This window comes from Heloderma suspectum, chromosome 1 (genome assembly GCF_057233095.1).
Source record: "Heloderma suspectum isolate Gila_16-S chromosome 1, 16-S_ref, whole genome shotgun sequence".
Classification (NCBI taxonomy): domain Eukaryota; kingdom Metazoa; phylum Chordata; class Lepidosauria; order Squamata; family Helodermatidae; genus Heloderma; species Heloderma suspectum.
In genome coordinates this window covers 109,504,689-110,562,337 of record NC_139458.1, presented here as the reverse complement: position 1 = coordinate 110,562,337, position 1,057,649 = coordinate 109,504,689, and the positions used below count along the sequence as shown (strand labels likewise).

Genomic DNA, 1,057,649 nt, shown 5'->3' with positions numbered 1-1,057,649 from the left:
AGCCTGGAGCAAAACAAGATGGAGCCAACTGAACCTTTCTAGGGAGTTCCACTATCAGGGTGCCACAAAAGCTCTCTCTAACCAATATTACAAATGTATTATCATTTCTAGTTTGGCCCTCAGCTTGACTAGTGTTTGCCCTACAGCAGGGACACACGCAGATTTCAGCATTGTCTGATCTACTTAGTTTTTTACTAGTACCCTAAGATCCACCAACCAGACCCAACTGCAAAAGACATCCACTTAGAATGAATGAACAGTGTGCCTCTGAGCACATTCTGAATGTGGGAATTCAATTTCAGTACCAAAACTGAACTGAGCTCCTAGTCTTTCCACCCAAATGTCTGCTCCTGATTACCCCCAAGTCTCCTCCTCCTTCTCTCCTCCTCCTCCTCCTCTTTCATTTCCATAGCTTTATCTAAGTTGAAAAAGTACTGCTGTTGTTGCTATTATTAAAATATTGAGAGTTGGAAACTCTTGTTGATCTACTGGAAATAGGGGTGGATGGACTCAGTTCCGTCTGGGTTCTCCAAGCACTTGCTGAGTCACCACCCCTGCTCGCCCCGCTCAGACCTGCTCATGAGCCCCCATGCTCACCCGGACCCACACGCTAAGCAGCTACATGCCCAGTAAGTGGGTCAGGCAGCCATCCGCTCCCTCAGTGAGTTGCCATTTTATGAAAGAGATAGCAACTCTTTCTTTCCCATAAATCTAATCTTATGCAAATGGCAGCCATAAGGGGGAAATCTATGCAACATACAGGCATAGATAGTCCATTTGCTTAGCTTCTCAGTTTCTTAGCTTTATTTTAAAAATTAATTTAGGTTACGTTGTCGTTCACCACCAGCACCGTCGGCCGCTAGCAAGAGACGTTTGCGTCCCTTCCCAGCATTCTCCAGTCACCATGGCTGGCTGGGGAATGCTGGGAGCTGTAGGACTTTTTTTCTGCCGAAACAAGCATAGGCTTGTATCCTTAGAAGCTGTAAAATGTCTATCTCTTGTTACAGTCCATGTAAAAGTTTAAAAAGACTAAAGGGAAATCTGGATCCAAAGAAGATCAGTTTCTCCAACTTTTACTAGGAATGTCGGAGAATTTCTCCACGAATCTCCGGGAGGCCGAATGCCAACGCATTCGGCCCCCCAAAATTGGTGGAGAAACGGTCTTCCACCCCCCGCCACCCCCCGGGATGGGACTTACCTTTGTTGAATGTCCCTGGCAGCGGCGGCTCCCAGCGGCAGTGCGGCGGCGGTGCGGCAGCGGCCGGTCTTCCGACTGGCTGCTGCCGCCGCCATTTCCAAGTAAAAGAACAACAACAACAAACGTGATAGGCTACGTAAAGATTTACGTAGCCTATCACGGCTAGATTTTCAAAAAACACCATGATAGGCTACGTAAATGTTTACGTAGCCTATCATGGCTGACTTTGGGAGAAAAAAAAAAGCGCGTACGCAAATGGCGGCGCCCATGGGCGCCGCCATTTGCGTTCCTTATTTGGGCACGTGTAGTCTACGTAAAGGTTTACGTAGACTACACTACGGCAAAAATAAGGGCAACGCTTATTCCCCAAAGTCAGCCGTGATAGGCTACGTAAACATTTACGTAGCCTATCACGGCTGACTGCAGGGACGCAAACGGCGGCAGCTACGGCCGCCGCCATTTGCATCCTGGCAGGAAATGAGATTTGCGGCCGGAGGGACGGGGCGCCTCCCCCCCGGCGAGAATTTCGGGGGGAGGGAAGGAGCGCCTCCCCCCCACCGCGAAGCAAGCTGCGGGACCAGGTAAGGGACTTTCGTCCATCCCTAATTTTTACCAAGTTCTTTTGAGATGATGGTTTCAGGAATAAATTCATTTGGAATAAGAAGTAGACTCCATTTAGTGGGTGGGGAATGGTTTTAGAGATTATAGCTATAGCACAGGGTATTAAGAATCAAAGTATGACTAGTTTAAACTGCTTACTTTACTCAATACTGCACCATTTACTTGGTCACATTAATATTTTATTTGGGTTAATTCACATAGACTTGATTTATTACTTTCTAAAGATATCCTGGATGCAAAATATAATTGTTGTGGAAGGGCTCCTTTCTTTTACATAAGAGGCTGAGCTCCAGTGGAAGTTTGCATCATGGAAAGGGAGGAGATAATTCTTCACAAATCCCACCACCATCTTCCTGCAGCTCCCAACACCACTTGCTAGCTGCTACACTGGTCCAGTGGCTACCCCAATCTTCTGGAGAAGATTGGGGGGGGGGGCAGAATGGAGTGGGCTGCAGGGAAAAGGCAGAATCAGCAAAAATCACACACTCCACTAATGGCAATGACCTGTAAGCAGAGTTCCATTTGTGTGAACTCTGGATAAAACTCAAAGTACTGGTGTGAGTAACATATTTGGTGCATTGAGGAATCCTGGATATTCTCCATTTCCATTCCAAAGAAAGTTGCTTAAGATGCCCTGGCCTTTGGCTTGCACATCAGTAAACCCTGATTGAATAACTGTTGAATGCAGTGCTTGAGGAATATTAGAGATGAATTGGCTTTCCAGTTTGGTTTATTTGCTTTTTCCCCATCTTTAAGTGCTTCATTGCATTGAGGCAGGTGTCATCCATTTACATCCGTTCAGGTTTCCCAATGTAATACAGCGCATCAGAACAATAATCAGTTCAGTACAGCTTTCATAGGTTTACTCCACAGGAGTCCTGTAATCTGCTCGTGTGCCAGAACTAGTTAAGCAGCATAGCAGGGTTTTGTTTGGTGAATGATAGCTAGGCAGCTCCATCACAGCATGTCCTTATAGGAAAATGTAGAATGTTTTGCCCTGTATTGGAAATGACATCCAAATCTCTGGATTTCAAAGGAAATCCAAATTTCAAAGGAAATGACATCCAAATCTCTTAAATACTGCAATGCTTCCCTAAAAGCCCTGCTGCATTTAGAAAAGATTCATATGATAGCAAATATTCCATTTCAGTGGACTAGGATACATTTCAGGAAATGATGCCAAAAGAGAAGCATAAGGAAAAGAGAAGCATAAGCGGCCCAGAATAAAGTTACAAAGGCTGATATTTGATCACACCTAAAATAACAAGTTCTCCAGCAAAGGAGATCGTTACCTTGTCATGGTGCTGGAGCCTGAGCACCTCAATGACACCATGAGCTAAACCGTGAAGGGACACCCAAGATGAGAAGGTCATGGCAGAGAGGTCAGACTAAATACAATCCCTGGGGAAGGTAATGGCAACCCACCCCGGTATTCTTGCCATGAAAACTAAATGGATCAGTACAACCAGAGATATGTCAGTATACCATCGGAAGATGGGACTCCCAGGTCGGAAGATGGTCAAAATGCTACTGGGGAGGAACAGAGGATAAGTTCAACTAGCCCCAGATGTGATGACGCAGCTAGCTCAAAGCTGAAAGGACGGCTAGCGGCCGACGGTGCTGGTGGTGAACGACAAATCCGATGTTCTAAAGATCAACACACCATAGGAACCTGGAATGTAAGATCCATGAGCCAGGGCAAATTGGATGTGGTTATTGGGGAGATGTTAAGATTAAATATAGACATTTTGGGTGTCAGTGAACTGAAATGGACTGGAATGGGCCACTTCACCTCAGATGACCACCAGATCTACTACTGTGGACAAGAGGACCACAGAAAAAATGGAGTAGCCTTTATAATTAATAATAAAGTGGCTAAAGCAGTGCTTGGATACAATCCAAAAAATGATAGAATGATCTCAATTCGAATTCAGGGTAAGCCATTTAACATCACAGTGATCCAAATATACGCCCCAACCACAGATGCTGAAGAAGCAGAAGTAGATCAGTTCTGTGAGGATCTGCAGCACCTACTGGATAATATGCCAAAAAAGAGATGTTATTTTCATTACAGGAAACTGGAATGCTAAGGTGGGTAATCAAACGACACCTGGAATTACAGGCAAGTATGGTCTGGGAGAACAAAATGAAGCGGGACATAGGCTGATAGAATTTTGCCAAGACAACTCACTGTGCATAACAAACATTCTCTTCCAACAACCTAAAAGATGACTTTATACATGGACTTCAGCAGATGGTCGACACCGAAATCAGATTGACTACATCCTTTGTAGCCAAAGGTGGCGGACATCTATACAGTCGGTAAAAACAAGATCTGGAGCTGACTGTAGTTCAGATCACAAACTTCTTATTGCACAATTTAGAATCAGACTAAAGAGAATAGGGAAGACCCACAGATCAGTTAGATATGAGCTCACTAATATTCCTAATGAATATACCGTGGAGGTGAAGAATAGATTTAAGGGACTAGATTTAGTAGATCCCGGAAGACCTATGGACAGAAGTTCGCAACATTGTTCAGGAGGTGGCAACAAAAAAGTTCCAAAGAAAAAGAAAACCAAGAAGGCAAGATGGCTGTCTGCTGAGACACTGGAAGTAGCCCAAGAAAGAAGGAAAGAAAAAGGCAACAGTGATAGGGGGAGATATGCCCAATTAAATGCAAAATTCCAGAGGTTAGCCAGAAGAGATAAGGAATTATTTTTAAATAAGCAATGCACGGAAGTGGAAGAAGATAATAGAATAGGACAGACAAGAGACCTCTTCCGGAAAATCAGAAACATCGAAGGGAAATTCCAGGCAAAAATGGGTGTTATCAAAAACAAAGATGGCAAGGACCTGACAGAAGCAGAAGAGATCAAGAAAAGGTGGCAAGAATATACGGAAGATCTGTATAGGAAATATAATAATATCAGGGATACATTTGACGGTGTGGTCAGTGAGCTAGAGCCAGACATCCTGAAGAGTGAGATTGAATGTAGGGATGTATGAAACACTTACATGGTTTTGTCCAGGGACATCTGCGTTGGGGGGGAGGCGCTCTGTCCCTCCCCCCGAAATCCTTGACGGGGGGGAGGCGATCCGTTCCTCCCCCCAGAATCCTGCCCGGCCGGCTCCGCAGAGCTGCCGACCAGGGCCGTCCGCAACCGGAGTTCTGGCCGCAGACAGACTGCTGCGGACGCAAATGGTGGCCACCATACTGGCTGCCATTTGCATCCAGCGAAGCCAAAAACAAACAAAAAACCCCCAAAGAGTGTACGCAAATGGCGGCGGCTATGGAGGCCGCCATTTGCGTTCCCTATTTGTAGCTGTTTTAGCCTATGTAAATATTTACGTAGGCTATTACAGCGAAAAAAAGGGGAACGCAAATAGCGTAGTGGGCGCTATTTGCATTCCTTTTTTTCCCCGCCGTAATAGCTTACATAAATATTTACATAGGCTAAAACAGCGGGGGGGGGGGGAAGGAACGCAAATGGCGCCCGCTATACTATTTGCGTTCCCCTTTTTTTGCCGTAATAGCCTACGTAAATATTTACGTAGGCTAAAACGGCTAAAAATAGGGAACGCAAATGGTGGCCACCGTAGCTGCTGCCATTTGTGTACGCTGTTTTGTTGGGTTTTTTGGCTTGCGTCCGCCATTCGCAAGTCAGCGCAGACAGCAGCAGGTAAGTGCTCTGTTTCGCGCGCCTTTCATGGGTTGGGGGGGGGGGCTTCTTTCCGCCATGGATTTTGGTGGGCCGAATGCACTGGCATTCGGCCTCACCTAGATCCGTGGTGGAATTCTCTGACATCCCTAGTTGAATGAGCCTTAAGAAGCATTGCTAATAACAAGGCAGCAGGAGACGACGGTATCCCAGGTGAACTGTTTAAAATCTTGCAAGATGATGCTGTCAACGTGATGCATGTGATATGCCAGCAAATTTGGAAAACGCAAGAATGGCCATCACATTGGAAAAAATCAACTTATATCCCCATACCAAAAAAGGGAAACACTAAAGAATGTTCAAACTATTGAACAGTGGCACTTATTTCACATGCCAGTAAGGTAATGCTCAAGATCTTGCAAGGTAGACTCCAGCAATTCATGGAATGAGAATTGCCAGATGTACAAGCTGGGTTTAGAAAAGGCAGAGGAACTAGAGACCAAATTGCCAATATCCACTGGATAATGGAGAAAGCCAGGGAGTTTTAGAAAAACATCTATTTCTGTTTTATTGACTATTCTAAAGCCTTTGACTGTGTGGATCATAACAAATTGTGGCAAGTTCTTGGTGGTATGGGATGGTATGGGGATACCAAGTCATCTTGTCTGCCTCCTGAGGAATCTGTATAATGACCAAGTGGCAACAGTAAGAACAGACCACAGAACAACGGACTGGGAAAGGAGTACGGCAGGGTTGTATACTCTCACCCTATCTATTCAACCTGTACACAGAACACATCATGCGACATGCTGGGCTTGATGAATCCAAGGCTGGAGTTAAAATCGCTGGAAGAAACATTAACAATCTCCGATATGCAGATGATACCACTTTGATGGCTGAAAGCGAGGAGGAGCTGAGGAACCTTATAACGAAGGTGAAAGAAGAAAGTGCAAAAGCTGGGTTGCAGTTACACCTCAAAAAAAACCAAGATTATGATAACCAGCTTGATTGATCACTGGCAAATAGAGGGAGAAAACGTGGAGGCAGTGACATACTTTGTCTTTCTAGGCGCAAAGATTACTGCAGACACTGACTGCAGCCAGGAAATCGGAAGACGTTTACTTCTTGGGAGGACAGCAATGACAAATCTTGATAAAATAGTTAAGAGCAGACACATCACACTGACAACAAAGGTCTGCATAGTTAAAGCAATGGTATTCCCCATAGTAACCTATGGCTGCGAGAGCTGGACCATAAGGAAGGCTAAGCGAATGAAGATAGATGCTTTTGAACTGTGGTGTTGGAGGAAAATTCTGAGAGTGCCTTGGACTGCAAGAAGATCAAACCAGTCCATGCTCCAGGAAATAAAGCCAGACTGCTCACTTGAGGGAATGATATGAAAGGCAAAACTGAAGTACTTTGGCCACATAATGAGAAGACAGGATACCCTGGAAAAGATGCTGATGGTAGGGAAAGTGGAAGGCAAAAGGAAGAGGGGCCGACCAAGGGCAAGATGGATGGACGATATTCTGGAGGTGACGGACTCGACCTTGGGGGAGCTGGGGGTGGCGACGGCCGAGAGGAAGCTCTGGCATGGGCTGATCCATGAAGTCAGGAAGAGTTGGAAGCGACTGAAAGAATAAACAACAAACAACAAATAACAATAATTCAGGCATGGACATCATATACAAAGGGTAGAAGGGGGAGGTCTGTTCCCCATGTACTCTGCGATATATTATTGCTACTCAAGGGTACGTACACTCTGGTAATTAGGTACCAACATGGTTTGAAAATACATTAGTGTGTATGTGTGTATGGGGTGTAGTTTACTCATACATATAGCTAAATTCAGGCCTTTGACCCTTCCATGCCCCCCCCTCCACACACACACTGAAATATTTTTGCCCCTCTCCCTTCCCTCATCCAACCAAAAGCCCAAATGGTGCCCTGGGATTCAGGAAAAACCCTTTGTAGTCCAAGTCAGGATTATAATAAATAAAGTGTTTCAAAGAAGATTTAAAATGGCACAGCATAAAAACATGTCATCTTTTTATACACAACAGAGCATTTCAGGTGCCAGGCTTATTTTCATAAATCTTTTACAGTTGAGCCATCCCCCCAACCCCTTTTAATTCATGTGTCCATCACTTATTACCAGAGGGGGTCCAGTGTCTCAAGGTGCTATAATTTACCCTCACAGGCTGTTTTTGCCATCTGATAACATCCTTAGGAAAATGCAATCAAAGCCAATGAAATCTGGGTCAGAATCTCTCTGTTACAAGTTCATTTTTACTTTTGCTTTCTCTCCTTCTTATCTGTTATGAATGTCACTGTTAAACTGTTTCAGGGGGGAAAAACATATACACTTGGGAAGATCCTTTTTCTGGAAGTGAGGTATTATTTGTTTCCCAGAGCCTGCTTGTAATTCTTCTCTGTCAATGACTGCTTCTGGTCCCTCCAGTCACACTCTGCTTTACATATGTTGAGTTCCCATATTGTGGGAATGGTAAGACTCTCTTAGGCATGGGTGAGAATTTCAGTTCAGTTCAGTTTTGATAAGAATTTAGCAAAATCTGCCAAGTTCTCCATATTCAAGACAAAAAGAACTCGAGATTTAAAACATTAGAATGTGGGAGAAACAGAAACAGACCAATTCAGCCATCCAGGCTTTGAGTGCTTTGCTGTTAAAAGTCTGGGCTTGAATCCCTGTGTATTCAACCATGTTAGTGGTGAATTAGGTTTGCCAGCTCTTTTTTTCTGACAGGCTCCCATCTTTAACAGCTATATGGCAGGCAGGTACTGTCAAATCCTGATTTCCCAATACTGAGGCTCAAGTCTCAGTAAAGCTTTTATTGCCATAATTCTAGTAATTGGCTTTCAGCCTTTAGAGTCTTAATAATGATCAGCAGAGAACAGATTACACTGTAGTTCTTTGACCAGGACCAGTTTCCCAAAAAAAGACACAAACAGACTTGGGTCCAGCGTACTCCCAGACCCAGTATTCCAGTAAAAACCCGTGATGACCCTGACAGGGCATTAACCTCTGAATGGGTAGGCGGAGTACAGCGGGAGAGACCTATACATCGTAGTATCTGAAGGCCCTTCTGGACAAGCCAGATATGGAAACCTAAAACAACCCTGAAATCCCAAGGGCCCCAAAGAGGGCCACTAAGGCTGCAGCATGGAACAAGGAAACGTCATACGGGGAGGGGCAAATGGAGGTCCATTATCTTGGAACCCAAGAAGGGAATCTGGAGAGAAGGGGTGCCTAGAATCTAGGGATGGATGAAAGTCCCTTACCTGATCCCACAGCTTGCTTCGTGGTGGGGGGGAGGCGCTCCGTCCCTCCCCCCGAAATTCTGGCCGGGGGGAGGCGCCCCGTCCCTCCGGCCGCGAAACCTCCTCTCCTGCCGGGATGCAAACGGTGGCGGCCGTAGCCGCCGCCGTTTGCGTCCCTGCAGTCAGCCGTGATAGGCTACGTAAACATTTACGTAGCCTATCATGGTGTTTTTTAAAAATCTAGCCGTGATAGGCTACGTAAATCTTTACGTAGCCTATAACGTTTGTTTGTTTTTTGTTTTTTTTTACTTGGAAATGGCAGCGGCGGCAGCCGGTCATAAGACCGGCCGCTGCAGCCGCCGCCGCCGAACCCGCCGCCGCCAGGGACATTCGCACAAGGTAAGTCCCATCCCAAGGGGGGCGGGGGGGCAGACCGTTTCTCCACCAATTTCGGGGGGCTGAATGCGCTGGCATTCGGCGTCCCCGAGATTCGTGGAGAAATTCTCTGACATCCCTAAGGAGGAGGCAGCCGTGCACCACCTCACGGTGCACGCCTGGCCCTGAAATCTGACTTGGAGTCAGTAACTCCCCTTGTTGTTGTGGCCAAGAAGATAAAAAAAATGGCCAGCTTGCCCCCCCATGAGATGCAGAATTGCAGCAAAGGCTCTGTAGGGAAGGACCATGAGTCTTGTGACTGACATTGGCTCCTAAGGCGCGGAGCCCCACCCGCCCTAGGCGGCACCAGTACTGGGGGCTATGTAATTTAGGGTGACATGCTCGGCTTCAGTACGCCAGTCCCATGTAGCACTTCAAGGATGGGACCTGGTAACCCGCAAGGGTAAGGCCCAGAACCTGTCGATCTGATTCCATGACAAAGCATCGGTTTGCCAAAATCCAGCACATGGTGGGCCTGGAACCAGATGTTAACACCCAGACAATGGAGCATGAATGCTCTGCCCAACGACATGATCCACAATTTCTGTGGGATAGTAATTAATCAATAACTCACACAGTGGCCATGTTGTCGTACAAAGAGGGCTACCGACTTGGCCATGAGGTCGGCCCCAATGTGTAAGGCTAGTTAAATAGGGAAGAACTCCATAAAGGCCAGTCCTGACAAATTCCGGTGGTGGCCCAACTCTCAGGCTGCTGCCCGGGGCACCACCAAACCAGCCATATGATTCCGAAACTCAGGGTACCAGCGGCACCCGAGTAGATCTGCAGGTTGGCGTTGAGGAGCAGCTCGCGCCACCAGGAGGAGATGCCATTAAAATCCCACAATATTGAAGCCATTCCCACATATCCAGACGCACAGTGGAAGTGACCTTGGTCCGATGGTGCGGCCACTGCAGTCCCTGCATTGTCAAACAGAGCCGGCACAGGAAGGCATGGCCAGGGGCCACTACTCTACCTGGGGAATTGAAAAATTGCCCTACAACTTCTTGCAAGGGCCCCCAAGGAAGACCTTAGGGAGATGTAAAACCACCTGGAGTTGGCCTGAAGGACCAGAGATTTGTCCAGAGCGGGGAGAGAACATTGCCTAAGGGCATCTAACTTGATTCCCCAGAATGTAATGCGGCATACAGGCCCACTGTCCTGTGAGCGAAAGTGACGCTGAGGTCAAAAGGGAAGGGAACAAATACTTTAATTAAGTGACAACACTGCCTACGCCGCTGGACTCTATGTAGCACATGCCCAGCAGGGACCGGGGGTCGGTCTCCCAGACCGAGACAACCATATCTTCGGAAGAGGTGTTTCGTACGGGGCACAGACGCCCAGGGGTCTCGTCATGAACGGGCTGGCCTTCGGGGAAGAGAGGCTATGGATTAGCCTGAACTCCCAAAGGGATGTCATGGGGGTAGCATTTTAAAAGCTGAAGGAGCGGCTCCCTCCCAAACAGGCTGGGGCCCGTTTGGGGGGGGGGCAGTAGCCTGCCACCAGGCTTCCTACTGCCTTGGCCTTCCCTAGGGGGGACCCTGCCACCCCTGGGCTATTGGACAAGAGGTGGATGGGTGCTATCCGCTACAAAGGGAGCACTTGTTACGGAAAGGCAATGGTTCTGGGAGCATGTGCCCTTGAGGCTGTACTCACAGCACAGCAAGCAGTGCTGAACCACTGGGCCCGCAATAGGTGGAGGCCACTGTCAGACCTGTTGCCGCAATCCGGCAGGGAAGGAGACATAATTTGTAGCTTAAAGGCCTTGGTCTCTCAGGTCCCAGTGCATAGAAGGTTATTAGCAGGCCTTCCACAGAAAGCCTTGACATAGGTCAGCCATGCCACTCCTAAGGTGAAATCCAATCGTAGAAGAAGCAGCCTGGATGGGCATTGCTCCTCTCACGGGATTAGCGAAAGGCTCTAACATTGCCACCTACGTGGGCATCTGGGTGTGTAGGGGCAGGGACAAGAGATCCGAAGTTAATCCTGCAGGACCCAGCCATACACTAGCGAAAGGGGAGTGAAGTGGCTGGGGCTACTGTGAAGATGTGACTGACGGAGCTGCATGTGGCCTGGGAGTCATATATAGGGGGTGTGGTTGTCTCACCCATATCCAGGGCAGCCAGGGTCCCTTGTGAGCAGGGGGGACGCTGCTGCTTGCAGTGCTGCTGACAGTATGCCCCAGGACAGTGGACTGCCTCAAATGGTGGTGTGCCGCCTGGGAGAGCCTGCGAAGACGGGGTGTAGACCTCAATGGTGCGCAGGCACAATGCATCGGGGGCATCGCCCTGGTCCCCTGCCGACAAGGTGAATGATGCTACTTGTGTTGCTGCTGGTGGAGCTGCCTCAGGTGGGTGGGCTGCCTCCAGCAGTGGTGTGCCACCAAGGTGAGCCTGCGAAGATGAGGTGGAGGCTGCAGTGGCGCCCAGATGTGCTGGAGACAAGGTGGCCGGGTGATGCTTCTATGGCGTCCAGACGCACTGAACCCAATGTAGCCATGTTCTGATCCCCAACCGGCAAAGTGGATGGCGTTGCTTGGGTCACAGGGGATGAGGAAGCCGCAGGAGGAAGGAGCTCCTCGGGGGGGGGGGGCTCTTGAGAATAGCCAGCGAAGAGGAGGTGGAAGCTTCAACAGCATCGAGACGTGCTGAAATAGAAAGTAGCAGTGAGCGTTGGGTCTGCTGTCACGTCCTTTTGGGTTGGACCACCGTGGTTTTCTTAGGTCTGGCCGGGGAAGGGGGAGGGATTCCTGAGGAATGCTCAGCAGCCTCCAGGCGAGCAAGGATTAAGGCCAGTACTGGGCCTGCTTCCTCCTCAGACTCAGAGTTGGGCCTAGGCTGCGGTCTCTTGGAGGGGGGGCGTGGGGCCCTACCCTTCCCCCTCTTTCCACCCTGGCCCTTCTTCAGGGGCATGATGTAAGAAAGGTGGAGTTTAGGGGTTGGTACTTGGTACAAGGCTGCCAGATGCCCAGCAGCAGGGAAGATAAACAAGGACCCAGGTCCAGTGCAACACTCCAACCACTACATGGCCAATCCCTGTAAACACAAACGCAGGCAGGGGCCTAAACCCACAGGAGATCCTAGAGAGGACTAACCAGCAGGACCCCAGGTCAACTGAGGCAGCACCTATAGCCCCCTACTGTAGGTCGGAGGCAGGCCGAGGGTATGAGTGGGCCAGATGACTGGTAAGCACAGGCTGGTCACTGCCCACCACCCTTAGGCAGGACAATGCCAAGGGTGAATGGCCGGGAGGACTCCCCAGTTATGAATGAGTGGGTAGAGAAGGCGCGCGCAGAGTGCGTCGCTTGCAGGGATCGCTGATGCCCCCGCAGCAGCCAGAACAGCCACCAAAAGGAGCAGGGCCACACACCATGGCTGCCAGCAGGCGGAGAGGCGAGGGGCGCACGCGCCGCCGAAGGACGGCCAGCGCACCTGGCAGCACAGCAAGAGGGCCGCTCCCCCGGCGAGCCGGAGGCAAGGGGCGCGCGCACCACAGCAACAAGCGCTGGTGCTCCCAGAGGCACAGCAAGACCCAGTGAGAGGGCCACCCCCCCAGCGAGCCGGAGGCTTCTGGATTCTGCATCCCCCTGACCTCTTCTTTCACCTCCCCACCCATAGTCCCCCCTTTCTTCCTCCTGACTCCCTTCTAAGGTCATTCTTGCAAGCTTGGAAGGAGAAGCCACTGCAGAACTTTCTGTGGTGGCTGAAAGGACGGGCTGGGGTGGAAAGAGGTGCTTGGATTTCCGTACTTGAGCTCATAGCTGTGTCTACGGCCTTGGAGATGGAAATCCACACCATCTTATGGTCCCTGGGACACCCTCCCAGGAACCATAAGATTGGTCTGTTAAATAGTAAAAGGCCTTTACTGAAATTCCCAATAGGTAGGAAATGCATGTAGAAGTGCAATTAGCCCTCCCCACTGAGAGCTGTTTCTCCAGAGAAGATAGATTAAGAAGCTCTCATTGTGGCTGTGCTTTGGTCTCTGAGCTCTAACAGACAGTGCAGAGATTTGGCACTCCATGAATATGCTGCTGAACTGGTATGATCAATGATTTAGCAGGCAGCTGCTCAGATGATGTGCTTTCTGTTTGACAGCTTTGGGCACCTCCTTTCTCTGCAGAGGCACTAACAAAAACTTATTTGTTTTGGTTAAAGCAGATTGCAGAACATTCAAGGAATAAACGAACTCCGCTGTTGTGCATCAGCATTTAGGAAGAAAAATTGACTTTCTGCTTTAGGTTTCCATTTTGTTGTTCCTAGAATCTCATCAGGGCAAACACAAACAACAGAAGAGCCCCACACCTAAAGCCACACATTGATATTAAACTCTATATTCAAGTTCTTAAAGGTAACACAATTATAAAGTGCTCAGTAAGTAGACTACAGAACTTGTTTACACTTCCAGAAATCGAGAAAGGAATATTTTCAGCTAGGAAAAAATGGCAGAAAACTTTATTAAGAAGAGAAGGAGCTGTTAAACAGCATCTGAAGGATAGCTATGTTCTACCATGATCATTACCACAAGATTCCAGAATCCTGATGTCACAACTTTGCATGGGGGTGGCGCTGGCAAGGATGATCAGGAGTAAGGTGTGAATGATGGTGGTGAAGATGTATCACAATTAGGGATATACGGATTATGTCAATCTGTTCTGTCTGTGTTTCGTGGATTGTCAGGTGCCTTTCATTCCATCGACCGCCCATCACGAATCAATTTTTTGTTTCCGAATTTGCGCAAATGAGCACTTGTGCAAATTCACACATGCAAAAATGCTCAAACCTCCCCAATGTGTGTTTTCATGCTTTAGCCTATGGGGAAAATGCACATTTTTGGCAGGGTTTAAAAAGAAATCCATATTTTTCTGCAACGAAAAGTTCGGGAAAGTTAGAAAACTGGCCCTCAAGTCCGCAGAATCCGCCTGATGGGAGAAGCCGGTCCACTGGAGCAGGTCGACTTCATGAAAATCCGAACTCATTGGGTTCTGTTGTGGATTTCTCCAACATCCCTGATCACAATTCTCATCCTCTTCTTTGGCATTAAGTCACCATGATAGATAACAGCATCACCGTGATAGATGACACTGCAATGATAGGTGACACTGTGTGGATGCAGGAGGGACACAGGAGCATAGGACACTGCTGTGGCGATTCCACATGTGCAATATGTACATAGTAAAGGTTTGTATATATGTAGGGTGGCTGGTATGTATCTGGAATGACTGACAGGTGAGTGTGAGGTGGGGTTTGGCAGAGTGTGGGCAAGAATGACAGCTTGGCAAGTGGAAGAAAGGGGGAGTGGCTGAGTGAGAATGGAATGCAGTGTGAATGGAGGACAGCTTGTGCTGGAAAAAAACGGTGGGGTGATTGCTTCTAGAGAGTCAGATCAGTCTGAGAGGAAGGTAGATTAGGTACAGCTAGAGAAGTCTGGGATGAGATTGGGAGATAAGAGTGGGAACATCTAGTAAGATAGTCTGTGGGATGGAGAGTGTCTCAGATAATGTGAGAAAAAGTGTGAGAGAGGTTTTTGAACATAGTGCTAAAAGCAAGAGTTATATTGTGTAGTTTATAGTGTTGACTTATTTTAATCATCATCCCCGATATCCTTTCCTCATCCCAACCCAGTTCCTATTCCCAATCCTGTTGTACCAAATAAACCTTTGTTTTCAATTTTAAAAGACACTTTCCTTTTTTAGTTATTAGGAAGGGTTTCGTGGAATAACCCCCATGTGCTGGCCGCTTCGTCTATGCTACTAAAAAAGAAAGCAGCTCAAAAAGGGTTATGGTGGCAGCAATTGAGGCAGTGGTGAAGCATTACAGTACACAAACAGAGGGTTGTGGCTGAGAGCCTAAACGTGGCAGTGTAAGGAGAGACACTGACCAAAGCACCTGCCCTGGTGACTAGAAGGAGGATCGTGAGGTGGTCAGAAAAGGCCTCAGGTCTTCGCAGCTGCCTTATGCTGAGTCAGACCCTGGGTCCACCTAGCTCAGTATTGCCAACACTGACCGGCAGCAATGGCTCTCCAGGGTTTTAGGCAGGATTCTTTTCATGCCTGGAGATACCAGGGATCGAAACTTCGACCTTCTGCATGCAAGTCATGTGCTCCATCACTGAGCCCCAGCCACTTGTACACACCTTTGAACATTTTCCTTCTCTCTGTAACTGCACACTCTGCACTTTTTGCACTGCACATATTTATCTGTTTCACTGCATGAGAAGTGGACCCATACAAAGGAACATATTTTTCCGCTGCACTTACTCGGCTGGCTGTGTACTTCGTCTGCAGGGGTGCTGCTACAACCTTCCTTCTGGTGAGTACACCGTTGATTGATTGCACTTTTAGACTGTCCAATAGTCCAAGTTTTCCTGACAGTGTACAATACATTAAAAACATAAAATACAGACAATGAAATAATGAATAAAAAAGCACATAATAAAACCAAAATAAAGCCAGCAGCAAAGACCAAAACACATAAAACCAAAGTAAAACCAGCAGCAAAATAAAAGAATGCTAAGATTTAACCACACTAAGGACAGTTCCTAAAATGTCAAGGAGAATAAAAAGGTCTTCACCTGGCACCGAAAAGACCATAACGTGGGCAAGAAGTGAACCTCTCTGGGGAGGGCATGCCACAGACAGGGTGCCAGCGCCACCACTGAAAAGGTCCTCTCACTTAGCCACACACCTCACCTTATTTAACGGGGACACCTAGAGGAGGGCCTCCAACTATAAGGGTATTTCTTCATGAGCCTTTTATCCTGCACCTTTACTGGGACTTCTGCTTCCAGATTCTTTGTGGGATTAAGATCAGCTCCTTTACACATGCCTTTTTCTGAGTATTTTCTTTCTCTGCCTTTCTATAAGTTTCATTATACAACCACTAGATGGTGATGTGGTATAGCAGAATTGCACAATTACACAAGACTCTCATTCCGCCATTTCTAAATAATACCAGACTCCTTGTTAGGAAAAAACACACAACTGTGATAATCGTTGCAAAGCATGGGAGAGGATCTGGAGGATGTCTATGTCATGTAAAGGACCCACAAACCACTGTGAATGAACAGCCATGAGTGCACAATAACAGCCTCATGCAGAAAGGCTCTAAGTGTGAGAAGAGCTAATGGTGGTGTTGGTAGTAGGTGGTGTTGCCACACTGCTCCATATGGGAGTCCTGAAGGAATTGTGATGGTGGTGGTTTCTTTGCTTTGTGGTGTGACTGCTGTCTCATACTGCAGATGTTTTCTGAAGCAGTGACATTTTTTCTACCAACAATTCTTCCCATGCTGGCTGTACACGGCTCCTCTTCATCACTGGAAGGAACAGTGGATCGGGGAGACTGCTGCAACAAGTCCTTATCCATGAACTTTGTACACTGGACACCTCCACTGATGTACTATTGGATGACACTGGGGAGGTTCAAATGCAGCAGGTAATGGTGATGGCCAGCTGGGTCTTCCTGGGGTAGAGGACCTGATAGGGAACTTGTAGAGGCTGTTATTCTGCCTCTGCATTATGATCCCATTCCACATGAATTTGGGGATGCACTGAGAAAACTGAAAGCACGTCAGTAAACGTAGGAACACCAAACCCGTAATCTATCTAGTGCACCACAGCAATGTATATTGCAACCCCCTTTACCATGCCTCCATGACATAAATTCAGTGAAACCTATATAGTTAAGCCCACAAAAAAACCACAACCCTTTTCTTTGCCATAACTAGCTCTTCTACTGATTCATGCCCACACCCCCACACCCCAAACCAACCAAGGAAAATCAGCAGACAGTGCTCCCGTACCCCTGCTCCAACTGAACCATGGCTATCCATCCAACCCATTCCCCATATCAAGTCATTAGACAAGGGGGATATGCATATAAGAAGAAAGCACAATTGATGGTACATTCACAGAGATAGATAAGAACATCAGCACATAGATGGAAAGCAAACAAAGGAAACCAGCACCCACCCCTACACACACACACACGCACACACGCACGCACGCACATGCAGAGCGACTCAGTCACGTTCCATATGCAGCTTCAGCAAACAAACAAAGCTGAGCACACCAAGAATGCATTGCTTTTCCAATCTTCTCCCTAGTTCCACCCAACCCATACTTCACTTACCAAAAAAGACTTTAAAATCTGATACTCAAGAAAAGTATCTGCCAGAAGTCGACCAGCAGGAGGAGAAAATAATATCCAGTCACAAGTAGGAAAGAAAATCTGTGTTCATTGTGTAAATTAAATAAATGTACACATGTTACTGATTTGGCATTACCTATTCTGGTTCTCAGTAGGGATGTACGAAAGTCACCTGATCCCGAAGCTTGATTCGCGGTGAGGGGGAGGCGCTCCGTCCCTCCCCCCGAAATTCTGGCCAGGGCGGAGGTGCCCCGTCCCTCCGGCCGCGAATCCTCCTGTCCTGCCGGGACGCAAATGCATCCCGTTTGCATCCCTGCAGTCAGCCGTGATAGGCTACGTAAATGTTTACGTAGCCTATCACGGCTGAGTGAAAAAACAAAACGCGCGTACGCAAATGGCGGCGCCCATGGGCGCCGCCATTTGCATTCCTTATTTTGGCAAATGTAGTCTACGTAAACATTTACGTAGACTATGGCGAAAATAAGGGGAACGCTATTTGCATTCCCCTTATTTTCGCCGTAGTCTACGTAAATGTTTACGTAGACTACACGTGCCAAAATAAGGAACACAAATGGCGGCACCCATGGGCGCCGCCATTTGCGTACGCATGGTTTCCCCCCCCCACACTCAGCCGTGATAGGCTACGTAAACATTTACGTAGCCTATCACGGTGTTTTTTTAAAAATCTAGCCGTGATAGGCTACGTAAATCTTTACGTAGCCTATCACGTTTGTTGTTGTTGTTTTTTTACTTGGAAATGGCGGCGGCAGCAGCCAGTTGGAAGACTGGCCACCGCAGCTGCCGCCGCCACCCCACTGCCGCCCCGCTGCCGCCCCACTGCCGCCCTGCTGCCGGAGCCGCCGTCACCAGGGACATTCGCACAAGGTAAGTCCCGTCCCGGGGTGGGGGGGGCAGGCCGTTTCCCCACCAATTTTGGGGGGCCGAATGCACTGGCATTCGGCCTCCCCATGATTCGTGGAGAAATTCTCTGACATCCCTAGTTCTGACATGGGAAAAGGAAGAAATGAAGGCAGGTCACCAAAGCGTTGCCCTCCAGCCACTGGCAATCTTATTTAGCCGCGTCACTAGCTCCTGAAACTTCACTAGATATTGCCCAAACACATTTGGGTATAACTTTGTTGCCCTAAAGGCTAGAATTTTATTTTTTTTTAAATGAAAGCTGAAATTCTCAGGAACCTGAATTCTGTGTCTGCTACCATACTTTTGAACATGCTTTCAGGGAACTGCAGTGTCGGGTTTTTTGTTGTTGGCCTCAGTCAAGATATTCTTCCTTCCAAACATACGGACTCCTTTAAATTATATCTGTAGCTGGCAAGCTCATTTCAGTAGTTCTTTGTGCCAGCCCCCCCCCCCCAAACATTTGTTACAGTATGTGGAGGAATTATTGAGACTTTGCAAGGTGGGTGTACATGGTTATTTCAAAGGCAATGGCTGCAGTCCAGCAGCTAAAGTTAGTAATGACTAAATTCCGTTGAAAACAATGGAACCCAAGTTACTCACAAATGTGTTCCATTGATTTCAGCAGGACATGCAGCACAATCCGATGCAAATTTACTCCAAAAAGCGTTAGTGGGGCTTATTCCCCGAAAAGCGTACATAGGATCTTTAGTCACGAATTAACATTAGCTAGATCAGGGCCAATTTGTCTTAATTTTCCTTCTGCTACATACTGGGAAATATTTCTTTAGCCAGTGCCTCTCTCTCTATATGCCTGCCCAAGGACTGAGATCTGTTGGAGGGACCCTCCTCTGTGTCCCACCAGTGCAAGACATACACTATGGTGGGATGTGGGAGAGGGCCTTCTCAGCTGTGGCACCCTGGGTGTGGAATGCCCTCCCCTTTGAGGCCCAATTGGCGCAGACACTAGTTTCATTCCAGCGCCAAGTAAAAATATGGCTTTTTACCAAAGGCTTTGAGGGCTAAATGCATTCCCTAAAGTAGCACACTGTTTTAACTGTTTTATATTTTCATTGGTATTGGCTTGATTAATGGTTTAATACATTTTAGATGTTTAAATTATTTATTGTTTTATACTGTTTAAATTGATTTTATCTGTACTCTGCCCTGAGATCTTTATGATATAGGGCGAGATACAAATATTTTAAATACATACATTCATACATACATACATCTTTTTCTCCTTAAACCTCTACTTCATTTCCCAGTTCATACTGTGAATATTGTATTCTGTTTTACAAACGCATCCTTATGTGGAAGCTTTGATGGAATTGTATCTTCCTCAGTATAATGGGCTACATCTGTGCCAGCTGCAACAATAAAGGAGAGCAAAAATTAAAGTATCTCCCAGTGGCTTGCTTTCTCCACTGTGCACCTTGCATCCAAGGTACAGTTCTAAAGTATTAGGGTTGGTTAATTTAATAAATGCTGCTTATGGTATTAGGGTGAAACAAAGCATGATTAGAACTAATTTCTCAGCATTGTTATCAATTATAACTAATTCCTGTTGCTTCCTTCCCTATTGTTTGACTAAAGTTAATATGCTTAATATTTGTGATACCAGAATATATCTCATTTAAATTGAATTACGCCTGGTATACTGATTGGTATAATTACACTCTGCAATAAATACTTGTGAGCAGATAATACAATAGATTGTGACTGCATGTGAGTGCAGTATAATAGTTCTTTCATTTAAAGAAGACCGTAGTACAAGAAATAATAATTCGGCCATAAATATACTGGAGGCATGAAATAATTAATTAAAACCGCACTGTCTCTATGGTGTGGGAACTAAAGAACATCATTGGATAACGGGGACTTCAGAAAATGTTTATCTGGGAAGCTGAGTGGGTCAGTTTTTCTCATTGTTCACACTATTCAGGGTCAGCCCTGCCATGTAGTAGGGTGAAGTGACCTGCTTCAAGTGACATTGGGGGGCGGGGTGGTGGTGGTGGTGGAATAGATGAAGGCAGGCATAGGAATCTGAATGGTGCAGCAAGACTTTTAATAGTATTAATCCGTATGGGGGTGGACATATCTGGGGCCATCACTGACTAGGCTTGGGGTCAGGAAAAAGTGTGCCTCTAGCGTAGATCAACTAATGACTGGAAATTACACATACAAACACATGGTATATGAGTGCTTCCAGACAAGACTTTTATAGAACCATCAGCTTCCCTCAGTCACAGATATTTATGAGGGCCCCAGAAGTCATTGTCTTCCACTTGTAACCCTCCCATGTTTTGTCACTGCTTCTTCCATCTTTTTTTTCTTACCACATAAAATCCATTAAAGAGAAAAAGACGGATTAGGTGCACAATACGTTCCAATTGTTAGCACTAGGAGCCCTCCATTTGGAAGTGCACTATATATTCTGACCATTTAGGCTGCAATTCTATACACGTTGACCTGGGACAATGTCCCATTGAACTCAATACAGCTTCCTTTTGAGTAGATGTGTACAGGATTGCAGGGGACCGTGGTGGCTTAGTGGTTAAGACGCTGAACTGCAGACTGGAAGGTCGGCAGGTCAGCAGTTCGAGACCCGACTGCTGCGTGATGGAGTGAGCTCCCGTCTTCAGTCCCAGCTTCTGCCAACCTAGCAGTTCGAAAGCAAGAAATTGCAAGTAGATAAATAGGTACCACCTCGGTGGGAAAGGTAACAGCGTTCCGTGCACCTCGGTGTTCAGTCATGCCGGCCACATGACCATGGAAGCGTCTTTGGACAGCGCTGGCTCTTCGGCTTAGAAACGGGGATGAGCACCGCACCCTAGAGTCGGACACGACTGGTTGGGGACACCTTTACCTTTACCATACAGGATTGTAATGCATATATTTGATTCAGCTCTGGGCTACAAGTTACATGTTCAAGAGAGATCACCTTCATGAAAATTGGAAGTTGTGGCTGCCCAATATGTATATCGAAGATAGGGCAAAAACCCCACTAGTGCTGTACTTAACAAATTACAATGTACACTCATTTTCCTAGTTTACACTGGAATGACTCCATTACATGTGAAAAATACCACATGAAGTTACTGGGTTCATATGTATTGTTCTGGAAAACTATTCTTTGCCTACACATCTGCCCTGAGGCACCTTATGTAGTTCTGTTTTCTGCACGGACCACCTAGTAATTCCAGAAGACTTATTTTTATCTATAAAGGGGGGGGGGGCTGATGTGACAATTATCCTGTTTTGCAGCGGGAGGCTGTGCTACGAGACCTCTGCATCCCCTGCAACTCTATAATTAGATGATTTTATTATTCTATTTTGTGCTTTTTAGAATAAAAGCCACTAAGTGCTTCTACTGAGCACCAGTCTCCATGGCAAACTGGCGTCTGACATTACCTATGCCTTCTAAATGGAAACAACTTGACCAGCTCTGAAAGCAGTCAAGATTGCCTCCAACCTGAGAATATGCAAAACCTGTCCCTTTATTTCCATGGAGTTTTCTGCTTTGCTGCCCCATGGTCTCAGATATCGAATGTCCCAGACTCTTTGCTTTTTAGGAATTGCAAGCATAAATCAGACATGCATCAGAATAGGTGGAAGCTGTTCTTTGTTTTCATTGGGATGCACTTTCAGTTTCACACCTCCACTCTTAAACCCCTAGCTTGCTTGCACAGCGGTTTGTGTGCCCAGCTACCAATAATATTTTTCCCTCAGTGTAAAATAAGTCAAGACAGACTTGGATTCAGAAGATCTGCACCAGCAGAGTTACAATATGAAGCAGGAAATAAATGTTGTAAATAAATAAATTATAATAAATACAATCTTTGCGCTGGAAATTAAACCTGACATACTACCCTAATTAGCACACATTCTCTCTCACTCACTGTTTTACTACCATGCTGATGCTTCATCTCCTCCTTGTATGGGGGTGGAAACAAATGCACCCACTCACCCCTCTCAATTTATTTTTTCTTCTTTCCAGAATACTAGCAATCCACTGTATTTGAGAAGCCTCACCCCCTCCTAGCTCTCTTGAAATTGGGCATAGGGTGGGCCTTGGGTTTGAAGATGAGAATATACAGTGGAATGGTGTCCTGAATCTGCTGCCAACTTTCATGTCTTCAAGGGCGATACTGCATTGCATTGTGTTTTAGTCCCACACCCCTGAAAATGGGTGTGGAGATTGAGCTGGTCTTCATCCGTGAAATACAGGATGCTGTCCCAAAAGTGCATGCTAACTTTCATTCCATGAAGTGCAATGTTTAATAGAGATTTGTATGCTTTTTATTTTATATCCTCCCACCCCCATTTGAAAACCTGAAGCGTAGAATTGTGTCCTGGAAGTGTGTAGTGAATTCTCTTCCAGTACCCCAGCATTCCACTAAGTTGTTCCCATGACAAACAAATTGATAAACTAGGGGCAATCTACATTACAACTTGAAACTGGTTTCAAACCTGTTTTTAGCTATTATGGCTACCAAATACAGGAATTCTGGGAATTGTAGCTCTAGGAAGAGGGGCCGCTTGTGCAGGCGACAGGGGTCTCTAGCAAAGAATTCTCAGTACCCTCATGAAACTGCAGGATCCCTTTAGATAAACCGGTTTGAAACCAGTTTCAAGTTGTAATGTAGATTGCCCCTAAGAAAGACAGTAACAAATGGAATGGTGAATGGTTGAGTTAAATCAGGGATGGGCATTGGGTTGTCTTCCCGATGTTGTTGGACTGCACCAGCCCTCACCACTGGCTATTCTGGCAAGGGCTGATGGGAAATGCAGTCCAACAGCATCTGGAGTGACACAAGTGCCCCATCCCTCAGTTAAATCAAAGGCTCACTCACTCAGCCAATACAGCCACTGCATTAGGGTGTGAAGGTGGTTAGTAAAATGTACAACTATAGATGAAAAGTTTCAAGACCTGGGAAATAAGAAAAGGTCATTGGTGATTATGTGAGACTTACAGGAAGGAGTTCACTATGTTGTTCGAGAAGTGGATGGGGCAAGAAATGGGCAGTGGCCAGTGTCAAAACATTGTGGGCGCCGTTGTTGTTCTTGTTGTTGATGGCGTTGCTCCACTTGTTCTCCAAGTAGTTCAAACTGGCTTACGTATGGTCCCTAGGTGATCACCCATTTAGAACTACTCACAGCCAAACCCCTTTAGCTTAATTGGTGGAACTCTACCATGTGCCATTAGATTGTTCTCTGAGCATTAGCATAATGCTTAAGAGGCATCAGAAAGTTAAGAATTCTGGATGCAGGGAAGAAAGCACATTAAAGGCATCGAACAGACTTAGGAATGAAATTCCCAATCTATGGATTGAATCCTGAAGTGAAACCTCTAGATTCTTACTTTGTGCTTTACTGTCAAACCCTTGATGAAATCCATGGGGCTTACACTGGACAGGCACTTACCAGAGTGTTTTGGTCACTTCCTGTATTATACTGCAGAAGTGATTACGCTGACAGAAGTGCGTGCGTGTTGTAAAACGTGTCAAGTGATGAGAATTATGTGACTAGTTTTGAGGAAAGAACTCTGCTAGATCCAGGAAGTCATAATAGCCTATTGGAGAGAACAGAATAGAAGGCTGAGCTCATGTGGAATGTATGGGATACAAGAATATTCTCTCTTAGCACTCTGAATCTATGAACATTTCCCTTCCCTCTCTTTTGAGAAAGGAACCCCCCCCCCCAATCTAAAGTGCCTTGATAATTCCTGTTAATACCCCTTACAGATGTTTGCATGCCAATATGAGACCTTGTGCTCTGGAATGGAAGAAGAAAAACCACTCCTAGCAAACTGAAATTCCTCTTTACTAGGGATAGGTGAGAAATCTGTTTGGTTTACATTTTTATGGGAACTTAGCACATTTGCACTTCCTTAATCTACACACGAACTGCAATGCAGTTATACTGTGATATTCACACTTTTCTGAATTTTGTGATGCAATTTGCAAATGAAGAAATGTGCACAAAAATGCATATATTAGGGGAAAGTGAAAACAAAAGCATGTCTATTACAGAAGAGTGTGCACAAAGGTACATATATTAGGGCTGAAACACATATTAGGAAAAATAATTTGCATATATATATATATATATATATGAGAAAAAGTGCATCCCTTTAAAAATCACAAACTGATGTGGAAACAGGATGGAATAAACTTATTGTTGGAAAGAAGAGAAACTGGGAATGAGTGGAATCAATCCTGACAGATCTGTCCATGTCTACTCTTAATGCTCTTTATCTAGGCTGAATGCAGTTCCATTCACTTCTTTGAAAGCAAGGGGGTTCCGCCATATATGAATCCAGAGCAAAAGGCATACCACAGCAAACACATAAACGTAATGTTTGAACTGAGTTTTAAACACCACATTTCTGCCAGCAAACATGGATATATCTCAAGTTGCCCTGGGCAGTGTATAATGTAAGAGCAAACCAGAAAAAAAGCTTTTACATAAAGTGATGCAACACACTGTCAATGACATATTATGGCAAGATATAATATGACTGTACAGATTTATAGCTGTGTTCAAATGGCCTCTTGAAACTGAACATCCTATTTGTGGGGGAGAAAGAGAAATTCTTCAACATTTTCATGGAGGTGGAGCTCACCATAAGCAGTGGTCGTAGCATAGCTTCTTTCATTTTCCCCAATGATTTTTGTTCTTTGTGGTGCCACTGCAAGTGACAACAGCAACAACTGTCCTGGCAGTCTGACCACCATTTTGCATCCTCCACAATGCCCTCCCTGCAATATGTCTGAGAAATTTTGGCTCCGCTCCAGTTGTCATTCTTTGTATTTAGTAGGGATGTACGAAAGTCACTTACCTTTTCGCAGCTTGGATTCGTGGTGGTGGGGAGGCGCTCCATCCCTCCCCCTGGAATCCTCCCTGGGCCGGCTCTGCTCCACGGCAGCTCCGCGGAGCTGCCAGCAAGGGCCGTCTACAGCCAGAGTTCCGGCCATGGCTGGCTGCTGCGGACACAAATACTACTAAAACGAAGCTACGCCGTTTGTGCCGCTGCTCTTTCTGTGATAGGCTACGTAAGTATTTACGTAGCCTAACATGGTAAAGGCAGCTACGCAAATGGTGTAGCGGCCGCCGTTTGCATCCCTGCCTTTTGCCGTGATAGGCTACGTAAATACTTACATAGCCTATCACGGCAGCTTGCCAGGACGCAAATGGCGGCCGCAGCAACTGGCCGAAAGTCCAGCCGCCGCCACTGCTGGAGCTGCCACCGGCAGCGGAGCCCCAGGTAAGTTTCATTCCGGAGGGATTCCGTGGGGTGGCGGGGGGTGGGAGGCCATTCCGCCATGGGTTTCGGGGGGCCGAATGCCAGTGCATTCGGCCTCACTGAAATCCATGGCAGAATTCTCCGCCATCCCTAGTATTTAGCACCTTTCCCATTTTCCAAATGATACATTTCTGAGTAGTGACTGTAGACATCTTATCTCTAAAGCAGATGCTTATAATACCCCTCCTTTCTTGCAAGCCCTGTAGTGGATGTAAGGAGGGGGCAGTGCCATGTTCTGCTTGAGGGAAGAAGTGGAGTTAGTGCTGTGCCAGAATCTTTCTTACCATCTCCCAGACATTTTCTGTCCCTATGAAGATGCTTCAGCTTTTCTGCCTCATCTCAGAGTGCTTTAGAATTTCTTAATTTCTTGTCATAGTATTGTGGAGCTTACTTGATCATTGTGAGCATCCAAGGGTGCTGTACTGTTGTTACACATATCTCTATCACTCTGCAGCCCCCCTGGCTGCTTGCACTTGCTGATCTGAGAAAGACCTGTGGGGGAAGAGTTCTCTCATGACATCTTCCCCTGGGCTTTAACTGAAGTGTGGGAAGCTGGGGAAGCTGCAGGCTATCAGACAGATGACTGTAGAAACAGACAGGACAGTCAGATACATTCCTCAGCCACCACGTAAGTTAGGTATGCACAAGAATCCCAAACCCCAGCCATAAGAATTTCTCTGAAATTTTCTTCTCCTTTGAATATTTTTGAAGGCAATTTCTTTTTCTATCAACCTGAGTGAGAATGATCGAATTAAAGGTGGAATACATTTTCAACACAGCACTATACTGATTATTTGTGCAATAAATGTGTACATAATCACAATTTTAAAATAAATAAAAAGATGGATCTCATTTCTATCTGAAGACCGATATGCAAATAAATTGAGAAGTTTGAATAATTATCATTAATGAAAACTGTACTGAAAGTTTAAAAATATTATTTCATTGAGTCTTCTATGATATATTCTGTTTTACTTGATTTTTCTGTCCTCCTCTCCACCACCGCCACCACCACCATGCAGTACTCCATTTGTAAGCACTAGAATGCATTTTTAGGGAAGAGCCAAGCTTTTGTTTTTCCTATTATCAACTTTATAAAAGCATGAGGGAACTAGCCATAACCATTAACCTGATTTAGTCAAATTAAAGCTAATTTGCTCTTGACTTGCTTCCTGTACAAATGAATTCATCAGTCATATTAATGTGTTCGCAGCATCCTGAGATTACAGGCAAATCTCTTACTGTGTGAAATTTGCTAATGTAATTGCCAACCATTTGGCGTGGACGTGTGGGTTATGTTATGCTCTTTGCTTTGTAGCTTGCTCTGGTGAAAATTATATCCAGACCTGATTATATACCAGTTGAAACCATTAGGGCCCCTAGTTTAGATAATGTTTAAAAAGGATTAGACAACTTCATAAAGGACTGGTCTGTCGATGATGACTATTCCCCAAGATTACTGAATTGAACCACCAAATACACAATGCTTTCTGAATACTTTTGAATATAGGAACATAAGAAGCTGGCTTATACTATGTCAGACCATTGGTCCATCTAGCCTTTACTGCTTATCTGCAAATAAACAGATTTTAACCTGGCCCCCCAAATTTTGTAGTGTCAGCACCAGTTGCACCTCTATGGGAACTGGGAAGGATATCCCATGGTCAGGATGCTACCACTCTTCCTCTCAACTGGCTTCCCAGACCTGCATTGCTTTGCCTCTCAATACCGCTACAAGAATGCCTGCCTCCTTTGCCAGGCAATAGTAGACAGCAGTTAAATATTTACAGAAAAACACACTTTTGCGGGGAGTGGGTGGATTGTTCCTCTAACACCTAATTTTATTCAAGAGGTGCACTGTCAAATGACCTTCCCAAGAAATGGCAGAGATTAAAGCAGTCTTATTAAAAATATGAAGTCACACTATGCCATTCCATCCAACTATTTTTAAACCTCAAAGACTAAGAAAACATTTTTTTTTAATGTTTGGATTTCTTTCTTTCTGTCTTAAAATAAAAATGTCTTACAAAAGTCCAAAGATGTTTTATTTGAAAGCTGATGCTTCATTCGAAAGCAGGTGTTGTTTGAAAGGCATCGTATACTGTCTTTTGGGGGTGGGGATGGAATCAGAGAGTAACAATGTCATCCTATGCACATCTAATCAGAAGTAAGCTACAATGAGTTGAAAGTACATGTGCTGGTGAATCAACAAAATACTTCAGTGAAACAAAGCAAACAAAGCTGGTGGGCATATCACAAAAGTTTCTTTCGTTTTTTCACATTTGGGTGTGTGTGTGTGTGTCCAATTACTGTTTCCTCTACAATCCTCAAGCAAACTGCATAAATGCAGCAGTCATGACTCTGCCATCAAGGATTCCAACTTCCAGGATGTAGCACATATGGCTTCCATCTGACAATCTGGGTATTCCTCCACTATCTGCCTGCAATTCTGGGAATTTTATCACCCACTCCATGTTGCAACAGAAAGAGCAGATACTTGCAACTGACATTGGATGTACTTCTATCTGTGTGCCGTGCTCCACAATGAAAAACAACCTAATCTTCCCATACTTCTCTGATAAAAGGTACCATTATAATACATACAATTAACATTTTAAACAGATATTTTAGCTTGCTTGTTGCAATTTCCTGTTGACAGATTCCTCCTTTCATCTCTGGCTCTCTTGAAGATAATGTTCTACTTGATCTGTGCTTGCTTACCCCCCCCCACCCCCTTTTTGGTCTTTTCTCTCTAATATCCTTTGAATGCATTCTTTCAAAATGCTTGTACTTTATGCTTTGTTCTTCTTGTCCCTTCTGTCAGATGCTCTAGCTATGCAGACAGAGAACATTTGGCTGCTCTCCTAGGGTTTGCTTTAAGATCCGCTGAAGGCAATGAAACTCTTCAAAGTACTATCTACCAGGCCTTTAATTATCTCCTTTTCCTGCCAGAAAAGAGCTCTGTATGAGCTTCCATGATCATACCTAGTTCCCTGTGGTTCTCACATCTCTATCCACCTGTCTTCACAACACAATACCCCCTCGAATTTCTATTCTGCACAGGTTCTTCTGCTCATTGCTTGATATATGACCAATCCTCTGTAAAGACATGGGATAAACAAGAGACGTAATTCTCATCCTGTCAGTGAAGATTGCTGTTGAAGTACTGGCTCAGCAGGGAAGGGTTGTTGTAATTTTTAAATAGTTTGGCATTTACTCCCTTCCTGAAGAAGGTAAAAGCATGGATTGACTTTGAGACATAACTTGCGAGCGGAGATGGGTTAAAGAAGACGCAGACAACAAGCTTGGGTTGAAAATTGGGCCACATTTATTGAAATAGCTGCAAAGGGGTAACTAGGATGGGCATCTAACTGTTTCAGCGGCTAGCTGGCACTTCTTGGGCGAAAACATACCCAGCCTGAGGGGTGGCGGTGATCTCGCCATCCCTCCGGACTGCCCCTTCTGGGGGAGGTAGACCTTCCGGTGTCACCCCCAACCCGGTGCTGTGAAACACCTGGGTGAGTGAGTAGGGTTGGTCTCCCAGGCAACCCTTATCCCCCCGCCGAGCCGCACAACCCGTTCAGGGGGCCCTCAGGCGTCACCTGTCACCATAAGGTGCCTCTACATGCACACCATCCCTACTTTCCTGTTTTGCCTGTCCTAGCCGCCACAGGAGTCACAAGCCTAGAGCTTGTGAAACTCCCCCCACCTGCGCAGAAGAACTTCCCACAGGCCCCTTTGCAGATCAGACAGACATATGTTATTCACTAAATGAGACAGGCGGACACCGTCCTACCTGTAACGCTCCCTCCATGTCCACAGAATTCCCTGGCGGGTGGTGCATCCATCACCTCATTCACCTGGCAATAAGCCATTTCTCTGTGCACTTTCCAACGTGCCCTGCCACTGGCAACGTCATTCCTTTCCTTCCCATTGATCCATGGGAGCAGTGAGGGCTGCAATAGGCTACTTCCGGCCAGGTATGCCAGACCACCTGCATCTCAACCAAGGCCTGTTCCATCAGGTCCTCGCCTGGCTTACAGCCAAAGTCATTCCCTCCAATGTGCAGCACCTGGACCTGCGGAGGAAGATTGACAAACTTGGTGGGACAGAGTGAGGAGGGGACTCCCACCATATGCCACGTCTATGGAGCCACTGGATCTTAATGTGACAGGGTGACAGAAGCTGAATTCTGAAGAAGACATACAAGCTCTTCATGCAGCTCCAGACATCAAAACGTGCCCATGTAAGAGCACCCGTACCGGCGTACAATGAGTCTGCTGGTCTCAGGAATAAGCACATTAAGGGAAACTACACAATTGCCCTTAAGTCAACAGCAAACCCTTGAAGTGATAAAAAAAGGAGGCCCCTCCTCAGACCCGTGGCATGCCATAAAACCCATAAGGTGCCGCCAGAGCATAATCCGTTGACTTGCGTTTGGCCGTGGGCCACTGCCGTGCCCTTGCCATGCCGATCAATTTGATCACCAAATATGTAAATGGATTACTTTGGGCCAGACCTGTACCTTGCAGCAAATCAAGGCCCTCCGGGACAAGTCGGCCTTGTGAGCCCAGACCAACCCTGCATTCCGTTAGGGCTGCTACGTGGAACAGGGAAACGTCTTATTGGAAAGCTCAAATGGAGGGCCATTACCCCCGGATCCCGAAAGGGGTATCCGGAGAGAGAGGGTGGTTAATTTACTAATGCAGGCAAACATCTGTGCCCAACACTATCTTGCACGCCGAAACCTAAATTCTGACATGGAGTCAGTGAAACCCACCTTTGTGGGCTGGAAGGCTAAATGGCCAGCTTGCGACTTATGGTCCCAAATAGTCTGTTGTTCCTTATGGAGGCGTGAAATTGTGGCCAATGATCTATAGATAAGGGCCATGAATCCTATCGCTGAGGTTTTGCCTAATGCGCGGCACACACACCCTGCTCTGTCGCAGGCGGCTCCTGTACAGAGAGCCATGGAATGCAGGCTGGCATGCCTGGCTTCAGTATCCCGATCTCCCATAGTACTGCAAGGATGGGATCTGGGAATGGAGCACCCACAGGGCTAAGGCCCGGAAGATGTTGACCTAATTTCATGACAAGGCATCGACAATTGGGTTTGCCTAACCCAGCACGTGGTGGACCCAGAACCAGATGTTGTAATACTGACTCTGGAGCGCGAACACACTGACACATGACATGACCCTCCAATTTCGGGAGGACGGAGAATGAATAACGTGGTCATGTTGTCATAGCGAAGGGGGGGGGGGTTACTGACTTGGCTATAAGGTTATCCCTCAATGTGCTTGGTGGGGGCGGCAGCCTCCACTCTACAGGCCTTTACCCACTGCACGATTGGACCTGCCCTAAGAATCTGAAACCTCTTGGGGTAGGGGCGGAACCATGTGAGTCCGCAGTCCGGCTTCGAGGAGAGGCTCACGCTTCCGAAAGGAGGTGCCATTAAAGCCCTACTATGTTGAAGCATAGATTGCAGCTTGAGATTGATAGGCCTATGGTCAAGGAACACCTAATGACTTTGAATGAGTTCAGATCTCCAGGGCCAGATGAACTGCATGCGCGAGTAATAAAGGAACTGGCAGAAGAACTCTCAGAACCGCTGTGTATTCTCTTTGAGAAATCATGGAGGACGGGGGAAGTGCCAGATGACTGGAGGAGGGCTAATGTTGTCCCTATCTTCAAAGAGGGTAAAAAGGAGGAACCTGGGAACTACAGACCAGTCAGTCTGACATCAATCGCAGGGAAAATTCTGGAGCAGATGATAAAGCAATCAATCTGGAAGCACCTTGAAAACAATGCCGTGATTACTCGAAGCCAACATGGATTTGTCAAATACAAGTTCTGCCAGACAAATCTGATCTCATTTTTTGATCAAGTAACCTCCCTTGTAGACCGTGGGAATGCCGTAGACATCATATACCTCGACTTCAGCAAAGCTTTCGACAAAGTGCCCCATGATATCCTGATGAGCAAACTAGCTCAAAGTGAGCTAGATGAAACAATGATCTGGTGGATCCACAGTTGGCTACAGAATCGGACTCAAAGAGTGCTTATCAATGGGACCTTCTCAAACTGGGGAGAGGTAACGAGTGGAGTACCGCAGGGCTCAGTCCTGGACCCAGTGCTCTTCAACATTTTTATGAATGACTTGGAGGAGGAGGTGCAGGGAATGCTGATCAAATTTGCAGATGACACAAAATTGGGTGGGATAGCTAATATTTCGGAAGACAGAAACAAAATTCAAAGTGATCTGGATAGACTGGAGCGCTGGGCAGAAAACAACAGAATGACATTTAATAGGGATACATGCCAAGTTCTGCACCTAGGAAAAAGAAACCAAATGCACAGTTACAAGATGGGGGATACGTGGCTCAACAACACTACAAGCGAGAAAGGTCTTGGAATTGTTGTCAATCACAAGCTGAATATGAGCCAACAATGTGATGTGGTTGCAAAAAAGGCAAATGCTATTTTGGGCTGCATTAATAGAAGCATAGCTTCCAAATCCCGGGAAGTACTAGTTCCCCTCTACTCAGCACTGGTTAGGCCTCATCTGGAGTACTGTGTCCAGTTCTGGGCACCACACTTTAAGAAGGATGCAGACAAACTGGAGAGGGTTCAGAGGAGGACAACAAAGAAGATCAGGGGACTGGAAACAAAGCCCTATGAAGAGAGACTGAAAGAACTGGGCATGTTTAGCCTTGTGAAGAGAAGACTGAGGGGATATATGATAGCACGCTTCAAGTACTTGAAAGGTTGTCACAGAGAAGAAGGCCAGGATCTCTTCTTGATCATCCCAGAGTGCAGGACACGGAATAATGGGCTCAAGTTACAGGAAGCCAGATCCCGGGTGAACATCAGGAAAAACTTCCTGACTGTTAGAGCAATACGACAATGGAACCAATGACCTAGGGAGGTGGTGGGCTCTCCCACAGTGGAGGTGTTCAAGACGAGGCTGGACAGCCATCTGTCAGGGATGCTCTGACTTGATTCCTGCATTGAGCAGGGGGTTGGACCCGATTGCCTTGTAGGCCCCTTCCAACCCTACTATTCTATGATTCTATGATAATACAGCTCCTTTGTGGGTCCATTCTGTGCATCCCTCTGTCATGAGAACTGTCCATTTATTCCTACTCTCTGCTTCCTATTTTTTAACCACTTACTAATCCATGAAAGACCTCTCCTCTTATCCCATGACTACTACAGTTGCTCATGAGTCTTTGGTGAGGGACTTTGTCAAAAAGCTATTTTAGAGTTCAAGTAAACAATAGGCTGGTTTGCACAATCAAATCAAGCCACCATGGCCCTACAACAGCCCATGGGTTATTTGCGGGTTGCTGCCTCCTCAAACAAGACATGATGCTCAGGTTCAGATGACATGGCAAGCCACACCAGTGAGGGTAATTAGGGAACTTTGGCTGGCATGCAGCTGGCACATGCAGCGGAGTTAACATGTCACTGTGGCTCATTAACCACCTCGTAATCATGCGAACCAGGTCATTCTGTACCAGGTTACTCCTATCCCTATGCTTGTTGACACTCTCAAAGAAATCCAAAAGGTTACCTTTTTAGAAGCCATGTTGATTCTTCTTCAGCAAGACTTGTCCTCTCTGGATATGATGAGACATGCATGCTTTGGTCAACTAACAGCAGAGTTTATCCCAGCTTTACTTCTATGAAACAAAATTTTGTTTCTTTATACTAGATACAGAAATATTTTAAATATTATTCAAATTAGTGAATCAGATATCCATGTAGGATGCAGGTGGAGATAAATTGCAGGAGGAAAGCTAACTTTTAATTTAAAATTTCAAGAACCTGTTTATGGGAACTATATTGATCTGAGGTCCTGGTTCTGTCAAATCCTAGTCAAATTACATTATTTTGGATTACCAAGATGAAAGAAAGCCACCTGTGCAAAAGGATGATAGTTTATTAATAGAAAATGGATGCAGAAAGAAATATGCAAAGAAAGCTCACACCTCTCATCAGCCAATGAAGCTGTCACAGTTGGGTGGCTATCTGAGTCCCCAAGATTGACAAGAAACTGTTTTAGGGCCAAAGTTTCTCCTGGCTGGTAGTATATTCCCCCTTGGAGCAAAACCAAAGAGCAATGCCAGGAGGCTGGATTTTATAAGTTTCTTTCAACTTAATTCACGGGCTGACAGGCTACCTCTGCATATTCATAGAATAGTAGGGTTGGAAGGGGCCTACAAGGCCATCGAGTCCAACTCCCTACTCAGTGCAGGAATCCAAGTCAGAGCATCTCTATTCAAGAGAAGTGAAACTTATCTAGCCTCAGGATGAACTAATACAGCTGGCCAAAACCACTTCAAGGTGAATGCTGTAATCACTGGCGTGTGTGAGAGGCCTTCTTAATTAACTATAAAGCTGCCAGCTAGGCCAAACTATATAGGTCTCTAGGTGGCTACCAAGAGCATATTGGAATGCTGTGAACGCCACCTTATTGCTCACAAACTCACTACAGGAACATATAAGGATGATTTTCAAATGGGTCCAACAGTTTTCTGCTTTTTTGTTTGTGTTGAGTCACATACTGAGGCCAGAAAAACTAGACAGTTCTCCTGCTCTGAGCATGGAATTTTAGATACTTTGAACTATTATTAGTATAATGCTGCTGAGGAAGACTTTGATCTAAATGTGTTCAACATATTTTAATTATCTGAAGCTACGTAAATGGGTTTATGAATATTATCTACAACATTTTCCCTTATTATCAGATTCTCTGTGAAAACTCCATTCATACATTGTGATTTATGCATAGACAGCAATCTCAACATTGTTGTTTTGTGCTGTTGGTTTGAAAGTTTGCAGCTAAAATAAATCTCTGCCTATTCTGTGCCTTCCATACTCTAAAGGCACATTAGATCATTGTTTCCAGATGCTGCCAGCTACCCTTGACCAAAATCTGATCATTATAATGAAATTTGGTATGTTACCTGCTAGATGGTTCTTCTTCCCCAACTATCTTATTTTTGTTAAGTACCCCTTATTACTCAGTAGCTGGAACTGATACATTTCAAACTGTCTAGTTGCTTTATTATAGTGGCACCCTTATTTGTACTAAAACCCATCAATTACGCTCACTGCTGCTATTATTTGAATCTTTTATCTTCAAAGCATTCTTGTTCCATTGCCCATTTCAGCAGATTGGTACAGTTCCATTTCTTAATGCACTGGGTACATGGAAAATTCTGCAGTTTTTGGATTGTATGGATTTTGCTTATTCCTCAGCTTGCTGAGTTCTTCTGGGATCGATATTTGCTGTTCAGAAAGTCAGTAGTGCAGCTAGCTAATTTTAGACCTTGGACTTCATGGTCTTGTGGTGGTGGGCTTTTAGATTGCCTTGTGATGGGAATCATAGAATAGTAGGGTTGAAAGCCCCTTCATGGATCACTGCCTTGTTGTGGTGAAGGGGCTTGCGTAACTCAGTGAAGCCATAAGCTATGCCGTGCAGGGCCACCCAAGACGGACAGGTCATGGCGGAGAGTTCTGACAAAATGTGGTCAGTAAGAACCAGACATGGAACAACCGAGTGGTTCAAAATTGGGAAAGGAGTACGACAAGGCTGCATATTGTCACCCTGCTTATTTAACTTATATGCAGAGTACATCATGGGAAATGCTGGGTTGGATGAATCAGAGGTCGGAATTAAGATTGCTGGGAGAATTATCAACAACCTCCGATATGCAGACGATACCAGCCTAATGGCAGAAAGCGAAGAGGATCTAAAGAGCCTCTTGTTGAGGGTGAAAGTGGAGAGTGCAAAAGCTGGTTTGAAACTCAACATTAAAAAAACTAAGATCATGGCATCTGGCCCCATCACTTCCTGGCATATAGAAGGGGAAGAAATGGAAGCAGTGACAGATTTTACTTTCTTGGGCTCCAAGATCACCACAGACGGGTGACTGTAGCCATGAAATTAAAAGATGCTTGCTCCTTGGGAGGAAAGCTATGGCAAACCTAGACAGCATAGTAAGAAGCAGAGACATCACCTTGCCGACAAAGGTCCGTCTAATCAAAGCTATGGTTTTCCCAGTAGTAATGTATAGCTGTGAGAGCTGGACTATAAGGAAGGCTGAGCGCCGAAGAATTGATGCTTTCGAACTGTGGTGCTGGAGAAGACTCTTACGAGTCCCCTGGACTGCAAGGAGGTCAAATCAGTCAATCCTAAAGGAAATCAACCCTGAGTGCTCATTGGAAGGACAGATCCTGAAGCTGAAGCTCCAATATTTTGGCCACCTAATGCGAAGAGAAAACTCTCTGGAAAAGACCCTGATGCTGGGAAAGACCGAAGGCAAAAGGAGAAGGGGACGGCAGAGGATGAGATGGCTAGATAGCATCACCGATGCAATGAATATGAACTTGAGCACGCTCCGGGAGAAAGCGCAGGACAGGAAGGCCTGGCGTGCTGTGGTCCAGGGGGTCACGAAGAGTCGGACACGACTGAACAACAACAACACAAGGGTTGGAAGGGGCGTGTAGGACCATCATCGAGTCCAACCTGCACATAGTTAATATTTTTCTTTGCCCTCCAACTTGCTATTCCATGCTTTACAACTGGTAGGGGAATGTTGGGAATTATAGGACTTTTTCTTGTCTAAACATTCATAGGATTGCTCCTTAAATGTCTACTTAAGTTCAGCTGCTCTGAAAAGCTCATCTGTTCAAAGTGACAGGTTCACCTCTTATAGTATACATGCAGGATGCTATACATAATGTACCAGGTTTCAACTGTTAGATGTAAAAATGTTCCATGTTAAGAATTCTTTGATAATCAGGTGACTACGTATGTATGCATTTTAGCTTTCTATTTGTTGCAGAAATAGCTGCACAGTTTTTACACCCCCCATAAATCTCTTTTATTTACTCTTCAGTGAGTAAGACGGAAGTGTTTCTATGAAATAAAGGATTATACATTTTAATGACTTTATCCAAATAAAAATAATGGCAGACTTAAAAAAAGAAAGAACTTTTTGTTCATTTTGAATCAGGAACATTGCTGAACCTAGCAAACAACCTCACCCACTTCACTTTGCCTCAGGAGTGTGAAGCGTTAGTGTTTTATAACTTCTGGATCTCTCACTGACAGTTCTTGCTTTCTCGTTAGTTTTGAGTAACTGTGACAGCCTAGAGTAAATATAGCAGCCTATCTCCCATGTCATCCTCCTGAACCACTACTTAAGAAATAAACAAATAAACAAAACTGGACATGGCTTGAAAATAAGCTCAATGATGACATCTTTGCCTCCAGACTTACAAACAAATTCAGTTTGCCCATTGACAAACCTTGGAGAGTAGGTCTTAGGACTGCCAACTTTTCAACCAGTCTGAGTAGCTGCACTTTTAACAGTGGCTTGATGTGCAGACATTAGCAGGGATAATACTAATGTTTTAACTAATTTTAATGTTGTGAAAAGATTTACCTGCTGATTCCTGAAGATCGAGCCAGAGATAAAGGCAGCTGAACAGGCCTATTGTGCTGCTTCTTCTTCTTATTTTTTATCCATTGATAACCCCAGTATGTCTTTGTCTGGTCGATTCACTTCTCAGCTCTTTCACATTTGCAAGGATTCTTTTAAAAAGTTTACATGAATAAATTGGTTTGCCATGAACCAAACACTCATTAGACAAATATCAGCATAGTGTGAAGCACTTAACGAGGAGAAAATATGTTCCTACATTTTGTTGGAATAGAATACTTACAGCGCTGTTATACAAGCTCTGACTGGAGGAGTTTAACATCAGATCAAAGCTTTTGATATTCATACTGAACTACCTGCATAATTAAATTATATTTCCAGCATATCTTGTTCAGCGATCCATTTTAAGACTAGCCCTGTGTGAATAGCAAACACACTTTCTGAAAGAGTGGGATTAGAGACATTCTTTTTCAATCCTTAATTTCATATTTTAATTACATAACAGCTCGGAGTGTGAAAGCTGCCTGCAATATAAGTAAAACAGGAGCACATGTTGTGTGCAGTTAAAGCAAAGCTGCCTGGATATATCCATCTGCTTGGGTTTCATTCATCCAAAATGTTCAGTAAAGCAAATATGCACATGATTAATATTTAGGGGTAATAGCCATAGAATCATAGAATAGTGGGGTTGGAAGAGGCCTACAAGACCATCAAATCCAACCCCTCAGATGTGTTATTAAACATCCTATTTTGGTTACTTATACTTCCTGTATTTTCTGGTATACTACGCCTACGGGAAAATAACAGAGAAAAATGCATTTGTGTTGAAATCACCTGTCATTTAATGGTCTGAAACAAGAGAATTTTGCTTGGTCCATATTTTAAAGCAAATCAAGCTAATTCATACCTCCCAGGCTAATATGTGGATCAGAGCACAATTATCCTTTGGATTACCACTTATCTGAACAGAAAAGCATATATTAGGGAGAATTGCATACAAAAATATGTTTATTAGGGAATGATATGTACGAAAATGAGAAAGTCAGGGAAAGTTGCATGCCAAAATAAATGCACATTTTCATGAGTTTTAAAAGACAAATTGCGGAATGATGTAGAAATTGGGCAGACCGGAGTGACACAGACCAGATATAAGACTGATTTGTACAAGCATACAAGCTCATTAATCACAAAACAATACACAAAAGCTTACGTGCTTTGATTTTAATTTTAATTTTGCTCCTTTAGGACTAGCTATATCGATCAAGGAAGCAGCAGCACAGTAGCAAGCAGCTACAGAATTGTTTTAGGCACACAAATCGTCATGCACCTTAGTCGTGCGTGATCAACACGTAAACAAGCATTGTAGAAGATGTTACGTTTTCTTCACAGATGGAAGAAGGACATTAACAGAAGTTCAAGTTGTTTTTGGGCCATTCAAATTCCCTCCATTTTTGGCTTCGTTGAAACTAAATCTAAATACTGTTTCCTATACAGAGTTCTTCCAGACGGAGGGCAGCTACTGCTACCAATCAAAAGATATTGTCCAGCTCCTTAAGAAAAAAAGGGTGGTAAGAAAAAAGGTGGAAGAAAAGTCATCCTGACACCCCCACCCCCACCCTAAAAACACAATGAATGAGACAGGGTGATTGCACAATAGACGCATCATCTGGAAACACCCATGCTTAGATATAATTGAGCTGCCAACTTTTATTTATGTATTTACTTACCTATTTAAAGAATTCCTAACCTACCAGCTGTTACTAGCAAGTCTGTGAGCAGGGCTTTGGATAATGATTGGTGCAGGTGGTCCTTCAGATAACCTGGTCCCAGGATGTAACAAAAGTGAGCCATCCTTGAAATTCCTGTCCCCTCCCAAATTGCCTACTGATGCTGCCCTTGCCTCTCACCTATCTCATTCTAAGTTCTACTTTTTCCTATTAATAATATATAAGGCTGCAATCCTATACATATTTACCTGGGGGTAAGTCTTAATGTGACTTACTTCTGAGCAGATGTGTATAGGATTGCACCCATCTCCCCATCTAAATCTCTTCATTCCTCTCCCTCCCCCCGCTCCACTTTTCTGCTTCTCCTTTCTCCTGCTTTCTGCTGTATGCACATAATTCCCCGGGAACCCATGAGGATCAGTGTGCATAACACTCACAAAGTCCCTGAGTTGTTGCAGTTTTCCCTCAAAACAAGCCCTGTATAGAACAGATAGCACTTCCTTAGTCCATACCAGTTGGAGGAGAAGCAAAAATAAAGGGGCAGAGCTTTAAGAAAGTGCTCCTTTCAGTCTGTATAGTACACGATGGAAGAAGGGTGGAGGAGGGGGACGCGGACAAGGCAGTTCTTGGGCAGAACACATCGAAAGACAAGTGAACAACGGCAATGAAGGACAGGAGGGGACAGAGTGGAGCCAAGGAAGGGGAGGGGCCTGCATGGAGAGGCGGCCACTCCCAAGAGCCCCACTGGTCACTCTCCTGCTGTCACAGCACGAAATGAGCTGGTGTTGCTCTCCGGAGCAGCCATTGCTGCCCAGCCTATGCCTTACTCTGAGCACCTCTCAGTGTAAGGCAAAGGGCAGGCTGGTGGCAAATGCTGCAGCAAGAGAGAGTGGTCTCATGGCTCTCTGGAGCAGCAGGCTGACACCTCGAGCTAGGCATCAGTCTGCCTGGTGGTCCAGAGAGCCACGCCAAATGCTATCTTGCTATGGAGGTAGGACAGCACTTGGCACTGCTCTCCGGAGCCAGCCTGCCCGATAACTAACGCTCTGAGGACTCCTCAGAAGGCTGTCTGGGAAGTAGTGCTGGCTGCTTCCCTGCTGCACCAAAGGTCACAGTGCAGAAAAGCAGCTTGCACAACTTTCCCGACAGCCAAAATGCCTCAGTGTGAGGGCTTGTTCCTCATAGCGAGGCATTGGTAGGGAGGTGGCCTTGGAGATCATCTGTGCTGCAGGACCCTTCACAGAGAGGCATTGAGGGGGGAGTCAGGAGGCAGTGGAAGAGAGGAGGAGGGTGGTGGCCATCGGGGGGCGGGGAGGGAGAGAGAGGAGAACAATGGTGGTCACTGGGAAAGATACTGAAGATAACAGCAGTGTGTCTTCCACCCTCAGGTGGCAGCAGGTCTTGTGCTGGCCCTGTTAGTGGCAGTAAGAGCTTTAAGCTAAAATATGTGGCAAATTTCACCCTGTCCCTTTTGCCTTTGGACCCATCCACCACTGAAATGTGGGCCTCAAGAGCTTCTCTGGAAATGAATTTGGCCCTTGAACTGAAAGAGATTCAGCACCTCCGCCAAATGCCCAGTTTGTCACACAGACCATATTGTATGCTTGACAGCAAATCACCATGAAGGATAACCTAAATGAAACATACTGGTAAAAATAAAGAATACAGCTGCACACAGAAAACACATCTGGTTGGTTTATTGTTTTGCCTTCAAACTTTGAATACACTTTTTTATATGAAAAAATCATTTTGTTTTTTTCAAACAAAAAAGTACTAGAGGTGCTAGCAATGTTATCTTGCTTGGACCAGCAGTGTGTGTTTGTCAGTAATGAATAAAGGAACAGTCTGCTTACATACATTTTATAATTATTGCTTTTGTAAAAGGAACATATAACAGTACAGGGGGAAGATTTTTCAAAGAGAAGTCTAACAAAATTCTAAAAACTAAACCAATCAGCTAAATGTGGGAGAATGCCATTGCTCATGTAACTAAAATGGCATCACCAACACAAAAGTGGGAGGTGTCAACAGACTCAAGGAAAGCCTGAGGTATGCAGAAGGGAAGAAGAAGAAGAAAAAGAAGAAGAAGAAGAAGAAGAAGAAGAAGAAGAAGAAGAAGAAGAAGAAGAAGAAGAAGAAGAAGATGATTTAGGGGAAAAACCTCACCCCCTCCCTCCAAGCCCAATGAGAAGTAAGCATACTCACTGGCCATTGAATGCTCACTGGCTGTTGAGGGGGATAAGAGAAACTGTTTTCTGTTGAGGGAAAATGAAACAGAGTATGCTGAGGGAGAGCACTGAACAGGAACACAACATACTGCAACATTTTGTTGCAGGTCCCATTTGTTAGCACCTTAAAAACATTTGACAACACCAAATATTTTTGGGACATTTTCTTCAAGCATTTTTCACTTCATTGTTTCTGAGTTTTATGATATAAAGCACAGCTGCAATGGTATTAATCTCCCAATCATAGGGTCTTGTCAGACCTTTCTAGGTATCAAGAAAGGCTTAGACAAGAACTAAGGGATGTGTTATGTTTCCTGGAATGCCCAAAATATGAGTTAAACTCTGTTGTGTTAAACAAACAAAACAATGCCAGTTTGATGTTTGTTCTCAACACAGAATAGAATTTTATGCTCTGAAAGAAGTTGTCTTCTGTTTGATGGTTGTGCAATAACTAATGGATATCAATGGAAGGATTGGACCTATTGTACATACAAGGAATGACTGAAAATTAATGCATTGCATTCAAGATGTTGATTAACAGAGTTGTGCAGAATTATCACAAGAAAACAATATGGATGTAAATGTAGATAACATTAATGAAAGCTCAAGTCAAAAATCTAATGATATGGTCATGATTCTGAAATATTTTTCATTTTCTGCTATGGTGCCTCATTCACCAAGAACCAAAGATATCAGCCCTCACCCTCATGAAATCAAACACCTCCCTAATTTGACACCCTGTGGAAAATGCTAGATAATGACTATTAGACATTAGAAACCCTAAATGATTGCCCCCAGCTATCTGTCTGATTGTTGGCAATTGCAAATCAGGTTTACTCTACATTTTTTAAGCCTATCTTCTGCATATATGCAGCCTCACAACACTCTCCCTTCCTCATTCCTTCCTAAAGGGGTACTACTGTTCCTCTACTCTTGTTATACTTGTTCTCACATATCACTGGATACATTGCTCATAGTTTTCTGTAGCCAAAATTGATTGATTGATTGATTGATTTATAGATTTAAGTGCATAGCCAACTCTGTCCTGGAAGCTCAGAAAGGGTAACAATAGATCAGGAATCAAATATAAAGTGTCCTATTGAAATATAAGCTAACCGAAGGAATGAGTTCATTAAATCAGATACCACTTTTCAGGGTTCATGACCTGGTTGATCTTGCCAGTAGCACCTGTTTTTCTAAAAAATTAAGCCATGCATATCAAATCCAAAATATTAAAACATTTTTAAAAGTTCAAATCCTTGACCCTCTCATGGCCAAACCCTGCATTTATCCCCAAAGTACCCCGAGTTCAGACGTAAAGGTCTTACACAACTTTGGAAGTGCTCATGCTTGGGCTATAGTGATTCTCCAGAGGGAAAGAGTTTAATTATTCCAGGGCAGCCATTCAGCTTTCCTGCATTGTCGAGGTATCTTGACCTAGCATTAGGGATGGGTGAACAAGTGATGTTTGAGATTGCTAGGATTCTCCGAATGTTGTTTTGCTGCTCGTCTCGTGCCTGATTCCTGTCTGTGATGCTAGTTTCTTTGCACAAATGGAAGATTGGCACAAATCATGCAGCGATCGAATGGAGGATTTGCACTAATCTGAAATTTGTGCAGATTTTCTCCATAGACTAAAGTGGGACTGATTCAGTTTACTGAGGAAATTTGTGCAAATCCAACTGGGAATTGTGAACCTGAGCACGTGTTCAACAATTTGCAAAAATTTGGCGGACATGTGGTCAAGCTCATGTTCAGAGCTTAGAATGGGGCACGCCTGCATGTTTTGCAAGCAAAAATTAAATTCTCATACATCCCTACTTAGCATACAGATGGTATTCTTATGAAGGTACTCTTCTGTCCATTTTAGATGATGACTCACCTTAACCATATCTGGTGTATGCACACAGCTTCCTCAGGCAGTTGCTGGGGTGGGCTCTATGTTTTGGTTTGTTTGTTTCTTTACCTGTGGCACTCTGATCAGCACTATGTAGCTGGGTCTGGGAGGTGCCATTCACATTTCCCACAATACATTGGAGCAATGCTGCAAGGGGGGCACTGTGCTATATGAAAATGGTGGCTCCCAGACTGAAGTGCCCAGCACTGATTGGAGCACTCCTGCCACTACCATGTAAGCCCACTCACATACAGTAGAAGGGGGTCTACTCTCATAGGAGGTGCCCCCCAAAGTGCACTTTGCTGAGGACTCCCTCAAGTCTTGGAGTTGGCCCTAGGAGTTACAGTTAGAAATGCAAACAGAATATGTTTGTGATATTATTTCGAATCCTTTCCTGAAAATTCTGATGGCCATAATGAAACCACCTTCTTTTCAATAAACCCAGTGCCTATAACTCCTGAACAAGAACATGTCATTATAATTGTGGTATCCTGAATGTATCTTAAGGGACCAGACTGGTTTCTGCTCTGATACCAGCCTGATGCAGATCAGTCCTACTGGGTGTCGCCCCTTTTTGTTTCCATCTCAGTGTGTGTATATTGAAGCATGTGGAAGTCTGCATAAGCTGCTTTGCTTTGCTACCAGAAGGTTATATTTCTCTGTGTAGCTTTTAGTAAAAAGGAAGCTGTTTGACATCCTACCATTGTCTGCTGATGCTGACCGGAGAATAGAACCTATTAAGGCATGGAATCCTGAGTAAGTTCTTAACCCCTGGGACCCACATAGGCAAAGAGAAAATATTATATTAAGCTTGCTGAAATCAACAAGCATTACATATTCTTGTGATATGTACGCTGTCATGATATTTGGACCCATTTCTGCAATCTCACAAAATCTCACAATATCAACTATGAAACACAGCAGCCTTCCTCAAGCTGGTGCCCTATAGATTTTTGCAGTGGAGGCTCGTGGCTCCAATGTCAGTGGGGCGGTGAATCTGCTCAGGGTTTCAGTCAGAACTCTAAAGGTGCTATCACACATTGGATAGCTCCTTTAGAGTTTTGACTGGTTCTGACTGAAATCTGGAGTGGATTCACTGCCCCACTGACATTGGAGTTACCAGCCTCCACTGGGTTTTTGGCTTCAGCTCCCATCCCATCAACTCTAGATAGCACAACCAGTGGGCAGGAATGCTGGCAATTGTTTTCCAAAACATCTGGATGGCATCTGGCTGGGGAAGGTGGATGTACAGTGAGCTAGCAAATATGAGGGAGTAAGAAAACAGAAAGTTTCTACAGATCTAAGATCACAAACCTGATATGCGGTGCAATGGAGATAAAAATAAGTAAATACAGATTCCTGAGATATTGTTATTCAGCCTTAAGACTACCTAACCCATGATGCATTGAACCTGCACGAGTAATTGTATCCTTGCATCTTGATCTGAAGGAAACAACTGACAATACTGGAAGACCGGCCCCATAAAGAGAACCTGTTGGAACTAAAATTTGAAAACTAACTTGTGGCTCAGAAAACAGAAGCAGTCTTCCTGCAGACTTTGCATATGACTAGTATTGAAGTACCTGTATTGGTAAATTGGATGAGTGACCTCTGTGTAACAAAGTGCTGGGCTACCTCACAGTTTATATAGCTTTAAGCAATGTGGTTTGACTTTGACATATTCTTAGGAGAGACATATGCAGGGAAATGGTATCCATGGAAACCAAAATGATAAAAGTGACTCTGGCCCTATCTGTTGCCTATATTTTGACATAAATAATTTTATATACCCCCACCAGTTTCAACCCAGAGATCAACTAAATCATTTGTAAAGATTTTCTGTCCCCTGCTGAAGTAAAGACACCTATTCTAGAAGGGCAATAACATTCAACCTAATTGAGCACCTCTGAAATTCTATCCTGCTTCAGACTAGCTGAATATAATTAGAAATCAAAACTCTGCAAAGAGCTTCTCTTCGTTCTAAAAGATAAAGAAGCAAAGCTCCTTAGGGTCTTTCCTAAGGAAGAAGCTATCTTCCTTATGTCCAAAGGCTCATTAATTCAGAACATGTTTTGTAACCATGTCTCTGGATTTCATCTTCCCTCAGTATTGTGCATTATAGTAGCCAATGCAACTAATAATGCCAGTGGAATTTCTGAAGCAGAGAGTATGAATATGAACTCCATAAGAACATAAGAGTCATGCTGGATCAGACCAAGGGTCTATCTAGGCCAGCATTCTGTTCACACAGCGCACAACCAGCTGTTGATGGGAAACCCACAAGCAGGACCTGAGTGCAACCGCCATGAGTGCAACTTCCCCAGTTCAGAAATCAAGACCATATTATGAGTTGTGCCCAACAACGACCCCTTCTAAATTCATGGCCAGCTTTATAAAAGAGGTTTATCATAATTGCTAACCAGCTCTCGCTGCCAGGTCCGTAACCATCTCAAGCAAACCTAACCTTGCAAAGATGTGGGGGAGCTTGCAGTGACAAGGCCTTACTAGAGAAAGAAGAGGCCTTGTAGGCCTCTCCTTTGATGGCCCTTCTGAGCATGTTCCATCAAGCATAATTTCTCATTGGTAGGCACGGGGCTTGTTGTTTTCTGTGTGCCCACCCTAAGTCATTGTATTGGGAAGCACAGGAATTTTATTCAGTGTGCACTTTGGGTTATATATCCGACATTATCTTGCCAAAAAATTACAGGAGTTGGCATTGTTCCACTAGTGGTTGCACAACTGCAGTTAGAATAGCACAACTAGCGCAAGCACCACCAAATCTAATGAAATTGTAATGAGTTGTGTAATGATTTGCAGAACAGCTTGTGAAATGCCTTTTGCAATGATTTGCAGAATGCCTTGTGCAACAGCTTGCACAAGCAGAATCAGTGCTGGCTTTGACATTTGTGGAAGAATAAAAACAGTTTCCACAAGCAGTAGAAGATCTGAGCTAGCAGAATGCTACCACTGGATACAGTCCAATGACAGGAAATTATGCCTCTGAGTATGCTCCTGTTTCCAGTGGGCACACACTATGTCACTAGCCCCATCCACCCCCCTCTTTGTAAGGGCACGTTAACTTGGTATTGGGGGAATGGCAGGAAGGGATATGGGTGATGTCCTCTGAGTCTGGGTTTCTTTTTCTTTTTTTTAGATTTATCGAAAAAAGTTCGTAAAACTCTAATGCATTCCAAGCCAAGCTGAAGGGTGGGTGGGAGCGTGTCCATTGTTAAACTTCACAATATCACATGGATAGTAGCTTCTGTGATGTGGCAGTGAATTGGCCAGTGCCTCACTTTGTCATGCTCTACCATACCAGGTATGAATTTTTTATTTTATGATTATTTCAAAGGCTAATGTGTGAGGGACAAAGGACAAGCCTCAAGAAGTCAGAATAAGATCTTCCAACGGAAAGCCTTCGTAGTACTCTTGACAACAGAACTCTACCCATGGTGGCAGCAATCGCTATCAGAGCAACAGTGGGTAGAATGACTGTGGCTGCAAAAGGGAGATTCTTACATATGATTCAAAGATGGGCCAATGGCAAAGTGTATGAATGAATGTCTAAGTGTGGCCCTGAGGGAACATAATCTCAAGAAAATTTAAGACAGGCCACACAGGAGAAGGGCCAGAGGAAGTTACTGGCAGGAAGCAAGAAGGATAGGAAAGTGACAATAGTTGAGGGATATCCCTGGACCCAACCTGGTACCTTCCAGAAGTTTTGAACCACAAATCCCTGTATTCCTGACCATTGAGATGGGAGTTAAAGTCCAAAACCTCTGGCAGGCACCAGGCTGGGGAAGTCTGTCCTGGACCATGTAAACATGTTGCCCATTCAGACTAACATCTCAGCTAGTGAGATTAATGAGCCAGATTAATGTTCCTCTACAAGAACATAACATAGCGAGTGTTAGTGGCCAGCAAGTTTTAATAATCCCTGTTTATTCCTGTAAGCACTAGAGAACTCTTGTTGTATAGTTGCCTATAAATGGGGTGTGTGTGTGTGTGTGTGTGTGTGTGCATGCATACATACATATATATAGCACTGCTAAAGCACAGTTTAGTTTAGGAGTCCACCAAAGTGAGAATACATCACACACACACCCAGTCCCCTGTGCTATTGCACGTTATCCTGGGCTGCAAGGAGCTACCTCCAGTCTGGCTGGGCTCTGCCGAAAATGAGAACACGCCTCAGAGCTTTCTGCAATTTCAGAGGATAGATGGGTATAGGCAACTGATATTAGATCACACAAATTGCAGGGCCCTCATGAGACCAAAAGAAGCAGCAAGACTTCACACTGTATTTAGAGGGAAAGCTAAGTGACATGATGCAGTATGTGCAGGCAGAATTAGCAAAGCAATCGCATGAGATGTCAAGAGACATTATCCAAAATTCTGAATCCCGTGAAGCCAATCACTGAGCTAGTTATTTTCTCTCCTAGACAACTACCCAAACAGCCCTGAAGACTCTGGTCTCTCTAGAATCACGCATCAATTCATTCCTAACCGCCCCCTTACGAAGAAGCTCTTCAGAATTCTGACTATAGATTTTTAGGGTAGAAAGATATATAGGTCATTCACATTGCTCTGCATTGAGGTAGTGTTGCTTGTGCTCATGTCATAGGGCCAAACAAGATGCGACACCATACACCCAATTAGCAATTGCGTGGGTAGCTTTTTGAAAGTAAATCACAGGTGTGGGTGTCCTGATCTGGATTGGGATCCTGGTATGGAGGGTAGGGGTATAACTCTTTGCTCCCATTGTGGAAATGATCCATATTAGGTGGGGTGCAGGTGGGGAGGTGTGCCTGCTATTTGGAGTGGAAAGAAAGCTCCCATTTGCAACAGGAACTCCCCCCCCCCGAAATACCAGGTGCATGAGCCCCAATTCAGACTTGGACCGCAGTGGGCTAAAGCCCCCCCTGACTGCCATGCCAGGGTTCCAATCTAGCTGATTGATGCCATGTCCTATTTGGTGCCATGGTTTGTGCTAGAACTCAAATGAATTTTCTGTCCAAAATTCTCCTTTGCAAATTTTGATGGTGATTATTTTCTGGATGTGTGAGCATCCCCCAGATATCCAGTGAATATTGTATATTCCGCATCAGTATTTGATACCCTAAGGTTTTGCAGGAGTAGTCCACATCTGAGAGCTGGAATACAGAAGCATCCAGTATTTGATAGTATCAGCCATATTGCATGGAGCTGTGAGCATTTGACCACTGACATATAGTTGCAGTTAGCATTTGATTTGACTGTATCTGACAGCTGACATGTAGCAGCAGATATGAAGCAGTCAGTGTTTAGCAATATTTGATAAGTGACATGCAATTGCAGTAAGCATTTGATGGTATTTTACATGTATAAACATAGAATCATAGAATAGTATGGTTGGAAGAGGCCTACAAGGCCATCGAGTCCAACCCCGTGCTCAATGCAGGAATCCAAGTCAGAGCATCCCTGACAGATGGCTGTCCAGCCTCATCTTGAATGCCTCCAGTGTGGGAGACACCCCCCCCCCCACCTCCCTAGGTAATTGGTTTCATTGTCATATTGCTCTAACAGTCAGGGACTTTTTCCTGATGTTCAGCCGGAATCTGGCTTCCTGTAACTTGAGCCCATTATTCCATGTCCTGTACTCTGGGATGATCAAGAAGAGATCCTGGCCTTCTTCTCTGTGACAACCTTTCAAGTACTTGAAGAGTGCTATCATATCTCCCCTCAGTCTTCTCTTCTCAAGGCTAAACATGCCCAGTTCTTTCAGTCTCTCTTCATAGGGCTTTGTTTCCAGTACTTTGTTTCTTTGTTATCAGATACTGCTGAATGTTTACATCATTCAGCATATCTGATAACAATGGCAGCAAGCTGGAAACCACAGGAGATACGGCTCCATTGGTTCTCATAGAGCTTTTGTACATGAGGCATTTATTGTGTGCTTGTCATTCCCTACTCATGGTTGTTTACGGGTTTTTTAGATTTATTTATTTATTTGAAACATTCTTATCCCGCCCTATATCATTTAGATCTCAGGGAGGCATACAGATAAAATGAATTTAAACAATATAAAACAATGCATAATTTAAACAGCTAAAAGCATATTAAACCATTAAACAAGCTAATACCAATTAGGAAATCTAAAAGAATAAAAAAAATTAAACTATGTACAACTTTAGGGAATTCAATTAGCCCTCAAAGGCTTTGGTGAAAAGCCATGTTTTAACTTGGTGTCAAAATGAAATCAACATCTGTGTCCAGCGGATCTCCAAGGGGAGGATATTCCACAACTGGGGTGCCACAGCAGAGAAGGCCCTCTCCCACATCCCACCTAGTGTATGTCTTGCACTGGTGGGACAAAGAGAAGGGCCGCTCCAACAGATCTCAATCCCTGGGCAGGCATATATAGGTAGAGGCGCTCTCTCAGATATCGAGTTCCCAAGCCACTTAGGCATCATGATCCCCCAGTTTTACTTCTGTTTTAAACAGCACTTTCAGCAAGTTTTTTTTAGAGCAGGATAAATGTGGTATTATGTGTGAAAGTGAAAGAAAATGCTTTTTCCACTTGTGAAATTGTGCTATTCTGCTATAACACAATGCCACCTAGAGATTATGTAACAGAAAAGTAAGGAAGGGAACGTTTTTCATCTGCAACGGAACCGAAAGTAGATACAGCAGATTAACAGGCTTGTGTAGAAAAGTCCATAGATTATTTCTTGCAACTAATTTAACACACAGCTCAATGGACTGAAGTCCTTACAGTTGTTTCAAAATGATCTTACTCATAAACATAAAATATATACCAGTAGATGTGGTGATCAGAAGATTGTGATGAACATCCTAGGTTGAGTACTACTAGTGTGCTGGCTACTGATGCACTGCTAACACACCTGGCTCACTATAAGGACATCACACAAGGTGGAGAGCAGGATCACCATGGTACAATATATCACTTAGCCCGGACTTCCCCAACTGGTGCCCAGAACTGGTGCTTTGGACTTCAACTTCCACCAGTCCAGCAGCATGGCCAATGGTCAGGAATGCTGCGAGTTTTAGTTCAACACATCTGGAATGTCACATGTTGCTAAGTCTCTGGCAACTGACTGCAGTATTGATTTCCTGGTGCCCTGGCAGTCACAGAAAAATCTGGCACTAGGGAAGGAGCAAGGGAAAGCAAACATATGAAATACAGGCTTACAGTTTGGGAAGAGTATGCAAGACAGAACTATTCCTGCCCCTCTCCTTGGGATTTACCTTCCTTATGCAACTATGATTTTTCTTAAAGTGGTACTGCTCTTGAGAAGATGTAAATCGGTACATGAACTCATACAGAAAACTAGGAATCATTCATTTAGGGAGCAATCCTGTGACCCCTAGAAAACGTCACTGGGACCACAAAAGCCTAATTCTTGAACCATCCCCCCAAAGTTTGTCGTGCATATTCTGGAGTGCATGAATACATAATTCCAAGGGAGGCTGGTGGCTCCAATGTCCATGGGGCTCTGAATCTGCTCTGGGCTCCAGTCAGAACTCAAAAAGTGCTGCCCAAGGTACTGAACCCTATCCCCCAATGGGTTCAGCACCTTGGATAGCTCCTTTAAAATTCTGACTGAAAGCCAGAGCAGATTTACAACCCCACTGACATTGGAGCCACCAGCCTCCACTGCATAACTTTTTGGCACCTATTGAGCTTTGCCTCACTGGTCTGAATGGTTGGATTTAAGGTGGCCAGATGCAAAAGCTACACCTGCAAGCCACCCCTACTGAAAGTCCCTCTTCTGCACAAGTATCTAAAGTGCAGGAATCGTCTGTTGTATCTGGCCACCCTAGTCGGAACTGATGCAACAGTAGCCTTCTTATTTTTTCTTCATGGACCATTTTAGATGTAAAATGTTCTCCCTGTGGAGCTACCTATATTCAACGGAATGGCTTCTGACTAACAGAGGTTATTGCTAAGCCTCCTGGAGGCAACTTCACACAGGTTTGGAAAGTGACACCAATGTAACATGGCTGCAATGGCTGAAACCTCCACTGTCATAACTAACACATCTCATCTCAAGCATTCTAAGGATCAGACTATGGGATCAGATAGCTCACCTAAAAAGCTGATATGAAATCCTGTGATTTCTGCATCTACTCTTAACACCAGGGATGCTGAACCTCAGGCCTGCGGGCCAAATCTAGCCAATCTGGCCCTCGGGAGTTCCTCAGATGACCATGCCGTCATCTCCTGGTCTTATCCCTTTTCCCCGACTGCCAATCATTTGGTGTTCCCTGGCTTTTGTGCAGTTCTTTCCCCCATTCTAAAAGGCTGAAATTCCTCTTGTAAGACTTAGTTCCTGGCAGTAAGAGATTTGCACTAAAATATGCCAGCATTTTTGGAATTTTGCCCCTGCCCCTTTTGCTTTCAGCCCTGCCAACCACTGGAATGTATCCCCTAAGAACTTCTCCAAAATTGAATTCAGCCCCCGAATTCAGTGATTGAATCTCAGGCTGAAAGAAGTTCAACCACACTGCTTAACACTGTTGAGCCAAAATAAAGCTCTGTGATTCAATATCTCAGTTATTAGGCATATGGATTTTAAATGTGTAACTACCTGTTCTGTCTGTGATTTGTATCCTTTAAGCATCACTTAATCAAAGAATAATGCCTAATTAAATAACAGAAGGGTAATAGAAGCAAGAACTTTTAATGAGCTGCTCTATTCGGCATCCTGACAGTAAAGTTTGGACTGAATCCATCACGTAGGGTGCAATCCTATGGGAATAGTGGGCCGTCTCCAAACTCAGAGGCAACTGACTATCCAATATAGGGTGGGCGGAGCGCAGAGGGGATCCACTCCTCCATGCTCCAGCTGCTCTGCATTTGTGGCTAGACAGCAATAGGGATGGCACGGGTGCCAGATTCAGTCTGGGAATCTGGCGGACCTGTTCCTGCCTGCCCGCCTGAGCCTCTACCCCTGCTCACCCCCCTGCCCACACTCAGCAAATGGCCTGCACTCACCCCAGCAGCCTCATCGAGCTTTGTGGTCGCCATTTTTTGAGAAAGAAAATGGCGATTGTAAAAATGTGCAAATTTCCGCACCCATGAAAATGCACATTTTGCAAATGCGCATATTCATGTATGCACGGAAATGTATATTTTATGAAAAATGCACATTTTTGTACACACTGTGTGCCTTCACAAAATGTGCATTTCACACATGAGAATATGTGCATTCACAAAATGCGCATTTTCATGCATACAAAAACATGTGCATTTTTGTGAACACCATTTTAATTTTTTTAGAAATGGTGACCATGGAACTTGACAAGGCCGCTGGGGTGAGTACAGGATGTTCACCAAGCATGGGATAGGCTTGAGCACGGTCTGGGGACTGGCAAGCGGGGGCAGGGGCTGGGCAGGAGTCCAGAGAACTCAGACGGGGGTGAGTTCGCACACCCCTAGACAGCCAATTTCGGCTGTCTAGCTGGGGCGCCTTGGAACAGGGTGGGTGGGAAGCTGGACAGTGCATAGGAAACATTGCACCGGTGCTTCTGCAGTCCCTTCCCCTCCCTGCCCCTGTGGACACCTCCTTTTGCGGCTGCTCAATGCTGCTCTTCTGATGGCAGAGCTGGGGACGAACCTCACCATATATGAGGCAGAGGGGAGGGGGCAGGGAGTCAGACTTGTGGGAACCAGTCTTAGAGTGCTGGTTCCAAGCTCGGTTCCCATAAACTGAAAAATCCTATGGCCATCTAGATGCTGTCTAGCGGCCATAGGATTGTGCCCTTAGAAGTATAAGTATAATATTTCCCCTAAATGATTGCCTGCTTGTTGTTTTACGGGTGATAGATTTACATGTTATTAACACGTTTATCAGAGGATAACAAATTAATTGGTTATTTCTATTCTTGTCTACTCAGAAATAAGCCCCATTGAGTTTAATGGGACTTTCTCACAGGTAAGTGTGTACACAATTGCAGCCTCCATCTCATTGTGTTGAACAGGACTTTCAGCACAATCTTCTGCATGTTTACTTGGAAGTAAGTTCCACTGTGTTCAATGAGGCCTACTCCCAGGTAAGTGTGCAGGGGTTTGCAGCCTTGCTTACTAGAAAATGCTCATAAGATTGCAGCCTTGGTGGTAACCCAAGAGTTTTTGAACTAGATAAAATATTAGGTCACAACCTTTCATAGACAACAGAACAAACTGTACCACTTTCTCCCCCGACCCCAGTTTGGAAAAGCTCCCAATTATTGCTCCTTGTACTGTAGTTTATCATCTGTAGATGTTGGGTTTCTGTACAACATGGCTTGATTTAAACCCACGATCGAGTCAAGCACTTTGGAACTACAAGGAAACTGAGTCAATTCTTCCTTAAGTGGTGAAAAACATTGCAGGCAAATTAGCTTTACAGCTGTAATCCATCATGCTGGCTTGTAAATGTAACAAAAGTCTCTGAAGAAGAAAAATCAAATATCTTATTGATCATTTCTTGCACTGGTTGTTCATGTGGTTGTCAAGTCATGTCTGTTCCTTGCTCTTCTATTTTGTGTTTTGAGTACCAAACTCATTCGTCTTTGGTGACTACTGGACCACTTATAGTTTAAAAAAATGTGCATGCATATACTTAAAAAATTAAACTTTATGTAATGGATTTAAATACCATAGCTCAATTTTTTCATCTTCCAGTTAGGTAATCTAGAGGTATCGTATGTAGTCAGTCTTCACATATTTATTCAGATGTTCTACTGAATTTGATGGATTTACTCCTAGGTAAGTGTACACAGGGTCTCAACCTTACAGTGCAATCTTATCCAAATGTACTCAGAAGTAAGCCCCATTGACTTCAATGGACTTACTTCCACATAAATGTGGATAGGACTGCAGCCTCAGATTTTAGAAAAGCTTGAATGTTTTCCTTCTATAATGTTCATTTTAAATTGTGTGTTCCATTAAGTAATTTTAAAAGCCTTCTCTTGTTTCACACAAATGTAACCTGACATAATTGCTATTTCCAACAATTTTAGTAGCCATTCTCATTTACTAGGGGGATGACCATGTTTAAAGGGGAATAGGGCTCCACTTCTATTTGTTGTGTAGAAGAAGGGATTTGGGCAGTGCGTAGGGTGGCTATGTGTTCTAAAGCAGAGCCATCTATTTGAAGGACAGTCAGAGGACACAGTCCTCTGTTTGAATAAATAAATACAGTTTATTGAATTAGTCTGAGAATCATATCAAAGGGAACAAGGTAAAATACCTTTAAATTCTACATAAAAGTAAACATTGGTCTACACCATATTAAAAGAGAAATACATTTTAAAATGCCACATAAAATTGTACATAGGACAGCATTTAATATTTGGGCTTTACTAAGCAAAACTCAGTGAACTCACTGGAAAAGACCCTGATGCTGGGAAAGATTGAAGGCAAAAGGAGAAGGGGATGGCAGAGGATGAGATGGCTAGATAGCATCACCGATGCAATGAATATGAACTTGAGCACGCTCCGGGAGAGAGCGGAGGACAGGAAGGCCTGGAGAGCTATGGTCCATGGGGTCACGAAGAGTTGGACACGACTGAATGACTGAACAACAGAGCAAAACTGAGGTTAAAAGTAGTCTAAAAGCAATAAAAATTTAAAATTGGAGTATATACCAATGAGGATTTTATATCAGAGTATTGCCAACCTCCCCAAATATAGTGAGGCAAGCCCTCCAATACTGCTGCCCCACAAATGTATAATCTGTCTTTAACTGGTATGTCCAGGAATCTCCCCAACTGAAACATTGATTCCATTCCATCTGTTCAAAATTGAGTCAGGTAAAAGCTTTTCGATATTCCATTTTCATGTCGAATGACAAGTATTTTTCATGTTCTGCTGCCATTTTGCACTTGCTACCCAGTGTGCCGTACTTGAAAAGGCAAGGGCACCTATGTTGATTTGAACTCCTACACCTATAACTCATTGTCCAAAGGTGTTTCCGGTTGTATTTCCAAATGGATTCAGTGCCTTCACTGAGAATCCATACTGCAATAGTAGGTATGAAAACTTTTGAAACCAGAAACTGCCCAGGGTTAGTGCTATCAATTCCTCAAGGCAAATCTTCTGGTTTAAATAGGGATGTACGAAACACCTACCTGGCTCCGTGCCGGGCAATCCGCGGTGGGGGGGGCACTCCGTCCCTCCCCCCAGAATCCTTGACGGTGGGGAGGCGATCCGGTCCTCCCCCCCGGAATCCTGGCTGGCTGGCTCTGCTCCACGGCCAAGCCGCGGAGCCGCCGGCCAACTCCAGCCGTCCGCAGCCGGACATCCGGCCGCTGGGCAGCCCTGCAGGGACGCAAATGGCCGCTGTCATAGCCGCTGCCATTTGCGTCCCTGTATTGAGCTGTGATAGGCTACGTAAATACTTACATAGCCTATCACGGCAGGGGCAAAAAACCCCAGCGTACGCAAATGGCGATAGCCGCCACCATTTGCGTACGCTGCGTTCCCCCCCCCCCACTGTGATAGGCTATGTAAGTATTTACATAGCCTATCATGGCTATGAAGAGGAGGAAGGCTATGCAAATGTGATAGGCTACGCAAATGGCGTCCCTGCGTTAGCCGTGATAGGCTACGTAAGTATTTATGTAGCCTATCACGGCTATGAAGAGGAGAAAGAGAATGGCGGCCGCAGGACGGCCACCATTCGCAAAGCAGCGCGGACGGGAGCAGGTAAGTGCTCCGTTTCATGTGTGTTTTGTGGGTTGGGGGCGGCGGGGACTTCATCCCGCACGCCTTTTGTGCGTTGGGGGGGCAGGGGCTTCGTTCCACAATGGATTTCGGGGGGCTGAATGCACTGGCATTCGGCCTCACCAAGATCCATCACGGAATTCTCTGACAACCCTAGGTTTAAAGATAAAGAACCAAATGTCTGGATGCACCTGATCTTGTCTGATCTCGGAAGCTAAGCAGGGTCAGCCTTGGTTAGTACTTGGATGGGAGACTGCCTAGGAATCAGGCTTCCTGCACTGAGCAGGGGGTTGGATTCGATGGTCTTGTAGGCCCCTTCCAACCCTATGATTCTATGATTCTATGAACCCTAAGAAGGGAGGGCAGGGTCCTTGAAGCCCTCACCAAAGATTCCCGAGCAAAATTAGCAGTCATGGAATAAGCGGAGAAGTCCTCCTATGGATCAGTAACTGGTTAAAGAACAGAAAGCAGGGAGTAAGAATACATGGTAAATTCTTCCGAAGGAGGGAAGTAACTAGTGGGGTCTCACCAGGATCTGTATTGGGACTAATGCTTTTCAATTTGTTCATAAATGATCTGGAATTAGGAGTGAGCAGCGAAGTGGCCAAGTTTGCCAATGATACCAAATTATTAAGGGTGGTTAAAACAAAAAGGGATTGTGAGGAGCTCCAAAAGGATCTCTCCAACCTGGGAGAATGGGCATCTAAATGGCAAATGCAGTTCAATGAAAGCAAGTGTAAAGTGATGCACGTTGGGGCAAAAAATCCCAAGTATAACCTGATGGCATCTGAGCTAATGGTGACTGACCAAGAAAGAGATCTTGAGGTTGTGGTAGACAGCTTAATGAAAATGTCAACCCAGAGTGCAGCCGCTGTAAAGCAGGCAAACTCCATGTTAGGCATAATTAGAAAAGGAACTGAGAATAAAACTGCCAATATCATACCACCCCTATACAAATTGCTGTAGGGTTGTGCACCGCTTCATTACGAAGCCTGAATAATGAGGCAAAGTGGGATGTTTTGGAGCAAAAGCCTCGTGATATGAGGCAGGTCAGAGCAGTATTGAGGTCCCTGGGGCAAAGCGCCCCTCCCCCACAAAGTGCCTCCTCCGCCTCGTACGTTCAGAGCTCTGCTGAATGCCTGAGCAGTCCAGACAGGCTGTCTCCAAAACATATCAACTTCTCAATGCTCACATGGAGGGGCATGAGGAGGAAGAGGAGGAGGAGTGAGGGAGGGGGAAGGCAAGCAGACACGGGAAGGCAGGTGAATGTGGGAAGGTGAGTGCAGGAGGAGAAGGGAGTGTGCTTTGGCGAATAGGAACCCTCAGCCAGAACCGACACTAGCGGTCTCCAATCAGAGAGAGCAGTGGAAGAAGGGGGTATATATACTTTGGCAAAAGGCAGCGTTCGGTTATTGCGCTAGCTGTGTCTTTGGGAGAGAGGGCTGGTGTGGGTAGATGATCATGTGTGTGTGTGCACGCGCATGTGCGTGTGCGTTCCTAGGAGTTGTTCCTTCAATTTATTCAACTTTGATCACTATTAGGCTTCCCTCAAATTTAAATTAAAAGGAAACAGCTTGGTTATACTGGAAGTGTTCCCTTCCCTCGCTCCTTGATCTTCTGTCCCCATTGGGACGGTGTCTTTTGCAGCACCTCTTCCAGCCGCTTTCTCCTATTTCTTTCTACCTCCGCCTCGTTTGTTATTTGTACGGATGTCAGAGAATTCCGCCACGGATCGCGGTGAGGCCGAATGCCAGTGCATTTGGCCCCCCGAAATCCATGGCGGAATGAAGCCCCCGCCCCCCAACCCCACGAAAGGCGCGCAAAATGGAGCACTTACCTGCTGCCATCCGCGCTGACTTGCAAATGGTGGCCGCGCTGCGGCCGCCATTCGCTTCCTCATAATAGCTGTGATAGGCTACGTAAATAATTACGTAGCCTATCACGGCTAACGTGGGGACGCCATTTGTGTCCCTGCGGAGGCCGTGATAGGCTACGTAAGTATTTACGTAGCCTATCACGGCAAGCTAAAAAAACAACAACAGTGTACGCAAATGGCAGCGGCTACAGTGGCCGCCATTTGTGTTCCCTTTTTTTCGCTGTTTTAGCCTACGTAAATATTTACGTAAGCTATTACGGTGAAAAAAAGGGAACGCAAATAGCGTAGTGGGCACTATTTGCATTATTTCCCCCCCCGCTGTAATAGCTTACGTAAATATTTACGTAGGCTAAAACAGCGAAAAAAAGGGAACGCAAATGGCGGCCGCCGTAGCCGCCACAATTTGCGTACACTGTTTGTTTGCTTTTTTTGCCTGCAGGCTGCCCAGAGGCCGGATGTCCGGCTGTGGGCAGCCCCAGCTGGCAGCTCCGCGGAATGTCCGCGGAGCGGAGCCGGCTGTGTTAGGATTTCGGGGGGAGGTGCAGATCGCCTCCCCCCCATCGCGAATCACCCCGTCGAAAAGGTAAGTGACTTTTGTACATCCCTAGTTATTTGTATTTGATTAGATTCATCTCTCCTTTCCATATTTTTTTCAAACTAACATAGCTTTTCCTTGCAAGTTGCTGCTACGCTCCCCCTCCCCCGCCATTCCTGTGTTTGTTTATCTCGATTTTGGACTCCGGAAAAGGCTGCGTTTGTTGAGTAACATTGACCCTTACTTCTGCTTTCTCCATTCTATTTCCTTGTCATTTTTGTCAGTCAACTGTGTCTCTGTTAGGTTTTTACAAACCCAGGCTTATTTTGATTTTTAAAAACAAACATTGACTTCTGGGCATGCCCCCCCTTTAAATCATATTCAAGTATTTTCTTTCTTTCTTTCTTTCTTTCTTTCTTTCTTTCTTTCTTTCTTTCTTAATTCTTAAAGAAAGGCATATTGTAGCAGCCTATGTGTGTAGTGTTCATCCCCCTGAACGGGCTGAAGTGAACTGTATGTGTCTTCCTGTGTTGAGCCTCCCAAAACAGAAATTAAAGAAGTGTTTTTTTTAAAAAAAATTAGGGTTTGCTTTGGTTGTTATCTAATTGCTGCACTGTCGCCCTGTATTTCTTGAAGTTATCCTGCCTTTCATAAAAGAACATGAAATATAAAACAATAAATTAAAGACACCCGTCATTTGCTTAGGTAGCTTTTCTTTTCTTTAGCGCGTGTGTGTCTGTGTATGTGTGCATGCTAGGTTGTAGTTCCATCAACACTATACGTTCCAGTTTCAAGGCAGTGTTGAAAAAGCATGAGACACATAGTATTTATTTAATTATTCCAGTAAGACTCCACTGTGTGGCAAAGCAATCCAGCACAATATGAGGCATCTTTGGGGTGGAAACAGAGAGAAATTACAGCTCTTTGCTTTGAGAGTTTCTATGGAAAACATCAGATTTTAACTCTGCCTAGCACAAACACCACTGGGCCAAATTGTCTGAAATTTTGCAGCTGGCCCCCTCTCCAGGGCAATGAAGAGGTCTCCAAATTTCATGCCTGTATTATAAAAACTCAAAATGTTATGATGGTTTGTGTTTTCCCATGCAAGTCAATGGGAAAACTCCAAAAATGGGCAATCTGGATATCCCAATCTTGCTTTGGATCGGAGTCAGAGCAAAGTGGGTCTGAATCAGTCTGAGGCAGATAGGGGTCATTTCTGAGGATCTAAAGTGGCATCTGAAGAGGATCGGGGGGTCCGTGCACAGCCCTAAATCTATGGTATGACCACACTTGGAATACTGTGTACAGTTCTGGTCATCACACCTAAAAAAATATATTGTAGAGCTGGAAAAAGTGCAGAAAAGGGTTGGATCAGGGGGCTGGAGCATCTCCCCTACTGCCGGGATTGTTTAGCTTGGAAAAAAGGAGGGTAAGGGGAGACACAAAAGAGGTGTACAAAATTATGCATGGTGTGGAGAATGCGGATAGGAAGACTTTTTTTTTTCTCCCTGTCACATAATACTAGAACCTAAGGTCATCCCATGAAGCTGATTGGTAAGAGATTCAGGACAGACAAAAGGAAGTACTTCACACATAGTTAAACTATGGAATTTGCTACCACAAGATGTAGTGATGGCCATCAGCTTGGATGGCTTTAAAAGTGGGTTACACAAATTCCTGGAGAAAAAGGCTACTATCAATGGCTACTAGTTCTGATGGCTATGTGCTACCTCCACTACCAGAGGCGGTGAGCCTATGTACACCAGTTGCTGGGGAACATGGGTGGACGGGTGCTGTTGCGCTCATTCCCTGCTTGTGGGTTCCCGGTCAACAGTTGGTTGGCCACTGTGTGAACAGAATGCTGGACTAGATGGACCTTTGGTCTGATCCAGCATGGCTCTTCTTATGTTCAAAGTTGCCCATTAACAGGTAGTACTTGGACAGCTAATGGAGCAGGGACACAGCTCATCGTCTTTCTTATTTCTGTGTTGTTCCTTTTTAAATTATAGTTCTTATCTCTACATTTTCATCTATGCATACCAATTACTACATCCAAATTGTATAATCTTTTGTCTTCTTTTTGGGGGACAACATTTTCCCCTTTTTATGGGCAATGTATAAGTCGCCACCGTAACAGTGCAGTTTTTCTCATTGCTATAATAGAATACTCGAAATATTTGTTTTTAGAAAGCAGCAAGTTTGTTGTTAACAACTGCAGAACTGTAGCCATGTTTGCAGCCAAAACCACAAAGAGTATTTAAGGTGTCCCAAGACTCTTTGTTGTTTTCCCATTTTTGTGTGTGTTTGTGTGTAGGTTTTTGGAAAATAGAAGGGGGCATGGAGTTTAAGAGTGATTTCAGCAACATGGAGAATGAAAGAATGTCAAAATGGTTAAAAAAAGAAATGAGACAGAGTGCAAAGCATGATTATGCCAACACAAAAAGCACAAGAGAAACTTCTTCTGCAATAGGGATGTGTGAGAATTTTGTTTCAGTTTGTAAATCATCTGAACTTGCCCGGTTCACAATCCCAAATGTGAATGGGAGCCCTGTATGTATGTATGTATGACATATTCCTGAACTTTCTGATAGGCGGGAGCGAGGGGGCATGTGTCCACCTGATGGAGGCAGTGGGGGGAGTGTTGGGGGCCAGAAGATACTGAGGCTGGGCGGCAGGCGCTGGCGGAGCGCTAGGGGCAGGCCATGCCAGGTAAGGGGAACGAGGGAGAGATGTGTAGTATCTGTCCCCTGCTCCGGGCCTGTCCAGAGCCAAAGGATGGCTGGGGGAGGCGTGACCCCATCTTCTGGTCTTCGTTTGCTGCTCTGCAATGCCAGGTCTGTTACCCAGAAAACCTTCCTCATCCATGACATGATCCTGGATGAGGGTGCAGACCTGGCATGTATTACGGAGACCTGGCTGGCCGAGGCTGCTGCTCCTACCCTTGTAGCCATGTGTCCAGCTGGATTTTCGTGTGCACAGCAGCCGAGGGCTGGGGATCGGGGAGGGGGAGTGGCTGTTATCTACCGAGAGTCCTTGGTCTTCACCAGACCCCCTCTCCGGGAGACCAAGGTTGCTGAGTGCATGTACTGGAGGTTGGGCCCCGAAGGGCAGTCTGGGGATTCTGCTCGTGTACCGTCCACCCCGCTGCATGACTGACTCCCTGGCCGAGGTGCTTGAGGTGGTCTCTGATGTGCGTGTACAGTCCCCTAACTTATTGGTGTTGGGGGACTTCAACGTACATTCAGAGGCCATCCTCACAGGAGCACCTCGGGACTTCATGGAGACCATGGACTCCTGGGAGCTGCACCATATTCTAACTGGGCCCACCCATGTAGCCGGTCATGCACTAGACCTTGTGTTTGTTTCTGGAGAAGCGGGGAGTGATCTGGAAGTCGGGGGTATATCCACCACCCCCTTGTCATGGTCAGATCACTATCTGGTGATGTTGGACTTCTCGGTTCCACAACCCCTCCGCAGGGGTGGAGGACGCATTAAAATGGTCCACCCCAGGCGTCTTATGGATCCAAATGGATTCCTGAACGCGCTTGGGGATTCTCTGGGGCACGCCAACGGCCACTCGGTCGAGACCCTGGTGAGTGGCTGGAATGCCGCAATCACTGGGGCATTAGATCAGGTGACTCCGAAACACCCTCTCCCCTTGAACAGGGCTCGGACTGCACCATGGTTCAATCCGCGGTTACAAGCTCTGAAACAGGAGGTGAGACGGCTAGAGCGCCGGTGGCGGAAGTCTCGCTCCAAAGACGATCAGACACGGGCTAGAGCTGTATCTTCAGCCTGTCACGTGGCGGTGAAGGCAGCAAAAAAGGAATATTATGCTGCCTCCATCGCGTCTGCAGAGTGCTGTCCCAGGAGGCTGTTCCAAGTGGTCCGGAGCCTGGTCGGTCCTGTGGCTCCGGAACCACTGGAGCATTCTAAGGCCTCCTATGAGGCCTTGGCAAGGCACTTTGCAGATAAAATTGATCAGATTAGGTGTGTTAGTCTGCACACTGTGGATACAGTTAGTGAGCAAGAGGCGGCCTGTGGCAAACCGGTTTTGTGGGATCGGTTCCAGCTTCTTCCTCCTGATGAAGTGGACAAGGTGCTTTCATCTGTACAGCTGACCACCTGCTTACTTGATCCTTGCCCATCTTGGCTCATTATGGGTGGCAGAGAGAGACTGGGTGAGGGGATCAAGGCGGTGGTGAATGCCTCCCTTGAGGAGGGAGTGATGCCATCAGCCCTCAAGGAGGCAGTGATAAGACCGCTCTTAAAGAAGCCCTCCTTGGATCCTCAAGTTCTGAACAACTTTCGCCCAGTCTCAAATCTGCCATTTTTGGGCAAGGTGATTGAGCAGGTGGTGGCGGTGCAGTTGAAGGCACACTTGGAAGAAACTGATTATCTAGACCCATTTCAGTCAGGCTTCAGGCCTGGGCATGGGACAGAAACAGCCTTGGTCGCCTTGGTAGATGATATGAGGAGGGCTCTGGATAGGGGTGAATGCTCCTTCCTGGTTCTCCTCGACCTCTCAGCGGCTTTTGATACCGTTGACCACAGTATCCTCCTGGACCGCCTGGAGGGGTTGGGCATTGGGGACACCGTATTGCGGTGGTTCCGGTCCTTCCTCTCTGGCAGGTACCAGAGGGTAGCACTGGGAGAGGAGGTTTCGGACCTGTGGCCACTTACTTGTGGGATGCCACAGGGTTCCATCCTCTCCCCGATGCTATTTAACATCTATGTGAAGCCGCTGGGGGCTATCATCAGGAGGTTTGGGGTGCAGTGTCATCAATATGCGGATGACAGGCAGCTCTACCTCTCGTTCAAATCTTCACCAAGGTTGGCCGTAGAATCCATGTCCAAATGTCTGGAGACGGTGAGTGGCTGGATGGGGAGGAATAAGCTGAAGCTGAACCCTGACAAGACCGAGGTACTTTTGTTGGGAGACAAGAGGAGGCTGGGGGATGTTGACCTGGTGTTGAATGGGGTACGGCTACCCATGAAAGACCAGGTCCGCAGCCTGGGGGTCATTTTGGACTCCCAGCTGTCCATGGAGGCTCAGGTGTCAGCTGTGAGCCGGACAGCGCTGTATCAACTACATCTGATACGGCGGCTGCGCCCCTTCCTTCCCGACCATCTGCTCTCATCGGTAGTACATGCCCTGGTCTCCTCTCGTTTAGACTACTGTGATGCGCTCTACGTGGGGTTACCCTTGAAGACGGTTCGGAAACTGCAGCTGGTACAGAATGCGGCGGCTCGCCTGATTAAAGGCAGCCGCCGGCGAGATCACATCACTCCAGTGCTGAAGGAGTTGCACTGGTTACCAGTTGTTTTCCGGGCCAAATTCAAGGTGTTGGTCTTGACCTTTAAAACCCTATATGGTTCCAGCCCAGCCTATCTTAAGGAGCGCCTCCAGCAGCACCAGACAGGCCGCTTAACAAGATCAGCCTCGGATGGCCTTCTGTCTGTCCCATCAGCCAGGACAGCTAGACTGGTGGGGACGAGGGAGAGGGCCTTTTCTGTGGTGGCCCCCACTCTGTGGAACTCCCTCCCTAGGGAACTCAGTCATGCCCCCTCTTTAATGAGCTTCCGTCGTGCATTAAAAACATGGTTGTTCAGGCAGGCATTTGGGGTGGGTTAGGGTATTTTAGGAAATGTTTTTATTGTAGAATTTTATTGTTTTAAACTGTTTTATTGTATGTTGTACATCGCCCAGAGTGGCTGGGTGACCAGCCAGATGGGCGATTAATAAATTTAATAATAAATAAATAAAAACTTGCACTCCTGATCAAAAATTGAATATTTGGGGGGAAAGTGTGCACTTTAAAATGCATTTAAAAAAAAAAAGAAATAAATGCGTTATTACAGTTTAGTCAATGGGGGAAAAGCGTGCAATTTTGAAAAATGTGCACAGAAATGCACACTTTTCCCACTGGAAATGCATGCTTTTCTGGCTTGAACAAAACAAAAAAGATGTCACAAATAAAAAGGGGAGTGAGCTGAACCGAGCTTTAAACTGAAGTTTGGAGAATTTTGGGGATCTTGAATATCCGTGGTTGTCCCATCCCTAATATGGAGGAGCGGAAATACTTTTATACAGAGATGGTGTTCTTGGGACCAGGGGTGGGCAGAAGGTGGATTGTGATCTACTGCTAGATCTTTGGGTGATTTCCAGAAGATTGGCAAGGACTTCTTACTACCAATTATTCAACACTAGCAACAACAGTGATGGTTTCCCCTGCTTCTAAATTAGGATGCTAAGATAAAGAAAGTCACGGGGGAGGGGGGGAAGCAGGAGTGGATTTGTGTGTGAAAAAGTACTATGAGTCCAGTTCTGGTACTGGAAAAGGTATATCCTGGGCCAAAGATGAGTTCAGAGTCACCTTGCTCCTTAAGTCTAAATGTGTGTCCACCTCTGATGGTTTTCTTGTGGTCTTTTGCTACTCGAGATCATGGAGCTGAACTAGAAGTTCCATAGCCTCCGTGGAAAATGGTGGTCTGAGCTTCAATTCTTGCATGCTGGGCTATTTCCAACTGTCTCAGAGCCCTCTAGTGCCTGCTATCATGCCCCCCTTCTCCCAGGTGAGGTCTTTTTTTCCTTGGGGCAGGGCTGGCCCAAAACATTTTGCTGCCTGAAGCGAAGGACAAGATGATGCCCCCTCCTATTCCATGTGCAGAAACTGACAAGAGTGACAGCTGAATCTTACTTCAAGGACAGTGCCTTCCACTGCAACTGAGGGCAGCAGGCTAGCTTAGGGGGTGCAGGGCAGGCTTTGTGACACACTGCTGTCCACCAACATCTTGCCACTGCTCCCAGTCCCCCAGCATCCGCTGCCTGAACCACTTACCTTACTCTGCCTAATGATACGGCTGGCCTTGCTTGGAGGAGGGGAAGGGATAGCTGGCAGCAGAGTCTAGGTTCGTAGGTGGCTGCTTGATGGCGGCTGTAATGGTGTCGTTCTGTGTTCTGTGATTTAAGCACCCCTGCTTTGGATTCTCTAACTGTCTTTAAGTCTGCCCAGCCCTGCTCTTGAGACCTTTTAATATGGAAGTCTTAGTTCATCATAGATTTATGCTACAGGGTGAAAGGTATTCTGTCATTCAGGGATGAATGTAAAATGATACATTGTTTAGAGGTGTTATTGCCAGGGATATTCATAAGAACATAAGACGAGCCATGCTGAATCAGACCAAGTATCCATCTAGTCCAGCATTCTGTCCACACAGTGGTCAGCCACAGTGGTCACCCACCCACAAGCAGGACATGAGTGCAACAGCACCCTCCTGCCCATGTTCCCCAGCAGCTGGTGTACATAGGCTTACTGCCTCTGTAAGGATGAGGAGATATCAATATAGCAAATCCATGCAACATGATCCTAAGCATGTTTACTCATTGGGAGATGCTCCCTTATAAGAATCCATTTGAGATTTGCCTTAGCTAATCAAAAAGAAAAATTATCATGAAAAGGACATTTATAACAGCCTTGCCAACACTGGAGCCCTCCAGATGTTTTGGTCTGCAACTCTCATCAGCCTCAGCCAGCATAGCCAATAGTCAGGGATTATGGGAGTTGTAGTCCAAAACATCTGGAGGGCACCAGGTTGGTGAAGGCATACATATATAATGGACTATAGATTGGGTCCAAACTTAGTCATACTTTGAGTAGATCCAATGAAATCAAAAGTTGGTCATAACTAACTCAAGTCCCTTTGATTTCAGTGGGTCAAATCTATGTATGATTACATCTGGATCCAGCCAGATGTATAAATAAGGTGAATGCTCTTCCAAATGGAATGAGAAAAAGCAAGGGGTGGAATATAAATCAGGAGCTTTAACAATATATTCTAAACAAAAGACAAGGCAAACAGGATAGCTATAGAATCTAAACTGGAAATCCTGTGGTATAAATTAATAAGCAGAAGTACACTAAGAGCAATATATTTTTACTTTTTAAATAGCAGACTCAAAAACCCAGTTTTGAAGTTTCAGTGTGGAAAATGTGCATTGGATACCCTGCTGGTGTGGAACTATGAAAGCCAGGAAAAAGTCTTAAGGAACCGTTCGCTCTCCTACTCTGACTCAGCAGTTGCAAATCCATGTCAAATTCCAAAATACCAAACATAATTTGAAAAAGTAATCATGTCTGGAAAGAAACATTGGGTCTGCACTTTCAGTTTCTTTGAATGGTAGCTAGGAGGTAAATTGTAAAATATATAGCTTGAAAAGTTAAAGCTGAATTTTTTAAATAGCCACCTCAGTCCCATAATGAGGGTATAGATTAAAAATGGCAAATGTTTCAGGATTGGTGATATAAGAGTTTATGCAGCTCTTGGAGGATAGATCATGCCTTAAGGCAGCATCCCCCAGTCTCCTGCCCTCCAGATGTGTTGAATTACCACTCCCATCATTCCAAGTATTTTCACATTTGTATCTTTAAAAAACAACACACACCCCACCCCCATACAGCTTTGGTCCAGATTGTTACTGCAGTGCAGGTGAAAGGGGATTTAACTGGTTCTCCCAGGGTCAATCATAGCTTCCCTCCCAGAGCAAATACCAATTCAGGAGGGGGGATTTTTGTCAGGACTGTGGTTTAAGGGGAAAGAGTTAAACCCTGCTCCCAACCATACAATACTGTCGATCTGGATCTCCCACCCGATATTAAAAAAAGGAGGAAGAGTTAACTCCCAACCCCCTTCCACCCACTCCATAGGATCAATCTGGATCCTCCCCCCTGCCCGACATGGTTGCTGTTAAAAACATCCAGGCTGATGTGAAAACCCATTTAACAACATGTAGTTTGACCCTCAAGGACCCCTTGATAAAGTAGTTTTTGAAGTGGAAGATATAAACTGTGCAGTCTGGTCCTATGTATGTCTACTCAGAAGTAGATCCCATTGAATTCAACATGATTTACACCCAACTAAATAATATACAATAGTAGCCATGATGTGTGAAATGGCAACAGTGCCTGGAAGAAGTAGAAAAGTGTACCCAGCTGATCAGAATGAGTCTACCAATTAACTAATCCAACCAATTTCACTATCACCTGCATGCACTGTCACCTGTCATGGGCTTGAGTGTGCAATGTGTCTGTGTTCCAGCAGGAAGGAAAGTGCGTGGAGGGTAAGTGTTGGGCATATTGCAACCTCATCTGCAAGTTACAGAAAGGGGGTAGTATTCCAGTGAGTTAATGCATGGGCATAACTAGCCTTAGCCTCTCTATAGCCTACAGTGGTTTTGTGTTCCTCCCTTTTCTTTCTTCCTTCCTTTCCCTCTCTGGGTGTGTTCACATGATCATGGGGGGAGGGTGGGTAGCGGAACCACAGTGTGGGGAGAGGTAAGGGAACCATGATGTCTGTGCTCCACACATTAACGGGGAACCACACCAGGAAGCATGGTTCCCTTACCCATTCCCATTCTGTAGTTCCATTGTCATCCTCCCACAGCTGCAGCCACATATCCCAGCAGCGAGTGGGGGGAACAAGGTTGCACCAGCTGCTCGAACCACTGCGACATGATTGCAACCATCAAGTATGTGGGCTAGAGTGTCACCGGAACTTCTGTCTCCACGGTCATGGGGATTTATCCACGGAACGCCTGGATTTTCCCACAGGACGCCCAAGACACAACATAGTAAGCCACCCCGGAGCCTCATACCCACTCTGCAGAAGATGGGTAACGAGGGCGGGTAACTTACTGATCATGGGTGGGAAAAATGCTCCCCACATAACATGCTAACCCACCGTGGGTCATGTTTGGAGCGACCCACAGTGGGTTCGCTTGTCATCTGAACCCAGCTTCTCTCTCCCCAATCTTCCTCCATTGCTGGGAGTGCATGGTGTGCTGTCTCATTCCTGCCTGTGTAATGGAACACAAAATGAACTGAACAAAACTCTCTTGAAACCCTATGCTGTGCCTGCATTTGTATGTGCAGGAATACTTGTGAGTAAAGCTGTTTTATTTCCTTCGCTAAAGCTTAGCCTGTTGTGTGCATGTGGGACTAGTAAACGCTCATTCTGTTGTGCCTTTTGTTTTTTCTCTGCTAACTGCCTTCTTAACAGGAGGCAGCAATACCAAATAAATCCCATCAATAAGTTGAAAGCAAGCATGCTTTTGGAGATTGTGCAACATCATTACCGATGGTGGGACATGTCAGTTAAAGGATCAGCTTTCGCTTCCAATTTTCTTGCTTTATGGAGCTTGAGCCAACATGAGATAGCCTTCACACTGGTTTTAAACTCACAGGGTTTTTTGATCACTAAATATTTATTTTATACAGATAACTGAACATCCCATCTTGCTTTGAATTTTAACTGCAATGGTTTTTTGGAGTTTCAGAAGTATCCCGTTTGAAATTATTCCCACAGTTAATGCAATTTGCCACATCTTGTTGTGGTATAGGATTTTTTTAAAAGCAGCTTCATGTTCTATTCAGCCCTGAAATTAAAAAAAAGAAGAAGAGAGCAGAGCAATGGTCTCATATTCTAAGAGACAGAACTATAAGGCTATGCACCAATTATGTATATCAGCTAGCTTTTTAGCCTGTTTTCCAGAGTAATTCCCAGAATATAAATACACTAATTACAGATGCCTTGAATGGAGAGGTGTCACCTGGGCTATCAGTCCTATTTAAAGACAGTCAATTTAGCAAGTGAGCATAGCACTTTTGGATCCAATTAATTTCCTACAATAAATGTCTTTTGACTAGTTTACAGTTCGTGTTTAATGGGCATTCATCTATTTCTTGGCACCTCAATTCAGTATTCAAAATTCTGTTCAGGCCTGAATAGACTTTTTACCTGATGCATCTCATTTTTCTATGCTTCTGACTTTCCCTTGATAAAAAATATGTCTAGTACATTCATTTATTTAATGTATTTCTATCCTGCTTCTCTGCTTAGAAAGATTCAAATCTTAACCTCAAATGATATAAAATCAATTTTGAAAAAGAACAGAGAAGGAACATCATAAAAAAGTCCAATCCATCAAATGTTTCAATGTATCATATAGATAATATTAAAATCAGCGCCACATGAGTGTCTCTGGGGAGGGTATTCCACAAATTAGCCACCATCACCAAAATGGCCCCAGTCGCCACCCACTTAGAGCTCAATCCTATGCGTGTTTAGACAGAAAAAAGTCCTACAACTCCAAGCATGGCTGGCTGGGGAATGCTGGGAGCTGTAGGACTTTTTCCTTTCTAAATATGCATAGGATTGCACCCATAATCTCAAACAGAACAGGTCATCCAAAGCAAATCTTTAAGGAACAGGCCAGTTTATGTGTGAAACTGTGGTTTAGGGTGGCCATATGTCATCTTTTACAGAGGGCAGTCCTCTATTTGAAGGACTGCCAGAGGATTGTCCTGTGTTTGAGGTGCTGTCCTGTCCAATTCTAGTTTAGAGATAAAGAATCTTAAGAAATGTTGCCCATCAACCGTTCATAAGAACATATGAAGAGCCACACTGGATCAGACCAAGGGTCCATCTAGTCCAGCATTCTGTTTATACAGTGGCCAACCAGCGGTCGACCAGGAAACCACAAGCAGGACATGAGTGCAACAGCACCCTCCCACCCTTGTCCCCCAGCAATTGGTGTACATAGGCTCATTGCCTCTGGTACTGAAGGTAGCACACTGTCATCAAGACTGGTAGCCACTGACAGCCTTCTCCTCCAGGAATTTGTCCAGCCCCCTTTTAAACATCCAAATTGGTGGCCAGTTCGCACCTGGACATACTGAACAGGCAAGCACACAGGTCACCTGGGTACAGTCTTTCCCAGTATGGTGAGACTGACTGTACTTCTATTCAAATTATAATAATTATTTATAATTTTGCATCTATACATATAAAGTAGCCTATGCAAATGTGTGCCCTCTTTTGTCCTCTGTTTTGGTGATGCATTTCCTCTTTTTTGGTGCTACTGCATGGATCCTTGCCCCAAGTTGTTCTTAACATGCTTTTAATATGTCTCAATGGAAAATTAAACACGGATGAGGTGTGCAGCAACTTATGGGCCACAAACCAACAGAAACGGGTATGCCTGTACTCATCTATTTCACTGGGCTTAAGCTGGCCTAAATCTCTATCAGACAGAGGCCAAGGCCTATAATATGCCAGTCCAGAGGCCTGAGGGCTTTAACTGGAATCCTAGAATCTAGCAAATTAAAATCAAAACAAAGGAAAGACACACACAGGGCTAAAATAACAACAGATCAGCCGGACAGGCCAAAGGCGAAAGTATTTGTCAACAGAAGGTCAGCAGAGAGAGGGCTAAATGGGTCTCTCTCAGGAGGGGGTTCCAAAGCCTAGGAGCAGCCAGCAAGTATAATATGCTTCTGCTATGAAGTGAAGGTGCTTCTTTCCCCAGCAGCACACACTTGAGATATACTGTAGTAGGTATGAAATAAAAAAGAGGGCCATTATATTCTTTCCTAGCAATTCTCAGTCAGTTCACAATGAGGCATATCCAGTGAGGCCTAATTCAAGCCCAGGAAATGGATCCCAGCTTTACATAAGAACATTTATTTTTATTGCATTGTATGTATTAAACCAGTTTTAAAACTGTTCTCCATCCTTGTACAAACATAATTAAAATAATACATAATACAACAAAAACACCTTAAACACATCATCATCATAAAAAGAAGAAAAACCAAAGAAGGCAGCAAATACAGACAAAATCAACCCATTAAAATGTCTGGGTAAACAAAAACGGGTTGAGATGGCGCCGAAATTATTACAGTGCTGGCCCATCACATTCAGCTTTGTGTTTCCCAAACGCCAACCAAATGCTTCTGGGGCCTGAAGTCTACTTACTTATGCCACTGTTGTCTCCCAGCAACTCCCAGATTCAAGATACTAGCCCTATTCAGGCATTCACCTAAACACATGAAGGATTAACTGGAGGTGGAGAATGATGGGGGAACAGATGTTGGGAGTGGGGCTTGCATGGGTGCTCCCATCCCACCCCCAGTTTAAACCCTGTTGTGGGCTTCTGTTGTTGTGTGTGTTTCTTTAAGTTACTAAGTAGAAGTGGTCAGAGTTTCTTTTGAAACCAGTCATTTTCAGGAAATTATGTAAGCATGTTTATGTGGCTGAACTGGTTTGATTTCTACCTCCTCCTGGTGACAGGGACAGATACATAAGAGTCAGCTGAATTCTGTGTTAGGTAAGTTTATATATAAAAAGGTGACAATAGGTCCCCTGTTGTAGTGGAAGAATGATGAAAAGTGAGCCTTGCAATGGCTTTTTGTGTTCAGTGAATGTATAAAATTGACTTGTAGAATTTGAATGTTTATTTCAATACATCCTTGCTGTGATGTATTCATGCACACTAAATTAACTGTGAACTATCCCTTTTAATGAGATGCAGTCTCCAGGCTTCGTGCTTCTCTGGATAAGTGTTAGCGGAGTAGGCCGAGGTATGAAGGCTGTTAAAAAGCCCCCACTTTTCTTAATAAATCTTTTCAGTTTATCTTGCCCTTGTGTAAAACCACAATTTTATTTATTTTATTTATTACATTTATGTGCCGCCTTTTTGCCTCCTTAAGGAACCCAAGGTGGCATACATGCTCCTCCTGCTCTTCATTTTATTCTCACAACAACAACCCTGTGAGGTAGGTTGGGCCCAAAGTCACCCAGTGAGCTTTTGTGGCCGAGTGGGGACTAGAACCCGGATCTCCCAACTCCCGGTCTGACTCTCTAGCCACTACACCACATTGGCTCGCCACACACTTATATTCAACATTCAGTTATATTAACTGCACATATTTTTAATGCTTGTTTTTAATTATTTGAAAAGACTCTCTCAGAAAAGCAAGTTTAAAAGCCAAAGAGATTCTTAAATAGTGACAGAAAATATAGCCAAGGCATAACTGCTTGAGATAGTTTTCACAATGAGAGAAGGATTAAAATGTTTTGGTTGCTAGGAAACTTCACAGGATAGCTTTTAAAGTGTTCATCTCCACTGAATAATGATGTTTATCCTGAATGTATATATTTTTGTTTATTGTTCTTTAAGAAAGTGCAGTGCTAGAATTGGTTTGTGAAGCTCAACAAGGCTAGCACATAAGAGTCCACAGCTGTTTAATTCTGCTGTGAAAGGTCCCTCAGGCCAGATGCCATTAATGGGCCTCCTCCCCAGTATCATCCACCCACTCACCCTCTGCCACTGGGCCCTATTCAACTACTGACTAGGGGGAAAGGGCAAGCAAGTGAGCAGGCAGCAGAAGCAGCTGTTCCTTCTCCTTGCTTCCACCACTCCCTCCCTCCCTCATGCTCTCTGTCTGGGCCAGAGCAGAGAACAGGCAAACAGGCAGCAATGTCAAGAGGAACCCCAAGCAAGGTTAGAAGGTTCTGGGGTGGGGGTCAGGGGTGGATCTCCTGCTGAGATGTGGGCTTCAGTAGGTGCCCCACTGCTGCCTCTGATACTGCAGAACAAAACCAAAACCATGTTATCATCAGTCACTGCTTTTATAAAGAGTTGTGGCTTTGGCCTATGAACCTAGTACATAGGCCAGGGGTCCCCAACATGCCGCCTGTTGGGGACCTCCAATGGTGTCCACAAAACTCTCCACTCCCTGCCCCCTTCCCCAAAATATTTTTAAATAAAAACCTTGAAAAATGTTAGGGCAACATATTCTCCTTCCTGTTCTTGAACCTGCTGCAGATCAGCTGTTGGCGGGCAGGCAGCAAAGGAAAGAGTTGCTTTCTGGCCTTGCCCAATCTTCTTTCAGCCACACAAACCTTTCCCCTTCTCCCTCTCTCTCTCCACTCCCAGTCTCTAGCCTTGCTCTTTCTCTGCCCTCTACCCCTTTGCTTTACTATTTCCCCCTTGCTCCTAACCTTTAGCCTCACTTTTTATCTCTCCCCACCTCACACTCTTTAGCTCCCTGTTGACTAGCCAGGTCCCCACAGCAGCTATTATGTGACTAGCCACATCATCCATAGGAGCCTTTTTGTGATGGTGCCCACAGCAATTATTCAAATTCCCAAACATCCCCTTAGGTCCAAAAAGGTTGGAGACCCCTGACATAGGCCAATTACATTATTTAAAACAATAATAATTCAGTGTAGAACTAATGAGTTTTTCAGGACACAGAGGTGCTGGTGAAGGATATTTGTTTGTTTTAAACATTTATATTAGTGTTGGGCTGACATATTTGGCCTAGTGATTTTCAGTATTTTCAAACTGGTGGGGCAAAAACACCCTCTGGAGATTGGATTAATCTTTGGGAACGGGGAAATCGAGGAACTGCCACGTGTGGGTGTGTGTCAAACTACACATTATGTTAATTGCATAGCATGGAGCTGAGCCTTATCTTTTTCTTTACTGTATGCAACCCAGATTCAGATCAGGACCAGCATGCACTGGAAGGGGACGATTAAACCTTCACTGCTCATCCATTTGCTTCCCAAATTCTGTCTCTTCATGTGCAGGGATTAAAGAAAGAAAGAATGCCTCCATTGACTCCAATGGAGATTTTCCTTTTCTTTTAAGATGCATTTTCAGCCTGTGCAGTACATTTATTTAAAATAACTATCTTCTTCATTATCATTTATGAGGAGACTTGCATTATTTAAGTACACTGCTGGTCTTCACAGTTAATGTTATATTTCTCAAAGTACAGGGCTGTTTTTAATACTTTGTGAAACTGTTTATTTTTAAAAGACTGGAGATATTGTTAACCAACAATACTGCTTAGAAATATTTCTCCAAGGACTGCTTTCACTCCAAGTCATTATACATCAGAAAGGGAAAACAAATGTAAAACAGAATAATTGGTTTTAAAAGAGTGTAAATGATTGTTTCCATCACATCCTGCTAGCTGTCATGTATCTTTTTATATTTCATGAATAATTGGATGCAAGTGGTACTCTCAACGAAATCACTCAACTGCATTGCCAATGCCATCTTAACAGCTAATTGTCAAACATTTGGCAAACACATATGGGAAGGAACCTGGCCTACAGAGTATATGGGTTGTGATAATTCCTGACAAAGGTCATGTCCATTAAAATAAATGTATATAAGAATTTATGTCCTGCCATAATAGCTGTGAGAGTGTGTTGGACACACTCTTTGGGCTCTAATTGATAATAAGTTGAGACTTCCACATCAGACCCTTCCCCACACCCAAATGACTCAGATGAGATAGCGGGGAGAGCTGGGCTGACTCCAGGTTGGAGGGGGCCCTTGCAAAATTGTCCCCTTTTGGGCCCTCTCCTCTAACTGTGAGCTTACCTGGCCATGGCAGCCACACTGAGTCTAGTCACCCTTCTGATTTCCTACAATGGCAGAGGATCACTAGGTTAGGTACATTGTGAGTAATTAAAAGTGTGGCTAGATCCATCTGCCTGAAGCTGCTTGGAGTTCTGGGCAAGAAAACACACACCCAGTTAACACATCACTCCCCAATTCACAAAAAGTGTGTTTGACGCAACTCCCAATGAATCTGGTTCTTTCTCAGAATCTGATAGTGTTTCTGCCCAAGAAGTAGGCATAGAATCATAGAATAGTCATAGAACAGGAGGGTTGGACAGCACCTACAAGGCATGTGGGACAGATTTAGACCTGTCAGAACGGAAGCAGGTTTAGACCTCCAAGTAGTCAGGTGTCAGGTCTAGGGGTGGCGGTGTGTGTGTGTATGTAGTGGAAATGTAGAAGACCACTGTCATCTTGAAAAGTTAGTGTTGAGCAATAATTGCTCCTTTTGTGGCTAGACTTCCTGTTGGGACTGGGCTCTTCAAGTAATCAGCTATGTTCTCTTTTTTAATTATTTTTAATTAAAAAAGAGATAAATAATCTCTTTTTTAATTATTTTTAATTAAAAAAGAGATAAATAATCTCTTTTTTAATTATTTTTTCTCAGTGTCAGCTACCTGAGATGGTACAACTTGAGGGGTTATTATTTACTCTTAAATAGTTCTTGGCTAGATCTCAAGGTCTGCCACCTGGTATGGGTGGGAGTGTATGGGATTGTGTTATAAGACTGGGAGGGGAGATAATTTTCCTCAGCCACCAGTCAGGATGAACCTCCTGACACACCATAGTCTGCTTGGGGAGTTTCTGAGCCCTATTGCCAAGGACCTCTCCCTTCAGCCCAGACCTAGGGAAAAAGAAAAAAGGTGTTTTGGATTTTCCTTCATTAAGTAAAGGCCCAAAGTCCACTGTATTAAGACTCATTAAGATTAATTAAAGCCACTGTATTCAGCTACAGAATCCACCTGGCTTCCCTTTCTAAAAGAATTCTCCAGAACTCTTCATTAGGCTAGGGGGTACAAAAAGCAGGTGATGCTTTTTGTGCCTCCGAAAGTTGCACATTTTTGTGGAATTTGGATTCGTCCTAATAAAGGTGTTGCCCAGCTGCGTATTTTGCTTATACGCAGCACGGCTGTCTTGGTTTTAGTTTTGTTTTAAACTCACATGGTTGTTGTGAGGATAACATTGGACATAGGAAGGAACCATATACAGTGCCTTGAGCTTTTTGGAGGACAGTTGTGGTGGGGATGTAATAAATAAGATTCAGATATGCAGCAAGGGTCAAGGCAGCAATTTCCTTCACCTCTGAGCTGCCCTGGTAGTGCAGAGAGAAAGGCACTTGGACACTGCTGCCAGATGTCCCAGTTAGAACCTCCTGGTGCCATGCAGTACCATCTGTACAAGGTGTGTGGGTGATGCCTCAGTTGAAAGTGTCCCCACATCAATATCTCCCTATTAGTGAGAAGCTTACTCAGACATTGGAGAACCAGCTGCCTGTTCCCTGACATAGAAGCTTTCCATTTTCAAATTTGATTATGGGTGCCCTTACAAACAAGACATGCTTTTAATTGCAGTCAAGTTGGTATGGGTTTGTAAAAGGACTGCCCTGTGAATGACCTATAGGCAGGGCCGTCGTTAAGCGTTGACATGGTTGGGCATCTGCCAGGGGCCCACACCCAGCGGGGGCCCACTGACAAGAGCACCCTGTACCTGCTCCTCCTCTTCACCATTGCAACCGCTTGTACACCAGTCTCTTGCTCTGGCCCACACAACAGTGGTGGTGCAAACAAGGAGGAGTGGATGCCACGGCCCACTTACTCACTGGCCCTCTACCTGTCAAGCAAGCGATAGCAATGACGGGAAAGAGGATGAGGAGCAATAGCAGCTGGTGACAATGGTGGTGAGAAGGTAGGAAGGCGCTCACTGATGGCCTCTTGTCCAAGGGCCCTCAAAAACCTGGAGCCGGCACTGCCCATAGGCATATTTGAATTACATGAACTGCTCAGGTGAGAGAGTCCATTTCAATGCTGCCATTCCTTCAGTACACAGGTAAGATGGTGGATGCTTCGGCCTGTGCTAGTCCACAGCCAGTTTTCATAACTGCCAAGCCGTTAAATGCAAGTTATGAAAATCACATGGCTGGTTGTAAGAACATAAGAATGGCTGTGCTGGGTCAAAGTCTGGATCAAAGGACTATCCAGCACAGAGTTCTGTTCCCACTGTGGCCAACCAGATGCTTTGGGGATGTCCAGAAGCAGAAGATGAGTGCAATAGGCAGGGTGTCTTGAGATGGGGGAAGATGGCTACCATTCCTTCTGGCACTTGCTTCCTATGCTCCAAGGAGCATGAGAAGCTGCAGTTTAGCTGTGTCCTAGAATTGTGAAAGCAGTTATGCAATGAAAAGGGAAGGCTTTGGGCCGAGAGGGGAGCAAGCTGATAGCTTTCTCTGAGAAGCTGGGAAGTGGCAAATGTCTTTTTCTGAAAGATAGGCCATCTCTTTCTGACTTGTTCAATATTAGTTGGATACTGAATTTCAGATACTTGGATACAATTCTAAATGTGACTAGAACATAATTGGCACACCAGTTTTATGAGGTGAGAGAAAAAGGGAAAAAATGAATGAAGACTTCTTTAAAACAAGGCTCTGTGATATTACTGGAAATTTTTATTTTTCCACTGGGAATTGTAGTGGGAGATGAACTAAAATACCACTGAAAGAGGTTTCTTGAAAGCAAAACCTTGTAAAACCAACTGAAGCAAGAATACAAACCTTTCTAATTCTTCAGTGAGAGCTGCCTCATCTTGTACCACTTAAACTGTGCCTCTGGCATACTATCTTTATTTATTTGTATGGAAGTAGCTCTGCCACATTACATCAAAGGCTAGCTCAAGTCTACCATAAAAGACTTAAATTATAGGGGCACACTCCAATCAGAATCCAGTGCCATAGATTTCAGTGGGTGAGTTAAGCACATACCTGCATATTATTAAAATGAATGGGGTTTAAATGTGCTAGCCTTGGGCAGGATTGTGCCCCTAGGGTTTTATATCTGAAACATCTGTGTTAAGAATTCTGAAGTATTCTTTACCAAACAAAACTGTGATACACATCTGACCACAACTGATAGGTGCATCAATCCTTGTCTCAAAAGAAAATGTCTTAACATTTACATCCTGGAACAGTTCATCTGATATCCCATATCTACCTATAGCCATCTTTGAAGGCTGCCACAACACAACACACACACACACACACACAGAGAGAGAGAGAGAGAGAGAGAGAGAGAGAAAGAGAGAGAGAGATTACTGAATAAAATTAAAGAAATGTAGCTAACATTGGTAATGTTTCATTCCCAAAGATAAAATTGCATATTTCCTTTGTGGTTCAGTGTCCGGATCAGGCAACAAGTGTGCAGATAATTCCAGATTAGTAGGGAGAGGGCGGGGACAGGACTTCATGGGCCAATGGTTTGACACAAAATGAAATAGTTAGCCCATCCCCTGAGTTTGAATGGGGAACTGAAGGACACCACCCTGGCACAAATCAAGTGGTCTCTGTTTTGAAAGGGAAATGATGAGGACCTGTTCATAGAAAGGGGCTGTGGTGGCTTAGTGGTTAAGACGCTGAACTGCAGACTGGAAGGTCGGCAGGACAGCAGTTCGAGACCCGACTGCTGCGTGATGGAGTGAGCTCCCGTCTTCAGTCCCAGCTTCTGCCAACCTAGCAGTTCGAAAGCAAGAAATTGCAAGTAGATAAATAGGTACCGCTTCGGCAGGAAAGGTAACAGCCTTCCATGCACCTCCGTGTTCAGTCATGCCGGCCACATGACCACAGAAGCGTCTTCGGACAACGCTGGCTCTTTGGCTTAGAAATGGAGATGAGCACCACACCCTAGAGTCGGACATGACTGGTTGGGGACATCTTTACCTTTTTTAGTTCATAGAATCATAGAGTTGGAAGGGGCCATTAGGGCCATTGAGTCCAACTCCTTGCTCAGTGCAGGAATCCAGTTTAAAACACCCCTGACAAATGGCTGTCCAATTTCTGCTTGAATGTCTCCAGTGATGGAGAGCCCCCCCCGCCCCAGGCAGTTGGTTCTACTATCTGACTGCTCTGATGGTTCAAAGTTTTTCCTGATGTTGATGCCTTCCTGTAACTTAAGCTTGGAATTTTGGGCTTCACTTATTTTGTTGGATGACAGAACACATAGCAGTCCTCTTCTGTGTGACAACCCTTTATGTACTTGAAGAGTGTTATCATATCCCGCCTCAGTCTTCTGTTCTCAAGGCTAAACAGCACTCTCCTTCAATCTTTCCTTGTAAGACTTAGTTTCTAGTCCCCTGATCATCTTTGTTGCCCTTCTCTGAACTCGTTCCAATTTATCTGAATGTTTCTTAAAGTGTGGTGTCTAGGGATGTACGAAAGTCACTTATCTTTTTGAATGGTGACATTCGCGGTGGAGGGGAGGCGCTCTGTCTCTCTCCCTGAAATACTCTCTGGCCAGTTCCACTCCGTGGAGATTCCGCAGAGCCACCAGCCGGGGCCGCCCGCAGCCAGACATCCGGCCGCTGGGCAGCCTGCAGGGACACAAAATATTTTATTTTTTATATTTTTAAAATTCTTTTAAATAATATTTTTATTTTATATAATATTTATAAATTATTTTATATAATAGTTTTTATATTATTTTAAATAATATAATATTTAAATACGTAAATATTTACGTATGTAAACACAAAAAACAGCTAACGCAAATGGCAGCGGCTACAGCGGCCACCATTTGCGTTCCCCTTTTTTTTTGCCGTGATAGGTTACGTAAATATTTATGGCAAAAAAAAGGGGAACGCAAATGGCGGCCACCGTAGCCGCCAATTGCGTTCCCTTAGTTTTACTGTGATAGGCTATGTAAATACAAATGGCATCCTCGCGTTAGCTATGATAGGCTACGTAAGTATTTACATAGCTTATCCTGGCTATATGGAAGAAGCGAATGCAATGCAGCGTGGACGGCAGCAGGTAGGTGCTCCGTTCCACGCCCATTTCACGGGGTGGGGGGGTGGAGGGGCTTTGTTCCGCCACAGATTTCGGGGGGCCAAATGCACTGGCATTTGGTCTCACTGAGATCGATGGTGGAATTCTCTGACATCCCTAGTGGTGTCCAGTTCAGATAGCATGAAGCACAGTAGCTGACCATTATCTGCTTTCAGTGAGGAATGCTGTTTATCTTGGATCCACACACACTTAGGGATGGACAGATCTGTTCTGATTCCAATAACATCCATATTTTTTCAATCTCAAGCTCCTTCCATCCCGTTTCCACATCAGTTTGTTGAATGTTGTTTTTCCAAAGTCCGGATGAGAATTCACATGCATTGTTATGCTCATGTTCATACTCACGAAAATCTGTATACATATTTGTGTGCATCTTCCCTTCTACACATTTCTGCGAGCAATTTTCTGTAACATATGGATTTTTGTACGGGATTTTACCTAATGTACACTCCCTAATGTATGCATTTCTGAACACATGTTTTGATTGGAGAACTGCATCACAAAATTTGGAGAAGGGTTAAAAACAAAGGATAATTGCATTCCAATTTCAGTATTAGTTTGGGAAGTGAAAATTAGGTTGGTTTGTATTAAAATGTGAACCAAATGAAATTCCTCCTGCATTCCTACACAAAATAGCTAGGTTCTCTGCCCTTAATAAAGAACAATGCATAGCTAATCTTACTGAACGTGCAATGTTCAATAATGGAAAACAAGATTTGCATTCCTGCTCCATATGTGGATTATTTTTAGAATGTCTGAATAGATCTCATCTGTTAGTAGGCAAGGGCCTTCCCATTAAAGTTTGCAGTGTCTCCTGTGGGGCACATGTTGAGAACACCTTTCTTTCATACTCTCTTTTAGCACACTCTATGAAGTGCTATATGAAGAAGCCCTTATTTTCCTGCACAGAACAGAACAACTAATGTGAGAAGTAGTCCTATCATTAGGGGAAACCCCCAAAGGGTTAGCAATAAAGCATCTTCCTGATCCTTTCTGGACATTCAATACTTTATGGGGGGAGGGAGGACTTCAGTCCACTGCATTATAGCCAATATTAGTTTTTACTCTCTTCACTGATTCTAATATGGGCTAGATTTCATTCCATGTAGAAAAGGGGTGGACAGGTTTCTAAACTGAGAGATGTACTTGGTTTTTGGCTCAAACCCTGAGATCCACCAGCCAGAGCTTGGTACAAGAGAAATACACCTGAAGAATTCTGAGCCTAGGAATTTGTTTTGAGTACAAACTGTACTCAAAACCAGAGTTTTGAACTTCCAGTCTTGTACTAGGCTATGACTTTTCTCTCCTGTCACATGAACTAGCATGACTACAGTCTGATGTATTCTGTAACAACACTCCCCCCAACACATCACACACACACATAGTTACATATCTTTGTGCATACTTTGAAGCAACATTCTTCTTACATTGTCATGTGTTCTCTTTGTCATGACTCATGAGAATGTGCGTATACTGGGTGTGGATAATCTTTCTTGAAACATAAATGAAAGATCCACTCAGCATTTTTACTCTTCAGGCAAACCCTGAGCCTGGAGATACACACAGAGTGAAAGTGCTGAGTGGATCCTTCACCCAAAATAAAGTTTGTCACATCTCTTAGATTTATTGGAAGATTGCTAAGAGAACACAATAAATTATATTCTGTCTCTGCATAGTTTTCTAAGCTGCTTATAATATTTGCAGTGGCAATTTGAACAATAATCCTGTTGCTGTGTGGATGAAGAGTGGAGTGATTGTGAGTAAGAACTATGCTAAGGGCAGTTGCTTTGAGCATGTGTTCCAATTCCAAACTACTTGAATTGTGAATTAGAACTTGAACAAGGAATCTTCTATGAAGGATGAAGATGCTGAAAATTCTTTCAAATGCCTTATTGATGGCTGCATACTCGTATAGTTGAAAACATGTTACTATGGAAACTGTTTTAGAAGCTAAGAGATTTTTTCGATTTAAATTAGTGTATGATAGGTAGCTTCTTTATTACTGTGATCTCTCCCAGTTCCTTACTCTGCCCTACCTACAGTAAATTGTGGAATTAACATTTCCACTCTGAGCCTCTTAATTTCTGTGGAAGCCCCTTATATGATTCAGCGCAATGTTCTAGAAAAGGTACATAGCAGGAGCCACTGAACACAGGTTTCTGCTAATTTTAGGATCTTCCTTTCCAGAAGCAAAAGAAAAAAAAAGTGTTCACAGCACAATCCTATGCATGTCTACTCAGAAGTAACTCTTATTGAGCTCAATAGGACTTATACCCAGGTAATTAAAAAAATGTATTATAAAAAAAACACACAGAACATAAACAATCAAGTACATCTAAGTACCATTAACCGGGTATGGTAAGTAACAGTTGCTAGGCTCCTGTGGAAGGAATTAAAAGGTGAGGACACGCCCTGCTTAACCAGGCAAGTCTCTTCACATGCCTTCAGGTGTTGCAGATGGTTGTGTGTCAGTTGAGTGCTGAAGTGCATAATCTATCAATGGATACCAAATGCTGTGAAAGTTATCTTGTTGCAGAAGTTTCCTTTGTGCTCGAACCTGTTTTCTATTTTTTCCCATAAAGTTTTGCATCCAAGTACAGAAGGAAGGTTCTTTATTTGATTTCCAGCTCCCAGGTAAATGTGTGTGGGTTGCAGCCTTAGTTTCTCTAAACATTTGAGCAGCCGTAAGGGCTCAATCCTTGAAGGCAAAAGGAGAAGGGGACGGCAGAGGATGAGATGGCTAGATATCATCACCGATGCAATGAATATGGACTTGAGCTTGCTCCGGGAGAGAGCGCAGGACAGGAAGGCCTGGCGTGCTACGGTCCATGGGGTCATGAAGAGTTGGACACGACTGAACGACTGAACAACAAAGGGCTCAATCCTATGGCCGCTAGACAGAGGCTAGACAACCATAGGATTTTTCATTTTCAGGCAACTGAGCTCAGAGCCAGTGCTCTGAGCTCAACCACCTCCCCGCCCCTGCCCCCGCTGCCTTGTACGTGGTGCAGTTTGTCCCTGGCTCCGTGCTCAGAAGAGTGGAGTGGGGGGAAAGGGGGCATTCCTGGGGGCGGGAAGAGGTAGGGACAGCGGAAGCGCCATTACAATGCTTCCTATGCACTGTCCAGTCTCCCCCACCCTCCGCTGCAAGGCGCCCAGCTAGACAGCTGAAATCGGCCATCTAGCCACAAATGCAGGGCGGCCGGAGCACAGAGGAGAAGATCCCCTCTGCACTCTGCCTGCTCTGCATTAGATAGTCAGTCGCCTCCAAGTTCGGAGTACCCAAGTATCCCCAAAGGATTGTTCCCTAAGTATCTGAATTAAAGGTAAGTGTGATATCATGTTTGCCTCACAGCAAATAACAGCTCTACCCCGTGGATAACAATAGATAACATTGTCAGGTTTACTTGTAGAAAATTGGTTAATTTCATTTAAAAATACTGACAGTCAAATATGAACAGTAGACTCTGAATTAAATAACAAGTTTGGATCTGTAAGTTAGCACAGAACATAGTTATTTTCTGAACCAGATATAGAATGCAACTGGCTGTTTTGGATACAAATCTGTGACTCGTATTAAATGCTGCTTAGAATTATTATTGTGTTTTCTTTCCTCTGAGTGGATGTCTTTAAAAACTATTGGAAACAGCTGGTGCACTCACCCAGTGCTTCCTTCTTGGTGGTGCTCTGGTTAGAGCTCCAGTTCTGGTTTTGTTCTGGGAAACTTCATTGAAGAGTTGCCAATTTTTCATAATATTCCTTGTAATTTTTTCTTTGTACAGACGTAATGAAGAACAGTCTCTGTGTTTGACTGCGGGGAAGCCTGTAGTTGGCTGGGGGGAAGCAAGGCTGCTGCTATTTTTTATTCCCCATAATGCAATCCCTGATTTTTTCACTGATCACAGCACCATCAGCCAGCCCAGAACACTGCTACCACCTAGGCTACACAACCAGAGGTGGGGGAAGGAGGCAAGGGGGTGGGGAGGGGGAGATGGTGGCATGGAGGAGGCCAGTTGGTGTTATGGGAGATATTGGCAGCAATATGTCTAGGGTCTGCCTTGTGTCATCCTGCAGAACCCGGTACCACAGTGCCATTGACTTAGTGACTAGCCATTGTCACCACACACGGGGATGTAAATGTTTTCCACTTAAAGTCTATGGCTACAATTCTATATCTACTTACCTGGAAAGAGTAAGTGCCTTCACTTAAGTGTAGACATATATAGGATTGCACTATACATTTTATTCTTTGGACGCACTCCAACTATCATTTCTATGACTGCAACAGGATCCCTTTTGTAAGCAACATGAAGCAGCTAAGTGCTTGTTATGCTCAGCTTTTGCGTAAGAATAGTGCATTCGTGCCCCACTTTTTCCAGCAAACGGGGGGAAATGCCACTTAGAACTCCCGTAGTCAAAGACTTTATTATTTTTGCCTAAACCTCACTGAGGCTTTGAACTCAGATTGTGAGAGAATTCTGGCTGTTCAGTTGGAATTGAGGGCACCACTCCTGAAAACATTTTCTAAAAAGTAGTCATACTTCAGTGCTCCTGCCTGAACAATGAAGACAATAAATGGATTACATAACATTTCTGAAATAATATCTTCTCCCCATTGTGGAATGACATGAGCGACTTGAAATGGAATCTTCTTAGATACTGTTTGGAACATCTGTCAGAGGTTTACTCTCTTTTATCCTCCACTTTTATCCTTCCTTCCTATGTAAGAAGGCTTCCATTAGAGCACTGCTGGTGGCATACAATATCATTTCCCCTGCTTTAGTGGGAGGGATCGTAGCTCCGTGGCAGAGCACCTGCTTTGCAGGTAGAAGGTCCTCCTAGGTTTAATTGGCTTCGACTATGGGGCAGTACAGAAATGTAATAAATCATCATCATCATCAACATTATCCCAGGCATTTCCAGCTAGCAGGGCTAGGAAAGGACTTTGAGGGCCAAAACAGACATAACTGTATCTAGCAGCTACATCTCCCCACCTATTTTTGCTCTAGAGCTGGCACAGCGCCCCAGATCTGGATTGGGACCCTAGCGTGGGTGGCGGGAGGGCTTTTAAGATCTGGATTGGGCCCCCTGCATCTACTCTAGAGTAAAATTGAAGAGAAAAAAGATGTAGCTGCTAGATACAGATTTCAAGTAATATCTGTTTAGTCCTTGTGTGAGACCCTGGAGACCTGCTGCCAGCCATAGTTAGGGATATTCCTTGCTGAATGATGGTCTTTTGTTGGTTTTCTTCCCCCTTTAATTCATTCAGAGGGATTACATTCTTTTTTCTTTCCCCCTTTAATCACTTGGTTTCCCCCTTGGTTTCTGCCTCCATCTGCAGCCAGCGGGGAGGGGGGCAGGAATTCGGCAATTTTTCAGGGGTGAAGGGAATTTTTTGGAAAGTGTTGGGCAGCCCTGTCACACGCTCTCCTGCTACATGAGGTGAGAGAGCAGAAGCTGTTTCCCGCCCCCCAGTTGCGCAGAGCAGAGCAGAGGAAGCTGCTCCAGCTGGTCTAGGGACTATAGAAGCAAGCAAGCTCCCAGAGAGAGAGAGCGATCAGAGCAAGGGAACAGGGAGAGAAAACAGGAGTTGGCCAGGGGAGTTCAGCAGGGGAGGTCAAGGGGGAGGCCCCTAACGTGTGTGGTTTTTTTTAAATTTCTTTTTTGTTTTTTTTTCATTTCCCCCCCATTTTTCTAAAAAAAAACATTTTTCTTGTAACACACACTTCCATACCAGTGGGCCGGTGTTTTTAACCTCCAGTGAGTAGAGGACTAGGCACAGGATAATCTAGAACAATCAGAAGGCTAGACACAAAAAGGGAAAAGAGGCTATGGAAGGAAAAGGCTCTCCAGGGGTGGTGACCAGCAATGTTTGTGCCATGTTCGTTTTCTTGCCTGAGAACAACATAGCCTACATATGCAACAAGTGCAAGTTGATCACACTATTGGAAGAAAAAGTAAGAGGACTGGAGCGATGAGTGTCAACCCGGACCCACCAAGGAATAAGAGAACACGAAGAGTTCTTGGACAGAACGTTGGAACTACAGCAGCAAAGTGAAGAACAGAAGCTAGAAGAGCAACAGCAAGCTGAGGCAGAAGAGGAAAATGCTGAGGTGAGGGAAAATGAAGTAGAGCATACTCCTTGGAAAAGGGTGACAGTTAGGAACAGAAGAACTAGACGTCACTCTGCACCAGTGGAGGCAGTGGAGCTATGGAACTGTTTCCAGGTACTTCAGGATGAGACTGGAGGACAGCCTGCAGAGGAAGAATTACAGGGGAACCTGCATGAGAGCGAACAAGAGGTTGAAGGTCAGTCAAGCAGAGGTGATGAAACCAAGGCCTACAACAACAAGAACAGAAGAGTAATAGTAGTGGGAGACTCCTTACTGCATGGGATCGAAACCCAAGTATGTCACAAAGACCTGTGGACTCGCCAGGTATGCTGTCTCCCGGGAAGATGGATTAGAGACGTGACTCAAGGGTTGCCTGCACTCATAAAGCCCACTGACAGGTATCCCTTTCTTCTCATCCATGTGAGAACAAATGATACCGGCAAGCGGAGCTACAAAGAAATCATGTCAGACTTTGAAGCTTTGGGAAGGAATCTTAAGAACTTTGGGGCCCAGATAGTTTTCTCATCCATCCTTCCAGTAGTTAGAAGAGGAATAGAAAGGGAAAGAAAAATACTCCGGTTGAATGACTGGTTATGAAGGTGGTGCCAATGAGAGATATTTGGATTCTGGGACCACAGGCTATAATTCCTGGAAGATGGACTATTGGCAAGGGATGGGTTGCACCTTACAAAGGCTGGGAAGAATGTGTTTGGCCACAGCATGAAGAACTTCATCAGGAGGGCTTTAAACTGAATCCTACAGGGGAGGGAGATGTAAAGTTGGGGGTAACAATGGATGAAGGCTCATGCACCACAGTGGAGAGAACAGCTCTAACAGCGCCCAATAATAGTCTTCGGAAACACGTAGGAAGAAAGCCAGACTATAAAGCACATGGTCTTCGATGTCTATACACTAATGCCCAGAGTATGGGAAACAAACAGAAGAAACTTGAACTCTTAATACAGGAGAGAAATTATAGGTGTAACTGAGACTTAGTGGGATGACTCCCGTGACTGGAATACAGCAATTGAATGATATAACTTGTTCAAAAAGAACAGGAGAAACAGAAAGGGAGGTGGAGTTGCACTATATGTGAAAAATACATATCTCTGCACAGAAATACAGGCGGATGAGCTTGGTAGCCCCATCGAGAGCATCTGGGTTAAAATAAATGGAGCAAAGAATAAAAGGAACATGGTGGGTGGAGTCTACTACCGGCCACCCAATCAAGGAGAAGACAAGGATGAAGCTTTTGAAAAGCAAATTGCCAATGTTTCAAGGAAGCATGATGTAGTAGTAATGGGGGCCTTCGATTTCCCCGACATTTGTTGGGTGACAAATTCTGCAAAACATGGCCCCTCCAAGAGATTTCTGACTTGTGTTGCTGAAAATTTCCTCCTACAGAAAGTAGAGGAAGGAACTAGATGATCGGCTATCCTTAACTTGATCCTAACCAACAGAGATGACTTAGTGGATAAAGTAGCAGTTACAGGAACTCTGGGGGAAAGTGACCATGTTATACTTGAGTTCTTGGTTCTAAAGGAAGCAAAAGCCGAGTATAGCCAAACGTGTACCCTGGATTTTATGAAAGCCAATTTTAATAAACTCAGAACAATGATCAGTAAGGTCCCATGACAAGCGCGACTCTAACGAGAAAAGGAGTCCAAGATGGGTGGGAGTTTTTTTAAAAAAGGAATTCTCAAGGCACAATTACAAACAATTCCAACAAGAAAAAAGGCGGAGGAGGACAACAGAAGAAGCCAATGTGGCTTCACAAAAAGCTTAGAGATGACCTGAAAACAAAAAAGCACACATATAGGAAGTGGAAGAAAGGCCAAGCTACAAGGGAAGAGTACAGGCAGGTAGCACAGAATTGCAGGGGTGGCGTCAGGAAGGCTAAAGCTGAGAATGAGCTGAGGTTAGCGAGGGATGCTAAAAGCAACAAAAAGGCTTTTTTCAGATACATGCATAGTAAAAGACAGAGGAAAGAAATGGTGGTTCAACTATTAAATAAGGATGGCAAAATGATAACAGATGACAAGGAAAAGGCAGAGGTGCTCAATTCCTACTTTGGCTCAGTCTTCTCCCCAAAGAGGGTCTATAACCCCCCTGGCAAAGGCGAAGTACAGGATGAAGGGGAAGGATTGCAGCTTGAGATCGATAGGCATATGGTCAAGGAACACGAACACCTAATTACTTTGAATGAGTTCAGATCTCCAGGGCCAGATGAACTGCACCCTAGAGTAATAGAGGAACTGGCAGAAGAACTCTCAGAACCACTGTTTATTATCTTTGAGAAATCATGGAGGATGGACAGGTGAAGTGCCAGATGACTGGAGGAGGGCTAATGTTGTCCATATCTTCAAAAGTACCTTCCGCCCGCATCCGGCTTGCCTGGCTGCAGGAGGGATTTTGCGGGGGGGGGGAGACATGCGCGAAGGCCATTGGCATTTGCCTTTGACGTTGGGGGGCGGACTAACCAGCTGATATTAGGTGGCGCCGCCCCCCCCCTCACCTTCAGCATTCCAGCCTCAATCAGGTGCTGAGTGGTCATGAGCCCAGCAGCTCGAGATTCGTCAGTAGAGACACTAGCAGCCTAGCATCAGCGGTGACTAGCGGCCTAGCAGCAGTGGTGGCAACATCCTGGGCGGCGGAGGAGGAGGCGACCCAGCGGCCTAGCGTCCACGGCGGCCTAGCGGCCTAGCGTTGGCATCAGCGGTGACCTGGCAGCCTAGCAGCAGCTGTAGCAGCAGCACCCCAGGCAGCTGGGCAGCGGGCCTGTCCGCAGGCGCTTCCCGTGCCTTGCGACCGCCTGATTTTTGGTGCGCTTGGTGGTGTGTGGCAGCGCCGCAGCCCGATCTGCCCGGGGGGAGGTGGGCCAGGCATGGGAGAGCCTGCTTCTTCAACTCTTCCCCAGGCAGACCCTGGCCGGCATAGTCAGATCCCAGCAGCAGCAATGGCTTTGGACACAGGTGAGGTTTTGGGAACTGGGCTAGTGGCAACCCTGCCTGGATGGAATTCATTTCCACCATGAGGTTTGTTTCCCTGGATGGTGGGTGCAGGTTGGCCATTCCACACACTGTGGGGGGAGATTCCTACTCCCCTGCCAGGTGGGGGCCAGCATTTCATATCTCAGGCGGCCTGCCATATGCTGCCAGCCTGGGAGTTGTGCACACGGCCTGTAGCTCAGGCCCATCAGCGGGTGCTGCTCCTGCAGTTTACACGCTCGTGGCGGTCCAACCCCCCCATGCCCCTGGCTCATCGGAAACTGGCTCCTTATGTGGGGGGGGGGACGCTTCCACAGTCCCAGTTGTTATGTCTCCTCCTGTGCTCAATAATGATGTGGCTTCTCAGCAGGCCTCTCCCACAGCAGCCACATGAGCCACCATTTGGCACGGCCCACGGGTGCTCATTCAGCCAAATTGGGGGGGGGGGAGTGATCCCTATGCCTGAGTCGAAAATGGGGCAATTCCAACTGGGGCAACATCTACCCCCTTAGGCTACCAACTACTACTGGCCACAAGGGAAAAAATATTAAGAGGGGAGTTTGCGGACATCTTCTCCCTGCTATTTCGGGAGTCGGAGGCAAAGGAGGGGGGAAAATCCAGCAACAGGGACCAAGAGAGGGCCAGGCGGAAGAAAGTATCCTGCACATGGGCCAATTTGGCTGCCGGATTTCCACATATATATGGGAGTAATCCAACAGAGATACCCAGAGAAGGGTTGGGTCCTGACTAAGTACTTGGACATTATATACAGGGCCTACACTGAGTACAAGGGCAGAGCTTGGCTGGCTTATGATGAATCATTCCATACACGAGCCTCCTTCAACTCTGCCTTGCATTGGGACGCACATTTTAGTGGGCACATTTTATCCAAGCAAATGCCCGCGTCAGTCCCTAAGGCTGGTGCACGGCAGGTGGTTCAACACCGAGCAGTCTGTTGGGAGTTCAGCTCCAGGGGTGTCTGCTCCAAATCCCCATGCAGGTTTCGCCATGGATGTTCCATTTGTGGGGGCCAGCGCACCTTCATTAGCTGCCACAGGACTAGGAGCTTTCGAGGCCCAAACTGGGAATGGCCAGGCAGCAAAAAGTCTGGTGGTGGCCCGCAACCACTGACTAAAGGGACCCAGTCCAATTAAGTTGGATCCGTTGAGGTGACTCTTGATGCAGTACCCACTCCGGGACGATGCCCTCTATCTGGAGGAGGGCTTTTCTCAGGGTTTTAAGATTCAGTTTCTGGGCCAGTGCCAGGCCCAGATTTCCCAGAATTAGAAACCTATTACTGGCTTTGAGCATGTGGTCAGGGAGAAGATTGATAAAGAGGTGTCGGCAGGGAGGGTCACTGGCCCGTTCGACTCCCCTCCCTTCCCCAACTTGAGAGTGTCCCCTTTGGGCTTAGTGTGTAGGGATGTACGAATCCCTTACCTTGTTCCGTTGTGGGGCTTCCGCGGTGGGGGGGAGGTGCTCCGTCCCTCCTCCCGGAATTCTCCCCGGCCAGCTCCACTCTGCGGCAACTCCATGGACCCGCCAGCTGGAGCTGGCCACAGCCGGACTTCTGGCCACTGCCGGGCTGCTGCGGCTGCAAATGGTGGCCGCTATGCCAGCCACCATTTGTGCCCCTGCTCTTTGCTGTGATAGGCTACGTAAGTATTTACATAGCTTATCACTAGGGGTGGACGAAAGTCCCTTACCTGTCCTCCAAGGTTGTTCGCGGTGGGGGGGAGGCGCTTCGCTGCTCCCCCCGCGAAGTTCAGGCCGGGGGGGGAGGCTTCCCGCCTCCCTCTGGCTGAAATTAAGGCCGGGGGGGAGGCTTCCCGCCTCGCCCCGGCCGAAATTCAGGCCGGGGGGGAGGCTTCCCGCCTCGCCCGGCTGCGAACTCGAAATTTTTTTTTTTAAAAAAAGCCCCCTGATAGGCTACGTGCCACCGCCGCCATTCCAATGAAAGAAAAAAAACAAGAACGCACCCTGATAGGCTACGTGACGATTAACGTAGCCTATCATGGCTAGATTTGCAAAGTCAGCCGTGATAGGCTACGTCAATCGTCACATAGCCTATCACGGGTGACTTAAAAAAAAAAAAAAGCGCGTACGCTAATGGCGGCCCCCATAGGGAGCCGCCATTCACGTTCCTTATTTGGTCGCTGTAGTCTACGTAAAGGTTTACGTAGACTACGGCGAAAATAAGGGCAACGCTATTTGCATTACCCTTATTTTCGCCATAGTCTACGTAAACCTTTACGTAGACTACAGCGACCAAATAAGGAATGGGAATGGCGGCTCCCTATGGGAGCCGCCATTATCCGTACGTGCTTTTTTTTTTTTTTAAAGTCACCCGTGATAGGCTACGTGACGATTTACGTAGCCTATCACGGCTGACTTTGCAAATCTAGCCATGATAGGCTACGTTAATCGTCACGTAGCCTATCAGGGTGCGTTCTTGTTTTTTTTCTTTCATTGGAATGGCGGCGGTGGCAGCCGGTCGAACAACCGGCTGCTGCTCCTGCCCTGCACGAACACCCGACGAACCGCCGGCCGGACCCGCCTCCGGGAGGGACATTCGGCGAAGGTAAGTCCCGTCCCGGGGAGGGGTGCGGGGTGCGGGGGTGTGTGCGGAGGATTTCTCCCCAAAACTTGTTCGGGGGGCCGAACACATTGGCGCTCGGCCCCCCGAAGTTTCGGGGAGAAATTCTCCGCCATCCCTACTTATCACGGCCTAATGCAGGCATGCAAATGGCGGCTGCTACGATGGCTGCCATTTGCGGCCGCAACAGCCTGGCAGCGGCTGGAAGATAAGCCGGAGCTGCCGCCGCTGCATCCGCTGCTGCATCCACTGCCACATTCGCCGCCACATTCGCCGCCGCATCCGCTGCCACCGCTGCGTCCACCGCCAGGTAGGTCCGTCCAAGTGGTGCTCCAAGGTGTATCGGGCCTACATGAGGCCTCTGCCAGGACCCTAGTGATATGAGACGCTGTTGTTCACATGTTGCTTTTCTGTTATCCTAGATGGCTGGTGAGTGTGGGAACTGGTGCGGGTGCTCATTTGTGGGCACAGCATGGTATTTTGGGCTGGTCGGAGGGCCTTCTCATCTAGCTGTGGATCCCAGCTCGGGCTCAGCTGGTATGCCACCATCCAGTGGTTGGGCAGTCGTGGCATGCAGTGGGAGTGCCTCCTGCCCACGTTATTCCAGCAGGGGCTGGTGAAGGTCCCCCTGCACGTTCTGGTTTTACACCTGGTAGGGGGGAACGACTTGGGCTTGCTAAAAGGCAAGGCCCTGATCCTGCAAGCCTTGGACGATCTACAGCTGATTTGGTTCGGCTGGCTGGGAATTTCCATCATGTGGTCTTGCCTGCTACCAAAGTTGGCCTGAAGGGATGGTCTCGATCCCTGTGCATTGGATAGGGCCTAGAAGAAGGTGAACAGGGAAATAGGGAACTTTCTAACCAGACAGGGTGATCGGACTATTTTACGCCCAAACATTTCTCATGCAAGGAGGGAGCTCTATAGGGAAGATGGTGTTCATCTAACCAACTTGGGCAACGATTTCTTTTTGGCCGATCTGTGAAAGGGCATACTGGAGTTCTTACAGCATGGGGGCGGGGGGAGAATGACTAAGCAGAGGCTTGTCATCCTCCTGTGGCGGACCCAAGTGGGCACTTCCTTGGGGAATAAGGCTGGCGAGCATTCGAAGGCACTGTTTCAGATGACTGGTAAGGCCCGAGTTCAGGAGATACGACTGGAGTTATGAGGCTCGGGGGGGGGGGTGACAGGGGCAGGCCTCCTGGCCCAAAACTGGGTACATCTGTGGGGTAGTGACTGAGGAGGCCATGCCCCAAACATTGTATGTCTCACCCAGCACAAGGCCAGAATAGCTGGAGTAGTGATGTGCCCACCTGTGCTTGCTTTCGCAGATTGTCCCATGTCAATAAATCTGGCCCAGATTTACACCAAATCTACTTGTGTCATCTTGTCATTTCTCCCCCCCCCCGCCGCCTTACACCCGCAAAGCCAAAAAGAAGGAATGTGGGAACTACAGACCAGTCAGTCTGACATCAATCCCTGGAAAAATTCTGAAGCGGATGATAAAGCAATCCATCTGTAAGCACCTTGAAAACAATGCAGTGATTACTCAAAGCCAACATGGATTTGTCAAGAACAAATCCTGCCAGACTAATCTGATCTAATGTTTTGATCAGGTCACCTCCCTTGTCGACTGAGGCAATGCTGTGGACGTAACATACCTCGACTTCAGCAAAGCTTTTGACAAAGTGCCCCGTGATATCCTGATGAGCAAGCTAGCTCAAAGTGGGCTAGATGAAACAATGATCCGGTGGATCCACAGTTGGCTACAGAATCGGACTCAAACAGTGCTTATCAATGGGACCTTCTCAAACTGGGGAGAGGTAACGAGTGGGGTACTGCAGGGCTCCGTCCTGGGCCCAGTGCTCTTCCACATTTTTATTAATGACTTGGAGGAGGAGGTGCAGGGAATGCTGATCAAATTTGCAGATGACACAAAATTCCCTGTACGGGCCACCAAACCGCCCAGTCAGTTTCGGCTATTGGGCAGTATAGAAATGAAATAAATAAAATAAATTGGGCAGGATAGCTAATACCTTGGAAGACAGAAACAAAATTCAAAGTGATCTTGATAGGCTGGAGTGCTGGGCAGAAAACAACAGAATGACATTTAATAGGGATAAGTGTCAAGTTCTGCACCTAGGAAAAAGAAACCAAATGCACAGTTATAAGATGGGGAATACGTGGCTCAACAACACTACAAGCGAGAAGGATCATGGAATTGTTGTAGATCACAAGCTGAATATGAGCCAACAATGTGATGTGGCTGCAAAAAAGGCCAATGCTCTTTTGGGCTGCATTAATAGAAGCATAGCTTCCAAATCCCGGGAAGTACTAGTTCCCCTCTACTCAGCACTGGTTAGGCCTCATCTGGAGTATTGTGTCAAGTTCTGGGCACCACACTTTAAGAAGGATGCAGACAAGCTGGAGAGGGTTCAGAGGAGGGCAACAAAGATGATCAGGGGACTGGAAACAAAGCCCTATTGAAGAGAGACTGAAAGAACTGGGCATGTTTAGCCTTGAGAAGGGAAGACTGAGTGGAGATATGATAGTGCTCTTCAAGTCCTTCAAAGGTGGTCACAGAGAGGAAGGCTAGGATCTCTTCTCCATCATCCCGGAGTGCAGGACACAGAATAATGGGCTCAAAGCCAGATTCCAGCTGAACATCAGGAAACACTTCCTGACTGTCAGATAGGGATGTACGAATCCCCTTACCTGGGCTCCGCAGGGGGGCCCACAGGGGGGGAGGCGACCATTCTTCCCCCCCCAGAATCCTCGCTGGCCGGCTCCACTCCGCGGTGAGTTCGAACATTCCCACTCACCTCCACCTCCTGCCGGATCATCGTGGAGCTGAATCCTCCTCGCTGGCGGCTCCATTCCACAAGCGATACGGCCACCATTGCCATCCATATCGCTGCTGATGAGAAACAGGAAGTGTTCCGGATGCAAATGGCATCCACTATGCCATTTGCGTCCCTGTTTCTTCTTGTGATAGGCTACGCGTCTGTATTTATGCAGTTATTTACGAAGCCTATTGTGTGAAAAAATGTTCCTGTTTTTTCACGCGATAGGCTACGTAAATAGCTATGTAAATACAGACGCGTAGCCTATCGTAAGAACAAACAGGGACAGAAATGGCGTAGTGGATGCCATTTGCATCTGGAACACTTCCTGTTTCTCATCAGCAACGATACGAATGGCAATGGTAGCCATATCGCTTGTGGAATGGAGCCGCCAGTGAGGAGGATTTGGCTCCGTGATGATCCGGCAGGAGGTGGAGGTGAGTGGGAACGTTCCGCCATGGACTCCAGAGGCCGAATTCCCTGGAATTTGGCCTCATTGGAGTCTGTGGCAGAATTCTCTGCCATCCCTACTGTCAGAGCAATACGCCAATGGAACCCATTCCCTAGGGAGGTGGTGGGCTCTCCCACACTGGAGGCCTTCAAGACGAGGCTGGACAGCCATCTGTCAGGGATGCTCTGACTTGGATTCCTGCTCTGAGCAGGGGGTTGGACTCGACGGTCTTGTAGGCCCCTTCCAACCCTACCATTCTATGATTCTATGAAGTGTTGCCATGATATGATCTCCCCACCCCTTCCCCCTTCCCTTTACTGCATCACACCCCTCCCACCTTTTCCCACATTATGTCCCCCTTCCCCTCCTGGCATCGCATCCCTCCACCCTTACTACATTGTGCCCCCTTTCCCCTTATCTTTTCTGCCAAGCTGTGCAGCAGAAGGAAGCAGCCAGCCTCGCTCTTCAGAGAGCTGAAGGTGGCCCTTCCTCAGAGCCAGTCATGGGAAAGGTGTTCCAGGAGATCGCCTGTACGGTCAAATGCGAGTCTAGATGGCTTACAGTGCAAACCTGTGTGCGTTTATGTGGAAGTAATTCCGTTTGAGTTCAATGGGCTGCACTCCCAGGTAAGTGTGTAGGAGTTGCGCACATAAGGCCTGTGGTCGTACCTTTACGTAAGTTGGAGCCATGGACTACTGGCATGGTCCTGCTCCCACACACGTGTGCACTGACTGACTGGAGGAAAGGACCTTCCTGAACCCACCCTTTGCTCTCTAGAATATGCAAGTAGCCCAAGGCTAGGAGATAACTTTCTCCTTGCCTGCTTGGGCCTTTCTTTCTCTTGGACCATTACTGCACCGACTCTTCATATAAACTCCACTTTCTTCCCAATTCCTTTTGACTTCCGTATTGCATCGATTAGATGATGAGGCTGCAGACAGGGACTGTCTTTTTAATGTCTGTACAGTGCGTAGAAAATTTTTAGGTGCCTGATAAGTGTTAGGTTGGCCATATCGCCTTCTTCACAAGTGACAGTTGTCCTTTTAAAGGCACCTCTGTTTTGTGTGAGGAACTAGGCTGGGGTGAAGGGCCAGATGAGCCCCTCTCCCCCCGCCGTGGGCTGAGTGGCGTCAGGATGCCTGGTCATGCCCCTCTGACATCATTCAGTCTCCGCCTGAAGTGTTGACTGGAGTTCTTCAGCTGGCGCTGTGTTCGAGGACCTGGCTTTGGTGCACTCAGGTTTTCCCTGGCCAAGAAATGCTCAAGTGCACTGAAGCCTCTCCAGCTTAGGTGCTGGGTAGAGGACTGCTTTACTCCTCCACCCTGTACCTTGGCTGGGGGCCCAGCTGCCTTGCGCTTGGGCTGAACGCAGTATACGGAACCTGACCCCTCAGCTGGCGTGCCTTCCCTCACCTTCCTCCAATGGGGAAGAGGTGGGATGGGAGAAGCACTTAGTCTACCACTCCCCTTCCCACTTGGTTTGCCCTGGCAGGCCAAATTACCCCCAAGGCCGAAGGTTCCCCATCCCTGCTCCATTTGAAGGGCTATCAGAGGCCAATAATCTATTTGAAGGTGTTCTTTAACTGAAGGGCTTAAAGATAAAGAATGTTGAGAAGGGAGAGCAGCAGGGGCCTTGAAGTCGCCCGTCAACAGTTAGCATCTGGATCACAGACTGAGCAGGCATACAAGTTACCTGGTCACAGTCTTCCCCACTATGGTGAGATGTGTTGTATTTCTATTTAAATTACGGTAATTATTTCTAATTTTCCATATCCAAATATAAATTATCACATGCAAATTTTAATGGAAATCTGTTGCCACTTTCCCCCTCATTTTGGCATGTGTAAGTGACCATAATAATGATAATGATAAATGATGATGTTGATGATGATGATACCTTAGCCTGGTCCTTTTGATACAATGTTTAACAGAACTTGCAGATATGGAGGAACTGGGTCCCAAATCCCACAGAACTGAGGAAAGGAAATGTTTCACAATACATGACATGCTTCTTAATGACCTTTTCTTGGAAACTGATAAGATACTTCTGCGCCATCGCTGTGATAACGATATTTATTTTCCCCTCTTTCAAATCCTGTTATATTTTCATCTCTTTCAAATCCTGCTATATAAAAGCAGCAGAAGAAAAAGAAGACACAGAACAGAACAATTCTGAAAGCATTTCCAAAATATAAAGGTCCGCTGGGTCCAGACTTTCTGGGCTTCCCACAGTGTCAAGAGCTTCTGAAGCTATTGCTCTGAGATTCCATTGAATAATTCACAAAAGGCTCAGCATTCACTTTCTTAAGTAACTGTCTGCTATACTTTAGTATATATATTGTTTATGGTGGGGGGAACTCAAGGGTACTGATATTAGAAACCTTGGTAATGGAAGCAGAATGTACTTTGGCTAAAAGGTATGGGCAGCCTGAATGTAGCTATGAAGTATGACACTTTTAAAGTGAATTTCATTTCTTTAAGACAGAAGAGTACTTTGAAGTCCATCCAAATTTGGCTTTTTTGTGTCTGAAACCCCTTTGGAATGAGACAAAGTCTTGACTTTAAAACTGCCATTGTCTTCAGGGAATATGAAGGCCCTGCTTTTTCAGTATGCAGCTATCCAGTATGAAAAAGCAATCCCTATCACTCAAAGGAATCATTAAAAGGTCAGGTGCAACCTAATCCTGGTTGCACCTCAAGATACTCCTGAGTGGGACCACTCCTGACCCCTGTGCTTGGGGACAATGATGAGATTTCTGCGTATGTGCAGCTGGATGCATGATGAGACCTTTCCATGCAATGGGGAACCCTGGGTCTGGATTGGAACCTCATCATGGGGGCAGAGGTTTAAGCCTTCCTCCCTGACATTTTCCTCATGAAAATCACACAAACACACACACATACCAAAGCTGCCTCATTAGGAAAAAAGATATAACTTGAATACTTGAATATACATGTTTTTCTTAACAGGGCAAAAACAGTGTGGAGGGGGAATTTTCAGTGGGAAGATGGTATTGCGGGGGGGGGGGCAGAGATTTATCCTCCATGCCCAAAGCCCACATCCTGATCCAGAAAGCACCCCTGCCATGGTCACTGCGATTTGAAAAAAAATCTTTTACCAAGAGTGAAGATGCGTGTCTCTGTGCCCAAGACAGAAATTGCTTTAAAATATATTTATTTGACATGTGTTCTGTGCCCTTAGAAATGGGGAAGGGGATCAAGCAAGTGTTCAAACCTGAAATGTAGAATGGTATTGAGAACCTGCCTACCAAAGTTCACTCTCATATCTCAATGTCCTGGGGTGATACTGTATGAGTAACTATCAAATAAATAATGCCAAACAGTTAATCCCCCACTAGTGGATTGACACCACTGACTGGATACAAGCCTTAGTCAATAATAACTAGTATTTATACAGAACACTAGATAATTTAAAAGTACTTCACATATTTTATGTCAGTAATCCTTGAAACAACACTGTCAGTATTATCATATCAAATCTGAAGATTGGGGTGGTAGGGTGGACTGAAGCAGAGATATAATAATAATGTGCTTTTCTACGTGATTCTTTTAACCCATCACTTTACTGAGGCTTCTGCTTCTGGAATCATTCTCAAGTTAAGACTGGATCCTCTGCACATGTTTTTTTTCCCAGGGTTTTTCCTTCTCTGCCTTTCTATATATTCCATTACATAACCTCTAGGTGGTGCTGTGGTATAGTGGAGCTGTGCAAATACGTCAGGGTTTCATGCTGCTATTCCTGGATATACGAGAATTTCCCCAATAGAAAAAACAAACAAATGCTAACATGGTTTCAAAGAATGGGAGGGGCCCTGGAGAATGACAACATTGTGTACAGCACCCACAAACTACCACAAGTGAGGAATCATGAGTTCACAATAAATGCCTCTTATAGAAAGGCTCAAAGTGTGGTGTACTAGTCAGAGTTAGGCTTTGATGTTGTTGTTCAGTCATTCAGTCGTGTCTGACTCTTTGTGACCCCATGGACCATAGCACGCCAGGCCTTCCTGTCCTGTGTTCTCTCCCGGAGTGTGCTCAAGTTCATATTCATTGCATCGGTGATACTATGTAGCCATCTCATCCTCTGCCGTCCCCTTCTCCTTTTGCCTTCAATCTTTCCCAGCATCAGGGTCTTTTCCAGAGAGTTTTCTCTTTGCATTGGGTGGCCAAAGTATTTGAGCTTCAGCTTCAGTATCTGTCCTTCCAATGAGCAGTCAGGGTTGATTTCCTTTAGGATTGACTGATTGGACCTCCTTGCAGTCCAGGGGACTCGTAACAGTCTTCTCCAGCACCATAGTTCGAAAGCATCAATTCTTCAGCGCTCAGCCTTCCTTATAGTCCAGCTCTCACAGCCATACATTACTACTGGGAAAACCATAGCTTTAGACGGACCTTTGTCGGCAAGGTGATATCTCTGCTTCTTACTATGCTGTCTAGGTTTGCCATAGCTTTCCTCCCAAGGAGCAAGCGTCTTTTAATTTCATGGCTACAGTCACTGTCTGCGGTGATCTTGGAGCCCAAGAAAGTAAAATCTGTCACTGCTTCCATTTCTTCCCCTTCTATATGCCAGGATGTGATGGGGCCAGATGCCATGATCTTCGTTTTGTTAATGTTGAGTTTCAAACCAGCTTTTGCACTCTCCTCTTTCACCCTCAACAAGAGGCTCTTGAGATCCTCTTCGCATTCTGCCATTAGGCTGGTATCGTCTGCATATCGGAGGTTGTTGATAATTCTCCCAGCAATCTTAATTCCGACCTGTGATTCATCCAACCCAGCGTTTCTCATGATGTACTCTGCATATAAGTTAAAAAAGCAGGGCGACAATATGCAGCCTTGTTGTACTCCTTTCCCAATTTTGAACCACTCGGTTGTTCCATGTCTGGTTCTTACTGTTGCTTCTTGACCCTCGTACAGGTTTCTCAGGAGACAGGTAAGGTGGTCTGGTACTCCCATTACTTTAAGAATTTGCCACAGTTTGTTGTGATCCACACAATCAAAGGCTTTAGCGTAGTCAATGAAACAGAAATAGACGTTTTTCTGGAATTCTCTTTCTTTCTCCATGATCCAGCGAAAGTTGGCGATTTGATCTCTAGTTCCTCTGCCTCTTCGAAACCCAGCTTGGACTTTCGGTAGTTCTCGGTTCGCATACTGCTGAAGCCTAGCTTGTAGGATTTTGAGCATCACCTTGCTGGCATGTGAAATGAGCACAATTGTGCGGTAGTTTGAACACTCTTTGGCATTGCCCTTCTTTGGAATTGGAATGTAAACTGACCTTTTCCAGTCTTGTGGCCACTGTTGAGTGTTCCAGATTTGTTGGCATATTGAATGCAGCACTTTAACAGCATCATCTTTTAGGATTTTAAATAGCTCAGCTGGAATACTGTCATCTCCACTAGCTTTGTTGTTACTAATGCTTCCTAAGGCCCACTTGACTTCACTCTCTAGGATGTCCGGTTCAAGTTCAGTGACCACACTATCATGGCTAACAGTGACATTCAGATCTTTCCTGTATAGTTCTTCTGTGTATTCTTTCCACCTCTTCTTAATCTCATCTGCTTCTGTTAGGTCCCTGCCTTCTTTGTCCTTTATCATGCCCGTCTTTGCACAAAACGTTCCCTTGAGATCTCCAATTTTTTTGAAGAGATCTCTAGTCTTTCCCATTCTGTTGTTTTCCTCAATTTCTTTGCATTGTTCATTTAAGAAGGCCTTCTTGTCTCTCCTTGCTATTCTCTGGAACTCTGCATTCAGTTGGATAGATCTTCCCCTCTCTCCTTTGCTTTTTGCTTCCCTTCTTTCATCAGCTACTTATAAAGCTTCATCAGACAGCCCCTTGGCTTTCTTGCACTTCTTTTTCTTTGGGATGGATTTCGTTGCTGCCTCCTGAACAATGTTACGGACCTCCGTCCATAGTTCCTCAGGCACTCTGTCTATCAGGTCTAATCCCTGAAATCTATTCCTCACCTCCACTGTATATTCATAAGGGATATGATTTAGGTCATACCTGAATGGTTTAGTGGTTTTCCCTACGTTCTTCAATTTAAGCCGAAATTTTGCAAGAAGCAGCTCATGATCTGAGCCACAGTCAGCTCCAGGTCTTGTTTTGACTGACTGTATAGTGCTTCTCCATCTTTGGCTGCAAAGGACATAATCAATCTGATTTCGATATTGACCATCTGGTGATGTCCATGTGTAGAGTCGTCTCTTGTGCTGTTGGAAAAGAGTGTTTGCTATGATCAGCGTGTTCTCTTGGCAAAACTCTATTAGCTTTTGTCCTGCTTCATTTTGTACACCAAGGCCATGCCTGCCTGTTATCCCGGTGATTTCTTGACTTCCTACTTTAGCATTCCAATCCCCTATGATGAAGAGGACATCTTTTTTTGGTGTTAGTTCTAGAAGGTGTAGGTCTTCATAGAACTGATCAACCTCAGCTTCTTCGGCATCAGTGGTTGGGGCATAGACTTGAATTACTGTGATGTTGAATGGTTTGCCTTGGATTCGTACCGAGATCATTCGATCGTTTTTAAGATTGTACCCCAGTACTGCTTTTCCACCCTTTTGTTGACTATGTGTGCTACTCCATTTCTTCTAAGGGATTCTTGCCCACAGTAGTAGATATGATGGTCACCTGAATTAAATTCGCCCATGCTTGTCCATTTTAGTTCGCTGATTCCCAAGATGTCGATGTTCAATTTTGCCATCTGATGTTTGACCACCTCCAGCTTACCTTGATTCATTGATCTTACATTCCAGGTTCCTAAACAATATTGTTCTTTACAGCATCGGTTTTTCTTTTCACCACCAGACACATCCACAGCTGAGTGTCCTTTCGGCTTTGGCCCAGCCGCTTCACTCTTTCTGGCACTACTTGGAAATACCCTCTGCTCTTCCCCAGTAGTATATTGGACACCTTCTGACCTGAGGGGCTCATCTTCCGGCGTCATCTCTTTTAGCCTTGTGATACGTTCCATGGGGTTTTCTTGGCAAGAATACTGGAGTGGGTTGCCATTTCCTTCTCCAGTGGACCACATTTTGTCAGAACTCTCTGCCATGACCTGTCCGTCTTGGGTGGCCCTGTACGGCATAGCTTATGGCTTCACTGAGTTATGCAAGCCCCTTCACCACAACAAGGCAGTGATCCATGAAGGGGAGAGTTAGGCTAGGGCTGGGGAAATATAGGTTCAAATTCCTCTTCAGCCATGAAGGTCACTGGTTGACCTCAGGCCAGTCACTCCTTCTCAGCCTAACCCACCTTACAGGTTGTGAGGATAAAATGGCTGGGGGAGGAACCTTGTATGCCAGCTTCAACTCCTGAGAGCAGCCTTCCCCAACCTGGTGCCCTCCAGATGTATTGAACTGCAACTCCCATAATTCCCAGCCAGTAAGGATAATGCTGGCTGGGAATTATGGGAGTTGCAGTCCAACACATCTGGAGGGAAGGCTACCTTAGAGGGAAGATGACACATAAATGTAACAAATAAATGTTAACTTGCTTGAACCAGGGACTTCCTTGAACCAGCTCAGACACTGCATGAGATCTTCATTTCAAATGATAAACCTTCTCTGCTTCTGCTTCTACTTCTTCTGCTGAAACCTGTCTACAGGCTTCACACTCTGTTGGCAGTGAGTCTTCAAGCTTTTCTTTGCAATAATGTGAGCTAGGAAATCTATGTAAACAAAAGCTTACTAACATACAGGTGCCAGGAGCACAAGTCTATCTATCTGTATACCTGTCCACTTGAGCACCTCCACAAATTGCCTTCAGAAATTTCATCCTAGAAAAGTGACCAGAATGAATTTCTCTGTAACTGTCTGACAGGAGGATTCCTCACTGGGATTGCTATGAGACCGGACCTGGAGAGACAATGTCACCACTTGACTCTCTTCCCCTTTTGAGTATGGTATATAATCCTGCACTGAGACACAAACAGGAGAGCCTGGGTATAAACAGCATTTACTTTTTTCCATTAAAAAACAAACAAAAAACTTACTTTGGTTGAGCTGGGAGGAACTGTGAGAAGCCATAATTGTCATCACTGGCTGCAAGATGTTTGTGACATAATGATTTGTGTCTCCTAAATTGAAGCATTCATTCGATATGCTCAAGATTATTATTTTATATATCTGTTAGAGCTTAGAAAAGAAGGTAGAAACATATTGTTGATAAAATAACAATCATAGTTTGTGCTGTGCTGAATCCTCTCCAGTTAAAAACTTTGGTGAAAAATTGGGGGAGACTGGAGGCAGAGTATTCTCCCATCTAGAATCATAGGATAGGAGGGGCCTATAAGACCATCGAGTCTAACTCCCTGCTCAATGCAGGAATCCAAGTCAGAGCATCCCTGACAGATGGCTATCCAGCTTCATCTTGAGTGCCTCCAGTGTGGGAGAGCCCCCACCTCCCTAGGTAATGGGTTCCATTGTCGTATTGCTCTAACAGTCAGGAAGTTTCTCCTGATGGTCAGCCAGAATCTGGCTTCCTGTCACTTGAGCCCATTATTCCGTGTCGTGCACTCCAGGATGATTGAGAAGAGATCCTGGCCTTCCTCTCTGTGACAACCTTTCAAGTATTTGAACAGTGCTATCGTATCTCCCTTCAGTCTTCTCTTCTCAAGGCTAAACATGCCCAATTCTTTCAGTCTCACCTCGTAGAGCTTTGTTATACCTCTATTGCATTTCCCTTTCCCCCCACACCTGTTGACTAGTATTCATTCACAGAACCATTCATTTTCCCCATAACTGCCTTTTTCCTTGTTCTTGGGACAGTTATTCCAGCCAATTGGGGATCACATGATGAGCGTGATAGTGATGTAATGGTGCCCTGCAACCAACCAGATGTGACTCTGTAACAATGTAATGAAGACAATTCAGAATAAGGCAGAAAGCGTTGATCTCATTCTGAATGAGTGTCAAGAAAGGAGCCATGTTGTGTACACTTTTGATCCTTTTTGCCACTGAAAAATCACCAAAAGGGGTGTGCTCATTTCACAGGACCAAAAATATGCATGAAAAATATGCAGCTCAGCACCAATCTCAATATATCCTAAGACAGTTAAGAAAAACTGTTCTTGCCTCCCTTGAATCTTGGGAAATGGGAAAATAACACCGGTGATATGGGTAGGTTTTTTTGTCATTATAAAACTACTTCTATAAATCTAACTAATATTAAAATAAACTACTTACAAAACCCAAATTCTTGAAACTGGCGGAGGGAACAATCCTATGGTCGCTACTCAGAGGACAGCCATAGGATATCTTGTTTCCTGGAGAACCGACCTTCCTCCCCTTGAGAAGCCCCGTGCTCTGCGCTTGCAAGAGGAGTGTGGAGTGGCCGCACCGTGGTGTTCCAGGGGGCATTCTGGGACAGGGAAGGTGGAAATGCCAGTATGACACATGCAATGTGTTGTCCGTCAGCCTCCTCCCCCATTTCGCTGTCGCACGACTAGACAGCCGAAAGTGGCTGTCTAGCCAAAAATGCAGGGCAGGAGGAGCACGGAGGGAATGATCCCCTCCATGCTTCTTCTTTTCTGCATTGGATAGGCTGTCGCCTCCAAGTTCAGAGGCAGCCACCTAACTGCATAGGATTGCGCCCTAAGCCACCTTTAAAAGATGGTGGCTATTTTTCTTAAACCATCAGGGCAACTATATCAAAAAGGTGTCTTCCTTATTTGGCTCCAAAGAAATTACAGGTGACACTTGTAATTTTATTCAATTTATTCAAACAACTTTATTGACAACTAACAACTTCCTCATGAGTAACACATATAACAAAACACATTGAACACACTCAAACGGTGTGAAACTGTTCCATTTGTTGTTGTTGTTCAGTCGTTCAGTCGTTTCCGACTCTTCGTGACCCCATGGACCTTGGCACGCCAGGCCTTCCTGTCCTGCGCTTTCTCCCGGAGCGTGCTCAAGTCCATAGAACCTGTTCCATACTGTGTCTTTATTCACCATGCACTTATTTACAACAGAGCTAAATAATCTACTTCTTCATTCAGCCCAAGAGGTGACAGAATTCTCCTGAGCTGGAATAGACAAAACATCTCTCCCTGAAGCAGAAAACTGTCATTGGGCATGTTCAACCTTTTCCATAATATAGTTTTATTATATAAAATGACTTGAATGTGGCTTTTAAGTGAGTTACCAGAGATATAGTGTGTCTTTACACAGAGGTCGTAATGTAGTACATAATTTTTAAATTTGCTATACATTTGACTTCTGAGCTCCAGAAGGAATCTGACAGATGGCTACACTCATGTCAGGGGAATAAGTTGGTATTAAATGTGACTAAAAATAGTCTCAAGTGCCTTGAGGTTCATCTCCAAGTTAAGAATTGGACTGTAATTTCACATCAAGTGAAGATTCTTCTTGGGACACATTTATTTTCAACTTCAGATTTGATAATGGATTATCTGCCCTAGAAATACATAAGAAATATTTTTGTCTTTATATGACTATTAATTAGATCAATGCCAGGTCACAATCTGGAGGAAAGCAAATTGGAAGAGTCAACAGGACATTCTTTTTTTTAACAATCCTAGACTCATAATTTGAAGCTTATGGTGTTTTCAATAGAAATAAACTATTGATTTAAAATTTAATGTGTGTTAAAAATGCACTCTGGGGGATGCGTAACCATTACCCCCGCCCATTTTCATATGCAAACAGGACTTTAAATTGCACACACTCAAGATTAGCAACAATCCAAGGAGACTTTACATATCTCGTGAAAACAATAGTGCAAACAAGCACATACAAAGGAGGATGGAACCCCTCCTGTCTCTTTAAGAGGTGTGCAGAGTTCCAGCAGGTATAGCTTTTTTCACTGCTATATGGCAAACTGCACTTACCAAAATCACACAAAGAGCCCAGCAGTACTGCAAGGGAAATGTTGTCTCTTTGCTCTGGCATGATACTTTAGCACTGTCCTTTCTTTGGGTGACATTGTAACAACCAAAAATAAAAAGGGAAGCATCCAAACAGGACAGAATCCAGAAAGAGGATGTGTTGTCAAAGGTGCCAATGGGGAAAAAAAAACATTGTTATTTATTTATTTATTTATTATTTCATTTCTATACCGCCCAATAGCCAAAGCTCTCTGGGCGGTTCACAAAAATTAAAACCAATTTTTAATACCCAATGCATTTCAGAATGAAAAGCTCTTTCATCAAGGTGGTCTTACAATCTCACATTTTAGAAACAGGCTAAGGGCACAATCCTATGATCACTAGACAGCAGCTAGATGGCCACAGGACTGGTCAGTTCCCAGAAAACTGTCTCCCTCTCCCCTCCCCTGCTGCCTCATAGACAGCGTGCATTGTCCCTGCACTCCGCACTTGGAAGATCAGCGGGGGAAAGAGGGCGTTCCTGGGGGCTGGGCAGGGCAGGGAGTTCGTAAGTGCCGGTATGACACTTCTTATGTGTCATCCGGCCCCCCTGCCCCATGCTCCGATGTCCCATAGCTAGACAGCCAAAATTGGCCATCTAGCCATGAATGCAGGGCAGCTGGAGCTTGGAGGAGACAATTGTCTCCGTGCTCCTCCCGCCATTCGCTGGATAGGCAGTCACCTCTGAGTTCAGAGGCAGCCAACTGTCCCCATTGGATTGCTCCCTTAGGCTGTGTCTCCATGAGAACAGAAGGAGAAGCAAATGAAGGAGTACCAGATTTTAAAAAAGGGATCAGCTTTGCTGCGCTTTGCTCCATGGAGGGCTCCACGAGCAGGTTTTCTGCACCAGTAAAAATCACTTCACAGAACATACTTCTGGGTGGGGTTGGGGGTTGGAGTGAACGTCATCTGACTGGCACGGGCTGCTCAACTGATAAGAGAGGCTTCCCCCCTCTCCCCCAGTTTCTCCTTTCCCCTGAAACACCAGATGCACCTGCATTTCAGAAGCAAGCCTCATCAAGCACAATGGGAATTACTTCCGAATAGACACACATACGTAGGCTTGTGCTGAGAAAGAGGGAGGGGATACAGGGATGGGAAACCAGCCACCTTTTTAAACCTAGGATCTCTATAAACAGGATATCTATAACTAGGATCTCTTACTTCCTAAGGCAATAAATCAAGCCATGGAGTTTCAGTAAAGCACTTTACAGGCTTCAGGGAATCTGTGTTTTAAATTCTGTATTCAATTCAGGGGATTTCTGTAAATTCTGATGTGGGCATTCAGGGGGCAAGCCTCATTCAGCACAATGGGAGTTACTGCTGAGGAGACACTAATGGGTTTGTTGTGGGAAAAAGGCAGTAAACACAATGATGGGAAACCAGCCCCCACTGTAACACAATGCTGTGCACGATCTCTATAAGGGAAGGTGAAAGTAGTTACTTCCTAGGGCAATAAACCAAACCATGGAGAATTGGAGCCTTGAGATTGTGTTTTACAGCACTTAGGTAATTGGGCTTTAAACTGTGCTATTTGCGTTTCCCTTATTTTTGCCATAGTCTACGTAAATGTTTACATAGACTAGACGTGCCAAAATAAGGAACGCAAATGGCGGCGCCCATGGGCGCCGCCATTTGCATACGCGCGGTTTTTGTTTTTTGTTTTTACTCAGCCGTGATAGACTACGTAAACATTTACGTAGCCTATCACGGTATTTTTAAAAAACCTAGCCATGATAGGCTACGTAAATCTTTACGTAGCCTATCATGTTTTTTTGTTTTGTTTTTTACTGGAAATGGTGGCGGTGGCAGCCGGTCGGAAGACCGGCCACCGCCGCCGAACCGCTGCCGAACTGCCGCCGGAGCCACCGCCGCCAGGGAGATTCGCCCAAGGTAAGTCCCGTCCCGGGGGGGCGGGGGGGCAGACCGTTTCACCACCAATTTTGGGGGGCCGAATGCGCTGGCATTCGGCCTCCCCGAGATTCATGGCAAAATTCTCTGACATCCCTAGCTCGGAATAAATCGCTCATGGAGACACCCCGTAAGTCAGCTTCCAAAAATGGTGGCTATTTCTCTTACACCACCCACCACTGTAACCACCAGCACATGGGAGACACCCTTCGGTGTCAAAAGCTTCACCAAACACCAATTGAGTTTAGAATAGGGACCGATGATTCAGTCTATTTCTGGTCTGTGTCAGTTAATATATTCCATCATAATGTTTTGTTCTGTTCAATTTCCTCATCAGTCTGCAATTTTTTTAAAAAGCATGAATATTGCCCTAACATATGCATTTTGTAAGCTATTTCCCTAATATATACAATTTTGTTTGCAACTTTCCTTAGTATACACAGTTTTGTACCCAATTTTTGAGCCAAGAATGACCTTGTAAAATTTGGAGAGGTGCACAGTCTGAAGAATCACTGTGTTCTGACCTGCATATGAGTCCAGGAAGTGCAAATTAGGTGGGTTTGCTTACAAATATTCTCCCGTATTTGTAGTTTGGACAAAGGCAGAGAAGAGACAGAGAGAGAGAGAGAGAAAGAGACTGCCCATAGTAATTTGTGTCACATTGATTTGAATTTTTTTTGCCCCATGAGCACAGGCACAAGGCTGTAGGAGGAAACCTTTGTAGTAAGAACTTTGAGAAAATTTATATAAGAAAGTAGGGCAGTGCTAGGTGCCAGCCATTGTCCTATTTTCCAGATGTAAAATGTTACAGCTACAATCCAACTGTTGGGAAAGCCATTAACTACCTGCTGAACAGATCATGGTACACTCAAACGGTGGATCCAATTAGGGATGGTGGAGAATTCCGCCATGGATCTCGGTGAGGCTGAATGCCAGTGCATTTGGCCCCCCAAAATTCATGGTGGAATGAAGCCCCCGCCCCCTCAACCCATGAAAGATGCATAGAACGGAGCCCACAACCCATGAAAGGCGCACGAAATGGAGCACTTACCTGCTGCTGTCTGCGCTGCCTTGCGAATGGTGGCCGCCCTGCGGCTGCCGTTCACTTCCTGATCATAGTCGTGATAGCCTTTTGTGTCCCTGTGGATGCCGTGATAGGCTATGTAAGTTTTTATGTAGCCTATCATGGCAAGCAAAAAAAAACATGCACGCAAATGGCGGTAGCCACGGCGGCCGCCATTTGCGTTCCCTATTTTTCGCCGTTTTATCCTATGTAAATATTTACGTAGGCTATTGCGACCAAAAAAAGGGGGAATGCAAATAGTGCCCACTACGCTATTTGTGCCCCCCCCGCCGTAATAGCTTACGTAAATATTTATGTAAGATAAAACGGCGAAAAATAGGGAACGCAATTGGCGGCCGCCGTAGCCGCCGCCATTTGCATACGCTGTTTTTTGGGGGTTTTGCCTGCCGTGATAGGCTACGTAAATACTTATGGAGCCTATTATGGCAGCCTGGCTGGACGCAAATGGCGGCCGCTACGGCAGCCGCCATTTGCGTCTGCAGCAGCCCATCTGTGGCTGGAACTCCGGCTGCAGACAGCCCTGGCCGGCTGCTCCACGGAGCCGCCGCGGAGTGGAGCCAGCTGAGCAGGATTCCGGGGGGGGGGAGGACCGGATTGCCTCCCCCCGTCGAGGATTCCAGGGGGAGGGACGGAGCACCTCCCTGCCCACTGCAAATCACATCCGCGAAAAGGTAAGTGACTTCCGTACATCCCTAGATCCAATAGGGCAGGGGTGTTGAAGCTCTTTTAGTCTGAGGGCTGAATTAAATTTCAGAGGAGCTTTTGGGGGCTGCATTCCAGTGGCAGGTGGGGCAAAAAGCAAGGAGAAGGGCCAAAGGGAAATGAAGCTGGGGTCAAAATATCAAACAATACAGCATGTTGTAGCTTAGAGGTCTTACTGCCGATAACTAAGCCTTAGGAGTAGGGATGGTGGGGGCACCCAATTCCATCCGGGAATCCAGTGGACCCCCCCCCGCACCCCTGAGGCCTGCTTTTTGAGCCTCTGGCCCCGCTTGCCCCTTCCCATGCTCAGTGAGTAGCCCATACTCACCCCAGCGGTGAGTCAGCACCCCAGTTGCCCCCAGCTCAGCTTTGTATTTCCACATCCAGCTCATTAGCAAACCTCCTGTTAGTTAACTCAGAAGACCCTTGGGTGAATGGGGGGGGGGTTTCCAGGGAACAGCTGGATTGAGGGAGATTCCCCCCCACATACACACACATAATGGAAGAATATAGTTCTTCATATTCCCTGGTATGTTTATTCCTCATTTTGTCCATTCCCTGAGCATGTGCAGAGTGTGCTTTTTATTCAAACAAAGAGAAGGTTGCTGATCTTTCTCTTCATGCTGCATTTGTACAAGTGAAGTGTGACTGCTTCAGAAAGAACTTTCCATTATACTATCTATTTTTCTTCATGAGTTTCATAGCAGAAGTGTGGTGCAGTGGTGAGAGTCCAGCCCAAAGTCACCCAGTGAGATAACTAACAGGAGGTTTGCTAATGAGCTGGATGTGGAAATACAAAGCTGAGCTGGGGACAAGTGGGGTGCTGACATGTGTAGCAGTAAGTTGCATTGAACTCAGTAAGAGTTACTTCTGAATAGACATGCACAAAGTTGGTTCTCCTCTCCATTTTAGCCTCACAACGTCACCAACAAGGCTGGATGTGGAAATAGAAAGCCTAGCAGGGGGAATAATACTCGTGCAGGGCTCCAGACCGGAATGGTCATTTTAAAAGGTTCTTTCTTTCTTTCTTTCTTTCTTTCTTTCTTTCTTTCTCTCAAGCAGTGTTGCTTTAAACAAAGAGTGCATCGCTCAGGCACACCTAGGGCAGCCTTGTTTTGGGAAGCACCGAGGTGGAGGAAGTGTTTTGGCTGAAAGTAATTACTGCACGTCTCATGGCAGGGGAAAACATACGTAAATATCTACGAAAAATAGCCTTTCTTTTGGAAGTTATGCAGAATTACGGCTGTGGGTACGGTTTTATCTTCGTAATAGGGTTGGCGGAGAATTTCTCCCAGAAACTTTGGGGGGCCGAGCGCCAACATGTTCGGCCCCCCGAACAAGTTTCGGGGAGAAATTCTCCGCACCCCCCCACACCCCGAACCCCCCCGGGACAGGACTTACCTTTCCCGAATGTCCCTCCCGGCGGCGGGTCCGGCCGGCGGTTCGGCGGGTCTTGGTCCGGGGCGGGAGCAGCAGCCGGTCTTTCGACCGGCTGCCGCCGCCGCCATTCCAAGAAAAGAAAAAAACGCCCCCGAGATAGGCTACGTGACGATTAACGTAGCCTATCACGGCTAGATTTGCAAAGTCAGCCATGATAGGCTACGTAAATCGTCACGTGGCCTATCACGGGTGACTTAAAAAAAAAAAAAGCACGTACGGATAATGGTGGCCCCCATAGGGAGCCGCCATTCGTGTTCCTTATTCGGTCGCTGTAGTCTACATAAATCTTTACGTAGACTACAGCGACCAAATAAGGAACGTGAATGGCGGCTCCCTATGGGGGCCGCCATTTGCGTACGCGCTTTTTTTTTTTTAAGTCACCCGTGATAGGCTATGTGATGATTTATGTAGCCTATCATGGCTGACTTTGCAGATCTAGCCATGATAGGCTACGTTAATCGTCACGTAGCCTATCACGGGGGCATTTTTTTTTTTAACTTTTGAATTCGCGGCCGAGCGAGGCGAGGTGCCTCCTCCCCGGCCTGAATTTCGGCCGGGGCGAGGCGGGAAGCCTCCCCCCTGGCCTGAATTTCGGCCGGGTGAGGCGGGAAGCCTTCCCCCCCAGCCTGAACTTCGCGGGGGGAGCAGCGAAGCGCCTCCCACCCACCGCGAAAACCTTCGAGGACAGGTAAGTGACTTTCGTGCACCCCTACTTCGTAATTCTTGGAGTGGAAAAAAAAGAGAAGAATTCCGGGGGCTTGCGAACGACGGTACGGAGCACTGGCTGCAAACTGCGGAAGTCAAGCGGCACGGAAGGCACACAATTCGTACAACCCTAGCCAAGTATTCCCCATCTTGTAACTGTGCATTTGATTTCTTTTTCCAAGGTGCAGAACTCGGCATTTATCCCCATTAAATGTCATTCTGTTGTTTTCTGCCCAGCACTCCAGCCTATCAAGATCACTTTGAATTTTGTTTCTGACTTCCAAGGTATTAGTAGGGATGGCAGAGAATTCCACCACGGATTTAAGTGAGGCCGAATGCACTGGCATTCGGCCCCCCCAAACCCGTGGTGGAACGGCCTCCCCACTCGCCCCCCCACGGAATCCCCCCCGGGACGAAACCTTACTGGGGCAGATGTTCCGGCGGCGGTGGCTCTGGCGGCGGCTCCGGCAGCGGCGGCAGCTGGTCTCTTGGCCAGCTGCTGCGAACTCAAATGGCGGCCATCACGCCATTTGCGTAGCTGCCTTTGCTATGATAGGCTACATAAATACTTACGTAACCTATCACGGCAAGCAAAAAAACCCAAACCGCATACGCAAATTGCAGCGCCTACGGTGGCCGCCATTGCGTTCCCTTTTTTTCACTGTTTTAGCCTACGTAAATATTTACGTAAGCTATTATGGCGAAAAAAGGGGAACACAAATAGCATAGTGGGCGCCATTTGTGTTCCTTTCCCCCCCGCCGTAATAGCTTACGTAAATATTTACATAGGCTAAAACAGCGAAAAAAAGGGAATGCAAATGGCGACCGCCATAGCCGCCGCCATTTGCATACGCGGTTTTTTTTCCCCTGGAAGGCTGCCCAACGGCCGGATGTCCGGCTGCGGGCAGCCCTGGCTGGCGGCTCTGTGGAATCTCCGTGGAGCAGAGCCGGCCGGATCAGGATTTTGGGGGGAGGTGCGGAGCGCCTCCCCCCCACCGCAAATCACCCCGTCGAAAAGGTAAGTGACTTTCGTACATCCCTAGTTATTAGCTATCCCACCCAATTTTGTGTCACCTGCAAATTTGATCAGCATTCCCTGCACCTCCTCCTCTAAGTCATTAAAAATGTTGAAGAGCACTGGGCCCAGGACTGAGCCCTGCAGTACCCCATTCGTTACCTCTCCCCAGTTTGAGAAGTTCCCATTGATAAGCACTCTTTGAGTCCATACCTGTAGCCAACTGTGGATCCACCTGTTCGTTGTTTCATCTAGCCCACTTTGAGCTAGTTTGCTCATCAGGATATCATGGGGCACTTTGTTGAAAGCTTTGCTGAAGTCGAGGTATATTATGTCTACCGCATTCCCACGGTCCACAAGGGAGGTTACTTGATCAAAAAATGAGATCAGATTAGTCTGGCAGGATTTGTTCTTGACAAATCCTTGTTGGCTTCGAGTAATCACTGCATTGTTTTCAAGGTGCTTCCAGATGGATTGCTTTATCATCTGCTTCAGAATTTTTCCAGGGATTGATGTCAGACTGACTGGTCTGTAGTGCCCAGGTTCCTCCTTTTTGCCCTTTCTGAAGATAGGGACAACATTAGCTCTCCTCCAGTCATCTGGCACTTCACCCGTCCTCCTCTTCAAAGAGAATAGACAGTAGTTCTGAGAGTTCTTCTGCTAGTTCCTTTATTACTCTAGGGTGCAGTTCATCCGGACCTGGAGATTTGAACTCATTCAAAGTAAGTAGGTGTACCTTGACCATAAGCCTATCAATCTCAAGCTGCAATCCTGCCCCTTCAGCCTGTACTTCACCTTTGCCAGGGGGGTCATAGACCCTCTTTTGGGAGAAGACTGAGCCAAAGTCGGAATTGAGCACTTCTGCCTTTTCCTTGTCATCTGTTATCATTTTGCCACCCTTATTTAATAGCTGAACCACCATTTCTTTCCTCTGTCTTTTACTGTGCATGTATCTCAAGAAAGCCTTTTTGTTGCTTTTAGAATCCCTAGCTAACTTCAGCTTGTTCTCAGCTTGAGCCCACCATCCCTGCAATTCTGTGCTACCTGCCTGTACTCTTCCTTTGTCTCTTGGCCTTCTTTCCACTTCCTGGATGTGTGTGTGCTTTTTTGTTTTCAGGTCATCTCTAAGCTTTTTGTGAAGCCACATTGGCTTCTTCTGTTGTCTTCTGCCTTTTTTCTTGTTGGAATTGTTTGTAATTGTGCCTTGAGAATTTCCTTTTTAAAAAACTCCCACCCATCTTGGACTCCTTTTCTCGTTAGAGTCGCGCTTGTCATGGGACCTTACTGTTCATTGTTCTGAGTTTATTAAAATTGGCTTTTCTAAAATCCAGGGTACACGTTTGGTTACACTCGGCTTTTGCTTCCTTTAGAACCAAGAGCTCAAGTATAACATGGTCACTTTCCCCCAGAGTTCTCCTAACTGCTACTTTATCCCCTAAGTAATCTCTGTTGGTTAGGATCAAGTCAAGGATAGCTGATCACCTATTTCCTTCCTCTACTTTCTGTAGGAGGAAATTATCAGCAACACAAAACAGGAATCTCTTGGAGGCTTGGAGGGGCCATGTTTTGCAGAATTTGTCTCCCAGCAAATATTGGGGAAATTGAAGTCCCCCATTACTACTACATCATGCTTCCTTGAAACATTGGTAATTTGCTTTTCAAAAGTTTCATCCTTGTCTTCTCCTTGATTGGGTGGCCAGTAGTAGACTCTGACCACCATGTTCCTTTTATTCTTTGCCTCATCTGGTGCAGAGTGGTAGGTGGCAGTATTGCAACTGAAATTCTCCCCATGATCATGAGCAGAAGCTGGGTCTCAGGTAGCCAGCTCAGGTCAACTCAGCCTTCCATCCTTCTGAGGTCAGTAAAATGAGTACCCAGTTTGCTGGGGGAAAGGTAGTCACGACTGGGGAAGGCAATGGCAAACCACCCTGCTATAGTCTGCCAAGAAAACGCCAGCGTAAGCAGTGTCCCTCTAGGGGTCAGTAATGACCTGGTGCTTGCACAGGAGGAACCTTTCCTTTCCTTTCCATTTATTTTAACCCAGATGCTCTTGATGGGGCTACCAAGCTCATCTGCCTGTATTTCTGTGCAGAGACATGTATTTTTCACATATAGTGCAACCCCACCTCCCTTTCTGTTCCTCCTGTTCTTTTTGAACAAGTTATATCCTTCAATTGCTGTATTCCAGTCATGGGAGTCATCCCACCAAGTCTCAGTTACACCCATCAAGTCATAATTTCCCTCCTGTATTAAGAGTTCAAGTTCGTTCTATTTGTTTCCCATACTCTGGGCATTAGTGTATAGACATTGAAGACCATGTGCTTCCTACATGTTTCTGAAGACTATTATTGGGCGCTATTGGAGCTGTACTCTCCATTGTGGTGCATCATGAGCCTTCATCCACTGTTACCCCCAACTTTACATGTCCCTCCCCTGTAGGATTCAGTTTACAGCCCTCCTGATGAAGTTCGTCATGCTGTGGCCAAACAAATTCTTCCCAGCCTTTGTGAGGTGCAACCCATCCCTTGCCAACAGTCCATCTTCCAGGAAGTATAGCCCATGGTCCCAGAATCCAAATCTCTCACGCTGGCACCACCTTTGTAGCCAGTCATTTACCTGGAGTATTCACCTGTGAATAACGTAGGTGTACTAACTTCAGTAACCCTTGGCAGTGAGTGGTTTCGCTTCTGCTCCTCCAGCTATTTACTCTTATTCAATTCTGATTCCGAAGGAATCGCCTGGAGCAGTTTCCTGAGGCTATGGTGACAAGAGTGACTATCTCCTTGTGACATGCATAGACAAGAGGGTCACAATCCAGTACTGAGCTTAACGAGTGTTATGCTGAACATAATAAAGGTTCCAGAATTCGGGTCCATATCTTTGCAAGCCTTCATTTGAAATTTATACTCCATCAGGGTGCAGCCCAGAAATTCTGTCTTGCTAGCTAGGTTGTGCCACTGCAGTGTTCCAGTGGTACATGTTATTATTTCATAAAGCTTTTGCCTACATTATTTCTTTTCTTTGCCAAAATTGTTTATATAAAGTGGGTGGATTTTTCTTTTTGGTTCCAATTAGTGTTGCACTCAACACTCAACATTTTGCAGTAAGTATTTCTGATGCAGAATTTTTGTCTATGTCTGTTCACTGGTATTCACATCATAGCTGGTTTGGGCTCCTGCTCTGCATCATTTCCCCCCTTAGACTGGCTCTTCTTCTTATCAGAGTGTGATTCCACATAAGCCCTATTCAGAAGTTTTACTCACACATTTTCTTGGCTGTGCCAAGTAGCCACATCCCGACATCACATCTGTCAACTAGCCCTGCCCGCTTGCATCCACACGTACCATGTGAGCATCTGTAGGAATGGACACTTTAGCTTTGCATGTAGCTATATGCACAATGGCTTCTAAGAGATCTGAAACTTCTGTCGGGTAGGATTTATGTATTGATTTGATTTGTACCCTGAAAATGGCACTCAAGGTGGCTGACAATCATAGGAACAAAACCATTTTTAAAATAAAAAAACTGGATTAAACCAACAATAAAACAAAGGCATTAAAAACACAGTTAAAACACAGCAACAACAGAATAAAAACAGCATCCAACCCGACAGGCAAGCTTGCATGCCAAAGCCCTGCGTGAATAAAAACACCTTTGCCTGCTGGCAGAAGGACAGGAGTTAGGGAGCCAACCTGGCATCCCTTGGCAGGGAGTTCAGAGCCTGGGAGTGGCCATCAAGAAGGCCCTTTCTCCAAATGCACTTCTGAGGGCAGTGGTACAAAAAGCCTAAGTGCTTTTGCACATATAGCAGTACCCATAAAGGCTCCATCACTGAAGATGTTCGTGCTGTATGCACAGATGGCAGGGGGTGGGCCTAGTAATTGCGCATGGCTAATTGGCATGGACACATAGCCATTCAAGTTTGGTTACATGACAGTGTCATGAAGCCAATTCAGAACATGGACATTGTCCTCATTCTAATGGATTGAAGAGGAAGAAGTCATGTTGCGAAAACATTTGCTCATGTTTACAGAGCTACCCTTTCAGCTTATCATAATTCTTGAGCATCTATATTTGATTGAACCCCCTGGACAATAGTGCCTATTCTAGAATCATAAACCAAGTGTTTCAGGTTTAGTGATGGCGAACCATTCATTCTACTGCTAAAAGGGAACTGCAGCATTCCTTAATGTTCTCTCCCCCCCGCCTTTGCAGCCCATCTATCATGGTATCTCACTTGATGCTGGGCTTGGTTCATTCTTCCCCAATTCTCAGAGACATACATCACAGAACAGTAATTTATCATTGATTTTGCTCCCTGTCTAAAGAGGGACATCTATGTTTAGTTGGATCACAGCAATGTCATGGCTTATTTCTCCGTTTTTCTACACTTAGAAAGCACTCTTGTTATTAGTGTCAATATAATATCTCTGTATAGTGCATGCAGTTGTACTGAGGTTGTGCATTTAGATTTGCTAAGAGCTGAATCAAAACCAAGTATTACAAGAGGGAGGAAAAGGAAAGGTTTGCAAGGCATGCAGGATCTTGTGGCCTTTGCATTGCTATATGAGAGGATGCTAGTTGTATCATTTTTGTAAATATATTGTTTTCACCTCCAGTTTCTCATGTTACAAATAAGACAATGTGATGTTATATAGTGCCCAATGCTTAAGCCTGAACAACAAAGCAAAGTTACATTCAAATAAATAATAATAATTTAAGAAGATACCTGGTTAACTTACTAGGAAAGACACAAGGCTCTTTTCTTCTTTAGTAGCTAATGTAACAAAAGCAATAAATTAGCCTTGTAGTTTATGGGTGCATCCAATAGTATCCATCCATGTGTGGAATGGCATCTGCTAGCACTCCACTCCACTGAAAAATCAGCTCCAGGGGGTTGAAGGACCCCCTGGGGTAGTTTTCATGCACAGGGGGCTTCATGGGAAGGAGGGGAAGGGAAAGTTCTATTGCGTGAGTGGAAGTTAATTTGTGTAACTTGGCTGTAGCCCTATATAGCCTTTTCTGTGCTGGCCCCTACTCTGGAATGCACTCCTCAAAGAAGTATGACTGGTACATTCTTTCTGGCACCTGGCTAAGACTTTTCTATTTGCTTTGGTATGTTAAGGGGTTATGTTGTCTCAGTTCGCATGTAGTTTTTATAGTCTTTTGCTTCCTTCTAATCTGTAATTGTTAGGAAGGATATCAGTGTATTGTATTTGTATTATGTTTAAACAATGTTTATGTTGATTGTACACTGTCCTGGAAGAAATTAGATGAAGGGCAGTTTAGAAGTATAAGAAAGAAAGAAAGAAAGAAAGAAAGAGAAAGAAAGAAAGGGGGATGCTTTAGAAATGGCTTCTGAGAGGGAATGATTAATTCATGCCCATGTTTGGAATACCAAATTGGACTGTAAAAAGTAGTTTGTGGTGCTGGGGAGCAGCTAAGATGAGGCGGGGTGGGGGGTGGGGGAAGAGCTAAGGTTGCTTCCTGAAATGATGCAAAGTGATTCACACTGCTCCGTCCTTCTCCTCATTTCAGGATTCACTGGAAGTGTCCTCTCCTCCATATTAGCTAGTCAAATCTCCAAATGGGGAGAAATAATACAAGTCTTGTGGTGGAATGACATTTGTGCTGAAAATTGTGCATGTGTGCGTGTGTGTGCATGTGCATCCGTGTGTGTGTGAGAGAGAGGACAAAAATACTGAACATAACAAAAACTGGAGAGCTGAATTAGAAACTAGGTTCTGCTTCTTACATGCAGATATATGTATGTAGGTAAATCAGTTGATTTCTGTTAGGACTGTGACAAATCTCCACCCATTTCCATCAGTAACCCAAAAATTAGGGATGTCAGAGTATTTCTCCACGAATCTCGGGGAGGCCGAATGCCAGCACATTCGGCCCCCCGAAATTGGTGGAGAAACGGTCTGCCCCCCCGCCCCCCCCCCCCGGGACGGGACTTACCTTGCTCGAATGTCCCTGGCTGCGGCGACTCCGGCGGCAGTTCGGCGGCGGCGGCTGCAGCGGCCGGTCTTCCGACTGGCTGCCGCCATTTCCAAGTAAAACAAACAAACAAACAAACGTGATAGACTACATAAAGATTTACGTAGCCTATCACGGCTGACTTTGAAAAAAAAAAAAAGCACGTACGCAAATGGCGGCGCCCATGGGTGTCGCCATTTGTGTTCCTTATTTTGGCACGTGTAGTCTACGTAAACATTTATGTAGACTATGGCGAAAATAAGGGGAACGCAAATAGCGTTGCCCTTATTTTCGCCGTAGTCTGCGTAAATGTTTACGTAGACTATACGTGCCAAAATAAGGAACGCAAATGGCGACACCCATGGGCACCGCCATTTGCGTACGCGCTTTTTTTTTCTTCAAAGTCAGCCGTGATAGGCTACATAAACATTTACGTAGCCTATCACGGCTGACTGCAGGGACGCAAACGGCGGCGGCTACGGCCGCTGCCATTTGCGTCCCAGCAGGAGAGAAGGTTTTGTGGCCAGAGGGATGGGGTGCCTCCCCCCCGGCCAGAATTTCAGTGGGGAGGGATGGGGCACCTCCCCCCCACCCAGAATTTTGGGGGGAGGGACGGAGCGCCTCTCCCCCACCGTGAAGCAAGCTGCGGGATCAGGTAAGGGACTTTCGTCCATCCCTACCAAAAATAGAACTTTCAGAAGGGCTAAAATGTTTCCCAGGCAGCCTCTTAACATTCACCTTTTCTCAAGCCTCCCTCCCTCCCACCCCTCCGCCACCACTTCAGTGACATTTTTTTCTTCTGATTAGGCCTTCTTTCTCTTTTGCAGAGTGACCCCATCCAATAAAGGGTCATCATTTTATAGCTAATCAGCTTTGGCTATGAGATCATGTCAAAGCCAACTGAGAGAAAGTGCAGTACTAAGTTAAAAAAAAAAAAAAAAAGCTTAAGGAAAAGCTTAAGACCAGTTCAGATATTTTGGTGGACACCATCCTTTTCTTTTTTTCTTTCTTTTTTTTTTACACTTTTGGGAATCTACTTAGCCTGTCAATTCACATAAACAATATAACTTTGAGATAATCATCAAAGGTTTTCTTTGGATTCCCCATCATCTGAGGTATACTGTATATTGTGACTGAAGGACAGACATACATTTTAATTATAATGTAAATAAACAGTAGCCCAAGATGTTTATAACTCATTTATGGCAACTTCTGTGATCTCTAAACCTCTGAAATGTTGTTGCCATTTAGATCTCTGATCTTGCATGTCAGGTGAATGAAGATGTCAGGTGATCACCTGAACGTGTAAAAAGCCCACTGCCTCATTTGAACTGTCCCTTAGTCCTCAGCTCAGCTCAGGAAAGAAGGTTACGGCATCTTCATAGAGAACCAGAACCACCGTTCTGATGAAGAACAGTCTGAAGGGGGAATGTTGCATTCTTATATATTTCTCAAAAAAGCATATATACATTCCTCACATGTACAGCGCATTAGAGATCACACCATTGTCATATTTACCCTCTATACTTCCTTGTTCCCATTTGCAAATGGTTAAATGAGGCTAATGTGTAACCTGAGTTGCCTCAGAAGGTGCTCTGTGCCCCACTGATGCTTGTAACTATGCACATGTTGAATGAATGTGTGGATAATGGCTCGTTGTTCACACCCTTTAAAAGTAAATGTATCAATCATATTAATTTTTCTTCTCGTTTTTAAGTAACTGTGTTTTCCTGGCCATTAATTATTTACCGCTCATATGTTTGCTTCCTGACCCTTTCTTTTTTATCAAAAGGCAGACTGAACATTCATTTTTAAATTGGACTTTCAGAAATGGTAGTCCTCGTGGTTTTAGGAATGGCTGTATTTATTTTCCTTGCTTTGAGACAACGCTCTGAGGGTGTCTTTCAGCCAAGCCCTCTGTGGATGATGTGGCTGCCATGGATACAAGGAAGTGCAGCTGAGAAGAAAATTGAACAGCAGAAATAATAGGTGCATGTCCTACTTAGCAGAAGCACCTATCTGAATGCGAGATATTCTGCATAGGTTTGCAGAAAGTTAATTTTCAAGATACTTTCAACTCAAGCCATGGGTTTATAAGTATCTTGTGGAATACACTGGCCCATGGTTTTGAGCAGCAGTCATGAAAGAAATTCTCTTTGACACTAAATGGTTTCAAAAAGTATGCAGCTATAAACTAACAGCCTATTACAAAAAGTACGGCTGGACACAGGTCAGAAGCTGGGTGAGAAGAAGGGAGGGAAAGGTAGGCGCTCACGGGGCATGGCTGATGTCTGAGGGTGGCTAAGTCAGTCAGCCACACGTAGGATCAGGCTTAAGTTGCAGGACCTTGGATAGCTCAAAGCCAAGGGCGGGCATCTTGTGGCCCTCCAAATGTTTCGGCCTACAGCTCTCATCATCCCTCAACATTGTCTATGCTGGCTAGGGATGGAGCTCAACTGAGGCCTTTCATTTCTCTTGTGCCAAACTACCACTCCCAGGGTCTACCATCTTTCTGAAGAGTGGAGGGCCTTAAAGGAGCAGTGCTTTGGCCTGGACCCTGGCATCATGTCACCTGTTAGCTCACACCTTGTGTAGAGGAATCCAGTCTCTTGGGAGAATTTGCCTCAGGGTGTTATGTCCAGTTTAGAGGTCTCTGGCTCAAGGGGACCCTGGCTGACAGATTTAGTGTTGGGGTTTGCACCACTAGTCCTCTGGATCCATCCAGCTCTTCCTCCTTGGCTTCTGCTTGGATTCCTGGTCATGGCACTGAGGGCGGGTCCAAACTAATCATTTATCCAGTACCAGATACACTGGATGAGCATGCTTAACATTAAGAAGCCACATGGCGACTCACTGGATCAATTCACATGCAGATTGCCGCTAGTCAAAAGGGACTAGAAGGGTCACCATGTGTGCACAGGCAAATTCTGTGACTGAAGGTTAAACCATCATGTATGTAGTACTTTACTGAATAATGTAAGCAAAAAAGACAGCTTATTGCCTCAAGGCATTTGTATTCTAAGCCAGGGGTGGGAAATGTGTGGCTCTCCAGGTGTTGTTGGATGACAACTCCCATAATCCCTCACCATTAGCCATGCTGGCTGGGACTGATGGGAGTTGCAATCCAACTGCTTCTAGAGGCCCACACATTACCCACCCCTATCCCTAAATTCTGACAGTGTGGGAAAACAATTAATGGAGAGTAAGAAACCTTTTTGGTAGTAGGAGAAGCTTATGAAACTGTTCTACATATGCAACGAATTAGAAGCCAGCACAGAGAGCCTATATAAGCAATATTGTGCCAACTTAGTTCACTCCTTATCTGCATCCAGATCCAGATCAAAGTGTTGGTATTGACTTTTAAACCCTTAAGTAGCCTTGGACAAGGATACCTTATGGCAGCCTTCCCCCGCCTGGTACCCTCCAGGTGTTTTGGACCACAACCCCCAGAATTCCCGACCATTGGCCAGGCTCGCTGAGGCTGATGGGAGTTGCACCATCTAGAGGGAACCTTTTGTAAACTGGTCTAAAAAGGCAGCATAGAAAAATTATAAATACTACATCATCATCATCATCATCACAATGCAAACTTAATAAATAATTTGAACTTACTTAATTTACACTTATCCAAACCAATATTTGAACTGAAACTGAAGTATACTTCGATAGTCACTCTTTTCCAAACTTTGCAATGCAGTTCTCCATTTAAAGAAAAAATGCATTTATTAGTGAAATGTTCACACACAAAAATGCACATATTGGTGAAAACAACATACAAAAATACATTATATTAGGGAGAATTGCTTGCAGAACTGCATATATTAGGCAAAAGTGTGTGTACATTAAGAGAAATGCACATGAAATTGCATTCAAATTTTTGTGATGACTTAAAAAAAAAAGATCACAAACTGATGCAGGTATGGGATGAAACAATTTTAGGTTGGAAAATGAGAAACTGAATAAAATCTAAATTGATAGATTCATCCATCCCTAGTTACAACAAGGTGTTCCTTTTTCCCATTGTAATGGACCCTCAAACCCTGGGATATAACAAAAGACACCTTTGACCAAACCAATTTCCCAAGGGGAATGAGCCCAACCATTTTGGTTCTAAAGGTGCTTTCTCAGTTAGTCAAGATAATTTGATCCGAGTACCAGTAAGCCATTTCTGCAGGAAAACAAGGCTCCTACTGTGAACAAGCATTGATTTACTACTGGCAAATTAATACTTGCCCCAGAGAAAATTTTCACTATTTTTGCAAATAAAATGTTGACAGCTTACCAGCATAACAGGTTCTTTTCTTTGTCAGGTTGCAGTTTTCCCTTGTCAACTCAAAACTGTCTTTCACTCTGTCAGGGAACCAAAGAAAATTCTAGGCAAGGCCATAAATATTCTGTGCTTTTGTCAGTGATGAAAAAGGCTACATTTTGTTTTGGGTTTGTTACGTAGCACTTGCTAGCCGCAATACTGTGCATAGTTGTTGTTCAGTCGTTACGTCGTGTCCGACTCTTCGTGACCCCATGGACCATAGCACTGTCCTCCGCTCTCTCCCGGAGCATGCTCAAGTCCATATTCATTGCATCGGTGATGCTATCTAGCCATCTCTTCCTCTGCCGTCCCCTTCTCCTTTTGCCTTCAATCTTTCCCAGCATCAGGGTCATTTCCAGTGATTTTTCTCTTCGCGTTAGGTGGCCAAAATATTGGAGCTTCAGCTTCAGTATCTGTCCTTCCAATGAGCACTCAGGGTTGATTTCCTTTAGGATGGACTGATTTGACCTCCTTGCAGTCCGGGAGACTCGTAAGAGTCTTCTCCAGCACCACAGTTCGAACGCATCAATTCTTCGGCGCTTGGCCTTCCTTACAGTCCAGCTCTCACAGCCGTACGTTGCTACTGGGAAAACCATAGCTTTGATTATACGGACCTTTGTCGGCAAGGTGACGTCTCTGCTTCTTACCATACTGTGCATAGTTACGCACCGTCAAATCCCATGAAGATCAATTGAGCTGTCAGCTGCAATCCTCTGCACACCATCATACAAGTAATCCCCGCTATGAACACAGGAAGCTGCCTTACACTGAGTCAGACCGTTGGGCCATCTAGTCCGGTGCTGTCATACTGATTGTCAGTGGCTCTCCAGGGTTTCAGGCAGGGTTCTTTCCCAGCCCTACCAGGAGATGCCAGGAATTGAACCTGGGACCTTCTGCTTGCAAAGCAGGTGCTCTTCCACTGAGACACAGTCCCTCCTCAAACTCTGAAGTCAGTGGGGCCTAAAACTGAGTGGACAAGCATTGGATTGTACTGTAAATAAACTTTGGGCTGGACTGTGGCTCTGGTGTTTGGCATTGCCCATTTAGAAACTGTCCACATTTGAAGGATCTTTATTTGCAGAGCATTTTCTTCACTGAGAATTGGCTATATTAAATCACCAAGGTCCTGACTTCCACCCAAAGAAACATGATTTCTGTTATGAAAATATAAAGAATTAGATAATTGCTTATGAAAGGTTGGGAAGAACCTATGTGAGAAAACCCAGCCAGCTATATTATGAAATGTAGGGTGCATTGATGCATCCTGACGCATTCTCTACATGCCATTCACTTTTATTTTTTTTGTTTTGTTTCAGCTAAAATCTAATATACACTGATCTAATTAAAAAAATACAATTGCAATAATTTGCTCGTTTATTTCCCATCTGCTTTCAATTGCCTGCCTTCAGCTGCATTTTCTCAGAAAGATGAAAACCCGCAAGAGGATTTTTTTAAACAACAACAACAATGAGAAGAACATAGATATGGTAAGCTTTCAAAGAGAGACAGTAAGTTTTCAGAGACTCTGCTGTTCAGCTTGGATCTCATCGATTTCCATTTTGTATTGCTTACCTGTGGTCATGCACAAAGGCAACAGCTGAGATCTGTACAAGGGGTGTGTGTGTTTTGGTAACTACTACGATACCTTGAAAAGATTGGGTAGGTAGAGGGAAAAGTAGATCTGCTAAGCCAGTGATGTGATGTCAGATCCTCAGCCAATGTAAACTTGAGAGACTTCGCTGACTTGAAAGAAATTATGCCGGTGGAGGACCAGAACTGTTATGTAAAACTCTTTGCTATTCATGGGAAATCAACTCATAAACATGTGCTCACTTTTATCCAGATGTGTCTCTCCACAAATAGCAGAATATTGTCTTGCTTTGCATATTTAACAGTTTAAGTTACACTGATATGGTTTTCCTTTAAACCTATCTTGACATATAGAGATTATCTTAACATAGTTCCTGAGATATCTTAAGATATTTTCAGCCACCCATGGAGGTTACTGTGTTAGTAGTATCACCATATGCATTTGACATATGGTAGTGTGAAATGTTGCCATGTGCGACACTGACATGCATGTAGCATGGTAAGATGGATGTACTACTTGATGTGGTCACTTACAAATATCTTAATAGATAAACTACAGGTGTGTTCTCTAAGGAAAAAAAAGGTCACCCTTCTTGTTCCCTAATGTGCTGATATAAGGCTACAGTCATAATTTTAGTTCTGTAATCCATCTCAAAACTACTTTGTGACTCATGCATTTGGCATCAGCTGCCATTATTCAGCAATTAAAAAGAGTAGTCTAAAGAAAATTTCCTAGAAAAGCTATTAAGGCCACAGTAGGTCCTGACAATAGTGAGGTGAATGAGACACACAAGGACAAGGAACAGGTCCAGATACAATTTTTTTCTCTAGGCAGCTCTGAGCAGCTACTTAGGAAAACATTGCTTAGGACAGACATGTTGCTCTAGCAATCCATGAAACAGGGTTTGCTATCATTGCTGCTTTGCTGACCAAGAACAATCAGATGTGAAGAAAGGGCTAATATTTCAGGAAAGTAGCAGAAGAGGGACAGGTACAGTGCTCAGAAGCAATCAGAACTGGTGAGAAACGGTGATTTGATCCAAAATCTGTGAAATTGACACAATAATTCAAGGAAAATCATTTTCATGAAATGGCTCCCCCCTCCAACCTCATTTCACTGATTCATGATTGTTCAGCATGTTTTCTTGGTAGTAAATCCCATTGAATTCAATGGGGTTTCCTTCTGATTAGACATGCAATTGCATTATTAATTTTTGACACTCCTTGCAACATGGGTATGCTTTCAAATAAAGTCTTTTTGGGTTTTTGTACGACACTATCATCTATCTATATCTATGTCTGTCTGTCTATCATCTAATCATTATTTCTAAGCTGCCTTTAATGGTTTGGTGGAGTTTGTGGGACCTGGGAGGGTGTAGCGTTGGATGCATGCTTGGAAAATATGGATGTTCTTCATTTCACCCCCAAAATGACAAAATCAAAATAACACATTTAGATATCAGTGGGGTGGCTTCAAAATGATCACTGTCATTTCAAGCCAGCCCAAGTAGCAACCCATCAGGATCTGAAGGCCGGGGCATTCCTGAGGGGAACATAGGGAAGGGAGCACACCAGGTATCACTAGGTAAGGATGACTGGCTGGTGCATGTGTGGTAATGTGAAGAGCATGGGGAACGGTCTCTGTCAAAATCAGGACTTGAAGACCTAGTAGGAGGATAATCTATCTATCTATCTATCTATCTATCTATCTATCTATCTATCATATTCTACCAATCATCTGTCAGGAATGCATCTGAGCATGTGGAGATAGCTAGCAGCTCAGATTCAGAATGGGAACAGCCAGAAATGGGGGAGGCTCCCTCCCTAGTGAGCTCAGATATGGCAAGGCCTTCTTCCCAAGACCTTGGCACACGGATGGCTCGACCTGAAGGGCCCCCCCTCCCCTCCTGCATGAGAACCCAGGTCTCGGGGGGGGAGAGTGAGGGGCGTGACTTGAGGAATGCTAGGATCCGTTGCAGAATGAAGTGGGAAAAGTTAGAGGCGGAGCTTAGACACTCCTCCAGGTTGGCTATGCGTGAAAGCCAACGTAGGAGGGAGCTACTGTAAGGGAGGGGCATTCCTCCTAAGCTAGTCTGGCAGAGAAGTTCCTGTTCAAACTGTTGGCAACTTCTCTAAGTTCCACTTCGGCTCCTCTATTGATATTCGTAATTGTGTGGAGTAGCTGTTTCCTTTGTAGCCTGAGAGTTTCCTAGAATTTGCATTTGTAAGGAAGCTGGTCATTAACTAATAAAGTAGTGAGCCTTAAGCCTGGTATCCTGGAGTGTGTTTGATTGCAAAGGGGGAGGATGAAGGAACACGACACTATCATCTATCTATATCTATGTCTGTCTGTCTGTCTGTCTGTCTGTCTGTCTGTCTGTCTGTCTGTTTGTCTGTCTGTCTGTCTGTCTGTCTCTCTATCATCTAATCATTATTTCTAAGCTGCCTTTAATGGTTTGGTGGAGTTTGTGGGACCTGGGAGGGTGTAGCGTTGGATGCATGCTTGGAAAATATGGATGTTCAAAATGGATGTTTAAGGCCTTCTGCCTCTGCCACTGTATGCTCCACATCCATCATCCACCCTTGTCCTATTCCATATCCTGGAATTGGCTTTGGTGTCAATTGAGCAGAAAACAAACAAGTCTTAAACTTAAACTTGGGGGGATGGAGCGAGCACACCCAGAGACATGGCATGTGTGGCCAACATGCTTGGCTTCATGCCAGTACATACGTTAAGCTTCCATGTGTTCAAGTGAATGCCTGAATGGGCTTAAGTGAAGGCTGAAGTTTGGAGGAAGGGCTCAGGGCTTTTTGTTTCCCCCCTTCCTGGAAAACAGACAGAAAGGGGTGGGTGGGGAGAAACTGTCTGACATGCAGCCTTAATGCAGTCTTAAAAGGCAAGCAAGTCTTTAAATTAAAAAGGAAGAACTGGGACTCATCTAGTTGCAATTCTTACTTGCCACAGATGTTCAGGCAAATAGCTATTTGCAAGCCTGGCTGAAGTATCTAAAGGCTTAGGCTGCTCAGGGCAAAGATTTCAAGGCTGAGTTTAGGCTCATCATTGTCCATGAATACCTGTCCAGGTAAAGGATTGTGGGACCAGCATGGGCCTTGTAGTCTGCCACAACCTGATCACATAAGAAGTTCCTGAACAGATGAATCCTGAAAACAAAGAAGTTAGCACAGTTTGAGCACCCTGGGGACAAATACATAAATGTTTGAAAAATCCACCTCCCTATCCTTACTTTATTCCCATAGGTCTTTTAATTCAATGTATGTCAGCTTTATTTTTATGTCTGCTTCATTTGGTACATTTTCTTTAACAATAAATCGATTGCAACCAATCGGTTGACCAATACGTCAAGGGTTTTTAAAATATGCCGTGCAATCTGATGGCAGATGCATTGCGGTGCAAATGGTTCATTCACATATCCCAGTAGGGTCAAGTGTAAGTACCAAGCTGGGAAATGACCCCAAAGCAACCATAAAATCTGAATTGTTGCTGACCTATGGCTGGCAAATGTCAGGACCAACAAAACCAAAAAGTGAAAAGTAGAACTATGGAAAAAAGTTGATGAGGTTGCCTCTCATCCATCCATCCATCCATCCATCCATCCATCCATCTCTATATCTGCACAGTTAATTTCTCATTCCCAGTGCATGTGCTTCCATCTGCTACATCAGTTTTCATTAATTGTGCACCTTATGATAACTATCTGTACATAGCCCTTTCTTTTACTACATTGGCAATAATTGTTCTGCTTGGAGGGAGATGAGGGGAAGTCTCTCTCTCTTTCTTGTTAATTTTCCATTAATTTTCTGTTTTGTCTGGAAGGGCACTGACAATAGAACCCAAAGGCAGCAGCACTAGAGCAATTTACCAAATCCCAGCACAGCTGCCAAAGAAACAATGAGTTTAAATGCTTTGAAAGATTTTACTGAATAAAAATATCAAAATATGTTGAAAGTGTTGACAGTATTATATTACATAAAGGCCAGGCCTCAAATTTTGGCTACACCAGCACAGCACTGAATGTTGTATACTCATGGGCTATATAAACACACACTCACACACTGCGCTTATATTATTGAACTTTGTGACTAGCCACACGTCCTATGGTAGCCATTTTCTGGTGGTGCCCACAACAATTCCTCAAATTTCAAAAAGTGCTCATGTGGACCCAAAAAGGTTGGGAACTCCTGATCTATTTAATGAACAACCAATGCATCTTAAATTGCTCTATGCTATTGACAAATGACAAAGAACATAAGAAGAACCATGCTGGTTCAGACCAAGGAGCCATCTACTCCAGCATTCTGTTCACACAGTGACCAACCAGCTGTCAACCAGGAACCCATAAGCAGGGCATGAGTGTAACAGCACCCTCCCACCTATGTTCCCCAGCAATTGGTGTACATAGGCTCACTGCCCCTGGTACTGGAGGTAGCACATAGCCATCAAGACTAGAAGCCACTGATAGCCTTTTCCTTCAGGAAGTTGTCCAACCCCCTTTTACAGCCATCCAAATTGGTGGACATCACTACATCCTGTGGTAGCGAGTTCCATAGTTTAACTATGCACTGCGTGAAGAAGTACTTCCTTTTATCTGTCCTGAATCTCCCACCAATCAGCTTCACAGGATGACCCCTGGTTCTAGTATTTTGAGAGAGGGAAAAAAATGTCTCCCTATCTACATTCTCTACACCATGCGTGCGCGCGTGCACACACACACACAAATTATTTTTTATTTTTACAATATTGACAAAAGTATATAAAAGTAAACAAACAAATAATAAGACCAACTATTATTAGCAATTTAAACAATAGAGAGTATAATCAAATTTACCAACAAAACCAGCAAATATCACAAGGTTCCCAGTGACACAAAAGGCTGCACATTCTCTTGATTCTTGTTATACCAATACATTACAAATAAGGACCACTTTTCTATAAATCTATTATATACACTGTGCATAATTTTGTAGACCTCTATCATGTCTCCCATTACCCTCTTTTTTTCTAAGCTAAACAATCCCAGCTGTTGTAACCTTTCCTCATAGGGGAGACGCTCCAGCCCCTTGATCATTTTAGTTGCCCTTTTATGCACTTTTTCCAACTCTAGTGTGGCGAAAAGAACTGGACACAGTATTCCAAGTGTGGCCGACCATAGATTTGTCAGTTTTATTCTTAATTCCTTTCCCAATTATGCCTAACATGGCATTTGCCTTTTTTTACAGCGGCTGCACACTGGGTTGACATCTTCATCGAGCAGTCCACCACAACCCCAAGATCTCTTTCTTAGTCAGTCAGCGCTAGCTCAGATCCCATCAGGCTATATTTGAAGTTGGAATTTTTTGCCCCAACATTTTTTTGCCCCTCACTTTAGATGTCTGTATATGATTCAAGAATATGTGTGAAGTGTCAAGTTACATACTGTAGGAGAAGGCAGTCATTATTCATCCAGTATTTAAAATGGGGACAGGCAATGTGTGGCCCTCTCATCAATGCTGGCTAGGGCTGATGGGAGTAACTGGCGAAAACACAGTTGTCCACTCTGATTTTAAAAGAACACAATAAAAAAATAAACAGACTTCCACTGTAGCAGGTGATTCCCCTAAGGAACAGGAAGGTACAACAGAGAAGTCAAAGAGAAGCGGGGGCAGGAGTGGAACTCCCACATGTTTCCCATCCCAGTTTTAAGGTCTGTTCCAGTTCTACTATTATGGCTCTATGGCTCTTGTTGTGGTTCAAAATAGGAGCCTTTTAAATTATGTTGAATTACTGCATTCTATTTTTATTCATTTGCTTTTAGCATTGCTTTCCTCAGTATTCACACATTGAGATGATTTTTGCACTGCCCCAACCTAGTGTATGCTCATTACTTGAGTTGTGCCCACTAAGTTAAATAAAGCAGAGTGCCAGTTTCTACTCTTAAACGCTGCACACTTGGAACTACACACAACAGGGCATTCCATGGGCAAAAGCAGACACAAAACTTGCTGTGGTTTCCCACTCAGTAAGACACAAGAGAGATCCGAGTCCTGTCCTTGCCTTTGCTGAGGGCCTTGTGTGACCTTGGGCAAACCATTTCACCTCTTTGCACATTAATTTTAAGTTCTAAAATGCAGATAATGGCACATTTTTTAAAATTTATTATTACATTGCCTTGCCACTGCTTTGTGAAGTGCTTGAAGTGGATGAAAAATCAATATATAGCAACAATTTATCCTCAGTTTTTGGCTTCAGGCTTTTCCCCAATGAATGTTGAAGGCTTTGTGTGTGTATTTAGAAATTCCTCTGAAGATTTTATGTGCTTTGACAACATGCTGTGAGTGTAAACCACTATGTTGAAAGCAGCAGCAAAAAATGTTCTTCTCAGATGTTCAAATGTTTGGCCCATGTCCACACCCAGTATCCTGGGAGTCTAGATATTTTAGCTAGGTACCTCAGAAATGGAATCTGGTATCTCCAGAACTACTTGTTATAGATGCTACAGCGAAGGGCACTCTTAACACCGTGACAAGAAAAGTCACGCCTGCTGGTCAATTCTCTGCCAATCAGCTATTCAAAGTACAGGCTTGAAATATTTATTTAAAAGATTTATATAAGCCACCTTTTAGGGAAAACCTAAGTCCCTGAACCCTGGGAAGTTAGATCAGTCTATTTTAAGAATGGGAGAATCTGTCAGTTTTGCCTTCTCCCACTTTCTAAATGTTAAAATCTCATAGAATCATAGAATAGTAGGGCTGGAAGGGGCCTACAAGGCCATCGAGTCCAACCCCATCTCAAGTTCTTTCTCTCCTAATCTGTTCTAATCAGCCACTGATATATTGCAAGCCAGGTGTGTGTGTGAACCGAGCTGTGTTCTGATACACATTTGTTCCTGTTGGTTTCCTATTGCCAGTTTGAGCAACTAAACTAACCAGGAATTGGAAGCTTATTGTGTCACCCAAAGTGGCATTCCTGACTTGTTGCACCCCTTACAAGCCAGAATTGCAAGCCAGATTTTGTTCTTGCTTTATGATTCTTGGCTTTGGGGGAGCAACAATTCCATTTTGGACAACATGTAAGTTTTCAATTCCCAGTCAGCTTAGCCTTTCCCACTGGCATGAGGAGACAAGCAGGAGCAAACAGGATGCATACGCTAGCACATGGGTCGCTCATGGTAAGCCAGGTTTCTTTGGAATGCTGGTGTACCATTATGTGAAAACACAGTCAATGAAAGCTAGACTAGCGCAACACTTTTCATCCTTGAAAACATTCCTGAGGCATTCCGAGCCAGTCAGGCATTATGAAGATCCAATGTGATGATATACGCCTTTTTCAGGTATTCCTTAACTGTTTATGGAAAACATGGGAGGAGGGTCAGTGTGCTAGCTCCGCCCCCTCCTTGCTCATTTCTGTCGTCCTCTACAGAAGTAATATTTTGAAAAGGAGAGTCCCCTCTATCTGTGGAGGTGCTCCATGCGATTTGGAATGCTGGAAAATGCCAGTCCCAATCTGTATCAGGGCCTGCCACGCTTACACTAAAGTTGAAAAAGGAGGATCAGCTACATACTACTCATTTAACATAGTGTGTAATTAGGCCTAACCCAGTAGCATCACCACATCTTGTGGTGAGCTGTTCTAGAACTTACGTATGCATTGGGTCAATCTTTTTCTCCTCTTATGGAAGGCTCATTCCCCCTGTGAGAGCCATCCCCAACCTGGTGGCCCCCAGGTGTTTTGGACTACAACTCCCATTCTCCCTGATCATGGTGGGTGGAGCTGCTGGCAGATCTAGTCCAAAACATCAGAAGGTACCAGACTGGGTAAGGTTGCCCTATAAGATCATTATGGGAATCTCTTGTCAATCAGTTCTGAGACCTCGTACTTTTGCCCAGACAGCCAGATAAAGTTTTAAAGTTATAATTTACATGGCATGAATAAGAGAATTTCTATCAAAGCTTTAACTGTCAAACTATCAACGCTTTAATTTATACACTTATAGGAATCCATTTGTATTTGTTTCATGAGGATGTTGGATTTTTAAAAGGGGGTACATTGGTTTCTTTGTGGAACCATACATTATGAGTGCACTGCTCATGCAGAATCACTGTAGGATGCCTTTCAGGCAATTAGCTTCCATCATACCGGGAACTTGAATCTTAATTTGCACTGAGGTTTTTTTTTACATATGTATGGGAATGTGTTAGTAGATATGCAGCAACCAGTCTTCTTAGCCTTTGATTCCCTTCTTCATTAAAGCTCCCACTGCTAAACAGTCTCTGCGCAGTGCAGTAGGCCAACATTCCTCTAAAAACAATGATAATCTGTCTTATATTTACACCTACCTGGTGCCTAAAGGACGCTGCCTGATGAACTCTGTTGAAATCCACATCAGACTTGGATTCCATGACACCCAAGCCAGAGCGTTGCAGTTTCACAATTTCAATGCCATAAATTTAGCTCCTGTGAAGAACAGCAACTCAAACCCAGAAGTGTTTGTCTTAAAAGCTCTGAGTACCAGGGGGGTTGGGAAGAGATTGGGTGATACAGGGACATGCTCCCATTTCAGATTGTCACTTGTGTAACTGTGAATTCTCTTCCACAGATAGGGTTTGTCAGATCATAAATATTTGAACAGATTAGGGTGGAGTATGTGTTTTGTTTTTAATTTGGGGGTATTTACAGTGACATTAAATAATGTATACTATGGGTTTTTACAATGCAGATGTCAATTAGGTTAATAAACTATTGGTTTACTTGACCATCTGTGATGGAGGAGATTTAAAAATGTATAGCATTGATCAGAAATGAGGAATATAGCTTCCAAATGCTATTCATATTCAGAGAAGTAAAGCAGGTTTCCTTGGACCATGTGGTAGAAGTGGGTAAAGAATTGTTAGATAATTTCCTGCAGCAGTGAGTGCAGACCAATAACATAAACGTCTGGGCCCCAATGATAAAATGTGAACTGAAAATGTGTAAATCAGTAGCAAAAAAAGTAAACATTGCTCTGAAAGGGGAAACAGTAGTTATAAAGACTGAAATGTCTCTGATTTCAAGATTATTAAATGAATCAAGGAGCAGACTGGACATAGATATTAAGTCTTAACTCAGTATGAATTTTCAGACTTCCATGATCTTTGTTTGCTGCTGATGGGAAGATGCATCATTGCCTGGCTAAATATAAGCTTATGGTAGTACTGGAATCTTTATCTAATACATCTAGTCAAGATGTAGATGAAAGTATTTCTACAACGGCTTGTTTCCTGTGGGGATGTTAATCTACCACAAGAAAAAGTAGCAATAGTAGATGGCATGGCTATTCTTCACATATACAACAAGCCTTCTTCTGTTAAAATATGTCAAGACCTCAGAGCACACTTTTGCAAATGGATGGTTGAAAAATTCCACATCTGTAGTGAATGTAGTGTCATGTGATTTTTGATTGGTACAAAACTAAGAAGTGAAAAGAGAGAGATTCGACAAAGAGGATCAGAGCCAATCCAGTACAAAATCTTACCTGAAACAAATATTTCAAACACTCCAATGAGTAAACAATTGACCCATGATAAAACAAAAGATGAATTGACTGTGTTCTTTGCTGAATACCTCATTCACTATGGTAAAACTAAGGGGAAAATGTATGTTGCCAGTTGGAGAGACATGCTTGGAGAGACATGCACCTGTATCATGTGGACCCCATCTACATGGAGCTTTTACTCTGGTTCTACTCCACCCCAAGTCAATAGTATCAGATGACGCACACTGCTCTCTGTAGCTAGCCTGGCGTTTCTTGCCCTAAATCCAGTTTTTCCCCCAAGATCATTTTGTGTCAGATTTTTCTGTCACAGTGGCTTCAATGCTGTTTGGGATTCCATGTGACCTCAGCTGGCTTCGGCATGGGCTGGTGGAAGTGGCACTGATTGGTGGAAGGGAAAGTAGCGTGGAGTAGGGATGGATGGACTGTGTAAAATCTGCTCCGTCTGTGTTTTGCAGATTGTCAGGCACCTTTCATTCCATTGTCCGCCCACAGACGGATGCGAATATTTTTTTTATCATGCAGAAAAATCCACAAATAATTACGTAAATATTTACTTAAGTATTTACATAATTTACCTCAGTATGCAAAGGTTAGTGTATTGTCCTCCATTCTATTCAACGTTTCCTCAGCAGAAACGTATGTATTTTTCTACAGATTTATTTGCATAAATTTTGGGAAAGTAAAAAAAATAATCTGGAAGTCCACGGACTCCACACGGCCTGAGGAAGGCACTCTGCAGTAGATTCCACAGGTCCGATACTTGGAAATCAGAGCTCATTTTATCCATCTCGAATTTCTCCAGCATCCCTAAGCATGGGGCATGGATGTGGGGAGAGCAGAGGGGTACACATGTCTACCTGGAAGTAACTAATTGCTTTCAGTTCCACTTTGCCAGCCCTGCTGTTTTAAAACTGTGCAGCTATGAAGGAGCACAGCTGAGAAATGGTGGATGCCTGTTGATTTGAAGCTGTGCAGCTAAGAAAAGGTAATTGCTAGGGTGGATGATTTTCATGAACATGTACTCAGAAGCACTTCATTGAGCCTGTGCTTGTATGGGTTGGGGGAAGGCCTGTAGATTGGGAAGTTAATAGACATAAAAAGACAACATACTAGTCACTTTCTATCCTTGCTGGCCCCGTGCTCTCTGCTCTCAGTGCCTCTTGCACTCCTGCTCATTCTGCTCAGTCTCTGGATAGTGATGGCTGCCTGCTTGCCTGCCTACCTCATAAATGTGTATGTGTGTATGTGGGGGGGTATGTGGGGTGTGTGGGGTTTGTCATGAAGTCTACTTGTAAAACTTGTAAGCAAGTTCTCCCTCGCACTCATTGAACATTTAATTCAGTGAACAGTGCGTTACTAAAAGCTTTGGCCACACTGGGCACCTGTCCCTCTCTTCCTGAAGATCTCCGGGATGCTTTAGAAGTCTTTGTTTGCCAACTGTTCATCCCCAAAACAACAATGACTGATATAGGAGCTGTAAGATGGTGGTTATTCACCAAAAAAACAATATCACAATGATTGCTTTCCTCAAACCAAAGGAGTACTACACCCAGCCCTGCTAAGAGCTCACCTTCAGGCTCTCCAGTGGAATCATGATATCATTCAGCATCCTAATATTCCTCCACCTACAAAACTAGGATGAAGAAAAGTTGGGAATACATACAAACCAGTTGTGCGTACAATGCCCTGTGCTCTGGAGCTTATACTCAAACTTTGCCACTGTTCCTGCACACAAAGGAAGTGTTCTCCTCCATGCACCTGTCTGGCTAATGGTCTCACATGTACAGAAATGTGCAATTGTGAAGGAGACACTGATCAAAGTGACAATTTGGGAGAGGTCAAAGATGTCGTAGATGACTTGAATGATGAGAGTGATGGTGATTGTGGTGATAAAGATGATGGTAAATAAATTTATTGTTTGACTCATGTAATACACAAAACTATTTTGGATCTTAACTTGACTTTTTTTCCAAACACAAAGGCCTTGGATCTGAGATGACTGTAAGTATGTTGTTGATGGCCTTTCTCAAACATCTGTGCAAACTATAGCCTGTTACTTTTTTCATTTTTACATTCTTAAGGTGTGGACTACATTATGCAATTTGGGTAATTTAGCCACCATTTCATTTTTATACTTCAATATCTACACTGTTTTGGCAATATATGCCTCAATAAACAATTTACAATGCAAATAATAACAAAAATAGGCTGCAATAACTATTTTCCAGTAACAGTTAATGAATTTTTAAAAAATTCTGACTGCCATTTTATTTTCTCCCTGTAACTTGTAACTGAAGAGGTTCTGAACCTATCACCATTCAAAACTTAATTTCTCATGCTCTAACAAGAAGTTTGGTACCACACTCATACCTGTACCATTAAGGAACCTACGGATAAATGGGAAAAACCATTTTAGGTGGTGGTCATTTTGTTTTCTCCCTGTAGCTCATAACTGAAGAGGTTATGAGCCTATCACCATTCAAAACTTGATTCCCCATGTTCTAACTAGAAGATTGGTACCTCACTCATACATGTATCATCAAGGAACCCATGGGCCCCAGTTTTTGTACATTTGACTGCATACTAGTGGACCTGCAAACAGCTGCTGTGGGTGGAGGAGGCTAGACAGAGAGAGATGGGGGCCTTTCTCTTTCTCCCTTTTTGGACTGCCTCCTCAAATTTTTCACCAAGTCCCGCTGCCTGCTGTTTGAAGGTAGCTCACAGAGGGAACCATCAAGTGCCATCACCACTCTGGCCAACCTGTTTGACCTGGGAAATCCTTTTCTCTCAGCCTAAGTGTCAGCCTAGCCCCAGCACTGCTGTAGGCCCTATGGTGTTAGAGCCAGAATTTAATTAAGACTTAGAGCAGGATGACTGGGAACCCAGATCAGCCATGGGAAGCTCAGTGCCTAGGAGACAAGCTCTGCCTAGCTTCCCATCTGATTACAGGCCAAAGAAGGATTATACTTCTTATCAGGCACAGCTGCAAGATGCAGCCTTGATTTTCAGTTTGGGAATGTGAGAACTGCGCAGGAGGAAGACTCAGCAGGAGAGGGGGGCTCAGGGCTGTTATCCATGATATGATGCTAATAGAAAAGGGCAGAACAGAGATACCCTCTCAGACATAGCAATTGTTTATGGGACAGATTCCCCTGTTGGGAGAGATTGTCAGAAAGGGAGCTTTAGCAGCCCATCACCTGTTTTTAAGCTGGTGTTCAGGCTGAAGAGCTTTTGCTGAGGACAACAACATCTTAATTGCTCAGAATATTTTCTTGCCTGGACGTATTGTGGATCTTGAACTCTTGTCTGCCTCAATTCGTGTATCATTCAGGCTCTGTATGAATTCTAACCATGGGACTGTCTCTTGAACAAAGCAATGTGCCAATAGCCTCTATTTGATTCAATGGGGATTATAAACGCTATAAGCTCTGCCATGATGAGCTCTGGAAAGCTGAGCCATGTAACTTGATCTACTGCAATAAAGAACTTCATTGTTATCTGTGATATGTGTCACAGATCTGTGCCAGAGAGGGTAAGAAAACTGAGCCTGACACTAAAGGTGGGCAGAGAATAGTTGTTCCTGTGGCCATCAACCCAATGAGCCTGGACTGGAACATCAGAAACTGCTCTATACTGAGTCAGACCATTGGTCTATCTAGCTCAGTACAGTCTGCACTGACTGGCAACAACTTGAGTAAGTCACACATTGTACAAGTCATGTTTGTTTAGGTATATTATCCTGCCAAAATTCTACTGTCCAGCTTTCCCCCGCTTCTCCTTCCTGCTATCAGCACAGAATTCAACCAAGTCTGTCTCATTTCTTTGTCTCTCCTTTCTCACTTTACGATCAGGTGTTCCTCCAGATCCTTTTCTATCCAGTCAACACTGGTATATTTAATTAACTGTCTTTTCTAGCACAAATAGGATATTATATAAAAAACAGTGTTTTCAGGCTTAACTCTGCTAGCATAGTTCTATAATCACAGCAAGGAGTCACACTGAGACTAAGGATGTGCGAACCCCCCGACTTCCGATCTGGGGAGGGAAGGGGAGTCCACAGCAGGGAAATCAGGACTGCTTGGAACTTACCGGATTTCCCCAGAACCCTGGTGTGTCCTCTGGATTTCATATGAGATGTCTTTCCAGCTTTAAAAACTGCTAGTGGCAACTGCCATTAGCCTATAGTGGAAGAATTACAGCTGTAATTTGGGTATGTTACACCACTTGTGGCTGTAAGGCACTTACTTCTATGTAAATTGCAGCCGTAAAGGACTTACACCTGCAATTTACATAGAAGTAAGCACTTCATGGCCACAATTTACATAGAAGTAAGTGTTTTATGGCCACAAATGGTGTAAAATATGCAAATTATGGCTGTAATTTTCCCACCCTGAGTGCTCATTGGAAGGACAGATACTGAAGATGAAGCTCAAATATTTTGGCCACCTAATGCGAAGAGAGAACTCTCTGGAAAAGATCCTGATGCTGGGAAAGACTGAAGGCAAAAGGAGAAGGGGACGGCAGAGGATGAGATGGCTAGATAGCATCACGGATGCAATGAATATGAACTTGAGCACGCTCCGGGAGAGAGCGGAGGACAGGAAGGCCTGGCGTGCTATGGTCCATGGGGTCACGAAGAGTCGTACATGACTGAACGACTGAACAACAACAACAATTTTCCCACAATAGGCTAATAGCAACTGCCATTAGCATATATTGCCATTTTCAAAGCTGGAAAGACACCCCAGGCGAAGTCTGGAGGATGCGCAGGTAAGGGGGCTGGTCTGCTACGGACTCTGCAGGTCGGATTCTAGGGAATCCAGCCTCAGCGGATTTCTCCAGCATCCCCAACTGAGACTCTTTGAGTTTCAAAGGCAACCTATGAAGATATGATGGGCCTACTGTGCTAAAAGATAAGAGAACTGTTCCCATGAGTGCATAAAATCTGGCATACATCCTTCTTACTGGTGAAGGCCATTCTTGGGTCAAGATGTTTTCCTTTCTTGCCCTGATCCTCATAAATTTACTTTTGAGAGCACAAGTCTTCAAGCTTGTTGGAAGCTTGTTTGCCTCAGCTGAAAGTGAAAGAAGTTTCCTACATCATTTAGATCAATATTTTAACAACTTCTTGCCTGACTCCTTGTTTAATTGCTCACAGAGCTCATCCTCATGACATATTTACAATACAGAATATTGTAAATATTTCAATCCCTGCAGAAGTTTCTCCATTTGTGATGCCAGCCCTTGCATCCAACCTTCTGGACTTGGGTGGGACCAGGAGGCAGAGCCCCATGGTTCCTGGTGGGTCCATTCACTTTAAGGAGTGCAGCTTTCAAAGGAAAGTGGTGGGGGCAGGCAGAGGGAGCAGCCTTGGCTCTTGCTTTCCTGGCAAGTGGCCAGAACTCAAAATACTAAGGGGAGGCTGGCCAATTGACAATGCCAGTCTTCATTGCTCTGCAAGAAAGGAGTGAAAGGGCCACTGTGTATATTCTTTATTCATTATCTTGGACATCTTTGCAAGCCCACAACCCCTCCAAGAATTCCCATCACTCTCTTATATCAGTGGACAGGACTGGGAACTAGGGCTGTACACATACCCCCCGACCTGCTTTGGCTGCAGTTCAGATCATCCGAAGTGACCCCGATCTGCCTCAGACCGATTTGGACCCCCTCTGATCCAACTCTGATCTGAATCCGAAGTGAGATTCGGATATCCGGATTGTGTGGCTTTGGCGTTTTCCCATTGACTTGCATGGGAAAACCCAAACCATCATAACTTTTTAAGTTGTTAGGATACAGGCATGAATTCTGGGGACCTCTTCACCCCCCTGGAGAGGAGGCCACTTTTCCAAAGAAACTCTCCAAGCAAAGAGCTGTAACTTCTCCCTGTTTCTGCACATGCACACGACATCTTGGCCTCTCCCAGCCCCCCTTGAGGGCATTTCACCCCCGAAAGCCCAGGCAGTTTGGCTCACTGGCTTGTGTGCAAGGTGCAGGTGAAATTTGATTTTTTCCAGGAAAACTCCCAAAGCCAAAAGCCATAACTTCTCCCTGTTTCCATGCACGCATGTGGCACCTCCCCTCCCAGCACCCCTCAAGGGCATCCCACACACCAGAGTTCAGGCACTTTGGCCCACTGACATTTGCGCAAAGCGCCGGTGAAATCTGAGGTTTTCCAAAGAAACTGAGAAAGCAAAGAGCTGTAACTTCTCCCTGTTTCCACTGATGTGTGTGAAACCGGAGCCCCTCCCAGCCTCCCTTGAGGGCATCCCACCTGCCAAATCCCAAGCACTTTGGCCCACTGGCTTGTGTGCAAGGTGCAGGTGAAATTTGTTTTTTCCAAGAAAAACCACAAAGCAAAGAGCTGTAACTTCTCCCCACCTCTGCCCCTGCTACCTACCACCCTGAAGATTCCTCGTATTGCGCTGAATTGCTTTGTCACACAGTGGGCTGTTCTTGGAATAAGAAGGTAATTAATATAAATACTATGTGTCTCCCCCTTCATGGATCACTGCCTTGTTGTGGCGAAGGGGCTTGCGTAACTCAGTGAAGCCATAAGCTATGCCATGCAGGGCCACCCAAGATGGACAGGTCATGGCAGAGAGTTCTGACAAAATGTGGTTCACTGGAGAAGGAAATGGCAGCCCACTCCAGTATTCTTGCCAAGAAAACCCCATGGAATGTATCACAAGGCTAAAAGATATGACACCAGAAGATGAGCCCCTCAGGTCGGAAGGTGTCCAATATACTACTGGGGAAGAGCAGAGGGTATTTCCAAGTAGCGCCAGAAAGAGTGAAGCGGCTGGACCAAAGCCGAAAGGACACTCAGCTGTGGATGTGTCTGGTGGTGAAAAGAAAGTCCGATGCTGTAAAGAACAATATTGGTTAGGAACCTGGAATGTCAGATCAATGAATCAAGGTAAGCTGGAGGTGGTCAAACAGGAGATGGCAAAATTGAACATCGACATCTTGGGAATCAGCAAACTAAAATGGACAAGCATGGGTCAATTTACTTCAGGTGACCATCATATCTACTACTGTGGGCAAGAATCCCTTAGAAGAAATGGAGTAGCACTCATAGTCAACAAAAGGGTGGGAAAAGCAGTACTGGGGTACAATCTCAAAAATGATAGGAAGTCAAGAAATCACTGGGATAACAGGCAAGCATGGCCTTGGTGTACAAAATGAAGCAGGACAAAAGCTAGGGATGTTAGAGAATTTTGCCTAGGAGTCAGAGAATTTTGCCACAAATCTCTGGGAGGCAGAATGCCAGTGCATTTGGCCCCCCAAAATTGGTGGCAAAATGGTCTGCCACCCCCCCACCCCGCCCGGGATGGGACTTACCTCGGGCGAATCCTCCTGGCGGCGGTGGCTCCGGCGGCGGTGCGGTGGTGGTTCGGCGGCGGCTGCGGCGGCCGGTCTTCCGACCGGCTGCCACCGCCGCCATTTCCAGTAAAACAAACAAACAAACAAAAAAAGTGATAGGCTACGTAAAGATTTACGTAGCCTATCACGGCTAGATTTTTAAAAAATACTGTGATAGGCTATGTAAATGTTTACATAGCCTATCATGGCTGATTATTTTTTTTTAAAAAAACTGCGCGTACGCAAATGGCGGCGCCCATGGACACCGCCATTTGCGTTCCTTATGTTGACACGTCTTAGTCTACATAAACATTTACGTAGACTAAGATAGCGAAAATAAGGGGAACGCAAATAGCGTAGCGTCTACGCTATTTGCGTTCCCCTTATTTTCGCCGTCTTAGTCTACGTAAATGTTTACGTAGACTAAGATGTGTCAAAAAAAGGAACACAAATGGCGGCGCCCATGGGCACCGCCATTTGCATACGTGCGTTTCTTTTCTTTTAAGTCAGCCGTGATAGGCTACGTAAACATTTACGTAGGCCATCACGGCTGACTGCAGGGATGCAAATGGCGGTGGCTACGGCTGCTGCCATTTGAGGACCTGGCCGGCCAGGATTCAGGGCGGGAGGGACGGAACACCTCCCCCCACCTCGAATCAATTTCATTAAAAAGTAAGTCACTTTCATACATCCCTAGTTTTGCCAAGAGAACACGCTGATCATAGCAAACACTCTTTTCCAACAGCACAAGAGGCAACTCTACACATGGACATCACCAGATGGTCAATATCGAAATCAGATTGATTATGTCCTTTGCAGCCAAAGATGGAGAAGCTCTATACAGTCAGTCAAAACAAGACCTGGAGCTGACTGTGGCTCAGATCATGAGCTGCTTGTTGCAAAATTTTGGCTTAAATTGAAGAAAGTAGGGAAAACCACTAAACCATTCAGGTATGACCTAAAGCATATCCCTTATGAATATACAGTGGAGGTGAGGAATAGATTTCAGGGATTAGACCTGATAGGCAGAGTGCCTGTGGAACTATGGACGGAGGTCCGTAACATTGTTCAGGAGGCAGCAACGAAATCCATCCCAAAGAAAAAGAAATGCAAGAAAGCAAAGTGGCTGTCTGATGAGGCTTTACAAGTAGGTAAGGAAAGAAGGGAAGTGAAAAGCAAGGGAGAAAGGCAAAGATCTATCCAACTGAATGCAGAGTTCCAGAGAATAGCAAGGAGAGATAAGATGAACAATTAAATATTCTTAAATGAACAATGCAAAGAAATCGAGGAAAACAACAGAATGGGAAAGTCTAGAGATCTCTTCAAGAAAATCGGAGATCTCAAGGGAACGTTTTGTGCAAAGAAGGGCATGATAAAGGAAAAAGAAAGCAGGGACCTAACAGAAGCAGATGAGATTAAGAAGAGGTGGAAAGAATACACAGAAGATCTATACAGGAAAGCTCTGAATGTCCCTGATAGCCATGATAGTGAGTCACTGAACTTGAGCCGGACATCCTCGAGAGTGAAGTCAAGCGGGCCTTAGGAAGCATTACTAACAACAAAGCTAGCGGAGATGACAGTATTCCAGCTGAGCTATTTAAGATCCTAAAAGATGATGCTGTTAAAGTGCTGCACTCAATATGCCAACAAATTTGGAACACTCAACAGTGGCCACAAGACTGGAAAAGGTCAGTTTATATTCCACTTCCAAAGAAGGGCAACGCCAAAGAGTGTTCAAACTACCGTACAATTGCGCTCATTTCACATGCCAGCAAGGTTATGCGCAAAATCATACAAGCTAGGCTTCAGCAGTATGCGAACCGAGAACTACCGGAAGTACAAGCTGGGTTTCAAAGTAGGGATGGCGGAGAAATTCTCCACGAATCTTCGGGAGGCCGAGCGCCGAGGCATTCGGCCCCCTGAAAGTGTTGGGGAAATTCTCCGCCAGCCCCCCGCCCCCTCCCGGTATGGGACTTACCGTGGCCGAATGTCCCTCCCGGCGGCGGGTCCCGGTGGCGTTTCGGTGGCGTTTCGTTGGGGGCGGGGGCGGCAGCCGGCCATTACAAAATTAAAAAGTAAAACAAAAAAAACCACACACATCTGTGATAGGCTACGTGACGATTTACGTAGCCTATCATGGCTAGATTTCCAAAGTCAGCCGTGATAGGCTACGTTAATCATCACGTAGCCTATCACGGGTGACTTTGGAAAAAAAAAAGCGCGTACACAAATGGCAACGGCCCATGGGTGCCGCCATTTGCGTTCCTTATTTTGGCACGTCTAGTCTACATAAAGATTTACATAGACTATGGCGAAAATAAGGGCAACGCAAATAGCGTTCCCTTATTTTCACCGTAGTCTACGTAAATCTCTACGTAGACTAGACATGCCAAAATAAGGGAAATCTAGCCGTGATAGGCTACGTTAATCATTACGTAGCCTATCACGTTTTTTTTCCTCCACTTTTTCTTTCGCGGCTGGGGAGACGGGGTGTTTGTCTCCGGCCTGAATTTCAGCCGGGCGAGGCGGGGCGCCTCCCCCCCAGCCTGAATTTCGGCCGGGCGAGGCGGGGTGCCTCCCCCCCGGCCTGAATTTTGGCCGGGTGAGGCAGGGCGCCTCCCTCCCTCGCCTGAACTTTGGGGGGAGAAGCGAAGCACCTCCCCCCCACCGCGAAGCAAGCTCCGGGACAAGGTAAGTCCCTTTCGTACATCCCTATTTCAAAGAGGCAGAGGAGCTAGAGATCAAATCACCAACATTCGCTGGATCGTGGAGAAAGCAAGAGAATTCCAGAAAAACGTCTATTTCTGCTTCATTGACTACTCTAAAGCCTTTGATTGTGTGGATCACAACAAACTGTGGAAAATTCTGAAAGAGACGGGGCTACCAGACCACCTTACCTGTCTTGAAGGTCAAGAAGCAACAGTAAGAACCAGACATGGAACAACCGAGTGGTTCAAAATTGGGAAAGGAGTACGACAAGGCTGCACATTGTCGCCCTGCTTATGCCGAGTACATCATGAGAAACGCTGGATTGGATGAATCACAGGTCGGAATTAAGATTGCCGGGAGAATTATCAACAACCTCAGATACGCAGATGATACCACCCTAATGGCAGAAAGTGAAGAGGATATAAAGAGCCTCTTGTTGAGGGTGAAAGTGGAGAGTGCAAAAGCTGGCTTGAAACTCAACATTAACAAAATGAAGATCATGGCATCTGGCCCCATCACATCCTGGCATATGGAAGGGGAAGAAATGGAAGCAGTGACAGATGTTATTTTCTTGGGCTGCAAGATCACCGCAGACGGTGACTGTAGCCATGAAATTAAAAGACACTTGCTCCTTGGGAGGAAAGCTATGGCAAACCTAGATAGCATAGTGAGAAGCAGAGACATCACCTTGCCGACAAAGGTCTGCAGAATCAAAGCTATGGTTTTCCCAGTAGTAACGTCTGGCTGTGAGAGCTGGACTATAAGGAAGTAGGGATGGCGGAGAATTTCTCCCCGAAACTTCGGGGGGCCGAGCACCAATGTGTTCGGCCCCCCGAACAAGTTTCGGGGAGAAATTCTCCGCCCCCCTGCCCCCCGCCCCCCCCTGGGACGGGACTTACCTTTCCCGAATGTCCCTCCCGGTGGCGGGTCTGGCCGGTGGTTCGTCGGGTCTTCGTCCGGGGCGGGAGCGGCAGCCGGTCTTTCAACCGGCTGCCGCCGCCGCCATTCCAATAAAAGAAAACAAAAAACCCCGTGATAGGCTACGTGACGATTAACATAGCCTGTCACGGCTAGATTTGCAAAGTCAGCAAATCTACGTTGCCCTACGTTGCCAACGCTATTTGCGTTGCCCTTATTTTCGCTGTAGTCTACGTAAACATTTACGTAGACTACAGCGACTAAATAAGGAACGCGAATGGCGGCTCCCTATGGGGGCCGCCATTCGCGTACGTGCTTTTTTTTTTTTTTTTAAGTCACCCGTGATAGGCTACGTGACGATTGACGTAGCCTATCACGGCTGACTTTGGAGATCTAGCCGTGATAGGCTACGTGAATCGTCACGTAGGCTATCAGGGGACGTTTTTTTTTTTTTTACTTTCGTGTTCGCGGCCGGGCGAGGCGGGAAGCCTCCTCCCCGGCCTGAATTTCGGCCGGGCGAGGCGGGAAGCCTCCTCCCCGGCCTGAATTTCGGCCGGGCGAGGCGGGAAGCCTCCCCCCCCGGCCTGAATTTCGGCCGGGCGAGGCGGGAAGCCTCCCCCCCCGGCCTGAACTTCGCGGGGGGAGCAGCGAAGCGCCTCCCCCCCACCGCGAACAAGCTTCGAGAAAAGGTAAGTGACTTTCGTCCACCCCTAGATAGGATTTCTCCCCGAAACTTGTTCGGGGGGCCGAACACATTGGCGCTCGGCCCCCTGAAGTTTCGGGGAGAAATTCTCCGCCATCCCTACCCCTAGATAGGCTATGCAAACATTTACGTAGCCTATTACGGCAAAGAGCAGGGACAAAAATGCGATAGTGGACGCTATTTGCATCCCTGCTCTTTGCCATGATAGACTACGTAAAGATTTACATAGCCTATTACTGCAAAGAACAGGGACGCAAATGGCATCTGCTATGCCATTTGCGTCCCTGCTCTTTGCCATGATAGGCTATGTAAATATTTATGTATCCTATCACAGCAAAGAGAAGGGGCATAAATGGCATCCGCTATGCCGGACGCCATTTTCTTCTGCAGACCAGCAGCAGACGGCAGTGGATGGACCAGACCTGGCTGGTGGCAAGTAGGATCCATTCCGGGGCAACTTGGCGGGGTGGCAGAGATGGGTGGTCCGTTCTGCCATGGACTCCGAGGGGCCGGATTCTTTAGAATCCGGCCTCATTGGAGTCCGTGGCGGAATTCTCTAACATGCCTACCCACACCAGCCCTCTCTCCCAAAGACACAGCTAGTACAATGACTGAACGCAGCCTTTTGCCGAAGTATATACCCCCTTCCTCCACCGCTCTGTCTGATTGGAGACTGCTAGCGTTGATTCTGGCTGAGGGTTCCTTTTTGCCAAAGCACATTCCCTCCTCCTCCTGCCCTCGCCTCCCTGCCTCCCCCCGCCTTCCTGCGTCCACTCGCCTTCCCCCTCCCTCCCTCCCGCCCTCCTTCCTCCTCCTCCTCCTCCTCTTCATGCCCTTCCATGTGACCATTGAGAAGCTGATACATTTGGAGACAGGCTGTCTGGACTGCTGAGGCATTCAGTAGAGCTCCAAATATGGGAGGCAGAGGAGGCGCTAAGTGGGGGGGGGCGCTTCACCCCGGGGCACCTCAGTACTGCTCTGACCCACCTAGCATCACAAGGCTTTTGCTCTGAAACAACCCACTTCACCTAGTTATTCGGACTTCGTAATGAGGCAGTGCACAGCCCTACTTGGAACCACTCCTGGACTCTGTTTTCAGACCTGGGAGCCTTAGCTCATCATAGGGGAGGGCTGAGGTTATCCCTCCCTCCAGCAGACCAGCTACTCAGTAGCAGAGTCCATGCTTTGCATGCAGAAAGTCCAAGTTTTGATCTCCGGCATCGTCAGGTAAGGCTGGAAATCCTCCTGCCTGCAGCCCTGGACAGCCCCTGCCGGTCAGGGTCGAAATACTGGGCTAGATGGACCAGCGGTCTGACTCCGTATATGGGAGCTTCCTATGTTCCTGGTGTCTTCCAGATATTTTGGACTTCAACTCCCATCAGCCCCAACCAATATGGCCAATGGGCAAGAATGCTGTGAGTTGTGGTCCAAAATATATGAAGGGTACCAGGTTGGGGAATGCTGAACCAACCATTCCTAGGTTCTTCCTTCTTCCCGTAGAGGCCGGTGGCTCCTATGTCAGTGGGGCAGTGTTCGGTTAGAACCAGCCACAACTCTACAGGAGCTCTCCGAGGTGCTGGACCCCATCCCCCAAATGGGTTCAGCACCTTGGATAGCCCCTTTAGAGTTGTGACCGGTTCTGACGGAAACCCAGAGTGGATTCGCCACCCCACTGACATAGGTGCCACCGGCCTCCGCTGCCTTCTCCGTCTTCATTTTTTTCACTGCTACATCTCCTCCCTCACAGTCAGTCTCTGTCTGGCAAGTCTTCCTTTCCTCTCTCCTGCTTAGTGTTGTCCACTGCTTATAAGCAGAAGCGGCCCCTCCTGGTCATCACATGCCTCTGCTTTCCAACCCCCCCTCCTCCAGCCCAGCTGACCAGGGAGCCACATTGCATTGCTGTCTCTCCCGGGGTGTGTGTGTGTCTCCGCGAGTGATTTACTCCAAGCTGGTTGCGTTTGGAGGTTGTTAGGGACACATGACGACGTAGCCATCCAGCAGCCACCCTGAAGCTTATCAGGGAAATACCAGATTTCCTGAGACTGCTTAAAGTCCCATTCTTTTCCTTAAGTTGGGTCCTTGGCTGTACGGTTGCTGTGTGCCCTGACCCCTGCATTGACCTCAGGTATGCTAGCCCTGCCCAGGGGGGTGCCTTTCACCCTGACCCCGGTCAAGGGGCATTTCCCATCTCCTTCCCCTGTGTTTCCCAGCACATATGAAGTAGTGTCTACTCAGAAGTAACACCTATTGTGCTCAATGAGGCTTGTCCCCTAATTGCGCACAAAGGAAGTAACTAATTTGCACCTCCATGACAGCTGCCTAGCGCATCATTGGGTTACAAAGGGGGCTGGTTACAAAGCTTGTCCCCTAAATGCGCACAAAGGAAGTAACTAATTTGCCTCTCCGTGACAGCTGCCCAGCGCACCATCAGCTTAGGAAGGGGCTGGTTATGAGGCTTGGCCCCAAAATGCCCACAAAGGAAGTATCTAATCCACCCCTCCATTACAGCTACCCAGCTCACCATCAGCAACACCACCTGACCCTAGATCTGCCCCCTTGTCAGCATTTGAAGGAAGGGGGTGGGGGTGGGGAAGGATGACCAAGATCTCGGCTAGTTCAATAATAAAAAAAAGGCTTTTCAACCTCATTTAGCACTGATGAGGGCTTGTTTTCTGTTTTGCTGGGATGGGGAAAGAGAGAGAGTCATGGACTGGGACAAAGCACAGCAAGATCCGCGGTCTGGTGGCAGCGGGGTCATGAGTGATATCTTGGGGTTTGCTGGGGAAGACAGGGCTGGCTGTCTCTATCCCAAGTTGTCAGCAGCAGCAGCAATGGAAGAGGGTAAATGCTGGGCTTTTCTGGAGTGCAGCGCTCAGTGGCCCCCAACTCCTCCCCTCTCTCAGCCTGCCTCTTGCTTTCTTGGTATGTAGTGCTCAGGCAGCTCTGCTGCAGGACATATGCAATTTATTTTTAAAAAGAAAAGACCCACCATCCGCTTCTTCTTTTTTCCTCCCATTCCGTAGGTATGGATACAATTCAGAATTGGTGGTGGTGGTAATTCATGTGGGAAGAAGATCCAGTTATATCTCTTCCCTTTCTCACCCACCCCATTCAGATTAGAAATGGGTCTGGTTATGAGGCTTGTCCCCTAAATGCACTCAAGGGAAGTAACTAATTCGCACCTTCTTTACAGAGAATGGGGGGGGGGACCATGTGGGGAAGCCTCTCTTATTGGTTGAGCAGTCCCTGCCAGTCAAATTACATTCACTGCCAGCCCCCGCCCTACCCGGAAGTATGTTGTGTGAAGTGACTGCAATGTACACACTTGTGGAGCCCTGCCTGGACCAAAGCCGTTTCCTAGAAAAATGTGGGTAAGCGACTCCAGCCTTCTCCTTCCATTATCATGGAGAGACAGCCTCGGACTCATGACAGTTATTTATCTTGGAATTGCTGGGCTGCCTTCTAGTGCTTGCACACCACTCAGGGCAGCTAACAGCAATTAAAACTGATGATAAAATACAATTCAATTTAATAAAGTAATACAAGCAAACATGGGCAGATTCTGCAGATAAAACGAGAGCCTTGGAAAGAAAACTGTCCATCTGAGAAAACAAAGACCTGCCCATCTGGCAAAACAGAGCAAGAGAAGGGACCGCCAGGCAAAGAATTCCATAATCTGGGTGCAGCCACAATGAAGGCCCTTTCTCTTGTCCCGTGAACTGAGCCTCCACCATAGTTGGAACATAGATAAAGGTGTCCCCAGCAGAATGTAGGCCTCATGCAGACTGATACAGCAGGAGGCTGTCCCTAGGGTACATATGTCTGTCATGTGGCATGTAAAAGCACCACAGAATGCTTATGCTCTAGTGATATCCCTGGAAGCTAATTGCATGTAATTTTCTCTAGGTTTTGTCAAAACCCCACGCGGTGTTACATTTTCCTAAGAAAGATCTACTTTGGGATTTGGGAGATTATATTCTGGTCTCTGAAGAACTTGGGCCATGGTACAGAACCTCATGTGTACACTGATGCCTACACTCAATTCATGGTGGGAGCAGTTCTATGCGCATCTGTTTGATTCTGCCCTCTCCACTGAAGAGCATGGAGAATTGTATGGAGGAGCTCCATGTGTGTATCAAAGCCTCTGCACCTGCAAGGAATTTCTGGACTGGGACTTGCTGTGTCAGCCTTGCTTCAACCTTCATTTGACCTTTGCAGCTTATTGGTTGTGCCTGTTACCTGCTGCTGTGGAAGCGATCCTTCTTCCTTAAAAGGGAAGGACTGGAAACCAAGCCTTGCCATATGTGGTGCTTCTTCTGAATTGCTGCATTCTAAGCATACAACACAGCACTTCACTGTCGCCAGCTGTTCTTAGGATAATCGTGCCCCACAGCCATTCAAAGATGGCCCTCCATTCTCAAAAAATAAACCTGACTGCTCTTAATCAAGCTATGTATCAAACCCATTCATTTTCTAATTATCTCATCAAGAAAATTGTTTCCAACATACCTTGATTACAATAATGAAATTCCATCGAACAAGGGAGATGCAGTTATAACGTCAGTCATGATTTTTAAAGAAGGCTTGTGATTCACCCCCTTGGCGATGAAACTAAGGGAGAAGCAAAATGACAAATAAATGGAAGACATTTATTTATGTTAAATGTTTAGCACATCTTACCCTATGGTTCTGGAAGGGTATTTTATTTATCTTCAAAACTGATGGGGTTTAGTAATGATGCCTCCTATTAGAAAGGCAATTTGCAGAGAAAAGCAAAAAGGCAAAACAGAACCAGCCTTTCCCAGTCCCACATGCACACAGGATATCTTAGTACAGTAAAGGAGACCACACCCTTATTTGGTGAAGAAAAGGTAAAATGGTGTCACTTGCAAATGTTCTTCCATATAAATAGCAGGTATAGCACAGAGTTTCAGAAAGAGTTTGTTCAGTCTATTTTGTGTTCCATTACACAGGCAGGAGCAGGAGAGCAAATATAAGCACTCCCAGCAATGCTGGAAGTCAGGGAGGGGAGGGAGAGAGTGAAAGGAGGGAGGAGCAAAACAAAGGAAGAAACCACAGGAAACCACACTGTAGGCTGTAGAGATTCTAAGGCTAGCTGTGGTCTAAATTTCCATGAACTAACTGCAACACTGCCCTCTTCCAGTAACTTGCAATATTCCCAACGAAAACAACCCCATAAAGTGCACCACTTTATAGCAGGGACCGCTGGTCCATGGGCCTGCTCTGGCCTGCAGAGGTTCCACATCTGGCCGACAGAGCCTCTTTGAGTTCCTCCAGGGGTGAGGCTTGGCTTCTAAGCCCCCCATCCCCCAGAGGAATCCCCCCTGGAGGAATTCCCCCACCCTAGAGCAGCAGTGGAGCTAGGCAGGCATGGGATCAGTGGCAGGGTCAGAAGTGTGGCCTCACTTCCCTTAAATCATGGGGTGCCCCTTCATGTGACTAACACATTAACGAGGCTAACATATTGTGAGGCTCCATGCACGTGCAATCAGCATTCACATCTGACGAGGTCGCAAAATCTACTGTTTTGTAGGTGCATCTACAAGAGTTCTTCAGTGTAAAACTCCTTACCTTAGCTTACCCTTGCTGTGAAACTAGCTGAACTACAATGCCAGCTGCTTTGTAGATCTACACATTTCTTTTAACACTTGCACTTTGCTGTTGACAGGGCTGGCCCAAGAGATTTCGCAGCCTGAGGCAAAGGACGAGTGCCTCCCCTCCCCCATTCCATGTACAGAAACCAACTAAACTTGCAGCTGCATCTTACTTCAATACTTGCAACAGAACAGCAACTTCCATCCTGCCTGAGGGGGTGCGGGGTGGTCTAGCTTAGGCTGGCTCAGGTGGAAGGGCAGGGAAGGGAGTACTGGCACAGTCTCATTGGCCTCCACCACAGGTGACCCCTCACTCGGCCTAATGGTAGGAACGGCACCAGCTGATGGAAGAGAACTTCATTCCTGTCCACAAATCATGTGAACATGTCCCATTTGCAGCCCTGAACACAAATGCGAACGGGGGAACACTGTTCTTGTCATCATGTCTTGAACTTGCATTCCTATTCAAAAGTGTGCATTTTCACAAATGCACACTTGCACATATGGACGTGTGTGCATCCCTCCCCATCTGCATTTTCACACTTTAGCCTATGGGGAAAATCACATTTTTTGATTGGGAAACATTGCACACTTTAAATGATGTGCATTTTTCCCAACTGCAAAACAAAAGGTGCTTGTATTCAGGAATGCAAACAAGGTGAATCGCGAATTTGAAGAATTCAGAAAACTTCAGTGAGCTCAGATATTGCATGTTTGCCCATCCCTAGCTGTCAATGAAACTCTCCTTGCTTTTGTGTACTACATAATTTGACTTCCTTTTTTTTATCTATTTTTATTTTATTTTTATAAATGAAATAAACTCTACCAACAATATAATCAGAATCTTGAGTTTCCAACAATACAGTATTCTAAAAAAAGAAAAGAAAAAAGGGAGGATAGCAAAAGAAGGAAGACAAAGAAAGAAGAAACAAAAAACAGAATTATACTACAATAAGAACAAACCAAATATCCAAATAGCCTTATAGCACAGAAATAGATCCCCTTCATGGATCACTGCCTTGTTGTGGCGAAGGGGCTTGCGTAACTCAGTGAAGCCATAAGCTATGCCGTACAGGGCCACCCAAGACGGACAGGTCATGGCAGAGAGTTCTGACAAAATGTGGTCCACTGGAGAAGGAAATGGCGACCCACGCCAGTATTCTTGCCAAGAAAACCCCATGGAACGTATCACAAGGCTAAAAGATATGATGCTGGAAGATGAGCCCCTCAGGTCGGAAGGTGTCCAATATACTACTGGGGAAGACAGGAAGGCCTGGCATGCTATGGTCCATGGGGTCACAAAGAGTCGGACACGACTGAACGACTGAACAACAACAGAAATAGAAGCAAACAATCCATTTCATTGGCCATAAATTACCATTCAATTAATGCGTATTAATAAACATTAAAGGTCTAGCCAACAAGGAATAGTAATAATAACAACAATCCCATAATGGTATTAATAATAATAATACAAATAAAAAGGGGGGGAGAAGTTTAAGAAAAGGATAAAAACAGGAACAAATCATTTGTATATTTTAAGTAATATCATATCTAAAGATATATTTATATGTGTATACAGACATACACACACAAATATGCACTTTATTACAATACAACATAAAACAAGAGGAGAAAGAAAAAGAGTCTAAGAGTTCAGGTTGTCCTTCCCTCACCTCCCCCCTGTTCGCTATCACTCACGGGGAAGTGTGAAGGGAGGGCCTCTCCATCCAGCTGTGCCTCTGAAGAAGCAAAGCCTGGGAAAGTTCCTCCCCTATGTGTTGCAGCTCTTCCTCAGAATCTGAACTGCTCTGGCACTCTATATGCTCAGAGGCAACGCTGACAATCAGCAATTTGAGATAGCTGCTATTTTCTGACCTCCACCTCAAAGCTCAGATTGCCTCTGTCCTGTTTTCAACTGCAATTTGTTTTTCTTTTCATTTAAACAGGGAAAAGTGTGCATTTAGTACACATTTTTTGAAAGTGTACACCCAAATGTGCACTTTCATGCTGAGACTAAAGCATGAATCCCCCCCCCCAAAAAATATGCATTTTTTAAAGTACACATTTTCCAAATGTGAACTTAAGTTTGGGAGCATGCAATCTCCTCCTTGCCCCGAAAATGTGTTTGCATTCGTGTTCATAAGTGTGAACAGGTCAAATTTGAATTAAAAATGATGCAACATGAAATTCTCACACACCCTTAATGTAATTCAGCACCTTCTTTCCCACAGTGGCCAATCAGATGCCTCTCGGGAAGCCCACAAGCAGGACTCTTCTAGGGATGGATGGCTGCCCCCCATCCAGGTCCTCCAGTCACCTGCTGAGCCACTGTCCCCACTTGTACAATTCCCACACTCGCTGAGTCACCTGCACCTACCCTGAGCTGTCCATGAGTGCCCATCATTCCCGCTGTTGCCATTTTGCAAAAAAAAGAAAAGGTGCCCCGGGAACTTCCGTAAATTTAATATTGCACACATGGTGGCCATAAAGACCCCATCTGTGCAATATTACAGGTGTAAATGGCCCATTTACGCCTGTAATATTGTGTAGATGAGGTCTTTATGGCCACTGTGTGTGCAATGATCTATTTATGGAAGTTCCCAAGTCACCAGTTTTCCCTGCAAAATGGCAACTGCGGGAACAATGAGATAACTGTGGGAACAATGAGATGGCTCCAGGTAAGTGAGGGCGGCTCTGCGAGTGTGTGTGTGGGGGGTGAGCGGGGGCAGCAGCTCAGCGGGCACAGCCTGGAGGTGTGAGTGAAGGGTAGTCCATCAGACTGACACAGGCGCCCACGCCATCCCGACCCTCTTCTGCTGTTCTCCAGCAGCTGGTATTCAGATACATGCAGCCGCTGACCCTGGAGATTTATTTATTTATTTATTAAATTTATTAATCGCCCATCTGACTGGTCACCCAGCCACTCTGGGCGATGTACAACCCACCATAAAACAATTTAAAACAATAAAATTTTACCATTTTTTTTTTTAAATACCCTAACCCACCCCAAATGCCTGCCTGAACAACCACGTTTTTAATGCACGACGGAAGCTCATTAAAGAGGGGGCATGATGGAGTTCCCTAGGGAGGGAGTTCCACAGAGTGGGGGCCACCACAGAGAAGGCCCTCTCCCTCGTCCCCACCAGTCTAGCTGTCCTGGCTGATGGGACAGAGAGAAGGCCATCCGAGGCTGATCTTGTTAAGCGGCCTGTCTGGTGTTGCTGGAGGCGCTCCTTAAGATAGGCTGGGCCGGAACCATATAGGGTTTTAAAGGTCAAAACCAACACCTTGAATTTGGCCCGGAAAACAACTGGTAACCAGTGCAACTCCTTCAGCACTGGAGTGATGTGATCTCGCCGGCGGCTGTCTTTAATCAGGTGAGCCGCCGCGTTCTGTACCAGCTGCAGTTTCCGAACCGTCTTCAAGGGTAACCCCACGTAGAGCGCATTACAGTAGTCTAAACGAGAGGAGACCAGGGCATGTACTACCGATGGGAGCAGATGGTCGGGAAGGAAGGGGCGCAGCCGCCGTATCAGATGGAGTTGATACAGCGCTGTCCGGCTCACAGCTGACACCTGAGCCTCCATGGACAGCTGGGAGTCCAAAATGACCCCCAGGCTGCGGACCTGGTCTTTCAAGGGTAGCCGTACCCCATTCAACACCAGGTCAACATCCCCCAGCCTCCTCTTGTCTCCCACCAAAAGTACCTTGGTCTTGTCAGGGTTCAGCTTCAGCTTATTCCTCCCCATCCAGCCACTCACCGTCTCCAGACATTTGGACAGGGATTCTACGGCCAACCTTGGTGAAGATTTGAATGAGAGGTAGAGCTGCATGTCATCCGCATATTGATGACACTGCACCCCAAACCTCCTGATGATAGCCCCCAGTGGCTTCACATAGATGTTAAATAGCATCGGGGAGAGGATGGAACCCTGTGGCACCCCACAAGTAAGTGGCCACGGGTCCGAAACCTCCTCTCCCAGTGCTACCCTCTGGTACCTGCCGGAGAGGAAGGACCGGAACCACCGCAATACAGTGTCTCCAATGCCCAACCCCTCCAGGCGGTCCAGGAGGATACCGTGGTCAACGGTATCAAAAGCCGCTGAGAGGTCGAGGAGAACAAGGAAGGAGCATTCACCCCTATCCAGAGCCCTCCTCATATCATCCACCAAGGCGACCAAGGCCGTTTCTGTCCCATGCCCAGGCCTGAAGCCCGACTGAAATGGGTCTAGATAATCAGTTTCTTATAACGTGCAGCCAATTAGCTTGACATCTATTCTGTGTAAATGGGTGGAATGTATGATTAAATACAAGATAATCAAGCACATAGAAGAACTCGTTTTGCTAAAGAGGAATCAACATGGCTTCTGCAAAATTCAGTTCTATTTCGCTAACCATTTAGAGCTCTTTGAGAGTGGCTACAAGCGTGTGAATACCAGTGATCCAGTAGGAATTAGATACTTAGATTTTCAAGAAGCTTCCAACGTCTCTCACCAACCCCCCTGAGCAAATCTAGCAGTCGTGAGGTATGAGGGCAGAGTCTCATATGGCTCAATCTCTGGTGAGTCACCTCTGCAGGGCTCCACACATACAAATCATGCCTCTGCTGCAATTCTGTGTGGGCTGCCGGATCATGAATTGGGCATTACTAGCATGCTCCAGCTGGCTCAGAGTTTGGGGATATAGTCCATGCTTTACTGCTGTTCTGTGTTGCTTCTCTTGCCCCAGAACTGGAACCCATTGTGTGGTGTCCTGCTTCTGTCACTGAGGCCTCTTCGTTGCTAAATCTACTGCCTTTCCAACCCTTCTTGGGAATGCTGAGATATCTCATTGTTGCTATACCGTATTGTGGCTAGATATGGAAATGGAGGTTGTGTGGAAGAATAGGTGATGGTGCCAAAATTCACACGCTGAGGCTTAGAAATGCTAATTTGGCTGACTTCTAGTGCTCCCTTAAAGTTCATGGCTAATATTATTGGTGTGGAAGTTCTTATCTGGTTCTGATTTTAATCCAAGCCTGAGAAAAACTTCAGCCTTCCCTCCCACACCACATCTCCAAACCTCTTTCCCCCTCCCACACCCCCACTAACTTTTTGTTGCTGCTCTGGCAGTAGGGGAAGGGAGGGAGGTCTCTCTGCCCACCTCTCCACTTTGATGCCTGGCATGTTTCTATGGTTGCATGTTATGCACCACCAGGACCACTGGCACGGGGAAGGATAAACGTATGGGAAAAATTTGGTTTTTTTCTGAGCCCAATTTCAAGCATGATTGGGGAAGTTCCCCCAATCACTGGGAGTGATCTGCTGTGGTGAGGGGATACCAACTTCACCGATGTACACAGATGTGCACATAAACACATAAATGCACGGCACATCCTCTTACCATTAGGCTGACTTTCAGCCTGACCCAGTGTCTGTTTACTCAGACAGAAGTGTGGAATTCCTGCCTCATACCGGTGAGACTATCTTTTCAAGAAGGCGTTTTTCCAGCAGCAGACAAACACCTTCCAGCACACACAATAATGCTGCTCCCAGGACATTTACCTCAGGTCCAACACTTTACTTTGTGAGATGAGGACACACTGGACTTTTATTTAAACTTGTATTGTTCACTTTAATACTTTGCCCTTTTGTAGCCACAAGCAGTAGGCGTAGGATTTTATAATATAATCTTTATTAAATACAGCATTAAGATGTTAAACAGTAAATAAGTAACTTTAGAAGCTTCTATACATGAATATCCTCTCACATTCATGCACACTCAGTTTCCACTTTAGTCCTATACACACAGGTCCTAGTCACTATCTCATCACAGTTTCTCTCTTCACAATCTCTTCACAGACCCTATACAAATTCTATCTGTTCCCTAACCGTTCCCTATCTTAATCTAAACTTTTCCCTATCTGAACTCCATAAGCACAGCACCCTGCTTATATAGCACACACCACTTCACACACCCTGCTCACTCAGCCAGTCATCTCACATATGCAGATACACCACACCTCCTGTCACTCATCTCCCTCTCCCTCTAGATATACTTACCATAAACATATAGAGTTAAAACACTAATACACATATACTGTGTAACCACAGGTTCATAATATACGCACATGTAACATCACAGTAAGACCCACTGAGTTTAATTGGACTTCCTCCCAAAAAAGCTGTGCTTAGCACTGTACATTAATACTTCTGCAAGGAGATATTTGTGTCTTAGTTTTAAACTTCTAGCAGAAAGCAATTGTGTGTCTTTAGGCTCCATCCTGTTATTGCCTAATACAATGTAATGGGGTGACACATTGAATTTAAATAATGATCTGCTGGCCAGGCTGCTAAACATTGTAATGCTGTACTTATTGCCAGCTGACAATGCTCCTTGCTGCCCATCTGGCTCCTTCTCTGGCTGAAATGATGTGGAGGATGCAGCACAAATGGACGGTCCCTAAAGAGAGAGAGCTCTCTTTTATGAATCGTACATGGTCTGCAACCGTAGATGCCTCGTGCTTGAAATCCTTATATATTTCTCTTCTTCACCTTAAAAACAAAAACAAAAGAACCCACCTAATTTTACCCTTAGTTGGCATAGTTTTAAAACATTCAATGTTGTGTCTTTGTGTACAGCTGTGCAAGTTTACAAAGGATTATTTATATCTCTGAAAATGTGTCCTGTCATTTGAAGTATAATCAGCTCTACCCAATCCATGTCCATCAAAGAGTTGCTAGTTTGTAGGGATGTACAAAAGTCACTTACCTTTTTGCAGCTTTGATCTGCGGTGGCGGGGGGAGTGCTCCATCCCTCCCCCCGGAATCCTCCCTGGCCGGCTCCGCTCCACGGCGGTTCCGCATAGCTACCGGTCAGGGCTGTCCGCAGCCAGAGTTCTGGCCATGGCCAGCTGCTGCGGCTGCCATTTGTGTCCTGTGAGGCTGCCGCGATAGGCTATGTAAGTATTTACGTAGCATATCACGGCAAAGAGCTGGGGCACAAACAGCGGCTGCTACGCCGTTTGCGCCGCTGCTCTTTCGGTGACAGGCTACATAACTATTTACGTAGCCTACCACGGTAAAGGCAGCCACTTAAATACTTATGTAGCCTATCACAGAAAGAGCAGTGGCGCAAACGGTGTAGCGGCCGCCGTTTGCGCCCCTGCTCTTTGCTGTGATAGGCTACGTAAATACTTAGGTAGCCTATCACGGCAGTCTGGCAGGACGCAAATGGCAGCCGCTACAGCGAGAATGGCCGAGAGACCAGCTGCCGCCGCCACCAGAGCCGCCGGAACATCCGCCCCAGGTAAGCTTCATCCTGGGGGGATTCTGTGAGGTGGCAGGGGGTGGGAGTAGGGTTGGCGGAGAATTTCTCCCCGAAACTTCGGGGGGCCGAGCGCCAATGTGTTCGGCCCCCCGAAAAAGTTTCGGGGAGAAATTCTCCGCACCCCCCCGCCCCCACCCCCGCCCCGGGACGGGACTTACCTTTCCCGAATGTCCCTCCCGGCGGCGGGTCCCAGCGGCGGTTCGTTGGGTCTTCGTCAGGGGCGGGGGCGGCAGCCGATCTTTCGACCGGCTGCCGCCGCCACCGTTCCGATAAAAGTAAAAAAAAAAAACGCCCCCGTGATAGGCTACGTGACGATTAACGTAGCCTGTCACAGCTAGATTTGCAAAGTCAGCCGTGATAGGCTACGTAAATCGTCACGTAGCCTATCACGGGTGACTTAAAAAAAAAAAGTGCGTACGGCTAATGGCGGCCCCCATAGGGAGCCGCCATTCATGTTCCTTATTTGGTCGCTGTAGTCTATGTAAAGATTTACGTAGACTACAGCGACCAAATAAGGAACGCGAATGGCAGCTCCCTATGGGGGTCGCCATTTGCGTATGAGCTTTTTTTTTTTAAAGTCACCCGTGATAGGCTACGTGATGATTTACGTAGCCTATCACGGCTGACTTTACAGATCTAGCCGTGATAGGCTACGTCAATCGTCACGTAGTCTATCACGGGGGCGTTTTTTTTTTTAACTTTTTATTTCGTGGCCGGGCGAGGCGAGGCGCCTCCCCCCCTGGCCTGAACTTCGGGGGGAGAGCAGCGAAGCGCCTCCCCCCCACCGCGAAAAGCTGCGAGACCAGGTAAGTGGCTTTCGTGCACTCCTAGGTGGGAGTCCGTGCCAGTGCATTCAGCCTCACTGAAATCCGTGGCAGAATTCTCTAACATCCCTACTAGTTTGGAAGAAGAAGAGGAGCTAAGGGAGAACACTTTCCCCTAGTTTCCAGGAATCATAGGGCAAACAGTGTGTTACATGTAAATGGGCATATCAAGGGCACAACGTGGGTTATTGTTTAAATGAAAAGCATGCTTGGGAGGCCATCTTAAATAGAAGAATAGTGTGTGTGTGTGGGAGAAATGTGACTCTTTACCTGCTCGCTGTTTTTCTACTCAGAATTGCCTCACAATTTGCCCCCCCCCCCCCCGAAGAGGTTCCAGATATGAGTATACATACAATGGCTGGGTTGCTATAAAATTGAAGCTACTGGGCAGCTGTGAAGTGATCTGGCCATATAGCAATTTTCCAACTTTTATTAAATGACTCCCTCTTTTAGATTTCCACACCTCCCAACTAGAAATGGCTTTGGATATCCCCAGTTGGCTATTCTGCTTCTTACAGCACAGCCTCTCCAGCCTCCAATGGACTTCTCTCCTGGCTCCATTTCATCTTCACCCCAAGGTAACTGCGACTGCAGCGGCAAAACTGATATGTAGAATTATTTCCCCTGTCTGGCAGTGTCACCCCCCACTGGCTTGAGAAACACTGTAGTAGTAAATAATTCTTTCAGTGAGGATGTTTGTATGAGAATTAGCTGCAGCAGCTGGTAGTTATTGGAAGACGGCATGAATATACAAATGAGCTGCCAATTCCGTCAGTTTATTGCTGTTTTCTCGATAGATCAAATGTAGAAAGACTTGAGACCTTGGCAGGTTTTGAAGGGTCACATCTGGTTCTTCTGGGAAAGTTCTTGCTCTTTTGTTTCCACAGTCTACAGTGGTTAATGCTTTCTGCTTCCTGATTGGTGTATTACTTGCTCCTAAAGTCCTGATCAAGATTCCCCTTGGCTGCTCCCTTTCCTCTGTGATCAGATCCAGGAAACCAAGCTATGCCCCAATCTGTCCCAACCTAAAAGGTCATCTGCTCTTTCTTTGATGGAACTATTCAAGAATTTGGTGCAACAGGAGCAGAGTTAGAGACAGAGCTGACACAGTGGCCTCATATATAGGCACTCCTTCTCCAACCATTCCACCTCTGACAGAGTGTGGGAGATGGAGAGCAGGTAGTGATGGGATTATTTAGTAATGCTGCTTCCTGTGAGAAAGGCAATCAGCAGAGAAAAAACAGAAAAGGCAAAACAGAACAAGTGTTTCCCAGTCCCACATACACATGAGGCTATCTTAGTACAGTAAAAGGAGACCACACCCTTCCATGATGAAGAAAAGGTAAAGTGGATTTACTTACCAATGTTCTTGCATATAAAATGGAGGTACAGTGTACAGTTTCAAAAAGAGTTTGTTCAGTCTATTTTGTCTTCCATTACACAAGCAAGAGTGAGGGAGCAAACACACGTGCTCCCAGCAATGTAGAAGGTCAGAGGGGAAGGAAGAAATCACTAGGGATGTCAGAGAATTCCGCCACGGATCTCGGTGAGGCCAAATGCCAGTGCATTCAGCTCCCTGAAATCCGTGGCGGAACGAAGCCCCCCCGCCCCCCCCCCGTGAAAGGCGTGTGAAACAGGACACTTACCTGGTGCCGTTCGCGCTGCTCTGTGAATGGCAGCCGCAACTGCGGCTGCCATTCCCTTCATCACTATAACTGTGATAGGCTATGTAAATACATACGCAGCCTATCACGGCTAATGCAGGGACGCCATTTGCGTCCCTGTGGAAGCCGTGATAGGCTGCGACTGCGTAAGTATTTACGTAGCCTATCACGGCAAAAAAAGAGAACGCAAATGGCGGCAGCTACGGTGGCCGCCATTTGTGTTCCCCCTTTTTTTGTCATGATAGCCTACGTAAATATTTACGTAGGCTATTACGGCAAAAAAAAAGGGGGGGGAACACAAATGGCGTAGTGGCTGCCATTTGTGTTCCTTTTTTTTTTTTTTTGCCGTGATAGGCTACGTAAATATTTACATAGCCTATCACGGCAAAATACAGGGACGCAAATGGCGCCATTTGTGTCCCTGCAGGCTGCCCAGTGGCCGGATGTCCAGCTGCGGGCGACTCCGGCTGGCGGCTCTGCGGAATCTCCGTGGAGCGGAGCTGGCCTGAGAGAATTTCAGGTGGAGGGACGGAGCGCCTCCCCCCAACTGCGAATGTCACCCTTCGAAAAGGTAAGTGATTTTTGTATATCCCTAGAAATCACAGGCAGCCACATCGTAGGCCATATGGATCCTGAGGCTAGTGTGGTTAACATTCCCATGAGCTAACTAACTACAACATTGTCCCCTTCCAGTAATTTGCAGATGAGGTTGCAATTATACAGGTAGAAGGCACATAGGCTGAATCTGGGCATCACTTTCACCCTCAGTGTCACAAGTAATAGGTGACCTGCGATATCTCTGGCTCATCCCAGAGAGCAGGACGTGGAATAACGGGCTCAAGTTACAAGAAGCCTGATTCCAGCTGAACATCAGGGAAAAACGTCCTGACTGTTAGAGCAATACGGCAATGGAATCAATTCCCTACGGAGGTGGTGGGCTCTCCCACACTGGAGGCATTCAAGAGGAGGCTGGACAGCCATCTGTCAGGGATGCTCTGACTTGGATTCCTGTATTGAGTGGGGGGTTGGACTCGATGGTCTTATAGGCCCCTTCCATTCTACTATTCTATGATTCTTTGATTCATCTATCCAAAATGAAAATCACATGATAAAACTTTTGATAGGCTCTTCCACTTTGGGCAGCAGGCAAGGAATTGCAGCACTGACTGCTCCTCCATACTTTTAAAAAAACCCTTCTACACACAAAATTAGGTGCCAGGGATTGGTGTCTTCTTCTCCTTGCCATGCTATTGTTCTATGTGTAGGGATTTTAGTGACATAGGTGTAGCACCTGCAGTCTGAAGTATTGCATTGCAGAACAGTTCTGTTTTATTTTATTCTTAAATCATGATGCAATCCAGTTTCTTGAAGGTGTCTCTTCATAGGCGCCTAACCCTCTCCCTTTCATCTGTTCTTGGCCAAAGAAACCTATTTCAAAACACATATTGGGAAGATCAACCATGGCTTGCTGTCAGCGTTGGCCCTAGGATAATAGCGCCCTGGGCAAGAAGCACCTTTGATGCCCACCCCCGGTCAACTTACACTTTCTTCTGTTATTATCTGTTGTTCTTTATAGTTTTACTTCTTATAGTTATGTTTTAAGTAAAGCCATGTTCTGCTGTTGTTGTTTTTTAATTATCTAGAACAAATGACATTAAACTAGAAATTGAAAAAGGAATATACTTTAAAGCTAATTGATGGGAATTCATTTTTATGGTTAGTACCCAAACAACCTGTAGAATGGGGGGGGGAGGGTGTTTAAAAACACTGCTTTCCTTTGCTGTATGTAGCTCACACTCTATACAGTACTCAACAAAGCTCAGCTCAGCACCCAACTCAGCTTGTTTCCCTGGGTGAGTACCCAGCTCACCCATCCCTAAGGTTGGTCCTGCTTGCTGTCCCTCACTTTGTTTTCAGTTTCTTCCCCTTTCCTCAGTACAGACTGCACTTGATTCATTTGGATAAAGATGTGAGTTTGGACAGAGGCTATGATTCTCAAACGTTAATTGTATTATTATTTTGCTTGTTTGTTGTATTTATATCCCACTTTTTAACCTGCAAGGAAACCAAGGTGGCTATACATCCTCCTCCTCCTCCTCTCCATTTCATCCTCACAACAACCCTGTGAGGTAGGTCAGGCTGAGAGTCAGTGACTGGCCCAAAGTCACCCAGTGAGCTTCTTGGCCAAGTGGGACTAGAACCTGGGTCTCCCGGCTCCCAGTCCAACACTCTAACCGCTATGCCACACCGGCTGTCAAGTTTCATTGTCCCTTTATTTCATTGCAGACCTAGCTTTAGAGCTTTGAAATGATGATGATTCCAGATTTCTTTAGAAAATAGAACGCTGTCAAGTTGTGTCAACCTTTTAAAGGATTTTTTTGTTGGATTCACTTTTTTAAAAACTAATAGATCCAGTACTCCTTACCCAACTAGCATGCATGCTCTTCTTTGATAAGGAACAGATCAAATGCTACTTACAGCACAATCCTATGCATGTTTACTTAGAAGCAAGCCCTCCTGAGTTCAACACGGCTTATTCCTAGATAAGTGTGTGACCTATTTCTCATTAAGTAATAAATTGTACAATCTCTGCCTCACACACAATCATTCTCGCTCTTACAAACAAAAAACAAAACCCACACAGTACAACTGCTTGCCTCTTTTTATAACAGCAATAGTTTGCTTCAAGGTTGGTTCCCAGAAATGAGCATATCCTATGGCCTCTAGACAGTGTCTAGTGGCCATAGGATTGCTGCCTTAATGCTCCATTTTTAAATAGGACAGAGCTAATGAGGTATCAAATTATCCCACTTGTGTTCTGCATGAGTTCCTTCCATGAAAAAGGAAAAGCGGCAAGAAGAGGAGCGAGATCAATGAAATGTATGGAAGATGGGGGGAGGGGGAAGGAGGGGGGAAAGGGGAGGGGGGAAAGGAAGCACATGTAAAGGGAGTCCCTTGTGATCCTGCATTTAAAATGGAGGTAGAAAGCCCCATTTTAAATGCAGGATTTTAGGCTGGTGTAGAGATGCTCTTTGTGTTCAAGGACTAGACAACCTGATTTCTCATTAGCAAATTCATTATGCTAAAGAATTACACAGAGACTTAATATATCTTAATCCTGTATCAGTCAGTGGCCTTATTCTGTCTGCCTTTCCTCTGATCAAACTGAGAAGCAGAGGTGAAGAAACTGTCAGCGGTACAGAGATCTAGACTCGTGATTCTAAAAATAGTGGATGAGTGGAACATGGGGGGAAATGGAAAAAAATAAGCTTGACAATGATTTCAGAACTAATGACATTTTTAAAAAACAGAAAAATACATGAAATTGTACTTTTTAAATTGAAGGTTAATCAAGTTTTATATTTTTATAAAAGGTGCCAGATATTTCAGAACAAAACAGTCATTTGATCAAAAATAATACTTTATGTGTGAAGGAAGGGACATCCATTAGTATCCACAGAAGCATGGAATATGCAAATAATGGACATGCATTTATCGAAGCTGAGATGGTCTGGAATAAGGGAGATTTCTGGACTCTCAAGCCACATAGGTAACTGAGAGGTTGATAAACCAAGATGGCATCCAGACCGGGATTAATTGGCAAATTAATTCATTAATTAATTCTTTTTTGAATAAGGTGCATATTGAAGAACACACCTTTCTGAGGATCCTGAAGAGCAGGAATTCAGCCATCCTTAGAAGCATTTTTTGCTTAGAAGTCTGGAGGATTTACCCTTAAAATTGTGGCCTCCCATATAGTTAAAGGTCTCTGTATTCAACACAAATGAATTTTTTAAAGTGGAAGATACGCTCAGAGCCTGCTCATTAACCCAGCCAACAAACAGATTTGCTGGTTTTAAAAATGTAATTTACTAGCATTGCTTCCTGTAAATTATTGAAGAAACTTCCAATCAGTAACATAATTATTAGATGCATCCCCCATGGCAATCTGCATATTGACTCTGGCAAGTGCCTTCTGTGGGTTTGGAAAACATGCAATTTAGTTGTAGACTCAGAGGTAAATATTAGTATTTGAATAGTGCTCAGAAGACATAATTAAGCCCAACATTTTAATGCCTCTGTGCTTCGTTTAGGAAAGTTCCACAAATGCAGTTTAATCTTGATGGTGAAAATGAACACAGTCCTTTCCCCCTTGATGGTGCTTATAGTGTGAATGTGCTTCAAACACCAGAATCGTATTTCATTATTCTAGATAAGGTCTGATTTCTCACGGATGGTCCAAATAGTCTGAATCTATTATTTAAAACATTTGCAGCCCAATTAAAATTGGATGAGGGTCATTTCAGCATGGACCTAATCCAGTTTTTAAAGAAGTTTGACTCCCTATGCTGAGCCATATATAAGAGTTAACATGATCTAGTGGGGAGGGCATTGGACATGGATCTTAGTTCAAATCCCACCACTGCTACTGGCGATCTTGCAAAGGTCACCTGCTCTAAGCCCCATTTCCTCATATAAAATGGGATTTGGAGTGACTGGAGGAAGAACAATCAGCAAGTAATTCTGCGTATTTAATGTTATGTCTATGTAAGCCAGGGGGAGGCAGCCTGGTACCCTCCAGATGTTTTGGACTACAGCTCCCATAATCCCTATCCATTGGCCATACTAGCTGGGGCTTATGAGAGTTGTAGTCCAAAACACCTGGAGGGCATCAGGTTGCTTATTCCGATAGCTATTAGTAATAACGATATTTGGGGATCCCAACATCTCTAAGGGCTTAACTTGTGGTTAGAAGAGATGTAGGTCTGCCACTGTTCTGAGTATTTTTGATCCCCCTTCTTGCTAGCATTTCGATAAAGAGAATGCATGGCATGACACCATCACATCATACATTGTCCCCATCTCAGTGACCAATAGGCAATGCACAGAATGACTACATCACATCTGCTTTGTGTTTACCTAAATGTTAGCATGGAGAGGGGGAAAGAGACATGGAATCTGGTGACAGCTCCATGTCTCTCATAATGTCCACTGTCAAAACAGTGATGCTACATCATAGGTTCTCATTTGCTAGCCTTCATCATCTATTGGATCAGGTTGTTGTGAAGCTTTGGCTATTGGACAGTATAAAAATGTAATAAATAAATAAATCTCCATGAGTAGCCAACAAGATGGCTATGGGAAACTCAAAAACAAAGTTAGCTGCCCCTGTTGGCAGTAGCCATCCCTTGTTGTTTGTTTCCATCAGAAGTATATTCCTCTGACATGGAAGCTTCATTTTTATCTGTTAAATTCCTTAATAGCGATTAGTCATGTGTCTAAATTACAGAGAAGCATAAAGCAACCATACATTAACTATTTCTCATGGATGTATAAAGCTCTTTAGAATTGTAGTTTTGTCTGTCATAACAATAATTACATGAAGGTTCCGCCACCTCCAATTATGTGTGACTCTTATTTAATAATAGAGAAGATAATAAGCAGACATTATCCTGCTCATGTAAATAAAACTAGTCATGCAATCAGAAAAGTATGGATGTTTATGGAGGACAAGCTCTAAGGCTGAGAACAGATTAGGATGCTCAAAAGAGCTGAAAGAGGATGCCTAAGTGACCTGTGTAGTTCTTTTCACACTTGCTTTACAATATGCAGACTAGTAGGACCGTGTGCAGACCCCCCTGCGGTAAGATGCCTATGGTACCATTCCACATACTTTTGAAACACACACTTCTCGTTCTGAGGGAGATGTGTGAGTTCCCTCTTGGCAGCTATTGGCAGGTTGACCTCCATGTTGGAAGTGCCCTTGTACTCTCTGTCAACATATGGCCAGGTGAGAGATGTTGCTCTTTGCAACCACCTGGTAACTCACCTCCAGCCTTATAGGTGATACCTTTCATAGACATGTTTTTATGTATTTTATTGTTGTAAGCTGCCTTGGGAGGGCTTCAGCCCTGAAAGGCGGCCAAGAAATATTTTAAATAAACAAACAAACAAACAAATAAATTTCATAGGCTTCTCTTCCAGGGCTTCTTTTGCTTGAAGGTGGAACAAATTGAAAAAAAGCCTGGTTTTACCATTGCCTTCTGGTCAGGCAAAAACAACACCACAACCTGGCTTAGTCTTCTGTCATTAACACTTGTTTGTTACACAGAAGAAAGCAGGTGAAGCTTTCCATGGCATGAAGAGTAATAATAGCTCTTTTCAAAAGAGTAATAATAGCCCCTTTCAAAACAAAAACCCACTCATGTATTCAGTGAACTCATGATTCAGGAGGGTGCTATTGCAACCATATCCTACTGGTGGGTTTCCTACAGGCAGCTGGCTGATCACTGTGTGAACAGAATGCTGGACTAGATGGACACTTGGGCCCCATCCACACCAGGCTTTTACTCCGGGGCAGGTGCAAGTCAAGGTCCTTTGTGATAGACGATATAGTCACTACTTCACAGCCATCCGTGGTTTTTGCCCGGAAAATGCGGAGTTGTTAGGACTCATTTTATTGCAATTTGGGGGTTTGCTGCAGGTTCCCCCGCAGTTGCAGGCCATCTGTTCCTTCCCAGAACTGCCTGCGCATTTTACAGTGGGCATGTTGTAGGCATGCGTGGTGCCTGCGTCACTCTGTGATGCCCCTTTACTCCCCCCATCCCTTCACAGCTGTGCAGTTACAGAGGCACAGAGGGGCGTTTTCATTTATTTAATCACTCTTTTGCACAGTTTTGCAAATGGTTGTGGATTCACTACCCAAGGGCGGTGGGGGGAGGTCTTGGGGAAGGACCAACATCGCTCCAGCCACCATTTCGGAGCGATGGCTAGGCATGTAGCGCTCATGCTTGTGAGTGCGAAGCATCGCAAGAGTCTTGGGCTCGGGAACTGACAAACTGATGCTGTGGAAATGAAGGAGCACAAAACACTCACTTTTTACCTAATAAGGGATGGAAAGGCACAGCGGAGCCCCTCAAATACAAAACAGCCACTGAAGTGTCGCACCCCCACACTCACGAGACTGCACAGCTGCGCATTTCAGTAAAATGGCTAAAAAAGATGGCACGGCGAGTCTGTAAGGGAAGCGCGCAGTACATTGCGAGTATATCGCAGCGCATGCTGACTCGAAGCCGCATTCCTGCGCAGTTGTGACAGAGTGAGGGGTCAAAGTGGTGCTATATAGATGCGGCCTTGGTCTGATCCATGCTGGCTTGCCTCTCCCCTGACATTGGTGCACCTCATGGGCCACTTCCATCGATGTCTGTGCAGTCAGTTGGATGTGTAAAAAGTGGTCCCTAAGTGTACATAGCTGTACACCTGCATGGGCTTCCTCGCAATAAGGAATCCCGTGCTATCAGGGTCCTGATTGTGTTGAAGCCCTAATGCACCCAGGCCTGAAAATGCAGATCTGGATTTGAGCTCAGGAAACACCTTTAGTCTTCGCTGCTGTTCTATCACCACTGCACCCCACAATCTAGTAAGTTTGGGCAAAGAGTTTGATAGCAGTTGGAAAATGGCAGGTAAGAGGGCTGGCAATGGTGGAGAAGTTCCTCCAGTCAGGGCCTTTTAAAGCTTTGGAAAATTCTTATCAAAAGCTTGAACTTTCTGAGAGATCTCCAAAAATGTTTGGAAAGACCCAGACCATTCTGAAGAGAGGTGGGTGAGTTTTGCCCATCTCTAGTTGAATAACACAAGCTTAACACAAATCCACAAGATTCTCAACACATCAGGGTGTGCAAAATCAATAGTGGAGTATATTGGAACTAGGGATGGGAAAACTGTCAAGCTTGATATAGCCTCGTTTATGTTCTCAATTTCCACCACTAAACTTGTTCCATCCCAGTTCTGTAAAAGTTTTCTTTTCCCCTGCACAGAAACTTGTACATATGTATTTTTCAAAATGTGTAAATTTCTGGTGCTTTTTTCAAATGTATGCATTTTTGTACACATGCACCCATTGGCTGAAGTGTGTTTGTGCACATTTTAGAAAAGTACTCATGTTTCTTTGCACATTTTCCAAATGTGTACATCTTGTCAAACACACTCCTTTGTTTTGCAAAATGCATCACAAACTTGGAAATGTGCAGCACTCCAATTGCAAATTGCATTTGGTTCTGGGAGGTATGAATTGAGTAATCTCACAATAAAATGTAAATCCAACCAATTTCTCACCCATCCCTAATTGGAACACTGAACATATCCTGCCCCCACCCCCTGCCCAGCATACAGAATATAGTATGGAGACAACTAGTCTGCTTATAATTCTGAAGGGTTCTCTGTTTTAAATCTGTATTTTAAACTCCTGTACTGCTGCTAGGTTTTATTGTGGTTGTATTATTATATTGTGGTTTTAATGTTCTATATATTTTAAATTGTTTTATTGTGTGTTGTTTGGTTTTAATTTTTGTGAACCGCCCAGAGAGCTTCGGCTATTGGGCGGTATAGAAATAAATAAATAAATAAATAAATACATATAGTAGGGATGGACAAAAGTCCCTTATCTGGTCCCGCAGCTTTTTTCGGGGTGGGGTGGGGAGGCGCTCCGGTTCTCCCCCCGAAGTTCTTGGCGGGTGGGGAGGTGCCCCGCCCCTCCCCGCCAAAATTCTGGCTGGGGGGGAGGCGCCCCATCCCTCCCCGCCGAAATTCTGGCTGGGGGGGAGTGCCCCATCTCCCTGGCCGCGAAAGAAAAAAGTAAAGTGTAAAAAAAAAAAAAAGTGATAGGCTACGTAAAGATTTACGTAGCCTATCACGGCTAGATTTTCAAAGTCAGACGTGATAGGCTATGTAAATCTTTACGTAGCCTATCACGGCTGACTGAAAAAAAAAAAAAGCACGTATGCAAATGGCGGCGCCCATGGGCGCCGCCATTTGCATTCCTTATTTGGGCACGGGTAGTCTACGTAAAGATTTACGTAGACTACGGCGAAAATAAGGGCAACGCTATAAGAAAATAAGGGCAATGAAAATAAGGGCAACGCTATTTGTGTTGCCCTTATTTTCGCCATAGGCTACGTAAATCTTTACGTAGACTACCCGTGCCCAAATAAGGAAAGCAAATGGCGGTGCCCATGGGCGCCGCCATTTGCGTATGCGCTTTTTTTTTTCAAAGTCAGTCGTGATAGGCTACGTAAAGATTTACGTGGCCTATCACGGCTGACTTTGAAAATCTAGCCGTGATAGGCTACGTAAATGTTTACGTAGCCTATCACGTGTTTTTTTTTTTTTTTACACTTTACTTGGAAATGGTGGCGGTGGCAGCCGGTCGGAAGACCAGCCGCCGCCGCTGCCCCGCTGCCAAACCGTTGCCAGGACCTGCCGCCGCGAGGGGCATTCGCGCGAGGTAAGTCCCATCCCGGGGGGGGCGGGGGGTGTCGGAGAATTTCCCCACCAATTTCGGGGGGCCGAATGCATTGGCATTCGGCATCCCAGAGATTCGTGGAGAAATTCTCCGACATCCCTAGCTCTTATGTCCTGAAGCAGCCCAATAGATCTGACAGCGTTTGCAAGCACAACCCTTCTCAAGATGCATACTGCCCAGTCTGCCTCAGTCAAAGGTCGGCACTGCATACTATAGTTCTTTTGGCATCAAGGACAGCGTCATGCAATAGCCAGCCTAGCTTGGAAGGAATTGTGGGCCAGATGAGCTCCTGTACTTTGGCAGCAGAACAACAAGGGCCATAACTAGGCTGGGAGGTAAAAAGCCCATTTAGCTTGGTCATAATGACACACTGTCTCATATTGAAACTCTGGGATTTCAGTCAAGAGCTCCAGTGTTTTTGTTTCCTTCACTAGTAAATGATCTTTTTGTCTATCCGAGCAATAATTATGTTGTGTTCTTAATTCATTTTTGTGCTCTCATTTGAAATTGTATGTGTCTTGAAGGGAAATGGTATGGTTGTAGTCTAATATAGACACCAGAAGGATGTAGATTTTCATAAATTTAATTGAGGAAAGGGCTCTCCTTTTAGCCTGAAGTAGTACTACTAATTTCAAAGGCATTTGCAATAAAGGACTACTTTGAAGAATGGGGTAAGTGATAATACATAACTCTGTTGGTCCTACCACAATGACCATTTGTCTTTTGGGTTACATAAGGGCAGAGCACGTTCTTAAGAGTGGACATGTTTGCACGAAACGTGAAACCACCATGAGTAAATTCCCCTGTGGGGCTTCTCATTGTGGTGGCAAAAGCCATTTTGAACATTCAGGGCACAGAAGAGGCACACCGTAGTTTCCCATTACATGCAAACCTGATGAGGCTGGGTTGTTAAGGGGGTTAACAAGCCACACACAATCCCTTCTTCCCCTTCTGTGGGCATGGCATGAAGCCTGTCAAATTTCAGACAGTAGTTGCAGGGGAGTTGTGCTTGAAATCTTTATTTTGGGGGTGGAGTAAGAACATATCTTGCCACCCTCTCCTCCCAGAAACTGTGTTTGGGTCACCACAAGGTCTGACAAATTCCTTCTTCATCCTTGATGGAGTAGATGACACTATTGAAAATTGAAAGTGAACACTAATGTAGTGCACACTATAACACAGTGTGTATGTAAAACACTGTCACATATGACACACACACACAACAAAGAATAAAAAAGTCTGTCAGATACTCTACTATTACTCAGAGACACGCAGACCTACGAACTTCAATCCAGTGCAACTACGGCCAGAATGGGGGCTGGTGGGGTGAAGGGAAATGAATCACCTAATCACTAGCTAACATTCAAGAAACACAAACAAACAATAGCAAGAATAAATAAGAATGAGGATTGTTGTTGTTGTTCAGTCGTTCAGTCGTGTCCGACTCTTCGTGACCCCATGGACCATAGCACGCCAGGCCTTCCTGTCCTGCGCTCTCTCCCGGAGTGTGCTCAAGTTCATATTCATTGCATCCGTGATGCTATCTAGCCATCTCATCCTCTGCCGTCCCCTTCTCCTTTTGCCTTCAGTCTTTCCCAGCATCAGGGTCTTTTCCAGAGAGTTTTCTCTTCGCATTAGGTGGCCAAAATATTGGAGCTTCAGCTTCATTATCTGTCCTTCCAATGAGCACTCAGGGTTGATTTTTAGGATGGACTGATTTGACCTCCTTGCAGTCCAGGGGACTCGTAGGAGTCTTCTCCAGCACCACAGTTCGAAAGCATCAATTCTTCGGTGCTCAGCCTTCCTTATAGTCCAGCTCTCACAGCCATACATTACTACTGGGAAAACCATAGCTTTGATTAGACGGACCTTTGTCGGCAAGGTGATGTCTCTGCTTCTTACTATGCTGTCTAGGTTGGCCATAGCTTTCCTCCCCAGGAGCAAGCGTCTTTTAATTTCATGGCTACAGTCACCATCTGCGGTGATCTTGGAGCCCAAGAAAGTAAAATCTGTCACTGCTTCCATTTCTTCCCCTTCTATATGCCAGGAAGTGATGGGGCCAGATGCCATGATCTTAGTTTTTTTAATGTTGAGTTTCAAACCAGCTTTTGCACTCTCCTCTTTCACCCTCAACAAGAGGCTCTTGAGATCCTCTTCGCTTTCTGCCATTAGGGTGGTATTGTCTGCATATCGGAGGTTGTTGATAATTCTCCCAGCAATCTTAATTCCGACCTGTGATTCATCCAACCTGGCATTTCTCATGATGTACTCTGCATATAAGTTAAATAAGCAGGGTGACAATATGCAGCCTTGTCGTACTCCTTTCCCAATTTTGAGCCACTCGGTTGTTCCATGTCCGGTTCTTACTGTTGCTTCTTGACCCTCGTACAGGTTTCTCAGGAGACAGGTACTCCCATCATTTTAAGAATTTGCCACAGTTTGTTGTGATCCACACAATCAAAGGCTTTAGCGTAGTCAATGAAGCAGAAATAGACGTTTTTCTGGAATTCTCTTGCTTTCTCCATGATCCAGCGAAAGTTGGCGATTTGATCTCTAGTTCCTCTGCCTCTTCGAAACCCCGCTTGTACTTCCGGTAGTTCTCGGTTCACATGCTGCTGAAGCCTAGCTTGTAGGATTTTGAGCATCACCTTGCTGGCATGTGAAATGAGCGCAATTGTACGGTACTTTGAACACTCTTTGGCATTGCCCTTCTTTGGAATTGGAATGTAAACTGACCTTTTCCAGTCTTGCGGCCATTGTTGAGTGTTCCAAATTTGTTGGCATATTGAGCGCAGCACTTTAACAGCATCATCTTTTAGGATTTTAAATAGCTCAGCTGGAATACTGTTATCTCCGCTAGCTTTGTTGTTACTAATGCTTCCTAAGGCCCGCTTGACTTCACTCTCTAGGATGTCCGGCTCAAGTTCAGTGACCACACTATCATGACTATCAGGGACATTCAGATCTTTCCTGTATAGTTCTTCTGTGTATTCTTTCCACCTCTTCTTAATCTCATCTGCTTCTGTTAGGTCCCTGCTTTCTTTGTCCTTTATCATGCCGGTCTTTGCACAAAACGTTCCCTTGAGATCTCCGATTTTCTTGAAGAGATCTCTAGTCTTTCCCATTCTGTTGTTTTCCTCGATTTCTTTGCATTGTTCATTTAAGAAGGCCTTATTTAAGAATGAGGATGGAAGGACTGAATTCTGGAAAAGGATTCGTTTGGAATGGAATACAGAAAACACACACAAGAAAAGCATAAACAACAACTTTTTCAACATTGCTGCTCCTGGGGCGGGGGGGGGGGGGAGAGCGGGTGTCAACATTTAAACAGCCCTTGAAACAGTGGAGCGACTTCTGATATGTTATTTCAATTCTCCACTGACAAGCACTGTGACTTGATAGCTCTGGTAAAGTCATTCTCTGACTGGAATGCTTCACATCTTGTATAGCTCTTTCAGAATTCTGACTGGTTCTGACTGAAACCCGGAGCGGATTCTTCACCCCACTGACATCGGAGCCACCAGCCTCCACTGAGAATAGTACAACTACACACACACACACACACACACACGGCAAGGACAGGTTATGATGGACTCCACCACCTTCTCTCTATCAGGCTAACCAAACTCTCCAGGAGGTGTCTACATTCTTCACAAGTTGGCTCCAGGTTAAAATGGGTCATTCATTCATTCATTTAAATTCACTGCTCTGGTAGCTGTTGCTTTTTACCTGCTGTATAATTGGCCACTGCCATTGCTTACTTTTGTAACTGATTAATGTTTTATTTTTTATTATTTTAATTGCTTATTTTTTATTATTTTAATTGTTTATTTTTTATTGGTGTGCAGTTTCTTTTTATGATTGTATGTCTCTTTGAATGTGTTTGTAGGAAAGTGACTCAGGAATTCCCTAAATAAATCCTTATATGCTCTCCCTGACAAAAACAATGTATTTAAGTTTCTGTAACTGGGTGAAGGATTGTAACAAACCTTAGACTTTCATGTCATTGACTCTTCTCCACTCTTTTTTCATCTAACACGAATGGCTTTAACGACTACCACAGCTCAAAAGATTAAAAGCATCTCAGGCATAAAGCAAGCGTGTATTAATTCCATTGCTTTCTTGTATTAAAGGCTTTGTGATTTTGTACATGTTCATGCTGAAAAGGAAATGTTTCCAGTAACAGATGATTATGCCAGCCAACTCTTATCACTTAGATCTTAGGCAAATAAGCATTATTTATGACCATGCCCATAATGGCTGATGTACTCTGCAAAGCCAGAACTATTAGTACATGAAATGTGTTCATTTATTTAAAAATAAATCTCCAGTAGAGACAGCTGAAAAAAAGAGAGAAAGAACTTAACTGCTGTATGAATACATTTCTAAAAACTAATCTGCTTATCGGAGTGCTATTCTAGGGCATTACAGAGTTATTGCCATTGCATTTCTCAGCTGAGAGAGAAAGTAGCAATCTCCTCCTGAAAACTGCGTGAGGCATTATTCCACATTTATGACGATAGCTTTACACTTTTGCAAACTGGTTCATTCCAGCAAGCGGATTCTAAGACAATAAATGGACCCTTTGGAATGGTACAATCGTGCGATACATAACTGACCCAGAATCAGCCCGCTATAGAGCAAATTGAACCACTTGCTCATTGCTTGAGGACTTCTTTGCCCTGTGCTTACTGCTTTTTTAAAAACAACAACAACGAATCAATTGCTTTACTGTAGGGGGGGAGCAGAACTGTTTTGGGGTTGGGAGCCAAATTGCTCCACCTTCACCAGGCTCAGTGCGGTCTGGATAACATGATGGGGCATGGCTCACCCCTGACATCGCCCCCTTTCCCCCTTAGTGCTAGAAGGAGGCATAGAACTCCATGCCTCCTCCCAGGTGGTTCAAAGGAATTCGGCCAGTGCCAGGAGGAACAGCTGCTCCTCCCAGCACCAGCTTAATTCAGTTAATTCTGGAGCCCCCCTGGACACTGAGCACCACATGATGCTACCCAGCCTGTCCCAGGGAGAGCGGCCACTCTTCCCAGCATGGCCAAGTCAGGACATCTCACATTCCTGGTCGTATCTCTGATCTGAGACTGGAGATAGCAGTGAGGAAGGGGGTGGCCTGACTCCCCTGTGCCTGGATCGGAGGTTGCCGATTACCAGCAGTGGGCACGGGGAGGCTCTGGGCCTGGCTGCCAGCCGCAGAATCCCAGCTGTTATCTCCAATATCAGATAATAGCGGCACCTGTGGGGCAAGACTCACCGGTGCTGGGAACAGCAGCAGCTACTCTTCTCAGAACAATCGTGTCCCACCATCCTGAATCCCCCACTGCTATCTCGGATCTGAGAAAGCAGTGGGGGTTCCACTGCTGGTGTGTGCCAGCGAGGGACTCCCCATGGTTATCTCCGATCTTTCTCACCATTGTCCCATGCTGGGTGGAGGAGGGCCCTGGGGGCTCTGAAGCCTGGATTAGGGTGCCCCGTGAGCTGGATTAGAGCTTGGCAGAACCTTAATTCATATCATACTCTCAGGGCCACGGTGATACCTCACTGCAGCAAGCATTCATTCTGTGCACACATACCAACAGTGGGGGCAGTGGGGACTTTGCATGGGAGGTAGAAAAGGCAGGAGTGGAGACAGCATGTAACCTTGCAGCTCATTCATGGTTCCTCAACCATTGGTTACGGAACGATTAACTGCACTGACCCATGGTAGATTTCTTATGCGATTCGCTCAAGTAATCTGTAAAGACACGTACTGTCCCACTGCGCCTTTCAGTTGTTTACCATGCTCATATTGGCCAGGTGAACTGGGCCTGAAGCCATGCATTTTCCATTTATCTTTTCTTATTAAAGCCACCAGAAAAAAAGACTTTCAGTTCATACTAGTTAATTCTCCAGAAAATATAAAAACGTCCAAATATTTAGAGCGGCTAGATTTTGTAGTTCCTCTCAGTGAGAAACTGTACCAAAAATAATTAAGTCGAAATCAATCCTCTTTTTGCAATCTATTTTTATATTTCCACATGGAGCAATTGGGCTCAGAGCAATGTGTGTGTGGAAAAATACATTATTGTCTTACAAGTCCTGTTTAGAACACAATGGGGTAGATTCACCCCTGGTGCGTATTTGCTGAAACCAGAGAGGTTATGCTAGGCACGAATTTAACTCAGTAACTTAACTTCAGCTCCCTGTGATGTTGACTAGAGAACAACAACATACAATTTTAAATAGGCAAATCGCACCCCAAATAAGGGCACATTGTCAAAAAGGTGGAATAAAAGAGATTTTCTAAAAGTGAAAAGTGAAATGACAATGGGAAGTTCCTGCTGTTTGCAATACTTAAAATAAAAGATGATGAATCATACACAAGAATTCTAGGAATCTGCATTAAACACCTGAAACAAGAAACCTCATATTCTGTTATCATAAAACCCACATGTTACAGGTACAAAAAGTCTCTCTTTTTGTAGACAACACATGGCACATGAGCTGCATGCAGCCCCCACTACCCCCCACCAGACCATATCTATATCTATATCTATATCTATATCTATATCTATATCTATATCTATATCTATCTATGAAAAAATGTATTTGCAGCAGCTATGGAGTGCCCAAAGGGCCAAATTTAGCTTGTTTGCAAGCTAAATTTGAGCCTTTTGGTGCTCTGTAGTCACTACAGAGCAACAAAGGGGATCAATGAAGGTTGCGAACAAGCTAAATGTATCCCTTGTGGTGCTCTGTACCACTACAGAGTGGCTCCTCCCCCTTTTAACTTTGTGTGTGCAGTGGGCGGGGTGGGGGTGGGGTTGGCTGTTGTATCCTAATAGCAACAGGCACTTTCTTGTTGTCAGTTGTGAATACGTTTGTCCATAAAGGGAAACTGTGGAAAGTCACAGAGGAGACAGCCAGGGAGAGAAGGAGAAAGGAGGAAGAAGTGAGTGGAAGGAAAAACAACAACTTCATTTCTTTTTAGAAATAAAGAGAAGTTCTATTTATATTGTTTCTGGGTCTTCCTTACTAAGAAGAAAATATAAAAGTGGCCCACAGGTTGTGTGGTGCCCCAAAGAGTGTATGTAGCTCATGGGGAGATGTCTGGGGGGAAAAATGGCCCCTGGACCTCCCACAGTTGCCCACCCCTGCTCTAGATCTCTACTCTAAATGTTAAATATCTCTCCCATTCTTCCTATATTCAAGTATTGTAACTGTTGCATTCATAGCAGATAGTGGGAAACTACTTTCCCCTTGAAATGCTATGCATTGTACCTAATGCTATCCTTCCATTCATGGAAGCCTGTTCGATCTAGCGGAGGTTTCCATGAACGTGAGTAGGGAGGTGATTTTTACTGATCTCCCTTCCCTCTCCACTGCCCCAAATCTGTTCCAGATGGTTTGGGAACCCTCCTGACCAACAGAGGAGGTGGTTTTGCTACAGGCTAAAAAGGGAATTTGTGAGAATTGCCCTTGTGTTCATGGAAGCCTCCATTGGATCCAAGAGCTTTCTGTGAATGGAAGGACAACACTGGATGCAACCCGATGTGTTTAAAAGACAGTCAGACTCGGGTTAGAGCTGTAGCTTCAGCCTCCCATGTAGCGAGAAGAGCAGCAAAGAAGAATTTTTATGCTGCCTCTATCACATCCACAGAGTGCTGTCCCAGGAGGCTGTTCCAAGTGGTCCAGAGCCTGGTCAGTCCAGTTGTTCTGGAACCAATGGTACATACAGACCTCCTGTGATGAGTTTGCAAAGCACTTTGTGGATAAAATCGACCGGATCAGGAGTACTATTCCGTGCACTGTGGATACAGTTAGTGAGCAAGGGGCGGCCAGTGGCAGACCGGTTGTGTGGAATCGGTTCAAGCTTCTTCGTACTGAGGAAGTGGACAAGGTTCTTTCATCTTTAAGGCCGACCACCTGCTTACTCAATCCTTGCCCATCTTGGCTCATTATGAGCTGCAAGGAGAGACTTAGGGAGGGGATCAAGGCGGTGGTGAATGCCTCCCTCGAGGAGGGAGTGATGCCATCAACCCTCAAGGAGGCGGTGATAAGACCACAGTTAAAGAAGCCCTTCTTGGATCCCCAAGACTGGAACAACTTTCACCCGGTCTCAAATCTGCCGTTTTGGGCAGGGTGATTGAGCAGGTGGTGGCATTGCAGTTGCAGGCACACTTGGAAGAAGCTGATTATGTGGATCCACTTCAATCGGGCTTCAGGCCTGGGCATGGGACAGAAACGGCCTTGGTGGATGATATGGGCAGAGCTCTGGATAGGGGCAAATGCTCTTTCCTTGTTCTCCTCAACCTCTCAGTGGCTTTTGATACCATTGACCATGGTATCCTCCTGGACTGCCTGGAGGGGTTGGGCATAGGGGACAACATATTACAGTGATTCCATTCCTTTCTTTCTTGCAGGTACCAGAGGGTAGCTCTGGAGGAGACTTCAGACCCTTGGCTGCTCACTTGCGGGGTGCCCCAGGGTTCTATTCTCTCCCCGATGTTATTTAACATCTATATGAAGCTGCTGGGGGCTGTCATCAGGAGGTTTGGGGTGCAGTGTCACCAATATGCAGATGGCACGCAACTCTACCTCTCATTTAAATCCTCACTAAGGTTGGCTGTATAAACCCTGTCCAAGTGTCTGGAGTTGGTAAGCAGCTGGATGGAAAGGACTAAGCTGAAACTGAACCCCGACAAAACCAAAGTACTTTTGGTGAGAGACAAGGGGAGTTGGGGGATGTTGACCTGGTGTTCAGTGGTGTGTGGCTGCCCCTGAAGGACCAGGTCCTCAACCTGGGGGTCATTTTAGACTCCCAGCTGTCCATGGAGGCTCAGGTGTCGGCTGTGAGCTGGGGAGCGTTGTATCAACTCTGTCTGATACAGCTGCTGCGCCCCCACTTCCCTAACCATCTGCTCCCCTCAGTAGTTCATGGCCTGGTCTCCTCTCACCTAGACTACCGTAATGTGCTATATGTGGGGTTAACCTTGAAGACAGTTCAGAAGTTGCAGCTGGTGCAGAACGCAGTGGCTTGCCTGATTAAAGGCAGCCTTTGGCAAGACCACATCACTCCAGTGCTGAAGGAGTTGCACTGGTTACCAGTTGTTTTCCGGGCCCAATACAAGGTGTTGGCATTGACCTGTAAAACCCTACATGGTTCCAGTCCAGCCAAGGAGTGCCTCCAGCAACACCAGGGATGCCGCTCAATGAGATTAGCCTCAGAAAGCCTTATGTCTGTCCCATCAGCCAGGACAGCTAGGCTGATGAGGACTAGGGAGAGGGCCTTTTCTGTGGTGGCCCCCACTGTGTGGAATTCCCTCCCTAGTGACTTCTGCCATGACCCCTCTTTGATGAGTTTCCTCCAGGCATTGAAAAACCTGGTTGTTCAGGTGGGCATTTGGGGTGGGTTAGGGTTTTTTTTTTAGAGCAATGTTGTTTTGTTCAGTTGATTATGTAAACTTGTTGCGTTTTGTGTTGTTATTTGCATTGTATGCTGCCTAGAGTGGCTGGGTGGGTAGCTGTCCAGATGGGTGGCTAATAAATCTAATAAATCAATAAAATAAATCAATAAAATGTGATCCACTCACTGAGCAATTCAAGTTAAGTGGCCATTTCATTGAAGAAAGAACTGTTATGCCCATCAGCGTGTCTGGCTACTTAACTGCTTGGAATAGGAAGTATTTTTGTCCATATCACACACAGAGTCTGCAGGTTCTGTATTTGTCGTGGCATGAGGGAAAGATGATATGGACTTGGTTGCTGTGGATACTAGAAGTGCCCAGACGTACTCTTTGATTGTTGGACTCTGAGGCCTGCGTTGATTCTGCTTTGAGAGTAACGCTGTCTGTGCTGTATATTCTCAGTCTGTCCCTTTATAAATGGATCCATTTTTAAGAGTGATGCTATAAGTCAGTTTTCCTTCAAGCTCAAAGGAAACTGATCCTGCAAAAACGGCTTTCTTGGAACTAAATTCAGGCAGTTTAGAACTCTAGTTTAATTACTCCCATCCCACTCCATGATTAGAAACCCCAAATTGTACAAATTGTTCTGACTCTATAGTTTTGCATGTATGGTCTGTTTTTTTTTTTTTAAGTTTGTACAGAGGTTTTCTGGGAGGGGGGGGGTTGTACTAGAAACCCCATCCCAAATCTCCTCTCTTTTCATCATCACACATGGCCTATCACCTATTGTGTGGAAAAAGGTGTAGTAGACTCCATATATATACCTCCTTTTGTGATGACCCCATGCGTCTATTCTGTTGCTTGCTCTTGCCCTCTGGTCTAGCACACTGTCTCCATTCCAGTCATGGTGGGTCACATGCCTCTGGGATGCTCACAAATAGGGACTGAAGGCCATGTTTGTCTTTGGTGTCTAGTATTCAGAGGTATACTACCTGTGAACATGGATGTTTCAGTTAGTTAACCACCATGGCTAACAGCTCCTGATAGACCCATTCTACAATAATTTATTTGCCTTTTAAAGCTACCTAGGTTAGTAGCTATAGCCACAGCTGGTGGCAATTAGGGATGTCAGAGAAACCTGCAATGTAAACAAATCAGTTTGGACTTCTATGAATCTGACCTGTAGATTCCCCAGCGGATGGCTTTTCCCTAGCCATATTTCCACGGACTTGCAGGCCGTTTTTGTTGTTGTTGTTTTTACTTTCTGGAATTTAACACAAATTTAGTCACAGAAAAATGCATAAAATAAAAAAGATTGGCTGAAAACACAGATTTCTCCAAAAGGCTAAAGCATGAAAATGCACATCTGGGGAGGAGTTTCACATTTTTGGAAATGTGAATTTGTGCTCATTTGGGAAATTGGAGAAAATCCAGTTGAATCAATGAGTGGATGATGGAAAGAAAGGTGCCTGACAATCTGCAAATTATAGACAGAAAGGATTTTACAACATCTGTACATCCCTAGTGACAATGTATTCTAAACTGGTTTCTGGTGAGATGACAGATTCTAGAGTTTGTTCTAGGCAGCTGCATCTCTTGAGCTTCATGTTTCACCAAATTTTATCCTTTCTATGAACATTTAGATCAGAGATGGGCAAGTCTGAGGGTCCGGAGGCCAATTTTCCCCTAAACTCACCATGGGCTGTACGCTTCCCTGTCAGTACTGAAATGGCCTCTGCGCTGCTGAACTGGCTGCTGAAATTCAGTGGCACAACAGCAAAAAACAGTTGTGATTTCTCTTTAAACCAAGGTACCTGGGGAGTGTGCATCTTGCTTTAAAGCATAATTGTGCTTCTGGGAGCCTTGACAGAAAAACTGGCAGTATGAAAACAACAGGGCATGAAGATGGGGGGCTACAAAAATGGCTGGGGGGGAGGCTGTGTGTCATCCATCCCTGATTTAGATGAAGGACTTACGATATTCTGTTAAAGTTGCAGATATTCACACATCTAGGCATATGCTATTTCTCACCCCCCTCCCCTTTCAAAGGAGGATGGAGAACCTGTTTTGTCACGAGCAAACTGTCTTTGATACTAAATATGAGAAGATCATGCAACAGACACCCCTTCATGACACGCTCACACCATCATCAGTGTTAAATAATGATCATCGTTTGCAGTATCATGAAGATTTGGAAAAACATGAGTCTGCTTCTAATAATAACAAAACAGGAAATACCACAGTGAAATTTTCTTTCAAAAAGTGCTGAGTGAAATGGGACCCAGTATAGACATGTGTCACAGAATTGCAGATCCACTGCAGTGTGTCAAGATCCCAGTCTCTCTGCACTGAGCAGAGAAATGGTAAGTGCTCATCAGCTGTTGAGTAGAGAAGTGAATGGCATTTCTTTTTATTTAGCCATTCAGACAATGCAAAAAGTCAGAAATGTGTTAGGTCTGTGTGATATGTTTCTTTTATATCACTTTACCCGTCATGGCTTTTCCCAAAGAATCCTGGCCACTGTAGTTTGATGAAGTGCTCTGCTGATGTGGTGAGTATTCTTCGTAAGAGACACTGCCTCGTCCTTTACATCCACACAATCCACTTACACAATTTACAGCAGGGGTGGGCAACTTGGGGCCCTCTAGATGTTTGGGCCTCCAACTCCCATCAGCCCTAGCCAGCATAGCCAATGGTGAGTGATCATGGCAATTATAGGAGTGCTACAGGTTGCCTACCCCTGATCCTTGGAAGAGGTCCTTATTTGGACCTCTATTTTATTTGGACCTTATTTTAATTTGGAAGAGGTCCTTATAAGGTCCTTATTTGGACCTTATTTTAATTTGGAAGAGGTCCTTATAAAGTAGCACTGTTCATTTTTTAAAAAATGAGACACAGCTTGCTTACATTATAATTAGACAGGACACATTAAGGAAAGGAAAGGAGGGACAGTCTGGAAATGACTGTTAAATCCATAATGTAGATGATATGCTCTAAAATACTGAATAAATGTAAGCAAAGTCCAGAAGAAAGTGTTTGTAGACAAGTTTGCTGCTGGTACCAGTATAAAAATGGATAGGAAGATGGGAGTTGGCAGGTGAGCACCTCATTGCTTAGAGGTGTCGGCAAAAATCACATGGCCATCTCTGCAAGGGACCAGGCGCCGTCTTTAAGGCCAGACAGGACTGCGCTTGTGGGGAACTGGTCTCCCTGATCCTCATTCGTTGCTAGTCCAGATTGCAATCAGTATTCAACTCATTTTAGAAAGGGTGCGTAAAACTGCTCTCTGGGCTTAGTTCAGCTCATCTCTCTGTGTACCAAAAAGTGATGACCAGCTGTGGGAAAGGTAACTTCATGAACTGGTCCGTAGAAAAGCTATTTTGTGGGTGGGTGGGTGGGGTGGGGTTTAAAAACAAATGCTGCATATCACTCTATTCTGTAAACCTTTAGAAAAATAAGTGTACACACATCTCTCCTTTCCCATCTTTCCGCTGAGTGGGACAGTGCCATCAGGTAACTGTTGTTATGGGTTCCAGTGATCAACAAGTAGCCAGGTGTTGTGAAAAGGAGAAAGCACACAGAGCAGCACATTGACGAGACTTAGGAGGAAGGCAAGTGCATCACCGTTCCATATTGGCTCCAGGCTGGACTGCAGGGCTTGTAGACGGTAGGTATTCCACATCCATGCCTGAGTCTTAAAGCAGTTCCCAGATGTTCATGGTACTGAACGGTTTTAAGCTCTTGTTGCTACTTTTGCTGTTGAACATTCTGGCCAAATGTGCCTTTGGTCTTCTTGCGATGGTGGCAGAGGTGGTAAGGTTGCTTGTGGGCACAAGAGGTGTGAATTGGGGACTAGATCAGAACTATGGGCAGGATGCAGAGGGAGACCTTCAGCCCTGTGTCATAGTTCTGTACCATGAGTGACACTGTTGGTTTATTGCCAGGCACTAGAAGCCCCTGCCTTGAGCGGGCCCATTTTGCTCCTCTCATACTCTCTCTTAATTAAAACAAGGCAAAGCAAAACAAAACACTAAGATAGCCTTCTGCTGCTGCAGTGTGTACAGACCTTTCTTTTTATAAAGGCATTTGGGTTGTAGGGAGTTGGTTTTCGTCCCTGCCTGGTATATTCTGGATGATTCTCCTGAAATCACTTTGATGAGGTAGCTGCTCTGTAGGAAGATTTTAGTGTTTGTTTTATTTGTAAGATTAGGCTGTATGTAATGGCGTCCCTCCACTGAAAGGAAACTCTTTGATATAGCATAGGCTGCTATAAGTGGAAGAAGGTGTGGGGGGGGGGGAGTTTTTGCCAAGTTTCCCTATCCCTAGCGCCCCCCCCCCCACATTTGTTTCAGAGGATTGGGAGACCCTTCAGAACAGCATGGGAGATGGCTAAGGAGCCTGAAGAGGAGAGGGGGAATAGATGAAAATGGCCTCCCTCCTCATTCCACTGAGAGAAGCACTGGCTAGATCAAAGAGCATTTCCATCAGTGAAGAGATCCCACTGAATACAACCCATTATTTTTTCTGTACTACTCACTAGTGAATATTATCTGTTCTATTTATACCTATTGTTTACATTGTTTTTAACTGTTATTAGCCTCCTTGGGCATTTATGGCAGGGTATAAATGTTTTAAATAAAAGTAATACTATAGGTTGGATCCAGGGATTTCATTCCTCTTGCAGGAGTGTCCCCAAGCAGAGTTCTGCTCAGAACACTCCCGGCAGAAAGGAGTTGTGGTGCAATATATGCTGATTCCCCCACCCGCTGCAGCTTCCCATGCTAGCTTCTCCACTGTTCTGGAATGTCTTCCAATGTTCCAAAGCAGATTTGGGGAGGGGGGAACGTAGGAAACTGCAGGGGAAGGGGGGAATCAGTGAAGATCACCCCCCCGCTTCAGCCAGTGGAAAAGCTCCAATGGATCAATAGTCTCCCACTGACAGAAGGAGTCCTTCTGTCCATGGGAAGCTTTTGCTGGATCTAACCCTGTGGGCTTGAAGGAAAATAGCATGTCTCACACCATTCCTGTTGTCTGGTTCTCACATTCAGCTCCCATACTGCTGCTATATAGTCAGAAATACTGATAAATATCTTACTGCTATTAGCTTTCACAGCATAGAGGCCTGGATGGTAGATGTGCATGCCTTATATTACAGTGATGTACACCCTTGTTGTATAACATCAGCTTTTAGCTACTGCTGTAGTGCAAATTCCAGTAGCTAGAGCAATGCAATGCACCAGACCAAGTCTGCCTTTATATTAAAGAAAAAACCCACAGTCCTGCCTTTGTGGAGCCTTTGTGCATTTGCAGCGGGCTCCCAGAGGGTGATCACATGATTGCTGAGAGGGGAAGCTTTTAATTTTCAAGGTTCCATAGAACTCAATGCCATCTCAGTGCCATCTAGTGGCTGTTTTAATTGTATAACATTCCGACTTTAAAAAGAGAGCTCATTAGTTCCAGATCTTTTTGAGATGAAGGATTCCTTCACACTGAGCTTTCATCCTGCTATTGAGATTGCTCACTCATGGAAGTTTGCAGGTCCTTTTCATGATGTCGTTAACCTCCAGGGCACATTCAGAGGTATTTCTTGGTTTTCTTTCTCAAAAAGATCTGGAACTAATGAACTATCTTTTTAAAGTCAGCAAGTTACGCAATTAAAACAGCCACTAGATGGCGCTGCTTCATTGAGTTCTATGAAACCTTGAAATTAAAAGCTTCCCCTCTCAGCAATCAAGTGGTCACCATCCAGGAGCCTGCTGTAAATGCAGAAAGGCTCCACAACGGGAGGACTGCAGGGGTCTTCTTTAATGTAAAGGCAGCGAAAATAACAAGGAAATACCTCTGGATGTGCCCTGGAGGTTAATGATGTCACAAAAAGGACCCACAAACTTCTGTGAGTGAGCAATCTCAATAGCAGGATAAAAGCTCTCTGTGAAGGAGCCCCAAGAATATAATGGATACACTCTTGCTCTTTTGAAAAGTGCCTTGGAGAGTGGATTGGACCCTAATTCTAGGAACATTTATGTTTAAGAAGGAGGCTAGCCTTTAAATATGAAATAGAACAAAATAAAAGAGCAATGTGAAGTAGACTGTTCCCAGGAGGGAATGTTAAATGCTGACACATCTCTCCACATTAATGCTTCCCTGCAGAAATATGGATATGGATTATGAGGGGGAAAGTACGCATTACACAGAGATTAACTGCTAACACTTATTGGGACTCTTATGGGAGGAAAAACAGCTAGGGTGGTTTTGAGCAAAATCTGACTGATGCAAAAAGGGTTGAGCACCCACCCCTAGTCCTCAGTGTAATGCTTCCCAGGCTATGTTTCATTTTAAACATGATCAGCAGGGCTTCAGTATATAAGCATCTGTGTGTAATATATAAAATGAGGCAGTTCAAATGCTTAGGCCCTTAACCATCTCTGCTAGAAGTCATTGGCAAGGTCCATTCATATGTAGGATTTTAAAAACAACAGCAACAGTGGAATAACAACAAATCAAACTATAGAATTAAATTCTATGATAGATGTAACTAGACTGAGAGGATCATAATATAAAACCCCACTAAGAGACAAAGAGAAAACTTGAATCCTAGAAATCCTGAAAAGATTAATGTTAAAATCTGTGCTATGCTAGCCTGGTTTGAGGGTCTTGTGGCAAAATGTCAGTGAATTACATGAACTACAATCAGGAAATGCTTTTGTTCCTTTTCCTTCTCTATGCAAGGCAACCCACATTGGTGGATTCGTCCTCCTCATCACTCTTTGTTCAAGCACAACAGCAAAGCCAGTGTTTGTAGAATGAATGTGTAGTAGTAGTAGCTGGCAAAAGCATGCAGGGGTGAAAGAAAAACCCTTCAAATTTTCCAGTAGTAAAACACCTGTGTGTGTGTTCTAAATAAAACATATGTAAGCGTCTTTGCACAGAAAAAGAAGCTCCTATGGGAACAGAGACACTCCTATTTATACTGGCTTTCTTCTTCTTCTGTAAATATCTCCAAGTAGGCCTAGGAAAGAGTCCTGCCTTTGAAACCCTGGACAGCCATTGCTGCTAGTCAGCATTGACAATACTGGGCTAGATGGACCCGCGATCCGATTCAGTATAAGGTAGCTTCCTATGTTCCTATTTTTTTGCATCTATTCCTTTATTTGATTTTATTTTAACACTGGAACCTAAGGGCATCAAACGTTATCTTCAAGTTTCCTGTAAGGAAAAGTGAAAAATAGGCTTTGAATTTAAGAATTTAACATTGGAATCTGCCAGGGAGGGTTTCCAATATATTGAATGTAGTGATGGGTGTTTACATCAAAATGTGAGTACCAGTTTCTGGGTTAGGGTTACTTCCAATAAAAGGTGCTACCTGCGTGATCAGAGCATGACTACCATTGGCTTCATTGCGGTCAGGTGTTCAGCAACGTGTCTTGACACTTGATATATTTTGGTTCAGGGGATATAATGACAAGGAGAGAGCGCCTGGTCCTCAAAGTTTTCCTCATTCAGTTCAATGGATGGGAGCACTGCTGTGCCAGACCTTTTGGTCCAGCTTTGGGTTGGGATTTGTGTGTGTGTGGACAGGAGGAAGGGGAGAAAACACCCCCAATGGTAGATGAATAGCTTACATTTTTTTCCAGGGGAGTTGGCTTGCCTTACTTTAGATGAGGTGTCTGGTTTTTCTGTCCCCTTCATCTAAGGTAAGGTAAGCCAATTCCCTTGAAATTTTCTGTGAGATTTGCCTACACCCCCACAGCAGCTAAAAAAACCCAACCCTTTCCACTTTTGCGATGACTGAATGGTCCTGTGCACGTTGTGGAGGGCGTTCGGATACAGCTTTAGATGGGACGGACAGCTCCACTCACATAAAGGGAAGCATCTTTCTATTGACGGGAATGCGAAGCCCCTTCATGCACCTATCAGAGCACCACACATGAGGCCCTGGCTTGGAGTAATGTGGAGGATTTGCATGGTTCATGGGAATGTATGAACTAAAGGCAACAAAATGGTCCCTCTGTAGATTCTGTTATTTATTGAATTAAAATTTTAACAAATATGGTTCATTATAAGCCAGTAGGAGTTTCCTTTGCTTGTCAATTTTCTGGGTTTTTTTTGGTATGGTTTGGAAACTTCTGTGTGTGTCAAAGTAATTGAAGCGAGAGTGTGAAAATAAAGTAGTGCTCAAATTACATGGGACCAGAGTGGGCCCCCTTGGCCACAGTTTTTAGATGGTTATAGGGGAAATGTTTTGGCTAAAATCGGGAGGAGTCAGGAGGTGATCCTTATGGATCATTAAGGGCCCTCTACTTTCTCCCTCATAATTTGAGTACTGAAATAAAGGTATTTAAGACCACATTCCAGAACTCTGTTGACTCATATTGTTTAGTTGTGTGCATCAATCTCAGATGAAAATGATTTCAGGCAATGGCAGTCTCCATTTTTGCACACAAAGTGAAAAATATAAAGGAGGGACACTTCTTGATCTTGGCTTGAACTCTCTTTCCCTTTTCTAAATGGTATATACAGAGGACAGGAAAACCATTCCTTCTCTGATCTCTCCCCCAAGACAGCCATATCATATCACTTCATCATAAATCCAGCTCTGATAATTAGTTTGATAAAGCATATTCCTGTTTTATGAACTATTCACTGAAAACAACAGCAATAAAGATTTTTAAGGTGCAATGCTATGGTTCCTGGGACGGAATCTTAAGGGCCATAGGATAGAACAGAAATCCCCCTCCATAATCAGAAGCAGAGTTCTGATCTCAGAGAAGGAGATACAATCTCGGATCCTCCGCTCTGCCCCCAGGAAAAATCTGCGCCCCTCACCTCTCAAACATTGGAACTCTGATGATGGAGAGGAGTATTGGTGTGGGTGGAGGAGGGGAAAATCTAGATCTGAAGGATCCAAAGCCCTCCTAGCCTCCAACTATGCCCCCAACATGGGAAAATATTTAGATCAGCCCTGGAGCTGGTTAAATTATTTACCTCCCATTGTGAGCAATGGGAGGAAAATAGTAAAACAAAACAAAACGAAAACCTGCAGGAAGGGCAGCAAATGCTGCCCCTCCCTCACTTCCACCCTGCCAGCAGGAGCTTGGGAGAGCTTTAGAAATGTCTGAGCGCGCCAACTCATTCATAGGATTGCCCTAATATTGTAACTTAAAGACTGAGGGTTGTATCTAATGTTAGTCCTTCTTGGAGTAGACCCAGTGAAATGAATGGGACCTCAGTTATTCATGGCTAAATTACATTCCATTCATTTTAATGGGCCTACTCTAAGTGGGACTAACGTTGGATACAATCATAATGTTTATTATGGCTAAAGCTTCATCAGGCTAAAGTTCACTTCATAAGATCACTATTGTTGCACTCAAAGCTCACTTCATGGCCTTTTAGCTGCACTGTTTAGATTTTTTTCTTTGTACCCATGTTGTGTGTGTGTGTGTGTGTGTGTGTGTGTGTGTTCCAACTGAGGATAACACTACCTGCCTCTGATGAAGCGGGTTCTAATCCACCAGCTTTTATGCCACAATACATCTGCTAGTCCTCAATGTCTTTTGTGTGTGTGACTACAGATTAGCACAGCCACCCTTCTGGCATTTGTCTATTGAATGTATTGGATACTTTTCTTTCTGGTTCTCCTGGGTAGAAATATTACTTCTGAGAATACTGTGGTGCCAATGGGAGCTTATTTAGCTTTGCTCCCCTTGCTAATCTAACAATTTTAAGTGCATGGCACCTTTCTGTTATGGGCAAGCGTGTGGGGGGGATGGATCCATATTCATGAAAGCAATTAACAGCTATCATTCTCAGGTGAGGCACTGTGAATTTACTCTGCATAATCATAGTGGTTAAGGTTCTAAAAACCATCCCAAATCACAAATTTCCCATGGAGACTAAACCAGAAGTTACATGTACCTGTTACTGAATATGAAATAAATGTTTATATATTCCTGTGTTTATGTCAGGTAAAGACACTTTCAGGTTGCCAGTACACATAGCTGAACACCGTAAATATTATTTGGTCATGTCTATCCTGATTACCGGTAATAATTATGATGATCAGTTAAAGGAGATTTCCTATATTTCTGGAAGACAGGAAGCTCCCTCGTTGTACTATTGTCAGTGCAGAGGTACAATATTTCCCATCCCATTTTCTCCAGATTTGGAGGGGGCGTGTCTCTACACCTTAAGAACATAAGAGCCATGCTGGATCAGACCAAGGGTCCATCTAGTCTAGCATTCTGTTCACAAAGCAAGCAACCAGCTGTCGACCAGGAAACCACAAGCAGGACACAAGTGCAACAGCACGCTCCCACCCATGTTTTCCAGAAACTGGTGTACAAAGGCATACTGCCTCTGGTACTGGAGGCAGCACACAGCCATCAATACTAGTAGCCCTTGACCTTCCTCTCTTTTGACCTCATATCAGGGCAGAAGGGGAGCACCCTTATTATATTTGCTAAAGTTCTGCTCTGATTTTCTCACACCAGGAAAAACAGGAAGCACATAGATACCGTCCAGTCTTCCTGAGATTTTTCTCAAAGATAAAGGTACCACCTTCTCTTTCTCTTTCTCTCTTTTTCTCCTCATCTTGCAGAACCAAAGGGGGCATGGAGAGTTGGCCTTATGAATGTGTCTGCAACCAAAGACAGAGCCACTGATAAACTCTACCAGGGATTTTTAAACACCACTGGAATCCTACTACTTTTATAAATCCCAATGGCATAAGTAATTTATAACTAATGGGTGGAATTTGCTGATATGATTTGGGGCTGATCTACATTGCGCCCACCATCGCAATGAATTCGGTGTCCTGTCAGGTTAAACGCTCTCGCATTAAAACGTGATTATTCTAGGGATGTACGAAAATCACTTACCTTTCAGGGATTATGCTAATGGTTGGGGGGGAGGCGTTCCGTCCCTCCCCCTGGATTCCTCGCCGGGGGGGAGGTGCTCCGTTCCTCCCCCCCCCGGAATACTGGCCGTCCGACTCCGCTCCGCAGAGATTCTGTGGAGCCGCCGGCCGGCTCCGCCAGCGGCCGGACATCCAGTCGCTGGCTAGCAGGGACGCAAATGGCAGCGGCTGTAGCTGCCGCCATTTCAGTCCCTGCAGTCAGCCGTGATAGGCTACGTAAATGTTTACATAGCCTATCACAGCTGATTTAAAAGAAAAACAAACAAATGCGCATACGCAAATGGCGGTGCCCATGGGCGCCGCCATTTGCGTTCCTTATTTTGGCACGTCTTAGTGTACGTAAACATTTATGTAGAATAAGACGGCGAAAATAAAGGGAACGCAAATAGCGTAGCATCTACGTAAATGTTTACGTAGACTGAGACGTGTCAAAATAAGGAACGCAAATGGCGGTGCCCATGGGCGTCGCCATTTGCATACGCGGTTTTTTTTTTCTTTTAAATCAGCCATGATAGGCTACGTAAACATTTACATTGCCTATCACGGTGTTTTTTAAAAATCTAGCCGTGATAGGCTACGTAAATCTTTACGTAGCCTATCACATTGTTTTTTTTTAACTGGAAATGGCGGCAGCAGCAGCCGGTCAGAAGACCGGCTGCCGCCACCGCCGCCACATCCGCCGCACCGTTGCCGGAGCCGCCGCTGGAGCCGCCGCCACCAGGAAGATCTGCCCAAGGTAAGTCCCATCCCAGGGGTGGCGGGGGGGGGGTGGCAGACCGTTCCGCCACCGATTTCGGGGGGCCGAATGGGCTGGCATTTGGCCTCCCCGAGATCCATGGTGGAATTAGGGATGGCGGAGAATTTCTCCCCGAAACATCGGGGGGCCGAGCGCCAACGTGTTCGGCCCCCCGAACAAGTTTCGGGGAGAAATCCTCCGAACCCCCCCCACCCCCTGCACCTCCCCCGGGACGGGACTTACCTTCACCGAATGTCCCTCCCGGTGGCGGGTCTGGCCGGCGGTTCGGCGGGTGTTCGAGCGGGGCGGGAGCGGCAGCCGGTCTTTTGACCGGCTGCCACAGCCGCCATTGCAATCAAAGAAAAAAAAAAACACGCCCCCTGATAGGCTACGTGATGATTCACGATGCCTATCACGGCTAGATTTGCAAAGTCAGCCGTGATAGGCTACGTCAATCGTCACGTAGCCTATCATGGGTGACTTTAAAAAAAAAAAAAAGCGCGTACGGATAATGGCGGCCCCCATAGGGAGCCGCCATTCCCGTTCCTTATTTGGTCGCCGTGATACGCTACATGACGATTGACGTAGCCTATCACGGCTGACTTTGCAGATCTAGCCGTGATAGGCTACGTGAATCGTCACGTAGCCTATCGGGGCGTTTTTTTTTTTTAAAAAAAAACTTTCGCGTTCGCGGCCGGGCGAGGCGGGAAGCCTCCCCCCCGGCCTGAATTTCGGCCAGGGTGAGGTGGGAAGCCTCCCCCCCCGGCCTGAACTTCGCGGGGGAGCAGCGAAGCGCCTCCCCCCCACCGCGAACGTCCTTCGATGACAGGTAAGGGACTTTCGTCCACCCCTAGGTGGAATTCTCTCACATCACTAGATTATTCACACTCACTCACCCTTTTCCCCTTTGCAGTCTGCTACGCTATTTACGTTCCCCTTATTTTCACCGTCTTAGTCTACGTAAATCTTGACATAGACTAAGACGTGCCAAAATAAGGAACGCAAATGGCGGCGGCCGTGGCCGCTGCCATTTGCGTACGCGCGTTGTTTTTTTTTTTTTAAGTCAGCCGTGATAGGCTACGTAAACATTTACATAGCCTATCACAGCTGACTGCAGGGACGCAAATGGCGGCGGCTACGGCCGCTGCCATTTGCATCCCTGCTAGCCAGCAGCCGGATGTCCGGCTGATGGCAGAGCCGGCCGACGGCTCCGCAGAATCCCTGTGGAGCACAGTCAGCCGGCCAGGATTCCAGGGGGGGAGGAACGGAGCGCCTCCCCCTGATCCAGGATTCCAGGGGGAGGGACGGAGCGCCTCCCCCCCACCATCAACATAATCCATGAAAGGTAAGAACCTTTCGTACATCCCTATTGGCAGAAGCTGGGACTGAAGACGGGAGCTCACTCCGTCACGCAGCACTCGGGTCTTGAACTGCTGTCCTGCTGACCGGAGGGGGTAAAACTTGGTCTTATTTGAAGGGATAGAACAACCCCCTGCTTAGTGCAGGAAGGCTGAGTCCCAGGTGGTTGCCCATCTAACTACTGACCGGGGCTGACCCCGCTTAGCTTCCGAGATCAGACAAATGTGCGCACATCCAGCTCTTTGCTTGTTGCTCAGGAAACGGGGGCTGCTGTGGAAGCTACGCAATTGGTAGCCGGAAGAAGGCATGGGGCCGTTGAGAGCTGTGATTGGATGGGGGGAAATACAAACACCACCATATATGGACAGGCGGGGGAGGGGACTACGACCGGATATGGTAGCAAAGGCGGAAAATCAGAGCACATTAAGGGGAAATACCGGGATATTAGGGTATTGAAAGCGGGAGCACAGAAGTGGGAAATTCCGGTTCTAATTCGAGGCAGGTACTGCGTAGTGTGAAAGGAGGGTGGTGAAACCTCATTGGAAGCAAAAAAACGCAGTAAGTGTAGATCCAGCCTTACATAAAGATGGCTTTAGAAGGGGATTAGACAAATTCATGGTGGATGGGTGTATCAGTGGTGGTGATACGGTCATATGGAACTTTCAGGATCAGAGGCAGCATAGCTCTCAATAAGCTGCTAGGAAGCAACACTAGGGAAGAACTATTGCTCTCATGACCAGGCACATTTGTTGGGCCATTGTTAGCAACAAGATGTTGCCCTATATAGGCCTTTGGCTTGATCTGTCTGGTCTCTTTTTATGAGACACAACAAGCCAAGGCCTGCAAATTTTTGGAACAAGTTTAAAAATCAAAACTGAAAACTCTGCATTTGTATTTCCTTTTATTTCCTTGTGCCTCTTCTCAGAGAGGAAAATTTCCATAGGTTCTTGATTATGGAATAAAAAAAAAATGCTGGTTAAGTGTAGTTTCTTGTCAAGGGACAAAAGGTGAACCATGCAACCATTAATCACAAAGCACATGACCTTTGTTTGGAAGCAGAGAGAGTACAATCTGCCAATTGGTTTATTCCAGATTGCTTCATAGAGATAATGGAAGTGATCAGACAATCTTGATCTTTGCGTTGACCTGACCTGATTTTTTTTATGAAGGTTAATTGGTAATTTAACTATACTGTACAGGGTGGATGATTTAAAGCATATGCCGTTAACACTGGGATTCAACACACTCTGGTAATTATACCAAGGAAGTCTGGCTTAGGTCAAGGAAATGCACACTGAAAGCTATTGAACCAACTCTGCCTTTAAAAAATAAATGACTATACAAAGCACAGTTTTTAAAAACTCATCTCATTCCCCCCCCCCCGTTTTTTAAAGAATTGTAATCACAGAATAGGTCTGCACAATTTGTAACCTATATCCACAATCTGGCTTGGGCTCCGATGGAAACTGCCTCCAGTTTTTGCTGCCTGCATTGGAGTTTCTCAAGTACTTTCCAGGCTACAAGACATGGATGGCGGGGGCATTAAGAGTGTGATATAAATGTCTAAAATAAATTTTAAAAAATAAAGTTTGTTGAGCTGCAAGTTGTGTAGGTTTGTCCTAAAATCACATCTTTGCAAACTGTTAGTATTGGTGAGGCTGGTTTTGAGTAAGAGATCCCAGCTCTTGCATCTTAGGGCAGAACTGCAAATTCCATGTAGCTCCGTGATTCTTTCTCATGTTTTTCTTTTTAGCACAATGCAGCTGCTGAAGCTACCATCTGAAACAAAAGACTGTCAGGGGAGCAGACCAGCTCCTCCCCCCCCCCCAACAATTTTACTGCATCTCTCCAAGATGCTTCGTATCTGTTCAAAAACTTCAGCTGGTACAGAATGAGGTCACCCGGATGCTTGCTGTTACCAGGCGATTGGAACAGTCTCTCCTATTCTGTATCAGTTCATTTATTTAGGGCTCAATCCTATGCATGTTTAGACAGAGAAAAGTCCTAAACTCCCAGCATGCCCCAGCCAGTCATGCTCACTAGGGCATGCTGGGAGTTGTAGGACTTTTCTCTGTCTAAACAGTCATAGGTTTGCACCTTTAGTTAGTTAGTAACATCTATATCTCGCCTTTCCTCCAAGGAGCCCAAGGCAGCATATATGATCTTCTTCCTCTCCATTTTATCTTCACAACAACCCTGTGAGGTATCTTAGGCTGGGAGTCAGTGACTGGCCCAAAGTCACCCAATGATCTTCATGGCTGAGTGAGGACTAGAATCCAGATCTCCCAAATCTCAGTCCAACACTCTAACCATTACATCACAGGCACTGGTTGCCTGTTTGTTTCCAGGCCCTGGGTCCAATGCTGGTATTAAACTTTAAATCATAAACAGTTTGGGACCAGGTTATCTGAAAGATCACCTGCAATTGTACGAACTTGCCTGAGCCTTAAGATCAGCCTCTGCATGTAGGACCACCATCAAGAGCAATTAAATTGGTTAGGCACTTGAAACAAGGACTCCCCTGTAGGGATGTACGAAAGTCACTTACCTTTTAACAAAATTGATTCACGGTGGGGGGGAGGCGCTCCGTCCCTCCCCCCGAAATTCTGGCCGGGGGGGAGGCACTCCATCCCTCCCCCCCCGAACCCTGGCCGGCCGGGTCCACAAATGGCGGCGGCTGTAGCCGCCGCCGTTTGCTTCCCTGCAGTCAGCCATGATAAGCTACGTAAATGTTTACGTAGCCTATCACGGCTGATTTAAAAGAAAAAAAAACACGCGCGTATGGAAATGGCGGCGCCCATGGGCGCCGCCATTTGCATTCCTTATTTTGATACGTCTTAGTCTACATAAACATTTATGTAGACTAAGACGGTGAAAATAAGGGGAGCACAAATAGCGTAGCATCTACGCTATTTGCGTTCCGCTTATTTTCGCCGTCTTAGTCTACATAAATGTTTACGTAGACTAAGACGTGTCAAAATAAGGAATGCAAATGGTAGTGCTCATGGGCGCCGCCATTTGTGTACGCACGTTTTTTTTCTTTTAAATCAGCCATGATAGGCTACGTAAACATTTACGTAGCCTATCATGGCTGACTGCAGGGACGCAAACGGCGGCGGCTATGGCCGCTGCCATTTGCGGACCCGGCTGGCCAGGATTCGGGGGGGGGGGAGGGATGCTATTTGCAAATCTACGCTATTTGCGTTCCCCTTATTTTCACCGTCTTAGTCTACATAAATGTTTACGTAGACTAAGACGTGTCAAAATAAGGAACGCAAATGGCGGCGCCCATGGGCGCCGCCATTTGCGTACGTGTGTATTTTTTCTTTCTTTTAAATCAGCCGTGATAGGCTATGTAAACATTTACGTAGCCTATCACGGTATTTTTTAAAAATCTAGCCATGATAGGCTACGTAAATCTTTACGTAGCCTATCACTTTTTTTGTTTGTTTGTTTTTTTTACTGGAAATGGCGGCGGCAGCCGGTCAGAAGACCGGCCGCCGCAGCCGCCGCCACCACCGAACTGCTGCCGGAGCCGCCGCCGTCAGGAGAATTCGCCCAAGGTAAGTCCCGTCCCGGGGGGGGGCAGGGGGACAGACCGTTTCACCACCGATTTCGGGGGGCCGAATGCACTGGCATTCGGCCTCCCCGAGATTCGTGGCAAAATTCTCTGACATCCCTACTGCCTCTGGAACTCTCTCCTCAAGGATATACATCTTTCCTTATCAGCCTTTAAATATGCCTTGAAACCCCTATTTTATGTTTTAACTTTGTGTGTAAGCTGCTTTGGGATGATTTGGACCCCCAAAGGTGGCATAGAAGTGTTGAGAGTAAGTAAATAATAAAATGTATTTCCCCTTCTCAGAGTAGAAACTGCTGAGAGGGAGGCAATTTTCAGGGTTAAAATAGCACATGAAAAAAGAGACTCTCTTTTCACTTCAAACTGTCTTTCACTTCAAACTGTAGCTTTAGCGACTTCACTAGATGAAGAAAGAACCACAGAACTACATGCAGTGTGTACTACCCCACTTAGGTGTTCCGGTTTGACTCTGTTAATAAGGATGGTATAGAACTTGCAAACACCATGGCTGAATCTACACATAGAAGTTATATCGTTATCATACCGTTATCATAACTATTGGTGCCCATTGGTGTCATGTGTACCAATAGCTATGATAACGGTATGATAAAGGTATAACTGCTATGTGTAGATTCAGCCCATCACTCTATAATATATGCCATAGCAGGCTTGAATCCAGATTGTTTGGTTCTCAAGCCCCATTTTATTACACAACACATTATATAGGCTAGTTAGGGACACTGTGAAAAAGGTGAGTGGAAGTGGCAGGTGGTATGAGGAGAGATGAGCATAGGGATGTACGAAAGTTCCTTTTCGCGGATCTGCTTCGTGGTGGGGGGGAGGCGCTCTGTCCTTCCCCCCGGAGTCCTGCCCGGCCGGCTCCCCTCCACAGGGATTTCGTGGAGCCACTGGCCGGCTCCGCCAGCAGCTGGACATCCGGCCGCTGGGTAGCAGGGACGCAAATCCCTACTTCCTCCACTGAGCAGGAGGTTGGACACGATGGACTTGAAGGTCCCTTCCAACCCTATGATTCTATGGTTTTATGATTCTATGGTTCTATGACTCTAGGGCTCAAGGAGCGGCATTCCATCATGAACAATGCATGTGCCTGCACGCCCACAGGGTTAGCTCAGTGCTGCCTTTAACGCATTTCTCTGAGTGCTCAGAATAGGTCCCTGCCCTGTACAGTTGTAAGAGGGGTGGTGGAGGCAGGTCAGCGCATCTTTCCACTGGCCATTGTACTCCCACTGGCAGAACCAGGACAACAGAATGAGTTGCACTTCTAGCCCTCTGCATGCATAACTTGCATGGAGAGTACTAGGGTTGTCAGAGAATTTCTCCACGAATCTCCGGGAGGCCAAATGCCAACGCATTCGGCCCCCCGAAATTGGTGGAGAAACGGTCCGCCCGCCTGCCCCCCCCCGGAATGGGACCTACCTTGTGCGAATGTCCCTGGCAGCGGCGGCTCCCGGCGGTGGTTTGGCGGCGGCAGCTGTGGCAGCCGGTCTTCCGACCGGCTGCCACCGCCGCCATTTCAAAGTAAAAAAAAGAAAAACGTGGTAGGCTACGTAAAGATTTACGTAGCCTATCACGGCTACATTTTCAAAAAACACCGTGATAGGCTACGTAAATGTTTACGTAGCCTATCACGGCTGACTTTGAAAAAAAAAAAAGCTCGTACACAAATGGCGGTGCCCATGGGCGCTGCCATTTGCATTCCTTATTTGGGCACGTGTAGTCAACGTAAACGTTGACGTAGACTACGGCGAAAATAAGGGCAACACTATTTGCGTTGCCCTTATTTTTGCTGTAGTCTACGTAAACGTTTACGTAGATTACACATACCCAAATAAGGAACGAAAATGGCGGCGCCCATGGGCGCCACCATTTGCGTATGTGCTTTTTTTTTTTTTCAAAGTCAGCCGTGATAGGCTATGTAAATATTTATGTAGCCTATCATGGCTGACTGCAAGGACGCAAATGGCGGCTATGGCCGCCGCCATTTGTGTCCTGGCAGACGACGAGGTTTCGCGGCCGGAGGGACGGGGCGCCTCTCCCCTGGCCAGAATTTCAGCCGGAGGGACGGGGCGCCTCCCGCCTGCCCAGAATTTTGGGGGAGGTAAGGAGCGCCTCCCCCCCACTGCGAAGCAAGCTGTGGGATCAGGTAAAGGACTTTCGTCCATCCCTAGAGAGCACTCATGAACAAAGAGTGGGGCTGCCCACTGCCCCTGGTAGGGATGTCAGAGAATTTCACCACAGATCTCGGGGAGGCCGAATGCCAGTGCTTTGGCCCCCCGAAATCGGTGGTGGAAAGGTCTGCCCCCCGCCCCCCCGGGACGAGACTTACCTGGGGCGGATCTTCCTGGCGGCTGCGTTCCCCTTATTTTCGCCATCTTAGTCTATGTAAATCTTGACGTAGACTAAGACATGCCAAAATAAGGAACGCAAATGGCGGCAGCCGTGGCCGCCGCCATTTGCGTACGCGCGTTGTTGTTGTTTTTAAGTCAGCCGTGATAGGCTATGTAAACATTTATATAGCCTATCACGGCTGACTGCTACGGCCGCCGCCATTTGCGTCCCTGCTAGCCAGTGACCGGATGTCCTTGCGGAGCACAGCCGGCCGGCCAGGATTCTGGGGGGGGGGATGGAGCGCCTCCCCCACCCACTATCATCATAATCAGTGAAAGGTAAGTGCCTTTCGTACATCCCTAGTCCCAGGATCACACAGCTGGGCTAGCACTGCCCCCGATAGCTCTACATTGGGTACAGATGTCTGAAGAGGAGCCCTTATGTGTGAGCAGGTATTGGGCAAGTCCAACCTTCTGTTTCCAAAAGGCAAAACCATTTTTAATAGATTAACGTGGAAATGGGATGAAATGGGCATATGAATGAACACGAGAAATTGACACTGGCCAGAAATAGATTGATCCGTCTGTTCCTAGAAATGGGTCAACTTTCGATGCTGTTAAATGTGAGACAGAAAGCAGAAGGCGGCCCTCCTAACACTGAGTGCAAGTTCTATATATAAATTTCAGATATGTGGGATGCAAAAGCGAATTTGAACATCACCTGTGAAAAACGGCTTAGTTGAACCTTCACAGTGGAAAGGAAGGACTCATTAGTTGAAATCTAGGGATGTACGAATCACTTACCTGTTCCAGTCGGGGCATCCGCTGGGGGGGGAGGTGCTCTGTCCCTCCCCCCAGGAATCCTCAATGGCCGGCTCCGCTCCACGGGGATTCCGCAGAGCCTCCAGCCGGGTCCACTAGTTGCCGGACATCCGGCCGCTGGCTAGCAGGGATGCAAATGGCGGCTGCCATAGCCGCTGCCGTTTGCGTCCCTGCATTCAGCCATGATAGGCTACGTAAAGACTTACGTAGCCTATCACGTCTGGGTTTAAAAAAAAGAAACGCGTACGCAAATGGCGGCGGCTATGGCGGCCACCATTTGCGTTCCTTATTTTTGGCCGTCTTAGTAAATATTTACGTAGACTAAGATGGTGAAAATAAGGGGGAACGCAAATAGCGTAGCAGGTGCTATTTGCGTTCCCATTTATTTTCACCGTCTTAGTCTACGTAAATATTTAGACCATGTATTTGTACGTAAATATTTAGACTAAATATGTAGACTAAGACTGCCGCCATTTGCATATGCATTTTTTAAAAAAAAAAACCAGATGTGATAGGCTACGTAAGTCTTTACGTAGCCTATCACATCTATGTAAAAAAACAAAAAAACCAGAAGCGACCAGACTGCAAATGGCGACGGTGGCAGCCGGTTGGAAGACCAGCCGCCGCTGCCGCAGCCACCGCTGGAGCTGCCGCCGTCCGGAACATCCGCCCCAGGTAAGTCTCGTCCCGTGGGGATTCCGTGGGGGGTGGGGGGGGGTGGCAGGCCATTGTCCTGGCAGTTCCGCCATGGATTTTGGGGGGCCGAATGCACTGGCATTCGGCCTCACTGAGATCCGTGGTGGAATTCTCTGACATCCCTATTGAAATCCTGATCATAAAATAGTGATCTGCTTCCCTCCACAGGCACAAACAGAGAAGGGCATGACAAAATGTTGCTTTCGGAACACTGCTGCTTCGTTATGGAAGATGAGTGCCTTCATGAACTTAATACTCCATTAACCCCTCCCCGCTTCCTTTGTTGCTCCTTTATACAAAATGGGGCATGGAGACAAGTCCAATCTTTTCCAAGTTCATCAGCGTTAGGGGAAAATAAATACTTGGGACGATGTAAAAGCTGGAACAGAACGGGCTGGAACAGCCCCTTTGCTTAAAAACAAACCAACCAACCATGCCAAACACTATGGCAAGACACCTGAGAACAATATTTTAGGACAGAAGTCCTTGAAAAATTATATTATTATTAACCCCTGAATGCCCAGGACACATCCGGAACAGAACGGCCCAGAACAGCCACTTCAAAATGAACCAAATCAACCAAATTCACCAATCACTCACTACATGGGACTGATGCAGTAAGCCACAGAACTTCTACAGAAACCATGTCCAGGTACCCTTTCCGGGCAATAGTCTGCATTCTTGAAAAATGTCCCAGAACGGCCACTTCCAAGTGTGTCAAATCAACCAAATTCATTAGTCACACGTGACTGTACAGCAGGGATACAATAAGTAAAAAAAAAAAATGGTCAGAAACCACGTTTGGATATGGTTCTGGCCAACAGTCGGCATTCTCAAAAAACAGCCCTAGATGGCCACTTCCACGTGAGCCAACTCAACCAAATTCTCTAGTCACACATAACTACATAGGAGGCCTGCAATAAGCCACAAAATGTCTACAGAAACCATGTTCAGATACCCATTCTGGGCAATAGTCTGTATTCCAGAAAACAGCCCAGGTTAGCAACTTTTAAGTGAGCCAAATCAACCAAATTTATCAGCCATACATGGGAGTTATGGGAGATATAATAAGCTACAAAACTGCCATAAAATCATGTTCCCATACCTGTTTCAGGCAACAGTCTGCATTTTGTGAAATGGTCTGGACTGGAACGCCAAAACTTCCAAGTGAGACAAATCAACCAAACTCACCAGTCACACAGGACTAGATGGGAGTGATACAATAAGCCATAAACAAACACTGCCATTCAATATTAGAATTAAAAGCCACCTTTAATGTATATTACAATAATATAACAGAATCAAACCTACCTCAAAAATTACTGGTATGTGTCTTTAACTTTTAGCCCTACCAAGTAACATCTCACGTCATCAAATTACATTTGTCTGTTGTTAAACCAGCATAATTTATATTCAATGATTTTTTTAAAAAAAGCCTACTGGTTTAAGACCAGAGTTAAAGCTATCTCATGTTTGCTCAAATCTCACATTTGTCCATAAATCCAGGAAATTGGAAGCTATGTCTGGTCTGGTGCCTTAACTGATGTGCCCCATGATCAGTGATGATGTTGTACGATGTCATTAATTACACTTGCTTACAACTTACCCTCCATGTATCTACATTTCTCCTAAGTCTTTCAGACCCAAATCTATATGAGGAGGGTGGAGTGTCTGGGGCCAGCAAAAGTGCCCCATGTTGTCCTTGTCTTGTATTGCTCTATGATGCAACTGAGCCTTACTCTCCCACTAGAGGATTCCTCCTGTGAGCTGAGCCAGACTTGTCTGTTTGTTACATCAGTAGCTGGCAGGATGGGTTAAACAACGATGGGGAGACCTCTTCTAGCAGTAACACTGTTCTTCATAAAGAAATACAGGACCAGGACAACATGGGGCATCTTTGCTGACCAAGGAAAAGTGTGGATGCATGAAATGAAATGGGCGTACCTAAGACTGTGAATTCATGTTCAGTCTAACATGTGAATATAGTGTGAGATATGATCCTTGCATGTCCTTTCCCAACCACAAAGGAAGTAAGTGCAAGGACTGGGGTTCTTGCATTTCTGGTTTCAGAAAGGTGGTGTGAGGACATTTCAGAAAGGGGAGACATGACAGAGGTGTACAACATTATGCATGGTGTGGAGAATGTGGATAGGGAGACATTTTTCTCCCTCTCCCAAAATACTAGAAACCGGGGTCATCCTATGAAGCTGATTGGTGGGAGATTCAGGGCAGATAAAAGGAAGTACTTCTTCACACAGCGCATAGTTAAACTACGGAATTTGCTACCACAAGACGGAGTGATGGCCACCAATTTGGATGGTTTTAAATGGGGGTTAGATAAATTCATGGAAAAGAAGACTATCAATGGCTACTAGTCCTGCTGACTATGTGCTACCTCCAGTACCAGAGACAGTAAGCTTATGCACACCAGTTGCTGGGAAACATGGGCAGGAGGGTGCTCTTGTACTTGTGTCCTGCTTGTGGGTTCAGGGTTGACAGCGGGTTGGCCACTGTGTGAACAGAATGCTGGACTGGATAGACCCTTGTTCTGATCCAGCATGGTTCTTAGGGATGGTCGGACTCACTTGTGCCCACTGAGTGTAGGTGCTTGTGAGTCGCTGCTGCTGCCCACCCCCATGAGCTGGGCTGTGGTGGAAGCCCTGGAGGCCTTGGCGAGCAGCCCAGGACACTTCTCCTCTCATCCCTGCTATAGCGGCGGCGGTGGCAACAGGGACAGGCTGGTCATTTTATGTAAGTCTCTTACCCTCATGAAAAATGACCGGCCTGTCTCTGCAAACAGCAAAGCTAAAAGTTTAGAAAGCTAAAATGCTAAAATGCCTGGGAAAAGAAAAAGGTCTTCACCTGGCGCCAAAAGGAATGCAATGTAGGTGCCAGGCGAACCTCACTAGGGAGCTCATTCCAGAGCTGGGGTGCCACAGCAGAAAAAGCCCTCCTCCTAGTATCCACCCGCCTCACTTCCTTTGGCAGGGGCTCACGGAGAAGGGCCGCTGATGATGATCTTACGGTCCGGGCAGGCACATATGGGAGGAGGCGATCCTTCAGATAACCTGGCCCCAAGCTGTTAAGGGCTTTAAATGTTAATACCAGCACTTTGAATCAGGCCCGGAAATGGACTGTAGCCAGTGCAGATGGAAAAGTACTGGCGTAATATGAGCTCGCAGGCCAGTCCTTGTTAACAATCTTGCTGCCCTATTTTGGACCAGCTGAAGTTTCCGGACCGTTTTCAAAGGCAGCCCCACGTATAACACATTGCAGTAATCCAGATGAGAAGTTATCAGAGCATGGATCACTGTAGCTAGGCTATCTCTGTCCAGATAAGGGCGTAGTTGGTATACCAGCCTAAGCTGATAAAAAGTGCTCCGTGCCACTGAGTTCACCTGTGACTCAAGTGACAGTTCTGGATCCAAGAGCACCCCCAAACTACGAACCTGATCCTTTAGGGGGAGTGCAACCCCCTCCAGAACAGGTTGAATATCACCTAGCCGGGCAGACGAACCACCCACTAACAGTACCTCCATCTTGTCTGGATTGAGTTTCAGTTTATTGGCCCTCATCCAGTCCATTATGGTGCCCAGGCCCTGATTCAGAACAGCCACTGCCTCACTTGGATTTGATGAGAAAGAGAGGTAAAGCTGGGTGTCATCCGCATATTGATGGCACCTCAGCCCACACCTCCGGATAACCTCCCCCAGCGGTTTCATGTAGATGTTAAACAGCATAAGGGATAAAATAGAGCCCTGTGGAACCCCTTGGCATAATTGCCATGGCACAGAGCAATAATCCCCCAGCACCACCTTCTGGAATTGGCCATCCAAGTAGGAACGGAACCACTGTAGTGCAGTGCCTCCATCTCCCAACCCAGACAACCTATCCAGAAGGATACCATGGTCAATGGTATCAAAAGCCGCTGAGAGGTCCAGGAGAATCAACAAGGTCGCACTCCCCCTGACCTTCTCCCGGCAGAGGTCATCCCACAGGGCGACCAAGGCAGTTTCTGTTCCAAAACCAGGCCTGAAGCCCGATTGAAATGGATCTAGATAATCCGTTTCATTCAACAGTGCCTGGAGCTGTCCTACAACCACCCGTTCAAGCACCTTGCCCAGGAAGGGGATGTTGGCCACTGGCCTATAATTATTAACATCCTCTGGGTCCAGTTTAGGCTTTTTCAGGAGTGGTCTAATTACCGCCTCTTTTAAAGCGGCAGCACCACTCCCTCTCTCAAGGAGGAATTTACAACCTCCTGGACCCAGCCAGACTAGAAGGTGGACCTGTAAGTTGAACCACACTCCCTCCCTCCCTCCGTCATCCAGCTCTTAGCAAAATTAAAGCAAAATACATTATTTTGCGACATAGGGCTTCCTCACACAGCGCTTTTATCCTGCTATTGAGATTGGTTACTCATGGAAGTTTATGGGTCCTTTAGGGGACATCATCAATCTCCAGGGCGTCTCCTGCACTAAATGACCCTTATTCCATTTTTAAAAGATGGGAGATAATGAGCTGTCAAATTACAGTGCTTGAGTTCCACTTAAGTTCCCTCCCTGAAAAAGGAAAAGCTACAAGAGGTGATAGACCACAGCGCCATCTAGCGGCTGTGTAACAAAACATCTGGGAGACTCAGATAAGGGGGGAAAGGCAGGAGAAATGGGGAGGGACGTGTGTAAAGGGAGTTTGTCATGATCCTGCATTTACAATGGAAGCAGAAAGCCCTGTTTTTAATGCATTTTAGGCTGGAGTAGAGATTCTCATAAAAACTGCCCAGTTCGCTTGAGCTTCAGACTTGGCAAATTCAATGCACATCATATATATATATATATATATATATATGCATTCAGATTTAGAATGACTAGAATTTATTTTCATTACACCAATGTTAGCAGCAGGGTAATGTGGGTGGAGAGTGCTTTTGCAGTCATGTCCTGCTTGTGGGTTTCCCATGAGCATCTGGTTGGCCACTGTGTGAAAGAATGCTTGACTAGCTGGACTTTGGTCTGATGCAACACAGCTCTTCCTATGTTCTTAAATATAGAGTGCCTCTGAGCATATGCAGAATGCTTTCCTTTCACCACTGAGCACTTATATTCTCCTCCTACCAATTCTGTTCCCCTCCATGCAACTATCCTTCCTCATCCTACCATCTACTCTTCATAAAAACAGATGTCTTGTTTCATGCAACTCTCCTCTACCTCCTCCTTGTTATGCACAAGCTCTCATCGCATCTTCCTCCCCATAACTTCATTTGTGCCAAGACTTCAGGATTCAGCCAATGAGTCTGTTTTCAAAACTAGGACTTAGTTATGGAGAAACTCTGAGCATGTACTAAGTGCCTTTCCCTCACCACTGAAGCTAGAGTTCGTGCAAAATTAAAAAACACAATTGACAAAACATGCATGGGACTGAGCTGAAACAGTGGACAATTCATTAGACTGGAATCAGGCGGGCAGTGTATTAAGCCTGCAGTACGATGCTCACAACTCAGGACTTATTTCTGAGTAAACGTGCAGAGGCTCAGGGCGCAAACCTCCCTGCAAAAGTAACTTGAGCTGGAATCCTGTGCACACTTTCCTGAGGGTAAGCCTCATTAAACAGATTGGGGCTTCTGAGTAGGCATACATAGGATTGTGTAAGTGAGCAGTATCTATCTCCTCTCCACGTCAAAACAACAACAGCAACACGCGGCTATTTTTTATTAAGGCTTTCTGTTCATAGAAACATAGCAAGCTGCCTTATTATACTGAGTCAGACCCTGGGTCCATCTAGCCCAGGATTGTCAACACTGACTGGCAGCAGTGGCTCTCCAGGGTTTCAGGCAGGATCCTTTCCCAGCCCTACCTGGAGATGCTGGGGATTGAACCTGGGACCTTCTACATGCCAAGCATGTACTCCACCACTGACCTACAGCCCTTCCTATTGCTGGTTAATGGCAACGGACAAACAAAACAGCCCCAGATTTGTTTCTCTGCACCCACGTGAACCACTTGTTTCGAAGACTTGGGGGCGGGGGGGAGGAGGAGAAAAACAAACCCTCGTCTGTATAAAGTCAAATACAGTTCAGAAATTCTCTTGTCTACTAAAGAGAATTCTCTTTGAGGATTCCCCAAAGTATGCTCTGAGTGGAATAAAGAAGAGACAGAAAGAACAGGATAGGGGAAGGAAGAAGAAAAGAATAATGGTGATTGGAAATGGAGTGGGGAGAGAATTCCCCAAGCCAAGTGGCTCCTTTCAGAGAGGTAGCACTTCCCAGGAATTTAGGAGGCTGTGGGGGGATTGTGTTTGTAAGGATTGCACGTAGTTAAATGAACTTTATGAGGTGAGGTGACTGAGGTTTTTTTCTGGCTTTTCTTAAAACTGTAGAATCTATTTAAAAGCCCCAGCAGTTTCTCGATCATGATGCCCCCTAGTCTTAGCCCTCCTCTTGGAATAATCTGAGTCTTGCAGCTATTTAGGAGAAATTATAAAGCGGAGGGGGGGAAAGAAGGTTGTGGAGACTGTTTGGATCCTTTGCTGTGCTGAAGCTACTAAATTTCTGCAGAAGCCAAAGGTTCCAGTTTGGTGCAGTAAAATCAGATGCTGTGTGAAATACCAGTATTTCACATGGAGCTCTTCCTGCTTTTCCCTCTCCCACTTCAAAATCTTTTTTTTTTTTAAATTTAATACTCTTCCGTTGTATAAGCCTTAAGCCATAAACGATTGTGCTCTCTCGCTCTCTCTCTCAAACATCATCGTCATTCAACATCATGTAAGTAATAGGTGTGCTTTTACTGCCATCTAGTGGGTTTTTATTTATTTTTTCAGGCTTGGTCAGTATTATACTTGGTAGTGGTTCAGGTGAGACTTCCACTGTACCATGTAGCACTAGCAGGCTGTCCCAGTCTTTCTCAGTCTCTGGATCAATCTCCCTATGTTCCCCACACCACTAAAACACTGAAGTTCAAATAGCCTAATCAGCTAAATCAGGTGATGTGAATGTGATCATGACTTAAAGCTTTAAAGAACTCTAATCGAGTTGAATGAGGCTAAATTTCAAACTGCAGATCAAATGAAACACAAATGTCGGATTTCAGTATTCTTTGACTGTGTGGGAGCTCCACTGCACACATGAGCATATCTTGGGGTTATTTTAAGCAATTTTAAGAAAGATCTTTCAGGGTATTTTACCTTCCACATTCCGTAATAATTTTTGCTGCCTCTTAAAGATGTATTTGTTTCCTCAGGCATTTATACATCTGAGTAGTCTGTTTGTTTGTTTGTTTGTTTTAAGTTCTGCTGACTTCTGTTATCTGCACTTATTTTATTTTAATTGTATTTTAATTATGTGATTTTGAGAATTTTTATATGATTTTTTAAAATCTTTTCAGCCATCTTGAGAACCTTTGGATGGAAAAGTGGGATACAAATGAACTTCCAAAAGCAAACAAAATGCACTGGGGCCTAGTTTTATAAGGCAGCACTCCATCACGTTGCTTCTAGGATCTGATGCCCATTAGTCCCTTGCCTGGTGTCTTTTGTGCATCACTACAGGAGCTTCAGATATGGCAGGAAGACCAGGTGTGTGATGGGGCAGGACCCCCATTACCTCAGTAATATGGCGCCCTCAATAGCCTTATTCCGGTGTGTGATTTCTGTGATCTCAGTTGCATGGAGATAGTAGGGATGTCAGAGAATTTCGCCACGATTCTTGGGGAGGCCAAATGCCAGCGCATTCAGCCTCCCCGAAATCAGTGGTGAAACGGTCTGCCCCCCCGGGACGGGACTTACCTTAGGCGAATCTTCCTGGCGGCAGCTCCGGCGGCGGTTCGGTGGCAGCAGCTGCGGCGGCCGGTCTTCCGACCGGCTGCCGCCACCGCCATTTCCAGTAAAAAACAAAACAAAAAAACGTGATAGGCTATGTAAAGATTTACGTAGCCTATCATGGCTAGATTTTTAAAAAATACCGCGATAGGCTACGTAAATGTTTACGTAGCCTATCACGGCTGATTTAAAAGAAAAAAACACACGCACGTACGCAAATGGCGGCGCCCATGGGCACCGCCATTTGCATTCCTTATTTTGACACGTCTTAGTCTACGTAAACATTTACGTAGACTAAGACGGTGAAAATAAGGGGAACGCAAATAGCGTAGCGTCTATGCTATTTGCGTTCCCCTTATTTTCGCTGTAGTAGTCTACGTAAATGTTTACGTAGACTGAGATGTGTCAAAATAAGGAACGCAAATGGTGGTGCCCATGGGTGCCGCCATTTGCGTATGCGCGTTTTTTTTCTTTTAAATCAGCCATGATAGGCTACGTAAACATTTACGTAGCCTATCATGGCTGACTGCAGGGATGCAAACGGCGGCGGCTATGGCCGCCGCCATTTGCGGACCCGGCTGGCCAGGATTCGGGGGGGGAGGGACGGAGTGCCTCCCCCCCTGGCCAGAATTTCGGGGGGGGAGGGACGGAGCGCCTCCCCCCACCGCGAATCAATTTTGTTAAAAGGTAAGTGACTTTCGTACATCCCTAGGAGATAGACAGCAGGGCTGCATATGCTCACCCACCTCCATCTTGTGCTGCGCATTGGCCCCTCCACAATCCTGTCCATGTACTGGGGAAGAGTCTAAAGTGCTGGGGGGGGGGAAGCCTACAGAATTGATGGAACTATTTAGTAATGCCTCTTGTTAAATAAGGCAATTAGCAGAGAAAAAAAGGCAAAACAGAATGAGTGGTTACCAGTCCCACATGCACACAAGGCTAGGGATGGGTGAGAAATCCTCCACAGACCCCAGTGAGACTGGATTCAAAAGAATCTGCCCCCCCCCCCCCCGGAGCCGGTGGAGGATCAGAACACTTACCTCCATCTCTGGGAGGAATCCTCGCTGGCTGGATCCTCTCTTCCGGCTGGCTCCAGAGTATGAAAAAGCACGGATGCAAATGGCGTCCACTATGCCATTTGCGGCCGTAAAGGTCTTAGTTTAAGCTAAATGCAGCCATTTACGGCAATCAAATTGTCTGCAGTCAATCCACCCAGCCAGTGATATGGCAATCAATGGCGGCCGTATTGCTGGCGCTCCAGAGCCAGCCAGCGGCTCCTCGGAATCGCTGCAGAGCAGAGCCAGCCAGCTAGGATTCCGGGGGGGAGGGACGGATTGCCATAAGTCTGCAACTCCTGGCACACTTATGTGGGAGTAAACCACATTGAATTCAACGGGACTTACTTCTGAGTAGACATAAGATCCCCCTGTGAGTCTGTAGCTCTCAGCACACTTACTTGGGAGTAAGCCCCATTGAACTTAATGGGGTGCTCTGAATCAACAGAGGACGTTGCTTCTGAGCTTGGTGGGGTGGAGGATCAGATGTGTCTCTCTTTGTTGCAGGGAGGCATTTTACCCTCTTCTCCCTCCAACTGAGAAATGTGCTGAAGCATTTACATGGCAGACACCCGGGAATCAAGGAAAGTCTTTCCTCAGCAAGACTTGAGCGGAGGCAGGAGTTGCAGTTGGCAGGCGATTCTTTCCCTCGCGCATGTCAAATCTGCTCCTGCACGCCCCGTTCCTATCCTCAATGCCTTCGTCATCCTGACCGTGTGTGCTCCCAGCAACTGAAAACAAATGCCCACAGCAGGCAGACAGAGTGGGTTCTTCTGCTATCGAAGAATTTCACGGGGCAGTCATGCCACTCCCGTTCTGTGGGCTGGAAAAAATACCACTTGTGTGAGTGCGTGTGTTTGTGGAAAACACAGGATACGCTGGGGGAAATGGCAGGAGACATCCTGGGGGGTAACGGCATCATCTAAAGAACCTGCAAAATTCTGCGACAGAGCCATCTCAATAGCAGGATAAAAGCTCTGTGTGATGAACCCCCTTAGAATAAAAGGATACCACACCTTTCTTCAGTGAAGAAAAAGTAAAATGGTTTTACTCACAAATATTCTTGCATATAAAATGTAGATACAGTATATTGTTTCAAAAATAATTTGTTCAGTCCATTTTGTGTCCCATTACACAGGCAGGAGTGAGAGAACAAACACACGTGCTCCCAGCAATGGAGGGGATTGGGGGGGGGGAGGGGAGGAGCAAAAGGAAGAAATCACAGGAAACCATATTGTAGGCTATACAGATCCTAAGGCTAGCTGTGGTCAAAACTCCCATGAATCAACTAACTGCAACACTGCCCCCTCCCAGTAAGTTGCTAGCGAGGTTGCAATACTCCCAACAAGAATATGCATAGGTTTCCTCTTGAGCTGGAGCCCTGTGTGTTCAGGGTTCAGCTCACAGGGACATCTTCTGCAGGCTTCCCCCTTCAAAGTCCTCTCCAGTGCTGTCCTCAACACATGGGCAGCACTGTAGAGGGTCTGTTGCAGGGTGTGATGGTGGGGAGAAGGGCAAGTCTGGGCAGCCCCCCTGACTCTTTCCACATGACTGAGATCACATGGAGAGAAACGCCTGAGTAGGATTATTGCCTTCTGCCCATCTTGAGAACTCTTCAGATGTCACTCATTCTTTCAGGATTATATCTAGGTTGAGACTTGCAGCAGCTTCAGGGTCCAACACTACAACTCACTCCACTCCCTGTTTGTAGAAAGTGAATGGCAAACCAGGATGCACTGCAGGTACTGATTGTTTCTGATCTTGGCTTACTGCTTTCCTTCCACCTGCAGAGGAGGGCGCAGAGAAAGAGTGGAGGAAAGAGGGCACAAACACAGTCTTACTCTGAGCAGAATATCTGAGCAAGTCCTTACGGTGCAAAGTAGGATACCCCAATGCCCTATAGCCCAGGAGAAAGATCCATTGTGGGGCTCTTCCTCTGTGCATGATTGGCCAGGCTTAGCACACTGCTTTAGCTTGCAGCTATACCAGCCCCCCTCTTTGCACTGCTGGGGCTAAAGCAAATAGATAGGATAGGTTTTGGTCAGCTTGTGAGTTCCAGCTAAAAGGACGTTAATATTCTGAGCCGCTGTGTATATAATATGTTGTTGTTCAGTCGTTCAGTCGTGTCCGACTCTTCGTGACCCCATGGACCATAGCACGCCAGGCCTTCCTGTCCTGCGCTCTCTCCCGGAGCGTGCTCAAGTTCATATTCATTGCATCCGTGATGCTATCTAGCCATCTCATCCTCTGCCGTCCCCTTCTCCTTTTGCCTTCAGTCTTTCCCAGCATCAGGGTCTTTTCCAGGGAGTTTTCTCTTCGCATTAGGTGGCCAAAATATTGGAGCTTCAGCTTCATTATCTGTCCTTCCAATGAGCAGTCAGGCTGATAATGCCACCTAGTCATCTTCAGCCTTCAAATATTTGCATGACGGCACACACAAAGATGATTCATTTCCATCTTTTGAGATTATCCTAAACAATTCTGATCTACAGGAGGTGGTTAAAAGATAAAGATGGTGGGCATGGGTGTACAAGGGATGCGGTGTCATTGCTGGGAAATGGACAGCCTTATCTGATGTATAGCAAGAACCCACTTCAGCTGCCTTTCACGAACTGTCCATATAGCAGGGATAGGCAACCGTTTTGGGCCCATGGGCATATTTGGCAATTCAAGAAATTGGTCTGGGCACCACCACAAAATGGCTGCCATGGGAGGTGTGGCTAGTCACAAGGGAAAAGTAACTTTCTCAGAAGAGTACAAGGCAGAAGTGGGGGCTGAGTCCTTTGAACATACTGACATACAGAAATCTGTTTTACAGAAAGCCAACACTTTTTTTTCTTTCCCCCCTCTGTCAGCCAAGTGATTTCCTGTCTCTCTCTCTCTCTCTCTCTCTCTCTCTCTCTCTCTCTCTCTCACACACACACACACACACCACACCTCCATCCACCCTCTCTCCACCTCGCTCCATTCTCAATCACTTACACTTACATCATGCCTGCACCGAGAAAGGTGTCTGGGGGTGCACTGGTGCCTACAGGCACCGTATTGCCTACCCAGCCATATAGCATTCCACGTTAAACACCAGGCCACAAATGACTGCTCCTTGGGTTGTGTCTATGCTCTAGTCCAGCTCATACATTCCACCAGAGGCAGTGCGGCAAGAGCATGGAGGAGGGGCAGTTTGAGCTCCCTCCCTTCACCTTGCAAGGCCCTCCTGCTGCGTGCCTGAAGGGACAAGCTCTTCCTCCCTCAAAAGCAATCCTGTGAACTAGGCCTCTTGGCGCCTGGGCACTCGCTCAGAGAGCCTGGCTCACACTGGAGGCTAGCTGCATGGCGGGGGCGAGGGGCTTGTGAAATTCTTCCGCTGTGCTACCGCAGTGCCCTCTCTAGGTGAATGGATAAGCTCGGGATATGATTCCTGCTGGTGCAGATGCTGTAGACATTGTGCTAAATTTCCTTTCCCCCGTCACGTTTACTTTTTGGATGCTCCCATATGGGAGTCACAGGGATTGTCCTTGACCTCTCGGTCGAAGTTAACAGTATGAGATTTTTGTGACGTCAGCCTGCGAATGTCAAGAATACTCTTGCCTAGTGCCTCCTGTGAAGTTAATGCTATGCATCAGTTAAGGTACAAGCCGTTCTGTCTCTTGCAAATTGGAGTAGAGGATGCGAAATATCATTCAGGTGGGCTGTAATTGCTTTGTTTCACAGAGTGGTGCAAAACACTGCAGGAAGCGAAGTTTGGATATTGAAAGCCTAGCGATAATGGCCTTAAATAAGTTTGCATGCAGAGTGAGGAATGACAGGTGGCTGGAATGTCTCCTTATAAGGATCTTAAACTCTTTCCATTTTGCTCGTGAATTCTTTATCTGCTGCTTCTTCCTAAGTGGGAAAATGAAAATGTACGATTTTCCTTCGCAGTTATTGAAGTGGAAATGTGATGGCATTATCTGAATGCTCGTCAAAGGTCAAGGACATTAAATCAGCATAGGTTAACTATTTCTGACTGTTTCACTGTTGCATGTGCCATAGACAGGGTTTATCGTTCCTTCTTAAGCTACCCCTGAAATGCTCTTCCTGGGACCAGTGGTTCATTTGTAGAAAAGATGCTGGGACTCATGTCTATCTAGAAATACCACTCCCTGACCTGAAAGCCCTTCCTTCTTCTTATCATACATCAAGGGTGGCAGTAGAGAGTAGTGGTGGTAGACAGGGCCAGCATCAAGGGTAGGCATGATTGAGCACCCGCTGAGGGCTCATGCCCCAGAAGAAGCCCACTGACAAGAGCCCCTTCACCGTTGCAATCTGTTTGCTTACCTGCCTCTCCCTCTGGCCCAGACAATGGTGGTGGAGAGAAGAAGGAGCAGCAGATGCCATGACCCACTTGCTCCCTGGCTCTCTGCCTGTCAAGCAAGCAAATAGTAGCAACGATGAAAAAGAGGAGGAGGTAGAAGCTGGTGACAATGGGGGTGAGAAGGTAGACTCACTGAGGGAAGGGGGCCCATTGAAGGTATTTTGTCCATGGGTCCGAGCTGGCACTGGTGGTAGGGAATGCAGTATCGATTCAGAGAGCAAAGTATGAGTGTATGACTGGGGGAAGGAATAAAACAAAGTGTTCACAAATGTGAAATACTTTATGGAAGATTCTTCAGTGTCCATACAGAGAGAATGGGAAACAACTTGCGGATGAAAGATGGGGGAAGTAGCCCTCATAACTTTGCCAAGCCATACAGGACAGATCTTGCCCTACAGCTTTCCCTCCAGGTAGATTTTGATCATAGAACCACTTTGGGAACTATTAACTCTGCCATCCCATATATGTCTAGTCAGAAGGAAGCCCCCATTGAGTTCAGGGGGACTTACTACCAGCAAAGTGTATATAGGATTGCTGCCCAAACCCGGACAGGAGCATGCATTTCTTGAATGTCTTTTGGTCTTCTCCCTCATGCTTTTAAACATCTACCTGAAATTACTGGGGGAAGGTCAACTGGAGGCTTGGACTGACCTTTCTACTGCAGTGAGAGCCTGGGAAGCTTCTGCAAGCCAGAGCAGACAGCTTTGGGCTGCCTGGCCAGATAGTCCAACCTGGAAGAAGACCGTGTCTTATTATGGATGGGTGAGAATTTCAGCTCAGCTCAGTACCGAAATTCACAAGGTTCTCCATATTCAGGACAAAAATAACTTGAGATTAAAAAACAAAACAAAAACAGAATGTGGGAGAAAGCAAAAAAAAAAAAAAAAAGCAGGCCCCGGGCTTTGCATGCTTTGCTCTTCAAAGTCTAGGGTTGAAGCGCTGTGCATTCAACCATGTTAGCGTTTAATTAAGGTTGCCCCTCTTTATTTCTGACAGGCCCCTCCTCATCTTTAGGAGCAGACAGGTACATCTTGGTTCTCTCCATGCTGGCAACAGCTGTACCTATTGAATTTGGCAGGTGCAGATGGGTGAGATTTTAGTTTCAGCTTGTTTCTGAGAAGAATTTATGAAACTACAGAAGGTTCTTCATATCTGGGTGAGAAAGAACTTGAGATTTTAAAAAATTTGGATGTGGGAGAAAGTGAATCTGACAGGTCTGCCCATCCCAGTAGCCTATGTACATCACTTCAATACTGGTTTAACTGTCCTAGCCCAGGCTTAGCCCTCTCAAACTGAAATCAATGGTTTGGATCCAGACTTTGCATCCTGTGAACAGAAGGGCCGTTTCTATCTGTAAAAGACTCCTGATCCAGCAGAGGAATCCTGCTGGGGGCTTGAGGGAGGAGGTTCAGAGAGCCTCCGGAACCACATGGAAAGTTGCACTGGGTACTGCAGAGGGAAGGGAGAATTGGTGAAAATTGCCTCCCTTTCCGCTGGCAGGAGTACTAGGAGAACTCCATTTCGGATGTTACCACTGGCTACCACCACCACTGGCGAAATCAAACTCTGGATCTGGTCCTATGGTACTAAGTGCATAACCTTAACTGCCTCTGATTCTGACATTTAAAAATCACACACATACACATTTCCATTCCCAAGTGGCTGTGGTGATCAGTGGTGGTGGCATTAGGAACCAGGATGGCAGCGGCAGGTGGAAGTGGGCAACCAGGAGAAGTGGGGAGTTTCAGGAGGAGCTGGGACAGATATATACATTCCAGGATTTTCTAGATGAGGCTTTTAGACTGCCACTTTACAATGGCTATTGCTTCCGGATTCTTTGTGGGTTTAAGATCGGATTCTCTACACACACTTTTTTTCCTGTGTTTTTCCTTCTCTGCCTTTCTATATGTTCCACTACATAACCTGTATGTGGCGCTGAGGTATAGCAGAATTGTGCAACTACACTAGCATTTCATTCTGCCATTCCCCAAAGTATTGGATTTCCCCAATTAAAACAAAAAAAACCCAGTGAAAATGCTTGGAAAGCATGGGAAAGGCCCTGGAGGATGACATCATCATCTAAAGCACCTGCAAACTACTGTGAGTGAGGAATCATGACTGCACAATACATGCTTCATGTAGAAAAGCTCATACAGAACTTTGATACAGACTATTCTATGATCTGACTATTAAACTGAAACACATAAGTGATGTTGTTTTCATAGTAAAGATGTCTTTATTCCAAAATAATAATGTGTTAGCCAGACAACTACATACAAAACATCTACACAAGACTTTGGTAAGAAATATATCCATGACAGCTTTTTCAGAAATTCCATAGTGAACCAGAAACCAACAAAGAAAACCTAAAAACAAAGAAGGGTGTTTTTTGTCTGTTTTAAAAAAAATCTATTTGCTTTTATTAAAACCTATTGTACATATAAGCCCCCTAACATTTCTGTTTCATTGCTTGTAAAGTTTCTACAGATTATGTAAGAAAAAGAAGAGAAAATACACGGAATGTTAATAAGTGGTAAGTGAGGCGTATAAAATTCCTAAAGCTATACCTGTGCTTTTGGTTCCAGAGTGTGCAACAGGCATTAATTATTGTATAAGATAACAAGTGTGGTTTCTATTGGCTGATGTGCAGCAAATGTTACATTACTAAGGTTTACGATAACGCCAAAATGATTATATGCATTCCATTTCACTTTGGGGTTTGTTTGCTTAGCAGAAAAATCAACCTTCAGGGCCTCAGTCTAGCTAATATTAGATGTGATTAAGATAAAACCAATGGGACAGGGTGGTGAAAACTGAAGTCCCACTGAAAGTGATTAACTTTAGCTGGATTGGAGCCCTTCTGTTTTTCTTTCATTTTTGTTTGATTTCTGTTGTTGTTTGTATAAAATTGAAATAAATTTGTCAATGTAATTTGGGACAAGTAGGTTATCAGTTAATATAAGTAGGACGGAACAACCAAACTGTTTTCAACTGCAAGCTTTTTCATGTTTTCTGATAGCAATCCTTTGAGAAGTCAGCGAATCATTCATAATACCATTAGATATTAAAGAAATGAATGGCAACTATACTGAGCAACTGTTTTGTCAATCAGCTATCAAAAACAGTGAAAAATGAATTATTAACTCCACTGAAATCAGGCTCAACCTTCACATTTAGTTCAGTAGAGCCAGCCCTCTTCTTGGACAATTACAAACATTTAATACAAGCATAGGATAAAAGAACCAACAAAATTTTAATGCAAGTTTGTTTGGTGTTTTGCATTTAAATGCAACTGAGCATATTCCAGTGCTTACACATTTCATGCATATTTTGACTGATTTAATGCATAATTTATTGAAGGAAAACATAATTGATTCTTAAATATCTGAAACTCAGGGATGCAAAAATGCATATCAACCTGATTGCACACATTAACTTGTGTGTTTGTTCTTTCAAGACATTTCTGCTCTGTCCCTCCCAGCACCCTAGGGCTCCTGAGTTTTCTCTGGCCATTGGTTCTCCATTGCTTTTATATGTATTTTATTTATGTATTACATTTATATCCCACCTTTCTTCCATCATGGAACTCCAGGTGGCTACATGTGGTTCCTAGGTGGTCTCCCCTCCAAGCACTGACCCAAACCTGCTTAGCTTCAGCAAGGTGGCTGCCTCATGTGCCTTCAGACCATGCCCTGGGACTTTTTGGCTGATTTACACAGGACATTACCGGCCACTCAGCTCAATTTCCCCCAGAGTAACAGCATATGGAAAGACACTCCTCCACAGCTATGAACTAATTGTGATGAGGACATGTCCTTCAACAAGCCAATCTGAGTTATGGGTATGAAGATTTGAAGAATGGGGAAGCCTAATGGGAAGGAAGATTGTGAGAATTTGGAGTGTGAAAGTGGAACATGAGGCTGTGTGCACACACATGGCTCTTAGGGGAAAGAGCATTGCCAAGTTTTTGGGACTACAAACAACTTTTATGTGGAAGATTCTCTTGAGTTCAACACAACAAAAACCTAAGATAACTGAATGATATTTAAAGAAAACCTCATACATACAATAAAGAACCTTTTCTTCTGAGTAAATCTTTCTCATAGTTGCTACCTATGGTGAATGTGGTAAAAAAAGAGAGAGAGAGAGAGCAAAACAACAAAAACAAGAAAAAGAAAAGAGACTAGATTTTAACTTGGTGAACATAGCCCCAACAATGTAAAGCAATTCAAAAGGAGAACTGATTCTGAAGAAACATTTAGCACTTATCAAATCATACCTAGAAAAGTGATGATGACGTTACTTGAACACATACATTTTCTGTGAGCAAGAACCTAGCTTCCAGTCTGGTTGGATTAATTTCCAGAAAAAGGTACATGAATAAGCAACTAAGAGTGCAATCCTATGCATGTTTAGGCAGAAAAACGTCCTCTCTCCTGGCTGGGAATGCTGGGAGATGTGGGACTTTTTCTGTCTAAATAAGCACAGGATTGCGCCTTAAGACATCAGTTGTCTATATGTATGCACTTATGGTATCCTTTCAAAAGGGCCTCCTGAGTGCATTAAACATGACATTAGCAGAAGCACTTGCAGAACAACAGCGGAGTTTGTATGGATGTGTCTGTGATCCCGTAGGAAGTTCTGTGAGCTCATCAGTTAGTATAAAACTCTTTGTGTAAAAAGAAGGGTGTTTTCCCAGAGGATATGACACCCAGGGCATAGTGCTGCTGTTGATATATGCTGCAGCATTGAAAAGGGGACGACATTGTCAGCACCCACATGACAAATGCAAAAGGAAAACCTTTTTGGATTTTGGAACTGAGTACAGAACTCAGTCCTTTCATCGCTATAGTTTGAGGTCTCTTTCCTATAGGCTGATGTAGCCCTGCATGTTGTTTCGTTCTGAGACCAAGGCATGCAACAATATTGTCATGGTTTTGGGAAATCTCCAGTCCTACTCAGTACTTTTTGGAAAGGAACTTTGCAATGGAGATGATGTTTGGCCTAAGAGAGTTGAAGAGAATGAGGAAGTGAGCCTTACCACTGATATCGTGGTGTTTAACCTGGCTATGTTTTACATGGCACTGCACTATCTGATCTGAATTTTTCTCTACATGTCTTGAGAGTCCACTGAAACTTGCCCTGGTGTGTTCTCAGAAAATGAGCCGCTCTGGCATGATTATGTCGCATGAGCACCACTTCTCTCTCCCCCCCGTCCGCCATCAATCATGCATTCACCTGACAGGACCATTGCAGAAGATGCATGCATAGATTATAGTTACTTGGGTCATCCACTGCAAAACACCAAAACATTGCTAGCATTCTAGGCCCCTATACATTCATTGAGACTTATATGGTAGATTGCGCCTTAAAATCCTTCTGTGACCTCTTCCTATACGACCTTCGTTTTGTTCCGAAGCCTTTACAGGTGAAAGTAGAAACAAGTTATTCAAGTAAATATACTCAGTGCTATTAACATACAGAATGGCTAATGTTTTCAGCATTTTTCTAGTTTCTGTTTTTGCATAATGAATACAATGAACACACGTGGTTGATCTCCACAATTATACTGGATATATTAGGAGATGGGTTAACTTTCATGACCTTCAGTTAAAAACTGGGCTCACCTTGTAGCTACCCCATGCATGGCTTGTCTTCCATCAGCCAACTAGTGGTTTTCTAAAAGGGATGGTAAAGGATGACTCGTCTGTAACAGCATACCACAAGATGTAATGCAGGGACACATTTCAACATAGGAATGCAGGAGCTTTCTTCTCTGACTGTGACTATCCCTAAGGATCTGCACATTAAAACCACAGTCTCTTTTCAGTGGCACTGGCACTTATCCCACCCTTTGCATTCCTATCAGTTTTCAATCGCCATGCTGCTGCTGCTGCTGGTGTTTCTGTTGTACAATATATAGCACCACCATGTTTGTTCCCATAAGACAGCTATTTCTGCATGTGTTATAACTATAATTGCTGAGAGAACCATGGCAGGCCGGACCTGAAAGCTGGCAGAAAAATAAGAACAAAAAAAACCATGATAGATGCTGTGGTAATTAAATCAGGGGATCAAGTTAACGTCTCCGCCAGGAGATAGAGAATCAAAATGGAAGCATTGTGTCTAAAAGAAGCAAAAGCAGCCTCTGAAGTGGAGAAATCTGCTGTTCTCATTCCTTTTTGGAATTGCTTGGCAGAAAAGGGGTTGATAGAGATGGGGAAGTTCATTCCTGCTGTAGTGGGTATTTATATTAGTTGAGTGAGGTTTAGTGAAACCTAGAGCAGACCCATTGAAATCAATGGGATTTGAGTTAGTCATGACTAACTTGTCACATTGATTTCAGTGGATCTGCTCTAAGTAGGGCTAAAACTAGATCCAATCCATTGTATATTTATGTTGGGCCAGCTCTTTGAAGTCAATAGTTTCCGCTGAAGCTCCTGATCGTTTTGGCCCCGCTCGGCACTAACCCTCTACAGAGAGTACTTGTTTACCTGTACCACATCCCCTTGCATATGACTTTGTGAGAGTGTGTGAAAAGTGTTCTACTCAGATGCAGTCCACCAGCCAATTTGCATGTGTGGCCTGCAGACAGAAAATGTTCTCATCCCTGCTATTCATACATGGAATTTGCTTTCCTGTTTAAAAGTGGAAAGAACTAAAAAGGGATTTATTTTGTAGGGGTTCCTAGCATTTTGATAAAGGAAAAAACGAAATCTGTCAAAGGATTGCTATAAATACAATTTTTACACCCGTGATGGTAAAAGATAAATATGCACCTGGTAATATTATTGAAGTAATTCCTTGGCACAGTTGTGTAATCACAGAGGCACTGCTTTGAGTATTTTGAAACTGGATCCTAATCAGTATTTAAGTTTGTAATGTCATTTATGCATGCATCCCATGTATTTACAGGGAATAGTTCTATGATTATGGTTTGTCCACACAGAGATGTCTATAATTTCAAAGTTATAAGATTTCACAATGACGTCACTAGTTTTATGCATTAAGGGCTAGCTGGAGCATCAAGGAGCCACTCTCAGCATACATTTGTGAGGAAATATTTATAAAATATATCTCTTGCACCAGCAAGACTAATAAGCAAACCACACTGCAAAAATGAAGACTAATATACACAATTTATATCTTAAAAAAAAAAAAATCAAATCAAGGTTGATTTTACATTTAGCTCAGAGTGCATTATTTGAGACTTGGGTTTTGCTAACAAGGATGAACATTGCAGGCTCTTAATTCTTTCTTGTCTTTGCAGCTAGTGAACTGAGTGCTTTTGAATCTCTTCTTGACTGTCATGAACCTCTCTTGGATTCCACCTCCGCACAGTTTGGTACATTCTGACCAAGCAGTCCATGGTTTCATCTTACAACCTAAAAAAGATTCAGAAAAGAAAAGCATGAGAGTCAGTTCCATGCGTTTATTGTTTGAAATGTGTCATGTATTTATTTATTTATTTATTTATTTATTTATTCATTCATTCCATTTATATCCCACCTTTTTTCCTCCCTTAAGGAATCCAAGGCAGTGTACATAATCCTCCTCCTCCTCTCCATTTTATCCTCACAACAACAACCCTGTGAGGTGGGTTGGGCTGAGAGTCTGTGACTGGCCCAAAGTCACCCAGTGAGCTTCCATGGCCGAGTGGGGACTAGAACCCAGATCTCCCAGCTCCCAGTCCAACACTCTCGCCACTACACCACACTGGCTCTCTTTCTTTATACTTATTACTTGTGTTTCCATTTTAGTTGCTAACTTCACACTTTTAAAATCTCATGGTTAGATATATAAATATTGAAGTCCCAACAGGTCACTCTGCTTCACATACATTTTGTACTTGTAGAAATTCCTCATTTCTATGAATAACTGAATGCTATGGCTCATGAATCTAATCTCACCTACAGCATCTAACACAACAGACACTTTGAGTCAAAACGGTTTATTATTATTATTACATTTATATCCCGGCTTTCCACCAAAAAATGGCACTCAAGGCGGCCAACAAAAATGAAATACAGAGCAAAAACAAAATCTTACTTAAAACATAACATAAAAACACAATGATAAAAAGAAATAAGTATTACCTAGACAATTAAAAAAAAAACCTTCAGCAAAAGACCAGTGTACATGCAACAGGCCTGCCTGAATAAAAACTTTGCCTGCTGGTGGAAGGACAATAAAAAGGCAGCCAACCTGGCCTCCCTCAACAGGGAATTTCAGAATCTAGGAGCTCCCTGTTGCAACGGCCCTCTCTTGCATCCCCACCAAACATGTCTCCAATGGTGGTGGGACCAAGAGAATGGCCACCCCCAAAGAAATCAAAACCTGGACAGGCTTGAATAGGAAAAGGCGGTCTTTCAGGTAGCCTGGTCCCAAGTTGTATAGGACATTATAGATTGTAACTAGCACGTTGAATTGTAGCCAGTGAAGCTGTTATAACAAGAGTTTCATGAGCTCTCTGTGACCAGACCCCAGTCAATAGTCTGGCTGCAGCATTTTGGACCAGTTGAAGTTTCTGAACACTTGTCAAAGCCAGCCCCATATAGAGTGTGTTACGGCAATCCAAATGGGAAGTAAATGAAGCATGCAGAACCATTGCCAGATTGAACATCTCTATGAACAGACCCAGTTGGTGCACTAGCCTCAGCCGTGCAACCCCACTCCTGGCTACTGCTGAAATCTGGGCATCCATGTTCAGGGCTGAATCCACCTAAACTGTGAATCCCTGTTCCCTGATCTTCCTTTAACTAACCAGGAGCACCTCTTTCTTGTCTGGAATAAGCTTCAGTTTGTTTGCCCTCATCTACTCCATTACTGACATCAGTAATCAATTTGATTAAGAACTAGAACAGCTTCCTTAGATTTAGATGGTAAGGAGAGAAAGAATTGGATATCGCTGGCATATTGGTGGCCCTGAAGCCCAAAACTTTGGACAACCTCTCCCAGCAGTTTCATGTATATGTTAAATAATATGGAGGACAAGATAGAACCCTATGGTCATAACATTGAGCAGGAATCCCCCAGCACCACCTCCTGAATTGCTCCTCCAAGAAGGCCAGGAGCCACCACAGAACAGTAGTCTCCAAGTCATGGTTGATGGTACTGAAAGCCCCATAGAGGTCCAGCAGAACCAACAGGGACACACTCACCTTGTCCAGTTCCTGGGGTAGTTCATCCTTAAAGGTCACCAAAGCAGTTTCTGTCCCATAACCAGGCCTGAAGCCAGATTGAAATGGATGTAGATAATCCACCTCATTCAAACCCCCTGGAGCTGAGAAGCCACTGTATACACTCCAGCACCTTGCTCAAGAATGAAATACTGGAGACTGGCCAGAAATTATCCAATTTGGTGGGGTTCAGAGAGGGCTTTTTTTAAAAAGAAGTGCTCTTACCACTGCCTCTTTTAGCACTAAAGAGGCATTTACCCTTATCCACTCTGCAAGTCTCTCCTGGCCACTTTTATAAGCTAGGAAGGGCAAAGGCCCAGCACATATTTGATAGGCCTCACCTTTTCAATGATCTTGTATTTGAAAAGTATCAATTATAGTCCAATGTTACATCAAATGGACCTGTATCAGCTGTGACATCCTAGCTGGCACAGATATGAATGATTTTATCTGCAAAGTGTCACACAAATTGATCACAATGGGCTATTGACTGGTCCAAATTATCTTCTCTTGTGGCAGAGTGTAGGCCTTTTCATAGGCTTTTGATCACATGAAAAAGCTTGTTAGGTGACCCTGAGCAGGTGCAATGGTGAAGGAGAAGAACAAGTTATTTCCCACCCTCACTTCATGAAGTAGGCATTCAAATGATCTTTAACCCATGTTCAGTTGGACTTGTTCCAAGTTTCCTGCAAACAGTTGTTCTAGTTGTTGTCCTACTGGTTTCTTTTCTCCCCCACCCCCCACAGCTCCCTGAAAAATCAGAGAGCTCATTTGGCTCTACTCAGCAGGAGAAGAGGCTCAGAAACAATTATGTCAAACACCTGGGCCGTTTCCCCATTCCAGAATTCAGCGAGGTCTTCAACTGAATTGCCAGCTAAGGTGGCAAGAAAATCCCCAAGAGCCATCAGCAAACCATTTGGATCCATCAACCTCTTGGGGCAACCATCTTGATTGGTCTCCCACCCCTGCAGAGGCTCCAAGTCCCAGTAAGGCTAAGTGCCAGAATTGTAGGAAGTTCCTCCACCCCCAGATTACCATCATTCCACCCTACACAGAAAACCAGGTCCTGCTTTTGCTAGATGCACAAGGAACTGCACTGGCCCTATTTAGTATGTAATCATCTGGATCCCTTCTATTAGGTGAGATTAATCACAAGTGGAAGCAGTGGCTTGAGGCTTGGGAATGTGCACCATTTAATTTTTAGGAAAAGGTGCAAAGCTAATGTTAAAAATGCACTTCTGGGGCTTAGTGTTGGCTTTATTCTGTCTTTTTGTATTACAGTTGTCTTAGTTATTTGTACTTTCTTTGTAAATCTTGCTCTTTTGTTGTTTCAATCATTAGTCCCCTTAAAAATCATTAGTCATCTTAAAAAGGAAAAAAAAAGTATTAAAAATTTATAGTGAAAATGCTCCTTAGACCTGGACATCTACAGTTGTTCAATAATCTAAACTGAAGCCCAATTTATACAAAGCATTTTACATTCCAGTGATCTGATCCCCAAGGAACAGTTCAGGATCTATCAGTGACTTGATAAACTAGTAGTGTGGCCTTGTGTTGTGGAGGGATGCTGGATAAATTTGAGACAGACTAAAATCAGTTTGGATTTCTAAGAGTCTGACCTGCGGAATCCACTGTGGACTGGCCTCCTCAGGCCACAAAGAGTCTGTGGACTTTTGGACTTTTTTTTACTTTCCCAAAATTTACGCAAATATATTTGTAGGAAAATACGCAAGTTTCTGCTGAGACTGGTAAATATACATGAGGAAAAATTGAATGGAATGGGGGATAATACACAAAGGGAGCAATCTATGGCCACTAGACACTGTCTAGAGGGCATAGGATATGCCCTTTTCCCGGAACTGACCTCGGAGCCCACGATCCAAGATCAGTTCCTGGAAAACCAACTGCCCCTCTCGTCTGCGCTGCCTCCGAGGCAGCGTGGAGAAGCCCCATCCTTCGCATGCACAAGAGGAACACCGAGCAACTGAAAAGAGGCAGGGCGGCATTCTGGGGTGGGGAGAGTGGAGCTGTGCACACGACACATCCAATGCGTCGTATGACAGCTTCCTCTCCTGGTTCCCCCCCCCCCGCCACTGCTAGACAGCTGAAAACGGCTGTCTAGCGAAAAACAGCAAGGCAGGAGAGGCGCAGAGGGAACAATCCCCCCGTGCCTCTCCTGCCTTGCTTTGGATAGGCAGTCGCCTCCAAGTTTGGAGGAGGCCACCTATCTAGTTAGGATTGAACCCTAAGTGTTACGTACTAACATAGATTACATACATTGTTGTGAACCCTCTTACAGAATTATTTGCATATTTTTCAACATAATGAAAAAAAAATGAACCCATCTGTGAATGGACGCTGGAACAAATGACACCACACAATCCATGAAACACCTACAGGGTGGATTTCACAAAATCTGGACATGCCTAGTGTTGTGCACCCAAGAGGGAAGGGGCCATAGCTCAGTGGCGGAGCACACGCTTGGCATGCAGAAGGTCCCAGGTTCAATCCCCGGCTTCTCCAGGTAGGGCCAGGAAAGAATCCTGCCTGAAAACCCTCGAGAGCTGCTGCCGGTCAGTGTCGACAGTAGTGGGCTAGATGGACTCAAGGTCTGACTCAGTAGTGGGCTAGATGGACTCAAGGTCTGACTCAGTATCCTATGTTCCTCTTTGTGGTTGTACATCTGTTTTAAGCAATGTGTACTACTACATACTTCTACATATTTCTGCTTCATTGACTATGCTAAAGCCTTTGATTGTGTGGATCACAACAAACTGTGGCAAATTCTTAAAGTGATGGGAGTACCAGACCACCTTACCTGTCTCCTGAGAAACCTGTACGAGGGTCAAGAAGCAACAGTAAGAACCAGACATGGAACAACCGATTGGTTCAAAATTGGGAAAGGAGTACGACAAGGCTGCATATTGTCACCCTGCTTATTTAACTTATATGCAGAGTACATCATGAGAAATGCCGGGTTGGATGAATCAGAGGTCGGAATTAAGATTGCTGGGAGAATTATCAACAACCTCCGATATGCAGATGATACCACCCTAATGGCAGAAAGCGAAGAGGATCTAAAGAGCCTCTTGTTGAGGGTGAAAGAGGAGAGTGCAAAAGCTGGTTTGAAACTCAACATTAAAAAAACTAAGATCATGGCATCTGGCCCCATCACTTCCTGGCATATAGAAGGGGAAGAAATGGAAGCAGTGACAGATTTTACTTTCTTGGGCTCCAAGATCACCGCAGACGGTGACTGTAGCCATGAAATTAAAAGACGCTTGCTCCTTGGGAAGAAAGCTATGGCAAACCTAGACAGCATAGTAAGAAGCAGAGACATCACCTTGCCGACAAAGGTCCGTCTAATCAAAGCTATGGTTTTCCCAGTAGTAATGTATGGCTGTGAGAGCTGGACTATAAGGAAGGCTGAGCGCCGAAGAATTGATGCTTTCGAACTGTGGTGCTGGAGAAGACGCTTACGAGTCCCCTGGACTGCAAGGAGGTCAAATCAGTCCATCCTAAAGGAAATCAACCCTGAGTGCTCATTGGAAGGACAGATACTGAAGCTGAAGCTGAAATATTTTGGCCACCTAATGCGAAGAGAAAACTCTCTGGAAAAGACCCTGATGCTGGGAAAGACTGAAGGCAAAAGGAGAAGGGGACGGCAGAGGATGAGATGGCTAGATAGCATCACGGATGCAATGAATATGAACTTGAGCACGCTCCGGGAGAGAACGCAGGACAGGAAGGCCTGGCGTGCTATGGTCCATGGGGTCACGAAGAGTCGGACACGACTGAACGACTGAACAACAACAACTACTACATACATACCTGGGAATTGCTCACCATCAGCATCTTCTTTTGGTTGTTCACTTCTCCTTTTCTCACGAGGCTCTTTCCAGCGCCTCTTCTCAATATTGGGGTTTCTCAAGCATTTCCTTATTCGGCATTTTTTGCGCTGTACAGTTTCTGGGCATGGAGCTCCTCCAAACTGGGGTTCCATTTTGATCATTCTTGTCCTGATCATATGACCTTTCCCACAAGACTTATTGCATTCTGACCACTGGGACCACTCCGTTAGCTCACAGTCAATTGCTACACACAGAGAAATATTATTTGACACACATTACCTAGCCAGACTGAGTCAAAGAATAACAATCTGCTTGTTTTTAATGTAACAGTTAAAATACAAAATTCCTTGATGGTCTCATAACAAATCTTACCACAACACACATATAAAAGCTGTAAGCTACATCAGCTTCTTAATTATGTTTTGAGAGTAAATTCGCATTACTCTTTTCATCAGTAGTGACCTCTAATTAGAAAGCCAGGATATGATATGCAAGCAGTGAAAAGCACATTTTAAAACTCACAAGCCCAGATGATGCTTTTGCACCACCACATAGACATGATCTGTCCCTCAAGCACAGATGCAGAGACACCTGTGATTCCCAGAGATCCCCGTTACAGGCCCTTCATGCCTCTCATGCTGCAGAGACAGCCCTGTATGGCTGCCATTGTGCGCAGCATTAAATATATGACAATTACAGAGCCTCCATTTTGAGTAAAAATAGCAGCTTACGCCTGGCGAGTGGGGGTGGGCAGCAGCAACTCGATGAGTGCCCGCGCTTGGCAGGTACAGGGGAGTCCATCCATCCCTAGCTGTGATGCAAGGGGAGAGGGCCTCAAATTGGGCAGAGGCACATTCTGTGTGTGGAGCCCTTCTGTCCATGGAAGGCAGATCCTGGATCCAACCCTTTAGAAGGGAAGCCTGAACACTTGGAAGAGATAATCTTTTCAAGGCATGGAAGGAATGAAGCCAAAGAAAAGAGTGTGCTGAGTTCTGTTTCTCAGAGCTGTAGCATTGCAGCTCCTCTGTGGACAGCTTGGCCTCCCTTCCCTCATTTTAGCTAGAGAGGTGGAGGTGGGGTGGGCGGAAAGAAGCCACTGTTCTACCCTTCTATCTTGAAAATGGGAGAACAGAGATTGCAAGTATGTGAACTTCTATATTGGAGTCAAATTGGGTAATATCAGGAATTACATGAGGTGCTGTGAATTCATGGAAGAAGATGCATCAGGAAATCAACCCCCCCCCCCATACACACCCCCTATATAGCAGGCTTGGGCAACTTGTGGCCCGCAAGAAGTTTTGGCCTGCAACTCCTATCAACCCTCACCATCGGCTATGCTGGCTAGGGCTGATGGGAAAGTGCCTCTGTTTCTGCCATTTCAGCTCCAGGCAATGATCTCCCTCTGCAGGAGTAGATGTTTATCAGGGAATTAGAACTAACACATTTCTACCGAAACGGTATGCTGAAACTGACGGGAAGCAACTAAGTTAGCCTCCACGTTCCAGACATCTATACTTACGGCATTCTGGTAGCATGCATTTCTCCACTTGTTCCAGCTCCTCATTGCAGTCCCCAAGCTCCGCTGCAGATTTCAGGATCCTCTGTCGGGTCCTCATCCCCTTCCCACAGGTAACGCTGCAGTCGCTCCATTCGGACCAAGGAGACAGCATACAGGGAATCGTATCTAGTGCAAGGCGGAGGAGCAGGGCAGAAGGTTGAGATTTTAGCAACTCAATTTTAAATCCTTTACCAAGGGTCTGTCAGGCAAGGACCGATCCTTGGTAAAGACAGGACTGGTACTGTGGAGGAGAATGCTTATTGGGGTGGGGCTGGGGGCTGGAACAATACTGGCTCCTAGTATTCCCCCAGTCCTTTTTTACAGCTAATCGCAGTTTCAGGGGGCAGATTTATATTGGTGGAACATGGAAGGGGAATCATAGAATAGTAGGGCTGGAAGGGGCCTACAAGACCATTGAGTCCAACCCCCTGCTCAATGCAGGAATCCAAGTCAGAGCACCCCTGACAGATGGCTGTCTAGACTTGTCTTGAATACGTCCAGTTTGGGAGAGCCCACCACCTCCCCAGGTAATTGGTTCCATTGTCGTATTGCTCTAACAGTCAGGAAGTTTTTCCTGATGTTCAGCCGGAATCTGGCTTCCTGTAACTTGAGCCCATGATTCCGTGTCCTGCATTCCGTGTCTGGATGATCAAGAAGGGATCCTGGCCTTCCTCTCTGTGACAGCCTTTCAAGTACTTGAAGAGTGCTATCATATCTCCCCTCAGTCTTCCCTTCTCAAGGCTAAACATGCCCAGTTCTTTCAATCTCTCTTCATAGGGCTTTGTTTCCAGTCCCCTGATCATCTTTGTTGCCCTCCTCTGAACCCTCTCCAGTTTGTCTGCATCCTTCTTAAAGTGTGGTGCCCAGAACTGGACACAGTACTCCAGATGAGGCCTAACCAGTGCTGAGTAGAGGGGAACTAGTACTTCCCGGGATTTGGAAGCTATGCTTCTATTAATGCAGCCCAAAAGAGCATTGCCTTTTTTGCAGCCACATCACATTGTTGGCTCATATTCAGCTTGTGATCGACAACAATTCCAAGATCTTTCTCGCTTGTAGTGTTGTTGAGCCACATATCCCCCATCTTGTAATTGTGCATTTGGTTTCTTTTTCCTAGGTGCAGAACTTGGCATTTATCCCTATTAAATGTCATTCTGTTGTTTTCTGCCCAGCGCTCCAGTCTATCCAGATCACTTTGAATTTTGTTTCTGTCTTCCAAAGTATTAGCTTATAGGGGTGCACGAAAGCCACTTACCTAGTCTCGCAGCTTTTCGCGGTGGGGGGAGGCGCTTCGCTGCTCTCCCCCCGAAATTCAGGCCGGGGGGGAGGCTTCCCGCCTCGCCTGGATGAAATTCAGGCCGGGGAGGAGGCGCCTCGCCTGGCCGCGAAATTAAAAGTTTAAAAAAAAATGCCCCCGTTATAGGCTACGTGACAATTAACGTAGCCTATCACAGCTAGATCTGCAAAGTCAGCCGTGATAGGCTACGTAAATCGTCATGTAGCCTATCACGGGTGACTTTAAAAAAAAAAAAAAAGCGCGTACGCAAATGGCGGCCTCCATAGGGAGCCGCCATTCGCGTTCCTTATTTGGTCGCTGTAGTCTACGTAAAGATTTACGTAGACTACGGCGAAAATAAGGGCAACGCAAATAGCTTTACTTTATAAAGTTTACTTTATAAGAGTAATTTGCAAAAGCTCATATCTAGCAGTCCTGCACTGGAATAAGAGAGGAGATCCAGCTGCCATTTTGTGGTGTGTGTGTGTGTGTGTGTGTGTGTGTAGGTCAGGGCCAGCCCAAACCATTCTGCTGCCTGAGGTGAAGGACAAGATGGTGTCCTTGCTTCAATGTACAGAAGCCTACTGCACTGGCTGTTGAATTTTACATCAACAGTGGTGATGAGCCAGCACCCTACACTTAGGGGTCACAGAACAGGCCATGTGGCACACACAGCCCAGTCCTCTAGCACCTTGGCACTGCTCTCTGGCCTACAGCATCTGTTTCCTGTGGCAGGTGCCTCATTCTGCCTAATGGTAGGGCCTCCTTTGCAGCCAAGGCAAAGAGAAAGGTGAAAGTGAGTTTGCAAACGTAAGAGCATATATTTTCATTACTCTGGCAAGTGAACCTGCCTGACCTGGATATTCTTATCTTGGAAGCCTGAAAGCGATAGGGCAAGGATGGGAAATTCTTTCAGTCTTGAGCACTAGATTCATTCTCGGAGAGGCATTCTAGTGCTGGGTGGGGCTCAATGCAAATAAGGATGGGACACCCCCCCCACACAAAACGGAAACAAAAAATACCAGCATGTTGTAGCTTAATACCAGTAACTAAGCCTTAAGGCATTTCAACCTTTTAGAATGTGGAAAACATTGCACAAAAGCCAGGAAATGATGAAATGATTGGTGGTTGAGGAAAGCGGTGAGCCGGAGAAGGTGGTGTGGCCATCTGAGGAACTCTGGAAAGCCAGAGTTGGCCCCTGACCCTGAGGTTCCCCACTGTTGCGATAGAGGATGGGGTCATATTAAGAAGGCTCTTCCATGGAGTATAGCAGAACTGTGGGCCGTACGTAATGACACAGCTTGCATAAAAAACTGGCTCTGCAGTGAAGTCAGACCATCGAATACAGTTGCCCATGACAGATGACCCGGTGCTACAAAATGACAGCTATAGCCCTTCCAGGAGCAAATTGGAACATATGCCAATTAGACACTAGGAAGGAGAAATTTTTAGAAAATACTGAGAAAAAGAGGGGAAAGATTCAAGAGCAAATGAGCGGAGAGGGTGAGTTGAAGGGAAAACAAAGTCGGAAACTGACAATGGCCTGATAAGCAAGGAAGCATGAGACAAAACGGATTTTCACACATCCGAAAGCCAGTCCTGAACCATGAGGGTCTTCTGGGGTGAGTTTCATGGTGTATAAAAGCAAGTGCCCCCCCTCCGCGTCTAGCTTGCCAGGCTGTGGGAGGGATTTGGGGGGGGGGAAGGAGGAGACGTGCGCGAAGGCCATTGGCGTTCACCTTCGATGTCAGGAGGGGGGATTCCGGGGGGAGGGACGGAATGCCTCCCCCCCCAGCGGACCCCGGCGAAGCCAGGTAAGTGGGGTTTTGTACACTCCTAGTCGGGGGTAACATAGGTGTTGTGGTCTCAATGAATTGCTTAGGTTTAAATGGTCACATGGCTAGACTGGCGGACCCGGGTGGGCACTTCGTTGGGGAATAGGCCTGGCGAGCATTCGAAGGCACTGTTTCAGGTGACTGGTAAGGCCCGAGGCTTTCAGCTCAAGGTTTTGTGGCCCGGGTTTGGGAGATACAACTTACCTTTGAGGTAGGGATGGCGGAGAATTCCGCCATGGATTTCAGTGAGGCCGAATGCACTGGCATTTGGACCCCGAAATCCGTGGTGGAACGGCCGCCCCCCCTGCCCCCCCGCAGATTCCCCTTGGGACGAGGCTTACCTGGGACAGGGGTTCCGGATGGCGATGGCTCCGGCGGCAGGTCCAGTGGCGGCAGCTGGTCTTTTGACCAGCTACCGTGGCTGCCATTTGCATCCGGGTCTTTGCCATAATAGGCTACATAAGTATTTACGTAGCCTATCATGGCAAGCCAAGCAAAAAACCAACAACAACGGCATACGCAAATGGCAGCGGGTCCGGCGGCCGCCATTTGCGGCCGTTTTATTTTTCTCCGTTTTAGTCTACGTAAATATTTACATAGGCTATTACGGCGAAAAAAGGGGAACACAAATAGCGTAGTGGGCGCTATTTGCGTTCCTTTTCCCTCCGCCGTTTTAGCCTACGTAAATATTTACGTAATCTATTACGGCGAAAAAAAGGAACGCAATTTGCGTTCCCCTTTTTTTCCGCCGTAATAGCCTATGTAAATATTTACGTAGACTAAAATGGCGAAAAATAGGGAACGCAAATGGCGGCCTCCAGACCCGCCGCCATTTGCATACACCGTTTGTTTGGTTTTTTGCCCAGCCGTGATAGGCTATATAAATACTTATGTAGCCTATCACATAAATACTTATGTAGCCTATCATGGCTGCCTGGCGTAGCAGCCCGTCTGCGGCCGGAACTCCAGCTGCGGACGGGCCTGGCCAGCTGTGGAGTGGAGCCGGCCGGGCAGGATTCCGGGGGGGAGGACCGGATCGCCTCCCCCCCCCGTCGAGGATTCCGGGGGGAGGGACGGAGTGCCTCCCCCCCCCACAAACACAATCCGCGAGAAGGTAAGTGACTTTCGTACCTCCCTACTTTGAGGCCGACTCTCCTCACCCACTCGATTTCTGTGGCTTGAGGGAGGGTGACAGGGGAAGCCCTCCTGGCCAAGAATTGGGCAGATCTGTGGGGTGGCGACTGATGAGGCCACGCTTCAGACATTGTATGTCTCGCCCTGCACAAGGCCAGAATAGCTGGTGTAGTGATGTGCCCGCCTTTGCTTGCCTTCGCACATTGTTCCATGTCAATAAATGTGGCCTGAATTTACACCAAATCTAGTTGTGTCGTCTCGTCATTTCTCCCCCTCCCTTACACCCGCAATTAACATGGGAGAGTGGCATGACTGGGTGGCATACAGCTACTTGCACTCACTGCTGATTGTTATGGCACAAATATGGTCACTTCTCCAGCCACCCAGTGGTGTAATATATTGCTTTCATCGTCTACTCTTGGGGATTTCATGTTAGACTGATTTATGACTGATTTCATAACATGCAAGGGGTGACTGGAGTGAATACATATACTGCAGAATAAAAAGAGTAATGACAGGTTTGAGATGTACTAATAATTAAACCTAGCCTCAGGACTATTTTATACCTTACATTTTTAGCATGTGTCTGTACATGTTTTTAATGTTAGGCATTTAAAGTAATATTTTGCAATGCATGTTTAATACAGGTATATGCTGCATGGAGTCTTTGGCTCGAGTCTTTGGGCCAGGTTGTATGAAGTAGTCCTTATGGGCAAAACTGAGATGCTGTTTGTTGTGTAGTCCAGTGAGTGACTCATGGTCTTGTGGATATGTGGATACAAGCCAGCCAACAGATATAAAACAGGCAGTAACAGTTCTATGTATATCGACAGATGAACATGACTGAGATGAATATTTGCTACTGAAGGTTTATTTTGGCAAAATATACAGTCCTAGTGAAGAAGGAAGGTTAGGAACAACTAGATTTCTGTAGTCAAGATTTGGATAGTTTTTTTTCAAATCACTTCCTCTTCACCCTGGCAGTTTCTGGCCATGTTTACTTCCCTATACCTTCTAGTCTGTCCATTCTTTCTTCCTTTCAGGGCTCTCCTTAAGAACTAGGGATGTCAGAGAATTTCTCCACGAATCTCGGGGAGGCCAAATGCCAGTGCATTCGGCCCCCCGAAATTGGTGGAGAAACGGTCTGCCCCCCCACCCCCCCCGGGACGGGACTTACCTTGCTCGAATGTTCCTGGCGGCAGCGGCTCCGGTGGCGGTTCGGCAGTGGTTCAGCAGCAGCCGGTCTTCCGACCGGCTGCCGCCGCCACCATTTCCAAGTAAAGCAAACAAACAAACGTGATAGGCTACGTAAAGATTTATGTAGCCTATCACAGCTAGATTTTTAAAAAACACCATGATAGGCTACGTAAATCTTTACATAGCCTATCATGGCTGACTTTGAAAAAAAAAAAAAAAGCACGTACGCAAATGGCGGTGCCCATGGGCGCCGCCAGTTGCGTTCCTTATTTTGACACATGTAGTCTACGTAAACATTTACGTAGACTACGGCGAAAATGTTTACATAGACTACACGTGCCAAAATAAAGAATGCAAATGGCGGCGCCCATGGGCGCCGCCATTTGCGTACGAGCTTTTTTTTTTCAAAGTCAGCCGTGATAGGCTACGTAAACATTTACGTAGCCTGTCATGGCTGACTGCAGGGATGCAAACGGCGGCGGCTACGGCCGCTGCCATTTGCGTCCCGGCAGGAGACGAGGTTTCGCGGCCGGAGGGACGGGGCGCCTCCCCCCCGGCCAGAATTTCAGCGGGGAGGGCGGGGCACCTCTCCCCCGGCCAGAATTTCGGCGGGGAGGGATGGGGCGCCTCCCTCCCGGCCAGAATTTCGGCGGGGAGGGACAGGGCGCCTCCCCCTGGCCAGAATTTTGAGGGGAGGGACGGAACGCCTCCCCCCCACCACGAAGCAAGCTTCGGGATCAGGTAAGTGACTTTCGTCCATCCCTATATAAGAACACAAGAAGAGCCCTGCTGGATCAGAACAAGGGTCCATCTAGTCCAGCATTCTGCTCACATAGTGGCCAACCAGCTGCCCACAGAAACCCACAAACAGGACATGAGTGCAATACCCTCCCGCCATGTTCCCCAGCAACTGGTGTACTTCTTGCCTATTCTTCTTGCCCTCATTTCTTTGGACTGCTCTATATTTCGGCTCTGATTCCCTGGGCCTACCTCTTTCATTCCTTACCTTCTTGACCTCTCTGTCCTTTGTCCCTTTTGCCTGCTCTGTCCCAATCTAGGATTAGAGGTCATGTCTACACATGTAGTAGAATGAGGTGGTAGAGTGGACTGAGCCACTTCTGGCATGTCAAGTACCACTGTGGATCAGGCCCCACTGGTGCTGCTGCTCAGGGGGGGAAATTACAAACCATTCCACTTTAGGCATGCACACCATAGCCAATAATCCTCCAGTCCAGGGAAGTCATTTAAAGAAGACAGTGATACAGAAGTATACTGAGTTTATGATTAAGTATACTGAGGTTAAGTTATCTGTAGCATTTGACTAAACATTAGGATAAACCTCCTAACAGTGAGAGTTGTTCAATAGTGGAAGAGATGGCTCCAGGACATGGTGGGCTCACCTGTGCTGGAATTATTTAAGCAGAGGTTGGATGGCTGTCCATCAGGGATGCTGTAGTTGCATCCTGCATTGCAGCTCCTGCAGTGAGCAGGGGTTGAATAAGGAACCTCCAAGATTCCTTCCGACTCTATGATTTATGATTCTCCTGCAGGGCTGAATGGGCAACATGTGGCCCCTGCTGCCCCCTGCTGTGGCCTCCACAGACCCCACCTGCTGACGTATCACCAAAATGTGCAGTGGTGGCAAAAATTGAAAATTTGCCTCTGAAAATTGGTGGCAAACCAATACAGAAGGCTACAAAGACCAAGTGGAGCTTGTTTTCAAGCCACATTGGCTGATCTTTTGAATCTCTTTGTAAAAGGCTTGAAAACAATTTACATGGTGGAGGGTATCTGGGAGAACAGGGAACACACCCTCATGGGCAAAGCAGTTAGAGATGCTTGAGGAATTCGAATTCTGAAATTCCTATACAAAATGACTTTATCCATATCTCTTGGACTAATGTGCAAATCAGAATTTACCCATCCACCTATTTGCACTTCTCCAAATGTTGCGATGCAGTTCTCAGCAGTTGAAACATACCAAAACAAGTTATTTAAATATGTATTGTGAGAGAAAATACACATTTCAATTCTTACTAAAATACATATTTTAAAGTAATTTGAGACTACATTTTTTGGAGATTTTTGCAGAAAATATTTTGCAATTTTTTGCAGACTTTTTCAGAAAACATTTTGCAATTGTTGTTGTTGTTGTTGAAAATGGAATTATGGGATAAAAACATGTGAAAGTGACATGGAGAGGAAACAGACAGATTCTCCCATCACTAAAGTTAACTGGACTGATATCCTTGAAGCAACATGGCAAAACAGGAAGCATTGGGTCAGTTGCATGTACAATGCGGATGCAGTCTTCTTTCCCCCATCTAAGGGAGAGCAATGAGAGGGCTACGTTTGCCTTAAGTGTTGCCATTGCATACTTGATCTCTGATCTTTGACTGGTCAGGATAATGAAGTAAATAAACATTACCAAGGAAAAAGATAAAAATACAAACATGGCCCTCACCCATGGAACTCTGACAAATATTCAGCAAAATGCTAGTACTGGGCCATGCCTAGGCTTTTCAGCTGGTAGTCAGTTGGCAAACCCTTAAAGACCTTCCAGCCAGCTCCCATGCCCCAAATAAGATTTACAATATGTAGGATGGCAAAGGCAGTGTCTTGATGTCTGATGCCCTTTAGATTGAGAAACGTTAGGGTTTTATGCTTGTAGTTTTGAATTGGCTATGAACAGTTTGAAGTTGTGTGTGAGGGAAACCTTTTGGTAGTCTGCATGCACACATAATATATCTGGAAAGAACCTGGAAAGCAAATAAAATTCCAAATATATACAACTGAATTCAAGACCTGTTCATTCATTCATTCATTCATTCATTTATTAAATTTCTATACTGCCCAGTAGCCAGAGCTCTCTGGGTGGTGATCTTATCTACCCATGAAAAAGTATGTTACATGAAATTCCTAAAACAAAATACATTCCAATTAATGTGGGGAAATTTTCTTGAATTAAATGCAGAGTAATATAATCCATTGCAAAACCAGTGCAGGTCAGCAAAGAGGTGTGCAGCAAGGTTTTTAATTTTGTATTATTTCCCCTCTCCTATTTATTTATCCAGTTTTTGCTTAATGATTTTACTTATATATATGAAACCTTTACTCTTTAAATACAAGAAGATATGAAGAAGGGAGGGGAAAGGTTTACTGCACTGGAAAGTTAAAAAAAAATCTTATAAACTGTTAATAACAAAACAAAAATATACCTGAGAACCAGCAAACAATGGATTATGTTACACATTTGCACATATAATTTAAACGGACCATTGTACATTTCACACCGGTACTGATACGCTATACTTGCACAATGTATCGGTGAAGGGGGGGAATATGTCCTCTCTCACACAGCCACCAGGCACATCACAGATACTTACGGCACTCAGGCATCATGCACTTCTCTGCTTCTGTGGTCTCTGCCTTGCACATGGATCCATCTGCTGGGGTCATCTTGATCATCCGATGCCGTTTCTTCATGCCCATCCCACAGCTGGCACTGCACTCATCCCACTCCCCCCATTCCGTCACCAGGCAGCTGCTGGGAACTATTCATGATATATAGGGAGGAGATCAGTCTAATGGCACTCATTTGACAGAGGGTTCACATAATACTTTTATGCTGATTAAATGTTGCAAGGCTAATCCAGACACTTACAGCACTCCTCATTGACAATACATTTCTCTGTTTCTTCGGTAGGCACTTTGCACATGGAGCCATCATCAGGGAACTGCTTTACGTATCTCTCTCTCGATCGCATTCCCATGCCACAGGACACGCTACAGGGGGACCATGTTATCCACTCGGACATCATGCACGTGGAGCCATCTAAAATACCAAAAAAACCCACAACAATTTCCATGTGTTCCTAAATCTCACCTAGGTTTTTCTTCAGAAAGAGGTGGGTGTACGCCTTAATTGCCATTCTTCTCGTCCTCTTTCCTACCTTCGTCACTACAGCCAGGGCCCATACAGGGCTGAAAGTCCTGAGTTTCTGGGCAAGGCACACTGAGGTCCAGCTGAGCTTTGAGCATTCTTTGCCTCATCCGCTTGCCCTTTTCACATGTGGAAGAACTGCAGGCTGACCATGGGGACCAGTTTGAATAGATGCAGGTTTCCGGGGTGTCATCTAAAAACCCAGAAGGAAATACTTCTTCACTTGGTGCATAATTAACAGATGGAATTCACTACCACAGGATATTATTGATGGCCACTGGCTTTGGAAGGGACAAAGAGAAATGTACAAAAGGACACCAGTGGACACCCAATGCCTTATCTGTATCCATTCTGCCTCCTGCCCTTTTCTTCATTTTCTTGCATCTCTTTCTTTTCTTAACACCCACTCCGCACCACAGACCAAGGGATATTCTTAGTTATGCACAAACGTGCTCTCACGTAACTCACATTTGCCACTCACATAGTTTTGTACATGCACACACATGTGCAAAGTTTCAACTCATTTTTAACAGCCATGTTTTTCAGATGCCATCAGGATAGCCCACCCCCACCCCTCACTCAGCTGTGTACCAATACATGCTGATGCAACGCTTTTTAACAATTTCTTCTGTACACCACCTGCTCAATATCATTTAACAGTAAATCTTGGGGATTGAACCTGGGACTTTCTACGTACAGAGTCTGCACTCTGCTTTTGAGCTATGGCCTATCCCTATATTAAACCAAAATTGTGATTGGCTAAAAACCAAACTGGAAGCTTTTACATTATTTTTTAAAGACGATCAAGCTTGAATACCAATATATTCCATAGATTGAAATCTATTACTGTGGAATAACACTTACAGAGTGCCTCTGTTTGTAGGTTTCTGTGTGTCCTTAAAGCTGTAATCCGATATACAATACAATACTCTTGATCTATTTAAAACATGTTTGTGCATCACACAGTCAAATGGAGAACTGAAGAGAAACGTGTTTTCTTGCCAACATTTCTGGATAAGGCAGCATCACACATTAAAGCAGGGGTAAGCAACTTGTGGCCCTCCAGTGGTTTTGGCCTACAACTCCCATCATCCCTCACCATTGGCTATGCTGGTTAGGGCTGATGAGGATTGTAAGCCAAAACATCTGGAGGGCCACAAGTTGTCCATCCCTGAATTAAAGACTGAGATATGGGGTAAAAAAGAGGGGAGGGCAAGCCATACTCAGAGTATGGAGGAACCCTTTAAACAACCTCAGGCAACTACGAAATTCTTCCCAATCATCAGACGGAATAAATTGCAGCCTGCTGCACAAGCTGTTGTTCTGAAATGTAGGTCTTCAAGCACAATCTTCAGCTTTAATGAGATCACATAACAACATTCTCTTAGAAAACATTGCCAAAGTACAAGCAGAAATTGCTTGCATCCTGGGCAAAAGTCGACAAAGGTATAAATGACATGGAGACTATTAGCTTTCATTTGGCCCTTAATTCACAGCTGGGCAACAAAGTGCCCCTTTTTTACTTTTAAAGAACAACTCCATCATCTCTAAAAGGCTGGTTGGAGATACTAATGCATATGCGCTGGCTGCACCATTCCTTTTCTCATTTGAATTCTACACGTAAGCTTACAAGGGCAGCCTGTCCTTATAGACCAAACACAATCATTAATAAAGAAGAGCAGTTAGATGAGGAAAATAGCAGAGCCTGATGAAGACCAACCCAGCACAGGATAATCAAGTCAGTGGGATTAGGCTTCTTCTACATTAGAATAGTGCTGCTTTCGATTCCAGAAATTCTGCCTGCTGACACCATCACTGTGGGTGTTTATTAAGTAACGATGCTGGTTCCAACCACAAATGGATAAGCAAATTGTTTTTCCCCCTCCTGCTTGTAATACTGTCCTAATACCAATGCAGTCAGCATGAAATACAGAGTAGCAGCACTGAAGGGTGAAGCAAAACACAAACTCATGCAAGTAGAACCTAATTAAAAAGTACCTTCATCTTCTGGAGCTTCAGCAGCAAGATCTGCAACTATGTCGTCCACGTTATCAGGAACAATATTGCACTGTTCCCCCTGCAAAGAAACATTTGCGAAGGTTTAAATTAGCAGAAGAAATAATACAGTTGTGGGCACTGGAATGGAAAATCAAGTTGCCGGAAGATGTACAGACAAGATCTGCATTCATAGATGTAACCATGGAGATTGGGGCCCTTACATTTCCATTAACTCAGCATACATAGAAGGTTAAATTCAGACATTCTCTTTCTTGTTTCTTGTGTTTCTGTTGAAAAATCCAGTAATGCCCAACACAGTACGTGCCCTAGCTTTATTATGAGATTTTTTTTGCCCAATATTCCTTTTCCAATTGTAATTTCATACTGGTACCTTCCGTGCAATTCTTTCGATGACAACTCTCGCTACTGACTTAATTGAACCTCCTTCTGGGTCATAGAAAGGACTCTGGGGGTGATCTAAGCTGGTGAGAGGTCTTATCTTCTCTTGAGGTACTGTTGGTTTGTTGGGTGACTGCAGTAAAAGAAGAGAGAGGCACGTATAAACATAGAAGAAACACAACAACGAAAAATGTTGCATGGAATAATGGAAAATCATCAGAAAATATAACAGCTATTAAATCAAGAAGTACTATGAAAAGTTTGCAGTTGCACTTCCATTGTCACTTCCCACAAATTCAGAACTCAGTGGATTGGATCCAGACTTAGCCATCCTTAGAGTAGATCTATTGAAATCAATGGGACTTGTTAGTCATGACTAACTTAAGCCCCATTGATTTCAATAGGTCTATTCTAAGGATGATCACATCTGGATTCAACTCAATGTATCTACTGCTAATGTGACAACTGGAACTAAAGAGATTAATACATTGGTAATATTTTATCACTACTGTTTCCCAGGAGGAAGCTAACAAGAGAGCATACAGGCCCCTCTCCTATCTTTCTCTAAGTTATTAAATGACTGATGGCCCAGTCCTATCAACTGGGATTCTGTCATCCGAGTATTGGATTCTGGAGAGTTTCTAAGCTCAGCAGAAGACTACAAATGGGCAACCTTGAATGGTGTTAAGATGCAACTCCAGCCCCAGAGCAGCAAAGGTGACAGGAACTTCTATACCTCCTGTCATGGCATCATAAAAGTATCAGCGGAAGGCACCTCGATGGCGTTGCCAGTAGTAGGATGGGAGAATGTGAGCTGATGCTGACTAATATCACCACAACAAAAGAAGAGTATAGCAAGGTACAGTACTCTTTGTGCTGCTGTCCTTAAAGTGGATTTACAAACATGGATGGATTTTTCCTTTCCTATGTCAGAGAGACAAGCAGGCCTCAGGATTAAAGTGTTGCTATCAAGGGACAAGACAACTAAGCAGCCGTGTGGCATGCTTATAACATTATAGGATGGTGGACTTAATAAGCTAAAACAGAGGGTTTATAATAAATTTTAACAATTATAATAAAATATGAATTAAAAAAAAGAATGGGTGAATTCTGATGTCCAGTTTACATCTCATCTGCATGGTGAAATGTCCACTGGACATTTGATGACTATTCCTTTAAGATGATGAAAAGCCTATCATCCAGAAAGTCAACATGCAATTTATTTATTTACTTAGGGTGCAATCCTATCCAGATAGGCGGCTGCCTCTGAACTCGGAGGCGACTGCCTATCCAAAGCAGGGCAGGAGACACATGGAGGGGATCGTTCCCTCTGCGCTTCTCCTACCATGCTTTTTCTGCTAGACAGCTGATTGCAGCTATCTAGCCGCGGGAGGACAGAGCACGGAAGGAGGCTGTTGTACGACACATTGGATGTCACATTGGACACATTGGGTATGCCATGCAGGCTACGATCTCCCCACCCTGGAATGCCCCCAGCCACACCCCTTTCCGGCCCCTCTGCACTCCTCTCACGAGTGCAGAGGATGGGGCTGTTCCGAGGCAGAGTGGAAGTGGGGGCAGGTCAGTTTTCCAGGAACTGACCTTAGATCACGGGTTCCGAGGTCAGTTCCCAGAAAACAGCATATCCTATGGCCGTCTACCCACTGTCTAGCAGCCATAGGATTGCTCCCTACATCATTATATTTATTTCTATTCTGAATCATCAGCCCTAAAAAGGGGCCCTCCCAGCAGCTAGCAAAGCATATATAAAACACATCAAATATTGCAAAACACACAATAAAACAATAAAACTGATTTGATAGAAACTATACCAGAACAACCTCCCCATAAATTATAAAAAAGCACCATAAATTTACTGAACATTGTCTTATAATAAGGACAAATTCAATGAGAAAACATGATGGAATTGTATAAACCGATTCCTTTTCTTCTTCTTGACACTTCTGCACAAAATCAGAATACACTATTAGCTTTGAACTTAAATACATTTTGGATGAACATCTTAAAGAATCCCTCCTTCTTTTCTAACAAATGTTGCTGCATTCCACTATTTCAAGACACTGGGTGCACGAGAGTTTCTGTGATCCTAGCTATGACCTTCCTAAAAAATATAAAAATCAATGTAGCCAGAAAACAAACCAGCTGCTCTATTCAAATCTTCGCTTCCTCTACACTTGCACATTTCTCATTAACTGCTCTCATGCATATTCAGGAAAGTAAACATTTAATATAAAAACTGAATATAGCAGAAGACTTTGTGTTGACTCCTAGCTAGTGTCCATGAACTCTGTCTGCCAGTACTCATAAATCATTTCCAGTTTACACAATAACTTCAGGCTGACTGATCTAAAGACTGAAGCAAGTTCTTGCACAATGTTTTTTGTTTTTGTTTTGGTATCTTTCAGACTTGTTCTATCTTCCACTTTGATACATAAAAGGCAAAGTTCAAATGGAATGGCAAGAGCTTTCATTTGCCACCCCAAATTCAATCCTCCCCTCCCCTCCCCTCCCCTCCCCTCCCCTCCAGACTTGCCTTTCCTTTGTGGCTAATGAAAAAGTCAGGAAGAAAAACTTAGTATGGATGTCTTGAAGCTTAAATGCATCACCACAAATAAACACAACAGGTTCGTACAAATTCAGAAGGGCTTTCAAATGCATTTTAATGGCTAAATCTACAATCAATGTCAGCCAGAAACCTAATCTCTCCTTTATGTTTCCAGGCACCATCTACTGAACAGGGCATCCACACAAACTCCTAGGAAATGGATGGAAGTTTGATGATTAGCTGGACTAAATTAGATTTTATTTTAGTCTAACCCAGCACAAATAGCTGAGACTTTTTGTCCAGGAGGCATCCAGATACGTTGGGGAGTTTTTCATACCTAGGTTTAACTTGTTCATTTGAGCACCTTCTACATTCTTACCTACAGCAAGAAGGCTGTTACTAGTCATTTAAATATTTCTCTATATCAGGCCAGCACAACTGGTAACGCATCAAGCTGAAAACGGCCCACCAGCTTCCATATTGTAGCACAAGACGTAGTGACTGATGGCCACCAATTTGGATGGCTTTAAAAGGGGGTTAGACAAATTCCTGGAGGAGAAGTCTTTCAATGTCTACTATATGGCAACACGGTACCTCCAGTATCAGAGGCAGTATGCCTGTGTACACCAGTTGCTGGGGAACATGGGCAGGAGGATGCTGTTGCACTCATGTCCTGCTTGTGGGTTTCCCGTGGGCATTTGGTTGGCCACTGTGTGAACAGAATGCTGGACTAGATGGACCCTTGGTCTGATCCAGCATGGCTCTTCTTATGCTCCGATGTTCTTATGTTTCAGGCAGCCAAAAAAAGTAGAACATTTGTCATGAGACTTTTTGCAAGAGACTAAGATTGCCTCCACACTAGACCTTTTCTTTGGACTTGCCATCCTTATTTGTTTACTCACCTGTTAAAACAGGGTGTACAACCTACAGCCTTTGGATACTTTTCTTTGGAATTGCCATGCACTTCCTGACCTGAACTGAAAAAGCCCCATGTAAAGAATTGCCTCATGATGTCTTCCTCAGGATGGCTTTAACTGAAGTGTAGGAAGCCGAGGAGGTGACAGGCTGCCACAGAGGTTATTGTATGATGACAAACAGGACACTTGTGCACACTACTCAGCCACCTCATAGGTGAGGTAAGCACAAGAACCCCCAACCCAACCCATGAGAACTTCTCTGAAATTTCTTCTCCGTTGAATTTCTTTTCGAAAGCAATTTCTTATCTATCAAATTGAATGAGAATGGTAGAAAAAAATGTGAGATAATTTTTCGGCACAGCACTGTACAGAAGCACATGTATGCACCTCTGTCCCCCAGCAATCACTGGATGAGGCCCTTGGGGTCGAAAAGGTTGTGCACTGCCATCTTACAAAGAATCCAGATGGTGTTGCTGTCTGTGTGTTGAAGTCCATTGTTCCTTGGGTTTGGAGTAGGGGTGTATGGATTCCCCACTGTCTGTTCCGGTGGGAAATCCGGGGGGGGGGAGGCAATCCGTTCCTCCCCCCTGGAATCCTCCAGAGTGATTCTGCTCTGCTCGGATTCCGGGGGGGGGGGAACTAGCTTGGTGGCACTTACCTTCCCTCCTGCCAGCCAGAGCTGTTCGCCTTCTCTCTGTCCCTGCCGATTGCCATGTCTTTTAAAAAAAGAGAGGGGTAGGGATGTCAGACAATTTCGCCATGAATCTCGGGGAGGCCGAATGCCAGCGCATTTGGCCCCCTGAAATTGGTGGTGAAACGGTCTGCCCCCCGCCCCCCCTGGGATGGGACTTACCTTGGGCGAATCTTCCTGGCGGCGGCGGTTTGGCGGCGGTTTGGCGGCAGTTTGGCGGCGGTTTGGCGGCGGCGGCCGGTCTTCTGACCGGCTGCCGCCGCCGCCGCCATTTCCAGTAAAAAAAAAAAAAAAAAGTGATAGGCTACGTAAAGATTTACATAGCCTATCACGGCTAGATTTTTAAAAAATACCGTGATAGGCTACGTAAATATTTACGTTAGGGATGGGGGAGAATTTCTCCCCGAAACTTCAGGGGGCCGTGTGCCAACGCATTCGGTCCTCCGAAGGTTGTTCGGGGAGAAATTCTCCACCCCCCGCCCCCCCCCCCGGGATGGGACTTACCTTTCATGAATGTCCCTCCCGGCGGCGGGTCCCGGCGGCGGTTCGGCAGGTCTTCGTCAGGGGCGGGGGCGGCAGCCGGTCAAAAGACCGCCATTACAAGAAAAGTAAAAAAAAAACCCACGCCCCTGTGATAGGCTACGTAACGATTAACGTAGCCTATCACGGCCAGATTTGCAAAGTCAGCTGTGATAGGCTATGTTAATCATAACGTAGCCTATCACGGGTGACTTAAAAAAAAAAAACAACCGTGTACGGCTAATGGCGGCCCCCATAGGGAGCCGCCATTCGCGTTCCTTATTTGGTCCCTGTAGTCTACGTAAAGATTTACGTAGACTACGGTGAAAATAAGGGCAACGCTATTTGCGTTGCCCTTATTTTCGCCGTAGTCTACGTAAATCTTTACGTAGACTACAGGGACCAAATAAGGAATGCGAATGGTGGCTCCCTATGGTGGCCGCCATTTGCGTACGTGCTTTTTTTTTTTTTTCAAAGTCACCCGTGATAGGCTACGTGACGATTAACTTAGCCTATCATGGCTGACTTTGCAGATCTGGCCGTGATAGGCTACGTTAATTGTTACGTAGCCTATCACAGGGGCGTTTTTTTTTTCTTTTGAAGTTCGCGGCCGGGGAGACGGGGCGCTTCTCCCCGGCCTGAATTTTGGCCGGGCGAGGTGGGAAGCCTCCCCCCCGGCCTGAATTTCGGCTGGGCAAGGCAGGAAGCCTCCCGCCCCGGCCTGAACTTCAGGGGGAGCAGTGAAGCGCCTCCCCCCGACCGCGAAGCAAGCTGCGAGACCAGGTAAGTGTCTTTCGTACATCCCTAATTTACGTAGCCTATCACGGCTGATTTAAAAGAAAAAAACACACACGCACGTACACAAATGGTGGTGCCCATTTGCGTTCGTTATTTTGACACGTCTTAGTCTACGTAAACATTTACGTAGACTAAGACGGCGAAAATAAGGGGAACGCAAATAGCGTAGCGTCTACGCTATTTGCGTTCCCCTTATTTTTGCCGTCTTAGTCTACGTAAATGTTTATGTAGACTAAGACGTGTCAAAATAAGGAACGCAAATGGCGGCGCCCATGGGCGCCGCCATTTGTGTACACGCATTTTTTTTCTTTTAAATCAGCCGTGATAGGCTACATAAACATTTACGTAGCCTATCACGGCTGACTGCAGGGATGCAAACGGCGCCGGCTACGGCCTCCGCCATTTGCGGACCCGGCTGGCCAGGATTCGTGGGGGGAGGGACGCAGCAACTCCCCCCCGGCCAGAATTTTGGGGGGGAGGGACGGAGTGCCTCCCCCCACAGCCAGAATTTTGGGGGGAGGGACGGAGCGCCTCCCCCCTCACCTCAAATCAAATTTCGTTAAAAGGTAAGTGACTTTCGTACATCCCTAGAGAGAGGGCAATCAGGAGGATGTGCCCATAGACTAATACGCAAATAGAGTCATGAATCTTGCATACAAGTCTATGTGTCCATAGGCTCATACGCAAGATTCACTGTTCTATTTTGTATATAAGTCTATGGGCACATCCTGCTGATAGCATGTGCCCATAGACTTATATGCAAAATAGAGTGGTGAATCTTGTGTATAAGCCCATGGACACATAGACTTATATGCAAGATTCATGACTCTATTTGCATATAAGTCTATGGGCACATCCTCCTGATTGCCCTTTTTATTTTTAAAGACATGGCAATCGGCAGGGACAGGAAGGACACGAATGGCTCTGTCTGGCAAGAAGCAGCCAAGTGCCGGTCCACCTCCAGTCCTCCTGGAGCAGAGGTAAGTGGTCTCGATCCACTGAGGATTCCTGAGGCCAGATTCCAAAGAATCCGGCCTCACTTGAATCCGCAGCGGATTTCTCTGACATCCCTAGTTTGGAGAACATGGAATGCCACCTTATACCAAGTTAAACCATTGATTCATCTAGCTTAGTATTGTCTTCACTGACTGGTAGCAGCTGTCCAGGATTTCAGATTCTTATCTTTTTGAGCCTTACCTGGAGATCCTGGGGATTGAACCTGGGACCTTTGGCATGTAAGGCATGGCTCTGTGTACTTTTTCACACCTGATATGTGGCCAGTTTTCTATGTGCAACGGGACAGTGGCCTTTTCATTGTGAAAAGGCAAAGCGTAATTGAGGTTTTTCAGAGCCACTGTGCCTTTAAGTAAAAGTTTCCTGTTCGTGTATCCTGCCAATTTTTATTGCTTCCTGTTTATTGTGGCTGAGGGATTGGTGATGAATAGCCTCTTAACTGTCCATTAAATAGGCTTTTTTAATTATTCAGTTGTCAATTTCTGTTCCCTGGTGGTGGTGGTCACATTTAATTACCAGTTTCCTTTCATTTACTTTGTTTCTATTTCTATGAGCAAAGTAACTACTCTAGGGGCAATTATGAGGATATTAATCAGTAATCCCCCAGCTATAATCAACAGAAAGCTGGGGGATTAGTGGAAAGGGCATTTGTTGAATGGGACTTAATTGTGAGTAAATATAAAAGAATCGTGGGCATGGGGAAGGGCATTGCTGGATCACAGAGTGCTATATTATGTGTGGTATGGAGCCTCCTGTTTAATTCCACTTGTAGCTAGTTATAGGACAGGAGTAGGCAACCCGCAGCCCACCAGAAGTTTTAGGCTGCTGCAACTCCTATCTTGAATTACTGTTGGCTCTGTTGACTATAGCTGAGGGGAGTTGTGGGCCAAAACATCTGGACGGCCACAAGCTGCCCACCCCTGTTAATAGAAGAGCAATGCCTCAGCAGTGCTAGAAGTTCTGGCATGGAGGTAACTTAATATGGGCAACTGTTCTGGCAGTTGGAATGTCCACAGCAACATGAATCTGGCGCCTACATTGTGGCACCTACGTTGTGCTCTTTTCAGCGCCAGACGAATTCAGATAAGAGTCTGAAAAGAGTTTTTTTCAGACTCTTATTCTCCCAGTCTTAGGAGCACAATCCTATCAGGATGCCCGTCAGCTTCTGAACTCAGAGGCTGACAGGCATCCTATGCAGAGTGGGGGGAGCATGGAGGTGGTCTTCAGCTCTGCACTCCTCCTGTCTGCATTTTTGCTGGATGGGCGTCTTCGCCCATCTAGCTAGAGCTCTGCTCAGTAGGAGACAAGGAGGCTGGGGAGGCTGGAGGATTCTTCCTAAACCAGCCTCCCCAGTCCTATCCCCTTCCCGCCCACAGAACTGTCCCCATTCTGTACTCTCCGAGCTTGCGTTTGCGAGCTTGCGGGGCAGCTGGTGTGATTCTCTCCGTGCTGGCTGCGTGGGGAAGGGGGCAGGGAACTCGGACTCCTGTATTTGAGCTTGGAGCACTGTCCCAACCTCGGATCCAGGAACCTGAACTATCCTATGGCCCCTAAGATGCTGTCAGGGGGCCATAGGAATGGTCTCTTAGGCCATATCTACATCTCAATACGATCCCATCACGGTAATGCTATATTTCTCTTGAACATTTATATGTCATAGTGCACACAATTATATCTCTTGAAGTATTTTGGATCATATGGAATAAAATTCAGGAGATAATGCTAGAAAAGTGGTATATGGAATGTGTAAAGTGCCCCAGCGGTTATCACTGTACTTTGGTAGCAATAAAAACACTAGTATAGATCTAGCCCTGGTTTCTGTTGTTTTTCAATCTGTTACTGTATTTTAAATCTTTGCATTGCTGCTGTCTTTTATTTTGGTTTTATACTGTAATTTTAAACTTTTATCTTATGCTTTATCATGCTGTATTTTATTATTTTAATTGTTGTGAACCACCCAGAGACCTTTGGCTATTGGGCGATACAGAAATGTAATAAATGAATGAATGAATCATACTTCTGTCTATAACATGCAAACAAGCCTCTAAGGAAATGATACAGTATTTATATAAAATTCCAGCTCACATCATCACAGCGCAGGTAGCAAACCTTAGCTTTAAAGCAAACTTTAAAGGGATAACAATATATTATTTCAAAACCACTTTAAAGTGTGAGGAAAAGAGATCTCTATTCTCTTCTGCTGAATTTACATAACAAGCAGGCTTTTATCAGCTAGCTTCTGTTCATTTTTAGCATCAGAAGTTTGGCAGAAGTAAGACTCTTTTGGAGAATGACTATAACAAGCAGCCAGGTGGCAGGAGAAGCACATAAAGTCAGAAACACGTGCTTTGTTTTGTAAAAGAAACTAAGGGAACGCTTTGCCTTCTTGATCAGATAAGAATCACCCCCTAGAAAGCTGCACTGGGGTGGAAGAAATTGATCTTCACTTCCAGGTCAGCTGATTTTTACTGTATTATCAATTCTTCTCTACAGGGGACAGAATTAAAAACTCTCACACACTCAGAATTGTTAGAAGCAGGGTAGTATATAGTTGACTCCTATTTCAAGAAACAAGTGGAAAGATAAGCATATACTTTGAGGAGTCAACAAAAACAAATCAGTATTGTACCTCAGCACTACATAGGCAGAAGCAGCCTAGACCATTCTAGTGTAGGCTTTTGGGAACTCAAAGATCTCCATTCTCCCCCTGCTCAAGATTCTGTGGGCTAGTTCATATATGTGGGAGGGTGCTGTTGCACTCATGTCCTGCTTGTGAGTCTCCTGTTGACAGCTGGTTGGCCACTGTGTGAACAGAATGCTGGGCTAGATGGACCCAGCAGGGCTCTTCATATGTTCTTATACCAGCCTTCACCAACCTGGTACCCTCCTAATGTTTTGGACTACAATTCCCAGCATTCCTGATGATTAGCTATGCTGGCTGAGGCTGATGGGAGTTGAAGTCCAAAATATCAGGAGGATACCAGGTTGGGGAAGGTTGATATATTCGTCATTTTTGTCATTCATTGGCAGCAGCATCATATGGTGACTTGCCTGTGTGAATAAGACAATAATAGTTAATCATATGTCATTCTGAGATGGTTCTCTAAAACCTTAACCATTAAGTGGACCACACCTTGTGCAGCAGGTGCAGAGAAGCTCCCATCTCATAGATAGATAGATAGATAGATAGATAGATTGCAAGGAGAAGTCTTAAGGTGCAATCCTATGCAAGGTGAGACAGAAAAAAAGGCCTGCAACTCCCAGCATGCCCCAGCTACTCATGCTGGCTGGGGCAAGCTGGGAATTGTAGGCCTTTTTTTCTGTCTCGCCTTGCATAACATTGTGCCCTTTGTGAACGAAGTGCTCCACAATGATGCTTCAGTGCCCTATTCCATTTTAGTGGATCTGTTCCAGTGCCGAAACAAGGGACTCTTCTTGTGCCAGTGCTAATCCTAATCCTGAATGTTGCTGCTGTTGTACAGCAGGCCTCCACACTGGGTTCTGTATTATCTACTTGTCCTTAAAATGTATATATATCCTGCTCGTAGCTCATCTACATTATTGGTAGCATTCCACTTTATATTTTTTTTTAAAAAAAGCCTTGTTATTGCAATGGAACACTTACACATCTGCCCCATTAAGGCAGGTCTAATCTGAGAATGTACAGGGGACTACCAAACGCTAATCAATCATAACTAAGAGAGAGCACTTAAGATATATTAGAACTAACGAGCGTGCAGCTGTATGGGTGCCCTGCTGCAAAGGGAGTTAATCCATAGGACTGGGCCAATAAACGCAGTGAAGGATTTGCCTAATGGTATCTTTGTTTCAGAAGTCAAAGCAAGCAAACTGCTGTATTAGTGGGCAGTGGGCTTCCAATGTGAATGTAATTGTTTAGTCTATGATATGATATGGAAAGTTAAGATAAGAAAGTGCATCCATTTGTTCCTTTTTAAATGAGTTTCCAAACAGATTCATCCTCATTATTTTTGACCGAAAGCCTGTTCCAAAGGATAACGACAAACCGTTATACTAGTTAGAAAGTGGTGTTTGTCCTGGCGTCTGAGGACATTGTTATTAATGAATGGGGAAGAAAGTAAACAATATATTACGCATATCAGGGAATATTAAATTGGGAGCTGCTGACCTGCAGTAAGAAGTAGACTTGGAAAGGATGCTGGATAACCATGAAATGAGAAAAAACATGTGTTGGGGGTGGGGAGGAGGAAATTGATCAAGTAACAACATCCAGTGGGAAGGCAATAAAGTTCTTGGAAAACAATAATTCTGCTAAACAGCACAAAATGATAGTAGGCAGGAAATTTGATAAGACCACACAGAGCAATACAATGGCTGAACAGTAAGACATCAGCTTTCCTGTTGAGAATCTTGGAAATCATCTATACACTGTTATGAAGAAGGCTTGGGTAGAAAACAGTACATAACACTGGTTATCTCAGCATGGATGTTCGTAAATTGGAACAAATGATTTTCAGTCCATGCTCATTAGACTGCCTTTCAACATGCCTTGTTTTTGTCAACGGAATATTAGAATCCCTTACTGTTGTTTGCACACATTATTTTATTCATTAGCATATGTTTTTAAAAAGACAACTTAGCTTCTAGTTTATTTAGTAAAGGAAAATCAACAAAGAAGTCTTACAGAATCATTGAATAGTAGGGTTGGAAGGGGCCTATAAGACCACTGAGTCCAACCCCCTGCTCCATGCCGGAATCCAAGTCTTGTCTTTATCTTGAGTGGAAGGCAGTGCAGACATGGTAAATTTAACCTTTTCTGTGTTTAAAGCTTTGATCGCCTGTCAATCCATTACTAAATCTCATTGCTCTGAACCAGCAGCTGCAGTAGGTGTTACGTGGAATCTCTGATGTGAGACACAACTGTGGGAGCCAGGGATGGGCAGATCGGTCTGAGTCAATTTCACATGTGTTCTGTTGGCAGTCTTTTTTTTCCCCATTTCCACATTAAAATGTGGATTTTTTTCTAATCAACTTGGAATTCTGAAAATAAAGGTACTTATAATTTTACAAGACGGTGTGAGGGCTGCCTTTAAAATAATAACTTATTTTCTGACAAGTGATAGCTGCTGTAAGTGGCTAGAAATCACAGTTAGCCATGCACACTGAAAATGGGGCTGGAAATGCCGCTGGGAATAGTGGGACATGATGATGTGCTGTCCCTTGAGGCACATTATACAGGAAAAAAAGATGGTTGTATCCATAGAAGCAGCCAATGTTTCTTCCCACATACTGTCACTGGAAGGAATGGGATGTCATCATGTGCCATTACTCTCAGGGGCTTTTGTGCCCCCATTTTTAAGCACATGGCAGGAGCCTGGCTTTCCAGCCACTTGGAGTGGCTATTATATGTTAAAAGAAAGCATTTTTTGACAGCCCTCAGACCATCTTGTAGAATTTGTTGCAGTCCAGATATGCATACTAGGGTCTATCAGTGCCACAACACCCACTTTACATATTGATACTCACAGAGACATTTTGATGCTTCTAATATTGTCCTTTTGTGGGGGGCGGGTAGTGAGCAAATGGTTCCAAAGAAGCAAATGAGGCATCTCTCGCTGCCTTTACCACTAGTGCTAAGGACATAGGGTGATGAATAGTCTCTCAAAAACTATTCAAAAGAATAGAGCTCAAGAAACTCCTCACATAAATGTACAGAAAACAGTTTTGATTTGAGATCCAGCTTTCTCCCTTTCCCCTCAAGGGCCAGCCCAATGTCTAATTACAATTTATTGATCCTTTGCTTACACTGAAGTTATTATATTCAGGGTGCTCAGGGGTACTCCTTCCTTTATGTGATGTTAACATATTGCTTCTGTTAAAGGGCTGCATTTCCTTTCCCCCAAATGCCGAGTTTGACTCTGTGAACGTCTGTGCTGAGGCAGTAGCTCAGAGAATCCAGCACTGAATCCTACATTCATAGCCAATGCTGGGGGTACAGCAACAGCAGCTGCTTACTACCCTTGCTGTTACACAGTGACAGTGGCTATTTCCAAGGGGTACATATATGTTCATCTAGGAAAGGCATGAAGTCTTCGGAGAGAGGGCGCCTTCTGGTCCCTGACACAGAATTATCAATTACACACAGAAATACCAGCATATTGGAGCTGAAAGCTGTTCCTGCCAGGAACTAAGCGTTAGGAGAGGCATTTCAACCTTCAGAATGGGAGGAAACTCGGGAAACTCAGGAAACTGATTACAAGCATAGGGGACCCATGGAAGCTGATGCAAGCTATGTCAGGGAAAGGAATTGTGTCTGGAAAACCATGGTTGCTGAAGTCAATCCACAGGATTGAGTAGGGTTGGCGGAGAATTTCCCCCCGAAACTTCGGGGGGCCGAGCGCCAACGTGTTCGGCCCCCCGAACAAGTTTCGGGGAGAAATTCTCCACACAACCCTGCCCCCCGCACCCCCCCCGGGACGGGACTTACCTTTGGCGAATGTCCCTCCCGGTGGCGGGTCCGGCCGGCGGTTCGGTGGGTGTTCGCCCGGGGTGGGAGCGGCAGCTGGTCTTTTGACCGGCTGCCACCGCCGCCATTCCAATGAAAGAAAAAAAAAACCACGCCCCCGTGATAGGCTATGTGACGATTAACGTAGCCTATCACGGCTAGATTTGCAAAGTCAGCCGTGACAGGTTACGTAAATCGTCACGTAGCCTATCACGGGTGACTTTAAAAAAAAAAAAAAGCGCGTACGGATAATGGCGGCCCCCATAGGGAGCCGCCATTCCCGTTCCTTATTTGGTCGCTGTAGTCTACGTAAAGATTACGTAGACTACAGCGAAAATAAGGGCAACGCTACTTGCGTTGCCCTTATTTTCGCCGTAGTCTACGTAAAGAGATTTGTAAAGATTTACGTAGACTACAGCGACCAAATAAGGAACGCGAATGGCGGCTCCCTATGGGGGCCACCATTAGCGTACGCGCTTTTTTTTTTTAAAGTCACCCATGATAGGCTACGTGACGATTTACGTAGCCTATCACGGCTGACTTTGCAAATCTAGCCGTGATAGGCTACGTTAATCGTCACGTAGCCTATCACGGGGGCGTTTGTTTGTTTTTTTAAAACTTCTTAGTTCGCGGCTGGCCGAGGCGAGGCGCCTCCTCCCCGGCCTGAATTTCGGCTGGGTGAGGCGGGAAGCCTCCCCCCCGGCCTGAATTTCGGCTGGGCGAGGCGGGAAGCCTCCCCCCCCGGCCTGAACTTCGCGGGGGGAGCAGCGAAGCGCCTCACCCCCACCGCGAACAAGCTTCGAGGACAGGTAAGTGACTTTCGTCCATCCCTAGGATTGAGCCAGGAGAAATCAAAAAGACAAATACAATGATCAAATTATGCTAGTGTTAGTCTGATTTCCTGCAATGAAAGAAGCAGAACAATGGAATCCCCTCCAAGGCAGGGGTGCAGAACCTCTTTTTGCCCATGGATTGAATTTTATTTTGGAGAAGCTGGGGGGGGGGGTGTATTACAGTGGTGGGCATGGCCAAGGGCCAAAGGGGCAGGGGCAGAAATACCAGCATATTGGAGCTGAAAGCTGTTCCTGCCAGGAACTAAGCATTAGGAGAGGCATTTCAACCTTCAGAATGGGAGGAAACTCAGGAAACTCAGGAAACCACCAAATGACTGGTGGTCAAGGTAAAGGGATGTGGCCCTCTGGGGAACCCTGGAGGGCCAGGTTGGGACCCCAGAGGGCTAGATTTGGCTCCTGGCCTGAGATTCCCAACCCTTGCTCCAATGGTCCACTCACCCAATCTGCTTTTCCTGTTCTAATAGTTTATACAGATTATCAGCGCTGTGACTCATCATTTCTATCAGGTATGTTAAGATTAATATATGGGATAGATCAGTTAGTGTTTTATTGTTTTGCTTGGGGTATTGTATCAAAAGTTCTCTGTAACTTTCTGTGTAATTTTACTTCCTTCCTTTTCCTCATCTTAATAAACTACTCATCTACCTCTAGAGCTGTTTGTGCTGCCTTCCAGCCTCAGGTAAATCTCAGTGCTAATTTCAGTGCCTCTTGACTGGGAGCTCACATGAAGCTTTTATCCTGCTATTGAGATTGCTTACTCATGGAAGTTTGCGGGCCCTTTAGATGATGTTGTGAACCTCCAGGGTGTCTCCTGCACTAAATTACCTTTATTCCATTTTTAAATAGATTGGAGAGAATGAGGTATCAAATTACCCCACTTGTGTTCCGCATGAGTTCATAAAAAAGGAAAAGCCACAGGAAGAGGAGCGAGATCAGTGAAACATATGGAAGACTCAGATAAGGGGGGGAAAGGAGAAGAAAAGGGTGAGAAAAAAGGAAGCACATGTAAAGGGAGTCCATTGTGATCCTGCATTTAAAATGGAAGCAGAAAGCCCTGTTCTAAATGTGGGATTTTAGGCTGGTGTAGAGATGCTCTGGGTGACTGGCTGCCATGTAATGTTTGGCCTTGAGGATTAAAATAGAGGGTGTCAATTGGAGCCCTTATTTTAGTTGCCCCCAAGTGTATCCAAAGGTCCAAGAATCCCCTGACTTGGGCCAGACTGGAGAAATCAGGGGTGGTGGCAGCCTACTGGCTTTTGGTGATCCCTCTCTGCCTCTCTTTCAGGGAGTTTGGGATAACACTCACTCTCCCTTCACAATTACTAATAAGGATCTCAAGTTGTGTTGCCTTTCGCTGCCTTCCAGGGCTCAGGCATCACATACATTAAAAGCAACAACACCACCACGACTTACCTTAAAGGAGATATATAATATATGTTACAATCTCAGAAGGGTAAGGTGGGCTTTTTCACGTAATGCTTCTAAACTTTATTCTTAATAGCCATTCCAAATCTGGCTGCAAAACAGATCCACATTAGAGTTTGGACCAACTGTTTGTCAACTATAGTGATAGTTGCCAGTAGAGTGGTCAACTATGTTTCTATTTAAGGGATGACCTTTATTCTGGTGTGGTTAGACTGCTGGACATAGACCTGAGTTCATATAAAACTTACTGGGTGACTTTGGGACAGTCCTATCAATTAGTCTAACCTACCTCATAAGGTTGCTGTGAGGATAATAGGTGGCGGAGGTGGGGTGGGGACCATGTATCCTACCCTGAGCTCTCTGGGGGAAGGACAGGATAAAAATGTAATATATAAATATTTCAGAACAGAACATCATCACAGGATTCCACAGGAGCAACACCAAGAGCTCTACAGCTGTCTGAAGTTTTGCTCTGGCAAACACTTCCTTTCCGTGCATATGTTAGGAAATCAGAAATAGTATCATTAACCATTCTTAAGCACAGATGTAGAAAAGGGGTGCAGACATTGAAATTGTAATTAGAATGTGCAGATCAACAACAACAAGAACAAAACGCTGAGGAATGTTGCAAGTCATAGAGACACAATCTTTACTTCCCTTGCAATTTATTGGATGTATTTCCAAGCAAATTTGCTTTGAGATTTTGCTTTAGGTGAATTTGAGAGGCAACTCTAATCCCAGGTCTTCTCAGCTTTGACCAGTACAAGACACCTTCTGCATTATCCCCACCCCCCTACCCCAAAAGGATATCTGGTGCTGGTGAGAGGCTGGTGACAACCCAGCATATCTTGACTTACAACCTATATTAATGCTTTCGTACGTAACCCCAGGCAGAGCTGGGTGGACCATCTTGAAAAATTTCTCCAGTGTTTAAAGTTTTGTTTTGGCTTTTCTTGGAGTTCCTCTGGGTTTGCCCTAGGGAAACCCCCTCTCAAACCTGATTCACATTTTGCTTTGGATGAAATTTGAGTGGCAACTGCACATATTCAGAAGCACCAATTTCACAGACTGGATTTATAGATAGATAGATAGATAGATAGATAGATAGACAGACAGACAGACAGACAGATCAACATCTCTCTTTTTTATAGATGTGGTGTGCTTGATCCCATGTTTGTCTCTACTGGCCAACATGACCAACAAGGATCAGCACCACATTACAATGGGCTACTCAGTCTGTACAATGGCATCCTGTCCAAAGGTATTCTAGGGGGGGAAAAGAACCTGCCATTCCACTTTCTGCTCTTCTGACTGGGTGCTGTAACACCCAATCAGAACCAGCAGGCATGGGCATTTTATTTATGGTCTTATGTTCTCATTTATTTATTTAGGGGTTTATACCCCTTCAACCCCTTCATGGATCACTGCCTTGTTGTGGCGAAGGGGCTTGCGTAACTCAGTGAAGCCATAAGCTATGCCATGCAGGGCCACCCAAGATGGACAGGTCATGGCAGAGAGTTCTGACAAAATGTGGTCCACTGGAGAAGGAAATGGCAACCCACTCCAGTATTCTTGCCAAGAAAACCCCATGGAACGTATCACAAGGCTAAAAGATATGACACCGGAAGATGAGCCCCTCAGGTCGGAAGGTGTCCAATATACTACTGGGGAAGAGCAGAGGGAATTTCCAAGTAGTGCCAGAAAGAGTGAAGTGGCTGGGCCAAAGCCGAAAGGACACTCAGCTGTGGATGTGTCTGGTGGTGAAAAGAAAGTCCAATGCTGTAAAGAACAATATTGTTTAGGAACCTGGAATGTAAGGGCAATGAATCAAGGTAAGCTGGAGGTGGTCAAACAGGAGATGGCAAGATTGAACATTGACATCTTGGGAATCAGTGAACTAAAATGGACAGGCATGGGCGAATTTAATTCAGGTGACCATCATAACTACTACTGTGGGCAAGAATCCCTTAGAAGAAATGGAGTAGCACTCATAGTCAACAAAAGGGTGGGAAAAGCAGTACTGGGGTACAATCTTAAAAATGATAGAATGATCTCAGTACGAATCCAAGGCAAACCATTCAACATCACAGTAATTCAAGTCTATGCCCCAACCACTGATGCTGAAGAAGCTGAGGTTGATCGGTTCTATGAAGACCTACAACACCTTCTAGAACTAACACCAAAAAAAGATGTCCTCTTCATCATAGGGGATTGGAATGCTAAAGTCGGAAGTCAAGAAATCACCGGGATAACAGGCAAGCATGGCCTTGGAGTACAAAATGAAGCAGGACAAAGGCTAATAGAGTTTTGCCAAGAGAACACACTGATCATAGCAAACACTCTTTTCCAACAGCAAAAGAGGTGACTCTACACATGGACATCACCAGAGGGTCAATATCGAAATCAGATTGATTATGTCCTTTGCAGCCAAAGATGGAGAAGCTCTATACAGTCAGTAAAAACAAGACCTGGAGCTGACTGTGGCTCAGATCATGAGCTGCTTCTTGCAAAATTTTGGCTTAAATTGAAGAACATAGGGAAAACCACTTAACCATTCAGGTATGACCTAAAGCATATCCCTTATGAATATACAGTGGAGGTGATGAATAGATTTAAGGGATTAGACCTGATAGACAGAGTGCCTGAAGAACTATGGATAGAGGTCTGTAACATTGTTCAGGAGGCAGCAACTAAATCCATCCCAAAGAAAAAAGAAATGCAAGAAAGCCAAGTGGCTGTCTGATGAGGCTTTACAAGTAGCTGACGAAAGAAGGGAAGCGAAAAGCAAGGGAGAAAGGGGAAGATATATCCAACTGAATGCAGAGTTCCAGAGAATAGCAAGGAGAGACAAGAAGGCCTTCTTAAATGAACAATGCAAAGAAATCGAGGAAAACAACAGAATGGGAAAGACTAGAGATCGCTTCAAGAAAATCAGAGATCTCAAGGGAACGTTTTGTGCAAGGATGGGCATGATAAAGGACAAAGAAGGCAGGGACCTAACAGAAGCAGATGAGATTAAGAGGTGGAAAGAATACACAGGAGAACTATACAGGAAATATCTTAATGTCCCTGATAGTCATGATAGTGCAGTCACTGAACTTGAGCCGGACATCCTTGAGAGTGAAGTCAAGTGGGCCTTAGGAAGCATTACTAACAACAAAGCTAGCGGAGATGACAGTATTCCAGTTGAGCTATTTAAAATCCTAAAAGATGATGCTGTTAAAGTGCTGCACTCAATATGCCAACAAATTTGGAACACTCAGCAATGGCCACAAGACTGGAAAAGGTCAGTTTACATTCCAATTCCAAAGAAGGGCAATGCCAAAGAGTGTTCAAACTACTGTACAATTGTGCTAATTTCACATGCCAGCAAGGTTATGCTCAAAATCCTACAAGCTAGGCTCAGCAGTATGTGAACCAAGAACTACTGGAAGTACAAGCTGGGTTTTGAAGAGGCAGAGGAACTAGAGATCAAATCTCCAACATTTGCTGGATCATGGAGAAAGCAAGAGAATTCCAGAAAAACGTCTATTTCTGCTTCATTAACTACGCTAAAGCCTTTGTTTGTGTGGATCACAACAAACTGGCAAATTCTTAAGGAGATGGGGGTACCAGACCACCTTACCTGTCTCCTGAGAAACCTGTACAAAGGTCAAGAAGCAACAGTAAGAACCGGACATGGAACAACCGAGTGGTTCAAAATTGGGAAAGGAGTACGACAAGGCTGTATATTGTCGCCCTGCTTATTTAATTTATATGCAGCAGAGTACATCATGAGAAACGCTGGGTTGGATGAATCACAGGTTGGAATTAAGATTTCCAGGAGAATTATCAACAACCTCAGATACGCAGACGATACCACCCTAATGGCAGAAAGCAAAGAGGATCTAAAGAGCCTCTTGTTGAGGGTGAAAGTGGAGAGTGCAAAAGCTGGCTTGAAACTCAACATTAACAAAACTAAAATCATGGCATCTGGCCCCATCACTTCCTGGCATATAGAAGGGGAAGAAATGGAAGCAGTGACAGATTTTATTTTCTTGGGCTCCAAGATCACTGCAGACGGTGACTGTAGCCATGAAATTAAAAGATGCTTGCTCCTTGGGAGGAAAGCTATGGCAAACCTAGACTGCATAGTAAGAAGCAGAGACATCACCTTGCCGACAAAGGTCCATCTAATCAAAGCTATGGTTTTCCCAGTAGTAATGTATGGCTGTGAGAGCTGGACTATAAGGAAGGCTGAGTGCTGAAGAATCAATGCTTTCGAACTGTGGTGCTGGAGAAGACTCTTACGAGTCCCCTGGACTGCAAGGAGGTCAAATCAGTCCGTCCTAAAGGAAATCAACCCTGAGTGCTCATTGGAAGGACAGATACTGAAGCTGAAGCTCAAATATTTTGGCCACCTAATGCGAAGAGAAAACTTTCCCTGATGCTGGGAAAGATTGAAGGCAAAAGGAGAAGGGGACGGCAGAGGATGAGATGGCTAGATAGCATCACCGATGCAATGAATATGGACTTGAGCACAGTCCAGGAGAGCGCGCAGGACAGGAAGGCCTGGCGTGCTATGGTCCATGGGGTCACGAAGAGTCGGACACGACTGAATGACTGAACAACAACAACCCCTTCAACAAGTTCCCATGGTGAACATCTCCTACAAGCCTTTGTATGATTCAGCCATATAAGACAGCACATATTCTAAGCATAAGTATTTCTGATACCTCATAAGTATTTCTGTTACCTCATAAGTAACCCCACTGTCAGTGCCAGCATCCCATGGGATTAGATCCTGAATGACCTTCTGGACCCATCCACAGTCTTTGGTACATAGATCTTCAGCTGAAAGCCCTACATTCCAGTCAGGACTGGGGCCTAGCATGGTAAGGAAAGACATCAGATGGCGTGTTCTGTCCACAGAAAATTCAGCAGAGGGAGCAGCTCTCCTGCAAATAAAAAAGAGGGAGATGGCTAAAGTAAAGACTGCAACTTGAGAAGCCATCTGCATGCCAAATGGCATAAGAATCACAAGAGGGAATTATGTTGTAACCCATAAAGCATTTTTGTGAGCAGAGTCCAACCAAAGTTGACATAGCACTTCCTGGAAAGTGCTTTTAGGATCACAGTGACAGGCAGCACAATTTCTTCGTGTACCTACACTCTACAGTACAGCAATAAAAGATTGATAGGGTAAAGTGTTTGATATTGTTGTAGTACACTGTATCCTTTTCAACAGTGAGACAACCATGTGTATTTAATGAAACGACTTTTTACTTCATTCCTGGATTGCTTTTAGATTTTTATTGGGACTTCAAGTTACTTGCAAAAGAAACACAAGAATCCCTTATCTCACACATGTGGCAAAATCTTTGTTTAAACTGCAGATAACGCCATAGAAGCATTCTGAAGACGTATTCTCTGGATGATATTAGCTGGACTTCAGCTAAAATGTTGAGATTGGCAACATTTTCAAAACTACCATTAGCTCGATTTTAATGCTCAGGCATGTGTGAGATTTACAGCAATGGCCAGAAGATGTTGTAGCCAAGTATTGTGCAAGTTTCTGCCAAAGAAAATCCATGGTGATAAGCAGCACACCCTAATTCTTGAGATCTTGCCAAGGATTCTCTTAAGTAGAGGATATGTTGCATATGGAATCAATCCTGTTTCAGCAACAACATTCAAAGGTCTTTAGTGACTGACAGCTCATCTATCTCGTGGATGAACCACCCCTGCTACGCATGAAGCTATTGCACCAGAAAACTGTTTCTCCACTGTAAGCAATGCACAAGCAGTGCCTGATCCCATGGGGCTTGTGCCGTGAAAGCATCCTATCCCTGGCAAATGAAGCAGTGACATCTGGCATCTGTCCTTCTTGCCAGGCAACATAGGCTGTCATCTGAAGCCAAGAAGGGCTTGTGCCAGGCTCACAAGAACCATTGAGACCAACAGGGAATGGAGCATAACTCAAGAATGGAGCACAACTTCAGGCCTTTCCTGCTCCTTTGCCGTCCTCTGTTGGCATGTTGCAAGCAGTCATATGCAGCTGGAGGCCAGAAGATCAGGCATTGAGGTTGGGCACAAGCTGAAGCCCATAGGTGGCAAAGGACCCAACACTGACTTAAGATGCTGAGCCAATTTCCATGTCTTGACAGAAGTGCCTGGCAGCAGTGGAAGAAATTGAGCACCAGAGAATCGTCCTCTGCTCTCTCCTCCAGGTTCCCCTCCCATCAAGAAATTGGAAATCACCCCTGAAGGCACTACATTGCCACAGGGGCCTCTGGGGTGATCCTCCATTTCCCAGTTTCAAAGATACCTGGAGGGAGCAAAGCAGCAATGTTTGTCATTCACTAAGAAGCCCAAGAGGGCCACTGCTCAGCAGTCACCAAGCATCTCTCCCAGTGGGAACATGATAAGATGAGCCTTGCTGGATCCGACTAAAGACTGGTCTAGTCCTCTTTGAGTTGGTGTTCCCTTTCCTGATCTGCAGTATAGATTCTAGCTGAGCTTCTATTGATGACATTTTGAATAACCCCCAGACTTAAAGGGCTTCATTGTATGTTTAACTATGTCGTTCTTACTCTCATGTAAGTGAGTGCAGCCACAATTCAGATCCAATGGAGACTTTTTTCTCTCCCTGCCCCCCGGGTCTGCCCCACAGTGTTGTGTGTGGAATTCTGGGGGGAAACCAGGTAGTGGAGGGAAGGTTTAACTCTCCCCTTCCAGGGTGCTGTGGTCCTGATCTGAACTGGGGCCATGTGTGCTTACACGAGTGTAATAAGTAAGACAAACTTCGGCTACACACTACGTGATTAGCATAATACACAGTTCGGCCCTCAGTAATGGCATTTTGCAATACTGGAACTCCCTTTCTCCAGAGACTCTCTTAAACCTGAAATGAAGGTCTTCTTAAAGAGGTGTGTGACCTTCCAAATTAGTTTGACTTTCTATGGGCAAAGGCAGTGGAGGCTGGTGGCTCCAATTTCGGTGGGGCTGTAAATCCATTCTGGGTTTCAGTCAGAACCATCCAGAACTCTAAAGGAGCTATCCAAGGTGCCAAACCTATATTGGGGATAGGGTTCAGCACCTTGGATAGCTCCTTTGGAGTTCTGGCTGGTTCTGACTGAAACCCAGAATGGATCCCGAGCCCCACTGAAATCGGAGCCACCAGCCTCCACTGGGTGAAGGTAAAAGTAGGACTGTGCCTGGGGTAATTTAATACTTCATAGAATAACTCGCCTTGAGTAATACAGACCCAATTCTTTTCCTGAAGTCTTGAAAGAAGGCAAGAGGAAATCTCATATGTTAGTGTGAGGTATGTGTTAGTTTGTTATTTATTGCAAAATTCTCCCATGAATCAGAATACGTTTCATTGGACATACACATTTAACAGCTGGTGTGTAAATGTTTGCAAGTGGAATCTAAAATCTAAAATATATGACTTAAAAGTATTTGTTCAGCTGACTGCTGCTTTGAAGAAGCTTGCAATATACCACCTAATGTTCTAAGGCTTTTAAGAAATTAGAGAATGCCATTCAAATTTAGATGATAATTCAGTTCAACAAATAAGAAAGCATTCATACAACATTTTTCAGTAGGTAGGTCTGAGATTAATGGTGGAATGTTAGACCATTGCCAGTAATGCTCACTACCATTGAGAAGAAGCAGACATTAAGTGCTAAAACAGAGTACACATATTTAGAAATTACGAACAGGGTTAGACAATTTCAAGAGCAGTGGGGAATTTTAAAAAATGTTTGGAACCTCAGGTAGGGACAAAGCATATATTACTGTGGTACTGAGTCAATAGGGCAGATGTTGCGGTTGTCAAAATTCTCCTAGCTTTTATAAATGGGAAAGATTCTGAATGTTCATGCTCAATACAGTAAGAAAGGCAAAGGGGTGCCCTGATTGGTTGTCCCCCTTCCCAAAGGCAGCATCTGATTGGTTCAGATTGATGCCACTCAAAAACTCGGTAAAAAATGTTCTGCTTTGAAATAGGCAGGGGCCCTGCGGCTGCAGGCTTGTCCATCTGGCAACTGCCCACAATGTTTCCTTCTGCCAGTGGGGCTGGCTGCACAAGGGGATGGTGCAAGGAGGAGCAGCTGCCTGCTGCTGCCTCCACCACAGCAGCAGTAGTCCAGCCCTTTGAGTTGCTGGGCCCTCGGCAGCTGCCCGCCCATGCCGACCCCTGATGCTGGGCCTGACTAGTAGCCATCGAGAGCCTTCTACTCCATGAATGTTTAATCGCTGTTTAAAGCTGTCTGAGTTGGAGGCATTAATGAAGAAGTTAACCCAGTTCTGACCACTTGGCTCCCTATATGTAATAAGTATAATTGGCTCTTTGTTGGTGAGAAATAGGTCTTCTTCTTGAAGAACTATCCCTAGAACTTAGGCTATGATGCTGTTGAGCATGCCAGTACAGCCTTAGCTCAAATGTTGTCTTTGTTTTCATTAGAGGCCTCCAAGGAGAGAATCTGGCCAATACTGTGTGCCAGCACTTGTAAGATGGATAGGACACCATAAATGCTAAAGATGAAAAGGCTTCTGCTGTCATCTCATCTATCACCTGGCAGCTATGATCAGATTGCCCTTTGCTTTGTAGTCTTTCAACCAGTCTGATTCCAGTGTCTCAAGCCACTAGTGTTCAGTTGTTGCTTCCCTTGAACAAACATGCCTCTCCACTAAGAATATACTTGATGGACTGAAGAGCATCGAGTGAACTAAATACCAAGGTGTTCCACTGAGTCAGCAGGTTCAGGATTTCAGAACTGCTATGATGGAGCTAGCCCCTGCGGAAATCACTGGGATCTTCACAGCACTTCACAGCACAGCAGTTTTCATATCATGCCTTCTGGAATGGGCATCTGAAGTTAATGGACAATTCCCAGGTACATTATTGGTGGGAATACAGCACTAAAAATGGTCAACTGGATGAACATTGGGCCATGCTTTCCTCCAACTCCTTTGCCACCTTTACCAAGGCTTTTTCAATCCCCTCTCTAATTTATCTTCCTGTTCTGTATAATTCACTCTCATTTGGATTCCTGCAATGTGTTTTACATGGGGCTGCCTTTGAAAATGGTCTGGGAACTTTACCTAGTCCAAAATAAGGCAGTGATATTGTTAACAGGGCCTGGGCAATATGATCATATTATGCCAGTGCTCTGTGGGATGCACTGGTTTCTAGTCCATTTCTGGGCCAAACTCAAAGTGCTGGTATTAACTTTGAAAGCTCTAAATGGTTTCGGGCCAGGTTACCTGAAGCATTGATTCCTCCCATATATACCTGCTCAGACCCTAAGGTCATCTTCAAAGGCCCTCTTCCATTTGCCCCTTCCAAATAAAGTGAGGCAATTCCCAGGCTACTAAGGAGGGGCTTTTCAGTGCTGGCAGTTTTAGGATGCCCTTCTCAGAGATGCTCACCTGGCGCTTACGTTGTGGTCCTTTCGGTGCCAGGTGAAGACCTTTGTATTGTCCTGGCCTTTTAGTTCTTCATTTTATATTGAAATATGTGTTTTTAGATCCTTCCCTGTTGCTGGTTTTTACTCTCTGATTTTATTCATTTATAGACGGTTAAAGGTTTTGTATTATGTTTTATCATGTTGTATTTTAGGGTTTTACTTTCTGTGAACTGTCCAGACAGCTTTGGCCATTGGATGGTATAGAAATGTAACAAACAAACAAACAAACAAACAAACAAGCACTTTTTGGTTTTTTCCTTTTTCTAATTTTCTGCATCTATCTGTATTGTCCAAGACTTCCTGCTGGCACCAGCCTTACCATGAAGGCAGCAGTTTCTGGAGGATGGCACCAGTTTTCTCCCATGATCTTCCATATTTTTGTGTCATTGGTAAGTTCATGGGGAGGGGGTTGTCTCATTTTTAACTTTTTGCTTCAGGTGCCAAAATATCTAAAACTGGCACTGTTTACCTCCCAGTCTCCTGGGTTCTTTCATGTTTTGCAATCCAATCATGTTTGTCCCATATAAAAGGAGTATGCATCTGGCTATGCTCAAAGCCTATAAGTTCTGTAAGGAAACAATGTCCAAAGCTTGAGAAATGGCTTGCATGGACACAAAAAAAGAGCAACCTATTAAGAAACAAAATGTAAGAACTCCAGTGGTGATGTATTGATATAGACACAGCCAGTGGGAATGGAGCAGGATAATAAAATGATGGGCATTTGCCACAGGGAACTGGAAAATGTAGGAATGGAGTTTGTGCCAACTAATCATCATCAGTTATTCTACAAGATGGGCCCTAGACTCCTCCAGATAATGCTGGTGCCAGTAACAAAATCATAACAATATGAGGAAATATACCCAGTCTCTTTAAATGATGACATTCATTTAATTTATTAATACAGCTGGACATGCATCTCCATCTCCAGAAATATAAACAGTCAGGCAGTAACTCACTTCATATCAGCTAACTCCACATCATTGCATTTCATGAGCATGGCACTGTTATTTTTAGATGGAAGATAAAATCACCAAGACAAGGTCTTATCACATCCTGTAATATAATTTAAATGTACAATAATCAAGCTGCCATGGTTTTAACACTGAAAAAACTCTCTATTAATTATGTATTCTGAAAGTGGCAGATGGAAGCAAAATGAGAACAGAATTACACTTTTCAGGTTGATGCGTGTCTTGCTCAATAAAAAGAAAATATCACCCATTGTAAGTAGTTGCAAGGAACGAAAGTTTCACCTCGTAAAATGTGGATCCCCAGGTAGTTAACTAAATAGCAGCATGTTTCTAACATTACTTATGTTTATTACACCCTCCATTTTTACAGATTTTGGAATGTTTTGCTCTTAAGCTGTTGGTGTTGTTCAATTCAAGAGCAAATGGAGACTTGCACGGAACAGTTTGAAATGGCATCTTATGGTCCTTTGGGACTGAAGAGGAAGGCTTTGGCCAGTTGGCCAACCTTTGTGGAGTAACCTGTAAGAAAGGGATGGGTCCAGCTTGCACCTACCTATCTGGCCAGTGAGCTTCTTCTGCAAGTCCCACCCCTTCTCCCTTCAGCCCTGTGCAGGAAAGCCGTGCTCTTACTGTCTGATTGCTGTTTGGAGAGAAGCACTGGGATTTCCCTGCTGAGTGCTGAGGAGAGACAGCCTTTCTCTAGCACAGTTCAGCAAAACCTTTTCCAGCTCGGGGCCAAGTTTATTTATTTATTAAATTTCTTAATCGTCCATCTGGCCAGTCACCTGGACACTCTGGGCCATGTACAATACAATTTAAAACAGTAAAATTACACATTAAAACATCATCTACCCCCCTCAAATGACTGCCTGAACAACCAGGTTTTCAATACGAGGAGGAAGCTCATTAAAGAGGGGGCATGGCAGAGTTCCCTAGGGAGGGAGTTCCACAGAGTGGGGGCCACCGCAGAGAAGGCGCTCTCCCTCATCCTCACCAGTCTAGCTGTCCTGGCTGATGGGACAGAGAGAAGGCCATCTGAGGCTGATCTTGTTGAGCAGCCTGTCTAGTGTTGCTGGAGGCGCTCCTTGAGATAGGCTGGGCTGGAACTGTATAGTTCCAATTTGGGAACAGTTTTGGGGGCGGGCACATTCCTGCAGTGGGCAGAGGTAACAGCACAAAGGACAGGCTGAGGACAAAGCTCTTAGGCACACCAAGCACAGCTCAGTTCTTCAGTTTTCTACACAGGGGGGTAAGCCCCAGTGCAACAGCTTTCAGGAACACAAAGCACAGTTCAGTTCTATGCATGTCTATTCAAGGGTAAGCCACAGTGATGGAGCATAGAAGTAAGCCACATAAATGGACTTCTAAAAAATAACCCTTCAGTTTCCATGCCTTAAGGCAGGGATGGGTAAACTCATTCAGCCCAATCCCTGCCGTTAGATTTATAGAATACTGACGATATTGCCACTGAAAGGGTCTGATAAATAGTTTGTCTCTGAAGCACAACAGAGAGCATGTTAAACTTCTTCTAGGATGCTAAACATGGGGCATCTTACATTCAGCAAATGACGCTGAGGCTCAGAGCTCAACCTTACTTGCTATTCAAAACAACAACAACTCTAAGACTGTAAACCTATACATCAGGGGTGCACAACCTTTGCGGCTTGTAGGCCACATAGAGTATCTGCTGCACACACATCCGTACACACATGCACATTCACATAACTCACATACATCTCTCTCTCTCTCTCTCTCTCTCACACACACACACACACACACACACTCCACTCACTCACGCACTCCCTCACTCAAATCCAACTCCTGCCCAAGAGGGTTTCAGAGGCCTGACACATTTGGTCACATTAAACCAACACTCGTCCAGAAAGCTCTGTTCTTAAACCACCCAGCCAACCAGGAACCTTGGTTCCTGGCCCTTCTCCCTCCTCTAATATACTCTTTTACTGAAGGATCCTGACATCCAACTCTCTGTTACCGGGACCCTTTCCCCACGACAATGGAAGGAGAAGTGAATGGAGGAGTACTGGATTTTTTAAAAAAGAATCAGTGTTGCTGCGCTTTGGTCCATGCAGGGCTCCACGAGCGAGTACTCTGCATCAGTAAATATCGCTTAACAGAACATACTTCTGGGTGGGGCTGGGGGTTGGCATGAACGTCATCTGACTAGCAGGGGCTGCTCAACCAATGAGAGAGGCGTCCCACCTCCAGACCTGCTCCCACCCCACTTTTCTCCTTTCCCCTGAAGCTCTAGATGCACCTGCATTTCAAGAGCAAGCCTCATTGTGCACAATGGGAGTTACTTCCGAGTAGACACATATATGCTCGTGCTGGGAAAGACGGGGGTGGGGGCACACAGGGATGGGAAACTAGCCCCCATCGATGCTGTGCAGGATCTCTGTAACAAAAGTGTGGTTACTTCTTAAGGCAATAAACCAAACAGGGGAGAATCAGAGCCTCACAATTGCGCTTTAGAGCATTTAGGGAATGTGCTATAAACTGTGCCATTTCAACTGAGGGTGATCTCTGTACATTCTGATGTGGGCATTACTTCTGAGTAGACACTAACTGGTTTGTTCAGGGATGGGAAACACACAGGAAACACCCCTTGACCAGGGTCATGGCAAAAGGCACACCCCCAGGCAAGGCTAGCATACCCGAGGTCAATGTGAGGGCTGGGGCACACAGCAACTATACTGGGGAGAACCTGACTTGGGGGAAAGAAGTTTAAGCAAGGAAATCCATTTTTCCCTAATAAGCTCTGGGATGGCTGCTGGATGGCCACAATGTCATCTATCCCTAATGACCTCAACACGCAGCCAGCTTGGAGTAAACCACACCCCTGGATAGCTTTTAAAAAGAAAAAAAAAACAGAAAAAAGGGGGGATGCTATAACAGGCTCTATGGTTCCTGCCATAGAAGACCCATCCCTAGAGCATCCTTGGAAGCAGGCAGGAGCCTTTGAGCACTCCTCTTGGGACACCTTAGGAATGAGGATTCTATAATCCCCTTCCTAAAGCATTTTTCCTTCCCCTGACCCTCAACTGTTTTTTTCTGGAGGTACGAGGGGCCACCAGACAGGTCTTAGGGGGCCATCCGCAGCCTTGGGGATGCACTTTTTGCACCCATGCTCTATACACATACCTGGGAGTAAGTTACATTAAACCCAATGGGGATTGATTCTAAGTTGACATGGATGTCATTGCACGGTAAACGTTCTTACTAAACAATTTCACCTGCCCAATGGGGTGACCAGAACTGTCCTAAATGACAATTGTAGCTTTGCTTCCTTCTCCATACCCTTATTGTCTCCCAGAAACCCCTTACACAGGTGTTTCCCTAAAGCAGTTGTGCAGCAGAAAGAGACATGTTTGATCACAGAGCCAAAGTGAGGGAAGGAGGCATCCATTCAATTCCTTATCTGGTCTATTGTTACAAAAAACAGTGTGAAAGATTATCATCCTGCTTTTGGATGTAAGGGAGTGAGACTGCATCCAAGCATGAGCTAAGCCTGTTAACAGAAAGACTGCCAAATATTAATCAGTGTAACACTGGGGTCTCCATGTGGGGCCATCCAGAGCCTTCATTCAGGTCGTGCATTCAGGTCGTCCCATTTTCTTCTATGAAAATGTGTGCAGGCATTTTAATTTTTTTTTTACTATGCACTCTCAATGCTTCCATGTCATACAAGATAAAAAGAATCCCTTCACATGAATGACTTTGGATTACCACATCCTGGAGACAGGGAAATGGAAGACACTGAGATCAAATCAAAAGTTCTCAGGTCAGCAGTGCTCACAATGCCACTGGTGGGAATAGCACAAGGACTGTGGTTTTATGTGCAAAGGAAAATCTGTTGAAAGAAATCTTACTTTGCACAGGGGTAAATCTGGGAGCAAAAGGTGTCTTTGTTAACTGCATGCGCACGCGCGCACACACACACACAATGAGTTATTGCAAAGTTTGTATTTGACAGAGAATGTGAAGGAAACTGAGAGCTTAGGATGTGGACTATTCAATATGAAGGCCATAAAATGCAAGAAAGAGTTTATATTTTTCACTCAACATAATATTACAGAATGCCAGTATTATATACAGAGGCCTTCCAACCTCAGATTCAGTCAACAAAAATATAGTGCCTTTTAGCTAAGGCTGTCTATTTTATGGAGGCACAGACAGGTCAGGCAATTTCCCCTGAGTTAATCCTAGGGATATGTGAAAAGTCTATTAGCATGGGACTCTCTCCTGACCTGTCGTGCCTCTTCAGCAATAGAAATGTAGAGCCTGGGAACTGCAGCCATAAATAATTTTTTTTCTTCCATCTTTCCTTTCTTCCTGTAAAATAGAGGTCAAGGAAAGAGTTAAAGTGGTGGAATTCTTCTGCCCACATGAACAGAACTTCTCATTTCCCACATAATTTATAATGCACAAAGGAAAACACAGTGACTGCCAGATGCTGGGGGTGCCATTTCAGATGTCAATCAAGCTATGCGGTGATTTTCAGCAAGGTCTACAGGCCCACTCTAGAATATATACAATGCTAAATGGTGAAAAAGAAGAACATTTTAAGGACATTTGTTACGTTTATTGGTTACGTTTATGTTTACCTATAATACTTTATAACAGCAGGCCAGTGAGAGCCAATGCCCATATTCTCAGGGACCATTCTATTGTCTGGATATAGTAAATTCAGAGGACAGGAGTGATGTGAGCCGCACAGGTTGACCCTCCTGCTGTCACAATTGGTTTGGTTTCATTAAAAGAAATGGTGCCATTTCGTAGCCAGGGCTTCACTGTTACGAAGGACATGTACTCAGGCAGAAGTGGGGCATTCCATACAAAATATAATGTTAATGTGTTTTTTTCTCTTCACAGCTGAACTTGTGGCAAACATTTTACTTTATCTTGATTAAAATTTGGTAGCGCCTCCCTCAGTCGCGTACATTGGTTTAGGGGCATATGTGGCATATATATATATATATATATATATATATATATATATATATCTGTTATATAGGCATCCTATCTGCAAGATCTAGTAATTCCCAAAGACAGAATGCTTTCTCAACAGTGCACTGTTGAATAGACTGCCCTCCGTGTTACTTGAGGGTTGGTTTAAGAGAATTCAACAGGAAAATTGCACATGTCCATGTGGCAATGGCATTGAAACACTTACTCATGTACTGTGGTTTTGCTCCTGCTATAGAGATTTGTGGGAAAGAGTTAATTATCCCAGTATTACTGTCTCTCCCAGATTACTTGCCTGATCTGTATGTATCCTTCCTTCCTCCTTGCAGACCAGGACAAATGCGTGGCAGCAAAGTCCACAAAATTTGTGGCAGCTGCCATTGAAATAAGGCTTACTATGGTGCCCCTGAGACCTTTTAAAAATGTAGTCTGTCAATTCTATCTTCTTATTAGTGTTTTATTTCTGAAGTATTTTGTGCTTGGTGTAAATATTTTTTTTATAATTTTTAGTCTGACAGTTCTGTCTGTTCTGTTGTGTGTTATGTGTGATGTCACAATAGTTTCTGGATGATGCAAATACAAATGTCTACTCTGTTCTTCATTACTTTGGTGTGTGCCTGTGGGATAGCCAAAGATATAAGGGTATCTGAGGTGTAAACATATGCAGTCTGAAACAGACGAGTGGGGCAATACGTTCCCTAAATGCCAGACACTGCTATCTAGAAAACGCAGCAGTAGTAGAGTAAGAATAGAATGGAGAAAGGCTTTGTGTTGTGGCATCAAAACTGGAATATCTTTCCTAGAAAAGCCTGCCTGAACTTTTTCGTGGGGTATTTTGAATGGGCTGTGAAAATTCTCCCTTTGAGACAGGCATCCTAGAAGTCTTGTAACTACTATTGCTCCCTGTCCTATTATGTTTGAAGGTTATGAAATAATTGCATTCTATGTGGTATTATGCTTTTCAGTAATCTGAATTGGATTTATTTTAATGGGTGTCATTTTAATGGGTGTCCCAAGTAGCCTTTGAGACAACTCTCTCTCCCACGGTTCCTTATGCTTTGTGCCCCAGTGCACTGCTACTGAGTGACGTATGGCTATGGAGAACGGGAAAAAAAACCCTATTTCCTCTCCCCTTGTGCCACTTTGGTTGCTCCAGCCACTGCTGCTTGACAGGTAAGTAAAGTGAATGGAAAAAGGTGTGTTGTGGGCAAGAGGCCTTCTGGGGAAAGTGAAGGCCAGAAGAAGGAAGCTGCTGATTTTGATTCAAGCTGGAGAAGAACTTTATTTTATTTTATTTCATTTATTTATTTCATTTCTATACCGCCCAATAACCAAAGCTCTCTGGGGAGTTTCAGTTGAGGCAGGCTTTTAAAAGTCTCCGAAGTTATTATTTGGCTTGGCTTGGGAGGACATTGCAGGCATGCCTAGTGTGATGTCTGCCTCCTTGACTCTATTGCATGTATTGTAAGGAAGCTAATAACACACACTAAAGCTAGATCTACACTATTGCTTTATTGCGGTACTGAAGTGCGCTGATAACTGTTGGGGCACGTAACACATTCAATATACCATTTTGTAGTGTTATTTCCTGCTTTTTATTCCACGTTATCCAAAATACTCCAACAAATTTCACTGTGTGTCCTATGAGGTATAAATACGCAAGAGAGAAATAGTGCTACCATGATGGGATTGTAATGATATGACACAAGGTATAGATCTGGCCTTACAACGGATCCCCTATTTCCATTCACCATCTGTACCTCCCTATATTTTCTGTTCATATAGGGGCCAGAGAAAGTGTATTCCAGTGCTATCACAAATGCTTTTCCTGAATGTAAAGGAAAATGTGCCTTCAGGTGCTACTGTCTAAGCTTGCCAGACGTTTTAAAGGCCAGCACAGTACTCTTTTCAGCTTGGGTTCCTTATTTCCATACACCATACAAACTTTCACTAATGCTCCAAGGTTGCAGTGGTTGTCAGGAAGTGCTGTCACTCACCTGGGTCGAATGCTTCTCAGCCAGATGCGTCACTAATTGTATCTATGCTAATGAAGCACAAGAGCCATTCTGCATTATTAACAGAATAGTATCCTGATCTTGTTTTTTTGGACTGTTACAAGTGCTATAATGGGAAAAAGAGGTAGATCTTGTACAGTAATACTGCCCTGTCAAGGTTCACAGCAGAATCGGCACAAAAATATATACTTTTACTTTCTTATTGACTAAATCTCAGGAGCATAGAACAATGGCCTTTCATGAGAAGAAGAAAAAAAGGAAAGCAAACAAATGGAGTATGTAATTGAATTCAAAGTCACAGTCTTCTAAAATCTAGGAGCTGACAGAACAAATCATAAAGTGTATTAGACAAGAGAGTTCAGGAAGCCCATTTAGAATAATGACAGTATGAAAGGGGCTCCACATATTTTTAGATCAGATGTTGACACTTGATCATTGATAACACAAACGATAAAAACAGAAAGAGAGAGGTAGGCAGTTTTGGCACAGCCACATCTAGGTCATAGAGCACACACTATATGCACTTAGAGACCTCCAAGTTGCTGTTCAGGTAATGCTCAAATATGTATAAGGGAACATGCGAACCCGAGAAACTCAGAAATATAGGTATCGCTTGCAGAGCAGACTGGTCACTTCTACTAAATGATACGAGCCAGGAGGGGAGAGTTGATCAGAAACAGAATGCACTCTTTGAATAAGCTTGTCCATATCCTCATGCCAGTTAGGAACATGGGCCTTATCAACTGGAATTCATCCAATAAAACCAGACAAGACTTTTCTCCAGATACATTAACTGACAGAACTGCAGAACTAGTAGAATCCAACTTAAGGCAGATGTGAGCATTTTTTTCCTCCTCAAAGTATTTAGCACATAAAATCACAGCAAGCCTTCAAGGAGAGGGATGGGTGGATGAATGATGTTTGAGTGCACCAAGATTCTCTAAGTGTCAGCTCATCATTCTTTGATTTGTGGTTGCTGTTTGTTTTGTGCGAATGGGGAAATTGTGCAAAATGAACAGCTATTGAATATGAAAGGTCTTCACAATATCCCCAAATTTGCACACATTCCTCCACAGACTAAAGTGTGGCTGATATTAGAATTTGTGCAAAATCAAATGGGGAAATTTGTGCAAATTGAACACAAGCACATGCTTGAGAATTTGTGAACATTTTTGGTGGCCATGTTCAGCGTGGTCAGGGTTGTGAACAGTAAGTGCACCTGTTTTGCAAACAGAAATGATTTTTTTATACATCCCTATCCAAGAATTTTATGAAGTCAGCCTGTGTCCAGATTGAAGAAGATGCCAAACCATTTGGAAAAGCTCCATGGAATGGCATTGTGTGGATGCAACCATGGCAGAAAAGTGTTCTGTCTGTTACTGAGAAGCTCAGCCATGATGGCTTTTGTACACATGTAGTTTGGATTTTGGATTTGTGTTGGCATCACCATAGCACCATGTCAAATATGTCTTTTGTTCTGGGATAGACTGCATGGGCAAGAATCTCATAGTACCTTGGCACAAGACGTAACATTTTTGGCTATTCTTTGATTGGAGAACTGCATCACAAAATTCAGACAAGTATTAAAACCAAAAGATAATTGTGCTTCAGTTCGTGTGTTAGTTTGGGAAGTGCAAATTAGGTCAGTTTGGATTAAAATGCAAACCCAATTAATTTCACCCCATCCCTACTTTTGATCAGGGTGAATTAAAGTGTGATGCTTTTATCAGTTTATAATTTTATTCTTCAATCTTGGGAGTTCTACAACAGAACTAAAGGGCCATATATCAAATTGTATCAATTAAATTATTAAATTAAATTAGAAACCCGTGTCCCTGGCTTCATGGGTCATGCCATATCTCACAGATGCCATACCTTTCTTCTGGTTTTGTGGACGTGTCTCCTCCACCTCACAATCTAATCTGTGAACCTGCATGGCTTCCTACCATAGCTTTAGGAAACTAACACTGACCACCTCTTTATAAAGCCTTGCTAGTTTGTTCCTTAAGGGAGCAATCCTATGGAGATAGACATCAGCCTCCGTGCTCCCGCTGCCTTGCATTTTTGGCTAGAAGTACGATTTCGCATGTCTAGCCAGGGATGACAGGGCGGGGGGTGGGGAGGCCATGTGGCACATGGGAAGCCTTGTAAAGTGGCTCCCACAGTCTCCTCTCCTCCCTGCCCCCAGGACCAACCCCCTTTCGCCCTCTCTGTGCTCTATTTGCGAGCACAGAGGAACAGCCAGTGCAGAGAGAAGTATGCTGGCTATGAGGAGGCGGGGAGCACAGTTTCTGGGAACTCAGCTTGGAGCTGGCAGCCATACCTCCCAACAGCATTCTTTAATAACATGAATACAAATGTTATAACAATATAGAACTAACAAATATATCAATATTTTTAAAATCTGAATGTGTATAACCTAAAAGCTATAATGTAATAGGCCAAACACATTTTGACAGCGGTCTTCATCAGTGGCAGAGGAAATGTTCTGGAGGAAGATCTTTTCTTCCACCCTTCCACAATCACTGTTACAAATCAGCAGTGTGGACTACGCAGTCTGTGGGAGCATTAGAACTGATGAAGGGTGCCTTTTTGGTAGTGGCCCACACCTCTCGAATGAGCTTCCACCGAAGGTTCATCAGGACCCTTCTTTGCAGGTCTTAAGGAAAGCTCTGAAGTGAAGATCCATCTGGTTTCATTGGCTTTTAATAAATTTTGGGGTTGCTGGTTGTATTTGTGACTACTGTTTTTATATTATTTTATTGTTCTGTTCTTTTGTGTTTGTTATTTTTTTATCTTGTACACTGCCTTGGAAGGGTTCCATCCTTAAAGGCGGTCTAAAAATAATTGCAAATGAAAATAATTTTAAATGAAAAGTCAATAAAAACCAGCCCACACATCTGGATTCAACAGATAAGCTGCTCTGAAATGGTGTGTCTGGTCAGGAAGTGTCTTAATTTTATTTTTATCAGCACTGTACTGCTTGCAATAATATCTGAAAAGTGAGAGATAGTAGAAGTCAGCCCTGAAGCTTTCCTTAGAGCTTACAGCATTCTTCCATCTGAAGGACAAACTAGTTTATAAGCACTGACAAGCCTACAATTGTATTTTCACTCCTTCTGTAATCTCTAAAGATGTCAGACATCTCATTCTCAGTGCCTTTATTAAGACTTAAACACCTCACCTCCTTTAGTACTTTTTAAAAAGACTATCAACTTCTAACATGCAAAAAAAAAAAAATATTGTTACCTGACTGAGAGCTAGATGTAGAATAGAAAATCAATTTAAATCTTATCACGTTCCATTACATTTTGCACTTCTTGCTTTACAAGAATTTACATAAATATTGACAGAATCCGAAACAGAATTTTAAAAAAATCAGATGGAGGAAGTGCATATATGCTAGCATTCACCAGACTAAAAGATGTTTTGGGCCAAGGGCTGGCAACAGATGGTCTGAAAACTACTTCTAAACAGTAGCTATAGATATGAAGCAGGAGAAAAGAAAATGGAGATAGATGGGTACAATTAAAACTTCATTTTACAAATTGGCTGGTCATTGCTTTCAATGGGCAACTGAATCAACTTCATGTGGTGCAGGTTTGGAGTTATATATTTAAGTAGAAAATGTAATACTGTCTTTAGTATTTAATTATGATCATTTTTCTTTCTTATTGACAGTTGCATTTTAAACGTAAATTTAATCACAGCAAATGGATTGCCATATGTGTTTTCTGTGAAAACTTGTAACTGATATGGTTTCTTTGTTTCCCTCAACCAAGAAACACTACCTTTCTTAAGCCTTTCTGATGGGATTTCTTTCTTTATTTCAGTGTTGACTGATGGACCATCAAATAAAATATTTGTTTACCAATAAATAAAATTTAAAAAAGATTCATATAGCTTTCCTATGAATTGCATACATATGTATTATTGCATGACTGAATGAGAAGGTCTCCTCTCAAAACCTTGGATAGCTCCTTTAGGGTTCTGGCTGGTTCTGACTGAAGCCTGGAATGGATTCACAGCCCCACCAAAATGAAAGCTGACCAGCCTCCACTGGTCCCAGGTGTAAGATGAAACTAGGGCTGTGCACCACTTCAGTCCAAAGCCCAAATAACGAGGTAAAACGGGCTGAATTGGAGGTGCCTCGTCTTGCCCCGAAGCTGATCAGTACAGCACCAAGGTGCCCCTAACTGAAGCAGGTCACCTGTGAGGCACCTTGGTCCACCTCGTATATTTGGAGCTCTTCTTATGCCTTCTGAGCAGCCCAGACAGGCTGTCTCCAAAATGAATCAACTTCTGAAAGATCAGGAGGAGGGGCAGGAGGAGGAGGGAGGGGGAAGGTGAGAGGACACAGCGGTGCCAAATGTATCAATTTGAGAGAGATTGGGGGAAGGGGAGAGGAGAGGGAGGAGGAGGAGGAGGAGGAGGAGGGAGGGAGGGAGCTTTGCTGTGAGTCAGTCTCCGTTTGCTCATTGTGAGAGAGGTGGTGTTACTGGAGAGGAGAGGACTGTCTAAACATTATCTGGCTAGAGCAGTGGTCTCCAAAGTGAGGTGCACGCACCCGGGGGGAGGCAAGACAATCCATTGAGGTGTGCGCCTGATAACTGAGCAGCCTCCCTCTGCCCTGACAAGCTGCCACTGTGTGCAGTGATGGTGGTGGTGGCAGTGGCAGCAGGATGGGACAGGTGCCGAGAGGGAAGCCGCATGGCTCCAGTCCTATCTTGCCTCTGCTGCGGCCACTGGGAGCAACTGCCCCAGTCTCTGTCAGAGATGGCAGAGGAAGCCTTAACCCTTCCCACTCTTCTTTGGAAGAATGAAGTTGAGAAGAAAGTGCATGCTATGACAGCTATGTTAGTGTCTCTCCAAACATAAAGCACAAAAGGTTTATTTATTTATTGCATTTATATCCTGCCTTTTTTCCTACTGCAAGGAACTTGAAGCAGCTTACATTATCCTCCTCCTCTCCATTTTATCCTCTCAACAACAACCCTGTGAGGTAGGTTGGGCTGAGAGTCTGTGACTGGCCCAAAGTCACCGAGTGAGCTTCCATGGCTGAGTGGAGACTAGGACCAGAATCTCCCAGCTCACAGTCCCAACACTCTCACCACTAAACCACACTGGATCTCAAAGTTGCCTTTTTGTAGTCACAAGTTGCAGTACATAGTTTCTTCTCCCTCTCCTTTTATGCTTGGAATGCATCTTTCATTATGTATCACTGTTTCACACTCTTCTATTTTTGACAACATTAAGGAAATGTTTACATGCTAGACATATACTGGTTATCTTTAAAATGATTTTTAAAAGGAGGAAAACAGCTGAGCTAGGCATACCTCACTGTTGCCATAGAGACAAGTAACTGTCTTGTCTTGTCTTCCCTTTTCTTTTCTATAATTCCCAAACTGTGAAAATATTTCGTTGTCACTGTGCTGTACAATTTTGTGAAAGGTTAGTGCATTCAAACTGGGTTGACAGCACTGGGTTCTTAACAAATATGAGACTACTGTATTCAATGTAAAAGTGGGTGGGTGGGGAGCAGAGAGAAATTCGGCTGTTGGACAATATAGAAATGAAATGAAAATAATAATAATAGTAAAGGTGTGTGTTTTTTTGTAAAAAATGGCACCTAAGGTGCAATCCTACGCAAAGTCCTACAACTTCCAGCATTCCCCAGCCAGTATGGCTGCCTGAGGAACACTGGGAGTTGAAGGACCTTTTTCAGTGTAAATTTGCATAGGACTGTAAAATCAGCTACATGGGGTGGTAATAAGAATCAGGAAAGTCAGTGGCATGAAGGAAAAGGACCTTTGCTCTCATCACGGTCCTGATCCAGACAGAGCTCCCTTCTGCTGCTATTTGCGTTGGGAGGGAAGCTCCCATTGGCACCAGTGGGAAGCACTGCAAGCAAACAGCAGCCACAGGGACTCCCAATCCAAATTGCAGTGGTGTGTGTGTGGGGGAAGGAGCTTCCCTCCCCATGCAAAAGCAGCAACCAGCCGGGTTGCAAATGGTGGCGGCCCTAGCCACCGCCGTTTGCGTCCCTGCAGTCAGCCGTGATAGGCTATGTAAATGTTTACGTAGCCTATCACAGGCACGGCTGACTTTGGGGGTAAAAAAAAAAAAAGCACATACGCAAATGGTGGCGCCCATGGGCGCCACCATTTGTGTTCCTTATTTGGGCACGTGTAGTCTACGTAGACGTTTACGTAGACTACGGCGAAAATAAGGGCAACGCAAATAGCGTTGCCCTTATTTTCGCCGTAGTCTACGTAAATGTTTATGTAGACTACCCGTGCCCAAATAAGGAACACAAATGGCGGCGCCCATGGGCGCCGCCATTTGCGTATGTGCTTTTTTTTTTACCCCCAAAGTCAGCCGTGATAGACTACGTAAACATTTACGTAGCCTATCATGGTGTTTTTTGAAAATCTAGCCATGATAGGCTACGTAAATCTTTACGTAGCCTATCACGTTTGTCGTTGTTGTTTTTTTACACTTGGAAATGGTGGCGGCGGCAGCTGGTTGGAAGACCGGCCGCCGCCGCCCCGCCACCGCCGGGAGCTGCCGCCGCCAGGGACATTCGACCAAGGTAACTCCCATCCCGGGGGTGGCGGGGGGGGGGTGGCAGACCGTTGCTTCACCAATTTCGGGGGGCTGAATGCGTTGGCATTCAGCCTCCCGGAGATTCGTGGAGAAATTCTCCGACATCCCTAGGACTCCCGATCCAGACAGTGGAGGCTGGTGGCTCCGCTTTCAGTAGGGCTGTGGATCTGCTCTGGGTTTCAAGTCAGTACCAGTCAGAACTCCAAGGTTCTGAACCCAGTCCCCCAAATGTCCAGCACTTTGGATAGCTCCTTTAGAGTTCTGACTGGTTCTGACTGAAGCCCAGGATAAATATGTTAAAAAATCATGATAGAATTTCGCTTTCACTTGTATCACTACCAACTATTTGGCAAATAGCGTTGCCCTTATTTTCGCCGTAGTCTACGTAAATGTTTATGTAGACTACCCGTGCCCAAATAAGGAACACAAATGGCGGCGCCCATGGGCGCCGCCATTTGCGTATGTGCTTTTTTTTTTACCCCCAAAGTCAGCCGTGATAGACTACGTAAACATTTACGTAGCCTATCATGGTGTTTTTTGAAAATCTAGCCATGATAGGCTACGTAAATCTTTACGTAGCCTATCACGTTTGTCGTTGTTGTTTTTTTACACTTGGAAATGGTGGCGGCGGCAGCCGGTCGGAAGACCGGCCGCCGCCGCCCCGCCACCGCCGGGAGCTGCCGCCGCCAGGGACATTCGACCAAGGTAACTCCCATCCCGGGGGTGGCGGGGGGGGGGTGGTGGCAGACCGTTGCTTCACCAATTTCGGGGGGCTGAATGCGTTGGCATTCAGCCTCCCGGAGATTCGTGGAGAAATTCTCCGACATCCCTAGGACTCCCGATCCAGACAGTGGAGGCTGGTGGCTCCGCTTTCAGTAGGGCTGTGGATCTGCTCTGGGTTTCAAGTCAGTACCAGTCAGAACTCCAAGGTTCTGAACCCAGTCCCCCAAATGTCCAGCACTTTGGATAGCTCCTTTAGAGTTCTGACTGGTTCTGACTGAAGCCCAGGATAAATATGTTAAAAAATCATGATAGAATTTCGCTTTCACTTGTATCACTACCAACTATTTGGCCCTTTTGGCAATGGCATCAAAATGCTGCTCCCAGTAGCCTCTGCAAACTGTTGCTTGTCGATAATTTTTTTCAAAACAGAGTGAGATTTATTTTTGCTCAGGCTGAAGTGTTGTTCACAGCCAGGCCACCTTCTTTTACAGCACAGCCCAATGCCTGTTTACTCAGAACCAAGTCCCACAGTACTCAATGGAGCTTACTCCCAGATTAAGTGCCTGCACAGGATTGCAGCCTGAATGGCATTTCTCTCTACTTATTTCCTGCATGACAAAATATGCAGTATTGGCTAACAATTACATACTACTTGCTGCAGCCTTATATTTTTTAGAATGAATTCATTCCCAGAGCAGACCAGTTTGTATCCCATGGAGCCGCCTCATTAGTACATGGCGGTGCTGAAACTCTTCTACTCTTCCATTACTCTAATGGCCTTTGGCTTCTGCAAAGATATGCACCCCCGGTATGAGAAATCGGAAGTGCCATTTCTGGGCTACAGTGAATGTTCACCTGTGTTCAGCAGAGGCTGGTGGCTCCAATTTCAGTGGGGTTGTTTATTTATATTTATTTATTATTAAATTTATTAATCGCCCATCTGGCTGGTCACCCAGCCACTCTGGGCGATGTACAACACACCATAAAATAATTTAAAACAAATTCTACCATAATTTTTTTTTTAAATACTCTAACCCACCCCAAATGCCTGCCTGAACAACCACGTTTTTAATGCACGACGGAAGCTCATTAAAGAGGGGGCATGACGGAGTTCCCTAGGGAGGGAGTTCCACAGAGTGGGGGCCACCACAGAAAAGGCCCTCTCCCTCGTCCCCACCAGTCTAGCTGTCCTGGCTGATGGGACAGAGAGAAGGCCATCCGAGGCTGATCTTGTTAAGCGGCCTGTCTGGTGTTGCTGGAGGCGCTCCTTAAGATAGGCTGGGCCGGAACCATATAGGGTTTTAAAGGTCAAAACCAACACCTTGAATTTGGCCCGGAAAACAACTGGTAACCAGTGCAACTCCTTCAGCACTGGAGTGATGTGATCTCGCCGGTGGCTGCCTTTAATCAGGCGAGCCGCCGCGTTCTGTACCAGCTGCAGCTTCCAAACCGTCTTCAAGGGTAACCCCACGTAGAGCGCATTACAGTAGTCTAAACGAGAGGAGACCAGGGCATGTACTACCGATGGGAGCAGATGGTTGGGAAGGAAGGGGCGCAGCCGCCGTATCAGATGGAGTTGATACAGCGCTGTCTGGCTCACAGCTGACACCTGAGCCTCCATGGACAGCTGGGAGTCCAAAATGACCCCCAGGCTGCGGACCTGGTCTTTCAAGGGTAGCCGTACCCCATTCAACACCAGGTCAACATCCCCCAGCCTCCTCTTGTCTCCCACCAAAAGTACCTCGGTCTTGTCAGGGTTCAGCTTCAGCTTATTCCTCCCCATCCAGCCACTCACCGTCTCCAGACATTTGGACAGGGATTCTACGGCCAACCTTGGTGAAGATTTGAATGAGAGGTAGAGCTGTGTGTCATCCGCATATTGATGACACTGCACCCCAAACCTCCTGATGATAGCCCCCAGCGGCTTCACATAGATGTTAAATAGCATCGGGGAGAGGATGGAACCCTGTGGCACCCCACAAGTAAGTGGCCACGGGTCCGAAACCTCCTCTCCCAGTGCTACCCTCTGGTACCTTCCAGAGAGGAAGGACCGGAACCACTGCAATACAGTGTCTCCAATGCCCAACCCCTCCAGGCGGTCCAGGAGGATACCGTGGTCAACGGTATCAAAAGCCGCTGAGAGGTTGAGGAGAACAAGGAAGGAGCATTCACCCCTATCCAGAGCCCTCCTCATATCATCCACCAAGGCGACCAAGGCCATTTCTTTCCCATGCCCAGGCCTGAAGCCCAACTGAAATGGGTCGAGATAATCAGTTTCTTCCAAGTGTGCCTTCAACTGCACCGCCACCACCCGCTCAATCACCTTGCCCAAAAATGGCAGATTTGAGACTGGGCGAAAGTTGTTCAGAACTTGAGGATCCAAGGAGGGCTTCTTTAAGAGCGGTCTTATCACTGCCTCCTTGAGGGCTGATGGCATCACTCCCTCCTCAAGGGAGGCGTTCACCACTGCCTTGATCCCCTCACCCAGTCTCTCTCTGCAGCTCATAATGAGCGAAGATGGGCAAGGATCAAGTAAGCAGGTGGTCAGCCTTACAGATGAAAGCACCTTGTCCACTTCATCAGGAGGAAGAAGCTGGAACTGATCCCACAAAACCGGTTTGCCACAGGCCGCCTCTTGCTCACTAACTGTATCCACAGTGTGCAGAGTAACACACCTAATCTGATCAATTTTATCTGCAAAGTGCCTTGCCAAAGCCTCACAGGAGGCCTTAGAATGCTCCAGTGGTTCCGGAGCCACAGGACCAACCAGGCTCCGGACCACTTGGAACAGCCTCCTGGGACAGCACTCTGCAGACGCGATGGAGGCAGCATAATATTCCTTTTTTGCTGCCCTCACCGCCATGTGATAGGCTGAAGATACAGCTCTAGCCCGTGTCTGATCGTCTTTGGAGCGAGACTTCCGCCACCGGCGCTCTAGCCGTCTCACCTCCTGTTTCAGAGCTCGTAACCGCGGATTGAACCATGGTGCAGTCCGAGCCCTGTTCAGGGGGAGAGGGCATTTCGGAGCCACCCGATCTAATGCCCCAGTGATTGCGGCATTCCAGCCACCCACCAGGGTCTCAACTGAGTGGCCGTTGGCATGCCCCAGAGAATCCCCAAGCGCGTTCAGGAATCCATTTGGATCCATAAGACGCCTGGGGCGGACCATTTTAATGGGCCCTCCACCCCTGCGGAGGGGTTGTGGAACCGAGAAGTCCAACATCACCAGATAGTGATCTGACCATGACAAGGGGGTGGTGGATATACCCCCGACTTCCAGATCACTCCCCGCTTCTCCAGAAACAAGCACAAGGTCTAGTGCATGACCGGCTACATGGGTGGGCCCAGTTAGAATATGGTGCAGCTCCCAGGAGGCCATGGTCTCCATGAAGTCCTGAGGTGCTCCTGTGAGGATGGCCTCCGAATGTACGTTGAAGTCCCCCAACACCAGTAAGTTAGGGGACTGTACACACACATCAGAGACCACCTCAAGCACCTCGGCCAGGGGGTCAGTCATGCAGCAGGGTGGACGGTACAGGAGCAGAATCCCCAGACTGCCCTTCGGGCCCAACCTCCAGTACATGCACTCAGCAACCTTGGTTTACCGGAGAGGGGGTCTGGTGAAGACCAAGGACTCTCGGTAGATAAGAGCCACTCCCCCTCCCCGATCCCCAGCCCTCGGCTGCTGTGCATACGAAAATCTGGCTGGACACATGGCTGCAAGGGTTGGAGCAGCAGCTTCGGCCAGCCAGGTCTCCGTAATACATGCCAGGTCTGCACCCTCATCCAGGATCATGTCATGGATGAGGGACGTTTTCTGGGTAACAGACCTGGCATTGCAGAGCAGCCAACGAAGGCCAGAAGATGGGGTCACGCCTCCCCCAGCCATCCTTTGGCTCTGGACAGGCCCGGAGCAGGGGACAGATACTACACATCTCTCCCTTGTTCCCCTTACTTGGCATGGCCTGCCCCTAGCGCTCCGCCAGCGCCTGCCGCCCAGCCTCGGTATGTTCTGGCCCCCAACACTCCCCCCACTGCCTCCATCAGGTGGACACATGCCCCCTCGCTCCCGCCTATCAGGCAGGCTACCCACCCCTAAAAACACAACAAAATCCCCCCCCCAACAAAATAAAACAAACAAACAAAACAATTAAAATCCCCTTAAAAATGCCAGGCAGGAGTCCACAGGGAAGGCCTGGTGGTGGTGGCGGCGGCGGCAGCAGCAGGCCCAGCAGCAGCAAGCACGCCTCTTCCCCGGTGGTGGTGGTGGTGGCTTCTCCTGCAGGCCCTGGCTCTCCCAGGCCACCTCAGCCAGCCAGCTTATGTAGCCTCTCCAGGGAGGGGCAGGTGGAGCAGCACAGCTGGCTCGGTACCTGGGGGCCTGGTCCTGCAGGGACTGGTGGTCCGCCAGGCAGAAGTCCACAGGGAAGGCCTGGTGGTGGTGGCAGCGGCGGCAGCAGCAGGCCCAGCGGCGGCAGCAGCAGTTGTGTTTCCATTCCGGGTTTCAGTCAGAACCAGCCAAAGCTCTAAAGAAACTATCCAAGGTGCTGAACCTATTTCAGGGATAGGGTTAGCCTGAGTTAGTTTTTTGAGTGGGAAATTTAGCTGGGGGAGAAGATTTTCCCATACACCCACTGGATTATCACCTTTAAAGCCAGTTTACTGCTGTTTGTTTCCCCTATTCTTTCTCTGCTTTGCAGCCATCTTTTTTTTGCTGATTACAGCTTCTTTCTTGTTCTTAGAGTGATCCCTTGATCAGTGATCAAATAAAGAACATGATGATGCCATATGATGTCATGGCACTGCATAACGTTATATGTTCTTATGAGGCCTAACCCCAGCAAGCGTAAGAAAATAGGTTTCCCCCTTGCCCCCACTTTCCACTCAGAGTAGAGAGCCTAACAGATACTCCTGGTAAGGGCAGCTGTTTGTAGGCAGGATTTGTCAGAGAGGTCATCAGTCATGAATCACACAGCTACCAGTCAACATGAAATAATTCATTGGCATTTCTATATAACTCCCAGGTGACACCTATCGATCACAGGTGAAATTATGCATGCATGGCATCACTTTCAAATTATAAAAGGGAATAATTTTTAATAAGAAATTAGTATAATGAGTTGCTAATGATATACAATGGATGGTTCATTAAAGGACTCCAATACCAGCTTTCCTTTCTACTTTAAAGAAAATAAATAAAAAATTAAAATATGTGAACATACCTATTAGTTAAATGCAGTTCAGAATAAGTGTGCATTCTACACTTCAAAATTCTAGTTGTTTCATTTGAAGCAAACACTTTGATGTTTTCATTTTTGTGTGTTCAAAATACATCTTCCCCCTAATTGTACTTCTCAGCCGGATAGATGAAGGACATGATTAATTGAGCAAAACAACAATTTCAATACCGATTTGTTCAGTCATGATTTACAGTTTCAGAACCTGTTTCTGTGAAGTGCAACATATTGAAGATGGAACATCAAGTCATCACTAATGGACACTGCATTGTGTTGTAGTACAAAGGGTGAGATGAGTGGTCCAGTTAAACAGAATAGCCAAGTCTAATCAGAACGACATCCTTTTTATGGGGTTATAGGTTAGGAAAAAGAAATGTGACTGTTTTATGTTTTAACTGGAAGACACAGACAAATATTTTCCTATTCCTGATATTTTAATAAGGAGAGAGAAGAAATTACAATGCCAGCAGGCAAAGAAATTGGAGATATAGTTCTCTTATAAAATTAAAGAGATGTTTGGATACTCTTGTGTGAATTTAATTTTGTATGCATTGGGAATCTTGATATGTTGCTAGAAAATGTCTTTATACATTGTTAATAAGGGTATTCTTGGAAGACTAATTGACAATAGTTGGACTTGTTGCTAGATCTCTAGGGCCAGTGCTTCCGGGATTTCATTAATATTTATTTAAATCCTTTCATTTATCAAAACAGAGAAGATTCATTGATTTCAACCTTCCTCCCTCAGTGCGGATTAATGCAAGTTTAGTGTAGATTTAGTAGAGAATGTCATTCAGCAAAGACAGTAGAATCTAACGTTGCCAGTGAATTATCAGGTTAGTTATGTGTTCCAAAGTGTTTCATTTACTGCTCTTTCCCTGGTGGGGACTTAGAGCAACTTGAAAACTTAACTACATGGCCTAATGGTAACCTAATTTAATGCCTACTTCAACTCATCTTCTGTTTTACACACATGGGAGAAACAGATAAACACTGTGACCTTTCTGTTTTTCCTGTGAGTATGAAGGAGAGAACTGTGTGCATCAAAAGCTTGCATCCTGCATTTTACACTCTAGCTGATGACATAAAGATACTAGTTCACATGTAATGACAACCCATGGGTTGAATGTGGGTTGAGTTTAGGTTATTGTTCAAGTGTGGGTTGCTGTTGAATTATGGTTTGTTGTTATGTGAAAACTTTGCACTATGGTTTAACTATGGATTGTTAACAACAAACAACCCAGGAAGAGAACCCATGGTTTGTTGTTGGGTTGTGAAGCCTGGTTAACAACCCATAGTTAAACCATGTTTAACTTCGTGGTTAACAACCCATAGTTAAACTACAGTGCAGGATTCACACATAACAACAACCCATGATTCAACAACAACCCATACTCAACCTGTATTCAACCCGTACTCTGGGTTGTCATTACGTGCAAACCAGGTCTGTATAGAGTCAAACTACCTGAGATCACCTGACGTTTTCATTTTCCTTTAAATGTAGCCATGTGGAGGGTGGGGGAAGGGAGTTGAATCAAAGCAGAAGCACTGTGGGAGGAGGTGTTTTACTCTTTTTCTTATTCCATATTCCTGATCTAAGTTGGCATCCTCCCACCAAGCTGTTATTTGCTCCATTGGGGAAAAGATATTGGTCAGATAACTGTATAATAACTGGATGAATCTCATAGAGTAGTGATATCTCACCTACCTCCACCTTCCACAGGCTTGACTTTGTTCCCAAGGTAACATCAGGCCTACTTCTCATGCTAAGGTGGCAAGGTACAAATCTAAGTCAGGGGATTGCTATTCTACGAGTGCAATTCAGTGATCCCATGATTGCTTTTCAGTTTCAAATTTCTGTGGGTTGACTGATGGTGGGGTAAAGTGAAGCTGCATTCATCTAGGTTTGGTTGCACAGGGAAGCACTCATGTTATACTTCACTGCCCAACCACAGAAGAAAAACCCAAACTTCATTCACTCAGTCCATATCTCACAGCAGCAAATTCATTGTTGACTTCCCCTCCAGCTCAGAAAACAAGCCAAGCTACTTCCAAAAGAATCAGAGATACGTAGGTCACTTATTTTCTAAAGCCAAACCAACTTTAGATCACACACTGCTCCCCCAACCCCTCTGGGAATTCTTCTCTGCCTTGGATTATAATCCAAGCCACATAAAAAATTGGGGATCCAAGGCTCACCTCTTCTTTGAGGTGAGCATTTCATACCCCTGAAGCTCATATCCCAGTGTGCTTTATTGGCATCTCTAATAGTTGTTCTCATTGGACATAATTAAATTATAGCTTAGCATTATGAGAATGAGCTGCACTGAGCTTTGGGCTCATGTGCTCTTGCTCCAGTGTGGCCCCAAGCAGGAGCTTCAAAGGTGAATCTGAAAAGCAATCATGGGATCCCTGAATTGCACTCCCCTCTACCCCAGAGGGATCCATGCTGAAGGCCAATCTAGATCCCGTTAAGCCAGACCTCCCCAGAGAAGAGGCTGCTTCAGGAGACCCTGGAGCTGAACAAGAAGATCCTCGACCCTCAGGGGAGATGGCATTGGGTCTGCCCCTTCAAGAGGTGGAGGAGTCCACTTCTGATTCAGAGGTAGATGCTGATCTCCCATCTAGCTCCTTGGAATGCCAGAGCCTAGAGGTACAGGCAAAGATGGTGGCAAGGCAAAGAAGTCCCTGCTTACAAAAGACAGCACCTCATGCATAAAGGGCAACTCATGAGCAAGGCTCTTCTCATGAGTAGGACCTCTTCCGGAGTACTTCTGATTATCTGCAGCTTAGCCCAGGGTAAGGCTCTGGCTTAAAAACTTGAGCCTCAGGCAAAGAATTGCTGGAACAATGTCTATGCAACAGACTGTAGCTGTTTATCCCCTGACTTCCTCTCTTTACTGAAACCCCATGTGCATGATTATCTTCAGATCTACCTTTGATTTGACCCTGCCTGGCTATCTTGACCTCTGTTTGGGCCTGTACTGCCTTCTGACCTCTGCTGTGGAACTTAACTTCTGCTAACTTTTGTTTCCCTTCCTTGGCTCCACCTGAAACAAGGCATTTGCTTCTATTTTAGAATAAATGCAGTCTTGTCATGATACTGAAACCCAGAAAACTGTGCTGAAACTTACTTACGTTTTGTTGAAAGGAGCCAAATTCAAGCCAATGTTTATGAAGCTGGCTTGTATCAACAAACCACTGTTAAGTTGAATCACAATTTAGGGTTCGGATGGATGACATATTAAACTGGAGTTAATCTAAATTGGAAGCTTCCATTCTAGAGGAGAAGGGGAGCACATGAGCCCAAGGATCATGGTGGCTTGCTCCTGGTACAATAATCGATGGTTTTGCATTATGTGTGATTCAGTTCAAATGTTACTTCAGTATTGGCCCAGAGCGACATTTCTGAAGTCTGGGCTTCATAACTGCCAACCTAGCATACATTTGATAGCACGAGGGTTGTTACTCTCGATTTCTGGTTTGCTAATGTAAGTAAAGCTAAATTCTGCATGAAGCTCATGTTACAGAGAATCACTGCCTTAGAATTTTCATTATTTTCATTACTACACAGCATCAACATAACATGGCTCAAGTACCTTTTCTTTCACCATGATTAAGAATGGCTTTGCTATCATGTGACATATAAAAGCAATGCAACTCTTATGATCTGCCTTTATATTACCTCAGTTCTCAGAGCTAGCTGGGGTTCCATTTGCCATCTTTCTTCTACAGCTGGGCAAGTAAGAAATATATACCCTTTTAAATATTGAACAAAACCAGTGGACCTCAGAAATTATTATAAGCTCCAGCGACTGGGAGTTAAAATCACAACATCAACTATTACAAAAGCGTGTGTTAAAATTACAAGAGATGGCAGCGTTATTTCTAGACCAATAGCATTCAGACTCGCCAGCAGCAGGGCACAGGGGAGTCATTGAGAGGCAGTCCCTTTACTCAGAAATGGCTCATTTACTTTCCTGTTAGTTCTATTTTCCCCACAGGCCCTGCTAGAAAAAAATGCACGTGTTCTTCATATAATGCAGTAGGCTTCATTCAGACAGAAAGCAAGAGGAAACGTGAGAGATGCAGGCCATGGTGTGTGTCTTTTTTATTTGAGATGTTAGCCTGCTTTCAAATTGCATGTCTTCCTTCCTTCCTTCCTTCCTTCCTTCCTTCCTTCCTTCCTCCTCCCTCCCCCTCTTCTTCTTCTTCTTCTTCTTCTTCTTCTTCTTCTTCTTCTTCTTCTTCACAACAAACAGCCTGTTCAAGTGACTGCAGAGCTCTACCTAATGTGTTCAGATTCACTGAGCAAATGCATGCCTGGCTTGGCTTCCTCCGGCATTAAGGGCGCAATGGTGCTTTCTTGGCATTAATTTTGTTTACTGGAAACTGGGAACACTAAAATCCAGTTGATGCCACCGTAAGCACGGTCACTGGGGGATGGTTCTGTTCAAGAGACCTCTCCTTCCCCTTTAAATGTTTGGCCTGTGGGAAGAAGTAACAGTCTGGATCACACCAGGGGAAAAGAGGACCGACAGTTTAGAGAAAGTTGCTAATTCTCCAACTGCACTACAGGGAATTCTTTGCACTGCAGGAGAGCTGATGAAAAGCAGCTGGCAGTTCGTCTTTGAAGCCTCCCGGCCCATCCATCCGCATGCTGCCTACCACATGCTCTCTGTAGCCTCTGGGGTTGCCTACCGTGGAAGAGAAGTGAGTGGGAAAGCAGCCAAGAGCAACCTTCTCCGTCAACAATTGTGCTTCAAGTAGTATGAGATGCTGAAATACCCCATGTAAGCAAGACAACAAAGATATTCATGAGTGGGTAGGGGACAGAAGTCGTAAGAAAGACAGGCCAGCATGTCCCCTGCATCCCAGTGAGATTGAGCTGAGACTATCAGCCAAAAGCAACCACTTGGCAATGGCCTTTTTGTAGTACATGTCCATGAGGGCATGGAAAGAGGCATTCTTGATGGCCATTCGCCACGGTCTGGAGCGCCTTTCTTGTAGAGATCCAACTAAGCCATAGCCTGAGTATACTCCTGAAGCAATGTAATACCGTCTTACTGGGACTGGAACCCTCAGTCATTTGCTGTAATAAATTTGCTAGGCTCTTCTCTTTGAGGAGAAAGTTGCTCATATTTGCTCAGAACTTGACACCACAGTTATTGCAGAGTCCGGGGAGGTGTCCAGTGCTCCGTCTGGTTGTGTTTCCTGGGATCAGTTTCAGTTGTTGCAGCCTGATGATGTGGACAAGACGCTTGAACTGGTCTGGCCCACCACATGTAAACTTGACCCTTGCCCATCTTGGCTTATACGATCTAGCAGGGGTGGATTGGCTGGTTGGGTCCAGGGAGTGGTAAATGCTTCACTCTGTCAGGGGGTGGTGAAAGAGAATATAGTGCACCCTCTCCTGAAGAGGCCCTCCCTGGGCCCAGAGGTATGTGAGAACTATTGCCCCATCACTAATATCCCCTTTTGGGGCAAGGTGCTTGAGCGTGTGGTGGCTGGACAGCTTAAGACGTTCTTGGAGGAAATTGATTATCTGGACCCATTTCAGTCTGGTTTCAGGCCAGGGTACGGCACTGAAATGGCCTTGGTTGCTCTGGCTGATGACCTACTCTGGGTGAAAGACAGGGGGAATGCTACCCTGTTGATCTTCCTGGATCTCTCTCAGCGGCTTTTGATACCATTGATCATGGTATCTTACTGGATCGGCTCTGTGGGATGGTAGTTGGGGCACTATGCTACAGTGGTTCTGCTCCCACCTGCAGGACTGATTCCAGAAAGTGGTATTGGGGGATTCCTGTTCTATCCCATGGCTATTAAGCTGTGGGGTGCCACAGGGTTCTGTTTTGTCCCCCATGCTGTTCAATATCTATATGAAGCCATTGGGTGAGGTCATTAGGAATTTTGTGGTGTGGTGTCACTAGTATGCTGAAGATGGTCAGCTCTACTTCTCCTTGTCCTCAGAGGCAGCTGAAGCAGTGAAGGTGCTGGACCAGTGCCTGGAGGCTGTAATGGGCTGGATGAGGGCCAACAAACTGAAGTTGAATCCTAACAAGATGGAAGCTCTGTGGAGTGGTGGTTCCCAAGTCTGGGAATGGAGTAAGCGACCTGTCCTGAACGGGATTGCACTCCCTTTGAAGGAGCAGGTGCCTAGCTTGGGAGCAGGGGCATTGCTAGGTTCTTAAAACTCATGTCCTACTTGTGGGTTTCCAGTGGGCATCTGCTTGGCCACTGTGTGAACAGAATGCTGGACTAGATGGCCCTTGGTCTGATGCCGCATGGCTCTTCTTACATTCTTAAATATAGAGTGTATCTGAGCATATGCAGAATGCTTTTCTTTCACCACTGAGCACTTACATTCTCCCCCTACCAATTTTATTCCCCTCTATGCAACCATCCCTCCTCATCCTACCATCCTCCAGCAACTCTTCATAAAAACAGATCTCTTGTTTTGTGCAACTCTCCTCTACCTCCTCCTTGTTATGCACAAGCTCTCATCGCATCTTCCTCCCCATAACTTCATTTGTGCCAAGACTTCACCAGGATTCAGCCAATGAGTCTGTTTTCAAAACTAGGGCTAAGTTATGGAGAAACTCTGAGCATGTACTAAGTGCCTTTCCCTCACTACTGAAGCTCGCGTTCATGCAAAATGAAAACAAAAAACAAAAACAAATGACAAAACATGTATAGGACTGAGCTGAAAGTGTAGCCAATTCATTAGATGGAATTGGGTAGGCACTGTGTTAAGCTCGCAGTACCATGCTCACAACTCAGGACTTATTTCTGAGTAAACATGCAAAACATGAAGGTGCACACATCCCTGCAAAAGTAACTCGTGCTGGAATCCTATGCACACTTTCGGTGACTTTCCTGAAGGTAAGCCTCATTAAACATAATGGGGCTTCGGAGTAGGCATACATAAGATTGTATAAATGAGCAATATTTATCTCCCCTCCACTTAAAAAAACAAAACCTAAACTCCTATTTTTATTAAAGCTTTCTGTTCATAGGAATGTAGGAAGCTGCCTTATACTGAGTCAGACCCTGGGTCCATCTAGCCCAGGATTGTTGACACTGACTGGCAGCAGTGGCTTTCCAGGGTTTCAGGCCGGATCCTTTCGTAGCCCTACCTGGAGATGCTGGGGATCGAACCTGGGACCTTCTGCATGCCAAGCGTGTGCTCCACCACTGAGCTACAGCCCTTCCTATTGCTGGATAATGGCAATGGACAGACAAAACAGCCCCAGATCTGTCTCTCTGCAACCATGTGAACCCGCTCTTCTCAAAGGCTTGAGTGAGGAGAAGAACCAACCGTCTCGTCTGTTTGTATAAAGTCAAATACAGTTCAGAACTTCTCTTGCCCACCAAAGATAATTCTCTTTGAATTTCCCAGGATATGCTCTTAGCGGAATAAAGAAGAGAAAGAAAGAACAGGATGGGGGAGGGAAGAAGAAAAGAAGAATGGTGATTGGAAATGCGGCGGCAGGGGGGCGGAGGTAAAGAGAATTCCCTAACCCAAGTGGCTCCTTTCAGAGAGGTGGTACTTCAGAGGAATTTAGGAGGCTGTGGAGGGTTTGCAAGGATTGCACATACTTACATTAACTTTATGAGAGGTGGCCGAGGGCTTTTTCTAGCTTTTTTTAAACTGTAGAACCTGTTTAAAAGCCTTAGCAGTTCCTCGATCATGACGCCACATAGTCCTAACCCTCCTTTTGAAATAATTTGAGTCCTACAGCTATTTCAGAGAAATTAAAGTGGGGTGGGGGGAGAAAGAAGTTTGTGGAGGCTGATTGGATCCTTTGCTGTACTGAAGCTACTAAACTTCTGCAGAAGTCAAAGGTTTACTTTGGGGCAGTAAAATCAGGTGCTGTGTGAAATACCAATATTTCACATGAAGCTCTTTCTCCCCTTCCTTCTCCCTCTTCAAAATTTCGTTGCAAGCAACAAGCTCCCAACAGTGGGCATGTAAGAGCAGAAAAGTAGGGGGAGAGGGTTTTTTTTTTTTCCTTTCGGCGCCAAGTGAAGACCTTTTTATTTTCCCAGGCATTTTAGCATTTTTAGCTTTCTAGACTTTTAGCTTTGCTGTTTTAAATCTGTATTTTAAATTCCTGCACTGCTGCTAGGTTTTATTGTGGTTGTATTGTTATATTGTGGTTTTAATGTTCTATATATTTTATATTGTTTTATTGTTTGCCGTTTGGTTTTAACTTTTGTGAACCGGCCAGAGAGCTTCAGCTTTTGGGTGGTATAGAAATGAAATAAATTCTTTGCACCTCAAAAAAACCCCTACACCAGAGATTAGGGATAGTGACCTCTTAATGGTCACCTTAAATACCTTCTGATTAGGACCTGTAATCCCCTGTGTGGCTTGGCAGTTTTTACTTATTGTCTTAGTCTTTGAGAAAAGGAAACTTTATGCATGGCTAGCACAAAAGCCACTGGACCTGACTGTCTGAAATTTGGCAGGTTCAGTCAGCTCCATAGGGGCTGCCAGGATACCAAATTCCATGCACATATGTGGAAGCACAACAAAATATATAGCTCTTTGATTTGACACATTTTCTTGAAAAAAGCAATTTTTACCTGTGGCTAGCACAAAAGCCACTAGGCCTAACTTTGGCAGATTCCATCATCTATATAGGGGCTGCCAGGTCCCCAAACTCTATGCACTTATGTGGAAGCACACAAAAAATATAGCTCTTTGCTTTGACACATTTTCTTGCAAATAGCAAATTGTACCTGTGGCTAGCACAAAAGCCACTGGCCCTAACTTCCTGAAATTGGGTAGGTTCAATCACATCCATGGGGGCTACAAGGTCTCCAAATTTCATGTATTTATCTTACAAAATAAAAAGTTATGTCTGTTTCTGTTTTCCAATGCAAGTCAATGGGAAAATGTAAAAAAAAGTGGCAATTAGGACAGCTCAAAAGGTCCAGGGCACAGCTCAAAAGATCCGTGCCCAGGTGGGCCCTTCTATAATGATGCCCCTGCTTGGGAGTACTCCTAGATCTATTCCTGTCACTGGAGCCCCAGGTGGACTCTGTGGCCTGGAGTACTTGGGGCCAGCTTCAGCTGATCCACCAGCTACAGCCTTTCTTGGACAGGGATAACCTAGCCACAGTAGTGCACACGCTGGTAACTTCCTGATTAGACTACTGCAATGCACTTTACATGGGGCTGTCCTTGAAGATGACTCGGAAGTTGCAGCTCGTGCAAAATGCAGCAGCTAGACTGCTGACCGGAACACCTCATGAAAACCATTTAACATAGGTTTTAAAGGAATTGCACTGGCTGCCAATATGTTTCTGGTTGGAATTCAAGGTACTAGTGATGACATTTAAAGCCCTAAGCAGCTTGGGAGCTCAATATTTGAGGGAGCACCTCCCCCTATGCCTGCCTGAGGACTGAGATCTGTTAGAGGAGCCCTCCTCTGCATCCCACCAGTGTGAGACATACACTACAGTGGGAGGAGGGATAGGGCTTTTTCTGCTGTGGCACCCTCATTGTGGAATGCCCTCCCCTTGGAGGCCTGATTGGCACAGACACAGGTTTCATTTCAGTGTCAAGCTAAAACATGGCTTTTTACCAAAGCCTTTGAGTGCTAATTGGATTCCCTGAGTTTGCATACTGTTTTAATTGTTTTTTTGTTTTAGATTTTAAATTGGTATTAGCTAAATGATTTAATATATTTTTCACTATTTAAATTATTTATTGTTTTACACTGTTTAAATTGATTTTATCTGTATGCTGCCTTGAGATCTTAATGATATAGGGTGGGATACAAACGTTTTAGGGCGCATTCCTATGGGGATAGGCGGCTGCCTCCGAAATCAGAGGTGGCCACCTATCCAATGCAGGGCAGGAGAAGCACAGAGGGGATCATTCCCTCTGTGCTTCTCCTGCCCTGCATTTGCAGCTAGACAGCCAATTTTGGCTGTCTAGCAGTGGGAAGGTGGAGCAGGGGAGGAGGATGCTGGACGACACATAGGATGTGTCATACCGTCATTTCTGCCTTCCCCGCCCAGGAACGCCCGCCCCCCCCAGAACACCCCATTTTGGCCATTCTGCACTCCTCTTCTGAGGCAGTGCAGAAGTGAAGGAGGCTGGTTCCCAGAAAACCAGATATCCTCTGGCCTTCTAGCCACTGACTAGCGGCCATAGGATTGCTTCTGCCAATAATAAATAAATAAATAATCAGGAACTTTAAAAAAAATTCTTAAACTCAAGACACTCCTTTCCTATGAAGCCCTTTCCTAACCTCTGAATCCTCATTTCAAAATGTGATGGCCTGAGTATCTGCAACTTCATTTGTCCACATTTTGTCCCTTTTTATATTTGCATTTCTTATCCCGCTTCCCTTTGTTCTCTCAGACAATCAAACTTTAGATTGTAAGCTTCTTGCCATTTAAAACTGTCTTTTTTCCCTTATGCTACAACATTAGTGCTGTAAGTACATTGCATCACTGCCCTGGTGGTATTGTTATTGTTATTGTTGTTGAAGTGAGATCTTCAAGGGCCTTTAAAGCTTTTATAAAATTAATTCCTGGTCGATAATACATTATTTATATACCTTGAGAGTTTGGAACAGAAGATCCAAACAAACAAGGATACTCTGAAAGCAGCAAATGCTTCACGTAGATGTAGGAAAAGACGGCGCTTGCTCTTCTTATGTTTTTAAGAGCTCTCTGTGTTTTCTTCAACTTTGTTGGACTATTCAATAGAGACCACCCTTTGTAGAAGGGTTCTACAGATGGCTGCAACACTTGCAAATTCTTTCACAGAGTTCCCACAGTGTGTCAAAGTGATTGGGAACAGCTAATGGAGAACTCTTCCAGGCTACTCAGAAGTTGCCATAGTTGTAGTTTTCCATTCTAAAGTGTGGTAATCTTGGAAACTACATAAGAATCTGCTTACACTGTCAGAAAGTTGAGATTCATGGGCCCTCTTTAGGTTGTCTCAAGAAGCATTTCTTCAAATAGGCTTTGATTCCATCTACATTCTACCATTTGTGATAGACTTCACAACAGTCACTTTGCAAAATAATAAGTGGCTTAGCTAATGTAATGAAAGTTTCGCTTTTGGCTTTACCAAAAAGTTTGTGAAAGTTAAATGGAACTGGAAGTAGAAAAAAATGTACCCCCCTACCCTGATTGCTGCCAACACTGATATGGGAAGAAAACAAATTAATAACCTGACCCATGGAATATCCTGTTGATAGATGTTTCTGGTGTGATGTATGTGAAAGCAGCTCATAAGGACATAAGAGGAGCCATGCTGTATCCATGTAGCCCATCATTGTGTTCACACAGTGGTCAGCTAGCTGCCTCGCCTGTGGGATATCTACAAATAGGACATTAGTGCAATAACACCCTCCTGCTCATGTTCCCCAGCAACTGGCGTACATCAGCGTGCTGGAGGCTTCATATAACCATCAGGGCTAGAAGCCATTGATAGCCTCATCTTCTATGAATTTGTCTAATCCCCTTTGAAAACCATTGGTGGCCATCACTACATCTTGTGGTAGCAAATTCCATAGCTTAACTATGTGGTGTGTGAAGAAGTACTTCTTTTTATTGGGGATGGATGACGGACTCACCTCTGTCCAGGGCTGTTGGTCACTCGCTGAGCTGCTGCCTATGCTCACTTGCCATGCCACGTGAGCCCCCTGACAGCTCCGTGAGTGACTGACAAGCAGTGTGGGCTGCCTGATCCTTCCCCAAGCCGCCACTTTGCACAACAGTGGGCCATTCATGCCTGTAATGTTGCAAAGATCGCCCTTTATGGCTGCAATCTATGCAACGTTCCCTTCCCGGAAATGCCCAACCCGGTGGCTTGGGGGGGAGGAGCGGGCAGGCTGACGGACCCTTGCAAACTGCACGGTGCTTGTGGATGGGTCCTCTGAGTGCCATGCAGTCTGTGAACACGGGTCCAGGGGGCCGAGCGGGGTGCGGGGGAGTCCATCAGACTCCATCCCTGTACTGGGCACCTGCAACATCCTTACTTTTTTTCTGTCCCACCAATCAGCTTCATGGGATGATGCCATCTTCTAGTGTAATGGGAGAGGGAGAAACATGTATCCTTATCCCCTTTCTCCACCTGCACCACATAACTTAAGAATTAGCCTTTGTCCTTCCTGGTCAAGTGGTTTTGGTATCATAAGTGGCTCTAGATGGATTTGCATCTTCATTTGGAAAACATGTAAGCCCCGGGATTCTGGATAGTTACAATCTCAACAAAAATTAAAGTTGGCAAAGAAAGCTTCTTGCTGAGCCAAAGTATGAGATGTAACAGGAACAACATGGAGGGTACTGTTAATTGCCTCAGCTGGACATGTGTTGATTAATTAAGGACACTTTTGAAAGTGCTCTTCATTTTTGTGCTATGGCTGTCAAGCTGTTTGGTTATTAAGCCTGGCTGCTTCCCTGTTGGAGTCCCTTAGGAATGGCCAAAGGTGGCTTGTATAGTTCGGAATATGAAAACAGCTGCCTCAGGTTGGGGCCACCGCTGTTGTTAATAACAGTGAACAGGGCAGGGAATTGAGGTGTCAGTTTATTTTACTCAGGATTTTTGCAAATGTTGCCGAGTGGCAAGTGAAGGACAGCAGCAGAGCTGAATACCGCTGCCTGTCATATTGGCTCAGATGTTCCCAGCATGTTGCTTCAGAAACAGATGTGGACAATTTTCAGCCACTGGTCTGTTTGGCCATTACAAGTATTCATGTATGTTCATACTTCTCCCTCTGAAATAATAGTTTAAAAAAAAATTCTGTGAGACATGTAACTACTCCAAACTCTATCTCTGGAAAGCAATCCTGTACTTATTTGGTTATTTTCACTTATTCAGTTATTTTACTTAATCAGCTATTTTACTTAATCAGTTATTTTCATGGTTCGCGCTGAAAAATAATTGTATAGACAGCTTAAAAGTAAAACATGTTTTTTTTAGTTTTGTTTTTAGCCTTTAAAACTGTTTTTGCCACTGTTCAAAGTCTTGTTAAAGAGAATAAAGATGTTTGCCAATGCAATGAGTATTGGTTTTCTTTATCCCCCCCCCCCAGGAAATAGATCACATTATATAATACCATACAAACCCTGGCTTGATTTGTCAGTTACCTTTCATTCCACAAACAGCACCTCTATGCCTGGGTCTCATGCCTCATGCCATTAATGTGGGAATGCATTTCTCATGTAGATAGTCCAGATCACAGGGGCACATCATATCCTAGAGTCTCTCCTCCATTGAGGCTACTGGCTCTAACACAGGAAATACACATGTGATCTTGTTTAACCATATGAAAAAAAAAATAATGTGTTCTTGGAAGTATTCCATGAGGGTAGAGCAAAACAACAACAACGAAAGAGTGGGGGAAAGGTTCAAAATGAACCAGGACATCTCTTCTGCATATAAGTCTTTATTCTATACTTATCTCTATGGCCAAATGTTGATCATACCTGAGACTTCACTCATTGGGTAAACACACTGAAAGATGGTAGCAGAGTCATTTCTTATGAAACGATTGGATAAAATAATTGTCCATTTTCTCACAAAATGATTGGAATGTACCTGAATTTGTTGACCATATCTTCAGTTTTACAAGGGCTAGAGACTTACTCTTTTTTATTTGAAAGCTGGGAATCTGGCTATCTAGTGGGCCCCCTGGTAGGGATGGATGAAAGTCCCTTACCTGGTCCCGCAGCTGTTTTTTTTGGGGGGGAGGTGCTCCGTTTCTCCCCCTGAAATTCTTGGCAGGTGGGGAGGCGCCCCATCCCTCCCCACCAAAATTCTGGCCGGGGGGGAGGCGCCCAACCCTCCCTGCCGAAATTCTGGCCAGGGGGGAGCGCCCTGCCTCTCCGGCCGCGAAAGAAAAAAGTAAAGTAAAGTAAAAAAAAAAGTGATAGGCTACATAAAGATTTATGTAGCCTATCATGTTTTTTTTTTTTTTACTTGACTTGGAAATGGCGGCGGCAGCAGCCAGTCAGAAGACCGGCCGCCGCCGTGCTGCCGCCGCGCCACCGCCGCACCACCGCTGAACCACTGCCGGGACCCGCTGCCGCGAGGGAATTCACACGAGGTAAGCCCCATCCCGGGGGGGAGCAGGGAGGTGTCAGAGAATTTTCCCACCAATTTCGGGGGCCCGAATGCGTTGGCATTTGGCCTCCCGGAGATTCGTGGAGAAATTCTCCGACAACCCTACTGAGATGTTGGGCTGAGGTTACAGACCCCTTAGCCCTGAGGTTAATCCAGCTATGTGGTTAATCCAGGATTTAGAGTACCACTCAGAACAGGTTCCACCAAATAAAGAACAAGAAGATCCCCCTGTGTTTGACACATATTAGTAACATCATATTAAAATATTTTCAGGGCTTATGCCTTTTGAGACAGCAGAGGACTATGGGCAAAATCCAATGTCATGGGAGAGGAGATTCACTCTTGTGACAGGACTTTCTCTTCCCCACTGCAGCCCCCTGTGCCCCCCGAAATCTGCTCCAAAGGTTCCCCCCCCCAATCCTTTGGAGTGGATTTTGAGGGCATGCCGGTGATTGCGGTGGGGAGGAAAAATTGCCCCTTTCCCTTCTGCTGTTGGATGCAGTTCCATCAGCAGAAGGGCTTCATTGGATTCCAACCCACCTTTAAGGAGGATGATCCCGTCTTACCTTTGCTCACACTTTTTCAGGAGGACATCAAAATGACTCTATTTTATAAAGAAAAACTGTTGCTGACAACTTGGTGTTACATCGGAGATGAAACCTACTAACTTAAAATCTTCTTTTCATATTAGGGTGCCAAAGGGGGAAGATATGCAGCTGTGCAAATAAGAAATGCACTGACCACATTGCTTTGCCCTCTGGATTCCACACTCACATCCTTCAGGATAAACCAGCTCTTGACAGTTTTCTGTAACTGGTGCAAGCTCCTCTAAGCCTTTGGGCTGGCTTTTTCCACATTGTCCTACGGCAGACTGATTTTGTTTTCCTGCTGTAAACTGCTACATCAGTTACAGAATAAGAAGGGACTTGCCCCAATTGCTTGTTTCCATATTATTATGAACACCAGCCTGCTCAAGTAAAGTATGTAGTGAAGCAACTGGAAATTCAGTATAGGACCCACATTACCTCTTGACATAGTAAACATGACATAATTGTGCTACGTCTACGTGAATCTTAAGTGAGTGAATATATGAGCGGCGATTTTGCCACTTAAATATATTAGAGCATTCCCATATTGTGGGAAATCTACTGGCAGTAGACTTTGCCCCATCATCATCTCCCACAATTTAAGAGTACATTCAAATAAAATATTCATCATACAAATATATAGCAAAATCACTTCATGGTGACTTTACCACAACAAAATGTGGCATGCCAACCATGCCTAGCATGTGTAGCTCATCTTTGGGTGTTATGGTTTGACTATTATTTTACAATAAAAGCTTATGGCTGTGGCCTAAAGAACTTATTTGCATGGTGAAGCAGGCTTATACATTTCAACCTTATAAGGCATTGATATATAAACACTCAGATAAATGGTTCTTCTCATCCAATGCTGTCTTTTCTGGCTGGCAGGCAGCCCTGAAGAGCTCATTCAGATTACAAAGGGTTTGTTCCACCTGCAGCTCTTTCACAGTTAATTGTTCTCCTATGCACTTCATTGAAATTTCAACCTAAAATGAAATTGGAAGTCGATTTATCCCCCCCCCCCCCGGCAAAGCATCCAAGGAGTTCTAAGGGAAAGCCAAATAGTTTCAATAAAACCTGCTAAATGTCTCTGTACAACTAGGCCATCACTAGTTTTAGCCTAAAGCAAACTTGGAAGTTTCTCCTCAGGTGAAATGACTGAAGAGTGTTGAGGGAAGCCAAATGAGTTTCAGTAAGTCTAGGTTTTGCAGAACTTTTATGTGATACTGGACAACTGCTTGTGCAAGGCTTGCACATCTATGTCAAGTACAAGTGTGTTTTATTATGCTGAAATATGGCCCTCATGATTGTGTGCGTGTGTGTGTGATACATGCACACACACACACACAGTACTATTAGTGTGTATGTGTTATATTAGTGCGTACACTATCACACTATTATTAATAATACACTATTATTAGATGAGAGATGTAATCATCAGGATTTGATGTTCTCTGTTTTTCATCTGAGATTGGGTTGTGCAAAAATATTTGCTCCCTTCTACCCGATTAGCTAACAATAGGAACACAGTACTGCTGCAATTAAAGCAAACAAACTTAACAACATTAGGAGTGACAAGAATAATATCCTTTTTAGATTGGCGACTTAAACGGCAGCCAATGCTTAATCTTTAAACAACATATAGAAATCTAACTTTCCAGACACCCACAACATGTTTTAACTTGAGAGAAATACTGACATTTCCATGATAACTACTGGAACAATGATCAGTCATATTTCATCACATGAGAAAATGTTTCCTTATTCCTAACAGTGATACCTTTAAAACTGAAATATTGAGGTAGTAATTTCTTATGATAACCGTGGTCTAACTTGATGATCCCTGGAGACTACAATAGTGGGTGGAAATAGTTTACATATCATAATCTCAGCATAATTACCATGCAGTAATATTTTGCTGAACATATAGTGATCCATTTTTGACATAGTTACATATTGTGCAATATCATGCTTTAGCAAATCAGTTTCTTGGTGAATGTTTGGTGATTACTCTTAAGAAATTTACATACTCATTACTCAGTAGAATTAGCAACACATACTTGCCACAACGAGTTTGTTACGTTATGCATAATAATGGGCTAATTTTATTTTATCCTGCGGCAACATTTTAATCATTGCTAAATCATAGTTTAATCAACTAAGACAAAATGGAAAACTTGAGTGGAGAAATTGTCCTAGCCATTGAAGTTTTTCACTTCTTAGACAGCTGAAGCACAACTGCATACACTGAAATACAACTTGACCTAGCAAAGTCTGCAGAAACAAGACTTCTATAGGTACATGGTATTGGGGGGGTGAAGGAACAGCACTTTCTCTAGAAATGTGGTAACGAAGGTGTAATCTCATGCTTTCTCCTAGGAAATATCAAGTGTGCACATTATGGGTAGTATCCAATGTTAGTCATACTTAAAGTAGACCCATTGAAATAACTAACTTAAGTCCTAATATTTTAATGGATCTACTCTAAGTAGGACTAACACTGGATACTGCCCTATGCTCTGTTTATCCATGGCTGCAGCATATATACAACCTCTTCTTATTCCTGTGGGTGTCTGGATCAGAGCCAATGGATGTAGAAGAAAAGAGCACCCAAAAGGTTTGTAGCTTGTCTTGACAAGGACAACACATGAGGCACAAACTCACCTTTATTGTATTATCTCCTTTTTCTACAGACATAGCCAGTCCCCTCCCTCATCCTTTCTCTTTCCTGTTCTTAGCAAGTATCCTTGGAAATGTAATCCTGCACAGAAATTTTAGCAGAACAAACATATAGAGTTGGATCAGGATTTATGGTGGATCAACTGCACTGCCAGACGTGGACTTCGTCACTCCTCCTTTCCACAGCAACCTGTCCAACTCCCTGAAAATGCTACACAGAGGGTCAGGAGACCCTGCTCAATGGGGCAGGTGGGCTGTGGTATGTGGGGCCAGGGGTGGAACCCAAAATCAGGCAGAGGAATCTTCCATGAGCACAGCCCTTCCTTTTGTGGAAGGTCCTTTCCCTTTGCGGGAGGCAGATCCTGACCTGAATCCAACCACTGGACACAAAAAATGGGATGAGCAGCCACAAGCAGGATACAGGACACTTCCCACACCTTGTATGTAAGTCTGTATACTATAGTGTTCCTCAACCTGGTGCCTTCTAGATGCTTTTGACTACAACTCTCAGCATTCCTGACCATGAGCCATGCTTGCAAGTGCTGATGGGAGCTGAAGTCCCAAACATTTGGAGGGCGCCAGTTTGGGGAAGGCTTGTTTAGTCACTTAGGCATGATAGTGTACCACTGCTATGATAAAATGCTTATTTCAAAGGCAGGTACCTACATTTTGCCAAGACAACCTGGTGCCACAAAGAGAAAGTTGGTTGTATTCACAGCAGGTTGAGCACATTCTGGATTTGCAATTGTGGTTCTGAAGCCCCCTGCATGACAGGATGGCAGGCTTCACATATGCTTTGTGAGCAATTCCAGTTCCCCAAATAAGCAATATGCAGATGTGTCCTAACAGTAGTCTGTAAACCTCGGCATGAAAATTTAAATTACTAATATTTCAATAATTTCTTTTGGATATTGTTTGCAATGAGACAGAATGTAATTGCATGACTACTGAAATAAGTAATTCTATAAGCATCAAAAGTATCTTAAAACCATAAGAACGACCTAACATTTTAAAGAAACATTTAAATAGCTATGCTAGTAAAAGGTTAGATATGCATTGTTTTAAAAGTATTCACTGCTAAAAAACATCCTGGTAAATAAGACCCTGAACTTGAACACACCCCGGGAGATTGCAGAGGACAGGAAGGCCTGGCGTGCTATGGTCCATGGGGTCACGAAGAGTCGGATACGACTTAACGACTGAACAACAACAACAAATAAGACCCGAGGAGTTGTGATTTAATTTAAAAATAAAAATCCTGTTTTACAGAGATGCATGGATGACAGCCTTGGAAAAGGCAATTTTCCACAGATCCATAGCACGAACAGAACAATTTAGTTTAGGCAAAAGCCTTGAGAGCATGAATGCCAAAGTACACACACCACAGAGTTGGCCAAATCAAGCATAAGCCTTGAAACATTGAGGGTGTTGATGAGAAAGCATGATAAATGCTAGTTTTTTGGGGGGGAAACTCTGAACAAAAGATTCAGCCATACAAATCTCAAGAGACTAAAGGAAGACTGTGCAATAAAGTGTAAAGCAGCACATACTGTGAGGAAAGGGTGGTGGGAGCAGATGAAAAAGTGCTGGAAGATAGTACATTCGGTTCAACAAAGAAGTAGGTCTGGGTTGAAGGCAAGCATGGAGAAAATATCCGTTAAGTGTCCTACACAGAGTCATATTCTAGAAAGGGTGCCTGTTATTTTTTTTAGAAAAGGAAGCTTTCACGGGAAATGAAGACTAGAGAAGAAGGAACAGAGAATTGCAAAGCAAGGCATATGTCTCTGAGGTTTGTTAATTAAAGCTATGATCACGTTTGAATTAAATGTTGCTTAAGTTCTTCACAATCTTGAATAATAGGTGTCATGTTTCACCTGCAGTTAGGCCCCAGTTTCTGATGGTTTGGGAGCAGACATAGAGCCAAGGCGAGCCAGGGAGGAAATCTTCAGTAGGCAGAGCTGTTGGGTGGAGTTTGGTGTACTACCATTTTTAGGGGGTGGGGGACCACATGCTGATACTGCTATATTTACCAGAAATGATCATATCCTAAGAACATGATTACATTGTCGACATGGAAGTTGTCATGCCACAAAATGACTGTCATCATTCCCCCCAAAGAAAAGTGGGAATTGGAGTTTTGGAAGGATGCTGAGAATTTCCTGTTGAAGATTTCCTGCTGCTTTCACAGAACTGGAGTCCCCAATGTTCCCTTTGTTAAGCTAGCTTGTTGAATTAGTGGGCTTACTTCTGAACAACCATGCATAGGATTGGGCTGTTAGTCTGTAGGACGGATATATCTTCACTGCAAGGAGATATATAGAGAGAAAGCATGGTAAATAAAACAAGCTCCTGGTGTAGTAGGACCCCTCATTCACTCCTCCCCACCCCCAAAACATTTATTGTTAGAAAGAGAAATGGAAAGAGACACGTTGGCATAAGCAAAAAAAGAAACTCATTTATCAGCACATTTTTTTCCTGTTGCTCCTTGAAAGAAATACACTTTGTTGGAAGGCAAGATATGTAGAGAAGTGCTGTGCTAAACCCTGCCCCCTGTTTTTGTGAATTTTTTCTCTCCCTGCAAAAGAGGCATTTTGTGTGTGTGCCTCCTTTGCAGTGAGTGGGAGAATTTCAAATAACTTTCTCCTTAGGGAGTGGGGTGGGGGCAGGGTTTCTGTTTACCTTTTTTATTGTAGGAGGTGGCTGAGGGATTGTCTTACTGTTTCTTTTTATGTTAAAAATGGCCTGTGCACTTACAGCAGCACAAGACTCTACAGAGAAGCTTCTCCGGCCTGGCAGTTCTTCCTAAACTCCCATGAGACCATCTGACCTCACACTCTGTCATGGGCATTCAGGAATTGCTGCTAGGGTGCAGAAGCCTCTTTTCAAAGAACCTGGTGCTACTGCAAGCAAAAACAACAGGGCTATTAGAGCTTTAGAAGAATTATGTTCTTGCTCACAGCAGCACAGGGTTCTTTGCAGAGAGATTTGCATCCCAGCAGGAGGCTTCCATTCCAGCAAGAGTTCGTGAATACTTCTCTACTGAAAGCTTCTTTGCAAAGACCTCAAGAAAGAAAGAGTTCAGGAAGAGCTGCTGACCTAGAGATGCCTCTTTGTAAAGTGTCTCTTGCTGCTGCAAGTGCATGGGGCATTTTTAATTTTTTTATTTTTTAAAAAAGAAGATATAGAAAGATGATCCCTTGGCCACTTCCTATAATTAAAAAGGTAAGTGGAAATCCTGTCCCCCTCTTATTCAAAATTTTCACCTCCCCAGCCTCTTTTGCCAGTGTTTTTGTTTCGCCCCCACCTGTCATGAACTGCCCAAAATGGAAGGATCAAAATATTCAGCACAGCACTAGTTCAGAGCATTCTATCAGAGGTCAGTGAGAAAAACAGTCTTTGGGGAAGTTTAATTCCCTGCCTACTTACACGTTTAGCGGTTGCCAGGCAGGCCATTGTGCTTTTGCTTTGATGACAGTCAAAACCTCATCACTCTGCAAAAGAGAAGCAATAAACATCAATAAATAAAATGATGTTTGGACAGCATTATGGTGAATAACACTCTGCAGTGATTTGTAACCAGTGGAAAAGGCACTTGAATTCAAATTGCTCCTCATAATTTCCATGAAGGCAGATTTAGCTCATTCCATTTCCTATTCAGGAAGTGTATTTCCTCCTTTGCGTGGCATTGAGGAATGATGCTAACATAATGTTTATTACTTACAGGATGACATCCCCATGTATACCTGCTCATCACAGGATCAATTCAAAATGTCATCCTTTCTGAATTACAATTGGTTTTCCATGTAAACGTTTCCAAGGATAATCTTACCATGAGCACAATCCAAACTTCCTGCTTGGTTCTGATCAGGGGTGCAATTCACCAACAGTGAAGGCGATATCAAATTGCATTTTCAACACATAAATATTATTAGGGATGTGTGAAACAGCAAAACCTGAGCCTGTCAGGTTTCCAGCTTGAAGCTCATTCTGGCTTATCTCCATATGAGTGTTTTTTTTTTCCTTTTTGCATGAAAATTTGTTCACATGTTCATGCACATTTCCTGAAATTATTTATCAACTGTGCACAGTTTTAAAATGTACAGTCTTTTCTACCATTGATTAAAGCATGTTTGTGCGCATTTTTCAAAAGTATGCACTTTTTCATGTCCATTTTCAAATATACACATTTTTCAAACACATTTTTTTTTGTTCTGTGGATCTCATCACAAGCTGAGAAATATATGGAGTTCTACTACAGATTGTGTTAGAGTCTCTGCTTGGTTCCAGAAGGTGAGAACTTGGTAAATTCTGGTCAAAAATGAACAGAAATGAATTTCTCATACACCCCTAAATGGGATCTGTTTAAATGGTTAATCCATGAGCTCCAAAGTGTAGCCCAGAAGAGACACAGATTACAATCTACATTGCATATGAAGGCTACAGAAATGCAATGATGAGGAAATTTCCCCGTTATTACACTGCTGCCTGTTCCCCATGCCTATAAAAAATGAAGTAATCAGGGTGCTAAGGATTAGAGATGCACAGATTTGTCAGTTTCATTTTCTTCTGTATGGGGCAAAGAATCTGCTCTGGGTTGCATTCAGAGTCAGAGCTATCCAAGGTGCTGTCCCCATTTGGCGGATGGGGTTCAGCACCTTGAATAGCTCCTTTAGAGTTCTGGCTGGTTCTGACTGAAACCCAGAGTGGATTGACTGCCCCACTGAAATAGGAGTCCCCAGCCCCTGCTGCTTGTGCATGCTCAGACTACAACGGCTGCAGCAGGGGCTGGGTGCTGGGGCAGCACGGTGGAGGTAGCAAGGTACTCCTATAATCTCTATGCCGGGGATGCAGAACCTCAGGCCCAGGGGCCAAATCTGGCCTGCCTAGGGTCCCAATCCAGCCCTCTAGAGTTCCCCAGATGGTCACACCCCATAAGAACATAAGAAGAGCCTTGCTTAATCAGACCAAGGGTCCATCTAGTCCAGCTTTCTGTTCACACTGTGGCCAACCAGCTGTCAACCAGGAGGACCCAACAGCACTCCCCCCCCCATTCCAGCAACTGGTGTACATAGGACCATTGCCTCTGGTACTGGAAGTAGCACATAGCCATCAGGACTAGTAGCCACTGATAACATTTAATAGCCTCCTCCTCCAGGAATTTGTCTAACCCCCTTTTAAAGCCATCCAAATTGGTGGCTGTCGCTACATCCTGTGGTAGCGAATTCCATAGTTTAACTATGCACTGTGTGAAGAAGGACTTTTATCTGTCCTGAATCTCCCTCCAATCAGCTTCATGGGATATCCAGGGTTCTAGTATTTGGAGAGAGGGAGAACAATGTCTCCCTATCCACATTCTCCACACCATGCATTATTCTGTACACCTCTATCATGTCTCCCCTTACCCTCCTTTTCGCAAAGCTACCCCCCTTCCCTGCCCCACCCCTTTCCCCTGATCCCCCATCATGTGTTGGCTTTCTAGCTTTTGCACGGTCCCCCGCCCCAATCTAAGAGGTTGTGATGTGTCTCCTAATCCTTAGTTACTGACAGTAAGAGTGTTAAGGTAAAGCATGCTCTTATTTTGGCCCCACCCCTTTTGTCTTTGGCTCCTCCCCCACTGGAATGCTGTCCCTGAGAGCTTCTCTGAAATGGAATTCAAGCCTTGGGCTCAAAGAGGTTCAACACCCCTGCTCTACACTTTGGGTTGGCATGACTGCAGGACATCAGACCATAAAGCTGCTGGGCTGTGTTTTCAAAGTAAGTGTGTGTGTGTGTGTGTGTGTGTGTGTGTGTGAGAGAGAGAGAGAGAGAGGGAGGGAAAGAGGGAAAGAGACACACAGAGAGAGGGACAGGGAGGGGGAGAAATTATCCAGAGAGTTTCAGAGATTTGTGGTAGCAATCAGACATGGGCCAATATTATTACTTTTGCCAGCAGAACTGCAAACAGCATGAAGGATGCTTTCTGTTTGCCAGGGTGCATTGTTATGAAAACATAATAAATAATAGACACATCGCTGCTTCTCTTAAATACAAGAACAGAGAGTGATTTCACTGTTCCTTGCCATCTGACTCAATCTCATAAAAGAAATGAGAATATATCACACCTGTGTGAGGCTGAGGAGAGAATAAAGGCAGTGTGTGGGGTTTGTTTTTTTCTTTTCCTGGAGATTATAAGAATTCCTGTATCAGCAATTCTGAAATTATATGTAGTGTAATAAACCTCAAACAAAACCAGGAGATGGGTTTTAACAAGACCCTGGTGAGCAGAAACATCCATCAAGTGTTTCTATTTTCTAAGACTTTCCCTCCTTGCACCCACCACAGGATCCTTTCCCAGTAAATTGTGTAAAGGAATATGAAGTTCACAAGTCACTCCCATGATTTCTGCAGCCTTAAAAGAGAAGACTATTCCCCAATTAAACTAAAAACCTACACCATACATTACACATAATTGGCAGCTCCAACGGAGCTGTCCTTTCAGGTTAGTGATAATTTTGCCACCCCCCCCCCCTTGACGGAAATGACTGTAATACCTCAGGCCTGCTCTAATCCACATATGCCCCATCTTAGGGAAATCAATTTTCACAGGCTGCTTTTGCAATTCTCATGACTTTCCTCACCCTCTTTTCACCAAGGGGGTGGGGGAGGAACTGTGCCACACTGGCAGCTCACGAAACATCCTCAGCTTCTCTGGGTATTCAGGAGTTGCTCTCCTCAACCTAAGACACCAGCTTGAAATAATTAATTTTTAATGAAGAGTTAATATGCTGTTTTGATTAAGACAGGCAAGGGGCCAGACAACTTCCCAGCTGGGGCAAATTAGAATGAGAAAAAAAGAAAGGAAAAGGAAAGGAAAAGCCAGCGTAGCAAAATTAATGATGGTTTGACATTTTATCCCAGTCTGGTGAGAATCTGGCTCTGCACAACTTAGAATACCATCTGAATTACAGCGACTTCTGCAATCAGGAATGCTAATAGAGAATATCCGAATAATCAGCTTGCTTCAAAGAGTCCTGTCCCTGGATAAGTGATAAAGCCACATGTAAAGCAAGGTCCTAATGTCCAAGTAGTGGGAATGCCAGTGAAGGTCTCCTGAGCCAGGTGTGGGGATGAACTGCATGGGCTCCTAAAAGGCCCAACTCAAACAAGAACCATGCTTTTCAAGCCCTAATATATTCTTCATACAGTGCAGTTAAATATAGAATTGCTACGACAAGATGTAGTGATGGCCACCAGTTTGGATGGCTTTAAAACTCAAATGGAGTTTTGGACAAATGTTGGACAAATTCCTGGAGGAAAAGGCTATTAAATGCTATCAATGGCTACTAGTCCTGATGGCTCTGTGCTCTGTCCAGTGCCAGAGGCGGTGAGCCTATGTACACTGGTTGCTGAGGAATATAGGTGGGAGGGTGCTCTTGCACTCATGTCCTCCTTGTGGGTTTCCTGTGGGCAGCTGCTTGGCCACTGTATGAACAGAATGCGGGACTGGGTGGACCTTTGGTCTGATCCAGCAGGGCTCTTCTTATGTTCTTCTCTGGTTCAGATTAATTACCATCTGAGCTGGAGAAGAATGCGCTGCTCTTGGCTGTGCCCACATGCCAGTGTGCCAGGATGTCAGGTGGATATGCACAGGGGAAAACATCCCTCCTTCACTGTCCCCACTTGTGCTGCACAAGTCTAATTGGGCCTTTAATTAATTAATTAATTAATTATTTTTTTTGCACGATCTGTGTCTGGCCCAGTGTTGGAAAGTTATGTTTCTATGAAACAGGATGGCTTTATTGCTTAATTTTATAACAGGCAACCTGCATAATGATGGACTAGTGGCGAGAGTGTTGGACTAGGAGTCGGGAGATCCGGGTTCTAGTCCCCACTCAGACATGGAAGCTCACTGGGTGACTTTGGGCCAGTCACAGACTCTCAGCCCAACCCACCTTACAGGGTGGTTGTTGTGAGGATAAAATGGAGGAGGAGGATTGTGTAAGCCGCCTTGGGTTCTTTAAAGATGGGATATAAATGTAATAAATAAACAAATAAATAAGACTGTGTTTACGTAGGGTTTGGAGCAGCTTCTAATGAAAATCATTATTAGACTCTGTTCACCTGAACTAATGGCAAAACGCAGTGCAATCAGCCAGTCTGTTCCATCACTCATGAGGAAAAGAATGGTGTGTTCAGCTCTTGCCTCTTTCACTGCTCTCATATGGTATTTGGACTGCACCTAATGACTGAGTTTTTCTGATCACCCTAATGAATTCATTAACTCACCATTCCTAAGAAGGATGCTATGTTCCCTATATTACAAGTATCATAAACATAGTTAGTGGTGCAGCTAGGTAATTTTAGACCCTGGACTTTAATGAGTGGGACCCTCACCCCCACTCTATGTGGCCATGTTGTGAAGCACACACCTTTTCTCTTCCCCCTCCCCTCCCCACCACCACTGCATGATTTACAATTGCTTCTACATTCCTGATATGTTAGAACAACAACAAAACTATTTGCCAACCCTGATTTCATCTCACTAGTTAAAATAGAGCACCATCATGGCTGTAGGAATAACATGAAGTATGTTTCTACTGCCCTAATGCCCATATCATCTGCCATTCTCTGGGCTGTGGGACTCTGGACTTTGGCCCAAGGTCCCACCCTAACAGAACCACTGAACATAGAATCATAGAACAGTAGGGTTGGAAGGGGCCTATAAGACCACTGAGTCCAACCCCCTGCTTGATGTAGGAATCTAGTTAAGCTCACTGAGTCGTTCAAAGTCACAGAGGCAACTACTGCAGAAAAAATGGTTCTGAGACCTCTGCATCTGATTTTACAGCCTAGAACATAACTAATGGATTGGGCATAAAGCTCCTAGTCTGCACATAGATGAACATCTCATGTTTTCATAACTGCATAAGGATATCAAGACACAATCCTATGCGTGTTTAGACAGAAAAAGTCCTACAGCTCCTAGCATTCCTCAGCTAGCCCTGCTGGGAAATGCTGGGAATTGTATGCATTTTTCTTTCTAAACATGCATAGGATTGCTACCTTAGTCTACCTTCGAGACGCTTTTGCTAAAGCTCTTCCTAGCCTGCAATGGTGATACCTGTACCAGGCGCCTCCTGCCAAATGAGTAGAGATGCACAAATCTTTCAATTTTGGTTTCTCTCCATTTCTCATTTTGAGAATCTGAAGTTTGGTTCATCTTGAACTTTGACATTTCTCCAGTCTTAAGTTCAGTTCATCCCAAACTTCGAATATACATGAAAATTCCTAAGGATCTTTGTACACATTTCTTCTAATCCATGCATTTTTTTCTATGCATTTTTGCCTAATATACTCATTTTTTTGCAACCCATATTCCTAATGTAATGCATTTTTTAATGTTTTCCCAATAATATACATATTTTTGCACAGATGTTTTTACTGGAGAACTCTATCACAAAATTTAGGGGTGCAAATTTTGAAGGATAGTTGAGTTTCATTTCACAACGTGGTTGAAACAGAGAAATTAGGTAAATTCATATTAAAATGTGAACTGAACACATTTGTCCCCCATCTCTACAAATGCGATTAGGTGTGTGGTTATTAGAAAGTGAGCCTTTTTGGTGGTGGTCCCCAGTTTAGGAAATGATGTCCCTAGAGAGGTTTGCCTGGCACCTGTGTTGTGGTCTTTTTAGAGCCAGGTGAAGCCCTTCTTCTTTTCCCAGGATTTTTAGCTCCATGTCTAGTAAAGGGTTGCATACTTAAAGGCAGTCTAAAATTTTAAGGGCACAATCCTATCAGGTTCACACTTGCTAAATGGAAGAACTCCCACTTTTGAATACTCCAAAATAAATTAATTTTGAGCCCCTTCCCCTGAGTAAACAAGAGGGCTGTTACCACTATGCCAGCTAGCAACAGCTTCCTTGAGTTATCATCATGTCTCCTTTTGAACATGGGCAATGTACCTCAGCATCTGAACATTACCAGTAGTGCTATTGCAGATACAACAAAAATGTCTTGTTTTCCTTTTGACTGAAATGGGATATAACTGTGGGCAAAGAAACTGAGTCATATAGTGCAAGTTTCCAATAGCTGGAGACATGCATAAGTCAACAAAATTGCCACAATTTTATTTACTTACTTACTTACTTGTTTGTTTGTTTGTTTATTGTATTAATCGCCCATCTGGCTGGTCACCCAGCCACTCTGGGCGATGTAATAGAAACCATTTAAAACAATAAAATTCTACACTAAAAACATCATATTTCTAAAAATACCCTAACCCACCCCAAATGTCGGCCTGAACAACCACGTTTTTAATGCGTGGCAGAAGCTCATTAAAGAGGGGGCATGGTGAAGTTGCCTAGGGAGGGAGTTCCACAGAGTGGGGGCCACCACAGAGAAGGCCCTCTCCCTCATCCCCACCAGTCTAGCTGTCCTGGCTGATGGGACAGAGAGAAGGCCATCCAAGGCTGATCTTGTTAAATGGCCTGTCTGGTGTTGCTGGAGGTGCTCCTTAAGATAGGCTGGGCCAGAACCATATAGGGTTTTAAAGGTGAAAACCAACACCTTGAATTTGGCCTAGAAAACAACTGGTAACCAGTGCAACTGCTTCAGCACTGGAGTGATGTGATCTCACCAGCAGCTGCCTTTAATCAGGCAAGCTGCCATGTTCTGAACCAGCTGCAGCTTCTGAACCGTTTTCAAGGGTAACCCCACATGCAGCGCATTACAGTAGTCTAAACCAAATGGCCAACCTTGGTGAAGATTTGAACGAGAGGTAGAGCTGCGTGTCATCCGTATATTGATTAGGGATGGGGGAGAATTTTTCCCCGAAACTTCGGGGGGCCGAGTGTGTTGGCATTTGGTCCTCCAAAGGTTGTTCGGGGAGAAATTCTCTGCCCCCCGCCCCCCCCGGATGGGACTTACCTTTCATGAATGTCCCTCCTGGCGGCGGTTCGGCAGGTCTTCGTCAGGGGCGGGGGCGGCAGCTGGTCTTTCGACCGGCTGCCGCCGCCGCCATTACAAGAAAAGTTAAAAAAAACACGCCCCTGTGATAGGCTACATAATGATTTACGTAGCCTATCATGGCTGATTTTGCAGATCTAGCCGTGATAGGCTACGTAAATCATTACGTAGCCTATCACAGGGCTTTTTTTTTTTACTTTTCTTTTGAAGTTCGCGGCCGGGGAGACGGGGCGCTTCTCCCCGGCCTGAATTTCGGCCGGGCGAGGCGGGAAGCCTCCCCCTCCCGGCCTGAACTTCGGGGGGAGAAGTGAAGCGCCTCCCCCCCACCGCGAAGCAAGCTGCGAGACCAGGTAAGTGACTTTCGTACATCCCTAATATTGATGACACTGCACTTCAAACCTCCTGATGATAGCCCCCAGCGGCTTCACATAGATGTTAAATAGCATCGAGGAGAGCATCCTGTGGCACCCCACAAGTGAGCAGCCATGGGTCTAAAACCTCCTCTCCCAGTGCTACCCTCTGGTACCTGCTGGAGAGGAAGGACCGGAACCACCGTAATATGGTGTCTCCAATGCCCAACCCCTCCAGGCGGTCCAGGAGGATAACGTGGTCAATGGTATCAAAAGCCACTGAGAGGTTGAGGAGAACAAGTAAGGATCATTCGCCCCTATCCAGAGCCCTCCTCATATCATCCACCAAGGCCGTTTCTGTCCCATGCCCAGGCCCAAAGCCCAACTGAAATGGATCTAGATAATCGCCTTCTTCCAAGTGTGCCTTCAACTGCATCGCCACCACCCGCTCAATCACCTTGCTCAAAAAAGGCAGATTTGAGACTGGGCAAAAGTTCAGAGCTTGGGGATCCAAGGAGGGATTCTTTAAGAGTGGTCTTATCACTGTTTCCTTGAGGGCTGATGGCATCACTCCCTCCTCAAGGGGGGCATTCACTACCGCCCTGATCCCCTCACCCAATCTCTCTCTGCAGCCCATAATAGCCAAAATGGGCAGGGATCAAGTAAGCAGGTGGTCAGCCTTACAGATGAAAGCACCTTGTCCACTTCATCAGAAGGAAGAAGCTGGAACCTATCTCACAAAACCGGTTTGCCATAGACCGCCTCTTGCTCACTAACTGTATCCACAGTGCACGGAATAACACTCCTAATCTGATCAATTTTATCTGCAAAGTGCCTTGCCAAGGCCTCATAGGAGGTCTGAGAATGCTCCAGCAGTTCCGGAGCCACTGGACCGACCAGGCTCCAGACCACTTGGAACAGCCTCCTGGGACACCACTCTGCGGACACGATAGAGGCAGCATAATATTCCTTTTTTGCTGCCTTCACTGCCACGTGATAGGCTGAAGATACAACTCTAGCCCATGTCTGATCATCTTCGGATCGAGACTTCCGCCACCGGCGCTCTAGCCATCTCACCTCCTGTTTCAAAGCTTGTAACTGAGGATTGAACCATGGTGCAGTTCAAGCCCTGTTCAGGGGGAGAGGGCATTTTGGAGCCACCCGATCTAATGCCCCAGTGATTGCGGCATTCCAGCCACCCACCAGGGTCTCGACCGAGTGGCCGTTGGCATGCTCCAGAGAATCCCCAAGCACATTCAGGAATCCATCCAGATCCATAAGACACCTGGGGCGGACCATTTTAACGGGTCCTCCACCCCTGCGGAGGGGTTGTGGAACCGAGAAGTCCAGTGTCACCAGGGAGTGATTTGATCTGACCATGACAAGGGGGTGGTAGATATACCTCCGACATTCAGATCACTCCCCACTTCTCCAGAAACAAACACAAGGTCTAGCGCATGACCGGCTACATGGGTGGGCCCAGTTGGAATAGGGTGCAGCTCCCAGGAAGCCATGGTCTCCATGAAGTCCCGAGATGCCCCTCAGAGGATGGCCTCTGAATGTACATTGAAGTCCCCCAACACCAATAAGTTAGGGGACTGCACATGCACATCAGAGACCACCTCAAGCACCTCAGCCAGGGAGTCAGTCATGCAGTGGGGTGGATGGTACATGAGCAGAATCTCCAGACTGCCCTTCGGGCCCAACCTCCAGTTACGGATGTACGAAAGTCCCATACCTGATCCCGAAGCTTGATTCGCGGTGGGGGGGAGGTGCTCCGTCCCTCCCCCCTGAAATTCTGGCCGGGGGGGAGGTGCCCCGTCCCTCTAGCCGCGAATCCTCCTGTCCTGCCGGGATGCAAATGGCGGCGGCCGTAGCTGCCGCCGTTTGCGTCCCTGCAGTCAGCCGTGATAGGCTACGTAAATGTTTACGTAGCCTATCACAGCTGAGTGAAAAAACCCCACAAAACCGCGAGTATGCAAATGGCGGCGCCCATGGGCGCCGCCATTTGCATTCCTTATTTTGGCATGTCTAGTCTACTTAAACATTTACGTAGACTACGGCGAAAATAAGGGGAACGCAAATAGCATTCCCCTTATTTTCACTGTAGTCTACGTAAATGTTTATGTAGACTACACGTGCCAAAATAAGGAACGCAAATGGCGGTGCCCATGGGCGCTGCCATTTGCGTACGCGCGGTTTCCCCCCCCCACTCAGTCGTGATAGGCTACGTACACATTTACATAGCCTATCACGGTGTTTTTTTAAAAATCTAGTCGTGATAGGCTACGTAAATCTTTACGTAGCCTATCACTTTTTTTTTTTTTTAACTGGCGGCGGCGGCAGCCGGTTGGAAGACCAGCCGCCGCAGCCGCCGAACTGCCGCCGGAGCCGCCGCCAGGGACATTTGCACAAGGTAAGTCCCGTCCCGGGGGGGGCCGGGGGTGTGGTAGACCGTTTCTCCACCAATTTTGGGGGGCCGAATGCGCTGGCATTCGGCCTCCCCGAGATTCGTGGAGAAATTCTCTGACATCCCTACCTCCAGTACATGGCATGCACTCAGCAACCTTGGTCTCCCAGAAAGGGGGCCTGGTGAAGACCAAGGACTCTCGGTAGATAACAGCCACTCCCCCTCCCCAATCCCCAGCCCTCGGCTGCTGTGCATACGAAAATCCGGTTGGACACTTGGCCGCAAGAGTTGGAGCAGCAGCCTCGGCCAGCCAGGTCTCCGTAATAAATGCCAGGTCTGCACCCTCATCCAGGATCATGTCATGGATGAGGGATGTTTTCTGGGTAGCAGACCTGGCATTGCAGAGCAGCAAATGAAGGCCAGAAGGTGGAGTCATGCCTCTCCCAGCCATCCTTTGGCTCTGGACAGGCCCAGAACAGGGGACAGATATTATACATCCCTCCCTTTTTCCCCTTACCTGGCATGGCCTGCCCCTAGTGCTCCAGCCAGCACCTGCTGCCCAGCCTCAGTATGTTCTGACCCCCAACATTCCCCCCACTGCCTCTGTCAGGTGGACACATGCCCCCTCGTTCCCACCTATCAGGCAGGCTCCCCACCCCTAAAAACACAACAGAATCTCCCCAAAACCCACCCCCACCAACAATTAAAATAATAATAAAAAAATACAATATCCTTCCTTCCTCAAATTTGTACTAATTTTTAACACCCTCCCCAGCAAATGGAGCCGTGGTCCTGTTAAGGACCCGCTGTGACCTTTGTGCATCGCACTTTGAGTACAAAATCGCTCAACAGTTCCAGTTGAGGTGTCTGATGCCACCATCCGCCCAATTTTGTGGGATCAGTTCCCGTTCCTGTGGCCTGATGATGTGGACAAGGTGCTTGCAGCAATGTGACCAACCACGTGCCCTCTTGATCCCTGCCCCTCTTGGCTAGCTGAGGAGGTATGAATGGGTGGGTCTAGGGAGTGATAAATGCTTCCCTGCTGGAAGGGGTGGTCCCTGCTGTCCTTAAGGAGGCAGTAGTGCAGCCACTCCTGAAGAAGCCCATTCTGAACTCAGTGGTATTAGACAACTACAACCCAGTCACAAATACCCCTTTCTTAGGTAAAGTACTTGAGAGGGTTGTGGTGGAAAAACTGCAGGCACTCTTGCAGGATACTGATAATCCAGACCCATTCCAGTCTGGGTTTCAATCTGGATATGGGACTGAATCAGCCTTGGTCACCCTGATGGATTACCTTTATCGAGAGAGGGATGGGGGAGTGCAACCCTGTTAATTCTGCTCTGTCTCTCATTTGCTTCTGATACCATCGACCGTGGTATCCTCCTGGATCGACTCAGTGGGGTGGGTATTGGAGTACTGTGTTACAGTGGTTCCAGTCCTACCTACAGGGCTGAGTTCAGAAAGTAACATTAGGTGACTATTCCTCGGCCCCTTGGCAATTTTGCTGTGGGGTTCCACAGGGTACCATCTTGTCTCCAATGTTATTTAACATCTATATGAAGCTGCCGGGAGTGGTCATTAGGGGATTTGGAGCCGAGTGCCATCAGTATACTGATGACAAACAGCTCTACCTCCCTCTGACATCTGAATCAGGAGAGGCTGTGCAAGTCCTGGACCAGTGCCTGAAGTCAGTAATGGGCTGGATGAGGGCCAAGAAACTGAAACTGAATCCTGGCAAGATGGAAGCCCTGTGGGTTAGTGGTTCCCAAGTCGGGGAGATATACTCATTGCCTGTTCTGGATGTAGTTGCACTCCCTCTGAAAGATCAGGTCCGTAGTGTGGGGGTACTCCTAGATCCATCACTGTTGCTGGAAACTCAAGTGGCCACTGCGGCTCAGAGTGCCTTTTACCAGCTTCGGCTGGTTCACCACCTATGGCCTCTCCTGGACAGGGATAGCTTGGCCACAGTGGTACAGGCATTAGTAACCTCAAGACTGGATTACTGCAATGCACTCTCTGTGGGGCTGCCCTTGATGCTGGTCCAGAAGCTGGAGCTAGTGCAGCAGCTCAGCTGTTGTCAGGACCTGCCCTTTTCAGCATGTAACTCCTTTGCTGAGGGAACTGTACTGGCTGCCTATTTGCTACCAGGCCAGGTTAGATATTAGTATTAGTGTACAAAGCCCTAAACAACTTTGGACCAGGATACCTGAGAGAGCACCTCCTTCTTTACCAACCTGCCCGGTCACTGAGGTCATCGGAAGGCTTGCTCCTGGTGGTTCTACATGGACCTATATGGCCCGGCTGGAGTCCACCAGGAAAACAACCTTCAGCACGGTGGCTCCGTTCCTGTGGAATTTCCTGTGTCTGGAGGTTAGGCAGGTGGCAACCTTGTGTTGCTTTCAGCACCCCCTGAAGCCATTGTTATTTCGAAAGGCCTTGCCTGAGTGACCAGCTGTGGTTTATTAAGTTCAGAAACTGTTATTTAAAATGTCTTAATTGTTTTAATTATGGTGTTTTATTATTTTATCTTGTTGCTTACCACTCCAAAATCTTTGATGTGGAGTGGTATATAAATATTTTAAATTAATTAAACAAAAAAATAAAACTTTAAACACAAATTGAAAAATGGTTTTATTGTGTCTTGTGGCTTATGGTGTTTGAAAGTTCCTTAAAGAACATACTTAATTTCAGGTTTGGGGCATTGGTTGGATGAAACAGATTATCTACACTAGGATCTGGGAATCTTTGGCCTTCCGGATGTTCTTGGACTCAAACTCTCATCAGCTCCAGCCTGCATGACCAATGATGAGGGTTTATGGGAGTTGTAGCCAAATAAAATCTGGAGGGCTACAGGTAACCCAACCCTGACCCTTTTCAATCTGGTTTCAGGCCTGGGTTTGGCACCAAAACAACCTTGGTCACCTTGGTGGATTATCTCAGTCGGAGCTCGTGAGATCTTGTTGGTTCTCTGTAGGCTGATTTGCCAGCTGTTTCCGGACAAAGATAGTCTACCTATAGCTTATCCATGCTCTTGTAACCTCCTGGTTGGATTTCTGCAATACATTATCGAGCTGCTCTTGAAGATGGCCTGTAAGCTCCAATTGGTGCAGAACATGGCTGCCAGAATTCTGTCTGATACAGCCAGGTTTATATACATCACTGCAATGTTAAAAGAACTGCATTGGCTACCTGTTTGCTTCCAGGCCCAATTCAAGGGGTGGGTGCTTACCTTTTAAAGCCCTAAACAGCTCAGGAATCAAATTCCTGAAGGAGTTCCTGTTCCCCTAACAATCTGCCAGTGTGCTCTCCAGGTGCCTCTGTTATCAGAGGCATGCTACTTAGCAATAAAGGACAGGGCTTTCTCAGCAGTGCCCTTCCAGGTAACAGGCAAAGATGCCTTTTATTTAACCAGGCATTTTAAAATTGTTGTGAATTTTAGCTTGACTTAATTAGGGATATCAGAGAATTCCGCCACGGATCTCGGTGGGGCCGAATGCCAGTGCATTCAGCCCCCCGAAATCCATGGCGGAACGAAGCCCCACCCCACGAAAGGCGCATGAAACAGGACACCTACCTGCTGCCGTTCACGCTGCTTTGTGAATGGTGGTCACGTCTGCGGCTGCCATTCACTTCTTCACTACAGCTGTGATAGCTACTAGGGATGTCAGAGAATTTCACCATGAATCTCGGGGAGGCCGAATGCCAGCGCATTCGGCCCCCCGAAATCGGTGGCGGAATGATCTGCCCCTCCGCCCCCCCCCCCAGGATGGGACTTACCTTGGGAGAATCTTCCTGGCGGCGGCGGCTCCAGTGGTGGTTCAGTGGCGGCAGCTGCCGGTCTTCAGACCGGCTGCCGCCGCCACCATTTCCAGTAAAAAAAAACACACACAAAGAAACATGATAGGCTACATAAAGATTTAAGTAGCCTATCACGGCTAGATTTTTAAAAAATACCGTGATAGGCTATGTAAATGTTTACGTAGCCTATCACGGCTGAGTAAAAAAAAAAACGCGCGTACGCAAATGGCGGCGCCCATGGACGCCACCATTTGCGTTCCTTATTTTGGCACGTCTAGTCTACGTAAACATTTACGTAGACTATGGCGAAAATAAGGGGAACGCAAATAGCATAACGTCTACGCTATTTGTGTTCCCCTTATTTTCGCCGTAGTCTATGTAAATGTTTACGTAGATTAGATGTGCCAAAATAAGGAACGCAAATGGCGGCGCCCATGGGCGCCGCCATTTGCGTACGCGTGGGGTTTTTTTTGGTTTTTTTTACTCAGCCGTGATAGGCTACGTAAACATTTATGTAGCCTATCACAGCTGACTTCAGGGAAGCAAACGGCAGTGGCTACAGCCGCCGCCATTTGCAGACCCGGCCGGCCAGGATTCGGGGGGGGAGGGACGGAGCGCCTCCCCCCCAGCCAGAATTTCGGGGGAGAGGGACGGAGCACCTCCCCGCCAGCCAGAATTTCAGGGGGGAGGGATGGGGCACCTCCCCCCCAGCCAGAATTTTGGGGGGAGGGATGGAGCGCCTCCCCCCCACCTCGAATCATATTTCATTAAAAGGTAAGTGACTTTCGTACATCCCTAAAAGGCTACATGAATACTTACGTAGCCTATCATGGCTAACGCAGGGACACTATTTGCGTCCCTGTGGAAGCCGTGATAGTCTGCATAAGTATTTATCTAGCCTATCATGGCAAAAAAAAGGGAACGCAAATGGCGGCTACAGTGGCCGCCTTTTGCGTTCCCTTTTTTTTGGCTGTGATAGCCTACGTAAATATTTATGTAGGCTATGACAGCAAAAGAGAGGGGCACAAATGGTGTAGTGGCCGCCATTTGCACCCATCTCTTTTGCCATAATAGGCTACATAAATATTTACGTAGCCTATCACGGCCAAAAAAAAAAGGAGCGCAAATGGCGGCCGCCGTAGCCGCCGCCATTTGCGTTTGCTGTTTTTTTGTTTTTGTTTTTTTGCCGTGATAGGCTATGTAAATATTTACTTAGGTTATCACAGCAAAATACAGGGACGCAAATGGGGGTGGCTATGGCAGCCATTTGCGTCCCTGCAGGCTGCCCAGCGGCCGGATGTCCAGCTGCGGGCGGCCCCAGGTGGCGGCTCCGCAGAATCGCCGTGGAGTGCATCCGGCCGGAGAGAATTTCAGGGGGAGGGACGGAGCGCCTCCCCCGCCCCGCAAATGTCACCCTTCGAAAAGGTAAGTGACTTTCATACATCCCTAGTCTTAATTATTTTAATGATTTTATCTGTTTGTTGTTGTTATTATTGTATTCTTACATAATTGGTTGTACACCACCCTGAAATCCTGATATATGTTTTGAATAAATAAAATAAAATATGTAATAAATAATATGATGTTTTTGGCTACTGCTCAATGAATGATGCCGTGCTCCAATATGCCCCTAGCCTGAACTAGATGATGTCCATCTTCCTTGGCTTCATTCCAATCTATTATTATTATTATTATTATTATTATTTTAACATTTCTATATTATTTACAATAGCTAAAGCTCTCTGGGTGGTTTACAAAAATTAAAATTTTAAAAACATTAAAAATACAAAGTTGAAATCGGCTGAAATCCCATGTGCTACTAGGTTGCAACTTGCACCATTCCAGATGGTAGGGATGTGCACAAATGTTGGAATGCTCCCCAATCTAAAACACTCCCTACGTGTATAAAATTAGTAAATCAAGGAAGCCCTTTTCCTGGGATGCTCTAGTTTGCGTGTGTAGGGAGTATTTTAAGTCGGGGGAGCATTACGTTGTTTTATTCCCCTCTCTGGAATCTGAAATAATAAAATAGAGCCACACCATGCAGACTTCCTTCTGCTTGTCTTGTTTTAGCTCTGATTGGCTGAGGATTGCAGCCTTTTCATGTTATCTTTATGACACTCGCCCAATTCTGAGTGTCTGTAAAGTAAATAGCTGCCTGCAAATCCATTTCTATTGGAGAGTTTACATAGGCTGGATTTTGCCAGTTTTACTCTCCACACAACTTCATTTATATGACAATGATTTTCTCAGACAGAATGTAGATGCTCTTAGAACCTGACATTTGGAAAACAGTGGTGCTTGAGAAAACTACCCTTCTTCATAAATGAAGATTATAGATATGCTTGGGCAGAAATCAATATTTATACAGTGATGTATACAGTTGGAGACTGAATTACTCCCTCAGCAACTCAATCATTTTGAATATTAAAGATTTTGCATTTCTTTTTCTCTATAAATAAGGAATCAGTCCCCCCCCCGTCAGACACTACACAAACTACTTTTTTCATCTCATCAAAGACACTAAAGCCTCTTAAGTCTGTTTCTGACTTTTATGAAAGGTGTGTGGACTTTGTAAACAGAGTGCTAATAGGCTGCTTGAGAAGTAGAAGAAATGGCTGGATTCAGGAATGCCAAGAAAATGTGGTGATGGTGGAGCTAAAAGCCTACCAGGGATTTTAGGGGATTCAGATGGCATTGCCCAGCAGCAACAGTTTCACTAACCAGAAAATGTATGTGTATTGGGGAAATTTCTTCTAGAAGACATACCAACTCTAGCACAAAGTTTAGAACCCCAGTTATGGAATACCCATCCCAGAGAAGTTTGTACGGCACATTCCTTATGGTATTTTTGCCACCAGCCAAATACCATTTTATTCACTCAGGACTTTAAAATAACTTACAGTGCAATCCTATGCAAGTGTAGATGTAAACAAGTCCTACAACTCCCAGCATGGCAGGAGCATACTGGGAATTGTAGGACTTTTTAATTTTTAAACGTGCATAGGATTGCACCCTGATAGTCTCAGCCTCTCTGTTTAAAATCTGTGTTTTGATTATGTTCCACTTTTTAATCATTTTTAATTTTTTTATGTTGGATTTTAAATGTAGCATTTGTTTTGTGACACACCCAGAGAACTTTGTTATGGGGAAGCTAGGCAAATATAGTTAATAATAAATGAGCCTACACTGTACAATTGTCAGCTGGGCACCAGGACCATTGAAGCCCCTTGCATCTTGTCATCCTAAAAACAGAGGGGTGGAATCAGCCAAAGCCTCCCATGGGAGGAAGGGCTCCTTGTCTCAGTGGGAGGCTTTTGATCCGGCTAGGCTTTTCCGCTGGGTGAATGGGGGAGGATGTGATCCTTGCCGATCACTCCCTAGCACTGCAGTTTCCTATGTCCCCCCAGAATTGGCTCCAGGGGGTTGTGGGACATTCTGGAACAGTAGGACAGGCGATGGAATTTACCTCCCCCCTCCTTTCCACCAGTGGGAGCTTTCTGACTGGAGTTCCACTTGGGGATGCTCCCATAGACAGAATTAAAAACTCTAGATCCAATCCAATCCAGAGTGATTTACAGTACAATTCTATACATGTTAATTCAGAAGTAGGGATGTTGGCAAAATCTGCAAAGGAACCGAATGAGTTCAGATTTTTACGAATCTGACCTGTGGATGCCACAGAAGGCCAGCTTTGTCCTGTTGGGTGGATTCTGTGGACTTGCAGACTAGTGTTTTTTTTTTTTTTTAACTTTCTGGAATTTTATGCAATTTTTGTCAAAGAAAAAGACACATGTTTTTTTAAAATGGCCAAAAATTCACATTTCCCTTTTAGGCTAAAGTGGGGAAATACGCATTTTAGGGGAATTTGTGCATTTTTGCACATGTGAATTTGTGCAAATTGACAAACTAAAAAAAATCCAATTCCGTTGATGGGTGGATGATGGAACAAAAGGTGACTGAAAATCCTTGAAACACAGACAGAACAGATTTTACACAACCTGTACATCCCTACACAGAAGTAAGCCCCACTGAGTTGAATGAGACTTACTCCCAGGTATGTGATTATAGCCTTAATGCTGTATGAATATAGATCAGTAGTAAGAACTCATCATGTGTGGCATGATGGAGTAGAAGAATGCAGGTGATATCTTTTGGCCTGGTCCTATACATATTGACTCAGACATCAGTTCCACTGAGTTAAATGGGTCAGATTTTCAAATAAGCATGCATAGGATTGCTGCCCAAGTACTGTATGTATGTATGTATATAGCTACAGTTTTGCATACACATAATTGTGGACCTCAACTAGAGATGGCTGGTTGGAGAGAGCAAATTCTTCCATTTAAAGCCAGCAACTTTAATTAAGACCACTTTACAGCTCTGCATTTTGTGAGCAGGTGGCCATTCTCCAAGCTTTCAAAGCTTTTCTGACAAATCATCTTAACAGTGTTATTTTCAAGCCAGAGTTTACAGCATAAATATTCTAAATGGGCATCAGCTGCTGTGCACAGGTAATTGCAACTATTTCAATTCTCTGAACCATAAAAACCATGCTTAAAAATTTCAGCGAGAGAAAACTCCATGGAACAACCATTTACCAAAGAACTAAATAAGAACAATCTGAACTATTAAATATATTTCCATAAGGAACGTGAAGAACCCACCAGCCCCTCCCAATATCCAGTTATTATAATGCAATTCATTTTGAGCTTGTTAGTATTCTAGGCCTAGCAAAGGCAACATTTCTTCCTCAATGGGAAGGAGCTTCCAGTGCAAACCCTTCTATTTTCTACTGCATGTCTAAATCACATGATGCATGATTTCATTCACATATAAAACTGGTGGAATGTAAATTCTTCTAAGTAAATTCTTCTGTGCCAGCCTTCCCTGATCCGGTGCCCTCCAGAGCTTCTGGACTTCACTTTCCATCAGCCCCAGCCAGCATGGCCAATGATCTGGAATGCTGGTAGTGGTAGTCCATAACATCTGAGAGACCATGCTGGGGAAGGCTGGTACAGGCTGTTGTTGGGACAATTCATCTCTCAGTTCCCTTACTAAACTCTTCCTCGTTGCTCCAGTTTTCATGTAAAATGGGATGAGCAATCTCGGTGAACCTTTACAAATCTAGTCAAAGAAGTGGAAAAAAACATTATGCAAAAATCTATTCAATAAAACTGATAGATGACCACAAAATTGTAAAGGCTTCCTCTTATTCCAAAGTATGTCTTATCCACAGAACTTTAAAAATGCATCTCAATTGTGCCTTTGCTCAATAGCATGTTTTTGTCCAAACAGAAAGCAAGCAAGCAAGCAAGCAAGCAAGCAAGCAAGCAAGCAACTGCTGCCATGCAAGTAGCTGAAAGCCATATTAGAAGTGTTACTCATTCATGGGAGCTGTTGTGGTGGCACACAATGTAATGGAAAATATAATGTAATTATGTAATTTGATTTTTAAAAATCAAGGTAAGCCAGCATGGGCTGGTGAGAGTTAATATGCTCCAGTAGCTAGACAACAGGAGGTGGCGGTTGGATTCAGGTCCAGTTTCTGGCATGAACTCATGGTGCATCCTTAGCCTCCTTTTTCAGTCTGCAAAATGGGAATCATAGTAATAATACCCACACATGTTTGTTGTGTGGGTAAAGATTGTGAATATTCTGAACATTTAAAAGAGCACGTCGATGATTAGCAGTTCCATAAATGTGGCTGCCAGGATGACTTGGCAACTATAAATCTCTTTGGGGTTATTGCATTTGTGGATGAATGCCTTCCTCCAAATTATCTCCACATCATGGAGAACTCAGTGGAGGAGGGGTCTTTTGTTTCCTGCAGGGTGGGAAGCAACCTCTTCTATTCCCCTGACTCCTCTGGCATGTATGACGTTTGCGGGAGAGAGGTGAACTTCTCCATGCTACTCTGGGAAACACATAGTGTCTGAGATGGCAGGAATCTCTCCCCTCCAGAACTTTGGGAAAAGGCAGAGTTGATATTTCACTTTGCACCTGGTTATGGAGAGGGCAAGGGCAATTCCCTGTTTTATATGAATACGACTTTCATTTTCTAAAAATAAAATACAGCTCAAATAATACAAAGCTTCTCCCACATCTCAACCGACTTAACATGTGGTAGTAACTGCCTCCAACTCAAGAATATCAATTTTAGCTAGCAGAAACACCTATTGCTGTGCTTCAAAAACAACCCCATAAAGAGCAGCCATTCTTCTATAGTCCTAATTTTGAACAGTTTGGCAAGAGGGATTTTCACAGCTTCTAACGGTTTCCCAGCCTGGTGCAAAATGAGAGAGAGACTGATCTCCCCCTGCCCCACTTCAGACTTTAAACTTTACATCTGTGTTTGCCAGAAGACTCAGAATAGGGTCAGTGGAGGGGCAACCATAAATCATGGCCTGGCTACCAAAGACAGTCAAAAATTTGTGGATCCCTGAGGATTAGCACCAGTGATACTAATGCTATTATTTTGTAATAAAGAACAATGTATCTGATGTGGCTGTAACTTCGATACTTGTAATTATCTTCCTTTTGTCCTTCATCTCTTTCTTTTCAGCTGGTCTCTGCTTCCTGATTTAGCACCCTCAGTGCTAAGTATAGATTTTGCATTAAGAATGAATTGCATGGAGAATGCATATTTAAAAGCATCCGGGCGATAACTGCAATTATAAACATGCCAAAGCAATGCTTTCCATGCCATCCCACAATAGAAACAGCCTTGTGAGGAGGAGGAGGAGGAGGAGGGGGGGGAGGGGGAAGAGGGGGAGGAGGAGATGCTTGTTAAAAGTGATGAGATGTAGGGAAATAGCAAAAATAATCAGGGACCCCAAACCTTTAGCCTTCATTAGAAACTTAAAAAAAAAAATCAACATGTACATCCCAAAACTATGCAGGTGTTTTGGGCAAGCATCTGAATTTTATCCTAGTTTCCATAATTTACCAGTAAAGGATGGCATTTGCCCTGGATGGAACACTGGTTGAAGTAAGCATCTCATAGAATGAATGAATGAATGAATGAACAAATGAATGACCAAAAGAAGCTATATGGCACAGCCATTTCTGCCTTTTAGCAGTACACCTGAAGAATCTCAAATGCCCTTCACTAAATGATCCAATCCCCCCCCCCACACTCCCTTTATAATCTCTTCGTAAGTGTTGGTATTTACAGGAATAGGAAATGTTAATCAGTACGTTTAACAGTGCAGCCATTTCTACATAGGGAGAATTCCCAGGGCCCCTTCACCATGCCAAAGCAATTAGGAGAAGATGCTTTGTGGCAGCTGAAAAATGGTCATTATACTCTACAAACGGCTATTAGTGGATGAAAAGGCCTTTTGTTGCATTGACCATTCTGTGGCAGTATGTAGTAATTCAAACATTCATTTTAAAGCCCCTGCTTTTCAGTGGTGCCTCTCAACCATACCCTAAGCACCTTCCTGGAAGTGTGTGTGGCGGAGGGAGGGGGTGACACTTGTTGAGCACAGCATCAATATAAGCGTTGAGCACAGCATCAATTATCTTATGAGGGCACTGAATTAAGGAGATGCATATAGTAGTTTACATTGTAAGAGAAAGCATTAATCCTACTACACTGACATGAGCTCACTACCATTATTCATTCGGAGAACAGGAAATACTCTGAAAAAATTGCAATAAGTTTGGAACAAGATACGGCATGTACTTTATTTTTGAGTTGTGAAATGATATAGTACTGGCTACTTACAGGAACAAATGAAACATGATTTTGTGGCTTATGCCGTGTGAAAACAAGTCTGCTGATTATGCATCTATTTTGTTGTCTCTGAGCAGTAAATTTTGCCAGTGCATGCACAGCCTTTTAGTCTGCTTCTATAACGCTATGATTTTATCAATACTTTTAATGACAGTATATAGCAACAACAAAAAAAGACCTGGCTGTCAAGTAAACAAATTGTGAAGGTTAGTACACCTTGTCAAACACACTGCAGCCAAAGGAAGAGACTTGAAAAGATGTCGCTCCAGCCTAGGAAAATTGATTTGCGCATCTTGGGCACAACTGGCTTCATCAAGCCAAGCACATCCCAGCATTCTTGTTATTATACACTGCTAGAATTTGATAACGCAGCCTCCAATTTTTGCACTCCCAGGGCTAAACTACATGCTACGTAAAATATTTTATTTATTTATTTATTTATTTATTTATTTATTTCTATACCGCCCAATAGCCGAAGCTCTCTGTATGTATGTATGTAGCTTGTAGCTGATCCGTTTTCTTTTTTCTTTTAGTTTAGTGTACTAAACAGCCTGGATCATGACCACTGCACACGGGTGGGTGGGTGGTTAACTTTTCCCACCCAGCCACTTCCTCTCCCTACATTTGCCCCCTCATGCAGGGACTAAAGAAAAAAGAGAAAAATCTCCACTAGTGCCAATGGATGTTTTTTTTTCCGTTAGCCCCTGCATAGGGGATGGGGGAATTTAAAGGGGTAAAGCATCTGGATGAGATGGTTTAACCACCCCACATGACGGTCACAATATAGATCAGGGCCCTGAACACTTATGCAAAAGTTTTTTGAAGAAAAGCTAGGGCCATTTAACATAGTGTGTAGTTTAGCCCCTAGAAATGCACCAAAACCCAGGACATCATTCAGTTTGGTGGCCCAAGTTATGGAAAAAAGCTTCCACACTGGCTGAACTACACTGCACATGCATGCAGAAGATGTCTCAAAAGAGCCAGGCTGGATCAGACCAAAGGTCTAGTCCAGCAACCTGTTTCCCACAGAGGCCAACCAACTGCCTCTTATGAAGCACACGAACAGGACATAAAGACAATCGCCCTCTACTGTTGTTCCCCAGTAACTGGTATCCAGAGGCATGCTGCCTCTGCTTCTGGAGGTAGTATATAGCTGTTACGGCAAGTAGCAAAGGGAGGAGATGCATCCCACATTGAGTACCTAGGGTACTCACAACACCCTCACATTCCGAAGCATCTGGTGACACCAGTGCTTGCGGAAGCATCAGGAGCATCATCCATGTCCCTTGCATCACGCCACAGACAATTTGTGCTGTTCCCTGACTGAAGGGAAGGAAGTCATACATTGGCCAGGGGCTGGTTCTGAAATAGCATAGTGGAAGAGCAGCCCAGGTCCCTCCCCTTCATCAGCAGAAGCTCACGCTCCCCCCATCTAAGCTGGGTCTCCATACAAAGGACTGATTGCCCAGAGGCCTTCTTCATTAAATTCCTTCCCCTGTTTTCATGGGGGATTGGATAAATCATGTGAAGTGGGTCTCTGTGAAATTGCCGCTACTCACACAGGGGGTAAACTGCATAATAGAGGGAAGGGATTTGCATTTTTCCTGCACTATGCAGGGCTAGCCCTCTTATGAGGCAGGGTGCAGCCCCCACCTCAAGTCGTGGAGTGGGAGGAGTGGAGCGGAGCTGTGCAGCACAATTGTGCTGTGGCTGCTCCCCCCGACCCGCCAGGAGGACCTGCTGCCACTGCTGCCTTCAGCAGATACTCTGGAGAGCCCCACCAGCCACTCTCCTGCAGTGGCATTTGCCATAGTGGGAGAGCGGGGCTGGCAGGGCTCCCCAAGCAGCTGCCCACTCAGCAAATGCCACAATGAGAGACTGGCCAATGGAGTCACTGGAGCATCTGCCCATCCGTTGTTTCGCTATGATGGGAATCTCTCAGCACAAGCCAAAGAGTGGGAGGCTGGGCTCTCTGGAGGTCCGTGTTGGCGAGTCTGTCTCTCTTCAGAGAGCCGGCCAGCCAAAATGCCTGGCTCTGAGGGGCCCTTCCTCAGAGCCAGGCATTATGGGAGGGGTGTCTTAGGAGATCACCTAAGCAGGCCTCAGGCAGCTGGCGAGCCTGTGATGGTCCTGCTGTATGCTATTCTGTTCCATTATGTATGTATAATCCTGGACTCTTTTTCTATAGCCCTTCCTTCTCCCACCCACCTAACTGATGATTGGTGCTACCAAAAATCTTGCAGAGTCTAGGTGCTTGTTTCCCTAATTTCCTAGCATGCAAGCAGCTTCCTGCTTTGCTTACAGTTCCCTAGATCAGGATACATGGCCACTAACTTAAGGCTGCTTCTTTTTCACGTCTTTATGCTTTCTCAATGTGGGGGCAGGGGCAGGGGCAGGGGGGGAGCAAGTCTATTTTTCTGTTGTGATGTGCTTAATAATACAGCACTATAAGGGCAGCAGAGCTTTGTGTTTAGATGTCTGACTAGAGAGACTGCATGCGTGATTGTCTCCATGGCTGCAAAATTATTTCAAATGTTTTTTACTTAAGGTTGGAATTCGGTTTGTGACACTCCCACTTCAGGGCAGCAAGGGAGCTGCAAAATAAAATTGCATGCGCCACGGAAGATGACATTCTCTTAAGGATTAAATTTTTATTTGTGCTTGTACACTTTAGTAAATACCCTCATATACCTGAGTTCCACTCAGACTCAACATTACAATGCTCATTCATCTTTCAGTATTGTTGTTTTGCTTCCCTTTATAACGGGGACAAGCTCTAGGAAACCAGGAGGAGGTGTGGAGTGGCCAGAGCTTTTAGGATTGGAGGCAGGGAATTCCCTATAACAACACCCCACCCCCCAAGAATTCTCTGAACACCCTCTACCCGAGATCAGCATGTCAGATGTAGCATTGCCATTTTTTAGTTGGGGCGGGGGGAATCCTTTCAACCCAATCTTGGTGTTTCCTGGAATGAACAAGGTAGGGAATTCGTCTCTGACTGCTTCCAAACACAAGAGTTCCATGTACTATCTCATTACTGAAGAGCAGTAGCAGAAACTTTATGGCTTGGAGCCATAGGCCACCACAACATACATAAAAAGAAAAGGACAGTACAACCACGTGTGTGTGTGTGTGTGTGCACACGCACACACACACCCCTAACTATAACATCCCTCCCTAAGCCTTTTAAGATTTGGCACATATTTTCCTTGCTGCCAAGGCAAATTCTGTTACCTGGGCACTAGTAAATACATCACTTCCAGAAAGAAGGGCACATATCTGGTCTAAAAGGGGTCTCTTTGACAGGGAACAGTGGAGAACAGCAAAAAAAGTATGCCTGGGTTGGTCATAGAGGGAACATCTTCATGAATAATGGAAAACATCCTTGACCTCCCCAGACCCACAAATACAAAGTCTTTGGTAGACTGAGGTATTGTCAAATCTTCCCTACAAAAGGCAGAAGGGATACATTGGAAGGGTAGCCCTGTGAATGATTTTCTTAAGGGGGCCACGGTAAGACTCATAAAGTAGTTCTCCAGACCAAATGGCATCTTATACAATGGGTACCAACAAGAATTAGACATCTGTGAGATTTGTAACCAGATCACTGAATAGAATTTTGTGTTCTAAGGAAGTTGTACTTGTTTTGTTCATTTACATGATCAGGAGGAAGAGTGCGAATGCTAGATGCACAAGAAGCAACTGAAAATCAACACACAGCTGTTCTAGGGCTGAGCTGAAACACCTCCTTCTCACCACTGGGTGGCAGGGGGATTGGGGAGAGGCATTCTGACTATTTTCAGGAGGGGGCACCAATGGGGTTTTGAATGAATGTCCTTTCTTTTGTCCCCCACTCGCACCAAAAGCTCCTCCACCAGAGCCAGAGCCAGAGCCAGAGTTCTGGTAGCAGCCATGCTTCCCTATCCTCCTGCTAGCATCCTTCCAAGGGCATGGAAGAGACTGAACAAACTGGGCACATTTATCCTTGAGAAGAGAAGACTGAGGGGAGATAGGATAGCGCTCTTCAAGTACTTGAAAGGTTGTCACAGAGAGGAAGGCCAGGATCTCTTCTCGATCATCCCAGAGTGCAGGACACGGAATCATGGGCTCAAGTTACAGGAAGCCAGATTCCGGCTGAACATCAGGAAAAACTTCCTGACTGTTAGAGCAATACGACAATGGAACCAATGACCTAGGGAGGTGGTGGGCTCTCCCACACTGGAGGCATTCAAGACGAGGCTGGACAGCCATCTGACAGGGATGCTCTGACTTGGATTCCTGCACTGATCAGGGGGTTGGACTCAGTGGTCTTGTAGGCCCCGTCCAACCCTACTGTTCTATGATTCTATGATGGGAGCGGGTGGGAAAGCACTGCTGTGGCTGGAGCTCTTGCCCTGAGGGAGTGGAAAGAAAGCAGCCAACCCAGCCTGCCTGCGGTTGTCTTAAAAAGCATGTGTCTGTATGTTGCGGGGGAGGTGGACATGAAAAATTAAGCTTCCGCTATGCACCTGTGGTACCATGAAACAGTTTGAATCCTTCCAGTCCCCCAATGCAGCCCAACTCTGCTTTTCTATAACATTATTCTCCCCCCAATTTACAAAAAATATGGAAGCGAGCAACAATAGACCAGACCTGTGCCCTACAGCCTGAGAGGGCAACTTCAGTCTGCCGCTTTTTTTTTTTTTAAGTTCCTTTTTAGCAGCACAAGTAACAGCAGCCAGCACTTTTGCCATGGCCTACCTTGGCAATGTAGCAAGAGGTATCAGTGGCAGTATTTGCATATTTGTATTCACACTGGCATCAGCTTAGTTTACAAAGTATAAGAGGACAAATCCTTGTCCCAAGGAGCTTAAAATCTATTATTTGCTCCTGAGGCTGCCTTGGGGCTGTGGGCACATGGAAAAGAACAAAATGGTGGGCCACCACCACATGTTAAATCTTGGCGCAGTGGGGTTACTTGTGGTTGTGCACTTAAAAAGGAGGGGGAGCCTCTAAACTGCAGAGTAGCACCAGAAAAAGGGGCTCATGGTGGGCATCGGTGATGGGTCTCCTGCAAGTTAACTGTCACCCATATAGGAAGGGGATCACCACTTTGGCTAGGGGCCACCTGCACCCAGGAACTGATCTTTTCACCCTCTTGGCCCCACTGAAAATTCAACCTTCATTTCAATTCTTGGTGGGAAAACACTAAGTGGAAAGGACCAACCTTCAGGGATCTGGTCTGAGTAACTTCATAACCCACAAGGGCACAAGGGAGGGAAATTGATCACAAAGGATGGAATATTTTGGGAGAAGTAATGGTTCAAGTGTTGGACTGGGACTTGGGAGACCTGGGTTGTAGTCTCCACTCACTCGGCCATGGAAGCTTACTGGGTGACTTTGGGCCAGTCACAGACTCAGCCCAACTTACCTCACAGGGTTGTTGTTGTGAGGATAAATGGAGAGGAGGAGGATTATGTATGCTGCCTTGAGTTCCTTGCAAGAGGAAAAAAGGCAAAATATCAATGCAATAAATGAATGAATGAATAAAATAAGCAAAACAATCTATATTAAATCAAGCCCTATTGAACCAATGAAATTAAAACAGAAGTGGGGAACCTCTTTCACCACAAGGTCCGAACTTCATTTCAAAGAAGCTCTCAGGGGTCACATTCTGGTGGTGGGTGAGGCTGAAGGCAAAGGGGATGGAGGTAAAAGGGGTGGGGCCAGAAATGCCAGCATATTTTCGCTTGAAGATCTTCCTGCCAGTAACTAAGCCTTGGGAGAGGCGTTCCAACCTTTTAGAATGGGAGAAAAAACTGCACAAAGCTGTGAAATTACCAAATGATTAAGAACATAATAACACAGGAAGATGTGTTCCAGCCATGCTGGATCAGACCAAGGGTCCATCTAGTCCAGCATTCTGTTCACACAGCGGCCAACCAGCTGTCGACTGGGAACCCACAAGCAGGGCACGAGCGCAACAGCACCCTCCCACCCATGTCTGGTGGATGGGCCAAAGGGGGAGGGCCAAGGGAAGGGGTTGTGGCCACCTGGAGAACACCAGAAGGCTGCATTGGGTCCCCAGGCAGGTCAGGTTTAGCTCGTGGGCCTGAGGTTCCCCACCTATTAAAGCAATAGGTGAATTACATGTTTACTAAAGCACACAAAACTTGGAACACCCGAGAAAATGTGGAGAAAAAATTGAATATACCTCTTTATGTTTATTCATGGTTGAAGGAAACTGAGGAGGAGATAAATTTGTTTTAGCCTAGTGAAAATATTAAAAGGGTTGCTCAGGTTGAAAAACCATACAGATCATTATTAGTAACAGCAGATAGATGCCTACCGTTGTAGTTTGTTCTTATAGTTATTTATTAAAATGATATATTAGCGAGCTTGCTAAAGTCATACTTCCCTTGAAACTATGCACTGGGAATTGGTCAAGAAAATGTAAACTGAAGGACACTCGGGAAGGATCGTGGCCCACAGTAGGCAGCTTGACCTCTTGTCACAGCTACCACCACTTCTGTCCCAGCAGCAGGCAGGAAGAGTAAGACAGTGGCAAGAGAAAAGTCAGAGTCATCTGTCTTTTGCCCGCCTTACTTCATTCCTGTACATACACCTGGATCTCAAGGAAGCAGTGTGACATTACATGTCTGTATATAATAAGTCTATGGTTATGGTTAGGGTTATGTATTCCTGTTATATCTCTGTGTTTTATGGTGAGTATTTCTGTGGAGAGGGGGAGAGAGAGAGAGAGAGAGAGAAGAGAGAAGTGGCAGGAAGAATAGTAGATTTGCGTGTTGTGATGATTGGCTGAGTGAGTGAAGTGGGGGTGAAATGTGTGTGGCTGTGTGTTACATAAGCTGTGTGCTGTGCTGTGTGAGTCAGAAAGGATAGAACAGGGTTGATTTGACAGAGATAGGGTTAGGATTTTAGGACTGAGAACAGGGGAAGGTCTGTGGGGATTTGTGAAGTGTCATCTAGAGAACGGCTTTTTATGAGAGAACATATATTGACAAAGCCATTAAGAGTTACCTGTTTATTATTCAACAACTTATTACTGTATGAAGCTTTCTTTGTTTATAAATCCTACACCTTCTGCTCTTGGCTACATAAGGGGAAGGTATAAAGGGAACAGTACAAAGTTATGAGTAAAGTTTTGTGTCCTCGCAGATAGAGGACTGAGTAAAGGGTTGGACCTCAGCCTTAAAGGTCCTGGTGTCAGTGAAACCTGGTGCGTGTGAGAGACGTTGGTTCCTGATGGGGGTGAGAAAGACCTTAGAGATGGGGAAATCTCACGAGGAGAAGGCAGGAACACCACGAACAGCCTCTCCTAGCCCAGACCTATCAAGTACCAGGACTATTATGTGAGAGAACCCACCAGACATACTTTGTTCCTTGTAGCTCTAAGTGATCAACATCCAAAGCAAGATGGAAGGACATGACTGCATTGTGTGACCCACGTCTCTTTATTTTCTGTTCTCTCGCTTGGTCTTTTTCTCTGAAATTTTCCACACCACAAACTGTGACATGTATGAAGTGTGTATGTTTCTCCCAAATATCTCTTAGTGTGACAACTCTTTCCCTCTCTCACATTATGCCTAACGTGCATGGTGCAGCTACAGTTTCACTTTTGGTTTTGTTTAATTAATTAAGAACATATGAAGGACCCTGTTGGGTCAGCAGAACAAAGAGCTGTCTAGCATTCTGTTCCTAAACTGAAAAACCTGGTGTCTATGGGAAATCTACAAGCCCGACATGAGCAGATGTTCTCCAGCAACTGTTTTTTCAGGCATACTGCCTCTGAAATCAGAGGTTATATATAACTAGGGATGGTGCGGGTGCCTGATTGGGTCTGGGAGTCCATTGGACTCCCCCCTCCCTGTGCCCCTGAGCCATGCCCGCTGAGCCCCCATCCCCGCTCAACACCCCCTTCCCGCATTCACGGAACCACCGGCACTCACCCTGAACCCATCCGTAAGTGCCATTTTATGAAAAAATGGCGATCACGAATGTGCTCACATCTAGTTGTATGCAAAATGGCACCATGAATGGCCCGTTGCACAAAATCACAGGTGTAAATCAGCCATTTATGCCTGTAATCTTGTGCATATGGGCCATTCACAGCACCATTTTGCAAACAATTAGATGTGTGCATATTCGCAATCGCCATTTTTTTCGTAAAATTTCGCTCTTGGCGCTTGAGGACAGCTCCCAGGTAAGTGCCAGTGGCTTGGCAAGCAGAGGGGAGTTTGAGCGTGGGTCCAAGGGTATGTGAGTGGGGGCAGGGGCTGGGTGGGCACCTGGAGAACCCAGACAGGGGGGTGCCCATCCATCCCTATATATAGCCATCATGACTAGTAGCCATGAATAGCCTTATCCTCCATGAATTTGTCTAAGCTCCTTTTAAAGCTGCCCAAGCTGATGGCCATTACTAGTTCTCATGGTAGCAAATTTTGTTTGCCCACTATATCTATGTTCCCCTTTAAAGCCAAACACTTCAAAACTCCCCTCTTGGCTCAGAGACTTCTAGCATCAGCATAGAAACACCTGTGCATGGCCTCCCTCTCCAAACGTCTCTGGTATGTGCTTTTTCTTCTATGGCCCTTTGGCCCCTTTCAGTGGCTACCATACTCTACTGTATCCTTCTGGCCTATATCCATCCAGTCCCCTTTGGGGCAATGAAAACGTTTCCACCATCACCCCCCAGAGAACCAATGCTATTGGCACCCAATGGGAACAATGGGAGGGTGGCATGCTGAAAAATGAAGCATCAGCCACTGGTGCCATCTCTATTTCGATGAATTCTTCTGGACCCCACATGAGCTCCAGAGGTGGGGAGAGTGGTGGGTGGCTGCAGCCCAGCTGCCCAGGAAAAAAGAAAACGGTAAACTGCTGGGGGGTAGGGAGTGTGTTCGGGGGCTAGAGGGGGTGAGGAGCAAGGAGGGGTGCTTTGCCTGTGCCTGCTGTGTGTTGAGTGTATGTGTTTTCTGTGTGTGTGTGTGTATGTGTGTGTGTGTGTGTGTGTGTGAGAGAGAGAGAGAGAGAGAGAGAGAGAGAATGGGTGTTTTGCCTGCTATAAGTGTGTGTGTGCACATGCACATGCGTGTGAGGTGTGTGCCTACCGTGTGCGTGTGCATGCCTGCTGTGTGCATGTGGGCAGGTGTGAGTTTGAGTGTGTGTGTGCCTGCTGTGTGTGTGGGAGGATGTGTATGTGTGTGTGTGTGTGCCTATTGTGTGTGTGGGGGGGGAGCAAGGAAGGGTGCTTTGCCTGTGGTTGGTGTGTGTGTGTTCGGGGGTGAGTGTGTGTTTATCTGAGCATCACCGTTTTGCCTTCTGTGAAATTGATATTTTGTTGTGCTTTGTGGGGGGCACATGCTATTTGGCATTTAAGATTCAGTGTCCACCTCTTTTATTTACTCATTTTCTTGATGCGGTCACTTGTCTCTGAATTTTATTGGTTTGCTTTCTGTGGAATGGGTGTCGGAGCAGAAAACTGGGTTCAAAAGAGTGGTTTTGTGTTTGGGAACTCAGAACCTATTGCTGTCTTGTACTTAGGTTTTCGTGAAGTTACTTTTCTTTTTGCTTGCCCTCTGGAAAATTCAAAATTGATGTTTTGTTACTGGCTACACTTACCATGGCAGCCACTTTGTGAATGGGCAAGCTCCCCACTAGGGATATCATGGGTGCCTGACTGGGTCAGGCAGTCCGTCGCCCCTCTGTCTGCAAACCTCAGACTGCACCCATCAAGACACTGTCCTCGCTTGCCCCCTGCTCATGCCCCGCTCGTGTCTTCCAGGACTCACCGCGATCCCATCTGGTGAGCACTTGCCATTTTCCCGCCTTTGTTGTGTGTGCAAAAAGGAAGTTAAAATGTGCATATTTAAATATGTGCAGTTTGGGGCCAGGAAGGCTTAATGTTCACAATATTAGAGGCATAATGCTTTCCTGGCCCCCAAACTTCGCATCTTTAAATATGCACATTTTTTTTACTTCCTTTTTGCGGATGGGATCGCGGTGAGTCCAAGCAACTCTCCGAGCTTGTGGGCGACCTGAGCGCAGGTCTGGTTGGGGGGGGGGAGCAGGGGCTGTGCTCCTGTGGGTGCCTGGAGAACCCGAGCTGGGATGGGTTCTCACATCCCTACCCCCCATGGTGGCCATTTTGTGACAGCATCCATGACACTCTCTCAAAATTCCAAATGTGTCCATCAGGTCCCCTCTAGGCTTTGTTGTAATTGGAATAAAGGCTCTTGTCTGCTAAAATCTTAGTGTACTTCCATCCTATTTATAGAAAACAGACTCTCTGGGAGTGGTCCACAGAAGTATCCTGAACCCATATGAAAAGAAAAAATATTAAACAGACAACATTCTGCACCTCTGGCCAAGTTATTAAAGATGACACTGATTTCTGGTCTTGTAATGAAAGGGCAGCCACTATAATTTGAGCCCTGCACAAAACTCAATGTGGTCATCCTCTCCACAGAAATGCAGGGTGGAGAGGGCTGGCCTGGGCACTGCTCTGTGGTTTACTTTGTTCTACTATTAATCCAGAACTGTATACACAGAGAAGCAGGGTGAGGCAATGGAGCCACCTTGTGCTAGTCAGGGGCTGGTTTCATCTGTGTGGAAGTCCTCCACATCCCAAAGTGCATGAAAAAGCCTGACTGACAAAAGTGTCCAAGCCCAAGTCATTGTTCCTCAGTGCAACTCCTCATCATGAGTCTCACAAAAATAGTCTTCCCTTCAGACTGTGGTTCCTCCTATATGGCTTAATTAGCTAAATCTTCTGCTGACTGCAATGAACTATGGATCTAGTCTTTGTACCTCATCTAAATGCCAGGGTTCCTGTATCTCGGTTTGGTACCTATCAAACAGAACCAGCATTTCTAAGGGAAAATTTCCTTTCAGTCCCTGGTTCTTACGGCTCAGCTGGAGCTTTAGGAGCCTTCAAAACCTTCTGTAATGTTTTACTCCCCGTCAGGTCTCCCATGACACAATCTCTTTTAGTTTTGCTGATTTGCTCCTCACAAAGGCTGGGAAGAATGTGTTTGGCCACAGCATGAAGAAATTTATCAGGAGGGCTTTGGACTGAATCCTATGGGGAAGGGAGACATAAAGTTGGGGTAACAATGGACGAAGGCTCATGCACCACAATGGAAAGAACAGCTCTAATAGCACCCAATAATAGTCTTCAGAAACATGTAGGAAGAAAGCCGGACCATGAAGCACATGGTCTTCCATGTCTATACACTAATGCCCAGAGTATTGGAAACAAACAGAATGAACTTGAACTTTTAATATGGGAGGGAAATTATGACTTGATAGGTGTAACTGAGACTTGGTGGGATGAGGAACTGGAATACAGCAATTGAAGGATATAACTTGTTCAAAAAGAACAGGAGGAACAGAAAGGGAGGTGGGGTTGCACTATATGTGAAAAATACATATCTCTGCAGAGAAATACAGGAGGATGAGCTTGGTAGCCCCATCGAGAGCATCTGGGTTAAAAGAAATGGAGCAAAGAATAAAAGGAACATGGTGGTCGGAGTCTACTACTGGCCACCCAATCAAGAAGAAGATGAGGATGAAACTTTTGAAAAGCAAATTGCCAATGTTTTAAGGAAGCATGATGTAGTAGTAATGGGGGACTTCAATCTCCCCGATATTTGTTGGGAGACAAATTTTGCAAAACATGGCCCTTCCAAGAAATTCCTGACTTATTTGGCAGATAAATTCCTCCTACAGAAAGTAGAGGAAGGAACTAGAGGATCAGCTATCCTTGACTTGATCCTAACCAACAGAGATGACTTAGTGGATAAAGTAGCAGTTACAGGAACTCTGAGGGAAAGCGACCATGTTATACTGGAGTTCTTGGTTCTAAAGGAAGCAAAAGCCGAGTGCAGCCAAATGCGTACCTTGGATTTTAGGAAAGCCAATTTTAATAAATTCAGAACAATGATAAGTGAGGTCCCATGGCAAGTGACTCTAGTGAGAAAAGGAGTCCAAGATGGGTGGGAGTTTTTTAAAAAGGAAATTCTCAAGGCACAATTACAAACAATTCCAACAAGAAGAAAAGGTGGAAGACAACAGAAGAAGCCATTGTGGTTTCACAAAAAGCTTAGAGATGACATGAAAACAAAAAAGTACACATATAGGAAGGGGAAGGAAGGACAAGTAACAAAGGAAGAGTACAGGCAGGTAGCACAGAATTGCAGGGATGGCCTCAGGAAGGCTCAAGCTGAGAATGAGCTGAGGTTAGTGAGGGATGCTAAAAACAACAAAAAGGCTTTCTTCAAATACATGCATAGTAAAAGAGAGGAAAGAAATGGTGGTTCAACTATTAAATAAGGACGGCAAAATGATAACAGATGACAAGGAAAAGGCAGAAATGCTCAATTCCTACTTTGCCTCAGTCTTCTCCCAAAAGAGGGTCTATGAGCCCCCTGGCAAAAGCGAGGTACAGGCTGAAGGGGCAGGACTGCAGCTTGAGATCGATAGGCATATGGTCAAGGAACACCTAATTACTTTGAATGAGTTCAAATCTTCAGGGCCAGATGAACTGCACCCTAGAGTAATAAAGGAACTGGCAGAAGAACTCTCAGAAACACTGTCTATTATCTTTGAGAAATCATGGAGGCCAGGTGAAGTGCCAGATGACCGGAGGAGGGCTAATGTTGTCCCTATCTTCAAAAAGGGTAAAAAGGAGGAAACTGGGAACTACAGACCAGTCAGTCTGACATCAATCCCTGGGAAAATCTTGGAGTAGATGATAAAGCAATCCATCTGTAAGCATCTTGAAAACAACGCAGTGATTACTCAAAGCCAACATCGATTTGTCAAGAACAAATCCTGCCAGACTAATCTGATCTCATTTTTTGATCAGATAACCTCCCTTGTGGACTGTGGGAATGCTGTGGACATAATATACCTCGACTTCAGCAAAGCTTTTGACAAAGTGCCCCAGGATATCCTGATGAGCAAACGAGCTCAAAGTGGGCTAGATGAAACAATGATCAGGTGGATCCACAGTTGGCTACAGGATCGGACTCGAAGAGTGCTTATCAATGCAAACTTCTCAAACTGGGGAGAGGGAAGGAGCGGGGTACCGCAGGGCTCAGTCCTGGGCCCAGTGCTTTTCAACATTTTTATTAATTACTTGGAGGAGGTGGTCCAAGGAATGCTGATCAAATTTGCAGATGACACAAAATTGGGCAGGATAGTTAATACTTTGGAAGACAGAAACAAAATTCAAAGCGACCTTGATAGATTGGAGCACTGGGCAGAAAACAGCAGAATGACATTTAATAGGGATACATGCCAAGTTCTGCACCTAGGAAAAAGAAACCAAATGCACAGTTACAAGATGGGGAATACGTGGCTCAACAACACTACAAGCAAGAAGGATCATGGAATTGTTGTAGATCACAAGCTGAATATGAGCCAACAATATGATGTGGCTGCAAAAAAAGGCCAATGCTCTTTTGGGCTGCATTAATAGAAGCATAGCTTCCAAATCCCAGGAAGTACTAGTTCCCCTCTACTCAGTACTGGTGAGGCCTCATCTGGAGTACTGTGTCCAGTTCTGGGCACCACACTTTAAGAAGGATGCAGACAAGCTGGAGCGGGTTCAGAGGAGGGCAACAAAGATGATCAGGGGACTGGAAACAAAGCCCTATGAGGACAGACTGAAAGAACTGGGCATGTTTAGTCTTGAGAAGAGAAGACTGAGGGGAGATAGGATAGCGCTCTTCAAGTACTTGAAAGGCTGTCACAGAGAGGAAGGCCAGGATCGCTTCTCGACCATCCCAGAGTGCAGGACACGGAATCATGGGCTCAAGTTACAGGAAGCCAGATTCCGGCTGAACATCAGGAAAAACCTCCTGACTGTTACAGCACCACGACAATGGAACCAATGACCTAGGGAGGTAGTGGGCTTTCCCACACTGGAGGCATTCAATATGAGGCTGGACAGCCATCTGTCAGGGATACTCTGCCTTGGATTCCTGCATTGATCAGGGGGTTGGACTCGATGGTCTTGTAGGCCCCTTATGATTCTATGATTCCCCTTTCCTCCTATAAATCTCCCGACTTTATTGGTCCCATGTGGCAGCATGCCTTTCATTTTGTGAAATGAAACCCAACCACCTTATTGACTGCAGCTGATTTTAAATACTCTTCAATGTCAGCAGTTTTAAATATTTTATTTTAGATGAGTTGTCCTATTGTTTTGTTAATGAGCAATTTAACGGCAGTTTTCAAAGAAATGAAATCTCAGCATTTGAGCAAAAGGACTCATCATTTCCAGTTAACTGACAATTCCTAGAAGTCTCCTATGCAATTCATCTTTATGACTGCAGATTTTTACTTCCAAAAGCTTTCACATTCTTGAATGAAGATTCAGACAACATTTGATATAGTTTGTACTGATGTGTACTCCCTTTAGGAATCCAATAAAGTCGAGCCCCAAATAGAAGGTTCAATACTGAGATTGCATATAGAAATCCTGACTTTCCTTTCAAAAAGCAATTTTAGGTGTCGCTCAACTTATCAGATGTCCCACTGCTAAATAACATTCACCAACAACATGACATTCTGCACTTTAGATGTGGGTAGACAATTTTGACTTCTGGAGAAGGAACCTGGCTGGGGGCTAAGGGAGGCCTCACAGTCATAACTTAACATACTGGACAGAAATACCTAGGTTCAAATTATACCAACATTACTTGAGAAGGAGTAATGTCACAGGGTGTAAGACAAAACATGAGAACTGTATCCTAAAAGTAGGGATGGGCACGCACCCCCCCATCCAAATTTTCTGAGTTCCCACCAAACCTCTGCCCTGGCACGTGTGCCCCCGGACCCATGCCTGACTCCCCCCAATTCACTGAGCTGCCCGCACTACGCCTGTAACCTTGCATATATTGGCCATTCACAGCACCATTTTGCATAAGAGCAAATGCGCACATATCTGCACCCACCATTTTTTTCACAAAATGCTGGCCACGGAGATCGCTGAATGGGCCTGGGTGAGTGCGGGCAGCTCGGCAAGTGGGAGGCGGTCAGGCAGGGCAGGGGGCTTGGTGGGCACGGCTTGCGGTAGCAGGTGGGGGGTCCGCTGGACTCCTGGACCCAGTCAGGCACCCACACCATCCCTGCCTAAGAGAAGTTGGCTATGAAATGGGAAGATGTTACAGCTTTAATAACACATCACCTGTCTTAGAAGCCTCTAGGTCCAGTGAACTTTGGACCACCTTGCTGTCCGCTTAAAAGTTCTCTGCCACTAAACAGTTTCATCAGTGTGATATCAAGAATATTAACACAATCTAGGGCACAACTGTGTCACAACCACAAAGCAAGAAGGGAAAAAAAGGGGGGGGGAAGGAGGGTGGGCACACAAACCAAATAATGCAAATGAATGAGCCCCATCTCAGACTACGCATCAAGCCACATGCATAAGAGGGAGAGATGCATCGTATTGTTAAGGAACTGAACAACAGAGATGAACACAGAGACGTTTTTACAGTTAAGAAATGCCAGCACCACCGGAGGCTGCTCTACTGTCCGGTTGCTGCCAGGATCTCACAGCTTGCTGCATGAGCTCTGCTGCCTGCTCCTCCTGCCACCGCTGCCAGTCCGATTGCAGGGAGGGTAGCAGGCCAAGACAGTCCAGTCAAGACAAGATGCTGGAAAGAAGCATCCCATCCCTTAGTCCCGCTTTTGGTACTCCAAGTGGGCTCACTCGGCCTTTTCCTGTCCCAGCTGCAAATCTAAGCAGATGACTGGACTCTGCTGGAAGAGGCATTCTGCCATGGCAGCCACTGAGCTGGCTGAAGATTGCACTCTCATGGGCTGGCTGGTGGCAGCAGAGAGAGAGAGAGCGTGCGCGAGAGAGCGCATTTTGGCTGTGTGGCTGCAGTCCTGCCTCCAGCAGCAAAAGGAGAGCACAAATCCTGGCAGACCCCTATCCCCTATGGCTCCCTGCCACATGGCTTCCCATTGATCAACTGTGGCCCATACACCATACTTCCAGAAGTGGTTTGTCTGTCTGTTAATGTAATCAATTTATAAACTGCGTGGCTGTATCTCAAAAGTCATCTCGAAGCAGTTGGCAATATCAAAATGTAAAATACAAAACCACTGCTAAGAAAACATTTACAAATGGAAAATACAAAGTGGCCCAGTTGAAAATGTTTAGAATCCAAAGAATAAAACATTCTCAGATTCAATGCATCACACAGTGCAGCACCATCAGCCAGGGAAGACTTGGGTGAAAAGGTAGGCCTTTAACTGGTGCCTAAAGCATGCCACAGCGTGCACATCCCGCATACCAAGTGAAAGGGCATTCCACAAAGTGGGTGCTGCCACAGAGAAAGGCTGCTTCCAGGTTGCCACGAGAGAGAGAGAGCGGGTATGGGAGGGTAGCTGAGTGGCCAAGCATGGGCCATTTGAATATCCGCACACTCTCAGTTACCTGCTCCACCCCTCCCTGCTGGGATGGTATCTTTTAAAAAAATGAACACAGGCACAGACGCAGACACACACAAACACACACACACACACACACACTAACTAGAAAAACAGGCCAGCCTTAGGAAACAGTTAGCCCAAATCCCTCAAACTAGCCAAGTTGGTCAAAACCCATCCATTCCTCAGATCCCTGTTCATTTGCAAGGCAAACTAACCAGAATAGGGATGTACGAAAGTCCCTTACCTGAACCCGAAGCTTGATTCACGGTGGGGAGGAGGCGCTCCGTCCCTCCCCCTGAAATTCTGGCTGGGGGGGAAGTGCCCCGTCCCTTCCCCCTGAAATTCTGGCCGGGGGGGAGACGCCCCGTCCCTCCCCCCCGAATTTCTGGCCGGGATGCCAGAATCCTGGCAGGACTCCTGTCCTGCCGGGATGCAAATGGCGGCAGCCGTAGCCGCCACCGTTTGCGTCCCTGCAGTCAGCTGTGATAGGCTACGTAAATGTTTACGTAGCCTATCATGGCTGAGTGGAAAAAAAAAACCCGCGTGTAAGCAAATGACACATGTAGTCTATGTAAACATTTACATAGACTATGGCGAAAATAAGGGGAACACTATTTTGCCGTAGTCTACGTAAATGTTTACGTAGACTACATGTGCCAAAATAAGGAACGCAAATGGCAGTGCCCATGGGCGCCACCATTTGCATACGCGCTTTTTTTCTTTTCTTCAAAGTCAGCCATGATAGGCTACGTAAACATTTACATAGCCTATCACGGTGTTTTTTAAAAATCTAGCTGTGCTAGGCTACGTAAATCTTTACATAGCCTATCACGTTTGTTTGCTCGTTTTTTTTTTTTAACTTGGAAATGGTGGCGGCGGCAGCCGGTCAGAAGACCGGCCGCCGCTGCTGAACCGCCACCGAATCGCTGCTGAACCGCCGCCGGAGCCGCCGCCACCAGGGACATTTGCACAAGGTAAGTCCCATCCTGGGGGGGGGGTAGACCGTTTCTCCACCAATTTCGGGGGGCCGAATGCACTGGCATTCGGCCTCCCCGAGATTTGTGGAGAAATTCTCTGACATCCCTAAACCAGAATGCCCAAATTCACGCTGCAATGCTCTAGAAAAACCTAGTAATGCCTCTTTGGAGTACTATGTTCTATACTTCAAGTTACTTAAATAGAATACAAGCAGCCCGGGGAAGCTTCTGCATGGCCATGCCCAAGAGGAGGCACGATCCAGCCAAAGAGAAGCTCTGCAAGCCCTCTTGATTGGAATGGGAGCTTTACTTGCTGAGTATCCAACCCAAATGAAAGAGAATAAAAAAGTGATATTAACTTTGGCTGGATTGTGCCAAAGGACATGGATATTGACTGTGTGCATTTTTGAAGCAAGAGCTTTGCAAAGCAGTTGGATCCTCCCAAACATCAGCCGTGTCTGTAGCCCACAGGCTTCCTGTGTGCTCTCTCTAGATTTTAATTTAAAAACAGACCTAAGATGTCATGTGGCCAGTTCTCTCATTCCACTTATTGAATCCCACTTAGGCAGCATCAGTATCTCTGGAATGCAGATGAGTTTGCGGTTGTAACCTCTTCTGCTGATTGTTATTTATTGGGACATGACCAAACACAGGTCTGCATGAAGCCCAACTAATACCAGATGATCCCATCCCAACCTTATCTATCCCAATTCACAAACCAAGTACATTTTCAATGGCAAATTGAATAAAGCAATAAGTACAGGCTGACTTCAATAAAAGAAGCAAGAGATTACAAATCAGAAGCATTCTTGCTCTCGATGGCCAGCACAGTTGTCTTAGTTTTCACCACAGGATGCAGCATTCTAGGTTCCTTAAGCCAATACCATCAGTCAACCTCTTGGTTATAAATGGCCTGCCTTGGTCTTGAACACCACAAGAATGCAAACCAAAGCCAACCACCACAGTTCTAGTTCATGTCTTAGCTGTAAGATCAGGCTAAAAAACAGCAGATACATTCTTTTCCCCATAATGGTTCAATGTGAGTGATCCATCTGGCCTGGATTATTTTTCAACTGCTGCTGATAGATATACTAGAAGTACGACTCTGCATTGCAATTTCTTTATTATTTTTACTGTCATGTATAGTTTCAAAAGACATATCTCTGAAATGAGCTGAGAACTTGGTGATCTCAAGCACACACAGTGCAATCCAGTACATCGCTACTCAGAAACAAGGCCCACAGAGTTCAGTGTGGCTTACGCTCAGAAAAATGTGGATATAAGACTGCAGCCATGACAGCAGCTTTTGATCACCTTGAAACGGACTACAGTGGATTCAATCTGAACTTTATATTGGAGATTTAAGAAAACTGACACTCCATATCTGCCTCTCTATTTAGGCAAACATAGAGATGCAGTATTTGATATACACATTTCTTGCATTCAGTGACAAAAAGTGCACAGCAGATGAAGTCTGTATGCACATCTGTTAATGGCTGGCTGTTCATCCTCCTTGGTTGTCGCAATTTATGCTCAGGGTGCATAGGCCATCAGAATAGTACAAAAGGGAAGGTTTGTAAGGTATGTAGGACTTGTGTGCCTTGCAGGTGATCATGATCAGCATCTTGAATTGTGCAGGAAGACTATAGGAAGATAGTGCACCTTGAAGATGAATATAGATCTTAGATCTTGAATCTTAGATCTTGCAACATTGTCATAATGTGCTCTCTGTAGGGATGGGGGAGAATTTTTTTTGGTTTGCGTTTTAATGCGAACTTATCTAATTATTTCGCACATCCAAGCCAATATGTGATCTGAAACTCACTCACCCTTCAAAATTCGTACTTCTCAGAATTTTGCAATGGAGTTTGCCAATCAAAAATGCATACACAAATGTATATATTTGGGAAAAGTGCATACCAAAAAGAGTACGTTAGTGAGAGTAATGTTCACAAATGCATTGTATGCATCCACACATTTGGCAGCAGACAGTTTCGACTTTGGTCCTAGGATTTTTTTAAAGTATTGATAGTTTGTAATTGTTTGTACATAAATGCCTTTTATGTTCTGTTTTACATTATATTTTAAAGTTTTAATCTTTTGTAAACTGCCCAGAGAACATTTGGATATTGGGTGATATAAACATGTAATCAATCAATCAATTGTATTAGCAGAATGGCTCTCTCTCTCTATGGCAAAATTGCATACAAAGATGCATTTATTAGGAGAAATGTGCCCAAAAGCACATGCAGATTTTCATGCAAACTTTAAAAAAACTCTCAAAGTTTGGGATGAATTGAACCTAAAATTGGAAAACTGATAAACCCAGAGAAACCAAAAAGGCCAGATATATCCATTCCTAGGTCCAAGGAGTAAACCTCATCAGGACTGAGATTTAATGCACACTGAGGGTGCAATCCTAAGTAGATAGGCAGCCGCCTCTGACCTTCGAGGCAACTGCCTATCCAAAACAAGGCAGGAGAGGCACGAGGGGATTATTCCCTCCTAGCCTCTCCTGCCTTGCTCTTTTTCTGTAGACAGCCGTTTTCGGCTGCCTAGCGGTGGGGGGGCTGGCCAGGAAAGGAAGCTGCCATATGATACGTAGGATGTGTCGTACGCACAGCTCCGCTCTCCCCGCCCCAGAATGCCCCCAGCCCTGCCCCTTTTCAGTCGCTCAGGGCTTCTCTGTGACTGCCCAGGACAGGGCTTTTCCATGCTGCCTTCGAGGCAGTGTGGACAAGGGGGGAGGTCGGATTTCTGGGAACCGACCTTGGAGCGCGGGCTCCGAGATCGGTTCCCAGAATAGAGCATATCCTATGGCCTGCTAGACAGTGTCTAGCGGTGATAGGATTGCTCTCTTAAGGCACAACCCTATGTATGTTTAGACAGAAAGAAGTCCCACAACTCCCAATGATGCCCCAAGATGGCTAACTGGGGCACGCTGGAAGTTGTAGGACCTTTTTCTGTCTAAACATGCATAGGATTGCATCCTTACATGCCTCGCTCTTCTCCCCTTTCCCAGCCGTGTGGGTATATATGCTTGCGAATTTAGGATTATACTTCATGCAGCCATGAAGCTTATGCTATAATAACTATATTAATCTTTAAGGTGCCACAACTTACTCCATGTTGTTTTTACTTGGAATAAAACTGTGGTGAATCAATCAGAATTTCTTTTATGGAAAAACATATTTTTCAATGTTTTCCCCTGACCCCTGTCTTCCCAACCTCTGGCTGTCAAACAAATTTAAATCTCTCAAAACCAGAAGCAAAGCAGGATGAAACAATCCAAAGTGGAATACTATATTACCCACACAGCAGATACAAAATCACCAGACATCTTATTAGAATGGTTATCAACATCACCACAACAAACAAAAATAAAATTCTTGGTGCCCACACATGCTACTTGTAGAATATTGTGTGTATAAGAGAAAACATCACATGTCTCAAGAGCAGATGTGGACTTGAAATCAAACACTTCTTAAAATCCTCAGTCAAGCCTTACAAAGATATATGGTTATGAACCCAAGCCCCTGCTCCCTTTATCATATCATATGTGGATAAGTAAGTCTTCAATTGAAACCACTTCATCTTGATCTCTGATCCATTTCTCTCCATCGCCTTTCTTAAAAGGGTGTTTATGTAATAATTTCAGAAGATGCATCTGGGAACTAAAATCGATTAAAACTCTAGATCCCACAGTCCTTGGATCAAATGGAGACATTGATTTCCTGTCCTGAATCAATACTGGTGTGTTGGTTAACCCTGTTGGTTAAATCATTGTCAGAGACTTTACGACGCACTAAGGGTTCGTTATTAAGGGTGTAATCCTATTGAGATAGTCGGCAGCCTCCGAAGTTGGAGGCTACTGAGTATCCAATGCAGGGCAGCTGTAGCATGGAGGCAACCCTCATCTCTGTGCTCTGGCCACCCTGCATTTTTGACTAGATGGACAATTTTGCCTGTCTACCTGTGGCTTCAGGGAAGGGGAGGGAAGGAGGCTGCACGGTGCCTAGGAACCTGCATAACACTGCGCGGTTCAAATTATATTACAAGCTTGGAAATGTATGGATTTCAGGAAGCAGATTGCATTCTGGTCCATATTTGGTTCTGGAAGGTGCTAATTGGATAAATTCTGGTAAAAAAAGAATTCAAATGAATTCCTCACCCACCCCTAGGCTACACTACCCATTCCATAAACATTCTCCTTGCCTGAAATTATGGATGAATTGTAAATTCCATACTCTGCTCTGTTCTATACTAACACACTTCATCCCTCTCTCAAGACTCATTGACATCTGTGTAGCTAATTTAAGGAGAATTGTGGGAGAGCCTGATGCTGAGATAATGTGGTAGCATCAATGGCTAAATCACTAGTCCCTTTGGGCTATTAAGGAGCATTCTTCCTAGCCCTGGAGATAGTTCAGCAATCTGTGTGGAGTCTAGCAGGGGTGCTGCAGGCTCCCTTGACAGCCCTGCTCTAAATGGTATAAACTAATTTTAGTTATCTGAAACAAACTTCTGATGGGTTCCATCACTATTTTTCATCAAAGTATCTTTTGGATTGTTTAAATCCAAACTGACAGAATTTCTCCTCCTGCTCCTTTAAAAGAAAACTTCAGTCCAATAGTGACATATGTAATATTCTGAATGTGCAACTAAAGTCTAGAAGATAATAGATGATAACAAGGAAGAGATCTATAAATGACCATTAATTTAAGTAGCTGTCTGCTTCATTTAAATAATAATATTTAATACATAAAGGCTGTTTTAATCTCAAGTCTTAATTAACTTGCTGTCCACCCCTAAAGGCAAAATGTTATTTCAATGATATGGATATATGTAATAGTTCGTTCCAAATGTGCTCATAATTTTACTATTAAATAATGTTGTGGAGGATTTCTCTTCTGCTTCTTCTTCTTCTTCTTCTTCTTCTTCTTCTTCTTCTTCTTCTTCTTCTTCTTCTTCTTCTTCCAGAATTGTCTGCTGCAATTATGATACCCATTGGATAATTTCTTTTAAGGCATTTTTATAACCCACAGTAAATGCCATTTAGAATCCTTGCATGTTCTGATTAGTATTAAGCAATTTAAAATAATTTCCAAATATTTTTGTATTTCCTTTTACAGTTCACAATCATATGATCCTATGAAATGAAAGCAATTATTTAAGGTTCACAGCATTTTGTTTTTCAAGAACTTCTTTTTATCTTCAAAAAGTGGAGTTAGAGAACAATCCTATGCTTTTAAGGGAACACTCAGTTCCTTCCTATGCACTGTTGGCTCTAATGACTGGGGCAAAAGATAAGAGGGAGGAAGGGTTTACAGTATTTTTCTTCTGTCCATGAATGGAAGAAAAATCATGCCCTCTCATTGCCAGCAATGGAAGGGAAACATTTAGACACACACTTGAGCACATCTAAATGTTTCCCAGGGGTGTGGATATAGGAGCTGGGAGGGGTTAGGATCCCTCATATCCACAGCCAGTCCCTCCTTGTCCACTAACATGTTGGGAATATTGCAACTTCATCTGCAAGTTACAGGAAGGGGGCAATTTTGCAGTTAGCTAGTTAATGTATGGCAATTTAGGGCATAGATAGCCTTAGGATCTCTATGGCCTATGTGTGGCTACCTGTGTTCCTCCCGTTCCTTCCCCCCTCTCTCTCTGCCTTCCTCCATTGCTGGGAGCACATGGCTTGCTGTCTCTCATTCCTGCCTGTGTGAAGGAACACAAAATAGACCGAACAGACTTTGTCTTGAAACTATACGTTGTACTTGCATTTAATGAAAGAAATTGTGAGTAAACCATTTTACATTTTTCTTCACCAAAAGGAAGGTGTGGTCTCTCTTTTTTTGGCCTTGTGTGTGCACATGGGGCTGGTAAATGCTCATTCTGTTGTGCCTTTTGTTTTTTCTCTGCTAGCTGCAGCTTTAACAGGAGGTAGCAAAACCACATAATCCCATCACAACATGCCCCCACAAAGCCCATTTCTGCCATGACGTCAGAGTTCCCATCTCGTAGAGGGAGCCACTATGGAAACCTTGGAAATCATTCCATGGAAACTACCACAGAAACAATTTTTGGGAGCCAAAATGACAGCTGCATTGTCAGGAAAACCCTTCTGAGGTCACATCTCTGTCTTTGGAAGGCTTTTCCTGCACAACTGTATGGCCCTTGGGAGTTGGGATGCTGCCTAGGGACACCCCTGAAAGACTTTGGGAAATAAGCTCTGAGGACTCAACCTGAGACCTGCAGTGCAATCAGAGCTTCCCTGTGGGGAATTGGAAACACTTCACACATTTTCCTCAGCAACAGCTTGTAGGAAGGATGTAGCGCTTTTCACATAAACATACTTCCCTCATTTAAGTTTTCTTTTTAAACTACTGCACATGGACATATTTATATTTTACATATGTTTGATATAGCTTGTTTCCAAAAGTTGGCCTACATGCAGTAGGATATATATTTGACCCTGTGGGAACATTTGATGTGATGCTGCTCCATGTCAGGGGTGGCAGTCCAGAGTAGGGGGGTATCAACCAGGCAGGTAGTTGAGCCAGGGCTGCTTCTACAGTGCGCAATTAGTCTGGAAGTGCCATGATGTATCATTAAATCACATTTTACCAGGGTGGGGGCGTGTGTGGGTGGGGTTGTCCACACAACATTGCCATCCATTTGTAACCCTCCCATGTGTTCCCAGTTCTTCTTCAGTCTTTTTTCTTACCACAGAAAATCCCACTTTTTTGAGAAGGACAAAAGAGTCATGCAATCTCCACAGGAGGAGATGCTCTCAGCCCCACTTTTTTTTTTTTTTTTAAAGGGGAGCAGTTTTGATATGGGCAGTGACAGACTGGGCAGCTGAACCTATCATAGCTCAGCATGTATAACCTCTGTGGTGAGCACTATTTTATCACCCTATTAATTTTTAAATCAATCTTTTACTTAGCAATAAAATGCTATTCTGGAGAGAGAGAGAGAGAGAGAGAGAGAGAGAGAACCCTACCTCATTGGTCATTGCCATTTTAGCAACATTTAGACCCCAATTAAACCCTTCTAATCTATATTTCCAGCCCAAAACCAACATAATGCTTCAGTTTTTTGACATTTCGTAATGGCAATGGGCAATTACTCTTACATAAATAAGTGATTAGTGGTACACACACACACACGAACACACCATTCCATTTTTTTTTTTTGCTTCAAATGGCCATTCAGGTGAATTGGACCTTCCCCTTCTCCACTCCTAGCAGCTATGGCATGCTCACTGCTGTACATGGAACTTAGTGGGATGAATAAACAGAAAAAGTGTAATATCCTTGATAGTGTGGAAAGTCAATTCCAATTCCAATTGTAGCTTACAGCAGAAAAGCAATGGTTTGTTAATGCTTGGAGCCAGGAAGCAGCCCAGGAAGCAGAGAGGCCTTCAAACTGGAAATATGGGTAAGAGTGTCACAGCAGCTCACTTTGTGCTTGAGTGATGAGGGATCAAACTGAGAAGGTGGGGAAGAGTCAGAATCCAGGTGAAGCCAGGTGCAATTTAAGTGGCCCCTTGTGTCACTTGACCTCTGTTGAGGTTGTAGTTGCAATACCACCTTCTGCAGCGGTGGTACTGAAACACAGCAGAGAGCAGGTCAGCAACTGCTTCACCTGGCAAATACAATGTCAGGACCCTGGGTCCCACTGCCAGATCCTTGATCCCTTACAAACTCCCATAAGGACTTCCGGCCCACCCCTCATTTCCCATTGGAAAGAGGACACATCCTTACTCTGAGCCATCTGTCATTTGCATAGCATGCCAACCTGAGGCGAAGACTGAAGATCCCCTCCTGGTAACCTCCATGCTTCTTGTTAACTATCACACTGGCAAGTTGTAATCTGTTACTTGATCCCTGCTGATGCTCCAAGAAAAGGGCAGAAAAGGACAACTTAAATGATCAAGGGGATAGAGCAGCTCCACTCCCCTAACTCCACTACAAGGAAAGGTTACAATGTCGGGGACGGTTTAGCTTAGAAAGAAGATGAGTAAGGGGAGACATGATAGAGGTGTACCAAATAATGCATGGTGGGGAGAAAGTGGATACAGAGACGTTTTTCTCCTCTCATAATACTAGAACCAGTGGTCATTTCATGAAGCTGATTGGTGGGAAATTCAGGACAGATAAAGGGAAGTATTTCTTCACACAGAGCATAGTTAACCTATGGAATTTGTTACCACAAGATGTAGTCATGATCACCACCAATTTGCATAGTTTCAAAAGGGGATTAGACAAATTGATGGAGGATAAGGCTATCAGTGGCTACTAGTCCAGGTGGCTATATGCTACTTCTAGTGTCTGAGGCATACTAGTTGTTGGATACTACCTTGAGGTAGTATCCAATGTGGGCCTGCTGTGGGCCTTCCAGGGTGGCCAGCAGCAGCGCACGTGTGGGCAGCCCCTACATGCTGGCAGCTGCGATGTAGTGCTGCCAGGGGGAAGCACTGAAATGAGTGGTAATGCTCATTTCCGGAAGGGGTGCATCTGCTAACTAACATTTCCGCTTGTTTTTGTGCTTCTCCCTGGAATCACTACATCGTGGTTGCCAGTGGTAGAGGTTGCCCATGCACCGCCAGCAGCTACTCTGGGCCATCCGCAGAAGGCCCACATTGGTTACTACCCTTGATCCTGCATGGCTCTTCTTATAATGTGGGGAGTCACTTCATAAGCCCCAGCATTAAGGGGGAACAGAAGTGTAGCATCATAGGATGCCTTCACAAGAAAGTGTAATAATGGGAAAAGGACACTGAAGTCAATAGACCCTGACATTTATAATGAAAAATGTTGGTGCAATTGCCTATATACTGAATATGTGTGTGTGTGTGTGTGTGCGTGCATGTGTGTGTGTGTAAAATTGCTCAGGAAGTCCAACACAGTCACATTTGACTTCAAAAGAGGAAACTTCTCTAAAATGAGGGAACTGGTGAAACGGAAGCTAAAAGGGGGAGTCAAAATGCTTAATGCCTTCAAAATGCTTGGAGATTACTCAAAACCACAATAATAGAAGCCCAGCTAAAATGTATACCACAGGTTAGGAAAGGTAGCACCAAGTCCAAGAGGTCACTGGCATGGTTAACCAGCAGAGTTAAGGGAGCTTTTAGAGAAAAAAGAGCTTCCTTCAGAAAATGGAAGTCTTGCCCAAGAGGAAAACAAAAGGGAGCACAAGCTTGCACAAAGGCGATGCAAGCAGACAATAAGAGATGCAAAAAAAGCACTTTGAAGAGCATATCGTTAACAATATCAAGGCCAACAATAAAGAATTCTTTAAATATATCAGAAGCAGAAAACCAGCTAGGGAGGCAGTTGAACCACTGGATGACAATTGAGTCAAAGGAGTACTGAAGGAGGACAAGGAGATTGCAGAGAAGCTGAATGGATTCTTTTCATCCGTCTTCACTGCAGAAGATCTAGGACAGGTACCTGTGCCTGAACTGATGTTTTCAATAGGGTTGGCGGAGAATTTCTCCCCGAAACTTCGGGGGGCCGAGTGCCAACGTGTTCGGCCCCCCAAACAAGTTTTGGGGAGAAATTCTCCGCCCCCCCGCCCCCGCCCCCCCCCGGGACTTACCTTTCCCGAATGTCCCTCCCAGTGGCGGGTCCCGGCGGCAATTCATCGGGTCTTCATCAGGGGCGGGGGCGGCAGCCGATCTTTCGACCAGCTGCCGCCGCCGCCATTCCAATAAAACTAAAAAAAAACACCACCCCCTTGATAGGCTACGTGACGATTAACGTAGCCTATCACGGCTAGATTTGCAAAGTCAGCCGTGATAGGCTACGTAAATCATCACGTAGCTTATCATGGGTGACTTTAAAAAAAAAAAAAGCGCGTACGGATAATGGCGGCCCCCATAGGGAGCCGCCATTCCCATTCCTTATTTGGTCACTGTAGTCTACATAAAGATTACGTAGACTACGGCGACCAAATAAGGAACGCGAATGGCGGCTCCCTATGGGGGCCGCCATTTGCGTACGCGCTTTTTTTTTTTTTCTTAAGTCACCCGTGATAGGCTACGTGACGATTTACGTAGCCTATCACGGCTGACTTTGCAGATCTAGCCATGATAGGCTATGTTAATCATCACATAGCCTATCACGGGGGCATTTTTTTTTTAACTTTTTATTTCGCGGCTGGGCGAGGCGAGGCGCCTCCTCCCCAGCCTGAATTTCGGCCGGGCGAGGCGGGAAGCCTCCCCCCCTGGCCTGAATTTCGGCCGGGCGAGGCGGGAAGCCTCCCCCCCCGGCCTGAACTTCGGGGGGAGAGCAGCGAAGCGCCTCCCCCCCACCGCGAAAAGCTGCGAGACCAGGTAAGTGGGTTTCGTGCACCCCTAGTTTTCAAGAAGAGAGTCTGAGGAACTGAGGCAAATAGTGGTGACAAAAGATGAAGGTCTCAACCTTATTGATAAATTGAAAGCAAATAAATCACCGGACCCAGATGGTATCCATCCTAGAGTTCTCTAAGAACTCAAATATGAAATTGCAGATCTTCTAACCAAAATATGCAACATGTCCCTAAGATCAGCCTCTATACCAGAGGACTGGAAGATAGCCAATGTAAAACCCATTTCCAAAAAGGGATCCAGGGGGGATTCAGGAAATTACAGGCTGGTTAGCTTAATGTCTGTTCCAGGTAAATTGGCTGTAGGGATTATTAAGGATAAAATTAGTAAGCATATAGAAGGACAAGCCCTGCTGAAAAAGAATCAACAAGGCTTCCGCCAAGGTAAGTCCCCACCTCCCCCCGAAATCCTAATCTGGCTGGCTCCACTCTGCGGAGATTCCGTGGAGCCGCCAGCCGGGGCCACCCACAGCCGGACATCTGGCCACTGGGCAGCCTGCAGGGAGCCCCCCCCATGTATGCAAATGGCAGCAGCTACAGTGGCTGCCATTTGCATTCCCTTTTTTTCGCTGTTTTAGCCTACATAAATATTTACGTAAGCTATTATGGTGAAAAAAAGGGGAACACAAATAGCGTAGTGGGCTCTATTTGCGTTCCTTCCCCCTCCCCACCGTTTTAGCTTACGTAAATATTTATGTAAGCTATTATGGAGGGGAAAAAAAGGAGCGCAAATAGCGCCCACTACGCTATTTGTGTTCCCCATTTTTTCGCCGTAATAGCTTACGTAAATATTTATGTAGGCTAAAACAGCGAAAAAAAGGGAACTCAAACGATAGCCGCTGCCATTTGCGTACACATTTTTTTTTTTTTTTTAGCTTGCCGTGATAGGCTATGTAAATACTTACGTAGCCTATCACGGCTATGATGAGGAAGCGAATGGCGGCCGCAGCGCGGCTGCCATTCACAAGTCAGCGCGGACGGCAGCAGGTAAGTGCTCCGTTTCGCATGCCTTTCATGGGGGTGGGGGCTTTGTTCTGCCATGGATTTTGGGGCGCCGAATGCACTGGCATTCGGCCTCACCGAGATCCGTGGCGGAATTCTCTGACAACCCTAAGCCGGGTAGGATTCCGGGGGGGGGAGGAACGGATCGCCTCCCCCACTGTTGAGGATTCCAGGGGAAGGAACGGATCATCTCCCCCCCCCACAGACCCCCTGCAGACGTAGGTAAGTAGGGTTTTGTACATCTCTACAATGGAGGGAAATAAATAGTGGGATCCCACAGGGATCTGTATTAGGACCAATGCTTTTCAACCTGTTCATAAATGATCTGGAATTAGGAGTGAGCAATGGAGGGGCCAAGTTTGTGGATGACACCCAGTCACTTTGGGTGGTTAAAACAAAAAGGGATTGTGAAGAGCTCCAAAAGGATCTCTCCAAACTGGGAGAATGGGTATCTAAATGGCAAATGCGGTTCAATGTAAGCAAGTGTAAAGTGATGCACTTTGGGGCAAAAAATCCCAACTTCAAGTATAGCCTGATGGGATCTGAGCTAGCAGTGACTGACCAGAAAGAGATCTTGGGGTTGTGGTGGACAGCTTGATGAAAATGTCAACCCACTGTGCAGCTGAGCTGAGGCAAACTCTATGTTAGGCATAATTAGGAAAGGAATTGAGAATAAAACTGCCAACATCATACATGCATGGTGTGGAGAATGTGGATAGGGAGACATTTTTCTCCCCCTCTCAAAATACTAGAACCAGGGATCATCCTATGAAGCTGATTGGTGGGAGATTCAGGACAGTCCGGATGCAATGAATATGAACTTGAGCATGCTCCGGGAGAGAGCGCAGGACAGGAAGGCCTGGCGTGCTATGGTCCATGGGGTCACGAAGAGTCGGACACGACTGAACGACTGAACAACTTCTTCACACAGCACATAGTTAAACTATGGAATTTGCTACCACAGGAAGTAGTGATGGCCACAAGTTTGGATGGCTTTAAAAGGGGGTTAGACAAATTCCTGGAGGAAAAGGCTATCAATGGCTACTAGTCATGATAGCTATGTGTTACCTCCAGTACCAGAGGCAGTTAGCCTATGTGCACCAATTGCTGGGGAACATGGGTGGAATGGTGCTGTTGCGCTCATGCCCTGCTTGTGGGTTCCTGGTCAACAGTTGTTTGGCCACTGTGTGAACAGAATGCTGGACTAGATGGACCCTTGGTCTGATCCAGCAAGGCTCTTCCTATGTTCTTATGCCTCCTTATTGCCAAGTAAATCTGTCTAGAACTGCAGGTACAGAATATTACACAAATTTATGTCAGCACACACTTTTTATATAAAAAGGGGCTTGTCAAATAAACTAACTACTAGTTTGAGAAAGACAATTGTGATAAAGCAACATGGTTTGGTTTTACTAAGATGTTTGAGTCTCTATTCTCTACTAAATTGCATTGTTTCCAAAATTTTAAATAAAACAAAATTAGCAGGGCTCACGTTTTCAGTGGATTATCAGTTGACTTAATTAAACAGCTCAAAGTTTAATTGCTCATGTTGAGATATCAATGCAAACAACTCTTTCTAGCAGGGTTCTGAAGAGCCTAATGATTACCTCAGCTCTTATTCAGCATTTTTATAATCAGCTCCTGGTGATAATATTAAATCTTGTTAATAAGATTTAAGGGTAATTGAAATACTGAAATTGTGTGTAAATAATGAGGAAGAGGTTTGTAGTTACACTGGGAATTACTGCATGCTGAAAAGTTCCAACAACAACAAGAAAAACTTTCAATTTCATCAAATGCATGATGTATGTCTAAACCAGGGCAACCCCCAGGTGTCATTGGACTACAACTCCCATCATCCCTGACCATTTGCCATTCTGGCCAGGGCTGATGGAATTTGGAGTCCAACAACACTGGAGGGCTACAAGTTGCCTACCCTTGGTCTAAAGGTAGGAAGAGTGTCAACATTTCATTTTTTAGGAGCTGTAGACAGCGTGTATAATTTGGTCATATTTTACTTCAAACGTGTCATTCTGGCCACTGACACTACTGATCAAAACACACTGTGCAACTCTTCCATCTTTCCATCTTTATCAGATTTTCTGTGGTAAGAAAAAAGATGGAAGAAGTGGTGTAAAAGCACAGGAGGGTTACAAATGGGAGATGTCTTTGTCTGGACTCCCCCAATACATTTCTGTGAATGAGGCAGGGTGACTGCAGAATAAAAGCCTCATCTGGAAACACCCCTACTTGAGCATTTGTTCAGGATTTTGAACTCCTGCATCATGTTTGTCAGAGCATCAGCAAATGGAGGCATTATAAAGTTTCTGAGGGAGATACCTTCTTACCCTTTCTCCACTCCTTTTAGCCTTACATTTCTCAGCACTACCACTTGGGCACTGAGAATTAAACAGCATATCTGATGTGTTCATCTTTTAAAAATAACTTCTGTATTTATAAAGGAGCAAATCTGTGTCACCACACAGAGTCTCAGCTTCCCTCAGACCAAAGGCCAGTTTCCTGTGCTACAGTTCTCTAGCCACCACTTGGGACATAACTTAGAGACTTTCAGATGTCATTCAACTGACCCCGTCTAACAGCCTTTACACAAGACACAGAGACGTATGATGGAAGCACTTCTGTTTGACGAACATAGCATATCATTTAGGCAATCACACTATTCTTCTGTATTGACTGTCCAGTGTAGACTGAGGTAACACAGCAGTACAAGCCAATGCTATTTTAGGCTGTATTAACAGAAACATTACCACCCAAGCTTAACAATGCTTTTCTCTACTTGGTACTAGTAATACCTCCTTTGAAATAGTGTTTTCGTTCTGGGCACCACACTTAACTAAGGATGTTGACAAGCTGCAAAGTCTTCCACAAAAACCTATGAAGATGATAAATGGTCTTGAAGCCAATTTTGACAGAATGAATGAAAATGGTTTGTTTAGCTAAGAGAAAACAAAATGAGAGTGTGAGGGTGGGAACGTGATGACAACTTTCAAATATTTAAAGTAGGGATGGCGGAGAATTTCTCCATGAATCTCTGGGAGGCCGAATGCCAACGCATTCGGCCCCCTGAAATTGGTGGGGAAATTCTCCGCCGGCCCCCCTCCCCCCCCGGGATGGGACTTACTGTGGCCGAATGTCCCTCTCGGTGGTGGGTCCCGGCGGCGTTTCGTCGGAGGTGGGGGCGGCGGCTGGTCTCCCGACCGGCTGCCACCACCGCCATTGCAAAAAAAAAAAAAAAAGTAAATTGAAAAAAAAAAAACCTGTGATAGGCTACGTAACGATCTACGTAGCCTATCACGGCTAGATTTCCAAAGTCAGCCATGATAGGCTACGTAAATCATCATGTAGCCTATCACGGGTGACTTTGAAAAAAAAAAGGCGCATACACAAATGGCAGCGGCCCATGGGCGCCGCCATTTGCGTTCCTTATTTTGGCACGTCTAGTCTACGTAAACATTTACGTAGACTAGACGTGTCAAAATAAGGAACGCAAATGGCGGTCCCCATGGGAGCCGCAATTTGCGTACGCGCTCTTTTTTTTTTTTTTTCAAAATCAAAGGCTAATAGAGTTTTGCCAAGAGAACATGCTGATCATAGCAAACACTCTTTTCCAACAGCACAAGAGGCGACTCTACACATGAACATCACCAGATGGTCAATATCGAAATCAGATTGATTATGTCCTTTGCAGCCAAAGATGGAGAAGCTCTATACAGTCAGTAAAAAGAAGACCTGGAGCTGACTGTGGCTCAGATCATGAGGTTCTTATTGCAAAATTTCAGCTTAAATTCAAGAACGTAGGGAAAACCACTAAACCATTCAGGTATGACCTCAATCATATCCCTTATGAATATACAGTGGAGGTGAGGAATAAGATTTAAGGGATTAGACCTGATAGACAGAGTGCCTGAGAAACTATGGAAAGAGGTCTGCAACATTGTTCAGGAGGCAGCAACTCAATCCATCCCAAAGAAAAAGAAATGCAAGAAAGCCAAGTGGCTGTCTGATGAGGCTTTACAAGTAGCTGAGGAAAGAAGGGAAGCGAAAAGCAAGGGAGAAAGGGGAAGATATACCCAACTGAATGCAGAGTTCCAGAGAATAGCAAGGAGAGACAAGAAGGCCTTCTTAAATGAACAATGCAAAGAAATTGAGGAAAACAACAGAATGGGAAAGACTAGAGATCTCTTCAAGAAAATCGGAGATCTCAAGGGAACGTTTTGTGCAAAGACAGGCATGATAAAGGACAAAAAAGGCAGGGACCTAACAGAAGCAGATGAGATTAAGAAGAAGTGGAAAGAATACACAGAAGAACTATACAGGAAAGATCTGAATGTCCCTGATAGCCATGATAGTGAGTCACTGAACTTGAGCCGGACATCCTCGAGAGTGAAGTCAAGTGGGCCTTAGGAAGCATTACTAACAACAAAGCTAGCGGAGATGACAGTATTCCAGCTGAGCTATTTAAAATCCTAAAAGATGATGCTGTTAAAGTGCTGCACTCAATATTCCAACAAATTTGGAACACTCAACAGTGGCCACAAGACTGGAAAAGGTCAGTTTACATTCCAATTCCAAAGAAGGGCAATGCCAAAGAGTGTTCAAAGTACCGTACAATTGCGCTCATTTCACATGCCAGCAAGGTTATGCTCAAAATCCTACAAGCTAGGGTTCAGCAGCATGTGAACTGAGAACTACCGGAAGTACAAGCTGGGTTTCGAAGAGGCAGAGGAACTAGAGATCAAATCGCCAACATTCGCTGGATCATGGAGAAAGCAAGAGAATTCCAGAAAAACGTCTATTTCTGCTTCACTGACTATGCTAAAGCCTTTGATGGTGTGGATCACAACAAACTGTGGCAAATTCTTAAAGAGATGGGAGTACCAGACCACCTTACCTGTCTCCTGATAAACCTGTACGAGGGCCAAGAAGCAACAGTAAGAACCAGACATGGAACAACCGATTGGTTCAAAATTGGGAAAGGATTACGACAAGGCTTCATATTGTCACCCTGCTTATTTAACTTATATGCAGAGTACACCATGAGAAATGCTGGGTTGGATGAATCACAGGTCGGAATTAAGATTGCCGGGATCATCAACAACCTCAGATACGCAGACGATACCACCCTAATGGCAGAAAGCAAAGAAGATCTAAAGAGCCTCTTGTTGAGGGTGAAAGTGGAGAGTGCAAAAGCTGGTTTGAAACTCAACATTAACAAAACGAAGATCATGGCATCTGGCCCCGTCACTTCCTGGCATATAGAAGGGGAAGAAATGGAAGCAGTGACAGATTTTATTTTCTTGGGCTCAATGATCACCGCAGATGATGACTGCAGCCATGATGCTTGCATCATGCTTGCTCCTTGGAAGGAAAAGATGCTTGCTCCTTGGAAGGAAAGCTATGGCACACCTAGACAGCATAGTAAGAAGCAGAGACATCACCTTGCCGACAAAGATTCGTATAATCAAAGCTATGGTTTTCCCAGTAGCAACGTATGGCTGCGAGAGCTGGACTAAAGGAAGGCTGAGCGCCGAAGAATCGATGCTTTCAAACTGTGGTGCTGGAGAAGACTCTTACGAGTCCCCTGGACTGCAAGGAGGTCAAATCAGTCAATCCTAAAGGTAATCAGCCCTGACTGCTCATTGGAAGGACAGATACTGAAGCTGAAGCTCAAATATTTTGGCCACCTAATGTGAAGAGAAAACTCCCTGGAAAAGACCCTGATGCTGGGAAAGATTGAAGGCAAAAGGAGAAGGGGAAGTCAGAGGATGAGATGGCTAGATAGCATCACTGATGCAATGAATATGGACTTGAGCACGCTCCGGGAGAGAGCGAAGGACAGGAAGGCCTGACGTGCTATGGTCCTTGGGGTCACGAAGAGTCCGACATGACTTAATGACTGAACAACAACAAAATAAAAGGGACAAGGACAATTCAGCATGTCCACTGATGACGGGATAAAAAAGCAACACTTGCAATTCATGGAAATGTACATTTAGCATGGACAGGAAAAAAGAATAAACATCCCTAAAGGCCCTGGAAGCAGCTAACTTGAAATGTTCATTTTAGTCACACCTAATCCAGGCTGCGGAGGTTCTGCCTCCAGTCAGGAGAGCCTCCTTGGAGGAATCCTTGCTGTAATCTCCAATCTCAGATTGGAGATAACAGTGGGAAGTCAGTTCTGGGGCTCTGGGCCAATGCTTGGAGTAGTAGCCACTCTTCCCAGAACCGGCCAAGTCCCTTTCCCTTTACACAAAGAAAGATAAAATGGGCAGGGTGGGGGAGTGTGATGAGTTAAGTGGATGAGGTCATGGCCGCTGGCATTATCAAGCTCATATTGTGGGCAATTTGGTCCATCACCACAAAACTGTTCTGCACTCCTAGAATAGACAATAGTAGGCTATACCAGGGGAGTGCAACCTGTTCTGTTCTGACGGCCACATCCAGTGTTGGCTGGGGGTCCAGGGGCTGCACATGTGCACGAACACACACATACACTAGGCTGGAGGGGGAAGCTTTAACCAAGCTCACTGGCATCTGGAAAGTCTGCTTTGGGGTTGCTGAGGGAAGGGGGGCTAAGTGCCCCAGTAACACCCATCAGAACTGCTTCTCCCCACCACCATTAACAGTGCAGCCATCCTAATCAGTGGCTGGGGAAGGGGTGGGGATTGGCAGCAGTGGTGAGCCTTGTGGTCTGCACAAGCTTTGGGGATTGCATGGGCTAGATCGGTGGTATCTTGTGATCTCCAGATATTTTGGCCTTCAACTCCTATCAGCCCTAGCCAGCATGACCAACGCGAGGGTGCTGTTTGTGGGTGTCCCATTGACTAGATGGAACCTTTGTAGGATCCAGCATGGCTCTTACGTTCTTATGAGGGATGATGGGAGTTGCAGGCCAAAACATCTAGAGGGCCACAAATTGCCCACTTCTGGGCTAGATGGACTGACCTGGTATAAGGTAGCTTCCTATGTACCTAGTAATATTGCTGGTGTTTGTAATTACCTCATTCAAATTTGCCCAGCTCATAATGCTCAGACATGATATTATGATCTGAGCCCATGTCTGCCAAAGTGTTTTCTACAGCTCAGAATGGAATTTAGTGGTTTCTTATTAACATTTATATAATGCCTTATTTGCCAAAAGGCCATCAAGGCAGTGCACAGCAATTAAAACGACGAAGCTTTAAGACAATAAAAAGAATTTTAAAAACAGATGCTAGATTCTATGCATGTGTCATCAGCAGACTAAAAACAACAGTTTTGTAGGCATATGCACAAAAGTCCTTTAACGTTGTACCCCTTGCTGTCACTGAGACTCACTGATTGTGATGAAACTATGTGGATAGCAAAGCCAGTTGCTTTGTAGCTGAATGCCCAGAAGTTCTTTCATATTAACCCCTTACTCTTAGTGAAACTCTTTATTGATTTCTGTGAACTATGTGACCAGACCACCCGACCGAGCAGCCTTTTGTTTTGTGAGAATCTTCTCTGTTCGGATCAATTGTTTCATGAAAACGTTTTACGTCATTATCATCCCCCATCCAGACCTCTTGTTCCCAGATGTGTTTGTGTTAGGAAGGGTGTGGAGGCTGAATTTCTCCACCATGGCTCATGCTGGGAATTACATTGGTCAGAGGGCAATATTTATTCATTTATATTTATTGATTACATTTATAATCCACCCAATAACTAATGTTCCAACATAGCTTATGTACATGGCACCATCAGCACTTATGTCCCAACATTATAAACAAAGAGAGAATTCTTGGGAAAAGATACTTTCCCCCCCCCAAACACTTACCTAAAAAGCTAGCAGTTATCAAGCCAATTTTGAAATGAGTTGGATGAGTTCAACCATCATTATTTCTTTAACAAAACAAAGATCGTATTGAGTCTATAAAATCAACACACAAGCAATACAGTCACATCAAAACTGATGTCAATACTGCAGTTTCTGTTTCTGTACCACAGCCTTCTCCAACCTGGTGCCATCCAGATGTTTGGACCTCAGCTCCCATCAGCCCCTGCCAGCTTGGCCAATGGTCAGGAATTCTGGGAGTTGTAATCCAAAACATCTGAGGGCACTAGGCTGGGAAAGGTCACTGTACTGAGCTCTCCAAATGCGAGGAGCCCCAGTGATGAAGTGTTTCAGCCCCAGTGAGTAGAAGCGAGTAGATGTTACGGAATTATGCATTTGTGGTGCAGGACAAACTTTGAGGGAAAGGGAAATGAGCTCCTCTTCCTCCTGTATGTGTGTGTGTGTGTGTGCGCGCACACACACACACACACACACATGGTTAAAGTAAGCTTTGCAACCTGTACCTAGAGATGTATGAGAAATTAGTTTGGGTTTATTGTGACCAGAATTTACCCAGTTCACACCTCCTGGAACTGAATGCTGATCCAAACACAACCTGCAGTTGAGGTTTTCAAGCTTGTGATGTGATCCACGGAACAAAACAATTCCCTCCAAAAAAGTTTGAAAAATGGGAACACTTAAAATATGCACATGAAAAAATGTGTACTTCTGAAAAATGCACATCAACATACTTAATCAATGGGGCAAATGTGTACATTTCAAAAATGTGCACAATTATGTAGGGATGGCGGAGAATTTCTCCCCGAACAAGTTTCGGGGAGAAATCCTCTGAACCCCCCCCGCACCCCGCACCCCCCCCGGGACGGGACTTACCTTTGGCAAATGTCCCTCCCGGCGGCGGGTCCGGCCGGCGGTTCGGCGGGTGTTCGAGCGGGGCGGGAGCGGCAGCCGGTCTTTCGACCAGCTGCCGCCGCCGCCATTGCAATAAAACTTCCAAGTATGTGTCTACTTGGAAGTAATTCCAATTGTGCTCAATGAGGCTTGCTCTTGAAATGCAGGTGCATCTGGAATTTCAGGGGAAAGGGGAGGAGAGGGAGGAAGCTTCTCTTCACAGCAAAGCTAATTCCTTTTAAAAAATCCTGTACTCCCCCATTAGTAGGGGTGGACGAAAGGCACTTACCTTTCGTCGAAGCTTGTTCGCGGTGGGGGGGAGGTGCTTCGCGGCTCCCCCTGTGAAGTTAAGGCCGGGGGGAGGTTTCCCGCCTCGCCCCGGCCGAAATTCAGGCCTGGGGGGAGGCTTCCCGCCTCGCCCGGCCGAAATTCAAGCCAGGGAGGAGGCTTCCCGCCTCGCCCGGCCACGAAATCCATTGTCTTTTTTTAAAAACAAACACCCCCGTGATAGGCTACGTGACGATTAACGTAGCCTATCACGGCTAGATCTGCAAAGTCAGCCGTGATAGGCTACGTTAATCGTCACGTAGCCTATCACGGGTGACTTTAAAAAAAAAAAGCGCGTACGCTAATGGCGGCCCCGATAGGGAGCCGCCATTCGTGTTCCTTATTTGGTCACTGTAGTCTACGTAAATGTTTACGTAGACTACAGCGACCAAATAAGGAACGGGAATGGCGGCTCCCTATGGGGGCCGCCATTATCCGTACGTGCTTTTTTTTTTTTTTAAGTCACCCGTGATAGGCTACGTGACGATTGACATAGCCTATCATGGCTGACTTTGCAAATCTAGCCGTGATAGGCTACGTTAATCGTCACGTAGCCTATCACGGGGGCATTTTTTTTTCTTTTATTGGAATGGTGGCGGCGGCAGCCGGTCAAAAGACCAGCTGCCGCTCCCGCCCCGCTCGAACACCTGCCGAACCGCCGGCCGGACCCGCCGCCGGGAGGGACATTCGGCGAAGGTAAGTCCCATCCCGGGGTGTGTGTGTGGGGGGCGGGGGGGCAGAGGATTTCTCCCCGAAACATGTTCGGGGGGCTGAACATGTTGGCGCTCGGCCCCCCGAAGTTTCGGGGAGAAATTCTCCGCCATCCCTACCCATTAGCTTCTCCTTCCATTGTCCTGGAAACACGGCTGAGGAGATGGGAACAAGGATGAGGTAATCAGACCCAACCCAGGCTCCACTCAGACTCCACTCAGCCATGAAGAAAATAATTCGATTAGAGCTCAGTGGAAACAGCAGAGAGCCCATGCTACAGCGATGATAAGCTGGGACTTTAACCACTGTGGAAACTGGAAAAGGAGAAGCGATTGGGGAAACATCACAACAAAGTTGCAAACAAAGTGAAGGTGATAGCATGGAAACACACCCATGAACATGAGTTGGAACAAGCTTTGAGGTGGATTTTGGAGAACCTCAACAAGTAGGGATGTCAGAGAATTCCGCCACGGATCTTGGTGAGGCCGAATGCCAGTGCATTTGGCCCCCGAACTCCGTGGTGGAACAGCCTGCCCCCCCGCCCCCATCGCGGATCCCCCCGGGATGAGATGTACCTGGGGCAGAGGTTCTGGATGGCAGTGGCTCCAGCGGCGGCTTTGGTGGCGTGGCTGGGCTTCCGACTGGATGCCGCCGCTGCCGCCATTTGCAGTCTGTTCCCCCCCCATTCGTGATAGGCTACATAAAGACTTACATAGCCTATCATGTCTGGGTTTAAAAAAAAACAAAAAACGCATACACAAATGGTGGTGGCTACGGCCGCCGCCATTTGCGTTCCTTATTTTTGGCCATCTTAGTCTACATAAATATTTACGTAGAGTAAGACGGTGAAAATAAAAGGGAATGCAAATAGCGTTCCCCTTTCTTGTCTTCGTCTTAGTCTACATAACTATTTACGTAGAATAAGACGGCCAAAAATAAGGAACGCAAGTGGCGGCGGCGCATATGCGTTTTTTTTTAAAACCCAGACGTGATAGGCTACATAAGTCTTTACGTAGCCTATCACGGCTGAATTCAGGGATGCAAACGGCGGCGTCTACGGCCACCGCCATTTGCATCCCTGCTAGCCAGTGGCCAGATGTCTGGCTGCTGGCGGAGCTGGCCGGTGGCTCCGGGGAATCCCTGCAGAGCGGATCCGGCTGGCCAGGATCCCGGGGGGAGGTGCAGAGCATCTCCCCCCTGGCCAGGATTCCGGGGGGAGGGACGGAGTGTCTCTCCCCCCAGCGGAACCCAGCGGAGCCAGGTAAGCGGGGTTTCATACATCCCTATCAACAAGCTCGGGTTTTGCTGATCCACGCATCCTTACCTGCATCAGCCCTAGGGATGGCGGAGAATTTCTCCCCAAATCTTCGGGGGGCCGAGCATTTGGCCCCCTGAAATCAGCGGTGAAATTCTCCACCCCCCCGCCCCCCAGGACGGGGCTTACCTTTGGCGAATGTCCCTCCCGGCAGCGGGTCCTGGCTGCGGTTCGGCGGTGGTTCGGTGCGGGTGGGGGCGGCGGCCGGTCTTCCGACCGGCTGCCACCTCCACCATTGCAAAAAAAAAAACCTAAAGTAAAAAAACACACACACACCCATGCATAGGCTACGTAACGATTTACGTAGCCTATCACAGCTAGATTTCCAAAGTCAGCTGTGATAGGCTACGTAAATCGTCACATAGCCTATCACGGGTGACTTTGGAAAAAAAAAAAGCGCGTACGCAAATGGCGGCTCCCATGGGGACCGCCATTTGCGTTCCTTATTTTGGCACGTCTAGTCTATGTAAAGATTTACGTAGACTACGGTGAAAATAAGGGCAACGCAAATAGCGTTCCCTTATTTTCGCCGTAGTCTACGTAAATCTTTACGTAGACTAGGCGTGCCAAAATAAGGAACGCAAATGGTGGCGCCAATGGGCCGCTGCCATTTGCGTACGTGCTTTTTTTTTCTCCCAAAGTCACCCGTGTTAGGCTATGTGACGATTTACGTAGCCTATCACGGCTGACTTTGGAAATCTAGCCGTGATAGGCTACGTAAATCGTCACGTAGCCTATCACGGGGTCTTTTTTGTTTTTTACTTTTTGTTTCGCGGCCGGGGAGACGGGGCGCTTCTCCCCAGCCTGAATTTCGGCCGTGCGAGGCGGGAAGCCTCCCCCCCCTCGCCTGAACTTTGGGGGGAGAAGCGAAGTGCCTCCCCCCCACCGCGAAGCCAAGCTGCGAAAAGGTAAGTGACTTTCGTACATCCCTAATCAGCCCCCTCCATGTGTATGTATGTGGGCCTACCACAAACCTTTGCCCTGGGAGCCATGAAAACCTGGAGCGTTCCATAATAGTGCCACTTCAAATTGCTGCTTATTCCAGACTAAGTGTGTTGGAGAAATCCATTTAGGGGGTAGAGTTCAACAAGTTTTCTTAGGCTTAGCCCTCCGGACTTCGTTTCAGAGTTCCCGCTGCAGCACCCAACTCGATTTGCAGTGAGTTGGGCCAGTTCACAGATTTTCCAGGAATTTTGTGCATTTGGGAGGGGGGAAGGTTTGGCAGTTTGCACAAATTTTGGAGCAATTTGCTCAAGTTATGGCTGAATCTGCACAAATTACAGCCGAATTTGTGCAATTTGCACAGATTTGGCTGTAATTTGCCCAAATTGCTTAGAAATGTGCACAAATTGCAGAACCTTCCAAATGAACATTCCCAGAGTTTAGGGAACAGCCTGCAGCTCCACTTGCAGACACAAAGGGAGTTGTACATGACACAGTACTTGGTCAAGCCAAAACAGAACCAGATTTCCCAGCAACAACATCCCTATTCCAGACAAACTTTCTCTCTTGTTATTATGGCCTTACCTTTAAAAAACGTAATTGTACCCCCAAAGTAAGAAAAGTAAAACCTCATGGAAATATATCAGAGTAAGTGGTACCACAACATTATGGTAATCTTCAAGGAACTCTGACTGCTTTCTCATAACATACATTGGGCTTAGACTTCCTTTCCTGTAAGGATCATCTGATAGTTGATGGTGTTTTCAAAGTTTTGTTCTCCCTGCACTACCATGCCATTTTGCCAGGGGAGAGAGTAAAATACTTTCAGCTACTCTTTTCTGTACTCTTATATATTCCAGCAGGGTTATGTTCATTTTAATTCCTTGAGGGATATTTTAAGTACTTTCAAAAAGTGAGAGGGATCAGCAGTTTGTTTTTTTTTTGCCATGAAATTATTCAATATTCTGCATTTAGGTTTGTAAATGAATCTGAGAGAGAGAAAAATCAAATAGATGACACAATTGTGTTTATACAGCCACTAAAGTAACTGCCAATAGGGAATTTTAGCAGAGACAAGGTCAGCACAATATTGAAAGAGTTGCCGACTACCCCAATAGCTTGAATGGCACTCTCAGTATCACCATTAAAGCCTGAGACATTTTGCTTCGTTTTCTGAGACTCTTCAGTCTTTAACCATTTAACCAAACAATTGTTGTTAACAGGAGGAACAGAAAGGGAGATGGGGTTGCACTGTATGTGAAAAATACATATCTCTGCACAGAAATACAGGAGGATGAGCTTGGTAGCCCCATCGAGAGCATCTGGATCAAAATAAATGGAGCAAAGAATAAAAGGAACATGGTGGTCGGAGTCTACTACTGGCCACCCAACCAAGGAGAGGATGAGGATGAAACTTTTGAAAAGCAAATAGCCAATGTTTTAAGGAAGCATGATGTAGTAGTAATGGGGGACTTCGATTTCCCCGATATTTGTTGGGAGACAAATTCTGCAGAACACGGCCCCTCCAGGAAATTCCTGACTTGTGTGGCAGATAACTTCCTCCTACAGAAAGTAGAGGAAGGAACTAGAGGATCGGCCATCCTTGACTTGATCCTAACCAACAGAGATGACTTAGTGGATAAAGTAGCAGTTACAGGAACTCTGGGGGAAAGCGACCATGTTGTACTTCAGTTCTGGGTTCTAAGGGAAGCAAAAAGCTGAGTGTAGTCAAACGCGTACCCTGGATTTTAGGAAAGCCGATTTTAATAAACTCAGAACAATGATCAGTAAGGTCCCATGGAAAGCAATGCTAATGAGAAAAGGAGACCAAGATGGGTGGGAGCTTTTAAAAAAGGAAATTCTCAAGGCACAATTACAAACAATTCCAACAAGAAGAAAAGATGGAAGACAACAGAAGAAGCCAATGTGGCTTCACAAAAAGCTTAGGGATGACCTGAAAACAAAAAAGGACACATATAGGAAGTGGAAAGAAGGCCAAGTAACAAAGGAAGAGTACAGAGGCAGGTAGCACAGAATTTCAGGGATGGTGTCAGGAAGGCTAAAGCTGAGAATGAGCTGAGGTTAGCGAGGGATGCTAAAACAACAAAAAGGCTTTCTTCAGCTACGTGCATAGTAAAAGGCAGAGGAAAGAAATCGTGGTTCAGCTATTAAATAAGGATGGCAAAACGATAACAGATGACAAAGAAAAGGCAGAGGTGCTCAATTCCTACTTTGGCTCAGTCTTCTCCCAAAAGAAGGTCTATGACCCCCCTGGCAAAGGCGAAGTACAGGCTGAAGGGGCAGGATTGGAGCTTGAGATCGATAGGCATATGGTCAAGGAACACCTAATTACTTTGAATGAGTTCAAATCTCCAGGGCCAGATGAACTGTACCCTAGAGTAATAAAAGAACTGGCAGAAGTACTCTCAGAACCTCTGTCTATTCTCTTTGAGAAATCATGGAGGACGGGGGAAGTGCCAGATGACTGGAGGAGGGCTAATGTTGTCCCTATCTTCAAAAAGGGCAAAAAGGAGGAACCTGGGCACTACAGACCAGTCAGTCTGACATCAATCCCTGGGGAAATTCTGGAGCACATGATAAAGCAATCCATCTGGAAGCACCTTGAAAACAATGCAGTGACTCAAAGCAAACATGGATTTGTCAAAAACAAGTCCTGCCAGATGAATCTGATCTCATTTTTTGATCAGGTAACCTCCCTTGTGGACTGTGGGAATGCTGTGGACATAATATACCTCGACTTCAGCAAAGCTTTCGACAAAGTGCCCCATGATATCCTGATGAGCAAACTAGCTCAAAGTGGGCTAGATGAAACAACGATCCGGTGGATCCATAGTTGGCTACAAAATCGGACTCAAAGAGTGCTTATCAATGGGACCAAACCAAACTGGGGAGAGGTAATGAGTGGGGTACTGCAGGGTTCAGTCCTGGGCCCAGTGCTCTTCAACATTTTGATTAATGACTTGGAGGAGGAGGTGCAGGGAATCCTGATCAAATTTGCAAATGACACAAAATTGGGTGGGATAGCTAATACTTTGGAAGACAGAAACAAAATTCAAAGTGATCTGGATAGACTGGAGCACTGGGCAGAAAACAACAGAATGACATTTAATAGGGATACATGCCAAGTTCTGCACCTAGGAAAAAGAAACCAAATGCACAGTTACAAGATGGGGGATACATGGCTCAACAACACTAGAAGCGAGAAGGATCTTGGAATTGTTGTCGATCACAAGCTGAATATGAGCCAACAATGTCATGTGGCTGCAAAAAAGGCAAATGCTATTTTGGGATGCATTCATAGAAGCATAGCTTCCAAATCCTGGGAAGTACTAGTTCCCCTCTACTCAGCACTGGTTAGGCCTCATCTGGAGTACTGTGTCCAGTTCTGGGCACCACACTTTAAGAAGGATGCAGACAAGCTGGAGAGGGTTCAGAGGAGGGCAACAAAGATGATCAGAGGATTGGAAACAAAGCCCTATGAAGAGAGACTGAAAGAACTGGGTATGTTTAGCCTTGAGAAGAGAAGACTGAGGGGAGATAGGATAGCGCTCTTCAAGTCCTTGAAAGGTTGTCACAGAGAGGAAGGCCAGGATCGCTTCTTGATCATCCTAGAGTGCAGGTCACGGAATAATGGCCTCAAGTTACAGGAAGCCGGATTCCAGCTGAACATCAGGAAAAACTTCCTGACTGTAAGAGCAATACGACAATGGAACCAATTCCCTTGGGAGATAGTGAGCTCTCCCACACTGGAGGCGTTCAAGACGAGGCTGGACAGCCATCTGTCAGGGATGCTCTGACTTGGATTCCTGCATTGAGCAGGGGGTTGGATTCGATGGCCTTCCAACCCTACTATTCTATGATTCTATGTTCTGTACACAAACCTTTGCGTGGGGGAAGACTGAAATAGACCTATGAAATGTTTGTGTGCATGGCTGACATCAGAGATGATACTACCCCATTGCCTAACTGTTCCTATGTCCCTCCAGTAGGGATGTATAGACTGTGTAAAATCAGCTCCGTCTGTGTTTCGTGGAGTGTCAGGAGCCTTTCGTTCCATCATCCACCCACAGATGGATGTGAACATTTTTTTTCCGTCATGCGGAAAAATAAGGAAATAATTACATTAAAAATTACATAAGTATTTACATAATTTACCTCAGTACATAACATTTACTGTATCATCCCCTATTCCATTCAACATTTCCTCAGCAGAAACTTGCGTATTTTTCTACAGATTTATATGCATATATTTTGGGAAAGTAAAAAAATCATCCAAAAGTCCACGGACTCCACATGGCAGATCAGATTCTTAGATATCTGAGCTCATTTTAATCCATCTCGAATTTCTGCAGCGTCCCTACCCTCCAGCAAGATAAACTTTTATGTCCATGTAAGTGGGTGAGTGGGAGAGGAACATAGGAACCTTCCTTACGCTGAGTCAGACCATGGGTAGGGATGGTGGAGAATTTCGCGATGGACTCCAATGAAAGGGACCACTCACCTCCGCCACCCTGCGAAGTTTGCACCGGCCGGATCCTACTTGCCGCCGGCTGGGTCCGGGTCTGTCCTCTGCCGTCCGCTGCTGGTCTGCGGACGCAAATGGCATCCGGCGTAGCAGACGCCATTTGCATCCCTGCTCTTTGCCGTGACGTAAATCTTTCCGTAGCCTATCACAGCAAAGAGCAGGGACGCAAATGGCATCCGCAACACTGGACACCATTTGCGTCTGCAGACCGGCAGCAGACAGAAGTCCAGTGGCAAATGGAGCCAGGCGGCGGCTCCGCGGATTTTAACGCGGAATTACAATAAGCAGTTGATTTCCCATGCTGCCTCAGTCATTGTCTCTTGCTGGAATAATCAAAAAATGGTTGATAGTTTGGACTTCCACATACCGTCAGGCATTTCCCATGTTAGAACAGACAGAGGCATGCTTGGAATACTCAAAGATCTCTTCATGAGCCTCTCCCTCTCAACTAGGTAATTCTTCATGTCCTGGCTGTGTGCAATATATATTTATTCTGCAACTACAGCTGGGCAAAAATGGCTTCCTGAAAGTCCTCTCCCCTATTCATGGGCAACTAAATGGTGGTGGTGGTGATTATTCTGCCTAATATTCTCCAGGGGGAGGAGAAATTCTCCACCCGTTTCTTGGGAGTGGAAGTCACCACTAGTAGAGGCACAGATCATGTCTCTTTTCCCAAAGGTGTTTGTTTTGCTGCCACTCCAAATGGCAGCAGTGGCAAAGGTGCTGGCAGCTTGGCCACCATTTTGCATCCTCCACAATGCCCCAGACCTAGGATCATTCCAAGGCATTGTGGGGAGAAATGGCAGTTTCCACTTTATTAGTGTGTGTGTGTGTGTGTGTGTGTGTGAGAGAGAGAGAGAGAGAGAGAAGAAAAACTGTGCTCTAATTAAAACTCAAGAGGATCATTATTCTTTTAGTAAAGATATACTTGAAAAACTGTCCTACAATATGCCAACAATTCAAAACATACCAGCAGCTGCAGTGTATGTGAAATGGCAGTCTATTCACTGCATGGTGCCTTACTGTTCATGGGAATGCCTTTACATGCATAGAGACAAGCATAAAGACAAAATGAAGCCATTCCCTGTTCAGATGTTTAACTTTGAGAGAACGTGGGAAAGGAACCAAACTGTTAAAAAATGACAGTGCTAACAACTCACATTAACGCTATCTTAGCAAGTTATCCCCCAAAAGGCCATTATAGGGACAGTGATTTTCCAGGGACATACAGCTTAATTCTGAAAGGAATACTGAGTCCCCTGAATGTTTTAATAAAGTCCAAGAGAATATCCTTTAAAAACAAAACATGCAATTAAAGAGTTGTGTTGTTGTGTTTAAATGAGCAGTTCTCTCATGAGCAGTTTTTCCAAGATTTCCCCACTCCCCATGATGTTGATTCAGCACACACATACACACACACACACACACACACAAATAACCCTCCCACACATGCACACAAGAAAAAACCTGCACCAAGGCCAAAGGAGTGAATGAGGACAAAAAGCAACACAGAGCAGAACCTTCGAGTTATCCAAGGATTCTAAGAGAAAGAAAAGAGTTGCAATTTGGAAAACAGCAGAGATAACAAGAAAGGCCCACTACTGTCTCCAGACAGCCAATGGGGCAAAAGGGATATAGGCCTTATGCCAACCATGTTGGCAGAAAGTCAAGAGGTGTCAAAGCAATAACTACACTAAAACTGAAACTGTCAAGCATTGTTAGTCACTCTGCATGCAGTAGCACCAGTGGAAGAACTGAAAGGAAATCCCAAGTATTGTGATGTCAGTTTATCAGTTCTGGATATCTATTTATATTGTTAAAATTCCAACAAAAGCAAAACCAAACCAACACCAAAACCAGAAGAAGGACCCCAAAGGAAAAACTATTTGCACTTTTGGCATGTAAATGTCAATCAGGGCAAGGAAGAAAACATGGGTGGTACTTCAGAGTGGTTGGAGGAAGTGATGCTGATAGAGACAAAGGGTGAGTTCTCATCTTTGGTCAGTTCTCAGCCTCTGGTTACAGTTTTCCTGGACTTGGCCCAGGAAACTTGCAACACACATTTGTGATTTCATGTGCCAAAATAAATCTTCAAAAGGTGGCTTGAACAACAGCATGCCCAAAGCAGAATCTCTGGGGAGAACGTCTCACTGAACACTGGACAGAAATCAAGTGAAACTGTAATGCAGGCCAGAAAAAAGGAACAAGCAGCTCAATACAGCCCATGAGAAATGGACCTTGTGTTTTTTTTTAACCATTTCCTTTGGGGATGGGGTCTAAAGACACCACAGCCAGAGACTGGATCTTGGGTACAGTGGAATCACACCCAAGAAAATGATTTAATAGATAGCCTTGGGTGATAGCCTACTTTGGGACAGCAAAGAACATTCCCTCAAGTTGGATTGCTATTGACCCCACAGGTTTTATTAAGCCCTGCACCATTTTTTTAATCTATTTATTTTAGACCATTTGTTCGGGAGAGGGGTGAAAAGAAATTATGCCTGAAAATTGTGACAATGAGTGAGAAATTCAGAGAAATTTCTGTGTGCAGCACTTCAGTGCTTACCTTACCGTAGGGAGGTGGCTGTGGGATGGTAGTGGCAGTGTGCACACTCTTTATTTTACCCTCTTTATTTTACCATTTTTTTCCCTGTTCCCCTTCTCTAGCTGCTTGAGCTTTCTGAAAAGCCCCCCCCCCCTCCCGACACCTTAACCAGGACTCCCTCTGTTGGGGCTTTCCAGTGCTGCTGCTTGCTGAGTGCCTAAAAGCCAAGTGAGGACTTGTTGTTGTTGTTGTTGTCAAAAGGACTTTTAATGACAGTAGAACCAAACCAAACTTTCTCAGCTTTCAGGAACTCAGCAGGCAGCAGCAGATCCCGTAATCTCAGACTCTTTCCTGAACTTGTGCCTTGTGTCCCGGCTCAAATGGGATCCTTTGCACCATCCTCACAGAGACCTCTAGTAAGGAATTCATAGTGTATTAGCAGGAGGGTCCTGGGAGAACCACATGCTGCAGTGAGGCCTGTTACCAGTTCAGGTATGTCATCAGGATTGCAGCTGGGCCTCAATTAGGGATGGATGATTCTGCCAATTTCAGTTTCTTTCAATTCCTCATTCTTTTCTATCTTAAATTCAGCTCATCTTGAGTTCTGAGCATTTCCCCAGTCTCCTGTTGGGTTCATCCCAAACTCTGAGAGTTTTTTAAAGTTCACATGAAAATTCATAACCATTTTTTTGTGCACATTTTCCCTAATACATGTATTTTTTGTATGAATTAGGCTATTTTGCCTACCCTGAACATGTCCGCATGCGATTTGCCTAATATAATGCATTTTTCAACAATATTTTCCCTAATACACACATTTTTTGATTGGATAACTCCATTGCAAAATTCAGAGAAGAGCAAATTTCAAAGGATAAATGAGTTTCGGTTCAAGGCAAGGTTTGAAAGAGCAAAATTTGTAAGTCTGTATTAAAGAGTGAACTGAATTAATTTATCCCCCATTCCTAGCCTGGATATTTTCAAGTTTTCCTGCAGATTGGGCCATCCCTGCTGTCCCTTCCATACCTCCACAGAGTCACTGTGCTCCAAGAAATGTCAATAGGAGCACAACAGAAGCCTTTCCAACCCTTTCGTAGCCATTTCCAGAATCTGTGATCAAAACAATTCCAAAGGGCCCCCAAAAGTGGACTCTTTAAGTCCAGTGGAAGGATCCACATTGATTAGAGCTGTGCACAAAAGGCCTCTCAAAATTCTCCAGCTTATTTGTGGGCAGAGAAATTAGGGGGACAATTTCACTGAATTTCTCCTAGGGGAGGAGAAATTCTCCAACAGTTTCTCACGTTAGGGCTCACTATTGGCACGGGTTGTAGCACAGGTTCTTCCTTTTTTCCTAAGGGTTTTTGGTTTATTGCACTGCTTCTGTAGGTGGCGACAGCATCAACTGTGCTGAGGCTTCCATTTTTCTGAGGCAGAAGTTTGAATTTCTTTTGGTGGTATTTTTGAGCTTGCCCAATCACTTTGAGGTGGCCAAGGTGCTGTGTGTATTTTCTCTCTCTATTACATATCTTTCCATTTCTCTGCAGCCTCCCAGGCTACCTGCACTTTCTGAACTGAAAAAGCCCCATGGGAGGAATTGCCTCATGGTGTCTTCCTACTGGTGGTTTTCATTGAAGTGTGGGAAGCTGAGGAGGCAGCAGGCTGCCACAGAGGTTATTGTACAATGACAGACAGGACACTCATATACACTCCTCAACCTCCTCATAAGTAAGGTAAGCAAACCCAGCGCATGAGAATTTCTCCAAAATTTCTTCTCCTTTGAATTTCTTTTTAAAAGCAATTTCTTCTCTACCAAATTGAATGGGAATGGTCAAAAAAATGTGGGAGAAATTTTCAGCACAGCACTAGTTCAGATTGACTCCCTCACTCGGTTGAACCAGCTAGCTTTTCCTCAGGGCAGTTTCAGTGCCCAGGATCAAAGCTGTAACTAGGAGCCCTTAGCAGCATGGTATATACTGTGGCTTTGTACTGGGCAGGAAAGGCATAATGCCTGATCCTGTGTACTTCTTTGAATGTACAAGAGGCCATATAACTAGTCTGAAACCTCAGGGTCAACCCTATCTTCTTGTGTTTTTTTTAAAAACACAGATCTTTTCTTTTCTTTATAACAAATCAGATTCTTGCATGCAAACATCCGATGGGGTAATTCCATTGTCTTGCATATTTTAAAAGGAGCATGCATTTTGAATTGAGCATCTGCCATGAAGTCTCTGTGGCCATTTCTGATGGATAATTTACCAGACTGAATGTCTTGTACAATGCATTCTCTAGACAAGAACAGCTTGCCAAATGCTGATTATCTTTTTTGTGGGGCCTGTGCTCTACCGTGCCTTCCTACCCCCTGCTCCCTAAGGAAGCACATAACTTGGAAATGTATCCTTTCCAATGGAACAAGTGTCTTCTCAGAGAATCCTTAAGGACAATGGCTGCATGAATTCCATGTGACTGGAAAGATGTAGCTAAGTGAAAGCCACTGGCAATATTGTGTATTCTGTGGTTCTTGGCCAAATGTAGACTGTAACTTAATTATCCTGTCACTGTGCTAATTAGGTAATATTAGTATGTAAATACCTCAATTAATTCTCCTAAATGAACACACAGACAACTGCCTTCACATTTCTATAGTATATGTGAGTTGACTGGATTCTGCCTCTGTTAGTTCCCTCCATCTGTTTTAATCTCAATATTTTAAATAAAAATAGGCACTAAATGAATTTCAGAGTCCTGAAACAAACAAACAAAAAAAATCCATTTATTTTCAGTTAGAAAGAGAGAGATGCTTCAGTCCCCTAAACTGTTTGACCATGTGGAAAAGGGGCCATGGCTCAATGGTAGAGCACCTACTTTGCATGCAGAAGGTCTCAGGTTCAATCCCCAGCATCCCCAGGCAGGACTGGAAAAAATCCTGCCTGATACCTTGCAGGGCTCCTGCCAGTCAGTGTCGACAATACTGGGCTAGATGAACCGATAGGTTGCCTATAGCAGCTTCCCATGTACTTTAATGTACACTGGATGCTACAATTGCTACCCATGGGAGAAAGAAGCACATGCAAAGACCGCCCTACTTTTTGTATTAGGGATGGCGCAGGCACCTGTTTCAGTCCGCAAATCTTTTGGACAAGCTGCGCCCCCACAAGCTGTGCCACCAAGCTCTCCCCGCTCGCTGGCACTCTGGGGTGCAGTTGAGCCCCCCCCCCTGCACTCGGTAAGCAGCCCACAACTTACATAGGCCTATTCATCTCTGTCCCAATTGCCATGTTTTTTTAAAAACATGGCAATTGTCAGCACTTGCCCATAGACTTGTACGCAAAATAGTGCTGTGAAACTAGTCTATGGGCAATTCACAGCACTTTTTGTGTATCAGTCTATGTGGGCACACATAGCATGGAGGGTAGCTCGACTGCAGCCCAGAGGGCCAGCGAGTGGGGAGAGAGCTCAGAGGGCGCAGGAGAACCTGAGCTGGGATGTCTTCTCACATGCCTATTTTGTATAGCAGGGCTCCCCAGCCTCTCTGAGTCAATGGGATCATTTGACACTTTGAGAGAGTGTTGTAGGTTCTCTCACAAAATGGCTGCCATGGGAGGTCGGCTATTCCAAAAATGGCTACCATGATGGGCATGCCCGAACACAAAACACTCATTTCCCAGAAGGCAATCTGGTGAGATTAAAAGAAAGGTAACTTGCTCGAGAACCTAAGCATAAAGCACAGCTGGAGTATGAGCTCCAAAACAGAAAAACACTCTTCTGAATCCAAATAAAGGTGGTGCTGGAGGTCAGCACTTCGCTTTGTGGAATGCCAGCCTCCCACTTTTTTTTTTTTTTAAGAAATAAAATAACAGTTAGGAGGGGAAAGGAGCCTGGCAGACACCAAGAGAGGTGCTTGTGGGCACATTGGTGCCCACAGGCTCCATGTTGGAGATCTCAGTTGTATAGGTTGACATTGGAGGTCACTGCGGATGGGTAAGCTCATCTGATATGATAAGGTCTCTTGAAGTTAAGGCTTTTATATTTTCATGTGTCGTAAGTAATCTTGTGGGGCCTGCTATAGACATGGCTGGGAGGATACCATTAATAAACAAACAAACACGTACATGGATACAAAATCACTGGGTCTCATGTGCGTATCTGTCCAATGTGGTGTGATCCTCAGCTTAATTGCACAAAACAGACACAGAAGTGCCTTCTTGTATCTCACTCAGCCATGCGTAGGAATACACATCCACATATCATGACTGGTGCCACTGCAAGCCACTGCAAGCCATTTCCCCATGCATGTTATTATGCCTCTGATGCTATGCATGAGGTATTACGTTAATGGTAGGGATGGCAGAGAATTCCGCCACAGATTCCAGTGAGGCCGAATGCACTGGCATTCGGCCCCCCGGAATCTGTGGCGGAACAGCCTCCTGCCCCCCGCCCACCTCACGGAACCTCCCGAGATGGCACTTACCTGGGGCGGATGCGGCGGCTTCGGTGGCGGCTTTGGTGGCGGCGGTGCAGTAGCAGCAGCGGAAGGTGCAGCAGGGGTGGCGGAAGGTGCGGCGGAGGAAGGTGCGGCGGAGGCAGCAGGGGCGGCAGCAGCAGGGGCGGCAGCGGAAGGTGCGGTGGCGGGGGTGGCAGGTGCAGTGGCGGCGGTGGCAGCAGGTGCAGGAGTGGCAGCGGAGTGGGCAGCGGAAGGTGCGGCAGTGGCAGGGGTGGCAGTTGCGGGGGTGGGGGCGGCGGGGGCAGGGGCGGGAGCGGCTGGTCTCCTGCCCGGCTGCGGCTGGGCACAGCATACACAAATGGTGGAGGCTACGGTGGCCACCATTTGCGTTCGCTATTTTTAGCCGTTCTAGCCTACGTAAATCTTTTTAAATATTTATGTAGGCTAGAACAGCGAAAAATAGCGAGAGCAAATGGCGGCTGCCATAGCCGCCTCCATTTGCGTACACATTTTTTTTTTTTACTTTGCCGTGATAGGCTACGTAAATATTTACGTAGCCTATCACAGTTAAGTACAGGGATGCAAATGGCGGCCATTTGCGTCCCTGCTGCCCAGCGGCCGGATGTCCGGCTGCTGGCGGAGCCAGCCGGCGGCTCTGCGGAATCCCCGCAGAGCGGAGCCAGCTGAGCAGGACTCTGGGGGGAGGGACGGAGCACCTCCCCCCTATCGAGGATTCTGGGGGGAGGGACGGAGCGCCTCCCCCCCCACCGCGAAGCAGATCCACAAAACGGTAAGTGACTTTCGTACATCCCTAGTTAATGGCCAACAGTGCGTTGCACCTAGGGATGTCAAGAGCACCTGGTTTAGTCTGGGAGGCCAGCAAAATCCCGTGTGCCTGGTCCCCAGCCTGCCGCTCGACAAGCTCCAGGGCACTGATGGATGCGCCTGACAAGCCTCTGGAGCTTGGCGAGCAGCTGGGAAGACCCTGGATTTGTCACTGTGCACACCCAATGGCAAGAGCTGGGGCGCCTCCTCCTCCTCCTGCCTGGTTGGCTATCAACGAAGCCCTTTACAACTGGTGTGGGCAGGAGGGTTCTCGGTGGCACCACCGAGGTGACCAGGTTGAGAGTGCTGGGCGTGGATGCACCAGGACCTGTCCTGTTTCCACCAGTTGTCAAAGAAGCCCTTTGACAACCGGTGTGGGCGGGGGGGGGGCAGTGGTGCCCCGGTGCTTTCACCCTGGCCTCTTCCTGAGGAGGCCAGGGCAAGAGCACTGGGGGTGACCACACTGAGGACTCTGCCAGCCAGCCCTTGTGCACATAAAGCACAAGGGTTGACTGCCAGAGTTCTTGGTGCGGAAAGGAGGGGCAGTGCAGCGGTCTGGCAGGGTGAGCAGGGAGGTTCGGCAAGCAGGTCTGGGCCATGCGAGCGGGAGGAGCAGCTTGTCGAGCTCCCCCGTGCCCTGGACAGAGATGGGTCCACCATCCCTAGTTACACCCAATTATTTCTGGATTTAGGGTTTTGTTCCCAAAGTTGAAAACTCATTTGTCTTTACCCACTGAATGTGCAAAAGATTTCACAAGAAGATTGGCTGTATTACATGCATACAAATTAAGGAGACAGCATCGAGTAAAAACAGTTTCATGTATCATATCACTCCACTGTCATCCCCAACATGGCGGTCTGTGCAGCAGCTAAAAAGCTGTTCTAAAAGCTAAAAACATTTTTTTGTTTACCTTGATTTTATTTGGGTCAGACTTAACATATTCATAGGACATTTAAATGAACCCAAGTCCTAAACATTGAATGAAAATGTGTCTCATATCTATCAGTATATGCCACCATCTCCTTTTAGGCAGCTCATGTCACTGACAGGCCATGAAGGCAAATCTGGAACGCTAGCTGTATGCTCTGTGGGTTCTTTTCATTGTATTTCTCTTAGAGCTCAAAAAATGACAAACCTGCTCTATAGGTATGAAGTCACAATGTTTAATATCACCATAATTTATAAAAGCAGAATTGGAAAGCTTTAGATTATTGTTATTAAAACAAAATCTCTGGAACCACTATTTATGGGCTACTTTAACTAAGAGCTTATAAAATGGCTAAAAGCTGATAACAAAAGTTTAATGAAGGCTCATAAAATGGCTATTTAGACCCTGGCTTTTCTCCATATCCATGGGGGTGGGGAACCAAAAATGCATTCTGACATTCTGACAGTCATATATTCTCAGACCAGGCCATAGACATTTCTCATATCAACAACAACAACAACAGTAATAATAATAACAACAACGGTAATAAAATAAATAATAATAATAATAATATAGAAAAATATCAGTTTAATTTGTTTTTGATTAAGGTGTTGAGGAGGTGGGCAAACAGGTCAATTGAACATCACACAGTATGCACGGTACATCTGTGCACCAAATGCCATTTATAAAACTCACATAAGAAAGCCACAGGATGAATAACAATGATCCATAGATGGAGTGGGTCGTGGCTAGGGATGTCAGAGAAATCCACAGCAGAACCAAATGAGTTCAGATTTTTGTGACTCTGACCTGCAGATTCTGCAGCAGACCAGCTTTTCCCCTGTCGGGTGGATTCCACAGACTTGTGGACCAGTTTTCCACCTTTCCTGAATTTTGTCATAGAAATTCAGGAAAAATATGCAAAATAAAAGAAAACCTGGCCCCAAATGTGCATTTCCTCCATAGGCTAAAGCCTGAAAATGTGCATTATGGGGGAATTTGTGCATTTTTGCATGTGCAAAATTGCGCAAATACACATTTGCACAAATTCTGGGACAAAAAAAACTGATTCCAGCGATGGAAATCCGTGAAACACAGACATAATGGATTTTATACTAGGGCCAAATTGAAGCAGCTTGTTTCGGGTTACTTTGAGCCTCTTCTGAGGTGAACTGGAGGGGGCACAAAGCAACCCAGAGTGGGTCGGGGGCTCTCCGAAGTGCTCGGTGCACTTTGGAGCTTTGGCACCCCTGGCTTAGCCATGCCGGTGCCTCCAGGTTGTTACCTGAGCTGCCCACCTCCTCCACCACGTCCGGCACCACTGCCTCCGCCGCTGTCATTGCCGCCGCTGCCTTCTCCACTGCCGCCGCCTTCTCCGCTGCCGCCGCCTCCACTACCATCATTGCTGCCACCTTCTCCTCATCCTCTGCCTCCACTGCCATCATCGCCGCCTTCTCCTTGTCCTCCACATCCACTGTCATCGCTGCCGCCAGGTCCTGAGGCCTGGATACGTGCCAACTTGTATTGCAGGGAGTCGCCATTTTTAAAATGGCAACTTCCAGGAACTTCCTGGAGTTTGCCATTTTAAAAATGGCGACTTCCTGCAATAAGAGCCAGCGTGCATCCAGGCCTCAGGACCTGGTGGCGGTGATGATGTAGCGGCAGCGAAGGCAGAGAAAGTGGCAGCAAGGAGAAGGTGGCAGTGAAGGCGGGGGTGGCAAAGGCAGCGGAGAAGGCAGTGGCGAGGAGAAGGCAGCAGCAAAGGCGGAGAAGGTGGCGGCAAAGGCAGTGGTGAGGAGAAGGCAGAAGCAGAGGAGGCATCTTCGTTGGAAGCGGCAGTGACAGAGGAGGTGGCAGCGGCAAGGTAAGGGTCTGAGGGGTTGTGCGGGGTCGTCGGGGGGGGGCTGAAGTGGGGTTCGGCATCCAAATCCCGCTTCTGGTTTGGGGCCAAGCCGGGTCACCCCCCCCCAAGTCAGCCCAAGCCAAATCGGGCTCGCCTCCGAAGACACGAAGTGGCTTCTGCGTCGGATCAAGGGGTCCCTGCACAGCCCTTTTTTATACAAGCAATACATCCCTAGTCGTCAGTGAGAACAATACACATTCCAGAATATATGCCAAATATTTGTGATACTGCATACCATAGCTTTGCACATCTCAAGGCCTGTGGGTCAGTGTGGCCCCTCCCTGTTAATCTGCAGCTCCAGGGTAATTCCACAGACCAGTTCATTGCATCTCTTTCCCACGTGTTCATAGCGATAATACCCAAGTCCCTCTAAAGTGCATGGGAATGAGATAATTCCTGCATCACTCCTCCTCTCCCTGCATTCAAAGGTGCATGGTTGTGCTGGGGCCAGCTTTTCCAGCTTGTTTCAGGTATGGATGTCAGAGAAAACTGCAACTGCATCAAACGGGTTTGGCTTTCTATGACTCTGACTCCCGGATTCTGCAGCAGACTGGCCTTTTCCAAGTCGCACAGATTTTGTGGATTTGCGGACCGATTTTTTTTTTTAATGTTCCAGATTTTATGCATATTTAGCTGCACAGAAATACCTAAAATAGAAAAACACTGGCTGAAAATGTGCATTTCCCCCATAGGCTAAAGCCTGCAAATGGACATTTTGAGGAGATTTACACATGTAGGGGGATTTGCACATTTTTACCCACTGAAAATTTGTGAAAAATGAATTTGCACAAATTCAGGAAATTGGGAAAAAATCCAATTCCACCAATGAGCTGATGATGGAACGAAAGGCACCTGACAGTCCACAAAACATGGATGGAACAGATTTTACAATATATGCACATCCCTAGTTGCAGCCAGTCTACCATGCTGCACGGCCAACTTGGTTCTGAAACTTCTTCCCTGGTGTGAATTGCTGCGAGTGTGAAAGCTTTGTGTGTTATTGCCAATGAAGTCAGCAGGGAGGAAAATAAACATTTCATGGGGGCATGCACATGGTTACAGATGGTCATTTTATAATTCTTTCATTTTTAAAAGAATATGTTATCCTTTTCTAGAACAAAATGGTGCATATTCCCAAATAAATGTGCTTAGCATCAGGGCAGCAAAGTCAACCTCCATTCTATTCCTGTAATCATGATAGTGCTACCATTTAGTGCTACAATCATAATAGTGCTATGATTTAAAATGCAAAACTGCAGGTGCTCATTAATCATGGTTTGCAAACTGGTTTTGCTCTAACGTATTAGGAATGTAGAAGCAGTTGTAAAGTATGGAATAGTGGTTGGTTGAGGTGGGAGAAGAGAAATGTTGGTTGTGTGCTTCACAGCAGAAGTAGTACATATGACCATCTAAAGGGAGCAGGGATGGAGTGGAGACAGAAGACTATTAAGTCCAGAGCCTAAGATTACCTAGCTGTACCAGAGGGAGGAGGAATAATTGAAAAAGAAAAACAACAAAGAGATTGAAAGCAGGAGCAGGGGGATGAGAGAGAGGGTGCAGAGGAAGTGTAAGGCAGGAAAGCACAGAAAGAAGAGAAACACAACCACTTAATCTGGAGCTGTAAAATCTGCAGAGGAATTCAGATAGAAATAATTTTGGAATCCTTCCTGCTGTTTGGGCCCTAATTCTCTAATAATACATCAGTAAAAGTCCAGCTTATTAGCAACCAAACAGTACCAGGAAAGCCCAGTAGTGGATAATTTCCCTCACCATAACTGCACCTTAAAAATGGAAACATGTATCAGCTAGTTCAATACTGCATGCAGTTGCTCTTTCTTCTTTGAGACCGTTTATAGATATTTTAAAATACTGCTTTCCCCCTGAAGCTACTCCCTCCTTGGATTCTGTCTCCCTTGTCTGTGCCTGTATTCTGATGCCTCCTTTTTTTCTTGACTGCTTGTTCACAGATATCAGACCACATGCCAGCTCTTGACTACAACCATGCTTGTACATTCCCTCCCCCAAATTTCTCTGAATCCTCCTAAGACCTTACTTTGACCTCTGAGCTCTGTTTCATCCATCAACAGAAATCTGATCATATTGAGCCCATCTTGGATTACTACTACGAGGGATGCTGCTTCCAAGAATGCATCCTGCAAAGGTTCTTACCAGCAAAGAGCATGACATTGACACCTGATTGGTTCCTGTCCACCATATATCTTCCTCTTTGCATTCCAAAAATTGCCTCTGTCTCTTACTATAGAAGTGTGCCTGAAAGTGAAGGCATGGCTCATGTTGGCAGTGCAGCAATGTAAGACAATGATGTGATGGGAAGGAGAAGAGAGCAGAACACATTGACCTCTTTGTTTGGGCTCTTTTGCATGGCAGAGAAGAGATTAAAGTGTGCTCTGTTCAGCAGAAGCAGGAGTGCGCAAGATTTGGCATTCCATTCCCCATGCATTTGCAATTCTAGCCATTGGCAGTACAGAGTGCAAGCAGTCCAAACATGTTCCCCAACATCTCAGACTGGCTGCACAAATTGGCCTTTTGGAGTCAGGGGCAAAGAGTGGGTTGGATACAGAGAGGAAAATGGAGCCAGGTAACAGCATGACATCCAAGGGAAGGGCCATAGCAAACTGGTAGAGCACGTGCTTTGCATGCAAAAGGTCCAAGGTTCAATCAATAGCATCTCCTGGTGGGATTGGAAAAGGTGCTTGTCTCAAACCCTGAAGAGTCATTGCCACTCAGCGCAGAGTACACTGAGCTAGATGGACAAATGGTGTCAGTTGGTAATATAAGGCAGGTGCCTCTATTCCAATGCATTTTATCTCTTCCATGGGCTCAGCGGTACACCTAGAACCTTCTGTGTCAAGGGTGACACAAAATGCAGGCAGAAAAACGTCGCTGGCTCAGTTGTGTGTTGAAACAGCGTACGTCTTTCATTGTACTGCAGAAACTGGAGCAGCAACCCAGGAATAGGATGTGATAAGAGTCAGGCCACCCACCTCATGTTTGTTTCTTCTCAAGTTGTCTTCCACTTTCCAAGACTTTTGAGACTAAAAAGTGATGATGTTGGTAATTCAAAAAACGAATCCCATACGACTTTAAATTACAAAATCAAAACGATAGAACAAATCTCAAGACGCAGGAAATTTCTGCTGCCTGTCCTTTAATTTGCTTGCAGCATAACGCTAAATTTATTTATTTATTTATTTATTTTATTGCATTTATACCCCGCCTTTTTTCCTCTTGCAAGGAACCCAAGGCGGCTTACATTATCATCCTCCTCTCCATTTTATCCTCACAACAACAATCCTGTGAGGTGGGTTGGGCTGAGAGTCTGTGACTGGCCCAAAGTCACCCAGTGAGCTTCCATGGCCGAGTGGGGACTAGAACCCAGATCTCCCAGCTCCTATTCCAACACTCTTGCCACTACACCACACTGGCTCTCTGATCAAATGTAGGGGAACATTAATATCTCCCACTGCTCCGCAATAAGTGCATTTTGAATCCCAGAAGTCTCGTCTGACATGAAAATCCCCTTGTTAAAATTCCACACAGAGGTGTCCACTTTGCAGTCCAGAGACGTTTTAGAACTTAATTTCTTTTCTCTTTCCACCAATCAAAAAAAAGTGAAAAATTACTCCAATTATTATTAATAGAATATATTAACAATTATTGTTTCTAAAATATATTTCACTGACTTAGAAGTTCCATATTTTGTATGCTTCTGCTGTTTTCTTTTTTGGAGCACAAACTTTTTTCCCCTAATGAAAAATGTTGCTGTTTCAAGGGATAAGAGCTTCTTTAAGCCGAGTTGCTTTACAATGTCAAATAAAGTAGTGCACAATTCCCTATCCAGAGCTGAGATTTGTTGTTTTGACAAATCCCCTAGGGTGGAAGGCCAAACTGATTCAGACCTTCCCAAGGACTGGAGATACCGGGTCTGTTATTTGCCTCTCTATGTAGGGCAAACCATGTTCTCTGAGGCAGAAGATTGTGACTAAGGAGAAAATAATTCTATAATATACGAGATCAGGGGATTCAGGAGTCAGTCCAGGTTTCAAAAAACCATCCAAATATAGATAGCATGGTTGGATTTCTGGTTAAACCACTGCTGCTTCTGCAGCAGCAGCAACAGAAATTACATCTTCCTTCCTTCCTTCCTTCCTTCCTTCCTTCCTTCCTTCCTCCCTTCCCTTCCCTTCCCTTCCCTTCCCTTCCCTTCCCTTCCCTTCCCTTCCCTTCCCTTCCATTTCTACACCGCCCAATAGCCGAAGCTCTAGATCCTCTTAGCTGCTAAGTTGAGGTAGTGACTCACAGGATCTAGCTACATAACCTAGTTTTAGCACAAAAGGGCAACATGTCCCTCATACTGAGGGCTGGCCCAAGACACTTTGCCTGAGGTAAAAGACAAGATGGCATTTTGTCTTTCCCATTTCAAGCAGCTGACGCACTTTCTTCCTTCTCCTTATATATGTCACTGTCATAAATAAAAACATATAATGTTTTGGAACTGTAACAGCTAGAATTGTATGCCATTTTTGGTGGCTTTGGATGGCATATGCTCCCTTATTTGGGCATCTTCCACTAAATGGCCCTAATTGTCCATCAACTGTAACATTATCATATGGCAAGAGCACTGTGGGACAGTATCACAACTGGGGTCAACATGACCCCAAAAGGCGAATTAGCACAAATGGCTCAACAGGCATTCTGCAAATAGCCAAGATGAATTAAAAGGTTTTTAAAATTCAGGTTGGTGAAGGGTTTTTGTAAAACTGTGGGGTACTATTGACTCATCTGTAGTGATATTAAGAAAATGTATAGCTTGTCTTTTAAGAAAACAGGAAAAAATGTTTTTTTTAAAAAACCCTCTATGCTCCTTTCTTGCAAGAAATGAAAAGAAGAGGCTCTGCACATGAAGAGTAACAGGCTGAACAATCCTAACGTGTCCCAGGAGAGCTCCGATGTCACAGTACTTCAAATATCCTGTGCTCTGCCGGCAGGCACCCAGCAGAGCAGCAGAACTGATGGAGGTGATCTTTTCCTCTCCATCCTCCTATCAGATGATGTTTCACCAGATGTGCGTTTGAGTGCATCTAGTGGAGTTGCAGGGATAGGAACTGGGAGGCTTTAGGATCCTGTGGATCCTCAGCATCTCCTCTCCCCGCTCCCTTCCCCCCTCATTTGCATCTTCACCCGGGGTCGGAGCTGTGACTGTGTGAGGAAGCTGCCAGAGTGCTTTCTCCAGTGGCTGTGAGGGGTGGCAGGAGACGGGTGGGGGAGGAATGATCCCATTTTCAAGCCCAGCTGCCTCACAACATCAGCAACCAAACATGGGTTAAAGAAAGAGTGAACTCCATTATTGCAGCAGGATACAAAATAAGTGGGGGGCTTCGTTCTGCCACGGATTTTGGGGAGGCGAATACACGGGCATTCAGCCTGACCGAGATCCGTGGCAGAATTCTCTGACATCCCTAAAATCCACCACAGACTCCAATGAGGCTGGATTCTTTAGAATCCAGCCCCCCAGAGTCCGTGGCAGAACGGACTACTCCCCCCCCACCACAATTCTCCCTGAATGGACCCTACCTGCTGCCGGCTGGTCCGGGTCTGTCTGCTGCCATCCGTCCACTGCCCCGGACTGCGGACGCAAATGGCGTCCAGCGTAGCCGACGCCATTTGTGTCCCTGCTGTTTTCGGTGATAGGCTACATAAATATTTATGTAGCAGTCAGGGTGGAAACTGAGCCCATAGAGCCCCAGAGTAGTTCTGATTCTGAGGAAGAACAGCAATCCGCAGGAGAGGAGCTCGCTCATCTCCCACAAGCACAGCAGCTGGCAGAGATTCCTCCTGCCAGCATTCCTGGGAGAGATAGTGACCCTGGCAGTGGGAGAGCGCTGGAGGGGGGCTTGCTGGACACTCGGCGCAGACGCAGGGAGCGACGACAGCTGGAGGGCACAGAAAGGAGGCGCTCTGCTCGTTTGGCGCTCAAACAACGGTCGCGTCCCGAGAACCCAAGGGAAAGAGGGAGGATCTCTCCCTAGCCCATAAGTTCAGGGTCTTTCCGTGGTTCCCCTTCAAACGGGGACCAACTGCCTTACCTGGAGCTTAGGCTACTCTGCCATCTTTCCCCAGTGCTATTCCTTGCTTAGTCGCTAGTGATTCGTATCTGAAAGAGTAATAAAGGAATAAAGCCTTGGAAAGAATCCTTGTTGTCTGTGTCCTGAGTTGGCTATTGGAAAGGACTGCAAGAGGCAGCTAGGGTGCTCCTGACAGTAGCCTATCACAGCTAAGGATGTACAAATCCCTTACCTGGTTCCGGTCAGGGCATCCGCTGGGGGGGAGACGATATGTTCCTCCCCCGGGAATCCTTGATGGGGGGGAAGCGATCTGGTCCTCCCTCCTGGAATCCTGCCTGGCCGGCTCCGCTTCATGGCCATGCCGCAGAGCCACCGGCTGGGCTGATCCTGATGGAGGCAGGACCTCCAGCCGCTGCCGGACTGGTGCGGATGCAAATGGCGTCTTGCATAGGGGATGCCATTTGCGTCCCTATGGTAGCCCGTGATAGGCTATGTAAATATTTACATAGCGTATCACGGCAAAGAGCAGGGATGCAAATGGCGGCCGCTATGCCATTTGTGCCCCTGCTCTTTGCTGTGATAGGCTACATAAGTAAAGGCAGCCTAACTCTATTTGCATGGCCACCTTATACTTACTTACTTACGTAGCCTATCACGGTAAAGAGCAGGGGTGCAAATGGTGTAGCGGCCGCCATTTGCATCCCTGCTCTTTGCCGTAATAGGCTACATAAATACTTATGTAGCCTATCACGGCTGCCTGCAAGCATGCAAATGGCAGCCGCTACGATGGCCACCGTTTGCGGTCGCAGCAGCCTGGCAGCGGCCAGCTGGGAGACTAGCCGGAGCTGTGGCAGCTGCCGCCAGAGTAGGGATGGCAGAGAATTTCTCCCCAAATCTTCGGAGGGCCGAGCGCCAATGCATTTGGCCCCCCGAAATCGGCGGTCAAATTCTCCGCCCCCCCGCCCCCCCCAGGATGGGACTTACCGTAGCCGAATGTCCCTCCTGGCGGCGGGTCCCGGCGGCGGTTCGGTGGGCTTTCGGGGGGCCGCAGCTGGTCTTTCGACCGGCTGCCGCCGCCACCATCACAGCTGAAGTAAAAAAACCCAACAACCCCGTGATAGCCTACGTAACGATTAATGTAGCCTATCACGGCTAGATCTCCAAAGTCAGCCGTGATAGGCTACGTTAATCGTTACGTAGCCTATCACGGGTGACTTTGAAAAAAAAAAAGTGCGTACGTAAATGGCGGCCCCCATGGGGCGCCGCCATTTGCGTTCCTTATTTGGTTCCTGTAGTCTATGTAAATATTTACTTAGACTACGGTGAAAATAAGGGCAACGCAAATAGCATTGCCCTTATTTTTGCCGTAGTCTACGTAAATCTTTACATAGACTACCGGGACCAAATAAGGAACGCAAATGGCGGCGTCCCATGGGGGCCGCCATTTGCGTACGTGCTTTTTTTTTTTTCAAAGTCACCCGTGATAGGCTACGTAACGATTAACGTAGCCTATCACGTCTGACTTTGCAAATCTAGCCGTGATAGGCTGCGTAAATCGTTACGTAGCCTATCACGGGGACTTTTTTTTTTTTTTACTTTCGTAGTTCGCGGCCGGGGAGACAGGGCGCTAGGGATGTCAGAGAATTTCTCCACGAATCTCGGGGAGGCCGAATGCCAGCGCATTCGGTCTGCCCCCCCCCGGGATGGGACTTACCTTGTGCGAATGTCCCTGGTGGCGGCGGCAGTGGCGGCGGCAGTTCGGTGGCGGCAGCGGCGGCCAGTCTTCCGACCGGCTGCCGCTGCCGCCATTTCCAAGTTAAAAAAAAAAACCTGATAGGCTACGTAAAGATTTATTTATCTTTAAAAACCTGATAGGCTATGTAAAGATTTATTTATCACGGCTAGATTTTTTTAAAAAACCGTGATAGGCTACTTAAATGTTTACGTAGCCTATCATGGCTGAGTGGGGGAAAAAAAAACCCATGGGCACCGCCATTTGCGTATGCCCGGTTTCCCCCCCCCACTCAGCTGTGATAGGCTACGTAAACATTTATATATCACATATTACGTAGCCGCCGCCATTTGCATCCCGGCAGGACAGGAGGATTCGCAGCCGGAGGGATGGGGCGCCTCCCCCCCAGCCAGAATTTCGGCGGGGAGGGACGGGGCGCCTCCCCCCCAGCCAGAATTTCGGTGGGGAGGGACAGGGCGCCTCCCCCCTGGCCAGAATTTTGGGGGGAGGAACGGAGCGCCTCTCCCCCACCGCGAATCAAGCTTCGGGATCAGGTAAGGAACTTTCGTACATCCCTACGGGGCGCTTCTCCCCAGCCTGCATTTTGGCCGGGCGAGGCGGGAAGCCTCCCCCCCAGCCTGAATTTCGGCCAGGCGAGGCGGGATGACTCCCCCCCTCGCCTGAACTTTGGGGGGAGAAGCGAAGTGCCTGCCCCCCACCGCGAAGCAAGCTGCGAGACCAGGTAAGTGACTTTCATACATCCCTACGCCACAGCCACCACCAGAGCCGCCGCCGCATCTGCTCCAGGTGAGCTCCATCCCGGGGGATTCCACGGGGTGGCGGGGGGCAGGAGGCCATGGTGGAATCCAGCCTCACTGGAGTCCGTGGTGGAATTCTCTGACATCCCTAATCACAGCAAAGAGCAGGGATGCAAATGGCATAGCGGATTTGCTGCAGAGCGGAGCTAGCCGTGGAGGATTCTGTGGGGAGGGACGGATTGCCTCCCCCCACCCCGTGGATGCCTGAACTGGAACGGGGTGAGTATTTCATACAACCCTAACCACTGGCTGTAGGGCAGGAAGAGTAACACTGCCTCCTCCTGATCGCAGTCTACTGTGAAACCAGGCAGAGACGAATTCTCAGCACCCTCACAATTCAAAACTCGACTAGGCTCTAAATCAGATTTTTCTACCTCTGAATCAGATCCTTCCTCTGAGACTGTGTTTTTGGGGGAAGGCATGACACCCATTCACTTTTCCCCTCCCGACATCATGGGAGTGCCTATGGCCTCAGGAAGGGAGACTTTGCAATATCCTATGGTCCCTGAGACACTCTCCCAGGGACCATAGGATTGTTCTCTAAATAATTAAACAGCATTTTGTGGGTTCTCTTTGACCCCTTACACCTTATGTGTATTATGTTTCAGTTTTCTCAGTCATGCCAATAGGAATGATCTGCCACAAAGCTACCGAGTCCCTATTTCTCAGCCCAACCTCCCTCATAGGGTAGCTGTGAGGGTCAAAGGAGGACTTTACAGTTCACCTGGAAGGATTTATAGAAAATAATTTTCTGCCAGGAGTAGGGATGTACGAAACTCACTTACCTTTTCACGGAATCTTTCACGGTGCTCTGTCCCTCCCCCCGGAATCCTCAACGGGGGGGAGGCGATCCGGTCCTCCCCCCCAGAATCCTCGATCACAGCAGGTCGTCCGCAGCTGGATTTCCAGCCGTGGAAGGGCTACTGTGGACGCAAATGGCGGCTGCTGTAGCGGCTGCCATTTGCATCCAGCCAGGCAGCCATGATAGGCTACATAAGAATTTACATAGCCTATCATGGCTAACCCCCCCAAAAAAACCAGCGTACGCAAATGGCAGTGGCTACAGCAGCCGCCATTTGCGTTCCCTATTTTTCACCAATTTATCTTACGTAAATATTTACGTAAGATAAAACGGCGAAAAAAAGGGGAACGCAAATAGCGCAGTGGGCGCTATTTGTGTTCCTTTATTTTTCACCATTCTAGCCTACGTAAATATTTACGTAGGCTAGAATGGCAAAAAATAAAGGAACGCAAATAGCGCCCGCTACACTAGGCTGGTAATGGCAGCGGCAGCAGCCTGGCAGCGGCTGGCTAGGAGACCAGCTGCCAGAGCCGCCACCGCTGGAACCGCTGCCACTGCCGCATCCGCCCCAGGTAAGTGCTGTCCAGTAGGCCAGGAGGCCGTTCTGCCACAGATTCTGGGAGGCCGGATTCTAAATAATCCGTCCTCACTGGAATCTGTGGCGGAATTCTCTGCCATCCCTAGCCACAAATTTCTCCACGAATCTTCGGGAGACCGAGTGCCGACGCATTCAGCCCCCCGAAATTGGTGGGGAAATTCTCCGCCGGCCCCCCGCCCCTCCCGGGATGGGACTTACCTTCGGCGAATGTCCCTCTAGGTGGCGGGTCCCGGCGGCGGTTCAGCGGCGTTTTGGCGGGGGCGGGAGCAGCGGCCGGTCTCCCGACCGGCTGCCGCTGCCGCCATTACAAAAAAAAAAAGTACAGTAAAAAAAAACAACCCACACCCGTGATAGGCTACGTGACAATTTACGTAGCCTATCACGGCTAGATTTCCAAAGTCAGCTGTGATAGGCTATGTAAATCGTCACGTAGCCTATCACGGGTGACTTTGGGGGAAAAAAAAAGCGCATACGCAAATGGCGGCGCCCCATGGGCGCTGCCATTTACGTTCCTTATTTGGTCAGGGGTGGTCTACGTAAAGATTTATGCAGACTACGGCGAAAATAAGGGAACGCTATTTGCGTTGCCCTTGTTTTCGCCATAGTCTACGTAAATCTTTACGTAGACTACCCCTGTCCAAATAAGGAACGCAAATGGCGGCGCCCATGGGGTGCCGCCATTTGCGTTCACGCTTTTTTTTTTCAAAGTCACCCGTGATAGGCTACATGACGATTTACGTAGCCTATCACGGCTGACTTTGGAAATCCAGCCATGATAGGCTACGTAAATCGTCACGTAGCCTATCACGGGTGTGTGTTGTTTTTTTACTGTACTTTTTTTTTTCGCGGACGGGGAGACGGGGCGCTCCTCCCTTGCCTGAATTTCGCCGGTGAGGGATGGGGCGCCTCCCTCCCTGGCCTGAATTTCGGCTGGGCATGGCGGGGCGCCTCCCCCCCTCGCCTGAACTTCGGGGGGAGAACCGAAGCACCTCCCCCCACCGCGAAGCAAGCTGTGGGATAAGGTAAGTCCCTTTCGTCCATCCCTAGAATTGACTCCCAAAGCTGTGAGAATAAACACATCCATTTTTCACTAGATTTTAAGAGGGGTGGCAGGTAGGGGCTGGAACACCACCTGGCAATTCAAACCTCATCCTGGTTGACAACATGGAGTTGTGGAAGGCTAACATAGAAGTGTTAAGATATTTTTCAGCACTACCGGGTTACATTTGGCCCCAGCTATTGATGGCAGGGGTGGCGTGAGAGTCCAAAGAGGGGGTGGAGTCCAGTGGACTGCCCGACCACCTGGTCCCCACTTGCTGGGCCACGGGGGGCTCGCTTGCCCACTTGGTGACTGGTGGGAAGTACTGCGAGGCTCCCTGTCATCTTATTGAGCTCCCATTGTGCACAGAAATCTTGACTCGGTTACTTCCACATTTCTAAAGTTGCACTTATGGCCGCCTTAAAGGGGCAATGGCTCAAACTGCAGGGGTAAAGGGCCCTTCAAGCCTGTAATGATGAGCCATTAAGGCAGACACAGCATTAGATATGCAGAAGTAACTGAGCTGCGATTTCTGCACACAATGGGAGCACGACAAGGGGACAGACAGCCTTGCAGCACTTCTTGGGCAGTGGCTGAGCCATGCTTAGCTCCTGCAGCACGGCTTGCACAAGTGGCAGCAACAATGGCTTGTCAATCACCCGAAGGAACCAGATGGAGATGACGGAGGGTTAACTGATGTAGGGTTAAGCACTACCACTAGGGATGGACAAACTCACCTGTGCTCGGTTTCCCTGGGTGCTCGCCAAGCTGCTGCCCCAGCTCGTGCTCCCTGGATGCACTTGACGAGGATCTGCACTCACCAGGACCTGCTTGCTGAGCAGCCCTATGCCCGGCGAGCAGTCCTGCACTGCTCTTGAGAGCTGTCAAAAGAATGATAACTCTCAAAAGCAAAGGAGAGAAGGGATCCTTACAGGGAGCTGTGAAAGTGCCCCATTTCTTCTGAGGAAACAAGGGTACCAGGCACAGGGAGGGGTGGGAGGGGGCACACGCTCCCCCCTCCCCATGCGTGGCACTTTCGCTTCCTCAGAAGAAACAGGGTGCAGCAGGGTTTTTAAAAAATGTCTTCCTTCAATTCTTGTGCAAGAACAGAGCCAAGACATTAAAAAAGAAAAGACAAGCAGGGGGCAGAGTGGAGTGGGATTAGGGGGCACTCAAAGGGGTCCCTACCACTCAGGCATCCTCTCTTCCCCCTGCCACACACCATTGCTCTCCCAAAAGGCATTTTCCCCTGAGCCAGGTGGAGGATCCTTCTTGCTGGTTGCCTTTTAAAAGGGAAATAGAGAGAGGGATCTTTCAGCCTGATGGGGGAAAAATAACTTTTTTGAGCTGACCCCCCCACCAAGGACTGGCTCATCCCCACAGTCCTTGGGGGGTGGACCCCCCATTTTCCTGAAAAGCACCTTGCAAATCTAATGTAAGTGAATCGCTCCATATACTAACATTAGATTTTCAAAGCACTGCTTTGAAAACCTGCCCTGGATCCTGTTGCCACAAGGACCCATGGGAGGGGGTGGAATTCCCCCCACCCCACCCAATTTTTGCAAGAAGCACCTTGAAAATCTAATGTAAGTGAATGGACCAATTCACTTACATTAGATTTTACAAGTGTTCCTCTGAAATCGGGGGTGAGGGTGAGGCACCCCACCCAACCCTGGGTCCTGTTGCCCAAGGAGGGTCCTGTTGCCCCAAGGGCCCATGGAAGGAGGTGGGATTCCCCCCACCCCACCCAATTTTTGCAAGGAGCACTTCAATAAATGTAAATATTGCCCACATAAGGCAGTAAAAGCCCCAATCTGTGCAAAATTGCAGGCAGCGGAGGGGCTCCATTCACTTACTCTAGTTTTCAAAGTGCTCCTCATGAAAATTGGGGATGGGGGTGGGGAATACCACCCCTTCTCCATGGGTACTGTTGCACCAGGAAGCCATGGTGGTGGTGGAAATTGTGATTTCCATAAATAGTTATAGAAAACCAAGAGGGAAGGCGCTGTACGCATAAAACATCAAAAGGAGGGGGGCGGGGGAATCCAAAAGCACCTCTGAGTCTGGACTGTAATAATAATTTATCTATTAAGCAGATCTCTAAAATACTCATGGGCTATAACAAATATTTATTATGAAAATGCTCTAAAATGCTCAACACATTTTGAGACAAGTTCTCTTCTTCAGGAGCAATTCACCTCTTAGACAAGTCTGCTTCTGTTTCTGTTAGAGTTCATCTGTTCTACCATCCAGGGTTCCGACCTCAAGTCCCAGAAATTGAAAAATCCTCTGGCCCTCTAGACAGTGCCTAGTGGCTCTGGGATTGCTCCCTTAGTTATTTGAAGGTATGTGCTCTGTAGCCACCTTTAGTGTGCTGGATCCTATTTGTTTCTGCTCGTGTCGCATGGTGGACTAGATTAAAGAGATTCATCTATAGGAATAGGATACGCTACTGATATTGCCATGATTTAATCATTTCCCCTGTAGACTAGCTCTACGAATCTATGTTTTTAGATGGTGGGATCATTTTGAACATTGAAAGTAGAGGCCAGAGAACCACATGCTCCCTTCCTTTGTTAGCTATGGAGGGCAAATAACCACAACTGGAAGCCATCCCATAACAGATGATGGGAAAGCCCTGACTCAGCTACTGAATTGTGGCTATAATTTTGTTTGAACAGGCATAGTTCTGGTCTTTTAATCCTATATTTTACGGAGTTTAAGATTTCAGTTAAATGTGTCACTATTTAAATCATACCTGGAGAGTTCAGCCCACCCAATGGTTCTGCAAGAGCACATCTGAGCCCCTGAACAAAGTCAGATCGACACACACACATGCCCTGTGTGCCCAGCCACGAAGACAGATGAGCACTCCTTCTCATCTGTCTTAGCCTTTCTGGGACAGAATAAATGTCCCTACTATTTGCCAATAACCAATATAACAGTGACCAATTTAAAAACCAAAGAAAAGGAGTGAGAAATGTATGCTAGCTGTGTGTATTTGAGACGTGCAAATACTTGCTACATGTGTAAATAATTTCCTAGGACATTCTTGTCAACAGGAAATACTTGAATAGAAAGTGAGGTTTGCCTTTCTTTCCTTGTTTGATGACAAAGAGGTTTTCCCTGATTATTGCTAAATCAACTATAGATATCTCCAAAGGCTGTGATCCAGTGCATTGTACACACTGGCAGTTCATATTGTTGCAGCATGGGACACTTATCCCTCCTGTTTTCAACAGCGAGAAAGCCCCATCTGAATGCGCAGAGGTTTGTGACTGGATCAGGGTCTCAGGGTTAGGGCACACAGTTTTCCCTCTCCCACTTCTGAGTACACTAAATTTACTTATATCAGTCCGGTCCAGCCGCAACGTTTAGATTAACATCCCGTGCCTGGCTGACCCATTTTTGTATTGCACAACTTTGCCTTCGCCCCTCATGCCCCATCAAGATGGATATGATCTTCATCATCCACCTACTGTAATTGCTGTCCATATCCAGAATTTGTTAGCACAGATCATGTATTCAATACCAAGGTTGTGCATGGACCCCCTGAACTGACTCAAAAGCCGCTTTGGGGCTTCTGAGGTGGGCCCAATTTGCTTCGGGCTGATTCGGGGGCCCCCCGATCTGCCTCAGCCCTGAATCTGAAATGGAATTTCGATGGCCAAATCCGTGTCCAGCCGCCACGTTTAGATTAATCCTGGCTGACCCATTTTTGTATTGCACAACTTTGCCTTCGCCCCTCCCCATCAAGATGGATATGATCTTCATCATCCACCTACTGTAATTGCAGTCCATATCCAGAATTTGTACTGGATTACAAATCCACCCGACGTTCCCGTGGTCACCATTTTGTGGGGAAAATGGTGCTTTGCGAAATTCCGTAAATGAAATATTGTGCACATAGGGCAGTAAAGGCCCCAATATGTGCAAAACTGCAGTCAGCGGACGGGCTCCATTCACTTACTTTAGTTTTCAAAGTGCTCCTCATGGAAATTGGGGATGGGGGTGGGGAATACCACCCCTTCTCCGTGGGTCCTGTTGCAACAGGAAGCCTTGGTGGTGGTGGAGAGATCCCCCCCATTTTTGCAAGGAGCACTTTGAAAATCTAAATTAAGTAAATGGAGCCCCTCCGCTGCCTGCAGTTTTGCACAGATCGGGGCCTTTACTGCCCTATGTGCACAATATTACATTTATGGAATTTCCCAAAGCACCATTTTCCCCACAAAATGGTGACCACGGGAACGTCGGGTGCTCGGCGATGGCTCATGGAGACAGCTCAGCGAGCATGGGGGAGTGCGAGAGGAGTAGTGACTTGGCGGGCACAGCCCAGAGATGCGAGCATGGGGGCGGGGGGATCCACTAACTACCTTGGTTCATATTCTGGTTTGATGCTCAGGAACACCAGTGTGTGCAGGAAAAGTTGTAGGACTTGTGTTTTGGGAAGGCAAGGAAGAGTCAGACAATGGAGGGCACTCAGCAGCAATGGGAAAGGTCAGCTGTGTGAAACAGATGAGCAAGTAGCAACCTGTCAGGGTTGGATTGGAGCCCATAGAGCCCCAAAGCAGTTCTGATTCTGAGGAAGACATAGAAATTGTGGGAGAGGAACCCGCACACTGTTCAGAGGTGCTGCTGGAGGGAGAGCCACTCCCTGCTCACATTCATGACAGTGTATTTATGTAGCCTATCACGGCTAATGCAGGGATGCCATTTGCGTCCCTGCGGTAGCCATGATAGGCAATGTAAATATATACATAGCCTATCACGGCTACCGCAGGGACGCAAATGGTGGCTGCTACAGTGGCCGCCATTTGCGGCCGCAGCCCAGGAGCGGACGGACGTCCAGCTGTGGGTGGCCCTGGCTGGCGGCTCCCCACAGAGCAGAGCTGGCTGGGGAGGATTCTGGGGGGGAGGGACGGATCGCCTCCCCCCCCCCAGAAGACGGCCCTAGCGGAACGAGGTAAGTAATCCGTACACTCCTATCCATAAGGTCTAAGAGATCACAGTATCCTGTAAAGCAGTGAGGGAATGGAGCAAGCAGGGACCCCATCAGGAGTGAGTCGTGGGTAGGATGAGAGTTATTGTGCTATATGCCAGCCTTCCTCAACTATGCTGGTTGGGAATGATGGGAGCTGGAGTCCTGGGGGGCACCAGGTTGGAAAAGGCTGGTGTAGGTGGGTAGAGTGCTAAATTTAGACTGGGGATACCTGGCTCCAAATTCCTGGTCTGCCACAAAGCTTCTGGCTGATTTTGGGCCAGTGTTTGTCCCTCACTCTAACATACCTCACAGGGTAGCTGGGACTGTGACGTTAAACGGAACGGGTTTGCACTGCACCTGAGAGTTTTTTACAGATGAAGATTGCCTGCAAGGCCCAGGATCTAGAGGGAAAGTGTGTGTTTCAGCATTCCACTTCTGTCACAAATCTGCCTGAAGTTGGCCCTGTGAGAATTTGCACTGCTGAAGGAGAAACAATCAGAACCTCTCATGAATTTATTTAGCTATCTATGGTTAAGCATTGTAGAAATATATCACACTGTGTCCCATCTGTTTCTCTTAATGGAATGGGTCATTCTGTACAAAGACCCTTTTCTCTGTGAAATACTTGACCAGTTGGGAAAGACGCGACAAGGCCTAGTCTACTTCTTCATACAGTTTGAAAGAGGGACAGTTTCTGCTTGGGCACTGTCTTCGTAGCTTTGGGTTTGTTTTGATGTTTTGTTTTGTTTTTAGTGCCAGGAGATTAAATGGCCCCATGTGCAGTGGCATCAAACTTAATAGCATGTCACTACTGACTCTTCACTTTCACTGTGATTATTCTCAAATGGGTAGAGACAGGGAGCCAAAACCAGGAATCTGTTTCCACCGAGTAGCATTCAGAACATCTGCCCCCACCAGCAGGTATTCATGCAAAACTTTCTGCTGTTCCAAGGTTACTTGAGCATAACAACACTTGAATTTTAGTTAGACGTTCTGGCAGAAACTGAGGAAAGGAAAGGAAAGGAAAGGAAAGGAAAGGAAAGGAAAGGAAAGGAAAGGAAAGGAAAGGAAAGGAAAGGTTCCTCCTGTGCAAGCACCGACTCATTGCCCTCAATCACTTTTATGTTTACTTTGAGAAGCATTCGTTTCTAGTTTGGATATAATCATCATCAGTTTATTTGTCTGCCACTTTCCCGCAGTAAAAACTAGGGATGTGTGGATTGCATAAAATCCCTTCCATCTGTGTTTTGCAGATTGTCAGGCGCCTTTCCTTCCATCATCCACCCATTGATAGGATTCTTTTTTTGCTTCCAAATTTGCGTAAATTTGCATGTGCAAAAATGGGCACATTCCTCCAAAATGTGCAAATTCCCCAAAATGTGCATTTTTATGCTTTAGCTTATGGGAGAAATGCACCTTTTGGGTTTTTTTTTAATGTGTGGGGGTTTTTTACAACAAAATTTGCATAAAACTCTGAAAAGTAAAAAAGAATGCTTAGAAAGTCCCACGAAATCCACCTGACATGGAAAAGCCAGTCCACTGTGGAATCTGTGGGATGAATTCATAAAAATCTAGACTCATTTGGTTCAATTGCAGATTTCTCCAGCATCCCTAGTAAAAACCATACTCAAAGCATCTTAAACCAACATCAGAAAAAATACATTAAATACAGTAACATTTCCAGATAATTGATTGACTGCATTTATACCCCACCTTTTTTCCTCTTGCAAGGAACCCAAGGCGGCTTACATTATCCTCCTCCTCTCCATTTTATCCTCACAACAACAACCCTGTGAGGTGGGTTGGGCTGAGAGTCTGTGACTGGCCCAAAGTCACCCAGTGAGCTTCCATGGCCGAGTGGGGACTAGGACCCGGATCTCCCAGGTCCTAGTCCAACACTCTTGCCACTACACCACACTGGCTCTCTCAAAAAACTGATAATTAACTATTACAAGTTAGAACAAAATTGAAATAGTTTTAGAAGTAAGTTCTCATAATAAATATACACCCAGCTTAAACAATCCACTAATAATTCCTACTAAGGTCTAACAAAAGAAAAATACATAGCACAAAGCTAAATAGGTAAAAAAAAAAAAAAGCATTCTTGTAAACCTAAATGTTACCCTAGCTACGAAACCTAAACAAGGCCCCACCCTGATGGTCTCTAGGTACCTTCAAGCAACAGAAGCAGCCTTTGTAGCTGGAGTCAGCACTCTACCCTGCCAGTCAAGGGGAAAGTGAGCCAGGCAGAGGAACTGAGACTAGGGCTAGATCTAAACCTTGTGTCATACTGATACGATCCCATCATGGTGACACTATATCCCTCTTGCACTTTTATAGCTTGTGGCACACATAGGGGTGGATGAAAGTCACTTACCTGTCGTCGAAGGCCGTTCGCGGTGGGGGGGAGGCGCTTCGCTGCTCCCCCCACGAAGTTCAGGCCGGGGGGGAGGCTTCCCGCCTCGCCCGGCCAAAATTCAGGCCAGGGAGGAGACTTCCCGCCTCGCCCGGCCGAAATTCAGGCCGGGGAGGAGGCGCCTCACCTCGCCCGGCCGCGAACGCGAAAGTAAAAAACAAAAACAAAACCTTCCCCTAATAGGCTACGTGACGATTCACGTAGCCTATCATGGCTAGATCTGCAAAGTCAGCCGTGATAGGCTACGTGAATCATCACGTAGCCTATCACGGGTGACTTAAAAAAAAAAAAAGCGCGTACGCGAATGGCGGCCCCCATAGGGAGCCGCCATTCGCGTTCCTTATTTAGTCGCTGTAGTCTACGTAAATGTTTACGTAGACTACAGCGACCAAATAAGGAACGGGAATGGCGGCTCCCTATGGGGGCCGCCATTATCCGTACACACTTTTTTTTTTTTAAGTCACCCGTGATAGGCTACGTGATGATTCACGTAGCCTATCACGGCTGACTTTGCAGATCTAGCCGTGATAGGCTACGTGAATCGTCACGTAGCCTATCAGGGGAAGTTTTTTTTTTTTCTTTCATGGCAATGGCGGCGGCGGCAGCCGGTCGAAAGACCGGCTGCTGCTCCCGCCTCGCTCTAACACCCGCCGAACCACCGGCCGGACCAGCCACCGGGAGGGACATTCGGTGAAACTAAGTCCCGTCCCGGGGGGGGGGTGCGGGGGGCGGGCGGAGAATTTCTCCCCGAAACTTGTTCGGGGGGCTGAACACGTTGGCGCTTGGCCCCCCGAAGTTTCGGGGAGAAATTCTCCGCCATCCCTAGGTACACACAATGTCATCTGTTGCAGTATTTCAGATAACATGGAATAAAAAGCAAGAAATAAGGCAATAAAAGCAGTATATGGAATAGGTAACGTGCCCCCAAAGTCTTACAACTCCCAGCATGTGTCAGCCAGGAGCTGTAGGACTTTTCTCTCTCTAAGCATGCACAGATTGTGCCCTAAAATGTTCTAGAAAAATGAGGTGTGTGATCCAAATGACAGCAGTAGGCAAGTAAAGGTTGAAAGCAGTTATAAATAGTCATATTGACTTGGATCCTTCAGTTAAACGTCCTGCTACGTAAGATAAAATCGATACATGAAATTCACTTCAGCCCATCCCCCTTCCTTCTGGAGCAGTAAAGCATGTCCAAATGTTTGGAGATGGTGAGTGGCTGGATGGGGAGGAATAAGGTGAAGCTGAACCCTGACAAGACCGAGGTACTTCTGGAGGGAGACAAGAGGAGGTTGGGTGATGTTGACCTGGTGTTGAATGGGGTACGGCTACCCTTGAAAGACCAGGTCCGCAGCCTGGGGGTCAATATAGACTCCCAGCTATCCATGGAGGCTCAGGTGTCAGCCATGAGCCAGGCAATGTTGTCCCAACGCCATCTGATATGGCAGCTGCGCCCCTACCTTCCCGACCATCTGGTCCCATCGGTAGTATATGCCCTCGTCTCCTCTCGTCTAGACTACTGTAATGCGCTCTATGTGGTGTTACCCTTGAAGATAGTTTGGAAGCGCAGCTGGTGCAGAACGTGGCAGCTCGCCTGATTAAAGGCAGCTGCCGACATGATCACATCACTCTGGTGCTGAAGGAGTTGCACTAGTTATCAGTTATTTTCCGGGCCAAATTCAAGGTGTTGGTTTTGATCTTTAAAACCCTATATGGTTCCGGCCCAGCCTATCTTAAGGAGAGCCTCCAGCAACACCAGACAGGCCACTTAACAAGATCAGCCTTGGATGGCCTTCTCTCTGTCCCATCAGCCAGGATAGCTAGACTGGTGAGGACAAGGAAGAGGGCCTTCTCTGTGGTGGCCCCCACTCTGTAGACTTCCAACCCTAGGGAACTCTGCCATGCCACCTCTTTAATGAGCTTCTGCCACGCACTGAAAACTTGGTTATTCAGGCAGGCATTTGGGGTGGGTTAGGGTATTTTTAAATAATGTTTTACTGTATAATTTTACTGTTTTAAATTGCACTGTTGTACATTGCCCAGAGTGGCTGGGTGACTGGCCAGATGGGCAATTAAGAAATTTAATAAAATAAATAAATAAATAACGTAGTACCTCCTCAGTGTCCCAGGTTCTTGATTTTCAGTCCAAAAACCTCCCTGCCTCCAAAGCTCCTTTGCTTATTCACACATTTCCTATGAACGTCTAGGGATGGACGAAAGGGACTTACCTCGTCCCGCAGCTTGCTTCGCGGTGGGGGGGAGGTGCTTCGGTTGTCCCCCCGAAGTTCAGGCGAGGGGGGGAGGCGCCCCGCCTCGCCCGGCCGAAATTCAGGCCAGGGGGGAGGAGCCCCATCCCTCGCCGGAGAAATTCAGGCTGGGGAGGAGCGCCCCGTCTACCTGGCCGCAAAAAAAAGTAAAAAAAACAAACAAACACACCCATGATAGGCTACGTAACGATTTACGTAGCCTATCACGGCTAGATTTCCAAAGTCAGCCGTGATAGGCTATGTAAATCGTCACGTAGCCTATCATGGGTGACTTTGAAAAAAAAAAAAAAGCATGTACGCAAATGGCGGCTCCCATGGGGACCGCCATTTGCGTTCCTTATTTTGGCACGTCTAGTCTACGTAAAGATTTACGTAGACTACGGCGAAAATAAGGGCAATGCAAATAGCGTCCCCTTATTTTCGCCGTAGTCTACGTAAATCTTTATGTAGACTAGACGTGCCAAAATAAGGAACTCAAATGGCGGCGCCCCATGGGCGCCGCCATTTGCGTACACGCTTTTTTTTTTTCAAAGTCACCCGTGACATGCTATGTGACGATTTACGTAGCCTATCACGGCTGACTTTGGAAATCTAGCCATGATAGGCTACGTAAATCATTACGTAGCCTATCACGGGTGTGGTGTTTTTTTTTTTACTTTACTTTTTTTTTTGCAATGGCGGCGGCAGCAGCCGGTCGGGAGACCGGCCACTGCCCCCACCCCCGACAAAATGCCGCCGAAACGCCGCCGGGACCCGCCGCCGAGAGGGACATTCGCCGAAGTTAAGTCCCATCCCGGGGGGGGGGCGGGGGGCTGGTGGAGAATTTCCCCAACACTTTCGGGGGGCTGAATGCGTCGGCACTCGGCCTCCCGAAGATTCATGGAGAAATTCTCCGCCAACCCTATGAACATCCTTTCTCATCCTTTGATCCTGTGTGACATTTGTTTTCCCAGCTATTTCTCCTTGACATTTACTTTTCTCAGTTCTTTCCTCTCCTCTTCCTTTTTCGTCTGCCTTCTGCCTCTTCCATCTACTCTTCCCTCACGTCTCTACTTCTTAGCTTACTGTGTGTCGTGTCTGTCTTTCAATGCATATGAAAGCTGGAAAAGAGATTAAATAGTGGTTGGGCATTGCCTATTCCTTAATAATAATTGTCGCAGGGTTTGTTTGTTTTTTAAGGGAATTGATATTGAGAGCCACTACACAGAAAGGATGCTTACAGGAAAGGGGGATATGGATGTTACTGCATCTGTTTTTGAGAGGCAACTTAAATCTGTTAATGAATAATAGTATTTTCAGTTTTCAATTAGCATGAACGGGCCTAACATTATATGGTTTTGCCTAACAAACTCAATGGGTAATATTAACAAAATGGCTCTCCATAATCCCCTGGAATCTCTCTCCAGTCCTGGGAATGTGACACCAATGAGACAGCTTGAGCATAGGGTGGCCAGGTGCCCTACTTTACCTAGGACAGCCCTCTATTTTGGAGAGCTAGCACAGGACAGCCCTGTGTTTGAAAGTATCCTCTGTTTGATGGGCTGTCCAGTCCATGATCGGTTTAAAGATAAAGACCCATAAGGACCCATAACACTTAGCCCCTGGAGAGCACACCAGGCAGACATACAGGTCACCTGGCCAATCTTCTCAACTGAAGTGAGATGCATTGTGTTTCTGCTTAAATTATCGTCCTTATTTCTAAATTAGCATATGCAGATGTTATGAAAAATTTGTGTATTCTTTTCTGGTCATATCTAAGTGGCCTCTGTAGGCAATGGCAGTCTGAACATGGCCAGAAAAAGAAGCACAGAGATCTACAAGGGTTGAGCTGAAGTTACATTGGACTGAAAGTAGTTTGGAGGTCTGCACTGTTGCTTTGGGGAATTTGACGTAGCAGGGATCAGCATCTGAAGCACATTTGCTTGGAACTCAAGAGAGGGCCTCCTGGGTGGTTGACCTGAGGCTCTGTCACTCTGGAACCCCAGGCTCCGGAACTTATTCTGAATTGAGTGTCTAGCCCTGTCTCTGATGACCGTCCTCCAGAAGGCAAAGGTCTTTTTATTCAGCCGTTGGCTTCTAAAGCGGGCTTATTTTGGCCATTGTAAATATGCTGCAATTGATTGATCTCGTTGTGCCTGTTTTGGTTTTATTGATTTTATCAGTGTGTTTTACCTGACTTGTTTTTATGCTTTTGATATTTTGTGCTTTGCATTTTATTGCTTTTAGATGCCTTGAGCACCTTTTGGTAGAAGGGCAGCAGATAAATTTAAACAATAAACAAACAAGTAGTTTGGATGCCTGCTGTAGGAGTCTGTTTGTTTCCTCTGGGTTCTGCTTGCATATCTGCAAACAAAGCAAAATCTTCCATGATCCTTGAGTGGTCTCTCTCATTCAAAGGATGCTAAACCCCGTGATAGTGCCCCATGATTTCACACACTCATGCAAACACTAGCCTGGGGAGAGGCCAATAACAGAATCATATTCCAATATTTTGTCTGGTAAGAGTCTCAATGTTTCAGGTTCAGGTTCTGCTTCATTAACATCTCTCACATCAGGGGCACCCCCTTAAATCAGACTGGCTAACAATCCCAGGAGGGGAGAGTATCCAACAGAACAGACGAATTCCAAGAGAAATAGAAGCAGGCTTATCCAAGAGATCAATTGCTCCTGAGGAAGAGACCTAGTCTCAAAACCTGTTGCGCATTTAAGAGCATTTTAGAGATCTGCATAATTAATATGTTTATAGTCCATTAGTATTTTAGAGATCTGCATAATAAATAAATTATTGTTACATTCCATACTCAGAGGCACTTCTGGATTTTTTCCCCTCTTCATGTTTTGTGCTTAAATAGGTATACCTGCAATTTTGTGCAAATTGGGACTTCCACATTTAAAAAGTGGCAAGAGTTCCTGAGTTTTGGGAACTGACCTGCTGCTCAGCTAGCAAACGCATGGCGAGTCAGGGGCACCACAGGGATCCATCGAGTCAACAGTGAACAGGATTTCCCCGTAATGGCCATCCCTATTTTCTATACATTATCATGATATGGTATTGAATAGGGCTGTGCACCGCTTCAGCCCAAGCCCTGAAGGCTGAGTCAAAGCAGGCCACTTCAGGCCCCTTCTGAGGCAAAGCGGAGGAGGCATGAAGTGACCCGAAGATTGTCGGGGGCTTTCTGAAGAGCTTCGGTGTGCTTCGGGGATTTGGCACCCCGGTCCAGCTGTGCCAGCACCTCCAGCTCCTTACCTCAGCTTACTTCACAGGAGTCACTGTCATTGTCGCCGCTGCCACCATCGCCGCCACCGCTTCCGCTGTCGCCACTGCTTCTGCCTACACTGCTGCCGCCTCCACCTCCACTCTTGCCGCTGCTGCTATCACCGCCACCGTCATCGCCGCCCACCACTGCCAGTTCCAGAGCCCTGGACACGTGCCAGCTCTTGTCGCAGATAGTTGCCATGTTTAAAATGGTGATTCCCTGCAACAGGAGCCGGCGCACATCCAGGGCTCAGGCACTCGTGGCGGCAGGAGCGGCTGTGATGACAGCAATGGTGGCGATAGCTGCGGTGGCGACAGTGGAGCAGCAGAGGGGGAGGCAGCAGTGGGGGGGGAGGTGGCAGCTGCTGAGGTGGCAGTGATGACAACAGTGACTCCTCCTCATAATGGCTGCCAGTGCACATCCTGAGGACCCAGGTAAGGAGCTGGGAGTTTGTGCAGCATGGTAGGGGCATCGGGAGGGGGGCGAAGTGGGATTTGGCCATCGAAATTCCATTTCAGATTCAGGGCTGAGGCAGATCGGGGGGCCCCCGAATCAGCCCGAAGCAAATTGGGCCCACCTCAGAAGCCCCAAAGCGGCTTTTGAGTCAGTTCAGGGGGTCCATGCACAGCCTTGGTATTGAATACATGATCTGTGCTAACAAATTCTGGATATGGACAGCAATTACAGTAGGTGGATGATGAAGATCATATCCATCTTGATGGGGCATGAGGGGCGAAGGCAAAGTTGTGCAATACAAAAATGGGTCAGCCAGGCACGGGATGTTAATCTAAACGTTGCGGCTGGACCGGACTGATATAAGTAAATTTAGTGTACTCAGAAGTGGGAGAGGGAAAACTGTGTGCCCTAACCCTGAGATCATGATCCAGTCACAAACCTCTGCGCATTCAGATGGGGCTTTCTCGCTGTTGAAAACAGGAGGGGTAAGTGTCCCATGCTGCAACAATATGAACTGCCAGTGTGTACAATGCACTGGATCACAGCCTTTGGAGATATCTATAGTTGATTTAGCAATAATCAGGGAAAACCTCTTTGTCATCAAACAAGGAAAGAAAGGCAAACCTCACTTTCTATTCAAGTATTTCCTGTTGACAAGAATGTCCTAGGAAATTATTTACACATGTAGCAAGTATTTGCACGTCTCAAATATACATAGCTAGCATACATTTCTCACTCCTTTTCTTTGGTTTTTAAATTGGTCACTGTTATATTGGTTATTGGCAAATAGTAGGGACATTTATTCTGTCCCAGAAAGGCTAAGACAGATGAGAAGGAGTGCTCATCTGTCTTCGTGGCTGGGCACACAGGGCATGTGTGTGTGTCGATCTGACTTTGTTCAGGGGCTCAGATGTGCTCTTGCAGAACCATTGGGTGGGCTGAACTCTCCAGGTATGATTTAAATAGTGACACATTTAACTGAAATCTTAAACTCCGTAAAATATAGGATTAAAAGACCAGAACTATGCCTGTTCAAACAAAATTATAGCCACAATTCAGTAGCTGAGTCAGGGCTTTCCCATCATCTGTTATGGGATGGCTTCCAGTTGTGGTTATTTGCCCTCCATAGCTAACAAAGAAAGGGAGCATGTGGTTCTCTGGCCTCTACTTTCAATGTTCAAAATGATCCCACCATCTAAAAACATAGATTCGTAGAGCTAGTCTACAGGGGAAATGATTAAATCATGGCAATATCAGTAGCGTATCCTATTCCTATAGATGAATCTCTTTAATCTAGTCCACCATGCGACACGAGCAGAAACAAATAGGATCCAGCACACTAAAGGTGGCTACAGAGCACATACCTTCAAATAACTAAGGGAGCAATCCCAGAGCCACTAGGCACTGTCTAGAGGGCCAGAGGATTTTTCAATTTCTGGGACCTGAGGTCAGAACCCTGGATGGTAGAACAGATGAACTCTAACAGAAACAGAAGCAGGCTTGGTTAACAGGTGAATTGCTCCTGAAGAAGAGACCTTGTCTCAAAATGTGTTGAGCATTTTAGAGCATTTTCATAATAAATATTTGTTATAGTCCATGAGTATTTTAGAGATCTGCATAATAGATAAATTATTATTACAGTCCAGACTCAGAGGTGCTTTTGGATCCCCCCCCCTTTTGATGTTTTGTGCATACAGTGCCTTCCCTCTTGGTTTTCTATAACTATTTATGGAAATCACAATTTGTACAAAATCACAGCCATAAATAGCGGAATTTGTGCAAAATTGCAGGTATAAACAGTCTAATTAGACCATTTACACCTGCAATTTTGCACAAATTCCACTATTCACGGCCACAATTTTGTGTAAGCCATGATTTCCATAGTTATGTCCACAATTTTGCACAAATCACAATTTGCACATATAAAGAAACCTGGAAAACCATGAGCTGGCCAGACTCATCATGCAACGAGTCAGGCAAGCTCAGGGATGCGCGAGCCGGAGTCCAGGGGGCCAAACTGGCAAAAACCTGACGAGTTCTACCTCCCAAACAGATTCCTTTGACATCCCTAATAGAAACCTCATGGTTGACCAGATTTGGAATTTCCTGCCATGCACTTTTCCCTTTGTCCTCTGACCACTCTTGCAAACTCCTCTTTGACTATCAATGTGCCTGCTTCTGCTCTCTTGGTCCCATTGGTGGTATATTCTGATATCATAGTGGAACAAACCTAGCAGGCAGAGATGACATAACCACTGTGGCTACCACTGTATTAGGTAGGGCTAGACAACCTTGTGCCCTCCAGGTGTGTTGGACCATGAGTGCCATAGTCCCTTACCATCACCCATGCTTGCTTAATTAACTCCTGTTCAGGCCTTGACAGTTCAACATCGCAAGGTCTGAAGTGAGGGGGGGGGTCATCACATCCAGAGATATAGGGGGCAGGGCTAGCATGCACAGCCCCATCACAGAACACACCTTGAGCTAGGGATGCTTGAGAAATTCAAGATGGATTAAAATGAGCTCAGATTTCTAAGAATCCAACCTGTGGAATCTACTACGGAGCACCCCCCTCAGGCCGTGCAGAGTCCGTGGACTTTCCGATGATTTTTTTACTTTCCAGAAATTTAAGCATATACATCCATAGAAAAATCCATAAGTTTCTGCTGAGGAAATGTTGAATGGAATGGAATGAATGAATGAATGGAACAATAAACTAAATGTTATATACTGAGGTAAATTATGTAAATACTTACGTAAATACTTACGTAAATATTTATATAATTATTTCCAAATTTTTCCGCATGATGAAAAAAAATATTCGCATCCATCTGTGGGTGGATGACGGAACAAAAGGCGCCTGACAATCCGTGAAACACAGATGGAACAGATTTTACACAGTCCATACATCCTTACTTTGAGCCCTCACATGTTCTCTTGATCAACTGAACAGGGCTAAAGCGTTACTTGAAAGTCTATAGCAACACTTGCATAACATGTAGTATAGTCCTATGTGAGTTGACTTTAGAAGCAAGCCCTCTTATGTTCAGTTGGACTTATGCCCAAGTAAGTGTGTACAGAATTAAATTCATTTAACAGCATTGCAAATAGGCCTTAGAATTTTAGGGATGTACGAAAGTCACTTACCTGTTCGCAGAGTATGCTGATGCTGGGGGGGAGGCACTCCGTCCCTCCCCCCCCGAATCCTGGCCGGCTGGCTCCGCTCCGCAGGGATTCTGCGGAGCCACCGGCCGGCTCTGCCAGTGGCCGGACATCCGGCCTCTTGCTAGCAGGGATGCAAATGGCGGCGGCCGTAGCCTCCGCCATTTGCATCCCTGCAGTCAGCCATGATAGGCTACATAAATGTTTATGTAGCCTATCATGGCTGATTAAACAAAAAACAAAAAAAAGTGCATACGCAAATGGCGTCGCCATTGGGCGTCGCCATTTGTGTTCTTTATTTTGGCACGTCTTAGTCTACGTAAACATTTACGAAGACTACGGCGAAAATAAGGGGAACGCAAATAGCGTAGATGCCATGGACGCCGCCATTTGCGTACGCGCGGTTTTTTGTGCTTTTTTTAATCAGCCGTGATAGGCTACGTAAACATTTATGTAGCCTATCATGGTGTTTTTTTAAAATTTAGCCGTGATAGGCTACGTAAATCTTTACGTAGCCTATCACTTTTTTTTTTTTTAAACTTGGAAATGGTGGCGGTGGCAGCTGGTCGGAAGACCGGCTGCTGCCGCCGCTGCTGAACTGCCGCCGAACCGCCGCCGAACCGCTGACGAACCACCACCGAACCGCCACCAGAGCCGCCGCTGCCAGGAAGATCCGCCCCAGATAAGTCCTGTCCTGGGGGGGGCAGGGGGCGGGCCGTTCTGCCACCGATTTCGGGGGGCCGAATGCGTTGGCATTCGGCCTACCTGAGATCCGTGGTGGAACTTTCATACATCCCTAGTCCCAAGTATAGCAATGGGTTTCGAAAGAATGAGCACAAAGCTATGAAGGTGAGGAGTTATTTGTGCTGCAAGATGTTGTGGATTTGGCTAAGGTTTCGTTAATTCCTGTCATGTGCAAAAAGCTGTTGCATTTTGTTAGCATGCTTGTCTCTCCCTGTTTCTGGCTAGAACGTCACATCGGAAAGCAGTACATTAGCAAAATTAGGGATGTTTCCAAAATTCTGCTCACCAAAATTTCTTCTCGGATTTTGGAGTCCTAAATTACCTGGCCCTATTTTCAAAGTGGAGCCAATGCATTAGGAATTCTCAGTTGTTCCTTTTAAAAGTAAGTCAGTAAGTAAATAAATCTGATTTTTTATAGGGATGGCAGAGAATTCCGCCACGGATTTCAGTGAGGCCGAATGCACTGGCATTTGGCCCCCCGAAATCCATGGCGGAATGGCCTGCCCCCCTGCCGCCTCATGGATTCCCCCCCGGGACGAAGCTTACCTAGGGCGGATGTTCCGGATGGCGGTGGCTCCGGCGGCGGCTGGTCTTTCGACCGGCTGCTGCGGCCACCATTTGCATCCTGGTCTTTGCCGTGATAGGCTATGTAAGTATTTACGTAGCCTATCATGGCAAGACAAGCAAAAACAAAAAACAGTGTACGCAAATGGCGGCGGCTATGGCGGCCGCCATTTGCGTTCCCTATTTTTCGCCGTTTTAGCCTACGTAAACATTTACATAGGCTATTAGGGCGAAAAAATAGGGGAACACAAATAGCGTAATGGGCGCTATTTGCGTTCCTTCCCCCCCCCCCGCCGTTTTAGCCTACGTTAATATGTACGGAAGCTATTAGGGCGAAAAAGAAAGGAATGCAAATAGCACCCACTACGCTATTTGCGTTCCCCTTTTTTTCACCATAATAGCCTACATAAATATTTATGCAGGCTAAAAGAGCGAAAAATAGGGAACACAAATGGCGGCCGCCATAGCCGCCGCCATTTGCGTACAGTTTTTTTCCCCCCCAGTCATGATAGGCTATGTAAATACTTATGTAGCCTATCACGGCAGCCTGGATGGACACAAATGGCGGCTGCTATGGTGGCCGCCATTTGCGTCTGCAGCAGCCCGTCTGCGGCCGAAACTCCAGCTGTGGATGGCCCTGGCCGGCTGCTCTGCAGAACCACCGGGGAGCGGAGCCGGCTGGGCAGGATTCCGGGGGGAAGGACCGGATTGCCTCCCCCCCCCATTGAGGATTCCAGGGGGAGGGACGGAGCACCTCCCCCACCGCGAATCAATTCCGCGAAAAGGTAAGTGACTTTCGTACATCCCTATTTTTATAGTAAGCACTGTTCATGTGCAGTTTGCTGCAGATTTCCATTCATGTGTGTCTTATTTATTTATTTACAACATTTATATACTGCTCCATATCTAAACAGATTCTGGAGCAGTGAATGATAAAAGGTAAAAAGAATAAAACACTTTTTTCTTTCTTTTTTACAGAATACCAATAAAAACCAAGGCTGGTCAATCAAAGAAGGCTTCTTGAAATAAAAATGGTTTATTTTGGGCAGGCACAGAAAACAACACAATGTTGGTGCCTGCCTGACCTCCAGAAGCAGGGAGTTCCACAGAAAAGAGTCACCACACTGAAGGCTCTTCTCCAGGTGGACTCCGATCAGGCCATAGGACCATGTGGACACTTTAAAAAATAAGGGTATTTTCTTATGTTTAGAGTGCACCAAACATGTTTTTTTAAGGATACACCTGAAAATGTAAAGCATGAATGTGAAAGGAGGCACTTGACAAAATGTATATTACCAAACAGAATAATTGTACTGTGGGAAACCTGGGTTGATTGTTTTGTAATGTGAGAAATAGGGACGTACGGATTTTGCTTAATCCGTTCTCCGAGTGTCCGGCATGTTTTGTGCTGTTGTCTGCTCATTGGAATTGAATAAGTACACACAAATGTCCATTGCAGTTTATGTAACTTTAGCTGATATGCAATATTTTGTGTAATTTCTCAGTGCTACAAGCAGAGCCTGAAGCAAGATTGGAGATGTATAAATTACTTTTTTTAAAAAAAGATATACATATATATATTAGCATATTTTCCAGTAACTTTCATACTTTTGTACAACTACATTTGCATACAATTCTGGAAAGGAAAAAAAAGGTCCAAAAGTCCACAGAATCCACACAAGATGCTGGTTTGCTGTGGAATCCACAAGTCCAGTTCACAGAAATCCAAAGTCATTTGAATCTGTTTTGGATTTCTCTGACATCTCCAGTGTGAAACAAGTCTAAATATGTACTGCAGAATTCTGTAGATGTTGTGAGAATCATATAATTCTGACTTGCAATGCAGATTTCTTGCATTTATTGAAAAGTACTATAAAACTGTATTTCCTCCACTTCCAAGACATCCTTCATGCTAAATGGCAGCTGGTTTCTTTCCCGGTCACAGAAACTCACAAAATACTGCCTTTTCCTCTTTATTAATGCATATGTAATGCTGTGATGGCACTTGCTGTCTCCAAGAAGGCACACAGTGTTCTTTGCTACACAGACCATTATGCAATAGCTGCTAAAATGTTCACTTCTGCTCTGAACTGTTCCTTTTAGTTGCAGTTTGTCTCCAAATACTAATTAATTATGAATTGTAAAATCGTCCTAAAGCAATCTGTTAAAAATGGTGGCCAAAACAATTATTTTTAAAACACCATTTGAAATTCTTCATAAAAGTGGAGAGCTGACAGAGCTTAGGCTACAAGGAGAATGAACTTATTATCTCTTAAGAACATTTCCCCCCTAAATTTGATTCAGAAGTGGAACTGATACATTATGTATCAGTTCCATTGATTTTTTTTTTTAACTTCCTAATTGTGTACAGAGTTTGGTGCATGCTTAGCTTGCTGCAACTTTCCATTTAATCTTTCTGTGTCTTATTCCCTTCTATATTATCAACCTGCATAGCCACCCCCCCTCCCCCTATCATTTTGTGGTTTTAGGTAGATGTGACTGCATCAAGCTTCTTCTTGTGCAGTGTTTTACTGCAGGAGCAAAACATGTGCTTCAGGAAAATACTGATCATCTCTATGATCACACTGAGATTACTTGTTTACAGTGTTTTATCAATGCACACATACACACCAAGAGCATAGAGCGGGTGGAGGAAAGATGCAAATTATTTGCTATGGCAAACCCTGAAATTAATTTAGATACTCTCTTGGTTAAACTGGAATTCAGTAGGAGTGGAACATAGGACATAGGACAATAAAGGGGGGGTCTATTTATTCCTAGTCCAGGTAGCCTGCGCTAGGTGCCACAGGACTCCATTGTTTTATTTATGTATTTATGTATTTATTGCATTTCTATAGCACCCAATAGCCAAAGATTGGGCAGTTCACAACAATTGAAACCATAAAATACAAGCCGATAAAATACAATATAAAAGTATAAAACTACAGTACAAAAAATAAAAATAACCAAACAGAACCTAGCAGCAGTGCAAAGATTTAACATACAGTACCAGATTTAAAAGAGAAACCGAAAAACTAAAATGTTTTAGCAACAGTAAATGGGGAGATCAATCCTATCACCCCTAGGCAGCGGGGGGGGGGGGGTAGGATAGTTCAGGTTCCTGGATCTGAGGTTGGGAGACAGCGTTCCGACCTTGGACCCAAGGGTCCATACTCCCTGACCCCGCTCTCTCACAGCTGGCATGGAGAGAACCATGCTGGCTGCCTCTCCGAGGTCTCAACTGCAACCTTGGAGGGAAGGGAAAGGGGGTGCGCCTGTGGGTGGGAAGGGGAAGGGACTAGGGAAGCAGAGATATGAGCTATCTCTAGCCTTCCCTGGCCTCCTTCCCTCCCCCTCCCCGATGCCTCAGCTAGATGGGCAAAAACTCCTGTTCAGCTGAAAAAATTCAGAATGGGAGGAGTGCAGAGGAGGAGATCACCTTCGCACTCCTCCCGCTCTGCATAGGATGCTCATCACCTCCGACTTCAGAGGCTGGTGGGCTTCCAGACAGGACTACACCCTAAGAGAACTTGTGAAACCAGTCTGGGATGCAGGTTCAAATTCAAGCCACTAAAAATCCACATTTCTTTCATTACGCCACATCATCACAGTCAACATCTGCACAAATATGTCCTGGAGACAAGGGCTGGTTCGAATATCAGACTCCAAGTAGTTTGTTTATCCACCCACAGTTTTCTGCATATTCTGCCCATTCTGTTATCGGAGACACTTCAAAATAACTTCTGCTATTGGCTAATGTTCTCACATGGATCAAGGATTTCATATAGAATAGGAGCATTTGCTACCTGGTGAGCAGTTATTCTTATCTGTACCTATGTTTCCATGGACACAGCCCAGTGTGTCTGAATGACTTAGCCATGTTGACGGCAGAAAAGAGAACTTGCAATCAAAATGCCATGTGTTAGATATGTGTGAAGGAGATCCTTCTTAATATTGAGTTTAGAATGATGTGGGCATTTGTAAATAATTATTATCTAGATGAGCCAAATGTTCCACCTCTCATTTGACAGCAGTAGCACGAAGAAGAAATGCTCTGTTTCGTTAATTCCTGTCATGTGCAAAAAGCTGTTGCATTTTGTTAGCGTGCTTGTCTCTCCCTGTTTCTGGCTAGAACGTCACATCGGAAAGCAGTACATTAGCAAAATTAGGGATGCTTCCAAAATTCTGCTCACCAAAATTTCTTCTTGGATTTTGGAGCCCTAAATTACCTGGTCTTATTTTCAAAGTGGAGCCAATGCATTAGGAATTCTCAGTTGTTCCTTTTAAAAGTCAAGTAAGTCAGTAAGTAAATAAATCTGATTTTTATAGTAAGCACTGTTCATGTGCAGTTTGCTGCAGATTTCCATTCATGTGTGTCTTATTTATTTATTTATTTATTTACAACATTTATATACTGCTCCATATCTAAACAGATTCTGGAGCAGTGAACGATAAAAGGTAAAAAGAATAAAAAAATTTTGCTTTTTTTTTTTTTAACAGAATACCAATAAAAACCATGGCTGGTCAATCAAAGAACCATCTTGAAATAAAGATGGTTTATTTTCAGCAGGCACAGAAAACAATACAATGTTGGTGCCTGCCTGACCTCCAGAAGCAGGGAGTTCCACAGAAAAGAGCCACCACACTGAAGGCTCTTCTCTGGGTGGGCTCCGATCAGGCCATAGGACCATGTGGAACCATCAGGAGCATGCCATCTGTTAACCTCAGTGACTGGGCAGGTTGATAAGGGAGAAAGTCCTGTCTCAACTAGTTTAGGGTGTTATACAGTAGTAGCAAAACCTTTAACTTCGTCCAGTAGCAAATAGGCAGCCAGTACAGTTCCCTCAGCAAAGGAGTGGCACGTGGAAAAGGGGCAGCTCCTGACAACAGCCGAGCTGCTGCAGTCTGCACTAGCTCAAGCTTCCACACCAGCCTTAGGGGAAGTCCAACATAAAGTGCATTGCAGTAATCCAGTCTTGAGATTACCAGCACCTGTATCACTGTGGCCAAGCTATCCCTGTCCAGGAGAGACTGTAGCTGGGAAATGTGTCAAAGCTGGTAAAAGGCACTCTGAACTGCCATGGCCACTTGGGACTCCAGTGACAATGATGGATCTAGAATTACCCCCAGGATACAATCCTGATCTTTCAATGGGTGTGCAACCTCATCCAGAACGGGCAATGAGCCTATCTCCTGGACTCAGGAGCCACTCACCCACAGGGCTTCTGTCTTGCCAGGATTCAGCTTCAGTTTATTCACCCTCATCCAGCCCATCACTGAGCCTATGCACTGATCCAGGACTTGCAGAGTTTCACCTGATTCAGATGTCATAGGGAGATAGAGCTTTGTGTCATCAGCATACTGATGGCAATTGGCTCCAAATCCCCTAATGACCACTCCCAGTGGCTTCATACATATGTTGAACAACACTGGAGACAAATTGGAACCCTGCAGAACCCCACAGTTCAATTGTCAAGGGGCTGAGGAATGGTCACCCAATGTAATACTCTGAAATCAACCCTGCAGGTAAGACCAGAACCATCGTAACAATGCCAAGTCCATGGAGTCGATCCAGGAGGATACCATGGTCAATGGTAGCAAAAGCCGATGAGGAATGAAGCAGAATTAACAAAGCCACACTCCCCCTGTCCCTCTCCCAATAAAGGTGATCCATCAGGGCAACCAAGGCTGATTTAGTCCCATAACCAGGTCAAAATCAAGACTGGAATGGATCTAGATAACTGGTCTCCTCCAAGAATGCCTGCAGTTGTTCTGCCATGTCTCTCTCAAGTACCTTCCCTAAGAAATGGGTATTTGCAACTGGGCAGTAGTTGCACTCCTAGGGCACTCCTGGTCAAGAGTGGTCCCATTACTGCTTCCTGAAGGACAGTAGTCTTAGCCCTTACCCCACTCTACATTACCAGTGAGCACATGTGTACCGATTAAAACACTGCAAAGAAAATGATCTTCATGAGATAATATGCATGACTGGATCAAGTTTAGGGATGGGGGAAATTCATTCAGTTCACATTTTAATGCAAACTTACCTAACTTCACACTTTCAAACTGCTACTCAAATTGAAACTCAATTATGCTTCGAAATTCGTACTTCTCCATATTTTGTAATTAAGTTCTCCAGTCCAAAAATACATACAAAAATGCATATATTAGAGAAAATACTGTTCAAATATGCACTGTATTAGGAAACCTGCTTGCAAATATGTATATATTAAACAAAAATGCATGTATTAGAAGAAATGTGCACAAAAATGCTTAAGAATTTTCATACTAATTACTTTGAAAAAGAAACTCTTAAAGTTCGGGATGAACCAAACTGAAGATGGGAAACAGAAACTGAGAGAAACCAAAAGTGACACACCCATCCATCTCTAATGCAAGATTATATTTGTGTGGTATTTTTCTGCTGCAAATGTGCACTATAAATAACACCCCACAATAAGCAATCTTCCTTGTGATTGCACAATTGATTGCATCAAGATTCTTTTCTGTGGTGTTTTAGCAATGCCATTGTTCTCATTGGTAAAACACCGTACACAAAGATTCTTGATGCAATTGTAAATACAAACACATCTGTTTTTTGCAGTATTCCACCAGCGTGCATTGGCAATGTGGGGAGGGGAGGGAGAGATGCAAATGAAATAAACAAACTGAAGGCCATGGAAATTGTGTAATTCCAAGATTACCCTTCGAAATTCTCTGAGCAGAGCAGCAATGAACAGAATGGGTGAAATCCTCTCATCACTAAAAAAAAGAAATTAATGCAGGTTGAGAATTTCTCATTGTGCTACAGCTTTCTCATCTGACTTCATCATGTCTTTTCTATCAGTCTTTTCATACCTCCTTCTTTTAACAAGGTGGTCCTCCTTCTAATATCATTTCCCCTTCCTCTCAAGGTCCTTGAAACCTTTTCTTCTTCTTCCTTGTATTTAATGCCCATCTGTTTCTAGTTGACCTCAATTCTCTGCCTTATATAAGGTCTCATTTTTCTATGTGTCACTACTGCTTAATTTTCCCTCAGCTACCAAATCTATTCCTTTCTTTTCGCTGTCCATTTAATCACCTTCCTTTTCAGTGCAAATTAAGAACTTTTTCTCCATTCATTGTTGACCAAGAAGTTGCAATCCAGGGTTAATAATGCGCACATGTGTGTTCACTGTTCATCATTTCATCACTCTATGAATTACAGAAAAACTAGCGCCATTGACAAATATCCTGCTTGAGGTGATCACATGATGTGAAAGCTCTCCCAGGTTTTGATCTGTTATGTTGTTTTAAACACAGAAGTCACCACTTGCTTTTCTGGCTGAGTGATGAACATGCTATGTATGCACTCTCTGCCAAAGGTCCCTCAGAACGCTACTTTTCTTACTGAACCATATAGAATATCTCCAGTGCTACTGCACCTTGTACATCATTTTGATGTACAGCTTCTTACTGCAGAACTATAGTGCTCCATGGTATGACCACTGACATAGGGCTGACATGAGTCTTAAATGATTTTTTTTTTAATCAGCCACACTGGAACTCCCCCAGCCTCTGCTGAAAAAGGAATTTTAAGAATTGTCATAGACTCTTTCTTTAGCATTGTCTCCGTCTACCATATCCCATTACAGGGATCACTTCACTTTTCTCTGTTGCTGTGCATTCAATCAAGCACCCAGAACCGCCATGGTTCAATAATCAATGACCCTTTGACACAAAAATATTATTTCCTGCAAGAATAGATTGGTGTCTATTATAGCCTGAGGTCTACACTGTACCATTAGTGTACTAGTATCAGTGATATGGTGATTTCTTGGCTTGGTTCCATTTAAAAGGTTGCTTGTGTGTGTTTGAATATGCTGTATTGTCTACCCTTTGAGAAGTCAGGAAAGATTCAGATCAGTGCTGCGTTTCACAGTTATTATTAGCTTAGAAAAAACATCACTATCACAGAAAAATATTTTTCCGCATAGAAAAGTAGGAGATTTTGTACCTAAAATCAATTACAGCAACCTCTCCCCCATATCTTAAGACTATTCATCCACCTCATTCTTGTGGTTGCTGAGCCAACAGTGTCCATTCTCTTTAAGTCCAACAACCTGTCAACTAGGGGTGTCCCTGCTGAGTACAGCTTCAAAATCCACACCACAGTTGTCTGTGGCCTTGATTTCTGTGTAGAAACAGCAAGCATTATAGTTCCCTGAAGCCATGTTCCAGAGTGAGTACAATTGTTGAGTTGCCAGCTATGAATCCACATTAGTTGCAGAATGCATTTTTCTCTATATAGTTGGAAAAGACCTGGAGGTTATGACAGATTTATTCTTTCCAACCCTGAATCATATGGCCAGTTAGAGACAACTAGTTGCATCTTGCCTATCAATGCCAGTGACAGAGCATTTTCAGTTCTACCACAAACACAAACGCGCATAAACACTGTGATTCCAGGGAAAACAAGCTGAGTTGTTAAATAATATAACATTTGATGAAAAGCAGAGACTCAGTCTCAACATATAAAAAGTAGAGTTTTATTCTTCAAACTACCCCAGTGCATTTCTGCCTTGCACTTTATATTTCTGGTCCTTCTTCAGTGGCAATATACATTTATTTATTTATTAAAATATTTCTTGGCCGCCTTTCAAGGCAGAAGCCCTCCCAAGGAAGCTCACAATGATAAAGTACATTAAAAAATTAAAATATTGAAAGTAACATAAATATAAAAACTATAAAACCAACAATAAAAGCCAGCAATAAAACGAACAATATTAAAAGCAGCAACAGTGATGTTAATAGCGATGATAGCAGCAACAGCAACTATCACAGTCATATCAAGAGAAGGGCAAGGTAAAATAATGTTTCCAAGGCCTTCTTAAAGTCTGCAATGACGGAGCATGGCAGACTTCCGATGGTAGCTTGTTCAAAAGGTGTGGGGCCACTGCATAGAAGGCCCTCTCACGTGTGGTCATCCACCTGACTGCTCATGGGTAGGCAAATGAGAAGGGCCTCTCTTTCTGTTCTTAAAGTGCAGGCAGGCTGATAAGGGTGTAGGCGGTCCTTCAAGTAACTTGGTCCCAAACCATTTAAGACTTTAAAGGTCAAAACCAGCACTTTGAATTGGGCTCGGAAACGTACCGGTAACCAGTGCTGCTGGCACAGTATAGGCGTTATATGATCGAATCACTCCCCCCCCCCCAATACCCGGGTGGCCGCATTCTGCACAAGCTGCAGTTTTTGAACTGTCTTCAAAGGCAGCCCCACGTATAGCGCCTTACAGAAGTCCAGCCTGGACGTGACTAGTGTGTGGATAACTGAGGCAAGGTCTGTCCTCTCTAGGGGTGCACGAAAGTCCCTTACCTGTCCTCGAAGCTTTCCGCGGTGGGGGGGAGGCGCTTCGCTGCTCCCCCCACGAAGTTCAGGCCGGGGGGGGAGGCTTCCCGCCTCGCCCGGCCGAAATTCAGGCCGAGGGGGGAGGCTTCCCACCTCGCCCGGCCGAAATTCAGGCCGGGGAGGAGGCACCTCGCCTCGCCCGGCCGCGAACTAAAAAGTAAAAAAAAAAACCGCCCCCGTGATAGGCTACGTGACGATTAACGTAGCTTATCACGGCTAGATCTGCAAAGTCAGCCGTGATAGGCTACGTAAATCGTCACGTAGCCTATCACGGGTGACTTAAAAAAAAAAAAAAGCACGTACGCAAATGGCGGCCCCCCATAGGGAGCCGCCATTCATGTTCCTTATTTGGTCGCTGTAGTCTACGTAAATCTTTACGTAGACTACGGCGAAAATAAGGGCAACGCAAATAGCCAAATAAACCAAATAAGGAACGGGAATGGCGGCTCCCTATGGGGGCCGCCATTAGCCGTACGCGCTTTTTTTTTTTTTAAGTCACCCGTGATAGGCTACGTGACGATTTACGTAGCCTATCACGGCTGACTTTGCAAATCTAGCCGTGATAGGCTACGTTAATCGTCACGTAGCCTATCACGGGGGCGTTTTTTTTTCTTTTATTGGAATGGCGGTGGCTCCCGCCCCGGACGAAGACCCGCCAAACCGCCGGCCGGACCCGCCGCCAGGAGGGACATTCGCCAAAGGTAAGTCCCGTCCCGGAGGGGGTGCGGGGTGTGGGGGTGTGTGGAGAATTTCTCCCCGAAACTTGTTCGGGGGGCCGAACACGTTGGCGCTCAGCCCCCCGAAGTTTCGGGGAGAAATTCTCCGCCAACCCTAGTCCTCTCCAGATAGGGGTGCAGTTGGCATACCAGTCTAAGCTGGTAAAAAGCACTCCTGCACACCTGGGCTTCGCCAGTTAGCTCAGAGTCCAGGAAGACTCCCAAACTGTGCAGTTGGTCTTTCTTTTCATTTAGTATATATTCATGAACACAGAATTTTTAGAGATAGACTTAGACTGCATGTACATATTGCAACTGTGTGTTGGGCTAGTTTGAAGAATAAAACTCTTGTTTTTGTGTCTTGACTGAGTCTCTGCTTTTCAGTGGGTTAAATATAACCTTTGGCCAAAAGGAAATGAAGATAACAGAGCAAACCTATATATATATATATGTGTGTGTGTGTGTACTCAAGATGTAAGCCTCATTAAGTTCAATGGAACTTACTTCCAAGTATGTATAGGATTGCATCTCAAATATACCTGCACGGATGCAGCTCTTGTCATAGGCAAGAACTAGTGCCTCAGATGGAGATGGGCAGGCCAAATTCCATTGAAAAGGATATTCAATCAGTTCAGCGGGGCACAGATGATGAACACAGCAAGGCAGGCACGCATTCTACTGCGAACGACACCTACACTGATGGCATGTGCAGGAGGCTGAACTTAAGGGCCACTGTATATGCATCGCTTCTTCCTTGCTGAGCTGGAGCAACTAAGGGTGCAACCCTATGCAAGTTTAGACAGGCCTAGAGCCGGGGAATGATCTGGACTGCCTATGAGGTGGTGGGGAAGGGTGCAGGGAGGCGGTTTTCCAGGAACCAACATCGGATCATGGGCTCCAAGGTTGGTTCCCGGACACTGAGCAATCCTATGGCTGCCTATCCACTGTCTAGAGGCCATAGGATTGTGCCCCAAGACTACAAAATAATAAAAATCAGGAATTTGTTTTTAGAAATTTAAAGCACATTAAATTTGACTTTTGGCTGGTTAGTACCAATTATTTCCACATTTAGCCACAGTTAATACTTCAGTGTTGCAAATATCTGTACTATGGTATAGAGGCGGTGACTATAACACAAGCCCGGCAGTACTAAGTGTTAAAAATATCCTTTTGCTTTTTCTTCTTTTTAGTCTGCAAAGAACACAAAGAGAATCTAATTAACATGCCTAGTGTCTCTCCAAAATTGAATTCAAACGCAAAGTACGCTATCAAAGGCTTGAACATGAGACAGGAAAGTAATTTGGAATGACTGAGCTATCTTATACAAATACCTTAATTTTACTGTAATGGCCCCATAAGAAAAATGACACCAAATGCTGGTAAAAGCAGTTTAACTTTAATTGCTTCTAAGTGAGAATAATAAAGTTATTAAGAATTGTCTTTACCTTAAAGCTGTTTCACAACTGGCAAAAATGTGGTTCTATAATGCTTGGAATGCTATGCTAAGCACTAGATCTTGATTCTAGATTTATTTCTGACATTTTTTCTCTTTGACATTGTTAGATCTTTTATGAATTATATATATATATATATATATACACACACACACACACACACACACACACCATGTTAACATTCCTAGGACCCTCATAAAAAGGTTCTGTTCCTTGGGGGTAAATAAAAGGTAAGAAAAAATCTTCCAACAGGAATCCAAGCTAGTAGCATATCTACTAAAGATATCTTTTATTTAACCATAAAGAGGGCCACAATTTTTTGTAGTTAGAAATTGTTAGTGTAATCCCTGCCCGCCCCCATACACATGCGTTAAAAAAGAAGAGAGGTTTCATCAGTGTTCATCATATGCTGAAAGTGGTATGACATTTCAGTAAATATTGGACAATAAAGTGCAATACCACAAAGGGAAAGAAATGAGCAGCAAACTGCTTTTACTTTTAGAATCCTCCTTCTCTGTTCAGGAAACAGAAAAGCAACAGACAATCAGCACAGTAAATGAAAAGCTTGTTATCACCCATCAGGTTTCCCAGCATTATAAAGATTCACTTTTCTGAGCACATTAAAGCAACACTGATAAGAGGGAAACGGTTTATTTATTTATTTTCATCTAGATTTCAAAGAACTGTTCTACACAAAAAGAGTAAGGTAAGTCTTAGGCATGGTGGCTTATCACAGAGCTCTTCTCTTAGCATTTCTTCAAAGGTGCCTTCTATTTCGGCCACAAAAGACAAGAATCTGCATTTGGATGCCAATATGGGGAAAAAGAAGTTTTGAAATGTTCAGAACCCATACCTTCCACCTTTTTACAGATAAAAATAGGGACACTCCTGCTTGTAACACCATTCCTCTCCCATCAAGGATAATCTTCGCTTCATAGACATTGCTGAAGTCTCTGCCTCCTACACTTCGTAATCATTTACTTTACAATAGCCCTTCATTCACTGGCTTCTGAAGCAGTGTGTATTACTAAGCACTGCTTTTTTTCTTTTTTTTAAAAAAAGTATCATTAATCTTTTTGTAAATGGGAAATAGAAGCACACACCAGACGTCTTCAAACTCAACCATTATTTCTTATAACCTACAGGAACATAGAAGAACAAATTTTGACTTGCAAGAGGAGCATGAACAATTTAACTGAACAATGGTCCCTGTAAACGGGGACAATCATACAGGTCCAACTGCTTCTCCCAAAAATGAAAGTATTGTCCTAGCCTTCCAGAAGGTTATTCAGGCCCAACGGGTTCTACTGACTTCTGCCTCAAAATGAAAGCATTCCCTTCTTTTCCTCTCACCTGGCCTGCTAACACTGAGGCCTTCTGGACTTGCTTCTTAAAGAGGCAGAACACAAGTCTGGAGTACTTTGTTTTAATGTTTCTTTTTCCCCACAGTTTAAGTAACATGCTGGATGCATTCCTGAGATTTCTAGTTGTGCTATTTATGGCTGATAGGGAGCCAATCCTTCCCACACCACATTTCAAATCACATGTAACGTTCCTATCTTTCCAGCCAATTCATTGTTGTTGTTTTTCAGAATGAATTACTATTGTTATAAACAATTAAAGGTGCAATCCTATGCATGTTTAGATGGGAAACAGTCCTACAACACCCAGCATTCTCCATCCAGCTATGCTGGCTTGGGAATGGTGGTAATTATAGGACTTTTCTCTGTCTAAACATGCATAGGATTGTATCCTAAATGTGCTTATGTACTAGTGACGTGTCTCAAAGTCACAAAACCCAACAATTGCTCTTAAAACAAAACTACCTTTCTGAATTTAATTTTGCATGGATACAAAACCAGGCTTTAGAATCTTACTGTAAATCTTGTTCCAAATAACTGAACTCATCCAAACAACTGAAATTTCTTTGTACCCACCACTATCTGAAATATGAGATAACATCCCCAGAAGTGTATAGTTTGATTTTCTGACTTCCCTAATATAGGCAATATTCTGTATTATGCCAGTTAGTTCACTAGCTTTTTAAAAATCCAAAGCATAATAAGGCTTTGTATCATTTCACAATTGCAATATGTATTACTCCCCTCCACTTCCTCTGTAATTCCTAGCCATTTGCCTGAACATATGAGGGCATAAAGTGGGGTTCAGAAATGGGACTGTGCATGCTAGCCTGACCCCACATCTCCAGTTGCACTGGCCCTTCCTATCTCAGTTCAGACTTTGCCATGTTGAACTCTCCGCACAACCAGGAAGCCTGGTGAATAGCAACCTGTGATTTCCCAGTCAATGGAAGATGAGATGTGATCTCATGTGACTTTGTTGATCCACCATCACAGTACTACACTGCTTATTTGAGCAGTCCTGATCTGAGGACCCAAACAGACATTACTTTAAATCTGAGTCTGCCATCTACATCTTTCCCCCACCCTGTTTTTACTCGAGAGTATGCACAGGGGGACCCTAGCATCAGGGGTAGGGCATTTTAAGATCAGGATTGGGACCCTTGCACCTACTGTAGAGCAACAATGAACAAAGACATAGCTCTTAGATTTAAGGGCACAATCATGTGCACAATTAGACAGAAAAAAGTCCTATAATTCCCAGCCAGCATGGCTGGCTGGGGGGAATGCTGGGATGTGTAGGACTTTTTTCTTTCTAACCATGCATAGGATTGCATCCTAGAGCACTGTCTATTTTGGAGGTTACTCACACATGCAGAAAGAAGTGCTGGTTGGACAGTCACTAATACAGGTAGCATCAGATCTCCTACTGTATGTAAAAAGGTTTTATATACAAGACTTTGAGTGCCTGGTTATATGCACGTTCCATTTAGCCATTCAAATACATATCTGTAGACTGGTGACACAGGAGGAAAAAAAGCTGATCCCACCTGTTGACTTTCAGCCATATTCTACCACATCTTTCCTAATGTCATTAATTTCTCAGCAGGGCCAAGCAACAAATATAGCTGCCAAACTCTGTACTGTCTTGTTCCAAATTACTTTTATACAGATGCTTACTCCAAGAGCTTGAGAGTATCTAAATTCAGGAAGCATGGAGAGATGCATCTCTTTCCTGGGCACGTAAAATTAAACAAAGGAAGGAAAATAAACAAACTTAGGAACTATTCAAAAGGAAGTGATTTGAATTATTACAGCCCTTGGGTAACATTAACTCGGCACTAAGCAGCATGATTTTTATGTAGCTATTTATTCTGTTGTTCAACGAAAACATATTTGCGATGGTAATTTTCTCATCAAATTACTAGACATGTCATTGTGAAGACAAAAGAACATCATATTAAAGAATTATATTCACATCTTCACAAGACTATATCTCTTGTAAACATATATATGTATGTGTGTGTGTGTATATATATATATAGCATTGGTGAGAAGAAGAAATATATATCCTTTTTTTCCTTTCAAGCTCTTGCAAACAATTTGTTTGCATACTTTATACCTCCTTTGATTCTTACAAAACTGAGAGAGGGAGAGAAAGAAACAATTATATACCCAGAGAATAGAAGCATCAGTGGCTTTCAATGCAGTTTGATGCTTCAATGGGAGATTTGGGTAAGAGGATGAGGAGTACAATACAATATGGAGAGAGTATTGTAATATCTTAAAAAATGAAGAACTCATTGAACTCATTAAATGCTGCCTTTCCTTTTATTAGAAACTAGCATGTTTCCAGACCGTGGGCTGTGAATATCATCCATAAGAATAAAGAGGAGTGCAAAGGCCTATTTTTTAAGCCCTTTGTGAAAGGCATAAACAAAAACAATTACACATATGTATGTTTACTTAGAAGTAAGTCCACTGTATCCAACGGAACTTATTCCCTAGTAAGTGTGTTTAGGATTGCAGCCTTCACCGTCATGCCCTTGCTGGAGGGATCCTCCTCCTGTTCTGAGGAGCTAGAACTTCCTGAAACAGATGAAGCTATGGAGCCACCTCTGTCTGGAGACATGGGGCAGACTGGACCATGGCTCTGCCCCTGCCAGAAGAGGGGAGTTCTGCTTCAGAGGCACAGGCTGAACATCCACCCAGTCCCAGAAAGTATCATTGCCTTAACAGGCAGATTGGTATTACTCTTTTAAGACAAAGTACCCAATTCCAAGGAAAAACTCCTCAGGCGTAAGGATTGTAATATATGGCAGCTGAGCTGTGAGTGGGGCTCAGGAGGCCCTGGGAATATAAGCCTTCATTTTCTAGGTGGACTTTGCTAAAAACAACATTGGTTTTCAGCTCTGTGTATCCTGACTCATGTTTGGACCTCTGTATTATGGACCTTGGACATCTGTCTGATGCTGCCTCTGGGTTCTGATTATACTTTCCTGTGTACTTGACCTTAGCTACACCCCTGACCTATCTCTGGAAAATCCTTGTTTGTTGATTGAAACTCTGCTTTGATCTTGGCCTACTTAATTGACTTTTCCATTGCAATTAACTGTGTGTGTTTGTATAGCAAGAAGCTGAACATGACATTAAGATTCTGTCAATGGGCCTCATATATAGATATATACATGTGCCCCAAATAATATTGGTGGTAGGAAAGGTATTTTTTCTTCTTCTTTAGTAGGATATGCTCAAATAGCAGAGTAAATAAGAAGTGAAGCAGAGTCCACTTGACACACACATAATGCCGAGGTGATTTTCTGCAGTATATCATCAGTGACAAAAGCACTTAATATAGACAGTCTATATACAATGAACACTGCATGACCAGGGCAGGGGAGGCAGGTGGATCTGATTTCAGTGGAGTTGAGATGCCATCCTGAGTTTTACTTGGAACCAGTCAGGAGTCTAAAGATGCTCTTCAAGGTGCTGGACCCCATTGAAATCGGATCCACCAGCCTCCCCTGGAGCAGGGTTTTAAGAGCCAAATTACACGTTAGGCTCCTTGTGTAGTGGGGGATTAGCTTTATCTTTACTGTAATGTAAGTGTGTGCAGCGCCAATACATTTGGGACCACCATGCACCTGGAAGAGAGGATTAAACTCACCCCTACTACTATTTGCTTCCTGAAATCTCCACTTCCTCTCACCCATGCAGGGGGATTAACACTAGAACAAAAAAGGCCTCCCATGATGCCACCTGGCTGTGCTGGCTTGGGCTGCCTGGAGTTGTAGTCCGAAACCTTTGGAGGGCCTCAGCGGGAGAAAGGCGATGTATAGTTTAACCCTGTGGAAGGGAAAACAGATCTAACCTAGGGATGTACGAAACTCACTTACCTTTTCACAGAATCTTTCGCAGTGGGGGGGAGGCGCTCCATCCCTCCCCCCAGAATCCTCGACAGGGGGGAGGCGATCCGGTCCTCCCCCCTGGAATCCTTGATGGCTGGCTGTGCTCCGCGGCCAGGCCGCGGAGCAGCTGGCAAGGGCCGTCCGCAGCCAGATTTCCAGCCGCGGACAGGCTGCTGCAGCCGCCATTTGCATCCAGCCAGGCAGCCATGAGAATTTATGTAGCCTATCACGGCTAACCCCCCCAAAAAACCCCAGCGTACGCAAATTGCGGCTACGGTGACCGCCATTTGCGTTCCCTATTTTTCGCCATTTCATCTTACGTAAATATTTACGTAAGATAAATCCGCAAAAAATTGGGAACGCAAATGGCAGCTGCCGTAGCCACCGCCATTTGCGTATGCTGGGTTTTGGGGGGGGTAGCTGTGATAGGCTACGTAAATTCTTACGTAGCCTATCACGGCTGCAAGGGTGGCAATGGCAGCCGCAGCAGCCCAGCCGTGGCTGGCCAGGAGACCAGCCACTGGAGCCGCCGCCACTGCCGCCGGAACCGCCGCCGCCGAATCTGCCGCATCCACCCCAGGTAAGTGCCGTCCCAGGGGGATTCTGCGGGGGGGCGGGGGGCAGGAGGTCGTTCCGCCCCGGATTCCGGGAGGCTGGATTCTTTAGGATTCTGTAGGCCTCACTGGAATCCGTTGCGGAATTCTCTGCCATCTGGAATTATTCTAGCCTCTCATTCAGCGATGGGTAACGTCCAGGGGTCTGGGGGCTGCATTGCTCCTCTTGGACCCCACACACCTTAATTAAATAGGTCTCAACATTGTTAATTATTGGGGCAGTGCAACAAGTTATGACATCACAAAATGGGGTAAATGATGATATGGCATGGAATGCCATCTTCAGAGGGAGGCCTTAGAGTGTACTTCTGCCCTTTATGATGTTAAAACTTTTTTTTAATTTATCCAGATATTTTAATCTGAACATTTTTTCTTCTTTGGATAACACTGTTGGTTTATATCTCTGCTTCTGTTTCTGCTGTCTGTTTTCCTATGACTGTTCTATTTTTTGCACTACTATTTTATATGTTATTTTAATGTACATCGCCTTCAGTCTCCTTGGACTGAAGGTTGATAAATATGTGCTATTTCACACATCACACAGGGACAAACATGGGTTTGCCACTGACTGTACACTCAACAGGGGTTTGTAATGTCTACACTTTACATTTCTAAGAATACACCCACCCCACCATATCTTAGGGAACAATCCTATGGCCCCTAGACACTGTATGCTCTTTTCTGGGAACCGACCTCGGAGCCCACACTCAGAGGTTAGTTCCTGGAAAACCGACCTCCCCCAATGTCTGTGCTGCCTCCGAGGCAGCACAGAGAAGCCCCATCCTCCGCGCTCAGAAGAGGAGTGCAAAGCGACTGAAAGGGGTGGGGAGAGCAGAGCTGTGCATATGACACATCCTCTCCTCGTCAGCCCCTCCACCGCAAGACAGCTGAAAATAGCTGTCTAGCAGAAAATAGCAGGGCAGGAGAGGCGTGGAGGGAACAATCCCCTGTCCCCCGTGCCTCTCCTGCCTTGCTTTGGATAGGTGGCTGCCTCTGAGTTTGGAGGCAGCTGCCTATCTTAATAGGATTGCGCCCTTAATCATCTAAAAAAATGCATGAAGAGACCCTACATTTCAAAAACAAGCACATTCCTGAATGCAGAAAATACAGATAAGACCACCACTATGGCTAAATGCTTGTAAGACTAGAGATAGAAAAGAATACCCATAACTGACACATCACCATGTTAAGGGTTGCTTTGCCAGCCTAAGAAATGTCCTAATATAAAGTCTTCATAAGGAACACCCCACCCCACCCCAGGTCAGGTCAACCTCCTTCAGTTTCCACACTAATATACATGGGGAAATGTGCAAGGGCTATGTACTGCAGGTGATGTCCAGTTTTTTGTTTTTGTTTGTAGCCTTGAACATCTAAAAGAGCAACATAACAGTAAAGCCTCTATAATGTCTGCTGTTATTAATCTCAACAATAGAAAAAGGATCACTATTATGATAGTTTTGAGACTCAAAGCAATCTGCCTGGTGCACGCTCCACATGTCCTTCAATCTAACTCCTCTTGGCACAGAATCCCAAGGATCATCCCAGCCTTTATTGAAATCCTTGAGAAGTTTATGAAATGTGTCCAAACATTACTCCCTCTGTAAACTCAGATAAAGTTATAAATGCAAAGCTACCAAAGGTGAATGAGTTAAAACAGATCCACATGTACAGTGCAATTCTAAATTCAGCCTCGGACAGGAGATTTAGCAGTTGAAGGAATTGGAGATCCCTTGGGAAAGTCATGGATCCAGTTACCTAAGGGTGAAGATAAAACATCATAAACCCTTGACTGTCAATTCCTTTCCTTCCTGTCACTGGGGAGTGAGTTTATTAGCAAAAAAATTTTTTTTGAGGTGCATAAGGTTTTGAATGAGACATTGTTGATGATGGAGGCTACCTCTGAAACAGAATTGTTCTCTGGGTAGTTACAGCCTCCTTTCCCGTACCATTCAGTATCTTACTAAAAAAAATAACTGACCAGAGAAATGGCCATTTATGATCAAAAGTGAATGTGAGTGAAAAGAATTGTAATACTAAGAGGAAACAGTCCCTACATTATAGAAATGCATAGTTTCAAGCTTCCTTGGGTTTGAGCACAGCTCTTGTGCTGTAAATGTAAAAGCAACTATAGAATGAAAAGGCAAAAAATAGTGCAGAACTCAAGCACGTAAGGGAAAAACAATTAGATAATGATCTTTGCATTCCCATAATGTTTTGAGCAGTTGGTTTTCCATCATAGATAAGATGATGACAAACACCTACCAGAAGAGTTCATAACCAGGTATGGCTGCTGTCACACATAGGCACTACAATTTCCCCACCCTTAAAATTCATGTACAAGAGGGCAGAAAATGAACTACCCAGCTACTGTCTAATTACCTACGACATATATTTTTATTATTTTTTAAAAGACTTAAGTCTTTTAAAAAAGAGTTAAGGCTGCAATCCTTTGGTCCACGAGAAGACATATCAGAGACATAGGGTGTTCAATTTATTTGTTATTATGTTTTTGTTTGTATTATATTCTTTAAGCTGCCTTGGGAAAGTTTTCTTTTTTTGTTAAGGGGAGGGGAAACAAATGCTTAAAATAATTAAATGAAGATCAAGGAACATCTCATCCAGCTGGTTGCCCCTCCCATCCTGTTGCTCCAGTCACATGATGCAAATGGACTGAAAACTGCAGTCTGACCCTGGAACCATCTCTATACCTGGTCACTTTAGACTCAGAAGGGTGGTCGCCTGTAAGGAAAGGTGCATTGACCCAGGGTACCTGCAATAGCTGTGATCCCATTTTCTCACAACTGTGGCCACAGGGTGCTAAAGGTGTGTATGGGGGAATGTCACATCTGCACCTTTTCCTGGGTTCTGATTGCACCGTCCTCTACAAGTTCAGACATGGGGCTCCAAAGAGCCCTATAAAAGTAAGAGAGAATTTTACTGTAGGTAAAAAAGGTCATCACACTCCCACCTGAGCTAAACATATTGAACACAAACTAACTGGTTGTCTGTGTGCATTCCGGGGAGAATTTTTCCTTAAACGTTGTTTCTGTTTCTGTTTTTGTTTTTTATCTGTAGCTCAAAGTTTGTCTGCTAAATGGCCGAAACTATAAATCTCACTGCTTTCCCTCCTGTACTCCCTGGAGGTCTTATTTACTGAAAACAACTCCCCAGTCAACATAGTGTCAAACTTTCCTAACAGAAAAGTTTGCTGGTAGCTAGCAGAAAATCTGTGCTGAGAAACTAGATGGAAGCTGTGTAGCCAACTGACTAATTTTTACACAGCTTGAGCAAATGTTCCTTCCCAATACTCACTTCTGGAAAGAACTGCTCCACATTCAGCACCCACCCCTTGCAGAAGAAAGACAAAGTTTAGGTAGACTTCAAAACATCTTGCATTTTTCATAAGCATGTCTCCTTGCTGTAAGCTTATTCACCTAGGAATAAAACTAGAAGAATATATATAGCCTAACAGTTTTTCTCTTTTCCTTGTGAACTTCATGAAGTTGTTTGTTTTGGTTCATCTAAGCATCAAAATATCTGCAGAAAACCCAAGGGAATACTTTCCTCTGAAAGTACAAACTTGAGAGTTTCTGAGGTGTGTTTTTTTTTTAACCCACTTGGCATGATCTAGCCAAAATTAAGCACTTCTAAGCATGTTAACTTTTCCACAGAAATCAATGGGGTGTTATTGAGTTTGACTTTGGCTGGACCATGCACAAAACTTTTAAAATTCCCCTTAGTTAAGAATCCCAAATGCATTTAATGGGAGGTAAGTCCTATATGTTAGTGGAGCTTACTTCCCAGGGTTCTCTGAAGGCCCTTCCACGAGTTCACTCAAATATCACCCAACTGCATGGTGTTTTTTCTGTCCTCCTCCAGCACACAACTGCAGCACTGAATTAGTGCTTCATAAAGGAACCAAAAGCACTCATTTCTGGAATGGGATAGGACCTCTCCTCATCTGGAAATGAACATTTTTGCTTATTTCTGGGGTTCCTGTATGATGCACTCCCCCTCCCCACGACCATTGTGCTAGCAGTGGGTACTGCTGGTTAGGGATGCTGGAGAAATTCGAGATGGACTAAAATGAGCTCAGATTTCTAAGAATCCTACTTGTGGAATCAGCTGTGGACAACCTCCTCAGGCTGTGTAGAGTCCATGGACTTTCGGAGTATTATTTTTTTTACTTTCCTAAAATTTACACAAACCTATTCACAGGAAAATACACAAGTTTCTGCTGAGACTGGTAAATATATTTGGGGAAAAGCTGAATGGAATGGGGGACATTATGCTGACTGTAACGTACTAACATAAATTATGTAAGTTGTTGCAAACCCTGTTATGGAATTATTTGCGTATTTTTCCGCACAACAGAAGGGAGCACAGCTTCAGTATAGGATACTCCCCTGTATCTAGGGATGCTGGAGAAATATGAGATGGATTAAAATGAGCTCGGATTTCTAAGAATCCAACCTGCAGAATCTACTGTGGAGCGCCCCCCTCAGGCCATGCGGAGCCTGTGGACTTTCAGATATTTTTTTACTTTCCCAAAATTTACGCATATAAGTCCGTAGAAAAATACGTAAGTTTCTGCTGAGGAAACGTTGAATGGAATGGGGGACGATACACTAAATGGTACATACTGAGGTAAATGACATAATTATTTACGTATTTTCTGCATGACAAAAAAAAAATCACAGCTGTCTGTGGGCAGATGATGGAATGAAAGGCTCCTGACAATCCATGAAACACAGACAGAGCAGATTTTACACAGTCCGTACATCCCTACCAGTACCTTTTTAATGTTCCCCCATAAAAGGGAATGAGAGGGAGCACAGCAGCAGTATAGGCTACTGTCCTGTACCTTTTTAATGTTCCCCCATAAAAGGGTCCCTGCATCAAGAAAAATAGCATCTAATAGTCCACTAGTCCATTATTTCTTCACAGCTGACATTTACATCTCTTCTCCACCCACCCAGCTATTTCCACGTGGTTCTCAATAATGCCCCAAAGGAGTCTTTTCATGGGTTGGTCAAGGCCAGGGATGGACAGAGCAGCCTAGTTCCAGGCCTTTTCAGTTTTGGATGTGTTGATTCATAAGTCCATTCTGTCCCATTTTCATCAACCTGAGGTGTTTTTTAAAATGCACAAAATTCAGATGCATGGATTTCCCCACAAAATATGCCTTTTTGTATGCTTCTATGCCAAAATGCACATTTTTTGGTATGCATTTTACCTTAACATGTGCATTTTTTGAGCTGAGAAGTGGATTGCAAAATTTGGAGAAGTGTGAAAAGCAAAGGAGAACTGCATTCCCAACTGTGTATTAGTCTGGAAAATCAGGGGTGGTTTGCTTTAAAAAGTGAACTGAATGAGTTTCTCGAGCATGGATGGAAGAGAAATCCATCTGGTTCACGTTAGACTCATTTACCCAATTTAGCATTTTTGAACCAATATGTGAACAGAAAACCAGTTCTTAGCAATTCTCCAACTTTTGCAATGGATATCACCAATAATAATAAAAAATACAAAAATTAGAAAACCTCAGAAAAAATAATGTTCAAATATGCATTATGTTAGGAAAACTGCTTGCAAAAATGTGCATATTAAGCAAAAATGCATGCACACATGCATGTATTAAGAGAAGTTACAAATTTTCATGCTTTTTTTTTTTTTAAATCTCAACAGTTGGGATGAACCAAACTTAAAACTGGAAAAATTCTTGAAGTTCAGGATGAATTAAACTTAAGGATGGAAAAAGCAGAATCTGAAATGGGCACATTTGTTCATCCCTAAGCAGCACTTTCAGTTGTTCCTGGAAACAGACTGGAAGCCAGTGAAGCTGTTGTAACAAGGGATTCACGTGCTCCCTGTAACTGGCTCCAGTCAACAGTCTGGCTGAAGCATTCTGGATCCAAACAGTTTTCAAAGGCAGCCCCAGATCATGTTACAGCGGTCCAAATGGGATACAACTAAGGCATATGTGACCATGGCCAAATCTGACATCTCTACATCTAGTTTTTACAGCATGCTTCACCTAATTAGAAGAACCTGATTGAGGGTTATCAGGATTGAGAATAGGGATGTACTGATTTTGTTAACTCTGTTCTGTCTGTGTTTCGCAGATACCTGTACAAAGACACAGCATTTGTGGATATTATTGCAAAAGTGCCCCTGAAGAAGGATTTATAGTCTGAAAAATGTTGGGCCAGGAATTAAAGATAATTTACCAGTAGCATCTGGAGTTTTCTCCCTCTTTTTTTGCCATCTGTGGTGCTATCCCTTTTTTCTTGTTTGCTGTATTTCGTGGATTGTCAAGTGTCTTTCATTCCATCATCCACTCATTGATGGAACTGGATTTTTTTTAAAAAATTATTCCTCTTTGAACTTGAGCAGATGCACACTTGCACTAATGCACATTAGTGCTGTGTGCATTAGCACAAGTGTGCATTAGCACAAGTGTGCATTTGCTCAAATCACCCAAAAGTTCAAAAAAAAAAATGGTCCACAAGTCCGCAGAATCCACCTGACTTGGAAGAACTGGTCCACTGTGGAATCCACAGGTTGGATTCATAGAAATCCAAACTCATTTGAATCCATTATGGATTTCTATGACATCCGTAGTTGAAAATCATGTTAAGAAAGAATGCTTGGTTTGGTTGATCACTCAGTGCCTTTCTCTCTAACTCTGCTATGCAGCCTTGAGGCCTTCGTAATCTACAATTGCTGTGCTGGTTTTGGCAGCATTGATATCCTGCCATTCTGCAAAGAGTTAAAAGAAACTCAAATGCAGAAGAGAAAAAGGAATGGAAAAGTTGTTCCTCTGCTCTGATAGTGCTTAAGAGTTTCATGAATATTCTTGCCTCCCAAGGTATCATTGTATAAACACAAGCTTCTGCCCAGCTCAGGCAGCTGCCCGTCACACTGTGCTCAAGTTTCAAATATTTATAATGGATGCATGCTCTCTTTCTTGATAATGGCATGAGAAAATAGGACAAATCCTGCTGGGTTGGCACAAAAAGCTGCATTCATCTTTGTCGTGAGAAAACGCCCCGCTGGTGCAGTTACAGGTAAAACCCACAGAGTGGTACATGAAGCCGGAGATGAGTACAAAAGCATGTGCTCATTTCAAAGGGTTAGAACTCCAGGCAAGCAGGGGTTCGAACTCTGTAATTATACCTAATGCATCATGAAGTCATTGTGCCAAATCAATGGGGGTACTCATTTCCACCTTGTGGAGCCTTGCTACTGGTTCTGCTTTTATTGTCTTGTAGCTTTATTTCTGCTTTGAAATTAAGATAAGATAGAGCACAGCTATTTTTACATACATTTAGCACACTTCAATTAGTTTTGTCAAGTTCCCGTTTGTTTATACGATTTAAGACACTAACACCGCTCTTATGTTCGCAGCAGCAGTGTTTAAATTACATGGGAGGCGGAAAGAGGGCAGGTTTCCAAAGAACATAAGTTTGCATGCTTCCCATTTCATTTCTCTTCATTTCCCCCCCCCCCACACACACACCAAAACAAATCACCTCCCATCACAAAACCTTTATTTTGCATTGTATAATGTGCAAGTCAAGCAAGCCTATGCATGTTTACTCCGAAGCAAATCCCACTGCATTCTGTGGGGCTTACTTCCAGACATAAGTCTGCACAGAATTGCAGCTGAAGTGTTAAGTTTGGATTCAGAAGACCTGGGGCTGTGTAAATGGTCACCTCATTTGGGGAAGTGGTAGTCTATAGCCTACAGCAATCTGATTAATACCACAGCTCCCCTCTGCTTCCCCTACATTCTGAGAAGCTACAGAGGGCCAGTGATGCTGAACTTAACTGTGGACTAAAATAGGTGATTCCCACCCACCCACCACCCACCCTCACTCCACCCTCCTGGTTGTTATTTTTCAAGGGGAAAAACCCAGACACATTAAATGCAATCACACATTTGACGTTCCATCTGTCTTGGCCCTGTGCGGACAAAAGCTGTAACCACCTCTCTCTACTGCTATTGGTGTAATGTGGTAGGCAAGGGCCGTTCCATGGGTGCCATCCAATGCTGCATGAGCAGACTTCCACTCACTGGCAGTGGAACTTCTCCTTTCCCCTCTCCTGCAGCCACTTGCTCTCTTTCTCTCTCTCTCTCTCTCTCTCTCTCTCTCACACACACACACACACACACACCCCTGCTCCAAAGGGTCCCAGTCCCCCTAACCCCCCAGAGCATATTTGAGAGGCACATGGGAGGGTGCAAGGGGAGGGGGAATTGGTTCCACCAGAGGTGTCCATTCTGCTGGTGGATGGACATCATTGGATACAAACCCATAATTCTTCCTCCTGGTCTTTTGTTTCCTTTCTAAAGAAAAGCAGCCACAAGAGGCAGCAAGTGGGAGCAGAGGGCTAGCAGAGGGGTGCTTAACCCATTCCCTTCCTCCCCTTTGTCTGCTCAAAATCATCCTCTAACCTGCTTTGTTCCCTGCAGGGTGGGGGGAGATATACAGGGTCCCCTTATGTCACTGTGAGCAGTTTCCTACTCTCGTACTAATATAGAGATGCAATCATAAATATTCAGTGGCTAATGGGTATTGGATTGTGTGGGGAAAAAAGAGAAATTCAATGCATTTCTTGGACTTTCAGAAATAAAAGATTCTTATATTGTTTGGATGAATCCATGACTTCAAAACGTTGTAGCAGCTAAAGAAATTTACCACTAATATAATCTCTTTTTGCTTTGCAAAATCTAATAACCATAAGAAGGTGAAGTGGACCAGAACATCAGACCCCTATGTGTGTATCCTGTTTGCATTTTCCACACATCAAACTTCCATTATCCCTTTTCATTAAATTCTTCATTAGGTATACAGGTATTAACGTCAATACTGAAATAAATGAAACTGGTTCCTTAGTAATTTCTGCTGGAGGCCTAAAATATATTAATGTAATGTCACTGGTATTAACATGATAAAATATCTACTTCATAACCTATTCCAGGTGCAGAGCAGCATCCCTACTGAAATGCCTGTGGTTCATTACAGCAAAGGCAAGATCCATTTTCCATAGGCAAAGTTTTATCAATATTTGTTTGTTTATAATACATAAAAATCAATGCCTACACTCTCCAACACGTCTTCTGCCACATTCAATAAACATGCATTGATTCCTTGCTTACTGCTTAGCAACAATATCAAAGGTAGGGCACATTGTGGCCAGGAATATATTTAATTGAATTGTATGTAGCAATTCTTCTTAAATTCCTGACTGCTCCCAGCTTAACATAATAAGACAGTAACTGATTGGGTTGTCTTCCACTGTAAATGAGACAAAAACTTGTGCTGTTCCAAATATTTAGTTATTTTATTGATTTAATATAAATTTGAATTGTCCCTTCACTTAATGAAGTGAAGTGCAGTGATTTACAATAAAAACAAAAAAATGCAACTATAAAAAAAAGGGAACCTTCTGAAAAAAGAGTTGCATTGATCACTAAAAATACAGTGGGACAATGTAAATTATACCATCTGTCTAAAGGCCAGTCACGAAAGAGACAACCTAATCTCCATGGAAAGAGAGTCCCACAACCGGGACACTGGTACCCCAAAGTCCTGTCTTGAATCCCCACTGTCCTCATCTCTCTAGATGGTGGGACACATAACAGGGCTTTGGATGATTTATTTATGTATTTATTAAATTTATTTAATGGCAGAAAGTGAAGAGGATCTAAAGAGCCTCTTGTTGAGGGTGAAAGAGGAGAGTGCAAAAGCTGGTTTGAAACTCAACATTAAAAAAACTAAGATCATGGCATCTGGCCCCATCACTTCCTGGCATATGGAAGGGGAAGAAATGGAAGCAGTGACAGATTTTATTTTCTTGAGCTCCAAGATCACCGCAGACGGTGACTATAGCCATGAAATTAAAAGACGCTTGTTCCTTGGGAGGAAAGTTATGGCAAACCTAGACAGCATAGTAAGAAGCAGAGACATCACCTTGCCGACAAAGGTCCATCTAATCAAAGCTATGGTTTTCCCAGTAGTAACGTATGGCTGTGAGAGCTGGACTATAAGGAAGGCTGAGCGCCGAAGAATCGATGCTTTCGAACTGTGGTGCTGGAGAAGACTCTTACGAGTCCCCTGGACTGCAAGGAGGTCAAATCAGTCAATCCTAAAGGAAATCAACCCTGACTGTTCATTGGAAGAACAAATACTGAAGCTGAAGCTCAAATATTTTGGCCACCTAATGCGAAGAGAAAACTCTCTGGAAAAGACCCTGATGCTGGGAAAGACTGAAGGCAAAAGGAGAAGGGGACGGCAGAGGATGAGATGGCTAGATAGCATCACCGATGCAATGAATATGGACTTGAGCATGCTCCGGGAGAGAGCACAGGACAGGAAGGCCTGGAGTGATATGGTCTATGGGGTCACGAAGAGTCGGACATGACTGAACGATTGAACAACAAAATTAAATTTATTAATCGCCCATCTGGCTGGTCACCCAGCCACTCTGGGCGATGTACAACAAAACAGTTAAAACAATAAAATGATGACTCTAGGCAGGTTCATGCAGGAAGGGGCAGCCATTCATATATCCTGGCTCCAAGTTATAGATAAGAACCAGCACCTTGAACTGGACCTGAAACAAATGGGAAGCTAGTGAAGATGTTACAAGACAAATGTTACGTGGCCTATAGAACACGCGCCAGACAACAGTTTGGCTGTCATGTTTTGCAGTAGTGGTAGTGCACTAGCACTAGTTTCTGAACACATTTCAAGGGCAGCCCCTGCATAGAGCACATTACAGTAATCTAGACGCAAGTGTATTAATGAATGGGCCACCAGGAAGGGGTGCCAGCGGCACATCAGCCAACCCTGAGTGAAATCGTCTCTGGCATAAGCACCACGAGGAGTCAAAATGGATCCAAGAGCACTCCAAAATATCTAACCTCCAAACTCTGGAAAATCTCTTCCAGCAGTTTCATGTAAAAGCATGGGAGACAAAATAGAGCCCTGAGGAATCCCATAAGCTGAAGGCCAAGGGACTGAGGAATGATCCCTAGGAATGTCAAAGGAATCTGTCCAGGGGTGGGGTGGGGGTCAATTCTGCTGAGCTTTTGGCTATTCAGTCCCCTGGACTCCAGCTTGCTTGTCAGTGAGATGGCCCAACTTGATCTGTGCTGAGTCAGGCCACCTCACAGACTTCTGCCATCACCACCATTGCCAGCCACACTGCACAACGAGAGAGAGAGTTGTGCAGAGTGGCCAGCGGGCGACAGCGGTGGCAGGGAATTAAGGAGCCACGGTGCTGCAATGGCCCAGCACTGCTGGTTGTTGTGCACAACTGTATCCTTCTCCTTGACAGGGCCCTATCAGGGAGAAGGAGACAGTTGCACACAATGACTAACAGTGGACAATTCCTGGATTTGGGGAGTGCAAGCCGAGCTGGGGGCTTTGAGGAAATCCTGCGAGTCCAAACAGGGCTGGATTTCCTCTGACAGCCATCTCTAATGGTCCCCCAATGCTGCCTTCTGGGAACGTTCAGCCAAATAAGACTGGAACCACTGCAACTCAGTGCCTCCAAGATTGAACTGGCCAAGCATCCCAGAAGGATACCATTATAGATGGTATCAAATGCCACTGAGTGGTCCAGCAAAACCAACAGAGACGCAGTCCTCCTGTCTAGCTTCCATCCAGGTCATGCAGCAAGGCAACTAAAGCTGTTTCTATCTGCAAACCAGGCCTGAACCCAGATCGAAAATGATTTAGTTAATTTGTTTCATCCAAGAAAACCTAGAGTTCTGATGCCACCGCTTGTTTCAAAATCTTACCCCCCCCCCCCAAAGGGAGATACGAAGAGACTGGATGATAATTATCAAAACTGGTGGAAATCAATGAAGTCTTTTTCAATAAAGACCTCACCTCTGCTTCCTTTGGAAAAGCCAGAACATCGACTTCTTTCAAGGAGGCATTTATAATCTCCATTACCCAATCAGCTAGCTCTCCTCTGGGAGCTCTTTTAAGCCTGGATAAGCAGGGATGTAAGGAGCAGGTGGTTGGCCTCACCCCTCCAAGCACATCCTCAGGCAAAAGACACTGAAACTCATCCATCAGCACTGGACAGATGGTTGCCTCAAGCATCTCCCTAGAACCAGTTTTAATGTCGAACCCAAGCTGGAGTGTTTACAAGTGAGGTGAGTTGCTAATTTGTCACAGCAGGCTTCAGATGATTCCTCCTCACCTCCCTGGGGGAGCAAGATGTAATAGTCCCTTGACCACCCAAAAAACACTGCTGGAAAACACTGAGCTGATGCAATGGAAGCAGAGGAAAAAGACTTCTTTACTGCCCTCACGACCATCAAATAGCTCATAACATGGGCTGTAATCCATGTTCAGTCAGATTCAGCTAGCGTGTAAAAAGCATGTATGGCCACTGCTGCTATTTGAGCATCCATAAGCAGTTATCAGTCCAGGACCACTTCCAAACTGCAAGCCTGCTACTAGGGATGTGTGAGAAATTTGTTCCAGTTCATTTTCTACAGAAGATTTTACCTGGTTTGCACCTTCCAAACTGAACACAGACTCAAATGCAATCTGTGGTCGAAGTCTGTACATTTCTGAGCTTGCAAGGTGATTCATGGACAAAAAAATGTGTTCAACAGCATGTGTACATTTGAAAAATATGAAAAACAAAATGGGTTCTTTGGGGGGAAAAGTGCCAAACACTTTAATCGGTGCGAGAAGAATGCATACATTTCAAAGATGTTCACAACTGATGTGTACATTTGGAAAAATATACACAAAAATGTGCAGAAATGTTCATGGAAAAGAAAAACACACACCAAAGATTGCTATCTGATATGGACAGGGAATGGAACAAGCTTTGAGGTGGAATTTGGAGAACTTTGATGAACTTGAATTTCATTTGTTTGCACATCCCTACTTGCTACTTCAGGGGAAATGCAACACCCTCCCCCCCCAAAAAGGTGGTAATTTTTGTTGCCCTGAAAGGTGGCCAGGAAATATTTTAATATTAAAATATGAAATATTTTAATATAAATATTTTAAATACGATATATTTAAAATATTTATATTAAAATATTTTAATACATACATACATATACACATATATACATACATGCATGCGCGCCTGGTCAACTGACTGGTTTCCAGCCCAGTTCCCATCCAGTTGCTGAGGTCCTAATCATATGTTCATCACATGATAACCATGTATTCAGAACTATCCGTGGACTAGCTTTCTGCCTGCTACTGTTTGTGTGGCTTGATGTGCAAAAAGCCAATTTGTGCAGAGTTCTACACATGTGTTCACCAGTCACACAAGTCCCTTTATGCTGTCTACTAGCCTGCGTGCTCATGCTGCATGTGGACGTGGTGATGTTACTTGGTGTCAAAAGGGAGGCCTTCACAAGAAAACTTGCCATGCAAATTTCATCTAGTTAAAATCTAAACAGGTGTAATAAATGTTACAATAACAGTAAATAAATACAAATACAAGAGAATGGAGGCGGATACATTGATATTATTTTGGTGAAAAAATCTGAAAATGAAGGGCTATGAAAAACTCACTCAAGAAAAATGGTGTAAGGTATTTTATTGAACAGTCTGATGACAGAGACTATTATAGACTTCCTGGGGATTACTAACCTATGAAATGACTGCCCCAAATGGTTATCGCTTGTAAAACAGTGGCAATGGTAGTAATGGATTATTTAATCTCTTCCTGGACAGAAGCCATTAAAGCAGAAAAAATAAGGCTGGTGAGATTGAGATCTAATGTTTTGCCATCATTATTTCGTTTGTCAATTAGATAAAGAAGAGATAATACTATAAAGGAACTATATCAAGTAAAATGGACTGAAAATGAATGCAGAGAAAGACATGAAAAGAACCTGTTAAAAATAAAATAAAAGCTTGTGTAAAAAATAAGTATTTAGCTTGAATTACTTATGTTAATGAGGTCAACAGCAAAATATTCATTGACTACACTGATTCAGAGACATATTCTTAGGATGTCATCCTGCCATGTGTTGCCCTGTTGACTTCAGTGTAACTTACACATACGTAGCTAAGCACAGGACTGAAGCCATAATAAACATTAAGTATGAGATCTCACAAATGTTATTAGATCTAGTGGAGTCAATAAAGCAGCTACAATGAAGTCAGTAGGGTTAATTCATGCTAATTAAGCTTAAAGCTATAAAACTTAGTCAGTAATCAAATTAGAAGAGGTACTGAAGGACCAGTTGCGAGTGGACAGGGGAGAAATGACGAGACGACACCAATCAATTTGGGATAAACAGGGCCACATTTATTGATAGATTACAATCTGTGAAGAAAGCACCGGCGGGCACACCACAACAAGACCAACATGACAGGTGTAGAGTGAGGCATTCGTTGTCTGTGGCGAGGCGTCCGCCCTCATACCCAGTTCTGGGATGGGAGACCTTCCCCTGTCACCCCCCCTCGAGCCACAGAACCCGAGTGGGTGAGGAGGGTTGGCCTCAAAGGTAAGCCATATCTCCCAACTGGGGCCACAAAACCCTGAGCCAGAAGCCTCGGGCCTTACCAGTCACCTGAAATGGTGCCTACGAATGCTCACCTGTCCACTCCCCCAGTGGAGAGCATGTCCGGAGCCGCCAGTGCAGCTATGTGACCAGAAGTTCATATTGTTGAGTGCTAGCTTAATGTATGCAGCTCAATGTCGGAACTGCAGTACGAAGAAGGCAAAAAACCTAGGGATGGCAGAGAATTTCTCCATGAGTCTCCAGGAGGCCGAATGCCAACGCATTCGGCCCCCCAAAATTGGTGGGGAAATTCTCCGCCGTCCCCCCCCGCCCCCCCCGGGATGGGACTTACCGTGGCCAAATGTCCCTCTCGGTGGTGGGTCCCGGCTGCGTTTCGGCTGCGTTTCGTCGGGGGCGGGGGCGGCGGCCGGTCTCCCGACTGGCTGCCTCTGCCGCCGTTGCAAATAAAAAAAGTAAAGTAAAAAAAAAAACACACACACCCGTGATAGGCTACGTAACGATTTACGTAGCCTATCACGGCTAGATTTCCAAAGTCAGCCGTGATAGGCTATGTAAATTGTCACATAGCCTATCATGGGTGACTTTGGAAAAAAAAAAGCGCATACGCAAATGGCGGCGGCCCATGGGCGCCGCCATTTGCATTCCTTATTTTGGCACATCTAGTCTACGTAAACATTTACGTAGACTATGGTGAAAATAAGGTAACGCTATTTGCGTTGCCCTTATTTTCACCGTAGCCTACGTAAAGATTTACGTAGACTAGACGTGTCAAAATAAGGAACGCAAATGGCGGTCCCCATGGGAGCCGCCATTTGCGTACGCGCTTTTTTTTTTTCAAAGTCACCCGTGATAGGCTACGTGACAATTTACATAGCCTATCAGGGCTGACTTTGGAAATCTAGCCGTGATAGGCTACGTAAATCGTTACGTAGCCTATCACGGGTGTGCGTGTTTTACTTTTTTTTTCGCGGCCGGGTAGACGGGGCGCTCCTACCCGGCCTGAATTTCACCGGTGAGGGATGGGGCACCTCCCCCCCAGCCTGAATTTTGGCCGGGTGAGGCGGGGCGCCTTCCCCTCCTCGCCTGAACTTCGGGGGGAGAACTGAAGCGCCTCCCCCCCACCGCGAAGCAAGCTTCAAGAACAGGTACGGGGCTTTTGTCCATCCCTAAAAAAACTCCAAAGCCTGACCAATGCGGCTAGGAGCCAAAATTCCTACTCGGCCCCCAAAATAGGATGACCAGTAAACAACCCGCACTGCAGTAAGGGCGGGAGGGAGGGAGCTGGAATAGCCGGAATGAGGAGGCTGTGGGGCAGCGTGGCCTAAATAGTGGCCGGCTTGACCCGCCCCTTGGGGACCCCAGGGGCAAAGGCCAATGGCTGTCGCCCTTGTCCCGTCCTCCCCTCGCCACCTGCAACAGCCCCCCCCCCCGCGGCCAGGCAAGCCGGGCGCGGGGTGAGGGCACTTTTTGTGTGTTTGTTTTCTGTTGCCTCTTCTCCTAATGGTAAGCACCCCATCACCTGAAAATGTAGATTTTACCCCTCCAAAAAGATGCAGTCCCTCAACTGCCTTTTCACTTGCCCCTTTGAAGTCCCTCTTGCCCCTCCCTCACCCCCAAGAGGAAGTAAGTAAGATCCAGTTTGATGCAAAATAGGTTAAACCGTAGCTTTGTTTTGACAAGCTGGACCTGGTTCCGGGTTTTACAAAAATCTATAGTTGCCCTTAGCAGTAATAGGGCTAAATGTGGTATTTGTCCTTCTAGAATGTGTACTTCTTAAAATTTTATTTAAAGAAATAGATGGGATATTAGAGTTCCCTCTGAGCTTGACAGACCAGTATAGAATTCAAACCACAATGTGAAAAAGAGCTTTCGAGATTTTTTAAAAAAGAATATCCCTTTCACAGAGATTACATACTGTTAGCACAATTCTGCCCTCTCCATCCTTACTAAATGCGCAGAAGACGGGCCCTACCCATGTACAAGCAGACTGGAGGCAGAGCTGTACTTAAATTGTGGGGTGGTGGTGGTTTAGGAAACCCCTTTAATGGGATCCCAAAGCCCCAACCTGACTGTGAGCATATTTAGCCATATCATGCTCACTCCACTCCACTTTGTTGCCCTCCAATAAAGACCTTCCAAGAACTATACTGTTTGGATACTACCGTAATTTGAGCATGGAGGCTGTGTACACAGAGGTGCTGCGAGGTTTGAGCAGGCTCCAGGCAAGTTTTCCCACTCCCCTGCCATTGCCACCAGTACCCTGGCAGCCCTCCTTTTATTTCACCTGGTGGCAGATGGCTCCTCTTCCCCGCCCACTGGTAAAACGAAGCACTGTGACAGCTGGCTGTTGAGGCTGCAGCCCCATATAAAGGTGTTTTTCTTCCTCAGTGTTGAGTAGCAGCAAGCTAGACCAATCAGGCACTGCTTTGGACAGATACAGCCAATGCGGGCACAGGAGCGGCATGAAGACTGCCCCTTGATCATTCCTGTGCCTTCCTTGGCCATATCCTCACAAAGGCAGTGTTTGATTGGTTCAACGTACTGCTACTCAAAGTGTGTGGGGGGACCCATTACATTTAAAATGGTGTGCTGCATGGCTGCCACCATGAATGGCCGGCTGCTGCGGTGCTTCCTTTTACCGGTGTGAGCTAGGAGGAGGAGCCACAGGCAGGGGTCATTTGGAATTTTGGGTGCCCTCAGGGATCATGGGGCCTCAGATGTGCACCTTGTGGTCCAGCCCTGGTGGGCAGGGCTTACACACAATTGTTGGTTCCCAGCCCATAGCCAATCCTTGAAGGGCACTATGTTTATTTAGTATCCCACAGCCATGGCACAAAGGCAAGCTAGAACCTCCCTCACAAATAATTTAGGGAGCATCAAATCTGAAACCTGAGGGTGCTAAATTAAAGATTATTTTGGTTCAGTAGTATAGTGGCAAATGCAGAATGCAGGGTCCCTTCACAGACACAGCCCTCACAGCCATACCCCCTTCTAAGGTTTTACAACATTGTACAACTATACAATAAAAATGAGCTACCACTCACTTACTTCATCTCTAAGCCATTATTTCTCCCAATTATCTTTGCTTGATGCAAATCAGTGCTATGCCTGTTTACTCAAAAGTCCCATTGAGTTCAATGGGTTTACTCCCATGTAACTGTGGGTAGGATTGCAGTCTTCATCTTACTTCTCATCCCTGGTATGTGTAAAGTAATAATGCAGAACCATGTGTCCAGCAGTGCCAACCACATGCCTCTGGGAAGCTCACAAACAGGGCAAGGTGGAGAAAGCCATCCCCTCCAGCTGAACCCCAGGATCTGGTGGCAATCAGAGGTACCTTGCCTCTGATGATCAGAGTTACTATCCTGCTTCCCAATAGCACTGTTCGCACCAAGGACAGTTAACAGGAAAAACAAAATCTCACCCTCTCCTTCATATGACATATCTTATCATACAATGAGTGCAAGTGATTTGCAAAAGAAAATAACCAGCAGTGCACAACTTGCACACAGAATTCCCTGAAACAAAGATGTGGTGATGGCCACTCTCATTGGCAGCTTTTATTCATGTATGATGGTTCCATCAGCAGCTATTGGCCATGATGGCGATGCTGAACCTCCATGTGCAGAGGGAGTATACCTCTGAGGACCAAACACTGTGGTCAAATCACAGCAAAAGTTGGACTTTTTTCTATCTAGGCATACATCGGATTGTACCTTAATGAGAAGGACTGGAGGCTGGGTCAGAGATTCAGACAGAAAAATCCCTTTTCTATTGACCCCTTTCAATTGACTTGTTCACAGATTGCTAAAGCGGAAAACTCTTGGATATTTCCCTCCCCATTGTTTATTTATTGTTTATTTGTTATTTAATTTATATTCTACCTTTCTGCCCTAAAAACTGTGCTCAGTACAGCTGATAATAAAATACAGATTAAAAACAAAATATAAATTAAAACAGAACAACATTAAAAACTATTAAAAAAACTGCAAAAAATAACCAGCATTTTAAAGAATAGCCAGCATAAAATTCTGCATTTTAAGGGAGCTAGCAAACAGTGCTATTGAAGCTGCAATCATATACGCACTTACCTGGGAGTAAGTCCCATTGACTCTTTTTGGCTTACTTCTGAATAGATATGTAAAGCACAGCTTAGAAGCCAAGCAGAAAAATTCTAGCACTTCCTCTCAGTCTACCACTTCATTCTGCCCAATAGCTCTACATGGTAGGGAGTTTTTTTAATTATTATTTGAGGCGGTGCTGCGCTGCCCGTACATAAAGGACTATACCACGTGCTCCACACAAAGACACACACCGTCCTTCTCTCAAAAGTGATTTCGCCCACCAATCTGAAAAATTCAGCCCCCTTCCCTCTTCCTAGCTTGCTTTTACCTTACTTTCTCCTCCTCCTCCTCCTCCTCTCACTGCCAAGTGGGTTCTCCCCAAATGGGCTGTATCCACTATCCCCCAAACTCTCCTGCCTCCCTCAGAAGCTGCCTCTGGAGGCCACAATCATCCCTGGGGCAGGGAAGCCATGCTCAGTGCAGTCGCAGCTACCTCTGCCCCGTGTGTCACAGGCAGCCCAGCTGAATGCAGACAGGCGGCAGCAGCACTGCCTTCACCTCTCCTCCTGATGCCCCTGCCTCCCTCTCTCTCTCGGGAGGCTCCAGCCAAGGGGGAAGAACCAAAGCAGGGCCAATGGCCCGCACGTGCAGTCGCTCCCTCCATCGCTGGCTCACCACTGGGAAAGTGGAGGGGACCCGTCTGCAAAATTAGTACCGGGTTGAAGACCCGGTGGGGACCCCCCACGCCTGTTTGGGTTTCATCTGAAGCTGCATGTGCATAGCTACACTGATGTTACAAGTCAGGTTTGCTCATTCCTAGGTCTAAAGAAGAGCTTGGAGTGGAGTGGAATAGGGTAGGATGCCTTTTCAGGCAGCCATAATGGAGCCTTGGGTAACCATCCCACTTTTCTTCTACTTTGTGCACTGTTCCATAGGAATATTTAATACAGGCAATTCAGGAGTGTCTGACAGCAGGTAATGGCCTGATCTTGCTTTTTAAAAATATCAAACACACAGAATCTCTTGGCCATTGGTAGGTTGCATTATAGGGTGATTTATATATCATTAAAGAAGAAATCAACAACAGATGACTTAACCTGGAGAGGGGTAAGTAGTGATGTGTGCTGCTGCTGCTGCTTAGTAGAACAGGACTGAGGCTGCAATCCTATGCTAGGAAAAGGAACAGGACTGAGGCTACACTCCTATGCATGCCAATCTGGAAGTAATTCCCACTGAACATAATGGCGCTTACTTCTGAGTAAACATGCACAAGATTAGGAAGCATGCATGTCTTCCTCACTTTCCAGTCCCTGTCCTTTCTGGCTGCGATGGGTTGGCAACATCCTCTGCAGCTCTGAAGGGCCTAATGCATTGGATGCTTCACAATTGTCCCCTGACTGGTTAGTGGCTTGTGGGAAAGCTCCACTTCCAAAGTGGAAATGTTTTCTGTAAAATCAGCAGCTTGTGAGATAAACATTAGAATATACATAGTTTTGGAACAAGAAAAAATAATAATCTCCCAACAATAATTAAACATTTTGTAGAGATGTTTTTCTTGGCTACACATTGATGGAAAAAAAGAGAGAGATTAGGTTGGGACTGAACAGCAGATGGGACAGATGATTGGTAAAGATTTTGGCAAAGTGTTTTATTTGTTTGTTTTGAATTACGACAGCTAAAACCTAAAACGATAATGGCACAAAGCAGACAAAACTGACTAAAACAGCTGCAAGAAATGTCAACCGAGTTATTTAAACTGAGTTTAATTTGAATCATAAAGAAGATAATCTGATGGCTGGTTTAAGTATTATGGGGAGGTTTGTGGCTGGGAATAAGCTGCTGGTAGCTCAGAGGCCTGACTGAGTAATTAAGCAAACTTATGGTAAACATCTGGGCAATGTTGAGATATGACTACAGGGAGAGATTAAAGGTGATTGCTGATGTGACTACTATGATTTGGAAAATGAGGCTTTTGTGACTGATACCTTAAAACTGAGTTTAAAGTCAGTGATCCAGTGAATATCCAACTACTATTTAACACTTACTTAATGGCAGTGGAGCAGCTGAATGGGAGAATGAGACAAAGACAAGTGAACCTGTACTCATGAGCTTGTGAGTGAACAGAAAGAGGGAGCTGATGAGAAGGGGGAGGGAGAGGAAATTATTTTAGTCATCCGCTCATTCAAAGTATTTTTAGGGCATAGCCTAAAAGGCAGAAGATAAAAAAAGATTCACTAAGATACACTAAAAAATCATAATACACTATTATAAGGCAACAGAGTTAAAAAACACAGACTTAAACCTTACATGAAAATTTCCATAAGCCACATTTAGAACACCTCAGAATCTAAAAAACAACAACAATACGAAAACGATGTTAGGGAAAGCCTCTAGAACAGATAGGTTTTTAAGGCCTACATACAGTCCTGCACAGTAGAGGCTATGTGTGGTTTGGTAGGAAGGGACTTCTATAAACATGGGACTTATGCCACAGAGTAGGCCTGATCTCTCATGCTCACCAGCCTAATTGATCTTAGTGGTGGACATACGAGCAGAGCCTCTGAATATGATCTTAACATACAGTCAGGATCATATGGGTGAAGGTGGCCCTTTAAGTAACCTGGCCCCAAACCAGACAGACATGTATCAAAAACATGTATCAAAAGACTGGATATATGGCCAATTCACACAATCATTTGCAATGACGGTTATGAAGTTGTTAGCATAATGCCCATGATAGAATATTTCTGATGGCTGTTTCATACAACTCAGTAATCATGTGCAGCTGGTATAATCATGAACCTGGCCATTTGAATCAGCCTTTAATCCAGACAAAACGGAGGAACTGTGGGCTGGGGCTGATCTAGGGTTCAGTGTTCAGCTTGTTATAGACAGGGTTGCACTTCCCTTGAACGGCCACGTTCCAAGCTTGGGAGTGCTCCTGAATCTGGTTCTTCTCTTGGAAGCACAGGTTGTAGAGTCATCCAGAAGCAACTTTTACCAGCTTAGGCTGGTGCACCAGCTGCGTCCTTTCCTGGGGAGAGCTTATCTCGCCATATTCATGCATATTTTGTTGGTAACATCCAGGTTTGACTACTCTCCTCTACATTGTGCTGCCTCTGAAGAGTGTTCAAAAGCTCCTGTTGGCGCAAAAGATGGTGGTGAGGATTAAGGAACTGCCTTACACCAAATTGATCCATCTAGCTTAGTTTGCTCTGCATTGATTGGCAACAACTCTCCAGGACTTCAGACAACTGTATCTAGAGATACCAGGGACTGAATCTGGGACATTCTGGATAGAAAGCCTGTGCTCTACCACTGAGCTATACACAGCGCTTCTAACTGGAGCCCAGGAAGGCACCACCCTAAGCAGGTAAGATTGAAGGCAACAGTTTGATTCTAATTTCCTTTTCTTTGAAAGGATGGCACTAGTGTTTGTATTTTAAAAAGTGGATATTTGTGGAGTATTAAAGCACACAGGAGGAAGGGACTTCATGGATCACTGCCTTGTTGTGGCGAAGGGGCTTGCGTAACTCAGTGAAGCCATAAGCTATGCCGTGCAGGGCCACCCAAGACGGACAGGTCATGGCAGAGAGTTCTGACAAAATGTGGTCCACTGGAGAAGGAAATGGCAACCCACTCCAGTATTCTTGCCAAGAAAACCCCATGGAACGTATCACAAGGCTAAAAGATATGACGCCGGAAGATGAGCCCCTCAGGTCGGAAGGTGTCCAGTATGCTACTGGGGAAGAGCAGAGGGTATTTCCAAGTAGCGCCAGAAAGAGTGAAGCAGCTGGGCAAAAGCTGAAAGGACAAATAGCTGTGGATGTGTCTGGTGGTGAAAAGAAAATCCGATGCTGTAAAGAACAATATTGTTTAGGAACCTGGAATGTCAGATCAATGAATCAAGGTAAGCTGGAGGTGGTCAAACATGAGATGGCAAGATTGAACATCGACATCTTGGGAATCAGCGAACTAAAATGGACAGGCATGGGCGAATTTAATTCAGGTGACCATCATATCTACTATTGTGGGCAAGAATCCCTTAGAAGAAATGGAGTAGCACTCATAGTCAACAAAAGGGTGGGAAAAGCAGTACTGGGGTACAATCTTAAAAATGACAGAATGATCTCAGTACGAATCCAAGGCAAAGCATTCAACATCACAGTAATTCAAGTCTATGCCCCAACCACTGAGGCCGAAGAAGCTGAGGTTGATCAGTTCTATGAAGACCTACAACACCTTCTAGAACTAACACCAAAAAAAGATGTCCTCTTCATCATAGGGGATTGGAGTGCTAAAGTAGGAAGTCAAGAAATCACCGGGATAACAGGCAGGCATGGCCTTGGTGTACAAAATGAAGCAGGACAAAAGCTAATAGAGTTTTGCCAAGAGAACATGCTGATCATAGCAAACACTCTTTTCCAACAGCACAACAGGCGACTCTACACATGGACGTCACCAGATGGTCAATATCGAAATCAGATTGATTATGTCCTTTGCAGCCAAAGATGGAGAAGCTCCATACAGTCAGTAAAAACAAGACCTGGAGCTGACTGTGGCTCAGATCATGAGCTGCTTCTTGCAAAATTTCAGCTTAAATTGAAGAACGTCGGGAAAACCACTAAACCGTTCAGGTATGACCTAAATCTTATCCCTGATGAATATACAGTGGAGGTGAGGAATAGATTTCAGGGATTAGACCTGATAGACAGAGTGCCTGAGGAACTATGGACGGAGGTCCGTAACATTGTTCAGGAGGCAGCAAAGAAATCCATCCCAAAGAAAAAGAAATGCAAGAAAGAAAAGTGGCTGTCTGATGAGGCTTTACAAGTAGCTCACGAAAGAAGGGAAGCGAAAAGCAAGGGAGAAAGGGGAAGATATACCCAACTGAACGCAGAGTTCCAGAGAATAGCAAGGAGAGACAAGAAGGCCTTCTTAAATGAACAATGCAAAGAAATCGAGGAAAACAACAGAATGGGAAAGACTAGAGATCTCTTCAAGAAAATTGGAGATCTCAAAGGAACATTTTGTGCAAAGACGGGCATGATAAAGGACAAAGAAGGCAGGGACCTAACAGAAGCAGATGAGATTCAGAAGAGGTGGAAAGAATACACAGAAGAACTATACAGGAAAGATCTGAATGTCCCTGATAGCCATGATAGTGCGGTCACTGAACTTGAGCCGGACATCCTCGAGAGTGAAGTCAAGTGGGCCTTAGGAAGCATTAGTAACAACAAAGCTAGTGGAGATGACAGTATTCCAGCCAAGCTATTTAAAATCCTAAAAGATGATGCTGTTAAAGTGCTGCATTCAATATGCCAACAAATCTGGAACACTCAACAGTGGCCACAAGACTGGAAAAGGTCAGTTTACATTCCAATTCCAAAGAAGGGCAACGCCAAAGAGTGTTCAAACTACCGCACCATTGCGCTCATTTCACATGCCAGCAAGGTGATGCTCAAAATCCTACAAGCTAGGCTTCAGCAGTATGCAAACCGAGAACTACCGGAAGTACAAGCTGGGTTTCGAAGAGGCAGAGGAACTAGAGATCAAATCGCCAACATTCGCTGCATCATGGAGAAAGCAAGAGAATTCCAGAAAAACGTCTATTTCTGCTTCATTGACTACGCTAAAGCCTTTGATTGTGTGGATCACAACAAACTGTGGCAAATTCTTAAAGTGATGGGAGTACCAGACCACCTTACCTGTCTCCTGAGAAACCTGTACGAGGGTCAAGAAGCAACAGTAAGAACCAGACATGGAACAACCGATTGGTTTAAAATTGGGAAAGGAGTACGACAAGGCTGCATATTGTCACCCTGCTTATTTAACTTATATGCAGAGTACATCATGAGAAATGCCGGGTTGGATGAATCAGAGGTTGGAATTAAGATTGCTGGGAGAATTATCAATAACCTCCGATATGCAGACGATACCACCCTAATGGCAGAAAGCGAAGAGGATCTCAAGAGCCTCTTGTTGAGGGTGAAAGAGGAGAGTTTAAAAGCTGGTTTGAAACTCAACATTAAAAAAACTAAGATCATGGCATCTGTCCCCATCACTTCCTGGCATATAGAAGGGGAAGAAATGGAAGCAGTGACAGATTTTACTTTCTTGGGCTCCAAGATCACCGCAGACGGTGACTGTAGCCATGAAATTAAAAGACGCTTGCTCCTTGGGAGGAAAGCTATGGCCAACCTAGACAGCATAGTAAGAAGCAGAGACATCACCTTGCCGACAAAGGTCCGTCTAATCAAAGCTATGGTTTTCCTAGTAGTAATGTATGGCTGTGAGAGCTGGACTATAAGGAAGGCTGAGCGCTGAAGAATTGATGCTTTCGAACTGTGGTGCTGGAGAAGACTCTTACGAGTCCCCTGGACTGCAAGGAGGTCAAATCAGTCCATCCTAAAGGAAATCAACCCTGAGTGCTCATTGGAAGGACAGATACTGAAGCTGAAGCTCCAATATTTTGACCACCTAATGCGAAGAGAAAACTCCCTGGAAAAGACCCTGATGCTGGGAAAGACTGAAGGCAAAAGGAGAAGGGGACGGCAGAGGATGAGATGGCTAGATAGCATCACGGATGCAATGAATATGAACTTGAGCATGCTCCGGGAGAGAGCGCAGGACAGGAAGGCCTGGCGTGCTATGGTCCATGGGGTCACGAAGAGTCGGACACGACTGAACGACTGAACAACAACAACAAAGCACACAGGGAGAAAAACACACACATTGTCCATCTGTTGAAACATTAATTTCCATATAAACAGAAATATCCTATCCCCATGAGATGAACTTTACCACAGGGAAGATGATGTACTGGGAAGAAAATGTAGAGTTGCAATGGGAATCTAGAACAAAATTATAATAAACCAACATTACTCAAACATGATCTCTACAACTGATCTCTATCAAAGATATTTATTATGACCCTTTGAACCCTTCTTGATGTACCATAGGAAGGATCCACTTGAATCATGTTGCTCTTTAGGTTGTTTGAAAGGGTTGCTTTCAAGCAGTGCCACGGTGCACTGCTCTCATTTCCAAATTCATTGATGCAAATTCATTTTGTCTAAGATAAGGAGCAGTGGATGATACAGCTGGTAGTCATTAGTAATTAGCAAGCAGAACTACACATTTTTTGCCTCAGCCTGTCATCTGCAACTGCACATAGAAAGCCTATATGTTATTCTTGGAATTCACAGTTCTGTCATGACTGCTTCTATACCATCACCTATTTATGTTTATTTGAGCTTGCATTATAGCCTATGCTAGGGAAAGTGGAAGGCAAAAGGAAGAGGGGCCGACCAAGGGCAAGGTGGATGGATGATATTCTGGAGGTGACGGACTTGACCGTGGGGAGCTGGTGGTGGCGATGGCTGACAGGAAGCTCTGGTGTGGGCTGGTCCATGAAGTTATGAAGAGTCGGAAGCGACTGACCGAATAAACAACAACAAATTATAGCCTATCCCAGAAGATCAAGATATGCAACTGATATTAGTCTAAGTATTAGCAACTAATTATTGCATAATGAAGATGAAGTTACATCTTTAATCTTAAAACCAAATGCCACACTAGGAAGAACTCTAGCCATAATCCAGGAGAATAACTACAGCAAATGCATCCCGTCATATTTGTCAGGAGGCCCTAGCCGGCCTCTTTCAGTCTACTCCAGTAGCCAACTCCAGACACAGACAAAGGATTCTTTTCAAGGCTTTATTCCTTTTACAACTTAATAACTCTATCACCAGTGACTAAGCTATGAACAGCAGAGTAATCTATGCCCCGGGTTGGAAACAGTTGGTCCCCATTTGAACGAGAATCACTTGCAGACCCTGAACTTATGGGCTAGGGAGAGTCCCTCCCCTTTTCCCTTGGGTCCTCTGGACGCAACCATTGCTTGCACACCAAACGGGCGCTACACCTCCTTTCCGTGCCCTCCATAGCTCGTCGCTCTCTGCGTCTGTGTCGAGCACCCAGCCAGTCCTCCTCCCGTGCTCTTTCACTCCCAGGACTGCTATCTATGTCTGGAATGCTGGTAGGAGGAATCTCTGCCAACTGCAGGGCCTGGGAGGGAAGAGCACGCTCCTCTCCCACGGACGGCTGTTCCTCCTCAGAATCAGAACTGCTCTGAGGTTCTTTGAGCTCAGTGTCCACTCTGACAATATTTCTGATACTGAACGTGATGTAAGGAAAGCATTATTAAAGAGGAAAATTGTGGGTCTTGGGTATTGCAACAGGAAGGGGCATTCTGTATGTTGGGACCATGCCATTTAGGGTTTTACATCTGGAGATCTGAACATCAAATCATTCCCAGAAGGAAGGGAGAATATTTTCCAAAGTGACAGTATGATTTTCTTCTGGCTAAGCATCACCCCTTGAGAGGTAAGCACCAGATCGTGCATGTGCAGCTTCTGTAAGGTCAGCCCTACACAGTGAAGGGCCACAGCAAGAAGGGAGGACTAATCATTCATGGACCCAAATCATAAAGCCACATCTGTCTGTGACCTTCCATTCAGATGGGAGCTGGCAAAGCCAATCATCATGTCTAAGCATCATGGTTACCAGATGTACTATCTAATCATAATTAGTGTGCCACTGAAGTTTGAAATTAATTTGCTTCAGAATACCAATTTGACTATTTCATAAAGTCCAGATGTATTGCACGTCAAACATTTCCCTGAGAAGTTCTGATCCAGCTTGAAATGTAACAAGAGCTTCCTCAGATGTCACTGCTTTACAGGAGCATGCACAAAAATACTTCATTAGTCTCATACCTTTGATACAACTCTCATGGAAACACATGTTCATCGCTGCGAAACTACATAAACTACGAAGCCAGCCATTAGGGGATTGCATGTGCCATTGATTAATGCTAGCCCATTACTCTTGATGTAACCCTTGTTCATTGCTGTGAACTATGTGACCAGAGACCAGCCAACTAAGAAGCCTTTCGTTTAGTGATAATCTTCTTTATTTGAGTCAATTTTCTGGATTCTCTCTTGCAAACATTTTATGCAGTTGCTATCCAAACACACCCAGATCTCTGTTGTTCTTGGCATTTTTGTTGCAGGAGAGGGCAGCTAAATTTCAGGTAGCTCTTTGTCCATGGATGATACTGGGAACCTCAATTCCCAGGGGGCAACATGATACAGCATATGCGTCTGGCACCATCAGCGCACATGCACCAATATTAAGAGCAGAGATAGAACTCTTGCACGACTGGCAAGCTTTCCCAGAGAATTCTCTGAGAAAGCTCATGCATCAAGCCAGCTAGCTCGGGATTGAGTTGAGGAGAGTTCGCCCATCACTAATCATAGTGAGTTCAAGAAGAGTATTAGCTTTTATCACCTGCTTTAACAATATTTTAATGCCTTTTTATGCCATCTCCTTGGTTTTATGTCTGTTTCCTCTCTACTAAGTTTTTAAGCACACAGATACTTGAGCAGCGACACAATACAGTGTTAACCGTTCTGCAAAAATTGTATATGAATATGTATTTTAATGATTTCTTAAAATGCAGAATATATGAATATGAATGTGGGGACTTTCAAAAGGGTAAATTCTCAGCAGAAAGACATCAATCCTGATGAGGAGTTTGTTCTGGAATAGCCATGTTTGTTCACTCACTACAGGGCATCGATGTCAACAAACAGTCTGAGCACGGGATCCAGACTTAGTCAAGCTTAGAGCAGACCCACTGAAATCAATGGGGTTCAGTCCTATTGATTCCAGTGAATCTACTCTACACATGTCTACATCTGGATCCAACCCTGTGCTTCGTTGCCAACCAGGGGGTGCTGACTGGTGAATCGGCATGAGAGTGAGTGATGAATCAAGGTTGGGGACAGGCTGAAGGCTCAGTAGGCACAACCTGCCTGACTAGAGAGGGTGGCTGGTTATGCTGGCAGCACATTCAGTCTTCTGATTAGAAGAGCAGAACTAGAGGAAGCCAAGCAGATAGGGAGCTGTACTGAGCTTCATATAGTGAAGAGTAGGGATGTCTTCACTGGGAAATCTGGTTCTTTTTTGGCTCAACGGAGCTCTGCAGTGTGTATGACTTGCTTTGCATCTGTGAGCTAAGCTGCAGGCTCTGGACCTTTTTTCCACATTTCTGGGAAGGTTCTACAATTTTCACAAATTTCTGAGTAATTCATGCAAATTACAAATTAAGTTGTGCACATTCATGCATAATTTGTGCAAATTTGGCTGTAATTTGCACAAATCACAGAACCTCCCCAAGATGTGCAAAACTCCCACAAAATCCATGAAATTGCTGCAGATTGAGTCAGGTGCCACAGTGCAAACCAAAACAAAGTCTGGGGGTGGGGGAGGTCTAGGAAAACTTCTCAAATGCCACCCCCCAAATAGATTTCTCCAACATCCTTAGTGATGGGGTGGGGTGTGGGAGCTTCCTCTTCCAGCTGCTTTCCTCTCATGCTGGCTTCAGAATAACCAGAAGGGAAGAAGGAGTCCTTGCTGGGAACTGGTAGCCTGGTGGGAGGAGAGAGAGGTTTGGAGCACATAGCTGTGCGTGTGTTTAATTCTTGAAAGGCTGATGCAATAGCACTTAATTTGTAACTATTTCCACCTTTTTCATTACAACAAAGAAAATGAATTTTAAAATAATAATTAAAAAAAAGATAAAGTAAAAGTGGGAAGTGCCTTTCTGAAAACCACCTCTAAATTTTTGTGAACCACCCAGAGAGCTTCGGCTATTGGGCGGTATAGAAATGAAATGAATGAGTGAATGAATGAATTAATGAATGAATAAAACCACAGGTAAAAAGGCAGAGATGAGCCACTCTTTCTAATGGGGAGCTCAGCCTCAGTTTATCCAAACTCTGGCTCTGTAGGATCAAGAAGGAGGGAGAGGGAGGGAGGGGGGATGATGGCTGGAAGAGGGGAGCTCCAGCTAACTCAGGGTCTGGCTGGCCACCACCAACTGCAGCATGAACGTCAGTTTTAAATGACGAGATGGTCAAATTGCGATGATCGGTGCCATTCCAAGAATAAGCCAACAGCTGACCACACTTCTCCTGGCTCTGCGGTGGTGGTGGTAAAGCAGAAATCTCCCTCAGTCATGGAAGCCTTTTGTCATACAAAGCTCCCTTGGTCAGACAAGCCATACAAGGCAATAATCTCCCCAGTTCTTTTAGCTGCTGTTTCTCTATTCCTGCCCTCAAGTGCATTGGGAAAGGAAGAGCTGGTATCCTCCTGAACAGGAAGGAGGAGAGGGGAGGAGACAAGGCCAAATGAAAACTTTTTTCTAAAAAATGAAAAAAACAGAACGAGGAAATGGTGTTAAGGAAATAGCCAAGGAAACATGCCAGGAGAGGGGGCAGGCAGGTAGAAGGAAACCATGTCAAGAAATGACTGATAAAATTGCCCACCCACTTTGGCCTTTTCTATGCAGATGGAATCTGGTGATATTGCAGCGATGATAAATCACTTTATGTGATATGATGTGGAACCACAGTGGTGATTCTGCTTCCAGGTCACTGTGCAAGAACAACACAGCTCAGTGACACTAAAGGTAGGGGTGGACGAAAGTCACTTACCTGTCCTCAAAGATTTCCCGCGGTGGGGGGGAGGCGCTTTGTTGCTCCCTCCACGAAGTTCAGGCTGGGGGGGAGGCTTCCCGCCTCGCCCGGCCGAAATTCAGGCCGGGGGGGAGGCTTCCCGCCTCGCCCAGCCGAAATTCAGGCCGGGGAGGAGGCGCCTCGCCTTGCCCGGCCGCGAACTAAACAGTTAAAAAAAAACAAAAAACGCCCCCGTGATAGGCTACGTGACGATTAACGTAGCCTATCACGGCTAGATCTGCAAAGTCAGCCGTGATAGGCTACGTAAATCGCCACGTAGCCTATCACGGGTGACTTAAAAAAAAAAAGCGCGTACGCAAATGGCGGCCCCCATAGGGAGCCGCCATTCGCGTTCCGTATTTGGTCGCCGTAGTCTACGTAAACATTTACGTAAACTACAGCGACCAAATAAGGAACGGGAATGGCGGCTCCCTATGGGGGCCGCCATTATCCGTACGCGCTGTTTTTTTTTTGTTTTTAAAGACACCCGTGATAGGCTAAGTGACGATTTACGTAGCCTATCACGGCTGACTTTGCAAATCTAGCCGTGATAGGCTATATTAATCGTCACGTAGCCTATCACGGGGGTGTTTTTTTTTTCTTTTATTGCAATGGCGGCAGCCGGTCGAAAGATCGGCTGCCGCCCCCGCCCCTGACGAAGACCCGACGAACCGCCGGCCGGACCCGCTGCCGGGAGGGACATTCGGCAAAGGTAAGTCCCGTCCCGGGGGGGGTGGGGGGGCGATGGGGTGCGGATAGTTTCTCCCCGAAACTTGTTCAGGGGGCTGAACACATTGGCGCTCGGCCCCCCGAAGTTTCGGGGAGAAATTCTCTGCCATCCCTAACTAAAGGGCTCTCGCCTGGAAGCACCCAATGGCTCTTTTCAGTCCTTAAGGCTCAGTGTACAAAATATTTAGAGAATTAGGGATGTCAGAGAATTCTGCCACGGATCTCGGTGAGGCCGAATGCCAGTGCATTCGGCCCCCCAAACTCTGTGGCGGAACAGCCTGCCACCCCCCCGCCCCCCCACGGATCCCACCCGGGACAACACTTACCTGGGGCGAATCTTCTGGGCAGCAGCTCCGGCGAAGGCGGCGGCTGGTCTTCCGACCGGCTGCCGCCACCGCCATTTCCAGGCTTGTGGGGGGGGGGGAAAAAGACGTGATAGGCTACGTAGAGATTTTAGGGATGGCGGAGAATTTCTCCCCGAAACTTCGGGGGGCCGAGCGCCAACGTGTTCGACCCCCGAACAAATTTCGGGGAGAAATCCTCTGGACCCCCCCCGCACCCCGCACCCCCCCCGGGACGGGACTTACCTTCGCCGAATGTCCCTCCCGGCGGTGGGTCCGGCCGGCGGTTCGGCGGGTGTTTGAGCGGGGCGGGAGCAGCAGCCGGTCTTTTGACCGGCTGCCGCCGCCGCCATTCCAATAGAAGAAAAAAAAAACACGCCCCCGTAATAGGCTACGTGACGATTAACGTAGCCTGTCACGGCTAGATTTGCAAAGTCAGCCGTGATAGGCTACGTTAATCGTCACGTAGCCTATCACGGGTGACTTAAAAAAAAAAAAAAAAAGCACGTATGGATAATGGCGGCCCCCATAGAGAGCCGCCATTCCCGTTCCTTATTTGGTCGCTGTAGTCTACGTAAATGTTTACATTTACTACAGCGACTAAATAAGGAACGCGAATGGCGGCTCCCTATGGGGGCCACCATTAGCGTACGCGCTTTTTTTTTTTAAGTCACCCGTGATAGGCTACGTGACGATTAATGTAGCCTATCATGGCTGACTTTGCAGATCTAGCCGTGATAGGCTACGTTAATCGTCACGTAGCCTATCACGGGGGTGTTTTTTTTTTTTTTAAATGAACAATGGCGTTCGCGGCCGGGCGAGGCGGGAAGCCTCCTCCCCGGCCTGAATTGCGGCTGGGCAAGGCGGGAAGCCTCCCCCCCAGCCTGAATTTCGGCCAGGGCGAGGCGGGAAGCCTCCCCCCCGGCCTGAACTTCACGGGGGAGCCGCGAAGCGCCTCCCCCCCACCGCGAACAAGCTTCGACGAAAGGTAAGTGCCTTTCGTCCACCCCTAAAAGATTTACGTAGCCTATCATGGCTAGGTTTAAAAAAAGAAAGAAAAAAAAGATGTGATAGGCTATGTAAATCTTTACGAAGCCTATCATGGTTGGGGAGTGGGTTAAAAACAAACAAACGCGTATGCAAATGGCGGCGGCTACGGCTGCCGCCATTTGCATTCCTTCTTTTTGGCCGTCTTAATCTACGTAAATATTTACGTAGACTATGATGGTGAAAATCAAGGGGAACGTAAATAGCGTAGCCGGCGCTATTTGTGTCTCTTTTTCATTCACCGTTTTAGCCTACGTAAATATTTATGTAGGCTAAAATGGGGAATCAAAAGGGGACGCAAATGGCGCCCGCTACAATATTTGCATTCCCCTTGATTTTTGCCGTCATAGTCTACGTAAATATTTACGTAGATTAAGACGGTAAAAAGAAGGAATGCATTTGCGTACGCGTTGTTTTTGTTTTTTGTTTTACCGAGAGCCCTCTGCGGCCGGAAATCTGGCTGCGGATGGCTCTGGCCTGGTCGGGCCTGGCCGGCTGCTCCGCGGAGCTGCTGCGGAGCACAGCTGGCCATTCGAGGATTCCGGGGGGGGAGGAATTGAGCACCTCCCCCCTGGCCAGGATTCTGGTGGGAGGGTTGGAACGCATCCCCCCCATTAACATAATCCGCGAAAGGTAAGTCACTTTCGTACATCCCTAGAGAGAATAATGTATTTCTTACATCTCGCTATGTAATGAAGTAATTATGGAGTTGCAGTTATTATACTATGAGCACTAACCATGTTTGGGGATTTCCTCCCCAATTTTAGCCCCACACTCAAGCAGTGTTGAAGTAGGCAGAAAGGAAGAAATGTGACAGACATTAAACCCCAAAGTTCTGAGTTATATAATGTAAAAGCAAACTCAGTATTTTTTATTGTACAAAGCATGAGCTCCTGGCTTGAAACAATATACACCAAGTTGACTCCCAGTAAACCTTAATGACCATGGTTTATAACCTCTTGAAAGGAGAGATTAATGGTGGAAAAAGCTGCCAAAACCTAATTCTAGCCACACCAGGAAGGCCGGCTGTAACGAGGCAAGCAGTTGGGAAAGTGCTTGTGAAATCAGGCAAAACAGTTTCTCTAATGCATTTGCTGGGCTTAACTGTTTAGTCCATAAGCATTTCTTAGAACACTGTTTGGATAACGATTGAACTTGAGCTACTGGCCGAGCAGCTTAAATAGCATTAACAGCTGGCTTAAGGGGCACATTTGTTTTCTGAGTGACATTGTTCATTCTTCTCCCTTGTGAATGGATTCAAAAGGGTTCAGCAAAACCAACTGCTGAATCTTGTCTGTTTCATTTGGATGTTCATCACAATGTATCCATCTTTTAAGCTTGTAACTTGATCTATTTTAAGCTTGAAGCTTGACATTAAAAAAAGAAGAAGCTCTTTAGCACCATGAATGCAAACATTGTGGTAAGATCCAGGATAAGTTAGTTGAACTCAGTGAAATCATGAAAAACTTGTTTCACGGATTTGAATGGGATCTAAGTTCTACTAACTTAGTCTGGATCCAACCCTTGGTGTACTGAGAAACACCCTCTTAAGTAGGGGTGTGCACAGACCCCCAGCTCTGCTTGGATGCCACTTCCGATCTTCCAAAGCAGCCCTGCTCCACTTCAGACTGATTCGGACCCCCCTGCTTTGACTCAGATCCCAATCTGAAGTGAGATCTGGACATCTGAATCACTTGTTTTTGGCGTTTTCCCATTGACTTGCATGGGAAAACACAAATAGCCATAACGTTTTCAGTTTTTATAATATATACATGAGATTTGGGGACTCCACCTGCCAAATTTCAGACAGTTGGCCCAGTAGTTTTTGTGCTGGCGTAGGTAAAATTTTATTTTTTCCACAGAAACTCTCAAAGCAAAGAGGTATAACTTTTCACTGCTTAAACAGAAGTGCATAAAAGTTGGGGAATGGACAGCCCCCCTGGAGGGCATCCCACCTGCCAAATCTTAGACAGTTTGGCCAAACTAGTTTTTGTGCAAGGTGCAGGTAAAATGTGCTGTTCTCAGAAACTCAAACCAAAGTTCATAAAGGGATAATCAACTGAGGTGTTGAAGCGAGGTGAGGAGGTCAGTATCCTTAAACTCTGCTGCAGGTTTCTTTGATGTGCAAATAGTACTACTTTCCTATTCACAGTCAATAACTAAGGATCTCTTTGGTTGAATTGCCTGGGAAAACACTGGCTGGTAGGCAGGAAGCAAACGCCGGGTTCCACTGGGGGGGGGAGGTGCTCCATCCCTCCCCCTGGAATCCTCGCTGGGGGGGAGGCGCTCCGCGCCTCCTCCTGGAATCTTGCCCAGTCGGCTCCGCCGGGATTCCATGGAGCTGCCGGTTGGCTCCGCCAGCAGCTGTACATCCAGCCGCTGGCTAGCAGGGATGCAAATGGCGGCAGCCGTAGCCGCCGCCGTTTGCATCCCTGAATTCAGCCATGATAAGCTACATAAAGACTTACGTAGCCTATCACGCCTGGGTTAAAAAAATAAAAAAAACGCGTACGCAAATGGCGGCGGCTATGGCGGCCGCCATTTGCGTTCCTTATTTTTGGCCGTCTTAGTCTACGTAAATATTTATGTAGACGAAGACAAGAAAGGGGAACGCAAATAGCGTAGCGGATGCTATTTGCGTTCCCCTTTATTTTCACCGTCTTACTCTATGTAAATATTTACGTAGACTAAGATGGCCAAAAATAACGAACGCAAATAGTGGCAGCCGTAGCTGCCACCATTTGCGTACGCGTTTTTTTTTTTAACCCAGACGTGATAGGCTATGTAAGTCTTTACGCAGCCTATCACGAATGGGGGGGGGAACAGACTGCAAATGGTGGCGGTGGCGGCAGCCAGTCGGAAGACCGGCTGCCGCTGCCGCCGCTGGAGCCACCGCCATCCAGAACATCCACCCAAGGTAAGCCTCGTCCCGGGGGGATCCGTGGGGGGGGTGGGGAGGTGGCAGGCCGTTCCGTCACGGAGTTCGGGGGGGCGAATGCACTGGCATTCGGCCTCACCGAGATCCGTGGCGGAATTCTCTGACATCCCTACCCACTACCTCCCTAGGTCATTGGTTCCATTGTCGCATTGCTCTAACAGTCAGGAAATTTTTCCTGATGTTCAGCTGGAATCTGGCTTCCTGTAACTTGAGCCCATTATTCCGTGTCCTGCATTCTGGGATGATCAAGAAGAGATCCTGGACTTCCTCTCTGTGACAGCCTTTCAAGTACTTGAAGAGAGCTATCATATCTCCCCCCTCAGTCTTCTCTTCTCAAGGCTAAATATGCCCAGTTCTTTCAGTCTCTCTTCATAGGGCTTTGTTTCCAGTCCCCTGATCATCTTTGTTGCAGAGGTTCTGAGAGCTCTTCTGCCAATTCCTTTATTACTCTAGGGTGCAGTTCGTCTGGCCCTGGAGATTTGAACTCATTCAAAGTAATTAGGTGTTCCTGGACCATATGCCTATTGATCTCAAGCTGCAATCCTGCCCCTTCAGCCTCTACTTCGCCTTTGCCAGGGGGGTCATAGACCCTCTTTTGGGAGAAGAGTGAGCCAAAGTAGAAATTGAGCACCTCTGCCTTTTCTTTATCATCTGTTATCGTTTTGCCATCCTTATTTAATAGCTGAACCACTATTTCTTTCCTCTGTCTTTTACGATGCATGTAGCTGAAGAAAGCCTTTTTGTTGCTTTTAGCATCCCTCGCTTAGCTCAGCTCATTCTCAGGTTGAGCCTTCCTGATGCCGTCCCTGCAATTCTGTGCTACCTGCCTGTACTCTTCCTTTGTTGCTTGGCCTTCCTTCCACTTCCTATATGTGTGCTTTTTTGTGTTCAGGTCCTCTCTAAGCTTTAAGGAACTTATTGAAGCTGACCAGATATATCGACTCACGATTCATGTTTACAAATACTTATTATCAATGAATAAATATAATATAACATGTGGTCTACAGCAGGAATGGAAGAGGGAACTGGAGTGTCTTATTTTTTCTAATCAATGGACCGCTGTTTTGGTGTCTGGGATATCTCTATTTATCTTTGGTTACTCCTTATTCAGCAGAAACATTTGTTTCGCGTCTATTGGATGCCACAACGTCTCTTTAATAAAGGTTTGCCAGACATGGCTAATTGTTGGAGGTGTAATGCAGTTAACACTTCTCTTATTCATATATTTTGAAAATGCCCAATAGTTGCCTCCTTTTGGGAAAAGTTATACAGATAAATTTTGTATTGGAAAGCTCTTTAATATTTACTGATGTAAATGTTCTCTTAAATTACTTACCTGCTTTTTGGAATGTAACACATGGTCAGCATAAATGGATTCTTCATGCCCTTTTGGTTGCTAAAAGACTGATAGTACAATACTGAAAGGATAAAAGCTCACTGCCTAGAATGCAATGGATCGAAGACTTAACAATGCTAGCAACATTTGAAGGAGTGGTATATAGGTGTAACTTGCAAATGGACATATGTGGATATCTTAGGGATGTCAGAGAATTCCGTGACGGATCTCGGTGAGGCCGAATGCCAGTGCATTCGGCCCCCCAAAATCCATTATGGAATGAAGCCCCTGCCCCCCCAACCCACGAAAGGCGCGCGGGACAAAGTCCCCGCCGCCCCCACCCCACGAAAGGCGCGTGAAACGGTGCACTTACCTGCTCCTGTCTGTGCTGCTGCGAATGGCGGCTGTCCTGCGGCCGCTATTTGCTTCCTCCTTTTCAAGCCGTGATAGGCTACGTAAATACTTACGTAGCCTATCACGGCTAATGCAGGGATGCCATTTGCGTCCCTGCGGAGGCCGTGATAGGCTACGTAAGTATTTACGTAGCCTATCATGGTGGGGGGGGAAACCCCAGCGTACGCAAATGGCGGCGGCTACTGCCATTTGCGTACACTGGGTTTTTTTCCCCCTGCCGTGATCAGCTACGTAAATACTTATGTAGACTATCACAGCAGGGGGAAAAAAAACCTAGCGTACGCAAATGGCGGTAGCCGCCACCATTTGCGTACACTGGGGTTTTTCCCCCTGCCATGATAGGCTACGTAAATATTTACGTAGCCTACCATGGCTCAATACAGGGACACAAATGGCGATGGCTATGACAGCCGCCATTTGTGTCCCTGCAGGGCTGCCTAGCGGCCAGATGTCCGTCTGCGGGTGGCCGGAGCCGGCCGGCGGCTCTGCGGCTCGGCCACAGAGTGGAGCTGGCCGGGCAGGATTCCAGGGGGAGGGACAGAGCGCCTCCCCCCCACCGCGGATGCCCCTCAGCGGAGCAAGGTAAGGGATTCGTACATCCCTAGGATATCTGGTCTGCTTTTACTGAAGTTTACGTGTAACCTATTCTTTCTCTCTTTTTTTTCTCCCTAGAATATTTGTAATATTTGAAACTGAGGATTTTAGAATATGCTGTTATAATTTGGAGGGGGGGTTGCTATGTTTTTTGTTTGTTTATTTTGTTTTGTTAAAACTCACAATAAAGAAATTATTTAAATCATCCTAACAGAAGAGCAAGGGGTATTGTTTGTTGTTATTTCTAGGGAAAAGCAATAAAAAATGGGAAGGGAAGAAATACAGGAATTGGGAAGGGGAGGTGAGGGAGCCAAGAACATACACACACACACACAGACAGAATCAAAGTAAGGGCAAACTAATGGTGGAGAGAGAATTGCAAAGGTGTGTGTGCGTGCATGTGCGTGCGTGTGCATAGGGGAGATAAGCAAGTACAGTGAAATTTTCTGGATTTTTAAATGAACAACAGGAATGATTGGTAAGCCTGTTACAGAAGGGTGGGGAGGGGAGGCACTAACATAGCTGTCATGGCATGGGAAGAAAGTAAAACAAGGACCCATGAAATAAAAAAGGGGATCCTCATGATTTCATATGATTTTTACAGAGCAAATCCCCCCAAACTACCATCCAATCACATAGCACAACTTTCTCCATGGACTGAACCAGAAAAATCATGGATGTACCACTCATGGGCACAGCCACGATGCAAAAGCAGGGATCTGAGGCAGGGATCCTCTTGATTTCATATGATTTTTCACACCATTTGAGGTGAAGAAGAAGATCTGGGATCTGCTGGGAAGCAGCAGATCTGGGATTCTTAGTGTGCATACATGGACAAAGATGAGTTCTGTGCGTTGATTGGGGGGGGGGATTGGGCAGGAAGGACCCAATGTAAAAATTCAGAGGATCCATATTGAATTGGGCACCTTATTCATAATAACATGACGGTGCTATGAAGCCCCAAATCTTTGTTTTTTGTTATTCAATCCATGGCCATAGATGTGGTCTGTGATATGATGGTGTTTTGGAGTATCTTTCTTTTAAAAATCATGAGGATCCCTAAGGATCCCTGCCTCGAATCCAGGTTTTTCCACTGTGGCTGTACCTGCGAGTGGCATATCCATGATTTTTCTGATTCAGTCCATGGGGGCAGATGTGCTCTGCGATATGATGGTGGTTTGGGGGATTTGCTCTCCAAAACCAATATGAAATCAAGAGGATCCCTGCCAAGGATCCAGGTTTTTGCACCATGGCTGTGCCCAGGGGTGGTGGATCCATGATTTTTCTGGATCAGTCCATGGAGGCAAATGTGCTGTGTGATTGGATGGTGGGTTTGTGGGTCTCCCCTTTAAAAATTATATGAAATCATGAGGATCCCTTTTTGATTTTATGGATCCTCATTTTACCCAGTCCCCATAGCATGTACTTTCTTCTCAGACTCAGCTTCATTCTGCCAAAGGAGAGTGGGAAGGGTTAAGGCTTCCTCTACCATGCCTGGCAGAGACTGGGGCAGTTGCTCCCAGTGGCCGCAGCAGAGGCAGGATAGGTCTGGAGCCATGGAACTTCCCTCTCGGCTCCTGTCCCATCCTGCTTCTGCCACCACTGCAACCACCATCATTGCACACAGCAGCAGCTTGTCAGGGCAGCGGGAGGCTGCTTAGTTATCACTAACTAACTAATTTGGTTAGCTCACGCACCCAAATGGATTGTTTTGCACCCCCGCTCCGGGGTGCGTGCACCTCAGTTTGGAGACCACTGCTCTAGCCAAATAACGTTCAGAGAGTCCTCTCCAGTAACACCACCTCTTGCACAATGAGCAAACGGAGGCTTACTCACAGCAAAGCTCCCTCCCTCCCTCCCTCCTCCTCCTCCTCTTCCGTCTCCTCTCCCCTTCCCCCTCTCCTCCCCGGTGGCCGGATCCCTCTCAAATTGATACATTTGGTGCCTCCATGTCCCTTGCCTTCCCCCCTCCCTCCTCCTCCTCTGCGTGATCTTTCAGATGTTGATACATTTTGGAGACAGCCTGTCTGGGCTTCTCTGGAAGGCATAAGAAGAGCTCCAAATATGCAAGGCGGACCGAGGTGCCTCATCGGCAGCTTGCTTCATTTCAGGGCACCTCAGTGCTGCTCCAATTGGCTTTGTAGCAAGACGAGGCACCTCTGAATCTCAGCCCACTTCACTTCATTATTCACCGAAGCAGTGCACAGCCCTACTCTTAAGCAACTTTTAGAACAATATGCTGACCCGGTTCACACATCATGCTGCAATTCCTGAGTTGTTTAACCCAAGAATTGTCAGAGAGATGAGAGAAGCAATGAGTGGACTGCCTCCCGCACATTCACCATTTCTGCTTACAATTAACAATGCACGGTTTGTTGTTGGGTTAACTCTGGGTTATTTAACACATGTTACAAAACAACCTAGGAATAGGGTGTTCCTGGGTTGTTAATTTAAAGTGGAATTTTACGGGAGGCAAGCACTCTTGTTTTGCTGGTCCTCAGCAATTCCTGAGTTAAACAACTTAGGAACTGCAGTGTGATGTGTGGACCAAGTCACTCAGTAAAATAAACACCAACTAGAGTCACACAGCAAATGGCTGGAGCAATATTTTGAAATTCAACAACTATGTAATTATTCAACACTATACGGTTTCAATTTTTTTTTTAGAAGCCAGACTTTTTGGTGAGCTAAACAGGAGAGTTATATGGAAGTGCTCACTGTGCAGCTTCATAGGCATTTTCAAATACACTTCATCATGTAGCCTTTATGGTGGAACCATCGCCACAAGTGGTTCTGCACTGAAATCTCTATAGCAGGTGAAGTTTCTCCTGCTAACTCAGGATGAAAGGGTGCGCAAGAGATGTGGTCTGCCCATTTGCCTGGAGCTTCTACGCAAAGCACCAAGATATGAAAATGACTGGCCACAGAATAATTATGAGTATTTTTTATTAATTTAAAATATTTCTTGGCTGCCTTTCAGGGCAGAAGCCCTCCCAAGGAGGCTTACAACAACAAAATACATACAAACAGTTAAAGTGATAAATATATAAAAACAATAAAAACAACAATAAACGCCAATAATAAGACCAGCAACAATGATAACAGCAGTAACAGCAACTATCGCAGTCATATCAAGAGAAGGCTACAGTAAATTCATATGTTTCCAAGGCCTTCTTAAAAGTCTGCAGAGATGGAACATGGCAGACCTCTGATGGCAGCTTGTTCCAAAGGTGTGGGGCCACTGCAGAGAAGGCCCCCTCATGTGTGGTCACCCACCTGACTACTCTCACAGGTGGGCAAGTGAGAAGGGCCTCTCTTTCTGATCTTAAAGAGCAGGCAGGCTGATATGGGTGTAGGCGGTCCTTCAAGTAACTTGGCCCCAAATCATTTCAGATTTTAAAGGTCAAAACAGCACTTTGAATTGGGCTTGGAAATGCGCTAGTAACCAATGCAGCTGGTGCAGTATAGGCGTTATGTGATCGAATTGCCTCGTTCCCACCAATACTCACGTGGCCACATCCTGCACAAGCTGGAGTTTCTGAACCGTCTTCAAAGGCAGCCCCACGTATAGCGCATTATAGTAGTCCAGCTTGGATGTGACTAGTGTGTGGATAACTGAGACAAGATCCAATATAATCGCTTTGTACAGATATAACCCCTTTGAAAACCCAGAACTATTTACAAATATATGTATTTAGTTTTAGCTCAGTACCTACTGATTAGATGTCCATAAACTCTGTACCATCCACTGTACTATCCACACCTCATAATGCAAGAAAGGTAGATGAAAGCTAATAAAATATCTTTATCTTCTTTTAACTAAAACTAGGCTGCAGATCTGGACAAACACTACCACAGTGAACATCTGCACAAAACCACAAAAAACATCTGTGCAAAATCTCATGATGAATTGCTCCAACATCTGGTTTTCCCAGAAGTGCACCATTTTGAATCTGGTTTAAAAACATGTGTTAATGAAGAACCAGACTTGTCACAAGCACAGTGGTCTTATAAACTGGCTCTAAATTCGAACAAGTATCTACTTCAGGGGTGGAAAACCTCCAGAGGTGCAGGGGCCATTTTCACTTCCCCAACTCCCATTGCATGCTGTGGGCTGCTGCACAGTCCATGGAGTGCCCCCCCAAATGGCCGAAATCACCAGTTTGCCACCAAAATTTGGCAGCAAACTGCTTCATAGCACTAGATAGAACTACAGTGGCTCCATAGCATCTACAGAGAACCAAAAGGGCTAATTTAGCTTGCAAAAAAGCTAAATTTCATCCTTTGGACATCCCATAGCCATTTAAAAACAAAAAAAAATAATTAGGGGGCACCAGGGGTGGTGGGGGTTGCATGCAGTCCACAGAACACATGTTGCCCAGCCCCGATCTACTTGAGGGGTGTCTCCACAGGTGATTTGCTGTGAGCTGACTGCATTTGGAGGTCGTTCAGGCAACATGAGATCGTGGCCATCCCACAGCCACCCAGGAGCAAGTCGAGTTCTTCTCAGTATAGTTGCTGTGTGCTCCAACCCCTGCATTTACCTTGGGTATCCTAGCCCTGCCTAGAGGTATGCCTTTCACCATGACCCCGGTCAAGGGGTGTTTCCTTTCCCTGTGTTCCCCATGCCTGTCTTTTCTAGCACAAACATATGTGTGTCTACTCAGAAGTAACTCCCATTGTAGTCAACGAGGCTTGTTCCCGAAATGCGCACTCCCAAAGTTACTGAGATTCCCATGCATCGAAATAGCTTTAAGGCTCCTAAATGTGCTATGTCAAAGCTGTGTGTCTTTGATGTTTGCTTCTTGCTTTCAGAAGTAAGTAATTCGCAGCTTCAATCCTTTGCAGCTTCTGGAGCTTCAGGGGAGGGAGAAGGCTGCAGGTGTGTTTCTTTAATGTTTGCTTTGTCAGCTGTAAGGAAGGATGGGGGAGCCTCTCACATTGGTTGATCAGCCCCTCCCAGTCTAATGATGTTCACTCCAAACCCCTCACCTCACTGAGAAGTATGTTCCTGTGAGGCTACTTAGAATAGTATGGTGCACTCGTTTGTGGAGCCCTGCGCGGACCAAAGCCAATTCCCCGAAAAATCTGGGTAATCCTCCATTTGCTTCTCCTCCTGTTGTTGTGGAGATCCTCCCTTGATTGCAACCCTTTCTGTCCTCTTCAAGATTCAAAACACATGTGCAGATGTTCTTCAACAATCCTTTCTTTCAATTCATACTATCGACAGTCTGTCAAGCAGTCCACACAATATTTCTGCAAGCTACTGTTAATTCTTGACCTCCATCATGAAGGAATAACAGATGTTTACAATGTTGACACTTTAGTAGTATGCAACCTTTTGGGTATCCCTGTATGCATTGGTACCTTTCATCAGAAGTGGGAACTGACATTTGTATTCTCATCATTACACCATTTTCACAGGCATTGTTCATCTTTATCACCTATCTGATTAAAGCTGGAATCCTACAAACACTTACCTGGGAGTAAGTCCCAGTGAGGTTTCCTTCCGATTAGGCATGCATAAGACCATGCTCCTAGTTATTCTAAAACAGTATTTGATATTCACAGTGCCATAACAGGTCTACCAGCAACAATGGAAGTCACATGGTTTCATCACCAAACATGGTTTGTTGTTGTTGTTGTTGTTCAGTCGTTCAGTCGTGTCCGACTCTTCGTGACCCCATGGACCATAGCACGCCAGGCCTTCCTGTCCTACGCTCTCTCCCGGAGCGTGCTCAAGTTCATATTCATTGCATCCGTGATGCTATCTAGCCATCTCATCCTCTACCGTCCCCTTCTCCTTTTGCCTTCAGTCTTTCCCAGCATCAGGGTCTTTTCCAGAGAGTTTTCTCTTCGCATTAGGTGGCCAAAATATTTGAGCTTCAGCTTCAGGATCTGTCCTTCCAATGAGCACGCAGGGTTGATTTCCTTTAGGATGGACTGATTTGACCTCCTTGCAGTCCAGGGGACTCGTAAGAGTCTTCTCCAGCACCACAGTTCGAAAGCATCAATTCTTCGGCGCTCAGCCTTCCTTATAGTCCAGCTCTCACAGCCATACATTACTACTGGGAAAACCATAGCTTTGATTAGACGGACCTTTGTCGGCAAGGTGATGTCTCTGCTTCTTACTATGCTGTCTAGGTTGGCCATAGCTTTCCTCCCAAGGAGCAAGCGTCTTTTAATTTCATGGCTACAGTCACCATCTGCGGTGATCTTGGAGCCCAAGAAAATAAAATCTGTCACTGCTTCCATTCCTTACCCTTCTATATGCCAGGAAGTGATGGGGCCAGATGCCATGATCTTCGTTTTTTTAATGTTGAGTTTCAGACCAGCTTTTGCACTCTCCACTTTCACCCTCAACAAGAGGCTCTTGAGATCCTCTTCGCTTTCTGCCATTAGGGTGGTATCATCTGCATATCAGAGGTTGTTGATAATTCTCCCAGCAATCTTAATTCCGACCTCTGATTCATCCAACCCGGCATGTCTCATGATGTACTCTGCATATAAGTTAAATAAGCAGGGTGACAATATGCAGCCTTGTCGTACTCCTTTCCCAATTTTGAACCAATCAGTTGTTCCATGTCTGGTTCTTACTGTTGCTTCTTGACCCTCGTACAGGTTTCTCAGGAGACAGGTAAGGTGGTCTGGTACTCCCATCTCTTTAAGAATTTGCCACAGTTTGTTGTGATCCACACAATCAAAGGCTTTAGCGTAGTCAATGAAGCAGAAATAGACGTTTTTCTAGAATTCTCTTGCTTTCTCTATGAAGCAGCGAATGTTGGCGATTTGATCTCTAGTTTGTCTGCCTCTTCGAAACCCAGCTTGTACTTCTGGTAGTTCTCGGTTCGCATACTGCTGAAGCCTAGCTTGTAGGATTTTGAGCATCACCTTGCTGGCATGTGAAATGAGCGCAATTGTGCGGTAGTTCAAACCAAACATGGTAAACAATGTCAAATAAGCATAGGTTGCAGCAAAATTTCATTGGCAGTTAACTTCATGCAATTAACATAAGTAACTGAGAATGAAATACAACAGAAACATGGTATGAAAGGATCAGGCCAGCTGTCAATCAAGTCCAGAAGAAAGATACAAAGAAGTCAGTAAGGAAACCACCATAGAGCTTCTTTATCTTATAGCATTCTGATGTTTTAAGGCAGAGAATATATGGATTCATGCTTTGCCCATGTTCACTAATATTGACTGCTTTTCCTGTTTTCCAGGAATTCATCAAATCCTTTGTCTACCAAAAAGAAAAGATAAAAAGCAGTGAAGAAATGCCCTAACCTGGCGCCAGCTTGATTGGCTGAAGGGGGGGGGGGCATTGCGGGCGGGTGGGGTGACAAGACATAGGGGCCTCTGATTGGTGCACCCCAGTCATACCACCAGTCAGGGAGGGGCAGGCTGAGTTGCCTTAAACTCGCCCCCCCTCCCTATCTCAGCTCTCTGGCTCGACGCAGCTCCCTCCCACCCTCCCCTAAGCAGTGTGGGTTTCTTGCCGGTTGCCCTTTCGGGAGCCATGTAGGAATTTTTTGGTTCACAGTTCGATTGGCCTAGGACTGTGGGTCTTTTTTGCCTACATCACACTGTTATGCGGGTTGGGTGTGTCCTGTAGGGGAATTGGGTCTATATCATCGGTCACATTCCACTTGGAGGCTAGGACAGGCAAAACATGAAAGGGAGTAGGGATGGTGTGCATGCAGAGGCACCTTATGGTGACAGGTGACGCCTGAGACCCCCTGAACGGGTCGTGTGGCTCGTAGGGGTGGACGAAAGTCACTTACCTTTTCTCGCAGCTTGTTCGCGGTGGGGGGGAGCGCTTTGCTGCTCCCCCCGCGAAGTTCAGGCCGGGGGGGGAGGCTTCCCGCCTCGCCCGGCCGAAATTCAGGCCGGGGAGGAGGCTTCCCGCCTCGTCCGGCTGAAATTCAGGCCGGGGAGGAGGCTTCCCGCCTCGCCCGGCCGCGAACACAAAAGTTTTTTTTAAAAAAATACGTCCCCTGATAGGCTACGTGACGATTCACGTAGCCTATCATGGCTAGATCTGGAAAGTCAGCCGTGATAGGCTACATGAATCGTCACGTAGCCTATCACGGGTGACTTAAAAAAAAAAAAAAAGCGCGTACGCGAATGGCGGCCCCCATAGGGAGCCGCCATTCGCGTTCCTTATTTAGTTGCTGTAGTCTACGTAAATGTTTACTTAGACTACGGCGAAAATAAGGGCAACGCAAATAGCGTTGCCCTTATTTTCGCCATAGTCTACGTAAACATTTACGTAGACTACAGCGACCAAATAAGGAATGGGAATGGCGGCTCCCTATGGGGGCCGCCATTATCCGTACACACTTTTTTTTTTTTTTTTTAAGTCACCCGTGATAGGCTACGTGACGATTCACGTAGCCTATCACGGCTGACTTTGCAAATCTAGCCGTGATAGCCTACGTGAATCGTCACGTAGCCTATCAGGGGACTTTTTTTTTTTTTCTTTGATTGCAATGGCGGGGGCGGCAGCCGGTTGAAAGACCGGCTGCCGCTCCCGCCCCGCTCGAACACCGGACGAACCGCCAGCCGGACCCGCCGCCGGGAGGGACATTCAGGGAAGGTAAGTCCCGTCCCGGGGGGGGTGCAGGGGGCAGGGGGGTGCGGAGGATTTCTCCCCGAAACTTGTTCGGGGGGCCGAACACGTTGGCGCTCGGCCCCCCGAAGTTTCGGGGAGAAATTCTCCACCATCCCTAGTGGCTCGGCGGGGGGATAAGGGTTGCCTGGGAGACCAACCCTACTCACTCACCCAGGTGTTGTGCAGCACCGGGTCGGGGGTGACACCGGAAGGTCTACCTCCCCCAGAAGGGGCAGTCCGGAGGGATGGCGAGATCACCGCCACCCCTCAGGCTGGGTGTGTTTTCGCCCAAGAAGTGCCAGCTAGCCGCTGACACAGTTAGATGCCCGTCCTAGTTACCCCTTTGCAGGTATTTCAATAAATGTGGCCCAATTTTCAACCCAAGCTTATTGTCTGCGTCTTCTTTGACCCATCTCCGCTCACAACTTCAATATACCAGAAAAGTATCACAAAAGTAGAGAATAAAAAGCACCAAGTACTTTGACTTTTCATTTTAATTATGTGTTCCTAGGTAAGATATGGAAACTAGTTGCCAATTCCCACTAATGCATTGTTTCATAGTAACATGAAATACACAGAGATGTCTTTGTCAGATGATGTTTTTACAACTTCTTTTTTATACTTCATGGCAGTGATATTAGTGTGGTAGAAACAAAGCAAGCAAGTGGGGGAAGCATAGAAATAAGTCAATGCCCATAAAAATGATGTATTCTGATATATCCCTGGCTCAACCCTACTAAATTTGTACTTCCATCGATATGCATTCAAAACAAACACCTCAATGCCTAAGCAGGTTTCAACAAACTAATTTAACTCGGAGGAGCTATTAAGCCTATTAAATGTTTCCACTCTGTTGACAAGATATTGGATTTCAAATCAACATCTTTTCATAGTACCAGTTCCAAAGAAATTAAACCATTTAAAGTACATTAAAATACCATCAAAGGTCTAATTTTCTACAAAGAGCAAAGAAATGGAGGGATAAACATGGACTTTGAATGAGTAAGTCCTCTTTCTTCCTTCACTCTGAAAAGTTAAAAAGCTTGCCCTTGCACTCAGGGCTATTGTGCTAGATTTTGAAATGCAGGTGTTCATCTGCACAGTCCCCACAGCCACACCCCAAAGGAGAGTCCAAAAATGCAGGCAACTGTATTGATCCATACCAACAAACCAGTTCTAGCCATTTTATCACCACTTAGAGCATGCCTTCTATAAAACTATTGGTCTTAATTGCCCATTCAAGACCAAGCCACTGCAAGATACTCGGTATTACAACAGGGAGCAATGTTTTGTTGTTGGGAAAAGTAATTTCTCTCCCATGTTACTATGAGGATTGCAGATAGGGATGGATGAAAGTCCCTTACCTGGTCCCGCAGCTTGCTTCGCGGTGGGGGGAGGCGCTCCGTTTCTCCCCCCGAAATTCTGGCCGGGGGGGAGGCGCCCCGTCCCTCCCCGCTGAAATTCTGGCTGGGGGAGAGCGCCCCGTCTCCCTGGCCGCGAATCTCGTCTCCTGCCGGGACGCAAATGGCGGCAGCCGTAGCTGCCGCTGTTTGCGTCCCTGCAGTCAGCCATGATAGGCTACATCAATGCTTACGTAGCCCATCACGGCTGACTTTGAGGGGGAAAAAAAAGCATGTATGCAAATGGCGGCACCCATGGGCGTTGCCATTTGCGTACACGCTTTTTTTTTCCCCCCAAAGTCAGCCGTGATAGGCTACGTAAGCATTTACGTAGCTTATCATGGTGTTTTTTGAAAATCTAGCCGTGATAGGCTACGTAAATCTTTACGTAGCCTATCACGTTTGTTGGTTGTTATTTTTTTTTCACTTGGAAATGGCGGTGGCGGCAGCCGGTCAGAAGACCGGCCGCCGCCGCCGAACCGCCGCCGGGAGCCGCCGCCATGAGGGACATTCACTGAAGGTAAGTCCCATTCCGGGGGGGGGGGGCAGACCGTTTCTCCACCAATTTCGGGGGGCCGAATGCGTTGGCATTCGGCCCCCCAGAGATTCGTGGAGAAATTCTCTGACATCCCTAACTGAGCTCAGAAAGAACAGGGATTCAGGGAATTCTGAGGAGTGTGGCAGATGTAGGGATGTACGAAAGTCACTTACCTTTTCGACGGGGTGATTCACGGTGGAGGCGAGGCGCTCCGCGCCTCCCCGTGAAATCCTGATCTGGCCGGCTCCGCTCCGCAGAGATTCCACAGAGCCGCAGGCCGGGGCCTGCTGGGCAGCCTTCTGGGAAAAAAAAACCCATGTACACAAATGGCGGCGGTTACAGCGGCTGCCATTTGAGTTCCCTTTTTTTCACTGTTTTAGCCTACGTAAATATTTATGTAAGCTATTACGGTGAAAAAAAAGGGGAATGCAAATAGCGCCCACTATGCTATTTGCGTTCCCCTTTTTTCACTGTAATAGCTGTAGCCGCCGCCATTTGCGTACACTATTTGTTTGTTTTTTGCTTGCCGTGATAGGCTACGTAAGTATTTACATAGCCTATCACGGCAAAGGCAGCTACGCAAATGGTGTGGTGGCCACCATTTGAGTCCGCAGCAGCCGGCCGAGAGACTAGCTGCTGCCGCTGCCAGAGCTGCCGCCGGAGCCGCTGCCGCCGGAACATCCACCCCAGGTAAGCTTTCATCCCTGGGGGGATTCCGTGGGGGGGGCGAGGGGGAGTCCATTCTGCCATGGGTTTTGGGTGCCAGTGCATTCGGCCTCACTGAAATCTGTGGCGGACTTCTCCGCCATCCCTAGGCAGATGATGTCAGCATTCCAGCTATTAAAAAAGTGCAGGTGCTGCATCCCTCCAAGCCCTGGCTTCACTACGTCACCGCTTGCACTGACACAATGATGGCCAAACCATGAGGTAAACACAGAAGAGTTAGTCCCTGGATGGATTTTTGATGCAGCCCCCTCTCCCATTCCAGACTGGTTCCACTGCTGCCTCACTCATGAAACTATTGCCATTTTACTGGGCACTCCCGAGCCCATTGAAAGGACGTTTTTTCACCCGTTAGGGATGCCGGCACAATTCTCCCAAGCAAGACTCAGAAAGGACTGTCAAAGCCCTGGGAATAATGACATGTCCCATAGTCTTCCACACCCCAGCCTTTCCTAGTGTGATGGGCAAATGGAAAGAAGGAAGGGAGAAAAAACAACCCTCCTTCCTCTGTTATCCCCCATGCACCTTCTCTGCCACTGGAAGTTGTTTAAAAACAAAATAAAACTGGAAGTCACTGCCTCAGCTCTTAATAAAGTTCTCAACTGGACATCACCACTAGGGGATTCTGTCTCAGCTATAAAACCTTTAACTGCCGCCTCTAGAATAAAACCTATTTAAAAGAAACTGGTTCCTATAGCACTGGCATGGGACTGACACCACCACTAGAGACAACTTTGGAAAAGGAATACAAATTAAGGGTGCAAACCTATCCAGATAGTTAGCAGCCTACAAACTCGGAGGCTGCCAAGTATCCAATGCAGGGCGGGGGGAGAGTGGAGGTGATCATCGCCTCTGAGCTCCAGCTACCCTGCAATTCTTCTAGATGGGCAATTTCGCCTGTCTAGCAGAGGTGCCTCGGAGGGTGAGGGTAGGAGGCTGGGGCTGCCATAGGATATGTTGTATGGCTGCCACACCAGTCACCTCCCCTCCCCCGAGAACACCCCCTTTTCCCTGTCTCCGCGCTCCATTTTCTGAGTGCAGAGAGGTAGCTGGCACTGTTCTCTCCACGCTTGCTGTGAGGGGGCAGGGGTGAGGAGGATGGTTTCCTGGCTATGAGGTCAGAGCCCTGTCTCTGACCTTGGAGCCAGGAAACCAAACCAGTCTATGCCCCCGCCGCCAGACACTGTCTGGAGCCATAAGATCCCTTTCTAAGATGCTTATTAATGGAAATTATTTACAAAAAAGAATAAAATGTCACTCTTCAAATAATGTTGAGATTGCTTAAAGGTTCTTAAATTAAATATGGACACTTACCATTCCCAATATGTGAGAAAGTCTTTCCCAGCTAAATAAAATCTTAATAGCTTTTCCTTCAAACCAGATTTTTCTAAACTCTACCCCACAAACAGGAACAAGTTTAGGAATTTCTCAGAACTTCCTTACAAACAGGAACAGATGCTATACACCAGTCTTCCTCTGCCTCCAGTTCTTCCTTCTTCTTCTGTCTTCTAGGATGATTCAGATATTCCAAGGACTACTTGCTGAAGTTCCCTTTGGTCAGATATAAAATAGGACCCTAAGTATATATGTACTATGTCTAATTCACTTTGCTCATAAAATTCTCGTGTTTGGTATAATAAATTTAAAAATATAGTATATTCAGACAGTAATTACAAATTCACTGAATTTACTTTAAAAAGTTTTAGTTTTAATGATTATTTTTATGAGCGAACCAAGTTACACACAATATATTTTATGTTCCTAAAGCAGCCCTCCCCAACCTGGTGCCCTCCAAATATTTTGGGCTACAATGTCCAACGTTCCTGACCATTGGCCATGTTGCCTGAGGCTGATGGGAGCTGAAGCCCAAAGTATCTGGAGGGCACCAGGTTGGGGAAGGGTGTCCTAAAGCAACAACATGACTTTAGATCTGTAAAGGGCACTACAAAAAATAAAAGAGGCAGTACATATTCTTCAGTTTCCCCCAAAATTTCTATTTTTTTCTGGAACCCCCCCATTACCCCCCCCCCATGGCTTCAATATTTCTGGAAATTTTATATTTTTAGTCACAAGCTCGTATGACCAGTCCCAGGTAGTAGCCTAGTGGCTCCGTTTTGAACTAACTGAAATTTCTGAGCCGTCTTCAAAGGTAGCCCCAGATACGATATGTTGCAGCCATCCAACAAGGATTACTCCAAAGCTTGCAGTTATTGCTAATGCACATGCAATCCTATATCCCTAATATAGAGACCAAAACTCCCACTTTACTCATCACTGCTTTACACAGTCAGTCTAAGGTTCTCTCCCTCCCCATATTTTTAGGCTGCTTTTCAAATTAGTTTTTTTCTTCTCTTCAAAGAGAATAGGCATTCGTCAGACCTTCCCATCAAGTAAATGACATGAGACAAGTCCTCCCCCCGCCCCGGCCCACACTCCATCTTGAGATATCTTCATTAAGGGCTGCTTCACACCTGACAGTAGAAATGGGTCCATGTCAGATGCCAGCTTAGGAGTCACTGTCATCTTCGTTGCTGTAAACAGCATGCCAAGGCCTGGGGAAAAAAATGCTGTAAGGTTTCTATCTGGATGCTGAAGGAAATCCCGACATGTGATGAAAAATGAACAGAAGATCTTGCATGGCTCAGAAGCTCAGTGCAGCAATGTAATAGCAAGATGGGAAATCAAAACGCTTCTATATTGCACAAGCCTAGCTGCTGGCTCAAAATTGGCAAGGGCGATTGGGCTGAAAATCCCTGCCATTTGTGGCTCAAAGAAAAGCCACGATGGTTTCGGCAGCCTTAATTTAAAGTAGAGAATGACACTGGGAAAGTGATTCAGCGTGCTCTGAACTAGACAAGGTTCATTAAGAGTAACTTGGGTTCTGCAGTTCTTATGAAATTCATTTTGAGCTGTTTTCTCCTGAGTATGAAACTTGTGATTTGGAATGGACACATGGCCATGAGAAGAAAAGAAAAAAACACACAGAATACTGTTCATGGAGAAAGAAAAATTGTCTTCCATTAGCTTTGATTGGGGAAAGCTAATACCCTGAAAGTGTATGATCCACTGTAATTCAAAAGACTTGCTTGGGAGACTCCCAGCTATCAAGCCTGAAAATGAGTTCTCTGTGAAGAGGAGAAATAAATTGTTGGGTACACCAACATACTTCTTCCAAGTAAATCTTTAGTGTATACAGCTGCAAAGGCCAGAGTGCAGCATCTATTTTAAAACAGAGCGTACTACTTGTTTTCTCTCTTCCTCCACTGCTGCCCCCCCCCCCTAAACAGGATGCTGCCTCTGTGGGAAGGTTATGGTTAATGTCATTTTAGCTCAAATTATTTATTTAGATTATTTCTTCTCCATTTTTGAAACAAAATTTCCCCAACAGCGAACAAATTATATGCATCAGCAAGGGGAAAAAACTGTTTTGTGCCTGAAAAAAATACAGAATAACCACTGAGTAAAAAGAACCAGCCGAAACAGCACAAAAATAAAGCACCAGCTAAAATCAATTAAATGACTGGGCAAATAAAAAAGACTTAACTTGGCACTGAAAGCTTATAAAGCTAGACGTCAGGAGGAAACTCTAGGGAGAGTGTTCCACATATGTGGGGTGCTACCACTGAAAAGGTCCTTTACCCATTCGTCACCCACTATCTATTTATTGTATTTTTAATCTGCCCAATAACAAAAGTTCTTTGACAGTGGAGGAACCCAGAGAAGAGCATCTCTGGTACGGATCTTAAGGCATCCACAGGTTCATGTGCAAGGTAGAGCTGGAAAGAAACAGTGATTCAACCAAAATGTGTAAAATTGACCCAGTAATTTGAGGAGAAACAGTTGCATGAACTGCTGCCCCCCCCATTTTGCTGATTATTCAGCATGTTTACTTGGGAGTAAGTTCTATTAAACTTATTTTTCCTGCTAAAAATGCACAGAACTGCACGATTAATCCCATGATTCCATCCCGCCCCACCCCCCAATATGAATAAAGCATTTTTTTTGCAAGACTTATTTATTTCACCCTTGGACAAATTAGCAAACTGAAACCACTCATTTTTTATCATTCCCATTTCAAGCCAGCCCGAGTGGAAGGCAGTGCTTCGTCAGCTTTACACACTTTGATACTTCAGCTACTTCTTATCTTAAGCTGAAACTTCTTCACTATAACTTCTTCATAAAAGTTTCTTCAGAGCCCTCCATCTATCCTATGGCCTGCTGGCAATAGCCAGGGATGGAGGGAGGAGGGAGGGAGGTAATTTTGCCTCTCCTTCTTCCTAAAAAAAGGAAGAAAAAAAGCTAGACAAACATATATGGGCAATGGAGAAGCCATAGAACACTGTGGATCCAGGCTTCTCCTGTCCCCTCCCTTCCTTGTCCACCCAAATGTCCCCTTTTTGGCCTCCACAAGGTCATCTGGTGTCGCTTTTCCAACCTCAGAAAGTAGTTGTTCTGGTGCTAGGGGTGCACGAAACCTACTTACCCGTCTGCTGAAGGGGTCCGTGGGGCGGGAGGTGATCCATCCCTCCCCCGGAATCCTCCCCGGCTGGCTCTGCTCTGCAGCGAGACCACGGAGCCGCCGGCTGGGCCCATCCGCAGCTGGACTTCTGGCCACTGCCACGTAAATGGCATCTGACGTAGCAGATGCCATTTGCATCCCTGCCCTTAACCGTGATAGGTTATGTAAATATTTACATAGCCTATCACAGCAAAGAGCAGGGACACAAATGGCGTAGCGGACGCCATTTGCATCTCTGCCCTTGGCCGTGCTAGGCTACATAAATATTTACATAGCCTATCATGGCCAAGGGCAGGGATGCAAATGGCGTCCACTACATTGGGTGCCATTTTGTTCTGCAGCCCAGCAGTGGAATGATGATGACGGACTCGGACCAGCCGCCGCCAGGTAGGGTCCGTCCCAACTGGCCTTCACGGGGTGGCGGGGAGGGGAGCAGTCCATTCCGCCCCAGACTCCTTCTTTAGAATCCGGCCTCATTGGAGTCCTTGGTGGATTTCTCTGCCATCCCTATCTGGTGCTTTCCACAGCAGCTGTGAGGGGAGAGGGCAGGGGAGCAGGGAAGGATCCAATCTCAGTCCCCTCTTGAAGTTGTAGGGGTCTCTATGGCCTTTGGAGGAAGAATCTTAAACATCCCATGGACCCTGGGACACTCTCCCAGGGACCATAAGATTGTTTTGTTCTATGTGTAGAACATGAACAAGAGGAAGATATATAGATATATATATATATATATATACACACACACACACACACACACATACATATACACACACACACACACAAATACACACTAACATATATTCAGTTGCATTCTACACAGTGTTAGAACAATTTTACAGATATCTGTTTATATATATATATATATATATATATATGTTATAGATATCTGTTATAGGTACCAATGAATTTGTGAAGAACTTGACTGCTTCATCATTATATATATATATATTTCGTTGCACCAACAGCCAATTTATTATGCCAGTAGAAGATCCAACACATCTCAGAAATAACAGTGTACAGCAGTGAATACAAGCAATGGATTCAGGCAAACAATTAATAAAGACTTCATTTGTGTCATATCTGAAGTATCTAACCAATACAGTGGATTCCAATTTGCCATTTTTCCCTAGGCATATGACAGAAATTTAATTAAATCAATACATCTCCCCTCAAAGCTAGCTTTTACTTTTTTGTCACCTCGGCACTGCCTTCTTGATCATTATTACACTCAGTATTTCATTTCAAATAAATGTCAAAATTCACAGGAGACCCCTACAATTAACAAGGTTATTATGCCAAGGAGAGAAATGTATGTCCTTTATCTTTTAAAAGAGAAATTTCTTTAAAAATTAGACATTTCATGGATACAATGCAAACTAAAGATTGCCTTCTCAGCAGTTACTGAAAGTATAAACCCAGCAGTCACTTTTTTTTTTTTTAAGGAAAGGGTGAATTTAATAATTACCATAGGCAGATAACACTGCCCCCAACAGGAGGCCTAGTCTGGAACTGGAGGACATCCTGGGCTGCCCAAGAATATGAAATCAAAATGGTTGCAAGACTTGACATGACTGGCAACGAAAACTACAGAAAAGAAACTTGATAATGTTCAAGTTTGGGCCTCACTCCTGAAGTCCCAAGGGAAAAAAGACCCCCCCCCATGTATCTTATTTGATACACATTCACAACTACTTGGAAGCTGAAGTCTGTTATAACTATTCCGTCCAAAGACAGTGTAAACGCCGTATCATACAGTGGCCAAGAGGGGGCAAAAGCTAGATGCCTGTCAGAGGTCCTTTGTGAAAGTTTCCTCTAAACCCTGCCCCCCAACATGCTGGTACTCAAGAGTTCTTCCATTTGGTCATATTTACCACTTGGAATTATTAGGTTCATGAACAATTTGTCTTAACATTTTCCTTTTGGTATTGTCTTGATTTGTTTAATCAAACTAACTTCCTTTGCTCCATTAATATTGGATGTATATATATTTTACTACAGTCTGATCTATCTCAGGATGTGATTTTGCATGGTTGGGAGATGGGTATAGCACAGGTGAAAGTTACTGCTGGTGCATATTTATAATAATTATCAAAAAACCTGCCAGTTTAAAAGACCAGAATTAAAGCAATCTCATGTTGGCTCAAATTCCAAAAAGCCAGGAAGCTAAGGTGGATGTTTTAACAGACATGTCCCATGAACAGTGATGACATTGTGCAATGTCAGAAACTGTGCTTGCATGCAACTTACCCTCCATGCACCCACACTTTTCCTGGGACTTTCAGTCCCAAATCCAGGTTGGGAGGATGGAATGCCTGGGACCAGCAAAAATGCTCCATGTTGTTCTGGTCCTGTATTGCCTTAGGAAGCATCTGACCCTTATTGTATTGCTAGAAGAATCATCCTATGAGTTGCCTCACAACTTTATTCTGTGGGTTCACCCATGCTTCTACTGGGTGAGAAGAAAAGTCAGTAAAATGGGGCACTATATTTTAAACCATTCAGATTCTGGTAGGTTCCCGGTAAAAAGGAAGTTGGAAGGGGGAGTCAAGAGGACTAAATCCTTTCAAAATGCTTGAAGGTTACTCAAAACCACAATAATAGAAGCTCAGCTAGAATGCATATCACAGGTTAGGAAAGGTAGCGTGAAGTCCAAGTGGTCACCAGCATGACTAACAAGCAGTGTCAAGGAAGCCGTTAGAGAAAAGAAAGCTTCCTTAAGAAAATGGAAGGCTTGCCCAATAAGGAGAACAGAAGGGAGCACAAGCTTGCATGAAGGAGATGCAAGCTGACAATAAGAGATGCAAAAAAGGATTTTGTGGAACATATCACTTATCAACATCGAGGCCAACAATAAGGAATTTTTAAATACATCAGAAGCAGGAAACCAGTGAGGGAGGGAGATGGGCCATTAGATAACAGGAGAGTTAAAGGAGTACTAAGGGAGGATATGGAGATTGCAGCGAAGCTGAATGAATTCTTTTAATTATTTAATTATTTATTTAATAATTTATTTTAATCTGCCTTCACTGAAGAAGATATAGGACAGATATCTGAACTGATGTTTTCAGGAAGGAAGTCTGAGGAACTGAGGAAAATAGTGGTGACAAAAGATGAAGTTCTCAACCATATTGATAATTGAAAGTTAATAAATCACTGGGCCCAGATGGTATTCATCCTGTAGTTCTTAAAGAACTCAAATGTGAAATTTGAGGGTTATTATTATTATTATTATTATTATTTACATTTCTATGCCGCCCAATAGCTGGAGCTGTCTGGGTGGTATAGAAAGATTAAAAACATAAAAATACAATATACAGAGATCAAAACCATTTCCATAAAAAAACACATGAACAGACAATATTCACAAAAGAAACATATATCTAAAACAACTTCAAACAACAATCTCAAAAACAAACAACCATAACCATAAGGCATTCCAGGATCGATTAAACACTTATCATATACTGCCGAATGCTTGGGAGAAGAGAAAGGTCTTAACTTGGCGCCGAAAAAATAACCATGTTGGCGCCAGGTGGGGCTCATCAGGGAGATCATTCCATAATTTAGGGGCCACCACCGAAAAGGCCCTCTCCCTTGTCGCCATCTTCCGAGCTTCCCTCAGTGTAGGCAGCTGAAGGAGGGCCTTAGATGATGAGCGTAGTATACAGGTAGGTTCGTGTTGGGTTTAAGAGTTCTTTAAGAAGATTAGGTTCTTTAATCTTCTAACAAAAATATGTTACATATTCCTAGATCAGCTTCTGTACCAGAGGACTGGAAGATGGCCAATGTAACACCAATTTTTAAAAAAAGGATCCAGGGGGATCCAGGAAATCACAAGCCAGTTAGCTTAATGTCTGTTCCAGGTAAATTGGCTGAAAGCATTCTTTACTTTCTTTACTTATAAATGAATAAGCATACAGAAGGACAAGCCCAGCTGAAAAAGAATCAACATGGCTTCCACAAAGGTAAGTTATGTCTCACTAACTTTTTAGAGTTTTTTTTTTAGAGTGTCAATAAACATGAGGACGGGGTGATCTGGTAGGCATTGTTTTCTTGGACTTCCAAAAGGCTTTTTGACAAAGTCCCTCATCAAAGACCTCTGAGTAAACCTAAGAATCATAGAATAAGAGGAGAGGTCCTCTTATGGATCAGTAACTGGTTAAAGCAGAGAGTAGGAATAAATGATAAATTCTCCCAATGGAGAGGTGTAAACAGTGGGGTCCCATAGGGATCTGTATTGGGACAAATGCTTTTCAACCTGTTCATAAATGATGTGGAATTAGGAATGAGCAGTGAAGTGGCCAAGGTTGCTGGTGACACCAAATTATATCAGGTAAATTATATAGGTGTATAAAACAAAAAGGGACTGTGAAGTGCTCCAAAAAGATCTCTCCAAACTGGGAGAATGGGCATCAAAATGGAAAATCCAGTTCAAATTAAGCAAGTGTAAAGTGATGCATGTTGGGGCAAAAAATCCCAGCTTCACGAGTATGCTGATGAGATCTGAGTTACCAAGGGTGCTGAGCAATAAAGGGATCTTGGGGTTGTGGTGGCCAGCTTCATGAAAATGTCAACCCAGTGTGCAGCCGCTGTAAAAAAGGCAAACGCCATGTTAGGCATAATTAGAAAAGGAATTGAGAATAAAACTGCCAGTATCATACTGCTTTTATATCATACTGCTCCTATGCAACTCTATGATGCAACTACACTTAGCATACTGTGTACAGTTCTGGTCACCATACCGAAAAAAGATATTGTAGAGCTGGAAAAAGTGCAGAACAGGGCAACTAAAATGATCTAGGGGCTGGAGCATCTCTCCTATGAAGGAAGGTTACAGCAGCTGGGAATATTTAGCTTGGGAAAAAAGAAAGGTAAGGGGAGACATGATAGAGATGTACAACGTTATCCATGGTGTGGAGAATTTGGAGAGGAGGATTTTTCTCCCTCTCATATCACTAGAACCTGGGGGTCATCCCATGAAGCTGATTGGTGGGAGATTCAGGACAACAGCAAGCTTTAAACAGGACCTTTATTTAATATAATGGGCATCTTCTTGTTACAACTAAAGCAGGTAAAATAGGTAGACAAAAGTGAAACCAAAACCAGCACCCCAACTTCCTACATGCATTAACCATTTAGGGTAAAATCCTATGGGGATAGGCAGCCGCCTCCGAACTCAGAGGTGACTGCCTTTCCAATGAAGGGCAGGAGAAGCGTGGAGGAGATCGTCTTCTCCATGCTTCAGCCTCCCTGCATTTGTGGCTAGACTAGGGATGTACGAAATTGGCCTTACCTGGCTCCTTCGGGTTCCGCTGGGGGGGAGGAGGCGATCCCCCCGGAATCCTGGCCGGCCGGCTCCGCAGAGATTCCGTGGAGCCGCCAGCCGGCTCCGCCAGCAGCCGGACATCCGGCCGCTGGCTAGCAGGGACGCAAATGGCGGCGGCTGTAGCCGCTGCCATTTGTGTCCTTGTAGTCAGCCGTGATAGGCTACATAAATCTTTATGTAGCCTATCACGTCTGACTTTAAAAACAACAACAACACGCATATGCAAATGGCAGCGGCTATGGCCACCCCCATTTGCATTCCTTATTTTGGCCTGTTTTAGCCTACGTAAATATTTATATAGGATAAAACGGCAAAAAATAGGAAACGCAAATGGCAGCCGCCGCCATTTGCGTACGCTGTTGTGTTTTTTTTTCCCAGCCGTGATAGGCTACATAAATACTTACGTAGCCTATCATGGCAGCCTGGCTGGACGCAAATGGAGGCTGCTATGGAGGCCGCCATTTGCATCCGCAGCAGCCTGTCCACGGCCAGAAGTCCGGCTGTGGACGGCCCTGGCTGGCTGCTCTGCAGAGCCACCGCGGAGCGGAGCCAGCTGAGCAGGATTCCGGGGGGGAGGACCGGATTGCCTCCCCCTCCGTCGAGGATTCCGGGGGGAGGGATGAAGTGCCTCCCCCCCACCGCGAATCAATTCCGCAAAAAGGTAAGTGACTTTCGTACATCCCTAATATACCACATAGAATGGTTAAATGTGAATTGAGTAATAGAATGGACTGAAGGCTACTCCTGACAGAGTTTCATCTCTGAAGCTAAGTGTGTCTGGGCTTGGATAGCACCTAGATGGGAGACAGCCTGGGATCTATGAGATCCCTAGAGGAAGGGCAGGATATGAGTGAGATCTATTTGTGCATCTTTCCAATATATCAAACCCACATCTATATTTGGAGAGGATCAACATGCTTGTGCATCTATGTGGAATCTCTAATTTGAGGCTAATGGAGAACACACACACATACACACACTGTTCTGAAGAGACACACAGCTGGACAGAATAAAATGAAAACTATGGAAGTTGTAATGGTTTAGGAATCAGGATCTCCATCAGATCAACCTTCCCCCTCCTTCTTTGTAGCGAGTGGCTTGACTCACCTGCTGAAGCCCAACTACATGATTTAACTCAATGATGCCGCAGTCGCTTCTAATAGGAGGCATTTTTGTTTGCTTTTGTTTGTAAGTGTTACTACAAATAGTTAAGAAAAGAACGATACATTTTATTTAAAATATGTCAATAGATCTACTATCTCATTGTGATATTAGAATTAAGGAAACACCTACACCAAATTATGCCTTTAATTTTAAACAGGGACATTCTGTTTACCTTCAGAGCACACTCAGATAAATTACAGCTATTGAAGTGCTGATCTCATCAATACATGGCAGTCTTATCTTCCCATGTACTGTGAGGAAAATAGAATTATCCTATTGCTTAGAACCCATCTTATTTTTTCACGCCTCACAAACTCAGAGAAATAAAAGACATTATCACTATCATCAGCTGTTTCTGAGCTCTCACAAAAATTGGGCTGACATTTCTCCTGCCAGAGTCCTTGAAGAATAAACTAGGTGAAAACCATTCTGCTTAACTTCTTGGAATTTGTCTGGTTGCCATGTCAGAATATGGATAAATAGGGATTCTATTACAGTTCCTTCTGACATTACTTAGAGACACTGCTGAATTTAGGGGAAAGGGTAGTTCAGGCTACAAATTCAATCAAACTCAGTGTAATGGAATAAGGGGGAAGAGAATCCTGCTGTTGTACCATTGCCAATTCTGCAGCCACTGCCATCAAACTAAGGAAGTGAAGAGAAGGGGGCAGGAGGAGGAGGTGAGCATTTGGAGATTTGTGAGGGAATACTGAGGGCTCCCAGGGGCATTCAGACTTCATCAGCAGTGGAACGGGGTTTCTGGCTAATCCGCCAGCTACGGCCTTTCCTGGACAGGGATAACCTAGCCACAGTAGTACACGTGCTGGTAACTTCCCGGTTAGACTGCTGCAATGCACTTTATGTGGAGCTGCTCTTGAAGACGACTCAGAAGTTGCAAGTAGTGCAAAATGCAGCAGCTAGACTGCTGACCAGAACACCTCATCAAAATCATATAACACCAGTTTTAAAGGAATTGCACTGGCTGCCAATACGCTTCCGGTCAGAATTCAAGGTTTTGGTGATGACATTTAAAGCCCTAAGCAGCTTGGGACCTCAATATTTGAGGGAGCGCCTCTCCCTATATATGCCTGCCCCAGGACTGAGATCTGTTGGAGGGGCCTTTCTCTGCATCCCACCAGTATGAGACATACACTATGGTGAGATGTGGGAGAGGGCCTTCTTTGCTGTGGCACCTCGGTTGTGGAATGCCCTCCACACCGCTTGGAGGCCCAATTGGCATAGACATTGATCTCGTTTCGGTGCCAAGTAAAAAATGGCTTTTTACCAAAGCCTTTGAGGGCTAAATGCATTTCCTAGCACATTATTTTAACTGTTTTATTGTTTTAGATTTTAACTGGTATTAGCTTGTTTAATAGTTTAATGTTTTTAGGTATTTAAATTATTGTTTTATACTATTTAAATTAATTTTATCTGTACACCGCCCTGAGATCTTAATAATATAGGGCGGGATACAAATGTTTGAAATAAATCCCCCCTCCCCCCAGTAACAATCTGAAGAATCTGTGTGACTCTGCATGTTAGATTCGTAGAAATCGAAACTTAGGGATGTGGAGTCGGGTTGGGGCTTGAGTTCCCCAGATTACCACCAACTCAGCCCCCCCAACTGGAATCCGCAGACTGCCATGCTTGCCCAACTCAGTTTGCACCAAGTTGTGCAAATACGGTGTGTCCCGCTGCTCTGCCGAGCCACCATCCTGTGCAAAATGGCAGCCCGGCCTTTTCCGTAAGTGCTGATTTTACATAAATGGCATCCATAAAGAGGTCCATTTATGCAACATTACAGGCATAAATGGTCTCTTTCAACCATTTACACCTGTAATATTGCATAAATTAGTATCTTTACAGCTGCTATTTACATAAAATCAGCCTTTACGGAAAATGCCAAGCCACCATTTTGTGCGGAATGGTGGCTTGGCTGAGGAGTGGTATGCAGATGAGGTTGACTTTGCCCATCCCTATCTGAACTCATTTGAATCCATTCCAGATTTCTCCAACTTCCTTAGCCATCACTACATCGTGTGGCAGCCAATTCCATAGATTAACTATGCTCTGTCCATAGCTCTCTTCAGTTGCAGATTCTCTTTCTGATGGAGCTATACAGCACTCCAGGGAAAAAATTAAGCATGAAGCATGGAGAAAGAGGGTAAGTTCCCCAAAAGAGTGGCAGGTTGTCAAGGAAAGCAGCAGGGTGTCAGGTATAAAACATAACTAATTTATACATCAAAATGTTGTGCTTTACGTATTTTTCTTGCCAACAACAAAGAAAGTGTTGGTCCAAAAATAACCAAATAAGACAATCCCCTCTCTTTGAACCCACCCTGTGGCAGAGAGCTCTTTCTTCTAGATGGAGCTGAATGCTGTCTTTCTTTAGAAATAAAAATAGCCCAGCCAGCATTAGGCCTATACGCTCCACCATCTCTTCTCCTGTATTGGAATGAAGGTTTTACAGTGTCCACAAGGTGCTGAATGTTTCTACAAAAAACAAAACACATACACAAATACAAGGCTTTTAAAATTCAAGGAACAAGTGAGGGCCTGGAAGCATATAAAAAAAGAGAAACAATTAAGCTGGTGGGTGTTCACATACATCTTTCAAAATCTTTAAGACTTTGGGGGAGGAGGAAGGAGATGTAATTTAGTCAGTGTCATCATAGACAAGACAAATTAAGAAAAATTTTCATAAATAGGTTTGTTTAGCAACTGTAAAATGTCATTTCTCTTCCAAGAGATCTTGGCATGCCAGGTCAAAAATGATTGGAACTGGCACGAAGGTCTTCTCTCCCCCTCAAAAAACAAAGATTATATAGACAAAAATATAAAGGCAAGGCAGTGAATTTAAATATATATATATATATTAATTACAGTGATCAGATAAGTATCCATTATTATGGGCACAATGGATCACTATTCAGGCACTGCAAATAGCACATGGAGGGATTAGCACAGATCCCAATACACATAGATGTCCTTGGTACATAGATTCAGGCGCACATATGCCACAGCCAGAACGGGAAGCTCATACTGGCCTCCTTTATCTCCACCCTGCCCTCCATTTTGCCTGGTGCAAATTACACAAGCCTAGACCTTTCACCTGGTAGAGAGGGTGGGTTGGATGGTGATATAGGAGATACACGTGGGCCTCCCATTTCTGGTAATGCCCACAGTGCTCTAATTCGTACATACACAGAGGAAGGGAGAAGGAAACAAGGTTCTGTTGAGCTTTATGCCAGTCCTTCCACATGCATATGGCTGCACCCATGTGGTGATGCACTGGACACCTGGGGTACAACCCTATCCAGATAGTCAGCATCCTCCAAACTCGGAAGCTGTCAAGTATCCAGTGCAGGGTAGGAGGAGAGCGGTGGCTCTGCACTTCAGCCACCATGCATTTTTGCTAGATGGGTGATTTCGCCCATCTAGCAGTGGCACCTCAGAGGGGGAGGGAAAGAGGCTGAGATGGCCATAGGAAATGTGAAGCAGCTGCCCCATCTCCTCCCCTCCATGCCCCCTCTTCCCCATCTCTGAGCTCCATTTTCCAAGCATGGAGATTGGAGAGCTAGCCAGCATGGTTCTCTCCATACCAGCTATGAAGGGGATGGGGCAGGGAGCATGGTTTTCTGGCTCCAAGGTCGAAGCCAGGAAACTGAACCATCCTATGCCCCCCAGATGCATCTGCCAGGCATAGGATTGCTCTCCCCATTATTTATAAAGCATTTTTGTCACCCTTTCCAGTTTTTGCTCAAGTTGATTTAAAGGGCTAACAATTAGGGATGGAAACTCCGCTCTGTGTTTCACAGATTATCAGATTTCCTTTGTTTCATTGTCCACTCACAGGCAGATGCATTTTTTTTTCGTTGTGCAGAAAAATACATAAATAATTATGTAAGTATTTACGTAAGTATTTATATAATTTACTTTAGTACATAACATTTAGCATTTTGTCCCCCATTCCATTCAATGTTTCCTCAGCAGAAACTTATGTATTTCCTTCCGAATTTATATGAGTAAATTTCGGGAAAGTAAAAAAATCATCCGAAAGTCCACGGACTCTGCGCAGCCTGCGGGAGTCGCTCCACAGCAGATTCTGCAGGTCAGATTCTTAGAAATCTGAGCTCATTTTAGTCCACCTCAAATTTCTCCAGCATCCCTACTAACATCACATTTTAAAATTATCAGAATATAGTTTTCATAAAACACTAAGAACATACCAAAAAAACAACTATCACAGTAGAAATAAAATTACAAACAGCAACACAAATGGCTTTGAAAATTGAACAAGTTCTTTATTCATTTTTACCCCTCAGCAAAATGCAGATAAAGTTGGTAGAAGGATAATTTTCCCTGATGAGTTTGTTCCACAAAATGGGCACCACCACTGCGAAAGCCAGTGCTTGATCAGAGACTTGACTAACACTAGGGATGAAAGAACTAACCCTACTTTGGGTTCTCCAGGCACTCGCTGAAGCAGCACCCCTGCTCGCATCCCCCCGAACCTGCGCTTGAGCCACCTACGATTTCGGTGAATTCCCCAGTGCTCACCGCAAATCTGTTCGGTGAGCGCTGCCATTTTTGTGCCTTTGATTTCTACGTAAAGCAGGAAGTTAAAAAAATGTGCATATTCAAATATGTGCAGTTTGGAGCTGGGAAAGCTAAATATGCTCAATATTAGAGGGATTATACCTATAATATTGCACATATTTAGCTTTCCTAGCTCCAAACTGCACATATTTGAATATGCACATTTTATTAACTTCCTGTTTTACGCAGAATTCAAAGGCACGGAAGTGGCAGTGCTCACTGAACGGGTTCATGGTGAGTACTGGGGAGTGCGAGAGGGCACAAGCGGGGGGCGAGCCAGGACAGCATCTTGGTGGGCACAGTTCAGGGGTCGCAGGCGGGGGTTGCTCGACAAATTCCCGAACCCTGAACTGCACTTGTGACATCCCTAATTAACACTTCTCCATCCTAAATTCAACAATTGAGTAATCCAAGAAATCCATGAACACAAATGTGCTGGTCCTACCATATTCCCTCACATGAACATTTTCAGAGCTTGTCTAGATATCAGACCACATGTTGCCTTATTATGCGGTACAATCTGAGCTATCCTAATCCACGTGGATGGCAGTTGCTGGTATGGGAGGGAAACTTGATTTCTTTGGGAAATTTTAAAATCAGAGCAACTTAGGGACGTCGGAGAAATCCTGGTTGGGATTTGAGCTCAGCGAGCTGTCCCTAGCTCAGCCCGCCAGATGCCAGCTTGTCTGCAAGCCGCCATTTTACACAAAATCACGGGTAAGGCTTTTACAGAAATTGCCATTTTGAACAAAATGGTGGCCATAAATAGCATGATTTATGTAATATTGCAGACATAAATGGTCTAATTTGAAAGATGGCTAAGAAATATATGAAATATAAAGAAATAACCAAATACTTAATTAGTGCTTAAAAATAATTTTAAAAGGTAGGTTGACCACCTACATGAGCAGAGGGCTGAAGATGAAAAGGAAATCAGCTTTGGATTCAGAAATAAGTTCATGTATCATTTAAGGAGTGAAGGCAGGGAGAAGTTGAGATCAACCATAAACGGGGTGGGGGATGCACTGTCTCCTGTTTGTACATAAACCTGAGAACAAGATCATGAGAAATAATTATTTACAGTCTATAAGGAGTAAAAACAAGAAAACAAGAATTTTTTTTAAAAAATGTGGTATCGCGTATGTCAGTAAAATTTGGAAACTCAGGTAATGTAATCGACCTGTTGTAGATGTGAAACTCTTAAGAGGAAAGCTACAGAATGACTCCATATCAGTCTACTGCATATTTCTCTATTATTTCAATTCTCTGACTGCTCCATTTAGAAAGTCAGTGATATTAACAAATTAAGTTTGCCTAAAGCTAAAGCCACATTCTGTCAGTCATAATTATTGACAGGCATTCTGTTTTATTTCATTCTTTTCTCAGCAGACATATGAAAGTAGGTCCTTTATCTTCATTGGAAGGAATTCTGGGTTGATAGGGCATAGTGCCTTTGTGGTGGTTGTCACGTAGTAAGCAGCCACTGCAACCTTTATGACCCTTGGATTTTGTACTTTATATCCATCTACATCTGTGGCCCCAAAGGGCGCAGATCTAGGGATGGGCAGGTATCCTTCTTCCCCATCCAGGCTCTCCAAGTGCCCGCCCAGCCCCTCCCCACTCATGTGCACCCGGACCCGCACTCAAGCTCCCCGCTGCTTGCCAAGATGCCCGCACTCACCTGGGCAGCCTTGTCAAGCTCCACGATCGCCATTTTTTAGAGAATAGAATGGCGATGACAAAAAGTGCATATTTGTTTATACACAAAATGGGACCATGAATCACCCATATATGCAAGATTACAGGCATTTGCTTGCCTGTAATCTTGCACATATGGGCCATTCACAGCCCCATTTTGCATATATGTGGATGTGCACGCTTTTGCAAATGCGCAGATTTGCATTTATGCAAAAATGTGCAGATTCACATATATGCAAAATGCGGCCGTGAATGGCCCATATACGCATGATTACAGGCATGCAAACACCTATAATTTTGCCTACGTAGGCTATTCACAGCCCCATTTTGCATATATGCAAGTACATACTTTTCATCATTGCCATTTCCCCCCGAAAAATAGTGAATGCAGAGCTTGTCACCATCACCCGGGTGAGCAGGGGCAGGGGCTGGGTGAGCGTGGCTTGGGGCACAGGCGGGGGGGTCCTGTTAGATCCACAGATGGAATCAGGCGCCTGTGCCATCCCTACATACATATGCCATAGATATCTGGCATATATGTGAAATCTTTCGTTCTTTCCTCATAACCTCTTCAGTCTGCTACTGACGGCTTCCTAGCAGTGCTCCCCAGGCATCAGAGGCCTCAGGTAAAAAAACTGAGCAGGTCTAGGGATGTTGTACATTTTCTGTGGCTACTCTTCAGCCTTAGAATACTGCTACACCAGGATTTCAAACAAAGCCTGACTCTCTTTGGAAGTGACGCAATCCCTTTCTGTTAGGGTAAGCATTTAGTTATCAAGAAACAGCAAGGGGCTTCTTATTAGACTAGTTTCATTTTATTCCAAAGTAATTTTCTTTATTTCTAATGTTGTGCCTGCTTTGAACACGAGGAACAAGTAGATTTGAAATTATACACAGGCACCCACACGCTCAACTCTATTCCACTTCAGTACTACTTCATTCTACAATATAAATAGCCCTCTCTCTCCCCCGCCCCAACTTGAAGACATGGGGCAGTATCCAAAACTGCCCCCACACTAGCAGGACCTACTGCTGGTGCAATCAAAACCTAGAGGCTCCCAAAGCAATTGGAAATGAGTGGAAACACTCATTTCCAGAAGGATGCAGATCAGCAGAGCTTGCAGAAGAAAGCACCACTGACAGTCCCATTCTGGAAACAAGTGTTTCTGCTCATTTCCCAGGTTACTTTTAAAATTGCTAATTCCCTGTTGCTCAAGCGGTGGGTCCCATCAATGTGACAGATCCAGCACAGGTGGAGCAGTTGTATTGGATACTGCCCCTGGCTTTCAAAAATAGACATAATACTAGAACAGTGCAATCCCATGCATGGTTATTCAGAAGTAAGTAAGTCCCACCGAGTTCAGTGGGGCTTGCTCTTAGCTAAGCGTGTATAGGGCTGGTCCTTAGGCAGTGTTTTCCCTTGGTACTGCTGGCAAACCTAAATACACACTGCAATCTCCACAGTGTCCTACTATGGCTGAATCAAACTCAGTATTAGAGCAAATTATGGGGCAATCAAGAAGGCAAGGCAACAAAGCAGGGAAATGGTCATGCACAAATGTTCCAGTCCAGTATGGGATCAGGCAAATGCAGGACTGGTCCAGATACAAGCAAGGGTCAAAGCACAGTTATGCAGTAAGGTACCATACACAGTCCAAAAGCAGAGGCAAGCAGGAGCCCAATGGTCAGTAGCATAGAAGGCCAATCACATGGCAAGGTCCAGAAAGCACAGAGCACATCACCAAAGCCAATGAACAATGTTGTTCCAGCACTGGCTAGGCTAAAACTGAAGCCTTATGTAGCCACTGCTTTCTGAGCCCCACCCAGAGCTCAGCTGCAGTGTGTTACAGGCCCTCTGGCAAAAGTCCTACTTGGGAGGAGGGCCTTGCTCCCAAGGAGTCCTCCTTAGTAATCGCATAGTCCTGCCTCTTGGCCTGCCTCTACAGTTGTCTGCATGTGTGCATGACAGAAGAGATAGCAGACAATGTGAAACTGGTCAAAATCAGATTATAAAGGCAGTGAACACCACTTCTTAAACTTTTGATTTCCATCCCCATTTATCTCCCCCCCACACACACACACAGAGCTTAATATCAACCGGACTGATTTTAGAGTTTAGTTTTTCTAACTCTTCTGATATTCTATGCCAAAGTCAACGCACACATTCGGGTTCCTAATTTAAAATTATTTGCATAGCTGCTGCTGTAATATTAAAGAATACAAGAAAATATATATATGGCAAAACTCAAATCTGAAAACAGAAACTAGGGTCACACTACAAAATAGTGATGTGTATATGGGAGAGAATCTACAAGTGCAGGTTAAATTTTACTTTCTATTTTTGTAGCAGCAGCTTCCACCGGTAAGGAGATAAGCCACTGTTCCATTTAAATAGTGGCTTGCTTCTTCAGCAGTGGTTCCTTAGCTTGTTTCTACAGCAGAAACTGAAAGTGACGTTCTGGCTGTGTACTCTATTCTACCCCACACGTATTTATTTGGATCACTGTGTAGGCAAACTCACCTGCAGTTGCATAAAAATTAATTCCTACTATAAATCAAACTAGCTAATGTTACTTTTGGTATCTACAAAGTTTTTCATGGTTAGTTCATCTGAGTATAGTTGCAAAATGTAATCTTATTTGCTGTTTACTAAACTCTATTAGCAACTCTGTACACAAATTTTTATTATTGTACAGAGGAAAGATTATGTCTCTACTTTTATACTTCATTGAAGGATATCATAAATTCAGAGAACCACCAATATATAAATATTTCTTTGCTATAAGTGAAAGAATTCATATATAATTAAGATATCATTTTTCCCCAATGAAGAAAATTCATCCTCTGCTATTGCATGTTGCAGTGATTCTACACTATATTTAAAAGGCCATTAATATTCTACCTGAAGGCAAAATTAATCTGTATATCTGACAGATAATAGCTGCATTTTTGCAGTAAGTAGAGAAGTGAAAATTTTATTTCTTTATGATATAATGACCATTCTGTTTAATCTTAATGGAGAAAAGATGAATGTGTTTTACAAGAAAATATGCTGTGGGGAAATGGTACTACATCAGTTACTGAGAGCAAGAAAAGTATTTAAAAATATCAGTAATCTACTCTATGTGACAAGCTCAATAAGCATCCTTTAGCCAAAGGGAAAGTTTAAAAAGAGATTTTCCCCCATCTCCTTTTTAAAAAGGTCACTGTATTTACAGCCTCCCCATTATACATATTCTCACTCCATCTGTAAAGTAATGTGGCAATCACATCATTAACTTTTCAAAGGGAAGCATTAAAAACTGATGCACAGCTAAGGAACATAATAGGGTTTTCATGAGTTTTTGTTCAGTGAGATCCATTTTTCTCAGATACCGTTTCTTTGATATCTAATTGCAACAGCATCAGAGACTGAAAATTATTGTTTTCAAAAGTATTACAGAATAGAAATGCTATAATAATGACACCATTGTTGGTTTTCCAGGGTTGGAAATAAAAGAGGTTGTTGGGAGATTAAACAGTTCATATAAAAACATAGGCGAGCAAGCAGAAGCTGGACAGCTTCACCCTGCTTGCCTTAGATGCTTTGAGAACAGTAACATGTGGGCAGAGCAATCCTATGAGGAAGGGAGAGGGAGAAACTGAGGCAGAGGAACCACTATTTTCTTATGTCCTGCTAGGGATATATGAATTTTGTAAAATCTTTTCTGTCTGGATTTCATGGACTGTAAGGTGTCTTTCATTCTTTTGTCCACTGATGGGTTTAGATTTTTTCCAGTTCCCCAAATTTGTGCATATTTGCATTTGCGCAAATTCACACTTGTGAAAATGCGCACATCCCCCCATATACTAAATGTGCTAATTTTCATGCTTTAGCCTATTGGGAAAATGTGCATTTTCAGCTAGTGTTTTTATTTTATGTATTTTTCTGCAACTAAATTTGTGTAAAATTCCAGAAAGTGAAAAAAAACAAAACCAAACCCAAAACTTCTGCCTGGAAGTCCGCAGAATCTGTGCAACTCAGGAAAAGCCAGTCCGCTACGGAATCTGAAGGTTGGATTCATAGAAATCTGAAATCATTTGATTCTGTTGTGGATTTCTCTGCCATTCCTATGCTCTGCTGGCATGCACCAGCATGACAGAAGGTGGGAGGAGACTTCTTTCCTTTTTTATTTGGCCATTTCCAGTCATTTTGTGTTTTTTTAAAACTTTAAGGGCGCAATCCTATGGCCGCTAGTCAGCAGCTAGATGGCCATAGGATAGGTTGGTTCCTGGGAACCACCCTTGGAGCCCACGCCTGCACCTCGGAGGCAGCACAGAACGGCCCCGTGCTCCACACTTGGAAGAGGAGCACAGAGCAGCAAAAATGGGGCATTCCTGGGGGTGTGCCAGGGCATGGAGGGCAGAAGTACCCCTCAACAGATAGGTGATTGCCTCCAAGATTGGAGGCGGCTGCATATCCCAATAGGATTGTGCCCTAAATAAACTTTCAGCTCCAGTACTGGTGTAATTTCCCTTTTTCCTCACCATTCCAAGAGCATGTTGGGAAAAAAAGAAGGGTTTGCACCCTGTGGATTCACAGCCTCTCCTGGCATGCCCATTTTTTGTCCTCTTTGACATCAGAGTTCCAGCATCAGAGAATGTAAGGCCCCAGGCCTGAACCAAGCTATTAGTAGTTGTAGAGTGGCTTAGATCCATAATGCTCTCTGCCTTTGGTTAGAGGGCTGCTGTTTTCCCTTAACTGGCCTCCTGATATAGCCAATGAGTAAAAAGGGTGACAAGCAGCTCCAAGAACATTCCTCCCTAATGAGGAGAAGGTCTTATCACCGATGAGCCTGAGAAGCGGAGTTTGTTTACCTTAAAGCTGCAGGTGGCTATGCTTGAGAACCAAGCACTGTTGGTTGATGCTGAGAATGAACACTAGGGGTGTGTGCTGCTGAAACGCTGCTTATTGCTAACCTGTAGAGTATAAACCCATTGGACCCAATGGGTCAGGGTTCAGAGAAGCTGCCTGATTCAACCATTGGGTATGTGCCTGTGTGCTGTAAGTTACTCAGTAAAGTCTCCTTGTAAGCAAACCTTTGAGTCTGATTTATCACTGTCTTGGCACTTCTAACCTAAGAGTTCAACATCCACTGCAATGACGATACAGAGAAGTATTGGCTGTGGACCTTTGCACAAGTGCAGCTAGGAGGCTTGCCAAGTTGGATCTCCCTCTAAACAGGTGGACCTCTCTCTCTCTCTCTCTTTCGCTTTCTCTCTGAGCTTCCTGCACCCCTGAATATCTGGGCTGGTGGGTTAGAGGACCTACTGGAACAGCATGGGAGATGATTCAGGAGGAAGGGGGAAAGTGGCCCGAAACTACCTCCTCCCCACTTCCATCCGTTAGGTCTTTCTGCTAGATCAAGGCCCTCTCCGCAAACCTAAGGAGCTCTTCCTGTTCATGGAAGGGCTACTCTGGATCTAAGTCACTGGTGGTTGTGTTTTAATCACCTTATTTACAGAACCTGATGGAGAGTCATTGCATTCAGTGCTAAAATAAATTTGACTAACAATATTTAACTCAAAGTGATTGCAAAAACAAGATAAGAACAGCTGACTTGGAGAAGCATAGGAAATGTAGATTCAAAAAGTGTAAGGGCAGGCAGGATAAATGTAGAGAGTCAAGAGTTCTCTGTGAAGCAGTCAAATTGCTCAAAGGTGGAACTGTTCAACTGAGTGGCAGCAGCCTCTTCCCTTGCTGGTGTGATGCTAAAGCAGAAACATTCCTTCCAGCCCACCTCAATAAACCAACCAGCCATGTAGTCTTTCACATAGATCCACAAAGCACAACAATGCCTTATATAAGGGATCTTATGTAAAGAGGGGCTTTTCTGTTCCATTCAGTGTTGTACTGTTGAGGTATGCTCTGGACACACATGCTTATTTCACATGCACTCAGTAGGCAACATCCATGTTGTGCAAGCAGACTTCTCCTTGGGCAATAGGATTTCTCCTTCCCCTTTTCCCACTTGCAGATCTGCTTTGGAGGACCCCTAAACCCTCAGGAGCATATTTTGGGGGGTGAATGGGGGGCTGAAGGGGGGATCTCTTCCATCAGCAATGTCTATTCCACTGGCAGATGGACACAATTGGATACAACCACATATCTGCATCAGAGTCCCTACATGTACATTAGAGAGCTGCACTCTGAGTTAATAAGTTTGTTTTAAATGTTCCTGTAGCTGTTAGGCTATAAGTACTACTGCAGAGACCAACGTATTCTGATTTTTACTTAAAGGTCTTATGTACCTTCCATGACTTTATTCATTTCTGCTGCATTACCTGTCATCATACTCAGCCTTAATCATCTTCTTAAATCTGATCCGAAGTATTTGTACAACAGTATTAATATTGGCTGCAACTGTAGAAGTATTTCATTGTAACTAGCATGCCTAAAGACCCAGTTAGCAAACATGACTAAGATATTGCAATGCTATTATATGGTAGTAGATGGAAAATGCTAATATGATTTTGATGCATTGTGCTACATAATTGCCTAGGTTAAACTTTTGGATTGAAGGATACTAATGACATATTGTTGGAGATTATTTTTTTTTTATTGCTTCTTCAGGAAGACGTTTCATGTAAGGCCTTTGCTCTATCATGAATAAACAGTTGATCCTTTTGTCCAAGAAGCAGCCAGACAGGCAGTCAGCAAACAGCCTGCCAGCAATTTTTCTGTCCTATGAATTGCTGGCTGCCGTTGCGGGTTTTTTTCCCCTAAAAATCTCAAAGAAAATATTTCTTTTTACCTTGAAAATGATAAAAGAACAAGATCATCATCATTTTCAGATCATCACAATCATTTAATTGTGCACAGAAAATGGAAAATCTGGTGTGTGATCAGAACACTATACACCTAAGAAGACCTTGTTGCCTCCTGTAAGGGAGGGTGTGGACCAGAGGAAATCCTTGTGTATGTACAGAGCACACTGTCCTTCATAAAAAAAAGGATGGAAAGATCTTGTCTGTATGCAGCTTTATGTTATGGCCTATGTTTTTCTGAGGGATTGAAACAGGAATTATTGTTTTTCCTTTCTCCTCAGAAGGATAAAGGCCAAAACTCTCTGGAGAGGTTCAATTAAAAACTGTATTGTTTTTAAACTCTGTTCAGTGAAATAACGTTTGTGCCAGAGCCTGCGCCAAATACCAGCATGGTTGGGCACCTGCCAAGGGCCCACACCTCAACAGGGGCCCAGTGACAAGAGCCCCCTGCAGTTCTTCTTCCTCGAGATCATTGCAACCTGTTTGCTCACCTGCCTCTCGCTCTGGCCCAGACATTGTTTGTGAGAAGGAAGGAGGGGCACTGCCTACTTGCTCATTGGCTCTTTGCCTATCAACCAAGAAAGTGGTAGCAATGATAAGAACAAGGATGAGGAACAACAGCAGCTGGCTACCATGATGGTGAGAAGGTAGATTCACTAAAGGAGAGGGCCCATTGGAGAGGACTTGCCAAGGGCCATCAAAAACCCAAAACCAGCACTGGTTTGTGCCAGCAGCATGGTGTGTGGGCGGGATTTGGGAGCAAAAACAATGCAGAGTGAATTTCAAATGGCCACAACTTACATTTGTTACAATTCACAAGATGTGATGTAGCCTAGGGAAAGGATCCAGTCATCAGGCAGCCTGACTGCTGGACAATGCCATCATCCCCGCCATATGCTTGATGTTATCCCAGGCAGGAATCTAGGACTCACCATGGTACAAACCAATAATATGGGGCCATCCTGTGACCTGGGTATGTGGCAAGTGTGCCAGTCCCCATGCTGGACTGGGGCCTCACAGCCACACCCTAAAATCCCTTACAGTGACTTCCCCACACCTGCAATGGATCCAGACCAATGCCTCCAGTGCCGTAAGAGCCAGGCAGCTGATCTCACCTGACTCACTACCAAACCTGGAGCAGCTGCGACTAGCATGAATATAACTTAGCCAAATGCCATTGCAGGTCCCCAACAAATGAACACCATGCAGCCAGAATAAATCTGTCCGTCAAACAGGCTGATGGCATTTTATCACCTTTCTTCTTCCCTTCCTCCTCCTCCTATTATTTCTCCCTATGAAAAATGATCATCTGAGACCCACACAAGCGGAAGAATGCTAAATGAAGTAATAAGCATGTTTGAGATAGCACAGTATACTTGTGATTTATCTATGTTATGGAATGCTTAGAACATGGAACTAATTTTGAACAAAGGCTTTCTTCACTCCTCCCCTCCCTTTCAGTCCCAGTGGAATGTAGGATTGATATATACAGTGCGTAGCACTATACCAGGAGGAAGGAAAGAGGGTGGTGATTTAGAATGAATCTGAAAGCTTTTGCATCATAATTATGCTTTTATTTTGCCCCCCCCTCCCCTATTCTTTGCAAACTTTTTAAAAAAGATACAACAGTGATACAAATTCATCCGAAAGCATGGAATGATGTCTGACAAAATGTGTATCCTGTTATTTACAAATGTGTTTTCTAACGGTGGAAAACCCCATTTAATACATTACATAGGAGAAATTTAACCCCACATAATCAACAATAGATGAAAGAAAGAAAGAAAGATGATAGATAGATAGATAGATAGATAGATAGATGAACATTTCCTGTCTTTCCACCTTTTCAGATCCCTAAAAGCACCTTAGACGCACATTGGGCCTGAAGCAAACTGGGAACCAGCGCAGTTGTTAAGGCACCAGTGTTAACCTGATCATAACACCCAGTTCTGGTGTTATAATGGCCAGGGGAATAAATGTGCTCCCTTCTAATGCTATCACTTCAAGGAGTGGGGAGGATATCTTTGCAGGAACTAGATTTTGGCCTGTAAGGAAGGGCCTTGGTGTTTCACTACAGGAGGCCTGAGATGTCTCCAGAGTGGACCAGCCAGTACAAATCACATGGCTGGGCAAACCTTTTCACCTAACCCTAGCACTTCAATAGTGCAGACAAGACACCCTCAAGGGGTCCACAGTGAGTCTTCCTTCTCACTGTCATTGTCACCAGCTGCTTTTGCTCCTCATCCTCTTTCTCTTTATTGCTACCACTTGCTTGCTTGAGAGGCAGGGAGCCAGGGACTGAGTGGCAGTGGCATCTACTGCTCTTCCTTCTACCACCACTGTTGTGGTGCAACAAAAAACAACAACACATGCAACAAAACCCAGTAAAAGAACAAACAATAGAAAATCACAGAAGCAACAGCCATTCAGTCAGTAAAGTCAGTAAAATCCAGCAGTAGCCCTAGAAACCACAAGACTAGTTATAAAACATGCTGGAATGCCTGGGCAATTCTTTTTAAACATTATCGTTGCCTGGATCTGAAAAGACATCAAGATTGGTGCCAGGTGAGCTTCTCAGGGGATATAACGTTCCATTTTGCTCAAGTATAGTCATTCAAATGAACACAGATACATTACTGGCAAACAATCAGTAGTGGTCGTCATTGTAGTGGTAGTATTGATCAAACATTGATCTAACAAAGAATATGATTAGATCTTTGATGCCCACCGTTAAACTCAAGAATAGTTCTTGTATGTTATCCTTGCTGTAGAGAATGGCTATTATTTGGAATGGAATACTCAGGCTAGCTAGATTTGGAAATTAGTTGCCTGGGGATTTATCAGCCCTGCATTAGTGCTAGCTAATATTTACTAGTCAGCTCTGAATAATTTGTTCAAATAAATAAGATGGAATTGCCCTCCACACCTGTTTACCTTCATAGTGGAAGAATTGTCAGCAAATTCAAAACAAACAACTTTTCAAAAAGGGAGTAATTTGTCCTGCAATAACTTTTCATGAGGTTCCATTTTCACTATAAAAGTTGCCATTGGGAAGGGCACAAAAATGTTTGCAATAAACACACACACATACCTAACTACACTGCTATTTTTTATTTGAGGTGCTCATGGAATGGGCACCTCAAATCTACCCATGTCGCTTTTGCATGTTTTTATTCATAATTGTTCTATTTCTGCAGTAATCTGATTTTTTAAAAAACTCATCAAAAATATGTAATTATAAATGTTATTTTTCTCAATATATATATATATATATATATATATTCATATGCATATTTTAATATGTTTAAACTGCCCCCACACACACCTTGTATCACCATATATACATACACACACACACACACACACATACATACATACATATATATATATATATATATATATATATATATGTAGTGAGAAATCCGTGGATAGCTAAATTTGGATCAGCCCATCCGTCCAAGAGATGATAATCAGGCCATTTTGTATAGGAATTTGCATAATATTCCTCAAGCCACCCTATGTAAAGAGGGTCAGAGTGAATATTGTTCAGGATTTGTACAGCTTTTTGACCACTCTTCCAGTGTCACACATCAGAACAAAGACTGCTCACTGCTTATTTCAGCTTATTTTAAGGAATGCTGTTCATGAGAATCAAATATATGGAGATTAAAAGTGATTCTTGCTTTGATTGGTTTGTGATGTGAAGGTAAAAACTGAAGCGTTTCCATATCTTTGCAGCTGCATTCTCTTGCTGTGAGAGTGGGGAAGCACTTCTGGCTGGTTTTGGAGCTGCGCTGACAAAAATCAATTCAATTCAATTTGGGAGGTCGTGTGAGGTTATGTTTTGAATTCAGAATAGCAGAAGCATTTTTCCACCTGTTCTCCCCCCACACACACACCTTTCTTAAAGCCTCTCCTAGAGTGCTCCAGGGACACTACTGGGGGAAAAAAAATGTCTGCCCCCGTTGCCTCTGCTATTGTACCTCCACTATTTTGAATTAGAAACATAATTAAATACCTGTTTTATTCAACCCACAGAACACACAAAATGCTGGAAAACTATCCCGCACATACTTCAGCCCAGTGCTACTGAGTGATCATTTTTATTATAAATCTCTTCTCCATGAAACAGCGACCAAATGTTTGTATATATAGTACAACTAAGGACAGGTGTATTCCTTACTTCCATAGCTAGCCTTTCTATTTCTCCACTACAATCCATCAATCCTGGGCAACAAAAATGGCCCTAATTCTCAAATCTAAAGTTAAGCTAATAATGAGGTGTACAAGTGTAAGTTCCATCATGCCTCCCCCGCCCCCAGCCTTCTTTGTTTTTTGCAACATTACATGTTTCAAAAGCTAATAGATCTCTGTCAGTTACAGATTATGGAACTTTGATAGCATAAACCCTATAGTGAAAACCTTCACCATTGGTGCAATCCATACATTGCTTAATTCCAAAGATTTGCAATTTTTGTGAACCGCCCAGAGAGCTTCGGCTATTGGGCGGTATAGAAATGAAATAAATAAATAAATAAATAAATAAAATTCAGACAATTTAAGTGGTTTGTGAGTTGCAGCCTCAGTGATCTTAGGAACTGAAACTAAACTGAAACTTCTGGAATAAAACCAACCAGGTGTGAATAAGATAGCCTACAGATAAAACTGCCTTTAATGCATTTGAAAGGGGATCCAATGAGATTATATTCAGAAGTTAATGAAAATGCTTCATCCATTGACATTACAATATCCTGCATCCATGCTTATATCTGTTTTAATCCTTCAGGCAAATAATTTCTCACAGATTCATTCACACCTTATTTTATTTCTGTGGATGAGTGGTGAATTATTAAAATAAAAGAGAGAAAGCATGAAACCTGCAAGGGCAACACTCTTTTCAGAAATGAACTTTATTCAACAAGAGTAAAAATAACCCCCCATACATTTCAAATGAAATAAACCTGACTGCGTTCCACCAATGCCACATTACAACCTTTCCCATTAAAGACTGGAAAAGCACTCCTGGAAAATTAAATTAAAAATGAAATTAAACAATGATGAATACTCTCCCCAAATAGCATTAGGATATGTGCCAATGGATTCATTATGCACAATATACAAGATACTAGATGGCAGGGGATTTAGAAGATGTCGCCTAAGAATGTTAGAAATAGGCTTAGGCAGAATATTGCACATTTGACAGTCTCCTATAGTCAGACTATAAAACTGGTATTTATATTTACAGGTATTTGATGATAAATTATTTTATTGAACTCTGTGCATTGTATTCCAGGAGTCTGGCAGTGCAAAGGTCCACAGCCAATTTCTACCCTGAAACCTCATGTAGGTTCCTGAAACCTTGCTCCGTCATTCATCATCCTTGTCCCTAGAAACTAGAGCTGTGCACAAATGGCTTCTTGAAATTCTCTCCCCTCCCCCCTATTTGGGTAGAGAAATTGAGGGAAATTTCACTGAATTTCTCCAGAGGAAGGAGAAATTCTCAACAATTTCTCACAGGCAGGGCTCACTATTGGCAGGGGTTGTAGCACAGCTGCTTTCTTTTTCCCTAAGGGTGTTGTTGTTGTTGTTGTTGTTTGTGCCGCTACTGCAATTGGCAACAGCATCAACTGTTTTGGCAGGCTGGCCCCCATTTTGCATAAATGGCAATACAGTTCCAATCAGATTCTGACCCTTGAAAATTAAAGTGGTGTTGAAAACAATAGATGCCCTCTAAATCAGGGGTGGGCAAACTTGTGGCCCTCCATATGTTTTGGCCTACAACTCCCATTATCCCTAGCCAGCATGCAGAATGGTGAGGGCTGATGGGAGCTGTAGGCCAAAACATGTGGAGTTGCCTATCCCAGTTCTAAAATGTCCCACCAAATGATAAGAACTAAAGAACTATCATCAGTCATAGAATTCATGCTTTGATCTTACCTGTTCAAAATGACCCACACTCCATTTTAAAAGTTCAGATGTGAAGTATTATCAGTATTATCACTAGCACTTTAACAATTACTGTGGTCAAATCTTTCCCAATGCAAAATTGCAAAATGACTATTTGCAAAATGGCAGAGTTTTGTGATAAACTCTGAAATGATGGCACAAGATAATAATAGTAGTAGTAGTAGTAGTAGTAATAATAATAATAATAATAATAATAATAATAATAATAATAATGGAAATCATCCAGAATCTCTGGTATTCTACTCATGATGTAGTGATCAAAAATTATTTTTGTGTTCATGGCTTGGAGTACTGTTATGGCATGCTGCTGTCCAAATGAGCTGGTTTGCAAAATGAAGACACATTACTATGGTCTAATTAACATGTCTCTGGTGTATTTACAAGATGGTCATTCTATATGGGAACTTCAAAACAGGAAAGTTGATACCTTTTGTAGAACTAGGAATATATGAAAAATTCATTTCAGCTCATTTTAGACCAGAATTTACCCAGTTCACACCTCCCAAACTTGAATGCAGACTCAAATGCAATCTGCAGTTGAAGTCCACATATTTCCGAGCTTGCAATGTAATTAGGGATGTCAGAGAATTCCGCCACGGATCTCGGTGAGGCTGAATGCCAGTGCATTCGGCCCCCCAAACTCCGTGGCGGAATGGCCTGCCCCCCCGCTCCCCCCTGCCGATCACCCCTGGGATGAGACTTACCTGGGGCGGATCTTCCGGGTGGCGGAGGTGGCTGTGGCGGCTGGTCTTCCGCTGCCATTTGCAGTCTTGTTTTAAAAAACAAACAAACATGATAGTCTGCGTAAAGATTTACGTAGCCTATCATGGCTGCGTTTAAAAAAAAAAAATGCGTATGCAAATGGTGGCAGCTACGGCCACCGCCATTTGCGTTCCTTATTTTTGGCCGTCTTAGCCTACGTAAATATTTACGTAGACTATGACGGCGAAAATAAAGGGGAATGCAAATAGCGTAGCACGCGCTATTTGCATCCCTTTTTGATTCGTTGTTTTAGCCTACGTAAATATTTACATAGGCTAAAACGGTGAATCAAAAAGGAACGCAAATAGCACCCGCTATGCTACTTGCGTTCCCCTTTATTTTCGCCGTCATAGTCTATGTAAATATTTAAATATGTAAATATTTAAAAATGTATGCTTCCCCCCCCCCCAGAGCCCTCCGCGGCCGGAAATCCGGCTGCGGACAGCTCTGGCCTGGCTGGGCCTGGCCGGCTGCTCCGTGGAGCTGCTGCAGAGCACAGCCAGCCGTTGAGGATTCCGGGGGGGAGGAACGAATCGCCTACGTAGTTTGCGTTGCCCTTATTTTCGCCGTAGTCTACGTAAAGATTTACGTAGACTACAGCGACCAAATAAGGGACGTGAATGGCGGCTCCCTATGGGGGCCGCCATTATCCGTACGTGCTTTTTTTTTTTTTTTCTAAGTCACCCGTGATAGGCTACGTGACGATTTACGTAGCCTATCACGGCTGACTTTGCAGATCTAGCCATGATAGGCTACGTTAATCGTCACGTAGCCTATCACGGGGTCGTTTTTGTTTTGTTTTTTAACTTTTAATTTCGCAGCCAGGCGAGGCGCCTCCTCCCTGGCCTGAATTTCAGCCAGGCGAGGCGGGAAGCCTCCCCCCCGGCCTGAATTTCGGCCGGGCGAGGCAGGAAGCCTCCCCCCCGGCCTGAACTTTGGGGGGAGAGCAGCGAAGCGCCTCCCCCCCACCGCGAAAAGCTGCGAGACCAGGTAAGTGACTTTCGTGCACCCCTACCTTTGGGAAAGTTCTTTGCTTTTGGGCTTTTCTTTTTTTGGGAAATGTTTCGAGATATGGTGAGCTGCAACTTCAACCTCTGTTAGGACATTCATAAAAAGTCATGTCAACTGGACATGTACCAATTCCATGAGGTAAATGGGATTCACACTTTACAGCAATTTGCATCACTTGTAGGATAAAATACTGTCCTGCTTTAGATTGCATGTGGTGTGTCAAATGATTGAATGTCCCTCATATTAAAAAATATTCCTTACACACAGAAAACTATATTCAGGGAGAAGGCTAGCATAGAACCCTTCTACCCAACAAGGTACTTCCCTCTGTGCAAGATGTTTTGTACACAGAAGATCAAACATTTGGTCCCCCATTTGTAATAAAAAGTGACACACATGAAGCTGATGCTAATCTGTTTAAACTCTAAAATGGGCAGCCTAGCTTGTTTCAGGCGTAGTTTTACTTTGCTTTTTAATAAAATAGGAAAGAACCTTACTCCTCTTCCCAGAACTATGCAGAGCCTCAGGTTCACCAGCAATGCTTCCATTCCTCAAGGATGAAGCAAGTGGTTTATTTCTCCTTGCAGTCTCAAAAGTTTCACACTGATTTCTGCCCTCATGAAATGCAACCCCTGTTCAAAGTGAAATGCACCCCTGAAGCCAAATTGTCTATCGTTCACTTGCAGTGGTACAGCTAAGGCATTTTAGACATTGGATATAACAGTCTTATGCCCCGCCCCCTACCTTTAGATAGCCATATTATTATTTCAGTTGTGAAGCACACAGCTGTCATGCCCCAACTGGAGGAGTCCTCCTTAGAGGAGGAGCTAGAGGCCCCAGAAGCCCAGGATACCCCAGACCAGGGACTGCCACCAGACCCACAGGAGCCTGAACCCTCGGGGGAAGTGGCTGCCCAGCCATCCATGTCAGGAGAGAGGGACTCTGCCTCTGAGACAGAGGCTGAGCCATCCCCTGATCTCCAGGAGCATCATCGCCTCAAGCAACAGGCCAGCAGGACTCCTGCACAAAGGAGTCCTTGCCTCCAGAAAAGGTCTCTTCAGGAGAAAGGGACTCCTTTCAGAGTAGGCTCTGGAAAGTAGGGATGTATGAATCCCTTACCTGGTTCCGGTCGGGGCATCCGCTGCGGGGGGGAGGCGCTCCGTCCCTCCCCCCAGAATCCTCAACGGGGGGGAGGCGATCCAGTCCTCCCCCCCAGAATCTTGCCCGGCCAACTCTGCTCCGTGGTGGCTCCGCAGAGCAGCCGGCCAGGGCCATCCGCAGCCGGACTTCCGGCCGCGGATGGGCTGCTGTGGACGCAAATGGCAGCTGCCATAGCGGCCACCATTTGCATCCTTCCAGGCTGCCGTGATAGGCTACGTAAGAATTTACGTAGCCTATCACGGCATGCCCCCCCCAAAAAATGGCGTACGCAAATGGTGGCGGCTATGGCAGCCGCTATTTGCATTCCCTATTTTTTGCCGTTCTAGCCTACATAAATATTTACGTAGGCAATTATGACGGGGGAAAAAAGGGAACGGCAAATAGTGTAGTGGGCGCATTTGCGGTTCCTTTTTTTTTCGCCGTAATTGCCTACGTAAATATTTACGTTGGCTAGAACGGCGAAAATAGGGAACACAGGTGGCGGCCGCCATAGCCGCCGCCATTTGTGTACGCTGGTTTTTTTTGGGGGGGGGTTACCCATGATAGGCTACGTAAATTCTTATGTAGCCTTTCACAGCTGCAAGGGCGGCAATGGCGGCCGCAGCAGCCCGTCCGCAGCCAGCCAGGAGACCAGCCGCCGCCACCGCATCCACCGCTGGAACCGCTGCCGCCGCCAAATCCACCGCATCCGCCTCAAGTAAGTTCCATCCCGGGGGATTCCGTGGGGGGGGGGCGGGGGGGCAGGAGGCCGTTCTGCAGTCCAGAAGCTGCAGAACAGAATCCGTGGTGGAATCCGTGGTGGAATTCTCTGCCATCCCTACTGGAAAGAAAGCTCTGATTGCTGCAGCTCAGCTCTGGATGGGGTCTGGCTGGCTTTGGGCTTAAAAGCCTTCCCAGTTGGTGTTGGAACAACTTGGTCCATCCAGCCTCTGCCATGTACCTTGCCTCTTGAATTGTGCCCTCTGATGCTCTATTTCCTGACCTTTTGGACTGCTCAACGACCCTGCTTCTGGACTGCATAATGGACCTGACTGGTTTACTGTGTTTGACCTCTGGCTCGTGATCTTGACTACTCCTGCTGCTGCCTGGTCCTTGTTGCCTGTCTGACTGCCGGTGTTCTGACCTCTGCTTGGATTTTGACCACTCCCGCCTTAGCTGAAACTCCTTGGACTGAAACCTGTGTGATTGACCATTTGCTTGCCAACTTGACTTCTCTATTGCTTTGCTCCCTGTACGTGCTTGAAAACAGCCAAAACTTGCTCTAGAGCAGGACACAGCTAACATTTCTCCCCCCGCCCCACACACACACACTGCCATTCTGTGATTTATCACTGATTCTCCATTACATTACTGATAGGTTTGAGCAACAACAACAAACTGTTAGAACAGTTACACCTGATTAAGAAAAAAAATAATTCAAGCATGTGCAGTTTTGCATTTTAAACTCACCTAAATCCTAGCACCATCAAGACTACAGGAAGAAACTTGAGTTTGCCCCCATGTTCTCATTAGCTATTACTCTCTGGGCAGTCATTTGTGTGTGTGTGTGTGTGGGGGGGAGCGGTTAGGCTGCGAGGCCTGGGACTTTGGCCCGAAAGTCCGGCCCTAACTACGCCACTGTTTACTGGTTGGATCAGAATGTGAATGAGAATGTTCATTCAGATATTATTGGAAGAAGTGCTGTATGGATGGGCAGCATCTGTATCCAGATGTGCACCAGAGGGCTATGTGATGAATACACTAGGCAGAAGAAGGGCAAATCTGGGGCCAAAGATGCAGCCAATTGGAGCAGCAAATAGTAACAAACTGGTGTGAAAAAACACATTTTCAGGGGTCCTTGGGGAAACATTTCCCCCGCTGGAAGCCTCTTGATCATACCAACTGCCTGAACATTCAGTGCAGCCTGCCCCCCCTTGCCAGTGAAAGAATACTCAGCAGAGTTCTACATACCTTGATACATCCGTTATTTGGCAAACATTCATTATGTCTCAATCAAAGAGGTTCCTAACACGCTAAGAAGCATGACAAATGCCTGCTTAGCACACTTTCAGACAGAGTAACAAATGACAGCAATGTACTTAGTGAAGGGAAGAAATTGATTTTATATTTGCTGTACATCCAGAAGACCTGAGTGGGCCAAGCGCTGATTAAGGTTTACAAATATTTTGACAAGGTCAGGCAGTGCTTCCAGGGAGTCTAGACTTCTTTATGTTTTCTGGAACTAATCACAGTAGCCTTGCCAAATGTGACCCAGATTGAAATAATGCAACTGCAAGGATACATTTTTGCTAGAATGTCCCAATATATCTGTCAGAATGGTGACACAGAGGCAAAGTGTCTCCAGTGGAAACACAGGTGTATGCCACCTCTCATATCCTCACACCACATGTGTTTGCAGAGTCACGTGAATGCACACATAGGGTTGGATCCAGGATCTCATAGAAGGGACTTTCCATGAGAGGAAGGGCTCTGCTCATAGATGGCCCCTCTGCCTGATTTTGAGGGATCCCCCTTGCCCCACACACCACAGCTCCCACCCCCCACCCTTCAGCAGGGGCTCCTGACTCTGTGTAGCATTTTCAGGGAGCTGGATGGGAAAGAGGGGAGGCAAAGACATCAATTTCCATCAGTGATGTTGATCCAGCATAAATCTGGCTCCACCCCAGTGTCTTGTGGCTCTGCCTGCACTTGGAAGATTCCATGCTTCAGTCATCTTTTGAGTAGGAGGCTGACAATACAGCCAACAGGACTGAGGTTCAGACCTTTCCCTCAGAGGTCCAGTCTATATAATAGCATATGGAAAGTATAAGTTCTTGGTTTCCTTAATCTAACAGCAATCTGACATGTTTTTTTGCAGTGGAGATTATATAGAATTGTATTTATATGCTTTCCATATATCATTAGAAGGTAAACTAAAGCAATACTCCTACACCCACTTATCTGGGAGTAAGCTTCATTGAATTCAGTGGGACTTATTTCTGGGTAAACATGTATAGAAGTGCACCACATAATACTTAAAATGCAGGTAACCTTCATTTGTACTAGATTTTTTTTAATTAGGCTCTTCATTTTGTAAATACAAGCCCCCTAATCAATTCTTGTTTAATCCACCCATTGCTGGCCCTCCATCCTGACAGTTTTCTCCTTCTTAGTTGATTAAAGTAACATCTTTAATCAACTAAAATTAAAGCGGTTTGACACGATTGACACGATCGCGCCCAAGCGCCCTCTCCCTCTGAGCAGAGCCAGCTCCTTGGTATACACCTGAGCTGATGGCAATGAAGCAAGAGGGGAGACAGCTAGAACGCAGGTGGAGGAAAACTCGTGCTGAGTCTGACCAAACACAGGTAAGAGCCCACTATCGAGCCTACTCTGTGGCAGTGAGGGTGGCAAAGAGGCAGTTCTTTTCCACCAGCATTGCATCTTCTCAGTGTCGTCCAGCGGAGCTTTTCCGAGTGGTTCACGGCCTGTTACATTCTGGGCCAGGGAGAGAGACGGTGGAACCCTCGGTAGCATGCTGTGACAAGTTTGCACGGCACTTTGAGGATAAAGTTGCTCAGATTCGTCATGAATTGGACACCACCATTAATGCAGTTCCATTGGTAGAGGCGTTCAGAGCACCGTCTGGTCCAGTTTTATTGGATGAGTTTCAGTTACTGAGGCCTGAGGATGCGGACAAGGTGCTTGGCCAAGTCCGATTGACCACTTGTGTGCTTGACCCTTGCCCTTCGTGGCTTATTAAATCAAACAAGGAGGGGTTGTCCGGCTGGGTCCAGGAGGTTGTAAATTCCTCCTTGAGAGAGGGAGTGGTGCCTGCCGCTTTAAAAGAGGCGGTAATTAGACCACTCCTGAAAAAGCCTAACCTGGACCCAGAGGATGTTAACAATTATAGGCCAGTGGCCAACATCCCCTTCCTGGGCAAGGTGCTTGAGCGGGTGGTTGTAGGACAGCTCCAGGCACTCTTGAATGAAACGGATTATCTAGATCCATTTCAATCGGGCTTCAGGCCTGGTTTTGGAATGGAAACTGCCTTGGTCGCCCTGTGGGATGACCTCTGCCGAGAGAGGGACAGGGGGAGTGCGACCCTGTTGATTCTCCTGGACCTCTCAGAGGCTTTCGATACCATCGACCATGGTATCCTTCTGGATAGGTTGTCTGGGTTAGGAGTTGGAGGCACTGCACTACAGTGGTTCCGCTCCTACTAGGATGGCCGATTCCAGAAGGTAGTGCTGGGGGATTATTGCTCTGTGCCATGGCAATTGTGCCATGGGGTTCCACAGGGCTCTATTTTATCCCCCATGCTGTTTAACATCTACATGAAACCACTGGGGGAGGTTATCCGGAGGTGTGGGCTGAGGTGCCATCAATATGCAGATGACACCCAGCTCTACCTCTCTTTCTCATCAAAACCAGGTGAGGCAGTAGCTGTTCTGAATCAGTGCCTGGGCACGGTAATGGACTGGATGAGGGCTAATAAACTGAAACTCAATCCAGACAAGACGGAGGTACTGTTAGTGGGTGGTTCGTCTGCCCGGCTAGGTGATATTCAACCTGTTCTGGAGGGGGTTGCACTCCCCCTAAAGGATCACGTTCGTAGTTTGGGGGTGCTCTTGGATCCAGAACTGTCACTTGAGGCACAGGTGAACTCAGTGGCACGGAGCACTTTTTATCAGCTTAGGCTGGTATACCAACTACGCCCTTATCTGGACAGAGATAGCCTAGCTACAGTTATCCATGCTCTGATAATTTCTCGTCTGGATTACTGCAATGCATTATACGTGGGGCTGCCTTTGAAAACGGTCCGGAAACTTCAGCTGGTCCAAAATAGGGCAGCAAGATTGTTAACAGGGATTGGCCTGCGAGCTCATATTACGCCAGTACTTTTCCAGCTGCACTGGCTGCCAGTTCATTTCTGGGCCCGATTCAAAGTGCTGGTGTTAACATTCAAAGCCCTTAACGGCTTGGGGCCAGGTTACCTGAAGGATCGCCTCCTCCCATATGTGCCTGCCCAGACCTTAAGATCATCATCAGCGGCCCTTCTCCGTGAGCCCCTGCCAAAGGAAATGAGGCGGGTGGCTACTAGGAGGAGGGCTTTTTCTGTTGTGGCACCCCAGCTCTGGAATGAGCTCCCTAGTGAGGTTCGCCTGGCACCTATATTGTACTCCTTTCGGCGCCAGGTGAAGACCTTTTTGTTTTCCCAGGCATTTTAGCATTTTAGCTTTCTAAATTTTTATCTTTGCTGTTTTAAATCTGTATTTTAAACTCCTGCACTGCTGCTAGGTTTTATTGTGGTTGTATTGTTATATTGTGGTTTTAATGTTCTATATATTTTAAATTGTTTTATTGTGTGTTGTTTGGTTTTAATTTTTGTGAACCGCCCAGAGAGCTTCAGCTATTGGGCGGTATAGAAATGAAATAAATAAATAAATAAATAAATCTTGCTAAAACAATATTTTTCTCTCATTGGTATGATTATGTGACCTCCCTCTGCAATTGTCCCCAACATGGTACCCTCCAGATGTTTTAGACTTCAATTCCTATCAGCCCTTGCCACCATGTCAAATGGCCAGGAATACTGGGAGGTGTAATCCAAAACATCTGGCAGGTGCCAGGTTGGGGAAGGGTGCTCTTTAACTGCTCTCTTCATTGGTTCCAAGTTATGATTCCTATCAGCTTCACATTCCTCTCCATCTTCCTCTTGGTGACCATGTAGAGCATTTGGGGACTCTGGATGTTGCAACTGCCCTAAACTGAACATGGACTCATGCCCTGTCTGTGAGCATTGCAGAGGGATCCTATAGCAGAGCTGACCCAAACACTTCTTCCTGCCCAACCCAAGCTGGAAAGCGAGAACAGTGTTCTGGTTATTAGATTAATAATTATACCTCTTCAGAGACCATCGTCTGAACTTCTTTGACACTTTAGTGTCAGGGTGGGAGACATTTTAATTGACATGCAGACAGAACCTATGTGTCTCCTCTGTATAGGTTTTCTGCTCAATGGGCTGCACCATATATGGTAAAATTGCACTTGTTATCAAGGTTTCAAGGTAGCTAAATACAAAATGTCCTCAACTGCCATTGACTTTGATGGGACCTGCTGTTTTTTAGCTGCCTGGAAGCAAAATCATTTAATAGTTTGGTGTGATTTATGCATATCATGAAGGTACATATTTTAGCAGAGCCACTTCCCCTAACAACCTTATCTATGGGTAAAGATGGAAACAGAACATTTGCTATGTCAAAAGCCAGTTTTAGCCTTTATCAACTGTCCTTTCATTTGAAATAGCAATGCAAAAAGATCCAGACTTTGACAAGAGAGGATTCCAAATGTTTCCAGTCAGAACATGGACTTTCCCTGGTTGCACAAGCAATGAAAATTTATTCAGACCCCCCCAATTAGAGAGATAAAAGTAACCACTGAACCAGTGTTGCAGTGTTTAGTTTATTGATTGGAAGATGCAATTGCTCTAGCTGACACAGCTAAAACCTAGGACACAAAGGTTACACTCTTCTGTTGTTGCTCTTATTCATATAAAAGCACAGAAGTTTGCCAGAAATATTATTTGACTCTTTCTATTACTGGCATCAGATAATAAATAAAGGTGAAAGTATTAGATTCTTACCCTTTGGGGAAAATACTTAGCAGCTAAACTGGTACACAACAGGAAATGCCAGCTGTTATTGCAATGAAGGATATGTTTTGTTTTAGAGCAATAGCTCTTTTCAAAATGGATGCTATGGCTTGATCTTGCTTAGCGCACTATAACCAAAGAAACAGAAAGAATGCCTGGTGCTCGGAACAGCAGAATATTTGAAAATTTCTTCTTTGTATTAATATTTAAGAATATGCTGGCCAAACCCCAACCTCCCAGACAAAACACAGAAATAAAGAAATATAATGTAGGATAGAATAGGAGGAAGCGGAAGGAAACATAGACAGATTTGGAGAAGAGGGTGTACAAAAAACATACAGGGAGAAAAATCGGGAATCGGTGAAAACAGCCATGATACACATTCCTAATGAAGCAGCAACAAGAGAAGCATTCCTCAACCTGGTGCTCTCTGTATGTGTTGAACTACAACCCCATCCTCCCCAGCCAGCATAGCAGTGGTTTCTGGGAATTATGGGAGTTGCAATTCAACACAACTGGAGGGCACCAGGCTGGGGAAGTCTGCACTAAGGCTATTTTCACACACGACACTAAAAAGCGCCATTGAGCCTCTCTCACACACTCTTTCACAATCGGTGTGAGTGTTCTTTATATAAGATAGACCATAGAAATCACACAGTAGAGCAATATAATACACAAGCCAAGTCCCATGGTGTGAAAATACTCTCCAATCTAGTGTTGTCACTCTGTTGGCACTTGAGATTTTTAACAACATCAAGTGATGTAGAGACCTGGTACATTTAAAATGGCTTCCATGCAGATGCCCTGACAGTTGTCTTCCACCCACAAAAGGCCACTCACACATAGTAACATTGAGAAAATTCCTTCATGCATGTTGTGAGCCATAACACATCCATGGCTTGCCATGTCTAGACAGCCACTGTGCAAAGCAGGTCAAGGCAGATTCAGCATGAAGTGCCCCTCCGTAGACACACACTATCTCTCAGTTAAAAGATGCAAAATGTAAAAGGAGATAAAATAATGACTGTCTGTACTAGTGTTGTCTAGGGATGAATGAATCAGCCTATATCTGATCCAGGCTGATTTCACATGTATCCAATCATAAGTCCATTCTATTCAGTTTCCACATCAGTCTATGATTTGTTTGTTTGTTTGTTTTTAAACTACAGGAAAATTGACCTTTTTTTTCCATAAGCAAACGTACACATTTAAACGTACACATGTCCTTAAACGTACACATTTTGTATGCAACTTTCACTAACAGATGCGTTTTTGTATGTAACTTTCGCAAATGTACACATTCCTATATGCAAGGTTCCCTAATATACACATTTCTGTAGGCAATTTTGCAGCTGAGACCGTCATCACAGAATTCGGAAAAGTGTGCAATCTGAAGGATAACTATCCCGAAAATGGGTTCAGTGCGTTGGATAGCGCCTTTCAGCACAGTGGATAGCACTGTTAGAGTTTTGGTTGGTGGTAACTAAAACCCAGAATAGAATCCCAGCCACTCTGGAACTGGAGTCATCAGCCAACCCTGGAGGTATTACTCTTCCATTGCTAGCAACGTAATTCATTCCTACCCATCCCCTCCCCTCCTGGCTTTGGTCAGTGAGGGTTGCAAAAATGTTTAATGGCAGCCTTCCATCTACTGTTATATACACTCTGAATTTACAGACCTGTGCTCTGGAGTGGTATAATATGAAGTTAAACCCGAGTTCAAATCCTGCTCCTGGCATATAGTAACTTCTCAATTTCCTAACATTTTCCTACTGTAACTTTGTTCTATTCCGGTAATTTAAAAAGTTGTTGCTATTCTTTAATTACTTCTTGCAAATGGGAAAGTGTGAAGGAAGTAGAAGAAATCAATCAATTCAGACAGTCTCATTAGAATATGGAGCTCCTACTCAGCAGAGTGAGTTTGAAATCACTGACCTGTAGCAACAGATTGCCAGCAGACTCATAACAACATCCTTTGCTTTTTCTAGTAGCTTGGTATGTGATACACTATTTTCCTTGGGCTCTACCTCTATGTGCCTATGCATGGGATTTCTGGATTAGTGTCCAGTTTGTGAGTAGCTGTAGCTAAGAGTGATAGCATAGAACAGGGATAGGCAAAATGGTATCCACCAGATGTTGGAGACTACAACTTCCACATCCCCAGCCATCATAGCCAATGGTCAAGTATTATGGGACCTGTGATCTAAAACATCTGGAGGACACCAGTCTTGGGGAAGGCTGGCCTTCACATGCCCATGTTCCCTCCTGCAAACTCTTCTTCCTGATCTAGAGGCCCCAAATTAAGGAATGTACCTCACTAATCTTTCAGATAATCTTTCCCCTTACCTGACAGGTGAATGGTGTAAGGCTTTGGAAAACTCACCATGACTGTACTTGATCACTGTACACTTCAACTCCTTAAAGCCATTCTTCAGTGGCAACAGCAGGTCTGGGCCATCTCTCTCCTGTCTCAAGCTGTCCAGGGATTGAGACCACCTGGATTAACTAGGGATGTACGAAAGTCACTTACCTTTTTGAAGGGTGACATTCGTGGTGGTGGGGAGGCGCTCCGTCCCTCCCCCCGAAATTCTCTCCGGCCAGCTCCACTCCGCAGCGATTCCGCGGAGCCAACAGCTGGGGCCGCCCGCAGCCGGACATCCGGCCGCTGGGCAGCCTGCAGGGACGCAAATGGCACACCGCCATTTGCGTCCCTGTATTTTGCCGTGATAGGCTATGTAAATATTTACATAGCCTATCACGGCAAAACCCCACAAAAAACAGCGAATGCAAATGGCAGCGGCTACGGCGGCCACCATTTGCGTTCCCTTTTCTTTTTTGGCCGTTATAGGCTACGTAAATATTTACATAGCCTATTACAGCAAAAAAAAAAAAAAAGGAACGCAAATGGCAGCTGCTGTAGCCGCCGCCATTTGCGTTCACTTTTTTTTGCTGTGATAGGCTACATAAATACTTACGCAGCCTATCACGGCTTCCGCGGGGACGCAAATGGTGTCCCTGCATTAGCCATGATAGGCTACGTAAGTATTTACATAGCCTATCACAGCTATAATGAAGAAGCCACCATTCGCCAAGAGGCTGTGGCCACCATTCGCAAAGCAGCACGAACGGCAGCAGGTAAATGTCCCGTTTTGCGTGACTTTCACGGGGGGGGGGCAGGGGGGCTTCATTCCACCACGGATTTCGGGGGGCCGAATGTACTGGCCTTCAGCCTCACCAAGATCCATGGCAGAATTCTCTGACATCCCTAGGATTAACAGGACCAAACCCTGAGAGGGCACATGTCCCATTAAGGATTGCATAGAGGGGAAAACTCCACCAGGTACATCATGTCCTATTGCCTGGTGTAGAATTTGTATATCTAAGAGTGCAGCTGAATTTCAATGTAAGAGGTCCTAGGGCTGGGAAAGATCCTTGCTCAGAAAAGCTCCTGCCTGTTGGAATAACTGGCACTGACTCTGGACAAGCAGCTCCCTTTGACCTCACGCCTTTGCCTGTCCACTTCATGCCCTCCACCACGTCCAACATTTCATCCTTCCAAATAACTGGGTAATTGCCAGTACATGGCTGCTTGTTTCCTAGTGCCCTTTCTCTATTGTGGGTAAAAAAAAAGAAAACATGAAAGCTGTTAGCAATCAGCAAGTCTTCTCCCTGGATTAGATGGTACTGCAAGCCAGGTTATTAAAGGACTCAGGTGTGAAAACTAGACCATTTCAGTAACAAGTTAGATTTTAAAATGTTGATGTTTAGGGATTCTTAATCTATGTTTCCTCCCTTTCTGATGGTGCAATTATAAATTACATACAGGATATTTCATCTCAAATTCCACAGCTGCTTTCTGCCAAATCGATTTTGCTTCCAACTAATTTTAAATCATCCAGACTTGCCTGAAAATAATAGGTAAAATTGAACAGAGTGGTTTGAGGGGTGAAGAGCGTCAAGATCTTCTTGCCTGCAAGTTTTTTTCTCTCTCTCCAGACTTCAATTGTTTATCAGTTACCTCACAGTTACGAGGTTCATTAATTAACCTAATGTATGTATCAGAAATCTATCAGTTTGTTTAACTAAACTTTCTCAGTGCTGTAGCCTCCCTCCCTAACTGCCAAGAAACATTTTATCAGAAGTGTGACTTGACAGTTCAACTCCACCCATACAAGAGCGCACAGCATGGAGCCAAGTTCACAGTGCACAAGCTTGTCCATCACATATAAAAACATCACAGTGTAAAAGAACACAGAATCTAAGTTCACCAAGTTTATCAATGAGAAAAGGTGATAACCAGCATTTCAGTTTTGTAGCATTTCACATCCCACCATTCCCACGTGTCTTCAACCAAAACATAACCTGAACCCCTCACCTCAGTCTCTTACACTAATAAAAGCTAATTCAAATCAAGAATAATAGCTTTAACACTTTTAAAAGTCAAGTGTTTTATGAGTTCTAATCCAAAGTTTGGGCCAAATTACATGAAACTTCATTCACAGAACCATTGTTACATTGTGGTTGTAACATATGGAATGGATTTGACCATATACCCTGGAATGAGGATACAACTCCGTTATATGGAATTAATTATGGACCACAAATTTACTGATCACTTAAGAGAATCTGCAATAGAGTAGCAAACATGCATGTCTTCAGGTGAGATCTAGGAGGGTATGTCTTCTGATATGTACCTCACATGGGCAAACACAGCCTGGCAAGCTGTGGATGGGGCAACAATAGTCCTGTAAGGATCTAGTTTCATGTGGTTAGAGTGTTGGACTGGGGCTCAGGCAACCTGTGTTCTAGTCCCCACTCAGCTGTAAAGCACACTGGGTGACTTTGGGTCAGTCACTGACTCAGCCTAATCTACTCCATAGGGTTGACGGGAGGGTAAAATGGAGAGGAGTAGAATCATGTGTGCCACCTTGGGCTCCTTGGAGGAAATCCAGGCTATAAATGTAACAAATAAAATAAATAAAAATAAATAGGATCTAACGCTATCATACTTTCAACAATCTGACATCAAAATCCATCAGAAGCATAGTAAGACTTATATGCAAAATAGCACTGTGAATCTTGCATATATGGGACATTCACAGCACTTGTTGCATATAAGTCTATGGGAATAGATTGCCGATCACCGTGTTTTTTTTTTTTAAATGGCGATCGGCGCAGAGGTCAACAGGTCCAGATAAGTTGCAGGCTGGTCGCTGAGCACGGGAGGGTGGTCCAGGGACTGGCAAGTGGGGAGGAGGGACTGGTGGGTGCAGCTCAGGGGGCACCAGCGCTGGCAGTCCAGCAGATTTGCAGACCGAAACAGGCGCCCGTGCCATCCCTACACTCTAGGTACTCTAGGATACCATTAGTATTCATGTAAGGAGAAATCATGCATGATTGCCTCTCATTTCTCCTCATTTTGGCTATCATTTGGTGGTCAGGGTAGGGGTGGTTACTTGTCAGAGTACCCCAAAATGATATCCCAAATGGGCAGAAATGAGAAGCAACCATGCATGATTTCTCTTTACATGAATACTAATAGTATCCATTTCTGGAGCACACCCGAATACACTTTAGTACAAAACATATGCCCATGTGTGCATGGACATACAGTCATGCACACTTACCCACACATAAAGCCTGGGGAGCCACAGCCTGCATCCTACTGCCTGTCTCTGTAAAGGAATGCTCATTCCGTTAAAAACTGATTTAAAGGGAATAAAAATTTACTGCAGTGCCCAACAATGATGTACAATAGTGGCCCTGCCATGGAAACCCAGAAGGGTGGGGGTGCAGTTTCGGCTCCCATTCTGCTATGATCTGAGCTCCTATTCTTCCCTCCCTTCCATTTACATGCACCTGACTCCATGTACCTCATTCCATTCACACAGGCAGCCACACCACATGTGCAGTATCTGCACGGTACAAACACAAGCCCATATACCTTTCTGCAGCAAATCATGGAAACAGCCATACTGATGAAACTTTATTGAAACTACGTATAGGTTATAGTACCTATTCTGAGTTAAGCATTTACCTCCATGGACCAGAAATAGCTAAGAATGGACTTTGGCAAATACACATGTATACATACAAAGAGTTTCTAATTTTAAAACGTTTGGCCACCATTCAATTATGGCTGGATTTAAATTCCAACAAGTTCTCCGCAACAAAGTTGTGCTCAGTTTCATAAATATAGTTCATGATGTAATCAACGACAGTTCCAAAAGGCAAACCAATGAGAGTTTTCCAAATGTCAGTGTTGCACCTGGTACTCTGAGAATACTGGCCAAAAATAGAGTGAGCACTTCCGGAGAATACTAATTTTCACTGTGGAAGAGAATTTTGAATCGCACCATCTCTTCCCACTGTTCTGACATTTGGGCTTTTTTAGAATTGAATGTGTCTAACATTAGACTCCTAAAACTTGCAGTAATTCCATGCTAAGGACCAATTCAAACATCATGAGTTTCTTCCACATAATTTTCACGTAGGAAAAAAGCACACCAAAACACTGATTATGTGCGTGATGACCTCTAAAGCATTCAGCCTACCACTACATTGCCACCACCAGCACTCAAATCTGTTCTTGAGGTACTCTCACAGTACTCTCTGGTACTGTGTGGCATGGAGGAGTGCAGGCAGGCAGGTGGATTAGTGAAAATCTGGTGGCTCACCTTGCATGACAGGAAGTGCTTTCCACTAGAGCAAAGCCACCATTGGATACAACCCTACTATTGATGTCACTGTTTGTATGCACACTATGAAGCCACAACTGGTTGTAGGTTCCCTGGCCCTGTAAGAGCAGCAAAACAGGAGTGTGCAGCAATCATAACATGTGACAGTCTATGTGAAGTGACCAACTTTCCATGTGGGAATTGCACCATGTGTAAAGTAGTCCTACAATTTCTATCATAGTCTAAATATACATATGCAAACTCAACTGGACTTAACTGTTTATACTGGTGTCCAATATCTACTTCTCACATAACAGTCATTCATAGGATCATGTTTTTAAGTGAATTCAAGAGTGTATACATGAGGAAATGCTATAGAAGACTTTGTCACTTATTAGGGATGGATGAAACTGTCATTTTCAGTTTCTCTCAGTTTCTAATTTCTCCAGTCTTAAGTTTGGTTGATCCTCACATTTGAGCATCATGTTTTAATAGTTTACATGAAAATTCATAAGCATTTTTGTGCACATTTCTCCCAATACATACATCTATGCATTTGTGCCTAATAGACGCATTTTCCAAGGAGTTCTCCTAATATAATGCATTTTACCATTATTTTCCCTAATATAAACATTTTTGTACACATTTTTTATTAGAGAATTCCATTGCAAGATCAGGGAAGTATGAATTTCAAAGGATGACTGAGTTTCAGTTTACACAGCAGTTCAAAAGTGCAGCATTAGGTAAGCACTCATTAAAATGCAAACTGAACAAATTTCTCCCCCATCCCTATTATTTATACAACTTTTCTGTAACCAAATTTGTTAGCGGAAGATACCAGAAATCTAGTGGGATTTGCTCTCCCACTGTGTGCTCCCTGTATATAGGACAAATGCACTACTATGCTGGATCAAGCAGGTGAAGCATCTATGCCTTTGCACCCATACTGAAGCCCTGAAGTGCATTTCTCCCTGAGTTTTATGAATCTGTCTGCAGGTAATCACTTTAAATAACAGTCTATTTTTAAAGAATTTATCAGTACAATTTCTCTGTAAGAGAATCTCACAACTAATAATTATCTGTGTATACACCCTACATGACTATGTGTGTGTGTGTGTGTGTGTGTGTGTGTGAGGTAACATGTTTGTTATCCTTAACCTCAACAGTCAGATGTTTTTCACTATTTTTAATTATTTTGCCTAAAAAGCAGTCTTTTATTAAAAGTTTTTAATAGTGGTCATGGATTCAGTTTAAAGAGACCAGAAGTGTAGACTTTAACATCTTTATTTATATTGGGCAGTATCCAGCGTTGTCACGTCACGAGCTCTAATGATGTTGTGCTAATGTAAACCAAAGCTAGCGCAAATGTCATTAGCACTTGCAAGGCAAAGGGAAAAAGTGGTGATGTGTCACCAAATTTTGATGGTGCCAAAATTTGGTGGCAAGTCATTGCCTTTTCCCTTTGCCTCGCAAGCACGAAGGATGTTTCACTAGCATCAGTCTGCACTAGCACTGTGACAGCACTGGGTACTTCACCTTAAATCTAGGTTTCTTTTTGAAATCACTTCATTTTTTACAAGAAATGCTTACCACTGTAAAGCACACACACACATACATTTTAAAACAAAAAAATGATATAAATTGTTTAAACCATGATTTTTAAATGATCAATATATATTCATCCTGAGGAGAAAGTTCTGTAGAAATCATTAATTATATTAAATGTAAAGATTGGGCCTAGAGAAAGTAAACAATTTCTAGTTTCTACTCATGTCATCATCCTGATACCAACTTTCTCATTCCAAATGTAATATCTAGGGATGGACGGACTCACCGGGGTCTGTGCTCAGCAGGCGCTTTAGCAGCCATCGCTGCCACCTGCCCGCGCCAGGTTGGGCGAACCCGTGGAGGGCTTAGTGAGCTGTCCAGGAGTGCGCCTCAGCTGCTCGCCCCTCCATGCATGCTGCCATCTTTTATGTGAGATTGGGGCTCTATATTAGAGAGGCCTCTAGAGTTATGGAAATGGCCCTTTCCAGCCACCATTGTGCGCAGCAGTAAATATATGAAAATATAGAGCCCCATCTTGTGTAAATGGGGCTCTATATTTTCATATATTTACTATTGCACACAACAGTGGCCATAAAGGATCAATGTTTTGTTCTCTTCTCATCCCAGCTACAGTGAAGGCAGCACCTTGATGGAAGGAGGATGGGAGAGCTGCCTTCATGGTAGCTGGGATGCGGGGGAGAGACAGCATTGATCCTTTCTCTCCCTCCCTGTTGGAGGGACTAGGGGCCATGAGTCACTTAACCTGCACTTGAAGGGTTAATATGTACCTGAGTCAGGTGGGAGGGGATTTCTGGGAGACCATATTGCCCTTTCCTTGTCTCCTCCCCCTACTCTCCTATTCTTCCTACTTCCTCCTGCAAGGGATGCTGACTATGAGGCTGACCTCAGCCAACTTACCTCGAGATATAAGTAGGGATGTACGAAACCCCCTTACCTGGGCTCCGCGGGGCTCTGCGTGTGGGGGGGGGAAGGTGATCTGTCTCTCCGCCCTGGAATCCTTGCCGGCTGGCTCCGCTCCACGGCAAGTCTGAGGAGCCGCCGGCCGGCTCCAAAGTGCCAACGATACGGCCACCATGCCATATCACTGGTTGAAGGGAGGGAAGTGACTGTGGACGCAAATGGCATCCAGGATGCCATTTGTGGCCATAAAGGCCTTAGTTTATGGTAAATGCAGCTGTAAATGGCTGCATTTACCTTAAACTAAGGCCTTTACGGCAGCAAATGGCAACCTGGACATCATTTGTGGCCGCAGTTAATCCACACAGCCAGCAATACAGCAATGGCAGCCGTATTGCTGGCGCTCTGGAGCCGGCCAGCAGGGAGGATCCGGCCAGTGAGGATTTCTTCAGGAGGCGGAGGTAAGTCTTCCGATCCTCCATGGACTCCGGGGGGCTGGATTCTTTTGAATCCGGCCTCACTGGGGTCCGTGGAGGATTTCTCCCCCATCCCTAGATATAAGCTCATTATATCTCAAGTAAAGTCTGTTCTTAACCCACCACTCAAGTGTGTTTTGTCTACATCTGTGGCTACTGATGGGGGACTGATTCAGACTTCATTCCCATCCCAGGCCAGCTATGGTGGGGGAAGCATCTTGACAGGAGGAGGATGACAAGAGGGGCTTCCCTCTCGTCCTCCTCCTGTCAAGGCACTGCCTTCATGGTAGCTGGGGTGGGAGGGGGAGAAAGGATCATCACCCTTCCATCCATCAAGCCATGCGCCCACAGTCCCCTGTCTGTGTGAGCAGCCATTATACGTAGAAATGGGGATTCACTCTTCTTTGCAAATTAAATCTTGTGCACAATGTTGGCCATTGTGCACAAGATTTAATGTACGGAAAGTAGCAAGTCACCATTTTTACACATAATGGCAACTTGCAGAGAGGACGGATGGTTGCAGGCGCTTGAGGGCAGGACTGGTAAGTCCCGGCAGCTCGTACAGCTCGGCAGGCGGGGGTGGGGGCTCAGCAAGTTGTATCCAGGGGGGCCGAGCGGGAGGGAGTCCATCGAACTCCACCCCCTACATGGACACTCATGACATCCCTAGTAATATCTTCTACTGATCTTCCTACTGTCATTTCACCTGGTATTTCCCTATCTTTCATTCCCCCTTCCTCCTGAAACAGTCCAAAATGTAAACAGTGGACCAAGCTGTCACCTGTGATTTCCCCCAAGAGATGTTTTCTTCTTTTCTTTAATAAATGGATTAAGGTTATATATGTCCACATTTACTCTTCTGAATTGTGAGTTTCAATGTGCTTGGTGTGACCTTTTACATTCCCAGACATTTTCTTCAGCCACAGATGTTCAAAGTAAAAAATTAACATATCCAACTAGGAGATAATGGTAAATCAATGGAACTGGTATTGACCCAGTGAAGTTGACCATTATCTAAAGCATAGGAACAGTGTGTCTTAAACAGACACTGTGTTAATTTAATTCTAAATATTCTAAGTTAAAGAATCCTCCAAATGTTGTCAGTTCTTTTTGTTCTTTGTGTGTGTGTGCGCGCACGTGCGCACACACACAAACCCAGTCAGAAATATAATGAAGCTGCATTGCCGTGGTGAACGTTTTTATGTATCCTCTGATACATTACAGCCACCTGGGGAAATCCTAATTTACTGCCTCCTGTTCAGTTCACATTTCAACTGGATTTCAAGAAGTGAGAAGCTGTGGCCTCACTACTAGAATGTAACACGTCAAAGTATTCACAAAGTCACTATGTAAAATAAAAATTACATCTTCACTTCCTCAGCAGTATCTAAATCTACCCTAAATCAGAGAGAAGGCAGACAACCTTTGTGAGATGCAGATGGTATTATGGCTGTGATGAGTCCCTATTGGGTAGTCCCTATCACATTCAATCGCCATACTAACTGATTGGCTGGGTTTTACCCAGATTCTAGCCATGCCACCCAGTGCCCGTCTGCACGATTACCTAGGGATGTCAGAGAATTCTGTGATGGATCTTGGTAAGGCTGAATGCCAGTGCATTTGGCCCCCCGAAATCCATCGCAGAACTAAGCCCCCGCTCCCCCAACCCACAAAAGGCGTGTGAAACGGAGCACTTACCTGATCCCGTCCACTCTGCTTTGCGAATGGCGGCTGTCCTGCAGCCGCCATTCGCTTCCTCCTCTTCATAGCCATTATAGGCTACATAAATACTTACGTAGCCTATCACGGCTAACGCAGGGACACCACTTGCGTCCCTGCGGAGGCCGTGATAGGCTACTTAAGTATTTACGTAGCCTATCACGGCGGGGGGGGGGGGGAACCCAGCGTACGCAAATGGAGGCGGCTACCGCCATTTGCGTACATTGGGTTTTTTTCCCCCCTGCTGTGATAAGCTACGTAAATATTTACGTAGCCTATCATGGCTCAATACAGGGACGCAAATGGCGGCGGCTACAACAGCTGCCATTTGCGTCCCTGTAGGGCTGCCCAGCAGCTGGATGTCCAGCTGCGGGCGGCCGGAGCCAGCCGCGGCTCCGTGGCTTGGCCACGGAGTGGAGCCAGCCGGGCAGGATTCCGGGGGGGGAGGACTGGATCGCCTCCCCCCCGTCGAGGATTCCAGGGGGAGGGATGGAGCACCTCCCCCCCACCGCGGATTGCCCGGCGCGGAGCCAGATAGGTGTTTCGTACATCCCTACCATTAGCTGGCCTGAATTCCCAACTTCCATTAAAATAAATGAGAAGTCTCTAGCCCTTATAGAGCCAGAGGTAGGAGGCAAAATGCCTGTTCTGCCCAGTCATTTGTGAGAAATGAGTCTGTTCCTGCCTTTCAGTGTCTTTAGCCAATGAGTAAAGTCATAACTTTGACTGACATTTAGGGGACCTTAGAGATTTTAAAAAAGCTCTAGAGAGGCACAGCCATTACCTGCAGAAGAGACTTCCTGGTTCATTCTGAATGCACTGGGGGGTGGGGTGGAGTGGGGGTCTTCCTTGCTGGATAAATGATTGCTGCCCATAGAAAGCAATGGAGAAATCTAGAATGTTAGTATAATTGTGATTGAGAAGCAGCATAGCCACTCTAAAATGAATGTAACAGTTAAAACAGGAGTTCGTGTGCTTTCTAGCTCACAGAGCAATCCTAAGTGGTGTTGAGGGGGTAGTGCAGAGGCGGATCCTCAGACGGACGAATCTGTCAAATTTGATCTCATTGTGGTTCTCATTTTGCCACCACCAAGATCATTCCATCCTGGTTCCATATGAGCTTTTCCCCCCCATGTAGACAGTTGTACATGATTTTCCTGTACCTTTTTCTAATGTACACCTGCTTTTTGTACATATGCACCCACTGACTAAAGCATGTTTGTGTGCATTTTAGAAATGTATACAGTTTTCTTAAACGTTTTCCAAATGTGTGCCTGTTGTCAAACACGTTTTTGTTTTTTTTCGCAGAAGACATCACAAGTCCGGAAATGTAGGGATTTCTGACTGAAATTACGTTCGGTTCAAACCTCCGACTGACATACAGAGAGGAATTAGTAAGGAATTTCCACGCCTAAGAAAAGGAGGGACAGACTATGAAGGATACTGCAGCATTTGCAAATGGATGATTTATGGTGCCATCTTATGCATGTCTATTGAGAAGTAAGTCCCATTGAGTTAAATAGGGCTTATTTCCAGGTAAATGGGATTAGACGAAAAGTGCAATCCTCTCTTGGTGTTCACTTGGGCTTACTCTAAGGAAAGTGTGCATAGGTTTACAGCTTGAGACTTCCTTCATAATACAATTGTCTTACATTTTATTTAACCTTTGAGGGTTTAAATATATATTATATGCAAATGAATCTAATGAAACCCAATCTTCTGTTACCTCCCTATGAAGCAACTTTGAAAGGGGTGATTTTGCATGAGAAATTAGTCCATGTGTGGATGTGCACGCGTGCACGCATGCACTAATTAATCCTTTTTCAACCCACATGCTTTGCCTACTGAAAAAATAATTTGCATAATATGCAAATGAGCCAGCCAAGAATTATGGAACTGGAATATGGCAACCCCGGTACGACAACATCAACACCTTTCCCACATCCCCATTGCATTTTTAATAAGAGGAAGGATGATTATCAATATATATGCACAAATGCAATGTGTGTCTTTTAAAGAACTGTTAAAAAATGAACAGATGATCTCATGTCTAACTGCACGGTCAACAGTGAGAGCCTGACTTACTTGCCGATACAGTTACAGCTGTTAGAGATGTGTGGCATATAATGTTATATCAATTATATGTTGATCCATTTTCTCATGTTAAATTGATACTATGGGATTTAGAAATTGCTAAAAAATATATTTTTTGTGGCAGACATGGGCGGATAAGGCGATTTTTACCTTGGATCAATTGGTGGGTGCTGCTGATGAGTTTTTGTTATTCTCTGTTTTGCAGGCTAAATGTGATTTGCCAGCAACAGCTGAATGACAATGCTTGCAACTGCACTATTTGTTAGTATCTAGGTTTGGCCCTGCTGCTTTTACAGCTTCAGCATCTCCCTCACTATTGGAAGCATTTTTTGAGACAGGTCAGGCAAATTGACCTACGATCCATGTCTATAAATATTATTGGTGAATAAATATGATATACAGAATCTTAAGCAAGAATGGAATAGGGAACTGGATTGTTTTCAGTTTTGCCTAATCAGTGCATTGCTGCCTTGTATCTGATGTGTCTATGGATCTCAGCTTGGGTCTTATTCAGCAAAACCCCTTGTTTTGTGTCTGTTGGATGCCACAATGTCTCTTTAATAAGGGTTTGTCTAAATTGGCTGATTGTTGGAAGTATAACACAGCTAATGCTTCTTTTAAGCATATGTTTTGGCAATGCCCAGTAATTGTACCTTTTGGGGAGGACATCATTATGCAGACAGATTGTGTATTAGAACATGTTAAGCAAAATATTAATATTAAGTGATTTACTTATGTACATGCTCTTTTGAATTATCTACTTGCTTCTTGGAAGTTAACACATGGTCAGCACAAATGGATTCTCTGCTTCACTCTGACAGCTAAGAGACTGATATTACAACACTGGAAGGACTCACTCAACTCCTATAACGCAATGGATTGAAAACTTCACAATACTTTCAACATTTGAATGGGTGGTGTATAGACGCCACCTGCAAATAGATACTTATTTGGATATTTGGTCTGCTTTTGTTGAAGTTTCTGTATAGTTCTTAGAAACCTCTGTGTGTGTGTGTGTGTGTGTACATACACACACACACACAATTTCATATGAATGTAGCCACATTTTTATTTCTTTTTTTATTTTCTTTTGTTGAAATGTTATAATAAAAAATAAGTTTACTTGCCAATACAGCATCCAACTTGCTGAAGGGAATGAGTGTACCACCAGTCATGAAGCTGAGGTCAGATTGTGAGGGAAGAACCCATTGGGACCACCACCCATAACAACATAAGAAAAGCCCTGCTGGATCAGACCAGAGGCCTGTCTAGTCCAGGATCCTGTTTCTTACACAGGCCAACCAGATGTCTGAGGGAAGCCCAGAAGCAAGTGGGACATAAACATAATAGCAACTTCTCACTTGTGTTCTGCATCAACTGGTATTGAGAAGCACACAGCCACCATGGTTAGGAGCCACTGATGCATGGCTGCACAAAAATGTCTAGCAATACAAAATGAATGTCATATAATTACATCATTGTATCATCACACTCTGAGTGTTCTTGCCCCCACATGTGATAACCAATAAAGAGAAGCTGCAGTAGGGAACCTCTGAGCCTAATGTCATACATTTGGTATTATTAGACATTACTGAGAGGAGAAGGGGAACACTCAGGTCTGCTGTCTTGGGTGCAGCCATGCAGTCTCTGTGTTTTGTAGTTATGGCCTAAGCAACACCCATTATTCACCTGTGGTGAATGAAAGGAGTCACATTAGAAGCTCAATATCTCATTCTAACGGGCAAGCATTACCTTCTGGGCATACACACTTTTCTTGCTTAGCTAAGCAGGTTTCGGTGAGACCAGGAGAATTCAATTATTCATTCATTTCACATTTGATATATGAAAATGAATTCCCATTTAAATTCATGCCTGAAAGTATTAGCTCAGGACACATTTAGCACAAAACCTTAGTATGGCCTGAGGGAATACTCCTGGGTACACATTTCTGCTGCTTGAATCACAGAGACAGAACTCTCCTTGAAGATAATAACAGCCATGTATGCATATCAAATATCAGAATTTAGCCCTGTGGGTCTGGGATTGCTTTCAATGGCTATGTGTATCTCCCTCTTCTGCCATTTCATGATGCTAATTCCTCAGCCTTTATTTTTATTTGTTGTACAGCCCAGTAAGTGATTTTTTTATTGCTGTCAAAAAATGAAATGCAAAACAAAGGCATTCTGAAGGCAGATTTCTTTACAGTTGGAGAAATCTTCATGTTATCCAATAAAGGGGCCAGTGCACATAATAAAATATTTCCCCAAAAGAATGATGCTTTTTTTCCCAGCCCCTCAGGCCCATATGGTAGAAGCCCAATTACTCTTATCTCTTCCCCACCATCCTCTCAGGGAACAGGATCACACAGATGTGGCCTCCACACAGACTAGAAAGGAGGATAATCATGTAACTCCCACCTTAGCCTGGGATGAGAAACACAAAGAAGGAAGTTCACCCCTTCTAGAGTGGCCACACTCAAGAATTTCTAAAAAAGAGGAAATGCATCACCAGAAATGAGGACAAAGGAGGACAGTGATTTACATAGCTTTTGCATAATTCATATGAATAGATGCAAATTTAGAAATAATTATTATAATTTAAATAGAAATACAGTACATTTCACCATACTGTGGAAGACTGCAGCCAGGTGCTAAATGTGGATGGACAACAGTCCTTATGGTTCTTTATCTTTAAACTGGAATTGGACTGGAGAACCTTTAAAATAGAGGACACCTTCAAACCGAAGACAGTCTTCTGGCAGACCTTCAAACAGAGGACTGTCCTCTGTAAAAGACAATATCTGGCCACCTTATCATAGCATGCTCCCAAAGAGGAGTTCCAAAGTGGATCTGAATCTGAAATGCAAGTCTCTTGGTCAGTAATGTCCTACCCTTTAATAGGGAATACTTATTGGCAAAAGGGTGTCTGCTGTCCACTTCACTGATGATATGGACCAATCAATACTGTACAAGGGGGGAGGCCTGTGAAAAGGCAGGATTGGGCAAGACTAGGATAACATCGCATAACCCAAGCTAAGCAACTGCAATGTTGATTAGCACAGACAAGGCCAAAATTGAAGCTTGGCAGATAAAGGATACACACACACTTCATGGAAAGTCCCAGTCAGAAAAGAGTGTGGCATGCTTTTTGCTGTGTGCAGCAGGCACAAAATACCCTTAAAAAAGATTAGGTTTGCATGGTCCCAAAATTGGGGCTTGGGACTTTTTAAACGGAAGCCAGAATGTCAAACAAGCCACACCTAATTGGCTAACAGTATTCCAGTTCACATGTTTCACCATTCCTTCTTTCAAACTGGATGGAACCAAGGCTGAGCTTCCTTCTAAGGAATCATGTATTATATTTTAAATACAACCCTCCCACCTTTCCCAACTTTCATGACTAGCCATGATGGTCAAGGATCACCTTGTCCAGATCTTCAGCATCAACAACTTAATCATCCAACAAAACATAGCAAGAGGAGGCTCCAGACCAGATGTCTTTGGCATAAACTTTGATTCCTCAAGCAGTTAGGTCTATAAAGAATTTCGCAAACACTGTCACAGCTACCAGAGTTTCCAGTTTTGCCACAAGATTGTAGCCTGGTTTGCTACCTGAAGCAAAGGACAAGATAAAGGATGTTGGAGAAATCCACAACAGATTCAAATGAGTTTGGATTTCTATGAATCTGTCCTGTGGATTCTGCAGTGGTCCTGCTTTGTCTGAGTCACATGGATTCCGTGGACTTGCAGCTGATTTTTCGGGGGGGGGGGGGAATTTGCACTAATTTACTCTAATGCTAAGCAAATCAGGGGTAACATGAATTAGCACAAGTAGAATGAGATTCTGGTTTTAAAAAATCAGATTCTGTCAATGAGCAGATGATGGAACAAAAGACTCCTGAAAATCTGCAAAACACAGACAGAATGGATTTAACAAAATCTGTACATCCCTAAAGAAGATTCCCCCATCCCCATTCCACATACCGAAACTAACTGGATTAGCTGTTGAAACTTAGTTCGATAATAGAAGAGCATCCTACACTGTACCCAAGGGCAGCAGGCTAGCTTGGGGGGTGCAAGGCAGGCCACATGGCACAAACAGCTTTGTCTTCCAACACCTTGTCACCACTTCCTGCCACCCAGCATCTGCTGTCTGAGGCAGCTGCATCATTCTACCTAATGTTAGGGCCAGCCCTCTATTGCTACACACTAACACAGGCATTCTTCTGCAGTTAGCATTGCATGTGTTACTTATAAGAACTTTAAAGAGAGATTAAGATTGCAGCATTGATTTTTCTGACCATGGTTGTATAAGCCTTGCTACATTAGAGACCTATTCCTAGAACTCAGACACCATCTACCATCACACTTCCTATTCTACCCACAAATTTGACCCCACTTCAACCAAGGATGGTGTAAATGGCAATAACTCGCATGCCATAATGATTTCACCTTGCTTATTTTGCAGATGCTGCAGGTCATTTACACATTAATTTCCCATTGATTTGAGAAAAATGCATGCTAAGGATACTGTGCAGAGTGGTTCTAAGTCAAAGCAATAGATGAAGTCTATGGCTCAATGTTTCATTACGAAGAGAGTGAATCAGAATGTGGCCTTTAGTGAATATTCAATTACTGGGCTAAATCTTAAAACCATTATCCAGGAAAACTTGAATTGACTTCATTAAGGTTTGCTAGAATGGAGGTTAAGAATCATAACAATAACAAGATCTTTCAGAGCTGTCTCATTAAATAGTTTCAGCTCCTGGCAGATATATTTTTAATCAGACATAGGGTTTTCTTAGTTTTAATTGATTAAATTACAATTACCTGTTGCCGAATTTCTTCTTCCATTTTTACTGGAGATCCCAGCTCTGCAACTTGCTTAACTCCTTCACTTGCATATCCTCCATATTCCCAAAGTACATAATTCTTTGAATGAGATCCACCAATGATTGCAGACCAGTGGTTAGCTCGTCCTTTAACCAAAAAGGGTAAATAATCTGTTAGATATTTATGGAACAGTGCAGAGTGTACTTCCACTGACTTTTTGCCTCCACAAGGGTGCGAGCTTCTCACAGAAAGCAGACATTATTGCCTCATTTACATTTGCAGGTCTCCCTTCTGAAGTCCTTCTTCTGAAGGACCCTCTTGGGAAGTGGCTCAATTGACTGTCATTCCTATGGATAACTGAGTCTCATTTTAAGGCTACACATTACATTGTTTCAATCAACAAGCTGTCTTCAAGACTGGCCCAACCATTACTCAGCTCCACAGCTTAGTTGGAGCTGTGTATGTCACATGTTCTATCCTCGGCCCTCTCAACTAACATGTTATGGCTGCCTCAGGTGTGGAGGATCCTATCCCACCACCTGTGTTAAATTAAGATTCAACTGCCGGTCCAGTTGGCTTCTGTATGTGGAACACTGGCGGAGGCAGCATATTGTCCTTTGCTTCAGGCAGCCATCTTTTGCAATGTCTGTGTTTTTAAAACATAGAGGTATAAAAATGGAGAAAAGTGAGAAGCACTGGCTAAAGTGGCCACTTGTTCAGGTCCCTTGTGTATAACAGCTTCCCCATTTATGGCAACACAACATTGCACTTGGATTTGGCATGTGCATTAGTGTCAGAAAATGTGAAACTAAACTAACAAGTGGTTAGTTATCCAATGGTGCAGTATGCTCCTGTTCAGAATGCCAGCCAGCCAGAATGCCAGCCTCTTCCAGGGCACTCCATTCCATCTCCCCCATCCTTCAAACTGTTTGTCAATATTCTGTATCTGCTAGGTATGGTCAGTCTTCATTGTGCTGTTCTTAGAGTTTTCTTTCTTAGGGGTTTTCCCCCTAATTTTTGTTTTTGTACTTCTGCAAAACATGACAACCCCCCCACCCCTTTGGTGCATTTTGGCCACGTAAGGATCCACACTCTGAGAATGAGTCTGCTTTTAGTATATAGGTCTGTATGTTTATTTAGTTTTATATCCTGCCCTTCATTGCAAGTTGCCCATGATGACGAACAACTCATATAAAAACAATACAACACAAGGTTGTACTCATTATTAGTTTTATATTTGTTTCAGTGTGAGAAACTAACATGGGCACCTTCACTTTGGTTTCCCACATTAGTTTCACTTGGGAGGTATTGCCTTGCAAATGGATATATTCCTCAAACAGACAAGAGGCACACCATTGCAAATGAATCCATTATTTTGTACAAAGCTCATAGAACACTCTTTGCAAAGCTCAAAGGGAGTACGGAACTGAGAAAGCTGTGAAAGTGAGACAGTATGCAAACTCTCCAGTCTGAAACCAATCAACAAACAAAAAGCATTAGTTCAATATCTGCAAAAACATGGATGGATTCACCTCCATTCTGGGGCCGTTGCTTGCTCAGTGAGCTGCCTGCTGCCTGCTTGCCACACTGTGCAAGCCCCTCAACCACTCAGCGAGCAACCAACAAGTGTTGTAGACCTGCCCACTCCTTCCCCAAGCCGCCATTTTGCGCAACAACAATGGCTTAGGCATTTCTAGGAAGGGAATGTTGCATAGATAGTGGCCCCTAAAGGCCCATTCACGCCTGTAATGTTACATAGATCGCTCTTTATGGCTGCAATCTACACAACATTTCTTTTCCCAGAAATGACTGAGCCACCATCATTCCACAAAATGGTGGCTCAAGGAAGGAGTGAGAGGGCTGCTGGACACTTGTGGACTGTGCAGCACTTGGAGACAGGTCCAGTGAGTGAAGCTCAGTCTGCAAACAGGGGGCTGAGCATGGGGGAGTCTGTCGGACTCCACCACCATATTGGGTGCCTGCGACATCCCTAGATGGTAGTAGAATCCCTACAAACTTTATGACATTTGTACGAAAAACAAAATAGTTACAAGCAGGATAAATGGACCTGAAACATCCATTTAAACCAATGGGAAGCTTATGAGACCTGTGCTTTTTAAAATGCTTATAAAATGGGGGCCCTATGTCCAGTCTGAAATCTCTCTGATGCCTTAGGGGAGTCATACGAGGCTGAAAATTTCATGCCACGTGGATGGAAAGCATCAAAGTTATAGGCATCAGGCTGTGACTCTTTGAAATCAATACAAAACTAAAAACTTCGATGAAACTAAAACTAAGAATAAAATTAATGAGAGAATAACTAAAAAGAAACAAAATGAATGTAAACAAAACAAAGGTGAAATTAAACAAAGGGCCAAAGCACATGTTACTTTATAGACGTAGCTAGTGGTCTACGTAGTCTACGTAAATCTTTATGTAGACTACCAGGACCAAATAAGGAACGCAAATGGCGTAAACGATTTACGTAGCCTATCATGGCTGACTTTGGAACTCTAGCCGTGATAGGCTACGTTAATCGTTACGTAGCCTATCACGGGGTTTTTTTTTGTTTTACATTTTTTGTTTCGCGGCTGGGGAGACGGGGCGCTTCTCCCTGGCCTGAATTTCGGCCAGGCGAGGCGGGATGCCTCCCCCTCCCTCGCCTGAACTTCGGGGGGAGAAGCGAAGCGCCTCCCCCCCACCGCGAAGCACCCCTGAGAAAAGGTAAGTGACTTTCGTACATCCCTAATAAGAATTTGCCAGAGTTTGTTGTGATCCACACAATCAAAGGCTTTAGCATAGTCAATGAAGCAGAAATAGACGTTTTTCTGGAATTCTCTTGCTTTCTCCATGATCCAGCGAATGTTGGCCATTTGATCTTTAGTTCCTCTGCCTCTTTGAAACCGAGCTTGTACTTCCGGTAGTCCTCGGTTCACATACTGCTGAAGCCTAGCTTGTAGGATTTTGAGCATAACCCTGCTGGCATGTGAAATGAGCGCAATTGTGCGGTAGTTTGAACACTCTTTGGCATTGCCCTCCTTTGGAATTGGAATGTAAACTGACCTTTTCTAGTCTTGTGGCCACTGTTGAGTGTTCCAAATTTGTTGGCATATTGTAGGGATGTACGAAAGTCACTTACCTGGTCTCGCAGCTTGCTTCGCGGTGGGGGGGAGGCGCTTCGCTTCTCCCCCGAAGTTCAGGCTGGGGGGGGAGGCTTCCCGCCTCGCCCGGCCGAAATTCAGGCCGGGGGGGAGGCTTCCCGCCTCGCCCGGCTGAAATTCAGGCCGGGGAGAAGCGCCCCATCTCCCCGGCCGCGAACTTCAAAAGAAAAGTAAAAAAAAAAAAGCCCCGTGATAGTTTACGTAATGATTTACATAGCCTATCACGGCTAGATCTGCAAAGTCAGCCGTGATAGGCTACGTTAATCATCACGTAGCCTATCACGGGTGACTTAAAAAAAAAAAAAAGCACGTATGCAAATGGCGGCCCCCATAGGGAGCTGCCATTCACGTTCCTTATTTGGTCCCTGTAGTCTACGTAAAGATTTACGTAGACTACAGTGAAAATAAGGGCAACGCTATTTGCGGTGCCCTTATTTTCGCCATAGTCTACGTAAATCTTTACGTAGACTACAGGGACCAAATAAGGAACGCAAATGGCAGCTCCCTATGGGGGCCGCCATTAGCCGTACGCGTTTTTTTTTTTTTTTAAGTCACCCGTGATAGGCTACGTGACAATTAACGTAGCCTATCACGGCTGACTTTGCAAATCTAGCCGTGATAGGCTACGTTAATCGTTACGTAGCCTATCACAGGGGCGTGTTTTTTTTTTTACTTTTCTTGTAATGGCGGCGGCGGCAGCCGGTCGAAAGACCGGCTGCTGCCCCCACCCCTGACGAAGACCTGCCGAACCGCCGCCGGGACCCGCCGCCGGGAGGGACATTCGTGAAAGGTAAGTCCCATCCCGGGGAGGGCGGGGGCAGGGGGGGCGGAGAATTTCTCCCTGAACAACCTTCGGAGGACCGAATGCGTTGGCGCTCGGCCCCCCCGAAGTTTCCGGGAGAAATTCTCCCCCATCCCTAGCATATTGAGTGCAGCACTTTAACAGCATCATCTTTTAGGATTTTAAATAGCTCAGCTGGAAGACTGTCATCTCTGCTAGCTTTGTTGTTAGTAATGCTTCCTAAGGCCCACTTGAGTTCACTCTCTAGGATGTCCGGCTCAAGTTCAGGGACTGCACTATCATGGCTATCTGGGACATTCAGATCTTTCCTGTATAGTTCTTCTGTGTATTCTTGCCACCTCTTCTTAATCTCATCTGCTTCTGTTAGGTCCCTTCCTTCTTGGTCCTTTATCATGCCCATCTGCACAAAACGTTCCCTTGAAATCTCCAATTTTCTTGAAAAGATCTCTAGTCTTTCCTATTCTATTGTTTTCCTCAATTTCTTTGCATTGTTCATTTAAGAAGGCCTTCTTGTCTCTCCTTGCTGTTCTCTGGAACTCTGCATTCAGTTGGATATATCTTCCCCTTTCTCCCTTGCTTTTTGCTTCCCTTCTTTCCTCAGCTACTTGGAGAGCCTCATCAGACAGCCACTTGGCTTTCTTGCATTTCTTTTTCTTTGGGATGGATTTCGTTGCTACCTCCTGAACAACGTTACGGACCTCCGTCCATAGTTCCTCAGGCACTCTGTCTATCAGGTCTAATCCCTGAAATCTATTCCTCACCTCCACTGTATATTCATCAGGGATATGATTGAGGTCATACCTGAATGGTTTACTGGTTTTCCCTACGTTCTTCAATTTAAGCCAATATTTTGCAAGAAGCAGCTCATGATCTGAGCCACAGTCAGCTCCAGGTCTTGTTTTTATTGATTGTATGGAGCTTCTCCATCTTTGGCTGCAAAGGACATAATCAATTTGATTTCGATATGGACCATCTGGTGATGTCCATGTGTAGAGTCGCCTCTTGTGCTGTTGGAAAAGAGTGTTTGCAATGATCAGCGTGTTTTCTTGGCAAAACTATTAGCCTTTGTCCTGCTTCATTTTGAACACCAAGGCCATGCTTGCCTGTTATCCCGGTTACTTCTTGACTTCCTGCTTTGACATTCCAATCCCCTATGATGAAGAGGACATCTTTTTTTGGTGTTAGTTCTAGAAGGTGTTGTAGGTCTTCATAGAACCGATCAACCTCAGCTTCTTCGGCATCAGTGGTTGGGCATAGACTTGAATTACTGTGATATTGAATGGTTTGCCTTGGATTCGTACTGAGATCATTCTGTCCTTTTTAAGATTGTTCCCCAGTACTGCTTTCCCCGCCCTTTTATTGACTATGAGTGCTACTCCATTTCTTCTAAGGGATTCTTGCCCACAGTAGTAGATATAATGGTCACCTGAATTAAATTCGCCCATGCTTGACCATTTTAGTTCACTGATTCTCAAGATGTCGATGTTCAATCTTGCCATCTCCTGTTTGACCACCTCCGGCTTACCTTGATTCATTGATCTCACATTACAATATTGTTCCTTACAGCATCAGATTTTCTTTTCACCACCAGACACATCCACAGCTGAGTGTCCTTTCGGCTTTGGCCCAGCCGCTTCACTCTTTCTGGCGCTACTTGGAAATACCCTCTGCTCTTCCCCAGTAGTATATTGGACACCTTCCAACCTGAGGGGCTCATCTTCTGGCATCATATCTTTTAGCCTTGTGATACATTCCATGGGGTTTTCTTGGCAAGAATACTGGAGTGGGTTGCCATTTCCTTCTCCAGTGGACCACATTTTGTCAGAACTAGGGATGCACGAAAGTCACTTACCTGGTCTCGCAGCTTGCTTCGCGGTGGGGGGGAGGCGCTTCGCTGCTCCCCCCAAAGTTCAGGCCGGGGGGGAGGCTTCCCTCCTCGCCCGGCCGAAATTCAGGCCGGGGGGGAGGCTTCCCGCCTCGCCCGGCCAAAATTCAGGCCGGGGAGAAGCGCCCCTTCTCCCCGGCTGCGAACTTCAAAAGAAAAAAAAACAACGCCCCTGTGATAGGCTACGTAACGATTAACGTAGCCTATCACGGCTAGATCTGCAAAGTCAGCCGTGATAGGCTACGTTAATCGTCACATAGCCTATCACGGGTGACTTTGAAAAAAAAAAGCGCGTACGCAAATGGCGGCCCCCATAGGGAGCCGCCATTCGCGTTCCTTATTTGGTCCCTGTAGTCTACGTAAACATTTACGTAGACTACGGTGAAAATAAGGGCAACGCTATTTGCCTTGTCCTTATTTTCGCCGTAGTCTACGTAAATCTTTACGTAGACTACAGGGACCAAATAAGGAACGGGAATGGCGGCTCCCTATGGGGGCCGCCATTAGCCGTACGCGGTTTTTTTTTTTAAAGTCACCCGTGATAGGCTACGTGACGATTAATGTAGCCTATCACGGCTGACTTTGCAAATCTAGCTGTGATAGGCTACGTTAATCGTTACGTAGCCTATCACGGGGTTTTTTTTTGTTTTACATTTTTTGTTTCGCGGCTGGGGAGACGGGGCGCTTCTCCCTGGCCTGAATTTCGGCCAGGCGAGGCGGGATGCCTCCCCCTCCCTCGCCTGAACTTCGGGGGGAGAAGCGAAGCGCCTCCCCCCCACCGCGAAGCACCCCTGAGAAAAGGTAAGTGACTTTCGTACATCCCTAATAAGAATTTGCCAGAGTTTGTTGTGATCCACACAATCAAAGGCTTTAGCATAGTCAATGAAGCAGAAATAGACGTTTTTCTGGAATTCTCTTGCTTTCTCCATGATCCAGCGAATGTTGGCCATTTGATCTTTAGTTCCTCTGCCTCTTTGAAACCGAGCTTGTACTTCCGGTAGTCCTCGGTTCACATACTGCTGAAGCCTAGCTTGTAGGATTTTGAGCATAACCCTGCTGGCATGTGAAATGAGCGCAATTGTGCGGTAGTTTGAACACTCTTTGGCATTGCCCTCCTTTGGAATTGGAATGTAAACTGACCTTTTCTAGTCTTGTGGCCACTGTTGAGTGTTCCAAATTTGTTGGCATATTGTAGGGATGTACGAAAGTCACTTACCTGGTCTCGCAGCTTGCTTCGCGGTGGGGGGGAGGCGCTTCGCTTCTCCCCCGAAGTTCAGGCTGGGGGGGGAGGCTTCCCGCCTCGCCCGGCCGAAATTCAGGCCGGGGGGGAGGCTTCCCGCCTCGCCCGGCTGAAATTCAGGCCGGGGAGAAGCGCCCCATCTCCCCGGCCGCGAACTTCAAAAGAAAAGTAAAAAAAAAAAAGCCCCGTGATAGTTTACGTAATGATTTACATAGCCTATCACGGCTAGATCTGCAAAGTCAGCCGTGATAGGCTACGTTAATCATCACGTAGCCTATCACGGGTGACTTAAAAAAAAAAAAAGCACGTATGCAAATGGCGGCCCCCATAGGGAGCTGCCATTCACGTTCCTTATTTGGTCCCTGTAGTCTACGTAAAGATTTACGTAGACTACAGTGAAAATAAGGGCAACGCTATTTGCGGTGCCCTTATTTTCGCCATAGTCTACGTAAATCTTTACGTAGACTACAGGGACCAAATAAGGAACGCAAATGGCAGCTCCCTATGGGGGCCGCCATTAGCCGTACGCGTTTTTTTTTTTTTTTAAGTCACCCGTGATAGGCTACGTGACAATTAACGTAGCCTATCACGGCTGACTTTGCAAATCTAGCCGTGATAGGCTACATTAATCGTTACGTAGCCTATCACAGGGGCGTGTTTTTTTTTTTACTTTTCTTGTAATGGCGGCGGCGGCAGCCGGTCGAAAGACCGGCTGCTGCCCCCACCCCTGACGAAGACCTGCCGAACCGCCGCCGGGACCCGCCGCCGGGAGGGACATTCGTGAAAGGTAAGTCCCATCCCGGGGAGGGCGGGGGCAGGGGGGGCGGAGAATTTCTCCCTGAACAACCTTCGGAGGACCGAATGCGTTGGCGCTCGGCCCCCCTGAAGTTTCCGGGAGAAATTCTCCCCCATCCCTAGCATATTGAGTGCAGCACTTTAACAGCATCATCTTTTAGGATTTTAAATAGCTCAGCTGGAAGACTGTCATCTCTGCTAGCTTTGTTGTTAGTAATGCTTCCTAAGGCCCACTTGAGTTCACTCTCTAGGATGTCCGGCTCAAGTTCAGGGACTGCACTATCATGGCTATCTGGGACATTCAGATCTTTCCTGTATAGTTCTTCTGTGTATTCTTGCCACCTCTTCTTAATCTCATCTGCTTCTGTTAGGTCCCTTCCTTCTTGGTCCTTTATCATGCCCATCTGCACAAAACGTTCCCTTGAAATCTCCAATTTTCTTGAAAAGATCTCTAGTCTTTCCTATTCTATTGTTTTCCTCAATTTCTTTGCATTGTTCATTTAAGAAGGCCTTCTTGTCTCTCCTTGCTGTTCTCTGGAACTCTGCATTCAGTTGGATATATCTTCCCCTTTCTCCCTTGCTTTTTGCTTCCCTTCTTTCCTCAGCTACTTGGAGAGCCTCATCAGACAGCCACTTGGCTTTCTTGCATTTCTTTTTCTTTGGGATGGATTTCGTTGCTACCTCCTGAACAACGTTACGGACCTCCGTCCATAGTTCCTCAGGCACTCTGTCTATCAGGTCTAATCCCTGAAATCTATTCCTCACCTCCACTGTATATTCATCAGGGATATGATTGAGGTCATACCTGAATGGTTTACTGGTTTTCCCTACGTTCTTCAATTTAAGCCAATATTTTGCAAGAAGCAGCTCATGATCTGAGCCACAGTCAGCTCCAGGTCTTGTTTTTATTGATTGTATGGAGCTTCTCCATCTTTGGCTGCAAAGGACATAATCAATTTGATTTCGATATGGACCATCTGGTGATGTCCATGTGTAGAGTCGCCTCTTGTGCTGTTGGAAAAGAGTGTTTGCAATGATCAGCGTGTTTTCTTGGCAAAACTATTAGCCTTTGTCCTGCTTCATTTTGAACACCAAGGCCATGCTTGCCTGTTATCCCGGTTACTTCTTGACTTCCTGCTTTGACATTCCAATCCCCTATGATGAAGAGGACATCTTTTTTTGGTGTTAGTTCTAGAAGGTGTTGTAGGTCTTCATAGAACCGATCAACCTCAGCTTCTTCGGCATCAGTGGTTGGGCATAGACTTGAATTACTGTGATATTGAATGGTTTGCCTTGGATTCGTACTGAGATCATTCTGTCCTTTTTAAGATTGTTCCCCAGTACTGCTTTCCCCGCCCTTTTATTGACTATGAGTGCTACTCCATTTCTTCTAAGGGATTCTTGCCCACAGTAGTAGATATAATGGTCACCTGAATTAAATTCGCCCATGCTTGACCATTTTAGTTCACTGATTCTCAAGATGTCGATGTTCAATCTTGCCATCTCCTGTTTGACCACCTCCGGCTTACCTTGATTCATTGATCTCACATTACAATATTGTTCCTTACAGCATCAGATTTTCTTTTCACCACCAGACACATCCACAGCTGAGTGTCCTTTCGGCTTTGGCCCAGCCGCTTCACTCTTTCTGGCGCTACTTGGAAATACCCTCTGCTCTTCCCCAGTAGTATATTGGACACCTTCCAACCTGAGGGGCTCATCTTCTGGCATCATATCTTTTAGCCTTGTGATACATTCCATGGGGTTTTCTTGGCAAGAATACTGGAGTGGGTTGCCATTTCCTTCTCCAGTGGACCACATTTTGTCAGAACTAGGGATGCACGAAAGTCACTTACCTGGTCTCGCAGCTTGCTTCGCGGTGGGGGGGAGGCGCTTCGCTGCTCCCCCCAAAGTTCAGGCCGGGGGGGGAGGCTTCCCTCCTCGCCCGGCCGAAATTCAGGCCGGGGGGGAGGCTTCCCGCCTCGCCCGGCCAAAATTCAGGCCGGGGAGAAGCGCCCCTTCTCCCCGGCTGCGAACTTCAAAAGAAAAAAAAACAACGCCCCTGTGATAGGCTACGTAACGATTAACGTAGCCTATCACGGCTAGATCTGCAAAGTCAGCCGTGATAGGCTACGTTAATCGTCACATAGCCTATCACGGGTGACTTTGAAAAAAAAAAGCGCGTACGCAAATGGCGGCCCCCATAGGGAGCCGCCATTCGCGTTCCTTATTTGGTCCCTGTAGTCTACGTAAACATTTACGTAGACTACGGTGAAAATAAGGGCAACGCTATTTGCCTTGTCCTTATTTTCGCCGTAGTCTACGTAAATCTTTACGTAGACTACAGGGACCAAATAAGGAACGGGAATGGCGGCTCCCTATGGGGGCCGCCATTAGCCGTACGCGTTTTTTTTTTTAAAGTCACCCGTGATAGGCTACGTGACGATTAATGTAGCCTATCACGGCTGACTTTGCAAATCTAGCTGTGATAGGCTACGTTAATCGTTACGTAGCCTATCACAGGGGCGTTTTTTTTTTTTTTAACTTTTCCTGTAATGGCGGCGGCGGCAGCCGGTCGAAAGACCGGCTGCTGCCCCCGCCCCTGACGAAGACCTGCCGAACCGCCGCCGGGACCCGCCGCCGGGAGGGACATTCGTGAAAGTTAAGTCCCATCCTGGGGGGGGCGGGGGGCGGAGAATTTCTCCCCGAACAACCTTCGGAGGACCGAATGCGTTGGCAGTCGCCCCCCCGAAGTTTTGGGGAGAAATTTTCCCCCATCCCTAGTCAGAACTCTCTGCCATGAACTGTCCGTCTTGGGTGGCCCTGCACGGCATAGCTTATGGCTTCACTGAGTTATGCAAGCCCCTTTGCCACAACAAGGCAGTGATCCATGAAGGGGCAATAAATGAATACATTGCAGATAATGTAAGAATAGACAAAATAGCCCCAGGAATCTGGGGTACAGAGATCCAGGCCACTTTGCTGTCTGCCTGCTACTAGACTCTGCACTGTAGCTTGGAGGTGTTTGGGAAATGTAGCTGTATGTTCCTTTGTTGCTTTCACCTTCCACTTGGGTCAGCAGCTACAAAGCAACATAGCACTATTAGTGTTCAGCTGTTGTCTTATTGTCCCTGCAAGCCCAGAGCCAGAAACAAATGTTCTATTTGTTCAAAAACTGGGCCAAAGGGTTTTAGTATAAAGAAGGCTCACTGAACAAACTGGAAATGAATATGAGAAATAAATGAACAATGAATGATCTTCCTTACTTAATTAGAATAAAGGACATAGAGTTATCTGAAGAGAAGTAGAGCAATTTGGATCCTAATTTGGCGATTCAGAAATCAGCCTGATTCTGCTTGGGCTGATTTGGAGGCTGCCCGCTTTGACTTGGGTCTGAATCCAAAACTCACTTTGGAAAGTCTTCAGGCCTCCCACTGACTATCATTGGAAATAAACAAATGGCTATATGGTTCTTTTTTTTCTTTCTGTTTCTCAGAAGTGGATAGTATACGTAGGCATAGCAGACCCTTATGCGGGGATTTCATCTGCCAAAGTTCAGATGTAAAATAGGTGCAGGGCTCTAAAATTTAGATTTTAAAAAAATAGAGGACTGCTGATAACTTTTTTATTTCTTGGCAGAATTGGATGAAAACATAAGAAGAGCTGTGCTAAATCAGACCAAGGGTCCATCTAGTCCTGCATTCTGTTCATCTGGTGCCAACCAGATGCCCAAGGGAAGCCCACAATCAGCAATATGATGAAATCTGCAGGGCTAGCTCCACTTATGACGGGATCAAGCCTGACAAGTTTCAGATGAATAGATTTAGAGCTTTTTATGCAAGAGCAGCTTTTATGGTTTGGGGGTTTCCAAAAAGTACAAATGTATGTGCTTATCCTTCAGGGGGTGGGCAATTGTTATGAAAATGACATACAACATGGAGATGTTCCTAGTTAAGAAACCCACACAATTTCAGGAAAGGTGCCGAGTTGTTTGTGGAAGGGGAGTATTCAGATTGGGGGGGCATGATTCACTTCCCCTTACTCCCCATCCATGTGGGGGAGGGGTTGGGGTTGGGCAAAAATGACATATGTCATAGAGGTGTCCCTCGGCAAGAAACTTGCAAAACATCAGACGGATAGGTGCAGGGGTTTGGAAGTTATGATGAATGAAAACAATGTAAGATATTTTGGTGCCAACTGAGCAGAAAAAAGTCACAGAAAATGAATAGAACCGGAGTGCATGATGGATGTGGAGCACACAATGGCAGAGGCAGAAGATCCAGCTCTTTCCAAGCAAGCACCCAACACTACACCTAGGGATGGTGTGGGCGCCCAATTCTGTCCGGGAATCCAGTGGAACCCCCACTGCCCACACCCCCGAGCCCTGCTTGTAGAGCCCCTGCCCCTGCCCATGCTCGGTGAGTGGCCCGCACTCATGCTGGTGGCCTCGTCAAGCTCCGCAGATGCCATTTTTTGAAAAATAAAATGGCAATCACAAATATGTGGATATTTGTGTATGCATAGATGCACATTTTTGCATATGTGTGAAAATGCACATTTTGGGATGCACCAAACCTCTTTTAACAATCCTGCTCCTGGGAGAGAAAACTAGCAAACAGCACTAAATCAGTGCATAGTGTCCATCCCTGTCCCCAAAGCACTGGGATTGAAGAACCCTAAAAAAAAATTCACTGTGATTAGAAGGTAGAGGTGCCAGTAAAAAAACTGCACCTTCTTCTCTCCCCACCCTAGTGTTTTCCTTATATGGAGAGCTTAGGGAAAAATGTATCCATTTTGGAGATGCACTGTCTGTGTCTCTGTGTCCGTCTGAATCCCAAACCTCCGGGAGTCTTCAGATGTGGATTGTGTTTGCCTTAGAGGAGCCCTGCTTTGATTTCGATATCTCCCTAATCTGTCCAAAACAGCCCAATATTTATTACCGAGATATTGGGATATTTATTACCCAATATTTATTATATTGGTAATAAATATTGGGATATTTATTACCCAATATTTATTACCGGGAGTCCTTGGTCTTCACCAGACCCCCTCTCCGGGAGACCAAGGTTGTTGAGTGCATGTACTGGAGGTTGGGCCCGAAGGGCAGTCTAGGGATTCTGCTCCTGTACCGTCCACCCCGCTGCACGACTGACTCCCTGGCCGAGGTGCTTGAGGTGGTCTCTGATGTGCGTGTACAGTCCCCTAACTTACTGGTGTTGGGGGACTTCAACGTACATTCGGAGGCCATCCTCACAGGAGCACCTCGGGACTTCATGGAGACCATGGCCTCCTGGGAGCTGCACCATATTCTAACTGGGCCCACCCATGTAGCCGGTCATGCACTAGACCTTGTGTTTGTTTCTGGAGAAGCGGGGAGTGATCTGGAAGTCGGGGGTATATCCACCACCCCCTTGTCATGGTCAGATCACTATCTGGTGATGTTGGACTTATCGGTTCCACAACCCCTCCGCAGGGGTGGAGAACCCATTAAAATGGTCCGCCCCAGGCGTCTTATGGATCCAAATGGATTCCTGAACGCGCTTGGGGATTCTCTGGGGCATGCCAACGGCCACTCGGTCGAGACCCTGGTGGGTGGCTGGAATGCCGCAATCACTGGGGCATTAGATCGGGTGGCTCCGAAACGCCCTCTCCCCCTGAACAGGGCTCGGACTGCACCATGGTTCAATCCACGGTTACGAGCTCTGAAACAGGAGGTGAGACGGCTAGAGCGCCGGTGGCGGAAGTCTCGCTCCAAAGACGATCAGACACGGCCTAGAGCTATATCTTCAGCCTATCACGTGGCGGTGAAGGCAGCAAAAAAGGAATATTATGCTGCCTCCATCGCGTCTGCAGAGTGCTGCCCCAGGAGGCTGTTCCAAGTGGTCCGGAGCCTGGTCGGTCCTGTGGCTCCGGAACCACTGGAGCATTCTAAGGCCTCCTGTGAGGCTTTGGCAAGGCACTTTGCAGATAAAATTGATCAGATTAGGTGTGTTACTCTGCACACTGTGGATACAGTTAGTGAGCAAGAGGCGGCCTGTGGCAAACCGGTTTTGTGGGATCGGTTCCAGCTTCTTCCTCCTGATGAAGTGGACAAGGTGCTTTCATCTGTAAGGCCAACCACCTGCTTACTTGATCCTTGCCCATCTTGGCTCATTATGAGCTGCAGAGAGAGACTGGGTGAGGGGATCAAGGCGGTGGTGAACGCCTCCCTTGAGGAGGGAGTGATGCCATCAGCCCTCAAGGAGGCAGTGATAAGACCACTCTTAAAGAAGCCCTCCTTGGATCCTCAAGTTCTGAACAACTTTCGCCCAGTCTCAAATCTGCCATTTTGGGGCAAGGTGATTGAGCGGGTGGTGGCGGTGCAGTTGAAGGCACACTTGGAAGAAACTGATTATCTAGACCCATTTCAGTCGGGCTTCAGGCCTGGGCATGGGACAGAAACGGCCTTGGTCGCCTTGGTGGATGATATGAGGAGGGCTCTGGATAGGGGTGAATGCTCCTTCCTTGTTCTCCTCGACCTCTCAGCGGCTTTCGATACCGTTGACCACGGTATCCTCCTGGACCGCCTGGAGGGGTTGGGCATTGGAAACACTGTATTGCGGTGGTTCCAGTCCTTCCTCTCTGGCAGGTACCAGAGGGTAGCACTGGGAGAGGAGGTTTTGGACCCGTGGCCACTTACTTGTGGGGTGCCACAGGGTTCCATCCTCTCCCCGATGCTATTTAACATCTATGTGAAGCCACTGGGGGCTATCATCAGGAGGTTTGGGGTGCAGTGTCATCAATATGCAGATGACACTCAGCTCTACCTCTCATTCAAATCTTCACCAAGGTTGGCCGTAGAATCCCTGTCCAAATGTCTGGAGACGGTGAGTGGCTGGATGGGGAGGAATAAGCTGAAGCTCAACCCTGACAAGACCGAGGTACTTTTGGTGGGAGACAAGAGGAGGCTGGGGGATGTTGACCTGGTGTTGAATGGGGTACAGCTACCCTTGAAAGACCAGGTCCGCAGCCTGGGGGTCATTTTGGACTCCCAGCTGTCCATGGAGGCTCAGGTGTCAGCTGTGAGCCGGACAGCACTGTATCAACTCCATCTGATACGGCGGCTGCGCCCCTACCTTCCTGACCATCTGCTCCCATCGGTAGTACATGCCCTGGTCTCCTCTCGTTTAGACTACTGTAATGCGCTCTACGTGGGGTTACCCTTGAAGACGGTTCGGAAACTGCAGCTGGTACAGAACGCGGCGGCTCGCCTGATTAAAGGCAGCCGCCGGCGAGATCACATCACTCCAGTGCTGAAGGAATTGCACTGGTTACCAGTTATTTTCCGGGCCAAATTCAAGGTGTTGGTTTTGACCTTTAAAACCCTATATGGTTCCGGCCCAGCCTATCTTAAGGAGCGCCTCCAGCAACACCAGACAGGCCGCTTAACAAGATCAGCCTCGGATGGCCTTCTCTCTGTCCCATCAGCCAGGACAGCTAGACTGGTGGGGACGAGGGAGAGGGCCTTCTCTGTGGTGGCCCCCACTCTGTGGAACTCCCTCCCTAGGGAACTCCGTCATGCCCCCTCTTTAATGAGCTTCCGTCGTGCATTAAAAACGTGGTTGTTCAGGCAGGCATTTGGGGTGGGTTAGGGTATTTTTTTTAAAAAAAAAATATGGTAAAATTTTATTGTTTTAAATTGTTTATGGTGGGTTGTACATCGCCCAGAGTGGCTGGGTGACCAGTCAGATGGGCGATTAATAAATTAAATAAATAAATAAATAAATAAATTTAATTAATTTATTAATCGCCCATCTGGCTGGTCACTCAGCCACTCTGGGCGATGTACAATGATAGAAACCATTTAAAACAATAAAATTCTACATTAAAAACATCATATTTCTAAAAATACCCTAACTAAGGATGTCAGAGAATTCCACCAATGATCTCAGTGAAGCTGAATGCCAGTGCATTCAGCCCCCGAAATCCGTGGCAGAACGAAGCCCCCCCCCCCCTACAAAAGGCGTGCGAAACAGAGCACTTACCTGGTGCCATTTGCTGCTTTGCGAATGGAGGCCGCATCTGCGGCCGCCATTCGCTTCCCCATTTAGGCCGTGATAGGCTACGTAAATACCTAGGCATATCACGCCTAACGCAGGGACATCATTTGCATCACTGCAGAGGCCGTTCCATGATAGGCTACATAAGTATTTAAGTAAAAAAAAAAAAAAAAGGAACGCAAATGGCAGCTGCTGTAGCCGCCGCCATTTATGTTCCTGGTTTTTTTTTGCCGTGATAGGCTACGTAACGATTTACATAGCCTATCACGGCTGACTTTGGAAATCTAGCTGTGATAGACTGCGTAAATCGTTACGTAGCCTATCACGGGGTTTTTTTGTTTGTTTGTTTTCACTTTGTATTTCGCGGCCGGGGAGACGGGGCGCTTCTCCCGGGCCTGAATTTTGGCCAGGTGAGGCGGGGCGCCTCCCCCCCGGTCTGAATTTCGGGGGGAGAACCGAAGCGCCTCCCCCCCACCACGAAGCAAGCTGCAGGACCAGGTAAGTGACTTTCGTACATCACTACCACAGACCTCCTCTTGCTCACTAACTGTATCCACAGCTCACAGAATAACACTCCTAATCTGATCAATTTTATCCACAAAGTGCCTTGCCAAGGCCTCACAGGAGGCCTTAGAATGCTCCAGTGGTTCCGGAGCAACTGGATCAACCAGGCTCCGGACCACTTGGAACAGCCTCCTGGGACAGCACTCTGCCGACGTGATAGAGGCAGCATAATATTCCTTTTTTGCTGCCTTCACCGCGATGTGATAGGCTGAAAATACAGCTCTAGCCTATGTCTGATCGTCTTTGGAGTGAGACTTCCGCCACCGGCGCTCTAGCCGTCTCACCTCCTATTTCAGAACTTGCAACTGCGGATTGAACCATGGTGCTGTCTGAGCCCTGTTCAGGGGGACAGCGCGTTTCGGAGCCACCTGATCTAATGCCCCAGTGATTGCGGCATTCCAGCCACCCACCAGGGTCTCAACCGAATGGCCATTGGCATGCTCCAGAGAATCCCCAAGCGTGTTCAGGAATCCATTTGGATCTTTAAGACACCTGGGGTGGACCATTTTAATGGGTCCTCCACCCCTGCAAAGGGGTTGTGGAACCGAGACGTCCAACGTCACCAGATAGTGATCTGACCATGAGAAGGGGGTGGTGGATATAACCCCGACTTCCAGATCACTCCCCGCTTCTCCAGAAACAAACACAAGGTCTAGCGCATGACCAGCTACATGGGTGGGCCCTGTTGGAATAGGGTGTAGCTCCCAGGAAGCCATGGTCTCCATGAAGTCCCGAGGTGCCCCAATTTGGTTCAGAATTTATCTGAATCTGAAGCACGCCCCTAGTATTGAAAAAAGGGGGAAGGAAGAGATGCATAGGCAGAGCAACTAAAAGAAATACAAACTGAAACAGCTGAAGGTAAGACACTGAAATTGACAAAGACAGTAGCAAGAAAAGGAGAACGAATGAATTTGCTCAAAGGGATCAGAAATGAAACAGAGATCCATATTATATTAAGCAAGACAACTGAAGAAAATATAGCAAACAAACAAACAAAAAATGATTGCCATGTATCTTATATATTTATAAGACTCCCTTTGGCCAACCTTCTCAAGGCATCTCACAAGAGAAAAACTACTGTTGTGCCAAACCCTGCCCCCTACTTTCGTGAAATTCTTCCCTCTCTGCTAAAGAGGCATTGTTTTTTCTGCTTCTTTCATGGGGTGGGGATAATTTCTAAGAATATTCTCACTGGGGTGAGGGGAGGGATTCCATTTACCTTTTAAGTGTAAGAGGTGGCAGAGGGCTCTTCTTAATGTTTTGCTTTTACGTTAAAAAAGCCCTGCCCACTATCCCAGCACCATGGGGCTGCTAGCAGAGGGGCTTTTAACTGGCAATGCTTCTTGGAATGCCCAGGAGACTATGTGATATCACACAGTCTCCTGAGTGTTCAGGAGCTGCCAGGCTGAAAGGCTCTAGCCAAAGGGCCCCACACTGCTGTGAGCAAGAATGGGGCTTTCAGAGATTTAACGGAAGTGTGGTCATCACATGGTCTCCTGGGCATTCCAGAAAGCACTGTCAGCTGAAAGCCTCTCTGTTAAGAGCCACACAGTGTTGTGATAGTGGGCAGGGCTTTTAAAAACTAAACAAAAGCCAGAAAGAAGACCCTTCTGCTACCTACACTGAGAAGGTAAATGGAACCCCCTGTCCCCTCCTCCCCAGCAAGAACATTCTATGAAATTCTCCAACTCCCCAGCTTCGTTTGCTGGAGTATTCTAATACAAACAGTACATCAATAAAGACCAGAATAAATAAAAGTCAGTGGCAACAATAAAACAGATATCCCCCCCCACACACACACACAGAATCTGCAGTCAGAGAGCCATATCCAATTGCAGCCTACCGCATGTGGCCAGCCCCTTCCGTTCTGGTCCTCACGGGGAAGGCCCCATTGGCCACACCCACAAGTGGCCCCTACCACTTGCACAATGTGATATCACACTTCTGGGGGCAAGCCCCCAAACGAGCAGAAACACTTGTTTCTGGAAGGGACAAAGTTCCATGACCTCCCCCATTCCAGAAATGAGCGTTTCTGCTCACTGGGGGTTTGTCTCCAGAAATGTGATATCGTGTCGCAGAAGTAGGGATGGCGAGGGCGCCCGGCTCAGTCCAGGAGTCCAATGGACTCTCCCACCCCCGGTTGCATCTTCAGGCCTTGCCTGCCGAGCCATTGTCCCCACTCGCGCCACCCCCTGCTTGCCGAGCCGTCCCCATGAGCCCTCGCTGAGTGCCCAAAGTTCCTATGGTCACCATTTTGTGGGAAAAAAATGGTGCCTTTGGTAATTCCATAAATGTAATATTGCACACATAGGGCAGTAAAAGGCCCTGATCTGCGCAAAATTGCAGGCAATGGAGGGGGTCCATTTACTTACATTAGATTTTCAAAGTGCTCCTTGCAAAAACTGGGTGGGGATGGGGGGAATCCCACACCCCCATGGGACCTGGGCAACAGGTCCCAGGGCAGGGGGCAGTATTCCCCCCACCCTCAGCCCAATTTTCGTGAGAAGGACTTTGAAAATCTAATGTAAGTATATGGAGCAATTCACTTACATTAGATTTTCAAGGTGCTTCTTGGGGAAATTGGGGGGGGGGATCCACCACCCACACCAAGGGCTGTGGGAGCAAGCCAGACCTTGGTGGTGGGGCGTTGCACCTCAAAAAAGGTATTTCCCCTTGTTGGGCTGAAAGATCCCTCTCTCCACTTGCCTTTTAAAGGCAACCGGCAAGAAGGATCCTCCACCTGGCTGGGGGGGGGGGATGCCTTTTGGGGGGAGCAGATGGTGTGTGGCATGGGAAGAGAGGATGCCTGAGTGGTAGGGACCCCTTTGGGTGCCCCCCAATCCCACTCCACTCTGCCCCCTGCATTTCTTTTCTTTTTAATGTCTTGGTTCTGTTCTTGAGCAAGAATGGAAGGAAGACATTAAAAAAATTGCCGCATCCTGTTTCTTCTGAGGAAGCAAAAGTGCCAGGCATGGGGAGGAGGGAGGGGGTGCCCCCTTCCACCCCTCCCTGCACCTGGCGCCCTTGAAATGGGGCACTTTCCCAGCTCCCTGTAGGGATCCCTTCTCTCCCTTGCTTTTGAGAGTTATTGCTTTTTTGACAGCTCTCAAGAGCAGTATGGGACTGGTTGCCAGGTGCAGGGCTGCTCAGCAAGCAGGCCCTGGTGAGCGCAGATGCTTGTTGAGCACTTCCGGGGGAGCATGAGCTGGGGCAGCAGCTCGCTGAGCACCCAGGGAAGCCGGGCGCAGGTGAGTTCATCCATCTCTAAGCAGAAGTGGTAGGGGCTTTTTCTGGGCAGACCTGGCAGGCCTCCTGTGCATGAACCAGAACCAGATGGGCTGGTCGCACATGGAAGGCCACAGTTAGATACTGCCCATGCTATCAGCAAGCCCATGAAAACAGAAGTCGAGAAAAAGCCATGGAAAATACATGAGTCTTGATGTTTCCCCAAAGGCCTGTAGTGATGGGGCTTGATGGGCTTTAATTGGTAATGCATTCCAGAAACTACCCTATGAAGTATCATAGGAACCAACAGGCACATCTTATGATGTTCTCTACCTTCACAAGGAAGAACTGATACTGTTCACATTGTCTGACGCATATGACTAGGCAGTATCAAGACTCACAGAGATTTGGACTACAGCCTATGCATTTATGACTGTTTCATCGTTTCTGTGTAGAGATATTTTGGTTCCTACATGCCTCATAAAATGCAAATAACATCACTGATGTAGAATATTGGTTAAGAGCATGTATTTATGAGCTTGGCAACCCACACATTCATTGTATGCGATCCCAGACTGTGCAAAAATGGCTTGTTATCTCCACTTCTGCTCCCATATACAATATGGGAATGATGGTAATGGCCTGTTTCAATGGCCTGCTAAATTAGCTTCACTCCAAGTCACTGGGTCATAAATCATGGAGTTCCTTTCAAATGCTGGGGCAAGGAGGGGTGATACATTCATATCAGTTCTCATTATGAATGTGAAGCCTAATCCAAAGCATGTTATGTTTACTTGGAATGCTGAGTTACATGGAACCCACTCTCTATTATGCATGCTTAGGACTCAGGTATAATCTTTCATATATTTTCTTGTTATTACCTCCTATTGATCTCAGTGGGACTTACCCCCAAACCAGCATATGGAATATGGGGCTGCTATCCTATGCCCACTTCCCTGGGGGTGGTCCCCATCGAGCTCAAGGGAGTGCCTTCTGAGAAGGCATGCATAGGTAGGGTTGGACGAACACTCCCAAGCCCCCCCCCCACGCATTGCTCACCAAACTCTCTCCCCTCACCCAACCCCAGTGAGCACGCAGGGCAAATCGCTCGATGGTCTGCAGTGCTCGGCAGCAGCCCGCCGCTCCTCGTGAGCCTGCCACTGCCACCTGCCAGTCAGCCCCTTGTGTTCCCCTTGCAAGGAAGAGCATGAAGGGCCACCACTGAGCAATCACTCCTCCCTCTACCAGTACCCGGCAGAGAGAGGCGAGGTGGCTCAGCAGAGGCAAAGGTCATAGAATCATAGAATCATAGAATAGTAGGGTTGGAAGGGGCCTACAAGACCATCGAGTCCAAGCCCCTGCTCAGTGCGGGAATCCAAGCCAGGTGGCGAAGGCAGCAGGATGGGAACCTTTCAGCTCCCATCCTGCTGTCACAAACAACCGCACGCCTCTCTGCCGGACACCGGCAGAGGGAGGTACCATTTCTCAGCAGTGGTGGTGGTGCCACCTCATTTCACAGAAATGTTTCCTTCTCTCTGAAGTGGGGCCCCTTCAGGGAGATGGGAACATTTCTGCAAAACAACCAGCATGGCCAATGGCGCGCTGGCTGTTTGGTGCAAGTGTTTCCTTCTCCCTGAAGGGGTCCCTTCAGGGAGAAGGGAACACTTGTACCAAATATCTGGCGCTCAATTGGCTGCAGTAGTGGGGTCAGGAGAGGGAGAAGAGAGCTGCTCCTCTCTCCTCCTCCTGTCCCTGCTACTGTGGTAATGGTGGCAGCAACAGGGACATGTCGGTCATTTTATCTAAGTGTCAGACACTTCTGTGAAACAACCAGGGCCTATCCCCGCCACTGCTGCCACTGCCACAATAGCAGGGATGGAGGAGGAGAGGAAAGGTGTTTCCTCTTGCCTCCTCTTGTCCCCATTACTGCAGTGGCAGCAGCAGGGACAGGCAGCTTGGGGTGGAGGCAGATGGCCATGCGCTTGCCCAACTGGGCAAGCGTGGACAGCCGCAAACTGTGTCTAGGGAGCTGAGCTGGTGAGAAATCGCCAGGCTTTGAGCCCCAAACGGACGCCCGCACCATCCCTATGCATAGGACTGTTCTCCTAACATCTTCAGTAGGCAAAATGTTGTTTTGCAGTTCAACTCCTATGCAACCCAGACAAAATAAACTATTGGGAAGATGTTCACAAGCACAAATTGAAGCTACACCTCAAATTGCCATGTATGTCTTCCAATAAATGATTCAGCTGCATTTCAGGCGGCTTTTTATTCTTTCGAAGTCTCAAGTGCATTAGTCTGTTTAAGAAGGATATTCCGGATACTGCCAGGAGAGCTTTAAAAATTAGATCTATATTAAAGTGCACTTTGGATGACAAACTAGTAAATAAAAGTTGGTAAGGAACTCAGAGGGAGACATCAGCGGCACATGTAAGTGCTTGTGTCTTATTTATAAGCTAGTAATATTAATGTTCCCAGGGCAAAGGGAAAGCTGAGTTCTCTTTAAAGCTCCCCCCCCCATAGAAATCTAATAAAGCCAGTACTTTTATTCAAAATTGATTCTCAATAGGCAGAAAAAGTGTTCCTTAGAAACACCAGAACTACATGGTTTGGACTCAGATCTTTTCAAGCAGTGACTGGAAATTAATAAATGACAGCACTAAGTATTTTGAACCCCTAGTTCTACCAGATGCTCAGTGTGAGAAATCTTCTAAAATTAACATAGCAAGTGAAATATAATTTCATAAATAATTTTTTAAAAGTAGTAGATTTATTGAGGCCATCCAGCTGAGAACATATCATAGACAATGCTGTAGTACTATGGTGACAAATGCTCCACAATTCTCCACAGTCCAAAGTGAATAAGGTTGTGTTTCATTTAATAGTTTCATCGCCTCTGCATAATAAAAAGGCATTTTGACAGGTACTTTTCATTATTTAAAAAACAGGGTAGGTGGATAGGAGGAAACACTTTCTGGCCTCCCAGGAATTTATAGTTACAATTTGCTGTTGCTTGTTCTTCTGGGGTTAGTGCTGTCTCCATTACTGTCAAAATCATTGGCAAAAATCCCATTTCAGGATAACAATAAAGCAAAAAGGAATAATTCTTGCTGTGGAAGTACCAGGACTCAGAAATGTTCATATTTATGAGGTAAGCCTGCATAGGAATGCAGACAAGTCAAGAAGAATGGTTGCAGAGCCTGGGTGTGTTTTATCTCACTATCATAAAGTTTAACAATATTTAATCCTTTCCTGATTAGCTGACAACTGGAGGAAATTATCACAATCACTACATTATTATTTATCACTCTGACAGCTCTTATGTGTATAAAGTGCTTTGAAACCGATCGCTGGTTCATCCTTTGAGCTAGCTTGTTGTATACTACTCAGTTTTCAAGAGAGAAAGGTTGCAAATAATAACCTTCTCGGTGGGATACCTGGCTGACACATATCTCTGAACCCATGTTTCTCATAAAGGAAACCAGGATTCTGGCCCTTGCTCTACACAGGGTTCATGGTGTCTGTACCATTTCAGGAAGCCAACCTCTCTGCTGTCTTTGAAGCAGCTCATACATAGATTTGTTTCACAGTAAGTCCCATTGAATTCAATTACGGTCTAGGATTTCCATAGAGGTCTCCAATTTTGGGGGGTCAGTGGGCACATTTGGAATTTTGAGAGAGTGTTGAGGAGACTCTCACAAAATGGCTGTCATGGAGTGGGGGAGTGTGGCCCATTCATAAAATGGCTGCCATGGTAGGCACAGCCAATCACAAACTACTCATTTCTCAGAAGGCAAACTGATGAAACTAAAAGAAAACTAACCTGCCCGAGAGAACAATCCTATGGCCGCTAGACAGTGGCTAGACAGCCATGATAGGATATAGTGTTTTCTGGGAACTGACCTCGGAGTCCGCGCTTCAAGGTTGGTTCCTGGAGAACCAGCCTACCCCACCTCTGCACTGCCTCGGAGGCAGCGTGGAACAGCCCCATCCTCCGTGCTCACAAGAGGAGCATGGAGCGGCTGGAAAGGGGCATGGCTGGGGGGATTCCAGGGTGAGGAGAGTGTAGCTGTGTGTACAACACAGCAGCCTCCTTCCCTGCTCCGTGCTCCCATGGCTAGACAGCCACAATTGGCTGTCTAGCCACAGATGCAGGGTGGCTGAAGTGCGGAGGGGATCACCTCCATCCTTTTCCTGCCCTGCTTTGGATAGGCAGTCACCTCCGAGTTCGGAGGTGGCCACTTATCTAGTTAGGATTGTGCCCTAAAAAACTAAGTACAAGGCAGAAGTGGGGGCTGAGGTCCAAAACACAAAACCACTCTTTTAAATCCAAATAAAGATGAGGATGGAGGATAGCTCTTCACCTTGCCCATGCCAGCCTCTCAGTTATTTTTTAATTCATTTTTAATGAAATAAATAAAAATCAGGAGGGGCAGGGAGCCTTGCAGTCCCAGCCATAGAGCATTTTAGCATACAAAATACTTTATAATTCTAGCTGATCCATTCAGATTAAATTCCTCTAAGGTCAATGGGCTATAAGTCAATGATGTGATGTCCAGCCTAGCTGGAGAACTCTGAACTGCTGCCTCCCACATCTAAACCCACCACTCTTTCTATTGTGCAACACTAGTCCTGGCCACATCAGTTGGAATTGCTTCCATATAATATGCTTCTGATAAAGGTCTTGAGTTGTCATCCTAAGCACACACTTACTTGGAAGTCAGTTCCATTAAAAACAACAGTAAAGCATTCAAGTGGAATGGAATGCTGCCTTGGGATACATTCACTCAACCCGTTATGAATCTTGAGGACTCTCTCACCATCCCTCTTCTAATGGCGAGAAAGTAACAACTACACATTTATTTAAATATAGTATGCAGAGTTGCCAACAGAATCTTCTGGTGTTGGTACACCCACTTTGGTATATATGATCCTTGGCATGTGACAACCATTCTGTGTTCTGGGCCCTCCATAATAGGTTTACCTGTATTTCCCCTTCTTTGCAGTCCTCCTGGTATCTCCCTGACCAGCTGACTAAAAACTTCCACTTTCTACAGAGAGTTTCTACTTGTGGTCAATGTTCTACCTATGGCACTGTTACTTCCAGCCATGCTGAGTGGCCGTGGTGGTCATGGTGGTGAGGGTTGAGACTCATGCTGGCTAGATATTTCTGCTCAGCAATTAACAAATGGGCAATTAACAAATGAGATATCCATTTGGATATGTGCGTAGTTTTGCAAGCATAATTACCATTGAACATCTTATATAACAATTCAACAAAAATACTACTTTGACATTATACTCAAAGCAATTTTAATAGCTGCTTCATTTTTAAAGCAATACATCATCACAAACATTTTACAGGTGTGTCTCGTTGTTGTTGGTTTTTTTAATCCATTGTTCCGGAGACTGTTGGATGACCAGGTTGAAATATCAATTGTAATAGAGGCTTACTCTCTTTTATGGTCAAGAGACAGCTCGTATTTATTCATTATTCAAAGAAACAAATAAACAAAACAGGAAAAGGTATCCACATATTAAGAAAACATGCCAGTGAAGCAACAAAATAACCTCATCTATTTAAATGGTTCTTTGACATAAGCCAAAAGACCCTGACCATAAATTTGATAGATATCTTGCACCAAAATACTCTCCCGTATCTACAATCCCTATAGAATCTCAGTTGTCAAAATAGCCAATCCTTTTTATTTGTTCTGCAGTCTGAGCTTCACAGACACAAATCCGAGCCACAGATTTTAATATGTCAATATAAACTTTTTATTAACATGTACAGCTCTATTTCTGAGCTAGGCCAGTATTCGACTTAATAAAGCTGAGACAAAAATCTATGTAGACTATATCAAATAACAATTGATATATAGACAAAGTTCTGGCTGCATGAATGTCAGCTAGCCGCACAGGGACACAGCAATATTAGAGAATCAAACTACACACAAAGACTTTAAACTTTGGTAATATGTGGTCCATTGTGTGATCTTTATTAAAGAGAAAGTAAATGTGACTCAGGATTCCAGGTCACTTGCTTGGCTTCATTGTCACTGATGTGAGGCCAATATTTAAAGATGAACTGTGAGATCTGAAAAGTCTAAATAAAGTGAGCGAAGAGCTATAAAACCGAAGGAAGCCTGCTTTATGTGCTGTTCATTGTAACTCGTCTCAGTCCAATAACCCTGGTGTGCATGTGGGGGCTTTAACATAGACAGCTGCATGCAAAGAGTTCACGATCGTTTCTTTTGAAATGTCAGATGGATATGGAGGGAGCAATCCTATCTACAAACTGGGAAGGAACCGCCTATCCAAAGCAGGGCAGGAGAAGCATGGAGGGGATCGTTCGTGCTTCTCCTGCCCTGCTTTTTTGGCTAGACAGCCGATTGTGGCTGTCTAGCCATAGGAGGATGGAGCGGGGAAGGAGGCTGCTGTATGACACACAGGATGTGTCGTACAGCAGCTATGCTCTCCTCGCCCCGGACCCGGAATGCTCCTAGCCATGACCTTTTTGGGCCAGTCTTGCAAGCACAGAGGTTGGGGATGTTCTTGCAAGCACGGAGGACAGGGAAGTGGAGGGAGGTCGGTTCCCAGAAAACAGCATATCCTATGGCCGTCTAGCCACTGTCTAGTGGCCATAGGATTGCTCCCTAAATGTATATGTAGTATATTCACTGGTATTGAAAAGAGTGCTGTTGAGCTCCATGTGTTTATCAGAGAGGTAGGTGGTTTTGGATCACAGCAACCAGGGTTCAACACAATAAGGGCACCAATCCTGTAATTGTAAACTTTTTGTAACATGGTTTTAGTCTGTATTTCATCTCACTGCTTTTCCTACAGGGCAGTGCCAGAAATGTGGGCAGCTGAAGTGTCATGATCCAGTATATACTGAAACAACTGAAACATTTTCCCATCATGTTGGGTTGGGGCTTGGGCTGGACTGTCCTTCTGTGCATGTGTAAAATCTGCACATAGAGAAATCATAAGCCCTCTGAAAGACAGCACAGGGTAGTCTATAATAATAAAAATACTCACGTGGATAATCTTTTGGATGCGATTTCTCTGACCAGTTTCCATAAAAGGTAAGCCTATATTTAGCCGTTCCACAGGCACAGCAATCTATGATTGGCTTATCAGTCACACCCTCCAAGGCTGAGTCTAAAAGGAAGCAATGAAAGCCATTATTTTGTTGTACGAGTGATTTTAAAGGTGCAGCGTTTGAATATGTTTTTTTAAAGCTACAAATAAACCAGAACAAAAGTATAGTGAACTGGCTGGGGAGTTTAGATCCCAATATCTGCATGTGAAGTTACTACAATAGATTCAGTTCTGCTGAAGAATTCTAGCTTGATTTTATCATAATGTTATATCAACATGATTTCTCAAGGTATTCAACAGTCAGGGATCTGTGGACTTATTTATTTGTTACATTTACATCCTGCCTTTTTTCCTCTTGCAAGGAACCAAGGTAGTGTACATGAACCTCCTCCTCTCCATTTTATTCTCACGGCATCCCTGTGAAGTTGGTTAGGCTGAGAGTCAGTGATGGCAAACATTACCTAGTCAGCTTCATGGCCAAGGAGGGACTAGAACCCAGGTCTTCAGAGTCCTAGCCCAATGCTCTAACCACTAGGAACAGTTAGGGATGTACAAAAATTTCATTCCTGTTCACAAATCATGTGGTCATGTCCTGTTTGCAACCCCAAATGTGAGCAGAAGCAGGAGCATACGTCTTGGGAAATTTGTGCAAATTCCCGAGGTCGTATCTGTGTTTGAAAGTGAGTTTTGCGCAAGCGTGCACTTCCGAAAATGCACATTCCCCCTCCAACCGCATTTTCACGCAATGGCAATTTCTCTGCGTGCAGGGCTTCAGCGCTTACCTTACTGTAAGGAAGTGGCTCAGGGGTGTTGTGCTCTTTCTCCCCACCTCCCGTTCTGTCCTTTCAGCCTCTCCGGCAGCTTGAGGTTTCTGAAAATCCCCCTGGAGGACTTAGCCAGCAGGACTTCCTCCCTTGGGGCTTTCTAGTGCAACCGCCTGCTGAGAGCCTGAAAGCTGAGCCAGGCATTTTTGGTTTTGCTTTGTTGTTGTTAAAAGTCCTTTGAAGAAGGAGAAGGAGAAGGAGAAGGAGAAGGAGGAGAAGGAGAAGGAGGAGAACTCCTCACTCAGCTTTCAGGCACTCCTGTAGCCCTCTCATGACTCATGAGACTATATCAACTGCATATCCATGTTGTGGTGGGCAGTATCTTAGGCCATTTTTTTCTCTTTACACAAGGGTACTAATAAAGAAAGAGGTGAGCATAGTTCACTTGTACTTTAATGAGATAAGTGGCTATACTGTGTAAAGCACTGTTTTGTATGACACCCCCCCGGCCCCGCACACACACTTAGATTTATTTATTTATTATTGCATTTATATCCTGCCCTTTCTCCTCTTGCAGAGAACCCAAGGCAGCTTACATTATCCTCCTCCTCTCCATTTTATCCTCACAACAACAACCCTGTGAGGTAGGTTGGGCTGAGAGTCTGTGACTGGCCCAAAGTCACCCAGTGAGCTGCCATGGCCGAGTGGGGACTAGAACCCGGATCTCCCAGCTCCCAGTCCAACACACTCACCACTACACCACACTGGATTATCCCTCTGTTGGGCAGTTACCAGGGGCAGTATCCAACAGCGTCATTCCACAAACTCCAATAGCCCCAGAGTGCCACTGAATCTTTCTGTTGCACAAGTGGTTGCCAATTATAGTTGTGCAACCACTGGTGGAAGCAGTTGTGCCACTGGTTGCACAACACACTGCACAAGTGGAATGGCAACCAGTTGCACAACAGGTTACACAATGTGTGCAAAGTAGTTATGCGACTAGCAGAATAGGATGTACAACCTGTTTCACAATGGGATTTATGTATGGATTTATTTATTTATTACATGTCTATACTGCAGAATTTCTGGGGAGTTCACAAAAATTACACAAGTAGAATGGTTGCCCTTCGTTTTGCACAATGGGTTGCACAACGGGAGCAAGCAGTTGTGCAACTGGTTGCACAAGCAGAATGCACAACGGGTTGCACAAGTGCAATGGGTAACCATCTGCACAAATGTAACTTTACTTGGCTTCTTCTCTTGCACATACTTCAGTGCCTAGTTTCCACTAGCACAACATCATTTGCGCAAATGGAATGCCACAACTGAATACTGCCCCAGGTTTTAAGGGGGGGGGTGTTGTTCATTTATTTTGGTAGTGCCCTTCAAGGGCAACATTTCACTTTTGAGTAGGGGTAGAGTCAAGATTCAACAAGGTCCAATCATTTTCTTGGACAGATTCAAGGTTGCAGTAAAACAAGATATTTTAAGAACATTTGCTTTAATTAGCGATGGGTGAACTCCCCCGTGCGCTGTTTGTGCTCTGCTCGCTGGACTCCTGCCAGTTGACTGACCCTGGCAGGTGTGCGGCACAAGCTGCCAGATGGCCCGTGGGTGCTGAGTGAGAGCCTGTGACTTTTTTTTGATCCATGAGCCATGATTTTGCACGAAACCATGGGTATACATATTTATGAAAATCATATTATTTTGCACAAAATCGTGGCCTTGAATAGTGCAATTTGTGCAAAATTGCAGGCGTAAATGATCTTATTAGACCATTTACACCTGCAATTTTGCACAGTTGCACTTTTTACAGTTGCAATTTTGTGCAAAATGCCATTTCCATAAATACATATACCCGCGATTTTGCACAAAATTGTGATCTGCACAAATAAAAAAAGTGGGACACCACAAGCCAGCTCAGGGATCCATGAGTTGGCATCAAGGGGCCGAGCTGGTGAAAACTCACCGAGCACCACCCCCCAAATCGGATTCTTCCAACATCCCTAGCTTTAATTTTTTAAATATCTATTTCATAATGATATGCTACTGAGAAGCTCAGCTGCCTTGTTAAGTTTGTAGGTGTGCCTCATACACCTTGACTCTTGAATCCCCATTGTGTTCCAGAAAAAAAAGTTGTCACTTACATTTGCTGACCTCTGACCAAATTAAGTCACCAGGAGCAACCCTCACTGCAATACCAAGCACAGAATTCCAGACCTTGTAAATGTCTCTGATTGCCAAGTCACAGCTCTAGCCAAGCTACACAAGTTAGATTTTGAATTAGCCAGTACAGAGCTCTTGTGGGGAAAAAGTGCTCACATTCATGAAGCACCACCTTAACACATGAGCAGTAGTTCACTGTAACACATTGGCAGTAGTTCACTGCCATTAAGGATAAGAACCTTCATCTAGGGTGTATACATAGGACCCACGACAACCTAGATCCCCTATTCTATTTTGCACAGAACTCCCAGTGCATCAATGTAAAGGGCCACCTAGAACCTCTTCTGACCTTAGGTAAAATGTAAAAGTTCATCTCCATCAGTCCAAGTTTTGTAAAAAGGGTTGCCAAGCAGGGAATAAGTGAGTTTGTTGTGTGATTTCCTCCAAGTCAGTTCATCCTTCAGTCAAGTAACCAGTCACTACTATGTTTAAGTCAGTTAGGGCTAGGGATGTCAGAGAATTCTGCCACGGATTCCAGTGAGGCCAGATTCTTTAGAATCCAGCCCTCCAGAATTCATGGCGGAACGGCCTCCCACCCCCCCCACAGAATACCCCCAGGACGGAACTTACCTGGGGTGGATGCGGCGGCGGCGGCTCCGGCTGGACTTCCAGCCGGCTGCGGCTGGGCTGCAGCGGCCGCCATTTGCGTTCTTGCAGCCGTGATAGGCTATGTAAGTATTTACGTAGCCTATCACGGCACAAAGCAAATGCCGCTATGCCATTTGTGCCCATGCAAATGCAAATGGAGTAGCAGCCACCTATCACGGCAACGAGCAGGGGCGCAAATGGCATAGTGGCCGCCATTTGCATCCCTGCTCTTTGCCGTGATAGGCTACGTAAATACTTACATAGCCTATCACGGCAAAGAGTAGGGACGCAAATGGATGCCATCATGATGCATGCCGTCATGAGAGCCAAACGGCCATTTGCGGCCGCAGCAGCCAAGCTGCGGTTGGAACTCTGGCTGCAGCCGCCCTGGCTGGCAGCTCTGTGGAGCTGCCACGGAGCAGAGCTGGCCGGGGAGGATTCTAGGGGGAGGGACGGAGCACCTCCCGACCACCACGGATGCTCCGGTGCAGAGCCAGGTAAGGGATTCGTACATCCCTAGTTAGGGCGCAATCCTATGCAGGTTTAGACAGAGAAAAGCCCTACAACTCCCAGCATTTCCCAGCATGGGAGCTGTAAATAAACCATGGGTTAGTATTGTGTGAACCAGCTCAGTGACTCCCATGAACGGAAGGGAGGAGGTGATTTTTACCAATTCCCTCTTCCCACTGCAATCCCCCCAAATCTCCCCCTCAGGGTTAAGGGATGCTCTGGAACAATGTGGGAAGTGGCATGGGACCTATTGAAACAAATAGCCCTTGAATTAACAGAAAAGAGAATTAACAGTCTCTGTGATAGGTCAGCTCTAGATTCAAGCCAATATCGACAGTGTTGCTTACACATCACACACTCATGCATGCAACAGAGCCTCAGTACCATTGTGTGTGTCTCTGTGTGTCTTTTTTGGGTAAAGTACCTCCGTCTGAAACGCTGCTGCTTCGCTATAAATTCTCCTCTTCAAAAGCAACCGGTCACAATTAAAGAAACAGCCACATAGCTTAGTATCCTCCCCTTGTTCCAGGTTTCTTTTTCACTCGTGGTTTCTTTCCTTCCTATATCCAGGTGGTCAAGCAAAGCCATTTCTCTCTAGTATCAGACAGACTTTTTTTCTTGTTCTTGCATGCTGGTGGTAGCAGTGTAAGGGGATACTGAAAAGGGTGACCGAGGAGGAGGAGAAGGCTGGGAGGGGAATGGTGCAGCCTGAGGCAGCTGGCAGGCGAAGAGGAGACCTTGTCTTTGGCAGAGGGAAGTGCCGCCTCGCACCACTTGTGCTGCAGCCCCTCACCCCGCAGCCCCTCACCCCAGCTCCAGCAGCTCCGTACTGACTGGAGAGTAACCAGCAGGGCATGAGGGGAAAAAGCCAGAGAGAAGAACCAGTAGTGATGCATGCCGTCATGAGAGCCAGTGTGGTGTAGTGTTGAGAGTGTTGGGCTGGGAGCTGGGAGGTCCGAGTTCTAGTCCCCACTCAGCCACGGAAGCTCACTGGGTGACACTGGGCTAGTCACAGACTCTTGGCCCAACCTGCCTCACAGGGTTATTGTTGTGAGGATAAAATGGAGGAGGAGGAGGATTATGTACGCTGCCTTGGGTTCCTTAAGGAGGAAAAAAGGCGGGAATCGGGATATAAATGCAATAAATAAACAAATAAACAAACAAACAAATAAAAAATGATGCTTAGCATGATGCCATACTACAGTTAACAAGATGCACTTTGTTGATGAGCCTGCACAACGATCTGTCTATATGCAATGGGATTTCAGACTAATAGAGAGCTTTCATCTGAGATTGAATGGAGGGATTCATAACTTGATGAGCAAATTACCATTTCTGTTTGGGTAAGTTCACCTATCACTACTTATCAAGTTATCTTCTGTCAGGTGAGTAAGTTTTGAAAATTTCACTGGAAACATTTTCAGACAAGCAACTCCTCGTGTGCCAATTAAGGAGGTACAGTCCCACAAGAAGACAACGCCACTTCTGACAGCCAACCTTCGAATAATTGATTCCTTGGCTCACCAACCTCCAGTTGCAATAAGAATGACAGCTAGAACACAACATAAACAAACGCCCGGTGTATTTACTAATATTTAACAGCACTGTTTTAAAAAGGAGGTGCTGCAGCAGCACTTTTAAATGCGGAATGTTTTCCTGTTCCAGAAAGAACCAGAATGTACTTTGGATTCTTGACAAGTCCTTTTTACTTTTAATGCTTCTTTCAATTTTTCTGTATTCAGGAACATGAAACAGATGTCTCCATTTCATTTACGGAACTTGCTCCAGCAACTTCATTGAGCACATTCTCTATTCGTCGCATAAAGAGCATTTCAAACTGAATGCAATCTGCATTTCTAAGTGGACTAAGAAAGTGAGAAACCCTGGCCAGTGTCAAATATGTCATATTTATTCAGTTCAATTAAGCATCTTACAGCACACACTTCGGTGTATTAAAAAAAAGCAAAACAAAGTCAAGGCCAGATTATGCTAATCCAGGATCCTTGGGCCTCAGGAAAAAGATGACGGCCAGGCCACTAAGAATCCCCTTAGAATCCAAACTGGCACAATGAAAGGGCCAGGGGTAAGAGGAGATTGCCATCATTCTCTTTGCACTGCTGCACCAAGAAATTACCACTCCTTTCCAAGGAAGTCTGGGAAGCATTCTCTGGAAGACTTTTGCATAAAGTTATGCAAATTGGATGTGATTTCCAAATGAGTTATGCATCAGATGATATGCACTTTACGGTACTTCTAAGCAAAGTGCCCTGTCAGTGGAAAACTTCATTACAGAGAGTTTGAAGAAATTGTTACAGAAAGTGAAGCTATTTGCAATGGACTTCTACATACGGAACAAGAATGGGATGTTCCCTGCCAATATTCTCCTGCTCAAAAATTCACATGGAAGACAGAAGCTAAAGCTGGTCGGCATCTTGGCACCAAGGGTGGAGTCAATAGGGGTTGCCTCCCCCCCCAGTCACATGTTCAGTGACTGCAAGGAACATCACTTCTGAAAGAGCCATACCCTCTTTGACATGGACATAGAGACTATGCCAGGGATGGGGAACGTATGACCCTCCAGCAATTGTTGGAGGACAGTTCCCAGAACCCCCATGATGGAAGCTGCAGTCCAATAAATGGAGGGCCATTTGTTTCCTATTCTTGGACTGCGCAGATGTGCTCATGCAGAGGGGAGAGTGGGTGGTGCCTCCAGGTCACATTCCTGATGCTGATGTGCTTGCTGACCCTGCCCCAGCCTCTGCACATGGTGCAGTAGTGGGAAAGGAGCGCTATGCACATACAGCTGTATGTGTGTATGCTCCTCCATGCCCCAGGATTCCTGAACACATGGAGGGGCTGCATGCTTGACGTCAGGGATGAGTCCCAGCCCTTTCAGATGTCTGACAGCTCTGATTCTGAGTCAGAGTTAGAACTGCTTGATCAAAGCATGGGGACCCTCCTGAGAGCACCTAGATGTTGGGAGAGATTCCTCCAAAAGCCTTGACAAACAGATGGCCCAGGCTCAGTCCCTGCCCCCTCCCTCCACTGTGACAATTCAAGTTTCTGAGGAGGAGGAAGAAGAGGGGTGTGACTTGAGAGATGTTAGGACAAGTCACAAAGTTAAGTGGGAAACATTAGGGGCAGGGCTAACATTAGGGGCACTCTGCCCGAATATCCACTCTTGGAAGCCAGCGTAGGAGGGAACCACCCTAAGAGAGGGGCATCACTGTGAAGCTAGCTTGGCAAGGAGGTTCATACCCAAACTGCCAGCAACTTTCTCTACCCTCTCTCTGGTTCATCCCCTCTGCTTAGAGATTGTTGATTAATTGTTTTGAGCCTGCGGCAGCCTGAGAACTTCCTTAAATCTACATTTGTAGAGAGGCTAGTCTCTAGCAAAATGATGTCACATTAGCCAGAAGCTTTGTCTACTGTAGTGTTGATTGCAAATGGAAGAATGATCAATTTCTGACACTTACTGTATACTTTTCAGTGCATAAGAGCCTCTTTCACACTACTGTTGCATGGGTGTGCAAGTTGGTGTGCCAATGTCAAGGGTGGGATCATTGGGCATGGCCCTATTCCTCCCTCTGCACCTTCAGTTATCATGTGAAAGGAACATCTACATAGTCCTTTTGTCCATTATTGATGAGTGTAGGCCCTTTCACCAGTGCTGTACCATGCGGGGTGTGTGGGTGGGGGTGACTGCTGGATTATCCCCAAAGTCAATGTGCCTGCCATCTCTGGCTCCTCCTGGCTAGGGATGCTGCAGAAGTCCAAGAAGGGGCTGGAGTCTGGCAGTCCCTCACACCCGGCTTCCTGGACTCCCGGCTTCGTTTAGCCCAGCAGAGCCATATTCTGTACTTGTCAAAGAACCTGTTAATTCTCCCCACCCACACCTTTCACTCAAGAATCTGGAAAGCAGAGGATGAAATGGACAAGTACAGAATATGGCTCTGCTGGGCTAAACAAAGTAGTGTGTGGAGAGGATGAAACTAACAAGGATATTTACAAGAAGAGAATATGCCCCTGCAGGGCGACACAGTGGACAGGTGGCCTTGCAATTAGACACACTTGCGCAAGATTTGCCAATTAAAGTAATAAAAAAAGTACAACCCAATTTGTGCAAATTTAAATATCCCCCCCCCAAAAAAAAACAATTTGGGCAAATTGTGGCCATTTTAAAAAACAAAAAACGGTACTGGATTGACTTGCTCCCAAAACAAGTTGATGCCAGTGGAGGGAAACGAAATGAAATCCACCAGGGTCAAACTGGAAAAATCCATTGAGATTTCACCCCAAAACCAGAATTCTCATATATCCCTAGTGTCCATATGGTGCTGCTTGACCAGGTTATAATGCCATCTATATAGCATTTTGATCACGGTTTCTTTTAGTGTAGCTGAGATAGTCCTGAAGGGCCCCCTGGATAATATTCTGTCACAAGTGCTTTTGTCAATTTGGCAGTTCTGCCACCTTCATAGTCCCTCCTGGCCATCTCTGTGCATAAAGACTGCATGGCAAAGAGCATTGTATGAATGGGTATTCTGTAGATATGCTTCTAATGTCATTCTGAGATCAAAGCCACTCTAAGAAGTTCCTCTGGGATCACAGCAATGGGAACATGAATGTACCTGTGGGGCACTAGTTCATATAATATACTTCTCCAAGTGATTCCTGTGCCTGAGAACAGCTGGAAGGGATTGCGCCCAGGCTGTTTGTGGAAATCTGTATGCAATCGCAAGCCCATCAAAAGTCTATGCCAGCATAACACAGGCATAAGTCTCACTGGTGTAAAATCAGCCTTCTCAAACAGAACTGTGTGTTTTTCTGAAGCAAGTCCCATTATTTCCTTATAAATTAGTTACAGCCTCAAGGCAATCTTCTGATCTTGTTAAGTCACCCCTTCTTTTTTTCTTCTCTTTTTTGTTGTTGTTGCTAGTACCTGGGAACTGAATTTTGTTCCACGCCTATCAGACTTTGACCCCCTCAACAAGTAAACCTCAGTGCTGATTTATGTAGGCCTGGACTTCCTTGCCATTCAGTTCTAAATCATGTGGAATGCTCATTCGGACATTTCCAAGGCTGCAATCCTAGTCATACTACATCGGAGCCTTCCACGTGATGTGGGACTAAATAGCACAGAAGACCAGGCTTACCTAGATGAGCACGGAGGTTTACTTATTCACTGAATGTAAATATTGCAAGGTCTGATAGGTGTGGAACAAAAGTCATTTCCAACGTATCAACAAAGGACCAAGATCAGAAGACAGCCTTGAGGCTGTAACTAATTTATAAAGAAAATGAAGGATCCAACCAAACAGTTTAAAGTTCCTTAGAATGCAAAAGCAGACTCTCCAACTGAAATCAATATGACTTTTTAAAAAACTGCTTACCTTCAGCAGTACCCTGAACTATCAGACAGAAACACCAATGTGTGTCAGAACTGTGTTTTGATTAGGCATTTCAGTAGATTATATTAGCAAGTGGAGGCAAGAGAATGCAATCAGGGAGAAGAGAGTGAATAATGTTCATCATACCTTGTTCACATAGCCTCTTGGTGAGAGATCCCTCATCTTGAAAATAAATAATTCGCTTTTGCACTATACTTGCCCTATTGGAAAGATAGAAACAGTATTCATTACATGCATTTAAGAGTTAATAGGAGTTCATGGTTCAAGAGAACAGAGACAGCAAATTTATTCAGCCATAAATTATACACAACCCACAGTTCATCTGTGGAGCCTCAGAGTCTGATCCCCACCAAGTTTACTTGGAGATAAGGTTCATGAGCAGGCATTTGCTGTTACATCACAGCAAGCCATATAGTTTGTTGAGAGTGTCAAGGATGGCCTAATCCACCAGCGGGTCTGGAGTCACCGGACACTCTCCCTGTTTCTTCCCCCCAGTCCAGATAACTTCTGAAGGGGTGGCAGGACTTGGCCTCCTTAAAGGCTCCCAGCTTATTTCACAGGAAGGAGAATCACAGCAAGATAGCTTAAGTATGAAAAGACTATCAGATACATCAAAAGGGAAAAAATCAAGCAGAATAAACTGCTTGCTCCAATTAGGAATATGAAAATCAGCAAAACTCAAGCTGGTCAAGGTTTTCTAAATTCCACCTCAAAACTTCTTCCAACTGATGGCAAGCTTTTTTTTCCCCTTCACAAGGAAATTCAATTGCACACATTTTAGAAATCTATGCATTTTCCCCATTGATTAAAGTGTGCTTGTGCACATTTTTCAAAAGCACATTTTTTATGTTCCTTTTTCAAATGCCTGTTGTTGTTGTTGCTCTGTGCATTGCATCACAAGCTCAGAAACATACGGCCTTTGACTGCAGACTGTATTGGGTCAGTATTCATTTTAAGAGGTGAAATTGGGTCAAAAAAGAAATGGACTGAATTTCTCATGCATCTCTAATTTGAATAAAGAAAAAGGTTACAGTTGCTAATTGAAGATGTCAGTTTCTCAACTTCTGTCTGAGTCTTGCTAAATCTGTTAAGAGTCTGTTCCAGACCTTCCTTATGCATACGGATAAAAAAAGTCTTAACAAGAGCTGATATACTATGAAAGGTAGATAAGAGGCTGTGATTTAGGAAGTCCTTTGAGTATCACCCTTGCCATGAATATTCTAGCAGGATTTAGGAAAGCCAGTTTCCCTCTGCTCCCCATAGCAATATGGAGATTATTTATGTACTTGCTTCTTCTAGTATTGCTGTGCTACTGACTCCAGCTTTCCCCTGCCTGTGTCTCATGATGTTTGCCACTAATAACATGACCCCCTCCCCTTCCATCTTCACTCAACAGCACTGACTCCTGTCCCACTATACTAACCACATCACCAACCAGACTGGGAGAATTAAAGGTGAACCTATCTAGATTCAAATGCGGCACCCCTAGATGTTGTTACATATGTCCTTCTTGTCCTGTGCCCCACAAAGAAGTCCTTGCCAGAATAGAAATGGAAAAGGATCTGTAAACCTGAATTATATAAACTGGAAAACAAATCTGACAAAAAGAACTCTATTTATTTTGCATTTGCCTCTTTTCTGTGTAAGGCCTAGATAGCCTTAAAGTGGTGCATCTAGTGTCTCTGAAATATCAGAGACTCGTTTTGTAAAGTTCACTGAGGCTGAAGAATTCAATAGGAACAAAAATGGAACTGAAGTGGTAAGTGCAAAGCAAAGTTTCAAAAATGCACTTCTTTCAATCCTTGGTCTTCACATTTTTCATTGACATCAATGCACTTTGTACTGTATTGCAAATGCCAACATCACTGTTTTGATCCGACAGCAGCCAAGACCAGAGAAAGATGTGTAAAACCCCCAGAGCAAATCAGGTGAAGCTTCCTTCAAATCCCACATTTTAAAAAGCCACATTAAAATGCTCATTTGTATCGATCTTATTTGACTTATTTTTTTTTAAGTACCAGATACATTTTGCTTCTTTTACCATGTTCTTTTCATTTTCTTTCTAATTACAAAGAAATCTGTTTATATAGCATGGGGGAGGGGTGTGTGTCACATCTCAACTAATATTCTATATCATCATGCATGAGGATTCATTTTAACCACAATATACATTTCTTTAGCAACAGTTGATTTCAAAAAGAGGGTTTCCTTGGTTGCCATTTTGGTGTTGTAATGGATTGACAATGCCCTGTTCTAGGAGGGAAAGGGAAAACAGGCAAAATAGTGTGCCCACACTCTTTTTTGCCCTTCCATTTCTATGGCCTTGCCTACTGTCACTAGGAGGAAAGATCTATTTCTCTGGCTGCCTACATCAAACCGTCCTCAACACTCTCTGGATCTCAGGTATCTACTTTAGATAACGTCTGGGTTGGCTACTAGACCTGAGGTGATTGATCTCCCCAAAAGAGACCACAAAGTTTCAAATAACAAAGTTTAAATTTTACTGAAGAACAATGTTAATAGGAACACGTTTTAAAATCTGAATGGACACACACACACACACCATGAAAAACCATATGAGCAATAGGATAACAAAACAAGCAGGGATAAATGCATCCAGCTAACCTCACCATTTTATCCAGGTCCCTTATCCAAGCAATATCTTACTGTCATTGGTCCCACTCTCTCAGTCAGTTCTCCAGTTCAAGTAACTCTTGACTCTTTCTTTCCTCTTGGATGCTGGCAGCCTTTCCTTCCTCTTTTCTCTCACTTCTCTGCACCTCTGCAGTTGGCTTTTATCTTCTTAAATTATAATTTTTTTCTCCCCAACTCTAACCAATCAAGAGGGTAGTTTCTTGTTCATTTCTACCAACTAAGTTTGTTTCCTGAGTTAAAACTTTTCTTTCTTTTTGTCTGATCTTCTGTTGAAGTTTATAATTGCCTGTTTTCTGAGCAAAAGTTCCTGACTTTATATTCTAACTAAACTTTTTACTTCTAGACTAGTAAACTTTTGGTTGAAACTGACTAGTGCCTGCATGTGCGCGCGCACACACACACGCACACACACAGATTTAACCCCATAATATCCCACAAGCAAAACAAATGCTGAAAATGAAGGGCAGTTCTATTCCTTCACAGCTTCATCTGTGAGATCTCTGTGGTTCAAGTGCATACTGAAATATTGCTCTGAATCTCAGAACTACGATCATAAGAAAGCCAAGTATGTTCTTCGGATGATAGCATGGAAGCTTACATGGTTATTGTGTCTCATTTTCAGTCATTCACTGTTTTCATTTAACTGTTTTGCCTATTTCTTTCATTGCCATGAAACTTCAAATTATCACATACAAAAGAGGAAATATTTAAGGCATTAAAATAATCAGTGCAAGCTTATGCTTCATACATGGAGACTAGATGTATGTATATGAGTACATGAAGGGTGTTCGCCAATGGCCCAAATGCACAGAAATGTGCTGGATCCACAGAGGCATCACTTTGCAAGCTGTTGTTTAAAGTTCTACCTAAACATTTAAAAAGAAGTTATGGTTCAATAGGTGGTAGTGGGAGCAGCTACAGTTTAAGAAATAAAGGAGAAAGTTCTCTATATGCACATGAACTTGCAGAGAGAGAGATTCATAAATAATCTCATAAACACATTTATAAAATGGCTTGCTGGATTGTGGCCAGTACCTTTTATTCCAAGCTTATTGTCGTATAGTTGTGTGTTTGTATTTTTAATGTAGTCCATGGTTCATTCCATGCTATAGCAATTTAGAGGCTTCCCGAATCCATAAGAGGCAATATATTCCAGACAATACCTTTTTGGAGTCTCCTTAGCTCCTGGAAATACTTATTGAAGCTGATCAGATATAATATTGCACCTCTAATATTGTGCCTACTAAGCTTTCCTGGCCCCCAAACTGCACGTATTTAAATATTTGCATTTTAAAAACTGCCTTTTTTGCGCAGAAAACAAAGGCGAGAAAGTGGTGGTGGGTGAGCGCTCACCAGATGGGATCACGGTGAGTCCGGGAGGGTGAAGCGGGCACGACTGGGCATGAGCAGGAGGCAAGCGAAGACAGTGGCTCGGCAGGTGCCTGGAGAACCCGAGCTGTGCTGTGCTTGCACATCCCTATTAGAAAGTTGAATTAAATATGTGGCTCTATTTGTTCTGTGCTCACAAAATCTCTCTGATCTCTCTCTGATAGGCCAGGAATATAAATGTTATATAAATGTTAAAACCTCCAGTCTGCTACTATCTTAAAATTGGAGAAAAGGGAGGAATAAAGAGCATCAGCACTGGGGAATGAGATTGGAACACTGGTCGATCTATCAGTAGCTTTCAATCATGCACTGTAAACTAATTGCAGACATTTTAGAAGACGCGTGCAGGAATATAGCACTTACAAAGAGACAAGAGAAGAACTCACACAAATTTGTGGAAATGAAACATTAGTCACTTCTCCCTGCCCCTTCCTGCTACATGCTGATGCATTGGAAGAAAAATGAAAGATGGACCAAGTATTGTCCCAGGACTGCAGCCGATATGGATCCGGCAGATGTGGAAGGCCAGATGTGTCAAGAAGAGGATTGTGCCCTTCCTTTTGAGGGGAGCTGATTGCCATGACAAGGCTGCCTTTCCCCTTTCCCCACTGCTTAGTCCAGTCCAACTCAGCTTGTCAAAATAAGAGGTAGTTTGCTAGACCCAAATCTGTATGTCAGAGAAATCCATAATGGAATCAAATGAGTTCAGACTTCTATGAATCTGACCCATGGATTCCACAGTGGACCAGCTTTTCTTGAGTCGCATCATGGATTCCATAGATTTGTGGACCTTTTTTTTTTTTTACTTTCTGGAATTTTACTTTCTGCAAACTTAGTTGTAGAAAAATATGCAAAATTAAAAAAAAATCTTAATTAAAAAATGTAAAATTAAAAAAAATGTCAGAGCTGTAGGCATTGTATGGAGTGAGGAACAATCGGTTTGTAATTGGGTTTCAAATGGGTTGATTATTTTAACTGATTGGTTATAAGTAGTTAAAAGTTTGATTAGTAGCTTATTTAATGTGTAATTACTGACTTTTGTTTATATGATTGTGTTGTATGTTTTGGGTTTTGCTCCTATGCAATATTTCATTCTGACAGAGGAGGCTGATGAATAGTGGGGAAAAATGTGGAAGAAATTTTTAGCGCAGCACTAACGAAAACACATTATACCTGTGCTCAGTGTCAGCACTGGCTCTTCATCAGTGGTGTAGTGGACCCAAGGCTCACAGGGATGCAGCACCAGCACTTTTATTATTAGCAGAGATGCTGATGTGATCTGCTCCCCCTTCGGAATTCCCTGTTCCCTCTACACTTAGCTGAAATCCTCACATCAGCGGTGCGCGTGGTGTGTGTGTGTGTGTGTGTGTGTGTGTGTGAATTTTTCCAGGAACAATATAGTGTTCCTGGTAAAAGTATTTTGGGGTCTTGAATGGGCCATTAAGACTAACTGGCTTTACAAAAGACCTGTTTCTGGGGGAGATCAAAACTGCTAGAACTAGCTTGTTGCTGTGATTCAGTACAGCTACCCGACTGTATTGATTCTCTCCTTGGACTCTCCTTGGGGACTCTCCTTGGGGGGGGGGCCTAGGGAGACTATCACGATGAGCGCCTGCACTTCACAATGTACCACTACGCCACTGCTCTGCATTACTTTGCATTCCCCATCCATGATGCTGTTTTTCACCGACACAGCCTTGAATGAATCAGGGCTTATCTGCCCTCTAGGTTATACCATCTATTTCATATGCCAGATATAAAAGGCACAACAGCTCCTTTGGGAGGGGACATTTTCTGGGCAGGCCATGTTTTCTTGGTGTGGCTTTGAATGGCTGGCATACATGCTTCCAGTTGAGGGGGATTTTCAAATCATTTTAACATGGTATCATAGAGTCCGAAGGGACCTCAAAGGGCATCAACCCTTTACCGATGCACGGAATCCACTACTGCGTAAACCCCTTAGATTTGACACAGCATCTTATTGCTATATTATCAGAGGGATAGTGGTTTGTTACCCACCCAAGCCCTTGCAATGGGTTGCATAACAAAGAAAAATACATTGGTAAATGTTGTCATAAAAATAAGGTAATGTAGTTAACCCATTCTAATCCCAACCTGAAAGATGGGTTCCACTTTTCTTTTTTTTACCATATGTAAAATTTCTCCTTTTCTCTCATGGTGGACATAGGTAAAGGAAGACAGGGGCTCTGTACCTTTAGCAGTTCTACAGTATTGGGGCAGGGGCAGCATTCCTTGCTCATGCATGACAACTGTACTTGCTGAAATCTCCCCTTTTGCAGCTATTAATGGTAACAGAGCTCTGTCCTTCCTCCCCATTTTCTTTCCTCTTACTCGCTTTTTATTCTTTCTCTCTCCCCCCCCATCTTTCTTTGTTTTAAAAACTAATGGCATAATCCTATGCATATTTAGACAGAAAGAAATCCTACAGCTCCCACCATGCCCCACCCAGCCATGCTGGCTGCTGGGAGATGCTGAGAACTGTACACTTTCCCCCTAAAACATACATAGGATTGTGCCCTAAATGAGCAACAAAAAAAGAAAATGGTGGTGGTTCTTCTAGTGCAACCTACTTGGAGAGTCTGACCAACCGACGAGTCAAAAGATAATCACTCAGAAGAAAAGTCACTGATTACCCTCTCCCACATTCTTCACACTGGTACATATCAAGCACTGTTCCCTGCTGATAGCACTAACACACTAGCTGTCTTCAGACCTCCTGCACAGTGGACTGCACCACTGGTTGTACCCCCAACATTGCACACCCCATGGGCCACACCCCACCTCCCGACCTTTATGCGGAGAATCCAAAAGATCTGAAAAGTGATACCTACATTGTACACATATGCAACACCAATTGCACAGGGTTCCCAATCCAGTGGACCACCTATGTGCATATAACTGTATGTGCACAGATGTCCTGTTTCAGACATTTCTTCTATGTGCAAGGGTTGGAATGGAACTATGGCACAGTCCAGTTGTGGACTCCTCCCTCATTTATACCCATCTGCAGTGGAGGCAGGTGGCTCCGATTTCGTTGGGGCTGTGAATCCATTCTGGGCTTCAGTCAGAACCAGCCAGAACTCTAAAGGAACTATCCAAGGTGCTGAACCATACTCCCAAAATGGATTCACAGGCCCAATAAAATCAAAGCCACCAGCCTCCACTGCCCACCTATTTTGGCCCACCTGCCTACCTACTTCAGTGAACCATTATTCTAGGCAAAACCAAAGATGTTACCTGAATGACTCCTCCAGTTCACTGCACCTGAAGAACCCTTCAAGTCAACGCTTAGATGAGGCACCCTCTACTTGTCCTATAAACATATTCATGATTTGCTAAGGATTGTCATCAGTGAGTTTCTTATTTCATTAGTGATCTGGATTGCTGTGAGTGTTATTTTCTGTTGCCATGGGAAAAAGTTCACATGAACACTGAACCATGACTATAAGGTAGAGAAATGCCACAGATGTGCCCAGTATGAATGTGAATTCCAAATAACTGAAGGCTCAAAGTGGATTCACACATTTGAAAAGCTATTCTTCTTTCACCTGTATACTTTAATATGATCAAAACAATGCAGTCTCTACTGCTTGTGTAAGGCATGGTGAATTATGTTTCACCTATACGTTGCCAATGTGAAGGGTAGCATGATTACACCAATAACCTTAAATCAGTCCATTTTTATAACAGCAAATCAATTACTATGAGATATTGTTCAAACTTGAATAGATTTTTCCCCTCCATTTCCTTATCACACATTATTTATATCTTTCCCTATGAAATGCTTGTAGCAGATAAAAAAGTAGAGAACATCCCTTTATTTCAGATTTGGAGAAAAAATGTTTGGCAGCAAGGGATAGAATGTTGCTTACATAAAAGATTTTTATTGGCATCTCTTCACTGTGTATGAAGTTTCAAGGGAAAAGAAGATTTCTTTTTATGATTGTATAATATCACAATATAATATCTTTATATTATTCATTCTGTAATATCATATTAATGCAACACTTCTGGGATACATATCTAGGAGTGGTATTTCTTCCAAAACTACATCCACATGTTCCTTTTCAATCATTAAAAAGTTTCCAAAACATTATGTCAGATTACCTCTCTCTCTCTCTGTGTGTGTGTGTGTGTGTGTGTGTGTGTATACACACATCCCCCCCACACACACATGGGTATTTGTGATGCCGTCTTATGCAATCTTGCACCTTCCAGATGTTTTGTATTTCAACTCCCATCAGTCCAGCCAGGAATTGTCAGGAATCCTGGGAGTTGTAGTCCAAAACATCTGGAGGGAGGGATGTTGGACAAACCCACAACGGATTCAAATGAGTTTGGATTTCTGTGAATCTGACCTGCTGATTCTACAATGGACTGGTTTTTTCCTGAGTCATGTGGATTCTGTGGACTTGTGGACTTCTTTTTTTTTTAACCTTTTTGGGGGATTGGCACAAACATGCATTTGCACCCATGTATGCTTGCGCAAATGTGTATTAGCAAACAGGAATGAAATTCTCGTATATAAAATCTGATTCAATCAGTGAGTGGATGACAGAATGAAAGATGCCTGACACTCTCCGAAACATAGATGGAACAGACTGAACAAAATCCATGCGCTTCTATATGGAGGGCACCAGGTTGAGGAAGGCTGTTATGATGTCTTCAACAATCCAAGCCATACATATACTGGTTAATAAGCAAAATATAACTCTGAGATGTATCTAAACCATAACGTTCACGTAATTTCTTGCTCAGTTGTTCCATCAGCTTCACAACAAAAGAGTTGTAAAGTCCCCTTCTTCTGTTTGTTCCTAGACTTCCACCCCCTTATTCATGATTCTAGCACAATCATGAATAGTAGACTTGGCAGGTCTTGAACCAGCAACCTTTAAGTCCTCCTTGAGAGCTTTTAATGCCCAATCAAACACACATATTTGTATTGACAAAATTGTTCCTCTAAGTACAAAACAAATAATCTGTATCGCAAGTGTACGAACTGTGTGCATATGGACAAATTGCAAAGGAATTGCATCTTGCAGATATAAATCATACCATCTGTGGCAAATTAGCCCCATCCATAAATGGTGCTATAGAAGATTATTACATGCTTGAAATTAGTTTCCTAATAGTAGTTTTCTTGGGGATAGTATAGCTTCAGCTCTCCCTGATAGTTGAAATGCACTCCCACTTTGATCATCGGGGAAAGCTACGGATAACATATCCCTAAACATGCTAAAAGCAGTTTCCTGGATCATTTTCTCAGCTCCAAGCAAATTCTAGTATTGGTTATTGCCCATCTTTGGATAGATGCCTTGCTCTTGCCCTGTTGCTCCTATGCACAGCTTCTCTCCAGTCCTGTCAAAGTTCAGCTTCACTATCCTATTTTAAGGTTGCCAACTTTTCAGAGGTTCACTGTGTTGGTGCCTTCAACAGCAATTTAATTTGCAGACCTTACCAAGCAAAAATGTTTCTCTCTACTGCACGATAAGCCTCACTTGCTGATTTCTGCAGCTCAGTCTGCTATTAAAGTCACAGAAGCAGACCAGGGTTTTGTGTTTGTTTCTTTTGATCTGGTCAGTTGGTAACACTAATCTATCTGACTTCAGCCATCATGCAAGATCCTACCTTGGGATTTGTTTAGGACTTGCGTTGTCTGCCCCCATGCCGAAGTCCAGTACCCAGCATATGGTTGCTTAGACTTCCTTGAAAATTTGTAGTCTAGAAATACTTCCCCTTCATGGATCACTGCCTTGTTGTGGCGAAGGGGCTTGCATAACTCAGTGAAGCCATAAGCTATGCCGTACAGGGCCACCCAAGACGGACAGGTCATGACAGAGAGTTCTGACAAAATGTGGTCCACTGGAGAAGGAAATGGCAACCCACTCCAGTATTCTTGCCAAGAAAACCCCATGGAACGTATCACAAGGCTAAAAGATATGATGCCGGAAGATGAGACCCTCATGTCGGAAGGTGTCCAATATACTACTGGGGAAGAACAGAGGGTATTTCCATGTAGCGCCAGAAAGAGTGAAGCGGCTGGGCTAAAGCCGAAAGGACACTTAGCTGTGGATGTGTCTGGTGGTGAAAAGAAAATCCGATGCTGTAAAGAACAATATTGTTTAGGAACCTGGAATGTAAGATCAATGAATCAAGGTAAGCTGGAGGTGGTCAAACATGAGATGGCAAGACTGAACATCGACATCTTGGGAATCAGCGAACTAAAATGGACAGACATGGGTAAATTTAATTCAGGTGACCATCATATCTACTACTGTGGGCAAGAATCCCTTAGAAGAAATGGAGTAGCACTCATAGTCAACAAAAGGGTGGGAAAAGCAGTACTGGGGTACAATCTCAAAAACGATAGAATGATCTCAGTACGAATCCAAGGCAAACCATTCAACATCACAGTAATTCAAGTCTATGCCCCAACCACTGAAGCCGAAGAAGCTGAGGTTGATCAGCCAAAGATGGAGAAGCTCTATACAGTCAGTAAAAACAAGACCTGGAGCTGACTGTGGCTCAGATCATGAGCTGCTTCTTGCAAAATTTCAGCTTAAATTGAAGAACGTAGGGAAAACCAGTAAACCATTCAGGTATGACCTCAATCATATCCCTTATGAACATACAGTGGAGGTGAGGAATAGATTTCAGGGATTAGATCTGATAGACAGAGTGCCTGAGGAACTATGGACGGAGGTCCGTAACATTGTTCAGGAGGCAGCAACTCAATCCACCCCAAAGAAAAAGAAATGCGAGAAAGCCAAGTGGCTGTCTGATGAGGCTTTACAAGTAGCTGAGGAAAGAAGGGAAGCGAAAAGCAAGGGAGAAAGGGGAAGATATATCCAACTGAATGCAGAGTTCCAGAGAACAGCAAGGAGAGACAAGAAGGCCTTCTTAAATGAACAATGCAAAGAAATCGAGGAAAACAACAGAATGGGAAAGACTAGAGATCTCTTCAAGAAAATCGGAGATCTCAAGGGAACGTTTTGTGCAAAGATGGGCATGATAAAAAGGACAAAGAATGAAGGCAGGGACCTAACAGAAGCAGATGAGATTAAGAAGAGGTGGAAAGAATACACAGAAGAACTATACAGGAAAGATCTGAATGTCCCTGATAGCCATGATAGTGTGGTCACTGAACTTGAGCCAGACATCCTCGAGAGTGAAGTCAAGTGGGCCTTAGGAAGCATTAGTAACAACAAAGCTAGCGGAGATGACAGTATTTCAGCTGAGCTATTTAAAATCCTAAAAGATGCTGTTAAAGCGCTGCACTCAATATGCCAACAAATTGGGAACACTCAACAGTGGCCGCAAGACTGGAAAAGGTCAGTTGACATTCCAATTCCAAAGAAGGGCAATGCCAAAGAGTGTTCAAACTACCGCACAATTGCACTCATTTCACATGCCAGCAAGGTGATGCTCCAAATCCTACAAGCTAGGCTTCAGCAGCATGTGAACTGAGAACTGCCGGAAGTACAAGCTGGGTTTTGAAGAGGCAGAGTAACTAGAGATCAAATCGCCAACATTCGCTGCATCATGGAGAAAGCAAGAGAATTCCAGGAAAACGTCTATTTCTGCTTCATTGACTATGCTAAAACCTTTGATTGTGTGGATCACAACAAACTCTGGCAAATTCTTAAAGTGATGGGAGTACCAGACCACCTTACCTGTCTCCTGAAAAACCTGTACGAGGGTCAAGAAGCAACAGTAAGAACCAGACATGCAACAACCGATTGGTTCAAAATTGGGAAAGGAGTACGACAAGGCTGCATATTGTCACCCTGCTTATTTAACTTATATGCAGAGTACATCATGAGAAATGCCGGGTTGGATGAATCACAGGTCGGAATTAAGATTGCTGGGAGAATTATCAACAACCTCCGATATGCAAACGATACCACCCTAATGGCAGAAAGCAAAGAGGATCTAAAGAGCCTCTTGTTGAGGGTGAAAGAGGAGAGTGCAAAAGCTGGTTTGAAACTCAACATTAAAAAAACAAAGATCATGGTATCTGGCCCCATCACTTCCTGGCATATAGAAGGGGAAGAAATGGAAGCTATGACAGATTTTGTTTTCTTGGGCTCCAAGATCACTGCAGACGGTGACTATAGCCATGAAATTAAAAGACACTTGCTCCTTGGGAGGAAAGCTATGGCAAACCTAGACAGCATAGTAAGAAGCAGAGACATCACCTTGCCGACAAAGGTCCGTCTAATCAAAGCTATGGTTTTCCCAGTAGTAATGTATGGCTGTGAGAGCTGGACTATAAGTAAGGCTGAGTGCCAAAGAACTGATGCTTTCAAACTGTGGTGCTGGAGAAGACTCTTACGAGTGCCCTGGACTGCAAGGAGGTCAAATCAGTCCATCCTAAAGGAAATCAACCCTGAGTGCTCATTGGAAGGACAGATACTGAAGCTGAAGCTCAAATATTTTGGCCACCTAATGCAAAGAGAAAACTCTCTGGAAAAGACCCTGATGCTGGGAAAGACTGAAGGCAAAAGGAGAAGGGGACGGCAGAGGATGAGATGGCTAGATAGCATCACGGATGCAATGAATATGAACTTGAGCACGCTCCGGGAGAGAGCGCAGGACAGGAAGGCCTGGCGTGCTATGGTCCATGGGGTCACGAAGAGTCAGACACAACTGAACGACTGAACAACAAGAAATACTTGCATTTGGCTTATAAAATGAAAAACAGGAAGTGTTGTAAAAGCATTGACAATTCGAGGATGGGACACTCAGCGAGGCTTCAGCACATCAAGGTTCTCCAGGTTCCACTTTGAAGCTCGGTCCTCCTCATTCTTGTTCCTGGATGTGAGCTTTTGTTGCTGTTTGAATGGGAGAAGTGCAGGGGAGGCTGGTGGATCTGATTTTGGGGGGAAGGGGTGGAGATTCCATTCTGGGTTTTAGTTGCAACCAGCCAAAAGTCTAAAGGAGCTATCCAAGGTTCTAGACCCATGTTGGGGATGGGGTTCAGAATCTTGGATAGCTCCTTTAGACTTCTGGCTGGTTGTAACTAAAACCCAGAATGGAATTGCCGCCCCACTGAAATCAGATCCACCAGCTTCCCCTGGAAAAGTGGACATTTAGGTGCACATTTTTTTAAAGTGTGCACCCAAATGTGTATTTTCCTTCCTTTGACTAAAGTGTGAAAATGCGGATTTCCCCGCCCCCCCAAATGTGGCTTTTTAATGTGCATGTTGTTCTAATCAACACATTTGTAGGGACAGAGTTTTACCAGAAATAAGTCCCAGAACATTGAGACAGTTGGAGTATACAATAAGCAATTTAGAGACAAGGGAAAGATTAGTGTTCTTCTAAAAAATAATAATAATAATCTTATGTTACCTTGGAATTGTTCAGTGAATAAGGATTTTGTCATGTACTAGCATGAAAGGAGGGGCCTTGAGAAGCTGTACTTCCTGGAAAGACAGAGTCACATCGGGCTATGAAGGATAACAAAAGGCCAGGCTCTTAGACACTGTGGCAGGTGCTGATTGGAATTCACTAAAGGAGAGCTGTTGTCTCAGCAATGTGCAGAGACCTTCTGAAAACTGCTTGGTCTGAATCTGCTGTTAACCCACCCCATCTGAGGAGCTGTCTCTATTCCCAAGAGGGCCAGTGCCTGATTCTGCAGCTGCTGGCTCCTAAGGCATGGGGGCAAGGAAAACTGTAAGAGAGCAGTGTCCCCCAAGTCTGAGGAGTCCAGTGAAGCCATGTCCTCTAGCCTGGAAGGTCCTGGAGCAGCAGATGATGGCTCATGGATTAGGGGTGGAAGCGGGATGGAGGCCAGAGAACATGACCAAAATGCATGCATTTCTCGACAGAGTCCATTCAAGACTCATATGAGCAAGAATTCTAGAAGCAGAAATAAATTCCTTCTTTATATTATGGCAATATTTTGTATCCTAATAGCCGTTTTCCCCCTTGTTTGTAAAGTTTGTTTCTTCAGAGCTTTGCTGATCTGGCCTTCAGGACTAGATGTTCTAAGATGCTGAGGGGGAAGCAGACAAGGAGGAAGGAGGAAGTTGGAGGCTAAATTAAAACAAACAAACAAACAACGTAGGTGTGTGTGTGTGTGTGAGAGAGAGAGAGAGAGAGAGAGTACATCCTACCTACTGTATCACCTTAGAACAAGCTATAAAACAACTGGCTATGATCCTCAAACTGCTCAGTACAAGAACAACACTCTCTGAGGAGATGCCTGCCCATCTTTTGCTATGCTGTATTCAGCAGTTCAAGAATCTCAGTTCACATGCTTTACAGAGCTCCCTGAAGTAATTTTCCAAACAATTCCATTAGGTCTCTTGGAATGGCAATGCAGGCACTTTTGACACTTTTTTGCAAATGAAATCTGCTTTATTCAGCAGATACCTGTACGGCTGCATATGCCTCCTTTTTTCACATCCAAGCAAATCCAAACACCCTTCAGGAAAGTGCATGAAGGCAGATATCTTGGTAAACAAGCACTGAGACTGTAAAATTGTAACTACAATAGCAATTGCAGCCTGTCAATAAATTAAGCTGGTCTTCTAGAACTCATATTTTCACTCTTCAACAAAGTCAATTCCTTTTGCAACCTCTTGCATGTTGTTGAGTCGCGGTTCACACAAGCAGGGTGCTTCTCAATGCATGGGGGGGAGGAGACTCAGTGGATTGGCTAACCTGGTAAATATGGGGTTCCGTTTGGGTTCATGTGCCAAATAAAGATCAGGTTTGCACTTCAGGGGGTCTTCAGTCAAGCATTGGCCTTGAGTATCCTGGTAACAGTATGGCCTGGAGTGTTGTTGTTTTTTTTTTACTGACTTTAGCTGGTGTGTCAGCTGTGCCCACTTCTGCTGGAAGACAGAGATATGGCTGTATTCATGCCTTGATGACTACCTGAATGGAGTAGTGTAATGCGCTCTATGGGAGGCTGCCCCTGCAAACTTCAACTGTTTCAGAATTCAGCTGCCCAATTGTCATCAGGCATATAACACCTATCCTGAAACCACATCACTGGTTACTTCTTTCTTTCTGGTTACAATGCAAGGTGCTGGTTTTGACCTTTTAAATCCTGTACAGTCTGGGTCCTGGATATCTCAGGAAGTCACTTCAGATGCTAGGCTGTAGTTAATTAAGAGTAGGGCTTTCTCTGTACTGGCCCCTGAATGATGGCATTTTCTCCCAAATGAGGTGGGAAAGGAAGTTTCTCTTCCTCTTTTAGGAGACAAGTGAAACCTGACTGTTCCACCAAGCTTTTGAACGCTGAAGCTGTGGCTTTCAGTCTGATTGCTGTTTTTCTTTTCCTCTTTTTGTTGTTATTGAATTATAGCCCTAGATATTATATTCTTGTTTTTAATATTTTTATGTGAACCACTGTGGATGTATTAGTGCTAAAAGGTGTCTATAAACGGGATGGTGCAGGCACCCAATTCCATCCAGGAATCCGGTGGCCCTGCCCCCACTCACCAAGCTGCCCACGCTCACCCGGGCAGTGGTGTCAAACTCCGCGCTCACCATTTGCGAAAATGCGCACATTTGCGTATATGCAAAATGGGGGCATGAATGGCTCATATGCGCAAGATAAGATTACAGGCAAGCAAATGCCTGTAATCTTGCATATATGGGTGAGTTACACCCCCATTTTGTATATATCCAAATATGTGCATTTTCGTGATCACCATTTTATTTTTCAAAAAATGGCAATAGCAGAGCTTGATGAGGCTGTACAGGTGAGTGCTAGTGGCTTGGCAAGCAGTGGGGAGCTCGAGCGCAGGTCCAGGTGCACACAAGTGGGGGCAGGGGCTGTTCTCTGAGTGCTGTTCTCTGAGCCCCTGCCCCCACTTGTACGTACCTGGAGAACCTGGATGGGGGGGGCGTCCACCCATCCCGTCTGTAATGATTGTAAATAAATGAAGACAGACCTTTTTTTTTTTTCAGGATAAACCATAAATTGCTCTGTGTCAAACTGAACTTCAAACTTGAGGAGTAAGGGGTTCTGTCCCACATATATATGGACTTCCTCTGCCTCAGAATCACTGCCATGAGGTATCCAACATACAGATAGGACCATATGGACAGGAACACAGCATATGGTGACAGTTTGAAAGCACCGGTGTTAAATAGGAAGTGCGTAGACTTCATTCCCCAACCTGGTGACATCCAGATGTTGTTTTGGACTTCAACTCCCATCAGCCCCAGCCAGCATGGTCAATAGTCAGGAAGGCTGGGCGTTATAGTCCAAAACATCTGGAGTACACCAGGTTGGGGAAGGCTGTGTTATGGTAACTGGGCATGTTTGTGAATCTATTCATAAGCTGATACATAGTGATGACAGCTACCAAGTACCGGTGTGAAAGGTGATAAGCCTTGTTCTCCTGTTCTTGTGTGTTCTGAGTTAAACCAGAACTGAGGGTGCTTCCAGATGAGGCTTTGATTGTGCAGTCGCCCTGCTTCCTTCATGGAATTTTATGGGAGCTCCAGACAATGACCTCTTCCATTTGCAACTCTCTTGTGTTTCCCCACCACTTCTTCTTCTTCTTCTTTTTTAATTATCACCACAGAAAAACTGTTAAGAAAGGACATGTCTTTCAAGAGTGCTAGGAGCTCTCAATCTGGAAGCACACTGACAAGGGCGTTGGCACTACATCAATCCCCCCACCCCTATCTGTGACCATATTTCAAATAAATCTATTTTGTTTTTATCTCTGAGTATCTCTGTAGTCAAGCTTTGACAGGGATAATAGGTTAGACAGCTGCAACAATTTAATTCCTGTCTGTGTTGTTTTATTGGAAAAAAATGTGGCTGAGGCGCATATTAAAATAAACACCGGTTTCTTTCCTTCACCAAAATGGCTCACACTGAGTACAGTGAACTATGTGAATGTAGAGAGTGCCATGTGGATGAATTCAGCCAATGGAATTCCTCTGCTAGTTGCAGGGGATTGGCAAAAGAGTTATCCTGTGTGCCTTTTATACTATTTGGAAAAGTGGATCAATATTTTCTTTTACTTTATCAATCTGTTTACTGAACTGCCCACCACTCACTTCAACAATGGTAGCTCAGGCAGGATTTCTTTTATTCCTCTCTAATCAGAGAGTGGTTTGCTGAACACAAAATGCCAAATCAAATCCTAAGGATACCACACAAGGTGTTATATATATGCTGATAAACTATCTCGATTAGCATGCTTGGAATTCTGAGAGCCAGTGTGTTCCAGTGTACAGACTCACTGGATGGCCTTGCGGCATGCCATTGTCTTTGGTCTTCAGATCTTTGTTTGAAAGAAAATGAGCATTACAGGAACGTTTCCTTGCTGATCTGTTGTGAGAAAGAGTATTAGGCTCTTCCCCAACCTGGTGCCTTCCAGATGTTTTGGACTTCCCATCAGCCCTAGCCATCATGGCCAATGGGCAAACCTGCTGGGAGTTCTAGGCCTAAACATCTGGAGGGCACCAGACTGGAGAAAGCTGCTCTATGCTCAGTTATACATTAGTGACATATAGATCCATAAGGCAGTTCCCAGCATTCCAAGGTTGGAGCTTTTTAAATGGGGGCTGACTTATTAGCCAAGGTTGCTGAGAGTAGGGAAAAGATCTCCACCCCAGTAATATTCCTGAATGTACTCCTTTACTTTCTCCCATACAAGTGAATTGCTGTCACTCATTCTTATGGAGTGAAGCAAAGTACTGCACTTAGGGACATTGTTATGGTGAGGCGAATCTGCCTTCTACCCTTCACACTGTCTGCCTGGCCCCAAATGTGTGTCTATGGACAGAGAATGCTGAGACACGCTATATCAGCCAGAAGCCCCTGAAAAATGCAAGTGCTGTCATGATGATAATAAACTATTAAGAGAAGAACTAATACTCCCATCTGAAGTTGTTAGGGAGTTGTATCATCCATGGGCCAGAAGGGTTGGTTGTTACCAAGTGGAGTGATTAAACGAGTTGGGCTTTTTTGGATAGCCTATGACCCTAGTAAAACTATTGGCTATGATGGCCATCTGTAATGAGTAGCTTTCACTGAAAAAAAACACACATTAATTTTGTTTAAGAAAATAGCTAAAAATACATTTGTTTGGGACAAAACAGCTCAAAGTGAAATAATATTTGGGAACATAACTGAGAAGGTGCAGAATACCCAGTGCAAAATCCATAAGTCAGGCAGATTTCACTTGTAGTTAAAATTGGCTAGCCTATCGCGTGAAAAACCAGATGCAAATGGCGTAGTGGACACCATTTGTGGCCATAAAGCCCTTAGATTAAGCGAAATGCAGCCATTTACGGCTGCATTTAGGTTAATCTAAGAGCTTTACGGCCACAAATGACATAGCGGACTCCATTTGCGTCCAGATTCCTTCTTCCTCAGCGATACGGCACGGCAATGGTGGCTGTATCGCTGGCTATATGGAGCTGGCCAGTGGCTCCACAGAATCGCCGTGGAGCAGAGCTGGCCCACGAGGATTCTGGGGGGAGGAACGAATCACCTCCCCCACTGCGGACCCCCCCCCCCAGAACAGAAGGTAGGGGTTTCATACATCCCCAGTTACCTGGGATCTTCCCAGGGTGCTTACCAAGCATCCCGTCACCCTCTGCGGCATGAACAGGCTCCTGGTAGCCACTCTGGCATCTGAAATGGCCACGCGACCATAGAGGAAGTACGTAGTGGCTAGAGCGGCAGCAGCAGTAGTAGACGCTCTAGCTGGCGGACTCTATAGTAGGGGTGGACGAAAGTCACTTACCTTTTCTCGCAGCTTGTTCGCGGTGGGGGGGAGCGCTTCGCTGCTCCCCCCGCGAAGTTCAGGCCGGGGGGGGGAGGCTTCCCGCCTCGCCCGGCCGAAATTCAGGCCGGGGGGGGGAGGCTTCCCGCCTCGCCCGGCCAAAATTGAGGCCGGGGAGGAGGCTTCCCGCCTCGCCCGGCCGCGAATACGAAAGTAAAGAAAAAAAAAGAAGTCCCCTGATAGGCTACGTGACGATTCACGTAGCCTATCATGGCTAGATCTGCAAAGTCAGCCGGGATAGGCTACGTCAATCGTCATGTAGCCTATCACGGGTGACTTTAAAAAAAAAAAGTATGTACGGATAATGGCGGCCCCCATAGGGAGCCGCCATTCGCGTTCCTTATTTAGTTGCTGTAGTCTACGTAAATGTTTACGTAGACTACGGCGAAAATAAGGGCAACGCAAATAGCATTGCCCTTATTTTCGCCGTAGTCTACGTAAACATTTACGTAGACTACAGCCACCAAATAAGGAACGGGAATGGCAGCTCCCTATGGGGGCCGCCATTATCCGTACACACTTTTTTTTTTTTTTTTTTAAGTCACCCGTGATAGGCTACGTGACGATTCACGTAGCCTATCACGGCTGACTTTGCAAATCTAGCCGTGATAGGCTACGTGAATCGTCACGTAGCCTATCAGGGGATGTTTTGTTTTTTTTTTCTTTGATTGCAATGGCGGGGCGGCAGCCGGTCGAAAGACCGGCTGCCGCTCCCGCCCCGCTCGAACACCGGACGAACCGCCAGCCGGACCCGCCGCCGGGAGGGACATTCAGGGAAGGTAAGTCCCGTCCCGGGGGGGGGGGCGGGGGCGGGGGGGGAGGATTTCTCCCCGAAACTTGTTCGGGGGGCCGAACACGTTGGCGCTCGGCCCCCCGAAGTTTCGGGGAGAAATTTTCCGCCATCCCTACTCTATGGTTCCAGCCTGGAAGTCCTCAGGAGTCTGTTTTAACCACTGGGGAGCCTGCCAGATGACACAGTAAGCCACCCTGGGGGCCCTTAACCCTTTTGTTGGAGGGGGGTAGTTGGGGTGACTTACTACCCATGGGAAATGTGGTTTTCTCCCCACACATGAAATGTGAAGACACAGTGGTTAGTGGAAATTCCCTAACCATCATGGCTTAGCATTACGTGTGAACAGGGCCAGAGAGATGAAAATGAAAGAGAACTTGATTCCATGACAATAATTCCTATTACGGCAATATGCTAATACCATACCTGCATTCACAAATCCACAAAAACAGCAAGTAAATTTTGAAGTAAATTTTCTCATTATCTCCTTTGAGGATAGACTCAAAGTAGTCTTCACCATCTTGGTTGTCACCATGTTGTACATAGTGTACTGTTGTGCACATCAAACCATGTATGATTTTGGATGGCCTGTATCATCATTTGGGATATAGCACCAGTTCCATATTCTTTTCTTATTATTTTTGCAATTATTTGAGTGGGGCAGTATGCATGACAGTGCCCTCTGTACACAAAAAGCTTTGGGCCGGGCTGGACTCAGTGCCACCTTGTAGAATGCATTCTCCTGAATGTGTGGATGTATGATTTGGGGTGGCCCAAAGCTTTACTTGGGATACAGAGCCCCAGTTCCTTAGCTTCTGTGAACAATTTATTCCAAGATTTTTCCATGCCTGGCTTACAGATTTTGCACTGGGTGTTCTGCACTTTTAAAGTTACATTCTCAAAAATTATTTTACTTATTTCATGTTTAGCCCTTTTGTCCCAAACAAGTATTATGTATTTGGGGCTCTTTTTTTTTAACACAACTAAGGTGTTTTTTCAGTGAAAGCCCGTTACAGATGGACATTGTAGCTAATAATTTTACTAGGGTCATAGGCTATAAAAAAAAAAGCTACCTTGTCTATTCAGTCCAGATAATAACTGTCACCCCTTTTTCAGACCCCTGGCCAATGGGCTATTAAGGTCTATCTATAATAATAAATGAGGATGTCTGTCTGTCTGTCTGTGTCATAGCATCAAGATAGTGAAATCTAGTCACCTGAAATTTGGCATGCTCACTAAGGGAGCCCTAGGGGTGTGCAACTCAGGCATTTTTTTTAACTCAACTAATTTTAATCAATTTAATGTGCTCATCTGTTGGAAGCCTGCAGTGCCATCTTCAGCCACAAGGTGACAGATTTCCTTAACCAGCTCATAGCTTTGCAGCAGATACAATCTGAACAGAATTAAATGGCTGCCCTGCCTCCGACGGAAGCCTTCCCTCAGGGGAATAGAATGGACAGGGGGTTATAGGGGTGTACCATGGCAGAAACATGGCAGGGGCCATGCCTAGGGTTGTCAGTGGGTGTAGCTTCATTCAGACAAGGCAGGCACAACGTATCCAACTCTGACAGCAGCATGCATTTGCTTGAAGGCTTCCATGTATCAAACCAAGGGCTATTTGAACCCATGCAAAGCCAGGCTCTTTTGCTAATAATATTGATCCTTCCACTCAAAATCAAAATACTGCTAACACTGATTTAGATTTTTTTTTTCTTGCCCTTCGAACAGTGGTCCACTGAAACAGAAAACATTTTGTAAATATCCATTTTTTGGTCACAAGTAAGGTTGGATTCAATCGGTGACTGTGGTTTTTTAAACAGTTGGGCTCAATCATTCTGCTGCCAAAGCAATCTCAGACGTTTCTGATGTCTTCATTAATTACCCAGATTTATGCTTTGGAAAGACATAAGCCAATGAGCATCCCGTTTATTTCACTTTCTCCGTCCTCTCTCCATTCCTTCGAATAAAAGGGAAAGGGGAAAAAAACCCTGACAACCGCACTGAAGACAAATTAAACATCTGTTTGTAAAACAAACCAGAGTGCCACTGACAGCTGTGGTGGAATGGCAAATGTTCCACAGCTGTCAGGCTCCTAAATTAACCATGATTTTCATTTACAAACAGCAAATAACTAGGAAATGATGGATCCCTCTGCCTTCTGCCTTTTCATGGATTGCAATGCAGATGATTGAAGCATTCATTCAAGAGGGGATCGAAAAGGACAGATCTTTAAAGGCCACAGCCTGTTCCCATTAAAATCAACTTGAAATTCTCCTCAGTGGGATTCAGTTTATAAATCAGATCTTAGGACTTGATAATTCAGGGAATTTATCTTACTCTTTCACATTTGAGTCCCCATGTTATTTTCCTTCTGGATATTTCAAGGGCAAGACAGGTATAATTTTCCTTCCCAGGGGATATTAGTAGTTTCTTTAAAAAAAGTAAAAGTAAAATGTGCCAATTTGTTGAAGAAAGAGGAAGCACCAGTCGAGAAATAAACATGCAAGAATATGTGTTTCCATTTTCCTTCTACAGGTATATAAATGCTGTTTGAGCAATAGCTTGCGTAACACAACTCCTCAAATCTTTCCAAAGTTTGGGTACAATTCAGTAGGAAGATCTCCTGTGCAAGCTCCACTGAGATAAGAGCAGTGCAAGAGCATGTAGCACCCTTGAGTAGCTCTAATTCATTGTAATGGAACTTGTGCAGGATAACTTTGTAGTGAATCATGTCATTAAATTCAGTGGATCATACCTCTAAATGCCCCAGGTTCTTGAATCATGATGATGATGATGATGAACTCAACCAGTTTTAGAAGAACAGTTCCTAAATGTTTTCTAAAAAGAGAACTAAGGGAGCAATCCTATGGCCGCTAGGCAGCGGCTAGATGGCCATCAGATATCTTGTTTTCCAGGAACTGACCTTCCCTCCATTCCCCGCTGCCTGCAAGAAAAAGCCCAGTTGCAAGAGGAGAGCAGAGCAGCCGAAACGGGGCATTCTGGGGGGCATTCCAGTGCTGGGCGGGGAGGGTGGAAATTGTGGTACGACATATCCAGTGTGTCATCCAGCAGCCTCCTCCCCTGCTCCGCCGTCCCACGGCTAGACAGCTGAAATTTCTGTTTTGGCTAGACAGAAATCGTCTGTCTAGCCAAAAAAACAGGGCAGGGCAGGAGAAGCACAGAGGGAATAATCGCCTCCATGCTTCTCCTGCCCTGCACTGGATAGGCGGTCGCCTCTGAGTTCAGAGGTGGCCACCTATCTGCATAGGATTGTGCCCTAAATAAATGTTTCTTTGATTGACGTTGCAAGCAAAGTCTTACTTTTTGATCCATAAGTCATTCACATCCGTCACATACCCATTACTCACCATATATGTGAAAGTTAATTCCCCCAAATGTCTTTTAACAACAAAATGAGTCCTCATTCTATCTTTAAATTTAAGCTTTCTAACTTGCTTGCATATGTAAGCTTTCCCAGGGTGGAATTACTTGTTTACATAGCTTCTCTGTTATCTTTCCAGCATGCAGAGTCAGAGCTAAGCTCAGAAGAAATCTCAATAAAGAACAAATCTGGGAATCTAACCAGCTTATTTGATAAGAAGCATGTTGTCCCTTTGAAGGACTGGGACTTGAAAAGCAAATAAATTAACACCCTCAAATTGAAGCAGCAAGCAGCTTGTTAGGTTCGGAAGTCCTGGGTTCAAAACTTCCTGTGGTGGTGGCACTTCAGCTTGATCTTCATGCCAGAAAATGAAATGTCCAAGCACAGTCCTCCCACTCCCATTGCAATCATTAACATTTACCAGAGAATGGAAAGAGAAAAAAACATATTTGGTTTGTGGACATGCAGAGTCAAATTTATTAGAGTGTGGCTTTACTCCCTTAGTTCACTATAAAGAAGGGCTACAGTAGATGCTTGGTTAAATTTTATGAACACTAGTGAATCTAGCCAGTGAATCTATCAAGCGTTGGATAATAAATATATTCAGTGTGTAATCAGGAGAAGTAGTTTATGAGACATATACTCCACCTGACTGACCTCCATTTGGGAAACAGTAAATTAAGAAAGGAAATTGTGCTTTTCTTCTTTAAATGTGTGCTTGGCAACTAGGTCCATTTTAAAGGAGAGCAGGCTTGCAAACAAAATCAGGGCGGAGTCAAAATGGTGTGTTTTGAACATCAACTGAACGTTATAAATTTTACAATATAATTATTAAACTGTATTTTTGAACTTTTTTCACATGTAGAGTGCCAAATGAGCCCATTTTAAGAAAGGCCTGAACTCCAAAGAAGCCTGTAGTTGACTGAAATAAGCGTGGCAGGCCCAGCAACAGGGTTCGGCATAGCTGGGCATTTGCGAAGGGCCCAGGGGCTCAGAAGGGCCCACCCTCGACTCTTACAACAGGATCTACCCATGGAAGATACAGTAAACAAATAAATGACACATGTGAATCTGTTGCCGAAGGGCATATGTGCACTACAAAATTCTACCCTGGGAAAGCTTTTTGAACTGCAGGGTATACATACACTAAATGTATACATGCATCAGTCAATCAATAATAACATCCTTTCTCCAGGAAAACCTAGGCCCTTCTGTCCTCTAACACATTTTTAGCATCCTCCATGGACAACAATGCGCAGGATTCTTTGGGGGAAGCTGTAACAATTAAATTGGTATAAAACTGATATAAGCATAAAGTCTAGATTCAATTCATAAAAAAATCTTTCCGTTTAACATGTTGTATTATGGGCTTCCCACGTCCACTCAAGCTCCAAAATGCTGGACAATTATAGCGGTTAAGGCCAAACCCTTAACAGATGCCTTATTTAGGCAATATGGATATGGCACGGTATCCTGTGCTATGGCTAGTTCCAGCTTCACCACTGTCTTAGAGCTGGATGGCTGTCAGTGGCAGAAAGCGGATCTAATTCCCAGATTGTTTTTTTTCAGTTATCATACTATATCCACATTGCCCTAATAGGAAATAAATAAACAAACAAACATTGGGTGACTGAAATATTATCCATCCCATTTTAGCATGGTTTTTTTTACCATTCCACAAGAGAGAAGCCATGAGAGGATGATAGAAAAAAGAACCTCCATCTTCAGTCACAGTCTACCGTGCAAACATATTTTCAGTAGTAGACTGTAACTCGACATGGTGGTTCTACTATCTAGCTGTGCATTGTACATGTATGTGTGTGTATGAGTGTGTGAGTGTGCGTTTGAATGTGGTCTGGATAAGGGCATCGGGGGGAACAAATGTCAGTAGAAGTGTTGGCTTAATCACTTTGGGATGTGGCCCAACCCACTGTTGGCATATGGGCGCTGACATGCTTGCCCAGAGATAATTCGGCCCCTGGGTCAAAAAAACCTCCCTGTCCCTGCAGTATAACAACAACACAACAGGATAAATAAATTATATGTTTAAAATACAATTAATGCTGCAGCATCTCCAAATAACTCTCTCACAACTGCATAGCCTTAACCAGGCCTGTACTAGGCTTGTAACTAGGGGTGGGCTGGAGGTGGGCTGCTCCCCTTAAATTTTCTCTGCCCCCCTAAATTATTTTACAAACAAATAATTAAACACAGTTTATGAGTTTGTCTTTAAAAGGCTTGCAAACCAGATGAGCTGCCCTCCCTACTTTTTTGGCAGGACTCCCCCCACACACTTTTAGACTGGCTATAGGCCTAGCCTTAACTGACATCATAACTCCCTCCTCCCCTGCATTCCATCCCATCTCCCTGGTAACCAGACACACTCACATTCTACCCCCTTCCTCATGGCCACAGGATCATTCTGAGCATCTTCAAAATCACATTTCAATAAAAACTACCAAAACCCTCTATAAAAACTTAGAGAAGGGTTGTAGCCCAACAGTAAACAATCTGCATTTCATGCAGAAGGTCCCAGGGTCAATCTCAGGAGAGAATCCTGCCTGAAACCCTGGAAAGCCACTGCCAGTCAGTGCTGACAATACAGTGTTGATGGACCAACGGTTTGCCTCTGTATAAGGCAGTGTCCTATGTACTAACATGATACACTGCTACAGGCCTGTAGTCAGCCTAAACGTTCTGAGGGGGGCACCCAAAAAGCAGGGGGGGGGGGTGTTTATCTGCTCTGCAGGCCTTCTTAAGAAAAAAATTGTAAACTGTTCTTATTTAACCCTTATTTTTGCAGCCATACTGTAATTTACATACATTAAAAAAATTCACTAAGCAACTTAAGCAATTACAGTTTTTGCCACCAATTAACAAAAAAAGGTAAAAAAAAAAAATCAAGAATAGCCCACTAGTAGAAAATCAAGAAGAAGACTACAACAGGAATATTCTTATCATAGAATCAAAGAGTTGGAAGGGGGCATTTAGGCCATGAAGTCCAACCCCTGCTCAGTCCAAGAATCCAGTTTAAAAAGCATCCCTGACAGATGGCTGTCCAGTCTTCACTTGAAGACATCCAGCAACAGAGAACCCACCACCTCCCTTTGTACTTGGTGCCACTGTCTGGCTGCTCTGACCATTAGGCGGATTTTCCTGATGTTCAGCCAAAATCTGCCTCCCTGTAATTTAAACCTGTTATTTCACGTCTTACAGTCTTGGGGCCGATCTACACTGCACCCGCCATCGCAATGAATTCGGTGTCCCATCAGGTTAAACGCTCTCTCATTAAAACGTGATTATTCACACTCACCCATTTTCCCCATTGCAGTGCTTCATCGAATGCGCAGGCTTGGTTCACACTCAAGCGCTGTGCTGTTTTCCTGCTGTTTTCCTGCGCGCGCTTGTCTGATCTCGGATGCTAAGCGGGGTCGGCCCTGGTCAGTAGTTGGATGGGCGACCGCCTGGGAATCAGGCTTCCTGCATTGAGCAGGGGGTTGTTATATAAGTTTTACCCACTCCTATCCCCTGCTCCAGATGTTGTTTTTTTAAATTAAGGCGTTATCCTTGCAGAATCGGGGCTTCTCTGTGATGTTTTTTTTTTCTAATTCAGGCGTGATCTTCGAAGCTTCATGCCTGAATTAGAAAAAAAAAACATCGCAGGAAGCCTGATTCCCAGGAGCTCTCCCATCCAAGCACTGACCGGGACTGACCGCACTTAGCTTCCAAGATCATAAAAGTGCGCACACATCCAGCCCTTTGCTTGTTGCTGAAGAAACAGGGGCTGCTGACGAAGCTATGCGATCAGTAGCCAGAAGAAGACATGGGGCAACTAAGAGCTGTGACTGGACAGGAGGGAAATACAAACACCGCCGCATATGGACAGGCGGGGGAGGGGACTACGACCGGATACGGTAGCGAAGGTGGAAAATCAGAGCACATTAAGGGGAAATACCGGGTATCAGGGTACTGAAAGCGGGAGCACGGAAGTGGGAAATTCCGGTTCCAATTTGAGGCAGCTACTGCGTATTGTGAAAGGCGGGCGGTGAAACCTCATTGGAAGCGAAAAAAGGCTGTAAGTGTAGATCCAGCCTTGGATGACACAGAACAGGTTCCAGCCCTCTTCTTTGTGACAACCCTTTAGGTACTTGAAAAGTGCTATAATATCCCCCCTTCTCTTCTGAAGTCTAAATAACACCCAGTTCCTTCTATCTTTCCTTGTAGTAGGACTTAGTTTCTAGTCCCTGATCATTTTTGTTGCCCTTCTCTGAGTCTGAACTCATTCCAATTTATCTGGATGTTTCTTAAAATGTGGTATCCAGGACTAGACACAGTATTTGAGGTGGGGACTGACTATCACTTCCCATGATTTCAAAACTATACTTTTATTGATGCAATCTAAAATTGTGTTTGCCTTTTTTGCAGCCACATCACACTGTTGACTCACATTCAGATCGTGATCGACTACAACTCCAAGACCCTTTTTATTGTGAAACCAGGTATCCCCCATACCTGTTCATTTTTTTCGTTTTCCTAAATGAAGAACTTTGCACCTGTCTCTGTTAAATTTCATTCTGTAATTTTCTGCCCAATATTCTAACCTCTCAATGTCATTTTGAATTTTTTTTTTCTGTCTTCTAAAGTATTAGCTATCCCACCCAATTTTGTGTCATCTGCAAATTTGATAAGCATTCCTCCCCACCTCTTACACTCCTCTTCCTGCCATGGAATCCTACTTATCAGTGCTCTGAGTTTATTTAGGGATGTACGAAAGTCACTTACCTTTCCGCGGATTATGTTTATGGTGGTGGGGGGAGGCATTCCATCCCTCCCCCCGGAATCCTTGACGGGGGGGAGGCAATCCGTTCCTCCCCCCTGGAATCCTCGATGGCCGGCTGTGCTCCACGGCGGCTCTGCGGAGCAGCCGGCCAGGCCCAGGCCAGACAAACCGCATGTATGCATTTGCGTTCCTTATTTTTGGCCGTCTTAGTCTACATAAATATTTACGTAGACTATGACGGTGAAAATAAAGGGGAACGCAAATAGTGTAGCGGGCGCTATTTGCGTCCCTTTTTGATTTGCCGTCATAGTCTACGTAAATATTTACGTAGACTAAGACGGCCAAAAATAAGGAACGCAAATGGCGGCGGCCATAGCCGCTGCCATTTGTGTACGCGTGTTTGTTTTTTTTAACCCAGCCATGATAGGCTACGTAAATCTTTATGTAGCCTATCATGTCTCTGTTAAAAAAAACACAAAAAACCTCCAGACTGCAAATGGCTGTGGCGGCAGCCGGTCGGAAGACCAGCCGCCGCAGCTGCCGCAGCTGCCGCCGGAGCCGCTGCCACCTGGAACATCCGCCCCAGGTAAGTCTCATCCTGGGGGGGATCCGTGGGGGGCCGGGGGGGTGGCAGGCCATTCCGCCACAGATTTTGGGGGGCCGAATGCACTGGCATTTGGCCTCACCGAGATCTGTGGCGGAATTCTCTGACATCCCTAATTCAAATTGGCTTTCCTGAAATCCAAAGGAGTCTGCGAAGACGTTCTGATGATGCTTCAGGGTCAGCAGATTCACACACTTTCTTGACTGCATCAAAAATGTTGCTGAAAATAGTATCATTTTGCATTTCTTCCAACTGACTCCCAACATAGTATGTTTCAACACTGCCTTGATATCCTGATTCTTCTGCTGCAGCAGTGATATTACACAGGGCCCAGTACTTTCAGCATCATTTCATTAAGAAAAGGAAAAGAAAGACTTCTGATCTCATTAAGCAATCCAATAGCTTCAGTTTTTAGATGACAACATTTTTCACAAGGGGAAGATTCACTGATTAATTCGAGTGTTGAAGGAATGCATTCTTCTTCTAAATGTATAACTGTAACTGAATCTAAGTGCCCAGTCCAAGTGAACCAACAGGTGTTTTAAAGAACTGCCTTTATAAATCTGAGGAGCATGCCCCTTCTTAAAAAATATGTATAACTGTTCACATAATTCAAAACATTTCTTCATCTGAGGTATAGCCTCAACTGCATGTATATTAGGAATATGTGGGCAGATCCACTGCAGCACCTCCGCAAATTAATAGCATCTGTACTTTTAGGAAGAAAAACAAAGGCTTTCCTGTTGGTTTTCTAACATTTCTGTAATAAATTTAATCATTTGTTTGTAAAAATGTAGGGGGGCAGATAAAATTTTGGGGGATCATGCCCCTCTAACTCAGCTACAGGTCTACGCTGCTACTGGACCTTCCCCCTGACTGGACACAACAAATAGTTTCCTGAAAGATGCTGTACAAATGGAGAAATCCACCCAAAACCTTTTACCCCAATAAAGTATAACAGAAAGAAAAATTACAATGGGCAGTATCCAACAATGTCATTCCACTAACAAAAATTACTTTGAACTAGTGTGAGGGACCTCTAGTGCTACACCAATACAGTTAGCTTGCACAATGAGTTTTCTGGGGAATCCTAGACTAACACTACTGGTGTTGTGCTAGAGGTCCCTTATACTAGCACAATGTCATTTGTGTTAGCAGAATGACATCATTTGAGGTAGCCTATTACCTGTCAAAATGTTGGAGGTCACTTGTCAAACATCATGCCCCTACAAATAAGCTCTGTCTTCCCCTTTCTACCTCAAAATTGGCACAGACCATCCTCAAACTGACCTCTCCTATGATGCTAAGTTTGAGATCAATCCATGCAGCCATTTTCTGTGTATAAGCCATAGAACCTCCTGCCTCCCTGGTTTCTCATGATAATGGCTGAATAAGATTCATTTGACTCACCCAACAACTGTGTCCCCATAATACACCCTTGTGCTCCATGTTAGCTGTTGCTGAACAAGCACACAGAATTACACTGTTGTGAAATTGCTATGAACCTTTACATTGTCACAAGATGTCAGTTTGTTACTGAGAAGCTTGGCTATGAGGACATGTACATATATATTTTGTAGTTTGCAGTGGGGCTGTGCTGTCAGAAATATGATGGAGAGGGCATAGGGCTGGCAAGTGTGTCCTCGCTGTATCCTTGCACTGTCCCCCTCACATGATGTGCAATGCATGAGGCAGAATGCCTGTAGAAGATCATAGATTCCCAGACATTTCAAATGCCAGAGATTCTTCAGTCTTCAGCTGATGCACCTTCCATAGCCAGAATTTCTTAGGGGAAAGACAGCTTCACAGTGAAGAAGAAAGTACTAGCTTTGGGAGCCACATAACATACTCACAAAGCAGCGGCCTAAAGATTTTCAAGGTACGAACTCCTGAAATTTGCATTACGTTTGCCAGCACCAAAACGTGCGTTCCAGCTGTACAATTTCCCGACTGAATGTGGTTTTAAAAACAACAACAGCACACACTCAAAAACATGTAAATGATGTTCTAAATCTGCCAAATCTCTAATTTGGCAGACGTTATGTTCTTTTCAAGTTGCTCAACCCTCTGGTGGCAACATGCATCCAAAAAGAGACACATGAATAAACCATAAGACGAATGATTTATCACTGAAAAATAACAAATGCCACACTTTGTTTTAAAAAAGAATAAAACATTTCTTTTGCCAGTTCTACATGAGCACAACTTTTACTATGAATGCGACCCCCAATAATATTGTCATAAAATTATTTGACAGTTTCAGAAAATATGTTACTGCTAGTCAAGCAACAAATACAATCCAGGTTTCGTATTTGGTGGGCCGTTGGGATTGACAAGTAAACAAGAGGTATAAAAATGTAATTGATTACATCACACAAAAATCACAGTAATTGGCTGAAATGTAAAGCTATATATATATATATTGCCTCTTTTAAGCTCAAGTCTGCTTACAGTGTTCATGGTCTTGTAGGCCCCCTTCCAACCCTACTATACTATGATGTAAGAAATCAATGTAAAGGCAATATTAAAAACCACCCCATGATGAACCAAGTAAAACAGCAGCAGCAGCATAAACCCTCTATACAACGGTTCTCTCCCCCAATAATAAAAGAAAAGATAGATGCCTGTCTCTAAAGGTCATGAGGGATGTGCTCAGGTGAACCTCTTCTGAGATTTAGTTGTTACTTCACCCCACAAAAATCTTCTGTTTATATGGTGAGCTGAGTGCAGACAATTCAAATATTTACATAAATTGACTGCAATCCCATACGCATGGAACTCTTTGAACTCAATGGGACTTTTTAGGGTGGCCATGTGTCCTCTATTACAAAGGATAGCCCTCTGGTTGAAGGTTTGCAGGAGGACTGTCCTCTGTGTGAAGGGCTGTCCAGTCTACCTCAAGTTTAAAGATAAAGAACAATCAGAACTGTTGCTCATTAATAGCACCTCAGCGGCAGACTGAACAAGCAGGCACACCTTGTTACTTGGCCACAGTGTTCCACATTATGGTGAGATTTACTGTATTTCTATTCAAATTATAATAATTATTTTGACTTTTGCACCTAAATTAGCATATGCAAATGTTATGCCAATCAATGTCCTCTTCTTTGGTGATGCATCCCCTCTTTGCAGGGGTGGGGGGGATTCCTAAGTAGCCACCCTATTCTGAGTAGGCATGTATAAGACTGCACTGTATGTATTGCATTTGCATTCAGTAAAATGCAACAGATGCAAAGGAGAGAAGGGCAGTGAGCAATTTTCAGCCATGCTTAACTTTGGCTTGTGGTATTCACATGATATACAAAGCAGACCTCTCTCTCAGCCTGAAGACAATTCACTGACGCAGCAACATTTAGGTTCCGATATAAATGCTTCAGTGGAGATATGAGCAAACAACCAGCCCTCTTGGGCAAAATCCTGCCACAAGCACTTCCCCAACTGCAATTTCCGAAGAGCACAGTGCCATCCTCGCAGGGTTGATGTGAGTGCAGGGGACACCTCTGTTCCACCCTTCAGAATCCTCTAAAACTCTTCTGGCCCATCACTGCATATGCTTCCCCTAGAGAACAAGGACTGTCATTCAAAGGGACATGGGGAATTGGTTTTTCTTATATACAAGGCCTTAGATATTCATAAAAATATGCAACACTGTCAACATTGATCTCTTAACAACGTAAGAAGAGCCCTGCTGGACAAACAGATGCTTCGGGGAATCCCACAAGCAAGAGAGTTCCCCAATAACTAGCATTCAGAGGCATACTGCCTTTGATACTGGAGGAAATATTTAACCATTATGACTAGTAGCCATTGCTAGTCTTATCCTCCATGAATGTGTCTAATTCCCTATTAAAGCTTTCCAAGCTGGCAGCCATGACTGCATCTTGTGGAAATAAATTCTGTAGTTTAATTATGCTCTCTGTGAAGAAGTACTTCCTTTTATCTCTTCCAGAGTTTAAGGTAGCAGAATGTAACCTTGACTTTTCAGACACAACTACTTTCATAGCAGGGTGGTGGGTTTTTTTTAGTGTTTTGTTTTTCATAGTATCATTATTATAGCTTTCATGGATGTCACAATAGTGGAAAATGGTGTCCAGTATTTGTATGCCTTTATGTGGGAGTGAAGAGGTGACAGGAAGAAGAAGAAGAAGAGGAAAAAGAAAAGCTTACAGTAAACCCTGTAATTTCAATCGGCTCAGAGCTTTACATCCTAGCTGAAAAAATATACATGGTGTTTAGTTTGTGCCAAAAGCAAAATAATAATTGCTATGTACCACACTACCCCCACACAACTATGTGGTGCTACATTATACCATTAATTACTATCTCCAACAAGACACAATGACGGTAGCTGTTTGAGTTTGGTAGGCTTCATTCATTTGAACAGCATCCAAGAAAACCCATCAAGTTTTCCTCCAATTGAACAATAAGTTTGTATTTTACTTCTTAAATTTTACTTCTTCATTCATATGAAGGATTGCCAAGCCATTTCACTTTACAGAAATATCCCTGGATTGTGATTCAAGCTCAGGGGGGTGGGACCTCTTGCAGCCCAAGGCCCAAATCCCATTTTGGAGGAGCTTAATGAGGCCCCAGTGGTGGGCAGGGCTAAAGGCCAAAGGCAGGGGAGGGGCAAAAATACCCAAATACCCGCATGTTGCAGCTTAAAGCTCATACTAGTGCTGTGCCAAAAATTTCTCCCACATTTTTTTTCAACCATTCTCTTTCAATCTGATAGAAGAGAAATTGCTTTTGAAAAGAAATTCAGTGGTGAAGAAATTTCGTAGAAATTCTCATGGGTTGGGGTTGGGTTTCTTGCGCTTACCATACATAGGAGGTGGCCGAGGAGTGAGCACAAGTGTCCTGTTTTTCATTGTACAATCATCTCTTGGCAGCCTGTAGCCTGCTCAGCTTCCCACACTTCAATTAAAGCCCAGTTTAAGGCACCATAAGGTAATTCCTCCCAGAGGGCTTTTTCAGATCAGGATGTGCAGGCAGCTCAGGAGGCTCTTTGTGATTAGGTAAGCTCAAAACCATCACAGAAATAAATTATAAAACATCCTGAATGAGGCAGAACAATGGAAGCCTCTTTCATGGGAGAAGGCAACTTTCAGGAAATTAGAGGACAGATTTTGGCAGGGCACTAAATCCACCTCATCCCTGGAGCTAGACACAACACTACCCGCACCTGCATTGTGGTGGATGCAAACTGGGGGCCAGCCTGCCAAGACAGTTGATGCTGTTGCAACCCTTACTGAAAAAGAAAGAAGCTGTGCTACAAACCCTGCTAATGTGTAGCCCTAGCTGGGAGAAACTGTTGAGAATTCTCCCCTGCCCCCAGATAAATTTGGTGAAATTGTCTCCCAAATTTCTCTGCCCACAAGTAAGGTGGAGAGTTTCAAGAGGCCATCTGCGCACAGCTCTAGCTCATACTACCAGTAAGCAAATAGTGGCTTTTCAACCTTTTAGAATGTGGGGCGGGGGAACCACACAAAAGCTGGGGAACCACCAAATGATTGGTGGTTGGGGGGAAAGGGGTGGGGAAGAGGAAGGAGGCGGGGCAGGGGAAGGAGACATGGTCTTCTGGGGAACCCCAGAGGGCCATATTTGGCCCTTGGCCCTGAAGTTCTGCACCTCCATTCTAGCTTTTGCTAAGCTTGCCAGAATACATAGCTAGTTTTGTAGACAATAAATAACTTCAGCTTTGAATTGCCACAGACATTTTGCATAAGCTGGAACTCAATGCCAGTTTGGAGGTTCTTCCTCAGTTGAAATATCTGAGGCCAACTGTAACGTGACCCTGGGCTTGCAAGAAGGACTTAGTCATGATGTGTTTCATGCACCCAGCATATCTCATTTCAGCTGGGTTGTGCACACAGTGTTAGCACACCAGGGATCCATAGCATGAGTGGGTGTTGTGGAATGCATATATAGCAGCTGTGGACCTGGTTTGAAGGGAAAGACAGCCATGTGTCTTCACAGGGGTAAATTCTTCTTGACTGTTTGGCAACGTGTCTACATTAGGCCTAGGGGATTCTGCGGAGTACAAAAAGAATTCTGATCAGTGAAATATCTTAAGGGGAAGAAGTTTCACATCTCTAACACTGTGGATTTTCACTCCTGTTTGCACCTACCTCATTAATGTAAAATTAGAGCACTTGTTAAAGGCTTGTCAATATGATCAGCTGTATTTACTGTGTAATAGAGAGCAATTCACTTTTCTGGAGGAATTCACCAGGTTTCATAGTTGATATGGATAATATTGTCATTACACTTGTCCAGACTATCCAGGACTCTCTCTTTTACACACACACACACACACACACACACGTGATTTTATTTCTTTCATGAAAGAAATGTACTGGTGCCTGGATGTGCAAACTCTTGGGCATGCTTGTCAGAAACAATTTAAATATTGGTGGATGGATGCGCCAATTGTTGTGTCTCTGCCTTTTTGATGCTCAACATATTGTTTCAGTTCAGAGAATTGTGTATAAATGCTGAAAACAGTAGCATCCAGGCACCAGTACATTTCTTGCTGAAGCTAAGCAGGTCTGGGTCTGGTCAGTGCTTGGAGGGGAGACCACCTGGGAACCACAGGTAGCCACCTTGAGTTCCATGATGGAAGAAAGATGGGATATAAATGTAATAAGAAATAAAATAAGAATAAATGAATTGTGGAAATAAATAGGCCCTGACTCAGACCCTGCTGACTCTTAGGGATGGGTGTGAAATTCATTGGGTTTGCATTTTGACTGAAACATGAACTGGAACACGGTTGGCTGTCAACATCTGTACATTTCTGAAGTTTGCAATGCAATCTGCAATAATAATAAAACAATAATAATAAAACAATAAAAATGCACAGAATAAATGTGTAATTTCAAAAAACATGCACAAAAATGCATATATGTGAAATAAAGGCATACCAATTGTAGACAGTATCCAACAGAACCATGCTGCCTCCACTGGTTCTGTGGTGCTAGCAGGGCCCACCACTTGCACAACGGGGCTCTTGCGCTTCTAAAATAACCCTGCAAATGAGTGGAAATGTGTGTTTCCTGATTGGGACAGGTCGGAGGAGCTCCCTTCTGGAAAAAAAGCATTTCTGCTCATTTGGGGTTGTTTTTAGAACCACAGAAGCCCAATTGCGCAAGCACTGGGTCCTGTGAATGCATGGGCATAATAGGATACTACCCTCTGCTTTATTTATTTGAAAATTCCTTAAAAAATGCATGCATTTGCAAACATGTGCCCAAAACTGTGCACGCTGTTAAAAAAAATGAATATAAAATGCACATTCTTCAAGACAAAAACAAACTTAAAAGTGAAAAAATAAGAACCCAGGTGAATTCGAGCTTCACAGATCCGCCTGTCCCTGCTGAGTGTTACCACAGTGGTGGAAGGCAGGTTTTGCCTGACACAGAGGACTGCTGCCTTTTTGCTTTCTCCCATAGAAGTGAATGGCTGCCATGTCTACCTTCGGAATATAAAGCAGGCAGATGTTTAAAATGTATATTGCCACCAGGCTGTTGACATCCAAATGACACTTTGCTGCTTCCTAGGTGCAAATCAGTTGAGCACTTCCAGGGCCTTTTGAATAACAGCTGACTTGTACTGGAAGGAATGCAAAGCTATCTTCTTCAGATGGACTATCGTTTTTTCATAAGAAAGAAACAGAAGGGCTATGGCTGCATCAGGAGGAAATCACCGGGGCAGGGGTGGGGGGACGATACAAAAGTCAGAGCTGCTGTCAAGCTTCATGAGAAGACCCTCTTTTGACTGGAATGGGGAAGAGTAGACCATCTTGTTGTTGAGCTTATTATTTGCCCATATTTTATTCTGGTCCTAAGAAAGAGCAATTAGCTCAGGAGTCAGGACCTAATTCTTCAATAAATGCTTGAGAATACCTGTGCTCCCTCTATCTTTTTTACATGGCAGGCACACAAATTAACTTTCCCCTGACCAACTATCAAGATCGCAAATGGTTATCTACTCCACATTAAGCTTCTCGCAGTACTGTCTAGCAGCTAAGCAAGGCTGGAGTAGAGGAAAAAGCCAATCCTAAAGGTGATGAGAGCTGTAAGAATCTTCCAAGTGCTGACCTGCAAGCTGAGCTAGACTTTACACTCACAAGACGGACTGACATAAAAGCATAAGAGCCATGCTGAATCAGACAAAGGGTCCATCTAGTCCAGCATTCTGTTCACACAGTGGCCAACCAGCTGTCGACCGGGAACCCACAAGCAGGGCATGAGTGCAACAGCACCCTCCCACCCACATTCCCCAGCAACTGGTCATAGAATCATAGAATCATAGAATAGTAGGGTTGGAAGGGGCCTATAAGACCATTGAGTCCAACCCCCTACTCAATGCAAGAATCCAAGTCAGAACATCCCTGACAGATGGCTGTCCATCTTCAATGCCTCCAGCATGGGAGAGCCTACCACCTCCCTAGGTAATTGGTTCCATTGTCATATTGCTCTGACAGTCAGGAAGTTTTTCCTGATGTTCAGCCGGAATCTGGCTTCCTGTAACTTGAGCCCATTATTCTGTGTCCTGCATTCTGGGATGAACGAGAAGAGATCCTGGCCTTCTTCTCTGTGACAACCTTTCAAGTACTTGAAGGGAGCTATCATATCTCCCCCAGTCTTCTCTTCTCAAGGCTAAACATGCCCAGTTCTTTCAGTCTCTCTTCATAGGGCTTTGTTTCCAGTCCCCTGATCATCTTTGTTGCCCTCCTCTGAACCCTCTACAGCTTGTCTGCATCCTTCTTAAAGTGCGGTGCCCAGAACTGGACACAGTACTCCAGATGAGGCCTCAACAGTGCTGAGTAGAGGGGAACTAGTATTTCCTGAGATTTGGAAGCTATGCTTCTATTAATGCAGCGCCAAATAGCATTTGCCTTTTTTGCAGCCACATCACATTGTTGGCTCATATTCAGCTTGTGATCTACAACAATTCCAAGATCCTTCTCGCTTGTAGTGTTGCTGAGCCACGTATCCCCATCTTGTAACTGTGCATTTGGTTTCTTTTTCCTAGGTGCAGAACTTGGCATTTATCCCTATTACATTTCATTCTGTTGTTTTCTGCCCAGCATTCCAGTCTATGAAGATCATTTTGAATTTTGTTTCTGTTTTCCAAGGTATTAGCTATCCCACCCAATTTTGTGTCATCTGCAAATTTGATGAGGTGTACATAGGCTCACTGCCTCTGGTACTAGAGGTAGCACAAAACCATCAAGACTAGTAGCCACTGATAGCCTTTTCCTCCAGGAATTTGTCCAACCCCCTTTTAAAGCCATCCAAATTGGTGGCCATCACTCCATCCTGCGGTAGCAAATTCCATAGTTTAAGTATGCGCTGTGTGAAGAAGTACTTCCTTTTATCTGTCCTGAATCTCCCACCAATCAGCTTCATAGGATGACCCCGGGTTCTAGTATTTTGAGAGACGGAGAAAAATGTCTCCCTATCCACATTCTCCACACCATGCATAATTTTGTAGACCTCTATCATGTCTCCCCTTACCCTCTTTTTTTCCAAGCTAAACAATCCCAGCTGTTGTAACCTTCTCTCATAGCGGAGATGCTCCAGCTCCTTGATCATTTTAGTTGACCTTTTCTGTGTTTTTCCCAGCTCTAAAATATGTTTTTTTAGGTGTGGTGACCAGAACTGCACACAATATTCAAGTGTGGTCACACTATAGCTTTTTATAAGGGCAGAATGATCTTGGCAGTTTTATTCTCAATTCCTTTCCTAATGATCCCTAACATGGAGTTTGCCTATTTAAAAAAAAAAGAAAAAAGAGGCCATACACTGGGTTGAAGTTTTCATTGATCTGTCCACCACAACCCCAAGATCTCTTTCCTGGTTGGTCACTGCTAGCTCAGGTCCCATCAGGCTATACTTGAAGCTGGGATTTTTTGACCCAACGTGTATCCTGTGGTGATGTTCTCACCCCTAGTCCATATTATTTAGTAGAACTCACTGCATGAAGCAAGTCTCCCTGACCCTATTGGGTGAAAGGTAGACAGGAAAATTCAATATGTGATAGCGCCAACTCAGACTGTAGCCCTATTAATGTGTTACTCCTGCATAGGACAGTCCCATGGTAAAACTGGCTGCATTTCTCACCCCGCCCTGATGTTGTATCCCCACACTAACCCTGCCCTGTGATGGTCTCATTGCTGAGCATGCAAAGGAAACCCCATGAGCAAGCTGCTCATGCATAGGGGCTCTACACATTTGGGACAGCCAGTTGTATGGAAGGGCTGCATGTGAGCAGCGGCAAATTTCCTTCACTGAAAATTGGCTGGATGGACTCTACGTGCAGTGGGGTGTGGTAGCAAGTCGCAGGTTCCTCCATGCCCCCACTGCATCTAGACAGAGCTGTGCCATTGATCAATTACATTCTTTGCATGAACTATGCACCACGCAAAAAAGACAAAGAAAAAAGGAAGAGGTGGGGGATGGATGGACTTTGAGTGTGTGGGCCATGTAGGCACAGGGATCACCTTTGTGTGTACAGTGATCACACGGCAGATGGGTTGTAGCCAATGTTAGCCCTACTTAAAGTAGACCCATTGAAATAAATGGGACTTAAGTTAGCCATGCCTAACTTAAGTCCCACGTCATGTCAACGAATCTGCTCAAGACTACATGCTGAGTGTGAAGCAGCCTAGTATTTTCAGAAATCAGTTCAAAATCTATGAGCTACCTATGAGTATTTATATTGGATATGTTTTTTAGTCATAGCCAGCGTTCTGGATCACATGGAGAGACTCCACAGATACAGAAAGCTCTCCTCTTCAGACAGTTGCCCTCTATGAGTAGGGGGTGAGGAACATGACCACGGAGGGGTGGGTGGGGCTAGCATGCTCCCTCCCCTCATGTGTTCAGCCTCCCTAGATATAGAATGCCTGAACAGGGCTCCCAATTGCAGGCTAATCCATTTTAGGCCTTCTTCTGGACTAGTAGGCCTGGGAAGAAAAAGCAAGGAACACTTTACCTTTATGCCTCTATGGACCTGAATCTATGGACAATAAAGCTACCCAGTGTTTGTTGGCTATTGCTGTCAGTTATTTCTGAGAGTCCAGATGTACAGCCACACAGTCATACTGTTGACTCAGATTTGTGAGACAAAAAAAGCACCATAATATCATAAAGTACAATATAGTCATTATCTTTTTCAACTTTATATTTGAGTCGTAAACTTACTTCAAAATTACACAGCCTGTGCCCAAAAGAGGTGCTGTCCAAAACACCTGAATGCGTGTCCTCCTTCTGGGAGTACTCTCAGTCACTGCCACAGGACAGTTACTCATGAACTGCGTCTCTTCTTCATCTATAATCTAAAGAAACATGAAGAAACAATATTTCATTGTAAGCATCATCATATTTTTATTTCTAAAGTGCCTAAAAGGTGGGCAACCTTTTTAGGCCTGTGGGGACGTTTGGCAATCTGAGCAACTGTCTTGGGCACCACCATAAAATGGCTGCCATGGGAGGTGTGGCAAAGGATCAATAACCCAGCCAAGGCAGGTAGAAGGCAGAGTTGGGAGGCTTTGCCCCAATACACTCAGCAACTCCTTTGAACCTGCAGTTTTCAGCATCAGCAGAAATGTGTTTCACAGCAATCCGAGCTGCTGGTAAGAAAATGAGTTATTATTTTTTTTAAGTGGGAGTGGTAGGGCACCTTAGTGGGCCTATCCTGGTCTAAAAGTACTGGCACTGTAGAAATGTATATCCCCACAAAATCAAGAAGTTGGATTATGTTATATGAATCAGAGATAGGCCAAATCAGCTCCTAAAACATCTTGGTATCACCTCCCCTCATCCACTGAAATCCCAGAAGTGGGGTTTCTTTGCAATTCAGGAGGACCCTATCCGATTTTGACAAAGTCCTATCAAAACCTCTTTAAGGAGCATCCAGCATGTGGGCATCTGGAGCTTTGCAAAGGCTGTGGCCTTGACATAAGGGAGTTGTACCCCTGAACCTAGCATATAGGGCTTGCTTTTGGGAAATCCCAGGGTTTAGAGTCATGTGGAATCCCAGAGTCAAGGTCAGTCTTGAAGTAACTCCCCAGCCAAACTTAGACAGACTCAGATTGGACCATCCTTCTTTAGATACACTATATAAGCCTATCCTCTCAAGACCATGTGACTTCCCACTGGAAGAAATCTCAAATACACTCCCCATGTTTTTAAGGTTTGGAAGAATTTTGGTGGCAACACTCATACAAATACCCATTTATCTTCTCATCAAATAACAGTAGATTTGCTTTTGTTTTTTATACATTGATCTAGAGTTCTCCCTCCACCCTCCACATCACAGGTGATTTGGAAAAAACAACAAAATACAATTATAGAGGAAGAAAAGAAAATGAAACCAAATAATGAAAAAAGGAAATGTGGGGACAGGAGGAGAGAATCTATAAATTGTAGGTGAACAAAAGCTGATCTTTAATGTGCCAATGATTTAAGTTTCCATTCACCTTGATAATTGCAAAAAGAAAATAACAAAGTGTATATCATTTCCACTATTTATGCTATAACAACTGGGAGCTCTGGCAAGTATAGTAGAAGATGCAAGGTAATATTTCATCAAACTGCACCATAAAACTCTACTAAGTTCAAGGTCCTATAATACCACCAATAAGATATAAATCATATTTTCATCAGTCTATAGCACCATTGTCTTCCAGATATCAGTGTCTAGGTCAAGGTGTATAAATCCTCCTTCATTCATAGGGCTTATCACTGGTAAACAAAAAAGAGAGAACAGAAAGAAAGCGAGAGACAGTTCACCTCCTCAAGCCAAAGAATGGTGTCAGCTTAGACCCACCATTAATACGGGATATAACAGAGAGTTTTTGATCATGTGAAACTCTGGGATCAGTATTACTTGAGTTTGCATCAGCATATTCTATACTGAGCTTTAGTACACTAATCACACTTGAATATATTTACTTATTAATTTAACTTTTACTTCCCACTGTTTTACATTGGTTTCAAGGTGGCTAACATTTAACATGGAACCTCATTAAAAATCCCAAGAATAAAATAGCAACAAGCAGCATAAAACCAATGAGAAACAGGTAAGAGCAATCAAACAAAATACAAACGGGGAGCATATAACCTCAGAAGGATAAATCAAATGCCACTGGAAAGCCCAAGAGGACAGGATGGACTTCACATAACACCTAGCAACAAAGTTGCCAAGCACATATGCGTCATATGTTTCATCAAGTGGGAGGTGTAGGGCACCTTGGCAGGTGACAAGAAAGGTGTCCCATTGGGCCAAAGGGAACCACCTTGCCTACCCCTGCTGCGGGCATGATACGGTTTGTACAAAAGCAAACAACTCAGCCTCGGCAACAAAGGAGAAAAAAGAATCTGTGCTTTGGGGTGAGGGTGGGGTTCCACTTCTTGATATTCTGGAGCAGAGATCTGCAAATTCATGGGGCTGCTGTCTCGGGGAGGTAATATAATTATTAGTATTCTTGTCATTTATTCATTTATTACATTTCTATACCACCCAATAGCCAAAGCTCTCTGGGCAGTTTATAAAAGATTGTGGTGTTGTGATTCACAGTGTAATCCTATACATTTGTTGTTGTTGTTGTTGTTCAGTCGTTCAGTCGTGTCCGACTCTTCGTGACCCCATGGACCATAGCACGCCAGGCCTTCCTGTCCTGCGCACTCTCCCGGAGTGTGCTCAGGTTCATATTCATTGCATCGGTGATGCTATCTAGCCATCTCATCCTCTGCCGTCCCCTTCTCCTTTTGCCTTCAGTCTTTCCCAGCATCAGGGTCTTTTCCAGAGAGTTTTCTCTTCGCATTAGGTGGCCAAAATATTTGAGCTTCAGCTTCAGTATCTGTTTACTCACAAATAAGGCCCATTGTATTCAATGGGCTTCCTCTCGGTAAGATGTGCATCTGATAGCAGCCTAAGGGACTGAGCTGTGAACTAGGAGGATCCCAGTTCAAATGTCATTTCTTCCAGGAACTCCATGAGTTTTGCCCTAGCCCTTTTAGTTAGCAGTGCCATCCTTCGTTCCAGGGCCAGCACCAATGGTAGGTATAGTTGGGCACCTGCCAAGGGCCCACACTTGATCAGGGCCTCACTGACAAGAGCCCCCTGGACTTTCTGCTCCTCTTCACTATTGCACCTGCTTGTTCAGCTGCCTCTCATTCTGGGCCATACAGTGGTGGTGGTGAGGAGGAGGAGTATTGGATGCCATTGCCTATTTGTTCACGGTCAGGCAAGTGGTAGCAATGATGAGAAAGAGGATGAGGAGCAATAGCAGCTGGTGAAAACAGCAGTGAAAAGGTAGACTCCCTGAAGGAGGGGCCCATTGAAGGTTCCCTATCCACAAAACCTTGGAGCCAGCCCTGTTTTCTTCATTCACTTTTTACAGGGAATCCATCCAATATTGTTGTTAAATTGTTACAGTTTAGTCTTTTCTCTGTTGCCCTCCAGTATTTTTTTCAGATCTGATTTGTGGTGATCATTTTTGCTATAAAACATAATTGCAGTAACAGCCTATCCCATGTGAATAGGCAAAGGGCTATTAGAGATTTTATAGGGAAACATTTCTTTAAATTCAACACTTTTGGTTTGCTGGTCTAGAACATTTTATTGCTTCCCTGGTCAGCACAGCTGGGGGATTAATGCTGAATTGCTCCTTAATTGCCCCCTGTTTTGTCAGCATTTATCACCCATGAGGGAAGGGGTATTAAATTACCCAGTTCTTTCCTTTATAGTGAAATAGCACTATTTTTCTATAATGGAAAAGAAAAAAAGGGAAAAATAATGGAAAGAAATGAGTAATTTAATATGCTCCCTTCCAAGGAGAATCTGACTAAAAAGGGAACAATTAAGGGGCAATTCTGCACTAATCCACCAGCCTCCATGACCAAGGAAGCAATAAAACAGGCTGAACCTGCAAACAGGAAGCTTTTGGGTAGCATAGCAAGGATATTTGCTGAGTGGAACTTACTTGTGAGTAGAGACAAGTATAGAACATTCTTAGCCATTAGGAAGGACATTGCAAGTGGTGCCATATTTCATGCTGTGAAGAGCCTTCATTTTAATTACACTTCCAGCTAATTGTGTAAAACAGTGCATCAGCAATGCTAAAGGGAAGCAACCTATGTGGCATTTAGGGTGCAGTCCTATGGGATGCACCTTGGCTACTCATAAGCCTCCAAACTTGAAGACTTACACATATCCAATGCAGAGCAGGAGGCACCTTGCGCCTCCCACTTTGCATTTTAGCTAGATGGACGATTTCACCCATTTTTACGGAGGCTTTGGGGAAGGGGAGGGAAAGGAAGGAGGCTGGGGATGGCTGAAGATACCTCATACCCCCACATCCCCAGTCTCCTCCCCGACCCTGGGAATGCCCCCTTTCCCCTCCTATGAACTCTTAATAGCAGCCAGCGCAGTCATTTCCATGCTGGCTACAAGGGGGCGGGGGAGGGGGAGGGGGAGGGGAGCGCTGCTTTTTCTTGCTCCAAGCTCAGAGCCCTGTCTCTGACCTCAGATCCAGGAAACTGAAATATCCCATGTCCTCTGGACGCTGTCTAGGGGACACAGGATTTCTCCCTTAGTTTTCTTTCTCCCAGTCTCAGTTTCCGTCTGCAATATGAGGATAATAATTAAATTCTAAGCTTGATTTGTTTAGCAAAGACCTCATGGCCACCTTCATAAGGGAAGTGGGAAATGCACCCTCCCTCAAGGAGGCATTAACTACCTCTAAGATGCAAACAATACTTTTTATTACTGTTGATGGAAACCAAGGTATTTCTGAGCATCACAGAGTTCCTATTTAGGAAGATAGCCCAAGAGACCAAGAAACTATTTTTTTTAAAAAATGGGGCTGACATAGAAACACATGGTCAATCACTGTAAGTTTTCTTTTGAAAAATTTCATGATTTCCATGTAAATGTTTGCAGTAAAAAAAGAAAAGAAGCTATCTGTTCATATGAATGGGATAGTCCCGAGAACTGAAAATCTCCTTTTTAGTCCTGTAAAACTTTATGCTTCTCAACTATTGCTGTACTTAAGTTAAATATATTTCAGGTAGTTAAATCCCATTTCTGTTGCCCTCTGTGTGCCATGCATACTGCAGAAAAGAGGCAAGGCAGGGATGACAAGTCTCTGTCTTTCAGTGCTCAACTGCTCCCCGGAGGAAAATGGGTTATTTGCAGTTTCTCTAGTCATTTTAATAAACGATGCTGGGTTATTAGACTTTGAAGATATGATGTTTTATTTAATGAACAGTATTTTAGATGGGTTTTATCCAATCAGAATTTATTAATTAAAGGTCTGTATAGAAGGGTTTGGGGGAAGCTGAGATGGCAAACTGACTCTTTTGAGAAATGATATATCCTTTTGTCCTTCCTGCCAAAAGAGAATTTGTCAATAAGTCCATTTATAGAGTTGTCACCTAAGATTCTAAATAAGTTTACAACTTATACTGACTTTTAGAACTCTTCAGATATGAATCAAGATACATTTTCCATGGTATCTCATTTAAAAATAATCTACATTCTTGTATTCCATCATGGTCTTATTCTCCAGCAAGTATGCCAAAAAACCTATTTCATACCAATCCATTACTTTCTGTTGGGCAAATAGTCCTCACACATCATTATTCTTCTTATATTAAAACACATATTCAAGCATGGTAACACAAAAAAGCTTTTCAAAATATTATGTACCCAATGTACTGTTTTCTGAAGTCCTATGGTAGCTCTGTATTTACCTTAGATGCCTGTACGTATTTAATATGTCGAGTCCCATTAGGTAAAGTACAGTTACTCAGATTCTGATCACCCATAATCACTGTCTATATCCCATACAGCTGCATATAAATGGAAACAGCATTCTTACCTAACAGAACAGCTGATTAACCATGGCTGGATCTACATGTACTGCCTTTTTTCACTTCAAATGAGGTTTCACCGGCCGCCTTTCACACTACGCAGTACCCACCTCAAATTGGAGCTGGAATTTCCCACTTCCGTGCTCCCGCTTTCAGTACCCTGATACCCAGTATTTCCCCTTAACGTGCTCTGATTTTCCGCCTTCACTACTGTATCTGGTCGTAGTCCCCTCCCCCGCCTGTCCATATGCGGCGGTGTTTGTATTTCCCTCCTGTCCAGTCACAGCTCTCAACAGCCCCATGTCTTCTTCCGGCTACTGATCGCATAGTTTCCTCAGCAGCCTCCATTTCCTCAGCAACAAGCAAAGGGCTGGATGTGTGCGTGCTTGTCTGATCTCAGAAACTAAGCAGGGTCGGCCCTGGACAGTAGCTGGACGGGCGACTGCCTGGGAATCAGGCTTCCTGCACTGAGCAGGGGGTTGTTCTATCCCTTCAAATGAGACTAGGTTTTACCCCCTCCTATCCCCAGCTCCAGATGTTTCTTTTTAAATTAAGGCGTTATCCTCGCAGAATCGGGGCTTCTCTGCAATGTTTTTTTTTTCTAATTCAGGCATGCTCTTTGAAGCCTCAAAGTTGTGAAGCGTCAACTCCCTACTCAATGCAGGAAGCCTGATTCCCAGGAGGTCACCCATCCAACTACTGACCAGGGCCGACTGCGCTTAGCATCCGAGATCAGACAAGGATGCGCAGGAAAACAGCAGGAAAACAGCACAGCGCTCGAGTGTGAAGTGAGCTCATGCATTCGATGAAGCACTGCAATGGGGAAAATGCGTGAGTGTGAATAATAACGTTTTAATGCAGGAGCATTTAACCCAATGGGACACCGAATTCATTGTGATGGCGGGCACAATGTAGATCAGCCCCATGTTATCCATAATGTTTTAGTAATTTTATATATAGGGGGTTGACCATTTTTATTTCATAATCTTGCCACTGGCACAGAGTTACTTTTCTCTGCCTGAGCTATAATAACATGGTACAGAAATTGGAACATCATAAGTTAATATGTTTGGTGCACATTAAGGCTAAGGGTGCAGTCCTATGAATTGCACCCTTGCTGCTCAGAAGCCCCTGAATTCAGCTGGGTGGAAGCAGCAGTGGACGTGATCTTTGCCTCCCCATCCTCTGATCTCCTGCATTTTCAGTAGATGGGCTTTTCAGCCCATCTAGCACAGGCACTTTGGAGAGGGAAGGAAGGAGACTGGAGGAGTCTCAGGATAACTCCTATCCTGGCCCCTCCAGTCTCCCCTCCTCCCTGACCACCAGAATGCCCCCTTTCCTCCTCTTCGGTTACCTTTCCAGCCTCAGAGAGGAAGCTGGCATGGTTCTCTCTGTGCCAGTGACGAGGGGGCAGGGTGTCAGATCTCCGACTCCCCCTTCTGAGGTCAGTGTGCAGTCTCCGACCTCAGAAGGAGTTTTCCAAGCCATCCTTCGGTCCCTGAGATGCTCACCCAGGGACCATATGATTGCTCTCTAAGCTAAGGAAGTTCAATTGAGAGAAAGCCAAAAAGATGGCTTATCTAAAGATGGGTGTCTGCTGCCTCAATTTTGATGGAATGTATGTGTTCAAAGCTAGTTGTGGGTTCTTTGGGGGTTTTGGGGGAATTTTTCTTCAGAGAATGGGGAAAAGAAATGAAAAAATCCTAATTGGTAAACTAAATAAGTAAATAAATAACACCTTGATGAAACTGTAACAAGATGGAAGAGTTAAGCTATGATCCTCTCTACCTTCTTGCATGGGAGTACACCCCATTGAAGTAAATGGGACTGACTTCTGAGTAGACATGGGGTTGCATCTAATTTGCTCTGGAGAATTGGGGGACCCTCCAAAATAGATCTGGAGGAGCATGGTGGGTCAGGGGAAGAGGAAGGGGGAGTCCATTCACGTGATGTTGGATTGAATCCATGAATTGGAATCACTGGTAGATGAACAATAATTCTCCTACACTTTCTGAAATGCTATTTATTATCAGTATTTGTAACTGCCAGCCATGAAACCTACACTACATAAACAAGCATATAAAACAGGCCCCTGACCTCACAGGTGCTGCTCACAATTTATAGTAATCAGGACTAAGGATGGACAATGGAACAGAAACACAGAGAAAGAGAAGGGTTAAAAGTGCAAATACAAGTAGAACATACATATGAATTTCTGAGGGGAATAGAAATAATGATTTAAATAACCTTGGGAAAATAATGAGCTGCAGGCAAGCTGGCTGGGAAAACATAGGTAAAAGATCATATACAATTTAGTCAGTATCATACATTGAAATAGTGGTGAACATTAATATTGGATACAGTGTGTTTTTGTTGACTACAATAGACCTGCCTAGAGGGTTTTAAGTTTTGCAGATTGCAGCAGGGCAGGAGACATCTATCTAGAAGATTTATGCAGATTCTCCTTATGCAGGAGACCTCAACTTACAAATTTGCCTGTAGCTCTTGTATAGTAGTTAAAAACATGGTAGTTTCATTGCCAGGATGAAGAAACTGGCCAGGATGAAGAAACTGGCTACTGAAGAATTTAGGTGGAAAATCTGTGGGGCATTTATTGTTTTGTTTAGAGCTGTGTGCAAATGGCCTCTCAAAATTCTCCAGCCTATTTGTGGACTCAGAAATTGGGGGGACAATTTCACCAAATTTCTCCTAGGGGAGGAGAAATTGTCCAACAGTGTCTTACAGATAGGTCTCACTATTGGCAGGGGTTGTAGCACAGGTTCTTTTTTCCACAAGGGTTTTTGGTTTGTTGCATTGCTCCTGCAAGTGGCAACAGCATCAACTATGTTGAGGCTTCCACATTTCTGAGGCAGAATTTTGAGTTTCTTTTGGTTTTTGAGCTTACCTAATCACTGCAAGGTGGCCAAGGGTGCTGCATGTTTTTTTTCCTCTCTCTCTCTCTCTCTCTCTCTCTATTACACATCTTTCCATTTGCTCTGCAGCCTATCTGGCCACCCGCACTTTCTGAACTGAAAAAAGCTCCACAGGAGGAATGACCTCATGTTATCGTCCTCGTGATAGCCTCAGTTGAAGTTTGGGAAGGTGAGGAGGCTTCAGGCTGCCACAGAGATTATTGTACAATGAAAGACAGGACAATCATGCACGCTCCATGGCCACCTCATAAGTAAAGACAAGAACCCCAAACCCAACCCATGAGAATGTCCCCAAAATTTCTTCTCCTTTGAATTCCTTTTCAAAAGTAACATCTTTTCTGTCAAATAGAATGAGAATGATAGAAAAAAAGCATGGGAGAAATGTTTGGCACAGCACTAGTTTTGTTTCTCAAAGAGAGAAAGGTGCTAACAAATAAAAAGGGCCTCCCTCTGTGTTGCATTTATGATATGTTGAACAGCTCTCTTCCTCTATTGTTCTTCGAGAAGCACACACTGAAAATGAAGAGCCATTGTTGAGATGCTTCCAGGAATAATACTGTACAAACCATTGTCTATATACAAACGTTTATCATAGCTAAGCAAATTACAAAGACATAAACACGTTTGATTATCATAGAACAGATGCTATTTAAATCTACATGAAACTGCTGAATGAAGTCATCGAAGGATGTGGAGTGAGGTGTCATCAATATGCCAATAACACGGAATTGTACTGCTCTGTTCCATCTGGTTCAAGTTTATTTATTTATTTATTTATTTATCTTATTTCTATACCGTCCAATAGCCGAAGTTCTCTGGGCAGTTCACAAAAGTTAGGCTAAATCAGTGTCTGGGATCAGTCACGTCCAAGAGGGCTGCTCCAAGATGGAGGTGCTATTGGTGGGAGTTCATCTGACCTGGGAGATGGTATTTTGCCTGTTCTGGATGGGCTTGTCCTCCCCTGAAGGATCAAACCCACAGTTTGAGGTTGCTAATTTATCTAGCTTTATCACTGGGGCTGCATGTGACTTCCACAGCATAGAATGCCTTTCACGAGCTGAGGCTGGTTCTCCAGCTGAGGCCCCTTTGGGACAGAGATAGACTAGCCACAATTGTCCAGGCCCTGGTGACATCCAAAATAGATTATTGTAATGTATTATACAGGAAACTGCCTTCTTGTAAGTTTGAGTTAGTTTACCAACAGAAGTGCTGTGCTGCCAACTTCTAACTGGGATTGATTTTAGGAGATATATCTCACCAGGGTTGAAATGTCTTCACTGGTTACAGATCCATGCCAAAATGCCAATGCTTTCCTGTTAAGCAGTATATGGCTTGGGACTCGGGTATCTGAAAGGCAGCCTTCTCCCACATGTACTTGCCCATGCATTAAGATCACTGTCAAGGCCTTCTCCAGGTGCTCCCCCCCTTCTCAAGTTTGGTAGCTGGCAACAGACCAGAGGTGCTTTTCAGCAGTGGTGCCCCATTTATGGAATTCTTCCCCTGCAGAAGTTCACCTATGCCTACCATTATGTCATTCTACTGCCAGGCAAAGATCTTTTTAATTATTTTCCAAATCCTTTTTATACATGATCTGAATCTGGTTTTAAATCTGCTGATAGGATTTTTGTTTTTTTAATCTGCTGAGTTTTGAATTCTACTGTGTTGCTATTGTTATTGTTTTAATGATTTTACTGGATAGTAACTAACTTTGTCACAGTGACAGCACTAATGACATTGCACTAGTGTACAGCAACGCTAACACAGTGTCATTAGCACTTGCTAGGCAAAAGGAAAAGTGATGATATGCAGTCTTTCACTGAAATTTGGCATCAAATGACCACATTTTCCCTTTGCTTAGCAAGTGGTAGTGGTATTGCGCTAGTGTTGTTTTATGGTAGAGCTGTGACAGCATTGGATACTGCCCACTGTTAGCTCCCTTGAAAGTATTACTACTGAAGGGCAGGATATATATTTCTTTAAATAAAAAATAAAGTGAAGCAAGTAGAACATAGTCCTCTTTTTGATCATGCAGCACTGCATGTTATGTGAGGCACAGATGTGAAAATAGGTGAACGCTGAATAAAACTCATCATCTTCCTTGGAAGTCATCTCACTCTCTTGGGTTGAGAGAGTGAAATAATTTCCAAGGAAGAATATGAATGAGCAAACTTCCCTGTATTTGGGTAGAAATCCTTTCTTTTCCTATCCTTCAAGTCATGATGTGAATATTTTTATTTCCATTTATCACCATTTCTTCTATCAAACATTTTCCTCATTCCATTGCTTCATCATCAAATAATGTGGGTAAGTGTCTGCTGGAGGGAGCAATCCTATGGCTGCTAGACAGCAGCTAGACAGCCATAGGATATCTGTTTTTCCGGGAACCGACCTCCCCCCACTTCCACGCTGCCTCGGAGGCAGTGTGGAACAGCCCTGTACTCCACGCTCGCAAGAATGCAGAACAGCCAAAGCGGGGCATGCTGGGTAGGGATGTCAGATAATTCCGCCACAGATCTCGGTGAGGCCGAATGCACTGGATTTCCACCCGAAATCCATGGCAGAACGAAGGCCCCCCCCCCACGAAAGGTGTGCGAAACAGAGCACTTACCTGCTGCCGTTCGTGCTGACTTGCGAATGGTGGCCGCAGGGCGGCCGCCATTCGCTTCTTCATCATAGCCGTGATAGGCTACGTAAATACTTACATAGCCTATCACGGCTAACGCAGAGATGCCTTTTGCGTCCCTGCAGAGGCCATGATAGGCTACGTAAGTATTTACGTAGCCTATCATGGCAAAAGTGTACACAAATGATGGTGGCGGCTATGGCGGCCGCCATTTGCATTCCCTTTTTTTCGCTGTTTTAGCCTACATAAATATTTACGTAGGCTAAAATGACGGGGAAAAAAGGAACGCAAATGGCGCCCACTACGCTATTTGCGTTCCCCTTTTTTTCGCCGTAATAGCTTACGTAAATATTTACGTAAATAAATACATAAATTTATTTACGTATAAATTTATACGTAAATAAAGTTTATGTTTATACGTTTATATACATATAAAGCGAAAAAAAGGGAATGCAAATGGCGGCCGCCGTAGCCGCTACCATTTGCATATGCGGTTTTTTTCCCTGCAGGCTGCCCAGCGGCCGGATGTCCAGCTGCGGGTGGCCCCGGCTGGTGGCTCCGCAGAATTCTCCATGGAGCGAAGCTGGCCGGATTAGGATTTTGGGGGGAGGTGCAGAGCGCCTCCCCCCACTGCAAATCACCCCGTTGAAAAGGTAAGTGACTTTTGTACATCCCTAGTGCCGGGGGGTGTTCCAGGGCAGGGAGGGCAGAAATGCCGGTGCGACACATCCAATGTGTCATACAGCAGCCTCCTCCCTCACTCTGCCCTCCCGTGGCTAGACAGCTGCAATCGTCTGTCTAGCCGCAAATGCAGGGCAGGAGAAGCACGGAGGGAACGATCCCCTCCATGCTTCTCCTGCCCTGCATTGGATAGACGGTCGCCTCTGAGTTCGGAGGCTGTGTGTAACCTTTATTGGTGTTGTTGTTCAGTCGTTCAGTCGTGTCCGACTCTTCGTGACCCCATGGACCATAGCACGCCAGGCCTTCCTGTCCTGCGCTCTCTCCCGGAGCGTGCTCAAGTTCATATTCATTGCATCCGTGATGCTATCTAGCCATCTCATCCTCTGCTGTCCCCTTCTCCTTTTGCCTTCAGTCTTTCCCAGCATCAGGGTCTTTTCCAGGGAGTTTTCTCTTCGCATTAGGTGGCCAAAATATTGGAGCTTCAGCTTCATTATCTGTCCTTCCAATGAGCACTCAGGGTTGATTTCCTTTAGGATGGACTGATTTGACCTCCTTGCAGTCCAGGGCACTCGTAAGAGTCTTCTCCAGCACCACAGTTCGAAAGCATCAATTATTCGGCGCTCAGCCTTCCTTATAGTCCAGCTCTCACAGCCATACATTACTACTGGGAAAACCATAGCTTTGATTAGACGGACCTTTGTCGGCAAGGTGATGTCTCTGCTTCTTACTATGCTGTCTAGGTTGGCCATAGCTTTCCTCCCCCGGAGCAAGCGTCTTTTAATTTCATGGCTACAGTCACCGTCTGCGGTGATCTTGGAGCACAAGAAAGTAAAATCTGTCACTGCTTCCATTTCTTCCCCTTCTATATGCCAGGAAGTGATGGGGCCAGATGCCATGATCTTCGTTTTTTTAATGTTGAGTTTCAAACCAGCTTTTGCACTCTCCTCTTTCACCCTCAACAAGAGGCTCTTTAGATCCTCTTCGCTTTCTGCCATTAGGGTGGTATCGTCTGCATATCGGAGGTTGTTGATAATTCTCCCAGCAATCTTAATTCCGACCTCTGATTCATCCAACCCGGCATTTCTCATGATGTACTCTGCATATAAGTTAAATAAGCAGGGTGACAATATGCAGCCTTGTCGTACTCCTTTCCCAATTTTGAACCAATCGGTTGTTCCATGTCTGGTTCTTACTGTTGCTTCTTGACCCTCGTACAGGTTTCTCAGGAGACAGGTAAGGTGGTCTGGTAGTCCCATCAATTTAAGAATTTGCCACAGTTTGTTGTGATCCACACAATCAAAGGCTTTAGCGTAGTCAATGAAGCAGAAATAGACGTTTTTCTGGAATTCTCTTGCTTTCTCCATGATGCAGCGAATGTTGGCGATTTGATCTCTAGTTCCTCTGCCTCTTCTAAACCCAGCTTGTACTTCCGGTAGTTCTCGGTTCGCATACTGCTGAAGCCTAGCTTGTAGGATTTTGAGCATCACCTTGCTGGCATGTGAAATGAGCGCAATTGTGCGGTAGTTTGAACACTCTTTGGCGTTGCCCTTCTTTGGAATTGGAATGTAAACTGACCTTTTCCAGTCTTGTGGCCACTGTTGAGTGTTCCAGATTTGTTGACATATTGAATGCAGCACTTTAACAGCATCATCTTTTAGGATTTTAAATAGTTCGGCTGGAATACTGTCATCTCCGCTAGCTTTGTTGTTACTAATGCTTCCTAAGGCCCACTTGACTTCACTCTCTAGGATGTCCGGCTCAAGTTCAGTGACCGCACTATCATGGCTATCAGGGACATTCAGATCTTTCCTGTATAGTTCTTCTGTGTATTCTTGCCACCTCTTCTTAATCTCAGCTGCTTCTGTTAGGTCCCTGCCTTCTTTGTCCTTTATCATGCCTGTCTTTGCACAAAACATTCCCTTGAGATCTCCAATTTTCTTGAAGAGATCTCTAGTCTTTCCCATTCTGTTGTTTTCCTCGATTTCTTTGCATTGTTCGTTTAAGAAGGCCTTCTTGTCTCTCCTTGCTATTCTCTGGAACTCTGCGTTCAGTTGGGTATATCTTCCCCTTTCTCCCTTGCCTTTCGCTTCCCTTCTTTCGTGAGCTACTTGTAAAGCCTCATCAGACAGCCACTTTGCTTTCTTGCATTTCTTTTCTTTGGGATGGATTTCGTTGCTGCCTCCTGAACAATGTTACGGACCTCCATCCATAGTTCCTCAGGCACTCTGTCTATCAGGTCTAATCCCTGAAATCTATTCCTCACCTCCACTGTATATTCATCAGGGATATGATTTAGGTCATACCTGAATGGTTCAGTGGTTTTCCCGACGTTCTTCAATTTAAGACGAAATTTTGCAAGAAGCAGCTCATGATCTGAGCCACAGTCAGCTCCAGGTCTTGTTTTTACTGACTGTATGGAGCTTCTCCATCTTTGGCTGCAAAGGACATAATCAATCTGATTTCGATATTGACCATCTGGTGACGTCCATGTGTAGAGTCGCCTCTTGTGCTGTTGGAAAAGAGTGTTTGCTATGATCAGCATGTTCTCTTGGCAAAACTCTATTAGCTTTTGTCCTGCTTCATTTTGTACACCAAGGCCATGCCTGCCTGTTATCCCGGTGATTTCTTGATTTCCTACTTTAGCATTCCAATCCCCTATGATGAAGAGGACATCTTTTTTTGGTGTTAGTTCTAGAAGGTGTTGTAGGTCTTCATAGAACCGATCAACCTCAGCTTCTTTGGCATCAGTGGTTGGGGCATAGACTTGAATTACTGTGATGTTGAATGGTTTGCCTTGGATTCGTACTGAGATCATTCTATCATTTTTAAGATTGTACCCCAGTACTGCTTTTCCCACCCTTTTGTTGACTATGAGTGCTACTCCATTTCTTCTAAGGGATTCTTGCCCACAATAGTAGATATGATGGTCACCCGAATTAAATTCGCCCATGCCTGTCCATTTTAGTTAGCTGATTCCCAAGATGTCGATGTTCAATCTTGCCATCTCATGTTTGACCACCTCCAGCTTACCTTGATTCATTGATCTGACATTCCAGGTTCCTAAACAATATTGTTCTTTACAGCATCGGATTTTCTTTTCACCACCAGACACATCCACAGCTGAGTGTCCTTTCGGGTTTGGCCCAGCCGCTTCACTCTTTCTGGCGCTACTTGGAAATACCCTCTGCTCTTCCCCAGTAGCATATTGGACACCTTCCGACCTGAGGGGCTCATCTTCCGGCGTCATATCTTTTAGCCTTGTGATACGTTCCATGGGGTTTTCTTGGCAAGAATACTGGAGTGGGTTGCCATTTCCTTCTCCAGTGGACCACATTTTGTCAGAACTCTCTGCCATGACCTGTCCGTCTTGAGTGGCCCTGCACGGCATAGCTTATGGCTTCACTGAGTTACGCAAGCCCCTTCGCCACAACAAGGCAGTGATCCATGAAGGGGCATGTAACCTTATTCCAAATTTCAGATTTTTACTAGGGCTGTTCCCAGTTTACCAAAATGGGTTGTTTGGGCAATTGGGGCTGGGGGAGAGAAGGGATTGAGAATCTACCCCCCCACCCCTGAATTGTGGAAGTCAAGATGGCAAAACATTTGAAGTGGTTCAGGTAGGGTCACAGAAGGCTGTGTACTGTGTTTACCTGGGGTATGTAATGTGGCAAGCAGCAGTGATGTCAGCTTCTTCTTCCTCTACCTTGTGGGTAGGTGGGGGTGGGGGTGGCAATGTACTTTGCTTTTGCTCTTGCTGGCTGACGGGCTAAGTACATCACTCTCCTTCCATGTGGGAAAATAGGAAGCTGCCACTACCACCACTGCTCACCAACTTAGATACCCCAAGTACATGCAACATGAAGTTTTCCCTTCCCCCACCCAAACCACTCTGGTTATTTTCTAGAGCTGTTTGCAAATGGCCTCTTGAAATTCTCCACCTTACCTGTGGGCAGAGAAATTTGGGAGACAATTTCAACAAATTTGTCCGGGGGCAGGGGAGAATTCTCAACAGATTGTCCCAGCTAGGGCTACGCATTAGCAGGGTTTGTAGCTAGGGATGGCGGAGAATTTCTCCCCGAAACTTTGGGGGGCCGAGCGCCAACGTGTTCGGCCCCCCGAACAAGTTTCGGGGAGAAATCCTCTGCCCCCCCCGCACCCCGCACCCCCCCCCGGGACGGGACTTACCTTCCCTGAATGTCCCTCCCGGCGGCGGGTCCAGCTGGCGGTTCGTCTGGTGTTCGAGCGGGGCGGGAGCGGCAGCCGGTCTTTCGACCGGCTGCCGCCCCCGCCATTGCAATGAAAGAAAAAAAAACAAAACACATCCCCTGATAGGCTACGTGACAATTCACGTAGCCTATCACGGCTAGATTTGCAAAGTCAGCCGTGATAGGCTACGTGAATCGTCACGTAGCCTATCAGGGGACGTTGTTGGTTTTTTTTTTTTTACTTTCGTGTTCGCGGCCGGGCGAGGCGGGAAGCCTCCTCCCCGGCCTGAATTTCGGCCGGGCGAGGCGGGAAGCCTCCCCCCCCGGCCTGAATTTCGGCCGGGCGAGGCGGGAAGCCTCCCCCCCCGGCCTGAACTTCGCGGGGGGAGCAGCGAAGCGCTCCCCCCCCCCACGAACAAGCTGCGAGAAAAGGTAAGTGACTTTCGTTCACCCCTATTTGTAGCACAGCTTCTTTCTTTTTTGGTAAAGGTTTTGGGGGTTTTCGTGCTGAGACAGCATCAACTGTCTTGGCAGGCTGGCCCCCAGTTTGCATCCACCACAATGCAGGTGGGGGTAGTGTTGTCTCCAGCTCCAGGGATGAAATTGATTTAGCACTCTGCCAAAATCTGTCCTCCAATTTCCTGAAAGTTTTCTCCTCCCATGAAAAAGGCTTCCATTGTTCTGCCTCATTCAGGATGTTTTATAATTTATTTCTGTCATGTTTTTGAGCTTACCTAATCACAGCTAGCCTCTTAAGGCTGCCTGCACGTCCTGATCTGAAAAAGCCCCATGGAAGGAATTAATTACCTCATGGCGCCCTATATTGTCTCTACATTAAGCAAAAAACCTGTCCCCCCAAAAACCTTACCGGAGCTTCCTGCTTTCAGTTTCTTTGTGGGATTAGGAAGGGCTTCTTTATATTGTTGTTGTTGTTGTTGTTGTTATTTTTATACCCCGCCTTTTCCCCAGTACTGGGACATGAGGCGGCTTTATACTGCAGCCATGTGATTTGAACTGAGGGAGTACCTTCCCCCCTCCTTGGCATGTGTGCAACGGGGGGCGGGGTCTTGTTTTCGTAGCTTAACTTCTGACTTACTCCTGAGTAGACATAAAATGTGAGATTGTGCTGTAAGTCTGCAACCCTCGGCACACTTACTTGGGAGTAAGCGCCACTGAACTCAATGGGACTTACTTCTGAGTAGACATAAGATCACCCTGTAAGTCTGCAACCCTCGGCACACTTACTTGGGAGTAAGCCCCACTGAACTTAATAGGGTGCTCTGAAACGACAGAGGACGTTGCTTCTGAGCTTGGTGGGGTGGGGGATCAGATGTGTCTCCCTTCGTTGCAGGGAGGCATTTTACTCTCTTCTCCCTACAGTTGAGAAATGCAGAGGCAGGAGATGCAACTGGCAGGCGATTCTTGCCCTCGCAGCCGTTGAATCTACTTGGGTCTCCTTCCATGCAACCCCACTCACATTCTTAATGCCTTTGTCATCCTGACTGCGCCCCCAACAACCAAAAACAAATGCCCACAACAGGCAGACACAGCGGTTTCTTCTGCTATTGGAGAATTTCATGGGGAGGTTATGGTGCTCCTGTTCCATGGGCTGGGAAAAAATACCACATATTTTTGCATTTGGGGAAAACACAAAATAGGCTAGGGGAAATTGCAGAAGGCACCTTGGATGTTAACAGCATCATGTAAAGAGCCCGCAAACTTCTGAGAGTCATCTCAATAGCAGGATAAAAGCTCCGTGTGATGAACCCCTTAAACTGGGCTTTAATTGAAGTATGGGAAGCTGAGCAGGCTACAGGCTGCCAAGAGAATCGATTGTACAGTGAAAAACAGGACACTTGTGCTCACTCCTTGGCCACCTCCTACATAAGGGAAGCCCAATAAACCCAACCCCAACCCATGAGAATTGCTCTGAAATTTCTTCAGCATTGAATTTCTTTTCGAAAGCAATTTCTCATCTATCAAATTGAATAAGAATGGTTGAAAAAAAATGTGGGGAAAATTTTCAGCACAGCACTATTATTTTCAACTGCCATCCCCTGCAAATTGGCAAAATGCCTTCCCCCAATCTGCCCCCTGCAAATGGGATGGTCACCTGGGGTAAGCCATCTGCAACAGCCCTAATTCAGTGTTTGTACAACAACCATGCACCTGGAACCGCTTGCTCGAGAACATTTGGAATAGTTGCTACATTCAGCTAGAGACTTCCTGCTATGGGACAATGCCAGTTCCCTAGTTGGGGAAACTTTCAGTCATATATACTCTCATCTGGTTCGCCACATCATCATTGATTTTCTACCCCACAGTTTATATTGGTCTTGCCCAACCTCATGCCCTCCATATGTTTTGGACTAAAACTCCCAGCATTCCTGACCATTGACCATGCTGGCTGGGGCTGAAGGGGGTTGAAGTCCAAAACATCTGGAAGGCAGCTTGGAGAAGATTGGCTTAAATGCTCACAATCCTATGCATGTCTACTCAGAAGTAAGTTCCACTGTGTTCAGTGGTGCTTTCTCCCTTATAAGTGTGTTTACAATTATAGTCTCAAGGCTCATCTGCCTGTAGATTTTGAGTTTTCAGGCTTGTTTGTTATCCTATCATGGAAAATATTATTTCTTCCTACTGGAAGACAGATAATTTCAACAAAAGATTTGGGAGTTGATCAAGAAAATGGTTGCCAGTTCGTTAGTTAGTTTAGTTCATTCTTTCGAGTCCCCGATTTGAAAATATGCCCACTTTCTTTTCCCATTGCAGGGATCAGGGAACTAACCCAAGCTGTCTTTATCGCCTCCTGATGCTTTCCTATTACGTAAGTGAGTTATCTCTTCTTTTCAATCAAGCTGTGCTGTCGATGCTGAGCTTGTACGCAGTCCTTAATCTTTTTTTGTCTGATATTTTTTTCTTCTTATCTGAGATAAGATTAATGCCAAACCATCACTCTATGCAAAAACTTGACCTGTATTGTATAGGTAGGAGGAATGACTGCAAGAATCAGCAGGCCTCAAACACAACTGTTATTTATTCAGCACACACAGAAGAGTCAACACAGTAGAAGCTCCACCCACTGTTCCAGTCCCAGCTCTACAGGACCTGCCAAGGTTCAAAACAATAACTAAGCCACAGTACGCCACCCCCCCCCCCCGCCCCGATAAATAACATTCTGACAGTATAGGGACAATGCATTGGTGGTAGAGTGGTGTTGCTGTCACCCATGCCTGCCCTGACACCTGACTTTCTAGACATATTAAATGTAGTCCTGTGGCTGTGGAGCTGAACTTGCATAAATGTGCTCCATGCCCTGCCCCCCACAAATTCCTGAAGCAGAGTTGTGGGATGGGACCAGGGTGTTTTGCATCTGCCTTGGAGACAAGGCAGGTTTGCCAGATGTCCACACCGTTTTCCCCAGGGACCAATCATTTAGGGTACATTTCTAACTAGACAGGCAGCTGCCTCTGACCCCAGAGGCAACCTCCTATCCAAAGCAAGGCAGGAGAGGCACAGGGTGATGGTTCCCTCCGCGCCTTTCCTGCCTTGCTCTTTTTTGCTAGACAGCTGTTTTTGGCTGTCTAGGGGCGGCGGCGGCGGGGGGGCAACCAGGAGTGGAAGCTGCCGTATGACACACTGGATGTGTTGTACACACAGCTCCGCTCTCCCCGCCCCGGAATGCCCCCCAGCCCTGCCCCTTTTCAGTCACGCCACACTACACTCCTCTTGCAAGTGCAGAGGACGGGGCTTCTCTGCACTGCCTCTGAGGCAGCGTGGACGAGAGGGGTGGTTGGTTTTCGGGGAACCGACCTCGGAGTGCAGATTCCAAGGTCGGTTCCCAGAAATGAGCATATCCTATGGCCCGCTAGACAATGTCTAGCGCCATAGGATTGCTCTCTTAGTGGTTTCCTGGCTTTTGTGTAGTTTTCCCCTATTCTAAATGGTTGAAATGCCTCTCTGAAGCCTTAGTGACTGGCAGGAAGAGCTTGAAGTTAAAATACCATGGTACTTTTGGTGTTTGAGCCCCACCCCTTTTGCCTTCAGCTCTACTCACCGCTGGCATGCAGCTTCCAAAAGCTTCTGTTAAATGAAATTTGGGTGTTTGAAATGTTCAGCACCTCTGGTCTACACTGACAGACAGTGGCTCTCCAAGATTTCAGACTGGAGTTTTTACCAGACCTTCCTGGAGGTGCCAGGAACTGAACCTTCTGCATCGTCATCATCATCATCATCATCTATTACATCTATGTCCTCCCTTTTTTTCCTCCTTAAGGAACCCAAGGCAGAGTATATAATCCTCCTCCTCTCCATTTTATCCCCACAACAACAACCCTGTGAGATAGGTTGGGCTGAGAGTCTGTGACTGGCCCAAAGTCACCCAGTGAACTTTGTAGCCAAGTGGGGACTAGAACCCGGATCTCTTGACTCCCAGTAAAACACTCTAGCCACTACACCACACATCATGTGGTGTACCACTGAGCAACAGCCCCTTTATGGCTGGCAGCGGCAGCCATCATAGTGTTTCCATGTTCATATGGTACTTGCAAATTAATGACACCATTCAATATAGTACACACAGGTTGTACACACACGTAGAATCTGTGCACGCAGAGCCGATGAGTATGCAGAAGTCCCCCCTTCCTGTTTTCAGCCTATATAGCTGTTGTATTTAGTTCTATTAATGCAGGTTTTTAAAGGGGTCTAAAATTTATTTGCTCAAACTAGCCCCAATCTTGATTTATCAGTGCTTTCACACACACTGTCATTAGATTGTCATGGTTGCATTTCTGCTGTGAAAACGTTGTTTCTTCAGAGTAACTCCTACATTTAAGTCATGAAAGAATATCCCTTTTATTTGAACTCATTCTTTACATTTCAGAATCTGAGGATGGCAGCACTTCTTCTAGTCACAGTTTAGAATTCTATTTAGTTTTTCACAACTTTGTAGTCACAAAGAAAAACAAACTAACACCAACATCCCCTAGGAATGAAAATACAGCAAGAATTTACACTGCTGTGTGGCTGTAAGGAAATAAATCTTAATGAGCACTATTGCTTTAAATGTATGTGATTGATATTTGTTCCTTAGGTAACATAATACTACAGCTGGCTTTATAAATTACCAGGGAACTCAAGTGACATATTGTAGAAGATAAGATGTAAACAGGCACTGTATTACCTCACCATTCCAGAGCCATAACTCTTGACACTGTCTTAAGCAAAACTAATCCAACTCCTCTAACTTCTTTTGTTTTCTCTGCTTTACCCACGCTCCCTGGGTTTTAATGCCACAAGCTAATGGCTCTTGGGAAATGAAAGCAAACTAAAGTGTACTGGGTAGTGAAATCAGTTGACAAATAAAGTCAATTTGTGAAAGAAAAAAAGAAGTGCTAATGGAGGAAAATATTAGAGCAAAGAATGACACTAATAGCTATGGTGCCCAAAGAACCACTCACACTGCGGATCCTCTGTGCCTTCAGTGATGCACAAAGCAGAACTGTGAAAAGGCAGAACCGATATCAGGTCACAAAAAAATAACTGCTCAGCGCTATTTCCCATATTATGTAAGGGAGGCCTGGCTTTTCAACTTGGCAGGCAATGCATATAGTACAAATAAAAAGAGTAAGAGTAGGAGTAACAAGAATGCTGTTAAAATAGCTTTAAAACTAACTACGACTATTTTGAGCTATAGAATGCATTACATCACAAAATAATACTAGCCCTCTTCACTTGGTTGGAAATCATGTAGAGGGAATCCTAGATCAGACCACAAGCCTGATTCCAGGCCAGCATTCTCTACCCCAAATGGCCAAACAGATGGCTCTGGGAAGACCACATGCAAGACATGAGCACAATTGCACCCTCCCATTCGTGTCCTCTAGCAACTGGTATTCAGAGACATACTGCCTCTGATACTGGAAGTAATAGATAGCCATCAAGACTAGAAGATAGCCTTATCCTCCATGAGTTTGTCTAATCCCCTTTAAAAGCCATCCAAGTTGTTAGTCACCACTACATTTTGCGGTGGCAAATTCCACTTTATCTATGTGCTATGTGAAGCAGTACTTCCTTCTATCTGTCTTGAGTCTACCACCATTCAGCTTGACTGAATGACCCCAGATTCTAGTATTATAAGAGAGGGAGGAAAAGACTCCCTGTCCACTGTCTCCATGCCATGCATAATTTTATAACCCTCTATCATGACCCCTACTTGCAATTTTTCTATGCTAAAAAGTCCCAATGGTTGTAACCTTTCCCCTTAAGGGAGTTGCTCCAGTCCTTTGATCATTTTGGTTGCCCTTTTCTGCAGCTTTTCCAGCTCTGCAATATCTTTCTGAGATGCAATGACCAGAACAGTACACCGTATTACAAGTGTGGTTACACCATACCTTTGTATAAACGTGTTATGATGTTGGCAGTTTTATTTTCAATTCCTTTCCTAATGATCCCCGAAATGGAATTTGCCTTTTTCAGAGCAGCTGCATGATGGGTCAACTATTTCATTGAGCTATCCACTATAATCCCAAGATCCCTTTTCTGGTCAGTCAATACCAGCTCAGACCCATAAGCATATACATGAAGTTAGGATTTTTTATTTTTGCCCCATCACTTTATGCTTGCTTACAGAGAACCAGATTTTTAATTTTAATGTACGGCCAGTTTGTACCCAGTTCAGAGAGATCCTTTAGAGGTTCTTCACTAATCCTGTTTGTTTTAACTACCCTAAATAATTTGGTGTGGTCAGCAAACATGGCCACCTAATTGCTCACCTCAAACTCCAGATAATTTATGAATAAGTTAAAATGCACTAGTCTCAATTAGAGCTATGCACAAATGGCCTCTCAAAATTCTCCAGCCTATCTTTGGGCAGAGAGATTGGGGGGATAATATCACCAAATTTCTCCTAGGAGAGAAGAAATTCTCCAACAATTCTCACAGATAGGGCTCACTACTGGCAGGGGTTATAGCACAGGTTCTTTCTTTGTTCCCAAGGGTTTTTGGTTTGCTGCACTGCTTCTGTAGGTGGCAACAACATCAACTATGTTGAGGCTTCCACTTTTTTGAGGCAGGATTTTGAATTTCTTTTGGTTGTATTTTTGAGCTTACCTAATCACTTTGAGGAGGCCGAGGGTGCTCTGTGTGCTTTCTCTCCCTATTACACATCTTTCCATTGCTCTGCAGCCTCCCAGGCTACCTGCACTTCCTAAACTGAAAAAAACCTCATGGGAAGAATTGCCTCATGAATGTCTTCCTACTGATGATGGCTTTAACTGAAGTGCGGGAAGCTGAGGAGGCTTACAGGCTGCCACAGAGATTATTGTACGATGACAGACAGGACACTCATGCACACTCCTCAGCCACCTCACAATTAAGGTAAGCAACAGAATCCCAAATCCAACGGATGAGAATATATCCAAAATGTCTCCTCCTTTGAATTTCTTTTCGAAAAACAATTTCTTTTCTATCAAATTGAATGAGAATGGTTGAAAAAAATGTGGGAGAAATTTTCGGCACAGCACTAGTCCCAATATAGATCACTGGGGGAACTCACTGTTTACATAAAAGGAAGTACTTCTTCACACAGCACATAGTTAAACTATGGAATTTGCTACCATAGGGTGTAGTGATGGCCACCAATTTGGATGGCTTTAAAAGGGGGTTAGACAAATTCCTGTAGGAAAACACTATCAATGGATACTAGTCTTGATGGTTATGTGCTACCTGCAGTACCAGAGGCAGTGAGCCTTGCACCAGTTGCTGGGGAACATGGGTGGGAGGGTTGCGCTCGTGCCCTGCTTGTGGATTCCTGGTCGACAGCTGGTTGGCCACTGTGTGAACAGAATGCTGGACTAGATGGGCTCTTGGTCTTATCCAGCGTGGCTCTTCTTATGTTCTTATCCCTCCATTGCAAAAACTGTCAATTTTTTCTTACTCTCTGCTTCCTGTTTGTCAGCCAATTATCAGTCCATAAGAGGACCTTTCCCCTTATCCCACACTTGATAATTTTATCTTTAAATAACAAAAAAAAAACTGGCTTTGCACGTGTCTGAATGACCCTTAGTTTCATATAGTGAAGCTATCAACAGTCAGAGTTTGATACATTGCCCACCCTACCTGAGGGAAACCACACCTTCTGGCACCAGCATGTACAGCCCCTGCCATAGTCCACCCCCATAACACCCTGAGGGAGAGGTCTTTCCACTACATTCCACTGAAGGGGACTGCCCTAGAGTAAGGGGAAGTGTTCAGCCATATATCTCTGTCCCTCAGACCACTGAGGGCTGGCTTCAGATTGTAAAGCTATGCACTAGTTAGGGAACTGCAGGCTTCAAACACACAGACACATTAAAATTAATTAAAATTAATTAACGTGTTTTTAAAACCAAATAACCCCAAGGAGCACACTGTTAGGTTTCCCTTAATATGCATACCATGTTTCACACATCCTCTTTTATAATAATAGATAATGCTTTCCACCAATCTACCTGGAACAGACTATAAGCTAAATGGTCTGTAATTTCCTGGATCCCTGTTTTTAAAATGTGCAGACTGGCCACTGCCCAGTCCTCTGGTACAGAGGCTGATCTTAGGGACATGTTACATATGGTGGTTAGAAGATCAGCAATGTCTTTTTTGAGTTCTTGAAGAACTCTCAGCTGTATATCCTCTGGATCCAGTGATTTGATTATTATTGTCAATAAGGTCTAGAACTTTATCTCTTGTCACGATTATTTGTCTCAGTTCTTCATACTCCCTTCCTGAAAATGTCAGCTTAGGCACAGGCATCTTCCCTACACCTTCTGCAGTGCAGACAGACACAAAGACACACATCCAGGTTCTCTGCAGTCTCCTTATCCTCTTTTAGGACTCCTTTAACTTTCTTGTGATCCAATGGTCCATCTGTCTCCCAAACTGATTTCCTGCTTCTGATGCATGTATGTATGTATTTATTTATTTATATTGTTGGTCTTAATGATATTAGTGGTGTTTTCCTGAAAATCCTTGTTTGCATTATTTATTCTCCGCTTGCTTTGGGGGTAGGGTGGGGGGAGTTTGTGTTCCTTTTTGTTCTACTCATATTGGCAAGAATTCCATTTTCTGAAGGAAGTCTTCTTTTCTTTAATAATTTCCTTGAAACTTCTCATTAACCATCCTGGTCTCTTGGACTTTCTAGCTGTCCTTGCATGTGGAAAGGTAGCGTTTCAAAGAAAGCTTCCTTGGAGGTCCTGGCTTTCAACCTCCTACTTAGCAACTCAAATTTGGCTTCCAGGACCACATGACTACCTTTCCCCATGTAATTCGTGCTGAAATGGACCACAACTACTGCTATCAGGATATCTAGATGATGTATGACATGACATCCCCAACCTCTGCACAAGGTAGGCAAATAGCCATGTGGTCCACACACCTATCACAAACCCTATTACTTGAAGGACTGATATTCACCCATATCAGCCTGCCCACGCTTTAAGATCTGCAAAAGAGGCCCTTCTCATTTGTCCACCTGTGAGAGCAGTTAGGTGGGAGTCCACGCAAGAGAGGGCCTTTTCTGCAGTGGCCCCACAATTCTGGAATATGTTGCCTTTGGGGATCTGCCAGGCCCCATCATTGCAGGCTGTTAGGAAGGCCCTGAAAACTTACTACTTTACTCTGGCCAGATTCCAGCTGAACATCAGAAAAAACTTCCTGACTGTTAGAACAATACAACTGGAACAATACAATCCAAATTGTACAATACAATCCAAATAAGGAACGCAAATGGCAGCGCCCATGGGGCACCGCCATTTGCGTATGTGCTTTTTTTTTTCAAAGTCACCCGTGATAGGCTACGTGACAATTTACGTAGCCTATCACGGCTGACTTTGGAAATCTAGCCGTGATAGGCTACGTAAATCGTCACGTAGCCTATCATGGGTGTGTGGTTTTTTTTTATTGTACTTTTTTTTCTCGCAGCCGGGGAGACGGGGCGCTCCTCCCCGGCCTGAATTTCGCTGGCGACAGCGAGGGATGGGGCGCCTCCCCCCCCCAGTCTGAATTTCGGCCAGGCGAGGTGGGGCGCCTCCCCTCCTCGCCTGAACTTCGGGGGGAGAACCGAAGCGCCTCCCCCCAACCGCGAAGCAAGCTGCGGGACAAGGTCCCTTTCGTCCATCCCTACCTGAAAGGCAGCCAAGGAGTATTTTAAATAAATAACATTTCCCTGAAGGCCTCATCCACCAACCTCTCTGCCTCTCTCAGTTTCTCCACCTCGGCCTCAAGGGAATGAACTTGTTCCCTGAGACTGAGGAGCTCATTGCACCAAACACCTACCCACAGCTTCTGTCCAGCGGTCTCACAGCCATGTATGTGACACTGTGCAATACTGGATGGCAAGCAATTACCCCTGCTGGCTTTCTACCTTAATATCGTGTGTGTGTGTGTGTGTGTGTGTGTGTGTTCACCTAGAAAGTTATGTGGATTGGGAATCTGATGGATGATTGTTCATGTGAAGGGAGCCTAAAGTCTGGATGAAGATACTGGAAAAAGTGCACAATTATTCTTATTAGTTTACAACATTAAAAGTTGGTTGTTGTTGCTTTTAAAGAAGCCTTTCCTAGGCCATAAAATCAATCCTTTCACTTGTAGGAAAAAATACGGAGAGCAATAACAGCAGTCTATGTGTTTCTGAGGTTAAATAACATTAGTTCAGTGGCATAGCGTAACTGTTATTCATTTATTGAAAGTATTTTTACCCCCCCTCTTTAGTCAAAAAAGGCTCCCAAATAACAAGGAACAAGACAATCCCTGTCCTTAGACTTACAATCTAAGGGCACAATCCTATACATGTTTAGACAGACAAAAAGTCCTACAACTCTCAAACGTTCCCCAGCCCCCAGGCAGCCTTGCTGGTGGGGGAATGCTGGGAGTTGTAGGACTTTTTTCTGTCTAAACATGCATAGGATTGTGCCCTACAAGACATGACACACAAGGGAAAAGGGGTAGGTAGAGAGGACAAAGAAAGCGAGCTTGGGCACCAGTTACTTTTCACAACAACTGCACATTTTTTCATCTCCATATTATTTGCTGCAGTGGAAAGATGGGTTTTCTGGTCAAAGAAACGTTCCTTTCAAAAAACAAGAACAAATTCCACCTTGTAACGAAAACTTTGTGCAAACATTATTTCTAAAGTCCTTCCTGAGCTTTTCCTCGAGACTTCTATGTGCATTGAAGCTGCGCACACACATAGAATCTGCACACTGATGAACATGTGGATAAACATGTGGAATAATAATAAATAATAAGTCCCCCTCCACCTTGCAATTGATTTGTATTGGAATTACAACACACATCCTCACTCTTTGGAAAGGGCAGATCATAAGATCATAAGAACTGTCTCGCTGGATCAAAGCAGGTCAATATAGGCCAGCTTTCTGCTTCCAGAAAGAGTGTACTCACAAGCCAGGCATGAAAGTGGTAACCATTCTCTTCTGTTTGTGCCCAGCATCTCTTCTTCAGAGGTATACTACCTCTGTGCATAAAGTTTCCATCTAGCTTTCATTGCTAATCACCTTTGTTAGAGCTATCCTACTTAAATTTCTCTAATTGTTCTTAAACTTGGTCCAAGCCAGGGGTGTTGAAACTTATTCAGCCTGATGGCCAAATTCAGTTTCAGAAAAGTCAACCACCATTTCAGTGGTTGGCAGGGCTGAACAAAAGGAGGCATGGCCCCAAATACAACAACAACAACAAATCAGCACTTATTAGCTTAAAGCAATTACTGCCAGTAACGAAGTCTTACGAGAGGCATTTCAACCTTTTAGAATTGGGGAAAAAACTGTGCAAATGCCTGGAAACCACCAAATGATAGGTGGTTGGTGGAAAGGGAGTGGGGCCATCTGGGAAAACCCAGTTCCTGAGGAAACCCTGTGGGCTGAAGTTCAACACCCCTAATCTAAGCTAGTGGTCATCACTAAATCCTATTGTAGTAACCTGCAGAAGTTACTAATTATACATTGTGTAGCGCAAGAATCCAAATACATTCTGAGAGAAGGAGGATAAAAAAAATCTCTACACACTCTACAGAACTCTATCCTGCCGCCCGGCCCCCAGAGATCTTTTTCTAAACTGAAAAGCCCCAAATACTTCATCCTTTCCTCATTATTCCCTCTACCTTTTCCAGCTATTTAATATTCTTTTTGAGATCAGCCAATGCATATAGATAGATCCAGGCTTAGTCATACTTAGACTAGACCCATTAAAATCAGTGGGACTGAAGGTAATCCAGCCTAACATCATTCTCATTTATTTCAGTGGGTCTACTCTAAGTATGACTATGTCTGGATTTGACCCATAATAACCTCTGTGTGTGGCCATACCATCAATTTCTATCATGGCATTTGGTGGTACTTGTGCTTTTATTTTCAATCCACTTTCCAACAATTTCTAAAAAATGAAATTTGCCTGTGTCACTGCGGTGGCATACTGCGTCAGTGTTCTCGTCCAAGTAACAACAAAATGAAATGCCTTGTCCATTTCATTTCTAAATGTCTTTATAGAACAATCTTGGCTCCAGAAGGCACTACTAACACTCAGCTATGGCCAAGGAAACACTTAATTGTTGGATTAAAGTGTGTCAGAACATGCTATGGGTGACAGCAGCCACAATGTAATTGCGGTTGGGTAGTTCTGGTGGTGTCAGTATTAGGCTGCCGCTGAGAGTTTAATCCCATCGTCTAAAATGGCTTGTTCAATTAATTTCTCACTACAGCAAATCATTCGTTCTGCTCTGTGCCCACATTTGTATAAAATCAATATCTTTTGAGCAGCCCATAAAAGACTTGAACTGCAGTGAATGAACCCCTGTAGCTTCATACAAAGAGCCAACAGACTTTAATCCCCTGTTTGCACTGTGGGCGCCACTCCTGTTTTGCTTTCTCTCCTTTGGCTGATTGTATGTGTTTATTCTCCAACATTCCAGGCACATCCAAAGTCCAGGTGGGCCTTTCCTATAGTTCTCAGTTCATATAATTCTGCGTGGCCTATTTGAGGTTCTGGTGTGGGGCTGTCTGAGCACCCCAAATGCTGCAAACATGCACCTAGTTATGCATGAGAAAGGCCCATTCATTTTATTGGGACTTACAGCCTGTTCTCACCAATCTTTCAGTCCACTGCAGCATAGCTGTGAAAGAAAGTCAGGCCAAGCTGACTCAAAGCTGCTGCTGCAAAAGGCTGAAAAGCCTGCATGAACAGGTCTCCAGATTAGTGCTGGACCACAGCTGAATGCCACAGACTTGTATATGCACAGGAAATCAGTGATGTCTTAAGCATGGTTATCTCTGTCGAATTGTAGCCATTTCAGTCCCATGAATTGTCTCATTTGCAACACAGTTCTCACAACACGCAGCTAATACTGGACTACCATCCTACAGAACAGTTGTGAGCATCAGATTACCCATCTATAATTATTGTATGATAGAAAAGTACTTAAGCCTGCTATTTGTCCACTAACCGTCTCTTCAGATCAGTCAGATTATCCACTTTCCATGGCATGGAGGCTGTCAGCAGAGTTTTGCATTGGCCCACAAGAAACAGCGGCAACAAGAGAACACAGCCGCTGAGCCATCAAAAGAGCAACAAGCTGTGCTGCGATATATGCTTAGGTGTCTGTTAACTCAGCCCCACCCACTTATGGCTAAGTGGATTTATGAAATAACATAATTAATCAATTAAAAGGCATCCAATTAATAAAACTTCTTGAATTAATTAATTGCCCATTCTTATTAAAACAATTCTTGCAAAACAACATGGGTACTAGATGAAAACAGACCTCTGTGGAAAACCTCCGTTTCTTTGAAGCTTGAGTTAAATTTTGTTGCCAGCACAGAAGATTCATAAAGATGTAAATCAATTGTCCACTGTGAAACATGCCTGTGTGGACTTCTAGTAGCAATGATTTAGGATGCTTTTTAGTACCTTGATCCATTCCAGTCTGGGGTCAAGTCTGGTTTTGAGATGGAATCAGCCTTGGTCGCCCTGATGGATGACCATTTTGGGGAGGGGGGACAAGGGGAGTGTGACTCTGTTACTTCTTCTTGATTGCTCTCTGGCTTTTGATACCGTTGACCATGGTATATTTCTGGACCGTCTCTATGAGCTGTGAGTTGGGTGGTGAGGGCACTGTTTTACAGTGGTTCGACTCTTACTTATGGGGTCATTCCAGAGAATAACATTGGGTGACTGTGCCACAGCAACCTGGCAGTTGAACTGCAGGGTGCCACAGGGCACTGTTTTGTTCCCAGTGTTGGTCAACATCTATATGAAGCTGTGGGAGTGATCATTAGATGATGGGAAAGGTGTCATAGGTATGCTGATGACACCCAGCTCTATTTCTTTGTAACCCCTGAGTTAGGAGAGACCGTGCACATTCTGAACTGGTGCCTGGATGCAGGGATGGGCTGGATGACAGCCAATAAATTGAAACTGAATCCTGATAAGACAGAGAGCCTATGAGAGGGTGATTCCCAGTCCTGGAATTTGGTTGTGTACTTGTTCTGGATTGGGTTGCACTCACTCTGAAGGAGCAGGTCTGTAGTTTGGTGGTGCTCCTGAATCCACCTTTGTCACTGCAGGTCCAGGTGATCTCAATGGCTTGGAACAGCCATTACCAACCTTGGCTCATGCACCAACTATGCCCGCTTCTGGATAGGGATAAGTTAGCCACTATGTGTCATGCACTGGTAACCTCATGACTAGATTACTGTAATGCACTCTATGTTGCCCTGCCCTTGTGCCTGGTTCAGAAGCTGCAGCGACTGCAGAATGAAGCAGCTAGGGTGCTCAGCGGGACACCCAGCTGTGTTCACCTAAGATCTGTGTTAAAAGAACTGTGCTGATCGCCTATTAGCTACCAAACCATGTTCATGGTTATGTTGTTGATACACAAAGACCTAAACAACTTCAGATTAGGATACCTACCAGACTACCTTTATATATATATATATATATATATATATATATATATATATATATATCCAGCAGACTTTCAAGATCTTCAAAGGAGGCCTTGCCAGTTGTTTCATGACCAGCAGAATGTTACCATGTAATATCTTGAAGGCAGAACTTCTTGGGGGTGGAGCCCACCCCCTGGAACACCCTCCCCTGTGCAGTTCAGGAGGCAGAAAATGCCGCATCTTTCAAGCGCCTCCCAAAAGTGCACTTGTTCCCCCAGAGGCTTTCTCTGGCTTGTAATTAATTGCTCATGTGCTGCTCCATCTTACTGTTCCTTATATTCCTTTGTTAGTGTAGTTGAAATGGTTTTAATAATGTATTTTAAATGCGATCTCTAATATAATATAAACCGCTGAAGAGATTTGATGATATTAAGTGGTATATACATATTAATAAATCAAATACAGGTAAGTGTAAGAATAAGGACTGGATGAATGTGAATATTAAGTGGAGTGGGGACTGACAAGGACAATCGGACTTTGAACGAGCCCTAAGAGGCATGGGAATAGGAAGTGCTGTTGCACTCATGTCCTGCTTGTGGGTTTCCCATGGGCAGCTGTTTGGCCAATCTCAATTTTAATTGTTATTTTAACTAAATGTGTACACTACCCTGGAATTTGTTAATGAAGAGTGGTAGATAAATTATCATCACACGTACATGCGCGCGCGCGCACACACGCGAGTACTAGATTCTGGGACCAAACATTAGACAATGACTATCACCAGAACCATCTGGCTGGTCAATGTTAGAAGCAGATTGTAAAACTAGACAAAGGGCCATAGCTCTGTGGCAGAGAGCATGCTTTGCATGCAGAAAGGCCCAGGTTCAATTCTATACATCTCTTGGTATGGTTGGCAAAGACCCCAGTCAGAAACTCTGCCCATCATTGTGTAGATAGACCCATAGTCGATAGCTAGATAGATTCTTCATCTTGACTCGGTATAAGGCAGGTTCCTATTAACGAGATGGGGGTGAGGCGCTGATCCAGTGAGTTCAGAAAGGTTACAACACCTCAGATAGTTTAGCTTAGGAAAAAAGCAAGTTAGTGGAGACATGACAGAGGTGTACAAATTATGCATGATGTGGAGAATGTGGATAGGGAGACATTTTTCTCCCTCTCTCATAATACTAGAAACTGGGTCATCCCATGAAGCTGACTGGTGGCAGATTCAGGACAGATAAAAAGAAGTACTTCTCACACAGTGCATAGTTAAACTGTGGAATTCACTTCCACAAAAAGCAGTGATTTGGATGGCTTTAAGGGGGGATTGTACAAATTCATAGGTGATAAAGCTATCAGTGGTTACCAGTCGTGACGGCTATATGCTACCTGCAGTATCACAGGCAGAATGTCTATCTACACCAGTTACTGGGGAACATGGGTGGGAGGGGGCTGTGGCACTCATGTCCTGCTTGCAGGTTTCCCATGGGCAGCTGGTTGGCCATTGTGTGAACAGAATGCTGGACTAGACAGACCCTTGGTCTGATCCAGCATGGTTCCTCTTATGTGACATCGAGCAAAGGGCTGGATGCGCCCGATCTCGTCTGATCTCAGAAGTTAAGCAGGTTAGTACTTGGATGGTTAGTTAGTACTTGGATGGGAGACTGCCTGGGAATCAGGCTTCCTGCACTGAGCAGGGGGTTGGACTCGATGGACTTGTAGGTCCCTTCCAACCCTGTGATTCTATGATTCTGTGTTCTTATGAGGCAGTTCTTATGATATTTTCCTTCAGCTAATTCTTCACTCTCCCAATCCTTTATTTTCTTTTTTACTACTGAAAATTAGGTGATAGATTCTAAACACTGGACTTTTTTAAAAATCTACATTTTAATGATACCAGAACCTTGCTTGGTGGTAACAGCTTTGATGTAAAAGTAGCAATAAATAAATAACCCATGTAGCATTTATCATTCTCATGAAAGGCTTAGTTTAGAAAATTCACCACCCACTGGTGCAAGCAGATCATTTTGACTTCTGTTGACTATTTACAAAAACAGAAACTATTAATCCATGGCTAAAATCACCCTTGGGAAAGAAATATTGTTGAACTTGAATTACAGACTTTGTTTTGTCAAACTGAGAAACTCATTTATCTCCTGAGAGGATCTCACAAATCTTCAGCATTACAGCTTGCATCAGCATCAGCTGCCAAGTTAGCGTCAAAAGCGGAGCTGGAGAAGTACAAGGATTTGGGGGCCTGTAGACCGAGGGGCATGCTAAGCAATCACCATATGAAACTGTACTTGGTTAAATGGGAAATCCTGGCCTAGCAAAGTCTTCTAGGATGAAGAAAAACAAAGAGAGCCACAGGGCTGGACAGAATGCAAAAGTTATGCAGCTCCCCGGTGGTGTAATGGTAAATTCTGAAGTGCAAGTGTTTGTCATAATAGTCCCCATTTGCAATGGTGCTCCTTGGTAACAACAGGATAGTGAAAGCAGAATGGTTTATGCGGCACCTGAAATACCACTGGCCAGCCGGGGCCACAAGGACTAAAGAGGTGTAGAGCTTGCTTCCAGTTCAAAGCAAAGTTGTCTAAGCACCAAAACAGTTTTTGTCGATAATGCAAGTGACCAAGTATAGTACATATTAATATTCCATTTCATGGCCTTCTTGAGTGTTCCACTTCCCCTGACCATTAGCTTACCGTCAGGTTGATTATTTTAGAACAGGGCTTCCTCATAAAAGTAAGGATGGAACCTCACCAAAGAATGCACATTCTGAAAACATAACTATGGCCAGATCTACACCTTGTGTCATATCATTACAATCCCGTCACGGTAACGCTATATCCCTCTTGCTCATTTATACCTCATAGGACACACAATGACATTTGTTGCAGCATTTTGGATAAAGTGGAATAAAAAGCAGGAAATAACACTATGACAGTGGTGCATATAGAATGTGTAATTGCCCCAACTGTTATCAGTGCACTCCAATAACACTATAAAGCAGTAGTGTAGATCTAGCCTATAAGTTGGTATCACTGGGAGAGCAGAAATGGTTTCAGGGAAAGGCACTTTGCTGGCCCATGTACCTGAATGAAGGTAAATTTAGTCTTGCACTCCCATCCCTGCACTCCCATCCCTGAAATCCTGACACTTATCACATGTGACACTTTTCTGAATTGGCTTAATTCAGGGATGGAAAACCTCTTCCCGCCTGAGAGATAAATTCAATTCCAATAGTGGGAAGGGCTGAAGGCAAAGAGGGCTGGGCAAAAGGCATGGGACCAAAAATACACACATGCACACACAAAATATCAACGTATTGTAGTTGAAAGCTCTTACTGCCAGTAATAAAGCCTTTCAAGAAGCATTTCAACCTTTTAGAGTGGAGGGGAAAACTTCATAAAAGTTGGAAAAACATCAATCGATTGGTGGTTTGGGTGAAGGGAGTATGGCCTTCTGGGGAACCCCATAGGGCCAGATTTGGCCCCTGGTCCTGAGGTTCCCCACCCTTGGCTTAGCCCTGAGGGGATGGGAGTAGAAGTAGATGTAACTTGGTGAGCTGCCATCCTTTAGCTCCCATGGTGGCTCCTCCCTGCCTCAGCTTCCACATGAAGGGCTTTTGACATTTTACCTTGAGGAGATGGGAGAAGAAACAGATTAAAATTGAACTCAAATGGAGAAGAGAGACTGTAGAATATGGGGATGTGACAGAGGAGTGGATCTTGTTAGTGCACCCTTGCTCTATCCTCATGGGATACTAATTGTATGAAGAGAAAAATACCTGAATTATGGTTGTACCAAACTGACAAGGCCCATTTCTCACTTGTTTTACCCATTTCGTTCATGACTCTTTTGTTTTAGCTATATTTTGGGAGGTATAATTCTTGGGGTGAGGGGAAGTGAATCGGGGTAGCTGCTATTTTGTTCTTCCCCCACACCAGAAAACGCTGTTGTTAGGTGCTTTTTTTTTTCTATTTTGGGAATTTATAAATGGCTGCCACCATTAAAATGGCTGCCTCATTTGCCACTCACTGGGGGCTGCTATTATTGCGGACAGCCATCAAAGATCTACAGAAAACACAAACTTTTTCTGAGTTATCCCAGCAGTTCATTTTATTTAAGAGTTGCTGGGTTAAATGCCACTCCATAGAAAGAGCAGTGATTGAAGCAGGCTTGTTAAAAATATAAAGTTACAGTGTGCTGTTCCACCATGCAACCTTATTTTTAAATGACTACAAAACACCTTTTTTTACATTTTGATTTATTTTCTTTTTTTAAAAAAGGATGTCTTACAACCCCCCCCCCCAAAAAAAAGATGGTTAAGAAGTGGGGTTAGAGAGAGGAGGGAATCAGAGATTCATAGTGCATCTTATGCATATCTAATCTGAAATAACCCCCATTGAGTTAAGTGGGATTTACTCCCAAGTAAATGAGCCAAAGAATCAGTGAAATTATTAGGAGGAACAAAGTTGAGGGAGGGGCTATTTCACAAAACTGATTCTCCTGGAATTACTGGATCAATTTCATGAATTTTTAGTTGGATCACTGTTTCTCTGCAGCCCTAACCTGCCCAGAGCTTCTGTTTAATGCAGTATCTAGTAAGAACATAAGAAGAGCCATTCTGGATCAGACCAAGGGTCCGTCTGGTCCAGCATGCTGTTCACACAGTGGCCAACCAGCTTCCTGTGGGAAAGCCCCAAGTACAGCACAAGCACAACAGCATCGTCCCACCATGTTCCCTAGCAACTGGTGTACATAGCCATAATGCCTCTGATGCTGGAGGTAGCCTCAGGATTGGTAGCCATTGATAGCTTTCTCCTTCATTATTATAAGACTTGTGCTACACTCCTTAAAGATAAGTTAAATGCCCACACACTGAATGATCTCCGATAGTGGAATTTTCCACATATCTCTCACATCTGCTAAAGCTAAGGTCTTCTGGAAGCACTCCACTACAAACATACTTTTAAAGAGATTGCGTAATAAAATCTTAAATATCTTTTCATCTGAATCCATTAGCATTACAATCTGCTGCCTGGTCTGCTGGGAAAAGCTCTGTGGGCCTTGGCAAATTCAGCTTGAGGACTGAATTAATTGTACCAATAGGCCAGGGCTTCACAACATGAGGCCCACATGCAGCTGCCCCCTAACAACTTGTAGCCTTCCCCCATACCTCCCCAGGCAAATGCTTAACACTTTTCTTTGCAGCCCATTCCCTCTCCATTATGGGAATATCTGCAGCCTGCACAGGCCTGCTAATATTTACAGGGGTAAGGTGAGAGATTGGCCCAGTTCTCATGTAAATGCAGCAAATCATGGGTTAATTAACCCACACTTTTCCACACCATATGCCAGGTGTGTGCTGCTGTCTTTTTAAATATGCAACCTCCAATCGGCCTGAGCCTGGACACTATGGGTTAATTGTGGGTAAAACAATCCAAGATAACCTACAGTTAGTTGTTAGGTTAGGTTGTTAGGTTAAATTTGGGTTGTTTAAATCCATAGTGTCTGGGTTCAGGTATCATGGAGCAACCTCCAATTGGAGGTTACATGTTCAAAATGGTGATGGCATGTGCCATGGCAAACTGTGAGTTAATTGACCCACGATGTGCCAGCATTATGTCCAAACAGGCCCAATGTTTGCTTTATGCTCTGCATCACTTCTCTCCTGAATTCAGAGGTTAAGTTGGCACTAGTTTTTCCAGTCTGTTGCTGCAACAATCCATCCATCCAGCATAGCCTGTCTGCAGCTGAGACTCACTTGGGGTCAGTAATACCCTAAACTTTTTGGATATACAGATAAGATTTAGAAATATGTTTTAAAATGTGTAGTGTGAAGGAGACAAATGCATGTTTAGAAACACTTGTACCATACAGGTACATTCATCATATAAATAAGATTGATTACAGCTTTTTGTCAAGTATATGCAGTTGCAAAATTGGGCTTGTTACTACATTACAGATGAACAGGGTGGCCATGTGTATTCCTTTCCAGAGGATGTTCCTCTATTTGAATGGCTGTCCCATCCAAGTCAGGTTTAAAAATAAAAATAAAATAACCATAAGAAGGAAGAACATGGGCCTTGAAATTTCCTGTCAGTAGTTAGAACCTGTACAGCAGACTTGGCAGGCACACAGATGACCCACTATGGTGATCATTTCAAAATTTGCATCTACAGGTATGAATTAGCATATGCAAATTTTATGCAAATTGGTATCTTATTCTGTCCTCTCTTTTTTTTTTGGTGATGCATAAGTGGCCACCCTATACTTGGAAAAGTCCTCACTGCACAAACTGCTGGGGAAATAGATATCTTATGTGCTGTGTTGCTTAAGGCCAAACTAGTCATGGTCAAATGAATCCACTTCTGCACAATGGCATATATGAAGTGGAAGGTGTGTAGGGTAGTCTTAATTGTGAAGGGCTGCCAGAAGACTGTCCTCTGTTTTGAAGGTGTCCTCTGTTTGAAGGGCTGTCTTCTCCAAGTCCAGTTTAAAGATAAAGAACCATTGGAAGGAAGATCTGGGCCTTGAAGTTGCCCATCAACAGCGCCTGGGCAGCAGACTGAGGAAGGCACACAGGTCACTTGGTCCCAGTCTTCCACACAGATGTACTGTATTTCTGTTAATAATTCTTTCTAAATTTGCATCTATACATATAAATCAGCATATGCACATTTTATACAAATTGGTGCCCTCTTTTGCTCTCTTTTTTTGGTGATGCGTTTTGTCTTTTTTGTTGATTAATAAGTGGCTGCCCTATGAGTGGGTCAGGAAAAGAGGGGATAACAGAGGAAGAGAGTAACAAGATGCCTGTGGTGGTATCAAGAGAAAAGAGAGTGCTATGGGGCACAGAGGGGTATATGAGCTAATAGAGATGGGGTGCAGAGAAACCTGTGGAGTGGAAGAGAAAAAGGGAGCTAAAGAGATCTGTGGCGGGGGGACAGACAAAAAGGGGTGACAGACATGGAGATGCAAAGAGAGAAGAGAGAGTATGCTATGATATGCCGAAGAAGATAAAATGCTGTTGACAGAAAAAGGGAGAGAGTTAACCAAGATATGGGTGCAGAAGGACCCATGGGGGGCAGAGAGAAGAGAGTGCACAATATAATGCAAAGAGGAATGGCGTGAGCCCTCGGAGTGATTTGAGCTGTGCAGTCCCTGCTCCTTCTGCTTTAGACACTCCAGACCATTTCATGTGATTATTGCTGTCTGGAAAAGCATACCCATTTCATGCACATCAATCCCCACAGTCTGTAAACAGGACAGGAGCCCCATGTCAGGAGCACCTTAGCGGCCTCTTTCAGTCTACTCCAATAGCCGACTCAAGACACAGACAAAAGGATTCTTTTCAAGGCTTTAATCCTTTTACAACTTAATGACTGTTTCAGATGCTAGTCACCAGTGACTAAGCAATGAACAGCAGAGTAGCCTATGCTCCGAGTAGGCAGTTGGTCCCCGTTTGAAGGAGAATCACTTGCAGACCCTGAACTTATGGGCTATGGAGAGGTCCTCCCTCTTTCCCTTGGGTCCACGGGACGCGACTGTTGCTTGCGCGCCAAACGGGCGCTATGCCTCCTTTCCGCACCCTCCATCGCTCATCGCTCTCTGCGTTGAGCGTCTAGCAAGCCCCCCTCCCACACTTTCTCACTGCTAGGATCACTATCTCAGGAATGCCGGCAGGAGGAATCTCTGCTAGCTGCTGTGCCTGTGAGGGATGAGTGGGCTCCTCTCCCACAGATTGCTGTTCCTCCTCAGAATCAGAACTGCTCTGGGGTTCTATGGGCTCAGTTTCCACCCTGACATCCCAATGCATTGGCACAATCCCCACACCAGCCTCATGGAACTGCTTTCCCATCCACGCAATGCACTCATTTAAGACTGAAATAGGTATGCTTTTCCAGGAAGAGGTCTATGCATTCATCTGATCTGTACCGATCTCTGGACTGGAGCACCGGCCTACCAATTTAAGGACTGTGCAGACACATGCTTCCCATACTTTCTTATTGAAAGGAAAAGATCCACACTCCCTGGGGCAGGGGCATGCACACACATGTCCCATGTGAGTATGGACATTTCCCTTTCCATGGGTGACTATGGGAAGCCAGTATAATCCCATTCCTTGGAATGTTCAGCCATTGCCCAAAGTCACCCATAGAAAAGGAAATATATTTGCATGCTCACGGTGCATATTTACCTTTCAAGGAAGGGCCCGTGGCTCCAGTGATACAGGCTAGTGCTTGCTGGTGACCTGTGTCTCAGACTATGTGCGTCAGACAGAGAACTCCTTTTCATCTGGTGGTACTCACAGAGACAACCCAATACTTTTTTTTTGCCTGATGAGGAGCAACAAACAGTCTCTCCAACTTCCCAACTGCCCCAGGCAACATGCATTATACCCAAGGCCAGTGAAGTTACTCCGGAACCTGAGGCAGCAAACCCCACAAGCACCTCTCTGGCAGTGAAAATACGATGATACAATAAATAAATAATAATTTGCTTCCCTTTCGTGGCACCTGCAATCAGCTGCTGGAGGCGACTGCCTCATTCTGGCTAACAGTAGGGCCGGCCCTGGGTATTCAAACCACTTAAGAAGCTGTGAAGTACAACTGATACTTGAGACAGATACAGCTTGAATGGGCAGGGAACAAGTTGGACATCTCTTTGGAACTGCAAAGCTAAACATTACAGTCAACAGCCCGATGTCAAGTCCTCAGTCACATCTAATGCAACTTACTCTGTGCCCTGAGATCATTATGTAGTGCATTTCCATGCCCCCTGTCCCCAGATGTGACACAGGGGCATGGAAATGTGCCATGTAATTATAGCAGTAAATTACACTCAGTGTTATAGAGGGGGCAGGCAGGTAGAACTTAACGTGGGATTGCCATTCTTAGAAGTGGGCCCATGTAGTTCCATACTAACCTACAGAAACAGAAATTGAAAACTGAAAAAATCCAGGCCACAAGGAATCATTACTAGTTTGTAGGGGTGCACGAAAGTCACTTACCTGGTCTCGCAGCTTTTCGCGGTGGGGGGGAGGCGCTTCGCTGCTCTCCCCCCGAAGTTCAGGCCGGGGGAGGAGGCTTCCCGCCTCGCCCGTCCGAAATTCAGGCCGGGGGGGGAGGCTTCCCGCCTCGCCCAGCCAAAATTCAGGCCGGAGAGGAGGCGCCTCGCCTCGCCCGGCCACGAAATAAAAAGTTTAAAAAAAACACGCCCCCATGATAGGCTACGTGACGACTAACGTAGCCTATCACGGCTAGATCTGCAAAGTCAGCCGTGATAGGCTACGTAAATTGTCACGTAGCTTATCACGGGTGACTTTAAAAAAAAGCGCGTACGGCTAATGGCGGCCCCCATAGGGAGCCACCATTCGCGTTCCTTATTTGGTCGCTGTAGTCTACGTAAATCTTTACATAGACTACGGCGAAAATAAGGGCAACGCAAATAGCGTTGCCCTTATTTTCACCGTAGTCTATGTAATCTTTACGTAGACTACAGGGACCAAATAAGGAACGTGAATGGCGGCTCCCTATGGGGGCCGCCATTAGCCGTACGCGCTTTTTTTTTTAAAGTCACCCGTGATAGGCTACGTGACGATTTACGTAGCCTATCACGGCTGACTTTGCAAATCTAGCCGTGATAGGCTACGTTAATCGTCATGTAGCCTATCACGGGGGCGTTGTTTTTTTTTTAGTTTTATTGGAATGGCGGCGGCGGCAGCCGGTCACCATTTGCATCCCTGCAATCAGCCGTGATAGGCTACGTAAATGTTTACGTAGCCTATCACGGCTGATTTAAAAGAAAAAAAACGCGCGTACGCAAATGGCGGTGCCCATGGGCGCCGCCATTTGCGTATGCGCGTTTTTTTCCCCTTTAAATCAGCCGTGATAGGCTACGTAAACATTTACGTAGCCTATCACGGCTGATTGCAGGGATGCAAATGGTGGCGGCTACGGCCGCCACCATTTGCGGACCCAGCCGGCCAGAATTTCGGGGGGGAGGGATGGAGCGCCTCCCCCCCACCTCGAATCAATTTCGTAAAAAGGTAAGTGACTTTCGTACATCCCTAGCTAGGGTTGGCAGAGAATTTCTCCCCGAAACTTCGGGGGGCCGAGCGCCAACGTGTTCGGCCCCCCGAACAAGTTTCGGGAAGAAATCCTCCGAACCCCCCCGCCCCCCGCACCCCCCCCGGGACGGGACTTACCTTCACCGAATGTCCCTCCCGGTGGCTGGTCCGGCCGGCGGTTCGGCGGGTGTTCGAGCGAGGCGGGAGCGGCAGCCGGTCTTTCGACCGGCTGCCGCCGCCGCCATTGCAATGAAAGAAAAAAAAACAAAAACACCCCCTGATAGGCTACGTGATGATTCACGTAGCCTATCACGGCTAGATTTGCAGATCTAGCTGTGATAGGCTACGTGAATCGTCACGTAGCCTATCAGGGGGCGGTTTTTTTGTTTTTTTTTTAACTTTCGCGTTCGGGTGAGGCGGGAAGCCTCCTCCCCGGCCTGAATTTCGGCCGGGGCGAGGCGAGAAGCCTCCCCCCCTGGACGGAACTTCACGGGGGGACCAGCGAAGCGCCTCCCCCCCACCGCGAACGTCCTTCGAGGAAAGGTAAGTGACTTTCGTCCACCCCTATCCGCCACCCCCTGGAATCCCCCCGGGATGGAACCTACCTGGCGGCAGCTGGTCCAGGTCCATCTGCTGCTTTCCACCCACTGCACCCGGACTATGCATGCAAATGGTGTCCGGCATAGCTGATGCCATTTGCGTCCCTTTTCTTCAAGTAATAGGCTACGTAAATCTTTATGTAGCCTATTACTGCAAAGAACAGGGATGCAAATGGTACCCACTACTACTTTTACTTATTAACATTTTAAATTCTTCATTATTTATCAACAACACTGATAATCCAGTTTAGAACTACTGTTACTAATGAGTTATAAATATTATTGATAATCCATTTTAGAATTAGTGCTACTGCTGAGTTATAAATATCATTGATAATCCAGTTTAGAATTGTTACTGCTGAGGTATTATTGTTGTTGTTGTTGTTAATCCAGTTGTATTAGATACAGTGCACACTTAACAATAAGTGTGTATCCAATAAAAAGAGGAACAGTTGGTGCAGAGAACAAGATAAATCAATCTATTTAACTTTGGTCTGGAAAATTGAAACTAGGCTACATAGGTAGGGACTTCCGTCGGAATATAGGAGTGATTTAACAAACAACTCCAAACTAAACTGCTTGGGTGCGGGAGGGGAGCCAGGCCGATGTTACTGAAAGCAGCCAGAGCTTACCTGAAGAGTCAGCCTTGGTCGTCAAAGGGAAACCTGAAAGGCTGAGGAAATCACGCCGAGGCCGCCCTTTCCACCTGTGCCCTGCCCGTGTGAACCTGCTCGCCCCCCTCCCGTTCATGGCGAGTCAGCTGGGAAGGGCGTAGAATCCCCAGGAGCACATCTCTGCTCTACCCAGCACAGGGGCGGGGTTGGGGCCAAGGGAGTTTCCTGCTCTACTCCTTGGCCAACTATAAAGAAAGCAGGCAAGAAAAAAAAAAGAGCCCCACTCCTAACTAAAAGTGTTCTCTCAGAAGCGCCACTGCAAGCTCGCCTCCCTTTGTATTGCCCCACCTTTGCTAGGAGCAAAATCCTCCTGCGGACGGGAGGAGACAGCCGCTGCCTGCTATACGATTTGCGTCCCTGTTCTTTGCAGTAATAGGCTACGTAAAGATTTGCATAGCCTATTACTTGAAGAACAGGGACGCTGGCCCACCGCTCACCTCCTGCTGTACGGCCCAGTTCCTAACAGGCCACGGACTGGTACCGGTCCATGGCCCAGGGGTTGGGGACCCCTGATTTAACAGATTAAATTTACTTCCAAGTGAGCATGCATAGGGTCAGGTTACATACCATTTTAAGTCCCGGAATGATCTTTGCTTCCCCCTGCCACAAACAAAGCCCTCTCTGCTACATTTCAGATGAATGCTTATGGGGTAATGGTTGCAACTAGATCATCACCAAAATGGTCCTTGAAGTATGACTCCCTCTCATAGAGCACATCAATTATTATAAAAGGCTTTCAAATGTTGATAGGCGTTGAAGTATCATATGACATGCTAACAGCCTTTAGTCTGTTTTATTGGATAGTTTAGACAATGCAAAGCCTATTAGGATATATTCACCATTTGCGTCAAGTGATCTGTTTATCCTACAATGATATAAAATGCTGCTGTCAAGAACACACTCTGGAATAATGCAGCAAAACAGCTCCACTGCTGAGAGCCTCCGTGTCTGAACTGAATGTGAGCTTCACCTACAAGTGCTGTCAATCAGGCTCTTAAAGCAGATAAGGAGTTGGATAATTTCAGGCAAAAGGAGGAAAAGATGGAAAATAATGATTCCTGTGGATGAAATTTTAATGACAGCAAACAGAAATTAGACATGGATAAGTGGAAAAATACCACAGATCGCAGTGCTTGAGGGAACATCTGGCTCTTCTTATACCCGGCTGTTTTATATAAATAAGCGGAGATTGTACTAAAGGGTTCCATTCACATAGCAATATTGGCCATTACTAGGGTTGTGAATTAGCATGTGGGCTTATAGCTACTGTATTTACTAATGAGCATATTAAGTTACAATGCCATAATAATTAGCAGTACATATGGCTGTCAGTTTAGTTGGAGACGCTAGATAAAGGTCTCATCAGCCCAGCTCTGGAAGTTGATGTATAGGGTTCACCTTGCTCATTAAAACACCAGATGGAGACAAACTGTTGAATGGAGATATTTTGGTCCATCTGATAACTGAGTTAACTTCCTCCAGTCACCAAATTCTGGAGGTGATGAGAAGATCCAACATAACAACACCAATCTAGGTGCAACATCTGGAGAGAAGAAAAGATGCATCTGGAGCAGCAGGTTACATGAAAGGATGTGTGACATGACCTAAAGCTTTGCAGGATTCCAATACATTCAGAGATCTCCACAGTTATGGGTTCTCCATTTCCTTCTATGTTAGAACATATAGAGAGGAACATTGTCATCATTGGTATGGGTTACCCCTTGATTCGTAGACTAGAGGACAATGATACTTGAGTACATAGCATTCTGTTTGCACAGGTAGGGATGGGAGAGAAATTTGTTTCAGTTTGTTTTTGATAAGAATTTATCAAAATTTGCAAACTTCTCCATAAATGGGATAGAAAGAACTTGAGGAGATGATGATGATGATGATTCAAAATGTGAGAAAAACTGAACCTCACAGATTCACCCATCCAGACTCAAGTCTTGACTCTTAAAAGTCTGAGTTTGAATCTCTCTGTATTCGACCATACTTGTGGTCCTGAATTAGGGCTGCCACTTCTTTTTTTCAGACAGCCTCCTCATCCTTAACAGCTACATGGCAGGCAGTACAACATGGTCCTCTCCATGCTGGAAATTGCTGTACCTATTGAATTTGGCCAGAGCAGATGGATGAAAATTAAATTTCATTTCATTTCAGTTTTTGATAAGAATTTACCAAGATTTGCAAATTATTTAATATTTGGGATGAAAGGAACCTGAGATTTGAATGATCCAAATGTGGGACAAACCGAAAACTGCCAGATCCATCCATGCCTAGTCACAGGGAAGTTCTGCCAATGCGTACCAAAATGACCAGATTGCATTCTGAACTACAGAGGGCTGAGAATGATCCAGCATCACAGCAATCTTCTATGTTATAGTGGACGACCAGAATGCACAGGCCCCCTGGATGAAGCCTTGAAGCTCAGGACATTGTAGCAGCATCCTACCTTTTATCCGGAGCAAACCAAGATGGAAATATTATATATTACAACAGCAGCGGCGGCGGCAGCACTTTTCTGTGGCTTCATCTAACACTGCTGCTGTCACACTGCTCTACTTTTTGGTGCCAGGCTAAGACTTTTAGCTTACGTAAATATTTACGTAGGCTAAAACAGCGAAAAAAAGGGAACACAAATGGCAGCCGCTGTAGCCGCCGCCATTTGTGTACGCTGTTGTTGTTTTTTAGCTTGCCGTGATAGGCTTCTGGGTGTCCGGCTGCGGGTGGCCCCAGCCGGCAGCTCCGTGGAATCTCCATGGAGCGGAGTCGGCCGGGTTAGGATTTCGGGGGGAGGTGCGGAGCGCCTCCCCCCCACCAAGAATCACCCCGTCGAAAAGGTAAGTGACTTTTGTACATCCCTACTTTTCAGTTCTATCAATGAATGCCCTTGTCTCAAGCAGAAACATCTATATTTAAATGTGCCTAAAGTAGTTATGCCAAACTTATATTTAACAATTTGCCATTGCGTAATCCCTCATTTGAACTTTTGAAATGTTTGTGCGTTTTGACCTTGAGCAATGTGCTCTTGTAATTAAACACACTTGGGCACAGTCCTGTGCATGTTTATACAGGAAAAAGTCCTACAACTCCCAGCATTCCCCCACTAGCCATGCTGGGAATTGCAGGGCTTTCTTCTGTGTAAACATGCATAGACGTGCGCCCTTAAGTAACTTTAAATAAACATGAAATGATGTTAGAAGATATAGAACCAACCCTTTCATTTTAAGGACAAAGACAAACTATTCTGATTAAGGCAGAACCTTTTTCTCCTTTGATGCTGATGAGCTATGAGTATGAAGGGAAAAAACAGCTGTTCCCTTATTATTATAATCCACATCACCACAAAAGAATTCAAGGTATGCAACAGCCAAATCTACATTTGAGGACAAAAATGTACCAAATCTTCAGAACATTTTTAATTCCTTCAAAATATCATATGATTATGTATTGACGTAGTTCTATTAAGAATATTAGCAGCGAAGCAAGAGAATACATGTTCTTTTAGTTCTAATAAAAAACCCACAAATTTGCCAGATTTTTCCTGAATTTGGGTGACTAGACTTTTAGAAGGGGGATACAGCATGCATGCCCCTTCATGGATCACTGCCTTGTTGTGGCGAAGGGGCTTGCGTAACTCAGTGAAGCCATAAGCTATGCCGTGCAGGGCCACCCAAGACAGACAGGTCATGGCAGAGAGTTCTGACAAAATGTGGTCCACTGGAGAAGGAAATGGCAACCCACTCCAGTATTCTTGCCAAGAAAACCCCATGGAACATATCACAAGGCTAAAAGAGATGACGCCAGAAGATGAAACCCTCAGGTCGGGAAGTGTCCAATATACTACTGGGGAAGAGCAGAGGGTATTTCCAAGTAGCGCCAGAAAGAGTGAAGCGGCTGGGCCAAAGCCGAAAGGACACTCAGCTGTGGATGTGTCTGGTGATGAAAAGAAAATCCGATGCTGCAAAGAACAATATTGTTTAGGAACCTGGAATGTCAGATCAATGAATCAAGGTAAGCTGGAGGTGGTCAAACATGAGATGGCAAGACTGAACATCGACATCTTGGGAATCAGCTAACTAAAATGGACAAGCATGGGCGAATTTAATTCAGATGACCATTATATCTACTACTGTGGGCAAGAATCCCTTAGAAGAAATGGAGTAGCCAATAAAAGGGTGGGGAAAGCACTGGGGTACAATCTCAAAAACGATAGAATGATCTCAGTACGAATCCAAGGCAAACTATTCAACATCACAGTAATTCAAGTCTATGCCCCAACTACTGAGGCCGAAGAAGCTGAGGTTGATCGGTTCTATGAAGACCTACAACACCTTCTAGAACTAACACCAAAAAAAGATGTCCTCTTCATCATAGGGGATTGGAATGTTAAAGTGGGAAGTGAAGAAATCACTGGGATAACAGGCAAGCATGGCCTTGGTGTACAAAATGAAGCAGAACAAAGGCTAATAGAGTTTTGCCAAGAGAACATGCTGATCATAGCAAACATGCTTTTCCAGCAGCACAAGAGGCGACTCTACACATGGACATCACCAGATGGTCAATATCGAAATCAGATTGATTATGTCCTTTGCAGCCAAAGATGGAGAAGCTCTATACAGTCAGTAAAAACAAGACCTGGAGCTGACTGTGGCTCAGGTCATGAGCTGCTTCTTGCAAAATTTCGGCTTAAATTGAAGAACGTAGGGAAAACCACTAAACCATTCAGGTATGACCTAAATCATATCCCTTATGAATATACAGTGGAGGTGAGGAATAGATTTAAGGGATTAGACCTGATAGACAGAGTGCCTGAGGAACTATGGATGGAGGTCCATAGCATCATTCAGGAGGTAGCAACTCAATCCATCCCAAAGAAAAAGAAATGCAAGAAATAGGGATGTCAGAGAATTCCGCCACGGATCTCGGGGAGGCCGAATGCCAGCACATTCAGCCCCCTAAAATTGGTGGCGGAACGGTCTGCTCCCCCTGGGATGGGACTTACCTTGGGCGGATCTTCCTGGCGGCGGCGGCTCTGGCGGTGGTTCGGCTGCAGCTGCAGTGGCTGGTCTTCCGACCGGCTGCCGCCGCCGCCATTTCCAGTTAAAAAACAAACAAAGAAACAAACGTGATAGGCTACGTAAAGATTTACGTAGCCTATCATGGCTAGATTTTTAAAAAACACCGTGATAGGCTACATAAATGTTTACGTAGCCTATCACGGCTGAATTAAAAGAAAAAAAAAGACCCGCGCGTATGCAAATGGCGGTGCCCATGGGCGCTGCCATTTGCGTTCCTTATTTTGGGACGTCTTAGTCTACGTAAACATTTATGTAGACTAAGACAGCGAAAATAAGGGGAACGCAAATAGCATTTGCGTACGCGCTTTTTTTTTTTCAAAGTCAGCCGTGATAGGCTATGTAAACATTTACGTAGCTTATCACGGCTGACTGCAGGGACGCAAACACTGGCTAGCATTTGCGTCCCTGCTAGTCAGCGGCCGGATGTCCGGCTGCTGGCGGAGCCAGCCGGTGGCTCCGCAGAATCCCTGCGGAGCGGAGCTGGCCGGCCAGGATTCGGGGGGGGAGGGACGGAGCACCTCCCCCCCGGCCAGAATTTTGGGGGGAGGGACGGAGCGCCTCCCCCCACACACGAATGTCACCCTTCGAAAAGGTAAGTGACTTTTGTACATCCCTAGCAAGAAAGCCAAGTGGCTGTCTGATGAGGCTTTACAAGTAGCTGAGGAAAGAAGGGAAGCAAAAAGCAAGGGAGAACGGGGAAGATATATCCAACTGAATGTAGATTTCCAGAGAATAGCAAGGAGAGACAAGAAGGCCTTCTTAAATGAACAATGCAAAGAAATCGAAGAAAACAATAGAATAGGAAAGACTAGAGTTCTCTTCAAGGAAATCGGAGATCTCAAGGGAATGTTTTGTGCAAAGACGGGCATGATAAAGGACAAAGAAGGCAGGGACCTAACAGAAGCAGATGAGATTAAGAAGAGGTGGAAAGAATACACAGAAGAACTATACAGGAAAGATCTTATTGTCCCTGATAGCCATGATAGTGCGGTCACTGAACTTGAGCCGGACATCCTCGAGAGTGAAGTCAAGTGGGCCTTAGGAAGCATTAGTAACAACAAAGCTAGCGGAGAAGACAGTATTCCAGCTGAGCTATTTAAAATCCTAAAAGTTGCTGCTGTTAAAGTGCTGCACTCAATATGCCAACAAATTTGGAACACTCAACAGTGGCCACAAGACTGGAAAAGGTCAGTTTACATTCCAATTCCAAAGAAGAGCAATGTTCAAACTACCATACAATTGCGTTCATTTCACATGCCAGCAGGGTTATGCTCAAAATCCTACAAGCTAGGCTTCAGGAGCATGTGAACCGAGAACTACTGGAAGTACAAGCTGGGTTTCGAAGAGGCAGAGGAACTAGAGATCAAATCGCTAACATTTGCTGGATCATGGAGAAAGCAAGAGAATTCCAGAAAAACGTCTATTTCTGCTTCATTGACTACGCTAAAGCCTTTGATTGTGTGGATCACAACAAACTGTGGCAAATTCTTAAATTGATGGGACTACCAGACCACCTTACCTGTCTCCTGAGAAACCTGTACAAGGGACAAGATGCAACAGTAAGAACCAGACATGGAACAACCGATTGGTTCAAAATTGGGAAAGGAGTATGACATGGCTGTATATTGTCACCCTGCTTATTTAATTTATATGCAGAGTACATCATGAGAAATGCTGGGTTGGATGAATCACAGGTCAGAATTAAGATTGCTGGGAGAATTATCAACAACCTCCGATACGCAGACGATACCACCCTAATGGCAGAAAGTGAAGAGGATCTAAAGAGCCTCTTGTTGAGGGTGAAAGTGGAGAGTGCAAAAGCTGGTTTGAAACTCAACATTAAAAAAATGAAGATCATGTCATCTGGCCACATCACTTCCTGGCATATAGAAGGGGAAGAAATGGAAGCAGTGACAGATTTTATTGTCTTTGGCTCCAAGATCACCGCAGACAGTGACTGTAGCCATGGAATTAAAAGATGCTTGCTCCTTGGGAGGAAAGCTATGGCAAACCTGGACAGCATAGTAAGAAGCAGAGACATCACCTTGCTGACAAAGATTCATATAATCAAAGCTATGGTTTTCGTTTTCCCAGTAGCAACGTATGGCTGTGAGAGCTGGACTATAAGGAAGGCTGAGCGCCAAAGAATTGATGCCTTCGAACTGTGGTGCTGGAGAAGACTCTTCCAAGTCCTCTGGACTGCAAGGAGGTCAAATCAGTCAATCCTAAAGGAAGTCAACCCTGACTGCTCATTGGAAGGACAGATACTGAAGCTGAAGCTCAAATATTTTGGCCACCTAATGCGAAGAGAAAACTCCCTGGAAAAGACCCTGATGCTGGGAAAGATTGAAGGCAAAAGGAGAAGGGGACGGCAGAGGATGAGATGGCTAGATAGCATCACCGATGCAATGAATATGAACTTGAGCACACTCCGGGAGACAGCAGAGGACAGGAAGGCCTGGGGTGCCATGGTCCATGGGGTCACGAAGAGTCGTACATGACTTAACGACGGAACAACAACAGCATGCATGATGTTCCTGCTTCAATCTAGGGATGGACAAAAGGGACTTACCTGGTCCCGCAGCTTGCTTCGCGGTGGGGGGGAGGCGCTTCGGTTCTCCCCCCAAAGTTCAGGCAAGGGGGGAGGCGCCCCGCCTCGCCTGGCCGAAATTCAGGCTGGGGGGGAGGCACCCCATCCCTCACCACCGAAATTCAGGCCGGGGGGGAGGCACCCCATCCCTCGCCGCCGAAATTCAGGCCGGGGGGGAGGCGCCCCATCCCTCGCCGCCGAAATTCAGGCCGGGGAGGAGCGCCCCGTCTACCCGGCCACGAAAAAAAAAGTAAAGTAAAAAAACACACACACACACCCGTGATAGGCTACATAATGATTTACGTAGCCTAACACAGCTATATTTCCAAAGTCAGACGTGATAGGCTATGTAAATCGTCACGTAGCCTATCACGGGTGATTTTGAAAAAAAAAAAGTGCGTATGGAAATGGCGGCGCCCATGGGGCACCGCCATTTGCGTTCCTTAGTTTGGCACGTCTAGTCTACGTAAAGATTTACGTAGACTACGGCGAAAATAAGGGAACACTATTTGCGTTGCCCTTATTTTCGCCGTAGTCTACGTAAATCTTTACGTAGACTAGACGTGCCAAACTAAGGAACGCAAATGGCGGCGCCCCATGGGCGCCGCCATTTGTGTACACGCTTTTTTTTTTTTCAGAGTCACCCGTGATAGGCTACGTGATGATTTACATAGCCTATCACGGCTGACTTTGGAAATCTAGCCGTGATAGGCTACGTAAATCGTTACGTAGCCTATCACGGGTGTGTGTTGTTGTTTTTTTTACTTTCCTTTTTCATTTTGCAATGGCAGCGGTGGCAGCTGGTCAGAAGACCAGTCCCCGCCGCCGCCCCCGCCGAAACGCCGCCAAACCGCCGCCGGGACCTGCCGCCGAGAGGGACATTCGCACGAGGTAAGTCCCATCCCGGGTGGGGGGGGCGGGGGGCCGGCGGAGAATTTCCCCACCAATTTCGGGGGGCCAAATGTGTTGGCATTCGGCCTCCTGGAGATTCGTGGAGAAATTCTCCACCATCCCTACTTCAATCTTTGGCATTTAAATACCTCAAAAAGCTGATGCCAGTTGAAGCAGACCAGCCTTCCCCTACCTGGTTCCCTCCAGATGTGTTAGACTACAACCCCAATCATTCCTAGCCAGCAGGATGGGTGTTTCAGTCCCACACATCAGGGGGGCAGCAGGTGGGGGCAGGTTGGAGTACCCAGTGTTGATCTCGGTAGACCAGTGCCCAATATTTACATTGGTCTACCAAGCTCAGCATTTGCATTCATCTGTTCCCAGTGGCACTGCCAGGTTCGAGGGGGCTCTAGGCAAGATGCCCTTCAGCCTTTGCCCACATACAGTTGCCCCAGTGCTCATCCCCACAACCATCAGCCTAGTCACTTGCTTCTCCCTCCACCTCTCACCAAGGGGAAAGGTCTTTTTTCCCTTTCTTTTGGTGGCCATACCTGGAGATGCCAGGGATTGAACCTGGGACCTTTTTCATGCAAAGCATGTGCTCTGTCATTGAGGTACAACCTTTCCTCATACCTTCCACACAGCAAATGTTGATACAGGTATGTATGGTATTTTTTATGCTGTTAAATATGAAATTGTTTTATTGGAAGAGGAATGTTTTGTTGTTTATTCAGTCAGTCGCTTCCAACTCTTCGTGACTTCATGGACCAGCCCACGCCAGAGCTTTCTGTTGGCTGTCGCCACCCCCAGCTCCCCCAAGGTCGAGTCCGTCACCTCCAGAATATCATCCATCCATCTTGCCCTTGGCTGGCCCCTCTTCCTTTTGCCTTCCACTTTCCCTAGCATCAGCATCTTCTCCAGGGTATCCTGTCTTCTCATTATGTGGTCAAAGTACTTCAGTTTTGCCTTTCATATCATTCCCTCAAGTGAGCAGTCTGGCTTTATTTCCTGGAGTATGGACTGGTTTGATCTTCTTGCAGTCCAAGGCACTCTCAGAATTTTCCTCCAGTGCCACAGTTCAAAAGCATCTATCTTCCTTTGCTCAGCATCATTTTGTCTCCTGCATAGTTTTCTAACTAGGACACACAGAAGTAACTCCTTTATACCATTCCATTCCACTCTAACAACTCCAACTGAGTTTAATGTGTGGAAAATGGAGAAGGCGGGCATCTGATTCCAATAAATAATGCTTGCAAATGTGGAAAACTAATTTCTACGCATAGGTTTCTTTCGAAAAGATAACTTGATGACAGACCTTTTAGGGAACTTAAGGATATGAACAAGCAATTATCATCCAAGTGAACTGCAAAACCATGTAACTTCAAAATTTGATTAATTTTCACTAATTTGTAACTGCCTAATTGCAGGTATAAAGGAATATATTCAAAACCTGAAAAACTCATTTTCCATGTGCGTTACATTTCAGACTTTGGAAGACAATGTTTTGAGGTCTCAGACTTTGCATAGAGAAACTGATGTTTCTATGTTCAGAAAGGAATAAGGCCCAATCTTCATTTCAGAACACTTTAAAAGCAACAACAGCTTTTGAAATGCCATTTTACATGAGGCAATATCCAATGCTGCCCGTCCGCAAGTGGAGCCTACTGCACTTCCCTTCTGTGAGCAGCCAGCTCCACCAACACTCGCCACATATAGAACAGAGATTTAGCACTTCTGGAGGCACGCCAGACTGCGAGCTCTGCTGACCTGCCCTGTTCCAGAGACGAGCATTTCTGCTTCTTTCGGGTTGCCACTTGAAATGCTAAATCTCCATTGCGCAAGCGGTGGGCCCTCCTTGTGGAAGGGAATCGAGGGGGCTGGCCGCTCACGGGCAATCTCCATTGGATACTGCCCATGATATTCAAATGCTGTGATTTTTTTTTTTAAAAAACCCACATTTTATTTGAATCATATTACACATTTATCCCTTTGGAGGAAGTAACAGAATGAGTACACTAAATGCACTCCTGAACTGTCACTAGCTGCCATTTGTTTTCTGAAATAAGGCTGCAACAAACACCCCTGAACATATGACAGCAAATGAAAAGAAAAACAAAAAGAAACCTGGATCAGAAAACCCTTTCCGATTTCTTATTGAGGAACCTATTTTAAGTTTCAGAATAGAGTTCCAGAAGTTTCTGGAACTCTATTCAAACCACTCGTTTAGAACATCACAACAGGAACATATCCTGGCACTGTTAGGGCTGGAACACAGAGTGCAAGTTCAGGGGCCCACAGCCTGTGGTCCCCCAAACCACAGCCGCATGACTGCAATGTCATTCCTTTTCTTCCTTTTAAAAACTTTTTACAAAGGAGTTATGCTCCAGTCCACTGAACCCCCTAGCTTAATTTCCCAAGAGTGTTGTGTCTCTGGGAATGATGATGGGTGAAACAGTCTGAAGCTTTGCTCCCCAGTGTGCCTGCTCTGGGAAACATTAAAAAAGAGAAGGAAAAGGAAAGACACCAGGTAGCACTGCCAGCAGGTAGTGGAGAGGCACTCTGATAATGAAGATGGGGGTGTGACTGCTTCAATCTGCAGCACAGACACTCTGTAAAAAATATTTTTTAAAAAAAGAAGGGGGGAGCAGGAAAGATACAGCGACCAGGTTCACATGATCACCACAGCCCACTGTGGCATGGTGGGTTGCGGCTTCCAGGGGCACCAGGTTGGCAATCCAAGCCCCTGCCACTGCAGCTTGTCATTATGTGTGAACCTGGCGAGGGTGGGTTGTTGGGGTGATTGACAAGCCACTGAGAACCCATGGGCTGTTTTAGGGTTGTGGGTGGCCTGTCAACCACCCCAGCAGCCCACCCTTGCTGAGTTTGCATATAATGGCAAGCTACAGCACACCCGCATCATGCCCTGAATATTCAAAATGGCAGCCGCTGCCACAATGAGAAGCCCCACGGTGAAATTCCCCCATGATGGTTTCCCATTACATGTGAACCAGACCAGTGACTGCTACCACCACCACTGCCAAGTGGTAACGGAAGGGGAGACCAACAAGGCAGTGTAAGGGAAGAAGTGGGCCCCTTTTTCTTCTTTCTTCAAACCTTTTTACCGAGCCAGCCTGTCTGAAAACCTCCCTAAAAAGTATTGGGAAAAGGGAGATGGTCTCCTTCCTTTGCTGTTGCCTAGTAAGGAGTAGGGATGGGTGAACTTACCTGGGTCCGCCTTGCACACCGCTTGACAGACCCTCACTAGCCGCCTGACCCTGTTTGCTGCATGGTGCGAGCCACTGGCTGGTCTGCAGGCGCACAGCAAGTGGTGCATAGCTGCCCGCTCCCTCGCCAATCTGTAATTTTGTGTAAATGGCCCCTTTATGGCTGCCATTTGCATTAAAAAGCCCCTTTGCATAAAAAGAATGAGCTGCCATTTTGTGCAAAAGGAAGGCTTGGCGAGGGAGCAGGGACCGCTGTGGTTGCTCGACTTGGCACGCGCCGAGTCGGGCAAGTGTGGCAGTCTGCAGACTGGAGTCCAGGAGGCCAAGCAGGGGGGAGTCCGCCAGACTCCAGCCCCCTCTTGGACTCCTGTGACATCCCTAGTAAGGAGGAGGAGAAGGAACAAGTCCCTTTTTCTTTCCTTTGTCGAAAGAAAGAAAAAAAAGGACCCATTTGTTCTCCTCCCCACTTACCAGGTGGCTACTTCTACAAAGTAGAAAAGATAGTCCTGAAATTTTAGCACTATAATGTGCCCACTTACACAGATGAACAAAAACTGGTTGATGGTCCCAAAAATAAATGTAAAAAGAAGCAATTGGATGCTTTTGTCATCACTTAGAGTCATCAGCAGGGACTAACTTAATTTACAGCAGATGTATGCAGCTATTAAAGCTGGGAATACGAACAGTTACACTAAGAAAGCATATTCAGAGCTAAACATATAGAAATATTAGAGATTGTTTTCTCTCTCAGTATAAATATATAATCATATATCCTTTGTACTGAAAAACAATACATTGTTGTCCTTGTAAATCAAAAGTATGCCCAAATTATGTCACAAACAATGAAAGCAAGATGCAGAATTAAGATTTCACAAGCTGTTCAAATACATCATTTCTTATGGACTAGAACTTGTGCTCTCTCTCCCTCTCTGGACAAAGCACTTGCCAAGAGTGGAGGAGAGATTGTGCTGCACATACTGCAGAGGGAAGGGCCACAACTCTTCCCTCCGTAGGCGAAACACGGAAGAGCCACTGCTTTGCATGCAGAAGGCCCAAATTCAATCCCCAGCATCTCCAGGCAGAGCAGGAAAAACTCCTGCCTGAAACCCCAGAGAGCTGCTGCCAGCCTGTGTCGACAATACTGGGCTACACGGACCAGTGATCTGACTCGGTATAAGGCAGCTTCCTGTGTTCCTATATTGCTGTGGATTGCATTCTTTAAAGGAGCCATTGCCACTAAAGGAGGCAGTTCTCCATCTAATGCATCCTCATTCTCTCTTAGCAAACTGCATCACATCCCTTCTCTTGGCTGATCAGATCTGTCCCCCTGTCTCAGCAAAGCATTTGCCAAGAGAGGGGGAGGAGAATGTTGTGTATATTACTGTGGATTGCTTCCCTTTAAGAGGCTGATACAGTCACTTTTGGAGCTTCCCATCTGCTGAAGTTTTACTAGCAACCCGCTTGATTAGGTACAATAATGTGGCCCAGCACAACATGAGCATCCATATTAATAACTATATAAGTTAATTGCCAAATTTAAAACATTCCTGTCGCACTTCTCCAAGAGTCAGTCCAGCTCCCCGCAAAATAAGTAATACCAAGAACAATACACATGCAGTTTCAAAGAATGGTTTCCTAAACAACCCCAAACCCAGTGCATCTGTAGCTGAAGTACAACAGGACCAGAAATATCCACCATCGTAGGCCTTCTGCATCCTCTCTGAAAAGCTTCAAAAACAGCTCTGCCCATATCTTCTTAGATATGGGGAGGTGGGAACATATTTAACCTTTACTGTGACATCTGGCTTCAGGACACAAATAATCCATTCCCACCTTATGGTTATTTTTAATCCAGACTTGGACTGGACAGCCCTTCAAACAGAGGATGCCTTTGAATAGAGAACTATTCCCTGTCAGCCCTTCAGATAGAGGACTGTCCTCTGTATATAGGACACATGGTCACCCTACCATAAAGATTATCTGGGTCACACACCTGGTTTGAGAGCCTAGTTGAAATCGGTCCAGATAGGATATGTCATTCAGATGGTCCTAGGGATAGCTGAACCTGTCAGGCTTGATTTCACTTATCTTCTCATTTTTTCAATGTGAAGTTCATTCCATCCCATTTCCATCAGCTTGCAATTTTTTTAAAAGCCCACACGAATATTTGTATTTCATGTGCATTTCTCAAAATATACGCATTTTGTATGCACTTCTCAAAACTTGTACACTTTTTTAATGCACCTTTCCAAATATACACATTTTTGTGCACCTTTCTGTAACATGTGTTTTTGTATGCGTAATATATTTATTTTTGTATGTAATATATGCATTTTTGCATGCATTTTTTATTTGTGAATTGCACCATAACATTCTAAAAAGTGTGAAGATGGCTGTATACCTGCATTCCAGATCATATATAATTTGGGAGATGTGAATTTGGTAAATTTCCATTAAAATTGGAACCAAACAGATTTCTCACCCAGTTCGATATATGCCTGCACTTGCTCTGCCACCAGATGTTCAACTGACTTCCCTAGGAAGGGAGCATCCAGGCCTGACTAGATCATATTTTATATCAAGAAGGTTTTTTCAGGAGCAGCTGGATAACCAAACTGTTCAATGAAAGAGAAACCCTCCCCCTAAAGTGATGTATTTACTATTTCAGCTGGAAGATCATTAAGCTCCCCTAGGGAAGCTGTAATGAGGATGGACATGGGTCTACACAACACTTGTGGATTTCCCACAGGCAGCTGCTTGGCCACTGTGTAAACAGAATGCTGGACTAGATGGACCCTTGGTCTGATCCAGCGTGGCTCTTCTTATGTTCTTAACACATGGTAGCCATTACTACCTGAAGCACACTGTTGACACCCACAAGGGAAACAAGGCTGAAATTACCCAGCAAATTACAGGTGGTTGCTCCTGAAACCTCCTGCCTAGACTTTGTCACAAGCAAGTCAGGCCTGGATCTGAGCAACCTTATAAGAAAAAAAAGGCAAAATCATCACCTTCTACTGTAGATGCCCCCCTCCCCTGGAGGATCCTTTCTTTGGCACATAAGTCCTCTTGCCACTTTGAACAGCTCAGCTGGATGCAGTTTCCCTGAAGCTATGGTAGCAAAGGAGAACCATTTCTTCACAGCCATCACTGCCATCTCTACCACTTCACTTGTCTGGAAATGTCTACCATGACAAACTCAGTTTGATTCAGCATGACTGTTGCACCATTAGAGCTCTAAGTGTCTCCTTCCCCTCAGCAACTGCGGACATGGGGCTGTTTGAAATAGAAGGAGGCCATCTTGACCTGGTCAACTATTCATTCCATGCATTGACCAAGAGCATCAGTCTCTAGCACCTCTTCCATATCCCCCCAGAGCATTCCAGAACATCACTGGCTCCATAACCCCTGGGTTATACCATCTTAATAGACCTCCAGTTCTGTGGACATGGCCAGTCATCCCTAACCATGCCTTGCTCTGGTAATGGTGGGACTTCTATAATCAAACCATCAGAATCCTGCCCAGTATGATTCCAATAAAATCCAGCATATGGCCTATCATGCATCTAAGGTTTTTAATAAGCTGGGTCAGCCCCAGGATTGCTCTGGAGGCCATGAACTCCTAAGCTGCACCTCAGCACCTGGCACGAAGGCCTTAGTATGAATGTTGAAATCTTCCATCATCCTGGAGGTCTCCAGTGCTAAAGCCAAGAATACCTTTGTCTGCTCAGCCAGAGCATCTGTTGGACAATTGGATGAATGATACAGCAGCAGAATCTGTAATTAGACTCTGGATCCCAGCACAAGATACATATAGTCAAAGTTGGTTTCAATCAATGGCTTAATGGGTAGGGGAAAATAATTGTGTATATGATGGCAACTCTGATTCCCTAACTTTCATCCAAAAGCTGGTGCTCAACTGAGTATCCACTGGATCAACTTAGGTCAATATAACTACCAGTATATCAGTAGCACACACCAGGTTGTCTTACTTCTCCACATCAAAATTATGGAGAGCTGTTTTATTTTCTAACTCCTTGGCAATCACCAGCAACAAGACTGAGACAGAAGAACCAATGTGACTCAAACTGGGAGTTAGACCAGAAGGAAGAAGAGCCATTAACTCTCTTGACTTCGTTAGTGGTCCCATCTCTTTCCACTTTCTATCTCCCTTTCCCTAATGCTACCTTTTCTGAAACTGCAAAGACTCCTCTTCCATCTCCCCTGCCCTCCTAGCAATTCAGCAGAACTTTCTCTTGCCTCAGTTCCTAACAGAAGACAACACTTTCCAGTGTCACTGCCTCAGGGGTGGCCATAAGAGGAGAGATTTCCCTGGCAGCAGCAAAAAGGTGATCCTTTTTGCATAAGATCACAACCCACGACTAAACAAAAGTGGCAGAAGCAAAATTGTATCCTTTTTTATATCCTTATAAAAAGAATGCAAGTATTTCATCTGAACATGGTTGCTTCTACATTCAAGGGAGTAAGTGACTGAGTTCAATGGGATTTCCTCCCACACACATGTGGAGAGGATTGTCCTAGGGGAGAAAAGGCCCTGGTTTCTTCATGTTATGTAGCACTTGTTGTTCGAAAAATGACACAATATGTTGCATTCTGTCTCATTTTTTTTTGATAAAGAATGTGTCATCTTTCATGTAGAGATCTCTTTACCAAGGCATTAAGTGCCTTTTGCAACCACTGCTGAAAGCTTTAAGATTAATCTGGTACACAATGTTTTTAAACCAGGCCCACATCATGAAAGCAGGATGAAGAGCTTCCTTTTCCTCTGTAATAATGATGAATGGCCTTTAGAAATGGTCCTAAGAGACCACCCCTTTAGACAGATGAGCAATGCTATAAAAAGAGCATACTTCTAAGCCCCACCAAGTTCCCATATATTCAGTAGGAGCATGATCCCCTGGGAAATTCACCTGTGAAAGCCCCATTGGAATGAATAGGGCCATGTTCTTACATAGCTCCCATTCATTTCATAAGAACATAAGAGCCATGCTGGATCAGACCAAAGGTCCATCTACTCCAACATTCTGTTCACACAGTAGCCAAACAGCTGTTGACTGGGAACCCACAAGCAGGACACAAGTGCAATAGCACCCTGCTGCCCATGTTCCCCAGCAACTTGTGTACATAGGGTTACGGCCTCTGATACTGGAGGTAGCATACAGCCATTGTCATGCATGCCCCAACTGGAGGAATCCTCAGAGGAGGAGCTAGAGGCCCCAGAAGCCCAGGGTATCACAGACCCACAGGAGCCTGAACCTGGGGAAAGTGGTTGCAGGGCCATCCCTCTCAGGAGAAAGGGACGCTGCCTCTGAGGCAGAGGCTAGGCCACCCCCTGATCATAAAATCATAGAATCATGGAATAGTAGGGTTGGAAGGGGCCTATAAGACCGTCAAGTCCAACCCCCTGCTCAATGCAGGAATCCAAGTCAGAGCATACCCGACAGATGGCTGTCCAGCCTCCTCTTGAATGCCTCCAGTATGGGAGAGCCCACCACCTACCTAGGTCATTGCTTCCACTGTCATACTGATCTAACAGTCGGGAAGTTTCTCCTGATGGTCAGCCAGAATATGGCTTCCTGTAACTTGACCCATTATTCCGTGTTCTGCACTCTGGGATGATCGAGAAGAGATGCTGGCCTTCCTCTCTGTGACAACCTTTCGAGGACTTGAAGAATGCTATCATATCTCCCCTCAGTCTTCTCTTCTCAAGGCTAAACATGCCCAGTTATTTCAGTCTCTCTTCATAGGGCTTTGTTTCCAGTTCCCTGATCATCTTTGTTGCCCTCCTCTGAACCCTCTCCAGTTTGTCTGCATCCTTCTTAAACTGCAATGCCCAGGAATGGACACAGTGCTCCAGATGGAGCCTAACCAGTGCTGAGTAGAGGGGAACTAGTACTTCCCGGGATTTGGAAGCTATGCTGCTATTAATGCAGCGCCAAGTAGCATTTGCCTTTTTTGCAGCCACATCACATTGTTGGCTCATATTCAGCTTGTGATCTACAACCATTCCAAGATCCTTCTTGCTTGTAGTGTTGTTGAGCCAAGTATCCCCCTTATAACTGTGCATTTGGTTTCTTTTTCCTAGGTGCAGAACTTGGCATGTATCCCTATTACATTTCATTCTGTTGTTTTCTGCCCAGTGCTCCAGTCTATCAAGATCACTTTGAATTTTGTTTCTGTCTTCCTAAGTATTAGCTATCCTGCCCAATTTTGTGTCATCTGAAAATCTGATCAGCATTCCCTGCACCTCCTCCTCCAAGTCATTAATAAAAATGTTGAAGATCCCTGGGCCCAGGACTGAGCCTTGCAGTACCCCACTCGTTACCTCTCCCCAGTTGGAGAAGATCCCATTGATAAGCACTCTTTGAGTCTGATTCTGTAGCCTACTGTGGATAGGGATGGCGGAGAATTTCTCCCCGAAACTTCGGGGGGCTGAGCGCCAACGTGTTCGGCCCCCCGAACAAGATTCGGGGAGAAATTCTCCACACACCCCCACCCCCCGCACACCCCCCGGGACAGGACTTACCTTTGCCGAATGTCCCTCCTGGCGGTGGGTCCGGCCGGCGGTTCGGCGGGTGTTCGTGCGGGGCGGGAGCGGCAGCCGGTCTTTCGACCGGCTGCCGCCCCCGCCATTCCAATAAAAGAAAAAAAAAACGCCCCCGTGATAGGCTACGTGACGATTAACGTAGCCTATCACGGCTAGATTTGCAAAGTCAGCCGTGATAGGCTACGTAAATCGACACGTAGCCTATCACAGGTGACTTTAAAAAAAAAAAGCGCGTACGCTAATGGCTGCCACCATAGGGAGCCGCCATTCACGTTCCTTATTTGGTCGCTGTAGTCTACGTAAATCTTTACGTAGACTACAGTGACCAAATAAGGAACGGGAATGGTGGCTCCCTATGGGGGCCGCCATTATCCGTATGCGCTTTTTTTTTTTTTTTTAAGTCACCCGTGATAGGCTACGTGACGATTTACGTAGCCTATCACAGCTGACTTTGCAAATCTAGCCGTGATAGGCTACGTTAATCGTCACGTAGCCTATCACGGGGGCGTTTTTTTTTTCTTGTATTGGAATGGTGGCGGCGGCAGCCGGTCGAAAGACCGGCTGCCGCTCCCACCCCGCACGAACACCCGCCGAACCGCCGGCCGGACCCGCCGCCAGGAGGGACATTCGGTGAAGGTAAGTCCCGTCCCGGGGGGGTGCGGGGTGCGGGGGGGTATGGAGGATTTCTCCCCAAAACTTGTTCGGGGGGCCGAACACGTTGGTGCTCGGCCCCCCGAAGTTTCGGGGAGAAATTCTCTGCCATCCCTAGATGTCAGAGAATTCCACCACGGATTCCCACAGAATCCATGGTGGAACGGCCTCCTGGCCCCCCGCAGAATCCCCCTGGGACAGAACATACCTGGGGTGGATGCGGTGGCAGATGCAGCGGCGGCTCCGGCAGCAGTGGCTCCAGCTGGTCTCCTGGCTGGCCACGGCCGGGCTTCTACAGCTACCATTTGCGTTCTTGCAGCCGTGATAGGCTACATAAGTATTTACGTAGCCTATCACGGCTTAGAGAAGGGACGCAAATGGCAGCCTCTACGCCATTTGCGCCCCTGCTCTTTGCCGTGATAGGCTACCTAAGTATTTACGTAGCCTATCATGGTAAAGGCAGCCACACAAATGGCGTAGCGGCTGCCATTTGCGTGGCTGCCTTTACTGTGATAGGCTACGTAAATACTTACGTAGCCTATCACGGAAAGAGCAGCGGCGCAAATGGCGTAGCGGCTGCCGTTTGTGCCCCTGCTCTTTGCCGTGATAGGCTACGTAAATACTTACGTAGCCTATCATGGCAGCCTGGCAGGATGCAAATTTGCAGCCGCAGCAGCTGGCCGTGGCTGGAACTCTGGCTGTGGATGGCCCTGGCCGGTGGCTCCATGGAGGTGCTGCGGAGCAAAGCTGGCCCAGGGAGGATTCTGGGGGGAGGGACAGAGCACCTCTCCCCCACCGCGAATCAAAGCTGTGAAAAGGTAAGTGACTTTCGTACATCCCTATCCCTCGCTAACCTCAGCTTGTTCTCAGCTTTAGCCTTCCTGACGCCATCCCTGCAATTCTGTGCTACCTGCCTGTAGTCTTCCTTTGTTGCTTGTCCTTCCTTCCACTTCATATATGGGTCCTTTTTTGTTTTCAGGTCATCTCTAAGCTTTTTGTGAAGCCACATTGGCTTCTTCTGTTGCCTTCCACCCTTTTTTCTTGATGGAATTGTTTGTAATTGTGACCTGAGAATTTCCTTTTTTTAAAACTCCCACCCATCTTGGACTCCTTTTCTCGTTACAGTCGCTTGCCATGGGATTACTTATCATTGTTCTGAGTTTATTAAAATTGGCTTTCCTAAAATCCAGGGTATGCGTTTACCTGCACTCGGCTTTTGCTTCCTTTAGAACCAAGGACTCAAGCATAACATGGTCGCTTTCCCCCAGAGTTCCTGTAACTGCTACTTTATCCACTAAGTCATCTCTGTTGGTTAGGATCAAGTCAAGGATAGCCGATCTTCTAGTTCCTTCCTCTACTTTCTGTAGGAGCAAGTTATCAGCAACACAAGTCAGGAATTTCCTGGAGGGGCCATGTTTTGCAGAATTTGTCTCCAAACAAATATTGGAGAAATTGAAGTCCCCCATTATTACTACATCATGATTCCCTGAAACACTGGCAATTTGCTTTTCAAAAGTTTCATCCTCATCTTCTCCTTGATTGGGTAGCTGGTAGTAGACTCCAACCACCAGGTTCCTTTTATTCTTTGCTCCATTTATTTTAACCCAGATGCTCTCGACTGGGCTACCAAGCTCATCCTCCTGTATTTCTGTGCAGAGATATGTATTTTTAACATACAGTGCAACCCCACCTCTGTTTCTGTTCCTCCTCTTCTTTTTGAACAAATTATATCATTCAGTTGCTGTATTCCAGTCATGAGAGTCATCCCACCAAATCTCAGTTACACCTATCAAGTCATAATTTCCCTCCTGTATTAAGAGTTCAAATGTTGCCCTCGCAGCATCCCGCAGACTCTCTGCGGGATGCTATCTCAAACAGCTTTTTAAAAGGTTGAAAAACCTTTTCATCTCCCCCCCTGGAATTAAAAGGGGGGGCAAGGCAGCATCTGGATAACATCTTGGAGAAAAGTACTCCCCACAAGGCAGCGGGGGGGGGGGGAGCTGGATTCCAAGTTTATCTCGCCAGAGCTTAACCATCGCAAAAAGCTGTTCTGAAACTCCTATTTTATAGGAGAAAACAGGGCTGACATGTTCCATTGTAATATATGGATTAGGAAATATCAACAATACCTGAGGGATGGTTTAAGAAATATCAACAATATTTGAGAACGTCTGAGGACCTGCAAGATTTGTTTCAAGAGAAACATGGCTACAGCAAGGAGAAGAAAGGGGATTGCATCACCTCCCACTCCTCCCTAGGGATGGCGGAGAATTTCTCCCCGAAACTTCGGGGGGGCCGAGCGCCAACGTGTTCGGCCCCCCAAACAAGTTTCGGGGAGAAATCCTCCGCACCCCCCCACACCCCGCACCCCCCCCCCCGGGACGGGACTTATCTTCGCCGAATGTCCCTCCTGGCGGCGGGTCTGGCTGGCGGTTCGGCAGCTGTTCGTGCGGGGCGGGAGCGGCAGCCGGTCTTTTGACCGGCTGCCGCCGCCGCCATTCCAAGAAAAGAAAAGAAAAGAAAAACGCCCCCTGATATGCTACGTGATGATTAATGTGGCCTATCATGGCTAGATTTGCAAAGTCAGCTGTGATAGGCTACGTCAATCGTCACGTAGCCTATCATGGCTGACTTTGCAGATCTAGCCGTGATAGGCCACGTTAATAGTCATGTAGCCCATCACGGGGGCGTTTTTTTTTTTTAAACTTTCGAGTTCGCGGCCGGGCGAGGCGGGAAGCCTCCCACCCTGGCCTGAACTTCGCGGGGGGAGCAGCGAAGCACCTCCCCCCCACCGCGAACAAGCTTCGGCGAAAGGTGAGGGACTTTCGTCCACCCCTACTCCTCCCGTACCTCCTTTGCCAAAAGCCCTGAAAACAGAAGATATAGGGGAATTATTTACTTTGAAAAAAACTTTATCTTCACAATTTATGGAGCAAGCCAAAAAGTTGGATTTAATCCAAAATTCCATCACCACCCTGCAAGGAGCTGTGGATTTAATTAACGCTTCCTTACAAAAAATGGAGATGAAGGCCAACGAGCTACAAGATTGGGTGGCAGGGAATGAAACTATGACACAAGCATTTTTCAGAAATGTCTCTGACAGAATTTCCCAAATGGAGGCCTTCACGCGCAGATCCAATGTACATATTATTGGGATTAAAAATCTGACTAGTGATATAAATTTGCCTACTTTTGTGGATAAGTTTTTGCATGAGATACTCCCTGTGCCATCTGATTATTTACTTGATATTGAGCAGGCATTTCGTGTGCCAAATGCTAAAGGGACTGACTATACAATTATAGTCCAATTTTCAAGAGTCTCCACAAAGAATTATATCCTGCATTTGGCAAGAGAGGCTGGAAGTCTTTTTTGGAAACAAGATAAAGTTATGTTATTTCCAGATTACATCAAAGAAGTGGCGAATAAAAAAAGGCAATTCATCTAGGCGAAAATATGGCAAAAGAAATGAACTTACAATATCACTTAAAATATCCTGCTACATTTTGCATTGTGTCTGAAGGTCAGATGAAGAAGCTTCTAAATCATGAAATGGCGGAGGCATGGCTGAATGTAAAAATGCATGAGATCTCTGTTACAGCCCCATGAACTGGAATCTTTAAACAAGTTTTGTTAACTGTTTATGTTTAGTCTACATGATTCAGGCTAGGTCAAAAGATATCTGATTATACATATATTTGTTTATTTTCTTTCATTTTTCTTTTTTTATTTTTCTTTAAATTCTTGTTTTCCAAAATAGATATGATATGCTGTATTTAAATATATTGTTTGAGGGTGTATTTTGCACAGGCATTTATATATCTAGTATAAAATATATTACTGATTGTTGTAAGGTTGCTTTTAAGCTTTATTATTTATAACATTATAATTTCATCCTTTTTAAAATCATCATTATTATTATTATCATTATTATTATTACTATAATATTACTTAGTAAGATTTTTGGTTGGTTGGATTGTTAATTGTTATTACTATTATATTTTAACTTAAGGGCAATATATGGTTACTGGGAATGAATTGTAGGCATGTTTCCTTGTTATAAGATTGATGGTATGATATTGAAATGTAAGGTTGATTATCAAACTGTATATTGCTAATGTTATAGGTATAGTTTTTAAAAAAGAATGGCATCTGAGGCCCGTGGGTATTGGAGTTTAAATTTAACCCTTTAAAAAGGGAGGGGGGAGAGAGAAGAAAAATAAAATAAATTTCTATTCTTTTTTCTTTTTTTTCTTTTCTTTTCCTTTCTTTTTCTTTTCATCATTGTTGTGTCCCCATAAGAATATTGTATTGCTGGGAAATTGTAGTTATTGATCAGGTTGCTGGTATTGTTTATTTCATTTATAAAGACAAAATAAATAAAAAGTATTCATTAAAAAAAAGTGTTCAAGTTCGTTCTGTTTGTTTCCCATACTCTGGGCATTAGTATACAGACATCGAAGACCATGTACTTCATGGTCTGGCTTTCTTCCTACATGTTTGTGAAAACTATTATTGGGTGCTATTAGAGCTGTTCTCTCCATTGTGGTTAGGGATGGACAGAACACTTACCTTCCGTTCCGTTCTGTTTCCGCTGGGGAGGGAAGTGCTCCGTCCCTCCCCCCGGAATCCTCTACAAGGGGGGAGGTGCTCCGTCCCTCCCCCCCTAGAATCCTGCCTGGCCGGCTCCGCTCCGCGGCCAAGCCGCTGAGCCGCCAGCCAGCTCCAGCTGCCCACAGCCAGACATCCGGCTGCTGGCAGCCTGCAGGGACGCCAATGGCGGCTTCCGTAGCCGCCGCCATTTGCATCTCTGTATTTAGCTGTGTTAGGCTACATAAGTATTTATGTAGCCTATCACATCTGGGTAGGTTAAAGAAAAAAAGTGTACGCAAATGGCGGCGGCTATGGCCGCCGCCATTTGTGTTCCTTATTTTGCCGTCTTAGTCTACGTAAATATTTACGTAGACTATTACAGCGAAAAGAAAGGAGAAGTCAAATAGCATAGGGGGCGCTATTTGCGTTCTCCTTTCTTTTCGCCATAATAGTCTACGTAAATATTTACGTAGACTAAGACGGCAAAATAAGGAACGCAAATGGCGGCGGCCGTAGCTGCTGCCATTTGCGTACGCTTTTTTTTTTTTTACCTACCCAGATGTAGGCTACGTAAGTCTTTACGTAGCCTATCACGTCAATGTAAAAAAACCAGACCAGACTGCAAATGGCGGCGGTGGCAGCCGGTTGGAAGACCAGCTGCTGGTGCTGCCGAAGCCGCCACTGGAGCCGCTGCCGCTGTCCGGAACATCCGCCCCAGGTAAGCTTCATCCCAGGGAGATCCGGGGGGGTGCGGGGGGGGGTAGCAGGCCGTTCCACCACAGTTTTCAGAGGGGCTGAATGCCAGTGCATTCGGCCTCACTGAAATCCGTGGTGGAATTCTCCACCATCCCTAATTGTGGTGCATGAGCCTTCATCCATTGTTACCCCCATTTTTATGTCTCCTTTCCCTGTAGGATTCAGTTTAAAGCCCTCCTGGTGAAGTTCTTCATGCTGTGGCCAAACACATTCTTCCCAGGCTTTGTGAGGTACAACCCATCCCTTGCCAACAGCCCATCTTCCAGGATGTATAGCCTGTGGTCCCAGAATCCAAATCTCTCTCATCGGCACCACCTTCGTAGCCAGTCATTCACCCGGAGTATTTTTCGTTCCCTTTCTATCCCTCTTCTAACTACTGGAAGGATGATGGATGAGAAAACTATCTGGGCCCCAAAGTTCTGGAGTTTCCTTCCCAAAGCTTCAAAGTCTGACGTGATTTCTTCGTAGCTCCGCTTGGTGGTATCATTTGTTCCCACATGGATGAGAAGAAAGGGATACCTGTGTCAGTAGGCTTTATGAGTGCAGGCAACCCTTCAGTCACATCTCTAATCCGTCCTCCCAGGAGACAGCATACCTGGCGAGTCCATGGGTCTTCACAACATACTTTGGTTTCGATCTCACTCAGCAAGGAGTCTCCCACTCCTCCTCCTCTTCTCTTCTTGTTGTTGTAGGCCTTGGTTTCATCTCCTCTGCTTCACTGACCTTCAGCCTCTTGCTCGCTCTCATGCACGTTCCCCAGTAATTCTTTCTCTGCAGGCTGTCCTCCAGTCTCATCCGCAAGTACCTGGAATCGGTTCCACAGCTCCACTGCTTCCACTGGTGCAGAGTGGCGTCTAGTTCTTCTTCTCCTAACTGTCACCCTTTTCCAAAGAGTATCCTCTACTGCATTTTTCCTCACCTCAGCTTGCTGTTGCTCTTCAAGCTTCTGGTCCTCACTTTGCTGCTATAGTTCCACCGTTCTGTCCAAGAACTCTTCGTGTTCTCTTATTCCCTGGAGGGTTGCCACTCGCCACTCCAGTCCTCTTACTTTTTCTTCCAGATGATTCCCAGGAGTGCCGTTGCCTCAAGAGACAGGCTAGTAGAGCTTCTGTGTGAAGGAGTGCTCACCTCCAGGAAAGGTCTGCTCAGGAGAAAGGGACTCCTCAGGAGTAGGGTCTGGAAAGGGAGCTCTGATTGCTGCAGCTGAGCTCTGGGTGGGGCCCAGCTGGCTTTGGGCTTAAAAGCCTTCACTGGAAACCCAGCTGCTGTTGGAATATCTTGGTTCCTCCAGCCTCTGCCATGTATTTTGCCTCCTGACTTGTGGCCTGTGATTGATGCTCTATTTACTGACTGTCTGAGCTGTCTAATGACCCTGCTTCTGGACTGTGTAATGCACCTGCCTGATTTACTGTGTTTGACCTCTTGCTTGTTACCTTGAATACTCCTACTGCTTTGTGATTGATCCTCATTGCCTGACTGCCTGTGTTCTGATCTCTGCTGGATTTTGACCACTCCTGCCTAAGCCTCCTTGAACTGAAACCTGGTGCTTGATTGCTTGCTTGCCAACTTGACTATTCTATTGCATTACTCCCTGTATTTGCTTACAAACAGCCAAGACTCAACCTAAAGCATGACAGCCATTGGGACTTGTAGCCACTGAAAGACTTCTCCTCCAGGAAGTTGTCTAACCACCTTTTAAAGCCATCCAAATTGGTGGCCACCACTCCATCTTGTGGTAGCGAATGCCATTGTTCAAGTATGTGCTGTGTGCGGAAGTGCTTCCTTTATCTGCCCTTGAGCATGGGGCGAGGGGCTGTTCCGAGTGGACTGTGTTCCAGATGTCCTATTACTAATACACATCTCCCAGGAAAACTATGTGTAAACTCTGCAGGAAAAAAAAATTGCTTTATTCAAAACATCTTGGAGGAAAGACCTCGTTACTGAGATCAGTGCAGTTTCTCTCCTACTATATGTTGCACCAGTCTGGGTCACTGGGCAGATGCATAGGCTCCCTACATATGTTAATATTAAAGAGTGGTGCTTACGAAATGTCTAATATAGTTTTCTCACTATGTCTAATAATACAGAACATAGTTTGCAGTGAAGACAACAGAACATAGTTTGCAGTGAAGACAACCTACAACAGCAAATGTCTTGCTTCAGGAATGTTGCACTGAAATGTTTTCCCTAGACTCTTGTTAAAATATGTGGGGGGGGGGTTTTAACTTAAAGCAGGCTGCTTTAGGTAACAAATGAAATCTGGGCTCTTGGCTTAGAGACCAAGATCAGATTCCCACAACAGATTTTGTTGATATAAGGGTGTGTACGCATAGGATAGGCTGTAACTCAGTAGTGGAATGCATTCACTACTTAACAGAGGGTCCAGGTACACTCCAATTCCTGGCATCTCCAGGTAGGGCTGGGAAAGAGTCCTGTCTGAAAACCTGGAGAGCCACTACCAGTCAGTGTAGAGCAGGGGTGCAGAACCTTTTTCAGCCCAAGGGCCGAATCCATTTTGGAGAAGCTCTCAGGGGCTGGATTTCATGGGTGGGGCTCAAGGCAAAAGGGGTTGGGTCAACATATTAAAAAATGGCAGTATCTTTTAGCTCTTACTGCCAGTAGGGGGGAAAAGCTGCAATAAAGCCAGGAAGCCACCAAATGATAAGTGGGCAGCGGAGAGGGATGGGGACATTGGGGAAACCCCAGAGGGCTAGATTGGGACCCCAAGCAAGCTGGATTTGGACCTTGGGCTTGAGGTTCTGCCGGTCCCCTGATGTAGACGATACTGAGCTAGATGGACCAATGGTCTACCTCGATATACAGTAGGTTCCTTCATGCAATTTTGTAACGTTGGAGTGGATTGATCAGTTCAGCCATTTCCACATTACAACCAAGGTATACGTGAGCATAGATCTGCATGAATTAAATGTTCTGTGGAAATCATCCCTGAGCTGGACCACAAACTCAAAAGACGGCTGTTCATTTTCCCCACATTTGAATAACTACCACAAAGTAATTACACTGAATTCAGTGAGATTTACTTCTGAGTAAATATACTTAGGATTAGGCTCCTTTTTTTGCTTCCCTCCTCTTTTTACTCTCCATTTTCTCCTTGCATATGCTGATGAGCGATACAAAAGGCCAATGTATCTTTGAGATTAAATTTGGTATGGTAGCAGATGGTACATTCAAATAATTCTCTTACTGTCAAAGAACCTCACAACATACATGACATTTCAACCCTTTTATCTCAAACACACTTTGCTAATTAGAATGGCTGGATCCTGAATTTAATAGCTATGGACAATCAGTTTAGATTGATTTATCTTCTGCTGGTGGTGGAAACTGCTGATTGGGATGTTACTAAATGAAAATCCTCTTCTCTCTGATTTGGATATACTGTAACTCTCTTTGAATTCACAGAGCATCTGCCACTCATTGACGATAATCTTCAAAAACTGTAGGCCTTCTTTAGTTTAGTTCTTTTCCTTGTGATAAATGGACAGAGAAGTTACAAAGATGGCAACCATATGGCCACTTGATTTGAAAATCTTAACATATCCATTATCTAGCCAAACCTGCTGGTAAGCCACATTAAATCCAAATCATTAAAATGGGGGCTACCTCCATACTTCATTGAGTTTCATATAAAACACTTCTCAAAGTTGTCCAAAGGCATTTTGCACAAAGCTGGTCAGTATTAATACAGTCTTCATGCTAGGACACAATGTAATAGAAATGATGCTCATTCAGGCGTCCTTCATTGCAGTAAAAATGGCAGTTTATACTCTCAGCTTATTTTGTTTTCCATAAGAAAACCAACTCCTTTTTGATGCTACATATATTTCCCCTACATATATTTTCCGAAAACTCAAGAGTCCAGAAATGGATGGATAGATATAGGATAGCACAAATAACCATGATATTCTGCTCCCAATAAACAAGCTGCATAGTGGGTCAAATCAGATGTTACTGTGATAGATTTGTTATTAGCATCTATGTCTCCCGCCCCACCATTTTTATTCTAGAGTAGGTGTAGGAGGACCAACCTAGATCAGGATTGGGGGGAGGGGGTGTTGTTATTGGGTTTCCTGCAAGTACTTCAGAGTAAACAAACAACAGGATTGCTGCCTGACACAGAGTTATATAGTAATGTCTGTTTTGGCCCTAAAGGTGTCCCGAACAAGAAGTTGGTTTGAGATTATAAGCACTGCATCAGTGAATGGCAACTGTAGGCAAAATCTGTTGCACAACTAGACTACTTGTGCTTGTAGTATGCAACAATAATTTAGATCTGAATTTTGCCATGCAGATGCACATTTAAGCAAACTATAGATAATTAGCATGAATTAGCATGCATATGATACAAACAATAATGATTTAGAATTGCATCTTGAAAACTGCTTATCTTATACTGTCTGTAAGGAACCGCAAAAGCAACCACGAAACTGTGATGACACTGTGGGAAGGTAGATATATACTCCTAAAATATAACACTGGCAACTTTAAAATGAGACATGGGAGACTGATAAGATGACTTTTTTTCAGGCCAACAGGTGTTGTTGACAAAAAAGTAATCACAGTTTTTTAGAAACCTCTTAGCCTAGATCTGTTAGGTAGGACTGTGCACTGCTTCAGCCTGAGGCCCGAAGCCCAAGTCGAAGTGGGACGCTTCAGGCCCCTTCCAAGGCAAAGCAGGCATGAAGCAACCTGAAGCGGGTCGAGGGTTCTCCGAGCTTTGGCACACTGGCATCTCCAGCTCCTTACCTGAGCCATCACCATCATTGTCACCTCCTCCACCACCACCAGCAGCTCCTGAGCCCTGCACTGGCTCTTGTTGCAGGCAGTCGCCATTTTTAAAATGGCAAGTTCCAAGACGTTGCCATTTAAAAAATGGCGACTCCCTGCAACAAGAGCCGGCACGTGTCCACGGCTCAGGCGCTGGCGGCGGCAGCTCAGGCAAGGAACTGGGGTTTGCGCTGGGGCATGAAGGGGGGGGGGAATCGGAATTCAGCCATCCAAATCCTGCTTCAGGTTTGGGGCCAAGTCGGGTCACCCCCCCCCCCCAAATCAGCCTGAGCCGAATGAGGCAAGCCTCGGAAACCATTAAGCAGCTTCTGAGTCAGATTGGGGAGTCCATGCACAGCCCCACTGTTAGGTACTTTAAAAGAAATGTATGTATCAACTGCTTGATAACACAGTCCATAGCAACTCAGTGTGAGAACACCTTCAATGCCTAGTTTTACACTGAAGCTGCTAAAATGGTGAATTTTAGTTGAAAACGCCAGTGTTCTTCTGCCTAAAAAGATCTTTAAAGCTTGTGAGACATATCCACACAAAGGATGGATCACAAAACATGTGTAAGCACTTCACTTGCTTTGGCTATGAGCCAGCAAACATCTTTATGTGTGTGCATAAGAGATAGCCCCAAATCCCATGTATGTATGTGGGCATTGTTTTTCTAAATGGCAACTTGATTGTGTGCTACTTTGCAAGCATTTTTTTTTTGTCCCTGAATTTCAAAAGCATCCTGTGACATGGCATGGGAAGAGAGGGGACTTGTTCTTTGGCATAGAAGGCAAATCCACCAGGAAATAGATATTCCTTCTTTTTTTTGCTGTTCTCCAATGTGTTGTCTCTGCCTTCTACAGTTATAAAACAGGAAGAATCTTGCAAAGGATTACATAGCTCTAGGTTTGCTTAAGGATCATCAAAAATCCTCAAGCTTTATAGTTACAGTATGATTTCTACTTGGAGAAACATATGAAATAGTTACCTGTTCAATCATTCCTAATTCTCTAGTGTTTGTTTGTTTGTTCATTTATTTATTTAAGAGATTTGCATGTCATCTTTAAGGGGAAAACTCTCTTAAGGTGGCTCCAAAAATTGATATAAACACAACAACAGACTTACAAACAAAGCCAACCATTTATAAAATCTAGCTAAAAATAAAACACTGTTCAGTGCAACACAAAACCCCAAAAATATTTAAACAGCAGTAGGTAAAACCATCCCAGTTCAACAGCCCATAAAAACGACCTTAATAAAAGGTCAAAGAAAACAAGTGCAATCTTAAGAACTCTTCTAAAGGCCTGTAATGGTGGGGCCTGATGCACGCCAGTTGAGATAGTGTTCCACAACCAAGGGCCCATGGTTGAAAAAGCCAGATCTGTAGTGCCTGACTGCCCTGACGAGCAGGCATGTGAGCAGGACTCCAGCCACCGGCCTCAAAGAGTGGGCAAGATAGTATGGATGAAGGTGGTCCTTCGAGTACCTTGACCCCGTACTGCTTAAGGCAATGGTGAGGAATTTCTTTCAGCCCAAGGGCTGAGTTCAATTTTGGGGAAGTTCTCAGGGGCCGCATTCCAGAGGTGGACGAGACCAAAAAACACATAAAATACCAGGATATTGTGGCTTAAAGCTCTTCCTGACAATAACTAAGCTTTAAGAGAAGCATTTAAACCTTCTAGAAGGGGGGGGGGAATTACAGAGAAAGCTGGAAAGCCACCAAATGATCTGTGGTTGGGGGAAAGGGGGCGTGGCCTTCTGGGGTACCCCAGATGGCCAGATTGGGACTCTAGGTAAGCTGGATTTGGCTCCCAGACCTGAGGTTCCCCACCCCTGCTTTAAGGCTTGATGGTTAAAACCAGAACTTCAGGTTCAGAAACGAACTGGCAACCAGTGCAGCTGGTGCAATATTGGTGTCTTATGTACTAACCGCCACATCCCAGCTGCATTCTGCACCAGCTGAAGTTTCAAAACCATCTTTAAAGGCAGCCCCATGTGGAGCACATGTATTAGTCCAGCCTGGATACCACTACTGTATGAATAACTGATGCAAGGCTTTCCAGATAGGGCTGCAGCTGGCATACCATCCTAAGCTGGTAAAAAGCACACCTGCCTATTGCCACTGTCTGAACTTCCCCAGTTAGTGCAGAGTCCAGGAGAATTCCCGAACAGCATACTGGGTTATCTGGGGGAACTGCAACCCCACCTAAGACCAGTTGTAAACCTCCATCCAGAATATGTGGTTTCTGTACCTACAGCACCTCCATTTTGTCTGGATTAATTTCAGCATTTTCCTCCTGATCCACCCAAAACAGCCTTCAGGCACTGATTCAAGAGTTCCACGCCTCCCTTGTTCCACAGACAAATAGAAGATACCATTCACTTACTGGAGCTGAACCTGGTGCCAGACAAGATCAGTATAAACTGGTCTGGGATATGACTTTATATATACCTGCCCCATACAAGCCCAAAGAGACCCCTATTACCTTATTAGTGTTTTGTGGAGATAGGTACACCCACTTAAATTCACCCAAATATCTATCTCGAGTAATGGACATATTTCCCAGACATCTTCTGGGTGTCCAAAAATTGGACCCAATAGACTGCCACACACCTGGTCTACATTATTAGTATCTAGTGGTGATAAGATGACTCATCCAAATCTGTTCTAGTATTATTTCAGGTTGTGATCTGATTCAAAATGAATTGTGGAGAAGACACTTAAAATACAATGTCTAGTCCAAATTGTGGGAGAGGACATCTGCAATCTATATTGTCCTAAACTCTTGTTCATTGGAACCTTTGTGTATGATGTGTGGATAGGCTTTTTTGTCTTATATGATTGCGTACTGTGTATTTGAAAGATTTCAGAACCCTATGTTTTAGATGAGTGGTTTTTAACTCGACGGTTCCTTTGAAACAAGTCACCAATTAGACACACAATCCTATGCAATGGGACTCAGAAGCAAGTCCCACTGAGTTCAGTGGGGCTTATTCCAGGTACAGGATCACAGTCTAAATGTATTGGGTAGCTGAAGCTGTATGAGCTTTGCTGCCCTTGGCCCGCAGAGACACTGCTCAAGTGTTAATTACTGTCAATCAGGGGCTGATTGTTGTGTTCAGGTGTAAATTGCCATCAAATTATTTAGCTTTTGTGAAAAAGCAATTTGCATGGTGTTGCTAAACATTGTAAATCAGATAGATCTATCTGCCAGTATGACAGCTGCAAGAACCCTACTATTAAATTCAGCAAGCTGTAGAGCATGGTGATCTAAACTAATTTTTTAGGAAGAGGCAGGTGCCTGTGGCTGTCCTTTACGTGAATAAGGCCTTAGCTTTGATTATCTATGTATATCTTTCATTCTGCCTCTTGGGCCCATACAGGACAAAAACCAACCAATGCAAAGTGAGTATATCACCACCTATGATGCTCTACTTTTTTTTGCCTATTATGCAAAGCATACATGGACAGAAAATAGCTAACATTGGCTGGGTTCACACAGAATGCTAAACCACCATGGCTGAATTCAGTGTCGGCTGAATGCAGTGCATTTTCCGCAGGGTGGGTTAATGTGTTGTCTGAACACAGCACATTTTCCACAGGGTGGCTTGTTAACCATGTAGTGTGGTTTATTTTTCTCAAACAACCCACCTTGAGAACCTATGGCTTGTTGTTGGGTTGTACAGGGTGGTTAACAAGCCACACTGCATGGTTAATGAGCAACCCTGAGAAAACATGCTGTGTTCAAACAACATGATAACCCACCCTGCAGAAAACACACTGCGTTCAGACAACACAATAACCCATGGTTCAACAACAACCCACACTGGGTGGGTTAGGGAGTTGTGTGAACCCAGCCATTGTATTGCTTCCTCCCTGCTTTTGTCGTCTCTGTTAAATAAATCCTAATTCTTGTATTATAAGCTGCTCACTGGGTGTTTTTCTCCCACCTGCTTTCAGGGAACAGGAGTCCTGGAGAGCTGGAAGCACCACACGCTAGTTTGGGATCAGCATCTTTCTCCCTCATCCATTGCTGTATGTCTTAACCCAGGTCCCATGGTTTCCACCACCCCACAGGGTTGCTGGTAGGTAAAGTAGGGTTACATTTGGAGGCACTGCTGGGACTTGGGTTATAAAATAAATGTATAAAACAAGAATGTTACTACAAACTAAACCCCATGTAAGTCTATGGGGCGGGGAAAATAATACCTGTCACACTGTTGATGGGCACTTGTCAGACTCCTATATATAAGCAATTTCTACCTCAATATTGGCATGGACCATCCTCAAAACCACATTTCCTACATTGCCAAGTTTCAGACCAGTCTGTTGAGCTGTTTTCTCAGTATATGCCATAGAACTCCCCCTGCCCCATTTCTGGTTATAATAACGGGATGTGATTTAGCCAACTCACCCTTATACATTGGTCCTGTAATTATACTTTACCCTCCCAAAGTTTACCCAAACAACCAGATAATCATGGATGTGAAGTTAAAGAAAGAATTCTCAAAAATATAAGCCCTGTTGATGCTCTATTTACTGGTTTCACTGAACACATGAGGGGAGGAGTGCTCCACCCCCTCATGTATTTCCATCGCCTTGTACTTGTGGACGGTGATGGTCTGAACAGCCAAGCCTCCTGTATTTGTGGAGGCTCTCCACATGATCCAGGACCCTGATCTTCCAGTGTAAAAAGCCTCCACAGGTACAGGAGACTCTCCTCTTCAGACCGTTGCTCTCCATGAGCACAGGGCAACAGAAACATGGGGCAAGGTTGGACTCATCCTCTCCACAAGCATTCAGTGTAACCAGTAAATAGAATTCATGAACAGGTAAATAGGTAAATGCCTGAATAGGTGAATGTCTGAACCAGTAAACAGAATGCCTGAACAAGACATATTTTTGTGAATTCTGTGTTTTACTTCACATCCATGATTATCTGGTTATCTGGGTGAACTTTGGGAGAGGTTGAATTCACCTTTCTACCTTCTCCCAGGAGTCTTGTTGCTGAGCCTGCATAATTCAGTTTCATATGTTTATAAATGTGAAAAGACAGGAAGCAGTGCACACACTATACAATGGGAAAGGAACTGGTTAAAGGAAAGAACGTCGAAGACTTGTCTTAAAAGGCAAACTTTCAAACTGGAAGGGAACAGCCAGTGCAGCTCCTCAAAGATCAGTCTTAGGACACATGCTAATCAATATTTCATTAGAGACATTGGGAGTGCAATAGGATCATGCTGATGAAATCTACTGATTACATCAGGATAAGACACATTGTTATATATGGGAGGATTAGGACACTTTGCAGGACAAACTGAGTAACTTCATGATGTAGAAAAGTAGGAAACACCAAGTGTAATGTGACATCTGAGAAGACGCGCACGCACGCACGCACACACAGGTTTATTATCTATCTATCCAGAAAGGGCAAGAGAGGCCCTTTCACACAGTGACCATATGCCAGTAATGGGTATAAGTGGATGGGATTTTTCATACGGATGGATAAAGAGCCAATCATTCAATTTGACCTGAGAGATCAATTGGGATCTCTGGGCATGCCAGCAAAATCTTTCCATTTAGCTACCCCAAGATAAAGTTGTCTTAAATCCATACTATCCAGTTGCTCATTTCTAAAGGCAGCCATCTGAAATGCCTAGAGCTGTGGTAATTTTAACAGACAGGAAATTCTTCTTAATCCTAAATAGGATAGGATTATTTTTATTTAGTAACTGATCCAAAGCCTTGCCTGAGAGTTTGTTACTGGACTGGGCTGCAAAACGAAAGAAAGAAAGAAAGAAAGAAAGAAAGAAAGAAAGAAAGAAAGAAAGAAAATATTGTAGCTCAGGTGAGCTGTTTAAGTAGTTGCATGAGTGGAATAAGTGGCTATATTGTGAAAATATGGTACATTTGGCTGTGATGTGAGGTTTATTAAAACGAGTTAAAGATCTTCAGAGTTCAGAGGTGTTTGGAAAGGAAGGAGGGCTTTCTGTCTGTCATATGTTTTTCTTGATTTGAAAGATTTTGGATTAAGAGCTCCTAAAAGAAAAATGAAAAGGTGATTGCACTCTACCCTCGAACCAGTTTTACTTATATTGGTTCAGAATGGATCATAGTTACAATCTCTACATATTTATAAAGATCCCTTTTCAGAATCGTTGCAATAACACTGCTTATTCCCACAAATGTGTTTGTGAAATAACATTCCACATTTCCAGCTCTCTTTGAACATTAGCTTAAGTAAGGAGCCTTTAATCCCCCAACAAGTATGGCAGTAACAAAAATGAGAAAGCTAATGAAGAAGTCTCTTTTCAGCTTCTGCACAGACTACACAGACGCTTGAACAGATGGGCCATTTAAAAGATCAAGACCTCCTTGATTTATGATTAATGATGGCTGACCAGATCTGTTGAGTTATGGAACATATAAAAGCAAATCAGCAAGAAAAAGGCCCTCAAAGGCCCAAATGGACTCTGTAGACCAGACCAAAACCAGTCATCTAACTCAGAAGTGGATATGCTAACTTTGGTGAGTACTAAAACTCCAACTTGATGGGGGGTATGACTGTAACCCTGAAATATCAGCACACTCATGAAAAATGACTAGATCTACAGCCTTGGTTCGCCCCCCTGGTCTGTTTGAACTGGCCTGATTGGATCTGCATTGAGTCGAGCCAGTTCTCAGATTTCCTATATTTTTTTATTTGCACAAATAGAGAATTACTCAAATTAAACCTGCTGTTTGTGTAATCTGTGCAAATTGCGACTGAAATTTGTGCAAATTATACAAATTGCAGCTGATATTTATGCAAATCTGTCAGAGCAGTCAGACCATGGAACCAACTCTTTAGGGAGGTGCTGGGCTTTCTGTTGTTGGAGGGATTCAAGCACAAACTGGACAGCCATCGTAAGGGATGCTCTAAACTGGATTCCTACACTAAGCAGTGGTTTGGACTCAATGGTCTGAATGGCCCTTTCCAAATGTATGATTCAATATTAATAGAAATATAATTTAAATAGAAATACAATATAATTGTATATTGTACACAATATAATATAATTTACATAGAAATACAATAGTGGGGGCTTTCCCCATAGTGGAGAAGACTGACCAGGTGACCTGTGTGCCCTCTCATTCAGCTGTTGACCAGATACTAACTGTTGATGGTTCAAGTCAAGGCTACTGCTGCCCTTCCTTCCTTTTTATCGTTCTTTATCATAAACAGGCTTTGGACTGGACAGTCCTTCAAAGACAGCACAAATTCAAATAGATGACCGCCCTCTTTAATGTAGGACTCATGGCCACCCTAGCACAACTCATGCATTCCCCTTCACATAAGAAAGAGAATGCAAGTCCTTTGCTCTCTCTCCCCACTTCCATTTTATGTGAAAAGTAATAACCTTTAATAACCACACTTTTCCAACAGTGTACTTCTAAACCTTCATGTGTTTACTTATAAACGCATGAAGGTTGGTTTAGGGCACAATCCTATGTGGAGAGACAGCTGCCTCCCAACTCTGAGGCAACCGCCTATCCAATGCACGGCAGGAGGAATGCAGAGGGGATTGTCTCCTCTGCTCTCCAGCCACGCTGCATTCACGGCTAGATGGCCAGTTTCAGCTGTCTAGCCACGGGATGTTGGAGTGCGCACGCGGGGAGGGGGAGGCTGGACGATGCATAGGAAGTGTCATGCTCACACTTAGGCACTCCCCATCCCTCCCTGCCCCTAGGAATGCCCCCCTTTGCCCCACTCTTACAAGCATGGAGCCTGGGGACAATCTGCGCCACCAGTGAGGCAGCAGGAGAGGGGCGGGGAGGTGGTTCTCCAGGAACTGACCTCGGAGCGTGGGATCCCAGGTCAGTTTCCCAGAAACCGACCAGTCCTATGGCCATCTAGCTGCTGACTAGTGGCCATAGAATTGAGTCCTACGAGACTACAGATGAAAGGAAAGCTTGTGCAAACTCAACAATGCCCATATATATGGGCCTATTAAAGTGGCCTCTTTCAAATTCAAAATTTTCTATGTTTCAAAATGTTCAAACTTCAGCTTTAACCTGAGCAATCAGGCACCACAGAGTCAGAAGATTTAAGACAGCCTTTCCCCAACCTAGTGCCCTCCAGATATGTTGCTGGAGTGTGTCTGGAGTTTGGACGTGGGAAGGCTGTTTTAAGAGAACAGTCCTAGCCTCCACAGATAAGTGCAAATTGCCCATCAACAGCACCAGTGGCAAAAGGAAGAGCCAGGAATGGCCTGGAAAGTGGTACTTAAGAGGCTATTGCTGGCTGGTCGCTTCCCCCTCCCCAGCCGTGTCTTGCCCCAAATCTCACACTGAGAACAACCCCTTGCATTTTGCAGCTGAGCAATGCAGGGGACAGGGTAGAGATGCAAGTACTTTTATTTGCATAAGACGATGATTTGCCCCTTGAACCATTGCTGGGTTAGCTGATGAGAACATAGGAAGCTGCATTATACTGAGCCAGACCCTTGGTCTATCTAGCCCAGTATTGTCAACACTGACTTGCAACAATGGCTCTCTGAAGTTCCAGGTTGGATGCTTATCTGGAGATGCTGGGGATTGATCCTGAGACCTTCTGCATGCAAAGCAGCTGCTCTACCACTGAGCTACAGCCCCTCCTGAGATGCTCCGAATGACTCTGCTCTACTTGCTGCACTCCAGATCCCAGTGAAACCGCAATGGCACAAACCTCCATTGGTACCGTTGCAGCTAAACATGCCCATGGGGGGTTGGGCTGTCTGCCAGTGGGTTGTGTTTTTTTTTACTTCTAACTTCATGTACAAAACTGCTTGGAAAATAGTGCCATCGCATCGTGGTGTGGGACATCGCACCAGCGTAATACAGTATTTATAAACTCTCACTTTTCATCCAGCAAGTGGCACACAGGACAATAGTAACACAAAACTACACATTAGTGGACTTGATACATAAATCTTTCATAAAAGCAGGCATTATGGCCAGGTGTTAACTCCACAAAGAGCCCTTAATAGAGTGTTTGCAGGTGGAAGGACAATGAATTCTGTTTTAATGCCAAAAAATATGAATTTAGCTATTCAGAAAAAACTTTTGAAATATTCATCTGCCAATTAAAATGCTGATTTCAGCTTCTAAGCCTATAATAACTCTAATTATATAGCTTAATAATTATCCCTCTGCTGAGATCCATGAGGCATTTGGAGATGTTTAGAAAATTCCATTTTCTGCCAATTCTCATGCAAGTTCAAAATTCTTGCCTATTTCGGCAAAGTGAAGGGAGTTTTTGACTTGCTGGTCTGATGTTGAAAACACAGTTAGGCCTGGAGTCCAGACCCTTGTAAAAATATCCTTTTCTTGCCAGTGCTGGGAAGTTAATTGGATATTAGCCGTAATAGGACATTAATGGTGGGAACGCGCCCAACTGTGGAAAGAAGAAAATAACCCTTTTTTATTGTAAGGGAGAAATTATAATTAAGTTACAGGAAATGAACCACACTAATTGTACTTGCTAACATCTGTGTGATGGCTTACCCCAAAACTTTTTCTACTCTTTTCCTTAAAAAAGAATATTCTTACTGGCCTGCTAAATTGAAATTCATGAAGTGATATTCAGATATTACCGTTTCATAACATTTCCCTGTTGTTGCTTTTTACTGCTTGTTTAGGCCTAAACAAGTCACATCTTTGAAAAAAATGGTACTGCTGAACTTACTTTGGGACTTGTCCCTTTCTCCATATTTCCCTGCAACTGCTAGAGGAGAAAAAAAGGCTCTCAAATGAAACCCTCACAACCTCATAGTTTAGCAGGAAAAGGAAAAAACCTGGGGCCAAGTTTCAAACCTGAAGTTCTTGCCTTCAGAACTGTGCTGGGGTATTCCATCATCAGTTCCTTAAGAAGAAAATGAAGAAGTATAGGGAATTATATACAGAGAGAATGAATGTCTGTCTCAGGACCTGGTTCTCATCTAATGGCAGTTTGCTCATCCCCATATGCTCACCTCTATATCATCCACCCCTTTCTCCTCCCAAAAAACCATTGGACAACAGAGAGAGCTTCATACCTCCCTATAGTTAATCCCCTGAGGCAGCTATAATTATCTTTTCATTCCACAACCACAAGTGAATGAGGAACGATTCATCTATCACCTCAGCTGGGACTGGCATGGATGACCTTTTCTAACCTTAAGTTTGTTGATGTCAAACTTTGAGAATTGCTCCAGCCTTAAGTTTGCTCAAAACCACACTTTGGGGGGTGGAGTAAAAAGAACTGCATGAAAATTCCTAAGAATGTTTGTACACATTTCTCCTAACGCATGCATGTTATGTGTCTTTGCCTAATATACACATTCTTTGCATGCAATTTTCCTCCATTTGAAGGGCCATCAGAGGACAGTCCACTATTTAAAGATGTCTTCTGTTTGTCCAATCCAAGTCCAGTTCAAACATAAAGAAACAAAAGAAAGGAAAGCAGAGGCCATCAAGTTGCCAATCAACAGTTAGCACCCAGAAAATATACGGAAAAGGCACACCGCTCACCTGGTCTTCCCCACTATGGGGAGATGTCTTGTATTTCTTTTTAAATTGTTGTCATCATTTCTAAATCCACATATATACATATACGTTAGCTTGCACACATTTCATGCAAATCCTGCCCGCTTTCGTCCTCTTTTTGGTGATACGTTTTCTCTTGGGGGGGGCACCTAAATGCCCACCCTAGTTCTATGGGCATTAGTGTAATGTCTTCCCCACCACCACCACCTCCATTGCTTGGCCTATCTCGATACTGTGGAGGCAATTCTGGCACCAAATAAAGCATCATTATGAACTGTTTTATATGATTTGCTTTATGGTACTTAAGACATCTTTCCTTGAGCAGCTATTTCACTGAGCCTGAATGTATGAGGCTCAAGAGGCTTTTCTGCCCTCATGTCTCCTTGGAGATCCTCTTTCATCTAGAAAAGAACCTGGAGAAGAACAGGCCCTTGTATTCCTTTCTTCATATACGTAGGGCATAATTAGATGTTAAAAGAAAGGGCTGATGCCAAAAGCTGCAGCTTCATGTCTAGTTTTCCCTATCACACTAAATAGCGTACTGGACAATTTATCCCACTTCCTGATATCATAGGGTGTGGCCAGGTATCCTACTGTATAGAGGTCAGTGCTCTATTTGAAGGGCTGTCAGAGGGCAGTTCTCTACTTGAAAGCATCCTCCATTTGAAGGGTGGTCCAGTCCAAGTCCAATTTACAGACAAATAACTTTACGAATGGCAAGCAGGGGCCCTGAAGTTCTCCATCAATGGTTAGCCCTGGACAGCAGGCACAGCAACAGAGGTCACCTGGTCACAGTCTTCCCCACTAGGGTGAGTTGTATTGTATTTATTTCTATTTAAATTCTAGTCGTTTCTAAATTTGCATCTATATGAAGAAATCAGCATATGCACATTTTATTTAAATCCTGTTTTGGGGTGAGGTAGTTCCTCTTTACTGGCACTGCATAAATGGCCAAGCTATGATGTCTCTAGGCTTAGCAGTTCCGCATCTGTTCCTGTGGCACATGGCAGCCATTGATGTGAAGCAGAGAAATCAAATGCACAGCTTAATACTATCGGGATGCAGGATAGCTTGTATGGCACGTTGCAGAAGGGAAAGGGGAAGTGTGACTTGGGGCTGCCCTTTTGGGTGGCAGTCCCATGTATCTTAGGTGCAGTTTTCATTTTACAAATGCATATAGGCTAACAAAGATATCCAGATATTCCAATGGGAAGACCATAATACATATATTCAGCACATTTAATATGTTCAACATGCCTATATGTTCTGTGCTAGCAGAAGAGGGACTTGCAAATAAAGGCCAATGAGGTTATTTTCAGTGTCTGTTTCCTAGCGGCTCTCCAGAAATAGTCTGTGATATTTTTTTTCTAAAATGCTTAAGTACATGTCATGGAATGGTGTTTGTCTTTGTAATGACTAATCTGTAAGAATAATCATCCTATTTCAATTTTGCAAAGTTCACGTTATTAGCTGTTATCATCAACAACAATACATTTATTTTTTCTGCTCAACATGCTATGCCAAACAATTTCAGCAAACATTCAACTGTATGACTCAATATAGATTCCTGTGAAATAATGAAATGATCCAGGATTTTGGAAAGCATCATAGACATAAAAGTGAGGATTATATGTTTTTATGGGATTGCATCTGCTGGAGTGATTGCACAAGTTATATACTCTTCATTGAGCAAAAACCAAATGGACAAAGAGGATTTTTATTGTGCCCCAACCATTCTCTCTATGATGAAGTTGATGTTTTCCACATCACTTACCAGCCCCAGATGAAAAAAGAATGTAGCCTTCAACAGATGGGGCAGTGAGGGAACCAAGATGAGAGTGTGCTTGCTGGAATATGAGGCTGGATCAAAAAGTGTCCCTCTGCTATCAGAAAACCTCTTCTGCTCACAGAAGTGCTGGGTCTAACTTAGTGAAAGAGCATTGCATGAGAAAAGTGACTCCTAATTCACCAAGAGGAGGAGTTTACAGACTGTGTAAAATCCACTCCGTCTGTGTTTTGCAGATTGTCAGGCGCCTTTTGTTCCGTCATCCGCCCTCAGACGGATGCAGATCTTTTTTCGTCATGTGGGAAAATACGGAAATAGTTATGTAAATATTTACATAAGTATTTATGTAAGTATGTACATAATTTACTCCAGTACGTAACATTTAGTATATTGTCCTCTATTCCATTCTACATTTCCTCAGCAGAAACTTACGTATTTTTATACAGATTTATATGCGTAAATTTCAGGAAAGTAAAAAAATAATCCGAAAGTCCATGGACTCCGTAGGGCCTGAGGCAGTCACTCTGCAGCGGATTCCGCAGGTCGGATTCTTAGAAATCTGAGCTCATTTTAATCCATCTCGAATTTCTCCAGCATCCCTAACCAAGAGCCAAAACTCTTGAAATGTGGGTGGAGTAAGAGAGGCACCTGACCCAGGAACAGTCTGGTGCAAAATAGGTATCAAAGCTCATGTAAGATACTGCCAGTTATTTAAATACCAATACATTATATCACGTTTTATTTTTCAGCAACAAATAATTAGGTGCATTTTCATGGTGCCTGATGAAAACTGGGTATCAGCTTACTCAAAGGCTTAGTGCAGGCAGCAAGCCAGGCAAAGTCATGCCATTGCAGTACCTCACGGCCCATGTGCCTGCAGCCTAACAAAATACATCACATTCATCCAGTGAATGCTGCTGGTGGGAGAAGAAGGCATCTGAAATCTATGACTAAGGCCAGTTGCTTCTGACTGGACAGTAGTAGCCAGTAGGGATGCTGGAGAAATCTGCTGTGGACTCCAGTGAGGCTGGATTCCCAAGAATTCAACCTGTGGAGTCCACAGAAGACCGGCTCCTCTGGATTTTGCACAGGGCACTTTTCCAGCTTTATAAATAGCAAGAGAGGCTAAGGGCGGCTGTCATTAGCCTATTGTGGGAACATCACGGCCGTAAAGCACTTCTACACAAATTGCTGCAGTAAAGTGCTTACCTCTATGTAAATTGCAGTGATAAGTGCTATGTAAATTGCAGTGATAAGTAGAAGTAAGCACTTTATGGTCATGCTTTACATAGAAGTAAGTGCTTTATGGCTGTAAGTGGCAGAAAATACACAAATTACAGACATAATTATCTGTAATTATCCCATGATAGGCTAATGGAAACCACCATTAGCACATCTTACCATTTTTGAAGTCAGAAAGATGCCCAGCAAAATCCAGTGGATGCACCAGGGCTCTGGGGAAATCTGGTAAGTTCCAAGCGGCCCAGATTTCTCAACGGTGGATACACACACACAACCCGGACTGGACCAGATGTTGGGGGCAGGGTTTTCACCTCTCCCTAGCAGCCAGCTGTATTTTGTATGGCCGTTCTCAGTGGGAGCAATTTATCTGAGCAGTGAGAACTTGGAATTTCAGCTGCAGTATCTTTTAAGGTCCTCTTGGCAATCGTTGTCCTTAGGCATGGGGTCCAGGGACAAACCTTGTTTTATATGTTTAACCTCATGTGTCCCCAAAACCCTGTTTTATATTTTTTAACATCATGTGTCCCAATAAATACCTTTTATTGCATGTGGAGGGGAGGGGATGTAAAACTGTGGAGTTCCTTTGGGCATAGAAATGGCAAGTTGCAGCACCAACTGGTACTCTCTACCATAGCTTTTTTTTTCCTTTTCTTTTTTAAGGTGATGGCTTGTACAGCATGGAAGATAGAATGGATTGTATCCAATGGTGTCATTCTGCTAGCACAAAACTTGTACCCCTTGCAGAAATCCCGTTTTGATCCTTGCACAAGTGTTAAATCCAGTTCTTTAATTCTGCTTGTGCAAGCCATTTCACACAAGCTGATTGCACAAGGCATCCCACCACTCATTATGACTTCACTAGTGTGAGTTGTTCTGCTAGCAGTCGTGCAACCGTTTGTAGAAGATTGCCAACTCTTGTCATTTTTCCACTAGCATAATGTTGGATACAACTCAATGGAACAAAAAAGGACTGAGAATTTTTCTCTGTCTGACGAAGGCTCCTAAGTACAATGGAACTCAGTAAGAGCACCAGTGGTTTCTTGTTGAGTCAGTTTAATAGCTGGAAGTAAGATTTCTAGCAATGCAGAGGCAAAAAATATTCCTGGACCTGAACTTAGTATTTGTTTTGTTTTGTTCATACACCATCAGGAAACATATGACAGCTGCATGATTAATGTTTTCTTGCAAAACTCAAGGGCTGCATTTCACATCAGCACAAATGGCTGTTCACGAAAGTACATGTCCTGGACCCTTACTTGGGACTCAGCCCCAGTGCATTAAGTGGGGCTTACTTCCAAGTGATGATGGCTAGATTTGAGCTGCCTAAATATCAAAATGTCACTGTGCTAAAATGATCTTTGCTAGTCTAGACAAAGGAGCTAGCCGGAAAACAGACAAACTGCTGGACAACGTCAACAGTGCAAAATATTTGAGCTGGACTGTATTTGTTATGAATAGCTGCCTACCATGGCCAACCTCTGATCTCTTGTATCCTATTTGACAAAATCGTTAAGGTTGCAATCATCCGCATGCTTAACTTGGAAGCAAGTTCCATTGACCTCAGTGGCACTTACTTCTAAGTAAATATGCAGAGACTTGGATATAAAATGTATAAGAATGCAGTGACACTTCATTGAACTCTACAGTCAACTTGAAGTTCATGTTAAAATGGGTGGGAGGATTCATTTCCCATATAAATCTGATCTTTAGCTGGAGCTACAAAGCTTATACCATACCTGTGACTACAGAAATAGAAACATTTTCACAAATAGATGATGCTGTTTGTATAGCTTATTTCCTGCTGATCAATCACCATTCAGTGAGGATCACTACAGCGGCCACAGTTCAAGAACCAGCTCCTCACCTGGAAGGTTCCTGCGTGGTCTTCCTCTTTGTCTCCCTCTTTGCCTTCTTTCAAAGCAATCAGTGTGAATCCACGAAAATAGGCTGGAGTAGCAGCGGAAAGTGTTACTGGGGGGGAAAGGCAGAAAAAGAAAAAGACCTTTGAAATGAACTTGTCTCTACATAGCTTCTCAACTCAATACCTTGGTCAGTGCTGGCTTCGGGGGGGGGGGGCTTCGAAGATGGAAAAGGCAGGACGTGCAGAATGAAAATTCTATTAGGGTGCATCTGGTCTTCTTGGATACTCTGTGCAAGGTGGAAATGGTTGTACTGTTTGGATGGTAGATGCTCTGCTGGTCTTGTGGCCCAGGCAAATGCCATAATTTTGAAAGCCACCCCTTGATACTGGGGTGATTTTCTTTAAACTAATGAAAGGAAAGCTAATAATATATTTAGCAGTCTAAGAGAAAGTAGTCATGGATGCATATATGCATCCAGCCCGAGCTTGGGGGGGGGGGGGGCTTCAGTCTTTGGGTGACATCCAGTGTTGCACAAGTGAACTTACACTCGTGCAGTGGGACTTCTCCTTCCTCTCCTCCCCCTGCCCTCCCAAATCTGTTCTGAAGATTCTCCCAACTCTCCAGAGCAGATTTGAGGACTGGAGGGGGGAATTCAGGGGGAGGAGGCATCTGTTCCACCACCAGTGTTTTTGCTACTGGCAGAGATGTGCACAGTTGGATAAATGCAAGTCTGTTGTTACTGAGTTTGCTTTAGGATTCATTCATATGCAACACGTTCAAAGGCACTTTTTCAAACTTGGATGTCATTTTTCTCTCTCACTAAGCCCTATTTGAATTTGTGCATTGGTAGATGGTTGTATGAGTAGGTTTGCTATCTCAACCACTACATTAGCATTCCTGAACGATGTGATTTACACACACACACACACACACACACACTCAAACAATATTTTCATTTTAAACCTTTTGTCTGATCATGTGACAGTATCAGCTTCCACCCAGTTGTGTTAAATCCAGAAATGAGGATCATAGCTGTAGTGGATCTTTTCCAGAATCCTCTTACTGGCAGTGGCCAGTGATGGGATCCTTAGGGCGCAATCCTATCAGTTGTGCCCTCACAGCTCAGAAGCCTCTGAGCTCAGAGGCTTCCGAGATTCCTATGCCTTTCTGGGCTGAAGCCAGCAGGGCAGGGGGAGGAGCAGAGGTGATCTTCGCCTCTCCATCTTCTGCCTTTGGTGATTTTTGCTAGATGGGCTTAAAAGCCCATCTAGCAAAGGCCCTTCAGAAGGAGAGGGAAGGAGGCTGGGGTATCTCACATTCTGGCCTCTCCGGTCTCCTCTCCCTGCCCATGGGAATGCCCCCTTTCCTCCTCCTCCAAGGTCACTTTTCAGATCTCAGAGGGCAGCCAGTGCGGTTCTTTGTACACCAGCTGCAAGGGGATGGGGGAAGGTCGGATTTCTGACTGCCTCTTCCACGGTTGGAGTGCTTTCTCTGACCTTGGAAGGGTTTTTCTGAGCACTCCTGTGGTCCCTGGGACCCCTCTCTCAGGGACCAGAGGATTGTGCTCTTAGAGTCTTTGGTTGGAACAAGCACAGTGGAGGTTGGTGGCTCCGATACTGGTGGGGCTGTGATCCATTCTGGGCTTCAGTCAGAACCAGCCAGAATTCTAAAGGAACTATCCAAGGTGCTGAACCTATTTTGGAGGTAAGGTTGAAAACCTTGGATAGCTCCTGTAGAGTTCTGGCTGGTTCTGACTGAAATTCAGAATGGATCACAGCCCCACCAAAATCAGAGGCACCAGCCTCCACTGAGCAAGCAAGCAAAAGGTGCCCCAGTGATAGCTCCAATGATGTTGCACCAGCATAAACCAACCCCTGTGCAATTTGACTAGTGCAATGAGAAGAAGTGTCAATTTACCGCTGAAATTCAGCAGTGGCAGCAAATCACTGCTTTCTCCTATTGCACAAGCACTCATTGATGCTAGTGCAATGTCGGCAGCACTAGCAGGAGTGCACGATTGGATCATTCCTTGGAGATATCCACCACTGGTGGTTGTTCTCCAGCTTCTGGCAGTAGGAACTGTAGGAAATATGGTGAACATTTGAACCTTCCTGACTATTGTATCAGAGACCTCAGTATTACCGTTCTCAAGAAAATCAGTCCTGAGAGTCATGAGACTATCAGATTAGGCAGATTAGATTGACTTTCTGACAGCAGGTGAAGGCCTTTTTTAAATTTTCCCAGACATTTTAAGAACTTTTTTTAGTGCCTTTATTAGGCTGCTGGTTTTACTTTGGTTTTTCGATGTTGTAACAGTTTTATTCCTTGCTGCTGGTTTTATCTTGATTTTATTCTGCATTATTTTTATTTTGTTTTAATGTTTGTACTTTGTTTTTAAGGTATTGTACAGAGAACTTCAGTTATTGGCCAGTTTAAAAGTGCAATAAGTAAACAAACAAACAAATTGTGCAAACATGGACCCGAATAAGGACTGAGGTTCTTCTACATTAAAAACGTACTGATATGCTCTCTTATGTATTTTGCACATACATTGCTGTCCTTTTAGAAATGGGGCCTAGTGAAAGTAAACATTGCGTTAACTGCCTTGGTTGCCAGCACTTCCGGCAGCTGAAGAAGTGGGCTGCCACCTACAAACGCTTATGCTGTATCAAATTTAGTCTCATAAAAAGTGCTGTTTGACTCAGACTTGAAATAACTACCCAAAGACTGACTAAGATACCTCCCTATATGAAAATAAAATGTATCTTGTTGTGAGAAATTGGCTTCAGATGCAGCCGTGAAGAAGTGCATTTCATTGTTTCACCAGCACTTTGTGCTGTATGGCTGTTGGAAAACTTGGGTGGGTGCTGGCAATGCTAATGCAGAGAATATGCATGAGGGGAGTTCGTTTTGGTGTAAATGGCAGACAAAGGGATGGACGGATCCGTCAGTCTTGGTCTCGCTGGGTTTTTGAGGTCAAATTCAGTTCGTCCTGTTTCCACATGAGCTTGCGATTTTTAAAAAAACCAAAATTGATACAGAAATGTATACTTTTTGTGTGAGCATTTTTCCTAACACATGCAGGCATTTTTGGTGTGTTTGGGGTACGTGCAGTTTTAACAAGTTAACATGGTAGAAATGCTATTTTGTGTGCACTTTTCCGTAATATGCGCATTTTTGTGAGCATTTTTCCAATTCTGAGAAATGCAGATTTCAGAACACAATGTAGTGGCAAGAGTGTTGGACTAGGAGCTGGGAGATCTGGGTTCTAGTCTCCACTTGACCATGGAAGCTCACTGGGTGACTTTGGGCCAGTCACAGACTCTCAGCCCAACCCACCTCACAGGGTTGTTGTTGTGAGGATAAAATGGAGAGGATGATGATAATGTCAGCTGCCTTGGGTTCCTTGCAAGAGGAAAAAAGGTGGGGTATAAATGCAATAAATAAATAAATAAATAAATAAATAAAATACTGTCTTAGATCACTGAAAACCTCGAGAGGTGCAAATTAAGTGCATCTGTCAGGAAAACAAAATAAAGTGCGAGGGGATTGTGCACGGCAGTAGCAGTGCCACCCACTGCTGCTGGCACTGCTGACACCATGTGCAAATGGCTCCTTCTCCCCTTCCTGGGACTTCCTGGGACCTGGGGAGAAGGAACCATTTGCAGACAGTGCCAGCAAATTCAGCTCAGTGGCTCAGCTCCCTAAAGCAGGACAAGCTGGGGGCTCATGGGAAATCCATGGAGCCCCAAGAGGGCTGGATTTCCCTGTGCCGGACTGACCTATGCAGTCCTACAGCTCCCAGCATGCCCCAGCCAGAATGCTTTTCTGTCTAAACATGTGTAGGGTTGTGCCTTTAGTATGTTCACTCAGAAGAACGTATTCTAGGGTGTGAGTCCTATTGCACCGTTCAGCACAAATGGATTCACTCCCTAGGGGTGCTGAACATCTTTCAGCCAAAAGGTTGGGTTAAATGTCTGAGCAGCTCTCAAAGACCACATTCCGGCAGTGGGCGGGGCCAACGGCAACATGGGAGGGGCCAAAATCCCCCAAACGCCATCGTGTTTTAGCGTAAAGCTCTTAGTGCCAGTAGCAAAGCCTTATGAGAGGTGTTTCAACCTTGTAGAATGTGTGTGTGTGGGGGGGGGGGGCTGCTCAAAAGCCAGTAAACCACCATACAATAGGTGGCCAGGGGGAAAGGGATGGGGACCCCAGGCAGGATGGATGGGGCCTGCAGGCCTGAGGTCCAACACCCCTGCCTGAGGAAGCATGCTTAAGATGGTGTCCCTTCTTCCCCAGAGTCTGGATTGTACTGCTGCACCCAGGTTCAGAGCTGGAGAGGTAGTGACCAAGGGGAGCATGTGGGTGCTGAGAATGACAAAGGGCCACTGGGTCCGGCTCTGGCTCTGGCTGCAGCTCCACTTCCTCCTCCCTGGAAGGCCAAAGGCTGAGGGTGGGTGGAAGTGTAGGCAAGGCTCTGGTCAGGGCTGCCTGGATTAGGCTGCAAAAGACACGCAGGACTGCTCACGGAGCAAAGTAGCAGCCACCACAAATCCAGGGCAGACCGTTGTGAGGGATGGACAACTCTGCCTATTTTGTTTCTTATTCTTCCAATCTTAAGCACGGTTCACCTAACATTGAGGTTTGTTTTTTTAAAAACACCTTTGCCCAAATAATTGTAGACATTTTGGTGTGCATTTCTCTGAATACTTTAGTTTTTGTATGCAATTGTGCCTAATGCCCACCTTTCTGCAAGCAATTTTCCTAATATAGTGCATTTTTGAACAGCCCACTCAGAAGGCCAGGACCCATTTCCTGGCCTCACCCCCTTTCCCCGGTGCGTGTGTGTGTGTATATATATATAGATATGCATATATATACACACACACACACTCCATGTTTATCCCATCCTTCCTCCAAAAAGCTCAGAGTGGTGTACATGGTTCCCTTCCCCTCTCATTTTAAGTCCACAGCAATGGGGTAGATTAGGCTGAGAGGGTGACTAAATATCATGCCCAAGCGGGGTTTGAACCTGGATATCCATATTGCCAATCTAATATGCTAATGTCTACACCACACTGGCTCTCTCAACTCTTCTGGGGAAGACAGCATGGCAGTGGCTTCAAAAATGGCTGATGAATCCCAGCAAAAGTATATGAGTGGAAGAGTGTATTGCTGGAGAAAAGTTCTCTCAGCTCTAGTGCAGGTTTAGTTACCATAATTAACCCAAGGTGACATGCTGTGGTGGCCATTAGAGCATCTGCTTTGCATGCATAAGGTCCCAGGTTTGATCCCCGGCATCTCCAAGTAGGGCTGGAGGAAGTCCAGCCTGAAACCCTAGAAAGCCACTGCCAGTCCGTGTTAACAATACTGGCCTAGATGAACCAATGGTCTCACTTAATGTAAGGCAGCTTCCTATGTACCTCCCCTCCCCTCGCAGTGGCAGTCCTTAGAGGAACATCAGAGTGTTCACAGGAGGGAGCATTCATTGATCTCTATAAACAGAGCCCTTCTGCTTGCCATCTGAGCTATCAGAACATGTTCTGATTCTCTGAATCATCTCCCTGCACAGAATGGCAATGATCAGTTGGTGGGAGATTTCCAGCCCTCCAGAAATGCAGACAAGTTTCACAAATGTGTCAAGTAAGAATATATAATTTATTCATTATAACTTGGCCCTGGTTCAGAGTTTATTCAACTCACTGGCTGCTTTACACTTGGTTTTTCTTTTCTATGCAGAAATAACTTCCAGTTTGAGTAAACATATATCCTTGTGCACATAGCATATCTGAAGATGACCCAACTGCAAAAGTTCAAAAACGGCAGCAACATCCAACCATGTAAGTGATTGACCCACAATTGTCAGTGGGTCTAGGGAAAAGGGGATGGCAGAGGATGAGATGGCTAGATAGCATCACCGATGCAATGAATATGAACTTGAGCACACTCCGGGAGAGAGCGGAGGACGGGAAGGCCCGGCGTGCTATGGTCACGAAGAGTCGGACACAACTTAACAACTGAGCAACCAAGGCATAGTGCTAGGGCTTCTTCACGCTGAGCTTTTATCCTGCTATTGAGATTGCTCACTCACGGAAGTTTACAGGTCCTTTTCATGACGGCATTAAACTCCTGGGCACATCCAGAGGTATTTCCTGGTTATTCCATCTCAAAAAGATCCAGAACTAATTAACAATCTTTTTAAAGTTGGAATGTTCTGCAATTAAAACAGCCACTAAATGGCGCTGTTTCATTGAGCTCTATGGAAACTTGAAAATTAAAAGCTTCCCCTCTCAATAATCACGTGGTCACCGTCTGGGAGCCTGCTGTTAATGCAGAAAGGCTTCACAACGGGAGGACTGCAGGGCTTTTCCTTTATGTAAAGGCAGCCTTAGTCTTGAAGTTCAAATCTCAGCACATCCAGAAATGTTCGTGATGTTATTAGGCAGGTCAAAATCTTCCAACATGTCTGTGGTTGACAGTCACAACTTTCACTCTGCACTGGCAAGAGTAGCTAGGGGAAACATCAGATGACCTGACTGATGGCTGTACCACGGTGGAAAGTCCTTTCCTGTCACTAACGGGCTGTGACTCAGGGGTAGAGCACATGCTTTGCATGCATAAAGTCCCAGGTCCAATCCTTGGCATCCCCAGTCTGCTTGGAAGAACCTTTGCCTGAAACCCCAGAGAGCCACCATCTGTCAGCGTCAACCATACTTAACCAGATGGACAAATGGTCAGACTCGGTATAAGGCAGCTTTTTGAGCTCTTTATCTTTTTGGTTGTCCAGCGGATGGATACTTGCTTGCATTTCCAGTGAACTGGAAGCGCCTGTTCATTAAGGGGCTACTCAATGGAGAGAGCATGATTGATCAGATGTGGAGAGGCCATCTCCTAGTGCTTCGCTCTAAACCAGATTGCCAACCAATCTGTCAGCCAACGTGGCATGGGAGAAACTGTTCAGCAGAACTGCACTTGATGTTGAACTGCCTCCTCTTGAGAGGCAGCAGGGTTCTCTCTAGATATCCACAAGTTACCAAACTCATGGTCAGCAGCACAGGTCAAGGAATCGGTATGAATATTTATGCATGTAAATGCAAACTAGTAATGATTAAACTAATAAAAAGTGGCATACAATGGAAACAAGTGCAATCTTAGTAGAAGCTAAACTCAACAAACAAAATGTGTATGTTCTGCCAGTGGTTCATTAGGTCAATATCCATTTCCATCCCGTCTTGTATAAATCTTTTCTTACTGAGTAGAATACATATTTGCTCCTCCTACAGATAAATGAGATGGGGCCATAGCTAAGCAGATAAATGCTTAATTCCTTTCTTTAGACAACAAGCCCACAGTAGCACTGATTAATACAGAGCAAGTCAAAACGTCAAGAGTGCCTTGCAAAAGGGAAATGGATCTCTCTCCCCTTGTATTTATACTTTCTCTTGAACTACGCACTCTGGTTTTCATATTGCTTTTTCAGGAGAGGCCAGTACAAACCAAAAGGTCACATCAAATTGTCAAAAGTGGCGGGACAGAGGTGGGGGAGTGGCGAGGGTCTTTGTTGTAAAATCCTCGTGACAGAAAAATAAAACATTTTCTATGGGAAGAACTACTTGGAAATCTCCACCAAGCTGACTCCACAATGCTTAACTAAGCTGGAGGCAGAAGCTGTTTATTCCTTATAGAAGTGGTATACAATGGTGAATAGGAAGATATTCAACGTTCCGTTGGAAGGAACAGTTAACATGTATTACTCTAGTCCAGGGATAGGCAGTTTGATGCCCTCCAGCTGATTTGGACTACAACTCTCATAATCCCTGACCATTGGCCGTGCTACTTGGGGATGATAGGAATTGTAGTCCAAATCATCTGGAAGGTGCCAGGTTGTTTACCCCTGCTCAAGTCTAATTTTTAATCAATAAAATAGAATCTTCCATATGATCCACCCCCCCCCCCCAGTTATAAGAATCATTTTATGTGTACTTGTTTTAGTATTTTCTTTCATGAGTAAGTCTAGGTGAACACCTAGCATTTATGATTTATAGAGCACATCTCCAAATTTTATCATCATGCTGAGGGCACAGCTTCCCAGAGTCATTAGATTACATGAGTCTCCTAGTTATTAAACCCCCACCCAGTCCTGCTGGTTATAGAGGAAAATCTAAATATATGAATATTAAAGGTTAAAAACCAAACAAACAGTCATGGTGATTTTATATTGAAAGGTTCTCCATTTTAAAGTCATGTTTTTAAAAAGTCTGACTCATGAGATTATGAAATAGCTTGGTTGGAGTTGGCAATTATTCTTTCCATCAAGGCATTCTTGTATTATCTCATGCCAGTGTTTAACTAAGCTGAAACTTCATTGCAAGCCATACAGCACCCAGCACCCAGATTGTCAAAGATATGATAATTATTGTTTCTAAGAGGGTTTAAAAAAAAAAAAATGTCCTCCCCAATTATAACTTTTGAAAAATAAAGCTACTTTTTCGTATGGGTGTTCCACTGGAGTCACTTTAAGCACCTTGGTTCAGTGAGAGCAAGAAGGAGCCCAGTAGCACAACCAAGGTCCAGACCCAGCAGCCCAGGGGTCCTCCAAATTAGGGCTGTGTACCGCTTTGGTCCAAAGCCTGAATAATGAGGCAAAGCAGGCTGATTTGGAGGTGGCTCATTGCAATCAGAAGCAGATCAGAATAGCAATGAGGTGCCCATGAAACGAAGCGGCTTGTCAATGAGGCTCCTCAGTCCACCTCGTATATTAGGAGCACTTCTTATGCCTTCTGAACAGCCCAGACAGGCTGTCTCCAAAATGAATCAACTTCTGAAAGATCACGTGGAGGGCAGGAGGAGGAGGAGGAGGGAGGGGAAAGGGGAAGGGGAGAGGAGGAGGAGAGAGGGAGGGAGGGAGGGAACTTTGCTGTGAGTCAGCCTCTGTTTGCTCATTGTGAGAGAGGTGGTGTTACTGGAGAGGAGAGGACTCTGTCTGAACGTTATCTGGCTAGAGCAGTGGTCTCCAAAGTGGGGTGTATACACCCCGGGGGGCACAAGACGATCCATTTGGGTGCGTGAGTCACCTGATAACTGAGCAGCCTCCCACCACCCTGATAAGCTGCCACTGTGTGCAGTGATGGCAGAGGCAGCAAGATGGGACGGGAGCTTAGAGGGAAGCTCCACGGCATTTCTGTCTCAGCTCCAGTCCTATCCTGCTTCTGCTGCAGCCACTGAGAGCAACTGTGCTGGACTCTGCCAGGCATGGCAAAGGAACCCACAGCACTGGAGCAGCTGGCAAACTGCCGAAGGAGAGCAGGATGGAGATTAACCCTTCCCACTCTCCTTTAGCAGAATGAAGCTGAGAAAAAAGCGTGTGCTATGACAGCTATGTTAGTCTCTCCCCACCCCACCCCACCCCACTGTATTAAATGTACCATTAATTATGGTTTGCTCATTTAAAAATCCAGAAAATTTCACTGTAGTTGCCTATCTCCCCTCCCGCCACAACCTTTTCAGTTCTCTCTCAACCATTAGTTTGCCCTTAGTTTGATTATGTCCAGACTGTGTGTGTGTGTGTGTGTGTGTGTGTGTGTGTGAGAGAGAGAGAGAGAGAGAGAGAGAGATCTACAGTCAGGGCCAGAAATATTGGAACAAGGATAACTGTTTGGGCAGTTGGCCTCTGTACACCACCACATTGAAGTTGAAAGGAAACACAGCCAGATGGGAGTGAAGTCAGGACTTTCAGCTGTAATTCAAGGGGATTGACAAAAGTGGGGCACCAACCATTCAGGAAGTACAGCCAGTGGCATACATACACACCCATCGTTGGTGGCTCATAAGTAATGGAACAAAACAACATCATTTCAAACTTAAGGATCGCCTTAATACCTGGATGAAAATCCTTTGCAGTCAAGATTGCCTGAAGTCTGGAACCCATGGACATGACCACATGCTGAGTTTCCTCCCTCGGCCTCGAGATGCTTTGCCAGGCCTTTTCTGCAGCTGCCTTCAGCTGCTGCTTGTTTGTGGGTCTTTCTGCCTTCAGTCTTGCCTTCAGTAAGTGAGAGGCATGCTCTGTTGGGTTGAGATCAGATGACTGACTTGGCCATTGAAGAACATCCCCCTTCTTTGCCTTGAGAAACTCTTGGGTAGCTTTTGCTGTATGTTTTGGGTCATTATCCATCTGCAGTATGAAGCGGCGTCCTATCAGTTTGGCAGCATTCGGATGAATCTGAGCAGAAAGTATAGCCCTATACACTTCAGAATTCATCGTGCTGCTTTTATCAGCAGTCAGGTCATCAATAAACACCAGTGACCCAGTTCCATTGGCAGCCATACATGCCCATGCCATAACACTGCCTCCACCATGTTTGACAGATGATGTGGTATGCTTTCGATCATGAGCTGTTCCTTTCCTTCTCCATACTTTTCTCTCCCCATCATTCTGGTACAAGTTAATCTTGGTTTCCTCAGTCCAAAGAATCTTATTCCAGAACTGGGCAGGCTTTTTTAGGTGTTTGCTGGCAAAGGCTAATCTGGCCTGTCTGTTCTTGAGCGTTACCAGTGGTTTGCACCTTGTTGTGAAGCCTCTGTATTTACATTCATAAAGCCGTCTCTTGACTGTAGATGTTGACAATGACATGCCTACCTCCACAAGAGCGTTCTTGACCTGGCTAGATGTTGTGAAAGGGTTCCTCTTCACCATGAGCAGAATTCTGCGGTCATCCCCTTTAGTTGTCTTCCGTGGTCTTCCAGGCCTTTTGCTGTTGCTGAGCTTGCCAGTTAATTCCTTCTTTTTCAGGATGTCCCAAACTGTTGTGTTGGCCACTCCCACTGCTTTTGCTATCTCTCTGATGGCTTTATTTTGTTTCCTCAGCCTAATGATGGCCTCCTTCACTCGCATGGACACCTCTTTGGACCTCATGTTGGGAGTTGCAGTGAACAGCTACCAAATGCAAATGTAACACTCAGAACCACCTCCAGGCTTTTTATCTGCTTGATTGGTCATGGGGTACCCAGGAAACAGGCCACACTTGGCCATGCAGCTGCTTGTCAGCCATTCGTTCCATTACTTATGAGCCACCAATGATGGGTGTGTGTGTAGGCCACTGGCTGTACTTCCTGAATGGTTAGTGCCCCACTTTTGTCAAACCCCTTGAATTACAGCTGGAAGTCCTGACTTTGCTCCCATCTGGCTGTGTTTCCTTTCAACTTCAATGTAGTGGTGTACAGAGGCCATCTGCTGAAATAGTTATCCTTGTTCCAATATTTCTGGCCCTGACACTCTCTCTCTCTCTCTTTGTTCTTGGCTCCCCTCCACTTCCCCTTCTCAATTCCTGTATTCCTTCCCTTCCCATTTTTGATATCTTTTTTCCCTAAAAAAAATTAAAAACCCTTTTCTTTTAGGATTATAGTTAGTCCCCCCCCCCTTGCTTATAGTTTAGTGTTTGTTTTTCTTTTGCTGTTCTCTCTCTGTTTGTGTGTGCGCGCGTGCATGCTTGTGCTATGTTGACAAGCAAACAGTGTGTATCAAAGGAGTAAACACAGTCCACATTTCCAAAAACAGTGGGCAAAGCACTACACACATTAACAGCTATTATTTAAATAATATAATACTATACTGTGTGTTTCAAAGCAAGCAAGCCCAATATGAGGCATCTTCGGGGTCTTGGCAGGGGCAGAGGTGGGCGAGGTGCTGCTGTGCCCTCCTGGCAGGGTTGTTGTGTTGCTTCCTGCCTCTGTCAGTCCAGCAGACAACTGTCGTTGCTCTTCGTACAAGTTAATGTGCCCACCTGGCAGGGTTGCTGTCTTTGTTTCCTGCTTACCAGCCAGTGTTTTCCCAAGCAATTCAGCCAAAGAGACCCTGAGATTATTGACCATGAATAGGAAAGTAGTACTACAGGAAAGCGGTTTTTTGCACTTCAAAGAAACCTACAGCAGAGTTTAGGGACAGTGACCTCCTCACTGCTTCAACACCTGACTTGATTATCCCTTTATGAATGTTGGTTTGAGTCTCTGAGAACAGCACATTTTACCTGTGCCTAGCACAAAGCTCCTGAGCCACACTGTCTGAAATTTGGTCAGTGGGATGCCCTCCGGGGGGCTGTGCATTTCCCAACTTTTATGCACTACTGTGCAAGCAGTGAAAAGTTATAGCTCTTTGCTTTGGGAGATTTCCTTGAAAAAATCAATTTCCACTTGCGCCTAGCACAAAAGCTACTTGGGCCAAACTGTCTTTCTGAAATTTGGCAGGTGGAATGCCCTCCAGGGGGGCTGAGCGTTTCCCAAATTTCATGTACGTATCATGAAAACTGAAAAAGGTATGGACGTTTTTGTTTCCCCATGCAAGTCAATGGGAAATGAGTGATTCGGATGTCTGAATCTCGCTTCAGATTCGGATCCGAGTCAAAGTGGATGAGGTCCAAGTTGGTCCGAAGCAAAGCAGGGCTGCTTTGGAAGATCCAAAACAGCATCTGAAGTGAAGCAGGGGGGTTGTGCACAGCCCTACTCCAAATGACCACCCAGAGAGTGGGAGGTGATGAGGTCATCAGGGCAGCAGAGGCAAATTGCATTTTATTCCTGTAGTCTTGTTGGTGCTATATTTTAAGTGAGTTTACAATGCAAAACTGCACATGTTCAGAGTATTTTTAATTAGGTTTGGCAAACTGTGTTGTTATTGTAGTTATTCTAACATATCAGGAATGTCAAAGTAATTGTAAAATATGGAATGGTGGCGTGTAGGGCTGTGCCAATCCAACTCATAGGCCATTTTGGGGCTTCTGAGGCGGGCCTGATACCACCTCCAACTCCTAGGCCCTCTGGATGCATGCTAGCAGCTGCCTTGTTGTTCCAAGAGATAGGGATAGCCATTTTTAAAATGGCAAATCCCTGTACATACAGGGAGTCGCCATTTTAAAAATGGCTCCCCCGCTCTCCAGAACAACAAGATGGCTGCTGGCATGCGTCCAGAGGACCCAGGTAAGGAACTGGCAGCTGGGCAGTGGCAGTGCAGGCTGGGCTTCCCCATCATGCTGAAGTGCACCGAAGGACTTCAGAGTGACCCAATCCACTTCAGGCGGTTTCGTGTCCCCTCCGCCTCACTTTGGAGATGGCCCAGAGTACCCTGCTTTGACTCGGAGCTCAGACTTCATGCTGAAGCAGTGCACAGCCCTAGTGGCATGGAGCAGCAGGGAAGAGCAATGTTTGTCATGTGCTTCACAACTGAAGTAGTGCACATGGCTGTCTAAAGTGTGTGTGGTGGGGAAGGATAAGACAGTCAAGTACAGGGCCTAAAATTACCTAGCTTCACCCAGTGCTGGCTCCAGGTTTTGGAGGGCCCTTGGGCAAGACACTCTCCATGGGCCCCCTCCTTCAGGGAGTCTTCCTTCTCACGGCCATTGTCACCAGGTGCTACTGCTCCTTATCCTCTTTCTCATCACTGCTACCACTTGCTTTCTTGGCAGGCAGGCAGAGAGCAAGTGGGCAATGGCATCTACTGGTCCTCCTTTTCACTGCCTCCACTGTTTGGGCCAGGGTGAAAGGCTGGTGAACAAGCAGGTTGTAATGAAGAGAAGGGGGAACAAGTCCAGGGGCTCTTGTCAGTGTCCCCCTACTGGGGTGTGGACCCTCAGCAGGTGCTCAACCATGCCTCCCCTTGACACCAGCCCTGGCTACACCACTGAAGGAACCCTGTGAGGCCCAATCCATAGAGAGAATCAGGTAGCAACATGAGTAGTTTCATCCTGTGATTGATGGCTGTGTGGATTCTGCTTCACGAAAGGAAGGCACTGAGCATCTGTTCCCAACACTGGCATGGTTGACATTATAGAAATGGCACCACCAAATGATGGCTGTGAAGGCACCACAAGATTCTAAGTCCCAGACAGATCTATTTTTAAAACTGTGTTTGTTTGTTTGCCAGGTCCCAGACAGATCAGTTTGGCAAGAGCATCACAACTATACTCCATTTTTTACCATTTTTTTGTCACTAAAGGAAAGGAAGGAGTGGATCACATCTGTGTAACTTGTGATCCACCAAGCCACACACAACTAATCAGCCAGATACGCCAAATGCTCATTGCAACCCCTACTATTTTTTCTAGTCTCAGGCAGGAGGTTTATGACACTCCTGATGGACCATGATATGTAAGCGATATGCTGTTTTGGCTAGGGATGTCAGAGAATTCCGCCACGGATCTCGGTGAGGCCAAATGCCAGTGCATTCGCTCCCCCGAAATCTGTGGCGGAACAAAGCCCCCCGCCCCCCCACCCCGCAAAATGGGCCCAGAACGGAGCACCTACCTGCTGCCATCCGCGCTGCATTGTGAATGGCGGCCACGTCTGCAGCTGCCCTTCGCTTCTTCCATATAGCCATGATAGGCTATGTAAATACTTACCTAACCTATCACGGCTAATGCAGGGACGCCATTTGTGTCCCTGTGGAAGCCGTGATAGACTACGTAAGTATTTATGTAGCCTATCACGGCAAAACTAAGGGAACGCAAATGGCGGTGGCTACGGCAGCCGCCATTTGCGTTCCCTTTTTTTTGCCGTGTGATAGGCTACATAAATATTTACGTAGCCTATTATGACAAAAGAGGGGCGCAAATGGCATAGTGGCCGCCATTTGCGTTCCTTTTTTTTTTTGTCGTAATAGGCTACGTAAATATTTACGTAACCTATCATGGCAAAAAAAAAGGGAACACAAATGGTGGCCGCCGCAGCCGCCGCCATTTGCGTTCGCTGTTTGTTTTTTTTGCCGTGATAGGCTACGTAAATATTTATGTAGCCTATCACGGCAAACTACAGGGACAAAAATGGTGGCGGCTGCGGCAGCCGCCATTTTCATCCCTGCAGGCTGCCCAGCGGCCGGATGTCCGGCTGCTAGGGATGTCAGAGAATTTTGCCACGAATTTCGGGGAGGCCGAATGCCCGCGCATTTGGCCCCCTGAAATCGGTGGCGAAACGGTCTGCCCCCCCACCCCCCCGGGACGGGATTTACCTTCGGTGAATCTTCCTGGAGGCGGCGGCTGTGGCGGCGGTTTGGCGGCGGCGGCTGCGGCGGCCGGTCTTCTGACCGGCTGCTGCCGCCACCATTTCCAGTAAAACAAACAAACAAAAAAACGTGATAGGCTAAGTAAAGATTTACGTAGCCTATCACGGCTAGATTTTTAAAAAACACCGTGATAGGCTACATAAATGTTTATGTAGCCTATCACGGCTGATTTAAAATAAAAAAAACTGCGCGTATGCAAATGGCGGCGCACATGGGCACCACCATTTGCGTTCCTTATTTTGGCACGTCTTAGCCTACGTAAACATTTACTTAGACTAAGACGGCGAAAATAAGGGGAACGCAAATAGCGTAGCATCTACGCTATTTGCGTTCCCCTTATTTTCGCCGTAGTCTACGTAAATGTTTACGTAGACTACACGTGCCAAAATAAGGAATGCAAACGGCGGCGCCCATGGGCGCTGCCATTTCCATATGCACGTTGTTGTTGTTGTTGTTTTAACTCAGCCATGATAGGCTATATAAATATTTACATAGCCTATCACAGCTGCCTGCAGGGACGCAAACGGCGGTGGCTATGGCCGCCGCCATTTGCAGTCCCGGCAGGACAAGATTTGCGGCAGGAGGGATGGGGCGCCTCCCCCCCGGCCAGAATTTCAGGGGGGAGGGACGGGGTGCCTCCCCCCCAGCCAGAATTTTTGGGGGGAGGGACGGAGCGCCCCCCCCCACCGCGAATCAACTTTCGTAAAAGGTAAGGGACTTTCGTACATCCCTATCTGAGCTCATGGGTTTCTTGGACGGAAGAAAACAGAGAAAGAAGAACGGTAATCCTCGGATGATCAGAATTGGAGATTAATTTTAGAAAGACATCAACGGAAGCCAAGCTGAGTGGAGATCCCTTATGTTTGAAAGGGTAGATGCTGTGCCCTCTTCACATACAGCCATGTACCTCTCTGTGATGAAGTCCCACAGAGCTGCTGCTGTTAAGTGAATGATGGAACTATGTAGGTGAGACTAATCACAGGCACTTTTTTTCTCATGCAGTCAACACTTGCCCTTCCAAGATGTTTCCACTTGCACAGGAAAGACCCCATAAAGACTGTCCAAAGCATATAAAATATTAATGGATACACATGATCATGGAATTGAAGAAGTTAGACAAAGATTGGAGGGAGAATTTGACATGTGTGTTCAAAAATTTGGAGGAATGTAGGAGATGTGACTTCTAAATAAAAGTTTTATGTGTGTGTGTGTGTGGTATTACATGCTGTCCAAGCTGTCTAGGATGTTTCCAGCACAATGTTTTTTTGCTGTACATGTAATGGAAGGGTGACTAGTTTTACCCCTGTATGGTAGCATTATAATCTATTTAAGGAATGCTAAAAGGAGATAATGACCCTGTTCAGATGCACATTGGGGCAGGGAGGTTAGGCTAACCATGGTGCAGAGTGGTTAGTGCTAAACACTGCAAGAGCCCCTGCCACATGTGCAGCTACCCATGGTCCACAGCATTGTTAGCCTAACCACTCTTTAAACACCCCTTCTCCTGCAGTCCTCCAACTGCTCCTTGACATATCCCAGCAGCCTTTATGGCTCACATGGCCGTTACAGGAGCAGGGTTGCTGATGGCCATTGGCAGCCATTCCCTTCTTTCTTTCTGATTCCATTACAGAAATAAGCAAAGAATAAATTAAAATGGTGGGAAAGTGTGCAAAAAACACTGTATATCACTAAAACGTGCATTATCCCCATATATTGCTAAAATGCACATTTGCGCATATGCGCATCTGTGCAAAATCCCTATTTTGATATATGGTGATTTTGCGCAAATGCATACTTTAGCAATATGGCAATTTTTGCACAATGGAAGTGCTCCGTTAATGGAAGCGCTCCATTAACCAGATATCACACTAAGCCATGGTTACTGCTGCTAACCATCTTGCAGCAGGCAGTTCGTGAGCATGGTTTGTGCATGGAGCTCAAAACTCCTAACCATTATGGCTTAGCATGACATCTGAACAGGCTCAATAACTGTATCAAAGAAATTACAAGCTATGAGCTACAGTTAACACCACCAACTATACTTTTGGGTGATATAACATTCTGCTCCCTATAGATTTAGTGGCGATGGTGAGTTATATGTTAATTGCTACAAGAAAGATCCTAGGAAAATCCTGGCAAACATTATATATGATGGCCCTTGTACAACAGACAAAGAAGATCTGGATTATTATGTTGATGAATAAAATAAGAAGCTATAAGCTGCTACAGAAGGGAAGAATGAACTCCACTCAGACTTTTCAAAATAGCTGGAGGCAATTTATTAATTACTGGAATAGGCATAGGCCAGAAGATCTAGTAACTTTAGACATGCTTCATGCATGTTAAGCTAAAGCATTGTAATCTGTGTGAACAAATGTATCCAGAAACTAAAATAAAAACTACATATAAAAAGAGAACACTATAATATGAACCCCACCCACGTCGCTGCATCATTCACATGTAACCCCAACTATATTGCATCACTTGGTAGAGATGTCTACATGGCTATGGGTGGCTGAATATAAAAGGGACCTCCAGCAAAGTTCCAAACCTCTAAATGATGGGAGTCAGGATGAAATATCACTGACCATTTTTTTTCTCATGTTCTAGATCTCCTCATAGTTTCAGAACATCAGAACTCCCACAGGGTTCTATTCTAGTGTACTACTATTTTCTCACCCTGTTTTTGATTTTGACAGCCCTATGAGATAGAACAGAAATAGTGCCTTTTAAAAACAGCAAGGAATTGTCTATAGCAAGCAATTGTATATCCCTTCATTTCAGATGGGTTTTTTTTGTCAATCTGCAATCATATTTTAGTACTTGTATCTACAAGCATAACATCAAAAATGCATTTCTAAATGATTGCTAATAGCTTCAAAGTTTTAGTGCTTGGAATGTTAAGAAGACACCTACATTCAAGATGCTGATGAAAATCAAAAAGAGCTGGCAACCACTTCCTCTGCCCTTTTTTTTTTTTTAAAGTGAAGTGAGGGAGCACCCAGCTACTTTGGCAACGAGGAGAGAATAATGGGGACCCAGATGCAGCTTTTATAGCACAGTCATATGCATGTCTACTTGGATGTCCTACTGCTCAGTGAAGCTTATTCCCAGGTAGGTGTGCATAGGACTGTGGCTTTAAAGTTTTGGAATGCTTCAGTCAGAGGAAGTCCTGGGAGATGGAGAGGAACTGACAGAGAAAGAACTTTCATCCCTCACCTCCTAATTCTTTCAGCTGATGAAGACTCCTTTAGGTAAGCCTCATCTCTTGTTCTGCTTCTGGAACAATGTAATTGCTACAGATACAGTCTATGGGTATGCTATAGTTTTATACCAGTTTAAATGGCATTGCTTCTCCCTAGAGTGGTGCACACATGGCATCTTAAAACTCTCCACCCTATTTGTGGGCAGAGAAATTCTGGGGAACAGTTCATCAAATTTCTCCAGGGGAAGGAGAAATTGTCCAACGGTTTCTTGGGGATGGGGCTTGCCATTAGCAGTGACAGTAGCACAACTCATTTCTTTTCTTCATGTTTTGGGGGTTGTTTTTGTTTTGATTTGCTGCCCTGTAAGTAGCAAAAACAGCAACTGTGTTAACCCTGTTGATTCTCTTGGACCTCTCAGTGGTTTTCAATACCATCGACCATGGTCTCCTTCTGGATAGGCTATCTGGGCTGGGAGCTAGAGGTATTGCACTTCAGTGGATGGCCAATTCCAGGAGGTGGTGCTGGGGAATTACTGCTCTGTCCCTTGGCAGTTATACTGTGGGGTGCCACAGGGCTCTAATTTATCCTGCATGCTGTTTAACATCTACATGAAACCACTGAGGGAGGTTATCTGGAGATATGGACTGAGGTGTCACCAATATGTGAATGACACCCAGCTCTATCTCTCCTTTTCATCAAACCCAGGTGAGGCAGTGGCTGTTCTGAACCAGTACCTGGGTGAGGTAATGGACAGATGAGGGCCAATAAATTGAGAATCAATCCAAACAAGATGGAGGTTCTGTTAGTGGGTGGGTTGCCTGCCCAGCTAAGTGATGTTCAACCTGTTCTGGAGGGGTTGCGCTCCCCCTAAAGGATCAGGTTCATAGTCTGGAGGCGCTCATGGATCCAGCATTGTCACTAGTGGCACAGGTGGACTTAGTGGCACGGAGCACCTTTTATCAGCTTAGGCTGATATACCTGCCATTTCTTTATCTGGACGGAGATAGCCTAGCCAATGATCCATGCTGTGATAACCTCTTGTCTGGATTACTGCAATGCATTATACATGAAGCTGTTTTTGAAAACAGTTTGGAAATTTCAGCTGGTCCAAAATAGGTCAGCAAGACTGTGATCATGTGATCATACTATGGCTGCACTTTTTATCTGCACTGACTGCCAGTCCATTTCCAGGCCCAATTCAAAGTGCTGGTATTAACATTCAAAGCTTTGAATGGCTTGGGGTCAGGTTACCTGAAGGGTTGTCTCCTCCCATATACACCTGCTTGGACCCTTCTGTGTGAGCCCCCACCAAAGGAAGTGAGGTGGGTGGCTACTAAGAACAAGGCCTTTTCTGCTGTGGCTCCCCAGTTGTAGAATGAAATTCTGAGTGAGGCTTGCCTGGTACCTATATTGTATTCTTTTTGGCACCAGGTGAAGTCCTTTTTTCTTTTCCCAGGCATTTTAATTTTTCAGTTTTGTTTTAAATCTGGTATTGTATTTTAAATCTTTGCATTGTGGCTAGGTTCTTTTTTGTTTTTTATTTTTATACAGTAGTTTTAAACATTTACATTTTTATATAGTACTTTGGTGTCTTGTATTTTATGGTTTAAATTGTTCACTGCCCAGAGAGCTTCAGCTATTGTATGGTATAGAAATATAATGAACAAACAACCTGGCCACCAATGTGCATACTCCACAATTCCCCAGACCTCATCATTCGAGGGCATTGTGTATGAGTGTGGGAGGGGGGAAGGTGGCCACCACAACAGTGGGAGAGAGAGAGGGGGGGGGGAGGGAGAGAGAGAGGGAGGAAAGATGGACAATATTCTAAGAAAATTCTGCGAAGTAGGCTTCTTTTTTAAAGGAGGGGGGTGAAGAAAAGGAAAGTCTCCGAAATTTTCTCAGAAATAAATATATTTTGATAAATGTTGGCTAAACTCTGGGCTCCCCCAGAATCCTGAGGAATGTAGCTTAGTGAGATGCTAAGATTTCTTTGTTCATCGTCCCTAGCACTGACTCATTAGAACGCCAAAGTCCTCGGGAAGAGAAACGATGGTCAAATTAGTTAAAATTTAAAGTGTAGATATGCTCAGTACCCTTGGAGACGACTGTGTTTGGAGTTTCCTTGGTTTCAGACAGAAAAGAACCTTGGATTTTAACCAGTGGTGGTCTAACTTAAGCCCATTCATTTCAATGGGTCTACTCTAAGTAGCACTACTATTGGATGCAATCCTTTGCCTAATCCCCACAGAATTCTTTCCATTTGGAAGATAGCAAGGCAACCATAGATGGTTGATTTACATGACTAATATTCCCACAGGTGGCCCTTTTTCTAACCATCACATGACAGAATCTATGTGGAACCCTCCAATGCAAACTGAGCAACACAGATTATCAACATTTCCTGAATGCATGCTAGTGAAGAGAGACAAATGTGTAGTGAACTCTTTCACAAGACCATGCACTATATATCCTGCCACATGGTGATGGTAAAACTATCATTATGCCATTGGAAAACTGGCTGTGTGAAAAAGCTGCTAGTTGGTTAAAGAAACTGAAGCATGAGTAAGTGTGGATCCTCCTTCCATTGTTAAAAATGAACCTACCCAGAACCTGTGATGAACATCTGAGGCCCTTCTCCAGGGCTTTCTTCACATGGAGCTTTTATCCTGCAATTGAGATTGTGCCTTCAAGGAAGTTTGTGGGCTCTTTACATGATGTCGTGACCCTCCAGGGCGTCTCCTGCACTAAATGCCCTTTGTTCCGTTTTTAAATAGATTGCAGATAATGAGATAATTACCCCACTGTGTTCTACTTGAGTTACCTCCTTGAAAAGAGGAAAAGCAGCAAGAAGAGGAACGAGATCAATGAAAGATAAGGGAAGATTGAGATATGAGGAGAAGGAATGGGAAAGGGGTGGAGAAGGACGTGCATGAAAATGGGAGTCGTTATGATCTGGCATTTAAAACAGAAGCAGAAAGCCCAGTTTTAAATGCAGGATTTTAGGCTGGTGTAGAGATGCCCCAGATGTCTCCTCTGAGGGTGGCTGAGAGGAAGGCAACAAAGGAGAGGGGCTTTTGAGTGGTGCCCCTCCCCAACTTTAGAATGCTCTCTCCACTCAGGTCCACCTGGCACCCTTACTGTCATCTTTTCAGCAACAGGTAAAGACTTTCTTCTACTCTTAGGCATTTGATGGCATATGGTGGGGCTTTTAATGTCAATTGTTCTATCAGGTCCTCGCATCTTATTTTTTAAAACTTTTTTTAGTGGTTTAAGATTGTATATTATGTTTTCATTATGTTCTGGTTTGGGGATGTAATTTTTGTGAACTGCCCAGAGAGCTTTGACTATTGGGTGGTATAGAAATGAATGAAATGCAATGGCTCATGCCACCCTGCTTATCCAGCTGAAGATAAGTGGTTACCAGCTGAACAAGAAATACCAGAGGGGAATGCTGTCCACACTTGCTCTGTCTCTCGGAAGAAAGCTTCAGGCTCCAAGTGATGGTCCCTTTCTATTAAGAAACCACCCCGCACCCCACCCCAGTGACAAAAACACATCAGGAATAGATTATCATGCCTTCAGAGTTTGACACCAGGATTTTTCCACTAATGCCCTCAACCCGTTAACATGTTTGCTGAATCTTTAGCTATAAACTGTCTTAGTGACTTATGCAGTATGTTTCTTGTTTCCTGGGAATTTATAAGCAGCAAAGCCTCAGTTTGTCTTTAATTAATCAACTTTTCTTCTTACACAGATTTTGTGCAGATAAGACAGCTATTTTCTAGGAGGATCACTTAAAAAAATAAATGTGCGGGGGGGGGGGGGATCTGTTTCCAGACTTAGTGTGATGTAATTCCATGTAGCATGAGAGAGACTTGTTAAACTCTTGTGACAGTTAATAAAAATAAAATGAAAGTGACAATGTTGAACTGCTGTAGGAAACAAAGTTACACTTACAACATTTTCTCATGCTCCTCCCATCTGGCTAAGTTTTAGGAGGTTCTGGAACAATTTATCTTTGAAATTTGCAAGTAATGTTTCTGTGTGCTAAAGTTCTGATGTCATCTTCTCTAATGAATTAGAGGATCAGAGTCTACAAACTTTTACCACTAGTAAATATGTGAAAATGATTATTTGATTGCATTTAGCTAGCAAAAACTTCGTATTTCCTCCATTTCTTCAGGAAGTTCATTTGAAAGCCTATTTTCTCCTTCAGCTGCAAGGGTGCTTCTTGGCAACTAAGAACAATACCCAGTACAACTGTAATTTTCAAACCTTTACAAGAATATTTACAGCCTAGTAACTGCCAAAGAACCTAAGAAGCAGGTACCAAGCTGATCTAATACAGAAAAGAGTTCCAAATGCAAGATTTAGCTGATCACCTGTTCACAGAGAATAATTCCCACCCGTTTGTTTCAATTTTATTTCTCTTTTTCATCCCATTTCCCTTCCAACCATAAAAGGGACAAATATTCACAAGTGTTTGCCTCTATTGAAGATTCCCTTTCCTAAGAATATATTCTAGGAGAGAGCAGTTTAAAAATCCCATCCCTTCTCAATCTGAGTTTGTCTCATGGGAGAAGAAATATACTCTTTTATTTACAACTAAAGGATGGGTGGAGGGAATGGCTGCCTCCCTGAGTTGCTTCCACCCTTAGTAGATTAATGGGTTTTTAATGTGAGACTTGGTACTTTCACTCAAGGACACATTCAGAGTGGGCTTATTTTCCTAAAGTAAGTGTGTGTGTGTGTGTGTGTGTGTATATATATATATATATATAAGTTATGTGTACAGGTAAGGAAGTTAAAAATTAAATAAAGTGTACAGACAGAGAAGTTAGGTATGTTGATCTCAACCTCAAACTGCTGTTCAGGGCTGAAAAGGGTAATTTGTAGGTGTTTCGCCTGTTTAAGGAGGCAATCTCAGCAGAGCAAAAGACATCCCAGTCTTAACATCTTGAAGGTATTTATCCTTAAGCCTCCCACCTCCAGGGGAGGGTGAGTGTTGCTTCCTTTCCTCCACTTGTATATTCTTCTTGAATTATCTACTCAATAGGTGGCTGGGGGAGCCGAAGAAATTTTCAGTGCCAGGTGCTCCTGAGCATGCGTAGAGTGTTTGCCTCACAACACTAATTACAACCGGCAGGACTTCCAAGCAGTAAGCAGGCTGGAGCCCTAGCATCCTTCATTTGAGGGAGTGGACAGGGGAGAAAGGGAGAGAAGGGACCAAACCTAAGTGGGAAACGGAAGGAAGCCGGTTGCGTCCAGCAGCCTTCTTGGCCCACTTGCAAACTATTCATATTCCTGTTTCAGAGCAAGATAATTAACAAGCCTATTGACTGTCCCTTGGCCAAGCGAAATCATTTCCATTTGCAGCTCGAAGTGAACAGGGAAGAGGGCAGGGGGCAATTAAGGTAAAAAACAAAGCAAAACACAAAATGCTGCTGCATGCATTATAATAGGACAGGCTTCCTTCCACCCAATCAGCGTACAAAACGGGAGACAACAGCAAGCCCACCGCCTCAGAAAGAGGTTTTCAAAATAATAATAGTACTCCAGAAGAAGTGTTGCTCTCTGTTTAGGCAGAAAAGCATCTCCAAAGCCAGCAACGCGTGGGGACAAGTTGCAGGGACTCGATCATCCCTGCAAACAGGAAGAGACCCTGTTAGTGCCCCGGCACTTGCTCCGCCCGCTGCCCGCGATCGCTGGGATCCTTGGAAAGTGCCGAAGCGACTTACCCCTGTAACTGTTTCCGGGCTTGTAGAATTCCGGATCGCCTTCCACGCGCAGGCTAAATTCATTGTATCCTTCTCGCCTCGTGCCTTGGGCTCTCAGGATCCGGCTGCAATATCCTTCGGATTTGGAGGCTCCTCTCTCTAAGGTCTCATCCGCGAAGGAGGCGAATGTCACCAGGGGGAAAGTCCACGCGAGCAGCTGCAGGGCTTGCCAATAACCATAGCGAAGGGGAGGATGAGAGAGTCCCATCATCTGGGTTCCCCAACAACTTGAGAAATAATAATAAAAATAAAGAAATGGGGGGGGGGGGAGAGAACCCCGCCGCGTCTAGCTGTTGCTGCAAAAAATAATTACGATAATTATAAAAACTCACAACATGGGCAGGTTGAAAATAGATGGCTGGGGAAAGCCCCCACCACCCCTCCCTTCTTGTCTCCGGAGAAAGCAAAGCAAGAAACTAACAAACGCAGCCTTTAATCGGCTGCAGCCCGCGAAGATCGCCCCCCCCCCCCGCCTGGGGAGGGCTGTGAGAGAGAGAGGGAGAGAGAGAGAGAGAGAGGAGACAAGGGGGAAAACTGCTAGCTCTGAAGCACCAGCTTAGCCGCTGCTAAGGAAAGCCGGAGGAGGACTGATCTTGCCCAGATCCGAAGTGAAGTGCTGTTTTGTTTCAGACCTTGTGATTAGCCGCTCGGCGATGTTTACTTAGCCAAGCTCAATTCACAGGGGTCGGCGAAATAGCAGAGCAAGGGGGGGGAGGATGCTGTCGTCTCCAAGACGCGTCTGTGTGTGTGTGTGTGGGGGGGTCCCACTAGATGGGATCGAGCGACAGCGCCTTGGAAATTAATCACCTAAATTCCAGCCCAAGTCTATAGTAACTCTGTGGATAAAGGGGCGGACAAGAATGCCCTGACTGAACTCTCCCTTTCTTCGAGCCCCCCGGACCCGGACCTCCCCAGCCACTGCAAACATTTATCTCCGGCGATGCTTCGGGGCAGATGACCTCGACATAGACACGTCCAGCAGACGCCCGCCCCGCCCCGAGGCTGATGGCTTGGACGTTTCTCAAGAGCAAACTTTAGCAGCCCGAGAAGATCTGTAGGGAAACGGGTAAGGGAGATGCCCCGAGGCAAAAGGTGTGCTGCTGCTGCTGCAGCCCGAGCCTCTGCGTGTTTCCTCGGAAGTAAGCCCCACTGAGAGTTTGCGCCAATCTACATTACAACTTTAAACTGGTTTCAAACCGGTTTATCTAAAGTGATCCTGCAGTTTCATGAGGGTACTGAGAATTCTTTGCTACAGACCTCTGTCCCCTGCCCAAGAGGCCCCTCTTCCTAGAGCTACAATTCCCAGAATTCCTGTATTTGGTAGCCGTAATCACTAAAAACAGGTTTGAAACCCGCTGGGGGTTGCAGCCTCACACTGGGAACTACCTTAAGCGGGGACCCCAATGTGCGATCACAGCTGCTCTGGGGCAGAAAGAAGGGCCTGAGCTAGGGAGACCACCAATGGCCGAGAGGCGGGGATGTCACGTGGGCTCACTGGAAGGATGGCCGACGTGTGGCTTTAAACGTACCGGGTTTGTGGGCAGAGCTGGGCCAGTTTGTGACTGGCCAGGGTGTTTCTGATAATGGGGGGGGGAGAGAGAGAGAGAGATCCTGGCTGTCTGGGTGAATGCAGGGGTGCAGCCTGGACCTTGGAGTTGTGGATGACAGAATGTGGTGTGCTCCGATGGAGCGACCCATAATTTTCCCTGGCACAAAATACCTGATTTATTTAATAAAATAAACCCACCCGCTCTGATGGTGAGTCAGAGGTAAAATTACTGAATGGGGGTGCTTTCAGTTGAGGCTTTGTTTCATTCACAGAATTTAACCCGGGGTATGCGTGTTCAACCAGATGCCGTCGTCGTCATCCTCCATTTGTAACCTAACCTTCCCCCATTCCCCCCCCCCACTGCTGGCTTCTTCCACCTTTTTTCTTTCTGCAGAAAAAAAACCCATTAAGGAAGGAAAGCTGGAATAGCTGCACAGGGTCTTTTGAGTGGCAGTGCTCAGGATCTCTCAGTCTGGAAGCACCCAGAGAAGGTGTAATATCTGATGGTTAGCAACCCCTAGGAGCATACATGGGATGAAAAGCAACAGGCATCTCAGAATATTTCCATCACCTCAAGAGCCTGGGGATAGTTGGCAGGTCCCTTTGCACAAAGGGAATGGCCTTCTGCAGAAATGTCCTCAGTTTATTAATGCAATTTGTCATCAGAAGGAACTATGCAGGGACCCCTTGAAACAAAAAGGTGAAACAAGCCGTAAACATGACTCCTGGAGTTTTCCTGTGGCCTGCTCTGCGTGTTGCAGCTAGCAAAATGGCACATATGTGATGTTTGCAGTCCCCTGCTTCTGCCAGCCCTTCCTGCCAATCCATGCCATGCTGATCCCCCCACGCCCCGTGAGAGCCCCACCGGGCAGGAGGCAGCATTGGGTCTTTCCAAGAGCTGCAGGGCACCTCCACCAAGGCAGGAAATGAGATGGCTACTGGGGCACATATGCCTGGAATGCTTTGCTTCCTCTCCACATGAAAAATGCTGGGCTGGGCAGGAGAATGCAAAGATTAGGGAAGGAGGTGTGGTGAAGGAGAAGGACCGTGCATTATGCCCAAACCAGCCTTTGCATTGTAATCATTATGATTATGCATTATAGTTCTACCATTTAAATTCTACAATATAAAATCAGTGAGTTCTCCCTACCTCCTAAGCATCTGGCTGTAGCACATTAGGATGGTGATGTTTCTCAAGAACGATACAGGGGGTTATTTTACCCCAGCCTTTCAGTGCATGCCTAAAGGTGAAGTGGGGATTTGAGTTTGCATTTGTCATCAGGTGTCCATCCAGGGCAGGGCTGCCCTGCCATTGGGCAGAGTGAAGCAGTTGCCTCAGGTGGCAGACGTTGGGAAGTGGCAGTAAGGTGCTGGAGGAGAGATCTCTGTGCCATGTGGCCTGCTCTGCATACCCAGTAACTGGTTAAAGTATAGAAAGCAGAGAGCAGGAATAAATGGTAAATTCTCCCAATGGAGGGAAGTAAACAGTGGGGCCCCACAGGGGTCTGTTTTAGGACCAATGCTTTTCAACTTGTTCATAAATGATGCAGAATTAGGAGTGAGCAGTGAAGTGGCCATATTTGAGGATGACACCCAATTATTTAGGGTGGTTAAAACAAAAAAGGATTGTGAGGAGCTCCAAATGGATCTTTCAAAACTGGGAGAATGGGCATCAAAATGCAGGGGTGTATGAACCCCACTTACCAGTCTGCTCTGGGGTCTGCCGGGGGGGGAGGCAATCTGTCCCTCCCCCTGGAATCCTCCCCGGCCGGTTCTGCTCCATGGTGAGTCTGTGGAGCCGCCGTCCAGGGTTGTCTGCAGCCAGACTTCCGTCCGCTGCCGGGCTGCGGCCACAAATGGCGTCCGGCTTAGGGGATGCCATTTATGTCCCTGCCCTTTGCTGTCATTGGCTATGTAAATATTTATGTAGCCAATCACAGCAAAGGGCAGGGACGTAAATGGTGTCTGCTACACCATTTGTGTCCCTGCTCTTTGCCGTGATAGGCTATGTAAATATTTACATAGCCAGACATGGCAAAGGGCAGGGATGCAAATGGTGTCCGCTACGCCAGATGCCATTTGCGTCCGCAGCCCAGCAGCAGATGGCTGCGGAATGAAGGGGACAGACCCGGACCAGCTGCCACCAGGTAGGGTCTGTCCCGACCTTAGTTCATTGGGTGGCGGTGGGGGGGAGCAGTCCGTTCCGCCATGGACTCCGGACTCATTGGAGTCCGTGGCAGATTTCTCTGCCATCCCTATCAAAATGGCAAATGCAGTTCAGTGTAAGCAAGTGTAAAGTGATGCACACTGGGGCAAAAAATCCCAACTTCATGTATAGCCTGATGGGATCTGAGCTAGCAGTGACCAACCAGGAAAGAGATCTTGGTTGTGGTGGACTGCTCAATGAAGATGTCAGCCCAGTGTGAGGCTGCAGTAAAAAAAAAAAAAGCAAACTCCAAGTTAGGCATGTGGGGTGGGATAGATTGAAGTGGCAGCTCCTTTGACACTTCCAAAGCCCTGCTAGCTCATGATGGTCAGGATGGATGAGCGAGGGGTCTTAATTCTTCTTCTTTTTTGGCTCCAGTAGTTGGATGGTTGGTTTTTTCCTCCCACTGAAAGCAACAGGAGGGAAAATGCACGGGGTCCCATCTTGAGGCCTCATGGGAAGATGGAGGGGTCTTGCTCATCCCCATCACCAGAAAGGCTTTTGTCAGGTACTACCACTAGCTGGAACACTACCAGTGATAGACGTACACCCGCAGAGATTTCCACAGGTGTAATTGGAGCTTCTGGGGTGGAGTTGTGTAGAGGGGAGATCTTCACTGTCCACAGGTCCTTCCATTACTGTACAGGACTATTGTAATGGGACATGCTGAACCTGGTGGAATTCCCCCCTTCTATGCAATTCTTAATAGTAAGCCCTGTAGCTTCAGTCACTGGACAGGACAGAGAGAGAACACAGATGGCTCAGACCTGTTGTTGCAACTAAGTAATTGCTTTGAGGAATTAAAGAATACAGTGATCAAATGCAGTCATGGTGAGTTTTCCAAAGCTTTATAGTGTTCACCTGTCAGATAAGGGGAAAGATTTATTGAAAGGTTAGTGACGTCAAATTCCTTGATTTGGGGCCTCTAGATCAGGGAGAAGAGTTTGTAGGAGGGAACATGGCATTTCCCAACCTGTGCCCTCCAGATGTTTTGGACTGCAACTTTCAGGATTATTAATCACTGGCCCTGCTGGCTAGGTTGATGTGATTTGAAGTCTAAAACATCTGGAGGACACTCAGTTGGAGAAGGCTGGTTTAGGCCAACCATTAGAAAAACTGGTAGGGATGCTCTGTCCAGAGCTTGGAAGGCCTCTGGCATCTTAAATAATTTGGACAGATGGGAGAATTTCACCACCTTTATTGTCCCTTCCAGTGTGCTACCATAATGGAAGAAATCAGAGACTGTTTTGCCACTCTTAAAGTTACAAAATGCTCTCAGGATCTGGACCTGGCAACCCTGGTTAATAGAGGTTGTTTTCACATTATTTTTCACGTTCATTAGTATGTAGGGATGAATGGGCGACCTCAAGCCAGGTTCTCTGAGTGCCTGCCATGCCCCTGCCCTGCTCGCACATCCCCGGACCAACGCTCGACCTCCACGCGCCCCCCCCCCCGTATGCTGAGCCACCTGCACTCACCAGGGAGCCATCCATGAGCGCCACGATCTCCATTTTTCTAAAGGAAATGGCGATCGTGAACATGCGCCATCTCGTTTTACACAAAATGGCTCCATGAATAGCCCATATATGCAAAATTACAGGCATAAGTGGCCTGTTTTCTTCCGTAAAATGGCACTTGAAGACGGGTCCTGAATGAGTGTGGGCAGCTTGGCGAGTGCGTACAGGTGGGGGATGTTGAGCAGGAGCTCAGCTAGTATGGCTCTGGTGGGTGTGGGAGGGGCTCCACTAGACTCCCAGACCCAATCAGGTGCCTGCACCACCCTATTAGTATAATGTCTACTTAGTGTGTTTTTTTTACAGACAATCCAGACAATGGTTCCACCATCCAGGCTTTTCCATATTGTCCTCTTTATTTACAAACCTGATTAGTGGCAAATCCTCATCATAATCATAATCATCATAATCTTAAAATGCCAATTCCAAAACACTATGGAGGCTTTTCACAGCACCTGTGCCTTTAACTGAGAACTGCTGAATCTCAGGCCCAGGGGTGGAATATGGCCCACTGGGGCCCCAATCCAGCCCTTCCAGTTTCCCCAGATGGCCACACCCCTTCCCCTGCCCCCCCTTTCCCCCAAGCACTGATCGCTTAATAGTTTTCCAGATTTTGAGCAGTTTCCCCCCCATTCTTAAGGCTTAGTTAATGGGAGTAAGGGCGCAATCCTATGAATGTTTAGACAGAAAAATGTCTTACAACTCCCAACATTCCATAGCCAGCATGGGGAATGTTGACTGGGGCATGCTGGGAGTTGTAGGCTATTGTTCTGTCTAAATATGCATAGGATTGCACCCTAAGAGCTTTAAGCTAAAATATGCACGCGTTTGGGTTATTTTGGCCCAGCCCCCTTTTGCCTTGAGCCCCCCCCCCCGGAATGCGGCCCCCAAGAACTTCTCCAAATTGGATTTCAGCCCTTAGGCTGAGAGAGGTTCTTCACTCTTGCTTTAATTAAAAGCTGCTTCCTTGCCTTTTTCTTTCAAAGTGGTTTCTGCCTGTAATTAGTCTCCATGTTCACTCACATAGCCATTGCATTCCTGAATTGGCCCTTAATTAGCCAGTTCTTCCCAGGGAAGGCTTTAAGAATTGGTTTCCTCTCTTCAGCCCAAGCTGCTGCTAATCATTATTTTCCTTTATTTTTATGGTTATTTATTTTATTTATTAAATTTCTTAATCGCCCATCTGGCCGGTCACCTGGCCACTCCGGGCGATGTACAATGGTACAATTTTAAACAGTAAAATTACACATTAAAACGTTATTTAAAAATACCCTAACCCACCCCAAATGCTTGCCTGAATAATCAAGTTTTCAGTGCATGGCGGAAGCTCATTAAAGAGGGGGCATGGTGGAGCTCCCTAGGGAGGGAGTTCCACAGAGTGGGGGCCACCACAGAGAAGGCCCTACCCCTTGTTCTCACCAGCCTAGCTGTCCTGGCTGATGGGACAGAGATGGTCACCATTTGCAAAATTGTGCTCATAAAAAATAAAGTTACACCACCAATATTAATGTTGATGAGAGATGGCTCAGACCTGCTTTGCAAACTGTGGATGGGAAGCAATATCAACAATAAGGTACAACTGACCCCCCCCCCCATTCTGGATTATGATTTGCCTTGTGTACTCATGGAAGTTGCTTGGGAGGAGTGGGCTTTGGACAGCCTATATCAATACCTTGTAGTTCTATTGGACTGGTATTTATGAGATTTTATTGAGCTGTAGGTTGCCAGCTGTTTTGGGTGCAACCTGCATTAATACAGTCTTTACTGTTAACTCACTGCACTACAGCAACTCTCATGGCCTCTGAACAAAGGACCACTATTACAAGATGTAGAGATGGGCAACATCATGGTTTCCAAAGCTGATCATACAAATTCATGGAGGATAAGACTATCAATGGCTACTAGTCATGAGGGCTATATATTTCTTCCCGTATTGCAGACAGCATGCCTCTGTGTACCAGTTGCTGGGAACATGAGCAAGAGAGTGCTATTGCATTGCACTCATGTCCACTTGTGGGCTTCCCATAGGCAGATAGTTGGCCAGTGTGTGAACAGAATGCTGGACTAGATAAGCTTTTGGTCTGATCCAGCATGGCTCTCAATATGTTCTTATGACCCAGAACTAAGGATGGACGAAAGTCCCTTACCTGGTCCCGCAGCTTGCTTTGCGGTGGGGGGGAGGCGTTTCAGTTCACCCTCCGAAATTCAGGCCGGGGGGGGAGGCGCCCTGCCCCGCCCGGCTCAAATTCAGGCCGGGGGGGAGGCGCCCCATCCCTTGCCGCCAAAATTCAGACTTTGGAAATCTAGCCATGATAGGCTACGTAAATTGTTACATAGCCTATTACGTGTGTGTTGTTGTTGTTTTTTTACATTTACTTTGTAATGGCGGCAGCGGCAGCCGGTCGGAAGACCAGCCGCCGCCCCCGCCAAACCACCGCCGAACCGCTGCCGGGACCCGCCGCCGAGAGGGACATTCGATGAGTTAAGTCCCATCCCAGGGGGGTGGCGGGGGGTGGCGGAGAATTTCACCACCAATTTCAGGGGGCCGAATGCGTTGGCATTCGGCCTCCCCGAGATTCGTGGAGAAATTCTCTGCCATCCCTACCCAGAACTGATCGCTCACCTACACTGACCCACTTAAGCAATGATGGAAGGCAGGGGTTCTTTTCTCCCATTTTCCCCACAAAACCTAGCAGGGGCTTGAATCCTTATTTTATGGTGTGGACATGGTTTTAGGGCGATGTCTGCATGTCACCTAGTTTTAGTAAGAAATCTCTATACTGTTTGGGGTCCTGTTGCAACACTACTACCACTTCAAGTATAATGAAATGTAAATTGATGGCATCTGACTATATGTAATATTTCAATGTATTTATTTCAGGGGTGGGGAACAGTCCATGGGCCACTTGGGAGATTTTGCATCCACTGCTGCATCCCCTGCTACTACCCCATTAGGAATCCAGTCATGTGGCCACTTCTGGTAGCAGCACAGCCACGTCTGGTGGTGGCACAGGAGGGGAGGCCTATGATGGGCTCGGGGGGGGGGGATGCAGCCCTCCAACCCACTAAAGACATCGACCCTTGATTTATTTCCTTTATGAGTCTCCCTCTAGCCAAAGCTCTTAGGGGAACTAGGGGTGGACGAAAGTCACTTACCTGTCATCGAAGCTTGTTCGCGGTGGGGGGGAGGCGCTTCGTTGCTCCCCCCGCGAAGTTCAGGCCGGGGGGGAGGCTTCCCGCCTCGCCCAGCCGAAATTCAGGCCGGGGAGGAGGCTTCCCGCCTCGCCCGGCCGTGAACTCCAAAGTTTTTTTAAAAAAAACAAAAACGCCCCCGTGATAGGCTACGTGACGATCAACGTAGCCTATCACGGCTAGATCTGCAAAGTCTACCGTGATAGGCTACGTTAATCGTCACGTAGCCTATCACGGGTGACTTAAAAAAAAAAAAAAAAAGCGCGTACGCTAATGGCGGCCCCCATAAGGAGCCGCCATTCGCGTTCCTTATTTGGTCACTTTAGTCTACGTAAATGTTTACGTAGACTACGGCGAAAATAAGGGCAACGCAAATAGCGTTGCCCTTATTTTCGCCGTAGTCTACGTAAACATTTATGTAGACTACAGTGACCAAATAAGGAATGGGAATGGCGGCTCCCTGTGGGGGCTGCCATTATCCGTATGCGCTTTTTTTTTTTTTTAAGTCACCCGTGATAGGCTACGTGACGATTTATGTAGCCTACTACAGCTGACTTTGCAGATCTAGCCGTGATAGGCTACGTTAATCGTCACGTAGCCTATCAGGGGGCGTTTTTTTTTTCTTTTATTGGAATGGCGGCGGCAGCAGCCAGTCGAAAGACCGGCTGCTGCTCCTGCCCCGCATGAACACCCGCCGAACCACCGGCCGGACCCGCCGCTGGGAGGGACATTCGGCAAATGTAAGTCCCGTCCCGGGGGGGGTGCGGGGGGCGGGGGGGTGCGGAGAATTTCTCCCCAAAACTTGTTCGGGGGGCCGAACACGTTGGCGCTTTGCCCCCCAAAGTTTCGGGGAGAAATTCTCCGCCATCCCTAAGGGGAACATATAAAATAAATAGTTACACGATATCTCAGTATGTGCACATGTCTCAGCTAATCAGTATATGTAACATATGTAATGGACATATGTAATGTCAGAGAAATCCATTGCAGGAATGGAGTTCAAAGAAATCATGTCAGACTAGGGATGTCAGAGAATTCCACCATGGATCTTGGTGAGGCCAAATGCCAGTGCATTCAGCCCCCCAAAATCCGTGATGGAATGAAGCCCCCCCCCCATGAAAGGTGCGTGAAATGGAGCACTTACCTGCTGCCGTCCACGTTGACTTGTGAATGGCGGCCGCTTCTGCAGCTGCCATTTGCTTCCTCATTATAGCTGTGATAGGCTATGTAAATAATTACGTAGCCTATCATGGCTAATGCAGGGCCGCCATTTGCATCCCTGTGGAAGCCGTGATAGGCGACGTAAGTATTTACATAGCCTATCACAGAAAAAACACCAAAAAAAAACAGCGGACGCAAATAGCGGCGGCTACGGCGGCTGCCATTTGCATTTCTTTTTTTTTTGCCATAATAGCCTACGTAAACATTTACATAGGCTAAAACAGCGGAAAAAAGGGAACGCAAATGGCAGCCACCATAGCCACCGCTATTTGCGTCTGCTATTTTTGTGTGGGTTTTTTTCTGTGATAGGCTACGTAAATACTTACTAATAATTATTGACGTAGCCTATCACGGCTATATGCGGCCGCCATTCGCAAGTCAGCGCAGACGGTAGCAGGTAAGTGCTCCGTTTTGTGCGCCTTTCGTGGGGTGAGGGGTGGGGGGCTTCATTCTGCCATGGATTTCGGGGGCCCGAATGGAGTGGCATTCGGCCTCACTGAGATCCGTGGTGGAATTCTCTGACATCCCTAGGAAAGTGACCATGTTGTACTTGGTTCTTGGTTCTAGGGGAAGCAAAAGCCAAGTGTAGTCAAATGCATACCCTGGATTTTAGGAAAACTGATTTTAATAAACTCAGAACAATAGTAAGTAAGATCCCATGGCAAACAACTCTAATGAGATAAGGAGTCCAAGATGAGTGGAAGCTTTTAAAAAAGGAAATTCTCAAGGCACAATTACAAACAATTCCAACAAGAAGAAAAGGTTGAAGACAACAGAAGAAGCCAATGTGGCTTCACAAAAAGCTTAGAGATGACAAAAAACAAAACAAAAAAGGACACATATAGGAAGTGGAAAGAAGGCCAAGCAACAAAGGAAGAGTACAGGCAGGTAGCACAGAATTGCAGGGATGGAGTCAGGAAGGCTAAAGCTGAGAATGAGCTGAGTTAGCGAGGGATGCTAAAAGCAACAAAAAAGCTTTCTTCAGCTACGTGCATAGTAAAAGACAGAAGAAAGAAATGGTGGTTCAACTATAAAATGGCAAAATGGCAGAATGATAACAGATGACAAAGAGAAGGCAGAAGTGCTCGACGATTCCTACTTTGGCTGAGTCTTCTCCCAAAAGAAGGTCAATGAGCCCCCTGGCAAAGTGAAATACAGACTAAAGGGGAAGGATTGCAGCTTGAGATTGTTAGGCATATGTCAAGGAACACCAAATTACTTTGAATGAGTTCAAATCTCCAGGGCCAGATGAACTGCACCCTAGAGTAATAAAGGAACTGGCAGAAGAACTCTCAGAACCTAATGTTGTCCCTATCTTCAAAAAGGGCAAAAAGGAGGAACCTGGGAACTACAGTCCAGTCAGTCTGACATCAGTCCCTGGGAAAATTCTGGAACAGATTATAAAGCAATCCATCTGTAAGCACCTTGAAAACAATGCACTGATTACTCAAAGCCAACATCAAGAAACAATCCTGCCAGAATAATCTGATCTCAGTTTTTGATCAGGTCACCTCCCTTGTGGACTGTGGGAATGCTGTGGACATCATATACCTTGACTTTAGCAAAGCTTTTGACAAAGTGCTCCATGATATCCTGATGAGCAAACTAGCTCAAAGTGGGCTAGGGATGGACGAAAGTCCCTTACCTGATCCCGACACTTGCTTCGCGGTGGGGGGGAGGCACTCCGTCCCTCCCCACTGAAATTCTGGCTGGGGGGGAGGCATCCCGTCTCTCCCTGCCGAAATTCTGGCCGGGGGGGAGGCGCCCCGTCCCTCTGGCCGCAAAACCTCGTCTCCTGCCGGAACGCAAATGATGGTGGCCGTAGCCGCTGCCGTTTGCATCCCTGCAGTCAGCCATGATAGGCTACGTAAATGTTTACGTAGCCTATCACAGCTGACTTAAAAAAAAAAAAAGCGCGTATGCAAATGGCGGCACCCATGGGCGCTGCCATTTGCGTTCCTTATTTTGGCACATGTAGTCTATGTAAACATTTACGTAGACTACGGCGAAAAAGTCAGCCGTGATAGGCTACGTAAAGATTTACGTAGCCTATCACAGTGTTTTTTTAAAATCTAGCCGTGATAGGCTACGTAAATCTTTACGTAGCCTATCACGTTTGTTTGTTTGTTTGTTTGTTTGTTTTACTTGGAAATGGCGGTGGCGGCAGCCAGTCAGAAGACCAGCTGCCGCCGCCAAGCCGCCGCTGAGCCGCCGCGCCGCCAGGGACATTCGAGCAAGGTAAGTCCCGTCCCGGGGGGAGCGGGGGGGCAGACCGTTTCTCCACCAATTTCGGGGGGCCGAATGCACTGGCCTCCCCGAGATTCGTGGAGAAATTCTCTGACATCCCTAAAGTGGGCTAGATGAAACAACGATCCGGTGGATCCACAGTTGGCTACAGAATCGGACTCAAAGAGAGCTTATCAATGGGACCTTCTCAAGCTGGGGAGAGGTAACGAGTGGGGTACCGCAGGGCTCAGTCCTGGGCCCAGTGCTCTTCAACATTTTTATTAATGACTTGGAGGAGGAGGTGCAGGGAATGCTGATCAAATTTGCAGATGACACAACATTGGGCCAGATAGCTAATATCCTGGAAGACAGAAACAAAATTCAAAGTGATCTTGGTAGGCTGGAGTGCTGGGCAGAAAACAACAGAATGACATTTAATAGGGATAAAATGCCAAGTTCTGCACCTAGGAAAAAGAAACCAAAGGCACAATTACAAGATGGGGGTTACTTGGCTCAACAATACTACAAGCGAGAAGGATCTTGGAATTGTTGTAGATCGCAAACTGAATATGAGCTAACAATGTGATGTGGCTGCAAAAAAGGCAAATGTTATTTGGGGCTGCATTAATAGAAGCATAGCTTCTAAATCCCGGGAAGTACTGTTCCCCCTCTACTCAGCACTGGTTAGGCCTCATCTGGAACACCGTGTCCATTTCTGGGCACCACATTTTAAGAAGGATGCAGACAAACTGGAGAGGGTTCAGAGGAGGGCAACAAAGATGATCAGGGGACTGGGAACAAAGCCCTGTGAGGAGAGACTGAAAGAACTGGGCATGTTTAGCCTTGAGAAGAGAAGACCGAAGGGAGATATGATAGTGCTCTTCAAGTAGGGATGGCGTTTCGCTCCGCAAATCCATCAGACCGCTGGCACCTGTGCCCGCCGAGCTCCCCCCGCTCACTGGCAGTCTGGGCTACACTTGACCCCACATCCTCCACCGTGCTCGGTAAGCAGCCCGCAACTTACCCAGGCCTGTTCATCTCTGTCCTGATCTCCATGTTTTTAAAAAACATGGCAATCGGCAGTGCTTGCCCATAGACATGTGGGCACATAGACTTATATGCAGAAAGCCCTGTGGATCACCCATATACCCTAGTTTCACAGCGCTGTTTTGCTTATAAGTCTATGGGCAAGTGCTGCCGCTTTCCATGTTTTTTAAAAACATGGCGAGCAGGACAGAGATGAACAGGCCTGGGTAAGTTGCGGGCTGTTAACTGAATGTGGAGGGGTGCTCATCTGCAGCCTGGAGGGCCAGCGAGTGGGGGGAGAGCTCAGCTGGCTCCTGGAGAACCTGAGCTGGGATGGGTTCTCACATCCCTATCTTCAAATACTTGAAAGGTTGTGACAGAGGGGAAGGCCAGGATCTCTTCTCAATCATCCCAGAGTGCAGGACACAGAATAATGGGCTCAAGTTACAGGAAGCCAGATTCCATCTGAGTATCGGGAAAAATTTCCTGACTGTTAAAGCAATACAATAATGGAACCAATTACCTAGGGAGGTGGTGGGTTCTCCCACACTGGAGGCATTCAAGATGAGGCTGGATAGCCATCTGTCAGGGATGCTTTGATTTGGATTCCTGCATTGAGCAGGGGGTTGGACTTGATGGTCTTGTAGGCCCCTTCCAACCCTACTATTCTATGATTCTATGAGATTTCCTAGGCTTGGTTCCCTGGACTGTGTTTTGGTTCCTGCAGCAATGCCCAAGTCAATCTGCAGCAAGTCAGGCCAGTTTGTGGATTTTCTGGGAATTTTGCACGCACCCCCCCCCCCGAAAGGTTCTGCAATTTGCCCAAATTATGGCCAAATTTGTGCAAGTTATGGCCAAGTTTGCACAACTTGTTCAGAAATGTGTGCAAATTCCAGAACCTTTGCTCCCCCCTCCCCATAAAAAAGTTCCTAGAGTTCAAAGAATGGCCTGCATTTCAGCTCACAGATGCAAAGCAAAGATGCAAAGTACATGCCATGGAACACGGTTGAGCAAAAAAAAAGAACCCGATTTCCAAGTGATGGACATCCCTAATGTATGCGTTTTGCCATAGCATGGCAAAATGTCTGGGCGTTAGATAACAATGGCACAGTTAAGTGTTAATGATGTGCATTGACTAGCTGTGGTAGTTAAGCAATCACTTGTATGGATTTCCCCAAGGACCTTTATTTTGAGATGGATGCTATTTACCTTTTTAATACATTAACTGGAATCAGGGATGAACAATGAGGTAGCCAAATTATTCAAGATGGTGAAATCCCTTGCAGACCCCTATGCTTATGGGGAAGACTGCACAAGACACACAGTGCCCATTCTTGTTTGATTTTTGCCTTTTGCTTGAGAGTTAGAGTCACCCCAATGATGCAGCTTGAGACCAAGCAGCCCACTTTACAGTTGCATCGTCCATGGCCAGAACATTGTGTTCTACTTAGCAAATATTTGTGACTGTAATATTCTGTTCTCTCTGCTAATAATTTAGTTTTAACAAAAGGACCAAAATAAAACTAATTGAACATGAATTAATTTACCAGCATTCCATATCTCACCAGACCTATATTAGTAGGTGGAATATAAAAAGACAATCTCATTTATTTGAATGGCTTGAGGGACAGCTAAACAATTCTGATAATCAGAACCTGATATAAATAGGGTTCTTTTGGGTGCTGGTTTACAGGGGCAAGGAGCTACCTGGGGACCAAACAGTGACTGTGGATAACTTGAAGGTTTGGGTAAACTAGTTTCATATGATGACAGTTATGAGGCATAGTCTTAGGCACATTTACTCAGAAGTAAGTTTCACTGAATTCAATATGAGTTACTCTGAGTTGTGTGTGCAGAGAGGATTGTGACCTTATTGTATCTGTTCATTTTCCTTCTTTGTATTGACCTGACCTCTTCCCCTCTCTCTGCTTCCATCTTTCCCTCCCTTGTTTAACAGCCGAACTGCCAGAAACATACCTAGATAGGTTCAGTACAGTATATCTTGTTAGAAGGGCACGCTTTAACTTGGCAATTGATACAAATAAATTAACTTGCATTGCCGGCAGCCATGAAATGAGTAATTTCTGTAGTAGAGACATTATAGAATACTAGCAATGTCATTAAGCATGGGCATCCTTAGGGTTTTCTATTTGTTCTACCAATTAGAGTCTGTTTGCCTAAAGTGTCTGGTGTGATGAATCAGTCTATGACACACACACAAACTGATAAATTTACCATGGATGACTGGACTTAGCAGAGAAGGTTTGGCATCTTTCAAGCTGCAATGCTGCCTTGGTACGTGCCACCCGTGCCTATGAGGCATGGCAATGATGTACAGGGAAATCGGTATGGATCAACTACAATTATGTGGGTTTAGGTCGGCAACATCTTTAGTTGCCTTGAATTTTCCTGTTTCCTTTAATACCAGATGACATGCGGAAATGTATCAGGTGAAGCTTTTCTTGGCATCGATACAAAATTATGGTGTATTTGTCCGCTACATTTTTGTATGTCAACCTCAAGGCTGAAAATTCTACTATAAGATTGACATGAAGAGAGAGAGAGAGAGAGAGAGAGACTGACTTATCACCATTGAGCACAAGTAAGGAAGAACCTCTGAAGGTATCCTGGGGGTTGTCCCCACCAGTGATTTATTCTGAGCTGGCTGCCTTTGGAGGTTGTTAGGGATACATGATGTTATTGCCATCCAGCAGCCACCCCGGAGCTTATAAGGGAAAAACTAGGGATGTACGAAAGTCACTTACCTGTAGGGATGGCGGAGAATTTCTCCACAAATCTCAGGGAGGCCGAATGCCAATGCATTCGGCCCCCTGAAATTGTTGGTGAAATTCTCCGCCCCCCTGCCCCCCCCCGGGATGGGACTTACCTACCTCGAATGTCCCTCTCGGCGGCGGGTCCCAGCGGGAGTTCGGCGGCGGTTCGTCAGGGCGGGGGCTAGGGTTGGTGGAGAATTTCTCCCCGAAACTTCGGGGGGCCGAGCGCCAACATGTTCGGCCCCCCAAACAAGTTTCGGGGAGAAATTCTCCGCACCCCCCCACACCCCGCACCCCCCCCGGGATGGGACTTACCTTTAGCGAATGTCCCTCCCGGCGGCGGGTCCAGCCGGCGGTTCGGCGGGTCTTCTTCCGGGGCGGGAGCGGCAGCCGGTCTTTCGACTGGCTGCTGCCGCCGCCATTCCAATAAAAGAAAAAAAAAACGCCCCCGTGATAGGCTACGTGACGATTAACGTAGCCTATCACGGCTAGATTTGCAAAGTCAGCCGTGATAGGCTACGTAAATCGTCACGTAGCCTATCACGGGTGACTTAAAAGAAAAAAAAAAAGTGCCTACGGATAATGGCGGCCCCCATAGGGAGCCGCCATTCGCGTTCCTTATTTGGTTGCTGTAGTCTACGTAAATCTTTACGTAAACTACGGCGAAAATAAGGGCAATGCTATTTGCGTTGCCCTTATTTTCGCCGTAGTCTACGTAAACATTTACATAGACTACAGCGACTAAATAAGGAACGCGAATGGCGGCTCCCTATGGGGGCCGCCATTCGTGTACACGCTTTTTTTTTTTTTTAAAGTCACCCGTGATAGGCTACGTGATGATTTACGTAGCCTATCATGGCTGACTTTGCAGATCTAGCCATGATAGGCTACGTTAATCGTTACGTAGCCTATCATGGGGGCGTTTTTTTTTTAACTTTTTAGTTCGCGGCCGGGTGAGGTGCCTCCTCCCCGGCCTGAATTTCGGCTGGGCGAGGCGGGAAGCCTCCCCCCCCGGCCTGAACTTCGTGGGGGGAGCAGCGAAGCATCTCCCCCCCACCGTGAAAAGCTTCGAGGACAGGTAAGGGACTTTCGTGCACCCCTAGCGGGGGCGGCAGCTGGTCTTCCGACTGGCTGCTGCTGCCGCCATTACAAAATAAAGTAAAAAAAACAACAATACCCGTGATAGGCTACGTAACGATTTACGTAGCCTATCACGGCTAGATTTCCAAAGTCAGCCGTGATAGGCTACGTAAATCGTTACGTAGCCTATCACGGGTGACTTTGAAAAAAAAAATGCGTATGCAAATGGCGGCGCCCATGGGCACCACCATTTGCGTTCCTTATTTGGTCCCGGTAGTTTACATAAAGATTTACGTAGACTACGGCGAAAATAAGGGCAACGCAAATAGCAAATAGTAAGTGCCTTTCGTACATCCCTACTTACCTGGTCCTGCAGCTTGCTTCGCGGTGGGGGGGAGGTGCTTTGGTTCTCCACCCGAAGTTCAGGCCAGGGGGGGAGGTGCCCTGCCTTGCCCGGCCAAAATTCAGGCCGGGGAGAAGCGCCCTGTCTCTCCGGCCGCGAAATACAAAAGTGAAAAAACAAACACACACATGTGATAGGCTATGTAATGATTTACGTAGCCTATCACGGCTAGATTTTCAAAGTCAGCCATGATAGGCTACGTAAATCATTACATAGCCTATGACAGGTGACTTTGGAAAAAAAAAAGTGCATACGCAAATGGCGGCGCCCCATGGGTGCCGCCATTTGCGTTCCTTATTTGGGCCCGGGTAGTCTACGTAAAGATTTACATAGACTACAGCGAAAATAAAAAAAAAATTTTTATTTTATAATTTTTTAAAATTATATTATATATTAAATATATTAAAATTTTATTTTAATTTTTTTTTATTTTATAAAAAAAATTTCGCCGTAGTCTACGTAAATCTTTACGTAGACTTCCCCGGCCCAAATAAGGAACGCAAATGGCGGCGCCCATGGGCGCCACCATTTGCGTATGTGCTTCTTTTCCCCCCCAAAGTCACCCGTGATAGGCTACGTAAAGATTTACGTAGCCTGTCATGGCTGACTTTGGAAATCTAGCCATGATAGGCTACGTAAATCGTTATGTAGCCTATGACTTTTTTTTTTTTTTTACTTTATTTTGTAATGGCGGCGGCAGCCGGTCGGAAGACTGGCCGCCACCCCCACCCCCGCTGAAACGCCGCCGAAACGCTGCCGGGACCCGCTGCTGAGAGGGACATTCAAGGGAGGTAAGTCCCATCCTGGGGGGGGGGGTGGAGAATTTCACCAACAATTTCGGGGGGCCGAATGCGTTGGCATTCGGCCTCCCCGAGATTCGTGGGGAAATTCTCCAACATCCCTAGAAAAACCCGATTTCCTGAGATTGCTTCAAGTCCGATTCCTTTCCTCAAGTCAGGTTATCAGCAGTATAATTGTTGTGTGCCCCAACCTCAGCATTGACCTCAGGCATGCTAGCCCTGCCCAGGGGGGTGCCTTTCACCATGACCCCTGTCAAGGGGTGTTTCCTGTGTCTTTCCCATCCTTGCACAAACCAATTAGTGTCTACTAAGAAGTAACTCCCATTGGGGTCAATGAAGCTTCTCCCCTGAATGCCCACATAAGAATTTACAGAGATCCCCCTCAATTGAAATGGCACAGTTTAAAGCGCATTCCCCCAATGCTCTAAGGTGTGATCTCGAGGCTCCAATTCTCCGTTGTTCGGTTTATTGCCTTAGGAGGTAACTACTTCACAGCTTCATCATAGAGATCCTGTGCAGTATTGGTTTAGTTAGAAAGGGAACTGGTTTCCCATGCCTGTGTTCTCCCCGCCCCTCTTTCCCAGCACAAGCATATGAAGTAACTCCTATTGTGGTCAATGAGGCTTGCTCCTGAAATGCAGGTGCATCTGGACCTTCAGGGGAAAGGAGAAAAGGGGGGAGGGGGAAGCCTCTCTTATTGGTTGAGCAGCCCCTGCCAGTCAGATGATGTTCACTCCAACCCCCACCCCCACCAGGAAATATGATCTGTGAAGCTATTTTTACTGGTGCAGAGTACTCCTTCATGGAGCCCTGCATGGAACAAATTGCAGCAAAGCTGATTCCTTTCAAAAAAATCCCATAGTCCTGCTCTGGCTAGGTCAGAGGTGTTCAGCAAATAGAGGAGCAAATAAAGGGGAATATCCAACAGGCTAGTTAACAGGCAGGAAAAGAATCAAGCAAACAGGTATCAGTCCAGTATGGAATCAGTTTAAGGCAAAAGTAGTCTGGATACAGGCACATCTCAGTACTTGCTTGTCATTCCGAAATTAATGGAATGTCATCACACCAAATTATTCAGATTTTACATTTTTCCATTAACTTGCATTGGAAAACAGAAATAGCCATAACCCTTTTACTTTTTATGCTGAATACATGACATTTGGAGACCTGGCAGCCCCTGTGGAGGTGATTAAACCTGCCAAATTCCAGACAGGTCCAGTGGCTTTTGTGCTAGCCACAGGTAAAATTTGCTTTTATCCCCCCCAAAAAGCTGTCAAAACAAAGAGCTATAGGGTTTTTTTGGTGTGTTTCCACATAAGTGCATGGAATTTGGGGATATGGCAGCCCCAGTGGAGGTGACTGAACTTGCCAAATTTCAGATGGTTCGGTCCAGTGACTTTTGTGCTAGCCATGCATAAATTTTTCTTTTTTCAAAAACTAAAACAGACAGTTAAAAAAAAGTGTAAAGCCACACAGGGGTTTAGAGATCATAATCAGAAGGTGTTTGAGGTGACCATTAAGGGTCACTATCCCTAATCTCTGGTGCAGGTTCTTTTGAAGTGCAAAATAACCCTTCTCCCATTTACTTTCCTTTTGTCTTTCCTGAATCTTCCACTATTATCATAGAATCATAGAATGGTAGGGTTGGAAGGGGCCTATAAGACCAACGAGTCCAAGCCCCTGCTCAATGCAGGAATCCAAGTCAGAGCATCCCTGACAGATGGCTGTCCTTGTGTTCATTAGATCAGATGCACATTGGAATGAGAATCCAATTCAGCTTCACTGGATGACCTGAGGCTCTTCTCATTAAGGAAAGAAAAAAGTTAAACCTCTCTTTGGCTGTAAGACACATTACATGGGAGTAAGTCACACTGAACTCAGTGGAGCATATTTACTGCACTGCTCCACTTTCTGTACTCCATATAAATGTATAAACTTCCCTCCTTATTTGCTTTTCTTCTGAAGTAAATAGGCCAAACATTGAGGCCTTTCCTTATAGAGGAGTTGTTCCAGCCCACTGATCATTTTGGCAGCCCTTTTCCACATTTGTAAAAGGAAGGGTAAGATGAAGCAAACATTTTCTTAAAAATGCTTATAATCATATTCTCACATTAATCAAATCATATTCTAATCATATTGATATTCTCATCATATTCTCATATTAATCTCATCATATTCTCATCAATATCTAATCAATATCTAATCATATTCTCATATTAATCTCATCATATTCTAATCATATTCTCCCGACCCTCCGCCATGCTGAGGACAACCGATGCCTCTGACATGACGTCCATCAGCGGGCTCCTCTTTCCCACTACAGAAGGAGGAGGTGCTCCTCCTGCCAGGCTGCTGCCAGCACCTGCCTCCTGAAACAGTGACCTCTGGGCACTGCTCCGACTGGGCTCCAGCCGCTGCTGCCAAGTAACAAGATGCACAGATGCCAGCCTGGCTCCTGATGCTGCTGGTCTCACCAGCTCCTCACTCACACCCACCTCTGCCTCTTCCAAGAGCAGCACCATGGGTGGTGGCACCTCTAAGATGCTTCATATGTGTATTATGTGTGGTGCTTTGCCCCACAGTATGTATTGGACTGTGTATGTAATGCTTTGGCCGCACACTGTTTGCTTGTGCACAATAATGTGTATGCTGCAGTCATACATCGAGATGGCTGATTGGGACTGGGAGCCCATTGGGCTCCCCCCTGCCTGCACACCAGGACTGCGCCCACCAAACCCTGGCATTCTGCCTCTAATATTGCATATATCAAGCTTTCCCAGCCCAAATGCATGCATATTTAAATATGCACATTTTAAATCAGCTACCTTTTTCATAAAAAAAAAAAAAACTTGGCAAAATGGCTGGTGCATGTGGATCGGATGTGGGGTGACTGTGGGTGGCTTTCTGAGCTCGTGGGGGCTTGAGCCAGGGTACGGAGGGAGATCGAGGGGGGGCAGCACTTCAGCGAGCACCTACCGATCCTGGACGGGGGAGGGTTGCACATCCCTAGGCATTCACATTATGTGCTGTAGTCAAAAGAAAAGCAGATACTGAACAAAAATATCTACCTGCAGAAGCTAAGGGGTGGGGGGAAGGGAAATAACAGTAACACTAACTATCTAAAGCCTATCAGAGGATAAAAGGGTTCCCCCCCTGTTTTTTGTTTGTTTGTTTTTTTATAAGAATATAGATGAAGAGTTGAAAAATGGGAAGGGAAGGAATAGTAATTGAGAAGGGTGGGGGTTGGGGGTGAGCCAAAGAACAAGCAGTAAACAAAGCAAGGAAACAGACTGAAGCCTAACAACTAGAAGAGCAAGTGTGGAGGGAGGGAGAATCTAGAAGAAAGATGTAAGGGAAAAGGAAGACTAAGAAATGGAACTGAGAAGGGCTGGGTAGGTACTGGGAACTACTGCACTAGCAAAATCCAATAATAATGAACTGTCCTCCTTCTACCAGCTCTCTCTCACCCTGGGAAATGAAAGCAGAATCTCCCATAATATACAACTTCTGTAATATATAAAGTGAAATGTAATATAAAGTTCAGCCCTATTGGCACCTAGAGATGTCACTTGACAAGGCTCAGTTCCCCCCCTCCCAATTCCTCCTCTTCCCATGCTTTAAGCAAATCATTACATTTCCCAGGAAGGCTGTCTGGCCTTCAGAATCATCCAGATAGGTCCAAAGCAATTCAGTTCCATCCAACCTGCTTTGGACTGCTTTGGATCCAGACCGATTCAGTCCGAATCACCCTGCTTTGGTTTGGAATTCGGATCCGTAACCAAAGTGGTGCACAGCCCTACAGTAACATGTTAAAAGCAACAAGCTGGTCAACTCACAGGAGAATTCCTCTAGCAATACATTAAGGTTCAGCTTCTTCATTAAGCAGTACAGGGCAAGGACAATGTGGGGTATCTTTGCTAATGCCAGGCACTCCATCCTCCCCATCTGGATTTTGGCCAAAAAGACCAAGGAAAAGTGTGGGTGCATGGAGGGTAAGTTGTATGCAAGCACAATTTCTAACACTGCACAACATCATCAATGATCACGGGTAGGGATGTCTGAATCCCCTACCTGCCAATCCAGGGGGGGGGTCCACGGGGGGGAGGCAATCCATTCCTTCCCCCGGAATCCTCTTCAGCCGGCTCCGCTCCACGGCAATTCCACGGAGCCGCCAGCCAGCTCCAAAGTGCCAGTGATACGGCCACCGTGCTGTATCGCTGGCTGAAGGGGACTACTGACTGCAGAAGCAAATGGTGTCTGGGACACCATTTGTGTCCGTGCTTTTCAGTAACACGATAGGCTACGCAAATATTTGCGTAGCCTATCACGTAAAAGCAGGAACGCAGGGACATCCTTGCTCTTACATGATAGGGTATGCAAATATTTCGCGTTAATGAAAAGTGCAGACGCAAATGGCATCCAGGATGCCATTTGTGGCTGTAAAGGCCTTAGTTTAAGGTAAATGCAGCCATTTACAGCTGGCGCCCTGGACACCATTTGCATCCCAGTCAGTCCCCTTCAGCCAGCGATACAGCATGGCAGCCATATCGCTGGCAATCCAGAGCCGGAGGATCCAGCCAAAGAGGGAACGTCTGTAAAGGGATTCACCTTAGCTTCCCATTTTCTGGTTCTATGGCGCTTGAGCCAACAAGAGATAACCTTCACTCTGGTCTTAAACCGGCAGGTTTTTTTGATCACTTGAACTGAGTATTTCATTTGTGATACAGTGAGAATTGTCTTGTGCACTTGAAGAGCATGGACAAAGAAAGGAATTGTGCTTACCCTCCAGGTAATGCTTGGCTAGAATGGAATTTGATACTTCATGGTAGTGATGTACGAAAGTCACTTACCTGGTCCCGCAGCTTGCTTCGCGGTGGGGGGGAGGCACTTCCGTTCTCCCCCCGAAGTTCAGGCCGGGGGGGGAGGCGCCCTGCCTCGCCCGGCCGAAATTCAGGCTGGGGGGGAGGCGCCCCACCTCGCCCGGCCGAAATTCAGGCCGAGGAGAAGCGCCCCGTCTCCCCGGCCGCGAAAAAAAAAGTGAATGAAAAAACACACACACCCGTGATAGGCTACGTAACGATTAACGTAACCTATCACGGCTAGATTTCCAAAGTCAGCCGTGATAGGCTACGTTAATCGTTACGTAGCCTATCACGGGTGACTTTGAAAAAAAAAAGTGCGTACGCAAATGGCGGCACCCATGGGCGCCGCCATTTGCGTTCCTTATTTGGGCCCGGGTAGTCTACGTAAAGATTTACGTAGGCTACGGTGAAAATAAGGGCAACGCAAATAGCGTTGCCTTTATTTTTGCCGTAGTGTACATAAATCTTTACGTAGACTACCCGGGCCCAAATAAGGAATGCAAATGGCGCCGTCCATGGGCGCCGTCATTTGCGTACGTGCTTTCCCCCCCCCCCCAAAGTCACTTTGGAAATCTAGCCGTGATAGGCTACGTTAATCGTTACGTAGCCTATCACAGGTGTGTGTTTGTTTTTTTTCATTCACCTTGTAATGGCAGAGGCAGCAGCCGGTCGGAAGACCGGCCGCCGCCCCCGCCCCCGCCGAAATGCCGCTGAAATGCCGCCAGGACCCGCCGCCAAGGGGGACATTCGAGGGAGGTAAGTCCCATCCCGGGGGGGGTGGCGGAGAATTTCACCAACAATTTCAGGGGGCCGAATGCATTGGCATTCGGCCTCCCCAAGATTCGTGGAGAAATTCACGGCCATCCCTACTTCATGGTACTCTGAGGTAGCAGAGAGGGAACAAGATGATGGTGGAAATCTCAGTGACCCTATGTGACACATGGGCATAAAGAAATTATGTTTCAGATGCTTCCTAACAATATAAAGAGTAGCTTAGCAAACATGCAGTCCCACATGTGGGAAAAGGTTTAGTGAAAAATTCCCTATTATAACACGGTAGCCAAATGCCCAGATTAAAAGTTTATTTGGGGAACAGAGGGAATAAAGGACAACGAAGGAAATAAATACAGAGATGTGAAAATAAAATCAGAACCTCAAATATAACTTAGGAGTTGTAGGCCTTTTTCTCTGTCTAAGCATGGATAGCATTGCACCCTTAGCTAATTACATGTTACTTGAGCAGTGTCTTTGGTTTGAGAGCATGTACAGAGTTCATTGCAGAGAAGAGGGTCTGGGAGAGACCATCTTGGATGCCTGATCTACATGCTTCCAGGAAGAGAAAAAAGCAAGGTGCGGTTCCACCTATTTATAGGAATCTGAGACCAACAAAACCTGGTCACTTTGCAGGGATGGATTATTGTTTTATCCAGTGGTGAGATAAGCCCCATCTCTGATGTCAGTGGTCTAGCTGACCAATCAGAGAATTATTTAGAGGTTGACCCCACTTCTTAATAACTCTGAACATGCGTGACAAAAGAGCTACCCAGTTCTGGTCAGCTAATTCTTGTGAAAAAGGGCTTGATTTGAGGATGTGTGCAGAAACAAAGTCAAAGATATTTGCCTGTTGAGGAGCTCCACAGGGGGTGATGAAACACGAACACTCTAGGGGGCACTCTTGCTCTGTTCAGAATATAGGATTCATTCATCATAGACAGTCCCTATTTCTTTTGTTATCTAAGCATAAAGCTATGTTTTGCATGCCCCTCCAACATTTCAAAATTGAAAATTTGTTTGTAGCTGCTATTCCCAGTCACACTAAGACTAACAGCCTGTCCCTCCACCCAGTCCACCCCTGTTATACATTTCTGAGGGCTCTATGGCTTCTGAAGTGGGTGTGTTAGTAAAGCAACCACAAGAATACAGAAAAATAAGAGGCATTCAATATCACACAAGTGATCACCTTACATTTATATCAGAAAATCTGGAACTCTTAGCACATTCAGCATCACTGATTATCTCTGGATAGGCAGGTTGTTGAGATTAAAGTAAAACATTGCGCTGATATTTTGTCAGTCTGCATTTGTGGACATACATACAGGAGTCATCCTTTGTAACACAGGTAGGTACTTTTAGACTCTGGATTTTATTGCCTTACATAAGAACATAAGAGCCATGCTGGATCAGACCAAGGGCCCATCTAGTCCAGCATTCTGTTCACACAGTGGCCAACCAGCTGCCCACGGGAAACCCAGAAGCAGGACATGAGTGCAACAGCACTCTCCCACCCATGTTCCCCAGCAACTGGTGCCCATAGGTATACTGCCTCCAATACTGGAGGCCATCAGCACCAACAGCTATTGACAGCCTTCTCCTCCAGGAATTTGTCTAACCCTCTTTTAAAGCCATCCAAATTGGTGGCCATCATCATGTCTTGTGGTAGCAAATTCCATAGTTTAACTATGTGCTGTGTGAAGAAGTACTTCCTTTTATCTGTCCAGAATATCCCACCAATCAGCTTCATATGATAAGCCCGGGTTCTAGTATTTTGAGAGAGGGGAAAAAATGTCTCCCTATCCACATTCTCCACACCATGCATAATTTTGTACACCTCTATCATGTCTCCCTTTACTCACCTTTTTTCCAAGCTAAACAATCCCAGCTCTTGTACCCTTTCCTCATAGGGGAGTTGATCCAGCTCTTTGATAATTTTAGTTGGCTTTTTCTGCACTTTTTCCAGCTCTACAATATCCTTTTACATGTACGGTGATGAGAACTGTACACAGTATTCCAAGTGTGGTCTCACTGTAGATTTGTATAAGGGCAGTATGATATTGGCAGTTTTACTCTCAGTTCCTTTTCTAATTATGTCTAACATGGAGTTTGCCTTTTTTACAGCGCCCGCACACTGGGCTGACATCTTCATCGAGCTGTCCAGCAAAACCCTGCTGCATTTGGGGCCCTTCCTGCTTATTCTGCTGTGTGGGGCCCTGAATATCTGCACAGAAGTCCTGACCTGATAGCACCACTACTCACCCCCACCCCTCGAGGCTGGGGGAAGAGTGTGAACATTGCTAAAAGTCAAGCCAAAATAGGACAGTGGTTTCCCAGAGGCAGCAGCAAGAAAAGAGGGATGATTAGAGCATTGGGCAGAAATAAAATAACTTCCCACAATTTCACAATTGGATTATGGTTAAATTATATTGAATGGTGACTCTGTTCAGCAAAATGGTTTTGTAAACAAACAAACAAACTTGGTGGCATTCTATGCAGTTTGATGGTTCCTAAACCAAATATCCTGAATTTCCAAGTGAAAAAACACCTTGTACTCACAACTCTCCAAATACACTCTAGGATAAAAGAATAAATAGAGGTGCTTTTTCTCTTCCACATCACTATCAGTAATGAAGTTTACACTGTGGCTCCCTGTGAGAGCCCACTGTCTTCCAATTACATCCAATCCAAGCCCATTGTTTCAGTCATTTATCACAGGTGCAGCTGATGGAAATTTAACAAACAATTCTGTTGCAGATGCATAAAGTGGAATATCATTTTCAGCTCACTTATTCCTAGCTGTGGTGTAGTTATAAAATATTTTGGGTTATAAAAAGAAGAAGAAAGGACTATAGCTTTGGATTCACAAAAGTGAATATATCAATAGAGAAAAAGTAAAACTGATCTACTCTCTTGGGCTTTTTGGTTTCAAAAACTTTGGCTGCAACACAAATCCATATCTTATAGGTTGTCAGATTGTGACATAGGGCTAAGGCCAGAAAATATTATCTTTCAGACCTATATTCAATGTATGGGGTCACCATCATCATCACTGCTTTTGCCAGTAAAGTGGCTTGAGGGTCATGCTACAACTGGAATAAATAATGGAAACATTTGAACAGAGTTTGAGGGGAAAAGAATTTTTGACCTACGGTATTACCAGAGGTCGACGGAGCAATCCTATGGCCACTAGACACTGTCTAGAGGGCCATAGGATTTTATACTTTCTGGGAACCGAGGTCGGAGCAAGGGCTCCAAACACGGTTCCTAGAAACCACGCTCCCCACCCCCTCGTAGCTGGCGTGGTTCCCTCCATGTCTGGCTACGTCTCTGCACTTGGAAATGGACTGCAGAGATGGGGGAAAGGGGGTGGTCCAGGGGCCAGGGAGAGGAGGAGACTGCAGAAGCCACTTTACACAGCTTCCTATGTGCCACGCGGCTTCCTTCCCTGCCCCTCCTTGGAACTGTGGCTAGACAGCTGAAATTGGCCATCTAGCCAAAAACAGGGCGGCTGGAGCACAGAGGCAATGATTGCCTCCGTACTTCAGCCTCCATGCGTTAGATACTCGGCAGCCTCCTAGTTCAGAGACTGCCGACTATCTAGATAGGATTGACTCTTAGTGGTGATTGAGAGCAGCTGTTACGTACTGGTTAAGAGGGTGAGCAAGCTGGTAGTCAACGGCTTTAAATTTTACCTCAGTGATGAACTCATTTGAAGGCCTTAGGCAAGCTGCCATTTTCAGAGTGTTCCCCTCCACCTTCAGTATGATACTGACCTATTGGAAGGCTGTTGTAAGAACTGCTGAAAGAATGTCTGTGAAACATTTTAGACATTTGAAATTCCATACAAATTAATAATAATAATAATAATAATAATAATAAACAAAAATACTTTTACATCGTATGCCACATAATTGCATTTAACTTGGCTTAGCATTAATAAAGGCTTTCAGAGAATCAAATAAGGTTAGCTATTTTTGTCATGTTAACAGTCTGTGGACAGGTAGAGCTTTTCACATCACTTGTATTCCTATGCCAAGAGAAGCTTCAACTCTTTATCTCTGCCTGCTATTCATATATTAAAGGCATGCTGTCTCTGTTTTAAACAAAACCCAACTGCAACCATGAGGTTCCCCCTCTCCCCTCCCCAGCAAAAAAATCAATAGTTAATGTTTTGTTTGTTTTTCAAAATGCATTCAAGGAGTGGTTTCATATGAAACAATTTGAATATCAGATAGGGTGCAATTACCCTTTGCCATCATTATCAATCAGAATCAGTCATATCTACATTACCAACTTTCTTTGCTGACCCTGCTGTTGTGCTTTAACATCAGCCTGGCATACAGAAATTAACTGGGTAAAATTGTTTTGCCATCACTTCATTTCATGTCAGGACATGTTTTCTCTGCTAAAATTCTGTGTGTCAGGACGTTTTTATGTCATCAAATACACTGTAGAATAACCAGCAGAGTTAATTAATATTTGAAATTTTAAAGCTGCTCATTGGGCATTCTGTCATGAAAATAGATAATCGTATCTGGTAATGTAAAACAAAAACATTTGAAGAAATGTCACTATGACTTCTTTTTCTTCTTTTTACGTAAAGTGATACCAATTGCAGTGAAATAAAATGACTATCTTTTATTAGGACCAAATGTTCCAGACATGTTTTTGCAATATATAGCTACCTCTGCCCAAATATGTCACTCTTTCCTTAAAAACAAAATATTTTGGATTTTAAAATTTGAAATAATGAAGGATCAGTATGCCAAAAAGGAGCATTACATAAGGGTACATTTCAACCCAGAAGAAAACAACTTAAAAAAATAATGAGCCACAACCCACAGCCCCCTCATAGTCAAAACTCCCACTGAAGTAAAAGGGCAACACAGGATTACATCTTAGTCATTAAAAATTAAATATTCAAGAAATGAGAGAAAGAGAAGAAATGAAAGATTCAGCCATCTGTGTGGCTTTCAACAGGAACTCAGAGTGGGGGAAAGAAGTAAAAAAGAAAGATTAAATGACACCGTTCGTGAATGTATTGCTGTGTCTGCTGACAAGGATGTTTCCTGAGCCGACGGGTCTCTAAGAGATTCCCTACAATCTCCTTGTAGGGGGATTTCAGCCAAAATACTTCCCTAGAGGCTCATATATTTAATCTGCATGTGTACACACAACCATTTCCCCCTTCTTCTTGAAAAATTGTACAATTTTTGCATTACAGAAATTGGCCCAGCTGTACTGAACATTGCCTGCATTAGGTCTCATTCTTCCATATATCATTAGATGAATTACTCCTTTAACATTCAACTGCCAGTATATAATGGCACATGGTAACAGCAACACTATGGTTTAGGCACTGATGGCATTTCCATTATAAACCATTTCCATTTGGGAAGGTGAAAGAACTCAGCCTTTCAGATGTACTTGTGATGTTCGAAACAGGACCTAACTAGAAGAGCTGAGACACCATCATGTTTGCTTGCATGATATGGCTCAGGACCACCATTATATTAAAAAACAATGAAAGAGCAAAACAACAACAAGGCGGCCATACGCATGTCCAAAGCTGGAAGCTAGCTATCTGTACTTCGATATCTGAACTTCTCCAACTTTTGCAATGCAGTTCTCCTAATATAAAATGCATATAGTAGTGAACACAATGTATGAAAAAGCATTATATAAGGGAAAACTATATAAATTTATAAACTAGATAGACTATTGTTGATCATTTGTTTTGTTCTGAAAAAATGCTTAGGCAAAAGTGTGTACAAAAATATGTATATTGGTCACAAGAGCATACACAAATGTGAATATTCAGAGAGATGCATATGAATTTCTGTATAGACTGTAAAACACACACACAAACACACTCACAGACACACACACACACCAAAAACTAATGTGGAAACAGGATGGAATGAAGTGAAGCCTGGAAAACTGAGAAACTGGGAGAAAACAAAATGGACAGATTCACACATCTCTAATCACATATTCTGGCAAATATTCTAATAATTTATTTGTTGCTAAAGTTTCACATGAATTGCCTTGCATTCTTCTTTTTAGCCTTTCAAATTTTGCAATAAAAGGGCCTTTTCAGTGGTGGCACCCTGGATGTGGAATGCACTCCCCAGGGAGGTTCACCTGACCACATACATTGTGGTCTTTCTGACACCAGTAGACCACCTTTTTATTCTCCTAGGATTTTTAGTTTTGCAGTTTCTTTTTTTTTAAAAAAAATCATGTTAGTGTGCTTTAAGTTCTAGTTCTATTCTGTTTAAATGTTTTAAATGCTTTTACATTATGTTTTATTATGTCATTACCCCTTGGTTATGCACTAACACAGTTCACGGAGAAAATCAATTCTAACAAAAAGTTTAACGTAACTAAGGGTGCAATCCTATGGCCACTAGTCAGTGGCTAGGCAGCCATAGGATAGGCCAGTTCCTGGAACCGACCTCGGAGCCCACGCTCCAAGGTCGGTTCCCTGAGGACCGACCTCCACCCCCTCCCGCGCTGCCTCATAGGCAGAGCGGATTGGCCCTGCACTTCGCACTCATAAGAGGAGCACGGAGCAGTGAAAATGGGGCATTCCTGGGGGTGGGGAGGGGAGGGAGGAAGTGCTGTTCCAATGCTTCCCATATGTCATCTGATGTCCACCCCCCCTGCTCCAACTACCCAAAATCTGCTGCCTAGCCATGAATGCAGGGCAGCTGAAGCGCAGAGGGGAAGATCCCCTCTGCACTGCTCCTGCCCTGCATTGGATAGGCGGTTGCCTCCGAGTTTAGAGGCGGCCGCCTAATAGGATTGCGCCCTAACTGCATTTATTGCAACATCATCATCATCATCTTCATCATCATCATCATCATCATCTCGCCTTTTTCCCAATACTGGGACTCAAGGCGGCCTTACAACATTGAAACGGCTACAATTAAAACCTATAACTAGAAATATAAGTACAACTGTACAAAAGTTAAAAATATAATTAAATCATCAATATTAAAATTGTAAAAATATTAAAACATTAAAAGACAACCAGAACAACAAAAATGGTATCCATACGTCACATTTTCCCAGGTCCAGACTAGTTATCCCCAAAGGCCTGCTGGAACAAAAAAAGTTTTTGCATGCCTACGAAAACATTTCAAGGAGGGTGCCACTCTTGCCTCCCTGGAAAGGGAGTTCCAGAGCCTTGGGGCAGCCACCGAGAAGGCCCTCTCCCGCATTCCCATCAGGCGTGCCTGTGATGATGTCAGGATGGCTAGAAGGGCTTCCCCTGAAGATCTCAGGGTACGAGTAGGCTCATAAGGGAGAATATGGTCTTTCAGACATTCAAAGTGTTACATATTTTATCTTTACAAAACTTCCTTAAATACAGTGTTCTTGGTGTAAACTCCAGGGCATCCAGTGTAACGTCCTTGTTGTGGACCATTGACCACTTGAATCTTGAGGTTTGTCAATGAATGCACATGACTCATGGCAACGTAGAACCCTTCATTTACATGCCATATGTCACTGGCGTATCATTGTACTTTGATCTGCCCTTGTGTTTACAAAGGTGTACAGAGGCTTTTAAATGCTATTTTGTTAAATTTAACAGCTAGAGACTTCCTTTCTGAGCAATAATGAAACTTTGACTGGCTTCCTTTTAACTGTAGGTGTCCCTTAATCACTTCATGATTTATTTACAGGCCATATGTTACTGGCATATCATTGTACACTGGCCTGAACCTCTGTTTCTAAAGGTGCACAGATACTTTTTTATGTGTTCGTATTTCATTTTGCTTCAATTTACAATTAATTATGTTTGTTTAATTATACTTGACATATTTTATATTAAAAACAACATTTTATAGTACATTGTTATAGAAGATAGCCTAATTCTTTAAAAGAAGAAAGCTTTATGAACATAAATAAACTCCAAACTTTGAATAATAGTGAAACCTGATGTTATTTGTGGAATCTGCATGTCAAGAGCTTTCCAATGAAATGTGTTTCATGAGAATTGGTCAACAGCAAGGCAGTCAAAAAGGGATGACCAACTAACTTCTGACTGTGAGTTATATATAAGATATTTCATGGTTTTAAGTCTTGTTTTGTGAACCATCCAGAGAGCTTTGGTTATTGGGTGGTGTAGAAATGTAATAACTAACTAAATAAATAAAATTTGAATGGCATCCACTCAATCTAACTAGTGCTCAACACCAAATCTCTTCAATCTGAAAGTAGCTTCTTTTCGTACTCTCTCTATATGAGGTTGTTGCTCATCATGGATGCCCATTTGGCTTGCTGTGGAGCAAAGACTACATTATTACAAGTTCCATGCTGCTGTCCATCCTTGTCCCATATTCAAAGTGATACTCGCATGAAATATTGTTCCTCAGCAAACCTGGGCTGTGTTTCCATGACAACAGAAGGAGAAGCAAATTGAGGAGTACTGGATTTTTAAAAAAGGAATCAGCTTTGCTGTGCATTGGTCCATGAGGGCTCCATGAGCAGGTTCTCTGCACCAGTAAAAATTGCTGCACAGAACATATTTCCTGGTGGGGGTGGGGGGTGGGGTGAACATCATCTGACTGGCAGGGGCTGCTCAACCAATACGAGAGGCTTCCCCCCTCCCCCCTTTCTCCTTTCCCCTGAAAGTCCAGATGCACTTTCATTTCAGGAGCAAGCCTCATTGAGCACAATGATTTCTGAGTAGACACACATATGATTGTGCTAGGAAAAGGGGGCGGAGAGAACACAAAGACTGGAAACCAGCCCCCATTTGAATCTGCAGGATTTATATAACAAAGGATCAAAGTAGATACTTCCAAAGGCAATAAACCAATTTAGGGGGATCTCTGTAAGTTCTGATGTGGGCATTCAGAGGACAAGCCTCATTCAGCACAATAGGAATTACTTCTTAGTAGACACTAATTGGTTTGTGCAGGGATTGGAAACACAGGAAAACCCCTTGAGAGGGATCACAGTGAAAGGCACCCCCCTGGGCAGGGCTAGCATACCCGAGGTCAATGCGAGAGTTGGGGCACACAGCAACTATACCAGGGAGAACCCGACTTAAAGAAAAGAATCGGACTTGAAGCAGTCTCAGGAAATCCAGTTTTTCCCTGATAAGCTCTGGCATGGCTGCTGGCCATGATGTCATGTATCCCTAACAACTTGAACACGCAGACAGCTCAGAGTAAATTGCTCATGGAGGCACTCCCTGGTTATGAAGAGACTAAATGGTAAGTGGTAGATCACAACATTCAGAAGATCCTAGGTCCAGTCCCTGGCATCTTCACTTACAGTGGGTGCAAATCCTCAGGCTTGGGGGCTGAACCTTCCTGGTTGTCCAATGCAGCTCACCAGGGTTCCCTTGATGGCCAAGTCCCCTCTCTGTTCCCACCCCTGTCTACCAATTGTTTGGTGGTTTCCTGGCTTCTGTGCATTTTCCCCATTCTAAAAGGTTGAAACGCCTCTCCTAAGGCTTAGTTATTTGTAGTAAGAGCTTTAATCTACAATATGCTGGTATTTTTTGGTTATGGCTCCACCCCCTTTAGCTTTGGCCCTGCCCACCACTGGAATGAAGCTCCCAAGAGCTTATCTGAAATGGAATTAGGCCTTCAGGCTGAAAGAAGTTCAACACCCCTGACTTGAAAGGATCTGATATCATGGAATGGGGAAAACCTGTCAGAGATCCTACCTGAGTGACGAAAGAGTCTAACCTGATAGAAGGCAGGTTCCTGTGTTCCTGTTGTGTACCCTTTTTCCCATTCACTTGGCTTCAGTGTGCCACAGTTCTCATACAATAAGTTACCACTTTGTTTATTAATTGTGCAGATCTTCGACATCTGTTCAGAAATCTGTTGATTAAGAACTCACATAGAACACTGGGACCTTTTCAGGGTTGTTTTTACTCTTTACCTTTGTGTATGTTCATCTTCCCCCTGCCCCTCACAAATTACTCTTTCCTTGACGCTTACATACCCTATTTGGTATGTCCAGGAAATAACTGGATACTTCAGCATAAAGATATTTGTTTGTTTGTTTGTTTGTTTGTTTATTCATTTCATTTATATACTGCCCAATAGCCAAAGCTCTCTGGGTAGTTCACAAAATTTAAAACCACAGAGTACCATAAAGCTCTGTATGGGATTACAATCCATGTATCTTCAGAGAAGCAATCAGATATGAGCATGTTCTAGACTAGTTAGAGCTTGTGCAATCTTAAGGTCACCTTGAATTTGAAATCTTAAAAGCTAAAAAGCTAACTCAGTCTAACTAGGGAACAAACTAGACATGATGCTAAACATGTCTCCCCCCCCCTTTTTTTCTTATTTAATAACAGATGGAGAGAAAGAGATGATCTGGATTGCAACTGTGGCATGTGGGAGAGGGTTTAAACCTTTTTACCCATTCTCCAATCCCACCAAAAATCACCCCATCACTAAGCTGGTATTTCCCCCAATAGGTTCCATTTGCTATGTTGCAGCTTCCATGGAGATTTTCAGAAAGAAAATGGTGCAAGGAGAAAAGGTGACCCCCTCCCTGCACCAATACCATCCATAATGCCAATTCAGATCAGTAACAACCCACTCCCCCAACACACAACAACTACTGCAACATACAAACCTGCCCAGGCATCAAGATTTCCCTTGGAGGTCCTAAGAATGATTCAGCTAGTGGATACAAGAAGCAGGGCCTTTTCTGTGATGGCCTCCAGATTATGGAGCTCCCTCCCCACTGAGCTGCATTTAACCCCAACATTCCTAGCCTTTAAAACTTACTTAGTGAAGCCTTTGCTTGAGACTTTCATGTGGTTCATTTAAGTGTTGAGTCATCTTACAACCATTTGTAGTGCTATATCTTATCTATAGGATTTTAAGCTGGTGTGTTATTAAAATTATGTGTGAGTTTGGCCTGGATTAATTTTTCTCCATTGTTTTATCACTCTTAGGATTCTTATGACTATGCCACTTTGTAAGCCACTTGTTTGGGCTATGCCCCCAAAGGTAGGATATAAATACATTTATACACAAATAAATATTTACTTTCTTTATATCTATGGCAAGCCACAAAATATAATGATACAATATCTGGATCAAAAAATGGCATGCTCCACAGATCAACTCCTTTATTTTGGAACTTTAGAAAGTGCTAACAAGAATTTATTTAGTGGTGTTTTATGTGCAAATACCATTTCACGTTGAGGAAGATCTCCTATCCAGCAGGAAGTCACCCCCAAAGGTCTATGAGATATCATAAGCACATGACATATTAGCAGGGAAACCAAATCAGCCTTTCTAGTACATCTTCTGTATTGTGATTCTCAGGATGGTAAATCCACCAAGGAGTGCTGGGCTGCATGGCCATTATTATTTGGAGGCATTGGTGGATAATTATTTGCAAATAGAACTCAATTTCGACAGAAGAAACAAAAATTAAAAACAGATGTGATTTTTCTGAGCCAAGTTTTTCTTGTTCCTGTTGGCCTGTGAACTAGAGAAATTATTGTTCCTAAAGCTGAACTAGTGCCACAAATGCTTGTTATTTTTGCTTAGAACTGTCCTGAAATAAAAACGCTGCAACCTAAGAAAAAGATTCAGTTCCAGAAGCCTAAGGTAATTTGCACTCAAGGTTTAATTGACTTTTCTACAGCACAAGGGAGCTTCCTGTAGTCTAATGACTTGAATCAACCACATGTTTAGTGTCCCTGTGCAGCCACGTAAACATGAAACAGTAAAATGGACATACCAGACGTTCACATTTTCACAGCTACAAGGGGAGTTGTATACCATTTAAAATCTGCTTCTTTGGTCTCTTTAGGAAGAACAACAACACAAAAGAGATGAGAATTATAGAACTGCATACTGTACATACCAGCAGAATCCTACTGAAGACAGTAGCCCTTCTCTGAGGGATGCCACATACAAAGCTGAGAATCTGCTTAGGCTTTTATACCTTTAAGAGTGTCATAGAAAGGACAATACCACCAGGTATCCTTCATCATCACAAAGTTACAAATGTATGGGGACATTCACAGCTTCTGCTCATCCCACTCCCCAACAACTCAGCAGGAGTGGAAGAAAATCCTGATCCACTGGCACACACATGATCCAAACCAGTGGAATAAGGGTGGATTGCAGTCCACCATCTGAAGGACCACATATTGTCCACCCATGTCATAGAACATCATACATCCTTTAGTTTCCTATGGAATCTGCCCAATGTTCTGGCAATTTTATGGAAATCCTGCCTCACCAAGTAGGAGGTGTGGATTTTGCCATGAAAAGTATTCCCTCTTTCATTTTTGCCCGTCCTTTCTTGCACAAGTTGTTGCCTGGGTACATACTTGGAACACATGAAGTACTAATAAGAAGGTGCTTTTGAGCATGTTGTTACAATGTGTCCTCATCCACACGTGTCAGTTGCTGTACACATGAACAGGAGAACACCTGTTTGGGTCTTGAACTAAAAGTCATTGTGTTCCATGGGAAGAAAAAGGAATTAACAGCTAGACGAGAAGCTGGTATTAGTCAAATATATGGCTTAGTAAGGAAACATAAGAAGAAAGTACATGGATAGCATTTGAATGGAATTGGCAGGTACTTAGTCAAATTTATAGAGGAGGCTCTGGGGCAGAGGGGAAAACTGAGAGAGAAACAAAGCAATGTGAGCGTTTTTGGAGAACCATGGAGAAAGATGGCTGATATCTACTAAGGAGATGGGAGGACTGTAGGAGCAGGATAGACATGCGAGGGCTTAAGTGGGCAAGGGATAGATATCGGAATGTAATATCCCCTGTGGGTATTCGGAGAGCTGTTCCAGAGTTCAGAGGAGAGAGAGGGTTAGAAAGAAAAAGAGGCATTTGCACAAATAATAATACTACAATGCTAAGGGAGTAGAAAGATATCTGGGAATTCATTTTGTGGACTGGAACATTGGGGTTGCTTGGGTGGTTCTTTATGACTTTCGGATGTGCCCTATCTCTCAAACACCTTGTTAAGAGATCAGGCACTAGGCGATGATGGGGGACCAAGAGATGGCTTTGTCTGCTGACGTGTGCTAATGCGTTTACTAGTGATGGCAATACCTTAGGTATAGAGATTTCCTCATCATGGTTCTAGGATGGCTAATTAAAGGATGCATCGGACGGAATGATGATGATGTTAGGAAACTGGCAGAGAGTAAGGTATCTGCATATTCCAGAAGTCTCATGCCCTGTTGCATACCAAGTGTAATTCACTCTTCAGATCTATGTTAATGGAGGGTAGTCAATGCACACTGTGCTTTGCTTTCTTGTCCTGGTCACCAAAGTCCCAGGTTAGTCTATCCCTCCCAGACAAAATGGAGATTTGGGAGTTAAGGAACTAGGGAGACACTTAACATGGCAGTGAGGCTGTGTCAGGGTTGCCCCTGAGCATATCGAGTGTCAGCATAGTTCAAATTCTGAGGAAAAGCTGCTACATGTGGGGGAGGAACTTTTCCAGGCTTCAGAGGCACAGCTGCATGGAGAGCCTTTCTCCCCTTCACACATCCCTGGGAGTGACAGCGGACAGGGGAGGCGAGAGAAGAACAACCTGAACTTTTAGACGCAAGACACAGACGCAGGCACAAGCGGGAATTGGCTGAGCGTCAACAGCTGCGCCTGGACGTGTCACGGGAGAGGGGGAGATCTTCCCCTCCCACCCCTTAAATTCAGAGATCTTGCCGCCTTTTTTCCCAAATGGAGATCAGCTTTTGTAGTTTCCCTTTGAACTCCCTGAAGGCTGTTTCTTTTGTAGTCTTTAGCAATTTGCATTTGTATGCCTTATTAAAGGAAATGGAATTAAAGCCTTGGAAATGCAGCCTCTGGTCTGGGTGCTGATTTGGCTCTTGGAGTTCTTAGCTGGGCAAAAAGGGAACCCTGGCAGGCTGAACCTCTAGTAATCTATATGGTTCCTTTTCCATGACTCAAAATCAGGCCTCACATATCCAAATAATATGGCTTTTTCTATGTAGTATGTGACTTGGTGCCCTAGCTTGAGTCACTTCCATTTTTCATTTTTTATTTTGGTAATGGTTCCTGTTTACACAGTGCTCTGGTTTGCTACCACTGTAGCATTGCTTGTGAGTGTGGAGAAGCCCTATGTGTGAGTTTCACAAAGCAGATTAGTTCACTCATGTAAAGTTCAACAGCCTGCTACTTCTGCTTTCTCGGCTCACTTTGGTCTCTCTGTGAGAGGAGGAAGACAGCTGAGTAATTAGCCCTGATGCAGAGAGCCACAGATGCTTATTTGCATCCAGAAAGTTCTTTAATAGAAACAGCTTTCTAGTTTCTACTTCATTCCCTCGTGCACAAAAGGTGCACTTCCCTCCATGGAAGTGGATGGGGAAGCCCTTGTACAAGTGAAGCTGCATTTGATGTGTATCAGAGACCGGTGTAATCACCAGGGCTGGTATCAGCACTAGAATGGCTACGTGTCCGATTTTACACAGGACAGTCCTCTATTTGAAGAACTGCCCAGTCCAAGTCCAGTTTAAAGATAAAGAACCACCAGAAGGAAGAGCTGGGCCTTGAAGTTGCCCATCAACAGCACCTGTGCAACAGATTGAGCAAGACCCACAGGCCACCTGGTCACAGTCTTCCACATCATGGTGTGATGCACTGTTATTTCTATTTACATTATTCTAATCATTTCTTCATTTCAATCTATAAGTTAGCATATGCAAATATTATGCAAATCATTGTCCTCTCTTGTTCTCTTTTTTGGTGATGCATTTCTTCTCTTTTTTTCAATTCACAAGTGGTCACCCTAGTCAGCAGTGCTGCAATGAATGCTGGGCAGCTTGGAGCCACCAATTAAATTTCCTACAGTGTTGTGGAGTACCCCAATATAGCATTGCTTTGGGGGCTTTCAGGGAAATTAAAATGTCATCCCCTCCAGGGCATCTTAGGAAATTTAAGTACTGCTTTTAAGCTGCCCTACAGCCATTGGAGCTCTGTGACTTTCCTCTACCACCAAATAAGCCTGCCAGGGCTCCTTGGGGGTGGGCACCACTGTAGGAGGAGGTCTACCAGAGGACACCATGTCAAAGTCCTCCAAATCATGAGCCAGTGCTGATTGCATACATGGGAGGAGTCTCTGCATTGAGGCAAAGTTCTAAAAAGATGATACCCTAGTTTTTTTGTATTTATTTATAATACTTCTCTATCAGTTAGAAAGCAATCCTATGCCCCCCACCCCAGACAGCATTGGGGGGGCATAGGATTGTTTGGTTTCCCGGCTCTGAGCTTGAAGATAGGGCTCTGAGCTCAGAGGCAAGGAACTGCACTCTCCCCTCACCATCCCCCTCGTAGCCTGCGTGGAGAGAACCATCCCGGCTACCTCTCTGCCCTTGGGAAACAGAGCATGGAGAGGGAGGAAAGGGGGTGTTCCTGGAAGTGGCGGGGAGGGGATGAGACTGGGGTGGCAGCCATATGATGAATCCTATGGCTGCCCCAGCCTCCTTCCCTCGCCCTCCCCAAAGCCTCCACCAGATAGCCAAAATCACACGAGGCGCCTTCTTCTCTGCATAGGATACTCATAAGCCTCTGAGTTTGGAGGCTTATGAATACCCAGAGCGCACCCCACAGGACCGCACCCTCAAGATTCAAAAAATCTCTAAGCAGTTCACACATGCACATGCGCATGCGCACGTACACGCACACACGCACACGCACACGCACACACGTGTGCACGCACAGCTAGAGAGATGCAGATATAGGAACGGATATATCAACAGTAGTCCATCTCTGCGTTATCTTTGTATCAGTACCAGTCAGCCAAACCTATCTTCACAGTCTTTCTCTTTGCTTGCTGTTTCCAGTCTTTACATTTGCTGTTGTGCAACATAAAATAAAATATGCTATATCCTTTGCAGAATGAATAGTTTTTAATTTTTAGCTTGAAATCTTCGCTAGAAATTTTTAGCCTTCTGCTAATATAATAGGACAGAGTTGTAGCATCGTCTGGAACCCAAGAATAGAAATTAATGTAAAACAACCACTGCACATGAATAATGAATAATTGATGAATAATCAATATTGATGAATAATCAATAATAATATATTGATGAATAATCAATAATATATTATTGATCAACAATATATTGATGAATAATCAATAATCAATTATATATATCAATAATCAATTATATATATTAATATTATATATATTATATTGTTGATCAATATATTATCGATCAACAATATATTGATGAATAATCAATAACCAATAATCATCAATTATTGATGAATAATCAATATCCCCCACTGTAGTAACTTTTAGAGGTAAATTAAAATTTGCATATTTGAATTAGGAACGGCAAAAGTGCCTTTGTACTTGATTAAAGCTCTTCAAGATGACACATTTAAAATACATAATATTTTTCAGTCATGTTCATTTTCAGTGTTTCTAAATAACAGGATAGTGTTGTTGTTTTCTGATAGATGCCTAAGTCCTATAATCACTTAAGAGGCATAATCTTAAAGCTAGCTTTTGATTATCTTTCCTTTTTATTAAGAATCTATTCATAATCTTGTTATGAAGAGTAAATAATACAGAAGTCATTAGTTCTATATCTGAACACAAGTATCCACCAGTAAATTTATCTGAAACTCAAATTCCCAAAGTTTGTCATAGCATCACGCCTATTTTAACTCAGAAGAAAAGCGTTTGGAGACTTTTTGACATTACTTCATGTTTTAGGAGTTGTAATTACCTAAATATGATGTTGTCACTAAAACACTGCAGCAAATAACTGATTATGAATACAATCCTATACACATGTACATGGGAGTAAACTCCATTTAACTCAAGGGGACTTACTTCTGAGCAGATATGCATAGCATTACACTATGGATCCCTTACTATTTCTTGCACATTGTAGTTCTGAACACCAGCTATAATACAAAAACTCTGTAATGTCCTTGTGATTACAGCAAAGACATTTAAAGTGGGTTTTTCTTATTAAAATAATATTTTTTAAAGATATGGGTATTGTTCTTTGGAGAATAGATACTACAGCTATAGAAATAATGCACAGTATTCAGTACTGGCAAGTGCTAGAGCTAATGAATTTGCACTCATGCAAACCAACATTCACACAGCTTCATAAGCACTCTGCAGGCAAAGGGGAAAAGTGGCAATTTGCCACTGTTCCAAATAAGAGTATCTTGATACATCCTATTATTACAGTTGCAACCCTGGGGCCAAATTCACTCCCATAGATAGATAGATAGATAGATAGATAGATAGATAGATAGATAGATAAACCGAAGGTGCCAGCTGCGTCCGAATGGATCTGCAGGTCGGCTTGTAGAAGTAACTCATGCCTCCAGAAGGAGATGCCATTAAAGTCCCTCAGGAATTTAAGCCATACCTGCAGGTCCATGCGCATAGCGGAGGTGACTCTGGTGTGATGATGCGGGAGTTGAAGACCCCACATTGCCCAACAGAGCCGTCGCAGGAAGGCGCGGCCGGGGGCCACCACCCTACAAGCGAAGTTCAAATGCTCAATGACTTCTTGGAGGGCTCTAAGGGAGACTTTACGGAGGTGCAAGATGGACTGGATCTTATTCTTAAGTACCAGCAATTTATCGTGAGGGAGACGAGAACACTGTGCGAGGGTATCGAGCTCAATTCCTAAGAATGTCAAAGTAACAGATGGGCCCTCTGTCTTCTCATGTGCCAAAGGGACACCTAAATCTGAGGAAAGAGATATGAATGCCCTAATTAGGTCAGAGCATTGACTGCCGCCCCCGGGTCCAGCAAACAGGAAGTCATCCAAATAATGGATCACATTGCCGCAGCCCGTCTTATCCCATATGGCCCAATCCAGAAAGGTACTGAATGTTTCAAACATAGCACAAGAGATGGAGCATCCTCATCAGACTCAGAATCGGGCCTTGGCAGCGGTCTTTTGGGGAGGGGGGGAGGGGGGGAGGGGCCCTCCCCTTCCCTTTCTTACCACCTTGGTCCTTCTTGGGAGGCATGATGCAGAAAGTGAGTTAAGCTTAGCTGATATCAAAGAAATATGTAAGCAACTGGGCACCCCGGGCAACAGGCAGCCACCCCACAGTCTTCAAGATCTGCGGATACAAGTTCAAGACCGAGACAGAGAGGCCTGAGAAGATGGGAGCGCTACTACTACCATTTAGATAGGAGATCAGTGCTCAAGAGGTGTGGCAAGGGAGCCGCACTTGAGCGCGGGCGCCCTCAGCCGAGGGCGCCCTGGCCCGGGAACAGAGGCAGGCGCCTAACAGGCAGCTGCAGCTGCTCCACAATTTCATTAATTAATTAATTACATAATTAATTTTTTTGCAGGGGAGGACGTCCCGAGCCCCCGGGCGGCAACCAGCTGGCACAGATGCCTGCCGGAGGAAGGAGTGGTGGGGGAAGGCATGCCGCCGCCGACAGCGCCGGCGCACGAACAGAGAAGTCGGTGCCGGCAAACACTGGCGCTGCGCTCAACACGCACCACCGCCGCTCCTCCCGATACTGACACTCCCCAGGCCGCGGGGGCGCAAGTGCACAGCTGTGGCCACCAGAGGCTGGTGGGCAGGCGGGCAAGGAGGAGGCTGGCGGTCGGATGGACAGGCCGGCCGTCAGGCAGGCAAACGGGTGGGGGGGATGAGCGGGCGGGCGAGCAGGCAGGCGGGCGAGCGAGCGGGTGGGCGGGTGCGCGCCACCCCTGCCCGCACCCCCGCAGAGGAGGAGGATCATGAGCGCCACACCCCGGCGTGCACACCCGGAACCGCCACCAGAGCTCACGCTGAGGAAGTAAAGGCCGGCTGCGGGGGAGGATGGGTCTCGGACATGTGCGCCACTGCTGCACCGCCGGCCAACCTGGAGCCGTGGCAGGTGCACCGAGCGAGCAAGGAGGGAAGAGCTGGTGAGGGAGGGGGGGGCGGGCACAATATCACAGAGATCTCCGGAGCTCCGGAGGCAGCTGCCATCAGAGACTGGCCCCGCGACACTCCCTGTAACGCCAGCAACGTTGGCTGTCCCGACGGCCGGCAGGCGCACGAGACCCACCGCGAGTGTTGAAGAGAAGCTTTTGGGTGCGCAGAAGCACGCTGAGTCCAGGTGGCAGGAGTCCCTCATCGATTCCAGGCGAGTCTTTAGCTCTTACTAGCTGCGTCGAGCCAGAGAGCTGAGATAGGGAGGGGGTCGAGTTTAAGACAACTCGGCCTGCTCCTCCCCGACTGGTGGTATGACTGGGGTGCACCAATCAGAGGCCCTTATGTCTTGTCACCCCACCCACCTGCAATGCCCCCCCCTTTCAGCCAGACAAGCTGGCGCCGGGTAGGGCATTTCTAAATCTAGGAGTGAGATGCTGAATTACCTTCCACTCTGGGATAGACTTCTGCCTCCTAGGGCACTTTAATTTAATTTACTTGCCCACTGAATAAAGAAAGAGACATCTTTTGCCTCTATGGATTTCCTACCTAATGTTGCCACCTTCTTCTTTAAAACTTTCAAAAATGCACTTGAATTATTCAAACAACATTTTACAGATCAATTGTTTCACAAAGATGCACCCAATATTTCTCTTTCTTGCAATTAACCCAACTGGACCATTACAAACATAAACACTGTTGTTGTTGTTCAGTCGTTAAGTCATGTCCGACTCTTCGTGACCCCATGGACCATAGCACGCCAGGCCTTCCTGTCCTCCGCTCTTTCCCGAAGTGTGCTCAAATTCATATTAGTTGCATCAGGGATGCTATCTAGCCATCTCATCCTCTGCGGTCCCCTTCTCCTTTTGCCTTCAATCTTTCCCAGCATCAGGGTCTTTTCCAGGGAGTTTTCTCTTCGCATTAGGTGGCCAAAATATTTGAGCTTCAGCTTCAGTATCTGTCCTTCCAATGAGCACTCAGGGTTGATTTCCTTTAGGATGGACTGATTTGACCTCTTTGCAGTCCAGGGCACTCGTAAGAGTCTTCTCCAGCATCACAGTTCGAAGGAATCAATTCTTCGGCGCTCAGCCTTCCTTATAGTCCAGCTCCCACAGCCATATGTTGCTACTGGGAAAACCATAGCTTTGATTATACGAATTTTGTTGGCAAGGTGATGTCTCTGCTTCTTACTATGCTGTCTAGGTTTGCCATAGCTTTCCCCGCAAGGAGCAAGCGTCTTTTAATTTCATGGCTACAGTCACCGTCTGCAGTGATCTTGGAGCCCAAGAAAATAAAATCTGTCACTGCTTCCATTTCTTCCCCTTCTATATGCCAGGAAGTGATGGGAGCAGATGCCATGATCTTTTTTAATGTTGAGTTTTTTTAATGTTGAGTTTCAAACCAGCTTTTGCACTCTCCACTTTCACCCTCAACAAGAGGCTCTTTAGATCCTCTTCGCTTTCTGCCATTAGGGTGGTATCGTCTGCGTATCTGAGGTTGTTGATAATTCTCCCAGCAATCTTAATTCCAACCTGTGATTCATCCAACCCGGCATTTCTCATGATGTACTCTGCATATAAGTTAAATAAGCAGGGTGACAATATACATCCTTGTCGTACTCCTTTCCTAATTTTGAACCAATCGGTAGCTCCATGTCTGGTTCTTGCTGTTGCTTCTTGACCCTCGTACAGGTTTCTCAGGAGACAGGTAAGGTGGTCTGGTACTCCCATCTCTTTAAGAACTGGCCAGAGTTTGTTGTGATCCACACCATCAAAGGCTTTAGCATAGTCAAGGAAGCAGAAATAGACATTTTTCTGGAATTCTCTTGCTTTCACCATGATCCAACAAATGTTGGCGATTTGATCTCTAGTTCCTCTGCCTCTTCGAAACCCAGCTTGTACTTCCGGTAGTTCTCAGTTCACATACTGCTGAAGCCTAGCTTGTAGGATTTGGAGCATCACCTTGCTGGCATGTGAAATAAGCGCAATTGTATGGTAGTTTGAACACTCTTTGGCATTGCCCTTCTTTGGAATTGGAATGTAAACTGACTTTTTCCAGTCTTGTGGCCACTGTTGAGTGTTCCAAATTTGTTGGCATATTGAGTGCAGCACTTTAACAGCATCATCTTTTAGGATTTTAAATAGCTCAGCTGGAATACTGTCATCTCCGCTAGCTTTGTTGTTAGTAATGCTTCCTAAGGCCCACTTGACTTCACTCTCGAGGATGTGCAGCTCAAGTTCAGTGACCGCACTGTCATGGCTCTCAGGGACATTCAGATCTTTCCTGTATAGTTCTTCTGTGTATTCTTTCCACCTCTTCTTAATCTCATCTGCTTCTGTTAGGTCCCTGCCTTCATTCTTTGTCCTTTTTATCATGCCCATCTTTGCACAAAACATTCCCTTGAGATCTCCGATTTTCTTGAAAAGATCTCTAGTCTTTCCCATTCTGTTGTTTTCCTCGATTTCTTTGCATTGTTCATTTAAGAAGGCCTTCTTGTCTCTCCTTGCTATTCTCTGGAACTCTGCATTCAGTTGGATAGAACTTCCCCTTTCTCCCTTGCTTTTCACTTCCCTTCTTTCCTCAGCTACTTGTAAAGCCTCATCAGACAGCCACTTGGCTTTCTTGCATTTCTTTTTCTTTGGGATGGATTGAGTTGCTGCCTCCTGAACAACCTTACGGACCTCCGTCCATAGTTCCTCAGGCACTCTGTCTATCAGGTCTAATCCCTGAAATCTATTCCTCACCTCCACTGTATATCCGTAAGGGATATGATTTAGGTCATACCTGAATGGTTTAGCGGTTTTCCCTACGTTCTTCAATTTAAGCTGAAATTTTGGAATAAGAAGCTCATGATCTGAGCCACAGTCAGCTCCAGGTCTTGTTTTTACTGACTGTATAGAGCTTCTCCATCTTTGGCTGCAAAGTACATAATCAATCTGATTTCGATATTGACCCTCTGGTGATGTCCATGTGTAGAGTCACGTCTTGTGCTGTTGGAAAAGAATGTTTGCTATGATCAGCATGTTCTCTTGGCAAAACTCTATTAGCCTTTGTCCTGCTTCATTTTGTACACCAAGGCCATGCTTGCCTGTTATCCCGGTGATTTCCTGACTTCCTACTTTGGCATTCCAATCCCCTATGATGAAGAGGACATCTTTTGTTGGTGTTAGTTCTAGAAGGTGTTGTAGGTCTTCATAGAACAGATCAACCTCAGCTTCTTTGGCCTCAGTGGTTGGGGTATAGACTTGAATTACTGTGATGTTGAATGGCTTGCCTAGGATTCAAAATGAGATAATTCTGTCATTCTTGAGATTGTACCCCAGTACTGCTTTTCCCACCCTTTTGTTGACTATGAGTGCTACTCCATTTCTTCTAAGGGATTCTTGCCCACAATAGTAGATATGATGGTCACCTGAATTAAATTCTCCCATGCTTGTCCATTTTAGTTCGCTGATTCCCAAGATGTCGATGTTCAGTCTTGCCATCTCATGTTTGACCACCTCCAGCTTACCTTGATTCATTGATCTGACATTCCAGGTTCCTAAACAATATTGTTCTTTACAGCTTTGGACTTTCTTTTCACCACCAGACACATCCACAGCTGAGTGTCCTTTCGGCTTTGGCTCAGCCACTTCACTCTTTCTGGCACTACTTGGAGATTCCCTCTGCTCTTCCTCAGTAGCATATTGGACACCTTCCGACCTGAGGGGCTCATCTTCCGGCGTCATCTCTTTTAGCCTTGTGATACGCTCCATGGGGTTTTCTTGGCAAGAATACTGGAGTGGGTTGCCATTTCCTTCTCCAGTGGACCACATTTTGTCAGAACTCTCTGCCATGACCTGTCCATCTTGGGTGGCCCTGCACGGCATAGCTTATGGCTTCACTGAGTTACGCAAGCCCCTTCACCACAACAAGGCAGAACACTGACAAGCACTCAGTTCTTAATAAGAGGTCTTACACTGAACCCAAGGTATAACACTAAGTAGGCTGCCCTTAGTACCTAGATGATGTTAACAACTATTGGCTAGTAGCAAATATCCCCTTCCTGGGCAAGGTGATTGAGGTGGTTGGCGGTCAATTCCGGGCACGCTTGAATGAAACTGATTATCTAGACCCATTCCAGCAAGGTGTCAGGCCTGCTTTTGAAATGGAAACTGCCTTGGTAACCCTATGAGTTGACCTTTGCTGAGAAAGAGACAGGGAGAGTGTGACCCTTTTGATTTTCTTGGACCTCTTGGTGGCTTTCAATACCATCAACCATGGTATCCTTGTCTGGGCTGTGAGTTGGAGGCACTGCACTGCAGTGGTCCCATTGTACTTGGATGGCCGATTCCAGAAGGTGGTGCTGGGGGATTATTGCTCTGTGCCTTGCTAGCTGTGCTGTGGGGTTCCCCGGGGCTCCATTCCATCCCCCATGCTGTTCAACATCTACATGAAACTGCTGGGGGAGGTTATCTGGAGATGTGGGCTGAGCTGTCATCAATATGAGTATGACACACCGCTCTATCTGTCCTTTTCATCAAATCCAGATGAGGCAGTGGCTATTCTGAATCAGTGGCTGGGCACAGTAATGGACTGGATGAGGGCCAATAAACTGAGACTCAATCCAAGACAAGACAGAGATATTGTTAGTGGGTGGTTAATCTGCCCAGCTAAGTGATGTTCAGTGTGTCCGTTGCTGCTCAACGAGCCAGATATATGGCGGTGAGTTACTGCGCAGTTTTGCTCCGGCACAGGAGCCTGGCGCACACTGTTGCTACTACTGCCCCAAGCAATTGCATCCCTCTCTGCCGAGCATCGTTGCAGTTGCTCTTGGCAGCGAATATTGCTACTCACACCATGCTAAATTGTGTGGGGCTTTTTAAAAATGGTGTTCACTCTGAAACCATCATACACAAACAGACAGAGAGAAATACGTGTTTTGAAAAACAGAGTTGGAAATTAAGGATGTATGAAACACTTACCTGGTTTAGTCCAGGGACATCCGCGGTGGGGGGGAGGCACTCCGTCCCTCCCCCCAGAATCCTGCTCGGCCAGCTCCGCTCCATGGCCAGGCCGCAGAGCCGCCAGCCAGGGCAACCCGCAGCGGGGCCTCCAGCCGCTGCCGTGCTGCTGTGGACGCAAATGGCGTCCTGAGTAGGGGACGCCATTTGCGTCCCTATGGTAGCCCGTGATAGGCTATGTAAATATTTACGTAGCCTATCATGGGCTACCACAGGGACGCAAATGGTGTCCCCTACTCAGGATGCCATTTGCGTCTGCAGCAGCCCGGCGGCAGCAGCCAGAGCCCCCGCCACTGGAGCCAGAGCCTCAGCTGCAGCCAGGTAGGCTCCGTTTCGCGGGGCTTTCACGGGGTGGTGGGGCGAGTTGCTCCATTCTGCCACGGATTCTGGGGGGCCAAAGTCACTGGAATTCAGCCGCCCTGGGATCCATGGCGAAATTCTCTAACATCCCTATCGAAAATAAACCCTGCACCATAGCTGCTTCCTCGTGAAAACAGCTCCGTTTCTCCCACTTCCTCCCTGCACTGCCACATCTTGTATGGCACAAAGTGCTGCTTCCCATTCTCATCGCAACTGTGCCCCTCTCAGCTGAGCACCAGCAGGAAGGGAAGCGAGAGAGGAGAGAGAGAGGGAAGAGAGGGGAGGAGGAAAAAGGCATCACACTCACTGCCTACCCCATGTTAGGGATGTACGAAAGGCACTTACTGTTTCGCGGATCTGCTTCGCGGTGGGGGGGAGGCGCTCCATCCCTCCCCTCAGAATCCTCGACGGGTTCCACGGCTGCCGCCATTTGCGTACAATGCGCCCAGCCAGGAGACCAGCTGCCCCTGCCTCTGCCCCCACTGCCCCCGCACCTTCTGCTGCACCCGCTGCACCTGCCAGCCCCGCCGCTGCCCCTGCCACCCCTTCCGCCCCTGCCGCTGCCCCTGACCCACCACACCTTCCGCTGCCACTGCCGCACGTTCGGCCCCCACTGCCACACCCGCCGCCACCACACCTGCCACTGCCCCCACCACCGCCGCACCTTCGGCCGCCACCGCCCCTTCTGCCGCTGCCCCCGCAGGTTTGTGTCCCTGCAGTCAGCCGTGATAGGCTACGTAAATGTTTACGTAACCTATCATGGCTGATTTAAAAGAAAAAAAAACCGCACGTACACAAATGGCGGCGCCAATGGGCGCCGCCATTTGCGTTCCTTATTTTGGCACGTCTTAGTCTACGAAAATGTTTATGTAGACTAAGACGTGCCAAAATAAGGAACGCAAATGGCGGCGCCCATGGGTGCCGCCATTTGCGTACGCATGTTTTTTTTTCTTTTAAATCAGCCGTGATAGGCTACGTAAACATTTCCGTAGCCTATCACGGTGTTCTTTAAAAATCTAGCCGTGATCGGCTACTTAAATCTTTACATAGCCGATCACGTTTTTTTGTTTTGTTTTGTTTTTAACTGGAAATGGCAGCGGCGGCAGCCGGTCGGAAGACCGGCCACTGCAGCCGCCACCGCCGAACCGCTGCCGAACCGCCGCCGGAGCCACCGCCGCCAGGAAGATCTGCCCAAGGTAAGTCCTGTCCCGGGGGGGCAGGGGGGCAGACCGTTCTGCCATCAATTTCGGGGGGCAGAATCCTCTGGCATTCGGCATCCCCGAGATTCGTGGCGAAATTCTCTGACATCCCTAGTCTTTTCTGTTGCAGCACTCTGGTTCCAAATTGAGCTTCTGAGAGGGGCTCACCCGGCACCTACATTGTACTCGTTTCGGCACTAGATATTTTCCCAGCCATTTTAGTCATTCAATTTCTATTTTAAATCTTTTAGGGCGCAATCCTATGGGGATAGGAGGCTGTCTCCAAACTCGGAGGTGACCACCTACCCAATGCAGGGCAGGAGAAGCACGGATCTTTCCCTCTGCACTTCTCCTGCTCTGCATTTGCGCCTAGACAGCTGATTTTGGCTGTCTAGCCATGAGAAAGTGAAGCAGGTGAGGAGGCTGCTGGACGACAGACAGGATGCGTTGTACTGGCATTTCCACCTTTCCCACCCTGGAACGCCCCCTGAAACACCCCGTTTTGGCAGCTCTGTGCTCCTCTTCCAAGTGCGGAGCACGGTGCTATTCTGCACTGCCCGCAAGGCAGTGTGGAAGGGGCGGAAGGTCGGTTCCCGGAAAACCACATATCCTATGGCCGTCTACCGCTGATTAGTGGCCATAGGATTGCTCCCTCCCTGTATTTTAAATCTTTGCACTGCCACTGCTGCTTGTTTTTTTGTTTGTTTTTTACTGTTGTTCTAAACTTTTATATAACATTTTATTGTATTTTATTTTATGGTTTTAATTGTCTTGACTGCCCAGAGAGCTTCGACTATTGGGCAGTACAGAAATGTAATAAAGAAACTTGTAAAGATTTACAAAGCTGTGTAGAGGGTAACTTACATCATTTTGTAAGAAGAATCTTCACATCCTTAAGCTTCTCTGCTTGCACCATCTTACTGCTTATGTGAACCTACTCTGGAGCCAAGCTACAAATATTCATTACTCAATTCAGCTTGACAAAAGCATGCCTTTCTTTAAGTTCTTTAATAATTGGTAGAATAATTTTCTGAAAACTCTGCAACAAAGAGTGTTTGTGTAAGTGAAAGCATTTTTATCAGAATTTAAAAGAATACTGTACAAAATTACATCCTTATTACTTCCTGTGCTGGTTTACAGCAGCCTCTTACTCTGTGTGGGTGTATCTTGGTTGTCACTGCTGTACTTTATTGCTGTCTCGTATTTTGTAAATGGAAAAATAGAACGTCTTTGATTATTGCCCTTCCACCCCCACCCACCCCTATCCTGAGGACAGGCTTTATAAAGAAACTGCACATGCCTTCAACAATTAAGGAATCTTAATCTTTTTTCATCTTTAATAATTCACTTCCTAGTCCACGTGAAAAATTACATCAATTAAGACATTAGCAGCAGTATTAATTGTGCATGTGGGATAGCTCTACTCATTCAAGCATCTGTTTCTATCATTATAGTCCCCACCCTCATAAGTTGCCTTTGTATGTTGTAATGATGTATTCTGTAGTTTTACCTAGTGACTAGGGATGGCAGAGAATTCTGCCACGGATTTCAGGGAGGCCGAATGCCAGTGCATTCGGCCCCCCGAAATCTGTGGCGGAACGGACTGCTCCCCCACCCCCTGCAGATCCTCCCGGGACGAGACTTACCTGGGGCGGATCTTCCGGGTGGTGGCGGCTCCGGTGGTGGCTGGTCTTCCGACCGGCTGCCACTGCCGCCATTTGCAGTTTTTTTTGTTTGTTTTTTTACACACACATGATAGGCTACATAAGTTTTTACGTAGCCTAAGAAGTCTGGGTAAAAAAAAAAAAAGGCGTACGCAAATGGCGGTGGCTACGGCCGCCACCATTTGCATTCCTTATTTTGGGCCGTCTTAGTCTATGTAAATAATTACGTAGACTAAGACAGCGAAAATAAGGGGAACGCAAATAGCGTCCGCTACGCTATTTGCGTTCCCCTTATTTTCGCCGTCTTAGTCTTCGTAAATATTTATGTAGATTAAGACATCAAAAATAAGGAACACAAATGGCGGCGGCTGTAGCTGCTGCCATTTGCGTACGTGGGTTGTTTTTTTCCCCAGAGCCCTCCGCGGCCGGAAATCTGGTTACGGATGGCTCTGGCCTGTCTGGGCCTGGCCGGCTGCTCCGCGGAGCTGCCGCGGAGCACAGCCAGCCGTGGAGGATTCTGGGGGGGAGGAATGGAGCGCCTCCCCCCATCCAGGATTCCGGGGGGAGGGACGGAATGCCTCCCCCCCAATAAACATCATCCGTGAACAGGTAAGTGATTTTCGTACATCCCTACTAGTGACACAACTGACATTGGAGGGGTGGGGTGGGGGAATGCACTTGGACTATGAATTTCCCTGCTCTTAATGTACACATGTATTCTGTGGAGAGTTCCTTTGCCTTGAAAATTTTCCTCTTCACACAATCTAAATGGAGAATAATATCATGAACTTGTGTGCCGATGTTACACCTGCCTGGTCTGTATTCATCATACGAGGCACTCAGAACCAGCAGACATCTTTGATGCATCCAAGTGGATTATGTTAACCCTTTAATCTTGGGTAGGGTTGGCAGAGAATTTCTCCCCGAAACTTCGGGGGGCCGAGCGCCAACGTGTTCGGCCCCCTGAACAAGTTTCGGGGAGAAATCCTCCGAACCCCCCTGCCCCCCCAAGGACGGGACTTACCTTTGCTGAATTTCCCTCCTGGCGGCGGGTCCGGCCGGCGGTTCGGCGGGTGTTTGAGCGGGGCGGGAGTGGCAGCCGGTCTTTTGACCGGCTGCCGCCGCCGCCATTGCAATAAAAGAAAAAAAAGAAAAAACACCCCCTGATAGGCTACATGACGATTCACGTAGCCTATCACGGCTAGATTTGCAAAGTCAGCCGTGATAGGCTACATCAATCGTCACGTAGCCTATCACGGGTGACTTTAAAAAAAAAAAAAAAGTGTGTACGGATAACGGCGGCCCCCATAGGGAGCCGCCATTCGCGTTCCTTATTTAGTCGCTGTAGTCTACGTAAAGATTTACGTAGACTACGGATAAAATAAGGGCAACGCTATTTTAAAATAAGGGCAACGTTGCCCTTATTTTCGCTGTAGTCTACGTAAACATTTACGTAGACTACAGCGACTAAATAAGGAACGCGAATGGCGGCTCCCTATGGGGGCCGCCATTAGCGTACGCGCTTTTTTTTTTAAAAAACTTTCGCGTTCGCGGCCGGGCGAGGCGGGAAGCCTCCCCCCCGGCCTGAATTTCAGCCGGGGCGAGGCGGGAAGCCTCCTCCCCCCGGTCTGAACTTCGCGGGGGGAGCAGCGAAGCGCCTCCCCCCCACCGCGAACGTCTTTCGAGGACAGGTAAGTGACCTTCGCCCACCATTACTCTTGGGGTTACAGAAAACTGCAGTTGATTGATTAGAGCTTATAACTGATTATATTTATTTATTTATTTATTTATTTACTTACAATATTTATATACCGCTCCACATCAAAGATTATGGAGTGGTGAACAGCAAGATAAAAGAATAAAACCCCATAATTAAAACAATTAAAAGAACTAATTCTGAACTTAATAAACCTTACCTGGTCACTCAGGGAAGGCCTCTCGAAATAGCAATGTTTTCAGGAGGCGCTGAAAACAACACAATGTTGGCACCTGGCTGACCTCTAAAGGCAGGGAATTCCACAGGAAGGGGGCCACCACACTGAAGGCTCTTTTCCTGGTGGACTCCAACTGGGCCATAGGTCCATGTGGAACCACCAGGAACATGCCTTCTGATGACCTCAGTGACTTGGCAGGTTGGTAAAGAAGGAGAAAAACAAACAAACAAAAAACCGTGTACGCAAATGGCGGTGGCTACAGCCGCCATTTGCGTTCCTTATTTTTGGCCGTCTTAATCTATGTAAATATTTACGTAGGCTAAAACAGGGAATCAAAAAGGGACTCAAATAGTGCCCGCTATGCTATTTGCGTTCCCCTTTATTTTCGCCATAATAGTCTACGTAAATATTTACGTAGATTAAGACGGCCAAAAATAAGGAACGCAAATGGCGGCGGCCGTAGCTGCCATTTGTGTACGTGGTTTTTTGTGTGTTTTTTCCCCCAGAGCCCTCCGCGGCTGGAAATCCAGCTGCGGATGGCTCTGGCCTGGCTGGCTGCTCCGCGGAGCTGCCGCGGAGCACAGCCGGCCGTGGAGGATTCCGGGGGGGGAGGAATGGGTCGCCTCCCCCCCGTTGAGGATTCTGGGGGAAGGGACGGAACGCCTCCCCCCCCACCATCAACATAATCCGCGGAAAAGTAAGTCACTTTTGTATATCCCTACGGGGAATACCATTGCTTTAACTATATGGACCTTTTTTGTCAGTGTGATGTCTCTGCTCTTCACTGTTTTATCAAGATTTGTCATTGCTCTCCTCCCAAGAAGTAAATGTCTTCTGATTTCCTGGCTGCAGTCAGAGTCTGCAGTAATCTTTGTGCCTAGAAATACAAAGTCATACACACACACACACACACACACACATACATACACACACATATATATATATACACACATATACTCAGCAGCTGAGCCAGTGCCTAAGGAATGCTAATTTAAATCAAGTTAAATCAGAGCTCTTGTGATAAGTGGCTATGAAGGTTTCAAAGACATATTTAAGTTGTTTCTAAGTTCTGTTGCATTTATCCAATGTGGGGATAAATTGGCAAAATAGTATTTCTCCCCCCTTCCCTCACCCGCCCCGGGAAACCTGAAAGTTCTATGCTTCAGTTTGATTCCTCATTCATTTTTCTAGTGTTCTAACAGATCATTCAACTTTGGTTCTGACTTCATAAGCTCATGGTAGCACATTGTCTTTAAGGAACAGATATAACGGAATATTTCTTGTCCATCCAAGCAGTCCTGGACCAGGGCTAGATCTACACTAGTGCTTTTTATCAGTATTGAAGTGCACTGTCGGGGCACATTACGTATTCCATATACCGCTTTTCTAGCATTATTTCCTGCTTTTTATTCCATATTATCCAAAATACCACCACAGACGTCACTGTCTGTGGCCACAAGGTATAAATGTGCAAGAGGGATATAGCATCACCATGATGGGATCGTATGGATATGGCACAAGGTGTAGATCTGGCCCAGGTCTTCCCTGGGTTTATACTTATGTAGAACAATGTAATGTGTGATCTAGACTACACAGTTCCTCAGGCATGGGTGTACTCCCCTCTCACTCCTTTAAATAACAGGGGCCTGGTGAAGTAATCAAGGACATTGATGAGGAGGCTGGCATCCAGTTCCAAGTTTTGGAGCCTTGCTAAATGCTGAAAACACTATCCAGCTATTGATGCAGCTCCGGTCCCAGCTGTGAAATATATTCATCTTCGTGGTTAGCACTATCAACTGGGAAAAGAAACAAACTAAAACAAGATTTGTAAATGAATCTTGCCTTTCTGTATCTTGATTTAGGTTCCCACAATTAATCATGGCCATTTTATACTTGCCTGATGGCAGGATTTTAATCTATCTGATGTCTGGGGGCCTATGTAAAGAAAGTAGGTGCAAGGGCCTTGCTTTACCATCCTCACTGCTAAATCTAATTGTCTGCACTCTCAGAGGAGTCTCTCTTTTAATGTGTGTGCTTACTGATGAGGCAGCAATGCTCTGTGAGAACAAATTGCTTTTCTGTGTGAAACGTAGCAGCAGGATGCTGGCAGATGAGTGGAAGAAAAAGATAAGCTAAAATGCTTCTTTTATTACTGCAGTTATTAATGTCAAGGATATCATGGGTGGGGGACAGCCTATTGGTATGTTTCCTTCACCCATTTATGTCATTTCCCACATCCAGAGGGAGGGCATGATCATGTTTTGCCCACACTTCTAAAATGCCACAAGTGGACACACTTTGTTTTCAATATACTGGGCTAAAGATGACTCATGAGTTTCATGAGATAATTCAACACTGCAAAACCCTCAGTGCTTTTTCCTTGACTCCATGAGCTGAAGTCACCTTTTCACTTTGCTGCCAGGGATCTATCAGCAAAGAAATCAAATTTTGCACATCTTTCTTTTGGATGTAGATAAGAGGAGCAAGACTGATTAACTGAAGAGTATAAAAGACTATTGATTTTCCTGTCTACACAAGGATAATGGCACAATGCAAATTTCTAGTGACCCCCTGTTAAGTCTTATTTCCTTGGAAGTCTTGTTGATTTCAGTGGAACATCCAAGTAAAATGCTTAGGATAGGTAGTTAGGTAACAGAGAAGCTCTGATGTGTGTGCCACCAGTTGCTAATGCATCTTCTTAGTTCTGTGGATTGTATCCAATGGACTGTATCCAATATTAGCCTAATTAAGCTGCATTCATTTCAATGGATCTACTCTAAGTAGGACTAACACTGAATACAACCCAACGTTCTTGCTTTATAAATAAATACAGATCAACAATTCATTTCAGACTTCCTATACTATCCCTGACAAAATAATCAGATAGTTGTTGTAACTAGCTTTGAAATTGTGCATTCTCGTTTAGAATTCAAAATTAGTCTTTATACTGATAATCTTTTGCTGTTTATTTTGAAACATAATTATCCCTAGAGATATATTTCAAATGATTGAGTTAAATTTAAATAAGTTGATTAATGATATTTCACAAGATATAGATAGATGGGCATCTTTAAAGTTGAGTTTATGGGGTAAGGTTAATACACTTAACATTAATACTATACCTCGAACTATTTATGTTAGATGTGGGATCCCCTCAGTTATACCTGGCAAATATTTCCAAAAACTTAATGTGTTGTTTTGTAAATTCTTTTGGGGTTCCTTTCCACCAAGACTATATTTGAAAGGGATGTAACTTCCATTTAAAGAAGGTGGGTTTGGTTTTCTGGATCTTGCTACATATCATCGGGCTTATTTGCTGACCTGTACTAAATTCTCCCCTTCATGGATCACTGCCTTGTTGTGGCGAAGGGGCTTACGTAACTCAGTGAAGCCATAAACTATGCCGTGCAGGGCCACCCAAGACGGACAGGTCAGGGTGGAGAGTTCTGACAAAATGTGGTCCACTGGAGAAGGAAATGGCAACCCACTCCAATATTCTTGCCAAGAAAACCCCATGGAACGTATCACAAGGCTAAAAGAGATGACGCCGGAAGATGAGCCCCTCAGGTCGGAAGGTGTCCAATATACTACTGGGGAAGAGCAGAGGGAATTTACAAGTAGTGCTAGAAAGAGTGAAGTGGCTGGGCCAAAGCTGAAAGGACACTCAGCTGTGGATGTGTCTGGTGGTGAAAAGAAAATCCGATGCTGTAAAGAACAATATTGTTTAGGAACCTGGAATGTCAGATCAATGAATCAAGGTAAGCTGGAGGTGGTCAAACATGAGATGGCAAGACTGAACATCGACATCTTGGGAATCAGTGAACTAAAATTTAATTCAGGTGACCATTATATCTACTACTGTGGGAAAGAATCCCTTAGAAGAAATGGAGTAGCACTCATAGTCAATAAAAGGGTGGGAAAGCAGTACTGGGGTACAATCTCAAAAACGATAGAATGATCTCAGTACGAATCCAAGGCAAACCATTCAACATCACAGTAATTCAAGTCTATGCTCCAACCACTGAGGCCGAAGAAGCTGAGGTTGATCGGTTCTATGAAGATCTACAACACCTTCTAGAACTAACACCAACAAAAGATGTCCTCTTCATCATAGGGGATTGGAATGCTAAAGGAGGAAGTCAAGAAATAACCGGGATAACAGGCAAGCATGGCCTTGGTGTACAAAATGAAGCAGGACAAAGGCTAATAGAGTTTTGTCAAGAGAACACGCTGATCATAGCAAACACTCTTTTCCAACTGCACAAGAGGTGACTCTACACATGGACATCACCAGATGGTCAGTATCGAAATCAGATTGATTATGTCCTTTGCAGCCAAAGATGGAGAAGCTCTATACAGTCAGTAAAAACAAGACCTGGAGCTGACTGTGGCTCAGATCATGAGGTTCTTATTGCAAAATTTCAGCTTAAATTGAAGAACGTAGGAAAAACCACTGAATGATTTAGGTCATTCAGGTGTGACCTAAATCATATCCCTTATGAATATACAGTGGAGGTGAGGAATAGGGATTAGACCACTAGAGTGCCTGAGGAACTATGGACGGAGGTCCGTAACATTGTAACAATGGAACAGGGAATTGGAATATCTGATTTTGGCTAATCAATGGACCACTGTTTTGGCATCTGCATTGGATATCTCTATGGACCTTCAGTTACATCTTATTCAGCAAAAACTTTTGTTTTGGGTCTACTGGATGCCACAACGTCTCATTAACAAAGGTTTGTCAAACTCAGTTAATTGCTGGAGGTATAATGCAGTTAGCGTTTCTTTTATTCATATGTTTTGGAATGCCCAATAGTTGCCTCTTTTGGGGAGGAAGTTATCATACAGATAAACTTTGTGCTGGAAAGTTCTTTAATATTTACTGATGTACATGTTCTCTTAAACTCTTAAATTCTCTTAAATTTTCTCTTTAACTGCTTTTTGGAATGTAACACACGGTCAGTGTAAATCTTTCGCACCCTCTTGGCTGGTAAAAAAAAAAAAGATACTACAATGGTGGAAGGATAAAAGCTCACTACCTATAATGCAACGGATCGAAGACTTAACAACACTAGCAACATTTGAAAGAGTGGTATATAGGCATCACTTGCGAATTGACTTATATTTGGATATCTGGTCTGCTTTTACTGAAGTTTATGTGTAATCTATTCTTTTTTTCCTCCCCCCGCCCCCATAATGTTGTAATATTTGAAACTGAGGACTTTAGAGTATGTTGTTTTATTTTCAAATTTTTGATTTTGTTATGTTTTTGTTTGTTTTGTTTTGTTAAAACTCATAATAAAAAATTATTTTAAAAACCCTAGCTTTGAAATTGCATGTTTTTGGACCAAGGTCATCCCATTTATTGTGGATTCTAGGAAAAGGTGCAGACATGAATGAATATCCCTAAAATGCTGAGGTCAGATGGCACTTCAGTACAGGAATAGTCCTTTACTGAAAATCCAAATCCAAAATTCTGCATTCCAGAAAGCAATCTTCTGCTGGCCCATCATTAGCAGAATCTATTATTCAAGTTACTTAAATCAAGCAAAGTTCATTTGGCCTGATAAGTCAAGCACATGTAATGTACTCTGATGTGTTTCAGCATAGCTGAAATGGATATAGTACAGATTTATCCAAGAACATACCACCACCACCACCACTACTACCACCACCACACACACACAGAAGTCTTCCTACCCCACACCCAACCTGGCTATATTTCCTTCCAAGATTTATCCTAACAACAAATTCTTGAGCTCGGGCAAAACATCTGTGTTCTGTCGTTTTCTTGACAGCAAACTTCTGGACAAAAAAAGGATGTGGCGATTGGAAGAAAACAACTTGGAATAAAAAATGTGGCAATTGGAATAAAAAATGAACATTCAGAGAGAGTGGCTGTTATCTGGAGAATTGGATGTGTTTACCAACCATGGAAGAGGACTTTCACAGATACCCAATGCATTTGTGTCAGTGTTTGTGACTCTTTTGGCCCATCTTTCTACATTCCTAGACGTTGGAGCTATTCCACACATTAATCAGAATGAGGTGATAGACTGTACCACTTCAGACTGGAGATCTGTGTGGGAATGTCATAATTTTCAATGACTTCCTCTCCCCCCGCCCGATAAATGCTTCCTTCGTGTTAAAGATCAGGCTATGCTAAAGCTCTCTCTCCAATATGCCAGTTTACTGTCACCTTGTTCTCGATGCCAGGAAGGTTTCTAACATTTCTTACGCTTTTTTAAAAAACATCTCTCAACCCTGTTCCACAACTTCACTGTGGGAAATTAAAAGGGCAATCTGTACAATTTAATGTTGTTGTTTGCCAAATATGTTTTGACTGGATAGTCTTCTTCAGTGGCAGATTTACAAGACTTCAAATTAGGGATATACGAAACTCCTACCTGGCTCCATGCCGGGCAATCTGTGGTGGAGGGGAGGCGCTCTGTCCCTCCCTCCAGAATGCTTGATGGGGGGAGGTGATCCAGTCCTCCCCCTGGAATACTGCCATTTGCATACGCTGGGGTTTTCCCCCTGCCGTGATAGGCTACGCAAATATTTACATAGCCTATCACAGCTCAATAAAAAGGTGGTAAAAGGTAAAGGTGTCCCCAACCAGTCGTCTCTGACTCTAGGGTGCTCATCCCCGTTTCTAAGCCGAAGAGCCAGCGCTGTCCGAAGACGCTTCCGTGGTCATGTGGCCAGCATGACTGAACACCGAGGTGCATGGAATGCTGTTACCTTTCCCGCTGAAGCGGTACCTATTTATCTACTTGCAATTTCTTGCTTTCGAACTGCTAGGTTGGCAGGAGCTGGGACTGAAGACGGGAGCTCACTCCGTCACGCAGCACTTGGGTCTCGAACTGCTGACCTGCCGACCTTCCAGTCTGCAGTTCAGTGTCTTAACGGTGGCGGCTATGATACAGGAATGCAAATGGCAGCACTTGGCCGCGGAGCAGAGCCGGCCGGGCAGGATTCCAGGGGGGAGGACCAGATCGCCTCCCCCCCATTGAGGATTCCAGGGGGAGAGACGGAGCACCTCCCCCCCACCATGGATTGCCCGGCATGGAGCCAGGTAGGAGTTTCGTACATCCCTAATTTGAAGTCTTGTAAATCTGCCACTGAAGAAGACTATCCAGTCAAAACACATTTGGTAAACAACAACGTTAAATTGTACAGATTGCCCTTTTAATGGCGGTAGCTGCCGCCATTTGCATACACTGGCGTTTTTCCCCCTACCAAGATAGGCTATGTAAATACTTACGTAGCCTATCACGGCAGGGGGAAAATAACCCAGTGTACGCAAATGGCGGCAGCCGCCGCCATTTGCGTACGCTGGGATTTCCCCCCCCCCCGCCGTGATAGGCTACGTAAATACTTACATAGCCTATCCCGGCCTCCGCAGGGATGCAAATGGCGTCCCTACATTAGCTGTGATAGGCTACATAAGTATTTAAGTAGCCTATCACAGCTATGAAGACGAAGTGAATGGCTGCCGCAGGATGGCAGCCATTCGCAAAGCAGCGTGGATGGGAGCAGGTAAATGCTCCATTTCACGCGCCTTTTGTGGGTTGGGGGCGGCAGAGACTTCATCCCGTGTGCCTTTTGTGGGTTGGGGGGAGGGGTCTTTGTTATGCGATGGATTTCGGGGGGCCGAATGCACTGGCATTCAGCCTCACCAAGATCTGTCGCGGAATTCTCTGACATCCCTACTTCAAATATCTCCTTCGTCATGGATCCAGAAAATCCAATATCTGACATAGTACCACTCAGGACATATGCTTTTTAGGGGTAAAAAAAAGAAAAGAAATAATATTGATTTTACATCTTAATCGTCTTTCCCATTGTTTGCAAAACATTAACTTTTTGCTTCAAATAAAGCTCACCATATGCTTACAGTGGATGATGTGAAATACTCCTCTACTCAGACCACTAGGTTCCTAATGATTTTTTTTTTAATTCAAAGTTGCAGCAGTCTGCATCTATAACAATAAATTACACTTGATTAGTTTCTGGGCTTTTCCCATATATTCAAAATTGTAAAATAACCCAGTTGGGGGAACTCACCACTCTGATTAGCATGCACATTCAGGAAAAAATTATCTCTAAAGTTGGTTCAAAAATAGACTTTTACCTGCACCTTTTGTTGTGCCATTTTAGCTATGTTTTATAAACTATTGTTGTAAATGTTTTATAGCGTTTTATAAATGTTATTATTACAATACTGTTACTTGTGTGCAAAATTTGCAGTCCCCCACCCCGATCTCTTATTTCTCTTCAGCCTTTGGAATCCACCATCAGCTCACCAATACTGAGTCTTATCTCTCCGCTCATATTTGGGTGGGGATATCCACCCAGTACAATCACAAAGTCTTCATCCAGAAATGGTTCCTATCCCTTTAAATGCTCTGAAGGACCAAGAAAGGATACTGCTACCAAGCTGACTAGTTGATCAATCATTTTGCCCACTCTTCTCTAAACTCTTAGACAGGAGACTAAGATCAAAAGAGCAAGAAGCACAACAGCTCTCCAGTCTACTACATCAAGGGAGTTTGGGGTTGGCTGTTTTTTTTATACAGGGCATAATTCAAAAGTACGATTCTCCCAAATGTAGGGGTGCACGAAACTCACTTACCTGTCCTCGAAGCTTGTTCGTGGTGGGGGGGAGGCGTTTCGCTGCTCCCCCTGCAAAGTTCAGGTCAGGGGGGGAGGCTTCCCGCCTCACCCGGCCGCGAACTCAAAAGTTTTTTTTTTAACAAAAAAACGCCCCCGTGATAGGCTACGTGATGATTAACGTAGCCTATCACGGCTAGATCTGCAAAGTCAGCCGTGATAGGCTATGTTAATCATCACGTAGCCTATCACGGGTGACTTAAAAAAAAAAAAGCGCGTACACAAATGGCGGCCCCCATAGGGAGCCGCCATTCGCGTTCCTTATTTGGTCGCTGTAGTCTACGTAAAGATTTACGTAGACTACGCTGAAAATAAGGGCAACGCAAATAGCGTTGCCCTTATTTTCGCCGTAGTCTACGTAAATCTTTACGTAGACTACAGCGACCAAATAAGGAACGGGAATGGCGGCTCCCTATGGTGGCCGCCATTATCCGTACGCGCTTTCTTTTTTAAAGTCACCCGTGATAGGCTACGTGACGATTTACGTAGCCTATCACGGCTGACTTTGCAAATCTAGCCGTGATAGGCTACGTTAATCATCACATAGCCTATCACGGGGGCGTTTTTTTTTTTCTTTGATTGGAATGGCGGCGGCGGCAGCTGGTCGAAAGACCGGCTGCCGCTCCCGCCCCAGACGAAGACCCACCGAACTGCCGGCCGGACCCGCCGCCGGGAGGGACATTCGCCAAAGGTAAGTCCCGTCCCGGGGGGGGTGCAGGGGGCAGGGGGGGGTGCGGAGAATTTCTCCCCGAAACTTGTTCGGGGGACCGAACATGTTGGCACTCGGCCCCCCGAAGTTTCGGGGAGAAATTCTCCGCCATCCCTACCCAAATGTAAAGTGGGAGAGTCTGGCATTCTACCACTTGTCTACTGCTTCTTGTCTGTGTAATATGTAGAACAGCTCTTGATCTAATTGAAAATACTAGCTGGAAACAATTTAGCTCTTTCCTTTTGAGTATCTGCCCAGATCTAGAAGACAGAGTGAAATTATGAAGAGTATGTTATTCATGCTCTTGAATTCAGTTCAAACATGCAATGGAAGGTCCGGGGCCCAAACTACACACACATTACCAGTCACTCATTTGGTTCCATCTCTTCTTTATCATCATTACCCTATGCCTTCACACTGTCAGCATTATCTCAAAGATGTAGGGATGGTGAAGAATTCCGCCACGGATTTTAGTAAGGCCGAATGAACAGCATTCGCCCCCCCGAAATCCATAGTGGAATGGCCTCCCCCCCGCCCCCCCGCGGATTCACCCCCGCCTGGTGCAGATGTTCTGGTGGCGGCGGGTCCGGCGGTGGGTCCGGCGGTGGCGGCAGCGGCTGGTCTTTTGACCAGCTGCTGCGGCCGCCATTGCCATCTGCCCTTTGCCATGATAGGCTATGTAAGTATTATTACAAATACTATGTAAGTATTTACATAGCCTATCATGGCAAGCCAAGAAAAAACAAACAAACCTGCATACGCAAATGGTTGCGGCTATGGCGGCCTCCATTTCTGTTCCCTTTTTTTCACAGTTTTAGCCTACGTAAATATTTACATAAGCTATTATGGCAAAAAAAAGGGCAATGCAAATGGCGTAGTGGGCGCCATTTGCATTCCTTTTTTTCTTGCTGTAATAGCTTATGTAAATATTTACGTAGGCTAAAACGGCGGGAAAAAAAGGAACGCAAATGGTGCCTACTATGCCATTTGCGTTGCCCTTTTTTTTCACCGTAATAGCTTACATAAATATTTATGTAGGCTAAAACTGCGAAGAAAAGGGAATGCAAATGGTGGCTGCCATAGCCACCGCCATTTGTGTACGCAGTTTTTTTTTTTTCTTCCAGAAGGAAGGCTGCCCAGCGGATTTCTGGCTGCAGGCGGCCCCAGCCAGCGGCTCTGCGGAATCTCCGCAGAGCGGAGCCAGCTGGAGAAGGATTTCGGGGTGTGTGTGCAGAGCGCCTCCCCCCCACTGCAAATCGCCTCGTCGAAAAGGTAAGTGACTTTCGTACATCCCTACAAAGATGCCTAAATTACATCATCCTTGAAAAATGTTATAACTGTGCATAGTTTCACAGCTCCAGCATGTTTTGATCCCACACAGAGAAAAAGCATTTGGTGTCCTGCCAGTTAATAAAAACCTAACAGTGCATGCTAATTTATTGGCGACTCTACACATGGGCATCACCAGATGGTCAATATCGAAATCAGATTGATTATGTCCTTTGCAGCCAAAGATGGAGAAGCTCTATACAGTCAGTAAAAACAAGACCTGGAACTGACTGTGGCTCAGATCATGAGCTGCTTGTTGCAAAATTTCAGCTTAAATTGAAGAATGTAGGGAAAACCACTAAACCATTCAGGTATGACCTCAATCATATCCCTTATGAATATACAGTGGAGGTGACAAATAGATTTAAGGGATTAGACCTGATAGACAGAGTGCCTGAGGAACTATGGACGGAGGTCCGTCACATTGTTCAGGACAGGAGGCAGCAACTCAATCCATCCCAAAGAAAAAGAAATGCGAGAAAGCAAAGTGGCTGTCTGAGGAGGCTTTACAAGTAGCTGAGGAAAGAAGGGAAGCGAAAAGCAAGGGAGAAAGGGGAAGATATATCCAACTGAATGCAGAGTTCCAGAGAATAGCAAGGAGAGACAAGAAGGCCTTCTTAAATGAACAATGCAAAGAAATCGAGGAAAACAACAGAATGGGAAAGACTAGAGATCTTTTCAAGAAAATCGGAGATCTCAATGTAACGTTTTGTGCAAAGACGGGCATGATAAAGGACCAAGAAGGCAGGGACCTAACAGAAGCAGATGAGATTAAGAAGAGGTGGAAAGAATACACAGAAGAACTATACAGGAAAGATCTGAATGTCCCTGACAGCCATGATAGTGCGGTCACTGAACTTGAGCCGGACATCCTCGAGAGTGAAGTCAAGTGGGCCTTCGGAAGCATTGCTAACAACAAAGCTAGTGGAAATGACCGTATTCCAGCTGAGCTATTTAAAATCCTAAAAGATGATGCTGTTAAAGTGCTGCACTCAATATGCCAACAAATTTGGAACACTCAACAGTGACCACAAGACTGGAAGAGGTCAGTTTACATTCCAATTCCAAAGAAGGGCAATGCCAAAGAGTGTTCAAACTACCACACAATTGCGCTCATTTCACATGCCAGCAAGGTGATGCTCAAAATCCTACAAGCTAGGCTTCAGCAGTATGTGAACCTGAGAACTACCGGAAGTACAAGCTGGGTTTCGAAGAGGCAGAGGAACAAGAGATCACATCGCCAACATTCGCTGCATCATGGAGAAAGCAAGAGAATTCCAGAAAAATTTCTATTTCTGCTTCATTGACTACGCTAAAGCCTTTGATGGTGTGGATCACAACAAACTCTGGCCAATTCTTAAAGAGATGGGAGTACCAGACCACCTTACCTGTCTCCTGAGAAACCTGTATGAGGGTCAAGAAGCCACAGTAAGAACCAGAGATGGAACAACCGATTGGTTCAAAATTAGGAATGGAGTATGACAAGGCTGCATATTGTTGCCCTGCTTATTTAAATTATATGCAGAGTACATCATGAGAAATGCCAGGTTGGATGAATCACAGGTCGGAATTAAGATTGCCAGGAGAATTATCAACAACCTCAGATACGTAGACGATACCACCCTAATGGCAGAAAGCGAAGAGGATCTAAAGAGCCTCTTGTTGAGGGTGAAAATGGAGAGTGCAAAAGCTGGTTTGAACCTCAACATTAACAAAACAAAGATCATGGCATCTGGCCCCATCACTTCCTGGCATATGGAAGGGGAAGAAATGGAAGCAGTGACAGATTTTTTTTTCTTGGGTTCCAAGATCCCCGCAGACAGTGACTGTAGCCATGAAATTAAAAGCTTGCTCCTTGGGAGGAAAGCTATGGCAAATCTAGACAGCATAGTAAGAAGCAGAAATACATCACCTTGCTGACAAAGGTCCGCATAATCAAAGCTATGGTTTTCCCAGTAGTAATGTATGGCTGTGAGAGCTGGACTATAAGGAAGGCTGAGCGCCGAAGAATTGATGCTTTCGAACTGTGGTGCTGGAGAAGACTCTTCCGAGTCCCCTGGACTGCAAGGATGTCAAATCAGTCCATCCTAAAGGAAATCAACCCTGAGTGCTCATTGGAAGGACAGATACTGAAGCTCAAGCTCAAGCTCCCTGGAAAAGACCCTGATGCTGGGAAAGATTGAAGGCAAAAGGAGAAGGGGACGGCAGAGGATGAGATGGCTAGACAGCATCACCGATGCAATGAATATGAACTTGAGCATGCTCTGGGAGAGAGCGGAGGACAGGAAGGCTTGGCGTGCTATGGTCCATGGGGTCATGAAGAGTTGGACACGACTTAATGACTGAACAACAACAATTTCTTGGAAACAATTTGGGGATACATGGCTTGATGGGTATGAGAAACTATGCTTGCCAAACAGCTATAGGAAACTCTTATTTTTTTAAAAAAAAAAAACCCTAGGCAAATAAAAGTATAATAGACACCTTTGATTTAAAATAGGACTTGGATCAATACTGTAATATTGTGTAATGTTGAGAAGTATTGATTTCCAATTTTTCATTCACGGTATATGGTTCTTAGAGACATAGTTACATTGAGGGTTTTTTTTTAAGTAAGTTCTTGATCCTGGTGACTTTAAATATTAACCTGGTATCATAGAAAATAAGTACTTTTAGGGCACAGTGCAATGGGTTGCACCCTGGATACTTGTAAGTCCCTGAGCCCGGAGGCGTATGAGTATCCTATGCAGAGAGGGAGGCTCCTTGCGCCTCCCATGCTGCATTTTAGCTAGATGGGCGATTTCACCTGTCTAGCAGAGGCTTCGGGGAGGGGAGGGGAGGGGAGGGGAGGAGGCTGAGACAGTGATAGGAAAAGGTGCAAGCCAGCTGCCCCAGCAGCCTCCCCGCCCCACCCCCAAGAACTCCTCCTTTCCCCATCTCTGTGCTCCATTTACTGAGCGTGGAGAGGAAGCCAGCATGGTTCTCTCCACACCAGCTATGAGGGGGAGGGGGAGGGGAGCGTGGTTTCCTGGCTCCGACCTCAGAAGCCTGTCTTTGGGCATGGAGCCAGGGAACCAAAAAATCCTATGCCCCTCAGATGTCGTCTAGGGGATATAGGATTGCTCCCTTAAAGAACAGAATCAATTAAGGTTGTTGTGGCTTTTCAGTATATTTTTTAAAAGACATAAGAGCCTCATGCTATCTACTGACCCAAACTTCAGCGATCTTGCCTAGTATTGAATTGTTTTGCTTATGAAAAAAAAGTCAGATAAGCCTCAGAATTAGCTGGCCCCCATATGTCATATATTAACAAAATTATTTTCTCTTGATTCATGGGAGTGCTCATAAGCAAAAAAATTAGTCTAGGGTTCCTGAATAAAAAGCTCCTATGCAGCAATGGCACAAGGGGACAGGTTATACCCTTCTGAGGGCTGTATGAAATATTCTAGATATTCACTCTGAAATTAGCATATCTGATGGAGCCAAACTGATTAGCAATTAAAAAAAACCCCTCATGAAACAGTTGTTTTGTTTCTATTCTGTTAGGCATCCTTTTGTTTCCTTGGTTGCTGCTTCCAAATATATATTTTTCTTCTTTGCTCTCACTGACCTTCACTTCAGTTGCCCTCACTGTTGTTAAATCTTATTGGCTATGGTGACATACATTCTTTTGTTTACCTGTGACATCGTCACGTGAGACACAGCATTGTGACATAATCAATAAAGCTTGCAGCCCACCACACAACAAATTATTTTATACAGCAGTGAGAAGAAACAAAGCTGATGATAGTGAGAGCATAGAAGAAAAAATGGTGCTCAGAAGCACAACTAGGGAAACAATGGAATGCTAAACTGCATCAAAGCAACTCAAATATATTCACAATTATTGTGAGGAATCACAACAATGCTTGGCATGAAGTATCAGCTTTCCCTGACCTGGTGCAATTCCAAGGATTCCTGTCCATTGGGCATGCTGGCTGTGGCTGATGGGAGTTGAAGTCTGCAACACCTGGAGGCCACCAGGGTGGGGAATGTTGGCTTAGTGCAAGCCCAGTTGCTCAATCCCCGCTGCGTTTGGCTTTTTCTCTTTCTTAAAAAAAGTACTAATAAAATAGACTCCAAGTGATGATTTCTGATGATTATCCATCCTGTGTTTTGAAAGAAAGGAAAAAGTATTTGAGATGACACACTGATTTGATGCTAACTGTTGTCAAATACTGAAATATAATCCAATTAAGTAAATGAATCCAGAAGTAAAGAGGGGATTGCTTTTATTTATATATAAATAACATAGCACTAAATATAGACTCGATTTTGTAGGCAGCCAGCTTTTCTGTGTGACCAAGGACTACAGAACATGTCCTATTGTGCTGAGAAATGCCACTAACACATACAATGCTGAAGTGACAGGACTTCAGTAAAAGGTTGCATATTTATCCCCCTGGCCATAATGTGGCGCATGTACCTGCAGTGACTCAGAATCTACCAAGGGGTCGTCAAACTAGCTTCAGGTGAAAGAAACAAGGCCATTGCCACAGCAAGGTACTGCAGGAAGCTCTCCCTGTGTGGCCTTCCCATTGGCACTAGCTGGGATCGGTTCACAGTCAGTAGCCCAGAAACTGCAAATCATCTTCGTATCGACATTATGTCTCATGCTAAACGCTGTAACATGAGCACTGTCATTTCTTGTTGCTTTCAGCTTTCTTGTAGAGGCGATGGCTTCCAGCTGTCAGAATATGTGCTAAACAGTCTGCTAATTCGGATATCGTGCCAGGCAGAACAGAACAGAAGTCAGCACTTTTTAGCCAGCACGGCTTATCTCTTGTTTGTTCCCATGTAACATGTGCTTGTCTCATGCATCAACGCATGAGACAAGCATATTCCATACATGGATGGAATAATCTCACTTCACTACATCCAACTTCTAAAAGAAGGCAATTGTCTCCCGACCTAAGCTACTTCCTCAAGGCACCTGCACAGAAGACTGCCCTTCTCTATGAAAAGTCAGACTTTTCTGCGCCTCCCCCCCCCCCCCGTTATATCAAGGCTCTAATGTGGGCTGAATGCATAGCATATGGACTGAGTTGGGATGTGTGGTGAAGCACACGTGGAGGTGATTGCGTCACAGAGCACTCAAGTCCCATTTTTCTCAGAGTGCGCTGACACTTCGAACACATGAGGCTGCCTTATACTGAGTTGGGCCAGCCTAGTATTGTTTACTCTGTCAGCAGCTCTCCAAGGCCTCAGGCCCTACCATTAGGCAGATTGAGGCAGCCAGCTCAGGTGGCGGATGCTGAGGGGGGAGCAGCAGAAGCCTCGCATTGTCCTGAGCCAGTGGAGACAATGCTTCCTCAGAGAGCCTACTTGTTCCATTGCCATTGCCACCAACTGCTACCACTTGTTTTCCTGAGAGCCAGAGAGCCAGTGAGCAATTAGGCACCACCATTGTCTGGGCCAGAGCAAGAGGCAGGCGAATAAGCAGATTGCAATGGTGAAGAGAAGGAGCAACTCTTGTGAGGGGGCCCCTGCTGGGGGGTGGACCCTCGGTAGATGGCAGCCATTTCTTGAATGTTGCTGACCTGGTCTAGTTTGCTAACTCACCTAGTCTCCTTCTTTCAACACATTGAGATAGGTCCTTGACTAACCCAGCGAACAGGCAGGCAGGCAGCCAGCCCAAGGCTGACATCACACATGTGCATGAGTTGCTCTGCTCATGTGGCTATATTTATTTATTTCATAGAATCACAGAATCACAGAATAGTAGGGTTGGAAGGGGCCTACAAGGCCATCGAGTCCAACCCCCTGCTCAATGCAGGAATCCAAGTCAGAGCATCCCTGACAGATGGCTGTCCAGCCTCGTCTTGAACGCCTCCAGTGTGGGAGAGCCCACCACCTCCCTAGGGAAGTGGTTCCATTGTCATATTGCTCTAACAGTCAGGAAGTTTTTCCTGATGTTCAGCTGGAATCTGGCTTCCTGTAACTTGAGCCCATTATTCCGTGTTCTGCACTATGCGATGATCAAGAAGAGATCCTGGCCTTCCTCTCTGTGACAACCTGTCAAGTACTTGAAGAGCGCTACCATATCTCCCCTCAGCCTTCTCTTCTCAAGGCTAAACATGCCCAGTTCTTTCAGTCTCTACTCATAGGGCTTTGTTTCCAGTCCCCTGATCATCTTTGTTGCCCTCCTCTGAACCCATTCCAGTTTGTCTGCAACCTTCTTAAAGTGTGGTGCCCAGAACTGGACACAGTGCTCCAGATGAGGCCTAACCAGTGCTGACTGGAGGGGAACTAGTACTTCCGAGGATTTGGAAGCTATGCTTCTATTAATGCAGCCCAAAAGAGTATTTGCCTTTTTTGCAGCCACATCACATTGTTGGCTCATACTCAGCTTGTGGTCTACAACAATTCCAAGATCCTTCTCGCTTGTAGTGTTGTTGTTGTTGTTGTTTTGAATATATTTTTATTTATTTTATCTTTATAAATGAAATAAAAAATACCAACATTACCAACAACCTGATCCTACCATTTCCCAACAATACAATATTCTGATGAGGACACCACAATAACAAAAAGAGAAGGAAAAAGAAAAGGAAAAAAAAGGAAAAGGGAGGAGGAAAGGAAGTGAAGAGAAAAGAAGATTCTTCCCCTTCCCTCCCGCTCTCCCTCCCCCTCCCCTTTAAAGTTTAAACTCCAATACTGCCCAGCCTCTGATACCATTCTATTTTAAAAACTATATCTATAACCTTAACAACCTTACAATTTAATAACTTTACATTTCAATATAATATCATCAATCTTATATCAAAGAAACAGGTCTACAATTCATTCCCAGAAACCTATATTAATATTATTAATAATAAAAATATAGTGTTATATAATAATAAAACTTAATATAAGCCTTCAACAGTCAGTAATATATTTTATACTAGATATACTATCTATTTTGAAATAGAAAATATAAAGAAAAGCAAGAAAAAAATGAAAGATGAAAGAGAATAAACGAATATATGTGTAATCATTTATCTTCTGAGCTAGCCTGGATCATGTAGACTAAACACAAACAGTTAACAAAGCTTGTTTAAAGATTCTAGTTCATGGGGTTGTAACAGCAATCTCACACATTTTTACGTTCAGTCATGCCTCCGCCATTTCATGATTTAGAAACTTCTTCATCTGACCTTCAGACACAATACAAAGTGTAGCAGGATATTTTAAGTAATATTGTAAATTCATTTGTTTTGCCATATTTTTTGCTTTGATAAATTACTTTATTTTATTCACCACCTCTTTGATGTATTCTGGAAATAACATAACTTTATCTTGTTTCCAGGAAAGGCTTCCACCCTCTCTTGCCAAATGCAGGATATAATTCTTTGTGGAGACTTTTGCAAATTGGACTATGATGGTGTAATCAGTCCCTTTAGCATTTGGCACACGAAATGCCTGCTCAATATCAAGTAAATAATCAGATGGGATAGGGAGTATCTCATGCAAAAGTTTGTCCACAAAAATAGGCAATTTTACATCATTAGACAAATTTTTAATCCCAATAATATGTACATTGGATCTCCTCGTGAAGGCCTCCAGCTGAGAAATTCTGTCAGAGGCATTTTTAAAACAAATTTGTATCGTAGTTTTGTTTCCTGCCACTTGGTCTTCTAGCTCATTAGTTTTCATCTACATTTTTTGCCATGATGCATTAATTAAATCACGGCTCCTTGCAAGGCGGTGATGGAATTTTGGATTAAATCCAACCTTTTGGCTTGCTCCATAAATTGCAAAGATAAAGTCTTTATCAAAGTAAATAATTCCCCTATATCTTCTGTTCTCGAAACTTTTGACACAGGGGGTGCGGGGGGAGTTGATACCAGCTCCTTTCTTCTCCTTGGCACAGTCATGTTTCTCTCAAACAGATCTTGCAGGTCCTCAGATATTCTCAAATATTGTTAACATTTCTTAAATCATCCCTCAGAAGTTGCTGATATTTCTTAAAGCATATATTATCATGGAACACATCAGCCCTGTTTTCTCCTATGGAATAGGAGTCTCAGTACAGCTTTTTGTGTTAGGAAAGCTCTGGAGAGATAATCCTAGAATCCAGCCCCCCCACTATCTCGAGGGGGTACTTTTCTCCAAGATGCTATCCAGATGTTGCCTTGCCCCCTTTTAAAAGGGGGGCTTTTAATTCCAGGGAGGAATGAAAAGGTTTTTCAACCTTTTAAAAAGCTGTTTGAGAAAGCTCCCACGGAGCTGCCCATGGGATGCTACCAGAGTGACATTGGTTCCAACCGGAAGTCTCCTCGCTTGTCGTGTTGTTGAGCCATGTATCCCCCATCTTGTAACTGTGCATTTGGTTTCTTTTTCCTAAGTGCAGATCTTGGCATTTATCTCTATTAAATTTCATTCTGTTGTTTTCTGCCCAGCACTCCAGCCTATCAAGATCACTTTGAATTTTCTTTCTGTCTTCCAAAGTATTAGCTATCCCGCCCAATTTTGTTTATTTATTTAAAATATTTCTTGGCCGCCTTTCAGGGCAGAAGCTCTCCCAAGGTGGCTTACAACAATGAAATACATAAAAACAGTTAAAATATTAAATGTTATAAAAACAACAATAAGAGCCAACAATTAAAACAGCAATTAAAACCAACAATAAAACCAACGATGTTAGCAGCAGCAACAGTAGCAGTCAGATCAATAGAAGGCCAAGGTAAAACAATATGTTTTCAAGGCCTTCTTAAAAGTCTGCAATGACCGAAGATGGCAGACCTTTGATGGCAGCTTGTTCCAAAGATGTGGGGCCACTGCAGAAAAGGCCCTCTCATGTGTGTTCACCCACCTGACTGCTCTCACAGGTGGCCAAATGAGAAGGGCCTCTCTTTCTGATCTTAAAGTGCAGGCAGGCTGATATGGGTGTAGGTGGTCCTTCAAGTAACTTGGTCCCAAACCGTTTAAGGCTTTAAAGGTCAAAACCAGCACTTTGAGTTGGGCTCGGAAATGCACTGGTATAGTGCAGCTGGTGCAGTATAGGCGTTATGTGATCGAATCACCTTGCCCCCAACAATACTTGGGTGGCTGCATTCTGCACAAGCTGGAGTTTCTGAACTGTCTTCAAAGGCAGCCCCACGTATAGCGCATTACAGTAGTCCAGCCTGGACATGACTAGTGCGTGGATAACTGAGGCAAGGTCTGTCCTCTCCAGATAGTTGGCGTACCAGCCTAAGCTGGTAAAAAGCACTCCTGGACGCCACAGCCACCTGGGCTTCCCCAGTTAGCTCAGAGTCCAGGAGGACTCCCAAACTGTGCACATGGTCTTTCATCATCATGTAACATATGCTGATACCACTCCTGTTGTTACACTGCAGAATTTATTTGAGTGAGCAACAAAGCATTAGGTGGAAGAGTGAGAAAGCAGCAGTGAGATGTCAGAGGACTGAGCTGTGTGTGCCATGCACCCTGCCCTGCACCCCCTAAGCTAGCCTGTTGTCCTCAAGTGCAATGGAGGACACTGTCTCATCACCAGTGTTGAAGTACAATTCAACAGCCAGTGCAGTCAGCTTCTGTACATGGAACAGGGGAGGGAGAGGCACCATCGTGAAACAAAATAGCCTGGGCAGCAACATATCGCAAGCAGAAAAATAGCTTGGGCCACCCCAGGGTCTTTACAACTGGAGATGCTAGGGACTGAACCAGGGAACTTCTGCATGGAAAACAAACACCAGGGTTCCTAAGCCTTTTCAGTTCAGTGAGCACAACCGTGGTGGCTGGTGACTCCAGTTACAGAGGGCTGTGGTTCCATTCAGGGTTTTAGTTACCACCAGCTAAAACTCCAATGATGCTATCCATGGCATTGAAAGGTGCTATCCAAGGTGCTGAACCAATTTGGGAGATGGAATTCAGCACCTTGGACAGTGCTGTTAGCATTTTGGCAGGTGGCGAGTAAAACCCTGAATGGAATTGCAGCCCCTCTGGAACTGGAGTCACCAGCCTCCACTGGGGCACAATTGGAATTTTGAGAAAATGTTGTGGGTACTCTGACAAAACAGCAGTCATGAGGGACTTTCCCATTCATAAAATGGATGCTATGGGTGGCATGTCCAGTTACAAAATACTCATTTCCCAAAGACAGACTGGTGAAGCTAAAGGAAAAGTAGGCAGAGGTGAACTCCAAAGCATAAAACCAGTCCTTTCAATCCAAATACAGATGAAGCTGGAGGGAAGAACTTCAGTTTATAACATGCCAGCCTCCCAATTAAGAAAAATAATTTAAAATACTAATTTAAACAATCTTAAGAAATACAATTAAATGCAGGAGAGACATGGAGCCTTGTTCACAGGCAAACTGGTGCCCATGAGTACCATGTTGAAGACCCAAGGCATATACCGTAATATTGAACTATGGCTGCTCCATTTTACTGTGTGTCACATATGTCCAAGCAGGCCAAGCCAGCAAAAGCCCCAACAAATGAGTTGCCAGCTGTATTTCTCTGGCAGGAATGCAGCTGGCCTGTCACCCATGATGAGCAATGTGTTAGGTGAGGGACGTTGCTAGGAAGTGACAGTCCCATTGTTTGGTAGTAGAGCTCAATGTGTGCCCAGCATAGGGGCAATGGGGATGTCTAGGTACTTCATTGCATGACAACTAAACTGGCAGCAGCTCACACAGTGGCCAGCCATATAAATAAAAAAGCAGAAAGGAGGCACAGAAACCAGAATGGATGCAAAAGGAGATGTTTGCTCTTAAAAATGCCAACTATTAAGACATATTGCAGCTCAGTGCATTGCAAAACACCATGTTCCTTCTTCAGGAGCAGTCTACGAATAATTAAAGAACAAGCAAGCCTAAACTCTAGACATATAACCAATATTAGTGCTGTGCTGAAAATTTCTCTCACATTTTTTGGCCATTCTCATTCACTTTGATAGAAGAGAAATGGCTTTCCAAAAGAAATTCAATGGTGAAGAAATTTTGGAGCAATTCTCATGGGTTGGGGTTGGGTTTCTTGGGCTTCCCTTACATAGGAGGGGGCCGAGGAGTGAGCACAAGTGTTGTGTTTCTCATTGTACAATCATCTCTTGGCAGCCTGTAGCATCCTCAGCTTCCCACACTTCAATTAAAGCCCAGTTTAAGGCACCATGGTGTAATTCCTCCCATGGGGCTTTTTCTGATCAGGACATGCAGGCAGCCTGGGAGGCTAGCTGTGATTAGGTAAGTTCAAAAACACTACAAAGATAAATTATAAAACATCCTGAATGAGGCAGAACAATGGAAGCCTCTTTCATGGGAGGAGAAAACTTTCAGGAAATTGGAGGACAGTTTTTGGCAGGGCGCTAAATCCACTTCATCCCTGGAGCTGGACACACTGCTGCCACTTGCACTGTGGTGGATGCAAACTGGGGCCAGCCTGCCAAGACAGCAGATGCTGTCGCAGCACAAACCCCCCTAAAGCCCTTACCAAAAAAGAGAGAAGCTGTGCTACAAGCTCCGCCAATGGGGAGCCCTCCTAGGGGAAACAGCTGAGAATGTCTCCTCCCCCTGGAGAAATTCAGTGAAATTGTCTCCCAGATTTCTTTTCCTGCAAGTAAGGTGGAGGATTTCAAGAGGCCCACAGCTCTAACCAATATTTTCCTAAAATAGCTGCTTTTATTTATCAAAAAAGGATGTCTCCACAAGGTGTTCTATGGACCCAATAATAGCAAACCTTTACATGGAGGACTTTGAGAAGAAACGCATACTCAGTTATGACATTCTTCTGAGATAAACTATATATTTTTTAAAAAACCATCTATGGGAACCCTTACCTTTTATTTGAAAGTCACCCTAAATACATTAGGCATAATTTACCATATGGGCAGTTTCTTCGTATAAAACATAAATGCTCTGCATTTTCTGATTTTCTGAGCATGGTTTTGAAATGTTTTGGATACTTCAGCTCAAACCTTTGTCACTACTTGGGTTGAATGAAGACTTATGAATGAATACATGGGAAACAAGCACAGAATGGAAATAGACTGATCCATCCCTACTGTTTAATCCCCCCACACTAGTTTTGATGATCCACAGAAGTCGGAAAAACCACGGAACAGATGGATGAATCAGCCTATTTTGAGTCCATGTCAGTTTCACATGTGTTCATTCATAAGTGTACTCTGTTTCTGTATTAACTTGCAATTTTATTTTAAGTCTACACATACACACACACACACACACACACAGAGAGAGAGAGAGAGAGAGAGAGATCTAATCTATGAATTATTTTCTCGCATTTTGAAGCATATTTTCTCTCAAGGTCCACATTTCAAAATATATTTCATCCTAAAACCCACAATTTTATACACATTTTGGTAATTTGTTTTGAGCGTTGCCAAATTTGGAGAAGTGTGACATCTGAAGGAAAACTTCATTCCAATCTGAACAGATCATGTCAGTCTGTATCAGAATATTTAAAGAATTCTTTAAGCATCCCTATTTTTGACCTCCTATGGCCCACCATTCTTGGCTGATGAGCTACATTCATCTTGATAGGTCTCAAATTGTGTTGGCCTAACATATTTAGGGCACAATTCTATGCATGTTTAGACAGAAAAAAAGTCCTACAACTCCCAGCATGCCCTGGCCAGCCTTAGTTTTTTAAGCCTCCATCTTAAGCCTTGGTAGCTAGTCCAGCCTCTCCAAAGTTGCCCATCACCCAGGGCGAGTGCCTTGCTTGCTGCTGCCTAACACACCCAATTGCTGCCAGTTACGTATGTTTATGCTTTTCTTTTACCTTCAGGAATTTCTTTTTTGTCCCCAGGAAGCATGCGCAAGTCATGGATAAAGCTGTAGTAGCATCAAAGCATGGGAGTTAAGGTAAACTAAAGTCATGTAATGCAATATTGTTAGGCATGTTTACTCAGAGGAGTCCTACTGAGTTCAACAGAATTCCCCCTGTAGCACATGCACTTGGGAGTGCAATCTTAGTTGTGAAGTGTATACATTCATCTTACCACCTTAAGAGGAATACAGTGGGTTGGATCCAGATTAAGTTAGTTGAACTTGGGTCTTCCCATCAACATTCATGAGACAAAATTCATGTTTTCACTCCCATGGATTTCAACAGGAACTAAGTGCAACTAATTTAGTCTGGATTCAGCCCAATATTCTGAGTTTCACTTCAACACACAAACCACTCTTCCCATTATACATTATGGTATCCTCCTGAATGATGGCCGTAATCTTCTAGCTATCCTGCTCAGGAAAACAGAACCTTTGGCAAAAAGGACGATATTGCAGAACTGGAAGTAAGCAGATTAAACCCTACCTATGCCTGTATGCGCGCACCACAAATGAGCAAGCTACACTGACTGTCTTTATAAGAGGACATAGCTGACATTCCCAAATTGGCACATCTGTATCATTGGGCAGCTGTCACAGAATGGTGGACTGGTAAATAATGATTACTGGTGCCTGCATTTCCTCAGTGGCTAATGGATGCTGATGCATTCCTCATGCCATCACCACACACGCTCACACACAGGTAAATCTAGTCATTAAGATTTCTTCAGGGATAATTAAGGTTTCTCTCCAGCCAGTAATGAAATTCAGAAATTCTTCATTGGACATTCAGGGCCAGGATGAATTTAATACCTCACTAAGGCTGCTTTAGCAGGATTGTCAGTAGGAATTCAGTAACTGGGTCAGAAAATATTAATGAAGCATGAAAACAGCAGCTTTTAAGCAATTGGCACCACCGTTCAAATGGATTTTCTTACTGCAGGTTAAATAAAGAGACCATTTGGAAGCATGAAAATTGGCCTATTTAGATATTTTATTAATTTTCTTGCACAGAAAACCCAGCTAATGTGGTAGATGTTATTGATATGTCTGTTGCCATGTTTCATCACGGTAAGCTCATTATACCTCCATGTCCCTAAACAGTAGGAGATTATTCCTGTACCAATCCACAAACCACTTAAGGCAGCCTAGTCTCAATGAAATAAATCACTACATTTGTTAATTGGGCTGTTCATGTTTAACCCTATGTATTTGCACTGCTTCCTTCCCAGTGAGTGAATACACAAAGAAGGAAATGGCATAAATTAGCAAAGCTGAATGGATTTGTGACCATACAAATGAAAACACCTATGCTAACGTATTTAAAGTTACCCACTATATACTTAGCTTGAAGCAATTTTTCAGAAGCGATACCTCAGATGCCTGAATAAAGTAGGTTTTTAGAGCTTCTCTCCTTCTCATGTCACCCCTCCCACTTTGTGACTAAGTAATAGTAGCTGCTGATACATCTAGAATTTATCAAACGGTAATCTGTAAAACCACAATACATACTTTGCAGTGATGACTATATTGCCACAAAAACTAGATTGACTTTTTTTTCCTTCTTCAAAACTGGACTGGTTTTTTAAAATATATCAGCCGTGTGGCATTTTCACTTGCTAACAGGTACACCTAAATATTCAAAAACAAAACAGATAAAAATGCAGACAGAGGTAGTTCTAAAATGTAAAACTGTGGTTACAAATGCATAGTAGAGCCGCTGGTACTTATACTTCACATTATAAAGTATTTATTTTGTACTGCCTTCATGTAGACAACAAAATGTCTGAGAAAGCACCTTAAAAAAATCAAAGTGGAGAGATCCAAGTATGTATAATCCACAAATTCCAGTCAGGTTTCTGTAATTTCACGTGAGCAGAAATCTCTAGCTATTCCCAATTACAGCCTCATTTGATCCACATACTAATACTGAGGTGCTGAATTACACCCACTATGTAGCTAAAATGGAGCTTCTGAGAAACAAGAGGGCATCAGCATGCTTAAGCATCTTAAGCATCAGCATGCTTAAGAAAATGCCAACGTTTGCCAAGTAAAAGCAAAAATCTTTAGGAAAAAATTCAAAGGAGCCAAACACAAACAAACCCAACAACAACCCCCAAATAGCCCAATGGGGGCAAAGTATGCTGTGTGGCCACAGCATATGAAGTGTCAGTTGGGGAGAGGGACAGGAATGGCGTACAGCTAGCAAATGGGGGCAAAGTATGGGGGCAAAGTATGCTGTGTGGCCACAGCATATGAAGTGTCAGTTGGGGAGAGGGACAGGAATGGCGTACGGCTGGCTGGAACTCTGAACTGGAGCACCCTAAACTGCAACTTTTTGTTCCAGGCTTCACTTGTTGCCCTCTATTACCAGGGGCACTTTTTCAGGAAAGCGGGTAGGGCAGCCGGCTCCCTGTCACATCATATTTAAGACTGCATGTAATTCTTTCTCACGAGCAAGTATAACTTCAGTTGCTATGAAGTATTTCAAAAAAAATAACCATGGCAAATTTTCTTAAGATCCACTAGAAAGTTCTGCAGTTAAATCTTAGATATAGTCAAGAGCAGACCTTTGAAACTTGTGATAAATCCTACAATCACACCCCTGCCAGCAAACCATCAAAAGACACCCATGCCCACCATTAATGAATTATTACAATAATGCAAATCCTGATTTACAAGAGATAATCAGATTCTTTCCAGTAACGTGCTTAGAGCTATGTTACTGTGAAACATTCCCTATAATTTGGGATATTCAGGCCAAATCTGCAGATTCATTAGGATTCTTAATACTTTTCTCTTTTGATTTCTTACCAAAATCTCTCTCTAAAGAATACTTTAAGAGGGTTGGTGTGCATTCTTTATAATTCATACCTGCATCTTCTTCTTGGGATTCCTCGACTGTTTGGTCTAAATTTATTGGGGATAGGTTTTTTTGCTCAGTTGTGCCAAATTTTCATCCAACCAGCTGTGTGCTCCGCTTAGACAATACTGACGTTTCCGTGCGCCAGGTTTTAAGGAAAGATGCAGGATTTTTGTTGTTGAATGTTCTTTTAAAGACAATTCTATAAGGGGGTTATGAATTTGGCAGGCATTTGCCAGTTCAGAAAAAAAGGATAAATTGTAACAGATCTTGCTTGCTTAGATGAAAATAAGCACACAACACACACACACTCACATTACTTTAAAATAGGCATGGCGGAGAATTCCGCCACGGATTTCAGTGAGGCCGAATGCACTGGCATTCGGTCCCCCGAAACCTGTGGTGGAATGGCATCCCACCCCCCGCCACCCCGCGGAATCCCCCCCGGGATGAAGCTTACCTGGGCCGGATGTTCCGGCAGCGGCGGCTCCGGCGGTGGCAGTGGCAGCTGGTCTCTCGGCCGGCTGCTGCAGCTGCAAATGTAGGCCACCATAGCGGCCACCATTTGCATCCTGCCAGGTTGCCGTGATAGGCTACGTAAGTATTTACGTAGCCTATCACGGTAAAGGCAGCCATGCAAATAGCAGCCACTATGCCATTTGTGTAACCGCCTTTACCGTGTTAGGCTACGTAAATACTTACATAGCCTATCACGGAAACAGCAGTGGCGCAAACGGCGTAGCGGCTGCTGTTTGTGCCCCTGCTCTTTGCCGTGATAGGCTATGTAAATACATACATAGCCTATCACGGCAGCCTGGCAGGACGCAAATGGTGGCTACTACGGCGGCCGCCATTTGCATCCGCAGCAGCCGGCTGTGGCCGGAACTCTGGCTGCAGACAGCCCTGGCCAGTGGCTCCATGGAGCCACCGTGGAGCAGAGCTGGCCCAGGGAGGATTCCAGGGGGAGGGATGGAGCGCCTCACCCCCACCGCGAATCCAAGCTGCGAAAAGGTAAGTGACTTTCATACATCCCTACTTTAAAAGAATTAAAAATTAATATTCCTTCTGCATTAACCCCCATAAACACTGTGCCCAATCCCATTTCAAATGCAGTGTGTGCAAAGCAAGGTGGTCTAGTTAGTTCCACAATTGGGGTGCCACAGCAGAAAATGACCTCTTCCTGGTAGCCACCCGCCTCATTTCCTTTGGTGGGGGCTCACGGAGAAACACTGCTGAGGATGATCTTAGGGCCTGGGCAGGCACATATGGGAGGAAGCGATCCTTCAGATAACCTGGCCCAAGCCGTTAAAGGCTTTGAATGTTAATACCAGCACTTTGAATCAGGCCCAGAAATGGACTGGCAGCCAGTGCAGCTGGAAAAGTACTGGCGTAGGGATGGCGGAGAATTCTGCCACGGATTTCAGTGAGGCCGAATGCACTGGCATTCGGCCCCCCAAAATCCGTGGCGGAACGGCCTGCCACCCCCCGCCCCCTGCTGATCCCCCCCGACGAGACTTACCTGGGGCGGAGGTTCCAAACAGCGGCGGCTCCAGCGGCAGCTGCGGCGACGGCGGCTGGTGTTCCGACCAGCTGCCGCAACAGCCATTTGCAGTCTTGTCTTTTTTTTTTTTTACCCAGACGTGACAGGCTACATAAGGACTTGTGTAGCCTATCACATCTGGGTTAAAAAACAAAGCAAAACGGCATACGCAAATGGCAGTGGCTATGGCAGCCGCCATTTGCGTTCCTTATTTTTCGCCGTTTTAGCCTACGAAAATCAAAAAGGAATGCAAATAGCGCCCACTACGCTACTTGCGTTCCCCCCTTTTTTCCCCACCGTAATAGTCTACGTAAATATTTACGTAGACTAAAACGGTGAAAAATAAAGAACGCAAATGGTGGCCGCCGTAGCCTAGGGATGTACGAAAGTCCCTTACCTTTGACGAAAGTTGATTCGCGGTGGGGAGGAGGCACTCCGTCCCTCCCCTCGAAATTCTGGCCGGGGGGGAGGCACCCCGTCCCTCCCGCCGCGAATCCTGTTCTGCCGGGACTGCAAATGGCAGCGGCTGTAGCCACCGCCGTTTGCATCCCTGCAGTCAGCCGTGATAGGCTACGTAAATGTTTACATAGCCTATCACAGCTGAGTGAAAAACAAAACAAAAAACTGCATGTATGCAAATGGCGGTGCCCATGGGCGCCGCCATTTGCGTTCCTTATTTTGGCACGTGTAGTCTATGTAAACATTTACGTAGACTATGGCAAAAATAAGGGGAACGCTATTTGCGCTGGCATTCGGCCTCCCCGAGATTCGTGGTGAAATTCTCTGACATCCCTACCATAGCCACCGCCATTTTTTTACTTTGCCATGATAGGCTATGTAAATATTTATGTAGCCTATCATGGTTAAATACAGGGATGCAAACGGCAGTGGCTATGGCAGCCACCATTTGCGTCCCTGCTGCCCAGCGGCCAGATGTCCGGCTGCGGGTGGAGCTGGCTGGCAGCTCCGTGGAATCCCTGCAGAGAGGAGCTGGCTGGGCAGGACTCCGGGGGAAGAGACAGAGCGCCTCCCCCCCACCACGAAGCTATGGCAGCCGCCATTTGCGTCCCTGCTAGCCAGCGGCAGAGGAATCCCCACAGAGTGGAGCCGGCCGTTGAGGATTCCTGGGGGGAGGGACAGAGCGCCTCCCCCCCGTTGAGGATTCCGGGGGGAGGGACGGAGCTAGGGATGTCAGAGAATTCTGCCACGGATCTCGGGGAGGCCAAATGCCAGCACATTTGGCCCCCCGAAATTGGTGGCGGAACAGTCTGCCCCCCTGCCCCCCCCGGGACGAGACTTACCTGGGGCGGATCTTCCTGGCGGCGGTGGCTGCGGCGGCAGTTCGGCAGCTGCGGCTGCGGCGGCTGGTCTTCTGACCGGCTGCCGCCGCCGCCATTTCCAGTTAAAAAAAAAAAAAAGACGTGATAGGCTACGTAAAGATTTACGTAGCCTATCACGGCTAGGTTTTTTAAAAAAAACCGTGATAGGCTACGTAAACCTTTACGTAGCCTATCACGTCTGACTTTAAAAAAAAAAAAAAAAACCACGCATACGCAAACGGCGGCGGCTACGGCTGCCGCCATTTGCGTCCCTGCTAGCCAGAGGCCGGATGTCCGGCTGCTGGCGGAGCCGGCCGGCGGCTCCGCAGAATCCCTGCAGAGCACAGCCGGCCGGCCAGGATTCCGGGCGGGAGGAACGGAGCACCTCCCACACCGTCCAGGATTCCGGGGGGAGGGACGGAGCGCCTCCCCCCCACCATCAACATAATCCGCGAAAGGTAAGTGACTTTCGTACATCCCTAGATGGAGCACCTCCCCCCCCAGCGGATGCCCCGACCGGAACAGGTAAGTGATTCGTACATCCCTACTCACATACCCCGAGCAGACACATAGGCCATCTAATCACAGTTTTCGCTACCATGTTGAGTTGTATTGTTTTTTCTATATAAATTATAGTAATTATGTATAAACTAGCATCTGTCTGTCTGTCTGTCTGTCTGTCTATCAATTAGCACATACAAATTCTGTGAAAATTGTTGATACATAACTAGCCATCATCCAACTTATTTCTAAGGAAACATATTTTATCTCCAGCGTCCGTCTTCAGTAAAGCAGCTTCAATAGTTTTCTCTGTCTCTCTAACTTTGAAAGAAACATAATACTCAGTGGCATTATTGTAAAAACCTCATTCACCAGTAATGAAGATACTCCCAGAATATTTACAGACCCATGCAAGAGAAGGATGGCGGAGAGCTTAGCATTTTTAGGAAACAGTATGCTGTTTACTCCTCCTGTGGAATCCCTGGAACCACAGGTTTGAATACCAACAGAGCTGATTCAGCCCCTTATCTTTCTAGGGGAGGTAAACTGAGTAACGTGGTGCTCCCTGTGTCTGTTAGATAAGACCTTAAAATCAAAGGCTCTGTCTGTGGTTGATAGTTATTACGGACTTTCAGATTCTACATGAGTCTAGGGATGTGCAGTGTTCCAAGCCCTTTGCCAAATTTCCCTCCAACGTTGTGCTCAGGGACGCAAATGGTGGCTGCCATAGCTTCGTGGTGGGGGGGAGGCGCTCTGTCTGGTAGGATGCCATCCTTCTTTCAAGAGGTGACTTGTGAATCAGAATGCATCCACTGGGCTTCTGGGCTTAATTTTTACTTTTGGGTAGAGTTCAGTAATATAGTTTTGAATAAGCATAATATTGCAACCTCCTGCTATACAACTAGAGTCAAGACTAGCCTAGCCCCATAGACTAGACTAGTCCCATAGCCTAAAGGTGCTTTGGAATTCATGTTGCAGTTAAAAGGGGATTTGGAAGAAGATTCTTGTCAGATGTGTTCAAGATGTAAGGAACACAGAACAGATAAGATGATCTCCACAAGCTTTTGGATTCCAAGCTTTCAGAGAGTGAGCGAGTTTGGATCTTTGCATGTGCTGTGTTTTCCTTATTTCTTAATAGCTCTCCAAAAGGAAACATAACACTATTGAGTAGGGATGTTGGAGAAATCTGCTACAGATGCAAATGAGTTTGAATTTCAATCCTACCTGCAGATACTACAGCAGAACAGCTTTTTCTGTGTCACCTGGATTTCATAGACATGTAGAACAGTTTTTTGTTTGTTTTTACTGTTGGGGGAGATTTGCACAAAATTCACCCTTAGAGTGCATTGGCAGAACAACAAAATTCCCTAAAAAAAAAATGGATTCCATCTATGAATGGATGATGGAACGAAAGATGCCTGACGTTCCATGAGACACAGATGGAATGAGTTCAACATAAACTGTATATTCCCACTGTTGAGTAGTGTGTGTGTGTGTGTGCAGATACACATGCCATTGTCACACCGGTAATGTTCACATTTAACAGCACTTTTGCATTATTGCATTTACTAGATCTGAGCTGAGCTGACATTTCTCAGAAGACATTTTTCAGAGAAAATTTCAGAGATTTCTCTTTTTCCTCTCCCTGCCCCTTCCTCTTCCCCTGTATCCAGAAACAGAAGGTTGCTTTACAGACATTTCTCTAAACAAGTTCCACCTTTTGTGTGTGGCAGCTGTTATTCCCCTACCCCACCCCAACACACGCACATACACAATGCTCCAGAACAGCACTAGGTCTGGGGCAATGTGGAGGATGCAAAATGGGGGCAAGTCTCCCATCACACCTACTGTAAGAAAAAAGAAAAAGAAATAGTGCCACTCCCACTGCTAATTATGAGCCCCACTCCCAATAAACCTGTCAGGGTGGAAACTGAGCCCATAGAGCTCCAGAGCAGTTCTGATTCTGAGGAGGAACAGCAATCCGTGGGAGTGGAGCCAGCTCATCCCTCACAAGCACAACAGCTGGCAGAGATTCCTCTTGCCAGCATTCCTGGGAGAGATAGTGACCCTGGCAGTGAGAGAGCGCTGGAGGGGGGGCTTGCTGGACGACATAATGCAGGGAGTGATGACAGATGGAGGGCACCAAAAGGAGGCGCTCTGCTCGTTTGGTGCTCAAACAATGGACAAGTCCCGAGGACCCAAGGGAAAGAGGGAAGATCTTGCCATAGCCCATAAGTTCAGAGTCTTCCCTTGGTTCCCCTTCAAACAGGGACCAACTGCCTTACCTGGAGCTTAGGCTACTGACTCTGCTATCTTTCCCCAGTGCTGTTCCTTGCTTAGTCGCTAGTGATTAGTTCTGAAAGAGTCATAAAGTAATAAAGGAATAATAAAGCCTGGAAGGAATCCTCATCGTCTGTGTCCCGAGTTGGCTATTGCAGGGGACTGCAAGAGGCAGCTAGGGCGCTCCTGATAAAACCTTTGAAGAATTTCTTCTTCTCCTGGCAAAATTCAGTGAAATTTCTTTGCCCCCAAACAGGATGGAAAATGTCAAGATGTCATCTATGCTCTGTCTATCTATCTCTCTCTCTCTCTCTCTCTCTCTCTCTCTCTCTCTCTCTCTCTCTCTATCTATCTATCATCTATCTAAACTGGCTACCTCTATTTCCCATTTCTGCCCTAAAAGCTGCTTTAAAGATGCCACTGATGGAGGAAGCTGACACAATCAATGTAGTCATTTTTCTGTCATTGGCTAACTGGTTTATGATACATGCTTTGTTTAAATGTGCCTCCTCTCTGACCAGAATGCTCAAATTCTCATCTTCCCAGCAGATGACTGGGTTTTAAACTTTTAAACATTCACTCTTCTGAGGTGTGTGATGCTTAGATTTGCCACTCTGTATTGCTGTATTTATTTATTTCCCAACTTTATACCCTGCTTTTCAGCTTGGCCATTTTCTAATGCAGTATGATTGAAAACTCTCTCTCTCTCTCTCTCTCTCTCTCTATATATATATATATATGCGTGTGTGTCTGTGTGTGCGGCGCGCATGTGTGTGTATGTATATCTATATATATCAGCATAAAAGAGCCCACAAAATAATAAAACACTACATGAAACAGCTTAGGCAAACAACAAATAAAACAGTGTAAAACTTCAGAAAATAGCAAATAAACCCAGCAGTCAGAGATATATCTATCTATCTATCTATCTATCTATCTATCTATCTATCTATCTATCTATCAGAATTATGGCTCAATAAAAAGCTCAGGCAGATAAAGAGTCTTAACATTGCAAAAAAGATTACTAACAAATGTACCAGCTAGTTTCTATGGGTAGGGCGTGCCATAAACAGGGCATCACCACTAAAAAGGCAATTTCCCCTAGGCACCTCATCCCTGAAGGCAGGGGCACCTGTACAAGGATCTTAATACCTGGGCAGGTTCATGGGGAAAAGGCTGTCCTTAAGAAACACAGATCCCAAGTTGTAATGGTTTTCAAAGTCAAAACTGGCCTTTTCAAATGTTTTCAGACCCTAATAGGAAGCTACTGAATCTCTTTCAGTACTGGCAAGACATGTACTCTGTACCTTGTGCCAGTTAGTGCTTAGCCACTACATTCTCAACTAATTGAAGTTTCCAAGTAATCTTCCAAGGCAGTCCCACATCACAGCAGTCTAACTTCAGTGTTCCTAGGGCATGGACAACAATAACGCACCTCCCTCTGTCCAGGAAGGGCAGCAACTGGTACACCGGCCTAAGCATCTGGAAGGCAGTCCATGCCACTAAAGCCACTTAGACATCTGATGTGAGGGCTGAATATAAAACACACTCCAGTTGCGACCCAGATCCTTAAGAGGAGTGCAACCCCATATAGAACAGCTTGGCTACCATCGTCCCTGGTGTATTGCTGTTCACTCAGCTGACAAAACTATTGATGCACCTATTAACAAACCAAAACATTAGGTTGCACACGGAGACATCCATTGAAAAGGTTATTTCACTTGTGGACTGGGATTGCATCTTTGTTTGTGGCCCCCAGGGAAGAGAAGGGATCAAGGGTCAACTGCAGACCTGGTGAGCCACGTGAAAAGAAGATGGAGCAGGGCAATATAAAGCCTCTGCTTCACTGCCTCCCGCCCCTGTAAACGTCCTCTTAGCTCTTCAGCTTTGCACCTGCCTGTCCATCCAGGATACAGTGTGTTGAGCTAGTCACCCCTTACCACAACCACATAGGAACTTCCTGGATGAGACTACCCAGCACTGGTTAGGCCTCATCTGGAGTACTGTGTCCACTTCTGGGCACCACAGTTTAAGAAACTGGAGAGGATTCCAAGGAGCGCAACAAAGATCAGGGGACTGGAAACAAAGCCCTATGAGGAGAGACTGAAAGAACTGGGCATATTTAGCAAACGGTATTTTTGTGCCTTTTTTTTTTTGGCCTCATTGTCACACTGACCTGAAGGACAGGCTTTTCAAAAAGTGGCTGTCACAGTGACAGAGGTGGGTAAGTGCCATGTTGGCTCAAGGGTTAGAAGACTGGAAACAAATCTGGTGAGTACCCTCAGGCCTCTTTCAAGGAGAATGAAAGATTCCTCAGGTCTGCACATTCAACATCAGGAGACTAAAGGGATCTCTGTTTGGGGCCCACTCGACTCACCCACACAAAACCATGATGCCCAGGGGATTGGGATGTTGCTAGACCCTCCTTAGCACATCACAGTGAGAGCTGTGAGGGGCCCTGGATAGGAGAAGGACTAGCCACAGGCCCTGAGCTTGGGGAGCTCACCCAGAAAAGGCTGGTGAAAGCTCCCTTACTTCAGTCCACTAGAGCACCACACCACAGGGAAGGAGTTAGATTAAAACAGGGGTGGGGAATCTCAGGCCAATGAGCCAAATCTGGCCCTCCTGAGGTCCCAGTCTCGCCCTCCAAGGTCCCCCAGATGGCCACACCCCTTTCTCCCTGGCTGCTGATCATTTGATGGTTTTCCAGCTTTTGCATAGGTTGTTTTCACTCTTAAATTCTAAAAGGTTGAAATGTCTCTCTTGAGGCTTAGGGCCAAACTAAATGCTCACTAGCTTTTCCTACTCTCCTGTAAGTATGTATGGATCCGATTCAGATTGGGACCACAGTGCTCTCAGATGGAGGGTTAAACCTTCCCCCCACTTTTTTGCGGGTGGGGCAAAATTACACCACCACCCCTGGTGTTCATGTGTGTATGTGTGTGTGTGGGGGGGGGGGGGTTAAAAAAAACAAGGAAAAATGTCTTCATTGCAGTCAGTGGGGACTCTTTTAGTTTAAAGCAGGTTGTTAAAACTGTTTTTGTTCTATACAACTTTTGAGTGATTTAAAATATATTAACTCTGCTCCCTGCTCATTTTTCTCCTGTTCTTAATTCGCTGTATGATATTCTTTTAAAGTTTTAACATTGTTTTAAAGGTTTAAATTGTAGGTCGTCTTGAGGGCCCTGTTTGGGCCAAAAGCTGACTCAGAAATAATTTTATAATACTTTTTAGGATTTAAAAATTTAGTAAAAAGATAAAACAAGAAATAGTTATATAAATAAACAGTAAATGAACAACAAATAAATCCAATCCTCTGATCTGCAATCGGGATTCAAGGGAATTTTGCATGAGGACCAACATAGTCACCACGTAGCTTGTGGGTATATTAAATGAGTTGAATCAGCACACTTCAATAATTCTCCACTCAGAAGTGCCCTAAGAAGGCCTGTGGCATTTAGTATTACGATGCTCTGACATTTGTGCTAAACAAAACATTTGGATGTTTATCTTCCAGGAAACACAGTGGTGAAATTTTAATTGTGGTGAAAGCTGTAAAATAATCTGACATACTTAAAAGCAACAACGAATATGTTTAAAAGTTCATGCCTGTTGAACTAGCAACAGCAACTTGGAGCTGAATAATTCATCCCTCTGTTCTCCCACAGGCAGGAGCTGAAATACATAATGGGATGGGTAGCATTCATTATTTTTCATATGAAATGTAGCAACATGGATTGCTTCATTCTATTGGTTTTTAATTTTTCCATTCATCAAATTTCTTCTATGATCAAGTCCTTGTTTCATTTCATAGCTTTCCTGTTTTGTACAATTAGAATCATAGAATAGTAGGGTTGGAAGGGGCCTATAAGACCATTGAGTCCAACCCCCCTGCTCATTGCAGGAATCCAAGTCAAACCATCCCTGACAGATGGCTGTTAAGCTTCATCTTGAATGCCCCCAGTGTGGGAGAGCCCACTATTGTCATATTGCTCTAACAGTCAGGAAGTTTTTCCTGATGTTCAGCCAGAATCTGGCTTCCTGTAACTTGAGCCCATTACTCTGTGTCCTGTACCCTAGGATGATTGAGAAGAGATCCTGGCCTTCCTCTCTGTGATAACCTTTCCAGTACTTGAAGAGCACTATCATATCTCCCCTCCATCTTCTCTTGCTAAACATGTCCAGTTCCTTCAGTCTCTCCTCATACAGCTTTGTTTCCAGTCCCCTGACCCTTTGTTGCCCTCCTCTGAACCCTCTCCAGTTTCTCTGCATCCTTCTTAAAGTGTGGTGCCCAGAACTGGACACAGTACTCCAGATGAGGCCTAACCAGTGCTGAGTAGAGGGGAACTAGTACTTCCTGGGATTTGGAAGCTATGCTCCTATTAATACAGTCCAAAATAGCATTTGCTTTTTTTGCAGCCACTTCACATTGTTGGCTCATATTCAGCTTCCAAGATCCTTCTCGCTTGTAGTATTGTTGAGCCAAGTATCCCCCATCTTGTAACTGTGCATTTGGTTTCTTTTTCTTAGGTGTAGAACTTTGCATTTATTCCTATTAAATTTCATTCTGTTGTTTTCTGCCCAGCGCTCCATTCTATCAAGATCACTTTGAATTTTGTTTCTGTCTTCCAGGGTATTAGCTATCCTGCCCAATTTTGTGTCATCTGCAGATTTGATCAGCATTCCCTGCACCTCCTCCTCCAAGTCATTAATCAAAATGTTGAAGAGCACTGGGCCCAGGACTGAGCCCTGTGGTACATCACTCATTACCTCTCTCCAGTTGGAGAAGATCCCACTGATAAGCACTCTTTGAGTCCAATCCTGTAGCCAACTGTGGATCCACCTGATAGTTGTTTCATCTAGCCCACTTTGAGCTAGTTTGCTCATCAGGATATCATGGGGCACTTTGTCGAAAGCTTTGCTGAAGTTGAGGTATATTATGTCCACAGCATCCCCACAGTCCACAGGGGAGGTTACCTGATCAAAAGATGAGATCAGGTTCGTCTGGCAGGATTTGTTCTTGACAAATCCATGTTGGCTTCGAGTAATCACTGCATTGTTTTCAAGGTGCTTACAGATAGATTGCTTTATCATCTGCTCCAGAATTTTCCCGGGGATTGATGTCAGACTGACTGGTCTGTAGTTAATTATCTTATTGTGTGATTAACATAATATGGAGAGGAGGACATTGTGACTGAGTGTCTTTTATCTGAATTACACAAAACATCGCAGTGATTCATTCAGGGCGCTGTCCTATGCATTGCACCCTCGATTATCCTAAGCCCCTGAACTCGGAGACTTACGGTCATCCTATGCAGAGTTGGAGGAGCATTGGAGGTGGTCTTCACCTCCCTGTCCTCCCACCCTGCATTTTTCACTAGATGGGCTTTTTTGCCCATCTAGCTGGGGTGCTTTGGAGGGAAGGAGGTGGCCTCCCTGCCCACTGAAATGCCTCCTTTTCTCCTGCGTTCCAGACCTCAGAGAGCAATCGCCACAGTTCTTTCCATGCCAGCTGTGAAGGGGAGGGGGTTGGAGGCCCAATTCCCCCCTCTGAGGTTGGGGCATAGTCTCCAACCTCAGACTGGGGGAATCTGAAATATCCCATGGCCCCTCAGACACTGTCTATGGGCAATAGGATTGCTCCCTTAGAGTGCAATTCTATGCACGTTTAGGCTGAAAAAAGTCCTATAATTCCCAACAAGCCCCAGCCAGCATGGCTGGTTAAAGGGATGGTGGGAGTTATAGGACTTTTATTCTGTCTAAACATGCATACGATTGTGTCCTTATTTCTTCTGTTAACTCCATATTGGTACTTTTAAATAAATAGGTCATTGGTGGTAATGGATTTTCTGTTTTGTTTTCCTTTTTTTAATTTGGTATTTTGACCACCATGTTCCCCCTTTCTTTCATGCTGACTTATAGCACAGCAAATGTGAATGGTGGTTTCTGAAATACACAACATCATTAGTAGCTGCAGACTGAAGAGCAAGTTCTTGTAACTGGATGGTTCTCTGTTTTGAGATCTGAGCATTCTTTATTGAGCAGCTCCTATTTGAGGCTGCACGACAATTAGTTCATATGCAGCATTGTTACCATAATAATCTAGAAAGTGAGAGAGTGAGTAAGTGAGCAAATCAACACAATACTCAAAACGATTGCTTTACTGCCATAGCAACGCGCAATCAATCCCCCACCTTTCGTCATTATGTACACAGTGATGCTACTAATAGTTCATTGTTCTGTTCAAATATTGGCACAGACCGATAGGAAACATCAGCAAGTGACACAGTCTGAATATTCAAAGGTCAAAAAGGAGGAGAGAGAGGTGGGTATTTATTTTTAACCAAATGGTACATTAGAAGGAGATAGTTTTGCATTACAACAAAGACTCCAAATTGTTCATGCCTATCCAAAATCACACTGATTGCATGATTACTTTGCTAGATGGCATAGGCTAAAGGGGCCATTTTTGCAAGATGCTCCCTTAAAAAAAAAGCCAGTAGCCACAAATAGGCATCCAGTCACTGCTGTTTGTTTGCCTCACTGTGATGTAGTGACTCTAAATAATTGTAGCATGTAAACAGCATTCCTTCTAGACAGTGCTGGCTCCAGGTTTTTGAGGGTCCTTGGACAAGACACCCTCAGTGGCCCCCTCCCTCAGTGATTCTACCTTCTTACTGCCATTGTCACCGCCTGCTATTGTCCCTCGTCCTCTTTCTCATCATTGCCACCACTTGCTTGAGAAGTAGAGAGTCAGTGATCCAGTAGGCAGTGGCATCTAGTGCTCCCCCTCACCACCGCCACAATTGCCAGGGCCAGAGCGAGAGGCAGGTGAATAAGCAGGTTGCCATGTGAGGTGTGGGAGCAACTCCAGAGGGCTCTTGTCAGTGGGCCTCTGCTGGGGTATGGGCCCTTGGCAAGTGCCCAACCACGCCTACCCTTGACACTGGCCCTGCTTTCAGATAGTACCTAAAGTAGTTTTGATGGTCAGGAGTTCTCCATCAAAATATTGTTTCTACCTTTCTAAAAGTAGACATTACATGGGTATTACTTCTAGTCTAGTGCACTGTGTGAAATAAATTAATTAAAGCTGCAATCCTATACACACTTGCCAGGGAACTCAATTGGGTCTTACTTCTAAGTAGACATGTATAGGATGGCACAGTAAGTCCCCAATGTTAAGCATACCTATCTGGGAATGTGTCCTATTGAAATCAGTAGTATGTACTTCTGAGTAAATAGGGTTTAGATTATGTGGCAAATCATTAAAGTCTACTAGGCACTGGTGCAGTTAATTTTAGACTCTGCACTTAACTCCCCCCGCCCCCGATAGTGATGTGCATTACTTCACTTACTTCAAAATGTGGTAAGCCAGTCCTGCTACACTATGGACCCTTCTGTTCATTCTGCTCAGTGGGGCCCTGGACTTCTGCCTCAGGTTCTGCCCTAATATCACCATTGCTACTAGGAGCCCCAAATCCCCACTCACAAAGAAGGCAGGTCATCATGACTCTTACATGTCACTGCTCTAGACTTGCCTGCTTTCATGTCATCTCTCTAGTGGGGTGGTTTATTATCCATCATGTGTGATTGGATCATTTGGTATCTGCCAATCATACTGGATTTTGTACATGGAATGGAGGAGGATGCCATCTTGTCCTTTGGCTCAGGCAGCAAACTGTCTTGGCCCAGCCCTGTGAGATCAGAGCTTGACAGTGGAAAGCTCAGAATCAGCATGTGATAGCCATCCCTGACCGTTTGTTTCTGCTTTCTAGCAATCCGTAATCAAAAGCATAATCAAAAGCATACCGATTAATGGCTATTGATAGGATTGGCTTCCATGATTTTTTAAATTTATTTTTTTGGCCACCCAAGCTAGTGGCCATCTATTAAACCAATGCAAAGTACAGGTTAACTAGGACATGTCTGAAGACAGCATAAACCCTGCAAAACCCAAACCTTTCTGGAAAATGGATGTATATGTAGGGTGTAGTGATGATAAGAATATATCAGTTTCAGTTCCTCATTTTTTTCCAGACTTCAGTTCATTCTGGACATTTCCATATCAGTTTATGACTTTTAAAAAATAAAAATGAAACCTGCACAAAAGTGTGTATGCCTTTTCATCTCCTATTATATGCAACTTTGCCTAATATACATATTTGTGCAAGCAGTTTTCCCTTATATAATTTTTTTGGGGGGGTACATTTTCATTAATAAATTGATTTTTTTCGCACACTTTCCCCTAATATACACACCTTTATGTTGTAGTCATGTTCTTGTTTTTGGAGAAAATGCATCACGAAATTCTGAGAAGTGCCAATTTGCATTCCAGTTCACGTATAATTCAGTATAAATGTATTAATCAAAATGCCAACTGAACACATTTCTCCCACATTCCCACATTCCTCCCCCATTCTCCCCATCAGTTTGTGTCCATGTAGTTTTCTCACATTAAATCTTTCTTGACTAACTTTACACCGGGGTCATCTTTTCTCTCTCTTGCATGCCCCTTATAAATTGAACAAATAAAAAGAAAATTAAAACCATATAAAACCTTTCCAAAGATCAGCAGTGGAATGGCTAAGCAGCCATCACTGGGAGCTGGATTTCCTAGCAGGCCATTTACAGCAGAAAAGATCCTAGTCACATCATGATGACTTCATCCACTGTGATCTGTTACTTACTCCTGCCCACACCCCCATTGCTGCTGTATCAGCCATTGCTTTCTCTCTCCTCCCCTTCAAACTGCTTCTCTCTCTCTCTCTCTCTCTCTCCCCCCCCCCGCCTCTTTCTGTCTTACCGAAAACATTTCTTCATGAAGAGGAGAGAGAGCCCTATTGATAGCTATTTGTGTGTTAAGATGTGCAGATCAGCAGAACTTGAACTAGCTGAAGTTCTCCAAATTCCATCTCGAAGCTCATTCCGATTCAAATCTGTATCAGATTGCTTTGTGTGTCTTTTCATTTTGCATGAAAATCTGCCTGTATTTTCGTGCGCAGTTTTCCAAATATACACATCATTTGTGCGCATCTTTGAAACGTACACATTCTTCTCCCATAGGATTGTAACCTGAAACTATTATCATTCTCATGTGATATCATCTTGATACACAAGAAACAAAGCATTGGATGGCAGGTAGCAGAAGTCCAAAATAAGAGTTGTTGTTTTTTCTCATAACATTTTTCTTTAATTACTCAAGTTTCTTTTGTAATCAGGATGCTTACAGCCCAGTGTAAAAAAGAAGCAAAACCAATGAATATCAGAATTAGGATCTGGATGTGAAAGTCCATAAATGGGTTTAAACTTCCATAAAGCTTAATGAAAATCAGTGTTCACAGAGAGAAAATACATTATTGTTCTGATTTTCATTATGTAGCTCAGCAATGCAAATAATTAAAGAACCCAAGGATGAAGGAAGTAGCTACATTCCCTTAATATAGGCTTAGTTTGGTTTCGGTTCATGTTCTTTTATGCTTTTTGATTTTGAAAGGCAACCAAATTTGTAACCTTTTTGGGTCACTACTGAAAATGTCATATATATATTTAAAAACACTATCTTACAAGCACTTTAAAGCAGCAGCACCAATCAACTGAAACCTGACAGATGTTGCTATTGACAGAAGTAGTGGCCAGAAGAGAGCCAGTTAATCGAAAAGCCTCAAACATGTCTGGGCCTTTAAATGCTTACTATGACTTTTAAAAAACTGTTGGCACTTTAGAGGTAGCTAAAGCTGTGAGCTGCCGCAGTGGGTTCAAAACAACCACATCAACATGCTGGCGTTAGGACCCACAGCTCTCATGATGGCGGGGCACGTGGAATCCACTGCCATTCCATTCTGCTGACTGAGCTGGGGGATTCATTCCACCTCATGGGGGGGGGGCATTTTTATTCGCTTTTGGTGACCACCCTAATATTTGTCCATCACATCAGGCCCTGCTTCATTTACAATGTATTAATGGAATATGGACTCTTGCCATTAGAAGCAGGGCACTGAGGCTATGAAACAATCTCCCTGTGGAACTGAGGAATTGTTTATTGCCCCTTCACACTTTACCCTCACTGTGCATTCATGAGTGCACGGAGAGGGCAGAGGACTTCACCCACTTCCCCAGTCCTGACACACTGCTGGTTCTCCTCTCTGACCTCCACACTAGTTGGCTCAACCCCTCTGCCCTTCAGTAATGTGGAGAAGCCTATGTAAATTCAGCCAGTTCAGCCTTCACTGAATGCACAGAGGTTGGAGCGAACAGAATACAGAGATGTTGGAGGCAGTGCTGGTGAGGTGTGCAGTAGATTGGCAGGGCCAGGAGAGACAGTCCTGTTTCCTATCTCCATCCGTTCGCCCTCCATATAATTCCTGAATAGGGTTTCTCTTTGCTTCTCTTCTGGAGAGAGGCTTTTTGTCAAAAGTCCCTAGGGTGAGTTTCTGACTAGTTGATATCCTTTCTAATCAACTTATTCTGATTTAGTTATTTTAGGTCCCCACTCCCACTCCAGTAAGCTATTTGAATGCAAGCTGGGAAAACTGCTAAATAAATAAATAAACACATATTAAGTATAAATTAACTTAAATATATACATTTGACACAAATATCTAATGTTAATGGTCACATTTTCGTACTTTGCCACCAGTTGTAAGGTTTTTTAAAAAATCATGTCAGCCATTTGAAAAGAATGCTACCAGCACTATAGCATTTCCATTCTGATAAGTTTTTAAAGATTTTTAAAAGAATACAAGATGAGACTCTCCACAGGGATAACACATTGCTGTAATTTACCAGCCTATAAATCAGTCAATCTTCATAACAGGATGACATTTCAAGATTTAAAGTACTGCTTTCAGCATAACTGTAGATTGCAATGCTCAAGATACATGACTCCTTTTTATGAATGAAAGAAGGAAAGAAAGAAAGGCCTGCATATACTACACATGGTACACACACACACACACACACACTACCACAACTACTACTACTACTACTACATCTTATAGTAAAGGTAGCAGTGTGTAAAGGGATTTGGAAACCAGCAAAACGACAAACAGGAGAAATGTGACTTCAAGGTCATCTTGAGGTTTGATTTAGAGACAATCCCTGTGCTCCCTAGACAGTGTCTCAGGGGCCATAGGATTGGGAGTTCATTTAGAGACAATCCCTATGCTTCTTAGAGAGTGTCTCAGGGGCCATAGGATTGTTCAGAAAAGAAAAGAAAAACACTCTGAAGTCATAGACAGAACTAGGACCTTGGAGGGTTTTTCTAATGACAGAGCCCCCTCCTGGCTCCTCTAGGATGGCCAGGTGTCCTACTTTACACAAGACAGCACCCTATTTTGGAGAGCTGGCAGAGGACAGTCCTGTGTCCTCTGTTTGATGGGCAATCCAATCCAACACTGGCTTAAAGAAGCAGATAGCTTGAATTTGCCCATCAGCAGTGAGCACCTGCACAGGAGACTGAGCAGGCACACAGGTCACCCGGTCGGACTTCTCAGCTATGGTGAGGTGTAGTTATTATTTCTAAATTTAGGAAACTGAGCGGCCCAGTGGGTGGGAAGGGAGTGGACAAGGATCCAAGGGTGACGACAGGGGTCCTCTCCCCCATCCCTGGCTGGGGAATGCTGGAATTGTAGGACTTTTTTCTGTCTAAACATGCATAGGATTGCAGCCTCAGTGTGCACTTTCTGGTTCTCTGATTTGAACTTACTTCACTAATTCCATTGAGCTTTGTTGTCCTAGTCCACTGTGTATCAATGAAACTATGAGAAAGTGAGGGGGTGGGGGGAATATGTTCTGCAATGTGGAGAGCGTCGGCTATTGGACAGTATAGAAATCAATCAGTCAATCAATCTAGTTTTTCAATGCACATTCAATCAACATGCCAAAAATAAAAGAGAAATGGATGATCATATACAGTCCTCCTCAGGTAGTCCTATACTTGGTTTTTGCATTCAACCTTCATTCTATGCAAAGGTTTGGGAAACATATAGTACCCAGCTATTTGCTGAGAAACGTAAGTGGTTGTCTTAAGATGAAATTTCTTCTGTTCCAAACCAATTGGGACAAAGTTCTATGAGAGCTTATCTCTTTCTGTTGAAAGCAGAGTGGTGTTGAGAAGATTACGACAATGCCAACGACTTCCCGTTGCTGTTCCCTGCAGGTATGCATGATTTGTTTGTGTCAACCTAATTCTCAGGCATTTTTCTGTCAAATACAAATAACACCTGTTTGGCAGCTGCTCGGAATCCTCCTCCTCTCTCTCTCTCTCTCTCTGACTCCAACTTCCCCAGCTGGCTAATCTGTGTGCAACAATACTAATCACTAGAGGTGATAAAGATCACCAATGGAATACCAAAGAAAACACTGATCAATTAAATAATACTTTAAAGAGGAAGTAAATAGTTTTGTTAATATATTCATTTCCAAGCCTTAATTTTATGGTACTGCGAAATTGCTAGATAGCCTATTGGAGATAAATAACATACATTCCCACATAATTAGTATACAAACTGTAATCGCATACTTATTTGTGCCCTGTAAACAAAGCCATAAACTAGTAGTGTTCCCATCCGACACGACTGCAGACATAATATTGGTAATACTAGGAAATAATCCACTTCACAGAAGGCATCTGAAAAAAAGAGAGCAGATTCTCTACAGGCTTCTTTGTATATGGTTTTCATTGGCACTATGGCAAATATAAATTATACTAATATTTTGAAGTGTGCAGAATTAAAGTGCTGAAGATGGGTATTTCTTCTGCCTTTTTGCCTCTACATACCTCATCATTTCACAGTGTAATCACAGATCTTTTGTTACGGAATGAAATAGATACAATGCTGAGCTCTTAATGCTGTAGGGTTTGTTCTCACTGAAAGGTTCCATCACATTTGATTTCCCCCCTCTACATGCCTCTAACAGCTTGTGCTGCTGTTTATGAATCCTTTATTTCTAAAGAAGAAAACTGCAGTCCTTTACAAAGGTGACCCTCATTATCTTCCTGACCTCTTGCACATCACATAGTATGGAGCATTTGCCTGTGACAGGAGAAAAAAGTGACAATGTTTGCAGGCACGATTCAAAACAATTGCACATGAGCTCTTGACAATGCGGAATACATGCTTTTTCTCACTGCTTATGAATAGTTACCGTACATAAGATGCTTCATCACATTTCATAGCAGAATTCACTTTCTTGCTACATTGACAGTATTGCTGAAATGTGTTATAAATAATAGTAAAACCATTTATATTTATCTATTGTAAATTATGCTGGAACTCTTTATTTCAAACCTAGATTATATATAACTGATCTTGTTTCAGCTTCACTGGGCACTTGTTTCTGGACTCAATTTAAATAGGGGTTGGTGAACGAGCGATGTCTTGAGGTCACTAAAACATTCTTCAAACCTCAGCTCACTGCTCACCTTTCTTCAATTTGTACTCACCTTTGAGATTGCTCTTTGTTTTGCACCAGTGGAAAAATTGTGCAAAACAAAAAGCTATTGAACATGAAAGTTGGGCAAAGAAAACCCAATGCACAAATTTTCAAAGTTGCACAAAGTTCTAAAGCATGGGTGGTTTACAAAATTGCACATTTTTGAAATTTGTGCAAAACTTGAACGGGGAAATTTGCACAGATCGAACACAAGCACATTTCAGAATTTGCAAACATTGCCAGCAGATGCGTTCTCTTGATCACATTTGCTCTTGGGGTTGTGAACAAGGCACGCTTGCATGTTTTGTGACCAGAAACAAAATTTGCATAGATATTAAATTTAAACTGGTCATTTGGGTTTTTGAAGCCCTAAACAACCTTACGTCAGTTAGTTCAAGATCTCACTGTCCCATATCAACCTGCCAGGGCCTTAAGATCTACCTCAGAGATGTCCTGCTCTATTTGTGATAGCTTCTCAAGTGGCTAAGTGAGTGAGAATGAGACAGAGAGAGAGGGGAACTTCTTCATAGTGGTGCCAAGGCTTTGGAATACCTCTGTATGGTTCTGTCACTGCTGGCCTTCTAATCGATAATTCAGACACTCCTCAACCCAGAACTTGGTCTCCAGCTGAATCTGGGTCCCTGGCTGAGGCTCCAGGTGGAAGAACACTCCTTTACCTGGCAACTAGATTGGGGCAGCTTCACTGTGGGCTTCATGTGGGCTTTTCCTGGCTTTGCTGGGAAATGGCTGCACACAACGAAACTGCCCCAACCCCTTAAAGAACCTTGAAAGTACCATAAGATCAGGTTTGGTTTTTGCTACATTTTATCAACGTGCATATGCGGTAACTACGGATGTTGCAGAAATCCGCAGTGGAATCAAATGAGTTTGGATTTTTATGAATCCAACCTGTAGATTCCGCAGCGAATCACTAATTACTAATTTTGTTTAGCAGTAGAAAACTATGCACAATTAAAAAAAAAACACACAGCCAAAAATGCTCCTTTTCCCCATAGGCTAACGTGTGAACATGCTCATTTTGGGGGGAATTTGTGCATTTTCACAAGTGTGCATTTGCACAAATTTGGAAACAAAAAAATTCCAGACCTGTCGATGAATGGACGATGGAACAAAAGGCACCTGACAATCCATGAGATGCAAATGGAACAGATTTTACACAGTCTATACATCCCTAGTGGTAACACACAGACAGTGGAAAAAAAGACAAAGCTGCTGCCTTGATTCTCCAACAACTACAGTTCCAGTCCAGCTAGGACTCCCACTGCAGTTCTGTGCATGCTCAGGTGCCTATACACCAGCAGTGACAATCCACGTTCTGTATAGTATGCTAGAATTATAGAAATGCCTTGCAGAATATAGCATCTTAGTTTATTCCACAGGTGTCACTGTTGGTGAATTTCTTATGAATTCATACAGGGCCTGAACTGAACTGTCATACCTGTGGGAAAGGTGGTGGGTGTGTGGCAGAGAGGTAGTACTGTCTCCAGCACTCTGTGGCCATCTGGGCCACTTTTCTCAGCAACCGCAGCAGAGTGGAGGCTTCCAAGGCACGGCCCAGGGAGGAGCTCTCATATTGGTTGGATACTTCTGGATAGTGTGAGACTCCAGTGAAGCCCAAATCTTGTGAGATGCAGGATTTCTATGTCCCATGAGATTTCTGAGTGAGACTAAACCAAGGCCTATATAAGGCCTCACCTCAGTTGGCCTGACCAGTCAGTGCAAAGACATTACCTAGAGTTCAGGGTTACCCTAGACATTGCCTGGTCATCTGGCTGGGAAGGATTTTTTCATGTTCTCCAGACTGACCAAAGTGGGGCATGTTATTATTGTTTTGTCTTCCCTGAGGTATCACTTTAGATAAGCCTTCCCCAACCTGTTGGGATGTTTTGGACTTCAACTCCCATTAGCCCCAGTCAGCAGGGTCAATGGTCAGTAATGCTGGGAGCTGTTGTCCAAGCTATCTGGAGGGCACCAGGTTGAGGAAGACTGCTTTAGATGATTGTATATAATTTGATGTAGTACATAACCATCCCATCTTTGACAGGCAGAAAAGAATAAGGGAGAATTAAGACCCATAGAAGGTGAAGTTAGATGCACCTGTAATTAGAGGCATGGGGTGCTGACCACCCAACAACTTTTTGGGAAGCTGCTGGAACTGGAATCCATGCTTAGACCATATGTAACAGCAAACATTAGGCTTCAACTTGGCTGCTGGTTTCCCCTTGAGCTGACCCCCTGAGGTGCTAAAAGGGGTATGGACAGCCAGGTCAGCAAACAAGGGAAATCATGGCCTTCTAAACCACCCAATATTTGCTGATTTAATAATACCTGTAAATAAATAAACTTGTGGACTAGTTTAAATCCAAGAATGGTATCTGCTTTTTTCTTACAGATGTAGGGAACCTAGACACTCAATGTGTCGTAGAGGGTCTATACGTAGCCCGTTTGAAAATATATATATTTTTAAAATGCCACTGTTCTTCAGATTTCCCACCAGAGCATGCCATAATAGTTTTCATCATTGAAAAGCTCTCCTTCTGAGTTATCCACGGATTTCAGATGGCTGGAATGTTCAGTGTTGTTCTTGGCTCAAAAAAAACTCAAAACGCACGTACAACTGCATATTTTGAGAGAAAATCCATTGATTTCTTTTTAAAAAATGATTTGTATATGTATGTGGGTTTCTTTTTCTTTTCTTTGTTAAATCGCAGATTAATGTGGAAACAGGATGGAACAGATTTATGAGTGAACATGTATGAAAGTGACCCAGCCCAGAAATAGACTGATTGTCCATTCCTACATAAAATGGGAAACTCCAAGTATGCTATCCATGGCCCATGGATAACCCATGGCCTGTTGTAGGGTTCTGGGTCTTGTGTTACTCACCACAACAAGTCAACCCTGCCTAGGTTTGCCCAACATGACACGACGAGCTGCACTACCAAGGATAATTATTAGAGCTGTTCACAAATGGCCTCTTGAAATTCTCCACCCTATTTGTGGGCAGAGAAATTGGAGATACAATTTCACTGAATTTCTACAGAGGGAGGGGGAACCCCCAACCATTTCTCACACAAGTTTTCTTTTTCGTAAGGTTTTTTGGTTTTTTTGTGCTGTCACTGCAAGTGGCAACAGCATCAACTGTACTGGCAGGCTGGCCCCCATTTTGTATCTACATAATGCAGGTGTGGTGGGGGAAGGGTTATGGCTGGTTCCAGGGAAGAGGTGGAGGTAGTGCTGAGCCAAAATCTGCCCTCCAATTTCCTGAAAGTTTTCTTCCCCCATGAAAAAGGCTGCCATTGTTCTGCCTCATTTTCAGGGTGTTTTATAATTTATTTTTGCAGTGCATTTGAGCCTACCTAATCACTGCGAGGTGGTTGAGGGTGCTATATGTGTGTGTTTTCTTTCTATTGTATCTCTCCATTGCTCTGCAGCCTCCCAGGCCGCCTGTGCTCCCTGATCTGAAAAGCCCTACGGGAGGAATGGCAGCATGCACTCTTGTATGGGGGTGCAGGTAGTTAATAAGCCACTGTGACTTATTCCCCCTCCATGATTGTGTGAACCGGCCCACTGAGTAATCTTGTCCCTGGGTAGCATGAAGTCCTCTATTAAATACTGAGGGATTAGACTTCATCTTACCTCACAGGTACCAATGCTACCTAGGGATGGAGAAATCTGCCTGTTTGTCTGTGTCAGTTTTGCATATTTTCAACCCTAAGTCCAATTTGTCCAGTTTCCACATCAGACTGCAATTTTTGTTTAAAAGCACCAAAATTCACATTTATCTTCAAATGCAATTTTCTCTTAACATATGCATCTCGCACACAACTTTCCATCATATATGATTTTTTTGTAAGCAAGTTTCCCTAACTTTCGTACACAGTGTTTGAGCCGAGAACTGCATCACAAAATTTGTAAAAGTTCTGCGCAACCTGAAGAATGACTGTGTTCTGATCCACATACCAGTCTGGGAAGTGTGAATTACACTGGTACCCTTAAAAATGTAGACAATTCTCCCCCCCCCCCGCTTTCCCCCATCCCTAATGCTACCATACCCAAATGGAGCTGAGAGACTTGGAATGGGGTGAGTTTGCGACAAATTTAAAATGACATCCTTATTTTTGGATGTGTGAGTGTTCGGGGGCTATCCATTTTCAGTTTCCTGGGTTCTTTTTTTTTCTTTTTCTGCTGCTGCTTGTCTTTCATTGAAGAACTACTGCTTTTCTTTCCCTAAATCAATTTTGTAAACATTTTCAGAAGTGCTCATTCAATGACATTATCCCAAGAGCATTTGGAACAAAAAATGACTGCTCTTTATGTTGTTTAGAAACCAAATAAATATGTAAAATTGGTTCTGGGGAAATGTTTATTTTGAATACCACTTTGCTATTGTTCCACAGATAAATGTTTCTACAGTATTTTGCCTTAGTCTTTTAAAAGCGAACCCTTGGGAAAGTACACAAGGTCAAATACTCTCTCTCTCTCTCTCTCTCTCTCTCTCTCTGTATGTGTGTGTGTGTGTGTGTGTATAAAAGCTATAGAAATTGTCTTGGATTGGACAAACGTTTCTTCCATAAAAAAATACAGTTCTTCTTCCAGAAGAAATCCAGACATTACTGGACATCAAAATCATTTGGCCAGTACCATGTATATGGACTGGTCTCTTGGTCAGGCCTTCTGCTAGTGGATAATAATGTGAAATGCATACCCATGTAAATGTCATTTGGTATTTCAATAATTCTATCCCCCCCCCCACAAAAGAATTTGTTCTCAAATAAATGCACCCTAAAATGTTTCTCAGGCTACCATGTGAAAATTGTAAGTGCTAAAGTAAGTGCATAAAATGCTAAAGTCACTTCAGATGTTCCAAAGAAGTGGCAACAGAAGAATCATGAGTGAGATGCATCTTCTCCCCATGTGATAAGAATGCACATCGGTAAACTAGGGAGAGAAGAAGCACCAATCATACCCTTTCCCTTCTCACAGCTTCACTGGAACATCAAATACATGGAAGATTAGGTCGGATCTACAGTCTATTTGTTTCATTTTGTTTGGAATCTGGAATTTGAAGAAAGGGCGCTGTACTGGAATAGGCAGAGTAAAGAAGCAATGGAAATAATTAACATGAAAACTGAGGAAGTAATTTAGCTCACTATAAAAGGGAATACCATATTCCCCTCCATTACATTAAAAAACACACACAGAGAACACAGCTGTTAATGTGCATTAGATCTGGCTGAATGACAAGCTGAAATGAGCCCCTTCAAACCCTTCCTGGTGACCCTCCAGAAGTGGCCAGAACTGAAGCTGGACACTGCATGAGGCTTGCCTTTTCCTTCACCCTATTACACATTTCCCATTTTGAGCAGAATGGAAAAATCACAAAATAATTGGGACAAGTTGAGATACTGGTAATTAATCCTCTGAAAACGAGCTGCAAATGTTTTAATTGAGAGTGCATCTTTGATGAAAAGAAAGAAGGCCATAGACCTACATTTTGTTATTATCACTTCATTTCCCTGCAGCATGCTACAGCTGCTGCCTCCTTGACATGAGGAATTTCCTAAGAATCAGTGACTGGATAAAATTAACAGCTTGAGGTGTAACCCCAGGCTAGATGATTCTCTTATCCTAGAAAATGCCCCATGACATTGTGTCATCTACTTAATTAGAACTCAGATCCGTCTTGGTAGCTGCAGAAAAGGTCTTCAGCTAGATGAGGTATAGCAAAGAAAGAGACATCATATGCCCCATCTGATGGTTTGGTAACATCCCAAATGAAACAACCCCCCCCAACAAAAAATCTCTGTACACATGTTTTCTAATGGGATTGTAGGATGCTGAAAAAAAATCATAAAAACACGATGTTCTCTAAAGCACTGTCAATGGTGTGTAGGCATTGTATTTAGTGAACAAATAAGAGTGGATTTCCCTTGATATATGTTGTGGGGAAATGTACCATCATATTAAAGAACAGAATCAGGTCCAAAAGATAATATGCCAGAAAGTGTTTTCAGCATGTACTAGGTTGTATTTTATTAATATCGCACTAGGCCGTTGTTACACATCACCAAAACAAACAATACTGAACATTCACGCCTGTGCATAAGGCTGATTCACGCATGCATTTATGTCATTTGATTTCACATCATTAGGAGGCATGGGTCATCGGACCATTGATATGTGAACTAACTCCACCAAAAAGCTTTGTGTATGAGGATGATGGGAAGTTCTCTCTGTGATGGTTGATCTTTGGTGGGTTCATTTTTACATGCAAATCACCACTTGATGAAACACTGCAATCATCAAACAAGAAACATGTGTATGTGAACCAACTTGTAGTTTATTTGTAAGTCATCCAAAACCCTGATCCTAGAGACATGTGCCAAATCGGATGGAAGCAGTTCTAGTCTGCACAAACACAAAGAATTTGCCTACCCTGCAAAGACTTTCCAGTTTGTAAGGGGCAGCCCCATGCATGCCAAGTGATATGTGCACAGAACTATTTATGCCTCCTGGGTGGTAAATGAAGATGGCTACTTTTGTTTAAGCTCCATATGTTCCATCAGAACTGATGCGGAGCTCTAGATCTAAGAAGGCTTGGCTGTGATCCAGCAAGAAAAGCCCTGTTACACACCAAGATTATGTGCATCTTGAAATTACTGGTGATAGATAAGTGCCCTGAATAAAATAAAATTGGTTTTTGAGTTCCCATAACCTTTAGGGCTAAATTATCAAAATTATCTCCCCCCCCCCGCCCAAACTACTTGTTCTGTGCTTTAACTTAACTCATCCAAATTTCTATAATCACAGTAATTGCTGTAAAATGTACTGTTGTCTGAAATGGGGGCCTAATGTTATCATGTGATGATGATAGAAGGCTGAGTTCCATGATGAGCACTTTTTATGCCTTGTTTTCTAGCCAGAAGTGCTTCTGTGTGTTGGCTTGATTGATCAGGCAGGGTCCAGAGACCATTCTATAGCAGCTGTTTCTTCTCCCTTAGTCTTCTCATTTCTTTGAGGTGCTCAGCACTTTCTCCTACTATACTTTAGAGATAGAAAAGCAACCAACGTTTTTAGATAAGGCTAGGTTGATACACCATATTGAGGAAATGACTTTTCTTATGGAGTTTAAGCAGAAACCTCCTTCATTCAACATTTGAATACTGTTGACTTTCTCAATATGGAGAGATAAATTCGTCATGCCCCTAGCAATGTCTCCCAATTGTAACTACTCTACAGCTAATGGTCTGTTTTAATAGTCTGTTTTATGACCTCAATATGCCAGACAACAAATTGTTCTCAGGAGATGTTAGCTAGAGGATAACAACAGTAGGAGTATTATTTACAACTGAGAAATATGCCAGTGGGAAGTTCTAATCTGACTTTTTAATATGTGCACTTACCTACACACCAGGGCTCACTGGTTTCAACATTAGGAACTTCAAGCTGCATTGCACAGTCTTCAAATGGTGATGAACGTCAAGATCTGAGCCCCACTTTCTCATCTCATGCACACCCTTTAACAACATATACTCTAGGTAACACATTCTCAAACAGCTTTTCTCCTGCATACTCTCTCTCTCTCTCTGTGCGTCACCTCCTAGTGCTAGCGGGAAGTGGTCTGGTGTGGTCTCTTGAGATATTTTTCTTTATAGCCCTATGTTCAGGTATTAATTACACATGTAATTCCAACTGAAGAGGGAGGCATACTTGCTGGGTCCCGCTATCGCCATCGTGTTCTTGCTGGCCTCATCTATGCATTGAAATTTCAGGCTCACCACCTCTTCTTCATTCTTTGTCACACTTCTTCCATGAGCTGCAGGCAGTCTATCGATGCAGGGCTTTTTTTATTTCAAAGATTGCCACCATCGTATCTCTTATGTCACTTCTAGGGATGTGTGAATCAGCAAAACTCAAGCTTGCCAAACTTCTCAAAATTCCACCTTGAATCTCATCCTACCTTGAGTGTGTACCAGATTGTGATCTTTTCTTTTCTTTTTCAAATGAAAATCCATCCATATTTTTGTACATATTTTTCCTAATGTATGCAACAATTGTGCACATCTTTGAATTGTATGCATTCTTCTTCCATTGATGGAAGCATATTTGTGCGCATTTTTCAAAAGTACCCATTTTTAATGTGCATTTTTCAAATGTGCACATGCTGTTGAAAGAGTTTTGTTTGGTCCATGCAAGCTCAGAAATGTACGGAACTGGACCAAGGTTCTGTTTGGTCCAGAAGGTGCAAAATGGGTAAATCCTGATCATAAACTGAAATGAATTTCTCATACAATCCTAGTCACTTCTGCCCACTCTAGACTCTGTGGTTTCTTTATTCAACTCTGTCCTATCCTCCTCTTTGGACTTGGTTGCCCTTTCATAAGGATGGACGAAAGTCCCTTACCTGGTCCCATAGCTGTGTTCGGTGGGGGGGAGGCGCTCCATTTCTCCCCCCAAAATTCAGGCTGGGGGGGAGGCGCCCCATCCCTTGCCACCAAAATTCAGGCCAGGGTGGAGCGCCCCGTCTCCCCGGCTGCGAAATAAAAAAGTAAATTAAAAACAAAAACATAAACCCGTGATAGGCTATGTAACGATTTACGTAGCCTATCACGGCTAGATTTTCAAAGTCAGACGTGATAGGCTACGTAAATCTTTACGTAGCCTATCACGGCTGACTTTGAAAATCTAGCCGTGATAGGCTACGTAAATCGTTACGTAGCCTATCACGTGTTTGTTTGGGTTTTTTTTACTTTACGGGGAAATGGCGGCGGCGGCGGCAGCTGGTCAGAAGACCGGCTGCCGCCCCCGCCAAAACGCCGCCGAAACGCCGCCAGGACCCACCGCCGAGAGGGACATTTGAAGGAGGTAAGTCCCATCCCAGCGGGGGGCAGGGGGTGTCAGAGAATTTCACCACCAATTTCGGGGGAAATCTCCCGGAGATTTGTGGAGAAATTCTCCGCCATCCCTACCCTTTTGTCCCACTGAGCTGCAGAGCCAACAAATATATGAGAAAATACATTTAATTCTTTCTGGTTATTATCAACACATTCCCCTAATATATTTGCTTTCAGTTACATCTCTAGTGAAGTCAACAAATTTGTTTTAAACACTCTCAGGGGCATAGTTTATCCTATACCTTTCATATAGATAATGTTGAACACAATATTTATTTATTTATTTATTTATTTATTTATTTTTGTATCACCCAATAGCTGAAACTGTCTGGGTGATTCACAAAAATTAAATTAGGGCATAGTTGGTATACCAGCCTAAGTTGATAAAAAGTGCTACGAACACAACCGAAATCCAGCTGGATTCTTCTGTAACAATCTTCATGCACTCTGCCCTGTATTTAGCAAATATGCTGTTCATGTGGGAGTAATTTAAATGATTAATCCAATAAATGTGGAATCCAGTAATGCCTATCCTAAAGACAACTTTAGGGTATTTTAATTTAATGAAACAGAACAAAGTGTTATGCAAAAGTCTTAGAGATAACAAAGAGTATGAACACAAGAGCTTCTATAAAACATTTCATTGCAACATTCTCTGAGGACTAGAGGCTATTAGACCATCAACTGGGAAGACTGGTCCATCAGCACCAGCCTTTGCATAAGACATTTTGGTTACATTGAAAGAATTTCACCAGGCAATAGAATTATTTTGCAATTTCAAGGCTGCTCCCACTTTGATATTATATGCCTCGTATTATGCCAATCCAATATGGCCATGCTCATTATGTTCCAATAGTTGTTTACTAAAAATGTCAAGCAAACAACAAAGTTAGAATTTACATCTAGACTATACATATGGTTGGGGAGGGGAACCTCACTGGATTCTTTCTCCTGGTGTGATCTCATTACTGCATATTTACATAATGTTGTTTTGAAAACCAGCAAAATGTCAATTTGTTATTAGTTGAGTCTCAGTGATTTTCCCACTTAGAATCCACAGATCACCTAACTGGATGGAACAAATAACATTACATTACATAAAAAAAATTAAGACCAGATTGCATTTCTGTGTCTTAATAACAAACGTATAGGAAAGCATTTCATTTATATTTCATAACAGACTTTGGGTTGAGTTGATGACAGCAGCTCACATGTTCCACTGGAGACTTTCCCCCCAATCATTCAGGATTAAATGCAGCAGTGGTGATATGACTGTGTGAATGCTCTGCCACATGCTGATAGAGTGTGCCACTATAAATGCTTCAATGATCAGTGGTATCAGAATCTGGGCGTATCATGGATAATATTCACATTATTACTTCACCACCTCCACACTGAATTCAAATTGACTCAAAGCAATCCCCATTGACTGAAAATGAACTCAAGAAGTGTTGGCCACATAACCTTGGAATCATGCAGTGCCAGCTGATAGTATATAGGCTGAGTTCGGGCATGCACTGAAGACATCATCTGATTGTCCAAAATACCATGATACTTCAACGTGTGCACTGACATGCATTATTGATTATTGATTATTTATTTATTATTTATTTACAGTATTTATATACCACTCCACATCAGAAGATTTCAGAGAGGTGAACAACACAGTAACAGAATAAAACAGCATGTTAAAAGAGTTAAAACATTTTTTAAAAAGACAAACCCTAATAAAGTGGAATTTAACACACCACGGCTGGTCATGCAAGGAAGGCCTCTTGAAATAACAACGTCCTCTGGAGGCACCGGAAGGAACACAATTTTGGCACCTGCCTGACCTCTAAAGGCAGGGAATTCCACAGGAAGGGGGCCACCACACTGAAGGCTTTTTCCTGGTGGACTCCAACTGGGCCATAGGTCCATGTGGAACCACCAGGAACATGCCCTCTGATGACCTCAGTGACTGGGCAGGTTGGTAAAGAAGGAGGTGCTCTCTCAGGTATCCTGGTCCCAAGTTGTTTAGGGCTTTGTACACTAGTACTAATACCATAAACCTGACTTGGTAGCGAGTAGGCAGCCAGTGCAGTTCCCTCAGCAGAGGAGTTACACACTGAAAAGGGGCAGCTCCTGACAACAGCCGAGCTGCTGCATCCTGCACTAGCTCCAGCTTCTGGACCAGCCTTAAGGGCAGCCCCACATAGAGCGCATTGCAGTAATCCAGTCTTGGGGTTACTAATGCCTGTACCACCATGGTCAAGCTATCCCTGTCCAGGAGAGGCCGTAGCTGGCAAACCAGCCGAAGCTGGTAAAAGGCACTCCAAGCTGCCATGACCACTTGGGCCTCCAGCAACAATGATGGATCTAGGAGTACCCCCAGGCTACAGACCCATCCAGAACAGGCAATGAGCCTATTTCCCGGACCCAGGAACCACTCACCCACAGGGCTTCCATCTTGCCAGGATTCAGCTTCAGTTTATTGGCCCTCATCTAGCCCATTACTGAGTCTAGGCACTGATTCAGGACTTGCGCAGCCTCTCCTGATTCAGATGTCACAGGGAGGTAGAGCTGCGTGTCATCAGCATTAGGGGTGTATGAACTCCAACTTACCTGCATCTGCGGGGGGTCCGCGGCGGGGGGGGGGAAGGAGATCCCTTCCTCCCCCCGGAATCCTCTACGGGGGGGAGGCGATCTATTCCTTCCCGCTGGAATCCTACCCGGCCAGTGCCGCTCCGCAGCCAGGCCACGGAGCCACTGGCCAGCAGGCCAGGCCGATCCGCAGCAGGGCCTTCATCCGCTGCCAGGCTGCTGCGGAGGCAAATGGTGTCCTGTGTAGGGGACGCCATTTGCGTCCCTACGCTAGGCCGTGATAGGCTACGTATATATTTGCGTAGCCTATTATGGCTAAAGCGGGGATGCAAATGGCGTCCCCTACTCCATTTGCGTCCCTGCTTTAGCCGTGATAGGCTACATAAATATATACGTAGCCTATCATGGCCTAGTGTAGGGACGCAAATGGCGGCCGCTACGCCAGCTGCCATTTGCGGCTGCAGCAGCTCAGCAGTGGACGGACCGTATGGCTGACACAAGGTAGGTCTGTTCCAGGGGGATTTCGGGGGTGGGGTGGTAGTCCGTTCCGCCACGGACTCCAGGGGGCCGGATTTCTCTGCCATCCCTAATCAGCATACTGATGGCATTTAGCTCCAAATCCCCTAATGACCACTCCCAGCTGCTTCATATAGATGTTAAACAACATTGGGAACAAGATGGTACCCTGCAGCACCCCATAGCTCAATTGCCAAGGGGCCAAGGAATAGTGACCCAATGTTACTCTCTGAAATTGGCCCCGTAGGTAAGACCAGAACCACTGTTACACAGTTTCTCCAATACCCATCCCATGGAGTCGATACCATGGAGGATGGTATCAAAAGCTGATGAGAGATCAAGCAGAATTAACAGGGTTGCACTCCCCCTGTCCCTCTCTTGATAAAAGTCATCCATCAGGGCAATCAAGGCTGATTCAGTCCCATAACCAGGACAAAACTGTCCTGGTTATGGGACTGTCTGTCTGTTTCCCACCTGGTCTGTCTGTTTCCCGCCTCCCAGCTGAGCAGAGCAGAGCAGAGCAGAGCAAGCTGCTCCAGCTGGTCCAGGGACTACAGAAGCAGGCAAGCTCCCAGAGAGTGAGCACCCAGAGTGAGTGAACAGGGGGAGCAAACAGGAGTTGGCCAGGGGAGTTGCAGTGGTTGAAGAGACAAAGGAGACAAAGGAGACAAAGGAGACAGAGGCTAAGAGGTAAGTGGGCTGCAGGAAGCCCAGGGGGCTGCCCTTTATCCTTGTGATTGGCTGTGAGCTCACCAGGGGCTTCTGAGAGCTCCAACTGAATTGGAGGGGTGTGGCCTGAGTAGTCCCAGCAGCTGACTGGGCGGGAAGCTTCAGTCTGTTTCCCACCTCCCAGCTGAGCAGAGCAGGTCCAGGGACTACAGAAGCAGGCAAACTCCCACAGAGCGAGCGAACAGGGGGAGCAAACAGGAGTTGGCCAGGGGAGTTCGGCAGAGGAGGTCAAGGGGGAGGCCCCTAACATTTTTATTTTATTTTATTTTATTTTTTTAACTAACTTTTTTCCATTTTTTTGTCTTGTAACACACACTTGCACACCAGTGGGACTCTGCTTTTAACCTCTACTGAGTAGAGGAGCAGGCACAGGCTAGTCTAGAACAATCACAAAGCTAGACACAAAAAGGGAAAAGAGGCTATGGAAGGACAAGACTCTCCAGTAGGGGTGGACGAAAGTCACTTACCTTTTCTCGGAGCTTGTTCGCGGTGGGGGGGAGCGCTTCGCTGCTCCCCCCGCGAAGTTCAGGCCGGGGGGGGAGGCTTCCCGCCTCGCCTGGCCGAAATTCAGGCCGGGGGGGAGGCTTCCCGCCTCGCCCAGCCGAAATTCAGGCCGGGGAGGAGGCTTCCCGCCTCGCCCGGCCGCGAACATGAAAGTAAAAAAAAAAAAAAAAAAAAGTCCCTTGATAGGCTACGTGACGATTCACGTAGCCTATCATGGCTAGATCTGGAAAGTCAGCCGTGATAGGCTACGTGAATCGTCACGTAGCCTATCACGGGTGACTTTAAAAAAAAAAAGCGCGTACGCGAATGGCGGCCCCCATAGGGAGCTGCCATTCGCGTTCCTTATTTAGTTGCTGTAGTCTACGTAAATGTTTACGTAGACTACGGCGAAAATAAGGGCAACGCAAATAGCGTTGCCCTTATTTTCGCCGTAGTCTACGTAAACATTTACGTAGACTACAGCGACCAAATAAGGAACGCGAATGGCGGCTCCCTATGGGGGCCGCCATTATCCGTACACACTTTTTTTTTTTTTTTAAGTCACCCGTGATAGGCTACGTGACGATTCACGTAACCTATCACGGCTGACTTTGCAAATCTAGCCGTCATAGGCTACGTGAATCGTCACGTAGCCTATCAGGGGACGTTTTTTTTTTTTTCTTTGATTGCAATGGCGGGGGCGGCAGCCGGTAGAAAGACCGGCTGCCGCTCCCACCCCGCTCGAACACCGGATGAACCGCCAGCCGGACCCGCTGCCGGGAGGGACATTCAGGGAAGGTAAGTCCCGTCCCGGGGGGGTGTGCGGGGGATGGGGGTGTGTGGAGGATTTCTCCCCGAAACTTGTTCGGGGGGCCAAACACGTTGGCGCTCGGCCCCCCGAAGTTTCGGGGAGAAATTCTCCGCCATCCCTACTCTCCAGTGGTGGTGACCTGCAAGGTGTGTGCAATGTTTGTTTTCTTGCCTGAGAACAACATGGCCTACACCTGCAACAAGTGCAAGTTGATCACGCTGCTGGAAGAAAAAGTAAGTGGACTGGAGTGGCGACTGTCGACCCTCCGGGGAATAAGAGAACACGAAGCATTCTTGGACAGAATGGGGGAACTACAGCAGCAAAGGGCAGACCAGAAGCTTGAAGAGCAACAGCAAGATGAGGCAGTGGGAAATGCTGAGGTGAAGAAAAATGGAGTAGAAGATACTCCTTGGAAAAGGGTGACAGTTAGGAGAAGAAGAACTAGACGCCACTCTGCACCAGTGGAAGCAGTTGAGCTGTGGAACCGATTCCAGGTACTTGCGGATGAGACTGGAGGACAGCCTGCAGAGGAAGAATCACAGGGGAACCTGCATGAGAGTGAGCAAGAGGCTGAAGGACAGTCAAACAGAGGTGATGAAACCCAGGCCTACATGAAGAAGAAAAGAAGAGTTTAGGCTACGTAAAAATTTACGTAGCCTATCACGTGTGTGTAAAAAAACCAACAACAACTGCAAATGGCCGCAGCCGGTCGGAAGACCAGCCGCTGCAGCCGCCGCCGGAGCCGCCGCCGCCGCCTGGAAGATTCGCCCCAGGTAAGTCTCATTCTGGGGGGGGGGGTCCGCGGGGGGGCGGGGGGGCAGGCTGTTCCGCCATGGAGTTCGGGGGGCCAAATGCACTGGCATTCGGCCTCCCCGATATCCGTGGTGGAATTCTCTGCCATCCCTATGCATAGCCCTTTTGGACTGCAGCTTGCAGCATCCCTAACCAATGGCCATGCTGGCTGGGTCTGATGGGAGTTAAAGTCCCAAACATCTGGAGGACACCAGGTTGGGCAATGCTAATTTAGAGTAAAAAGAAAAAAAAAAAACACATCTTTAAGATAATGTGTAGTTTGGCCCTCAAATGAAATTATATACGCCCTTCCTTATGTAAAGAAGGGATATGCACCAAAATCACACGTAATATGAAGAGGTGGGGAGAGAGGGAAGGAGCTGTCATTGAGATGTTCAAGCAAATAAATATTTGTGTTGGACTATACCTGCAATGATTTATTATCCTCTTGTTACACAGATGTTTAACTCAGCAATATAGGCAAATGTACCACCACAAATGTTTAGAAAAGGTGTGCTAGAGACATTATATACTCAAACTAAAAGGTGCTGCTCAACTTGTACAACACAGGTTCTCTAAGAAATGTGCACTGCAATGCAAATATGACTGCAATAGATATTAGGTCTCAGACTCCACTAACAAAACTTTTAAAAGTTTACATATGGACTTCCGGTTGGAACCAATGTCACTCTGGCAGCTTCCCATGGGCTCTCCGTGGGAGCTTTCTCAAACAGCTTTTTAAAAGGTTGAAAAACCTTTTCATCTCCCCCCTGGAATTAAAAGGGGAGGGCAAGGCAGCATTCTGGATAACATCTTGGAGAAAAGTACCCTCAACAAGATAGTGTGGGGGGGGCTGGATTCCAGGATTATCTCCCCAGAGCTTTACCAACACAAAAAGCTGTTCTGAGACTCCTATTTCATAGGAGAAAACAAGGCTGACGTGTTCCATAATAATATATGCTTTAAGAAATATCAACAACTCCTGAGGGATGATTTAAGAAATATTAACACTATTTGAGAACATCTGAGGACCTGCAAGATCTGTTTGAGAGAAACATGACTACACCGACAAGAAGAAAGGGGCTGGCATCACCCGCCAACTCCCCCCGTACCTCCTGTGTCAAAAGTTTCAAAAACAGAAGATATAGGGGAATTATTTACTCTGATAAAGACTTTATCTTCGCAATTTATGGAGCAAGCCAAAAGGTTGGATTTAATCCAAAATTCCATCACCGCCTTGCAAGGAGCTGTGGATCTAATTAATGCATCATGGCAAAAAATGGAGACGAAAATTAACAAGCTAGAAGACCGAATGGCAGGGAATGAAACTATGACACAAATTTGTTTTAAAAATGCCTCTGACAAAATTTCTCAACTGGAGACTTTCACGTGAAGATCCAATGTACGTATTATTGGGATTAAAAATCTGTCTAATGATGTAAAATTGCCTATTTTTGTGGATAAACTTTTGCATGAGATACTCCCTATCCCATCTGATTATTTACTTGATATTGAGCAGGCATTTTGTGTGCCAAATGCGAAAGGGACTGAGTATATGATCATAGTCCAATTTGCAAAAGTCTCCACAAAGAATTATATCCTGCGTTTGGCAAGAGAGGGTGGAAGCCTTTCCTGGAAACAAGATAAAGTTATGTTATTTCCAGATTATATCAAAGAAGTGGTGAATAAAAGAAGGCAATTTATCAAAGTGAAAAATATGGCAAAACAAATGAACTTACAATATTACTTAAAATATCCGGCTACACATTGTATTGTGTCTGAAGGTCAGATGAAGAAGCTTCTAAATCATGAAATGGTGGAAGCATGGCTGAACGTAAAAATGCATGAGATTTCTGTTATAACCACATGAACTGGAAATTTTAAACAAGCTTTGTTAACTGTTTGTGTTTAGTCTACATGATGCAGGCTAGGTCAGAAGATAAATGATTATACATATATTTGTTTATTCTCTTTCATCTTTCATTTTTTCTTGCTTTTCTTTATATTTTTTATTTCAGAATTGATATGGTATGTTGTATTTAAATTTATTGTTTGCGGGTATATTGTACACATGCACTTATATATCTAGTATAAAATATATTACTGATTGTTGAAGTTTAAGTTTTATTATTATATAACACTATATTTATTATTATTATTATTATTATTATTATTAATAATAATAATATAGGCTACTGGGAATGAAGTGTAGACCTGTTTCTTTGATATATGATTGATAATATGATATTGAAATGTAAGGTTGTTTATTAAACTGTAAGAATGTTAATGTTATAGATAAGAGTTTTTAAAATAGAATGGCATCGGAGGCTGGGGGGTATTGGAGTTTAAACTTAATTCTTTAAAGGGGAGGGGGAAGGAGAGGGGGAGGGAAGGGGAAAGAATCTTCTTTTCTTTTTCTTTACTTCCTTTCTTCCTCTCTTTTCCTTTTTTTCTTTTTCTTTTTGTTATTATTGTGTCCTCATCAGAATATTGTATTGCTGGGAAATTGTAGTATTGATCATGTTGTTGGTATTTTTGGTATTGTTTATTTCATTTATAAAGATAAAATAAATACAAATATATTCAAAAAAGTTTGCATATGAAAATTGAAAAATATTCACTGTAATGTGTTATCTGCAGGAAAATATTTAATTGTGGAGTTAACATGATTACAGTGAATCTGAATAGCTTCGCTGATGAAGACAAGATGCCAAGTTTTCAAAGCCTTTTCAATCATTTTATGAGTTTTTCTTTAAAAAAAAAATCACACCTGTGCTTTGATATAATTACGATGTATCAAAATAATGCTTTTTCATTCTGCCCATTTTAGTCGTATCTCCTTTTGATGTGCCTTAATTTTTTTTTGATGAACTTCATAAATTAATATTACATTTTAAAATTACTTCTTTAGTTTGAAGACGTATATTTTTCTCTGAGTGAGAAGATAAAAACCATTGACTGCAATGTTCCTCATGAGTGCTATATATTAAAACAAATGGTTTTAGTCAGTTACTGAAATAGGTTTACTTTAGTGTAAGTGTTTGCCATTTAGAAATGGTTATACAAAAATGCATGCACATCCAATCTCCAGCACATTACAGTATCCATTCATTGTGATCATGATAAGGATTTACTAACCAAGATGGTGCCAAAGAATGACTGCTCTTCCCAGCTGGTAGCAGTCAAGGAACTTCCTCATCAGAATTACATCAGCTGTGGTTAGCTGCCCATGGCAGTTGCTTTTGAATGGTGATGTTGAAGAGTGATGCAAAGGTACGTCTGGCCATCATCATCATCATCTAGATTCTAGCCCACTTTTCACAAAGCAGTGAAACCCACACAAAGCAAATTACACACCATACTTTAAAATACAATCAGTAATCAAATCATAAAATGGTATTCAATACATCAATCATTAAAATAACAAGTAGAACAAGAAGAGAGCAGCAGCAGCAGCAAAAATGTGTTTAAAAGCACACTATACTAAAATCAACCAAATACAGGCTGGAGGAAACAGATCTTTAAAAGCCTCTTCAATGGCAGTAGAGAGGGTGCCACATGCACTTCCTGGAGAAGAGCTTTGCAAAAACGTGGGGCCACTACAGAAAAGGTCATAAAGACAGAAGAACATAAGAAGAGCCATGCTGGGTCAGACCAAGGGTCCATCTAGTCCAGCACTCTGTTCAAGTTGTCGGCCAGGAACCCACAAGCAGGACATGAGTGCAACAGTACCTTCCCACCTATGTTCTCCAGCAACTGGTGTTGTTGTTGTTGTTCAGTCGTTCAGTCGTGTCCGACTCTTCGTGACCCCATGGACCATAGCACGCCAGGCCTTCCTGTCCTGCGCTCTCTCCCAGAGCATGCTCAAGTTCATATTCATTGCATCCGTGATGCTATCTAGCTATCTCATCCTCTGCCGTCCCCTTCTCCTTTTGCCTTCAATCTTTCCCAGCATCAGGGTCTTTTCCAGGGAGTTTTCTCTTCGCATTAGGTGGCCAAAATATTGGAGCTTCAGCTTCATTATCTGTCCTTCCAATGAGCAGTCAGGGTTGATTTCCTTTAGGATGGACTGATTTGACCTCCTTGCAGTCCAGGGGACTCGTAAGAGTCTTCTCCAGCACCACAGTTCGAAAGCATCAATTCTTCGGCGCTCAGCCTTCCTTATAGTCCAGCTCTCACAGCCATACATTACTACTGGGAAAACCATAGCTTTGATTAGACGGACCTTTGTCGGCAAGGTGATGTCTCTGCTTCTTACTATGCTGTCTAGGTTTGCCATAGCTTTCCTCCCAAGGAGCAAGTGTCTTTTAATTTCATGGCTACAGTCACCATCTGCGGTGATCTTGGAGCCCAAGAAAGTAACATCTGTCACTGCTTCCATTTCTTCCCCTTCTATATGCCAGGAAGTGATAGGGCCAGATGACATGATCTTAGTTTTTTTAATGTTGAGTTTCAAACCAGCTTTTGCACTCTCCTCTTTCACCTTCAACAAGAGGCTCTTGAGATCCTCTTCGCTTTCTGCCATTAGGGTGGTATCGTCTGCATATCGGAGGTTGTTGATAATTCTCCCGGCAATCTTAATTCCGACCTCTGATTCATCCAATCCGGCATTTCTCATGATGTACTCTGCATATAAGTTAAATAAGCAGGGTGACAATATGCAGCCTTGTCGTACTCCTTTCCCAATTTTGAACCAATCGGTTGTTCCATGTCTGGTTCTTACTGTTGCTTCTTGACCCTCGTACAGGTTTCTCAGGAGACAGGTAAGGTGGTCTGGTACTCCCATCACTTTAAGAATTTGCCACAGTTTGTTGTGATCCACACAATCAAAGGCTTTAGCGTAGTCAATGAAGCAGAAATAGACGTTTTTCTGGAATTCTCTTGCTTTCTCCATGATGCAGCGAATGTTGGCGATTTGATCTCTAGTTCCTCTGCCTCTTCGAAACCCAGCTTGTACTTCCGGTAGTTCTTGGTTCGCATACTGCTGAAGCCTAGCTTGTAGGATTTTGAGCATCACCTTGCTGGCATGTGAAATGAGCGCAATTGTGCGGTAGTTTGAACACTCTTTGGCGTTGCCCTTCTTTGGAATTGGAATGTAAACTGACCTTTTCCAGTCTTGTGGCCACTGTTGAGTGTTCCAGATTTGTTGGCATATTGAATGCAGCACTTTAACAGCATCATCTTTTAGGATTTTAAATAGCTCGGCTGGAATACTGTCATCTCCGCTAGCTTTGTTGTTACTAATGCTTCCTAAGGCCCACTTGACTTCACTCTCTAGGATGTCCGGCTCAAGTTCAGTGAGCGCACTATCATGGCTATCAGGGACATTCAGATCTTTCCTGTATAGTTCTTCTGTGTATTCTTGCCACCTCTTCTTAATCTCATCTGCTTCTGTTAGGTCCCAGCCTTCTTTGTCCTTTATCATGCCCGTCTTTGCACAAAACGTTCCCTTGAGATCTCCAATTTTCTTGAAGAGATCTCTAGTCTTTCCCATTCTGTTGTTTTGCTCGATTTCTTTGCATTGTTCATTTAAGAAGGCCTTCTTGTCTCTCCTTGCTATTCTCTGGAACTCTGCATTCAGTTGGGTATATCTTCCCCTTTCTCCCTTGCTTTTCGCTTCCCTTCTTTCGTGAGCTACTTGTAAAGCCTCATCAGACAGCCACTTGGCTTTCTTGCATTTCTTTTTCTTTGGGACGGATTTCGTTGCTGCCTCCTGAACAATGTTACGGACCTCCATCCATAGTTCCTCAGGCACTCTGTCTATCAGGTCTAATCCCTGAAATCTATTCCTCACCTCCACTGTATATTCATCAGGGATATGATTTAGGTCATACCTGAACGGTTTAGTGGTTTTCCCGACGTTCTTCAATTTAAGCCGAAATTTTGCAAGAAGCAGCTCATGATCTGAGCCACAGTCAGCTCCAGGTCTTGTTTTTACTGACTGTATGGAGCTTCTCCATCTTTGGCTGCAAAGGACATAATCAATCTGATTTCGATACTGACCATCTGGTGACGTCCATGTGTAGAGTCGCCTCTTGTGCTGTTGGAAAAGAGTGTTTGCTATGATCAGCATGTTCTCTTGGCAAAACTCTATTAGCTTTTGTCCTGCTTCATTTTGTACACCAAGGCCATGCCTGCCTGTTATCCCGGTGATTTCTTGACCTCCTACTTTAGCATTCCAATCCCCTATGATGAAGAGGACATCTTTTTTTGGTGTTAGTTCTAGAAGGTGTTGTAGGTCTTCATAGAACCGATCAACCTCAGCTTCTTCGGCCTCAGTGGTTGGGGCATAGACTTGAATTACTGTGATGTTGAATGGTTTGCCTTGGATTCGTACTGAGATCATTCTATCATTTTTAAGATTGTACCCCAGTACTGCTTTTCCCACCCTTTTGTTGACTATGAGTGCTACTCCATTTCTTCTAAGGGATTCTTGCCCACAATAGTAGATATGATGGTCACCTGAATTAAATTCGCCCATGCCTGTCCATTTTAGTTAGCTGATTCCCAAGATGTCGATGTTCAATCTTGCCATCTCATGTTTGACCACCTCCAGCTTACCTTGGTTCATTGATCTGACATTCCAGGTTCCTAAACAATATTGTTCTTGACAGCATCGGATTTTCTTTTCACCACCAGACACATCCACAGCTGAGTGTCCTTTCGGCTTTGGCCCAGCCGCTTCACTCTTTCTGGCGCTACTTGGAAATTCCCTCTGCTTTTCCCCAGTAGTATATTGGACACCTTCCGACCTGAGGGGCTCATCTTCCGGCGTCATCTCTTTTAGCCTTGTGATACGTTCCATGGGGTTTTCTTGGCAAGAATACTGGAGTGGGTTGCCATTTCCTTCTCCGGTGGACCACATTTTGTCAGAACTCTCCACCCTGACCTGTCCGTCTTGGGTGGCCCTGCACGGCATAGCTTATGGCTTCATTGAGTTACACAAGCCCCTTCGCCACAACAAGGCAGTGATCCATGAAGGGGAGCAACTGGTGTACATAGGCTCAGTTCTCTGGTACTGGAGGTAGCACATAGCCATCAGGACTAGTAGTCCTTGATAGCCTTTTCCTCCAGGAATTTGTCCAACCCCCTTTGAAAGCCATCCAAATTGGTGGCCATCACTACATCCTGTGGTAGCAAGTTCCATAGTTTAACCAAGTGCTGTGTGAAGAAGGACTTCCTTTTATCTGTCCTGAGGTTCTCTCTCTGGTGCTCACTAGTCTCATGGTGCTCACCATCAGATACTGATATTAAAGGTGTTAGGCTCCTACAAGTGCAGGCGGTCCTTCATAAGCCTGTTTGTTTGTTTGGCTGGAACAGAGAAGCAGAGGAAACTCTTGTTAACTTGGAAAAAATGCAGTGCAACACTTTTAAGGGATAGGGAAAGGGTTGTGTTCGGTTAGCGTGTGAGTGTGTTAGTAAAGGCTTAAGGGAAGGATTGGATGAGCAGAGCCGAGAGATAGTAAATAATAGGGATGTACGAAAGGCATTTACCTTTCGCGGATTATGTTTATGGTTGGGGAGTTCCATCGTTCCATCCCTCCCCCCGGAATCCTCGCCGGGGGGGGAGGTGCCCCATTCCTCCCCCCCACCCGGAATCCTGGCTGGCCGGCTGTGCTCCACAGGGATTCTGCAGACCCGCCGGCCGGCTCCGCCAGCAGCCAGACATCCAGCCGCTGGCTAGCAGGGATGCAAATGGCGGCGGCCGTAGCCGCTGCCGTTTGCATCCCTGCAGTCAGCCATGATAGGCTACGTAAATGTTTACGTAGCCTATCACGGCTAACTTTAAAAACAACAACAACAACGTGCATACGCAAATGGCGGCGGCCATGGCCACCGCCACTTGCATTCCTTATTTTGGCACATCTTAGTCTACATAAACATTTACGTAGACTAAGACGGTGAAAATAAGGGGAACGCAAATAGCGTAGCGGATGCTATTTGCGTTCCCCTTATTTTCGTCGTCTTAGTCTACGTAAATGTTTACGTAGACTAAGACGTGCCAAAAGAAGGAACGCAAATGGCGGCAGCCATGGCCGCCGCCATTTGCGTACACGCGTTGTTTGTTTGTTTTTTAAAGTCAGCCGTGATAGGCTACGTAAACATTTACGTAGCCTATCACTTTTTAAAAAAAAAAAACCTAGCTGTGATAGGCTACGTAAATCTTTACGTAGCCTATCACATTGTTTTTTTTTTTAAACTGGAAATGGCGGCGGCGGCAGCTGGTCGGAAGACCGGCCGCCGCTGCCGCCCCGCCGCTGCCCCGCCGCCGGAGCCACCGCCAGAGCCGCTGCCACCAGGAAGATCCGCCCAAGGTAAGTCTCATCCCGGGGGGGGGGGGCGGGCCGTTCCGCCACCAATTTCGGGGGGCCGAATGTGCTGGCATTCGGCCTCCCTGAGATCCGTGGTGGAATTTTCGTACATCCCTAGTAAATAAGCATCTGTATGCAACCTACGGCTGTAATCCTATTATACACCTGAGAGTACATCCCACTGAACTTAATAGGGCTTACTTCTGAGTAGTACACAGCCCATACAAATAACTCTCAGCTGTCTCTCCTTGGGCTAGCTTTCTTGTCTGCAACATCCTGCCAAATCATTTGGGTGTTTTTCCTCCACCATCAGTCACAAACACATGATAGTACATGTGTGAGAATGGTTTTCTGTATCCATGCTCTCCATTGCCTTGCCAAATGGGCAGTGGAATCTTACCACACTTCAGAACCTGGTCAGAAATCTAGAGAATTGGGAGTTCTAAAATCCAGTGGTCAGGCCTATACTGTTCCATGGTGGATATATCCGTATTTAACATTTTAAATTATGTGTGCTAGTGCAACAGGAACTACTGGTTTCTGAAACAAGTATGGAAAGGAGCAACCATGCTCATTTGTGGAACAGGGCAGAAACTGACCTGCCCTCATCTGGAAATGAGTGTTTCTGCTCTTTCTGTGCTTATTCCAGGAACCGTTCATTTCTGTTGCACTCTCAGTTCTGTTCCACTAGCGGAACATAACTAGTGGAGTCACAGTACCAGTATAGGCTACTGCCCATAGTATTTATAACACTTAAGGGCACTAAATATAAAATAAATGAGAAAGTGATCCTGTGGCCGCTAGACACTGTCTAGAGGGCCATAGGATTTTTCGGTTTGTGGGATCCAAGCTTGGTTCCCCGAAACTGTGCTCCCCTCCCCCCCCTGCTTCATAGGCGGCACGGTTCCTGCTGGTCTCCATGCTCAGAAACAGGGCATGGAGAGGGTGAAAAGGGGGTGTTCCTGGGGGTGGGGAGGGGAGGAGACCTTGAAAGTCTTTTTATGAGGCTTCCTACCCATTGCACAGTCTCCCCCCCTCCACTCCAATGTGCCCCAGCTAGACAGCTGAAATAGGCCATCTAGCCACAAAAGCAGGGTAGGCACAGCACAGAGGAGAGGATCCCCTCCCTGCTCTAGCCACCCTGCATGGGATAGTTGACCATCTCTGACTTTGGATGCAGCCAGCTATCCTGATAGGATGTGCCCTAAGTGTTTCAAAAATGAGCTATTTATTCAGTGGAGAACAGGGTATTCTCTGTTCACTCCAAGTTTCAGTCAGAAGAACTGTAAAGGTACGAAGCAAATTCACTGTCCCATTGACATTGGAACCACCAGCCTCCACTGTATTTATTATGCAGGGGGGAAGTCATTTCCAAGCACTGTTACGTTTTGTGAAGGCCACCATAAGGCTAACCTGCCTCCTATATTATCAGTGCAACTTAGTCATCCCTCGCTCGTCTTTCAGTCTGTGGCTAATGTGCAGTTTCTGTGTTGCTTCATTAAATATCCAAACATCAACATTTTTACTTTTAGAAAATGCTCTCTCTCTATTGATGGTGCTTGACAAGAAAGACATTGGGGCTACTGGCTGAGCTCTAATGATTAGAATCATTTAAAAAGCATCAATAAACTACAAGCTTCATCAGCAGTTCATCCTTGACACTACTGGAGAGAGCGCACAGCAAGAGAGCCCGCTTCCTGTGTTCCAGACTCACCCGAGGTCACCTTAATGCTCTTGTGTCCCTCATTCTTATGCATGCAACAAAGTTCTCTCAGCTCAAGTACTCTTCTTCGCATTATAAATCTGATGCAGAAACATCTGAGATTCACAGCTGGATGTCAAGGGTGATCCATCTATTCTGATCTTTAAAAGTTCTCTGAAGACCATCCATCAAATGCATGGCCAGCCCTTTTGCTTGAAAAATGTAATGTTCCCAGTATCTCCAAAAAGCTATCAACAAAGAAACCATAATAAAACACCCAGGGAGGGGCACACACCCCTCCCCCCCCCGAAATATACACAGTTTGATTTGGCTTTACTAGGTTCAGCAAACTCAGCCCTGTTGGTCATTTTTGTTGCTGTTTTTAATGGAAAATAGCTTGTTTAATTCTGAGCTCAGTCTGGAATCCAGCATGGCCTGATGACATCACTTGGGAGTACAGTGGGATCAGAATTCCTCCCCCAATCCCTCATCATCAGATTGTATACGTATATTCAAGGACTGGTTTTGAACAGATGCAAGATTAAGTTACAGAAAAAGCAATGTATTTTAAGATTCGTTAAGTGTGATTACTTATAACATATACGTCATAATAATAAGTTTGAACCTCATGATAAGCAGATATAACCAGATATAGGGAAGGGGCTGTAGCTCAGTGGCAGAGCACCTGCTTTGCATGCAGAAGGTCCCAGATTCAATCCCCGGCATCTCCAGGTAGGGCTAGGAAGGAATCGTGCCTGAAACCCTGGAGAGCTGCTGCCAGTCAGTGTGGACAATACTGGGCTAGATGGACCCATGGTCTGACTCAGTATAAGGCAGCTCCCTATGTTCCTAGATATAAATTATTATTTGTGACCCATTTCAGGGAACATATGGACACTGATCCAGCATGGATTTGTAATATGTTTTTGACTCCCTCACCTGTATGACTGGATCACCTGTTTCTATTATCTACAGTTGTTTTATCTACATGCTCCATACAAGTTCCTATTTTCTAACCACAGTACCACTTTGATATGAATAATATTGGATTCATCTCTGGAAGACTGGTCTCATCTATCGTCAAGGTCCTTATAAACTGTTCTGCTATTCCATGCTCATAACAAAACCAAGAATTCTTGGTATTGGATCTGACCCTGGCTCTGACATCTGGGCCACTCCCTGACTCCACCCAGTTGTCTGCCATTTCTAAAATTAAAAACGGACTACTCTGTGTTGGAGACGGAGTACTTGAGTAAATAGACCTTGTTCTGATCCAGCAAGGCATTTATGTTATGTTCTCCTCGTCACTAGCTCTTCCCAGTTATGACACTTTGTACTTCTTCATGCTCCTCCATGACACTTCACATGTCAAGACTTGATAGAGGAAATCATATATACCAGGAGAAAACATAGTTCCGAGTCTCCATCCATACAAATTGGCATCATCTTCCTAGTAGAAGGGCAGGTTTCAGCAGGCTTCGGGGAACCCAAAGATCTGCAGAAGTGCAAATACTTCTTTAAGGAAAAAAAGGAGGGGCAAAGCAGCCTAATGAGTACTGAGCATGCTCAGTAGGCACAGAATGCTGAATGATTGGTGGAGGAGGGAGCTGGAAAACCAGAGGGGAATGAGGAACGTAACAGAGTATACTGAAAGAGGACATGGTTTGAACCTTGAACAGGAGCATTCCACACTGCAACGTTTTGTTCACCAATTCGTACTCAACGGAATCATTCATTTATGGCCAGTGTTCCAAATGTGCATTATTCTGACATTTATTTGTCACAGGAGCTTCCATTTAGGAATAGTAATTTTTAGAACCGCACTATACTTGCTATGTGTTTCATGGTAATTCAACTTGCATAGTATGTTTTTCATAAAGAATGTCCTTTCCTATCATTTTCAAGAGTTTCCCTGAAGACATTAGACTAGATATTGTATTTGTATTTGTTTCTTCTGTTGCTCTAGTGTAGTAAAAGAAAAGAAAAGATCTAACTATATATGCTAAACGAATATATTGCTTTTAACGGGTTATTATTAAAGGTACACATCAGCTTCTTGCAAAATATGCATTTTCCCTCTTCTGCCCCCACCCCCTGCTCTGCAAAAACGGGATAGGTGATATTTATGCCAATGGCAATTCCAAATGAGCAAAAAGAGTAGTGAACTTAATCTACAAAAATTCAAACAGAAACGTCCTTTAAGTGCTCATATATGCACAGGTTTGATATTTGGTTTTGTAAGTCCAAGTGGTTTGTTATACGTTTATTCTAGGAAAGGTTTAGGGTTCCAGTACAGACTTTCCAATAACAGCTTTCAAAAACCCACAGCAATTTCCAAAGATGTAAGGATGAAGTCTTCAATGAAGCCTTAGACGGCTCACACACACCGACTCACAAGGGGCTTCTTCACATGGAGATTTTATCCTGCTATTGAGATTGCTCACTCACAGAAGTTTCTGGGCCCTTTTAGGGATGTTGGAGAATTCTGCCACGGATCTCAGTGAGGCCGAATGCCAGTGCATTCGGCCCCCTGAAATTCGTGGCGGAACGAAGCCCTCTGCCCCACCACTCCGCGAAAGGCATGCAAAACGGAGCACTTACCTGGTGCCGTTTGCACTGCTTTGTGAATGGTGGCCGCGTCTGCGTGGTCACCATTCGCTTCTTCATTATTGCCATGATAGGCTACGTAAATACTTAAAAATGATAGGCTACGTAAATCACGGCTAATGCAGGGACGCCATTTGTGTCCTTGTGGAGGCTGTGATAAGCCATGTAAATATTTACATAGGCTATCACGGCAAAAGACAGGGATGCAAATGGAGGCAGCTACGGCGGCCGCCATTTGCGTCCCTGCGCAGCCCAGCAGCTGGATGTCCGGCTGCGGGCAGCCCCAGCCAGTGGCTCTGTGGAGTCGCTGTGGAGTGGAGCCAGTGGGGGAGAATTTCGGGGGGAGGGACGGAGTGCCTCCCCCCTTCTGCGGATGTCCCTGGACAAAACCAGGTGTTTTGTACATCCCTAGGCCCTTTAGATGATGTCATGAACCTCCAGGGCGCCTCCTGCACTAAGGGCGCAATCCTATGCAGATTTCCAAACTCAGAGATGACTGCCTATCCAATGCAGAGTAGGAGAAGCACGGAAGGGATCGTTCCCTCCACGTTCCTCCTGCCCTGTATTTTTGGCTAGACAGCTGATTTGGGGAGGATGGAGCGGGGAGGAGGCTGCCATACGACACATTGGATGTGTCATACAGGCATTTCCTCCCTCCCTGCCCCAGAATCCCCTCCGGAATGCGCCATTTTGGCCTCTCTGTGCATCTCTTTTGAGCGTGGAGGACAGGGCCTTTCCGCGCTGCCTACCATGCTCCCTGCAGTTCTCTGGGAACTGACCTCAGAGCGCGGTCTCCGAGGTCGGTTCCCAGAAAACCAGATATCCTGTGGCTGTCTAGCCGCTGACTAGCAGCCATAGGATTGCTCCCTCCATGACCATTATTCCATTGTTGAATTACCCTGCTTGTGTTTTGCTTGAGTTCACTCCATAAAAAAGGAAAAGCCACAAAAAGAGAAGCTAGATCAATGAAACATATCGAAGACTGAGATAAGGGGGAGAAGGAGGGGGAAAGGGGAGGGGGGAGAAGAAGCACCTGTGAAGGGAGTCCATTGTGATTCTGCATTTAAAACGGAAGCAGAAAGCCCCCTTTTAAAAGTGGGTTTGTAAGCTGGTATAGAGATGCTCAAGGTTTCCACTACAAATAAGTATAACCATTTCAGCGTGGGCTGAAATGTGGGCCCTGGTTGATGCATGGCAGGGGTGCTGAACCAAATCCTGCCTGCCAAATCTAGCTCACCCAGTCCCAACCTGGCATGCCCCCTTCCACTGGCCACACCCCCTTTCCCCTGACCTTTGATTGTTGGGTGGCATCCTGGCTTTTGCTCCTCCCCCACCCCCAGTTTAAAAGGTTGCAATGCCTCTCTTAAGATTTAGTTATTGGCAATAAGAACATTAAGCAAGGACAGGGTTGTATTGTTGGTATTTGTCCCCATCCCTTTTGCCTGTGGCCCGCCTCCCCACCATTGGCATGTGGCCCCCAAGAGCCTCTCCAGAATTGAATTCAGCCCTCATGCTGAAAGAGGTTCAACACCCCTGGTGTATGTAGGGACTTACCTTTCCATGGATTATGTTGATGGTGGGGGGGGAGGCGTTCCATCCCTCCCCCCAGAATCCTGGCCAGGGGGGGAGGCGCTCCATTCCTCCCCCCCGGAATCCTGGCCGGCCGGCTGTGCTCCGCAGCGATTCTGTGGAGCTGCCGGACGGCTCTGCAAGCAGCCAGACATCCGGCCGCTGGCTAGCAGGGATGCAAATGGCGACGGCCGTAGCCTCCACCGTTTGCGTCCCTGCAGTCAGCCGTGATAGGCTACGTAAATGTTTATGTAGCCTATCACGGCTGATTTAAACAAAAAACAAAAAAACGCGCATACGCAAATGGTGGCGGCCATGGCTGCCGCCATTTGCATTCTTTATTTTGGCACGTCTTAGTCTACATAAACATTTACGTAGACTAAGATGGCGAAAATAAGGGGAATGGAAATAGCATAGCGTCTACGCTATTTGCGTTCCCCTTATTTTTGCTGTTTACGTAGACTAAGACGTGCCAAAATAAGGAACGCAAATGGCGGCGGCCATGGCCACCGCCATTTGCGTACGCACTTTTTTTTTTTTTAAGTCAGCCGTGATAGGCTACATAAACATTTACATAGCCTATCATGGTGTTTTTTTAAAATCTAGCCATGATAGGCTACGTAAATCTTTACTTTTTTTGTTTTTTGTTTTTATTTTAACTGGAAATGGTGGCGGCGGCAGCCGGTTGGAAGACCGGCCGCCACCACCGCCGCCAGGAAGATCCACCCAAGGTAAGTCCCGTCCCGGTGGGGGGTGGGCCGTTCCGCCACTGATTTCGGGGGGCCGAATGTGCTGGCATTCAGCCTCCCCGAGATCTGTGGCGGAACTTTCGTACATCCCTAGGTGTATGGCATCTTGTGACTGGGCTTAAGGCACAATCCTATGCATGTTTAGATGGGAAAAAGTTGTACAATTCCCAGCATTCCCCAGCCAGCAATGACTTTTCCCCATCTAAACATGCATAGGATTGCACCCTAAAGGAGCAGTCCTGTGCTCCTTAATAGAGCATGGCTGAGCGCTTATAGGATGCTGTGGATCCGCTCTGGTGTCTGTAGATAGGGAAGTCTGCAGGTGGAGGCTTCCCCAGTGCAGTAGCTGAAAGCTAGAAATGGGGAATTCTGTGTGGTGGTGTCATGGGCCTATATGGAAATATCATGGATCCTCAGGATCTTAACCCCTCCTCCATTTCTCTGGAATACCCCCAAATGGGTCCAGAGCTATGCCAGGCCTGGAGCTGATGTAGTACATTTCCTCCCATTGGAGTCAGTCACAGAGGGAAAATATTTAAAAGGAAACACCTCCCACTACTGCCACAGCAAGACAGCAGGCAGGATGTGGAGGATCAACCACCTTGGTTCCCACCCTACCATCAGGACTACACACGCGCACACCCCCCCCCCCAGGTCTGCTCTCTGAGATTATTTCTCCTGACTATTGATTTCCCACCTCATTTGGACTATTTTTAACACTAGCAACTCATCTCCTTCAGCAAATCAAGGACAGAAAGACAGATACTGTAGCTATGCTTCACCATGCTAGGGATGGGCAAACAAACCATGTTTGAGATCACTAGGATTCTCCGAACATCATCTCGCCACTCATCACATGCCCGATTCCTTCCTGTGTTTGCGATCACTGCTCTCTCTCCACGGACAAGAAAATTGCACAAATCAAGCAGCGATCGAACATGACAATTTGCACAAATTTTCCAAGATTTGGGCAAATTTCCTCATTTGCATGACTTACATCCAACTTTAAGTCTTCCAGGGAAATGTGTGCAAATTGAACTGGGGAAAGTTGCACAAATCGAATGTGAGCACACGTCTGGCACTTTGCAAACCTTTTTGATGGACATGTGCTCGTGCTCTTGTTCAGGGCTTCAAACAGGGCCTGCTCACAAGTTTTGCAAGCAAAACCAGAATTCTCATGCACCCCTAGATCATGCACCAATGGTGCTCCAACACACACCAACAGCTGAACCTCCTTTCTGCTGAACAGATGCATTTAGAAGAATGATTAAAGCATAATAGAAGACATACTTCATGTGTCAGAAAAGCATTTTCCCCTTATAAAATAAATTGTTATCAGTCTTATTTTTGTGTATTGGTGTTATAAAACGTTTTGACAAGTTATTGAGTAGGTGGGATTAATTTTGAGCTCAGCTTTTAATGAACAGCTGATTTTGGATGGAAAAACCTGCTCAGGATTTTTTGTCGACTTGGATTTTGTTGCCCTCTAAAACTGTGCTTGCTGCATGTGTACGTGCATGCACATGGAGAGGAGCAAAAGGATTCCAGTTACAGGTATGCACCAACCTCAAGATTTAATTTGGAACCCAATTTGGCAATACATAAAATAGCCCAATTTGACTTGGACCAGTTCAGAGGCCATCAGACTGAACTGGGGGCAGAAGCTGAAGTGAGATTGGAAATCTGAAGCTTCATGCCTCCCACTGAATACCCACAAAAGCCTATACATGTTTTACTTTTCAACAGAATTGGATGATATTCGAAGGCACAGGTAACCTTTCAGTGAGGATATAGTCTGCTACTTTTCAGACAAATAGGTGAAGGGTTTTCCGTACTAGGCTCCTTTGTATTTTGATACATTAAAAAAGAAAAGTGCCTATCACTTTTTGGGGTGGCAAAATTATTTATTTATTACATTTCTATACCGCCCATTAGCTTAAGCTCTCTGGGAGGTTTATAAGACAAAGCTTAAAATCATAAAGTACAATAACATAGTAAAACATAATATTAAAAACTTAAGTTTAACACAAAATAAAACTAACGTAGTTGACATTTGCCGTCATAGCTACCTCCTTCTGTTGGGGACAAAGCCTGCCAAATATCAGACAGATAAGTTAGTGGTTTTTGAGCAAGGGGATCTTTATAGATGTGGGAAAGCTCACTAATCCTCCAATCATTTGGTGGGCAATTTTATGAACACAGAGGATGATGAGATGCCCCTTGGTAAGAAATGTGCCAAACGGATGAATAGGTGCAGTGGCTTTTGTCTGGGGTGCCATCAAACTTGGTTTTGGGGTGGGATGGAAAGGAACCCTGTAGTTGCATGAGCAACAAATGAAATACAACCAAGTAGGTATGCCAGAGAAATTTGCAACGGACTCAAAAGAGCCCAGGTTTCTTGCAATCCGGTCCACAAATTCCATGACCGACTAGCATCTATGGATCTAGAGGATTCCACAAACATGCAGCTTTTTTCCCAATTTCCAAAATTTAGTAATGGGGGGCAGTATTATGCTTACCACTACATATGGGGGGGGGTGTTTGTGTGCGTGTGTGTGTGTTTAGAATGAAGTCTCCTGTGTTGGTGCAGTTCTGGAATATCCATAAAAAGACTTGAGGTCCTTTCTTGGGCATTCCCATATGTTTGCTGGCTGGGAGATTGCCTGCGTCTTTCGAGGAAAGAGCCCTTTCCCTCCATCTTTGAAAGACACTGGCAATCTCCCAGACAGCAAACATAGGGGGATCCCCATGAAAGGACCTCATGTCCTTTTATGGATATTCCAGGAAGTGCACCAACATGGGAGACTTCATTAAAAAAAAAGCACACATACACACAATGCTCACTGCATACCAGTAAGCACAATAGTCCCCCCACCCCTCACTACCAAATTTATACGAAAGCCACTTCTGCCGTAACTTGCTTTGAATTTATTTGCATATTTTTCTGGGCAGAAAAAAATATAATCTGATTCTGTGGGTTTATGAATGGTGGACCAGAAAACTTAACCCAGTCTGCAAACCTCATATAAACCAGATTAATAAGATGTAACATCCTTACAACCAACATACACTGAAGTTGCGAATTGGATTGGAATGGAAAAGGAAGCATTTAGAAAAGGACTGGGCAGTTGGAATAAGGATTGGTAGGGATGGACAGACTCACCTCCACCCATCCTGGATTCACCCATCCAAGCTGCCACCTCTGCCCACTGCATGGGCTGCTGGGCAGCCCAGTGAGCACCTGACAAACACCCGGTGGCCGCCCATCTCCTTAGTGAGCCACCATTTTGTGTAAAAATGATGGCTCAGGGTTTTTTGGAAATGTAACGTCGTGTAAATGGGAACCGTAAAGGGGCCATTTACACAAAATTACAGACGTAAATGGACCCTTAAGCCACAATCCTATTGAGATAGTTGGAGGCCTCCAAAGTCAGAGGCTTCTGAGTATCCAGTGCAGGGCGGCCATAGCATGGCGGCGATCCTTGCCTCCATGCGCCGGCTACCCTGCATTTTTGGCCAGATAGACAATTTCAACTGTCTAGCTGCAGCTTCAGGGAGCAGGAGTGAAGGATGGTGCATGGCTCATAGGAAGTTGCAGAAAGCAGCTTCCACAGTCTCCTCCACTCCCCTCTCCTGGGACCTCCCTCTTTTCCCTGTCTCCATGCTCCACTTCTGGGATGGGGGAAGGGAGTGTGGTTTCTGGGAACCACATTCGGAGCCCTGGCTCTGACCTTGGTTCCCAGAAACCAAAAAAACCTATGGCCCTCTAGACAGTGTCTAGTGGCCATAAGATTTCTCCCTCCATCTCTCTACACCAGCTCTCAACCAAATGCCTGAATATATATTGCAGCTTTCCCCAACTTTGTGCCCCCCAGATGTGTTCAACTACTATTCCCAGCATCCCCAGTCAGCCTGGATGGCTGTGGGATGCTGGGAGTTGTAGCTGAACACACCTGGAGGACATCAGGGTGGGGATGCTTGGATCCAGACTAACCCTTCTGCAAACAGAAAGGCTCATTCTGTTGATGGAATGGGCTCCAGTGCAGTGAAGGCTCCTGCTCATGGAAGGTGGAGGAGAGGGAACTTCCACTGATTTCCCCTTCCCCCCCCCCTGCAGCCAGCCACCTGTGCCACCTCCACACTGTTCCAAATGGTGCTCCAACACCCCAGAACAGATTTTCAGGGTGCAGGGAGATTGTGGGGGGTGCACAGGCTGCAGAGAGAAAGACGGGAGTCAACAAAAACACACGCACACCACCTCCTGTGAGTGGGAGCGCTGTGAGTAGAATGCCGGTCATGGGGTCACTGGATCTAACCCAAACACACTCTTGTGGATGTCCATGAATGCTGTCAGTGCCTAACTAAGTTTGTAAGTGTTGCCCAATTTAGGGATGGTGGAGAAATCCACCACAGATTCCAGTGAGGCCAGATTCTTTAGAATCCGGACCCCCAGAATCTATGGCAGAACGGCCTCCTGCCCCCCCACCCCCCCCGCAGAATCCCCATGGGACAGCACTTACCTGGGATGGATTCGGCAGCGGTGGCCAGTCTCCTGGCCGGCCGCGGCAGGGCTGCTGCCACCGCTATTGCTGTCCTTGGACTGTGATAGGCTACGTAAGAATTTATGTAGCCTATCACGGCTAACCTCAAAAAAAACCCCAAAAACCTCTTGGGTCCGGGAGGTTGTAAATTCCTCCTTGAGAGAGGGAGTGGTGCCTGCCGCTTTAAAAGAGGCAGTAATTAGACCACTCCTGAAAAAGCCTAACCTGGACCCAGAGGATGTTAACAATTATAGGCCAGTGGCCAACATCCCTTTCCTGGGCAAGGTGCTTGAGCGGGTGGTTGTAGGACAGCTCCAGGCACTCTTGAATGAAACGGATTATCTAGATCCATTTCAATCGGGCTTCAGGCCTGGTTTTGGAACGGAAACTGCCTTGGTCGCCCTGTGGGATGACCTCTGCCGGGAGAGGGACAGGGGGAGTGCGACCCTGTTGATTCTCCTGGACCTCTCAGCGGCTTTCGATACCATCGACCATGGTATCCTTCTGGATAGGTTGTCTGGGTTAGGAATTGGAGGCACTGCACTACAGTGGTTCCGCTCCTACTTGGATGGCCGATTCCAGAAGGTGGTGCTGGGGGATTACTGCTCTGTGCCATGGCAATTGTGCCATGGGGTTCCACAGGGCTCTATTTTATCCCCCATGCTGTTTAACATCTACATGAAACCACTGGGGGAGGTTATTCGGAGGTGTAGGCTGAGGTGCCATCAATATGCAGATGACACCCAGCTCTACCTCTCTTTCTCATCAAAACCAGGTGAGGCAGTGGCTGTTCTGAATCAGTGCCTGGGCATGGTAATGGACTGGATGAGGGCTAATAAACTGAAACTCAATCCAGACAAGACGGAGGTACTGTTAGTGGGTGGTTCGTCTGCCCGGCTAGGTGATATTCAACCTGTTCTGGAGGGGGTTGCACTCCCCCTAAAGGATCAGGTTCGTAGTTTGGGGGTGCTCTTGGATCCAGAACTGTCACTTGAGGCACAGGTGAACTCAGTGGCATGGAGCACTTTTTATCAGCTTAGGCTGGTATACCAACTACGCCCTTATCTGGACAGAGATAGCCTAGCTACAGTTATCCATGCTCTGATAACTTCTCGTCTGGATTACTGCAATGTGTTATACGTGGGGCTGCCTTTGAAAACGGTCCGGAAACTTCAGCTGGTCCAAAATAGGGCAGCAAGATTGTTAACAGGGACTGGCCTGCGAGCTCATATTACGCCAGTACTTTTCCAGCTGCACTGGCTGCCAGTCCATTTCCTGGCCCAATTCAAAGTGCTGGTGTTAACATTCAAAGCCCTTAACGGCTTGGGGCCAGGTTACCTGAAGGATCGCCTCCTCCCATATGTGCCTGCCCGGACCTTAAGATCATCATCAGCGGCCCTTCTCCATGAGCCCCTGCCAAAAGAAGTGAGGTGGGTGGCCACTAGGAGGAGGGCTTTTTCTGTTGTGGCACCCGGCTCTGGAATGAGCTCCCTAGTGAGGTTCGCCTGGCGCCTACATTGTATTCCTTTCAGCGCCAGGTGAAGACCTTTTTGTTTTTCCAGGCATTTTAGCATTTTAGCTTTCTAAATTTTTAGCTTTGCTGTTTTAAATCTGTATCTTAAACTCCTGCACTGCTGCTAGGTTTTATTGTGGTTGTATTGTTATATTGTGGTTTTAATGTTCTATATATTTTAAATTGTTTTATTGTGTGTTGTTTGGTTTTAATTTTTGTGAACCTCCCAGAGAGCTTTGGCTATTGGGTGGTATAGAAATGAAATAAATAAATAAATAAATAATAAAAATGCAGCATACACAAATGGCAGCAACTACAGCGGCCACCATTTGCGTTCCCTATTTTTGCCAATTTATCTTACGTAAATATTTGCATAAGATAAATCGGCAAAAAATAGGGAACACAAATGGCAGCTTCTGTAGCCGCCGCCATTTGTGTATGCTGCGTTTTGGGGGGGGGGGTTGAGGTTAACCGTGATAGGCTACGTAAATTCTTACATAGCCTATCACGGTTGTCTGGCTGGACGCAAATGGCGGCTGCTATGGCAGCTGCCATTTGCGTCCGCACCAGGCCATCCGTGGCCAGAAATCCGGCTGCGGACGGCCCTGGCTGGCTGCTCCGTGGCCTGGCTGTGGAGCAGAGCTGGCCGTCAAGGATTCCGGGGGGGAGGACCAGATCGCCTCCCCCCCCGGTCGAGGATTCCGCAGGGAGGGACGGACCAAAGGTAAGTGAGTTTTGTACATCCCTAGCCAAATTATAATCGCCATCCCTTGGGGATTTTTCAGACATTCACGAAATTCTGACATGTATTTGTGGTCATTTGTAACATGATATGTATATCTAACATACAGAGAGACAAAAACAGAATATGCTTCAGAAATCCTTGCAGTAGCAATCTCTCTACAACATGACATTCCATCGACACAAGGCTCAGATTCTCTATTTCATTTTCTTCTAAATTAGCTTGTTAATGAGAACGCATGTTCTCATATTCTGTACCTGTACCACACATCTTAGTAATATTTAAAATGAATGCACCAGTGCATCTCAGACTAATGGTGGCACTGTTTTTTCATACCTGCAATATATTATATTGGTATATTAATTTAATTTTGCATCCCTCGGCCTTTCACAGGAACGCCAAAAGAGCACTCAATCTCATGGAAAATTAGATTCATCAGTTCTGAGTGACTATGTTATTCTAATGACATGCTATTTGCCATTCCTTATATGAAGAATTAAACTGGGGGTACTTTGAAACATGTTAAACTTTATGAAACAATATACACCACTTCCCCTTCTATTATCATGCTATGAAGTCCTGATCCAATGCATCTTCTACTGTGACATATAAAAATATTTACTGATTGTGGTGTTCATAATTTAAACACAGCTTTAGAGACCATCATTTGATATAATAGTATTTTGTATTTGTTTTGCTAACAATAAAATATGGAATAAATTTATGTGATAATAATTTGAATTTAGAAGGCTGGCTCAAGAAGCTCTAAAACTAAATATGTAACTGAACCAAATTGAAAAAGCTATAATGGTGCAAAAACCTCTCTCTACATTACAGTTGTTGTGCCCACCTTTTAGGAAACAATTACATGTGTCATTAAGGCGAAATCACGGCAAGGAACCTATGACTATCCAGATGTTGCAAAGAAGCAGCAGAAGCAGAATCATAGAATCATAGAATAGTAGGGTTGAAAGGGGCCTACAATGCCACTGAGTCCAACCCCCTGCTCAATGCAGGAATCCAAGTCAGAGCATCCCTGACAGGTGGCTGTCCAGCCTCCTCTTGAATGCCTCCAGTGTGGGAGAGCCCACCACCTCCCTAGGTCATTGGTTCCATTGTCGTATTGCTCTAACAGTCAGGAAGCTTTTCCTGATGTTCAGCCAGAATCTGGCTTCCTGTAACTGGAGTCCATGATTCCGTGTCCTGCACTCTGGGATGATCGAGAAGAGATGCTGACCTTCCTCTCTGTGACAACCTTACAAGTACTTGAAGAGCTCTATCCTATCTCCCCTCAGTCTTCTCTTCTCAAGGCTAAACATGCCCAGTTATTTCAGTCTCTCCCCATAGGGCATTGTTTCCAGTCCCCTGATCATCTTTGTTGCCCTCCTCTGAACCCTCTCCAGTTTGTCTGCATCCTTCTTAAAATGTGGTGCCCAGAACTGGACACAGTACTCCAGTGCTGAGTAGAGGAGAACTAGTACTTCCTGGGATTTGGAAGCTATGCTTCTATTAATGCAGCCCAAAATAGCATTGGCCTTTTTTGCAGCCACATCACACTGTTGGCTCATATTCAGCTTGTGATCTACAACCATTCCAAGATCCTTCTTGCTTGTAGCATTGTGGAGCCATGTATCCCCCATCTTTTAACTGTGCATTTGGTTTCTTTTTCTTAGGTGCAGAACTTGGCATTTATCCCTATTAAATGTCATTCTGTGGTTTTCTGCTGAGCATTCCAGTCTATCAACCTCACTTTGAATTTTGTTTCTGTCTTCCAAAGCATTAGGTATCCTGCCCAGTTTTCTGTCATCTGCAAATTTGATCAGCATTCCCTGCACCTCCTCCTCCAAGTCATTAATCAAAATGTTGAAGAGCACTGGGCCCAGGACTGAGCCCTGGGGTAGCCCACTCATTACCTCTCCCCAGTTTGAGAAGATCCCATTGATAAGCACTCTTGGAGTTGGATTCTGTAGCCACCTGTGGATACACCAAATTGTTGTTTCATCTAGCCCACTTTGAGCTAGTTTGCTCATCAGGATATCATGGGGCACTTTATCAAAAGCTTTGCTGAAATCGAGGTATATTATGTCCACAGCATTCCCACAGTCCACAAGGGAGGTGACCTGATCAAAACATGAGATCAGATTCATCTGGCAGGATTTGTTCTTGACAAATCCATGTTGGCTTCGAGTAATCACTGCATGGTTTTCAAGGTGCTTCCAGATGGATTGCTTTATCATCTGCTCCAGAATTTCCCCAGGGATTGATGTTAGACTGACTGGTCTGTAGTTCCCAGGTTCCTCCTTTTTACCCTTTTTGAAGATAGGGACAACATTAGCCGTCTTCTAGTCATCTGGTACTTCACCCATCCTCCATGATTTCTCAGGAAGAAGCTGTTGAACTTTCAAGACCAATCTAGTCTTAAATATAACTGTAGATTCCATACCTTATCTTTCCATTCTGGTTCAGTCTTCATATGCCTTTCCAAAAGATTAAAAATGCATCAAGATTCATTTTTAACAATGTGCATGGAAAATGTAAATAAAATGTAAAAGGAGATAATTTTTTAAAAAATCATAACTTGGTATACAATTGAGGAAAAAATCTCTATATATGTTAATGCTCATTCCTATCTGTATCAGTGGTATCCTGCGGACCTTTGCAGATGGCATAACTGATGCCTGTATTTTTGCATGTTTCCCATTGTAGAGGTTACAGATCAAGTAGGAAATGTAATTGTACTTGGAGTGTTTGATGTCGGGTTTCACAATTCCTAATCAACAAACAAATCATCTGCAGATTCTGTCAAGCATAAAAAGTGTCCCATTTGAAATCAAATGCCTGGTCAAGTTCATACAATGCCATGGGGATATATAAAGGGAAGATACAGCTTCAGCTGCTGTTTCAGTTACTAGAAACTTTATACAGTATTAGCACAATATCAACGTGAAACCATCTCTAATTATCCTTGCAGATATTTTAAAAGATGGTCACAAAGAATAATAATGTTTGAAGGCTCTTAACAGTCATCTGGGATATGCACACAACCCTATCTTGAAGCAGAACAACCTTCTGTCTGAAGCATCTTACTTACAATATTTGAAAACTGCTATTAGTCCTAGGATAAGAAAATATCCTTATGCAGTAGCTCCAAGTAGGTCAGGAAACAAGTCTTTCTCTCTCTCCCTCTGTCCCTCCCCCCATCCCCCCCTCTGGCCCTCCCCTCCCTCTCTCTCCAGATGTGTGTGCATGTGCGTGTGTGTGTGAGTTTTGCCCATTTGTTTGCAGGGCCCAGAAAATTTCTCATCCCCCACACCTTGCATATTTGAATTAAATATGTAACATAAACAATAAGATGAAACACACTTCAAACCACAAGATGAAAGGGCCTATCTAATTGCCTGCCTCTCTGCATATTTTGTCATTTGAAAGTGATGTGCGCTTGATCTAAGAACTTATCTATGCACACAGAAGGTGGGATTATTGACAGCAGGACTTCAGCCAGTCATGACTATATAGGAAATACAATGTATAACTGTCCAGTTAATCAGACCACCTAGCTCTGATTAGAGCTAGCAAATCTAGCTCTAATCAGCTGGCAAGCCTCTATGACTTCCCAGTTAACCTTTTTGGCTTGGGTGGGTCCAGAGGCATGGTGCTAGGATGCACTTGCCTAATCCTTGGTGCTAAAATGCACTGAGTCACATAGGCAAGACAGTTACTTTAAAAATGGATGCCCATATATCTAGATTACATTTTCGAACATTTATTAACAAAAAGCAAATATATTTAAAGACAATTAGAGAAAGAAAATGGTATCATGCTACACATTGACAAAAGAAAACATGCCAAAACATAGTGCACACATTACCAATACAGCTTTCTACTAGCAAGGTTACCCCCTGCTGGGAAACCCCCTCCCCGTATCTTCTTGGGATGTTTGTCGCTGAGGAAACTAGCCCTTTGGGGGCTCAGTGGGCTCCTTGCAAGCACCCGACTTGGCTCGCATTTGCATGCAGAGCCATGGGGCTTTTCCCGAAATCTGGGAAGTTTTTCTATTTTAAAAAAATTATGTAAATAGAAATGTGCGCAAATTGCACGAATTATGGAAATTGCACCTTACAATTTGTGCACATTTCTATTCACGTAAATTTTAAAAACCTGGAAAAATCTATGAGCTGGCCAACTTGATGCAAATTGAATCAGGCCAGCTCGCAGGGAAATGAGCTAAAGTCCGGGAAGCCAAGCTGATGAAAATCCGGCAAGTTCCAACCCCCAGATGGATTCCTCCAATATCCCTGTTATCTTCCCTTTACTTTTATAGTTTTATACTTGAACATGATATGTGATGTGATTGGTTACTGCACTCTTTTAATCCCAAGTCTTCATATCTGTCATACCTCCCCTTTACTTCACTTGTTTATCACTTTCTCCTAGTGACTTTTGTCCACTGAAAAACAATTTTTTGCACCCTGTCTCCACTTCCAATTGCACTCTATGTTTATGTTCTCCACTATTAACCACAAAATGACACATCCTTGCAACCAAGTTAGCAAATACTTTGCTCTTGTAGGTTCCTCTTGCCCTTAGGAATTACGATTTCCTCTTTGCAGTTAGCCTGTTTTTATTTGAGGGTTGAGGCTTTTCATTGATCAAGGCCTCTAACTTTGGTTAAGCCAAACTTTGGTCAATGTCAATATACTGATTACTTACAACTAACTTAGGCTGCAATCCTATGGTCCCTGGGAAAGTGTGCCAGGGGTCATAGCATTTGTCAGTTCTTCCCCTGTGATGGGGAGAAACAGAAGTCTGCCCTTGGAGGAGGAGATCCAAACTTTTATTTCTCCTTGCCCTCCCCCACCCCCACTTCCTGCAAGAGGTCCATGGTGATTCTTTTCTGAGGTCAGAACTCCAATGTCAGAATAGAGGCAAAGGGTGCGGCACATGGTTCGGAGGCTCGACATTGCTGCCTTAGACTAGGATATGTCATTGTGGCACCCATGCATGCCGTGGCCAAGGCCCCCTTGCACACCTCCATGCGTGCCTTCCCCAGACCCTAGCAACGATTCACCCTACTACCTACCTCACCTCTCCACTGCTAAAGCCCTGAAGAGGAAGCAGGAAGTCAGCAGATAAGGACTTCGTCCTTCCTCCTTAGGGCTCTGACAGTGCAGAGGTGTGGTAGGTTGTGTGTGTGCATGGGAGGAATCATGGTTAGGGACTCAGAAGGTGCAGGGGAGGGGAAGGTGTATGCGGGGGTGCAAAAATAGAGAGATTCCAGGTGGGGGAGAGTAAAAAATGGAAAGATTCCAGGTTGGTGGGGCGGGACAGGACATGGAGAGATTCCAAATAGGAGATGAAAATAGAGAAACTCCAGGTGGGGGTGGGAAGAGACAGAATCCCTCCCAAATTACAAATGTGCTGTTGGAACAGAAAAGGCTGCCTACCCTTGCTTTAGGCACTTTGCCTTCCATTGACCATTGGTACCAGTGGGGATTTCTCTCTCTCTTTCTCCCTCTCTCTGTGTTGTACCTGCACATCAGTGGGTGGTTTAGACTCAGATTGTGCTGGGGAGTGAATACATAAGCACTCCCTCATTGCACAATGCATTCCTGATAAGAATATCCCCACCCCACCACACACTTGTAAGTAATTAAAGCAAAACCAGACATCTATTTGGGCTCTTACCTGTACTGATGTCACAGAGGAGGACACAAGGCCTCTTAGCTCAAGAAGCAAAGTATTAAAGGAGCTTTGGGGCTTCTTAGATTTGGAATCCAATGCTTAGGATTCTATGAGCTAGGAATGTATAGACTGTGTAAATCTGCTCCATCTGTGTTTCACAGATTGTTATAAGCCTTTTGTTCCATCATCCACTCACAGTCGGATGAGAATTTTTTTGTCATGTGGACAAATACGCAAGTAAGTACTTAAGAGGTTTTGTAACCATTTGCATAAATTACCTTAGTATGTAACATTTAGTATATTGTCCCCATTCCATTCAACTTTTCATTAGCAGAAACGTCCGTATTTTTCTACAAATAAATATGTGTAAATTCAGGAAAGTAAAAAAAAAATAAAAATCTGAAAGTCCATAGACTCCGCATGGCCTGAGGGGGTCGCTCGGCACCAGATTCTGCAGGTCAGATTCTTTGAAATCCGAACTCATTTTGGTCCTTCTCAAATTTCTCCAGCATCCCTACTATGATCAACATTGTTAAATTAAATCATCTAAGTGTTGCCAAGTTGGAATGGACATTTGAGTGACACCTTGTTGATACTGATCGGTTTAGTGGTTTTGAAACCTTTTGATGAAAACAGACAGACAGCTAAAATGTGAAGCTTATAGTATGCAATTATCTTTGAGCCTCTACACAATATCCCTATCCTCAATGGACAGAATGTTGAGAAAGGTACTTTATATTCCTGTTTCAAGATCAGTGGAAAACAATGATGCAAAAGTATAAGCAAATGCTGACTAATATATGTATTATAGTTGTAAGCAATATGTGCTCGTCTGTAAGTGGTGGTGGTTGCTATGAATATAATGACTGGTGATTATACGAATTAGATATATGATTAGATTATGATGTAAATCTATACAAATAATGGTTGGTAGGGATTAATTTTGTTGGGAATATTGCAACCTCGTCTGAAAGTTGCTAGAAGCGGACAGTGTTGCAGTTAGTTAATGCATGGGAATTGGGGGCATAACTAGCCTTAGGACCTCCATAGCCTACAGTGTGATTGCTCCCCCCTTCCTCCCCCCTTCCTCCCCCCCCATTTTCCTCCATTGCTGGGACCACATGGCTTGCTCTCTCACTCCTGCCTGTATAATGGAACACAAAATGGATTGAACAAACTCTCTTGAAACCCTACACTGTACCTGCATTTGTATGTGCAAGTATACTTGTGAGTAAAGCTGCTTTTTCTTTCTTCCCTAAAGAAAGCTGTGGCCTGCTTTTTAGCCTTTTGTGTGGATGTGGGACTGGTAAATGCTCATTCTGTCATACCTCTTGTTTGTTCTCTGCTAACTGCCTTTTTAACAAGAGGCAGCAATGCCAACTCATCCCGTCCATCTTCATCTGATATTCCTTTTTAGAGGACAAGTAATCCATGGTGTTTTCTGGCATAATAAATCTGACTCCTGTGGTGTACACAGTGCAGAAGGGAAGGTTCTGTTGCTGGGAGAATGTTTCAGTCCAACTAATGCCTATAGCAGCTTCTTTGCTCTTCTTTCTCCCATATGGTACCATGATCCTGGAATAGTCACTGAACCAAGGGCTGCAGAAAAATATAGCACATTAATGTGCCTCTGTCTTCCATTTTTTTCTGACATCTTTCTAATTATTTCTACCATCTCCAAACAGTTGTCACTCATTTACACCCTTGCCTTTATGATTTCTTTCCTGACAAGTTTGAACTATTCAGCATCCTGTCTCTTTAGTGAGAGGTTTTTATTTTCATGGCTTGTGCGATTCTCTTTTCATCTTCCAGCTGGGCAGAATGTTACACACTAACAAGAAAACCCCAATGACAGCGTGTATTAGGGCAATAAAGGGGGCAGGTTGAAAGAGAATTGGTGGGAGGAGGGAGTCTAAAGTGACCTTTATTCACCGGACGCTTTTCCACCATTAGTGTTTTGTTTCATAGCAACCATCTATGGTCAACCAATGAGCTTTGTGGTATGCAGGGATCTGAACCTAGGCTCAGTGGGGCAGATAGGCAAAACTTTGGTTACCAATAGCTTTGCCAGAAATCCTAGAAAGCTGCTATTGCTTTGTACAAATACTGTTCAGCTGGATCATGACCATTTCATTTAGGATTAGGCATACATTCAATATAAACCCTATTGCATAACATCACATTTTCATAGAGAACTGAGATCTGGAATGGCAGATGAGATTTCTATAGATTGGGGTGGGGAGGGGTGAGAAGCAGCTCCTTTCCAGGCTACAGACTGTATTTCATCAAATAAATCTAACCCATACTCATTTTCTTAACAAGGAAGTGAAGTAATGCCCCCTGTATATTCTGGCTCTTCCCCAGTCTGGTCCTGTTCTGAAGAATTAACTGGGTCAAACTTTTCTCTGCTTTAGAATTTGCTCCCAGCTCGTACTGCAAGAGGTCTTTCCCTGAAAGTTTACAACTCCAGGAAACTTTTTATGATTGATCAGTAAATCAATCTTACTTTAAAGAGTGCATATGTATGCCTCAGTAGTGAAAATGTTAACGAAGTGAAATTTACAACCAGCCAGTAACCAAGGTGTTATAAAATTTGCCTTCGAATAAGCAAAGGCATGGAAAAATGTCAAGCTTTGTTTTCTCATTTACTGTCACCAGTTTGTATAGAACAGGCCAGGAGCCCACCAGTTGCCTTTCTAAAATTAATGTTAGTTTAAGGAAGATCAATGATTCTTCAGTCACCCAGCCTATCTTTTCAATATTATTTCCCACTTGCTGGTATATTTGTCACAGGTAAGAGAGCGAGCGAGCATGCATTTGAATCTTCTAGGCGCATAAATAAGTCACAGAACCAACGAGGAAGCCGGAGTGGGAATTGCTAAGAAGTGCTACTTTTTGTTCTGACTTTTATGGGACGCATTGTTAAATACAACATGATTCACATGATTTCTTCATTCAACATACCCCCTTAGGGCTTCATTTCCCACCAATTCAGTGCCATCCTGCCCCCGAGTCAGTGCTGCGCTGACACTCTTATCATAATGCTGGGTTTCATTCCTCTTCTCCCTCATCTACCACAAACACTGAATATTAAATGGTTCCAGTAACTAAGCACTATGCATTTCAGCAGGGCTAATTAGAACATTTGTGGGCTTGACAATCTCCATTTATGAGATGGATAGGGGAAATGCCCCCCCCCCCGTGGAACCTGTTGGAGCTTTCTGTGGCCTTTAATACAGATGATCCTTAGGTGACAGGAAAATGCAAGGGTGGGCACTGTTCCTGGCACCGCTCTTGCGTGGTTCTGCTCCTCATTCCTGTGGTGGCAGTCCTGGAGAGAGGTGGCACCCACTGGGAAGCACCAATATTTGCTGCCCTCATTCAGATGACAAGGAGAGAGAGAGTTGGGAAAGCACTGATATGGATGGCGTTAGACTCCGTATCATTGACTTGCTACAGTGCCAGCAGGCCGTTTCATATAAACATCTGTGGGAGGGAGGACAGAGTCAATGGCCCAGTCAACAGAGGCAGCGAGAAGGTAGAGCAGGATAGGCCACTTGCTCATTGGCTCTCTGCCTGTCAAGCAAGCAGTGATAGCGATGAAGAGAAAGAGGATGAGGAGCAATAGCAGCTGGTGACAATGGCAGTGCGAAGGCAGACTCACTGAGGGAGGGGGTCCCTTCAGGGTGCCTTGCCAAAGGGCCCTCCAAAACCTGGAGCTGGTAGTACTACTGGAGGCATGTTCTCCCTTAGGCAGCCTGCCAGAGGGGCTATGAGTGGGTCCCCCTTCCCCTTTGCATCAGACCTGAAGGCATGGAGGAAACACGAGCCTTCCCATCACAGCTTGCACAGCTTGTGAGAAGCTAGTGGCGATGACAAACCCGTGTTTACCTCTGCATAATGCATGAAATGGCCCGAAGTCTTACAATGAAAAGCTATGTCTTCAGTTTGCACAGGGAAGAGAGGACATGTGGTAATAAAATGATATGAATGTGTAACACAGGCCTCTCCAAATACTCTTCTCATTGACTCTGCCGGCTTTAGCAACTGTCAATTCCAGCTGTCTGCTTCTTTTCAAATATTTGTTCCCCCTCTCATTCACATTCCACATGGTTCTCCATTCTGCAGTATCTTCTCTCATCTCTTGCTTTGTTCCTTTCCTTCCTTTGTAAGCATTTCACAGTTTTGCAGGCTTGAGTCAAGATCACAAGCTGAATTTTTACAGAGCTTTGTTTTCTGTAAAGCTTTTGTGTTGCGAAAACTCACCCCCCACACACACACCAGTGTCAATATACTAATTTTAATGTTATTCCTTCTGACTTCCCAACATGGCTGTGATAGATATATATGCACCTCCCACCATTTTTATCTTGCTTTTAGTTAAATGGGAAATGCCCATAAAGAACCTACATTCACAACCCACATGATAATTGTTCAATGTTGGTGAGTCAAATGCCTCAAACAGAAACATAGGAAGCTGCCTTATACTGAGTCAGATGACTGGTCCAGCTATTCCAGTACTGTCAGAACTGATCAGCAGCTGTTCTCTAGCATTTCCAGCAGGAATATTTCCTGTCCTACCTGAAGATGCCAGGGATTGAACCTGGACATTTTGGCATGAAAAGTATTTGCTTCACCACTAGAGATGTATGGATTGTGTAAAAAACATTCTGTCTGTGTTTCATGGATTGTTAGGCAACTTTTGTTCCATTCACCACCCATTACCGGAATTGGTTTTTTTCCATTTCAAAATTTGCACAAAATCATATTTTTGCAAATGTGAATTTGCACAAATTTGCATGTGAGAAAATGTGCAAATTCCTACAAAATGCACAAATTCCCCCAATATATGCATTTTCGCAATGTAATGAATGGGGAAATGTGCACTTTCTGCCAGTTTTTTTAAAAGTGTGTTTTTCTACAAATAAATTTGCGCAAAATTCAGGAAAGTTAGAAAAATGGTTGGCAAGTCTGCAGAATCCACCCAGCAGGGGAAAAGCTTTTCTGCTGCAGAATCCATGGGTCAGAGTCATAAAAATCCAGACTCATTTGGTTCCGTTGTGGATTTCTCTGACATCCCTGCTCACCACTGATCTACAGCCCTTTCCCGAAACCCAGATGAATAGTTTCTTCAATTGTTCTAATGCTAGGTTCTCAAGGACATTTACAAACAAGATGGTTTAACAAATATAATCATTCTCCTGCTTGGTGCCAACATCAAATAAATTGACATCCTGCTATAATTCTTTTAAATTATAGGCAGTTTTTTTTTTGGGGGGGGGGGACCAGAGTCACTTGCCTTTAACAAGCCAAATTTAAATTAATGATTATTTTATCTCTCATCACTGATGGATGGCTTCCTTAATGTGTAACAGTTTTTATAGTCTTTACCTAGATAATTTTAACATGAACTCAGTGAAACAAGTCACTGTTATATAGGGGTGGACGAAAGTCACTTACCTGTCCTCGAAGCTTTTCGCGGTGGGCGGGAGGCGCTTCGCTGCTCCCTCCGTGAAGTTCAGGCCGGGGGGGAGGCTTCCCGCCTCGCCCGGCCGAAATTCAGGCCGGGGAGGAGGCGCCTCGCCTGGCCGCAAACTCAAAAGTTTTTTGTTTTTTTTTTAAAAACGCCCCCGTGATAGGCTACGTGACGATTAATGTAGCCTATCACGGCTAGATCTGCAAAGTCAGCCATGATAGGCTACATTAATCGTCACGTAGCCTATCACGGGTGACTTAAAAAAAAAAAAGCGAGTACGCAAATGGCGGCCCCCATAGGGAGCCGCCATTCGCGTTCCTTATTTGGTCGCTGTAGTCTACATAAAGATTTACGTAGACTACGGCGAAAATAAGGGCAACGCAAATAGTGTTGCCCTTATTTTCGCCGTAGTCTACGTAAATCCTTACGTAGACTACAGTGACCAAATAAGGAACGGGAATGGCGGCTCCCTATGGGGGCCGCCATTAGCCGTACGTGCTTTTTTTTAAAAAAAAAAGTCACCCGTGATAGGCTACGTGATGATTTACGTAGCCTATCACGGCTGACTTTGCAAATCTAGCCGTGATAGGCTATGTTAATCGTCACATCGCCTATCACGGGGGCGTTTTTGTTTTTTTTTCTTTGATTGGAATGGCGGCGGCGGCAGCCGGTCGAAAGACCGGCTCCTGCTCCCACCCCGGACGAACACCCGCCGAACCGCCGGCCGGACCCGCCGCCGGGAGGGACATTCGCCAAAGGTAAGTCCCGTCTCGGGGGGGGGTGCGAGAGGCGGGGGTGGAGAATTTCTCCCCGAAACTTGTTCGGGGGGCTGAACACGTTGGCACTTGGCCCCCCGAAGTTTCGGGGATAAATTCTCCGCCATCCCTACTGTTATACTCATTTTAGAGATGGACAGTAAAGAAGTCAGTTTAGTTCCAGTGAGGTATGGAAGGAGCTCATGAAAGGAGAGTTGCACATCTGATCACAGAAAGATGACTTCCTTCAGTGCAGCTGTACTTCCATGCATGGGAGTTCCTTCTGTTAATGGAAGGAAAAGTTAGATTCTATGCCATTGTTTTTTATGTCGTCAACTCCTTTTTGTTTAGGGAAATCAGTATACAAAGGTCTTAAATAATTCAATAAATGCATCCTCCCCAGAGCCCTACGATTAGGCAGGGTGAGGTGATTGCCTCAGGTGACAGATGCTAGGGGCAGCAGTTGCCCTCCCCAGCTGTTCTCCTCTGAGGACAAAGCTGTGTACTTCACACAGCCCCTCCTGGGGCCCCCAAACTAGCCTGTTGCCTTAGGTTTGGTGGAGGTCATTATCCCATTGCGAGTGTTGAAGTCAGATTCAGCTACCAGTCCAGGTGACTTCCGTACATGATATGGGGAAGGGGCATTATCTTGTTCTTCACGGCAGGCAGCAAATGTCTTGTGGCAGACCTGCCCATTCTGCATATTTCTCTTGTGAAGAGAAGGAATTACTTGCAGTCTTGGGTCTTAGGGAGGAGAGGTATAGTCAGGTCACCATATAAGGAAAGTAAACAGAGCTGCCGCACTGCTGTGTGTACATGCTAGGGATGTACAAGACTTTTGGTTATGTTGGCAAATCATGTGAACATGCTCCCTTCACAACCACAAACATGAGAAGGTGAGCATTTTTCTCCCAAAATGTTTGCAAATTCCCCAACTTGCATTCAAGGTTGGAAAATGCATATTTTAGAAAATGTGCATTTTAAGAAGTGTGCATTTTTGCAAAAATGTGCATTTTCATACTTTACTCTATGGAGGGAAGCACACATTTTGGGTCTGCTTTTTGAAAAATGTACTTTTCCCCCATTTGAAATGGGCATTTCCCCCGTTCAAACAAAACAAAAGAAGAGCACCACTGAACACTAAAATTAGATAGGTATGTACAAAAGTCACTTACCGTTTCGCGGATCTGCTTCGCGGTGGGGGGGGAGGTGCTCCGTCCCTCCCCTCGGAATACTAGATGGGGGGAGGTGCTCTGTCCCTCCCCCCAGAGTCCTGCCCGGCCGGCTCAGCTCCACAAGGATTCCGCGGAGCCGCTGGCCGACTCCGCCCGCAGCCAGACATCCGGCCGCTGGGCAGCAGGGATGCAAATGGCAGCGGCTGTAGCCGCCACAGTTTGCGTCCCTGTACTTAACCATGATAGGCTATGTAAATATTTACGTAGCCTATCACAGCAAAGTAAAAAAAAAGTGTACACAAATGGCGGCGGCTACAGCGGCCGCTATTTGCATTCGCTATTTTCTGCCGTTCTAGCCTACGTAAATATCTGCCACCATTTGCATATGCTGCGGCCAGCTGCGACTGGCCAGGAGACCAGCCGTTGCACCCGCCGCTGCACCCGCTGCTGCCCCGCCGCACCTGCCGCCGCACCCGCCGCCGCACCCGTCGCCGCCACACCCGCTGCTGCACCCGCCGCCGCACCTGCCCCTGCCGCCGCCCCTGCCACTGCCACTGCACCTGCCACTGCCACACTCACCGCTGCCGCCGCACCTGCCACCGCCGCACTCGCCACCACCCCACTGCACTTGCCACCGCACCTGCCGCCTCCGCCCCCACTGCCCCCGTCACCGCTCCCGCACCTGCCACTGCCGAATCCACCGCCGCGCCACTGCCGCTGCATCTGCCCCAGGTAAGTGCCGTCCCGGGGGATTCCACAGGGGGGCGGGGGTCAGGAGACCATTCCGCCACCGATTCCGAGGGGCCGGATTCTACAGAATCTGGCCTCACTGCAATCCATGGCGGAATTCTCCGCCATCCCTAAAATTAGATGAGTTTCAAAGTGGTGCTCAGAGAATCGCAGTGATTGTGAAAATTGCTTGTTCACCCCTCTCTAGTGCATGAACCCCTGTACCTGTACCAAGGGTCAGGTGGAAAGGGGATCTATTGAACTCTCTGTTCAAGTCTTCCTGTGCAAACAGCTGCACCTGCAGAGAAATCAGAAATGGAGTGTGTTGTTACGTTCTTTAAAAATCCTTTGCAGTGACTCATGGGAGAATACATGTTCCTCCTTCATGAACATGTTCAATCCAACAGCAGCACATCATTCATAGATGAAAATTAAAAACAAACCTTTGTCTTTTAACCTCTGGTTCCCATTCAATTGTTAGGATTGTCCTAGTTTGTACAAACACAAATTCTTAATTGAACCAAGTAAGAAACGGCAATCAATGAATAATTTTTTAAAAAACAAAAGTCTAAAGATGCAATCCTATGCATGTTTAGGCAGAAAAGGTCCTACAGTTCCTAGCATTCCCCAGACAGCATGGCTGGCTGGGAGTTGTAGAAGTTTTTTTCTGTCTAAACATGCATAGGTTTGTGTCCTAAAACACTAGATGTGCATTTAGAGTAGGCCTCCTACAGAGCAATCTTATACACGTCTACTCGGACATAAACCCCACTAAGTTCAATAGGACTTACTCCCACCTATGTGTGTCTAGGATCACAGCCCTTACAGTGCAATTATGTGCATATCTACTCAGATGGAGTAAGTCCCATTGAGTTCATGGACACTGTCTTCTAATTAGGTGTGTCTAGGATTAAGCAACATCAAAGGAAAACAGAAAGGATTTTCCCTACCCTGTCCCTCCATGCAGGTGACACAGAGGACAGAAGGAATAGTTAAGAGACCAAATTATTTCACACATGGGGAAGACCAAAAATATAGATCTATCATTGAGTGGCATTGCAGCCTCCAGCTCAAAGAGGCTGTAAAACTTTGGGGGGTAATTCATAGCGGGGTTGTTGTTGTTTTGCTAAGAACAAATGGAAGGATTTTTTTAATGTTTCTCAGCTGAGATGTTTTGACCCTTTAGTAAAAGTGCCGGAGGTGCAAAAAACTTCTAAGGATAAGCTTCCAAGAGAGATATACAGTGGAAACGTTTCAGCACAGAGATTTTCCTTCCTGCTTTCTCATATGTTGTAAAATGCTGAAATCATTAGCTAAGACAACAGCAAGGCCAAGTACAAAATATTATAAAAATAAATTATGTTACAGCACTGAGGTTAGCCACAGAAGAAGCATTCAGGATTGCTTTATTGCTTTATTGCTTTATTTATTTATTTATTGCATTTCTATCCCGCCTTTTTTCCTCCAAGGAACCCAAGGCAGCATACATAATCTTCCTCCTCTCCATTTTATCCTCACCACAACAACCCTGTGAGGTAGGTTGGGCTGAGAGTCTGTGACTGGCCAAAAGCCACCCAGGGAGCTTCCATGGCCGAGTGGGGACTAGAACCTGGATCTCCCAGTTCCCAGTCCAACCCTCGAACCACTACACCACACTGGCATTAGCCTGAAAGCTGAAATCAAATTTCCTACACAAATCTTCATGTTGGTCCCTATGTTGTTGTTGCTGTTTAAAGAAAGGTAACCATACAAAACACAAAACCATTTGAAGTTATAAAACAAACTAATTGGCTGGATCCTAGCTTTTAGCTCTGTAAAAGGAAGGAGCTTCTTCGGGTCTTTCTCATTGGCTTGGATCCTAACTTTCTGGAGCTTCCGTTCATGGAAGAAAAATTGCACTCACAGAAGGGGCCCTTATTGTGATGGAAGAAGCCCTCCTGTGAGTGCTTTTTCTCTTCCTTGAATAGAAGCTAGAAAAAATTATGATCCAAGACCAATGGGTAAGATTTAAGCTAGTTGGAGAGCTTGTGGCACCTTCCCTGGAAGTGTTCAGGGTGAGCACTTTATTTGGCTTGTGACCTGCTGGGCTCATCTCATCATATGCATTATTGATTGGGCCAAAATAACATAAGAAAACATAGTTATAAGTTGAGCTGTCTGCCTACCTAAAATTATTTCTGGGCTACCTTTACAAGTGACACTCTTGAAGGAATTCTTCACCCTAGTTGTGGTAGAGATGGATGGACTCACCTCCATATGCACCGCCAGCCGGCCACCAAACACGTGCTTGCCATGCTGCTTGCCACGCTGCAGCTGCCTGGCGCCTAGGGATGTATGGACTGTGTAAAATCCGCTCCGTCTGTGTTTCGCGGATTGCTGCCGTTTGCGTCCCTGCTCTTTGCCGTGATAGGCTATGTAAATACTTACGTAGCCTATCACGGCAGCCTGGAAGGACGCAAATGGCGGCCACTACGACGGCCACCATTTGCAGCCAAAGCAGCCTGGCCACGGCTGGAACTTTGGCTGCAGACAGCCCTGGTCGGCGGCTCCATGGAGCCGCCGCGGAGCAAAGCCGGCCAGGGAGGACCCCGGGGGAAGGGACGGAGCGCCTCCCCCCCACTGCAGATGCCTCTACGCGGAGCCAGGTAAGGGATTCATACATCCCTACCGCCCACGGACAGATGCGGATGATTTTTTTCGTCATGCAGAAAAATCCACAAATAATTACATAAGTATTTACATAATTTAACTCAGCACATAACATTTAGCATGTTGTCCCCCATTCTATTCAACGTTTCCTCAGCAGAAACGTATGTATTTTTTTTAGGGATGTCAGAGAATTCTGCCACGGACCTCAGTGAGGCCGAATGCCAGTGCATTCGCCCCCCCCCGAAATCTGTGGCAGAACGGCCTGCCACCCCCTGCCCCCCCCGCGGATCCCCGCCCGGGACAAGACTTACCTGGGGCAGATGTCCTGGGTGGCGGCGGTTCTGGCGGCGGCTTCGGCGGCGGCTGGTCTTCCGACCGGCTGCTGCCACTGCCATTTGCCGTCTTGTCGTGTTTTTTTTTTTTTTCAGAGTCGTGATAGGCTACGTAAAGACTTACGTAGCCTATCACATCCCAGTTAAAAAAAAAAACCGTGTACGCAAATGGTGGCGGCTACAGCCACCGCCATTTGCATTCCTTATTTTTGGCCGTTTTAGTCTACGTAAATATTTACGTAGGCTAAAACGGCGAATCAAAAAGGGATGCAAATAGCGCCCGCTATGCTATTTGCATTCCCCTTTATTTTTGCTGTCATAGTCTATGTAAATATTTAAGTAGACTAAGACGGCCAAAAATAAAGAACGCATTTGCGTACACTTTTTTTGGTGTTTTTTTACCCAGAGCCCTCCGTGGCTAGATGGCCCTGGCCTGGGCCTGGCCGGCTGCTCTGCAGAGCCGCTGCGGAGCACAGCCAGCCAGGCAGGATTCCAGGGGAGAGGACCGGATCGCCTCCCCCCATCGAGGATTCCAGGGGGAGGGATGGAACACCTCCCCCCCCACCATGAACATAATCTGCAGAAAGGTAAGTGACTTTCGTACATCCCTAATTTTTCTACAAATATATATGCGTAAATTTTGGGGAAGTTAAAAAAATAATAATCCACAAGTCCATGGACTCCGTGTAGCCTGAGGGGGTCGCTTTGCAGAGGATTCTGTAGGTCGGATTCTCATTAAATCCAAGCTCATTTCATTCTGTCTTGAATTTTTCCAGCATCCCTACTGGCACCTGCCCAGTTCCTCAGCAAGCCACTTTTCCCCCTCAACAAAATCACAGCTTGGGTTTTTCTTAGGGATGGACGAAAGGGACTTACCTTGTCCCGCAGCTTGCTTCGCGGTGGGGGGGAGGCACTTCGATTCTCCCCCCGAAGTTCAGGCGAGGGGGGGAGGCGCCCCGCCTCGCCCGGCCAAAATTCAGGCCGGGGGGGAGGCGCCCCATCCCACGCTGGCGAAATTCAGGCCAGGGAGGAGTGCCCCATCTCCCCGGCCGCGAAAAAAAAAGTAAACACACACACACCCGTGATAGGCTACGTAACGATTTGCGTAGCCTATCATGGCTAGATTTCCAAAGTCAGCCATGATAGGCTACGTAAATTGTCACGTAGCCTATCACGGGTGACTTTGGGGGGGAAAAAAGCATGTACGCAAATGGCGGCGCCCCATGGGCACCGCCATTTGCATTCCTTATTTTGGCACATCTAGTCTACGTAAAGATTTACGTAGACTACGGCGAAAATAAGGGCAACGCAAATAGCATTCCCTTATTTTCGCCATAGTCTACATAAATCTTTACGTAGACTACCCCTGTCCAAATAAGGAACACAAATGGCGGCACCCATGGGGTGCCGCCATTTGCGTACGTGCTTTTTTTTCCCCCAAAGTCATCCGTGATAGGCTACGTGACGATTTACGTAGGCTATCACGGCTGACTTTGGAAATCTAGCCATGATAGGCTACGTAAATCGTCACGTAGCCTATCATGGGGGTGTGTGTTTTTTTTTTTACTGTACTTTTTTATTTTGTAATGGTGGCGGCGGTGGCAGCTGGTTGGGAGACTGGCTGCCGCCCCCACCCCCGCCAAACCGCCACTGGGACCCGCTGCCGAGAGGGACATTCGCCGAAGGTAAGTCCCATCCCGGGGGGGGGGCGGGGGCTGGCGGAGAATTTCCCCAACACTTTCGGGGGGCCAAATGCGTCGGCACTCGGCCTCCCGAAGATTCATGGAGAAATTCTCCGCCATCCCTGGTTTTTCTGTAAATGTAATGTTGTGAAAACGGCCCTTTTACAGCTGCCACTTACACAGAATCATAGAACAGTAGGGTTGGAAGGGGCCTATAAGACCACAGAGTCCAACCCCCTGCTCAAGCAGGGATCCAAGTAAGAGCATCCCTGACAGATGGCTGTCCAGCCTTGTCTTGAATGCCTCCAGTGTGGGAGAGCCCACTACCTCCCGAGGTCATTGGTTCCATTGCCATATTGCTCTGACAGTCAGGAAGCTTTTCCAGATTTTCATTTGGAATCTGGCTTCCTGTAACTTGAGCCCATTATTTCGTGTCCTGCATTCTGGGATGATTGAGAAGAGATTCTGGCCTTCCTCTCTGTGATAATCTTTCAAGTACTTGAAGAGTGCTATCATATCATTACATTTACAGAAAAACCTGAGCCTCCATTTTTTCACAAAATGGCGGCTTGCTGAGGGTGCTTGTGGACTATGTAGTTGCTCAGTCAGTGGGCTCAGTAAGCATGGTGGCTCAGCAAACAGGGTCTGGGAAGCCAAGTGGTGGTGGGGGGAGTCCTCTGGCTTCCCACGACATCCCTAATTTGTGGGCAGAGAAATTAGGGATTGGGCTCTTTCACTGAATTTCTCCAAGAGGAGGAGAAATTCTCCAACAGTTTGTCATAGCTAGGGCTGTGCACCACTTCAGGTCACTTTGTGCCCCTTCCGAGGTGAAGTGGAGGGGGCACGAAATGACCTGGAGCAGGTCGGGGGCTCACCAAAGCACTCAGTGCACTTTGGAGCTTTGGCCCCCAGCCGAGCCCCCCAGCCAAGCCCCCGCCCGAGCGCCTCCATGTCCTTACCTGAGCTGTTGCCGCCACCTTCTCTGCTGCCAAGCTGCTGCTGCCACCTTCACTGATGACGCCACCGCCTGCCACCCCCTGAGGCCTGGATGTGCAGCGACTTGTCTTCTTCCAGGGAGTCGCCATTTTTAAAACAGTGACTCCCTGCAAGAAGAGTCGCCATGCGTCCAGACCTCAGGAGCTTGTGGCAATGATGGTGGAGGCGGACAAGGCGGAGTCAGCAGTGGCGGAGGAGAAGACAGCGGTGGTGGCAGCAGCAGAGGAGAAGGCGACAGCAGTGACAGTGATGACGGCAGCAGCGACAGAGGTGTGGCGGAGGTGGCAGTGGCAGAGAAGGGTGGCTCACGTAAGGATATGGAGGCACCAGAGTGGCTGGGCCAGGGGTGCAGAAGCTCCAAAGTTCACTAAGCACTTCAGAGAGCCCCCGACCTGCTCTGGGTCGCTTCATGCCCCCTCCACTTCACCTCGGAAGGGGCTCACAGTGACCTGAAGCAGCCTGCTTCAACTCGGGCTTTGGGCCTTGGGCCAAAATGGTGCACAGCCCTACTATTATAATAACTTTAAGAATTGGTGCCTGAGTTTGCTTCCCCTGCTTTCCTCCCCATCCCTCCTTCCTTTTGCACTATGTCTTTTTGACTGTAAGACTTTTGATTGTAGGTCTTTTCGGTTGTAGAGAGTGTCTTGTTTTATTGATTGTATGTAAGGCGCCCCAGGAGCTCTTTCAGCTGAAGAGTGGGGTAAAGATGCTTTCAGTCAGTCAATCAATCAATACAGTTAGAACATTTCAAATGATACTTTATGTGTAGTTAAAGCATACTGCCTAATATGGCCATTGTAGACCAGCATTCTGGTCTACCAAGGGAAATCCATATGCAGGTTGGATGCAGATGTCATCACAATCCTGATGTTCATCTGGGTCCCACAAGACTGGATGGATGTACCTTTTGATACCGGGGGAGTTGTATCACTCCCTACCTATCCACTCCCACTTGTAGCTATTCAGAATTAGAGTTGCACCAAAAGCCATGCATCTCTCTGTCTTCCAAAATGCAAGCCCTATGCATCTCCCTGCAGCAGCATGACATGGTTTCTCATGTCTACCAAGCAGAAAAGGTTAACAGCTACACAGAAAGGATTCAGGACTAATCTAGGAGGAAGAGTAACCTACTTCAGCTGCATTTGCTTCTCCTGTCATATATATCAAGCCACCATTTTCAGAGATTGTACCATTTCAGATATTAAATAAAATAAAAGAGGGATTATTCAATTACGTTCCAATCTACTTTATGATATAATTTTGAAACAGTTTAATCTGGAAAAGGCATAAACAGAAATGTAGCCACTAGAAAAGCATTTCCAGATGTCATTGATTCATTGCCAGGGAGTTCATTTACCTGAAAGAACATCATTTTAAAGGAGACTGGTAGCTAGTATTTTATGGCTTGCGGTGACATCTTGGGTTAATCACAGCAAGACTTGATGTTATTGCTTTGAAATGTCTCCCTCCTAGTAACAAATACTTGGAGTACAAAAGTGTGCATGGCGTCCCATTCAATATTTTACAATGGAAACATGGTGCTTTACATAAAGAACCATTTGCACAAAATTAAAGCAAAACTGACCAAAAAAACCAAGCAGGGAGAAGGAAAACTGCTTTGCTCACGACGATAATTCACTTCTTATGCTAACACTATCTTTTGTTTAGCTCCTTCAATTTATGACATACTGGAATATCACTGTGAAAATTCTAGGCATCCATGTATGTGAAATATCTTCCCTCACGTTGGCTTCTGGCCTGGGTATGCTGCTAAGACAGCTACCATTGCCATAGTGTAGCAGCCATAACGGGGGTCAGACTAAGTAGCCTCATGCAGTATCATGCTTCATGTTCTTGCTGAGCTCTTGCTCTCTGAAATATATGTTTGTAAGCTGATGAGACACAGGAATTTCTTATCTTGTCAACAAAGGCTAAGGTCATAGTGATATGTATATCATGTTCTCTGCTGTTCTCTGCTGTTCTCTGCTTATCATGGCTACCCTATAACCCATTTCTTGTATTATAAACAATGGTGCTAGGAGAGGAAATGTTGAATACTGTAAACCCACACAGAAAGGGCTGGGGGAGATTTTGCATATGTGTCATAATGTCTATAAAAACAATGTGCTGATGTAAATCGGGGCTTTTGGCTCTTTGGAAGTGATTCCAGCCTTAAGCCCGCGCGTTAAATAAAGAAAAACTCTTTTTCCTTCACTCTGTGGTCTCTCTGACTCTGAGTTCTGCAACATAAATGGTGCCGTGGCTCGGATTGTGGCAGGCGCTGAGACAGAGAGGTGGCAGTTGCCTGCTCTTAATCGCCGCACCGGGAGGGAGGGCTCGGTGCACGCCTCCCTTTCTTGGCGCCACCGACCTTTTTGTCGGGTGAACGGGAGAAAGCCTGCGCCGAGACCACCCAAACAGCAGCGAGCGGCAAGAGAACCTTGGGAAGCGGAGGAAGGAACTTGAGCCCTGCCCATACTGCAGCTGCAATTGAGTTGAAACCCACATTGGAAGCCTTCAGGAGAAAGGCAAGTACATGGAGTAAAAAGAGGGCCCCGCCTTTAGGAAAAAGGCCACTGGGCAGAAAAAAAGAGGCCCCCGCCTTATGAAGAAGGCCAGTATTAAAGAGGGCCCCGCCTTTAGGAGAAAGGCCACTGGGCAGGAAAAAAAGGGCCCCGCCTTATGAAGAAGGTCAGTGTTAGTATACATATACAAAAGGTGACCCACCCGATTGGGGGTGGAGGGGGGACTTGATCACTCCCCCGAGCAGGCACTAATACTCAGCAAGGCACTGAGGAAACTGCTTTGCTCTAGTGGAAAAGTAGGAAAGTGGGTGGCAGGGACATATGAATGAAGTGGTGAAATTGATGATTGTGTGAGTGGCTACTGCGGTTTCTGTTGCATACCGTTGACCGTCCAGGTGCCCAGGCCAGTAGCAAAGTGTGTGGTGTAAAAATTCCTCTTGTGCCAGTCAGTGAGACCCCTTACTTGCTGATCAATCCCCTTCCCTCTTTGTGTCCGTCTTCATCTTAAGTGGGAGGCTATGGGAGGTGGGGGAAGCAAGACTTGCACCCCCTTGAGATGTATGTGAAAAAAAATGGAAAAAGATTTTTTTAAAAAGGATTCAGAATAGAGAGAGGAAACAGCAAAAAGCTCAAGGTCGAGCTGAGAGAAAAAAAAGAACAAGATCTGAGGCTGTTAATTAGAGAAATGTTGCAGGACAGCCTAGCTTTTAACGAAGTGTGGGAGTGTGAGGCCGAAGAAGTAGCCGTTAGCCTAGTGTGCCGAGAGGGGGGGCTGAAGAATTGCTCACAATGTTCTGAGTTGTGCAACATCATCACCTCGCCTAATTGAAATAAAATCCCTAAGAAATGGAAACTGAAAATGAAGACCCAGAAGATAAAGGCGCAAAATGGAATAAAGGTGAAGAATCAGCCCCCAGGGCACAGGCTAGACCCCTCTTGGAGTAGAAAGTGTGCCATAAGACTGTCCCAAGGCAGAATAAAGTGGAAAGACCACGATGAAGATCTCTGTCAAGGTAGCCGTGTTTAGCTTTGAACTGTCCTAGAATTTCATAGAGCCTGTAGACCATCAGCTATATAATTTCTGAAGAGCGTAACCATTAAGCTTTTGCCATGGGATTCCCTGCAATGAAGAAATCTCACTGATTTGAGTGTCCAGTGTTGGACTGCCTGAGTGTGTGTGCTGAAGAGACCGAGAAACCAGACAGCATGTTCCTGGCCAAGCCAAAATCATGCTACTACCATGCTCCTGGAAGCTGCAATAAACTGTGTAAGCTGGGAGACCCAACCTGATTGAGAAGAAAAGAAGATATTGGAGTAACTGTCTTAAAAAAAACAGTGAAATCTGTGTAGCTGGCTAGCTGACGCTGTCAGTAATGTTACAACTTTAAATTAAGACTGTTTTCCTGTTTGAGACCCCAGCGAGGAAAGCTGACCCGAGTTATTTGTTGCCCGTGCCAAAGCAAAGATTTGGCTGCCCTGTACCTTATCGTGTCCTGTTTTAAGCTTGGGATTTACAAATACAAACAAACTGTGAAGCTTGCCTTTGAAGTCCTGCAAATCACCCCACTGCCTCCCCGAAGAAGATTAATGGCTGCCTGAAAAATGCAAGTATAAGGCGATGCCCATCACCCCCCGGCGTCCTGAGTTTCGGCACTTTGCTTTCGTGTACCAAGTTGAAGGGGAAGAGAAGAAAAGAGGGGTGTGTGTGTGTGTGTGATATTGTAAATCCCTGGCTAGCTTGTCTAGTGATAGATAGCCCCGAGAGCTTCCCCCCTTTTCACAGTGCTGTGAGGCTTTTCAAAAACGTGAACTCTCATTGCTGTAGACTGTGTGTCTGTGTTGTAGTCAGCTCAGTGTACAACAGGCTGAGTTGATCTATGACTTTTAGATTTCCTTCTGCTAGAACTCATGCAGCATAGAGTTACCGATGCAAAAATGGTGACCTAAAACTCTTTGTGTGTGTGAGTATGCCCATCCCTTGATTTTGATGAACCCTGAGCATGCAGCCAGAGGAGTAGTATAATTGCTAGATCTGCTCCATCATGCCTTACCATGCAAAAAGTGTTTTCCATTCATTGTGTTAAATTGAAAAAGTTTGTTGTGTGTATTTTATGATTTCTTAGATATCATAAAATATATGTGATATTTGCAGATTAGTGTTAGTTGCAACTCCAAATGATACTGAGTGTGCTTCCCAATGGATGACAAGTAGAGAAAGACAGAGACAAGTAGAAAAGACAGAGAAATAGAGAAAGTGGCAGACAGATAGAGAAGGGGGGAGAAGAAAGAGGAGGCAAGAGGCAAAGAGAAAGAACATTTGTAGAGAAGAAGTGTGGCCATAGTTGCCCCCAGGGTGAATTAGAAGCAGCTGATTGTGCCTAGAGCTTATTACCTGGGGGTAAAGTAGCCACAATAATGTAATAGTTCTTTAAGATGAAACAAATGTAACCAAAAGGAGAAGAAGAGCCTATCCCAAATGTGCGTCATTGGGACTAGTGTAGGGCAGAAAGGTTTAAGTAAGTGAGTTTAACTTGAAAAAAAAAGACAAATGAAGAGACAAGGCTGGTGCATAGAGAGGAAAGTTTTATATAAAAAGTTTGAAACATGATCTGCAATACAGGCAGATCAGCAAGAAAAACAAAGCAAAAGAAAGAGAGAGAGATTTCTCTTCCCACACTAATGAGTGAAAGTGTTATCAAGCACTTTGCCTGGGAAGCGAAGTTTGTTTACAGGAAGCTGTGCCTGAGAACCAAACACTTCTAGCCTATGCTGAAAATGCTTGCTAGTGTTGTGCTGCCTCATGGGTAACATGTATGGTATAAAACCCATTTAGCCCAATAGCTCGTGGTTCAGAGAAGCTGTCTGATCCAACCATTAGGTACGCCTGTGTGCTGTAAGTTACCCAATAAAGTCTCCTTGTAAGTAACCCCGCCCGCTGGAATCCCAAAACACAAGCGGGGCTAGAGCGCCTCACCCAGTATCAAACCCTGCTGTTAGAAGCCATGAAGGCAGGTATGAAGAAGTCATTTAATATGACCAAGGTGTCTAAAGTGCTGCAAGGTGCCACCAAGGCCCCAGAGCATACTTGGAGCGTCTTTTAGATGCCTATCGCCAGTATACCCCCCTTGACCCAGAGGCCCAAGAAGACGTAGATGAAAAAATGAAAGAAGACCCAGCAGAGGCACAGTGTGCCCAATGTGGACAAGATGGACATTGGTGGCATGAATGCCCAAATAAAATAAATCAAATACACAAAGGAGAAAACCAAAGGAGCCAGAACAGGTGAGAGAGAAGACAGCTTGAGAGGGGCCGTGATATTGACTGTGAGGGGCCGTGACATTGACTTCATAATTGACACTGGAGAGGCATCAAGAGCATGCAGATGCTAGCCATAAACAAGAAGTCCAAACACTGGGAAAAGTTCTTCAAGCCCAGCGTCGCTTTGTCTTAGAAAATAAGCCCCCAATTCCCATCACAGAAGTTCATCCTTTCCAACCAAGAGATGAAGTATAAGTTAAAAAGTGGAAAAATGACCCTTTGACTCCCAGATGGAGAGGACCAAAAACTGTTATACTTTCCACCCCCACAGCTGTGAAAGTAGCTGGAATTAAACCCTGGATACATTGGACACGAGTCAAGAGAGCGAGAGGGGGAGGAGTGGACTCTAAACAGGAATCCTGAAAATCCTTTAAAAATTATTCTGAAAAAGCAGTAAGAAGACTCAGGCTACACCTTACTGTGGGCACACTGGGAGACTGTCCACTCTGCGAACGGTCAGACCTGCAACTGGGGAAAATTGAAGAAGGGGACTAGACCCTACTGCAGTTAGCCAGATTAATAGCTGCCCAGCATACGGTCAGATCCCAAAGAAGATCAAATATGCATGTTGTAGTGTTAGTGGTGCTGTATTATAGTTCCTTAATAAGGTGTGAAAAGGGGGGGTCTGCCCCTGGAGGGGGAAGTCTGTCCCAGCGATTCGCTGATAATTACTGGTTTCACTTAGCTAACATCACTGGAGTAAAGCATTTTTGTTTTGTTGTTGTTCAGTCGTTCAGTCGTGTCCGACTCTTCGTGACCCCATGGACCATAGCACGCCAGGCCTTCCTGTCCTGCGCTCTCTCCCGGAGCGTGCTCAAGTTCATATTCGTTGCATCCGTGATGCTATCTAGCCATCTCATCCTCTGCCGTCCCCTTCTCCTTTGGCCTTCAGTCTTTCCCAGCATCAGGGTCTTTTCCAGGGAGTTTTCTCTTTGCATTAGGTGGCCAAAATATTGGAGCTTCAGCTTCATTATCTGTCCTTCCAATGAGCACTCAGGGTTGATTTCCTTTAGGATGGACTGATTTGACCTCCTTGCAGTCCAGGGGACTCGTAAGAGTCTTCTCCAGCACCACAGTTTGAAAGCATCAATTCTTCGGCGCTCAGCCTTCCTTATAGTCCAGCTCTCACAGCCATACATTACTACTGGGAAAACCATAGCTTTGATTAGACGGACCTTTGTCGGCAAGGTCATGTCTCTGCTTCTTACTATGCTGTCTAGGTTTGCCATAGCTTTCCTCCCAAGGAGCAAGCGTCTTTTAATTTCATGGCTACAGTCACCATCTGCGGTGATCTTGGAGCCCAAGAAAGTAACATCTGTCACTGCTTCCATTTCTTCCCCTTCTATATGCCAGGAAGTGATAGGGCCAGATGACATGATCTTAGTTTTTTTAATGTTGAGTTTCAAACCAGCTTTTGCACTCTCCTCTTTCACCCTCAACAAGAGGCTCTTTAGATCCTCTTCGCTTTCTGCCATTAGGGTGGTATCGTCTGCGTATCGGAGGTTGTTGATAATTCTCCCGGCAATCTTAATTCCGACCTCTGATTCATCCAACCCAGCATTTCTCATGATGTACTCTGCATATAAGTTAAATAAGCAGGGTGACAATATGCAGCCTTGTCGTACTCCTTTCCCAATTTTGAACCAATCGGTCGTTCCATGTCTGGTTCTTACTGTTGCTTCTTGACCCTCGTACAGGTTTCTCAGGAGACAGGTAAGGTGGTCTGGTACTCCCATCACTTTAAGAATTTGCCACAGTTTGTTGTGATCCACACAATCAAAGGCTTTAGCGTAGTCAATGAAGCAGAAATAGACATTTTTCTGGAATTCTCTTGCTTTCTCCATGATGCAGCGAATGTTGGCGATTTGATCTCTAGTTCCTCTGCCTCTTCGAAACCCAGCTTGTACTTCCGGTAGTTCTCGGTTCGCATACTGCTGAAGCCTAGCTTGTAGGATTTTGAGCATCACCTTGCTGGCATGTGAAATGAGCGCAATTGTGCGGTAGTTTGAACACTCTTTGGTGTTGCCCTTCTTTGGAATTGGAATGTAAACTGACCTTTTCCAGTCTTGTGGCCACTGTTGAGTGTTCCAGATTTGTTGGCATATTGAATGTAGCACTTTAACAGCATCATCTTTTAGGATTTTAAATAGCTCGGCTGGAATACTGTCATCTCTGCTAGCTTTGTTGTTACTAATGCTTCCTAAGGCCCACTTGACTTCACTCTCTAGGATGTCCGGCTCAAGTTCAGTGAGCGCACTATCATGGCTATCAGGGACATTCAGATCTTTCCTGTATAGTTCTTCTGTGTATTCTTTCCACCTCTTCTTAATCTCATCTTCTTCTGTTAGGTCCAAGACATACCTGCAAACAGGCTTATTAGCTCTTGCCTAATACCTGTCTGTAAGCATCCTGAAAGAATTCAAAATGAGACTATGTTAAGCAATTTTAATATAAACTTGACTTATTCCCAAAATTCTGACTGGGGCATAGTTATGAAAATCTTACCCCCTACAGAGTTCACTCTACGTACTCCCATCATAGCTGGAACAAATGCCACTTGTGCACGAATGATTGTCAAAAATCTTCTGGGAAATGTAAAGCTATCCCTGCCCCCCCCTTCCACTGTAATGAAATTCAAAACATATCTTTTAATTATGCACATATACTTCTGCCTCATGAATGGTTTTGAACCTGTGGTTCCCGTACCTGGTCATTCATTCCAGCCAACTTGTCTGATAACCACCCATGTTGCCTTAGCCGCCTGGTGCCAATTCTTCCCCCGTGGCCCGAGAAAATCCGTCAACGGCAGCCTAGAGCATTCCAACTAACTGAAAATTGTAATAGCCACCTACAGCTATACTCTGACTCAGAAAAATTGGCATTAGCAGTGTCGTTAGTTGGAGTTCCAGGTTTAGCCTTAGCTGATGGTCTGGAGATCAACCGGTTAGCTTGCAGCTTGGCCAAGAGCATAAATGCCACCTCACGAGCATTGTCATTATTAAATAAAGAGTTGCGTAATCTAAGAGGTGCTGTTCTAAAAAAATCGAGCTGGTATAGATTACCTCTTCCTTCTTCATCATCTAGGTTGTGAGACGCACCAAAAGCTTTGCTGTTTTAATTTAACTGATAATAGTAATGCTGTAGATGAACAGATCTACAATCTGCACCATATAGTGGCTGACATAACAATGGGACAAAACAATTGGCTAGATTGGTTAACCTCTTGGCTCCCAAATCTTAGCTGGCTTAAGGCATTGTTCATCCTAATTCTACCAGTGTTGTTCATAGAGATACTGTTATGCCTTTGCATTCCTTGTTTTATGCGCTGTTTAACCAATCTGTTTTATGTCTCGGCTAGTAAAACTGCCGCCCTCTACACTCTAATAGCTCAGCAAGATATTAAGTAGGAGGGTTGCTATAAGAGTCCTGTGTCATGCTTCACAAACCAGAATGTCTATTTGCGTAATGAAATGCTATAATTGTAATGAAATTATGCATTTAAGGGGAGGATGTAGCAGCCATATCGGGGGTCAGACTAAGTAGCCTCATGCAGTATCATGCTTCATGTTCTTGCTGAGCTCTTGCTCTCTGAAATATATGTTTGTAAGCTGACGAGACACAGGATTTTCTTATCTTGTCAACAAAGGCTAAGGTCATAGTGATATGTATATCATGTTCTCTGCTGTTCTCTGCTGTTCTCTGCTTATCATGGCTACCCTATAACCCATTTCTTGTATTATAAACAATGGTGCTAGGAGAGGAAATGCTGAATACTGCAAACCCACACAGAAAGGGGAGGGGGAGATTTTGCATATGTGTCATAATGTCTATAAAAATAATGTGCTGATGTAAATTGGGGCTTTTGGCTCTTTGGAAGTGATTCCAGCCTTAAGCCCGCGCATTAAATAAAGAAAAACTCTTTTTCCTTCACTCTGTGGTATCTCTGACTCTGAGTTCTGCAACAGTAGTACACGATCAACCTACCATCTAGAAGCTGACTGAGGGAACTCCTCTGTGGAGATTCTTATGATCTTGTCAGTAGCTTTTGGAATTGTGGTTCGTCCTTGGCTCAGTCTCTGGTGAGCTGGTAAAACCTTTGGCCCCAGAATAGTTTTGCTTGTCTTTTATTGGATTGAGTGTGAAGAGCAACCCTGGGCAATGTACTCAGCTCTTTGAGTGCACCTCTACTCAGGAGTAAGTTAAATACATAAGAAGTTCCAGTGCAACAGCTTGAAGTATGCAAAGGACAGACCAACTCCATGCATGTCTAGTCAGTACTGGAGTAAGCTCCAGTGCAACAACTTTCATGCCAGCAAAGCACAGCTCAGTTCAAAGAACAGGGTATGTAATTAGGGATGACACGGGCACCCGAATCCATCCAGGAATCTGGTGGGAAAAAAAACCCCACACCCCCAAACCCCACTTATTGAGCCCTTGCCCCCACTCACCCCCTGCCTGCACTCAGCAAGTGGCCTGCACTCACCCCAGCAGCCTCGTCGAGCTCCGCGGTCACCATTTTCTGAAAAATAAAATGGAGATTGCAAAGACGTGCACACTCACATATGCGCAAAAATGTGCATTCGATCACCATTTTATTTTGCAAAAAATGAAGACTGTGGAGCTTGACAAGGCCACTGGGGTGAATGTGGGCCACTTACCAAGCATGGGAGGGGCTCAAGCATGGTCCAGGGACTGGCAAGCAGGGGCAGAGGCTTTGCAGGCATCCGGAGAACCCAGATGGGGGTGGGTTCACACATTCCTATATACGATGCCTTTAAATATCCTCTTATCTTTGATCTCACAGATAGCTACAGAACAAGCTTGCTGGCCTTTTGTTCCCCATCCTTGTCCTACACCAACTGACAGGACATCCCCAAAGGTTCTGCTATAATGCAGAGACCTCGGGGTCCTTTCATTTTGTACAGGGCACCAACCCATATGCGTTTTTAGATTATGCACGGCCTAACTCTTAACATTCAAACTCTCTTGGTATTTAGTAAGCTTCTCCTTTGTCCTGTGATTTACTCTAATTGCCCCACAAACTTACCCATGATATATAACACAGTGTAATCACTGAGTTTCCCTTTCCCCCTCAATTAGTGATCTTTTTTGTATTACGATATGTGTTCCCCCTTTCTGTTGCCTGTACTTTTAAGTTTTTCAAAATAAAATTCCATGTTAAACAAAAAATAGGAAAAAGTCGTCTCTGGAACTAGAAAAGAAACTTGGGGAAGAAAAGACTGCACCATGTTTACTTGAATGGGAGGAAAGCAGCATGTTGGTCTTAGCAAAATAAACAATGGATTTCTTCTAAGGAGAAAGACTGACAGTGTTATCCAGTTCTGGCAAGCATGGTATGGAAAATATGCTGACAAGAAAAAGAAGTGGTTTGATGTGGCAAAGCAAAAAGCGAACAGATGTTGACATGGCAGTTTACTAACAGCTGATTCTGAACCAGAAAGTCAAACATCAGTCTTAAAAACAAAGTGTCTCCATTTTCTATAGGCCAGGGTGAGCAACCTTTTTAGGTGGAAGACTGCATTGGTGATGGGGGAATCCTTTGGAGGCTGCCTTGGTCTGTGGACCCAGAGACAGATGTTGGTGGGACCATGGTGGGCAGGGCCACAGAAAAACACCCTTCCCCCTCACACACACATTCATCTTTCACACAAACACATTCTCCCCCTCCTCTTACACACAGACATGCACACACATCCTTCATCCATCACACACATACCCACATATATACATACATAGGTAGACATTCTTTCCCCCACTACACTTACACACAGAGACATAGACACACAACTGCCCCCCCCACTAGAGATGGGGAAGAAATTTGTTAAGTTGATAAATTTACATGATCTTACACATTCGCAGCCCCCGGAGCTGAGTGCAAACCTAAACACAATTTGCGGTCAGAAATCTGTGTATTTAAAAATGTGTTTGACAAATGCATGGGCTTGAAAACTGTGCCTGAAAAAAAAATGTGTACATTTGGAAAAATACATACACAGAGACTTTAGTCAATTGGAAAAAATGAGTACATTTAAAAAATGTGCACCTCAATGTATACATTTAGAGAAATTTGCTCACAAATCTATGCATTTCCATGTGAAAACTTCCCCGTGTGTACACACACACACACACAATTCACAATCTGATACACACCTGAATCAGAACAAGCTTTGAGGTGGAAATCGGAGAAGCTCAACTAGCTTGTGTTTTGCTGATTCACCCTACCCTTCCTTGCTCTCTCCCCCTCTCTGATTTTGCAGGCTGCTGCTGGGACTTCCCTGGGGCCTCTCAAGAGAAGACAACGCTCTGGCCATTGCACTTTCTGTGGGCCCCTGAATATGGCTAGGGAACTCAGTGGGCTGTAGGAGAGATCCCTCAAAGGCCTCATGCAGCCTGCGGGGCCACGGGATCCCCATATGTGCCATACACCATCAGATGAGCATTTAGGGAATTTAGCCTTTAAACTGTGCCATTTCAAATTGAGGGGGATCTCTGTAAACTCTGATGTGGGCTTTCAGGGGAGAAGCCTCATTGACCACAATGGGAGTTACTTCTGAGTGTTGCAGAAATCAGAGTCAGAGAGACCACGGAGTGAAGGAAAAGGAGTACTTCTTTATTTAACGTGTGGGCTTAAGGCTGGAATCACTTCCAAAGAGCCAGAAGCCCTGAGGCACATCAACACATTGCTTTAATAGATATGGTGACACACAGACGACTTCCCCACCCCACCCCTTCTCTTGCAGTTTTGCAGTTGGCTCAGTTGTTTATGGTACAGGAAATGGATCATAGGGCACGATAAGTAAAGAACAGGAACATAGTATGCAATAAACAAAGAACAGGGACATGATATACAATTTGACTTAACCTCAGCCTGGCTGATAAGTCAGGAAGTTTCCACATTGTTATTCTTACTAAACTATGGTAGCTCAGCAAGAACATGAGACCACTTAGTCTGACCCCCCAATATGGCTGCTACATGAGTAGACACTAATTGGTTTGTGCCGGGACGGGAAACACACAGGAAACACCGGGGTCACAGTGAAAGGCACAGCCCTGGGCAGGGCTAGCATGCTCAAGGTCAATGCGGGAGTTGGGGCACACACAGCAACTATACCATGGAGAACCCAACTTGAGGGAAAGAATCGGACCCTAAGCAGTCTCAGGAAATCTGGGTTTTCCCTGATAAGCTCCAGGGAGGCTGTGGGATGGCAACAACATCATGTATCCCCAGCGACCTCAACACACAGCCAGCTTGGAGTAAATCACTCATGGAGACACTCCCCTGATCCTATGCAAGCTTAGTTAGAAGTAATTCTCACTGAATTCAGTGGGACATAGTCCCAGGTATACATGCATAGATTGCAGCACCATGGCTGGCATGTTGTGCATACAATTGTTTTTCACATGGCAATAAATTAAAAAAAACTGCCACTATTGCCACTCCTACTTCCCGGTTGTGTGAGAGGCTCGCCTGGTGCCTACATTGTGCTCTTTTCAGCACCAGGAAAAGACCTTTTTATTTTCCCAGGCATTTTAATCTTTCAGTTTCTGTTGTTTTAAACCTGTTGTTGTTGTTGTTGTTGTTGTTCAGTCGTTAAGTCGTGTCCGACTCTTCGTGACCCCATGGAACACAGCACGCCAGGCCTTCCTGTCCTCCGCTCTCTCCCGGAGCATGCTCAAGTCCATATTCATTGCATCAGTGATGCTATCTAGCCAGCTCATCCTCTGCCGTCCCCTTCTCCTTTTGCCTTCAGTCTTTCCCAGAATCAGGGTCTTTTCCAGAGCGTTTTCTCTTTGCACTGGGTAGGGGTGGACGAAAGTCACTTACCTGTCCTCGAAGGACGTTCATGGTGGGGGGGAGGCGCTTCGCTGGTCCCCCCGCGAAGTTCAGGCCGGGGGGAGGAGGCTTCCCGCCTCGGCCCGGCTGAAATTCAGGCCGGGGGGGGAGGCTTCCCGCCTCGCCCGGCCGCGAACGCGAAAGTTAAAAAAAAAAAAAAAAGCCCCCGTGATAGGCTACGTGACGATTCACGTAGCCTATCACGGCTAGATCTGCAAAGTCAGCCGTGATAGGCTATGTCAATCATCACGTAGCCTATCACGGGTGACTTTAAAAAAAAGCAAAAAGCGCGTACGCTAATGGCGGCCCCCACAGGGAGCCGCCATTCGCGTTCCTTATTTAGTCGCTGTAGTCTACGTAAATGTTTACGTAGACTACAGTGACCAAATAAGGAATGGGAACAGCGGCTCCCTACGGGGGCCGCCATTATCCGTACACACTTTTTTTTTTTAAAGTCACCCGTGATAGGCTACGTGATGATTGACATAGCCTATCACGGCTGACTTTGCAAATCTAGCCATGATAGGCTACGTGAATCGTCACGTAGCCTATCACGGGGGCGTTTTTTTTCTTCTTCTTTCATTGCAATGGTGGCGGCGGGAGCCGGTCGAAAGACCGGCTGCCTCTCCCGCCCCGCTCGAACACCCACTGAACCGCCGGCCAGACCCGCCGCTGGGAGGGACATTCGGTGAAGGTAAGTCCCGTCCCGGGGGGGGTGCGGGGGGCGGGGGGGTTTCTCAGGAGACAGGTAAGGTGGTCTGGTACTCCCATCTCTTTCAGAATTTGCCACAGTTTGTTGTGATCCACACCATCAAAGGCTTGAGCATAGTCAATGAAGCAGAAATAGACGTTCTTCTAGAATTCTCTTGCTTTCTCCATGATCCAGCAAATGTTGGCGATTTGATCTCTAGTTCCTCTGCCTCTTCGAAACCCTGCTTGTACGTCGAGTAGTTCTCGGTTCACATACTGCTAAAGCCTAGCTTGTAGGATTTTGAGCATAACCTTGTTATGCTCGTAGGGATCGCGGAGAATTTCTCCACGAATCTCCGGGAGGCCGAATGCCAATGCATTCGGCCCCCCAAATTGGTGGAGAAACGGTGCACCCCCCGCCCCCCCCGGATGGGACTTACCTTACGCGAATGTCCCTGGCACTGGAGGGTCCCAGCGGCGGTTCGGCGGCCAGTCTTCTGACCGGCTGCCACCGCCACAATTTCCCTGTAAAACAACAACAACAACAACAACAAACGTGATAGGCTACATAAATCCTTACGTAGCCTATCACGGCTGACTTTGGGGGGGGGCAAAGCGCATACGCAAATGGCAGCGCCCATGGGCACGTGTAGTCTATGTAAACATTTACGTAGACTACAGCGAAAATAAGGGCAACGCAAATAGCGTTGCCCTTATTTTCGCCGTAGTCTACGTAAATGTTTACGTAGACTACATGTGCCCAAATAAGGAACGCAAATGGCAGTGCCCACGGGCACCGCTATTTGCGTACATGCTTTATTCCCCCCCCCAAAGTCAGCCATGATAGGCTACGTAAGGATTTATGTAGCCTATCACAGCTGCTTGCAGGGATGCAAACGGCGGCGGCTACAGCCGCCGCCATTTGCATCCTGGCCAGCCAGCATGATTCGCGGCCGGAAGGACGGGGCGCCTCCCCCCCGGCCAGAATTTCGGCGGGGAGGAACAGAGCGCCTCCTCCCCACCGCGAAGCAAGCTGCAGGACCAGGTAAGTGACTTTCGTCCATCCCTAGAAATGAGCGCAAATGTGCGGTAGTTTGAACACTCTTTGGCATTGCCCTTCTTTGGAATTGGAATGTAAACTGACCTTTTCCAGTCTTGTGGCCATTGTTGAGTGTTCCAAATTTGTTGGCATATTGAATGCAGCACTTCAACAGCATCATCTTTTAGGATTTTAAATAGCTCAGCTGGAATACTGTCATCTCCGCTAGCTTTGTTGTTAGTAATGCTTTCTAAGGCCCACTTGACTTCACTCTCTAAGATGTCTGGCTCAAGTTCAGTGACCGCACTATCATGGCTATCAGGGACATTAAGATCTTTCCTGTACAATTCTTCTATGTATTCTTTCCGACTCTTCTTAATCTCATCTGCTTCTGTTAGGTCCCTGCCTTCTTGGTCCTTTATCATGCCCATCTTTGCACAAAACATTCCCTTGAGATCTCCGATTTTCTTGAAGAGATCTCTAGTCATCCCCATTCTATTGTTTTCCTCAATTTCTTTGCATTGTTCATTTAAGAAGGCCTTCTGGTCTCTCCTTGCTATTCTCTGGAAATCTGCATTCAGTTGGATATATCTTTCCCTTTCTCCCTTGATTTTCGCTTCCCTTCTTTCCTCAGCTACTTGTAAAGCCTCCTCAGACAACCACTTTGCTTTCTTGCATTTCTTTTTCTTTGGGATGGATTTCGTTGCTACCTCCTCAACAACGTTACGGACCTCCGTCCATAGTTCCTCAGGCACTCTGTCTATCAGGTCTAATCCCTGAAATCTATTCCTCACCTCCACTGTATATTCATCAGGGATATGATTTAGGTCATACCTGAATGGTTTAGTGGTTTTCCCGACGTTCTTCAAATTAAGCCGACATTTTGCAATAAGCAGCTCATGATCTGAGCCACAATCAGCTGCAGGTCTTGTTTTTACTGACTGTATAGAACTTCTCCATCTTTGGCTGCAAAGTACATAATCAATCTGATTTCAATATTGACCATCTGGTGATGTCCATGTGTAGAGTCACCTCTTGTGCTGTTGGAAAAGAGTGTTTGCTATGATCAGTGTGTTTTCTTGGCAAAACTCGATTAGCCTTTGTCCTGCTTCATTTTGTACACCAAGGCCATGCTTGCCTGTTATCCTGGTGATTTCTTGACTTCCGACTTTAGCATTCCAATCCCCTATGATGAAGAGGACATATTTTTTTGCTGTTAGTTCTAGAACGTGTTGTAGATCTTCACAGAACCGATCAACCTCAGCTTCTTTGGCCTCAGTGGTTGGGGCATAGACTTGAATTACTGTGATGTTAAATGGTTTGCCTTGGATTCGTACTGAGATCATTCTATCGTTTTTGAGATTGTACCTAGGGGTGGACGAAAGTCACTTACCTGTCGTCGTAGGCCATTCGCGGTGGGGGGGAGCGCTTCGCTGCTCCCCCCGCGAAGTTCAGGCTAGGGGGGGAGGCTTCCCGCCTCACCCGGCCGAAATTCAGGCCGGGGAGGAGGCGCCTCGCCTCGCCCGGCCGCGAACGCGAAAGTAAAAAAAAAACTTCCCCTGATAGGCTACGTGACGATTCACGTAGCCTATCACGGCTAAATCTGCAAAGTCAGCCAGGATAGGCTATGTGAATCGTCACGTAGCCTATCACGGGTGACTTAAAAAAAAAAAAAAGTGTGTACGGATAATGGCTATTTGCGTTGCCCTTATTTTCGCCGTAGTCTACGTAAACATTTACGTAGACTACAGCCACCAAATAAGGAACGGGAATGGCGGCTCCCTATGGGGGCCGCAATTCGCGTACACGCTTTTTTTTTTTTAAAGTCACCCGTGATAGGCTACGTGATGATTCACGTAGCCTATCATGGCTGACTTTGCAGATCTAGCCGTGATAGGCTACGTGAATCGTCACGTAGCCTATCAGGGGAAGTTTTTTTTTTTTCTTTCATTACAATGGCAGCGGCGAAAGACCAGCTGCCGCTCCTGCCTCGCTCGAAAACCCGCCGAACCGCCGGCCGGACCAGCCACCGGGAGGGACATTCGCAAAAGGTAAGTCCCGTCCTGGGGGGGGTGCGGGGTGTGGGGGGGTGCGAAGGATTTCTCCCCGAAACTTGTTCGGGGGGCCGACCACGTTGGCGCTCAGCCCCCCGAAGTTTCGGGGAGAAATTCTCCGCCATCCCTAATTGTACCCCAATACTGCTTTTCCCACCCTTTTGTTGACTATGAGTGCTACTCCATTTCTTCTAAGGGATTCTTGCCCACAGTAGTAGATATAATGGTCACCTCAATGAAATTCGCCCATGCCTATCCATTTTAGTTCGCTAGGGATGGCGGCGAATTTCTCCACAAATCTTTGGGAGGCCGAGTGCCGATGCATTCGGCCCCCTGAAAGTGTTGGGGAAATTCTCCGCTGGCCCCCCGCCCCCCCTCCCTGGATGCGACTTACCTTCGGCAAACGTCCCTCTCGGCAGCGGGTCCCGGCGGCATTTCGGTGGCTTTTCGGCGGGGGCGGGGGCGGCGGCCGGTCTCTCGACCGCCTACCACCACCGCCATTACAAAATAAAAAAGTACAATAAAACACACACACACACACGTGATAGGCTACGTGACAATTTACGTAGCCTATCACGGCTAGATTTCCAAAGTCAGCCGTGATAGGTTACGTAAATCGTCACATAGCCTATCACGGGTGACTTTGGGGGGGGGAAAAGCACGTTCAGAAATGGCGGCGCCCCATGGGCGCCGCCATTTGCGTTCCTTATTTTGGCACGTCTAGTCTACGTAAAGATTTACGTAGACTACGGCGAAAATAAGGGCAATGCAAATTTTTTTTTCCAAAGTCACCCGTGATAGACTACGTGACAATTTACGTAGCCTATCACGGCTGACTTTGGAAATCTAGCCATGATAGGCTACGTAAATCGTCACGTAGCCTATCACGTGTGTGTGTGTGTGTGTTTACTTTTTTTTTCATGGCCGAGGAGATGGGGCGCTCCTCCCCGGCCTGAATTTCGGCCGGGAGAGGCGGGGCGCCTCCCCCCCTCGCCTGAACTTTGGGGGGAGAACCGAAGTGCCTCCCCCCCACTGCGAAGCAAGCTGCAGGACAAGGTAAGTCCCTTTCGTCCATCCCTATAGTTTGCTGATTCCCAAGATGTCGATGTTCAATCTTGCCATCTCATGTTTGACCACCTCCAGCTTACCTTGATTCATTGACCTTACATTCCAGGTTCCTAAACAATATTGTTCTTTACAGCATTGGACTTTCTTTTCACCACCAGACACATCCACAGCTGAGTGTCCTTTTGGCTTTGGCCCAGCCGCTTCACTCTTTCTGGCGCTACTTGGAAATACCCTCTGCTCTTCCCCAGTAGTATATTGGACACCTTCCGACCTGAGGAGCTCATCTTCCGGTGTCATATCTTTTAGTCTGTGATACGTTCCATGGGGTTTTCTTGGCAAGAATACTGGAGTGGGTTGCCATTTCCTTCTCCAGTGGATCACGTTTTGTCAGAACTCTCTGCCATGACCTGTCCGTCTTGGGTGGCCCTGCGCGGCATATCTTATGGCTTCACTGAGTTACGCAAGCCCCTTCACCACAACAAGGCAGTGATCCATGAAGAGGTTTAAACCTCTTACTGTATTTCAAATCTTTGCATTGCTGCTAGGTTTTATTTTGATTTTGATTTTATACTGTCGTTTTAAACGTTTAAATTTTTGTATTGTATCTTATGTTGAATTTTATGGTTTCCAGTGTTTTGAACTGCCAAGAACGCATGTCTATTTCAATTTTACTAATTATTTCTAAATTTGTATCTATGCATATAAATTAGCATATGCAAATTTCATGCAAATCAGTGTCCTCTTTTGTCCTCTTCTTTGGTGATGCATGTCCCCTTTTGAGGAAATTGATGAGTGGCAACCCTATCTCTTTCAGCTTATCTTTTATGATTTGATAACAAATTTCAACTTGGTTTGAATCTAAACCAGTGTTGGAGCATTTCACTCGATTCCCAGTTGCCATCTAGGATTTGAAGGACTATTATCCTGATATTGCTCACTGTGAATAATTTCTTGTGCTGCTTGTAAATGGAAACCAAACATTCTTGAACATTTTAAATGACTTGAACCACAGCACTGTTTCTTCCCAAATATTTGTCCCAGGGTCAATGTTATCAGTCACATATCTTGACTCAGAAGAAATTATTTTGTTTGTCCCCTTTATAGCATTATTCCCCAATCCCACTGCTAACCATGTGGCAACCCACCTAAAAGGTAGCTTGTCCAACTGTTCGTGGCCACCATTTTAGGATTATTGTGCCAGTGGAAATGGTTCATTTAAAACACCTTGGGACATATTGCTCTATAAAACACATGGAGTAAGTTGGATGTGTGCTATTCATCACTAGCAATTGTTCAACTCCTTGTGCTGCACAAAAGAGAGACATGAAAGATAATTAGTGGAGGACATTCTAATTAGTAAGTTGATGTCTCAGCACCATCCTTGAACTGATCAATATTGGTGTCTATAATTTCCTTGAATGCTTTATGAGCTCTTAAAGGTCTTAAAGGACTAAGCACTGCCAGTGTCATAGAACATATATTTTATCTCCTAGTCTATTCTGTTATCCATAATCAGGAAACATAAATAAAACCCACCACTTGTACATTTGAGGTGAAGCTGTATGTTGAGCTTTCTTCCATTATGTGAAGAATTTCACTCAATGCATATTCTGTGTACATCATGTGATTCTTTGCATAAAGCTACTCAAAATTTGCTTTTAGCCATGATTAACATGATAAAGAGGCAGCCTTACATAGCTTCTCAGACCATTAAAGCATGAAAATTTATGCACTGGGATTTGTGAAGATGGTATTTTAATTCTATTCTTGATAACTATGAGGAAAGTGGTAACAACAAAGTTTAACATTTGCAATTATTTCTGGAACTTGCCAGCTGCACTGATCATATATAACTTTTATTTTGCACCAATGGAGTTTTTGGCATCAAAATCACCTCCTCCACCATCTTGGTCATGCAAGGTTTAGAGAGCAATCCTATAGTCCCAGGGCATTCCCCCCTCTGAGGTCAAAGATAACACTCTGATCTCGGAGGGGGGAGTTGGAAATCCATCCCTGGACCCAACCCCTCACAGCCAGAGAAATCCACACCCACTGTCTCTTCAAGGTAGGAAAGTTGACCTCAGAGAAGGGGAAAAGGGAGCACACTGATGGGCAGGGAGGGGAGAAGACTGGCGAGGCCAGGATACAATTTATCTTGAGGCTCACCAGCCTCCTTCCCTCCTCCTCCAGAGTGCCCACACTAGATGGGCTGAAAAGATGAAAATTTCATTTTCATGAAAATTTTCATGAAAATTTCATTTCATTTTTCTAGATGAAAAGCCCATCTAGAGAAAAAGCAAAGAACGGAGAGAAGGGAAGCAAAGATAACTTCCGCCACCATCCTGCCTTCTGGCTTCAGCCCAGCAGGGCACTGGAATCTTGGAAGCAGCAAGGGTGCAATCAATAGGATAGTGTCCTTAAATATTTCTCCACACCAATATTTCTCCACACAAGACAGCCTTATGATTCTGGAGATATAAATGCTGCCTCATGAAGAAGATGTGTGTGACTATGTGCATGCAACGTTATTCTTAGTGCATTACTGGTGCAGAGCTTTTATATTTCATCTGTAAAGCCAATCACCTAGGGATGTCAGAAAATTCCGCCATGGATCTTGGGGAGGCCGAATGCCAGTGCATTCGGCCCCCCGAAATCGGTGGCGGAACGGCCTGCCACCCCCCCACCCCCCCGGGACGAGACTTACCTGGGGCGGATCTTCCGGGCGGTGGTGGCGGCTCTGGCGGCAGCTCTGGCGGCGGGGCGGCGGCGGCACCTGCAGCGGCCGGTCTTCTGACCGGCTGCCGCCACCACCATTTCCAGTCAAAAAAAAAAAAAAAGGACGTGATAGGCTACATAAAGATTTATGTAGCCTATCACGGCTACGTTTTTTTAAAAAAACTGTGATAGGCTACGTAAATGTTTATGTAGCCTATCACGTCTGACTTTTTTTTAAAAAAAAACCCGCGCGTACGCAAATGGCGGTGGCTATGGCCACTGCCATTTGCGTACGCTCGTTGTTGTTTTTTAAAGTCAGACATGATAGGCTACGTAAACTTTTACGTAGCCTATCACGGCTGACTGCAGGGACGCAAACGGCGGTGGCTAGGGCCGCCGCCATTTGCATCCCTGCTTGCCAGTGGCCTGATGTCCGGCTGCTGGCGGAGCCGACCGGCGGCTCCACAGAATCCCTGCGGAGCAGAGCCAACCGGCCAGGATTCCAGGGGGAGGGACGGAGCACCTCCCTCCCACCATCAACATAATCCGCGAACAGGTAAGTGACTTTCTTACATCCCTACAACCACCTGCTTACTTGACCCTTGCCCATCTTGGCTCATTATGAGCTGCAGAGAGAGATTGCGTGAGGGAATCAGGGCAGTGCTGAATGCCTCCCTTGAGGAGGGAGTTATGCCATCAGCCCTCAAGGAGGCAGTGATCAGACCACTCTTAAAGAAGCCCTCCTTGGATCCCCAAGTTTTGAACAACTTTCGCCCAGTATCGAATCTGCCATTTTGGGGCAAGATCATTGAGTGGGTGGTGGCCATGCAGTTGAAGGCACACTTGGAAGAAGCTAATCCATTTCAGTTGGGCTTCAGGCCTGGGCATGGGACAGAAATGGCCTTGGTCGCCTTGATGGATGATATGACTATGAGGAGGGCTCTGGATAGGGGTGAATTCTCCTTCCTTGTTCTCCTCAACCTCTCAGTGGCTTTTGATACCGTTGACCAAGGTGTCCTCCTGGACCGCCTGGAGGGGTTGGGCATTGGAGACACCGTATTACGGTGCTTCCAGTCCTTCCTCTCCAGCAGGTACCAGAGGATAGCACTGGGAGAGGAGGTTTCAGATCCATGGCTGCTCACTTGTGGGGTGCCACAAGGTTCCATCCTCTCTCCAATGCTATTTAACATCTATGTGAAGCCGCTGGGGTCTATCATCAGGAGGTTTGGGATGCAGCGTCATCAATATGCGAATGACACGCAGCTCCACCTCTCATTCAAATCTTCACCAAGGTTGGCCGTAGAATCCCTGTCCAAATGTCTGGAGATGGTGAGTGGCTGGATGGGGTGGAATAAGCTGAAGCTGAACCCTGACAAGACCAAGGTACGTCTGGTGGGAGACAAGAGTAGGTTGGGGGATGTTGACCTGGTGTTGAATGGGGTATGGCTACCCTTGAAAGATCAGGTCCTCAGCCTGGGGATCAGTTTAGACTCCCAGCTGTCCATGGAGGCTCAGGTGTCAGCCGTGAGCTGGACAGCGTTGTACCAACTCCATCTGATATGGTGGCTGCACCCCTACCTTCCTAACTATCTGCTCTCATCGGTAGTACATGCCCTGGTCTCCTCTCATCTAGAGTACTGTAATGCACTCTATGTGGGGTTACCCTTGAAGACAGTTCAGAAGCTGCAGCTGGTACAGAACACGGCAGCTCACCTGATTAAAGGCAGCTGCTGCCATGATCACATCACTCTGGTGCTGAAGGAGTTGCACTGGTTACCAGTTGTTTTCCAGGCCAAATTCAAGGTGTTGATTTTGATCTTTAAACCCCTATGCAGTTCTGGCCCAGCCTATTTCAAGGAGCGCCTCCAGCAACACCACACAGGCTGCTCAACAAGATCAGCCTCGGATGGCCTTCTCTCTGTTCCCATCAGCCAGGACAGCTAGGTTGGTGAGGACAAGGGAGAGGGCCTTCTCTGTGGTGGCCCCCACTCTGTGGAACTCCCTCCCTAGGGAACTCTGCCATGCCCCCTCTTTAATGAGCTTCTGCCACACACTGAAAACGTGGTTATTCAGGCAGGCATTTGGGGTGGGTTAGGGTATTTTTAAATAATGTTGGAATGTATATTTATTTATTTATTTATTTATCGTATGGCACATTTACATCACATTACAATAAAAACATAGAGTATAATAATAGGGGTGGACGAAAGTCACTTACCTGTCGTCGAAGCTTGTTCACGGTGGGGGGGAGGCGCTTCGCTGCTTCCCCCGTGAAGTTCAGGCCCGGGGGGGAGGCTTCCCTCCTCGCCCGGCCGAAATTCAGGCCGGGGGGGAGGCTTCCCGCCTCGCCCGGCCGAAATTCAGGCCGGGGAGGAGGCTTCCTGCCTCGCCCGGCCGTTAAGTCCAAAGTTTAAAAAAAAAAAACGCCCCCGTGATAGGCTATGTGACGATTAATGTAGCCTATTACGGCTAGATATGCAAAGTCAGCCGTGATAGGCTACGTTAATGGTCACGTAGCCTATCACGGGTGACTTTAAAACAAAACAAAAAAAAGCACGTACGCTAATGGCGGCCCCCATAGGGAGCCGCCATTCGCGTTCCTTATTTGGTTGCTGTAGTCTACGTAAATCTTTACGTAGACTACGGCGAAAATAAGGGCAACGCAAATAGCGTTGTCCTTATTTTCGCCGTAGTCTACATAAATCTTTATGTAGACTACAGCGACCAAATAAGGAACGTGAATGGCGGCTCCCTATGGGGGCCGCCATTATCCGTACGCGCTTTTTTTTTTTTTAAGTCACCCGTGATAGGCTACGTGACGATTTACGTAGCCTACCACGGCTGACTTTGCAAATCTAGCCGTGATAGGCTACGTTAATCGTCACGTAGCCTATCACGGGGGCGTTTTTGTTTTTTTTTCTTTCATTGGAATGGCGGCGGCAGCAGCTGGTTGAAAGACCGGCTGCCGCTCCCGCCCCGCACGAACACCCGCCGAACCGCCGGCCAGACCTGCCGCTGGGAGGGACATTCGGGAGAGGTAAGTCCCGTCCCGGGGGGGTGCAGGGGGTGGGGGGATGCAGAGAATTTCTCCCCGAAACTTGTTAGGGGGGCCGAACATGTTGGCGCTCGGCCCCCCGAAGTTTCGGGGAGAAATTCTCCCCCATCCCTACATAATAAATATGAAATGTAAAATATAAACAGGAACATTATGAATGTATATCTAGGTTACAGATATTGTTTTTTACTCCTGTTGTCACAGCCAGGAAATCAGCAAAGTCTCCATTGTAGGCTCGGTTTTGACACTCTGTCACTATACGCTGGATAGTTTGTTTTTCAGCCCCACAATCACAATTTGATGATGTTGTTTTGCCCCATTTATAAAGGGCATCTGCACATCTACCATGACCCATGCGAATTCAGTTCAAGGTTGTCCATATCTCACGGGGCTGGTCAAATCCATGTGGTTTTTCCAAGATGCAGGGCAAGCTTCGGCATTGTGGAGGGCAGTTTCCTAGCCAATGTTGTTTCCAGGTGTTGTGTATATTAAAATCATCTTCTAGAAGAGCTTTAGCAGTAGAAATGGCTGGATGTCTCGATCTTAACCTGTTTCGAAAATAAGGGCAACGCAAATAGCATTCCCTTATTTTCGCCATAGTCTACGTAAATCTTTACGTAGATTAGACGTGCCAAAATAAGGAACGCAAATGGTGGCGCCCATGGGCCGCTGCCATTTGCGTACGCGCTTTTTTTTCCCCCAAAGTCACCCGTGATAGGCTATGTGATGATTAACGTAGCCTATGCGTTAATCGTTACGTAGCCTATCACGGGTTTTTTTTCCCCCACTTTTTCTTTCACGGCCAGGGAGACGGGGCGCTTCTCCCCGGCCTGAATTTCGGCCAGGTGAGGCGGGGCGCCTCCCCCCCTCGCCTGAACTTCGGGGGGAGAAGCGAAGCACCTCCCCCCCACTGCGAAGCAAGCTGTGTGACAAGGTAAGTCCCTTTCGTACATCCCTACATTTAATATTGGTAGCTGGAGATTGTCAATAATCTTCCGGTATTCTTGAAGAAGACTGCTGTTTTGTCTTGCATCCGGAGGTGGTATATAGCTCAAAACAGGCAGCCAGTAATTGGGAGTAGATCGTATCGTCCCACTAACAATACACATTGACTCATGCTGTTGCGTATTGATCTTTCTTGTGTGAGGACTATTAAGCCACACTGGGGCACAGTACTCTGCTGCTGAGTAAACCACACTGAGTGTGGTCGTTCTCAGTGAATCTGCTGTTGAACCCCAGCTAGTGCCGCACAGTTTGTGTAGAATGTTATTTCTACTTCTCAGTTTGGCAGCAGTCTTCATCAAGTGTTCTTTATAGGAAAGTGTCCTATCCAGTGTGACGCCAAGATATTTGGGATGCATGTTGTGATTGAGCCGGTTTCCCTTAAATTGAACATTGAGCTCTCTGTCTGCTGATCTTTTACAAAGGTGGAAGCATGTAACTTCCGTCTTTGTTGGATTGGGCTGTAACCTCCACTTATAGAAATATTTATCCAGTATGTCTAGATCAGAAGTGAGGACATCTTCAGTTGTCTCAAAGGATTTATGTTGTGTGGCTATATCCCAATCATCCACGTAGCCAAACTTCCTCGACTTTGTGTGTGGTATGTCAGCTATGTAAAGATTGAAAAGGAGAGGTGCAGGAACCGAGCCTTGTGGTAGTCCATTGTTTAAAATTTTAGGGAAGCTAGTATCCTCTCCTATAGTCACAGAGAAAGTTCTTCCAGCAAGCATATTATCAATAAGTCGGATAGTTTTTCGGCATGAGGTTACTTGTATTAATTTATAAAGTAGTCCATGTCTCCACACTGTATCATATGCTGCACTTAAATCTATAAAAGCAACTGATGTTTTTTGCTTCGCCTGATATCTAGGGATGTACGAAAGGGACTTAGCTTGTCCCACAGCTTTTTTCGCGGTGGGGGGGAGGCGCTTCGCTTCTCCCCCTGAAGTTCATGCGAGTGGGGGGTGTCTTCCCACCTCACCCAGCTGAAATTCAGGCCGGGGGGGAGGCTTCCCGCATCGCCCCCGGCCGAAATTCAGTCCGGGGAGAAGCGCCCCATCTCCCCGGCCGCGAACTTCAACAGAAAAGTTTAAAAAAAAAAACGCCCCGTGATAGGCTACGTAATGATTTACGTAGCCTATCACGGCTAGATCTGCAAAGTCAGCCGTGATAGGGTACGTTAATCGTCATGTAGCCTATCACGGGTGACTTAAAAAAAAAAAAAAAGTGCATACGCAAATGGCGGCCCCCATAGGGAGCCGCCATTCGCGTTCCTTATTTGGTCGCTGTAGTCTACGTAAAGATTTACGTAGACTACGGCGAAAATAGGGGCAACGCAAATAGCATTGCCCTTATTTTCACCGTAGTCTACGTAATCTTTACGTAGACTACAGCGACCAAATAAGGAACGCAAATGGTGGCTCCCTATGGGGGCCGCCATTAGCCGTACGCCTTTTTTTTTTTTTTTTTTTTTTAAGTCACCCGTGATAGGCTACGTGAGGATTTACGTAGCCTATCACGGCTGACTTTGCAAATCTAGCCATGATAGGCTACGTAGCCTATCACGGGGGCGTGTTTTTTTTTTTACTTTTCTTGGAATGGCGGCTGCGGCAGCCGGTCAAAAGACCGGCTGCCGCCCCCGCCGAAGCCCTGCCGAACAGCCGCTGCGACCCGCCACCGGGAGCGTCATTCGGGAAAGGTAAGTCCCATCCCGGGGGGGGGCGGGGGGAGAATTTCTCCCCGAAACTACTTCGGGGGCCGAATACGTCGTCACTCGGCCCCCCGAAGTTTCGGCGAGAAATTATCTGACACCCCTACAGATATCCTGCTTCTATATAGGTTGTTAGTGAAAGCACTTGGTCAGCGCAGCTTTGTGTGGGGCGAAATCCAGCTTGTTCCACTGAAATTATCTGGAGTATCTTCTGGCTGATTCTATTATGCAGAAGCCTTTTGAGAAGCTTATAGACAGTGCTTAGCAGTGCGACTGGTCAATAGTTCTTGTTGGTCATTTGTTTTTCTCAGTTTAGTATTGCGATGATTTTTGCTTGTTTCATCTTGTGTGGTATTATACCTGTTTCCATAATATCCGAAAAGAATTCTGCCAACCATCTTTTTGCATATTTTCCACAATGCAGGAGGAATTCAGGATGTATACCATCATGTCCAGGTGCCTTGCCAGCTTTTATATCCTTGAATGTGTTTGTAATTTCAAAGGGGAAAAAAAGGAGTGAATATTCAGATTGTTCAGGACAAGTAGTTTTAAAAGCACTACATTTTTGTCTAATTTGTCTTGTATGGACTTTGTCCCTTGTAGGTCTAGATGTAGACAATATATGTGCCGTGATCTTATTGGCTGAAATGTGTGTCTTATCATTTATTTTCTTCTTACTTCCCCCTAATTTCCATAGCAATGACCATGCTTCTCTACTAGACGTTTTAAAATTGAGCGATTCAACTGTCTCCATCCATTTCTCTCGCCGTGCTATATCGAGGCTATGTAACAACTCATCTGCAATATCATGGTCTCCATTTAAAAAAAATTCTTGATACAAGTTCTCGCAGGTATCATTCCATCCCAGAATATATTGCTTGCGGTATCCTCTAGGAATAACCTTTCTTGCTGCACATATAAATGTGCCTGTAAGTCTCTCATAATTGTTGGATTTAGGGGAGATCCAGCCCAAGCATTTGTCTAGATTTTCAGTAAAGACAATGACTGTTGGCGTCCGTGACATTCCTTAAGTCACACGTGTCTCCTGGGTGGTGCTACAGAACAGTCACTTCGAAGCAAACATCTGAAGCTTGGAAGTTACAGCAGCCAGTCAATCCTAGTGATCTCCTGGCTATATTACATCGCATCAAATTATGCCTCAAGGCATGAACATAAATGATCCTTCTCAGGACCCCATGACAAAGAATCTTGGTCCTGTTACCAAGATTTGCCAGATCAATATAGAAGGAATAAGTAGGTCTAAGTGCCAAGTCCTATAACAGATTTTAGCAGATAACAACATCGACGTAGTTGCAGTCCAGGAAACTCATGCTGAAAATGAGGACCAAATCTGACAGAGAGGCAGGATCCCTGGCTATGACTTGCTGGGAGCAACATACCACCGTGCTTATGGAGTGGCAACGTATGTAAGGTCATCAACTGAAAATGCCCAACTGTGCTCAGCCTCTAATCTCAACAATATACATGAGGCAACTGTAAGAATAGGGGAATTAACAATAATTAACATATATAAACCCGTGGCTATTAATTAGCCCCTACAAGTTATACCTCTGTCTCCACATCCAGCTGTTTACCTTGGAGATTTTAATAGTCATCATACTCAGTGGAAGTACAGTGAAAGTTGAAACTGATGAAAATGGTGAGGCACTTGTAAACTGGGCAGATGATAACAGCTTATATTTGATATTTGATGCAAAGGACAGAGGAACATATAAGTCAGCAGCTTGGAGAAAGAAATACAACCCTGATTTGTGTTTTGTGAGCACCAATGATGAAAAACTGCCAGTGAAAACCTCTCGACTGGTACTAGCAGACTTCCCCCATAGCCAGCACCACCCAATTCTGTTTGAAATTGGCACAAGTATACCTCTGATGTCATCCTTTCCCTGCCCAAGGTGGAATTTCAAGAAGACAAAATGGGATGTCTTTGAATGTATAATTTTACTGTTTTAAATTGTACCATTGAACATCGCCCAGAGTGGCCGGGTGACCGGCCAAATGGGCGATTAAGAAATTAAATAAATAAACAAACAAACAAACAAATAAATATTAGAATTATTATATCAAAACTATTGTAATATATGCACCTTGGATACACAACAGTCCCACTGCAGCCTGTAAACTTACTAGAGCTGTGCGCAAATCGCCTCTCAAAATTCTCCACCTTATTTGTGGGCAGAGTAATTGGGGAGACAATTTCACCACATTTCTCCAGGGGGAGGAGAAATTCTCAGCAGTTTCTCCCAGGTAGGGCTTCTTATTGGCAGGGCTCATGGCACAGCTTCTTTCTTTTTCATAAGGGATTTGGGTTTTTTTGTGCTGCAACATCACGTCTGTTGGCAGACAGGCCCCATTTTGCACCCACCACAATGCAGGTGCGGTGGGGCGGCGGCGGCAGGTGTGGGTGCGGCGGCGGGTGCGGCTGGTCTCCTGGCCGGCCACAGCCGGGCGCAGTGTACGCAACTGGTGGCAGCTACGGCGGCCACCATTTGCGTTCACTATTTTTCGCCATTCTAGCCTACGTAAATATTTACGTAGGCTAGAACGGCAAAAAATATCAAATGCAAATGGCGGCCACCGTAGCCGCCGCCATTTGCGTATGCGTTTTTTGTTTACTTTGCCATGATAGGCTACATAAATATTTACGTAGCCTATCATGGTTAAGTACAGGGACGCAAACGGCGGCGGCTACAGCCGCCACCATTTACATCCCTGCTGCCCAGTGTCTGGATGTCCGGCTGTGGGCAGAGCCAGCCGGCGGCTCCGTGGAATCCCTGCAGAGCGGAGCTGGCCAGGCAGGACTCCAGGGGAAGGGACAGAACGCCTCCCCCCCCACCGCGAAGCAGATCCGCGAAACGGTAAGTGACTTTCATACATCCCTAGAGTTACTGCTCTGTTAAAATCTGTCTTCCAATTTCCTGAAAGTTTTCTTCCCCCATGAAAGGGGCTTCTATTGTTCTGTCTCATTCTTAAAGTGTTCTATAATTTCTTTTTGTGGTGTTTTTGAGCTTACCTAATCTAGGGGTGCACTAAAGCCACTTACCTGGTCTCGCAGCTTGCTTTGCGGTGGGGGGGAGGCACTTGGCTGCTCCCCCCGAAGTTCAGGCTGGGGGGGGAGGCTTCCCGCCTCGCCCGGCCGAAATTCAGGCCGGGGAGGAGGCGCCTCTCCTCGCCCAGCCGCGAAATAAAAAGTAAAAAAAAAAAAACGCCCCCGTGATAGGCTACGTGACGATTAACGTAGCCTATCATGGCTAGATCTGCAAAGTCAGCCGTGATAGGGTACGTTAATCGTCACGTAGCCTATCATGGGTGACTTTAAAAAAAAAAAGCACGTACGCAAATGGCGGCCCCCATAGGGAGCCGCCATTCGCGTTCCTTATTTGGTCGCTGTAGTCTACATAAATCTTTACGTAGACTACGGCGACCAAATAAGGAACGTGAATGGCGCCATTAGCCATACGCGCTTTTTTTTTTTTAAGTCACCCGTGATAGGCTACGTGACGATTTACGTAGCCTATCACGGCTGACTTTGCAAATCTAGCCATGATAGGCTACGTTAATCATCATGTAGCCTATCACGGGGGCGTTTTGTTTTGTTTTAACTTTTATTGGAATGGCGGCCGCGGCAGCCGGTCGAAAGACCGGCTGCCGCCTCTGCCCCTGTCGAAGACCTGACGAACTGCCGCCGGGACCCGCCGCCGGAAGGGACATTCGGGAAAGGTAAGTCCCGTCCCGGGGGGGGTGCGGGGGGCGGGGGGGTGCAGAGAATTTCTCCCCGAAACTACTTCGGGGGGCCGAACACGTTGGCACTCGGCCCCCCAAAGTTTCAGGGAGAAATTCTCCCCCATCCCTAACCTAATCACATTTAGCTTCCCAGGCTGCCAGCACTTCTTGATCTGAAAAAAGCCCTATGGGAGGAATTACCCCATGATCCCTTCCACTGGCCTTTAATTGAAGTGTAGGAAGCTGAGGAGGCTGCAGGTTGCCAGAGAGATGATTGTACAGTGAAAAACAGGACACTTGTACTCACTCCTCAGCCACCTCCTATGTAAGGGAAACCCAAGAAGCCCAAACCCAACCCATGAGAAATTCTCTGAAATCTCTTCACCACTGAATTTCTTTTCGAAAGCAATTTCCCTTCTACCAAATTGAATGAGAATGGTCAAAAAATGTGGGAGAAATGTTCAGCACAGCACTAAAGCTTACCTCCTCAGCATGGGTATCCTTGCTAACCAAGGCAGGAGCTAAGAAACTCTTACCTGCTGGCCGCCTTTTTCAATCTCACCCAACAGTACCTCAGGATGCTCCCTGAGGGCCCCTGAAGTCAGTAAGCCAGAGTTGGGGGAACGTTTTCAAGGAAGGTCTGCTGACCCACAGGAAAAGTATTTGGATGGCTGGAGCTGACAGTGCACGGAGCCAGAGTCAGCAGTGGGCATTCCTTTTTTCTGCTTCTTCCTCCATATAAAATGTGTAGAAGACATGTTTGACCTCCCTTTATCTGCACTGCAAGGTGGCAGGATGTGTTCCCTTCCCCTCTGCTTTCTTTCCTTCCCTCCAGATGAAATTTACTGAGAGCCTTTCCCTGCACTTCCCCTCCATCTCTCTATCTGCCCCCCTAGCTGCTGCTCGCTGCAAAGCCATGGGGTGATTTGTTTCCACTCCCTCCCCAAGACATTGTGACTATTCTCTGCCAGCACAACTGCTTTGGCATTCGTCCCCCAGCTTTTCATGCCCCAGAACTCCCTGTATGTTCTTCCCTCCTCTCTCTGTGTTACACATGCACACACACAGAAGAAGCTATGCAGAGGGATGGATCCAGAAAGGCAAGAGTCGCCTTGAAGCATTCAGATGCTGCTGCGGGCAGCATGGAACTAGGCCAACGGCTGGATGCAGCCTGAGTGTAGCGGGTTCCCTGACCACACAGTAAACCATGAGAAATTGGTTTAGGTAAGCTTCCTACCACCACTCTAATTCCTCATGGAAGCCACCGACTGAGCCTACATCTCTCTTCCATCCACATCGAACCTGTCCATTGTGACCTAACACCCCAACAGTATAGAGTAAGGGGAATGTTAGGGCTAAGATGAAATGCCCCTCCACTAAACATATTAAAATAAATAGCTACATGAATAAAATGTAAACTCCCCTGAAGTGTTTCCCAAAAAGAAGACCCAGTCCTTCTGATCTTGCCAGCAAATCCATTTAGCTACTTTGTCGTGGAGAAAAAGGTGTCCCCTTCATGGATCACTGCCTTGTTGTGGCGAAGAGGCTTGCGTAACTCAGTGAAGCCATAAGCTATGCCATGCAGGGCCACCCAAGACGGACAGGTCATGGCAGAGAGTTCTGACAAAATGTGGTCCACTAGAGAACGAAATGGCAACCCACTCCAGTATTCTTGCCAAGAAAACCCCATGGAACGTATCACAAGGCTAAAAGATATGATGTCGGAAGATGAGCCCCTCAGGTAAGAAGGTGTCTAATATGCTACTGGGGAAGAGCAGAGGGAATTTCCAAGTAGTGCCAGAAAGAGTGAAGCAGCTGGGCCAGAGCCGAAAGGACACTCAGCTGTGGATGTGTCTGGTGGTGAAAAGAAAGTCCAATTATGTAAAGAACAATATTGTTTAGGAACCTGGAATGTAAGTAGGGATGGCAGAGAATTCCGCCGCAGATTCCAGTGAGGCCGGATTCTTTAGAATCTGGGCCCCGGAATCCATGGTGGAATGGCCTCCTGCCCCCCAGCCCCCCCTGCAGAATCCCCCGGGATGGAACGTACCTGGGGCGGATGCAGTGGATTCGGCAGGGGCGGCGGTTCCAGCGGCAGTGGCTCTGGCAGCTGGTCTCCTGGCCCACCGCTGCCGGGCTGCTGCGGCTGCCATTGGCGGCCTTGCAGCTGTGATAGGCTACGTAAGAATTTATGTAGCCTATCACGGCTAACCCCCCCCCGCAAAACCCAGCATACGCAAATGGTAGTGGCTACAGCGGCCACCATTTGCGTTACCTATTTTTCGCCATTCTAGCCTATGTAAATATTTACGTAGGCTATTACGGCGAAGAAAAAAAAAGGAATGCAAATAGCTCCCACTACGCTATTTGTGTTCCCCTTTTTCCGCCGTAATAGCCTACATAAATATTTATGTAGGCTAGAACGGCGAAAAATAGGGAACGCAAATGGCGGCCGCTGTAGCTGCCGCCATTTGCGTACGCTGGTGGGTTTTTTTGGGGGGGAGGTTAGCTGTCGTAGGGTACATAAATACTTACGTAGCCCATCACGGCAGCCTGGCTGGATCCAAATGGCGGCCGCTACAGCGGCCGCCATTTGCATCCGCAGCAGCCCGTCCATGGCCGGAAATTGGGCTGCAAACGGCCCTGGCCCGCTGGCCGGCTGCTCCGTGGAGCTGCCGCGGAGCGGAGCCGGACAGGCAGGATTCCAGGGGAGAGGACCGGAGCGCCTCCCCCACCCCCATCAAGGATTCCGGGAGAAGGGACGGAGCGCCTCCACCCCCACCACCAATCACATCCGCGAATAGGTAAGTGAGTTTTGTACATCCCTAATTATATAAGATCAATGAATCAAGGTAAGCTGAAGGTGGTCAAACATAAGATGGCAAGACTGAACATCGACATTTTGGGAATCAGCAAACTAAAATGGACAAGCATGGGCGAATTTAATTCAGGTGACCATTATGTCTACTACTGTGGGCAACAATCCCTTAGAAGAAATAGAGTAGCACTCATAGTCAACAAAAGGGTGGGAAAAGCAGAACTGGGGTACAATCTCAAAAACGTTAGAATGATCTCAGTACGAATCCAAGGCAAACCATTCAACATCACAGTAATTCAATTCTATGCCCCAACCACTGAGGCCGAAGAAGCTGAGGTTGATCGGTTCTATGAAGACCTACAACACCTTCTAGAACTAACACCAAAAAAAGATGTCCTCTTCATCATAGGGGATTGGAATGCTAAAGTCGGAAGTCAAGAAATCACCAGGATAACAGGCAAGCATGGCCTTGGTGTACAAAATGAAGCAGGACAAAGGCTAATAGAGTTTTGCCAAGAAAACATAGCAAACACTCTTTTCCAATAGCACAAGAGACGACTCTACACATGGACATCACCAGATGGTCAATATCGAAATCAGATTGATTATGGACTTTACAGCCAAAGATGGAGAAGCTCCATACAGTCAGTAAAAACAAGACCTGGAGCTAGGGATGTCGCAGAATTTCTCCACGAATCTCCAGGGGGCCGAATGCCAATGCATTAGGCCCCCCAAAATTGGTGGAGAAATGGTCCGCCACCCCCCGCCACCCTGGAATGGGACGTACCTTTGTCGAATGTCCCTGGCAGCGGCGGCTCCCGGCGGCGGTGCGGTGGCGGCGGCATCGGCCGGTCTTCCGACCGGCTGCTGCCGCCGCCATTTCCAAGTAAAAAACAACAACAACAACAGACGTGATAGGCTATGTAAAGATTTACGTAGCCTGTCACGGCTAGATTTTCAAAAAATACCGTGATAGGCTACGTAAATGTTTATGTAGCCTATCACGGCTGACTTTGGGGGGGAAAAAAAAGTGCGTACAGAAATGGCGGCGCCCATGGGTGCCGCCATTTGCGTTCCTTATTTGGGCACATGTAGATGTGTGATGTCTGAGCAGGCCCCCGCGGTTAACTGAGTGCTACCATAGAGTAGAGATGTCAGAGAATTTCGCCACAAATCTTGGGGAGGCTGAATGCCAGCGCATTCAGCCCCCCGAAATTGGTGGCGAAATGGTCTGCCACCCCCCGTCCCCCGGGACGGGACTTACCTTGGGCGAATCTTCCTGGTGGCGGCGGCTCCGGCAGCGGTTCGGCGGCGGTTTGGCGGTGGCGGCGGCCGGTCTTCTGACCGGCTGCCGCCGCTGCCATTTCCAGTAAAAAAAAAAAAAATAGTGATAGGATATGTAAAGTTTACGTAGCCTATCACGGCTAGATTTTTTAAAAATACCGAGATAGGCTACGTAAATGTTTACGTAGCCGATCATGGCTGATTTAAAAGAAAAGAAAAAAAAGCACGTATTCCTTATTTTGACACATCTTAGTCTATGTAAACATTTACGTAGACTAAGACGGTGTAAATAAGGGGAACGCAAATAGCATAGACGCTACGCTATTTGCATTCCCCTTATTTTCGCCGTCTTAGTCTATGTAAACATTTACGTAGGGATGTCGGAGAATTTCTCCACGAATCTCCGGGAGGCCAAATGCCAACGCATTCGGTCCCCTGAAATTGGTGGAGAAACGGTCCGCCCCCCCGCCCCCCCCCGGAATGGGACTTACCTTTGCCAAATGTCTCTGGCTCTGGAGGCTCCTGGCGGCAGTTCGGCGGCGGCGGCTGGTCTTCTGACCAGCCGCCGCCATTTCCAAGGTGAAAAAAAAAAAACCCAACATGGTAAGCTACGTAAAGATTTACGTAGCCTATCACGGCTAGATTTTCAAAAAACACCGTGATAGGCTACGTAAATCCTTACGTAGCCTATCATGGCTGACTTTTTGGGGAAAAAAAAAAGCTTGTATGCAAATGGCGGCGCCCATGGGCGCCGCCATTTGCATTCCTTATTTGGGCACGTGTAGTCTACGTAAACATTTACGTAGACTACGGCGAAAATAAGGGCAACGCAAATAGCGTAGATGCTACACTATTTGCGTTCCCCTTATTTTCGCCGTAGTCTACGTAAATGTTTACGCAGACTAAGACGGTGAAAATAAGGAGAACGCAAATAGCATAGCATCTACGCTATTTGCGTTCCCCTTATTTTCGCCGTCTTAGTCTACGTAAATGTTTACGTAGACTAAGACATGTCAAAATAAGGAATGCAAATGGCGGCGCCCATGGGCGCCGCCATTTGCGTATGCACTTTTTTTTTCTTTTAAATCAGCCATGGTAGGCTACGTAAACATTTACGTAGCCTATCACGGTATTTTTTTAAAATCTAGCTGTGATAGGCTGTGTAAATCTTTACGTAGCCTATCACGTGTTTTTTTTTTTTTTTACTGGAAATGGCAGCGGCGGCAGCCGGTCAGAAGACCGGCCGCCGCAGCCACTGCCACCGAACCACCGCTGAACCACCACTGGAGCTGCCACCACCAGGAGGATTCGCCCAAGGTAAGTTCCGTCCCGGGGGGGGCAGACCATTTCGCCACCGATTTCGGGGGACTGAATGCGCTGGCATTCAGCCTCCCCGAGATTCATGGCGAAATTCTCTGACATCCCTACACAGAAGGTGCAACAGGTAGGGTCCATTTGCGGACCCGGCCGGCCAGGATTCGAGGGGGAGGGACGGAGTGCCTCCCCCCCAGCCAGAATTTCGGGGGGGAGGGACGGAGCGCCTCCTCCCCCGGCCAGAATTTCGGGGAGAGGGACGGAGCACCTCCCCCCCACCGCAAATCAATTTTGTTAAAAAGTAAGTGACTTTGGACAGGGTTGGATGATAGATGTGGAAAAACAGTGGCAGTGGCAGAAGGACTTGAATATCCAACATTTTCCAAAAAAGCACCCAGTGCTTCACCCTTGTATATCCCACAGGCTCCACAAAAATCTCTTTTAATGTTTATGCTCCTGGGAGAGAGAATAAGCAAAGAGCACTGCACACTGAAGCCGTCCTGCACTATATTAATTCAATGCCCTTGCTCCAAAACACTTGGGTTGGAAATCCCTGATAAAATCATCTACCGTGATTAGAAGCTAGGTGTCAGTCAGAAAACAAACCCACTTCCCCACTCCCCTTATATGGAGACCTTGGAGAGAGATGTATAAATTTTTGCAGACCTTCTGTCTGTGTCTCTGTACCTCTGAATCCGAATCACTAACAAAGGTTTGGGTGGGGTTTGGATTTGGTTTGTTTCAGAGGAAGCACACTACAATTTGGAGATTTCCAAAACTTTTCTGAATCATACTGATTTGTTTTAGGATTTGGGATTCAGCCAAATTCAAAGCACACTCCTACAAAAAAGGATGGTTCCCTTTCCTCTCCATGCTTGGAAGGCAGGCTGGCCATTATAACTCATGAACTGAGATTTCACAGACAACATCTAATGTCATTTTTAATGATTGCAACTGTAAAGAATTTTTTATTGTTGAGAAGATCAAGCCCTTCTGAGCTTACATGTAGAAAAAAAGGAGAGGCAACTATTGGTGTTTACAGGGTGTCTTCTCCCTAAGCATCAGCCTACGTTGGGGGTCACTGAAACCTATCTCAGTTGGTACTTAACATGGGTCAAGTCCTTTACAGTTAGAATGACAGATGTCAAGTGTTCTGATTGCCGGGCAATTGTTCAGGCTTCGAATATTTCACTTGTCCTTGCAGCTACAGCTTTATAATATAATTTGCAGGGTATGCATCCCTGCAATGGTTTCATAAAGTAATGAGCTGCAATGTTGAAATCAGTTGAAATCACTGTTTAAATGTTTATATCTCCAACCTGCTCCCCTCCAGATATGTTGGACTCCCACCATCCCCACCCAGCATGGCTATGCTGGTTGGGGATGATGGGAGTTGATGGGAGTTGCAGTCCATCACATCTGAAGCACACCAGGTTGGGAAGGCCACTTGAAAGGGTAAAATGATGAAGAGAGTAACTTCCTGAATAGGCAGCCAATGGTGTAGTGGCAAATTCAGAAGTGCGGGGTCCCTTCGTGACAGTCATAGCCATGCCCCTGCACAGCCACGCCCCCTTCTAAGATTGTACAATCTTGTAAGATATACTGGAATCCAAAAACAGTGCAGCTGAGAGTAAGGCAGGGGTATTTCAGTTGGATGTCAGAGAAAAAATGCAGGGGTATTAATCTTTTTCACCCACCCACTCACACAAACACAAACATTTTGGGTTTTCAAAATATGACACTCTATGGAAGCTTTACCCTCTCAACTCAGCCCTCATGGACAGATCCCTTCTAATTTAAACAGCCCCCTTGCACACTCCTTTAGCACCCCAACATTACCCATTAGCCTTTCCTAAGCTCCTTCATTATATCTCTCCCATCCCGCAACAGAAATGTCCACACATCCAGCTGGATTGAGACACACACACACACCTTCTTTCTCCCTTCCCAGCAACTGATTTTTTTTTCTGTTTCCTTTCCCTCCATAGGGTTTGTTTGCCCAGGTACATGCCAACCTTGTACCAAAAAGTGGAGCTGACAGAGCAGGCTGCATTTGGCAGTTCTGCTTACTGTAAAAATTAATGTTCAAGAATTAACAGTGCAATCCAATGGGTGTTTATTTCAAATTAAATTTACAGAGATCTTGGGAAGGCAGCTATAGCTGCAATCCTACGCACACTTGCCTGGGAGAAAGCCCAATTGGCAGTTGAACATAGTGGGACTGACTTCGGAGTAAACATGCATAGGACTGTGTGATAAATCCTAAAAACTGGCACAAACCAACTCTTACAATGAATATTAATAATTCAATAGCTGAACAAGACATCTTCTTGCTTCTCATTTGCAACACCCATCAGCCTCCCTCTTTCTCATGTTCATCAAGATGTAAAAGAAACTTTTCCATAACATTTCTCCACCACCACCATTGTGCGTTGTAATTAAAGCACAAAAGGCACCAACCCTAAACAAACTCACTGAGGAAGCTGGTGTGGCCCTGTTCTCCTTTCCTGCCCAGGGATTGTGGGAGTGGGATAGGATGGTGCTCTAGCTGGCTCTGGCCGCTGGTACTGGGGTATAGTTTGGAGAACTGCCAAGAACGAGTTTAAACATCAGGAGTTTTAAGGGTGATGCTGTAATGAGGCCCCCGCACCATAAACAAACCTCAGTTAAGGGCATGTAAATCAGCGTTATGTGTGTTTTTTAATAAGAGGTACAAAACAATGGGAGCATATGTTCAAGAGGAGGACAATTTTCTAGGCCATTCACATCTCCACACCCTTATTTCCTAAAGGCACATTAAATCAAAATGGTGTAAGGAAAAAGGAGAACATAATAATGACGATAATAATAGCTTGTATAACCAAAAATTAAGTTTCAAACAGCTATGTAACTTTAGATCACAAATTAATTTTAAATTTAGATTGTAAGCTTCTAGGGGCGGAGACCTGACTTTTTTGCTTATGATTCTCTGTAAAGTACCACATATACTGTAAACAACAAAGTCTGTGCATCTTCTGGAAGCAGCTGAAGACATGTTTTATGTCTTTTGGTGACCAGCAGCAACAGGGATAAAGTAGATTGTTTAGCATATTGTTACCAGCCCTGAGCCTTTGGGTTGAAGTAGACTACACATCCAATCAATTAATTAAATAAATAATACATCATATATGGACAACAGTGATGTTTATTTTTTTCTATCTCTGGATAGAATAAAGCCTCATGGCCATGGGGCTTACTCTCAGGTATGGGGACTTGCTCTCAAGTAAACGCAAAGCAAATATATGGAGGAAATGAGTGTCTGTGGAGAGGGAGAACAAGAGAAAAGCTGCTTTTCTTAACAAATTTATTTAAAGACCATCAAGGTTGCTGGTAATATGCACTACAGACAAGGAGAAATGCAGCAGGATGCAGCCGCCCTTCCCCAACCTGGCGCTCCAGATTTGGTGGACAAGAGCTCCCATTGCCTCCAGGCAGCATATTGGCTATGCTGGCTGGGAGGGGGATGATAGGGTTTGTAGTCCAACACATCTGGATGGCACAAGGTTGGGAAAGGCTGGGTGAGAGAAGTTCTGCGGCCCCTGCCCAGAGCTGTGAGGAGGCTGACAAGGCGGCCTGTGCCGGGGTTCCCAATATCCACATACATGTCTTCTCAGAAGTAAGCCAATAGATTTCAGTGGGGTTTATTCCCAGGTATTTCTTATCTTTTTAATTTAATTGTTTACAATTCCATTTATTTTTCACTCATATAGACTTCCTCCTTCTTCTCTCTGCCCCCCACCCCCCAACCCAGGCTCCAACAAACTGACTGAGCTGACCTGTCTGAGTCTGACGGCCAGCGTGTTCTCCGGCGCGTTGTGGTGTCTGCGTGCTGGGTTGCTGCCGCTGCTCTGGCTGGGCTTGCTGGGGGCATGGGATTGATGATCACGACCAGCATCTCCAGCAAGCAACTTAGCCTGGCCCACGTGCTCCCGCCCTTCCCTGAGACCGGACGGCGACCGCGCAGTCTCGGGCATGGCGGTGGCTCCTCCATCTCTCCCTCTCCGAGAGAGACAAGGCGGGCTGAAAGAGAAGGTAAGTTAACCCTTCGCCAGACGAGGCGGCCTTGCCCAGGTGGCCTCTCAGGCCAGGGGAGGGCAGGATTTGCCATTCTTCCTGCCCCCTGCCTGGAGCTTTTGGGAGAGTAGCTGCTGCAGCAGCACTGCCCGCACTGCAGCAGCACTGCCCGCCCCGCTCACAACAGCATCTCAGGCTCTTCCAGCTGCCTGCCCCACAGCAGTAGGCTGGGAGTGGGAGGGACGGGACCCGGCTGAGACCCGACTCTAAAAAAAGTCCCGGGTCTTCATCCCAGCGCAACCCGCCACCACTGCACCCCTGTAGGCAACCAAGCATTTATCGCAGAGATTGCGTCTCTCAAGGCTGGGGGGGGGGGGGTGCTAAGAAGGCCCATCCAAAACAAAGCTCTTTCTTAAGTCTCACTTCTGATCTGACACACTTCAGACTCTGCAGTATGTATGTTTCAATGCTGGTTCCACCTAGTGATGGGTGAAGTATCTGCAACTCAGTTCTAAATCGGCTCAGTATTTATGAGCTTTCTGCTTCGGAGGCAATGCTCTTTTGGTGGCAAGGGTGCTGCATGCAAGTGCCTCCAGGATGCTAGAAGCTGCGAGGGGCTCAGGTTGGCCAGTTCCCTCTCACCTCCCCCTGCTCACCTTCTCCACTTTCCTTCAAAACTGATAAACACGAGACTACTCTGAATCAGGATTAGAATAAATAATGATGATGATTTCAAGGGAGCTCTCAAAAGTATATTAAAGATGCAGTCATATGCACACTTACCTGGAAGTAAGGTCCATTCAACATTGTTCATACTTCATAGGATTGTGCTGGAAAAACAAATAGAGGAGTTTATTTATGATAGCAAAAGTGAGACTACGGATGTTGAAGAAATCCACAATGGAACCAAGTGAGTTTGAATCTTTATGAATCTGACCTGTGGATTCTGCAGTGGACTGGCCTTTCCCCTTTCAGGCAGATTCCATGGATTGCAGACTATTTTTCTAACCTTGGGGGTTTTATGCCAATTTCGTCATGGAACAATGTCCAAAATTTTTAAAAAACCTGGCCCAAACTGCACATTTCTCCCAGAGGCTAAAGCATGAAACATTGGGGAATTTGGGGGGAATTTGCATATTTGGGGGCAATTTACACATTTTTTGCACATGCAAATTTGCGCAAAGTTTGAAACTAAGAAAATCCAATTCTCTCAATGGGTGGATGAGGGAACAAAAGGTGCATGACAATCCATAAAAAAAACAGATGGTATGGATTTTATACAATCTGTACATCCCTAAGTGAGACTAAATACATAGGTTTGGTACCCCTCTAAACTAAAGATGAAAGTCATGTTCATGGTTAGTAGGGTTGGAAATCTCCCAGACTGACTGGTATGTGTGTGCATGCGTGCATGCGTGCATGCATGTGTATCAATTGTAAAGATAAAATTGTGGTGCATTAGACTGGAAAGAGTAAAATGAAATTACTTGCAATGAGGTTCATAAATATATTTCCCCTGCAGTGTTATAGCAAGAACGGCATGCGGCAGGTTAACAAATGAGTTGCGCATGGATGTACATTGAAAATGCAGAAACGTGATGTATTGCAAACTCTGCTGCCAATATTAATTAAGGCAATCTCTGAAGGGCTGTGGAAACTTCCTTTAAAGCAAAAATATCAGTGGCATCTGGAGCTGTTTGTTTAAAACCAGGGAAAGTGACAGAATGGGGACATAAAAACATAATGCTAAAGAGAACAGTTGCTCCAGTGGCACAAACATCTGCACACATCTTGGGCTTCTTTAAAAGACCTGAAAGGTCTAAAAGATCTAAAAGATCACCTGAAAGGGGTTTTAGGTCCCCACTTTTTATTTTTATTTTTTGGATTTTAATTTCTGTTTAGCTTCCTTGCTGCAATTTGTCAGGGAAATAGCATTTACATTTACTATGCAAAATAATGGCTGTGTTGTTTCTTCCTGTTGTGGTATGTTGCTTAACAAACATAATTCAGCCCTTAGTTCCCAGAAATTCCTAGCTGTACTAATTCCCATTTGCATTATATTATGCTTATGTCAATAGCACTCACATTACATGTGAGAGAATGGACTTGACATGGAAATACATGGAAATTCAAAGAGAGAGAGAGAGAGAGAGAGAACTGAGTCCAATACTGTGGCTCCATTTCTTCTGGATCCTGTTCTGAGCATTCTGGTGATGCTTCTGAAATGATGAAATCCACTCTGCCAGCCTTCCTCAGCTTGGTGCCTCCATGCTGGCTGAGGAATGCTGGAGGTTGTAGTCCAGCACATCTAGGTACTAGGAGGGGGAAGGCTCCACTTTGCTTTTCACAAATCTCCCCAGGAATGTTTTTGCTTCCTCCTTCTTTAATACAAGACTGGCTGTCTACTTTAGGGCGCAATCCTATTCAGATAGGCAGCTGCCTCCAAACTCAGAGGCGACCACCTATCCAATGCAGGTCAGGAGAAGCACGGAGGCGATGGTTCCCTCCACGCTTCTCATGCCCTGCATTTTCAGCTAGAGAGCCAATTATGGCTGTCTAGCCACGGGAGGGCTGAGCAGGGGAGGAGGCTGCTGTACAACACATTGGATGTGTCGTACAGGCATTTCCGCCCATCCTGGAACGCCCCCCCCCCCAGAATGCCCCTTTCCGGCCACTCCATGCTCCTCTTTTGAGTGTGAGGATGGGGCTGTTCGGTGCTGCGGAAGTGGAGGCAGCACGGAAGTGGGGGGAGGTCTGTTCTCTGGGAACCGACCTTGGAGTGCAGGCTCCGAGGTCAGTTCCCGGAAAACCAGATATCCTATGTCCGTCTAGCTGCCATCAAGCATCCATAGGATTGCTCCCTTAATTCACCAAATATAGATACAATTCCAGATACTACGGTTGGACAAATCTGTCTATTTTCTCTGCATTTCACATTTTTACAATCTTAAGTTCAGTTCATCCCAAACTTTCAGAATTTTTTTAAAAACAAGTTTGCATGAAAATTTGCAGACATTGTGCACATTTCTCCTAGGAATTTTCGCCTAACATGCTCATTTTTTTGCAAATAATGCCCGCAATATAATGCATTTTTCACAAATGTATACATGTGTGTGTGCACTTTTCCCCAATCTACACATTTTTGTATGTGTTTTTTGATTGGAGAACTCCACTGCAAAATTCAGAGAAGTGTGATTTTCAAAGGATAACTGAGTTTTGGTTTGCGCATCTTGATTTGAAATGGCAAAATCAGGGCAGTTTACATTATTTCTCCCCCATCCCTGCTAGATTCTAAGTTGAAGCTGAACAATATACTGCTGGGTGCCTCCTTACAAAAATACAAGTGAAACAACATGAAAAATACCTAGAATGTAAAGGTTGTGAACGCTGGGATCACCGGTGCATTCTTTAAATAGACATCAAGGTCTAAGGTGAATCTGAAATAATAGCAGGGAGGCTGAAATTCCATTTGGATTTCCATAGCAATTGCTAAGTAGCAATAATAAGAAAAGCCACTTCGCTGACTGTTATTAACTGCATTCAGTATGCCCATCAGTGACCTGGCCATTATGCAAGTTAAGAAAGATGCAGTTACTCTTCTGAGCGGATTTTGTTTGAAACATTTAACAGGAGTGAGCCAATGGGAATAGGAAACTTACAAGTAGCAGCACAGACCAGGCGTGGAAGTGGGAGGAAGTGAAAGAAAATGTTTAGAGGTATAAAGATGACTCGCTCAAGTCCCAAGGGGAGTGGAGGAATCAGAGAACTCCATGATGGAAGGATTTGAATTCACAAACGTTAACTTCTCTGGTTTTCAAAATAGCTTATGGTTTTGCAATGCTCTTTCACTCTAGAGCACAGCTGGGCAACTTGTGGCCCTACATATTGTCGGACTTGAACTCCCATCAACCCTAGCCAGAATAACTAATGATGAGAAACGATGGGAGTTGCTGTCCAGGAACATACAGAGGCCCACAAGTTGCCCATCCCTGCTCTAGTGAATGGGATATTTAGTTGTGAGATCATGGATATAATCAAAACCATGCAAATAAGCAGGATATCATTAGGGCTGTGCACCGCTTCAGCCCAAGGCCTGAACCCCGAGTTGAAGTGGGCTGCTTCGGGCCATTTGGGATCCCTTCTGTGGAGAAATGGAGGGGGCATGAAGTGACCTGAAGTGGGCCGGGGGCTCTCCGAAGCTCACTGAGCACTTCATAGCTTCAGCACCCCGGCCCAGCCGTGCCGGCACCTCCACCCTTTATCTGAGGTGACTCACAGGAGGTGCTGCCATCACCCCCGTCGCCACTATCGCTGCCTGCCACCGCCAGCTCCTGAGCCCTGGATGCGTGCCGGCTCTTCTTGGCGGAAGTTGCCAATTTTAAAATGGCAACTCCCTGCAACAAGAGCCAATGCAGGTCCAGGGCTCAGGAGCTGGTGGCGACAGGTGGTGATGATGGAGGTGGGGCCATGATAGTGGTGGCAGTGATGGCGGCAGAGGAGGAGGAGGAGGCAGCGGCAGCAGCGCTGAAGGAGAAGATAGCAGCCCAGGTAAGATGCTGGGGGTTTGTGCAGGGGCATGGGAATGGGCAAAGCAGGATTCGAATGGCTGAATCCCACTTTGGGTTCAAGGCCAAGTTGGGTTGTGGGGGGCAAATTAGCCCGAGCCAAATTGGGCCCTTCCCTGAAGCCACAAAGCAGCTTCTGAGTTGGATAGGGGGCCCCTGCACAGCCCTAGTTATCATGTGTACAATCTTACCTGTTTTGCCCTGGGTAATGAAGCTGCACCTATCACACACACACATACACACACACACACACAAATCAAAAAGTTACAGTTCAATAGCGACCTGATTCAGACCGCCTGTACAATTTGTTTTTTCAGTCTGATGAAACAGGTGCTGAAAAATATTATATTATGCAAGAGAATTAACACTGAAGGAGCATCTTACCCCTGTGAATGACACTGCCTGCCACATTCAGTGCTATGAATGCTTAAGCAAAGAGTAAAGTTGAATCGCTGCTTCAACAGAGGAGGATACAACACTACCACCATCCCTTCTTTCAAGTTCAGATGTGTTCATGAGGTCTATCTTGCTTGCTTATCAGAAAGGAATTTGGAGTGTGGTTTGAGGGGGGCATACAATGATGAAAAATGAAGTGTTTGTGTTCTTCAGCCAGAATTGTGATTTGCTACTAGGGATGTATGGATTTTGTTAAATCCATTCTCTCTGTGTTTTGTGGATTGTCAAGCATCTTTCACTCTGAAATCCACTCACTGACGACATGGATTTTTTTAGAGATGTACAAGAATTTTGTCCAACTTGTGCAAATCCACATTTGCACTAATGCACATTTGTGCTGATGTGCATTAGTGCAGGTGCAAATGTATGCAAATTCCCCTGAGAAGTTAAAAAAAAAACTGGTCCCCACAACCACGGAATCTATGCAACTCAGAAAAAGAGAGCCAGTGGGTGTAGTGGCGAGAATGTTGGACTGGGAGTTGGGAGTTCCAGGTTCTAGTCCCCACTCAGCCTTGGAAGCTCACTGGGTGCCTTTGGGCCAGTCACAGACTCTTAGCCCAACCCACCTCACAAGGTTGTCATTGTGAGGCTAAAATGGAGAGGAGGAGGATTGTGTACACTACCTTGGATTCCTTCAGGAGGAAAAAAGGTGGGATGTAAACGATTGATGATGATGATGATGATGATGATGATGATAATAATAATAATAATAATAATAATAATAATAGCAGCAGCTTGTCTGCTGCAGAATCTGCAGGTTGGATTCATAGAAATCCAAACTCATTTGAATCCATTGTGGATTTCTCTGACTTCCCTATTTGCTACCCAAGTTCAAAGAAATGCTCACTCTCCCAGCTTCTCCTCCTAACACATAGAGACATTCCAGAGAATGTGTTTACTAGCCTACTTTCCCCGTATTGCAGTTTTTCAGGCACTATGCACCAGAGATGGATCAATCTGTCAGTTTCATCTTCTCCCGCATTTGAATGTTTTAAATCTCAAGTTCTTTCTGTCCTGAATACGAATAACATTATGAATGTTGGTAAATTCTTGTCAAAAACAAACTGAAATGAAATTCTCGCCCATCTGCACCAGTCAGATTCAATAGGTACAGGTATTTTGAGCTTGGATGTACCGACCTGCCACAGAGCTATCAAAGAGAGGAGCCTGTTGGAAACAAGAAGAGCTGGCAACCCTAATTCAGCACTAACAGGGTTGAATTCACAGGGCTTCAAGCCCAGACTCTTAAGAGCAAAGCCCCCAAAGCCTTCTGCCTGGATGGTCGAATCTGATAGTTTTGTATGCAAAACTGGGTGGACAAATCTGTCGGTTTCACATCTGATTTTATTTTTAAAAAATCTCAAATCCTTTGGGGAATTCAAGTTCTTTTGAGAATATGGAGAACTCTGCAGAGTTTGGTAAATTCTTATCAAAAATGAACTGAAATGAAATTCTCGCCCATTCCTACTGTGCACCTGGAACTAGGGGTGGTGCGGGCATCCAGTTGGGGCTCAAAGCTCAGCAATTTCTCACCATCTTGGCCCCCCGGATGCTAGTCTGCAGATCCCTGCACTTGCCTGACTCAGCACACATGGAGCCAGGCAAGCACACGACCGCCCGCTCCCTCGCCAAGCCGCTATTTTGCATAATGGCGGCTCGGCCTTTTTCATAAAGGGCCATTTACTCAAATGGCAACTGTAAAGTGGCCATTTATGCAACATTACAGGCCAAAAGGCCACTTGGCGAAGGAGCAGGTGGCCTGGCACCGCTCGCTGGACACCCACGGACCACCCTGAGGCTCGCTGCATGCAACAAGCAGGGTCAGGATGCTGGCAGATTTCCGGCACCTGGCATGTGGGGTGAGCTACAGTGAGTTCACCCATCCCTATCTGCATCATGTCTCGGGCTGCATTCCTAAACACGCTTGTTAGGGAGTAAGCCCCACAGTGGCCCCTATTTCTCAGTAAAGTTACATTGAATTGCTCTGTCAGAACTGGAGCTGGGGGAGTCCGACAGCAGATTGCCAGGATCAGTGCTGCACAGATGTTTGCACTAGGCCTGTACGCTGCACTAGGAACACTGTACGCTTTTCTTTACCACCCCTTCCAGATGTCCCCTCCCCAATAAGAGACTGCATATGCACCCTCTTTACAGTTGCCGCTGCAATGCATTTGTCATAGGAGGAGGTTCAGACACATCTTTCACATGGATATATTTCCTAGCTCCATGTTGCACTATTTGGGCATGCCTCAGCTACCCTACCTTCAGTTTATCTTCCCAATTAGCACTTGTTCCTTGAAATGGTTTTACTCTTTAATTGTGAGTTCAGGTAATTTGAGACCATGGACTAAAGCGATTTCTTTTTTTTCCCCTCTCTTTTTTTTTATGTTTGCGCTATTTTGTCTACAATAATGATGCATGAAATTAGTAATTGGGGGAACAAACTACCAGCAGGAACATGGTTATTAAGGAAAACCCATTGGGCTGTGAAGAAATATAACAAGCAGGGAAAGCACTCAATGGTAATCCCCCTCAGCAAAACCTAGTGACCCTTTATTAAAAGAGATTGGCATAAACAATTAGCCTTGCTCCAAGAATGAAGAAAAGAAGTGAAATTACCTCTTAGTGGTAATTCAAGGAAAGGAAACACATAATGATATTATTTAAGTTATGGATGCAACCGTCTCTTGGTCCATCTGGCACGTCCTGTAAGACTGGCATTGTTACACTGGTGTACACTGACTGAGCCCCCAATCTGATGTTTTAGAAAATGGCCTGATTCTGCTCGGAAGAATTCAGAGGCCATCTTTCTCAACTCAGGTACTGAATCTGAGTTCACATTCAGAAATCCAAGGCTCCATGTCTCCCATGGACTGTAGTGGGAAATCAATGGCAATAACATATTTTTCTGTTTGTCAGAAGTGGATAAACATGCATATAGGCATAGTAGGCAGAGATTACACCTTCCAAATTTCAGAAAAATAGGGGCAATGTTTTTTGTTTAATGCACCTTTATATTTTGATGTTTCTTTTAAGGGAATTGTTGATACCATTTCTATTTCTTGGCAGAATTAAATGAAATTTGCCAGGATCATTGCTCCCTTTGTGGGGATTGAACCTTCCAACTTTCGGATGAATAGGTACAGGGATTTTTTGTGCCGGAGCTGCCTTTACATCTTGAGTGTATCCAAAAAAGGACATGTTGATCTGTTGTTTCACATCCATTTAACACTGGAGGTTGATTTCCATGTACACAAAGATGAGAAATCTGGGTGAAAAGTAATAAAGCTGGCCTTCTGGTTAACAGAGATGATGAAAACATTTTTTTCGAACCCACTGAACGAAGAACATGGTATTGGATATAAGACAAGAACACCTTAGGGAGCAATCCTATTCAGATAGGCAGCCACCTCTGAATGCGGAGGCGACTGCCTATCCAATGCCAGGCAGGAGAAGCACGGAGGGGATCGTTCCTTCTGTGCTTCTCCTGCCCTGCATTTGTAGCTAGACACCTGACTGTGGCTGTCTAGCCACGGGGGGGGGGGGATGCTAAGCAGGGGAGGAGGCTACTGTCTGACACATTGGATGTGTCGCTCAGGCATTTCCTCCCTCCCCACCCTGGAACGCCCCCCAGAATGCCCCTTTTTGGCTGCTCCATGCTCCTCTTGTGAGCGTGGAGGATGAGGCTGTTCCACGCTGCTTCAGAGGCAGTGCGGAAGTGGGGGGAGGTTGGTTCTCCGGGAACCGACCTCCGATTGCAGGCTCCGAGGATGGTTCCCAGAAAACTAGATATCCTATGGCCATCTAGCTGCTGTCTAGTGGCCATAGGATTGCTCCGTCTAGGTACCATGTTGTAGCACAAGAATGGGCAAAAAATAGCCAGGATATTCTGGGTGTGGGAGACCAGCTCCATGGCCTCAAACAGCTCTCCTTGAGACTGCAGCTCATTCAGCTTCACTCCTTCCTCAGTGTGTGTGTGTGTGTGTGTGGTGGGGGGAGAGAATGGTCTGTGTGAGCAAGCGAAAATGTGTGTGGGGGCACATGCTGGCAATGGCTCCACCACTTTGGTCAGTGGCCCTTGGACTTAAAATGTTTCCCCACTCCTGCTTTACAGGAATTGCCAGTTAAAATCATTCATTCATTCATTCATTCATTCATTCATTCATTCCAATTTTATACTGCCCAATAGCCGCAGCTCTCTGGGGAGTATACAAAAATTAAAAAGCGTAGAAATACATGAAACATAGTATTTGAAACATTTGCATATAAACATATAAAAACACAGCACACAGACACGCATATGTCTAAACAATTTAAACAATCAACAATAAGAAAAATCCAGGGCCTGATTAAAATGCCATCATATGCTGGCAAATGCCTGAGAGAAGAGGAAGATCCCAAGACGTGGTCTGAAGGCACATGAGGAAGCCAACTTTGCTGCAGCTAAGCAGATCCGGGTCTGGTCAGTGCTTGGAGGAGAGACCACCTGGGAACCACATGTAGCCACATTGAGTTCCACAATGGAAGAAAGGTGGGATATAAATGTAAAAAATAAATAAACCTGGTGCTGAAAAGGTGACAATTTTGGCACCAGACGGGCCTCATCAGGGAGATCACTCCACAAGTGGGGGCAGGGGGCATTCTCCCTTGTTGCATTTTTGAGCTCCTGGTTCTCAGACTGGCTGAATATCTAACTGACAAAGAAACATTACACCGATGTCCTCAGATCCAGCCTGAGATGTCGGTGTCACATTCCCTTGGCCCCTTCTTTCCTCATGCACACACACACAAGAAGAGAGGCTTCAGTATCATGCCTTTAATTCTCTACCAATCAAGTTCATTACAGATGCAAATCCTCAAAGACTCTCAAGCTACAAAGAAATACAGCTGCTTCATACATTTACAAATGGCAACAGGGGATCCAAATGGGAGCTACGACGTTGCCAGCAGTTTGAAACAAGAACTTGCTGGCTAGAATAACTTAGGGAGGGATGGCCCTCCCTTCCAGTGATGCTCCCCTACGTCGACCCTCACGCATAGCCAACGGGGTCGAATGTCTGAGCTCCGCTTCTAACTTTTCCCTCTGCGCCACAGTCTAGCATCCCTCAGGTCACACCCCTCTCTCTCCTCCTCCTCCTTCTCCTCCTGGGTTCTCATGGAGGAGGGAAAAAGGGGGCTTCAGGTCCAACCATCTCTGTGTTAGTATCCTGAGAAGCACGCCTATCCATATCTGAACACACTCTGGAAGATGCCTCCCCCAATTCTTAGGGATGTACGAAAGTCACTTACCTTTCCGCAGATTCTGTTCGTGGTGGGGGGGAGGCATTCCGTCCCTCCCCCCGGAATCCTCGATTGGGGGGAGGCAATCTGGTCCTCCCCCCCAGAATCCTCGACAGCCGGCTGTGCTCCGGCTGTGTGCAGCCGGCCAGGCCAGGGCCGTCCGCAGCCGGATTTCCGTCTGCACTGGCTGCTGGGTAAAAAACAACAACAAAAAAAGGCGTATGCAAATGGCGGCAGCTATGGCCGCCGCCATTTGCATTCCTTATTTTTCGCCGTCTTAGTCTATGTAAATTTTTACGTAGACTATTACGGCAAAAATAAAGGGGAACGCAAATAGCGTAGTGGGTGCTATTTGCGTCCCTTTTTGATTAGCCGTTTTAGCCTACGTAAATATTTATGTAGGCTAAAATGGCGAATCAAAAAGGGACGCAAATAGCACCCACTACGCTATTTGCATTCTTTATTTTTGCCGCAATAGTCTACGTAAAAATTTACGTAGACTAAGAGGGCGAAAAATACGGAACGCAAATGGCAGCGGCTGTAGCCGCCGCCATTTGCGTATGCGTTTTGTTTTGTTTTTTTACTGGGATGTGATAGGCTACGCAGGTCTTTACGTAGCCTATCACGTCTCTGTAAAAAAAACCAAAAAACCAAACGCCAGACTGCAAATGGCGGCGGCTGCAGCAGCCGGTCCGGAAGACCAGCTGCCGGAGCCGCCACCACCCGGAACATCCGCCCCAGGTAAGTCTCATCCTGGGAGGATCCGGGGGGGGCAGGCCGTTCCTCCACAGATTTTGGGGGGCCGAATGCACTGGCATTCGGCCTCACCGAGATCCGTGGTGGAATTCTCTGACATCCCTACCAGTTCTGGCTGTTCACATTCTGAGTCTGAAATGCTAACTATCTCCATATGCTCAGAATCAATATGAGCCAATTCCAACTAGCCCATTTGTTGGGGACTGCCTTCCTTTCTTCACTCAAATTTTAGTAGAGCTGTGCACAAATGACCTCTCAGAAAACTCCACCCTATTTGGGTGCAGAGAAACTGGGGGCACAATTTCACAGAATTTCTCAAGGGGCAGGAGAAATTCTCCAAAGGTTTCTCAAGGTAGGGCTCATCATTGGTTGAGGTTGTAGCAGAGCTTCTTTCTTCCTCAGGGTTTTTGTTTTGCACTGCCACTGCATGTGACAACAGCAGCACCTGTGTTGGCAGCCTGCCCCCACCCCATTTTGCATCATCTGCAATGCCCCATACCTACTGTTGTGGGATACTGTGTCTGTGGCAGGAGAGGGAAGGTGGCTAACACACACACACACACACACACACACACACACACAAATGGTGAGGGGAAATTGAGACAATTCTACAAAGTGGCTTTTTATTTCTACTGGGGTAAGAAAAGAAAAATCTTAGAAGATTTCTGGAAAAAAAAGGTCTTCTGAATTTTTTGGGCTCAGCTCGACTTGTCATTCTTCAGGATTCAGCACCTTTGCTAGGGTCTTCCAAATGTTACATTTCTGGCAGGTTAGTCTGCATACATTTTGTCTCTAATGCAGATGTTTAGAATATTGCTATTTCCCTGAAATCTCCTGGGAAGACCTGGAACTAGTGCTGTGCCAATCTGTCCTCATATTTCCTGAAAGGTTTCCTCTCCCTGGAAGAGGCTTCTATGTTTCTGCCTCATTCTTAGGGCATGTTATAATTTATTTTGAACTTCTTTTGGTGGTGTTTTTTAGCTTACTTTATCACTGTGAGGTAGTTGAGGGTGTTGTGTTTTTTTCTTCCTTTCTAATACACATCTCTCCATTGCTCTGCAGCCTCCCAGGCTGCCCGCACTTCCTGATCTGAAAAAGCATGGGGGGGGGGGATTACCTCATGATGTCTTCCCCTGGGATTGAATCGAAGTGCAGGAACCGAATGAGCCTAAAGGCTGCTGGAGAGATGATTGTACAACAAAATGCAGGACATTTGCACACGCTCCTTGGCCACTTCATAAGTAGAGAAAGCACAAGAACCCCAGATCCCATCCATGAGAATTTCTCCAAAATGTTCTTTGCCTTTGAATTTCTTTTCAAAAGCAATTTATTTTCCATTGAGTAGAATGAGAATGGTTGAAAAAATGTGGGAGAAATTTTCAGCAGAGCACTACAATTTAGTATCCAAATGATACCCATCGTACTTCTGTATTTCCTGAGTTGCCAACCCATCTTTTTCAGACTTCATTTGTGGGAGCTGTACCTTGATTTACAGCAGATTGTGGAGGAGCAATGCGTCAGAAATGCTAAATGACCCTAGTGCAGATACTCCTATTATAGAGGGCCTGCAGCAAGGAAATAAAGAATAGGAACAACAATGCCCAGGGATCTGTTTTCTCAGTTCTCTTGATTCAGGGTGGAAATACAGCCTGTGGATTATGAACTATTGTTCCATAAATCTAACAAAAATACCTTCAGAGAATCTTCTGCTCCATTATAGTCTTGGGCTGCAGATTGCTGAATGAGACCAGGGGGATGTTGACTTAAGTATCCCACCATCAGTTCTAGCAGCTACCCATGGATGTGGGCACTGATGCCAGGCTTGGGAGAGCCAATTCATACAGGGGTGAAAAGGGGACAGCCAATGAATAATGATGCTACAGAGAAACGTGTGGATTGGGGAAATGGAAGATGAAGGATAATGGAGATATGGTACAGACCTATAACTGTACAAAGTGACAAGAGGGAGTGTAGCTATACAAAGAGACAAAAGAGAGTGAGAGTGCCATGGGATACAAAGAGAAAATCAGAAAAAGGATAAAGTATAAGCTTACCATGATTTTTTAAAAATGCTTTTCCATGGTTAACAATGCAGTCCTCTTGAGTTAATAAAAATGTTGAAATGGCCCTCAGAGTGATTTCAGTTGTGCATACTTGTTTTGACACATGTAAATGTCAACTGAGTTCAGCATGTAGTGGGATTCACTTGAAGAGAGGTTTGTGTGATGGTGCAAAAATTCAGACCTACATTGCTTATTGAGCAAATGGGTACACAACCTGAGAGGACCAACTTCTATATTATACAACAGATGAATTGCTGCTTGTCCATGACCTCTCTCTCTCTCTCTCTCTCAACATAGCGGCAGCACCTGAGTGGTTGTGTGAACATGCTCATCAGAGTGAATTTAAAAGACACAAATAGTTCCTTCTAATGGACAAGCAGATAATGAATCTGCTGTCTTTCTGCTAGCAGGCAAAGGTATTTTTATTCAAGCAGTCCTTTGGCATGTTAATCTGATCTGCTGGGTGCAGATCAGATTTTTTTATTCTGCTATTATTGTATTTTTTCTTGGGTTTTAATGTATTCGTTTTATGATTAAAAAACAAACAAGATAAAACCTGATTAAAACACACACACACACACACGGTCCCTGTGATTGTAAGCTACCTGGAGTGCAATTTGAATTTTCCTGGTAGAAAGGCAGGGTACAAATGCAGTAATAATGAATGGATGACCAATGGAAACTCAGAGATCTTGGGGTTGTGGTGGACAGCTTGATGAAAATATCAACCCAGTGTGTGGCTTCTGTAAAAAAGGCAAATTCTATCTTAAGCATAATTAGGTAAGGAATTGAGAATAAAACTGCCAATATCATACTGTCTTTATACAAATCTATGGTGCGAATACATTTAGAATACTGTGTACAGTTCTGGTTACTGCACTGAAAAAAGGACATTATAGAGCTTGAAAAAGTGCAGGAAGGGGCAACTAAAGTGATCAATGGGCTGGAGCAACTCCCTTATGAAGAAAGGTTACAACAGCTTGGATTGCTTAGTAAGGGGGGACATGATAGAAGTGTACAAAATTATGCATTGTGTGGAGAATGTGGATAGGGAGACATTATTCTCCCTCTCTTGTAATACTAGAACCTGGGGTCATCCCATGAAGCAGATTGGTGGGAGATTCAGGACAGATAAAAGGAAATACTTTTTCACACAGCACATAGTTGGAATTATGGAATTCACTAACATAAGATGTAGTGATGGCCACCAATTTGGATGGCTTTGGTAGATAAATTCCTGGAGAAGAAGGGCATCAGTGGTTATTAGTCCTGATGGATATGTGCTACCTCCAGTATCAGAGGCAGTATGCCTATGTACATGGAAAACATTGGTGGGATGGTGCTGTTGTGCTCATGTCCTGCTTTTGGGTTCCTGGTTAACAGCGGCTTGGCTACTGTGTGAACAGAATGGTGGACTAGATGGACCCTTGGTCTGATCCAGCAAGGCTCTTATATCGTTATGCTCTCATACATAAATGCTAACAGAAAGTGATGATAATACATGTATGTTTCACCATTCAGGTTTAACGGAAAGGGGAGGGGCAGTTCAGAGTGAACGAGTGCAGTCAGCATGCCCTGGGTGACATTGGCTAGGTAGCATGAGGAGAGAAGCAGGCTCCCTGTGTGATCTTTGATTGGCTGAGACTACTCAAAGAAAAAGAAAGTAGGGGCAGGAATGTGCAGAAGCTGTAGAAGAGACGTGGAGCAAGGGCTGTGAACAGCGGTGAAAAACATAGGAAGAGTGGTCCCCCTCCCCCTGAAGCACTGCTTTACCCCTAAAATCAAACCATCCCTAATTTTATTACACACACACACACACACACACACACTTATTATCACATTGTCTCATCAATTTTTTGTATTCACTTTCATTGATTTCTTTATTGTCCACAAGGGCCTGCTGTTCTTGTTTTCATAGACTAGAATAGTAGGGTTGGAAGGGGCCTACAAGACCATTGAGTCCAACCCTGATATTTGTTTTTGCTAGAGTGGCCACACTCTTCCCTTTGTCTCTCATAAAATTCTGTCACAATCTCCTCTCAGATTCAATGGTCCATCACTGCTGATTCTGCCTTTCTTACATATTGGGGGGGGGGAGGGGGAATGGTCACACCAGTATACCTTTAAACTGAAACATTAGCTTCTGAAATAATTTTTAAAGCAAAATAGTATGTGTGACTTTTTTCAGGCTTTTGACAAACTTTATATTTGATTATAAAAAGAAAAAATATCAAACGTAGATGAATAACCATTGTGAGCAGAGAAAGGGTAATGAAGAGATGGACACATTGCTTGGATTAAAATTGGGCCACGTTTATTGAAATATCTGCAAAGGGGGAACCCAGGACAGACACTGAACTGCATCAGCCGCTAGCTGACAGTAAAATGGGCAAAAACATTCAAAACCTGCAGAGTGGCGTGTCATCACCACACCACAGGACTGCCCCTTTTGGGGGAGGTAGACCTTCCCCTGTCATGCCCTCCTGGGTCACGAAACACCAGGTGGATGAGGTGAGTTGGCCTCACAAGTAACCCCTATCCCCCCGATGAGCTGCGAAACCCGGAGCAGGAGGCCTCTGGCATCACCTGTCACCAGAACAGTGTCTCTGAATGCTCACCATCCCTATTCTGATCCCCATTGCCTGTCCTAGCAGCTCTTCATAAATGTGACATGTTGTCGTTCAGTCGTGTCCAACTCTTCGTGACCCCATGGACCATAGCACGCCAGGCCTTCCTGTCCTCCACTCTCTCCCAGAGTGTTCTCAAGTCTCCCGGAGTATGCTCAAGAAATGTGACATACCTAAACATAAATTGGACCAGATTCACCTAATGGACACGCCCACCCCATTTACAGTATGAAGTAGGCAAAACGACACACAGCCCTGGCCAATCAGACTGTGAGCCAAAAAATTCCTACTTGGCCCCCCAAAGGGCGACCAGTTAAAACCCACACTGAATAAGGGGAGGGCAGGAGGGAGCCGCATATCCGAGAGGTGTTTGGGAGGGACGTGGAGAGCTAAAATAAGCCTAAATAAGCCTCTCCATCCCCTCCCACCCCTAATGGTGCCACTGCTAGGCCACCAATCACAGCGGAGCATGTCTCCTCACCCCATTCACCCACAACGGGGCCCCCAGCAGCCAGGCAAGCCGGACACGGGGTAAGGCATTTTGTTACAAAAAATAGTGTGTCACTCTGCCAAATGAAAGCAAGTGTATATGATAAAGATCATGAAGGGCCATATCCAGGCCTGTAGCAGAAGTGCACTTGTGCAAGCAGGCTTTCCAGACCTTTCCTCCCCACTGCAACCCTCCATTTTTTGCTACAAAAACTGGGCAGAGGCAGCTTGCATGAGCAATGTAACACTTCAGCAAGGGACCTCTGCTCAATTTTCAGACATTTTTCCTCCCATTGCAGCCTCTGACAGTACATCCCAGGTGTTTCCTGACAGTCCCCTGACCCTGAACCTCATGAGGCTTTTGGGAAGATGCAGGGGGCTACAGTAGGGAGATGGGGCTTGGAAAGCCCCCTTACATAAGGGGACTTTGGTTCAAGCAGCATTGGCTCTAACCCAACATCTTTATGTATAACTAGTTATACTTTCATTTTACCCCTTGCATAAAACTTGTTTTTCTTAGAACCAGGACTAGTGTGCCAAAATATAATTTTCATCTCTGGATCCTTTCCACAGAATGCTCTCACCCCCAGAAGTACTCATCCTTTTAAAATATAACAGATATATCCAAGTAGGAAAATTTGGTTTTGCCAAGGTTTAGTCATCAAATTATAGGTCAGTTATTTGAAGAAGATTTCCAACAGACATCCCAGATTGAATCAGAAATACAGAAACCCAGGCTCATGTGCAGAATTTACTCCCTAGGTCTATCATGTGGTACTAAAATGCAAAAGAAGCGCTTTGGACTTTTGCAGAACTTGTAAACACACCACCACTTCCCCATTCTCAATCAATTGCAATAGTTTTTATTTTCTTCCTTGCTTAAATACTTCAAACCATTGGCCTATGTTAGCACTTGTTCTGAATTTAAAAGACAATAGTATATTGCTAGACCAACCAATATGTATGTTTCAAAAGCAGCATAAAATAAAGCATGCTTGTTTTTCAAATTATGCATCCTGACACAGTGAAATCATGGAAGCTGTGAAAGCTGATGTGCAAAGTAACACAATGCTAGCTTAGAGAAGAGTTGGAGGAGAGGCGGCTCTTCAAAAGCGCTGCTGAGCTTGCTTAGCTATTCACTTTGTGTGATGCATGTGAAAAGGTGATGCAGCGGTTCAGCACTGTTTTTAACATTTGGATCAATAGTCTCCATCTCTTTGTAAAGAAGCCAATGTCCTTTCTTCTTTTTCCAGAAAATGAGAATGTTCAGTTCTGAGAAACCCACAGCTTAGAGGAAGGAGGCTCAGTCTCTCAGTCCCTTCCACACAATATCTCAAAGATGGTCAGCTAGTGCTAACAACAACAAATCATGCTCTAAGACAGGATGCTACTGAAGGAGCAGGGAGTCCGGAAACTACAGTGTCAAGGCTGTAAACCCCAAATTGTAATCCTCATATATTTGGGCTTCCCTCCTATTTGCTAGGGCTGTACAAAACCGCACTTACCTGCATCCGTGGGGGGTCTGCTGGGGGGGGGAGGCGATCTGTTCCTCCCCCCGCCCCAGAATCCTCCCTGGCTGCCGCAGCCTGACTTCTGGCCACGGCCGGGCTGCGGCTGCAAATGGCGTCCCTCGCAGGGGACGCATTTGCATCCCTGCTCTCCCGTGATAGGCTACGTAAGGATTTACGTAGCCTGTCACGGCAAAAAGGGGGGCACGCAAATGGCATAGCGGACGCCATTTGTGTGCCTCCCTTTGGCCATCATTGGCTACGTAAAGATTTACATAGCCTATCACGGAAACAGGGAAGGACGCAAATGGCATCCTCTATGCCATTTGCGTGCCTCCCTTTTTGCCGTGTGATAGGCTATGTAAATCTTTGCGTAGCCTACCACGGCCAAAGGGAGGCACGGCAATGGCATCCGCTATGCAGGACGCCATTCGCTGCCACAGCCTGGATGGCAGCCAGCAGCAGCTTGATCCAGACCCACTGGAGGTAAGTAGGATACAGTCTGCGCAGAGTTCACAGGGTGGCACGGGGATTGCTCCATTCTGCCACGGACTCCAGGGGGGTGGATTCCAAAGAATCCAGCCTCACTGGAGTCTGTGGCTGAATTCTTTGCCATCCCTACTATTTGCCACACTTTAGTGATGTCTGAGCCAAATTTCCCATCTCCACCCACAAGCCTTTCCTTTAAGAAAGCAGAGATTTGGCCTGAAAAAATAAAGCTCGGTTTGTCCAAAGGAGTTATTCCTCAGCAGCAACAATAGAGAGAGCTGTGCTGCTTGCGTCTGGTTTCGAGAGTACTAATGCCCAGCTCTGGTGGTGCCAAGGGAGTAGGGACTGGCCAATCTGTCCATTTCACTTTCTCCTGAATTCAGTTTAAAATCTCAAGTTATTTCTCTCCCGAATATGGAGAACTTGGTGAATTGTGGTAAATTCTGATCAAAAAACGAACTGAAATGAATTCTCGCCCACCTGTATCAGCCAAATTCAGTAAGTGCAGCTACTCCCAATATGGAAAGGACCATGATGTACCTGCCTGCCGTATCAAAGTTAAAGATGAGGAGGCTGTCAGAAAAAAGAGACAGGGATGGCAACCCTAATTCAGTACTACTAGTGAAGTTGAATATGCAGGGATTCAAATCCAGACTTTAAGGAGAAAAGCGCTGGATGGATGAATTTGTCAATTTAGTTTCTCCCACATTTGGTTGTGTGTGCATTTTTTTAAAAAAAATCCCAAGTTCTTTTTCTCTTGAATTTTCAAATGTTAGTAAATACCTATCAGAAATTCAAATGAAGTGAAACCGAACGCTTGCCCGTCCTCACAAAGGAGGCAAAGCAAAACCTGGCAGATTCAAGATGTGTCCAAAGTGGAGCAAATCTGGAGTGATCAGCTGCGGAGGAACCAAGGGGTCAGGGACAGAGCTAAAGTAGAATCTACCAAGTCAGCAGTGGAGTCAGGGTGAAACTTGGTGAGTTATTATAGGTAGATCCTGGCAGATTATGGGAAGAGGCCAACAGAAATGTAAGGGCACAACAATTCTTCTCCAGGCAGGGGCACACGATGCCTGCTGAAAGATCCCTATGATGCACAAAAGAGTTTCTCTGCCTACCCCCCAATTTGGTGAAATTACAAGCACTATGATGGCCCATTTATGGGGAAGGGGAGTTCTGTAAACACTTCTGATGTCCCCATCAAGCTCTCCCCAATACAACCAGTCCAGTTACTAAAGTTCTGAAGATCAAGCAACTGGACTGACTAGAGGTGGAAGGCTGGATAGGAGTATGGGATGTCTGCTGGGCACAGTCTCCCATGTCATGTCATGCACTCCTGTGGTGTGTGGCCTGTGTGCATGCCTGTCTCTGCATTCAGCCGTAGAGAAGCATGTCTTTATTAAGCCCTACAGGGATCTGTTCATACATGGCCACTGTGCCTTTGGGGGAAGAATCATAGCCTTCCTGTATTGGTTCTTCACAACCCAACAGTAGTTTCATGACAGAAGCAGAACACAATTTTACTGCTTGGACCAGTAGAATGCTGACTGGCTTGCCATCCCTAATGGATAAATGCATTCTCCAACCAACTAAATTGGGTTATAGCTTTACTTCCTTTGAGGGAAAGTGCAGAATTGGATTCTACAAGCTTACTCATCCTTCATTCCTTTGTGAAGGCTTTCTAGAAGAGCAAAAATGATGGCTGAATAAATAAATGAAAGCAGCTTAAAATCAAATTTGCCTCAAAAAATTGCTCCCAGATTGAAGTTTTGTTCAACTAGTTTTCAGCCTACAGCAAAAACAAAAGTTATAGCCAAGCTATAAAAAGGCCTCAGTCAACAGGTTTTTGCAGCAGAAATGCTGACAGACCCTTAAGTATCAATGAGTTCTAGGTAAGCTCATTAGAATATATGAAGATGAAATACTCTTTAAAAACCAACATCCACACCTCAAATCCTGGCCAAGCCAAGGCTCACCAGCAGTATACATTAAATATTAAACATCAACTCTCTGGAGATGATTTAACTCTGTTGCTTTCTGTGCAAAGAATAAGTTTTGATGGAATCTTAATGAAATGTTCATTAGTATTCATAGACCTAAAATGGATATTAAATCTGGAAAATGGCTTTCCCGCTTTGGGGAACTAAAAGCACTAGTTGAGTTTTTTATAGGTAAAAAAAAAGTTGCATATAGTATCTACTGCTGAGATTTTATTTATAATTTAAATGGAATGTATCAGGTAGGATCATATTCATATTGATGACTTATTTACACAAGTCATTAATCATTATGGCAGATTATCTTGGCGATACAGGGCAGTATCCAGTGCTACCCCCATGCTAACAAAACCTAGCAGACCTTGCAGCAAACGAATTGGAAACAAAACAGAAAACCCACTTCCAGAGCGTAGCAGGTCAGGGGAGCTTTCAGAAGGGTGCTCCTCTGACATGTCCTGTTCCAGAAATGAGCGTTCTCACTCATTGCCAGGGTTCCTGGAGACCCACCAGAAGCATGACAGAAATAGCAGGAGCACAGTGGCAATATTGGAGGCTGCCCATAGCAGACACCAGAAAACCACTTCCATGTGGTTGGGCTTTATATTGCAGGACAAATGTATTCCACACCCACAATGTGAATGCAGTGGACCAAAGATGCTGATGTAGGAAGTAATCCTGTCCAAATGACTGCTGTTAGGTATCATAGAATAGTAGGGTTGGAAGGGGCCTACAAGGCCATCGAGTCCAACCCCCCAGTGTATCCTACACTGCTGCTATACTCTGGTAGTTCTGTTGCACCAGCAGAATGGACTGCTAGCACAACAGGAACTAGCAGGTCCTGAAATAACCCTGGAAATTAGCGACAACACTCATTTCTAGAACAGGGCAGGTCAACAGAGGTCTCAGAAGGGTGCTCCACTGATCTGCCCCATTTGGGAAATGAGTGTTTCTGCTCATTTCAGGGAACTACTAGTTCCTGTTGCAGTGGCAGTCCATTCTGCTAGTGCATGTGCAGTGTAGGACACTGCCCGGACACTGTAGGATACTGCACCGTCTCCAAGATGTTCAGTTTCACCTTCCATCTTTTCTTCCAATTGGAGTCACCTGACCAGACTGATCAAATATGCTTCAGGTCAGATCACCTTGTCTTTCCTGCTCTACTGTAGCAGAAATCAGAGTCAGAGAGACCACGGAGTAAAGAAAAATGAGTATTCTTTATTTAACACGCGGGCTTAAGGCTGGAATCTTTTCCAAAGAGCCAAAAATCCCAGAGGCATAGCCACACATTACTTTTATAGAGATGATGACACACAAGCGACCCTTTCTCCCACCCCCTCTCCTGTGGTTTTACAGTTGGTACAGTTGTTTATAGTACAGGAAATGGGCCATAGGACATTCTATCTTGAGAACAAGGATACAGTCTTGCAGTAAGCAAAAAGGCAAAATCATGACTGTGTTGTGCAATTCAGCTTGCTGACAGGGGAAGTCTCTACATTGCTGTTCCTGCCAAACTATGCTAGCTCAGCAAGAACATGAGACCACTTAGTCTGACCCCCGACATGGCTGCTAAACTACTAGCATGATTTGGACAGTGGCCAGGTAGCTGCCTTGAAATAATGTAACAATTTTATGTTATCATAAAGTTAATAGTTGCTGCTGAAAGCTCACAAGCAAGGAGAGATAGCAATGGCTAGGAATGTGGAAAAAATCCATGAGGGATTCAAAGGAATTTGGATTTTCATGAACCTGACCTATGGATTCCACAGCAGACCAGCTTTTTCTGAGTCACATGGATTCCGTGAACTTGCAGACCAGTTTTTCATTGGGGGGTGGGGTGGGATTTGCGCTAATTCACAAATACACTAATCCTCTAATTAACTAAAGTTTTACCATTAGTGCTAATTAACTTACGTGGATTAATGCAAGTGCACATTAGTGCTAATGCAAATGAATACAAGTAGAATAAAATTCTGGTAAAAAACATCCAATTCCATCAATGAGCAGCTGATGGAATGAAAATGCCTGACAAAACACAGAGGGAAAGGATTTAACAAAATATGGACATTCCTTGTGATGGGCTTCCCCCTATTCTTGTCCGTAATGTCCGCTATTCAAAGAAATAATGAGCATGGGGGATCCATTAAACCATCCTCATGTCTAAGAACTGTTGAAAGATCTGTTCTCCATTAGTTTTTCAGGGCCACTCACCAGCACCTGCCCAAGAAGAAATGCCAGACACAGGTTTCAGAATATGTTGAGACGAGGGTTCTGCAAACCTGCACGAGATGCAAGGAGCTATTCCAGTGCCTCTCTATGATATTCGGACTTGGGGAAAATGCAGGTAACAGTGCTAAACATGATGCTTGCCACTGTTTCTAGAACACTGCACATTTGCTGCATATTTTCCCAATGGCAGTCACAACATCTGTAAGGATTAAAAAAAAAAAAAATAGAAATGGCTTTTGGCGGTTGTTTGAAAAGCTTACAAAGACCGTCATTTGCAAAAGGAAAATCTCCACCTCAGAAATATTTTCATGTAAAAATGAGGTGTGCTTTACAGTGCAGGGACTCCAGAAAAAAGCCAAAGGGATTCTCAGCCAGAGTTTACTAGACCTCATGGGAGTTTCGTGCCTGTTGTGGATGAAAAAAAAGGACAATGGTCGGTATGGAAAAGATTTTTTCCATAGACTTATGTCTATGGAAAAGATTTGCAAAACACCAACTACTCTTATTGCAAGAAGTCTGGAGCTAGAAATTTAGGTTTTTGAAAGAGTGCATCACATTTCTTTTGACAGCATTATGAAATCTCAACAATGAACTTGGAAGGCAAGGCAGATCTTCAGTGTGAATCCTAGGTGAACAGCTTCCTTGCCGCAGTTACACTTTGGGGAAAAAATCCTTATTACTTTTAAGTCATGAACATCTAAAAGTCTACCATACCTCATTCTTTAAACAGATGAAAGGAATAATCTGCAGTGTCAAAAGGAAACCTCAGAATATATTGTGCAAATATTAGATAGACATAATGACTTCCTTTCAAGACTACACATTGGAATTTTCTTTATGACATTTTTAAATTATAGTTTATATTCCAATTGGCTCTGCAAGACACACCTACATCAAAAAGTCATACATTTCATAGATGCACATGACAATGCTCTCACTGGCAGTATTTCCTCTGAAGATTGTGATATATTGTATTTATTTACCTAGTCCAAGTGAGATTGTGTGCTTACAGCCACAGGCAAATAGCTAAGGTGAAGTAAAGAAGTATGCTAGTCTATTTGCCACTAACTCAGATTATGGCTTTAATTTTTATTTTCCCCCTTTCGAGTTCTGCTTTGTTTTATGAAGAATGGCCATCGAGTTCCATTTCTAATTTATCTCTGCTATCAGATGAATGCTTCCTAAAGGCAAGATACTAGAAAGCTTTAGTTGGTACACAAGGGGAAAAAATAATTTCTTTGGGGAAAGTAATGAGGTGATAATTTAGCATAATGATTCCAGGTTTAATTTTTATTTTCAGCCACTATTGATTTTGCAGATTGATGTTTACACAAAAGAACATTAGCTATTACTTTAGAAATTTAAGATATGATCAAGCATCCAAGAACTTCTTTGCATAAAATATATGCTCACTAGACAGTGCCATTTTGCATGAACTATCATATCCCCGGAGAGCTGGATTCTATCATTGCTATCTGAGCAAAACTCCCAGTTCAAGTTTACTGGAACTCTTGACTCTCTAAAGTTTGAACATTAAGGTGACCAATGTCTTATTTATTTATTTCTATATCGCTGAACAGCAAAAGCTTTCTGGGTGGTTCACAAAAATGTATTCCTATACACACAAGCCTTTTATGCTTTTAGGACTGGGGCCATAAACATTAGTTGAGGCCATCCAGCAGTAGAAGTAACAAAACCACACTTTATTAATTTTAAATTTATAGTTTGATCATTCATATGTCTGTATTAGCATATCTCAGTGGACATCCTCCTGCACTAAATCCATATAGGGAATATTTGATCTGATTTGAGAATCTCACTATAACAAAATAGGTATGCTACTAGTCCTCAAGATAATTGAAAATTTTTTGAAAACATGATGGCTGTCCACCCTGAATACTTCTCAGTTATATCCAAGAACAAACAACTTTACAGTCTTCAAGAAGAATTTAAAGGCAAAAGGAACAGCACATGGTCCTGCAGTCTTATAGCTGTCCAGTATATATGCCTACTCAGAAGTAAGTCTAGTTGATTCTAATCAGGTTTATTCCTAGCTAAGTAGGTAGAGGACTGCAGCAAAGCAGAATGGCACATGACAAGGGAAAGGAAAGAAAGTATGGAAAGAATAATGAGAGGACTAATGTTGTGACTAGAGTTCACAAGGCCATTGGGAGAACCCTTCAAGATGGCTGAGTATCCTATCCTGCATCCTATGCACACTTGGAATTAAGTAAGTAAGCAGGAAATAATTTATATCCCATTCTTCAGTTGTAGAGAATCTTTGGTCAAGGATAAAAAGACATTCCAAACTCCACAAAGATTAAAATAGAGTTTGCTAAGAAGGAAATTCAGAGAGAAAATTGAAGCTCAGTTGCTGTTATTGTCATTACTTTTTGCATACATCTACTTTTCTGCTCTGGTAAGACATTGTACACAGCCCTGACTCTGAAGACCATCAGGAAACTTCAGCTAGTGCAGAACATGGAAGTAAGAGTTCTAACTGGGCTGAAACATTATGAACTGATTATACTGGTCCTTTCTTTCCTTCCATTCCATTTTCAGGCACAACTGCTGGATTGGACCTATAAAACCATTCACAGGCTGGAACCTTAGTAACTAAAGGGACACCTCCAGCCATACATACCTGGCCATGCCTTAGTGGAGGCTCCCTCTAAGTGTTCCTAGCTCATTTATAGAGGTTTATCCAGAGTCAATTCCAAAAGTAAACAGGAACTAGTACAGAGAACTTGAAGGCTTTTAAGCCTGAGCCTTCAGAGCTCCACCCAAAGCACAGCTGCAGGCCATCAGTGTCACCTGAGGAATGGTCTACTCATGAGCAGAGCCCTGTTCACATGTAACTTTACTCATGAGGAGTCCTTATTCCTCAGGTAGGCACTTCTGCAACTGGTAGATACTGCACTTTTAGGCACTTGCACTCCATGCATCTAGGTGGCTGCTTGACATCCGCCTCTGAGTCTGAAAGAGGACTAAGTGTGTCTTGAGGGGATGGTGCAATGGCCATCTCCCCAAAGGGCCCAGGGCTCTCCTGATTTGCCTCATGGTCCCTACACACAGCTCAGAAGATTTCCAGGATGTTCAGCTTGGGGAAACTCTAGGGCATTCTCGAAGGAGTCCGCCAGAGTGAGCATGACAGCCCTTCAAACTGAAGTTAGGAGTGTGGCTAAAAGGGAGAGGACCTTTTTGGTGGTGCCCCCTATCCCTGGTTACAGAATGTTCTACCTAGGGAGGCTTTCCTGGCACCAACATTCTTGTCATTTTCAACACCAGACCAAGACTTTTTTTATTTATTCCCCCAGGCCTTTTAAGATCTTATTATTATGATTCCACGTTATGTATTTTATCAACTCATGAATGTATGAGATGCTGTTGGAGTATCTATATTTGTGAAGATGTTAGTATTATTTAATGCCTATGGCATTAATGGTGGTTTTAGTTCCTGTTATTTGTTTCTTTTGTACATTCTCTGATCTGCTAGTAACTGTATGTTTTTGCACTAGGTTTTGGGGTTGTTGTTTTTTAAAAAATTACATTTATATCTCACCTTTTTTCCTCCAGAGAACCCAGCAGCTTACATGGCCCTCCCCCTCCTCTCCATTTTATCCTCACAACAACCCAGTGAGGCAGGTTAAGCTGGGAGTCTGTGGCTGGCCCAAAGTCACCCAGTGAGCTTCATGGCCATGTGCAGATATCCCAGTTCCCAGTTCAACACTCTAACCATCATACCACATTGATTCTAAAATAAAAGATTGGTTTGTAGCATTTTTACTGCATTGGTTTTAATTTGATTTTACAGCTTCTGATGCCTAGAGAATATTTCATAAGGTGTCTAATTCATCTCCATGATAAAATAAAATAAAAAATAACCTATATACTGTTAGTGCCTTTCTGTTTTGGAAAGGCACTGTATCCATTGTGCCTTTCTGCTGCAAGTTTTTAAAGAACTGTTTGCAGAGCTCAGAGGTGGGTGAAGAGATCACTTTGAGCCCTTTATGTACTTCAAATGGTGCCACTGTGATTAATTAAGGTTTATAAAAGTGGCTCAAAGACCCCCAGATGAAAAGGTATTGCAGACATGAGGATATCATTATTTTTGTGAAACTCATTTGTTTTCCATGCTTCACATTAATTTCACCAGTTGAACTTGACATTTTAAAATTGGGCCATAGTTTCCTGCTAAAATACAGACCGTGTAGCATTTTGGTGATTTGAAAAACAGTTTATTTTGTCCATAAAAAATAGCATTTTCAATCCTTGCATTATTGGGACCTGCCTGAAATACATTAAGAGCACTGAGGCTGTGCATCACTGTTCAATTAGAAGTTTTCCCATTAATAGGCCAAAAATGTGCAGCTGTGCCTCATTGGCTATGCATAATCCACAGCAGCCTTCTCCAGTCTGGTGCTCTCCAGATGTCTTGGACTAGAACTCTTAGCATTCCTGACCATTGGCCATGCTGGCTGCCGCTGATGGACATCCAAACACATCTGGAGGGCACCAGGTTGTGAAAGGCTGATCCACATTTCCTGTTACAGGTGTGCTCTATGGGGGTGGGGGTATATTGGAATTTCCAGCACCCTAAGCCAAGTGTAGGACACTGGGATGAGATGAATCTGATCAAAGAATAGCAGTGGCCTATGTGGAGTTTTGTTCCACCAATACTAAGCAGTATTTAAGGAGTGGAAGGCTCTGACAATCTATGATGCTGATGTTGCCAGGTGACAAGCAAAGAGATGGAACAGGTACACCTGGTTTGTGAGGTGTGGAGGGCTCTTGTGGCTTGTGCTAGCTTATGACATAATGGTGTTGGCTTTTAAGGACCTCTGTCCAGGCCCATCATAGCTGTATAGCAGGGTAGGCAAAGCTTTTGGGCTCATGGGCACTTCTGAGATTTATCCTGGGTAACTAGCACAAAGTGCTACAGAGGGTGAAATGTTGGGAGCAACTCCCCTCTGGATTCTCACTTTTCTCTGCCCCCCCACTCTGGATTCTCACTTGTCTTGCCTCTCTCTCTGGATTCTGTTTTCGCCTTCTTTCTCACCATCCAAATCATTTTTTACTCCCACCCCACCTCTATTAAAATCATTCCATTGACTTCAATAGAGGTGGGGGAAAGGGTGCCCTGCCAAAAAAAATGGCTGGAAGGGGGAAGCTCACCAGCCACCAATGACCTCGTTGCTCCAAGTGTCCTTGGTGAGAGTGGGCTTTCTTCGTCAAGTTGTTCTTTGGTAGGGGATCTCCCCCACCCCAATACCTCTATTCAAGGCAATGAAACAGTGTTGCGCCATTGACTTTAATCATGCAAGGAGTCCAGTGGGGACAATCGGGGGTCTTGGCAGGCACCAGTGTGCCTGCAGGTTCCACATCGCTGACCCCTACTGTACAGCATATACCAGAAAGGTCTGCTACCACCACCCCTTTCACAGAATGACAGTATACTCCTCTTTCATAAAATACTGCGTAAGTATGTCACCTGCAGTGAGAATGTCCAGTCACTCCAGTGCAGGCCTTTTCCTTGGGTATTCCAAGTTTTTATGTAAGCCACCATTCACAAAGGTGTGGTCAGAAGGCAAACCCAATGGAAATGAAGTCAAGCGGGCTCTAAGCATTTTCCTAAGGTGCCTCAGGGACAAGCCCGTCATGTTAGCTGTGGGCCTAGGAAGCCAGACAGTGCATAATGCAGGCCACCTGGTTTACATGCTAAAAAATGGAGGAGATCTGACCAGAGAAAGCTGAGCCCACATAATTCTCCTTGAGAATGAGAGAGTGAAGCACTTTTCATGTGAAAAAGATGTTTTCAAAGAATTGTGTCTTCATTTTTGTATATTTTGAAGATAAGGCACGCTACTAAAATGTAGATTTTTCTCCATCTATGGCTCTTTATTGAAAATTATTATTCCCCATGTGTGGCAGCTCTAATTTCATTCAGATACACATTCACTTCAAAGCTTTTAAGATTAAATGAAACATCTCAGCATTTAAGCTCCAAAATGTACTTCTTTTGGCCTGAGCAGTGAATAATTTTGAACCACTTAATTCTATATATTTCATTGGATGCAATTAAATCAGAATATATTATGTATTTTGCTTTTCTGCACAGCCACTGTCTTCTTTAATATATAGGGTTATTTAAAGGAAAAAAAGACAGCAACGTTTACTGCATATATCCATTAAAATGGGCTACTCCCTCATCCTCCTCAGACCACTTTCCATTAAGCTACAATATTACTAAAATGGAAAGGTCACAGTTTGATCTGCAACACAAAATATCTGCAAACACTAATTTGTGAATCTTGTGTATTTTGCAAAATCAGCAAGAACAGGGAAAACAAAATTTCTCCACATAGAAGAGTACTAATCTGCTGCTAATCAAACAGAATGAGTGATATCCAGGACCTTGGGAGCAAGGACTTGTCACTAGTTAGGATAGTGTAGCTGTGTATTCTATTTGTCATTAAAAATAAAAAGCCATGGAAATTGAGGATACCAGACCAACTGCTTTGCTGGGTACTCTGAGTTAGGGTTAGCTAATATCCCTTCCGTGTCTCTGTGTAATATGTATGTACAATATAACGTGTGTTGAAATGTGCAAAGATCCTCAGACATGCTGCAAGATAACACTACCACCACTGCTACAACTGTTTGATTCAGAGCCAACAGTGTGCTAGCTAGGTGCTGTGCAGAACAGATCCCAATACTCCCTGGTCCTTTTCACAGCTGCTTTCAATGGGGCATCCTTCTGGCTAGACACATCAAGGATTGCACTGCTAATCTCATTACTCATCACTAGGGATGTATGAATCAACAAAACTTGAGCTTACCAAAGTTCTCTGAATTCCACCTCGAAGCTCGTTCCGACTCGAGTCCATATCAGATTGTGAGCTTTGTGTTTTTTTTCTTTTTGCATAAAAATCTGTGCATGTCGTGTTTGTTTTTCCAAATGTATGCATCAATTCTGCACATCTTTGAAAGGCACGCATTCTTCTCCCATTGATTAGAACACATTTGTGCACATTTTTCAGAAGTACACATTTTTTCACATGCATTTTTGACATTTGCACATACAGCTGCGAACGTTTGGGGGGGTGTCCACGGATCACACTGCAAGCCCAGAAATGTACGTACTTCAGCCACAGATTACATCTGAGTCTGTGTTCAGTCCAAATGGTGTGAACTGCGTAAATCCTAATGAAAAACAAACTGAACCAAATTCTTCATACATCCCTGCTCATGACACAGATGCTGGTCTAGGCCCTGATCTTATTTTTCTCCAAATTTGTGAGCTCTGGATTTTCAAAGAACAAGATGAAAACCAAGTATGTTGAAACTCCTCAAGTGACCTAACATGGTGCCCACAAAGGAGAATCCAATGAATCCGGAGTCCATGGCAGAACAGGGCACTCACCTCTGCCTCCCTCCGGAACCCATCCAGGCCGGCTCCTCCGTGCAGTGATCCCTGCAGTGTCAGGTGTGAAAAAACAGGGACATCAATGGTGTGGTGGACACCATTTGCATCTGGAGTTAGCCCAGCAATATGGCACAGTAATGGCGGCCAGCTGTATCGCCAGTGATGCAGGCCTGGCAGCTGGCTCTGCAGGATTGCCATGGAGCGGAGCTGGCCCAGATGGATTCTAGGGGGAGGGATGGATCGCCTCCCCCCAAGGGCGGATTCCCACCCAGACCAGCAGGTAGGGAATCCGGCCATCCCTAGTGTTATGAGGGCAAAAGAGAAGCACAAACTGACAACAAGGTAGGAAAACATATTTTATCGGTTTATTCATAACCCAGTCCTTCTCATGTCTCCACATCCCATCCCATCAAAACGTGCACACATTTTGCACATTCAGTGCACACCGAATTCTACTTTGTTTCTTTCTTTCACTAGACAACAAAAGACTTGGACGCCCTCAGGTGCAAAATCCAACCTTCCTTACACCTCTGCATTCTTTTCCTTAATTCCTAGGCCCTCTGTGACTTTTCTCCCCAAGTACATTCTGTGATATCCTTGCAGCTTCACTAGTGTTGTGGGTATCTACTTGTTATTCTTCCAGCCCTAGTTCCCACTTCCCTCAGCACCTCAACACTGCTTCCTATTTTTCATACTACTCCAGGTTTCTGTGGTATTATAGTATTTCAGCAAATAAACTAATGGGAAATAGACACTTTTGTTTTCTTTTTAAAGATGGAGTGAAATGGAGAATGCTAACTAAAAAAATATCATATGGATTGAGAGAAAGAGGTATTTCTCCAAATCTGTAATTGCTGAAGAAAATTACATCAAGGAAATTACATTTCCCCAATCTCCCCACAAACCTTTTCCAATTATGGTTACATCCATGAGTTTCACTCTATTGAGGACCAGTGGCTAGTTTCAGAAATGTTTAGGGGAGCATTACTGAAACTAGATGCTGGTTTTGGCTCTGGTGTTATTTCCCCCACAACCCTATGAGATCTGAATGACTGAGTGCTTTAGACCTTTGTAAGCAATGATTACATGGTTCATTTCCCCAATCAATCACTTCATTCTAAGCCAAGTAGCCTGAAGGCTATAACCAGAATGTAATCTAAGGAATTTGGGGTGACATCTTGACAATTTATTGGTTGCAAATCCTCTCTCTCCCAGAACTTCTCGATACACACAAATCAGATGTCAAGGATACAGGTTGATTAGGTGCTGAGGATATTCCATTTTCTGGAGGAAAAATAATAATAATGCAGACATATTTTAAAAGTGCATCTCTTAGCCTGGCAGCAAAATCAACTTCAGCTACTTTTCACTGTAGTCCACTTTATATTTTTGGGATAACATTCTCAGTCAATACTAAGACATTCCAACACTGTTGTAATTAATTGACAGCATTGTTATTCCATTCTGATAAGCGCATATTTAATACATTTTGAAAGGTAGCTTCAAGGCTATTATCTGATGTTAATTGGTAAGTAAATTTCAGCACCCTATCAAAATTGTGTGCTAGTAAGTAATACATTGGGGGAGGGGGGATGTACTGTACTCTTATGAAGGAGGGTGATATATCCTTTATGAGCAGTGTGGACAGAAAGGTAATAAATTTAAACCTAAAGACAGAAAACCAATATTGTTGATTTGAGAAACTCTTTACCCCACACAGTGGAATAAAAAAAAGACATGAGAGAATGCATTGGGTTACTTAAGGCACAACTGTATTAAATAGCTGATCTGCAGCCTGTCTCCCTATTTAAATGCATGCCCCAGGTAACTTTGACATCTTTTCTGTCTTTCTTGTATGGACAACCCCATCCATCCCACCCTGACTCCAAGTCTCAACATGGCCACCTGTGTTTGACCTTTCATCACCCTCACATCTTCCAGTGTACAGCAGAAGGGAACATGCTGCCAACATCACACTCCAACCCAATACCTCAGGGTGATCACCAGTATACCCTAGGGCAGTGGCAGTTGGTGACTCCAGTTCCGGAGGGGCTGTGATTCCATTCCAGGTTTTAGTTACCAGCAGCCAAAACTCTGAAGGTGTTATCCAAGGTACTACACCTTATCCCCCAGATGGGTTTGGCATCATGGATAGCACCTTTAGAGCTTTGGCTGATTGCAACCAAATGCCAAGATGAAATCGCCACCCCTCCAGAACTGGAGTCATCAGCCTCCACTGCCCTAGGCTAAAGGTGGGAAACCTGTGGTTCTCGAGATGTTCTTGAACTCCAGCTCCCATCAGTCCTAGCCAGCACAGCCAATGGTCAGGGATGATGGGAGCTGGAATCAAACAAGATCTGGAGTGCCTTAGGTTCCCATCCCCGCTGGAGGCTTTCCCAGTCCATCAGTACTGTGCCTGCTTGGCGTCACACCTAGTAAGGACCTAACAAATCAAATGAAATGATCCTCAGGCCTGGCACCCTTACAGTTCAGCCCAGGCCACAAAGGATGAACTCAGCAAGTCCAGGCCCCCAACATTACTGCTCATTCCTATAGCCAACCAGCTAAAATGTCCTGTCATGGTGCCTAGGGAGAGGCCAGGTTGTTGTGGCTGCCAACAAGTGCAGAAATGAGAGGTAGGGCAGCCTTAAATAGGGGCACTTCTTAAGGCCTCCCTGCCACTGCCTCCGCTGCATGAGACCTGCTGGAGCTCCTCTGGCTCTGCCCCCTGAGGTAGCATGCCACTTCTGGATCGCCAAAAGGGGGGAAACACATCACCAAAGAGAGGGTGCTGATTTGCATAAAATTCAGATATGCTAATTTATATGTATAGATGCCAATTCAGAAATAATTATTTTAATTAATGGAACTGCAGTACAGCTCAGTATAATATGGAAGACTGTGAACAGGTGACCTCTGTGTCTGCCTCTTCAGTCTGCTGCCCAGGTGTTAACTGTTGATGGTCAACAGCTCTGATGGTTCTTGATTTTTATATGAGAACTGGACAGGACAACTCTTCAAATAGAGACACCTTTGAACAGAGGTCCTCTAGCAGCTCTTCAGATAGAGGACTGTCCACTGTAAAAGAGAACAGCCTGAGATGCTACTATCTGCCTCATTTCCCTGTTAAGGGTAGAGGCAAATTCTCCCCCTCCCTGAGGTCACATTCAACAAGGTTGCCATCTGATATTGTGGAGCTGAACAGCTCAGGACAAGCACAGGAGCAACATTATTTCCAGTTAATATTAATATTAATGTATTATTTCCAGTTGTATTATGGAGCTGAATAGCACAGGAATGGTACTGAGAGTTCCATATTTTTGTGAATAATGTGAATTGAGGTTACCAAAGGAAATAGTGGAGGTGAAACCAAGAAGAAAATGAATTATTACTTAAAAAAAAAAACCCTACCCTTTCTCCAAGGAGCTGAGGGTGGCTTGTAAGGTTCTACCACACCACCACCACACATACATATGTACATTTTTTCTCACAACAACCCTGTGACATAGTTTAGGCTGAGAGAGAAAGTGGGAAGCCCAAGGTCATATGACAAGTTTCATGAATGAACCTCCATTTCTCCAGTCTTAGTGTGGGCCTTTAATGACTATGCAACACTGGCTGTATGCTTTTCACTCAAAGTTCCCAAGCAGAAACATTGAACAAGAAATTTTACGGATAGAAGGAGAACTTGTTAAATTTGCATTCTAATAAGGCCAGCACTAATATACTTGATTAAATATGTTAGGCACATAATATCTGATCCTATCTGATCTTATTCTTGCCACATTCTTTCTGGACACAATTATTTGTCTGTCTTCCCCTCATCCTTCAACCACATATTTCCTTTTAAGCTTCCCCACCCCCTTTTTTTTTGTATTCCTGAGAGAAAGCTCTGTACCAACAGATAATCATCACTGTACATTAACTTCTGCCAAGTTCCTTTTTCTGATTACCCCCCCCCATCATATTATATCTGATGGTCTGTTCCTGTGGGATTCTGCACTCAGGCAGAAGCTTGTGGGACTTGGCTTAAAGATTCTGGCACAGGGGTGAGAGGATAACAATGGTTTTGTTGGGCAAAATATTCGGTGACACTGAAAGTCATATAAAATTATGGAAATATTAAGAGATAATAAGCCCTTTGAGTGCTAATTAAGCCTTGCAGTTGAGAAGAAACAAAACATAATGATGGAACAGCAGTGGGGAAGGCTGCCCAAACCTTAAAAATAAAGGTGTGGACAGGTAATTCTTAAAATAAAAGGGAAATGCATTGTGAAGCCTTCTCCAACCTGGTGCTCTTCAGATGTGTTGGACTACAGCTTCCATCATCCCCAGGCAGCATAGCCAGTGGAGGACCATGAATGTTGAGGAAGGTTGACTTAGATGAATCTGCAAAATGATTTATCTGCTTGTAAGGTACATTTTTGTCTGAGACAAGCCAGGAGTGTTTTGGAAAGACAGGAGAATCTGCAAACTACTTAAGGACTTTCCTCGCTATGTATGTACTCACGACTCATCCTTAGAATGACTGCAGTTTAGATGTTGAGCTATCCGTACTTTAACTGCTTCTCTTTCAGGATGATCAACAGCACCGGCACTTGGATATAAACCTGTTGAAGCTAAATCATTTTAAAAGCACAAGGTGTAGGGATGGAGAGCTTGAAAGGCAACTCCAAAAGTCTGGATCTGTTGAGTCCATCCCCTTTCAAAAAGGCCTCACTATAATGAGATTTGCATCCTGTCACTATAACTATTCAGCCCTCCCTACCAGCCCCCTAGGGTGGCTAGGTGACCTACTTGACAGTCCTCTATTTAATAAATTTGCAGATGCAAATGTTATGCAAATTGGTATCCTCTTTTGTCCTCTTTTTTGGTGATGGGTTTCCTCATTGAACCCTATACAAAAGTGTGTGTGTGGGGGGGTAACATGTGGCAGAAAGGGATCAATACCACATGAAAGAGGCCCTGAAAGGCCTCTCTTTAATGGAAATGATGTTCAGAACATCACTTGCTGGTAAGCAGAAGCCTTGTGGGGCCTCCTCATGTGTGGTAGTGAGTTTTACCCAAGTCAAGGCATGGTGGACAGGCTTGAAGAAGGCAGGGGACACTGGAAGGAAAAGGTCATTGTTCTTCATCTGTCCTGGCTTTTTGAGAATTCCTGTCAAATGTCTGAAAAACTCTTGAGGTTTTTGGAATGTTCAGCAGGATTGCCCCAAAAGCCAAAATTATTTTCGGTACCAGCCAGTGGGAGCTAGGTGTGCAGTCAGGCTATCTGTTTACTTCTTTCATGGTTGTGTTCTTTATTTATTTATTTTTACATTGTATTTTAATTAAGATTTTGTTTTTAATATGGATTTTATTGATAGCTGCCTTGAGTGCCATTTTTTTTGTCAGAAAGGTGGGGAATAAATAAATATCAACTAGGTTTTCTAGCAAGGTGATAACTTGCTTAGGGCAGGAGTTGTGAGAGAAAGAGTATTAGAGGACTCTTCCTGGCACTGTGATTTTCCTAGGGTGAACAGCATCATGACTGCACAAGAACCACAGATGAATCCTGCATGAACTCTTTGTCGACTAGTGTGGTCCAAATACATGGAAAACTTGACTTAAGTCTGAGAGGGGTGGATTCAAGCCCTATGAATATGTGGCCTGGGGGAAATCACTCTCTCAAGCATCCCTCCCCATGTGGAAATTGGGAATATAGGATTTCTGTAAAGTGAAATTTGCACTATATTTGCAGATTAAAGTACATTATATCAAGGGTTCAGCTGTGCTAAATGGCTACAAGGGAACAATTTGATGCAGAAAGGGTTGATTCACGAGGCTTAAATGGCCCTTAGCCCCTCCCTCCATTTCTTTCAAAGTTGCCAAAGGGTGTTTTCTGCTTGATCAGCAGCTGCTTCAGTGCCATCTTTCTAAACAAAACACCCAATAACACCTGTGTCCTTCTTCTTGGCTATATAAGCCCATCCAATCAGGCATCATGTAGATCTCAACCAATCAGATCTGTCTTACATGACAATAGACGTATGCAGTCATTCTTCCCCAACCCCCGCCTCATGAATTCTATTATGCAAGGGGGAGAATGTTGGCCCTACCCATTTCCATGCCCCTACCACCATTCCCACAGCCTTCTGTGCACTGGGGGCTGAACTGGGGTCCTGTCACTAAGCTATTAAGAGCAAGGACAATCAGCATTTCCCATACTCTGTATGGTGGTAGACGTCCACCACTGTTTGCCATAGCACTGTGCCAATTGTTTCAATCTATTTCTTTTCAACCGTTCATTTCAGGGAGGAGTGAAAAGAAATTGCATCTGAAAATTGTGGGAAGGGGTGAGAATTTTGGAGAAATTTCTCAGTGTGAGGAGTTTGTTGCTGTTGTTGTTTTCAACAAACCAAGAACAAACCAACAACGAAACAGGCACTCAGCAGGCAGCATCAATGGAGGAAACCCTGATTAGGTTCTCTAGGGGGTTTCAAGGAAGCCCAAGCAGCCAGAGAGGCTGAAATAGGGATTGCCGTCATGGGGGAATCCTGTTTGCTTTTGGCTTGACAGATCCCCGTGGCACCCCTGACTTGGTAAACATTTATGAGCCAAGCAGCAGGTCAGTTCCAGAAACTCAGGAACTTTCCCATTTCTTTAAGTCCTTGAGCTGTGGTTTGCGCATGGGTATATTTAAGGAAATGGCAATTTGCATAAAAATGATGGCCATAAATAGCTTGATTTGCACAAAATTGTAGGCGATTTCCATAAATATTTATACTCACAGTCACAATTTGTGCAAATAAAAAAAGTGGAAAATCATGAGCTTGCCTGAAACACAGCACACATTGAGTCCAGTAAGCCCAGAGATCCACGAGCCAGAGATCAGGGGCTGAGCTGGCAAAAACTCACCAAGCTTTACCCCCCAACCAGATTCCTCTGACATCTCTAGGCTGAAAAGCACAGAACAGGAGAAAAGTTGTAAAATAAAGAGCAGATACCCCCACCACACACACAAAAACACACTTTCCCCCCATTTTAGTTCCCATGACAATACATCTTGGTGCACGATTTTAGAAGAAAAGCTAATCATGTTAGGAAAATAAATAAAAAATCTAACAGTCTTCAATGGTACAGTGCTTTATCAAAAATGTAAATTAAAATAAACTCCCTATGGAAGAGTAACCTCCTGCCACTACAGCATCTGTTAAGGCTTTACCTGCCTGATATAATAATGTAAAAGTCTTGGTGCTTGTTTAGAGGCTGACTGACTCAAAGAACATACCCTTTTATGCATTATTACCATCTTAGGTATCCTATTGTTTTATTTATCAGTCTGAAGAAATATCTGCCACAATGCGTTAGAGATCATACTGCTAAAGCAACAGTTGCCTGAGTTTACCAAACTTAAATTTATCCACTAAATTCAAGCACCGTAGCGTAGAACAGAGAAAAAAGAGACGCTTCCTCAAATTCAGCCTCAGGAAAACACCACAGGGCTGTAGAAGTTTCAGCCTTCAGATGCACCATTGAACATCCATTTAAAAAACCCTCTCAACGGATACCTTTCTGTTTAAAAAGCAGCCCCCATTTAGGCAGCCCAGTCAAGGAGCTTCTTACATGCATCATAGTGTTAGAGCCAGATCAGCACCAGGATTAGTGCCACTAATGGTCCCCTTAGGGTGGCCAGGGGTCCTACTTTACAGAGGACAGTCCTCTAATTGGAGAGTTGTAAGAGGACAGTCCTCTAGAGCCAGCATGGTGTAGTGGTGAGAGTGCTGGACTGGGGGCCGGGAGATCCAGGTTCTAGTCCCCACTCGGCCATGGAAGCTCACTGGGTGACTTTGGGCCAGTCACAAACTCTCAGCCCAACCTATGTCATAGGATTGTTGTTGTGAGGATAAAATGGAGAGGAGGAGGAGGAGAATGTAAGCCGCCTTGGGTTCCTTGCAAGAGGAAGAAAGGAAGGATATAAATGCAATAAATGAATGAGTGAATGAATGAATGGAGAGTTGTCAGAGGACAGTCCTCTATTTGAAGGTTTCCCCGATTTGATGGGCAGTCTTCAGTCCAAGTCTGGTTTAAAGATAAAGAACCACAAGAAAGGAGAGCGATAAAGGGGCCTTAAAGTTGTCCATAAACACTTGGCACCTGGACAGCAGATTAAGCAGGTACACAGGTCACCTGGTCAGTCTCTCCACTATTGTGAGATGTCTTCTATTTCTATTTAAATAGCAGTTAGTATTTATAAATGTGCACCTATGCATGCAGGTCTGCATACATATGTGGTTCCTGCAAGTATTGGCTCTGGAGTACAGTTATGTCGACATGAGGATTAAGACTACATGAGAAAGCACCCACTGGTTTTTAATTATGATTATTATAACAACATAAGAACAAAAGAAGAGCCATGCTGGATCAGATCAATGGTCCATCTAGTCCAGCATTCTGTTCACACAGTGGCCAACCAGCTGTCAACCAGGAAACCACAAGCAGGGCATGAGTGCAAAGCACCCTCCCGCCCATGTTCCCCAGCTACTAATGTACAAAGGTATACTGCCTCTGATATTGGAAGTAGCATATAGCCATCAGGACTAGTAGCCATTGATAACCTTCTCCAGGAATTTGTCTAACCCCCTTTTAAAGCCATCCAAATTGATAGCCATCATTACATCTCATGGAAGCAATTCACTGCTGGGCTTTAACTTCGGTGAATGACATCAGTCATTTGAGTGTGTTTTGTATAGAGTGTACAGCACCTGTGGCTTCTGTATTGTGCACTTGGTAATATGTTGGTATACCTTTTTGCAAGATTGGATCATGACATAAGATCTTGTCATGTGGAAAAAATACACAAATAATTACGTAAGTATTTATGTAAGTATTTACATAATTTACCTCAGTACATAACATTTAGCATATTGTTCCCCATTCCCTTCGATGTTTCCTCAGCAGACACTTCCGTATTTTCCTACAAATGTATATGCGTAAATTTTGGGAAAGTAAAAAAATCATCCGAAAGTCCATGGACTCTGCATGGCCTGAGCGGGGCGCTCCGCAGCAGATTCTGTAGGTCAGATTCTCAGAAATCCGAGCTCATTTTAGTCCACCTCGAATTTCTCCAGCAGCATCCCTATTCACATGCGAGATTGCCTCTAGCCTTGAGCTTAGTAAGGCTGGATGTTGTTCTCAAAGGTCCTGAGTGGGGTTTATATCTTTATGGCCAACCATTTTAACAAATGTTGGTGCATCATAGAATGATAAGGGCCACTTCTTATGAGTTCTTTTGTATTTGGGTAGAGGCAGTGGAGGCTGGTGGCTCCAGTTTCAGTGGAGCTGTGAATCCATTCTGGGTTTCAGTCAGAACCAGCCAGAAGTCTAAAGGAGCTATCCAAGGCACTGAACCTATTTTGGGAGTGGGGTTCAGCACCTTCAATAGCAATCTTAGAGTTCTGGCTGGCTCTGCCTGAAACCCAGAATGGATTTACAGCCCCACTAAAATCTGAGCCACCAGCCTCCATGGGGTAGAGGTATTCTTGTCTACTGGTACTATCTATCAGAACTGATGCATGTATGAATTGCCTCTGGTTGAATTGACCCTGGTTTGTATGTATTCCCAACTTTTCTTCATCCTAGTTCTGTTGGTGGAGGTTGCTGAATGATACCACAATTCCACTGGAATTCCACAATTCCACTGGAGAGCCTGAAGGTGAGCTCTTAGTAGGGCTGGGTGTAGTGCTCCTTTGGTTGGAGGAAGGCGATCATCGTGACATTGTTTTTTGGTGAATAAACAACAACCTTACAGCCTCTATATCAGCCATTGTTGTTTTGGGGAAGTACAGTTGGCAAAGAAAGGCTTCTAAAATAAAGTAAAGTGCACCATGGTTCAATCCGCGGTTACGAGCTCTGAAACAGGAGGTGAGACGGCTAGAGCGCTGGTGGCGGAAGTCTCGCTCCAAAGATGATCAGACACGGGCTAGAGCTGTATCTTCAGCCTATCATGTGGCGGTGAAGGCAGCAAAAAAGGAATATTATGCTGCCTCCATCGCCTCTGCAGAGTGCTGTCCCAGGAGGCTGTTCCAAGTGGTCCGGAGCCTGGTTGGTCCTGTGGCTCCGGAACCACTGGAGCATTCTAAGGCCTCCTGTGAGGCCTTGGCAAGGCACTTTGCAGATAAAATTGATCAGATTAGGTGTGTTACTCTGCACGCTGTGGATACAGTTAGTGAGCAAGAGGCGGCCTGTGGCAAACCGGTGTTGTGGGATCGGTTCCAGCTTCTTCCTCCTGATGAAGTGGACAAGGTGCTTTCATCTGTAAGGCCGACCACCTGCTTACTTGATCCTTGCCCATCTTGGCTCATTATGAGCTGCAGAGAGAGATTGGGTGAGGGGATCAAGGCGGTGGTGAACGCCTCCCTTGAGGAGGGAGTGATGCCATCAGCCCTCAAGGAGGCAGTGATAAGACCGCTCTTAAAGAAGCCCTCCTTGGATCCTCAAGTTTTGAACAACTTTCGCCCGGTCTCAAATCTGCCATTTTGGGGCAAGGTGATTGAGCGGGTGGTGGCGGTGCAGTTGAAGGCACACTTGGAAGAAACTGATTATCTAGACCCATTTCAGTCGGGCTTCAGGCCTGGGCATGGGACAGAAACGGCCTTGGTCGCCTTGGTAGATGATATGAGGAGGGCTCTGGATAGGGGTGAATGCTCCTTCCTTGTTCTCCTCAACCTCTCAGCGGCTTTCGATACCGTTGACCACGGTATCCTCCTGGACCGCCTGGAGGGGTTGGGCATTGGGAACACTGTATTGCGGTGGTTCCGGTCCTTCCTCTCCGGCAGGTACCAGAGGGTAGCACTGGGAGAGGAGGTTTCAAACCCACGGCCACTTACTTGTGGGGTGCCACAGGGTTCCATCCTCTCCCCAATGCTATTTAACATCTATGTGAAGCCGCTGGGGGCTATCATCAGGAGGTTTGGGGTGCAGTGTCAACAATATGCGGATGACACGCAGCTCTACCTCTCGTTTAAATCTTCACCAAGGTTGGCTGTAGAATCCCTGTCCAAATGTCTGGAGACGGTAAGTGGCTGGATGGGGAGGAATAGGCTGAAGCTGAACCCTGACAAGACTGAGGTACTTTTGGTGGGAGACAAGAGGAGGCTGGGGGATGTTGACCTGGTGTTGAATGGGGTACGGCTACCCTTGAAAGACCAGGTCCGCAGCCTGGGGGTCATTTTGTACTCCCAGCTGTCCATGGAGGCTCAGGTGTCAGCTGTGAGCCGGACAGCGCTGTATCAACTCCATCCGATTCAGCGGCTGCGCCCCTTCCTTCCTGACCATCTGCTCCCATCGGTAGTACATGCCCTGGTCTCCGCTTGTTTAGACTACTCTAATGCGCTCTACGTGGGGTTACCTTGAAGACAGTTCGGAAACTGCAGCTGGTACAGAACGCGGCAGCTCGCCTGATTAAAGGCAGCCGCCGGCGAGATCACATCACTCCAGTGCTGAAGGAGTTGCACTGGTTACCAGTTGTTTTCCGGGCCAAATTCAAGGTGTTGGTTTTGACCTTTAAAACCCTATATGGTTCTGGCCCAGCCTATCTTAAGGAGCGCCTCCAGCAGCACCAGACAGGCTGCTTAACAAGATCAGCCTCGGATGGCCTTCTCTCTGTCCCATCAGCCAGGACAGCTAGACTGGTGGGGACGAGGGAGAGGGCCTTTCCTGTGGTGGCCCCCACTCTGTGGAACTCCCTCCCTAGGGAACTCCATCATGCCCCCTCTTTAATGAGCTTCCGTCGTGCATTAAAAATGTTGTTGTTCAGGCAGGCATTTGGGGTGGGTTTAGGGGTGCACAAAACCCACTTACCTGGTCTCGCAGCTTTTCACGGTGGGGGGGAGGCACTTCGCTGCTCTCCCCCCGAAGTTCAGGCCGGGGGGGGAGGCTTCCCGCCTCGCCCAGCCGAAATTCAGGCCGGGGAGGAGGCGCCTTGCCTTGCCCGGCCGCGAAATTAAAATTTAAAAAAAAACACGCCCCCGTGATAGGCTACGTGGCGATTAACGTAGCCTATCACGGCTAGATCTGCAAAGTCAGCCGTGATAGGCTACGTAAATCGTCACGTAGCCTATCACGGGTGACTTAAAAAAAAAAAGCGCGTACGCAAATGGCGGCCCCCATAGGGAGCCGCCATTCGCGTTCCTTATTTGGTCCTTGTAGTCTACGTAAATCTTTACGTAGATTACGGCGAAAATAAGGGCAATGCAAATAGCGTTGCCCTTATTTTCGCCGTAGTCTACGTAATCTTTACGTAGACTACAGCGACCAAATAAGGAACGGGAATGGCGGTTCCCTATGGGGGCCGCCATTATCCGTATGCGCTTTTTTCTTTTTTTTTTAAAGTCACCCGTGATAGGCTACGTGACGATTTACGTAGCCTATCATGGCTGACTGTGCAAATCTAGCCGTGATAGGCTATGTTAATCATCACATAGCCTATCACGGGGGCGTTTTTTTTTTTTTAGTTTTATTGGAATGGCAGCGGCGGCAGCCGGTCGAAAGATCGGCTGCCGCCCCCGCCCCTGACGAAGACCCAACGAACCGCCGCCGGGACCCACCGCCGGGAGGGACATTCAGGAAAGGTAAGTCCCATCCCGGGGGGGGGGTGCGGGGGGCGGGGGGTGCCGAGAATTTCTCCCCGAAACTTGTTCGGGGGGCCGAACACGTTGGCGCTCGGCCCCCCGAAGTTTCGGGTAGAAATTCTCCGCCAACCCTAGGTGGGTTAGGGTATTTTAGCAAATGTTTTTATTGTAGAATTTTATTGTTTTAAACTGTTTTTATTGTATGTTGTACATCGCCCAGAGTGGCTGGGTGACCAGCCAGATGGGCGATTAATAAATTTAATAATAAATAAATAAATAAATAAAGTATCCCAGAGGTCTTCAGGAGTGGTGCCCAGTTATGCCAAAGCTTCTAGTAATGCACTGTTCACCAAATTAAATGTCTTCTACCATTTTAGTTTCCTTGTATTAGCAAATGAACCTGTTACATCTGCTCCAGATACAGACTCTGTGTAATCCAGGGAGTGCAGAAGCTTTTAGTGGTCCTTAAGGATGGACGAAAGTCTCTTACCTGGTCCTGCAGCTTGCTTCGCGGTGGGGAGGAGGCGCTTCGCTTCTCCCCCCGAAGTTCTTGGCAGGGGGGAGGCGCCCCGCCCCTCCCAGCTGAAATTCAGGCCGGGGGGGAGGCGCCCCATCCCTCACCGCCGAAATTCAGGCCAGGGGGGAGCGCCCTGTCTCCCCGGCTGCAAAATAAAAAAAGTAAATAAAAAAAAAACATGATAGGCTACGTAACGATTTATGTAACCTATCACAGCTAGATTTTCAAAGTCAGCCATGATAGGCTATGTAAATCTTTACATAGCCTATCACGGGTGACTTGGGGGGGGGGAAAAGTGTGTACGCAAATGGCGGCGCCCATGGGCGCCGCCATTTGCGTTTCTTGTTTGGGCAGGGGTAGTCTACGTAAAGATTTACATAGACTACGGCGAAAATAAGGGCAACGCAAATAGCGTTGCCCTTATTTTCGCCATAGTCTACGTAAATCTTTACGTAGACTACCCCTGCCCAAATAAGGAACACAAATGGTGGTGCCCATAGGCGCCACCATTTGCGTACGCACCTTTTTTTTCCCCCCAAGTCACCCGTGATAGGCTACGTAAAGATTTACATAGCCTATCACGGCTGACTTTGAAAATCTAGCCGTGATAGGCTACGTAAATCGTTACGTAGCCTATCACTTTTTTTGTTTTTTTTTACTTTACTTTGTAATGGCGGTGGCGGCGGCAGCCGGTCGGAAGACCGGCCACCGCCACCGCCCCTGCTGAAACGCCGCCGAAACGCCGCCGGGACCCGCCGCCGAGAGGGACATTCGAAGGAGGTAAGTCCCATCCCAGGAGGGGCGGGGGGGCGGAGAATTTCACCACCAATTTCGGGGGGCCGAATGCATTGGCATTCGGTCTCCCCGAGATTCGTGGAGAAATTCTCCGCCATCCCTAGTGGTCCTAGTGTTTTGTAGACAGGAGCTATCTCAACATACCTTTACATTCCATGACCAAGATAAATGCCATAGTCCAGTGGAAGAATGGGATGCCACCAGGGAGAGCAATCCTATGGCCACTAGACAGTGTCTAGACAGCCATAGGATTTTTCAGTTTCTGGGAACTGAGCTCAGAGCCAGGGCTCCAAGCACAGTTCCCAGAAAACACGCTCCCCTCCCCCTCGTAGGCAGCATGGTTCTTCCCCATCTCCACACTTGTAACCACTTTGAAAAAATTAAAGTTCATACTGACTTAAGTTTGACTTAATATCTATGTCTGGTCTGCTTCTTGATACAATTAATAATCTTGAAATCAGAAACATGTCAGTCTTTATGGCTACTGTTTTCTACTTCAGAGCAGAGTTTACTTTCTCTCTAATAATTTACATGTTCTCAGTTCACATTTTTTCATTGGGGCCAAGACATTTACATTGTTGGTGTGCACTCACTGCTGCAGGAAATTATCTAATTCTTTACCAATTTCTGCCACATGGTCCAAGGAAACTTGCACTTCTTTGGGGAAGACACATTGAGTGAGAATGTGAATAAGCTCTTCATTTTTACATTGAAAAGGCTTTGTTGATGTTTGAAAGGCTTCCTTAAGTTACAGTATGTTGGCTATTTGCGTCCCTTTTTGATTCACCGTTTTAGCCTATGCAAATATTTACGTAGGCTAAAATGGCGAATCAAAAAGGGACGCAAATAGCGCCCGCTACGCTATTTGTGTTCCCCTTTATTTTCGCCATCATAGTCTATGTAAATATTTACATAGACTAAGACGGCCAAAAATAAGGAACGCAAATGGCGGCGGCTATGGATCCACGGGGGGGATCCACGGGGGGGCGGGGGACAGGCCGTTCCACCACAGATTTCGGGAGGCCGAATGCACTGGCATTTGGCCTCATCGAGATCCGTGGCGGAATTCTCTGACATCCCCACATGTATCTGTGAACAGAATCATAGATTTCTGTTGTGTACTATGCAGGGATAAAGCTGTATGAATTATTAATCTTCATTGCAATATTTCCACATGCATGTGCCTACATGATCCCATTAAGAGATCCAGTCATGAGTTCTGAGTAGTACTTTGGAAATGGCACCTCATGAACACACAAGAAATTCAGCTTTGTCTCCTCAGGGCCACTTTCATCTGTTCTTATTTCATAGGTTCCGAAACCAACTGCTGGTATTAAAAAGAGGTGACAATTGAGCTCTGGTACTACTAATTAAGCCTCATTACTAGACAACGCAGCAAAAATGGATGCCGCCTGCACTCCCTGTAGTTGAGAAAAAGTGACATGATGTATATTATTGGTGAGTACACAGTTTAAAGGGGTGGCAAAGACCATTATTAGGCTTTAATCCTTGCTATAAGGAATTTTAATATAGGTGACTAGAAGCTGAAGGAGTGAATGGGGTAGTGGGAAATATTTGAGGGAGCGGCTTGCCTTCACTACCCTGTGAGGTCAGCTTGGCAAGAATTATCTTTAGGGGGAAGGTGACAAGGTAATTCATACAAGTAGCAGCAAGGGGTAGTGGGCGCTTCCCCCCCCCCAATATTTACCACTACTCATTCACTACCTCAGCATTCAGTCACTTATATTAATATTCCATTTAGGAGTGGTTGAAGCTTTGCCCTCTTACATTGCTCCCCCAAACTTGTTTTTCTTTCTGACATCACCTCATGCCTCTAGAAAAGGTCTGTACAAAACCATTTTTAAGGGAGGGAGGGCTTGCTCCTTTGCCAATAAAATGTTTTTCCCTTCAATTTGGGATTCATTTTAGAGCCTGACTTTAGAAGCACCAGCGTTATCCTCTCTTATGTGTGAGGGTCAAGAGCAAGCCTTGAACATCTCTGTCACAGGCAGAGCGCCGCTTCTAGCAGGGAGAGAAGGAGGTCTGAGGGAAAAAAAGGCAGATATTATGACAGGTGATAAGCCTCCTCCGAGCGTTTCCTGCCCAACATGTGCAAAGCCCTGAGGTGAGGAACTACCTCAGGTCCAGGACAGAGCTCGTTGGCACCCAAAAATAAAAGTGCCCCTTACCTGCTGCACAGGCGTTTCTTCTCTCTTACGAGGTGCAGCGGTGGCCCCAAAAGCCTGGCGAGGCAAAGAGCAAAAGGCAGCGCTGCGCAGCACGAAGCACGGGGCCCTCCTGGCAGGGGTGTTTGGCAGCAAGAAGGGAGAGAGGGAGGGAGAGCCAGTGGTGGCAGTGCAAGTCTCCTCCCGGTCCCATCCCTGAGAGGGCTCTGAGCGCTCGGTGGCAGGGAAGGGGAGGAGATGGTTGGTTGGAAGAACCCATCCCACAGTGGTAGGCTGGGAGTGGGAGGGACCCAGCTGAGACCTGGCTCTAAAAAAAGTCCCGAGTCTTTGTCCCAGCACGACCCACCACCACTACACCCCTGCTCCCAATCATTTTTCTGTTTCATTTGCAATTCAAGTCAATTCCAGATTAGAAAGGAAACATGATTCCTAGAATTATCATTAAGTGCTATACCAAGTAGTCCTCCTTAGATTTTCAGTTTTCTGTTTTGATGTTCAAGTGCTTCATCAGCTCCAAGAGCACAGAATGACCCATGCTTCTGTTAACCACCCACTTCCCTTCTATGAAATGCTCCCAAATGTCTGGATCAGTTAAATTCAGGTACGAAGTAATCATCTGTGCAAAGAAGTACTTGATAATTTCATGAAGGGAGGTGAAGCCTAGCATCCAGTCTGGTCGCCTTCATGAGAGCAAGGGAGGATTTTTTTCCAGGTTACTCAGATTGGCCAAGTGTGACTTGTATTTTTTCCTCCCTTAGGAGGACCAGTCATGGGGTACAGGGTGGCTCTGATTTTTCCTGCACTGTGCAGGAGGTTGGACTAGAAGGCCCACAAGGCCCCTTCCAACTCTTTGTTTCTATGAGTCTATATTAATGGTTCATATATAGTACTGTATAGACTTGCAATAGGAAATGAACATTTAATTTGCAGGTAGAGGGTTATTCCTAGAAAAATATTGGTAATAACTATGAATCCTCCAACCTGCTGCCTCTCCCGCCAGCCCCCCTGGAGGCAGACAGACCCAGGAGCACTCACCAGAGGCTGGCAGGGAGGACATGCCAGAGAGGCAGGAAGTGACAGGGGAAGAACCCAGACGTAGCTGGTAGAGAGGTTGGAGGACCCAGGACCACTGACATGGAGGCCAGAACAGCCACATTGGAAATGGATCATAGAGAAACAGGGGAAGGAGGCTGGAATAGGGCTACATATGGAAGGGGAGGGGTGGCAAATGAGGTCAGATACCCTGTGCTTATGAGACCAGGAGGTCTGAGTGAGTGGGAACCAGAGGGGAAGAGCAAGGCTGACTGATAGGCCCTTCCCCTCCAGTATTGAGGCCACAGTACGGCTGAGCGGAGGGCTGACACAAAAGCGGTGGCACCTAGGGTCATCTAAATATCCAACTCCCAAGTGTCCACAATAACAATTTTTGTAGAACATTTTATGAGGAACATTTTTGATTATAGTCAATTTTCTCATAGGAGCAATGGTTAACAAGATAAATAGGAAAAACAGTTGTAGGTGGTGGCCATTTTATTTTCATTCAAAACTTGATTCCCCATGCTGTGATGAGAAGATTGGAACCACACTCATATATACACTCATGTATAATCAAGGAACCCACAGATAAACAGGAAAAAATGTTTTAGGCAGAGGCCATTTTGTTTTCTCCCTTTAACTCGTAACTGAAGAGGTTCTGAGTAGGGATGGATGAGCCCATCTCTGTCCGGGATTGGGGAGCTTGACAAATTGCCCCCTCACAGCTTGCACAGCCCGGGCCTGCTCACTGAGCTTCCCTGCTCACCCTGCCTATGAGCTGCACGAGCTGCCCCTCTTTCTCGCATGGGCTGTTAAGCACCAGCCCAGGGAGGGAGGCCCTCTGTGCAGCCACCCCCAGCCTCTTGCCCCGGCCTTCTCTAGAGGAAGCCAGGGTGAGAGCGCTGGGGTGCTGCCGTCACCCCTCTTCCACGCACCAGCTGTCAAAGTCCGGCACAGGGAAGAGGGGCCTCACCACAGCCACCCCCAGCCTCTCACCCTGGCCTCCAGCAGGTGGGGGGGGGAGAGGAGGATAGGTGCCTCCTTCTTCCCTCCATCCCCACCTGCTACAGCAGCAGCAGCTAGGGACAAGCTGGTCATTTTCCATAAGGCCAGGAAAACTTACGGAAAACGACCAGCCTTTCCCATGCCACTGCCACTGTAGCAAGGATGGGGGAAGGAGGAGAGGTGCTACCTTCTTCCCCTCTCCTTGCTGAGGGAGTGGGTGCCTGAGCACTTGCCTGACTCAGCACACTGTGAGTCGGGCAAGAGCTGAGGTCCATGAACCGGCGTCCGGGGGGCCGAACCAGCAGCTTCTCGCTGGGCTTTGAGCCCCAACCGGATGCTCGTGACATCCCTAGTTCTGGTCCTATCACCATTCAAAACTTGACTCCCCATGTTCTAATGAGGAGATTGGTACTTCACTCATACTTGTATCAGCAAGGAACCCACGGACTGACATTTGACAACAGACTACAGTAAGTGCATTGGGTATTCCCAACAAGTCTGGTGTTTACCATGAATAGAGCTCTTGGTGGCAGCAGTGGTGGCAACAGCACTCTTTCCATGGAATTTCCATGGACAAGCCTGCCAAACATATTTTGTTGGAAGTGTTAGGGAATTTGGGAAGACTTCTCTTCTATGTCAGGCCTGGTAAAGCTTATGGATCAGCTGAGTGATGTATTGACTTGTTGGTTTAATGCCTTAGTTGTTCACAATGATGGTGCAAAAATGTGTTTTTGTAAGTTTCATTTTTTTCTGTTCTGTAAGCTGCCTTGCGGGCCTTTGACATTTGAGTTTAAATTCTTAAATATTGAATTTATTTAAAAAAAAATAAGCTACCTTTAAGGGTTAAAAATTGTCACATGTAAAATACATGGGACAATTGTGCTAGGCATTTAAGGTTCTGATTTCATACTCTTAAGAACACCAAAACATCAAAAGTCTAAACTTGTTGTTTGATTGTGGTGTAAATAACACTGTACTTTTCAAAACACAAGAAAGGGGACTGATTAATGTAGAGAGTGTAATGAAGGAGGGAAAGGCATGTCAGCCTGCCTGCCTGCCAAAGTTAATTATTTGTGGGTGTTGTCTGTAGAAAACTCTCCCATCCACCCCACACATTGCATTTTCTAATGGTGTGTGTGTTTCATTATCTCCTTCATGCTGCCAAGAATAATGAATACATATTTCCCAAGGAAAAAGAGTGTAAGGGAAAACACACATAAGGCTGACCTTTAACATGACAGTTAATTCTTAGAGCTGTGACAGTTCTACTTTTTAACATTTAGTATCTTAACCCACGGGCTAGAAGCCCTGTGAATGTCAAGCAGTGTTAAACCACATGGCATGCTGAAGTGGGATTTTGCTGCCACATGTTTTGTTATAATGGAAACCATAATAAAGGGCATGAATGGAAGTGAGGCGGGGGTGGGGGGATTAAGAGAAAAAGAGGTCAGGGTGTTCTGCTGCAAAATCCTGAAGGGTCCACTAATGCTTGTTATTTTTAGTATAGCCTCAGTATTTATTTTGAAGATGGGGGGAAAGTATAGTGAGATTATTTATTTTCCCCTCCATTCAACCCTGAAATAGTTCTTTCTTTTCATAAATCCATTTATTCCTTGGCCTTTTTTTCTTACATATTCAGAGCAGGTAGGCCTAAGCAAAGACAAATGCTGCATAATTTGAACTTTAACATATACTTCACAGGCTGGTGCCTCGGTCAGTCTATGAGGGAAAGCAATTATCGTTCTTAAGCTAGCACAAGTAGGAGCACTATTATGATGAAGGGTCAATGACACACCATTTCAGTGGTGAAGAAAAATTTGTGGTAAAAAAAAACAACCACCCAATTTTCTTAAAAGCACTATCATTTCACCTTCTATGACTGAAAGATCTTTCGAAAAGCAGAAGGGAAATGCCAGTGTCACATTCACTATATTAAAACCTCCACAGCCCATATAATTATGTCAATTAATCAAGTTATTTTCCTTGGATCATCAATAGGTCTTTTCCTTCCCTCCTATGGCCCTATCACCACAACTACCCCCCTCCCCTGGTGCCAATCAAGCATTTTAACCAAATGTTTTCTTAAGGTCTAAACAGGCCCCCTCCCTGCACTAGTAAAGGAGAATTTATATTTGCTTGAGTCACATTCATCTGGAGACACCCCCCCATACCGTTTTGCGGCCTCTATCTTAAAAGCATCTGCTCCTGGTCTCTGAAACAATTGTGGCTCTCCTTGGAACAGGTGAATTGCTTCAGTGAGTGACAAGTTAGTCCTTTCACTGTGTGACTGGAAGTTGTTCCTTCAATCAAATGTGAACTAGTTGGAAATAACTGATTTTGTGCTTCAGCAACATTGCTCTTGCCTGAATGCAAGACTGCATTATCTTAGGGCTTGCCATGGATAGGGAGAAGGTCCCTAGCTGAATTATGTGTAAGACGTGCTTTAGCCCTTACCAGTGCTAACTGTGATCCATCCCCTCTAATTAATCTATTCCCAGTCTGTCTCACTTTTGCATTTGTTCATTCATAAATCCATTCCATCCCATTTCTGCGTTTATGTGAAATTTTTAAATCAACATGAAAATTTGCATTTAAATATGCATTTTAAATACAGATTTGGAATGTATTTTGTTTTCCAAAATATGCCTTTCTAAACATATTTTCTCTCAAAATACACATTTTAATGCATTCTGATACATTTTGAGCCAAGATCTGCATCGCAGCTTTCAGAAAAGTGCAAAATCCGATGGATAAGCAGCTATGTTCCAATCTGCACATTAGTCTGGGAGATGCAGATCAGGTCACTTCATATCCCAATTTTCAAAGACTGAATTAATAGTAGCTGTGATATGAACAAGTAGAAGGAAAATATCCTTTCTGCCCAATGAGCTATGACAACTAGCACTGCTCTAAAAGAAATCCTTGGAGGTTTTGAAACAGATCCAATTTCTCACATAGTGACATTCTCACATTGCTCTTCTCAGACCCTCCGACGAAGTTCCACAATTCCAACATGTATTGGATGATGGTTTGGATGCTGACTGGTTGATTGAACACAGCACAAAAAGCATGGAAGAAACCAAACAGCGCTGTATGCTTAATCCAGGCATGCAAGGAGGAGGGGAAGGAAATGAAATGTTGAATTATTAAGGCTCTGAATTATTGCTTTTGACTATCCATCCTGTGCTTATTTGCCTCAGGCCCATTTGCCCACACAGGACGCAAAGGATTCCAGTTCCTGGCTAATTATCATCTTCTAACAAGTTCAGCTCCTACACAAAAGACTTGTAAGAAAAATCCCCCAGCTGATGGACAGGCAGCTGGGTGAGTTCTCATAGAAACCCATCCCCTGTGGGAAAGTAAGGCTTAAGCCGGTAAACAGGGTATCAGACTGTGCTTGACCTTTGGAACTCAGTGTCAATCTTGGTGGGAAAACAAATATATTCTACTTGTCATTAATGTGCATCCCTCCTGTTTGGAAACATGAGACAATGGGCTTTTGTATTAGAGAAAGCAACGTTGCCCCAGAACCTTGCCTCCACTCTTTCCATTCATCTGCTTTCTTACTAGTAAGGCTGAACCAAAATGCAGGGGCTGTACTTTTCATGAACATTTTTCTGCATGTTTGAAAGAGCCCTCATTTCAGTGTGTGTGTGTGTGTGTGTGTGTGTAATTGATACAAAAGAGCTCACCAGTTTTGGAACCATTGTCCTTGCTCTGAGTTGGCTTTGGTTGTGACATCATATAGCTGAATCTGATTAGATAGCACTATAGGATCATCCCATTCACTGCACAATCCCTGATTGGCTGAGGTCACTGATGGGGCTGTTGGTAGGAAGTACTCTTTTCACTCTCCTTTAACTTCATTTACCATCAGTGCCATTATCAGATAACCAAACCTGATTAGATACATGGCATCATGACATCATCTGGTAACATAACGGTGCTGAAGCAGAGACTAGGGAAACTATGGCCATGAGCAGGACTGAGAAAGCAAACAAGCATTTGTACATTTAAGATTTGGGGAGAGAATTATGTTGGCTACAGAAAACATGACTAAAACCTGGAACAGGCAAACATTTGGTACAGCCCTGCTCAGAAGAGCCAGAGCTACAGTTGAGTTTGGTTAATTAGAAATCATGGTCTTTGGAATATCTTCTTTAATTTTGACGTTATTTGAAGATGATGTACAACTGTTTTAGAGGACTATAAAACATAGTTATAGGTAAGTTAGGAAGCTGCCTTATATCAGGTCAGCTAGCTTATTTGTCCGTCTAGCAGAATATTTTTGCTCTTGTTGTTTGTGGCTCTCCTACATTTGAGGGAGAGGTTTTTCTCATCACCTGATCCTTTAACTGGATATGACAGGGACTTGATCTTTCTGTATTCAGACCATGTGCGGTGCCACTGAACTATGGTTCTTCCCCATGTCATTGTCCATCCTTCACCAGAGTTTACTATAGCATGTTGTGGTGATCTCAAACTTTTCTAGCACATGTATTGCACAATACTGAAAAATAAAAGAAACCAGAAATGATCAAGTCCTTATGAGTATTTCTGCTTAAGTATCTTCTTTAGGCAGAAATATGATTTGCAACTGAACTCAGGGAAAATGTGTCTATTTAGATAATTTTGCATCCCATTAAATGTTAATAGGAGGCATTATAATAGTTTAGGAAATCAAATTTTAAACCCTGTAAAGGGCAATATTTCAAAGTAAAATGGAAGATTATGTCATTTCATCCCTAGTTCACAAATGGGATTAAAGTACATCGCGCAGAGTGGTAGGCACTTTCGGTATTGCAACCGAAACTCTCCCCATGACCCGAGTTCGATCCTAGCGGAAGCCAGGTCTCGGGTAGCCGGCTCAGGTCGACTCAGCCTTCCATCCTTCCGAGGTCAGTAAAATGAGTACCCAGCTTGCTGGGGGAAAGGTGGTCACGACTGGGAAAGGCAATGGCAAACCACCCCGCTATAGTCTGCCATGAAAACGCCAGCGCAAGCGGTGTCCCTCTAGGGGTCAGTAATGACCCGGTGCTCGCACAGGAGGAAGCTTTCCTTTCCTAGGCATTAAATAAATTTTCTTTATCTCCCTTTAACGTTTATGGATGAGTTTAGTGGAAGCTACCGTATCATGGTAGAATGCTACTTGAGAGTGATGTTCTAACATGTATATTAAGAGAATATCTATCAAACCAAGGTAACCCAAAACAACAAAACTGACTTTTTGTATTTGATTGAAATTAGTGATGTTCAAGCTCCCTTTGGCTTGATCTAAAAGAAACAAATGGACATTTTGACTCATCCTGATGAATTATCAAAATTCCTAGCCTGAAGAGGACCATGATGTACCTGTCTGCCTTATAGTTATCAAAGATAAGGAGCCTGCAAGGAAAAAGAGGTGGCAACCCTAATTCAGCAAAGCACTCAAAGCCCTGGGCTTGAATAGATGAACCTGTCAGTTTCAATTTCCCTCACATTTGATTTTTTTTTTAATCACAAGTTATTTCTATCATTAATATGGAGACACTTGCAAATTTTTGGCAACTTCTTGCCAAAAACTAAGTGAAGCAAAATTCTCAGCCATCTCTAATCAACACTCACTATTGTTCCAAATACCCATGCACATGTAGTGGGGTGTGAAGATATTAAGCCAGCCTTCCCCATCTTGGTGCCCTCCAGATATTTGGGACCACAACTAGGGACGTTGGACAAATCTGCAATGGATTCAGATGAGTTCAGATTTCTATGAACCTGACCTGCAGATCCTTCAGCATTTTTTTCTAAGTCATGCAGATTCCATGGACTGTTGTTTTTTTTTTTTTATGGGGGGGGGGTGTTGCACAATTTTGCACTTGCAAGGAATGAGCATTAGTGGAAGATGGAATGAAAGACACCTGACAGTTCATGAAACACAGATGGAATGGATTTAACAAAATCCATACATTCCTAACTGCAACTGCCTGAGAAACAAAACTTCAGTAACATGAGAGCAAATAGGACAAAATGTTGAAAAATGATCCTTATTGAAGGGTGTATGGTCAAGTTTTCAGTAGGCTTGTAGTCTAGATGTACAATGTGTCCATGAACAGCCCCACTCCTGCATTCAGGCTTGCCCATGGTTGTGTCAGAGAGCTTGGATTTGGAGACATCAACCAAACACACTTTAAAGAACTACTTCTGTCATTCATCCCAAGCCCTCATGAAGGTAAAATTGGCCAAAAGGTTGTGTTATATTCGAAGAGGATGTTCACAGTCCAGTACATGATGCTTGGGGTGTGAGCCATCTGTAATGGGATCTGTCTAGTTTGTGCTGCAGAGGTCTCTTGGAAGCCATGTTTATCAATATTCCAAGTTGAAAGACACAGATGTCAATAAGGTTATTCAGGTGTAAATGTGTACAATGATATCTTTCCTGTAATAAAGTTACAGTTGGGCACATTTACTTATGAATAATCCCACTGAACTCCAAGTTTTAAGAACTCCATCTGGCTGTGGTGTTAAGCTTCTGCACTAATCATGTGTATTATTTCTATGCTAAGGGTGCTAGTTTGAGCATACATTTGATATTAATCAGAGGAATATTAAACTTAAGGTCCAGAACTAGCAGCAACCTTTCAATGCTTTTCATATTCATGGCCAATCCAGACCGGTATGGATAATCAAGATAGTGCAATAACAACCTATATTTTCACAACTGCTATACTATATCAATACTGAATTCTATTTTACCAAAGCAATGCTTCCCCAAGTTTTGATACATGTCACACAAGTTCATTTGTTTTTGTTTTAAAAAATTGAGGCACACTTTACTCTTGCACTCCAGAAGTGGTATCTTTTTCTTGGTCTGATCCTAGAACAAGAGACTGCACAAACATGGGACAATCCAGTTAATACTGCTTCCTTGTGTCCTGTTGTCCCCTTCACCAGACCAGTCATAGTGCAGTGGTCCTTTGGGCAATGGTGACAATCTGGGATTTCCCTGCCTTGACAGAATTGTAGTGTTTCCTCTCTTGTTCCCCAGGAAGTGACTCACTGCCTATATATAAGCACAGAGGAGGGACCAACATTACCTTCTCAACCCCATGCTCCAGTGGCCGTGATGTGACAGATGTGGTAATCCCAACAAAGAGAAATGAGTTCTCAGGATGCAAAAATAAATGTATGATAGGAAGCCCATATAGTGGGCTTCCTATAATAAATTTATGTTTGCATCCCGAGAACCTGTTTCTCTTTGTTGGGATCTACTTTGGTTGCTCACCTGCTTCTGTTTTTTTAGATGTGGTAATCCAACATAGTGGCAAAATTTTCGAATGCACACTTTGCCCATTCCTGCACTTTTGAATATATATTTCTTATTGTTAGGATATTTCCTTGTGCACTGCAGATACAAAAATACATGACAGATAGATATATATATATATTAAAAAGTTGAATATCTTTTCCTATCAGTTAGTTAGGTTGGCCAAGTTATCTGCCATTTCTCAACAAATGTGGCTTCAGTTATGCTTTAGTGAAATAATATACTAAGTTAATAAATTAAATTTTGAAATAAAGCGTGGAAATAGGGCACTGGAGAAAAAAGAATTTAACCCAAATTCTGTACTTGCCTCCCACTTTTCATACTTCACTTAGTTTGAATTCTTCTGATGCATTCAAAGAAAATTGGAGAGTGGGAAAACAATCAGAATTTTCTCCAATCTGAAAATAATAAGAGTAATCTAAATGGAAAGAAGAAGGCAAATACAGCTAAGCAACCGTTTTGCATAGTCAAACAGAGAAAGTGTCAGACATGCTTTGTTCCACTGTGGTTGTAGAGATATGATGCAAACCATTCATTTCCCATATCAGTATTCTATGTGGATGAAAGAAAGGCAATCTTGTAGCCAAGTCTTATGAGATCTCAGTCATGCCTTGTTTTACAAATGAGCTAACCTCGGGTCCTTCTAGCTAAAAGTTTCTCACATGGGCTATCCACAAGGATCCTCCAGTATCTCAGCTACCAAAGATACAAAATGTTATTCTGCTACTCTGTATTATTCTACACTAAAACTACAGTGCATGATGATGTACGGATTGGATTTTTAGCTCAGTTTGATTCTTAGCTCAGTTTTCTTCTCACCACTGTGGTTTCCAGCTAGAGCCAGCATTTCTGGGGTCTATTTTGATCATATCAGGTTACCATACATCTGATTCAGGGATGGATGAATCTACTAATTTCAGTTTCTCTTTCTCCCCTACCCTCAATCTTAAATTTGGTTCATCCCATTTCCATCTCAGTTTGAGAATTTTTTTAACGGTTTACATGAAAATTCATATGCATTTTTGTGCACATTTGTCCTAAAATTCATGTCTGCATGCAATTGTCCCTAACATAATGTATTTTTAACATTATTTTCACTAACATGTTTTTTGTGTGCACATTTTCCCCTAATATATGCATGTTTGTATGCATTCTTTTTACTGGGGAACTCTATTGCAAAATTCAGAAAAATGCAAATTTCAAAGATTAAATGAATTCTGGTTCATGTATAGGTTCAAAAATGTGAAATTAGGTAAGTTCGAATTAAAATGTTAACCAAGCAAAATTCTTTCCCCATCTCTAGTGTGATTACAACAACAACAACATCCATACTTAATCTAGCTGATTTCTCTGAAGAGACTAAGCAAAATGTTAGCATGCGTCAAGTTACATGGATTTAACCAGAATTGTAGCCTTCCAAAGTGCTACTTGGTGCACCCCCATGCCTTGAGAATGCCAATGTGTTGTTGTTTTTAAAACAGACTTTCTTTAAACCATAGAACCCCATGCTATATCAAACTGCTTTTGAAAGTCCTGTCAGTTTCAAAAGTGGTTGGTTATATGATGGCATGGACAGATGCTACTGTTCAAGAAACAAAAGCCCCAACACTCCCCTTCCCATGGGAACCTAGAAATAGTTTTGTGGTTGTTTAGCTCCTGGCCAAAATGCTCTGCTAAAATGAACACAATGGTCCAAACTGACATTATGGGCACAATCCTATCTACATAGGCGGCCACCTCCAAAACTCAGAGGCAACTGCCTATCCAAAGCAGGGCAAGAGATGCAGAGAGGGGATCATTCCCTCTGCATTTCTCCTGCCCTGCATTTTTGGCTAGACAGCCGATTATGGCTGTCTAGCTGCGAGAGCATGGAGCGGGGCAGGAGGCTGCTGTACCACACATTGGATGTGTCATACAGGCATTTCTGCCCTCCCCACCCCAGAATGCCCCCCAGCCACGCCCCTTTTCAGCTGCTCTGCACGACTGCACCCCTCTTGTGAGTGCGGAAGATGGGGCTGTTCCACGCTGCCTTGGAGGCAGTGCGAAAGTGGGGGGAAGTCAGTTCTCCAGGAACTGACCTCGGAGCGTGGGATCCGAGGTTGGTTCCCAGATAACACGATATCCTATAGCCATCTAGCCGCTGTCTAGCAGCCATAGGATTGCTCCCTAACTGAACTTTGGGATGTATGGGAATTTCAGTTTTGCTCACAAAACATGTGAGCACGTTCCATTCAAAGCTCCGAATGCAAGTTCAAGCACAAGCACATGTCCACAGAAAATAATCACACATTGTTGACCATGTGCTCGTATTCTTCTCGTTCCCAGTTTGGGAAGATTTGTGCAGATCTCCCATTTGATTGCTGCTCGATTTGCGCAAGTTTTCCATTCTCACAGAGTGAGCAGCAGTCATGACCATGGACAGGAATCGGGCACAAGTTGAGTGGAGAGATGAGATTAGGAGAATCCTAGCGACCTAAAACATTGCTCTTTTGCCCATCCCCAATTGAACTCAAGTTAGTTGCAACTTGGCCTATTGATTGCAATGCAATGCTATACTTCTAAGTAAACATATAAGTCCCCACTATGCTCAGAAGCAGTCAAGTTGCCTCTACACTAGGTTTATATTTTGAAATCACCCTGCCTCATTCATGGAATTTACATGGGGTCCAGACAATGTCATCTTCCATTTGTAAGCCTCCCATGTTTTCCCAACATTTCTTTCCTCTTTTTTCTCTCCACAAAAAATCTGTTGAGGGGGGAAAGACAGAATAGCTGCATAGTGCCTTTTGGACTAAGAGCCACCTGTCTGGAAGAGAATATAGGACTGCACCTTTTCTGCAGTCCAGTCCTATGCATATTTACTCTGATGTAAGCCTAACTGAATTTTATGGGAATGACTCCCAAAAACTTATGCATAGGGCTGCAATCTTTTAAAAAATTAAAAGAATCTAATTTCTTTTAGAGCACCAATATAAACTGGCTGTTTCAGCAAGGTTTCTGTTTTCAAAGAAACCTCAGTAGAACCCACGATCATTCAAATGAGTACAGGTACAGAGCTAATTAAGTCCCAAAGGTGTATTCAATGCAAGTCCTACTTAAAGGAGACCCATCAAAATGAATTAGACTTAAGTTACTCATGGTGAATTTAAGCCCCATTCATTTCAGCGGGTCTACTTTAAATAGGATTTACATTGAATACAACCCTCAATCTCCATTTGTCAAGTTCTTTATGAATGTACAGGTTCTAGCAGACATTTCCAGACAGCAGAGCCATGTGAATACTGCCAGCCTGATCTGATAGCTTAATCCAAAGTGCTTTAATCTTTGTCTCTTTTACCTCAATAGTGAAACATCACTTGGCTACAAGAAGGTTTCTGAGAACGCAACCTGCAATTTGAGCTGGTTTGAAATCGTTCAAGCCACTTAAGAAGATCTCGAACGAGTTCTTCCGATGTTTTATTCATAGCGACACTATGGCAAGTTGACTACAAGGCTTGAGTTGGTTGGGCTGCTTGCCTCATCACTGATGTAGCCAGAAGTCAAGAAATGTACTCAAATCAGTAAAAAGTAACATTCACGCAGCTCAACTGCAAGACCATCCCAACCATCTGTCCCTCCTCTCCCCCAGTGAGGCAGTGCAATTGCACAATACAAACCTCATCTGGAAGCAACCACAGTCTGGGAGTAAGTTAAAAGGATGTCTAATGCTCCCCATTGCCTCACCTCCTACAGATGATCCAACGTGGATGATCACCATGAAAAAGCAGATAAATCACTCAATGGTTTCTGCAGAGCAAATATTTGCAAATCAGCCAGCCAAAGAATTCCAGAAGAATTCAAAAGATCCCCACATACACACACACTCTCCAGCTGATCTGACCCGGGGAAAGACCTTCCTGGCTCTTAATGGCATGATAATCTGTCAACCTCTGTCCATGAGAGAAAAGTGCATTAACCAAGACTTTCAAAAGAAAGGTGATTGGAAGGGGGGGTGCACAACATCTTGTCGTTATTTTTGGAAGCCCTCAATGCCCCAGACCAAATGGAAAGGGTCTCTTCCTGTCCTTAATTAAGTTAATGCAAGTAAAGTGGAATAGAAGTCAAACAATTCCAACTCCATCTTGGACCTAGTGAAACTCTGTGTTCCCACAACTATTCTAGAGAGAATATTCCCTAGATCCTCCCGTCTTTAACAGTCACATGCAAAAATTGTTTCTATAATGAACTTCACAGTGTGCAGTAATGTCAGAAAATATCACCAAGCAGTGCACCTCTGCAATGAATCGAAGGGAGGCAAATGTGTTTTTAAGACCTAGCTATATGTTAGTACGTTTGACAAAGAAATGCGTTGGCCTTTAGAATACGAACACTGCAGATAAAATACTGCTGGGGAAATTAATAATACTGGCAGAGTAAATGTAATCGTCTCCTGGTACTGATGGGGAAACCAGCACCGATTCATCTTATTCAACCCTACTTAAACGTTGCAACAGAACCACTTCATACAAACCACCCATTAATTAATAATACACTTGGGTGGGTCATTATATTTCCATGGGCCCATCTTGAAAAGAAATCTTCCCACAAGCAAAAGAGCAGCAATAACAACAGCTGGAAGGCAGAGCAGAGAATCCATTGTTTCCCTTTAAATATCAAGTGTACCATTCAATTAGGGATGTGAGAACAATCCCAGCTTGGGGTCTCCAGGCACCCACAGAAGTGCAGCCCCTGCTCACCCCCCCCCCCAGACCTATGCTAGGGCTGGCCACGAGCTCAGTGAGTTTCCTGGACTCACCACAATCCCATTCAGTGAGCACCCAACCATTTCCCCACGTTTGTTGTGTGTGCAAAAAGGAAGTTAAAAAATGTGCATATTTAAATATGTGCAGCTTGGGGGCCGGGAAAGCTTAATATATGCACTATTAGAGGCATCATGTGCATTTTTAAACTTCTCTTTTGTGCACACAACAAAGGTGGGAAAATGGCAGGCGCTCATCGAACAGGATCACGGTGAGTCCTGGAGGATGTGAGCAGGGTGCAAGCGGGCGGGAGCAGGGGGTGAGCGAGGACAGCATCTCAGCAGGCGCAGTCTGGGGGTTGCAGGGGGGGAGACAGACTCCCAGACCCAGTCAGCTGCCTGTGACATCCCTAGCTTCGATATAGCAGACAGGGGAGACTGTCTAACAACACTGGAAGCATGGCCTAACCCGGGGCTTGGTGAGCATACATTTGCTGCTATGCTATTAAAGAGAGCCCTGCCCTCTCTCATTTCTCTGATGATCTCTTTAACAGTGAGCCATAAATAGCAGTTTAAAATTGCTTGCTTTCAAATCGGGGTAGAGCTGGTGTTGGCAGAGCAATGTTTGCTGGACAGCCTGCTTCAAAGGGAATTCCTTAATTAATCACCCAGTACAGCAAGGTAACAAAAGTGCACTTTACATTACAGAATTTACACAGAAGTAGAGCTACAACTAGGGATGGATGGACTCGCCTGTGCCCAGCTTTGTCAGGTGCTCGTGAGCCACTGCTCCCTCCCACCCACCCCTGCTCGCAGCGCTGCATGACCTTCGTCATATCCCAGCAAGCGCCCAACGAAGCCACGGGGCTGCCCATCCTCCCTAGTGAGCCCCTAAAGCTGCATAAATGGGGCCTTTAGGGCCACCAAGTATGCAGCATTACCAACCCCGAAGCACCTAAGCTGCCACTGTTGTGCACAATGGTGGCTCACTGCCAGGCACTCGCCAAGCTGTGGGGTGCCCACCAAGTGGGTCTGCGAACTCCCCGCCGATCGTAAAGTGTCAAATTTTACCTTGACACCTTATGATATATTTTCTAATATTTTGAGTTTAAAATATACCTCATCTGACATCACAGACACATATCTGTTGGGGGAGGGCATTTTACCACCCCAGGATACATTGGGAAATGGTTTGAGGTATTACAATGTTTGTGTATATTTTTTTACAACCACTGCATGAGGGTAAAACATCCTATGTGTCGGAAGGTCACCCCTGCCGTCTTCTGAAATCCTCAGGTAGCCAGAATCAACATGCAGACAATAGGGCTCTTTTCCAAGGCTTTATTCCCATTCAACCTAATGACACTTACAGATGCTAACTGCTTGATCCTACACATGAGACATAAGAAAGCTGCCTACTCAGGGGTTCTAACCTTAGGAATCAGTTGATCTCCGTTTGGAGGGGAAGGCAGGAAACCTCTGTACTTATGAGCTAGGAGGAGAGAGTCCACCCTTTCCCCATGGGGCATCGGGGTTCCGCTGCTGCTGTCGCGCCAAGCGGGCTGAGCGCCTCCTCTGAGCACCCGCCATTTCCCGCTTGATGCTACACCGGCGCCTAGCATCCAGAAACTGCTGTTGTGCCTCCCTCTTCCTGCCAGGGTCACTACCACTCTCAGGAATGTGTACCGGGAGGGGCTCTCCCCCGGTTGCTCCTCTGAATAGTGTGCGGGTTTCTCTCCCATGGTTTCTATCTCTTCCTCAGAATCAGAACTGCTTTGGGGATCTCTGGGCTCCAATCCAACCCTGACATCATGTGGATCTGAACTTCTACTTGTGAAATCCAAGTGTATATTTGGAGTGCCTCAGAGCAATTGTTCCAAAAGGCTGACAGCCATAATGACTGTGTCAAAAAATTCAGTTTAACCTTTCTATTTACATCTCACCATCCAAAGACCTTTATCTTCAGTGTAGCTATCTGTGTACTCCCTCCCCCCATCAAGGTTATTGGCATTTTTATTAAAAATGTTCTTCACTCAGCAGTATCTAAGCCACAGCTCAATTACTAGATCCATTTTGGGCTGGATGGTTTAAGACAAACACTCATGATGAACCTAAGAGAGTCTGAATTTATTGGCCACATGGAACATATTTCTAGTGGCAGTCCATTGATAAAGGTTCTCATCAGAAGCACATAGTGGAGTTACTGCACATTCAGATAATAATTCTGAGGCTGATTCAATGGGAACTAAATTCAATAGTGCCAAATGCCAGTTGGAACTTGTTTAAGGCTGTGAGCTGCTTGGAGAGTGTGATTTTCAGTTGCTACATGGCTGGAGAGTGAAAAGGTAAGCCTGTGCACTGCATCCAAAGTTAGAATCCCCTCTCCATGTGACTGCAGCTTATCTAACAACAACAACAAAAAACAGGCTGTTACCCATGAACTCCAATGTGCCTATGAACACCTCTCTGATACCCACCAGCCTCCCTGCCCTTTGTGATTTTTGCTTTATTCTTAAGATGGGTTTTTTTCAGTTAACTAGGAGGCTGGCATTCTGCAAAGTGAAGGGCTGCCCTCCAGCACCATCTTCATTTGGGTTGAAAAGAGTGGTTTTGTGAATTATACACATATACACCTGCAGACACATACCAGGCTCACGGCGGGGTCTCTTCTTTCAACTGGAAATTCCTCCCTAAGCACAACTCTCATGCTGGCTGGGGAATGCTGGGAGTTGTAGGATTTTTTCTCTGTCTGAACATGCATAGGATTGCACCTTTTGGATTTTTTCCGGGATACATCTGCCGGGATACTGCTGTTGGCATTACATCTGGAGGAAGAACATGATCACCCAAGACCCAACCCCACACAAAGAGTGAGGGCGAAACCAAATCATTCTTTAAAGACGTCGCCATCTGCTTTTATTTTCCAACAGGGGAATGATCTGGATCAGAATGCTGGCTTGGGAGGGATAGGGGGCTCTAACCATTTGCCCTCACTGCTGTCCCAATCCAGATTGCTGCTCTCCCACACCTGCAATTTGCATTGCCAAAGAAGGATCCTTTTATTTCAATGGATCTGGCCACTATTTGCCCCAAATGACAATGATAATAACATTGTGGGGGTGGGGGGTTGCTCATAAAATAATGGGAAATTGGCATTTGCACCTAGAGTTGTTGGAGGAATCCAGTTGGGGGGTGAAGCTTGATGAGCTTTCTTCAGCTCAGCCCCCTGGACTCTCTTCCATCTTGTGCCAGGTGGCCTGACCTAGCTCACGGTGAGTCGGGCCAGCTGACAGATTTTCTGTATTTTTTTTTTAATTTGCAGAAATAAACATTTGCACAAATTGCAACTGCAATTGGCATAATTTGCACAAATTGCGGCAGTGGTTTGTGCAAATGTCTATTTCTACAAATAAAAAAAAATACATAAAAAGTCCCCGGAATTTGAGAAAAACACATGACTTAGCTCGCAAATGCAAGCCAAGTTGGGCATGCTGTGGAATTCTTTTGAGCCTAAAAAGAGGTGGACTTCCTGACAACAGATATCCCTATTTGCAAGGATCATCCCAAACATGGATCTAGGTTGACTCAAAATGTATTTGCACCTTTTCTTTTAAAGCCCTCCTCCCCAGCTGATGATCAGGAAGGGAAGGTTCTGGTTCTATCATAAAAACCTCTCAGGCTCTACTACATCTTTGTTAGTACAAACTCTCTACTTGATCTTTGCTGGTACGATAACTCCTAATAGGTATTTCTCTTGGGCAGCCCTACTTCCAGCTCCTGTCTACCTTGTCTTGGGTCCTGTTCCTCTATAGTTCCAGTTTTTCTCATGATCCTGACTGAGCCTACCTCAGCTCTGTGGTTGCCTTCACACTGGAGCACTGTGACACAGCTTCTACACCGCTGCACCCTCACTTTGGCCACAGACTGCTTGGCCTCAGACACGTAAACTGCTTCCAATTTGTTAATTAGCACAGTTGCCACTAGCAACTACTCTAAGCTCTCCTTTCTACAGAAAATCAGTTTTCTGTATGTATATAATAGTGCTGTAGCTCAGTGGTAATAAACATGTTTTGCATGCAAACAGTTCCAGGTTCAGTCCTCAGCAACTCCAGATAAAAACTGAGAAGGACTCCTGCTTCAGCCCTTAGAGAGCTGCCACCAGTCAGTGTATACAATACTGAGCTAGATAGACTAATGTTATACAGCAGCTTGCTATGTAACACCCCCCCCACGCGCGCGCGCACACACACACACAATATCTCAGTTCTTTGAGTGGCAGGCCTTATGTGGCCTTATGTAGCCAACCCAATGTAGCCAATTCATGCGCAAGAGGGAGGTATTGGCAGGTTTGCAGGAGTACCATAAGATGCAGCAATGGCCATAGAATTGGATGGCTTTAAAAGGGTGTTTCACAAGTTAATGCAGGATGAGGCCACCAGTGGCTACTAGTCACTGGCTATATACTGCACCAGCATGCCTCTAAATATCAATTGCTGGGGAGAGAGATCCCTTTGTCATCTCCAGTCACAGATCGGACATAACAATGGGATTCCCCTGTTTACCACTCCCTATCCCATTTGGGAGGGTGAGAGGCATGCAGGGAAATCCCACTGTTACCTCTAATTATAGATCAGAGAGAACAAGGGACTTACCTAGGATGCATTGACTGGCCTGACCAGCATCTTCTTCAATGGAAGAAGGTGCAGGGTGAGCAAAGCCAGTCCCCAGCCAAAGTGGTGGCTGGATAAGCTGATGAATGGTGATGGTGGCCCAATCTGGCTATCTGCCCCTCTGGGGAGGATCTGAAGCCAGCAGGGTCAGTTTTAGGGATGGCGGAGAATTTCTGAGAATTTCTCCACGAATCTCGGTGAGGCCGAATGCATTGCCCGAAATTGGCGGTGAAATTCTCCGCCCCCCCGCCCCCCCGGGATGGGACTTACCTCCTGCGAATGTCCCTCTCGGAGGCGGGTCCTGGCGGCGGCTCAGCAGCAGTTCAGCGGGGGCGGGGGCAGCGGCCGGTCTTCCGACCGGCTGCTGCCGCCGCCATTACAAAATAAAGTAAAAAAAACACAAAACCCCGTGATAGGCTACGTAATGATTAACGTAGCCTATCATGGCTAGATTTCCAAAGTCAGCCGTGATAGGCTACGTTAATCGTCACGTAGCCTATCACAGGTGACTTTGGAAAAAAAAAAAAGTGCATACACAAATGGTGGCAGCCCATGGGCGCCGCCATTTGCATTCCTTATTTTGGCACGTCTAGTCTAAGTAAAGATTTACGTAGACTACGGCGAAAATAAGTGCAACGCTATTTTTATTATTTTACTATAAGTGCAATGTGCCAAAATAAGGAACGCAAATGGCGGTGCCCATGGGCCGCTGCCATTTGCGTACGCGCTTTTTTTTTCCCCCTCAAAGTCACCCGTGATAGGCTACGTGACGATTAACGTAGCCTATCACGGCTGACTTTGGAAATCTAGCCATGATAGGCTACGTTAATCATTACGTAGCCTATCACGGGTTTTGTTTTGTTTTTTTTTCACTTTTTGTTTCGCGGCCAGGGAGACGGGGCGCTTCTCCCTGGCCTGAATTTCAGCCGGGCAAGGCGGGGCACCCCCCCCTCGCCTGAACTTCGGGGGGAGAAGCAAAGCACCTCCCCCCCACCGCGAAGCCAAGCTGCGAAAAGGTAAGTGACTTTCGTACATCCCTAGTCAGTTTGCATGGAACTCACTGCTGCTATGGTGGTGGCATGCACTTCACAAAGCCAAGGACTCATCCAGTGCTGGGAGGAGCAGCTGTTCTTCCCAGATCCTACCAAGTCCCTTTCTCCATGCATGGAACTCTCCATGCTGAGAAAGACAAAATAGGTGGGCATGGCTATGCTCACTGACATCAGCAGGGCATGGCAACACCCACTGACATGATCTGGCCCCCATCTCAAATACCTGGTATAAATATCCTTTTTTTTTTTTTTGCTCTGCTTCTGCCTTCCTACCATATTAGTCCGATATAAGAGAGAGCCCCTGATCCATAGCTCCATTTGCACTGTGATGCGAGATCCTGTGAACACATTTTCCCACTCATTTCAATGGAACAGGAAGTTCCATGCTCGTATCTTTCTATCTGTGAAGCTATCTCTTCCTATTAATTTCAATGGGAAGCCCTTGTGGGCAGAGGGTCTACGTGCACTCTTCAGAGATTTGGCACCCTCAAGGACTTGCTGGGAGGGGGGCAAGTAAGGGTGCAATCCTATGCATGTTTAGACAGCAATAAGTCCTACAGAAGCTGGCTGGGGCATGCTGGGAGTTGTAGGACTCATTGCTGTCTAAACATGCATAGGATTGCGCCCTAAGTGATTCTTTTTTCTTTTTTTTTTTTTGCTTACTCTCATTTTATGGGATCAACATAGGAACCGCACCCTGACCTAAACTCATTAACATTTTGAATACTCTGCTGCTATTAAATGAAACTAAATGTAGAAGTAGCACAGGAATGAATAAGCCCTTCTATAAATCTGGCCTAATAAGAAAACTTGACACATTTGGTCTTAGCTATTTTAATAGCTAGTTCAATGGAGTACGGCTTCATTAGACATAGAAAATGTACTCTCAGGCTCTTATGAAGTGGAGACGTGCATTTGAAATGAAAATGCTATAGTGTGGCTTTGCAGAGTAAAGGTAGAAAGAAGAGACTCATCTCTTTGCCACCTGATCAAACGTTTAATCCCATGACCCACAAATAAGTGTATAATACATTTCTATAAGACCTGCTGTGCTGATGGAACATACGGGCCACAATTTAGCAATGTAGTCCCATATGCACATTCAGGGCCCATTTACGGTTGGCAATGGGGAGAGAAAGGGTTTGATGTACTAGTCCAGCTCCGTTTGCCTGAATAAATAGCAGGAAAGTCTGCTCTAGGTTGCCGAAAGAAAAATGTCAGTAGACTAGAACATTACAGTGGGTCAACCATGTGTAGTTATATAGTTATATATGTAGTTATACTGCCCAAGCAGTAGCCAAAATCACCGAGGAGCTATAGCAGCTACATAGTCGGTTTGCAGTTGTCTCACACACCCTTTTCGCTCCTTTATGCTCAACTGAATAGGACAGGAGGGACCAATGAAGGACTACAAGTGCCTCACCTAAGGCTGCAGTCTTGTGCCCCACCGAATACAATGCTTACTTACTTCTGAACAAACATGTATAGGATCAGGATGCATGTGCCACCCATAAAATACAATGGGTGCAATTCTGTGCATCAAATACATTATAGGAAGGTGATATAATGAAATTGAAGCTTACAAAGCAAAGGAGTGCAGATGTCTTATAGGAAAAAGCCCTCTGTAACAAAGTCAACGCAAACCACTATATGCACTATGTAACAGCTATGCATGCCTTTAAAAAACAGCAGAAATTACAACCACAAAATGGACACATTCATCTAAAATTATTTCAAAGGGATATTGGGCACGCCATCCATGGTGAAATGGCTGGTGTGGTGCTTAAGGCTTAATGTAAACATCATACACTTTCTTTTCTTTTCTTTTCTTTTTTGGCAGTATCAATCTGATGTGGAGTCCAACATCCCCCTTCAATGTCCTAGTTGGAAATAAAGTTAATGATTGCTTTCAAAATGACCCCGGTGTAACATGAACAAATCTATATTATTGGTATCACATATAAAAATGTAGTCCAACACTATTGGGGTGCATTGAACCCCACAATACTAACTTTAATTCCTCATTTGGATATCAGGAAGCCTTAGAGGGGAAAACTGAAGAGATGCATAGGTAAAATACTGGATTCCTAACAGAAGGGAATGCTAAACAGAAACCAAAAATATGTCTATTTGAAATGCTGGTCTCTTAGTAAATAATGGAAACATCTAATATACCACAATAGCCTACAAATAAGATATCAGTGTTGCATGATTACACAGTGAGAGTGTCAACTCCTGTGCCAAGATAAAGCCAGCTTGGAACACAACTAATTAGCTAGGATATAATTTACTCCTGGGATCAAAAGGACCTCGGTAAGGCCTTGTAAAAAAAAAAAAAAAGAATTGTTCACACAGAAATGTACAGAAAATGTTTTTACAAAAACAGGAAAAAAATCTATTCCAGTGGTACTGAAATGCTATCACACACACACACACACACACACACACACTGGATGCTGGAGAAATTCGCAACAGACTAAAATGAGCTTGGATTTCTGAGAATCCGACCTGAAGAATCCGCTGCAGAGCGACCCCCTCAGGCCGCGCGAAGTCCGTGGACTTTAATGATTTTTTTTTTTACTTTCGCATATTTACACATATAAATTCATAGAAAATACTGTATTTTCTACTGAGGAAACACCGAATAAGTTTCTACTGAGGAAACACCAAATGGAATGGGGGACAATTTGCTAAATGTTGCATACTAAGGCAAATTATGTACATACTTATGTAAATAGTTACGTAATTATTTACGTATTTTTCCAAATGATGGAAATAAATATTTGCCCCCGTCTGTGGGTGGACAATGGAACAAAAGGCACCTGACAATCTGCAAAACATAGACAGAGCGGATTTTACACAGTCCGTACATCCCTAACACACACACACACACACACACACACACATACACACACACACGGACTTTATTATACAGGCAACATACTAAGCTGTTCCCAACTCTACTTTGAAATATTGATGAGGAAAGAATGGAAGGGAGATCCTAGACCAATTAGCTTGGTGGTAAGCTCCAGGGAAGCAGTGCAATGCTGCAGAATAAAACAAAACTCTCATGCCTCCCACTCCTCAGAGCTGTGCTCCCACTGGCTGGAGGAAGGGAGTGGAAGGCAGATAAGCAGCACTTTGCTAGCGCGCATTGGATAGGCCAGTGCTTGAATTCCAGTCCAACACAGAAGAGCCACCCCAAATCAGGTCTGGAAAAAAGCAAGATTAAATCCCTGAAAACTCTGGTATGCAATGGGTTGGGAACAGCCTTGTCCAGGATCTTTGAGTGAACAAGAAATAGAATTCTGAACTAAATAGCTAGTATGGAAACAGCTCCACTCTTGCTTTTTCCGTAGGAGTCATATTATGTAACGTGCAGTTCCATGATGCTCCCTAGAGGATTGACGAACCTTGCATTGCCTTGGCTTCTGGCTGGGGATCTTGTGAGCTGGGTTGAACTCAACACACAGAGATTGTACAACTGCTTCTCTTCTCCCCATAGGGCCCATGGTGCTTTCAAAGGGGAAAGGCTGCACCTAGTCTATTTTACAGAAGACTTTGTTGTGCCATGTCACTACTCACCTGGGTTTCTCCCCCTAATAAGGAGGGGTGCTGTCAGACTGGAATAAACACAGTGTGTGTGTGCGTGTGTGTGTGTGTGCATATCTCTTGGATGGTGGAACAGACTGGATGGGAGTACTGGCTTCCCTTTGGTGCATGTTTGTTTGTTTGTTTATTGCAGCCATACAAGTGCTTTTGTGGCTGCAATTTACATAGATGTAAGTGCTTTACAGCCGCAAACACTGTAAAATATGCAAGTTATGGCCATAATTTTCCCACAGTCCGTGAATGGCAGTTGCCATTTGCAGATCTTGCCTTTTAAAAACCAGAACAGTGCCCCGCGAAATCTGGTGGGCATCCAGCCCAAGCAGCCTGGATTTCCCCATGGCAGACCCCGCCCCCCCTCAACCGGATTTTGGCAGGGTGTCACCCATTCCTAGCAGCAGATTGACATGCTTTCTAATTGACATAGGCCTCGCTCGTGTTTGGGAATGTCTGTAATTTTGGAGAGCGATGGCTGAGCCATTGCCCTTGAGATCAGCTGGCTTATGTATGGAAGAAGTTCTGTATGAATGGCTCCCCCTACCTCTTACTTCATAGCACTACTCCTGAGGGTACATGGTTCTTACCAGGTGCTGATGATGCTTTAAAAGCAATATGGAAAGAGGACTTAAGGAAAATATTTGGGCCTCTATCCCTCCAAGTATACCTATCAAATTTAGGGTTTGTCCAACAGAATGCTATTGTTTTTACTTACAGAGAATCCCTTGCTTGGGGATGAACTAGGGATGGCGGAGAATTCCTCCACGGACCCCAGTGAGGCTGGATTCAAAAGGATCTGGCCTCCGGAGTCCATGGAAGAATGGATCGCTTACCTCCACCTCCCTGAGGAATCCTCCCTGGCCGGATCCTCCCCACTAGCCTGCTCCAGAGCACCAGCGATACAGCCGCCATTGCCGTATCACTGGGTGGGCTGGCTTACTCCAGATGAAAGTGGCATAGCAGAGACCATTTGCAGCCAGAAAGCAATTAGATTAAGCTAAATGCAGCCGTAAATGGCTTCATTTAGTTTAAACTAAGGGCTTTACGGCCACAATGGCATAGTGGATGCCATTTGCATCTGTGGTTTTTCACGCGATAGGCTAGGTCTGCTACCCCATTTGCATCCGGAGTCAGTCAGCCCAGCCAGCGATACAGCAATGGCGGCCGTATCACTGACACTCCAGAGCCGGCTGGCAGCTCCACCGTGGAGCGGAGCCAGCCAGAGAGGATTCCAGGGGGAGGGAAGGATCGCCTCCCCCTGCGGGCAGATTCCCAAGCAGAGGAACAGGTAGGGAATCCGCCCATCCCTAGGATGAGCTGTAGCTCAGTGATGGAACACATGGTTGCCATGCAAAAGACCCCAGGTTGAATCCCAAGCATTCCAGACAGGGCCAAGAAAGACTGTCTGAAGCCCTAACAGTAGCTGCCAATTAGTGTGAAAAAATATTGAGCTAGATGGACCAATGGACTGACTCAGTATAAGGTAGCTTCTTGTGTTCCTTGGAGTCTATCTGAAGACATTAGAGCTGGCTTCCACAACCTGGTGGCTATCATTCCCATCATCCTGGATCATTGGTCATGGTAGCTGAGGCTGATGGGAAATGTAGTCCAAGACATCTGAAGGGCACCAGGTCAGGGCGGGGAGGCTTTCATTAGAGATGGCCATATCTTCCATTCCAATTGCTGGAGTGGAAGATTCCATTTGCTCTACTAAGGTGGAGCAAGGACATAGGGAAGAAGTGCCACAACGGAGTAACTGCCTAATATTGCTGATAACCAAGCACACCTATCTGAGTGGTGCCTTCTTCCATTTCAGTGGTGCGTGTGCTCTGGAAAGAAGTCAGCATTGTGGATGGTGCTGAGAGCAAGAGCAGAGGAGCTGTGAGTACAGAATGTGGGTTCAGCATAAATCGAGGCTGCCAGCAATTGGGACGGTAAGTTTACACAGAGGAAATAATTTTGCCATCTCTGCATCTTTTTGTTATGCACCCTGATGGGCCACTTGCTGACTCGCTCATTTTCAGCGTATGTCCTAATGAGAGGATACCCGTGTGGTAAAAATGAGAGAGCAGGAATGTGATCTGCATAATTCACGAAAAGCATAATCACCGTAACATGGCACTTTTTCTTTGGTTTCTGTACTGTGGAGCAAATTGCTGTATGCACTTCCTGATTTTCTGTATCTCTTCTTCAGAACACACCAAAAGAAAGAGGCAAACATTAAAATCAAGAAAATGTTACAATGTGTTTATGGAATGAAGTCCTTGCACATCTGAGCTTGGCTACCCAGATGATCAGGTTTGTGGGCTGGCTGGAAGAGATGTTGACACAGGTGGAATAAATGTGGCCAGCTGCTAACTTCAGTTCCTGAGGAACAGCCAGGTGGCAACAGGAAGCGGAACTTTGGCTGTGGTAAAAGCAGCATTTCTGAAGAGTCAAAGGAATAGCATGTTGGGAGTCAGGATGAGAGAGAGGAATGTTCCTGGCGGTAGTCTGGGAGCCAGAAGTTTGGTTGGAATGATAGGGCATATACCTGGTCTGTTAAAGGTAAGGCAAGATTTGGGGGGGGGAGTAGGTACATGGAAATGGAAATTAGCGTATGAGGCAGCAGTTCTGTAGCCTGAAATAAGAAAGTCCTGTCTTGTTGGCTAAGGGCTCTCATTCAGGGAAAAGCTAGGAGACATCAGCCACCCACATCCCATCTATACTTGAGCTGGGACAGCCCTTCAAACACAAGACATCTTCAAACAATGGACTGTCTTCTGCAAAGTATGATACATGACCACCATACCCCAGTGGACTTTGAATATGAGATGGTGTCCCTGAGCCATAGGTTGCCAACATATTATGCAGGACCGTGGTTTCCCTAACCTGTAACATTTTATGTAATTCTTCCAGATAATGGAGATCCTGTAATAACTGGGGAAATTCCCACCTTTATAGGCCTTCCCAACTGTACGGTTGATCTGTGTCATGTGTCCTATCTTACTGATGGCATCCTCTTTTGGTGGGCTGTCTAGTTGAAGTCCAATTTAAAAATAACGAACCATGAAGGCAGAACAGCAGGGACTCACTGTTGAAGTCACCCATCATAGGGTCGTACGAACCCCCCATTTTCTGGTCGGGGGGTTGCAGAGGGGCCAGCCACTCTGTGCCTGGCCCCTTGAAATCCTCCAGAGCGGCTCCGCGTCCGGAGGATTTCACAGAGCCACACTCTGGCTCCCTAGCACAGGCGATACGCTGCCATTACCATATTGCTGGGAGAAATACAGCCGCAAATGGTGTAGTGGACGCTACTTGTGGCTGTAAAGCGCTGGGTTTTTTTTACCTAAATAGAGCCATAAATGGCTGCAATTAGGTTAAACGCAGGGCTTTACAGCCGCAAGTGGCATCCAATATGCCATTTGAGGCTGTATTTCTCCCAGCAATATAGTAATGGTAACTGCCATTACCGTATCACCTGTGCTAGGGATCCGGAGAGCTGCTCCGCACGAAATCCTCCGGAACTGGAGGTAAGTGGTGCTATTCCGCCACGGAATCCGGAGATTGGATTCTTTGGAAACTGGCTTCATTTGAGTCTGCAGCGGGATTCTCCGACATCCCTACCCATCAACAGTGAGTCCCTGGACAGCAGGCCAAGCAGGCACACTTCCCCACTATGGTTCTATTTGGTTATTATTTTTATTTGTATACTGTAGTTTTAAATGTTTAAATGTTTATATTGTATTTTATCATCCTGTATGTTATGGTTTTAATTGTTGTGAACCGGTAGGAATGGATCGACTCATCCGTGCCCAGCTTTGTCGGATGCTCGCCAAACCGCTTCTTGTGGTGCCACACAAGCTTTGTCGCAGCCCACCAAGTGCCAGATGAAGCCAAGAGGCTGCCCATCTTCCCTAGGAAGATGCCATTGTGCTCAACAATGGCGGCTCAGGCATTCTGGGTAGGTAATGTTGTGTACTTGGCTGCCGTTAAGGGCCCGTTTACAGAACATTACAGGCGGGAATGGAGCATTCACACCTGTAATGTTGCATAAAAGGGGCATTTACATCTGCCAAGTATACAAAATTACCTACCCAGAATGCCTGAGCCACCATTGTTGTGCACAATGGCAGCCTGCTAAGGAAGGCGAGCAGCTGCTGGGCCCTCGCCGAGCTGTGGGGTGCTTGCCAAGCAGGTCCGCAAGCACCTTGCAGTTTGGTGAGCAGGGCCCAGGAGGGGGAGGCTGTTGGACTCCACACACACACACACACACCACAGGCTCTCATGACATCCTCATGAACTGCCCAGAGAGCTTTTGCTATTGGGCAGTATAGGAATATGATAAATAAATAAGATGAGATGTATTGCATTTCTATTAAATTATAGTAATTATTTCCAAATTTGTATCTATACCTATAAATTAAAACATGGCCAATTTGTGCAAGTCTTTGTCCCTTTCTGGCCTCACTTTGGGTGATCTGTATCCTATCGTTTTTTGCCGATGCCTAAATGGATCCCCTAAGTTGGACATATCTCAGCATCAGGATATGGAGGACTCAAGTTCCAGTGTAGGAAGTGAATCACAGGACATCGTATAAAGAATACTGTGGGGTGACAGCAATATGTCATATAATCAGCTCATCATGAATCTAGTAGCTCATGACTGCAGACTTGGATGGGGACCACTGGTGCAGAGAATAACGGTACACGGTACTGTAACAAACTTCCATCACTACACAGGAGTGGCAGGAGAGCATTAAAATATACCTGTGACTGTGGGGTCAATGAACTGTGTATCAGCTTCCAAGCATAATTCAAAATGCCAACTTCATACTGAATATGTTACCTTGAGGATCACCTCTCTTCCATTTTTTAACAGGGTAATCTATAACCAGTGTTGGCATGTGTGATTATAGCCCTGTAGTCCAATGACCTTTGACAGAATAGATTGACTGTCTGCGCTCAATGCTTTGCTCTTAGTATACTGATTCCTGGTCTTTTCAAGCAGAACAGCTGCTTCTGTTCAAACTGTGTTTGATATCATACCTCCTTTTAATTAATCTATGCAATTTTGCAGTGCATCGAGGTGTCAGGAATAGCGTTGTGCCAGAAAATCAATCACTTAATATTTCACAGAGCTGTTTTCACAACATTTTGTATTGTCTCTGTCACAAAGAAAACAACAACGGAGTTTCTCAGAGTCTGAACGATACCTCCTCAATTAGGTATCAATCATGAGGGAAAAATAGATGGTATATATTTGGAAGCCTATTTCCCACTCTGTCAATTGAAGTATAGCCTGCCCTGCTTGTGATAGGAACTCAAACTCCCTTTCAAGAAACCTAAAATAGTGTTGTATACACTATTTTGGAAGTACTTTGCTATGACTGCCGTTTGCTTATGCTTCACTGTTAAATAATTATGGTTGATATCATGTTTTAATAGTTGATATTGCCTATTTTGTAATGCATTTACAATGTTATAATGTTAGTGTTATGAAATGATTTGGGGGGTTGTTATTACTGTAATGATGTGTTATTGCAATTGATGTATTGATATGCATTCTTGTTTTTGTATTAGAATCATAAAATCATAGAATAGTAGGATTGGAAGGAACCTACAAGACCATCGAGTCCAACCCCTGCTCAATGCAGGAATGCAAGTCAGAGCATCCTTGACAAGTGGCTGTCCAGCTTCGTCTTGAATGCCTCCAGTGTGGGAGAGCCGACTACCTCCCTAGGTAGTTGGTTCCATTGTTGTATTGCTCTAACAGGAAGTTTTTTCTTTTGATATAATAATTTTATTTTTTAAACAACAACAACAACATAAACACACAAATGCCCTAACCCTGGCACCAGCTTGTCTGGCTAAAAGGGGGGGGCATTGCGGGCGGGTGGGGTGACAAGACGCAGGGGCCTCTGATTGGTGCACCCCAGTGGCACAACCATGCAAGGAGGGACAGGCTGAGTTGCCTTAAACTCAGCCCCCTCCCAATCTCAGCTCTCTGGCTCGACGCAGCTAGAGAGAGCTATAGCTCCGCCGGGAAACGACGAGGGACGCCCGCCTGCTGGAGACCACCTGCCTGCTCGAGACTTCATCCTAGGAGTGCACGAAAGCCACTTACCTGGTCTCGCAGCTTTTCGCGGTGGGGGGGAGGTGCTTCGCTGCTCTCTCCCCGAAGTTCAGGCCGTTATTTTCGCCGTAGTCTATGTAAAGATTTACGTAGATTACAGCGACCAAATAAGGAACGTGAATGATGGCTCCCTATGGGGGCCAACATTAGCCGTACGCGCTTTTTTTTTTTTTTTTAAGTCTGCAAAAAAGACACTGCAAATCTAGCCGTGATAGGCTACATTAATCGTCATGTAGCCTATCACGGGGGCGTGGTTTTTTTTTTTACTTTTATTGGAATGGTGGCGGCGGCAGCCGGTCGAAAGACTGGCTGCCGCCCCCGCCCCGACGAAGACCTGACGAACCACCGCAGGGACCCGCCGCCGGGAGGGACATTCGGGAAAGGTAAGTCCCATCCCGGGGGTGGGTGCGGGGGGCGGGGGGGTGCAGAGAATTTCTTCCCGAAACTTCTTCGGGGGGCCGAACACGTTGGCACTTGGCCCCCCCAAGTTTCGGGGAGAAATTCTCCGCCATCCCTACTTCATCCCGTACCAGCCACCTGGTCTCGGCGTGCAATCAATGTGCCTGAATCTCTGCCAACAGGCTCGCTTCCACCCTGGCGCTTGCAGTGGGGGTGGGCGCTCGGGTGCAACTCCTTCGCGGCTGGCGCCTCCCCTACCGGCGGGAGCGCTAGCGTTGGTGGCAGCTCGCGCTTGGGCATGGCCCCTGCAGCTGCCAGCACTTGCTGCCCTTTGAGGGTACCGGTGCTTGCGGGCAGTGCTCCCGCCCCCTCCCTCGCCTCCTCCCTCGCTTCTCTGGCGCCATTGGCTTGGTACGCCTGCCGCACCCGGCGCTCCCCCTCCTTGGCAGCCCCCCTTCGCTCTCCCAGCACTCATTCTCTGCGGGGGCGCCGGTGATTGCAGTGATGGCGCGCCCGCCCCCTCTCTGCTTCCGCCTCGTCCAGCAGTTGCGGCTTACGCCGCTGCGGCCCCGGAGTTGCCAGCACTCGCGGCGGGCGCGCTTCCTCATGTGCCACCCCTCGTGGCTGAGGCTTGCCGTGCCGGCGGGACTGCTGGCATTCATCGCGGCGTCGCGCGTTCGTGTGCGCCGCCTGTTGCTGCCAGCGTTTGCCGGCCCTGGAGGACGCCGGCGCTTACGGCAGCAGCGCGCCTGCCTCCCCCGCTTCTTGCTCGCCAGCGGGTGTGGCGGCGATGCGCGCTCGGGCACGGTGCCTGTTGTCACCGGCACTTTCTGTCCTGCGTGGGACCCTGCACTTGCAGCGGCGGCACCCTCCTTCCTTATACGCAGTGGCACAGCGGCCGGCATCATGGCTGTAGGTGGCCTTCCTCAGTGGGCAGGCTGCTTGCTGGATGCGCTGCTGCCTGCAGCATGGGAACCGCTGGGCCTGTCCTCGTTTGTTGCCCCTGGGCCTTCTCTTGGGGCTTCCACCACCTCTGCCAGGTTTCTTTGGGCCTCTTGGCCCACAGGTTTGGTCTGGTTGGGGGAGGGCAATTGCAGGCTGGCGCCCCCCCCCCCTTAATGAGCCTTGTGTGGTGCAGAGTGGTAGGTGGCTGTATTGCACCCAAGACTGTTCCCACGACCTGAGTTTAATCCCAGCGGAAGCCGGGTCTTGGTTAGCCAGCTCGGGTCAACCCAGCCTTCTGAGGCTGATAAATTGAGCACCCAGCTTGCTGGGGGAAAGGTAGTCACAACTGGGGAGGGAATGGCAGACCACCCCACTTCAGTCAGCCATGAACATGCCTGCACTGTTGGCGTCCCCCTAGGGGTCAGTAATGTCCCGGCGCGTGCACAAGAGGAACCTTTCCTTTCTGGAGGGGAGTCTGCCTGGCAGCCATGTGTTGCCACCTTTATTTCCACAGTGGGGGGAGGGGGAAGAAAGAAAGGGGAAAAAAATGGGTTAAACGAAATGAACAAATGCCTCGGGGAAAGGAGGTGGATCCTGGGAAGAGGGGGGGCTTGGCCTTCTGAGGAACCCCAAAGGGCAGGATTTAGCCCCCAGACCTGAGGTTTTTGCACCCCATGCTGGCCTTTTCCTCCCGTGTCTCTAAGGGCTGGATGCTCCCAATCTCTTCTGATCTCGGAAACTGGCAGGGTCAGCCCTGGTTACTACTTGGATGGGAGACCACATGGGAATCAGGCTTTCTGCATCAAGCTGGGGGTTGGACTCGATGGTCTTGTAGACCCCTTCCAACCCTATGATTCCATAAATTAACTTCCTCATTCAAGCGGCTCCCTGGGTTGCTGTATGGGATCCCCCTCTTTCTAACAATATCATGCCCAAAGAGGGGATGGGGCAGTAGTACAGGTAAAGCCCTGCGACACCTCCACAAAATGGCCTCTACATAGGCACGATTCTGAGTCAAACCAACGTTGTGGGCCCAGTCTCAGCTTCCATTCTCACGCGTCTGGAAACAGCTGAATGTACTCCCGGGATCACCTCCCCTTCCCCCGACTGTGCCCATGTAAAGCCACGGCAGTCCACCCCAAACAGACATGACAACAGAAGCAATGTTCACAATTGCTTTCCATTGCAGTGCACCTGGACGCCACTGAGGCCTCCACCTCGCCTTCGAATGCTCACCATGGCAACACACCACCGCTGCAGGTAGTCCACCTTCCTGCGGCATCTCCATCAGCAGTGATCCAAGCAACATCCTCCTCCTTGTGGTTTCGCCCAGGCGGCACACCACAGCTGGAGGTGGTCTGCCCTCCTGGAGCATCTCCGTCAGTAGCACTGCAAGCGGCATCGTCTCCCTTGCTCCCGGGGACCTGGACGTCGCTGCCCCAGATATGAGTGAGATGACTGTTAGGGATGTACGAAAGGGACTTACCTGGTCCCGCAGCTTGCTTCGCATTGGGGTGGAGGCACTTCGGTTCTCCCCCCGAAGATCAGGCCGGGGGGGAGGCGCCCCGCCTCGCCCGGCCGAAATTCAGGCCGGGGGGGAGGCGCCCCGCCTCACCCAGCCGAAATTCAGGCCGGGGAGAAGCGCCCCATCTCCCCGGCCGCAAAATACAAAAGTAAACACACACACACACACACACCCGTGATAGGCTACGTAACGATTAACGTAGCCTATCACAGCTAGATTGCCAAAGTCAGCCATGATAGGCTACGTTAATCGTTACGTAGCCTATCACGGGTGACTTTGGGAAAAAAAAAAGCGCGTATGCAAATGGCGGCGCCCATGGGCGCCACCATTTGCGTTCCTTATTTGGTCCCAGTAGTCTACGTAAAGATTTACGTAGACTACAGCGAAAATAAGGGCAACGCTATTTGCTGTTCTGCCGCTACCCTGGTGGGTTTCAGGCTCATAGGGCAGGTCTGATCATGCTGTGGGTAGTGGCCTGTAGAGTGGAGGCTGCCGCCGCCAAGCACATTTTGGATGACCTCAGCCAAGCCAGTAACCCCCCCCCCTTCGGTATGACATCATGGCCACGTTATTCATTCCCCGTCCTCCTGAAATTGGAGGGTCATGTCATGTGTCAGTGTGTTCGTGCTCCAGTGTCGGTGTTACAACATCTGGTTCTGGGTCTGCCATGTGCCAGGTTAGGCAAACCCACTTGTTCATGATTGTCACAAAATCAGGTCAATGATTTCCGGGCCTTAGTCCCGCAGGTGCCCATTCCCAGATCCCATCCTTTCAGTACTATGGGAGACTGGGAGTCTGAAGCCAGGCATGCCATCCTGTATTCCATAACTCCCAGTACAGGAGCTGCCTGCGACAGAACAGGTAGGGTGTGCCACGCATTAGGCAAAGCTTCAGCGATAGGGTTCATGACCCTTACCTATAGATCATTGGCCACAATTTTGCACCTCCTTAAGGAACAACAGACTATCTGGGACCATAAGTCGCAAGCTGGCCATTTAGCCTTTCGGCCCACAACGCTGGGATTCACTGACTCCATGTCAGATTTTAGGGTCCGGCGTGCAATATAGGGTTGGGCACAGATGTCACCTGTTTTAGTAAATTTAGCCACCCTCTCTCTTTCCCTGATACCCTCTTTGGGCTCTGGGGGTGATGGCCCTCCATCTGCCCTTTCCAGTAAGACGTTCCCCTGTTCCACGCAGCAGCCTTAACGGCCTTCTTCAAGCCCCCCCCTTAGGAATTCAGGGTTCGTCTGGGCTCCCAAGTCCAACTTGTTCCGGCGGGCCTTGATATACTTAAAGGTTCAGGTGTGGCCCAATGTAACCCTCTTACGCATTTGGTGATCAAACTGATCGGTATGGCAAGGGCACGGCAGTGGCCCATGGCCAAACGCAAGTCAATGGGTTATGCCTCGTCGACACCTTATGGGTTTTAGGCAATGCCGCGGGTCTGAGGAGGGGCCTCCATTTGATCACTTCAACGGCTTACTGTTGACATAAGGGCAATTTGGACAGTTTCTACATTAGCTCTACCCCACTAGGCCTAAGTAATTTGCAATTCTGAACCCATTGTTGTTACATTGAAGCAGTCTCCATAGTAGCCACTGGAGGTTTCTCTCACAGGCACATTATGGCAATTTAAAAATGGGACTTCACAGCGTTCCGGCCTGCGTTCACAAGTTGTCTGCTTCTTCCTGACACAATTTTCGCTTTGCTTGCCCTAACATGCTTATTCCTTAGACCAGCAGACTTGTAGTACACCGCCGGTACGGGTGTTCTTACATGGGCACGTTATGACTTCTTGAGCTGCACAAAGGGCTTGTATGTCATCTTCAGACTTCAGCTTCAGTCACCCCGACACATTAAGTTCCAGTGGCTTCACAGACGAGGCATACGGTGGGAGTCCCCTCCTCACCATGTTCCACCAAAGTTTGTCAGTCTTCCTCCGCAGGTCCAGGTGCTGCACATTGAAAGGAATGACTTCGGCTGTAAGCCAGGCGAAGCCTTACTTGATCGAACAGGCCTTGGTTGAGGTGCAGGTGGTCCGGCATACCTGGCCGGAAGTAGCCTATTGCAGCCCTCACGGCTCCCAGGATCAATGGAAAGGCATGGAATGATGTTGCCAGTGGCAGGGCATGTCGGAAAGTGCACAGAGAAATGGCTTAGGGCCTATGCGAATGAGGTGATGGATGTACCACCCGCCAGGAAATTCTGTGGACATGGAGGAAGCGTTACAGTCAGGACGGTGTCTGCCTGTCTCATGTAGTGAATAACATATTTCTGTCTGATCTGCAAAGGGGCCTGCAGGAAGTTCTTCTGCGCAGGTGGGGGGAGTTTCACAAGCTCTAGCCTTGTGACTCCTGTGGCGGCTAGGACAGGCAAAAACAGGAAAGTAGGGATGATGTGCATGCAGAGGCACCTTATGGTGACAGGTGACACCTGAGGCCCCCTGAACAGGTTGTGTGGCTCGGCGGGGGGATAAGGGTTGCCTGGGAGACCAACCCTACTCACTCACCCAGGTGTTGTGCAGCACCAGGTCAGGGGTGACACCGGAAGGTCTACCTACCCCAGAAGGGGCAGTCCGGAGGGATGGCGAGATCACCGCCGCCCCTCAGGCTGGGTGTGTTTTCGCCCAAGAAGTGCCAGCTAGCCACTGACACAGTTAGATGCCCGTCCTAGTTACCCCTTTGCAGGTATTTCAAAAAATGTGGCCCAATTTTCAACCCAAGCTTGTTGTCTGCGTCTTCTTTAACCCATCTCCTCTCACAATACACATACACTAAAATATCACTTAAGATTGTAAGATATCTACCTTTGGCTCCCCTTACACAACAAATGCTTATTATTATTCTCTACTTCTTACCTTAGTTGTATATCATACATTGAGTTCACAGACATTATCTCATTTCTCTCCTAATTTTTAACAACAAAAAAGAGAACCAACCATCTCAAAGTTCAAAATCCACATACATAGATATCATTTTTCTCTATTTCTTGTAAAAATTCTGTAAAAGGTTTCCAATCTAACATAAATTTAGTTATTGATACTTCTTTAATAATAGTATATTATTTAATAGTAAGTTTTGCCATCTCTGCCAGCTCCATCATTTTCATGATCGACTCGCTCACGGTTGGTATTGTTTCATTCTTCCACTTTTGTGCATGCAATAACCTTGCAGCCGTTGCCATGTAGAGAAAGAGGGTACCCCCCCTTCTCTTTTATGTGTTTATCTGTTAGTCCCAATAAAAAAGTTTCTGGCTTTAATTCTACAGTAGTCTTTAATATTCTTTGAGCTAAAGACAATATTCGTTTCCAAAATATTTGGAATATAGTTCACCATGGTAAAAAAAATGGTACACCATCTTGATCTTAGGAAGTTTTTTGTGATGTTCAGCCAGAATCTGGCTTCCTGTAACTTGAGCCCATTATTCTGTGTCCTGAACCCTGGGATGATCGAGAAGAGATCCTGGCCTTCCGCTCTGTGACAACCTTTCTAGTACTTGAAGAGCACGATCATATCTCCCCTCAGTCTTCTCTTCTCAAGGCTAAACATCCCCAGTTCTTTCAGTCTCTCTTCATAGGGCTTTGTTTCCAGTCCCCTGATCATCTTTGTTGCCCTCCTCTGAACCCCCTCCAGTTTGTCTGCATCCTTCTTAAAGTGTGGTGCCCAGAACTGGACACAGTACTCCAGATGAGGCCTAATCAATGCTGAGTAGAGGGGAACTAGTACTTCACATGATTTGGAAGCTGTGCTTCTATTAATGCAGCCCAAAATAGCTTTTGCCTTTTTCGCAGCCACATCACATTGTTGGCTCATATTCAACTTATGATCTACAACAGTTCCAAGATCCTTCTTCCTTGCAGTATTGTTGAGCCAAGTATCCCCCATCTTGTAACTGTTCATTTGGTTTCTTTTTCCTAGGTGCAGAACTTGGCATTTATTCCTATTACATTTTATTCAGTCCAGCACTCCAGCTTATCAAGATCACTTTGAATTTTGTTTCTGTCTTCCAGGTTATCAGGTATACCACCCAATTTTGTGTCATGTGCAAATTCGATCAGCATTCCCTGTACCTCTTCATCCAAGTCATTAATAAAAATGTTGAAGAGCACTGGGCCCAGGACTGAGCGCTGTGGTACCCCACTCATTACCTCTCCCCAGTTTGAGAAGGTCCCATTGATAAGCACTCTTTGAGTCCAATTCTGTAGCCAACTGTGGATCCACCGGATCGTTGTTTCATCTAGCCCACTTTGAGCTAGTTTGCTCATCAGAATATCATGGGTAGGGGTGTATGAAACACTTACCTGGTTCTGGTGGGGCCAGGTGTGGGGGGAGGCGCTCCATCCCCTCCCCGGAACCCCCCCCCAGCTGGCTCCGTGGTGACTCTGCAGAGCCGCCAGCCGGGGCTGCCAGCAGCCAGACCTCTGTCGGCCGCTGGGCTGCAGCTGCACATGGCGGCCGCTGTAGCACCCATCATTTGCGTCCATGCCATAACCATGATAGGCTACGTATATATTTATGTAGCCTATCACGGCAAAAGGCAGGGATGCAAATGGCGGCCGCTACACCATTTGCGTCCCTGTCTTTCGCCATGATAGGCTATGTAAATATATATGTAGCCTATCGTGGCTACCACAGAGATGCAAATGGCAGCCACTACGCCATTTGCGTCCCTGCATTAGCTGTGATAGGCTTTGTATATATTTACATAGCCTATCATGGCAAAAGACGGGGACGCAAATGGTGTCCCTGCGTTAGCCATGATAGGCTACATAGATACTTATATAGCCTATCACGGCTTGCCAGGGACACAAATGGCGTAGCAGCCACGATATATATATATATATATATATATATATATATATATATATTTACATATTTACTGCCAGGTAGGATCCATCCCGGGGGGATTCCGAGGCGTGGCGGGGGGGGGGAGACCGTTCCTCCACGGACTCCGGGGGGCTGGATTCTTTGGACTGGAGTCTGTGATGGAATTCTCCAACAACCCTAATCATGGGGCACTTTGTCAAAAGGTTTGCTGGAACGGAGGTACATGATGTCCACAGCATTCCCACAGTCCACAAGGGAGGTTATCTGATCAAAAAATGAGATCAGTTAAGTCTGGCAGGATTTGTTCTTGACAAATCCATGTTGGCTTTGAGTAATCACGGCATTGTTTTCAAGGTGCTTCCAGATGGATTGCTTTATTATCTGCTCCAGAATTTTCCCAGGGATTGATGTCAGACTGACTGGTCTGTAGTGCCCAGGTTCCTCCTTTTTGCCCTTTTTGAAGATAGGGACAACATTAGCCCTCCTCCAGTCATCTGGCACTTCCCCCATCCTCCATGATTTCTCAAAGAGAATAGACAGCGGTTCTGAGACTTCTTCTGCCAGTTCCTTTATGACTCTAGGATGCAGTTCATCTGGCCCTGGAGATCTGAACTCATTCAAAGTAATTAGGTGTTCCTTGACCATATGCCTATCAATCTCAAGCTCCAATCCTTCCCCTTCAACCTGTACTTCACCTTTGCCAGGGGGCCCTCATAGACCCTCTTTTGGGAGAAGACTGAGCCAAAGTAGGAATTGAGCACTTTTGCCTTTTCCCTGTCATCTGTTATCATTTTGCCATCCTTATTGAATAGCTGAACCACAATTTTTTCCCACTGTCTTTTACTATGCATGTATCTGGGGAAAAAACACCTTTTTGTTGCTTTTAGCATCTCTAACTAACCTCAGCTTGTTCTCAGCTTTAGCCTTCCTGACATCGTACCTGCAATTCTGTGCTATCTGCCTGTACTCTTCCTTTGTAGTTTGGCCTTCATTCCACTTCCTGTATGTGTCCTTTTTTTTTGTTTTCAGGTCATCCCTAAGCTTTTTGTGAAGCCACATTGTTGTCTTCCACCTTTTCTTCTTCTTGGAATTGTTTGTAATCGTGCCTTGAGAATTTCCTGTTTAAAAAACTCTCACCTATCTTGGATCCTTTTCTCATTAGAGTCATTTGCCATGGGACCTTATTTATCATTGTTCTGAGTTTATTAAAATTGGCTTTCCTAAAATCCAGGGTAGACGTTTGGCTACATTCGGCTTTTACTTCCTTTAGAACCAAGAACTCAAGTATAACATGGTCACTTTGCCCCAGAGTTCCTGTAACTGCTACTTTATCCACTAAGTCATAGGGATGTACGAAAGGGACTTACCTGGTCCCGCAGCTTTTTTCGCGGTGGGGGGGTGGAGGCTCTTCGCTTCTCCCCCCGAAGTTCATGCGAGCGGGGGGTGTCTTCCCACCTCGCCCAGCTGAAATTCAGGCCGGGGGGAGGCTTCCCGCCTCGCCCCCGGCCGAAATTCAGGCCGGGGAGAAGCGCCCCGTCTCCCCGGCCGCAAACTTCAACAGAAAAGTAAAAAAAACAAAAAACGCCCCGTGATAGGCTACATAACGATTTACGTAGCCTATCACGGCTAGATCTGCAAAGTCAGCCGTGATAGGCTACGTTAATCGTCACGTAGCCTATCACGGGTGACTTAAAAAAACAACAACACCACGTACGCAAATGGCGGCCCCCATAGGGAGCCGCCATTCGCGTTCCTTATTTGGTCGCTGTAATCTACATAAAGATTTACATAGACTACGGCGAAAATAAGGGCAACGCAAATAGTTGCCCTTATTTTCGCCATAGTCTACGTAATCTTTACGTAGACTACAGAGACCAAATAAGGAACGTGAATGGCGGCTCCCTATGGGGGCCGCCATTAGCCGTACGTGCTTTTTTTTTTTTTTTTAAGTCACCCGTGATAGGCTACGTGACGATTTACGTAGCCTATCACGGCTGACTTTGCAAATCTAGCCGTGATAGGCTACGTTAATCGTCATGTAGCCTATCACGGGGGCGTTTTTGTTTTTTTTTTACTTTTCTTGGAATGGCGGCGATGGCAGCCGGTTGAAAGACCGGCTGCCGCCCCCGCCCCTGTCGAAGCCCTGCCGAACCACTGCTGCGACCCGCCACCGGGAGCGACATTCGGGAAAGGTAAGTCCCATCCCGGGGGAGGGGCGGGGGGAGAATTTCTCCCTGAAACTACTTCGGGGGGCCGAATACGTTGGCACTCGGCCCCCCGAAGTTTCGGCGAGAAATTCTCTGACACCCCTACTCATCTCTGTTGGTTAGGATTAAGTCAAGGATAGCCAATCCTCTAGTTCGTTCCTCCACTTTCTGTAGGAGGAAGTTATCAGCAACACAAGTCAGGAATTTCCTGTAGGGGCCATGTTTTGCAGAATTTGCCTCCCAACAAATATCAGGGAAATTGAATTTGCCATCATGCTTCCTTGAAACATTGGCAATTTGCTTTATTGATCTTGACTTGTGAGCTGCTTTGGGCACATTTTGTGGGAAAGCATCATACAAATTAAAATCATGATGATAATGATGATGACTCAATGTTGTATGGGTGGATAAATGAGTAGGGGTTTGTCAATTATTTATTAGGGGATTTAGTAGGGGTGCACGAAAGTCACTTACCTGGTCTTGCAGCTTTTCGCGGTGGGGGGGAGGCGCTTCGCTGCTCTCCCCCCGAAGTTCAGGCCGGGGAGGAGGCGCTTCACCTCGCCCGGCCGCGAACTAAAAAGTAAAACAAAAAACAAAAAACGCACCCGTGATAGGCTACGTGATGATTAACGTAGCCTATCACGGCTAGATCTGCAAAGTCAGCCGTGATGGGCTACGTAAACCGTCACGTAGCCTATCACGGGTGATTTAAAAAAAAAAATCTTTACGTAGACTACGGCGAAAATAAGGGCAATGCAAATAGTGTTGCCCTTATTTTCGCCGTAGTCTACGTAATCTTTACGTAGACTACAGCGACCAAGTAAGGAACGTGAATGGCGGCTCCCTATGGGGGCCGCGATTAGCCGTACGTGCTTTTTTTTTTTTTTTAAGTCACCCATGATAGGCTACGTGACGATTTACGTAGCCTATAACGGCTGACTTTGCAAATCTAGCCGTGATCGGCTACGTTAATCATCACGTAGCCTATCATGGGGGCATTGGGTTTTTTTTAGTTTTATTGGAATGGCGGCGGCAGCCGGTCGAAAGATCGGCTGCTGCCCCCGCCCCTGACGAAGACCCGACGAACCGCCGCCGGGACCCACCGCCGGGAGGGACATTCGGGAAAGGTAAGTCCCGTCCCAGGGGGGGTGGGGGGGCGGAGAATTTCTCCCTGAAACTTGTTCGGGGGGCTGAACACGTTAGCGCTCGGCCCCCCGCAGTTTCGGGGAGAAATTCTCTGCCAACCCTAGGATTTAGGTGCTCTACACATGTTGAATTGGATGCTTTTCATCAGGGGCAAAATCTAACACCTTTTTAGCCAAATTGTTATATTATGCAAGAAAACAAAAATGCAATCATCAACAAAACACTTTTGAAAAGCTGTGAAAAGGACAACACAACCAAAATTAGTTGCAAGAACAACACTAATAGTATATGTGGACCAGCCCACAAGAAGAAGAAAAAAAAGAGATTTCAAGAGTTCCCCATTGACCCGCGAACTTGCAAATACAAACCATAATTCCAGATAATACCTGCCATGCGTATCCTGGTTTTGTACATAAACATATTTTCTTTCCTGCTGGTTTTTACTGGATTTAATCTGTTCCATCTGTGTTTTGGAGATTGTCTTTCGGTCTGTCATCCACTCATTGATGGAGTTAGATTTTTCCCCCCTTTGGAAAAGTATGCAAAATGTTTACCACAATTTACAGAACTTACACTGGCACATAATATTTTGCATTTTTTTTAGCTCAGCTTACAATAAATGAGCAGAGTGAACAAAACAAAACTTGCTACACAGTAGAGGCTAAGAAAGCTCAGAGATGTATAAAATGTTGCGTTTCTTTTTTTTAAAAAAATGGAGTACATATCAGCATATTTTCCAACGTATTTAACAAGGTTAATTTTCCCCTGTACTCCAACGGTGATCCCCAAGTCTGCAAGCAGAAAAAATTGTTTTAAGAAAGAGAAAGACATGGATGTCTTTCTTTCCCACTGTGAGGTATCTGAGTTTTCTTTCTTTCTTTCTTTCTTTCTTTTTCTTTCTTTTCTTTAAAGTGGTGATAGCCAATCAATTTTTACATCCCCTAAAGTTCTGAGAACCAGCATGAGGCATGTAAAGATAACAGAACAGTAGCAAAACCCAGGAGCACTGATTAACCACATGAATCTCCCCTACCGTTCTGTCCTTAAAATATTAAATAAGCATAACTTTTTTTCTCCCACCAAGAACATTTAGAATGGCTGCAGCCCCATGAGTTCAGTGGAACCAATTGCATTCACTAAGCTGAACAAAAGAAACAGTGGATGATCTTGCCAGCTAAAATGTTATAAAAAGGATGGCTGCATGTCCCTCTGATGAAAACACTTCTGTACCCCAAATATCCACAATCGTTAACCCTGCAGCCAGCCCTTATCTGTGAACATCTAAATTGGGATGTGTGCTGATGAAATTAAAGAGACAGCCCTGATTTCCACCATAGCTTTCTTTGATCCCTGAACACAATGGCAGTACTGAGCTATGATTATTCTTCAAACACACAGGGTGGAAGCTGGAAGGCTGGCTGCTAAGGATGGCTCTGAAAGATCTCCAGTGGACTAGGGATATATGGATTTTGCTTAATCTGTTCTCTCTGTGTTTGTGGATTTTCAGGAATCTTTTGGTCTGCCATCCACTTACTACTACTACTACCACCACCACCACCACCACCACCATTGCATTTCTATACCTCCCCACAGCTGAAGCCCTCTGGGAGGTTTACAAAGGTTAAAAACATAAAAAATACAATATGCAAAATTTAAAAACATAAAATGCACACAGACAGTATAAACAAACAACATATATCTAAAAACATCTTTGAGCAATCAGCCAACCCATAAAACAAATCCAGGATTAATTTAATACTCATTACATGCTGCCAAATGCCTGGGAAAGAAAAAAGTCTTGACCTGGAACTGAAAAGATAACAGTGTTGGCACCAGGTGGGCTTCATCGGGGATATCATTCCACAATTGGGAGGCCACCACCAAGAAGGCCCTCTCCCTTGTTGTTGTCTTCTGATCCTCCCTCAGAGTAGGCACCCAGAGGAGGACCCTCGATGTTGAGCGTAGTGTAGGGGTATGTTTGAGCCGGGAGAGTTGCACCATCAGGTATTGCAGTCTTGAGCCGTGTAAGGCTTTATAATTATAGGTTAAAACCAGCACTTTGAATTGGGCTTGGGAACATATAGGCAGCCAATGCAAGTGGGCCAGAGTTGGTCTTATATGTTCAGAACTTCTGGTCCCCATTATTGATCTGGCTGCCACATTTTGCATGAGTGTAGCTTCTGAACCGTCTTCAAAGACAGCCCCATGTAGAGCGCATAGCAGTAATCTAACTTGGACATTACCAGAGCATAGACAATTGAAGCCAGGTTATCCCTGTCCAGACAGGGGCATAGCTGGGCCACCAACCAAAGTTGCTAGAAGGCACTCTGCCACTGAGGCCACCTGAGCCTCAAGTAACAAAGATAGCTCCAGGAGGACCGCCCCCCCCCACGCAAGCTATGAACCTGCTCCTTCAGGGGGAGTGCAACCCCATCCAGAACAGGTTGAGCACCCTCCATCATTGACAGATTCTGATTATTTCTTCCCCTTTGGAAAAGTATGCAAAAATGCCTGCCGCAATTTATGAAACATTCACTAGTATGCAATATGTTATGCATTTTTCTTAGTTCAGTGTACAATCAATGAGCAAAGCTCACAAAAAAGCTTTTTTGTTTTGTTTTTAATGGCATACGTATTAGCATATTTTCCAGTAATTTGTGTAGTTTTGTACAACTAAATTTGCGTACAATTCCAGAAAGTTGAAAAGATGCCATACTTGAAGAATGCCAACCCCCCTGCCTTATGACAGCTGGAAAGAGCTCAGCTTTTGCTTTGACTATGAGGGCAGTATCTTTGCTACATAGAATTTAGGAAACTCAGGTTAGAATGTAAGAAACTCAGAGTTGGTGTCCAGGATGAAATCACTGTCTCCATCAGTCCATGTATCTCTCTGTGTGGGCGCAAGGATCTGGCTGACCAACAGTACTGTGGATAGGGATGTACAAATTGTGTTCCTTCCGTGCTGCTTGACTTAGGCAGTTTGCATCCAGTACTCCATTCCGCTGTTCACAAGCCCCTGGAATTCCTCTTTTTTTTTTCCGCTCCAAAAATTACGTAAATAAATATGTACCGACAAACGTAATTCCTGTACCCAGCCGTCTCCATGAGTCTGCATAACTTCCATAAGAATCACTATTTTTTGTTAATATTTACGTATTTTTTCCCTCCCCTGCCATGCGGCAATTACTTTCAGCCAAAACACTTCCTCTTCCTTGTAGAGGCTTCCCAAAAGAAGGCTGTCTTAGGTGTGCCTGAGAAATAAACTATTTGTTTAAAGCAATGCTGTTGAAAGAAAGAAAGAAAGAAAGAAAGAAAGAAAGAAAGAAAGAAACCTTTTAAAATGGCCATGCCAGTCCTGGAGCCCTACATTATGTATTATTCTCCCTGCTAAGCTTTATATTTCCACATCCAGCGTTGTTGTTGACGTTGTGAGGCAAAAATGGAAAGGAGAACCAACTCTGTGCATGTCTACTCAGAAGTAAGTCTAATTGCGTTCAATGGGACTTACTCCTATACATGTCAGCACCCCACTTGCCCCTAGCCCAGCTTTGTATTTCCACATCCAGCTCATTATCAAACTTCCTGTTAGGTTATTTTATTTCAGGAGACCCTTGGGTGAATGGGGCAGGGGGGTTCCAGGGAAACAGCTGGATTGGGGGAGAAGCTCCCCTCACACACATAATGGAAGAATATAGTTCTTCATATTCCCTGGTATGCTTATTCGTCATTTTGTCCATTCCCTGGGCATGTGCAGAGTGTGCTTTTTATTCAAACAAAGAGAAGCTTGATAATCTTTCTGCTCATGCTACATTTGTACAAGTGTGACTGCTTCAGAAAGAACACAAACAATGTGTGTGGTTGAGACTGGCCCAAAGTTGCCCAGTGAGCTTCCATAGCCAAGTGGGGACTAGAACACCCCCTCTCCCAAGTCCCAGTCCAACACTCTAACCACTAGGCTACACTAGCTGTCTAACCACTACACCACGCTGTTATGAAACTCATGAAAAAGAGACAGTATAATGGAAAGTTCTTTCGGATGGGTGGATCTGAAACTGACAGATCCACCCATCCCTAGGTTCTAGGTCTCATGGCTGCAGAATTAGCTTAGGCAATGTGATGTGAGTTGCATGTTTACTGTCGCACAAGTAAGTTGATGGCTGATTGTGAAAACTGACTCTCATCTAGGGATGTATGAGAAATTTATTTCAGTTCGGTTTTTTAATCAGGATTTAGCCAGTTCACACCTTCTGGACCGAACACAGACTCGGATGCGATCTGTGGTCAAAGTTCATACACTTTTAAGCTTGCAATACGATTAATGGACTCCCCACACCCAAATGCATTCAACGGCATGCGTACTTTTGAAAAACACCCTTTAAAAAATGCGTACTTTCCAAAAATGTGCACAAATACACTTTCATCAGTGGGAGAAGAATGCGTATGTTTCAAAGATGTACACAGCTGACGCATACATTTGGAAAAAATATGCACAGAAATATGCACAGATTTTCATGTGGAAAAAAAAACAGTGCTCACAATCTGATACGGACTTGAGTTGGAACAAGCTTTGAGATGGAATCTGGAGAATGTCAGCATGCTCGGGTTTTGCTAATTTGCACACCTGTACTCTCGTCAAGGCAAAGGGTTGCTGCAGGAATCACTGCAAGCCCTGCTTAGGTGATCTGCAAACCATTCTAATGTCACAAAATGCCTCAAGTTTATAACACCACTTTTGTCATTTGCCTTGATTGGACAGGCACCCCAAATTGAGAAAAATAAAATAGAGAGTTTTACCACATGGCAATTTGTGCAGGATAATATCACCATAGAAGAAGGCTCACGATAATGCTTTAGGAAAAAAATGTAATTACAGTAGGATAGATAAGTACCATGTCATCTGTCCTTGCTCCAGAATGTGTTTTACTAGGAGTGGCAAAGATGAATATCACCGCTGAATTACATCCGTGTTGCAAGGCTGAGGAAATGTAAGTATGATCAATGGATTCAAAGCACTAACGAGCAATTTACATATAAGCTAGCTCACTGTTGAAGCTCTAACTTTTTTCTCATCTTCATAAAAAGGCCGGCACATAAATGGAGTGCTGCATCATGAGCTTGACCATAATGAGGCACTAATTGGAAAATATCGTGCTGTAGTCCTTTTGTTACTGCCTTCCAGTGAAGGAAAGTCACACACAATAGATTTTTTTTTCCAAACTTCAGCTAATAATACCAAGGGGCATGTTCAAATTTTATGTATTCCAACTACATTCATATCCAGATGATGTTAAAAACAACAAAACGGGAAATCGTGTTTTGTCTGTAGCAGCCTTCCCCAGCCTGGTGCCCTCCAGATCTCCCAGCATTCTCCAGCCAGCATGGGAGTTGTAGTCCAACACATTGCTGGCTGGGGATGATCAGAGTTGCACTCCAACACATTTGGAGTGTGCCAGGTTGGGGAAGGTTGGTCTATAGAGATCATATAGATCATGGAATGATTGTATGCAAAAATGTTGGTCCTCCGCTCTTCTCTCCCTTAGGGGGTACAACTCATTGGATGATGCAGGTCCTTGGAGTGAGATATCCAATGTGTCTCTGTAAGCAGAGCACCCAAAGACACATTGCCTCATCCATTCTGTTCCTTCTCATCTGCCTAAGCATTACGAATGGATGAATTAACCCCTCCCCTCCAGGTCCTCCAGGTGCCCACCAAGCTGCTGACCCTGCTTGCGTGCCCCTGGACCTGCTCACACACCCTCCACACTCACCAAGCCGCCTGCACATACCCTGAGCCATCTGTGAGCACCCATTGTTCCTGCGCTCACCATTTTGCCCCCAAAAATGGCAACTAGGGAATGTCCGTAAATGTAATATTTTACATTACAAATGTAACATAGTGCAGTATTGTGTAGATGGGGTAAAGACCGCTAAGTGTGCCGTACTAAAATTACAGAAATTCCTGAGTTGCCATTTCTTCCCCTCAAAATGGTGACCACAGGAACGATGGGCACTCACGGATAGCCCAGGGCAGGTGACTGTGGCTCGGCAAGCACGGGAGCGCTGTGTGAGTGCAGGCAGCGGTTTGGTGGGTGTGGCCTGGAGGAACGAGTGTGTGTGGGGGGAGTCTGTCGGACTCCTGGACCGACCTGGGTGCTTGAGCCATCCCTACTAGTAAGCACTGGCTGCAAAGAAGGTAGCTGGACAGAAAGGATCAACTCATGCAAGGGAAAGAAGGAATTATCTCCTCACCTGCTCTGGTCTCTGCCTTCTCAGACAGGGCCAGCCAGCCCTAGGATAAATAGTGCCCTGGGCGAGGAGGAGCTTTGGTGCCCCTCCCCCCGGTCAGCGTTGCAGGGCTACCCAGAGGGTTTGTAGGTCCTGGTGATGCTGGGGGCCCTGCTGTTGCCCCCTACAAGGACCGATGGATACGTGTTCAAAGCTGTGGGCCGCGTGCAAGAATTATTGTATGCATGGCCTGCATTTGAAGTGCTGAGTGCTCGGAGACATTGCCTCGAAGTAAAGCTGTGTTGCACTGATTTTTACCTAGTGCAAACAATATCAGAGTGGAAACTGAAAAAGAAACATGCTTTAAAGCTAACTTAAGCATGGTCATTTTCGTAGTTAGTACCCAAACCACCTTTATAATCTTGAAAAAAAAAGGTTACAGACATTTGCTTTTTGCCACCCTAGCTCACTGCACACAGCCAGTGGATTCAGCTTGCCCACCCCCCAGTTCAGCTTGGCTCCCCCTTCAGCTTAGCTTGGCGCCCCAGGTCACCACCCAGTTTTCCCACCCCTAAGCCCAGGCCTGTTGGGATACTGCCCAGAACCAAGACAAGGAGCCCACAGTTGGGGATGTCAGAGAATTCCGCCACAGACTGAAATGAGATCGAATTCCCTTCAGTCCATGCCAGGAAATCCTCTGCGATGCAGCACCACGATAGGGATGGACGAAAGTCCCTTACCTGGTCCCGCAGCTTGCTTCATGGTGGGGGGGAGGCGCTCCGTTCCTCCCCCCAAAATTCTGGCCAGGGGGGAGGCGCCCCATCCCTCCGGCCGAAATTCTGGCCGGGGGGGAGGCGCCCCGTCCCTCCGGCCGCGAATCCTCCTGGCCGGCCGGGACGCAAATGGCGGCGGCCGTAGCTGCCGCCGTTTGCATCCCTGGCCTGCAGTCAGCCGTGATAGGCTACGTAAATCCTTACGTAGCCTATCACGGCTGACTTTTGGGGGGGGGAAGCGTGAACGCAAATGGCGGCGCCCATGGGCGCCGCCATTTGCGTACGCGCTTTTTTTTTTTTTCAAAGTCAGCCGTGATAGCCTATGTAAGGATTTATGTAGCCTATCACGGTGTTTTTGGAAAATCTAGCCGTGATAGGTTACGTAAATCTTTACGTAGCCTATCACGTTTGCTTGAGTTTGTTTTTTTTTTTACTGGGAAATGGCGGTGGCGGCAGCCGGTCGGAAGACCGGCCGCTGCCGCCGCCGCCAAACCGCCGCCGGGAGCCGCCAGCACCAGGGGCATTCAGGAAAGGTAAGTCCCATCCCGGGGGGGGCAGGGGGGACGGACCATTTCTCCACTAATTTCGGGGGGCCAAATGCGTTGGCATTCGGCCTCCCGGAGATTCGTGGAGAAATTCTCCACCATCCCTACACCACGAGGTCCTGCGGAGCCAGCAGTCACACGGCTTTTTTGTTGTCGTTCACAAAGAGTCACAAAATTTTCATAAATAAATATGCAGTATAATTCGTAAATCGGAAGGATAGTAATATTACGACAATAAATATGTAAGGTGTTTTTTTTAATGAATTGGGCTTACCGCCTTGTGGGTGTTCCTTTTAAATTGAAATCCTCCTTCTCCATTGGGGAGTTTACTTTCAGCCAAAACACTTCCTCTTCCTTGTAGGGGCTTCCCAAAAGAAGGCTGTTTTAGGTGTGCCTGAGAGATAAACTATTTGTATAAAGCAATGCTGTTTTCCCCTTCATGGATCACTACCTTGTTGTGGCGAAGGGGCTTGCGTAACTCAGTGAAGCCATAAGCTATGCCGTGCAGGGCCACCCAAGATGGACAGGTCATGGCAGAGAGTTCTGACAAAATGTGGTCCACTGGAGAAGGAAATGGCAACCCACTCCAGTATTCTTGCCAAGAAAACCCCATGGACCGTATCACAAGGCTAAAAGATATGACGCCGGAAGATGAGCCCCTCAGGTCGGAAGGTGTCCAATATGCTACTGGGGAAGAGCAGAGGGTATTTCCAAGTAGCGCCAGAAAGAGTGAAGCGGCTGGGCCAAACCCGAAAGGACACTCAGCTGTGGATGTGTCTGGTGGTGAAAAGAAAATCCGATGCTGTCAAGAACAATATTGTTTAGGAACCTGGAATGTCAGATCAATGAATCAAGGTAAGGTGGAGGTGGTCAAACATGAGATGGCAAGATTGAACATCGACATCTTGGGAATCAGCGAACTAAAATGGACAGGCATGGGCGAATTTAATTCAGGTGACCATCATATCTACTATTGTGGGCAAGAATCCCTTAGAAGAAATGGAGTAGCACTCATAGTCAACAAAAGGGTGGGAAAAGCAGTACTGGGGTACAATCTTAAAAATGATAGAATGATCTCAGTACGAATCCAAGGCAAACTATTCAACATCACAGTAATTCAAGTCTATGCCCCAACCACTGAGGCCGAAGAAGCTGAGGTTGATCGGTTCTATGAAGACCTACAACACCTTCTAGAACGACCACCACAAAAAGATGTCCTCTTCATCATAGGGGATTGGAATGCTAAAGTAGGAAGTCAAGAAATCACCGGGATAACAGGCAGGCATGGCCTTGGTGTACAAAATGAAGCAGGACAAAAGCTAATAGAGTTTTGCCAAGAGAGCACGCTGATCATAGCAAACACTCTTTTCCAACAGCACAAGAGGCGACTCTACACATGGACGTCACCAGATGGTCAATATCGAAATCAGATTGATTATGTCCTTTGCAGCCAAAGATGGAGAAGCTCTATACAGTCAGTAAAAACAAGACCAGGAGCTGACTGTGGCTCAGATCATGAGCTGCTTCTTGCAAAATTTCGGCTTAAATTGAAGAACGTCGGGAAAACCACTAAACCGTTCAGGTATGACCTAAATCATATCCCTGATGAATATACAGTGGAGGTGAGGAATAGATTTCAGGGATTAGACCTGATAGACAGAGTGCCTGAGGAACTATGGACGGAGGTCCGTAACATTGTTCAGGAGGCAGCAACTCAATCCATCCCAAAGAAAAAGAAATGCAAGAAAGCAAAGTGGCTGTCTGATGAGGCTTTACAAGTAGCTCACGAAAGAAGGGAAGCGAAAAGCAAGGGAGAAAGGGGAAGATATACCCAACTGAATGCAGAGTTCCAGAGAATAGCAAGGAGAGACAAGAAGGCCTTCTTAAATGAACAATGCAAAGAAATCGAGGAAAACAACAGAATGGGAAAGACTAGAGATCTCTTCAAGAAAATTGGAGATCTCAAGGGAACGTTTTGTGCAAAGGCGGGCATGATCAAGGACAAAGAAGGCAGGGACCTAACAGAAGCAGATGAGATTAAGAAGAGGTGGCAAGAATACACAGAAGAACTATACAGGAAAGATCTGAATGTCCCTGATAGCCATGATAGTGCCATCACTGAACTTGAGCCAGACATCCTAGAGAGTGAAGTCAAGTGGGCCTTAGGAAGCATTAGTAACAACAAAGCTAGTGGAGATGACAGTATTCCAGCCGAGCTATTTAAGATCCTAAAAGATGATGCTGTTAAAGTGCTGCATTCAATATGCCAACAAATCTGGAACACTCAACAGTGGCCACAAGACTGGAAAAGGTCAGTTTACATTCCAGTTCCAAAGAAGGGCAATGCCAAAGAGTGTTCAAACTACTCATTTTGCTCTCATTTCACATGCCAGCAAGGTGATGCTCAAAATCCTACAAGCTAGGCTTCAGCAGTATGCGAACCGAGAACTACCGGAAGTACAAGCTGGGTTTCGAAGAGGCAGAGGACCTAGAGATCAAATCGCCAAAATTCGCTGCATCATGGAGAAAGCAAGAGAATTCCAGAAAAACGTCTATTTCTGCTTCATTGACTACGCTAAAGCCTTTGATTGTGTGGATCACAACAAACTGTGGCAAATTCTTAAAGTGATGGGAGTACCAGACCACCTTACCCGTCTCCTGAGAAACCTGTACGAGGGTCAAGAAGCAACAGTAAGAACCAGACATGGAACAACCGATTGGTTCAAAATTGGGAAAGGAGTACGACAAGGCTGCATATTGTCACCCTGCTTATTTAACTTATATGCAGAGTACATCATGAGAAACGCCGGGTTGGATGAATCACAGGTCGGAATTAAGATTGCCGGGAGAATTATCAACAACCTCCGATATGCAGACGATACCACCCTAATGGCAGAAAGCAAAGAGGATCTAAAGAGCCTCTTATTGAGGGTGAAAGAGGAGAGTGCAAAAGCTGGTTTGAAACTCAACATTAAAAAAATGAAGATCATGGCATCTGGCCCCATCACTTCCTGGCATATAGAAGGGGAAGAAATGGAAGCAGTGACAGATTTTACTTTCTTGGGCTCCAAGATCACCGCAGACGGTGACTGTAGCCATGAAATTAAAAGACGCTTGCTCCTTGGGAGGAAAGCTATGGCCAACCTAGACAGCATAGTAAGAAGCAGAGACATCACCTTGCCGACAAAGGTCCGTCTAATCAAAGCTATGGTTTTCCCAGTCGTAATGTATGGCTGTGAGAGCTGGACTATAAGGAAGGCTGAGCGCCGAAGAATTGATGCTTTCGAACTGTGGTGCTGGAGAAGACTCTTACGAGTCCCCTGGACTGCAAGGAGGTCAAATCAGTCAATCCTAGAGGAAATCAACCCTGAGTGCTCATTGGAAGGACACATACTGAAGCTGAAGCTCCAATATTTTGGCCACCTAATGCGAAGAGAAAACTCCCTGGAAAAGACCCTGATGCTGGGAAAGACTGAAGGCCAAAGGAGAAGGGGACGGCAGAGGATGAGATGGCTAGATAGCATCACGGATGCAATGAATATGAACTTGAGCACGCTCCGGGAGAGAGCGCAGGACAGGAAGGCCTGGCGTGCTATGGTCCATGGGGTCACGAAGAGTCGGACACGACTGAACGACTGAACAACAACAATGCTGTTTTAAAGAAAGAAAAAAAAACCTTTTAAAATGACCAGGCAAAATGTATTTAAAAAAAAAATATCTCAAGTTCTTTCTCTCCCAAACTTGGCAAATGTTGATCAATGGACAGAAACAAAATTCTCACCCATCTGCACCTAACCAATTCAAGAGGTACAGACATTCCTAGCATGGAAAGATACAGGATATTCTTGTCTACGATATAGCCACTGAAGATGAGGAACCTGTAAGAAAAAAGAATGTCAGTCCTAATGAAGCACTAACATATTTGAATACACAGGGATTCAAGCCCAGACTTTTAAAGTAAAGCACTCAAAGCCCTGGATGGACAAATCTGTGAGTTTCATTTTCTCCTACGTTCCTTTTTTAAAAAAAATCTTAACTTCTTTTTGTCCCAAATATGGAGAACTTCGTGAATTTTGGTAAATTTGTATCAAAACCAAACTGAAATGAGATTCTCAGCCATCCATACTAGAACCTTAATTTCTCTCTCTCTCTCTCTCTCTCTCTCTCTCTCTCTCTCTCAGGGCTGAGCACTAGCTGACATATTAAATATGTGATCACATTTAATATGCCTAGGTGTTGCTGTTGTTGCTTTAAAAAATAACACATATAGGTCTGGGATTACCATTGCACTAGGATTTGAGATGGGAGGTTAATTCTCTCTCCGAGGCATTCCGGACAGCAACACCCCTCTCCCAAAGCTGCTATTTGTCACTTCAATTAAGCTGCCATTGTTGCTAATGGCAGCTTCCTTCTTGGGGCAAACAGCAGCTGGGGGTATTGTTGGGAAGAAGATGAGGGGAAAGTTAACCCTCTTTCCCCACTCTCAGCACACCACAGTTCCAGTCCTTATTCTCTCCCTGTAACTATTCATTTTAAAAATCATGCATTTCAGTTTTAACATATTGCCTCATTTTGCCCTTGCAGTAGCTGAGATTCTCAACACTCCAGTAAGAGCCCAGGATCGGCTTGAATTGTCTTGGAAGGTGCTGTGTGTAGCCTACCCTGACTCCATCTTAGAGCCATCTATCCTCTTCTGATCTGGGCATTTGGCCAGGACATCCTATTTTTAAGTGGATGGAACAGCACTCTTTGTTCCAAACATCATCTTAAGGCTGTGGCAAACAGAAATGATGAGAAATCATATTGCAAATTTGCTGAAATCTTTAACACAACTTATTCTAAATGGCTGTCCTTAGCAATGTACGAAAGTCACTTACCTTTTCGCAGGGGTGCTTCGCGGTGGGGGGGAGGTGCTTCGCTTCTCCCCCCGAAGTTCAGGTGAGGGGGGGGAGCCGCCCCGCCTCGCCAGGCCGAAATTCAGGCCGGGGGGGAGGCTTCCCGCCTCGCCCGGCCGAAATTCAGGCCGGGGAGAAGCGCCCCGTCTCCCCGGCCGCAAAACAAAGTGTAAAAAAAAAAAAAAAAACCCCGTGATAGGCTACGTAACGATTAACGTAGCCTATCATGGCTAGATTTCCAAAGTCAGCCGTGATAGGCTACGTAAATCGTTACGTAGCCTATCACGGGTGACTTTGAAAAGAAAAAAACGCGTATGCAAATGGCGGCGGCCTATGGGCACCGCCATTTGCGTTCCTTATTTGGTCCCGGTAGTCTACATAAAGATTTACGTAGACTACAGTGTAGTCTATGTAAATCTTTACGTAGACTACCGGGACCAAATAAGGAACGCAAATGGCGGTGCCCAGAGGCCGCCGCCATTTGCGTACCCGCTTTTTTTTTTCTTTTCAAAGTCACCCGTCATAGGCTACATAACGATTTACGTAGCCTATCACGGCTGACTTTGGAAATCTAGCCAGGATAGGCTACGTTAATCGTTACGCAGCCTATCACGGGTTTTGTTTTTAACACTTTACCTTGTAATGGTGGCGGCGGCAGCCGGTCAGAAGACCGGCTGCTGCCCCCACCCCCGACGAAAGGCCGATGAACCGCCGCCGGGAGGGACATTTGCCAAAGGTAAGATCCATCCTGGGGGGGGCGGGGGGACATAGAATTTCACCACCAATTTTGGGGGGCCGAATGCGTTGGCGCTCGGCCCCCCGAAGATTCGGGGAGAAATTCTCCGCCATCCCTAGCTGTCCTTCACTTTCTGTTGGCTAGAGTTTGCTGCACATACACCAAATAGGTGCTTTGTAAATGTTCCTGCTTGCCCTTCTGTCTGACCTTCACCTTGCCTCCATGGCTGCTCCTGCCCTTTCATCTCCCTTGTCTCTCCAAATTACTTCTTCAAATTTTCCACAGCTTCCTTCAATCTCTTTTCAGGCATGTGAGGTTTGCTCACTTAATGCCAGCAATTTCCTTGTTTCATCTGCCGAGTGTAAATGGCCTATTATTTTTAGCCTTTTGCTCCCTGTGCTGCATCTTCCTACACTTACGTTGCATGGAGTAGTTGTCTAATGATCTGTCCCTTCTTTAGTTCCAGCTCAGGATGCTGATTATACCATTTCTAAAGCACCTATACCTCTTTCCTTTGTGTGGGACAGAAGTGAGCAAAAAGAGACAAGGGACCAAAGTGAAACAACTGATGATGACTTGGAAACTCCTTCTACTCCCATGTCTGTGAATCAGGAAAACACTTAGATAGACTCAGAAGGTAGAAAATACATTTCAGGACATTTCTTGCTGGAACAAGATGTTACTAGCTTAAAGCAAAAAAGTACTGTGATTGAGTGTAGCTTTCAAACCATTCTCTGTAGCATTTCTACATGGCTGGGGCTCAGGAGTCTTCCTTTTTTGCTTTACACAATGCTCAGGGAAAAGTAGGGATGTCAGAGGAATCTGTCTGTAGGGATGTATGAAACTCACTTACTTTTTCGCGGAATTGATTTGCAGTGGGGGGGAGGCGTTCCATCCCTGCCCCGGGATCCTCGATGGTGGGGGAGGCAATCCGGTCCTTCCCCCCAGAATCCTCACAGAAGCAAGCAAGTTCCCAGAGAGCAAGCGACCAGAGTGAGCGAACAGGGGGAGCAAACAGGAGTTGGCCAGAGGAGTTGCAGTGGTGGAAGAGACAAAGGAGACAAACCAGACAGAGGCTAAGAGGTAAGTGGGCTGCAGGAAGCCCAGGGGGCTGCCCTTTATCCTTCTGAGTGGCTGTGAGCTCACCAGGGGCTTCTGAGAACTGAATTGAGGGGGGTGGACTGAGTACTCCCAGCAGCTGAGTGGGCGGGAAGCTTCAGTCTGTTTCCCGCCTCCCAGCTGAGCAGAGCAGAGCACAGCAAGCTGCTCCAGCTGGTCCAGGGACTACAGAAGCAAGCAAGCTCCCAGAGAGCGAGCGACCAGAGTGAGTGAGCAGGGGGAGCAAACAGGAGTTGGCCAGGGGAGGTCAAGGGGGAGGTCAAGGGGGAGGCCCTAACATTTTTTTCATTTTTTTCATTTTTTAACTAACTTTTTTCATTTATTTCTCTTGTAACACACACGTCCACACCAGTGGGACCCCGCTTTTAACCTCTACTGAGTAGAGGAGCAGGCACAGGCTAGTCTAGAACAATCACAAAGCTAGACACAAAAAGGGAAAAGAGGCAATGGAAGGACAGGACTCTCCAGTGGTGGTGACCTGCAAGGTGTGTGCAGTGTTTGTTTTCTTGCCTGAGAACAACATGGCCTACACCTGCAACAAGTGCAAGCTGATCACGATGCTGGAAGAAAAAGTAAGTGGACTGGAGCAGCGACTGTCGACCCTCCGGGGAATAAGAGAACATGAAGCATTCTTGGACAGAATGGGGGAACTACAGCAGCAAAGGGAAGACCAGAAGCTTGAAGAGCAACAGCAATTGAGGCAGTGGGAAATGCTGAGGTGAAGAAAAATGGAGTAGAGGATACTCCTTGGAAAAGGGTGACAGTTAGGAGAAGAAGAACTAGATGCCACTCTGCACCAGTGGAAGCAGTGGAGCTGTGGAACCGATTCCAGGTACTTGCGGATGAGACTGGAGGACAGCCTGCAGAGGAAGAATCACAGGGGAACCTGCATGAGAGTGAGCAAGAGGCTGAAGGTCAGTGAAGCAGACGCGATGAAACTAGGGATGTCAGAGAATTTCTCCACGAATCTCCGGGAGATTCCCCCAAAATTGGTGGAGAAATTCTCCGACACCTCCCCCACCCCACCCCGGAATGGGACTAACCTTTGGCGAATGTCCCTGGCGCTGGTGGCTCCCGGCGGTGTGGCGGCGGCGACGGTGCGGCGGTGCGGCAGCGGTGTGGAGGCGGTGCGGCGGCGGCGGCTGGTCTTCCAACCGGCTGTCGCCGCCGCCAATTCCAAGTAAAGAAAAAAACAACAACAACAAACACGATAGGCTACGTAAAGATTTACGTAGCCTATCACAGCTAGATTTTCAAAAAACACCGTGATAGGCTATGTAAATCCTTACATAGTCTATCACGGCTGACTTTGGGGGGGGGGGAAGCGCATACGCAAATGGCGGCGCCCATGGGCACCGCCATTTGTGTTCCTTATTTGGGCACGTGTAGTCTATGTAAACATTTACATGGACTACGGCGAAAATAAGGGCAACGCTATTTGCGTACATGCTTCCCCCCCCCAAAGTCAGCCATGATAGGCTACTTAAGGATTTACGTAGCCTATCACGGCTGACTGCAGGGATGCAAACGGCGGCGGCTACGGCCGCCGCCATTTTCATCCCGGCAGGAGAAGAGATTCGTGGCCAAAGGGATGGGGTGCCTCCCCCCAGCCAGAATTTCAGCCGGAGGGACGGGGCACCTCCCCCCCACCGCGAAGCAAGCTGCGGGATAAGGTAAGGGACTTCCATCCATCCCTAGATGAAACCCAGGCCTATAACAAGAAGAAGAGAAGAGTGGTAGTAGTGGGAGACTCCTTGCTGCATGGGATCGAGACCCAAGTATGTCGTGAAGACCCGTGGACTCGCCAGGTATGTTGTCTCCCGGGAGGACGGACTAGAGATGTGACTGAAAGGTTGCCTGCACTCATAAAGCCCACTGACAGGTATCCCTTTCTTCTCATCCATGTGGGAACAAATGATACTGCCAAGCAGAGCTACGAAGAGATCACATCAGACTTTGAAGCTTTGGGAAGGAAACTCAAGAACTTTGGGGCCCAGATAGTTTTCTCATCCATCCTTCCAGTAGTTAGAAGGGGGATAGAAAGGGAACGAAAAATACTCCGGGTGAATGACTGGCTATGAAAGTGCTGCCGACGAGAGAGATTTGGATTCTGGGACCATGGCCTATACTTCCTGGAAGTAGGGATGTCAGAGAATTTCACCACGGATCTCAGTGAGGCCGAATGCCAGTGCATTTGGCCCCCCGAAATCCATGGCAGAACGGCCTGCCACCCCCCCGCCCCCCCGCGGATCCCCCCCTGGGACAAGACTTACCTGTGGCGGATTTTCCGGGTCGCGGCAGCTCCAGCGGCGGCGGCGGCTGCTGCGGCTGGTCTTCCGACCGGCTGCCACCGCCGCCATTTCCAGGCTTGTGTAAAAAAACCAACAATGACGTGATAGGCTACGTAAATCTTTACGTAGCCTATCATGGTTGGGTGGGTTTAAAAAAAAAGAAAACCTGCGTACAGAAATGGCGGCAGCTATGGCCGCCGCCATTTGCGTTCCTTCTTTTTACTGTCTTAATCTACGTAAATATTTACGTAGACTATGACGGCGAAAATAAAGGGCAACTGAAACAGCTTAGCGGGCGCTATTTGCGTCCCCTTTTGATTCGCCGTTTTAGCTACCGTTTTAGCCTACGTAGGCTGCAGACAGCTCTGGCCTGGCTGGGCCTGGCCAGCTGCTCCGCGGAGCTGCTGCGGCGCACAGCCAGCCATTTGAGGATTCCAGGGGGAGGGACGGAAAGCCTCCCCCCCCCCATAAACATAATCCGCAAACAGGTAAGTCACTTTCGTACATCCCTACCAGGAAGATGGGCTGTTGGCAAGGGATGGGTTGCACCTCACAAAGGATGGGAAGAAAGTGTTTGGCCACAGCATGAGGAACTTCATCAGGAGGGCTTTAAACTGAATCCTACAGGGGAGAGAGATGTAATGTTGGGGGTAACAATGGACATAGGTGCATGCACTGCAATGGAGAGAACAGCTCTGATAGCGCCCAATAATAGTCTTCAGACACAAATAGGAAGAAAGCCAGACTATGAAGCACATGGTCTTCGATGTCTATATACTAATGCCCAGAGTATGGGAAACAAACAGAACAAACTTGAACTCTTAATACAGGAGGGAAATTATGACTTGATAGGTATAACTGAGACTTGGTGGGATGACTCTCATGACTGGAATACAGCAGCTGAAGGATATAACTTGTTGAAAAAAAACAGGAGGAACAGAAAGGGAGGTGGGGTATGCACTGTATGTGAAAAATACATACCTCTGCACAGATATACAGGAGGATGAGCTTGGTAGCCCCATCAAGAGCATCTGAATCAAAATAAATGGAGCAAAGAATAAAAGGAATCTGGTGGTCAGAGTCTACTACCAGCCACCCAATCAAGGAGAAGACGAGGATGAAACTTTTGAAAAGCAAATAGCCAATGTTTTAAGGAAGCATGATGGGGACTTCAATTTCCCCAATATTTGTTGGGAGACAAATTCTGCAAAACATGGCCCCTCCAGGAAATTCCTGACTTGTGTGGCGGATAACTTCCTCTTACAGAAAGTAGAGGAAGGAACTAGAGGATTGGCTATCCTTGACTTGATCCTAACCAACAGAGATGACTTAGTAGGAGTGTACGAAAGTCACTTACCTGGTCTCGCAGCTTGCTTCGCGGGGGGGGAGAGGCACTTCGCTGCTCCCCCCAAAGTTCAGGCCGGGGGGGGGAGGCTTCCCACCTCGCCCGGCTGAAATTCAGGCCGGGGGGGAGGCACCTCGCCTCACCCGGCCGCGAAATAAAAAGTTAAAAAAAAAACGCCCCCGTGATAGGCTACGTGACGATTTACGTAGCCTATCATGGCTAGATCTGCAAAGTCAGCCGTGATAGGCTACGTTAATCGTCACGTAGCCTATCACGGCTGACTTTAAAAAAAAAAGCGCGTATGCAAATGGCGGCCCCCATAGGGAGCCGACATTCGCATTCCTTATTTGGTCGCTGTCGTCTACGTAATCTTTACGTAAACTACAGCGACCAAATAAGGAACGCGAATGGCGGCTCCCTATGGGGGCCGCCATTAGCCATATGCGCTTTTTTTTTTTTTAAGTCACCCGTGATAGGCTACGTGACGATTTACGTAGCCTATCACGGCTGGCTTTGCAAATCTAGCCATGATAGGCTACGTTAATCGGCCCATAGCCTATCACGGGGGCGTTTTTTTTTTTTTTTACTTTTCTTGGAATGGCGGCGGCGGCAGCCAGTCGAAAGACCAGCTGCCGCCCCCGCCCCTGTCGAAGCCCTGCTGAACCGCCGCTGCGACCCGCCACCGGGAGCTACATTCAGGAAAGGTAAGTCCCATCCCGGGGGGGTGCGGGGGGCAGGGCTGTGTGGAGAATTTCTCCCCGAAACTACTTCGGGGGGCCGAATACGTTGGCACTTGGCCCCCCGAAGTTTCGGCGAGAAATTCTCTGACACCCCTATGACTTAGTGGATAAAGTAGCAGTTACAGGAACTCTGGGGGAAAGCAACCATGTTGTACTTGAGTTCTTGATTCTAAGGGAAGCAAAAGCTGAGTGTAGTCAAACGCGTACCCTGGATTTTAGGAAAGCTGATTTTAATAAATTCAGAACAATGATCAGGAAGGTCCCATGGCAAGCGACGCTAACGAGAAAAGGAGTCCAAGATGGGTGGGAGCTTTTAAAAAAGGAAATTCTCAAGGCACAATCACAAACAATTCCAACAAGAAGAAAAGATGGAAGACAACAGAAGAAGCCAATGTGGCTTCACAAAAAGCTTAGGGATGACCTGAAAACAAAAAAGGAAACATATAGGATGTGGAAAGAAGGCCAAGTAACGAAGGAACAGTACAGGCAGGTAGCACAGAATTGCAGGGATGGCGTCAGGAAGGCTCAAGCTGAGATTGAGCTGAGGTTAGCGAGGGATGCTAAAAACAACAAAAAGGCTTTCTTCAGCTACGTGCATAGTAAAAGGCAAAGGAAAGAAATGGTTGTTCAGCTATTAAATAAGGATGGCAAAACAATAACAGATGACAAAGAAAAGGCAGAGGTGCTCAATTCCTACTTTGGCTTAGTCTTCAAAAGAGTTTCTATGACCCCCCTGGCAAAGGCGAAGTACAGGCTGAAGGGGCAGGATTGCAGCTTGAGATCGATAGGCATATGGTCAAGGAACACCTAATGGCTTTGAATGCGTTCAAATCTCCAGGGCCAGATGAACTGCATCCTAGAGTAATAAAGGAGCTGGCAAAAGAACTCTCAGCACCACTGTCTATTCTCTTTGAGAAAAAATGGAGGATAGGGGAAGTGCCAGATGACTGGAGAAGAGCTAATGTTGTCCCTATCTTCAAAAAGGGCAAAAAGGAGGAACCTGGACACTACAGACCAGTAGGGTTGGCGGAGAATTTCTCCCCGAAACTTCGGGGGGCCGAGCGCCAACGTGTTCGGCCCCCCGAACAAGTTTCGGGGAGAAATCCTCCGAACCCCCCCCCAAAAATGAAATTTTCGCCGTAGTCTACGTAAAGATTTACGTAGACTACAGCGACCAAATAAGGAACGGGAATGGCGGCTCCCTATGGGGGCTGCCATTTGCGTACACACTTTTTTTTGTTATTTTTAAGTCACCCGTGATAGGCTACGTGACGAGTTACGTAGCCTATCACTGCTGACTTTGCAGATCTAGCCATGATAGGCTACGTTAATCGTCACGTAGCCTATCACGGGGGCGTTTTTTTTTTTTTAACTGTTTAGTTCGTGGCCGGGCGAGGCGAGAAGCCTCCCCCTCGGCCTGAATTTCGGCCGGGCGAGGAGGGAAGCCTCTCCCCCCGGCCTGAACTTTGCGGGGGGAGCAGTGAAGCACCTCCCCCCCACCGCCAAAAGCTTCGAGGACAGGTAAGGGACTTTTGTGCACCCCTACAGACCAGTCAGTCAGACAGCAATCCCTGGGAAAATTCTGGAGTTGATGATAAAGCAATCCATCTGGAAGCACCTTGAAAACAATGCAGTGATTACTCGAAGCCAACATGGATTTGTCAAAAACAAGTCCTGCCAGATGTATCTGATCTCATTTTTTGATCAAGTAACCACCCTTGTGGACCGTGGGAATGACATCATATACCTCGACTTCAGCAAAGCTTTCAACAAAGTGCCCCATGATATCCTGATGAGCAAACTAGCTCAAAGTGGGCTAGATGAAACAATGATCCAGTGGATCCACAGTTGGCTACAGAATCGGACTCAAAGAGTGCTTATCAATGGGAACTTCTCCAACTGGAGAGAGGGAACGAGTGGGGTACCGCAGGACTCAGTCCGGGGCCCAGTGCTCTTCAACATTTTGATTAATGACTTGGAGGAGGAGGTTCAGGGAATCCTGATCAAATTTGCAGATGACACAAAATTGGGTGGGATAGCTAATACTTTGGAAAACACAAACAAAATTCAAAGTGATCTGGATAGACTGGAGCGCTGGGCAGAAAACAACAGAATGACATTTAATAGGGATACATGCCAAGTACTGCACCTCGGAAAAAGAAACCAAATGCACAGTTACAAGATGTGGGATACGTGTCTCAACAACACTACAAGCGAGAAGGATCTTGGAATTGTTGTTGATCACAAGCTGAATATGAGCCAACAATGTGATGTGGCTGCAAAAAAGGCCAATGCTATTTTGGGCTGCATTAATAGAAGCATAGCTTCCAAATCCCGGGAAGTACTAGTTCCCCTCTACTCAGCACTGGTTAGGCCTCATCTGGAGTACTGTGTCCAGTTCTGGACACCACACTTTAAGAAGGTGCAGACAAACTGGAGAGGGATCAGAGGAGGGCAACAAAGATGATCAGGGGACTGGAAACAAAGCCCTGTGAAGAGATACTGAAAGAACTGGGCATGTTTAGCCTTGAGAAGAGAAGACTGAGGGGAGATATGATAGCGCTCTTTGTCCTTGAAAGGTTGTCACAGAGAGGAAGGCCAGGATCTCTTCTTGATCATCCCAGAGTGCAAGACATGGAATAATGAGCTCAAGTTACAGGAAGCCAGATTCCGGCTGAACGTCAGGAAAAACCACCTGACTGTTAGAGTAATACGACAATGGAACCAATTCCCAAGGGAGGTGGTGGGCTCTCCCACACTGGAGGCATTCAAGACAAGGCTGAACAGCCATCTGTCAGAAATGCTCTGACTTGGATTCCTGCATTGAGCAGGGGGTTGGACTCGATGGCCTTGTAGGCCTCTTCCAACCCTACTATTCTATGATTCTATGATCTTGCCCGGCCAGCTCTGCTCCACGGCAGCTCTGTAGAGCAGCTGGCCAGGCCTGTCCACAGCTGGAGTTCCGGCCGCGGATGGGCTGCTGTGGATGCAAATGGCGGCCGCCGTAGCGGCCGCCATTTGCGTCCAGCCAGGCTGCCATGATAGGCTACGTAAGTATTTACAACGCCTATCATGGCAAGCTGAGCAAAAAAAAAACAGCGTACGCAAATGGCGGTGGCTACGGCAGCCGCCATTTGCATTCCCTATTTTTGGCCATTTTAGCTTACGTAAATATTTACGTAGGCTATTACAGCAAAAAAAAAGGGGGGGAATGCAAATAGCGCCCACTACGCTATTTGCGTTCCCCTTTTTTTTCACCTTAATAGCCTACGTAAATATTTACGTCGATTAAAACAGAGAAAAATAGGGAACGCCAATGGCGGCTGCCGTAGCCGCCGCCATTTGCGTATGCCATTTTTGTTTCTTGTTTTGCTTGGCTTGCCGTGATAGGCTACGTAAATACTTATGTAGTCTATCACAGCAAAGACCAGGATGCAAATGGAGGCCGCGGCAGCCAGTCGAAAGACCAGCCGCCGCCACCGAACCCGCTGCTGGACCTGCTGCCATCCGGAACATCCGCCCCAGGTAAGCCTCGTCCCGGGGGGAATCCACAGGGGGGCAGGCCATTCCGCCATGGATTTTGGGGGGCCGAATGCCAGTGCATTTGGCCTCACTGAAATCCGTGGAGGAATTCTCCGCCATCCCTATCTGTCTGGGGGCTGAAGCTTATCAAACTTTCATCAGCTCAACCCCTGGACTTTAGCTTCTTTCCCTGCAAGTGGGCCTGACTTGATCTGCATCAAACTGGGCTGGCCTGTGGATTTTCCAGGGTTTTTTTTATTTTTCTAAATAGAAATGTTCACATGTTGCAACCATAATTTGCATAATCTGCACAAATTTTAGCCGTAATGTGCACAAATTGTACAAACTGCAGCTGGAGTTTCGCACAAACTTCTATTTATGAAAAGGAAAAACACTGATACATTCCTGGATTTCGGGAAACACCTGCAGCTTGGTTTGCGAATGGAAACCAAGCCTGGGGTGCTGTGCAAATCCAGTGAGCCCCAAAAGGGCTGGATTTCCTGGCAATAGACATCCACAGGAATAACTGAGGTTGGATTCATACGTGCATTTGAGCCTGATTTTATTCTGTTCTGTGCATGGTGATCTTCACCCCATAGATCAGGGGTGCAAGAAGTGTGTCCTGTGGGCCCACAAGCAGCTTGCCAAGCCATGTAACCCATCAGGACACACACACCCCTGCATCTGCTGCTAGGTGTCACTGACTATCCCTTGCTCCTCTCCGATCTCTCATTAGAGATCGGAGATAATCAAGGGATTCCCTTGCTAGGACTAACAAGGGAATAGGGATCCTGGAGAAATCTGCTGCAGACTCCACTGGGACCGGTTTCTGAAGAATCTGACCTGCAGAGTCCACAGCAGGCCACCACCGCCCCTTACCTGCGTGTCTTCCAGATTTTGTGCGGGGCGCTCTCCAGCATTATAAAAGGTGAGATAGACTAATGGCAGCTGCCATTGGCATATTGTGGGGAAATTGTGGTTGTAATTGGCATATTTTACACAATTTGTGGCTGTAAATTCGAGATGGAATTCAAAGCATTTTAGCGAGCTTGGCTCTTGCCGATTCACACATCCCTAAGGATGGCCACTTACACATCACCCAAAAAGACAAATTGGATCACCAAAAAAGAGGAGTTGCATAAAATTTGCATGTGCTGATGTATATGTTTCAATGCAAATTCAGAAATAATTGCTATAATTTAAATAGAAATGCAATTTCACCATAGCAGGGATGACTGTGACCAGGTGATCTGTGCACTGGCTTAGTCTGATGTCCTGGTGCCAGATGTTGTTGGGCAAATTCAATACCCCTGCTGCTCTCCCTTTTTATGGATCTTTATCCTTAAAATGGGCTTGGACCACAGGCTGCCAAATAGGTGGACACCTTCAAAAAGAAAACTGTCCTTTGTAGAGTAGGACACCCTAATTTAACTCTACTGATACAATACATTACTCATGGCCCTTCAGCTAAAGTCAGGTCATACAACTGGACTCCAAATATTTCACCATTCAATTATCCTCCAATGTTTCACAGCTTACAATGGGGACATATTCTTTATTATTATATCCTGCCTTTTCACCAATTAGTTTTCAGCTTACAGAGAGATATTTAAATGATACAAAAATATAGAATGCTTAGAAGCCCTCAAATAATAATAATAATAGTTATAATAAAACCTAAAAGAGTTCTCTAGCAACTCAATAAAAGAGCAAATAAAATCATAAATAAACATATTTCCATATTATATCCTGCAAAGGCACCGTCAAGCAGGCATATAAAATTCAATTGCCCAAGCAGGTAATAGAAGCAAAATGTGAGAGAAAGGACCAAGAATAGGCCAACAGGGATTAGAGAAAATAGGGAGATGTAGATGTTAACTGTCTCTTTCCATACTTCCCTTGCTGCTTCTGCTAATAGCTACTTAATACTTCTGAGGAAGAGATGGGACCCTTAAAGGCTTAGGGCATAATCCTATGCGGGTAGGCGGCCGCCTCCAAACTCAGAGGCGACTGCCTATCCAATGCATGGCAGGAGAAGCACCGAGGGGATCATTCCCTCCGTGCTTTTCCTGCCCTGAATTTGCAGCTAGACAGCCGATTTCGGCAGAGCAGGGGAGGAGGCTACTGGATGACACACTGGATGGTTTGTACCGGAATTTCCACCTTCCCCGCCCCAGAACTGCCCCCCCCCCAGAAAGCCCCATTTTGGCTGCTCTACTCCTCTTCGGAGCACGGAGCATGAGGCTATTCTGCGCTGCCTGGGGCAGCATGGAAGGGAGGGAAGGTCAGTTCTCCAGGAACCAACCTCTGAGTGTGAGCTCATAGAAAACCATATATTCTATGGCTGTCTAGCCTCTGACTAACGGCCATAGGATTGCTCTCTCCATGGTCTAGTAGTCTCTCCCTCCAAAGCCCATGGTAGACCAATCTTTTATAGTGCCTGTAGGACGGGGGGGGTGGAGCTTGAGCGGGCCTTGAGAACTTTATGGAGTAGCAGCTTCTCACTCTGTAGCAGTCTCTCTCTCTAAAGTGTAATGGTTCTATTCTCATCTAAGGATTACCCCCTGAGCATAGCTAGTCAATTTCTTGACTAGCCTTGTAGTCAAGACCCAATGGCCTTGTAGGCCCCTCCCAACCCTACTATTCTATGACTACTATTCTATGATTCTGTCAATTTCAGGTTCTCTCCATTTCTCATTTCTTCAGTTTTAAATTCAGTTGATCCTGAACTTTGAGAATTTCCCCACACTTAAGTTTGGTTTGTCTTCGCTTTCAAACTTTGAGAAAAAAGTTTGCATGAAAATTTGTAGATTTTGTGTGCATTTCACCTTTTTGTACACAATTTTGCTTAATTACACTTTTTTGCAAGCAATTTTCCTATTTTCCAATGTGTTTTTCAACATTATCTTCACAAAAATACACATTTTTTTATGTGAACTTTCCCCCAGTATACCATTTTTTGCATGCATTTTTGACTGGAGAAACTCCATTGCAAAATTCAGAGACATGTGAATGTCAAAGCCTAACTGAATTTCAGTTTGTGTATTGGTTCCAATACAGCATTTGGTAAGTTCGTATTAAAATAGGAACCAAATTTCTCCCTTATCCCACACAGACACATATGTAGACACCTCACACACATTGCAGAAGCCTCTTCTCTGCCGGCTGTATGTTATATTAATTTACTGGATATTGTTGCACTGTGCTGCACTGGGTACTGAAGCTGGGTGTGTGTATCAGAAAACTGACCATAATGGTTTTGATTTTTTTAATCTCACAGAAGATCTGGCTATAGTGATTACAGAACAGTTGCACCTCAGATATATCCAGCAACATTTATTATCTGGAGGGTAGGAGGTTACTGGAGTTAAGTGAGGGTTAGATAAAAACCAGACGACCAAGGAAGAATCAGCATGGCCACAGCCTGACTCTGGTTACTGTTACATAGTTTAAAAACCAAAAAGACATTGAGTGTTCTTTTGGTTAAAGCAGGGGTGGGCCACTTGTGGCTTCCAGATGTTTGGCCCTACAGCTGCCAGCAGCCCTAGGCAGCATAGCTAACGATGAGGGATGTTGGGAGTTGTAGGCCAAAACATTTGCAGGACCACAAGTTGCCTACCCTTGTATTAAATCTTCCTCCACTCTTCTGGAGATTCAGGAAGGCTGGTGAAACGTGAAGAACAGCAACTAGAGCATACTTATGCAAATATTAACATTTTTAAAAATACATCCCCAAAGACACAATAGGGACCATAATTTATCAGGAAGAGTGTCATTAAATACAAATTGCTGTTGGTAAGTAGAGCTTGTTGGAGTGTATAATTATTATATTGCCTATTATTATTAAATCTATTAGAAACCTTTCTCTGAAAAAGACTCAAGGTGCCCTCCAGCAGAGAGAGATATTTCTTATTCTTCCTTATGTAATATGCAAGAAGCTTCACTGGTTCTATGGGATGCTGTGGATGGGATCTATTGCAATGCAACATAAACAATTGCAATCCAACATAAACAAAGGGATGGAGTTGCCTTCCATTAGCAACAGCAAAAGAACCCTGGTACCTAAATAAAGAGCAGAGCATCAACAGCTATCAGCAGCTGCAGTGGGGCAGAAAAATGACAAGCTGCTGTCATGAAAATTTGACATCAAAGTACAAAAAAAATTAAAATTAAATATTGCTGCACATGGGTAAATGTCAACAACCAGCCCGGTGAACAAATGACAGACAGTTGGCTGAAACACTCCATCTGAAAGATCAGCTTTCAAAAGGCATCTGTTTGTTCTTTAAAGGCAACTGTCAACTTCACTGAGACAGGACGGCCATGGCTACAAATGGCACTGAAAATTGCACTTGAAAAACAACCTTTCTCAATAACAGGCTTTGTTCGAAAGTAGCTAGAGGAAAGTAAAGCCACAGGCCAGAGCTGCATTCAGGCAGCATCTGTCTCTATGCATCTGAATTCTTCTCAGAGTTTCTCACTCAGAATGTACATCCATGGAACCGGAAATGTAGGGATGGGTAAACTGTCAGTTTCACTTCCTCCTATATTTGAGTGTGTGTGCATGTGTGCATGTGTGCATGTGCATGCGTGCGTGCTAAATCTCAAGTTTCTTTTTCTCCCAAATAGGAACGTGATGAATGTTGGTACATTCTTCACAAAAATGAACTGAAATGAAATTCTCACCCATCTGCCCTGATCAAATTCAATAGGTACAGCTATTCCCAGCAGGGAGAGGGCCATGATGTGCCTCCTCCCATAGAGCTGTTAAAGATGAGGAGCCTGTCAGAAAAAAAAGGTGTCAACCCTAATTCAGCACTAACATGGATGAATACACAGGGCTTCAAAGCCAGACTTTTAAGAGCAAAGCACTCAAAGCCCTGGACCTGGAAGGGCAAATCTGTCAGTTTCACTTTCTGTCACATTCATTTTACAAAACAATAATAATCTCAAGTTCATTTTGTCCTAAATATGGATAACTTTGCAAATTCTTATCAGAGCTGCTGAAACAAAATTCTCAACCCCCCCCCCTCCCAAAGTACTCTTTGAATCCTCTCCTGAACGAAGGATACCTAAATAAATTCTAGGGGCTGGGGTAAAAATTCAGGAAGAAACAGGACATGTACCAGCACCATTGCCCTTTTAAAAGAACTTGCCAGCATAGGGCTAAAGCAGTAAATATCATGTTGGTGGCATATCCATTCCTTGAACAAAGGCAGTATTTCAGAATGCCCTGATGAGTCATAGGCTAGTACATCCCAGGACTTATAGTAGGACAGGGAGGACAGCAGACATTCGAGAAGGAGTCATGTCCCTATGCAGGGAGAGAAGGTGAACATTAAATCCTGCATTTACTAACCCTATTCTGCATCCTCATTCTTCTTGCTAAGAGTCCCAGCAGGCCTTCAGTCTATTACACCACATAGAAAATAAAAAATAGAATAACCAGAAAATGATGATTCCACCACCACCACCCATCTCTGCTTCTAGAAGAGTTTAAAAAAACCTTTGGAGGACTGAAAAGAGACTAGGCATACCAACAGAAGTTGACATATAGAAAAGTTAGAGACTAACAACACACTATCTAAAAGACCCATTGAATTCAGTGAGCCCCTGGCAAGTGGGTACAGGACTGCAGCCTAATTTGATTACGTAACTTTTCTATGAAAACGAAACCTGGGTGGGAGGAATTCCCTCTTAACAGTTCCAGTCGTCATATTATTTGCCATTTCTGCATTAACACCACTTCTGTGAATGATTAAAACTGCCCCAAAATTATAGCTGAAGAACCAGCCATAACTCTAGAAACACATTCTACTTGAAAGGGTTGAATTCGGATACTTTAGCACTCTCTGCAAAAGGATGTTTTACAGCAAACATATTGGAAAAGCTCTACAGTTTCCTAGCTTCTTACAACTGAAAGCCTCCTTGTCCCAACTGATATAACAAAGTAGTCCATAATAATTTAAATACTTTGAAGCAATGAACAAAAAAGGGGGGAAATAATAACATATAATATTCTATGAATTCAAATTAGAATTCACAACTGTGGCCTTTAAGTTACTGAGGCTTTAAAAAAAAGAATCAAATTGCTGGGCCTGTTATTATCTTTATTAGTTTGTAAAGCTGCAGCCTGACATTCTATGTAATTGTAGTTAAAATTGCAACAATTCACCAAAGCTTGAGTCCTAACAGCTTGTGTCTAGTGCCCTAAATTGCTTGCTCTACACTTTATTTCACATTTATTCTGTGTCTGCACCCATTTCTAGATTCATATATTAGTGGATTAATGAGAATAGTTCATGCCTCCCTGTTACAGGGAATGAAAAATAATTACAAGACAAAGAATTGCTCAGATGAAAATAGATTCACAACAACTCTGTACAGTGCAATCACGTTACATATTTGAAAAAGAAAAAAGAATTCCGTGGCCTATGCATTTAACTATTTTGTGTCGTGCTCTGTGCAATAAGTCACCATGTGTTGTCATCAGGAACACGTACAAAGCTGAGATAATTCATGCAACCTTAAGCGGTATTGTGTGTCATTCTCTTTCTCTAAATTTGCTGTGCTTGTATTATACACACTGACACTTGCCCACAGCAAAGTGTGTATGGTGGAAGACACTACTAGGTGGGTATGGGGAATCAATTTCAAAGAATTTTGAGTGCATGGGCCCAACTACATACTGTTGCAAATGGACAGGCAGGCTTTTGAGAATATGATTTTTAAATTTATTTTTTATTAAAATATTGTAATTGTTATTTTTAGAATGAGAGAACACACATATAAAATCAGCAACAACAACAACAAAAAGGACAGCCATTCATGGAATGCTAATCGATACTATCAACAATATAATTGGAACCATACACCACTGTGATAGAACGCAAGAATAATAAAACAACCTCTTCAAAAAGGCTGTAGTATTTATGGTTTTGGAGAATTAATTAAGGTAGAAAACAAAAGGATACCAAATGGTATGGAATGCTCTCTTTTTTGCCTTTTGGGAAAACAGATTTGATGCAGGCAGTATAGCTGTTTCCCAGACTGTGATAAATCACAGCTATTTGGTTGGCTGCCACCTTGCTCAGGCTAAGCAGATCAGGTTCTGGTCAGGATCTGAATGGAAGACAGGCAGGAATCTTAGGTATGCTGCTTTAAATTCTATGTTGGAAGAAGAGTAGGATACATAAATGTAATAAATACATTAATTAAGGATGCTGGCTGGGAATGCTGGGAGTTGTAGGACTTTTTGCTGTCTAAACATGTACAAGATTGTGCCCTAAATAAACTGACTTACATTACCCTAGGAAACCATTTCTAAGTAGTAATATGAATTATACTCCATGATGTAATAATAATTCACACTTTCAATAGTCAAGCAAATGCCACAACTAAGGTCCACTTTAGAGATCACATTTTAGGTGTACTTTAAAATGTTTTAAATGTATATCTAAAAATGTAAAGCAAGAACACAACCAACATAAGTCATACACTTATACTCCTCAGGGAGTCGTAATTGACTACAACTTCCAATTGGGTAGGAAGTACCACCACACACACATACACACACATAAAGTGTAAAATGGCAGCTATTTTACAAATAAAACCAAATGCAACTTTCGCATTTGACAACGTTTAGGACTCTATCGGCACATCGTTAGTTTTGGAGCTGGCCAGAACTGTGGGAGAGACATGCAGAGAAAGAACAAAAACAAATCCATTTGAGGAAACTAGCATTTCTCTATCATGCTAAATCCCAGGAGTCATATGCTTTGATGTAATGAAGAATGATGTAATAGATCATAATAACATCTGCCCTTGGTTCCAGAATGGGAAGGTGGAAAACAGGCTGTGAATGTCAATACAGCTGAATGTCATGATATTGCCAAAGGAGAGGGGGGAAATAGGAACAATTACTAGTCTGATATTTTGTGTCTCAAGGTGGTGGTTTCTAGACAGGAGTCAAACTCCACCATGTACAATCAGGAAGTGGAAAACACACACCCATCCACAGGAGGAAACGATATTTCCTTCTAACAGCCACCCTTTACACGTCATGAGGTGTCACTCCAGAAAGACTGTCAGCTTCTCTGCTGTCCTTTCACTAGCAGGCAAAGACATTTTTATTCAAGGAGGCATTTGGCATGTAAGCTGATTTGTTGGGCTAGTGCTGTTTTTCTGTTATTGTGTTTTAGCTGTAGGCAGAATCCAACTGGGTGCTTACGACCTGGCCAGTTCTCTTACACCCCACCTATTCCATTGCACAAGCGCCCCAACCACTTGCGCAACATTGAGTTAGCACTTCCAGGCCAACCCGGAGCAAGCAGAAATGTTCCTTTCTGGAAGGAGGCAGGTCAGCAGAGCTCACATAAGGGAGCTCCACCAACCTGCCTCCTTTCAGAAACCAACATTTCTGCTTGTGAACAGGGCTTCCTCTAGGAAGTGCTAAATCAAATCTCCCTTGCGTAAGCAGTGGCTCCTATTTGCACATGGAATCAGTGGACCCACTGTTTGTGGAAAGGAATTGGTGGGACAGACGGGAATCAGTGAGGGTGGGACCCACCACTTGCAGAAAGGAATCAGTGGGGCAAAAGGGAATTGGTGGGAGAGTAAGCACCCTGTTGGATTCTGCGCAGAGTTTTTAATGCATTTGTTTTATTATTGTTTTAGTCAAGTTTTTATTTAATTTAGTTCCTATGCTTGTATGCCACCTTGAAGAAGGGAGGGGGTACAAATCAAATAAATGAATTGGGGTGTAGGCTTTTGGGGTGTGGGCAATGCCCCTGAAGAGGGAGCTCAAAAGCTTCCCTCCTTGTGTGATTGGAACATGCCTGCAGTGTTCTTTCTTTGTGATACCAATTCCCTAACTAAGTTGCTGACACTCATTAGAAATGTCAGAGAAACTTGAATGTAAATCTTTAAAATGGAGTTAAAAACAACCATACTACCACCTTCTAGGACATTCAAAAGCCTTTCAGATCTTTTCTTTACACAGTTCTCTTTCTAGCTTCCAAAATGCTCTTGATGCTTTGCCTCATCTGTTTCTAAATGAAAACAATCCAGGAATAAACATGATGAAGATAAGGAGAACAGCAGGAATGCAATTAGGTCATCAATGGAACCTAATTTTAAGCCTTCATTTATTTATTCTCCAATCATTCTCTTTTTTGTTAACCTTCTAGGAATGCAGTGTTGTACAGTTCAATCAGGCAGCACATCTCTTGACCCTTGCATTAAGGAACAATTACCAGAGGCTCTCTGTTGCATTCATGTTGTGGTTATAACACTGTAGGCAGCAGCAAATGTTGTCTTATTGGAACACCATTGGTTTTCACTTGGGCGGGCGATATATTGCTGGGGTGGCTTAGATGTGTGAATCAAAGACAGCATAAGCTCTTCAAGTTGTTGTTGAAGCTGGACCTTTTTCCTCCAATTAATGTGGGATCTAGCACAGAGTTTTGGTGATGCAGAAGGGGGCTTTTTTCTGTAACATTCCAGCTTGGCTGAGCATCATAGGGCAGTTAATGCCTTTTGTCCTTTTTCCCACTTGAGAGCCCACAAATTCACTTCCTATCATGGCAAATGCAGCAATGAGCACCATGTTTCTGAAATTTGACAAGGTAGCCAAAGGTGTCATGCAGCTGAGTGATGGTTGCTTCAAAGATAAAAGCACATAGACACACGTGCACGTGCACACACACGCACGCACCCACAACAAAGATTAAAACCCAGATCAATGGGACATTAGCACATGTGGGTTTTAATAATTACAATGACATAACAATGTAGCCATTGTAAGCGGTCACTAAGAAGGCTGATGTGAAGGAACTAATCAAGAGAGTAGAACTGGGGAGGGGAAAAACTCTTTAATGACCATTTGGTTCAGATTTGTTTAACAAATCTCATTTCAGATTAAGTAATTACTTGTTTCTCAGCTTGTAGTTTTCAACTACACTGGTGACTAAGAGTCTTTCTTCTGGCTTCATTAAAACCATAAGTCTGCCAAATTAGCAATTACAATGCCATTTAGCTGGAAATATCTTGCATTTAAAGTGACATTTCCTTTTATGAGGTCTTCTACACAAGGATGCCTATTTTCCAAACAAAAACAAAACCCCAACAAAAAACATTGTGGTATGCAGGCCTGTCTCCATAGAAAGTAAAGGTTTTCTCATAACAAAAAACAAAGCAAAACATATATGCCTCAGGGATGCCTGAGGAATTTGATTTCTGTGAATTCTGTGAATATGCACTGACCTGATCCAAACCTCCCAGACTAATGAATGGATCAGAATTGGCACTGCAATCCTATACCTGCCTACTCAGAAGTAGGGATATGTTCTTTCCAACTCGAGTCCGTACCAGATTGCAAGCTTTTTCTCTTTCCCATGAAAATCTGTGCATATTTTTGTGCATGTTTTTCCAAATGCATGCCTCAATTTTTCACATTTCAGAAATGTACGTATTCTTTTCCCATTGATTAGAGCATATTTTTGTGCAATTTTCAAGCGTATGCATTTTTTATGTGCATTTTTCAAATGCATGCTGTTGAATGAATTTTGGGGGGGTCTAAGAATCACTTCGCAAGTTCAGAAATGTATGGACTTCAACTGGAGATTACATCTGAGTCCATGTTTATTCCAGAAGGTGCAATTGGATAAAATCATGATAAAAAAACCAAACTGAAATGAATTTATCCTGCCAATGGAGAAGTAAGCCCCATTGAGATCAGTGTCGCTTATTCACAAGTAAGTGTGCATAGGACAGCAGCCTTAGTTATCTATTATTTATTTATTTATTTATTCATTCATTCATTCATTTCTATACCACCCAATAGCCAAAGCTCTCTGGGCAGTTCACAAAAATTAAAACCAAAAAGCACACAATAAAACAATACAAAATATATAAAACATTAAAACCACAGTATCTACCAGCTTTTGCATTTACCAGATATTCTGACAAGATAAAATAGCTGGTAGAGAAGTTGAAAATAGAATGAGAATCAAAAAGACATATTCTCCACTAAATAAAAATAAAAATGTGTTTTAAAATGCATGGATCAAGAGTCAATATGCTTAGAAATAAGTATTTTGAGAGAAGAGGCATTGAGAAATGTGCATCTTGAGGGGAAAATATTTTCTTTTTCTTGCATAAATATGTATTTAAATGTTAATATTCATGTGAATTTTAAAAAATCATAGATTGTTATAGAAATGGAATGGAATGGACATATGAGTGTGTAAAATGGTGTGGACAAAAAATAGACCGAATTGTCCCTAGACCAATTTCGTAGTCTTTCAAAATGTGCTTAATATGTGGATATTAATTTATAATGCTGTATTCAGAATACCTTTAACAGGAACAAGAGGTTTTTACTGCCCCTTTTTTTATTCCCATTCCATTTTAACCTCCTAACAAGCTTTTCCATTTTGACAACATGAAGACATATGTGATGGATTCAATGTCACGTCAGGAGCCCCATTCAGCTTCTACTGCGATAGATGTTTTCAGTCCATGAGTAGTCCAAGTGGATCAGTTTACACAGGCACTGTAACTTTGCTTGGTGAGCCAAGGTCTGCAATGTAAAGTCTTCAAAAGAGCCATGCTGTTGCAAGTATATTTGGAGCATCACCTGCGCTTCAGGAAAATCATTCAAGACTCAAACTGGAGATCAACGGTGCCATCCATTATTATATATCTGCTCTGAGATCCAGCTCATAGAAAGATAACTGACTATGTAGCTCCATAAAAAAAAGGCTTATGGGATCTGTGGAATTACTTGACCATCTTCTCCCTGAATTCAATATGTTAGTCAAAACGGAGGAGGGAAACATAGATTCATTCAGAAATCAAACAAGATAGATAATTATCAAATATTATGAGCACAAATGACAGATTAGAAAAAAAAGATAGTTTTACTATCTTTGGCCCTAATTGCTTTGATACTCGGGTATGATAAAGGAAGCAACAGAGTATCATGTCAGCCTAAGCTGAGGCTGTTAGTTTTCCATCTTATGGATGAAATAATCTTACAGATAATGTAAAAATGGGTGGTGAAATCCAATATTATGCAAACAGTAGGGGTGCACGAAAGCCACTTACCTGGTCTCGCAGTTTGCTTCGCGGTGGGGGGGAGGCACTTCGCTGCTCCCCCGAAGTTCAGGCCGGGGGGGGAGGCTTCCCGCCTCGCCCGGCCGAAATTCAGGCCGGGGAGGAGGCGCCTCGCCTCTCCCGGCCACAAAATAAAAAGTAAAAAAAAAAAAAACGCCCCCGTGATAGGCTATGTGACAATTAACGTAGCCTATCACGGCTAGATCTGCAAAGTCAGCCATGATAGGCTACGTTAATCATCACGTAGCCTATCACGGGTGACTTAAAAAAAAAAAAAAGCGTGTACGGCTAATGGCGGCCCCCCATAGGGAGCCTCCATTCGCGTTCCTTATTTGGTCGCTGTAGTCTACGTAAAGATTACGTAGACTATGGCGAAAATAAGGGCAACGCTATTTGCGTTTTTTTTTTTTTTACTTTTCTTGGAATGGCGGCGGCGGCAGCCGGTCGAAAGACCAGCTGCTGCCTCTGCCCCTGTCGAAGACCTGCCGAACCGCCGCCGGGACCCGCCGCCGGGAGGGACATTCGGGAAAGGTAAGTCCCATCCCGGGGGGGGGCGGGGGGCAGAGAATTTCTCCCCGAAACTACTTCAGGGGGCCGAACACGTTGGCACTCGGCCCCCCGAAGTTTCGGGGAGAAATTCTCCCCCATCCCTAGCGAACAGACTTTCTCCTCCTCTCCTCCCCCTGCAGAGCAGTTTTTGAGGTTGCAGGGCTGTAGAAGAGAGAACAAATGATCCCTCTCCATTTTGTCCACAGAAGCTGTTTTCTTAGCAAAAGCAGTTAACTGGATACCACCCAACAACTGGGTGGTGGACAGTTCTTGTTGATTCTTTCTAATGATGGTTCACAAGCCAATCATTTCTAGGGATGTGTGAAGGGATAGAAAGGGAACGAAAAATACTCTGGGTGAATGACTAACTATGAAGGTGGTGCCGACGAGAGAGATTTGGATTCTGGGACAACGGCCTATACTACCTGGAAGTTGGACTGTTGGCAAGGGATGGGCTGCACCTCACAAAGGATGGGAAGAATAAGTTTAGCCACAGCATGAAGAACTTCATCAGGAGGGCTTTAAACTGAATCCTATGGGGAAGGGAGATGTAATGTTGGGGGTAACAATGGACGTAGGCGCATGCACTGCAACGGAGAGAACAGCTCTGATAGCGCCCAATAATAGTCTTCAGACACATGTAGGAAGAAAGCCAGACTATGAAGCACATGGTCTTCAATGTCATATACTAATGCCCAGAGTATGGGAAACAAACAGAATGAACTTGAACTCTTAATACAGGAGGTAAAATATGACTTGATAGGTATAACTGAGACTTGGTGGGATGACTGTCATGACTGAAATACAGCAATTGAAGGATAAAGCTTGTTGCACTTGAGTTCTTGGTTCAAAGGGAAGCAAAAGCCGAGTGTAGTCAAACGCGTACCCTGGATTTTAGGAAAGCTGATTTTAATAAACTCAGAACAATGATCAGGTAGGTCCCATGGCAAGCGACGCTAACGAGAAAAGGAGTCCAAGATGGGTGGGAGCTTTTAAAAAAGGAAATTCTCAAGGCACAATTACAAACAATTCCAACAAGAAGAAAAGGTGGAAGACAACAGAAGAGGCCAATGTGGCTTCACAAAAAGCTTAGGGATGACCTGAAAACAAAAAAGGACACATATAGGAAGTGGAAAGAAGGCCAAGCTACAAAGGAAGAGTACAAGCAGGTAGCACAGAATTGCAGGGATGGCGTCAGGAAGGCTAAAGCTGAGAGCGAGCTGATGTTAGCAAGGGATGCTAAAAACAACAAAAATACTTTCTTCAGCTACGTGCATAGTAAAAGGCAGAGGAAAGAAATGGTGGTTCGGCTATTAAATAAGGATGGAAAAATGATAACAGATGACAAAGAAAAGGCAGAGGTGCTCAATTCCTACTTTGGCTCAGTCTTCTCCCAAAAGAGGGTCTATGACCCCCCCCGCCCGGCAAAGGCGAAGTACAGGGGCAGGATTGCAGCTTGAGCTCGATAGGCATATGGTCAAGGAACACCTAATTACTTTGAATGAGTTCAGATCTCCAGGGCCAGATGAACTGCATCCTAGAGTAATAAAGGAACTGGCATAACAACTCTCAGAACCGCTGTCTATTCTCTTTGAGCAATCATGGAGGACAGGTGAAGTGCCAGATGACTGGAGGAGGGCTAATGTTTTCCCTATCTTCAAAAAGGGTAAAAAGGAGGAACCTGGGAACTACAGACCAGTCAGTCTGACATCAATCCCTGGGAAAATTCTGGAGCAGATGATAAAGCAATCCATCTGTAAGCACCTTGAAAACAATGCCGTGATTATCTATTTATTTATTACATTTATATCCCACCTTTTTTCTTCTTTGAGAACCCAAGGTGGCGTACATAATCCTCCTCCTCTCCATTTTAGCCTCACAACAACAACCCTGTGAGGTAGGTTGGGCTGAGAGTCTGTGACTGGCCCAAAGTCACCCAGTGATCTTCCATGGATGAGTGGGGACTAGAACCCAGTTCTCCTGGCTCCCAGTCCACTACTCTAGCCACTACACCACACTGGCTCTCGAAGCCAACATGGATTTGTCAAAAACAAGTCCTGCCAGACAAATCTGATCTCATTTTTTGATCAAGTAACCACCCTTGTGGACCATGGGAATGCTGTAGGCATCATATACCTCGACTTCAGCAAAGCTTTCGACAAAGTGTCCCATGATATCCTGATGAGCAAACTAGCTCAAAGTGGGCTAGATGAAACAATGATCCAGTGGATCCACAGTTGGCTACAGAATTGTACTCAAAGAGTGCTTATCAGTGGGACCTTCTCAAACTGGGGAGAGGTAACGAGTGGGGTACCGCAGGGCTCAGTCCTGGGCCCAGTGCTCTTCAACATTTTGATTAATGACTTGGAGGAGGAGGTGCAGGGAATGCTGATCATATTTGCAGATGACACAAAATTGGGTGGGATAACTAATACTTTGGAAGACAGAAACAAAATTCAAAGTGATCTGGATAGACTGGAGCACTGGGCAGAAAACAAGAGAATGACATTTAATAGGGATAAATGCCAAGTTCTGCACCTCGGAAAAAGAAACCAAATGCACAGTTACAAGATGGGGGATACGTGGCTCAACAATATGACAAGCCAGAAGGATCTTGGAATTGTTGTCGATCACAAGCTGAATATGAGCCAACAATGTGATGTGGCTGCAAAAAAAGGCCAATGCTCTTTTGGGCTGCATTAATAGAAGCATAACTTCCAAATCCTGGGAAGTACTAGTTCCCCTCTACTCAGCACTGGTTAGGCCTCATCTGGAGTACTGTGTCCATTTCTGGGCACCACAATTTAAGAAGGTTGCAGACAAACTGGAGAGGGTTCAGAGGAGGGCAACAAAGATGATCAGGGGACTGGAAACAAAGCCCTATGAAGAGAGACTGAAAGAACTGAGCATGTTTAGTCTTGAAAAGAGAAGACTGAGGGGAGATATGATAGCACTCTTCAAGTACTTGAAAGGTTGTCACAGAGAGGAAGGCCAGGATCTCTTCTTGATCATCCCAGAGTGCAGGACACGGAATAATGGGCTCAAGTTACAGGAAGACAGATTCCGGCTGAACATCAGGAAAAACCTCCTGACTGTTAGAGCAATACGACAATGGAACCAATGACCTAGGGAGGTGGTGGGCTCTCCCACATTAGAGGCATTCAAGATGAGGCTGGAGAGCCATCTGTCATGGATGCTCTGACTTGGATTCCTGCATTGAGCAGGGGGTTGGACTCGATGGCCCTGTAGGCCCCTTCCAACCCTACTATTCTATGATTCTATGATTCCCTTATGAGGAAAATATAGTTGCTGGAAATCCTATATTTCCCACATAATGCATTTCCTTCCATACAGCTCAGTTGCACAGGCATTGTCATTAGTTCCATGGGCATTGTCATGTGTGTGGGGTGTGCAGAGAAGCATGTATACTGCCCTGAGTTCCTTGGAGCAAGGTTTTTCTACATAATAAACAATATATAAATGTACAGCTCTACCTTGGGTTGTGTGAGTATCCTCAGTCTGCATGTGTATCTCTGCAGTATTTACACACAGAACACAAAAGACGTGGTGAGCATGTATGATGTCCATTGAGTTTCTGGAGGAGTAGAGGAGATGAAACATGTCTTGTCTGGGCTGGGGAACCAAAACAACTGGAGACAGTTCACTACAAAAACATCTTCAGAATTGGGAGATAAGAGTTCAGAACAACTTAACAGTCTCATAAAAATGGGTTAGTACTTTCATGGCAACTTACCCATAGCTAAGCAATAAACAAATGAACAAACCCACACATGTTCTTCACTTCCACTGATAGCCAGCCAGCCACTGGAAGTTATTGTCTCTTCTTGATAGCAGGAAAGATCCTAAACAGAGGAAAGATCTTGTATTTGAAACTGTGAAGTGAATGTACAACATTGGCTACACAGCATAACAATAGGAATGATTTTGTAGTTCAGCTGCAGCAGAGCAAGTAACAAATATTTTTTGGCTGCAGCCACAGCATGCATGTATGACTGCAGCTTGGCCCGACATTCATCAAGACTTGTTTGCATAGCGTCTTGCAGCTCACTCCCATGGAGAATCATAGAACTATCCTGGCATTTAAAGAAAAACATGCATATATTAACACTATCCTCCTCTCAGGGATAATTTCCATGATCTATATAATTTTAGAGAAGAAGTCTATAGGGAAGCCTACTGTGTGTATGTGATACATTCATATACTGTGTATATATGACACAGCCACAAATCTCATTTTCATGGGTAACTACAGAAGACACAGTCAAGCCCAGTGTGGCTTTCAAGAATGCTGGACGTGGAGTTTGCATTGGGAAGCAGTAATCCAATGATTCCTCTTTTATCTTTAAATTCACTGCTGCCTTGGAAGAAGAATAGTGATGACTGTTGTCACCCTCTCCCCTCTCCAAGTCCTTTGTCTGCCTGCCTTTCTTGCTGAAATGAGCAGGACTTTGGATGAGCTAGGGAGAAATGGGTGTAAAACCCAGCTCTGCTTCTGCCTGCCTGCCTGCCCACACCAAGCTAACAGTGAATTTAAAGGTACAGAGGGAATATTCCAGTCTGGAGCTGTTGCCCCAGGTGTAGGGCATTTCCATTCTTAAGATTCATTGGTCTTGAACTTTGAGAATTTCTCCAGTCTCCACTTCATCTTGAAGGTTCAGATTTTTTTCTAAAGTTTGCATGAAAATGCATTAACATTTTTCTATGCATTTTGGCCAATATATACATTTTTCCTAATGTAATGCATTTTTAAAGTTATTTTCCCTAATATATGTAATTTTGTACACATTTTTTATTGGAGTACTCCATTGCAAAATTCAGAGAACTGTGAATTTCAAAGGATAACTGAATTTCAATTCGCATAGAAGTTCAAAAGTGCAAAATTAGATAAGTCCACATCAAAATGTGAACTGAATTAATTTCTCCCCTATCCCCAGTGAGGTGAGGCATCAATTCAAATCTTGCCTCAAGTCACCATGGGTGCTTCAAGCTGGAGAGCTTGCAGCACTACCAATCTAAAGGCATTGTGCAGCTACTCCAGATTTCCCTCCTTAATGGATTTTCTGTGGAAAGAAAAAAGAAGCAGTGGGAAAACACAGGAGGATTCTGACTGGAAGAAAATTATGTCTTGACCCTTGTAAAAGTCTGTGAACAAGACATAGTGATTGTACAATGAAAGACACATTGGGAAGTCTCCAGTATATAATCCTCACTTTCTCAATGGTAAAATGGTTATAATGGATTCTGCCCTCCCTCACACAAGGTTATTATGAGGAACAATAAATTAAACTCTATGAAGCCCTATATAATAGTGAATAAACTGACAGGAAAATGTAACATGAAACAGTTCTTGCATGCCTGGAGAAATAAACTGACCATATTAAAATGGGAAGAAATCTTGAAAGGGTTGAAAAATAAAGACATCCAATACATATAGCAAATGCTGCAATACTGTGTCTTCAGTATATGATTTTTAAAATAATTATCATAATCATTAATAATGCTCTTCCACCCACACCCAAGTTTTTCCTGCCCCCACCTTCATTTTAAACACAAAATGACACCTAGTGCTCTGATGTGCTCACTTACTAATGACTGTTAAATGGTTCCAGAATCTTAATAATTTTTGTTTAATATCACAGAAATTACTGAACTGAGCAGCAAGAAATTAAACTAAAAACTAAGTTCATCCATCACTTTTTATGAGCCATGAAGAAAACTATACAGGGAATAAATCTTTGTGTGAGACATTATTTCTCTTACGCGTGTTTCATACTTCAAAGGTATTCACACCTGAAAGCCTTGGAAGCTGTTTGATGAGTCCTGACTGTTGGTTGCTTAACATTATAGTTCATGGCAGTATATTTAAGGCAAAGTTATATATATTGCTATTTGATGCTACACGTAATGCTCTGGAAATAGTAAATTAATGAAAATGAACTTCTGTTTGCTGCAATTGTCTCTGCCATATGCATGTTATTGTTATACGGTGTCAAAGGTGGAGTTCAGAAATGACGTTCTCATTTAGTAACAATAAATAAGGCCCATTCTTTGAGAAACCTTAGAACTTTGAAGGGTTTGCTTCTTCAACCATTTCTTATCCTGTTCTTCAGCCCAGAAGGGTTCCCAGAGCAGCGCACAATAACAATAAAACATTAAAACAGAGCAAATAACAACAATTCCAGTGATAAAAGACAAATGATTAAACCTTGAGATGTCCTTCTGTGAATGGAAGGGCTCCTTCCTAGCATGGAAGGGACTCTGATCCACAGGAACCTCTCACTGGAGGAAGGTGAAGGGAATTTCCACCAATTTCCCCTTCCACCTAGCAATTCCCAGCACCAGCTCCCATGATGTTGGAGAGTCACCCAATCCACTGGAGCAGATTTTCTGGGGGCATGGGAGTAAGAGGAATTGGTGACGATCTACTCCTCCTCTTTCACCACCGACAGCATCTCTTAAATGGATATTCCACTCATGGGAACTTAGGATCCAAGTCAAAGATCAAAATGGTCTTCAAAAAGGCCTGGGTAAATAAAAAGGGTTTCACCTGGTAATGAAAAGAAACATACTTGCCACAATTAGGGATGGTATGGGCACCTGCTTCTGTCCAGGAATCCGGTGGAAGACCCCTGTCCACGCCCAAGCCGTGCTCGCTGAGCCCCCTGCCCATGCTCACTGAGCCACCTTCACTCACCTGGGTGGCCTCATCAAGCTCCATGATCACCATTTTTTGGAAAATAAAATGGCAATCGCAAAATTGCACATATTTCCATATACACAAAACAGGGCTGTGAATCGCCCATATATGTAAGATCACACACATTTGCTTACCTGAAATCTTGCACATATGGGCCATTCACAGCACCATTTTGCAAATGCAAGAATATGAGCACTTTTGCGAATGTGTATATTCATGCATATGCAAATATGTGCATTTGCATAAATGTGTACATTCATGTATGTGCAAAATGGGACCAGGAATGGCCCATATATGCATGATTACAGACAGGCAAACGCCTGTAATCTTGCGTATATGGATGATTCATGGCCCCATTTAGTATATATGCAAATATGCGCATTTTTGCGATTGCCTTTTTTTCATAGTGATTGCAGAGCTTGATGAGGCCACCCAGGTGAGTACAGGCAGCTCAGTGAGTGGCACCCATCCCTCACCACAATGGAGCACTTCGAAAGCTCCAGGCCAGGAATAAGCTGCATTAAACTCAGTGGAACTTACTCTCAATGAAAATGCATAGGGTCAGGACTCAAAGCTATTACTATTACTATTATTGTTATTATTATTTACTAATATAATAGAACACCCATCATTATGACGGTGTGTGTGTGTGTGTGTGTGTGTGTGTGTGCAGAGGGCTTATATATTGCAAGAACTCCCAGGTAGAGATGAAGGTGAAATTTGTTCAGTTCACATTTTAATGCGGACCTATATAATCTGCACTTCCTGAAACAATATGTGAATGGAAACAGATATTCTTACTTTTCCAAATGTTGTGATGCATAAAAATAAAAAATGCATTAGAAAATACATATATCAGGAAAACTCTAAACGTGTTTTCGAGCATTATTTTCACTATTATATACATATTAGTGAAAATACTGCACAAAAACACATTGTATTAGGGGAAAGTGTTTGCCAAAATGCATAATTGAGGAGAAGAGCATATAAATGGGTATATCAGGAGAGGTGCATGCAAAAATGTGTACAAGCCTTTGTGGGGAGTTTTTGTTTGTTTTTTAAATCACAACCTGATGTGGAAACGAGACAAAATGAACTTAAGATGAAAATATGAGAAACTGAGCCAGAACCAGAATTGACAAATGTAGCTTAGGGATGGACGAAAGTCCCTTACCTGTTCTCGAAGCTTGCTTCGCGGTGGGGGGGAGGCGCTTCAGTTCTCCCCCCGAAGTTCAGGCAAGGGGGGGAGGCGCCCCGCCTCACCCGGCCGAAATTCAGGCTGGGGGGGAGGCGCCCCATCCCTCGCCAGCGAAATTCAGGCCGGGTAGGAGCGCCCCGTCTACCCGGCCGCAAAAAAAAAAGTAAAAAAACCACAAAAACACACACACACCCGTGATAGGCTACGTAATGATTTACGTAGCCTTATCACGGCTAGATTTCCAAAGTCAGCCGTGATAGGCTATGTAAATCATCACGTAGCCTATCACGGGTGACTTTGGGGGGAAAAAAAAGCGTGTACGCAAATGGCGGCTCCCATGGGGACCGCCATTTGCGTTCCTTATTTTGACACGTCTAGTCTACGTAAAGATTTACGTAGACTACGGCGAAAATAAGGGCAACGCAAATAGCGTTCCCTTATTTTCGCCGTAGTCTACGTAAATGTTTACGTAGACTAGATGTGCCAAAATAAGGAACGCAAATGGCGGCGCCCATGGGCCGCCACCATTTGCGTACGCGCTTTTTTTTTTTCAAAGTCACCCGTGATAGGCTACGTGATGATTTACGTAGCCTATCACAGCTGACTTTGGAAATCTAGCCGTGATAGGCTACGTAAATCGTTACGTAGCCTATCACGGGTGTTTTTTGTTTTTTTTTACTTTACTTTTTTTTTTTGCAATGGCGGCAGCGGCAGCCGGTCGGGAGACCGGCCTCCGCCCCCGCCCCCGACGAACCGCCGCCGAACCGCCGCCGGGACCCACCGCCGAGAGGGACATTCGGCCATGGTAAGTCCCATCCTGGGGGGGGGGTGGGGGGCCGGCGGAGAATTTCCCCACCAATTTCAGGGGGCCGAATGCGTCGGCACTCGGCCTCCCGAAAATTCGTGGAGAAATTCTCCGCCATCCCTAGCAGCCATCCCGATGCCCAGGCATGCTGTGGTACACGTCTTCCCTCCCCTCCCCACTCCCATTATAATTAGATCCCCTGACAGTTGAAGGTGCCAGGAATGGTGGCTACATTTTGCTCCTACTGCATTCGTTTTCACAAGGCCTCCATTCATTTATATTAGAGAAACTAAAGGGGTGCAACTGGCAAAGAGATTAGAGATGTGTGGGAATTTCATTTCTGCTTGCAAAAAAATGCAGGCATGCCCTGTTCGAAGCCATAGACATGAGCATGAGCATGTATTGTTGTGAATCACCCAGAGAGCTTCACTGGAAACATTCACAAATAGTTGAGCACGTGCTCAAGTTTGTTTCATTCCCGATTCCCATTTCGAGTGCCTCAATAGACTGAGTCAGCCCCACTTTAATTTATGGAGGGAATTTGAGCAGATTTGGGGAGATTTGCGCAAATATCCCATTTGATTTCTGCTCAGTTTTCCCACGTTTCCCATCTGTGCCTAGCGAGCAGCAGTCGCAAACACAAATGGGAATCAGGCATGAGACGAGTCTTGACAACGATGTTTGGAGAATCCCAGTAATCTCAAACATCTCTCATTCGCCCATCCCTAGCATAGATAAATCTGCTGTGCCTATAGCCCAGGGAGGGAGACCGTCTGGGCCATGGGCCAATTTGGCCTGCCAAGCCCACACATTCAGCCTGTAGAGGCCGCACCTCCTCTCTGAAGCCCCACTCCTCTCCAAAGCCCTGCCCCCTCAATGCTAGCCGAGAAGGGAATCCCTGCTGTTATCCCTAATTAGGGATAATAGTGAGGATTCCCCTTGGCATGACACTCCCTTTCCCAAATGGGAGGGGGAGCAGCATGCAGGGGAATCCCTACTGTTATATCTGATTGGAGGTAACAGTGAAGATTTCTGTGACATTACACGTCGGTATGTATGAACTCTGTAAGTATAGTAATGCGTTTCTCTTATATATCAAAATTCAACAAGCTTTTCTCTTGTATTTCAAATTCATCAGGCTTTCCTCTCGAATCCCACCTCTGCCACCACCTGAGGCGTTCCCACCTTCTCTAACAGTGGGAATTCCCCTTCTCTAAGGCCTTTCTCACCCCAACAGGAGCCACCTTCTCTCACACACACTGGGTTTCACTGCCACCAGGACCTTTAAGACTGAGTCTCAACCTTTTACTTTATCCTCGAGCTGTGAGGACACACAGAGACTTTTCTCTGTAACGTCCTTTATTACCTCCCTCTCACATAGCCAAGAGCAGAAAGCAAAAGATTTATAAACAAGGAAAGCTTTATTGTTAAGTAATAAGTTATCAAATAATAAATAATAACACTTAATGGCTCTAACAATATATGTTATGTCATACACTGTAGTCTAGATCACATGCTCAAACAATCCCCTCACAGTTACTACAGTCCTCCCCCTCCCCCTCAGTTCTCAATCCTATCCCTGTCTCTATCTCTTTACAGCCCCTGTCTGAGGGCTTCATCACACAGAGCTTTTATCCTGTGATTGAGATTGCTCCTTCACGGACGTTTGTGGGCTCTTGCATGGCTTCCTTTTGCTGTGATAGGCTATGAAAATACTAACATAGCCTACTATGGCAAAGAGCAGGGGCACAAATGACGGCCGCTATGCCATTTGCGCCCCTGCTCTTTGCCGTAATAGGCTATGTAAGTATTTACGTAGCCTATCACGGCAAAAGACAGGGGCGCAAATGGCGGCCATTCCGCCATTTGCACCCCTATCTTCTGCCATGATAGGCTACGTAAATATTTATGTAGCCTATCACAGCAAAAAGGGAACGCAAATGGCAGTGGCTACGGCGGCCGCCATTTGCGTTCCCTTTTTTTTTTTGTCATGATAGGCTACGTAAATATTTACTACTTTTGGAAACATGCTGCCTATTGGATGACTCTGGATCATTAAAATATTTTACACTTAGAAAAGACTCAGCAGTGAGCTAGGCCCATAACTTGCACCAGTGTATTACCCTCTTACACATCCTTTATCATCTATGCATCCTCTGTGATTCTGGATTACCTGCTCAAACATTCTTTGAAAGCAGCACTCAGTGCAAGGGTAGGCTTACAACATTAGCTCCCTGTCCTGAGACATTCAGCAGCCTGACAACCCAGCTGGCCCTACTTCTGCTGCCTCCTGAAGATAGGCAAATCTGTCCATTGGGTTTTCTCCCACATTCAATTTTTTTAAATCTCATTCCCCCCTCCGAAATACTTTGTGAATTTTAGTAAATTCTCTAAAAACAAAATTCTCACCCATCTGAACCAGCCCAATTCAGTAAGTATTGAGGGGTTTGAGCCAGACCCCTAGTGACCCTTTGCACAGATACCCTGTTCCAAGGACGGGAGAGGTCACGTGTAACATGAGTCATTTGAAAATGTCTCAGTAGGTGGGCTGTGGTAAGTTGCTGAGATGGCTTGAGTAAGTTGGGTAACAGTGCCAGATGTTTCCTGTTTTTGCATTTAAGTATAGAACTATAGAACGGTAAAACGTGTTTAACTCAACCACGACCTCCAGCCTCTTTCCTTATGGAGCAGAGAACCCAACAGCATAACCACCATGGAGAGGACCATGATGTGCCTCTCTGCCCTACAGATGTTAAAGACAAGGAGCCTATCAGAAAAGAAGAGGTGGAGACCCTAATTCAGCAGTAACATGGTTAAATACACAGGGATTCTAGGCCAGGCTTTTAAGAGCAAAGCACTCAAGGCCCTGGGCCTGGATAGATGAATCTGTCAGTTTCACTTTCTCAAGTCCTTTTCCCCCTGAATAGGGATGTAAGACTGAATTCAGCCCCCCGGAATCCACCACCCCGCGAAAGCCCCACGAAATGGAGCTTACCTGGCTGTGGCTCCGGCTCCATTGGCGGCGGTGGTGGCGCCGGCTCCGGCCACTGCCGGGCTGCTGCAGCCGCAAATGGTGGCCATCGTAGCAGCTGCCATTTGCGTCCCTACGCCAGACCATGATAGGCTACGTATATATTTACATAGCCTATCACGGGCTTGCGTAGGGATGCAAATGGCATCCCCTACGCAGGACGCCATTTGCGTCCGCACCAGCCCGGCAGCGGCTGGAGGCCTCGTTGCGGGTTGGCCCTGCTGGCAGCTCCGCAGCCTGGCCGCAGAGCGGAACCGGCCAGGCAGGATTCCGGGGGGGGGGGGGGAGGAACGGATCGCCTCCCCGCACCTGTGGAACCCGGCGGAGCCAGGTAAGCAGGGTTTCATACACCCCTAACCCTGAATATGGAGAATCCACAAAACCTTGTGGATTTTGGTAAATTCTTATCAAACCCAAACTTAAATGAAATTCTCAGCCATCCCTGCGGCTTCTTTCCAAAGGCCACTGGTAAAGCTATTGGGCTCTCCTCCCACTTGTTTGCCATTCAGTAGCGGCAGCTGAGAACTGTGTTCCCCTCCCACCTCATCATCTGCCACTGCTATGAAGCTAAGTAAGCATTTCCAGAGAAACAGACTCAGAGGTCTCTGATGAGCAAAAGATCTTGCATCTTAAGTTCTACTAACAATAATCTCTTCTATAGACCCTTCCATCAGTTACATCTACTGTTCCTGAAGAAGGTTTCTTTCTTGTGATCTATAAAGCATTCCCAGCATGCAGCTTCGTACTTTTAAGAGTTTAGGTGGCAGATGTAAACCCAACATGGCTGTTAGGAATACTCCTAGAGATCCATGTCTGTATTAGGCTACACAGGAACAATGTGCAGCTTTTATATGCCCTTTTTAAAGATGCACACTTTAAAAACAAGAGTGAAACAGCCTTCCCAAAGATGCTGGACAAAGATTTATTTCTGTGTCATAACGAGGTATCAGAATAGAGAAACAAACTTTGTAATCAGAAAAAAATGCACTCAAAGCTTCCTTTCAGTAGCTTGGTTGACATCCTTCTTCGTCCAGGCTTCTTTGGTATGCCTTTCCTTACAACACAACTAGCGACATCAGCCATTTGGCAGAAAGGAGATAGTAAGGTGACTACAGGCCCAATTCTGCAAAGCACCGAGACCCAGGGCCAATCTACACTTATGGTTTTTTTTCACTTCCAATAAGGTTTCACCACTCGTCTTTCACACTATGCAGGACCTGCCTCAAATTGGGACCAGAATTTCCCACTTCCATGCTCCCGCTTTTAATACCCTGATATCCCAGTATTTCCCATTCATGTGCTCTAATTTCTTGTTCATTATCTTATAAGGTCATAGTCCCCTCCCACTCCTGTCCATATACGGCAGTGTTTGTATTTCCCTCCTGTCCAATCACAGCTCTAGATGCACCCATCTGGTCTTCCGGCTACTGATAGCATAGCTTCCTTAGCACTGGAAGTTTTATCACCAACCAGCAGAGGGCTGGAGGTGCCAGCTCTTGTCTGATCTGAGAAGCTCCACCAGGTCAGCCCAGGTCAGAATTTTGGATCGGTGACTGCCTGGGAATCAGGCTTCCTGCACTGAGCAGGGGGTTGTTCTCTCCGTTCAAACCACACTAACTTTTACCTCCTTCTATCCCCTGCTTAGGCTTTTTTTTTTTTTTTGTAAGTTAAGGATCAAAACTGAGTGCCTTTACACACGCTGCCTTCCCCCCTTCCCCCCCCCCATTCTCCCTGTAGCTTAACTGGTGCTGTAATGGTGCTGGCCCCAATCCTGGGCACTCACTAACTTGGGAGTAAGCCACATTGAACTCAATTGAACTTAATTCTCAGTACACATAAGATCACCCTGTAAGTGATTTTTTTTTTTTTTAAATTAAGGCATCATCTTCAAATCTTCAGAGCTTCAAATCTTTGAAGAATAGTGGCTTCTCCAGTCTGATTTCCCTGCACACAAGCATTCCCCCCCCCCCACTGGGCAGTCTTCGACGACGCAAGAAGCCCACACACACACACCTGAGCATCTCCTGCTGCTGCATTTCTCAATCGGAGGGAGAAGGGGGTAAAATGCCTCCCTGCAATGAAGGGAGACACCTCTGATTCCCCCACCAAGCTCAGAAGCAATGTCCTCTTTTGTTCCAGAGCACCCAATGGGGCTTAATGGGGCTTACTCGAGGCTTGCAGACTTACAGGGTGATCGTATGTCTACTCAGTAGTACGTTCCACTGAGTTCAATGTGGCTTACTCCTGAGTAAGTGAGTGCCCAGGATTGGGGCCATGAGAAAACTTTACAGCACCAGTTAAGCTACTGGGACAAGGGGGGGAGGGGGGAAGCCAGCATGCGTAAAGGCACTCAGTTGTGATCCTTTATTTTTTTTAAAAAAAAAAAGCCAAAGCAGGGGATTGTTGTTGTTGTTCAGGCGTTAAGTCATGTCCGTCTCTTCATGACCCCATGGACCATAGCACGCCAGGCCTTCCTGTCCTCTGCTCTCTCCCAGAGTGTGCTCAAGTTCACATTCATTGCATCGGTGATGCTATCTAGCCATCTCATCCTCTGCTGTCCCCTTCTCCTTTTGCCTTCAATCTTTCCCAGCATCAGGGCCTTTTCCAGAGAGTTTTCTCTTCGCATTAGGTGGCCAAAATATTTGAGCTTCAGCTTCAGTATCTGTCCTTCCAATGAGCACTCAGGGTTGATTTCCTTTAGGATGGACTGATTTGACCTCCTTGCAGTCCAGGGGACTCGTAAGAGTCTTCTCCAGCACCACAGTTCGAAAGCATCAATTCTTCGGCGCTCAGCCTTCCTTATAGTCCAGCTCTCACAGCCATACCTTGCTCCTGGGAAAACCATAGCTTTGATTATACGAATCTTTATCGGCCAGGTGATATCTCCATTTCTTACTATGCTGTCTAGGTTTGCCATAACTTTCCTCCCAAGGAGCAAGCGTCTTTTAATTTCATGGCTACAGTCACCATCTGTGGTGATCTTGGAGCCCAAGAAAATAAGATCTGTCTCTGCTTCCATTTCTTCCCCTTCTATATGCCAGGAAGTGATGGGGCCAGATGCCATGATCTTAGTTTTGTTAATGTTGAGTTTCAAACCAGCTTTTGCACTCTCCACTTTCACCCTCAACAAAAGGCTCTTTAGATTCTCTTCACTTTCTGCCATTAGGGTGGTATCATCTGCGTATCTGAGGTTGTGGACAATTCTCCCGGCTATCTTAATTCCGACCTGTGATTAGGGATATACGAAAATCACTTGCTTTTGAGGATTATGCTGTTGGTGCGTGGGGAGGCGTTCCGTCCCCCCCCCCGGAATCCTAGCCGGCCGGCTGTGCTCCGCAGCGATTCTGCGGAGCCGCCGGCCGGCTCCGCCAGCAGCCGGACATCCGACCGCTGGCTATCAGGAACGCAAATGGCGGCAGCCGTAGCCGCCGCCATTTGCATCCCTGCAGTCAGCCGTGATAGGCTACGTAAATGTTTACGTAGCCTATCACGGCTGATTAAAACAAAAAACAAAAACGTGCGTACACAAATGGCGGCGCCAATGGGCGCCGCCATTTGTGTTCCTTATATTGGCATGTCTTAGTCTAGGTAAACATTTACGTAGACTAAGACAGCGAAAATAAGGGGAACACAAATAGCGTAAATGCTACGCTATTTGCGTTCCCCTTATTTTCGTCGTCTTAGCCTACGTAAATGTTTACCTAGACTAAGACATGCCAAAATAAGGAACGCAAATGGCGGCGCCCATGGGCAGCGCCATTTGCGTACGCGCGTTGTTGTTGTTTTTAATCAGCCGTGATAGGCTACATAAAGATTTATGTAGCCTATCACAGTGTTTTTTTTAAAATCTAGCCGTGATAGGCTATGTAAATCTTTACGTAGCCTATCCCTTTTTTTGTTTTGTTTTTTGGTTTTTTACCTGGAAATGGTGGCGGTGGCAGCCGGTCGGAAGACCAGCTGCCACAGCCGCCACCACCGAACTGCCACCAGAGCCGCCGCCGGAGCCGCCGCCGCCGCCAGGAAGATCCATCTAAGGTAAGTCCCATCCCGGGGGGGGGGGCGAGGGGCCGTTCCGCCACCGATTTCGAGGGGCCGAATGCGCTGGCATTCGGCCTCCCCGAGATCCGTGGCGGAACTTTCGTACATCCCTACCTGAGATTCATCCAACCAGGCATTTCTCATGATGTACTCTGCATGTAAGTTAAATAAGCAGGGCAACAATATACAGCCTTGTCGCACTCCTTTCCCAATTTTGAACCAATTGGTTGTTCCATGTCTGGTTCTTACTGTTGCTTCTTGACCCTCGTACAGGTTTCTCAGGAGACAGGTAAGGTGGTCTGGTACTCCCATCTCTTTAAGAATTTGCCACAGTTTGTTGTGATCCACACCATCAAAGGCTTTAGCTAAGTCAATTAAGCAGAAATAGACATTTTTCTGGAATTCTCTTGCTTTCTCCATGATCCAGCGAATGTTGGCGATTTGATCTCTAGGTCCTCTGCCTCTTCGAAACCCAGCTTGTACTTCCGGTAGTTCTCGGTTCACATACTGCTGAAGCCTAGCTTGTAGGATTTTGAGCATCACCTTGCTGGCATGTGAAATGAGAGCAAAATGAGTAGTTTGAACACTCTTTGGCATTGCCCTTCTTTGGAACTGGAATGTAAACTGACCTTTTCCAGTCTTGTGGCCATTGTTGAATGTTCCAAATTTGTTGGCATATTGAGTGCAGCACTTTAACAGCATCATCTTTTAGGATTTTAAATAGCTCAGCTGGAATACTGTCATCTCCACTAGCTTTGTTTTTTCTAATGCTTCCTAAGGCCCACTTGATTTCACTCTCGAGGATGTCTGGCTCAAGTTCAGTGACCACATTATCATGGCTATCAGGGACATTCAGATCTTTCCTGTATAGTTCTTCTGTGTATTCTTTCCACCTCTTCTTAATCTCATCTGCTTCTGTTAGGTCCCTGCCTTCTTTGTCCTTTATCATGCCCATCTTTGCACAAAACCTTCCCTTGAAATCTCCGGTTTTCTTGAAGAGATCTCTAGTCATTCCCATTCTATTGTTTTCTTCGATTTCTTTGCATTGTTCATTTAAGAAGGCCTTCTTGTCTCTCCTTGCTGTTCTCTGGAAATCTGCATTCAGTTGGGTATATCTTCCCCTTTCTCCCTTGCTTTTCACTTCCCTTCTTTCCTCAGCTACCTGTAAAGCCTCCTCAGACAGCCACTTTGCTTTCTTGCATTTCTTTTTCTTTGGGATGGATTGAGTTGCTGCCTCTTGAACAATGTTACGGACTTCCGTCCATAGTTCCTCAGGCACTCTGTCTATCCGGTCTAATCCCTGAAATCTATTCCTCACCTCAACTGTATATTCGTAAGGGATATGATTTAGGTCATACCTGAATGGTTTAGTGGTTTTCCCTACGTTCTTCAGTTTAAGCTGAAATTTTCTATAAGCAGCTCATGATATGAGCCACAGTGAGCTCCAGGTCTTGTTTTTACTGACTGTATAGAGCTTCTCCATCTTTGGCTGCAAAGGACATAATCAATCTGATTTCGATATTAACCATCTGGTGATGTCCATGTGTACAGTCACCTCTTGTGCTGTTGGAAAAGAGTGTTTGCTATGATCAGCGTGCTCTCTTGGCAAAACTCTATTAGCCTTTGTCCTGCTTCATTTTGTACACCAAGGCTGTGCTTGCCTGTTATCCCGGTGATTTCTTGACTTCCGACTTTAGCATTCCAATCCCCTATGATGAAGAGGACATCTTTTTTTGGTGGTCGTTATAGAAGGTGTTGTAGGTCTTCATAGAACTGATCAACCTCAGCTTCTTCGGCATCAGTGGTTGGGGCATAGATTTGAATTACTGTGATGTTGAATGGTTTGCCTTGGATTCGTTCTGAGATCATTCTATTGTTTTTGAGATTGTACCCCAGTACTGCTTTTCCCACCCTTTTGTTGACTATGAGTGCTACTTCATTTCTTCTAAGGGATTCTTGCCCACAGTAGTAGACATAATGGTCACCTGAATTAAATTCGCCCATGCTTGTCCATTTTAGTTTGCTGATTCCCAAGATGTCGATGTTCAATCTTGCCATCTCATGTTTGACCACCTCCAGCTTACCTTGATTCATTGATCTGACATTCCAGGTTCCTAAACAATATTGTTCTTGACAGCATCGGACTTTCTTTTCACCACCAGACACATCCACAGCTGAGTGTCCTTTCGGCTTTGGCCCAGCCACTTCACTCTTTCTGGCGCTACTTGGAAATACCCTCTGCTCTTCCCCAGTAGTATATTGGACACCTTCCGACTTGAGGGGCTCATCTTCCGGCATCATATCTTTTAGCCTTGTGATACATTCAATGGTGTTTTCTTGGCAAGAATACTGGAGTGGGTTGCCATTTCCTTCTCCAGTGAACCACATTTTGTCAGAACTCTCTGCCATGACCTGTCCATCTTGGGTGGCCCTGCACAGCATAGCTTACGGCTTCACTGAGTTACGCAAGCCCTTTGCCACAACAAGGCAGTGATCCATGAAGGGGAAAGCAGGGGATAGATGGAGGTAAAAGTTAGTCTCATTTGAAGGGAGATAACAACCCCCTGTTCATTGCAGGAAGCCTGATTCCCAAGCAGTCGCCCATCCAAAATTCTGACCAGAGCCAACCCTGCTGAGCTTCTGAGATCAGACAAGAGCATGTGCCTCCAGCCGTTTCCTTGTTGGCGATAAAGCTTTGAGTGCTGAGGAACCTATGCAATGTCA

At 45.1% G+C, this 1,057,649-nt stretch overlaps 1 protein-coding gene across 1 annotated transcript; it reads right to left on the bottom strand.

Annotated features, from left to right (window-relative positions):
- Positions 1 to 215,181: 215,181 nt before the first annotated feature.
- Positions 215,182 to 723,764, bottom strand: SPON1 (spondin 1). The gene is made up of 16 exons (XM_084828189.1): positions 723,228 to 723,764; positions 699,237 to 699,343; positions 612,260 to 612,393; positions 572,781 to 572,854; positions 563,093 to 563,215; positions 536,338 to 536,486; positions 305,380 to 305,444; positions 259,335 to 259,536; positions 239,324 to 239,464; positions 238,933 to 239,011; positions 236,945 to 237,127; positions 236,656 to 236,826; positions 236,378 to 236,545; positions 227,511 to 227,675; positions 225,972 to 226,235; positions 215,182 to 220,346 (listed from the first exon to the last, which is right to left on the bottom strand). Exons 1-16 carry the CDS (start codon positions 723,475 to 723,477, stop codon positions 220,183 to 220,185), a joined length of 2,439 nt encoding a protein of 812 aa, XP_084684315.1. The 5' UTR covers positions 723,478 to 723,764; the 3' UTR covers positions 215,182 to 220,182.
- Positions 723,765 to 1,057,649: the final 333,885 nt, after the last annotated feature.

Bases quoted from the DNA above. Each gene is read 5' to 3' on its own strand.
- SPON1 (XM_084828189.1), bottom strand. From the start codon at position 723,477: ATGATGGGACTCTCTCATCCTCCCCTTCGCTATGGTTATTGGCAAGCC. The intron at 699,344-723,227 runs GTAAGTCGCTTC...TTTCCCCCCCAG, and splicing joins GCCCGGAAACAGTTACAGGG to TAACACTTTCCGCTGCTACT. The intron at 237,128-238,932 runs GTACTTTTTAAT...CTGGGTTTTTAG, and splicing joins TGAAGCTCCAGAAGATGAAG to ATGACACCCCGGAAACCTGC.